Source organism: Canis aureus, chromosome 17 (assembly GCF_053574225.1).
Source record: "Canis aureus isolate CA01 chromosome 17, VMU_Caureus_v.1.0, whole genome shotgun sequence".
Classification (NCBI taxonomy): domain Eukaryota; kingdom Metazoa; phylum Chordata; class Mammalia; order Carnivora; family Canidae; genus Canis; species Canis aureus.
In genome coordinates, this window is record NC_135627.1 from 21,120,421 (window position 1) to 22,273,853 (window position 1,153,433).

At 34.6% G+C, this 1,153,433-nt stretch overlaps 2 protein-coding genes, 6 long non-coding RNA genes, 1 other non-coding gene and 1 pseudogene across 36 annotated transcripts; 6 read left to right on the forward strand and 4 right to left on the reverse strand.

Annotated features, from left to right (window-relative positions):
* Window positions 1-70,087: 70,087 nt before the first annotated feature.
* Window positions 70,088-505,281, reverse strand: LOC144287842 (uncharacterized). Of its 14 annotated transcripts, XR_013355613.1 has the most exons (16): window positions 504,608-505,281; window positions 504,056-504,161; window positions 419,749-419,835; window positions 270,486-270,638; window positions 267,452-267,538; window positions 266,664-266,823; window positions 263,793-263,914; window positions 222,093-222,238; window positions 160,883-161,015; window positions 108,651-108,738; window positions 98,138-98,217; window positions 96,951-97,071; window positions 93,703-93,805; window positions 91,500-91,612; window positions 72,562-72,664; window positions 70,088-70,729 (listed from the first exon to the last, which is right to left on the reverse strand). It is a non-coding gene; the product is annotated as an uncharacterized LOC144287842 (long non-coding RNA). The 14 variants fall into 14 exon arrangements; XR_013355616.1 differs by lacking the exon at window positions 266,664-266,823; XR_013355619.1 differs by lacking the exons at window positions 263,793-263,914; window positions 266,664-266,823 and having other exon boundaries at window positions 70,089-70,729.
* Window positions 125,402-174,687, forward strand: LOC144287841 (uncharacterized). Of its 2 annotated transcripts, XR_013355610.1 has the most exons (5): window positions 125,402-125,537; window positions 168,270-168,463; window positions 172,488-172,678; window positions 173,136-173,207; window positions 174,516-174,687. It is a non-coding gene; the product is annotated as an uncharacterized LOC144287841 (long non-coding RNA). The 2 variants fall into 2 exon arrangements; XR_013355609.1 differs by lacking the exon at window positions 173,136-173,207 and having other exon boundaries at window positions 174,516-174,685.
* Window positions 179,613-179,770, reverse strand: LOC144288168 (U1 spliceosomal RNA). The gene has a single exon (XR_013356151.1). It is a non-coding gene; the product is annotated as a U1 spliceosomal RNA (small nuclear RNA).
* On the forward strand, window positions 267,463-282,832 carry LOC144287844 (uncharacterized). Its single transcript, XR_013355626.1, has 2 exons — window positions 267,463-267,558; window positions 282,514-282,832. It is a non-coding gene; the product is annotated as an uncharacterized LOC144287844 (long non-coding RNA).
* Window positions 505,282-505,347: 66 nt separating the features above from the next.
* On the forward strand, window positions 505,348-573,385 carry LOC144287843 (uncharacterized). The gene is made up of 3 exons (XR_013355625.1): window positions 505,348-505,427; window positions 567,069-567,152; window positions 573,034-573,385. It is a non-coding gene; the product is annotated as an uncharacterized LOC144287843 (long non-coding RNA).
* Window positions 573,386-815,268: 241,883 nt separating this feature from the next.
* LOC144287618 (SWI/SNF-related matrix-associated actin-dependent regulator of chromatin subfamily E member 1-like) lies at window positions 815,269-857,753 on the forward strand (annotated as a pseudogene).
* Window positions 857,754-878,510: 20,757 nt separating this feature from the next.
* Window positions 878,511-893,152, reverse strand: LOC144287847 (uncharacterized). The gene is made up of 3 exons (XR_013355628.1): window positions 890,534-893,152; window positions 882,449-882,590; window positions 878,511-879,274 (listed from the first exon to the last, which is right to left on the reverse strand). It is a non-coding gene; the product is annotated as an uncharacterized LOC144287847 (long non-coding RNA).
* Window positions 893,153-925,269: 32,117 nt separating this feature from the next.
* Window positions 925,270-933,791, reverse strand: SLITRK5 (SLIT and NTRK like family member 5). Of its 3 annotated transcripts, none has more exons than XM_077855224.1 (2): window positions 932,677-933,791; window positions 925,270-929,505 (listed from the first exon to the last, which is right to left on the reverse strand). In XM_077855224.1, exon 2 carries the CDS (start codon window positions 929,495-929,497, stop codon window positions 926,621-926,623), a length of 2,877 nt encoding a protein of 958 aa, XP_077711350.1. In that variant the 5' UTR covers window positions 929,498-929,505; window positions 932,677-933,791; the 3' UTR covers window positions 925,270-926,620. The 3 variants fall into 3 exon arrangements, with proteins under 3 accessions (XP_077711350.1, XP_077711351.1, XP_077711352.1); XM_077855225.1 differs by lacking the exon at window positions 932,677-933,791 and adding an exon at window positions 932,077-932,294; XM_077855226.1 differs by lacking the exon at window positions 932,677-933,791 and adding an exon at window positions 931,330-931,936.
* On the forward strand, window positions 932,464-1,054,489 carry LOC144287846 (uncharacterized). 12 transcript variants are annotated; one of them, XM_077855228.1, is made up of 7 exons: window positions 932,464-933,412; window positions 933,902-934,079; window positions 984,938-985,031; window positions 1,039,843-1,040,565; window positions 1,041,874-1,041,967; window positions 1,053,770-1,053,863; window positions 1,054,239-1,054,489. In XM_077855228.1, exons 1-2 carry the CDS (start codon window positions 932,934-932,936, stop codon window positions 933,924-933,926), a joined length of 504 nt encoding a protein of 167 aa, XP_077711354.1. In that variant the 5' UTR covers window positions 932,464-932,933; the 3' UTR covers window positions 933,927-934,079; window positions 984,938-985,031; window positions 1,039,843-1,040,565; window positions 1,041,874-1,041,967; window positions 1,053,770-1,053,863; window positions 1,054,239-1,054,489. The 12 variants fall into 12 exon arrangements, 11 of the variants coding, with proteins under 11 accessions (XP_077711354.1, XP_077711356.1, XP_077711358.1 ...); XR_013355627.1 differs by having other exon boundaries at window positions 933,300-933,660; XM_077855230.1 differs by lacking the exon at window positions 1,039,843-1,040,565.
* A 10,030-nt stretch (window positions 1,054,490-1,064,519) lies between these two features.
* LOC144287467 (uncharacterized) lies at window positions 1,064,520-1,066,604 on the forward strand. The gene is made up of 2 exons (XR_013355258.1): window positions 1,064,520-1,064,799; window positions 1,066,038-1,066,604. It is a non-coding gene; the product is annotated as an uncharacterized LOC144287467 (long non-coding RNA).
* Window positions 1,066,605-1,153,433: the final 86,829 nt, after the last annotated feature.

A 1,153,433-nucleotide genomic window follows, 5' to 3' on the forward strand; every position in this document is an offset into this window, starting at 1 on the left:
GTTTCCATGTTGATTTTCTGTTTAGATGATCTGTCTCGACGTAAATGGGGTGTAATAGTCCCTACTATTATTGTATTGTTATCAATGAGCTACTCTACATTTCATCTTGTTTTATATATTTGGGTTCTCCCAATTTGGGTGCATAAATATTTACAATTATTAGATCTTCTTGTTGGATAGACTCATTTATGATTATATAATGCACTTCTTCATCTCCTGTTCCATCTTTGGTTTAAAATTTAGTTTGTCCAATATAAGTATTGCTATTCCAACTTTCTTTTGATATCCATTTGCATGGTAAATATTTCTCCATCCTCTTACTCTCAATCTACAGGTGTCTTCAGTCTAAAATGTGTCCCTTGTAAGCAACATCTAGATGTGTCTTGTTTTTTTTTTTATCCATTTTTGATACCCCGTGTCTTTTGATTGGAGCATTTAGTCCATTTACATTGAGTGATTATTTATAGATATGAATTTAGTGTAATTTTATTATTTGCTTTGTAATTGTTTCTGGAGATTTTCCCTGTTCCTTTCTAATCTTTGTCACTTTTGGTTTCTTTCCCACTCAGAGTTTCCTTTAATATTTCTTGCAGGGCTAGTTTAGTGATCATGAACTCCTTTAGTTTTGTTTCTCTGGGAAACTCTTTATCTCTCCTTATGTTCTGAATGACATAAAGGATAAAGTATTCTTGGCTGCCTATTTTTCCCATTCAGCCTTGAATATGTCATGCCACTTTCTTCTTGCCTGCCAAGTTTCTGTGGATAGATCTGCTGCTAATTATATCTTCCCTTGTAAGTTAGGAACTTCTTTTGTCTTGCTGCTTTTAGGATTTTTTTCTTCATCTCTATGTTTTGCAAATTTTACTACAATATGCCTTAATGTTGGCCTGCTTTTGTTATTTAATGGGAGTTCTCTGTGCCTCCAGGCTTCACATGTCTGCTTCCTCCCCAAGATTAGGGAAGTTTTCAGCCATAATTTGCTCAAATAAACCTTCTGCCTCACTTTCCTTCTCTTCTTCTTCTGGAACTCCTATGATACTAATATAATTATGCTTTATGAAGTCACCGAGCTCCCTAAGTCTACATTCGTGATCCGATATTTTCTTTCTCCTCCCCTTTTCAGCTTCATTATTTCCATAATTTTATCTTATATATCTTATTCATTCCTCTACTTCTTCCATCCTTTTTGGTCATTATATCTAGTTAGTTTAAAATCTCAGTTATTGCATTTTTCATTTAGGCCTAACTAGTTTTTAGGTCTTTTATCTTTGTGGTAAGGGATTCCCTGTTATCTTCCATGCTTTTCTGAAGCACAGCTAGTATCCTTATGATCATTGCTTTAAATTTTAGATCAGGCATATATATATAACTTATATCTGTTTAGATTAGATCCCTGGCTATGACCTTTCTTTGTTCTTTGGGGATGAATTCCTCCCTTTTGGCATTTTGTCTTGGTCTCTGTCTTAGGGTGATAGGAAAGCCTGTTATGTATCCTGCTCCTGAAAGTAATGGCTTTATGAAGAAAAGGTCATATACTATCCAAGGCCTGACACTTCAGGAAGTGTCTCTGTTGTATGCTGCTGCTATGTTTTGGCTGCTCTTTCCCTCAGGTCAGTCCTCAGTAGAGTTTCTCCTTGCGTACAGTGTGGAGTGTTTGTACCTTGGCAAGAGTGTGGTGAGTTTTAACTAGGTGTGCTCCAGTGTGCTTGTTAAAAGAGACCTGATACTATTTCCACCACAGCTGAAACTTTGCAGCACTCTACAGTCAGCAGACTTGGTGTGTGTGGGGGGTTTGTGCTGGTCTTATGTGGGAGGGACCTGTTGCTATGGTTGTCAGGCACATCTTCCTGAGAAAAGCAGCATCTATGGTATACAAGGGTATGGGGCTTGGTGTAAGCAGTTTCAGCCACCAATGTTAGCACTGTGCTGCTTACTAAAGTTTATGCTGAAGGGTAGAGGAAGGAAATGGCATCTGCTGACTCTTTTGTCTCCAGAGAGGCAATGCCTTTCCAGATAGGTTCCAAGAAGGGGGAATCATTTCTTTCAGGCATCGCAGGAGATCCTCAGATCCTGCCATCTGCCCCCAGGCCTTCTACCTTCCTTTTCCACAAGAGCACTGCAGTGCCTTTCGGGTTCCACACCGGCCACACTATGAACTTCTAAAACTCCAGTCTTTGAACCACACTGGTTATAAAAATTCATGAAAATCAGCCCCTCTTGTTTTCCCAGTCAATGGTTTGGGAAAATGTTTTCCTTGTGCATTCATTCCCCTCTCTCTCCCTCTCTGGCTTTTCTAGGCGACCAGGGCTCTCTGCCCTCTATAGCACCTGTAATCTTTTTCTCCCCCAAACCATGTCTCCACATCTTCTACCATACAAAATGTGGCCTCTTCTCTCCCTCTACTTGTGCAGTTTGTTCTATCAGTTCTAGATTGATTTCTTGGGCATTCAGAATGATTTTATACTTAACTAGTTGTGTCAAGGGACAAGGCAAGCCTAGGATCTTCCTATTATTTTGCCATCTTAGCTTCTACTCATGTATACTTGTAAAGTTTCAACCTCATGCCTCTTCTCCAGACCAACTTCTCTCTGATTTTCCAATATTTCCCTTCCAACCACTTGATCAACCATCCAAACCGATGACTATATATGTATTACTTAAAACCACTTCTTTTGGCATCCCTGAGTGACTCAGTGGTTTGGTGCCTGCCTTTGGCTCAGGGCGTGATCCTGGAGACCCAGGATCGAGTCTCACATCGGGCTCCCTGCATGGAGCCTGCTTCTCCCTCTGCCTGTGTCTCTGCCTCCCTCTCTCTCTCTCTCTCATGAATAAATAAATAAAATATTAAAAATGAAAAAAGAACCACTTCTTTTTTTCATACACATACAAAATGTGGATAACAATATACTACCCAAATCTGCCTACTGGGAATTGTTCTTTTCTAATCTCTTTTCTGTATTTTGGGCCACACTTGAGAGGGAGTGTAGGGTAGGAAAACTCTATTTTTTAGCTTGTACTCAAAAACTGAGAATACAAAGGCTTAGTGTTTTTTGGAAATTGGGGATATAATATGTCCCAGTGCATCCACTAAGATGTTCCTAATCCTTATCTTAAGATCCACACTTCCTAAATCAGGAACATTTGCACAAAAGGCTACTTTTCATGCCTAAATATCCTTTGATATTTACTTTTATACAGGTCTGCTTGTCAAAAATTATCAGTGTTTTACTCAAGTAGGCTTATTTATCAAAGGAGACATAACTGGATCTAGACTTCTAGGTGGTAAATTACTAACCTTCAACATTTTGTAGAGAGACATTTTCCTCTGGCTTCCATTGTTTCTGTTAAAAAGTTAACTAAGTCTTATATTTTGGTTCCATTAAAGTAACGCAGGGTTTTGATACCTCCTTCAGCTGATTTTGATAGTTTCATCTTTTACCAGTTTTTACTTGATGGAACTAAATATAGTTTTATTAAAACTTATTGTGGATGTGGTCTTCAGATCCTCCATCTATCCTGAGGTCTTTGGTTAGTTTAATAAATTATCAGCCTTGGAATCCCTGGATGGCTTAGCAGTTTAGTGCCTGCCTTCAGCCCAGGGTGTGATCCGGGGCTCCCTGCATAGAGCCTGCTTCTCCTTCTGCCTGTGTTTCTGCCTGTCTCTCTCTCTCTCTCCATGTCTCTCATGATTAAATAAATAAAATCTTAAAAAAAAGAATGTTTAAAAAAAATTATCAGCCTTGGGGATCCCTGGGTGGCTCAGTGGTTTAGCGCCTGCCTTTGGCCCAGGGCATGATCCTGGAGTCGCGGGATCGAGTCCCACATCGGGCTCCCGGCATGGAGCCTGCTTCTCCCTCTGCCTGTGTCTCTGCCTCTCTCTCTCTTTCTCTCTCTATCATAAATAAATAAATAAATCTTTAAAAAATTATCAGCCTTTAACATTTTAACTATTTCTTCCACCCCTATCACCTCTTTCCTAATTTATATGGGATTTGAATTACACATATGTTAGACAGTTCACCATACCTTATGTTCTCTTGTACTAAGTTTAGAAAGGATTTAGTTTTGCTTCTGTCAGGCAGCTAGCAGATAACATAAATCTAATTAGGTATTGAGGTAATTCACTGTTGGTCCATTTATGGTTAACCTTTGTTCCTCTGATTCCTCTCTAAGGTTTTGAGTGTGTGTGTGTGTGTGTGTGTGTGTGTGTGTCTCAATTGAAAGTAATGGCCTCCAACTTTCCCCTTCATCCAATGAATCTGTCATAAGTTCTGTGTAGCCTCTCTCAACCACCATTTTATTTTTATTTTAAAGATTTTATTAATTTATTCATAGAGAGAGAGAGAGAACGGCAGAGTCACAGGCAAAGGGAGAAGCAGGCTCCATGCAGGGAGCTTAACATGGGACTCGATCCCGCGGCTCCAGGATCACACCCTGGGCTGCAGGCGGCACTAAACCGCTGCACCACCAGGGCTGCCCATCAAACACCATTTTTAAATCTGCACATACCTCAAGAATTAAAGAGCCCCCAGCTGGCTCTGTTAGAGGAGTGTGTGTAACTCTTGATCTCAAGATCTCATGTGAGTGTAGCAGACATTACTTAAATAAATAAACTCCAAAAAAAAAAAAAAAAAAGGGAAGAAGAAGAATTATAAGCCCCAATTTCTAGCTCTTTGACATCTTTTTTTTTTCCTTATTAATCTACTGTAATGTAATTCCTTACTGCCCTGGAACATTCCCAAAATATTTGAATAAAGTTTTAAAAATGTTTTGCTCAGATCTTCCAATGGAAGTGCTGGTCAAAATAACCTAATCAGAGGTGCCTAGGTGGCTCAGTCAGCCTTTGGCTGCCTTAGGCTTGGGTCATGATCTCAGGGTCTTGGGATCAAGCCCCACAATGAGTTCCTTGCTGAGTGGGGAGCCTGCTTCTCCCTCTCCTTCTGCCTGCTGCTCCCCCTACTTGTGCTCTATCAAATAAATAAATAAACTCTTTAAACATACAGACACACACAACTTAATCTGTCATTATGGTAAACAGACCATTGGCCATAGAGTGCAATGTTTAGAAAATAGGGTTTGGCAGCTAGGGATACTAAGATTGATTCCTGGTTCCCTTAGCTACAAGCAGCTATAACATTGTGTTTAAGAGAACAAGGGCTAAAACCAGACTGCCTAGGATTGAATACTGTGTATCTAAGTTGTATGACCTTGGACAAGTTTCTTAATGTATCTGCCACATAATTTCATATATAAAATGAGAATGATATATCCATATCATTGTTGTGAAGATTAATATATTTAAGCATTTATAACATTGTCAAGCATAAATTGAACAGTAAGTTAGAGTACTATTTCTCCATGTTCTCATTGGTAAATTCAGGATAATATGACTTACTAATAAGATTGCTTCAGGAAATACAGGCTTTAATATAAAAATTCATTTTCCAAATGCATAGTAGACAGTAAATACTGTTATATATTAGTATGTAAATAGTAAATGAATGAGTAGTAAATAGCAAATAAATGAAGAAATGGTTTTCCCTCTTGTATTTTTCCCCTCCCTTCTGTTTTAGCAGATTGCCTTGTCATTTTCAGAGTTAAATGACTGATTCATTTTTGTTTGTTTTTTGTTTGTTTTTAAAATAATTAGATGTCACCAAAATCAAATTAGAAACAGTAAGAAATTAAATGGGCTTTTTCTGCACGTTGGAAAGCTGTATCTGCACATTGGAATGCTCTTTTCCATAACTGCATGAATGATCATACGTGATCTAAAGAAAAAACTGTGTTTACTATTCAAGTCAAAGTTCAGAGACCCAAAGGCTATTATAACATTTTCTAAGTATTTAGAAGACCTTTCCAATTTTATGCATTTAATCCTTTTTATTATTTTACTTAATAATTGTAAATGTTCTTTTTAAGTAAAATGTAATAAAGTATTCAGTAGAAATGATTAGAAATCACTTGATAAAAGTTTGGTTACACATTTTTCTATTTGGTTTCATAATGAACACAACTATACCGTACTAATAATGAACTGGTTGGACATGGAAGAAGGTCTTATATTTGACCCTACGTTTTCCAAGAATTATATTTATCTATCAAACATGCAAGCAATTTCTCCCAGAGAAGGTGATAACAGATTTTGGATATAATCATCGTCATCGTCATCATCATCATCATCATCATCATCTGTAAGCTGAAAAAGCATCTGAAACTAAAAAAAAAAAAAGTATGTAATGATGTAATTTCAACTCAAATTTGAGGTAGGTAAAGCCCACAATAAACTATATCTTCTAATCTTTGAAAATAATAAGAATAAGACACCACCAAAACAGTTTATTATAATATATTTAACAGAGAACAAGTATTACATAAGTAAATAAAGAGTTTATGACTCTAATTTTGTCGTTTTATCTTACATGTAACCTACATGTAGAAAGCATAAATGGAAAGTTTAAAATTAAAATTTACTATAAGATATTACAGATTTATAAAGAAGAGTACAGTGTAACAACCCTTTATATGCCCTCAGCATAGTTTAAGTACTATGGAAACCTATAAAGAGTTAAATATACATATGTGGCTCTAATCAATTTTATACCCCATTTATACACCTCATCCTTACCAGAACTAATTAATCTCCTAAATTTGGTGTTTTTCATTTCCATGCATGTTTTTAAACATTTACTTTATACCATTATATCAATAAACACTGTCTACTATTTTGCATATTTTAACTTATGTTAATTAACACCTCAACATTATGCCCCAGGTATTGTTGGGTAGAAATTGCCACATAGTCTTAAACAAGTAAAAGCTGAATAGACTAAAAACAAAGCAAAACAAAACCTCTTCTAGGATACATAAGAGAGGGGAGGACACAGAGCAAGCCACTGCTCCCAAGATGGGAGAGACAGGTGAATATAGAGAATACCATCTTACCAGCACAGAAACTCTTGAGCCGAAACCTCCTAGGGAACCAGAGCCAAGGAGGAAAACCTGAGCTGTAATTGACAAATTGCTGGAGGCTCAGCCCACAAGGCTGCGTCAAGAACTCCAGGTGGGGGATATCTGGGTGGCTCAGCGGTTTAGCGCCTGCCTTTGGCCCAGGGCGCGATCCTGGAGACCCGGGGTCGAATCCCACTTTGGGCTCCCGGTTCATGGAGCCTGCTTCTCCCTCTGCCTATGTCTCTGCTTCTCTCTCTCTCTCTCTCTGTGACTATCATAAATAAATAAAAATTAAAAAAAAAAAAAACTCCAGGTGGGGGGTACCTGGGTGGCTCAGCGGTTTAGCACCTGAGCTTGGCCCAGGGTATGGTCCTAGGATCGAGTCCCACATTGGGCTCCCTGCATGGAGTCTGTTTCTCTTTCTCTTTCTCTCACAAATAAATAAAACCTTTAAAAAAAAAAATAAAAATTACCTACTTATAAAAAAAGAACTCCAGGTGGATCCAGTCATGGTTGCAGAGGTTTCCCACCCCCCCACCCCACCCTGTGCCCCTCACACAATATTATTAGATTTACCTCCAGGAATTTGACAAGTTGCCAGAGTAATGTCTGAGAAAAATCCCCCAATGCTCCAGGAGGGTGAGGGGTGAGAGAACCATTTCTAAATATACCAGAGCAGTCTTCTTAATAAGGCCTGCCTTCAGGAGAAACTAGTTAACTGGAGCCTAACCTGCTGAAGTATCATCAGAGCCTAACTAACCTGAGGAAAGGGAAATACCAACTCCAGCCCACTGCAGCCATCCTCTTCCACCTAAAGAGGGAGGAAATAAAAAAAGAGAATAAAACCCAAAACCAATCAAACAAAACCCCTGAGAAATGCTGTGAATTTCACCATCCAGAGGCACAGGCTCATTAAAAGCCTGAGACCTAATCATAAAACTATACAATGTTTCACCTCTGCCATATTTCCCCACCACATTATTAAAGGTCTATTTACAGCAGTTCCTTTTACCTTTTATCATTTGTGGCTATTAAGAAAAAAATTACATGGTACATCAAAGGGCAAAAGGCACATTTTGAAGATGCAGAGCAAATGTCAGAACCAAACATAACAGAATCATTGGAATTGCCACACTGGAAATTCAAAACAACTGTGATTAATATGCTAAGTCTCAGAGGATCCCTGGGTGGCTCAGCGGTTGAGCGCCTGCCTTAGGCCCAGGGCGAGATCCTATAGACCTGGGACCGAGTCCCACGTCGGGCTCCCTGGGTGGAGCCTGCTTCTGTCTCTGCCTGTCTCTGTCTCTCTCTCTCTCTCTGTGTCTCATGAATAAATAAAATATTTTTTAAAAAACATGCTAAGTCTTTAGTGAATAAAGTAGACAGCATGCAAGAACAGACAGGCAATATAAACAAAGAGGTGGAAAACCTAAGAAAAGGACAATAATAAATGCTAGAGATAAAAATCACTAAAACAGAATTGGAGGATGCCTTTGATGAGCTTACTAGGAAGCTGGACATAGCTGAGGAAAGACTCTCTGAGCTTCAAGATATCTCAAGAAAAACTTACCAACTAAGAAGAGAACACTGAAAAAGAAAACAGACTGTCCAAGGATTGTGGGACAACACTGAAACATGCAATATATGTGTAATGGAAATACCAGAGGGTGAAGAAAAACAGAAAGAGAAGAAATATTTGAAACAATAATGACTGAGAATTTCAACAAATTAATGTCAAACACATGATACTTATTTCAATCATTAATTTTATGTGAATACCTATGTTGATATATGTAGCCTTATATAATTTACTTTCGTTGATATATTTCATTATATATGCACCATAAATTAGTTTGTTTTCTTGTTGATGGTATTTGCTTCCAATTATTTGCTGTTATAATGCTGCAATTAATATTCCTTTTTTGTATCATCATGCATACATATGAGGATTTCTCTAGGGCAGTCCTGGCCAATGCATTTTCTGTGATAATAAAATGTTCTGTATCAGTGTTGTCCAAAACTGTAACCACTAGCCATATGTGGCCACTAAATACTTAAAATATAGCTAGTAAGGCAGATAAACTGAATTTTTACTTTAATTTATATAAATGTAAATTTAAATAGTCACATATGGCTTGTAACCATGCTCTTTGGAGGTATACTAAGACGTACTGTTACAGTAGGCAGTTAGGCTGTACTAGGATGCCCGGTGGAGAGCAAAGAGGAAGTCATGACCAGCTATCAAGAAAGTCAGAGGCCTGTCCTCTGGCAGCACAAGAAGCCAGATCCAACCAGACAGGAAAATGCCTGACCAAATCAGGACGAAAAAGCAGAAACTGTTTCCAAGAAATCCCATCTGAGTAATGAATATTCTAACCCCTTGTTAACATGGTCATTAAAAGACAGAAGCCTAAACCCCAGGCTCACTCACTCTCACATCCTAAGGGTGGCACTTTCACTTTAATAAACTTCCCAGCTCCTGCTGCTCATCTACTCCATTGTGTCTGTCCTTGAATTCTTTCTCTGGACAAGACCAGCAGCTTCAAACAACATCTTTGGGACAGGCAGGGTCATGGTCTCAGGGCCCAAGGCCTCCCCAGTTCACCCAGCACCAGTACTACTATACTATAAAGCTATTCCACTATGGAAATACTGCGCTTCAGAAAAGTGCTGCCACTATATCAGAGATATATTCATTTTCAACTTTACTATTTCATACGGTCTAAAAAATGTTCAAACAATTTAATATTTCTTCAACACATATAAGAAAATCTGTTTTATTTTCATTATCTTTACCAATTCGATCCTTCTTTGGTTATACTACAAAGATCTTCTCCATCTTTATTTTTGGCTTGTCTTTCCACTATTTAATTATATATTTACAGCCTAGAAAACTAAAAAAGTAATGTAGTTTAATTTGTCAGAATTTTTGTGTGGTTTTGCTTTCAAGGTTTGTTTAGGAAATATTTTCCTAACTCAAAGTCTGCAAAAGCTATAATTTCTTCTAAAATTCTTGTGGGGTGCCTGGAAGTCTTAATCAGTTGAGTGTCAGATTCTTGGTGTCACCTCAGGTCGTGATCTAGGGTCCTGGGATCCAGCCCATGTTGGACTCTGTGCTCAGTGGGGAGTGTGCTTGTGCTTGTGCTTCCTTGCCCTCTGCCCCTCCCTCCACTCATGCACACTCTCTCTAATATAAATAAATATTTAAAATAAAATAAAATTCTTATGAATAATAGTTTAATAAATGAGAAAGAGAAGTTGAGCTCTATTTTTATCTATGTGAAAAACATTTGTCCAATGCCATTTAATCTATTGTGTTCCTCCTAATTTTGCAAAGCCATCTTTCTCATATATCAAATTATCAAATATTCATTGTTTTGTTTCTGGTTCTCTATTTTTCTCTCCTTTCACAAATATTGCATTTTTTTAAAGATTTTTATTTATTTATTCATGAGAGACAGAGAGAGAGAGAGAGAGGCAGAAACACAGGCAGAGGGAGAAGCAGGCTCCATTGCAGGGAGCCCGACGTTGGACTAGATCCAGGTCTCTGGGATCACGCCCTGGGCTGAAGGCGGCGCTAAACTGCTGAACCACCCGGGGTGCCCCAAATATTGCATATTAATTGCACTTTTTTATAGTTCTTGATAACTGGCAGAATCTTAATAACTGGTAGTTCTTGTTCCTAACAGTGTAGACCATGTTGGGGCCCCTTTAAGGCTGTTTTATATATCCCTTCAGCTTAGATAAACTTAGGTAAACTCCCAAGTATATCTAGAATACTACTAACTCTAGATTAATCTAAAACTAGATTTGTCCATAAACAGAAAACTAGAATCAGTCCCTAACCAATAACTCACTAGTACAGAAGTGTGAGAGAACAGGCCCATTGTATTAGAATGGAATAACTCTGAGCTACTTTACTTTAGAGTTTTTCTATGGAAACAGCTTCAATCTATTCATTATGGTACTTTGTCTAAAATCACAGCCTTGCTTGGTTCTCTCTTTATCTCTTACTAGTTTTTTCTTGGCACACCTTCTTTAAAAAAATCACTTGCACAAGCATACTTATTTTATATAGGCTGCTCCTGGAGAACCTAAATTGGAGAACAGCAGCTGTTAGCCCTCTGTTCTTTCAGGTACTTACATTCTGATTGTCTAGTTTTTCACTCACATACAAATATGTACAAGCATACACACAAACATGTAAATTAGTTGGGATTTCTAATGGGAGAAATAATTGAATTTATAGATTGCTTTACCATATTCTATCTTTATACTCATGAATCTACATTTCTGCCTTTATTCAAATCTATTATGATCATTCAATAAAAATTTACTTTTACATAAAGTAATACATTCCTTTCTTAGATTTATTCTTTTTTTTTTTTTAAGATTTTATTTATTTATTCATGAGAGACACATACACACACAGGAGGCAGAGACACAGGCAGAGGGAGAAGCAGGTTCCATGCAGGAGCCTGATGTGGGACTTGATCCTGGGTCTCCAGGATCAGGCCCTGGGCCAAAGGGGGCACTAAGCCGCTGAGCCACCCGGGCTGCCCCAGACTTATTCTTAGGTTCTTTTGCTTTTGTTGCTATTTCTAATTACATTTTGTTAGTGACTTAGAGGAATCGCATTTGCGATACTAATATTCACCAACATTGCTAAACGTCTTTATAATTTTCTTTCCTTCTTTCCTTCTCTTCTCCTTTCTTCTCTTCTCTCTCTCTCTCTCCTCCTAACAAAACCCTCTGGGTTTGTTACTTTTTTATTAGCTCGCTATTCATTTAAGAGAAATTTTAAAAACATATTTTGTGAAAATTTATAGGTAATATTTTACTATAGAATTTTCAGGATTATCTACTTTTTACCATGTTGTTAGAAACAAAGAAAATCAGGATATTTTTGGGGTACTTGGTTTCTCAGAAGAACAACTAAAAAACCCAAGCAAAATGCAAAACTTTTGCCCAATTTGTTAGTATTATGTACTTGACACATCTCTGATTATTCAAATGCAAGTAGACATATTTAATTTGATAACCTGAGGGAAAGGTGAAAGCTAGGTTGATTTTTCTTAAAGTCTGAGGTATTCCAACCATGACCTCTTTTAAGCAATCTCCTGGTAATTCAAGTCTTTAATTTTCCTCTTCTGTGCATTTGTCATAAAATACAATACTCTTTTTATGAAAACTACTTCATATTTGGAGTATTTGTGATTAGATGACATTACCCAAAGACCCAAATCAGAGTTATAACAAGTACACTGCTAGTTAAAAGGCTAATTCTTAGTAAGAACAAAATTTCTTTATATTGTATTACTTTAAAAATTCCATTTATTACTGACCATCAAGATAAAACTGACAACTATAATAAAGAGCTAATATAAGAGATGTACTGAGAATGCCACTCCATATCTCTGTATGTGTAATTCAATTCTAAAAATTGAATTGCAACCTTACTATAGCCTTTTCTGAAGCAGAAAATCATACATAAAACCTGACATTGTCCCTAAATCATAACATATTTTTATAGCAGTTTGAAAGTTAACCAAGTACTTTTACTTCAATGACCTCATTTGATTTGATTCTCTGATTATCTTTGTGATGTGGACAAATGGAGACATTATTATGACTTGTACAGATGAGAAACCTGAACTTCAGAATGTGGATTAAATTCTCAGAACCTCTTATTTCTATAATGAGGATGTGAAAAGTGATCTTGGAGTCACTGTCTGACTTATATACAAAATAACAGACTGCTCATGTATGCTGTGTATTCTGGTACGTTCTGCAGGAGTTGGTATAATAAGACCACAATAGAGTAACTCTAGGAAGAATGCATGTTCTTTTGGCATAACTGTACAGCTAATCAATAAGATAAGTGTACTATTACACAATCGATTTGGACTGAGTAGGCAAATCCTGGTTCAGAAATCACATTGAAAGCCAGAATACTTTCCATTATAATCAGAGTTAAATGTAATAACTAATAGAACTGCATTTTTTTGCAGTACTGTTGCTTTTGTTAAGGTTATTAAATATTTTTTTCCACTAAGAATAAGGACACTATAGTTATTTTAGATATAAGGGGCAACACTTAATGGTTTTATTTCTTCCTCTTTTTTTTTCTTTCTTTCATCCTTGCCTCTTCTCTTAGATATTTTTACTTAAAAAAGTCAAACCACTTGGTAATAACTAAAAGGAATAAAAATATAAGGATATTCTAACGTTGGTATTAAGTTATGTGAAAAAAAATCAGAGATTTGAAAAGTTTATAAAAGGCAAGGGTGATATATTGTGTTTTTATCTTATCTAAATTCATTAAAAGTTTCCACAAAGAAAAGGAAATGCCAATGACTATATGGTAATACAAAATTTAAAAAGTTTCTGTTTTATTTTTTTAAAGATTTTATTATTTATTCATGAGAGTCAGAGAGAAGTAGAGACATAGGCAGAGGGAGAAGCAGGTGGGACTTGATCCCAGACCCTGGGATCACTCCCTGAACTGAAAGCAGATGCTAAACCACTGAGCCACTCAAGCATCCCAAAAAGTCTATATTTGAAATAGTACTAACAAACCCTGTTTCCTAGTCTTTCTCCTATTTACATATATTTCTATATTCTGCTCGCAATAAAGTAAATGTTTTCCATTTCTAAATGCATTTCCCATTGTGGTGACTTAAGCAGCTATGTTAATAAGGTGAACAAAATGGATATCATGATTCTTATGTCTCATACATCATTGTGTATTAATTCGTAGCTTATAGCCATTTAAAATTGTGAATTAAATATCTGAATCTCGATAAATCAATTGTGGAGAACAACATACTTTGTCTTGTAGTGTTTGATGAGAATATATAATGAAATGAAGTCTGCAAAGAGATCATAAAAATCTTCTTTTGTTTGACGTGCAAACATAAATAATAAACTATATACCATATTGATAAAATTTTCACATATATTAATTATAAAGACATATATGTATATATACCAAATATGTGTATTAGCACATAAATTACAAATATGTTAGATTAGTATTAGTTGGATTTCACTTTATATTTTTGTAAAACAGAAATTTTTAGTGGGAATGTAATTTAATGTAATTTAGTAAAATGCTACCTGTGAATGGGAGTGCAAATATGTACTATATTATCTAACTGTTTCATGTTTAGGTAATTATCCAAGATAAATAAAAGGATATACATATAAGAATGTGTACTTGAATATTCCTAGCAGCTTTATTTAGCCCCATACTGGAAAAACCCAAATGATTGTCAACCAACGAATAAATACACTGTAGTACATTCACACAGTAGACTAGTACTTATCAATAAAAATAATTGAACTATTAATATAGGAAATCAACAATTATTAATTTTGAGTTAAATATGCCAAGTGGAAGAAGCAGGGAGAAAGAAAAATAGGTACTGTATGAAATAAGTATGTAAGTTTTAAAAATTACAAACTAAAGTGACAGTAGATCAGTTGTTGCTGGTGTTGATGCCAGAGGTGAAGGAGAGGGGTGAGAACAGAGGGACATAAGGATGACATATGGAAGAGTCTCCAAAGGTCATAAGAAAACCACTATGTATGATGGGTATATTCATTATTTGGATGTAGGTGGATGGTTTCAATGCATATACTTCTTAGAAAATTTATTGGAGTGTGTAGTATTCTAAATATATGCAGATTGTAAGTTCACAACATTTCAATAAAGTTATTTTAAAAATATAGAACCAGGGATCCCTGGGTGGCGCAGCGGTTTGGCGCCTACCTTTGGCCCAGGGCGCAATCCTGGAGACCCGGGATCGAATCCCACATCGGGCTCCCGGTGCATGGAGCCTGCTTCTCCCTCTGCCTGTGTCTCTGCCTCTCTCTCTCTCTCTGTGACTATCATAAATAAATAAAAAAAAAAAAAAATTAAAAAAATAAAAATATAGAACCAGGCCTAAATGCCAAACCTTTCCATCTACTTCTCAGATAGAATTATTCCAAAAGTGCTATTCAAGAAAGACAGAACCCTTATATAACTGATCATTATATATGCTTGTGTAGTCTCTTAAAATGTTTCTGTAAAAATCTCTTTATCTCACAAGTGTTTAAAGAAAAATCTGGTCAGCTACAGTACAAAGACCACAATGGCTGTCCATGACTATTTTTGTTTCAGGACAGAAGGACAACTGTCTGTGCTGGGTGTCATGCATGCTGCTCTTGCATGGTGCTGCTCTTGCTCAGTACTGCGTCTCAGGTTAAGAGAACTCTCCACTCCTGTTGACGTATATGATACTGTCAGGCAGAATTCAGCTACAGGAAGGAGAAACCATTTCACCTGTTTTAAGCAGAAAACAATTTACTATCAAAGGATTAGACATTACCAAGATTATTAGAAGACGTAGCTGAGTGGATTCTATATTAAGCCCATCCAGGAAGGTAGGAATTAAGAACTATCACTGGAACTAGAACTCTTGATTTCAATTACATTATGTCTAGGCATGAGACAAAAATCACATAGATGCTGTGCCAACTCCAAGACTTTCAACATCAACAAAGCCAGTGAGTATACACTGGAAGGCTGCGGCAAAATTCCTATTATCTTCATGCCTGCAAATGAGCAGGGGGAAAATAAAAGCAGCAAAATGGCCTTTGCCTCATCCTGATTTCATGTCTTATGGAGTTGTTGATATATATATATATATACATATATATATATATATGTATATATATATATATATATTTTTTTTTAGTTGTTGATATTTGTACCTGATTCACCTGCATATCTCTAGACATTTCCCACTCTGGGAAATGTAATCCAATGTATGTAGTATAGGCAACCATATCAAAGTAAAAAGATTTGGGTGCTGACTGCCATTCACCATATCCACTGAATTATCCATCTCTACCAGATGCCAGTTAGAGTCCTGGTATTGTCTAAATGGGAGCAGTGCTATCAGACATTGCTGAATTGTAGAAATTGCACTGCATTTCTCCAAAAGATGGAAAGATATTTGTCTTTCACTTTGTTCTTAATATTTTTTTTCCAAAAGAATACCAAAGTAGTTCTACTAGTGATGGTATGTTTTAGAGATTTTTTTTCTTACTCTCCATAATTTTTAATGAGGCAGTACTGTTAAAATAGTTTTGCTTATATTTGATCCCCTTACTCCACAATATAGATATGACTCTAACAAGAGATGTATATGGAACTTAGAGAAATCTTAATGATAAACTCCATCTTATACTCTGAATTTTCCCTCAACAATGAGGATTTTATCAGTGAGTCATATTTATCTCTTTATTATATTTATCATATTTAACTCTTGGTTTTCCTAGAACGGATTCTCATCTTCTATAGATACTGATCTTAGGAGTTTGGCAGATCATGTTTCCTAAAATGACACAATAACTCCCATTCCACATGCTCTCTTGCAATGTTATCTTGATGTTCTCTAATCAAAAGATGAAGTCTACCTCATCTCCTTTTGAATCTGAGTGACTCCTGTGACTACTATGACCAACAAATTTTTATTTGATTTGATTTTATTATTTTATTTTATTTTATTTTATTTTATTTTATTATTTTTTTATGACCAACAAAATTAAGAGGAAGTGGCATTCTGGGACTTTTTAAGAAAAAGCAGTAAGAATACTTGGTATTGTCCACCTTTATGCTTTGGAGTTAGCATGTAAGAAACTGTGAGACCATCAGACTGTGTAAAAGCCCAGGCTAGTCACATACAGAGGCCATGTGGAAAAAGAGAAAGAGATGCCTGACTAGCCCTGAACTATTCTAGCCATTTCAACGGAGTAAAAAAATACATGAGTAAGGAAATCGTCTTGAAGATTTCAGCTTTCTGTGTAGCCCTGTGTCAACCCGCATGGAATAGAGAAAAATAGTCCCTAGGGATCAACACTCAATGTAGTGTAGGTATCTGACATTAAGATTTGATTGCCAGGCATCTGTTTCAAAGACATCCATCTTGAATAAAAATATTGCCAGTTGTGCTACAGCTGATAGCTGTATACAGCTACTAGCAAACTACCAGATAAGAAATTAGGCTGCCCCCAGGCATAAAGTTCCATCTTTCAGAAAGCCCTGAAAAATCTAAATAACTGCTTGAATGACCCTGTTTCTCCCTTCCCATGCCCTAATTCCCACTCTTCTGTTTTAAATTAGCAAAAAAAAAAAAAAAAAAAAAAAATTAGCTTACAAAACCCTACATACCCTATCCTTGGACCCTAATAAAGGCAGAGCCCCAAGTCCCACCACCCATTCCTCTCTCTCCCCAGACCTTTCCGTGTGGCCCTTGGGCATACCAAGTCCCCACTAGAACTTGTGAGTAATCTTTTCCTCAAAGTTCCCTGATAGTTTTTGCTGAAGTGTGTCCTGAAATCATAGTAAGAACGACAGGGTCTAGTCCAGTCACAACATTGGCGCCTGTGGAGGGCTCACTACAAGTAACACTGACCCAGGCCCAGACAGCATAACTATTAATTTGTTGGGACCAACATTAACACAAACATTTAAGAAACAGGAGCTGTGATAAATAATTATTGTTATTTCAAGCTCCCCTCTACCCTCAAAATACCCCTCAGCTACAATTTTAGTACAATTAAATAAAATATATGATTGCAACATAACAAGAAATTTATGCTGATATTTTAAAAACAGGATTACATTTCAGGCATTTTTTACCTTTAGATTAAAATGTGTTTTAAAAACTTGTTTTATGAATTGAGATATTTTTTAATGTTCTGATAGTATGACTGGAGCTCTGATATTTCTTATCTGAACACTTTACAATTTTAAATTTTTGATTATCTAAGGATACTATCAAAGTATATAATTAGGAATAAAATTTGGCTTGCAATTTCTATTAGTGTCGTTTACATAGTGTTAAGAAAATAGGCTATATTTCATTTCAGCTTTATCTTAAGATGAATGTGATTAGCAATTTATAAGTTAAGTGGTTTCCAGATGCCTGAAGAAAAGGAGGGGGTAAAATACTTGATCAAAATTAGTCTTCCTTGCAACTAGCAATCCTGAGCAAATGAAAATTTGTGGTCACATATTTAAAATACATTTTAAAATCATTTTCAACTGTGTTGCTGGAAATTCACTAGGTTCTATGGAATTCTAATGAATTCTAGGAGCAATTGTGTGTTGGTCTGCTAGACATTCTAGGTATGTTTAAATACTTTAAAGCCAGAAAGCTGGGACCCCTGGGTGGCTCAGCGGTTGAGTGTCTGCCTTTGGCCTATGGTGGGATCCTGGAGTCCCAGGATGGAGTCCCACATTGGGCTCCCTGCATAGAGCCTGCTTCTTTCTGCCTCTCTCTCTCTCTCTGTGTGTCTTTCATGAATAAATAAATAAACATTTTTTAAAAAAGGATTGTTTAAAAAAAAAAAAAAAAAGCCAGAATGCAAAAGTGGTCAGTTGTGAATAAATTTAACCACCCTCCTTCTCATTGAGGGGTCTGTTGAGTCAAAGAAGGTGGCTAGGTCAGTGTAATGACTAGCATTTTGGTGGTTGACACAAAAGTGTGAGCATTCTCTTTTTTTAGAATCATTTATTAGAAAGACTACCCTGAGCACAAACTGACTTGTGTTGGCAATGAATTTCTGAATCCTGACAGGACAGGAAAGAATATCATCCTTCCGATCTGCTGTCTTCTGGCTTGTCAGGAAAAACTATGTTAGCCCCAGGAATAAAGTTACCAAACATTACTAAATTCCCAAGAGAAAGAAGCTGTTCCTGGGGAAGTCTGTAACATTTAATTGCAGCACATTTGACAAGACTCCCTTCCTCTCATTACAGGCTAATACTGTGGCTGTGTTCAGAGAGCCCTTTGAAAAACATATTAGCGCTCCAGGCCACTCCCTGCCCCTCCCTGTAGATAAGGCTGACTAGTTTAGAATAATCTTTGAAGGACTGGGTTGACAGCTTCAGATAAAAGTGCTTCTAATTTATAGGGCAGAGCTGGGAGGGAATGAACTCTGAGGCCAGGAAAAGAAAGCAAAGGTTGAGGGAAATTAGCCAGGGATGCTGCAGAGGAATTCAACATTACACTTTTCTTATCTGGGCTTATTAAAAGTTGGCCCAACTTGTAGCAAGAAGAATCTAAAATAAATACATTATTAATATAGCATTTAGAAAGCAACAATAATGAATATATGTGAAAATGGATCTTTAGATCACAAATTCTAAGCAAATCAAGAAAGCAGCTAATGATTGTTGCCACTTAATTTATTTATTTATTTATTTTTTTATTGGTGTTCAATTTACTAACATACAGAATAACACCCAGTGCCCATCACCCATTCACTCCCACCCCCCGCCCTCCTCCCCTTCTACCACCCCTAGTTCGTTTCCCAGAGTTAGCAGTCTTTACGTTCTGTCTCCCTTTCTGATATTTCCCACACATTTCTTCTCCCTTCCCTTCTATTCCCTTTCACTATTATTTATATTCCCCAAATGAATGAGAACATATAATGTTTGTCCTTCTCTGACTGACTTACTTCACTCAGCATAATACCCTCCAGTTCCATCCACGTTGAAGCAAATGGTGGGTATTTGTCATTTCTAATAGCTGAGTAATATTCCATTGTATACATAAACCACATCTTCTTTATCCATTCATCTTTCGTTGGACACCGAGGCTCCTTCCACAGTTTGGCTATCGTGGCCATTGCTGCTAGAAACATCGGGGTGCAGGTGTCCCGGCGTTTCATTGCATTTGTATCTTTGGGGTAAATCCCCAACAGTGCAATTGCTGGGTCGTAGGGCAGGTATATTTTTAACTGTTTGAGGAACCTCCACACAGTTTTCCAGAGTGGCTGCAGCAGTTCACATTCCCACCAACAGTGTAAGAGGGTTCCCTTTTCTCCACATCCTCTCCAACATTTGTTGTTTCCTGCCTTGTTAATTTTCCCCATTCTCACTGGTGTGAGGTGGTATCTCATTGTGGTTTTGATTTGTATTTCCCTGATGGCAAGTGATGCAGAGCATTTTCTCATATGCATGTTGGCCATGTCTATGTCTTCCTCTGTGAGATTTCTCTTCATGTCTTTTGCCCATTTCATGATTGGATTGTTTGTTTCTTTGGTATTGAGTTTAAGAAGTTCTTTATAGATCTTGGAAACTAGCCCTTTGTCTGATATGTCATTTGCAAATATCTTCTCCCATTCTGTAGGTTGTCTTTGAGTTTTGTTGACTGTATCCTTTGCTGTGCAAAAGCTTCTTATCTTGATGAAGTCCCAATAGTTCATTTTTGCTTTTGTTTCTTTTGCCTTCGTGGATGTATCTTGCAAGAAGTTACTATGGCCGAGTTCAAAAAGGGTGTTGCCTGTGTTCTTCTCTAGGATTTTGATGGAATCTTGTCTCACATTTAGATCTTTCATCCATTTTGAGTTTATCTTTGTGTATGGTGAAAGAGAGTGGTCTAGTTTCATTCTTCTGCATGTGGATGTCCAATTTTCCCAGCACCATTTATTGAAGAGACTGTCTTTCTTCCAATGGATAGTCTTTCCTCCTTTATCGAATATTAGTTGCCCATAAAGTTCAGGGTCCACTTCTGGATTCTCTATTCTGTTCCACTGATCTATGTGTCTGTTTTTGTGCCAGTACCACACTGTCTTGATGACCACAGCTTTGTAGTACAACCTGAAATCTGGCATTGTGATGCCCCCAGATATGGTTTTCTTTTTTAAAATTCCCCTGGCTATTCGGGGTCTTTTCTGATTCCACACAAATCTTAAAATAATTTGTTCTAACTCTCTGAAGAAAGTCCATGGTATTTTGATAGGGATTGCATTAAACGTGTATATTGCCCTGGGTAACATTGACATTTTCACAATATTAATTCTGCCAATCCATGAGCATGGAATATTTTTCCATCTCTTTGTGTCTTCCTCAATTTCTTTCAGAAGTGTTCTATAGTTTTGAGGGTATAGATCCTTTACATCTTTGGTGAGGTTTATTCCTAGGTATCTTATGCTTTTGGGTGCAATTGTAAATGGGATTGACTCCTTAATTTCTCTTTCTTCAGTCTCATTGTTAGTGTATAGAAATGCCACTGACTTCTGGGCATTGATTTTGTATCCTGCCACGCTACCGAATTGCTGTATGAGTTCTAGCAATCTTGGGGTGGAGACTTTTGGGTTTTCTATGTAGAGTATCATGTCATCGGCGAAGAGGGAGAGTTTGACTTCTTCTTTGCCAATTTGAATGCCTTTAATGTCTTTTTGTTGTCTGATTGCTGAGGCTAGGACTTCCAGTACTATGTTGAATAGCAGTGGTGAGAGTGGACATCCCTGTCTTGTTCCTGATCTTAGGGGAAAGGCTCCCAGTGCTTCCCCATTGAGAATGATATTTGCTGTGGGCTTTTCATAGATGGCTTTTAAGATGTCGAGGAATGTTCCCTCTATCCCTACACTCTGAAGAGTTTTGATCAGGAATGGATGCTGTATTTTGTCAAATGCTTTCTCTGCATCCAATGAGAGGATCATATGGTTCTTGGTTTTTCTCTTGCTGATATGATGAATCACATTGATTGTTTTACGGGTGTTGAACCAGCCTTGTGTCCCAGGGATAAATCCTACTTGGTCATGGTGAATAATTTTCTTAATGTACTGTTGGATCCTATTGGCCAGTATCTTGTTGAGAATTTTTGCATCCATGTTCATCAGGGATATTGGTCTGTAATTCTCCTTTTTGGCGGGGTCTTTGTCTGGCTTTGGAATTAAGGTGATGCTGACTTCATAGAACGAATTTGGAAGTACTCCATCTCTTTCTATCTTTCCAAACAGCTTTAGGAGAATAGGTATGATTTCTTCTTTAAACGTTTGATAAAATTCTCCTGGGAAGCCATCTGGCCCTGGACTTTTGTGTCTTGGGAGGTTTTTGATGACTGCTTCAATTTCCTCCCTGGTTATTGGCCTGTTCAGGTTTTCTATTTCTTCCTGTTCCAGTTTTGGTAGTTTGTGGCTTTCCAGGAATGCGTCCATTTCTTCTAGATTGCCTAATTTATTGGCGTATAGCTGTTCATAATATGTTTTTAAAATCGTTTGTATTTCCTTGGTGTTGGTAGTGATCTCTCCTTTCTCATTCATGATTTTATTAATTTGAGTCTTCTCTCTCTTCTTTTTAATAAGGCTGGCTAATGGTTTATCTATCTTATTAATTCTTTCAAAGAACCAACTCCTGGTTCTGTTGATCTGTTCCACAGTTCTTCTGGTCTCGATTTCGTTGAGTTCTGCTCGAATCTTTATTAACTCCCTTCTTCTCTTGGGTGTAGGATCTATTTGCTGTTTTTTTCTCTAGCTCCTTTATGTGTAAGGTTAGCTTTTGTATTTGAGTTCTTTCCAGTTTTTGAATGGATGCTTGTATTGCGATGTATTTCCCCCTTAGGACTGCTTTTGCTGCATCCCAAAGATTTTGAACGGTTGTATCTTCATTCTCATTAGTTTCCATGAATCTTTTTAATTCTTCCTTAATTTCCTGGTTGACCCTTTTATCTTTTAGCAGGATGGTCCTTAACCTCCATGTGTTTGAGGTCCTTCCAAACTTCTTGTTGTGATTTAGTTCTAATTTCAAGGCATTATGGTCCGAGAATATGCAGGGGACAATCCCAATCTTTTGGTATCGGTTCAGACCCGATTTGTGACCCAATATGTGGTCTATTCTGGAGAAAGTTCCATGTGCGCTTGAGAAGAATGTGTATTCAGTTGAGTTTGGATGTAAAGTTCTGTAGATATCTGTGAAATCCATCTGGTCCAGTGTATCATTTAAAGCTCTCGTTTCTTTGGAGATGTTTTGCTTAGAAGACCTATCGAGTATAGAAAGAGCTAGATTGAAGTCACCAAGTATAAGTGTATTATTATCTAAGTATTTCTTCACTTTGGTTAATAATTGATTTATATATTTGGCAGCTCCCACATTCGGAGCATATATATTGAGGATTGTTAAGTCCTCTTGTTGAATAGATCCTTTAAGTATGATATAGTGTCCCTCTTCATCTCTCACTACAGTCTTTGGGGTAAATTTTAGTTTATCTGATAGAAGGATGGCTACCCCTGCTTTCTTTTGAGGACCATTCGAATGGTAAATGGTTCTCCAACCTTTTATTTTCAGGCTGTAGGTGTCCTTCTGTCTAAAATGAGTCTCTTGTAGACAGCAAATAGATGGGTCCTGCTTTTTTATCCAGTCTGAAACCCTGCGCCTTTTGATGGGGTCATTAAGCCCGTTCACATTCAGAGTTACTATTGAGAGATATGAGTTTAGTGTCATCATGATATCTATTCAGTCTTTGTTTTTGTGGACTGTTCCACTGAACTTCTTCTTAAAGGGGAATTTTAAGAGGCCCCCTTAAAATTTCTTGCAGAGCTGGTTTGGAGGTCACATATTCTTTTAGTTGCTGCCTGTCTTGGAAGCTATTTATCTCTCCTTCCATTTTGAATGAGAGCCTTGCTGGATAAAGTATTCTTGGTTGCATGTTCTTCTCATTTAGGACCCTGAATATATCCTGCCAGCCCTTTCTGGCCTGCCAGGTCTCTGTGGAGAGGTCTGCTGTTACCCTAATACTCCTCCCCATAAAAGTCAGGGATTTCTTGTCTCTTGCTGCTTTAAGGATCTTCTCCTTATCTTTGGAATTTGCAAGCTTCACAATTAAATGTCGAGGTGTTGAACGGTTTTTATTGATTTTAGGGGGGGATCTCTCTATTTCCTGGATCTGAATGCCTGTTTCCCTTCCCAGATTAGGAAAGTTTTCAGCTAGAATTTGTTCAAATACATATTCTGGCCCTCTGTCCCTTTCGGCGCCCTCGGGAACCCCAATTAAACGTAGGTTTTTCTTCCTCAGGCTGTCGTTTATTTCCCTTAATCTATCTTCATGGTCTTTTAATTGTTTGTCTCTTTTTTCCTCAGTTTCCCTCTTTGCTATCAACTTGTCTTCTAGGTCACTCACTCGTTCTTCCACCTCGTTAACCCTCGTCGTTAGGACTTCTAGTTTGGATTGCATCTCATTCAATTGATTTTTAATTTCTGCCTGATTAGCTCTAAATTCTGCAGTCATGAAGTCTCTTGAGTCCTTTATACTTTTTTCTAGAGCCACCAGTAGCTGTATAATAGTGCTTCTGAATTGGCTTTCTGACATAGAATTGTAATCCAGATTTTGTAAGTCTGTGGGAGAGAGGACTGTTTCTGATTCTTTCTTTTGAGGTGAGGTTTTCCTTCTAGTCATTTTGCTCAGTGCAGAGTGGCCAAAAGCAAGTTGTATTGGGAAAAAGAGAAAAAGAGAGGAGAGAAAGAAGGAAAGAAAAGAGAAAGAGAAAAAAAAAGGGAAGAAAAAGAAAAAAAAAAAACGAAAAAAAAAAAAAGAAGAAAAAGAGAAAGAAAAAGAAAGGAGAAAAAAAAGGGGGGTGGGGGAAGGAAACAAATCAAAAAGCAAAACAAAACAAAAACAAAAACAAAAACAAAAACAAAAACAAACAAAAAAAGAACCACCGGGGAGTATCTTCTGATTCTGTGTACTTTAAGTCCCTTGGCTTCTCCTGGAAGTTGTCAGTCTAGCTGGTGTTCTGGGGGAGGGGCCTGTTGTGCTGATTTTCAGGTGTTAGCAGTTGGGGGAGCTGCTGTGCCCCCGCCTGGTGCAGGGCTCAGTGGGGGTTGTTTACCCCGTGAGGCCGCAGGAGGAACAGCCCCAGTGGCGGGGCCAGGTCTGGAAACCTGGATTCAGCTCTGGCAGGAACTCCGTCTGCAGGGCCTGGAGGCTCCGGGGCGGGGCCGCTGATCTGCTCACCTGGGTCAGGAGCGTCCTCGCTGTCCTGGGCCCTCCCGGCCTCTGCCTGTCCCGGGGGAGGCCGGATCCTGGGCTGTGTCCCGGCGCCCTGTGCTCCGGAGCCTGCGCTGGTGGATTCGCGCTCCCGCCCCGCAGCCCCCTCCGCGGAGCCGCCCCCGAGCCCCCCGAGCTGCTCCGGGTCCCGCCGTGCGCGCTGCAGCCCTTAGGGAGCTCGGCCGCGGGGTGTGGGGCTCTCCCGGGGCGCAGGTGTCTGTTAGTGTCCCCGGGAGCCCGAGGGCATCCTCGCCCTCCTGGGTCCTGCTCCACCTCCCCGCGAGCCCCTTTCCCCCGGGAAGGTCGGTGCAGCTCCTGCTCCTCCGGGACGGGGCTCTCCTGTCCTGGGGACACTCGCCCCGGCCTCAGCCCGGCTCCTCGCGGGGCCCCTCCCCCTCGGAGGCCTTTTGTTTCTTTATTTCTTTTTCTCCGTCTTCCTACCTTGATAGAAGCTCGAACTCTTGTCACTGTAGCGTTCCAGCTGGTCTCTCTTTAAATCTCAGGCCGAATTCATAGATTTTCAGGATAATTTGAAGGTTTTCTAGGTAGTTTGGTGGAGACAGGTGATTTGGAGACCCTACTCTTCCGCCATCTTGCTCCTCCCTCACTTAATTTAATTATTGCCTTTCCATTCTCTCTAATCTTTGCTACAGTGCTGTTAGGCAAATGCCCATCCTCTGAACAGAAAGACATACCTTTTTCAGGAGGTACTTCCTAACAGCTTTATTGATGATTTAGGAAATCTAGGTTTTAATCTAAAAGGTTTGTATTAATTTTCCACCTTATCAAAATTCTGATATTTTAAAAGAGTTCATGCTATTGGGGGATTGTCCTAGTACCAAGATGAGAGCTCTGTTTATGTTTTGGATCTTTTGTTAATTGACGTTATAATACATCAATTTCAATGGAAAGCATCACCACCCTTTTCTACCTCATCCAGAGTTACCCTGACTTCCTTACCAGTCAGTGAAGACTGCTCTTCATTTCATGGTCTTTATGACTTGTGTCTATTGGTTTTTTGTTTTTTGTTTTTTTCCTAATTGGGTAGAATCTAAGTTTGTCTAAATACAAGCAAAATATTAAAACAACCTAAAAATATTCTCATATGCAGTGCTTCTTTAAATCATTTGAAATGGTTTTGTTATACACATATGAAATAGTCATGTATACATAATCACAACTAGTAGTAAAATTTTTTAAAAAGCTTATTTAGAAGGATTCAAAAGTGGACAAAATATAAAGAATGTATTAGAACATTCGCTTTAAAACAGGCAATGCTGTGACCTACTTATCACTGAAGAAACATGCTTAATATAATCAGAAAATCTTGTGTTAAGATTGAAAAATAAAATTAAAGTAGAAAACATGAGAAACCCTACTTCTCTAATTAAACATTAGATGATCATTTTAATAACAAAAATAGCAACATTTAAAGGTAAATATTTCAAGGGTTAAATTAAAAAAAAAGATAATGATGACCCTTTAAATAATATGTGATACAATTTTGAGAGAGAAAAAAAAAAATAATGTAGTTGAGTTTTATTTTAACTTGTTTCCCAAATCTGACTCCTCTCAATTTTCAAATTGCTTTTTATCCTTTTAGCACTGCAGTTTATATCATTAAAGACTTTATTCACCTATAATTCTGATACAGTATCTCATAAAAAAACATGTATGCTTCCAAAACTACACTTTCATTAAATAACATTTAGGTTAAGGAAATTAAGCAACAGAGATTTGATGACTTGTTTTCCCCAAAGAGACTTTTATGAAGGGACTAATTCACATTTATTTACATTTGTTTTCTTAAAGTATAACTTACCTTGTCATGAGGAAATTTTAAGCAGTACTTGAAAAGCATCTCATTATTGACACTTACTTTAGACCAGTTAGTAACCTTCATGCTTTCCCTTAAAATAGACATCTTTTGAAAGTAATTTTGTATTCTTACCTCATATGTAGCAACAAATAAAACAGGTATTTAAATGATTCTACAGAATGTTCATATTTTTTATTATACTAATCTGATGGTAGGCTGGAAATGCTTAATAGCCAACACTCAAAGAAAGTAAAAAAAAATAAAATAAAAGCCTGAATTTTTATCATTTGCCAATTTCTGTGGTGTAAATGTTTCCACAATGGTCACTTTCAAGATACAACCTGACATTGCCAAATGTATAGTTTGGAAGAGCATAATTGTATCTGCTGACCTAATCTGAGCTGGTATCAGCACAATACATAGAACATCTTTAATCAGAGACTTTTAAAACAATTCTGTACTTAATATCTCTACTTCTACCTTTGAGAATTTCTAGGGTTATATATCATTTTATGATGTTTGTAGTAATAAGCTTTTAAGAAACAATAAGAGATAACGATAACATATAAACCAACCAGGCTAAATAATGGAAATATCAAATAACATCATTTTTAGATTGCTGCTTTTCTTTGTACCTGTTTTTCTGCATTTTAGTACTACATTTTTTTAATCATCTTTTGATCATTTGAGAATGTATCTTGAGGCCACTGAAGGTATTCAGATATGTCAAAAGTACCAGATAGGTATCATTATTCAGTACTAAGTAAAATTTTAGCATGAGAACTTGAGTTATATCTCATTTGGTAGAAAACTATATTTTTTAATGTAATAGTGAAAAATACCTGAAAAATGAATATTCACCATTTTCACTCATCTGATCCTACAATATTACAAATACGTCACTCTAGAATGAAAAGAATAAAACTTATTAACCTAATTTCATCATAATCAAGAACTAAACAAAAATATAAATCCAAAATACAGGCTAGTGACATTCTTATTTTACAATAATACATTTAAATACATACTTTCTACCTATTTATCTATCCTTATAGATATATACACACACATACTTGAATTAAGTTCAAGCCATAAAATAACATTTCAAAATTTCACATCACATGAAATTCTTTCTCATAAACCTAACCAAAAAGGTAAAGGAACTATACTCCAAAAACTACAGAACACTTATGAAAGAAATCGAGGAAGACATAAAGAGATGGAAAAACATTCCATGCTCATGGATTGGAAGAATCAGTACTGTGGAAATGTCTATGCTACCCAGAGCAATTTACATGTTTAATGCAATCCCTGTAAAAATGCCAGGGACTTTCTTCAGAGAGTTGGAACAAATAATCTTAAGATTTGTATCAAACCAGAAAAAGCCCTGAATAGCTAGAGGAATGTTGAAAAAAGAAAACCAAAGCTGCGAGCATCACAATGCCTGACTTCAAGCTGTAATACAAAGCTGTGATAATCAGGACAGTATGGTAATGGCAGAGAAACAGACACATAGATCAATAGAACAGAATAGAGAAACCACAAATGGACCTTCAACTCTATGTTTAACTCATATTCAACAAAGTGGGAAAAAATATCCACTGGAAAAAGGATAGTCTCTTTAATAAATGGTGTTGGGAAAATTGGACAGCCACATGAAGAAGAATGAAAGTGGACCAATCTCTTACAATATACACAAAGATAAACTCAAAATGGTTGGAAGATCTAAAAATGTGAAACAAGAATCCATCAAAACACCAAAGGAGAACACAGGCAACAACCTTTTTGAACTTGGCCACAGCAATTTCTTGCAAGACACATCTATGAAGTCAAGGGAAACAAAAGCAAAAATGAACTACTGGGACTTCATCAAGATAAAAAGCTTCTGCAGAGCAAAGGAAACAATCAACACAATTAAAAGACAACCTACAGAATGGGAGAAGATATTAGCAAATGACATATCAGATAAAGGACTAGTATCCAAGATCTATAAAAAACATCAAACTCAACACCCAAGAAACAAACAATCCAGTCATGAAATGGGCAGAAGACCTACACATGGCCAACAAGCACATGAAAAAATACTCCACATCACTTGCCATCAGGGAAATACAAATCAAAGCCACAATGAGATAGCACCTCACACCAGTGAGAATGGCTAAAATTAAAACAATAAATGTTGGAGAGGATGTGGAGAAGGGGAACCCTCTTGCACCATTTGTGGGAATGCAACCTGGTACAGCCACTCTCTGGAAAACAGTGTGGAGTTCCTCAAGAAGTTAAAAATAGAGCCACCCTATGACCCAGCAATTGCACTACTGGGTATTTACCCCAAAGATACTGATATAGTGAAACACTGGGATATTTGCACTCCAATGTTCATAGAAGCAATGTCCGTTCACAATAGCCAAACTGTGGAAGAAGCCATGATATCCTTCAACAGATGAATGGATAAAGATAAGATATATATATTAATGGAATATTACTCAGCAATAAGAAAAGACAAATACCCACCATTTGCTTTGACATTGTGGAACTGGAGGGTATTATGCTGAGTGAAATAAGTCAATCAGAAAAGGACAATCATCGCATAGTTTCACTTATATGCGGAATATAAGAAATAGGAAAAGGATTATAAGGGAAATGAGGGAAACTGAGTGAGGAAAAATTAGAGAGGAAGACAAACCATGAGAGACTCCTAACTCTGGGAAACAAAGGGTTACAGAAGAGGAAAGGGGGAGAAATGGGGTGACTGGGTGATGGGCACTAAGGAGGGCACTTGGTGGGATGAGCACTGGGTGTTACACTATATGTTGGCAAATTGAATTTAAATAAAAAAACTTTTAAAAATTAAAGGAGCTCATGAATTATGATTTCCTCTCAAACACTATGATTTCCTAGTATCTCAAACATCCAAAGATCCACAGGCTAGTCCTCATCCTAGAAAATTTTGCATAACATTCCTGATCAGGCCATTTTGTAGAGGCCTTACACTGATATTAGGATTTGATCTCAGCCCAAATACCTTGATCCATGCTCTACTGCAGTTTCACTTGGAGCCAATTCTACTAATTGCAAGACTTATTCAATTCCCTTTATTGGTACCATTGTCATTGGTAAATCATGTTCAGGGCCAACAGAATTAAGAAACTCTGAGAAGTGGGCCAAATAGTAGACCTGACATTAAATCTCTGGGCACACACACTGAGGCTTTTTTTTTTTCCTCTTGGAATCAAAATATGTGAAGTTCTACTGTAAAAAAAAAAAAAAAAAAAAAAAAAAAAAAAGAATCACTGCACTGACCTTGAGAAAAATGTCAAACATGGAGGGAATTTCTTCTTTTCTACAAAAAGGGAAATAACACAAAAATGACAGGTGCCAAGTATCTTCAAATAACAAAACACATTTACACATTTTTGAAGCCTTTTCTCCTTTCAAAGTTTGCCAAGATATGTTACTTCATTTCACTGTTTGGCAGTTGGACACCCTTCAGCAATATATTGGATGGTAGAAGATATTCCCTGAACAATTATTTAGATTCAAGAAGGTCTGTCAAGAGTGAAGGTTTTCTTCGGCTAATCAATGATTTAAGGCAGCATTTCTGAGTACTGGGTTAAATTATTCCAGGGATACCCTGACAATTTTTAAAAACCAAAATGGATCAAGACCAATTCAATATGAAAAATAGACTAATGAAAAAGTAAACAATGATCACAAAAGAAATAGATTTAACAGAATTTTTTAAAGCAATATAGTTTTATTTTTTTATTATTTTTTAAAGACTATTCATGAGAGACACACAGAGAGAGGCAGAGACACAGGCAGAGGGGGAAGCAGACTCCATGATGCAGGACTCGATCCCAGGACCTCAGGATCATGCCCTGAGCCAAAGGCAGATGCCCAACCACTGTGCCACCCAGGCATCCCTAAAGCAATATAGTTTTAACCTTTTGCCTGATAACTGATATATATCTAAGAATATACTCTCATTCAATAAATTTCTTGATATATATATATATATATATAAATTGTTGGGGCCAGGCGGGAAGGGAAACTCCTCAAGATGGCGGATAGCCAAAATGGCTGAGGTTCCTGTCACCACCTCCACTTGGGACGACAGCTTGAGCAGACCCTTACACCTCTCCTTTGGACTTCCCCAACCGAACCCAATGCCCTTCAAACCCCAGAGGAGGAAGTCCCCTTTGGTCGAATTGCAATCCTTCCTTTGCATGGTGAGGGTCACTCTGACTGGTTGGATTGCAATCCTTCCTTTGCATATGAGCCAACCAATAGGAAACCGTTCTGCCTTACAACGTTGTGTAAACCCCCTACCACCTTGTCTTGGCGCGACTTCCCGGACTCACTCTCTTTCTCCCGTGAGTCGTGGAACCTCGCCCGAGGGTGCCTGCAATAAAATCTGTTCTTGGACCCTCGCTTGCCTTGGCGGTCTCATTTCCATCTAGTTACTAAAAAACTTAACATAAATAAATGAGGATATTGAATAAAAAGGAAAACACTTTGTGATTTGTACTGATAATATTGTGATTGGTACTGATAATAGCAGGGTGTTGATGTTTTTACATCAAATACAAAATCTAAAAATTGCAAAACATACATTGCTTATGGTCTACATCCTTTACGAGGGACATCAATTTTCATTAATCCCACATTTACTGTGTCTTCAGAAATTGCTCATTATAAAAGTTTAATGTATCAAATTTCAAATAGAAGTATGATTACAAACATTGTAAAAGCACAGGAAATCTGATATAGTGTAGGATACTGTCTTGATTAATTCAGGCTGCTAATCAAAATATCATAAATTGGATAGTTTACAAACAAGAGAAATTTAGTTCTCATAGAATGTTGGAAGTCTGAGATGAGGGTGCCATCCTGTTCATTCAGGTGAGAACCCTCTTCAGGTTGTATGTAGACTGCCTGCTTTTCATATCCTCAGATGGCAGGGAGGAAAGAGAGAAAACAAACTCTCTTCTGACTCCTCTAAGGGCACTAATCCTATTCATTAGAACTCTATTTTCTTGACCTCATCTAATCCTAATTATCTCACAAAGGCCCCACCTCTTGATTTAATCACAGGGGAGGGACAGGGAGGGTTTGGTCCCTAACAGATAACATATGTCACTTCTAAGTAAGTGCAGTTTATTCATGTGATTCAAGCAACTTTCCAATAATCCTTAAAAATTTAGGAATTGTTGAATTAAAAGACTAAAATTATGAGTGTGATATTCAAGTTCAGACAAGGAAATTATTATAAAATATTATAAAATTGGCATAAAAGAATAAAATAAGTCTGAAATTAACACATGATCAAAGACTTTGGCAGTGGAGAGGATTCATGAACCCTCAAGGCATATTTTTAAAGATTTAAAAAATAAACAAAAAAATTGCTGCCAAGATTTTTTCTGCAATTCCTTGTCTGTGATACCTGATCAAAACTGCAAAACAACTTCTTTTTTTTTTTTTAAGATTTTTTTATTTTTAAGTAATCTCTACACCAAATGTGGGGCTTGAATTTACAACCTCCAGTTCAAAAGTTACATACTCTACCAACTGAGCTAACCAGGCACCCCACTTCTTAGCTTCTTAAACTAAATTTTATCATCAGGTATCTTTGTCAAGATTAAAGACCTTGCAAGGGTATTCGCTTTAAATAAGGAGAAAAGTTTAGAAAAAGAATAATATCAGGAATTAAATCATGTTCTTACCGAAGACACAGATGACCTACAAAATTACCAGAAATGACACTAACTATTCTTTTTATATCTTGGAGAGTTCTTTTTTAAGATTTTATTTATTTATACATGAGAGACAGAGAGAGAGAGAGAAAGAGAGAGAGAGAGGCAGAGGGAGAAGCAGGTCCATGCAGGGAGCCTGACATGGGACTCGATCCTGGGTCTTCAGGAACAGGCCTGGGCTGGAGGCAGTGCTAAACCGCTGAGCCACCCAGGCTGCCCTATATCTTGGAGAGTTTAATTGTGGTTTAGATGCATATCTCTAAAGAATATCCATTCAAAGCATTCAGGAAAAGAAGTTTTCTCACATAGATAAGGAATTATAAATACTTATTTCCAAAGATATAAAATATCAAAGAAAGGCAAGAGGCAGGATGGTAAAAATCATTATGGAAAATTCTTTTATAATAGGTATTATAGATGGATAGATAGATCAAAAGATGATGTGGTAGATAGAAAGATAATGGATATTATATGAATAGGATAAGATTGATATTACATATTTCAAAAACAAACCTAGAAAAAGGAAGCTCAAACAGATACAATGTAAAAAGAGGGACTTTCTTGCTCACTGTCTCTCCATTTTTCACTCATAGACAATGAACTATTTATATTTGAGGAATTAAAAATGAAGACTAGAGAGCTATACCTTAAAGTTGTTTTATATAAAAGGGATTCTTAAATTATGTAGCAATTTAGACCACATAATCTTTAGTCTCTTTAAATCCAAAAACTTTATTACTTATTTATTCCTGTGTAGGTTGCTTTTAGGTTGCTACACAAGAATAAACATAGTAATAGGAGGCATTCTATGTTATTTATTCAACACTCAAAAAGCTTAGACAAAAGGCCATTCAAGAGGTTAATATTATTAAACCATAGTGAAAGGCAAACCTGGACCTCAAATAAGTTAAATAAATCTTCAAATTTTAAAGGTCAACAGTATAACACTAAGAGTAAACCAAAGTGTAAACTATGGCCTTTGGCAATAATGATGTGTCAATATAGGTTTATCAGTTGTAACTCATGGACCACTCTGATGGAAAATACTGATGGTGGAGGTGATGATGCCTATGTAGGGAACTGGGGCTTAGGGGATACCTCTGTACCTTAAAAATAGTCTTAATAAAACAGCTAGAAGAATAAACTTTTTCAGCAATATATGTAAATAAAGTCAATAAACAGTGCATTGATACAAATTAAATAAAATCATCACATTGCCTTCAAATTTTTAGCTAATATAAGCCTCAGAAATTTTATTCCAATAACAGGTGAACTGAATCTTGAGAGTGTAATCACTGATTTGTTTTTTTCCTTGAATGTCAGTAATCATTTAATATACTTCTTAGTTTGGGATTTTTGTGTTTTATGCCTTTTTAGCTAAGTGCATTTTGTGGGCAAAGGTTAGATATTTTTTTAAATATCATTCTCTGGTTGATTAATATGAAAGCAACAGATTTTGCTCATGCATTTTCTTTTTCTTCACCTCTAAAATAAATGTCCATCCTAACTGAAGGCCTATTTAAGACATTATCCATCACATTATCATGAAAGCAAGTTATAGAATAAATTTAGCTTGACTTATTTTTTTTCTTTCTTTCTTCTTTCTTTCTTTCTTTCTTTCTTTCTTTCTTTCTTTCTTTCTTTCTTTCTCTTCTTTCTTTAAGCCCCTACATTCTGTGTTTATCATTAGATAATTAGAATATTGAAACTCATGAAAAATTTATAAAGTTGGCTTCAAGACTAAATAGTTTGAATGTCTTCAATGATCCTTTATTTTTATTTTTTTAAATTATTTTTTAAAAGATTTTACGTATTTACTCATGAGAGACACAGAGTTAGAGGAAGAGACATAGGCAGAGGGAGAAGCAGGCTCCCTCTGGGGAGCCCAATGCAGGACTCAGTCCCAGGACTTTGGGATCATGAACTGAGCCAAAGGCAGATGCTCATTCACCGCACCACCTAGGCATCCCTTCAATGACCCTTTAGAGGAGGGGTCTGCATAAGCCAATTCTGACCAAGACCATCAGTTTAGGTTAGGCCTACTGCCATTTTCCATGCTACAGTGGCAGAGTTGAGTAGTAACAAAAGAAACTATGACCTATGAAGCTAAAAATATATATGAAAGTAGTCTGGTGGCCCTACTTTGGAAGGACGCTCCCAGTAAAACCTTAGCCAATGGTATCTGCCTTGGCTCTTCTAGCAACTTACTGGATGCACCAGAATTGACCTGGCCACTTTACCAATCAATTAAGAATAACCACTGAATTGAGATGCCTGGGTGGCTCAGTGGTTGAGCGTTTGCATTCAGCTCAGGGCATGATCCCGGGATCCGGGATTGAGTCCCACATTGGGCTCCTTGTGGGGAGCCTGCTTCTCCCTCTGCCTGTGTCTGCCTCTCTCTCTCTCTCTCTCTCTCTCTCTCTCTGTTTCTCATGAATAAATAAATAAAATCTTTTAAGAAAAAAGGAATAAGCACTGAATCACCATTAGGTCTGTCATATTCAGGTCTACATGCTAGTCTATTGATGAATACTGAGGCTCCTTTTATATCTTGTGAAAACTCCCAGATGGTCTGATTGGATTTTTTTTAGGATTTCACTGAATTCACTATCTGGAGATACTGGCTCTAAGAGGCACAACTTCCTCTCCCCCTTTTTCTTCTTTCCAATAGATCCTGTCAATGTATGAAATCCAATTGATGGTATCCAAATTGTAACAAACTTGCCCTTTATTTCCTTGTTCTATCAGATAGGGTTCAATCAGGGAGGCAGAACACTATCATTTTCTTGGAATAGTCAATGGAATAAGTGAATCTTTTTTTGTTTGTTTAATTGAAATTGAGCTTATGCAACTGAGGCAAACTCAATGCCGATGTAAAGTTCTAAAAAGGATCTGAGGAAAGCTTTTATCAGCATGGAGGTTACATGAGGCAGCAGCTGCTAGAATGGAAAAGTGAAGAAAGCTATTGAAGTCTATGGATCCTGTTGCTCCTCTGCTGCTCCTCCCTTTGAGTTGGCTGCAAAATGCCTGGTGGTAGGCCTGAATCATTGTTGGTCAGCAAGAGCTGCAGTTAGGAATCAGAACATGATGTGTTGAAGCAAAAAGCCAAGAATAATCTGGCCATCATGCTCTTATCTCTAACAGACTAACCAATAATAGACAGCAGAACTTCAACTGCTGCTTTATGATACAGACTTCTCTCCAGACAAACCTAACCTGGTATCATAAACAGATGAGAATACTGGGAAACAGAGCTCATATATACCTAAACTGACAGAGTCTTAAGCCACTGCAGTGTTTGAAAGAGTAATACAGTTTAAAAATATTTGTAATTATATGTGTGTGTGTGTATGTGTAATTAATCAATTATACACTTCAGGCCAATTTAGGGAACTCACCAATAGCAATAATTTTATAATATTATATCAACTGAGAAGATACATAATATAATACATACATATTAAATGCTCACTTAAATGCCTTAATTGATCACAAAATATACAAGATAGAACAATATGTAATTCCAATATTCTGTTTGCATGTTCTCAAATATTTTGGGAAAAAATAAATTTAAACATAACAATCACCATTAAAGAAGGGATAAAATCCAATCAATCCTTAGTAACAATATCTCTATGCCAGAGTAAAACTTTCTTAAATGGTCTTGGTCCTTATTAAAAATCTTATTTGTCTTCTCTTCAGTAGTTGTTTTCCTATTCAATACTTATATTGAAGATTATTGTGTTTCTTAATTTGAAAGTAAAGATAATTGAGACCAAGAGAAAAATTCTAGACTGTGGTTTGTAAGTTCAACAGAATCATAATGTTGGAAACAAGGGAAAAATTCTGGACAGAACTCATCTCATTGTAAAGCAGCTATGTATCCATTTAATTGAAGGAGTGTGGTGAGCGCAGGAGACCCACGTTCATAATACAATTCCTCATTCCTGTTGATGGGTGTACACAACTATTCATCGTTTTATCAAGCCAAATATTTCACACCCTATTGAAATCTAAATATACCCAGAAAAAGAACTACACAGTACTTATGGTCTTAAATATTTTATTCATATCTTTCATTCATTCATTCACATGTTCATCAAATATACAAATGTGAATGGGCAAGTTTGTAAAAAGGAAGCATAGCAGAAAGGAAGAGGCAGAAAAAAGAGACGTGATGATAAATCAATAATTTTTTATATATTTTTAAAGCATGCTTTACGCACAGTGGCTATCTCTGGTAAGTACATCTATACAAAAAAAAAATATCAATATGCTAAATCACTATGGCCAAGGTGCCTTTATAGAAAGCATTTAACTTTTTCTGAGAGTCTTCCTGTGAGGAGTCTGGCAATAGGAAAATGATTGTATAAAGAACTCAGAGTTCTTGTAAATAGCTTTCAAATGCTGCCTATTGCAACTGTTCAAGACCGAGGTAATGTGTAGCTATATTTTAACTGCCAGAATTATATGATAATTCTGGAATATTGATTCTATTTCTATCTACAAATACTTACAAAGTAAATTTACTCAAGGACACTCATTGAAAAGATTATTTGTGGATTTCAATTTTCTCTAACTGGATATTATCCATTGATCTTTTCACTAGCCTTTTTTTTTTAATGTTGCAATGTTGATTAAAGGGAATTGTGATTTGAGACACAGTGTTGCTATTTTCTGTTTCTATGGAAAATATCATCTATCATTGCTATTTACTTTCTAAATGGACTGAAATGTGTGGGATGACACGGAATCTCTCCAACTTGCTATTATATTCAGCAGCTGCACATAAACATTCTGTTAAAGGAATCTAACTATAATCAACGGTAATGTTATTTCCAAAACAGTTTTCATTGTAGTGCATTTCATGTAATATGCTCCCATCATTCTTGGGACAGTATAGAAAAAGATGAACCACATACAATAATATTAAAATAGCAATGTGATAAAACAATAGGTTAAATACAAGCACAACAATATATAAAATAAATAGGCAAAAATAAATGCCATGCATACTATGGACTAAATTTTCTCAAATAACTGGTTATATGAAGAACATGTGAATATATAGAATATGAATTAAAAATATATAACAAAAATATGGATTTACTAATCTTGACTGAAAATACATTCTTTTTTAAAGAATTTATTTATTTATTTATTTGTTTGTTTATTTATTTATTTATTATTTATTTGACAGAGAGAAGAGAGAGCATGAGCAGAAGGAGCAGCAGGTAGAGGCAGAGGGAGAAGAAGATTCCCTGCTGAGCAGGGAGCCCAACGTGGAGCTTGATCCCAGGACCCCATAACCATTACCTGAGCTCGTTAGATTTTTAACCAACTGAGCCACCCAGGCACATCTGAAAATATATTCTTTAGAATTAAGAGTTCCTTAAACTTCATAAGTGCTATTTAATGTAATCCTGTGGATCTTAACCAGAATTTTGTCATTATCTTTTATAGTGTATACTGGGCTACTCCATCTGATTCCCTATGAAACGCCAACATTCTTATGCACTAGCTATCTGACTCAATGTTATGAGGGGGGAAGCCAGTGGTAAATGATGAATGGGTGGAAGGATATAAAGACCCAGCACCCATGCTTCAATTTGAGACACATCAGAAGGGGCCTTCCAGGTCCAGAACTTCCTACAGCATTGACAGTTACTGGAGTTGCAACCAAACTGCCTTTCAGTTTCTTCTGCACAATCTTGCCTATTTTACTTCTTTACAGATTTATCACTCGAAGTCCTTCCACGTTAAACCTTCTGAATAGAATTCTATATCCAGATGTGATAGTTAATTTTATGTGCTAACTTGGCTAGGAAGTGGTGTCCCATATTTTGGTTAAACACCAGTTTGAATATTGTTGTGAAGGTATTTATTGTATGTGATTTATATTTAAATCAGTAGCCTTAAATAAAACATATTATTCTCCATAATATAGATGACTTTCATCTTAGGAGAAAAGAAAAGGCGCTGAAGTAGGAGGAATTTTGCTTCTGGACTAAATTTGGAGTCAAGACTGCAACATCAACTCTTACTGGAATGTCCAAACTTCTAGCTCGTTTTGAAGATTTCAGGCTTGGTTCTCTCCATAACTGCTGAGTCAATTTCTTCACCATGTGTGTCTGTCTACCTGTTTGTCTCTCTCTCTCTCTCAACACTGATTTTGGTCCCAAAAGTGGCTCTACAGAAATAGATTCTTTAGGAACCTGTTCCTAAAGTTTTTCTGAATTGGTTCTAAAGTTTCTAGAATTGGTTTTCTAATCTGATTAGATTTAAAGGAACTAATAACTCTTTTTCTAATAGTAGAGAGAGCACTGATAGTCTATAGTATGATGTGGCTTAAGGCATGCTCAAAACATCACCAGTGGATACTCCAAATTAAATAATTTTAAGAGGCAAAGTTCTGGATGATCATCTATTTGATATCTTAGAATATTTTTGTCCAATTGAAAAGTATAATGAGATTGGCATGTTGCTCCTAATTGTGCTGGACAAAGTAAGAAAAGAAAAGGATGTGCTCAGGGATTCAAATTCCCAACTTAAGTGCCTCATAAATGATCTAAAAGTGTCTATGTCTGCTATGAAAGAAATCCTTATCTCCTCTGTGGCTACAGAGTTGAGATTGCTGAAAACTGATGCAGTCTCATCCTGTGACTGGTAGAATTAAAATGCAAATTGCACTTCCAACCTTACAAAGTATCTGCTGTTCAAGTGAAGCCACTGAATGTGAAGGAATGGGATCCTGAAAATTGGAATGGGACATTTGGGAAGATTCTGATGAAGCTGAAGACATTGAACCCCTCTATTGTACTAAGTCTTGTTGCCAGTAGAAACAGCTATTTTATCCCTATTTGAGAAGTTTAACCCTAGTCTGTCTAAGGAAACTGTAATGGCCTCCCACAAGATAGTTGCCTTGAAAGACACTGCTGATTCTCCTCTGTAACCACTCCTACAACCCCCCTTTGTTTCTGTACCTATAACTAGACACAAATACCATAGGTCCTGAAAGGTGAGGTACAAAATGTAACCCATGAGAAGATGAATTAAATTCCAAAAGAACCATATGATTTTTCCAATTTACATAGAAATCTGGGACACATGTCTGGGAGTGAATATTAAGGATGGGGGGATATTGATCGAAAGTACATAAAATTGAATCAGGCCAAATATAGTAACATGTGCCCATAAAGTGGGGTTTGTTCTTTTTTTCTTTTCTTTCTTTTCTTTTCTTTTTTCTTTTCTTTTCTTTTCTTTTCTTTTCTTTTCTTTTCTTTTCTTTTCTTTTCTTTTTTCTTTTCTTTTCTTTCTTTTCTTTTCTTTTCTTTTCTCTTTTCTTTTCTTTCTTTTCTTTTTTTTTCTTTTCTTTCTTTTCTTTTTTTTTCTTTTCTTTTCTTTTCTTTCTTTCTTTCTTTCTTTCTTTCTTTCTTTCTTTCTTCTTTCTTTCTTTTTTTTTTTTGTGTGTGTGTGTGTATTTAATGTTGCAGTGCAGGGGCTTAAAAAGGACTCTAAAAATTTGGTAGGTTGTCTGAAACATGTACAGCATGGTAGCCTATACTAAATGAAGTTGAACAGAGCAATCTTAGTACACTATAGTATACTAAGTAGTATAGTCGTGTGTTACACTGTATAGAAGGGATCCAAAGGATGAGGGAAACTGGAATGTTACAGTAATAGTAGCACTGATAACTTAGTCACCTGCCCCAGGAGGATATAAAGGACATACTTTCATCATGGCTGTGAGAAATCTGTTTGTAAGAAGAGATCCAGATTTCTTGAAGATTTCTACTTCAGATCACTCCTCTTTGTAGGTTAGAAATTATAGAAGGGACTGCTGCCACTAAATTGGGAAACCTAAATGCAATGGATCCCTGAGTAGCAGAGACCAAGTGGTGATAATCTCCAAAGGAAAGATATGGTCACTATAATGAACAGTTGAGTCAAAGCAATAATCAGAATAGTATGACTTGCAGAGACCTATGTCATTGGCTTTTGATCAGGGTTCTCCTAGAAGTGAAATAGATAGGCTATATACAAAATTCTTCCTTAATCAAAATAAGTGCAAGAGTTCTTGGTCAAGTGAACAAGTTTTATTTGAATCATAAAACAGGGGATCATGTCCACTTAATCAATTCCCAGACTTGAGACAATTTATAGGACTACACAGATAGAGGGTCAGGTATCTTTGAAGAAGGACTCTGCTACACTGCCCCAAATTTAAATTGTTTATCTTTCTCCTAGCCTTCCTCAGAAGGATCTATATCCTTTTAATTAGAATTTAGAATTGGGAGTTACTGGATGTTGGCTCTGAACTGATATTGACTCCAGGAGACCTCAAATATCATTATGGTTCAGCAGTCAGAGTAGCATCTTTTGGAGGTAAGGTGACCGATAGGGTCTGGGTTTACTATCAACTATTGTATGCCAAAAAGTTAGATAATCTAGAATAAATGGACAAATTCCTAGAAAAATACAATTTACCAAAACTGAAAAACTAACAGTAGCCCTTCCTAAATTCTGCCAAAAAAAAAAAAAAAAGAGAGAAAGAAGAGGATGAAACACTGTGATTCATATTATGAGAGCAAAATTACCCTGATATCAAAGTCTCAAAAATTTTGTCCATCAAAGGACAAAACAAAACAAAACAAATAAAAAAAAAAACCCTGTAGACTCAATGCCTATTACAAATATAGATGTAAAAATTCCCAACAGGGCAGTCCCAGTGGTGCAGCGGTTTAATGCCGCCTGCAGCCCGGGGTGTGATTCTGGAGACCTGGAATCGAATCCCACATTGGGCGCCCTGCAGGGACCCTGCTTCTCCCTCTGTCTGTGTCTCTGCCTCTCTCTCTCTCTCTCCTTGTGTCTCTATGAATAAATAAATAAAATCTTAAAAAAATAAAAAATAAATAAAAATTCCCAACAAAATTCAAGCAAACTGAGTCCAGTGGGATATTAAAAGAACTACACAGCATAAGCAAGAAGAATTTATTACAGGAATGCAACATATGAAAATACATTAATATAATATAGCATACTATTAGAAGAACAATAACACATAATCCCCTCAACAGATAAAAGAAAGAAAGGCAACAAAATCCAACCCCTCCCCCTTTTTTTTCATTGAAAAAGCTAATAGCAAACTGGAAATAGAAGAAAAGTTCCTCACCATGATAAAAGCTTATGAAAACCCATAACAAATATCAGCCTCAATAGTGAATAATGAATTTTCCTTCTGAGATCAGGAATAAGACAAGTATGTCCACTTTTTCCACTATTCAACAATGTCATTGAAGTTCCAGCCAAAGTAATTAGACAAGAAAAAGGAAGGCATTCAAGTTGGAAAAGAAGTAAAATTATTTCTATTTGTAGATGTCATAATTATGATACAAATATATATCCCTCAAGAATCCACACAAAAAAAGTTAGAAGAAACAAGGTTAGCAAAATTGTAGGATATAGGATCAATACATAAAATCAGTTTATTTCTATACACAAGCACTGAAAAATCAATGGAAGCAAGAAACCATTTCATTTGCAATAGCATCAAAAATAATAAATTTCTTAGGAATAAATCAAAGTTTATGACTTATACACTGAAATTATAAACCACTGTTGAAAGATATTTAAAGATATTAAATAAAATGGAAAAGGATCCCATGTTTATGGATTGGAAGACTTAATATTATTAAGGTACAGATACTCCCCAAATTAATAAGCTGATTCAATGTAATAGCTTTTTTTTTTTTTTTTTTTTTTTTTACAAAAGTGGATAAGTTGCTCTTAAAGTTCATATGAAATTGTAAGGAATCCAAAATACATTAAATCATCTAGAAAAAGACAGAACAAAGTTTGTGGACTTGAAATTCTCAATTTCAAAATGTAATGCAAAGTTATACTAATCAAAATAGTATTATAGTAGTATAAGGATAGACAATCAAATAAAATTGGTGGTACAAAAGTAAATCCTTATTCCAACAGTCATTTGCTTTTCAATGAGGCTGCAGTTGGGTAAGAGCAGTCCTTTTACAAATGATGCTTAGACACCTGGTGTTCCACATGCAAAAAAAGTGAAGTTGACCTGTTTCTCACAATAAATGCAAAAATTCACTCAAAATTTATGAAATGAATGTAAATGCAAAAACTATACACTCCCAGGAGCAAACACAGGTTTAACCTTCATGTCCTTGGATAAGATACCAGTTTTTTAATATGACACCAAAGGTATAGGTAATGGGAAAACAAACAACTTCTGTACTTTGAAAGAAACTACCAAGAATTTGGAAGATTGTATTTTTCTTTTTTCATAAAATATCCTTAGATAATTTAAAGAAATTTAAGAAAAAATATTTACAACACATTTAAGTGGTAAGGATTTTCTATTCAGAATATAAGAATATGAGTTTCTATGACTTAACAATAAAAAGAAGAATGGCTCAGCTGAATAATGAACTTAAACAGACATTTCTCCAAAGAAGACATATAAATGACCAATGCAGACATGAAAAGATGCTCACATTTATTGAAATAAGGAAATGAAAATCAAAACCAAAATGAGATACCTCTTCACATCCACTAGCATGACTATATAATAATAATAATAATAATAATAATAATAATAATAAAAACATCTAACAGTGTTGCTCAGAATGTAGAAAAAATGGCACTATCATACATTTCTGGCAGGAATGTAAAATGGTGCAAGTGACTTTGGAAAACAGTTGGGCAGTTCCTCAAAAGTCAAACAGCTCTCATATGACCAAGAAATTCAACTCTTATATGTATATAACCTCTGATAATTAAAAACATATGTTCATAAAAACAGTATACATAAATATTCAGGCAACATTATCCATAATAGTGATAAAGTAGAAGAAACTCAAATGTCTATCAACTGATGAATGGATAAAGAAAATACTGTATATTTTTACTATGCAATGTTATCTAGTTCTAAAAAAAGAAGGAAATACTGATACGTGCCACAATATGAATGATCTTGAAAATATTATGCTATGTGAAATAAACCAGATGCAAAAAGCCACATTTTGTACAATTATTCTCTTTAGATTAAAGGTCTAGAATTGGCACATCTATTAGAGCAAAAGTTGATGGTGGTCAGCAAAGGCTGAAAGTAGGAAGCAATAGGCAATGACTGCTAACAGATGTGGTACAGGTTTTCTCAGAAATTTTCTCTGGAAAATTATCTGAATTAGTTAATGGTGATAATTCCCCAATTTTGGTATACTAAAAAATAGTGAATTGTATGCTTTAAAATAGTTGAAGTGGTGAGTTTTATAGTATGTGCATTTTAATAAAGAAACTCTCATTTCTATTAAACATTTCATTCCACTGTCATTGCCAGTTAAAAGTCCATATTCTTAACATTTCCTGCAAAGTTACTCTAATGCATCCATATTGTGTCCATATGCTCTTGATTCTTATAAAAAAAAAAATCCCATTTGCTCCGTGGCTACCTTTTTGCTTAGCAGAATGATTCCACATTTCCCTACTTGACTTTTATATCCCTCTTCTTATTATCTACTCCATAGTTATCCAATATTTTGTCCACAACTCAGAAACCAATTCAGTCAAAGCATACTGATTTTTTCACAGCCTACCTTAAGCAATTTTTATGTATGTACATACATATTTATGTATGTATGTTGAAAAATCAGAAATTCCATCAAGATGCTGGTGTGCAAGTGCATTGCTATGAAGTTCCTAGGTTATTATTCTCACCTCTGTACCAGGTATTTTCTGCCCCACCCAATAGCATAGAATAATATTAAGAAGTTACAAGAATACTTCCCATTTACACTATTTGTTTTTAAGATGTAATTTTAAAAATGTAATGGATACCATATAACTAAAGAAATGAATATAGCTAGGTTAGAGACAAGTCTCAACATTTTGGGATTAAACCTAAAAAGTTTTAATGCTTACAAATCTGCTACATAAAACTTTCTTTTCCTGGGGCACCCTGGTGACTCAGCCAGTAGCATCTGACTTTTGATTTTGGCTCACATCATAATCTCAGTGTAGTACGAACTAGCTCTGCAAAGGGCTCTGTACTCGACACAGAGTCTGCTTGAAATTCTCTTTCTCCCTCTCCTTCTGTCCGTCCCCCATTCTAAATAAATGAGTAAATAATTTTTTTAAGATCTACAAAAACAAAGCAAAACAAAACAAAAATACTTTCTTTTCCTGCTGGCTAGCAGGTCCCACACACAGCATCACAGTCCAGTTGTATAAATTTTCAGCTCTTTGGCAATTAAAACAATTACATTTAGCTAAGTCACTCTTATTCTTCTTTCTTTTTAATTTTGCCTTCCTTTCTATGGCATCAAAGAAGTAAATAGGAAATTGTTTAGTCAGAACTAAGGAACCAATGAATGAAATACTAGTTAGATTTAGATAAGGACAAGGGGCTAGGCCTTGAATGGCTCTTGCTCACTTGTTGGTAATGAATTGAATTTGAAGGGGTGGAAAAAAATGGAGGCAGTCAGCATTAGCGGATAGTTATAAATGGAGAAAATTCTTTTGGGTTGAGCCAGGGTGATCCTTCAATTCTGCTGAAAAAGTTTTTGAAAAGTGTTTAATAGTTAAAATTCTTCTGTTGTTCTGTGTCTATAGCTTTCTGACATTACTCCTTTCAAAGATTTGACCTGTAAGGCAGCAGATAGAAATGACAGCTCATCAGCATCTAGTGAGCAAAATTATTTACTCCACAAAATATCTTTCTACTTCCTAAATCCAATCACACAATTTGAAGGAAAAAGCTCCAGTGTCATGATTTAGTCATTGATATGTCTAGCTGAAGAATGAGGTGGCCTTCCCATTGGCTGAGCAGCTGAAGGGAGGTCTTCCGCATTCAAGGTGAGCCTTCCCAGGCAGACTATGACTGTAGAAATACAAAGGTGAACACTCTTTTGGTTAATGTACCAAATCAGTAGCTTGTAAATTCCCAAACATGGCAACCACCATACTATATAGTATAGTAGCCTTTAAAATTGTTTGTTTTACCAGATGTGAGCTCTCTAAGGCCAGAGATTGTCTTTCACGTCTATCCTCACAGAGCTGTAGTCCATAGTAGTGTTGAATAAGCAAAATAACTTTCAAGCACCATAACTCCAACCTACCAAAAGCCAAACTCAATTCTGTCTTTCAGTGGATAGAACAACAGCCAGCTTTCCAAGGAACCTGAACATTCTCTAAACCAACAGTTCTCAAATTTTACTGTGTACTATGAGTTACCTGGGATCTTGTTAAAATGCAAATTTTGATTCAGTAGGTCTGATGTGAGACCAAAGAGTCTGCATTTTTAACAACCTTCCATGCCATACAAATGATGCTGGTCTGTATCCTGCAGTCCGGGTAACAAGAGTCAAGACCCTGGTCTTTGCTTCAACTCTAAAATTTAAGCCATCACCAGGTTTTGTCAATTCTCGCTCTCTGTCCCAACTCTGACCTCTCATCTCTGTTTCTGTTGCCATCATTTTAGCCAAAGCCTTCATCATATTCTTTAGGGATTATTGTAAGAGCTTTCATCTAGTCTCTCTGGTTCTTTCTGCCCCACTCCATTCTCTAAACTGTAGTCAAGATTATATCCCCCAAATACAATTCTTTTCCCTCTTATTTTCTAAATTATTTTCTAATTTATTTTTTTATTTTTACCTTTTACTTCATTCACCCAGTTCTCATACCCTCTGCCTCTGCCAACCACCAATCTATTCCCTATATCTATGAGCTTATATTTTTCTTTCTTTCTTCTTCATTTTTTTAGATTCCACATTTGAGAAAGATCTCTCAGAATTCATCTTTCACTTTATGACCTATTTCATTTAGCATAACGCCCTTGATGTCCACACATGCTGTCACACAAATGACAAGATTTCATTTTTATGCTAAATAATATTCAGTGTGTGTGTGTGTGTGTGTGTACCACAATTTCTTTGCCCATTCATTCATTAATCAGTGGATGCTTAGGTTATTTCCATATCTTGCCTATTGTAAATACTCCTGCAATAAAATATAGAATATTGTCATTATTCCTAAGAATAACTTCTATTCTCTTATCTGTTTATAGAAATTGGGAATATAAACACATACATGAATCATTTAATCGCTTACATATAATTAAAAAAATAAACTCAAATTATTCTATAGTATTTATCAAATAACTCATATTTTGTCTATTAATAATTTTCTGTAGTACAATTGATAAATAACTTAAGTATATGGAAAATACCTCTGGAGAAAGAGCTACTATGAATGCCTAACTGAGACAGTTATAAAGTAAGAGAAATCCTTAAAAGTAGAAAGCATATGTATAAAGAGAATTAATTTAACCCTGATGCTGAAGCTGCCTTAACATTACCTCTCAGTGCCCAAAGGACTAAAATTGGAGTTAGTTCCATACAGAGATCAAGACAAAGGTAAGAACCTCATTATTAATACATACTGAATTTGAAATGCTCTTCAAATAGCCAGGGTGGCAAACATGACATTGTCTATGTGTAAACTGGTGGTAGCCGGAAGAAAAGGAAGGGAAGAGAGAGGGAGCAGGAAGAAGGAGAGTCAGACTGAGGAAGAGGAGGAAGGGTAGAAGGAGCAGGAGCAAGAGGAGAAAACAAAGGAGGAAGAGAAGTAGAGGCTAAGAAACTGTGTCAGCCTTGCCTTTGGGTGAAAAATAAGAACAATAAAATATTTTACCCCATTCCCTGATACACTGGTAGCACAAGCTGACTCCCTATATAAATATAAATCCAGAATTCATCATAACTCTTAGTTGCCCAATCTGTAGAGACAGTTTAACCTAGCCCAGGATTGCTACTGCTTCCAGGTACCCAGTAGAAGTAATGCAAAATCCATCAAGCGAAAGTCACTTAAAAGTTGACCCCAAACTTTTTTTTTGAGGTCATATATATTCACAATAAAAATAAATAAACACAAGAAACAGAATACAAGTCTTATTTACTGAAAGGAATAAAGAGAAGAAGCTACATATACTTCAAATATTAAAAGTATTATTAGGAAATATGCTTTATAAACTGTTTTAGATACATTAAATTATAAGGAGAGGCTAGATACAAAAATTGATTGCTCTGAAATTTAAAAAAAAATATGTCTCCATTAATAGTAATTTGATTTTTGCATGAAACAACAATGCTAATTTATATGTTCGGGAAATGAGACATTAAAAAATGAGAATTTTTATTTTATTAAGTTATGAACAGTGACTAATACTTGTGCACATCTAACAGAAGAGAGGCAATAATTCAAAGAAAAAAGTTTTATTTTCTCAAAGATAGCCTGGATTCCAGGAAATTACTGAAAAAAAACCCTCTGAAAGGTTCTGATATATAATGCACAATAATAATCCATAATAAGAACTTTTAAAAATAGCTTTACTAGATGATTACAAGAACAAAAAAGAGAAAGACTAATTGGAGATGACAATATCAGGAAAATGTATGTGTGATATTTCTAATATTATTGTACTAGTTATAAGATGACACAATTACTGTTAGATAGTGATATAGTTACTTATTATTTTTGTCCCTAGAGATCCCCCACTAGAATATGTTAGAGAATTACAGGAAGAAAGAGAAACACTAAAAAAAAAAAAAAAAAAAAAAAAAAGAAAGAGAAACACTAAAGTACAAGACAAGGAATAAAAATAGGTTAAATCCAAAAAAAAGAAAAAAAAAGGTTAAATCCAATCAAAAACTGTTCAGATTAAAAAAAAACAAAACAAAATTGCTTAGTTAAGAGAAAGAAAGAAAGGAAAGAAAGAAAAGAATCTCTGAATGAGAAAATAATGTGGAGTCAAAAAAAAAAAAGTACTACAATTCAATAATACAAACAAGGCAGATGGGGCGCCTGGGTGGCTCAGTCAGTCAGGCATCTGCCTTTTGCTCAGGTCATGATGCAGTGCCCTGGGATCGAGCCCCATGTGGGGCTCCCTGCTGGGTAGGGAGTCTGCTTCTCCCTCTCCCTCTGCCCCTCCTCCTCCTGGCTCTTGCCTGCTCTGTCTGTCTCTCTCTCTCAAATAAATAAAATCTTAAAAAAAAAAAAAAAGAAAGAAATGGAACAAAAATGTGACCAGCTTAAGAGGATATATACATTTTCAAAACTCAGTCATGCCTAACTAGTAAGGGTACAGGAAAAATGGATAAAACTGAAACATAGGAGGTGTACTCCACAGCCACAGAAAAATATGTGGCAGAAAGGAATCTTTATACGTTCCTGAATTATCAAAGGTCTCGAAAAGCTTAGGGTAATCAAAACTCCTGGAAAGGAAAAGTAGCAGAGAAGAGCATCTGGCAGAAGGGGTGATTCCCACTAGGTTCTCAGGAGCCCAGGTTCCACAGGCACTGGTGTGGACAACAGCTTCATTTCAAGAAAGTGCAAGAGTAAGTCTCCTCTGAATCAAAAGCAGCTTCTCAAGGGAGGACCCCCCCAGGCACACACTGTATACCTGACTCCGCTCCAGTATTTCAAGGGAGCAGTTACCACAGCACAAAGTCGAAAATGCATTGGGTCTCGGAGGAAGGAGAACAGCAGAGGAAAAAGCTACAGGATTTGAGATACGTAATAAAAGCACACCGTGAATGGAGAGTTGGCTGCGACAGATGCAATTTACTCTGCATAGTGAAGCGAGGAAAGAAAATGTCACCTGACGGAATTCACACTCAATTTAGCATTGAAGTGCTCGAAACAAAGGGCTCAAACAGAAATGGAAATTTCGAAGTTCCAAATATGCAAAGTGGAGCATAAGACCAGAGTTCACCCCGGAACCTGTCCTCAGTTTTAAAGAAAACAAATAGAATTGCTGTGCACAAAAGAGTATTTCTTTTAAGATCCCTTTATAGGAGCAAGTGCTCTTCTATACTTACCTTACTGACTGCAGACCACTGCCAGTTAGGTTAAATTTCCCAGGTCAGGGACTCGAGTAAACTATTGTAAACACTTAAGGCTAAACTAACATTTTCCGAATTCTCACGAGCAGTGAGAGAAGAGAACAGTAATTCTCTTTACTGTTTTTGCCAGATTTCAGTCAGTCTCTGCTATCAACTTTTAAAAAAGTAGCATCTTTCTGGATTGTTCTATGTCGTGGTTCTGAAAACATAATATGGTTTGAGACAATAGCTCTAGTCATTTTTCCTTGAGTTTTCTGGATATCACAGGTGTGGGGGGATGCTTTGATAATTTTGATGTGGAATCTAAAGTCTGGGTCTGTTGAGAATCTTGGTATTAAAAGCACTTCAACTTTGAGGTTTCAGATAAGTTCCCTCATTACCTTAGTAGACAATTTAGGTTGCAGCAACGGATGAAACAGAGCTGATTGAGGATTTAAGCCTTTTGAACGCTAATTCCCATTTACTTTATAGTACCAAGAAAGGATATAGAGTTTTGGCTTAAATTTCTCAATGGGAATTTGATAATGAGGCATATGCTTAATGTTCAAATTTGTATCAATCTGATCTCTTGTTTGCATGTAGTGAAAACTAATACTGACAGACATAAGAAAAAAAAAAAGATTTATTGGAACATTATCAGAGATGCATGGAATCGTGGGAGCAGGAGTCCAGAAAATGAGCAGGAATCAAGGTGAAGGAAAGAGAGAAATTATTCTAACAGCCATGTTTCAACCAGAAGAGTCTCGGTTGGTTATTGCTATCACCTTTGGTGGACATGACAACTGGAAATACCTAATGATACATGCTACTGTGCTTGCCACCAAACACTGTTATAGTTAATTTTAATGAATTCTAATGATTTCTATGTGTCACCTGCTCTAGATTCATTTTTTTAAAAGATTTATTTATTCACGAGAGACAGAGAGAGATAGATAGAGACATAGGCAGAAGGAGAAGCAGACTCCAAGCTCCATGCTTGCCACCAAACACTGTTATACTTACATTTAATGAATTCTAATAATTTCTATGTGTCACCTGCTCTAGATTCATTTTTCTAAAGATTTATTTATTCACGAGAGACAGAGAGAGAGACATAGAGACATAGGCAGAGGAGAAGCAGGCTCCATGCAGGGAGCCCCATATGGAACTCGATCCCGGATCCTGGGATCATGCCCTGAGCCAAAGGCAGACATTAAACCATTGAGCCACTCAGGCGTCTCTCTAGATTCAATTTTATGATATTCAGAAACACTGAATTCTCTAAGCATAGGTCCTATGCTACTGCCCTGCCTGTTAGGAGTTGGATAGTGGTGGAGAATGATGACCTTTTTCTTTTTTCTTTTTGTTATAGAAGGCTGGTCCCTTCATTACAGCAATGTTGGACATAATGGATATTTAAAAAAAATTTCCCCAAAGCAGTTATAGAGCTGGATTTTTATCAACTCTTTAAGCATATACACACGGGACACTTGGGTGGCTCAGCGGTTGAGCATCTGCCATCAGCTCAGGGCGTGATCCTCGAGTCCCTGGATTGAGTCCTACATTGGGCTCCTTGCGGGAAGCCTGCTTCTCCCTCCGCCTGTCTCTGCCTCTCTCTCTGTGTGTCTCTCATGAGTAAATTAGAAAAAAATCTTTAAAAAAAATAAATTAATTAACTAAACACACACACTCATAAATCAGTTATATTTTATATTTTACAAATTTTAATTATCTATATTATATAAATATGTATTTATGCAAAGTACATATATATTTTAGATATTTCAATACATAATTAATTCATATGTATAGATTATATACATATTAATATTAATATTATATTCATAATTCTCTGTTCCTTTTGCTATAGAATAACCATATATATCATCCTTCCAAATCACAACTTAACATGAATAAATAATTATGCCAAATGTATTGGCAGTGAAATAGATACTAAAATGGAATAAAATTATACAAGCTTTGTAGGGAGTAACAACTATGAAGAAAACTGAAAAGAGAACAGGACTGGCCAGATGAGAGCACTGGGCCATGATACCAACCAGAGAGTCCCTGCCAGTGCAGATGGCAGTGCCAGAGCAGAGATTGTCCACCAGAAGAGGATCTCATTAAACAGACAGAGCTAGGTCCTTGCTTACCGTCCCTGTTCAGTCATTGGCTGGTTGCTGTCTTGGGAAGAACACAACCTGCTTAAAAACAGAAGCAGGCTCTGAAAAATCTCACTACTAGAGCCTCAGTTAACCATCCTCTTAGCAGAGAAGCAGTATATCATTTTTTGAAAGGGGTTCTAAGTTTCACATATCTGTGTGCCCTAGTAACTAGCTCCAAAATGGCATAATATAATGATTCTTCTATAATGGATATCAAATTTTATTTAATCCCAAGGAAAAGAACCCAAATATTATTAATTTCTGCATTAGGTTCACAAGTTAAGATTTTTATGTAATTCCTATTTCTAATCAAATCCCATCTCCATTTCATATTTTTATAATTCAAGTCACAGCCTAAATTTGAAATTTAATTACCATCAACAGTCTCTATAAGTCATTGAGGAAAACAAATGAAAAAGCACAGAGCAAGTATATATAATAAAAATCATAGACAATAATTCAGATAGTATATTTGTGTGAGTGTGTACGTGTGAATGTGTGTGTGTGTGTGTCTGTGTGTATGTGTTGGGCTGGATGATTTTGTGACTATTTCTAGTTACCAATTAAAATTTTTTACTATGTCTTCAGGTAGCACAGAAAATCAAGACTCTTTAAAAATAAAAGCATATATATAAACATAAAAACTTGTTAACACATCTTGGCTAAATACAAAAGTACTGAAAAAAATGATAAGAGGAAGATTTAGGGGAAAATTACAATATGATTGATCACAGTGATTGACATCTTTACTAACAACAAAGCCCTTACCAAAGAAGAGAAAAAAAACATAATTCCCTTTTCTTAATGAGCAATTTATACAAGAACACATTCAAATGGCTATAAATCATATTAAAAATACTTATATTCAACATTGAAAATAAAACACTTACTGAAATTAAAATAAATATAATTTTAAAGTCAGCCCTTTTGTAAAAATTAAAATTACATTAAGTTTGCTTGCTTAATAGTTACTGATAATTTTATAAAATCTCTATATATGCTTGTAGGAATATCAGTAGCATAACACATTAAAAAAATTGGACAGTGATTCCATTCCAATGAAAAACACTTTAAAATACACATATTTGAACATATTCTTGCATATGTGTGGATAAGTCAGGTATGAGAAGTTTGTGAGGAACCGAAATTTGTGGAGTTACATAGCTTGACTTTTGAGGCTAGGTTAAAAAAGGTAATGCTGCTTCCACCTTGTGTCCTCTTGTTGGACACTCTTAGAAAACAATTTCCATATTTTGAGCAAGGTCAGGTCACATAATGAGGGTCTAGCTTGCAGAATGCAGCTAATTTCCCAAGGGTTAGCAGGCAACAGCTGAGAAAATGAGCCTTCAGTACATTCCAGTCCCCAGCCTTTGAGCCACCCCAGATGATGCTGCATGGAAGAGTGTACAGGTTGATCCCCTGAACCCTTCACAATTTGCCCATTGTTGTCATTGTTTACAATCATTAACTTTTGGGGATTTTCTTTTTTTCTTTTTTTTTTTTTTGAGAGATAGATAACTGGAAAACTTGTATATCCCATAAATGACATGTTGCATTAAATGATATAAACATACTTAACTTTACTAATTACTATTATTATGTGCTCCTAAGTATCTGAATAACTTTGCCTGGCGTACCAATGCTAAAAATTTGCTACTTCCTCACATTTATGTTAACACTTTAAAAAATAACTTTAAATATTGCTTATGTAATGGATATAATGTAAAACATAATCACTGTTTTGAATGTTATTTCGTTGATTGTAAATAATACTGACCATTTTGTTCTGTGTTGATAAACTATTCAGTTTTTTCATTATGTAATTTGTTTATGCAGAAAATGTTTCTATTATTATTCTGATTCTCTTTGTCTTATTGATTTACAATAATCAATGCTTTTCTAGATATGATCCTATGTTATTTTTAGCTGTGCAATGATCTCACTCAGCTAGCTAATGATTATTTTGACAAGTGTGTCTATGTGAAGTAAAAATCATAATTTTGATATTTTAAAATCTCTTTATCTTATGCTTTTGTTTTCAGTATACTTTTTTTTCCTCATTCCAAGTTCACATATTATTATTCTATACTTTTTTCTATTCCTTTTTCTTCACATTTAGGTCTAGATTTTCTCTAGATTTAATACTTATTCATGTTGTAATCTCCTACAAGTAGCTTATAGAGATACTTCTTTAACAACTATGAATTTTATAAAAATTGAAACAAATAAATCTCCTGTCTTCTGTTCTTTCAACATAGCTGGAATCACCAACTTTTTCTTTTAGTTGAATAAACATATTTTATAACCACATCTAAGAAAGAAAGAAGCTGCAGTGATATGACTTGTAAGAAAGTATTTATTTTATTTTTTCACATATTTGAAACATGACTAGTTTTAATTTATTTAAGAAAGATAGGGAATGCATTCCTATGAATTGATTTTCACATTTTTTTGTCTTGTACCTAAAGACTTCAATAAAAAATTTCTCAAATTATTCACAAATTCAAGACTTGTTTGGCTGTGTGGAGCATACTGTTTCTATGTCCTGAGCTTGATACATTTTTCACTGGAATTATAAGTAGTATTCGATTATATTATTCAACCCATGATCTTCAAAATTATTTTTGAAAGGTCATTTTCAAGGCAATACAATATTTGTGAGAAATCACTAATAAGCCAATGTTTGAGTATTTTTTATTTGTTGTTAATGTTTTTCCTCTATGAATAAAATAACTTTTTGTTATTAGTATCAGAGTAAGATTGTTATGTTCACATAATGAGAATGTATCTGATTTTCCAACTGAAGGAAAGAATCACAACTCATAACCATAATTGCTTACAATTTATAGAACATTTCCCTATACAAAATTTTATCTTGTCTTCATAAAACCCTGGGAGGAAGATGTATTTATTATCTTCATTTTACACCTGGCCAGACAAAGCTTTATAAAAGTTATATTATTTATCTACAGAATCAGAGTAAACTTCCAGGATTAAAATATCAGTCAACAGACCTTATATAATGTTAGGAAAGGTCAGGCAAAGGTAAAGGTAACATTTATAGGAGACTTACAAATGGTACAGTTAGGAACAGAGAATATTAGGTTAATGAGCACTTTCGAAGCCAACGGGAGGATGACCTAAGAATTGGTTGCATTTGTCCAGAGAAGGAATATATAGTGTTTGATATACCATGAATCAGAATACTTTGGTTTATGTCCCAACATTTTCACTGTGACCTTGACCACAACAACATTTAATTTCCCTTGGCAACAGTCTCCATTATCTATAAAATTAAGGGTTTGATCAATATAATCCTCTAAATCAGTCACCACTTTATGGTTTCATTTTAGAATGGATATATTTAGCAATAAAGCCAATTCTTCAACAATGCACTGATTATATCTATCTTCTGTCATGATAAAGAAGTCAAAGATACACAATTTGAGGACATCCCTCAAAATATCTACTACCTTTCACAGATCTATATATCAGATGTATGTATCATTTTAGACATTAAAATATCTACTAATATACAAGTATTTTTAGCCGGTGCTGCCATATTATACCATTACCACTGATAAACATCTTTGGTTAGAATAAACTAATTTTGATCATCAGGTATTGATTTACCTAGTTCAAATAAGTTCCAAAAGCTGATACTGGAAAAGCAATAAACACCAACCAATGCTATAGGATACAGAATGCAGAATGCTTAATGTCAAAAATGTCCAATTTTCATAGAGCATCACTTTAATAAAATTTCTATTTTATTTAGAATTTATTATATTTTATATGTGATAATATATCATATAAATATTTTAAAATCTTTTAAAAACCCTTCAAATATAACAACTAAAAACTTTCCTTTTCCTATTCATGATTCTAAAACATTTGATGATCATGAGTGATGAATTCATTCCTGAGCCTACAGAAGTTTGACTATGCCCAATATATTCTATGAGTACTACTCTCACTGTGGTAGCAGATGATTCTCCCACTTTGTTTATTAAAGTGAAACTTTATTTTAAATCCTACTGTTATTGTTCTTTTAATAAATAAATTTACCCCCTGCTGTTTTATTTTCTTTTTTACTACTAGCTCCCCTTAGCTTTTGTGATTTACTAGTAACATTACTGACTACTCAGTCTCAATTGTGAGTGTGAGTTCCTGTCTCTGTTCATCTCATGCATTTATATCTTTCCAGGTGTTCTTTCTTAGACCTTCTATGTTTCTGACTTTCCAACAATGATTATAAGCTAAACCAGACCCCAAATTTCTCCTAAAAATATACTTCAATACCCTTTTACTCTCCTGAAATAAAAGATGAATATTTCCATTTCAGATACATAAAGAGAGAAAGTAAATTAATGATTCCTTTAGAATGGGATTAGAAGGGAACTGGGGACCATGGGGTATCTTCTTGGACTGATAAAAATGTTCTCAAATTAGATACTTGTACTAATACTTAGATACTTGATGCACAACATTATAAAAATACCAAAACAAATCACAAAAACCCACCCAAAATGAATTACACACTTTAAAATGGTTAAGATGATTAATTTTGTTTATGTTAAGGTCACTCAAAACAAACTCCTGAAACACTTCAGCTAAAACAATACATATATGTCATCTATATGTATCTATATGTATATATGTATATCTCTGTGTGTGTGCGTGTATGGCAATGTGCTGAGGCCTGAGGACCTTGCAAATATGGTTCCTGGAGGTAGGAAGCACAACAATAAAGTGCTATTTAAAAAGCTGGGGAAAAAGTGACCCATACCGAGTAGAGGTGGAAATTTGACAATAATGTTGTCTATAGTAACATAGTAAACAAAGAGTTTGTATAATGAACTTGTCATTGTAACTAAATATTTTCAGAGATATTTAGACATATTAGCACCTTCAGCCCAGAAGGTGCTAATTGGCTTTGTCTAGCTGTCTAAGGTAATATATGAGAAGAAAGACATACAATAAGAAGAAATTTTAAAAGTTGCAGAAGAATATAGCTATATCAAGGATGCTTTCCAGTCAACAAATGTTTTTAGGAAAGAAGTGTCCTTAAGAAAAATATGAAACTCAGGGTTTAGCCAGAAAAAAAAAAAAAAAAGAATAGTTTCAGTTTGAAGATGTTGTATCATATTTGTTTAATACTTCATAAAAATTAAAAGTGCTACTTCATATACCATTATTGGAAAAAAAATAAAGAAATCAGAAAATCTTAGAACACCTCTCTCTTCAGTCTTTTTGTTAGAAATGAAGTTTTTTAGGAATCCCCCATAAACATGACTTACAGCCTTAATTATAGAAGGACCTATGCTGAAAATTTATGTGGTTAAAGCTTTTGTTTAATTGAATAAAAAATAATTTCATTCACACAAACTTCTACAGTTTTCAACCAAATTATACTTGCTAAAAAACAGGGGAAATTAAGTTCTAAAGATCTGCTGTGTGACATTGTCCTATAGCTAACAATAACGTATGTATACTTAAGAAATTGTTAAGAGGATAGATCTTATAGTAGTGTTCTTAATATAATAAAAACAATTCATTCATTAAATTAAAAAAAATAATGAAATAGTGCCTCTCATTTCCCCACTTAGCACAGGCCCTTAGCAGGCTGAGAAAGCTGGTCACCTGGTAATAGCATACTTAGGAAAAGGAGCTCCTCATCATTAGTTGAGGAAAACCACATTAACAGGTATGGGTAATGGTAAACTACAGCAGGCAGGATATCTGAATTGCTATGAAATGCCATCTCCCCCAACTGCAAACATTTAAATGCATGTGTGATGTTCCAATCATCCTGTTCTTTTCTCAACACAGTATGTTGGATACTTAGGAATTCGCAAGTCTTTGAGTCCACTTTGACGCAGCTGAGATGCTGAACTCAACAAGCCTATCTATACCTTGACTTGGTTTAAATGATAAAATCTTGAACCTGTAAATAATAACATAATTAGAAGAGAGGGAAAGAGAGAATGTATTTTCATATGGAAATGCATTATTGTAACAAGAGATTGAACAATGGTATGTAGTTTTAAAAAATAGTATCCCCCAAATTCCTTCCTTCCCTGTAAAAGCCCCTGAATCTAAGATTGTCCTATAATAATTTGATGAAGAGATGGTGACAGAAATGACATTTAGAGGTTTCTAATCCCAGGCCTTAAAACAATAAAATAGATTTGATTATTTTCTTCTAGAAAACTTGATCATGGGTTGCTCCTCTTGGAACTGTACCATACCAAAGAAGGAACATAGTGGGAAATAGGCAGCCTGGTTGACAGTGCCAGCAAAGCTCCTAAGGAGACACCAGCATCAACCTCTAGGCATCTGAGTCAATCACCTTGTACATATTGTGCCATTGATATCTGCAAGAGACTGTAGACCCAACTATTATTCAGAGGGGTAGGAGATTCAGCTGAGCTGAGTCCATGCAAGGTTGTGAGAAATAATAAAACAATTGATTTAAAGCATCAACTTTTATGGCCTTCTGCAGTAGGGAATTACTTAAATGTCCACTCAGAGGAGCTTGTATAAAAGGACTGTCACATAGTCCTTCAATAAAATAGGAGAATGCATAAATATAAAATATGGAAGAGACTCACAACTGTGATGTTGAACAAAAGAAGCCAGACACAAAGCACTGCATACTGTTTGATTCCAATAAGATCATATTCATTCTCTACCAGGCAAAGCTAATCAGGGATGTTGTAAGTCAGGGTATTAGCTGCTCTTGACAGGAGGCAGTGACTGAAGGGATGAACACAGGGTTTCTGGGGATCAGGCCATGTGGCAATATTTTGTTTTTTGATCTGGATGTTAGTTACAAATGTGAGTTATAAAAATTCATCAAATGATGCATTATGCTCTGTACAGTTTTCTGTATATTTGGTGTAATTTAAAAAAAAACTTGTATTTGACTGAAAAATTATAATGATATACAATTTCATTCCTATCTGATTAGCAAATTTTAAAAGACTGATAAAGCAAATTGTAGCAAGTATTTACAAAAATAGAAATATTCTTGCACTACTGGAACATATACAGATTATTAAAATCACTCCAGAAGGAAATTTGGCAGTAGATAACATGTGAAAATGTACTACTACAGGACCAGAATTTTGCATTTCTGTCTATTTATATACCTTAGTGAAGTTTGTGCATGTGTGCATGAGGAAATATGTACAGGAATGTTTTACTTCAGCATTCTGTAATGTAAGATTTTCAGAAAAAATAAAAACAAAAACAAATAATTACTCCTCATAAATAAAGAATGGCAAAATAACTGAGAGTATAATTGTAAAAGTAAATATGATACAACTACTAAAATGAATAATTTTAGGGGCACCTGGGTGGCTCAATTAAGCATCCTACTTTCGATTTCAGCTCAGGTCGTGATCTCATGGTCCTGTGACTGAGCCCTGCAAGAGGGCTCTACGCTCAGCTTGGAGTCTGCTTCAGATTCTTTCTCCTTCTCCTTCTCCCTCTCCCTCTGACCCTCTTGTTTGTGCTCTCTCTCAGATAAATAAATAAATAAATAAACAAACAAAAATATTTTAAAAAACTGAATAATTATAACTAAATTTATCAATATGAACATACTTCAAAAGAAAGTTTAATTAAAAAGGAAGACATTGACATATACTCTATAGGATATTTTTAAAAATACAATAGGTTTTTATAACTTTTTACAGATACAAAAAAATCTAGTGACTATATCAAAATACTTTAGTAGATTACTTTAAAAAATGTTAATGTCTTTGGGGAAGGAATGTAGAGAATAGAATTGAAAAGAACACAGGAGCTTGAAAATGGCATCTGCACTACTTAATTCCCAAAAGATAATCTGAAGCAAATATGGCAAAATATTAATATTGAATGATATATTCCTCATAGATAGGTAAAATTAAGTGTACAGTTTCTCTAATTTAGAAATGTAGTTATTTATCAGATGTTTATGAACTTAGGATTTTTGTCTATCTGCAACATTTGACGATTAGAATTCAGTTTTGTGTCAAGATCTGACTTTAGGGTAATATAAATTTTATTTTATTTTTTATTTTTTATTTTTTTAATTTAATTTGTTTTATTTTATTTATTTATGATAGGCATACAGTGAGAGAGAGAGAGAGGCAGAGACATAGGCAGAGGGAGAAGCAGGCTCCATGCACTGGGACCCTGACGTGGGATTCGATCCCGGGTCTCCAGGATCGCGCCCTAGGCCAAAGGCAGGTGCTAAACTGCTGCGCCACCCAGGGATCCCGTAATATAAATTTTAAATCTTTACAATCAACTTAATAAGGACTTTACTTAACATAATTCTCACTGATATATTTTGTTATCAAATATTTTGAGGGTATGAATTTATTTATTATGCTACCTGTGCTCAAAAGTGTTTTATCCCAATTAAACTGAAACCCTTTGGACAATCCCAAAGGAGATATTGAAAAGCTCACAATAATAATGGAAATGCCATTTTGGTTTAGTAATAAATAATACCTTTACGATTGTTATCATATCCAAAAGATTGTCTTTAAAATTCAGACAGACACTGAACCTAGACACCACCAAAACCCTAGTGTTCTAGGTTGCTATGTTTGGGCAATTTGTTGTGACATTCAGTATTATTTATACTCTGTTGGTGGTAGACATGTTCCACTGTTTACCTGAATAGAGCTTCCGTGCTCTATAACTACTTTGACTATTACTAGGATTACCATTGACCACCATTATTATTATTTTTTAATCACATTTCCAAAAATCAGAATTATATTATAACATAGCCAGTTCCTTATGACACAGTTTTGCATCCCAGTACTCAGGTCATAAACTGATAAAGGACAATTTATTTTTTATATTAGCTGTTTTATAAACCTTTGAAAGAACTCTGCCCCAGGAGCTAGAAAATAAGAATTTGAGTATTTACAATAGAAGTTTATTGAGCTCCTGTGATATGCCAAGTTGTGAAGTGCTCTCCTTAAGAAGCTTACAGTCTAGTGGTACATACATTTAGGTAGTAAGTAGGTTCTTTACTAGGCAGTTGGTGGAGCACACATCAAGGTAATCGATGCATTGCTATGCAATACAGTAGGTATGTAGACAGTGATAAGTGAAGGATTGATGAACAGTCATATACAGAGACACCCAAAGGAGGTTTTGGGGGAACTGCCTGGAATCATAGGAGGAAAAAAAGCAAATGCACTTTAAGCGGCTGTTTGAAGGACATGTCCATGTTATTAAGTTTGAATTGAGAGCTGAAAGAGGAGAGTTCTAAGATGGCAGAGTATCATCAAAGGTAATAGATGCAACACAGGAAAACAGCATGCAAATCAGCCTTAAATAAATATCTAAATAAATATTCAGTGAATGTGTGAGTGGTATTGACAGGAATAGAGGGATAAAATAAAGACCAGATTATTATAGGATCTTTATGAGGGATTGGAAAGAGATCACATTTTAGAAATAAAATCAACAGACTTTGGATGTACCAGATTCTCACCCATATGGTATGTCTTTCTTCTCATTACTACAAAAGAATTATCCAAATACACTGCAAAGGCAATTCCTTGATGTTGCACCAGGTTTCATTCTCTCATCTACAAATAAACTTTCCCTCCCTCTTCTACATAATAATTATTTTGCATTAGGTAGGATAATCTCCATTGGTACACAAACATGCTGTTTTTATAGCCATCTTAAAAACAAAATTGAAAAAAAAATCCTTCTCTTGGAAGCTACTACTCAATATCTTTGCTCCCTCTTGTCAGATTGTCTTCAAACTCTTTGCCTATTTATTCTTGTGTAACACTAACATCGGATAGTCCTTGGTCATTCCAGAAGAGTCGATGGCTCCTGATTCATGCCTTCTATAAGTCCATAGTGCAAATTTGATGTGCAGTTCTGTTATTATATCTGCTATGTCCCAGGATGCATTGGGCAATGAGGAAATCTCACATCTGCTTATAAATATAATTCTGGAAGCTTATAATGTGTACTATGTTGTTATATGACATTGATAACCAGTTTTTTATTGTTTGTTTGTTTGTTTTATACATAGCCCACATGGCTCTCATGAAATCTAAAAGCATATTGGGCATCTAAATTTGGATGTACTATAGTCCTAAATATTCCCAATACTATACCCACTTTTCTTATTCTGCTTCTCTAACTATGCTATTATTCCTGTGTTTTCTAGTCTGACAAATGATAAACGACACATCAATCTATTCCTACTCTATCCTACATATCAGTTATTTATTCCTTTGGTCTTTCAGAATATTTATTAATACTTGCTATTTCCTAGGCAATACTCTAGATGGTGGAGCTTTAGCAATGAAACAAAAACAAAAACAAAAACAAAAACAAAACAAAACAAAACAAAAAAACAGTCTCTCTCTACCTTTAATAGTTTGTATTTCAGTGATTGAGATGAACAGTACACATCTGGAAATGTCAATTTCTTTTCCTAGGGGCAGCTCTCCACTCTTTTGCAATTCACATAACAGCCCTCTATTTCTATCTATAAATTGTAGAATTTTTTCTTTGGTATGTTGGCCACCATCCCATTATGTTCTACTAACTTGGGTGAATTCAAATAGAAACTTGTAAAATGGTCTTCTTGAGTTTATCTCATTAGGCTTGGGGTTCCGGAAGAAGAGGAAGCATTCCTGTATCAGAGGGGTGAAACTCAGCCCACAAAAAACCTCTTCCTAATTTCCACCAACTCATCTGTCAACTTCAATCTCTTTCACAGCCTGGAGGAATTTGGTCTACTTTGGTCTCAAAATCAGTTTTCTCATATCTCCTCAGTGTATTATGTCCAAGTTCTTAAATACATAACTTTGGAAAGTAACTATAGTTGTCACCTTTTAAAAAAATAAGTTGTAATGGAGAAAGAATATGTTAGAGGCATGGATGTAATTCCTCTAGAAATAGTAGAAAGCTATGATTCTTAAAGGGTCCAACCACTGGTAATAAGAGTATTTTAGAAATTGTTGTTGCTATTGTATTCTATCTTATTCATTGGTACTATTTGTTTTTAGTGGTGTGGTGATATAGCACACTGTGGATGTTATTTGATTGGCAATATACATATCACTTTGGGATTTGTATAATTTGAGCATGTACAAATCACTCAAAAACAAAAACAAAAACAAACCTTAAGTGTTTTCCGTAATCCTCCAGAACATTCAAATATTCTGCTAATCATTCATGGTGGTGAAACATATGAATATATTTGTCTAAACAACACAATTCTATATAATAAAATGATTTTTTGCAAGAGTTTACTCAATCTACAAATGCAACTACCACATCAGTTGAAAGAATATAGTACTTTGCATTGTTCAAAATTATACAATTTTTTCATTGTGTCAGGAGAACATGCTATTATCTTGGTAATGTTGCTTGTGATTTGAAATTTACCATATAGCATTCCTATGACATTCACAGGTAGGCTACCTGTATGTGTAAGTAGATGATAACTTTGTTATGTCTTCCACGCTAGTCAGGATACACATACACTTAACTGTAAAATGCTTTCCTTTTATTTCAATTTTATTTTAATCTAAGAAACCAAAGAACCAAAAAGACTATTAAAATATATTTGATTGTGGTTTCAATTAGCATTTCCCTAATGACGAATAATGTTGACCATCTTCCCATGTGCTTATTGGTCATTTGTATATCATTTTGGAGAAATATCTATTCCATTTTTAAGTGGATTACTTGTCTTTTTATTGTTCTGTTATATACTGAACAGTATATTTTATATTTAATATATATTTATATGCTTAATAAATGTATTACTATTTTATATATTTAATGTAGTTTATATATTCTGAATACTATATTCTTATCAGATATATGACTTGTAAATATTTCCTTCCATTTAATGGTTTTTCTTTTCATATTCTTGTTATTGTCTTTGATGAACAAAAGTTTTCTGAGATAATATGAAATTTTTTTTAACAAATAAGATTAGGTCAATACCCTTTTCAAAACTATATAATATGGCACAAACATTACTGATTTTAGTATGTCAAAGTACATTTTCTCAGAAAATTACAGCTACATTTGACTTTATAGGTAAAGTAGATATTTGTCTATTTGCCCCTGTTAAAAGAGATATATAACAAATATTCTTATTTAACAAATTAATAATTGAGACTTAGGGAACAGTATAACTTTTAATGTTAGCTTTTCATAGATTATAAAATAAAGGCATTTTTTATTCATATTAAATTCATATAAATATACCTTTAAGATAGAAAGAAAAATATTTTCCTTAATGGAGGTTATGGTCACTAAGCAGATCATAATATCTGCAGGCCAAATTTCTAAATGTGAACATGGGAATCTATCTGTAACAGGAAATAGAGAGAGGAAGGGCAGAGTGGAAATCAAATGCTACCTTTGCCCAAGAAAAGACATGCAATTTTTAACAAGTCACTGTGAAGACAAAACATTTCTGCCTAAACTTCTCCTTTATCTAATCTTATATACCACCATTTTCCATTTCTACTTTACACCTATACTTCACTAGGCCATTCATTATGTGGAATTCTTTTATCATAACTCACAAAAAAATCTCCCTCTCTCTCTTATTCTGTCTCCTTCCAGTTTGAAGGCTCTGTGTGCTCTATTTTGAGATGACCAAAAAAAGACTTTGAAGATACATATTTACTCCCAGTTATATAACTATGCTATACAATATGGTGGCCATTGGCCATATGTGGTTATTTACATTTATATTTAAATTAAGTAAAATAAGATGAAATAGAAATTTTCTTCCTCAGTCACACTAGCCACATATCAAGTACTCAATACATGTGGTCAGTGACTACCATAATGTACGATGAAGTTATTCAAAGTTCTCTCATTGAAGAAAATTCTCTTGGGTAGCACTGTTTGAGATCATGATAGTATTCATATACACTACTTTAAGCCACTAAATTATTGCCATTCACTGTGGGAAATCGTTGAGGAATTATTAAGAAAAAAACATATAAACTATTATTACAGTATTTACTGGAAAATGAAAACATTAGGAAAATCCATTAAATTTTCAGATGGTCATATTTTCCAGCATATTCTATAGCCCAATATTTCCAAAAGTATTTAAAATGTGAGAGAGCTTTTATATTTAACAAGTTTGAATATAATTAAATATATTTACGAGTATCTTTCTAACATCAAAAATTATACACACACACATGCACAGATATATTATAAATATAATTTCTCAAAATAAGTTAACTTACTTAAATCAATGATTAATTCTAGGAAATAGAAGGAATATTATAAATCTCAGGTTAGATAGAGTTTTTTCAAAGACTCCACGATTTCTAAAATTACTGGTCTCTCCCCAGCTGTTGCTTTTCAAATGTATCAGGGTTCAAGTACAAAGAGAAAAAAAATGAAAAGAAAATAGGATATTAACATTTCTTAATTTTTATAGCACAAATATCCCAAATCACTTTAAAAATAGATCACATGTAGATATATATCTGAATCCAAATTATTGAATATATAAGTAACTAATCATGAGAGAATTTGTTGAATTTTCATCAAATTGTTCAAGTCAGTAGGGTGCATACATTTTGCATTCCAAAAGTATCCAATAATAGTGTTCAATAATGGATAACATACTGCATTGATAATTTAATCATATATAAACATGTAGACTATATTAAGCTCTAAGCATTGCACCCAGCTCAACAAACACATACACATACACACAGACACACACACACACTCTTAATATTTCCTATTACCTTTGTTCACTCGTTAGAGGGTTTCATTCGCATTCTTAGAATTATTCATCATAAAGTTTATTTTCCTTATTGTTATTTTATATCTATAATTAATTTCCAGAGATCAAGTCTAAAAGAAATATTAAATAGTCGCCTATCTACATGCAATGGATTGAGGACTGTTTGAGAATTTGTTTCCAGTTGATCTCTGGAGTTGACTCGATCTGAATAATTAGGTGAATTTTCCATTTTCCCTACGGGCTTATATCAAACATGCTCACAGGCCCATTCATAATATAATTTGAGGATCTTCTAAATATCTCCAAAGAATGTCTTATATTCTGACTTTAGATAATACATTTTTCAACTCCAATCTAAGGTGAAATAGATTAAGAACTTTCCTCTAACAAAACTAGTTTGCTGGAAGCAAGTGCATTTCAAAAAGCAGACTAGAGAGATTAGTCTATGATACCGAATAGTGCCTTAGGAGGACATGTCAGAAATTACCATAAAATAGGGAGCTGTAAGTAGTGAGAGAATAACTGGTAAGGAAACTAGAAGGAAAGAAAAGTAGAACACGATAAGATAAAAAGAAAATTTGGCATTTTCCTCCGAGTACTCACACTAACCTTAGGCTTTATCTTTTAGAATCATATCCCAATTTTTTGTTTGTTTGTTTCAAGTACAGAAATTTAATAAAATCAAATTTTTGCTTAAGATCTATGAATTTTTACATATAAATCTGTCACCCAAGGTGTTAAATAAGACTTACTGCTATAGAAAACAAACTGATGGTTACCAGAGGGGAGGTGAGTGAGGTGATGGGAGACATAGGGGGTGTATATTAAGGGGAGCACTTGTCCTGATGAGCACCAGGTGTTGTACAGAAAGGCTGAATCATTATATTGTATACCTGAAACTAGTATAACACTGTATGTTAGCTACCTGGAATTAAAATAAAAACTTAAAAGACTTAATGAAGTGTTATAATTAATATTCTTCTAGACTAATGTATATAATCTTGTATTAGTTACTTATATTCCATTCCATAATATTCTATTTTAACTATAGAATTATTTTAGCAGTGTGTTTCAATAATTATTGCTCCTCTCACCATCAGTTATAAATTATACCTTTTCTGGTTCTTTGTATAGCAGACACAAAATATTTTTTTCAAAGTGATTATGCTTTTATTATTACTCATTAAGTATTTATTGAATGTTCAGTCTGTGCTATGCACTGGATGTACAAAACTAGGTATAATCACTGACCTCTAATGTCTCCAATGAATTACATTCCATTTAGAAGGAAACATTCTAAATAATTTACTTTCGACAATGTGGTTTCCTAATAAAGAATCTCAGTGTTCATAGAGCAATGGAATCAATTTTCACATTTTCTGTTTTAAATTGCCTAACCAATTGCCACCCAGCCAGTAGGACTTCATGGCTCATACTGAACTTATCTTTATTTATATTCATTGGAATGTTTTCTGATGCACATAATATACCTGTCTCAATTGAATTTTAAAAGTAAGGAAAGTATTTTCTCTAACAGAGCAAAAAGTTCCAAATAAGTGTTCCGAGAGTTCTTATCTATTCAATGATAGCACTAAAGTCTCCATTTCTTTCCATTTACTCTGTCAGAAGCTTTGCTGCTTTCTGTCACATTCTAAAGATGGTTACTATGGTTTCAGGGGAATAAGAGGTGGAGGTTGAGGGGAAGAGAACACTCTTCCAAAGTGTTTTTGTCCTCTGAGTTAGAAAAAGCTTTTAGAATTTTGCCAGATATGTTTTTCCTATATTACAGTTAAGAATTATATCATAGTCCCACTCTGAAACCAATCCATGATGATAGTAATTGGACCATCACACATAGCTTAGACCAAAAAGATTTTATTTTGTGTACTAAATTCTATTCCCTTGGAGGATTGTGGCAACATAAAGTAGGGTAAATCCTTGAGAAACAAACAAACAAACAAACAAATAAACAATTATGGCTTTACTGAAGAGGAAGAGAAGAAAGATAAATCTGGTGGTGAAGGCAGGCAACCAGGGCCTTCTACCCTGTGATCTATCACATCTTCTCAATCTGGCAGGACTTACTAAACCATCTGCTTTATAGTTTCAAAGTGCTGAGAGGGTCTATTTATCTTGCCTAAAATTACAGACAAAAAAGAGCTACTCATTCTGTCACCAATAAGACTATTTTCCTAGACACCAGTATTCTCAATCATTGAAGTCTTTTTTTTTTTTAAATAATATTTAGCTTCAAAATATCTCCCCAAACCTCTCACAGCTGTAGAGCAAAGAAAAACATAGCCTTACTAAATACGCAGAGATTTTTACACAAATTACTGCTATTTCTTAATTCACTTTAATTTTATAAATTTAAAATTCTTATTCCTGCTTCATTGGTACAGAAGATGGGATTCAGGGAGTATAATAATTTGCCTAACAGCTTCATTCCTCTATCAAAATATTTCCCTTTTTTGGTGTTTGCAAGGCAGGGGAATATTTACAGGGAAAATATTCTTGCTAAATACATGAAAGCTGCAGTTTGTGTGACACAGCTAGTGAAAATCAGATCTGAAACTGGAACCCAAGTTTTCTCATCAACTTCTATGTTCCACTACAACAATATTATATACAGGAATCATAACTATAGGCTGATTATTTTCACCAAAATTACCTTGACTTAATTAGGAAATTTCTAAAGTTAAGGTACAAAAACAATAGGCTATGTACAATCACAAGAGGCTATTACTCCCATCCTAACTAACCCCCCCCCACAAAAACCTCATCTTTCATAAGCTACAGAAAACATTGTTTTCTTCCTCAGAGAGCTGACAATAGAAAAAAGGAGCTTAAGAGAACTAAATGCTAGAAGTGAGAAGTATCATATGAGAGGACAGATTGATGACTTATCTTGAGACTGGAAAAACAATGAGAGAATCCACCAATATGGTGTGGTGAGAAACCAGAGAACACATGGTTGAACTCTTAATGTAGGTACAACAGAATCCCAAGGTTCTCTAGCCAAAGAGTACGTTGTAATGCCGGCGATATTTTCCTAGGATCTTAACCAAGTGATTTGGGACACTAGGCCGAAAGATCAGGCTCTGGGCGAAAGATGTGAGAGAAATCTTCTCTGAGGCAGTTGGAGCTTCCAAGTGTACATGAGGTCAGGAGAGTCAGGAGAAAAAACTTGAGAAAAATCACTAAAGACCTGTACCTAAGGGAGCAATGATCATTATCCATTCATGTATATATCAATTTATGTATTTATTCTTCTCCTGCTTTAATATTAATAATCAATTATCAGTTAGATACTATATGCCAGGCACTGTGCTTCATGTATGTAAAGCCTTGTATTATAAAATTAGTATAATGACTCCAAGAACTCAAAGTAGAAACTAAGACTTATTGAATTTAAGTAATTTTCCCAGAACCATGAACTAGTAGGTAATGGAATCATAATTTGAGTCTATGACAGACCATAATATCTGTGTTCTGCCTGAATTATTCAGAGATAATGTATCCTCCACAATATTTGAGGTTCTTATTAATAAGAGCAAATTAATAACAGAAGGCTATGTATTTATATAGCTGATGCAAGGATCCCTGGGTGGCGCAGCGGTTTAGCGCCTGCCTTTGGCCCAGGGCGCGATCCTGGAGACCCGGGATCGAGTCCCACATCGGGCTCCCGGTGCATGGAGCCTGCTTCTCCCTCTGCCTGTGTCTCTGCCTCTCTCTCTCTTTCTCTCTCTCTCTCTCTGTGTGTGACTATCATAAATAAATTAAAAAAAAAAACTTTATATAGCTGATGCAGATTGATGTGCTAAAATATAAAAATAGGTTCATGTTTTAAAATCTTCTAAAATCACTTGTGTACCTTAATCAAATTTATATTACAAAGTTGTGATAAATATTCACAGAGGTTTACTTTTTTGAACATGTGATTGGTGCCTTAATATAAATTATGAAATTATACATCTTTAAATAAAATGAGATGCATCTTTATACCCTTAGAGATAGTATTTCCATTTCAATTTATTTTTATAATAAAAGTGATTAAAATATTTGAACATATGTTGGAAATATAAAGGTGCTACCATAACATTTATTTGATTCAGAAAATCTGCCCCAAGGGTATTTTTATTTTATTTTGTTTTGTTTTTCTTCCAATAGTAACAGATTGCCAATGCCATCGGTATTGAATGATTTTAGAAACTGCTGATAGTCTAATAAATTTGACTACTTAGGAATGAGAAATAGAATTAAGCAGGTAGAACTAAAAATAAAGTTGATCTAGTAAGGCCTGAAGGATACAACTATAATCTGCTTTCACCCCCACCCCCATAAGTTATCATTCCTTTCTTTTGTCTGTGCAGTGTGTTAAACACAACCTCCTAAATTAATCACCTTACAATGTAAACTGCAAGTAATATTCATGTTTGTCAAGGTTAATCTTGGCTCATTAGAGAACTGAATTTAAAATGCCTTAAGCCAAAATAATGGAATAAAAGAACAAAAGGGAAAGAAATTTATGAAAAGCATGCAAGTAAGGATGTGCTGTATTTTATGGGACGCAAGGGCAGGCAGTACATTCAGACCTCCTGAGGGCTGAGAATCGAGATGTGGAAATCTATCAAGGATCAAAGCTTCCACATCATCAGCCTTTCCCCCTCTCCTCCCCTGGAGCCACATGACCTCTCATCTCTGCCCCACTTTGTTATGTCTGCTGCATTCTTTTCTTCATAGACTAGCTTTCTCTACTCCTTAGCAGATGAACATAGCTTTGCAATTCACATTATTTTGATTATAGACACAAATGGAGTTTTACAAAATCACTGAATTCCAAGTTTAAGTTCCCAATACTATAATATAGTGGGGTTAATAAAGTTGCAACACTCTACCATGCTAGATATAGAGGATTTTAAACTTCATAACCAATTGTTGGAAAACACTCTAATCATTAGATTATTAAAGTAGACCCCAATACATCTAAACATTTTAGACATATATGGCTTGAGACACTGTTGTCAGAGCCTTAGGCACTGCTAAAAAGCATTAGAAATTATCAGTCCTTAACTTAATGTGTAGAGTTATTCTTTTATACTGAAAAATTTGAAAAAATAAACACATCACCATAAAGAGTTTTGAGTCTGAAAAGGCAAAGATCTGAAACGTATAAAGTAAATGCCTAATACAATGAAGGTAGGATATTTCTCAAATTGCATTCTTCACTTCAGAGGAAATAGAAATTCTCTTATAGGTGAGAATAGCAGAAGGAGGTAGTAGAAGCAAAATAGAAAGATAAATGAATATCCATGAAAAAATACGTTGTTGCTATCCTTCTTTCATCCCCAAGACTGAGCATCATGGAGAGTTAGACTGGGTATGTGAGAAAAATGCCAAATCAAGCTCTGGAATCTGATGTCTCTGTTTATGGAGGAAAAAGGATTCAGCAAGCCTCCCCACAATCTTCTTTATTAACAGAATGACAGAAAAGGATGCTGAGCCAAGATGTTCAAAACACTAAAAAACAAAATGGAAATCTAGTAAGTTTGCAAAGAATAAGAATGGCCATCTTCAAATGAAAGAGAATAGTAGTCACCAGAATTTACACTGCAAAATATGTGCAACACAATAAAGTGGCATAAAATACAGTTCTACACCAAGTTTAACTCTATTTTAAGTATGAGGCCTATGAACAAGTACTAAAAATAAACAAACAAAAACCAACAACATAAAAACCTATATATAATATGTTCAGACTACATAGAATATCTTAAGAAATTCCAAATAAGATCAATTAGGTCATATACAATAACCTCAATGTATTAAAGCAATATAAATAGAAAGCAGTAAAAGTGAACAACTCAAATATACCTGTGAACAACTCAAAAAGTTTTATAAGAGTATTTGATTTGTAAATGACAGTAGAAATGGAAATAGAAAAAGTAGAAATAAAAATAGGTAAAATAGACTTACACATAAAAAATAGAATATATAAAGTAGCTTGGAGTGAAACTTCTCTTCATAGTTTAGGACATCTATCTCAGAAGTAGATTAAATAAAAAAGTATATATATATGACAAAAATTTATATATATATATATATATATATATATATATATACATATATATATATATATATATGACAAATACAAAATGTACCTAGCAAGTAGTTCACAAATGAAATATTATATCTTTAAGATGTCTTAGGGAAAAAAATAACAAAACTTTAATATCAGGAATCTATGAAAAGACCAACAAAATAAAACAGACTTAAATTTCAAAATAATAAATTTGCAAGTATATGATGAAAAATTAAGAGATCTAATACCAACCATAATTGTAGAGTCATTAATTAAAATCTAAGTTGGCTTTTTGAAAAGATAAAAATACATAACTTTAGCAAGTATGAGAAAAATACATTACATAGCATAAATACATATGTTATATCTATTAATATAATACATAATTACATATATTAATTTATAAGGTATATATTTTATTCTATTTTTTCTTTTTAGGACTAGTTTCAATAAGTAGTTTTATTACTGGTTAGATTTTATAAATTCTGATATTTAGCTATATATTTTAAATTTAAGATAAAGCATACACTTGTACCCCAATATGTTTGTGATTACATGGATTATTTTGCACTGAATTATAATTTACAATAGTGATGTCAAACAAAATAGAGAGAAAAGAGGAAATAAACCTAAAAGAAAATGATAAGACAGTACGAGTTCAGTTCCTAAAGTCTCAGGGTCTGCATGACTTTTTTTTTTTTTTTTTTTTAAGATTTTATTTATTTATTCATGAGAGACACAGAGAGAGAAAGGCAGAGACACAGGCAGAGAGAGAAGCAGGCTCCATGCAGGAAGCCCGACGTGGGATTGAATCCCGGGTCTCCAGGATCAGGACCTGGACTGAAAGCGGCTAAACCGCAGAGCCACCTGGGCTGCTCTAGGGTCTACATGACTTATTTAACTCATTCATTCATTTTGTAAAGTTAGGTTAATATGGCTTAGAAATTAAACAAGAATCACACATTATAAACACCAAAAATGTCACTTAATAAAGAATCAGAAAATTTGAAAAATACTACATCTTGCATCATATCTAAGAATAATTTCAAAGTTTCGTGGGTACCTTATGAAATATTAATTCTAGTTTAAAAACTACAGGTTGTAAATATGCTGGAACTTATAGTTAAAAAATAGGTTATAGAAAGAAAAAAAGATATGCTACAAATATAAAAGTTCATAGATAGCTTCAAAGTAAATAAATTAAGGGACTTCTCTGTGTTCAGGAAATTATTAAATATATCTGAGGAGGAAAACCAAGAAAAAGACTTACCCATAAGGCTGATTCTTCCCAAAGGAGGCTGGAGTGCCAGCAGCTGTGTTCTCAGCCTGGTCAGGGCTCACATTGGAAGATATAAATCCAGGTCCATCTGACTCTACTATAAATAAATTACATGAAAAATCCAAATTTTTAAAATTAGAAATTGAGTTCATAAAATCTTTTAGAACACAGTATAAAAATTTAAGAATTTAAAAGACAAATTGAAATTCAGAAGACTAGCAGTTACATCCAGGGTTCCAACAATTAGTAACAGGGGTTTCAAAAACAAAGAAAGAGGAGGTATTTGAAATATTGATGGTCATATCAAAACTAAAAAGTGCAAATGTCCTCCCTTTGAAAAGAAGTTTTAAAATCCTTATGATTAGTGCTCTAATGGGGATTTTTAAATAATTAGAACAAATAGATTATTTTTTTTTATTTCTGAAATAAGTACACAAGATTATCTAAAAGCATTTGTCAAATAATAAGGTTTTTATCTTACCTAGTAAAAACAAACAAGATATAAAGATATAAACACTTATAAAATGTACTATTATCACAATGATGTATAAATATACCCAAGGCATAGCAGAATTTAGTAACAGTCTTATGATTATATGTTAAAAGTAAATTTAGAGAAGCAAATGTATTTTCAAAAATTAAAAATAGAGCAATAGCTATTTGTGAAAATGTAACCTACAAAAAATATTGGTTACAAAACTGACAGCTAGTTTAAAAAGGCTACAAAAAATATAGAACTATTAAAAATATAGAAAAAATTATAAATTTGGAATAGGAATTGTATTAATTTCCTTTTTTTTTGTATTAGTTTCCTATTGCTGCTGCAATAAATTATCAAAAATTTGGTGACTGAAAACAATACTAAGGTTTATTTTCTTTCTGTACTTAAAGTCAAGTCCAAATGGATTTTATTGTTCTGAAATCAAGGTGCCTGCAGGGCTGCCCTCCCTCAAGAGGAGACTCAAGAAGAATTCCTTTCCTTGTCTTTTTCACCTTCTAGAAGGTGACCTTATCTGCTGACCCCCCTCCTCCATCTTTAAAGCCAGATGTAATAGAACCTTCAAATCTCTCCCTGCTATGTTTCACAGTGAAGTCTCTCTTATAAAGATCCGGTGATTACATTGAACCCATCCAGATAATCCAGGATTTTCTTCATATCTCAAGATCCTTAACTTAATCACATTTGCAAAGTCCATTTTGACATTTAAGATAATATATTCATAGATTTCAGAGATTAGTATGTGAAGGTGTTTTGGGCATCATCACTCAGCCTACCACAGACATTTTTGCTTTCTCAAGAGAGCACGCAAAATCCATAAAGATACGTACTGCTAAATTTGATGACAATATTTAAACTCAAATAAAGCAAAAGCACTGCAAAGTTACATATCGGGGAAACAGACTAGAAGAAAAAAATTGGTATACTTATAACAAGTATTATTATCAAGCATATTAAAAAATTACCAGTAAACTAATAATTTAAAATTACCTGATAGCATTATAGTTGAATAAAGTTTAAATGAGTAATAAAATCTGAAAAGTCAACATCATGGATAGGAAGAATGCATATTATTATTAAATTATTGTTTTTTATCATCAAAGTCCAAATTGAAAATAGATTGAATTTGTAATTGCTAATATGTTGTAAGGGAAGAAAATATTTTCTTTACCTTCACAGGTTCTTTTTTCTGACCTATTAGTTAAACTAACATAAAACAGATTAACAGGAGAACACCAGATTTAATTTTGTATGTATAGGAGGCCAACAAATGTATGAGCAGCTCAAAGACAGCCAAGCAATTAAGGTTTCCAAGCCATCCTAAACTAAGGAGATGGGGCAGGGGGCTCTATCTAAATTTTCAGAAGCAGTTAATGGGGAGGTAAAAAGTTATTCCTAAATAAATGTGTGAAAATGGCATATTTTGGGAAGACTTATACTGAACACATTCACTACATTGATTAAACATTCTGAAGGGGAAGTCAGTATTTATCCCAGTGAAATAGGTCTGAATTTTATGTTTTTGGATATTTTTTTTATTGGAGTTCAATTTGCCAACATAGAGCATAACACCCAGTGTTCATCCCTCCAAGTGCCCCCTCAGTGCCCATCACCAAGTCACCCCAACCCCCGCTCACGTCCCTTTCCACCACCCCTTGTTCATTTCCCAGAGTTAGGAGTCTCTCATGTTCTGTCACCCTCTCTGATATTTCCCACTCATTTTCTCTCCTTTCCCCTTTATTCTCATCACTATTTTTTTATCTTTGCCAAATGAATAAGACCATATAATGTTTGTCCTTCTCTGATTGACTTACTCCACTCAGCATAATACCCTCCAGTTCCATCCACGTTAAAGCAAATGGTGGGTATTCGTTGTTTCTAAAGGCTGAGTAATATTCTATTGTATACATAGACCACAGCTTCTGTATCCATTCATCTTTCGATGGACACCGAGGATCCTTTCTCAGTTTGGCTATTGTGGACATTGCTGCTATAAACATTGGGGTGCAGGTGTCCTGCCCTTTCACTGCATCTGTGTATCTCTGGGGTAAATCCCAATAGTGCAATTGCTGGGTCGTAGGGCAGATCCTACCAGACAGTTTTCCAGAGTGGCTGCACCAGTTCACATTCCCACCAACAGTGTAAGAGGGTTTCCCTTTCTCCACATCCTCTCCAACATTTGTTGTTTCCTGTCTTGTTAATTTTCCCCATTCACACTGGTGTGAGGTGGTATCTCATTGTGGTTTTGATTTGTATTTCCCTGATGGCAAGTGATGCAGAGCATTTTCTCATGTGCTTATTGGCCATGTCTATGTCTTCCTCTGTGAGATTTCTCTTCATGTTTTTTGCCCATTTCATGATTGGATTGTTTGTTTATTTGCTGTTGAGTTTCCTAAGTTCTTTATAGATCTTGGATCTGATGGGTCATTTGCAAATATCTTCTCCCATTCTGTAGGTTGTCTTTTAGTTGTTGACTGTTTCTTTTGCTGTGCAGAAGCTTTTTATCTTGATTAAGTCCCAATAATTCATTTTTGCTTTTGTTTCCCTTGCCTTCATGGATGTATCTTGCAAGAAGTTTCTGTGGCCATGTTCAAACAGGGTGTTGCCTATGTTCTCCTGTAGGATTTTTGATGGATTCTTGTCTCACATTTAGATCTTTTATCCACTTTGAGTTTATCTCTGTGTATGGTGTAAGAGAATGGTCTAATTTCATTCTTCTGCATGTGGCTGTCCAATCTTCCCAGTACCATTTATTGAAGAGACTGTCCATTTCCCAGTGGATAGTCATTCCTGCTTTGTCGAATATTAGTTGACCATAGAGTTGAGGGCCCATTTCTGGATTCTCTATTCTGTTCCATTGATCTATGTGTCTGTGTGCCAGTACCATGCTGTCTTGATAACCACAGCTTTGTAGTACAACCTGAAATCTTGCATTGTGATGCCCCCAGCTATGGTTTTCTTTTTTAAAATTCCCCTGATTATTCAGGGTCTTTTCTGATTCCACACAAATCTTAAGATGATTTGTTCCAACTCTCTGAAGAGAGTCCATGGTATTTTGATAGGGATTGCATTAAATGTGTAAATTAACTTGGATAGCATTGACATTTTCACAATATTAATTCTCCCAATCCACGAGCATGGAATATTTTTCCATCACTTCTTCAATTTCTTTCAGAAGTGTTCTGTAGTTTTTAGGGTATAGATCCTTTACCTCTTTGTTTAGGTTTATTCCTAGGTATCTTATGCTCTTGGGTGCAATTGTAAATGGGATTGACTCCTTAATTTCTTATTTTCTCTTTCTTCAGTCTCATTGTTAGTGTATAGAAATGCCACTGATTTCTGGGCATTGATTTTGTATCCTGCCACACTGATTTCTGGGCATTGATTTTGTATCCTGCCAAATTGCTGTATGGGTTCTAGCAATCTTGGGGTGGAGTCTTTTGGGTTTTCTATGTACAGTATCATGTCATCTGCAGAGAGACACTTTGACTTCTTCTTTGCCAATTTGAATGCCTTTTATTTCTTTTTGTTGTCTGATTGCTGAGGCTAGGACTTCTAGTACTACGTTGAATAGCAGTGGTGGGAGTGGACATCCCTGTCTTGTTCCTGATCTTAGGGGAAAGGCTCCCAGTATTTCCCCATTGAGAATGATGTTTGCTGTGGGCTTTTCCTAGATGGCTTTTAAGATGCTGAGGAACGTTCCCTCTATCTTACACTCTGAAGAGTTTTGATCAGAAGTGGATGCTGTATTTTGTCAAATGCTTTCTCTGCATCTAATCAGAGGATCATATGGTTCTTGTTTTTTCTCTTGTTGATATGATCTATCACATTGATTACTTTATGAGTGTTGAACCAGCCTTGCATGCTGGGGATAAATCCCACTTGGTCATGGTGAATAATCTTCTTAATGTAAAGTTGGATCCTATTGTCTAGTATCTTGTTGAGAATTTTTGCATCCATGTTCGTCAGGCTTGTTGGTCTATAATTCTCCTTTTTGGTGGGGTCTTTGTCTGGTTTTGGAATTAAGCTGATGCTGGCCTCATAGAATGAGGTTGGAAGTATTCCATCTCTTCCTATCTTTCCGAACAGCTTTAGTAGAATAGGTATTGTTTATTCTTTAAACGTTTGATAGAATTCCCCTGGGAAGCCATCTGGCCCTGGACTTTTGTGTCTTGGGGGGTTTTTGATGACTGCTTCAATTTCCTCCCTGGTTATCATCCTGTTCAAGTTTTCTGTTTCTTCCAGTTCCAGTTTTGGTAGTTTGTGGTTTTCCAGAAATGTGTCCATTTCTTCTAGATTGCCTAATTTATTGGCTTATAGCTGCTTATAATATATTTTTAAAATCATTTGTATTGCCTTGGTATTGGTTGTGATTTCTCCTTTCTCATTCATGATTTTATTAGAGTCTTTTCTCTTTTGTTTTTAATAAGGCTGGCTAATGTTTTATCTATCTTATTAATTATTTCAAAGAACCAACTCCTGGTTTTGTTGATCTGTTCCACAGTTCTTCTGGTCTGTATTTCATTGAGTTCTGCTTGAATCTTTATTAACAATCTTCTTCTGCTGGGTGTAGGTTTTATTTGCTGTTCTTTCTCCAGTTCCTTTAGGTGCAAGGTTAGCTTTTGTATTTGAGTTTTTTCCAATTTTTTGAGGGATGCTTATATTGTGATGTATTTCCCTCTCAGGACTGCTTTTGCTGTATCCCAAAGATTTTTAACTGTTATATCTTCATTCTCATTAGTTTCCAGGAAGCTTTTTAATTCTTCTCTATAATCCTGGTTGACCCTTTCATCTTTTAGCAAGGTGGTCTTTAAACTCCACGTGTTTGAATTTCTTCCAAATTTCTTCTTGTGATTGAGTTCAAGTTTCAAAGCATTATGGTCTGAAAACATGCAGGGGACAATCTCATTTTTTTGGTATCAGTTAAGACCTGATTTGTGACCCAATATGTGGTCTATTCTGGAGAAAGTTCCACGTGCACTTTAGAAGAATATGTATTCAGTTGCATTTGGATGGGAAGTTCTGTGAATATCTGTGAAATCCATCTGGTACAGTGTATTATTTAAAGCTCTTGTTTCTTTAGAGATGTTGTGCTTAAGATCTGTCAATTACAGAAAGCGCTGTGTTCAAGTCCAAGTATAAGTGTATTATTATCTAAGTATGTCTTAACTTTGGTTATTAATTGATTGATATACTTGGAAGCTCCTGCATTAGGGGCGTAAATATTCATGATTGTTAGGTCCTCTTGTTGGATAGATCCTTTAAGTATGATATAGTTTCCCTCTTCATCTCTTACTACAGTCTTCAGGATAAACTTTAATTTATCTGATATAAGGATGGCTACCCCTGCTTTCTTTTGAAGACCATTTGAATCGTAAATGGTTCTCCAACCTTTCATTTTCAAGCTGGAGGTGTCCTTACTTCTAAAATGAGTATCTTGTAGACAACAAATAGTTGGGTCTTGCTTTTTTCAATCCAGTCTAAAACCCTGCATCTTTTGATGGGATCATTACACCCATTCACATTCAGAGTTACTATTGAAATATATGAATTTAGTGTCATCATAATACTTATTCAGTCCCTGTTTTTGTGGATTATTTCTTTGGGCTTCCTCTTTCTTTTACAGAGTCCCCCTAAATATTTCTTGCAGAGCTCGTGGTCACATATTCTTTCAGTTTCTGCCTATCTTGGAAGCTCTTTATCTCTCCTATTCTGAAGGAGAGCCTTGCTGACATCGAATTGTAATCTAAATTCTGTAACTCTGTGGCAGAAAGTACTGTTTCTGATTCTTTCTTTTGTGGTGAGTTCTTCTTTCCAGTCATTTTGCTCAGTGCAGAGTGGCTAAAAACAAGTTGTACTTGTTAGAAGCACAGACTCTTTGTAGCATTCCAGCTGTTCTCTCTTTAAACCTCAGGTTGAGGGCAGCCCAGGTGTCTTAGAGGTTTAGTGTCTCCTTCAGCCCAGGGTGTGATCCTGGAGATCTGGGATCAAGTCTCACATCAAGCTCCCTGTATAGAGCCTGTTTCTCCCTCTGCCTGTGTCTCTGCCTCTCTCTCTCTGTCTCTTTCTCTCTCTCTCTGTCTCTCATGAATAAATAAATAAAATCTTAAAAAAATAAATCTCAGGTCAAATTCATAGGTTTTCAGGATGATTTGAAAGCTATCTAGGTAAATTTGTGGGGACAGGTGACTTGGGGACCATACTCCTCCATCAACTTGCCCGGCAAGCTCTAGGTCTGAATTTTAACTCTAATCTTCCCTTCTAATACTTTGGAGAGATATTTATCATATACCCAAAGGAACATGAGTAAATATACATTTTTAGGTTTTTCTTACTGTGTTATAGTACAATATCTACAAAACCTAAATGGCTTTTACTGGATAAATCTTTAAATAATGATAGTATGTAAATGATATAGCATGCTATTCAATAGTGAATGATTTCAATAGATATGAAAATATCTCCATATCATTAATTTGATAGACAGGGATGCTATATTGATTTATGAAAAAAATACACACATTTATTAATTCTTTCAACAGAAATTAGACTTTCAATATTTGACAAATAAAATTACAAAATATCTAGTTAAATTTAAACTTTAGATAAATAACAAATAGAGGATATTATATTTCTGGTTGCTATTTGCTTCGATTACACTATTATAAGTTTGAAATGAAAGGCTAAGAACATTTTGAAGTTTTATTTTTTTTAAAGATTTTACATATTTATTCATGAGAGACACAGAAAGAGAGGCAGAGACACAGGCAGAGGGAGAAGTACTCTTCCTGTGGGGAGCCTCATGTGGGGCTTGATTCCAGGACCCTGGGATCATGACCTGAGCCAAAGGCAGACACTCAACCACTGAACCACCCAGGCATCCCTGAAGTTTTATTTTTGAAAGAATGAACATGGGCAGCCCGGTTGGCTCAGCAGTTTAGTGCTGCCTTCAGCTCAGGGTGTGATCCTGGAGACCCTGGTTTGCTGAAAAAAACCTTAAAGTAAAGCTTAGATCATATTCTAATTAATGTTTATATGGAAATATTTTCATTATGAAGTCTTGAAACACGTCTATACTGAGGTTTTTTTTTCTTTGAGTTCAAAAACAGCAATTTCATTAAAACACATTTTTGTGGATTAGATAATGTGGTAATCAAATTATTTAATCTTCTTGCTAGTGAGATACTTACTCTTTCATGGATATTGACTAATCTCCAACTCCAGCCCAATAATTACAGAGAATTAAAAGATGAGTGCTTGGGTACTTAGTCGGTGGAACATTGACTCTTAATCTCAGTGTCATGAGTACAAACACCAACATGGGTTTGTTGTTGCTGTTCTTGATATAAACATGGTTTATCTTGTAGAAGTTTGATGTCTCACTTTGCCAGCAATCCTAATCCAGGTAAAGTTGGATAGCTTTTATACAGACGCTATTTGTATGGCAAATTCATAAATATCTATTTTTTTTAAAGATTTTATTTATTCATGAGCGACACAGAGAGAGAGGCAGACATAGGAGGAGAAGCAGGCTCCTCATAGGGAGCTCAACGTCAGACTCAATCCCCGGAACTGGGATCACAACTTGAGCCAAAGGCAGATGCTCAACTGCTCAGCCACCCAGGCATCCCACATATCTAATTTAAAAAAAAAAAATTTCTTGGGTGGCTCAGTGGTTGAGCGTCTGCCTTTGGTTCAGGGCCTGATCCCAGGGTCCTGGGATCAAGTCCTGCATCGGGGGATCTACACAGGGAGCCTGCTTCTCCCTCTGCCTATGTCTCTGCCCCAATCTTTGTGTCTCTCATTAATAATAAACTCTTTAAAAAAAAGAAATTTTGTTAAATTCATCTACTAATAGTTCATGGTCTATTCATAGGAAATAGTACAAATAAGAAAAACATAATTGTTAGCAGCAGATGGTAAGGAAATATAGCCATTAAAAGTATTACCCTGCCCTCTGACTTCCCTCTCATCATAATTCTCCTTGTGTCTGGTGAGATAGAAAATTGAAGAGTTTGGGGGGATCTGACTGAAAAACAGTTGAGTTGGAGCTGTGCAATTTTTTTAGTGAGTTGGAAAAATGTCTTTGTGTGTCACTAAAACAAGTGAGGAACATTTAAAATACACAAACTTGGAAGTCCAGTACCTTATTTTATTAACTTTAAATTTATGTATTCAAGAAAATATGAGAAATTTAAGATAAATTCAATAAGAAAACAAAGTCTGATATATACGTGATAGAACAAATTTTTCTGATATTGAAAAGCACATTCTAACAAAATTTTTATTGAAGTATGATTAACATACTATGTTTGTTTTAACATACTATGTATATTAGTTTCAATTAAACATTTTTCAGATTTCAATAAAAGTCACAACTTATTTAAAAATATGTAATGGGGGGGGGGCACCTGGGTGGCTTAGTCAGTTAAGCATTTCCCTTTGGTTCAGGTCATAATCTCAGGGTCCTGGGATTAAACTTGGCAGCAGGCTCTCTGCTCAGAGAAGAGTCTACTTCTCCCTTTCCCCCTCTCCTCCCGAATTTGTGCCTGCACACATGTTTTCTCTCTCTCTCTCTGTCTCTCTCTCGTTCATACTCTCTCTCCAAAGTAAATTTTAAAAAATCTTTAAAAAAATCTTTTAAAAAATTATGTGACTTTTGAACTGAAATAATGACTAATAACTTTGATTATTAAATAATTCATCAAAACTAGTGATTCATGAAGTAGATTAAAATTGAAAAATTCATGCTGTTTTGGCAAAAAGTATTGACATTGGAAAAGACACTAAAATTGAAATATACCCATAAAGGATATCAAAAAACAAAATGATTAGTGGTAAATGCAGTCAACTCAAATGTGTTTTTGATTTGTTACTACTGCTCAAGAATACAAGAAATTACCAAAAATATATAACTCATTTATGAATAAATTATGTCTTCTAAAATTCATCAATTATCTTATGCATTTGCAATATGTCACTAATACAATATGTAAAACTAAAATATATTTATATAAACCATCAATAGTAAAAAAAATAAATTTTGACACCATGCTAGAAGAAATCTCTCTTTCATTTAAGGTTATATCATATACCCCGTGTTTCAAAATACTGTGCTGTACAGAATAATCATTTAAGTAAATTAATAAGAATAATTGTGATTAGAAGAGGTTATTTAGAAAGTTTGTTTCTTCTAAGTTTTAGACAAGATTTTAAAATCTGTGGACTTTAAGGAAAACAGTAGCTTAAAGTGCACATGATTCTTTGAATAAAAAACCTATTTGTAAGTTCTTTTTATAATAATTTCATTTCAAATTTCACTTACTATGCAACTCCTATGTTCCAGAGGCTGTGTTACACAACATATTGAGATTTCATAGATTTACTGGACATAGCTTGGCAAATTTTAATGCCAATACAATATGTATAGAAATAATTATAGTAAATTATGATGTTTTGATATATGCATCAGTGTGGTTCTACTTTAAAACAAGAAAATATTAATACAGAGTTTCTAGAGAAATTGTAAAAGATTTAAATCTTAGTGAATAAATAGCAAATCACTATATGGGTGATTTTAGGAAAGAAGTTTTCCCAGAACACACAGATTGGCACAGTAACACAGGGAAGATCACAGCAGGGTCAAGGGAAGTTTGAGAAATTCAGTATCAAGGGTTTTCATTCATTTTTGTTCTCATTTCACCCAAACGAATTTTGTGAAACTAAATATCCCCTTGATCATCTAGTTGACATGTAGAACTTTCATCATATATTTTAAATATAAGCATTTTAAAATTGTTATGTTATTCATTTAAATATACCCAATCAATTCTGAATATCTTGAAAGTTTGCCATCACTATCTTCCACATAAGGAAATCTATAAGTCAATTCTTGTTGCACATTTAGGTATTATTATTACAACATCCTTTTCACTTCTGATGAAACCAGTCCATCCTACTTCTTCCACAGGCTGGTATCTTCAAGTAATACACATTTATGCCATAAAGTCCTTTATCAGTGACCAGATTCAAGTGATATTCAATAAAATTTATATGTAAAGTAAATTTTAATTCCATTTTCTGTGATCATAAGAGTCTAAGTTTCAAAAAGTTCCTTGGAATTGGATTATCATTATAATTATTGGTAGTACAAGATGAAATAAAACACTAAAATTATGTTACAAGTTTTCTTAAACATTTACTATAATAATCTAAATTTTTCTTAAAATAAATCCCTGAGTGAGACTAATAGGACTTTTTTTGGGTAAGTAAATACTACTTAATACTAGAATAATACAGTACCCAGCACAATTTTATTTCTATATTTCTTTCCTTTTCTTAGGTAGATGTTGAGAAAGTATGTTTACATAAATAGATGGTCAGGGAAACAATTTCATTTTGCTGAGGATTATTTTTCAGTTCTTTGAATGCAATAGGTACATGCCAAAAATTATGTAGCTACCTATTTCTCAACTTATTTTTAATAATCTATCACCTGAGAACTCCATTAGGTTTTCCTTCCAGTGTGTTGAAAGTAAATAACAGGAAGCCTGAACAAGGGGTTTATTACTTACTCATTAGTGTCACTCACTTTTGCAATACCAACCTTAATGCTTCTAATTACATCTGAGGGTGCTTCAGTTATTCGTCCTCTGGGGCAATGCACCATAGTAAAGGTGACTATATTGTTTATTATCCAAACTAAGAATAAAAGTGGGCAATATTAGTGAGCAAGCAAGAAAATAGGCATGGTCCAGACTAACATTGACAAACCAGCACATAACTGTCACCTTACTGATAAAAAAAAAAAAAAATACTGAAAACAGAAGAGAGACATGGTTTTCTCTAAAAAGTTAGGGAAGGGAATTTGTAGGGAGATAGATGAAAAACTGCAGACTTGTTTTATTGGGCACATACATTTTTGAATAGATACATTTTACGCTTAGACAATTGCATGTGTGAAGGGTCCTAAAATGCCCAGTCATATATGCCACACTTTGAGGACAACCTATAGAGGATAATCTCTAGTGATTAAAGAACATGAGGAGTAGAACATGTGTGTCCATGATGCTAATGCATTTGGAACTTTTTCTTTCAGTAACATGAAATTATGTTCTCAGGCAATTGAGTTCGATCACTATGTCTAGTTCTATGTATCTCATGTGAGGGTACCACGTATGGCTCAAGTGTCTGCGAGGATGTGCCAGTCAAAAGACACATCCCTAATTAATGAAGTAAGTTACTACCCCAGTTCACCTTTAACTTACAGAAGAAAGGAAGGAAGGGAGGAAGAGTAAAGAAAGTAAGAAAGAAAAATTTACAACAGGGAGCTTTCCTCTCCTAATAGGCTCATTTCTCTGCAGCTCCCCCTACCCCAGCCCGATTCTGCAAACTTTGCCCTATGAATATGAATGGTATTAGTTTGTGGTGGAAGTGCATAAACTGGGAGGATCTATCACTGAAATTTAGAGCCATATAAGCCCTTTGTGCAAATTTTTTTCTGTGAGTTAAAGGTGGACTGGGTTTACTTCACTATTTCAGTCTATATGTGACCTTCTTACCAGTGTCACCAGTAAACTTTATATCCCCACACTAGCAGAGTCATTCAATTCGGTTTTCTGTGAAGCAAAGAAAATTAAGAAAAGCCAGATTCCTGAACATTTAAACCACACCAGCTTAGAATGCCAGTCTTGTTCTGCCCTTCTTTTCTTTTCCTCTTTTCAAGAACTTTATTCCATCTCTCCAGTGGATCACAATTTTTTTCTCTTTCCTGAAATAGTCTAGTATCTCCCCTGTGGAAGAAGACATAAATTCTCCTTGATTCAGGTTCCTGACCTCGAGAGAACCACAGGTAGAATTCTTCCATTTCCATTTCAACAGTCTCTCCATTTCCAGACTGCACATTACTTCCCCATCTGCTCCTTTAGGGAAGACAGCCCTGATGGACAAATTCATGCTTACTTGACCTCGGCATGTTCACACATATTTTGGCCACACTACTTGCAAAAATTTCATTGTGTGCTGGTATGTTTTCCTATTTATCTGACGTTCACTTGATTGATGGGTAATATATTTGCTTTTTGATTATTTTCTGTTTTATTTGGTTTGTTTTTGTTTGTCTGTTTAGTCATAATAATAGGAGTTTCCTGAAGTCAGAATTCTCTTTTTAATCACTGGTGCAGAGTGAAAGGTATTTTTTGTAAAATTATTTTATTGAATGTATAGAACCCAGAGATCAATAGTTGATGCGACACCACAAACTCAATCAGTAATTAGAAATAAGTTTATTTGAGTAATTGTTGAAAGGAAGTAAATTTAGGCTATATTCATTTTCTCAATTTAAGTACCTTACCTATTTCATTGATCCTAGATCTTTACTTATTATTTCTTTTTTAAAATTTGTTTTCTTTTTCTAGTTTTCTTCTATTTTCAAATATATGCATTGAAGTCTGTAGATTTTTTCTCAATGCCCTATTATAACTACAATCAACACCTCTATTATGTCATATTTTTATTATTTGGTTCAAAATATTTCCTACTTCCTAATGATGTTTCTGTATAAATGGAAGTTATTTAGAAATACATGGGTAATGTCCAAACACATGAAATTTTATAGTTGTTTTTAAACAATTGATTTGTAATTGAATTTATCCTTTGTCAAAGAACACACTAAGAGGCTGATATCCATAATCTAATTTGAAAAAGTGCTTCATTGGTACATTTGGTACCACCTTTGTATAACCTCAAGTCAGCAGCTATAACTTATTTTTTTTTTTTTTGCTATGCTTGCCTCTAGCATCACCCCCTCACTGCCTCCAAATTGCTGCTTTTAATTTTCTTTGTGCTAGGAAATCAAATAAGCAAGCACTTTTTTTTTTTTTTAATGGTGTCTAAAATAAGAGTGTGTAAGACCTGAGGGACTTTTCTACGAAGAAAGTGCTTGGCTTTTAGTTCGCAATTTATGTCACATTTATGTCTTTTGAGGCCACTAAGAGACATATGCTTGTTGATTTTCAGGTTCATGACTCTGTGATCTGATTAGTTGAGTTTATCAAATTTACAATGAGTGCCCACTAAATGGCAGGTACTGGACCTAAGCTGAATTTACAAATGTGAATAAGACAGTATTCACCATTTAAGCTCTTGAGTTCAGTAGGGTAAAAAGTCAGACACATATACAGAAAATGTCAACATCCTACAACAAATGCTGTGAAAAAGGCTCATTTTGGAACTAGGCATCTAATCCATCGTGAAATATGTGCGTTGGAGAAGAGGAGATAAGAAAAGGAACTGTGTTGGAGATGACACATAAAAGGCATTCTAAACAGAAGAGAAACATCATTAAAAGTATAGATGAAAGCAAACAAACAGCCCAGTGCAGGTGGGGAACTATAGGCCTGCACTATTGGAATGTAAAGTGCATATCTGGAAAATAACAAAGGAAGTGATTACTGCTTTGCTTGATCTCTATATGAAATGTTTTATACCTACAGAAAAGGGATAAGAAAGCTACCAGTAGATATTACTATGTGATTTAAATCATTTTGTAAAGAAAACACACAGATTCACGAAGTTGGTGGAACTCTCCAATTATCCTTATCACAATTTTCATCTTCACAGTCCTTAAGTTTAGAAAATCTTATGAAATTTGGAGTCTATAGTCTTTTGGTTAAAAGTTTGAATTGCGCATTTTGTGGTGGAGTAAACTCACACGTGCATTTTTCTCTGTAGGCAACCCACCTAAAATAACCCATTTTTCCTAGGCTGGAACTTTGTATCTCTAAGTAACCACTGTATTTTATACTGACATTTTGTTGGTAATCCAAGTACCATCACACCTATCTCTGAATAATGGGTGATCTTCACACCAGGGCTTCTCAAACTTTAATGTGCATAGTAAATAATTACTTTGTTAAAATATAGAAACCTGGACTCCATTTCCAGGGATTCTGTCCCATAGGCCTGGAAAGAAGTCAGGTAATCTATATGCTTAAAAATTTCCCAATTTGTTGATGTGTTGGTCAATGGTCCACTTTACATAATACTGCTTCATGCCATAATTTCAATAAGAAAGCTAACATGTCTTATACAATCGTATTAGTAGAAACTGTTTCATATGTCCATTTTAAGTCTCAAATAGCCTGTACCAGTGATTTTTGTAATTACTACCAAATTTCTTCCTGGCTCTATGTGATAAGTTTAGTACCTAGAAATGATATAGTAAATGTGGGGTCCTAAACCAAAGAAAACAATCCAGGGACTGCCCATTCAAAATGTTATCTTGTTCTTGACTTTTCCTCTCTTGACTTTCCTCTCTTGGTTCCTTTCCTCTTTTGACTTTTCCCTCCACCAAATCATTTTAATTGAAAGAAATACAATTCCAAAAAAAAAAAAAAGAAAGAAAGAAAGAAAGAAAGAAAAGAAAAGAAGAAAAGAAAGAAAAGAAAAGAAAAGAAAAGAAAAGAAAAGAAAAGAAAAGAAAAGAAAAAGAAAGACAATTCCAAAACCAAAAGTAATGAAATCAATTTAAATCTTTACTGAAGCCTTTCCCCAAAAGCCAAGGTGAAAGCTTATATATAGCGCAGAGAATAAAGTCTTGAAATCTGCTTTTGTCATCTTTCTTTCAATTAATATAGATGAAAACCTGCATCACCAACCAACATTTTTCCCTTTGCTGTAATATATCCAAGTTCCTCATTAAATCTGCACTCAAGGGCTCTTGACTTTTGTAACTGTGCCTTTCTTCTTGACCTTAATTTATTATGTTTCTTTCTTTCTCCCTTTGTTCTCCTTTCCTACTATGTTTTTATGAGTCACATTCTCTGGAGCTAGACTGACTGGGTTTGAAGCCTGGCACAGTTACCTAGCATACTATGAATGTGCACAAGTTTCTCAAACTCCCTGTGCTTCAGTTTCCTCATCTGTAAAATGTGCTTCTAATAATATCTTCTCACGGGGTCAGTGTAGAATTAAATCAATTTTCCTTGTAGAATACTTAGAAAAGAATCTTGTACTCAAGAAGTGTTTTGTAAGTATCTTCTATTATTATAAGGTCTATCTATCATAGTTTCTGTGTTATTCATATTTATGATTTTCAAAGAGTTAAAGACAAAAATATGTACTGGAAATAAGGTGGCTTCAGAGATGACTTTTAAAAATTACCAAGTTTTCTAAATACAGTGAGAATGAATAATTAAGATAAATTATTATAAAACCACATTACTTTTTTTCTCAATTATTTCCCAAGATAGTGCCCAAGGACCTGAACAATTACCCTCATCAGTTATGTCATAATGAGTGAAGAATGTCTGGTGACTCATGTATGCTTTCTTCACTCAGAATCTCTCCTTCCATGAACAAAAGCCAATACAAAGACTCAACTCAGATATCCTACCATAAGTACCTCCAGTCCCACCTGTACAGTTAAGTCCTTGTGCCCACTTTTCCACAGAATTGTATGGCATCCTCCCTAACTGCAGAGAGGCAGAACAAACAAACAAACAAACAAACAACAACAAAAAAAAAACACCTCATTTTTCTTTTTTCGTAAACAGAATTTATTTTCTTTGGAAGGGTGCTTTCTACACTGGCCACGATTAACCAATAATAGCCTATATTTCTAAAATTAAATCTATACTTTTTGTATGGGGGAAATTTCCAAAGTTTCTTGAAGACATTTATAAATGGAGTTTAAAGAAAAGATAAGGTTGCAGATGAGGTGTTGCTGGCATGGATGAAATGTGATCAAGAAAATCTTATTTAGGGGCACTTGGGTGGCTCAGTGGTTGCATGTCTGCCTTCGGCTCAGATCATGATCCCAGGGTCCTGGATGGAGTCCCACATTGGGTTCCTGCAGGGAACCTGCTTTTCCCTCTGCCTATGTCTTTGTCTCTCTCTCTCTGTGTGTCACTCATGAATAAATAAATAAATATTTTTAAAAATCTTATTTACGATTGGCCCCCAACAATGAGGAGAGATAGGCAGTGTACTTTAACACCAAGCAAATGCAGTATTTTCAACAATACACATAGATTTGTAGGTCCTTTCTAAAATATACACTGAAACAGAAACTTTAAAAAGTCCTGAGTACTTTTGAAGAGTGAGGTTCTGTAACCCAAGCTTCTAATCAATGATTTTAGATAGGAAGGAATAAAAAATTCTCTCTATGGCTGTAATATGTGGTGCCAAGTTTACTCCAGAGAAAATTTTTACCCCACACATATAAAAACTTTGAAAGTAAAAGCATATATTAGAAGTGTTTGTAAACACCCTGCTGTTTTATTTATAAAGAATTTTGTGCTGACTCAACTAAAATCAGTAAATTGGTTACTTGAAACTTCATTATTATAAGGTATTTTGTTTTGTTTTGTTTCATGTGGGAAAGTACTGAAGGGAATATATTTTACTATTGTGGTGAAGAGAAGAAAAATACTGAATGACTTGAATTTAACTTTCTTTTCAGATTGGCCTTAAATCACTATTTTTTAAATTAAAATGACAAACACACATCAAACAAAAGTTCTTTAAAAATCATATTGTGGCATTCACACTGATTTAATGAACTCTTTTGAGGAATACATATCTAATATGCCATGAGAAATTGGTGAGTGAACTGTTTGTTCCTATTAGTTGCCATTGTTTTTTTCCAAAATAAACTTTACCTAAACAATAAAAAAAATATTTAAAAAAATATTTTAAAAATATTTAAAAACTATTTAAAAATTTTAGTTTTATTTTAGAGAATTCACCATTAATTAGAAATTTCTTTCAATGATGTCCAAAAATTCAGCTTGGTTTCTCTATCTGAATTTCATATATTAAAGGATACCTCTGTAATCGTCAAGATTGCATTTATCACAACAAAGTAGATTTCATGGGATTTACCTTTCATTTTAACACTTGCTGCTTAATTAGAGTTGGTTTTCTTTTTTTGTAATAGTAAAGAGATCTTATGATTACTGGTTTTATGTAAATAGCCTCTACTTACAAAAAAAACAAAACAAACTTTTTGGGCTCTGAAAAATTATGCATCCATGTTACAGATGAAGAGTAAAAAAAATAGTGAAGTTCTGAAAGCTACATTGTATTCTGTAGGCTACAAAGTGCTATGCAATTTCCAGTAGCTGATGTCACAAAATATTTGTTAGGGCTGATTATGTAAACTGATAGAAAAAAAAGGATAAATATGTGAAAACTAGTATGCAATCATTTCACACATATTACCAATGGCTGAGGAAAAAATTTAAATTATATTTGAATAATTATGTTCATCTACGTGGCAAGACTTTAAAAAAATCCTACACAATAACTTTATTTATAAAAATAAATTAAAGGTATCATTTTAATTAAAAATGTGGATATTAATTTATGCAAGGAAGTTAACCACTATATAATAACAATATTTTAATACTAAAAGGATAATACTAAAAAATAAAGCCTAGAAAGTGCTAGTACTGCATTTATTCTTTTAATATTTTACATGTATTATAGTAGTATTTTTCAAATATTCAATGGCATAGAAAAAAATTTTAGTGCATAAGGCCATGAGGAACACAAATATAAGACAAAACTAGCACTAAATATATTACAATTTGTGTGTGAGCAAGGTTAGAACAGACATTTTAAACAAATTCTGAAAAGCAACACACATTGTATTTAACTTTTGGTAATGTATTTGGAGTGATTTGTTTTCTTTTTCTATGTAATTTCCCTATGAGTCAGTCATTTCTGTTTGACATAAGCCATTTGTCTATTCAGTTAAAAATAGTGTGTGCTTTAGAATAAAGGAGTATTTTTATTTAAAAAATGATTTTTATAGAATATTACCTACTAATACTTTTATTTATGTGTTCATTTCCTATTGATAAACTAGAGATCTTGAACTAGCTAAAAGGAAAACAAAGTAAAGTGGAACTGAGGAAAATAAATAGTATTTAAAATAAAAACTGGCTGTATCTACATCTTCTGAAAATCTTATAAAATTCAAATTATTCTTACACCTGTGTGAGAAGCTTGTGAGAAAAAGAAATGATAAAATCCAGTCACTGATTCTGTGCTGTTAAAAGATGAGCCAGAGAAAATGTTCTTTTTCTAGCAGATCTCATTAAAATTCAAATGTTGGGAAAATTAAGAATTAAAGGGCTCTGAAGGTCAGGTTGAAAGGAAAAAATAATTGAGGAAAAAACAAGGAAAAAGATGGTGCTATTTGTGCTGAATGAAGAAATATGTAGACTTAACACACACTTTGTTGTCATCCTATAACCACAAGAGGGACCAACCATAAAATAAAACTTAAACTGTGACTAGCATATCAGAGTATGGAAAGATTCTGGTTTCTCTATAGCTGAGCTGCTGGAAGACTCTGTCTCTAGATGCCTTTTTATGAAAGATTACACATTTCCTGTTTGTTTAAGCAGGGCTGATACTGTACCTTGTGGTCAAAGGCATTATGACTGATACATTATTTTCAGGTAACCTCAGAAGACAGCTGGATTTTACAAAGATATAGAGGTATCAGGACATGCAGTTGCACCTCCTAGGAGACTAGAACCAGAAACAAAATCCATTAAAAAAGAATTGCATTACAATGTGTCTCCTCTCTCTCACCTTATCTTTCACCCTTCCCAGGTTTTTCTTTCTCCTTCTCCAGATATTTGCCACATTATGTTACCTTTGATTTGAACACATAAAAAAAGCCTGATAAAGGCCTGGTTTTAAATTTCAAATTCCCAATAAATTACTGACATTTTCTGAATTATGTTTGCCTTGTGCAAAGGGAAGTTTTTCTTAAGATTTTCTGTGAAGGAAAGAAAATGACTACTGACAATGTTGAAGTCAGTTTCTCTCCTATACATATCCAACTGATAAATTCTCTTAAACTTTTTTTTAAGACATTTATTAGTTTTAAAGAGAAAGAGAGAGTAAGGGGGGAGGGCGAAAGGCTGAGTGAGAAGGAAAGAGAATCCTATGAGAAGTGTAGAGCCCCACAGGCTTGATCATAACCCTGATATCATGACCTGAACCAAACTAAGAGCCAGTCACTTAACAGACTGCACCACCCAGACACCTCAAATTCTTTTCAACTTTTGAGAGAGGCAAATTATGCATTTACCAAAAACTTCCATGTTTATTTGGTGCTTCTTTTTGAAATTCAATTGGCATTACTTTTAAGTGAAAGTAACATTCTAATGATCTTCTCTTGAATAAAGATGAGCTGGAGATTATGAAAATATTGTTCACCAAATTTAGAAAACGTAATTTATGACCTGAAGACTTAATTGGTACAAATAAGGACAGAAGTAGGTGGTATTACTGAAGTTGCATAAGAATCTACCCAAAGTTTTAAGCATAAAACAGTCATTTCACTGGGCTTGGGGATCTGAGGCTTAGAAATTCAAGAACAGAGCAAGGTCACTCACTCACTGATATATTTGGGCCTCCTGGAAAAAACAGTAAGTCTGACTGAACTTAACAGATAAGGGCTGGAATCATCTGAAAACATCTTAATTCATACATCTGGCAATCGATTGCAGGCAGAATTTTGACTGGACTGTCATCTTAGATGAGTCATCTCCATGTGATTTCTTCATGTATGCTCATTTGGGCTTCCTTACAAGATGGCCACAACTGAGTTCCAAAAGCAAGACACTTGCTTTCTTGAATTTCTAAGCTTCTGTGAGATGGGCACTGAGGGGGGCACTTGACAGGATGAGCACTGGGTGTTATACCATATGTTGGCAAATGAAACTCCAATAAAAAAAATACAAAAAAAATTTTTTTAAATTAAATTAAAAAGAACAAAAGCAAATGTCTCAAAAGATCAAGGAAATATATGCTACTTTGATGATCTAGCGTCAGAAATTACTTCAGATATATTCTTTCACTGAGGACAGTTGTGATACTACATGTAGTCCAAGGAAGGAGACACTTGGCAGGACTGTCAATGTTACATTGTTAGAAGAGCATGTAGGATAGGAGATATTATTGTGGTCATCTGTGAAAAAGGCAATATGCCATAGGGCTTATATTTAATAATCTTTACTGATACAGAGTAGAGTATTCTAAAAAATCAAAGGGTTCTATTTATATTTGCAAGATGGGCACAGTACCCTGCCCACCTGAAGTATCTACAACCTACAATTAGATTTCATAGATGTGCAACTGAGTCAACACAAGGTGGTCTGCTGAGTATCAGCATGGTCTGAAAAATAGTCAATATGTTTCCAGCAACAACTACATAATTTTAAAAGGTTTGTATATACTATATTTTAGTTTCAATTAGGAGGATATTTCATAAAACCATATATCACAAATATGCACCTAACAGGGCAATAACGTTTTTGAAATTGTACTGGTCTTAAGCTACCCTGTTTTTCTACCCTTTCTTCAATAGTCCCTCAAAAGCAGCTAAGCATGAACTCTGATAATGATCCGTTTACATAAAAGCTTTATATAATTGCCATGAAATTTGCCATTTGTTCTACTACTTCGGGGGGAAAAACTTTTCTTAATATTTGCACTATCTTCTATTTAATTTTATTTTAAACTTTTTCCTTGGAACCAGATGAAAAGTTTCTATTGTTTTGCACCTTGTGTCTCTATGGAGATACACTATGGACTTATAGGAAACTTACAGGTTTTTAACAGTTGGAAGGCCAACACTCAATATTTATCCTGAAGTTGCCATGGCTACTAATGCAGATAAAATTTGCTGAACAAGTTCAAGTTAGAGATAGCCTGAAAAGCACAAGAGGTCTCATTAAAGGTTTCAACGATTAACCACAGTGAAAATTAGTGAGTGAATGTGCTGTCTTGATTTCCTATTCTGTTGATCTTGCTCATGATAAAGTGAGACTATTTAGGAAGAAAATGTACATTAATATAGTTTGATAAGTGTCATTCTTTTTGTTGATGAGATGACAAAGAGAAAATTACTCTAATCTTACTCCATTATCACCTAAAATCATCAGTGTAAAACAGCATCTGCTAATGTTCTTTACCTAAAGTCAGAGGCTCATAAGCTTCTGTTATTTGTTAAATATTTATGTTATACTTTTAACTACATTAAAATATAGTAGAAACACATGCATAAAAGAGAGTATATATATGTGTGTGTGTATGGAATATTAATTTATTCAGGATTAAAGGAGATTTCTCTTCTCAGGATTGACCTATTTTGACTTTGTTTTTGTCATTAAATATATACTTGTTTATATTTTAAATGCTAAATTATGAGTGAGTCCGAACTCTTTTTAAGTCGATCTTTGCAAATATAGTCATATAAGTAAACTCACTTCCAATTTTATTCAAAGGTTTTTGTTACAGAAGTCAATAATAACTTTAATGTAGAATTATTTTATTCAGTTAGGATGTACTCAGCTGTTAGAACAATAGGTAGAGTCCTGGAGTTTGAGTAGTTTTATGTTAGTAAGAAAAAAAAAAAGCTATTAATATAGTATAGGTAGAAGTCTCTACATAGAATTCCAGGTTTGAAAGTGTAAGTAAGCCACCCAACTGTCCTAAATGGCTCAGGATTTAAGGTTGCAAGGTTTTTAATAAGCCTTAGAATTGAAAATGGGTAGTTTGGTAGAAATGGGTAGGATGGGTAGAAATGGGTAGGATGTGTGATTTTTACGGCTATATCTGGAGAGTCACAGTCAACCTGAGACAACTGCTCATACAAAAATTGAGTTATAGATTTAGGGGAAATAAAAAGTGTATCATAGTATGGTAGGGCAGCCTCTAACTCTGACCCCCAATTATTCCCATCTCCTGTTATTCAACCTTATGTAATTATGACTCTTGAGTGTGGGTTGGACCTAGTAATTTGTCACTAACAAATAGAAGATAGTAAAGCTATGAAATGTTACTTCTGAGATTAGGTTACAATAATATCTGGTTTCTTTCTTACTTGCCTTCTTTTTCTTTCACTCTGAGGGAAGCCAGCCACTGTACTGTAAGCTGCTTTACTGAGTGACCAACAAAGCAAGGGTGTAACTGAGGTCAGTCTCCAACCAAGAGCCCGCAAAGAATTGAAGACTTTGAACAACCTCAAAAGTTTGGAGTGGCTCCTTCCTCAGTTCATGCTTCAGTTGAGACCTTATCCTTGGACAATACCTTGATTGCAAACTTGTTAGAAAAGCTGAGCTACAGCTACTGAGGTAAGCCATATCTAGATTTCTGATTCATAGAAAATGTGAGATAATAAATATTATTTTTTAAGTTTCTAATTGTTGAGATTATTTGTTATATAATAATAAAACCAATACATATACTATAGTTGAAGAGGGTGGAATCAGTTGGAAAATGGGCATAAGATTTGTGTGATGAAAACGCAGTTTTAGGTAAGATTTTAAAATGACTTAATATCCATATCTGTATCTCTACCTTCCATTCAGTGATGATGCCCAGAGTTAGTATTCTCATCTTTTCTCCTGATTTCTTGCTTCTAGTTTTCCTACACTATGCAATAAATTCCATAAAAATAAAAATTTTATTTCTAAAAATTAAAAATACATGTTATGTGACTCTCCTATTCATGATTCTAAGATAAATCGCATTATTGTTCCTCTTATGTTACCCTGCTTCTTATCGTTGGAAGAATGTCAAAAGTTATAAAGATAAATCCACCTGTATACTTTCTTTTAAACTGCTTATCTCTACATGATTATTTATATTTGATTTCACAATGCATGTGGCTAATAGCCATTTACTGTCATGGAGTAGGCATTTAATAAAGTTCTGTTAAAATGACTGAGTTAATACCTCCATATTCATTCCTAGTGATTAATCCTGAGCTTCTCTAGAAAAGCTAAGTAAAAGAGTTCATGCATTATCAGGATACTCCATGAATTCTCCCATTCTCTAGAAGAGAATTAAATTATAAAATATATAGAAGGTAGAAAGTACTGATGATAAAAATGAAAATAAATTTAAAAGATAGAATATATTCTCCGAGCTTCTCCTCCATTGTGGAGAATATTTTGTCATAATCACAGTACAATTGTCATATAAGAAAAGAAGAAAACATATTAATCTGTATTTTTTTCCTTAATTAAGATTTAACTATGGTAGACTAAAATGTATTAACATATCTGAGGTACTGGGATATTTATATTATACCTGTATAAAGAAGTTCTAGCTTGGGGCATCACAGGTGGCTCAGTGGTTTAGTGCCACCTTCAGCCTGGGGCATGATCCTAGAGACCTGGTATCCTGCATGGAGCCTGCTTCTCCTTCTGCCTGTGTCTCCACCTCTCTCTCTCTCTCACTGTGTCTCTCATGAATAAATAAATAAAATCTTAAAACAAAAAGTATTATTTCTTTTTCCTGATTACATTTCTATTCTCTACTTAGCTTGCTTTAAGTCAATACCATTTAAAATATTTCCCAATGCTATACTATTCTAAATTAAAAGCATTAAATCAGGTTCGCAAAATTGATCCTCAGTAACTACCCATTTTCAATTCTAAGGCTTATTAAAAACCTTGCAACTGTGGATATTTCAACAGGTAATCTAAAACATTCCAGATGATTCTATTTGTCCCTCTTCTTCTTTCATAAACATTCTAGGTAAATTCTTTCATATTCACATTAATTTTATTGATATTTATTGCGTAAGAATAGAGTCAGGATCATTGATAAATTTTGTGTTGTCCTTTGGATCACTTATCTTTAAGGTAGAAAAATATAAACACACAGATGTCAAAGCATAGTCTCTTATATTATGGAAAGTTTCTTTTTTTTTTTCCTCAAAAACATACATCTATAATGAATTTCAGCAAAAAATTTACTTTTGAATTGAAAATTCCACCATTAAATACGTTGTATCTTTATAGGTATAAAAGCCTAAAGCAAAGATAAGAGAGGGCCCCCCAGTTACCACTTTGTCTTCTACGTTGTCTCCTTTTCTATTTCTCCTTCCTTGTGAACCCTGACTAATCAATGCAGGTCTCTCAGAAACAGGAAATACCGTTTTGATGGTTATTGAGATCACAACCACCCTGAAAGTGAGAGGAACAACACAGGCTGAACCTTCAGTCCCAAGTTTCAGTCAGAGACAAAACTGCTGCCTGAAAGCTACAAGGGCATTTACCCAACATTCTTCTATCCCATTAAAGCCCTCAAGTCAGTATTAATCAGTGAGTCATCCAATCTTTGGTGTGCCCTGACAGACATCAGCTGAAGAAAGCTTCTAATTGCAATCAAGTCTTTTAATTAAGTTTTAAAGTTTTAAATAACAACCTACCAATAATTTTATTTATTGGGTAATCTTTTTCAAGTCCAGACAACTCTAAAAGCCAATCTTGTAGTTCTGATGTAGCTCCTTTCCTTGGAGTCTGTGGACATCCACAAATAGTCTTAGACTGTAGTTGTATAGTTGGCAAGAGAATACAGGACTCTTTGAAACCATAAATGTATTCTCTGCTTGAATGTTGTACATGGATAGGACTCAAAACTTGCATAAGTGCATAGGCACTTCTTGGTTCTGAGGGTACTTGAGTTTTACTTGGTGTCAAAAATGGGGTAAGGCATTGAATTTCCCAATGAGGGGGTCCATTTAGTATCTCTTTATTATGTTATTAGAATAAATTATATTTCATCTCAATTTTAAGGTATACAATATAAAAATTATTTTTGGTACTGTTGAATGTTCAGTAAATTATTGCTAAATTTCCCAGCCTGATGTGAATGCTTCCTGGGGCAGGGATGAGGATTGATTTAAATAAGTTTGTCAACTTTGGATGAAACAAAACAAGAGCAAGAGTAGTAGATTTCAATAGCAGAAAATATGATTTGTAGAACAATAGTTTCATTGAATTGATCAATTGGCAGATAAAAAAATACAGCCACCAGCATTAGAAAATATATAAGCATTTTCTGGAAATTAAAAAAAAAAAAAAAACATTGTCATGAAAAAAAAAAAAAATGGACAAGGAAGGTCTCCCACATAAATGAGGGACCTAAACCACAAACTAAAGTGATTTGGGCATTAGATATAACCAAACAACCTCTTAATATATTGGTTATTCAAATTATGCCACTTAAGAAAAAAAATTACTGAGATACCTGGTTGGCTCAGTTGGAAGAACATGGGACTCCTGATCTCCAGGTCCTGAGTTCGAACACCATGTTGGGTGTAGAGATTACTTAAATAAATAAAACTTAACAACAGCGACAAAAAGATTACTTTGGCTTATTATCATCTACATGTTAATGTCCTACTTGTTTCTAGTAAAAGCAAATATTTGACTTAAAGATATTGTATTATTTACATTATTTCTATGGATTATAATGAATTTATAAGTAAATATCTTCTAGAAAGGAAAAAAAAAAGAAATCACAAGAAAATATTTCTTTATGAAAACATGGGCTTAAAATAGTTATAGAGGGGGATCCCTGGGTGGCGCAGCGGTTTGGCGCCTGCCTTTGGCCCAGGGCGCAATCCTGGAGACCCGGGATCGAATACCACGTCAGGCTCCCGGTGCATGGAGCCTGCTTCTCCCTCTGCCTATGTCTCTGCCTCTCTCTCTCTCTCTATGTGACTATCATAAATTAAAAAAAAAAAAAAAATAGTTATAGAGACACCAAATTTCTTCATAGCAAATCTTTTGAAAAATATATCACACATGCAAATAATATATAAAGTATGAAAGACAAATGGTCAGCAATGTGCTAAAAAACCAAATTCTTCTAATAAATTTGATGTTTTTTTCTGCCTTTCCCTCAATAGGTCTTTCCAGCTGTAGATAAAACCATGGTAATTCTGTCAGCTAGTTGTGCCCATGAAACTAAATTCTGCCTAATGGGTTGTAAAAGGAAATGTAGACTGGGGTATTTGATATAGTCGCCGAAGGGAAGAGGTAGGCCCTTCTTTGTCATATCTTCTTTCCTGCTACTTAAATGTTGGCAGGGTGGCTGGACTATGAGACACATGTGAGTACGGAAGTCAGAGCAACAAGGAATGTAGAAGGAGTTCGGTCCCAAATAGAGGTGTGATCAGCCAAGCCAGTCCTGGACTGATTACTTTTGGACTTAATGTATGTGAAGGAGAAATAAACTCCTATCTCGTTAACACATCTATTAATTTTATATTCTGTCACTCTTAGTCTTACTTAGTATATACAAATAAAAACATCTTCTCCTAGAGTATTGCTTGTCTTTTAGCTTAATTAATTGTATTTTGTCTTACAATGCAATGCTATGAACATTGTGATAAAGTTAACATTCAACTGTAAGTCGTTTTCTTTAGATAGACATTCCTAAGCCATAATATTTTAATACTGTATAGTGTTTTCTTATATTGCTGGTTTTTTTTTTTTTAATTTTATTTATTCATGAGAACATACAGAGAGAGAGAGGCAGAGACACAGGCAGGGGGAGAAGCAAGCTCCATGCAGGGAGCCCGATGTGGGACTCCATCCCGGGACTCCAGGATCACACCCTGGGCCGAAGGCAGGATGGCTAAGCCACCAAGGGATCCCCTTATATTGCTGTTTTTATGAGACTTTGTTGGCATAGTGGTTGGATTATGAGACACATGTAAAGTATATGTATATATAACTATATATTAAAGAATAACCATATATAGTATATATTATATGTAGTTGTAACTATAACAATAGTTATATATAGCCATAATTATATAATTATATATATAGCTATAATTACAAACTAAGAATATGATAAAGTATTTACTGAATAAAATGGAATATTATTGAAAGGCTTAAATACTATTTGGAAGTTTTATCAATTACTTATTGAATTATTAAAGATAAAGTTTTATAGCAAATTGTAAGATATATGTGTAATTTAAAGTGACAGGAATGCCATCCATCAGTTCCAGATTTTGAGAAGTATGTGAGAAGATAGTTAAACACTTATGAAAAAAATGCTTAGTGTACCCATACTTGGAAGGGCATAAAACTTTGGTAGATATATAAATGATTCAGCCATTTAGAAATATCACAAACCTTGTGACTCTGATTAATATATTATTTTTTGTATGTCTTTAGACTTATTCATCATTCTGAATGGAATGAGATGAGACTTTATTAGTATACTCAGTGTTTCTGTAGGCAAATGGAAACCTTCTCAATTAAGCTAGTAGTGATATGAAATCATTTTTGGAAGTTATTCAAAATATGCAGAGATAATTTATGTTATGTCCTAAGTCAGTCTTCCAAAACATTCATTTTTAAATTCATTGTATTGGCTATATTTTCTGTTTAAACTCAATAGGTCAAAAATATTTAATTGTTCAGGATACTTGAACATGACTTATAATATTCAAGATATTAAACTAATAAATGTCAAGGTAGATATGTCTTTTGGCATCTGAGTTGCACTTTAAGAACTGACCATAACTGTGAACAGTAATCAATGATTATTAACTAATAATAAAGAGAATGTAAATTTGACAGATTTTAAGCAACATAATCTCATCACTAATCAGTTACGATACTGGGATGCCATTAATTTTTAGTAATTGTTCCACATTTTCATTTTGTGGAATTTATATGAAAAAAATTGAGTACTTGAACAACTAATTCCTAAGTAAATATGTGAGTATAATCAAAATCCCCATCCACCTACATCTTCATAAAAATGACAAAGATATGATAAGAAAAACATCCTATATAATTGTCACTAATACATTTTTGAAGGCTTTATGTGAATCCATTGTTTTATTAATCTAAAACCAAGTAGAGATATAATAAATATGCTCAAAATGGAATGTATATTTAGAAGACATTTAACAATAAAGAATTCAGAGGTATTCTGTGATTCAGATAACAAAAAGGGTAAAATGATAATATGTTTAATGCCAAAAATGGGACATTATTTATGTTTTGCTTCTGTAATTTCATACATTCAGTAGTTGTATTTTAATGCATTTCAGTTTATACAACAAAATAGATATAGTTAACAATACCTGGGCCTATGTATTGAGTTAAATTGAGCACTTTATGAAATTATTATTATGTATAAAAATATACAAAAATAAATCATCTTATCAAGGGTTTAGATTTCTTTGATTACTCTTGTTTTAAATTTTGATTATGCTCCAAATAAAAATCACAGTAAATGTTTTTTGGGGAGATCATAGTTTTGTATGAAGATCATTTATCCAGACTGAAAAAGATATCTTGATACTAATAAAGAAGATTAAGTAGAGCTTTGATTTTTCCCACTTTAATAACAAATATTACAAGAAGGGAAAGTGGATACTTCGGTGGGAAAGTGAAAGAAATAATTGAATGTACAGTAAAGTGCAATTTACCCGTAGGTGTTAGAGAAATGAAGCAAAAATGTGAGATTATAACAAAAGTTTTCATTTCCCAGTTTGAAAATTCAACAATTAGAAAATTAAACTATGCCTCCAATAAACAGTTTTGGCAAAAATAGTTTTTAATCTGTACTGAATGATTGAAATAGTCACAATCTATGTTTGTGAATCTATCAATTAAATTAAAAAATATTTTCCTCTCAATATTTGTCTATTTTTGTCTGTTTTGAAAACCATCATTTTAATAACAATTTTATTGCCCACTCAAAATGTGAAAATAAATTTGTTTTTTAATTTTTTTTTTACTTGAATAACAATGTAAATTCATGATTTCCTTTTAGTTGATAGTTACCCTAATTGCTAGCACTATCTTATCACAGTATGAAAATGTGACCAGGGGCACCTGAGTGGCTCAGTTGGTTAAGCATCTGACTTTTGCTTTTGGGTCAGGTCATGGTCTTAGGGTTGTGGCATCAATACTTGCTACAGGGTCTGCACTCAGCAGGAAGTCAGCTTGTTCCTCTCCCTCTGTTCCTCCCCTGCCTCTCTCAAACAAATAAATAAATGAAATCTTAACAACAAAAACAAAAATGTGACCAGAACAACCTTTACAAATTAACAAAATCTAAAGAAATAATAAACTTAGTAAGTTAGGTATTTTTTAATCATAACCATATTTTTCATTTATATTATACAGATTATACTAAGATGTAACAGGTCACCATTGCTTATGAGAGCAGTTGGGATTATGATAGATATTAATATGTCTTGGTTCTTTTAATTGAGAAATACTGTCTCAGCATTGTAGAAATGTACCACTGAATTATTCAGGTAGTTTATATCTCAAAAATATGTAGTTTAATGAAGATTCAGTGAATTTCATTTTTTAACTAATCTTGGATGCCCTCATTTTAGAAAGTCTAGATGGTTAAAAAAGCTAGACTGTTTTTCTGGCTTTGGAACATGTATTCTTAACAGTATACTTAAAACAACAACAAAAATAACAATGATAAAAATAATAGAAAAAATAACTGAGATGACTGAATTAATGAGAATAATAGGGATAATGAAGAGTGAAAAACATTCAGAACTTATATTTAATAAATTAAAGAGCATTGTAAAGGGCAAATTGGGAGACCAAAAAGATCTTTCTTTTATATTTCTCTTTATTGATTTTCTTAGTATACAAGAATATATAATATAGAAAATACATTAAATAAAATGCAAAAATTAGAAAATATATATTTGCCAAAGAGTAAAAATGTTGAATAATATAATTACCTGATTTGCTAATACATATTTTTATATAATTCAGATCACAGAGTACAGATATCTTGGTATATGTATTTTCACCAACATTTTCTATGTAGTTAATTTTAATGTAATCATAATTCTTAGTGGCTTCATTGCTAAGCAGATATATGATGATATACATAACCTCTTTACAAGAGTGGATATTTAAGAGATTTTTACCCACATTCTTTAGAACTATAAATATTAATACAAAGGGAAATTACATATTGTTTACATGTGTATTATTTAACATATAAAGAATTCTTGCAATTTCTGAAATCTAGTATTTCTATTTTTCCTTTTAAGTTTTGGATGTTTTCCATAATACATTACTTATAATATTTTATATTAATACATTAGCTTCCACTTCATCTGTATTTTTATTATTATTATTATAGGCTATGTGATGAAATTCTAAATCATCATCTAAGGTACTATTGACCTTAATTAGAATAATGACCTTTTTATTATCTAACAATACTGTTAATACACCTTTGGCTTATTTTTCTATTTTTTTCCCTAGAAAACAATCGTATATATGATATATCACATAGCCCAAATCTTCTGTAATTGGGATTAAATCCTATTTAAATATATAATAACATTTAACAAATTTTACATCTTTTCAATATTTATTTATTTTTGCTTTTCAATATTTAATATTTAATCAAAGGACATTAATAAAAGATAATATACAGAACAATAAAAAATGCACAAATCACAATTATAATTAAGATCACAATTTCTGGGCCACTTAATTCAAGTTAATAAAGAAATAAGGTCCTACTGAAGAAATCCTACACAAAAATTAAAAACTCTTTAAAAATTATAAGGAAACTTTTTCATAGCTTTCTAGTCTTACTGGCTCCTATTTGTTACTAATACATACTCTTAGGACCAAGTAGAAATCTGGACAACTTTCCTTCTCTAAACAGGCTGCCTAAAGCTCTCACTAATGTTATTGCAAAGATCACTCATATCAAAATTACGTTTAATAAATCATGGCACTTCTGGTCAGCATTATGAAGAGGAGAATAATGAAGAGATAAGAAGATAAGAATTAGATAAAATAAATAAAGGTGTTGTTAATTAGGGACTATATAATCTATATACAAAATCTCAATATAATCAAAATACAAACTATTAGAGTAAGAGACTTTCACATATTTGCCAAATTCAAAATCAGACCCAAAATATAATATTATTTTTCAACATCAACAATAAATAACTACAAAACTTATCAAACACAAAATACCATTCACAAGATTCTATGTTATAAAGTATCACAGAATTAGTTGAACTAAAAACTTATGATATCTCCAAGGACAAAACTTTAAAACTCTAAAAATTATGCTATGTGTTCTAAACTTTCCCATTTTATAACATCCTCAAATCTGGAATGTCTTATCATCAATGAGGTATGAAAACATTATGTCATAATTTAATTAACAGTGTTTTTTTTTTCTTAATTGCCAATAAGAGCATATCTTCCAACCAATAGAAACTTAGATTCAATGATTCATGGTAAAGGATACAGATGATGGTCTGAATTACTTGATACATATTAAATTCTTTTGGATGAGATGACTTAATATCATAAAGATGTTTGTTTTACCTAAATTAAGCTACAGAGTTAATGCAATCCTAATTTGAATCCCGTGGGGTTTTTCAAAAAGTTGAAAACTCTAATTAAAATTCAAATGGAAAAATAAAAGATCACAAAAACTAGTTATCCTTATTTTAGAAAGTGAGGAACTTGTCCTACCAAATATTAGAATATTCAGGTAGCCCTCATTTTTCACAGTGCTGCAAGACCATACACACACATGCACACACACACACACACATATACATTAGCAACAGGCCATAATCATGAAAACAGTCTAAACAATCAATAGGAAGAATTACTATTTTTCTAAGACTTTTCTTTTTCTTAAAATATTAAATTCAAGTGTTGGTTAAAATATATACAGGAATAAAAATGATGAAATTAATATTCACTGCACTGTAACATAAAGCATTAGATATATTGAGTTAAAGTGTTTTGCATAGGTGTAAAAAAATATCAAGAATAGTTTGAATATTGTTTGACTTCCTCTTCTGTCATATAACTCATGGTATGGAGTGAACATCTTTTCTATGCTTTGAAGATTGTTATACTTCTTTTTAAGTTTGGATCAGCTTCCTATATTTTATCCTTTTCACTTCCAAGGCCTTGAAATACTCTGTGAGTTTCTTTCATATGAACATTCTGGCTGGTGACACCTCCTCTGGAATATCTTCATCCTATTCATCAAATGACTTTTCTCACTGATGCTAATAATTTCACATTCACTAAGTTCCTCTGGTTGTATATCTACAGTGTCTCCAACAGCAACAGTGTCCATATTCTTATGGGCAGTTATTTCTTCTATAACTCCATCTACATTTGGTTCATTTCCAGCATTATCTATTTTCATTTCTTTACTGCACTTTCATTTTTTTTGCACTTTCATTTTTATTAAACAACTGCTTCTTTAAACATTTTTTATGAAATGTCATATATCAATGAGACAGTGAGAAGCACAATTAATAAACATGCTTTGCTGTGTGTAACCTGAAAAACAGATTTACTGTGACTGATCACCAACAGACTTTGAAGAAGTGAGATGATTGGTCTCTGATCATGATGTGCACCTTTAATGTGCTTAGTGGTAAGTGAAGTGAAAAGCTAGCAGTGAAGTCTGTACTTATGCAATTATTCACAATTAATTTACCCAACCCAGGTAACTAAATTTTGAATGGTGTGGTTGGAGAACTGGTGTTATTTAATTTACAGTTCACTGAAATTCATGCAGATCAGAACCATGCAAATCAGAACCAAAGGATTGCCTGTACTTCAAAGGCAAAGTAATAAAATGGCATATTATTGTCACAACAACAGACCAATAGAGCAATGTAGAAAGAACAGAGTGCTCAAAATCAGCCGCAGGCAAATCAATTGGGCAAGAAGCATTTCTTTCATAGATGAAGTTAGGCAACTAACTAGCTCTCTTCATGGGAAAACATGCAATTGTATACCTCCTGATACAAAAAAGATGAAATAGGCTGAATTTTTAGTATTTGAAACAAAACTATAAACTTAATATAGAAAAGTATAAAAAAAAGTATAAAAATATTTCTGTGAATGTGAAGTGAAATAATTATTTTTTAAATCTATTTTTTTTGTTTTCCCTCTTCCCTTTCATTTACTGTTTGACCATGTGAAATGTTAACACAATTCTAAAATCACATCTATTCAAGAAATATCCTCAGAGAATGTTTCTCTGTGCAGCTCTTCCACTCCATTCCCATCTCTCCTATCCTGCTCACTTTTTTGTTCTGCATGGACATTAAAGGAAGTTAAAGCATATGGTAAACTGAGAAAGAACATCAAGAATGTATGTGATAGGAATTCTAAAGTATTTTTAGAGAGAAAGAAGAAAAGAGTCAGTAAGCTAATAAAAATTTGGTATTTATCTGAAGAAAAAATGTGAATACAATAACAATATAAAAAGGGGTTCATAATTCCCATGATGTTTAGATAAATCACATGTCCTATCCATCATCTTTATAGATTGTTAAACATTTTAAGCAAAATATTGATTTTTGGTGAGTATTCACTATAATGAATGAAAACACACACATACTGCTTTGCTGTTGTATAAATTTATACAATCACCCTCCCTATCATCTACTACAGTTGAAAATGTGCACTACTCATTAAACATAAAATTCATTTTTGTTAAAAATAGTAAGCACAAAATCCAGAATAATGGTTATTTCTGAAGCTGGAGAAAAGGAACATGGTAAATGACACTTTGAAGTTAAGAGAAATGATCTGTTTCATAAACTGATTCATAGACACACTGGTGTTCAACCGATCACTAACTGCAGAAGGCGGAATCCTTTGCCAAAGATACCCACCCTCTAATCCCTGGAAACTGTTCACACTTTATGTTACATGATAAAACGGGGTTTGCAGATATAACTGAAGTTAAGGGCTTCAAAAAAGGGAGTTTATCCTGGATTACATCAATGGGCCAGGGAAGGAAGATATTCAAAGTGTGAGGGGGATCCCTCCTGCTGCTGCCTAAGGGGACCCAGGGAAGCAGGAGAAGGGATGCAAGCAGCTTCTAGGGGCCTAAATCTAAATTTAAATGTAGTCCGCCAACTCAGTGACATTGGTGGCAGATTCTTCCCCAGAGTCTCCAGAAAGGAACACAGTTCTGTCAATACCATGATTCTGACCTTGTGAGAGTTCAGGCAGAGGACGTATTTGAGCTATGCTGTAATTATACTTCTGACCTACAGAAGCATGAGATAGTATTAGGAGTGTTTATTTAAGCTACAATATGCACAGTAATTTATTAAGGCAGCAAAAAAAAAAAAACAGATACACTACTATTCTTATGCTACAGATACATTTAAACAATTATTGTATGAAGACAATGTTTTTTTGTTTTGTTTTGTTTTTGTTTTTAAGAGAGGGAGTAGTGGAGGGGTGGAGGGAGAGGGAGAGAGAATCTTAGGCAGACTCCATGCCCAGGTCAGAGCCCAACATGAGGGCTCCATCTCACAACCCTGAGATCATGATCTGAGCCAAAATCTAGTCAGATGTCTTAACCAACTGAGCCACCCAGGCACCCTGTCACTGTTTTATATCACAAAAAAGTTTACCAAAAGTGAAACTTCTAAAACCTTAATTTTTCTTCTTTTTTTTTAAGATTTTGTTTATTTATTCATGAAAGACACAGAGACAGAGAGGCAGAGACATAGGCAAAGGGAGAGGCAGACTCCCTATGGGGAGCTCAATGAAGGAAGGACCCTGGGATCACATCCTGAGCCAAAGGCAGAGCCACCCAGGCACCCAAACCTTAATTTTTCTTATGTACTTTATGTCAGCTCAAAAATTAGAATTTTAATTTTATATTTTTTTAGAAATTTAAAAATAAGAATGATAAATATTATTAGGCATAAGTGAAAAGTGTACTCAAAAGAAATTTAAAACCTTATGGCTTCTAGAATTAAAGATGTTTTGCTATATAGTAAATAGAAGGTTTCAAATTCACAAAGCTGATAAAACAATTTCAGGTTCTTGTACCCTTCATACTATTTTTGTGCTATTTATCTTTTTCTATTAAGAACAAAATGAGCATAAGTATAGTGTTTATCAATCCAACTCAAATGTACTTTGACTCAAGCAAATGATAGTTATCCGTACAACTAAATTTATTAGCAATATTTTGTTTCTGTTTTGTATGTTTTTGCTGCATATACAATGAAGTAATTTAAGGAAGGGCTTGGCAGTCTATGGCCTACAAGCCAAATCTGGCCTGCCATCTTTTTATGTAAATCAAATTTTACTGAAACACAAAATCCATTTATTTATTGTCTACAGCTGCTTTAATGCACAAAGAGAGAGTTAAGTGGTTGTAACAGAAAATATATGGTCCACAAATCCTAGATTATTTATTATCTTGCTTTTTATGCAAAAGTTTACCAAATCCTGATTTAGCTCTCATTTACTAAAAAGTAAATGACTTTTAATGGTAACTTCATGGGGGAGAAATCCATCAAAAACAAGTGAATGATGACCAAATTTTTTTTAAAAATTTAAAACCTACTATCTTTCAAAATTTGAAAAATATGTAATTATAAAATATGTTCAGATATTTTTTTAAAAGCTCTTTTAATCCAAGAGAAAGCTTCTAAAGATAGCATGGGGAATAAAACTATGTGGAAATTTGTATGGAAACATATCCAAGAACCTAAATAGTATTCCATGAAGGTCAATATGCTCTTGATTTTCCTATCTCTTCATATTTTTAGTCCTGTAATACCCTCTCCCTTTCCTTTTTTTTTTTTTTTTTAATTAATGGTCCTTTATTTCATTAGTGGGTCTTTAAATTACATATAAGACTGGCTAGATTTGCTCTATAAATGCAAAAGGTAAAGTGATTAAATGGAACAAATGCATACCTTTATTTTTTAAAGTATGAAAGGAGAAATAATCTTGTAGCTTATCTTTATTCATAGAATTGCTAGAAGAAATCATGAATTGATTTCTCTAGAGTAGAAAAAAAAAGTGAAAGTTGAAATTGAACCATATTCTAAGAGAAGTATAATTAGATAAAGTTAATGTTCCAAACAGGATCTATATGTTCTATTTCTAATTTCTAATCTTCACAGAGATTCTAAATCTTTTCCGACTCCTGGCATAGATTTAATCATCACTCTCCTTGAGTGTGATTTGAAATGAATTATATAACAGTTGAACAAGGAAAGTCTCCAAAACTAAGCAAAGCCTAAAACAAATAGATCATAGTACATAAATAAACAGCAGCCACAATACATATGTATAACTAGTTTTACATGTACATTTTTTTCATGAGTCATCAGGATGTGGCAAAATGCATTTAAATTAAAATAATTAGGTATCTTAATGCCCTTTTGAGTTTTTAAATCTTTTCTCTGCCAAAAATGGATAAATACACAGAATTATTGATTTTTCTCAACTAAAAAGAAATACTAGATTGTTATGTGGTCTTCTAAACATTCACCCCTGACATGGTTCCTAAACTTATCACTATATAGTCAGATAAGGAGAGCATGAGCATATGTAAGCATGGAGCTTTCTGTTGGTGTGATCAAAATAGTGATTTGAAAAGTTTGTGATGGAGGCAGAAGTGGTTTGTTGAGAGAAGAGAAAGATCAGAACATTTTACTCTGGAAAGCTTGAAAGTTAAGTTTATTTTTTTCCCTTGTCCTTAAAGTTGTGACTTAGTGTTCTCTACTTGCATGGAGTTAAGACAAGAACACTTCCATGTTTAGAAAAAAAGTGTCCTTGCAAAGAATTATTTCAAAGGGAGTAAGCGTAAGAATGAAAGGCCCAATAAGCATTCCATTATTAATTCAATATACAGTAAACACTAAGAAGCAGGGTACTGTCATTTCTTAAGATGGGTGATCTGGAACAATCTCTAGCAGACCATTTGCAACCTATGATTTGAGTCTCCTGAAGCAGTGGGTTCTCAAAGACAGTTTAGCAATTCTCAACCACAGGAAATTAGTATTGTCCCAAATAGAAAATCTGGAATCAGTCATTGTTGAGCATGTGTATTCGTTGCTGAAAAAGTACTATTATAACTCCCTGGAAAAATATATTGGATTGGCAATTTTGCGTGTATTCCTAGGATAACTGAATCAGATAAAACAATGAAATCTCTCTGTATCTAAATGTAAAAGGGGGGAACTTTTTTTTTAAATTTCAAGTGGGGTATTATGAGGATTAAATGATAATGTTTGAGTCTCCAGCTTCTTATATGCTCCCATGCCCTTTAAGACTTTCCTAACCAGTCCTTTTCTTTAAGTTTATATATTGCTCACCTTCCTTAGTGTTACTAGAACAATCTATAAAAAATGTAAATGTGATTAGCCACAATCCATCTTAACATCTCAAGAATGGCATACAAAAAAAAAAGCCTAAAATGGCCCTTGCCCACTTCCTAAAATTATGTTTTGGTTATAAGATATCAAATTGTCTGTCTTTCTAAGTAGACACTTATTTTGCATCTGTGTCTTTCCACTTACAACAGCATCTTTGTGTTCCTCACTCTCTGGTATATGTGCATGTGAATGAGAGGTGTTTCTATCCCTAGTTATCAGTGATCCACTTATCCCAATCCTTTAAGAGACCATGGCTTTCATGCCTTTAGTAAACAACCCCTGATAAAACAACCTAACACCAATCACTCTCCACCCAAAACATGAATAGTTGGATTATGTGTTATTCTTCTGAAGTCCTAATCCAAGCCTCATGTATGATATTTTAATATGTCTGGCTCTTCATGGTTTTTGTAAATCTTTGAGGCCAGGAAGGACAATTTATTCATATTTATAAACCTAAGTAAGTGACTAGCCTAATAAATTTGTGCTAAATTAAATAGAAAACAGTGTTTTGAGCAAGACAAGGGTAGTATTCAATACACATGAGTTAAATATAAGCATTTTAAAGAAAAGAGAAAAGCAGTACAAAATAAAATGAATTTTAAACTACTATATATTCAAATTTATGTTATTCTTTAGAAAACTAATGAAAATACAGGAGGAGAGACTTAAATAACATTTCTGTGTAGAAGTTTATCATTATTATTATTCTATGTCTAATATCTTGTGGGTCTTCACAGCCCTCATCTTTTTTTTTATTCCTATAGTGTGTCTCTGCTCACCGACAATTTAGAAAAAAAAAATATAAAATTTGCATTTAAGTGCCCTCGATCTATGACAAAAGATTTAAGAGGATGTTAGAGATATATTTACTGATTTAAGTCTCTGAATACTTTTGTAAATGTTGCTTCTTATATAAATAGATCTTGGTCTTTGAAAAATGTGTTCTCAACAGAAGTGTCTTTAAAAGTGAGGAAAATTTATTATTCACATTGGGGAAAATTTATTATTCACATTAATGCTTGATGAGGTTTTTTTTAAGGCAAATGCATCTTATTCTTTTTACTGTATGCATGCACCTAATATTTTTAAGTAATTTAGTTATAACTCTAAGGTTAATTATTTATTATTTATTTAATTTATTCTTTAATTTTAGTAACACCTGATGAATGAAATAGGGTAATAGATTCAGCAATTATTTTTATTTTTATTTTTTTTAAATTGTGCGACAGCAAAATAATTTGGGACTTCATATTACTACAAAAAAGGTCTGTTATTCCTTCTGTGGGAACAATTAAATGGCACTCTGGCCTAGTTTAATCCTAAACTCATTCATATCCCCGTTCTCTTTAAATAAATTGTATAACATAAAAGGATGAAAAAATCCAATGGTTTTTATAAAAACAATAGTTGGATAAATTTAAAATGATATCACAGTACAATTTTAGAATACAGGATTTTCAGTTCTATACTCTTTAGCAACATATCTTAGATAATAAGATCCAAGTGCAGAAATTAAATTTAGAATTTAAAGTGCAATCTGTCTCAGAATAACATCCTACCTGAAAATAAATTATGCATGTCATGGCTATTTAGCTAGTGAATCATTTACTTATTCATTTGATAAATATTCACTGGGAAGCATTCTGTGTGAGGCACTCTTCTAAACAATGGGAACATAGTATGCACAAAGTAAACATGAAATGGTCCCTGCATTTGAGGGGCTGATTTCCAAAGTTGAAAGATATCTGACAATATTAAATGGACAAGGTGGTTTCAGAGAGAGACAAACACCATAACAAAAAGAGAATAAGGTGAAATGACTCTGAGGAGAAAATACTTTTGATACAATGATCAGGAAATGCCTTCATGGGAAAAAAAAATGTTATACTTGCTAAATCCTGAAGATAAAAAAGCAGTGAGGCTCATATAGTATCCATATAAACCTGAAAAAAGGTAGAGCAAGTTAATGAGGGAACGCACATGCTATGTTTATAGGAAAGTCAGACAGTCAGTGGAGTTTGAAAGGACTGACCAAGGTAAAGATGGAAAGAAATGATCTCAAAGTGAGAGGCAGGAGTTCTGCAGGACCTTTCTCTAGTTAAGAGAAAGGGATATGGCTCTTATTACAAGATGGAGTAGATATGGAACAGCATCCAATGCAAAGATTAAGTGGTGACATTATATGGCTTACATATATAATAAATGCAGCATGGAAAATGAATAGTCTGTGGAAAAAGTAGATACAAGGGAGCAGTAAGTTCAGTTATAAAGCTACTGCAGTATTCTGGCTCACTGTTTTTAATGCTGCGAGAAAATCTACACACCTACATGTGTATTCTTTCATTAATTAATTACGCAAATATTTGTTAATATACTTGATCAAAGAATGTGCTAGAATTGAAATTATAAAAATGAACTGGACACAAGCTTTGCAGGTGATGAAGGGCATCTAACATCACAAGATAAGTCCAATATATATAAGTATGTATCCAGGTCTAAAGTACACAAGAAAGAAAGGAGAACTGAGCTGGCTGCGACTGGGTGAATTCATGAAGAATTTTCACTAGGGTAAACACAGTGCTCAGTCTATTAGACTCGTGTTACTAATTCTGAAAGCCATCAGTCATTGCCTACACATGAGGATAGTAGTATCTACTAAAAGTGAATAAAGAAGGTCAGGATTTCCCAAATATTATTACTTGTTTAGCTACATAAAAAATATTTTTGGCATTGTACTTGAGAAGAACAACATTTTTTAAATAAGAACATACATTCGGAGGTGAATCTACCACGAAGTAAATGAAGTTAAAGTTTCACAGGTCCTCATTGAATAGATCCCTCAAAGGGCTTCAGCCATAGGGTTACTTTGCTTTTTATAATGTTTTTGTAGAATTTTAGAATTAAGATGGTATTTCTTCTTCCTCTGCCTCTCCAACTCCATCAGACTTAGTCTGTGATCCATTAGCATAAGTGTGGATGCAGGTATTGTAAGAATAATAATATGGTCAAGAGGAGAGGAGGTTCTTGTGACTTCATTTTCATGAGATATGTTTAAACAGTTACAGTCCTGTCTACTTACAGTTAATTTATTGCTAGAACTCACCGTTTAGAAATTGCTTCCAGGAATGAGAATGGAATAGTTCCAGATATATTTATTCATGAACTTTTTAATTTATTCAACTATCATTTATTGAGTACCTTTTATGGGTCGAGAACTGTGCTACAAACCAGGAATATAATGATAAACATAAGAGACATAACCCCACACTGATGTTTCCGACTTAATTTTTTTCTTACAATATCTTTTGTTCACTATGTTCTACATCTATGAACCTTCCTTTCTGTTCTTATTCTAGGGGCACTGTGACAACTTTCCTGGCATTCTAAGTCTAAGCACAGATACTGTGCTCACTTTCTGAGTGTTGTTTAAAGTAGGTAGTGATAGAAGTTTGTAGTAAAGGAGAAAAGATCTTTCAAAAGACTGAATTTTCTTTATGTTATCTCTATAGAAAATATTTCAAGTTATTTTCATAGGAAGAGGTGATCAAGAAGTATTCACCCAAATAATGCATAGGGAATAATATTATAGAGGTGTCAGGTAGTAAATTATAGAACATAACGGTACTTTTTTTTAGATTTTGTGATATTTGTGGAAAATTCCAATATATTTGCTTTAAAATTTACTGTGATTTCTCCTCATCCTAAGCAAATATTAATGTGTATGTCCAATATTATTTATAATGTGTATTCTTATTTCATATTATATAAGATTCAAGGCCCACAGAAAAGTCTACCCATAGATGAGAGAACTATTTATATAGCATCTTTCAAACAGTTTCTCAACTAGTGCTCTTTCAAATGTGGATTTTGCATACACATTTTGCATCTGAGTAAGAAATCAAGGTTCAGATATTTAAAGACATTTATCCTCTAGGATCATTGAAGTGAATTGAGGCTCTTCCTATTCCAAGTCCTGTACTCTCCCACATATAAAATGTTTCCCTATTTATACTATGAAAACAGACAGATGAATTTGCTGAGTTTTGCAGACCTGGGTTATTTATTTTTTCAAACATATTCTTACATAATGATAAAAATATTTTTATACATTATTGTCTTGATTTTCCAACATATTTCTGACAGCGCCTAACAGATACTCTTATTATAGCATGTTTGTTAATTTATCTAAGGTCACAGATAGGCTTAATTTCAACTAGAATCTTGGTGTATTTATAAAAAATCTCATACAGATTTCTTCCACAAGATAATCATATGCACCTTGAGAAGCAAAAGAACAATATACACCCAAAGAATTTCAAGTGTTTGCCAGTATGCAATTAGAATTTACCTACAATGCAGTGAATCATTTTACTAATAATTTATGACACTGTATCTTTGTATTACTAAAGTAAGATTTTGATGTTTTTAACCACAGGGAGGGAGTAAGGATTAAGCCAGTGAACTGGAAAATCAGAAAGCTCATTGTATATCCAACAGTATTTCCTAGAAAAGATTTTTATGAGCAACTTGTTCTAGTAAAATTCAAAGTAAAATGACAGCATATCTGTGGAAAATATTAAACAATATTGCAATAATTCAGTAATTCAATACGGTTTGAAGATAGTGGTAGTTTTTAGAATAGTACATGATAATATGAGATATATTTAAAATTATATATATTAAGTATAGGGACTATTTATTTAAAATATGAAAATTATAGCATAAAGTGCCTTGTTCATTATAAAAACACCAAAAAATGCTATTTGATGTAAAGTGCAAATGCTAGAAGAAAATATATTACAAGTGAATAATCTATTAATTGTAAAACAAAGTAAATTAGCTCAAAGCATATTTTAATATAAGAACTTACTGATCATTTTTTTAAATTTTTTTTTACTGATCATTTTTAACATATGTTGAAGTTCATTCTTCTAAATACACTATGCTAAAACTACACAGCAATTATAATCTATGCCTTCTGGTGTTACATGTAATTTCTATAGAACATTAGCAAAAATGAATATAACTCAAAATTCCAATTAAATTAGTTTTCCAGATTTTTCAGAATAGTCCATTATAGATGAAACAATTGTAGTGCATGCTTACTTTCCATCGTATCATGTAAGCAGGGAAAATGAAATGGATTATTAACCTACGGAAAATGTAAGATATTATTTGTGGTGTTCAGGTATTTCTTTGACAGGAAAAAATAAAGGTTGTCATAATGAATATTTATCAGCTCCCTTTTACATCTCTAATTTTAGATTTCCTGACTCCCAGCCTATCCTTACAGTGGAGTGAGATTCTTGCATGCTGTAATGCAGAAGATTTTCCTTCCCTAGAAAGTCTGAGCCCTTCATGGCCATGCCTTTGCTGGGCTAACATTACTGCATGCTCTATTCACAGTTACCACCAGGCACAGAACATTAAGAGACACTCTGGAGAATCTCTTGAGTTCATGACATATTTCTAGCTTTCCAAGGATACTAGAATCAGTAACTCCAGCCAGTATGATAAATTTTCTATTTACCTTTAATCTATTGGCAGAAAAAGCCCACATGAGCCAGTTGGTGTTCCTCTAAAGGGAGCCAGGGACTCAGACTTGGCAGAGCCTATATTACTAGTGACAAGGAACACATACTTCACAAGTGGGTGGCTTGTGAAAAGGACACAAGAGGAGCCAATACTACCTTCACTCCATAGTCTAGAGGACTAATTCTAAGTCCTCTAGATTTGGGGGAAAGAAGAGCATAGGATCTCATATTGGCTATTGTTATAGGACATATATTTAAACCCAAATAAAAGCTCCCTAACTTTGCAGGGTGTTTCCCAAAGCTGGAGATTTAATTTAATCTTTAACAGACTACATCACCATCCCATATTTAAATTGCTTTAAATGTGGCTTCTGAATGTGATGTGATATGTAACAGGGTCTCTTGCTGATGAATCAGGCATGTTGTAAATACTCACATTGTAGTGTTGGTGGAGGCAATGGTAGCAGGGAAAACTCATTTTGGTCTGGAGTATATGTAAATTCCTATAAAGGCAAATTGTTGGATCTCTAAATAAAAGACATCTGCATCTTGAACTTGGCACCAAGGTCCTAGCAGGTGAGAAATAAGCAAGTTCTTATTCCCCATGTATATCCTCTCTTTTTGCTACTACTTCCATTCCATCTTGCAATCTTTTGTTAAACACTGAGCTCTTAGGAGAGAAGTCAGCTGAAAATGACCCTTTCTGTCCACTCTTTATTAAATGTCTTCTTTGCAATTTATTGATGCTCTTTTGTGGGCAATAATATGACAAACCAAAATTCATATGCTTCGTGCTCACTCCTGTAAGCAAATTCACTTGCTCCTTTTCCAGATTGATTTGTTTTCAATATTTAATTCTCAATTATGTCTAGCCCCTGTCCAATCAGTTAAATCTTTAGCTATTGTCTAGAAGTGTGTATGTTCATTTGAAGTCAATTGCCCTTGTGTGAAGTTAATAACTAGGTTAACTCCTCTCACATTTCCCAGAAAAGGATTATTCTTTTATCATCATTTCCCAAGGCACCTGTGACCAGGTCTGTACAGTATCAATAGTTCATGTAAGCTTCCATAAACATATTATATTTTGCTACATTTATGAACCAAGGAAGATTATCTCTTCCTCTATAAGCAAATCATAAGGAGTATCTACAAGAGAGTAGGTATGTGTTGAAGGAAAGGTGTTATAAGAAACACATGTAACATGAAGTCTAAATACCTGTACTTATAAATTGTGCCTTCTGGACATTGTTCGGCCTTACCCTGAATGTTCCATTTCTATCATATGATGTTTGCTGAATTGATATTAAATGTATCATTTAAACTTTGTGTCCTTTCAACATTTATTATTTAGTAGATCTGAAACACTCAATTCATAATGAGCAGATGCCACTGCGTAATCATTTGATGTTTCATGGTCAGATGCTCATTGTCTATTAGCTTCCAATAGCATTCTAGAAGCTGCTTTTCAGACAATGAGTAGTTCCCTCCCATAGAATGCACAGTTGCTTGAGAATCCTAAAAGTCTAATCTTAAAATCACCTCTTGAATCTTCCCAGAGACTTCACACAGCATCCATTCTCACCATGGATGTTTCCACCACCAGCAGATATGCTGGGCCATGTATTTTCAGAGGCAGAAAAGGTTCACTGAAGCTTGGGACCACTACAGAGTCCTCTATAGCTCTGTAAACTAACAAACTACTGCATAATCTAATAAATAAAACTGGTTCTTCAGGTCCTATACTCAGTAGCATACACAAGGTTTTAGAATTTTTCTTTCTTTAATGCATAGTTCATTGGTAAATGCTTACATGCAATTTAAGAAAATATTGAATAAAAAAAGAAAATATTGGAGATATACTTATTTCATATAATTGAGGTGATACTGTAGAGAGATTCTTTAAAAGATAAAATTTCCTCTTTAGTCTGTGAACTGTCTTAGACCTAGAAATTAAGCAAAGGACCAGAATTTTCCATTGCAGCATCTGACATCTTTTGCTTCTTCTTACTTGTTAGTATTTTCAGGAAAATAAATATAATTATGGTAAAACACAACCATAAAGTTCCATTAAATTAAACTAGACTTGTTCACTCATATGTTCTAATTCTCTATTTCTGTTTAACAAATAAGTCCAAAACATATTGGCTTAAAACAAATGTTTTACGTTTGCTCACAATATTGTGGATCGGAAAGTCCGAAAGTCTCAGCGTGTTGATCTGTCTCTGATTCACGTATCACCTCAGCCTAATAAATTTATAGCCATGATGTTTTTTAACTCACATTTCTAGTAATTATGGATCACTGGCTTCTCTATCTGTCTTTGTGTCTGTCTCTCTCCACGTAGCCATCTCATTCTTAACCTCCTACGTGATTTGAACTTCTCATATCAGAGTTTTCTCCAAACCCACATTTCTACAGTAATCTTTCAAGAGATAGGAGAATATAGAAGTTCTTAGTCTCTTAATGCCTGGACCTGGAAACTGTCACAGGGAGACATCTACCATATTCTATTGGTCAAAGAAGTCACAAAGGCCCCTCAGATAGAAGGGAAGAAGGTTTGGATTCTACCTCTCTGTGGGAGGGGTGTCAAAGAATCTGGATCTATTTTTAATCTACCATACTATTTTGCCCATGGAAATTCTAAGGATTAAGGTACTCTGTTTGCCACTCCAGATCTGTTATCCGATATTATAAGTATAATCCTGAAGTGCCATAATATGGCCTCTGCCAACTTAAAAAAATATATCATGTCCATTAATACCAAGGAATCTAGATCCATGGTGGCATTTTTTAAAGTCAATTCCACCCTACATATTATATCAAACATTGACATGATCTAAAATCAAGGCACTCTCACCAGTGCATCTCTTATTGCCTTAGTGGAGGTAGGATGCATTCTTCACTTTAATATAACAGATATTCAAACATCCCCATAATTTATTTAGCCTTCTGAATCTTTCTTCAATGTTTACTGTGTCAATTTTAGCATATCATCTCATTTACAGCAGGCCATGATTACGTACACAATTGAGGAACCATCCCAACAAAGTCGTATCACTAGTTCCAATTGCTCTGAGTAAGCAGTTAAACACAAGACATGAATATGTGCTCTCATGTCAGTAAGTTCCTCCTTGCCAGTTTTAAATTCTACCCACCCTTCCAATTTCAACAAGATCCATTCCTTCACATTCCTTTGTTTTCCTTCTGGTTTGTCTTAACTTCAGACCTCCAATCCTTCCCCATGTAAGACCCTTCCTTAGAGCAAAAGTTCTATTGCCCTGTTGGTGTGTGCTGAGACCTAACTAACTATTGGTCTGGGAGGAAATAAACAGAAGCAGACATGGACCTCAACAAAGACAAGTATCATCTTGTACTTCTCCAACAAAAATAAGAGAAGTCCTCTACTCTCTCTAGGGGATTAATGAGATCTGGAGGTTCAAAATTCTCACAATCATCTCCTGAAATACGCCAATCACATACTTACTTTTTTTTCAGAGTCTGAGTAGCTGGCATAAGATGTCCGCAAAAATTATGCATTCAATATTTTTTGCCTCTCAATCACTCTTAAAATTAAAATCAGGGCCTGTTTTTATCCATGAAATCCTTGTAGTTGCAAGAATTATGGGTCTCTTTATCTCAGCCATGGAAGCTTCTTACTTGCCCAACATGCCTCAAGTTTTTAGTCTTAATGGAATTAATTCCTGGGTGACCCATCACTTCAACTTCCACATATACTTTATCAGAATCCTCCACTCATGATATTCTAGAAAAGTGTGATCACTTTGTATGCCTGGTCTAATCACCACCTCACTTACCCCCACAATGTGGTCCTTTCTGTATAAAGTAGGTATATGGCCCATTTACAGAATGGAATGTAAGGCACAGTGCATCTGCTCTTTGTACCAACAGTCAGACTGGGTTCCCTTCCTAAAGCTCAGTTAGGGTTAATGTCTAGATTACAGGCTATTTGTTTAGAATGTGATTTCATAGAGGAGTGAGAATAAAATGAGAGAAGGTAGGAAGAAGGGTCCATACAAGGATGCATTTTTGAGTTAAGAATCCCTGTTGGGGATAGGTGTTCTTATCCTCTATAAACCTCTGAGGAATCCTATTAATGTATCTCAACAGACTACTGAGGGAAGGCATGGAGAAGTCATAATCATTCTGTTTCTACTCTGATAGGCTGAAGGTTTCACCTAGGCCACTGGCTCTGCTGCACTTGGGGATGCACATGTATAAGTGTCAAGAGGGCTCCTGAAGACACCCCAAGTCACATCATCAGATATGTCCCTGATAAGCCAGAGAAATGTGTCAGCTGCTAAAGTGAGACCCTTTCAGTATGAAGTATGTCAAAGCTGGTGCAGAACTGTTTTCTCTAACTGTGACTTGAATCAGAAGTGAAGCCAATAGATATTGGCTTAAGAGCCTATCTGATAGAAGGTCTAAGGAAGAAATAGAAAAGAAAATTTGACAAATTTTAAACATGAAGTAATAACAACAAAATTTGCCAATGGAGTTAGATAAAAGAGTATTCAAAATTTTGGCTTTTGGAACTATGTGTATGAGAAAAGCTGAACAAAAATAGGCTTTGGATTAAAAACAATTACAATTAGGTTTGACAAAAAGTACATGCCCCAAATGTTAAATTTCATGAGAATTCCTACTTAATGAATCACAGGAAGGTAAAATAGAGGCCTAATTTTCAACCTTTTTGAAAATGGGGAGAGAGAGAGGCAGGTAAATGTCAGAGATTTTAAGGAATTTTGCCAGAAAAAAATAATGCTGGAACAAATTTGAAAAACACAAAAAATTCCAGGCACATCATCAGAGAATCATTTACCAGATTAAGAAGCACTGATTTAGCTAATCCATAATGAGAACAAAGAGCAGAGCCACCATGCAAAGTTCTCTCTTCTATGCCAGAGCAAACTGGGAAGAAGCTCTAATAATCAAAAAGTTAAAACTTCATGCCAAAAAAATCTTTCAGATCTGGCTTTCTCCCATTTCTCCATAGGAGATTTTTTGAAATGGTGAATTTAAGCCTGTGTCAGTTCTTAAAACATTTAGATAGAGAAGCCTACATGGTTTTCTAAATCAAAGTTCCACTTTCAATTGTAGATTAAAAAAATATGTATCCCCATAAGGATAAACAAAGGTAAAAGTAACAAGCACTGAGCATAAAATGTAATAGTACAAAACAGTTTAACAACTTCAGAGTCTTATAAATCTCTTTTTAAAGTAGAATCACTATAAGAAAACTCATGATAATTTTTAAAGGAAGGAAACCAAATTTAAAAAAATAAAAAAAATAAAAAAAATAAATTTAAAGGAAGGTATGTATTTTTGTGTGTGAAAAACTCCAAAGATTATATAACTATGAAGCTAGTTGACAAATAAGAGGAAATTTGAGAATTAGGATAAATAACTTGAAGTTAAAAACTATGTTTAATCAAGTATTATGGTTAATACAGAACAGACTGGATTCAGAAGCCAATTCAAAAATCAAAGCAGAGGCTCCTGAAGTTGTATAAAACATATAAGAAAGGGATGGAGAAGAAACAAGAGTATAGAAGAGAAGCAAAAGTTCATATAAATAAGAATGAAAGATATAAAATAATTGGAATGGGGAATTTTTTTAAAACTATGAAAAGAAACTTTAATGAATTAGAGAAATGAGTCTGCAAATTAATGAAGAGATCAATCTATCTCAGAGAATGTTTAAAATTATAAAATAAGCAAGAGAAAGCATAAATAATTTCTGTAAGTATCATTACAATGGAAACAAGTTAGCTGCAAATACAAAATTAGTTTATGCTCATTTAAATTTCAACTATAAAACTGATCAAACAAAAACTTAAGCATTGAGTTCCAGAAAACTCAGTGAAATCCAAAGGATTTTAATTGATTTAAAAATTTAATTTATCTAGGAAAGTAGCAGAAATACATTTTCATATGAGTAGAAACACAGGAAATAAACTGCTTATGGTTTTTCACACACATACACACACACGCCCTAAACATCACATCCACTAGTCAGAGGGCAATCTAAAGACAGATTGAAAATCTTTTGACAACACCTCTGTTTATATGGTAATTATATAAATGAATGCATGGAAGTGCGCCAAATCAGAGATTTGAAATCATTGCTTGTCTATTCTTACAGTAAAATAATTATAGCCATTAATAAATGTTATAAAAAGGGGTAATGTAAATGTCAAAAGAAAAATGGATGCTTTTTTTTTTTCTCTCTTCTAAGTGCCTACAAGGCTGAATGAAGTAGAGTCATTGCCTTTTGGTTGTGCAGGGAAAAGTTTATAGATATCTTTAAGAAAACAGGGACGCCAGTGTAATTATTATCAGTCTTGCAAATTATAACCAAGCAAATCAATGTAAATTCTCTAACAGTATATAATAATTTTACTTTTCCAGAAAGAGCCTTGTTAGAAATAAATTTTACTACATCATTTTTTTATTTTTATTTTTATTTTATTTTATTTTATTTTATTTAAGATTTTATTTATTCATTCATGAGAGACACACAGAGAAAGAGAGAGAGAGAGAGGCAGAGACACAGGCAGAGGGAGAAGCAGGCTCCATGCACCGGGAGCCCGACGTGGGATTCGATCCCGGGTCTCCAGGATCGCACCCTGGGCCAAAGGCAGGCACCAAACCGCTGTGCCACCCAGGGATCCCCATCATTTTTTTTTTTAATTCAGAATAATACTTGCTTTTTTTGGTGCTATGAGGAAAAAGCATTTTCCTCCTAATCTTGTCTTAATCTTGCTGAAATATCTTTACTAGTGATTAGAATAGAATTTCAAGGTTGGAAATTCCTTCAATAATGGTATTCCTTCACTTAGGTCCCAAAGTACAAATAAAAAGTCTAAGGTCTTCTAAACTCAAAATGGAGGAGAAAATGAGGGAAAAATTTTAACAAATGGATTATGAGACCTGTAACATTTGTCTCTACTTTTGTTCTCTCTTGTTTATTAAGGAATATTTTCCTTAAATGTCTATCTTTTAAAGACCCTTCATCTCTTGCTTTTCTGATAACTTAAAGTATATTTTTAGTGTACCTTATTAGTTTAATATTCAGATGAGTTATATCGTGAGGTATTTTTAAGGCTTCAATTTATAGCACATTTCAGAAGAATTACTGCTTTATATGGATCATTTCTTCTAGCACACCCTTGTACATTATATAATTTTATCCCTAAGTTCCTATGAAGGTGACATGTTAATGTGAACATATCCTGGATATCCATCTTATAAAATGTGGAATCTTCTTTTTTGGATGTGGTTTGAAAATTCATGAACATATTTGTAGTCATTTGAAAATAGAGGCAACAGGAGTGCAAACTGGTACAGCCACTCTAGAAAAGAGTATATAGGCTCCTCAAAAAATTAAAAATAGAACCACCATACAACCCCACAATTGCACTACCAGGATACAAACACAGTGATTTAAAGGGCACATGCAACCCAATGTTTATAGCAGCAATGTCCCCAATAGCCAAATTTGGAAAGAGCCCAAATCCCAGATGTCCATCAACATATGAATGGATAAAGATGTGGAGATATGTGTGTGTGTGTGTGTGTGTGTGTGTGTGTGTGTGTGAATTTAAATTTTAAAAAAAGGAACTTAAAAAAAGAAGGAAAGTAGAAGCAGTATTCCTGGTTAATAAGAGAACTAACCCTTTCCCTTGCTCTGAAAGGTGAACAAACAAAGATATGTAATTCTGTAAGTCCATAGTTCTAATGGAAATCATCACAACTGTAGGTAGTTTTAAACCATGTAGAACAGGGATCCTGTATCATTGTTCTAAAATATTTGCTAAGTATTTGATCTCTCAAATAGACTCTGAAATGCCATAAAAGGAGAGTTTTTCTTTCCCAAATTTGATGTTTTATGGAAGTCATAGGTGTTGTTAGACTTTTCCTTAGAGAAAGTTGGAGGTTGACACAAGATAGGAACAAAATAGCATACATATCAAAAGTCAATTCAAACATAGATAAGTCCACAAATGACATATGTGCCATTGTAAATCACCGTACATTCTTTCTTCAATCAGTAAGTCACGTGCAGGAACAAAGTGGCATGGTCCTTTGTAAAGACTGGATTTTCAGTACAGGCAATAAGATAACTAGATACACTGAATCCTTTCAAAAGGATACTATCTTTCACAGAGTACAATAATACAGGGACGCCATTAAATGCTAAATAAAGGCAGGTTTACAATTTGCATTTGGCAGAGATCCAAAGAAAGATAGAGGAGTGGTAAAACTGTACAGTGAAAATGGGAAAGATTCAGATATGCCTCATTTAAAGGCTGTTAGCATGGGAAAGCTATAAGTGAGTTGACTCAGTTATAGGAAAGCAGGGCACCTCATGTGATTGGTTAGGGGTGAATATTTAGCTTTCTTTATTTGGCCCTAAATTGGAAGAGGGGGGGAAGCTATTGGTTATTAACAAGTCCTGGTCATTTGGGAACAATTGCTACAGGGGTTATTGCCTGGCTTCTTGAAATAATAGGAAGTAATAATAATAGGTTGGCTTTTTGAACTGGCTACTTCAGATAGTAAATCGGCTTCCTGGATTGGTTGCTATAGATTGTGGGTCAGAGTTTCATCTTTATATATTTTATGCCTATAATCCATTTCTATATTCAGTTTTATATGTTCAGTTTATCATGGTGAAATCCTACAATACAGCTGCCACTAATGTCCTTATTATAAATATGAGGAAATTAAAACCTACATGAATTAAGAAATGGTTTAAGATCACTCAGCTAAGAAATGGTGATGATGTGCTTTGAGTGCTCTAATATCATTCCTAATTTGTAGAGTGATGCTAACTGTAGAACTTTCTGTGATGAACAAATATTAATAAACTATGCTGTACAATAACATAACTCATGACCACATGTGGCTATTGAGCACTTGAAATGTGGCTACTGTGACTGAAGAACTGAATTTTTAAGTTTAATTAGTTTAAGTATGTATTCAAATAGCTAAATGTGGTTCATGGCTTCTGTATGAAAGAATACAGCTCTAATACAGGGTCTCTGAAAACAGGAGTTTTGAGGGAAATGTCTTAGTTCAGGCTGCATTAACTAAAAATCATAACTATGTGGCATAAAAAAAGAAAAAAATATTCTTCATTGTTCTGGAGTCTGAGAAGTCCAAGATCAAGTTGCCAGCATAGTCAGGTTCTGGTAAGAGCCCTCTTACTGGTCTCAGCGGTTTTCTTTCTATGTTTTTACATGGAAGAGAAAAATCATTTCTCTCATGTCTCTTCCTGTAAGGGCACTAATCCCATTTGTGAGGGATCCACCCTCATGACCTAATTATTTCCCAAAGGCCCCACAGTCAAATACCATCACTGGAAATCAGGCCTCAATATATCAATTTTGGAAACATAAATATTCATTCCAGGAAATAAAACATCGTTTGTAAACCTAAGTCATTTAGAAAGGGGAAAAAAAACAAACAAACAAAACACTTAGAAAACAAATGGAAGAGAGTAGAAGAGACTAGAATGAAGCATACTTGTGTTACATCATATATATATATGTGTATATATATATGCGATATATATATGCGTTTATATTATATATTCTCTCTATGTGTGCATGTTCTATATTTCATATACATGTTAGTGTTTTGCATATAAAATAGATTTACAATAGTTATAAGTAGAATAGAATAGAATTGAATGGAATAGAAGAATAGAATAGAATAGAATAGAATAGAATAGAATAGAATAGAATAGAATAGGAGAATACTAGAAGTGTTAGTAACAACGGTAAGAGAGAAGAAAGCTGATTCACTATAATACTGAAAATTTAAGAATTCCAGTTGTTGAGAAGGATCAAAGAGATACGTGAGTTGCTGAAGATCTTTCTACATCCCAACTGTGCAGCAGTCTCCATAGGAAGAGTTGTCATTGGGTTTATATGACAATTCTGATAATCTTATTTCTATACCCCATTAGTTGATATTACTTGGTGCTATCAGTTCTTGAAAATCAAATGAGCCAAAGACATTACACTTAATGTGTGTAATTTTTCATTGAAATCAAACACTAATTTCCTCTTTAATCCCATATGCATTTTATGATACACCATATTTTAGGTGGTGAGATTTAGATTGTCTTTCTTCCTATATAGCATTCAGCATACAAAAAATGGTAATCAGATACATAAAATGAAAATGTAAATGTATCATTTCTGAAATAAGGATCTTAAAGTTGTTATATCTCAATACACATTCTATGAAGCTAATATTTTATACTTCTGTTCAACCCTAACAAATTCTTAATGGAATATATATTCTCCTATTATTGACAAATGCTAAGCATCAACTTCTCTACCCTTATATTTTGCATAATGATAGATATTTCCAGTTAAAATCAAGTCAAAGCTATATTGTAATAGTAAATTTTACTTTTGAATCCACTGTTAAAGGAAGAATCAACTTTGTTTATCTACATGCTGCTGCTTCTGACATTATCTTATTTTTTAAACAAGGAATATTTTAAATTCTTCCATCTATATTAACCAGTTGTGAGTTTTACTTCTCAGAATTTCTATCAATCTTGCATATGTTAGAGACAGAAAATCTTAATGCTTTTTATTCTCTTCCATACTTCAATTTGACCACCATTGCTGAGTGACTACTGTTCTCACAGATTGAAGATAATCACAGATAACTACAGTCTTAGTCTTCACATTGGATTTTGGACAAATAGTAAACTTTTGAAAAGGTGAACATTTGTAATATAATAGGATTATTATATTGAAGGCCAATGGTAGCTTTACATAGAAAATGCTACGGAAACACAGACATGGAAAATTCTAGCACACTTTGAAGTTCAAGGGAAGCTTCCTAAGAGAAGCACTATCATATAATAAAGCTAATAATAAGTCAACTATAATATTAATGCCAAGTGAAATAAAACATCTCACTCTTTTCAGTTCATTTTCAGTTGTTTTGTATGCAGAAATTGTAAGAAAATTATTCAAAGAATATTGTTTCATAGTTTTGCACCATCAGTGAGAATTTGAAGCATTGACATGCATTTGTTACCTTAATATGGTTTTGATAATGGGTAATCAATCCAGATTTACATTTTTGACAGTTTAGAAACAAAGTGAAACAAAGTAAATCAAATACAAATCAAGACATAATAAATTACTCGTGAAAAATCCCATTTCAGCATTTCCAAATGTTTCTTTCTTAATTCATAAATAATAATAAAGTGAATGCTTATTAAATATTTTCCTGCATAGAAGACTCTGGATCCTCAAATTAAGTTAGAATTACACTTTAAAAATATTAATTAACCTAATGATATAAGAATGTGTTAAGTAGGAAATAGGTTAACAAGTTTATGACTCACTCACTCATTAAAGAATTCCTTTTTTTTTTTTTTAGATTTTATTTGTTTATACAGGAAAGACACACAGAGAGAGAGGCAGAGACACAGGCAGAGGGAGAAGCAGGCCCCATGCAAAAAGTCCGGATCATGCCCTGGGCCAAAGGCAGGCACTCAACGGCTGAGCCACCCAGGCATCCCTCATTAAATCATCCCTACAACAAATATTTTCTGAACACTTTCCACATATGTAACACTGTCCTAGGTGCTAAGTATCTGGCAATGGAAAACAAAACAAATTAAAATAGGAAAAATATCTGCCTTCCTCCAGTCTACTTTCTGGATGGGGGAGAAATAAGTAAAGAGATGCATAAATATACTCTATAGTAGTTTGTATGTGAGTACATAAACATGAATAAATTTTAGTAAGTGGTCATATGCATCAAACATCCTTTGATTTGGAAAACCTGCATTTTCTTTTAAAAATTTCAGTGTTTATGGAGACAGTCCTTTGTTTAAAACTTCTTTGGAAAAAATTCCATTTTAATGTTTTTTGACTTTAGGTGAGACTTTGCAGGCCATTTTAACTTTAATGAAGGCCAAGCTGATATTCACATTTAGAGGTCTAGAAATTGCAATTTATTCATTAATACTGAGGATGATAACCTGACTGTTCAATTTGTAAAATGTGTCTGAAGAAGAAGAACAACCTGCAGATTGGTTGTTTGATAAATTTAAAATAGGATCCTGCCTATTCTTTGGAGCTATTTTCATAGCAGGTTTATAAGTAGTTCTATATCATTGTGCAAACATTTCTTTAAGGGTCAAAAATTTAAGCACACTTAACAGTGATAAAGAGATACAGAAAACTTCTTAATCTTTTATTTTTCCTTATTCGGATATCACACAGACTTTGGTATAATAATCCTGCTATGTTAAAGCATGCAAATGTGAGTCTTTTTTGAGATCTGAACTTTGAAGATCCTCTTTTAGTCTTTGACAGAAACATTTAGACTTTTGTAAATGTAGGAAACACCCATACTCTTCACTCAGACATCTGCAAATTATCTTTTGACTTCATTCAAACTCCTTATGCATTTAATTTTAATACCACTTTATTGTTTTCAGCTTTAAAGAGCACATTTTCTCATTTAGTCCTTCAATTTTCTCATAGAGAAAAGAACCTTGACCAGCAGTTTTAGATTCTTATAGACAGGGATGGTTAGGAGCTCTGACTCTGAGACAACTTTAACTTGTGTCTCGCTAAAACCTGGAATAAGGAATTCACTGATCAGTCTTGCTGCCAGTATCCTGGGTATCACACCTCAATGACAGCATAAAGCTCTTCCACTGCCCAAATCAGGAAATTCCAAGAAAAATGATGGGTGTGTTTCCTATAACTGATGGGACAAAATTAATTCTGCTCAATTTCCTCCTTAGAATGGGGACTAATGGTGAATCAGTCGATTTCTCTCTGACTCAGTTATTCTGCAATTCAAGATCTAGGGAAATCAAGCAACCCAATTTCTCTGTAGGAACTAATTTCATTTTCCTACCTAGACTACCAGAAATTCTTTACAGGCTTTAATTACTTTTTCATTCATTCATTTCTTTATTTCAGTATGGATCCAGAAATATTCATTTCTTACTTTTGGCTATAAATCCATTCTGATTTCATTTCATTTCACTTTATTTTATTTTATTCACACTCCAGTTTTGGTTATTTGAGAGCTTCACAATTGGTTCCTGTATCCTTCTGATATGCCCTCATCATTATATTGCTTTTCCTGGTTTTTTGAACACTTTCTTATTTTCTGGCACTGCAAGATGCTTTAGATGCTTCTTGTATATCTCCTGCCCAGTCCTAAAATTAGTCATTTCTCAGTGGAGTCCTGTCAAACACATAGCAACTATCTCTGATCTGTTTAACATCTTTGTAATTCTGCTTTTTCTATAATGTCATATAAATGGAATCATACTCTGAGTAGCTTTTTCACACTGGTTCTTTCACTTAGAAATACACTTTTAAGATTCATCTATATCTTTCCAAGTCTTGATTGCTCATATTTTTATGATTCAATAAAATTCCATTAAGGAATATATGAGTTCATCTGTCCATTCACCTATTAAAGTGTATCAATTGTTTCCAAGTTTGAAAGAATCTGAGTAAAGCTGTTATTAACATACACACGCCGGTTTTGAACACAATTTTCAAATTATTTGGGTAAGTACTTAGGAATGCAAATGCCAGCCTTTTGCCTTACAAAAAACTGCTAAGCTTTCTTCCATACTGGGTCTACCATTTTCACTATCACTAGCAATAAATGAGAGTGTCTAGTATTCCAAAATCTTTCTAACAATTTGTAGTATCTATTTTCTGGGTTTTACAGATTCTGTTAAGTATTAGCATTGTTGTTTTAATTCAAAATTCCCAGATGACAGGGTTTGAGCATATTTTCACAACTTATTTGCCTTCTGTATATCTTCTTTTGCAAGATGTCTGTTTAGATCTTTGGCTCATTTGTTAACTTGGTTGTTAATTTTCTTACTGAATTTTTTTGTGAATTTTAAATACAAGTGCTTTTACAGATATGTGCTTTGCAAATAATTTCTCTTCATTTGTGGTATTTTCTTTTGATTCTCTCAACAATGTCTATCACAGAGTTAAAAGTTTTTAATGTTAATAAGATTAAACTTATTATGTATTGCTTACATTGATCATAGTTTATAGTTGTACTTAAAAACTCATCATAAAATACATGTTCATCTAGATTTTTCTCCTATAGTTTAATAAATTTAAGAGTTTAGCATTTTATATTTATATAAATAAATTTTGCATTAATTTTTGTAATAGGTGTAATTTTTAAAAAAAATATTGTATTTATTTATTCATGAGAGACACACAGAGAGAGGCAGAGACACAGGCAGAGGGAGAAGCAGGCTCCAATGAAGGAAGCCTGATGTGGGACTTGATTCTGGGTCTCCAGGATCATGCCCCGGGCTGAAGGCAGTGCTAAACCACTGGGCCACCGGGGCTGCCCTAGGTGTAATTTTGTAATCGGTAGAAGATCTGTGCTCAAGTTAAAGTTGTCTCAGAGTCAGAGCTCCTAACCAGCACTGTCTATACACATTATCTTACATATAATGTATATAATTGTTTCAACACCATTTGTTTAAAAAGACCTTCGCCATAATATTATCTTTTTTTGTTCTTTTGTCAAAGATCAGTTAAGTACACTTTTGGTATCTATTCCCAGGCTACTTATGCTATCCCATGTATCTACCTGTCTGTTTCCTTGCCATATTACTCTGTTTTGAACACTGTGACTTTACAGCAAGACTTGATATCAGGTAGTATAAGCCCAACTTTGTTCTTCATCATTGTTGTCTTACATGTACTAGTTGTATCACCTTTCCAGTTAATCATCTGAAACTGTTGATATCTATAAAACAGATATAGATAGATAAATAAAGATAGATAGATCTATAGATAGATAGATAAAATAGATACATCTATAAAATAGCTTGCTGCGGTTTTCATTGGGATTATGTTGAATCTATATATCAAGTTGGAAATAACTGACATCTTAACAACAATGTATCGTCTGATCCATTAACATGGAAATAGATCTGCAGTGTAAGGATTTATGTTAATCTAGCAAGTAATTGGACTTTATTTCATATTTGCTGTTGTTATAGACATCAGAACCTTCAAAATTCTAGTATTTGTTCCTTCTCTCCTCTTGACTTTGGTGCATCCTAAATGATGAGAGAGCAAAAGGCAAACTGAGTGCAAAAGGTGAGCTGACTGCCCGCCAGTCCTTTCAAGGTGGATACATTTGACATTCCTCAGATACTTGAGACTGTCTGAGAACAAACACAAGGGAGAAACAAATGGTGAACTGATAAAGATCACAGTCATGCAGGACATGAAACTACATCATAGTTTGTAATTGTTTTAGCAATTTACTACAAAAACACAATCTTAACAATAGCGCAATCTCCAGGAACCTATAGACTCAATTTCCTGGAACCCTAATGTCACCTTCACCCCTATAGGATAGAAAACCCTATATAATCAGTCACTCTTCACAAACACAAGTGCAGCTCTTTCTGCCCATGGTCCCTGTCCCTGTGCAATAATAAAAGTACCTTTCTTTGTGAGGTAAAATGTCTCAGAATTCTTTCTTGACCCTGACACTCAACGACCCCACATCATATCTGAATAAACAACTTAGATTCTTTATACTAAAACTCTTCCAAAAAAAAAAAATAAATAAATAAAACTCTTCCAGCTTCAATCCACTATTATTCTGGAGTTTTCTGAATATGGTGGTAGAGTGTCAAGGTGGGGATCCATTCTATATTCTTCCAATTAATCATCAGCCTGTTAGTGGTCCTGTAATTCTGGACAGTGACTTTCAGGGATGTTTCTTCTTCTACAGCACCCCCACCATTAGTTGAGAAAGGAAGTCTAAATGGGACTGGAGTTAAAAAAAAAATCCCTTTCACTGTGTTTGGCACAAGATTCAGGTAATGACTTTTACTCTGAAGATTATAACTTTATTACAGAAAAGGCTTTTGTTATATTTCACCAGGATTATACTACCTTTCCCACAGTCAGAGCCAGAAAGGGATCTTTTTAGGATCTTCATTGTAAGAAACTGGTGGGATCCTGGAAGATAAGCAGCCAAATGTATGAGGCTCCTTTGGGAGATTCTCACTATTACTGTAGTTAGCTTCCAGTAATTTGTCAGATGTACAATGTAAGTGTCCCTGCCCCTTCCCTTACACATTGGAGTTTAGGTCTCTAATGACTTGTGTACCAGTTGAGCAGAATTCCAACTGTGACTTTCTAAATTCATATGTCTCTTCAGATTTGTGGGGGTGACTGTTTTCAAATATTTTCTCTGAAGAGTCCAAGAAAAGCTATGGACTTTCACTGTATCCAGCTTTATCTAACTAGTTGGTCTTGATAATAATTTTATTGACAGGCTTGAAAATCTTAGCCACAATTTTTAAAGTCCATATAATATTCTATAGTCTGATGTACAAATGTAAACAACTTTAAATGGTTTAGCAACTTCAAACCATTTAATTAATTTAATAGGCAAACACTATTTTTTGAAAACAGTTCCATTACTTGATTTTTATAGGCAAAATAATTTTAAGGATCACATAATTATTTTAATTTCAAGAGATTAAAATGATGACTCTGAGGAATCTGTTTGAATCTAAAAAATTTGCAAGTCTTAATAAATTATTCAATATATTTTACCCTGGAATTGTAAGACTGTTATTCTAATAGATAAATTTTTCATATATGTTTTAATATATAAAAACCTAACATCCAGATATTCTTTACTATTAGGAAAGTTTAGTACCATGCTTTCTATTTTCTTAAGCTTTTTGTACTTAATGTAAAATCTACCTGGTGATAAAAGATGCACTGCTGCTAAAGAAGAGAAAATTACTTCCTTGATTAATTGATTTACTGGGAGATTTTATTTGATTGTTAGTAATGAAGCTACAAAAATTCAAAGATGCTTCTCATTTCCATGACCATTGTGAGCCTGTATACAATATTCACTATGTCATGGCCTTTTGAACTTAAAAAATGTGTTTGGACTCAGTTTATGTAGCCTATGGTCTTTGACTCATGTCATTAATTAATTATCCCTTCTATATATTTTAAGCCTCACACTGACACCAACTGAAATAATAGAAAAAGCAATGTCCGTTTTTTCAAATAGAATCTTACTCTATGAAGTTCACTCTTCTTTGCATTAATAATGGCTATTTCCTCACTATTTTCATGACAATTGTAATAGATTCACTAGATAAAATTTGAAGAAAAACAACATAAGATCTGGAAAATAACTGAAATCTGAGATGTTCAGTTTTCTAATAAATAGTGAATAGGGCCAAATAGAAAACTGAGTGACTGACATGCCTGATCTCATGAACAAAATATAACAGAGAACTAATTAAGAACACTTAGAGAGTAAGTGATGATTCTCCAGTCATCTTCAAGATCTAACCAAAAATATATTAAATCCTAACTTTAGCAAACTCTGTCTCCTGTCATAAGATAAAACATTTGATCTACTGTAAAACAGACCACAACACTCTAACAGGATCTTAGAGGGAATAAAATGATTCAAGGAATGAGTAGGCTCCCTTCTCTTATGTAAAACTGTGGGGAGGAGGATAATTAGGAATAGCCGTGCTAATCTGAAAAAGAACATGTTAGCAGATGGGAGAGGGAGGTAATGACACACTCAAATGCCTGACTCTGGTTTAAAATGAAATGTGGTGCTGGACAACATGTTTGCTGACATTAGATTTTGCAAACAACTCAGCAGAAAGGAAAAAAAAAAAAAAAGAAAGAAATAATAAACAGCAGAAAACACAATGGCCCAGCTCCAAATTGTACTCAAATTATAGGAATAGGATGAGCATTTACTTTATTTACCATCCTTAATCTGAAGAAGAGTTTCTGGACTACAAAAGCATCCTGAGTAGAATCAACAGTATAAAAAAGGCTATGTAACTTGAGTATTTTGTTGGTTGCAGCAAATAAATACTGCCTTTTCCTTTTGCACTCAAATAAATATTTCACCTTCCTGTCTTCCTCTCTTCTTCTCCTCCCCCTTTGTCCTTTCCTCTCTTTTCTGTTCCTTATCTCATTTCCTTTGATTTTCTTTCCTTTAAATCAAACAAAAGGAGTGTTTAATTTGCTGAAAAATGTGTTGTGCCATCAATGATTTATACAAACCATTCCATAATCCATTTTGCAACAAAATCCATGCAAATTAATTGTTTTCACCCACTGCTGACAAGTTAAAGCTTTACACAGTCATTTCACATAGATTGTATAAAATTTGAATTTAACTGGAAAATAGATGAACATTCTCTCCTGTAATCTCAATAGACTATTTTGCCAGTGGAACAGGAGAACTCAGATTCCCACAAAGGGAATACAGATATGCTGAGCTCAGTTTAAAACAAAACAAAACAACAAAAACAAAAAACCAAAAATGAAATTCAAAGATTGTTCCAACTTATCAGTGTTTGCATAAACCATTGCTTTACAAGCATTGAAATAAAACAAAGATAAAGAATTAGTTTGTAGGTTAAGGCTAAACTAGAACATACAAAAGAAAGAAAAAAGAACAGAGATTCAGAAAAACACAGTAACAACACCAGTTATTCTTTCTAATCAGTGGATGGAAATACAATAACTTCTCTAGAGATATAAAACTATATACTGGTTTAATGACGCACTGCATATTCAATATAATGTCTTTAGAAAAACAGTTAATATATACTTGGAATTATTATTATTATTATTATTATTTTAAGAGGGACATAATTTCTGGTAATAAACTCAACTTGTATTGGTAAATATATTAAGAATATTGATATATTAAAAAAAAAAAAAAAAAAAAAAAAAAAAAGAATATTGATATATTAGCTCTTTGAACCAAATTTTCATCCCAAAGTAGGTAAAACCAAGTAAGCAGAGAAATTATTTTTTTTCTTTTTTTTTAAAGATCTTATTTATTTATTCATGAGAGACAGAGAGAGAGAGAGAGAGAGAGAGAGAAGCAGAGACACAGGAAGAGGGAGAAGCAGGCCCCATGCAGGAAGCCTTGACGTGGGACTTAATCCTGGGTCTCTAGGATCATGCCCTGGGCTGAAGGCAGCACTAAACCGCTGAGCCACCCACCTGCCCAAAACCAAGTAAGCAAATTCCTTTTAGATATGATCTGTATGTGGGATTCCTGGGTGGCTCTGTGATTGAGTGTCTGCCTCTGGCTCAGGGCGTTATCCCATGGTTCCGGGATCGAGTCCCACATCAGGCTCCCTGCATGGTGCCTGCTTCTCCCTCTGACTATGTCTCTCCCCCTCTCTCTCTGTGTCTCTCATGAATAAATAAATAAAATCTTAAAAAAAAAATTTGATCTGTATGAATATTCTCTCAATCTTTGTCTGTAATAGATTTTTTTTCAAATTCTCTAAATACAATTATTTTTCTTTGGTCTGGCAATATTTTCAATTCTTTTGTTTCATGAAATCTACTTACTTCAAGATAGACTAGGCTTGTGGATACTGAGCAGGTGCCAGTATGCTTTTTTGTTTTTTTAACTTCAGTGTGAATTTTGCTAAAGAAACAAGATTCCTTCCAGTCAGGCATGAACTGCTTACTACTCAACAAAATGTTTTTTTAGTGATAAAAATTCCAGAAGAATCGGAGGGGCTTATTTCTACTTTTGTTTTGGCTCTCGACACACAGATTTATATTAGACCCGTTAACATTCTCATTAATGCATTTACTAGATATTGTTTGCCTTTTATTTCCACTGGCTGTGGAAGACTATGAGGCATCCAATTACCTCAGACTCACCCACAGTCTCATCTACACCCAGTGTAGACTGTAAATGGAAAACCAAAACTGGAAATGACTAGTGAGTAAGAAGCCCTATCCCCAATCTGCCATTTTACATGCCTGCTAACCAACTCTTCCGTAATTCACAATTATCTGTAATTTGATTCCCCAATTCTACAAATACCCCATTATAGATGTGAGAGTCCTAATATTTGGCAGTAAGAACATTGGCTTATTTGTAAAACCGTAGGCACTGCTAAAAATAAGTGGCTGATTTTGGCAACATGGATGTTTTAATCCCAACCTGGATTTTGCAAATCTTAAAAAAATTAAGTAACAAAATTCAGGGCATTCACATCTGAGGAATGTAGTCACTATGCTTGCTTTGTTTCTTTTCAGGGAGGATAGTTAGAAATGACATCTGTACATTTGTTCAGCTTTCTTGAAATCTAATGACCATTCTCTCATGTATGCACATTTGGTTAGAAATCATCCAAAGCCATGCCTTAGTGAGCCTGTGGACTAATTATGAAAGTATTACAAGCAGTAGTCACATCAGTTGTGATAATTTGTAATGTTATGGTACGCTGTCTTAGGCCACAGTGCAAGAATCCTAATTAGTAGCCACCATGCCAAGACTCCGCAGTCAGTAACAGGCTGTTGCTAGTAAATACGTTCAAGAGCATTAATATATATCCTAGGAGGACTGCTTTTAAAAGAGAAATTCATTCCAAATCAGATCAAAAGGTGATTGTTTTTATAAATGTCTGTAGGTATGTATGTAAATATATATAATGTATGTATGTAAACATAATAAAATATCAATACAGTGACAATGTATTATTTTTAGCATTAACCAAGGACTAGCTGCTGAGCTGATAATGTAACAAGGATTATCTCTCTCAGTTCTCACAAAAAACATATTTCTGTGCTCATTGTACAGTTGTGATAACTGAGACTCAGCCATTTTAGTCATTTGTTTATGTTATAACAGCCAAAAATGAGTTGGCAGAGGTTTCTATGTGCTTATGATCACCATGGAAAAGAAGCATGCCATAGAATCTGATTTACTGTAAATATACCTTATCTCCATTGGAAGGAATAAGTTATCAGGCAGCTCATTTTTCATAGTATCTCATGTTCACATTTGTTGTCCAGCTGTTGCTCCCTTACTCCCCCATTTTTTCTCCCTCTTCTCCAATCTCTCATTTCTGCTTCTCTTGGCATTTTTCCCCTAACTTCTTGTCTGCAGACAAGCTTCCTCTGGTAAAAATTCCATAATCTGACTGGTTTCTAACTTAACTGGAGTATATATCTCATTTAAAAATTATCAAAAGACAACCAATTGTCTGAATTAGGTTCAGAGTACAGATACTCATATAGATTTTAATCATTAGACGCTGGTGAAGTGGTCAATTAAAAATTTGATTATTCAGCTCTGAGGGTTGATATGTTTTTTCATAGGATATGTTTGACCTATGATTTAATGGAAAGCCTGAAATAGCTAAGTCAAATACTTATTTAGAACACTTATTTCAAGAATTCTAAAATTTTAGAAATCTCACATAAACTTTTCAATCCCTTACTCATACCTAAACATCTATGGGTATAAAATAGTAAATTGTATATCTATTTTGAATCCCACTTCAATAGCCACCTCATGCTCATATTTTTTTTCACCTACCCTAGAAACACTATTCTGTTCCTTCAAAGTACATCAGTGCCTATACTTTTTTCACCTGCCTCATTCAGCATTTAGAATGTAATAGAGATAAGGTTGACACCCTTGTCTGTTCCGCTATATTCAATTTCGCAGTAGTTACCAATTCCATAAAAGAGCCTGTCATTACTCTGAATCTATTTCGTGTAAAAACTCAGGAAATTTATCTCAGGCTGTTTATTTCAAAGACAGATACCTTGAATTGGGACTCATATATACATGTTCACTTTTATTCAATATTCCTCTGGCATATGCTATGACAACTAAATTTCCATTTGGAAGTTGATGTTAAGCAGCCTCTAAGCAAGTAGCAGTAGTATTAGCAGCATAAGGCAAATGCAATAATCCCGTTATCAATCCCTTTGCTTCTAGTTTATTCCCTACCAAAATCAATCATTTTAACTGCTGCTATATAATCTTCCAAAATATCACTTTCATCATGTCATAATATTGGCCAAAATGCTATAGTTGTCAAAATCCATTGTCTCAAAGAATAGGAATAATTTCCTTTCTACATTTTTTCAGTTTCCAAACTGCCTTTCTAACTTTATATATTAATATTATAATATCAATGTTTTCCATGCTAATTGAAGTGTTTGACTAAAAGTTTTCATACTGTATCTTCCTGATTTTCTAACACTTCCTGAAATAACATTGAAGACGTACTTCTTCATAAGTCACAATCTTCTCTATATTTGCATGGGAATTTCAGAATAGATATTTACCTTTTTCTGATTCCACCTACCCACAAAAGTCTGAGGTTGTTCTGGTCATAAATATTCTAACATCTATTAACTTACTAATTAAAGGATGTATACAATTGCGTACTGTGTCTTAAACTGTTGCAGTTTTGTTTTTTTTTTTTAATTTACCATGTAGGACTGAAAATAATGCATTGTCCTCAGCCAGGTTGCTTTTATCTCTATTCTGAATATGATGGAACATCAATGAAGCATGATTTTTCAAACAGTGTGCTGGAAGTTCTATCAATATCATATTAGGTCACATCTATAAGCTTACTTCATTCATTAAAATTACTTTGACTTCCCAATACAATGTCATAATATTTTGATTTTAAAACTTTATGTTCTCAATCTATTACTTTCTTCAGCATAATGTAATATATGTATTATGTGTTCATGTCTTATTTCAACAAAACAGATTATGTTTTGAAGGCTGGCATCCTGTCTTGAGTTAGTATACCACTAGAAGAGTTCCAAATCTCTTTTACTGGCTGTAGCATTTTAAGAGATAGCCTACATCTTTATACTTTTATCCTATATACAAAAAGTGATTTAACAATTGTTCAATTATTCACTTGTTAATTTAATAAATATTTACTAGATGCACTAATATATCAAGCACAGTGAATAAAAGAATGGGTAAGGTAGAGTTCTCACCTTCAAGGTCTTTAAGTGCTAATTAAAGCCAATGGCTAAACAATAAAAATCTCAATTTATGATGTTTATTTATAGGCAACAAGAAAAGGATATATGAAAATGTGGACTTTGGCAACTATTCAGTCTTATCACATGGGGGAGGGTGTAAATATAATGAAGCTAGTAATAATGGAAATTATCATTTGTTGTTTATTATATAAAACACAGAGTATAGGGATGCCTGGGTGGCTCAGCGGTTGAGAGTCTGCCTTCAGCTCAGGGCATGATCCTGGAGTCCCGGGATCAAGTCCCACATCGGACTAACTGTATGGAGCCTGCTTCTCCCTCTGCCTATGTCTCTGCCTCTCTCTCTCTCTCTCTCTCTCTCTGTTTCTCATGAATAAATCAATAAAATCTTAAAAAACACAGCGCATAACATTCAGTTTAATGACACAACAAAATTTCGGGTACATTGACATTCTAAAAGGATCATGAAGGAAAATTTCAGAAAATTGCACTGGTGCCAAGTATACTTAACTAATAGTTATACTGCATCCTGTCAGAGTAAGAGTATCTTTAAACTGAGGTCTGAACGAAAAGTCTAAGAGAGAAAGAAAAAATATAGAGAGAGGAGGATAGATTTCATACAGAAATATGTTCAAAAGCCAGAGGCAAGGAAAGCAAAATGAATTTTTGGAATAAAAATTTTTCAGGATCAACTGAATAAAGAGTAGAGTGAGATATAACTCTGGTCTAGGTCTCAAGTGTCATAGCACTACATTTTAAATTTAGAGAAAATTTTAAGAAAGGAATGAGGGTGGTAAGAAGGTAGTAAAAATTTTAAGACAAAAATATGATAAGGTTTGTAGGAAGGTATGCAGAAAGATCATTCTACCTTCAATGCAAAAAACAAATTGCAGAAAGTCCAGTTCTGATAAGGATAGGCCAAATTATTTAAAGGAAATCTAAAGCGAGGAAAACTCTATCTAAATTTTAAAATACATGCCCTAAAACTTAGAATAAATAAAAAAAAAAGACAACAGTTTGAAATGTCCATGCAAATTATGGAGAAAAGCCTGAAATTATAATGGCAAAAAGAGTATTGAAGAAAAAAAAAAAAGTTCTCTTATTCGAATGGCATTTGTGAATACCACAAACTTAGACTTAGTTTGAAAATCTTCCAGTGTTAAGGAGGGAAAAGTCAAAGCCAAAAAATTACCTCCAGGTAGGAAGTTTCTAAAAGTCTCTGCTCTGCATTATGGTGATAGCACAAATCTCTATGTACCTTCAGGATAGTAGCAAAGAAGAAATTCAACCATCCTGCCCTACACACGATAAAACTGAGTTGGTGCTAAGCAGGAAAGAACAACTACAGTAACAACAACAATAAAGTTGAGAAATGGAGAAATCCCTAAAAAGCCGTGGCAGCAGATGAACAATATAAAAATTCCTAGCCTAGATACACATACACAGTCTGTGCTGATCAAAGAACCTGAAGCAAGGAATCTGTATTTTACTAGTTTAGATCTGGTTATGCCCCCAGAAAACAAACACAAAGCATTTCCAAAACGCTTCTTTCTTAGACAATGAACAGCACACAAGAAGTCAGGTGCACAAGAGGCCAAGCAAACTGTCAAGCATACATGACAACAGATCCACACACATTTTGCATATATATACATTATCAAATTATATGGTAGCCTAAAAAGATCAATATAAGACAAAGTTTGGGCAAGTTTACTATAAGAAACATTATGAGGCTTTATTTAAAGAAGATTTAGGGATGCCTCGGTAGTTCAGCATTTGAATGTCTCTTTGGCTCAGAGCATAATCCTGGGTCTGAAGATCGAGTCCCACGCATCAGGCTCGTTGTGAGGAGCCTGCTTCTCCCTCTATGTCTCTGCCTATCTCTGTGGGTCTCTCATGAATGAGTGAATAAATAAATAAATAATAAATAAATAAATATCTTAAAAAAAGATTTAAGCAAATTATATATACCATGCTCATCAATTGGAAGACTCAGTTATGTAAAGCTATAGTTTTGCACAAAAGTCTTAATAGATTCAATGCAATATTAAGTAAAAAAACTGCAACATTAAAAAAATTCAATATTTTTTTAAAATGGAAATGGATAAGCTAAGATTCATAAGAAAACCCAGGGAAGAGCCAAGACACCCTTGAAAGCTGAAGAACAATTATGAAAGGAGAAGTTACTCTACCAAATACAGAGATTTACTACAAAAAAATGAGTAATACTCTCTCATTTAGTCTCAGGCATAGATAAATAAATGCCTAAAAGGGAAAAGAGAGCCTCTAAATAATATGCCTGTGGACATATGATAATTTGATGCATAACAGATGTTCCACTACAAATCAAAGGGAAAAACACAGGCCTTTTTTTTTTTTTTTTTTTTTTTTTTTAATAAATGGAGTTTGGCAACACTATGTGACTATAAAGATTTTATAAGAGAGGATACTTTAGGTAACATATCAATAAATTCAACACTTGGTAGGAAGAGAAGTATACAAAGAAAATCCCAAAGCAAGTCTAAGGGATTAAAAACAAACAAAAAAGAATGCGATTTTTGGAGCCAAAGTCGGGGGGAGGGAAGCAATTATTCAGTCAAAAACCTTGACTGTCAAGGTTTTTGAAAATATCCTTTGGAAATCACATCAACATGATACTGATACTGTTGGTGCAATTTTTACAGATTTGAAGAACTAACATGTTGGGGAGCATTTCTGGTGTAATGAAGTCAACTGTAACTTAGTGTAATGGTCTTGGTGATGTGTATGTAAGGTCCACACAGGAAGACAGCTGTGATCGGCCTTTCTGTTCTCTGTTACATGCCTCTAAGGTAATTATTACATCACCATGAGCCAGATATATAACAGGGTTGTCACATCTAGGGTGGGGGTAAAGAACAGGGATTGACAGCTTCCTCCCTGTTACACTATAAACAAACAGGGAGAAAAGCTAATGAAACAGGTGAAGACAATTTCTCTGACATTCAGAATTTTCTGAAGAGAAAATTCTTGATCTGAATGGCCAAGCTCAACCATAATACTATAGTCTCTGCCATGGAGAATGCCTCCCCTTCTTCACACTTTAAAACTATCAGAAGGAGTAAGGCCTTGGCCTTGCTCCTTCTACCTTATACACACTACAAGCCAAGTATGTGGTACCTCCAAGGATAAACAAGTTCAAAATCCAAAATCATAGGTACTTAAGAATCAAACTATAATAAGAAAAAGACATCAGAATTAAAAACACACACACACACTAAATAAACTAGATTTGATGAAACACAAGAAAATATTACATTAAGAATGATACCTCAAAGAGATGATATTCAAAATAACATAATGAGAAAGTAAGAACTGGTTATAAAGAAGATTGAGCATAAATATTAGATAAAAATAATGAGTTGAAATAATTCACTAGAAGGAGAAATAACAGAACTAAAAATATAAAAATATTTAAAATTTTTATTTATATTTAAATAAATTTAAATTTAAATTTAAATATATAAGCTAAACTGGAAATTCAATAAAGGAACTCTTATAAAATTCACATGAAAAATAAAGGAACAGGTGACATATAACAAAAAATATTAGATGTGTAGGATTACTATTGAGGTAGTCCAGATGTATGAGAAAGAAAAAAAGAAAAAAATTATTATACAGACTTTTAAAGAATTATAAGAACATAGAACACCTCTGATTGAAAGGAATATGACAATTTCAAATAGAATATTTAAAAATCCACACATAGAATGATAAGAAGGTCATCAAAGAAAGAGTTATTTTCAAAAGTTGTTAAAGCTAATAGAATCTCAAAGGAAAAAAGAAAATCAGATTTTGACCAGTGTCATAGTAGTGACAAGGGGATGAGAAAACAGTGATCTTTTCTAAATTTTCATAGAAAAAAATTTGAACTACTGATTTTCTATCTAATTAATATATTAATAAAACATGAGCATACTATATGAATATTCTTTCAATAAATGTAAAGTTTTAAAAGTTTACCGATACTTACCAATACTGAAAACCCTTAGTAGAAATAATTTTAAAAAACAAGAGACAGAGAGAGGTATAGACATAAAAAGATTTTTTGAAGAAAGAATTAAAAATTTAAATAGGAAACAAAGACAAGTAAATATTTAATAAAGAGAAGAAATAGATGTTAGCTAAACCTTGTTCGATACCAGTCAAGTAATAATGGAACAAGAATCAAATAAACAAAACAGAATAGAAAAAAAATTAATTTAAGAAAAGGACAGGAATTCATCCAAAGCAGTGACACAGGCATGGAAGTGTGCAAGCAGCCCTGACAGCTGAGCATACCCCAAAGGGGCTCCTGCCCCAGGGAGAGGGAAAGAAAACCCCACCTACCAGTTCACTGCAGTCCCAGCAGTGGGCAGGGAGCCTAGATCCAGTCTGACTGCAGGACTGACCACCAATGAAAGCTTCTCAGGAGACAACAAAGGGAGAACACCATGCAATTCAGTGCTACTAGAGTTCTGGTAAATGCCTGGCCCAACCCCACTCAAGCAGAAGTAGCCCCAGACTAGCCCACTAACAACACAGGAACCAAAGAAAAAAAATGCCCCCAATAGGCAAAGAGAGCCATTACAGATGACTGAACTAAAGGCAAACATGGGTTAGCTACAATAAGGGGGTTCACGTATCACAGGAGACACACCTGAAGCTCCAGGTTCTGGTTAATAGAGGACACTGCATTGCAGAGCATTATAGGGTCACTTCTTAATAAGGTTGCTATTTTCAAAAGCAGAGACATAACTGACTTTCCGAACACATAGAAACAGATTCAGTGGGTTAAAAATAGCACTACCATAAGACTCTATAACACCACTACTGGATATTTACCCAAAGAATACAAAAACACCAATTTAAAAGAATATATATATATATATATATATATATATATATATATATGTTTACTGAAACATTATTTACAATAGCTAAAATATGTAAGCCACCTAATTATATGTATATATATATATATATATATACATACATAAACCTATACATATATATTTTTATATACACACAGAATACATATGCATACACACACACACACACACACATATACTGGAATATTGCTCACCCATAAAAAGAAATGAGAACTTGCCATTTGAAAAAACTTGGATGGATCTAGAGGATATAATGCTAAATGAAATAAGTCAGTCAGAGAAAGACAAATATCACATGATTTCACTCATATGTGGAATTTAAGAAACAGCAAACACAGAAAAAAAGAAAACAGAAAAAAAACAACACACTCAAGTACAGAGAACAAATTGGTGGTTATAACAAGGAAATTAGTTGGGGAGATGGGTGAAATAGGTGAAGGGAATCAAGAGTACACATTGTGATGAGCACTGAGTAATGTACAGAATTGTTGAATCACTGTAATGTACACCTGAAACTAAAAAAAAAAAAAAACATTAAATAAAAATAAGCCCTACAGGTACAAAAAATATTAAATGACTGAAAAAGAATATTAGAAGGAATGTATACCAAACTTGGATCTTGGGACACCTTGGTGGCTCAGCAGTTGAGCATCTGCCTTTGGCTCAAGGAGTGATTCTGGAGTCCAGGGTTCGAGTCCCACATTGGGTTCCCTTCTCTTTCTCTCTCCCTTCTGTGTGTGTGTGTGTGTGTGTGTGTGTGTCTCAAAAATAAACAAATAGAATCTTTAAAAAAATGCTTAACATCATTAGTCATTAGGAAAATACAAATCAAAAGGACAAGAATATTTCATTCACATCCAGTAGTATGGCAACAGTTGGAATGGAAAACAGTAAACATTGGTGAAAACATGAAATTAGAAACCTTTTATATTGCTGATGGAAATGTAAAATGGTTCAATGGTTATAGAAAATTATTTGGCAGTACCTGAAATAGTTAAACATAGAATTATCAAATGATCCAGCCATTTCACTCCTAGGTGTATATACAAATACAAAAAGAAAGGGAATAGGCAAACCAGCTTATGTACATGCATGATCAGAGCATCATTGCTCACTGTAATAAAAAGATGGAATCAACCAAAATGTTTATCAACAGATGAATGAATAATAAATTATGGAATATACATACATTGGAATATTATTCAGCCATAAAATGAAATTAAATACTAAGACAAGGGGATCCCTGGGTGGCGCAGCGGTTTGGCGCCTGCCTTTGGCCCAGGGCGCGATCCTGGAATCCCACATCGGGCTCCCGGTGCATGGAGCCTGCTTCTCCCTCTGCCTGTGTCTCTGTCTCTCTGTCTCTCTGTCTCTCTCTCTCTCTCTCTCTCTCTCTCTCTCTGCGACTATCATAAATAAAAAAAAATTTAAAAAAAAATACTAAGGCATGATATACCACATGCACGAACCTTGAAACATTGTGTTTGGTGAAAGGAGTCAGAAACAATGAACTACAGGGTGCCTGAGTAGCTCAGTTGGTTAAGCATCTGCCTTCTCTTCAGCTGGTGATCCCAGGGTCCTGGTATGAGCTCCGTGTCAGAGTCCTTGCCCTGCAGGGAGCCTGCTTCTCCCTCACCCTCTGCCACTTCCCAGTGCTCTCTCTCTCTCTCTTTCAAATAAATAAACAAAATATTAAAAAAGTAAAAGAAACAATGAGCTACATATTATATCATCCACTTACATGAAGTATCTACAATAGGTAAATCCATAGAGGCAGAAAGCAAATTGGTGGTTGCCAGGCGCTTAGAAAGAGATAATGGAGAGTAATTGCTTTAAATGAATATGGGATTTCCTTTGTGTTGACGAAATTTTTTTTCGAAGTAGAAAGCTTTAGTTGCTGTTCAACTTTGTGAATATACTGAATATAACTGAATTGGTCACTTTAAAACTTAATTTTAGTTATGGGAATTTCACCTCAAAAAAGAAATCATAAAAAATACAGGAATGGAAATTTCACAGTAGAAAAATATAAACAAAGAAAAAATGCCATGAAAACAAGTTTTTAAATACACACACACACACACACCTACACACACACTGAAAAATCATACTTTGATAAAGAGAAATGCTATAAATTCAAGTATAAAAACACTGGTAGGGATTCCTGGGTGGCGCAGTGGTTTGGCGCCTGCCTTTGGCCCAGGGCGCGATCCTGGAGACCCGGGATCGAATCCCACGTCAGGCTCCCAGTGCATGGAGCCTGCTTCTCCCTCTGCCTATGTCTCTGCCTCTCTCTCTCTCTCTCTCTCTGACTATCATAAATAAATAAAAATAAAAATAAATAAATAAAAATAAAAACACTGGTAAATTTTTTTAAAAATACAGACATATGTATCTAACAACTTGATTTCAAAGTACATAAAGCAACAGCAAGAAGAACAAGGGGTAGAGGTACATAAATCAAATTTGTAGTAAGATATTTTAACATACATGTCCAAGGGAGACAAAAAAATATCTGGACATAAGTGAGAGAGACACAGACACAGAGAATTTGAAGAACAAAGTAATGAAATGGAATTTATACACAAACATATTAATCTCAATTTTTATATTAATTTTAAATGTGTGTCTATGTGTTTTGCCTTTACATGCTACAAATAATGTAAATTTATTTAGCCTCACATCAAAAATGTATAAAGTTAACTACTTACAAGTTTATAATGATATTCTAAATACATTTCAGGAATCAACATTATATAGATTGTGTTCTTTTGACCACAAATGAATTTATAAATCATAATTGGAAGCATAGCTAATAACAATCCTTATACTTGAGACCTAAATTATATACTCTATAAAAATCTCAGGCAAAAAAGCTAATACTTAAAATGAAGCCATAATAAATCTATTTTAACAATTTATAATAATAAAATAATGTCAGTAATAAAAATAGCAATAATAAAATGTCTGGTGATACATCGTTTAGGAAATACTCAAAATATAGTGTGTTTGTTATTACCTTTATCCAAAGAGGACAATAACTGACTAAAAAAAATGTACATTTAATTTAAGAAGTTAGAAGAGGGAAATTGAACAAATTAAGTGAAAACAGAATGAGGAAATAATAATCCTAAGCACATTAAAATAACTGTCTCAAGGTGGCAGAGACATTAGATTGTAAATAAAGACAGCTAGATAAAAATAAAATACACAAGAGACTATGGACATGCCATGGGCATGGACAGATACAATGACTTCTGAAACAAGGAATGAAACTGGGTATTGAGTTAGAGCCAAAGCTCATTGTAAGTTATTAAGCTATTTTCTTTATTAGTTAAACTAGCTGTTAGAAACACAGAGCATATATAGGTCTTTTAAATGTAGGAAGTACATAGTATTCAGAATTACAAATTGAAAAACTGTAAGACATAATTTGGTAAAGAAATTTTTGAAGATGAATTGAAACATAGAATTCAAATAAAATTAAAGACCAGTTTAAAAAAAAAAAAAAGACCAGTTTTTTATGACATTTTTGGTGTCAAAATCAATAAAAACAGAGCATTTGATTTTAGAATACCAATGATTGTGGCTCTATCTATATAATTAGTATAAAGACATATTTTGCATATATACATATATTTTATATAAAAGTTTTGATATGTAGTATTTTTGTTGTATTTATTTCAATGCTATAAAACCAGTTTCTAGTTTCCCTTTTGATTTCTTTATTCATCTATGGGTTAATTAACATTTTATTAATTTATAATAGTCTCTTATCTCTTGATATGTATAGTATCATTGTTTCATGGCCAAAATATGTGTTTCATATGATCCAACTCATCAAAAATTTGTCGAACATTGATTTATAGTATAAAGATTTGTTAGTGGATAGAACTGTTTCAGATGTATTTGAGAAAATATATATTGTCATTAACTGTTAGGAGCTCAGTCCATTAAATTTTGTTAATTGTGAGATTAAATTTTTCTATAGTCTTACTGATATTTTGTCTGCTTGATTAATGAATGATTGGAAGGGGTATTTTAAAAACTCAGGGTATTATGGTAAATTTACTGATTTCTTTTTGTGTTCTCGTAATTTGAAAGAATTTTAGTAGGTGCATACAATTGAAACATTATTATATCTTATTCTGAAGTGAGTCTTAAATCATAATATAGTTAACCCCTTTATCATTTGAAATATAGTTTGTCTAAAGTGTTATCTTCTTTTCCTACAATGTAACTATAGAACTCATTTTTATTAGTATTTCTGCAGTATATCAATGTATATAGTCTATAATATGTTCTTGGCTAACTCATGTCCCTTAAATTTAATGTTAAAGTTTTAACCCTAAGTACCTCAGAATGTGACTGTGTTGTTTTTTTAATTACTTAAAGAAGTAATTAAATTAATTTAATTTAAATAAAATGAGGTCATTAGAGTGGGCCTTAACCCAATGAGACTAGTGTCTTTATTACAGAGATATGTACAGAGAAAAGCTGATATGAAGACACAGGAAGATGATGGCCATCTATTAATGTAAGGAGAGAGGCCTGGAACACATCCTTCCCTGTGGTCCTCAGAAAACAAAACAAAACAAAACAAAACAAAACAACAACAACAAAAAAAACGACCATTCCAACACCTTAATTTTGAACTTCTAGCCTCTATAAATGTGAGAATATAAAGTTTTGTTGTTTAAGACAGCTAGTCTTTGGGACTTTATTATGGAAGTCCCAGCAAGCTCATATGCTCTTCCTTTTCTTTCTACCTATTCATTGGTGTTCCTCTTTTACACTGTATTTAGTTTCTTTTTTTTTTTAAGATTTTATTTATTTACTCATGAGAGACAGAGAGAGAGAGAGATAGAGGCAGAGACACAGGCAAAGGGAGAAGCAGGCTCCATGCATGGAGCATGATGTGGGACTTGATCCTGGTCTCCAGGATCACACCCTGGGCTGAAGGCAGCACTAAACCGCTGAGCCACCCAGGCTGCTTTGTATCTCGTATTTTTAATCCAACCTAAATCTCATTGAATTCATTTAATTATCTTGTGAATATGACATATTTGAATATTTTCCTATCACCTGGTTCTCTGCTTTCTATTTATCTCCTCTTTTATTTCTTCCAACACAAGTTTCTTCCTCCTTTTAATTATTTTATAATTTTCTTCATTTCCTTTTTCTACAGCCATTAACTTATGTTTAAAGATTTATTTATTTATTTGAGAGAGAGAAAGAGAGGGAGAGAGAGAAGGAGGAGAGGCAGAGAGAGAGGGAGAGAGAGAATCTCAAGCAGACTCGCACTGACTGGGAAACCTGACATGGAGCTCAATCCCATGGCCCTGAGATAATGAACTAAGCCAAATTCAAGAGTCAGACACTTAACTTACTGAACCACCCAGGTGCCCCTACAGCCTCTAATTTAAAAGATATACAAGTTTCTGTTATTTTAGTGTTTACCCTCCACACCTTAATAAGTGTAGTTAATTTAGCATATTCTAAAACGAATCAGTGGTTGACTCTTCTAAACCAATAAATAAATAAATAAATAAATAAATAAATAAATAAATAAATAAAAGGAATCTAGCATACAAGCAGACCTATCCTAGTTCTAGTTCATACAAAATGTTTTATGTATATTCCTTACTTTACTCTTGCTTTTCTAAACTCTGTCAATTAGGATTTGTTACTCTTGCCAAAGGCAGATACTCTGCCACTGAAGCACTGAACCAAAGGCAGATACTCTACCACTGAACCACCCAGAATATGCCCCCTCTCTAACCTTTTTAATCTCAAAATCTTGCACCTTTCTTCAGTCTTTCACTGCCTCTTTAATTTCTATATCCATGATAAACTTCCTTAATTGTTCTGTATTTGGTAATTTCATTAGATGATATGTTCATTTATCTGCTTCTGGTTTTCCTTAAATTCTCCTACATTTGTTTACTTACTTCTGCATTTTGTGTAGATTTTTTTTAAATTAATTATTACTACAAATTCACATTTCCTGGAATTCTCATGGAAATGTTTGAGAGCCATGTTGAGGGAGCATTTATTTTAGAGGGATTTATGTTTGCTTATATCAATTACCTAAGAATATTATAGTCTCATTTTTATTTTAAGTTTCAAAAAGCATGTAGTTTTTGAGATTCCTTGAGAATCAACAACCAAATTATTTGAAAACTAGCTACTATTAACCAATTTTCAAGGGAGTCTTTTGTTTGTTTAAATCTACACTCAGAGCCAGGAATGAAACAGAAAATTTCTCTTGCTCTTCTGCCTCTGTGGTAGGATTTTTTTTTTTTTTAATTCACTTGTTTTTTGAGAGATAAGCTTTCATTGGAACTTGACATATATGAGGTGGTCCTGGATCCAAATTCCCACTCTACTCAGGACAAAACACTAAATTTCTAGGCAATTACCATTGGTTTATAAGCCCCTTGGTAGCTGGCAGCCTCAGCATTTGTGTCACTGCCTGGATCTGTGAACTTTGTTCCCATCCACAACGGAATAATTGTCTTTCAGGGTTTCTAATAATATAAACAAGCATGAGTATTATTACATTTAGCATTCTTGTATGCAAAATAGCAGAAGATTGCCAAGATGTCTCTTGTATTACTATATGCAAAGGTCAATGCAATTCAATAAACATTTATTAAAATATATTATGTATTATATGTTATCATGACTATCACTAATTCAATAATTTGTAAAAGGCTCAATTCTATATTTTGAATTGTTATTCATACAGCAAAGTATTTTATATATTGTAGATGAATTATGATGGCTAGTGAATCAAATTTAGAAAATAATATAGCTCTATGGCACATCATTAGAAATATGTTTTGATCTGGCCAGTTGATCAACAATAGTTCTTATAAGATATGTTTGTGCATGAGTCTCATATTCACTGTGTGATGATTATTTCTGTAAATAGTTACTTGATGTATGGCTAATATAAATCTCTTTGAAACCCACATTTATTGCTAGTATAATTACCTTAGGATTTGCATCATATTCTAAAATAGGTCAATTGTAGATATAGAAATATGCAATACAACTCTGTGATTCCACATGTCTTTAAAGCACATGTAATTCTTAAAATTTATTATTCTGCATTTCTTTACCAAAGGTAACATCTTTTTCTTTCTTAATAGAACTTCAGTAAGCAACTGTCTCAAAGTGTGAACAATGTTACGACATTGTCTATTGTCCTCCTATTATTTCTGAAGAAATTAAATTACCAGTAATTTTATATTAATATTTATTTATTTTTAAAGATTTTATTTATTTATTTGAGAGAGAGAGAGCAGAGGGAGAAGCAGACTCCTAGCTGATCAGGGAGCTTGACTCAGCACTTGATCTTAGAACTCTGAGATCATGACCTGAGCTGAAGGCAGAGGCTTAACCACCGAGCCACCCAGGCACCCCTGAAATAATCAACTTAAACTGAGAATAGGTAAGACACCATTTAGAAACTAAGAAAAAGTTGTTGGTATATCAAAAGATGCATAGGATTGAATGATTTTTGAAAAGCCAAAATAGTTCTTTTCTTCTCTAAATAATCTCATAATGATTTCAGTTAAATTTTTTATTTTTTTAAATTTTTTAAAATTTTTAAAGATTTTATTTATTTATGCATGAGAGACAGAGAGAGAGAGAGAGGCAGAGGGAGAAGCAGGCTCCATGCCAGGAGCCCGACGTGGGACTCGATCCCAGGACTCCAAGATCACGCCCTGGGCCGAAGGCAGACGCTAAACCGCTGAGCCACCCAGGGATCCCCTCAGTTAAATTTTTAAATGTATTTTGCATTTGTTTTCTTAAATAATTATTTTATACTTGGAAATTATCTGTAGTATCTAACAATTGGATAATAATGAATATTTTCATCTTGAGATTAATTTTGAGAAGCATTTTCTATTTTCAAACAGACAAATATATTCTATTCATTTCTCTATCACTTTTCCTCTGAATCGCAACTTTATTTTGTACTTTTTCTCCATTATTTCACGTAATGCCTGATGATATTATCTCCTCAAAATGTTATTGTCAATTTTTTTGCCTCCCTTTAATATTACTTAATAAGGAGATTTTGACTTTAGATTTAACAAAATATGGATAGCTTTTTTTTTTATTAAGGATTTTATTTATTTATTCATGAAAGACACAAAGAGAGAGACAGAGGCACAGGCAGAGGGAGAAGCAGGCTCCATGCAGGGAGCCCGATGTGGGACTCTATCCTGGGACTCCAGGATCACACCCTGGGCCAAAGGCAGGTGTTAAACCGCTGAGCCACCCAAGGATCCCCAAACTTTTTTTTTTTTAATGATTAGTGAAGCTTACAAAAATCCTTTAATATACTCTTGGGTATGTTCTCACTTCATGTTTGTTGCAAAAGGTATAGCAATAGTTATTACTCCAAGCTTTTCTTGGCATATTATACATATAAGGCATTATAAAATCATCACAACTCTAAGCCTGAGTCTATCCACTCAGCATACTTTTACTGACTGACCATGTACCAGGCCCTGTTAAAAGCCCTGAGATTATGATGAAGAATAATGCAGACGTGGGCTTGAGCATCATGGGGATACAGTTGCAGGGATATCAAAAATAAAAATCAAGTGGTTTAGAAGTATAGATACAAACTTAAGAAACTTTATTAATTAATAAGCATATTTTCCTTTGGTTATGGTTCCTAGTTATTTCACTCTAGCAGCCAATTTTTCTCCAATGAAAATGACATGAATTAAATAAACTGATGTAGAAACAGTTTTATTAATTTGATTAGGTTGATTGAAGTGCCAAAAACATTGTTCCTTAGTTTTGATAATTTATAAAAGCCATTTGCAATGTTTCTTACATCATTCCATAAAATAGTCCTTAACATTTTAGAGTTAATTATCAATAACTCCAGTCCTCCTTCATGGTTTCTAAAAGATGAGATAGTCATTGTGGTTCTATATGGTTGAAGAGTGAAAATGTAGGCATTATTTCCTGCCAAGCATACCAGAGGTATCAAACTCATGAAAGTTTTCCAATTTGATACCCATGGAAAAACTAGCACTAGAATGTAGAAAGGGAAGAAATTTCACTTTTAAATTATCAAGAAACTTCCTATATACAAACCAATAGGCAATATTTACAAAGATGTATAAAATATTTTGTTTTAAGGGTGCCTGGGTGGCTTAGTCCATTAAGCATCTGCCCTCAGCTCAGGTCATGATTTCAGGGTCCCAGGATTGGACCCCACATTGGGTTCCATGCTCAGTGGGGAGTCTGCTTCTTCCTCTTCCTCTGCTCCTGCTTGTGCTCTCTCTCACTCTCTCAATTTATTAATATTGATTTACTTTAATTAGGAGTCCTCTGCAGATCAGTAATAGTATTTTAAATGCCTAAATGTGAATGTTCTATTATGGTTTTATTCAGACTAGAATTAAGTAATGTTCCGTAGAGTAATGTATTTATAAACTGAAGAGTTTTTATTAAATACTTAGGATTAAAATAGAATAATAAAAAAGCAAAAAAAGTAATTAATAAACCAATATATTTATGTCTACATCTCTTTATCTAGATGAATAATCATTATAGATTTTCACTGCAGTATAGTTTTGATATAAGATTATCTAAATGATCAATATTAACAATAACATACAGTCACTTTAGTGATATTTAAATATCCAACCAATAACCACTAGAATATTCTGAAATTTCAAATCCTATCTACAACCCCGTATAGTATAAGTAACATCCAATTTGTGTAATACAAATGAAATAACCATTTTGGGGACTCTAAAATTTCATGACTCGAAAAACTGTTTCAATAAATATTTCATTTGTCAATGCATTTCTTTGATATCATGTAGGTATAGACTAAAGATGTTCCTAGTCTTGTTTCTATTTAATAGTACTTTAAATTTATTTATATTGGATTATCAGTGATTATCAAACTGTATAAAACCAATTGTATTGCAGTATTTTCCATGCAAATCTTTTGAAGCATAGTAGGTAACTATAATTTACTGGCTTTTTGTCAATTATTATTATTATTTATGATTTATTTATTTCAGAGAGAGAGCACAAGAGGGTGGGGGAGAGGGAGAGAGAATCTCAAGTAGACTCCATGCTGAGCATGAAGCCAGATGTCAGGCTCGATCCCACAACCATGAGATCATGACCTAAGCCGAAACCACGAGTCAGACACTCAACCAACTGTACCATTCAAGTGGCTCTGTTGTACATTTAAATAAAGTTTAGAACTAAAGAAAATATCAGTTCTTCTTTTCACATTCAAAAAATTGACGGGAAAAATTGATCTTTCAAATCATAATTGATGGGATGAGCACTGGGTGTTTTTCTGTAAGTTGACAAATTGAACACCAATAAAAATAAATTTATTAAAAACAAACAAAAACAAAAAATGCAAAAAAATCATAATTTAAAATAATTTGCATAAAATTATATTAATTTAGACAGAAAGTATACCTTTAAAAAGCAGATAGCATAGATAATCTCTTCTTCTGTTAAAATATCTGTAGAGGGCAGCCCTGGTGGCACAGCGATTTAGCGCTGCCTGCAGCCCAAGGCATGATCCTGGAGACCCGAGATCGAGTCCCACATCGGGCTTCCTGCATGGAGCCTGCTTCTCCCTCTGCCTGTGTCTCTGCCTCTCTCTCTCTGTGTGTGTCTCTCATGAATAAATAAATAAAATCGTTAAAAAAAAACATTAAAAAATATCTGTAGAAATCTTACAAAGGTCTAAGCCATTCTACATGTTGATTTCTAAAAGACAATAAATTCTAATTGGTTTCTGTAATAGTCTATTTACTGAGGATACTTTCTTCTTTAAGTATTGCTCTTTCTTAATGCAAAATAGTAATGCCAGCCACATTTTAAGAAGTTTTATAATGATTTATATGTGTTGTGGGTCTAACAAAATACATATTTCAATCGGAATGTTCGGCTACAGTGGTGATGAGAAAGAATCATGGAGCCTTGTTTCCCCTAAACTCAGCATCAAGAAATTCTAACCACGATATATGCAATGCAATTATGTCATATATCATATTATATATCATACCATATATATTAATTTTCCAGAGCTGCCATAAGTGTATCACAAACTGGGTTTCTGTTTAAAAAAATGGGAAGTTACTCTCTCAAAGTTCCGGATGCTAGATTCTGATATCAAGATGGCAGCAGGGTTATCTTTCTTCTGAAGTCTCCAGGGAAGAACTCTTTCTTCTCTCTTCCGAGCCTGTGGTGGTCACCAGTAAATATTGGTGTTCCAGCTTGCACCTGCATCACTCCAATTTCTGCCTGTGTCATCACATGGCTTCTTCCATCTGTGTATGTCTTTCCTCTGTCTCTCTCTAAAATTCTCTCTCTTTAAAAGGATACCAATCATTGACTTTAGGACCCACAGTAATTCAGCATGACCTAATCTTAACTTGATTACATTTGAAAAGACTATTTACAAATAGTTTCCAGTGGATATGGATTTTGGGGGGACATTATTAACCCAGCACATCATATGTATCATATCTCATATTATATCATACAGTATGAAGAGATTTTACCAATTCTGGTTTTATTGAGATAATTGGGTACAGGTTGAACCTAAACTAGGTGTAGGTTTACCTAGAATAGCAGAGTTTCTTAATCTTATTATTGCCATTTTGGATTGGATAGTTTGTGTTTGTAGGGAGCTGTCTTGTGCATTATAGAATGTTTTGAAGCATCCATGGCCTCTACACACCAGATACCCCACCTACACACCAGTACCAGTACTGGTACTACACACCAGTACCCCACCTCCATCTCTTGAGGGAATATTATAATTATTTTCATAATAAAAATATCCTCAGACATTAAGGGGGAAGGGCAGAGAGAGAAAGTGAATCTCAGGATGAAACCCCACTGAGCATGGAGTCGAATGCTGGGCTCCATCTCAGATCCCTGAGATCATGACCCTGAGGTCATGATCTGAGCTGAAATCAACAGTCATATGCTTAACCAGCTGATCCACCCAGGTACCCTTACCTTTACTCTTACTTATTAGACCATTACTCTGCAGGAAGTCTAGTTTTTTATTTCTTCCTGAGTGAGAGAGAGAGAGAGAGAGAGATCCTTATGTTATCCTATTTGTTATATATATGAAAGTAAAATAAAAGTGTTTCTTAAGAGAATGATATATGAACCACATGCCCATGTTGTTCTGATAGCAAATTATGTCATTTTAGGGTATCTCCATGAGGAGAAAATTATCAAGAATTTGATTGCTATGAATCAGATTAGGAAAATGTACTTTGCCATATGAATTTCTTATCAGATTTACCAATAGTGAAGTACCTGATACAGCCTTGAAAACTCTTCATGGAAAGGCAGAACACCTGTTTTCCTAGATGAGATTTGGTTGGGCATGTCCACGGTTTTCCTTTAATTATTTTTTAAAATTTCTATCATTTTTTCCTAATTTCATTGCTGTCTAGGCCTTATAATTGCCACATCTTTTGTTTAAGCATGCTATTGTTTTAATCTTAGTTGAAAGAATAATGTTTATCTGCAGCCAGAGGACTTGAGGGAAATATTCAACATTTCAAATTGCTTAATAGTCAGTCCTCATCCACTGTCTTGACTGCATTTTTTACACTTTTATAAGACTATCTAAATTGCTACTTACTGAAAACAAGTAACTGACAAACAATCTTGCTCTCTTTCTCTAGCAACCAACAATAACTATGTATTTCCCATAGGAAAGAAATTGTTATCTATAATTCTATATTGTAAAGAAACAATTGAAAAAAAAATTTTCAGTGTTATTAGGTCACGGATTTCCAGAACACATTTTATTCTTACATGCATTTCAGCAGCAGTTTTAACAAAGAAGGCTTTCTAGACATCTGTTCTAACAGTTTTTCACTTACCACTCTACCTAACCTATTCTTATGCTTAAACTATTATTATATTCAACCCAATAAAACATGTCATTCTTTCTCTAAGACACTTATTTTTGTTTTTCCTCTATCCTTTTTTTTTCAAATTATGCAGAGCGTCTCAGTTCCAGTCTCTGGTTCTCTACTTGGTCTAAGCTCACTCCATTAGTGGTCTCTTCTTATATTACAGTTTTACATAAAAGCCAAGAAAAGCCAAATCATATCTTTGGAACAGTTCTTTTCAGAATTCCTGCCTCCTACCTCCAACTGCCTATCTGACATATTTGCTTAGGTATCTACTACACAGCTCAAACTAAACTGAAACAGAAGCCCTGTCCTTTCCCTTCAGACCTACACTATCTTCAATCTTCTTCATTCTATTCCTCCCATGGCTCACAATATATTTGAAGGTATCCTTGATTCCTATTTTTTTCTACACTCCACATTCTGCTCATCAGCAAATTCTGCTGGACAGATCTCAAGAACACACACATTCTAATCACTTCTCACCACTTATAATGATAACACCCTGGTCTCAGTTACCATCACCATCTCCTTCATTTGTGAAATGACCTTCTATTTGGTGTTTCAATAATTGTATCTATAATCCACTCTTGAGATTTAATCCAAATGAATTTAGAGTGAATTATAGTTCAGAATGTGTTATTCTGTCCTAAACCCTAAAGTGGCTCCCTATGTGGCCCTATATGGAACTAACTAACACTCTGACTTTTTGAGACCGAGATGTATTTTAAAATTGCCTTTGCTTGGATGGACTGAAGTTGGTATCTTTAAGACATGATTTGAGTTTGTTTCTGTAAAATGTGAAGTAGCATGACCACCATGAGAACACTTAAATTCTCTCTATGAGGTTTTGGGGAGCACCATATTTGTAGCATAAATTTAAACCTTAAATTTGAATAAGTACCCTATAGTTCAATAATTCAATGGAGATTTTTACCCCCTTGTTCCATCTTTTGTCATGATAGAGACAGCTAAATCTCCTTGCTATCATTTTCTATTTGTCCCCTTTATAGTGTGTGCAATTACACATACCATTAGACTCTTAGTTGACTCTCATTTCTGATATTTTGCTTTTTAATATTAAATGATGGTAAATGCTGGGTTTGGGGAATTTAACAAGAGATACACACACATATTCTAATCTCTGTTCAGAAAACTTTGAAAAACCTTTTGTGCATTCCTATTTGTTTGATCGTCCAGAAGTTAAGGTGCATATAACATTCTGTGTTGGATTAGCATCCTGGTTATAGTGGAGCTTCATTATATAAGAACTGAAGCGGATTTAGTTTTAGGATTATATTTCAGTACAATTCAGGAGGGCTAGGCAATTTTTAGGTTTTATATTTAACCAAAAAAAAAAAAAAAGGTTCAATCAGATAATTATAAAAGTGAGTTTTATAAAATTAGGACCTGTTGTTTTCAAATAGACTGTTCACAAGATGCAAATCAGCCAGCTAATTATAAACAATATTATTCTATGCTCTTGGGCTGTTGAACATATCTAGGCAGGAAGTTTCCTGAGCAGTATTATGAAGAACAACATTCATTTGTGTCAAAGCACTGGATTTTTGGTGCCAAAGAGAACAATAACCTATGGGGTGACTACATTTACCATTTTTCATTCAGTTAATACTCAAAATAAAAAATAATGTGTTTTGTTATCTATTTATTTAGTTCCTGATTTTGTTTTAATAAGTGTTTCTAAAGATGAATAAGATTTAATGAAGAACAAGTCCTTTGTAAACATTCCACTGAGTACTGAGGAAGAGGCAGCAAGCAAATCACTAACAAGTGCATTTAGGGAACCAGGTCTCAATAAGGTTAACTATGTCAGAGAATTGTCAAGGACTGATAGACCTAGAGGCATAAAATTTAAGTTGTATTGATTCAAAATCTAGTTTGCAGTGGTCGACACCTTCATTAACTCGTTTGGAAGCAAAAAAAGCTTCAATAAGCCAGTTGTATTCCTGTGATTGGAAAGCAAAATCCTTCTGTCTCTATGTGAATTAAAAATAAATCAATGTGTTTCAGGTCAGATTTCCCTTCTAGGAGTATCCTGATTTGACATTTTTTTTTTTAATATAAGTTTGAAGAATTCCTAAGAAAAGCAATGAAAAAGCATCCAATCTTTCATTCTTGCATAAGGTTTTAAAGGATTAAAACACAATCTGAAGTTTTCTTATGGCCTCATATGGATCCAGAGGTCTAGGATAAGAATTTCTGCCCAAAGGACACCATGGTAATGAACACCCTGAAGTGTTGGGCTCTTTTCCAGTGGAAATCCTGCTAGGATATTCCTTATATACATAAAGAACACTAGAATAGAGAGTACAAATAGTATTTTTTTCTTAATTCATTTGTGGATATTAAAATTGAGTTTTAAGACCTAATTCAAATATAAAAGATCAAATTACAAAAGCAAAGTAACATTTTTCAAAGGTAAAAATCTACTTAATATTATATGTTAAGGACAGTGCTGGAACATATGTATACATATACATACACTGTATATAATACATTTTGTTGAGTACATTATCACATACTGCAATGGGATTCTGAACTTCCATCATTTTTATATCTCATCTTTCCTGGATATATCTTTTTTCTTATCATATCACCCTCTACCACCTTATCTATCCCATAAGATTTATTGATTTTTTTCAATAGGTAGTGAATAATCACTTGTAAAAGCAGGCAGGAAGCAGGTAAGACTTTTATTAGGAAGTTTTTGGAGTTAAGAATGATATAGTTTGGGAGAAGATGTCAGTGCTACCAAAAAAATGTTATGGAAAAAAATGAGCCACTGGTAACTAGAAAATCAAGGTTTATAAGGTAAATATAAATCTATGACCTACCATCCAGGATAATAAATTCATATCTGAAGGATTATTACCTACAATTACTCATTACTCTTTTTATTATTTGATTCAAAATATCTTAAATTTTCATTTAAAGTATTTTATGATGTTGTGCCAACCTACCACCCTAGATCCATTGTCCTATGGTTCTTTGTACATTTGGCTTTCTACCATGGCCAGATTAAACTAATACTTCTTACTAGTGAACTGTTGGGAAGTTATTTTAATTCTCTCTACCAATATCCTCAATTTGTTAAAAGATGACCAGATTTCACACAAGTGCACATGTGCGCGCACACACATATACACACAAAAAAATTGTAGGGAAAATTAAATGAGTCAAAACATGTAAAATTGCTTATACTTATTCTTGACAATTCTCTCTTATATTGGAACACTTTTATTTGCTATTTTTGTATTAAATAAATATCTCCTTATGTCATACGTAGGTCTTATTTAATCCACTAGTCCATTCATAATGTAAAGTATCTATGAAACATAATTTAGCACTTTATACATAGTATATGAATAAAGTGACTGATTACTGGATTTAGAAAGTACATGCCTATACTGGTAGTAGGTGTACAGTGTGACTTTGATCTTGTGATATTGATGGTTTTAATGATGATTCCAAAAGCTATGTTAATAAATTTAAATTTATTCTAGAATGCAGTTTTCAAAACTTCTCATGTGGTATATAAAATCTTTATTTACCATGTAGAAACAATGTATATATAGCCAAAGAAAAACTAATTTCTAACTCTAATGAATATAACCCTGCATTGTAGGAAATTCAAAATTTGCTTTCTACAGTCACAATATAAAAAATTACTGGTTAAGTAGAAGAAAATACATTTTTGAGATGAAAAACAAACTATTAAAATATTGAAATATATCCATGATTCTACTTAACAGTGATATAAATCAAATTAAAAACTCGTGCCATGTAAGGCTGGAAACATGACAAACAACAAAATGATACTCATGTGAAAGCTATGTTTCTGTGACCCTCTGTGTCTCTCTCTTTCTCATTATACACACACAAACATATGTATACATATATAATAAAGAACTGAACCAAAAGAAATGTGAAGATATACTAAGGGAGCAATGACAATATTGCCTATGAATAGAAATAAAATATAACAAAAATTGAATAGAGCAGTGCTATGAAAATAGGATAATACTTTTTTTCATTTAATTGATATTTTTAATTGATATTTTTAATTAAATTTTTATTCAAAATATTTTTAATTAGTTAAAATAGAAGAGAAAATAACACTAAACAAAAAAAAAATATTTAAGGTAATAAAATCCCAGTTGATCTTCTAGTTGAGCTAAGGCACTGGATGCCTGGTTAATGTTCCAAATAACTTCTGTATTTTAGTTCTTATAAATCTCATTTCATAAACTCCACTGTATTTTTTTACATTTAAATATGTTTTATTTTTCAATGGGAAATATGACACCTCTTTAACGGGAACATTTTCTAAAACCTGCTAGCATATCACTTCTAGAAACATCAACCCAAAATTACATGAGCCAGATACATTTTACGAGGGCTACTGAGAAGACCTATGATAGAAATTAAAAGAAACAGGAGTACCTGGGTGGCTCAGTTGTTGAGCATCTGCTTTTGGCTCAGGTCATGATCCCAGGATCTTGGGATTGAGTCCTGCATCAGGCTCCTCATACACAGAGGAACTTCTCCCTCTGTCTATGTCTATGCCTCTCTGTCTCTAATGAATAAAAAAAAATATTTTTTTAAAAAGAAAAAAAAAATTACAATATAACACTTTTCACCTTCTCATTTCCCCCTGTGGTTGTTTATGATTGATCGCTAATCACAATATGTTCATTACATTCTTTTGAACATAAACAAATAATAAGTGGTAATATTATGAATTAATTTGAAACCTAAAATGTTATGCATTAATAGTTTATTTTTTTCAAATTAAAGCAAAAGCAGATATAAATATATAAATGATAAAGAAATATAAAAGGAAATAGATCATTAGCTGTAAGGTTTATTCTAATATCCCGTGTTTTTATTTCCACGTGCAGAAAGCAGTTTTATAGTTAGTTTTTATATTTTAACTAACTTCAATGTTCTCTTTCTTGACCATTTCACAAACTTTCAGGTAGGGAAGAAACAATTATACTTCAATCTAAGATCTAAGTTAATGGCACATGTGGTGGATTATCTTGTACCCTGCACGTCCAAACTGTGGTTATAAAATTGTGAATAGATGGAGTGCCTCGGTGGCTTGTCAGTTAGGCAGCTGCCTTTGGCTCAATCATGATCTTAGGTTCCTGGAATGGATCCCTGCTTTGAGTTCCCTGCTCAGTGGGAAGCCTGCTTCTTCCTCTCCCTCTGCCCCCTGCCCCGCTCGTATGCTCACTCTCTCCCTCTATCTCTCTCTCAAATAAATATATAAAATCTTTAAAAGAATACAAAAAATTGTGAATGGATAGCACATTTCAGCTATAGACTAAAAGAAAGTATAATGTTTACATGAGTAAGTCTATCGGTATTTTTTAGAAGCAAAATATTCCATGCAGGAATTGTTAATCATAAATGAACTGTATCTATAACCCATTACCCTCTCTTCTACCCTTTTAATCAGCCATCATACAAATGGATTATTTTATTAGTTTTGCTTTTTAAGGGGTCTTCCAAAACTACTATTAAATAACATAATGTGGGGCAGCCCCGGTGGCTCAGCGGTTTATCGCAGCCTTCAGCCCAGGGCCTGATCCTGGACACCGGGGATCAAGTCCCGCGTCGGGCTCCCTGCATGGAGCCTGCTTCTCCCTCTGCCTATGTCTCTGCCTCTCTCTCTCTCTCTGTGTCTCTCATGAATAAATACATAAAATCTTTAAAAAAGTAAATAAATAACATAATGTTAGTAACTACTGGCCAAGCTTTTTCTGGTTTAGTCATAAACAAACACGTAAAACTTATATTGTGCAAAACTTTTCAATCAGTAGATTAAATAAAGCAGATTGCAATGCCTAAAGTGATAGCCCTCATCATAACCCAAAGGCCTGAACAGGGGTGCAGGGGAAGTTTGGCCCTCCCAATGAGTTCTAGGAATTCCTCCCTTTTGCACACTGGCTTTCACACTTTCATACTTGAACTCAAATAGTTCTACTTGAACTGCAAACATTCTAGCTTTTTAACTTAAACTCCTACACCATTGGCTCTCCTGGGTCTCTGGCTTTCTGACTGTGTATTTTGGGATTTGTCAGCTTCCATAATCACAGCCTAGTTCCCTTATAATGAACTTCTCTCTCTCCATCCCTCCCTTTCTCTTTCCTCTATATATGTATCTAGATAGATGATAGATAAATAGATAGGTGATAGATAGATAATTTTTATCTATATCTATATCTGTATCCAATTGATTTTGTTCCCCTGAAGAACCCTGACTAATACAGATCTCTGACTGCTTGCTTCCATTTGGGTTTGGCCATTGAGAGGCCCTAGAGAAAATGGAAAGGTTTGAGGAATTTTCTCTTTTAGCTCTAGGGGTTGTAAGAAATTCCCTAATAGTCCCATGCCCTATTTTTAATATTATTTTCTAATATTTGTGAGATAGAATGTTATGTTTTTGTTCCACAAAGAAAAATAATAGAATGCTATTCATTTAAAAAACATATGAATCTTTGCTTAAGGAGCTATTTGTTTTTGTCCTAAACATTGAAAATATCTTTTCAAATACAATGAAGAAAACATTTTTGAATTCTAACTCTTCTACTTCATTTCTGTCATGATTTTGTGACTGTGTTGAATCATAGTTTTCCCTTTGTACTATTTCTTCCCCAAAGGTTGGGGAAGTTTCCCCTGTTCCCCAAACAACAGGCTATTGTAATCATTAACTTTATAATAGAAATATCATTTTAAAATATTAACCCATTGCATACTATTTTTCTCTTAAATCAAGCTTTTATGTTTCCTTTCACCAACTAATCTGAGTCATGAGGGTTATCATCACAAGGTAAGTTGTTTGTAGACAGCTGATAAAGAAGGAAAATAGAGATATTTAAATTATCCTGTGCAGGCCTAAAACTAAAGGAAAGATGCATATTAGGTATTTTTTGGAATTGAAGAAAAATAGCATTGGGTCAGCTGTGTTTAGAGGCAAGAAAAAGCTTGAACAAGTATTTCTGAAGTTTCCTTGGTTCCGATATAGCACCCAAAGAACTAGAAGTTCCCAAATACTCTAAAACAAAACAGTGAATATAGGCAGGTACCTAACTCACAGGATTCCATAAGAGGTTTCTCTGGCAGAGGAAAGCAATCAGGTGCTTGAAGGTTGTGTGGCAATCAGCTCTGACAAAGAAATAATTTGTGTCCAAGATTTCAAACCAGACCAACAAGAAACAAAGCGTGACAAATTGTAATAAAGGACCATGATATCACAATCATTTGTGAAAGAGATCACATGTTCCCCTAATTTTAAAATCATTAACAGATGCTAAGAACAAAATATTTAAAAATAAGTGTAACCAAAAAGTACAAAATGTATACTTACTGTAAACTATAAAACCTCACTGAAAGTAATTAAGATCTAAATAAATGAAAGAGGATATCATGTTCATAGATTTACAAACCTGACATTGCAAAGATTTCATATTCCCAAAATTTATCTTCAAACTGAAGATATCCCTATTAGAATTCAACTTTCTTCTTTATAAAATCCATAGTTTGATTCAAAAATTCACATAGAATTACAAGGGACCTCAACTAGCCATACAAATTCAAAAAAAAAAAAATGAACAAAGGTGAAAGACTCACACTTTCTGACTTGAAAACCTACATAAAGCTATTATGGTATTGGCATAAACATAAACTGAAGATCATTGGAATAGAATTGAGAATGCTGAAATAAACATATGTCTATAGGCTACTGACTATGGCAAGAGACAGGATCATTAAAGGAATAAACAGTCTCTTAACAAATAAATTAGGGCATCTGGATAGCCATATGAAGAAGAATGAAGTTGGACCCCCACCTCACAACATATACAAAAATCAACTCAAAGGCCTAAATGTAAGAATAAAACACTTTAACATTCTTAGGAGAAAACATAGAGGTAAGTTTTCATCACTTCGGATTTGACAATGGATCATTATATATATAATACCGAAAGCATAAGCAACAAAAGTAAAAACGGAGTGAACTTCATCAAAATTAAGAACTTTTGTGCTTACAAGTATAGCATCAATAAAATGGAAAGACAGTCCAAACAATGGGAGAAAATATTTGCAGATTACATATTTGAAAAGAGATTTATATCTAGAATATATGTTTACAACTCCATATTAATATATTATATATGCTACAACTCAATAATGAAAAGACAAATGACTCAATTGAAAATGACACAGTATCTGAATAAACATTTCTCTAAACATATATAAGTGGCCACCTAGCACATGAAGAGATGATCAGCATCTCCATTTATTAGGAAAATTTAAATCAAAACCACGAGATAGCATTCACACTAAAATTACTGTAATAAAACCTTAGATAATAACAAATGTTAATGAGGATGTGGAGAAATTAGACCCTTTTATACACTCCTGTTGAAGAAGAAAAATGGTGGAGCCACTTTGGAAAAATAATCTGGAAGTTCCTAAAAATATGGCTAAATATATTAAACATTGAGTTAACACATGATTCAGCAATTACACTCATAGATGTATACACAAAGAAATAAAAATACATACCCTCACAAACATCTGTACGTGAATATGAACAGCAGCATTATTCATAATAGCCAAAGGCTTGAAAACAACTCAAATACCCATCAACTGATGAATAAACCAAATATGTATATGGACACAATGAAATATTATTTGACCACACACAAACATTAAGTAATGATACATACTATAATATAAATGATTGTTGAAAACATTATGCTAAGTGAAGGATACCAGTCACAAAAGACTATGTGTGATATGATTCAATTTATATTAAACGTCCAGAGAAGGCAAATGTATAGAAACAGAAAGTAGATGAGTAGTTACTGAGGGCTGGATAGTTTGGAGAATAGTGGAGTGAGAGCACTCCGTTTCTTCTTGAGGTGGTCAAAATGTTGTGAAATCAGGGGTGGTGATATTGTATATTCCTGTAAATAAGCCAAACCCCATTGAACTGTGTAGTTTAGACACTTGAATTGTGTGGTATTTTAATTATATCTCAGTAAAACTATATCATAAAAACATACTAGCATATGTTTGGTGTAAAAATAAGTTTGTGAAGTTAGTTGCAATGAAATTCAGCACTAAATTTTCAGACTTATACATGTTCATGTACATTTACAGAGATAATGCAAACAGTGCAGAGAACCCAAGGTTAAAATATTATGTCCATTCATACACATACATACATATATATATATATATATGTGTGTGTGTTTGTACATCAATAATATATTCAAGAATGGCAATAGAAGCAATTTTCAAGGAATAGTAATAGAATTTTCCCATGCCTAAAGGGAAAAATCAAAAAGCATTACAGGTATATATTGCAAAACAGTACAAGTGAAAACAAAATGTAATATTAAACATTTTATGTTTCCTTTTTACATTTTCTTAATTTTCTTTATACTAGACAGCCCTGATAGGTTTCATCAAAACTTCATCATATTTTCAAAGACATTAAGATTTATAGTTTAACAATTACAAATTAATATTTTCTTTGACAAATGACTGTTGTATTAGAATATTGGGAAATTAACAGTAAGTTTGAATTTATAATATAAAATGCTATTTTAATTTTAATCATAAAAATAGTGATGAAAAAGTAACAATGGACTGAGAATTAAAAAGGTAGTTGCCTGAGACTTGGGGGGCTGTGGCTACCCAGCTCTGTAACTTCTATTTGTGTCAAATGTTCCTCTAATCTAGTACTCTGTTATATTCCACTTTTGAAAAATCTTATTTATATGTTGAATATTGATAAACCACATTGTTATCTATTTCCTTATTAAGAATCAAATTGTTTTTTAAGCAAACAATTTTGCCTGAGTTGCCTCTCTACTATGTAATATACTAATTAATTATATTACAGAGATAATTAAAATAATGCATCTTTAGTTTATACACAATACATTAGGAAAAACAGAAAAGTTTGCTCTTTGGAATGATTTTCAGAAATGAAAATAATTCTGTATTTTCAGAATCTGACAAAATTGTAGAATAATGAGATAATTATACTTAGAATCTAAACTATGTAACATTTTTTCTTATCAATTTCACCTTATGTTATCATTTGCATTAGCACATACTGCATATAGATTTTATGCCTTTTCGGGATCCCTGGGTGGCTCAGGGGTTTAGCGCCTGCAGGCATGATCCTGGAGTACTGGGATCGAGTCCTGCATCAGGCTCCCTGCATGGAGCCTGCTTCTCCCTCTCTCTTTGCCTGTGTCTCTGCCCCTCTCTCTCTCTCTGTGTCTCTCATGAATAAATAAATAAAAATAAATAAAAAGATTTTATGCCTTTTCAAAATAAAAAGGAGGAAATATACGGTGAAATTTATTCTGATAAAATCGCAAATCAATTGCTATTGAACAAACTGATAACTCTTTTTTGGGTTTTTAAAATTCCTTTGTAATGACCAGTTCTTCCCCATGTTTCATAGACATCGTTCTCGTTTTATACAGATAAGCAGGAGCCTAGGTAGAGTGCTTGCATAAATGTTACTAAAAATGACAGTGTTTGATGTTTTCTCAGGTAGATCATGGTTGCTTACTTTGGAGAATGAGATTGTGAACTTTCTTCCCTAGGACTACACCTTCAGGAGAAATAGATACACATTGGTGAAGAATATGGAAAAAAAGCTCCCTTCTTTATTTTTTAGAAAACAGGTTTAAAAAAAAAAAAATCTTTTCAGTATGGATCTGATAACAGTCTTAAATTTTATAATTGCAGTTTCACTTACTTAAGTCATTTTTCCTGTCAAAAAATAAATGATTGGTCGGTATACAGCATGTGTGTAATGGGTATTGGCCACTATAACTTATTCTTTAATCTCATCTTTCTAGTTACATTAGCTAAAAGCAGTTACGAGCAGATGAGCACAGGGAGGTAAATAGCACTGGCTACTGTTAAACACAGTGAGAGGGCCAAAGGCTCTCAAGAGGAGTAGGGAGGTGAGGCCAAAAGCGAGATCACATCAAAAAACAAACGTTTCTGATCTAATTATGTTACTCTGGGTCAGTCTTCATTAGCCATTACTGGAAAACCATAAAGCCTAAGACATTTATCATTTCCCTATCTTGCCTTCCTTTTGGAACATACTAATTATTTTATTTGGTTTAAAATGCTACAGATATTCTTTGAATCAGTGAGTGCTTACAGCCTAAAATGGAGAAGAGATAAGTTTATCACAAAAGTGTAATTTATCAACAGAGGTTGAGAGAATAAAAGGAGGAATTTAACTCCTATTCATTGGAAAATGACAGATCTTCAACATGGAAAATTTTTTGAGATAAAGCTAGATGAAACATTAAATAGATGTAGTGCAGAATACAGAAAATGTCAAGCACCTTAAACATCACAATCAGGATATATGTAAAAAAAAAAAAATAAAAAAATAAAAAAATAAAGGAACAGAAAGCCACTACATAATGCTTGGAATGAGAATAGGAATAAGAATTATCTGGTAACCTGAATGTAGTTTCTGGTATTTTTAGCATATAACTAAATAGGAACTGTAGGGAACATAAGTTTCTTCTCAATGACCCACAGTAGAGAGAAGATAATAGAATAAGATTACAGAACTATATATCTTTGAATTGTATTTTAATCCTCTTAGGTGTATGAACAATGAATTCAATAGCAAGCCAATAAAAAGTGTTGGTGAATTTTCATGGACCTGGAAAGGGGAATGAGAGTGTCCTGTTAATATCATTTTCCATCTTGCTGAAGGAGAGCATATCTGCATATCTAATGACCTTATTTGTACATTCCTTAGGTCTACACAGGAGGTGAATTTGCCATATTAAGAGTTGATGCATAAAAAATTATCTTGACAACTGTCAAAGTCAGAAGCTATACAAACAAGGAGTTTTTAGTTAAGGTGTTTCTGTGTTGGATCCCAGAGAATATTATGAAGTATAAAGGCTTCTACTCCAAATATGCAAAAAAGTACTCCCTAAATAGTTGATGGTAAGTTCACTGTTACTTCACTCTATTTTTTTTTAAGGTAAAGAAAATAGTATATAATTTATTTGGCTAGCCCTGAAATAATAAACAATAGTTCAATGTTGAAAAAGTAGATTTTTCACAAATCATAAATTCAAATAGTTTGACTTTTATTTCCAGTGTCACCAAAGAGGGAAATCAGAAAATCTATATATGACACACAAATGTGTGTATATATTTAGTGTATAATGATTGTAGTGGAAGACATACACTTATGAAAAAAATTCTCTAAGAAATAAAATTATCACTTTGAACTTAAACATAGAACTGAAGAAAACATCTATATCATACTGTACTATATTCACTTACTGAACCCACAAAATTCCTCTGGTTGTATTCACTCTAAAACATTATGTACTAGCAAGTCTTATGTTTAGATGTGAATTAAAGAAATACTCAGGGGGGCACCTCAGTGGCTCAGTGGTTGAGCGTCTGCCTTTGGCTCAGGTAGTGATCCAGGGTCTTGGGGTCAAATCCCACAACAAGCTCCCTGCAGGGAGCCTGCTTCTCCCTCTGCCTATGTCTCTGCCTCTTTCTCTGTGTCTCTCATGAATAAATATTTAATATTTTATTAAATCTAAAAAAAAAAAAAGAAATACTCAGGATAACACTGTTGTAAAGATGATAGAAGAGTATCTATTACTCATGGTTAACAAGTATAGAAGTAGTGAATCCAGGCCTTCAGTCCACTTGATGTTGACATGGATAAATTACTTTCCATCATGATACTCTACCCTCTCTGATTTATGTTCCAAGGTCACCACACAGTACAGGATAATGGCTGAAGATTTATTCATTATGCCTGCATTTCAGGCAGAGGGAGGGAATAAGAGAAAAGAGATATTGGTCCCTTCTCTTCAAGAATATTTATCAGAACTATTTGTGCATGCCACCAGTAAAAATTTAATTGCATGATCAAAATTGTCAATAAGGATCTCTGGGACATACAGCATGATCTTCATGCCTATTTTTGAGAGAAGTAATTTTTTTTAATCCAAAAATTGTGATAATGGCATTTATCTCGGTATCTAATACTGTAGTTTTCTATGTTACTTATATAAAAGAGATTATATTAGAAATAATACCTTAATATACATATATATATAATATATGTCACTTTATAAAACCTTAATAACACCTTAATATATGTGTGTGTGTGTGTGTGTGTGTGTTGCTTTATAAAACTTCAATGGTACCTGATGGCCTAAAGGTTATCTGAATGCTATCTTTCCAAAAACACCTCCTCTTTTTTCAGAACATTTTTTTTGCTTCATCAGTAATAATTATGTTGATACTAGGGATGATCTCCTGTCTTTGTCCTTAGAAAGTTTACTTAAAGCTAAATGAAATAAATAATTAGAGGTAAAATATACACACACACATACACACACACACATCATAGTTCTGAAGTTCTAAATCAAGGCACATTATTCTAAAAATTTAGAAAACTGGGCATGAAAATATTTTTAAAAATATATATGTATATAAATATATAAAGAGGAATTTTGGTCACTCACAAAAGATTAGGGATCTGAATAGGTCACTTACAAGGTTTAAGAATCTGAATGGAATAAAATTTATCCAGAGTCCAAAAGATAATATGCAAATGTATTCAAATTTCTGAGAAAAATTAAATCAACCTAAAACTCTATATCCAGAAAAACCACAAATCAAATGTGGCAAAATAAAGACGTATTCAGGTGTGCATCATCTAAAAAATTATGCTCAACACATAGAAACATCTCAGAAAGTTATAAAGAGACTCATACTAACAGAGTTAGGTTGCAAATCAGTTTAACTTTGAGTTAACAATAACATATCAATATTGGTTCATTAATTATGACAAATGTACCATACTAATGTAAGATTTTGATAACATAGTGTTTCATATGTATCCAGGCAGAGCAGTGGAGTTGCTGTCTTGCTTCATCTAACTGCCCACAGTAAAATTAAAAAGGAAAGACAGGAGTTTAAAATAAAGAATTTTTCAGTATTCAAACAAAAGTCAAGAAAATAGAAAGGCAGCAGGGATTTCTGGGTTTGAAATTTAAATTATTTCTCATTCCCACCTACTCAAGATTTTCAAATAAAGAAAGAGTTTCACAGCAAAAATGAAACTCAGCATGTAAATATAAGATCATTGGTAAAGACCTGGGAAATATTTAAAGAAATGCCTCAGAAAAGTGTTCAATTAGGTGAAAAGTCTCACGAGTGATCTTGCAGATGTGCTTCATAGTTTTCATTTAACTTTAGAGTTTCTGAAAAATCTTAAGAAAGCATTCTTCAGCAGCCTTGCTGGAAGCCCAAGGCAGAAAAGTTCCTATGTTGGAAGAAAATCTTTAATTTGGCTTTTGTCTAATTGAGCAGATTACCAATTGATTCATAAGAATCCACAAAATTTTTATAAAGAGCTATTTTGACTTGAATTAAAAGGGACAGAGAGAGTGCAAAATGGAAAGGGAACTTTGGATCCTCACATCTCTGAATGACAGCACCAGGCTCCCAACACTTCTTAGCTGGCAACCTCTGCCCAGCTGTGCTTCAGAATCACTAGCAATCTGTGCACCTCTGAGATGCCTCCCATTTTCTCCCTTTCTGAATGGCTATAGTGATTATTTTATTCCTATTTCAGCATTATATTTGATTTATAAATGTCAGAGAACTTGTCTTTTTAGTTTTTGGGTCTCAAGATTGAAAACTAAACTCACCGTTTTATAAAAGAAATCACATACAAAGACCTGAGATCCTAGACCTCAAGCATGAGCATTATGCAGTACATTAGTCAGGAAACTATGGGCAGGAGGGCAATATGATCTACCTGTTTCTATAAATAAAATAGAACACAGCCTTATATGCTTATTTACATATAATCTATGCATGTTTTCAATCTATAATGGCAGAGCTGGGTAGTCTTGACAGAGACTATATGTCATACAACATTACAGTATTTACTGTTACATAGATGATTCTTGAGAGATGCATCTTAGGAAATGGTAAATGCATTTTTCATATAAAAAAAAATGTAAACATTGTGTAACCGGAGGTCGGAGAGTGATGGTTTTAAAACGACACATTTATCAATTCTTCTACAAATTTTGGATATAATTTCTCTCTCCTCAATTATAGAGTCTAGACTTAGTTTCCATTTCTAATGAATAGACTAGAGTAAAGGCAGCAGTATCCAAAGCAAGGTCCTCCAAAATACTACAGCTTTTGCCTGACTTAATCTATCTCAGAATACACACTCTTGGAACCCAACTAATGTACTCTGAGGAAGCCTAGATTAGTTTACAGGGAGAGAAACATGGAGAAGCCCAAGTGGAGAAAAACTACAAGCCTACTTCAAACAAACCAGCAACAACCACCACACACCAGCGGGAAAAAGATGTAGATGATTTCAGCTCCCTGGAAGAGAATGTATGAACGTGGATACTTTATCTTAGGACTTACTGATTTTAATATATATCTTACCATTCAAAACTTGCCAACCTAATAGAATGGTAAAATGTCCTTATAAAGACTGAGTTAATTTGCCAGCTTAGGAAAACAGCCTTTGAGTTGCTCCAGGATGCAATGCATTAGCTTATACACAGTATTGTGCCCCAAATAGCTAAAATATGTGAATCCAGGAAATAAGGAGTGGAAGTGGTATCGGCCCCCTCTCTTAATCACTCCCTGTGATTCCCTATAACTTACAGCTCTGCATGTTTGAAATATTGTTTGTTTGTTTGAATTAGGGTTGGTGAATTCACACTTTATTAAATAGAATTGTAAGGATTACAATAGACTTAAAGCTATGAATAACACGTGGTCATTTGGGGCCCTCATTAAAGAAGATTAGCGGGGGGAAAATGTTACTTTATTGTAAATTCCATACAGACCCAGATCCTTATAACCACAAAGGGCTAAGGTACTTGTACCTAACTGTAGTAGGAACGGTAGGTGTGGAAGCCAAGAAATTCATTAGGGTGTCCCAATGTTCTTCCAGATGTGTGACAATAGTGAAGGACTGGTATCAGTGATTATGGTGCATCATCAGTAATTGGACACTTTATGGAGAAAGATGCAAGTGACTCCATCAGCCAAGAACCTAGACATGCCAGATTCTTTAAAGAAATCAAAATGTTCACTTAAGGAGGCAGAGGATATATATCAATTACAGCCCTAGAAACAGTTGCAGTAAGTAAGAGGAATTGCTGTATATGCTATTAGACCTTAAAGAAATTGCTATTAAGAACCTTAAAGAAATTGCTATTAAGAATTCACTAGAAAAAAAAAAAAAGAATTCACTAGAAAAGGCTCTATGAAAAATTCAGCTTAATGGTGGGCAAGAGTTGATTTATGTTGTCCAGTGAATGGACTGTACTGATTCTTCTTATGTACAAATTTAGAATTCTCTTGGTCCCTCCCCTTCTTCTAGCTCAGCCATTATATCATGCAGCATTGCGCTGGTTTTATGTGCATGGAAAATGGCCCTGTTTTACTTTATATCATTGCTGTATACCTCATACTTTCTGTTCTGGAGATTTTCTATTATAATATAGGATGCCACCTATGCATGGTCAACTCTAGAATGTACAAGTGTTACCACCCATAGATTTTATGATATGTAAATACTGCTTTCTTAATCTTCTAGGCTAAGAACTCTGACATGAATTTCAAAATGCTATTTACGCTATTCTGGTGGGATCAAGTACCAGTCACCTGAGTGAGCAGTGGCTAAATCTGCAATGCATCCTTCTTTTGGCTTTCCTCCCCCCATGTTCTACTCCCTTGCACTTTATATCCACTTCCTCAGATCACATCCCCATGTAAACTAAATGTACACAAACTTTCGTCTCAGATTCTGCTTTGTGGAGAACCAAGTATAATCTTGGTTTTATCATTCTCCAATGTTCTGTTGACAACTCATCTGTGTGATTATCTGCTTATTCTTTTAGTTTTGTAGATTGCAATTTTTAACTGTTACTAATATCCCAATGTCGTGCTAGAAGAAAAAGTGATAGGTAGATACGTAGGTAGGCAGAGATAGACAGGCAGATATAGAAATATGTATATAGAGAAATATTATGTGTGGGAATATGTTCAACTGTCTGTATTTACCCAGATGCCTAAAATTCTGTGTTTATGTCACTCAATTTTAAATACACTGTATATGAACTCCTTGTAAGCAAGGAAAGTTTCTAATTTATCTTTGTATACTTTTTGAATTTACTCTTATTCAAAAGTGATCTCTCTCCTAACCCCATCCCCCACACACACACAAAAGGAAAATCAAGCAAAAATAAGAATAAAAGCAAATGCACAGTCTGATAATTTGTTCCTAGTTAGTTGATATTTTATTAAGACTACTTATTTCAAAAGAAAGTTATGAAGCATTCCAAAGGTACAGTATTTTTTGTTGTACTTTAGTTTTTTATTCAGATATGTGTCAACAAGAACAAGATATCATCAAAGACTGATATCTTAGATGTTTTACATTTATGGGAAAGAAACTTTGGCAGACTTATTCTTTAATTTACAAAATACTGAAATGTGTGTTAAGAGTTATACATGTTATAAATTTATAAGTGTTATAAAGAGAAAGTCCATAGATTGTGAAAAGATAAAGTTAATTGAAGGAACCAATTACACTTTAAGTCCTTCACTTACCTTTGTCATAGAAGTAATAATGTGAGCAGAAAGAAAGGCTCTAAGCCAGATCACACATACAGGAATCATATATGAAAGGGAACTATACATGAAGTTATATTCTTAAGTAGATGATAGTTTACTCAGATTCACTTACTAAGAGATCTTGTAAATTATTTCTAAAATCTGATACATTTTTATAGCAGTATATCACTTAAATATTTGTATTAGGAAACATTTGAGATAGTTAAATATGGAAACAGACAAAACATAAAGAATATTTTCAGTTTTATTTTTTATATTTTTCACTTGTGATATTATACTTTGATATTAACAAACATTTCAGCCTTTTCAATATAAGTAAGTTTTTAAAATGTTTTTTTAGGGATGCCTGGGTGGCTCAGCGGTTAAGCATCTGACTTCAGCTCAGGGCGTGATCTTTGAGACCCGTGATTGCGGCCCGCATCGGGCTCCTTGCATGGAGCCTGCTTCTCCCTCTGCCTGTGTCTCTGCCTCTTTCTCTGTGTTTTCCGTGAACAAATAAAATCCTTTAAAAAAAATGGGAAATTTTAAAAAATGTTTTTTATTCAGGAAAAAAAACTCACAAAACCCTCTATTTTAATGCCTTTAAATTATTAAGTTTAACTCTCAAGTAGGTTTAAACTATTCAGTGGACATTGTTATGTTTTTAAAAACTAAAAAATAAATTGGTGAATAAATAAACAGATATTAGTGTATAAAAATATATATGCACATATAGCAGAAAGAATCATTATGTGGCAGGTGCATATCCAAACCTTCAGTCAGATTTTTATATTTCCTTTCTACTCTATTGTATGTCACCACCATAGTCACATACTCAAATATAATAGCCCAAAACAAACAAATAAAAAAAACATTAAATACAAAAGAGGTCTTCCATCATTTTTAACTACTGAAAGAAAAAAAAAAACAATTGAAATCTATAAAATCAGCACTTAACAATATTCTCACAATTGAGGTAAAGCAGAAACATCATTTGAAATCACATGGCTATATTCTCCTTTTCCTATGATTTCACACATTCGTACAAACATCAAATCTTTGTCCTATCACACATTTTCTCTTAATTTTAGCTTTGTGCTACACACCTCTATCCTGTCTCCAAGAAGATTCTTTACAATAAACCAGGCACATCTGTCCAGAGCAAGGGTGTAAAAAGGCAGGAAAAAAAATCTCAATCGCACTCTATTTCCAAATTTCAGTCAGCAAATTCAAAGCATAGGCCAACACCTGTATCTGATTAATTGTTTCTGTTGAAGTTACACTTTCTCTCCAGGATGAGTTTGATTCACTTTGGATTTGAAATTAATCCTCTAGACAAGGTTTAAAATAATCAGTTAGTTTGGCATCACTCTTTATTTTACTGTCACCACAATTCCACTGCTCAAACTTAATCCCTATCTTCTTCGATTTACCTCATTGGCTGATAATAAAGCGCTGATTTTTCATCAAAATAATATTTGCTATATTAACTGATGATTTTCTTTTGAGTATCCTTTTCATTTCCTCTTCCTTATTCAGTTAGCTGGTGGTTTGTTTTTTTTTTTTTCTCTTTTTTTTTTCTCTCTTTAGTAGATCACTGAATGGATAGCATGATGATATACAAAAGTGTTTATTCTTGATTTTTCTTTTTTTTTTTTTTTTTTTTTACTAAGAGAATACTTTGGGAAAAAAACAAGTTTCTTTGATATAAAAATCAAAACACTGAACTAAAAGTAAATAATTTTCATCCCATACATCTCAGACTGGAGGAAAATGAAAGAAATGCCTTGGTAGGAAACTAATGTATGTTTCTGATCAAGAGAACAGAAACCTCTCTTCATTCCTCCTCTTCCACTTGCTCCAAAAGTAATGCTTATAGCTTGCAGAGACTTGTTTGGGAAAGTATGTGTCAGAATCAAACAAGAAATTTGAGGCTAAGGAAGGTATATTTAAATAGAGCAGTGCTGCCCCTCTGGGTTGATTCTGGGGAAGCAGCAGAGCTATGCATTTATAAATTATGACTGGGAATGGAATAGCTTTGAAATGGTAAAGATGTCCTCCTATGAGAGTAGGTATTTCCAGCCTATCTCTCAGAGGGGAGTGAATGCCTTTAGGAGGATATATGGTGAAAAAGATGTACAGTCATCTGCAAAAGCAATAAAGACTATCTATAGAAAGGATTTGCTACCAGTATTATTAGATGACAAACAAGGACAAAAATCTGCACCTCCCCCACCCCACCCCCCCCCAAATACACACACACACAAAAAAAAAAAAAACGAAAGAAAGAATCAAACAAAACTTACAGCTTGATTCTTCTTAAGGAACCCATAGATTTTTAAACTCTTTTAAGAATGAGATGAAAAAAAAAAGAATGAGATGAGGAAGATTTTAAATTCATTGAGATTAATTTTCTAAGATCCAGGAAGAGGAGATTCTAATTAGAATTCAGATTCATTTATAAAACAGGAAATAATATTTCTTCCATATGTATATTTATGATTTTTAGCTGCTGTATGTGTAAATTTAGGTATCTGAACACTAAATACTGTAATGAAAAAACTTAAATGTTAAAAAATATACTTTGATATAATACATTTGATTATTGTATGAGTATGGCATTAGTATGGGGCACAAAGATAAACGTATATAGATGAATTATTTCAAAAAAAATAATAGCAAGTCTTTGTTAGAGATCTCAAAATATTCTCCTATAGGTTATTGATTCTTTAAAATACACAAGTGATATCACAAAATATAAATTAAAATCAGCTCAAACTTACTGAGTTAGTCAGTCTGGGCTGCCATGACAAAATATCATAGACTAGATGTCTTAAACAACAGGAATTTATTTTCTCACAGTTCTGGAGGTAGAATTCCTAGATTAAGGACTGATCTGTCAGGTTTATTTTTGATAAAGGATCTTCCTGGCTTGCAGACATCCCTTTCTTGCTATACTCTCAAGTGAGCTTTCCTAGGTGAATGGACACAGGGTGGGGCTGGACTCTGGGGTTCTCTGGTGTCTCTTCTTCCACAGACACTAACCCTATCAGATCAGGACCCAATCCTTATGAACTCATTTAACCATAGTTATTTCCCTATTTCAAATATAGCCACACTGGAGGTTAGAGCTTCAATATATGAATTTGGGGGTATCGGGGAGGAAGGAATATAAATATTCAGTCCTTAATACTTACCACCCTAAGATTAAAATAATACATGTATGATTTTGTCATAAATTCCATAGCTTATGTATTACACATGAAGCTTTTTAAATTTACCTTAACACATATATTTACTAAGAGTATATAAGAGCAGTTTTGACATTGAACACTTAATTCCCAGTATTAGTACTGGGAATATATAAGATCATTTTTTATTGCCACCATATTAGGAGGCCCTCTTTGCACTTAATTATCAGAGATGAATGATTTTAAGTGTTCTACATAATGCTGGTTAGTCCTATTCAACAAATTTTACCATGGCCAAATAAGTAATGATTCAATTTAGGAACAGCATTTGTCCTTTTTTTTTTTTTTTTTTTTTTTAATTCACTTATCCTCTAAAATTATACCCAATGGTAGCCATGACCTTTCCCCCAGGTATTCAATAATGGCAACATAGCAACATGATACCTATACTTTCATATTTTTTCCATCACATATGTTCATAACACCCTATATTGCTTATCTGTTGCCACAATGATGCTGTATAACAAAACACACCAAAATTCAATGTAAAAAAATCAAGTAATTATTGAATGCACAAGTCCACAGTTTAAGCAAAGATTTTCTTGTGGGCTTGGTTTGGCTCTCTTATGCATCTGTAGTAATTTCAGGTTGATGAGGCAATGCTGGTGATCTTGGCTGGGTTCTCTGGCATATCTGAGGTTCAGTTGTCAGCTGGTCTATTGTGGCCTGGGAGGAGACACTGGGGTGAGACAACTCTGGTCTGTCTGTGTCTCTTCCTCCAACAGACTTGCTCAGGAATACTTTCAAGGCAAAGAAAGAATAATAGCAAGAAATAGCTGAAATGTACTAGTGTAAGCTCAGTCCTTTGCAATTACTGGCTACAATGAATCATGTGGATGTGCTGAAAAGGGTCATAACCCATCCTCTTGACTGGAGGAGCTGCAAAACTTCATTGCAAAGAAAGTGAACATGGGAAGTAGCAAATAATTTGGGCCATTAAAGCAATATATGAGTTATATATTCATACATGCATACATACTTACCTGTAGGATTGTCACTGTATTTTCTGTATTAATGGGATCCTATTACCCTATATTCTATTATGCATTTCTCACAGTAGACTGGTAGAGATTTTTGCCTGGTACTATTTAAGTTTTTCTTTTAGCTGCCTATGTAATAGTTCCATATACTTACTTACAATATTCTAGATAAATAACCAAATGTACTATCACTATTTATCAAGTACATCTTTTATTTCTCAAGATGTATATTTAAAGTCCATATATACTTGAATTTAAGTCTATATACACCTGATTGTTTTTCTAGTCTTTTCCATTAATCAGAATATAGTAGTAATGAATATTCTTATTATTGCATTAAATAGGTAATAATAATAGTGATTGATTCAAAGTGCTGTGATGATAAATGTAAAGTCCTAAAACAATTCTTTGTATAAAACTATTCTATGTTGGCTGTTAATATTATCACAAATATTTATTATTGTAAGCAATACAACTTTGAGAAAGTACTTAAGTGCTATAAGCTTCAATCACTATTTGAAAGTGACACTAATAATAATTTTGTAAGTTAATTTAAAAAATAAGTGATAAAATGTAAGTGTAGATACTACATATATATTTTTTCTATTGTATTGTTTACTTAACATGCTAACTTTAAAAAATGAACACCAAAATAATTGAAAGCTCATGGAGTTTTTCGTTTGTTTGTTTAACTTTAGAATGAAATATGTTTTTAAAGATTTTATTTATTTATTCATATATGAGAGAGAGAGAGAGAGAGAGAGAGAGAGGAAGGCAGAGACATAGGCAGAGGGAGAAGTCGGTTCCATGCAGGGAGCCTGACGTGGGACTCCATCCCAGGTCTCCAGGATCAGACCCTGGGCTGGAGGCGGCGCTAAACCACTGAGCCACGTGGGCTGCCCGAGAATGAAACATTTTAAATTCACATTTTTATTTATTTGCATTCCTGGTTTTGCTCTTCTCAAGGAAACAGATACAAGTAATTGTGACTATGTATATTATGGAGGGTGTTAAAAATAACTTGTGTCCACTGAATTCACTGAGATTCAAAGGAAAAATAAATTAAATGATGTGTTAATAAACCTAAAAAATAATATATTTGCCTTCAGTAGTTCACTGTCAGTACATGTGTGTTAGTATAATTTTCACATACACATACTTACTTGCCTTATATGTTTCTCAGCTCTAGCCCTGATATAATTTTTTTCCCTGTTTTTATAAAATTGGGGAGACTGCAAACGCAGTCTCACTACCACAAATTATTCAGTCAAGTTTCCCACGTTTAAGGAAATCTCAAGGGTCAGCACAACCAGAGTGCAATGGATGAGCCTTGCCCTAAGAAAACCAACTTCAGGATCATGGTATCTCCCTTGTCAGGTAAGTATTATAATTTATTTTAGTTAGACAAGTCATCTTAGTATATTTTAACCAAAATTATCCTTTGGAGAGTTTTAGTTGTGAACTAATTTCTAGTATGTTATCTGGTTCCAGTACATTATCTGGTACGTTGTCTTGATCTTAGAATTGTGGCAGGAAATAGCAGTGCAGCTGATTTCCCAAAATTATTAGTAAATATGTTGATACTTGTAGTCAACAAACTTCTACCTGTAAGTTATAGGTACTTCAAAAAGATGCAAAATTGGGTGTTATGACTTACGTCTGTATTCTAAGCTTGGGATAAATGCACAAACTAATTAAAATTAAAATTTTTATAGACTTATTTCCTTTATTGAATGAAATATTAACACTGATAGTATGTCAGCCTCTACACCTAAGCTTAAAACTTTGAACTAAATACATCTTTTATAGACTCATGCATAATTTGCATCCATGGATAATCTTAGACAACATTCTTAAAATACTCATTAAGGTTATTATCTAAGAATTGCTATGTCTCAACATTTCACTTAGTCCTAAAAATAATATTTGCAGTTGTTTTTGTTTGCTTTTAAAATCTTTGTATCATTTTGCCCTGCCTCCAAAATTTTGGTAGCCCTAAGGTTTTAGGAGTAAACAGTATTTCTTTTTGAAAATAGTTAAAATGATTCTGTAGTTTGTGAACGTCAGGTTCACTTTCAACAAAAATGTCCTCATGTTATTTCGGGAAGGGAGTTAAGCATAGTATTAATAGTATCATCTATGTATTCAAACTATCCAAGTATGGATCCTCTCTAATCTCCAGAGCTACTGAACATCTGAGTGCTTTAGTTGTTTCTTACCTAAGCTGGAAACACTAATATACCTAATCCATGACAGTATTCACTATTACAAGGACTGAATCAGTGCTGTTGTTTATGTTATGTTAGAATACTGCCTGGCAGATAATAAGAAATAAAAATATAATCAGCTGCTTTTGATTTTGTTGTGTTTGTGTTATTAAATGAAAGCACTGTCAAATGTAGCAAATATGGGCTCTTCTATACATTTCTCTTTGCTTTGAAATATATCTGAAAGTCATCCACAGAGTATAAATGACCTTTTATAGCAATGTGTGTATGTATATGTGCGTGCATGTGTGTGTATATACACCTCAAATACATATATTTGAGAAAGAAAATAAAATATATCATCCAAGTACTCCAGTGTGATGACTATGTATATGATATATCTGAATATCAAAAATGTAAGTAGTTCTCACAGGGTATGAATCAATTATGTTTGGAAGGTGATTTAACACCCTGTTACTTTCAAAATTTACAATTTCAGTAAACTGTGTTCCTTTATGTGTACATGGAAGTTAAATTTACTGTCATAAAGTGTCCTCTTTATTAGTGAACACAATAGATACCTAAAAAAATGTTTTTGCATTTATTCAGGTCAAACTTGTATAATATTTGTAAAATACTAAATTAGCTAATGATTGATTTGTATCATACTCTTTATTTCTCTAATGAAAGAACAGTTTTTGAGCCATTTTTTCATGTATGACATTGTTTTGAATGATAATCATTCATCATTTTAAATACATTTTCATATTTTCTCAAAATCCATCCAAAGGTTATCTTTTTAGTAGAGTTACCAGCACCTTCATTTTCTCACCTTTGTATATAGATTAATGGCACATCTTCATCATGCAGTCTGCACAACACAGAATCTTTAATTAATACAAAAATCTGTCAGTAATATTGTGCAGATTCTATCTACAATACGATGAGTAATACAATGTTTTTGGCTGCCAACAATTTAAAAGGAAAAAACTAAGGCTCATTGGTTTAAGTACATGATCTGTCAAAAATGAATCATAGGCAATTAAATTTGACACTTACAGAAATGTTTTTCCGAAGTTTCTCAAAAAGCAGAATGATTCCAAGTTGTTGTTTTTTTTTTTTTTCTTTAAAGACAGCAATTCAGATTCTAAGTACTTAACACAGGTTATAAATATGTGTGGTATAAACATGTATTTCTCTGTGGTGTATCTAAGAATGTACATAACACAACACTCAAATATAAAATCCATTTGTCATGAGTTACCAAAGAGCATACTCATATTTACTCTAAGACTGATAAAATCCTGATGCATAAGGAAACTTTCTGTATTGTATATGTGTATATGTAAATATTTTTTCTTTTAAGAGGATGATAAAAAATATTTGTTAAATAAAATGGATTTTATTTCTCAGTAATAAAAAAAAAATACTAACGGGAGATACAAAGAAAAAAAATGTCTCTGGAATCCCAACCATTTTCAAAAGGGTATATGAGTCTGCAACCCAATTATCTCTGATAAGAGTTAATTTTAATGTGCTTATTAGTACTATATTTAAATACATACATACATGTATGAATATATACCTAATTCCACATCTACTCAGAGATGGAAGAAAATTCATTTTTTAATTAATTAATTAATTAATTAATTTCAGAGAGAGAGCAGGGGGAGGAGCAGAGGGAAAAGAAGGGGAAAAGAACGTCAAGGAGACTTGCTGAGCATGGAGCCCACTGTGAGGCTCATGGCTGCTGGATCCCACGACACTGAGATTATGACCTGAGCCAAAAACAAAGTCAGACTGAGCCATCCAGGTGCCTCAAAAGATCAAAGACACTTTGAAAAGTACATCTTTTCCTTCATTTTTTTTTTAAGGTTTTATTTATTTATTCATGAGAGACACAGAGAGAGTGAGAGGCAGAGACATAGGCAGAGGGAGAAGCAGGCTTCAGGCATGGAGCCCTATGCAGCACTGGATCCAGGCATTCTGGAATCACTCCCTGAGCTAAAGGCAGATGCCCCACTGCTGAGCCAACCAGGCATCCCAAAAGTACATCTTTTCCAATCCAGGTTTCACCTCGAGCAATATGTAAGATTTTTTATTACTCATTGAGGCAACTTCTAATTGTACTTAGTCACTGCTTTTGAAAGATGACAATGATGAGAAGACATCATTTTGGTTTTTTTTCAGAGTACTTCATACCTATGTAATTTTAATTATTTAGTTATTTATTTCATCTCTAAGATATCTCTTTTCCATTATTTCAACTGCAGTTTATTGATAACAAATCCATTGTTCATCATGCATGTGCCTCTAACTACAGATAACATTTATTTTCATAGGCAGAATTATTATGTGATTTTCTAAAGATGAAAATATTGTAAATAAATTATATCTCCATGTGGAATTTCTACTCAGTGATTCCAAAGTTCAAGAACAACAGTTGGGGAAATTATACCTTTCAGTTATTTTTAAATTGTTAACATTATTCCTTAATAATAATTTACTTTGCTCTGTCAACATTTAAGTTTTTATATATTGAAGTTGTGAATAATTTCTAAGATCCCTTTCAAAAATAGTGAATACTAAGAGATGAAATGGTATCTTGTCACTTTTAATACAGATCTATGTATTTATTAAGCACCATATAGAGTTAATTCTCATCCTCAGCTATAGAAGAAAAAATGCATTAAACAACAACAATAGAAGAAACTCAGCAAAAGAAGGCATGTGTTGGGAGGTGCAACAGAGAAAGAGACTGAGAGAGACTGATTTTCTTAAATTCCATTTCTGAATGATATAATCATGTCCTCTTCAAGAATGAAATGTATGGTTGATATCTTAGTGGCTAAAAAAGGGGTATAGTTGAAATAAGATTAGCTATTAGCTGATAGTTTTTTGAAGGAAGGGAATTCAAATATGAGGTTTTATTAAATCCTTCTACTGTTGTGCCCAAGATCGCGAATCCGAGAAACCGCCAAGGAGCCCCGATGCAAACACACAAGGGTTTATTAGCAAGCTCGAGCTTGGGTCCAAGTGTACCCGACACAGCAGAGCAGGGACTTGGACCCCAGGTGGGTTTCAGCTTAGTTTTAAGGACTGGTCTAGGGGACCTCCAGAAGGGGTGGAGCAATTCCTCAAGTTCTGTTTACATTTTGATATGGGGCCTTCAAGGGCATTGAACTCTGTTCTTATTCTAATAGAGGGCTTCCTGCCCTTGGCTTGGGCTGTTTTTATTCTAATATGGGGCTTTCTAGGACGTTTAGCTGTAAGCTGTTTTCTTCCTGTAACTGAAGTAAGGTAAAGTTCAGCTCTTGTTCACAGGGGCCTGGGATGGCTGTACTTGTGCTAACGCTGAACTTAAAGTGGAATGGCCTTAATTTTCTTGGCCTCCACACCTTCTACATACTGTTAAGTGCATTTGAACTTTTCATAATAAAAAGTTAAAAAAAATAAAAATATTACACTAGAGTACTTTTTTTTTTTTTTTTTTTTTTTTTTAACCAAAGCTCTTTTGAAGCTTATAAATAGATGGCAATCTAATTCTGACATTTTTTATTTTGGGGATTTATGTTACTAATTGCCTGGATTTATACATGCCCAACAGAATTGATCTTCCATTAAGGTTGCCAATCTATTGTGATGTAACTGGGCCACAAGGCTCTTCCAGGAGAAGAGGTAAAAATCGTTTCAAAAACAAGTTTAAGGAACTATAGGAAGCAGAAATATGAATGTATGCCTAAACAGGAATCGAGTATATCTGGGCTTGAATGATGGGAGTGCAGGTTCATCCCATAAGCGATACTTTTTTAAATGTTAATTTAAATGCATTGTATTTGTCAGGTTCGGCTGCCATAATAAAGTACCATATACTGAGTGGCTTAAACAACAGAATTTTATTTCCTCATAGCTCTGGAGACTGGAAATCTGAGACAGAGCTGGGTTCTGGTGAAAGAACTCTCTAGCTCACAGATGAGAGCCTTTTCTCTGTGTCCTTACAAGGCAGAAAGAGTGATCTTTTTCTTCCTTTTCTTACAAAGCTACTAATCCCATCATGAGGGACCACCCTCATGATCTCATCTAACCTTAATTAAATCTGAAAGGCTCCATTTCTAAACATCATGCATTGGGGCTTAGAGCTTCTATATATGGCTTTGGGGGAAAACAGGTTCAGTCCATACAGCTGTTTTTGCTTTTAAAAAGAGGGGGAATTTGAAAATGTCTTCTGAAAGAAGCACAATATGATTCATATGGCAGGAGTGTTTTCAGAATCTGATTTCTTGACTAAAATCAGCGCTAGGCATTTGTTGACCTAAGCTTAAGGACTCCTTCTATAGTGCAATTTCCAAAACAAAGGAAGAATAAAATATCTTAACTAGAAAAGTAAGGACAGGTGGCGAGATATTTTCTCCACTTCTGTTTGAAACTCAGCACAGTGGTTAAAATGAGGGCTCCATCACAATTTGGACTACTAGATATAAGCCACAGTTTGTAACCTTGACAGACACGTATCTTTCCTTAATTTTAGAGGCAGAGTTTGCTTAATGGCTTCAAGGGAACTATAAGTTATGCATTGGACATCTGTACATGAGAGATCCACAGGATAAAGAAAGACTTTTTGTGAGGTCATATTAGATGGATAACCTCCCAACAACTGAATAAGACTTTTGAGCAGGGCCACAACTCCTGAATTACACAGTTGGAAACATGGTCTCAGGGATTTCAGTTACTTCCTTTCAATGTGATCACATTAGTACAATTGTCTAATCAGCTCTGGGAGAATTCTGCATGCAAAAAATAAAGTGCAAAAACATCCCAAGTCTGTTAGGCTAACACAGATTAAACCTACAAAGAATTTTTTTTTTTTTTTTTTTAAGGAATGATAGTTAAAAAGAAGAAGAAGGAGGAGGAGGAGAAGAATAACAGTTAAGGGGAAAGAAAAAAATGTATTTTAAATGTTGCACATATCATAGGTCTATTCCCACAATCACAGAGCATCTAATAAAAGTATACCTTTTTAAATGAAGCAGTCATAAAATATAACAGATTCAATATCTAGGTGATAATCCTTTTATCTGTTCAAGCCCAGAATTTCCATCTCCCAGTCTCAAAAGGCTGTTTCATCAGTCTCTCCCAGGGACAAGAGCTGAGCTTCATCCAGGTCACCATCGCACCCAGTGAGGCAGCACCTGCAGCAGTTCTAGAACCTAGGTCTAACTCAATTAGAACCATGAAGGCTTTGGCTTCCCCAGTGGCTGCCAGGGACAGCCAAAAACACAGTACAGAAATGTGGGAATATAAACCTTATGGGGCAAACTCTGAACAATGCAAGAAAGCTAACATGAAGTAGTGGCCATACAAAGAGCTTGATCCTCCTCTCCCATTCTAAAGAACAGTTCCAGATAAAGTAATTCCATGCATCCTCTCTAGAGATGTTCTGTGTGCCTGTGCCAGTTACCATCTTGTAAATATGTGGCCAGTATAATTATTTACAAACTTAATATTTCTTTCTCTCCTTCCTTAGAGTATCCCTCATACTTGTTCTCTCAGTCTTGTTGTTCTGGTAATGCAGTGATCATTCCACCAAGTAACTACACTCCCCCCAAAAAACAACAACAACACATAAGCTATACACTTGTGGTTGGGCTAAAACAAGAGGTTGCAACAGTGATCCTATAAATAAACCCTCATAATGAGATGTCAGGCTTTCATTCTCATGGATATGAAGTTAACAGAAATACTTTTGTGTGTGCATGTGGATAATTAGGTTGAGTAATAATCCCTGGCATTCTCTGGAATCATATTTACTCAGGCTTTTAGCAGTGCTTAATTCAGATGAAGCTCCAATGCAAGATAAGGAGTTAGAAAGAGACTAAATTTGATTAGTGTAGAGGCAATGATAATTATAAGAAATGTTATGTGAGGTGTCTACTTTTGCCAGGTTTGGAGACCTTGCAAGTGTATGCACAAAAATGGAAGCACAAACACATGCATGCACACATATACAGGCCTAGGAAGATTGTTCCTAAGCTCAAGAATTCTTTGGCAATATTAGAAGAAATTCTTATTTCAGCTACAAGGAAGATTGAGCCTACAATCAGGCCAATGAATGGTTATAAGGTTGTGAATGCAATAGAGACTAAATAAGCAGACTTAATATATCTTGACTACCAAAAGAAAGAATAGGACCTTGAGACTGATCAGGATATTTGTGTGAATGGGATTAAAAGTAGTGGGCAAACCTATTTTCTTGAATCCTGCTGCACGAGAGAAGCAGTGCTCTCTTTTTAAGCTAAGGATGGCTTCATTCAATGACCTGGTCTATAACAAGTTCCTTATAGGCATTTGATTCTGTGCAATATTTACCACCACTGTAGGCTTAAAAGGGCCAGTCTCAGCACAGATTGAGGGATGAAATGCAAGCTCTGATTAAAAATAAAACAAAACAAAAGGAAGAGGAGAGGAAAAAGCATACAAACCAAGAAGTTTCAGAAACTAGTTAATAAATAATGGCAGGCAAAAAAGGGACCTGAGAGTGCAGCATGGGGAATGGGATGGGAAGTAAGAGGGCTAAGGTTCCAGCTGCCATATGGCTCTGGTCATAGGGCAGTAATGATGGTAGTCTAAGAATCTGTGCAAGATCTCCATATGGCATGTCTTAAGGTTCTGAAACAAAGCCAAGAAGTACATGTTTGTTCTCTAGGGAATAGAACCTAAAACATAGTTCACAAATTTGATTTTTGGTTTCTTGTGGAGTACATTAACAATTCCTGGATTGTCTTTCACCAACCACTCAGCTTATTCAGACTTTTGCAGTCAATCCTTTTCTGCAGTAAAATTTTTGGAAGCTTTTTAACTATGGTCACAATTATTTTTATAGTAGAGGTATTACTGATACAGGGAAGCCTAAGGCAAATAAATCACTTAAGTCTACAGGTGAATGTGACAAGTCAATGAACACGTAGTTTACATCAGAATATTACTTTATGACTTTCAACCTAGAGCAAGTAAGTCTATCCTAATTGTCACACTGTATCTAAGCAAAAAGAGCAATGTCTCTTTAGAAATTCTCCTTTTATTCATTCACATTAGTGAACATCTGACCTACCATGTACCAGCACTGTCCAAGGCCTTGGTATTACAGTGGAGTATAAGAGAAACATTATTATTTCCATTTTGGAAGTCACAAGCATTGTGTGTGCCAAGACACATAATTCACATATAAATAACATGGAAATATCTTATGCAGAGATATGCAACAACTACTACATCTTGGATATTAAATCTTGTAGTGTTTCAAACAGACAATGAATAAATGACTTTAGAGGATGAAACATAATATGAAAAAGGAAATGGACTGACTAGTGAGTATATGGAAAGAGGTGTGTTTTACCTAGAGAGATCAGCAGAGAGCCAGCTCAGCTCATTTGAGAAAACCTAGCAATAGGGAGATTTAGGGAAGGACATTCTGAGCATAATTAATTGCCAGTGCAAAGGTCAGGATAAGTTTGGAGTGTTTGAGGATCAAACAAAAAAAGTAATGCTGTTGCAGATTGGGAACCAGTTGACACCACTGCTATATGAAGGCAGAGGAGGCGATAAGACCTCATATGTCACAGAAAGACATTGGCACTTTATTCTAATTGCAGTGGAAATCCACTGGTGTATTTTAAGCATGTAAGCGATATGATCTGATTGGTATATAAAATTGTTCTGAGGAGAAGAAGCTGTAGGGAGTATAAGCAGAGGAAGACTGTTCATGAAGGCTGACTCAGAGTTTTCAGTCCTCAGCAACTGACTGGTGAAACCATTAATTGAGATGGAAAAGGCAAAAGGAAGATGGAATGGGCAAGGAAATGGATTTTGTCTTAGAACACTCACCAAGTAATGTAGCCCTATTAACACTTTGATTTTATCCCAATGAGACATCAGAATTCTGATGTGAAGAACTGTAAGATAATAAATTTGTTTTTTAAGTCACTAATTTGTTTAAAGATATAATTGATTTACATTAGTTTCACGTATACAACATGATTCAATTTTAAGTCACTAAGTTTTGGTAGTTTGTTAGGGTAACAATAGAAAACTGTTACAGTCATGCTATCTAAAATTACAGCCCTTAAAACCTTGTATGTTTTTTCTGCTTTATTGTTTTTCATATCCCTTATGCTTATCTGGCACTATTTTTACTTACTCATTTATTAGCTTTACTGCTAGATTATATGTTAAATAAGGCAGGAATTCCTGTGTTGGTTTTTTGTTTGCTTAATTTTTAGCTCTATCCTAATAATCTTGAAGAGTGGTTAGTGCACAGGAGTTCCTGAACTAATATTGCTTGAAATACCTAACAAATCAGTAAATCCAATCAGGTTTTCATTGTCTAAAGTAAAACTACTCTAGCTCTGGTATCCCCATGGTGGAAATTCAATGGGTATTTTTATATCTTTATCTTTCTTGACTACCTAGAAGTAAAATTTCACACTAGGGAACCATGTTTAAGTTATCAAAACATTTTTTCATCATCTTCAATGACACCACATTTTCCTGGAGTTCTTTGCTTTCTTTACTAAAAATCTTCAAGGAAAATGTCCTTAAGGCCCCAACCTAGGCCCCCATCTCTTTGTATACATTCTAATCTTAGCTAATCTCATTGATTCACATTTTAATAATAACTTCTATATGCTAACCACCAAAAGTATATCTGCAGGAGACCTGCTTTCTGGGCCCCAGACATCTATGTCCATATGTTTACTAAAGAGTCCCTTGGTCCCACAAAGACATGTCAAAGGATCTTATCAAATCTGAAATCTGGTATCTTCCTGATTGGATGAAGTGAGTAATTTTACATATTTAGTCCAAAGTTTATAAACCACTAATGTCCTGGAATCACAGTGGGCATTTTATACCAGAGTAACATAATTTTCAACGGAAAATCAAAAGCATGTTCAGTGCTAGAGCTAAGTGGGTTTAACATCATTCTGATAAGGGGATAAAAAAGCACCCCTTCCTTCAAACACACAGTTCTCTATTGTGCAGAATAAAGGACATTTCACCACTTGACTTTTGGAATTACTCACTGTTAGTAGACATTGAGAGAGAGGAAAGGAGGTTAGGTTCAATTAATCTATTCACTAGGAGGCATATACTTTTATTGAAACTGCCAGTTAAGGCAATTTTCCCTTTTGGCTTCCAGGTCTCCTATCTTGGCTTACCTTCCTGGGTTAAATGATTATCAGTTCTTTGGAAACAACCTGTCACTGCTGTCAGGTTATGCAATGAACTAACTGAGATAGCTTGCTGGTCAAATCCCACTATTACTAGACTCATTTGGAGGGAAAAATTGTATTCTTTAATGTGAAGAATTAATAAAGTGAAAAAATACTGATATACAATTAAATATTATATAAATCATTAAATACACTAGATATCACAGCCTATCTCCTACCTATCAGTTTCAAATAAAATAAATAAAACCTAAATTGGTAAATTACTTTCTGCAGGCCACATTGTTAGACAAGTAGAATTTCAACTAAATTTTTCTGACTTTTTATAAAGTGACTTTTCTAGCAAACTGTTATTTTGTTCTTTTGGAGCTCTGGGGAAAGAACTCACCTCTATCCTAGTATGGGAAGAATGGAATTATAATAACACTGATCATAGTATTTATCAACCACTATGTGTCAGGCTTTGTCCTCCTAACTCCATGTTTAATATTATTTCTTTAATAAAACGTATTGGGGCACCTGGATGGCTCAGGCAGAGGAATATGTGACTTTTGATCTTGGGGTCATGATTTTGAGCCCCACAATGGATGTAGAGATTAAATAAGTAAAACTTAAAAAAAACCCAAAACATTAAATACTTTAATATTTTTGTTTCAGAGATGAGAAAAAAGGCACTGGGAGATGAAATAACTTTTCAACAATTATTCATTGTAGTAAATAGCTGAGACATACCCTAGCAGTAGGGAAACATTCTCAAAATGGGCATGTCATATGAGTAATGTGATCAGTGCAATTGTCCTGTCAGTCACTAGGATTTCAAGTTGAGATGCAGAGAATTCAAGGTGCCCATCTTATAAAAAGAACCATAAATACTTGAAATGCAGGCATTTAGTCTAGGGATAATTATATGTTTTATCTAGCAATCATATAAGCAATACCTATAGAGGGGAAATGAGGTGTTTAGGATTATGTGTGTATGTGTGTGTGATGGACCTAGTAAGAAGTATCTTAGCTTTTCTCTCCCATCCCTCCCGAGTTTTTTTCTTAAGATACCTATGCTTGGGATCCCTGGGTGGCTCAGTGGTTTAGTGCCGCCTTCAGCCCAGAGCCTGATCCTGGAGACCCGGGATCGAGTCCCACCTTGGGCTCCCTGCATGAAGCCTGCTTCTCCCTCTGCCTGTGTCTCTGCCCAACCCCCCTGTCTCTCATAAATAAATTTTAAAAAGTAAATATCTTAAAAAAATCTGAATATGACTGACATGGTGAACGAGACACTAGATGATACATACTGAAATAAGATAATCAAATATAATCAGAAGCTTGTGAAATTTGCTCAAGATGATAGTGAAACAGTGTTTATCATATTATGATCCACAAAATGTCACTGAGTAGTGAAGAGATAAGGAGTTCATACCAGAATGTAAATAAACATACTAGAATTTTTTGTTTGCTTTAATATATTGGTCAAAGTAGTATATTAAGACAAAAATTAGTATAGCATAGCATGTATTGGTATACTATACATTAGTATAACAGTTATGTCCACACCTTTGCACACATAGAACTCTCTAGGGGCAACTGGGTACATTGGTTTATCTCCTGCAAAGCTGCTAGTTACATTAACATTTTTAAATATATTTATGTATTTGCATGTGTATAGTGCGTGCGTGTGTGTATACACATATATGTGTGTTTGCAGTATGCCAGAACCTCTAATGAAACACAAATACATTTGAATGGTAACTATAGATTAGGAAACAAGTGACTTGAAAATATTAAAATATTATTTACATGTTTTACTTTTATTTCAGTGCTCACTTCAGCAGCACATATACTAAAATTGGAACGATATTTTTATTTCAGATCTCCTGGATTCCCTATATCTCTTACTTTTTATACATATTTTAAGTAATTTTATCATTTCTTAAAGATTATTTATTTGTGAGAGAGAGAGAGAGAGAGCAAGCCAGTGTGTGCAAGCATGAGTGGGAGGGGCAGAGGGAGAGGGAGAGAGAATCTCAAGCAGACTCCAGGTTGAGCACAGAAGCCCATGTGGGGCTTGATGTCATCACCCTGAGATCAGGATCTGAGCCTAAACTAAGAGTTGGACAGTTTGCCACTCAGGAACCCCATGATTTTAACATTTTTAAATATTTGGCATATTTTAACCAAATCTATTTCCCAACAAGTCTATTATTATATTTTATTTTTGGAAATTATGTTTTATAAGAAGACATCTCTTCTTATGTTACTACACTTTCATATAATTCTTTTCACTATGGATTCAAGATCTTTAAATTTTTCTAATATTTGGAGTTCTAAAATTAAAAAAAAGCCTTTTACTCATCACATATCTATTTTTAAGTCAACTTTCCTGCATTTTTAATATTGATATTTCATCTTCAATTTTAAGCCTTCTCAAATACTTCATAAATGTTTTGTGTTTCCATGGTTCTTACCTTAGAGAAGTACTGGCACATGGCAAGTAGTAAACAAGTCCTTTAAAATTATTATTTTCTTTGTAATAATAAGAAAATCCTGGCTACACAGGATTTTCCTTTAGAGTAAGTATAAGAGGAACTGACCCATATATTAAGGGCTATTCAAGTGTCACAATAAGAAAGGCTATTCTTAAATAAGCTACATCTTTACTAACTGTTCACTCTTCTAAGAGATTATATAATACATCAGAAAAGAATCCTACTTTTTTCCTTGTGGTAGGCAAATTCCTGGCTGCCCTGCAATCTCTAAATAAAGGCAGGGGTGGGAAGTGTGAATGCATAATATACTGTTATATAAATGACATTCAAGTCTTCAGTTAGTACTTCTGATTCCTGCCTCCACCTCTCACTCGTTCCCCCAGAAATACCTGCTGTCTCCAAGTCCAGAGTCCCTTTGGTTCCCAAAGCATCTCAGTTTCTTTGTTCTCAGCACTCTCCATATGTATATAAGCTGTGACTTTCTCTACGTTGCTTCATTAATACTTAATCTACTATCCATTTTTCAAATTGCAGAAATTGGTTAAAGGTTTTCATATGTTAAGATACTCCTTTAAATGGTATGATATTACACTAATTGATTTGATAAGATTGGAAATAAGAATATTATGAAAGCATGGGCTTAGACTTTCACTTTATTCTGAAGTCATTCTAAGGATATATATGCCTTCAAATGTCTATCATTCTAGTAGCTTCTAACTCAATTCTAACCCAGATTGTGGAGTCCTGGAAGGAGCACCTCTGCAAATCTTACAGGGGAAATACATAAATAAATAACGTTAGATGAATTAAGTTCAAAATTACAACTGCTTTGAATATATTGAAGGTAAGAAGTCACAGAACAACCAACAAGTCTGAAATTTTCTAGAGACAATGCCTACAGTGAAGAAATGTAGGGACTCATTCACCTGGGGCACATGCAAAGGTGAGTTTAGTTATAATTACAAATTGATAAAAACTGTGTGGATGCTGGAATGACCTTGTAAAACCGCTGGGAGCCAAAGATATCTGAGTCTATATCCTCTTACATAATTTCACCATGAACCCCACTGGGTGCTCACTGAAAAGAATGGAAAAAACCTAAGTAGCACCCACAAGGTGCAGATCTGGGCTAGGAAAAAGTGGTTGTGTAGGAGAAGTAAGAAACTCCACTCAGACCCTCTTCTCTACCTACCACTGAGCAAAACCCACACTCTTTGGGAATGAATGGCAACTAAAAACTGTACTGGTGAAAATTTATCATATTCAGGGCTAAAAACAAAAGAAAAAAAAGAACAAACAAAAAAAATCAGACTCTTAAAACAAGGGTACCTGGGTGACACAGTCAAGTACCCACCCAAGTCCTGGTTTCAGCTCAGGTCATGATCTCAGGATTGTGAGATTGAACCCCACATAGGTGTCTGTGCTCAGTACAGAGTCTGCTTGAGATTCTCTCTCCCTCTTCCTCCATCTTTCCCATTCATGCTCTGTCTCTCTCCAAAATAAATAAATCTTAAAAAAAAAAAAAAAACAAAACTACCAACAACTGGTGGTTCCCAGAGGTGAGCTGGGTAGGGAGATGGGTGAAATAAAGGGGACTAAGAGTACACTTATCTCGATGAGCATTTAGAAATGTATAGAATTGTTTAATCATTATATTATACACTTAAAACTAATATAATACTGTTTATTAATTACACTTCAATAAAAGCAAGCAAACACCCTTTTGAAAACAGAAAGATTATGCCATGGCCCTCCAATTATAGTCAGGGAGGGAATAGCAACACCAAAGACACTATAACTTCACACCAAGGGATATTATTCAGGGTTAACAGTGAGGCTTAATTAGAACATTAGAGAATGTACCTCTAAGACCACACCACACTAGTAAGTGAAGAAGCTTCAATTAATAAGTAACTGCAGAATATTGTTTGAAGAGGGGTAAGAGAAGAAAAAGAGCATACAGAGACTCCAAGACATGCCACAAGGGGTAGAACTCTATACTAGACATACTGCTTTAGAAAACCAGCCTCATTCTATATATAAAGCATTTCTATAGGAATTTGAAGGTTATAGTACACTGGGGATGACCACAGCAATCATTCTACAAATCCAGCCCATCTCTAAACGATCTATATATGACTCCATTTTTGCATTAAAGGTCTAGTTGAGAGGTGTACCCATTTCCAGGCATTCATATTACTCACCTCAGTTTTTCCTCCCTATACATAATGTCAGCATAGACATGAAATATGATATATATATATATATATATATAAATACAAGAATAAACTAAGAATAGGCAAATCAATAATCTGAACCAGACTTAGACATGACACAGATGTTGGAAATGTCTGACAGGGAATTTTAAATCACTATAATAAATGTTAATTAATATGGCAGGTGGGAGGGGAGAATTGGAGGCAGAAATGTTATAGAAAAACCAGAAATAAGGCATTCTTGATCCCTCCTTGTGGAGGAGTCATTCTTGACTCCTCCTGATGTGTTACAATCCAGGGAACGAAAAGAAATTTCACCCTGGATTAGTTCAATCCTTAGATTTTCCTTCCTCCAAATTCTTCTTCCAAGGCAGGACCAGTTGCCCCTTCTGAGTTCAGGGTAACCTCTTCAACCATTATCAGCCTCACCTGGCTTGTCAGGAATCCAACCCTGTCCTTTCAGATTGGGCCTGGCTACTCTATTTTACAAGTACTGTAGAATAGTGTCAAGTTCTTAGTAGTCCCTGGTAGCTCCTACTCTAGGTTCCCATCCTCTCCCTGTGAATGTCAAATCAACTCTGCATGGAGTCATACACACATTTACAGTGGCACAGGAGGATGTAATTAAGGGTTTTGAACGTGACTGGCCCAAGAAAGAAGCAGGGATGGATAGAGCTGTCTTTTCTTTTGGGCTGTCTCCATCTAACTACCCTTTCATGCCCTACCCTGCTCCCACCAAAAAGTAAAACAAAACAAAACAGACAAAAAACAACAAACATTGCTTTGTCTTTTAATAAACAATAAAAAAAAGTTTCTAAGTAAAAAGTTGAGCACCCTGTAAGATCAAAAACAGAATTTCAGCAGAGGGATAGAAACTATATGAAAGAATCAAACAGGAATGGTAGAAATAATAAAACAGCAATGGAAATGAAGAATGCCTTTGATAGGCTCGTCGAAAATTTGATGCAGCCAAGGAAAGAATCAGTTAATTTAAAGAAAGGTCAATAAAAATTATATTAGTTGAAATGCAAAGAGGAAAAAAAAACCAAAATTCAAGAGCTGTGGAATAACATTAAGTGTTTTAACTTAAGTGTGATTGACATCTCAAAAGGAGAAGAGACTAGAGAAAGAATACTTTTAAAAATAATCACAGAGAACATTCCAGAATTAACAGACAGCATAGCACATATCCAGAGATATGTGCTGGGCAGACAGAGAACATTAAGGCAGGACAAACAAATATCTTAAGCATATTATATTCAAATGGATTTGAATTTCATTTTGCATTTCACTTAGTAGAATGTTCTTAAGTTCCATCCATGTTAATACATATTGCAGAATCTCCTTCATTAAGGCTGAGGAGTATTCGATCGTGTATATAAATTGCACTTTCCTTATCCATTCATAGGTTGGTGAACATTTACGTTATTTGCACTTCTTGGTATTGTGAATAATGCTGAAATGAATATGCGTGTGCAGTATCTCTTTGAGATCCTCATTTAGATCCTAATGGTAAATATCTAAAAAATAGTCAAATCCATAGAATCAAATAGTGAGATGGTGGTTTGCCATGCTCTGGAGGGAGGAAGAAATAATGAGTAGCTAATCATCAGGCAGAAAGTTTCAGTTAAACAAGATGAATGAGCTCTGGAGATTTACAACACTGCATTTACAGTCAATAGTAATGCATCCTTAACATTTTATTAAGGAGTAGATCTCATGTTAAGTAGTCTTATCACAAAATTAAATGCAAAACAAAAGAGTCTAATATTTCATGTAAAAGATTTTCAGATTTTATTAACAAAACAGAGTCGACTAAAAGAAACTCACTTTAAATGTAATATTTAAAAGATGGGGAAAGATATACCATGCAAAGACACACATATAAAAAACTGTAATAGCAATATTAATATACAGAGAATTAGAATTTATAACAAGAAATACTGTCAGGGTTAAAGAGAGATATTAAATAATGATAAAGGGGACTACATTTCTAAGAAGACGTGTAAATCCTAAATGTGTATGCATCTGAAAATAGAGTATCACAATTTGTGAAGCAAAAGCTGTTAAAAACTAAAGGAGAAATAGATAAATCCACAATTATACTTGGAGACTTCAGCATTATCCTTTTAAGTAATCAACAGAATAGGCAAAAAATCAGAAATGATAAATAAACAAAAACATCTGAACAAGACCATCAAGTGGGCTCCCTGTGAGGAGCCTGCTTCTCCCTTTACCTATGTCTCTGCCTCTCTCTGTCTCTCATGAATAAATAAATAAAATCTTAAAAAAAAAAAAGACCATCAAGTAATAAGTACTAATTGGCTGTTACAAAATACTCCTTTTTCTAACAGCATAATACACTTTCTTTTAAAGTGAACATAAAACAATATTCATTAGAGAAAGTTCATATTCTAGGACACCAAAACAAAAACAAACAAACAAAAAGAAAACACTCAACGAATTTAAAATAAAACAAATCAAGCCAAGTATGTTTGACACATAACAGAATTCAAGCTAGAAATAAATAGCAAACACATATCTGGAAATTTATCTAAATATCTAAAGTTATCAACCTACACCTAAACAACCATTAGATCAAAGAGGGATTCTCAAGTGACATTTAAAAAAATATTTAAGCTGAAGGAAAATCAAAATGCAACATATAAAAATTTGTGAAATGCAGCTAAATCTTTGTTGGGTGTATATAAAAGTGCATATTTGTAGGGTTTAATAATAAAATATAACAAAAATTTAAAAAATGAAAACATTTGTTTTACTGTTCATTACTTTAGGAATTATTTGATCTTTTAATTTCATAATGTTAATGAATGGTTGATACTCAAAATAAAATGTGTGTATGTGCTGTGCACTGGTTAGACTAAATCATAATAAAGGACTTAAAAATTTTAAATGTCACTCTTTAGGTCTATTAAAAAAAATAATACCTTTTTAAATTTGGTTAAATTAAACTCAAAGATTCTAAGATTTCATAATTAATTTTATTTAAAAATATATTTTCATGCTTTGAAATTCTTCTAATGAATTAATAGTGAATAGGATATCTTTTCTCCAGTATGGAATAAACTCTGATCACATTTTGTCAGGCAAAGACTTTGATATGAAAACTCCAGAACAAGTATCAACTAGGAATTAATGAGGTTAGAAAAAAAAATAGTTGGACAGCCCGGGTGGCTCAGTGGTTTAGCACCGCCTTCAGCCCAGGGCCTGATCCTGGGGTCCCACGTCAGGCTCCTTGCATAGAGCCTGCTTCTCCCTCTGCCTGTGTCTCTGCCTCTCCCTTTCTCTCTCTCTCTCTCTCTGTCTCTCATGAATAAATAAGATCTTTAAAAAAAAAAGAAAAAAGTTTAATATCCCAAAAATATTATGCTAAGATATTTAATTTTTATGGTTGAATTGCAATATATATTATAAAATAAATAGCAGGTGGAAAGATTACTAGTCCAATAAAAGCTCTGGGAGAAAAAGCAGCATTTAGAAATGAGAGGTGTGAGGATTTTCCCTCTGGCTTGAAACCAGAGTACTTCTAAAATGCAAATCAACCATGTCTTTTCCTTGCTTTAAACATTTTCAAAACTTCCCATTGCCCTTAAAATAAAATTACTTTATATGGTCACATAGAAGTCTAGTTTGTTTATCTTTCCTGTCTTATTTTTCTCCATCTTTAACCTTTACCTCCTCTCTTATTCTAAGATGTAGTTTTATTGAGAATCTCTCAGTTACATAGCATAAAATGTCTTCTCTAGCTCGTGAATTCAAAAAAAAATTTTTTTTTACTCTGTCTCAAACAATTCTGGCCATTCTACTTTAGTTATCAGATTAAATATAATCTTTCCTGACCATAACTTGACTGGTATGGCTAGGTAATATTTCTAGATATAATTTGGGAAGCTTTTTTCTTTCTGCCTAACCACATTTTCGTCTTTGTCTTTCTTCAAAATTCTTGGAATAGCAGTTCTCATGCCTTTCTGCCTCAGGGGAGTTGTCTGCCAGGGGAAAATATAAGTAGAACAAGTTGGCAGAACTTCTGGGCTTTTGTCTTCAAAATCTTAAAATCACTGAGGATGGATGAGATTTTAACAACAAGGGGTATATTAGAAAGAGGAAAAAGGAAGGGAGTGGGCCCTGCCAATAATTATGTGAAAAGATGACACCAGGAAGGGATAAGCACTGGAGGATCTGTGCTGGATCGCTAGTTCTCAGCACCTGGACTTTGTTCTCGGACATTGCCAAGAAGACCAATCCTTGAGACAGTTTATGCCTTGCATGTCTCTGGGCTATAGAAGCTGCAGGAACCATAATGATGCTCATTATAGATACTTAAGTCATATTCTTTGACTAAATGACTGTACCAGAGTATAAACCCGGAGCATAATACCTCTAGAATTAATGAAACAGCATTTACTAAGAGCCTGGAGGCACTGAAGGAAACTCAATGAGAAACTTGCAGGAAAACTTATATTAATTATAGAAAATAAAGTGACATTTCTTATACATGTGCATTTGGAGATACAGCAGTATGGCTGTAGTAGCATACTGTCCCATAGCGATCTATCACTACTGTAATAGAATGTGCTGCACTTTATGTCTATTGCTTAATCTTGTGTTTGCCCCTTGAAAAGAGACTGTTCTCAAGGTTATGTTGCTTTGCCTTTCACTCTAAAATGTCTAACATTAAAAGGCAATTCAAGATCTTATGTTTAAAGAATTGGATGAGAGACTACAAATTAAAAGGTTGACCACCTGAAAAGATTTCTATTCAAATTATATTGTTACCAGAAATTTCAAAAACCATCTAACTCAGAGTTTTATGTGAGCCATCACACATAATCTCTCCATTCTCGATAGCTGATCCCACTTGCTAAAACTACAGCCACACACCCTCATGGCAATAGCCTTGTAAAACAGTGTGATGAATGCCTTGGTGGCTTAGCGGTTGAACATCTGCCTTTGGCTCAGGGCATGACCCTGGGGTCTGGGATGGAGTCTCGCATAGGGCTCCTTGGGGGAGCCTGCTTCTGCCTTGTGTCTCTGTCTCCCTCTGTGTTTCTCATGAATAAATGAATAAAATCTTAAAAAAATAAAACAGTGTGTACATTATCATTTATTCTCATCCATATTAAAGGATAATATTCTCTCTGAACAGATTTTAAACTTACTTAGAAAATAAACATGCATATAAAGATCTATTAAAGAAGATGGCATTATCTGTCCGCAAGTGGGCTTCATAAAATGTTAATTCCACTGTAGGAGTCCTTCTTTGGGGTTCCTTACCCTATAAAAGTTTCAAAGGTGGAATGAAGATGTATCTATGTTATCTGCAAGACGATAGCTGAAAAAAAGAGAAAGTAATTGAGCCAAGAATTTCTAATTCATATTTCCTCCAATTTCTCAGCCAAATATGTGAAAAACCAAGCTTATCGTAGAGTTACTGAAGGCTAGGCAGCAGGTGGAATTTGTCGTCATTGTGAATGCATAAGAAACTTTTAAGATAGATGTTGGCAGCTGGGAAGAAAATTACTGAAACAATAGTAAAGTGCTATCTTAAGAAACGTGTTGAAAATTTTTAAAAAGGAAATGTGTCATATCAACTCTCTTGATGTCCCAGAAGATCATATTTTATGAGAAATATGAACACTGATAACTCTGAGTAAAAATAAATTTTGGATATACCTTCTTTCATTTATTTAATTTATATTTTATTATCCTATGTATACATATGAATGATACATAATAAATATCTAGATCTAAATAAACTTTTTAAAAAAAGATTTATTTAGTTATTTATGAGAGAGAGAGAGGCAGAGACATAGGCAGAGGGAGAAGCAGGCTCTTCGCAGGAGCTGGACGTGGGACTCGATCCCGAATACCGGGATCACAACCTGAGCCAAAGGCAGCTGCCCAACACTGAGCCACCCAGGCATCCCATAGATGTTAATAAACTTGAATGGGTTATTTCTGTAAGTACAAAACAAAATGCAAAGTGGTCAGAAATTTCTTCTATAATTATATCTGTAGTGCTTTTTTCCCCCTTTTTTTATTAATTAGTGTCACATAAAATAATGCCATCTTGTATCACAGGAAATAAGAGAGATCATTAAAATATACTTGTAATTAACCAGTCAATATCAAGTGGAATTAAGTAAAAATAGTACTTGTTTGGTATTTCAGAAGTAACCAAACACTAGGCTCTTTTAAACTATGATTGACTATGGATATTAATTTAATTTAGATCATCTAATATGGTAATACAGAAAATTCTATTTGAACCAAAATTCATAGGAAACTTGCTGGATATGTAACTATTAATAATGTAATAGTTAATAATCCCTTTGTAAATAAGTTCTGGCTTCCAAAACTTAGTTCTCTCTTCAAGAAAAAGAAAGCGTTAGGATCCGTTTAATTTTCGTTCCCTTCTGGTATGCGAAATAAGATTTTATTAGACTGAGCAGGCTAATCTTGGCTACTGAATCCATATTCTCTTTATAGATTTCTTTCTTACCATATAATATTTACATGTTATTTTCTGATTAATCTGATTTCAGAGCCTGGCTTCATTTTCCTTAATTCTTGTTCAATGTGCACATTTTGACCTTAGGCTGCCCTCCCTAACTCCCAGCTCTCTCACATTTCAATTTTACTTATTAGGTGCATGTAATGGATTTTGCATTCTCTACCACAGATCCTCTTTTTTATTAGAACTCATTCCTAACCTTGGGTAAAAAATCTTTACTGAGGTCCCAGAGCCCACAGTTCCCTAAGAGTTCTCTGTTGTTCTGGCAGAAAGCACATTTCACTGTGAAGACCCACCAGTGCTTCTGCTTTAACAAATCTCCAATCTCCTAGTAATCTGGACAAACAAATCTCAACACATTTTTCTAGTTGTCTAGCCATCTTACTTTTTCTAGGTAGAATCTGCTTAGGAGTCTTTCTAGTTGTGCTCACAAATAGCTGTGTCTTTTATTCTTTTAGTGTTCCAGATAGTACAGTATCAATTCCTGCTGGTTCTTCAGTATATAGCTTAATATAGGGATGTGTGTGTGTATATATATATATATATATATACATGTATATATATCCATATATATACATATACATACATACACAAACACACACACATATCTCCTGAAGGTGCTTTTATATAAGTGCTTGGCTTACTGGAGTAGAAATCATTACTTTACTTTATGGATATAAGCTCTCAGCTCCAGCTACTATTCCTGTGTAACTTGTAAACACTTCTTGACCTCAATGGTTTCATAGGAATAACAGAAAGAGAAAACTATTCAAAGAGGTCATGTATATAAATACACACACACACACACACACACCCACACACACGTCCCACCTTAGGACCCTTGGCTTCTCAGTGCATTTCCCCTGCTGAAAGAAGCATACCCTGGTCCTCAGGGTGATATCCTCACCTTTCTTTCTCATTTCCACTGTGGACCTCATGCCCTCTGTTCCCCACCTGCCAGGCATTTCTCTTGCTCTAGTGAAATGAACTATAGTTACATATTTCTTCTAAAGCTGGACTTTTAAAATTGTACTATTTTTATTTTTAGTAAAAATATATTACAAAATGAACCTTCTGAACCATTTTTAAGTGTAAGATTCAATATTTTTTCATTTTCATTGTGAAACAGATCCCAGAACTTTTTCATCTTGCAGAAATGAATCTCCAAACCAATTAAGCAACAACTCTTATCTTCCCCCTTCTACCAGCCTCTTGTAACCACCATTTTCCTTTCCACATCTATGTTTTGATTTCTTTAGATGCCTCATTTAAGAAAAATCATACAGTCTTTGTCTTTTTGTGACTAGTTTATTTTACCCACCATAAAGTCCTCAAGTTTCACCTATGTTGTAGCAGGTAACAATTTCTTTTTTTTTTAAAGGCTGAATAGTATTTCATTGTGTGATATGTGTACACACACATACCACATCACGTCATATATATATATCATATTTTGTTTCTCCATTTATCTGTTGATGGAACATTAGCCACAGCCCATGAACAGGTAGGTATATAATCATGCTTCTGGCCACTTCTCCTTATATGTAAAGTAACCGACCAACTGCACTACTCAATGTTCTGCCCACTGGGAAGATATCTCTTCACCATTGTCTTCAGGGATTTTCCAGAAAGGGGCTATAGCAATAAGCACTATAGTTTTGGATGTCTGCACGTTATGCAGAACCATCTATGAACCAGGCCTGAGTCTTCTCTTTCTTAGTCAACTGATCATAGAAAATTCTCCATGAGGTCCCAGGTGCAGACTGGGGGAGAGAAGGAAGTGTATGTAATAGAAATGTTGACTATGAACATTTGGCTTTATTCCTCATGTAACTTAAAACTTCAGGGTCTGCTCAGGACATATATATATATATATATATAACACTCCCATTTGATGAGGGAGTGCTTCTGTACATAACCAAGTTTATGTCGTAATGGGTTAGATAACACCCAGAACAAGATAGGAAGCTCAGGTAACATGACAACTTTGTGGCTCATGGTTAAGCATTCAGTCTCTCCTTAGGCCCAGTGGCAGGCTTTCATATTCATAGGAATATGAAAAGAAATCACAAACAAAAGTGTGATTTTATTGCAGTTTAAAACATTTTTAATTCCAATGTAGTTACTATACAGTGTTATATTAGTTTCAGGTATAAAATATACTGAGTAGTTCAACAACTGTATACATCACTCAATGCTTATCAAGATAAGAGTACTCTTAAGCCCCTTTACCTATTTCACCCATCCCCTCACCTATGTCTCCTCTAGTAACCACAAGTTTCTTCTTTATAGTTAAGAGTACATTTTTTGGTCTCTTTTTCTTTGTTCATTTATTCTTAAATTCCATATATGAATGAAAATCATATGGTATTTCTCTTTCTCTGATTGACATTTCACTTAACATCATTGCACTCTCTAGATCCATGGCCCAATTTCATTATTTTTATGTCTGAGTAATTACTTCCATTACACACACACACACACACACACACACACACACGATAATCTTTAATCACTTATCTATTGATGGCCACCTGGAATTCTCCCATAATTTGGCTATTGTAAATATGCTACAATGACATGGGGGTGCATACATCTTTTTGAATTATATTTTCATATTCTCTGGGTAAATACCCAGTAGTTCAATTACAGCATCATATTTTAATTCTATTTTTAATTTTTTAGGAACCTCCCATACTGTCTTCCACAGTGGCTGCATTAGTTTACATCCTTACCAACAGTGCATGAGGGTTTCTTTTTCTCCACATCTTTGCTAACACTTATTGTTTCTTATGTTTTTGAATTTAGCCATTATGACAGGTATGGGTGATATCTCACTGTTTTTTTTTTTTTTTAAGATTTTATTTATTTATTCATGAGAGAGAGAGAGGCAGAGACATAGGCAGAGGGAGAAGCAGGCTTCATGCAGTGAGCCTGAGGTGAGACTTCATCCCAGGACTCCAGGAAGGCTCTTAACCACTAAGCAACCCAGGCTTTGATCTCATTGTAGTTTGATTTGCATTTTTAGTTTGATTTGCATTTTCTGATGATGAGTGATGGCAAGCATCTTTTCATGTATTTGTTGGCCATCTGTATGTCTTCTTTGGAGAAATGTCTATTCATGTTTTCTTCTCATTTTTATTGGATTATTTGTGGGTTTTTGGTGTTGAGTTGTGTAAGTTCTTTATATACCTTGAACACTAATCACATATATCATTTACAGATATTTTCTCCCATTCAGTATATAGTCTTTTAGTTTTGTTTATTGCTCCTTTGCTGTGCTCCTTCTCATTTCCTTTTGTGTATGTTATATAAATATTTTCTTTGTGATTACCATTGCAGTTGCATAAAAATAAAATTTTCTAAATTATTTAAATTCTATTTTAAACTGATAACAAATTTCAATTGCAATAAGAACTGTACTATTGTATAACTGCTCCCCCTACTTTGTTACTGCTGTCACAGATTATATCTTTGTATATTGTATACTAATTAAATAGGTTATTTTTATGATTCAGTCATTAAGTGACTAACTACAAGAATCAAAAGTGACTTTATGCACCAAATTTGCCTTAATACAGGTAATTATATTTGTCTATGAATTTACTTTTACCAGAGAACTTCGTATTCTCATTGACTTCATATCACTGTTATCCTTTGTTTTTACCTTGAAGGATTGCCTTTTACATTTCTTTCAGAGCAGGTCTAGTGGTAATGAATATCTTGGAAACTTTTCATTTGTCCATTTTGGAAGGACATTTCTCTGGATAGAATATTCTTGATTGATTTTTTTTTTCCTCTTTCAGCACTTTGAATACACCTTCCCATTCCTTTCTGCTCTAACAAATTTTTGCTGAGAAACCTGATAATCATATGGAAGCTCTCTTCTATCTGAAGCTACCTTTCTCTTGCTGCTTCCAAGGTCCTTTGCCTTTGGATAATTTGATTATAACATGTCTGAACATGAGTCTTTCATTTATCTGGTTGGAATTCTTTCAGCTTCTTGAATTTATATGCCCATTCCTTCCTCATTTGGGGGAGGTTTTCAACCACTATTTCTTCAAATAAACTCCCAGTCCCCCTTTCTCTCTCTTTTCCTTCTGCAATTCCTATTAAGCATATATTGATTTAGTTGATAACATCCCATAACTCCCTTAGGCTTTTTTACTTTTTTTTTTCTTTCTCCATTTTAATTTTGTGACTTGATGAATTCAAAAGAACTGTTTTCAAATTAACTGATTCTTTTGACTATTCAAGACTGCTATTCAACCCATCTAGTGAATTTATCCACTTATTGTATTTTTCAGCTTCAAAATTACTGTTTGTTTCCTTCTTAACATCTTCTATTTTTTGATATTACCATTTTGTCCATGAATCATTTTTTTTCTAATTTTGTTTGGCTGCTATCTCTTTTAGCTCAATAAGCATGCTTAAGATATTTTAAATCATTTTTTAAATAATAAATTTATTTTTTATTGGTGTTCAATTTGCCAACATACAAAATAACACCCAGTGCTCATTCCATCAAGTGCCCCCCTCAGTGCCCGTCACCCATTTACCCCCACCCCCTGCGCCCCTCCCCTTCCACCACCCCTAGTTCATTTCCCATAGTTAGTAGTCTTTATGTTCTGTCTCCCTTTCTGATATTTCCTACCCATTTCTTCTCCCTTCCCTTCTATTCCCTCTCACTATTATTTATATTCCCCAAATGAATGAGAACATATAATGTTTGTCCTTCTCCTATTGACACATTTCACTCAGCATAATACCTTCCAGTTCTATCCACGTTGAAGCAAATGGTGGGTATTTGTCATTTCTAATGGCTGAGTAATATTCCATCATATACATCGTATACATAAACGACATCTTCTTTATCCATTCATCTTTCGATGGACACCGAGGCTCCTTCCACAGTTTGGCTATTGTGGACATTGCTACTATAAATCCTTTTTAAGGCAGCTCATAAATTTGCACTTCTTTTTTTTTTTTTTTAAGATTCTATTCATTAATTTGAGAAAGAGAGAGAGTGAGCATGAGCAAGGGGAGAGACAGAGGCAGAAGCAGATTCCCCACTGAGCAGGGAGCCAGATGTGTGGATCAATCTCAGGACCCTGGGATCATGACCTGAGCCTAAAGCAGACCTTTAACTGACTGAGCCACCTAGGTGCCCCAGTTTGCATTTCTTTTTTTCTTAGATTTTATTTATTTATTCATGAGAGACATAGAGAGAGAGGCAGAGACATAGGCAGAGGGAGAAGTAGGCTCCCTACAGGGAGCCCAGTGCAAGACTGGATCTGAGGACCCCAGGATCATGACCTTAGCCAAAGGCAGATGTTCAACTACTGAGCCTCTCAGGTGTCCCCCAATTTGTATTTCTTTAGGATTGATTTCTGGAGTTTAATTTTGTTTCATTGGGTCAAGTTTCCCTGTTTATTAGGATGGGATAAAATATTTGCAAATTCAGATGTATGTTAAGGAATCATATCTAGAATACATCAAGAACTCTTAAAACACTGTAATAAACAACCCAATTAAAATGTGGGCCAAGTGGGACGCTTGAGTGGCTCAGTGACTGAGCATCTGCCTTTGGTTCAGGGGGGTGATCCTCGAGTCTCGGGATTGAGTCCCACATTGGGCTCCCTGCATGGAGTCTGCTTCTTCTTCCTCTGGCTATGTCTCTGCTGCTCTCTGTCTCTCTTGAATAAATAAATAATTTTAAAAAATTAAAAACAATAAAATAAAATGTGGGCCAAGGAACTGAGTAGACATTTCTCTTGGTAAGATCATACAAATGCCCAAAAAGCAAATGAAAAGATGTTCAACATTCTTAGTCACCTAAGAAATGCAAAACAAAACCACAATGAGATACTACTTCACACCACTAGCATAGCAAAATAAAAAAGCCAGATAACAAGTATTGCTGACATGTGGATAAATTGGAACTCTCATACACTGCTGATGGATCTGTAAAATGGTACATATATATTCTCACAATCCCTAAAATGATTAAACACAGAGTAACCATGTATCGGCCAATTGCTACTCCTAGGTATATATCCAAGAGTGGGAAACATGTTCACATGCAAACACACATGAATATTTACAGCAGTATTACTCATGATAGCCAAAAGATTAAAACAACTAAAAAATTTATCAATAGACAAACGTCATACAAAATATGACATATCTATATATAGAATATTATTCATCCATAAAAGAAAAGGTAGTGTTAAAGCATAGGACAATATCAATGAGCTTTGAAAACATCATGCTAAGTGAAAGAAGCCAGTCATTAAAGAACATATATTACAAAATTTCATTGAAAGTAGAGTAGTGGCTGCCCAGGGCTGTGGGGTGGTGGGGCTATGAGAATGGAGAGACAAGAGTTAAAAGGCACCATAGTCTAAGGCTGCCTGGGTGGCTTAGTCAGTTAAGTGTTTATCTTAGGCTCACTCAGGTCATGATCTCAGGGTCCTGGGACCGAGCCCCATGTCAGGCTCCCTGTTCACCCTCTCCTCTGTTCATGCACACTCTTTCAAATAAATAAAATATTAAAAAATAAGGTACAGTAGTTTAGATATGAAGTAATAAAAACGTTTTAAAATTGTGGTGGTTGTTATAAATCTATAAATATACTATAAGACATTGAACTATATACCTTAAATAGGTGAGTCAGATAATATGTTAATTATATATCAATAAAGATTCAAAAACTTTACTAAGGGGCAAAAGGACTTCAATGAACATTTTTCCAAAGGTAAAATATAAATAGTTTACAAGCACATAAAAAAGTGTTAAACATTGTTCATTCCCATGGAAATGTAAGTCAAAATACAATGAGAAACGACTTCATACCAACTAAGATAGCACAAGTCAAAAAAGTTAAAAGTTAAAGTTAGTGTTGACAAAAATATGTAGAAATTAGTACCCTTATATATTGATGGTGGAAATGTGAAATTGCTTAGTTGTTATGAAAAACATTTCAGCAGTTCTTCAATAAGGTAAATATATAACTACCATTAACCCAGCTATTCCAGTTCTAGATGCCCATAATAATTGAAGACAGATTTTGGAACAGAAACTTGCACACAAATGTTCATAACAGCATTATTCTATTAATAGTCAAATGTTAGAAATAGCTCAAATGTCTGTTACCTGATGGACAAAACACGGTATATCTATAGACTAGAATATTATTCACCCACAAGTAAATTAAGTACTAGTATATGCATAACACAGATAATCACTGAAAACATTACGCTATGTTTATGTATGTATTACAAAAAGTCTGGGTTTACTCCATTTATATGACATAGCCACAATAGGCAATTTACAGAGACAGAGAGTAGATTAGTCATTCTCAGAATTTGGGAGGAGAAAAAAAGTAGTCATACTTTATGGGTATTGGCTTTCCTTAGGGAAAAGAAAAATCCTGGAACTAAGTAATAGTGAATGTATTAATTGCTAGTGAATTGTACATTTTAAATGTTTAGTTAATTTTATCCCATGTGCATTTTCCATAATAGTAAAGTTTAAAAAATCTTTACATAGCACTATGTAAAAATTAACCACCTTTATCTTATAAGTTAATATGCATTTTTCTAAGAAAATGAAAACCTGAACAAAATGATTTAATTCATTGTCCCAACTGAATTTTCTCCCATATATAATGTGAAAAATGTTGAAGGATCTTTAGAGTTTGAGTTTTCTCCTTCATTTGTTCAAATCTGTTCATATTTTTTTAAAAGAAAACAACTCTGCCTATTTGTCTTTGGCTTAATCACTATCTGACTCATTTAACATGAATATTTTTATTTAAATTTTCACCTTTCTCCTATTTGTCAAGGAGAGATAGCACAGCATTTTATATATTTCAGTACAAATTATTAAAATAAAGGTATAGGATGATTTTCCAGTGTCAGACTGACAAATATGTTTTGTCTGGTTTTGATTTATTTTTAAGGTGAATGTAAGTTGTTGGTAGTATTTTCTAGTACGTATATCAAGTACATCTCAAAGATTAAATTAAAACAGAAGGATAATATCCCTGGTTTGTGAGGCAGAACCACTTAAACTATTCCCATTAGGATAGTGATCTGTGAAAATGGAATAGGGTCTATGTTATGTGAATGATATTAAATCATGGCAACAAAGAAATCAAGTCATGTAAAATTTAAACTTTGGAGAGTGATGTCAGCAAGAATGTGGACTAGGAAGCTTCAAGTCCTCCTTCTGTCACATACAGATCAAGTCGGCAACAATATAATGACCAGAATACATTCGTGAGATCTCTAGAGACTAGATGAGAAGCACACAAACCAAAATAAACCCAAGAAATTATTTCAGAAAAAAAGCAGTAGGACAATTTGCGACATTTTGTATACCCTTCCATACCCTTCCCTCATCTGACTTAAGTGGTGAATCTAAGAGGAAACATGTCACACTGGGGATCCTCCTCTAAGACAGAAACTAAAAAGTACATTAAAAATTTAATGTCCTGACTAGTTTGGGGCTATCCTGAGTGATTGGAATCCATCTCACCTGACTCAAAGCACTGATAGGATCTGTGGCATTTTTTGGAAGCCCTTGAAAACAGATTCTATCACTGCAACATGTTACAGGTGCAGTTCTACATCAGGTAGAATAAGAGATGGTGGGCTTCTGAAAAGAAGCACTGATAAGTTATTTGGGTAATTTGAGAGAACTAAAAGTATACACACACACTCAAAGATACATCAACAGAAGAGGTTTGAAATGTCCTATATCAGTTGTGCTGATCAGTGAAGGTCATCCCCTCTACACTAAGACAACCCATAAACACTGGGAGAGATAGTGTTTTTCAAATGCTGAAGTCTTAATACAAATCACAAGGCACAAAAAGAAACAGGAAAACATGACACAATCAGAGAAATAAAATGAAGTTCCAGAAACCAATCCTAGAGAAATGCAAATTTATGAGCTGCCTTACAAAAGATTAAAAATAAGTATCTTAAACATGCTCATTGAGCTAAAAGAGAACAAAGATAACAAATGAAATCAGAAAAAAACAGATGCATAGACAAATTTATATTATCAACACAGAGAAGCTATCTGAAAGAACCAAACAGAAATTCTGAAGGTGAAAAATACAATGAATGCAGAAATTCATTTGATGGGTTGAATAGCAGATTTGATTGGGTAGAAGACAGAATCAGCTAATTTGAACACAGTTCTTCTGAAATCATCAAGTGAAGCAAGAGTAAAAAAAAAAATAAAAGTGAAGAGAGTCTAAGGGAGTTATGAGACATTATCAAGAAGACTAATATATACTTAACGGGAATCTCAAAAGAAGAAGAAAGATTTAAAAAAGGACAGAAATTTGAAGAAATAATGACAGAAAGTTTCCCAAATCTGAGGAAATAATTGGGTATAAAAATTCAAGCAGCTCAAGAAATATGAACCAGATAAATCCAAGGAAGCTCACATCATAACACATTATAATCAAAATATTAAGAGACAAGACAAAGAAACACTCTCAAAATCAACAAGAAAACATTGCAAGATAAAGATATTTCATAAAGTCCATAATTTAAGATTAATTCTAAAATACTATGACCTATTTGTTAAATATTTTAAAAGAATTTCTTAAAGTATGCACAGTGATTATTTCAGAATAAGAAATGTCAACTAAAATGTCCCCTGATTTTATTGAACTTTATTATAAAACATAGCACATACACAAATAAAACATGGAGAAAAATACAGCCATTGTGTACATTTATCTTTGTGGATCCTTTAATGCCTCCTTTCAGGCAAAGATAATTTCAAGAACTACAGTAGGTGTTTTAATAATCATCACTACTGTGTAGGGATAATGGGAAAGAACAATAAACAAATAAGTAAATGTGATGATATCCTTGAGATACTGTGTTACCACTGTGGAGTGAGGGAGATACAAATGTGGAAATGTCTAAAGGCAAAGAAACCAGTGGCACAGAATGAAATTAGAAATACAAATATGAATGCATTTTTTTAAGATTTGAGAGAGAGAGCATGTGCATGAATGAGCAGGAGAGAGATAGAATCTCAAGCAGACTCTCTGCTGAGCATGGAGTCCACATGGGGCCTGATGCTATGACCCTGGGATCATGACCTGAGCTGAAATCGAGTCCGATGCTTAATCAACTCACCCACCCACGGGCCCCCCAAAATATGAATATTTTCTATATATATAGTTCTATGAAAAAGCCTAGAAGCAAACTCACCATGATAGCATAAAGACAGTTTGCATGCAATTGTGGGTTGTACCTTCATTCCCCATGAAAGAATCTGAACTTCATAAGAAGTGCCTAACTTAAGTGCTATTATTGACTGAGCCTTCAGTATCTACTTCAGAAAGTAAAAAAGTCCTTCTCCTACAAAATAAAATGTTAATGGGGCATATTAATAGGGGCCAGGAACCAAGCTGAAGGGTTTTCTCCAAGCTAAATCTCTGACAATTTGAACACTACACAATTAAAAACAGTAATAAATTCTGAATGAAGAATAGGAAGGAAGGAAGGAATGAACGAATGGGAGAACCAAGTATTCATAAATTCTTGATGGAAAAGGTAGGAATCTTTCTTATAGGAAAATGGTGAGTGAGCACTTTACAGAAAAATTAATTTGGAAAATCATAACTTTGTAAGCATCATAGAATGACTGCTCTAGGTGTGAATAATCAATGAATGATAAATAATGGGGAGGGTGGACAGAAGGTGTAAGGAGTAGAATGTTTCTGTTGTCTTAAAAGTCTCTATTCATTTGCAAAGAGAATATACGTTCTTCTCTCTGGAGAAGCCAGAGAATGAATACCTTGACCAGGTGATCATACTTAAAATCACAAATGAAAAACACATGGAATTTGAAAGGGACATACATTATTTTTTAAATATTCTGACCTGAAATGCAGAATCTGAATTGTTTCAGATTAAGGACCTTTATTAAAATAAGTAAATAGTAAATGAATAAAATTGATAAATATGCTTGATCTCTCAGGAAATGGAACATCACACTGATGAAGAAAGATTTTGCATCACTTTTGGAATTAAATCAATAGGTAGTATGATTCCTTTTTCAGAATACTTCCACCTATTTTGCGGTATTAAACATATTTACCTAAAATGCGTTTCCCATAACAGAATTGGTGGTATCCATAGCGGAACCAAATAAATATGACTTGCCTTACCCTAAGCTCCAAATATCCTCATGGCAAAGACAGGCAAGACTTTCAGAGGACTTAAGAAGTGGAAAAATTTTTTTAATTATTGAATATTCTTTTGGTGTTTTGTATTACTCCCTTGGAAATATCTCCCAGAAAGATTTTTTGTTGTTGTGATTTTGTGATATTTAAAATGGCTGTAAAGACCTATGAAAATTCTGTTAATTTTATTCTATGTAATCTTCTTTCCTTTCCAAATAGATTTTTTTCTTTATTTCTGTGGTTTCATATATTGCCAGAATATATTTTGACTTTATTAAATTTTCCTAAAACATGGTGATACTTATCAATCTACAGAGTCAAGCCTTCACTCTTTGCAATATTGAATATTTTCCTGTGCCTTCTTTGCTCTCTAAAGATATGTTACCCATATTTTTTATTGACTGTCTTTTTTATAACCTTTATTTTATTGCATTTATATAAATTTTTCTTGTTCCTCTGTATTCTATGAAGTTTCCTCAAGATCAACTCATTTTCAGTTTTCCTTTGACTAAATCCCATACATTGTTATTTGTTATAATCATTTATAATATTTCCACTTATAATCCTTTTAATAATACCTCTGGTTTTCCAATTTTATTTCAGATCTACAGAGGAAAGGAAAAATCAGGTTTCCCACATCAGAGTTCAGTGTTACTGTGTTTCTGTAATAGCTTTTTCATTTTATTTTTTAAAGATTTATTTATTTTAGTGAGAAAGAGAGAGACTGAGTGGAGAAAGGGGCAGAGGGATAGGAGAGGGAGAGAAGCACACTTCCCAAGGAGTGTGGAGCAAGACATGGGCTTGATCCCATGATCCTGAGATAATGACCTGAGCTAAAATCAGGAGTTAGACACTCAACCAACTGAGCCACCCAGGTGCCCCTCTTCATTTAATTTTAATCTTTCTCTTCAGATCTCCTACTTCATCCTACATTTTAATGCATCCATTAATATTGTGTGCCCTGAAACAGTAATTTGATGTATCTGTTTTTAATTTTCATAAATTATGGTATTCAAATTACCACTTATTTTCTCCTCACATTTTCTCAACACACATGCTTCTCTTTTTTTCTTTCTTTAAGACATTTAGTTATGTATCCATTTTCCTAGTAATGATCATTTAGATTGCATACAAATATCTTCCACCACAAACAACCACTATTATAAAAATCTTGTTCTAAATAAAGTAATGGAATTTCAGCCTTGAAGCATATGCATATGTGTTTACTTGAATAATATCAGATTATTTTTCCATGATATATGTACCAGGACAAATGCTTACCAGAGATGGACATCAGGATCAATCTCCCAACATCATCACATATGGGTGTATTATCCAATATACAAAGTTTCACAAATTGATAGCTTTAAGGCATTACCTTGTTTTAATTTGTATGACACAGATAATCTTCACTGTATATAGCATTTAGTAATTTTATCTTTCTCACCTCTTCCTATTTATCATTTCTTCTCATTTCCATTATATATTTAATTTATCCTCTTGTTATATGTTATCTGACGTTTCTGTTCAGGGTTCTATAGATTTGCCTTTTTCCCCATTAATTTATAAGACTACAAAAAAAATCATGGGTTTTAAAAGCATTTTATATTTGTTATTGTTTTATGTTATATATTATATAAAACAAATGACTTGCAATGGGTTTAATTATTTGATATGAATTTGAAACACACTGAACACATCGTAGTTTGTTTTATAACATATTTACTTCTCTTCTATGTAAACTTATTTTGAGGTTCAGAAAAATTATTAGACATTGTCAGCTATGACTGACTTGTGACATTGTTAATGATAACAACCACAGAAAATGAAACCATGTAAAGTCTAAGAAAATCTTCAATCTGTATCATCCACTTATGGATAATCATGAATTAACTACACATATTAGGGCGCTGATATAAAAAGTTCTCCTTTGGCCATTATTTCACCCAGAATTGTAAAGTTATCTTTCAAAGTACTATGAATTACACACTACAGGGAGTTTCCATAAAGAACAAGATTAACTTAGGAATAACAAGGTTTTAAATCTTGGTTGGAACCCTGAAATCCTGGGAGCACACTAAAAATATAGTTTCATAGTCACTGGTGGACAAATACATAAATCATGAAGGTTTATGTAAACAGAATAATATATACAGAATAGAGTGATTTTTCTATTCCAAGGTAAGTTACTTTTTGTGTTTGGACTATATCTTATTAATATCTAAAATATCACCTAAAATGTTAGTGCACAAAGCATTTTGAAATGATAAACTTTCAGTGATACATTAAATTTATAAGTGTAAAATTATTTATGATAAAAAGAAAACCTTCATTGTACACTCTTGATATTCTTCTTGCTGTCATTTTCTCCAGCTTTTTCAGAGGGTTTAGGACATCTACTACCCTTAGTTGAGTGACAGTATTATGAAATGTGATTATTCTTTAAATTTTAATATCTTGAAAATACCAAGGAAGTTAATAATGTATGTAAATATTTTATTAAGACGTGTTACATTTAAATTCTAATATTTGCTATTTTTTGTTTAACAACTCATTCCTTTGGTTCCAGAAATACTTATTGATTATTTATATATACTTCTGGAACCTAGGTGATTTAACAACTTCCTTTCTGTCATCGATATTATACTTTCAAACATTCTTACTTTGCTTCTTTTAGACCAGTCTCAAATTATTTGCAATATATCTTGATACTTTGTCTTTTTTGTAGTGCTTCACCCATGCTATATACATTTTGATACAGCTATATTAGGTTTATTTGATGCTGAGCTCATTCAGCGAATTTAGTTCCACACAGCCTGCATGTATTGAGAATCTTTTACATGATAAAAATTGAGCTAATTTTGAAGTTACAAAGTTAACTATGGCAGTCCCTACTGATTAGTATATTAACCAAATTAGATGACTAAATATTAACTATGGATAAAGTACATATGATAAATGCCAAGCTCTGGCAAAAATACTGTACTTAGTTGAGAATGAATGGCTTAGACATATTTACATATTCTCATAATAAAAAAATCTGAAAAGTCCTTCTATTTGTAGTCAGAAACATGGAAGAAATAATCTAAACTTAGCTCTATAAAAAACTGAACAACCAGTTTACTTGAGTCTAATATAATTTACAATTGCCAACATGATATCAAGTTGAAACTTGGTTTAAAAAAATTAAGTTTCTATTTCAAGACTTCTGGGAAATGCACTCCATTATATCCACTCTAAAATAACCCATTTGTGTAATTGAAAAAGTTAATATATTCATCTTTAATAATATTTTAATAACATTATAATATGAATAGTAAACTGATTTAATTTCCTAGAAAATATAAAATTGTACAAAGTGAAAGAAATTACACTGTATTGTAAAATACAGAGGTAAATCTGTTTTTCAAAAACAAAATGGCGTAAGTAATAAACTGTCATGAAAATAAAAGCAATGCCTAAGGCACAAACGATGTAATATATCAATACAATATAGCAATGTTACAGGAATCATGGTACACCATATCACTGAAGATAGGATTAGTCATGATAACTCCTTAAAATGAAACCTGTACTAATAGTTTATATTCAAAATGATTTCATTTTCAGTTGTTTATTTTGTTGTAAATAACTAGAAAAGATACAGTTGTAATAGGACATCTCTGATACCTGTAGTACAGATATGAAATGGTTCTTTGTTTTTGCTTTTAGTTGTAAAATATTTCACAAATTAAGGGAATGATCATTCAGTTACATCATTTTAATTATGTAGATATGTATATTATATACACACACATATATATGAGTATCTTTGTAAGGAACAAAATGTTAGTTTAGTTGTTACTGATGCAAGCTATTCCTTTCATTAAAATTATTGGAAAGCTGCAGCAAATTTGTGTGACTTCAGCTCTGTAGCAGAGTATTTGATGTAATACTTCTGCTCTCTCTCACACACACAAATTGAATTCACAGAGGGTACCTGTTTGCATGTGTACTAAAGTGGAGAGTAACAATGAATGTAGTTAAAAGTGAAGAATATTTCTCTCCCATTCTATTATGGCAGTTTTAAATTAAATATATATAATTCTATCACTCACAGTATCAAAGTCATATTCATTTGTATTAGAGCAAGAAAGAAGGAATTTTTTTTTTTACATTTGTTCATTTAACAAATGATACACTCCTTAGAGAATTTTAATCGGTCTATCTAATGGAGTATGGTAGAGAGGGAAAATAGTTCTATCAAAGTAGAAGGAATAACTGGAGCAAAGGAAGAGAAGCAAGAACCCAAAAGGTGATTTGACCATCATAACAGGATGATTAGAAGCTGTGTCCCCAGATGTAAACCTAAGAGCATTTACATGGCAGCAAAGCCTACGACCAGATCAATTATAAAAATACACACAACAGAGATTTCTTGCCTTCAACAAGGCATCTCAAGAGATTCTTATCTGATTGAATTACATCCTATTGTAAAAAATGCATAGATGGCAAGAGACATGATTAAGGTCTAACCCCAAAATATCTGTGAAAGCAAATACTCCATGAAAATGATCATATCGTTCCTTTTTCCTAAGATTTTATTTATTAGAGAGAGAGAGAAAGCACAAGTTGAGGGGAGGGCCAGAGGAGAGGGAGAAGCAGGCTCCCTACTCAGCAGGGAGCCCAATGTGGGGCTGGATGTGAGTGTCCACTGCCCAAGGCCAGGAGATTTCTCTTAGTGAATTTCCTTAGGAATGCACACCCCTTTCATCCCACAGTGGAAGAAACACTTTCCTCTCCTTAGGGAAGACAGATGTAACAGTGCAGTTGGCCAGGTATCATATAACGTATATACTTTAAGAAAAAGACAAAAGAGTACTCATTGAACATGAAACAAGAAAGAAAGATATCCCCCATCAAGGTGATAATCCCAGCACAGGCTGTCTGGGCTCTTTATCTCTTGGTAAGGAAGTGTTCCAGGCCCAAGGCCCGTTCTTATGTGGCTGAGTAGTGGTCAAAAGATTGCACATGAAATAGGTATTTGGATGAAAAGAAGGGTACAAATGGAGATGTGAAGTTAGACTAGAAACCCTATGAAGAACATTCTATTAATTAAGCTTTTAATAATTTGAAAGTGCACTTTCTCTGAGAAAAGTTTTCATTACTGTGATGTGACAATTTCAGAAGCAGAATAAAGTCATTTTTAATGTTTTTAGTAATAGTTGTAATATCAAACATTTCTAGCTGGAAATGTTATGTCGTCTGTCAAATTTGCATTCATTTTCTCCTTAATGTCTGATTCCAAAATAGTACTATCAGGTATCTCTTTTTGAATGCAAAATAATGTCATAGGCTGAAGGTGAATATGAGGTCAACATTTTTTAAAAACACAATTGAAGTTAATTAAAGGTAAAATAAAGCACAGTGCAAAGCAATTATACCTTCATCATCTTTCACATCAAAATAAGATTACTCTGTTTTTCAAGTTCTTTTATTCTGTTTACATTTATTTTAAAAATAAAGTTTACACAGTACAGAATGATTTTAATAGAGATGGGACTTCAAACATTTGAGAGGATAGAAAGTTATTACATCATATTTCATCAAGGAAATATTTCATTTTTTAAATTTCATATCTGCCCATTTATGACTCATTTTTCCAGTTTTATTAAGATATAATGATATACAGCAGTGTATAAGTTTAAGATGTACAACATAATGATCTGAATTGCATATATTGTCATCCGTCACCTCACACAGATACAAAACAAATTATAGGGGATCCCTGGGTGGCTCAGTGGTTTAGCGCCTGCCTTCCGCCCAGGGTGTGATCCTGGAGATCCAGGATCGAGTCCCACATTGGGCTCCCTGCATGGAGCCTGCTTCTCCCTCTGCCTGTGTCTCTGCCTCTCTCTCTCTGTCTCTCTCTGTCTCTCATGAATAAATAAATAAAATCTTTAAAAAATAAAAAAAATCTTTAAAAAATATGTTTACAAAACAAATTACCTTGTTATGTGAAGTCCTAGAATTTACTCTCTAAACTGTCATACATAAATGACATATATGTGTGTGTATGTGTATATATATAGCAAATATATTATATATACATATTTAGCATATATAAATATGTATGATACAGCATGGTTAACTATAAACATTTTGTTAGATATTATACCCTAATAATTATAACTGGAAGTTTGTACCTTTGATTACCTTCCTCCAATTCCCTCTATTCCCACCCCTGCCTCAGGAATCTGATATCTTTTTCTGAGGGTTGTTTTTGTTTGCTTGCTTTTTGAGATTCCACATATAAGATCATACATTATTTCTCTTTCCCTGTCTGACTTAGCATTATACTTTCAAGATCTACCCATATTGTCTCAAATGACAGGATTTCTTTGTTTATACCCAGATAACAGCTCATTGCACACACATACTATACCATATCTTAATCTATTCACCTGCCAGTGGGCACTTAGATCATTTCCCTGTCTTGGTTTTTCTTTCTTTCCTTTTCTTTTTCTTTTCTTTTTTTTTTTTTAAGATTTTATGTATTTATTCACGAGAGACACAGAGAGAGAGGCAGAGACATAGGCATAGGAAGAAGCAGGCTCTCTGCTGGGAGCCCGATTTGGAACTCAATCCCAGGACTCCAGGATTACACTCTGGGTGGAAGGCAGGAGCTCAACCGCTGAGCCACCCAGACACCCCCTGTCTTAGCTTTTCTAAATAATGCCACTAAGAACATAGGGACACAGATATTTATTCTTCAACATAGTTATTTTCTTTTCTTCAGGTAAATTTTCTGTAAGTGAGTTTTTGACTCATATGGTTGTTCTATTCCTAATTTCTGATGAGCTTCCATTCTGGTTTCCATGGTGGCTACTCCAATGTATAATCCCACCAACAGTACAAAAGGGTTTCTTTCTCTCTATATCCTCACCAGCATTTGTTATTTCTTGTCTTTTTGACACTAGCCATTCTAATAGGCATGAGGTGACACCTCACTGTGGTTTTGATTTGCATCTCCCTGATGGTTAATAATATTAAGTATCTTCCCATATATTTGTGGACCATCTTTATATCTTCTTTGGAAAAAATGTGTATCCAGGTCCTTTGTCCATTTTTAAGTTGCATTACTTGGTTGTGTGTGTGTGTGTGTGTGTGTGTGTGTGTGTGTATGTGTGCTGCTATTTAGATGTATGAGTTCTTTTTATATTTTGGGTATTAACCCGTTATTAGATACGTGGTTTACAAGAATTCTTTACAATTCCGTAGCTTGTCTTTTCCTTTTGGTGATCATTTCTTTGGCTGTGCAGAAATCTTTAGTTTGTTGCTGCTACCTCACAATATTGTTTATTTTACTGCTTGTGTTTTAGGTGTTTCATCTGAAAAATCATTGCCAAGACCTATGTCAGGCAGTTTTTCCTATGTTTTCTTCTAGGAGTTTTATGGTTTCTGGTGTTACATTTAAGTCTTTAATTTATTTCTAGTTCTGTTTGTTTGGTCTTTGTTTTTTTTTGTTTGTTTGTTTGTTTTTTTAGAGAGAGGGAGAGAGAACTAGAATACTGAGCAGGCTCTATACCCAGTGCACAGCCCAACATAACCCTGAAATCATAACCTAAGCTGAAATAGAGAGATGGATGCTTAAATGACCAAGCCACTCAGGTGCCCCTTTTTTCTAGCTATTTTTTATGAGTGGTGTAAGATAAGAGTATAGTTTCATTCTTCTGCCTATCAATATACACTATTCTCATCACAATTTATTGAAGAGATTGTCTTTTCTCCATTGAATATTATCAGCTCCAAGTCAAATACTAGTTGACTACATATGCATAGGTTTATTTCTGGGCTCCTCCTCTGTTCCATTGTTCTACATCTATTTTTATGTTAGTAACATACTATTTCAACTGCCATAATTTTATAATATAGCTTGAAATCAGGACGTTTGATGACCTTAAGTATTAAGATTTTTCAACATACAAATAAAATTACCATGATCTCTGAAATTTTTAAATGCTCATTTTAAATAATATTTGGAATTATGCATAATGCTCAAAAGGTGAGCAGACATAAAGTTGTATATTCATTCTGCAAAGAATACAACTAAAGGGAAGTGACATAAAAATAAGAGCATTGGAGAGATGAAAAGGGGGCTTCATATGACATATATTAAAACAGAAATCTTTGTTATCAAAATTTTATAGGCCCTTGAATACTTTATTCTTATGAAGAATCCTAATGTCTTACTCTGTAAAATATGGCTCATGTATATAGATTTATTCTACCTTTGGAAAGTTTGTATCTGACTTTATAGAGTTTAATCAGTCTCTAAAATATACATTTCCTGTTATCTCCCATAATGTAAGACTTGAAATTCCTTTCCCTTTTCTTTCTCAAATGTGGTCCAAAATGTGCTTCAGGGATGAGAAGAAATCATTATTAAAAAATAAATAAATAAATAAAAATTTAAAAAAATAAATCATTATTAACTAGAAATCAGTAAGATATTGACCCCTGCAACATGAATTTATCACATATATATTTACGATACACTGTTCCATTCCATACTTTTTCAACTGTTTCCTGATACTTACATAATCTGGATTTTGAATCCAAACTACCAAACATTATTTAAAATGTGCTACTGAGAATACATATGGATTTCCACAAATGTCACACATTTAACATATAGCATCTTAGCCTAGATGAGAAAATGACGCATGTCAACACCTAACAATTGCCATCTAATTCCTCCTTTATTCAGAGTTCACATTATCACAAATAAATAGGAAACAGCTTCTGTAGATCTTCAATTTACTAAGGAGGACGTAACTTATTAGTCACAGTAAATCCTAAGTAGTTCCATATGCTGCTCCAATCACAATTATTCAAAGTCTCAGACATATCACATCATTCACTAATTAACACTTACTTGAATTTTAACCACAAATACTTGCTTGGCTAAGCAATTTCCACATATATATCCAGAGCAGAAAATCCCATAGTGATGCAAAACATTAATCCACAAAACCCATTATAAATGATATGACATTTTTTTCTAAATTAATTTTACAAAATTCAGAAATATCAAGACACTAAATTAATTTTACAAAATTCAAAAATATCGAGATACTTGACACCAAAAGCAAAGAGTCTAATGTGGTATAAAATAATCCATGTAGTTCTTTAAATATAAGAAGTAGTGAAGTATAAGGATTACCAATACACCACAATTTAAGAAAACCATAAAACCACATTGCTAAAAAAGAAGACACAGTCTAAGGAAAGTTAGTGTTAGGCATTACTGGTAATCACCTTTTTGAATTTTATTTCCTCTACATTTTAATTTCTTCTCAGCAAAGGACTTTAGTTACAAACCTTGAAAAACTTGAAACTTCAATACAAGAGTGAAAAAAATCCCCTGGCCTTCATTTTGGCCTCAACATTTCCTCCTTCTAGAAGAGTCTTCCATTCACTTTCTACTCACCACTTGCAGTGATCCAAGATTAAACACCCTTTCCTTTCAATACCAACTGTTTTTCAGCCAAAATTATAAATCTCATTTCAGTCATTTTAAATTAAATTATTTATAGGAAACATTATTTAGGTATAGCCACATGATCCTAAGCAAAGAAATGGTTACCACATCACTGCTGCTTTCTATTTTAGAGTTTGCAATTACCATTATATCATGAAATCCTTCCAAAGGATATTTCACTTTTCTTTCTTGTTTCTAAGAAACTTGAGAAAACGATCTTCTTTGTCATATATATATATATATATATAAACTTGCTTTCTTCCCACTAAGTTTGACCCTCTATAACACCATTTTCACCTACCGTGTACTGAGACATCTTTAACTGCTAAGCTTTGTTCTTCTTCTTCAAGTTTGCTTTTGTTGTTGACATAATCACAGCCTCTGGTCATGCTTGCCACTGCTCCATCATCTTGTTCTTCTGACATCTCCTTTTGAACCTGAGTATCCCTTAGAGACAGAGAAAAAAATGAAATAGGTTTAGGCATCAACTTTTCATTGTGGTTAAATATGATAGAACAACTCATACCTTTTATAAAAATCAGTGTGAACTCAAACAATAAGGACAACACAAATATATTTCACAGATATACAATTATTTACACTGAAATAACAGGTATGTTTCTAATCAATACTATTTTGATTAAACTAGGGAACGTATATGTTTAAGAAAGTTAGACATAATGTTTTTATTTCTTGACTTTACTTTTTTTTTGACTTTACATTTTTAATTAGAAATGTACATCACATGCATTCATTGAAATTTTACTGCATAAGTCAAAATCCTGTAAAAATCCCAAAAATCCAGTCATGGAGTTCTACATTCCAATTTTGGAGCACCTAATAACACATATTTAATATCTGTATAATAAATATGACATATATATATTATTAACACAGATATTAAATATATGTCAGGGGAAATTAAGAGCTCTTCATTCTTAGATATTACTAGAAAATTTTACTATCGCAGTTAATATTAAATATTTGTAGTCAGTCTCTCTAAAATAAACTAAAGGGTTATTAATCAGAGAGTAAATACATATGTTAAAAACATTAATTATAATATATGCTATATTTCATTATAAATGAAACCAAATGACTCAGAGTCTTATGATGCTGTTGGAATCCATTTAAGTGTGAATTCCCAATGTGCAGGAGCCATTTGAGTTATTGAATGTGCCTTTTAACTCATAAATACTACACATTATGGGTTGGGTTGGGTTTCATATACTGAAAGTCCTAAACCCCAGGATCTCAGAATGTGACATTATTTGAAAATAGGATTGTTGAAGATGTCATTAGTTAGGATGAGGTCATACTGGAGCAGGATAGGCTCTTAATCCAATAAGACCCGTGTCCTTATTAAAAGGGGATATTTGAACACTGTCAGGCACACAGGAAGAACACTATACAAAGATGAAGGCAGAGATCAAGGTGATGCAGCATAAGCCAAGAGAATGCCAAAGATTGCCAGCAAACCACAAGAATCTAAGAGAGGCTGACACAGATGCTCCTTTACAGCCTTCGGAAGGAACCAATCTTACTGACACCTTGATCTCAGAATTCTAGCCACCACAACTATAAGACAATTTCTGTTTAAGCTGACTAGAAAGGCCTTAACATTCCCCTCTGCTTGACTAAACTTTAGGCAGGTCTCTTCCTGAGGTTTTGTCCCTAAACTTCCTTATCTTAATCATTTACATTAGAAAAATTGCAATTATTTTTTTTCTCTATCCCTTGGACATGTAAATCTTCTCCCCTCCTCTTGCCAGTTTTATAAACCAGGAAAATCTTTCTCAAAGACCTGGGAGACATTCCTTTGAAATGCAGACATCAAAAAAATTGGGTTCCAGTATCCTCAGACTCTGTGGTGGAGTGGGAGCCAGACTTCTTTAAGCAGTGTCTGGGAAACCTGGATGACCTAAAGACATTGACCAATCCACCTCTCCACTGTCTTGTACTTTTCCACTAGCTCACCCCAGTACTGAAAAACTCTCCTGCCTTCTGTTTGAACAAAGTTGACCTCACTCTCCCACCCTTATTGCATTAGTCTTGAATAAAGTCTCATTTGGCTGTTTAACTCTGTCCAATTCTATTTTTCACTGACAAAGCCACTCAATTTGTGGTACTTTGTTACAGCAACCATAGTAAACTACTATGATAGCTAGTATCTATTGAATGTCTGGTAAATTAATAAGGCAAAGAGCTTCAAATACTAGATTTAGAAAGAATGGACTTAGAAAGAACAGAGTCCAATCTCTAGAATTTTACAGTTAAAATTACTCTTAGCTATGGTTTATACATACCTAAGAAACAGTACTGGCAGCTAAAAACAGTATAAAAAGACCATCGACTACAATGTTATATGGAAACACAAATTAGATAAGATAAAGTATTTAGGGCAGAGTTTAGCATCTATTTATAATTTCAATAAACATTAGTCATATGTGTGTATGCATATATGTATCTACATGTTTATATATGAACATATATGTATATAAGTTTATTTATACATACACATATATATATTTCAGTCATTACTATTAAATGCACTAATTTCAAGTTTTGTGTAGAGTTAAGTATAATTTATATTAATGTAAAAGTACTGAATGATAATTTGATATATTTATTGCATTTTTTTATGGGTAGATTTTAAATTTTCCTTGAGATCTCATTGGTTTAAAACTCTTCAGCCAATTCCTACCACAGATAAAGTCAATAAAGTCAACAAACACAATGAAATTTTCCTTAGATACAACTATAGCATCAAATCTCACAGCTCCCCACTATGTTCTTACAATATGCAAGTATTTGTCATTTTGTTTCACTTACCATACTTTCCAGGTCATCTCTCTTTTACTCATGCTATCCCCTTTCCAGGAAATCCCTTGACCACTTTTATTCACCTACTATACTCTAATTTCTTCAAGAATCACCTCAGGCTCTATCTCTTCTACCAAGTCCACCCTGAGGGTGGAGGATGGAGCAAACTGCCTAACTGTTGTGCTGTAGGTGGTCATCTGTGTCTTCCTCTTTTTTGTTCTACTCTCCATCTTCTATTCAAAAGATCAGGTTATATGTCTGGGTCTTCTCAAATCACTGAAAATCTCTTGAGAGCACAGTCTAGAGCTGGTATTTAATAAGTGCTCAATAAATGAATGTGTAAACAGAGCTATGAATTCTGATTTTTCCTAGGTAACGTATAGGTAAGTGAATATTTTTTCACTTACAATAATATCAGTTGTCACTCATGTCATGTTCAAATTAATATAACCAACAGGATTTTAATGCACATCACTTAGAGACTTATAATTTAAACAGCAGTAACCAAACCAGTGTTCCTATAGGAAATGCCTATTTTTTTCCCTTACAACCTTTTCTACCTTTGTGACAGTACTCAAAACATTGTTTTCTAAAATTTCTGCTTCCCCATTCCTCCCAGGAATGTTGAAACTTTCAAACTGGTTGCAGATGCCATTCATATGTTTAAACAGTGAAGAAAAATCATTCTGAAGAGGCTGTGGTGGATGAGAAAAATATATATTATTGTACATTATGCCATTCAAATCTTAGGTATTTCATATGGTGTCATACAGCCATAGTCTGATCTATTGATATCAGCTGTCAAATTCTATCTTTAACTCTGTTTATCCTTCCAACCCCTCATTTGTGCAGGGGACCACATTTTAATTAATTAATTAGCATTATGCACTTATTAAATTACGAGAGGTGAGATTTTGTTCTGGAGTGATGTTTCTACATAAATCAATGTTCCTAAATATATTCTCTGACTTCCTAGCCAAGCTACCACTCCCTTACATGTGGATAACTGGAACTGCTTCTTAATGCTTGTCTGTGCCTTCTCATTTCCACTCCCATAATCCATTCTCCACACAGTAGTCAGCGTGAAATTTTACTACACAAATCAGATTATGTTATTTTCTTTCGTAAAAACCCTCGAGCGTTATTCTATTGCCTTGAAATAAAATCCAAACTTCTTCCTGGAGTTAGATGGCAATACAGACAGGGCCATTGCCTGCTTCTGTCATCTCACCTTTTACTTCTGACCCCTGGTCCCCACAACCAACCTTCAGCCTGTGGGCCTCCTTCTGACACTCACATATACTAAGGTTTTTATTTCCCCCTTTTTTTTGTGTGTGTGTGGTCTCTGCATCTGTTATTGTTTCCTCCTTCTAAAAAAAAAAAAATCCTAAATATCCTCATGACTATCTCCTCCTCATTACTTCTAATCAGGGTGAGTGACACCCAATATATAGGATATCTATGGTCACTTTTTATTCCTTTGACTGGGTTCACAGTCTTTCTATACCCAATGTTATGTCATTAGTTTATTGGTAGTTATTTACTTATCTCCCTACCCGCAGAATATGAGTTGCACAATGGCAGGGAATTAACCTATCAACTTTATACCTATGACACCACTAGGCACATGGTAGCTACTCAAGAAATATTTGTTGAATAAATGAGGAAAAAAAAAACCCATTTTATCAAATAAGCAGTACCTCTCTTTTAGGACTGTTGGGACATTCATGTTTGCATCCTGGCCAATGACTGGTATATAGCTAGTCTTTAGTACTTAGCTAACACTTACTAGGTTGTAACTATATCATGTGGTGTTTTAAGTGTTTTACATGAATCAAAGTACTTAAGACTCAAAATACTCTTACGAACTAGATACTCTGCTATCCTCTTTATACCAAGAAGAATGTTTAGGCACTACGGGGTTAAATAACTTCCCCAAGATTGCACATCATGTATGTGGTAACACAAAGATTCATGAACAAGTATCACTACTAGTATGATAAACACATTGGGAATCTTTTTCTTTCATAATTCACAGATCACTGTTGATTCACACATCTGAGTAGAAAATATGTAATGTGAAATTACAAACCCATATTACTGTTAACTGAACAATCTTTTTTGTTTATCACATAAGTGAAACAAAATTTGTTAATCAAGGTCTAGGATGACTGGATATGTATTCTTAATAATGAATATTTGTTCTCATTTACCTTTCCATATGATTAATTACATATCTTAAACTTCTATATGCATTCATGGTTTATGTTCAAGTACACAAATACCTTTGGATTTTAGAGAACACAACTGAAGTTACTATGAATAAAATAATAACAAGATACATATATATATATATAAATAAAACTAAGTTTTTATACATATTTTATTTAATAAGTGAATACTTACTCCTTATGTGCACACATGGACAAAACTGGGGATGAAAAGGAGGTAATAATAATTATACAAAGGAAAAACACAGATAAAACATACAGATGATTATATATTTCCAGCAAATGATGATAAATGGCAATAGTTGCCACATTTTGTGGAAAAGAACAGAATTGGCTCAATGATCCAAGTATTCAAGAATAAATATATGGTAACTGGCATGGTATTAAAGGATGGTTAGGGTTTTGACTGGCAGAAATAAACAGGAATCAGTTTTGTTTTTGACACTGTAATACCTAGGACAGGGAATTGACATGGGGAAGGGCTAGATACCCAAGAAGCTAAGGCAGCAAAGGATGATCTAATTAACCTGGGAAGCAAGTGATCCTTGAAAGTAAACTTGTAAATCTAAGTTCTGTTATCTACTTTGACATATGGCACAGCAATGGAGTCCTTAATGTGTGTTGAAATCAATCAAAGCCTTTGAAGCAAAGGAGAAAGAGCAGAGATATATCTTGAGGAAAAAATGGATTAAATTCCTCTCAATTCCTTTCTTTGGAATGGGGAAGAATTTAAGAAGAATCATGGTTTATATGCAAATACACAGGGACTTGATAACTTGCTTTTGATAAACTGTGTTGATTATGAACTCATTAGATTGCAAAGCAAGTCCCTAGGACACTGGCCATTGTGGAAAATGATACCTTTCCTGGAGAAGAGACAAATGGTTATATTTAGTAGGGGTCTCGGAACAACAAATCTATGAGAATTCAATCATGAAAAGCAATTTCAGGTTCAGCATATGGAGAAGGTGAATATATTTTGGGGACATTAAAATATTTTTGTGACAAAAGTTTGTCCTCTGTTTCAAATAATTCCAGAAATGCTATTCAAAAAGCAAATATATTTCTATGAGATTTTACAAAATGTGCTTAGGTGGAGGTATTAGAGACATAGAGGTAGGTTTTCACTACTCAGAATCAATTCTTTTTTGGAAAAATGCCCACTGTTTGTGGCTTAGCCTAGCTTAGGGTAGCCTGTACTCCTCATGATTAGGGGCTGCAGTGTCTGCAGGAGCATGTCCAGTTGTACTACCTTTTGCTCTTTATCAGTTGTGAATCCATAAAGCCACTTTCCACTTCAATCATAACTTGGAAGAGGTCACATTTATGTTTCTCAGTTTGGGTGGAAGAGAGATTCCACCCTCCTAAGTATTTCTCATTTCATTCATGGTCAGATAACCCCTCTGCTAAAAACAGCTGGCAAAAATCCACAGAGCTGAAAACCACTTCATCATGTTGAGAGAGAACGAAGAGAAGATGTTTTCTGTAGCAAACAGAATGTTCCAGTTTTCACTAACATTTCACTGTTAGAAAAATAAATCCTAGTTGCTGTACAGGAGAGGAGACTATAGAAATAATAACAGTGACTGAAGTCTATATAACTTGGTTCACATTATCCCACAGCAGATTTCCTCATAGTGCTATCAGATCTACCTCCTGGACCAGAACTATTTAGTGTCTGCTAATATGCAGATCCCTGAATCAAATGACCATCCTTTGAATTACAACATCTGTGGAGGAGAGTGTGGGCACCTGTATTATTTAATACTATTCATAATTTGGGTTTACACAAATTATTGAAAAAAATTTGTTCAAAAACTTTTCATCTAGAGGTACAAATTCCTTGGCTCAGATTGTAAAATAAATTGAAAACTAATCCCCAATTTTTTTTTACCAGTTTCCTATTCATTTTATTTAACAAAAATATAAATAACATTTATGATATACTAGCCATTACTCCAGATACTTTACAAGTGTCAACTGTCATGGAAGTCTCATTATTTCACCGTAGTTGAAATAGCTCGCTATTTTTACATATATATTTTACAAATATATATATATATTTGTGCAGGGGAGGAGACTATAGAAATAATATATATACATATATATATAATCTATACATACATATATATATATTGCTGTGCAGGAGAGGAGACTATAGAAATAATATATATAAACCACACACACACACACACACATATATATATATATATCTGTAGTATGGATATAGTTTTTCTGCACGTGGATTGGAATATATGTTTTAGTACTAAAACAAAAAACATGAGATAAGATCTTTTTTTCAATATTCTCTTCTCTGAACCACTTACAAAAAAAAGCAGAAGAGGGGATCCCTGGGTAGCTCAGCGTTTAGCGCCGCCTTCGGCCCGGGGTGTGATCCTGGAGTCCCGGGATCGAGTCCCACATCGGGCTCCCTGCATGGAGCCTGCTTCTCCCTCTGCCTGTGTCTCTGCCACCCCCCACCCCCATGTGTATGTGTGTCTCATAAATAAAATCTTTAAAAAAGAAAACAAAACAAAAAAACTATTCACTATATATATATATATATATATATATATATATATATATATATTCAGTACATAGTTTTCACTATGTAAAGTATACACACACACAAACAAGCAACTTGCCCAAAAAGGAGCCAGTATAACCAGTATATACACAAGTGAAGTAGCTTCTCAGCCCCTTCACACTTTCCCCTCCAATATGCTATTTTATTACTTGCAACTCTACATATTTGATGTACAGGTTTCTGTTCAACTTGCTAGATGTGGATTTTCAGGAGATTTTCTTTATTGTATTATTACTTTTTAGAAGAATATATGCTTTCTTTATACAGTGTTGGCAATCTGTTTTTTCATCAATATGAAATGTAAATACCTTTCCTGTGCACCATTCTTCAATCTCTATCTTCATATCCTATGATTCTGATACCTCCTACTCTGTGAAAAAGAAATATACGTCTTTCACAGAGTAATATTTTATCATATCATAGGGAAATTATTTGAAAACCACAAAGTAAAATATCAGTATTAGGTGAATTAAAGAAGGATAAAACCTAAAGTTTACTGAGATTACTATATGTAAGATACTATTTTGAGTATAATTTTTCATATATTTGCACATAGTAGCCTATTAATGTCCCTGAATTTGGTATATATATCATTATTTTTTTCATATAGCTGAGGAAACTGAGGAAGAGTGAGGTTAAGAATAATAGATCCTAAGAATCAGAATTTGAATGCAACAGTATGACATTAGAGGGCAAAAATTCTTAACAAAACATTAGCATATTGAGTTGAACAGTACATTAAAAGAATCATTCAACACAGTCAAATGGGATTTATTCCTGGGCTGCAAAGTGTTGTTCAATATTTGGAAGTCAATCTGATATACTACGTTAATAAAATAACATACGAACCATGTGATCCTCTCAATCAATGCAAAAACCATCTGACAAAGCATAGCATTCATTATTGATGAAAACCGTCAAAAAATTGGGATAGAGGGGTATATACCTCAACATCATAAAGGCCATATACAAACATCCACAGCTGAAACCACCCTCAATGGGGAACTGAGAACTTTTCCTTTACAGTCAGGAACAAGACAAGAATGACCACTCTCACCACTGTTATTTACTATAGTACTGTAAGTACTAGCCTCAACAATCAGACAACAAAAAAATAAAAAGAATACAAATAGGTACTAAAGAAATCAAACTTCCACTATTTGCAGATGACATGATACTCTATGTAGAACACCTGAAAGACTCCATCAAAAAATTGCTAAACCTGATTCATGAATTCAACAAAGCCATAGGATATAAAATCAATGTACAAAAATCTGTGGAATTTTGTACACTAATAATAAAGCATCAGAGAGAAAAAAAAAAAAAAAAAAAAACAAGGAATCAGTCCCATTTACAACTGCACCAAAAACCATAAGATACCTAGGAATAAACCTAAACAAAGAGGTAAAAGATCTATACTGTAAAAACTATAGAACACTTATCAAAGAAATTGAAGATGATATGAATAAATGGAGTACATCCCATGCTCATGGATTTGAAGAACAAATATTGTTAAAATGTTTATACTACTCAAAGTAATCTACATATTTAATGCAATCTCTGTCAAATTACCATCAGCATTTTTCACAGAGCTAGAACAAATAATCTAAAAATTTGTATATAACCACAAAAGATACTGACTACTAAAACAATCTTGGAAAAGAAAAGCAGGGACACCTGGGTGGTTCAGTGGTTCAGTGCCTGCCTTCAGCTCAGGGCTTGATCCCAGAGTCCTGGGATTGAGTCCTGCATAGTGCTGCCTGCAGGGAGCCTGCTTCTCCCTCTGCATATATCTCTGCCTTTCTCTCGGTGTCTCCCATGAATAAAAAAATAAAATCTTAAAAAAAAAGAAAAAGAAAAGAAAAGTTAGAGGCATCATAATTCTGGACTTCAAGTTATAATACAAACCTGTAGCAATCACAACAGTATGGTACTGGTACAAAAATACATGCATAGATCAATGGGACAGAATATAGAAAACCCAGAACTGGACCCACAGCTATACAGCCAACTAAGCTTCAACAAAGCAGGAAAGAATATTCAATGAAAAAAAAAAAAAAAAAAAGACCATCTCTTCAACAAATAATGCTGGGAAAGCAGAACATCAACAGGGAGAAGAATGAAATTGGACTATTCTCTTACACCATATACAAAAATAAATTCAAAATGGATGAAAGACCTAAATGTGAGACAGGAAACTATGAAAACCCTAGAGGAGAACACAGACAACAAACTCTTTGACATCTGCTGTAGCAACTTCTTACTAGACACTTCTCTGGAGGCAAGGGAAACAAAAGCAAAAATGAATGACTAGGACTTCATCAAGATAAACAGCTTCTAAACAGGAAAGGAAACAACCAATAAAACTAAAAGGCAATCTTCCAAATAGGAGAAGATATTTGCAAATGAAATATCTGATAAAAGGTTAGTATTCAAAATCTATATAGAATTTACCAAACTCAAAACCCAAAAACCAAATAATCCAGTTAAAAAATGAAAAGACATGCACAGACATTTTTCCAAAGATGACATACAGATGGCTAACTGAGACATGAAAAGATGCTCAACATTACTCATCATCCAGGAAATACAAATCAAAACTACAATGAGATATCACCTCATACCTGTCAGAATGTCTTAAATTGACAACATAGAAAACAATAAATGTTGGCAAGGTTGCAGAGAAAGGGGAACCCTCTTATCAACTTGGTGGGAATGAAAACTGGTGCAGCCACTCTGGAAAACAGTATAGAGGTTCCTCAAAAAGTTAAAAATAGAACTACACTATATACCAATAATTGCACTACTATTTACCCAAAGGATACAAAAATACTGATCCAAAGGGATACACACACCCCAATGTTTATAGCAACATTATCAACAATATCCAAATTATGGAAATAAACCAAATGTCCATCGACTGATAGATTGATAAAGAAGAAATGGTAATAGGATATTACTCAGCCATCAAAAGGAATGAAATCTTGCCATTTGCGTGATGAGAATGGAGCTAGGGTGTATTACATTAAGCAAAATAAATCAGAGAAAGACAAATACCATATGATTTCACTCATGTGGAATTTAAGAAATGAAATAGATGAACATAAGGGATAAAAGAGGGGCAAAGCATAAAACAGACTCTTCACTATGGAGAATAATCTGAGGGTTGCTGGAGAGGTGGATGGGGGGAAGTAGGTTAAATGGGTGATGGACATTAAGGAGGGCACTTGTGATGAGTACTGGGTATTGTATGTAAGTGATGAATCACTAGATTCTACTTCTGAAACTAATATTATACTCTGTGTTAATTAACTAGACTTCAAATAAAATCTTGAAACTATGAAAAAAATAGAGGGCAAAAGTTAAACTACAACACTGTATTATTCTCTATAGAGGAAAAACAGAAAGTAAAGTTTGTACGTCAGAGTTTATATTTCCTGCTTTTGTTGGGTGTGGTGGGAATTCAGTGAGCCTCACCAGGCAAATAAGAAAATAAGAGGGGTATGTGAGTGTATGTTTTCTGTTAAAAGTGAATAATATCTTGAGTTGGTAGTCTTTGTTTTATACAACTGCATTTATAAACATGAATTGGAAATACATTGCACAAACAGGCAGCATTAATGAAAGTTTTAAGACCTTTAGACAGTAGGTGATGAAAACTTCTTCCTCTGCTGATTATCATTTACATATTCTCTTACTACACCTACATCCTTAAATAAAAATCAATAGAAATAGGCATCAGGGAGGAAATATATATATACATAAAACATATATCTGTATGTATATGCATGCTGTATATGCACATATGAAATATATAGACACACAGATATAATGTATGTATATGTATGGACTCTAATTCAGCAGACCAGAGAGGTGAATGTACATTATACTTTTCAATCACAGCTACTAAAGTGGCAGATAGGTGATAGTACAACAGAGGACAGATAGCAGTTTTGCTTTGTAGCTTTTTAACAGGATATATACTACTCGTCTTTAGCTTTCTATCTATAATAAGGAGAATGGGCATTCAATGGTAGTTGTAATCAGATAATAATATAAAGAACATAGAGGAGGTGGCATACTTCAAGGGAAAATTGCCCAATACCTAGACCTGTATAAAGATGGAACATGTGGCCCTGGGATGCACTAGACCAGGAAATGCAGACTGATTTCTTACGTATGATGGAGACAAGCCAGGCACTTGGTATGTAATTTGATTAAATACCTTTACTTTACAAAGGCATTTACTTTTCAAACCTGGAAATTCTGATATTTAGTTGAAAAATAAAACTTTCTGAAGGATATATTTTCTGATATAAAATAGTCTCTATAACACATTTATCTTTACTAGTAAGAACTTTCCAACATTGTTACTAAGATATGCATTTCTTGAATAAATACATACATGATTGTGTGTGATATATCTGTTTATGTTTGTATGAATACTCAGTATATTTAAAACTATTCTATAGTTTATTTTTATCTTGATAGGATTCTATTTTAAAGCATAATGATTTGCAGGTGGCAGCCATAGTTTTTTTTGCATTGTAATTATAATATTTACTGTAGAAAATATGAAAGCTTAGTTTGGATTGAAAGAAAATATCAGGCCATAACTTGTCACTTCTATAGGTTTTATTGAAATGGAAACAAAGCAAATATTTATATATTTTTTTTGTTTAATTGGTAACTCAATATTCTGGGAAATTTAATCCACGTTTTATTTATGGGTAACCATATTCCTAAGTGGATATCTGTTTCTTGTCTATATCCAGAGGAAACTTATTTATTTATTATTTTTATTATTTATTTATTTATTTATTTATTTATTTATTTATTTATTTATTTTTTTTTAAGGATTTTATTTATTTATTCATGAGAAACACAGAGAGAGATCGAGGAGCAGAGACATGGGAAGAGAGAGAAGCAGGCTCCATGCAGGGAGCCCGATGTGGGACTCGATCCTGGGACACGGGGTCACGCCCTGGGCGGAAGGCAGGTGCCCAACCGCTGAGCCACCCAGACCTCCCTAGGAAACCATATTTAATATTGCTTGTAGAAAATTCAAAACTGTGTTCATATTTTCTGCCTAAACATGTATACTTCCATCTCTGCAAACTCTAATGGTTTAATTATCATATTAACTTAATTTAAAAATCCATAAAACAGGCAACCCGGGTGGCTCAGCGGTTTAGCACCGCCTTCAGCCCAGGGCGTGATCCTGGAGTCCGAGGATCGAGTCCCACATCGGGCTCCCTGCATGGAGCCTGCTTCTCCCTCTGCCTGTGTCTCTGCCTCTCTCTCTCTCTCATGAATAGATAAATAAATAAATCTAAAAAAAAAAATCCAGAAAACATCGAACATAAAGATAAAAGAGAAAGACAAGTACTAGAAATATGACAGGTGTTCAGTTTCAATAAGCTCTCCTTTCTCAGAAAACAATCTTGGATTTATTGTACAATGTCATATCCAGAAGAAAGGATTAAATATCTCAGCACCGTTAAAGTCTACAGTAACTGTTCTCTTGCACCTTTATTTAAAGGCTAAGTGATTGACACATTTTATTAGCTAGCTCATGCCTGTAGCTTTGTTAGAGCAATTGTTAAATTAATTTACAAATTTCAGTCAACTTGTTGTGTTTTTATAACTGTCTTCCTGAATATCCTTCACAAGCAATGCTAGAATTCCCCCCAGACGGAGCACTGCTGTTCAAACTAATTCTTCCTTTGTTAAATAGTTGTGTGCTTTTGATTGCAGCAAAGTTCTAAAGGGTAAGCTTCTTCCACATGTGTTATTTTGTCAATGACTACTTCAGGAAGTCACCTCACACAATATGTATGAGATAAAACATAATAATACCCTGTATTATGACAAAAGCCACTGTAATTTGTTATTTTCTGTAATATTTAGATTATAATATACTGGCAAATTAGACTCGAGTACAAATATATAGTGTAGGAGTAGTTACTTAAAATGAATTGGCTTAAAATATAAATCCAATGACACTGGAATTTAGATTTATCTTTAGCAAAAAGCTTCAGTTTGGGGATATTATACTTATAAGTACATACAGTATAACAGGAGGGAAAAGTCCTGATAATGAGAGGAGATAGCAATAAAAATAAGGTACTATGAGCTTAAATCATGTTGATAATGGCAGGAACAAGTATAAAGAAAGAACTGGTATTAGTTTGTGCCTCTCAAGTTCTTCTACTTATGCAGAATAATGAAAAAGGAGTAACAGCAGAGAAATTGGCCTCCTGGTATCACTGAGGATCCCACCAAGAACATAATTAGAAAATTTGAGAACTTCTTTACAAAGGAACTCATGGTAGGCAAAATACTGCCCCTCCCTCACCCTTCCCTTGAGGCCAAATGTCCATGTTCTAACCTCCAGAACCAGTGAACACGTTACCTTGCATACCAAAGGAGACTTTGTTGATGTGATTAAGTCAAGGATTAGGAGGTGGGAAATTTATTTTAGATGGTTCAGATGGGTCAAATGTAATCACACAAGTATTTCTAAGAGAAAGAGGGAGATGAAAGTCAGAGGAGTTACAATGACAGAAGCAAATGTCAGGGTAATCCAGGGCCATGCGTCAAGGAATGCAAGCAGCCTCTAGAAGCTGGAAAAGGTAAAGAATCTCTACTAGAATTTCCAACAGGACAGCAGCCTCACTGACACCCAGATTTTCAAGCTTCTGACTTCTAGAACTGCAAAATAATAAGTTTGTACTATTTAAACAAGTAAGTTTGTGGTAATTTGTTACAGCAGCAATAGGAAAATAATAAAGGATTCTACATAAGATACATATAGGAGACCTTCAAGAGTTAAGGAAGGAAGGGGGACGAGAAAAATCACCAGAGCCCACAGGCTCTGAGTTCATATTGTCAACCACCTTGTAAAACACAGTCAGGGATGAAACCAGGTAAAGGTGACCTTGTAAGTTCCTTGATCCTTGTAGGATCAAGGGTATAAATATGCCCCGAGTGTCACTTTCCCTCTGTATTTAGTGTCCTACTAGGCCTCCCCATGTAATGACTCCAAGTGAAACCAAGAGGGCAGAAGATCCTGACTGAAATGGACCACTGAGACTGAACAGCTGGTAGGGAAGGAAGAGTGGAGAGAGACCTGGTGCTCTCCCTTTGGCATTCTGGCATGCTCCGTACTCACTGCGTGTGCTGACTGAGGAGTTATTAGTAATAGATCTGCAAGTAAGGAATCCACTGCTTCTGCATGCAGCAACAAAACACATTTCCAACCTTTATCCATCTACACATTTGAAACACCATCTCTCTCCTTTTCCAGTTACAAATAAACACATATACCCAGACTGTCCAAAAATGTTTCATAGATATTTTAAATTTAAATATATTTTTAGTAAGTGAAAGAATAGTAATTTTCAAATATCATCGGTGAATGTTAAAGCAGATGCTCATGAATAGTGCCTATAATCTTAGAGCACACCCAGGAATACACATTGACCTACCATGAATCCAAATATATATATATATTATTCTTATCAAGTGACTGAGGTTTTCCTCCAATGCAGGTTTTCTGGTTATTTTAGTACTTGCATGTTGTCTCACTGAAGCTTGCTTTAACTGCACTCTTTGTGTTGAAAAAATCCTTCATGGTGCATATTCTTTTAAACTATTAAATCAATTCGGAATTCTCTTGGAAAATAATTCTGAGATCATTGGAGATGTTAATGGCTGTTTCTAAACCCCTACTCTTGTCCTGTTTTGTTTTGTTTTTTTCTTTCCATGGGAAATATAACTAAACTCATTGTGTATGAGGTTTCTAATCTATATGCAATGCAGGAAAATCAAATGGCTAAGTAGGTTCATCCTAGCTATTACTGGAGGGCATAGGAAATTTCTGGATCTAACCAAGGCCACTGTGTACTCGCTATTCCTGAACTCACAATTAATCATATTTGACAACTGACTACAAAATGCAGATTACTTGGCAGATAGCACCTTATGTTTCACATAATTCTCCTTCTTCTCCTTGAAGTACCTGTTTATTTTCTACTTCATGAACTTGGCATTTTATACATAATCTATTACACAAAGTTGCTTTAAACATTTAGCACTTATGTTTCCATTTAATTATCTGATATGTTAGTATGTCAAGTGAACTGAATTACAGTGAAGGATATATGATTTCAAGGACACTCATTATGTTTGCCAATGAACATAATGCATCTTTCTGAATGTTTATAGAGTCACATTTTGAAGTAGGAAGGATAAGGCATTTGATTAATTCGTCTGCTGTAATAAACACTGTTTTTACATCATTCCAGAAATGGAACTGATTCCTATATATTAATTGTAACCAAAATAATTTTCACTGCCAGAAACTTAAGTTTCAATATACAGTACTATTTGTACCACTTGAGATCAACCACCTATATTTTAATTTTCCAACTGTTATTTTGTGAAAAATATTGGAGTTAGATAGAAAGTTGGATATTATGAAAAAGTTGGTAGGCAATTTGCAGGATGGCATTTATTTGAAATGAATGTGGTATGATATGAGTCTGAATTGCTTAAGTAATGAAACAGTATAAAATTTTAAAAATGAAACATTCATATAGCAAGTGGGATTATGGTAATATTCAAGCAAATGAATAAATACCCTCTTCAACATAGCAGTGGTTTTCTATTAGTATTTGCTTGTTGATTGTGCAAGAGTAGTAAAAGCATGAACATGGATAAGTGTTTAAGATAAATCAATTTAAATATATTAAAGCAAAAAAAAGTTCATTCATAAATGAATTTATCCCATTCAAGTGCAGGAGCATATCATGTTATTATTGTCACATCTTGGAAGAGACAGGTTTAGGTATGCACACATGAATTTAAATATTAAAGGACTTTTGGCTATTATTTTTCTTCCATGTCCTATGAATAATCAATAGGAAACCAGCAATGTGAGTTTGGTAATTATTCTCAACTTTTATTTTGAAGTACACTGGAGTATTCCAGACACTAATGCTACTTATAGCAATGACTAATTTTAATCAGTCATTTTATGAAAGTGGTGATAAAAAAAAAGATGATTAAAAAATCTCAGAGTGAAGTATTTCTTTAAATAGAACACTGCATAAACAGTAAAGTCAGGACATATTCTGGGTCTAAGGGCAAAATCAGCAAAACTGAGCACTATAGATAGTGCAGCATTTATAACTATAACCTATATGAAATATATACAAAAGCTATGCACATGCACTTAAATGTTTAAATCTTCTGCAGAGACTCTTTTACCTCAATTCAAAAGTTAGAGATATATACCCATATGTTTTTGGAAGTTGGAAGTGTATGATAAGCACAAAGGGATATTTAAAACCTCAAAATTTCAGAGAAGTCTTTGCCTAAAATAAGAGAATGTTTCCTCTTTGTCTTAGTTCAGTCACAAAAAGAAAACATTAAAAAAATGAAAACATTTATTTTAGTATCCCATCCTGAAACCTAAGCACACTCATGGCATGGTGTGCAAAGTTGTGCCTGCTAAGCTACAGCCACTCTTATTATTTACATCTATGATCAAGACACCAGATAAATTCATTTGCTTAATGAAACCATATTGCTATAGTAGCTACAATTGGGGTCACCACCTGGTGGAGTCTATGATAATCCACCATAATTCTCCCAGAACCATCTACACAGGCCAAATAGGTTAACTGAATGGGGATGTGGTGGGAATCACCACCCCCACATTCTTCAAATCCATGATGGTGGTACAAATATTGGCAATCCTCCAAGTACTGTGATATTGCCTCTAATGTACTATTTTCCTAGGTAGAGACAGAGCTGGTGGTTTCCACTTGACCTTTCCTATGATAATAGTCCTCACTGTATTGATCAGGGAACCTATGTGGACATTCTGCCAACAACTGAGGATGTCTATTCCAAATATGCATTCCAGAAATGGGGAAAAACCAAAATGGGTCAGGGATTCAGTAGGCCCACTGTGAGATAGACCTGACCTCTACAGCCTCTACTCTGGCTGGACTATAGAGACATTTTCAGTCTCCTGGAATTACCATCAAAAGTTCTGTTTCCCTTTCTCCAATGCAGTTATCCTGGTGAAACGTCACAGGTCCCTTTGAGGAAGACTAGGAAAATGTATAAAATCCTCTCAAGTTATTAGGGTCTTTCCTCAAGGAGTCTTGGGTCTGTACACTGGCTCAAGTCTGGGAATTGATTGAGGAATCATGATTCTGTTTTTATGATCCAGGGTTAGACTTTTGTTCGCTTAACCTAGAACTTTTCTGCTTATACAGATCATATAAGAACTTAGTAGTCTTCTATTTCTCTTCCAGGGACACGGTGACCAGCTGGTTAATAGGTCTGTGTAGGTTATTCTACTCTCTGACTCTCATCCATTACAGTAATTATGCCTACCATCCATTAGAGTAACTATGTTTTTGATGGATGAATGCTGCTATTTGGCCTCTACCACCCTGAGATGCAATTATTCCCATTGCATTTCATTTTCCTGATTCAGTCACTCTACTTCCCACAGTAAGACCTGGACTACAGAGAAGAGAGATTTGATGAGTTCTTCAAAGATAATAAGGTGTCCTTCACAGATTTACTTCTCATAGTTTTGTGAAAGCTAAGTCTTTGGGATTCCAAGTATGGATGAGCATATCTTAATGATGAATCCACTCTAAAATTTTAATTTCCCTAAGTTTATGAAACTTCTCCTGTACATTAAACCAAGCCAGATATGTCATCTCCAACTCACTATTTATAGGCAATCTTTTACTAGGTGTTTCAGTCAAGCAACTAAACAGTTTGAGACCTCTCTACCTCCTTCAGCTGCAATGCTAAAACAGAATCTCTACTCAGTGAGCCCTCCATTTTGTGTTCTTTCCATCATTATCCCACATCCTTAAAAACCATTTCCACACATGTTCAGAATTCTTTCTGGATAAATTAGAAAACTTGTACAATGTTTTTGGAGTGAGCACTTCCTCATTAATCATGCTTACTACCTCACTTTTAGAAGTCAGCTAGAACATGAGTCTAGTTATAGGTCTAGAAGCAAAGAGAGGTGGTGGGGTGGGTCCTAAGAAGAATCAACATTGTCTTGCAAGGCAACTACCTTAAAGGGTGTCATTGTGGCATCCTAAGTAAATGCAGAGTTAGAAGGGGATAGAAAGCCCACTTCCACTATAGCTAGGGAAGCTGCTTCTACTGCCACTTGACCTCCATAGACTGGTCAAAACATAGCTATTGATTTCCTTCTTCAACCACAGATAAAGTGTTTTTCTCCATACTTCTAAGAAAGATCCTAATATAATGAATCATGATCTTGAGAGTTCCATCCTATTGCCTTTGTCATGCAATGTAACCTAATAAAGGTTGCAGCATTCCATCATCATTCTTGTCATATTTTATTGGTTAGAAGCAAATCACAGATCCCAATCAAGGGAGGATATTATACAAAGGTATGGTTCATTTAAGGTTACTTTAGAGTGTGTCCATAACAAGAAAAATTGTGCTTTTCTCCATTTGAAAACTTATGAATAATAAGTTCTGTTATATGCTTTGTACATTAATTTATTCATACTGTAGTTTATTGGGGATCTACTATGGGTCAGATATTTCAACATACAGGATAAAGTGATTGAAAACAAAGTTATGCAGGTAACTAAAATTGCTATATACATTTTAAAACATACAGTAACCTGAAACAAAAGCAATCCTATGACAGTGAATAAATTGAGTGCTAATTTCGATCAGAACTCTGTCAAAATGAGATTTTGAGCTGAGGTCTGCATTTTTTCCCAAAGTCAATCACAAGCCATCTACAAAGATTTTGTCAAAAAGAAACATGACCAAATTTACATATTTAAAATAATGCTATTCTTATAAAGAATGTCTATGAAGGATGGCAGCTATGTGGAGCATTATAAAAGTAGAACATTAGTTAAGATGACTCTACACAGTTTATGTCAGAGACAGATTTCAGCAGGATGGAGGTAAAAGAGGAAAGAAAATCCACAATCATTCTTTACACCAGATCTATGGACTTGATAGGCTTGCTATAGGGAAGTACATAGTTAAGGTTAATAAGAGAAAATTAGAGGTACTTCCAAATTGTGAATGTTCCCCCATACCCTCAAGCAAAAGTGTGACTTTTGGAGACTAAATCTCCAAATTAGAAAAGATGTGGAAATATTGCCTGATGTAGTTAACGTGGTTGTGAAATAACCAAATTAAACAGGAACCTACTGTATTGAGTAGAATACATGTGTGCACATATATATACAGTAAGATATCTTCACAGTGTTTCATAATTGGCATCCATAAGCACTAAGATCATGGCAAAAAATGACGTTAAATTAAGGTGTGAAGAATATTTTGAAGGCTAAAATAATCCCAAGAAAAATTATCTGCAATATTAAGTATCTTCCAAGCAAAAGTTTCAAACAAGAGAAGAAAAAGATAGGGTATCTCTATCACTACATAAACAGGAAACACATAGTATTTGGGGAGGTCTCTGGAAAAGGAGTAAATATCCAATCATTTGGATGTTGATTTATATGTTGGGTTTACATATAACCGAACTGTTAATATTCCCAAAAGAAATAACTTCAGAATGTGTCTTCATTTCAAATTTGCTTCATATGTATTCTTGCCATCTACTGTATTTTTTTAAAGATTGATTTTAGAAAGAGAGAGAGAGAGAGAGAGCAAGGGGGAGGGGCAAAGGGAGAGGCAGAGAGAAACTTAAGAAGACTCTGAGCTGAGACCGAAGCCTAATGTGGGTCTCAATATCACGCCCCCCCCCCCCCCGATCATTATCTAAGCCAAAACCAAGAGTTGGATGCTCAACTGACCACCCAGGCATCTCCATATACTATATATATATTTTAAAGACTTTATTTATCCATTTAATACACAGAGAGGGAGAGAAAGAGAGAGAGAGCACACAAGCAGGGGGAGCAGCAGGCAGAAGGAGAGGGAGAAACAGACTCTCCATTGAGCAGGAAGCCTGATGTGGAGCTCAATCCCAAGGACCCTGGGATCATGACCTGAGCCCAAAGGCAAATACTTAACGATTTGAGTCACCCAGATGCCCCACCATCTACTATATTTTTAAGAAATTTATGAAATTATTCTAATATTTTGATTCCAGAGAGAAGACACAGATGATCATAGGTCATTTTTCTTACTTGACACCTTTTAAAATTCAAACTCAAAAGGAGGTATTAAGATTCATGCACCAATTTCTGCTTTGGGCAATTGATTGAATGGAGCTTTCACCTACTAATAATATGAAAGACTGGAGTAAGATTGGGTCATATTGTTTTTTATTTTTTAGAATTATTAGTGAGAAAATAAAAGATCAAATAGAGTGCAAAATATGTTGGCTGAAAATGAAGTCCAGGTAAGTATTATAAACTTGGCAATTATTAGCCTACAATTGGTATATGAAGTAGTAACCTATGCAAGAAATAGGTTACTATGAAAGGAACACCTAGATTTTAGCTATTAAGTATCTTATATCTTAACAATTTAAAAACTATTAGAGAACAGCTTGGGAAATTAGATTACATGTGTCCAATGAAATGAGAAAACTCAGGATTTAACGCCACCAAAGGCTGGTTTCATAGGGTTGTGATCTGTGGTCACATAGGGTCTCATATTTAGGTTTAATTAATGCTTTATTGTCACCATGTTGAAAGTTTTAATAATTTATGAACAAAGCACTACACATTTTCACTTTTTGGCGAGCTCCATAAATTACATGGCTAGTATTGGTGCTATGGAAGCCAGGAGAGAATAGGGATTTCTCACATGACTTAGAATATGATATATCTCTAATATGATGTAGATTAAAACAATGTCTTTTGGTTCTGACAACATAGAAGTCTTATAAACTTGGCAAAATATCTTTGAGTAAAGATTTTTAGGGTAAAACCACATTGCAATGAATTGTAATATAGATTTTAAGAAACTGTACTATAGATTTAAAAGACAAAGAACATGTGAATACATAATGAAAGAGAAATATGGGTAAGAGAAAGATTTTTGTTTGTTTATATATAGTTTTTTGTTTTGTTTTGTTTTGTTTTAAGATTCTATGTGTTTGAGAGAGAGAGAGAACAGCAGAGTTAGAGGGACAAGCAGACTCCAAAGCTGAGTGTGGTGTCTGATGAGGGGCTCAATCCCAGGACCCTGAGATCATGACCTGAGCTGAAACAGAACTGGACACTTAACTGACTGAGCTCCCCAGGCACCCCTAAAACTGTTTCTTAGGCATGTTTGAACATGACAAGAAACAATCCAGTAGATAGGCAGAAGCTGAAGATACAGCTAAAGAGAACCTAACCAAAAGAATGGGGTCCATGAAAAAAGACAATAGGATTAGTTTTAAAATACTGGAAATGCTGGCTTTTCAGTGCAGAGAACCCTTTCCTTTAAGAGAAAAGATAGTTACCCATTCTGGTGGAATCTTAGATGGGAAGATGATATATTTCCAATATGAAAGCCTGCATTCTACCAGTGATCGGTTCAGAGTGAGAAGACTGGTAATGTGCTGAGAAAAAGAAGACATAAAATATCATTGCAGAAAGAGAGTGGTGGACATAGTTTACCACAAAAATGATGAAACTACTTCTGAGCTTTAAGTAATTCTCTGCCTTATCAAAGGGACAGATGAGCAAAACTGAGCAGTAGACTACCTTCAACTTAGCAGAAGGTAGCCCTCTGAGGGATATAGTGTGGAACTGGGTTTCAGACCCCACGTCTACCATTTCTGTGCAGTGGCAGTGAAAAGGAGGAAGAACTTCCTTCACGAAACATGGCATGCCCTTGAAACCCATGCACAAGCAGAAAGTATATGAACACTTGTATTCCCACCTTTGTATTAAATTTGAGAACCAATCCCAATTAAATTCCACCATTGTTAATAGTATCAAAAAAGGGGGATGCCTTTAATAAATAAGAAAATGGATCTTTCGATGAGATTATGTTATGGTAAAAGAGTAAAAATAGGAAAGCACAAGTATTTATAAATCTTAAGATACAAGTTTTACTTAACATCTTAATTTTTTTTCTCATAGGAAATTACCAAAATATTTTTAAATTATTTTCTTTTTAATCTCCTCATACTTGATATTGATAATAAAATATATAAATAATTTAAGTATAACACAGAGTATTCCACATAAAAACTGATAAAGTACATAAAATAGGCACTTTTAAAAATAAAATTTTTCTCAAATTTTTTTCTCAAAGGATTTGACCTTTTCTTCTGACCAGTTGACCATTAGATATTTAATATTGATTCTTGATTTTACCCGTGTGGCATTTATTTATTTGCTTATTTGTTTCATTTTTAGGTTTTCTTTGAAGTATAATCCACCTCCTAAAATACTTGTATCATATTGTATTGCTCAGAGAATTATCACAAAGTAAACATACCTCTGAAAATAAAGTCTTATAAAACCCCACAAAGCCAATTTATCCCATGACATCACCCAATTATCTTTCCCTTCGTCTCCCAAAGTAACAACTATCCTGATTATACTCTAAATATGTTTTGCCTTTTTGAACATTATGAAAATGGAGTCATGGAACATATATTCTATTTTTGGCTTCTCCCACTCAACATTTGTTTTGTGATTATACCATACTGTAATTGTAATTAATTATCCATGCTTAATAGCTGCATTTATGAATCATTTATTTATATATTCCACTCACATGAACATTTTAAACTGTTTTCCACTTGGGTGTAGTAAAAACAATTCAACTACAATCATACTTATACATATTTTTATTGCACATAGAAACACATTTTTGAGGGGTAACAATATTTCCAAGATCAGAGTATCAGCTTTTACCATTCTTATTTTCTAGGATTACACAGTCACATACTGAGCTTTAAAGATTCATACATATAAGAATAAGGTGGGTGTTTAGGGCTGTGTAGGTCTGAGCAGCAAGGTATAGGCAATGAGACGATCCATTTTACCCAAGATCACAAAAGGCATCATTTATTAATGTTTGTTTCTTTTTCTTTTTCTTTCAAACCTTCAGAATAGACTTGAATCATAAAACATGATAATAAGTTGAATCAGGTATATGGAACTAGAGAAGTCAGACATAGGAAGTGGGAAATAGAAAGTAGTTATACTGTTTGTGAATTTAATAAAACATATGTATGAGAAGCATTTGTCCTTTAATATTTTCTATAGATACACCATGAAGATATTAAAAATATTTGGATTAGGGTACATTAAGGAAAATATTCCATTTTAATTACAAAAATGAAGTTTGATTAATTTTTGAACACATCACAACCCACCCCACACCACCCCCAGCCTCCTAAACTTTCACTTCCTATTGCTTGACTCAATAAACATTGTGCATGGAAAATAACCTTAAAAATGTTAAGATATATTTTCCTTTTCCTATGAAAGAAAACAGTATTTGATATAGTTACATTGATGTGTATCTCAGAAATGAGTGTTATTTTAATTAGGTAATTATACATAATTGTAATTATACACATGTAATTGTAATTATACATAATTTGAATTATACTGTACATTATGTAATTATACATAATTTTAATTATACATTTGTCATAAAATCTAAGAAGTTACAGATGAAATATCTACTGGGTCACCACCTAGTCAGTCCTTTTCTTAGAATTCTGCCCCAGAGATTTTCTTAAGGATTATTCTTACCCTTCAAATGAGTCAAATAATGAAGCCAATTTGTGCTAGATGCTTTTTCTTTATAGTCAATCAGCTCAAATTCTTTTTATTCATCTGTTAAAGCCTTCTATAATGCCTCTCTGAGTATGTTCTAAGTTGTGATGTGTTTATTAATGAACACATAGGATAAATTCAATGTAATGATTCTCATTTACAGATATGTAAGTGAAGCTAAAAAGGAGACTCCTTTCCCTAACCTGATTGATATCTTGGTGTTGACAGGATGGAAACCATAGAAAAAGTATTGCTGAGGAACTGTGACTTACAGCACCCTTGCCTTGTGTTATAGCTGACCCTGACTAGGTTGGAAGCCTGCTTTTCTTCAACCCTGTACTGATGACACAGCTCTTAGAGTACTATAGTGCAGATAAGGAGGTCAAATTGATGCTATTCTCACAAAAAATTAAATGGTATTTATTTTCTATTCTGGGGTTGATATCTAGATCATTGGGGCAGGTACTTTTTAACTTGAAAATAAGTTTAATCCATAAATTGAAAGCTTTGCACAAGCAGTATTAACTTACACAATCAGCACTTTCTTAGAAAATCACGTCAGGGAGGCATCTGGGTGGCTAAGTCAGTTAAGCGTCCTACTCTTGGTTCCAGCTCAGGTCATGATATTGGGTCATGAGATCGAGCCCCGTGTCAGGCTCTGCACTGTGTGGAATCTGCTTCTGATTCTCTCTCCTTCCTCCTGCTCAATCTCATTCTCAAATAAATAAAAATCTTAAAAAAGAGAGAAAGAAGGAAAGAAAGAAAGAAAGAAAGAAAGAAAGAAAGAAAGAAAGAAAGAAAGAAAGAAAGAAAAGAAAGAAAAGAAAGAAAGAAGAAAAAAGAAAGAAAAGAAGAAAGAAAGAGAAAGAAAGAAAGAAAGAAAGAAAGAAAGAAAGAAAAAAGAAAGAAAGAAAGAAAGAAAGAAAGAAAGAAAAAGAAAGAAAGAGAAAGAAAGAAAGAGAAAGAAAGAAAGAAAGAAAGAAAGAAAGAAAGAAGAAGAAGAAAGAAAGAAAGAAAGAAAGAAAGAAAGAAAGAAAGAAAGAAAGAAAGAAAGAAAGAAAGAAAGAAAGAAAGAAAATTAATCACCTCAGGGCTAACTGATTTTAGCAAGATGTTTCCAGTATTCACATGATGAACTGTTCTGCACTATTGCTAAATTAAAAATAGGCACACATTTCCTTTCAGTGGAAGGCAAGGTTAAGTTTCTGCCCCCACCTCCCTTTCTATCCATCTTGATAGATATGCATGGGTATATGTGCATATACGTGCACACTTTTAAATTTGTATGTATATAATAAGTGTGTGTGTACATCTTTATTATGGATAAGAAGCTATTTTTCTTTTCTATGGATCTGTTTAAGATATTTAGCCATTCATCTAAAATCATAACCATCATCTAGTGGTGAAGGTTTAAGTAAACTGTGGACATAGGTCTTAACCTCTCAAGTAGAAAAAACAGAGGTGTCCTACTGATAGCATGGACAATGGTAATTAGTAAGACAACTCTTAATTAGGAAAGTGAACTTACATATCTTCTACTTTGTCATTGATAGACTTTAACTCTTAATGGGCACGTGATACCAAAACAATGTGTTCTATTTGGCATTATGGCAAAGTGCAGTGGAAGAAAATAAGCTTTGGATCCATGAAAACATCTCTAACATTGAATAAGTTACATAATCAATTTGAAACAGTGTCTCTTTATCCATTAATTAGAGTTGGTTATATGTTCCCTTCTAAAGCTTAGGTAAGAGTTTTCTCTATACCCCAAGAGAATGTTTAGCACAAGGTAACTCTTAAATAAATGTTGATTTTTCTTCCATTATCTATTCACCATATTCTGTTCAAACCTGACTTATATGTTCTGGACCTGACTGAGCCAGGCTTCTGGTTACCTTCTGTATACTTGTATGTATCCTTGATAACCTTTAGCATAGGTTGCAACCACTGTGCATCAGGTAACTATGTGTTTAGGATTTAAACATTAAAAAAAATCATGGCTTGGATATACTTGTATTTTAGTGGAGAACTTGGCCCTCCGCTTAAGATGAGCAATGATTATGTCCTATGCAGAAAACAAAGGTAAAATAAAAATAATACCTACACCATCATGGGTATCATCTTTTTTGGTGATAATAAGATAAAAAGATATCATCTTTTTTGATTTTACTTTCTGTAAATGAGTAATAATGATGAGACCTGTTCCATAGCATCTTTGTGAAGCTGGGATGAGCTAATATTGCATAGAGTGCACAAAGCAATATCTCACATACAGTAAACATTAAATGGTTTGAAGAAGTATATAATTTTTGCAGCTTTAACTCCTAGATTAAGAGTTTCTTAAAGAATTAAGTGATTTTTTTTCTAAAGAATTTATTTATTTATTTATTTATTCATTTATTTTTTTTTTTTTCATGAGAGACACAGAGAGAGGCAGAGACACAGGCAGAGGGAGATACAGGCTCCCTGTGGGGAGCCTATGCAAGACTCTATCCCAGGACCCTGGTATCACGACCTGAGCCAAAGGCAGATGCTCAACTACTAAGCCACCCAGGTGCCCCCAAGAATTAAGTGAAATTAATAGAATAAGGTCTTTGAATCAGGTATCAAGCCAGGTAATCTGATCTAACTTGCCTATTTACTAAGCCTCTGAAGCCCTCTCGACTCTTCCCAACCAGTAGTTTTATGCGACTAATTTACAAAATAAGCTACTATGGAGCTCTAGAGTTGCCTCCTCCTACGTGATTTTACATATTGGGTAGCAGTGTGCTTTTAATTCTACAACTCAGTATTATATGTTATGAAGTATACAGTGTCTGTGGTATATTAAGTACCTAGTGAATGAACATCTGTCAATTACCTGGATAACCCATAGGAATAAGATGAGTTATTTGGAAATTCATTCTGGTTGAAGTGTATTGTTCTACATGGAGTACAATCTGATTGCAAGTGGTGCTTTATCCTTTTATTATCCAAGTTTCTTAAGATTCTGTCCACATTCTCTTTCTTTATACACCTGGGGTCATTGTCTCAATTGCAGTCTGGCTTCAAGGATTCAAGTTCCAAAAGTTGATCTCACCTGCACTATATTTCTACGTGTCTGTACAAAAATGACTAATATATTAATAACCTTAGAATCTGCATATTTCAGACCTAGTTCCCTATTTCCTGAGTTCAACTACCAGATTCCCAATGCCTACTGGATATTACCCCTTAGATAACCCATAGGCATTTTGAACTCGTTTTGTCCAAAACATAAATCATCACTTTTTTCACTTGAACCTAATATGTTTCTTACCTTGTTTAATAACACTGTCACTCACTCAGTTGCCCAAGGCAACTTCTTGGGAATCATACTATGCATTTTTTCCTCTCTCCTTCTCTCTTTTTTTTTTTTTTTTTTTACATTTTTATTTATTTGTGATAGTCACAGAGAGAGAGAGAGAGGCAGAGACACAGGCAGAGGGAGAAGCAGGCTCCATGCACTGGGAGCCCGACGTGGGATTCGATCCCGGGTCTCCAGGATCGCGCCCTGGGCCAAAGGCAGGCGCCAAACCGCTGCGCCATCCAGGGATCCCTCCTCTCTCCTTCTCAAACAGAAGTCTCCTGTCTCCAATTTTCTCCAGTTCAACTGAGATTGTCCTATGGCCATAGTGTCTCTAGTGCAAATTATGATACTAACATACTGCTGGTCTTCAGAGTTCTAGTTTGTTCACTACTCTCTCGATCATCCACAATGCTGTCAAGCCTCTTCATTAAAAACAAATAGGAGTGCCAATGCCCTGCTTAAATTGCTTCGCTTCCCATTTCCTACAGGCTAAAAATTAATTTCTTAGGAAAGTCTGTAAGTACTCTATGATTTACTGCTAGTGTATGTTTTTGTCTCACACCAGTAACAACAAAAAAAGATCTTCAGGCATTCTAAATTGCATGAATTATACCGAATAAGACCTATCCCATCACACTTCTCTCTCTCTCTCTCTCTCTTTTTTTTTTAAGATTTTATTTCTTTATTTGAAAAAGAGAGAGAGAGAAAACAAACATAAGCAGGGGAAGTGGCAGAAGGTGAGTAAGAAGCAGGCTCTTCTGAGCAGAGAGCCCAACATGGGGCTTGATCCCAGGACCCTGGAATTATGACGTAAGCCAAAGGCAGACTCTTAACTGACTGAGTCACCCAGGCACCCCAGACCTTCCACTTTTTATTCAGGTTTTTCTTTCAGCCTGTCATGCTTTCTTCCAATTTTGGTACCTTCTGTTCCTCCTGTAAAAATCTGATGAGGGTCTCTTATCCTGGGAATCCTTCTCAAGCTGCTTCTCAAGGCAATATTTGTAGTTCCCTCATATGTTCTCTCATAACTGCTAGAACATGACTTTAAAATGGAAAATAACACATATTGTAATTTTTATGTTAATGGAGATTTCACCATATCTTTTCTGTGAATGCTTGGTAAGCAGAGCCCTTTGCCTAACATACTATTTGATGCCTCACACAGAAGTTCAATAATGTTTCAACATATTAATAGTTCTCTAACTTGAAAATCAAGACTGTAGAATAGCTTTTCAGTGTCATACTTGAGCATTATTTAACAAGCCCACCCATAGATGAATTAATTCTTTTGAGTATTTACCTATGTCTGACTTTGCTATTTACTGTTTGAATAGAGCTCTGTAATTGTGAAGTTATGTGTTAACTTGGAGATCTCTAATCAGTAAAGATTGTTAGATTGCATTGTCCTGTAGGACATTAACCAGTTTTGTACTGAATACATAAACTGAGAAATGAATCTCAGTCAATAGCAGAGTGATAAAGATCACAGGCTGAATGGATACACTGGAATGAAGTAACTATTCAGATTCAGGTGCTATTTCTTTGAATTTCTTATTGCTAATCAGTCAAATTATGTTTATTTCTTGTTTTCAAGACAAATGATGGATATATGAAGTATCAAATACATCACTTTAAAATTATAACACAGGACCATATACACAAGTATCTCAGTTCTGAAAGTTAAGTCTATTCAATGCTATCATTTGATAACATCACATATTAATGGGTTTCCTGCCCAAATGACAATAAATAAGAATGTATGCATCACAAAACTTCTATCAATTTCTATCAATACTATCAATACTTCTGTCTTCCTTCCAAGAATGTTTTAGTCCTTAAATAAAAAAATTGCTTCTATTAATTACAATTGAAATTCTTCAATATTATTTTTTTTTCTGGAAAGCAATTCATCATATAATAAAGCATTGAAAAATTCATAATGGTTAAAATTCATTACATTATTTTTTGTTTCATAATTTCGTGTATGTAATATCCAAATTCAAACTTTTTTTTCAAATTTATGTAGTAAACACAGAATTCATCGATTGCAAATTTTGGACTACAAGAAGCAATTAACAAATAACTATGCATTATATTCAGGCTTAACAACAGAGGCTTTTGTTTAGAGACACAACAGTATATTTCTAGCTACCTCTATCAACCCACCCATGCATATTATTACACCCATTCTGGCCAATATTTATTAAAAATTTAATAATTCTTTCAAGTACACATCCTAAGAATAATACTCATGTTGCTATTCCCATTTTGCAAACATACAATTGAGACATGGTATCATTTCAAAAATTCCACATCACTTATAAAGAGCAATACCCTGTATTTCAAGGCTAGTATTAATTTTCTCCAAAATATAAATAACTTCTATTAACTTTGTTTACAAAATACATAAATAAATTAAGAAGAGCTGTTTATTTAATTTTTTTAAGTTGATAGATTTCCAATGTAGTTTATAATATTCTCGAAATCACCACTTAGATTTTAATCAGACCCAAAACTTTCTCAGAAAATCCATAGACTGATTATTAGAAAGCATGGGAAGGAAACCAATTCATAGCTGTTACAGATCAACCAGGGATAGACTGTAAATGGATCAATGAGGTGTCACAGCCACCCAGCTCATATCCTGTCAAAAGGTTCTCACAAACTAGTAATGAAAGACAACCTCTGTCAGCAGTAGTCATGGAGCTGTTATACACTTTTAATAGAGCAATTCTAAGATCATGATGTGCACAGAATCCTACTTGAAATGGCTCAAATGAATCCAGCTATCTCAGGCAAGGCTATAACTGAGTTAAGAAAAGTTTTCTATGTACATTGAGTTTTAGGCTTCAGGTATCTTTAAATATTACTGTACCCTTTTTTATTCCCATGAAACTTGTCTCTACCAAAAATTATGTTTAAGAATGACAGTGGACATTTTGGAGAGAAAATAAATATATTCAGCTATTGTTATCACCCCATTCTTCTATTCCTTATACCAAGTCTCCAACTTTAAGATTTTAATTTATTTGTCCAAAATATAAATTTCCATGTAAAAATATCCATTGCTTCCTGGGTGGCTGAAAACTTTTACATTTAAAGATTATAACCTATTAGCACATTTAAAAAATAAATCTCACAACATCTCAAAGCTAAGGTATTTGATACAGAGTTTTCATTAGTAAAATAAAAATAAAGGACATCCAGGAAGAGGAACATAATTACTTTTATTTGGAAAATATATTCAACTTAATACTGGAGAAAATAAAGTAAAATATGAATTACTAATTAATAATAAAATGTAGAGAAATCAGGGCTAAATAGAATGCAGTATTTGGGAAAAGAAGCAGCTAAAAATGCTCTTAAAGATAAAGTACAAACTTGAATTTTCCAAAGCGTATGCATTCATACATTATACCTTCATGTGCTACCCAAGATACAGTTCTGTCTACAAGCACTCCTCTGAGGTATGAATAACTAATATACCCTCAAAATTCATACCATTCTTTTTTGAAAGTACTGAGAATTTAAGTTATTTATAATTATGATATTTCCTTATTTCTAGGTTTAAAGATTTTTTTTTTATTTCACTTAAAAACTTAGCAGGGATGCCTGATATTGATTCTTCATAATTGACAGAAATAAAGGTATGTATTTAAATGGAGAAAGAAGGAAGGGGAGAGAGCCTGTGGAAGACCAGGGAGGGAGGGAATAGGCAGGGACAGGGAGGAATAAAGACAGAGGAAGGAAGGGAGGTAGGGAAGGGGAAGTGGGGAGAGAGAGTGGAAGAGAAGGAGGGAGAGAGGAAGTGGGACCTAAAGGGGAAGATGGAAGGAAGGAGAAGGAGGGAGAGAGAAGGAGTGAAGGAGGGAAGGAGGGGGGAGTAAAGAAGTGAGGGAGGGAGGGGAGAGAAGGAAGGAGGGAGGAGGAGGGAAGGGGAAAGAAGGGGAGAGAGGGGAATGCTGAGAAAAGGAGAGAGAGGGTGAGGGAGAGAAAGAGGAGAGTTTGTGTATTTTTCTCTCAACTGACTTTCAAATGTTTAAGTCCTTCTTTTTCTATGGGTTCACCCTCCAGATCCTAGTTTCTGTCTATATATTTTTTATCCAAAAATATCACATATCTCTTCAATTCACACATGATTGTATATTTGAAGATGAGAAAAAGATATCTTCCCTGAGGATAGCCATACAACTTCCAATTAGCTAAAGTGATTTCCTACATCTAGATTTGCTTAAAATCTGTGATAGTCCATGTGCAGTAGCAACCTCAGCTGGAACAGTATTTATTTTACTCCTTATTACACTGACGATATCCTGCCTCCCCCACCTCATCCCACCCATTAAATATAGCTATATTTGTGATCATGTGTGTAAGCGCCTTCAAAAAGAAGTAGAGAGAAAAACTTCCTTAGCTTCCCTTATATCTACAATACCTATATAAATATTTTCCTTAGATAGCTATAAAACAAGTTAAAGCAATTATTTTTCCTCTACTATCAATATATTGTGTAAAGGCACAGGGCATTGACGGCTGGAGAAGATAATGCTATTTATAGTTATAGATAGACACAGTAATTCTGGTTTTTATATTGCAATTGTAAATGACTAGCACAATATGCACACGTATTTCCTGAGTTGACTTTCTACATCAGCAGGTACAGAGTATAATTGACATCTTTACAGGAGAAGTGAACTACTATTTAAAAAATTTCCCCTCTGGCACTGGAAAACTATTAGTCAAAATTTTCCCCACGAATGTATATTAAAACACCTAGTAAACTGCTTGGCACATGTTAACTGCTCAATAATGGCCAGGAAAACCTCCATCTGAATCAGCTAATTTTGTAGGAATTTCCAGCATGATATCACAAAAAAGGTATCCACCTGTTCCTACACCCATTTGTAAATTGAGTGATATTAAAAATATTTAGTGATATCTAGTGGCAGAAACAGACAAATGATACTACCCATTGTTATCTGCACGTTGAAAGAGACTCCTGGAAGTATTTTGTGATAGCAAATGTTAACAAGGATCTCCTGGGGGGTCTACAGGGAGGGAATAGATCAATGAGATAAGAGTAATGTGGGAGCTGAAGCTGTATATATTTTATAAATTGTCTGGGGATGAATTTAAGTAATTTAACAATTGGTATGACTGTTTTGGCTCACAGAGACTTAACAAACCCTAGTATGAGACCATCTTCATCTCTAAATCTATATATTGTCAACTTTTTTTTTTAAAGACTGAATTTTATTTATTTATTTAATTATTTATTTATTTATTTATTATCTATTTATTTATTTTAGAGAAGAAAGTGGGTATGAGCAAAGGGGTGAGGGGAAGGAGAAAGATTCCCAAGCAGACTCTACTGAGTGCAAAGCCCCATGTGGGGCTCCATCTCACAAGCCCTGAGATCATGACCTGAACTGAAACCAAGAGTTAGACACCTAAGTGACTAAACCACCAGGTGCCCCTATATTTTGTTAATTCTGAAAACACATAAATATATTAATTTTATCTTTCTTAACTAAGGAGTATATTTATACCTAGAAAGGTGTCAACTAAAATATACTTTGCAGTAGGAAACTTGAGTTCTATTAATCATTTCTTATCTTAGTAACTACCTAACCTTAGGCAAGTCATTTAATCTTATTGTACTTAAATTTTATCACTTGAATTATAAGGATAAAATAAAGATTCTATATGAGATTTAAAAGACATTATTATTGTGTAGAATATGATTAAATAATATAACTTTATATTATATTGTAAAAAAAAATGGTCCAAAATTAACTAAAATGTATTCAGTGTACCCTATATGTGAGATACTTGTCTCTTTCTATTCTTCTAAACTCTTTGGAAAAATACTTTTTAAACTGCCAATTAATAAATAAAAGGTAAACAAACTTCTCAAGCCTGAATAGCTAGAAGTGGCACAGCTAATTTCTGGCTTAATATTCTAAGTCAATTATTCTATCTCCTTTTCATGCAAATATTTAATATGTATATATATGACAACCTTTTATATAAACAAAGAACAAAGTGACAGAATTTAGCTAACCTGTTATTCTGATTAGAAACTAAATTTCTTCCATTATTTTCAATGTCAGTAACTGATACAATTAGACAGAAAATCAGAAATATATAGAAGATCTGAACAACTCTAAAAAACAATTTAAACTAATAGGCATTACAGAAAACTTTACCCAAGGAAATGAATATAAATAGGTTTTAAAAGCACAGAAAATCTTCTGATGGTTACACTGTAGTCTGAGTTATACTACAGATTGCAATTTCATTAAAAGATTTATGTCATACAAAGTATGTTCTATAATCACAACAATATTAAAATAAAATTCAGTAACAGAAAGATAAATTCATTTGAAACCAAAAATAGGAGGAAGAAAGAAAATAAAGATCAGGGTAGAAATCAAAGAACATTTCATCGGTGAAAACCAATGAAACCAAAATGTAGCTAAGAATATCAAATAAATTGTTAGATGATACATGTCAGAAAAAAAAAAAAGAAAAAAAATAGTGTGGTCAGAATTTACAGAAACTGCAAGAGTAAATAAGAAAATCTAGGGGTGCCTGGGTGGTTCAGTAGATTGTCTGCCTTTGGCTCAAGTCATGATCTTGGGATCCTGGGATTGAATAGTGAATATCTTCACTATTTAATCCTATGAAATATTTAATGATGAAATAATATGAATTGTTTGCCACCTCTGTAATGAAATTGAAATTAAATGAAGAATTCTCACCTCATTCTACAAAGGCCACTATTTCATGATACCAAAATAAGATAGTAACAAAATTTCATATGAATACCTCTCATGAAGAAAGATGCAGAATTTTTTTAAAAAAATAGTAAACCAAAGCTAATATATAAAAGTGATAAAATATCATAGTCAAACATATTTTGTCCCAGAAAAGTTAGGTTAACAGTAAAAAAAATCATCTATGTAATTCACCAAATTAATATTCACAGAAGGTCTGCATCTTAGTAGATGCATAAAAAGCATTTGACAAAGTTTAACAGTTATACCTAACAAAATTCTGAGCAAGGGGCATCTGGCTGGCTCAGTCAGTAGAGTATGTGACTCTTGATCTTGGGTTTGTAAGTTAAGCTCCACATTGTGTGTAGAGATTATTAAAAAAAAAAAAAAAACCTCAGGAAACTTGAACTAAAAGGAAACATCCTCAATACAGAGCATCTACAAAAATCCTAGTATAAAGATCATACCTAATTTTGAAAAGCTCTAATTTTTGCCTCTAATATTAAAAGCAGAGTAAGGATACCTATTGTCACCATTTTATTTATCATTGAAGTTTTCAGTGTAATAAGCAAATAAAAATTATAAAAATTATAAAGAAATAAGTCAAGCTCTTTATTGATAAATAGCATGACTATTTATGTTAATAATCTGATGAATGTCATAAATAAACTACAAGAACCATTAAGTGAGTTCAGCTTGTATGCAGAGTACAGGATCACTATTCAAAAATTCAATTTCCAAACAATTGGAAATTGCTAATTTTTAATATGTCATTTATAATAGTATCAAAATATAAATTACTTAGGGATAAATCTGATAAATGTTGTGCAGGATTTGTAATCTGAAAATATTACTTAGAGAAATTACAACAGACCTAATAAATGTATCAATATACCATGTGTGAGGAAGACTAAATATCATGCAAAAATAACTGAAATAACTTAAGTGAATTCTAAACTGCTCTTCAGTTCAGGCATGAGAGTCTGTAATTTGAATTAAAACAAGTTAATTTCCACCAATAATGATTTTTTTTAATCAATACTATTTGGAGCAATTAAGACAATTCCAAATCTCCACAATATATCATTTATTATATCAGTGACACAATAATGCAAGACTCAAAATATAAAGCCCCAGGAACCATAATCCATTCTTCAGTTTCAAGACAATCAACAGATACCAATCCTAAAATGATACAGATAAGAAAAACATTTAAAGTAGCTATTATAATCATACTCAGTGTGATAAAGTAATATGTGATTTTAGTGAATTTAAATTTAAAAATGTCAGCAAAGAAATATAAGGAAATTTTAGAATTGAAAACATGTCTGAAATAAAATAGAAGGAAGATGAAAGAAAAAAGTCACAGAAAGTAAAGAAAGATAAAGTATCCAACTTGAGTAAGAAAAATAAGATTGATGAAATATATAAATATAGCTTCATAGGCTTTGGGACAATATCACTTTGAACATAAGAGAGAAAATGAGACAAAAAATATAAATGATAAAACAATCAACAGAGACTTCCCCAAAGTTTAGAAAGACATTGCTTTATATATCCAAGAGCTCAGCAAACCTCAATAGGATAAATTTGAAGAAGATATCATCTAGATAAATCAAAGGTAACATCTAGAAACCAAAGATAAAGAAAAATCTTGACAGAAGCCAGAGAAAAATGATAAAATGATGAATATCACTTATACTTCTGTTCAGAAACAATGAAGGCCAAAAGTCTTTGGTGCAATATTTTTGAGACACTTAAAGAAGAAAAAAGAGCTCTGATTTTTTCTAGATCTGGCAAAAATATACTTCAAGATAACATCAATGACAGGTATATTCAGATAAAAGAAAAGTAAAGTAACATCTTGTACCATACTAGTAACATAAGAAATGCTAAAAGTTTTTCAACCTGAAGTTAAATGAAACTAAAAGGAAACTAAATCTTCAAGACTGAGAAAAAATTTTGGAAATGGTAAATATGTGAATAAAATGTTATATATTTCTTATTAAAATATATATGACTGTTCAAAACAAAAATTATGAAATGTTATTATGGGGTATATAATAGATGTCGATATAATACATATATCAAATACAGCATAGAGGATAGCAGGGTGAAGGACTCATATAATATCAGGGTTTCTATATTTTATGTTTAGTTTCTGGATAAACTGAACACGTAAGTAGAATATTGCACTCCCTAGAGTAATTATTAAATTATTAAATCTGTATAGTTAAATATGCTAATATATAAGCTAAATTAAAATAGTTACATAATTTAAAATATCATAATATGAAAAAATAATAGTAAACAAATACTAAATGATTAATATAAATTAAATCACATCAATAATTAAATTACATGATAATTAACTAAATCCTGCAGTTAAAAGACAGACATGTTGAATCACTATGCTGTTCACCTGAAACTAATAAAAGTTGTGTGTAAACTATACCTCAATAAAAAAAGATATTGTCAAAAGGGTTGTAAGATATTTTTATGATCAGATTTCCTTTAGTAAGTTAATAAAAATAAATAACATTTAAATAGATAAAAACATAATACCCAATTATGTATTATAGAATTCATTTTAAATATTAAGATAGAAATAAACTAAAAATGATAGAATGGAAAACATGTACATAAAATGTAAACCATAAGCATAGAAATGCTTAAATGGCTATAGTAACATCAAATGAAATAAACTTGGTGACAAAGAGTACTAAAAAGAAAGAACAATTTCATAATAAAAGAATCACTTTTCGAGGTGACTAGGTGGCTCAGTTGGTTAAACACCTGACTCTTGGTTTTAGCTCAGGTCATGATCTTGGAGTCCTGGGACTGAGCCTCACATTAGGCTCTGTGCTTGGCAGAGAGTCTGCTTCAAAATTCTCTCTCCCCCTCTGCCCACTCCCACCCTGCTCTGTCTCTAAAATAAATAATACCTTAAAAAAATCATTTCTTTCACCAAGATTTAAGTATCATAAATAGGTATATACCTAATTAGAGAACATGATCACTCAAAAAAAAATTGAAAGAACCAATGGGAGAAATAAATAAGTGCACATAGTGGACATTTTAACACTCCTCCCTTATCAGGTAAAAGCATGAATAGTCAAAACAATTAGAAAAATAAAATAGAGTATTTAAACAACACTATCAACTGTCTTGGTTTGATTGACAGATATAAAACACAATAAACAACAGAGACAGAATAGTTTTATAAGGTGCACACGGTACATTAACCAACATAAACATGCCAGACCAAAAAGAACAACAAAAAACAACAACAAAATACTTAGAAAATGTAAAAGATTTGATGTTATACAGAGGTAGTTAATTAATAATAAGGAAACTGGCAAAATTTCGAATGTTTGGAAATTATCCTTCATACTTTGGAATAATGTATGGGTCAAAACAACAACAACAACAACCATCTCCAAGGAGTAATTTACTTAGAATATTTAGAAAATATTTCAAACTGCATAAAATTAATACATTTTAGATCATTTTATAAAATCACCATTACGCTGTTACCAGAAACAAGCCATGTTAAGAAAAGCAAAACAAGACCAAATTTCAAACGAATATCCCTCAAGACTATAGATGGATAACCTTTAACAAAATTTAACTATTAGAATAAAGCAATATATGAACATTGAATAAGTGAGGTTTATCTCAGGAATGCAAGGTTGATTTAATAGGCAAATATCGCATTATGTAACAGTCTATTAACAGAAAAAGAGAAAAATCACATTATCATTTTTAAAGGCTCAGAAAAGGATTTGATAAAATTCCACACATTCATGACAAAAGACTCTCATAAAACTAATGGAATGGAATTTCCTTTATCTAATAAAGGCCATACACAAAAAATTATAACAAAATAAGTGCAATGATCTCCTATCAAGACAATGTATAAACAAGAATGTCTGTTCATTTCTACACACCATTATATCACCATTATTAGCCTTTCAGATAAGGTGGAAGGAAAAAAGGAAGAAAGGAAGGAAGGGGCTACAAAAATTGAAAAGTTAAAACTCTCAGTTGTAGCTGATATGACTTCTTTTGCATGAAATTTACAGGATTCTATAAAACAACAGAACTAATAAAGTTTACAACGTCAGGTTACAAGGTTCACATACAAAGCTCAGTTGTAATCTTATGTAAAATAAAAAAATTAGGTAAATGAAATAAAAGAACAATTTGATCCACAGTGGTGTCAAAAAATGAAATATTTGGGATCCCTGGGTGGCGCAGCGGTTTGGCGCCTGCCTTTGGCCCAGGGCACGATCCTGGAGACCCGGGATCGAATCCCACGTCGGGCTCCCGGTGCATGGAGCCTGCTTCTCCCTCTGCCTGTGTCTCTGCCTCTCTCTCTCTCTCTCTCTCTGTGACTATCATAAATAAATAAAAAATAAACTGTTAAAAAAAAAAAAAAAACACTGTAAACCTCTAAGCATCTGTAGGGAATATGCCCTTAATTTAAAAAAAAAAAAAAAAAAAAAGAAAAAAAAATGAAATATTTCTATTTTTTTAATGCACACATTGCAAACTATAGAAGGCTGAAATACAATAAAGACTTAAATAATTGAAGAGACACAATATCCATAGTTTGGAATTTTGTAAGATTTCAATTTTACAAAATGACCAATATATTCAGGCAAATTCCATACAAATCCAAGAAGCATTCTGATTTAAACTGACATGCTGATGTTACAGCTTTTATGAAAATATAACACCAAAGCAAATTTGAGAAACTAAAATTACTCTACCTAACTTCAAGATTACACAAAGCATAAAAAATTAAAAATGAAATTGATGGAAGTCTAGCAACAGAGCCACACATACATGTTCATTTTTTTTTTTACAAAGTTACCACATAATTCAACATGTGAAGAAGAAAGACTTTCAAAACAGAGTACTATGGTATAAAAGGAACTACTGACACTTAGCTTACACCATATTTTTTTCTAATTTACTCATTATCCTAATCATGAAATTTGAAACTAAAATATCCTAGAAGAAAACATCAGAAATGTCTCTCTGATACATATGTTTCTCATATAAGACACAGTAAAATCAAAATGTGAAGAAAAATACACAACTTGAGATTTTTGAAAATGAAAAAAAAAATGCTTTTAATGTTACCAGTAACAAAGAGAAAAAGTAAACCATATAAAGGGAGAAAGTATTGCAATTCAAAATGACTCAGTAATGAGATCAACAAACCACTAATGGTTAAAAAGTAAAGCCATACTTTCACTTTGGAAAAGTTTAGTAGTTTTGTATAAAGTTACCAAGAGATCCCACTGGAAGATATTTAACAAAGAAAAATGAAAATATATTCGACTCAAATACCTATACATGGATATTGAAAAAGTTTAGTAGTTTCATATAAAGTTAGCAAGAGATCCCACTAAAGATATCTAACAAAGAAAAATGAAAATATATTCAACTCAAATACCTATACATGGATATTCATAATACCTTTAATCATGATGGCTAAATTTGTAAATAATATAAATGTTCATCAAGAGGTCAACATAGGACATAGTATGCATAGGACAGGGCACTGGTCAATAGTAAAAAGGAATGAACTGTTGATAGATTAAAGCACCAGGGTGGATCTCAAAGCATCAGCTTCCGTGAAAAAGAGTCAATCTTAAAAGATTATATGCTCCAGGATTCCATTTATGTAACATTACTGAAATAACAAAATTATAGAGAAAGAGAACTAAACAGTGGTTTCCAAGAAAAATGGATGGTGGGGGATGGGGATGGGGTGAGAATATGAAGGATTTTTGTATGGTGATAGAATAATTCTACATCTCAACTTTGTTGCTGGTTACACAAATCCATACAGTGGGTGAAACTGCACAGAACTATGCACATGCACTAACATGAATGCCTGTAAAGAAATGATGAAAACTGAATAAGGTATATAGTCTACTTAAATACATTATGGTGTATTTTTATATCCTACTGTAGTTGTGCCAGGTGTGAAAAACTGACATGACTGGAGCAGCCACTACAGAGAAACTGCCTTACTTGCCTTTGTCTGAATTGGTCCAAAACCTTTGGCCTGGGCAAAACGGCAATTGTTTTATGCCACTGCTTGAGAAGTCAGCAGAAAAGACATCTCAATCATGAGACTGATGGCTGTAGACATTCTGAAGATGGAGTCAGTGGTCAATCAGTATGATTCAGAGCAGCTTAGCCTGTTCACCCTCATAAAAAAACTTTCTTTCAACTCATGTAATTATCCCCCTTCCTTTTCCTCATAAAAACACTTTGCTTTTATCCCACAAGCAGTACACTATTTGGGTTTCTGCTAGAATTCATGTTTCCTAAATTGCAATTCTTTGCTCCCAAATAAATGCCTCTTTACCTCTCATGGCCCCTCTAATTTTCAGGTTGGGAAAGGCATCCCCCTATGGGAAAAGCTGGATGATGCATTCACATGGACTCTAGATGATACGTAAGCATGACTAGTGTTACACCAAACAACACAGATGAATCTCGAAGTCATGTCAAAGAAGCCAGTCACAAAATAATTGTGTATATTATGATTCCATTTACATAAAAATGTTAATTATAGTAACAGAAAGCAGATCAATGGTTACACATGCTTGGGCCAGAGAGAGATGAGACTGAAACCAACATGAGAAAACTCTTGGGGTGATTGAAATGTTCTGTATCTTGACTTTGTTACCTATTTCACAGGTTTCTGCAACTCTCAAGACTCACCAAATCACACATTTTGAATAGATGTAGTTTATTATATGTGAAGTATTCCTCAATAAAGTTGACAAGGTAAAATATAAGAGGAAGAAAGGTACCTTAGAGGTGTTTCAATTATCCTCATATCAGTAAGGTTTAATTTCTTGAGGGTCATAGTTTGAAATTTTCCACTTACCTCTGTGTACATATTAAAGATTTATAGTAAAATTTTTAATAGAAGAAAGCTAGACATTTAGTCTTTGCATGAACATATTTCAAAGATTTGTGGAAAATATGTCAAAGAGGACTTACCTCAATTTTACATTCAACTAGCTTCATTTACAGTTTTATAAAGTGGGTATTTTCTATCTATGAATGTTATAGTCAGGTCAAAGGAAACTGTCAAGAGAAATTTTCTTTTTCCCATTCACTAATATGGTCAGGAATTTTTAGAAATCATCACAATTTATACAAGCATTGTTGGAGGGAGGCATGGGGAAAGATAAACAGGTGAATAATCATTAATGAAAGCCTATTTTGTGGGCAACCAGGAACTAGCTGGAGTAACCGAACCATACCAGGCCCGGACTTGCGTCCCTCATTCACTCAAAAGGCTTGGGAGCCTAAAGGGTGAATAGTTGGTTGACACTTGAGAAAGGGCTTGAGCAATGGTTCTCAGGGCTCGCTTGTACGTGATCGCCCACATAACACAATAGATACAACTTATTCTGGCCTGGTCATAAATGTAAATAAGGGTCTGTCTGTCCTTGCTGGTCTGTTTACCATACCTAATATTCCTTTGAAGTATGCACATCTGGAGCAACAAGCTTATCTATTTACCAAGGTCTTCTGGCACCCGTGAGTCTGTCTTGCATGCTGAGAAAGGGGAACTTTGGAGGGTTTCACAAACCTGCTAAAAATAAACACCCTCTTAGCTTTGTTTTGCTCATGCTATAAAATGTTGTAAACCCTTGAATAAAGCTGGCACTGCTTGGACATCATCCACTGTGTCCCTCCTGTCCCCATCTCTTTATTTTTCTTTTATTTTCCTCATCCCCTTATCCTCAGGACCTTGATCGTGTTGCCACAGCGCGCGCAACACTATTTATGTATTGTGGGATGCTATTAATTTATCCTTTTTATTGTCTTCAAGTTCATTTTACTCTAACTTGTGGTTGATCTCATAATAAATATGGGGGACATTATATTCAAAAGGTGACTTTAATAGATCATTCTTGGTGTTTTTCATAGACTGAATTCCCCAGAAAGAAACTGTACGATTAGAAATTTTAGGGAAATGGTTTATTAGAGAGGAAATAGAATTTCCAGGAAAGACCAGTATATGGTGGGAGAGTGGGCCTGGAAAGGGAAGAAGTGCAAGTAAGTTTGTGATATTAAGTTCTGCTCAGCTCATAACACAGTACATCACATAGTTGAGTAAAGTCCAGATCAGCACTCCTATGCTAATCAGACATTAGGCAGGAATAACCCTGAGGCAATGTAAATTCCCAGGCACTTCTGTTAAGATTGCAGGGAAAGAGATCTGAGAGAAGAAGAGAGCCCCTCCCACAAAGGCAAAGGTGCTGGTTGCTGGTAAGAATTGCAGGCTGAGAGCAGTGTGCATCAGATTGATGAAGGGGGATGGCAAGGCATAGAAAAGCAACACCAGCCTCTGCTGCAGCCTTATATACACTCATCCTTCACGCTGGATTCTCTATACTGATTCTTTCAAGTTGTTACTAATCATGATTCCAGAAAGGAACAGTACAAAAGGACAATCACTGTAATGATAGTCTATGGTGCTTTTCTGAGTAACCTGCATTGTTGACGGCCCCTACCCCAGATTACCATTCACTTGTCTGTTGGTTGTTTATTCGCACTTAAATTATACTTGGGAGCCTGAAAAGGTGTTCCATGGATTCCCTGGGATTTCAGATTCACATACACAGGGCAAGATTTCAAACGGAACCTGCTCTTATTGTTCATAAACAGTGTCACCCACAATGCCACTCTCTATCCACATTAAGTATCTAATATCCTACCTTCTCCTGTGATTAAGTATTTATTCCATTTCTTGCCTACTTGCTCACTGTAATGAGTATCTAAAAATGACCATGTGGGCTGCAATACATCTATTATGGAAGTCTTAATTTGTCCCCTGCTGTTTTCCTGGATCTCTAGATATACTGAATTTTAACTTGTAAGGACAGGAAATACATATTTTTCTATTAACTCCCATGGCTTGAAGATGAGGGGAGACACTCTTACATCCAACCCTGGACTTCTAGACAATTTTATTCCTTTTTTTTCAGAGACATAGAATCACATTATGGCAACTAAATCCTGGCATGTGTTGTACCTTGAAGGACAGTATCCTAATCTCATGGATAGTTCAGTATTGCCCTTAAAAGATCTTTCCAATGTTCTATAAAGGTTTCTATAAAGGCTTTAGTGATTCATCACAAGGTATAACCAACAGGCCCTATGATCATGCTATTACACTTCTCATTGAAAAGCATATTCCTTGGGCAGCCCAGGTGGCTCAGCGGTTTAGTACCACCTTTAGCCCAGAGCCTGATCCTGGAGACCCGGGATCCAGCCCATCAAGCTCCCTGCATGGAGCCTGCTTCTCCCTCTGCCTGTGTCTCTGCCTCTCTCTCTCTCTCTCTCTCTCTCTGTGTGTCTCTCATGAATAAATAAATAAAATCTGAAAAGAAAGAAAGAAAAAAAGAAAAGAAAAGAAAAGAAAAGAAAAAAAGAAAAAAGAAAAGAAAAAAGAAAGAAAGAAAAGAAAAGAAAAGAAAAGAAAAAAGAAAAGAAAAGAAAAGAAAAAAGGAAAAGAAAAGAAAAGAAGAAAGAAAAGAAAAGAAAAGAAAAGAAAAGAAAAGAAAAGAAAGAAAAGAAAAGAAAAAAAGAAAAGAAAAGAAAAGAAAAGAAAAGAAAAGAAAAGAAAAGAAAAGAAAAGAAAAAAGAAAAAGCATATTCCTTGCACAAGACAGGGATAATGTTATGTAGGATCCCATCTTAGTAAAGCAGATATTCTTAGCCCTTGGATAGTGGTGCTATCAGAAGGCACTGTGGTGGGAAATGCAAACCCTTACACAAATGTAAGTTGGTCATATTCACAATGAATTACTATCCCTTAAAAGTTTGAATAGCTCTAATGTAATGAACTTTACAATTTCTGGTGGATTTCTTTAAAGCTTATATTGAGATACTGGGTTGGATACTGCAGCTCACAATTTGGACTTTCAGTAATGGCAGTGGTGTTGGTAAGGAGGAGATATGTTGTTGGGCCCATCCATAGCCCTATGCCTACTCAATTTGGAGCCCATTGCTCAATGACTGGGGATAGAGGCTGACTGAACTCTCTGTGGTATTTCTGTCCCCTGGGTATTCAGTAGATGATCCAGGTTATGCATTAACTTGAAAATCAACATTGCTCACACTTTTGTCGTACTACTACTAGTACATCCACATGTCTTTTTGTCTAGGCCTCCATATGCCATTCTTCCAGTTCTTCTTTCAGATCCAAACCAACAAGTTATCAGCTACTGTCTATGAGTTCAGATAGTTTTACCTTAAGTATTTTATCTTTGCATACACACAGTGGCTAGTCATGCCTCCAAAGCTCTGCCACTGGGACGACTTCTTCTTACCCCTGTCCTCCAGGCACCTCCATACTTGGTATTGCTGTTTTTTGGTAGTAGTTATTTTCAGCTCACAAAAATATATTGAAGTAAGCTCTCCACAAACCAGGGTCTTATTTTCCTTCCACCAGTGGATCCTAAGGAACCTTCATTAGGACCTAAGTGTAAGCTGATAGAATACCATTAACTAAGTCCAACAAATGTACTTAACTTGGAGTTATGGCTACCTATTCACATGCTTTTTTTTTGGCCTTTGGATCTGTATGCAGAGGGCATAATCTCTATCCCAGATCTACATTATTTTTACATAGTAGATAGCTGCTGTGCCTATTCAACTTTGCAAATGATACATAGTTGTTGTTACAGACAGCATGACATTCCTCTTGAATTCTACATGTCTATAGTTAATCATCATTAAAGCTTTTGAAGTTCCAAATGGCATGTTTTCTACCACCAATCTTTCTCGTAGAGCCACTACATGTGTTAGGTTGCACAACTAAAAAGAAACTGACTGTACTCTCTCACAATAAACAGCCTTTGAAATTACCCTATAAGTATTCAGAGCAATATTCCCAAATAAGCCAAAATCCCATCTGACCTACCAAGCAAAGAGTGGTATTGATAAAAACTGCAGTGCACAAGAACTATTCTTTCAACTTGGAAGATACCTCTTGTCAACTTCCTTACCACTGTAATCCCAAAAGTTTCTATAATTTAGAAGGCCACTAAATCTTCACAGAGCTGATTTTCCATCCTTTAAGCTTTTTATGTCTTACAAAGGTATCTTCAGTAATTACCACTTTCTGTTCTTCAGGTCCAATTAACATAACATCATCAATACACGTCTATGGATTGTCCAGATATTAAGGTCCCTCTGAAGTATACTGTAGCAAAGGGCAGATGAGTAAGTATAACCATGGAGAAAAGACCTTCCATGTGAAGTACTGTCTATTATTTTTGTCCTAATGCATTTTGAAATGAATGCATATGCCAGATACTTGTAACGTATGACGTGCCAAAATAGAGGCTATGCTGATTTCTTCTAGTAAAGATATCTCATCAAGCACAGAAAATGGGTAAACACTTAAGTTTGTAGTGGTGTACCATCACCTACTATGAATTGCCTTCTCCTCTCTTCACCCCCAGCCCCCACCATCATCCTCAGGGAGCTAAACTATGAAATAAATGGGGACATGACAGGGACAACCAACTCTTTATTCTTTACAGCTTTGAAAGGGGCAATAATCTCTGACTTTTTACTCAGTGTATGGCACTGATTTTAATTTATAGTCTTGGATAGGAGAGAAACTTCCAGAGGCCCTATTCTAGTGCTCAGGGGATTAACTAAAGTTTCTCCAAGTGCTAAGTGTGTCTCTTTTAAACAAGCTCAGGGACTAGGAAATGGCTACCTAGGCTGCACTGTAACCAGTGGAAAACACATCTTGGCCATCCCTCCATTTACTCTCTGGCTTTCACAGATCTCCATGTACATGGAGTCCTGGTATCAATGTCAACTTTGGATACAATATTAAAAATCTCTTGCCAAATCTGGATATTTCTCTCTCTCCTCAGTATTCAATTACTCAGATGGTCATACATGCCTTTGGGTAAGCACCAGGGAGATTACATACAGAGGTAACATACTGTTACATGTATTTTGTTTCATATCATGATCCTTCAAGGAATATTAGTCTCTTCAATTGATTGTCTCTGGTCTGAGAAATTTCTCAGACATGATAATATGTGAAAGATTGTGATTTTCCATTGGAGTAGCTGCTATCAGCCTTCTAATCATCCACTTTTTAAAATCAAATCTATCAATTGATATTTTTGGCTGTCAATTCATATTTTCCCAAAGAACACTATGATCAATTGGCCAAGGTTACAACTTCCTATGGATTATATCCCCTGGTTCCATCTTATTTCAGAGTCTGTTATGGTAATTACAACTACTTTGCCTCTAGCAGTTAAGTGGGGAGCCCAGGTTCATAACATCTCTTAAAATCTCCCTTGGTATACAGGGTCCTAACCTAGGCACAGGTGATTTGCTAAAGCTTCAGAGTTAGCCTACTCTCTAGTTTGCTAGCCTTATGATAAAGATTTTTTTTTAAATGCTTTCATCAAGGTATTTTGATATGCTCATTATGCCCTGAGTCAGTAATAAGCTGACTTGATTGTTTAGTTTTCATTATTCGGGGTAACAGTCAAACTTAGCAAAAAACAATCTACTCCATCATCTTCATAATCACTATTTTTTTTTTTCATATTTACCCAATGGTAGAAATTATTCACAAGCTAGTAGATCCGCTTGAAACTGAATCACATTCACATTACCTTAGCAATGCATGTTACCTTAGCAATGCAGTATAATACTACTACTTAGCAGGGATAAAAACTTTACTGTGAACAATATGGCCCCTGGTTTAATCTGGCCAGAGAGGGATCCAAACTCAGAATCCCATCCTGAGAGTCTGGTACTAAGCAGCACTTCCAGAACCAGTTGTCTCAGTTTGGGTTCCCAAGAAACGAATGTTGAAATACAAACTTATGTGGCAGTACACAGAAAATGTTCCAGGAGAAGGCTGGGGTACTATAAAGGTGGGGAAATAAAACTTAGAAGCTAAGGAGCTCAAGCAAATGTTCAATAGCAAGCAAAATTCCCTACAAGGTTACTGTAATTCAATTCTGCATTGAATTTTGGTGACAATCCAGACCCTACATAAATTTGTACTGATCAGGAGCAAGGAAGTTAGAATATCCGTATCCCATCTATTAATTGTTGCTTAAGGCTTTGGGCTTTTTTTTCTTTTTTCTGGGAGACATGAATTCTGGGAGACATGAATTCTGGGAGACATGAATAACCAGGGAATTCATGTCTCCCAGAAAAGCCTCTTAGTACACAGGGGCAAAAATGTGATCTGAGAGACTAGGACAGGTCCCTGATAAAGAGATGCAGATGCTGGTGGTTGAGAATGAAAACACACCCAAAGATCAAGTACATGAAAAAGGTAAAGGCATCAGAATTAATCTTGAGTGGAACACTGATACTTGCTATCATGATATTTAAGGTTTTTTGGAAATTTCTGATTTTTTCCCCAAAATCTCAGCAGTTTCAACAGGATATAACAACAATTATATCACAGTGAGTGTCTCCAACTCATTCATGATTATTTTTAGCACTGTGAGGTAAAATTTATTTGTATAAGGCTGGCATAGGAAACAACTTATGTATTTGCAATGGCATATAACCTGAAATAATCTGACATTTTCAACTTGCCTTTCAAGTCATTCTTATACCAATGTGCAACTGTTCAGTTTAAGCAACTGGATAAATCATTCAAAATATCTTCCCCTCAAAATTGGTATTAATTGGTACATAAAAGTTTCCCTTTCAATAAGTCCTATGTTTGTATACATAATTAAAAATAACATAATAGTAATGTTCCAGGTGAACTAAACAAGATTTTATTGCATAGGGATAATTCTTATAATTAAAAAATAACTACTAAAAGAAATGTTTTATATTAAGTATATATGATATACTATACTATATAGTTATATAAAGTATATAGTATATATTGTAATGATTTTTTTAAAGATTTTATTTACTTTAGAGAAGGGAGAGAGGCTAGGGAGAGGGAGAAAAAGCATCTCAAGCAGACTCCACACTAAGCCCAGAGCCAGATACAGGGTTTGATCTCATGACCCTGAGATCATGACCTGAGCTGCAATTAAGAGTGGGATGCTTAACCGACTGAGCCACCCAGGTGGCCCCTACTGCAATAATTATCTTATTACTTATCAATAAAACTGGAAAAAATTATAATTTACCCTGTATTGAAAAACAGCTTCATTACAAGTACAATAATGGCTATATCGGCTTCATTGTTGAATGTTTGTCACTGGAGTAGGGGACAGGGATGACTTTCATCTGAAGGGAGCTGAAATGTAGAACTTTCTTCTTGGGAATACTTCAAGTGGCTGCTAAAAATAAAATGTGAAGTAATTAGAAATATCAATATTAAATTTCAGGTGTATACATATTTACTATAATATAGTCTACATTTTCATTAAGAAAAAGTTTTATGGTATAAAGGTTGATACTACATAATGATTTCTCCAGCCATTCAGCATCCAGGAGAGAAAGCTCATCAGTTTTCAATGAAAATATCTAATAGAACTGAACCAAAAAACGTTTTTTGGTATAAACAAATAAAATACTTGTTAACAACAAGGCAATGAAGAAAAGAAGAGGTATATACAATGAAGCCCAAGACTGGTAGGACTGTATTGGATTTATGTCATGAATAGATAATTGCACTTGAAGAGGCAATTTATAATATAATGACCCCGTTCCCTTTCCTCTGTCAAGTTCAATTCCCCTCACCCAGATGATATGACCTATTCATACATTCTGTCTATATAAGCAAAGTAAAATGGACAGTTAAACATTTATCCAGTGACTTTAATCAATGTAGATAGATTCTTTATAAATTCTTTTTTTTTAAGAAGAAACAATTTAGTTTTCATTAATTATCTGGATAACTGTTTCCATTTTTCTCTAAAGGATGACACTGCAAATGTTTTTTTAGGCACTAATTTGTTCATCGGTAATCCAAAAGTTCTTCTCTATTCAATGAAAATGAACTGGATAATTTTGTATGTTATATATTTTTTCAAAACCCAATCCTTTGCCTGTATATTTAAATGTTCTCAGTTCCCTAAATTTCACCAATGTGCTAAAATAAGAATTTCACCATCCAAAATATCTAGTTGCCTTTTCTTATCACATGATTTGGGTACTGAGGATAGTGTTAACTTCCAGAAGCAAAAGTTCCAGAGTAGCTAGCCATTCATTGTCTTGGCATATGTTTGTGTCTCCGTGGCTTAATAAATGGCTTTGAGATTCCTATTTTAGTATAATTTCATAGTATGCCTGTTCACAATACAATTTGACTTTGGCATTTAATATGCCATTTAATGAAATCTTTAACAATTGTCATCTGCCAATAGAAAAGAGAAACATCTATGGAACACTGATATGCTTCTAAAATTCCAAACAAGAGACGCCTGAGTGGCTCAGCAGTTGAGCATCTGCCTTCGGCCCAGAGCATAATCCTGGAGTCCAGGGATAGAGTCCCACATCAGACTCCCTGCATGGAGCCTGCTTCTTTCTCTGCCTATGTCTCTGCCTTTCTCTCTCTCTCTCTCTCTCTCTGTGTCTTTCAAGAATAAATAAAAAAATAAAATAAAATTTCCAAACAAAATTTCAAAGATGAAAATACAAGCTCTCATACCAATTTAAAAAAAAAAAAAAGTTTTTCCAAATGCATGTCACAAAGCCTGACAGGCCACTGATATTATAATTTATGCTAACAATGTTATCATCCATTGAAGGATTAGTAGTGCCACATATAAGATCTCGCTTACATAGGGTATAAGCCTAAAGCAGGAAATAGGAAGTTGGTCAAAGAAAAGGAAGGAGTAAGGGATATGTAGAAATCTTGATCAAAAGTCAACTTAATACTTGCTCATCCTAGCTACAGCTGGAGTCAGATCATTGATAAAAGCCCCACTATGACCTTAACATATTCAAAATTCAGTTTTTCTGACAACTTGTTAAAAAATATAACAGTGTTTGGAATAATCCATATGAATAGTTCACAAACAAAGAAGATTCAGAAAAGTAATTGGACATTTTCAACTTTACTAAAATTTCTAATTATGCTCCACAATGAACCAAATTACTTTAATTTTAAAAGTGCATAGGGATCCCTGGGTGGCGCAGCGGTTTAGCGCCTGCTTTTGGCCCAGGGCGTGATCCTGGAGACCCGGGATCGAATCCCACGTTGGGCTCCCGGTGCATGGAGCCTGCTTCTCCCTCTGTCTATGTCTGCCTCTCTCTCTCTCTCTCTCTCTCTGTGACTATCATAAATAATAAAAAAATAAAAATTAAAAAAAAATAAAAGTGCATAATTGTTTACATTCTCCAAATTCCTATCAGCTCAGTAGCTGATAACAAACCATCATATTTCTTCCCATTAAATGGTATGATATATTATTTTATTATGAAATAAATCAAATACAGAATACATGTAATATTTATGTGCAGTTTATAAGATGAAAATATGCCTACTCTTAAATTAGATTGAGAAATAGAACCATACCAAACTCTTGTAATCCCTGTGTATATATCTTTAGTTTCAAATTCTCCATTTCCCCTAAGTACCTTTCATCCTGAATTTTTGCTTATCGGTATACCTTTTCCTTTCTAATCAGAGATACAAATATTTCTTTATATTAATGGAATCATATTATGTGAATTTTTGGGCAACATGCCTTTATATTCAACATTATATTTAGGATTTTAGGTTTATGATATTTACCAATTCACATTTCAGCTGTGGCTTAATCCTTTTCATGATTGAACAATAGTCTGAGTTAAAATTGAATAATGAATGCATCTACGCATTCTCCTGCAGGCAAAATTTACTATTAAGATTTTGTTATTTATAAATAGTATTTTTTCATGGATTCAGAGACAAATTAAGTGAAAATTAATAATTAGGAACCAAATATTTGAGAAACAAATCATTTTACTGGTCATATAGAGATGAATCAAAATATACTCAAAGAAAAGATAAAAAAAGGTAAGCTTGCAACATGGAGCCATGGGAAATACTATAGATTTTCCTCACCAAACAAAGGAGAGTTGTCTACCATTACAAAACTATACCATTAAGAATTAAGGAATGTTGTACAAGTAATATTTTATGCACAGGAAAAAAGAAAAAAAAAACTTGAGAGGAATGTTCAGGGAATGGATAAGTCTTATAGGAACTTTCTGTATAATCCTGATCCATCAATCACATGTCATGATTTCTCTTCAAAATCTGTGCTTATAGGACAAGGAAAACAAATATAAGAAATTTCAGGCTTCTGAATGGTAATCCAAATATATAAAAAAAGTAGACTGCTCTTGTCATCAATGGCTAGAGTTTGCTCAAAATATTCTTTGACTTGATATCATTGCTACATACTAGAAAAAGAAATAGGAGGAAGAAACCAGATATGAGTTCATATAAATGACAGTGGACCATTATGAATCAGCCAGAGATGATTTTTTAGTTTCAGGAAGCATTATTCACATAGTGAGAGAAGTTTACCTCTGTATATTGTAATAAACATAAAACCACATGAAAATATATAACAATAATCTCTGTAGGTAAAATGTGCCCAAGAGTGAGGGATTTGTAATTTATATTGAATTTACATTGAGTAATTTGCAAATGTTCATTTATCTGGTCAAAACACTAGGGGTAATCTGAAAATTTTATGTTAATTACAAACGCTACATTCTGAGAAGGTAAATAAATAACACTTAAGGAGAGGTCAAGTTTTCCCATAATGAAACTACTCACTCTGATTTTGTACTTCAAATTTATGCATGTTTATCAGTAAAAGTTGATCAGAGAAATAAAAGAGACCGAGTTGAAATATTTTTCCATATTTCTTCATTTAAAGCATTACTATATAATACTATATCACATACATTATACTATTTACTATATGTGTATGAAAGGACTTGACTTTATATTATTAACTTGAGATTATTACACAGTCTATGTTCTACATGTAAGGCAATTATTATCTTTGCACCTGGGGAATTAGAGCCTAAGGTCTACAGACAGGGAGGCAGAAAGGGAAAGATGAATGTAAATTTGGGAAAGCAAATACAAACTAGCTTCAAGACCAAGCTATAACCCATACCAGTATTTCATCACCCTTAAACCTCCAACTCCAATGATGTTGGTGTCCTGAACAGGAAGCTTGTACCTCTCACCACAGATGAAGAATGTACATGGTCCAGCAACCAAAGCTAAATGCAGCTCTGGAGAAACTTGTATGAGCCACAGCTCTGCTGTTACTGCTCACCAAAAGACCCAGCCAACAGATTAAGAGAATCCATGTATGAACTTAAAACAATGTATGCTGCATCTATCATGATCGTCTGACTGTAAAAATAATGTGGCTGCTGCTGGTTTACTTCTGCCTTCTAAATCTTAGTTTCCTTTGATCCAGGGTGACTGGGAACTCCATAGGAAAGGAATTATAGAGACCATAACTCTAGCTTAGCTAGACTGACACAATAAAAATCCCCCAGAATGTTAAAGAAAGGGAATAGTGGGTAGTATCTTAAGACACTGTATGAAAAAGACATGTTGACATGAAGAGTGGTCCAATTTAATTTATTTGGATTCCAGTGAGTTTAACCATAATTACATGGCCAGGAATGTCTTCCATTTGCAATTAAATTAACTCTTAAAAGGAAAAAGAGTCCCACCTAAATTATTATCAGAGAAAATATAGAAAACTCCGTTAGATTTCTACTTTCAGATTGGCAATGTGAAGAGCTATGCAGATTGGTCCTCAAAAAACCCACAAAAACTAGTGAGTATTAAGAACAATAAAATCCACTTAAAACCTCAAGAATTGTCCTAAGGGCATACAGCATATGAAGAAACTTTATTCAACAAAATTTATCAAATCCCTGTACGAAAATATGAGAGTCTCTGATAGTTGAGCCATTTCCAATTCCTTCTCCTCCCCACCCCAGCCCCATCCCAACCCAAGTACAATGACATAAAATCCAACCTGGGTAAGTGGCCACATTAACAGGGCTCCTTCTCCCCTCTGCTCCTGGTCAAGGAATTGGTACCTCCCCAAAGGAGCAGGATGCCAGCATTTCTCAAATCCACAGCTCCAAATTGCAGAGAGTAAATTCCTGGCAACTGCTATTGAGAAATTAGAGGCTTCCTTCCCCCACCTAACCCATACTGAAAGTGTGGAAGCCTGATCCCAAGCATGGCAGACTAAAAATACCAGGACTCAAAAGTTTGTGAAGTAGAGGTTCCATGTTGAGAAAGGCTAGCTGAGAAAACTATTTTCTCCAATTTAGTGCCCCGCTCATAGAAAACTTTTCCCACTCCTGGCTCCAAAGCAAAGGCTCTGAGATTATGCCCAGAAAGAGAGACACTGCATTAAAACAAAGAACTCTAAAGTTCTTCCCCAAGCAACTGACTATTTGAAACATTGTTGGAATGTTCAAACTTTGGAGCACTATCAAAATGGTGGTATTTTGGTGATAAATAATTAAGAGTAACACCTAAACTATAGTCTAGTTTACCAGAGGAGACCCAGGAAAAGAGAGATATGATGATTTTGGGGTCAGGAAAAAGCTTCAAACACTGGCCTAAAAAAAACTACCCCTGCAAAGAAGCTCAAGCTAAATTGGATCAGATGGTGAACTAATTTGTGACACAAGGAGTCTTTGAGAATAGAGTAATCAGCTGACAAAGAGTGGAGCCTAAAATCTGAGTGTGGTACCAACAGAGGCAAGGAAAGAGATAGACAGACTTGCTAAAACCTGTCATCCGAGGATGATTGGGAATAAGCACAAGGCTGCATCCTCTGTGAATGACATCAGAAATTTAACATTAAAGGGAAAATAGACTTCATGAAAATGGTCCAGCCAAGGCACTTAACATATAAACAACAGCCATACAAGAACTGGAGTGGAGGGCAGGAATCAATATTTTAAGTGGCTACATACATTTTCATACACAAAAAACAAGAGAGGATTATGAAACTATATGTGAGCAGGACCAGATATTGAATTTTAGAGCAACGACATCAAACCAAAGGAAAGTAGTTTTAAAAGGAAAGCATTATGACAGTGTCTCATCAAATAAAGAAAAACAATAAAGAGATAGAAATTATAAAAAAGAACCAAATGGAAATTTTGGAGTTAAAAAGTATAACTGAAATAGAAGGAATTCACTAGAAAGACTCAGCAAATTCAATCTAGCAGGAAAATGGGATATATATGTAAGCGATTACATAAATTGAACATTCCTAAAATTTCCACGTAAATAAATTAATCTTCCAATACTGTCAATGTACCAAAATATATAAGTTCTTACAGAAACTAACCTAAAGGGATTAAGAATTTAATTCCAGAATTTAGACAAATCTTTGGCAAACAAGACTAAAGTCTTGATCAGAGAAAAACAGCTAAGTTTTCTGAGTTACCAGTATTAAGTGTAATATAAGCATATGTTTTTTATTCTACCTATCTATATTCTTCCTAAATTTCTGTAGGTTTGCTGGTTGAAATGCTACATTATTTATATTAAATGTAAAGGATTATAAAAGATGTAAACTTGTGTTTAAATTTTTAAAAAGTGTGTTTAAATTGAATCATTTTTGTGACAAACTTTACTCCAATAGTAATTATATTTTGTAGTATGTCAGCTCGTTTCAAAGATATTTAGATAACTTAAAATCTTAGACTTTTACTAAATGCATATTAAATATATACTTTCTAAAACAGAATGCCAAATATTAATGAGCATAATATTAAATTTATGCACTTGAGCTTATTTTTATGGAGTACAAAGAAGCCATGTACATGTTTGGGTATGTTAATGTGTAAATTTTTACTACATTTGATCAATTATACTCTAAGGAAGCATATGGTTATAAAAAATTGTGACACATTCATAAGTTTTGCAAGTCTGTGCAAAACACTGATTTGTCATCGACAATTGAAATGATCCACATGCTAGTTTTCTTTATGAAAATGAAGTTGCTGTGGTTAGTCACAATTAATATATTTGAATAAAACTCTGCCAGGACCAATACTGGCCAAAAAACACAACTGTTTATGTAAGTATGCAGGTTGCATTTTATTAAGAAAAAAAAAAAGTAGTTTTGTCCTAAAGTAAAATGTTGTTTTCAGAATGAGAAACATAAAGGACAAAGCCCGAATGGATATAAAAAGTTGTAGAAAGCTTACAAAAAGATAATTTTTTCATGTTCAAAGCTAGCCAGAATTTGAAAGTTTTAATACCTGTAGTTTTACGCGCCAAAATTATGCAAAACTAAAGTTTGATTTTCTGTTCAACAACAACAACAACAGCAACAGGGAGATGACTGAATGGAAAGATCCTCAGCTCACTTCATCTCATGGATACAACTAGATAACATCTGTTTCTGTGTAAATAACCCAGAAAACAACCAAAAGATTGTCAGAGTAAACTCTCCAAAACTAAATGTAGAAAAAAGGATACAGTGAAGAGGGCAAAAAGGGTGGTGACAGAGTCAGAAGTTAAAGAGACTCAGAAAGGAGGGAGAGATACTATGGGCTCAAAGGGGACAGAAACAGACCTTCACACCAGGCATCCCAGGTACAGGAAAGCCCTCAAGGAAAGATGAATTCCTGTTACATTTGGCTTTGAAAACCTCAGGTATCTAATTTTACTAGGTCTTACAATATTTATTAATTTTTTTATGTTTTTTTTTTAATTCAATTTAGTTAACAATATATGTATTAGTTTCAGAGGTAGAATTTAGTGATTCGTCAATTGCATGTAAAACCCAAAACTCATTACGTCAAGTGCTCTTCTTAACACCCATCACCCAATTATCCCAGCCACCTATTGACTTCAGTTTGTTCCCTATGCTTAATAGTCTTTTATGGTTTTCCTCCATTTTTAATTTTACTTTCCTAACCTTTCCCAATGTTCCATCTGTTTTGTTTCTTAAATTCCACTTATGATGATATCATGTATTTGTCTTTCTCTTGTTTCACTTAGCATAATACTCTCTAGTTCATCCACATCATTGCAAATAGCAAAATCGCATTCCTTTTGATGGCTGAGTAATATTCCATTGTATATGTATAGTACATCTTTTTTAACTATTCATCAATGGTCATCTGCATTCTTTCCATATTTCGGCTACTGTGGACGTGGCTGCTATAAACATTGGAGTGCATGTGCTCCTTTTGATCATTATGTTTGTATCCTTTTGTGTCCTTTGTATAAATACCTGGTAGTATAATTGCTGGGCACAGGGTAGTTCTATTTTTAACCTTCTTTTTAAAAATATATTATTTATTTATTCATGAGACAGACAGAGAGATAGGCAGAGACATGGCAGAGGGAGAAGCAGGATTCCTGTGGGGAGCCTGAAAAAATTGATCCCAGGACCCCGGGATCACAACCTGAGCCAAAGGCAGATGCTCAACCACTGAGCCACCCAGGCATCCCTGTTTGTATGGCTTCTTTGGAGAAATGTCTGTTCGTGCCTTCTCTCCATTTCTTGACTGGATTTTTTGGCTTATAATACCAGGAAGAATCAAGATTCTTGTGCAAGAATCAATGGCACAGTACTGGAAGAGAAACAACAAGTAGTTTCTAGAAGTCTGAAATTTTGGAACCCTGAAGGAACTATCCTAACCTCTGATGGGGGCTACTATAAAGGACAATTTTGTTCAGAGTAGCAGTGTTTCTCTTATAGGGAAATTTGACTCAGATGCAGCCAGGGATACGAGACCATTGGACCTAACAGGCTTCACGTTTTATCATTTCAGCTTAAGTACTTTTGCTGCTGATCGATGGAACAGAGAGAACTTACTATTCACCTCAAATCTCTATTAGGCTGGATCTGTACTCTACTCTCCCGTCTTGCCCTTGACCCTGTAACATGAATTCCCCTCCTTTTAGCAGAAAGGGCGAGAGGAATCATGAGCTTCTCCAGGGTGGCAGCAGACTGCTTGGCAACCAATCAATGTTGGGTTGGGTACAAAAGGTGCCTCACATGGGGTACCTCATTGTAGAATAACAGGTTCGTTGAAGAAGGTGAGCAAAACATAAGATTAATGAATAAGAATCCTGCTTTGGATGGTGACTTGGATAAAGAGTTTTAAATTAAACAACAACAATAACAACAATAAAAAACAAAAACAGGAACTTTAAAAATCAGCAGACAGGGCTCTGGGAGAGCCAAGAGTATGGTATAGGAAAATGAGTCCCCACCCTTAAAGAGAAAACACAATAAACACCCTTGCTGAAATACAACACAGAAGCAGCTGTTTGAAAAACACCTGGGATATACAAAAAAGAGATTGATTTAATCTCAAAGTGTGTGCTGGAGGAACAGGGATCTTTAGGAGACTTCTCCAGGAAAAAAGTTGCTGGTGAGCACTATTTCTCCTCCAAACCCTAGCCTAGACACAGACACCTGTGGGAACTTGCACAGCACTAAAACATTCCACCTAACCTGCTCACAACACACCCCATCCCCGCCTTCTCCTACAGACACACCACTTCAAACTTAATATAGATTGCTATATGCAGAAGATTTTATTTATAAAATTAATGGTAAAGAGAAAGGAATCCAAGTATATGGCTAAAGAAAGCCAGCAAACTGTGAGAATAGAGAAAAAAAGAGGAATAGTAGAATTACAAAACAACAATAAAATGAGTAACAAAATGGCAATATTTACATATATCAATAATTATTTTGAATCTAAATGGAATAAATGCTCCAATCAAAATACAGTAACAGATGGATTAAAAAAAAAAAAAAAGACCCATCTATTTGCTGTCTATAAGAAACTCCTCTTCCAGACCTAAAGACTCATGACAGGATCCCTCAGTGGCACAGTGGTTTGGCGCCTGCCTTTGGCCCAGGGCGCGATCCTGGAGACCCGGGATTGAATCCCACGTCGGGCTCCCGGTGCATGGAGCCTGCTTCTCCCTCTGCCTATGTCTTTGCCTCTCTCTCTCTCTCTCTCTCTCTGTGTGTGACATCATAAAAAAAAAAAAAAAAAAGACTCATGACAATTGAAAGTAAAGGGAGAGAAAAGCATTTATCATGCAAATAGGCTCCTGGGAATATCACAAAGGATATATTCTTTTTTTTTTTTTTTTTAAGAATATATTCTTTCACCTTATATATAGAGAGATAGTAGAAATAATTAGATATATTTGATAGGAGTGACAGGGAAAGTATGGTCAAATCAGAAGAGCAGATAACCCTTTCGTGGGTTAGGTATGAGTAAAATGTTCTTAATATAAATATTGCAGAAATCCTATGAGATTTCTATAGATTTGCCACTGCACTGGCTATATTTCTATTTGATTATCAGTCTCCTGGTGTTAATTTGCCTGATATTAAACCACAAGAGTTTAGTGTTATTCATCATAATTCCAGTTGCTGTTAAAATCCTGATTTAATAACAATTTTACTTATTGAATCCAGTATATCCTAGTGATTTTCCTTTGGAGATTCACACTTATGAAATTAACATACAGGTATTTGGTAACTTTCTCAAGCTTACTAAATCTTTTTAACTTGATGATCTTGATATATTCTTGGTATACTATGATACATTAGGCCTCTGAGTTATTACACATCAGATTTTTTTCTCTCTAATGAGATTATGTTCAACTATTTTCATAAATTAGGTGTAAATACCGTTCTTTGGAAACAGACATTCATTATGTTTAGATATTATCAAAATTTTTTTGATTGACTTAGTTTGCTCTACATGTCACAAAAACGAGGAAATTGTCTTTGTCAGTTACGTCATTCCTACAATAAAATCTCATCAGATCTGTCAATTTTGAAATTTATTGTAAGTCAACCACAGTGATTTCAGATTTTTTTCATCTACAGATAGTTGTTTTACTGTCATGCTTCTCTGAAAGTACTTGCAAATCAGCTACTGTGAAATTCTTTAACAAAAAGTGACTCAGAGACCCTTAGAAAATGACTGTGCCAGTCAAGTACTCTTTGGCATAAATTCTTGAAGATATTTCATAAATAAATTAAAGACCACATAGAATAAATCAGGATTTCCATAACTCTAGTGGAGCAGCAGATGTGGTCATGAGATTGCTAAACCAAGATCAAATAGGATAAGAATTAAATACATAGAACTGAATGACTAAGTTTTATTTGGAATATTGCTAATGTCTTTTTTAAATTTTATTTATTTATTTATTTATTTATTTATTTATTTATTTATTTATTATTTATTTATTTAGATTTATGTATTTATTTATTCCTGAGAGACACACAGAGAGAAAGGCAGAGACATAGGCAGAGGGAGAAACAGGCTTCTCGCAGGGAGCCAAATGCGGGACTTGATCCCAGGACCCTGGGATCATGATCTGAGCCAAAGGCAGATGCTCAACCCCTGAGTTACCCAGGTGCCTCTTGCTGATATCTTAATATCCTATTTTCTGGATATATGGAACCACTTTCTCTTTTAAGCTATATTATATAACTCAAAATAATTTAGCAGACTATGGTTTTTAAAAGAGAAATAAAACATTTATCTTTGCTGTGCCCTCTAGAATTCAGAAACTTTTATTGAATATCCTTATCTTCATGGCAATATTTGTATAGACTCATTAAGTGTTTGTCTGACATGTTAACAGGGTATAACTCAAAACTTTTGTTATGAACATTTCTCGTTTTCTTCAATATTAGCTCCAACCCTCCAAACTTATATTTCCAATTTAGTCCCAAGAACTAAAACCTGAACACCCATATCCTGATCAAGACTTTAGATTGATGCATATCTAGGCTTCCCCCAAGAATCTGAAGAAATACCATAAGCAAAAGCCTAACAAATTTAGATTTTCACCAAAGGACTCCTCAGTGCATCAGATTATAAGGACATACTGGATTTCTCCATGAACAGGCAAGCCAATGGCTGAACCATAAAGTATGTCTAAAGAAATGCTTGGGTCATGCATGTCTCTATACTTGGTATAGGTAGTCAATACTTTGGACGATATCACCAAGAGCACTGATACCTTATTTTCATCAAGGTGTCCTTTAAAAAAATAAATTAAAAAAAGATGTCATATATAATGAGGAATGAAGCATAATAGATAGGCTTTCATCCACCAATCTCTTGGAATATGCTGGACTGAAGAGTCTCAGTATTCATCTCTTGGCTCTTTAACACAATTAATATGAATTATTTCTTTCATTTCAGGTGTCCCACTTTTAAGAGGCCTGATCTCCAGAGCTGTAAGTCAACTGATGTTGTCCTTCATGCCTCAACAGGGTTCATGGAATTTGGAGTTTTGAAGAGATCATTTCTTAGGCCCAGATTAACCCTACTCAGCAAGTTTATGACTGCTTCTGAGTTTTTTAGTGATGAATGATGATCATCATGAACAAAAGAAATGGCTATTTTGAACCTTGAGATGACATACCAAAACTTATGATACAATTAAAGAAGTGCTTATAGGAGAGAGTATAACTGTAAATAAATATTTATATTTAAAAATAAATATTAAAAAGAATTTAAATCAATAAGCTAATCTTTCCCTTTAGCTGAAAAATAAGAGTAAACTGAAGACAAAGCAGGTAGAAGGAAGGAAATAATAAAGATTAGTGTGGTGACAAAATTTGTGTCTTACTGATAGAAGGTCCTGGAAAACTGCAAATTTCTCCATCTGTGTTCTAGGAAATGGATGACAACAAAAAGCAACCTGCCCCATGTGGTTTCAGTAAGACTAGCTGTCCATTCCTCCTCATGACCTCTATAAGATGCAAGAATGACTCATTTGTGACATGGCCACACAAATACATTTCATTTTTACCTGAACATACTGACAAGCCCAACACAGAGAATCAACTCCATTTTTTAGCTCATGATGTGAAATATTAGGTGAACTATTTATCCCTTTGAAACTAGCTAGGTGCACAGATAAATGCTTTCTATCTAGCTGATTGACTGAGACAAAAAAAAAAAAATCACAAAGAAGTCCAAAATATAAGTTATCCGGTTATAATCTAATCCTCTCTATGAAAGTATAAAGCAAAACTACCCTGCTCAGACTCTTAGTTATTTGGATCTTATATTTTTCTCTTGTTGCAAAAGCCTAAATAAAACAAATTTCCTTATTTGATCAGTGTTGGGTTTGGCAGAAGAAAGTAGTGAAAATCAACAAAACTGCATTGTTATTGTGGTGATGGTATCACAGGTGTTTGCATATGTCCAAACTCATCAAATTATACATTTTAAATACATACAGTTATTTATATGTAAGTGATAGCTCAATAAAACTGTTAACATTTATATAAAAATTATTTTCAAGAGGAAATAGAATGCACTAGTATATTCGGTAAATTGCTTAATTGCAGATTAAGATGATTTAAATACAATCCACTCTTCATATTTATTTTGTTGGGAACATATATATGTAAAATTGGGTAAAAGTTTAATGAAATAGAAGGCGAAATTGAAAACATCTGTGGATTTAGACATGATAATTATTACTGGTAATGTCTAACAGTTGCCTCAAATAGACTTTAAAAACCAAGATTACATTTCAGATAATTCCACAATTGTGGAATGTTACTCGACAAATGACAATTCATTCAATTACTTCATGCTACATTTTGGATGCTATTACTGGTATACAATTATTTGCATCTCAGAACAATAAATAGATAAAAAACAAATAGCTGTTTATTTTTAATATTTGAGATTAGATACCAGTTACACCAGCTTGTCAGCATGTCTCCAGACACATTAAAGTGGCACACTAAAAACTCTTTACTTATTTAGGGGAAAAATTGTTATACATGCTCTTTGCCCTCATCATGGAGAACTAGAACTCATCTCATAGATTGAGGTTGACATAAATACAACAAATCTACATGTGGTAATTAGCCATCTTGGTCAGAAAGCTGCCCCAATTTATAAAGCCAAGATTTATGCGTAGAATTCTAGTCAGATTTAAAAAGAGCTCTGGCTAAGCCACCTAAAATGTTTTGTTTATTATATAATTAAACTCATCTGATGGAATATTAACGATACCAATGATTAATGATATACTGAGCAATTACATATACTAAACAATATGTAAATTTAGTTACCTTCTGACACTTAGTCATTTACAGTTAGACAATTGAAACAAGGAACAATTAATGTCACTTTGGTTAACTGCATTTATATGAGAACCTTTAAACTGCATTTATGTGAAAATCTTTAACTGCACTTATGTGAAAACTTTAGTGGGACTGATGGAATTCAATAGACCTATCTTTTCAGAAGTCATGAATCCTGTGAATTTGGAAATATTCTTGGAAAAGAAATCCCACTTACAGACTTAACCATTAAACTAATTTCTATGGCAAGTATAATTAAAATAGTCATCATTGAAGCAAACCCAATTAAGTTTTGACTCAAGTATATTTCCTATCAGCTGTAGTGTGATTCCTATGCTCATTTCCCAATTTTTCAGAATCTAGTTTTTATGATCCTTAAAAAAACACACATTTCATTACTATTTCCTCTTATGCTTAAAGTAAAGTCTCCGCATGACACCACTAGAGTTCCTTTCTACTAAAATACATTTTAAAATGACATTCCTGGGGTAAATGCAGATGTCCACCATGTAGACATGTAGATGTGATTGTTCTGCATACCATTGAGGGCCACTTATAATCCAGCTGCCTTAAGTGACCATGAAGAATTTGTTTAAAAGTAGATTTGGACAGAGGAGGAGGACAATGTGGTGGAATACATCTTTGGATTGCAAGTAATTTGTTCCTGCTGTTTTCTTTTTCTTAAGTTTTTATGTCCTGTCATATTCTGTGTAACATTGTTTGAACAAGTGTTTAATATATGGTGCTTTTCTAACAAAATCATAATATATTGATCTAGAAACCAACAAGTTGTACTGGAGTTGAAATATATTCAACTCCTACTGCCTCTGTTGATAATCAGTATTCACACCATACATACGATAAATGCTTTTAACTTCTGTAACTAATGAGAATTTTTTTATTCATGTGTAAAAATTTTCAGACTAATAAGCTGGGACATTTTAGCCAGCACACAATAATATTTGCACTTAATTAGAAGCTGATACTGCACCTAACATAAATGAGGCAAACAGGCAAAATTTGAGATGGTGACTGACTTAATTGACCTTAGGCAACTCTGAGGAATGAAGATTTGGCTCACTCAATGTAGCAAAGTTTCCAATCCAGCTGAAGGTGCACTTGAAGGCAGGAATAAAGATAATAAGGAATGCAACACGGGAGTGACAAATATCAGTTTCAGAAAGAGGCCACTTCCTGTTTTCCCTTGATTGCTGGACACACATGCATGATACACACACAACAAACATTTATTATATGATTTATATTTTACTTTTCTATCCATTTTCCCCACTCTTGTGATGAAATCAGAGGAGGAGAGGGGTCAATTGGAGACCATATCATTAGAGGTCAGTGAACCCATAAAAGTATTGCTGGTTGTGACTTTGTGCTCTGCCACAATAATACAACATTACATGGTCTCTGTGAGCATTTTTAATTTATTTTTTGAAAGATTTGAGAGAGAGTGCACATGCTTGCACACATATGCATGTGTAAGAGTTGGGGAGAGGGGTAAGGGGAGAGGAGTAGAGAGCCAGATTCTTTCTAGCAGAATCCATGCCATGCACAGAGCCCAATTTGGGGCTTGAGATCATGACCTGAGCCTAAACCAATAAATAAGCTGATGCTTAACCAAGTCACCCAGGCGCCCTTGTGAGCATTTTTAAAGAATCATTTAATAGTATGTATGTGCAGGTATGTACATGTATATTGATTGGACAGCCAAGGGGTAGAACATAGAGAAAACTTTTTAAAATTATGGTTTTATCCCTTCAGGCATTTATCCATATAAGGAATCACTCCTATCTGCAAAAGAGTAAATACATGAAATAATACAAAAAAAGGCTCAACCCTTCCAGCAACTTGAATATTGAGCAGAACATCCGAAGGAAACTTAAGTTGAATTATCCAGATAAATACTTCAAAGCACTTTCCACAAGCTCCAACTACACTAACAGCCCAAAGTTCTATTATTTTGTAGTTTTCATGTTGTCTGGTCTTCAAAATTCTCAATTATGTGAACTGTTTATTTCCAATAAATTTTTGCTTATGTTAGATTTGGTTTCTAATTAATAAAGTCAGCAGAGGGAAAAGATTTCTAAGTTTTCATGCATTGTATTTTCATACTTCTGAGTTTGAGTAGCTCTATCTGCCACAAATCCTTTATAAGATATTCCACATCTGTTCCCTTCTTCTATTCCTCAAATGCTAGGAGATTCTGTGTTTGGCTGTTTTCTAATTTAAAGAGACTCTTTTCTTTGGCATAATGCTGATGGCAGCATATTTCACAGAGAACAAATAATTGTTAATGAAAGAGTTATTGGCAGACCAGGAACACAGAAAAGATGGTTGAAACAGATGTGTGATTGTTTCAGAATCTGGCCCCAAAAGTCATGGTTCAATTAGACTTATATAAAATGAATAACGTTCTGTGCATCCTCATACTCAGGTCAACAAACTCACATTCCCAACCTTCGTCTTCCCTCCACCATCATCTGCCAATCTACATTCGACAGTGCAGACAAAACTTTCTAGATTATATTTCTATTGCTTCCTGACTAATATACTTTTAAAAGGATCCATCTACCCTATTATAATGTCCAAACCTCTTTTACTGCTTATATATGCCTTCTTGTCATATATCATGAATAATATTCATGAAAATTAAGTCTGCAACATTTGGAAAAAAGGAATTGATCAAATCTGCAATGAAGACTAGAAAAAAGAGTCATTGAAGAGATTTGAAAACTAAGAATCAGTAACCAAGAAATCTTCAGAAGGTAAAGAGCATCTAGGTCAATGTATAAAAAGAAAAACAAAAACAAAACAGCCCAAAACAACAACAACAACAAACAATAGGAAGAACCAGTAAATAAATATGGATCTATTTAGAGGAATTAATCTTACTCATACAACTTTGCATATAGATTCCATGATAAACAACTGCCTTGTTTGGAAGATTTGTATTCGGAGAAATGTTCTGAAACTTTTAAGAAGAGTTCATTGTTATTGAACTCATGTTACTGAAAATATAGGGAACCAAGAAAATATAAATTAATTTATGTTAAGAAATTAATATAATATTTTCTAGTGAAAATTTATAATTCAGTACATATACTAAACAGATCAAGGTGTAATAAACTAAGTTATGGCAAAAACTTGAGGCTGCAATGTATGGTAGAAAGAATCTTGATTATAAATGTAAGTATCTGATCTTTGTACTGGCTCAAACATTGTCTAGTAGTATGGTAATATATAGGGCAAAGCAACTCTTTTAAATAAATCATTCTCATCTAAAGGAAACAATGTTATGAAAGCAAGTGCATTTATAGCCCGATAGGATCTTTTAAAAAAATAATCTATTATTCAGGGCACCTGGATGGCTCAAGTGGTTGAGCATCCAACTTGGTTGCAGCTCAGTTCATGATATTGGGGTCCTGAGATTGATCCCCACATTGTGCTCTATGCTCAGCACAGAGTCTGCTTGAGATTCTCTCTCTCCCTCTCCCTTTGCTCCTCCTCCTCACAAGAGCACTTTCTCTTTAATAATTATTTTCTTTAAAGAAAATAAACATCTATCATTCACTGGATATGGCCTTATTTTTTAAGATTTATTTATTCATGAGAGACAGAGAGAGAGAGAGAGAGAGGCAGAGACATAAGCAGAGGGAGAAGCAGGGAGCCCAATGCGTAATTTGATCCCAGGACCCTGGGATTACGACCTGAGCCAAAGGCAGATACTAAACGGGTGAGCCACCCAGGCATCCTGGATATGACTTTAGTAAAAGATTTGACTTCTTTGTTATATTTTTTAGCCTATGAAAGTAACTATAATTTAAGTTCATTGAATATTAGTCCCTTCTATCTTATAAAATAGAAACATTTAGATTTTACTCATGTATCCCAAAATAAATGATGTGAGTTAAATATTGTTTCTGTTAATTTTAATAATATAAATGTACATGAAATTTATTCATTTTATACTATATTTGTTTTCTTAAAGATTCTGTATCATTCATAAATACACCTCTTCCTAGAATCAATGACTAACAAAATCTATGAGTAGAAATGAATTCTGGAGATTACAATACAAGGAGACTGAGGTACAGATACACAGGGTTTTTGTTAGTCATGACAAACAATTTGGACACCTTCCAGAGGGTGTGGATCATTTAAATGTGTATCATTCAGAAATATAATGAAAATTATAATTCAGAAAGATATATCTATATGCAATGCAGAAAACTGCACTATCACAATTCTGAGGTAAGAAGTAAATTTAATGGCCATGGCAAAACCCAACAAAAAGATGATAATGCCCAAAACTAAAACTTGGAGTTGAAAGACTATATTGTATGGATAAAGGTTTTTGTTATTTGTCCTGCATAACCAACCATCTGGACCTGCATGGATGCAGGCAGGCTAAAGAATGTTGTGAGACTTGAATTGCCTGTAGTGACCTTGGGAACCTGATTAGTTGACATTAGCTGGCCTCCAGGTAAGAATTGGCCCTTCTGGTGTGAACACCAAGAGCTATAAATTCTACCTTACATTCCCTCCAGCTCCAGGATGGGCTGGCACTCCAGAATGGAATGCAAGAGAGGAGGCAAGCACCTATTTGCATACTTCTTGAATATGTAGAGATGATAACATAGGAATGCAGCTCACTCCAAACTGCATATAGACAAACAAATGTTTAACTTCAAACTCCCATTTATTTGTTCTATAAATACAGCCCTTCTGGGGATGATCAGCTGGAAGTCTCACCTCAGGGGAGGATGGTCTTCCCAAGCCTCTCAGTCTGGACTCCAGCCTGGCTGTTTCCAAAGGGTTTCCGCAGCTAATGAGGTTGGAGGTTGTAAGTACTCGATTTGATGTAACTCTATTTTAACCGCCTTTACTGCTTACTATTGCTCTCATCTATGTTCAGATTTCCCTTTTTCTTCTTTCTGCTTCTATTAGATTTTTATAGCATCAATAAAGTGAGTTTTCCCCTTTGCACCTAAGATTATGGCTACCATGAATCTTTTCTTCAGAACAAAGACATGGATCCACAGTTCTAGTGACTGACCTTCAATCAATATCCATTCCCTACTCAAAGTAACTACTATCCTGATTTCTAACACTATATTTCAGAATTGCCTGTTTTTCCATTTAACCACAATCATATAGATTGTGGATAACATTAAGTGTCCAACATTAAGTTTGTAAAACTAATCCATGCTGTTGCACAGAGATGTAGTGCTTACTTTAATTGAACTAGAATATACTCCAGTGTGAATATAGTCTAATTTTTGATCCATTCTTTTTTTTTTTTTTTAAGAGAAGCAGGGTGGGTCAGGGGCTGAGGAAGAGGGGGAGATAATTTTTTTTTAAAAGATTTTATTTATTTAAGCATGAAAGACACAGAGAGAGAAAGAGAGAGAGAAGGGCACAGGCACAGGGAGAAGCAGAGGGAGAAGCAGGCTCCACACAGGGAGTCTGACGTGGGACTCGATCCTGGGTCTTCAGGATCACACTCTGGGCGGAAGGTGGCGCTAAACCGCTGAGCCACTGGGGCTGCCCAGGGAGAGAGAATCTTAAGCAGGCTCCACATGCCCACCACAGAGCCCCACCAGGAGTCCCTCAAAGGGCTCAATCTTACAACCCTGTGATCATGACCTGAGCCAGAAATCAAGAGCTGGAAGCTTAACTGACTGAGCCACCCAAGTGTCCCTGCTTTGAACATTCTTGCAGATATCCCTTGGTGCACATGGAATTATGGAATAACAGATTATACTCACATTCAGCTTTAATAGGCAGTGTCCTCAGTGTTTAACAGGTTCACTTACTCCGTCAACTTGGTCTTGACAGTTATTTTTTAGCTCTTTTGGTTTGGCATGTATCCAATTTAGACGTTCCCATTACCAAAAATATCTTTTGGGTTTACAATGTTATATCAGGTATGTTAGAAGGATCCCAGGCTCACTAGTAAATGTAAAGCATATCTAGTCATCAGTCACAACAGAGCTTATATCACTAATATTTGGGCATTCTGAACTAGAAAAGATCCTCTAATTGGTCTAACATAACCCTTCTGTAGACATAAAAGTGGTAATTGGGGCCCCTGGGTGGCTCAGTGGTTGAACATCTATCTGCCCTTGACTACAGGGTGCCTGTTGCAGGACTCAATCCCAGGACCCCAGATCATAGGCTGGGTGGGGGGGTCTGGGATTGAGTCCTACAACAGGCACCCTGTAGGGAAGCCTGCTTCACTCTCTTCCTATGTCTCTGCCTCTTTCAGTGTTTTTTTCATGAATAGATAAATAAAATCTTAAAAAAAAAATAGTAACCTTTAAAGTCAGATTGGAGTTAGACCTGAAGCCTATAGGCAAATTATGTAACGTCTCTGAGTCTTTGTGTGTGCCTATATGTGTGTGTGTTTCATGTAACATCTTTGAATTTAATGTCTTTCTTATTTAAAAAAAGACTAAGAGGACCCACCCTCATAATTTTGACTGAGAATATCTATGAAATAATGGAATGGAATTTCCTTGGACATTATCTGTGGTCAGTATATCTCAGATTCTTTACCCCTTAATTTTGCAAATATAGAAACAGGATCAGAGATTTAAATCAACTAAATCTACATTACCAAAAGTCCTTGAATGGATGCCCTGGGGATAAAAACAGGAATCTCCTAATTCATTTCCCCAAGTATTCTTCTAATGAACTTTGTGATTTCAACTGCATACAAAACAAAGAAGAAAAACTCCCTCCGAGAGAGTAAAGCATTGATACACTACCTAAGTCTATGTTACTTGCCATTAAACTTTCATTATTAAATAGAAGATGCTCTGAAATAGAATGATAAAGTCACTAGAAATGAAAAGATATATTCTTAGATTTTTATGTAAAACTATGTTCTATTTATTTAGATTTTTATGTAAAACTATGTTCTATTTTTTAAAAATGTTCCTTAAATTTTTATTTCACCCATTACTTATAAGTCAAACTTTGACAGTTTTACATTTCAGGCCTAAGACTTCACTTACCGTCTTTGGGATACCTTTTTTGCTTCCTATTACTTATAGAAGACACTTCCATTTACATGTCTGGAATTTTTTTTTTCTTACTCTAAGATCATCCCATTCTTCCTCCTATGTTATGTATTTGAGTATGTCTTATTGTAACAAAACAACAGGGCTTATAAAAAAAGGAACAACTCAGTGTCTAACAAGAATTTTGAAAAAGCATTTTTCTTCCTATTACTGTCTATGGCATTTCCAAACCTCTGAACAATTAACCAGGGCATTGTAGGTTAGCCAGAGGGAGGCTAAGTTAAGTCAGATGAGCTAGCTTAATCAGAACCTACAGGCATTGTCAACATAAGCAACTAACAGCTCATTTGGGCTGTGAAAATAGGAGATGGACTCCACAAGAATATTCTCCTGCCAGAACTGGGCTCCACCATCTCAACACCAATGCGAAAAAGAGAGCAATTTCTTCTACAGAGAAAGATTTAATTTAGATCTAGTGTCCATCATTCAAATAGCTTTTTTTTTTTTAAGAGCCTGTTACACATTCTAAAAAAAATCTCTTTTGCTGCAGTGCTTACAAAATATACAAAATACATCTCAGCAGTAGGTGCATCAAAGCCCAGCACTTTGACTCTATTAAACATACACAGCAAATTTTTTCATCCATGTTCTCATGATTCTTTTCTCCCAATAAAGATTAGCTACCTTTGGATGTTAATTTTTTATTGCTATTAACCATCAATTTATGTTCTTCTTGCTTCTCAATCCTACAATTCCTAATGGTTTTGTGTATCTTACTCAAATCCTTGGCTCCACAAATATTACCTTGGTATGTATTTAAACAGCCCTTGCAATTATTTTATCCTATAGAACACTTGAATAAAACATCAAACACATTTTCTTCCTGGTTTGTTCACATGATAATGTGAAAGACTAAAGCAACAATAAAAAAAAAAAAAACACAAAGTGGGTGGCTGTTAAGATGCTCAGGACATTTTTCCTCTGAAGGTTATATTAATAATACAAATTTAAGATAACCTGTATGCTTAATGAGAACAATTAACCTATCAATTTGCTATACTCTTACAACTGACCTTCTATGGATGAAGTTATCATCTAACTAACACTTTTATTAGCTTTTGATTTTTTTTATAATGCACATTTTAAAGTGACAATAAGTCACACACCATGGCCTAATGATGCTATTAAAATTCAACCACTGCTCATAAAACAGTTTAAGTCTCTTTGCCCTTTATAAGCCACATTTCTGTAGATCTATTCTTTGGAGGTGGAGAAGTATAAAGGTGTCTCCAGGCTTTTCTCAGCAGGTAAGCATGTTTCTTGAACACTCATTGACACCAATTCCTTCTGCGCCATTGATTCACCTGGAGGTACATGAATATAGAGGCAGATGAGTTCAGTCCTCATTGACTACTCTGACTGCATCTCTGTTACTTTCATCAAGGTCTAATACCTTCTTTTGAGCTTCATCTTCTGCAGTCTTCCCAGTAAATGTATTTGTATCAAATACGTGCTTAAAAGAAACCATTACTAAAGTTCCTGTGTCAAGTGACTTGGGATATAAAAATACCCCCAAAACTTCTTAGAGATAGTGACTGCACAAGTGTCTGTAAGTCTTTGTGAAAAGAACTAAGGGATATGTTTAATGTATAATACCAATGACATTTCAAATGTTTTCATGAAACAGAGCTTGTAACATACATTGACAATCCTCTTTAATGTACATGTCACTAAAAAAAATAGCTTTCAGAAAGTGTATTCTATTGTAAGTGGTATTTTAGTCTCAATTCAAACCGAGTACTTCTAATCTAGTAGACCCTACACATTAGCTTTCAGTTTCACTCAAAATTTAAATTGTCACCCATAATTCAAAATAATGTTTTTCTTTTCAAGGTCAAAGATCAAAGATAATCCTCTTAAAAGCCCCATACCATTTTTCTCCAAAGTCATATTGTTCCAAACATCTCACGTGTTTAAGAAGGAATCAGATTATGCTAAAAGTCATATCTGTACTTTTGAAGTATATTTTCTTGGCTTATTTCTAAAATCCCACTACAATTACATATAAAAGTTGTGTGTATGTTTATAATGTTATTGTATATGTAAATTTTCTCAGTGAATAAACACATGTTCACCTTCAAACATTATTTTTCCTCTAACCTCTCATTTCACATTTCTTCTTAGATTTAATCAAAAGAACACTATGAAACCTATTAATAGGAAACAATACCAACATAACTGAAAGACAGCTACCTGTGAGGAAGCAGATTCAGTACCATCAGCATAAATCCCAACATGAATTACATGACTCCTCTATACCACCTGACTTGTCTAGCATAATTTTGGCAAATGCCAGCTGTTCAACGATCTCTTTAGAAGCTGTGCAGTTTTCTATTTTGTTAATTGTGTAATATTTCTTTTATTTTTATAATAATATAAGTTAGGCAAAGAAGATATTCTTCCTCAAGTTAACAGGTATAGAAACTGAACCTTTGCAATATTCAAACACATTTTTAAGAGTCATCTATCAGGCCATCCAGCTGCATATTACAGAAAAAATCCTGATAGCTGGAATTTAGATTAAAAAAAATTGTTTCTAGAATACAAATAACTTAGATATTATCAGTGTAGGTTTGGTATGGCAACTCCATGGTATTTTTCAGTTCCCAGATTCTTACTTGTTACCCATTCTTAAGACATTGTTCTTATCTTTACAGTTCAATATAGCCACTGAATTTCCCATGGAGGAAGTAATACGTATGTGATCATACTTATACCATTGTACAAAACTTAGTATCATGGCCTTATTTAGCTGCAAATAAAATTAAAAAATACTGTATTTTTACTGAATGAATATAATCACTGCAGACTGAGATAAAGGGTGATCACATTTTTGAGTAGGCAATTAAAATATTTTTCAAATATGAATGAATTACAACACATATGTCTCTAGGTTTAGAATCTTCTCTTTCTGTTGTTAATCTTCTCTACATATTTCATAATTATTTGCTTTTCTTTCTAAATCCAAACTCTATACATGCTTTTGCACGTCCTCGTAGTTCAGATAAATATCCAAATAAGGAAATCTAATAATAGCAAGCAGCTAAAAAAAAGTATGTATTATTCCTATTACATATTATATAGTAATATCCTAAACCACATACTTATTTAATCACATACAGTATTTTTACATGTAAGAGAAATATGCAACATAGGTAAATAAATTGAAAGCAGTATTTCTTATAATAGAAATAAAAACAATTATAATGAAACATTTTTGAATTAAATTTCAATTTTCTTATTTACAAGTAAATCTGAATATGTCACTTTAAAAAACAGAAGCCTCAGAGAAGCAATAAAAATACATTATAAGAACACAAAAGTATAAAATCAATATTTAATAGAATATAGTGCATGTATTTTAACGTCTGTGTATTATCCTTATGTCTGGATTACTTATAAAAGACTTAACAAAATATTTCATGGTCAGCTCAGTACCTGATGTGGTTAGGATCTGCTATACATCAGACTTTAGTTCAGTAACCAGCAATGACAATAACATTAATAGCCCACTTTAAGTACTAGTGATGAAGATGGTTTTCAAATGCTACATAGGGTTCTCTATTTTACATTTACATTCCACTTTCAGTAAAATTATTTTCCCTTGTAAGGAAAAATCTTAATGCATCTGACTTTCTCTTAAGTAGGTATCTTTAGACTCCAATTTATGTTAAGAACCATTGATTACCTTGTGTTTGGGCAAAATTTATTCTTTAGAGTTTGGTGCTCCCTCGGGATTTATTTTCAACTTACTACCTTCCTATAATCCAGTTGTAAAAATTATATACTATTTTCCTTAGAGGTTTTATCCAAAATATATTCTTAGTTTTACCATAGAGAAAAAAAAATCTATCATACATTTTTTCTCAATAAAAATTACATAGGACACAATTTAAATTATAAGGTTATGAAAATCTCACCTAACTGGATACATATTCCTCTTAAAGAGGTCCTATCAGCAACTAGAACAGAAACCGTGGTCTTAAGTTGTCAATTCAGAAAATTTAGAATGTTACTATAATTTAGTACACATTTAACAATGAGGTTAGCAAATGTGATCAAGCTTATTATTTCCAGTTTCCCTTAGGAGAAAATAATCCGAAAATTTTAGAAGATCCTAAAGTAAATCTAACTTAATCTACATGACTCAAAAGGTTAATCTTACTGCATATTTATCTCGCACAATGAAAACTAGAATAGGCAATTTTAGACAAATTGAGGCACCTAACAGATCAAAAATGTAGCAAGAATATTCCTAAACTAATACAGACAGACTTCTACTTCTGGCTATAATAAACACTCTTATACTAGACTAATTCTCCCTGCAATAACAACAAGAGAAGCAGAATCAAAATTCTAAAAATCAGTTTGATTTCATTAAGTAATTGCAAATTAGAACACTGAGCTACCTCTATGCCAATCACAGTAACTAAAATCTAAGATACAACACCAAATGCTGGCAAAGATATACAGTACCAGCCACTCTCATTCATTGCTGGTAGAAATGCAAAAATGGTACAACCATTTTGGAAGAGAGTTTGGCTCATAAAAAACTCATCATACTCTTACTTTAACACAGTAAACAGAGAAGTTGAAAACATCCACAGAAGATGTTGCCAAAGGAGTTGAAACCTTGTTTACATCCATATAAAAACTTGTATACAAATATTTATACAAGATTTATAACTGTCAAAGCTTGCAAGCAATCAAGATGCCTCTTTTTTTTTTTTTTTAAGATGCCTCTTAATACATAAATGGATAAACATTCTGTGGTATATCCATATGATGGAGTATTACTCAGCGATCAAAAGAAGTGAGTTATCAAGGTAGAATAAGACACAAGAAGCCTTAAATGCATATTGTTAGGTGAAGGAAGTCAGTCCAAAAGGCTATATACACATTCTACTTGTAATGAAATTCTGGAAAAGATGAAACTAAGTAGACAATAAAAAGGTCAATGGATTGTAGATTTGGGGAGAAGGGAAATTGATATGAATAGGTATAGCACAGATTTTTAGGGCAGTTATTTAGTATGATACTATGTTAGTGGACGTCTGTCATTATACATTTGTCAAAACCCAGAGAATGTATAATATACAATACACCCTAATACAAACTATCAATTTTAATTAAAAATAATGTATACATGTTGGCTGATTAATTGAAAAAATTTTGTATCACACTAATGCAAAATGTTCATTATAGGAGAGTTTAGGGGTAAGGGGCAGTACAAGGGAATATATGATAATTCTCTGTGCTTTCTACTAAATTTTCCTAGATACCTAAAACTACTTTAAAAATGTCTAATCCCTTTAAAAACACAGAAAAGTATCCTCAAAACAGTCAATATTATATTCCTTTATGAAGCTCCTAGACAGAATTGCTTCTTTGACTATTAAATTAGAACTGAAAACACAAAATATGGCTTGTAAACCAATGACTGATAAACACTTCAAACATGTTTATCTGTCATGCTTTAAAATTATTAATTTGTGCTCTTTTAAGTAGTAAATGTATTTTAATTACAGTTTCCTAAGCATCATGTATTAAAATTCTCTAGAGAAGCAAAACCAATAGGATATAGATAGGATATAAAGAGTATGGTATTGTTGGCATAAAAACAGACACATAGATCGATGAAACAGAATTGAGACCCCAGAAGTAAACACACACATATATGCTCAATTAACGTAGGAAAATATACAATGGGGAAAGAACATTCCCATCGAGAAATGTCGTTAGGAAAACTTGATATCCCATAAGAATAAAATTAGATTATTATCTTATACTATGCACAGAAAATTAACACAAAATGGATTAAGCGCTTGAATATAAGACCTGAGTCTATGGAAGTCCTAGAAGAAAACATAGGTGATGAGCTCCTTGACAATAGTCTTGGTGATGATTTTTTGGATCATATTTCAAAAGCAAAGGCAACAACAACAAAAAAATAAGCAAGTGAGACTACATAAAATTTAAAAACTTCTGCAAAGCAATCCATTAACAAAATAAAAAGACAACCAACTGAATGAGAGAATATTTTTTCAAAGACCTATAGATGGCCAACACGCACATGAAAAAATGATCAATATTACTAATCATCTGGGAAATGCAAATCAAAACTACAATGAAATATCTCTTCATGTCTGCTAGAATAACTAGTATCAAAAAGACAAAAAATGTTAGCAAGGATGTGGAGAAAATGAACCCCTTGTATATTGTTGATGGGTATGCAAACTAGTGTAGTCACTATGTAAAATGTTATAGAAGTTCCTTAAAAAACTAAAAATAGAAACATGCTAGGACCCATAAATTCCACTTCTGGGTATTTATCCCAAGAAGACAAAAACACTAAATCAAAAAGATATATTCACCCCAATGTCCACTGTAACATTATTTACAAAAGCCAAGATATGGAACAATCTGAGTGTCCATTAATGGATGAATGCATAAAGAAGACTGATGTGTTGTATATACACACACACACATATATGAATACAATGGAATACTACATATGAAATCTTGCCATGTGCCATAACAACATGAATCAATCTTGAGGATATTATGCTAAATAAGTCAAAGACAAATACCACATGATATTATTTATATGCAGAACCTAAAAAGACAAATGACAAAACAAAACTCATAGATACAGAGAACAGATTGGTAGTTGCCAGAAGAGAAACTGGTTGGAGGGTGGGTGACATGGTGAGTGTGGTCAAGAGTTATAAATAAGTCATGGGAATGCAATGTAATATGTTGCATGGTGACTATAGTTGATACTGTACTGCATATTTGAAAATTGCTAAAAGAGTACACCATAAAAGTTTTCATTGCAAGAAAAATTTTTTGTAACTTTGGTGACTGATGTTAATTAGACTTACACTGTGATCATTTTTCAGCATATACAAATGTCAAATCATTATACTGTATGCCTGTTTTACACTGGTCTCAGCCTATCAATAAGCAATGCGATGGTTGGACCAGCCTTTACAGTTCTCATTACTGCAAGATTGTTCTTCAGCCATAACAATCAGGAAACTCTGAAAAATAAATGTTTATTACTTAAAGGATCTAGAAATAATACAATATACCCAGGGCTACAAAGTGAGGTCACAGGTAGAAAGAGAGACCATGCACAAATACCTAATAGTTCTGTTTTCATTTGGGTTGAAAGTGAGGGCTCAGGGTTTCATGAGCCCACTCTTTATTGGTGAATTTAAAACATAAGAGCAGGAATGGAATTTAAAGCATGGGAAGAGGAAAACGAAAGGGCAAAGTGGTCAGCTATAGAAATCAACCAAAGTCTCTAAAACAAAGATGCCTCAGTCAGGGGAGGGAGCCTGGCGTTTTATCTAGTCCTAGGGCTGGTGATGTGTTTATTAGCTAGAACCCTCTTTGAAGTGGATGACTCAGCAATCGAAACTTATTGTCTACGAAAAGCCCACAGCAAATATCATTCTAAATGGGGAAGCACTGGGATCCTTTCCTCTAAGATCAGGAACAAGACAGGGATGTCCACTCTCACCACCGCTATTCAACATAGTACTGGAAGTCCTAGCCTCAGCAATCAGACCACAAAAAGACATTAAAGGCATTCAAATTGGCAAAGAAGTCAAACTCTCCCTCTTCACTGATGACATGATACTCTACATAGAAAACCCAAAAGCCTCCACCCCAAGATTGCTAGAACTCATACAGCTATTTGGTAGCGTGGCAGGATACAAAATCAATGCCCAGAAATCAGTGGCATTTCTATACACTAACAATGAGACTGAAGAAAGAGAAATTCAGGAGTCAATCCCATTTACATTTGCACCCAAAAGCGTAAGATACCTAGGAATAAACCTAACCAAAGAGGTAAAGGTTCTATACCCTAAAAACTATAGAACACTTCTGAAAGAAATTGAAGAAGACACAAAGAGATGGAAAAATATTCCATGCTCATGGATTGGAAGAATTAATATTGTGAAAATGTCAATGTTACCCAGGGCAATTTACACGTTTAATGCAATCCCTATCAAAATACCATGGACTTTCTTCAGAGAGTTAGAACAAATTATTTTAAGATTTGTGTGGAATGAGAAAAGACCCCTAATAGCCAGGGGAATTTTAAAAAAGAAATCCATATCTGGGGGCATCACAATGCCAGATTTCAGGTTGTACTACAAAGCTGTGGTCATCAAGACAGTGTGGTACTGGCACAAAAACAGACACATAGATCAATGGAACAGAATAGAGAACCCAGAAGTGGACCCTGAACTTTATGGTCAACTGATATTCGATAAAGGAGGAAAGACTATCCACTGGAAGAAAGACAGTCTCTTCAATAAATGGTGCTGGGAAAATTGGACATCCACATGCAGAAGAATGAAACTAGACCACTCTCTTGCACCATACACAAAGATAAACTCAAAATGGATGAAAGATCTAAATGTGAGACAAGATTCCATCAAAATCCTAGAGGAGAACACAGGCAACACCCTTTTTGAACTCGGCCACAGTAACTTCTTGCAAGATACATCCACGAAGGCAAAAGAAACAAAAGCAAAAATGAACTATTGGGACTTCATCAAGATAAGAAGCTTTGGCACAGCAAAGGATACAGTCAACAAAACTCAAAAGACAACCTACAGAATGGGAGAAGATATTTGCAAATGACCTATCAGATAAAGGGCTAGTTTCCAAGATCTATAAAGAACTTATTAAACTCAACACCAAACAAACAAACAATCCAATCATGAAATGGGCAAAAGACATGAAGAGAAATCTCACAGAGGAAGACATAGACGTGGCCAACATGCACATGAGAAAATGCTCTGCATCCCCTGCCCAGGGAAATACAAATCAAAACCACAATGAGATACCACCTCACACCAGTGAGAATGGGGAAAATTAACAAGGCAGGAAACCACAAATGTTGGAGAGGATGTGGAGAAAAGGGAACCCTCTTACACTGTTGGTGGGAATGTGAACTGGTGCAGCCACTCTGGAAAACTGTGTGGAGGTTCCTCAAAGAGTTAAAAATACACCTGCCCTACGACCCAGCAATTGCACTGTTGGGGATTTACCCCAAAGATTCAGATGCAATGAAACGCCGGGACACCTGCACCGTGATGTTTCTAGCAGCAATAGCCACAATAGCCAAACTGTGGAAGGAGCCTCGGTGTCCATCAAAAGATGAATGGATAAAGAAGATGGGGTTTATGTATACAATGGAATATTCCTCAGCTATTAGAAACGACAAATACCCACCATTTGCTTCAACGTGGATGGAACTGGAGGGTATTATGCTGAGTGAAGTAAGTCATTCGAAGAAGGACAAACAGTGTATATTCTCATTCATTTGGGGAATATAAACAATATTGAAAGGGAATATAAGGGAAGGGAGAAGAAATGTGTTAGAAATATCAGAAAGGGAGACAGAACATAAGAGACCCCTAACTCTGGGAAACAAACTAGGGGTGGTGGAAGGGGAGGAGGGCAGGGGGTGGGGGTGAATAGGTGACGGGCACTGATGGGGGCACTTGAAGGGATGAGCACTGGGTGTTATTCTGTATGTTGGTAAATTGAACACCAATAAAAAATAAATTTATTAAAAAAAATTAAAAATAAAAATAAATAAATAAAGATTAAAAAAAGAAACTTATGTCAAGCACTTCTTTGCATTACAAAAAAGAAAAAAAAAGGTTTACACTAATATGTCTGAAACTAATGTTATAAACATTATAACATTAAAACAAAAAACTAATAAAGCTTCAGTATTTGCACACTTGAAAGACAAAGGCAGGCACATATCCCATTACAAAACAAGACTCTTTTTTTTCTGTAAGACGCCACATGCAAAAGAATTGACAATGCATTTGTCAAAGTGAAATGAGTACCTTTTATCCATACAACTAGGTGTCCAGAATATTCATAGTACCTAGTCCAGCCTTATGTGCTCCTGAGCTTATCTCAACCAACCACATATGTCTCATCCAGATAGAAACTCTACCCTTTTTTGTGTGTGTTAGACATCATCATTGCTTTTCATTAGAGTTTTACTACATGTACAGTCATGTCACACTCACATCTATTTATATGTTTCTGTTTTTACGTTTTAATTTTTTTTAATTTTTTTAAATTTATTTATGATAGTCACACAGAGAGAGAGGCAGAGACACAGGCAGAGGGAGAAGCAGGCTCCATGCACCGGGAGCCCGACGTGGGATTTGATCCCAGGTCTCCAGGATCACGCCCTGGGCCAAAGGCAGGTGCCAAACCGCTGCACCACCCAGGGATCCCTGTTTTTACATGTTTTAAAGTAAATCTTAGAATTCATGTTCTGTTATCTCTTGATCTTTATGTTCAACACGTTTTAAAATTCCTTCATGCGGTAAATGAACTCTAGTTGATTTTTTGACATATAATATTCTATAAATATTTTGCCAACATTTTATGAACATGCTTGGATTTATACTGCTATCAGTGGGTATTTGGTTTCCAGTTTTACTTATTATCTAATTTTGAACATTTGTAAGCATTCTGCAATTGTTTGCTATTACACATTTTTAAAAGTCTTTCATGCATACACACACACACACACACACACACACACACCTTCCCCATAGGGGCAACTTCATCTCATAAGTCTTATGAAACTTCACAATTTTACCTGTAGTAGAGGATTACCATTTCTTACCTATCTAACACTTATTACTGTCCAGCTTTTCCAAGGTTTACCAAAATGGTTAGTTTATAGGATATTTATTGTACTGTCCAGCTTTTCCAAGGTTTACCAAAATGGTTAGTTTATAGGATATTTATTGTACCTTTAAGTATCACTGTTTCCATCACCTTTTGTCCACCCTTTGGATGGGGGAGAGATTCCACCCTGGGGTGATGGGAATAGTCTAATTCATGACATTGGACATTAGAAAGAGGAGACCAAGATTAGTGTTTTTAGTTTACCAGTTTATCATATGAACTCAGAGCCTAGATGTGGAGGACACAGTATGTCATATAAGGTCACATGGGTAGGCATTGCATTTGGGAACATAGTGAAAAGCCAGGGGCTCTGGGAGACAGAGTTCATAGCATCAAGACGGTGAACATACCCTGTGGTTCCTACCGGAAGATGTAATGGGTTGGTTCCAAAGTTCTGAGGGCTGGTGAGAAACAAACCTGTTACTCAGAGATAAGCAGGATATGAACTTGTTCCATTGGTATTAAGGACTTTTTAGCAAAGGAACCATGAGGAAAGAGAAGAGGAAATTGTGGTCAGTCCATGGCCCTCCAGATCTTACCAACTGTTATGGCAGCACATTTTATTAGTATTTGCTCTTACCACAGTCACTTACTCCTCTCATATGTTTCTTGGTCACTTACTGATCTGTGAAATGCCTATTCTTGACTTTCTTCTGCTGATAGTCACTTTTTATATTTTGCTTTCTGATTCATGTATACTATATATTCTGGCTACTATTATCTTATTTTCATAGCTTTTTTTTTGGTGGAGTATTTGGTTTGTCTTCTCTTTCATTTAATATATCTTTTATGTATAAATTCTTAAATATTCACATATAGCAAAATTATCCCATATTGGCAAGCTTTGTGTCATAATACACCCTTCTAAAACATATAATTTTCACTACAACTGCATGGAAATAAGTTTTGTGAATGATGTACAGTAAAAATCAAACCTGATTTTCTCAGTCATTTATAAGGCCAGCTCTGCAATAAATAATGTAAATGTAAATATAAATATATGTATTTTAAGGTCATCTTGCCTTTTCACTGTTTTTTTTTTTTTTTCCTATATCGATGCCAATGGAACACAATATTAATTACTATGGTCATAAGTCTCCATACGTTTTAAGGGAAATAACTAGCTGTGTTTCTATCCTTCTTAGCCACCACTGACACTTTACTCTTCTTTACAGTATAGGTATAAGCTTGTCAAGTTACAGAAAGCACTTCTAGAAGTTTGCAGCATACTGAAAATAGGTTTTGGTTTTTGTTCTTTTCTTTGAAACACTCTCTGCTCTCTGATGACAGGTTTTATTTTCTTAATCCATGAGTAGAAGGTAACAGAGACTCCCTTTACACACATCCAAAACAAACAACAACAAAAAAACCCAAAGAGTTACCATAGAGTTTCATAATCCTCATTTCATTGGAATGTACCAGAGTTTCTCCACCTCCTTAACTCTCAAATCCTTCTCTTTCCTCCTGACATTTGTATTTTGTTTTGCTTTTCTATTCATATTCTCCCTTGATAAAAAAAAAAAGGGGGGGGGTCTGCTTTATTTGCTGAAACATTTTTAGTGATTAATTCATCATTAGCATACATTTATAGTCAATGTTTAAAAAAATTCAGTTCTATATATGCAGAGTTCTGTTAACCTATAATAACATAATGAACTATGAAAATTAAATCCCATATCCTTAATGAGTTTATTCATCACATTGGACTCAATATTTAATTTTAACATTTCAAAGATGATCCCTATAATTATATTTATTCATGATACTTAGGTATCTTAGAGTACTTTTATCTTGGTGATAAAATCCTTTAAAGTTATATTCTATGTTTCCAAAATCCATATTCCATATGCCAACTTTAGTATGTTGGGTATGAAGAGATATAAGAAAGTAAGTTAAGTGCATTAACAAGTTATTCTAACCACTCCACCCCGTATCTAAAATACATTCATACGTATCTTAAGACAGGTGTAAATTCAGTGCTTATGTATAATGGTAGCAATATATTTACTATATGAAACTGATGAAAATTTAGGGAATTAACAGACGTCCTAAACTGTTTTTCAGAAAATAACCGTGTTTTATGTAAATATTTAAAATCATTCAAAAGTTGATTACAGTTGGCTTTTTATATTTGCACATAGTTTCAATTTTTAAAGCTAAAAGGCCAACTCTATGATTTACTAAACTATGAATGGGATGTTAATTAGGATTTGAAAATTTATATAAATAGCAATAGAATTCTTTATAATCCTGAATTTATAGAAGAACTGGGAGTACAATGAATACTTTGAATCTCCGGATACTTAAAATTCAGGTTTATCTCTTCAAATGAAACAACTGGAGTTTTCACTGTGGTTAAAAATAACTGTCAATGGAAGTATTTTTATTTTCCACTTTTTAGCACTTTTTTTTTTCCTTCAAAGTAAGCTCTAATTTGTTTCTGTTTTATTCTTTTTGCCTAATAATTATTCCCCTCTTTCAAATTTCTTGGCAAGGAATGAGTATCGTTTTTGTCATAATGAAATCTGATGAACCACAATCAGAACAATGACACATTTAACAAATGCATACTTCTGGGTTCTTTTCAACATAACAATGGGTGTTATTTTTGTGATTTATTATAATTATAATTTAACACATATATATTCAACTATTATATTTTTCCATTTTTTAAGATTTTTAAAAGAGCATTTATGGCCTTATTAGCATCATACATTCTGATTTTATTAATTTGGCTAAAAAGTGACTTACATAGAAATATATAGGTACTATGGAATCATTGCTGGAAATTCTATTGACTCTTCTATTGGCATGAATATGAGATATATAACATCTATTAAAGATTAGTGGGTTTTATTAACATTAATGGAAATTATGCATGAATGAAATGGAGAGACACTAGACTCCCTTAATTTAAACATTATGACAGTGAGAGTATTTAAATTAAAAACAATTATTGCCAAGAAATGTTTAAAACTGAGGCATGGAATATCAGGGTTTTAGGTAATTTCCCCTTAATATATGTCATAGCTTCGTACATCTTTCTTATCCTGAATTCCCGACCTCTACCATATAAATCATTTTTTTCTGCTGGTAATAAAAAGTACCAAGCGCTTCCTATTTAGCACACCAATGCTATACAACACAAATTGGCTTAATGCCTACTCATTTTTCAAGGTCTAGTGCAAATGCTATTGCTTTTCTGAAGCTTTTCCAAAAGTCACCATATCAGACAAATTCAGTTATTAGTAAAACCTGAGGTGTTAACATATAATGTGATATTCACATCTGCATTTGAATATAGAATAAATATAATATCTATAAAATTATTTTATGGAGAAATTTCCGTATGTATATAATATTTATCATGAGACATCTTGATTTGTAAAAGGCCCCTTGTAAATTGAAATAAAATTCCTCAACATAAGCATGTTTTAGACATCTTTGTGTTCAACAGATCATCTTTCAGTATATAAAGTATGAATAAAAACAATACTATCAGAAAAATACTAGATATTAGAGATTTAAGAATTAGATAAAGGTACAGAATATTATGACTAAAAATGTACACAGTTTCAAAACACAATCCATTATTACTAAGTGAGAAAAACATCACTTAGTCATGTGTTTCCCTTTGGGAAAGGAAAAGCTGTCAAATTAATGGAAAGTTTTTTTTCTGCCAAAGGGAAAAAGTATCTTGCCAACTTTTTCTTTCTTTTTTTTTTTTTGTTGTTTTTTTAAGACTTACCCTTTTTTAAAAGAGAAAATTACAAATATTCAAATGTATCATTTCAATCACATTCTTATCTAGAGTTGCCTACTTGTTGCAAGATTCTAAGATTTCTAATCATATTATACTATTTTTTTCAATTTTTATTTTTTTATTTATTTTTTAATTTTTTTAAGATTTTATTTATTTATTCATGATAGTCACACACAGAGAGAGAGAGGCAGAGACACAGGCAGAGGGAGAAGCAGGCTCCACGCAGGGAGCCCGATGTGGGACTCAATCCCGGGTCTCCAGGACCGCGCCCTGGGCCAAAGGCAGGCGCCAAACCGCTGCGCCACCCAGGGATCCCCTTTTTTTCAATTTTTAAATGAGTATTCTTAAATACGTTATATAATCTATGTAAGAGAGTTTTGGTCCAAAATCCCCCATTTCCTTCAGAAATCATATGATGTTCAAGATTTTTATAATTTTCAACATATTAATTTAAACTGGCTTCCTTATATTGCCTTTTCTCTTCCAAAATTTCCAGTTGCCCTTCCAAAGCAATGTCTTTTTGGCAGCCTAAATCTCAGAAAAGGTTTGATTAACTTATGAATGGGCATCATGCCATGTAAACAGATGTGGAAAATGTAAACAGAATATATCTGTCAAAATAGCCACTGTCTGGTATAAACCATGATTCCATTCTAAGTAATATACTAAAATACAGGTTAAATTGCATTCACCTAGTACATAAGCTCTTTAACTGTGAACAGAGACTTTTGGAAGCTACCGCAATGTTTTTAGGCCAGTAGGATAATATTTCATGCATTAAAGCAGCTTAATAAATTAGACAAGTACAAAAATCTGCACTCTACCAAACCATTTGGAAAGTGGTGATGACAGCCTAAAAGGCAGTCTAAATCTCCATGCATTGTTTTATTTCTTCTTCAATCAAGTATACATGCCTTTTATAATGTTTTAGGCAATGTGACATATTCTTTTAAATGTGTTGTTTACTAGGCACAAAATTCAATCTACAGATATTATTCTTATCATTCTTATTACTCTTATCATCTTTCAAAGATAAGGAAAACAGGCAGAGATTATTCCCTCTCCTTTCTTTGTCATTACAACTATTATGAAAGATTTTCTTTTAGGTCTAGGTAAAACTGACAACCAACTGCTAATAAAGAGCTTGGATTTCTTCACTTAAGAGTCCGAATAACTCAGTAAGTATAGAGAAACCATCTGTGGATGCTGATAATACAGAGTAAGATTCTCTACAATTGACATTTTGGTTTTATCACAAATTGAGCAAGATGGCCTGGGTATAAGTAAGTACCTACTATAGGAATCTCTTTACCACTGAGATTGATGACCTGCTATAAGCACTCAATTTGGTTCAGGAGTGGTTTTGACAACTACTCTCACTCGGGGTAGAAATTCTTGGACAATCTCTTCTAGACACCCAGATTGTGCAAGGTAAAACCAGAGAAAACACTACCTTTACCCTCTCTCCCAGTTAGTGAAAGTGAACACAAGTCTGGGAAATGGATTTTTATGGTCAAACCCTTTCCCTCAAAGTTCTGTAGCCAGCTGACTCCATAACCATACTTGAATTCCTTAAAGTAAAAAAAAAAAAAAAAAAATGATATTCAATCAATACCAGTTTCCCTCTTTTCTTAAATCCAACACATAATGGCTTCAAAAATAGACAAAACATCAGTAAAATACAAAAATACAATTTAAATCTACATCCTCCTACATAATGAATAATTAGTGAGGTGGGAAGTAAAAACTCACAATGGGATGACATGAGTAGCAATGAGGTATGAGTGACATATGAGACATATGAGTGCACCTAAACATCAAACATGAGTCTATTTTCAGAATAAAATGCAAGCAGATCAACAGCCAGTGTTTAACGAGAGGCATAAACCCAAATACAACAAAACAAAACAAAACAAAAAACAAAAAACAAAACACAAAACTATTTACATGAAAAAGCCATTTAGCAATGTGTAGGTGGGACAAAGAGTCTGGTACCCACATTGCATCCTAGACATTGTGTGAAGGCAAAAAGAAATTTGTTGCCAGGTGGCAGTTTAAGTACTGCTTTTCTCCTCTCCTTCCTCCCCTCTCTTTAACAGCAAACTAATTCTACCTTAATTTTCACTCCACCCAGGACTTCAAGTAACTATAAAATAGTTACCCCAAAGGGTGGGGTACCCCAAAGTGTGGTTCTGTATACCCCAAAGGGTGAAGATTCTCAAATCTTAATTTCTCTAAGATGAAAAGGTGCTACTCTGTTACCCACAGTAAATGAAAAATAGTGACTTAAATTTTACTTATCCCTTATTTAGAAAGTCAAAAGATCCTTAATATTTAGTTACACTTAAACTATATGTAAATGACATTTTGAACAAGATGTATCAGGTGGCAATAACCTGAATCCTCTAGGGAAAAAATAACTGACAAAAGTCTTATAACAAAAAGTTTTAATAGAAAATGTAAGGATACAATCTGTTTCTGTACTTGATATTATCATCTCTGGCCAGTATTTGCTGAGAGCCAGTAGAATACAGCTGTGAGAACCCCCACTATAAATGTTACCATTCTACCTGAAGTCATGTTTCAATCTAAACATTTAGTTTATACCTTGAGTACTAAACATTTTTATTACATCACAAATCTCAGCAAATATTGCAACTAGGCTGCTTAGTAGTTAAGAAAATAATGCTGTGATTATTCTACTCTCGTCTAGGAAAATATTTTAAGTAATTTGGCTAATCATAGTTTTGACAGGTCAGCAAGTATAACCTCAGTTAATGAACTTGGCTAAAAGGAGTTTATGCATAATAAATGAGCTACTTATTAAGGAATTACTTTATGGAGAAGAGGGAAATGCCTTATCTTATTCATGGTAATATGAATTGATGTCACATTTTTCAATGACCTAATACAGTGCAATGTCAGCAAATGCATTGTTATAAGTGTCCTAAATCTATCATAAATCACCTATCAGAAAACCTAAGTACAATATTCTACACTTATGTTTTGCTATAATCATTTAAAACACAAATTTTCTGTTTTCTTACAAAGCTGTTTTTGTAGTTTAGAGTGATAATTAGATAGATTCTCTTCTATGCTCCTCACATTATTTCAGACTACTTCAGAGAAGTCAACTGTATTGCAGAGATGGCTTTTCTTCATGCCAAAGCCATTTAATTATAAATCAATTCTACTTTATTTTATAATATGCTCATGGATATTATATTTGGTTTGGGAAACTCTGGCATTATGCAAATCTGAAATGAGTGATCCGTTTAGCATCTAGGTAGCAAAGATTGTATGGCCAATCACCTGTACCTACATCTATACTTATATTTATTTGTAGCTCTTATTGCAGTTTATACATATGTATGTATGTGATATATAATGTATGTGTGAATCTCTTTGTTGATGTCCTATCAATAAGGAATACTTATACCTGTGTATAAATATACATATAAAATATATATAAATCTATAACTATGGCATTCAAAATCATTATCATTACATAAACATTGAACCTTAATCGATCTTTGGCTTTTTGCATTGATGTATTGGAGTAATAAGATACTATAGCTACCACATATATGTACAACTTACTTGAATTAAGTTTCCTAAGTCACACTCCCATGTGACTAATTCAAAATTACTTCCAGCTTTCCTGTTAAATCATTCCCTCTAGCACCATTCTTCAGTTTTATTGTGATGTGCCATTTTTGACCCCACTAATTATATTTATCATGTCATTATCTCTTGTTCTTCATTTCTTTAACTTATTTCTATGCTCTGTTACTACAAAAGTAAACTCTAAAATACATTAAATCTTGGCATGTCTATCAATTTTCATAATGCACATATATTAGTGTGGCAGGCTAGTGTGAGGTTACAAATGTTTAATACTAATGACAGCACATTCTAGTTGATTTAGCCCATGCTTTAGTAAGTAAAGTTTTGTAGAATAGAAATGTCTCTTTATGTATTGTCTATGTGTGCCTTTGCATTACAGGTTCACAGTTGAATAGTTGTTACAGAGACCTTATTAGCTCACCCATAAAAAAACTGTTTACTATTTGGTTTTATGAAAAAAATATTACTGCCATGACACAATTGAAACAATTTCCTGCTCACAAAAAAGTCTTAGTTTGTCATAAGTTTCATTGGGTACCTCTCTTTCATGCGGTCATTTAGGGAACTTGTTTGGTGGTTGCTCTGTCATCTACAGCATGTGGCTTTCAAGATTGCCTTGCTATTTTTACCCCAGATGAATGAAAGACCAAAGACTAGATGGAAATATTTGATGTGCCAGACCTGAATATGCCTAAGATAAATTTCACTTGCATTCCTCTGGCTGGAAATCAACCACCAGTCAGTCCAGATGCAAGGGAGGATGGTGTCAGTGACCCAATTTTGTAACTATGGAATGAATAATGCTGAGCAAGTAGTATTTATCACAAGTTCTAACAATTTCAATCCTGGAAGAACTCAATAGTTTGATTTCTCCAGGTCTCCACTGAACACCCTAACAATGCTATAGAAATTTAAAAAGGGTGATTACTGCTACAATAAATAAAAAGCCACAAGTCTCAAGTGGGCTCTCAATTTGTCCTACAAAACATGTTCTATTTCTCTAGTGAATGCTTATACTTTCAAAGTAACAATTTCAAATTTTCCTTGTTTTGTCCAACCATTTACTTCTCTTCCATATACTCTATCCCCTGTGTCTTAAAATTCCATCTGGTTTGTAGAAAAATAGAAACCATGAAACAACTGTATCTTAACCTTTGTGTCACATCAACTTACCTGCAGCCACAGGCACCCCTTCTTTTCTTTCTCCTTTTATAATAAGGAGAGCTGTCCAATATCTAACAAAAGGACAAAATTTATACTAGAGCCATGCATTTGACTTAAGAATGTTACATAATTTATTATCCTCAGGCTTATTTTGTTCAAATTATCCTTCTCAAATAATAATGCCTCTTTGGAAAGTCTATCTTAACTCAGATAATAATAAACTATTTAGCCATTACCTTATATATTTTTTCCCATCTTTACATAGCTTCTAATTTATGATGTTCTTTAAAACTGAAATTCTACTCTCTTCTCTCAGGTCAGAGAGAAGATGATTCATTAACAAGGACTACCTACCTATAAGCCGTGTCCATGATCAGTAATCTCCTCTCTGAACTATGTACTCCAGATTCATGTGTTCTACTGTACAAAAACACACTAATGACCATCCTGTTAATCAAATTTTTTCCCATTGTCACAAAGGCCAATGAATACCATGACCGCTCACTGAAGTTGCACAACCAAGAAAATGAATATATCTAAACATAATAAACCTAAATATATCTGTCATTTTCATATCTTCTTACCTCTGCCCATTGCCTCCATCATATGTCCATTTTAAACACACATTAACTTTAAAATGTACAATGTCAAAACATCTCAGACTGTTTAAGTCTCTTCTTTCTAGCCCAAGCTATCATTTACTTCAAATAACAGAATCATCTTATCTCATTATATCCATTAGTAAACCATTATTCAATTTCTAGCCTCCACAATGTATACAGAGCAATAGTATTATCAAGCAAATATAATAATTTCTCCTTGCATTAGTTTCTTTACCAAATACAATTGTTCCCCTTTAAACAACATGCTCAAGACCAAATTTGGGGAATGAGGAAAAATGTTTAAACCCTGAATAGACAAGCTACTTCTTATCTTCAAACTAACTCCTTGCAGGCCCTCTACATCCCAGCCTTAAACATCTTTTCTTCATGGCACCTTGACCATTCTGTTTCTTCTTTCCATTGCCACTCATTCTACTCCAGGATGTCTCCTCTTTGAAGAGAATGTTTGTTCAGACTTCAGCTCTAATAATATTTCAAGGAAAATTAGGATTATATCAGTCCACATCACCACAATAGTATACCTTTTACTTTACTTTTATAGCACTTACTAGACTTGTCAGTTGGTTTTAATGTGACCATTATTCACATGCTGATTCAATTAATGTTTGTCTAATTCATTAGCCTGTGAACTCAAGAAAAGCAAGACCTTAATTTTGCTCTCCAGTTTAATTCTAGCACCCAGCGTAGTGTTTGGGTAAGAAATGAAAAAGTATTTAATAAAGTATCTCACAACCTGATAAACAAAATCAAAACAGTTCAAATTTTCACTTGAATTCATGGTATTATCTTGTCCAAAATAAATAAGTTTTTGACTCTTAACTCTACTCACCAACCAGATATCCAGACATTGTCTCCTTGTGTACTACTGATAAATAAGTAAAAAAATTTAAAAGACGGTGCATCCTTGGATAAGCTGCTCTAATTAAGTGGAACAAACTTTGCTATAATAATCTTTCTAAACTGCAACTACATCATGCCTAAAGTGGAGTCTGCTGTGTTGACCTGTTTTTCTATGTGATTATATGGTATCTTCTGTATGTATTTCTCTTTTCTAGAATAAGTAAAATAAAAAGTTTTTTATTTCCTATTCAAGATGATTTAGTCTGTTTGGGTTGCTATAGCAAAATACCATAGATTTGATGACTTATAAACAAATTTCTCACAGTTCAGGAGGTTGGGAACTCCATGAACAAAGCACTATCAGATTCTGTCTCTGATGAGAACATGCTTCCTGGCTCATATACAGACAACTGCTCACTGTGTCCTCAACAGGGCAGAAGAGTGAAGGAACCCTCTGATTTCTCTCTTATAGGGGTACTTCACCCCATTGATAAGGACTCTGACCTCATGTTCTTATCATCTATTATAGATCCAATCTCCTAATATTAGCACAATGGACATTAGGTTAACATATAAATTTGGGGGGTAAACATTTAATCTGGAGCACAAGTCCTGTTTTCCTAATAGTTATGGAGGGTTGAGTTTTTTAAGGTAAAATGTAAATATTGAATGGAAATTTTAATTAAGAGAATTATAGTCACATGCACATATAACAAAAAAATATGGAGATCTCATGTACATTTGCCACTTTCCCCTAGTGGCAACAAATCATGTGACATTAAGGATATTAACAATGATTTTAAAAAACTAATCTTATTCTGATATCTTGTTTTACTTTCTTTCATTTGTATACATGTATATATTTTTATAAAATTTTACCCAATGTACAGGTTCATTTATCCATTACCACAGCCAAGATAAAGAAGAGTTCAATATAACTATCCCTCGTATTCTCTGATAGCCATATCCATTCCTTCCAAGCTCCCTGATCTTCACCATTAACCCCTAGGAATCACTAATCTATTCTTTTTTAAAATTTCATCATTTCAAAAATGTTATATAAATGAGGGGCACCTAGATTGTTCAGTCCATTTAAGCATCTGATTTTGGCTGAACTTGTGATCTCAGAGTCTTGGGATTGAGCTGTGTCAGGCTCCACCCTCAGCAGGGAGGCTGCTTCTCTCTCTCCCTGTCCTTCTGCCCCTCCTGCAGCTCATGCTCTCTTCATCAAATAAATCTTTTAAAAAATGTCATATAAATGAAATCATACAGTAACCTTTTAAAACTGCTTTTTACATGCATAAATCCCTGATGTTGTAAAAATCAATAGTTCTTTCTTTTTATTGATGAGTATTCCATGGAGTGGATGGATGGGTGTGGGTGTATTTGTGTATCAGAGTTTAACCATTCATTCCTTGAAGTGATATCTGAGCTATCCCCAATTTAAGGCTATTATGAATAATGCTGTTATTATGAACATTTATATACGCTGACCCTTGAAAAACATACGTTTGAACTGCATGGGTGACTTACATGCTAATTTTTAAGAGTTGACAGCAAAAGCCAGAAGGCATTTATTTACAACTGCCCACCCTAGTCTTCACAAGACCAAATTAAAGACAACTGGGCAGGAGCTGTTGCTTGCACCTTGTGCCTGTGGGGTGGCTGGTGGAGCACCCAGGGCTGCTGGGTTAAAATGGAGGAATGTGCCTTCCTCTCTCAAGCCCTCAGCACACTGGGCTCTTATGTGGCTGCAGCTACTGATGGTCTTGACCTGGTGGTACACGTATAGGCACAAAAGGAGCTTTACTGCCTGTGGGTCTACCCTGAAGCTATTACTGCTGAGCTGAGTTCACGAGGCTATGGAACATCACCATCCCTGGGCCAGGCCTACTGCTGCCGCAGCCCATGTCGCAGGTGGCCTGGCCCAAATGGCCCACATCTACAAAGAATTTCAATAAATGTTAAGTTCAGTTCTGTTAATTTATTTTCTCTTTATGATTTTCTTAACCTTATTTTCTCATGTATTTTATTGCCAGAATATAGTAAATAATAGAGTAGGCTATTAGCAAAGTTTTGGGGGAATTAAAAGTTATACACCGGTTTTGATTTTCAACTATGCACAAGGTCAATGCCCAAATCTTATCTTGTTCAAGGATTAACTATATGCTTTTGTGTGAACATGTCAATAGGGATAAATGGCAAGAAATGCAGTTGCTGGGTTATATGGCAATTGCAAATAATTATTATTATTTTTAAAGCTTTTATTTATTTATTCATGAGAGACACAGAGAGAGAGGCAGAGACACAGGCAGAGGGAGAAGCAGACTCCATGCAGGAAGCCTGATGTGGGACTCGATCCCGGGTCTCCAGGATCATGTCCTAGGCCAAAGGTGGCGCTAAACCGCTGAGCCACCCGGGCTGCCCCAAAGAATTATTTTTATAAAATTTCTCCCTACACTTCCACAAGTTGCCATAAGTGTAATCTAAATAGCAAAATTACTTGAACACAAGATTATTAGTGTCTTTGAGTAATATGTATTTACAAACCAAAAAAAAATTGACTTGATATATTGAGATAAAATAAAAGTCAACTCACAGAAAGGGTATTTTTACCCTAAGCAAAGTTTTACTAATAGTTCAAAGGATGCAGACAATCACACATCACAGGTTAACAAACTTCGCAACATCTGAGACCAGCACTGAAGCTTTCCAGATCCCACGTTAGAGCAAGCTCTTATTCAAATTTAATATGCAAGTTCCCAAGAGATGCATCAGGGCATCACCTACATAAATGGAGTCATTTTAGTCATACAATATCTTCATTTATACTGTGATAATTACAAGCTGTCACTGACATTTTCTAGCAGTCTATGCCCTATACAACCACAATTTTGAGGTTTTAAGCCATTTAGACATACAAGGCATATCCTGTTAAAAGTATTTGATAAAAACTCTATGTTGTTTCCACTAGTAAATAACATCAGGAGGTAAGATTAGCTTGTTTAGGTCTGACCACAGTATTGCTTTTTTATTTCTTCATAACAATTTATGAGGGCAAGGAAAATGGATTGCAGGCCAGTTACTAATCCCTCCTTTCTGGTGCACATCTCTTAGTTTGCAGTCCCCCAAAATATTTTTATAACAAATCTGAATGTGGTGGAATACACAAACACACACACACACGAAGAACTTCCGGACTGGTCCTCTATACTAGGAAGAATAAAAATGACCTCCTATTCCTAACATCTTTGTGTACTGACTTTTATTTTTTTCCTAGCCGAATTTACTCAGGCTTTTTCATAGAGAAAATACTAATAATTCTCACCATAAATGTATTTTCGACCTTTCCTCCCATCTCTAGAACTCACTTGCAATCTTGACCTTACCATATAAAGGCCATCCTTCTGTGTATTGATTTTTTCTTTTCTTTCTTTCTTTCTTTCTTTCTTTCTTTCTTTCTTTCTTTCTTTCTTTTTATTTATTTTTTTATTTTTTATTTTTTTTTTGGTCTGTGGTTATGTTTTGCAATGCCTATGGGCAGGAATTTTTAACAGTTTTCTTAAGAACCTTATTTTACAGGATACTTTCAGTTAGTATTTGATATGAACTTTATAAAATATTTCAGTGAAGTGGCAAAGGCCACAAATAAGTGAAAATATTTAAACAGATGGGTGTATATGTGAAAAAACAACTGCAATCAATGGCTCTAATGCCAAATATAAGAAAACCCAAACAAAATTTTTAAAAAACCACCACAGAGCAGTTGAGATGGTTGAGATGGTCACTGTCCTTTATGTAGACAGATCCACATGACAAGCTGAATCTAATATTGGTTTGAATACATTGTTTCATGTGAAGTAATATGGCATGCATGTTATTATGATGGGCTCATTCAAATCAACTATCATATAAATATTTTTCTATTTCATCATTATCTGTAATCTAAAACTGTTTAAGTAATGAAAAATAAAGCTCCATCTCATTAAAATCATATGTAAGAGCTAAATCTAACAGTGCAAGAAAAAAAAAAAAGAGGAAATAGCATCCAGAAACATAAAATTCACTATAAGAAAAATTAAAAATATAATGTTCTCATAAGCCTAGAGATGATTTTTACCTTTCTGGTAAGTTATTTACCATTTATTTACTGTATGAATGAACATTTCACTTTTGAGTGTATTTTGTACATTGTATACTAGAATATACTATCTTGTTTTAAAAAGTAGAAATGGATCCACGTTCCAACTTATTATGTTTTTCATAAACAAGGTCATTGTCTCTAGCTGTACAAGGACAAACCACATTTAAAACCTTGAACTTGGTTTCTTTGAGCATAGAACAAATAAAAACTCTCTTACTCTGAATCTTCAAAACCTCCTACAGAGACAATTTTCCCACAACTACCTATTGTGAAAGGTCAGGGGGTGCTATACAAACTGGAGACTCCAAAGTATAAAGGGTATAGGAGTATATTATCTTTAATATACCTACCATACCTCATTTTATGTTCCTATGATTGTCTAGAGTAATACTGTAGTTATAGTTAGTACTGAAATATGCAAATATCCAATATTTCCTTAAGGAACTATGCTTCTGAAATCTTGTTAAACTACCCCATCCCTCCACCATCTCCTATCAAGCTGATCAACTTACTATTCTTGTAATTCCTTTTCATTCTCCCTTCTCAACCTCATTTAGTACTTTAAAGCTTACCAAGTATTGCTTTCAAATGGCTTATCAATGTTTGAGACACAATTCAAATCCATTCCCTCACATTTGCTTTTCTTAGCTTCAATCAATCTTTTTCATCCCTTAAAAATAAGACTTTGCATATTTTGTCCAGCTACCATATTTATAGGACTTCAAAGTCTCCAAACATGCTTTGAGATTCTGGATAGCAAGGATATTTGACCCATCTCGGTATCCTCATAGTGCCTACCAAGCACAGCACTTTTCCCATAGCACATGCTCCCCCTATGCTCAATTAATGACACTGCAAAATACCTGGTGGAAAGACCGTCCAAATACATCTCAGGTGCCAAAAATTCATTTGTGCAATCTCAGGTTTCTTCACTTAACAAAAGTATCCTTTTGAAAACAGTGAAAGTGTCCTAAAATGTTATTGTAAAGTGTTACTCTTTTTTGCTGAACCCTACAACCAACTTAATAAAGAAAATAAAATTGTTAAAGGCAGTTTAGAATGTAATTTTTTGTTTTGTTGTTATTGTGATGACTTAAATTCTCTTTCCAAAACACTAAACTTTGCTTTCTTGGGTTAAACCTTCTATTTTAGATATTCATATTTGTAGCATGCCTTTTTTTTTTTTTAATTGAGCAAGCAGAAGAAATATATCCTGATTACTTTGGCAGGCCCACATCTAATTCATAGAGTACTTTTCTGTTTTTTAAGGTAGTATTTGGGTATGAGAAATTAATTTCAAATGTCTGAAGGCTTTTTAAATCTAGTTGTAGACTAAAAACTTTGCCAAATTAGATGTATATTATAATAACACCTTAATGTTACAAGATTAAAATGTCTGCACATGGCCTCATTATACTCACATACAGCAGTCTTGTTGACCTGAATTGTTTGAATGCGCAAACCAGGAAGCTGATGATTCTACAGGCTCTAGGTCATTTGATAATTCCAGCTGTGCTAACTGTGTAGCTTGCCAATAAATCCTGCCATCACCTAGGGATTTTCCTAAAATCTGTGCTGTCATAGATTCAGAGGCCCACTGATAAATGATAAGAACACTTGATAAAAATAGCATCAGTTAGCTTAGTCCTGATTTTTTGTCATTATTCTTACAGATATTCTGACAGAGATAATAACCAGTTTTCTTGTGAATGGATACCATTTTACTTTAAGAAAGCTCTAAGCTTGCTGTATTACACAATTATATAATATATTTTTGTGCTCCTGAGGATATATTAGACAGTAAGAAAAACATAACTGCAAAATCTCCTCCCTTGCTAATGAAGTAGAGGACAGTCTAGTTCTCTGTGATGAGGAGAGAGCATGGAACTCACTAAAATGCAAGATAGCCAAGAGATTCCATGAAATAGAAACATTAAAGGTATATTTTTAGAAGATACCACGATGCCCAAATAATCTATGGAAACAGCCTATAATTTTCTAGGTTCACAACAACAAAAAAACTAATATTTATATCATAGGATAGTTTGCACAACAATTTTGGATGCATTCATCTTTACGTTTTAGGCAAAGAAAAGAGAATGAACAAAGAATGAAAGGAACTTGAAATCCCTATATTTCCCTACAAACATTTATGAAAGAAAAGACTTCAGTTCTGAGGAATTATTTACATATAAGCCATGTTTTACTAGTGTGCCAATATGCAAACATGTGTGGCATCTCTAACACGTAACAAGCCTGACTCATTTGTCATATAACACAGTGACTGGCACACAACAGGGAGTCAATAAACATTTGTTGCTTTAATAAGGTGTGATAGCACAAAAAGATTTTTTATAACAAAGGAGTATTAAAAATAATACTAGGAAATGGTTTCTATGTTATTCCTTTTATTAATAAAAATATATAAAAGTATTTGGTCAAATTTGGCGACGTGTATTTATTTCTTCAGTAAATATTGAGCAAATTATATGCATCACAAATTGATGAATGCTGAAGATGTGCCAGTGAGTGGAAATAAGGACAGAAAAATTCTTCTCATGGTGCTTGCATTGAGATGATTATTTTGTTTTCAAAAAGAAAATAAATATTTCTTGAAAAAATAATTTATTCACATATTATTTATGATGATAATAATTCACACATTGTTATGGAACACTACAATATTCCTCTTAGATTAAGATTTTTTTTAAAGATTTTCTTTTATTATTTACTCATGAGAGACACAGAGACAGAGGCAGAGAAACAGGCAGAGGGAGAAGCAGGCTCCATGCAGGGAGCCCAATGAAGGACTTGATCCCGGGACTCCAGGATCACACCCTGGGCCAAAGGCAGGTGCTATACAGCTGAGCCACCAAGTGATCTCTTAGATGAAGATTTTTAAGTGACTTATGGTGTCTGTTCAGTAATAGATAATACATCTTAAGTTGTATTTATTTATGCTGTCCTAGTTCTAAAATGATTCATGTATCAAAATTAAAAAAAACAAAAACAAAAACTCATCACATTTCCTAAAGTCTTTTTGGACCTTTATGGAAATTAAATCAGATTAACTCAAAGATTATAATTTTTTGAAGTGTGCAGCAATATATGTGACAAATGAAAAAATTGGGTAGCAAAAAACCACTCAGAAGTGACATTTTCAAAAGGTGATTAAATTTGGGGGACATCTGGGGAGCTCAGTCAGTTAAACAGCTGCCTTCGGCTCGGGTCATGATCTCAGTGTCCTCAAATAGAGCCCCTTGTCAGGATGCCGGCTCAATGGGGAGTTTGAGTCTTCCTCTGCCCCTTCCTCTGCACTCGTTCTCTCCTTTTCTCTCAAATAAATAAAATCTTTAAAAAATAGGTAAAGAAATTCTTGACAAATTCCCCTCATAATCATACATTTTGGTACATGTGAAAATTTGGTATTTTCTTTCAAAATAGAACTTTTGTAGAAGGTTAAGGTATACCCAAAAGTTTAAGATTCAACTCTTTATAGAAAAATAGAAAAGGAATATGCCAAATATACTTATAATGGCAAAACTTTAACATATTAGAGACATTGTGAAAATACCACAGGATTCTCAGATCAATACCTGTGTCAAACTTAATAAATAACTATGCTAATGCATAATACATAATAGCAGCATACCACAGCTACAAAGGTGAGGAAATGTTCATTTTGCACTAGAAAATCTCCAAGTAGCAAATTTACCTATAAAGATACACAGGCAAATCACATTATAGCTAATACATGTAAAATTAATTATGGCATTTGGTACAATAATCTTAGTTACTACTTCCTAGCAAAAATAAAACATCTATAAAACCCCCAAATGAAGCAAATCCAAAAAGCACATATGGCTATATACTATTACAGCATTATGTCATACACATTATACATATACACCTGTATACAACCATATACATTATAATACTTAAAAAATAGCTCTACAAAAAAAAAAAAATAGTTCTACATTTCCAAAATCCATCATGGTTGGTCTTTGTAACTGTGGGAGAATACAAATAAAGTATACAAAAGTAGCTGCAAACACATCACTGGTATTAAACCATTTCTAGTCTATATTCTAACCTCAAATATATAAGCTTTAAAAGACCTTTTCAGGAATATGCTACTGATAGCACCAATGTTCCAAAGTGGTTAATGATGGACTCAAGCCTATGTATTATCAGCAGAGTCTCAGCTTTCAGTAATGTATTTTTGGGCAAATCCTTAATAATAGTTAAATTTAGAAGAAAAATCAAAACAATTGCATAAAGTGGTTTGCATACTTCATTTTTCCATAAAGAGTTTTACATATTTGTTATGTAAAAATAAACACAGGCAGTCAATGCCTTCAAAGGATCAGATTAGATCTCCCAAGCCCCTAAAGGCATCTAACCAGATGCGGGATATCTTTGCAATGACATGCATGTGGACTACCCATCTTCATCCATGCAGACAAAAAAAAATCAGCATATTAAATATTACCTTTACAGTTTCTCTCCAGTCTCTTTCAATAATCCTCTTTCCTCCTTCCTCTGAGGACATAATATATATTGCTGCCCTCCAGAAGTAACAGAAGTCCCCCTCTATGCCCTCCAGCCAAAACGTTCTTTAGTTAGCAAATGCACTTCAAAATAGGAACATTATTTGAAATTTAAAATATAGCAAGCTAAATTGATTAACATAAAAAATGTAAATGACTCATCTTATTCTTGAGGTAATAGCTTCTGAGAGTTATTTACATTGTTAATCCAAAAGCACAAGAATTGCCTGGATCACACAGAGTGGAGAGATCAAGTTGCATACAAAGATCATATATAGGTTTGTAATTTCTCTGCTTATGGGAAAATTGTTCTCTGCCCGTAGAGTTAGAAAGCACTATAAAGTTATAATTTTGTTCTATTTCCTTTTAGTCGAATATATTCTGCATCCAGAAGGCTTGTAATATTTTCTCCTATCTTTATTACCACAGATTGAGGAGCATGGTTACCCCTGAGGAAATGCCCAAGAGCAAATAATCATTGTTATACAAACAATTTCACTATATTAGAAAAGTTTCATTTGTTACATTGAGATGATACATTTATTATTCGTAAATGCATTTTAATTTATAGACTTTAATTATAGAATTAATTATAGAGTATATTTATAAAAATTGAGAAAGCCAGCCCTATCCCAGACATCATGAATTCTACTACCTAGGTATTTATGCATCTTTAATAAGATCCTCAATGCTTCTCACATAACCAAAATTTTAGATTCACCAATTTAAATATAGCCTTTCTTGGTCTTTGTTTAATTTCATTAGGGAAATGCAGTTATTTTTCTAAGATACATTAGCTAATACATCTGTCCCCCCCTTATCTGCAGTTGTGCTTTGCAAGGTTTCAGTTACTGTCAGCCATGGTCCTTAAGCAGATGATCCTCAGAAAACTCATCAGGAGATCAATAGTAGCCTAACACTACGCCACAATGCCTATGTCACTCATCTTGCTTCATCTCGACACATAGACCTTTTATTCCCTCATGTGATTACAAGAAGAGGAAGTACCATACAGTAAGATTTGAGACCATATTCACATAAGTTTTATTACAGTATATTGTTATAATTGTCTATTTTATTATTGTTAAGCTCTTACTGTGCCTGGTTTATAAGTTAAACTAGTTCATTAGGTATGTATGCAGAGGTAAAATTGCAATATGTATGGTACGTTACTACTCAGGGTTCAAGCATCCACTAAGGGTCTTTGGAATGCATTCCTAAAGATAAGAGACTACCATGCAATACAATTTTTGACCACAGTATGGTATTTGCTGCTTTACTAATTTTAGAAAGTATATATCCTATGTGTATATCATATATATTTTTTTTAATTTTGTATTTTATACTAGGTTATGTATCAACTGCCACTGAGTTGATGTTTCTACTCACTTCTTGATGATGTCTAAATTTTTCTTAAAATATTTCAAATCAGATATATTAATGGAGGAAGATATGATGACTTGCTATAGTTATATATATGCATATGTATGTAGTAATATATATGTTATAAACTCTTAACATTGAGCTTTTAAGTTACAATTACTATAAATATTGAAAGAAGTATTATTATTATTATTTTTAAGATTTTATTTATTTATTCATGAGAGACACACAGAGAGAGAGAGAGAAAGAGAGAGAGAGAGAGAGAGGCAGAGACAGAGGCTGAGGGAGAAGCAGGCTCCGTGCAGGGAGCCAGACGTGGGACTCGATCCTCGGCCTCCAGGATCATGCCCTGGGCTGAAGGCAGCACTAAACCGCTGAGCCACCCGGGCCGCCCTATTCAAAGAATTGTAACAGGGACGCCTGGGTGGCTCAATAGTAAAGCGTCTGTCTGCCTTTGGTTCTGAGTCCCAGAATCAAGTCTCACATTAGGCTCCCTGCATGGAGCCTGCTTCTCCCTATGCCTATGCCTCTGCCTCTCTCTTTCTGTGTCTCTCATGAATAAATGAATAAAATCATAAAAAAAAAAGAATTATATCATTTTAAGTGATGAATGTAGGGACACTATTTTCCAAGGGAGAGGGCTATCTAAATAAATGATAACAGTCTTGATAGCATTATATAAATTGCCTGAGATTTGAAAAAACAGTTATTTGTTCATGCATCACATAGGTTACGTTTCAGGGAAGCTTAATTCTACAACAGAGAGCTTAAAAATATTAACTACAGAAATAAGTGAATGTTCTTGAAGCCACTTCATATTTACATATCTGTCAACCACCAACACAGCCCCACTTGATAAAATAATGCAACTAATTAAAATGAGGTGGAAAAGAAAACAAAACATTCTCTATAAAACCAAAGTCAAAGTCATAAATTTAGGTGAACTATACAGTATACCTCTAAATCATTTTCTATATCTTCCTATCTTCTTGTGGTGATTGTTTTCATTTAAGAATGACAAATTTAGTCTATTATATTTGTACTATCCAGGCCGATACACTTTTAATGAATAGCAAGCACATAACTGTAACTAGAAAATATATTTATTTATTATTTATGATTTATGTTCTTGACAGTGATAAAGGAAGGGTTGCAGGTGCATAATCAAAGCAGTTAAAATACTTCCAATACAAAGGAAAAAAAAAGGCAAAATTAATGTAGTCCAAAGTGACATTAGCTATTATGTTTACCTAAATGTATAATTAAAAACAATATATGGCTTCATTAAGTGTCCCAGATTTCTATGTGGTATATTCCTCCTAATTATATGTTAGGAGAATGTGGCAAAAAATGAATCTGGAGTTACTGAAGCAACTGTGTCTTCTTAACATATCTCTTAACTAATGGGATAATTTATATATTGTAATTATTCCTTTCCCATTCTCACAATAGGGTGATATTTCTTCCAAATAACAGAGCTTCTTCAACAAAAATTGTGTACCATCACTAAAATAGTCAATCTGACAAATGTATTATGATGCACTTTTCCTTATCCTTTAATGAAACTGGATGATTATTATCAATGTTTCCATTTTTTCTCAAATTGATAGTTACTTGAAATGTCTATTCTGGAAAAAATTCAATCATCTTGCCTTTTTCTTTTATATTATAAAATGTAAACAATTTCTCAAGATCTTATCCTATTAGGTATTATGATTTGAAATAATAGTAAATGATGGAAGAATGGGATAAAACAAAATTTCAAACTAAAATCCTAAAAACACATATATTTATATATATATATTTACACATGAAATGTATTTTGACACATATTCCCAGAAACTTATCAGTGTTACATCTAATCTTTAGGTGCAGAGTATCTATTTCTTCTGATTACCTTTCATTTTTTTGGCACTTACCCACTTCAAGACCCTAGAAATGTTTCTTTGGAGATTTTCATTTATATTAACGTAAACACTGAGACCACAACTGAATCCTATCCCCAAAAGAAAGTGTCCAGTTTTTTTTTTTTTAATCATTGGTTTCTTTACCCTAATCAATTATTTCAATATATAATATTTATACTTGTTTTAAACTATTATGTGAATTTCATATAAACTCTTTATAAATGCAATAAATAATAAAATTCTTATTTAAATCTAAAATTTTAACCTCTGTAATTTAAAAATTGGAATTACTTCAAGGATGCAAGAATGGCTCAACATATACAAATCAATAGCTGTGACACATGTTAACAGAATGAAGGATAAAAATCACATGATGTCATATACAGAACAAGCATCTGGAAAAATTCAGCACTCTTTCATGATAAAAACAATCAAAAAAGTAAATATTGAAGGAACGTATCTCAACATAATAAAGGCCATATAAGAAAAGCCTAAAACTAACATCATAGTGAACTGTGAAAAATTGAAAGTGTTTCCTTTAAGAGTGGGAACAACATAAAAATGCCTCTTCTTGCCACTTCTTTCAACATAGTATTGGAAGCCCTTACTAGGTCAATTAGACAAGAAAAGAAATAAAAGGAATCCAAATTGGAAAAGAAGAAGCAAAAATATCTGTTTGCAGATGGCATGATCATATATGTAGAAAGCCCTAAAGATTCTACCAAAAAAATTGTTAGAATAAATTCAATAAAGTTGGATAGAAAATCAACATAAAAATCGGTTGATTTCTAAAAAAAAAAAAATCAGTTGATTTCTGTACACTAACAACAATCCATTCGAAAAGAAAATTGAGAAAATAATCCCATTTACAGTAACATCTAATAGAATAAAATACTTAAGAATAAACTTAACCAAGGAGATGAGAGACTTGTACATTAAAAACTACAAAATAATAAATAAAAAGAAGAAGAGAGAGGGAGAGAGAATCCCAAGCAGACTCACCACTGAGCACAAAGCCCAATGCAGGGCTTGATCCCATGAATCTGAGACCATGACCCAGCTGAAACCAAAAGTTGGTTGTTCAACCCATTGAGCCACCCAAGTACTCCTTAATAAAGCTGTCTTAAAAAAAAACAAACTTAAACATGACATGGACTTTAAAGAATAGGCCATCACCTCAGCTGAAGTTTTTTCTTCATAATCTAGAAAAAATAATCTTGGACTCAATCTGACCCAATCGGCTGCAATCTGGACACCTGTCATCACACAACTGAACTTTAAGTTCAGTTACTACATTCATGTTAGTTTACTTATTTTCCTGTAGTTTCTTATTTGTGTACACTTTTCCTTTTATGCATTTTGAACTTATTCATTACCTCAATACATATTGAGCACATTGCATATTTTGGGCCCTGATTATAGAAAACTCAGGGCAGATTATAAATTCCTATTTTTGAAATGATCATACACAGAAACACAGAGTACGTATGTATTAGGAATATTTAACAGACATATTTCGGTCCTATTCCTTAGGCTAAATGTCAAATGTCTCTACATTTACTCATGAAACTGTTAGTTTTTATGTAGAAGGAGCTCTGATCCAAACAGGTGCTGGTACTGGAGGAAAGTTGTTCTAGAAGTAGTGAAATTTTAGCGAATGTCTGAAGCAAATATAGATCCTAGTAGATAAGGAAGGACAAAAAGGGAGTTTAAGCTTCCTTAAACTTGTTACTATTACCATACTTTTTACTGTGAAGGAAAATAAAATAAAACAAGGTGAAGAAAGAATAACAAAGCAGTTACTAAAATAAAGATATTTTTACCTCATTATTTCACCATTTGCTCAATGGAAAAGGCCAACAAAGAAGAGTTAGATGACAACAATGTCAAAAGAGGGGCTAAGAGATGGAGATAATTTTAGAATAAGAAACATGAAATTCTGACTTGTTTTTTAGATTAATCTCAACATAACCTCTCTAATGCAGCTTTTCTGGATTCCCAGTTACCTAGCCTGATATCTCCACCATCATACTAAAAAGTAATTGTATCCATTTCTGAACTTCCAAGGCTTTTAATACTCCTCTAACACAGTACTCAGCATTATTCATTTATATTACCTTATTTGTCCCACTAAAATATATGATAATTTGCAATACTTTATACATTAAGGTATACTACTGAACTGCACAATTATCACATAACTAGTAATATTCTCATACAATTAGCCAATCAAATTGGTAAACTCATAGCCTGCATTGTTACTGACATAAATCATTGGTATCCTGCTAGACACTACAGTTGACCCTTGAACAGCAAGGGGTTTGGGTTTGAACAGCACAGGTCCACTTATACGTAGATTTTTTTTCAATAAAGACACTGGAGAATTTCTTAGACATTTGCTTCAATTTGAAAACATCAGTATACCCTGTACCCTAAAAATATTGGAAAAGCTAGGTATGCCACAAGTACATAAAATATATGTAGATACTGTCCTATCATTTACTACCATAAAATATATATGAACATATTATAAATATTACAAATATACACAAAGTCAGGAGCACCTAGATGGCTCAGTCTGTTAAGTATCTGCCTTCAGCTCAGATCATGATCCCAGGGTCCTCGGATGGAACCCCACATCAGGCTCTCTGCTCAGGATGGGAGTCTCCTTCTCCCTCTCTGCCTGCTTACTGTGTGTGGGCTTGTGGTCTCTCTCTTTCTCAAGTAAATAAAATCTTTTTTTTCCCAAATAAATAAAATCCTAATATATATATATATATATATATATATGCAAAAAAAAACCCTAATATATATATATGCAAAATCAGTATTTTAAATACATAATTACCAGTAGTATATACACAGAATTTATTATCAAAATTTACATAAATGCTTACAGATATACATGATGCTGAGATAGGCATAGATGGGGTAGGCAGGGAAAGGCCCAGAGTTAGGCCTTAAATTCCAAGGAAACTGAAAGGCCCAGAGTCAGGCTCCTACCTATCCCAAGTAAACAGAGATAAGGTAGCAAAGACAGAAAAAATAAAATAAAAAATAAATCTGGTTTCCTAGCTTAAAAATGTTAGGGAGTATCTCTCTTTGATGGCTACCAAGTAATCACAGAAACTCACCAGGCCAAGAAATAAGTCATTAAGGGTATTATTAATAGCCCTTGCTCAAACCAAGACTGCACAAAAAATCTCAAGGCCACAAGCTTCCCAGCTAGTTCTCAATAAAACCCTCTGTGGCAACCCTCTTGGGGCCCCTCTCACTTCTAAGAGCTTTCTCTGTATCTTTGCTTAATAAACTTCTAATCACCTTACTCATGCTCTCCATTGTCCATGAGATTCATTCTTTGACTCCATGAGACAAGAACCTAGCTCTCCCATATCAATGGCAATCACAGTTGAGAGAAACATAAATGCATGTAATAACACCATATTGTCATAACTCCATAAAATTACAATATATACTGTACTACCATCATAAATTTGTAGCCACCTCCTACTTCAATTGCAGTATGCTCAAGGGTTGGAAGTATTCCAGTAAAATGACATGTGGCACTAATTGTCTCCACGTGAGCAGTTCATCTAACTAGTAAATTGCATATTGCAGTTAAAAGTGATCTCTCATGATTCTCCTGAATTTTTCATCATATTTAGTCAAATGCCATAAAGCTCCAATAACATCATGAGACCCAAAGGAAGTATCACTTTCCTTTCAGGAATCAGAGAAAAATCATGACATTACAAGTTCAATTGCTTAATATGCATAAAATATTGAGGTTTATAGCTGTGCCTGCCTACGATTTCAAGATAAATGAATCCAGCATAAGGACAACAGTTTTAAAAAAATCTGTAAAACTTTCATTACAGCTACACCAGGAGGCATAAAAACCTGGCACTTTTTACAAAATATCATTTTATCTTATGTTGAAAATGCAGCTTTAGTGTGGGTGCAGGATTGAGTATCTATGGACTAATATAATTTGACAAAAGGCAAAGTTGAAGTCATTAGATGATAGATTAAAACAAAAGGAAGCTGAAAGATCTAAAGCTGGAGAATATAATGCCAGCAAAAGATGGTTTGATCCTTTTAGAAAAAGGTTTAGCTTTAAAAATATCTAGGTAACAGAAGCAGCTTCTGCTGACCAAGGGGCAGTAGATTAAGTTCCCAGATACCATTAAGAAAATCAACGAGGAGAAAGAATACCTCCCTGGAAAGGTTTTTAATGTAGATGAAAGTACCCTATTCTGGAGGAAACACACATACACACACACACACACACACATGACTTGATTAGTAGGGAACAGAATCAAGTACCAGGATTTAAGGCTAGAAGGGATAAGCTTAATTCTATTTTGTATAAATGCAATCAGGTTTGCCATCAGGAGTGCCCTCAACTATAAATCTGCTAACCCCAGAGTCTTGATGGGAAAAGGAAAATCCATCTGCCAGTCTTTTGGTTGTACAATACAGACTGGATATGCACCCTTTTCTTGAGATTGATTCCACTGATACTTTGTCCCTGAAGTCTGAAAATACCTTGCCAGGAAGAAGCTGCCTTTTTAAGTTCTTTTTATCTTGGACCATGCCCCTGACCACCTAGAACCCCATGAGTTTAATACCAAAAGCACTCGAGTAGTCTCGATGTTCAAATTACAATGTGCCTAATTCAAACTTTAACATCAGAGGGTCATAAGGTCCTTTCAGGTTTATTACACAGGGCACTCTATGAAAAGGATTTTCAGTGCTATGAAAGAGGACCCTAATATAGAGGATGTCTGGAAAAATTATACCATTTAAGATGCCATCATGGCTATAGAAAAAGCTATCAAGCCTGAAACAAGTTCCTGCTAGTGAAAACTGTGTCTAGACGCCGTGTATAACTTCACAATATTTACACAAAAGGCAATCAAGAAAAATATGAAAGACTGTGGATACAGGAAAAAAAAAAAAAAAGGACAAGGGGTTGTGTGAGGGATTTCTAGATATGGATCTTAGAGAAATTCAAGAGCTAATAGCACACCAGTAGAATTTACAGATGACCTCAGGGAGAGGAGCACTTATGAACTAGTGCCTGGCAATGAGGAAGATGTTGAAGCAGTGCCAGAAAACAAACTGATATTAGACAATCTGGCAGAAGGACTCCAATTATTCAAGGCTGCTTTTGACTTCCTTTATAACATGGACCCTTCTATGATATGACACTGAAACTAAAGTAAACAGTAGAAGGATTGGCACCATATAGAAATATTTTTAGAGAAATGAAAAAGCAAAAAAGTCAGCAGAATTTATATTCCCATTAAGTTGAATCAAGTGTGCCTACCTGTCTTGAGGTCTCTTCCACCTTTGAGACATCAAGTACAATTTCTCCTTTTTCTTCTCCTCAGTCCACTCAATGTGAAGACAAAGAGGATGCATACGTGTATAATGTTCCACTTTCACTTACTAAAGAGTATATAATCATTATGCTGTTCACTTAATTTACATTGTGAAATTCTAATAATTGTGAAAATCTAATAATTGTGAAAATCTAATAATTGTATGGCAAGAACTTTAAGATGACTTCGTCATTATCATTGCCTAAGTAATCATTGTAGAGAACATCAAAACTTGTATATAAGCAGAGAACCTATCCTTACACAGGCATAAAGTGATATTCAATATAAAATTATTGTGTTAGTTTTTTTTACAATTTTATAATTTTGCTTTCAAAGAATTATATCACCATATAATATGCCTCTTTCACTCATGGAGAAACTGCCTAACAGCCTATCATCACAGGTGTTTTTTTTAAATGTAAAAATATTTCCAATACTGATTATGAATATGACTATAAAACTGTATGCCATAAAAAATTTTATGATTCATTCATTAGTGTAGCATATAGGCTAACTGACTAACAGTATTAATCATATTATATTAGGCTACAAGAGAGCAATCCTACTGCTGCCTATTAGCAATGCATAAATCATTATACATATAAATTTTCCTTTTTAGCATCTTTTAATTTTTGATGTCTACTGTTAATAATACCTATAACATCTACAATATCTTGTATCCTATAATAAGGCAACATTGAAGTAGGTGTTGACAGATAATTCATCTTATAAATGGAGGACATGAACTTGCTGTACCAAACATAGTACAGTACTAAAAATGTATTTTCTTTGCTGTGGCTTACTTTATTGTAGGAATACATAATGCATATAATATATAAAATATGTACTAATAAGCAGCTTATGTTTTTGGTATGGCTTCTAGTCAACAATAGGCTATTTGTTAAACTTTAAGGAAATCAAAAGCACATGGATTTTCGACTATATGGGAGGGGGTGGGTCTCAGAACCCCTAAACATCACATTGCTCAAGGGTTAAGTGTAGTATGTTTTTTCTAATAAAAATGTATACTTTACAAATATTTTTAACTGGCAAACATTCCAGAATATGGGCTACTGATAGTTGTGATGAAATTGGAACTTTGAATTTAGAAATTCAAATATATAATAGTTATTATGGCAATTTGTATTTATCATATCTATATAAGAGATGCAGAAGCAAAACTATGTGAAAGCTAATGAGGCTAAATGAATAGAAGCAAATACATTTCTCTTTTCTTGACTCTGTATCTTTGCACACAAGTAATATATTTCCTGGTAATTCTCATACAGACATGTGTTTTTGTTTTGTCTCATTATCTCTAAACCACGAAATATTTAATTTACTAATCTTAACTTTGATCTGTTTTATTCTCCTTTATTTGTAAGAGCCCAACATTTCACTCTTAAGAAATTTCCCTTCCCTTTCTATTTATTCAAAATATATTATCAGCAGTTTTAATTTAGTAATTTTAGTATTGTGAATATATATTTTAAAAAGAAATAGTTCTGTTCTCATAGAATATTCATTTCTAACCCATTGCCTAAAAATATTCTAACCAAATACCAGTATTGTTACACTTAACGGTTTCTTTTACGTATTTGCTGGGTTTGCAGAATGAATAAATCATTCATGCCATATCAATAAGAGGAAATAAAAAAACTAATGTGACTTATAATATAACGAGTTGGGCAGCCCCGGTGGCGCTCGGTTTAACGCCGCCTGCAGCCCAGGGCGTGATCCTGGAGACCCGGGATCGAGTCCCAGGTCGGGCTCTCTGGGTGGAGCCTGCTTCTCCCTCTGCCTGTGTCTCGGCCTCTCATTCTCTCTCTATGTCTCTATGAGTAAATAAATAAAATCTTTTAAAAAAATAAAAAAAGAGCATATAACGAGTTGTGGCTAAGTATCAGTGGAGAAATAAGGTATGTACAGGTTTCAGCATACATTATAATACATCCTATGCAAAAACTGAGTTGGCTGTAACATAAAACAATTTGATAATTCAGGATTATAAAACAGGTGTCTATATTCTGCTTCCAAAATAGCGCATAAACTTCCAATAAAGTAACTATCTCACAGTGAACCATAAACTCTGTAAAATACAAAATAAAAATCAATTTTTCAATGACTTGGAGCATGGGCAAAAGTAGTTGGTTTTGAGAGGAGTAAAACTTTCTAGAGAGATTTAGGACCATGAAGTGAGTGCCATATTTGGTGGCTTTGACCTGACAAAAGGCTGCAGTTGTGTGGCTAAAATTCCAATTGGTAGTCTGCTACCTTTTCAAATGAAAAACCAGGAGATGCAATATGGGCAACTATGATTGTTAGAGAGTTGGTCAGAGAGAGCAGAAATAGGATAACAGATTTAATTGACAATCAAACTGACACTGACATTTTCCAGTTTGAATTTAGACAAGCTTTTAAAATAAATCAACATCTTTCTGAATCTTCAGAAAAAAGTAACAGAACCCAGAATTCAAAACCCAATATTCACAATGTTCAGTAAACATTCTAAAATGCATGAAATATAAAGATTCAGGTAAACGTGAACCATTTTCAAGAAATATAACTAGAAGGTGGCTCTAGTTTTGGAAAAGAGTTTCAAAGCAGTTATCTTGCTTACACCTTAGTGAAGTAAAGGAAAAAACACACATAAATGAACATTTAGGAAATCTTAACAAAGAAGAAAACATATGGAAGAATGAAAGGAGCTGTTAAAATATCTGAAACAAAGAATTTTGGGGTTTATTAGCAATATAAAGAGAAAACAGTCAACAAAACAATGAAATTATATATCTGAAAACAAAGAAAAAACCATTTGGGAGAACAACAGAATTTTAGGCACTGAAATACATAAAGAAACCTAATAATATAAAAAAGTCTAACCTATCAGCAATTATAGTTCCAGAATGAGAGAAGAGAATGTGATAGAAAAAAATGGTCAAAAGCTTGCCAAATTTGATGAAAAGGCATGAACTTAATATTTCAGGATGCTCAATGAATTCTATCATGGATACATACAAAGAAAACCACACACATATATGTAATTGTTTAAATACTGAGATGCAGAGGGAAAGAGAAAAAATCTTGAAAGTTACCAGAGTAAAATAACTTTAAATACCAGAGCAAAGAGCAAAATGATTGACAACTTTCTCATCAGAAACTATGGCATCCATAGGAAAATGAAATAATGTTTTTAAATTTCCAAAGGAGGGCAGCCTGGGTGGCTTAGCAGTTTAGCGCAGCCTTCAGCCCAGCGCAGGATCCTGGAGACCCAGAATCGAGTCCCCCGTTGAGCTCCCAGCATGGAGCCTGCTTCTCCCTCTACCTGTGTCTCTGCCTCTCTCTCTCTGTCTCCCATGAATAAATAAATAAAATCTTTAAAAAATAAATAAATTTCCAAGGGAATCAAAACAGCTGTCAATACAGAATTCTTGATTTATTGGAAATATCCTTCAAGAAGTAAGGCAAAATAAAGATATCTCATATAAAAGAAAATAGATTCACAGCCTTAAATCTTTCATAACAATAAATGCTCATTAAAATTTCTTCAAGTTGAGTGAAATATTAAAATGAAATTTGGACATAAAGAAATCTAGGACATCATAAATGTTAAGTATCTGTATAAATATCTTTTTGTCCTTTGACTTCATAGTTCATATTATAGCTTAAAGCATAAGTCAAAATATTGTCCTGTGTAGTTTATACTATCACTACAACTAAAAGCCAAAACAGTATAAATAATAAGATGAAGATAAGAATCTTATGGGTTTTTGTTTTTTTTTTTAGAATCTTCTGTTTTAAGGTTTCTACATTTCATAAAGGATGTATCAATTCTAACCAGATTATAAAAAGTTACAACCATACAATACTAACACTGGGAAATACTTAACACTTTGTTTAAAAAAAAAGTTACACATATATCTATCGTATATCCCAGACCTTCAACTCCTAATTATTTACAAAAACAATTAAAATATATAAAGTTTTACACCAAATGTTCATAGTAGCTTTATCCAAAAAAAAAAATATATATATTCATAGATTAATAAAATGTGGCATATCAACATTGATACACTCAACATGGATCAACCTCAAAATATTTATGCTGAATAAAAAAAAAAATGTCAGAGCAAGAAGAGCACATGTATGATACCATTCAAACACACATTTCATTTTATATGAAAAGTAATCTATCTTGACAGAAAATAGATCAGTGATTGTCGAGTTCTTTGTGGAGAGAAGGAAGCATACAAAAAAGGACACTGGGAAACATTTGTGGGTGATGAAAATATTTGAATCCTCATTATGTTGGTGATTTAATGGCCATGTGTACATGTCAAAACTCATCAAATTAAATATCTTATATGTGTACAGATTATATAATTATTCATCAGTAGAGTTGTTAAAATATAGGTGTTACCTAATGATTAGTAAAAGATATTCACTTATACATACACATATGCTTGTGCATATATTAATTTTACATTACTACTTAACGAATTACCACAAACTTATTGCCTTAAAACAATACAAATTTTTAACTTGAAGTTTGTAGTTCAGAAGTTCAACAGAGCATAACTTGCTTCTGTGATGAGGGTATCATAAGGCTAAAAATATGGAACTTGAAAAATTGATTTCCTCATCTAAAGATTCTAGAAAAAATTAACCTCACTGTTGGCAGGACTCAGTACTTTGGGATTGTAAGATCCCTGTTTCTTGCTGGCTGACAGCTAGGACCACTCTCAGCTCTTGGAGGCCCTAAACATTTTCTTGCCACATACTCCTATTTTCAAACTAAAATCATCGTGAAACTTTTCTTACACTTGAATTTCTCTGACTTCATCTTTTCTTACCAGAGAAAATGTTTTCTAGAAGATGTCATTTGAATAGGTCACCCAGATAATTTTGCTAAAGTCAACTGTTTCATATAACCATCACTAGAATAGCTCATTAGCTTCATGGCCTCCAAAACTATGCAGAGTACATATAAAAGGGGTAGAAAATCTTGAGAATATCTTAGACTGTAATATATGTGTTTATTCACAGACACATACATACATACATACTTTGAGGATGTAGAAGGCAGGGTGGATAATGGCATTAGGTTAATAAACTGTATAACGCTGCAGAAAAAGCAACTCTAGTATACCACTGAGTTAACAATTTTTCCCCTCATTTATGCAACATGATCATTATAAGTTAGCTGTGTATTTATTCTGCTTCTATGTCATGTCTTCTAGGATCCAGAGCTAGATGGTATAATGTAATGTACTAACAATGCACACACTACAGGGGAAGAGAAATCTGTTGTTGAAGAATAACACTACCAAATAATTTAATTTTGTGTATTTTCCTTTTTTGTTCTTCAAACAAGATATATTTCAATATTACCTCTTGTTCCTGTTAGTTTATCTATATCAAGTTTAAAAAAAATATTTTTCTATTTATTTTTTCTTTCCTTTTTTACAATTGAGTTAAAGTTGAAGAAAATTTAATGAAGAGGGTATTTTGTATGGCAATGCTTTTCAAAGTAAAAGTTTAGATGGGAAATGAAATCTGGTGGACTATTAGAAAGAATTGCAACATCTTACCTAGGAACTTTCCTTTTGGTCCTAAACTCTTGAAGAAATTGTCCTGTGCTTCAATATATTTATTTACTTACTTATCTTCCTTCAAACTAAAAATTTTAAGTTTCCTAAACTTAGTGTTTCACATAATAAAACTAATCTGAAGTAAATGAATATGGAATAGAAAGAAGAGGAGTATGAAGGTAAAAAAATTAAAAAATAAATTAAGGTGTCCTTTGTTCTTCTAGGTAAGATTGTATAGCATCTTGACATTGATAAAGTATAATTCTATAGCCTAGAACTTCCAATGAGGCATATTTTCCAATGTGTGAAAATATATGTCATAATTTTCTTACTAACTTTGACCTCTTCTAATAATATGTACATTTTGATTAAGTGTTATGATGGAAACAGAATGTTATTGAAAATCCTTAAAAGGCACGTGTGCAAATTGTAAAACAAAAACAAAACAAAACAAAAATTATCTCACCATGCAAAGAGATTGAGCCTCAACCACTCTGGGCAAGGACCTCAAGCGCCTTCCCCATGCAGCAGATTCAACCCTACACAGCCCACACAAGGAATGCCTATCAGAGTAAAAGCTATGGTGGCCAGTGGAGACTGCATTTTTGGGCCAGACAGGACAGCTCCTAACTCAAAACCATTCCTTCAAAACTGAGAAAGGCAGCCATTTTGACTAAGAAATACAGGCATACAGAGATAAGCAAATGAGAAGACAGTATATGCTCCAAACCAAAGAACAAGGTAAATCTCCCAAAAAACAAAAACAAACAAAAACCCTGAATGAAACAGAGATAAGCAAACTATCAGATCAAGAGTTCAAAGTAACAGTCATGAATACACCCACTGATCTCAGGAAAAGAATAAAAACATAACAAAAACTTTAACAAAGAGATAGCAAAATATAAAAGTACCAAACAGAAGTTATAACTGAACTGATAAATATATCAAAGGGATTAAAACAGAAGAATGAATAAAAAAGAAGTACCAATAAGTGAGCTGGAAGACAAAGCAATATAAAATGCCCAGACAGAGCAGCAAAGTGAAAAATGAAAAAAAGAAAAAAGAAATGAGGATACCTCAAGGGAGCTCTGAGACAAGATTGAGTGAAACAATGTTTAGGAAAGGAGAAAGTTACCAAAAATTTATTTGAAAGAATAAGTGCTGAATATTTCCCTTATCTGGGAAAGGAAACAGACATCCATGTCCAGGAAACCCAGAGAATTACAAATAAGATGAATCTAAGGAGAAACACACTGAGACGCATTTAATTAAAATGTTTGTAGGATGCCTGGGTGGCTCAGTGGTTGAGTGTCTGCCTTTGGCTCAGGGCGTGGTCCTGGGGTCCCGGGATCAAGTCCTACATTGGGCTCCTTGTGGGGAGCCTGCTTCTCCCTCTGCCTGTGTCTCTGCCTCTCTCTTACTGTGTCTCTCAGGAATAAATAAAATCTTAAAAAAAAAAAAAGTTTGTAAAAGTTAAGGATAAAGAGAGAATCTTATAAGCAGTAAGAGAAAAGCAACATATTATGTACAAGGAAAACTCTGTAAGTTAGCACATTCTTATTAGACAATTTACAGGCCAGAATGGAGTGACATGACATATTTAAAGTACTGAAAGGAAAACAACAACAACAACAACAACAACAACAACAACTGACAACAAAGAATTCTTTACCAAGCTAGGTTATTTAGAATTAAAGGAAAGAGGAGTTTTCCAGATAAGCAAAAACTAAAAAGGTTCCTCACCACTAAACTGACCCTACAAGAAATGTTAGGGGACTTCCCTAAGCTAAATAAAGTAGGCACTAATTAATAATTAGAAAACATGAAAGGAAAAAAAAAACAAAAAACAAAAAACCTCACCAGAAAAGGTAAACAAACAATAAAGGTAACAGATTAAACACTTACAAGTATGAAGGATAAAGGACAAAAGTAGTGAAATTAAAATCACAGTAATTAGCTAAGGAATCATAAGATGAATAGATGTAAAATGTATCATCAAAAATATAAAATGTGCGGGGAGGGAAGTTAGAAATAGAAGGCTTTGGAATACGTTCAAAATTGAGTTACTCTCAAATTTAAAAAGAGTATTACATGTTATATATGAGCTTCACAATAACCAGAAAGAAAAAAACTTATAGTAAATTCACAAAATATAAACAAACAAATCGAAACATAACACTAAAGAAAACCACAAAAGAGAAAGAGAAGGAAAAAACAGCAAGAAAATAATTAACAAAATGGCAATAAATACTTACATATCAATTACTTGAAATGTAAATGAACTAAATTCTTCAGTCAAAAGACACAGAGTGGCTGAATGGATTAAACCCAGGACCCTTTTAAATGCTGCCTACAACAGATTAACTTTAAAATTAAAGGCATCATAGACTGAAAGTGAAGGGATGTAGAGATATAGCACGTCAAAAGTACCAAATGGAAAGCTGAAATAACAATATTTGTATCAGACAAAATACAAATTCCAAAGACTATAATAAAAGACCATTACATAATGAAAGGGTTTAATTCAACAAAATAATGTAATATTTGTAATATCTATGAACTCAAAATAGAATTAACATAGAAGCAAATGTTACCAGAAATATGCAGAAATAGACAGCAATACATTAATAGTAGGGAACTTTAATACCCTACTTAGATCAATGGATAGATTGACCTGACAGAAAATCAGTAAGAAAATATTGGCCTATAAGACACATTAGACTAAATGGACTTAATAGATATATACAGAGCATTCCATTCAAAAAAGCAGAATTTCTAGACATTCTTTTCAAATTTACTTGGAACACTCTTCAGGACAGATCATGTTGGGCCACAAGACAAGTCTCAGTAAAAAGAAGACAACTGATAATCATATCAAGCATCTTTTCCAATCACAACAGTATGAAACTAAAAATCAATTATAAAAACTAAAGAAAACTGTTAAAAATATAAACATATGAACACTAAACAACATTCTATTAAACACCCAGCAGGTGATCTAAAATCCCAAAGAGAAAATAAAAAATACCTTGAGACAAATGAAAATGGAAACAATGTCCAAAGCCTGTGGCACATAGCAAAAACATTTCTAAAAGGAAGGTTCATAGTGATACAGGACCTACCCCAAGAAACAAAAATCTCAAACCATTCTATATTTAATTAGAAGAAACTAGAAAGAGAACAAAATTAGTAGAAAGAAGGAAATAATAAAGACCAAAATGGAAATAAAGACCAAATAAATAAATAAATAAATAAGCTCAATAAAACTAAGAGCTGGTTCTTTGAAAAGAAAATTGGAAATGTTTAGTTACTCATCAAAAAAACAAACAACTAAATTAAATAAAATTAAAAATGGAAGAACCAAAATTACACCTGATATCACAGATATACAAAGAATCATAAGAGAATCTGTGAACAATTACTAACAAAGCAGACAATCTAAAAGAAATTCCTAAATTCATACAATCTTCCATGACTAAATCATAAGAAATAGAAAATCTAAATAGACCAATCACTAGTAATGTAATTAATCAGTAACCTAAAAAATCTCCCAACAGACAGAAGTTCAGGTCCAGAGAGTTGCACAAGTGAATCCTACTAACCATTCAATAAGAATTAAAACCGATCCTTAAATTATTCCAAAAAATTAGAGGAAGGAACACTTCCGACTCTTTTTTATGAGGCCAGCATTACCCTGATACAAAAACCAGACAGTTACTACAAAAAAATAAAATTATAAATAAAATTATAATAGCTCTAATGAACATAAATACAAAAATTTTCAACAAAATATAGACAATCTGAATCCAAAATACATTAAAAGGATTGCAGTGGGGTTCTCCCCAGAGATACCAGGATGGTTTAACATTTACAAATTAATTAACTTGATATATCACAGTAACAAAATTAAGGATAAAAATCACATGATTACCTCAATAAATTCAGAAAAAAATATTTGACAAAATTCAACATTCATTTATGATAAAACAACAATGCAGGAATAGAGGAAAGTTACCTTCACATAATTAAGGCTGTATATGACAATCCTAGAGCTGAATCATACTCAATGATAAAAAGCTAACACTTTTTCTTTTCTGTAAGATTAGAAAAAAGACAAAAATGCCTACAACCCCCAACCTTATTCAACATAGCATTGGAAGTCTAGGAACAGCATTTAGGCAAGAAAAAGAAAAAAGGCATCCAAAATGAAAAGAAGTAAAACTATCATTATTTGCAAATGACACATACTATATATAAAAACACTAACAATTCCAGCAAATAAATAAGAATTCAGTAAAATTTCAGGATACAATATACAGAAATCTATATAATTTCTATAAACTAATAGGTATCAGAAAGAAAAATCAGGAAAATAATCCCATTTATACTTGCATCAATTAAGAATAATCACACCCTGGGTAAACCTCATTGACCGCAATACTGCCACTGCACAAAGCTAGGTGCACCAGAAAGAATAAAATACCTAGTAATAAATTATACAAGGAAGCCAAAGAATTGTACTCTGATGAAAGATGCTGAAGATGACACAAATAAGTAAAAGATATGCCATTGCTCATGCACTGGAAAAATACTGTTAAAATGTCCATTCTTCCAAAGCAATCTACAGATTCAATGCAATCTCTATGAAAATACCAGTGGCATTTTTTTCACACAAGTAGAGCAAATGATACCAAAATTTGTATGGAACTACAAGACTCCAAATAACCAAATAAATCTTAAAAAAAAAAAAAAAAAGGCACTAAGTTGGGGGCAGTGCCCTCACTGATTTCAAACCACAGTACAAAACTATAATAATCAAAACCATATGGTACTGGCAAAAAGTGGATACATCTATCAATGGAACAAAGACAGTCCCAAAAGAAATCTGTGCTTGTATGAACAACTGATCTGAAAAAGGAGGTAGAAACATAAAATGGGGAAAAAACAACTCTTGATTAAATGTTGATAAAATAAAACTGGAGTTACAGGCAAAATATTTAAACTGGACCACTTTCTTACCTCATATATAAAAATAAACTCAAAATGGATTAAAGACTTAAATTTAAGACCTGAAACCTAAAATTCCTAGAAGAAAACATAGGCAGTAATCACTTTGACATTGTTCTCAGCTGTATATATATATATATATATATATATATATATATTTTTTTTTTTTTTTTTTTTTTTTTGCTATGTCTCCTTGGGCAAGAACAATAAAAGCAAAAATAAACAAATGGGGCTCTATTAAATTAAAAGGTTTTGCATAGCAAAGGAAATCAATAAAATGAAAAGGCAACCTACTGAGTAGAAGAAGATACATGCAAACAATATATACGTTGGTATCCAAAACATATCAAAGAATTCAAAAAACAACAAAAATAATTCCATTAAAATACACACACACAATGGAATATTACTCAGCCATAAAGAAGAATGAAATCTTGCGATTTACAATGACTTAGAGCTAGAGAGTATTACACTAAGCGAAATAAGTCAGAGAAACACAAATACCATATGATTTCATTCATATATGGAATTTAAGAAACAAATGAGCAAGGGAAAAGAGAGGCGAACCAAGAAACAGAGTCTTAACTATAGAGAACAAAGTGATGGTTACCAGGAGAGGTGTGTGTGCGAGAGGAGGATGGGTTTTAAATAGGTGATGAGGATTAAAATGGACACTTATTGTGATGAGCACTGAGTGTTGTACAAGTGTTAAATCATTAAATTGTAAACCTAAAACTAATATTACACAGTGTGTCAACCATACGGAATTAAAAAAAAAAAAAAAGGAAAAAAAATCTTAAAAATATGGGCAGAGGACCTGAATAAATATTTTTTCAAAGAAGACCTATGGAAGGCCAACAGGCACATGAAAAGATGCTCAATCATTAGGGAAACACAAGTCAAAGCTACTATGGAATCCCACCTAACATCAGCTAGAATGGTTATTATCAAAAAGACAAGAAATAAATTGGCAAGAATGTGAAAAAAAGGGAACTTCCACGTACTGTTGGGGAGAATGTAAATTACTGCAGTCACAATGTAAACCAGCATGTAGGCTCCTCAAAAAAATTAAAACCAGAACTATACAGCCAGCAATTCCATTTCTGAGTATCTGAAAAAAAACAAAAAAAACAAAAACGTATCTGAAAAGATAATGTATACCCACTTTCAGTGCAGAATTATTTCTAATAGCCAAAATATGGAAACAACCTAAGGGTTCCTTGACAGATGCATGGATAAAAAAGATGTGGTGTATACACACACACACACACACACACACACACACACACAGGAATATTACACAGCCATAAAAGAGAATAAACTCTTGATATTCGTTACAATATGAATGGACCTAGAGGGCATTATGCTAAGTGAAATAAATCAAGGACAAATAATATATGATTTAGTTTATATGTGGAATCTAAGAAAGTAAAGAAAAACAAGTCAGAAATAAACTCAGATATTGAGAACTGGTGCTACCAGATGAGTGGAAGTTGGTCAGATTGGAAAAATAGGTGGAGGGAATTAATATGCACAAACTTCCAATTAAAAGACACAGGGTTGTAATGTACAGCACAGGAAATAGCCAGTATTTTAATAACTTTATATAATGACAGATGAGAACTAGACCTATCCTGGTGACCACTGAGTAATGTACAAAAATACCTCATCACTATGTTGCATACCTGAAACTAATATAATATTGTAGGTCATTTATCATTCAATGCAAAAACCATCATTCATTTTTATCTAAATGAACTTGAATACCTTTCTTATTGCTGATTCCCATCTCCCCTTTCTACTGTTGCTAAAGTTTGAAGCCTTTCTTCAAAGGTAGGACTCTAAATCACCTAGCTAAGATTGTGACTTAACTGTTTCATGTCTGTTCCATCAGTTTTATTATTCTAACTTGTAAATGATCTTGTTATTTTTACAACAATATATCCTACAAGAATAAAAAAAAGGGCTTTCTTTATCTTCTAAATCACAGATTTGGAGTTTGTTAATGGCATAAATTCATTTGGCACACCACTATACTAAAAAAAAAAAAAAAAATAGACAACATAAAACAAACCAGACTGTGAGAATCTACATCAATTGTTTTAAGTTGGCAAGAAACAATACAGTTATTGTCTTCTGAAACATGTAGGTCAGCATATTCCCTTTTGCCATTATAAAGTGAAATTTCATTTTTTGCCTAACCCAAGCCAGTAGCTTGGGAAAGAAATACTTCCTTTTTTACCCCATCAAGGTTTTCATTCCCCTTGTATTTTCTCCAGGCTATACAAGCTCCTCATGCATGGCCTTTGGCAATCCACTGGCACTATCAGTTTCACCTTTCAAATCATATCAATTTCCAGGGCTTTCATTCCACACCACTGTCAGATCATCACAATCTTCCTGAACAGTCACTTCGCTCCTAAAGCTTTCAAGAAAAGATACAGAATTCATTCACACCATGATATAGCCAGGGCTCTCCAAACAGGAGAGTACTCCAAATGCCAAAATAGTCTCCCTTACAGAAAATTTCCTATTGTTCCTCATAGAAATTTTTTTTTGAAATTAGATTTGGGGAAGGGGTTTCATATGACAGTTAGAAACTACATGGGAGCACTTGGTGTGTTTCTGGTTCTAGGCTCCCTAGGTCTATACCCCTAAGTGGGATTTTGTGTACTCACTCAGTGACTCTGAAAATTTTATTGAAATACATAAATAATTTTACCAGCTCTTTATATTTTAAGTGTGCAGACAGAAAAAAAACAGAGTAACTATGTTTTAAAATCTGCAAAAGCTAAAATAGTTTCCCTAAGATTGCACATCTCATTTCAAAGGTAAGTTTCTCTGATGCCTTTAGTCTTTGCTGTGGAATTCAGTAAATAAAGATGTTGATCATTATCCATCTGACTATGTTTAGCTTTGTTTATTTTAACATGCTAATGTATTTCATTAAAGCTGCACCTGTTACCATCACTGAATTTAAAGGTCTCATGTTTCTAGTACACTCTATTTTTAGAACTATATCTGGTACATCAGCTATGTCAAACATTTTCAGTTCCATAATGATTCAAACTAGATTTCAGTAAATAGCCAGAATATTCTTTGAAGCAACTCTGTTGTCATTACTATTGTTGATCTCCTTGCTTTTTCGAAGCTTCCAATGAACTACTGAGATGGCTATTAGGTTTCTTTATGAGAAAATGCATGATGTAGAAACTAAAATATTTATAAAGCAACACCATGCTGTTTATAATATTTTTAACAGGAATATTATCTTTTCCACATGCTTTATTTTTCTTAGTCTATTAAAAGATATCCTCCACCATATGTAGCAAATTATTCTGCAGAGGATTAACTGAGAGTTAGTAACTGTTGAATTAAAGGGAAGCAAACGAAAATCAAATAATTTTAAATTTACTTAATTATGCACAATGACTTCTACTCTGCTTAGTTCCTAGGGTTACATCATATGAAACTTCTTCAGATAGTCTGACAACCTTGCACATATTTTTCCTTCAATTTTCTGTTCTCAACTACATACTGTCTTTTGAAACAGTTTAAAACATCTGAAAAAAATTACAAATATACTTTATCATTGAATGGCTTATAATTTAATACTAAAGTGAAACAATAAAATTCAATATTACAGATTGTTGAAATCATAATGCCCTTGCTTCATAATGTATGGATGCTGATTATATTCGTGAAACCTAAAGAAAGGCTCAATTTGGTATGTACATTCATTTCCTTAATAAATACTATTGAGTGGTTACTCTGAGTCAGGCCTGGTAGTAACCACTGGTGCTTCAACCAGGCAAAAAAGAGACCCATCATCAGGAAATAATTCTAATACTTCTAGGAAGAAGATAGTCACCAAAGTCCCCATAATTTCCTTCTTCTCCCTGGAACTTCCTTGCAAGAAAAGAACTATATATTTGAGTTATTCAGAGTTGGATACACATAATCTGAATGTAAGTTCTACACAAAACTGAATACAAGATCTCTCATCACATTTTTGAATACTTATGCCTTTATTCATTTAGTTCTCATGAATCTTTCACCATTTCTGTAGAAATAGTCTAGAGCTAGAAAAGAGCACTGAACAAAAGCACTAATGCCCCCATCCTCAATGAAAACCTGTTATCTTTAAATTTTATTTATTTATTCATGAGAGACACAGAGAGAGAGGCAGAGACACAGGCAGAGGGAGGAGCTGGCTCCATGCAGGGAGCCCAACATGGGACTCCATCCCAGAACTCCAGGATCATGTCCCGGGCTGAAGGTGACACTAAACCACTGAGCCACCTGGGCTGCCCAGTGAAAACATGTTAATAGTAATCAGGTCACAGGCACTTAAAACATATGATATCAAAAATTTAAATATAATAATCATATAGTTTTCAACTCCTAGAGATTATAAAGACCACACAATTTCACTCTTTAAAAAAAAAAAAAAAGATTTATTTATTTATTCATGAGAAAGACAGAGAGGCAGAAGAGAAGCAGGCTCCCCCCATGGAGCCAGATGTGGAACTCAATCCTGGACCCTGGGATCATGCCCTGGGAGAAAGTGGACACTCAACCACTTAGCCACCCAGCCATCCCCATAATTTCCTTCTTTAATAAATATACAGTATGGCCAAAATATTTGATAGCAATAATGGAAAAAAATGTAATACTTAAGAAAACATATGCATTTACTGTATGTTTCACCAAGAGTTGGGGGAAGAATACAGATTTATGATAGGACTCATTCTCCATTTCAGCCGACGTATTAAATGTAATCTGCTTTGGACAAATTCTGGAGTATATTTTTGCCTTGTAGCACGTATGCTTCCTTCTTTTTATATAAGCATATTTACTGCAAACCCATAAATTATGTTTCAAATTTTACTTCTGACACTGAAATTATCATTAAACACTCAAACAAAAATGGAGTTAGGAAGCTACATAGGCTCTTACCAACTTTTTCTTTTTATTTTATGAGTAAATCTAAATTCCAATCATGTGCTTTTGGGTGTAATCAGACTTAAGTCATATAATATCCCATTACATATTATTTCCCGGAGATTAATTTGAATATAGTAATAAAGAAATATGGATACTCTCTGGGTTGAAAGAGTCCCAGGTTGCTCTTAATACTAATTACAGAGACAGAATATAAACAAAACCATTCAAGCAACACCATATAAGCAGGATTTAGGGAATGGCTGGGCATGAATTAGAATTTTTAAACAATTCTAGCATACAATTGACAAAACAATTTTAAAACACCAAAAATATATACAACTGAGTTGTAAATACTTCATGATCTTGAACAAAATTAATGCCTCCATTTACTGTGTAATTACTGACCATTTATTATATGACAGAAACTAGGCATAACATATAAGAGTGGCTACAATCTTGCTCTGCCATCTTGGAATCACAGTCTATTAAGAAGAAAAGCAGAAATGGGTCACTTTCATAAATATGTTATTTGATCAGTAATCTCCACTCTTCTGTGGGAAAATTTTGAGAATGCCCCTAAAATAGTTTTTCTCCCCCTCTTGGTTATAAAAATGTTTCAGTTTCTAGCAATTAGCATGAGTAAAAATTTTTTTAAAACTGATAGTCATTAGCTGGAAAATGAAGAGTTCAGAATCCAGATAATGTACTTGTGACAAGGGCTCAGAAAGATACATTTGGGGAGGTTAAAATGTGCATGTGTTTGTTAGGAAATAACCAAGTACTTTCACAGAAGAAATTCAGAAATTTGGTATTAAAAAGACAAAATAGAAAATATACATAACCTTAATACTCATTAAACATTGTTTTAATTAGTAAAAAGCTATCTCAGAAAAAATACGATATAAATTTGAAAATTCATAGAATATTAAATATTTTCCAAGTTCAGTATATCTAAACCCTTTCACATCTAATGTCATATAAAAAGAGATTCATATCATTATTTAGCATTTAGAATTTTATATGTGAACTAAATATAACCAAAATCAGAGATGCTAGTTCTTTTCCTGAAGAATGCAACATTTCCCAAATTTCCTTTTCCATTCCCACCTCCACCTTAAACTAAAAAAATAAAAATGAGTAAAACATTAATTTTAAAAAAAAGCAAAACACTAATGCCAGGAAAGGTCACTAGGAAAGAGTAAGTAACTCTAGTCCCTGGTCTTCATTTACTCAGATTCACAACAGTGGGACTGTAGATATGATGAACAAGATTTCTACTTATCTGGAAGTGCAGGGAGAACTAGCAAAATAAACAAAAATATTCCATGGCCTTAGGTAATCTTTGAAAGGCCTGGGTTAAAAGACAATTTAAAAATAAAGAGCACTGTGGTGCCTTAAGTATCTGAGTATAAGACTCAGGGATCTGTAATAAAATGCAAGCTAGTAAGATTGTAATAGCTTGTGGTGTGACTTCAGGGGAGCATAAAGCAGCACTATAGGAGTCTCTCTTTTAAAGAAAAAAAAAAATAGAAAGCATTCTAGTTGGTAATTGGAATCCTTTGTAACCTGTGAACAAGGGATGAATAAGAGCCCAATAATCTGAACAAACCAAAAGGACACCAATTCATTCTAACAGTTGCTGACCCCAGAAACATTGAGTTCCTTCTAGAAATTTAAAGCAAAGGCTGAAGAATAACTTTCCAGAACCATTGCAAGTAGAATTTCACTTCTGCTCTGGAAGAGTAGTTGGATGAGAAGAATTGCAGATCAATGGTATCATGCCTCAAGGAAAAATCTTTCCCTTCATTTAGGGTTATTCTTTGTTTTTCCTATAATTGCCAGCAATCCCCTTCTACCTGACACACATACTAGGCAATGATTGCACTCAGTAAAGGTGCTTAAGTAAACTTTTTCTTTTTTTTTTTTTTTTTTTTTTGGCCTAGGCTTCACTGTACTTTGTTTTCTGATCCACAGTTATTAGTGGCTCATTTTAGCAAACATGGCCTTCAGACTAGGATCCCATGTCTTCACCATGTAGAGAGAGCAGGAAGGGTCTTGCAATTCTTGTCATCTCCCTTTCCTTCCCACTACATGTACACATATGCACTTTACCTAAACACTGATGGGTGATTGACTCTGAAAAGTCCCTGCTCTTTAATCCCAGTCCAGGATGTGGATTACATCCCTTCATCCCACTCTGGATTACAATTGAAACCCTAGAGTTCCTCTGCAGATGAAGCTGAAAGCATTTAGTCTGTGATTTTACTCAGGATCAAAATCTCCTTTTCTGTCCTTCCTCTCCCTCTTCCCCGAGCCTCATGGGAACACTTTAATAAATCATTCGCACACACACAAAAAATGTCATCTAATGTTTGTTTCAAGGATACCTAATATAAAACATGTATACTTAGAACTCAACCTTTTCTTCAAGATTCCTTGTCCTTCTAATTTTTTTCCTTGGCATAATTCACCAACCACTCTTTCTCCCTTTCTCTCTTTTTCTCTAAATTTTAATACAGACTGAGTGTGCTTTTGAATGTTTTAGAAATGGTATGGACAAAAATATATCTTTCTTTCCTGTGTCTTGGTGTATTTTGTCAGGTCAGTAATACAAATTTTTCAAGACAGGAAACCTATCTTCCACATTTCCTTTTTCCTTTAATGTATGTGTGTGATGATATATTGTTAAGCACAATAAGTGAGGTTAATAATACTTGGTAAATTAAGAAATTAAGTCCCTGTGGAAGAAAGGCATGAAAAGGTGTTTATTTTGTCCAGGCATTATGCAGAGTGAGAAAGGTTGATTCTCTGATTAAAATGCACATAACTTATATGATCGTATAAACCATGAGTGCAATTTGGTACAGCTATTGAGTGAGTGAACTGGGATTCAAACACAAGCTTTTGTGACTCAAAGGCCAATGAATTCAGTCAACTACTTTAACAGAAAATTTAATACAGTTACTCCAGTAGACCTTCCAGTAGATGGAAATGCATAAGCATACCTCCAATAAGGATTACATTAAAAAGACAACACATTAGCTTACATATCCAATCATTTAATGAACACTTGTAGAATAATGACTTGACACTGAACGAGTCATTTGGGTTAAAAAATACATACATATACGACAGACTCTGCCTTCAAGGAGATCACAGTCCAGTGAAGAACACAGATGATAAAATATTAATTATAAGAAAATGTGATGAGTATGTGAATTGGAAATGTGTGCCATATGTCCTAGAACATACAAAACTAATATTTCTAATTCTACCTGGAGGTGAGGCTATACTTTAGGAAGCTTTTTAAAGCTATAATCATGAGACACCTGGGTGGCACAGTGGTTGAGTGTCTGCTTTCGGCCCAGCACATGATCCTGGTCCTGGAGTCCTGGGATCGGGTCCCACACTGGGCTTCCTATGTGGAGCCTGCTTCTCCCTCTGCCTATGTCTCTGCCTCTCTCTCTCATGAATAAATAAATAAAATCTTAAAAAGAAAAAGCTATAATAATAATCACTAAGACTACATTTTTTTAGTTTTAATTCAAATCAAGTGAACTACAAAAAAAGCAAACAAACAAATCAAGTGGACTGACTGAACATTCCGTATCTGGTTTTATTACAACTGACTTAGCTTTATTATTATTCAATATCAGTGTAATATTGATTGAAGGAAATAGTTTAAATTTCATACTTTTGGAGGGCCCCCAGGTGGCTCAGTCAGTTAAGTGTCTGCCTTTGGCTCAGGTTATGATCTAGGGGTCCTGGGATTGAGCCCTGCATTGGGTTCCCTGCTCAAACAAGAGTCTGCTTCTCCCTCTTTCTCTGGTTGTGCTCCCTCGCTCTTGGTCTCAAATAAATAAAATCTTTAAAAAATAAATTTTGTAATTTTTTTTTCAAAGATTTTATCATTTATTTTTGAGAGACACAGAGAGAGAGAGAGGGGCAGAGATTTAGGCAGAGGGAGAAAGAAGCAGGCTCCCCTCAGGGAGCCTGATACGGGACTTGATCCCAGAACTCCAGAATCACGACCTGAGCCAAAGGCAGATGCTCAACCATCAGCCACCCAGGTGCCCCAAATTTTGTAATTTTTTGTTACTAAATGAATTAGCTAAATCACTTAGTATATTGATAACTTTCTGGTTATTTAGAATTCAGAACAATTCTGAATTACTGAAAGAGTTAACATAATATAAAAATATTTGAAAGTATTTTCAATATATATAATCACCATTTTTAAAAAATGACACAGAAACTTACAAATGTAAAAGAAGAAAATTATTATTTTCTTAAAGGTATTTGCTATCATCTGATTCATATGTGCAGGTGTGTTATTTTAGTGCATTATACTTTTTCAGTGATGTTTAAAATGCAAAGTTTAAAAGCAATGTAGAAGTAATAGACAATGCAGCCCACAATTTTTATCATCCTCCAAGATATGTGAAAAGATGCATTTCACACGCTAATCAGTAATCAAAGATGGAGAAAACCCAAAAAAAAAAAAAAAGGGGGGGGGAACTGCACTGCTGATGAAAATTTTTCCATGTTAAAGTTGGTTCATAAACTTGTTCATCAAACAGAATTTGTAGTTGAAGCTGTAATGAAAAACAGTTATTGATCCATCAGTTAAGCATTTTTTAATCAAGTATATCACTGAAAGATTTCAGTAAATCAACATAAAAATGAAATCTCCTGAAGGTAGTATATATATGAACAATTCAAGATATTTTAACAGCACTACAGCTTTTTTTAACATGTTAGTACAAGGAATACTAAATAAAATATGTGGAGGAACAGAATAATAGTATATAATCTTCCACTGGCATCTTATATTTTCTTCCACATGAAATACACATTAAACTCATGCAATCACAAACGATCATTTGCTAATGATAAAGAAGTTTCCATTTTCCCATATTCACTCTTCTCTCCCCATATTATTCTGTTTCCAAATTGATATGTCAACTATTTTCAGCTCATCAAATATATGTACTCACTGTGTAGCTGGTCTAGTGCTAAGTGGTACACATGGCTGATCTCATTTTTCCTTTCAATTTTGAAATTATTATATACTTTAAGGAAGGTACAACAATAGTACAGAGTTCCATGAGCCTTTTACACACTTTTTCCCAATGTGGCATCTTAATTAACTAATAGCACACTATCAAAACTAGTGAACTGACTTCAAGGCAACATTGTTAACTTAATTACATGCACTCGCTTGTGTGTCTGCCTCCATGTGTATGTATGTGTAGTTTTAGGCAATTTTATTATATACATACATTTGTGTAACTATCTCATCTCAATTAAAATGAAACAGAATTCTTCCATTTCTGCAGAGAAACTGCCTCATGCTACTTTTATATTTACAACCCATCCTGTCAACTAATAACAACTATCAATCATTTCTCCCCCCCCCCATAGTTTTGTTATTTTGAAAATGTTGTGTAAATAAAATCATAGTATGTAATATTTTGGGGCGGAGTTTATTCTCTAAGCCTAATACCCTGAAGACTATTCATGTTGTAGCATATATTCATAGTTTATTCACCTTTATTGCTCAGTACTATGTCATTATATGAATGTACCAGAGTTAACTATCCACCTAATGAAGGCATTTGGTCATTTTTAGCTTTAGGTTTTTACTAATAAAGCTGTAAGAAGTTTGTATACAGGTTTTTATTGTTGATCTTATTTTAAGCTCTCAAAAGCCCTGTGAAAATGAGTAATTATATTATTGTAACTATTATTATAGCAATTAATATGTTCTAATCCAGGCCTGGATTACACTTCAAAACCAAATTTCACAACCACACAGTGATACTTTCTGATATTTCTCATCATTGGATTTCATGTTTTAGGACTCCCAGTAACAATGAATAGGATCTTAACTGAGAAGGTGGCTTAAGTACTCAGTATTTCTTATTTATGAAATGTTTCTTTCCTTCCAATGAGCACCACAAAATACTGATGTGCTTTGTGGTGAATAAAACAACAGCTGCTCTAACTCTAGTGATCCTAGCCGCATGTCTGTATGTTCTATTCCTGTTCAGATAAATGAGCACCATGCTTAATTAGTGGAAAAACACTTAACTTTTTTATTTTGATTGACTTGGTTATTTCCTCATTGCGGAATGAACAGAGCATCTCTTTTCTGTTTATTCAGTACTGCTGAGTTTTTGTAGAATATCATTAAAATATTCCTAGACCTTCTAACAACTCTGGGAAATTTATATTTGATAACTTGACATCAATATTGTCAAGTTAATGGAGGTTAAAAAATTTTGTGCATGATAAAGAATGTGGTGGGCAGAATAATGGCCTCCCAGAACATCCATGTCCTAAATACCTAAAATCTATGGCTATGCAACCAAGAATTAATGTTGCCAGTGGAACTAAGTTTGTAAGTGAAACTTTAAAAGATGATCCTAGGTTATTCTGGTGGGCCAAAAATAATCACAAGGGGCTTTACAAGTTGAATAAAAAGGAAAAAGAGTCAAAATCAGAGAAGATGTGACAATGGGACCAGAGATGTGGGAAAGACTGCCTGATGTTGTTGGCTTTAGAGGTAACCATTGGGTGCCCAAGACCTAAAGAATGAAGTTGGTCTTTAGAAGCTAGAAAAGACAAGGAAACTGACTCCCCCTAGAGAGTGTGAAAGAAATCTTTTTTCTTATTGAAGTCAATAATTTGAATTTTGCCCAGTGACACCCATTACCGATTTCTGACCTCCAAAACCGTGAAACAAATCTGCCTTGTTTTAAGCTATTAAGTTTGTGGTTGTTACCAGCAATAGGAAACTAATATGCATAAGTACTATAACAGATGATTGATAGAGATGACTATTATGTGTTGACTTGGCTAAGCTGTGATTTCCAGATTATTGGTCAAGCACCAGACAATATGTTGCTGTGAAGGTATTTTGTGGATGTGATTAAAATTTAAATCAGTAGAATTTGTGTAAAGCAGATTATCCTCCAAAATGTGAGTGGGCCTCATCTAATCACGTGAAGGCCATAAGAGAATAAGACTGAGGTCACTGAAAAAGGAATTCTGCCTGCAGGCTGTCTATGAACTCATGACTGCAATATCAACCCATCCCCAAGTCTCCTAACTTTCTAGTCTGTCCAGTCAATTTCAAACTTCCAGCTCCACATTCCTGTGAACTGTTTCCTTAAAAATCTATGTGTTTACACAAGTATACATACAAGGGTAGTATATGTATATCCTATTGCATTGGTTCTATGTCCCTGGGGAACTGAGAGGAGGGGGTAGGAGGGAGGTGGGAAAAAAGGCAAAAAGAATAAAAAGACATAGAAGAAGAAAAATTGTGGTTGTTTATATTCGAATTAAGAGCCTAGAGTTTTCTTCATTAAGAAAGCCCTAAACAACATTCTTTTAGTCCTTCGTACAGATAGTTGACCTTCTTTCCTTTCATGGAACTATATTTGAGGTATTAACAGAAAAGTAATTTATACTGGCATGTAACTATAAGAACATTCCATTGAGGGAAAAACTATAGCTTGTTCCTATCAAATTCTATCTTTGAAGTATGTTAAAATTTGGATCAACTACTGAAAGTATGTATATACAAACCTACATATGTACAGTCCCAGGATCTCCTTTGGAAACCAACAAAATCAAACCACAGTTTCAAATATATTGGATTCTAACATAGTAGAGAACAAGACTGGTTCAAGATCTTAGTGAGAAATTTTAATGCAAGTATCACTTACATAGATCCAGATAGAGTTATGACCAAACAAGAACACAGCAAATATCAACCACCTCAGGAAACCATTATCCTCACCTACAAAACTGAGGTAAAAGGGAAGAAAACTGCTACTAAGGGCCAATGAGAGTAGTAAGGACTGATGAAGACACAGTCAAGGGAAGCTACACTCATGACAGTTTATGTGGAGGCACCACAACCAGATACATGGCCCTGAAACAGAGTCCTCTTATTCACCCTTATCTCCTGTCTGCACAACTCAAAGGTCTAGTCCAGCTGGAAGAAAATAAATCAGTCTTCTGGGAGCACAACAATGGCAAGGAATGCCAGATAATGGGTATCTATGCAAGAAATATTTTTTTTTTTTTGTATGGAAGAAATTTAAAATAACCATCAAGTTCTGCTCTTCATCTACACACAACCACACAGAAGCCTCGAGTGGAACTTTTTCCTTGAGTCTTATATTCTCATATCTTTCTGTATCTCTGATCACACCATATACATATCATCTTATACATTTTACTATTATTTTATGGCTTAGTCACATCTTTATTTCAATGCCTCTTATTTCCTAGACACAAATATGCTGATAGTTGACCAAGCACATCAATATCCTCGGACACAAGGGAAAACTATGTTTTCTAGGCTTCCTTCTGAGTTCACGTGTTTGACTTATGAATAATGGAATGTGAGCAAAATATGGCCTGTATCATGTTTAAATTGTCAGCATCATAAAATGAAGAGTATGAATTCCTGAGCCATTTAGGAATATTATGGATGAGGAATAATCTTCTTAATGTTGAACACTGAGATAAATGAATTTTTAGATAAGCTAACATTAAATGCCATAACTTTCACTAGTTATCTTTTTTGAATGGCTAATTTCCTCATTTCTTTCTTGAGCTGTCCCACATGGAGCCTAATCCAATATATATTTGATATCCTCAAGTAAATGCAATGCTCACAAATCCAAGAGGATATTCTGGGCACAATAAAATGCTAAATTACTTATTTGGTGGAAGGACCCTTCTTATAAATCCTCCAAAACAGTGCATCAAATTGTATAGAAGAAAGCTACTCCCACTTCCCTCCCTTCCCAGCTATGATTAACTTTAAGTTGAGAAGGCATACCGACCCAAGAACAGAAAACTGTCTACTGCTAAATTGCCAAGATGATAGAGGGAACTAAAGTATAAAAAAACTGCATGAACTCAGAGAAAAGTTTTCAGATAAATTCTAGAGTCATAATACCATTCTTGTCTATGGCCATACCACCCTGAACATGCCCGATCTAGTCATAATACCATTCTTTCTTTGATTCTTGAAGAATTTTCTTTAAAGTAGCTTGGGAAGATATAATTTAGAAGGAGAAATGGAAATACCATATATTACAGACAGTATCAAATATATTTAATTTTCAATACCTTTGGTCAGAAGCTTGATTGCAATCAAATTGCTCTCACTATAAATGACAGAGTTTCCATGATTTTCATCATGGACATGATTGAACTATCTCAATGACTTGGCTGCAGATTGAACTTTGCGGTTTGGTCTGAATAAAGCACCAGAATGCCTCCCCCTTAAATCACATAGTTTTTACACAGGTAGAATTTTTTACTTACAAAAACTAGCAGTTTATTTTCACTCACTGAAATCATTAGCAATAACTGCAAAATAAAGTGAATACTACAGTTGGTCTATCTTAAGCAATTAAAGCAGTATAAAATAACTCATATCAATGATAATATCGATCACCATTTTATATGTATATGAATCAAAACAATTTAATTAAACATTTTATTAAAAATTACTTAACTGTAGGATGTCTGCAAAATACATTTTTTCATATTTGTAGGTTGTGTCCAATTATAATTTTATTACTTATCCTTATACCACTTTTAAATGCAAATTTATGGCAAGTTAAATATATATCTCACAGTATATAATGCTTTTAATGTTCACTATTCAGTCAATATGAGTAAAATTAAGCGCCTAATGAATTATTCAATCAGCTTCTCTTTAATTGGTAAGAAGCCAATCTTAGATGGACAGATTCAAAATCTTTAACATCTGCCACCTACTATATTTTAGTAACCTTAGTCTAGTGTCTAAATGTGGTAGGTAAAATGGACACCCAGACAAGTCCACTTCCTAACTCCTGGAGCCTTTGAATGTGTTATGTTTCACAGCAAAAGGAATTGTAAAGATTATATTAATTTTAAGGATTTAAATTAGGGAGACTATGGATTATCTAAGATGGGTCCAATCTAATGACATTTTAAAAACAACTTTCTCTGGCAGGAGTCAGTTCTTCATTGCAAGAATCAAAGAGATGCATAAGAGGAAGACAGAATGATTCCAAGAGGGAGAAATGTTTGACATACCACTGCAAGTTCTAAAACAGTTCCATGCATTTGGCACACTTATAAGAGAGGTCTCTCGGAGATAAGGATGTTTCCTGGCTGACATCCAGATGGAAAACAAATATCTCAGTCTTACAACCACAAGTAACCAAATACTGCTAATGATATAAATAATTTTGGAAGTGCATTATTCCCCAGAGCCTAAAGGAAGGAACCTAGCTTTGCTCACAACTTGATTTTGATCCCATGAACCTAGAACAGAGAAAGGACGCTGGGTCCAGACTTCTGACCTACAAAAATTATGATAATAAAGGTTTTTGTTGTCCTTTCATAAAGATGGCACCAAAGATGAAGAAGGAAGCCTCTGCCCCTCCCAAATCAAAGACTGTGAAAGTCAAGAAAGTGGTGCTGAAAGGCATCCATAGTGACACACACACACAAAAAGACGTGCACATCACTTACATTCCAATGACCCAAGATCCTGTGTCTCTGAAGGCAGCCCAAATATCCTCAAACAAGCACCCCCAGGATAAACAAGTTTGATCATGCTATCATCCAGTTCCCCTTGACTACTAAGTCAGCCATGAAGAAAATGGAGGACAACACCACTCTTGTGTTCATTGTGCATTTCCAGGCCAACAAACACCAAATAAACAGGCTGTGAAGATGCTCTACGACACTGATGTGACCAACGTCAACATCTTGATCAGTCCTGACGGAGCAAAGAAAGCATATGTTTGATTGGCTCCTGACTATGATGCTTTGAATGTTGCCAACAAAATTGGGATCATCTAAACTGAGTCCAGCTGGCTATAAATCTAAATATAAAATTTTTCATTAAAAATTTTTTTTAAAAAAGTTTTTTTGTAGTTTTTACACTGCTATGTTTGTGGTTGATACACTGAATATTCTCACTCCTCTGGGGCAGCCATCTTATTTTATCCACTACTTTTATGTTTAAGAACCAGTTTTAAGGGGATCCCTGGGTGGCTCAGTGGTTTAGCGTCTGCCTTTGGCCCAGGGTGCAACCCTGGAGTCCCAAGATTGAGTCCCACATCGGGCTCCTGGCATGGAGCCTGCTTCTCCCTCCTCCTGTGTCTCCACCTCTCTCTCTCTATGTCTATCACGAATAACAAATAAATAAATATTTTTTAAAAAAGAACCAGTTTTAAAATACATCTTTAGGTCACAAATACCAAAAAGAAAAGTGCACATAGTGAATCAAATAAACTTGTCTATATTTCAGAGATAATTGCCACCTGTTACAAAATATCTTATTTCATTGTGTGAATGAATGGTGCTACCGTCAAGAATAACTCTTAACTCTATCTAGTTTACTCTCCATAAAGATTAGTCAGAAAATATTGAAACCTGAAACTGAGTAAATATTTAAGGTATAAAAGTGTCATACATAGGAAATACTAAAAAAGTTATGAATTATGTAATTAAATGTGACATAGCCAAGAGGTGACATAATTCTTATTATGTAATATTCATTATATTACAATCATATTTAAGTTCACAAAGATCAATTTTAGAAAGTGGATTCAGTTAAGTAAAACTATATACTGTCTAACCAAAGACAATGTAAGTACTTTACATTTTTTATGTAACAATCCTAATAATATAGCTTTGATTTCTAAAATTATAAACTATTATTAATATTAAAAATATATAATTTCACATAGTTTCATTTCAGGCTCTTAGTGTAACAGCATAATATCAGAAGTTGACTTCCCTATTCATAATCCAACATATGTTTTTCTCAACAAATCCTTTATTTGGTAACAATCATAGTTTATTGGTCAAAATAAAATGTTGTTTTGGCAAACATTTTCCAACAGAAATACCAGTTATTTCAGTGAAGTAAACATCTGCTTCAGGACAATTAGAATGACAACATGTTTTTGGTCATGTCCTCTCTGTGAGCTTTTGCTAGAAATTATCCTAGGAGGATTGCCAATTAAAAATTCACAGTGGTTTAAAAGAAGGTTGGTAGAATTTTAATACCCTCAGAAAATAAAAGAAAAAAAAAAGCAAAATATGCTAGAAGACTAGAACTTTTATTACAATACATAAATTACAATATGACCTAATTTTCTTAAAGTTACTTAACAAGGGATGCCTGGGTGGCTCAGCGGTTGAGCATCTGCCTTTGGCTCAGGGCGTGATCCAGGATTCCCGGGATCGAGTCCCACATCAGGCTCCCTGCATGGAGCCTGCTTCTCCCTCTGCCTATGTCTCTGCCTCTAACTCTCTGTATGTCTCTCATGAATGAATAAATAAAACCTTTTAAAAAATGAAAAAAATAAAGTTACTTAACTAGGTACATTTTCCATCATAGAAATGCAGTAATAAAAGGTGCGTTTATCAAAAATCCTGCATTTGTTTAAATTACCAAAATAATTATGCAAAAGGAATACTTTTGTTTTGCCTGGTTTGTTCATTGGTAACTTTCAGCCAAAATTGTAACTAGTACGTAATATTATATCTCATAGAGAGAAACAATTTTCTATGCTTTATAGAGCTCTAACACTGATGGCTTCATGTATCTGAAGATTTCTAACAAAAGTTCAAAGTGTCCTTTAATGAGTTTCACTAGTTCTTCTTGCAGCATGTTTGAAGTTGCTGTCTCAGAAGACTCTCAAGTCAGCTTTAAGGACTCTAACAATTCAAACCTTAGCTTGAACCCTTTTCTATGCTTTAGTGATATGTATAGATCCCTAATGGGAATAAGAGAGAGGAAAAAAAAAAATGACCCTACAGATCCAAGATAAAATAAATCAGAATTTCAAGTATTATTAGATTATAACATTTTATCATGAGATGACAATTTTAGCCTGGAAATAAACAGTAATATCTACTGCTTCAGCAGAAGGCTGCCAGAGGATGCAGGTAAAGCCACTCTGCCAACCATTCCCTAAACCTACCCCAAACTCCAAGAGCAAGCTCTGATCTTGGACTTAGGACAATTGAGGCAACTAATATCATTTGCCTGCAATCAGTGATAGGAAAGTAAAGCAAATCTATATATTATTTAGGCAATGTATGGTTTAGAAGGGACACATATAGCAAAACCTTTGCAACTGTTACCATGATCTGGTGTCCTGAAATTTTCATTATTAAATGAGAAAGAATGAATAAGAAAGAAATGAATGAATCACTCAAGCCTATGAAACACAGAATCATAAAATAATTACTGGAATCTTCCTATATATTGGAATAGTAAAAGAATCACTCATATCATCTTCAGGGTTTTTTTCAATAAAATGCACTTTGAGAACGGAATAGAGGAACATGCTCCCAAATACTTCATTTATTCATTTTAAAGGCAAACATATTATTTCCAAAACTATTTAAAATTTCTTATCACTGGGGAAAAATACATATTTTAGGGGAAAAAGTGCCTTAAATTTCCTTAATCAGTTCATTCTGTGAACTTGAGTTTTTAATACTGAATAGATCCTGAAATTAGGAAAATTAAAATCATTCCTCAGAAGCATTATTTTGTATTTATTAATATTACTACATATAATACACAAACATTATCACTTGAGTGCCCTTGCAATATAAAATATACCAATGTTATCAACACTTTGGTCAATCATTTGGGTGAATAGACTGACTTGTGGTAAATCAATTTGATTGACTGTATTGGATGTATGGTGTCATTTCAAAATAGCTCAGGTGATTGATGCTTAGAAAATGCATTAGACAAGAGGCAAATCCTATTTACTTTCACTCAAGTGACAAATCTTTATTTTGTAAAGGTATCGAAGAGTACTCTCTTAATGTTGCTTTTTCTCCAACTAGTGCTTTAACTTCAACTCACACATTGGATATAATGTATTTTGAATTTAAAATATGTTCTTTCCTTTTCAACACAATTATTTAAAATGTATAATTCTGTGTCTAAATATTTGCATGTTTTTGATATACATTTTATTATATTCCTTGTTTATTTCCATTATGGTCAAAAATGTATTTTGTATAATTTCAATTCTTTTAAATTTGTTAAAGTTTGTTTTATAACCGAAGATATAGTCTATTTTGTGATGTTCCATATGAACCTCAAAAGAATACGTATTTGACTCTTTTAGGGTTGTGCATTCCATAAAGCACCAATTGGGTAATGTTCATTGATACAGTTAAACATGGTTTCTCATTCACTGTTATTTTCCTCTACTTGTTCTATTAACGAGAAGGAAATGCTGAAATGTCTAATGTGAATGTATTCAATTCTGCTAGTTTTTGTTTTATGTAGTTTGAAGGTCTTTTCTTAGTTGCATACACATTTGGGACTGCTATGTCTTCTTGGTGAATTAACCCTGTTTAAACAGTTTAACATACTTCTTTCTATCTCAGGTATTTTCCTTATTTTGAAGTTCAATTTACTCAATAAAAAAGACATTCAAGATTTCTTTAGCTTACACATATCATTTTCCATTCCTTTAGTCATATGCAAAGTGGGGTCTTGGGAACAATGTATAATCAATCCCAACAGAACAGCGTCCATGTGTTGTGCTTAGGTAATTTACATTTAATTATTGGTGTGGTAGGATTTCAGTCTTATTTTGTTTTCTAAGTCTCCACTGTGTTCCTTCATCTGTTTCATTCTTCCTGCATTTTTCATGTTTTATTTTAAATCTCATTGAATATATCTATTTTTTTACTATCTTTCTTTGAATTGTGTTTTTAGCAGTGATATAGGGATTAAAATACATATGCCCAACTATTTTGCCTACTTAGACCTAGTATTTTCCAATGTCAAGTGATGTGTAGAAACTTTATGCACTATAATCCTTTAAGTGCCCTACCTTAAATTGCAGTTGTCATATGTTCATCCTTATACATCAACATCTTTCAGATAAGGTTTATGGTTTTGCTTTCAACAACCATATTTTTAAAACAAAAATATAGGCTATTATAAGACATGATCATTGTTGCTTTTCTTTAATTCTGAAGTTTCCAGTTTTCCTAAAATATTATTTCCCCTTTGCCTAAAGAACTTCATTCAGCATTTCTACTGGAATAGTTTTGCTACTGATTAGTTCACCTGTTTTTCAGTGATTGTTTGCTTTGTGTTTAAATTTTGGAATGTCTTTTCTATTACCTTTCTTCCAAAAGGGTATTTTTGCTGGATTGGATGCTGAGGTTTACCATCATTTACTTTCAATATTTTGAGAGTATTGTCACACTCTATCTTGATTTTTATTTATTTTTTTGGTGAGAAATATGTAAATCACCTATATTAGTACTTATAATCTATATCAATGTTTACTTATAATGTATTTAAATCTTTTTCGCCTTTAAGTATTATCTTTACCTTAAATTTTTACCTGTTTTGTTATAATACACCTAGCTATGGCATTCTTTGGATTTAATTGAAATTCTCCCGAAATTCTTCAATGTGTAAATTATTTCCCTAAACTTGCAAAGTTTTATGCCATAATCACTTCAAATATTTGCTATCATTTACCCTCTACTTCAGAGACTCCAAAATATGAATGTAAGATCTTTTGATATTGTCTTAAAATTTCTTTGAAGATTTATTTTTTTGCTCCCTTTTTCAGGTAAGTATATATATATTACAAAATGCTCAGGTTTACTGATTTTGTCATTTTCAATCCATTCTTAAGAATGTACAGTTGAATTATTTCAATTATTGAATTTTTCAGTTCTCTACGAAGCCTTCTGCCTTTCTATTAATTTGAAGTATATTTGCCTATGTTTTAATAGAGCATGGTTATAATAATTTATTTAAAGTCTGCTAATTTCAAAAACTTTCCAATGTTTATTAATTAACGTTCCCCTTGATGGTTGTTTTCCAGGTGTTTTTCCAAGGAATTTTGGATTATATCCTGGGCATTTTCTCTATTTTGTTATGCAACTTTGAGTCCTGTTATACCTTTTAAAGAAAGTTGATTTTCTAAAAATATATTAAGGCAGATCACCCTGGTTATATTTATACCACAAACCTTTCTGTGTTTCTGAGACCAGTTTTCAAAGATTTCCAATGCTACTTGTGTGTGCCACACATGTGCACTACCCAGATCCCAGTGTGGTGGAGACCGAGAAGTGTTCTGTACTATAGTTTAGTTGGTTTTTTTTTTTGGTTTTTTTTTTTTTTTTTTTTTTTAATATATAGTTTAGTTCTTAAAGGCAGTGCTTTATCAGTGTGTTGGGTCAGTTTCAGAGATATGCCACTCAGGCTTGACTTCCAGACTTTGTACAGTGATTTAAGGGCTTTGTTTCTCTAACTTTATACTCTTCATGCTTTTCCCTTTTTCTCACTCTGTTGCTGATAGGGAGCTCTCTTCTTAATACGCTGAAGTTTTGTTTTTTGCTTTTGTTTTTCCCTTAAGATGTTGAAGTTTGAATTTACACATGCCATCACACACTTCCTGCTAATATCACAATGTGATTGAGAGTCCTCATACTTTTTTTTTAAGATTTTATTTATTCATGAGAGACAGAGAGAGGGGCAGAGACACAGGCAGAGGGAGAAGCAGGCTATCTATAGGAGTCTGACGTGGGACTTAATTGCCCTGAGTCAAAGGCAGACACTCAACCTTTGAGCCACCCAGGTGTCCAAAGAATTCTCATACTTTAGATAATTATCACTCCTTGTGACACTCTTCTCAAAACCTCCATTTTCATATTATTTGATGAAAGTGACATGTACAACTGTTTACTCCTCTCCTTTCCCACAGTCTTCCCAGGCCTATGTAATCTATAGCCTTTCTTCTTATACTCTGATAAACATGTCCTCAAGAACCACTAACTCCTTATCTCTAAAACAACAACAACAAAAAAAACATTCCTGACTACTTCGCAATATTAAGGAACTCCAAACTTCTCTAAACTTCAATTACTTTGCATATTGACCTAGGTTTTATTTATTAATTTTTTTTTGGGGGGGGTGTCATTTCTATTCCCACTCCAGGCTTTTTGATCTTTTTTTCCAATTGTACATGCTGAATTTTCTCTAACTCTGCCATTGACCCTGTCTTAATCTTCACATTCTAATGAATTCAATTAACTTTTGAATTTTTCAAATTTAAAACTTCAATTCAAATCTCTCAAATTAAGTTGGCAACTGACCGCTGATTTCTACTTGCAAATTTATAGGACTTTACCTCAGTGTGTCCAGAACTGAATTTATCTTCTCAAATCTATTTCATTAGATTTAATAGGTGTCTACCTTAATATGCACAACATTCATCCATTTGCCAATGATAGGATCTACAGCACCACCTTTAAGTTTTTCTTGTCCAATCCTATTTTTAGTCAAAATTCTGAAAGTAATATTCATATAAATCTAGTTCTCTCCATCTCCACTGTCCTATTCTGGGTAGAGAGAACTCTTGTCTCTCTGGCTCAGCCTTTCTACAATAATGTCATAACCACTTTCCCAACCTTTAATCATTTTCCTCCGTTAGCATAGGAAAAGTGAGAGTTTTCTCTAAACTCATATTTGAAAATGTCATTTACCTAATTAAAAATCTTTGGTAGTTAGTCATCTCACATCACATAATGCCCAAACAACAAAATTTCCACAAGTGATTACGTATCTTGATTTCAGCTCTTCTAATCTCTATTCCTCTCTTTACCTGTCTATAATAGAGGCATACCAAACTTCCTTCACACTTATTAACATTCCTTGTTTTCTCTAAACTCGATGTCTTTGTACATGTTCTTTTTCTTGGTATATTCTCATCCATGACACTGAATACTATGTATTAATTTACTGCTCTTCCATATCCCAGGTCCAAAGTTAAGACTTTGTATTTCAGTACACTCTGTATATGTAGTTCTTTACATATTCTCTATGATATACAATATTTTGAATAAAGAGCAAGAATCCTTAAGCCAGATATATCTGTCAATTTCAAAAACTTGAAGATTTTCATAGGCATTAATTATACATTTTTAATTCATTTCACTCTGGTCCCTTTTTACAAAGTTAAAGTCTGATTCTAGGAAAAAGACTTAAGGAAAAACCTTTAAATTCCATCTTAAAAGTTTTATAGTTCTCATACTGACACCTATTTTAACTGAAACCTACTCCTTCCCATGTAAAATAAGTATCTTTTTTAACATACTTCTATTACACAAGTATATAACTTTATTATTTTTTTTAATTTTTATTCATTTATGATAGTCACAGAGAGAGAGAGAGAGGCAGAGACACAGGCAGAGGGATAAGCAGGCTCCATGCACTGGAAGCCAGACGTGGGATTCGATCCTGGATCCCCAGGATCGTGCCCTGGGCCAAGGGCAGGCGCTGAACTGCTGCGCCACCCAGGGATCCCTAACTTCATTATTTTTTATAATGAAGTACCACATCTCAGTACTTAATTTTTTTCTTGCAATAGTTTGAGCACAAAATGATTTTGCATATTTTTCTTTCCTCTCCCTTTTCCTGTTTGACTTTCACTGTGTTTGTGTATTAACCATTTTGGACTCACTCTGTGACTTGAAATTAGTAATAAAATTCTTTTTACCTTTATAGTGTTAACTATGAAGTCAAGAAACTTCAGACTGAAAATTTTGCCCATACACCAATCAAAAAAAGATCTGTTAAAATTCCATTACTGTCCCATATCTACCCAAAACTGAAGAATCAAGTTCCAAAGTAATACACTTCCCCATTTATTTAACAAATATCTGTTTATTATCACAGTAGAAACTGGAGATACATAAATGCAAAAACCATCACGTCATTTATGTAACTTAGTGAAAGAGGCCATAAATAAAGTATATTTAAGTATAATACAGGTAAATGGCAGACTGTAAGACACACATAGAAGGCTCTTATTTAACATCTTAGATAATATTATAGTATTACAGAAGCCTGGAGAAGGAACACAGTTTTCCAAACAAATGTTTCTAGTTCATCCTAAACAAAAACATATAAAAAAATGAATATGCTGTTTTCGGGAGACTGTCTCCTGACCTTGCTGCTACAGAAATTACCAAAGGAGAAGCTATGTAGAGAATGGACAGAAAGACAATATGCAAATGATGAAAGACCTTTTGCTAAGCTAAGAAGTTTGCTTTAGATTACAAAAAGCTCTTAGGTGAACTGATCAGAATTTCAGAAAGCAGCCAAAAGTTCATATGCTTGAATAAAGAGAATACAGAAGAAAATACTAATTTTTTTCAGAAATGTCTTACTTGCTAAAAGTCAACTAGTTTCTTTAAAAAGTATACCATTTCAATAAGGTCTTACTAATATTCCATTTTAAAGATGAAATTATAAGCCACAAATATTGAGTAATTTGCTTAAGCACATAGAGTTGATAATATATTAACACAGGATATAAATTTAGGTACCACAAGGTAGTACATGTAGCTACTGCATTGTATAAAGAAAAACATTTAACAGAAAAGAAAATCCATCAATTAAGGAAAACAAAAACAAAGGCACCACTCAAGATGAAGAACCAGTACATGTGTTTCTTAAATGCTTATTTGCCTTTGGGTCAAATCTGCAAAGAGGAGTATCTAGGTCTTTTAAAAAATGAAGATCACATGAAATAAAACATTTTAGCTGAACTATGTTTGAGGATACTGGATTGTGTCTCTTGTGAGCATTCCATTGTTAGAAATTTTTTTGTGTAATTATAAGATGAAAAACAGATTGCTAATATTATCCTCTGTGATGGGACTCCTTGCTGTTGCAAATGGAAAGAGATTTTTTTGAGTTAATTGAAAACACAGCTTGATGTCCCATCTAGTTTAAATACAGAAATTCAATGCATAGAAAAATAATAAATAAATAAACTGTGTTAATATTTAAATTGAGATAAACTGGTAGAAGAGAACTTTGAATTATAGTTGTTTTATCATCTTCAAATACCTCTAAATATACAGTCTGTACAATATATTACTGATAATATGAAGATTTATTCTTAAGTGAAGATTCATCATTTGGTGCAAACATTCAAATATGCACGGGCACACAATGTCTAAAGTGATTGGAAATGAATATTCCACTAGAATCTGTACGAAAGTAATAAGTAGTAATCATGCTTTCTTTTATAGTATATCACTTGATACAAACTATCTTTCTGAGAAGTTATATTTATTACTCTCATTTGCAGGTGATAAAACTCAAATGTGACTTTAATAATGCCAAAAAAACCCCATAATGACTATTTGGTGACAAAGTCAGTAGCCATGCTGTGACAATGCAACTTTTTTTTTTTAAGATTTTATATATTTATTCACGAGAAACACACAGAGAGGCAAAGACAGAGGCAAAGGGAGAAGCAGGCCCCTCACAGGGGCCCCGATGTGGAATTCTGTCCTGGACTCCGGGATCATACCCTGAGCCAAAGGTAGACATTCAATCGCTGAGCCACTCAGGCATCCTGACAATGCAACTTCTTAATGACCTCCCTTCTAAGGTCATCCAACAAAATTTTTGAAACAGGCACTCTCCTATGTGCTGGGAACAAAGTCACAGGCTATCGCTGTATAACTCATATTTGGAGATGAATACAGGAAATAAGCACAATTAAAGAAATAATTATATGATTTATATGCATAAACTAAGATATATGCAAGTTGAGAAAAAAAGTTTTTGGGCGAGGTTATTTCCCACAGAGTGGTCAAGAAAAAACTATTCAGGGAAGTCAAAGTGAAATGAGTAAACCACAGATATATCATTAGTTTTTCTATCCCATAAATTTCCTGACTTACATATTCCACAGCATATTGTTTTACATATATTTTACATATGCACATGTAAATATGCATATAAACACATGAAAACATACACATGTATATACATGCACAATACAAATATGTACATATGTATAGTTTTTGTAATTTGAAATTCAATATCGCAAATAAATTTAAAATTCCCTCAGGCAATGAAACTAGTTATTCAAGGGTCAAAATAAATTTATAATTATTCCAACCCTCATTCTCTATATGACTAAGGTAAGAAGACATAGTGGAATTGTTTTTTCGACTAAAAAATATAGTTTTAGGTAAGTATAAATAAGAATATTAAATATACTAAGTATGTGTGTGATACATAGTAACCCCATATATGCACAAACATGTGTGTCTGTGACATATTTATCCATGTGTATACAAATCCTACATACATATACATGTGTGTAGTATACAAACAGTATGGGTATATATCAATTCTATTTCTATTCCAGAATGTCAATCTAAACCTCCAGGTATCTTTGTCAGAGAAATTACAAATCTGTTATTCCTCCATTCCTGACTATCCAGCCAAACCATTAACTTTCTGATTATGAGTGGAAAGGTATACATTTGACTTCTTCACATTCAGACAATGAACAAACACATGTACTGCTGACTATGCTAGTGTCTTATAGCGAGGCTTCTGATACTCTTGCAGCCTGTCGCCAGTTGAAATAAAAATATTGGGTAGGGGGTGCCTGGGTGGTTCAGTAGGTTGAACATCAGGCTCTTAATTTTGTCTCAGGTCATGAACTCAGGGTCCTGGAATTGAGCCCCAAATCAGGCTCTGTGGAGTCTGCTTGGGATTCTCTTTCTTTCTCTCTCCTCTCTCCCTCTGCTCTCTAAATAAGATCTCTCTGATCTCTAAATAAAATCTTTAAAAAAAAATACTGGGTAAAACCTAGACTTAAAAAAAAAAAAAAAAGCTGACAAATATTTTAAAAATTCCTTTGAGAAGACAGATGTTGATTGACAGGAAAAGGCCATCAGCTAGGAGAGCTAGGAGTAGATACTACAAAAGTATTTGAAACATCATATTTGTGCCTGAAGAACTACTCTTGCTCAGTCAGAAACATACATACCATTTTCAATGGAACAATGTATTGCTACTACACCAAAGCCTATAATGTGATAGATTACTTATAATTTATAATGGCACTTCAGGCTATATGGTCACCTTATGTCCCAAAGGCAGGTATTAGGTTCTAAAGCCCAACAACCAGCTATGAAGAACATCCCAGGCATCTGAAGAAGAACCCAAATCCCTAGGAATCCCCTTTGTGAATCATCTGCTGAGGCTTTTCAGAGGTTTAATATGACATATCTATTTATTAAAGTACAACTGCATCTGCTGGGTTAGAAAGACCAGTGAAGGAAAGAATTTTTCAGAACCTTTTCTTGCTCAGGGTCCCACTCAAACTCTTCAGCTTTATGAATTACTTGAATGCAATGTATACTACCCTTAATATTTAAGGGGCCCAACTAAGTTTTTTAGGTCTTTGGTGATAGGCTATATATGTAATAGCAGCTTGTGTCCCAATCTGAAGATCACACCATTACTATTTTTTTAGACTATTAGAACCCCATAAATTTCATTGAAGTAGAAGGACCGTAAATTTTCACAAGATTCCTTACCCTTCCAGCAGGTATGTGTCCTAACTGATTTGCTCCCTCCTCCTCAAGACTCATTAGGGTGCTGTTATCAATAGGTAATCTGTGTTGTACTCTACATTATGTGAAGGAACTACTCTGCAGAGAGGATGAAAAGTAATACAGATGAGGTAAGACCACAAAAATGTATTGTTTTCCTCTCTAGGTAAAAGAAACTGCTTCCAATAGTCCTTAATTAGTATAATACAAGGAACAATTGCCAGATCAGGGGCTTAAGTCACACAGTAAGTATCCTTATCCAGTAAGGATATCACACTTGAAACTGCAATTGAAATAAGGACCAAGTAAAATCTCATTATGATTTATAACCATTCTTGGAGATTAATAAACACTCCAAATAGACTCAATGTGTGAGGTAAGAATGTGACAAACCACTGATCTTTTTCAAAGTTGTTTTAATGGCATTTATTGAATCTACCTAGGTATACAATATGTTTTATCAGACTGGTTACATACATACATACATACATACTACCAAAGGGCTTCTACTTAGTACTACCCACTATAACAGCCATCAACCCATTGGTTGGAAAGCCATATAGGATTACCATAAATTTATTCCATTTATACATTCAAAAACTAAACAATGACAGATTAGTTCCATGGACCAAATGGCCTACCCACATGCAAAACTTTTACTTAAAGTTAATTACCTGAGGTTATAAAACTCCATTCTGATTGGTGGACCACAGTCACATATTGAGTACCCAAGGACTAGTAACTCAAAACCTATGTCTATTAAAACATGGATAGTTTTTTTTTTTTTTTAATTTTCGGATAATTTTATTTTATGCTGGTAAAGTTTTTAGCAGTAGCTGTAGTTTCTAATAAACATAGCCTACAGGATTTACAATATATCAATTTCTAATGTTCTTGAGTCATTCTACTGTGGAAATTTAAGTCAGATTTGTGTCTTGAGATTTAGAAACCATGCATTTAATCAAATACTTTGGTACATTGCTTATATATTTCATGCCTTTGTAAACTTGGGAGTCATTTCATCACCACCAAAATCTCCGCAGTTTAAGTAGTTCTTCACCCCCTTATCCCTGCTTCCAAATATAATTATTGTATTCCCTTTATTGCTAGAGACTAAGGACAGCAATAAAGTCCCCCTCACTCCAAAATTACCGCTGAAATTAGGGATATTATCTTCATAGCAGCATCTCCTAGCATTCTTCCCTCCTAAATGGTCCAGCAATCACAGAGCTTTATATGGAAGCAGGTCCCACCACCCCCTCACTAACGCAATTCTCACGTTTTAATAAAAGGATTTTCTTCTGAGTCTTGAGTATGTGGCCATATGTATATGTGTAGGTTTTTCATAAAAAAATGCACTCCTTTTCCACTTCATTTCCATTTCATTCAACCCTTTACATTATATAAGAGAATCTGACACCCTAACCTCTGTGAGGAACAGCCACTATTGAGTTCAGCTTTCAATCAATCCACCACAAATTCTTTGAGCCTCTTCCAACTACTTGAATAAATAAAATCCAGATCTGATAAGTTAACTATAAAGATAAATTTCGGGATCCCTGGGTGGTGCAGTGGTTTAGCGCCTGCCCTTGGCCCAGGGTGTGATCCTGGAGACCCGGGATCGAATCCCATGTCGGGCTCCCGGTGCATGGAGTCTGCTTCTCCCTCTGCCTCTCTCTCTCTCTCTCTCTCTCTCTGTGACTATCATAAATAAATAAAAAAAAAAACATTCATTAAAAAAAAGATAAATTTCTCCCATCATTATATTTTATTCTCCTTCTCTAGCATCTCTAGAATAATTTTACATATTTTCTCCTTAAGCTTCCATAAATACGAATTAGCAAAAATACTATCTTTTCCTGTGTCACATGCCACACTTGAATTCCTGCAGCCTATTATAATTCTAGTTACAGATGAAATAGGGATTTTGAAGTAGGGGATCTTCAGAAGAACAAACATATTTTACATTTTTTTTTTAACATTTGAGAGAGAACATGCACATGTGAGTGGGGGAGGGGCAGAGGGAAAGGAGAGAGAGAATCTCAAGTCAACACCCCACTGGATGCAGACTCCCCATGTGAGGCTCCATCTCATGACCTTAAAATCACGACCTGAGCTGAAACCAAGAGTGAGATGCCTAACCGACTGAGCCACCCTGGTGCCCCTCTTTTGCAATCTTTTTAAGACAAAAAAATAGGTTGCTTCCAGTGACAGTAAAGACTTGGATGACTTGTAGAATCATTTGAATCCATTTAAGTCATGAAGTCTTTTTTTTTTTTTAAAGTCCTGTGTTTACATTAAATACTTAATAAACCTCTGGCTTCAGCATGCATTGTAATTCTGCAAAATTTTAATTACATTTCGATATAATTTTCAGCTGCATGTACTTTACAACTACAAGAGGTCTGCCACAGTAAAATTCTATCACAGTGACTTGAAAGTTGAAAGTTTTATTTCCTCAGCTTGTCCTTTTCCATTCTGTAAACTCTACAGTTCAGATATGCACCATTCTGATCCATTCACTGCCATCACTAACACTCACATACAAGGAACAGCCATATGTCTCATGAAAGAGTGATCTTCCTCAGGTGCTTCATACTAAGTGAGCAGGTATGGTAATTTAATCAAAATGCCAGGGCATGCTATATTCCCAGTAGATCTTTTTTTCCATTTTAAAGTAACTCAGGATGGAGCTAAGGAAAAACTCAGAATCCCATTTGTGAGGGTCTATTTCCTGAAAATTTACTGTATCTCCTATGGTTTCATCATGGTACAGTCAAAATACACAAAGCACACTGTGTGCTGAAATGGACCCATAATGGTGAGTCAACTGTGTACTTATCTTCCTAATTCCACATTCAGGGACATCATATTACCAGTTTGAAATTTGTCACAATGGAAAGCATTTACACCTTAGAAATGAGCAAATTACTTGTCAGAGAAACTGGGAAGTATCATTTGCAGAGTCAAAGCTTAGGAAACCAAATTTCAGTATAACTAGTAAGGATCCAGAATGTGTAACTTATGCATGTTATAAAAAAAAAGGTTTAAAATTTTATGCTGAGGGCAACTGAAGAGACATGAAATGCTTGATGGTCAGGGAATAAGCTTATCATATACTTCAGAAAAATCACTTGGCATCACTGTACAGGGTGAATAGGAAACAGGATGAAATTAATGGAGAAGGAAACATTTAAAATACTATTGTAATAATTTAGTTGAGAAAATTTAAGGGCCTCAATTTCAGAATTGCCAGAGAGCTGAAGAGACAGGGTAGTTTGAACAATAATTCAAAGCATTGAATTTCATTTGTCTTCGTCCTATTTAGAAACACTAAAAAAGAAATACTAGCTTTAACTTTCAAACTACTGTTTATCTACAATGAAATGTTTAAAGTACTTAATACACCCAAAGAATTACTAATACAAAGTTCTTTTCATTGCTTCTAGTTTTTTTTTTTCAGACCATAGAAATCGTCCTTTTTTTTTTAACTTTATTTTGAGAGAGCGAGAGCGAGAGCGAGCACACAAGCATGGAGAGGGGTGCAGAGAGAGAGTGAGAGAAGCAGGCTCCCCACCGAGCAAGGAGCTGAACATGGGGCATGATCCCAGGTCTCCAAGATCATGACCGGAGCTGAAGGCAGAGGCTTCACTGAGTCACCCAGGTGCCCCTAATTTTCAATAGCAAACATTTATACAGAAACTTTAAAGGTATGTTTTAACTGTCAATTAGATTTGGAAATTAAAAACCACAGAGTTAGAGATGTCATTATTTCATCTCTTTATAGTTAAGCTATATATGAAATGATCAGTTATACAGTAATAAAGCAGGCTTAATAATTACTTTCATAGCTTTGTAGTAATTTATGTCCTAATAAATATATTCAGATATAAGGCAAAGTTTTTCACTTAGTTTGGAAAAAATATTTACTGATGAGTTCACATATAAATCATTCATGAGCCTATATCCCACTGGGGCTTCGGAAATCCAGGATTAGGCAGAGAATAACAGGATATTGGAATTGCCAAAATTGCAAAGGTTGGTCCCACTATAAATAGCAAAGTGGTAAAATGAATACTGTCTAAGAAATTAGTACTTTGGATACCATTCAGGTAATTGTTGGCCTCCAGAGTTTCAACTAATAAGTAGAAGATAGAAACAAGGCATCCTAGGCAGCAGTTCAATTTTGAAAATTAAAAGAACATGCCAAGGCAGAAGTCCAATGCTGTAAATGGATTCAGTACTGGGAGGAGCAGATCATGAAGTGTTACTACTGGACATGACATGAGTTTTTGTTCATCCATCTGATTAATCAAATTATGGTTCTCATTAAGGGCAAAGGATATGAAAGATACTGGCTTCTGGTTTCCTGATCTAATATGAGTCACTCTAGTACTTCTGGAAGAGTTCTCACTGGAACTCACTGGAGTTAGTTGACATAAGTACAATTCCTGGTAGGATTGCCTTAGAAACGGACACAATTGGACCAATAGATGGCAGTTCACAAAAGATAATGCCACCAGGATAAGGGAAAGGAAGACAGATCAAAAAGGTAAGGCTGCCTATCATTCAGTGACCAAAATTATCAAGAAATACTGAAGGTGTCACAATTATAGAAGTAGATTAAACCTATGATTGACAATAAATTTATTCAGAGAAAAAGGAGCACTATTTACGTCACAAAGTAATTATCAATTTGGAGTAGATTTGACAATAATGGGAGGAATAAAAGGAAGATGTATGGGTAAAAAGACTTGGTATTACTGTATGTATACTTGACCAAAACTGTGAAGAAAGTGTTAGGTTGCAAAAAATAAAAATAAATAAAAAACAGAAAATAAAAAATCTGAAGACATAAATACTGAAAGCAAAATTAGTGAGTCAAATAATTATCATGAATTCACCATGGACCAGACACACTTTTTAAACAAAAGGAAAGAGACACTCTTTAATAATGAGCTACTTTAATTTTGAAAACAAAATAGCTGACATATATGCTTTAAAAACATAAAAAGTCTCAATTTACTAATGTAACTCCATAAAAGTGGGTCTCTTTACGACTCTTTTAGCATGTTGTTGAATTCAGATGCACATCTAAAAGTAAAGACAAAGCAATTTAATTCTTCACAACCCTCTTGAAAAATGCCAAAAGTGCTGCCATAAAACCTGGGAAAAGTTATTAAAGTATGTGTCACCCAATTATTTTTCAAAAGCCTTAAGCACTGATACAGCATGTATCCCCCATCTCTCTCCCTCCATTATTTCCCAGACTTCCTCAAATTCAACCCAAATCTGCACTTTCAAAGGAGGTCCTCCACTCTTTTTGGGCCTCATCTTCTCTCCCATCAGAAAATACTAAATACTCCAATATGAAAGAGACAAATTGGTTTGAGTTCAATTCCCTCAATCTAGAATATAAACAAGGAGGCCTAGAAACCACAGATTCATTTATATATTTTTGTCTTCATAAGTAGATGTGTCCATTAAAAATTAATTATTCCTTATTTTCCACCTCACAGTTTATACACACAATCACACCAATACCCAAACAAGCCCTACATAAACACCTACAATTTAAGTAGAAATTATATAATCAAAAGAATTTACTTGCATGGAGTGTTTTTATCCCCTCACCCCCACATATATGTTATATTTAAAAGAAACTATGTGCTTATCTGATCTTTATAATTCTTCATTTCTGCCAATTCCACTTTTTGACCTATATTTCTATCAAGTCTATTTGTCAAAGCAATTGAGCATGTATGTAAGTATGCATGTACATGTGGTTTTCAACCAAGTTTAAAAACAACAAATGAAATAATAAAAATTCAATAGCTACTGATTTCTTGCAGTTTTAAAGATAATTTGCTACAGATTTTACAGAAGTTCTAAGAGATAATATTCTAACACTTGCCAGCTGTGAGGATTGTATTTCAGATAAACATTGGTCCCATTTTAGTCTAACACCATATTACAGCTGCTGAGTAAAGAATACATATAGATTTCTTCCTCCACCACTCCACCAGGGAAAAAGTACTAAACAATGAATTACTAATGTAAGCATTAAATTATTTTTTTTTGCATTTAGTTCATATTTCAAATATAGAAACAAATTAGTTACAAGTTTTATTCTCTGTATACTCAATTATCACACTGTCTTACCTACTATGAAGAGTGAAGTAAAAGTACATTCTAAATTCTAAGGTATTATTCTTTATCCAGCAAGCAGTAATCTTAAGGTGATGAAATCAGTAAAAATATTTGTAACCACTTGTATTAAAGAAAAAGTAGACTTGAAAATAGAACTGAACTATCAGAATGCATCCTGAGAATAAGTATACTATCTGACATTTGCTTTGGATAGGTTAACATATTTATACACAATGCATTTTTTAGCTGAGTTTACTTTTTTCCTAATGTAAAATTACATACAGAAAAAAGATAATTATTGTGCATTTGAACTTTGATGAATCTATACACACATGAATTTGACACATTAAAATATGAAACACTGTCATACCCTGAAATCTTCCCTCATGACTCTTTCGTCTGTCCCTATCACTGATGCAAGTAGTACTCCAATTTCAGTAGTTTAGTTTTACAGGTTCTACTTCACAAAACTAGAATGTCACATGATGTTGTGTTTTTTTTTTCTTCTGTCTATGTTGGATTTGCTTTGCTCCCCCTACACTGCCACCCTGGATTCTATAGTTGACCACTTAGGACATTATACTTATGTGTTGCTTTTTTCTAATATAAACATTTATAATGTATTATAGCTTTATCATAGCACTACTTTAGCTGTATAACAGCTATAATGTGTTTTTATGACTGTTCAATTAAAAATATTTTCTGATTTCTCTATTTCTTCATTGATCAGTGAGTTTGGAAAGTACACTGAAGATGGGGGTTGGGCAAAATGGGCAAAGGGGAGTGAGAGACACAGGCTTCCAGTTATGGAATGAGTAATTAATTCACAAGGAAGAAAGGTACAGCATAAGGATTATAATCAAGGGTATTATAATAGTATTGCATGGTAACAAATCATAGCTATACTTGTTGTGAGCACAGCATAACAGACTTTTGGAACCATTACACTGTATACCTGAAACTAATGTAACACTGCATCAACTATATATTTCAGTATTAAACAAAATGTACATTGAATTGGGATTATCTACATGTTTTTATTAATTTTTAGTTAATTATCATCATAAAGCACATTAAGAAAGGTTTCAACTCTTGAAATGGACTATGACTTGGGTATAGACTAGGTCATTGTCTACACTGGTATATGCCTTAGTCTGGTAGGGCTCTTATTACAAAATACCATAGACTAGGTGACTTAACAAATATATTTGTCATAGTTCTGGTGACTAGAAGCCTGTGGTCATGGTGCCAGCATTGGTGGGGTTCTGGTGAAAACCCTCTTCTTAGCTTGTCTTTCCTCTCTTTGTTATCATATTAACCCCATCATAGAGGCTCCACCTTCATGACCGCATCTGAATTGAATGGCTTTCCAAAGGACCTACACCCAAATACCAAACCATTGGGAGTTAGGGCTTCAACATATAAATTTTAGGGATGCACAAACATGCCCTCCATTACAGGGAAGATTCACTAACTTAAAAATAACATGTGCATTTCATTAGTTAGCTATAGTGTTCTATATCTTTCTGTTAGCTCAAATTGGCTAATAGCATTGCTTAAATAATATATATATTTTTTCTTTGTCCATTACCTGCAATTATTGAGAGGAATACTAAGCCTCAATTTCACAATTATGAATACTTCCTTTTGATCTGTTATGTTTCTACTGCACATTTAGAAATGCATCTATCTGGGTGGCTCAGCTGGTAGGGGGCAATCAACTCTTGGTTTCAGCTCAGGTCATGATAATGCTTGTGGGAGATTCTCTCTCTTTCTCTCTCTCAAATAGATAAAATCTTAAAGAATTATGTTGTAATATGTACATGAAGCTCTATTAGGACATGCATGTAATATGATTGTTACAGTATTTATGTATCTATTTCCAGTAACATTCTTTGTTTTGAAGTCAAGTCTATCTTACCGGTAATATATAGGATGTCAGGTTTCTTAGAATTACAATTTACATAGTATATTTCTTTCTAGCATTCTAATTGTCACATATTTGTGTTTTTATATTTAGAGTTTATCTTTTTTTTAAAGATTTTATATATTTATTCATGAGACACATAGAAAGAGAGAGGCAGACACATAGGCAGAGGGAAAAGCAGGATCCATGCAGGGAGCCCAATGTGGGACCCAGTCCTGGAACTCCAGGATCATGCCCAGAGCAGAAAGCATAAGCTGAACTGCTGAGCCACCCAGGCATCCCTAGAGTTTATCTCTTATAAACAGCATATCGTGGTGTCTTCACTTATTTTGATAATCTCTGATTAGAGCTATTAGATCATCTATATTTAATGTAGTCTTGGCATGGGTTGAGGTTAAGTCGATCACCTTGTTTTCCATTTGTTTTCTTTTTGTTTTACTTTGGTATTCTTTCTTGACACATTTGGGATATTTTTTACTTTATGCTTATCTGAAGTACATTCTATAATTATGTTATTCTTTTTTTTAAATTAGGTTATTCTTTATATTCTACTCTAGATTGTAATTTTAATTTCTAAATTACAGTTTATCCTAAATTAGTAAACTGTATTTTTATGAAGGCAGGAATTGGTTTTATCAGAAAAAGACAAAGATGCCCACTCTCACCACTTCTATTTAATGAAATAAAGTCTGAGCCAGAGAAATTAAGTGATAAAAAGAAAACATATCTGGAATAAAAAAAAAGTAAAACTGTCGCTTTACAAAAGACATTATATACAGGAAACCCTAAAGATGACACAAAAACATTGTTAGTATGAGTGAAAAATATTCAGTTAAGTTGTGGGATACAACAACATACAAAAATTATCTGCTTTCCTATTCAATGGACTAGCAATGAACTATTCAAAAAAGAAGATAACAGTCTTATTTACAATAGCCTCAAGAAGAATAAAATAAGAATAAATTTAACCAAAGTGATGAAATATCACTGAATATACACTGAAAAAAAAATAAGACACTGATGAAAAAATTGACAAGGGAAATGGAAAGAAATCCCATGTTCCTTGATTAAAAGAATTAGTATTGTCAAAATATCCATACTAAAGAAAGCAATATAGATCCAATGCAATCCCTATCAAAATTCTAGTGACATTTTTCATAGAAGTAGAAATTATTTTGACATTAGTTTGCAGAAGAGGTGATAAGAAATGCTCTCTTTGCATCTATCATGGAATCAGAGCCAATAGATTTCAGGACAGATTGGAGTCATAGAAAAGAATAAATTATCAAGGTTTTTGGTATTATGGGGAAGAAGAGTTCAGTTATGATTCTGTTAATATTTAGACACTATCAGACATTTCAATAGAGAGGATGAGTAACAAGTTGAATTTGTAAATCTAGAGTTCAACCAGAAGGTCTAGGCCAGATATACTATTTTAGAGGTCAAGAATATATCTATGGTATTTGAACACAGAATGGATGAAATCAAAGAACTTTTGTGCAGATAGAAAAGGTGATCAAAACTGAAACTTGAGCTACTTTAATGCTTAGAGATCAAGAAGAGAAGATGTAAACTAGCAAAGAGAATAAAAGGGAGGGGCTAGTAAATTAAGAGGAAAACTGTTAGCATAGTGTCTGGAAATTCAAGGACTCTGAATTTTCCATTGATATAAGGAATATCACTCTTAACATGGAAAATAATCAGAGATATAAAGCTTTATGAAATAAGAGAAAGGATAAAAAGGGGAAACAGGTGAAGCTGTTGAGTTTTATTGTATAGAAGATAAATGAAGTAAAAACCTAAGGGAGGGAATATTAGGTTAGGGAATGATTTTTTTTTTCCTCAAAACAAGAAGTAGGACACATGGTTTTATGCTGAAGAGTAAGGCCAAATTGACCAGGAAAAGAATGATGCACAAAAGTGGGGAATAATAGATTAGTTATAAATTTCAGTAAGAGAATAAAAACCAGTGTAGAAGCACTGAAGTTAAGCTGTGATAGGAAAATATACATTTCCTCCACCACAGCAAGAGAGAAGTAGGTAGGTAGGTTCAAACAGTGATGGCAGGTCATAGATTCTTCTGATTGCTTCACTTTTCTCAGAGAAATAGAATAGCACATCTGCTATAGTGAGGAAAACAGAGGAGTTGCTAGGGATATTAGGAAAAGTGAAAATACAAACTATTTATTTATAGGATGCTGGACTAGTGAAATGTTTTCTGATTGCTTGGAAGTTCTAAGAATCCATCCACCTGAGGTTAATGTTCATGATTTTAAATTCAGCCAGTCAGATAAGTTGCATGTTTTCTCCAGCTGCATTCAGCTTAGTGAGTATGGTTACGAAGCAGGAAGTATGCTGTATTTCATTAGTCTCATGCAGCATAACTGAAATAGTACAGATATCTAGAGAAAGGTCTATGAGAGGAGTGTGCGTGTGCATGGCTTTTAAGAGTAATGAATTAAATTTGGATAAAAATAAAATTGTAAGATTGTAGGAAAGTACAATAAACACATGCTAGAATTTTGTAGGATTGGACTATTGGAAACATGGGAGAGGGGATCCCTGGGTGGCGCAGCGGTTTGGCGCCTGCCTTTGGCCCAGGGCGTGATCCTGGAGACCCGGGATCGAGTCCCACATCAGGCTCCCGGGGGTGCATGGAGCCTGTTTCTCCCTCTGCCTGTGTCTCTGCCTCTCTCTCTCTCTGTGACTATCATAAATAAATAAATTAATTAATTAAAAAAAAAAAAAGGAAACATGGGAGAATATGTTGAAGAGCAGGACAGAACATAAAGACTCTTAACTCTGGGAAACGAACTAGGGGTGATGGAAAGGGAGGAGGGCGGGAGGTGGGGGTGAATGGGTGACGAGCACTGAGGGGGGCACTTGATGGGATGAGCACTGGGTGTTATTCTGTATGTTGGAAAATTGAACACCAATAAAAAATAAATTTATTATTAAAAAAAAAAGAGTAGGATGCTTGTTGGCAGTTAGTGGTAATAGCCAGAGCTTAATTTGCATTTTCAGATGTGGTGGCTACAGTAGTGGTAGGACAGCAGCTGACTGCCAAAGTAGAATTGAAAACTGGGAGGTTATGTTAAAGAAAGGTCATCTATGTGTACACTGAAATCCCCCAGAATTGCTGTAAGAGTAGTACTGAAGAGATTAAGCAGTCTAATTTTTAAAATATTTTTAGTATTTCTGGATTGCAAAAAAGGGTAATAGCAGGTGATAGAGTATATCATATAAAAATCAAATGGGAAGTTTAGAGACAAGAGAGGGTGAATGATCTGAAAGCAGCAATGAGGCCAACTGGGATCTCATACCCAGACTCTGTGGATCGAGGAATTATTCTTTTTCTGCTGATCTATTCAGTTTCTGACTTTATACTCTGTGTAAATTTACATTTAAAAATGAAATAGAGGAAGAAAAACATTTATGGAGCAATCAAGATGAACTGAGAGATTCTGTGCCATATTATATGCCTCTGTTAACTTGTAAATTGTGGCTAATAATTTAAGTCAACTCAAGACATTATTCTCATATTATTGTATAAAGTAATGAGGAAACAAATATGAAAAAAATGCTGCCCCTGAAATTTGAAAAAGCTCATACTCTAGGGCAAGAAACAAATATATAATTACAATTCAATGTTTGACTGAGACAGTAGAAATAGAAGATAAAAACAACAAGCACTTAAAAAGGCTGCAAAAAGTAAAAACTGAACTCTCACAATGCAAGTGGAAATCTGTTTACAGAAGATTGAATCTTGAGTAAACTACTAAAAGGGAAAGCACATAGAGTGGAATAGATTTGACAAAGTATTCAGTAGATTTGCTAAGTATTTAATGGTCGATGGGCCATAAATGTTCAGATACAAAAAGAAACTCCTGTAATAGAAATAGAACACAGAAATTAGTATGAGATCAGGTAGGAGAAAAGCTTCACAATTCTAAGGTGCTTCTATGGTGAGCTTTGTCCTCCAAGTATTTTTTGCAAGTAACAGAATATTTTGGGATCACATTTGTGAAACATCACATACTCTACACATTTTGTGGGTCAGATATTTAAAAATACCTTGAACTTTCTGTCAATTTAGAATTTACCAAAATTGTTTGACTACAGTAATGGTAAACATTTTGTTGTCATAAGTTAAAACATGCACCAGATAGTCTAAAAAAGTGAACATTTGGGAGTACCTGGATGGCTCAGTTGGTTATCCAGCTCTTGATTTTAATTCAGGTCACAATCTCAGGGTCATGGTTTCAAGCCCTATTTTACATATATTAAAATTCTCTCTGTGAAAGTAAAATTAAACACATGACAACTACAAGTATTTGGATACTTTGTATTAATCTTTCTTTGATTCATGGCAATTTTCTTCAACTACTTACGGAAGAGCTTAGTTTGTTCTTTTTCCATTAATTATTCCTTAATTCTTTTTACAATAATATACTACTCTGTAAATTTCCCTATACATTTTTTTTTTTTTAAGAAAGAGAAGGGGAGAGAGATAGAGACAAAGGGAGAGGTGGTGGGGAGATGGAAAAATAATTTTTTAAAATCAATTAGCCCACATAAAGTACATGGTTTTAGAGGTAGTGTTCAATGATTTATCAGTTGCACAGAATATCCAGTGCTTATCCCATCACATGCCCTCCTTAATGCCCATCACTGAAAGGGTCAGAGAGAACTTCAAGCAGTTCCCACACCCAGTATGGGGCTTGATCTCACAACCTGATAACATGACCAAAGCTGAAATCAAGAGTTGGACCCTTAACCAACTGATGTACCCCAAAAGATACCTATTTAAGTTTATTTAAGTAATCTCTACACCCAACATGGGGTTGAGACTCGAGACCAAGAATCATGCTCTTCCAACTGAGATAGCCTGGCAACCCAAACTCCCCTATGCAATCTTGACCACATTTCCATGAAAGATTATTATTTTAGTTTCAGTAAAAAAAAAAAAAAAAAAAAAAAGTTTGCATTGGGAAAATGAGAGTTCAGCAGATCTCTCTGCTCATGGAGCTTCTATGTCAGTATGGAGGGAAAATGTATAAATAAATACCAAACGGTGGTTGATATAAAGAAATATAGTTGAGAACACTATTTGGTTAGGTAGTTAAAAAGAAGGTATCTCTGATTAGGTCATTCTAAAAAGAAACCTGAATGAAACAAGATAATGAGCTATGAAAACAAATGAGGGAAGTGAGCTCCTAAGCAGATAAACCCTATGTTCAAAGGTGCTGAGGTAGAGATATATGCTAAGTGTGTTTGAGAAACACCAAGGAGGCCTTTTTTTTTTTTTAACTGCTAATTTTTTTTTTTTTTTTTAATGAGTACTATTTCCCAAAAACAAAAGAATTCATGAGAACAGAATCGGTGTTCGAGGTTTACAAATCTTTAATATCTGGATTTCCAGAAGACAGCTAGATTCTCAAATATGCTTCTGAATTCAATGTGTGGTATTATGCTGTTTGGGTGAAATATGTGGAGAAAATCTGGCCTCATATATATAATAAGGGAATAGTATTTTAATAACTTACTTGATTGTGGATATGTGATTCAACACTAAAATTCAGTAAGTGATATTATCTTAAAGGTTACAACTATAAGGACGCCTGGGTGACTCAGTGGTTGAGTGTCTGCCTTCAGCTCAGGGCATGCTCCCGGAGTCCCTGCATTGAGTTCCACATCGGGCTCCCCACAAGGCGCCTGCTTTTCCCTCTGCCTATGTCTCTGCCTCTCTATATCTCTCATGAATAATAAAATCTTTAAACTAAAACAAAACAAAAATGGTTAGAACTGTAATGTGCAATCTGAAGCCCTATCAGTGAACTTTATGTCCTCTGTTATGCTGAAATTAATTGATCTGAAATCCACCAGTATACCTTGCACTTTGAATGACTCTTGTCCATACAAGATTTTTAAAATATCATACACTAGTCACTTGAAAAATACCAGTTCACTGAACTATATAGACATTCTAAATGTTTATGTACTTCTTTAAACCACATAAAAAAATCACAATTGTTAATATCCCACCAATTTCATCAGATGAAAGACTGTTAAGCTCAAGGTGGCAGATACATGTCTTTTTTTTTTAAATTCTAATTTTCCTTGAAAGCCCAAAGTTTATCATTGGCAACACATATTTGCAATTGTTTTCCTTGAAATGACATTCATTTCTAGACTGTATCTGTTAAACCCTCAAGTCTGAAAAACCAGTTTGTCTGAAGTTGTTCTTTCAAGGAAAAACAGTATTCCAAGAAGAAAGTAGCTGGTTCACTTTTTAACACTAGTGTTACACAGGAGCTTTTTCCTGACAAAGTCATGCTTCAGGATGCAGCAGAAATGTTTCATGCATTTTTTCCACTTCATCCCAGAATACCGAAGAGACCAATTTTACATAAAACTTACAAGAGACAGGGCAGCCCGGGTGGCTCAGTGGTTTAGCGGGGTTTAGCGCTGCCTTCAGCCCAGGGTCTGATCCTGGAGACCCAAGGTCGAGTCCCATGTCAGGCTCCCTGCATGGAGCCTGCTTCTCCCTCTGCCTCTCTCTCTGTCTCTCATGAATAAATAAATAAATAAATAAATAAATAAATAATCCAAAGGTTTAAAAAAAAATTTACAAGAGACAAAAATAATGACAGTAAACAGCCTGCTGGGTTGCCTACGTTACACTTTTAAATTCTACCCCTTATTAATTAACTCTTTTATGTTAACTTAGTCATAATAATGATCCTAGAACAGATCAGATCTCCATCTCAGACAGCAAGACGGTAACATATTAAATAACTTTTCCAAAGTTTTTAAGCTGACATATAGGGATCTAGATATCAAACCTGAGGTAATCTGATGCCACACACTTTCACTTACAAATTTCTCCTGGATATTAGATAGACTGTGGTTCCCTAGCCAGCTAGAAATTTCCATTCTACTTTCAAATCCATTTCAAGCATTTATAGGTTATGATGATGTAAAGTCTTCCTACTGATTTAGAAATTCTTAGATATGATACATTGATGAAGAATTATAGAATTTGTACATCACAATTCCTCTTTCAGTTAGAGGTTCATGACTGATATGCTCCCATATAATTTTCTTAGTTTACTGACATTCTCTAACTGAAATGAGTACAAATCGTTAGTAAAATTTAGTCTTGTGATAATTACCATACCATTGCATAAAGCAAAGACAAGTTAGGCACTTGGCCTCCCAGATAGCAGATTAAACCTGATCCAAATTTATGGAAGTGTAAAATTCCAGGAAAGAACATGAAATTTCCATAAATTCTTGTTCCTTTTTGTCTTTATGACAACTTGGTTATGAAATCAAGCCTGTTGAGTGGTTTCTGTGAAAAATAATTTATTCACGCTAAGTGATAAGGTTAATAACTTTATAAAAGTTTTGATGATTCTCCTAGTTTATGATTATACACTATTCTTTTTCCTTCATCTCATACAGACACCTGGGAATGTTTCCACTGTTTTGTGCAGAACAGTATTTTCAACACTCGGGCCTACAATGTCTCAACTAATGCCGCTTTTGAGAGAGAGAGAGAGAGAGAGAGAGAGAGACAGAGAGAATGATGCAAGAGGAGTGGGAAGGACAGAAGGAAAGAAAATATCTTAAGGAGGGTCCACACCTAGGGCAGAGCCCAATGTGGGGTTCAATCTCACAACTCTGAGATGAAGACCTGAGCCAAAATCAAGAGACACTTAACAACTGAGCCACCCAAGTGCCCCTCACCTAATGCTTTAAGAAGGAATCAGTTTAGTCTCTCCTTGTCTGAGCGTGTGTGGGTACACAAAATCATTTGCTATATAAAACATAACAAACTCCCTTCTAAAGTAAAAAATTAAACATTCTGTTTCATAGCAATATTATAAATGTTGCACCAAAATGGTGTCATTTAATTTATACCCAGGAAATAACACGTACTTTTAAATATATTTTTAAACTAATGATGTTCCTGGCTTATATAATACTACCATAACAGTACATTTTTAATTTATGACAATATTGGAATACTGTACTTTGCCTTTCAGTGTGGCTAGAAAATGCATCTAGATGGACTATAGTCAACCATGGACTGCTTTTCTAAGTTTATCTAATTATCTCAAAAGATTGTTTTAGACAAAATAGAAAAATAAAAGGTAGAATTGACTTGGCAGTGAGTATGAAGTTATAGCATAATCAAGACTAAATTGAACCCCATTAGATTACCTGAGATAAATAGGGCAGGAGGAATAAGGAGAAATAAATTTGTCTATTTATAGTCTCAGCCTCTGAGAGATTCTAGGTCCAGGAGCTATGTACGCTAGACTGGGAAGGAGTTCAAAATGAATAAAACTTTTCCATCTCAGTCTAAATTATAGGGAAATTCTGAAAATACAGAGAATTTGAAATTGGCTTGGAGTTTGCTATGATGTTAAGAAACATCAGAGTGTTCAATTTCAGGGCAGGTTGGAGACAGTATATATTAGGGATGAGAAGTGTGAAATGTGATGTTTCTGTTGATTATTTCTGGGATTAGCCCATAACTATTTTAACTAAAGCAAGTGGAAACTGGCTACATTTATTCAGGATTACATTAGTAAGAGGCACAACAGTATTACAGAAATTTTTCTGGGCTAGGAGTCAGATTTGGGATTCTATTTAGATTCCATAGCAAAATGGCTGTATCACTGGATCACTATGGCCTTTTTTTCTTTTTTTTTAATTTTTACTTATTTGACAGAGAGTGAGCAAGCAAGTAGGGGTAGAGGTAGGCAGAGGGAGAGAGAAGCAGGCTCCCCCTGAGCAGGGAGCCCGAGGCAGGGCTCAATCCCAGGACCCAAGGATCATGACCTGAGCCAAAGGCAGACGCTCAACCAACTGAGCCACCCAGGCGCCCCACTATGGCCCTTTCTTATCTTCATTTTCCTTTATTTACATAATTGAGATAATAAACCTTCCCGAATTGAATAGTGCCATTATAACTTGAAGACTTTAACAGATGTAAGTTCTTTAAAATACCTAAATGTTAAAAGTATTTGTTTTTATATTGTATGTCTATGCCTACGGTTCTGTTATTCCATTATCTTCTCGACTTTGACACCACACATTGATCTGCAATTTAGTCAACTGGGAATGACCATTTCAGAGACTAGTTCAAGACTCCTGTCTCATTCTGGAAAATATTTCCATGTTGGCGGAAACAAATCTTCATGTAGATATTCAGGAGATGTCAACTATAATGGCATAAAGGAGGTTGAAAATGACAGGACAAGGTTTGTCACTGAAAGTGGTTCTAAAAGAGTGAAGTTAATAATATATAGGGCAGACATTCAATCAGGCAGCTGTCTCAGATCAGCTAGGAAATGGCCTTGACAGACAAATCCATAAAATAGTTGCCAAATGTTTGACACCTAAATATTTAAGTGGGTCACCAATGACTTTGACTCAGATGGATCTCACAGAGGATGATAGCAGACTTTTAGAACTGGAATTATAGAAACTTAGAGTAACTTGAGAATGGACAGTGATTACTTTAACTTAATACCCCATTCCCCCCTCCCCCATAATATGCTTGGATGATTCAGTGCTGATAAAGTAGATGTAGTCCTATGAATCTCACTATCTTACCAAGCATACTACTACATTTGGGAATGATTTAATAGTATCAATGATATTCTGAGAGATTTCAAAAAGTTGCTTTGGCAGATTGACTCTGGAGCAATTTTTTTTTTCCCACAATGACAATAGATAAAAGAAAACCAATGAAGAATACATCCATAGCAAAACAAAACAAAACAAAGAAAATTAATGTGTAGCCTGGTGACCTTAAAAAAAAAAAAAAAAAAGGTGGGGGGGGATTAAAAAAAAAAAAAAGATTCTTACCACAGAGAAGACCAAAGGCTCACAACCTCAATTTCTATGAAAATGTAGCCCCTAAGACAACCCCAAATGGTATTGCCTCCTGGTATGTGGGCTCCTTACATGTGGGCTGGACTTATTGATTCATTTCTAATAAAAAAGTGTGGTAGAAGCTATGTTATCTTTATACTAGGTTATAAAAAATGCTTTGGCTTCCATCTTGGGTTTTCCCCTTCTCTGTGTCTCTGTCTCTTCATCTCTTTGATTGCACACATTACAGTAAACAAGATGGCATGTTGTAAACAGCCCTATGTTGGAGAGGACCACATGGTACATTAAGGAACTGTGGTTGTCAATCCAATAGAACATAAATAACTGAAGACTACTCACAATCATGTTAAGCTTGGATGTGAATCCCTCAACCTCAGCAAAGCCTTTAAATAACTAACATTCCAGTTGATAGCTTTAGTTTAACCTAATGAGAAACACTGATGAAACTGCTGCGAAACTGCTTCTGGATTCCTGACCCACAAAAAATTGAGATAATGTTTTACTTAGTTTTTAACTGATAAGAGTTTGGGATAATTTGTTACACAGAAACTAGGATCTAGTACACCTGCAGATGCAGGACATCATACCGACTGGAGAATAGGTGAATAGTTCCTATAGGTACGAAATACTCAGAGAAGAAAGGGGCATGTAAGGGAAGAACCCATGTGCATGATGTTCTATGGCAGGGGAAGAGACTTCAGGGTCACATACAGAATTAGAGTCTCTAATTTATTCCCTATGAGAAGTACATATATTAACCTAAAGTGAAAAAAGAAAGTTCTAGGACTAACAAACCAAATATTTTAATAGATTGCATGCTTCCAAGGTTATTTACCTGTCCCTTCATCAAACATTCTAGTCTCAGTTTAAAAAAGAAAAAAATTGAGAAAAAAAATACCCATTAAAATGCAGCCAAGAGTAGAAAATACCTTGTTAGTCATAAAAGGTAAATTTCTATTCATTTATATCAGACTTGTTAGCATAAGCAAAATTACAAGAATGAGTATTCCACCCACCCATACTCTACCCCAAACTCCCTACCACCTGACATAAAAGGACTTTCACAAAAAGCTAAAGGAACACAGACAAAGTCTACACAAACAACTTTCCATAGAGCACAGAAATTTATAAAATAATTTTTAAAAAGGCACCAGGCATGGAAAGTTTCTCATTGAATTTCCACCAAATGTTCAATGTCCAGATAGTTCCATGGTTTTATAAATTGTTCTAGAACATTGAATACAAAAGAAACCCCCTACTTAAATGAAACAAGCATAGTATCAATATCTACACCTGAAAATCAGAAAATTCAAAACAGTGTCAGTTATTAATACGTGTTTTGTGTGCCAAAATACTAAATATAGTTTTAGCAAAAACATACCATATTAATAATGCACTATTAATAGATTTAAGAATATACAATTATTTCAATTTTAGAAAGTCTATTAAAATCTCACAGCACATTATTAGATGGAAAGGTTAAAAAACTATGCTTATCTCCATAAATCCTGGAAAAACGTAAAATATTTAACAAGCATTTCTTAAAAAAAAAAAAAAAAAAAAACACACACACAAATTAAAGTCAGTGGTCAGTGGCATCTCCACCTGGCAACCTCATTCCTGTGTCAAAAAGGAAAAAAAAAAAAAAAGAAAAGAAAAGAAAAGAAAGAAAGAAAAAAAATGGAAAGTCCAGGAAACCCAAGATCCTTTAAAGATAAGACTCTCATATGTTCCCTAATCCTAACCCTTATCACACTCTGTACAAGTAAATCTGTAAACCCTCCCCAGCCTAAACCCCAGGCTATATGGGAATCAGAAATGGAATTACTGGGGGAAGTACTTACAAATGTTACTCAGTCCCCTTGGAAAGAAACTAATCTGAAAAAACAGAACTCTGCTTCTTGTTTGGAAATTACATAAAAATAGGTATAGGGCAGAGATGAGGGGCACCTTGGGGATGCAAAACTAACAAGGCTAAACAAGAGCTTCCAAGGTAGAAATCTACATTTGCCAAGGCTCAAAAAAAAGTTAACTTTCAATGTTTAAACTTGGGAGAATACTTCTGCCCATATTGGGGATGTAAGACCCTATCAACTATATCGATGGGTCGCCACCCTGATGTCGGCCGCTCTGGGACCCCTCATCCTCTTGCTATTAGCCATAACAATAGGACCCTGTATCATCAATTGGATCATAAATTTTATCAAAAGACAGATTAACTCAGTAAAACTACTACTAATAAAGCCGGCATATGACCCGTTACCAAGCATTAATGAATCAACGATTTGAATCATAATCTCAAAACGAGTGAGGAATGAGATAGCAAGGCCTCAGCATAAGGGACACGGTCTTGTACACAGCCACTATTTTGTGACCTTATGTCTGTTAAAATCGCCAATGTCCCAACACCCAGGGTTTCAGGAAGTATACGCTAGACATTCGCTTAACCCAGCTTTCTGGCTTCTGTACTATGCTTAGCAAGGGTCTAGGGCTCAACAGTTTCTGTCTGGTTATCAACACATTGATAGAGCACATCAACAGGATGTGGTTTATGCCTTTACTAAGCTACCCCTGAGCTTACTGGGGCTGCGGGAGTTTGAAGCACACCAGGCCTCGCGGCTGCCGGCTACCAACTCCCTAATTTATACAGTGAGATTGAGCCCTAACTGTCCTTCATGAGGGATGTACATTTTACTGTTTTCACTTTCCCCACTTCCTCCAGTGTGCTGCCGGGGCTATCTCCAAAAGACATTGCCTAAGTCCCAGTTCTTTTATGGGAAACACAACAAAGATTCATTCCATCATTAATTTGCAACTACATAATTTTTTAATGGTTGGAAATAATGTTCCAGCATGGTGTAAAAGCTGAAATTTTAGTATAAAAGTATTACATCATTCTTACAAATGTATCTGATGGAATATAAATAAAACAGCAATCATAATTTAAAGCACTAAAAGTTAACATTTTCAAGAGGTAGACTTTTGTCACGTATACAGATTCACATAAGCACCATTAAAGTCAGTTTACAAAACATTTCTATCCCTCCTTACCCCAAAAAATCTTTCCAGCTTGAGTTTCTAGTCCAAATTTCATTTACATATAATCCCTGGCAACTACTAATCTATTATTCATCTATAGCATTTTGTCTTATCCAAAATGTCCTATGAACGAATATAAAATGTAACATTTTGAGATTTTACATAATTCTATTTAGACTCATGCATGTTGCACTTCGATCATGTTTTTGTTGATAGTATTTTATTCTACTGAAAATATATATCAGGCTCTCAACATAATCAGTTTAGTATTAAATAATTGCTTATTTTTGGCAATTATGTACAAAGTTACTATAAACATTAATGGGAAGTTTTTGTGCATGTGAAATAAGCTTTTCTTTCCTTATATAAAAGGTCTACAAGTTGGATAGCTGAATCACACAAGTAGATATTTAACAGTATAAGAAACTTCCAAAATATTTGCCACAGTGGATAGCTGACCTTCCATTATAACCAGTAACCATTCTAATAGATGTGTAGTGGAATCACTTCCTCGTTTTAATTTGCATTTTTTTGATAATGATGTTGAGCATCTATTCCAGTGCTTAATTTCCACCCATTTATTTTCTTTGATGAAAGACCTGCTGAAATATTTTCACAGTTTATTGTACTTGCTTTCTCATATCTTAGTTACTTTTATGGCCTAATGTAAGTCTTTTGTTGAATGTGTAATTTGCAAATATATTATTGCAATCTGTACTTATGTTTTCATTCTATTAAAAGTATCTTACAGTAAAAAGCTCAGTCTTCATAAAGTCAATTTATCAATGTTTTATGGATCATACTTTTGATTCCTTATTTTATTTTATTTTTTATAATAAATTTATTTTTTATTGGTGTTCAATTTGCCAGCATACAGAATAACACCCAGTGCTCATCCCGTCAAGTGCCCCCCTCAGTGCCTGTCACCCATTCACCCCACCACCCACCCTCCTCCCCTTCCACCACCCCGAGTTCGTTTCCCAGAGTTAGGAGTCTTTATGTTCTGTCTCCCTTTCTGATATTTCTCACACAATTCTTCTCCCTTCCCTTCTATTCCCTTTCACTATTATTTATATTCCCCAAATGAATGAGAACATATAATGTTTGTCCTTCTCCAACTGACTTACTTCACTCAGCATAATACCCTCCAGTTCCATCCACGTTGAAGCAAATGGTGGGTATTTGTCGTTTCTAATGGCTGAGGAACATTCCATTGTATACATAGACCACATCTTCTTTATCCATTCATCTTTCGATGGACACCGAGGCTCCTTCCACTGTTTGGCTATTGTGGCCATTGCTGCTAGAAACATCGCGGTGCAGGTGTCCCGGCGTTTCATTGCATCTGAATCTTTGGGGTAAATCCCCAACAGTGCAATTGCTGGGTCCTAGGGCAGGTCTATTTTTAACTCTTTGAGGAACCTCCACACGGTTTTCCAGAGTGGCTGCACCAGTTCACATTCCGACCAACAGTGCAGGAGGGTTCCCTTTCCTCCCAATTCTCTCCAACACTTGTGGTTTCCTGCCTTGTTAATTTTCCCCATTCTCACTGGTGTGAGGTGGGATCTCATTGTGGTTTTGATTTGTATTTCCCTGATGGCAAGTGATGCAGAGCATTTTCTCATGTGCATGTTGGCCATGTCTATGTCTTCCTCTGTGAGATTTCTCTTCATGTCTTTTGCCCATTTCTTTTTTTTTTTTTTCTTTTGCCATTTCATGATTGGATTGTTTGTTTCTTTGGTGTTGAGTTTAATAAGTTCTTTATAGATCTTGGAAACTAGCCCTTTATCTGATACATCATTTGCAAATATCTTCTCCCATTCTGTAGGTTGTCTTTTAGTTTTGTTGACTGTATCCTTTTTGCTTTTGTTTCTTTTGCCTTCGTGGATGTATCTTGCAAGAAGTTACTGTGGCTGAGTTCAAAAAGGGTGTTGCCTGTGTTCTCCTCTAGGATTTTGATGGAATCTTGTCTCACATTTAGATCTTTCATCCATTTTGAGTTTATCTTTGTGTATGGTGCAAGAGAGTGGTCTAGTTTCATTCTTCTGCATGTGGATGTCCAATTTTCCCAGCACCACTTATTGAAGAGACTGTCTTTCTTCCAATGGATAGTCTTTCCTCCTTTATCAAATATTAGCTAAACATAAAGTTCAGGGTCCACTTCTGGGTTCTCTATTCTGTTCCATTGATCTATGTGTCTGTTTTTGTGCCAGTACCACACTGTCTTGATGACCACAGCTTTGTAGTACAACCTGAAATCTGGCATTGTGATGCCCCCAGATATGGTTTTCTTTTTTAAAATTCCCCTGGCTATTCGGGGTCTTTTCTGATTCCACACAAATCTTAAAATAATTTGTTCTAACTCTCTGAAGAAAGTCCATGGTATTTTGATAGGGATTGCATTAAATGTGTAAATTGCCCTGGGTAACATTGACATTTTCACAAAATTAATTCTGCCAATCCATGAGCATGGAATATTTTTCCATCTCTTTGTGTCTTCCTCAATTTCTTTCAGAAGTGTTCTATAGTTTTAGGGTATAGATCCTTTACCTCTTTGGTTAGGTTTATTCCTAGGTATCTTATGCTTTTGGGTGCAATTGTAAATGGGATTGACTCCTTAATTTCTCTTTCTTCAGTCTCATTCTTAGTGTGTAGAAATGCCACTGATTTCTGGGCATTGATTTTGTATCCTGCCACGCTACCCAATAGCTGTATGAGTTCTAGCAATCTTGGGGTGGAGGCTTTTGGGTTTTCTATGTAGAGTATCATGTCATCGGCAAAGAGGGAGAGTTTGACTTCTTCTTTGCCAATTTGAATGCCTTTAATGTCTTTTTGTTGTCTGATTGCTGAGGCTAGGACTTCCAGTACTATGTTGAACAGCAGTGGTGAGAGTGGACATCGCTGTCTTGTTCCTGATCTTAGGGGAAAGGCTCCCAGTGCTTCCCCATTGAGAATGATATTTGCTGTGGGCTTTTCATAGATGGCTTTTAAGATGTTGAGGAATGTTCCCTCTATCCCTACACTCTGAAGAGTTTTGATCAGGAATGGATGCTGTATTTTGTCAAATGCTTTCTCTGCATCTAATGAGAGGATCATATGGTTCTTGGTTTTTCTCCCGCTGATATGATGAATCACATTGATTGTTTTACGAGTGTTGAACCAGCCTTATGTCCCGGGGATAAATCCTACTTGGTCATGGTGAATAATTTTCTTAATGTATTGTTGGATCCTATTGGCTAGTATCTTGTTGAGAATTTTTGCATCCATGTTTATCAGGGATCTGTAATTCTCCTTTTGGATGGTGTCTTTGTCTGGTTTTGGAATTAAGGTGATGCTGGCCTCATAGAATGAATTTGGAAGTCCTCCATCTCTTTCTATCTTTCCAAACAGCTTTAGTAGAATAGGTTTGGTTTCTTCTTAAAACGTTTGATAGAATTCCCCTGGGAAGCCATCTGGCCCTGGACTCTTGTGTCTTGGGAGGTTTTTGATGACTGCTTCAATTTCCTCCCTGGTTATTGGCCTGTTCAGGTTTTCTATTTCTTCCTGTTCCAGTTTTGGTAGTTTGTGGCTTTCCAGGAATGCGTCCATTTCTTCTAGATTGCCTAATTTATTGGCGTATAGCTGTTCATAATATGTTTTTAAAATTGTTTGTATTTCCTTGGTGTTGGTAGTGATCTCTCCTTTCTCATTCATGATTTTATTAATTTGAGTCTTCTCTCTCTTCTTTTTAGTATGGCTGGCTAATGGTTTATCTATCTTATTAATTCTTTCAAAGAACCAACTCCTGGTTCTGTTGATCTGTTCCACAGTTCTTCTGGTCTCAATTTCATTGAGTTCTGCTCGAATCTTTATTAACTCTCTTCTTCTGCTGGGTGTAGGATCTATTTGCTGTTTTTTTCTCTAGCTCCTTTATGTGTAAGGTTAGCTTTTGTATTTGAGTTCTTTCCAGTTTTTGAATGGATGCTTGTATTGCGATGTATTTCCCTCTTAGGACTGCTTTTGCTGTATCCCAAAGATTTTGAACGGTCGTATCGTATCTTCATTCTCATTAGTTTCCATGAATCTTTTTAATTCTTCCTTAATTTCCTGGTTGACCCTTTCATCTTTTAGCAGGATGGTCCTTAACCCCGCAAGTGTTTGAAGTCCTTCCAAACTTCTTGTTGTGATTTAGTTCTAATTTCAAGACATTATGGTCTGAGAATATGCAGGGGACGATCCCAATCTTTTGGTATTGGTTCAGACCCGATTTGTGACCCAATATGTGTTCTATTCTGGAGAAAGTTCCATGTGCACTTGAGAAGAATGTGTATTCAGTTGAGTTTGGATGTAAAGTTCTGTAGATATCTGTGAAGTCCATCTGGTCCAGTGTATCATTTAAAGCTCTCGTTTCTTTGGAGATGTTGTGCATAGAAGACCTATCGAGTATAGAAAGAGCTAGATTGAAGTCACCAAGTATAAGTGTATTATTATCTAAGTATTTCCTCACTTTGGTTATTAACTGATTGATATATTTGGCAGCTCCCACATTCGGGGCATATATATTGAGGATTGTAAAGTCCTCTTGTTGGATAGATCCTTTAAGTATGATATAGTGTCCCTCTTCATCTCTCACTACAGTCTTCGGGGTAAATTTTAGTTTATCTGATATAAGGATGGCTACCCCTGCTTTCTTTTGAGGACCATTTGAATGGTAAATGGTTCTCCAACCTTTTATTTTCAGGCTGTAGGTGTTCTTCTGTCTAAAATGAGTCTCTTGTAGACAGCAAATAGATGGGTCCTGCTTTTTTATCCAGTCTGACACCCTGTGCCTTTTGATGGGGTCATTAAGCCGGTTCACGTTCAGAGTTACTATTGAGAGATATGAGTTTAGTGTCATCATGATATCTATTCAGTCCCTGTTTTTGTGGATTGTTCCACTGAACTTCTTCTTAAAGGGGAATTTTAAGAGTCCCCCTTAAAATGTCTTGCAGAGCTGGTTTGGAGGTCACAGATTCTTTCAGTTCCTGCCTGTCTTGGAAGCTGTTTATCTCTCCTTCCATTTTGAATGAGAGCCTTGCTGGATAAAGTATTCTTGGTTGCATGTTCTTCTCATTGAGGACCCTGAATATATCCTGCCAGCCCTTTCTGGCCTGCCAGGTATCTGCAGAAAGGTCTGCTGTTACCCTAATACTCTTCCCCATAAAAGTCAGCGATTTCTTGTCTCTTGCTGCCTTAAGGATCTTCTCTTTATCTTTGGAATTTGCAAGCTTAACTATTAAATGTCCAGGTGTTGAATGGTTTTTATTGATTTTGGGGGGGGGGGGGGAGTCTCTCTATTTCCTGGATCTGAATGCCTGTTTCCCTTCCCAGATTAGGAAAGTTTTCAGCTATGATTTGTTCAAATAAATATACTGGCCCTCTCTCGCTTTCGGTGCCCTCGGGAACCCCAATTAAACGTAGGCTTTTCTTCCTCAGGCTGTGGTTTATTTCCGTTAATCTATCCTCATGGTCTTTTAAATGTTTGTCTCTTTTTTCCTCAGTTTCCCTCTTTGTCATCAACTTGTCTTCTATGTCACTCACTCATTCTTCCACCTCGTTAACCCTCGTCGTTAGGACTTCTAGTTTGGATTGCATCTCATTCAATTGATTTTTAATTTCTGCCTGATTAGCTCTAAATTCTGCAGTCATGAAGTCTCTTGAGTCCTTTATGCTTTTTTTCTAGAGCCACCAGTAGCTGTATAATAGTGCTTCTGAATTGGCTTTCTGACATTGAATTGTAATCCAAATTTTGTAACTCTGGGAGAGAGGACTGTTTCTGATTCTTTCTTTTGAGGTGAGGTTTTCCTTCTAGTCAGTCATTTTGCTCAGTGCAGAGTGGCCAAAAACAAGTTGTATTGGGAAAAGGAGAAAAAGAGTGGAGAGAAAGGAAAGAAAAGAGAAAAAGAAGAAAAAAAAGGAAGAAAGAAGAAAAAAAAGAGAAGAAAAAGAGAAAAAGAAAGGGAAAAAAAGAGTGGGGGAAGCAAACAGAAATCAAAAAGCAAACGAACAAACAAAAAAACACGGGGGAGTATCTTCTGATTCTGTGTACTTTAAGTCCCTTGACTTCCCCTGGAACTTGTCTGTCAGCTGGTCTTCCGGGGGAGGGGCCTGTTGTGCTGATTTCCAGGTGTGAGCACTTGTGGAAGCTGCTCTGCCCCCTGCCTGGTGCAGGGCTCCGTGGGGGTTGTTTACCCCGTGAGGCCCCAGGAGGAGCAACCGCAGTGGCGGGGCCAGCCCTGGAGCCCTGGAGTCAGCTCCCGCAGTAACCCCGGAGCTCTCCGTCTGCAGGGCCTGGAGGCTCCGGGGCGGGGCCGCTGATCTGCTCAGCTGGGGCAGGAGCGTCCTCGCTGTCCTGGGCCCTCCCGGCCTCTGCCTGTCCCGGGGGAGGCGGGATCCTGGGCTGTGTCCCGGCGCCCTGTGCTCCGGAGCCTGCGCTGGTGGATTCGCGCTCCCGCCCCGCAGCCCCCTCCACGGAGCCGCCCCCGAGCCCCCCGAGCTGCTCCCGCCCCGCAGCCCCCTCCGCGGAGCCGCCCCCGAGCCCCCCGAGCTGCTCCCGCCCCGCAGCTCCCCCGAGGTGCTCCGGGTCCCGCCGTGCGCGCTGCAGCCCTTAGGGAGCTCGGCCGCGGGGTGTGGGGCTCTCCCGGGGCGCAGGTGTCTGTCAGTGTCCCCGGGAGCCCGAGGGCATCCCCGCCCTGCTGGGTCCTGCTCCACCTCCCTGCGAGCCCCTTTCCGCCCGGGAAGGTCGGTGCAGCTCCTGCTCCTCCGGGACGGGGCTCTCCTGTCCTGGGGACACTCGCCCCGGCCTCAGCCCGGCTCCTCGCGGGGCCCCTTCCCCTTGGAGGCCTTTTGTTTCTTTTTTTCCCATCTTCCTACCTTGATAGAAGTGCGAACTTTTCTCACTGTAGCATTCTGGCTGTTCTCTCTTTAAATCTCAGGCCGAATTTGTAGATTTTCAGGATGATTTGAAGGTTATCTAGGTAATTTGGTGGGGACAGGTGACCTGGGGACCCTACTCTTCCACCATCTTGCCCCTCCTCCTGATTTCTTATTTTAGAACTTTTTGCATAACCCAAGGTCATGAAGATTAGGACCTAGATTTTCCTCTAAAAATTATAGTTCCATATTTTATATTTAGATACATTTTTAATAATTTTAAAAAATATTTTAGTTGAGAGACAGCATGAGCAGGGGCGAAGGGCAGAGGGAGAGGGAGAAGCAGACTCCCTGGTGAGCCGGGATCTGGACACAGAGCTCAGTCCCAGGGTTCTGGGATCATGACCTGAGCCAAAGGCAGACACTTAAGTGACTGAGCCACTCTGGTGCCCCACATTTCAGTGCCTAGTACAGAAGAAAACTCAGTTTGAGATCCCCAATGGATACATCACAATTTGTTAGGACTGCTTTCTCCATGGAATTGACTTTGCATCTTTGTTAGAAATCAATTAACAGGATTTGAGTGGGTCTTTATGGAATCTTGGGCACCATTAATCTGTATGGATATTCTTTCACATATTTTGGCTAATGTAGCTTCATGGTGAAACTTCAAAGCAGGTTGTATGAATCTTTAATTTTGTTGATTTTTTTTAGTATTGTATTTTCTCATTCTTTTGCCTTACCATATAAATTCGCAGTCTGATTGTCTAGGTTGTCTAGATTTTCCAGGGGGATACTGACTGAAGTTTTGTTATAATTATAGATTATTTGGGCAAAAAACAGACCTGGACTATGATGAGTACTCAAATCCAGGAACATAGCCTATTTCTCCATTTACTGAGGTCTTTTATTCCCTTCATCATGATTTTGCAATGTTCACAAAACAGATTTTGCATATTACATTTACAACAATATTTCCTTTTGGAGTGGAAGGCTGTAATAAATGGTCCTGGCATATTGATAGTTATCACTATTCTTTTTAGTCATTTTCAACTACTTGTCAGCATACAAATACAAATGATTTTCATCAAATGACTGTGTCCTATGATTATCCTAAACTCATTTATTACTCTAGGACATTCGGTGTCATTGTGTGTGGGTATCAGTTTTTAAATATTAATGTAATTTCTTTAAAAGGGAAGTTTCATATTTTCGCTTCCAAAGTTTATGCCATGTATTTTTCTTTATTCCTCTTGTTAGGACTTCCAGGATAATGATGAATAAGAAGTGTGCAAGTGGGGGAATCCCTGGGTGGCTCTGCAGTTTAGCACCTGCCTTCCACCTAGGGCATTGATCCTGGATCAAGTTCCCCATCAGGCTCCATGCATGGAGCCTGCTTCTCCCTCTGCCTGTTTCTCTGCCTCTTCCTCTTTCTCTCTCTCTCTCATGAATTAGAAGAAAGAAGAAAGAAAGAAGAAAGAAGAAAGAAGAAAGAAGAAAGAAGAAAGAAGAAGAGTGCAAGTGAACGTCCTTGCCTAGTCCTGATTTTGGGGGGGAAGGCATGAAGCATCAAGTTTTTTCAGCACTAGACAAGGTACAGGTTTTTAGATGACCTCATCAAAGAAATAAACTATCAAAATTTATTAGAGTTTTAAATCATGAACAGATTTTTCAAATTATTTTTCTGTATCCATTCATAGGACTGTTTTGCAGTTTTATTAATAGAGCTGCATACACTGATTTTGAAATAAAAAAAAAAAACCAAACTAGTTTTAGCCTCAAAGCAATGTTATCTCATAAAATAACATAGAAAGTGTTTTGTCTCTCCAAGATTTTGTATAATCGGTGATATTTGTTAACTCTTGTGTAGCATTTGCTAGTGAAACCAACCAGACCTGGAGTTTATTATGATCATTTTAATGCACCCATTTAATCTCTTGATGTAGAACTATTAAGTCACCACATTTCTTAAACTTGATAATTTTGTAGTATAATAGAACCTCAAACTTATGAATCCAGGTGCTTAAATAAAAACTGCAATTAAGCTACTATCCTCCCGAGAAAAATAAATTTTATCTAATATAATCAAGCTCTTTAAAAGATAGTTCTAGATTTTTCCCCCTTTGAAATGTAAACATACATAAAACTGAAAATCTGTTCACCATCATTTTAACTTTTGAGGGTTTTCTTTTAATCTGAGTTTTCTTATGATCAAAAAACTTAAACATGCCAAGACAGAATATTTTCCATGTTTTTGCATATTTCAGGGTTGTTTTTTTTTTTTTTCTATCCTATCCATTTTCTGGTTCTAGAACTCTAATGACAGGAATGTTTAGAACATCTGTGATTGTGCTACAGGATCCTCAGTCTCCTAATTTTTTCCCTGTATTTTTGCCTTTCCATTATTTAAACTGAGTAATTTCTATTATCCTCAAATTTACTAATCTCCGCAATACTCTCCATTCTGCCTTTGAGCCTATTAACTTTCTAGTTATTGCATTTTTCAAGTCTAAAATTTCCATTTGGTACTATATTTTATAATATAAAATATAAAATAAAATATAAATATATATAAAATAAAATATATATAAATATATAATATAAAATAAAATATAGTATATATATAAAATATATATTATATATTTTACCAAATATTATATATCAATAGTATATATATATTAGTACCAAATATATTATATATATATATAATGTAGTACCATATATATTCTATTCTATATATTCTATTCTGTATATATTCTATTAGAATATTCTATTCTCTGTATATTCTATTATATATATATTATATAGTACCAAATATATATATATTCTATTCTATATATATTCTATTGTATATCTAGAATTATATATCTATATATTCTACATATATCTAGAATATTCTATTCTATACATATTCTATTCTATTATATATCTATATCTATCTATCTATCTATCTATCTATATATATATTTTTTTTTTCCTCCAGGGAATTTCTATCTCTGCATTTTCTAGAAGTGTGTTGCTTTACCCTGGCTTACATGTTTATAATACCACTTTTAGATTTTGATAATTCTCACATTTTGTTCATCTTGGATATAGCATCTGTTGATTATCCTTCCCTAAAGAATTTGTCAGATCTTGTTTATTGAGTCATGTTGGATTGTATCTGGCATTTTGATTATCATCAGAATAAGGGTTTTATTTAAATTCTGTGGAAGATAGGTTTTGTTCTAGTTTTAGCAGGAAATCAATCTATGGTTTATATCACAAGTTCTATCCCATATTCTGTGTACTTTGGTTCTACTTTCAGTTCTATTTCATGACTTTTCAGTGCTATTTAGATCTGTCCTGCACATATTCCACCCAAATTAGCCATAGTCTAATTACTAGGTTCAATCCTCAAATACTTTGATATTTTATTAAAATAAGATGCTATAATGTGCAAATTAGGAATAAGCTCAAGTATCCATACAGAATTTTATGCCACTTTACTCTCAATCCCTCTATTCTATGCTCAATGTTCCCTACTCCAAATGGCAACTAGTCCCCTTACTAAAAAGCTAATGGCTCTCATATTGCACAGTCCCCATGACTGTTTCTGCTTTGGGGGCTAAATAAGAATATAATAAAACAGCAATAGGAATTCCCCTTACCCTTTGTAGAACTCTGTTCCTTTGGTAAGAAATATTCTCAGAGTTTAGATGCCAAAATAGTCACCATTTCACTGTCTCTGCTACTAGGTTTCAAGGTTCAGAAATGGAGCTTGAAGACATCAGATTTTAAAAAGTGTTTTTTCCTACTTTCTCTGTTCCACAGTGGTCCCTTTTGTGCACTTGAGCCAGAAAAAAGGGTTTTCTTTTGAAAACCTTTATGTCTGTGCTCAGTGCACAGTATTCCATTGTGTCTAGGCCAGAAGAAAAGAGCTCCGTGAAACTCACCATAGGTCATGCATGTTTTGAGTTCTGGGTCCCCCCCCCTCCCCATATCTGCCTACTGCAAGTTTAGATCTCAACCCAGGATGCTCCATGCATTCTTTCACAATTTTTAATTGCATCCAGTGGGAAAGCAGAGTGAAGTGTGCTTTAGAACCAGAAGCTGAAATCTGCATTAAAAAAAAAAATTTCAGCAAATTGATATTGCTGGAATATGAAAATGTTTTTCCTCATGTGTATTCATTCAATTATGAGATTAAGAAAAAAGATCAGATATAATCTAGTTTTGTTTCTGTGTGATGCTCAAGAATATTAAAAGTGCAAGAAAAAGAAACATCAGTTTTGTATTTCCAACTTTCCTCCAAAAAAACTAGAGCAAATATGTTAGTAAAACAAACTCAAAGGCAATATCTCCAGCAAAACTAGATGAAATGTATTCTTACTACCCTCCCTCATATTCAGGGCAGGTTTGGCCAAATCATAAATGGCAAAAAGACTCATACAATGTCACCACTCTGAAAAAGGAAGAGGCAGAAAGACAAAAGGACTTCTGGTGTTCCTTCGAGGTAGAAAACTAAAAATTACCTCTCGGTGTTCACTAGGAAGTTTTATAATTCAATCTCACAATAGGAGCTAAATCTCAACTTTTGGCTTTCAGTTGATGCAATGAATAAATTACTAATTATTTGGAACCAAAGTTGTCACAAAAGAAAAGTGAGAGAAATATGAATTTAAGTAAGATTTTCTTCAATCCTAAAATTGGAATGTAGAAATTGCTTTCTAGCTCTGACCTTTGGTTATTTGAAATAATGACCAACCCACCCAGTAAAAACAAGCACTGCCAGTATTTAGATTTGGGTGTCTAACTGCCATTTTGTCTTCAATGCAATCAACACTATGTGGAGATATATTTACTCTTTTGGGACAGCACATGTATGACATGAGCATAGCAGACCTTCTAATACTGGGAAAAGAACCTAGTTATTTGCCTTTTGTCAAGAGGACTCAGGCAACATTGATTCCTAATGATCAATAGCAGGACAATGTAAGTTTCAGCAACAGTCATAAGAGACTGAAACATATCACATATTAAAGTCAATAAATCGAATAACAATACTAAAAAATAAAAATACAGTGGTCAACTTTGGAGAAATCTAGGATATCAACTCATTCTGAAAACTAACCGTTAGAAGAAAAAAAAGTATTTTACTTGCCTTTCTTCACAAGGTAATCAAATCATACATAAAAGGGTTTGTTTTATATATATATATATATATATATATATACACACCAACTATCAAATAGACAAGCAATAACAAAATTAAAATATCACCAATTTCACACCATCACTTGATCTTCAATGGAAATTAAGGCTATCAAAATTAAAAATGGTGACAAATGATAAATTCCTTATAATGAGTATACAATTCTACCTGCAAAGTATTCTTACAAAAATATTTAGAAGATTCACTTTACAGAAAAGAAGGAATATAAAAATATGTTAATGGGTAGAATCAGCAAAATTGAGACTGAGAAGCTACAAGGAAAAGGACTTATGTTCTTCAACAAATTGCAGGAATAGTGAAGAAAGATGAAAACTGAATCACCATGTTTTAAAAGGGAACTGAATTTATAAACAGATTATATTCTTTTCCCTTATTCTAGATTTATAATCCAATCAATCAAAATATATTCTGACACATAAATATATTAAGTCATATGATACTTGGGATTAGTTTCAAATATATTAGATATGGTAGTGGTAGAGGATGAGGTAAGGATATAGATGAAATAAAAGTGAACATGAGTTAAAGGCTGTTGAAATTGGTGATGGGTAAATTAGAACTGATAATACAATCGATCTTTAACTTCTACCTTCACAGTTTAAAAAAAATGTGATGTGATTTTCTGGTATAAGTGATTAGAACTAAATACAAGTGTGAATATAGTTTCAGACATGTCTGTGGTTGAAACTTTGTTATTCACAAGTATAATATATTAACTCATTATTAACATTCTACAAAGTAATGGAAGTGTGGGGGCCAAGAAAATTAAGGCCATTCCACTTTAAGTTCAGCGTTAGCACAAGTACAGCCATCCCAGGCCCCTGTGAATAAGAGCTGAACTTCACCTTACTTCAGTTACAGGAAGAAAACAGCTTACAGCTTAATGCCCTAGAAGGCCCCATATTAGAATGAGAGCAGAGCTCAATGCCCTGGAAGGCCCCATATCAGAATGTAAACAGAACTTGAGAAATTCCTCCACCCCTTCTGGAGGTCCCCTAGATCAGCCCATAAAACTCAGCTGAAACCCATCTCGGGGTCCAAGTCCCTGCTCTCTGTGTGGAGTATACTTGGACCCAAGCTCGATCTTGTAAATAAACCCTCATGTGTTTGCATTGGTGTCGGCTCCTTGGTGGTTTCTTGGATTCGCAATCTTAGGCACAACAGGAAGATTTCTTATTCTCGATTTTAGGTGTAAATCTTTAAGTAATGATCCAGGATTTTCTAAAGAAAAACTAATTGCGTATTTGTATGCTAAATAACTCCTAGGAAATAGGAGAATGCTCAAATTTCTACACATTCAGTGGACTGAATCATTTACACTGTGTGAATTCAACCTTTTTCCTTTAGATACAGAATTATTTTAAAATATTTTAAGTTCATAATTCCGATTACAATCATTTCAAATCTGTGCTCTTAAGTTCTGAGCAAATAAGATTACAACTGAAAAATAAATACACTTGTGTTTCCAAAAGCTCCCTTTTTTATTATTTTCTCTTTCTAGTTTGATTTATCTCACTTTAAAAAGCACTGGTCCCCAAAAAAGAAGCATATTTAAACTCTCCCTATGTTAATCACAGAAAAACTCACTTTCACCACAATTTAAATGCCTGAATTTTGTTGGCAGAAACTGCACTAGTGTTGAACAGAGCTTTGAAGGCACAAAGCAAGCACACTTCACACAGCAGTTTAAAAGTTTTCCATTTGACTATATTTACATAGAAATAAATTTTAACAATGTGTTTAAGTATCTTATTTCAATGACCAATGTGTAACATTAAAAGATATTGGAAAGCTCAAACCCCTAATTTTCTGACTATATGAAACAGTTTCACAGAAGGCCTTTTGTGGAACGGCCTGTGTCCTACATCAAATGCTTTATTATTTGCATCTATTTATATGAATCTTGCATTTGTCTGTAATTGTAAAAACACAATGGCTCACTAAGTACAGAAGCACTTGGATTGTCTCTATTTGAGCACCTAAGGGTACTCATTAAGGGTTGAAAGGGTTAACCCATTCAACTTTAAAATCCTGAAACTCCTGTTCTCTCAGTATTTTGTAATTGGCCAAACTTAGTTGTGACTAGCAAGTAAACTGTTCTTGTTTTGCTTATTACATAATTTAAGGCAGGTTTCAAACACTTGTCTTAAATTAACCCAAGCTGATATTAATTGATTGCCACTGAATTTATTTAGGTCTTTTCAGACATCATTTCGTTAATACTTCACTTTGTTTCTTTATACCTAAGCACTACCCTAATTTCATACTGTGATTTTGTTACTTTTTCAAATTAGGTATTCTAGAGCACTCTCAAAGTGTTACATAATCTACATGCAATGTTAGAGTTTCTATGATACAGTAAAGCATTCTTTTTAATTGATAGGAGAATCCTAAGGTGATATTAAATGAATTTTTAGAGTTATTTTCAACTCTGGAAGGAGATCTCTCTATTCAATAAAGTATTTTTGCCACAATGTTACATAGTCTTTTAGATTCTATAGAGTGGAAAGGCAAAAAGATGCAAGGTGACCACCATGTCTGTCTGTTGGGACTAACAATCATGTTTTGATCTGATTAGGATCACTATTTTCCAGGCACCTGGGTGGCTCAGTGGTTGAGGCTCTGCCTTGGGCTCAGGTCATGATCCCAGGGTCCTAAATCAAGTCCCACATGGGGTTCCCCACAGGGAGCTTGCCTCTCTCTGTCTCTCAGGAATAAATAAATGAAAACTTAAAAAAAGAAAATCACCTTTTTCTTCTCAATCACTGTCCACTTGCTCTTTAGTAATTTTAGCTAAGCTAATTTTGCAATCTCTTGTTATGAGGTCACTTTATCTCCCTTTTAATTTGTAAATTTCCCTGTTTTAAAATGAACCTATTCATATGGTAAATGTGTTAACACCCTATCTATGTGCATACACTTAAAAGTAAATTTAACTTAACGTTTTAAACTGAATATTAATTTAAGGTTTGCCTTTCTCAGTGAACTCTTCCATTTTCTCTAATAAGTTGAAAAATTTAGGGTTAAAAAGTATCACAAGGTTTATAACAGTTTACAATACATTCACATAACCTCTAATTTCTAATAGTGCTTTATAATTACTGAAAGTCAAACTTTACATTCAGAAACATTATATTCTAAATATTCTTCTAAAGTGGTTCAGATTTTTTTATTCATTGCATCAATGATATATATAGTTTTAATATAGAGGATTTAGAGTGAACATTATAGAGTATTCAAAAATTTCAATTTTTCAAGTTGACTAACAGATCTCTAGCAAATGAAATGCAGTTTTTGGTTTCCTCTGAAATTTTATTAACCAAAATCAAGAGACATTCCTTTAAGTTTTGATGGCTTTGGTTCTCCCATCATTACCTTTAGGCTCATACATTATGTTTTTTTTTTTTTTTTTTTTTTTATTTAAAAGGAAAAAAAAAACATTAATATTGTACTAATTCCTAAAAAGCCCATATGTTCAGGCAACTTGGTAATGTGTAACAACTTTTTGAGATTCACTCTGCTGATGTACCACACAGTTTCTTTCAATACTTCCTGAACAGATCCCATGCATCAGCCACTAAAACGTATGCTGAGAATGAAAGGATGACTAAAATACAAATTCTGATTTTAGGAACCTCTATGTCCAGTGCAGCACAAATACAGATAATTGTACGAAACTGCCAGTTGCAATGAAAGTCCTTTGTCCTTTAGTAAAAATCTCATTATAGGAAAATACTTATAAAATTTGAGAAAATTACACTATAGAAATGTTAAATATAGTTTCAATAAGGAAAAATGGCAATGAAAATTTATCAAAATATCCACAAAGATATATATAACTTCACTAAGCAAAATATTCTAAACGTATTCTTGTGTGAAATGTTTCTCTTAATGAGTGACTTTATAATATTTTAAATGTATTATTTGTATTTAAACAAAATTGGAACTCATGGAAATTTGATAGGGGTCATCACAATGTTTATGATGGAGGAGGATGTCACGCAGGCTAAAGTTGCTGCAGCATGACTCAAAAAAAAGAAGTCACTCCAACAACACTCTAAGATAGCAGTCATACCATTAGTAAAACTCAGATATAATCAATAAATATAATGATAGACCATTAGGGAATTGGTTTTATTTGGTTACAGGCACATAAAAAGGACATAAATATTGTTCCATGACTTACAGTTTAACTTTTAAAAGATACATTCAAGGTAAAAACCAATAAAGGAGTCCTGAATTGTTAGGAAAAGTTTAACATGTTATAGTTGAGATGTCTGTTGGATATCCAAATGATGATCTTCCAGAGACAGAGGAGTGTAAAGCACTAGAGTCAGAGGAGATACACAGTCTGGAAGCAAACGTTAGAGAGGGAAATTGTATATGTATAGTATTTGAATCAAATGATATGTTCCTAGGAAGAATCCGCAGAGGCTAAAAGAAGAAACTCAAAGAAAGTTGAAGGATGCTACACTGCAAGGAAAGAAGCCAGAAAATATGAAAGAAAAATGGGGAGGAATATCAAGAAATGCTAGAAGATGACAAAATGATATCGTAAGTGTTAAAGGCCAAAAATGGTCAAAGTTTCTAACTGAAAAAGTGCATTTATGACTCTAATGAATTAAGGGAGGTATTTATTGATATTAGGATGATTAATGCAAAGTTATAAAAATGAAAAGACTCACATCAACTAATAAAAAGTCAGTGCAGTTCTAAAAGGACCGGCTTCAGGGAGACCAGCATGTGCTTACTTACAACTTTCCCCACTAACATACTGCATAGCCCAGGGGGAACACTGAAACAATCCCAAATATACATCCAAATTTGATGTGCAAGAAAAAACTAGAGAATTCTTGATGGTATGTCTTTCACAGCTGTGACTCAATAATTTTCATAGTTAAATTATAAGGCTTGTAGTTTTTCATATCAGCACCCTCAAGCAAAAACCATGCCATTGGACAACTGCCTCTTGATGAGGCATGGCTTCTTCCAAACAAAGTATGATGTTTTAAAAGGACAGAGGCAGAAGAGAGTAATTGGGGTAGTAATTGGTCCAAACTAAAATTGGTTCACAGAAAACATGGCCTCTGGCACAGCATCTTCACCAAATAGAGAATAAATTATATGAATATGAAATTTATCTAAATGACTTCCTAGGGCTCTGGCTGTCTGCCAACTTGTTCTGGTGGATAATTGAACTGGCTCTCAAAATTTATATCAACCATACTTCCTCCTTAGCATTTTAGGGGATGATGCTAATGGAAACCAATTGGACAGTTACTGTTTTAGAAAAACACATACTTTTCCAGCAAAAGCCAGGCTTGAATTGATTGCCCTTCATTCAAGTGTGAATAAAAGAGAAAGTTATCCTGCCTATAAAATGTGTATAATATAAAACTTTTAAAAATTGTATGATAGAACACCTAGATATTGCCTTGCCTGAATTTTCATATTTCAAAACGCACCAAATCCAAGAAAAAGGTCCTGAATGATTAATTTATATCAGTACAAAATAAAGATGGAACTTGTTAAGAGAGTGAAATCATTCATAGACCTTATAACTGAAACAAGATAAAATCTGCTAGAGAAAGTATAGGCAAAATCAAGACTAAAGGAAATGTAATCAACAATGTTAAAGATCTCTTTAATATATTCCTCTACAACACAAGTAAAAATGGAGATTAGAATAGATACAGCAGAACATATAAATCTTAAATGAGGATAATTAATGATTTTAGTAAAGGGACTCCAGGAATTAAATTCATAAGGACTCCATTTTAAACATTAAAATACTAAAGTTAGGGACAATGCTACAGATATAAAAGCAACATATCAGATAAAATTAAGGAAAAGTAATCAACCCCAAAGCATATAGCCTTTTTAATATGTCAAGTATAAAAGAAAAATTCAATATGAGTCAATAATTTAATTATAAAATAAAAGTTTTGGAGTAAAATCATTACATTTAAAAATATAAAATATTTGAATAGAAGTGTAAGTGAAAGAAAGTCTCTTCAATAAATGGTGCTGGGAAAATTGGACATCCACATGCAAAAGAATGAAACTAGATCACTCTCTTTCACCATACACAAAGATAAACTCAAAATGGATGAAAGATCTAAATGTGAGACAAGATTCCATCAAAATCCTAGAGGAGAACACAGGCAACACCCTTTTTGAACTCGGCCATAGTAACTTCTTGCAAGATACATCCACGAAGGCAAAAGAAACAAAAGCAAAAATGAACTATTGGGACTTCATCAAGATAAGAAGCTTTGGCACAGCAAAGGATACAGTCAACAAAACTAAAAGACAACCTACAGAATGGGAGAAGATATTTGCAAATGACCTATCAGATAAAGGACTAGTTTCCAAGATCTATAAAGAACTTATTAAACTCAACACCAAAGAAACAAACAATCCAATCATGAAATGGGCAAAAGACATGAACAGAAATCTCACAGAGGAAGACATAGACATGGCCAACACGCACATGAGAAAATGCTCTGCATCACTTGCCATCAGGGAAATACAAATCAAAACCACAATGAGATACCACCTCACACCAGCGAGAATGGGGAAAATTAACAAGGCAGGAACCCACAAATGTTGGAGAGGATGTGGAGAAAGGGGAACCCTCCTGCACTGTTGGTGGGAATGTGAACTGGTGCAGCCACTCTGGAAAACTGTGTGGAGGTTCCTCAAAGAGTTAAAAATAGACCTGCCCTACGACCCAGCAATTGCACTGTTGGGGATTTACCCCAAAGATTCAGATGCAATGAAACGCCGGGACACCTGCACCCCGATGTTTCTAGCAGCAATGTCCACAATAGCCAAACTGTGGAAGGAGCCTCGGTGTCCATCGAAAGATGAATGGATAAAGAAGATGTGATTTATGTATACAATGGAATATTACTCAGCTATTAGAAATGACAAATACCCACCATTTGCTTCAACGTGGATGGAACTGGAGGGTATTATGCTGAGTGAAGTAAGTCAATCGGAGAAGGACAAACATTATATGTTCTCATTTATTTGGGAAATATAAATAATAGTGAAAGGAAATAGAAGGGAAGGGAGAAGAAGTGTGTGGGATATATCAGAAAGGGAGACAGAACGTAAAGACTCCTAACTCTGGGAAATGAACTAGGGGTGGTGGAAGGGGAGGAGGGTGGGGGGTGGGGTGAATGGGTGACGGGCACTGAGGGGGGCACTTGATGGGATGAGCACTGGGTGTTATTCTGTATGTTGGCAAATTGAACACCAATAAGAAATAAATTTATTATAAAAATAAATAAATAAACAAACAAACAAACTTATGGAAAAAAATAAAACCTAAAAAAAAGTGTAAGTGAATAAATTTTTTCAAAGAAATTAGCCATTACTAGAAATGTAAATCCTTTCTAAAAACACAAGTCTGTATTGTGTATGCACACACAAATATACCACAGTTGTAGAACTCAAATCAACTGCAGAACAGACTATAACTTATAAGCATATTAGACTAAAGTCAATCTACTCCGCTCTAGTTTCTGACTCTATGTAATTTGGACAAATTTACTCAGCCTTTCTATATAAGTAACAATACCATTATAGCAGACCATAAGAGTTTATGTAAAGTCCTAAGTACAGCAATATGTTTGGCATATAGTAATCAAAAATAAGTGTTCAAATAAAGATATGTAAAATGAATAGATGCGAACAAAGAAAACATGGAGGCTAAGTACAGAAATTCATTTTTAAAAGCTTGGCGGTTAATTATAGAAATGTATATTCCTGCATGTCTTCAGTAAATAACTAGTAAAGTAAAATCCAAGTTATGAATAATTCTTTAGAGAGAAAAAAATAATAATTCATCAATAGGCATTTGTAGGAGGAAAGGACTTTAGTAAAGAAAAGTTTGGTGCAGCTCCAGTGGCTCAGCGGTTTAGCACCACCTGCAGCCCGGGGTGTGATCCTGGAGACCTGGAATCAAATCCCACGTCAGGCTCTCTGCATGGAGCCTGCTTCTCTCTCTGCCTGTGTCTCTGCCTCTCTCTCTCTCTCTCTCTCTGAGTAAATAAATAAAATCTTAAACAAATAAATAAATAAATAAAAGCTTTAAAAAAAAAGAAAAGTTTATTCTCACTCCATGTTATATAAAAAGAAACCAAAAGTTATTTGATGTTTCATAGAGTATTTTTTAAATGACAGGCAGCAAACTATTTCACCTTCCTGTGTAAGAGGAGGGTACATAGCACAGATGAAGGAACATTGAAGGAAAACCACTTCATAAATCTGTCCTGGGCCCTGCCAAGGAGAGATGGTCTACCCTGGGTGAGAGGCAGGATTACTGAAACCTTGCCTGAGACGATAGGCAAGCAATCATCAACTAGGAAGATATAGCAGTCAACCAGTTGGAGCGAGGTAAAAGAATGAAGGAGACCTTTGAGAGACAGCGAGAAGGTGTAAATGTGAGATAGAACACAGGTAACATGATGATCCAAATCCAGCTCAATTCCTGACAGGACTGAACCAACCATCTACACTACCATTGTAGCAGATAAAGAAACATGTATCATTCATTTCATGGCATGAATTTCATACATTTCAGCCTGTAAATGTTCTAGATACTATGTTAAGTAGTCAATTAAAAGTTCAAACACAAAATGAAGTGAGGATAAACTATCTGCCAAGAGTCAAAACAATTAACAAAGCTTTATTCAGAGACTATTCCATATGGTATAGTTGAGAAACTATAAAATGACTATGCTTAATGCACTAAAGCCTCCAACAGAAAAAGTAATCAGCATGTATGAACAGATAGCTTTAACAAAAATGGAGGCTATATAAAAGAACTAGATGACAATACAAAGATGATGAATGCCTTTAAAGGACTCATCAATAGACTTGTCAGAGCCAAGAAAAATATTAGTGAACATCAAGATAAGTCCATTGAAATTATACAAAGTGAAACAGAAGAGAAAAAGTAAACTGAGCATCCAAGAACTGCACAATATTGGATGGTATTTGACGTCCCATAAGGGGCATCTGCTTCCTGAGCCCTCACATGATAGTCTCTTCTATAAAGGCAATATTCCTATTCATGAGAGTTCCAACCTCATGACCCAGTCACTTCTCAACAGATACAATCACACTGGGAATTAAGTCTCAACATAGACTTTTAGGAAACTCAATGTATATCACTAGATAAATAATGTCTAAAGATCTGCTGTACAATATACTGTCTACAGTTAACGATACAATATTGTGCACTTTAAAATTTGCTGAGGGTAAGTCTTGTGATACATGTTCTTATTACACAAATAAAAGGGACTGAAAACTTTGAGACATGTTGATTTGTTCTATCACATTTATTGTAATGATAGTATGAGTATTTACATATGTCTGAATTCAAACTGTATGCACTAAGCATTTGCAGTTCTTTATCAATTTTACTTCAATAAGGCCATTTAAAGAAATATCATTGACAGATGGAACTGTTCTGGGTCTTGACTGTGGTTGGGTGAATATATGTGCCTTCCTAACCTCAGGAATTTATTCTAAAATTGATTCAACTACCAGGTATAAGAAACTGAAACCCAACTTTCAGAAGGGCGTAGTAGATTTGGTGTTATTCGGTTGTAATCCACTCAAGACTAACACATTCATTTACTCAGCTGCTGGGAATCTTGGCTGCTACTGACTTGCAGCTGATGCCCTCCCTGCACCGCTGCAGAAGGGAGTTACCTTGACTAAAAGTGTATCTCACTCCCAGGGAATAATCCACACTCAATGGTCAAACCAAAACTTCAATTTGAGAAGTGTGAAGGGCCATGCCAAATTTAGATTTCTCCCGTGGGATCAACCTTCTGTGTTGCAAATGAATTACACTTCAATGTCTCCCTCATCTTAATCTAGTTATTCTCCTTACTGTATACGTATTTTTCTCCAGAGAACTCTTCATGAACTTCTTTCAACTAAGTCTCTAGCTCAGATTACGTTTCCCAGGGAATCCAATCCAATACTGTACTAATTGGTGGAAATAAAAAGACTGTAAACTTCACATATTGCTACAACACAGACCTTATAGAGCACTTTCCACTGATGCTAGTTCTAAGTAGTGTTAATATTTACCCCCATAGAAATAAATTTTACATTGAAAATGTGATGGCAATCCAGGCTTAAGTAAAAATACAGATTAATTTACTGCAGAAAAATATGAAAAAAATTTACATATAAAAGTTACTAATATAATGCAGAAGGAGTCAACATACAACAGTGACATTAAACCAGATTAAAAGGATTTACTCTGGACCTACCACAGACTAGAAGTGTGAAACTTTAGCCAAGGTACTTGTCACTCCACCTGTGAGTCAATCCCATTAGAACAATTATAACAGAACTTACCATATCCCATTCTGGAAATGAGATAAAATGCTTGACAGTGAGCAGTAGGAGAGTTACTATTCTTCTCTAAATATTTTTAATTGTGGTAAACACATTAAACATGAGATCTACTCTCTTAACCTAAATACTTTTGACTATGACCTCTCTTCACGAACCATCCCATTAGAATTTCACAGAATGTTTTGTGGAAAAGGATACAAAATGAAATATCTGTCATTTTGTCCTTTAATCTCTGTGCTAACGTTAAGGAAACATGTAGCACCTATATAAATAATACATTTTATGGTGTTTACTTTTTATATATAATATTTTGTGTCCCTCTTCTTATGTCATAGTAGGCTTACAACTTTAATTTTCCTGAGATGAGACCTCTATTGACTGAATATATTTTTAAAAATAGGGATTATTTCTTTTAACTGAGTTCTGAATACTTGCATAGAAATAAAAACCTCTGTACAACATCCACATAGGACAGTACATACTGCTCTAGCAGGCATTAATTTAGTTCAACTCTTTTGGATAGAAGGGAAGTCATTATTTACCACTGTGGCCTACTGAATTTGTCTAATAGATGAGATGCATTAACACATACACACACCCACACATTCTAAGGTGATTTTGTGACACCTTTCAGAATAAGACATTATAAACAGTGACTGCTCCAAGCAGCAAAATATCCCGTTAACACCTATTTTCACTCATACATATAATCATATACAATTATACACACATTCACAACCTCATACCCATACCATCAAACGTACCTTCACATACACATTCTTTCTCACATAAACACATTCACGCATACACTCATGCTATAACTATTTTATGTGATTTCTAAATTGGATAGGTTGAGATGCATCCAGCAGTTTAAGAGCATTATGTGAATATGATATTCAAGTTGACCTGAAAAGTATATATTGGGTAAGTTACAGTGAAATTTGAGGAAAACAGACATTAAATACCTCATCAGTCTTTGACTGGCCAATTAACCCTCAACATGACCAAGTCAGATATTCCTCAGAGTTGTTCCATTGGCTTTAAAGCTGATGTGGTGACTTCCACCATTACAGCATTAGATATAACAAATGAAAAGGAAATAAAATTTAAGTATATTTTGTTTCTTGGTTGCTCTTCTGTATCTGAGTGTTTCTGATGATTGAATGGAACACCAGAATTTATATCAATTTCATAGATATAGATATGGCATTAAGAAAAATAGGTACTAATTATAAATATTTGACTTTCATTGTGCGTTATCTCTAGCAAAATGAGCTCCTTGATGACCTTATTATGAGGTTATTCTTTTTGTAAGGCTGACTTCAGACAATCACCTAAAATCGAAGTCAAATTATGCTTCCAACATGCTCTCAAAGCAGCTTCACTGCCCCATTGTCTGTCCTCTAATGTGTCTTTCAAAGCTAATAAAGTTTTCTGGGCTGTGATTTCTATGGGAGACTTCTTTAATGCTAGCCTATATGAATTTTTTATGATTATTAAAAATGTCATTAAAAAGTCATTCTTTGAAGCTGGCAGATGTGATTCTTTTCTCCTATTTTCAAAACAGAAAACAGAATATCCACATATTTGAATTCAACACAAATATAAAAGTTTAAACTTTCCTATACTTTGCCACATACACCAAAGTTTACCCTTGGAAAGAATATTTTCATATATATTTTCAGTTTTCTATTCTGATATGTCTACCACTCAATCTGAGACTAGAAATCACTACTCAAAAGTGCTCCATCTTGAAACTAGATCTATAATTCAAGAATAGATTCTTCATCTTAATCAACAAAGATACTTTTGCAAAAAGGACATATGATCCATATAGCATCACTCCTAGATATACTAACTCAATAAGTCTGGATTCAGGCATGGGGATTTATATTTTCAACAAGTTTCTAATAATAATGATATTCTTGGAATGGGGGTGGGGGAGTGGCCAGAATAGTTAACTTTCTCCTATATACTCAACAGATTAGTTATATCATTTAACATATTTGAACTTAATACTTCCTATTTTCACAACTTGAATCCATAGCATTCTTGCTAAAACAGAATTATTTTAATTCAGATCATTAAGAGTATACATTCAAATATTCCATTTGGAAAGCTAATCCACAATATCTTCATATGAATTATATCTGCAGTAGCAGGAAGTTTGTGGAGAGCGAACACTTTGCTCTGAAAAGAGGGATTTAAAATGGATAAGAAATTGAAAAATAATTAAAACTTTTAAAATATGTCTCTCATACAAATATAAGATGCCAAATATTTTATTACACTCAATAAAGGAGCCAAAAATAATAAAGCATTCAAAGAGCATTTGAGAAACTGGTGGCTTTTAGGCAATGTTAGGATAAACCCATTAGCTAGTTACAAAGCCAAGCAATGTCCAACAGTACCATAAATCATAACTCTGGGTTATCTTTTCCAAATTTTTTGCATCGCTAAAATTTTTTTTCACAAAAATTCTAATTTAACATGTAAACCTCCCTAATCCTTGAACCTCTAATAAATAGTAAGTATTTGAATTAGAGTACCACTAATTTTTTACCCTAACATAATATTACAAAGACAGTTGCCCATCTTTTTGTTTTATTTTCAAATTTCAGATACTATAACTTTAGGAAAAATTTATAGGCCAAAATTTGGGGAGTGATAGGATTTTATCTGGAATGCAGGCTCAGAAAAGGATCATTGCAATAAATCCTTAATTTAATAAAGAACTGCATGACTTTGTAACTGAAACAATTAATGAAAGTACTCTATGAACATATATAGGAGGGTTCGGCTTTTTATAGAAGTTGCTTAAATCTATTTCTCATTGCAGCATCTCACAAACCCTACAGTTTTCCAAAATGAAGTCACCAGAACACAACAAGCAAATAGATCAAAGGAGTATAACCATCCCATCTATAAGATCATGATCTCTCTCTTCTTGCTAGGATATCCCTATGTTTCAGCATGCCACACCAATGGACAATTTAGCCCCTTACAGCAATAATTAACCCATATAACAATCACCAATTCTAGCTCTAAAACTCCTCATTCTTCTAAAAAGTCCACTAGTAGTCTGGATGCCTTTTTGATGTTCCATTTCAGCATAGTATTTTACTGCTTGATAAATTGATTTATCTGAAATCTTAACACTGAATTTTTATTTCCCTACTTATTCGAAACCTGACTTACAATTACACAGCAGCTTTATAGTATAACCCAATGTGTGAAAATGATGGACACTTAAGGAATAGGTAGAAACAGGAGTGATTTCTTAGTTAGGAAAGTCTTTTCCCTAAAATTACACCACAGTGGGTGCCTGGGTGGCTCAGTTGCTTAAGAATCTGCGCCTTCAGCTCAAGTCATGATCCCTTGGGGTCCTGGGACTGAATCCTCCATCAAGATCTCTGCTCAGCAGTGAGTCTGTTTTCCCCCTCTGCCCCCCCCCCCACGCACTCATGCTTGCTTTCTCACTCCCTATCAAAATGAATATCTTAAAAAATTTTAAAAAAAAATTAAAAAAACCAAAATTACACCACAAGTGTCTGCTCTTCCCAAATAACTTAGATATGCAACTAGTCAAGAGTCCATGTTTTCAAACTCATGTATATTTCAGTAATTCAGCAAATTTTAAACATTTCCATATACATGTTATAAAAGCCATTATTCATGTTTTTCCTTTCTATATACCTTACTTCAAGATTCTAAATTTATAAACCCTTAATTTTGTTTTTTATATTTGGCTCTCTAAACTCTAGGTTATTAAATGTGAAATATATCCAAAACTAGAGTTGTCAGTTTTGTGTTCTTTTTTCTTTTATTGTGCTACAGCTTATCACCAGCATTGGCAATATATTATTCCCCTTTCAGTTTTCAATGAAACTTAACACTGTGTTCAAAACGTGTATATTATCTTATATCAATGATGCTATCTATATTCCATTAACACTTTAAACTGCATCACAGGGCAGCCCCGGTGGCTCAGCAGTTTAGCGCTACTTTCAGCCCGGGGTGTGATCCTGGAGACCCTGGATCGAGTCCCACATCGGGCTCCCTGCATGGAGCCTACTTCTCCCTCTGCCTGTGTCTCTGCCTCTCTGTGTCTCCCATGAATAAATAAAATCTTTAAAAAAATAAATAAACTATACCACAGATTATCTTTTATACTCCTCATTTATCACATTTTTTGTTGGAAAAGTCCCACCCCCTATAAAAAGCATTTAACTTCATGTTCTGTGTCAAGAGATCAATGCTTAAGAAAAAAGTGAAAAATCCTTTGACAATTCATATTATCATTTGGCCTGATTCCAGCTATAGTACAAAAGATTGAAAATATTTCTTTAAGATTTCTATAGGAGTCCTATCTTTTTAAAGAAGGATGCTTTTAGGTATAGCGTGTTTGTTTGTTTTCTTCACATGAAAATGCAAAAATTAAATCTTGGAATATATTTTAAATTTCATATGATTCTACAACTTATAAAATCACATTTTTATTGATTTCAGTAGAAGACATCATTCAATTCTCCCTCAGTGAGAAATATCGACATTTTGTACATTTTTAAAATTTTTCCCTAGAAGGAAGATGGTGTCAGAGTAGCAGGACCATAGGCTTATCTCATCCCAACAACATGATAACTATCAAATCACCCTAGATACCCCAGAAATCAACCTGAAGACTGTCAGAACAAACTCCACAACTAAAGAGAGACAAGAGGCCATATGGAAGAAGGTATTGGATGGAATTGCGGAGACATGGTTTATGTGAGAAGGAGATTCTCATGCTGTGGAGGGGAGAGCGCCATGGTCATAGAAAAAGATGAGCAAGAGGAGCACACAGGGAGATAGATGCCCAAGGGAAACATTTCCCCGAGGACATTGGCTTATTAAATAAGAAGGGCTGAATTTCATGTATTCTTACAACCAGTGGGGTGTAAAGTCTGGAGTTTTAAAGGTCAGCTGGCTTGGCTGGATCAAGCCCAGCAGTCACTGCCTTGCTCCTAGAGAGAAGGCAGGCAAACAAGCCAGGGGCAGAAGATATAGAAACAGTGATCTGAAGACAGATAGGCACACAGTGGAGAGATTATTCGCTCTTCTCAGAGCATATCCTTGAGAGGCAGTGTTCACAGAGCTGGATCTCTGGAAACAAAGGAGCTAGATGATGCCATTTCCCTCGTCTACCTGTTACTATGAACACAGAGCCACCCGAGAATAGCAGCACACAACCCAACCTGCCTAACTTACTGACACCAAGCCTCACCCCACTGCATTCTAGTGGGACTGTCCTTCTCAGCCAAGCCTGCCTAAGTCCCAGTGCAGCAAGTCTCTCCTCCAGACATCCAGCACAAGCCCCTACCTACACATCTCCCAATCAGAGATCTGCAGAGCCTCAGTTCTGGTGGAGTTGGTGTCAGGTCTCATTTCACAACTAGACAAGAAGAAGCACACCTAATAAAATTTACCACATTCAGGCTAGGGACCAAAACTGTCCACAACAGGCAACTGGTCTAAAGGACAAAGCAGCCACAACCTAACAGCAGAGCCCAAGCAGCACACACTGGAGACACTCCCTGAAGTACCATTCCCTCAGGACTTTATGACGACTTCTTCATAAGGCCAATACTTTCAGGAGCAGGAGATGTAACTGGCTTTTATAACTCAGAAAAGGTAGAAGAGACTTAGACAAAATGCCAAAATGGAAGAATTTATCCTAAATGGCCTAAGAGGCCTAAGGTCTAAGATAAGGCCTTAAACCTTTACAATTGGTATGGAAAGGGGATCCCTGGATGGTTCACTTGTTTAGCGCCTGCCTTTGGCCCAGGGCGTGATCCTGGAGACCCCGGATTGAGTCCCACATCAGGGTCCCTGCATGGGGCCTGCTTCTCCTCTGCCTGTGTCTCTGCCTCTCTCTCTCTTTCTCTATGTCTATCATGAATAAATAAATAAAATCTTTAAAAAAAAATGACCAACAGTAAAGTTTGCCACTCTGATTCTTCCTTTCATAAAGAAATTCTCTGTGGGGTGTGGTGCTGATTAATAGAAGTTTTACTATGGTAAAGTGGTTTCAAAATGAGTCAACCTAAAAAAGTTAGAGTCAATCTTCTCAAACCCTACTACTGCTTTATCATGCCAACTAAATTTCTGTAATATTCTAAATTCTTTGTTGTCACTTCAATAATATTCCTAGCATCTTCACAAGAAGTGGATTCCATCAAGAAACCATTTTCTTTGTTCATCCATAAGAAGCAACTCCTTTTCCATTTGAAGTTTTATCATGAGATTGCAGCAATTGAGTTCTATCTTCAGTCCACTTCAAATTCTAGTTCTCTTGCTATTTCCACCACATTTGTTGTGATTTCCTCCACTGAAATATTGAACTCCTTTTAAGTCTCCCATGAGGGCTGGAGTCAACTTCTGCCAAACTCCTGTTGATGTTTTGACCTCTTCCCATGAATCATGGATGTTCTAAATGGCAGCCAGAACGGCTAATACTTTATAGAAGGTTTTCCATTTGTTTTTTCCCAGATTCATGAGAAGAATTGTCTATGAAACTCAACCTTATAAAGTTTAAAAGGTTGAAATTCAAGACTACTCCTTGATCCATAGGCTGAAAAATAGGTATTGTGTTGACAGGCATAAAAACATTAATCTCATTGTACATCTTCATCATAGCTCTTGGGTGACCAGGTGCATTATCAATGAGTAGTAATATGCTTCAAGGAATCTTTTTAACTGCAAAAGTCTCAATAGTGTGCTTAAAATTAAACTATGTTATAAATAGATGTGCTGTCACCCAGGCTTTGTTGTTCAATTTATAGAGGCAGAGTGATTTAGCCTAATTCTTAAGAGCCCTGGGATTTTGAGAATTGTCAGTGAATGCTGGCTCCAACTTAAAGTCACCAGCTCCATTAGTCCCTAACAAGAGTCAGTCTGCCCTTTTAAGCCAAGCATGGACTTCTCCCTTCTAGTTATAAAAGTCCTAAATGGCATCTTATTCCAATACACTTATTCCAATACACTTATTCCTCTACACTATGTTTAGTATAGCTACTTTCGTGAATGATCTTAGCTAGATCTCTGAATAACTTGTTGCTTCACCTTGCATAGTTATTGGCTTCCTTTCTTAAGCCTTGTGAACGAACCTCTGCTTGCTTCCAACTTTTATTCTGCAGCTTCCTGACCTGTCCAGCCTTCATAAAATTGGAGTTAGGGCCTTGCTCTGAAGTAATCTTTGGCTTAAGAGATTGTTGTGGATGATTTGATCTTTTATTGAGACCATTAAAACTCTCCATATTAACAATATGGCTGTTTTGCTTTTATCATTCATGTATTCAATAGAGTAGCACTTTTAATTTCCTTCAAAAACTTTTCCTTTTGTATAATACAACTCTGCTAACTGGCTCAAAAGGTCTAGCTTTCAACCTATGTTGGCTTTAGAAATGCATTCCTCACTAAGGTTAATCATTTCTAGCTTTCAATTTATTTATTTATTTTTTAAAGATTTATTTATTTATTTATGATAGACACAGAGAGAGAGAGAGACAGAAAGAGAGAGAGAGAGGGAGGGGCAGAGACACAGGTAGAGGGAGAAGCAGGCTCCATGCAGGGAGCCCGACGTGGGACTTGATCCCAGGACTTCAGGATCATGCCCTGGGATGAAGACAGGCACTAAACTGCTGAGCCACCCAGGGGTCCCCTAGCTTTTGATTTAAAGTACGATGTGATTCTTCCTTTCACTTGAACACTTAGCAGCCACAGTAGGGTTATTAATTGTCATAATTTCAATATTTTTGGACCTCCCTATTCTCAGAAACACAAGGAGGAGAGATGAAAAAATGGCTATTCAATGGAGCAATTAACACACTACACATTTATCAATTGAGTTACATCTTATATGGGTACAGTTTTTGGTACCTTAAAAAAGTTACAGTAATAACATCAAAGGTCACTGATCACAGATCACCATAATGAAATGTCTGAAATATTGCAAGAATTACCAAGATGTTGGGCCCTGAGGTCATTTTGCCTTGGTTTATATATTCACTCTTTCCCCTGGGAGCAAGGTAGTCCAAGAAACTTACTATTCCTTTTCCATTCTTTTTCTACATTTTGTAAAGTCAAGAGAACATTGTATACCTAACAGTAGTGTGAAAACTGTGTTAATGTAGAAAAAAAATGCAAGATGATCTACAAAGAACTCTAAAAAAGTTAGCTGCAACTGATATTTTTTCAAGTTTTTTTTTTTTTTTACTTAAATTCCAGTTAGTTAACGTACAGTGTAATATTAGTTTTGGGTGTACAGTTTAGTGATTCAGCACTTCCATACATAATTCAGTGCTCATCAGAGCTAGTGCACTCCTTAACTCCCACCACCTATTTTTCTCCCATCTCCCCACCCACCTCTACTCCAGTAACCATCAATTGGTTTTCCATATTTATGAGTCTCCTTCTTGGTTTGCCTACTTCTCTTTTCCCTTTGTTCATTTGTTTTGTTTCTTAAATTTCACATGAAATCATTTGATATTTGTCTTTCTCTGACTGACTTACTTCACTTAGCATAATACTCTCTAGGTCCACTGACATTGTTGCAATGGCAAGATTTCATCCTCTTTGATGGCTCAACAAGAAGTGTTTCTGGAAAATAGGACCAATAGACTTGCTCAGTGCAGGTTTACCACAAACCTTCAATTTGTTAAAAGAAAAAAAAAGCACTATCTGCAAAGCACAATAAAATTAAGCACAATAAGGATGTAGGACTGTACACTGAAGAGTAAACATAGGATATTTTCTTCAGCTATAAATATTGTCGTATCAGAATTTCTGGTTAAAATACTCTTAGGAAACAGACATGAGCCAAAATGTCAAACTAAGGACCTCCAAAGGCTTTCCCTTCCAAAAAGCAATGAAAAAAATAGAGAAATATTGTGAGAATCCATTTTTCATAATTAGAAACTAACCACGGGTTTACAGAAACCATTTTGTCAATAAAAATGCCTAGTCTTATTAACAGTGGGTTTTGAGGCAATTTTACCTACTGTGATCCTGTTTCCCATTCCCCAGCTCCGTGGCATCTTTGAAAAGTAACAAACTGCTTTCCTAGTATTAGAGAGAGCTGAATGTGAATCAAACTTTCAAATAATTCAAGTTCCAACTGACTTTATCTGACCTGTCAACCTGGTTAATATTTCCTGAGAGAATCCACTCAAAAGGCTTATTTTATTTATTTATTTTTTTAGAACTCAAGAGAAACTGTTCAGTACTCAAAGACATTTATCAAATGTTTTAACATCACAGTTTCTTGAGGTGAGGGTAACAATTGGGGCAAACAAAAAGCTTAAAAGCAGCTGAGTAATGTAATGCCCAAAGAGGTTTGTAAAAAGATGAAACATACTCCCGAGTGACTACACATATGCCTTGGACTGTACACATGTTCTTAAAAAGACCTAGGAAGGCGCTAAACTCACACATCTGTCTGACTTTGAAGTTCTCTGGAAGCAGAAAGTAAAGACTAAGACAGGTCTTTAAAGTGTCAGGGTGCTTGTTGAAGACATGGCTCCAAATTCAGGGTCCCATAAGCAGTAACAGAAATTCACTATTCCATTTGCCAAGAAATCTCTAGCTGGTCATTTACTGACCATGAAACTAAGCCAGTATAGATTTCACAAAAGTTACTAAAGTACCACAACCAGCAGCAGCAACACTGAACCATAAAGGAAGAAGGGATCTGATTTCCAAAGTGACACATGATTTGAAATAGTCTAGTTTGCAAGAAAAATATGAGCCATGTTAAAAAAAAAAAAGGAACAACAACATTGACTCATAAAAGAGGAAAATGCACTCAATACAAATTGTACAGGAAGAAACTCAAAAAAAGATAGACTTACTAGTCACAGACTTTAAATCAGCTATTTTAAATATGTCCACAGTGCTAAAAGATCAGCTATTTTAAATGTGCTCAAAGAGCTAAAGGATATCATATCTAAATAAAGTATGAGATATTTCACTAAATATAGAATACCAATATAAAGGTAGAAATTATTCTAAATTTTAAAAAGAATCAAATTGAAAACTTCCTAGAAAGACTCAATACAGATTTGCCAGGCAGAGAAAGCTTTGATAACATGAAGAGAAGACTAGGGACACATCCAGTTTGAATAAAAAGGAGAAAGTGAAGAATTAACAGAGCTAAGGAGAGAAGACTCACCCCATTTTAGATTTCAAAAGTTATTACAAAGCTCTCATAATCAAGACAAGATGGCATTGGCGTGGCTCTGTTCCAATATTAGAACAGAATTTTAGCTCAAAAAATCTTATTATTTAGAAATCAAGGCATTAGTGACAGAATATAAAAATAATCTCAGGAAAAGATTCATTCAATTAAGGCACTGAGTACCCACCTTGCCATCCAACAGAATAGACCTCATCTTAAAGTGTCAATATCAATAGAGATACGAAGGTTAGAATCCATGTTTCAGGAAAATATATCAAATTATAGAATTCTAGTCTTAGGCAACTTTTCCTAAACATACAACAGTTATTTCAAAGAAAACTTCAAAATATCTGAGTTTTAATTCACAATGATAAATTGTTCTATTAAACTACATACAGTTCTCTGAACTTCAGAAATTGAAATATTTTATCTTTCCAACATCACAGTTATCCTCCAACATAATGTCACTAATATTCCCAGAGATTAGAAATAAGCTGAATATAAGGATCCTAGGATGTCATCAGTATACAAGTAGCTGCTACTAATACAATTAATTTGATAGTGACAGCATTGCAGGTGATGTGAATACATATGAATTTCATGCAGATCAGACAATTTATAAATTTGGGGAATTCTTATTACATGCTTACATTTCTGCAGAGCAAGTGTTTCAACATTTTGAAAGATAATTGAAATTGTCATATTATTCAAAATGCAGTGAAGCAATACATGTAAACATCTGTTCTAAAAATTGAAAGCTTTAGTTATTGAGACATTTAATGAATTTTCAACCTTCAAGTACAAAAAAAAAAACTAGTATTGAAGCCTATAGTAAAATTTGTTACAAAAGTATGTCCTGGAAGTCCTCTAGCAGGTTATAAAAGAATTCCCAGAACATAGCTTTTAAAGAGGTTTTGTTTATTAATATATTGCCCTTATCTTAACATATGGGCATGTACAGGGTCTTATCCATCTTTGTGTTCCATAATTTTATCTATTTTTAATTCTCTCCACTGATTCCTATTTTTGGTACTATAATTTTTTTTAATACTAAACACACCAGAAAAAAAATACCTCGCGTGCTCAAGTGAAACATAATTTTGAAATACAACAGTTTTCTATGCCATACCAGTTTCTAAAAGAAAAATATAGCTAAATGCTCTTTAATCTTGGTCCTGTTTTGTACTCAAAAGTGAAAAACAAGTAAGAGAAATACAAATTTTGAAAATGTCCAAGACCCTGAAAAATAACAGCTTGAAACTTGTCAGGCTTTGCTGCTTGCAGTAAACAAAAGATTTCTGATCTGGTACCCACAATTATTGTATGCTTTATAAACAGTTAACATATCCTCTGCATCTGAATTTATAGTGGCAACAAGTCTATCATGGCAAAAAAATATTAAAAAGCCTAATTTCAGTGTTGTACGCATGATAGAAACTATTAAAACTATGGGAATATTTATAGGCATATCAACTTTGCTCTGAGACTATCTGATGAAGAGATAGTATCATTTCTCTGCTTCTGAGATTGAGTTAGAAATAGAATAGGGACTAGGAATTTATTCTCATAATGGTAAAAAAGAATCCACAGATAAATTAATGATACATTATTTCTCACTTTGATAATTTTTAAATTTTCTGAAGAGAGCTTTGATAATTTCAATAACTTTATGAGAACATAATTGTAGTACATGATCCTTGCCACTTGTCAAAGATCAGTCTTCTAGATCTCCTCAGAAATCACCTACAAATATTAGAAATACAGTTTTGTTGAGATAAAACTGATGTTAGGAACAAAATAAACCATATTTAAGAACATTTGAATCATATCCTTCCCATTTTCCAATCCATATCCTTTTTTCAGACTCTAAAAAGTTAAGTTTCAACAACAAAGGCACAAAACACAGGCTTGAATACTTTCTGCTGAAATGGGTCTTTCTTCTCCTGCAAAGTTCAAGTCTCCCACTATCTAAGCACTGAGCAACAAAAGACACTTCCCAAGTTCCCAGGTGGTCAGATATGAGCAGATGCTCATGGTAAAAAATAAAAAAATAAAAATAAAAAGCCTTACAGCAATTTACAACTCTGCCTGGTAAGAGAAATTTCAGAAGAAAAATATCCTGCCTCTATTTAGGCCCATGTTTTTACCGTATGACAGTAGCAAGCAGTTTCAAGCCTGAGATCTCTGCCTAAAATATTCAGGGTGTGTTCTAAGCATTTGTCAAAATGCTCCCCACAGCAGGGAAGGAAGGACACCCCGTCTTTTAATTTTCTTTTTTTTCTTTTTTTTTTTTTAAGATTTTATTTATTCATAAGAGACACACAGAGAGAGAGACACAGGCAGAGGGAGAAGCAGGCTCCATGCAGGGAGCCCGATGTGGGACTCGATTCCAGGACCCCAGGATCAGGCCCTGGGCTGAAGGCGGTGCTAAACCACTGAGTCACCAGGGCTGCTTCCGTCTTTTAATTTTCACTCATTAGAACTTATTTCTCCAATGATTCTATCATAATATAGGGTTAATGTCAGAATAATTAGACAAACTTTCTGTAAAGGGTCAGATAGTATTTTAGACTTTGTAAGCCAAAAGGCAAAAACTGGATATTATGCATATATTTATGTAATAGAGAAAACAGTTTTTTATATTTAGATTATATTTTATGAAATGTAATTGCAATAGTACAGGCATATTGAGAAAAATATTTTGGTATTTTGGAGAAAAAATATTTTGATTATAAGAAGTACTAAATTTCAAACAATTAAAACTAATTGCAAAGTTTCATAAGTAAATGCTGATATTTTATGTATTTTATCTTTGAAAATACCTTTACACAGAGAGATACTGTTACTGATATTAATCCACAAGCATATAATTTTACTGAGCTTTATTGCATAGAAGGCATTTATAGAAGTCTATTCTTTTGATATTTGCCTCTTGGCATGTCTTCACTTTGCAGAGTAGTCACTCACAACTGAAGGCTACACACACTCCCCCATTACAGTTAAATAGACTCTAAAATATGGAGATTTCTTACAGAAATTTCAGAAAAAATCCACTGAAAATCTGTTGGAATGGAAATAATACTTTTTGTTTCAACTTTTGGCACCATGGGAAGTGAATAAAAAAGCTTGATTATTACTTGAAATTCAAGTAAGTTAATGGTCATTCAAAATGATTTTACTGCAGCATAAGTTTCACAAGTAACTACTATTTTATTTTTTACTTTTTGGTTGAATTCTTTGAGAAATAGCATAAAAACTAATTTCCAAAGCCATTTAATATTTTCTAATAGTGACTGAGAATTGTTACTAATTCAGAAAAATGTCGGTGTTGTCCTGAGCTCAAAAAATTCCAATAAAACATTACCACAGCTAACCTGTCAGCCCTGCAGTGTGACAGGGCAAATCTGGTTAACTCTACTTGTATTTGACTAAGTATCACATAACTTAAAATTGTTAAATCCACAAGAGAAATTCAATGAACTGTTTATATTTTACATGATACAAAGTATGTGATAATGAGTAACACAGTTACTGGAGGCTATAGACACCTTGTGTTTTCATTAGCTTTGTAAAATTTCCCAGCTAATCCTTTTTCTGCTCAAAACATTTTTCCCCACTATTGGGTCTAATAAATCTTAGAGGATTCTACTTCAGTTTATGCTGAACACTTGCTTTGATTCTTACAGTTATTCCACACAGATCTTTTAGAGCATTTAATTCTTCACTTTCTACTTATCCAGCTCACCTAACAAAACATTAGCAGTATTGGTAATATAGAACTCTGCAAGAATCAAAGAAAACCAATAAAAATATCTGCCTTCAAATGACCCAGCAATTGGACTGCTAGGCATTTACCAAAAAAAATCCAAAAATACTAATTCAAAGGAATACATGCATCCCAATGTTTACAGCAGCATTATCTACAATGGCCAAACTACGGAAACAGCCCAAGTGATCATCAACTGATGAATGGTGTGTATAAAATGAAATATTACTCAGCCATAAAAAGGAAGAATCATCATCTACCATCTGCAATAATGTCCATGGAACTAGAGAGTATTATGTTAAGCAAAATAAGTGAGAAAAATATACCATAGGATTTCACTCATGTGGAATTTAAGGAAAAAAATGAGCATAGGGAAAATAGAGGCAAAGGAAGAAACAGATTCTTAACTATAAAGAACAAACTATTGGTAACCAGGCAGGTGGCAGAATGGGTTAGATAGGTGATGGGGATAATGGAGTGCACTTGTGGTGAGCACTGGGCGTTAGAAGTGTTAAATCACTATATTGGATACCTGAAACTAATAATGTACTCTATGTTAACTGGAATTGAAACAAAAACTTAAAATTAAAAAAATGATAAAAGTTTAAAATTTATCTAAATTTTTAAAATTTGTTTTAATTGACTATGAATATTGTTTCCAATGGCCTCTTCAACTGTTTTAAAAAGCTGCCAGTGTTTCTGTTTTGTTTTCTGACAAATGTCAACGGCTACAATCACACATATTTTAATTAATTCACTGGTAATAAGTGGTTTTCACTACTTGGCTAACTCAGAAAATTTGGTTACAGCTTGTTTTGTGTATGAAGTTCTTCCATGATGAAATACTACTTTTTGATGTGTAACTGATATATCAGTTTCAGGTATGTAGCAGTGTGATTCAGCATTTGTATGCACTGTAAAATAATCCCAATAAGTTGTTACCATCTGCTACGGTACAAAATTATTGACTATATTCCCCATACTGTGTTTTACATTCCCATGTATACAACTGGAAGTTTATACTTCTTGATCCCCTTTATCCATTTCACTACTACCCTCAAACTCCCATCTGGCAATCACCAATTTGTTCTGTAAATCTAGAGGTTCTTTTGCTTTTAGATTCTACATCTTCCATTTTCATTTTTTTTTTTTTTTTTTTTAGTTTTTCTGATCACTGTGTTCAAGTTGGGAATATTGCCGAGTGTATTCTGGCAACAAAAATGTATATTGCATTCTTTTAGTACTATTAGAATGGCATTGCATAACAAAGTGAATTAAGCAATTTACCTCAATGGAGACTAAGGTAGTAATTTCAGAATCTTATGTCCCAACACATTCTGTAATAATATCTTAAAATATACACATTTTCCAGTTTTACTAAAATTGACTTAACATTGTTTTTTTAAAGATTTCATTTATTTATTCATGAAAGACACACACAGAGAGAGGCAGAGACATAGGCAGAGAAAGTAGCAGGCTCCATGCTGGGAGCCCAATATGGGACTGGATCCCAGGACTCCAGGATCATGCCCTGGGCCGAAGGCAGGTGCTTAATCGCTGAGCTACCCAGGTGCCCCTGACTTAACATTGTTTAAGGTGATAATATGATACATATGTTGTGAAATGATTACCCCATATAAGGTTAACCTAACCATCACATGACATTATGATTTGTGTGCGTGTGCTAAGAACATTTAAAATGTAGTCTCTGCAACTTTCAACATATATTTTTTTTATAATAAGCAATGCTATATAATAGATCTCAAAATTATTCATTTTACAACTGGAAATTTGTACACTTTGACTGACATCTCCCTATCCCCTCAAGCCTTCCTGGTAACTACCATTCTACTGTTTCTAGGATTTTGGCTATTTTTTTTTTTTTTTTTTTTTTGGTGAGGGCGGGTGCTTAAGATTTAATATTTAAGTGGGATCATAATGTCTCTTTTCACTTTGCATACTGCCCTCAAAGTCCATCCATGTTGAAAATGGCAAGATTTACTTCTTTATGAATGAATAATATTCCACTGTATATATACAGATCACATTTTCTTTATCCATTCATCCATCAGTGAACATATACATTGTGTTTTCATATCTTGACTATGCAAGTAATGCTACAGTACACATGGGGATACAGGTATCTCTTCAAAATGGTGATTTCATTGCTTTCAGATATATACACAAAAGAAAAATTGCTGAATCATACAGTAGTTCCATTTTAAATTTCTTGACAAACCTCCATACTGCTTTCCATAGCGGATGTGCCAATTTACATACCCACCAACAGTGTAGTATGATTCTCTTTTCTCCATATCCTGGCTTTTTGTTAACTGCCATTCTAAGAAGTGTAAGGTGATTTTCATTTGCCTTTCCCCGATGATTACTGAAGTTGAGCATCTTTCACGTACCCGTCTCTTTGTACCTCATCTTTGGAAAAATGTCTATTCAGGTTTTCTGCACACTTTTAACTGGATTTTTTTCCTGAGTTGTAGGAATTCCTTACACATTTTAGAAAAATTAACCTGATATATGGTTTGCAGATATTTTCTCTTATTCCATAGGCTACCCTTTGTTTCTTTTACCATGTAAGTTTTCATTTTGATGTGCAATAGCATAAAAGAACAATAAATTTAAGCTATGAGGTAAAAGCTGTGTATATTGAAAACAATGATATTGAAAAACTAAAGACAAATGGAAAGACATTATATGTCCACAGATTGGAATAATATTGTTAAAATATATGGACTATCCAAAGACATCTATGGATTTAACACAAACTATCAAAATTTTAGGGGTATTTTTATTTTCACAGAAATAGAAAAAAACAATCTTAGAATTTGTATGGAACCCATAAGACCCTGAATAGCCACAGTAATCTGAGGGGTGGGTATCATCTTGATCTCAAAGTGAAATACAAAACTATAAACACCCAAACAGTATAGCACCCACATAAAAACAAAAACATACATCAATAGAACAGAATTAAGAGCTCAAAAATAAACAACACACATCGGACCAACTACCATTTGACAAGGGAGCCAAAAATATTCAATGGAGGAAAGAGTAGGTTTTTCGATAAATGGTACTGGGGAAACTGGATACTTATGTACAAAAGAATGAAATTGAACCTCAATTTTATACCACTCACAAAAATTTTGAACTATTAAACTCCTCGGGGGGAAAAAGATGGGGAAAAGCACCTTGATATGATCACGGTAACAATTTTTTTGGACATGACACTAAAAGCACAAGCAACAAAAGCAAGCTAGTGAAACTACAAGCTAAGCTTCTGATAATTTTTTATAGTGATTTCAAATATGTTACAACATTTGATCTCTAAATGATAAATAGAAGACCAAATACATATACTACTTTCCTAATTTTGCAAGCTTAGATCACTGAAGCTCATAACTGAATTCCTCCATGAACATAGGACTGATACCAGAGATACTCAGACACCTGTAGTAATTCTTTTACATACTATCATTTACTTTGGTAAAATGTTTTCAGTACCAGGGGTTAACTACATAGAAAAACAGACAAATCCTGCTTGGTAAAAGTTTCTGTAATAGCAGAAACCATAGGAAAGGCATCATGGATAGCCAGATTATCTTTTTCCATCATGGAGGTTTTGTAAATATTGAAAGAGGGCATGTGGCTCTTTCCTTCATTAACTGAAATCAAATTAGTTTTTCTCTGACCTACCATTCCTTCTATTCCCTAAGTAAGAATACTTTGTTGTGAAGGAAGGAAGCAGGAACTCTTATAATTACTCTTCCTCTGGCATATAATTTCCCTGACCTATGAAAGCTTTGATATGTGCACTAATAAAACCCTAATCTGATATCTGATATCCTCTCAGAATGGCTCTCTAACCAGTCATCTCCTCAGCAAAATTGGGAAGGGTATTTTGAGAATCTCAAATGATGGGCAAAAGAAGTGCTAGGTATCCACCATGCATTTCAAAGATTTCCTAACCCATCCTTGGATATATTTTTAAAAATTGATATTATATCTTCGTATGAATTTACATTAATATATTAAGCAATCAACTCTACCAGAAATGCTAAATTGCAAATGGTAAGATCATGAAAAACACTTTCTGAAAACATCTGTAAAGAATTATCAATACAAACTACCTAAATGTTAATATTTGTGCATATACTATGAATATTTGGCTTCTTGTCCTGGATTCTAAGTATATGAGAAGATTACTCTTAAACAGGCAACCAGGTAAAAAGCATGGATTTCTGAGATATTAATCATTTCATAGAGGCTGATATTTCTTCTGCCTATGACCCAACTCATGAGCAGCTGTCATACAAAACAAAAAGGAGGGGTAAGTTGATAAGGTCTGGCACATAGTCATGTAGATAATTGTTTAGATCAAAGGATTAATGGTCTTTTTAAAAACCAGCTGCTACTTACTTGCCAGTCTATTTTCTGATATGTATTCTCTATTTCCACACCAATTTTTTTTTAAGATTTTATTTATTTATTCATGAGACACAAGGAGAGGGAGAGAGAGGCAGAGACACAGGCAGAGGGAGAAGCAGGCCCCATGCAGGGACCCTGATGTGGGACTCAATCCCGGGACTCCAGGATCATGCCCTGGGCCAAAGGCAGGTGCTAAACCACTGAACCATCCAGGGATCCCCTTTCCATACCAATTTTAAAGGTTTAAGCCAAAATATATTTTCTTTCTCATGGTACTATTTCCAAAATTTAGAAGAGTATTTTAAGGATATTCAGACTGAGCATAACAGTAAGATATATTACTACTCAACCTGGTTTCTCATTCAAGTTACCTCTTTTCTTTTTGTGATGCTCAACTGAACGCCACTGAGTTTTCCCATGAGAAATGTGTGTTTTGTAGAGAGATTGAAGTCATTTTATATTTTCAAAATAAACACATACTGTCTGAAAACAGAAAACAGCACCATAAAATACTGACAATGAAGTCAAACTGCTGTCTACTAAAATGGGGGGGGGAAAGGAGGGGGAACCTGAATCATTCCTGAATTCACCTGCAATTACACCTTATTCCCTCAGAACAAAGCCCCAAAACTATTTCATCCAAAATATTTCAGCACACTTTTTGGTATTAAAAAATAATTAGGTCCTTATTTTAGATTTGGAAGAATAAAGTATTTTTTTTTGTAGGCTTTGAAAAATTTCATGTAAAGACAAAATCCAGTACATTCATAGTAGTGTATGAACCAAGAAGTATGCTAGACAAATAGTAAATTTGCATTTCTTTACCTTTTTGACAAATCTGCCCAATATTCAATGTCTTCCAATAGAAAATGGACATAGGTTAGGCTCAATGTACTGCATTACTATTTTAGTGCTGACTGCCATTTTAAACTATATTTAGCATGTATTTGGCTACGTCTAGGGGCACCTGGTTGTCTCAGTCTGTTAAATATCCAACTCTTGATTTCGGCTCATGTCATGATCTCAGGGTCATAAGATGGAGCCCTCCATTGGCTCCAAGCTCAGTGAAGAGTCTGCTTGTCCCTCTCCCTTCCCCTCTGCCCATACCCCAAGGCACACCCTAAAAGTAACTACACAATCTTAAAAAAAAAAAAAAAAAAAAGGAAAGTCTAAACATCCCTATCTGAGCACCTAACAGGTTCACTTTAACACAGGATGTAAGATGACAGAATATCCATGATTACTACCCCTGGCCTAATAGAGCTTCTAAAACCCTTGTGATTTTCCCAGTGACAAGAGCATCTTTTGCTTTAATGAATCAAACAAACTTAAATTGTTCTCTGAGTATACACTTTTAACTCCCCCCACCAAAAGACCCTGAGATAAAATACATGAAGCATAATGTGGAAAAGGAGACAAAAACAAACATACAGGAGGTTTGATTTGGTGCCAATTACGTATAAGATAATTTTCATTGTCAGAAACTAGTTAATCAAAAGCCCCACAATTAGATCAAGTATGAGGTACTAAAAGAGAAACTATTTTATGTAAATTTAGTGCCAGAGCATTTACATGATAATAATTATTATACCACAAATACTCTGGATACATAACAGAATTACATATACTTCAATATAATATTCATGCCCTAAAGTAGACACAGCTGTCTGCCTCTAACTCAATGGAAAAGAATACGGAAAAAGTAGAAACAAAATAGAAAATTCAACTGCAAACCACTCATTGGTTCTCAGATTTCTTTCCCCTTGATAGAAAATGAAGTCTTAAAATTTTGAAATAGGGACGCCTGGGTGGCTCAGCGGTTGAGTGCCTGCCTTTGGCTCTGGAGTCCCAGGATCAAGTCCTACATCAGGCTCCCTGCATAGAGCCTGCTTCTCCTTCTGCCTAGGTTTCTGCCCCTCTCTGTCTCCCATGAATAAGTAAATAAAATCTTACATAAAAATTTCTTTGAAATAAAGGGAAAGAGGCTATTAGAGTGCACCAGAGGACTTTTGTATAGTTAATGCTGTAAATGCTAGAAATAGAGATTACCCTTTTGAATTAGACTGGGATTGTTTTTTTTTTAGCCAATTATTGAGACTGGATTTAATATGTAAGGATTTGATGCAGAGCTTCCTCATTCTCAGATTCAGTAACGACTTAATATCCCACTTTTGAGTACTATAATTGATACCAAAACCATTTGAATCACAAATTTTCATTTATTTCCCTCAAAGTTCCCACCCTATAAATGAAGCTCTAAGATTTCTCATTGGTCGGGGATCCCTGGATGGCTCAATGGTTTGGCACCTGCCTTCGGCCAGGGGCGTGGTCCTGAGGACCCGGGATAGAGTCCCACGTCGGGCTCCCTGCATGGGGCCTGCTTCTGTCTCTGCCTCCCTCTCTCTCTCTGCTGAATAAATAAATAAAATATTAAAAAAAAAAAAGATTTCTCATTGGTCTGTAGTCCTCTAAAAGCTCAAGTAGGGACAAAAAAAAAAAAAAAAAAAAAGACTTCCATCAAATGCCTGGCACCTCAATGCTAGATGTAGACAAGGCAATGCTTTTTCCACATGGTCTCTCAGGCAAGGATACTGGATCACTCTTCAGTAGTCCAAGAGAATAAGTGTATCCTATCATGTCTCAAGTTGTAAGCACTGTATTTGAGATGGTTTCAACTCTACCACATCCTATTCATCTCAATGCAGGGTCTTCTGCATACAAGGATGGGGAACAGATCCCATTATGTGGAAAGAGTGACGCTCATCTTTAAAAATGATTTACCACACCAATAAAAAGGTGCTTATTTTCGAACTATTTGACTACAAAACATGCCACATTTTTTTTTTTCAAATAAACTAGTACATATGTAATTACATCTTATTTTTTCTTGGAAAAAAATCATAATTGTCAAAGTTGTCTATTGGATTTAAATAAGATCTCCTATTTGCACAAGTGACTGAATGATTAACATAGGGAAAACTGCAAATTGGAGGTACAGCTTAAAAATGTCAACCATCTTAAGATCCAACAGTTCACTTTAAGAGATCATGATCCTTGGGATGCCTAGGTGGCTCAGAGGTTGAGTCTCTGTCTTTGGCTCAGGGTGTGATCCTGGTCCCGGGATCGAGTCCCACATCGGGCTCCTATAGAGAGCTGGCTTCTCCCTCTGCCTATGTCTCTGCCTCTCTCTGTGTCTCTCATGAATAAATAAATAAAATTTTAAAAAAAGAAATATCATGAGCCTTTTAACATTTGTTAAAAGTACTAAAGTTTTCATGGTAATGTGCATTGGTTTATGTAATTGCCCCTTATATTAAAAAATAGGATTGCCTGCATTATGTAATGGAATAGATGAGACTTCCAAGAAAGATCATGATGATTTTAAAATCCTCATGATCCACTTCTTGTATGTAAATAACTAGTTTGGAAAAAAAAAGTTTTTATTGCTTGTCTATTGCAAAAGCAACTTTCTTATTTTATAATGCTGAAATCCCCAGTTAAATATGTAACATTATTCACTTTTATAAAAGTCCCTTCTTAACAAAAATTAACCTCCAATACTTTTGAAAATATTTAAATGGGACACTTAATAAAGACAAAAACATTAAGCAACATAATGAAAATGTGCAGATTTACACTGAAAAGGGAAAGTCTCAGCTCTAGGAATTCCAACATCAAGAGAGCACAGAACTGTGAGAGCAAAGACAATAAAACTTGCAGCTAGTGACTTTGGAGATATAAACCAAGCACATGTATGCAAGGTTCTAAAAGCCAAAAAAAAGTGTTTCAGGGAGGAAGGAATGAACATTTTGTCAAATACTAAGTGATCAAGTATAATCAGAACCAAAAACTGGCCACTAGATTTATCAACTCAGTGGGTAGTGTTGACCAGAACAAGCAATCTGTTAGAATACATAGACAAAAATATGGCTCCATTAGGTTCAACAGAAAAAAAAAAAACTTGTATCTTGGAGTTACACTAATATCCAATTTTTTTTGAATGAATGAATATAGAGGAGTATAAAGAAATTAGGAAAAAATAATTTAGGATATTTCTTAACATGTTCAAGGCAAGAGTACAAAACACTAAATTAGAGTAGCATCATAAAAAGAATTTCTAAGATTTGAAATAGTAGAACTAAAGCCTATAAAATATGTAATTGATGGAATAAAAGAAACACATTATAGATAACTAAGATTTTGTGTCTGGAGGACAATGAGGATAGAGATAAGAGAAGAAGGATAAAATAGCACCTCAGTGTTAAACTTACTGAATAAAATAACAAGCAGGAGATACAGGACAACTGGAAGTATATATAAATATTATCTTTAAAATGGTATCTACTAGACATCAAATAGACACATGAGCCTCATCTGGGCTAGTGTCTGTTTCTGTAGATAAAGTTGTATTGGGACTCAGCCACACTCATTCATTCATGCATTGTCTGTGACTGCTCCTATGGAGCAGCAGAGTTAACCAGTGCAACAGAGATTTACAAACTTAAAATATTTACTATTTGGATCTTTGCAGAAAAATATAGCCAACCCTCATGTAAACTAATTGTGATTAATATAGCAAAATGTAACTAATAACTAAAATGCAATCACTAGAAACTAGTATGCTAATTTTTCATTTTCAAGTGGTCAAATGGCTCAGTTCAAATATATAGTAATCATTGAACCCTTCCAATTCTAGCTAGAAATTCCAAAACTGTGAAAACAGACCTTCAATATTTCAAAATAAAAGGATTTGATACTGAAGGATGGAGTAATTAAACAATGAGCTTAGTTCTGAAACATTCAGGAATTGAACATTTTAAGACTTTAACTCCAAAAGACTCAACATCATTCTGATTTTGGATGGGTACAAGTGCTATTTCAAATTTTCTTTAGCAAGGAGAATAATTGCTTTAATCAGAACACCAAAAAGCTGTAAGTCCTTATGATAGCAATGATCATGATGTACAGAGGATCTTTAATCTAGACATTTGCTGAAATATTTTTATCATCTCCATATGACTTTGAAAACCTCTACAAATATTTAAGACAGATTTTTGGCATCTCATTGTTAATGACTTGGGTCAAAAATGTTAATCCTATTAGTAAACATGCAAATATATCATATTACTATTTTCTAACACTAAGTTGTCAAGGGCTATTTATGCAAGCAATTACCCAAATATTTAGGACAATAATTTCCCTGTTCAATTAGTTTTTTCAACATATGTGCATTTCTTGTGCTTACTGAAATAAGAGTAGGTATTTCATTTAGGCAAGTGCCATAATTAGAATAATGTTCCTCTAACTGGAAAATAAAAAATACAATTTAAACAGGAGAATGGAACCAAGACAAAAGATTAATTTTGAAGCAGGAATTCATCACAGTTAAACCAATGAGATAAGACACATTTAATTAGAACCCTCACAACAGAGGAAAAGTGAATAAAAGCTTCCAAGGCCTTTGCTAAATTAACTAAATTGTGCTGCATCTTACAAAATCTTGGCCTGCAAAATATTTGGCAAAAGTGGTAATGTCTGCTAACTTTGAAGAGTCAACTTTTGGTGATTAAATGTGTGGATTATGTAGACAAAGCATTTCAAAGCCATACTTCTGGAATGATGTTCCCTTTAAATTTCATGAAAGTCCTTCAAAGAAAGATGAAAGGCTTCACTCTAGTTAAATTGCATTGATGCACAGTACTTACAAAATGACACACAAAAAGCACTAGACCATTCAGACACATCCTATTATAGCTAGAGAAATTCCTGATGCTCTGGAAATTTAGCCCTGAGTTGTGAGAAATTCCTCATTACATCACAACAATGTATTCCAGGTTCTATGCCATTGAAGGATTTTTAATTCCCGTACATGGACCCTCTTTAAATCAACACCATAAAATAATTTGATAATTCAATGAAGTCAGACATTTTATATAGTGATTTTCACATCTGAGTGGTCAACTGGGCCACATATTTTGGATTTCTACTTTGTACTGAATTAGCTTTAAACAGTTCATTAAAATGAGGGTTTTTTTTTTTGATTCAGTTTGAAAGTTCTATGGTATTTTGATTTATAGTGTATATTTCTTATAAATACCTAAGACATACCACTGTGAAAACCTGAGGCTTCCTAAGGAAAAGATTTCTGAGTTTTCAGCAAACCTGTTCTGCTCCTAAATAGGTGTCTTGCATTGGATGCTTAGAATCATTTTTTTTAATCCAACCTTAGAAAATATTGATAGAAAACATTTCTAGCTCTACATTGCATTTGTTAATACCAACTCCTTTTGGTTTTGTAAATTTGAGTCCTCAAGATTAACTTTTCTCTCCAAGTGTTCTCTAATAGAATTCTACCAGTGAGCTTTCAAAAAGACATTTTCCATCTGCTGACAGAGGAAGTACTCTCCTAATAAAAGAGACAAAAGTGCTCCCTCTTAACTTACATCTTATACAATGCACTGGGTATTCTAAGCAGCAAGTCCCTTGTAAATGGGGTTTCTTAAAAAAGGGTAAGACATGGAGACTACATCCATCATTACAATGCATTAGTTTGTTTCTGTTCTGTCAGCCCTGATCTATAAGGAAGCCCTGCTTTTGGTAACCAAGGAAGAGTCAGCCCCCTATCCACCTCTGGGGCCATCCCTTCTTCCCTTTTTACAAGGAATAACACAATCAGATGCATAGCATTCATGGGACCATTTTATGGCTCTAGAATCCCAAAACCCCAACAGTTTTTCTTAATTTCATCCTATTACTGATCTCTTCATTCCAAAGTGGCAGCATTTTTGCTGAGATGTTTGACTGGATCCACATATCAAATGTCTAATCTCTTTAGCAAACAGTCGTCCAGTTACACCCTTAAGTGTTCTCTCCAGAGCATGCTTTCACATGTTTTCACAATATGAATAGGCTAAGAATTTTCCAAGTTTTTAAGTTCTGGTTCTTTTTTGCTTTATAATTCCTTTAATCTATTTCTTGTCTATCACATTTTACTGTAAGCAGTAAGAAGAAACCGGTTTATCACTTATAAGTTCAATTTTCCTTATAACAGTAGAACACAATTCATGTAAGTTCTCTGCCACTTTATAACAAAGATCAGCTTTCTCCCAGTTTTCAATAATGTGTTTATTATTTGAGGACTCACTAAATGTACACCTCTGACATTTATATTTCTAGCAACAGTCTTCAATACAATTTAAGCTTTCTGTCATGAGCCTCAAAACTCTTTCAGGCTCTGCCAATTAACCAATTCCAAAGCTACTTCTACATTTTCAGCTATTTGTTAGAGTATCACTCCCAGTGTATAATACAAAAATCTGTATTAGTTTGCTAAGCCTCAGGTAACAAAATCCCAAAGACAGTGGCTTAAACAGAAGCTTATTATCGCAGTTCTGGAGATTTGAAGTTCAAAATCAAGATGTGAGTAGGGCCATCCTCCTTCATGAAGGCACTTAAGAAGGATTGGTTATGGTCTCCTCACCTAGCTTCTGGTAATTCTTTGGCTTATGACATTGTAACTCCAATCTTCACCTGGTAGTCTCCCTATATTTATTACAAATGTCCTCTTCAAAACAAAACAAAACAAAACAAAACAAAACAAACAAACAAAAAACACCAGTCATACTGGATTTGGGCCTCATTCAACTCTGGTATGACCTCACTTTAATGTGATTCACCAAATACTTTATTTTTAAATAAAGGTCTCATTATGATGTATTAGGAATTAAGACTTCAACATATAAAAACATGGGGGAGAGGGAAGAGAATTCAAATCATAACATGCTAGATACCTTAATTAAGTAACTTATAAAATGTTTATTATGTACATAATTACTAAATACCTAAAATTTCTGTCATGATATTTTTCTCCTGTAGATTTTTTCTGTGGCATAGAAATGGGAAAATGAGCTGAAGAACAAAATACTTTAAGACTTTATTAATTCTCCTAAACTAAAATTACAAATAAGTGAAAGTAGCTAATTTGCCATTATCGATTTCTTGGAACCAGAGGTTAGTTTCACAAAGACTATCAAGCCTAAAATGCTCCTATTTAATTCACAATTCTCTTCAGGTTATTGACAGTATTTCTTCAGAGTTTAATTTCAGTGTGTATTTTTATGCATTAAAACTAATTACAAAATAAAGAAAAATGGCAAAATCTAGTACTTCATAAGGTTTCTATCACATTAATAGAAAATAAATTTACATTGTGGACACTAATTTTTAAATTAATTGATTTTTTGTGACAAAGTCTTTTGTAATTCTCTTCTGAATTTTGTTATTTATTTTTGAGTAAACATAACTTTCTAAGAAAAATAAGTTGCCTTTTTTTAATGCTTTTTGATCTACTGCAAACAATCAGATAAGAACCCATTTGAGAGAAATCACACTGGTTTGAACTCAGTACTTTTCGGGATAGAAAGACAAGCTTTTTAACAATCTCCATTTTATACATTATTTTGAAAAACAATTAACAACCTCATATGACTTTGCATGTTTATGTTAAGTACATTCTTTCAACCTAATCTTGTTCCTGAGAACTGTGTATTTCATAAGACTATAGAAATTGATATCTATTCACCTGAGAAATTTTAGTAAGATATTTTTCGGGGCACCTGGGTAGCTCACTCAGTTAAGCATCTGACTCTTGATTTCAGCTCAGGTCATGATCTTGGGGTCCTGGGATCAAGTACTACCACTGGACTCCATGCTCAGCAGAGTCTACTTAAGGATTCTCTCCCTCATCCTTGTCCCTCTTCCAACACACACACTCTAAAAAATAAAAAAATCTTTAAAATATGTTATATAGTTCAGGTATAAGAGAAAGCTTAAGATTTTATCTTCATTAGAGAAATATAGATATAGGGTTATTCGTGAATTTTTAACTTGTGAAATTTGGGAAAAATACAAGAAAATGTACCTTCTTAACCACTGGAAAATATTTAGAAATAGAAAAAAAGAAATGACATTCATATGTTAAAGATGGTTTTCTGGGGGTACAATTTGCTCTTTTATTTCTCTAATTCCGATATTTACTCTGATGACTGCTATTATTTTATTTCACTTATTTATTTTTATTAAAATATTTTATGTATTTATTCGTGAGAGATCCGGGGGGGGGGGGAGGGCAGAGACACAGGCAGAGGGAGAAGCAGGCTCCATGCAAGGAGCCTGATGTGGGACTTGATCCCGGGTCCCCAGGATCATGCCCTGGGCTGAAGGCGGCGCTAAACCGCTGAGCCACCGGGGCTGCCCGACTGCTGTTATTTTAGAACATGAAAGAAATCATAAGGATTTTTAAATTGTTAAATAAAATAACCCAATGAGTGACAAAAACAATCTATGAACACTGATGTAGAAAGGTTTTCATTTAAGAGAAATATAATAATAATGTATCCTGGGAATATTTTCTTAGGAAAAAAATGTAGGAGAAAGTAAAAGGGGGAAATTTTAATATTCTTTTCTAATCTAAAAGTAGATCTGAACAAAAGGAAAACTCTAGGATGTTGGTTCCGATTAATTTACTATGTTCTTCTGTCAATTCTCAATGAATATGTAAATTAATCCACATTACATCTAGAATCTTACTTTACTGCATTGATTTTAGAAATTATTTCAAAACCAAAGAAAAGTTGAATGAATTTTCAAAAAGGCAGCAAGGACAGAAGATTTGAACCTATCAAATATTGTGACATTCTAAACCCACAGCATGAAAACAGTAAATAGTCTTGGTTTAAATAAAGGCAAGTTCCCATAACTAAATAGAAAGCTTAAGGAATATATAAATGGGAACCTATAAAAACTAATAAGAAATGTAAATTAGATAGATTTGGGGGAAAAAGGCTCACTACATCTCCAAAACTAAAGATCCTATTTTCTGCCACATATAAATGTGAGCCTGAAATGAATTAAAGACAATATAAATTTTTAAAAAAATTTTTTATTTATTTATTCATGAGAGAGAGAGAGAGAGAGAGAGAGGGGCAGAGACACAGGCAGACAGAGAAGCAGACCTCATGCATGAATCGATCACACCCCAGGGCTGAAGGCGGTGCTAAACCGCTAAGCCATTAGGGCTGCCCAATTAAAGACAATATAGAAGAACATATTATAATCTAACCTGCAAAATTGAAAGGTACCTTTGCAGAGTGAACTTCTCCTAAAATGTATAAAAGATGTGGAGTGTTTTTGTTAGATTCGATCTCAAAATTCGGGATTTATATTAAACAAAAGATGATACAGATCATATCATAAATCAATCTACTTGCCACACTTTAAAGACAAACTATGACATTTAAAATATAAAAAAACAAATCTAGAAAGAAAAAAGGAAAACCAAAATGAAAAAGTTTTCAGGAAAAAAAAATCGTATTTGCTACCATAAATGTTCAGGGCAGAGCTCCCCAAAATGTGCTACAATGGCTTGTTGTTTTGTATTAAAGTTACTTAAACACCCAGTCCAAGAACACTCTGACCTTCCTGTGTCACCTGGAAGCAGGCAATCTCTTCTGTGAAAGGTACCCCTCCCTGCACCAGGAAGTAGAGAAACATTCTTATAGTCAGAGACCAGCAATTCCAGGCAGGGTATAACAAACATTTGTTACTTTTACTAATTTACAACCTCAGTCCAAATCGGGTTTAGAATTACTTACTAAAGCACCCAAAGTGCTTTAGTCCTTTGCCCTATCAATTCCTAAGATTGTCTAAGAGGTATAAAAGATGCATACCTTGTCATTTCTTTAGGTCTCAAACTATTAGACTTCTATGTATACATAATTAAACTTTTTTCTCCTGTTCATCTTTATGATGTCATTTTAACTTAAACCAGCTAGAAGAATCTTTAAAAGTGAAGAAATTTTTTTTCCTCCTCAGCAATAATGGGTATATAAAAAGATGCTTAAAGTCACTAGCAATCCTAAGAGCACAAATCCTATGTAATGATCAAATGATATGGTACCATGGATTAGAAAGAATTTCATAAATCCTATCCACAAATCCTCCTATGTTCTTGTGACAAGACAAAAATTTAATTGATGGAATGAGCACTGCATGTTATACTATATGTTGACAAATTGAATTTAAATTTAAAAAAAATGTAAAAAAAAAAAAAGGAAACATTTTTCAGATATTTTGCAAATTAATCAGTCTCATTTAGCAAACAACTAAAATAGAGTTGCCCAATTAAACAGTGATTCTGTTCTTGGTCTTTTGTACCAGAAAATTTTTCACTAACATGGACACAAAGTTACTTACGAGTATATTTGCTTTGAGATGTATTTAGTACAGAGCTGGAGGAAGGCAATTTCCATGCCCAATCTGGCAAAAGAGCTAAATGAAATGCAGTCAATTTGTAAGAATTCTATGCACCATTTATAAGCTACAGATTAGATGGATGTACAGAAAAGCTAATAGGATTTAAAAAGTGTTGGAAAAAAAAAGAATTAGAAGAAGATCACAATCCATCCTCAGATCCTTAGTCTGCATAGCTTACCTAGAGACAGCTAATGATATAGTTTATAAGGTCTCCTTCAGGTCTACTTTTGCTCCAAGCAAGGATTGTGGGAACTATGGAAAGGTTACCCTATTATTGCTTTCTCAATTTTACCATAGCTCACACATTCATCCTTAAGTTAAAATAAAGAAACTCCAGACTTAGTAAGGAGAAACTTTATCCAAAAAGGACTTGCAGGGACACCTGGGTGGCTCCACAGTTGAGCATCTGCCTTTAGCTCAGGGTGTGATCCTGGAGTCCTGGGATTGAGTCCCGCATTGTGGTCTCTGCATGGAGTCTGCTTCTCCTCCTTCTTCCTATGTCTCTGCCTCTCTCTGTGTATGTCTCTCATGAATAAATAAATAATCTTAAAAAAAAAAAAAAGGATTTGCAAGGGGGAAAAAAGGGCTGCTGCAAGAGGGAGAATGCTGGGACCTTAAGATCTGCCAGTGTCTCAAATATCAGGCAAAGAGGATTATCTTTAATTGAGAAGATTCAATTCCAGCAGAAAGAACTGAATGGGGAGAAGTGGAATGAAAGTATGGTCCAGTGACCAGAGAATGTTTTGTGCTGTGGCCAGCCTATTCTCAGAAGGGGTTTGCTTGCTCAGATAATGAGGGAAGAAGGTAATCTTAGCCAAAGTTTGGTTGACAAGCATTTTGTTGTTGTTGTCACCACCATTGGTCTGGGAGTACATGCAGTTGAGCTGTTTCTGAGGCAAAGAATGGGAATTTGGAAAGGGAAACAACCATGAATCTTATTTAAGTCACATGTGGAAGGTAGTTCTGTACGGTAAATCATTTCTTAGAAATCAAGGATAGGTTTTCTTAACCCTGCACATTTTACAGGGCTCATGTAAAACTCAACATTGTCACTAAACCTATTCATTTTCCCAGTGTCCAAAAGGCCTTGGGCTCCACTTGCTACAATTTCGCTCATCCAATTTAGAGACCCCATCATCCTCTAGCAATTTTTTTTTTACATTTGGAAGATGACTAGATCATGAAGGCCCCACTGTCAAGATGAGATTGTTGCCTTTCTAAAAGGCCCAAGAGAGCTCCCTTGTCCTGCCACCATATATAAGGATACATAGAAAAATATCTACCATCCTGAAGATGACCCTCATCTATGATGCTACCCTAATCCGGAAATTCCAAGTTTGTTTATAAACTATTCCATTTGTGGTATTTAGTTACAGCAGCCTAAATGAACTAAGACAAGCTGCTTCTACTTTTTACCTTGAAAAAGTCTCTGAATTAAGGAACTAAAAAAAGTCTAGCTACATTTTAGTAATCGGAAAAATATTCACAGATGTTGGAAAAAAGAACAAGCCCAAAATGGAGCCATTTGCCTCATGACAGCAAACCAAGACTTAATTGTAGTTTCAACCTCTGCCATAAATAGGACATTTTTTAAAAGATCTTATTTATTCATGAGAGACAGAGAAAGGCAAAGACATAGGCAGAGGGAGAAGTAGGCTCCTAGTGGGGAGCCCGTGTGGGACTTGATCCCAGAACCCCAGGATCATGACCTGAGTCGAAAGCAGACACTTAACTACTGAGACACCCAGGTGCAGCTGAAATAGGACCTTTATTTTTATTTTTTATTTTATTTTATTTTTATGATAGTCAGAGAGAGAGAGAGAGAGAGAGGCAGAGACACAGGCAGAGGGAGAAGCAGGCTCCATGCACTGGGAGCCCAATGTGGGATTCGATCCCGGGTCTCCAGGATCGCGCCCTGGGCCAAAGGCAGGCGCCAAACCACTGCGCCACCAGGGATCCCGAAATAGGACCTTTAAAAGTCAATCTGAAATTTCCTGATCAGTACCAGAATCAGGTAATCTGAAAAAAAAATGAGGTAATCTGCAAAATATGACCATTGCCATTCCCTTCCCTTAAAAAGACAACCTGGACTGAAAAACAATCATTTATTTTGTTAATAATTTTCTTGCCCCATACTTCTGTCCTGTCTATAATAACTTCCCATTTTGTACAAACCCTTGGAGTGCAAATTTACCAGAAGCAATTGCTGCCTGATTCATGAAAAGCTGAATAAAGCCAATTAGATCTCCAAATTTGCTCAGTTGAAATCTTGTTCCTTAACACTTTTCTTGCCTCAATCATACTATACTGATCAAAACTTTTTAACTCATCAAGCAGCTTACTCAAGTTTTCCGATTAATCATGAGGTCGTATTGTGCCAAAATTTTATTTTTAGAATTCTGTTGCTATATAACAGTCTCCTGCAGCTACACCTCATTGCAGGTCAACCTGTCATTTACAAGTCCTCCTTAGACTTATTAAGACAACTCTCCGCTCCTTTCATCAAGGTCAAAGTCCAAGCCTGAATAAAAACTTTGGATGTAGATATGAAAATCATGGTCAAACAGCTGAAGAATGGTGGAGACACTCACATACTTTCATTTTACATGTGTGATCATAACCATCTACTCAAAATTGATAGATTCATTTTCCTATCCTCACAAGAGGTATTTAAAATCATCTTTGTACTCCTTAAAACTCCTCTCAAATGTACTTTTAAGATGATTTAGGCTCATTTATCATTAAGAGAATAGAATTCAGAATAGGACATTTACCTTCCGCCCATTAATCTCCCAATAAACCTATTATTGGACATATTTCACTATCATCTGACAATGAATGCTGTCCCTTCTCAAAACAAATGCCTATACTTTTTACAAAGATTTGAATATCTGACTCATCCTATTTTCTACAACTCCATAAGCCTATAACCATGGCCTAACTTTCGTTTAAGCAACTCTATTTTTCAGAACTTCACATTATACTATTTTTTTCCAAAGAAGTCTAAATTCATGTCTCTAACCTCAGTTACTTTTAACCTACAGAAATTAGTCTTAAGTACCCACCATTCCAGTGAAATTTTTTCTTTTTAAAACCAAAATCAAAATCATCCAAACCCCATGTTTTGAATTTAATATGGTTCTCTCTCCACACTTCTCAATTTCTCAACATGATGTAACAATTGAAGAAATCCTCTTTCCTGAATTTTTTTTCCTATCACATTGGTTGTTTCATTTCAGTCTTTCTTCCTGATTCCTTAATGCTGATGTCTGATTTTATCAGAGCTTAATAATGAACCACTTTCTATTGTTTACCCTTTCTCCTTCTTAAATTTCATAGCATTAAATACAATTGACTCACAACTTTCATGTTATCTTTCCAACTATCTCTCAGCCTGTATTAAACATGAGAAGTGTAGCAGTTTCATTTTGCCTATTTTTTGATAGTTATTTTGGCACTTTTTTCCTGCAAATCTTTTGGATTTCCTCTTTCTTATTCTGTGAAAGGTCACCACAACCGTCTAGATTTAGTTTTATTTTTCTTTATTCTCAAATTGTTTTTGGAATCATCATGTGAAGATTTAGGATTTTTTTATGTTTTTAATTATTTGACACAGAGAGAGAGAGAGAGAGAGAGAGAGAGTGCATGTGAGAGGGAGCAAGCAAGCACAAGCAGGGGGAGCAGCAGCAGAGGGAAAGGTAGAAGCAAGTTCCTCACTGAGCAGGGAGTCTGACATGGGGCTTGATCCCAAGACCTAGGATCATTACCTGAGCCAAAGGCAGATGCTTAATTGTCTGAGCGACCCAGGAGCCTCAAGATTTAAGATTTTCTTAAACTGTGGCTTCTCCCCACCTTTATTATTTAACTATCTCCTTTACTTCATTCCTTCTTTCTCCTTCTGAATTTCTCTAAAAGGACAGAACTTCCAAAAAAAATATCCTTTCTATTCACATTTGTCCAATTTAGTACATCTTTTTATATGCCTCTTTTGCTGTGGGACCTGGAATAATCCTCTAGCTCATTAATTTGCTCTTCAGCTAAAATCATTAAGCTAGTCAACATTTTTTTTTTTTTATCAGTACATTTTACATTGCAAGTATCTCTAATTATCCCTTTTACGTTATGATCTTTCTTTGGCTTCCTATCCCCATGAATTTTCTAGTAATATTTGATATGACAATTTTATGTGGGCCACCTCAATCCCGATTCCTGGGATAATTCGTTTTGTTGAATTTAGTGCCCCTTTTGACTTGAAAAGATATGTAGTAATTGTGGGCTGTCTGCTTGTCTTCGTATTTTTATGCCTTCAGTAAATGCTAGTTCTCTATTACAGTAGGTTTTCTGATGAGTTAGTTAAACATATGGCTATAGTGGAATGAGGAGGCCTATAGTTTTTTCTTTTTGCCTTTGTCATTTCTTTCTTTCCTAGAAGTCCAACTCATTTATCTTTCCTTTTGTAATACCAACAGAAAAATGCTAAGATGAAGTCAAATATTGCTTCTTACTCATTTTTGATATTAATGTTGAGGGAAAAATCTGCCAAACACCAAATGGTATGAAATGCAGATTATCCATTATACTCTTTATTAATTATTTAACCCCATCCCAGCCTTATTCCCACCCATGTTTTTACTCTCAACTTGGAGATCTTGAAGTCTAGCTGCTTTGATAAAAATCCTTACCTGCATGTTTTGTGTTAGTAGTTTCTAATATCATTTCTTTAACCTGGAACCATCTGGCTCCTGATTTTAAGAAACGTTACAGATCCATTATTTGTACTTTCTAATATTATAGTGCTCTATCGGATAGCTGTGGGTTTGGGAGTTTTTGGGAGAAAGAAGGTTGGTTCAATAAATATGTGCCAGTATGTCTTTTATATTGCAGAGTTGCCAATGAGCAGGAGTAAGAGGAGGATGCAGATGTGTTCAGTCTATCATCTTGACACAGATTATGACATTTTTCTTGGCACCATTCAGAAATACAACACGACAATAATAGATCAATATGAGTTATGATGTAGCATAAGTTTCAATAACTATGTGCTGGAATAGCTTGTTCATTGCACACAGTGAAAACTGGATTCTTCCCTCTCCTCCCCCAGTCTGTTCAAGTCCAAGATTATTCTAGTGACCAAGACAGACAATGTTTCTGTCAGCTGGACTAAACTTTATGCCTATGTACCACTTACTTACCTCTCACTCCGGCACTGACAATCCAGATGGGCTAATCACAGAGGTCCTTCCCCTTCTTAGAGCATGCACTTTAGGAAATTTGCAAGTTCTCTCTCTGCCTGCTTTGAGATGCACTTTTTAAAAATCATTTCATCACTTTTACAAACTAGGACTGTCTTTTTCACGGACCTGGGATATATCTCTTTGAAATACAATGATCAATATAGCACCTTTATAAACCCCAGTCTCTATAGGAGCCTAATGTAGATTGGCAACTTGTCCATGATGTCAGGAAAATAAGTCTTTTTTCTTTTAAGGCCAATTAGCAAACATAGATGGCCTAAGATTCCTATAACCTTAACTCTAGCTCTTTTTTTTTTTTTAAAGATTTATTTATTTATTTATTCATTTATTTATTTATGATAGACATAGAGAGAGGCAGAGACACAGGAGGAGGGAGAAGCAGGCTCCATGCCGGGAGCCTGACGTGGGACTAAATCCCAGGACTCCAGGATCACGCCCTGGGCCAAAGGCAGGCGCTAAACTGCTGAGCCACCCAGGGATCCCTAACTCTAGCTCTTAATTCCCTGTGCATTTCAATGGAGTTGAGTTCATAGTGCTTCTTCCTTACCTCTTTAGTTTTGCCTGTACAATTATTTTTGATATCAGTTCAAGTGCAATCATTCATTCATCAACATCTGGATAGAAAAATGCTTAAAGTTAAAGGGACATTCACTTGTAATAAGAACTCAAAAGTAGGTACAGAGAAGTATACTTCCACATAATAGTTATATGAAAAAAGCCCACAGCTAAAATTATGCTTAATGGTAAAAAGTGAAAGCTTGGGCAGCCTCAGTGGCTCAGCAGTTTAGCGCCACCTTCAGCCCAGGGCATGATCCTGGAGACCCGGGATCGAGTCCCACGTGGGGTTCCCTGCATGGAGCCCTCCCTCTGCCTGTGTCTCTGCCTCTCTCTCTCTCTCTCTCTGTGTTTCTCATGAATAAATAAAATCTTAGAAAAAAAAGTGAAAGCTTTCTTCTCAGATCAATAACAAGATAAGGATACCCACTTTCATTACTTTTATTCAACATAGTATTGGAAGCTTCAGCTAGAACAATTGGGCAAGAATATAAGGAATTCAAAATGGAAAGAACTTACTATTTACAGATGATATACTATATATAAAAACCTTAAAGCAAAAAACCTAGTAGCATAATCCACTAAGGTTGCTAGATACACAATATGCATAAATTTGTTGTCTCTATACACTAGTAAAATTACAAGAAAAAATCCCATTTACAACTGCATCAAAAAAATACTTAGGAATGAATCTAAGCATGGAAGTAAAAGACAGACTGAAAACTAAGACAATGAAGGAAACTGAAGATGACACAAATAAATATGTATTTCATGCTCTTGGATTAGAAGAATAGTGTTGCCATATTCATACTTCCCAAAGCAATCCTGATTCAATGCAATCTCTATCAGATGTCCAATGACATTTTACACAGAAATAGAACCACCTGTCCTAAAATGTGTATGGAACCACAGAGGATCCTGAATAGCCAAAGAAATGTTAAAGCTCAAGGCATCACACTCTGATTTCAAACAATGCAAAGCTATAATAATATAGATTTTATTATTAAAAGCTTTTTAATAAAGCTTTGACAGATCAATGGAACAGAATAGAAAGCCTAGAAATAAACCCATGCATATATGGTTAATTTATGAAAAAAAGAGCCAGGAGTATACAATGAGAAAAAAAGTCTCTTCAATAAATAGTGTCAGGAAAACTGGATAGGCACATGGACAAGAACAAAACTTGACCATTATCTTATACCATAAAGAAAAAATAAATCAAAATATATCAAAGTAAAAAAAAAATGGATCAAAGTCAAATATAAGACTCGAAACCCTAAAACTCCTAGAAAAAATAGATAGTAAATAGCTTGATATCAGTTTTGGTGATTATTTTTTGGATAGGATTCCAAAAGCAAAGACAACAAAAGCAAAAACTAAGCATAATTACATTTAACTTAAAAGTTTCTGTGCAGCAAAGAAAATCACCAAAATTAAAAGGCAACCAACTGAATGAAATACTTGCAAATTATGTATTTGATAAGAACTTAATATCCAAAATATGTAAAGAACTACAGTTCAATAGCAAAAATAATGCAATTAAAACATGGACAGGAGATCTAAATAGGAATTTTTCCAAAAAAATGCAGTTGGTCAAAGACACAATAAAAAATGCTCTGCATGACTAATCAAGGAAATGCAAATCAGACTGAGATATCCTGTCACACCTATTAGAATTGCTATCACCAAAAAGACAAGTGTTGGGACACCTGGGTGACTCAGTGGTTGAGCATCTGCCTTTGGCTCAGGTCCTGATCCCAGAGTCCTGGGAAAGAGTCTTGCATCATGTTCCATGCAGAAAGCCTGCTTCTTCCTCTGCCTGTGTCTCTGCCTCTCTCTGTGTCTCTCATCAAAAACTAAAGTCTTGGGGGGTGGGGGGGAAGACAAGCGTTGGCAAGGATGTAGAGAAATGAACACTTGTGTATTGTATGTGGGACTATAAATTGGTAAAGCCAATACAGAAAATAGTATAGAGGTTGCTCAAAAAGCTACTAGAACTGCCATATGATCTAGCAATTCCATTTGTGGGTATTTATTCAAAGGAAATTAAAACAGTGGCTTGAAAAGATATATGCACCACCATGTTCATTGCAGCATCACTTAAAATAGCCAAGATATGGAAACAACCTAAGTGTCCACCAATGGATGAATGGATAAAGAAAATTTAGCATATATAGAGTATTATTCAGCCATAAAAAATGAAATATTGGCATCTGTGACAACATGAATGGAACTAATGGACGTACACTAAGTGAAATAAAACCAAGGACAAATACCATCTGATCTCACTTATATGTGGAATGGAAAAACAAAGCAAAACATAAATCCTCATGGGGAAGAGATTGGTGGTTGCCAGACACAGGAGGCAGACAGTGAGGGAAATAGGTGAAGGGTACAGACTTCCCATTATAAGTTATAGAGATCTCATATATAGCCTGGTGACTATAGTCAAAACTGTAATGCATATTTAAAATTTGCTAAATGAGTAAATCTTAAAAGTTTTGATGACATGTTTAGCTTTTTATAGTGATGTTAACTAGACTTATTGTGGTGAGCATTCTGCAATTTTTTACAAAAAACGCTGCCTACCTGAAATTGTTATGTCAAAGAATATTATTGTAATACAATGAATCAGCTGGAATAATTTTAAAATTGATTCTAGACTATAAACTAAATCAGCTAAAAAGTATTATTTATGTAAGCATGATCCAAACTCACACAAGTTATTTCTTCTTTTGAATATATTAAAAGCTCTCCTTCTCCAAAATTGCACATCTGTGTTATTTATAATTTCTTATACTTCTTTTTTTTTTAAATTTCTTATACTTCTAAAAATACTTGAAAATGATCTTGTAATTATAAATTAGAGGGTACAGTTTTACTGGAAAAATATATATTGTACATATATAACCTGACAACATTAGCAGGTCTAACATAATAGTTTATCAAATTATATAATAGTTGCTTAAAATCTTTTGGAATAGCTAGAGTTTAAAAAAATAAAACTATCTTTCAAGCATGATAAGCTCCTTGCATGCAAATATACCTTACTAATTTTCACAGCAATCCTAGATTATAATCCTATTTTTTTGATTTTGTAGATTAAGAAATTGGAGTTAGTGATATTAAGTTACTTATCCAAGATCTTTCAGCTAATAGGTGAAACGAGCCACAGTTCTCCAGAGTTTACACTCAGACTGTGGTGTTAGGCTAGAGATTAGGTTCCGGGCATTAAGAAGCTTATAGATGGAAAGTTAAAGAGTGAATCGAAATAATTTAGGATAGGTAATTTTTAATAATCCATTCTGGACGGTGACAAAAGCAAGCTTTAATCAAAGAGAGACCGTGTGGCCAACTGAAGTATATTTTTAAGATCAATTTGTGTCTTTACAGCATATAAAGATCATTCTTTCATTCATGAAAATGCAGAGAATTGGGAGTTTAGAGGACTAGTACAATTCCCACAAAATTAATACTCAAATGCTGCATGTTAGCAAGGTCTTTTTTTTTTTTTTTTAAGGATTTGAAAAAAGAGACCAGGGAAGAGCAGAGAGGGAGGGAGAGGAACAAGCAGACTCTGCATTCAGTGCAGACTCAGAGTCTGCAGAGTCCAATGGGGCTCTAGCTCAGGACCCCTGGATCAAGACCTGAACTGAAGCCATGAGTCAGAAGCTTAACAGACTAGCAAAGGACCTAGCAAGGTCCCATTTGTGGAAGAAATATTCATCACCTCTTGACTGTCCTAATGTTACTGAGAAACCCCTTTAAGGATGCCAATACATCTCTCCACTTTACTAAAACTTGCAGCCTTCCCAATACCCACCCTAAAAGAATAATTAAAATGGTGGCTAAAACCTATTTCTTCTTTCACATAAGACAGTTTCCAGGACTATAGGGCTTTTACATATCATATAAAATTTCCATTTTCTATAATAAAGATTTTGGTTATTCTATCCAAATCTTTAGAACTCTTGATTATTATCCTTGCCTACTTTTGAATATACTTTAGTTCATCTTTGCACTTCCTATGTTATACAAAATTTACATATCTATGTACTGGGTAGTCATACATATTTAAAGATTTCTTACTTCTGATTCCCTTGCATCAGAAAAGTTGTGCCGGTTACTCATTCAACCACTGGGTTTTAGCACCCAATCATCCCTCTAAAAACAAACGGCAAATGGGGTGATTCATATATAGCATTACCAGTTAAAGTACATTGTTTGGAATGATTATGCCTTTGGCTGTTTTTAAAAGTGATTTGACCATTTAATGACTGAAGATTTTAAAGTCCTTAGACTTTTTAACATGTCTATCTCTGTCAATGATTTTAAACCCAAAAACGTATATGTCTTTGATTAAAGTAGTTAAATATATGTCTACCATTTGGGTTAGGAACCACCTAAGTTCTAACTCTGTCTTTCATAGTAATGTTTTAAATTTCCTATATAAGGACAGGAATCAGATGAAATCACGCTACTCAAAGGCATTACCTGGGACAAGAACCCCAAAAGTTTCCCATCAGCAGGCACAAAAATATGTGAAATAGAAATTGCTAGGAATGTGGTTCACTGGAATTCATATTACCCATAAAAAAGAATTCACATGAAAAATGAAAAAAGAAAAGTCACTGTGCTAGTAAAAGCAAAGCCAGGAAAGGAAGGGAGAGAAAGTAGGTCTAATACAAAATCAGAGGCGCATTGCATCCATAAAACTCCCGTCTACATGGGAGTTAATGGTTGTACTGCTTGTCTGAGGCAACCCAAAATGGCTCTTTTCATAGTGTAAAGGAAGAAAACATCCATGATACAACCTTACTCTAAATTCAATACATTAAAGTAATAAAATATTGTAAAAGTGAAACCCAATTTTCCAATATTTTACTACAGCAAAGACCATTTGCCTTATAAAACAGAGCATGCATTTCAGTTGCTTATGGCATCAATCTACTATGGCCAGATGGTACACCTAAGTTGACTAGGTTAAGGCCTCACCTCCAAGATTCCACATATGCTATTCCTTCTTCCTGGAGTTCTAGTTCCTCTCAGACCCTTAAAGGATGCAGAGGGTGCCTTTTCTATGCTCCACACCATCTTATTTTCACTATTCTAGCATTTAAAACTGAAAGATGGGCAGCCCTGGTGCCTCAGAGGTTTAGCGCCACCTGTAGCCCAGGGTGTGATCCTGGAGACCCTGGATCGAGTCCCAAGTCAAGCTCCCTGCATGGAGCCTGCTTCTCCCTCTGCCTGTCTCTGCCTCTCTCCTCCCTGTGCATTCTCATGAATAAATAAAATCATAAAATAAAATAAAATAAAATAAAATAAAATAAAATAAAATAAAATAAAATAAAATAAAATAAAATAAAATAAAATAAAATAAATAAAATAAAATAAAATAAAATAAAATAAAATAAAATAAAATAAAATAAAATAAAACTGAAAGATAATTGTCAACCTTCGTGTAAGGCTAAGAAGCTTTGAGAACATGGACTGTCTGGTCCATATATCCCCAGGGCGTGGGGCAATCCTTCTAGCAGTCACAATCTATTGAACAAATGAATGAGCACAGAAAAAAGTTGTTATTGTTTTCTGTCAAAGCACACATTCTTAAATGTCTGTTTATGAAGAAACATCATGTTATTACTTTGTATTGATTGTAAACTAAAACTTAATTTCTCCATCATGTCTCCCATGTCAATTATCACGTTAACTACAACTTTTCCCTCAAAGCCTAGAACATCCTTTATCTCTTACAACTTACCTTCTACATTTGCAAGATCATAGTATGTTTCTTTCTCCACACTTCTATTTATTTAATTGACATTTACTAATTTTTCTATTATTTGTTAGCCATTGTGCTTGGTGTTAGAAACAGAGGCACTTCTTATTTCATACTCTTTTCAGTGACTTTCAGCTTTGTGGAGAAAAAAATATATTTTTTTTATTTTATTATTATCTATTATTATTATTATTATTATTATTATTATTTTTAATGGAGTTCAATTTGCCAACATATAGAATATCACCCAATGCTCATCCCATCAAGTGCCCCCCTCGGTGCCCATCACCCAGTAGGAGAAATAAAATAAAAGTACACCAAAAATGTGATACTTTGTAAAGATGTGTTATGTTACATTTTTACACAGGATGAAACAAAAAGCAGAGTTGTATGATTATATTTATCTGGGTTCTTATAAAAGTATCTTGAATGTGGGATCTGGGGCACCAATACCCCTTGCAGTTAAAAATGTGTGTATAATTTCTGATTCCCCAAAACCATAACCACAAATAGCCCAATGTTGACCAGCAGCTTTACCGATAAGTCAACTAATACATTTTGTATATTATATATGGTATTCTTATGATAAAGGTAGAGAAAATACTTAAAAAATAGTAAAACTCATAAACTGTACTGTACTTATCAAAAAAAAAATCCACACATAATTGGACCCATACAGTTCACATCCATGTTGTTCAAAGGTCAACCATATTGAGAAACAATAGAGTCCACTAGATGAAAATGGGTTAGTGATCTGAGAAAAGACACCTGGGTAGAGTGATGGAACATAACATGATCACAGAACTGCAAGTAATTATGCATGGGTAGGTCCATGAAGGCCTGTTTGAGAATAATCTAAGGTTACAAAAAGTCTATTAAAATAAATTAAAGAGGTCAAACAATATTCTAAAGATTATGAGCTACTGAACTTCAAATAAAGAGAAGCTTAAACATATTTATCCCTGTTGGATCAACTATCCCACAAAAGCTTTAAACTCACCTCACACATACTTAGTCATCCTGATCACCAATAAAAATACTGAGTACTTAAAAGTCAAGGATAAAGCCCTATGACACTTCACTAAAAATATTTATTAATCAACATTTTTTTAATTAGGAGTCTCTGACAGCTATGAATATACTTCATTTCTGGCCAAAAGTACTCCATATTTCTGAAAATGTTGTAAGAGATTTTAGCAAATGCTTAGTTGAGTCATATACCATTACTGTTTTAGTATTTTTTCCTAATCTATGAGTTGCCTCAACATATGGAAGGGATAACATAAAATCTTATTTCTTTTTTCTCCCCCTGAACAACTAGGTTTCCTCCCCTCTATGTCTTAGAATCTACATCATCTTTTTGGGCAGCTGCTCTGTTCTCGATCCAAACATATGGCTCTAGAGGGGACTGACAATTATTTTAACTTTACCCTCATGGGCACAGTGATGGTTTCCAGGAATCATATGCAAACTAATTCACGTTAATCAGAATTATTTACAAGAATTTCTCATTGATTTTGAACCATGAACTTCCTTCCAATATTTAAAATATTAAAGGAGGACAGAAAAGGCAGCAAACCAATTAGTACAGATTCATGTTACTCTTATAATTATAACTTTGAGTACAGATAGCACTTTCTTTTTAAGACAGGTGAAAACTAATCAAAATGCCTAGGCAATTATTTAACATGTAGAAGTTGGAATGAGTTTCTAACCTTAATTTTCTATAATCAATCAAAATTGGTTCTATTCTCCATGATGTTTTTCCTGAAAGCACTACTTGAAATGGCCCAGAACTCATAGGTAATACTGTATCACCATTTAGTCAGGAGGCTACGTGTTTGGAAATATATTAAAAATACCATTACTTACTATATAGTAGCCACTGAGGACATAGCAGTGAATGAGATTAATATATGCAATCTGGACTTTCTAAGTCCTACATTTTAGTGGATAAAACAAAACAAAACAAAAGCAAAACAAAACAAAAGTAAATGAAGTAACTATAGATTCATAGATCCGTTGCAAAAATCAATAGGATATAGTGATACAAAGTACAACTTGGAAGAACATTAAATATTAGAGAATTTCTCTGAATAAAAGGCATTAAATTTGGAATTTGAAGAATGCAGATAGCCTTGAACCAAAGGTAAAGGTTTCTTGAAAGAGGGAACAGAAAGTAAAAAAGACCAAGAGATAGGAAAGAGAGTGGTTTTACAAATAAACAGAGAAGAGAGATTCAAAGCAAGTTTGTGGAACTAAACAAGAGACCAAAAAGGATACTGAGAACAAGGCAAGCTGGTTTAGTTTTATTCTAAATAAGATGGAAAGTCATAGGACAACCATGACATGAATTTTGTTTTTCAAGATGACCCACGGCTATTTTATGAAGACTAGCATATGTCAGAGCAAGAGGGAAAACAGGAAGATCATTTTGTTGGCTATTCCAGCACCTATTATATTGGGGACTTAAACCGGAGACCTGCCTAAAGGTTTCAAGACAGATATACAAAGTATATATTCAAAAAACTAGAGCTTACTCATATTTTAGATAAAGATTTGTTAAAAGGAAAGCGAGCTATCAATCACAACTATCAAGTTTCTAGTGTAACTGGCCAAATCATGTTACAAACTGAGATGGGGACATGCAATGAAAGTGAACACTGAGGGTGAGGGCAAGATGGATAAAAGTTCCACTAGGTAAATGGCTGTCTTGAGTTGCTAATGAGTGATCCAGCTATATAGTAAATAATCAATTATAAGAACAAAAATTGTAATGGCCTAGATTGAAATTTCTGCTTTGAAAAAGAAAATTAGTTTGACTATAGAAGTTTTCAAATAGGAATACAAAATACAGACATTTGAGAAAGACGCAAAGAATACATAAGAAAATTCCACCCTGATCAACCAAAATATTCTAAAATGTATTCAAGAAATGAAAGGTGGGAAAAAGATTAAATGGAACTAGTAGGTAGTGAAATATAAGTTGTTGATATATAAAATATTAAACAAAACTCAAATTATCATAAGTTTAAAGTGAACAGCACAGGGGGATGGGTGAAATAGAAAACCTACTGAGAAAAAAAAAAAAAAAGAAAAAAGAAAAAAAAAAGAAAACCTGCTGAGATTATGGTAGTGTTTTCAGAAAGTACAGGACTTTCACTTTTTGATTGCAGTAAAAATATTTTCAGGATTACTGGCTATGGTTCCTATTACAAACATTATGTAAACATACACAATTCACTACATTTAGGGCATCTGCTAGTTTTAGCATACTCTAAGCTTTTTTTTTTTTTTTTTGCAAGTTTGATATATTTTTTTTAAGTTTAATATATTTTTAAGAGATCTTCAAAAATACTTTGATATCTGTATCTCGGAAACATTTGAAAAACAAATTGCTTATTTTTACAACACAGGTTCTTTATAAGGTATAGAATCATTTCACTCTTCTAAAAGTTTTATAGCAAATGGGCTACAAACTTTGTATTTCAGTAACTTTTTATTTTCTCAGAAAAATCTTGACATTTTCCTAGATTTATGGATGTTATCACTGTTAAAATTCTATAAATTCTGTGAGCTTACTTAGTATCTCCTAGCCCCATCAACTTCTGAAAGGGGTTAGGAAAGTCTCAGAAATTGTGAGATTGTGTTAGTGAAACCTGAAGATCATTTCAAAGTACCCAAAGCAAAACTGATAGACGACATATCATATACTTTACATACATTTAATTATTTAATGGAGCAAGCTTTAGAAACTTCAGTTAATAGGTAGTATTAATCAAAAGAATTATGTATAAATATTCCATTACTTAGATAAAAGATAGCAAATTACCCAAATCATTTTACGAGGCTACCACAACCTGAATACTAATATTAGAATAGGACAGGGATTCTTTTTTTTTTAAGAAAGCAGAATGAATCACTTCACATAAAACAAATACATAATTTAGAGACCATTGTTAAATAAACCTAAGTCTCAGGTTCACAAGATACTTGCTGTATCATCTTAGGCAAACTCTTTACACTCTGGAAACTCTAATTTTTCTTATAAATACATTCTGTAAAAATTATATTGAAATTCCCTTCAAGTATCTACAAACCCTTACTAACTTCTTATGGGCCTTGCCAGCCCCAAAAGGCTCATCTTTATATTCTATGGCCTTATTTAAGAAACCTAACTAAGTTAGCCAGCAGAATAAACATGAATGTCCCCAACTGGGAATGGCTCTTAGGGGTTTTGGGCAATCATAGTACTGTGTTTAACATGGGAGTTAGGTGTTCTTAACCTGGGTGAACATCTACATTCAGAGCTAGCTGTCAATGCACAATAAAAGCTGTTCTGACAACAGAGAGTAAGACAAATTCTTATACTCCATAAAGTTGAAAGAACATCATCTTTCTTCCCAATCGGTCATTTCCTTATTCCTACAGGTTTTCATGCTATATTTCCTATTTTTTCTGTTCCATGAAATACATCCAAGTCTTTTCAATAAAATAATTTTTGGCCTTAAGCTTTTTTGAAAGTTTCACTTTCCCTTGTAATAAAGTTATAAGGTAGTAACACCCAACATATAGGATTGTTGCAGTAATAGTATGTGCTTTATATTAAACATTCAAAAATTACTCAAATATCAATACTTAGGTTTATATGCTTATTTTATATACTATAATGTATAGAAATGATGATTGTACACTATCAGGTGATAGTAATAGAGGTGGAGAGAATTGGACTCTGCATAGATTTTGAAGACAACACCATAAATCCTGACACGGACTATATTGGCTGTCAAAATGTGAAGAGCCAAGGAAAAGAAGGTGGAAGGATGTTGATGCTATCAAGTTAGATAGCAAGGAGTGAGGGTGGTTTTGGGTGGAAGAAATGTTCAGCATCACATGTTATTTAAGTATTTATTTAAGATTTAGATGGAGATGTTTAAGTATTTAGATATGTGAATTTAGAGTTCAGATAAAAGGTCCAGCTGGAGATAATTATATAGTTGTTGGTGTATAGAGGATACATGAAACTGGGTAGCAAAAGAGCAAGCACAGACTAGAAGACCAAACACTAAGCCCCAGAACACTTCACAATGACAGCTCTGAGGGAACAAAAAGGAACAGCGAAAAAAAAGAGTAGAAGCAACTTAGAAGAGATGGTGGTTTGAAATGGGGATACCATTGGTAACCTCTGAAAGAGGTCACTCATTTTAAGTGTGCATCATATGAATGTGTTTTGTGAGTGTTAGGGAAAGCTGTATGTTTCTAGCAACACAATTGTATAGGTAGACAAGATTGGGGGGGGGGCAGAAACACTTAATATATACTTTATTTCTCAGTGGAGAATTCCATTTTAATAAAATTCCATTTTAATACAACTTGTTTTTTAATAAATTTAAATACAGTTCCAAAAACATGTAAGTCATCTGTTTAATTTTTTTTTTAATTTTAATAAAGTTTCAAAAACATAAAAGTCACCTGTTAAAAAACTCCAGAAACATTCTAGATTATGTATTTTAAAGTTCATATAACATCTCCAAGAAAAGCTTAACTGACTCAGGAATTGAACACTCAGAAAATTGGACAAAATATACAAAAGGCTGTTTTCAAATATTGGACTACAGGCCTTGCAGGGCTGTGATACCTAAGAGAAGGAAAAATGAGGTAAATCTTACAATTGTCCTAGATTACTGCAGAAGTCTGTTTCCAAACCCCAGCCAGAGTTGTGTGAAATAAGAGTCTAACAATGTCATCAAATTGAAGAGATAGATGTTGGAGTTCAGAAAAGCTAAAGTGGCTATCATTTGTATAGAATATTGGAGTTATGGTAGCTGCACAGAGAAAAATCCAGAATACCCTCCCTTCGGGTCTTTGGCAGAGTATTTATCTATACATGCATTGGGTAAAACTCCAAAATGAAAGAATTAACCAGTACCATGCAGTCCATCAAATAATTCCTGGAGTTCACATAGGGCTGGGAAGTGTTTGCATTCCCACCAATCAGAATCCAGAGACTGTATAATATACAGCACATCAGAAGAATCTATACAATGATTGTCTATTAGGAGGGCCATATTAGCATTAGATTATGGGCTGCTCTCTGTGTGTCTTTACAAAAGCTTGGAAGCAAATCAATCCCAAGTAACAAATATAAGTTATGTTAGTATATAGAGTTAACATGATGAAATAAATTACCTGGAATTTTACACTAGGATTAATTAGGAGATTAATTGTGGACTACATACAGAAAAATCAATGAATTTAAGACATGATGGAAATTATCCACAATGAAGCACAAAGACTTAAAAAGAACAAAACAAAACCAGCATAGCCTCAGTAACTTGAGACACAAAATCTAATAGTCTAATAGGTATATCATTAGAGTCCTGGAAAAAATGAATGGATAGGGAGAATATTGTATTTAAAGAGTGACAGAGAATGGTCTAAACTTGATCAAAAGTATGAATCCACAGATCCAAGAAGTTTAATGACCTCTTAGCATAATAAAGGAAACCATTTCAAGGCACATCATAAAATTGCTGAATAAATAAAGGGAAAATTACAATAACAGAAAAGTCAATATATATGAAGGAACAATAAGGGTAACAGCCAGCTTAGTGCAACTATTCAAAACTAATCACAGATCATGAAAATACTAGAAGAAAAATACTGAATCCTATATACTCTGAAAATAGATTTTTAAAATACAGGCAAAATAAAAGCTTTCTCAGAATGGGAGAATTAATGGCCAACACTTCAGGGTAAAGTAAAACGGCAGTATAAGAGAATTAGAATGTAAATGTGAGATCTTTTTCTCATTTTTGTCTCTTTAAAACATGAAACAATTATTGCCAATGTTTTGTGAGGGTTATATTATATGCAGAAGAAAAATACAGAGTAGCACACATGATGGAAATGAATGAGTACACGGACTCAAGAGTCTTATAGTACAACAAAACTACTATAATTTTTAAAAATATTTTATTTATTTATTTGACAGAGAGAAAGAGCATGAGCACAATCAGGGTCAGTGGCAGAGGGAGAGGGAGAAGCAGACTCCCCTCTGAGCAGGGAGCCCATGTAGGACTCGATCCCAGGACCCTGGGATCATGGCCCAAGCTGACGACAGACACTTAACTGAATGAGCCACCCAGGCACCCCTAAAATTATTATAACATATGATAGATAAGAGGTTATGTATACAATTTGGGGTTTCTTAATATTGCCACTGATGACATTCTGTGTTAGATAAATCTTTGTTGTGTGTCACTATAGTACATTTTATGATGTTGAATAGCATCACTAGGCTCTATTCATTAAGTGCCAAGTAGAGGACACATACACACACACACACACACACGCCGGTTGTGCGCCCCAAATGTAATAACCAAAAATATCTCTGGACATTGATAAACATATCAGACAAAAACAAAAGAGAAAGAAAAAAAAACAAAACAAAAAACACCTCTAGTTGAAAGTCGGTACCTTGGAGTACAAAAACATAAAAGTGTCACAGCTAATAAGTGAATAAAGATAAAAATATTAGACTGACATTATTCCAAAAGAAAAGGAAGAAGAGTTTGGGAACACATGGGACAAAATGAAAAACAAATAGCAAGGTGATGGATTTACACCTAATCATATATCAAAAAAGCACATTAAATGTAAAGGATTTAACACTAATCTAAAAGTGTAAGGCTGGATGAATAAGATTTAAGTATATCTTTTGTTAATTACTCACTTTCAAATATAAATACACCAGACTAGAGATCGATCAGTATACTATGTAAACACTATTCAAAAACAGTACAGTAAGGCAGATTTCTGGACAAGGAACATTGTCAGGAATAGAGATTTTTTTTTAAAATAAGAACATCGCAATACTGGCTTTTTTTATGCCTAATGACAGAATATCAAAATATATAAGCAAAAAAAGTGAAAAACTTAAAAGCAGAAATCAAAATGGAAAATAGATAAAAATCAAGGAAACAAAAATTATCTTTTTTAAAATAGAAAAAGTGCTATAAAATCCTAGCCAGACTAATCAGTAAGAGAAAGTGACAAAAACCAGTATCAAGAACAAGAGTCGATATTCCTACAGATACAACAGACATTGATTGAAAGGATCACAAAGGAGTAGCACCAAGTACTCAGTTATACTATTCTATTATTTGTACAACTTAGATGAAATGGGAAGATTCTTCAGAAGAACTACTGAAGTTCACTCAAAAATAGATAATCTTCATCTAAAACAGGAAACCTCACCATAAGAACCTAGGCCCAATTGATTTCACAATTGAAATCTAACAAAGATTTAAGAGAAATACTGCTAATTCTTTCAAAACTCAGAAAATAATAGAAGACACATTCCACATAAGTCCTGTCCTGATTTAAAAATAAATAAATAAATAAATAAATAAATAAATAAATAAATAAATAATAAATAAATAAAGCACTACAGATCCATTAAAGCTTGGTGCAACAATCCTTAATATTTTAGATAAAACCCACCAATACACAAAAAGATTAAACCATGTCAAGTTTTCTCAGGTACAGAAGTCTGCATTATCATGTGAAAAGCAATGAATGTAATTGAAAATATTAATTGGTTAGATATTTAAAAATCAGGATCTCATTAGCTGGAGATAAATACTGACAATTTCAAGACCCATTCAAAATTTAAGTGAATGTAAAATGTGTAAATTGAGCATAACAGAGGAATTTAATCTGAAAAGGGCATCTATACAAAATTCATGCCTACTATTTTACTTATTGTTGAAAATTAAATGCTTCCATCTGCTTTCACCCTAAGATCAAGAACAAGGCAAATATGTCCATGCTCATCCCCTATTTGATGTTGTTTTGTGCTAGGGCAGTAGAAGAGTAAGAAATACTATAAAAAAAGTTGAAAATGAGTTTTCTGTAAACACAAGTCACTGAAAAAGCCACTAGAATTACTGAGTTTAGAAAGACCATGTGACACAAGGTGTGTGTGTGTGTGTGTATCTCACAAGTCTATATATTCAGGTAATTGAACAGGAAAGTCAAAGTAACGTTAAAAAACTGTAAAGCAATAAATAAATGTAAGACTGGTGTATTTAAAAGTATAACACACTGATGAGACAAAATAAAAGATAAAGGGAGAGACAGTACCATTTCTGTACTCAAAGAATGAATGAACGAATATGAAATCTTTTTTCTTAAATATGTAAATTTATCTGATTCAGTGCATTTCTGATCAAAATCCTAGCAGTTTAGTAGAAATGCATAGGGTAGTTCTAAAATGTGTTTTGAAAGGTAAATGACCTAGTATAATTTTTGAGAAGATATCAAAGTTTATGACTTTTACCATGTGATTTCAAAACTTTCTCTAAATTTATAGTTATCAAGACAAGCGTGGTACTGGCATAAACAAAGATAGCCATATAGATCAATAAGCTCAGAATGAGTTCAATAAATGGACTCATGACCAATAGACATTACAAAACACAAAAGTAATTCAATGGTGAAAGGTAGTCTTTTTAAGAAAATTAAGTTAAATATCCATTTTGACAGGGAGACTTCAACATTAGGCTCATATTTCATGTACAAGTTAATATGAATTTGGTCATAAATCTGCCATTTTTCCTCTTATTTGCAACTGTATTGTGGATACCTGTTCACCGAATTTTATTTTTTTTGCTATCTAGATATTGACTTATGTTTTCACATCTGAAAACATTAAACTTTTGCATATTAAATCTGCTTAGATTCCTTTTTAGAACAGTCTTGTTTTAGTTTCTTAAAAAGTCAGTTCCAGGGGATCCATGGGTGGCTCAGCGGTTTAGTGCCTGCCTTCCGCCCAGGGAGTGATCCTGGGGTCCCGGGATGGAGTCCTACATCGGGCTCCCTGCATGGAGCCTACTTCTCCCTCTGCCTGTGTCTCTGCCTCTCTCTTTCTCTGTGTCTCTCATTAATAAATAAATATTTTTTAAAAAGTTCCAATATTATGTATTCTATTCTTTCTAAATTTTTCTTTTAAATTTAACTTCCTAAACTCTCTGAATTGTATGTTTTTAAATTCCTTTTGTTTTTAAATTCCTTTCTAAATTGACATTCAGTAGTTCTAGTAGGCATAAACTATTACACCCTGTCCTACTGAACATTATTTGCATAAATTATTTTCCCTTATTTAGTGGGATCACTTTCTTTGGTTAACACATAGTTCTCATTTGCTATTGCCAAGTCTCCTTGGCAAGTTTTTCATTTGTTTACTCAGTGGAGCTCAGGCCTAGGTTTAGAGGGGTTTGAATAGGGCATTGATAAAAAGTGCAACAGTCTTTGTCATTACGTAGACAGAGCATCAGTGACTAATTTGACAGTCCCTTCTCTAAAAAGTATCTTCTACTACAAAAGCATGACAGAGTTGAATGCCACTAAGCTATACAGAGAGAGAGACTACCCTGCAGCTTCTTAGGACTCAGTGAAGCTAGCTGGTCTTGCCATAAATAAATTAATAAAAAATAAAAACCGACATATTTTATTACATGCAACCATGGTACCCCTGCTCCCACAAGACCCAGGGAATATGCATTTTTGCAGACCTGGCTCCCACTTCAGACACTATGTCTGGGACCTCTATATCCATACCACTGAACCTCTGCCAGTTCCCAGGATTCTTTTAAGCCAGACTGAAGTCACTCTTATCCCATTTCTCCTTTTTTTTTTTTTTTTAAGATTTTATTTATTTATGAGAGAGAGAGAGAGAGAGGCAGAGACACAGGCAGAGGGAGAAGCAGGCTCCATGCAGGGAGCCTGATGCAGGACTCCATCCTGGGACTCCAGGATCACGCCCTGGGCCAAAGGAGGTGGTAAACCGCTGAGCCACCCAGGGATTCCCCCCAATTTCTCCTTCAAAAAACTTGGGAGTATATGTAGCCATCAGAGCATATGACCAACAGCTAAGAATGTGTGACACCCTCAATGTCCTGAAAGCATGGCTCCAGCAGTGGTCTGGAATGTACAGTAACATTGGCAAGGATAGCAAGACTCATTTAAGCTTCATCTTTTCAGAATCTTATGTTATTCTTAAAGTAACTCAAAATTATGGGAATAATATCTCTTCCTTAAAATATTAAAAATATCCAAAAATAACATAAGCATCATATAAATACACTTTGCCATTTTATTATCACTGGCAATTATGTTTTCAATCTGAGTATCCTATCTAAAAATGTGATTCCTTGAACTCAGTATATATTCTGAACTTCTTTATTGGGGGGGTGGGCAGTGGGATTGTTGAGCAACTTGAATTAGAATGGTCAAAGTAAGCAAGTGTCTAAATTAGGTATTAATATACAGCATTTAACCAAATCACCATTTATGTAACAGGCTAATTTGTATGCATTCTTTCTAGGCCATAGAACCACTTGCAAAATGATTTTAAAATGTACTCAATGAAAGCATTTCTCTATGAAGTATAAATATGGGATAAAATTAAAATGTAAGGTAGTACACTTAACATTCCAATACAAAAAAAAAAGTAAATGGATTGGTAATATGGTTTGAAGGATAAGTTACTCAAAAGCCAGTGTAAGAAATAAAAATATATTGAAGTTTAAGAACATCATTTCCCTACTCATTTTGGTAGTACAGAGTTTATGGCCAGCTATATACCTGGCCAAAATTTGAGCCAAAGAATGGTTCATAAACTAGATAATATGGTCTTGAAGACAGGCAATTGATATTAGTCTTATTCTTTCACATTAAGAAACGTTAGTTTTCATTGCCTTTGATCTCGGCACAGTAGTCTATTCTTCCTGAATGATATACTGCCCAAGAATAAAATATAAAAGTCTGATAATTTTAAAATCTTTTGAGAAATTACAGTTCAGTTAAAAAAATGAAATACAGTCAATGTGGAAAAATCTGCCAATTGAGAATGAGAGTCAGAAATATTAGAAACCATAAACAATAGATCATACTAGAGATAATTTTCTTTTCCAGCTTAGTTGATCACAAAAATGCTTTAAGTGCAACAATGATTATTTATTTATTTATTTATTTATGATTATTTTTTAGCAATAATCTCTCTCAGTATTTCAAGTTCTATCTTATGGGTTTTTTGTGGGTTTTTGTTTTGTTTGTTTTGTTTTTGGCATTTCTGTAATCCTAGCCTACCAAGCACCATATCAGATGGGCAAACCTTATAAAAACCTTGTTTTTATAAACAAGCATATTAAAATAAAAGATACATTTTTTGAGATCTAATATTTAATGTGATTTTACAAATAAGAATTTCTAATAAAAATAATTACAAACATCACAAGGCATAGTAAAGCTATTCCGCAAGTGTCAGATGCTTAACCAACTAAGCTACCCAGTTGGCCCAAGGCTATGACACTTTAAGGTTTCCTTGTTTTTGATGATCTTGATAGTTTTGAGGAACAGTGGTCAAATATTCTACAGAATGTACTTCAGTTTTGTAACTCTTTCTCATGGTAAAGTGACAGATGTGGGCTTTTGGCAGAATGAACTGCAGAAGTAAAGAGCCATTAATGAGCCTCACCACATAATAAGGAGATAAGCTATTAACACAACTTACCGATGATGATGCTAGCTTTGATGACCCGGCTGAATGCTTGACAGGTTTATGCACCATGAAATAACCACCATCCTTTTCTTACTGCTTCTACTGCTACTAATATTCAACAAAGCAGGAAAGACTATCCACTGGAAAAAAGACAGTCTCTTCAATAAATGGTGCTGGGAAAATTGGACATCCACATGCAGAAGAATGAAACTAGACCACTCTCTTGCACCATACACAAAGATAAACTCAAAATGGATGAAAGATCTAAATGTGAGACAAGATTCCATCAAAATCTTAGAGGAGAACACAGGCAACACCCTTTTTGAACTCATCCACAGTAACTCCTTGCAAGATACATCCATGAAGGCAAAAGAAACAAAAGCAAAAATGAACTATTGGGACTTCATCAAGATAAGAAGCTCTTGCACAGCAAAGGATACAGTCAGGATACAGGATACAGAAGGATAAGGATGGCTACCCCTGCTTTCTTTTGAGGACCATTCGAATGGTAAATGGTTCTCCAACCTTTTATTTTCAGGCTGTAGGTGTCCTTCTGTCTAAAATGAGTCTCTTGTAGACAGCAAATAGATGGGTCCTGCTTTTTTATCCAGTCTGACACCCTGCGCCTTTTGATGGGGTCATTAAGCCCATTCACATTCAGAGTTACTATTGACAGATATGAGTTTAGTGTCACCATGTTATCTATTCAGTCCTTGTTTTTGTGGATTGTACCACTGAACTTCTTCTTTAGGGGAATTTTAAGAATCCCCCTTAAAATGTCTTGCAGAGCTGGTTTGGAGGTCACATATTCTTTCAGTTCCTGCCTGTCTTGGAAGCTCTTTATCTCTCCTTACATTTTGAATGAGAGCCTTGCTGGATAAAGTATTCTTGGTTGCATGTTCTTCTCATGGAGGACCCTGAATATATCCTGCCAGCCCTTTTCGGCCTGCCAGGTCTCTGTGGAGAGGTCTTACCCTAATACTCCTCCCCATAAAAGTCAGGGATTTCTTGTCTCTTGCTGCTTTAAGGATCTTCTCTTTATCTTTGGAATTTGCAAGCTTCACTATTAAATGTCGAGGTGTTGAACAGTTTTTATTGATTTTGGGGGGGGATCTCTCTATTTCCTGGATCTGAATGCCTGTTTCCTTTACCAGATTAGGAAAGTTTTCAGCTAGGATTTGTTCAAATACATATTCTGGCCTTCGGTCCCTTTCGGCGCCCTCGGGAACCCCAATTACACGTAGGTTTTTCTTCCTCAGGTTGTCGTTTATTTCCCTTAATCTATCTTTTTGGTCTTTTAATTGTTTGGCTCTTTTTTCCTCAGTTTCCCTCTTTGCCATCAACTTGTCTTCTATGTCATTCAGTCCTTCTTCCACGTCGTTAATCCTCGTCGTTAGAACTTCTAGTTTGGATTGCATCTCATTCAACTGATTTTTAACTTCTGCCTTATTAGCTCTAAATTCTGCAGTCATGAAGTCTGAGTCCTTTGTGCTTTTTTCTAGAGCCACCAGTAGCTGTATAATAGTGCTTCTGAATTGGCTTTCTGACATTGAATTGTAATCCAGATTTTGTAACTCTGTGGGAGAGAGGACTGTTTCTGATTCTTTCTTTTGAGGTGAGGTTTTCCTTCTAGTCATTTTGCTCAGTGCAGAGTGGCCAAAAACAAGTTGTATTGGGAAAAGGAGAAAAAAGCGAGGAGAGAAAGAAGGAAAGAAAAGAGAAAAAGAAAAAAGGAAGAAAGAAAGAAAGAAAAAAAAAGAGAAAGAAAAAGAAAGGAAAAAAGGGTGGGGGAAGGAAACAAATCAAAAAGTAAAAAACAACAAAAAAACAAAAAAAAACAAAAAAGAAAAACAAAACAACAACAACAACAAAAGAAAAACACGGGGGAGTATCTTCTGCTTCTGTATACTTTAAGTCCCTTGACTCCCCTGGAACTTGTCCGTCCAGCTGGTCTTCTGGGGGAGGGGCCTGTTGTGCTGATTTTCAGGTGTTAGCACTTGGGGGAGCTGCTGTGCCCCCTGCCTGGTGCAGGGCTCCGTGGGGGTTGTTTACCCCGTGAGGCCCCTGGAGGAGCAACCGCAGTGGCGGGGCCAGCTCTGGAGCCCTGGAGTCAGCTCCGGCAGGAACCACGGAGCTCTCCGTCTGCAGGGCCTGGAGGCTCCGGGGCGGGGCCGCTGATCTGCTCAGCTGGGGCAGGAGCGTCCTTGCAGTCCTGGGCCCTCCCGGCCTCTGCCTGTCCCGGGGGAGGCCGGATCCTGGGCTGTTGGATTTGCGCTCCCGCCCCGCAGCCCCTCCGCGGAGCCGCCCCCGAGCCCCCCGAGCTGCTCCCGCCCCGCAGCCCCCTCCGCGGAGCCGCCCCCGAGCCCTCCCGAGCTGCTCCCGCCCCGCAGCCCCCTCCGCGGAGCCGCCCCCGAGCCCCTCCGAGCTGCTCCGGGTCCCGCCGTGCGCGCAGCAGCCCTTAGGGGGCTCGGCCGCGGGGTGTGGGGCTCTCCCGGGGCGCAGGTGTCTGTTAGTGTCCCCGGGAGCCCGAGGGCATCCCCGCCCTCCTGGGTCCTGCTCCAGCTCCCCGCGAGCCCCTTTCCGCCCGGGAAGGTCGGTGCAGCTCCTGCTCCTCCGGGACGGGGCTCTCCTGTCCTGGGGACACTCGCCCCGGCCTCAGCCCGGCTCCTCGCGGGGCCCCTCCCCCTTGGAGGCCTTTTAGTTTCTTTATTCCCCCCCCCCCCCATCTTCCTACCTTGATAGAAGCGCGAACTCTTCTCACTGTAGCATTCCAGCTGTTCTCTCTTTAAATCTCAGGCCGAATTTGTAGATTTTCAGGATGATTTGAAGGTTATCTAGGTAATTTGGTGGGGACAGGTGACCTGGGGACCCTACTCTTCCACCATCTTGCCCCTCCTCCTCACCCACTGTTCTTATGTGTATAATAAACTCTTACTTACTACTGTATTTAGTGATTTTAATTTTTCTATTTCTGGATTTGATAATATGTATACTAGCCCATGTATACAAACATTTATGATTATTTATTACTATGCCAAACATGAGTTCACACTGAAGTGTCTCTAATCCAGCAATATGGTTTGTTCTAGGCTTCTCCCCTTATCTGTAGCTTCTACCTCCATAATGAGAAACTGGTTCTCACCACCTGCTTTCCTTTTGTAATTATTTAATACTAGTACAAAATTATAAAATACTAGTATAGAATTAACCTGTAGGAGTGAACTTTAAAGTTTCTAGATAAGTACCATGTTTTTAGGAAGTGACTATTCTCATCAGAATTTGTCAACTCTGTAATGTTTTTGTTTCTATGTTCTGCTCAAGGATTTCACTGTAGCTTGAGGTTTGTTTTATACAGATTTGATGGGCAATCTATAACAGCTTCATATACTCCACAAATATTTTAAAGTACATTCTACTATGAAGGATTAATAAGCCCAACACTATTCTTTATCTCAAATCATAATAACATTATCAGCTCAATGACATAGTAGGAAAACATGAAAAATTCAACATTTTTTTTTAAAGATTTATTTTTATTTGAGTGGACAGGGGCAGAAGTTGGAGAGAGAGAGAATCTCAAGCAGACTGCACACTAAGCACAGAGCCCGACATGGGGGTTTAAGCCCAGGACCTTGAGATCATGACCTAAACTAAAATCAAGAGTCAGATGCTTAACTCACTGAGCCACCCAGGCACCCCCCACGAAATTCAACTTTATGAACACATGATAGTACATTGTGCTAATATCACCTAAACCTTTAAATTGCCTTAAATAAAAGCACATTTGAAATCCTTAATCATACTATCATTAATATTATTTTAAAAAGCTATTGCTATAATTAAATTTGTATTTATATTTAACAAAAGAAGCAATCTGGGAAATAGTCTTGATTATAGAAATAGGCCTCATGACTTACACATAATTAGTAATTGTTTAATGGCTAGCGCATGATTTCCAAGTGCTTTAACTGCTAACCACAGGATGGAATTTGTTTTAAACAATGGGAACTTTTCTCTAGGACTCAGACTAAAGTTGTAAATCCATAGGCTATGGATTTAGCCCTAAGTAATTTAACTATAAGTAAATACATTTGAAACTCTCCATAAAGTTATTCAAGTAAGTCATGACATACACTTCCAAAAATTGGCTTTTGATCTAAGCTGCTACAGTTTTATACTCCTAGCAATATAAATTTTGAGAGCACTATGCTAGTGTATTTGCCTGTTAGAATAAAAGATAGGAAGTGAAGGGGACATACTGTCTTTAGCTTGAGATATTTAGTAAGTAAATGGGACATATTGTCTTTAGCTTGAGATATTTAGTAATTCTAATTTGTAAGACCAAGGTAATAACTCCATTCATTTTATTTAAGTGGAAATATTCAAGGAGAGTCCAGGGAATAATTAATAATAGTTTGGGTAATAATTTGCTTTTTACTCTTTTTCATTATGCAACTCGACCTATGCATCTAAAATGTTTCAAAATAGTAAAAAAAAAAAAGAGAAGTTCAAAGGTTGTATCAACTTCTTTTTTAAGAAGTTATAGGGAGGAGGGGGAAGAAGTCAGATGTTTAGTAACTTGTTAAACTAGATTTCTAGCAGCCAAACTTCCTCACAATCTTTATAGTTAGGTAGGGCAATATGACTGGTTTGGGCCAATGGATCATGGACTATCCATGATATCCAATGGATCTATCAACATCTGGAATGGAACATTTAACAGTCAGTGAAATCCCAAATCTCCTTGACCACATTTGTCAAAGATATGCTTCACTTTTGTATACTAGAAGATGGTGCCAAAACACTCTGGGTTAGTGGTTATTCTGCTGCATAGCGCTATCCTCACATTTACAGAAGTATGATCAAAGGAGGATTATTGCTATAAATCTTTAGGTGTTGAGGGAAGTGGTTATTAGAAACTGCATACTATTTCTACTTCCAAGTATTTTGTCAAAACCACCTGTGGCACTCAAGATGTAGATAGTATACCTAATCAAAGGTAATGTTTGATTGTAAAAACATTAGTATATACATGAGTATATGTGCTGCTGAAGCGAGCACTGATTGTAAAAACATCAGTAATATAGGGTGGCTGGTATATTTTTGAGTTATTTTAAAAAAGCAGATGACCTCCAGAAAATAAAATGGGCTGCCCTGTAAACAGAAAAGAGTTCAGAAATTTGGGACCATCAGAAGAAACAGGATTCTTAAAAGTTTTACTATTAGTAAGTCTGTTAAAAATGTTTGCTGAGACAAAGACCAAATAGGAGGCCTTTCTCCTCATTGTTAAAATCTCAAAAAGATTAAACTGCGACTAGCTAAAAATCAAATTAAGAGTATGGTGCCTACTCTTTAATTAGATCTCATGGCTCAGGGAAAGACTTTAATCCTGTGACTCTCCCACCTAAGACTGATAGGTTTAAGGTACTTTCAATTAGTTTCTAGTTCAGTCTGGGAACCCCTAAGGATACCAAGACTCTTTAAAGAGTTCTATGAGTTCAGAACTATATTCTCAGCAACACTAAGATGTTATTTGCCTTTTCTACTTTATATTTTCACTAGTGGTGGAAACCAATGGTGAAAGCATGGTCACAAAGCTGAGCTGATGCTCTATCCTTCATAGCCAAGTACTATCAGAAAACATTACATTTAACAACATCCTTGATAAAACAGTAAGTCTTTAATCTTGTGCTCTTATTTTTAATGACCTTCATGACACAAAACAGGAAATATACATAAAACGTGTCTGCTTATGCTGGGGAAATATAATTGGAAATATAATTGGAAATAAAACCTCCTAGCCCACAGAACTTCACAAAAGGTAGTAAAGAAAAACAGTTTTATTATCTAATAAGCACTGAACCAATACAATAGGTTTATCACAAGCATTCCATTAAAAGACTGCAAAGAAAGCAAGCAGTCATTTATATACAGATATAACCCATTACATAAATTTTTAAAAGATACTAACCAGTCTTCAAGAGGACTTGACAGCACCATTTTTTACACAATTCATCCTAAATCCACCCGGTAATTGGGGTCACCATCTGTGTTAGTTTTCTACCATGGCAAAATAAACTTCTATTTTCATGACAGAAAGTAGTTTTACAACTAGGAGCTGGGCATCCATGAGGTTAAGCTCAGACCCAGTACCCGAAACTGACAAATGGGGGTGTAGCTGTCCTTGGTTATTTAAATTCCAGAAAGATTTCCAGGTCCTTGAGAAAAACCTTCCCAGAATGTTGAACTGGCAAGAAGTTCAGCTTTTAAAGATTTAAACATAATTCAGAGTGATAAAAGAATTTAAGATTATAAAGTTTCTAAAATAAATGCACTAAGAGAAGGGAAAGGGAGGTGAGAAGTCTCCCTTATTTTCAACAGCAAGAATTAAGCCTCATTTTTAATTTGTATTTGCCCTTACTTATACTGAAAAACAACTGTTTCAAGAAAAAATTCTGGTACAACTGAGACCCAAGTTTAATTATATGCTGTTTTCCATGGATTCATTTGCATTCCAAAAATCCACTAAAAAAATCTGATTAAGTTGACTTAGACATTTGGCAAATATTCTCTAAAATAAATTAAGCCAATTACCTGAAGGGGAGCAATTCAAGACTACTTGCTGCCAATGATCCAATTCAAGCTTAGCCGAAACTTAAGTCTGCTATCATATGCCTGACATGATATTTAAAGGCTTACAGAGGACCAGTGTTAGTACATGTAATTTTGAGATTGTGTAATAAAGTGTCGATGAAAAGAACTGCTTAATTCAGTGAACCTCTATTTTCCAAATGAATAGTCTGATTTACAGAATTGTATAGGGGTAGAAAAGATCCATTTATAGTGTGAGATATTCCAAAGGATTTTGAGGTAACAATTGGTTTCTATACAGCTTTAAGTTCCACATTATAAGTAAACTGTATACTGTGCTAGTACTGAACAAGTGGTAAATAATACCCACTGTCATCTGAAAATACAGCCACCAAAAATACTCTTCCCCTTTTTTCCAACTATGTATTTTGTGAGGCAATTTTCCTCATACTTCAACCAAGACAGTATCACAAGAGATTGGAGCAGAAGCAAATATGAAAATCTAGCTATGTTCTCTTAAACTTAGCATTAGAACTGCAAATAGAAGGAACTGTTTTTTTATGGTTATGGAGATAGTTATATTCTTTAAAAATTAGGTATTTCTATTAACATGTAATGGATAATATTTTTAAATGGATTAAAAATAGATATTTAAGATGTTTTATAGGATACAGAGGTAACCCAAATAAACAAAGCTCTGAGGTTTTTCAAATATTTTTAGGAAGAAAAAGGATTCTTAACAGTCAAAAAGTGAGAGAATCAAAGACTGAGAAATGAGAATAGTAGATGAAAAATTAAATATGTAGCTCTTCTGGGAACTACACCTGTAATATACATATGGGAGTGGCTACTGGGATCTAGACTACAAAATAAGCATGGCAGATTTCAGATTTGCTGTCAGAAACAAAGCTGGCTTAAGAGTTACTGTGATGTTTAATGCCTTTTACAGCTCTAAGGAAGGGAAGGTCCTTTGCCTCCCTGTAGTGTGGTCAGGGAGAGACTAGACAGGGGACAGTTTCCAGAAGAGTAGATTCTAAGCATAAGATAGTGAACCAACATTTATTGCATACCTACTGGGGGCATCGTTTAGTCCTCAAAACAAGATGTTTCAGAACATTTCATCCCTTTCATACAAAGAACCTAAGACATAGGAAGTTGAAGGCAACTTACTTCAGGTCACTGAGAAATAGTTACAACACTGGCATAAATGCTGGCTGTGCATCAGGTAAGTCTCAGTACAATTTGGTTACTTGTTCATCACCTCCATAGACTTTAAATAGCTACTGTATAAATGGCGCTGTATATAAAATTATAAAAAGGTCATGATAATCTGACTTAGGTTTTGCCATCAAGGTGTTTAAGGGCTCATTGGGAAATAAAACATTCAACTGAGATTTTTGTAATATGGGGAAAATACAAATTGATGGACTTGTACAAAATTATAATCTTCAACAAAGAATTTATCAGAAATTTATGAAAAGGTCATCTTGCAAAATGTTTTGTTCTTGTTAATATACACCTCCATGCCAGTTTTTTCTCCATCGTGCCATTAACATCTCCATGTGTTAACCATGACCATGTTAAAAAAAAAATTTGCACATAGACATGGTAGGACAAGCCAAAGAAAAGCAATACTTTCTAGCTAATGTTATTCAAAGAATGTGAATATCAGTGTATATAGGAACAAGTTAGTTCATTTTCATTCTGACCTGAAAAGTGAGAATTATAAATTTAAAGCAAAGATAGGATTCTAAGGATACCTGGCATATGATACAAAAGAGGCCATGAGAAGAATTAAGTTATTCAGTTTAGAAACACAGTTTTTATGTTCAGAGATTTACATTCTGTAGAAAACACATAAGTATTCAGCATAATATGCAATGAGGAAAAAAAAGCAGTCAGGGAACTAAGTATTGGAAGAGCTTCTCTGAGGTGACATTTGAGCAGAAACCTGAACAAGGAGTACTATGTAATAATCCTAGGGAAAAACCTCTCCAGGCAGAGGGAGCTGCCAGCCCAAGTCCCTGAGAAAAGTGATCTTGCAGATAGTTATCATTTCTTTTTTTTTTTTTTAAACACAACATTTTACTTATTTGTTAATGAGACAGAGAGAGAGAGGGAGGGAGAGGCAGAGACACAGGCAGAGGGAGAAGCAGGCTCCATGCAGGGAGCCAGATGTGGGGACCCGATCCCGGGTCTCCAGGATCACACCCTGGGCCAAAGGCAGGAGCTAAACCGCTGAGCCACCCAGGCTGCCCGATAGTTATCATTTCTAAGGTGGGGCAGTTCCTTCAGGATCTCTTTTACCTTAAAGCTGTCCTGATGTTTTGTTCTCTACCGGATTACTCCTGGCTTCTATAATAAGCTCTTGAAAAGTTCTGTTTGAGGACCTATTACATATCTGGGATTTTCATCAGTGCTATTGTTAAGACATCATGGTATAATCACCATTTTGCCAATGAGAAATCTGCTTTAAAGAAATTAAATGATTTGTACAAGGTAATAAATCTGTGCAACTTGAATTCATTGATCTACCACAAAACCTGGATCCCTCTCTCAAAGGCTCAGATAAAGTTGTAATTTTTAAGTATCTAGGCCTCTAAAAGCATCCTGAAAACTAGACTGAGACCAGTCTTTTAGGAATTATGAGACTGAGTGCTGAACCCTGTCACTTTTCCTGAATTAAGAGCTCTTTAGGGAAAATGGATAAGGAGTACACCCTGGTCCTCACTCAAATAGTCTCAAGAAGGAAGCGTCAAAATTCTTGGCCTTAAAGCATGCACATCTCGAAGTATATGAAGTTCATTTTAGTTGCAGAATATAAATCAAGGTTGGTGGGAAGAGGAATTCCAGACTTCATTATTTTTTTCTTTTCTGTAAATAAGTTAACAGTTACCTTTCTATACTGTATGTGAATGGTCTTCCCAAATATATTCCAAACATGAAAATATTCCATCTATGGAGAAATTGTTTAACAGCCAGTCGATGGAAGCAGTCTACTGCATTCAGAAATCTTGTGCCCATAACACCAAGGAACACAGTTCTTTAAGCATAGTGAAACCTGAAACTGCTTATCTTTGAAAGTAGCTATGTGGTCTAACTCAAGGCATGAAAAACATGAAAGAATCATCTATCTTTAAGATCCAGGTCTGGACCATTCACTCACTCATTCATATTTCCCAGTTTCTCAGCTATTAGAGCAGGCTGGACTTGTAGAGTTTCCTCAGACTTGCAACATATTTATCCAGTTCGGTAGACAGGTACATGTCTTCCTTGTCCTTTACAAGAGCAGAAATCAGTTTTGCTGTCACAACACAGACCACTAGTCTTCTAAAGCTATTAGTATATATTTGTATTTAATTTCAACTGCTTTCAATGCTTCAGATGTATTTGGATTGTTCAAGCAGAATACAGAAACAAGGACAAGCTGGTAGATGAAAGCTAGAAATCTGGGAAATGGAGTTCATCTTATAGAAGTAGGGGGGCACCTGGGCGGCTCAGTGGGTTAAGCATCTACCTTCAGCTCAGGTCATATTCCCAGGGTCTGGGATCAAGTCCCACACCAGGCTCTCTGCTCAGCGGGTAGCCTGCTTCTCCCTCTCCCTCTGCCTGCTACTCCCCCTGCTTGTGCAGTCAAATAAATAACATCCTCAACACACACACACACACACACACACACACACACAGCAAAACAAAAATAACAACATGTAGGATAAAGATAGCCAAATAAAAAGGAACACCAAGAGAAAATGGTAGTATGGAAACACAGGTTTTCAGTACTATCATCAGGAAAAGTATATAGACACCCAGAAAGAAATCTATTTACTTAAAGATTACTTTAGAGAGAACAGGCACATATGGGGCTGAGGGTAGCAGAGAGAAGGAGAAGTAATCTCAAGTAAATGCTCTACTGAGCATGGAGCCTGGTGAGGGGCTTGATCCCACTTCCCTGAGATCACAACATGAGCCAAGTCCACCGCCTGACTGAGCCACCCAGGTGCCCCAGAAGTATTTTTTTAAGGCTACATAAAACTGTAGTATTAGTATATGCTTAGCTAGATAACATATTGGTATGCCACTTGCCTCGGGCATTGTACAGATTTGGAGTGACTACACAAAATTAGAATCCCATTCAGATGCTCACAAAATTTCAAGAAGTTAAACATGGTTCTGACTCTTCTAAATTTAATCTTTGTGTAAATTTGTAGGAGTTACTGCTTTCTTATTGAACATCTTTATCATGTCACTGTTTCATTTCATATCAAGACTTGAGTTGGCATAATACAATTGCAATGTATTTCACTAGAAGTAATTCAATGTTTCAACTTTGAATGACAAAATAGTTCATGCTTCTCACATTATAAGCCCAGTTCTTTACTGGGAAGAATATGCTTTAGTGTTATATTACTTGGATGTGTATTAACTTGTATTAATCATGCCTGACTGCTGCTAAGTTTTGTGCTTGTGACTATTTAGTTAATGATACTCAGTGGGGAGTTAAAAAATATTAACAGGTGTTTGAGAAAGGGAATCTCAGAGGTAAGTCCTAGGCTTTTAAGAATTTAAATGTAAAAAAGTAAACCTCAAGGAAAATAGAGGGTGCATGAATTTTGTTTGTGCTAGTATATCATAACTCCAAAACAGAAACCTACAGAGATTGCTAGATTTAATTATTCTGAAAAAGTTTATAAATTTAACAAGTAGAATATTTGCTCTGACAAAAATTAAATGTTTTACCTAAATAGTTAATTTCAATAAAAACTGAACGTAGGCTTAAGAAATAATCTCCAAGAAATAAAACTGTATTTGCAGATAATATGTTATATATAGAAATCCCTAAATACTCAATCAAAATATTTGTATGACAAATTCAGTAATGTTGCAGGATAGAAATACAAAAATCAGCATATAAAAATGAAACTGTCAAAAATTAACAATCTCATTTACAATTTAATCCAAATACTTAAAAAATTTAACAAGAAGTGAAAGACCTATATACTTAAGAGAATAAGAAACTAAAGCTGAAGAAGTCACAAGTAAAAATATTATATGCTTATAGATCAGAATGCTGTTAAAATGCTCATTACTACCCTAGGCAGTCTACCAATTCAGTGCAATCCCTATCAAAATTCCAATGGCATTTTCCACCAAAATAGAAAAATCCTAAGATTTGAATGGAACCATAAAAGTTCCCAAATAGCTAAAGCAATCTTGGGGTTGGGGGGCAACTAGAGGTTAACACTCTCCCTGATTTCAAACTACTTTACAAAGCTATAGTAATCAAAACGGTATGGTACTGGCATCAAAAAACAGAGGTCAATGGAAGAGAACAGAGAGCCCAGAAATAAACTCAGCCATATATGGCCAACTTATGACAAAAGAGGCAAGGGTATACAATACGGAATGGACAGTCTGATAGTCAGGAAAACCAGAGTGCCACATGCAAAAGAATGAAAGTGGACCACTGTCTCACATCATACAAAAAAGTAAACTCAAAATGGATTACAGGCTTGAACATAAGACTCAAAACCAAGGGGAGAAAACAAACACAGGTGGTAAGCTGCCTGACATTGGTCTTGGTAATAATTTTTGGGATCTGACTCCAAAAGCAAAGGCAACAAAAGCAGAGAAACAAGCAGAACTAGGTCAAACTAAAAAGCCTCTGCACAGCTAAGGAAACCAACAAAATGAAAAAGGAACCTACCCATGGGAGAAAATACTTGTAAATCATGAGATTTAAAATTTGAAGTACATATTTTAAGAACTCAAATAGCAAAAAACTGCAATAAGACAGGACGATCTGAATAGATACTTTTCCAAAGATAATCCACAAATGATCAACAGATACAAAGAAAGATGCTCAACATCACTAATCAGGAAAATGCAAACCGAAATCAAATTGAGCTATCACCTAATCTCTTACATTGGCTATTATTTCAGGTGTTTCTTAATTTGCATTTATATATTTTTTCTACTTTTTATAATGGATATTCAAAGGAAGATTTTCAGAGAAATGAAGTGTTTAAGAATGAATTAATTAACTAGTAATATTGATATGTGCCCCTGTCCTTGAATAGGAAATAACTTCACCATCTCGCTAAACACTCTGGTAACTTGTGCTTAGGATTCTAATTTCTCCTTGATGTAGCCATTTAAAGATTATGTCACCTGACTGAATTGAAAGTTAGCAGAGTCCTGCTGCCAGGATATGGTTGTACCTGCTTGAGTTGAAGCTTTCATACAGTGTGCTTTCAAAGTGTCTAAAAGGGCAGAAAGTTGGCACTTCTCTGGACTTACCTGAGATTGAGTTTTTGCTATTGTTTCTTTTTTAAATGTATAGACAAAAGTATAGTTGATATACAGTTAACATTAGTTTCAGGTGCACAACAGTGATTTCACAATTCTATATGCTATGCAATACCCACCATATAAAGTATAGTTACCATCTGTCACTTGATTGATTGATTGATTGATTATATCCCTATTATATAATAAGTCTCATCCATGAGACTTTTATAACCGGAATTTTGTACTTCTTAATCCCCTTTGCCTACTTTATTTTTCTTAAAATTATCTCTGGCAGAGAAATATTTTCAAATTCATGTAAGATTATGCTTCTAAGGTTAAATGTTCACAGGTTATAGGAGAACTAGCCTTAAAGTGATTAGGGTTGAAATAATCACATTTTCTTCATGGTAAACTTCACATTCAGAGTATGTGACACACCAAACTCCTGTCTTCTCAGATTCTTAGGATTTATAGTTAATTTCAGCAATTTTGTGTTTTGTTTATACCTTCTGCTAGCAGATTTCCATTCTGATCCTCCCCCAGAGAAAAATACTTTATGCATAAGAATGTTTACTGTTAATTACTTTAACCAAATTACCAGAAACTCTAGGAGTTTTGTGAATATAGGATGCCTATATATAAACAATGTTATTTGATGAGTTTGGGAAAACAGCATCTCATTTTGTCAGAAATAGACTAATGTCTCTACTGAGGCATAGAATTTTGAAAGATTTGCAGTTATTCCATTGAAGTTTAACTGGACATGGACAATTAAGGAAGAATTTGTTCAGATGTATTGTTTCTTCAGATTTTTTCCTCATAGCTTTTCAAATCAGTCAGAAAATGGTCTCCCTGATTCTGGCAGTAAGTACCGCATGTTACCCAGTAAGAAAATTGCTAAGTGAAGTTTTTAGTTCTACACACACGCACACACAAACAAACACACACACACCAGAAAGCTCAGAATCAAAGTGTGCTGTAAGATGCTGACAGTTCAAGGGTATAAAAACCTGTGCTACAAACAGAAAAGGGCAGCCTATTAGGGAATATGTTAGAAGGCCCTGAAATGAAGTTTGATTGCAGCAAAGCCTCCTAAGAATTAACAATAACCTGACATTGCTTTTTAATGCATGTTGTTCATGGCTTTAAATGCACTGAGAATGAGTTTTGCAGAGAATAATTTTCTCAGAAAGTAAATTTAAGGGAACTACTCAAGAAAAAAGAGGGAAGCATTACTACAGAATTTACTGATTCATTAATGTGAAACTAATTCGTAAAACACTAAAAATGTAAAGCAGTTTCACCTTTGTCTCCCCTTAATTGGAAGGTTAAAATGGAGACAAAAAGAATGCATTATTACTTGAATGAAAATTCTTTACCCACAATGGCTAAATGATTGGTTGCAAAAATATCCCTTCCATATATCCATGTCTTATTCCTACAATGTGACTTTGCAATGCCTTCCATGGAGATGGGACTTCTTTCCCTACTTCTTGAATTCATCTGCCTTTTAGGACTTAATATGGTCAAAGAACATGATGGCATGGAAATATGGGAGGACTCCCTAAATGACAAGCTAAAACTATTTATTCAAAACTTTCTGTAGCAAAGGAGTCCGCCATCATTACTTGTGTTTTGGCAAAGACTCCAAGGTAGGCTGATGAGGAAGAAAGCATTATAGCATGTATAGGGGGAATGGTGACTGGGAAAGGTTTCAGGTACCTACTTGATTAGGGGCTGCTGGCATGGAGAAACCATAAGCAGGCTAACCGGAAGTTGCAACATTCTATGTTATTGGCTAAGGGTATATATTTGGCTTTTTCCAGCTGGAATTTGGAACAAAAATTAGGGAAGCAGCCAGTTCTTATTCAAATCTTAGCCACTTAGGGCTGATTGTTAACAGGGGTTAGGAGTACTGTTTAGCTTCCTGAATGGGTTACTACAGATTGTGGATCAGAATACTGTTTCTGTACAGAGTCTGCCAATTTTCCCTTTGCCATATTCAGTCCCTCATTGGAAAAACAGTTGGGCAGCTTTAAGCCTAGGCCTCAAGAGTCCAAGTACTACTCTTGGAATCTGCTATTACCACATAAACAAACATGAAGTAGCCCACTAATAGTTAAAAAGTTAAAATAGTTAAATAGTTGGTAGAAAGCCCAACTGCCCTCAGCCAAAGCTAGCGTAGATCAGTCTACTGTCCAGCTGACTCTCACACAGAGCACCCCAGCAAAGTGGAGGATCTGTCTGTCCAATAAACACAGGAGTGAGCTTAGCTGAGACCATAACTGAGTACTAGAATCATGAATAGTAATAGCTGCTTACTTTTTTTAACCCACTGAGCTATAGGGTCCTTGTATCTGAAAATGTACAGTTTTTTTTTTTGAAAATGTACAGTTTTAATTGGAAAAACTCTAAACCCAATTAAGTCCCAAGTCTTTCAAATAACCATTGAGAAAAACTTCAGGCTTAAAGATGCAAAGGCAGAATTGAGACTATAGATTTTTGAAATTAAAAGATGTTCCATTTATTTACATCCTAATACCTTCATCTGCAAAATGTAGAACCACATACCCTTTATATTCCACTTCTTTATCAACACTCCTTGTGCATGCCACAGTGACGGTTTGGATATTCCTTGGATAAATCACATCCTACTGATAGAACTTGGAGGAGGAAAGTAATGAACTCCATTGGATCTTTAGCAATTTGAAATATTCTCAGGCAAGCAAAAACAAGTTGTATGACCATTAAAATGTTAAAGTGTGGTGTGTGAGCCCATACTAATGACATTAAGTCTTATTTCACTATCTTCTAAGTGATCAGTAATTGGTTTCCCCAAGTTTCCTATCACATCCTCACGGTCAAATCCAAGTTTCCTGAGGATGGAGGGCCCAGCAGCACTAAGGAAATGGTGACCTCACCTGAGGGTTCTGCTGACATTACTTTGGTTCTTCCTGCCTTGGCTTCTCTTTGCCAAGCTTTATTCTTGGAGCCTTCCTATTGAATCTGTGGGTAATCAATATATTGCCAAAATAACTTTCTGCCTAGCCAGAGTTGGTTTGGCCTTTTTGGAAAAAGGAAACCCTTGACAATTTAATGAAACAGCTGGATGTCCACACTAAGGATCTAGTGGGGTGTGGGAGCAGGAGGAGGAATCAAGTTGCTAGGAAAATATTCTTTGTTAATTCAGGTCAATATTACCTATCTCCTAAACCCAGATTATATTAATCTTCTGATTGGGATAGTCTTCCTCTATCCTGAACTATGCTGTAATATAAAGATGTTAAGCCTTATTTGTATCACTGAAAGGTCTTAATCTTTTCTTACATATATAAATAGCACTTCAATTGCTGCACCCATGGTACTTATAGATGAGGCTTCCTCTCACCATCACTTATACTCCATAAAATCTGTACGGACACTTCCACTTAATACACCTAGAAATGCTTCAGAGCAGAGTCAGGTTTTTCCTCGTTTATATATTTGGTTTTGGTTAGACAACTTCCCATGTGGAATTTGAGCTCATAGGACTCACTTCTTACGTGTCATTGTTAAACATTTTGTTCTAATTCACCAACATCTATAGGCTATAATGGACTCCTCTAAGGATAGGTAGATTTCATTTAAAAAAAAAAAAAAAAAGTGTAAACGTGCCTGAGCATTCAATGTGCCTTAGATCTTGCAACTTTTATATTTATTGTTACAGATTCTCAGAGAGGTAATGAAATAGCCCAAAGGTCTGGTTCAAGTCTTAGCAAGAATTTGGGAAAGTAATTTAATTTCTCCCAGAGTCATTTACTCCATCTACGATTTTAGAGATTAGAATAGAGGATATCTAAGAGCACTTGCAACACTATTTTTAAACAAACTAAAATTATGAACTACTGAATATAACGAGAATTTTATGTATTCTAGTTATTTAATGAAGCTAGTGAATAGTGTTATGCTTCATTGTTAATGATCCACCATATTAATATGTAACATGAAATTAACTATTCATTGCTCAAAAATAAAAACAATTTTTTTTAAAGATTCTGTTTGAGAGAGAGAGAATGTGCACTTGTGAGTGGGGCAGAGAGAGAATCTCAAGCAGACCCCACATGGAGCATGGAGCCCAGCACAGGGCTCAATCTCATGCCCTTGTGATTAAGACCTGAGCTGAAATCAAGTGTCAGACACTTAACCGACTGAGCCACCCAGGTGCCCCAAGAAAATTATTTTATAGAATTTTTTTTTATAAATTTGTATTTATTTATGATAGTCCCACAGAGAGAGAGAGAGGCAGAGACACAGGCAGAGGGAGAAGCAGGCTCCATGCACTGGGAGCCCGACGTGGGATTCGATTCCGGGTCTCCAGGATTGCGCCCTGGGTCAAAGGCAGGCGCTAAACCGCTGCACCACCCAGGGATCCCCTATAGAATGTTTTTGTGATGTTCTTATGAGATTTTATGACTCTTGGTTTTAAAGAAGGCACAAACACTCTTTTAAGAATAGTCTTTATATTTACAGATTAAGATAGTGGAAGTATTTTTAAAGAGCCATGAGAACCTGCAATTAAGAAAACCATTTTCCAAGCCTGATTGATACATACTCAAGGGATTTCTAGATACGCTGAAAATGCTTATCAAGTGCCTACTTAGCCCAGAGGAAAATTTGCAATGCACTCCTGTAGTGTTCCAATTTACAGAAGAATGCTTAACATTCTCACTGGCTAAACATTCAGGTGAGTGGTGTTTAATCTTCTATATGTAAAGAGTTAGATATCCTTATGACAACAAAATGATCTGAAGTCTACACTAATTTACTCTAAGAAATTTTTCTTTAAACATTCTTCCTGGACAGAAATTTGAAAAAATAAGGTTCCAATACTGTGTATTCACTATATTCAAACATTTGATTATATGCTGTTCTATAAGCTTCTCTACAAGTGTAGTGTGTTAATCTCTCTCTTGATTTAATTATACCATTTAAGGTGCATTAGCTAATGTAACTGGTAATATCCTCAGTAGTACTTATTTTGGTTCAGAGTATTTTGAAATCTTTAACCCCTTTTACTTGATTGGCTGACACCAAGTGTTCTCTTCTTCACTTGATAATCTAAGTATTAATGATTATAGCAATGAAAAGAAGGTATCAAAGTATTTTAGGTTAATTTGTCTATATTTTTGTATGTTACTTAATTCACAAAGATTAGAATTTAATAAAGTCCTTTTAAATTAAATCCACTTTAAGTCACCAAACTTTTAGAGAAACTCAAAGATAAAAACAAATGAAAAACAAAATTCTAATACAAATCCTATAATGCCCAGGTATGTATAGCAGTTTTCAGTTTATTGCCATTTCAATCCAAATTGCTGCCTTTGCAATGAGGTACTTCCATTGGAAAATGATTACTCTTAGTTTCATATTTAAATGTTTGAAGTAATGCCTGGGTATTTATATCTTCAAGAGTTATAATTATGCATGTTGCAAACAAATAATACAGTTTCCATTACACTCATTAATAAGATTACATATTAGAGGTTTTTCTGGTAACATAGCAAGTAGGAAGATTTTGTAGTCTCCACATATCTTTTCAATCACTTGACCTCATGGCCAGAGAAGTTTAACTAGTTTTCTGAAAGTGTTAAGAATCATACTTCTTCCAGTTTAACTTTTTTCCCCTACATTTCACTCTCTCCAAAAGTACAAAGAACAAATCCTTTCATGGGATTAGCATTTGAAAGTGCTAATAGGAAACAGGAAGATGTAATGCCTCATACTAAAGTCATTTAAAAAAGAGGCAACACAACCAATGGAATTAAGTTTTAAAATGAAATTCACCTGTGCCCTAAAGTATTGGAACCAATGTATTAAGATAGCTAAAAATTGAACCACTAGAATTTAGAAATACTACTGCAACATTAATTAAGAGACTTCTGTAGAGAACAGTTACTAATGAATGTAGAGAAGTATAGACAGTTACAGAATACACGAATCACTATGTAACATATATAGGAGTTTTGGAATCAAAGAGAACCGCAGAGTAGAACACTGGGTTGGTCTGGTCCCAGGAATACAGCTAGAAATCAAGTCATTCTAAATACTCCAGAAATTAACCTGAAGACGGACAGAACCACCTCCACAACTAAAAGAAAAAGAGGCCACATCAAAGGTAGGAAGGCCAGAGACTTAGTTTATGGGAGAAGCAAATCCCCAGCGCTGCAGAGAGGAGGGAGCTATGGTCACAGAGAAAGGCAGGAGAACCAAGCACACAGTGTAACACACAAGAAGGACATTTTCCCAAATCCAATGGCTTGGAAAACAAGAGGGGCTGAATTTCAAGAATTCTTGTAATGAGCGAGTCTCACATCCTGGAATTTTTTTTTGTTGTTGTTTTAATTTTTTTAATGATTGTATTTATTTATTCATGGAAGACATCCTGGAGTTTTAAAGTCAGCAAGCTTGGCTGGGATAGAGTCCTGAAAGTACTGCCCTGCTCCTGGAAAGAAAGCAAACCACCTGGGGGCAGATACCTTGGCGAATGGAAACAACAATCTGAGGAAGGGGGGTTGGGGGCGGTGAGAGGTGGGGGCAGGCAGGGAATTACAGTGGGGAGATTATGCACTCTTCTGGGAGAGTATCCCTGGGATGGAAGCTGGCTGGTGCTACTTCCCCTTCTAGATGTCAGTATAAACACAGAGCCACTTAAGGGAAGCAACGCAGCACCCTGGCTGCCTCACTTATTGATGCCAAGCCCCTCCCCCCACACTCCCCTGGAACTTCCCTTCTCAATCAAGCTTACTTCATTCCCAGTGCAGCAGGGCCCTCCCCTATTTGACCGTCACAAGCCCCTGCCTATGCCACATCACCCAACCAGAGTTCTGCAGAGCCTCAGTTCTGGGAGAGTTGGTGTCAGGTCTCCTTTCACAAATGGACCAGAGCACAGTTAAAACTCACCACATTCTGGCCAGGGACCAAACACTGTCCATAATACACAACAAGACCCTCTACAGACAACTGGCCTGAAGGACAAAGCAGCCACAAAACAACAGTAGAGCTCATGCAGCACACACTGGAGACACTCCTTAAAGCACCAGGCCCTGAGAATTTCATGACCTTGTCTTATAAGGCCATTACTTTCAGAAGCAGGAGACATAACTGGCTTTTCTAACTCAAAAATGCCAAGATGGAGGAAATTACCATAAATAAAAGAACTGGGTAAGGTTATGGCCAGAGATTTCACCAAACTTATATCTATAAGTAACATGCCTGATGGTGAATTTAAAGCGACAATCATAAAGATACTCACTGGGCTGAGAAAAGAGGACATCAGGAAGACCCTTACCACCGAGATAAGAAATTAAAGAATCAGATGAAGAATGCAATAAAAAAGATTGGAAACAGGCTTGATGTAATGAACAGTGTACTGGAAGAAGCAGAGGAACAAGTTAGTAACCTAGAAGACAAAATAGAAGATAACGAAGGTAACAAAAGAAAGAAAAATTATGGAATATGAGAATATTCTTAGGAAACTCAGTGACTCCATCAAACATAGTAAAATTCATATTATAAATGTTCCAAAAGGGGGATCCCTGGGTGGCGCAGAGGTTTGGCGCCTGCCTTTGGCCCAGGGCGTGATCCTGGAGACCCGGGATCGAATCCCACGTCGGGCTCCCGGTGCATGGAGCCTGCTTCTCCCTCTGCCTCTCTCTCTCTCTCTCTCTCTGTGACTATCATAAAAAAAAATAAAATAAAATAAAAATAAATAAATAAATAAATAAATAAATAAATAAATGTTCCAAAAGAAGAGAGAAAAGGCAACAAAATTTATGTCAGGAAATTATAGCACCAGACTTCCCTCATCTGGGGGAAGAGGCAGACATCCAGATCCAGGAGTCAATGAGAACTTCCATCAAAATCAATAAAAGCATGCCAACACCAAGACATACTGTAATTATACTTGCAAAATACAGTAATAATGAAAAAAAAGTCTTAAAATCAGCAAAACAATAGAAATCCTTAACTTACAAAGGAAAATCCATAAGGCTAGCTGGAGATTTTTAAACAGAAAATAGGCAAGCCAGAAGGGGAAGGATATATTCAAAGTGCTTAAAGGGGAAAAAAAAAAAATCTATAGGCTAGAATACTCTATCCAACAAGACTGTATAATTCAGAATAAAAGAGAGAAGTTTCCCAAATGAAAACTAAAAGGAGTTTAAGATCACTAACCCAGCCCTGCAAAAAATATGTAAAGAGGACTTTGAGTGCAAAGGAGAACAAAAGTGACAGAGGATCAAAAAAAAAAAAAAAAAATCCAGCAACAAGAATAAAATTGCAATACATATCAACAATCACTTTAAATGGACTAAACGCTCCAATCAAAAGCTATAGGGTGTCAAAATGGGTTAAAAAAAAAATCTAAATGCTGCCTATAAGAGACTCATTTTAGACCTAAAGACAACTGCAGATTGAGCCCGAGAGGATAGAAAAATATTTGTCACTCAAATGAATGTCAGAAGAATAGCAATACTTACAGAGTAGCAATACTTAGATTGAACAAACTGGACCTTTAACATGTTCTTCAATTGTTTTTAATCTGCTTTGGTAGCAAGGTAGTACTAGTAGCCTCATGGAATTATTCTGAATATGTTCTCTCTATTCCATTATTTGTAAGATTTTGATAAATCTTGTCTTTAATATTTGGTAGAATTCACTAATGAAACCATATGGTCTTAGGCTTTTCTACTGTAAGATACTGGATTCCAAATTCAACTTTTTATTATTGGTCTAAGAAGATTTCCTATTTCTCAGATTCAAGATTCAATTGTGGTCTAGGGGGCAAGATGGCAGGGAAGTAGGGTCCCCAAGTCACCTGGCCCCACCGACTTACCTAGATAACTTTCAAACCATCCAAACCATCCTGAACACCTATGAATTGGACCTGAGATTTAAAGAGAGAAGAGCCGGAATGCTACATTGAGAAGAGTTTTTTGCTTCTAACAAGGTAGGAAGGTGGAAAAAAATAAAATAAAAAAGAATCTAGTGTGGGCGGGCCCCACGAGGAGCCAGGCTAAGGGGGGCGGTGAGAGCCTCCAGGACAGGAAGGCCCAGCCCTGGGGAAGCAGGAACTTTAAAAATCCACACCGGATTCTTCCTGGACAGAAAGGTGCTCAGCAGAGAACTTGGGCAGATTTGCAGGAGGGGCAGTGGAGCCTCCAGTCTCCCAGGGTCACTAACAGAGGAAGGTGTGCCTGGGGGAGAGCAGGCCACACACCGCGGGACCACCTCGGTAAAGGGCTGGAGCGCCCGGCGGGGCCTCTGGAGAAGCCAGTCGGTCAGGCGGGGGCTCCGGGCGGAGGGGGCTGCACCTGCTGCCTTCAGGGGCTGTGGCCCCGGGAGCATGATGCCAGTAGCACAGGCCCAGGATCCCAGGGCACCAGGGGACACAGCCCAGGATCCTGTGCTCCCCTTGGGACAGGTGGCGGTAGGGAGGGCACAGGACAGCGAGGACTCTCCTCCTGCTGGTCTCACCCAAGCTGTGCAGATCAGTGTCCCCCGGCCCTGGAGCATCTAGGTCAGAGTGAACTGGAGTAGTTACTGGGGGGGGCTGACTCCAGAGCTGGAGACCCAGCCACTGCCAGTGTTGTTGTTCCTCCTGGGGTCACCCTGTTCCTGGGACAGAGCAGGCAGCCAAGGAACCGGGGCCTCACGCGGTAAACAGCTCCCACTGAGCCCGACACCCGCTGGGGGGCGGGGCATCTCTCCAGGTGCACACACCTGAAAGTCAGCACAGCAGCCCCTCCCCCAGAAGACCAGCTGGAAGAGCAGGGGAAGAGCAAGTTCTTGACCAAACACCCTGGAAAGTTCCAGGGGGAGGTGAAGGATTTATACTGTAAAGAACTAGAGGGTCCCCCCTTTTTCCCTAGTATAACTCGTTTTTGTATCAGACTAAAATTTTCCAATTTTCTCTTTTCCCACCTTAACTACAATATTTTACCAGCTCTTCAGTTTTAAGTTTCTTCCTTTTTGATGCTCATATTTCTACAATTACATGTCTTAGATATATTTTCCACTTATAGATTCCCTTCAACATATTCAATTTAATTTTGGGAGATATACAAGAGAAGTTTTTTTGTTTTGTGTTTTTCTTTTTCTCTGCCTCATTTTGTTCTACAATGGCAAAAGTTAATACTTTCTAAAACATGACCAGCATACACCCTGAATCCAGTGGTATACCATGCTGGTTCATTCTGTGAGGTTATATTCTCTCTTCATTCCCATTCTGCCCCCTCTTTTATCTCATTAATGTTTTGGTGGTCAATGTTGGGGCTTTCTACAAGTATTGCTGGTTTATATAAATTTGGAACTGAGCTGCTTCTAACATACAGAACTTATTGCACTCAGAACCAACAGCATCACCCTCTAGCACCCCTCAGGTAGACTATATTCTCCCTCCACTACAACTTCTTTAACATCACCATCTACCATTCTCCCTCCACTTTTTTTTCTTTTTCTTTTATCGTTTTTCCTCTTTACTTTTGCTTTTTTTTCTTTTTTCTTCTTTGAGATTCTTGGCCTTTTATTTTTTACTACTTTTTTTAAAATTTTTCACTTTATTGTTCTTTTTATTTTCTTCTGACCTTTGACCTTTGGTTTCAATTTCTAGTCTCTGACCTCATCAGAATCATCTAGGGTGAAATTTACTTAGGTCATGGTTGATATTCTTTACTCAGCGCACTCATACAGCCACTCTGCACTGAGCAAAATGACTAGAAGGAAGAATTCACCACAAAAGAAAGAAACAGAAACAGTAATCTCTGCCACAGAGTTACAGAATATGGATTAAAATTTGATGTCACAAATCCAATTCAGAAACACAATTATAAAGCTAATGGTGGCTCTAGAAAAAAGCATAAAGGATTCTAGAGACTTCATGACTGCAGAATTTAGATTTAATCAGGCCAAAATTAAAAATTAATTAAATGAGATGCAATCCAAACTGGATTTCCTAACAAGGGCTAATGAGGTGGAAGAAAGAGGAGCAACATAGAAGACAAGTTGACAGCAAGGAAGGAAACTGAGGGAAAAAGAGAAAAACAATTAAGAGACCATGAGTAAAGGTTAAGATAAATAAATGAGGGGGATCCCTGGGTGGTACAGCAGTTTGGTGCCTGCCTTTGACCCAGGGTGCCATCCTGGAGACCCGGGATCAAGTCCCGCAGCGGGCTCCCTGCATGGAGCCTGCTTCTCCCTCTGCCTGTGTTTCTGCCTCTGTCTCTCTCTCTCTATTGTGAATAAATAAATAAAATCTTTAAAAAAAAGATAAATAAATGATAGCCTCAGAAGGAAAAATCTATGTATAACTGGGGTTCCAGAAAACACCGAGAGGGACAGAGGGCCAGAAAGCATATTTGAACAAATCATAGCTGAGATCTTCCCTAATTTGGGGATGAAACAGGCATTCAGATCCAGGACATAGGAGTTCCCCCCACCAAAATCAATAGAAACTGTTCAATACCTCGAATTTAATAGTGAAACTTGCAAATTCCAAAGATAAAGAGAAAATCCTTAAAGCAGCAAGAGACAAGAGATTCTTAACTTATATGGGGAGAAATATCAGACTAACAGCAGACCTCTCCACAGAAACCTGGCAGGCCAGAAAGGGCTGGCAGGATATATTCAGGGAACTAAATGAGAAGAACCTGCAGCCAAGAATACTTTATCCAGCAAGGCTCTCATTCAGAATAGAAGGAGAGATAAAGAGCTTCTAAGAGGCACAAACTGAAAGAATCTGTGACCACCAAACCAGCTCTCCAAGAAATATTAAGGGGGACCCTGTAAAAGAATGAGGAAGCCCAAAGAAATAATCCACAAAAACAGGGACTGAATAGGTATTACAATGACACTAAATTCATATATTTCAATAGTTACTCTGAACATGAATGAGCCAAATGACCCCATCAAAATATGCAGGGTTTCAGACCGGATAAAAAAGCACGACTCATCTATTTGCTATCTACCAGAGACTCATTTTAGACATAAGGACACCTCTAGCCTGAAAATGAAAGGTTGGAGAAACATGTACCATTCAAATGGTCCTCAGAAGAAAGCTGGGATAGCAAGCAATCCTCATATCAGATAAATTAAAGTTTATCCCAAAAACTGTAGTAAGAGATGAAGAGGGACACTATATTATATGTAAAAGGTCTAGGCAACAAGACGACCTAACAATCATGAATATTTATGCTGCTAATGTGGGAGCTGTCAAGTATATCAATTAATAACCAAAGTAAAGACATACTTAGATAATAATACACTAATAGTAGGAGACTTCAACACGGCACTTTTATAAATGACAGATCTTCTAAGCACAACATCATCAAAGAAACAAAAAGAAACAAGGGCTTTAAATGATACACTGGGCCAGATGGATTTCACAGATATATACAGAACTTTGCATCCAAACGCAACTGAATACACATTCTTCTCAAGTACATGTGGAGGTTTTTCTCCAGAATAGACCACATACTGGGTCACAAATCAGGTCTTAACCAATATCAAAGATTAGGATGGTCCCCTGCAAGTTTTCAGACCATAATGCTTTGAAACTAGAACTCAATCACAAGAAGTTTGGAAGAAACTAAAACATGTGGAGGTTAAAAAGCATCCCGCTAAAAGAGGAATAAGTCAACCAGGAACTTAGAGAAGTATTAAAAAGATTCATGGAAACTAATGAAAATGAAGATACAACCGTTCAAAATCTTTGAGATACAGCAAAAGCAGTCCTGAGAGGGAAATACATCGCAATACAAGCATCCCTCAAAGAATTGGAAAAAACTCAAATACACAAGCAAAACTTCCTAAAGGAACTGGAGAAAGAACAGCAAATAAAACCTACATTAAGAAGAAGAAGAGAGTTAATACAGATTCGAGCAGAACTCAATGAAATAGAGACCAGAAGAACTGTGGAATAAATCAACAAAACCAGGAGTTGGTTCTTTGAAAGAATAAGATAGATAAACCATTAGACAGCCTTATTAAACAGGAAAAAGACAAATTAATAAAATCATGACTGAAAGAGGAGAGATCACAACCGATACCAAGGAAATATAAACTATTTTAAAAACGTATTATGAGCAGCTATACACCAATAAATTAGACAATCTAGAAGAAAAAACACATTTCTGGAAAACCACAAATTAACAAAACTGGAACAGAAAGAAATAGAAAACCTGAACAGGCCAATAACCAAGGAGGAAATTGAAGTAGTCATCAAAAACCTCCCAAGACACAAAAGTCCAGGGCCAGATGGCTTCCCTGGGGAATTCTATCAAACTGTTTAAAGAAGAAACAAAACCTATTCTACTAGGGCTGTTCCGAAGGATAGAAAGGGACAGAATACTTCCAAACTTTTTGTGAGGCAAGTATCACCTTAATTCCAAAACCAGACAAAGACCCCACCAAAAAGGAGAATTATAGACCAATATCCCTGATGAACATGGATGCAAAAATTCTCAACAAGATACTAGCCAATAGGATCCAACAATACATTAAGAAGATTATTCACCATGACCAAGTGGGATTTATCTCCCAGGTTGCAAGGTTGGTTCAACACTCATAAAGCAATCAAGGTGATAGATCATATCAACAAGAGAAAAAACAAGAACCATATGATCCTCTCAATATATGCAGAGAAAGCATTTGACAAAATACAGCATCCATTCCTGATCAAAACTCTTCAGAGTGTAGGGATAGAGGGAACATTCCTCAGCATCTTAAAAGCCATCTGTGAAAAGCCCACAGCAAATATCATTCTCAATGGGGAGACACTGAGAGCCTTTCTCCTAAGATCAGGAACACAACAGGGATGTCCACTCTCACCACTGCTATTCAACATAGTACTAGAGATCCTAGCCTCAGCAATCAGGCAACAAAAAGAAAGAAAAGGCATTCAAATTGGCAAAAAAGAAGTCAAACTCTCCCTCTTTACCAATGACATGATACTGTACCTAGAAAACCCAAAAGACTTCACCCCAAGATTGCTAGAACTCATACAGTAATTTGGCAATGTGGCAGGATACAAAATCAATGCCCAGAAATCAATGGCATTTCCATACATCAACAATGAGACTGAAGAAAGAGAAATTAAGGAGTCAATCCCATTTACAATTGCACCCAAAAGCATAAGATACCTAGGAATAAACCTAACCAGAGAGGTAAAGGATCTATACCCTAAAAAACTCTAGAACACTTCTGAAAGAAAGGAGAAAGACATAAAGAGATGGAAAAGATGGAAAAATATTCCAAACTTATGGAAGAATTAATATTGTGAAAATGTCTATACTACCCAGTGCAATTTGCACGTTCAATGCAACCTCTATCAAAATACTATGGATTTTCTTCAGAGAGTTGGAACAAATCATCTTAAGATTTGTGTGGAATCAGAAAAGAACCCGAATAGCCAGGGGAATATTGGAAAAGAAAAACAGAGCTGGGGGCATCACAATGCCAGATTTCAGGTTGTACTACAAAGCTGTGATCATCAATACAGTGTGTTACTGGCACAAAAACAGACACATAGATCAATGGAACAGAACAGAGAACCCAAAAATGGACCCTCAATTCTATGGTCAACTAATATTCGATAAAGCAGGAAAGACTCTCCACTGGAAAAAGGACAGTCTCTTCAATAAATGGTGCTGAGAAAATTGGACAGCTACATGCAGAAGAATGAAACTAGACCATTCTCTCACACCATACACAAAGATAAAATGGATGAAAGATCTAAATGTGAGACAAGAATCCATCAAAATCCTAGAGGAGAACACAGGCAACACCCTTTTTGAACTTGGCCACAGCAACTTCTTGCAAGATACATCCACGAAGGCAAAAGAAACAAAAGCAAAAATGAAGTATTGGGACTTCATCAAGATAAAAAGCTTCTGCAGAGCAAAAGAAACAGTCAACAAAACTAAAAGACAACCTACAGAATGGGAGAAGATATTTGCAAATGACATATCAGATAAAGGGCTAGTATCCAAGATCTATAAGGAACTTATTAAACTCAACAGCAAAGAAACAAGCTAATTATGAAATGGATAAAAGACATGAAGAGAAATCTCACAGAGGAAGACATAGACATGGCCAACACACACATGAGAAAATGCTTTGCATCACTTGCCATCAGGGAAATACAAATCAACACCACAATGAGATACCACCTCACACCAGTGAGAATGGTGAAAATTAACAAGACAGGAAACAACAAATGTTGGAGAGGATGTGGAGAAAGGGGAACCCTCCTGCACTGTTGGTGGGAATGTGTACTGGTACAGCCACTCCAGAAAACTTTGTGGAGGTTCCTCAAAGAGTTAAAAATAGAGCTACCCTATGACCCAGCAATTAGACTGCTGGGGATTTACCCCAAAGATACAGATGCAGAGAAAAGCCGAAATACTTGCACCCCAATGTTTATAGCAGCAATGTCCACAATAGCCAAACTGTGGAAGGAGCCTCAGTGTCTATCGAAAGATAAATGGATAAAGGAGATGTGGTCTATATATACATTGGAATATTACTCAGCCATAAGAAATGACGAATACCCACCATTTGCTTTGACATGGATGGACCTGGAGGGTGTTATGCTGAGTGAAGTCAATCAGAGAAGGACAATCATTATATGGTCTCACTTGTACAGGGAATATAACAAATAGTGAAAAGGATTATAGGGGAAAGGAGAGAAAATGAGTGGGAAAAATCAGAGAGGTTGACAAAAGGAGAGACTCCCAACTCTGGGAAACAAACAAGGGGTAGTGGAAGAGGAGGTGGGTGGAGGGATGGGGTGACTGGGTGATGGGCACTGAAGGGGGGGCACTTGGGATGATCACTGGGTGTTATACTATATGTCTGCAAATTGAACTCCAATTAAAAAGTATACATATAAAAAAAGATTCAACTGTGGTAAGAGCTCTGGGTTTAAGACCAGGTAAGGATTTTTAAAAGCTAAGCAAGTGATTCTGATGCAACCAAGCCAAAGGGACTTCTGAGATTTAATCCCTACTACCTACCTCCCAAGTGAGAGTTCCCTATCTTCCTTAAAGGATTGATAGTGCTAATTTTTTGGAGAGTACAATTTTGATGTGGATTGGCTTATCTGCAATTTGTTGATATAATTTGTTTCAAGTATTAAAGTATACTAATAAATGTTGTAGTTTGGTCTATGGCCACAAGGAGTGCAAACTCCAATTACTTCAAGATTTAAGAAAACAAAGACCCACATAAACCTCTACCCTACTACACAGGGCTTGGAATGTAAAGCTAATAGCTGGTTCTAGGGATCAGCTACTAGGTGACCTTGTCAGACTACAGAGGCTCTCTAATCACATCTATGCTTCTTGGTAAAGTCCATTCTAATCCTCTCTCTAAACTGGTTTCTCTAAGTTTCTCAGTTGATTGTCCCTCATGTAACTTGCCCATATATACAATTTGATTGGTCAAGCTGATTCTTGTATTAGGTCAGTTTCATTAGATCATATGCACAGCTCCAGTGTAGTCTACTGGTGGCAAGGCCCACAGCCACCTGGATGTCATGCACATGAGTAGGGAAGATTTCCCCAGAAGCCACCACAGGTGACTCTGTGAGGACACCAAGTTCTCGTAAACATAAGACGGTTGTCCAAGGCTTTCAGAATAGCACTGGATATCCAATTATTTGGATCTTGCTTCATCCCTCCTCCCCCCCCCCATCATTCTATTGGGTTTCTTGTTCCAGTGTTTTATTAACAATTGGAAACAAACCCAGGAAAACGGAGGTGAGGCCATTCTAGACGCCTGAGTGGTTAAGGAAATAGGTTTATCATTTTGTCCCTTTTTAAAATTCATCTTAGCAAAATATTTTTCTTAAAAATATTCAAACTGCCAAATCTCAGCAGGGAAGAGGGAACCCAGGGAAGCAGTAGGCCTCTGTACCAGCTTTTGCAGGAATAGCTCAAAGGAGCTACCATTGCCCCTTCATATATAGGCAACCAGCAGCCAGAACCCTCCTTCCTGGCCTCAAGACTTCCTTTTGGGTGCCATAAGCTCCCCATACTCCAATTAGGACTTATGAATATGTCAGAACTTCTCGTTTAGGCTTAAAATCTATAGTCTGGGAGCTCTTTATGAATGTTTACCTGATCACTTTTATTGCATGGCATTAATCACCTGTATATAATTGGAATAAACTTCTCAAAGTACATATAACACTGATAAGTGGTCAGTAAAACACCAAGTCCAGCAATAGTTTACTCTTATGCTAGTTTGTGACATGAAGATAAAACTAATTGACCTTTGAAAAAAATGGAGTCATGGGTGCCAATCCCCACATGAAGTCAGAAATCCACATATGACTTCTAACACTCTCCTCCTTCCCCTTGGAAGGAAGAAAAAAAAAAAAAAAACAAACTTATAGGCTACTGTTGACTAGAAACCTTACTGATATTCTAACAGCTGTTATATGTATTACCGCATTCTTACAATAAGCTAGAGAAAAATAAAATACAGTAAAAATGTGCATGACTTTATTTGCATCTATGAAAAAACCTATACATTTATGTATAAAGCATACATTTTTTTTTACCTAAAATTTTAAAATTTGTGGTTATTTAGTCCTTTTTGTAGTACAGTGGTAAAAATATTCTATCCACTAGTAAGTCCTAATTCTTAAACTTTTGTTCTTTGGGTGGGGGGAGAGATGCAGGTGGAGTGAGGTGAGGAATAGGGAGGCAGAGTGGGAGAGAGAATCTTAAGCAGACTCCGTATCCATTGTGGAGCCCCTTTCAAGCCCCAGTCTCAAAGTACATATTGTAATCTGAGCCAAAGTCAAGAATTGGATGCTTCAGCAATGTTTGCAATTAACATGACTATTAGTAAAACTGGTTTTACTGGAATATTTTCCATGAGATTACGAGACTGTTGTTTCTTTTGGGAGCATGAATGTAACTGAGTAGTCTGGTCTTCTCCTGAAAGGTGGGAATTTTGTTAATTCAGGTTATTCAATTATGTGCAAAACAAAGGCTGTAAACTGACAGTCGGCAAATCAACTCTGCACATCATCTCCCAAATTTCTGCTTATTTCTGAGAAAAACTCATTCTTAAATCATGAACAATCTTTCTCCTGAGATCTGCACTACCATATCTATTGCATGCACAACCCATAAAATTTCTTACAACTTTATTGTAAATTATTGCCTGCTTCATTATTTTGTACATGTGAATCTTCAACTTTTTCATCTAAAGACCTGCCAGTAGCAGTTATAAGATCCTGAAGTTTAGGAGGACATACTGTCATATTGATGTATCATTTAAGTTTTCCCACTTCACATTAAAGTCTAATATGAAAATAGACTAAATGCAGTTTTTATTTTTTTAAATGCAATCTTTTTAACCATTTAGTTTGAAATTTTTCATTAAGAGATTATATACTGTAATGCTATAATTTTGCCAAGTTGTAGAATTGTCTATTTACCAAATGTCTTTGCAGCGCGATAGTTCCAAGATAATCATTAACTCAATTAAAAAATCATTAAAGTGCTTTAAGTTTAATTACTGATTTACAAGAAATACAGGACACTGAAGAACACATGATAAAGGAGTTTGAATAATCATCAAAATCCAGACAATGGGAAATGGAAAGATAAAGGATTTATTCTTTAACCACACACACACACACACACACACAATAAAAGGAGAGAAAAAGATCTATAAGATACTTTTTAAAAAAAAAAGGTTTTATTTATTCATGAGACAGAGAGAGAGGCAGGCAGAGACACAGGCAGAGGGAGAAGCAGGCTCCCCATGGGGAGCCTGATGTGGGACTTGATCCTAGGACCCCAGGATCACGACCTGAACTGAAGGCAGATGCTCAACCACTGAGCCACTCTGGCATCCCCATAAAAGACTTAATAAGCAAGTTTACCAATTTTAATTGATAGACTGCATTTGTACCCTTATTTGAAACAAATTCAAAGTTGTTTAAGATGTGAAAATTCAAAAATTGCATATTTTTTAAACTGCATATTTGAGGATTAATCCAAGTCTATACCTACCTCAAAAATTTTCATCAACATTGATCAAAATTAACATCTTCTTATTTTCCCAAAGGATAAGTTTTAGTATTCAATAAGATCTTACCTAAGAGCTCTGAAATTCCATTACAAAATCAGGTAAGTGATCTAACAGAGGTTTCCTACTACTGTAATATTTGCTAAATGCATCAAACAAGTTACTTCACTAAGTTTGTTTTATCTGCTACTTGGGAAAATTTCTACTCATGTCCAACACCATCTGGTCTGGAAGGTGTTCCAAGCAGTAAACTGCTGCAGGGAGCTACTCATCTTTCCTATGGAGGATATTTTAAAAGACAAGGAAAAAGACAGACATAGTACATAATTTACTAGCTATTTCATGTTTGCAGCCAGCCAGAGTTTCTATACACCTAGATACATATATACATGTATCTAGGTGTATAGAAACAATTATATATATATATAATTCTTTACCATATAGTTAGGTTATATAGCTCCAATAAAAGGTTCAGCTGAATGTTCTAATGTTTTTAAGCCATAACAAAAGCTATATAGAAATCTGAAAAGAACATCAAAATTCAAACTCTACTCTTTAAAATTCAGAATGGGGATCCAAATTCTAATTTACTTGCCTAGGGTCACAGCCAGGACTAGATTCCAAATTTTAATCCTAGAGCATAATTTTCCAACATGGTGTTGCTTATTTTAAGGCTCTAAATGTGATCTATCATCTGATTTTGGCTAGGAAAGAACAGAGGAAAACAAATTCCAGAACAGCTATGTATTAAATACTATTTCTAGTAAAATGGCACCTGGGTAGCTTTAGAAAGTGCTAGGTTTCAAGGGGGGGGGGGAAGCTAACTTTATATATAACCCATTAACTACCTTGTAAAATCACACAGTTCACTGTCATAAAAATCAGAATAATTAATTGCCACAACTCAGTGGTGTTATCTTAACCAGGTCACTACACTTAACCAGGTCACTACACTTCTCTGGGAATCAACTTCATCAAGTTTATAAGATGTACCTTAATCATCTATATGATTCTAGGTCAAACTCTGATTCTGTACTCTATCGTTTTTTTTTTTGTTTTGTTTTGTTTTTGTTTTTAGGTTATTTTTCATTCTAAGAATTTTTAAATAAAATTCTTCTGTAAACTGCAATACTGCAATACTGCAAGACATAACTGGATTTCTACAACAGCCTTCTCATAAAGCTGCAAGTATGACCTTTTTTTTTTTTTTTTGAAATACAATCACACATTTAAAATCTTTCTGTCGTCACCCTAACACCTGTTGAATCAAATCAAAATCCTTTAAGGTCATATGAAATATGGTATCTTAGCTTTCCACCTGCTTGCCTTTACTTTTTGTTCATATGCCACATCATACAAACTGTAATAGCTTACTATCAGTTTACACTGTAAGTAGCCTAAAACAGGTAAAGTTCTTTAGTAGTCTCTGTTAAATATAAGATATAAACAGAGATTATAGGACATAACCTGGAAGTTCACCGTACTTGTGCAATTTAGACTCAAATTTTAGCCTATTTTACTGTTTAAAAAGTAACAAAGCCAATTAGTATTTCCTAAGTACACAAAATCCTCCCAGTATCCATAAGATCCATTATAGACTAACCTGGAAGGTGAATATAGCTTCTTCCCTTTGTCTAATTGTCATGGTATGGCATTCTTGTGAATTATATATCTTTATATATGGGTTTGTCTTTTCCAAAGATTTAACAGAAATACAAGTTCATTAAAAAAAACCCAACCAAACAAACAAACAAAAAAAAAAACTATAGGGATCCCTGGGTGGCTCAGTGGTTTGGCACCTGCCTTTGGCTCAGTGCGTGATCCCGGAGATCCGGGATTGAGTCCCATGTCGGGCTCCCTGCATGAAGCCGGTTTCTTCCTCTGGCTGCGTCTCTGCCTCTCTCTCTGGGTCTCTCATGAATAGATAGATAAAATCTTAAAAAAAAAAAAAATCTATGCTAAATGATGTTCTATGTGTCAAGACAAAGCAGTGAACAAATGTCCCTACCCCATGTGCCCATACTTTGTGGGAGGATATGGACAGTCCATCAATAAATGTATCAGATCAAAGCAAAAAAAAACAAAACAAAACAGCATTAGGAAGATCGTTATTTCAGAAGTCAGCAAAGGCTTCTGATAAGTTGGTATCTCCTTTTAATGCAGAATGCGGAAGGAGAATGTGGAAGCCGTTTATGTAGATATCTGGAGAAAGATCAGAGAAAAGAGAGCAAAGGCTCTGGGTTTAGGTAAGGTGCTCATTAGGAGAGCAAGAAAGGGGGCTAAGCATGGCCTCAGTGGTGTTGGACAAGCAGAAAGGGCAGGTGAGAGATCAGAGGGAGTGTGGAGATGGGTTTTGGGATAAAAGTAGAGCATATCCTACAGGACTCCACAGCAGTGAGTTTTAAGCAAAGCACCCTATTAAGCGTCTTACATAACTTCTCTTCATAGCAATTCTAGGAAGCAGATATCCTCTATTAGAAAACAAAACAAAACAGGTTAAACAGAAGTTTCAAACCTAGTAAGAGGTGGTACTGAAATTTGGCCTTATGGTCTACAGGACTTCAAGTTATTAAACTGCTCTATAGGTGTCATGTATGTGTACATATTTTCAAAAATCAACCTTAAGCTAATATGCAGGACTAAGACTGATGTACATTTTTAAACCTTGCAAACAACTTGGTTTCTGCTGAATAAGAACTTAGACCTACTACAAAGATAGTGTAGGCCCAGAAATGAAGATTTTAACCAGATAAGGGATAAACTTTCAAAGTTTTTCTATCATGCTATTCTCTACTGTAAAACTGATATTTGGCAAAACTAAAAGTTGAACTTAGGTTTTAGTAAATCAATTAAATGGAGTCTAGTTCATCATGAATTTGCTGGGTGCATTTTTGAAGCACACCACCCTTTTGTTATACTTTTTAGTGAGCTTCTAAAAATGCAGTGGTGCTGTATTTTTAGGCTCCCATTTAAGTATACTCCTTTGTTTTTAGGAGACTTTGGGCAAAGAAGTTACTATTGCCCTTAAGATGGTCTTAAAAGGAAAATATGAACCAGCACAATCTTAAGGAATTATAATTAAACTGCTACTTATAACCTTCCTACCGTTCTAGATAAAATAGAATGTATAAAATGAAAGCATAAGTTCCTGAAGGATATTAAAACTCCGTTTAATGCACCAGTCATAAATTTTAAGTGGATCACTTGGAATTCATCTTTTGTGTTGCAAATATAAGGAGTGCAGTGCACCACAACACTGTTCACTTATAGTGCAATTGTTACATAACCAGCAAACTTAATGTCTTTGCTATGAAAGTACTAATATATACAAAATCATTTACTCTTTATATATATTCCCAATACCAAAAAATATGGGTGATTTACCACTTACCCATTACTATTTTAGTTTCAAATAATCAAAATTGTTTATAATTTTCAAAATATTTAACTGGAGATCTTTTACAAACAAGTACAAAACAAAAGCAATTGTTGCCAGTCATCCAGATATTTTCAATCCAGAAATATTCAATATTTCTTATATATTGCCATCTACTGAAACACATCTTAGAAACATTACTCCATAGTCAATTTTATCCCCATGAAATAAATTTTTGCTTATTATTGGCTGGTGAAGAGTGAGGTAGGTGGGAGTACTACTAACATCTAGTAGGAGATAAGATAGGGATGCTATTAAACATCCTATAAACAGCCCACCCAAAACAAAGAAAGTACCCGATAATGCTGAGGTTTAGAAACTTCAGGTTAACTTGGGAATTGTGCTAGTGCAGCAGGCATAGAGCTAATTACTACAAATACAAAGAACATGGATTTAGGAGTTCCAGGGACCTGGCTTCTTTCCTGGGCTCCATTATTTACTAATAATGCAATCTTAGGCAAATTGCTTAACTGTTCTGTTGCAAAACCACTAATTCCACTTCAGTTATTGTGAGGAACATAGGAGGTATTAACTACATGCAAAGTTGCTAGGACAGTGACCAGGAATCAACAGATGTAGAACCAAAAGGTTACTGTCACAGTATAGTAGGGCCAAAGGAGACAGGACAACTTAACATAGTATCTTGGATGGTATCCTGGTACAGAAGGATATTAGGTAAAAGCTGAGAAAATGTAAAGTTATGGGCTTTGGCTAATAGTCATGTAGCAGTATTGGTTAATTTTGATGTACCATACTAATGTACAATGTTAATAAAACTGGTGTGAGGGTCCTGGGTGGCTCAGGTTATGATTCCAGGGTCCTGGGATAGAGTCCAGAGTTGGGCTTCCTGCTCAGTGGGGAGTCGGCTTCTCCCTCTCTCCCTGCCACAACTCCTGCTTATGCTCTGTCAAAATCTTTAAACAAGACCAACAAGGAAGAAGTGGTGTGAGATATATGGAACAGAGTATGTACTAACTTCATGCTTCCTAAATCTCAATCTATTCTGAAATTTAAATATGAAAAGTATGATATTTCCTTCTGATCTACATAGTCTTCACCCTCAAGAAATTTTCCCTTTACCAACTCCTACTACTTAGGTAGGGTCAAACTCTGAACAGTATTTAACCAACTAAAGACTATCAGAAGGAGACAAGATGTGACACATTTCAGAGCTTTTAACTCTATCAAAAGCTAAATCCTTGAACATTTAGGATAGAGCAACTTTACGGAAGAATAGTTCTCAAAAGAGGTTCTAAAACATTACAGAATTGTCAAGATAAATGAAAAGGGCCACACTACTGGAGAGTAACCAAAACCTCATGAAAATATATAAGATGTATTGTGGTTGTTGAAACGGAATGCCATGAGTGGGGTGGGGTGGGGGGCTTCCTGTACTACTATCCTAAGACTGTAACACATTTACTGGATATTGTTTTTGCTAGTTCAAACTTCACTTTTCTTTAACACATTAGAGAGTTCAGGCTGGAAAGAGACTGCCTCTGAAGGCTACAGACAAGTATATATATATATAATAAATCTTTCTCAAAACATTACAAAAATTATGTTAGTAAAGGACTGGTCCCTACTTTAATTCATATTAAGGAGATAAAATGTGTGATGTACTATGAATTGACCTAGCTTCACTTTTCCAGGGAGCTCAAGGAATTGGGTGACAATATAAAGGGATAACGTAAGATTTTTCTTATTGTATTTGTCTACATTAAAAAGCCAGTGTCCAAAGTACTGGTTGAAAGTTGGCATATAGACTTTTTTTTTTTTTTTTTAACATTCATTAAATCAGGTCCCTAATCTTTGTAGCCCCTTTAAAGGCAGTTTACAAAATAGAGAAATAAATACAAAGCCACTTGCCAGAATGCACAGAAAAGTAGTGATAGGGGCTTTGAATTGAATTGTGTCAGTGACAAAATAGGTAGCATCCTAACCCCAGGTGCTTGGTATTTGAAATTAGGGTCTTTGAAGATGTGCAAAGTGAGGTCATTATGATGAGCCCTAATCCAATAGGGCTGGTATCCTTACAACAGACACATAGGGAAGAAAGCCACATGACAACTGAGGCAGAAACTAGAAAGACAAATGTACAATTGAAGGAATACCAAGGATTGCCAACAACCACCAGAAGCTAGGAGGAAACAGCTAAGGCTTCCCTTGAGCCTTCAGAGGTAGTGGAGGCCTGCTGACTCTGACTATGGACTGCTGGCTGCCAGCACTGAGACAGCAAGTCTGTTGTTTTAAGCCACTTAGTTTGTGGCACTTTGGCAACTTCTAGGAACGTAACACAGTAAGAAATCCAGAAACATTGGCTGCCATTACTGTGTCACTAGAACCATAAAGGCAGCCAAATATGGAGAAGGGATTAACAAATGCCAACAGGTAAGGAATCCAACTGTAGTAACCAAAAGAAGAGAGAAAGCACAGTGAGCCCCCACTGTACCTAGTGTCCAGAGGAGACTGATCTTTAACTTGGGTTCAAATCTACATGCCAGCACTGCCACAGCTCGGAGATTCATTAACTTAATTTCAAAATACACATTCCCTTACAGCCTCTAGGAACCTGTTCACAAATATCCGCAGCAGCCTAAAATTGATATTTTGGCTTTTAAAGAAGACAGGTGCCATGATTTTCCATCAGGTAAAATCTAGCAATTTCCTTCACTCAGAAAGTGAACCTGAAGACATCAAGACTGTTTCCAATTATCATATGAAAGGTTTTGAATTCTTAAGTATTGAAGTATTTCCCTTCACTCCCCTAAAACATAAGAGGCAAAATTCTGAATTTTGCCATCATGTGCTTATCTGAATTGTTTAAATGGGAAAAGAGTAAGGTCATTATTAGATTCTTCAGTATAAATAAAAAGTGTCCTCTCTCAAAATTTATTAGCATTTTGAATATTAAAAAGAGCATACATTAGTAACAAATACAAGACTGGGGCCACCAAGATGTGTCCACTTGACCTAAGCCATTTACTCATCGCTCTACCTAGAGGAGGGAATCACAGTATAACTGGTGGGCATTTTGCAAATGAAAGGCTGTTATTAAATGGAGAACCTAATTCCTAGATCACCCCAAGCTGTAGCTCCAGAAAGGGAGAAGAGTTGCAATTTATTTAAAAGAGAGAGCCAGCTGTTGTCTGGATATCTTAAGTCCTCTCAAGTAAGGGATGGGCAGAGCTAGCTAGGGAGAGATAGGGGGCTATATGATTAGGCATGCAAGGGCTAGGTCTTCAGTCTCACAGAAATCCCAGATGTGGAAAAGAGCTGAGGCACACAAAACCAGAGATAAGGGGATATAATGGGACTAACAAGACTACCTCCTTTGTCTTAAATGTCAGAGATAAGATCTCTAACAGCTACAGCTGGATCACTGAAAATTACCAAACTTCAAAAAGAAAGTAAACATAGTGCTATCAGTGATAGAGATGTCAAGAAGATTTAAGTCTCCCAGTCAATTGTCAATTAAAGACAACCAGTGAAAGCCCATTCCGGAACCCCACCCCCACCCCCCACCCCACCCCCGCCCTCTCGAGAGCCTTTTTCTTTCCTTTCTGGTCTCACCTTCGCTTAATGACCTTTCACTTCACTTCACCTTTTTGTGTCTGGGGAGATTCATTCTTCCACTCGTGAGACAAGAATCCTGCAATCCTGTAACACTATGAATCACCTGTTTATAGAGATGCCAGAAGCAAAACTTTTTAGAACGAATCCTCCAATCCACTCACTAGTTTGCATATCTGAAGAAAGGAAGCGCTCAGGTAAAATGCCCTAATGTGTAACTTTTAGAGGGTTAGCAGAGTCTACGAACTTCTCTCCTAATGGCCTGTTAGTATTAAGATGTCAAAAACTTCTATTTGTTGAAATATTGCTTATCCACACTAAGTGCAGCTAATGTTCTATGCCAAGTTCCTACCCCCTGGAACTTAGGTAACAAATTTCTCATCTTCCCCAGGAAGAGGAGTCTGGGAGAGGAGCTTGGCCCCTGAATCCTAGCAGTGTGGAGAACAAGGTGCGCAAGGGCCGTGCTGGGCCCCTGGCTGCATTGGGGAGCCAAGGCTTATTGTTGAGACGGAAGCAAGTTGCTGTACAAATTCCAGATATTCTTACACTTACCACAAGTAACCCTGAAGACTTCAGCGAGAGTCTGGCACCCAGTGTGAGCAGAGCCAAACGCACGAAGCTGGAGCAGCTTTAGCAAAAGCTGGGCCATGAGAGCAATTGAGCACTGGAAAAGGAACCCTGCCACTGTGTGGCTTCCTGATGTCGCGGCAGTCTAGGCCCCCGGTGGGTACAAACCATGTCTACGCTCCGCCACTCACCCCAGACCCCTGTTCCCTGGCCTGCCCGGGCGGGGTCCTTGGAAGAGGTCAGGAGCACCTGCGCTGGGTCGTGGGAAGGTGGGTTTCAGGGTGGCCACCGTCCCCCAACCAGGGTCAGAGCTGTGGTCGTGCAGCCCATGAGCTAAAACACAGCATCTCTCTCCACTTCGCCCCCTCAGGCCGTCAGTTAATAGACCCCGGGGAGGGGCTTCCGCCACGGTCGGGCCCACGGGCTGCACGTGGAGGCCGCACTCGCCTTGGTCACAGATGCACCACGTGCCAGGCACATGAGGCACATGAGGTCTTTGTCTCAGCGCATCCAAGTGAAGCGAGGCCCGCCGAGGCGGAGAGCAGATGCAGGGTGCCTGGGGCGGACAACGTTAGGGCAGGTAGCCAGGTACTTCATGGGGCCTGCACACACCTGGTGTGCATCCCGGTGATGACCATCACCACCCAAGCTCACAGTAAGTGCTTGGCCAGCTCAGACTTCGTGGGTTTAAACGTCATAATCAACTCTGGGACCAGCCAAACTACTTAAGCATAATTAACTGGGACACTGGTTGAACTCCTTGGCCATTCTGTGCCTCGATATCCTCTCTCCTGGTGATGTGGAGGTAATGGTAGTTCCCACTTCATAGAATCTTTTCTGGGAATTATACAAACTAACCAGCATTTAGTCACTGAGTCTGGAACATGAGTGCTTAAATGATGTTGTGGTAATAAATGGTGCTATTTTTTCACACATTCCTCCCCATAAAGAGCACATAAATCCTTATCAGACCCACAAGAGCACTATCTAGAGATCACAGTCCATAGGGCTCTAAACCACCACAGGGCTGGCTGCTAAGGAAATCGGTGTGATGTCCCAAAGGAGATGAGACTGGGGGACAGATGAGAGTAAGGGAAGCATCCTAACTGCAGGGAAAATTGAAGGTGAGATACATTGCAGGAGGAGAACCAGAAGTTGGGGTTCTGTCTATAAGGCTCTGAGAGACCAATATGTTGGTCTAAGACACCAATAATCTACTTGCAAGTGGCTTGCTAGCCCATTTTTTCATGGATGAGAACTTTGCAGTCATTTTTAAACAAATATAGTATAATACCTTTTAAAAAAAGGATGATGCTTATGTGATTTGCTTATAAATTAGAAAGAGGTGTAAGTGGAAGCTCATTATTTATCTTGTTGCAAAAAAGCTTCTATATGTGGTTGTTTCAGAGAATACATATTAAAAAGCTGTGACCCCAGAGACATGGTAGTGGAGGAAACAGAAATAGTTGTTCCTAACACTGAAAAGTTTGTCACTTAGTAGGTCCTTTAAAAAAAAAAAAAGATCATTTCTTCTGGTGGTAGTAAAACGTGACCTCACTTCTGTTCAAGACATTTTCTTCATATTTATGCAGTTGACTACTGCTTACAGAGATAAGATACAACTCAGCGATACATGAGAGCTTGTCTCACAGAGTTGAAAAATGAATCGGACAACATAGACTGAGCAAAGCAGTAGAGGCCTATTAAGAGATACAGAGAAAGTGCTCAGAAATCAGAGGCATCCCTACAGGGTTGCCCATTGAGGGCTTTTATGGTCTCTCTTTTATAGGAAATTGACCAGGGAACTTGGTAAGTTTCTTGTCAATATTAAGGTGGATATTTAGAACAAAGGTGGACTTGTAACTACCATAATAACAAACAAGATATTTTTGTAGAAATCATAAACCCAAACAAGGTGTTCCCTTCTCTCTGATTGGTATCTTTTCCATAATATTTCTCTACATCTGGGATTTCTGTGACTCTAGTAAGGTAGCCCATGGCCTTGAGATTCTTGTGCCTTCTTGGTTTGAGCAGGGACTATTGATAACATCTTAATGATTTATTTCTGTGATTACTTAGTGGTCATTAAAAGGGAGACATTCCCTAACATTTTGGAGCTAGGGAACCAGGTTTATTTTTTCTGTTTTTACTGTCTTAGCTCTGTTTAGTGGGTATGGGTAGGAGCCTGACTTTGGGGCCTTTCCCTTATCTTTTGCTGCCTAGCCCTGTCTCCCCGTAACTCATTCCTACATCATCGGGACCAGTTTCAGTCACCCAACAGACTATTTAATTTTTGTTCCATGCTGCACACTGAATGAATACATGGCGCATCCTCACTATGTGGAAGGAAAAAAAAGCTCCTTTTTTTCTGAAAACAAAGAGTGATATTGGGTTTTTTTGAAAAAACAGATGTCATGTCAGTTCAGGCTGCTCTAACAAAGTGGCACAGAGTGAGTGGCTTATAAACTACTGAAATGTATTTCTCATAGTCCAGGAGGCTGGAAGTCCAACATCACAGCACTGTCCTGGTCAGGCAAGGACTCTTTTCTAGGCTGCAGACTTCCAGTTTAAAGCTCACATGGCAAAACAAACAAACAAACAAACAAAAAAAGTGTGGCAGTTCTGTTGTATCCTGCACTAATCCAATTCATCAGGTCAGAGCTCAAAGCCCCACTTCATAATGCCATAACATCAGATATTAGGATTTCACCATATGAATTGTGAGGGACACAAATATTCAGACCATGAAAGCAAGTAAGCTTAATGGCCATTTTGATAGTTTATATAACATTTCAAAGAATTTTTCACCAGGCTGTCTTCTCCATCTGTACCTCTGTAGTTCTCTATGTCTCCACACTCTAAGTAACTTGGAGGCCTAAGCAAATCCTGTTTCTTACCTTTATCACTAGATAGATTGTTTTTAAAATATTTTATTTATTTATTCATGAGAGACACACAGAGAGAGAGAGGCAGAGACACAGGCAGAGGGAAAAGCAGGCTCCATGCAGGGAGCCTGACCTGGAACTTGATCCCTGGTCTCCAGGATCACATCCTGGGCTGAACCACTGAGCCACTTGGGCTGCCCAAGCCCATAGTTTGTATTAAGGATTCACACTTAGTCTTGTATAGATCTATGAATCTTGGCAAATGGATAATATCGTATATCCAACATTACAGTATTATACAGAAAAATTTCACTGTCCTAAAAGTTCCTTATGTTCCATGTATTCATTCCATCCAAGCCCTGGTAACCACTGATTTTTAAAAAATATTCTTTATTATTTTGACTTTCCTGTAAGTTAGAATCATAGTATGAGCCTTTAAGATGGACTTCTTTTGCTTAATAGTATGTATTTAAAGTTCCTCCATGTCTTTTCATAGCTTGATAGCTCGTTTCTTTTTAGCACTGAATAATATTCCATTGCATAGATGTACCATAGTTTCCTTAACTATTCACCTTCTAAAGGACAGCTTGGTTAGTTCTAAGTTTTGGTAACTATGAATATATGAGTAGATTTTATATGGCCATAAGCTTTCAACTCCTGTGAGTAAAAACACAATTGCTGGGCCATGTAGTAAGATTATGTTTAGCTTTGTAAGAAACTAAAGAAGTCCAAAATGACTACTCCATTGTGCCTCTCTACCAGCAGTGAATGAAAATTCCTATGGCTCCACATTGTCACCAGTGTTTTGTGTTGTCAGTGTTTTGTATTCTAGCCATTCTAATAGACGTATAATGGTATTGAGTTGTTTTAAGCTGTCATCTCTTAATGACATAAATGTTGAATGTCTTCTCATTTGCTTTTTTTTTTTTTCTATCCATGTGTCTTCTTTGACAGGATGTTTGATCTTTTGTCCTTCTTACTGAGTTTTTAGAGTTTTCTGTATACTTTGGATACAAGTCCTTTTATCAGTTTTTCAAATTTTTTTTCTCAGTGTATGGCTTGTCTTTTCATTTTCTTAACAGTGTCCTTCACAGAGCAGAAGCTTTTCATTTTAACAAAGTCCAACTTTTTTTTCCCATGGAGAGTGCATTTGATATTGTATGTAAACTCAAAAGCATCTAGGCTTTCTCCAGTGCTATCTCCTGGAAGTTTTTAAAGTTTGCATTTTAAATATATGTCTATAATACAATTTGATTTTTTAAGAAGGGTGTGTTATCCATGTCTACATTCTTTGTTCTCCTTGTAGATGTAGAGTCTTTATAGCACCACTGAAAAACCATATTTTCTCCATTTAATTGCTTTTGCTTCTTGATCAAGGACCAGTTGATAATATTTGTGTAGGTCTAATTATGAGCTCCCTATTCTATTTCATTGGTCTATTTGTTCTTTTGCCAATACCACACTATCTCGATAAATGTAGTTTTATGGTAAGTCTTGAATTCCTGTGAAGTGGCCAGGGACCAAATAAAGCAGTGCTTTGTTAACCATAATGAAGAGTTGGAATTTTACTTTAAACATGAAGGAAAGCCATTTAAGAGAGTTAAGTGGAAATTGCCATGATCTAATTTATTTGTTAATATGCTTATTTATCATTTAAAAAAATACTCTGGATAACGTTTGGAGATTGGATAGTGGAGCCAAGAATTTAGAGTCAGACTGGTTAGGAGGCTTTGAAGCAAGTGAGAACTCCTAGAAGAGTCAGATGTCAGATTAGCTAGACATAAATATCTCCTTTCAAATTTCCTCCTGATTCAATAAGCATGGAGTCTGAACTGAAAATAGGAGCTGTGCAGAAAAGATCTGTTCATAAATTCAAGAATCCAAAGGTAAAATCTGACAGGTTCTGATAGTGTAATATTAAGAGGGAGATGTCAGGCTTAGATCATCTCTAATAGCCTGTAGTTTAACCATGTGCTCTCTTCTTTGGTGCATTTACAAGATGCTTGAGCTTAAAGAAATGATCTGAAGTTAGTTGAGGAAGATGAGCATAATTAAATGGCCCTTTTATTCTGGTTTATCCTAAAAGATATTACTGCTCTTTGAATCAAATGTCTAATTAGTTTCTTCCTTGTGTATTTGATAGGCCCGGTAGCAATATCTGCCTATCTAGAAGGTTGAGTCTTTCAATTTTTAGCTAAATTGAAAGCTAAATTAACCTCCTCATGTTTTAGGACAGGTTCTTTATCTACCCTTTCCATGCTGCCTACCCCATTCTTCCCCTACAGTATTTTTAACAACTTAGTTTTACCACAGTTAAAATCATAAAACAAATTGAATAAAACAGGAGACTGAGGAGAAATATGAAAAGTTAAGTTTTGCAAAAAGAACAATAAACGGTAGATTGGTGTTTAAGGATGCAGGGTTGGAAATGGTAGTTTTGTGTTTGAATATCAGCCCCACCAATTGACTGTTGACCTGAACACTTTTATTTTCAGTTATCTTCTTATACATCAATTTCTTTACTGTGTAAAATGATAATAAAACTAACAACTTCATCCTAATGTTGCTTTGGGAATTGAATCCTTCCTACAAATCTCAGTATTCTTTATGCCAAGGAAGGACAAGAAACTGATTATGGGTAATCTCTAGAAGTCTATTCCACAGCAAATGATGTAGAGGTACCTTTAGTTAGATAGGACAGATTTAACAACCATACTAAAGACAATAGGGACTAAGGCCCTCCAAGAGTCTTCCTTAAGAGGAGATGGATGCAAGCAACATTTGGTATGCATGATGCAATCTACATCCTACTAAGTAATGACTTACATGCAGATGTTCTGGAGTTCTTGGAATCATCAAGGCTCTATTGATTTTAAATCTAACCCATCTGGCTACTGTTTACCCTATCCCCACACAACTGCTACCCAGAATCTCCAGACCCCTTTAACTGAATTTAACAGAAGACAGGCAAAGAGACAAGTTCTAAAAGGAGACCTATGCCATGTGGATTTTAAAAGGCTTTTATTTTTTAGGCTTAATATCAATAGGAGTTGACACATCATTCACTAAAGGCTGAGGATGGGAAGTAATTATTCAAGCAAAATCCATAAGGCATTTTTTCCTCCATAAGTTGGAGAAACATTTCATAGACTATAAAGGATTCCTGGTATTTCTGGAGGAATTCTACAAATATTTCCCCCATGCTGATATGATTGTTTTGAGAATGATAACAGTAACACAACAAAAACTATTGGACAATGACAATACATCCAATTTGTGAAGTCCTTTCCCATCCATGTTTAGTACTTGTATTAATTTGCTAGGACTGTTGTAACAAAATGCCATAGACAGGGTGGCTTAAATTTATTTTTTATAGTTCTGAAAGATAGAAGTCTAAGGTGTTGGCAGGTTTGGTTTTTCCCAAGATTTCTCTCCCTGGCTTGCATACAGCCACCTTCTTGCTGGGTCATCAAATGGACTTTACTCTGTATGTGCATGCCCCTTGGTGTTTTTTCTTTTATAATAAGGACATCAATCATAATGGATCAGGGCCCCACCATTAGCTACATTCTGTAGTACCAGGGATTAAGTCTTCAACATATGAATTTTGGGAAGACACAGTCCAGCCCATAAGAGTGCCTAAACATGCCAGCTTGATATGGTGTTGATATGGTATTTTTGCATTGGCCAAGGAACATAATGCCATCAACCAGCCATGTAACAGTGAGTAACAATGAGACCTATCCCTTGAAAATAGCATTTGTTGCCCTGGTAGGAAAGCTGAAGACTAAATCTGCAGTGACTTCAACCTTTAAGGGTAATGGCAGCCCAGAGTTTAGAATACTTGAAAATTAAGGTAAGTGTTCCTCAGAAGCCTCACCTAGGTTGATAATTTAGAGAAGACTCCTTAGTTTCTCTTGGCTCTTGTCTTTCCATCTGAGTTTCATTGTTAGTATTTCTGATTTTATTCCAGAAATCTTAAAGCATGTTTCTGGCCAACTTGAAAAAAGATTCGTAGGAACTGTCTGCAAACTATATCTATTTGAAATGAAATAGCAAAACTAAATGACAGTAAGAATAATTCCCACATTTGCTGCTTGTTCCAAGTATTCTAAGAAAAATACATATTTACCAAGTCATAACAATAATAGATAGCATTTGTTAAGTAACTACTTTGTGTAAGGTTTTCTTTTTCAAGATCCTTACAAGTATTATCTTGTCTTTACAACAGCACTGTGCTTTAGATTGTGTTATTATCTTCATTTTATGATGAGAAAATTGTGTAGGAGAGAGATTTTAAAACTTGCCCAAAAGTAAAGAGTTAGCAAGAGTTAGTGTTGTAATTACCATTCAATCAGATTGGTTAAGAGTCATCATGCGTGGTTCATGCCTCCTTCCTGATTATGAAAGAAGTCATATTTATATTTAAGTTATTCTCATTTAGTTAAATACTAATTGCATGACATAGATTAACAAAAAGAAGCAATGAAAGCAACTTGCCCAAAACACCTCAGAATGTTTAGTATTGAATCTTCAAGAGACTGAGAATTTTGGAGTACAAATACATACTCATGAAAGAAGCTTAACATTTCCCATTTTGAATGCCTGGGATGAAATATGCTTTGAAAACTGGGGGAAAAAGTCAAAGATCTTAAACCAAAGAAATACTGAGGAAATATCTCTATAAAATAAAAAGAACACTGGTATGTTTGTATTTCCCCCTAGACTCCTCTTGTGCTATGGTTATTACTTTAATCTAAATCACCTTCTTCCCCAGCACACTTGTAATGTCAATCGATATGGCTTCCCTTGCTACCAAAAGTCCAGCAGAACTGATTTCCCAATTCCAGTTTTTTAATCTTTCTAGTGATTGGCATAGCAATAGTAGCACAGACTGATTTATATTAAATGAATGTTTGGAGATCATTTTAAATAAGTCTTCCATTTCTGAAAAAAAATAAAAACAAATGAGGAGATGTACAAGTTAATATGGTGAAAACATGTACCCATGTACATGCTTCAAAAGCAAACTCCTCTTAGTTATTTTCTTTTCTGAACTTAGATTAAATTCATGACACTAATGACTGCATCATATTGAAAAGGACACAATTCAGTGGAAGGCACTTGAATTCTATAAAAATCATCAGAAACTGGAATTTTTCCTACATTCACAATATTCCTATAGTAACGAAAATCTTTTTTTATATATACTTTAAAACTAGAAACATTAAAAGGCTCATCCTCTTAAGTGATATGTAGTAGTTATTTTTATGTTTATTCTCAGCAAATTCATATAGGAGAAAAACTGAACCACACATACTAAAGTAGAAAAAATAAGTCAAGCACCAGGCTAAGAAGGCAAAAAGAAATCCTTAGGAGACCTGAGCACATGCAGCAACTACAGAATCATCTTAGAACTAGGAAAGACTTTGAGGTCCTCTATGTGTATGTCCTTCAGTGCTGTGTCCTGTTGTTTTGATTTTTATTATGAACTCCTACTCAGTTGATACAGGTGAAAAACAAACCTGAGTAACCTGATTTGTCATGAGCAAATCGAACTGGCATGACAACACTGGAACTATTTCTCTTAAATGTTTTTAGAAATCCTAAGTAAAATTATTTTGTGTTGCCAATTAATATGTTGCTGATATGCTTATATTCTTTTGTTGTGTTACAATTCCTTCATGTATATAATAGACAGCTGACTCGTGATTTGCTAAGGCCTTTTTCATTAATACTCATCCTCCCATCTCCTTAGAATTTAAGTGTGTCATTCTTCATGAGCCTGCTTTTTGTAAATAATATGATTAGCAGAGCCAGGGTAAGTACAATCCACTTGATACAAACAACATAGCATTAACTGCTGTAAGTTATTATTTATATAGTTTTTCTTTTTATGTATGGTTTTTTATTAATCTTTCATTTTTATTTTTTCCATGACTGTCCCCTCTTCCTTTCCTGAGCCCTCTTCTTTACTAAAAAGGTACCACTCTTTCCTTTGGGTAAATTGTATGTGATACTATATGATATAGTGTGGCTATACTATATTTAGTCTTTTACTTGTTTATTGGCTTTCATCTTTACTTATTTTTCTTTACTATGAATACTTGTTCATTAAATACCTTTGAAAAAAATCTGTATCTATGTGTACTTAATTTCAGGACTTGAGACTTTACCCTCCTTCCAAGCTATCACAAACCTAAAATATTTATTATCTGGCCCTTTATGGAAAAAATTGCTAATTCTTGTTTAGGATCTCATAGTTCGGTTTAAAAAAAAAAGTTCTTTTGTTCTTAAAGTGAAATTTGAGATGAAATTAGGTTTTTAAGGTCCAGAATGGCTTTTTTTGGAGGGTTTTTAATGGGGTTCTTGTTATTTTTAGTTATTGCTGGTGTGTGTGTGTGTGTGTGTGAGAGAGAGAGAGAGAGAGAGAGAGAGAATGCTTTTTTGGTTTGAATTTTAGATCTTAATACTGCTCATTGGTCTCCTTATGTACTCTTTATAGTTTTTTATTTTGTTTTGTTTTTACTCAGTTCTCATTAAACAGTTTAGTTTCACTAAGTGGATATGCTGATTATTCGACTTGATTATCCTTTCTTTAGCTGTTGGGCCTCCGTGGGTAGGCTGTTATTTTTCTTCTAGGCTCCTAGAAACTCAAGTTTGTTTGTGAGAGTGTCTTCTTGCCGTGGAACCCCTGAAAGGACCAAGACAAGAGAGTCTGATTATGTAGGCTTGCATCATGGGGCAGCTGTTAGTGCTCTGCTGAGCCCCCTGAACGAAACCTTGCTGTTCTCCAAAATCCCCATATTCTTATAGTGGCAAAGCAGGAAAGTCTGAGCTCACAAGCTCAACAACTACTTAAGGTTTGTTTTGTTTTTTAATGAGATGTTAAGGCGAAGGAATAGTCACACATATTCCTTTACTTCAGCCTGGGGAACCAAAGGTCAGACTCATTGTTGGATACTCTCTTCCTGCCCATTTCCAACACCTTGAAGCTCTTCTCCACTAGTTTAACCCATGCCTCAGCTGCATGCACCTGTCCAAAGATCATAGTATTTGTTGTAGGATAAAAGTACCATAGAATTGGGATCAGAGGAAAATGGAACCAAGTTCTAGAATCCCTATATATATGTCAAAAGATTTATGTATGTTGTTTCAATTTAATACCTACAGCATTATTTTAGAAAGAAATGTCAGAAAAAAAAAAAAAGAAATGTCAAGATTTATATAACAAAAACAGAGAAGTTGAGGTTAGAAAATCTAGGACTTTCCCTAGGTATTAATGACAATATAAATAACCCAAGCCCCTTAACAATTTTTTTTAAAGATTTTATTTATTTATTCATGAGAGACACACAGAGAGGCAGAGACACAGGCCGAGGGAGAAGCAGGCTCCCTGCAGGAAGCTCGATGTGGGACTCAATCCTGGGACTCCAGGATCACACCCTTAGTCAAAGGCAGATGCTCAACCACTGAGCCACCCAGGCGTCCCACCCCCTAACAATTTATTTTCTACTATGTTACTTCTCACCAAGAGAGATCATTTAGTTTCATACAATCCTTTGCTTCTATAAAAATTCCAGAATCCATTTTCAGAGATTTATTTGTCATTTTTCTTTGTATAGCAGAAGAGCTTGTTTAAATATTGCATCAATTAATATATCAGTTTTGTCATGTATATGAAAAAAGTGAGGAATTACATTTGACATAAAGAATGCAATATGCCAAAAATGGAAATAATGGATTATGTTGATCTAAATTCTTACTTAAGAGAATTAGATTAGTAAGCTTTACTGTTAAGATTAGAATAGAATTTATTTCCAACTAATTCTATCTTCAAGCAACTTTTTTACCAAGGAAGGTAAAGTATGAGTAGAGGGTCTTATACTCTAAAGAGAGAACTCAGTGGAAGAAAATATCAGTTCTCTTTAAGACAGCACCTCCCCTCTGCTATCATGCACAGTATACATTTCATTTTGTGGTTGCACACTTTTAAGCCCAAATAACTTATGTATCAAAATGTAAGCCTGAAATGTTATAAGAATGCCTTTATATGAATTAGATCCATTTTAAGACCAAATACCCAAAGATGGAGAGAGTGAGAAAAAGATCCCATGTAATAGATTTGTCATTTTTATGCTCTAGTTCAAAGCTATATGATTTTCTCTATCGCCATCAATTATCTTTCAAAGGCTGTCAAATATGTTCTCTTTTCCTTCCTGCGCAGCTAGAAAATAGAAATAAGAAATGTGATTTTTAAAGGTAGATAAGTTATCAAAGCAGAAATACCTTTGAATTAGATCATTCTTCCATAGCATAATGAATTTGAAATCTCCAGTGGAGTTTTATAAGAAGCATTTAGCAATACTCAGGGAACGTTAAACATTGGGTATCAGTGGGACTTTTGCTATAGTCCACATTTTATACAGCAGCCCTAATGTTAACTTTGAGGTGAGCAGTTCAGTGTCTGATTACACAGTGAGGAAGGATTTCTGTCTTGATAGTAGGTGAGCACCTCTAGTGGCTGTTCTTTCACGTTCATCAAAGGCAACATCATTTTGTCAGGCATAGTTTCAGGCAGGACAGGATACGGCTTTCAGAATCACAGAGGTAATAGCCAGATACTTTAGATACTTTTCTGTTCAGTTTGGATATGTCCAAAGCATCAACTCGTTGGTTAAGTGATTCTACATAGAGAGATTTTACAAAATGTACGAAAGGGATAGAGCGGACTCTTCAACCTTTAATGCATAGAAAACACATTTCCCAATGCAGAGGGAATCAAGCCATGGAAATGATTTTTCTCTATTACATGTCACATATTGTTCCCCAAATGATTTAAGATATCTTACAAGGATGAATAAAATGAAAAGATGAGTGCCATTTCACACACAGAAAAGTGATGTAGGAACAAAGCAGAATAAAAAAATGTCAAAATAACCCACAAGTCTACTGTAGATAAACCACAAAAACAGATCTGACTTATAAATTTAAAAGCTTGTAAGTTACAAAATTTACAACAGCCATGAGATTCAAACAGCAATTGCGAAGGAGAAGTGCACTATACTTCATACTTAAATCAGGTAACAGTTTCTCCTGGGGGTCCTCATGAAAAGGACACTGAGATGCAGATGAATCAGATGTACCCAGAATGTCACATTTTGCTTTGTTACAGAACCTTAAACTTTTTGAGATAAAGCACTATTATGTAATTCATCCCATTTCCTATATAAAAAATTCCCACAGATTATCTTTATGGGAAAATATCTTTATTTGTAGTTAAATATGTAGCTGTATAGTTAAAAGAGATATTGCTAAATCCAATTTTAAAATTAATGTCATATTTAAAAAGCAGGAGGCACATATTACAATAAGATTGGATGTTATTAAATTCCATAATCAGATTTCTTTCTCTTAGGAATTCACCTTTAAATTCAGCCTCTTTTTTGGCCAACACACCCTTTCAGTACCAGTCATGTTTTTTTTTTTTTTTTTTAATATCTCCCATATTATTTCTTATTCCACATAGCCATCAGTACTGCTGCCGTTCACGGTCTCATCATCTATCATGTGGGCCATTCCTCATTCTTACATTCCAGTTTTCATATGTCTTGTTTATATGCCTTAAGCCAGCTTCCTTTCCACTTCCAGGTTGATTTTTCTAAATTGCTAATATGTTTATGGCCATTCTTTGTTCAATATTTCAGTTCCTATAATGATTTATTTGACACTGTATAATACATTCTTTTGTCTCCTTTTTAGAGCGTTTAGAATATTAATTCCAAACACTCAGAAACTTTACTTTTTTTTCCAGCAGTCATCCCAAGCTACACGTGCTTCACAAAATTTGGCATTTTTCTTCTCACATTTTCTATGTCTTTGCACATCCTGTTGTCACTGTTTAAAGTGTCTTTCTTCACCTTAATTTCAGTATGATCACCACTTTTCCTGGAATCACTTCCCTGGTGCCAACAATGTGGGTTGGCTTATGTCTAGAGATGTTCTTTTAGTCCTCTGTGTTTTTCATCTCGATAATAACCCTTATCATTATTTAAGCACCTTACTTCTCTATTTCCCATGAGATGGTAAGCTTTCTAAAGGATAATAAGCATAATTTTTCATCCTCTAATTCAATTTCTGATAGATTTACTTATAGTTACTACTAATAAAAACAACTTTGTTGTTCATAGTTCTTCTAGTGGGGTAGCCTGTGTTATAAAGCTTAGCACATATTTAATTATTTCAGGAAATATATAAGATAGATAGTAATGTTATCTCCAGATGATAGGTAACAAAAGGAAAGATTGAGAGTTAGTCAATTTCTCAAAGGTCACCTACCTACTGCATCTAGTACAGAACTAGAACAACAACAAAGAAGGGTAAGAAAACTTAACTAATTAATTTTTTAAAAAATTCCATATGAAATAAAATACATAATCAAGCTCAAAAACAAACCAAAATCTGAAAGTGGAGTATATTTTAACTATTTAAACAGGGGAGGATTAAATATTTAATTGCCACAAATATTTGCAAATCTGTACAAGCAAGATGAAATCAAACGATAGGAAAAGAAAACCCTCAAAAATGACCAAGGCAGTTAATAATGATATGAAAAATAAGATTGTATCAATAATTTCTTGTTAAAGTTTATTTAATATAGACAGTTCTCACTTTGCATGGTAAGTACCACATGGTGAAAATGGCCATGTAAGCTAAAACAGTCCAAAGTAATCGTACCCAACGGGAAAGTTTACAGTTCTGTGATCCTTAAATTATGTTGTCAGAACATTAAAAACTTACTGTAAGTTATAAATGTACAGAAAAATCAAATTAGTAAAATTATCATTTACTTAGTACATTGCAATTTAAAACATTGAAACATCGAAATTCATTGTTTTATTTCTTTTAAAAAAATCTACAAGGAGAAATTTGGACCTCATTCTTATCTTCTGCTTCACCTTTTTAAATTTATGATATAGAGTGAGCATCTTTCCGATGCCTTGGCAAATTGTCATTGTACTTTCTAATTTGGGATCAGTTTCCAGTGTTTCATTCTTTTCTCTTTCCGTGTTGTGAAATGCCTCTGAGAACTCCTTTAGCATGAAATTTTTTGAGAGTGTTACTTCCTCTGGGAAATCTTCATCTTTGTTGTCCCAACCATTTTGTTCATATATATTAATATTTCTTTTCACTTCATTTACCTTATCATTCTAATTTCACTTAGTGTTCTTTCCATTTGTTTCTACACCTTCATCTTTGTTATCCAGTTTTCTTTTGAATGATCCATTTTTATAAAAGATCACATAGGTTTATTTCTGTGAGACAAGGAGATGACCTAACTAAATGCTTTGCTTGCTGTTTGTGACCTGGATAACAGATATGTGGGGATCAATTACTGACAGACTTTGGAAGAAGTAATATAATGGCTGCTAATCATGATACACCTCTGTTGTTTCTGTAATGATTTGTGAACTGAAGAATGAGTACTGCAGATGACATCTAATGCAAGTACTCCTGGTTAATATAGCAGGGCAGCTGAAATTTGATCTATGTTCTTAGAGGAAGCTGACGTTATTTAGCTAAACTGTGGTAAATGAAACTATTGCATATCAGAACCATGCAAAATAAGAACTCATCTATTTACTATACTACATCTCATGCATATACAATAAATATTAGCATGATAATCGTAAACAGGCACTGTTACAATCCTAATTCTACACATGATGAAACTGTAGCACAGAGCTATAGAGTAAATTCATACAAGGTCACATGATTATCCATAATCAGGATTCAAATTCAGGACCTTGTTTTTGGATGCTGAGCTCTTAGTCTTAATACCTTATTACTCCTGGTATTCTAAATTAATGAATGAAGTAATAGATATACTTAAAATAGAAAGTTTCCTGTCCTTTGCGATTTTTCACAATATTAATTAATTCTCTTTAAAGAGATGAATTGCTTTTAGAGCATCATTACCTGATAATGCTAGACATGAATAAATGCATACATGCACTTTTTTTCAGAATAGATAAAATATATTAAACAAAACACTCTATAAGAGTGTTATTAATGCAAGTTGAACTTTTAGCATCACTCATTCCAACTGGATATTAAGTTCTTCTACGTGTATATAAACCATGTTGGGGTTTTTTTGTCTTATTTTTTATTTATCTTATTTTGCGGGTTGTTGGAAGTTGTGATGATAGCAAAGAGAAGAATCCCTTTGAAATTCTGATGAATCCATGAATGCTCTTCTCAGAGAGATAGACACACATTTAGTATTTTGTGTATAATTTACATGTGTGCATTGACCCCCTGAAATCTGTCCACAGACTTCCAAGGAGATAAGCTTACCTAGATCTTAGTTTTTTAACAGGCCAAAGGTTTATTTTCTTTCTTCTGCTGTGTCACTTAGGGAATCTAGGCTGTCAGGGTCTCCAATATACTTGGATGCCATCGTCTCAACATGAGCCTTCACCATTGACCCTGGTGGAACAAAGTGCATGAGCTATCATGTACCATCTCAGACGTGTATTTGGTGCTGTGTTTAGACTCTATAATAAGGGCCTGCACTGATTATCATCCATGAATGCAACTCATGTTTATTGGGTGCAAAAATATATGAGTAATGTGTTCTCACTGCTAAGAATACACCAATAAACAGTTCATAGAAAGGCTCTGTTCTGACGTGTTTCTCAGACTGATGGGGGGAGAGAGACAAAAACAATAAAAATTAGATTCTTAATTCAATGTGATAGCATGTTCACAGAAATGAATTGAAAGGTGATATAGAGTAGCTTTCAAGAGGAAGAGCCTATTTAGCACCTTTTTTTTGGTAGGGGGAGGGAATCTCTAAGGTCATAATATTTGAGTTGAGACCATACCTTTAGGCATGTGGGATAAAAATATACTAAGTAGAGAAAACAACAATATACTAAGTGAAAAAGGCCCAAAGATTAAGGAAGCTCATTTGCGCATTAGGGAATATCTGCATAAATTGGAAAGAATTAAAAATAATAGTAAAAGGACATTTTAAACCTACAGTCAGATCCTCAGAGATTCTAGAACAGGAATTGACAAAAGATGGTGAAGTAAGCTTACTAAAGTTAGTAAGTAGTTTATGAGATGAAATTAGATAATTATACAGGACATTTGAAACAATTGAAAAGAAGTGATTGATCTAGTAATACCCATATAATAAATCTTACAAACATCACTCTGATGACTTCTGGAAATGTTTAAAGTGACATTGAGGAAGCAGTAGTAATATCACTAGAAGGCTATTTTTTTGCAGTTCAGGGAGCCTACAGTAAGGTAATGGCAATAATGATGAAGGGGTGTGGATGCTCAGAGATTGATTTTGGACAGTCCTATCTGATTTACATTAGAGGAAAGAAAAAGCTGAACTCAAGTTATTGACAAGGTGTATTGATTTAAAATGTATGTGGACCACATTGCTGAAATAATCTCTACATTTTTATACTTTATTTTTTCAGATAAACTATGTATGAAAACATAAAGAAATTTCAGTATATATTGTGTTCCTCCAAACTTTGCTAAAATTATCCTTTCTAGGGTTTTAAAAGCTTTTTATGGTATGCTTTTTTTTTTTTTTTCGTTTAATCAATATTGCTGTTGTCTTAAACATTATATAGTGTTCTGTTTGGAAATAACTTTCTTTACCTGTAATTTTACAGAACATTTCTTACTTTTGAAAGCAAGATACTTTTCTTTTTTTTCCTTTTTTTATTTTTTAAGACACTTTTCTAAATGTCAAATAACTCAGACAGTATTATATTCTTGTAGTTTCTTTAAATTATTGTTTTACCCAATATCTCATTTCTTAGCTTTTGTTTTTTTTTTTCCTTACCCAAAAGTCTCACATATTTTATTTGTGCATATTCAGATATGGTTATTTTAAAGTTTTTTTTAATTATTATTCATGAAAGACACACAGAGAGAGAGAGAGAGAGAGAGAGGCAGAGACACAGGCAGTGGAGAAGCAGGGTCCCCTCAGGGAGCCTGAGGCAGGACTCTGTCCCTGGACCCTGGGATCATGCCCTGAGCCAAAGACAGATGCTCAACCATTGAGCCACCCAGGTGTCCCAGATATGGTGATTTTAGAGAAATTTTAAATATCTCAGAATTTTTCCTATTTTTTATTCATTTTGACAAATTATAAACATGCCATTAATAAATTTCCCCCAAAATACGTCAGTGAAAAGATGTAAACTGCTTTTCATCTTCTATAAACTAAACCAGCAGTTCAGGCCAGAAATATTTGCCTAACAATTCAGTTCAGAATCTGTGTGACAGGCCCTATGCCAGGTGCTGTGAGAGGCTCCCTGTGCAGTCACTGTCATCTTTAAAATTCAATTTACATCATTAATGTAGGAATGACCTGTATTTTATTTTTTAAAAGCATGTTGATAGTCTATGGGTAAATTGACCTCATAGGATTTCTTTTTCCCAATATCATTTGTCATGGTCTCACCAGTGCCTATGAGTTTCAGTGATTTTTCTTGACTCATCCCAGTTGCTAAGTAACATGGAAAAGTACAGCTGCAGCTTCACTTCCTTCAAACTGCTGCTCCTAAATATGAATAAAACCATAGACATTCTATTTTTGTGTTCAGAACCCACCGCTTTCAAAGCTTCTGTGTCAGATTCTCTGAAGCATAATGGAGAAGGCAGTAAAATTACAGACCGAATAAGACTTCTGAGAAATATTTGCTTCTTTTTTTTTTCCAGATGGAATTAGATTATTTTTTCTTCTACCTCTGAGCTTCCATTAAAGTCCCATAATGGACCAATTGAACTAAGAACAAGAGGACTCTGCTTGACCTTGAACAAGTTACAAATTTCTCAAGTTTCTGTTTCTTAATCTGTAATGTATGAAGAGGTTAAATTCAGTGTTCATTTTTCCTCTTCCAACTGGATGATTCTATGAAACAATTCTGTGTTATATAATTAAACTGAATAGCTTTTTAAAAAAATTTTATTTATTTATGATAGAGAGAGAGAGAGAGAGAGAGAGAGGCAGAGACATAGGCAGAGGGAGAAGCAGGCTCCATGCACCAGGAGCCCGACGTGGGATTCGATCCCGGGTCTCCAGGATCGCGCCCTGGGCCAAAGGCAGGCGCTAAACCGCTGTGCCACCCAGGGATCCCGAATAGCATTATTTTTAAGTAAATTTTACAAATTGTGTTATTATTTTTGTGGTTCATCTTTAGCTTACACAGGATTAGTACTAAAGGTATTTTAAAGAGAATTCTACTTCTAGACATTTGACAGTTCTTTGCATTCTCTATGGATAAGTGAAAATATTCACATAAAGATAACATGACATAATGACCCTTTGACAAAGTTCTAGGTCATTTCCCTTGTCAAAAATTCGCATTGTATGTGCCTGAGTTCAGCTTGCAGCTTGGGGAATGAAACAAGAATGTATGTTCCTTGCCTTCTATCTCTCTCAATTCCAAGTTCCTAATTGCTTTAGTAAGACCTCCAGGGGTGGGAAGAGTTTCTTTAGGGTATTTTGAGTTTTTCAGATATAATATATATCTTGTTCCATTGTAACTCTGAATGCTTGTCTGTCTCCCTCCCTATGCCTTGACCTGCTGCAGAGAGAATGTTTTGTGTTTTTCATCTTTATGGTTCCAGGACCTAGCACAATTCCTGTTGTATTGCAGTTATTAAATACTCTCTTTTAAGCAGCAGAAGTAAAAAGTGCTTTAGGAAACCTCATGTATCCTTTGGCTAGTGAGGATATCGTTAGCAAATTACTTCTTTTCAGAACAAAATTTCATAGAAACTATATATCTAGATTCTGTATCCTCAGAAATAATATAAGAAATATGATTTTATGTGTTTCTATAGAGCTTATCTTCTTCACTCCAACTATAACAGGAAGTGTAAATTTAAAAAAGTAATCACTATCATTTCAGATGCATTGTTTCTGTTTCTGCCATTCATATACTGGGTGCATGGCACTGGGGGTAATTGGGAAGGGAGTTGACTTTTCTCTCCAAAGGATTTTTTATATTAATAGTGGCATTTTTAAAAATGTATTTCAGGATAAAAATTACATATTAGAATAATACCTTAAGTTAATTTATAATTAAGTGGACTATTTAATAGTACCCTCTTCCCAAGTATATATGTATATATGTCTAAAAAGAATGAAGGACAAATCAAGAAGCTAGCTCTTAACTATAGAGAACAAACTGGTGGTTCCTAGGAGGGGAAGATGGGTGAAATAGGTGATGAGGATTAAAGAATACACTTAGCATGATGAGCAGTGAGTAATGTATTGAATTATTGAATTACTATATTGCATACCTAAAACTAATATAACACTGTATGTTAACTATACTGCAATTAAAATATAGAACTTAATTTTAAAAATCCTCTGTACGACCAAAGAAAATAACTAGCATCATATAAAATTTAAACAATTTGCATTTTTTAATGATATCAGCAAAATCCCAGCCTTATTTTTGTCTTAAATTTATTAAATGTAATTTTTGAATGGAGTAGTATAAAAATATATTTTACTAGACAAAATAGGTAAAGGCAAGTACTACTTTATCATTGTACCAGTTAGGCTCAGTATTCAAAAATGTAAATTAAAATGTGAAGACCTAAATAATTTTTCATATTCTCGTTTGCTTATGCAAATCCATTATTATATTGAACAGTAGAATATAGATTTTTACCTGCTTTCATCATAATTGTTCTCTGTATTCCGTGACAACTTAATTAAATAGAGATGCCCCTAAGATTTATTTATTTTCAGTGTTAACTAGTGTCTCCTATAAGTGATTGGTTATTTTAAAATGCAATAATTTATGTAAAGTATTTTTTATATGTAGAAGCTTTTTTTTTTTCTTTTTCGCAATTTAAGTATACTTACTAATTATTTTTCTAAGTATAAGTTTAATAGTGTGGAAGGATTTGTGTGAAATATATTACAAAATAGAGTTGATTCCAACCATGAGTCTATGGTCTGAGTTTGGAGGAATTTTTTATATTACTGAGGCCGAAGTATATTAATTGGAAGGAAAGAAAAAAAAAAGGAGTGGAAAGAAGGAAGGAAGGAAAGAATGAAAGAAAAAAAACATAAAGAAAAAGGAAAAAGAGAAACAAGGGATTTATTTTGAGGGGGAGCTGGGGGAAGAGAGAGAATCTTAAGCAGGCTCCGTGCCCAGTGCATAGCCCCACTTGGAGCTTCTTCTCACAGCCCTGAGATCATGACCTGAGCCAAAATCAAGAGTTGGATGCTTAACTGATTCTAGGTGCCCCTATTTATTGTTTTTAGTGTCCAAAATGTGTATGAAGCAAAGCAGTGTGTTATCTTGGACACACATTTAACCTACATAGTATCACTTAACCTAAGGTTCTTGATTGGCTTCAGAAGAAGACATATTTATGAATATGCTGCCAGGAATGTGTCTCAAATTTTACGTTAATGTGCTTCCTACACATATTCTAGCTGCTTTGTCAGTGGGACCACTAAGAGCGGTTTTTTACACCAGCCACAGCTTAATTTGGACGTTTTCCTGTGTCTCGGTTAGCTGGCACATGGGCTGAGAAGTAATAGCTTAGGAGGGTAAATATGGTGTTCTACATCCAATTCCAATGGAGGAGTTCCCCAATACCACCAAACAACTCAGTTCTAACACCAGCTGAAGACAACATCAAATGTCTATGCCAGCTCATAGGTTATGACTGAGTTCTACCACACTGTCCTGCCATCACTCCCCATTTCATCTAGGGAGGGAGGTTATACCACTGAAAGTCCAGGGTATCATCTGTGCTTCTGACTAACTGGGAGGTTCCAACAACCCCTGCCTTGGGTTCAATCCATTTGTTAGAGCAGCTAACAGAAGTCAGAGAAACATTTTACTTACTAGATTGCTGGTTTATTATAAAAGAATATAGCTCAGGAGTAGCCAGAAGAAAGAGATACAGAGAACAAAGTACAAAGAAGGAACACAGGCTTCCATGCTTGCTCCAGGCATGCTATTTTCCCTGAATCTCACATGTTCACCAACTTGGAAGCTCTCCAAACACTATTCTTTTGAGTTTTTAATGGAGGCTTCATGTTATAGGTAAAATTGATTTAATCATTGGCCAACGGCAATTGATTCAGCCTCCCTCCCCAGATGTCAGGGGGTGGACTAAAAGTTCCAACCCTCTAATCATATAGTTGACTATTTTGGAAATCAACCCTAATACTTAGGTGAAGTCAACTGTAACATAGCAGAAGACACATTTATGTCTTTCATTGCTTAGGAGATTCAAGGTTTTTATGAATACCTTGTAAGATGTGAGGAGAAGACCAAATACATATTTCTTCCTATAAAATTGCAATATAGTCTTGACTAAGACAACTCAGTTCTGCTTCACATGGTCCTTTATGAAAACTAGTCTAGACATATTCTCATGGGAAGTGCAGAGGAGCAAGAGAACAGGGAGAAGTAATTGCTTTGTTTCAATGCAGATTATGCTCAGAGACCTTGTCTTTGCCAGCAATTTAACACTGTGTCACTGTGGGAAATTCACAGACCAAGAGTACACAAGATAACATCTCTTAATAAGCCAATAAAGAGCTAATATACTCCAAACCAATGATATATTAATCACACTGTTGTCCCAAGTAAGGGGAAGTGAAAGGAGTACAGTCCAAATTTAGTTGAGGTGTACCTTTATGCTAGTTGGTACTCAGGAGAGATGGCTTTACCAACCAAGAGCAGAAATCTAATGGCCAGTGCAAAAGTACAAGTCCCATGTTGCTAGAGCATGCTGTTAGGGAACAAGAGTACAGTTATTGGTAGGAAAGATAATCTTCATGGGGCCTCTGCATGGTTTTTACCACTGCTGAAAATGAGTTGCCTTGTCATGGCAGGAGCTAATGCCCCAAGGTTTTTGAAGGGCTATTTAGACTAGCAAAGTGTAGCCTCGACCAGACTGAACATTAGGATAGTCCTCACAACCTCTGATTACATATAGTCTAAATTTTCCCTTGCCATAGTTGTTTCTTCATAGGTTCTTATCCATAGAAATCAACAATTTTCCTCAGAAATTGAGCTCATGAGTATTTACCAGTAACTACAGATGTTAAAAGACAACATCCTGACACAATAACTTTATTATTATACCAAAACAACTTTAATTATAAATACAAATTTGGTCTTAAAAACAATCTGGACGCCTGAGTGACTCAGTGGTTGAGCATCTGCCTTCAGCTCAGAGTGTGATCCTGGAGTCTCAGGATCGAGTCCCACATGGGGTTCCCCACGGAGAGCCTGTTTCTCTCTCTGCCTGTGTCTCTGTGTCTCTCTATCTCTCATGAATAAAATCTTTTAAAAAATGTTTTATTTTATATAAATTCAAGTTATTTAACATATAGTGTAGTATTGGTTTCATGAGTAGAATTTAGTAATTCATTACTTATGTACAATACCCAATGCTCATCCCAACAAAGTGCCCTTTTTAAAATACCCATCACCTGAGTGCCTGGTGGCTCAGTGGTTGTGATTCTGGGGTCTTGGGATCTAGTTCTGTATCAGACTCCCTGCAGGGAGCCTGCTTCTCCCTCTGCCTATGTCACTGCCTCTCTCTGTCTCTCTCATCAATCAATAAATAAAATCTTGAAACAATTAAAATAAATAAAAATAATAAATAAAATACCCATCACCCATTTAACCCATCCCCCAGCCACTTCCCCTCCAGCAACCCTCTGTTCTCTTGACTACAGAATCTCTTAGGGTTTGTATCAACTTAATTTTTGCCATAAACAAGTACATTTGAATTGTGTCAAACCACTACATAATAATAAGCCAGAACATATCTATCCTCCTGATTGCATCAAGTTTGCTAATATTCTGTTTCCCAAACCAAGTCACGTGGTCAATACCAAAGTCATACTAGAAGTGGATTATAAATTTATAAGAAAAAAATGCATGGCCACAGAAAGATCATTAACTGGCACCATCAATATACTATACTACACCTTACAATGTGGAAGGAGGGCTGCTTTCATTGGAAACAGTAATCTTAGTAACACTTGGATGTTCAACATATTCATAATTATTGGAAAACACCCACATGTCTCCTTTTCAGTTGTTTGGCTTCTTTTCTTTCCTAAGCAATGCTTAGGATTGAATTCTTAAAATTTCCAGGACTCTTATGTCAAATATAATTTTTCTTTCATTTTATAACAGCTACCCACAAAATTAAAAACTTTTTTTTTCCAGACAACTTGTCTTGCACTATAGGATAAGAGGAATTCATTAAAGGTAGAACTAGCAGTGTATTTTTTGTTCTCAATACTTATCTTAACCCCATAATTTGAAGTTCAGAAAATTGAAATCAACTAAGAATTTCAAATCTCTCAATACCAGTGACTCCATCCAAACATCTGCACTAAGATATTTGGCCAAACTCTTGTCATGGCTTCTGGGGCAGCCTACAGTCATGTCCTTGGAATAGTCCAGACCCTCTTACATTTCTACCTGGGAAAGCTCAAGTCTGCCAAAATCATTTGCCGTTTGTTCCAGTCAAAGTCTGATAACAGGCCTCTGATATCCCTTTTCTGACAGTATATACTTTGGTTTGTATAAACTTGCAATTAAAAGCCTTTTCTTAGTCCTTTTGGGTTCTGTATGTATCTTCTCAACTCAGGAATATCTTATTCAGTGGCTTGTTAGCCATTGCTTTGAAATATAAATGTCAAGAAGGATAAGGCCCCTTTCTCCTAGTCTTTGTGTAAGAGTAGGAACCTAATTTCTATAAGCACTGGTTAGTAGACATACTAACCTGATCTGAATAAATATGAAAGTCCATGATCAAGGCATTGGTAGATTTACTGCCTTGGGCAGACCCTCTTCTTGGTTTCAAGGTAACGGTCTTATTATATACTCATATGGTGGAGGGACAGCAAGATAACTCTTTATGATCCCTCTTATGAGGGCACTAATTCTATTCATGCCACCCTCATGACCTAATTACCTCCCAGAGATCCCACCTCTAATACCATCACAGTGGATATTAGGATCTCAACATACTAATTTTGGGGAACATAAACATTCAGTCCATTATAACATTCCTGAATGTCTTTCAGTTCTTTCCCCTGAGCATTTTCTAGTGTTTCAGAGCCCTCTTATCTTTACTTCTGGTGAATTGAGTTTGGAGTACACTAAGTTCTCTACTGCTTCAGTAGTGAATAAAAACTGTCCTACCAACTTAAACTAGTACTGGGCTTTGTTTCACTTTGACACAATCCAAGGCAAAGATAAAATTAAGGGTATGACCTTTCCACTTGAGTGTACAGTCAAGATTTGAAATTTTTAACTTAGTTCCTTTTGAAATGTGTGCTGATGATTCAAAAAGTGTCTGGATTCTTTCTCATTTGTTTGATTTCTACTTTATTTCTTTAAAATTATTATGCATAGCTATTTATATTCTATTTCTAATAATTCAAGTATCTGTGATCATTGCAGGTATGATTTTGTTGCTAATTTTCCTGTTGATTCTCATTTATAAATACTTTTTTAGTACATTTGCTTGTTGTATGTCTCTATTTCTTTTGTATGTCTCTATTTCTGATTTAATGTTTTTTGGAAAGTTGTCTGTAAATAATATCTAACTGATGATGCTTTTCTCTAAGAATGATTTTAGTGTCTTTTTTGTCAAGCACTTGAGTGGATTGCATACCCAAGTTTATGTTAAATTAGAATATTTGACTTTTGATTGCTTTTTTTCTTTTATTAAGTTTTTAAAATGACTTTCTGTTTTTTTTTTAAACTGCAAATACTATATACTCAAACCTGAAATCCATGTGTTAGCTACCCCTTTGCCATGAATTCTTATAGATTTCTTTTAACTTCCTGCCAGAACTGAGGTTGAGACAATGTTCTCTATTGAATATCACTGCCAGATGTGGGGTTTTTTTTTGTTTGTTTCATTTTATTTATTTTTTAATAATAAATTTATTATTTATTGGTGTTCAATTTGCCAACATACAGAATAACACCCAGTGCTCATCCCGTCAAGTGCCCCCCTCAGTGCCGCCACCCAGTCACCCCCACCCCCCACCCTCCTCCCCTTCTAAGACCCCTAGTTTGTTTCCCAGAGTTAGGAGTCTCTCATGTTCTGTCTCCCTTTCTGATATTTCCTACCCAATTCTTCTCCCTTCCCCTCTATTCCCTTTCACTATTATTTATATTCCCCAAATGAATGAGACCATATAATGTTGAACAGCTATACACCAATAAATTAGGCAATCTAGAAGAAATGGACACATTCCTGGAAAGCCACAAACTACCAAAACTGGAACAGGAAGAAATAGAAAACCTGAATAGGCCAATAACCAGGGAGGAAATTGAAGCAGTCGTCAAAAACCTCCCAAGACACAAAAGTCCAGGGCCAGATGGCTTCCCTGGGGAATTCTATAAAATGTTTAAAGAAGAAACCATACCTATTTTACTAAAGCTGTTTGGAAAGATAGAAAGAGATGGAGTACTTCCAAACTTGTTCTATGAAGCCAGCATCAGCTTAATTCCAAAACCAGACAAAGACCCCACCAAAAAGGAGAATTATAGACCAATAAGCCTGATGAACATGGATGCAAAAATTCTCAACAAGATACTAGCCAATAGGATCCAACAGTACAGTAAGAAGATTATTCACCATGACCAAGTAGGATTTATTCCCGGGACACAAGGCTGGTTCAACACTCGTAAAACAATCAATGTGATTCATCATAGCAAGAGAAAAACCAAGAACCATATGATCCTCTCAATAGATGCAGAGAAAGCATTTGACAAAATACAGCATCCATTCCTGACCAAAACTCTTCAGAGTGTAGGGATAGAGGGAACATTCCTGAACATCATAAAAGCCATCTATGAAAAGCCCACATCAAATATCATTCTCAATGGGGAAGCACTGGGACCCTTTCTCCTAAGATCAGGAACACAACAGGGATGTCCACTCTCACCACTGCTATTCAACATAGTACTAGAGATCCTAGCCTCAGCAATCAGGCAACAAAAAGAAAGAAAAGGCATTCAAATTGGCAAAAAAGAACTCAAACTCTCCCTCTTTACCAATGACATGATACTGTACCTAGAAAACCCAAAAGACTCCACCCCAAGATTGCTAGAACTCATACAGTAATTGGCAATGTGGCAGGATACAAAATCAATGCCCAGAACTCAATGGCATTTCCATACATCAACAATGAGACTGAAGAAAGAGAAATTAAGGAGTCAATCCCATTTACAATTGCACCCAAAAGCATAAGATACCTAGGAATAAACCTAACCAGAGAGGTAAAGGATCTATACCCTAAAAACTATAGAACACTTCTGAAAGAAATCGAGGAAGACACAAAGAGATGGAAAAATATTCCATGCTCATGGATTGGCAGAATTAATATTGTGAAAATGTCAATGTTACCCAGGGCAATTTACACATTTAATGCAATCCCTATCAAAATACCATGGACTTTCTTCAGAGAGAACAAATTATTTTAAGATTTGTGTGGAATCAGAAAAGACCCCGAATAGCCAGGGGAATTAAAAAAAAAAAATGTTTGTTTGTTTTAATTCACCCATTTTGTATTAACTTTTTCTAAGTCCTGTCCCTATGCAGTATGATCTATAGTAAGGCTTCCTATCCTGTGTGCGTTCAAGGATTTTCTTCCATTATCCATCCGTAAACCAAAACTCTAAGTTGAGATAATATATAGATAACAAGAGAATACCTAGTTTTTTTTAATATTTTATTTATTTATTCATGAGAGACACAGTCAGAGGGAGAAGCAAGCTTCATGCAGGGAGCCCGACGTGGGTCTCAATTCTGGGTCTCCAGAATCACACCCTGGGCTGAAGGTAGATGCTCAACCACTGAGCCACCCAGGGATCCCCAAGAATACCTAGTTTTCATGGTTCACTTACTTGCCAGTATTCATGATCATACATTTTGCTGACTTCAGAAATGTTCCTAATTTTCTTTCAATCCATTTTAATGATTTTAATATTTTGCTTTCTCTAACATTATTAGTACTTTGAGCAAGAATCTTCCAATATTTCTAGTTCATAGAAAAACCATAAATGGAGGTTTATTTTGTGTTTAGGAGGAGGGTGTTGGTTAATTTTTGCATAGTGTTTGTGCTGGTTACTTTATTTGCCTTTTCTATTTAGAAATGGAGATCCTTAAATTCTTTAAAAATATCTTCTTTTATTTCCTAGATAACTTACGTTTTTTTCTTTTTATTCTGTTCCCTTCCTTACACTTCTATTATTGAGATACTGGGCCTCTGGATTAATTCTCTTAAACCATGTCATCTAATTTTCATTTGCTTATTTCATCAACTTTATATGCTTTATTATTTGGAAGCAGCTCTATATTCTAATAATTGTATTGATTTTCAAAATTTATATAATAAATAAAAAGGGGGCACCTGGGTTGCTCAGTGGTTAAACATCTGCCTTTGGCTCAGGTCGCAGTCCTGAGGTCCTGGGATTGAGTCCCACATCGGGCTCCAGCAGGAAGCCTGCTTCTCCTTCTGCCTATGTCTCTGCCTCTCTCTCTCTCTCTCTCTGTGTGTCTCTCATTAGTAAATACATAAAATCTTTAAAAACAAAACAAAAAATTCTGTAATAGTTTTTAAGTGCTCCATCTTATTAATTACATGTTCCTTTTTGTAATATTCAGTTGAATGATACATAAATCCTCTTATTTTTCTTTTACTTCTGAAGATACTAATTAAGCTTTAAAGTTTTTAAATTTTTAAAAATTTTTAAAGACTAGTTCAAATTTCTGCTAAATTTCTTTATATCAATTTGGTTTTGATTCTGTGTTTCTATTAAAGACTTTTCTGTAACCCTTTGTTATTTTTGCTTGTTTGGTTCTATGTAAGAGTAGGACACTAAGGAGCTAGTTAGTATATCTGAATCATACCAGGATGTTTCCAGGTTTGTCTGTACATATTTATGTGACCTTACATTTGTTTGAACTCTCATACATGTACATTATTTGAGATCTCAGCTGATGGTTTTCCTATGGGAAAGATTAGAAATTCCTTCTGGAAGTGTCATGCTCATCTAATAAGGTTCATAGTCTGATTGTACTGATGTGCTAAAATACCTCTAACTTGCAAATCTTTAAGTCTTTTTTCCTCGACTAATTACATTTCCTCATATAAAGTGATATAATCCTGGAAGGCATAAACCATACTGTCAAAATTTGGGGAGTGAAAATGTAAAGGATTCTCAATCAGATCAATTTAATTTATGCTACAGTAAAAATGGTCCCAACATCTAAGTGATTTATACAGATATTTATTTGGATCTCATACTATTTATTCTTTCTTTTCAGATTTTATTTTTATTTATTTGAGAAAGAGAGAGAGGGAGTGAGCATGAGAGGGGGAAAAGGGCAAAGAGAGAAGGAGAGGGAGAAGCAGGCTCCCAACTCAGCAACTCAGCATTGCCACTAACTAGCTACATGACATTCAACAATTTGCTTAACTTCACTAAGATTGAATCCTATCTGAAAACAAGGCTGAGTATATTTAACATCTTAGGACAGATGTGAAGATCAAATATTATTTATATATCTTTTGTATTTTTCATTATTGGTTCTTGGCACATAATTAGAACCTAATAAATGAAAGTTTTCCTAATATCTGGATACATTAAATCAACATATTTTAAATATAGTACTAAAATGAAAACTATAACAAAAATGTTCATTTATTCAATTAAAAAGTATGTTTGTATATAATACAGAAGTGGAAAGACTGAGATAGCAAAACTCATATGACCACATACCTCAGTCTCCTTTTCTTACCATGTCCGCTGGAAAGTTTTAAATAAAAACATATAGACTTGATTTAGATTTGCTAAAATTTCTCAGAAACAGAGGCAGACCTGGAGAAACCACAACATGATAGTATTACCATTTATTTTAGGCACCTCAAGATGCCATAACAAAATATAGTAGAATGGATAGCTTAAACAACAGGTATTTGTTTACTCTCAGTTCTGGAGGCTGGAAGTTCAAGATCAGGATGCCAGCTGGTCAGTTTCTGGCAAGAGCTGTCTTCCTGGATAGCACATGGCTGTGCCTTCTCATTGTGTGCACACCTGGCACAGAGAGAAAGAGAGTGAGAGCTAGAGAGAGAGGGAGGGAGAGAGAGCACAAGTAAGAAGCTCTCTGGTGTCCATACTTATAAAGGGCATTAATCTCATCAGACCAGGTCCCCATGCTTATGATCTGATTACTTCTTAAAGGCTCCATATTCAAATACTTGGGTGTTGGGGCTTCAACATATGAATTTGGTAGAGGGCACAAACATTCAGCCCATAAGAGCATCCAAGTATCTGGTGATGATGCCAATTTTTATAACCAAAGTCTCAAGATGAAGAGAGTTTAGTTTCCATGGGCTCATATAGAGTATTTTTTTAAGTCAGATTTTGACATACTAATGTATCATTCTTTTAAGAACTGTTAATAGCATTTTTGTGACTACTGTTTTCTCAAGAGCTTTGCAAAAAAGAAATAGAAGCCTATAATTAAACTATTATTTAATGTGAATTTTCAATTTCATGTTTCATTTTACCCTTAAAAATGCAGGTCTTTGTCGATACAAACTTTGGATTTTTTTTTTCCAGTAATACTCTTATTATAGGGATGCCTGTGTGGCTCAGTGGTTGAACATCTGCCTTTGGCTCAATTCGTGATCCTGGAGTCCTGGGATCGAGTCTGGCGTTGGGCTCCCCTAAGGGAGCCTGCTTCTCCCTCTGCCTATGTCTCTGCCTCTCTCTCTGTGTCTCTCATGAATAATAAATAAAATCTTAAAAAAATACTCTCATTATATCCTTGTATTTCAAAGGCTAACTTGAAAATAAAAATAAGGAAATTAATGGAAATAAGGAAATCCAAAATATCCAAAAATTGCTTTTTCTCATTTAACAGCAGCATTTTTTTGAAGGTAGAAGGAGAAAATTTGTCTTGTTTATTTAGAATCCAAAATTTTTTAGATCCTCATATACACACAAATTTGATACTGTATGAAACCACTGTATCATCAGTAGTTCATTAGAAAACATTATCTATAATTAATCTGAAAAATAAGTAATATGAATTCTAAATTAGTTTAAAATGAAAAACCTTTTTCATCTCAATTTATTTTGGTAATGGTATCTGAATATGCCATCAACTTTAATATTTTCGCCAATCCAGAGTTTTTATAATGATAATTTAACATTAGCTTTTTTTATTAAGACAATATGCTGAAAATTATTTTACTATATTTATTCAGACCTGTTTGACCTCTTATTAGCTTAATTTGATTTAATTGTTTTTAAAAACTTTTAGATTTAATTATCTTTTATGTAGGATTATATGGTCAGTATATACTTTGGGAGTTAAAAGTCCTTTTTCAGATTAAATACGTACACTAAAATGACTGATTTCTTTGATAGCAAGTTATATTCTGAATTAAACATTCTTTAAAAATGCTTATACTAATTCTTTTAAAGATTTTATTTATTTATTCATGAGAGACAGAGAGAGAGAGAGAGAGAGAGGCAGAAACACAGGCAGAGGGAGAAGCAGGCTCCATGCAGGAAGCCCGACATGGGACTCCATCCTGGGTCTCCAGAATCACGCCCTGGGCCAAAGGCAGGCACTAAACTGCTGAGCCACCCGGGCTACCCAACTTATACTAATTTTTAAAGTTAGTAATGAACAAGTGCACACGGCAATTCTTTTCAATGTCATTTATGCTGTAGTTCTATGTTTCTGTTCTGAAATTAATGTTTTTCTTTTTTTAGAGAAATTTATGATGTTTTTTTTTTTAATTTTTATTTATTTATGATAGTCACAGAGAGAGAAAGAGAGAGGCAGAGACATAGGCAGAGGGAGAAGCAGGCTCCATGCACCGGAAGCCCCATGTGGGATTCGATCCCGGGTCTCCAGGATCGCGCCCTGGGCCAAAGGCAGGCGCCAAACCGCTGCGCCACCCAAGGATCCCTAGAGAGAAATTTAAAATGGCACTTGCACATTCCAAAAGCACTACTTAGAATTTAACTAGATGTCTGTATTTATTTCTTGCACACTCTGATATATGGACAAATTAGAAGACAGATTTTTCAAATGAAAAATATCATTTCAAATATATAATTTTTATACAATTTTTAAATCTTTATCTTGTCCTTGTCTTTTCCTTCTCATTCTCCTTCTTCTCTTACTTCTCTCTTTCTCTGTCTATAACCACACACTCACACACAGACAAGCATCCCTAGATTTTCCAGATGGATTGTATCATAACCTAACAGTGAAAATTGTCTTTTTGCATTGGATATGTACTACAGTCTATATAAACCAGTTAATTCTGTGACCTAGGAAAAATCTGTATCTCACGCATAAAGTATATTTTATAAATGTAAAGTCATAAACATGATTTTTATGACATTTAAATTACATGAGATAGTATTTACTGAGCTACCTAGCAATCAGAACATTTTAGCAATAAAACTTGAAATAATTGTTGAACCTGGGAAATTAATATAGTTAATTATACTGTTAGTTATACTGTTGTGCTGACTTGGGCATTTTAGAACATGTCCTAAATAAAAGTAAAAGCAAAAACTTCTAATCCAACAGTTGTATATATCACCAATTATGTTCTCACTTTCTCACTTCTTATATTTGATATGTCTCAAAAAAAAAAAAAGTAAGTAGGCATTATCTGTAGTGGGACATGCAATAGGCATGAGAGATAAGGTTTATTCCTAAGTAGATATATGACCCTGAAGAATGACTTACCATTTAGAAATCTTTGTACTCTTATTGAGAATAAGAAAATGAGTAAAATAACTTCCCATAATTCTTCAGGTTAGGAAAATTATATTTATAAATTTTATAAAATTATCTACATTAAAAATATAATAATCCTAATTTAAGTGATATATCTTACAGACATTTCAAATAAAAATTAGTATGGCAAAAGTCCAAGTATAGCTTTTCACTCTAAATCTGTTGTGTGTGCTACATTCCATAATTCAATGAATGGCTCTAGAATGCATCTTTTTTTTTTGAGATTTTATTTATTTATTCACGAGAGACAGAGAGAAAGAGAGGCAGAGACATAGGCAGAGGGAGAAGCAGGCTCCATGCAGGGAGCCTGACGTGGGACTTGATTCCAGGTCTCCAGGATCACGCCCTCCCAGGTCTTCAGGATCACGCCCTGGGCTGAAGGCGGCACTAAACCGCAGAGCCACCCAGGCTGCACCTAGAATGCATCTTTTTATTCAGACCAAAACTCACATGGTCTTCATTAAATTCTGCCTTTCTTTCATGCCCCACATTTCAGTTTTTTGACAGATACATTTGGCTCAAACCATGAAATAATTACCTAAACCCACCCAATCTCGCCATAATTACTATTTTCACCTTCACCAGTTTTTTGGTAGGATGTGACGATAGGTTTGATTAGTTTCTCCACCCAATTTCAATCTAATTTTCTCAAGATAAACAATATCATACTTTGAAATATTATATATAATGTAAAGCCTAGGCTCAGAATCCTTCAATGACTTCTCACCATACTTGGAATAAAATAATGTTTTAAATAAAATCTAAGTAATCTGGTCTACAAAGAATTCTTCAGTTTCATCTCTTACTCTTCACTAACAGTACTGCACTGCAGTGCCATGTCGAATACACCCCTGTTTTAAAATCTTTGCACTTCCTCTTCGCCCTGCCAAGCATGTTTTCATAAGGCTTGTTCTCTGGCTTCATTTACAGCTCTTCTGTGGGCCATTTTTTTTCTTTGAGGATTTCCAACTTCCAGAATTAACTGAACGGCCTCACAGGAGATGAAAAGGAAACATTCATGTGGGACAAGTTTTTTTAAAATTATTTATTTATTCATGAGAGATATATAGAGAGAGACAAAGACATAGGCAGAGGGAGAGGCAGGCTCCCTGCAAGGAGCCACATGTTTGGACTTGATCCCTAGACTCTGGGTTTACCACCTGAGCCGAGAGCAGACGCTTAACTGCTGAGCCACCCAGGCATCCCCATGTTGTACAACTTTTTGTCTCTTGTTGGGATAAGTTATTGTAATTTCTTAGGCTATACATAGGCAGTATAGATTATGTGATATTTTGTCTTAAATGCCTAGTCTCTAAACTAGACCACCTGAATGCCTCTATTTTTAATTGCAGACCAAAAAACCTTTTATAAATCTCTTCTGTATTGCTATACAGGTGTCTTTTGGTTGATATGATTTTATATTTCCACACCAGGATTTAAAGGAATTTTGGAAGTGTGGGAATGCCTGGGTGGCTCAGTAGTTTAAGGTCTAACTCTTGATTTCAGCTTAGATCATGATCTTAGGGTCGTGAGATCAAGCCCCACTTTCGGCTCCTCACTCTCTCCCTCTCCCTCTGCCTCTCCCTCCTCATGCGTTCTCTCAAATAAATAAATAAATCTTAAAAAAATTGTATGAAGTGCAAAGCAATGCTACTCTTCTCATTAAAGTATATTATTATTGCTAATAAAAATTCTATATTACCTACATAATGAATTTGTTGCTATTTCAATATGTAAAATTATATAACAAATCAAAATGATTAATATGCATAATTAATTAATATTCAATGATTTATTTTAAATAATTACATATTTCTTCCTAAATATAAAATAAATATTCACAGATGTGAGACATGTAGTAAAATTTTTTGAGAGTTCTTAGCAATTTTGCATTGGTTAAAGGTTATATGAGACCAACATTTTTGAGAGTTAACTGCTCTAATATTCTTTCCTTTGGTGTCAAATGAATGACTGTTTAAAATTCACCTCACACAATAAATTTGGGTGTCTACAATAGCCAAACTGTGGAAGGAGCCTTGATGTCCATCGAAAGATGAATGGATAAAGAAGATGTGGTTTATGTATATAATGTAATATTACTCAGCCATTAGAAACAACAAATACCCACCATTTGCTTTGACATGGATAGAACTGGAGGGTATTATGCCGAGTGAAATAAGTCAATCAGAGAAAGACAAACATTATATGGTCTCATTCATTTGGGGGATATAAAAAATAGTGATAGGGAATAAAGGGGGAAGGAGAAAAAAAGAGTGGGAAATATCAGAATGGGAGACAGAACATGAGAGAGTCTCCTAACTCTGGGAAACGAACTAGGGGTGGTGGAAGGGGAGATGGGCAGGGGGGCTGGGGTGACTGGGTGATGGGCACTGAGGGGGGCACTTGATGGGATGAGCACTGGGTGTTATTCTATATGTTGGCAAATTGAACACCAACAAAAAATAAATTTATAAAAAAAATTTGGGTGTCTAGAAGTGATAAATGTCTCCTCTCACTTTTAAAAGTCCAGAGTATATTTTCTCTTATGTACCTGTTGCCACATACTTAGTATTTGATAACTCTAAACTAGTCCCTGTCAAGGTAGAATGCTCAGTTTAATCAAGGATCATTCTTTATGGTCTGAAAGGGGTTAATCTAACATCATTGTAGAATTTAGTGATTGTGTAGAACTTAGTGATTCAACACTTACAAATGCAACACCCAGCATTCATCACAAGTGCCCTCCTCATCTCCAGCATCCATTTAACCCATCCCACCCCCCACCTCCTCTCCCGCAACCCTCAGTTTGTCCTCTATAGTTGAGAGTCTTAGAATGATGTCTTAAAAGTGCCTGTTGACAGTTAAGTGTCTCTCATGGTAGATTTATATACTAAGTGTAAATATATGTTATAATTAAAACAAAATCAAGGCACATTCAGAAAAAAACAAAAACAAAATTGAGATCGTTTTATATTAGATGGCACACTTCTGAAAATAATATTTTAGCCCAAAAGAACTAATCAGGTTACAATTTAAATGTAAAATAAGTGAAAGAAGAGGAAACATTGAAAAATAAAAACCAGACTCTATTCCTCAGTTATTTGTATGTATCTTTACAGCAGTGCTGCACAGATTTAACAACTATAGGTTCATTTCCAGGTAATGATATTTGGTATTCATCCATCTTTGCTGCTTCTTTTCATATTGATTTTACTATTTGCATTTTTATGAAAATTTAGGATTACCTTGTCTGTTTCCATACAGTCACACACACACACACACACACACACACACACACACACACCAGTATTTCAATTTCCTTGAGTCTATAGATTAATTCCAGTTCTTACATTAATTCCTAAAAAAGGGCAAAACTCATGTAAAAAAATTAACATTTTTAAAGTAATCTTTTAAATACCTATTGCCATTTTATATTGCTGACATTGAACCTCTATTATAATAGACAATAACGTTAACAGTGTTTGTTCCTGTTGACAGTCAATACAGGAACACTACATTTTCAATAATTATATCATCATTTCTATACCATCAACTGTTAAAACTTGCCTTTTGAAAATTGATTCTTGATATGTCTGGTCTTCATGAAATATTTAGATGTTTTAATCTTCTAAACCTGGACTTTTATCATGCATTTTCCTGTCTTTAGGCTTTATTCTAATTCTCATCTTTGTTGAACTGAAAGGTTGTTTAATTCCTTTTAGAAAACAAACTCATGGTTAATTTGTACCATGAAAAAACAAACTCATGTATATTCTGACTTCTACATGCAGTAGGTTATTGTATGCTTTATATTCTGAAGAAAAATGAATAGAATAATTCCTTATAAATTTTTATAATGTTCATATAATAACAATTGCTCTTATTTTTTTTTGTTTCCATTTTTATAGTTTTCTAAACTTGGAATATTGTTCTTTTTTTCAGAAATCAAATAAAAGTAAATTCTAATTTCATTGGTTTACCTAAAATTTGGCCTTTTTAAAGTATTCTTTCAATTTAATGTAACTATTGACATTGCATTAATTCATTATCAGAAGCTTAGATGCATTGTAGAAAACATGAAGGAAAGTTTTATTTTCCCAAATATTTTGGATCAATGTAAACATTTTATTAATGACCTCTATTGTAAGGACTTTTTCATCATAAATTAATGTCATCTCAGAAACAATTGTAATTTAATGAGCTTGATCTCACTGTTCGTTCACTGCTTACTAAGACAATATAAACTGGCATCTTAAAGTAATATATATCAGAAAGGGAGACAGAACATAAAGACTCCTAACTCTGGGAAACGAACTAGGGGTGGTGGAAGGGGAGGAGGGCGGGGCGTGGGGGTGAATGGGTGATGGGCACTGAGGGGGGCACTTGACGGGATGAGCACTGGGTGTTATTCTGTATGTTGGCAAATTGAATACCAATATTATATACCTGTCCTGAAGGAACAGTTTTACCACATGCTGGCAAGAAATGTATGCCCTTACCAATGAAGGAATAGTACCCTAAATCTACCAAATTGATATGGTATGGAATTCAATTAATTATTGTCAAAATTTTATTGGGAGGCACATTTAATGTGATAATATATGATGTGTCATTTAAAAATTTTATTTTATCATATATTTTTTTATAGTTAGTGCACAAAGGGAAACGGACAGAAGGAGAGGGAGAGAATCTTAAGCAGATTGTAAGCTGAGTGCTGGGGCTGGCTCTCAGTACCTTGATATCATAACTTGAGCCAAGATCAAGAGTTGGCTGCTTAACCAACTGAGCCACCCAGGCATCCCTATAATTTTAAATTATAGAATAAACATTACATAATTTTAATATATTATAAAATAAATGCACTTCCAGGAAAATACCTTAAAAGCTGCTTTTTATTGAAATTAGAATATGAAAAAACCCTATGGGGGAAAAAAAAGAAAAAACCCTATGATTAGTACTTGAGTTATTTGAAAACAATTCTCAGATAACAGTAAGTCTATTTTTCATATGTTCATAACAATAAGGATGGGCTAAATTATATCAGCAGGAACCAAATCAGGAAGATATATAGTCAATTTAAAAAATTTTAATGAACAATCCCATTTTAAGTTTGTAGACAGCAACTCACTTGGTCCTAATCTTAGAACAATACACAAAGCTATATATTGAAAAGTTTTATCTCACCCCTTTCCTCTTTTAATTATTTTCTCTCCATTTTAGTCTCCCCATGTAACTAATTTTATTTCCTGTCAGTAATTCATTACAAAATATGACTATGTGTTCATATTCACCCTTTATATAAATAAAGCATACCATAAGATTTTCATTGCAGGTTGTATTTTTCACCTGACAATACCAATACACTAGGCAATTTATTCATTAGTATTTTTTTCTCTTTTTGCTTTTTATAGAGGGATAATGGTCATTTGTCTTGGCATATTGTATTGTTGTGAACCAGTTCTGTGTAAATAGGCATTTGTTTTCAGTTTTTGCTGTTACTACAATATGATGAAGAACTCTGTATATATGTAATTTTCTATATCTGCATAAATGCCTAAAGGAAAATTCCCTAAGTGTTTTGGGAGAACCAAGGATAGATCTTTTAGTCGTGATGATAGATATAGCTAGATCATCCTCCATAAGAGTTTTAGCCAATTTTCAGTATCACCTGTAATGTGCTAGAAAGCAGATTTTCCTGTAGCTGCACCAAATGAATATTATGACAAACTCCAGGATTTTTGGCAATCTCAGGGCTGAAAAACAAATACTTTAAAACTGCATTTTTCTTATTAATATGATTAGAAATAATTTGATGCAATAACTTTTTCTTTGTAAATTTATGTCTCACACAATTTTTGTGTTGCTTATAGGTATTTTTTCTTCTCAAATTATAGTGGTTCTGTACATAATAGAGAGAGTAATTCATTGCTTGTGCTATAATATTTCCCAGTGTGTCATTTGTATTTTGACTTCATTTGTGTATTATTTAAGCATACAGATTTTTAAAATACATAAATCATTATAATTTCAATATTGATTTGGAATTTTTCTTGATAAATAGAAAATCCTTGATTTAATTTAATTTATTTATTTTTAAAGATTTTATTTTTTTTATTCATGAGAGACAGAGAGAGAGAGAAGCAGAGACACAAGCACAGGGAGAAGCAAGGTCCATGCAGGGAGCCCGATGTGGGACTCAATACCAGGACTCTGGGATTATGCCTTGAGTCAAATCCGGACGTTCAGCTGCTGAGCCACCCAGGTATCCCAAAAATCCTTAATTTTAATATTAAAAGTCAAGACTCAGTTCAAAATTGAAGATGGAAATTCTTTCACTTAAAGATCGAAAGTCAAGGGATGCCTCGGTGGCTTAATTGGTTGAGTGATTTTTGGTTTTGGCTCAGGTACCGGTCTGCCTAGGACTCTGGGCTCAGCTGAGAGTCTGTTTGGGTTTTTTTCCTCTTGTCTCTATCCCTGCCACACAAACTCTGTCTCTCTCAAATAAATAAATCTTTGAAAAAAAAGAAAGATTAGAAGTCAAACTTACTTTAAGAGTAAAGATAATTTACTTTTTTTCATTCCTTTTACAGTTTAGTTTTGTTACATTTAAAACCCTGAGTCACTCATAATTTGTTCTGATATATTATGTGAGAGATGGATGCACATCATTTTTCCCAAATAGCTAATTAGTTATCAAACACTGTTGATTAAAAAATTCATTTTCCCATTATTAACTTGAAATGCCACTTTTATTATATATTAATTCTGTGTGATTTGCATACATTTTTGGATACTCCCTATGAACCATTGGTCTTTTTAACTACTCACAAAGTAGTACCACATTATTCTATTGAGGTTTTGTAATATTTCAAGTAACTCATAGAGCTAGTCTTGATTTATTGCTTTTCCTTTTCAGAGTTTTGTTGGCTAGTTTTGATAATTTATTTTCCTATCTGAACTTTAGCATAAGCATCGTTAGTATCAAAAAATAAAGTGCATATTATATTATTGAATAATCTGGGAAAATTGACAACTTTATGCCAATGGATGCTCTTATTCAGTACCATGAAATTAATTTTTATTTTACATTTTTTTTCCTTCGTGTATGTTTAACATTTTTCCCAAAGCAGGTTTTGTACTTTCTTTTTTGTTAACTTTATTTCTATTTCTCTTAAGTTGCTGTATGTGTGTATTTGTGTTTCTGGCTAATGATATCCAGATAACAATTGCATATGCCAGTTGTAATTTTCTTTGTAGTACTTTTCAATTAACTGATCTGAGTTAATTGAGTACATATTCTTAGTCTCTGTACAAGGATTAGTTTTTATTTTTCCTTTAAAATATTCATCATTTATATTTTTACTTTTGTCTTAATTGTACTGACTGATATGTACAGATAATGCTAAATAGTGATGGAGATAATGGGCATCACTTTTTGTTTCTGATTTCAGTAAGATTATCTAACTACATATGGCTTGTTAAGATAGCATCACTTGATTAAAAAAATTTAAAAAAAAGATAGTATCACTCGATTCCAATTTTCCTGAATTATTTTAAAATGAAATATAGGGGCACTTGGGTTGTTCAGTCAGTTAAGCATCTTCCTTTGGTTCAGCTCATGATCCGAGAGTCCTTGAATCCAACCCTGCATCAGACTCGCTGCTCAGTGAAGATTCTACTTCTCCCTCTCCCTCTGCCCTCCCCATGCTTGTGTGTGTGCACGTGCTGTCTCTCTCTCAAATGAGTAAAAATCTTAAAAATATAATAAAAAATAAAAAATGAAGTATAGGTATTGAATTTTTAAAAATTCTTATTTAACATCTATGAAAATTATCATGTTATTTTTCTGCTTAGTAACTATGAAATACGTGTGTTGTATTAATAGATTATGTGGTATATTAGAGTATCTATTGTATTTCTAGAATATACTAATGTTATTCATGACACAATATTCTTTAATGAGCTGATAGATTCTGTTTACTAATTAATTCTATTTTTAGAATTATACTATCATATTAAGATACCTCTGGCATCCTTCTGCCCGATGTTTATGAAGTTTTAGTATCTGTCTCATACTGACCTAATAAAATATATTTAGACCTTTACTTTTCTTTCTCTACTTTATGAACAATTTAAACAACTTTGGAATCATCTGAGTTTTGAAGTTTTGGTAGATTTTCCCTGTAAATTTTCTTTGTATCTTTGAAAAGTATGGTATTTTTTAATCAGACTACTGTCTATATTAATTCCACATTTGTGTATTTACAAATACTGAGCTGTGACACCTTAAGATTATTCTAAGTTTTAAATGTTCATGAGTATTTGGAAAGAAAGTGTTTTTTCTTTTTTAAAAGATTTTATTTATTTATTCATGAGAGACACAGAGAGAAGGGCAGAAACCATTGGCAGACAGAGAAGCAGGCTCCCCATGGGGAGCCTGATGCAAGATTCTATCCCAGGACCCCAGGACCATGACCTGAGTCAAAGTCAGACACTCAACCACTGAGTCACCCAGGAACCCATGAAAATGTCTTTTCTATTATGAAGGTACAGTGTCCAATATATATCCTTAAAGTATGCCTCGTTGATTACTTCATTTTATTTTTCCTCTGTCATCTAATGAATTTATTTTGTTTTTGTATCAGAAAAAAATGACAAAACTATGACTTGTGTCAACATCTAGGTAATTTTTTTTTACTTTTTTCCATAATAAGAAACATCCCATAAATACATGGTTGTTAATATTTAAAAAAAAAATTTACCAGTAGTACTTGGAAAATTGGTAATTTTACTCAATTGTAAGAGGTTTATAAAACCTGTATATGGGCACCTGGGTGCCTCAGTCAGTTATGGATCTGTCTTTGGCTCAGATCATGGTCTCAGGGTTCTGGGATCCAGTGCAGCCTTGGACTCTCTGCTCAGTGGGGAATCTACTTATCCCTCTGCCTCTGCCCGTCCCCCTGCTTTTGCTCCATCTCTGTCTCTCTCTCTCTCTCAAATAAATGAATAAAAATCAAATAGATAATGCTTTTGGTTGTTTATTCATTTGTTTTTTAGATTCCATAGATCAGTGAAATCATAAGGTATTTGTGTTTCTCAGTCTGACTTATTTCACTTAACATAATTCTTTCTGTGTCCACCCATGTTGTCACAAATGGCAAGATCTCATTTTTTATAGCTGTGTAATATTCCATTTTTATATATGACATCTTTCTTATCTATTTATGTACTGATGGGCACTTAGGTTGAGTTGTGTAAGTACTTTATAAATTTAGGGGAATAACCCCTTAGTAGATAAGTCATTTGCAAGTATCTTTTCCCATGTAGTAGGTTGCCTTTCTGTTTTATTGATGTTTTCCTTTGCTGTGCAAAAGCTTTTTATTTTGATGTAGTTCCAATAGTTTATTTTTGCTTTTATTTCCCTTGCCTTAGGAGACATATATAGAAGAATGTTGTTATGGCTTATGTCAAAGAAATTACTATGTTCTCTTTTAGAGGTTTTATGGCTTCAGGTTTCACTTTTTGAGTTAATTTTTGTTTATGGTGTTAAAGAGTACTCCAGTTTCATTCTTTTGCATGTAGCTATCCAATTTTCCCATTCCCATTTATTGAAGAGACTGTCTTTTCTTCATTGTATATTCTTGCTTCCTGGGTCATAGACTAATTGGCCATTTAAGAATGGATTTATTTCTGGCTATCTATTTTATTGATATATGTGTCTATTTATGCGCCAATAACATAGTGTTTTACTTACCATAACTTTGTAGTATATCTTGAAATCCGGGGGCTCCTGGGTGTCTCAGTTGTTTAAGCATCTACCTTTGGCTTGGGTCCTGGATCAAGCTTTGCATCAGGCTCCCTGCTCAGCGGGAAGCCTGCTTCTCCCTCTACCTAATTGTACATTCTCTCTCTCTCTCTCTCTCTTTTTTTTTTTCAGAAATTGACCTTTATTTGTTGTACTAAAGTCTGTTTAACTTTTGATACAAAGTAAGGTTTTAGTACAGAAAATCCCAGTCTGTCAGAACAGTACCTGTGCACCCTGTACCATCGCAGTCCCCCCCGGGCGGCGGCTCAGAGACGCAGCCCCGGGGGCGCTGAGCAGGCCCCCAGCCAGCCCACCGTCTGTTGGTGATCTGAGCTAGAGGAAGGCGTGTACCTGTGAAATGAAGGGCAGAGCTGAGGACTGACACACATCTCTGTGAACACCTGTGCAAGAAAATAGATCCCTTAAAAAAAAAAAAAAAAAGTCAGCTACGCTACAATCTAGTGTCTAGAATTACAAAGAATAAAATGAAATCAAAGATTTCTTGCTAGTAAGATGAAATGTTAGGAACAGTATTAAAATATAGGTCCTACCCCAGTGACACACGGAGCCCAGTACAGTACCTATTTATTAACAGGACACACAGTTTAAGGAGGAACCACATCAAATCTTCAGCCAGAAATACCCAGCATAAGTGAAAAAAAAAAAAAAAAAGAAAGAAAAAGAAAGAAAAAGAAAAAGAAAAAGAAAGAAAAAGAAAAAGAAAAAGAAAAAAAAAAAAGAAAAAGAAAAAAAATCCCCGAAACAAAACCCCGAAGACGTCCTTGTGGGGTACTGTTTATGCCAGGAGTGCTGTCACCGAGACTAAGTAGATCCCCAGCTTCTGAGAGCGGGGACACTCATCATGACACTTCCCCTAAGAGCTCGCAGTTCCCAGTCTGAAACATGAGCATCTTCCCATCAGAGAGAGCTGGTGTGCCTGCCCCCGTCTATGGAGTTTAAGAACTACCCTGCAAAAATTGCACTGAAAAAGGGGTCACTATTTACAGAAGCTAAGGAGGACCCAGTGGCACGTGCCAGCCCTTGGTTAACACCCTGCCTGGGACTAAGGCATGACAGTGACCCCAGGGAGCCCGGGCGGCCCAGGTAGCAGGCGGACGTAACAATCGCAGACTGGACTGCAATTTTTTTTTTTTTTTGTAGTTTAATGAACATTTATTGTACATTTCAATCAAGTGAAAGGCCCCATCCTAGGCTGAGGGAAATACAAGTGAAAATAAGATTCAGCACCCCCCCCCCCCATCTTTCCAGAGTAGTGGATACAGGTACAAGCTACTTTGTAAGGCAGGCTTTTTTTTTTTTTTATAAGTACCATATTTAATGCACAATTAAAATATTGTGGGAATGGACAGGAGATTCACTCAGAATGAAATTTTTGCCTCAAAGACTATTGCACCTGATTTTCTGATTTATAACTGTCACAGAGCCACAGAAGGATGGTACTCTCCTCAACCTTAGCAGGAACAGAACCGCCTGTCCAAGTGGCTGCCACGTCTCACACCCAAGCACCATGCAGAAAAAGCACAGGTCAAACTAACCAAACTAACCGGTTGGAGAAAATAGTTTTTTTTTTTTTTTAAATTTATTTATTAATGAGAGATACAGAGGGGACTGGGCAGGGACACAGGCAGAGGGAGAAGCAGGCTCCATGCAGGGAGCCCTACGTGGGACTCATCGGGCCACCACGGCTGCCTGAGAAAATAGTTTTAAATAAATAAAATCTTTAGAGAGAGAGAGAGAGAGAGAGAGAGAGAGAGAGAGAATATGAGTGGGGGAAGGGACAGAGCGGGAAGGAGAGGGAAGCAACTCCCTACTGAGCATGGAGCCCGACCCATGACTATCCCAGGACCCTGAGATCATGACTTGAGTCAAAGCCAAGAGTGGGATGCTTAACCACCTTAGCCACCCAGGGGCTCCTCCTGGAGGAAAATTTTTTTTTTTTTCAGATGTGCATCAGTGATTTGATTTTAATAAAGAAAAACGTGGTTCTGAGAGGAAATAGCTCGCTCGTGTGTAGTCGTTTAAACAAAGCAATGTGAGCTTTAGCTGAGGGTAAGGATTGCAACGGTCGAGAGCACCTTGTCTTCGGTACAGTTCAGGGTCTCTCCATTCTTAGGCACAGATAAGCCTTGTTCTTGCTTCTTTTTAGGAGGAATATAGCCACTGAGACAGAGGCCAAACTCCGTGTTTTGTTTTTAATTTTTATTTATTTATGATAGTCACACACACACACAGAGAGAGAGAGAGAGAGAGAGAGAGTGAGCAGAGACATAGGCAGAGGGAGAAGCAGGCTCCATGCACCGGGAGCCCGACGTGGGATTCGATCCCGGGTCTGCAGGATCGCGCCCTGGGCCAAAGGCAGGCGCCAAACCGCTGCGCCACCCAGGGATCCCTACATTTGTCTTTTTGACGCATATAGCCCTGGTGGACCTTCCCGTGTCGCCTCGGCCCGCTGGGTGAGGTGAGCTGTTTCCCACGCCTTCATGGGCACACCTGAGCAGCGGCTGGCCGGTGTGCTGGCACTGAGGGATTCTCAGCTGCTGGTGTTTCTTGAAGGCCTCCTTGCAACCTTCAAAAGTGCATACAGGGACCCCTGGGTGGCGCAGCGGTTTGGCGCCTGCCTTTGGCCCAGGGCGTGATCCTGGAGACCCGGGATCGAGTCCCACATCGGGCTCCCGGTGCATGGAGCCTGCTTCTCCCTCTGCCTGTGTATCTGCCTCTCTCTCTCTCTGTGTGACTATCATAAATAAATAAAAATTAAAAAAAAAAAAAAAAAGTGCATACATATTGTTTTTGTTGATTTTCGTGTTTGCGTTCAAAATGTTTGTTCAAGTTTGATTTTGTGTTGAATGTCTGATCGCAGCCACTAGCTGTACAAACAGATGGCTTTTCCCCAGTGTCCATCAGAATGTGGCGGCTCAGGGATCCCTGGGTGGCGCAGCGGTTTGGCGCCTGCCTTTGGCCCAGGGCGCGATCCTGGAGACCCGGGATCGAATCCCACGTCGGGCTCCCGGTGCATGGAGCCTGCTTCTCCCTCTGCCTGTGTCTCTGCCTCCCTCTCTCTCTCTCTGTGTGTGTGACTATCATAAATAAATAAAAATTAAAAAAAAAAAAAAAAAAAAAAAGAATGTGGCGGCTCAGATGGCAGTCTCTGACAAAGGCTTTGCCACAGCCTTCATGGTCACAAACAAATGGTCTGTTACTGGTTTGTCTTCTTTAGGGCTCTATTTGGCCGTGTGCTTTCTCCGTGCTTCCTAAACGTAGCTGCACCTCGGAATCACGTGGGGATCTTTTACAGACTCCAAGCCCAGAGCAGATCCCCGACCAATGAAACCGCAGTTTCTGGAGGTACGAAATAGGAGTCAGAAGTTTGGGGAACGCTCCAGGGATTGCGAGGTGCAGGAAAGCTTGGAAACCATAAATAAATATTTAAAAACCTGTAATATTTTCAGCTTTGTTCTTCTTTCTCAAGATTGTTTTGGTATCTAGGGCCTTTTGTGCTTCTTTACAAAATTTAGTATTATTTGTTCTAGTTTTATGAAAAGTGTTATTTTGATAGAGATTGCATTGAATCATAAATTGCTTTGACTATTATCAACATTTTAACAATGTTCTTCCAGTTCATGTGCATGCACTATTTGTGTTATTTTCAATTTCTTTCATCAATCATCAGTACTTTATAGTTTTCAGAGTGTAATAAGCCTTTACCTCTTTTGTTACACTTATCCCTAGGTTGTTTTCTGTTTGTTTTTCATGCAACAGTAATTTGAGCTGTTCTCTTCATTTATTTTTCTGCTACTTCACTATTATTGTATAGAAACATTATTTCTGGGTATTAATTTTCTATCCTGCAGATTTCCTGAATTCATTTATTGTTTCTGGCTGTTGTTTTGGGGAGTCTGTAAGGTTTTCTATGTATGTTATCTGCACATAATGACTGTTTAACTTCTTTATCAATATGGATGATTCATTTCTTTTTCTTATGTGATTTCTGTGGCTGGGATTTCTAGTATTATGTTGAATAAAAGTGACAAGAGTGGACATTTTTGCCTTGTTCCTGATCTTGGAGGAAAAGCTTTCAGTTTTTCACCATTGAGTATAATGTTAACTGTGGGTTGTGGTTTTGTTTTTGTTTTATTTTACATATGGCCTTTATTTTGATGAGGCATTTCCTTGTAAACCCACTTTGTCGAGAATTTTTATCAAAAATGGACGTCAGATTTTCACAAATACTTTTTCAGCATCTGTTGCCAGGATCATATGATTTACACCCTTCTTTTTGTTGATGTGGTTCATCACATTGGTTGATTTGCAAATATTGAGACATTCTTGCATCTCTGGAATAATTCCCACCTGATTGTGGTGCATAATCCTTGTAATGTTTTGTTAAATATTGTTTTCACTATTTTATTAAGGATTCTTGCATCTGTATTTATCAGGATATTGGCCTGTAGTTTTCTTTTGTGGTGTCTCTCTGGTTTTGGTATTAAAGTAATGGTGGCTTTATAGACTCTATTTGGAAGCTTTCCTTCCACTTATATTTTTTGGAGTAGTTTGTGCTGAATATGCATTAACTCTTCTTTAAATGTTTGATAGAATTCACCTGTAAATCCATTTCGTCCTTGACTTTTACTTTTTTGGTAGTTTTTTGGTTACTGATTTAATTTTGTTACTAGTAATTGTTCTGTTTGGACTTTTTATTTCTTCCTGATTCAGTTTTGGAAGACTGTATATTTCTAGTAATTTATCCATTTATTCTAGGTAATCTAGTTGTTGGCAAATAATTTTTGTAGTATTATCTTATAATCCTTTGTTTTTCTGTGGTGTCAGTTGTTAATTCTCTTATTTGTTTCTGATTTTATTTATTTGAACTTTTTCTCTCTCTCTCTTTTTTTTTGTGTTCTTGTTGAGTCAGGGTGCAAGTTTATTAATTTTATTAATATTGAATGTATTTTAATTGCAAAATTAAATGAGACCAATATTAAACCTATGTCTCAGTTTATTTTCCAAGTTACAGAACTCTGAAACCTGAGTATTATCTTCTACACTAATGATGCTTCAAATTTATGCACTCAACATAAACCTCAGGGGTTATTACCAAGTCTTTTCTATATACTTATCACAAAAACATCATGTAAAGATTTGACTTACCCTGACTAGATAAGATGTGTAATTTCATGCATAATATTTATCCAGTAAGTCAAGTTCATATCAAAACCTGAAACAATTTGAACTGATGTCTTATTAATCCTCAGTAATCTTAAATTTTAAGTAAAAAGACCAATGATAATTAAAATAGTTACTGCCGATAAATGCCATTATTAATTTAACTCCTTATTTTTTGCTTCAGGGCATTTTTACCCAAATATTCTCTGCTTATTTATAGATGCTACTTCATTCATCTACTTTACAGAGACAGACACTCTTAAAATTTTAGCTGTTTTCAGTAAAATCAATTCATTTTTTTTTTTCTTTTTTTTTTCTCACCTATTCAGAAAACGTTCTCAACCAAGTATATAAAGACATGTATTTCTGTTTTGGATTTTTTTTTTAATTTTAGGACATTTTTCAAAACTTGAATTTTGAGGATCAACTTCCAGAAGTGCTCCTTCTATTAGAAATATGCTTATATTAAATCAGTAAATATTGAGTTTCAGTTGTGTGATTAAGAAAATATTAGCCAATGGGTATAGCCAATATCAAACTTCTTCCTGGTACAATGACAATGGCCTGTTTTGTTTGTTTGTTCTTTGTTTGTATTTCAGCAACTTAACACTTTAGAATGATCAAGCCCATTACCTAGTAACACTCACTTACCTATGGGAACAAAATCCTGAAAATTCAGTGTTTTTTTTTGTTGTTGTTGTTTGTTTGTTTTTTTAATGTCTTCAGTCTAGTTAAATGCTGTGGTCAGGGGCACCTGGGTGGCTCAGTGGTTGAGCATCTGCCTTTGGCTCAGCTCGTGATCCCGAGGTACTGGGATTGAGTCTTTCATCAAGCTCCCTGCGGAGAGCCTGCTTCTTCTCCCTTTGCCTATGTCTCCTCCTCTCTCTGTGTGTCTATCATGAATAAATAAATAAAATTTTTTAAAAAAATAGAAAATATGCTCTAGTCAAAGTTGAGACGTTTCTTGAAAAGTACAGTTCTGCTTTACACTGAATTACTTTTTTACACTTTTTCTTTGTAGAAGAAATTAAACATATATTTTTAATTTAAAAATTAATTGCAGTATAATTTATATACAGTTCTGTTTCCCATGGGAAACACAGTTCTGTGTGCAATGTAGTGATTCAACAATTCTATATATTACTCAGTGCTCATCATGATTAGTATACTTTTAATTTCCTTCATCTATTTCAATCATCCCTTACCCACCTCCTCTCTACTAACCATCAGTTTATTCTCTATATTTAAGAGTCTGCATTTTTGTCTTTTTCTTTTACAGATTCCTAAACTCTACATATGAATGAAATCATATGGTATTTCTCATTATCTGACTAAATTCACTTGGCATTATACCCTCTAGATCTAGCCATGTTGTTGCAGATGGCAAGGTTTCATTTTTTATGACTAAGTAATATTCCATTTTATATATGCATGTGCTACCTGTTCTTTATCCATTCATTTATCATGGACACTTGGGTTGCTTCTATACTTTAGCTATAATAAATAATGCTGCAGTAAACATAGAGGTACATATATCTTTTCAAATTAGAGTTTTCATATTCCTTGTGTAAATACCCAGTAGTAGAATTACTGGACCATGTGGTAATTATATTTTTATGTTTTTGAGGAATCTTCATACTTTTTTCCACAGTAACTGCACCGGTTTGCATTCCTACCAACAGTATATAAGGGTTCCTTTTTCTTCACATCCTTGCCAACACTTTTTCTTGTGCATTTTACTTTAGCTATTCTTACAGGTCTGAAGTCATATCACATTGTGGTTTTGATTTGCATTTCCCTGCTGATGAGTGATGTTGAGCATTTTTTTCCTGTGTCTGTTGGCCATTCATATGTCTTCCTTAGAAAAATATGTTTGTATTTTCTGCTCTTTTTTTTTAAATTGGATTTTATTTTGGTGTTAACTTGTGTTGGTTCTTTATATATTTTGGATACTAACCCTTTATTGGATTGTCATTTTCAAATACTTTCTCCCATCCAGTAGGTTGTCTTTAGTTTTGTTGATTATTTCCTTTGCTGTGCAGAAGCTTTTTATTTTGATGTAGTACCAATAGTTTTATTTCTTCCTTTTGCCTCTCTTGCCTTAGAAGACATGTCTAGAAATATGTTGCTATGGCCAATATAAGAGAAATTACTGCCTGTGCTCTCTTCTAGGATTTTTATGGTTTCAGGTCTCACATTTAGGTCTTAAATCCATTCTGAGTTTCTTTTTGTGTGTGTAGTGTTAGAAAGTGGTGCAGTTTCATTCTTTTGCATATAGCTCAAACATATACTTTTAATTTTAACAATACAAAATCAACCAAGACATAAGAATTGGTGAGTGCTAAGCAAGTTAGAATTTATATAATTTTCAATGTAAGAGGTAGAAATTTCATACCAAATAAAACTGAATGGGAAAGAACAAGCAGATAAATGGTTGTTTTCCCTGAAACTTTTATGAATGTTTCAAAACAAAATTTCAATATAAACTAGTTCTCACTGCTCTAGTAAAGGCATTATAAATAAGAATCTCAATCCATAAGTGCAATTGCTATCTCTGCATTTTTATAGGGCAGGATGTATGGATAGGTGGATTGAATATGACCTATTCAAAAGTGCATCAAACACTTTCCCTATCTGCATTCTCTTTGGAAGATAGTAAATAAACCACTAACTTTTTACATTATTATTCTAAATGAAATTACTTAGTTATTACTCTAAGTGAAGTTAATTGGCCTGAAAAAGAGTAGCTCATGAGGAGCTGCAAACTCTTTAAGAGGTCAGCATAGTAGGTTTGCTCCATAGCAATAGTAGTGACTATTCAACAAGATATACCTCTCAGTATGTTTCAATGTGATACAATACAGATATGAGCAATAAGCAGTGAGTCACACTCTTGCCTCTTAATACCAGCAAAACAACAAGAGGTTAATTCTAGTTTTCTGTCCACTCTAGTTAATGTTGGCTGGTGAAAATTTGCTAACTAGTTTCAATTTAAATCTGTGGCTAAACTCAGTTGGGCTTTAGTGCTGCTTGACGTTTCTATCACATATATAAAACATTTGGTCCACTTATTCTTCTGTTCTCCTAAAAATTTATTTCATATCTCTATTCTTTCCAAATCCCCATTTCTTCAAATTCCCTACTCACTCTCAGCTGAAGAGTTTATTTATTTCACTGGTAAAACAAAAGCCATAAGAAAAGAACTGATGTAGTGTTCTTTTTTTAGTTTTTGTTTTACTAGTGAAATAAGAAGTCTTCAAACTGTGACTGGAGCAATGAGTTTCCCCCCCGACTTTTATATTTTTTAACCTATATAAAAGTCTATGAGGACAAAGTGCTGAGATGCCATGGAAGCTCCTTAGTAATTACAGAATTGTATTCCTCTTTTCTGCTTTCCTGTTCTTAATAAATGGCTTATACTCTCAAGTTTGACTCTGGGCATTAAATGATTACAAGATTTCCAATGATGATTTCTGAATTCCAAGCAGAAATAGAAAGGACAAAAAGAAAAGTACATATCCCCTACTAAATCAGCTCCCTTTAAAAGAATTTGCAAGAAGCCTACACTCATTCTCTTTACTTATAGTTTATCATCTCTCCATTTCATGGAAGACTGGGCACAGGGTAATGCTCATAACAGAGGAAGTCTATGTCTGTGAAAGATGGGACAATGGATATTGGATTAGCAGCTAGTAATGTCTATGACAGTTACCTGTGTGTCAAAATCTTCACACTTGACCTTAGGCCAAAGTCTGAGAAATAATAAAATCTTGATTTAAAATATGAGGTCACGGGGCAGCCCCAGTGGCTCAGTGGTTTAGTGCCGCCATCAGCCCAGGGCATGATCCTGGAGGCCCCAGGCTTGAGTCCCACGTCAGGTTCCCTGCATGGAGCCTACTTCTCTCTCTGCCTGTGTCTCTGCCTTTCTCTCTCTGTGTCTCTCATGAATAAATAAATAAAATATTTAAAAACAAACAAAAAACCCAAAAAAAAACAAAAAACAAAATATGAGGTCACTGAATAATCCTTTCCATCTCATCTGGATGTTGTTTTATATGAGGAGAAGGAAGGTATAAAGTAGAACACAATGTATCTCGTCCCATCACACCCAATATACAATAGTAGAGAATGTACAGGAAAATCAATATCTCTCTCTCTCTCTCTCACACACACACACACACACACACACACCTTTCCCAATCAGAAAAGAGGAGAACAGAAAACATGCCAGGCACTGACTCAGAACAGTGCTCAAAACCCATTTATGAGGACTAGCTAACATCTCTTACCTTGGTAATAGAATAAGGACTTTGTTTTCCTCTGTACATGTGTCTCTGCATCATAAATAAAATGTTTCTTCACTATTAATTGCCTTTGTAATTCATTCTGAGATACTTATTGAGGAAGAAGGGGTTTTACAGGACATTTCACACTTCAAAGAATAGTATAGTTTTGCGAGTTTATGATTGTTCCGAGGGCTGTATCACATGCAAAGGTAGGTGTGTGTGTGTGTGTGTGTGTGTGTGTAAGGGGGTGGTAGACAAGGACAGCCAAGTTTTAAATATTTTTGTAGTTAATATTCTCAAAATCCTATAAGGTTGCCTTTACTTCCTGGGCAATTCCTTGTGTGACTAATTACAACCAAGAAGTTGTCTAGATACAGCTTTTGAAGCACAAAGATTCTCATGTTTTACTTACTGACAATTATGTTCCATTTATCTTCTCAAGCCTCATATTGGCAGTTATCCTGAAACTATATAAAACTATAATTAAGAAGAAAATATTTTAATATGGTCATCATGGGTAAACTCAATCTCAATATATGGCAGGGATTATCAGTGGAAGATGCCTTAAAAAGTCTATTGCATATGGTTTCTCTCCTGGTAAGATTAATTTTCTGCAATAACTGCTTTAAGAGCTCCAGTTTGGGCTACAGAACAGTAACAGTTGGCTTTTTTCCCTGTGCTTGGCTCCAAATTATAGGACTCTCGATGAACTCTGATTGCAGGGCATGGGCAGAGTACATCCCCACTATCAAAACAGTATTTCCAAAAAAAAAAAAAAAAACAAAAACAAAAAAAAACAGTATTTCCTTTCATTTTTGCTTGCAATCTTGATAACTTTATCTGAATTCATGTTTTTCTTGAAGAACTTTACTGAATAAAGCCTAAAGGAGGTATCATATAGAATGCTCTAAACATTTCTTATCATTTTCTTTAGTTTCAAATTCTCAGTAAGCATGCAGTCTGCTTTTAAATATACACCAAGTAAAGGTTTGACCAAATATTACTTAGTAGTAGTAGTAGTAGTAGTAGTAGTAGTAGTAGTAGTAGTATTACTAATACATCGACTCTTTCTTGGTTTATACTTATGTGATGCCTCCTCACTACCTTTGTTCAGCCACATTTTACTTTGTGTCACTACAAACCTCTCACAAATTGTGTCTACTAAAGGAATTGTGTTTCGTAAACACCAGAAACATGCATAAATAAGTTAGAAGTTTATTTCTCTTTCTTTCTTTTTTCTTAAAGATTTTTATTTATTTATTCATGAGAGACAGAGAGACAGAGACATAGGCAGAGGGAGAAGCAGACTCCATGCAGGGAGCCCGACATAGGACTCGATTCCGTGTCTCCAGGCTGGGCTGGAAAGCGGCGCTGGGCTGCTGAGCCACGCGAGCTGCCCCTTATTTTTCTTTCAAGTAAAACATACCCGGAAGAAGGTAGTCCATGTTTGCTTCTGGTGTCTTCATACTAGAAATGAATGAGTGTCTTCTATTCTCTGTATATCAGAGAGACAAGATTCCTGATGAAGATTCAGTCTACTCTTCCTGGTTCTAAGGAAGGAGACAGAAGGATGGGTAAAGGAGAGAAGGCTCTGTTTAACTGATCACAGACCATGAATCATGCTTACTCTCAGTAGCAAAAGCTATTGCAAGAGTAGCTGTGACATTTAACTTTAAAAATATTGTCCAACTCCAGTAATACAAGGATTATTCAATAATTAAGGAGTGATTGCTTATTCAAAAGAGTACATAACCCCATCATCACATCTGCATGGATACTCACTCTGCTTTATCTAAATGAATATTTAGGCTCCTCGTGTAATTTTTTGCAATATATTAGCAATATATTTATTTATTTCTGTATGCTGGCTATTTTAAATAATGCTAAAATGAACATGGGAATACATATCCTTTGAATTAGTGTTTTCATTTTCTTCTGATACTCAGAAGCGGAATTGCTGGATTATATGGTAAATTATAGTTCTATTTTTTTAATGTTTTCAGAAACCTCCATACTGCTTTCCATAGTGGCTGAACCATTTTGCATTCCCATTAAAAGTGCACAAGGGTTCCCTTTTTTTCCACACCCTCACCAACACTTGTTATTTTTTGTTTTTGGTTTGTGCTTGTTTTGTTTAATATATAAGGGCCATTCTGACAGATGTGGTGATAACTCATGCAGTTTTGATTTGCATTTCCTTGATGAGTGTCTTTTCATGTACTTGTTGGCTATCTTTATGTCTCTTTTGGAAAAATGTCTATTTAGATTGATTATTGTTGTTTTCTATTTAGTATGAGTTCTTTATATATTTTGGATATTAACTCCTTCTCAGATATAAGATTTGCAGATATTTTCTTCCATTCAGTAGATTGCCTCTTCATTTCATTAATGGTTTCCTTTACTGTGCAGATCTTTTTAGTTTCATGTAGTCCTACTTGCTTATTTTTGCTTTTATTGTCTTTCTTATGGTATCAGTTTCAAAAAAATTATAATCTCCAGGATGACTGCCTAGGTTTTGTTCTAAGAGTTCTGTAGTTTCTGGTCTTATATTCAAATCTTTAATTCATTTTGAATTAATACTTGTGCATAAGTAAGATAGTGCAGTCTCATTCTTTTGCATGTGGCTGACAAATTTTCACAACACCATTTATTGAAGAACCTATCCTTTTCCCATTGTATATTCTGGGCTCCTTGGTCATAAATTAATTAATCATATATGTATGGGTTTATTATTGGTTCTGCATTCTGTTCCATTGATCTATGAATCTGTTTTTATTTCAACACCATACTGTTTTGATTATTATAGCTTTGTAATATTGTTTGAAATTAGGGATTATGGTGCCTCCAGTATGATTTCTACCTTAAAACATTTTTGTTATATACCATTTTCTATTAACTTTGCCTCATTTTTCTTTATGCTGAATTGTTCAATGAGGGTGGCATTAGCTGCAAGTGGCTATTTAAATTTTAATTCAATATAATTAAAATTTAGTTTTTCACTTACACTGTACAAGTATTCAATAAACAGGTACTGCTGATGACTATCACGTTGGATAATACTGATGGTACAACTCCATTATAGAAAATCTATTAGGGAGCTCTATATAATGAAAATAAATAAGCTTTTAGCACTGGAAGATAATAGAATAGTACATCTCAAATCTTGACAGATGCAGCAAATATTCTATGTAAAGGAAATTGTATAGCTTTAAGTGCATAATTAGAATGGAAGAAAGTTGAATGTTAATGAGTTTATAAAAACAAAAATAAATAAATAAATAAAAACAACAAAATATAACCCCAATGTATGTAAAGTATATACTAAGAAAATAAAAAAATGGAAAATAGGCATATAAAGAGGATCAAAAAAGCCAAAAGTTGATTCTTTGAAATTAGTAATGAAATTCATCAACCACTATTCAGGCTTATCTAGGAAAAACAAATGTTACCTAGAAAATAAGTGGAAAAAATTAATACAGGATTAATGATAGATATAACAATGGTTAGGAAGAAAATGTGATTTACTATTCATAATATTGCTCAAATAAATTTAAGCATGTACAAATACAGCAATATCTATCTAGAAAAATGTGATTTACTAGTGCTAAGTCAAGAACAAATAGGCATCCTGAATAATGACATAATTATTAAAATAATTGAAATAGTAGTAAAATACAACATTAGATCAGATTTTATAGACTAGTTCTACCAGATTTTCAGTGTGTAGATCATTCCAATATTATAGTAAACTAGAAAATAGAAAAGAGTAATATTCTGAAACTCATTATGTTCATTCATTAAGATTAATGCCAGAGCAGAAAAGAGTACAAAAAGGAAAATACAGACCAATGAACAAATATGAAAGATTTTAAAATATATTAGTAATTGATATTAAATTCAGTAGCATATAAGAGTGATATAACATGAGTAAATAGAATTTATCCTTAAAAAATCTGGGTTGATTTAACAATAGAAATACATGAATACTTTTGCCATATGTACTAATTAAAGGTTATAGAATCATTTTTATTGATGCTAAAAAGCTTAAAAATATATAAGAATATATATTTAGTAACCATTTATTATAACTATTCTTAGCAAACTAGAAATTTCAGGTACATCACGTAAACTCAACAAAACACTCTATAACACACCCTATTATTAATTTTTTTTAAAAGTTGAAATATAATTGACACATAACGTTACATTAGTTTTAGGTGTATAGCATAATAATTCAACAAGTCTGTAGGTTATGGTAAAACGCAAGTGTAGCTACCATCTACCACTGTATGATGCTATTACGGTACCATTGACTATATTCCCTATGCTTTGCCTTTCATCCTTGTGACTTATTCATCCATAACTAGAAGTCTGTATCTCCTACTCCTTTTCACCCATTTTGCCCATCTCCCAGTCCTCTCCCCTCTAGCAACATCAGTTTTTTTCCATGTATTTATGGATCTGTTTCTGCTTCTTGTTTTTTCTTTTGTTTTTAAGACTCCATGTATAAGTTAGATCCTGTGGTATTTGTCTTTCTCAGTCAAACTTCTTTCATTTGGCATAATACTCTTCAGATTCATTCAAGTTGTCACAAATGTCAAGATCTCATTCATGTATGTATGTGTGTGTGTATGTATGTGTGTGTATATGTGTGTATATATATAAACATACATATGTATGTTACATATACACACACACACACATATATATGTTTATACAAACATCTCATCTTCTTTATCTATTCATCTATTGATGGACACTTAGGTTGCTTCCATCCTTGCCTGTTGTAAATAATGCTACTATAAACATAAGGGTGCATGTAGCTTTTCAATGTTTTGTTTTCTTTGGATAAATACCCAGGAGTAAAATTACTGGTTCATATAGTATTTTTTATTTTTAATTTTTGAGGAGCCTCCATACTTTTTCCCATAGTAGCTGCACAAATTTACATTCCCACCAAGAGTGCATGTTGGGCTTGAACTCATAACCCTGAGATCAAGACCTGAGCTGAGATCAACAGTTGGATGCTCAACAGACTGAGCCACCCAGGTGCCCCCAAAGTGCATGTTAATGGAGAAGTTTTTAAATCATTCTGTTTAAAATAAGGAACAAAATATGACTGTCTGTTATTGCCATTTCTGTTCAATATTGAAATGGTTGTACATTGAGAGTAAAAAAATAAATACAAAGGACTTGGTAAGAAAAAGAAGAAACAAAACATTCATTATCTATGAAGCCTATTATACCGTCCCTTTGCATGTTTGTTCTCATCTCTTCCCTGTTCCTGTTCAGCTCTGTTCTGTGTGTCAGCTTTCTCCAATTTCCAGGCTTCTATGAAAATTGGCTTCCTGGTAGGTACAGCCAGTGGAAGCTGTCAGCAGAATCTTGGAGGTTGGGAGGACCATGAAGCTTGCTCTCTCTAAGGTGGTATGTCCAGCAGCAACTCATTTGTTTGTTTGTTTGTTTGTTTGTTTGTTTGTTTGTTTGTTTTAAACTACAAAAGACAGTTCCTTTGTGATCACAGTTTCTATAGGGAATCTCCCTATTTCCCACTCTCATTATGGTTCTAGCAGTTTCTGGAAAACCTCAGTTTCTGAGCACGGGTAAAAATTATTTCCTTCTAGGGACATCTGGGTGGCTCAGTGGTTGCACATCTATCTTTGACTCGGTCCTGGGATCAAGTCCCCATCAGGCTCCCTGCGTGGAGCCTGCTTCTCCCTCTGCCTGTGTCTCTGCTTCTCTCTCTCTCTCTCTCCCTCTCTCTCTCTCTGTACTCTCATGAATAAATAAATAAAATCTTAAAAAAATGATTTCCTTCCATCGTTTCATCAAAAGTAAGTGGCAGAGGTTTTGGTTTTGGCTAAATGCTGCTTTTCTCACTTCTCTGGTTGCTCTTCCAGCTTATGTATCCAATCCCTGATGTTAGTATTATTCTCACAGAAATAATTTCTGTGATTTCTCTTAACCTGACCTGAGTCTGAGTAATACAGGTATAGTCCAATAAAGAAGAAAAGGAAGTTCCCAGGACAATGGTAAAGAACTGGAACAGAAAGGAGCTGTAAGCCAAGACAACCAATTGATAAAAATTGAAACCTGAGGATGCAATAAATAGTGAGAAAGGATGTTTTGAGGTATCTTTGGTTTGTTGTTCTTAATTCCACACTAACTCATATATGAAGCTTACTTACCCCTCAGTATTGTTAATTTAAAAGATCCTAAGAGTGGCCATACCCACTTTCATTACATGGCCTAGAATAAACCTTCCTGTTTTTTTTTTTCTTTTAAAGAATTTAAAAAATATATTTATTTGAGAGAGAGAGAGAGAGAGAGAGAGAGAGAGAGAGTAAAGCAGGGGGAGGGACAGAAGGAGAGAGAATCCAAAGCAGACTCCCCACTGAGCATGGAGCCCCCAGCCAAGGCTGGACCACAATCGGAGACCATGACCTGAGCCAAGCCAAGAGCCAGGCGTGCAACAGCCTGAGCAACCCAGGTGCCCCTAACATAAACCTTTCTAAATTGATCAATATTCCACATAAATCATACCAGGGATGCAATATCCTTGGCAGGCAATCAGGTAAAGGGCATATGATTCAAGAAGAGATTCATAATACTTTATTTGCAATGGAAAATAAAGTTCCAGCAAGTAAAGGGGAGAGATTTCAAGAGAGAACAAAGAAAATGGAATTGAGAACGTATCTCAAGTAACATGTTTATTTTTCAGGGTTGTCCACAGGAAAAGAACCAATAGGTTATATATAAAGGAATATTAAGGAGATTTATTATAGGAATTGGCTCACCTTGTGACAGAGGCTGAGGAGTCCCACAGTCTGCTATTTGAAAGCTAGAGAACCAGGAAAGCTGATGATACAATTCAGTTTGAATCCAAAGGCCTGAGAAGCAGAGGAACCATTGGTATAATTCTCAGTCTGAGATCGAAGGCCTGAAAACCAGAAGGCTACAGGTGTGAGTCTTAGAGTCTGAAGACCAGAGAATCAGGAGCTCCTATGTCCTGGGCAGAAGATGGATATCCCAGATCAGGAAGAGAGAGGAATTTACCTTTTACCTTTCTTCTACTTTTTTGTTCCCTTCTAGTCCCCAAAAGGTAGGATGATGCTCACCCATGTTGGTGAGAGTGGCTCCCTTTACTCAGTCTACTGAATCAAAAGCTAATCTCTTCCAGGAACATCATCACAGACACACTCAGAAATAAAATTTTACCAGTTCTCTGGGCATCTCTTAGCACAGTTGAGCTGACAAATAAAATTAACCATTACAAATAGGAACAGAATTTGAGGAAGGAAGTAGGGGGCTAATACTTGCTGTATGACGCAGGATTACTGCACAGTGGGGATGGAGTTGTTATTGACTTTAAGATTTTGATAAAAGCATCCTTGGACATGATGGACATCAGAACTTGATTGGTTATGTTCCATGGCCAGAATCAATGTGCTTTAGTCTTTGTTTAGGTATCTTGACTAAATATTGGTAACTATTAGTGATGCAAATATTGGAGTCTCACACGCTTACATGCTATGGATTTTAACCCTAACAACAGTCTAAGATGAACTCTTACAGGGTAGTAATAATGTATTCTGCTTGTCATAGAAAAAAAAGATTTTTAAGATTTAATTGTATATGGGAATTAATCTGCTTGTAAATTGATACACATTTGTTAACTTTTTATTTATTCTACAAATACTTTCTGAGCTCATTATGTGTTAGGCACTATCCTAGGTGCTGAGGATATGGCAGTGAATGAACATGTCAGAAAATCCCTGTCCAGAGTTTGTCATATACTATGAGATTTGATTATACATCTAATGAAGTGCCAGTGTGCTTTGGAAAAAAAATTCAATAATACGAACATGTGGGCACCTGAATAGCTCAGTTAGTGGAGCATCCAACTTTTGATTTCAGCTTAAGTCATTATCTCAGGATCCTGATATCCAGCCTTGTGTTGGGTTCTGTCTCAGTGGGAGTCTACTTGAGAATTATCTCCTCTCCCTCTATCCCTCCTCCTACACACTCTTTCTCATGTAAATAAATAAATCTTTAAAAAATAATATAAACATGAAAATTCTGGTACTGTGGTAAGTCCAACTTATAAACAGAGTAGAATAAATCTCCTGGATATCATACATTAATATGTTCAAGTTTTGTATTAGATTATGTAAATGTGGTAGATAATGAATATCAGTTATGGTACCTCTATTATTCTCAATTCAGGGGAAAATATGAGTTGATAACTTATACACAAGTAAACTTCTAGTTCACTTCCACTGAAGTGATAAATATCTCATTCCCAAAACATCACATTTCTTATGATGGCCTTGGTAAATTCACCATTGACTTACTCATAATAATTTTCAGTGCAGTAAAAGAAGCATAAGAAAAATCAAAGAATACTATAATCATATAACTACTAATGAATCCATATCTTTAAAAATAGAGAAGCTTTTATACCTACATGGAAAAAAATCTATCTTTTCGTGTTTTAAATTCCTTTAACAATGTAATGCAAGCTTCTTCTATTTATACTGCATAGTTTACCTTAAGCATTTGAAGGTTCATGCTTTTGTACATCTGCTTAACCTTAGCACCTGGCTTAAAAATGAATTCTTAGAGTTCATTTTGCAAGGAGAGATTTATAATATTAAAAGTATACCTCAGGCTCTCAATATTTTATGCATTAAATTTGGGAAATTTATTATGAAAAACATGACATTGACTCCAATATTATTTTTAAATGTAGTTTTCATTAGTTTTCCAGCATATACTAAAGAAAGGAAAATTATTAGTTTAAATGAATAAGATTTTTAATATTACCCAGTACAGAGCACAGTGAGTAAAATACTCTCTATTAGAAGAAATTGCTTCTCATTGGAGATATTATTAAACTCATTGGAAGGGAGCAAAGATGAATTAGCAGCCTTTGTAACAAATCAGCAGCCACAGAAATCTTGGGAAGAGAATTGCTACTTAAACACACCTTGTATAAGTAATTTCCAGACAGGGAAATTCTATGATGGAAGAGAGAACATAACTTTAAATTTACTAGTTTGCAAGTTCAGGGGAGTAGAGAGTCATTAGAACAATATCCTAAATAAGAAACTGAATTTTACAGGCCATTTTCATGATATAATAAATCACAAGTGTAGCATAATTGTAAATGGAGGGGGGGGAAAACCCCACCAATACAATGATGTTAATAACTAGTTAAAAGAAGAAGGCATTATTATTAAAGGATATCCTCGAAGAATATATTTGTTGGCTTTATCCTTCTATCAAAGCGTCTGTATCACCAAGCAGGTAACTTACAAAGATCCATGCTTGGTAATACAGATAACTTGATATAAGTATGTAACTTAAGAATGAACCATCACTTTTGTTATATTGTATCATTCATATGAACATTGTATGTCATATTACATTATTATTATATTGATTTCTTCCCTTTATCTATATCTACATTGTAAAGAATTTATGTGAGAGCTCTTCCAGTTTTTCCCTCTTCCTACAAATGACTTTGCATCACTGTATTTTCAGTAGATGAGTGTTATTCTAAAATGTTTTAAAATTCTTCAGAGATTCTACAACTTCTTATACCAGTGATAGTATTTAGTATTATCTGATATTGTTTGAAACTGTCAGCTTGACAAATCACTATTACTTTTTTACAATGATTTCACATATAAAAATATTTTCTTATTATATCAATATCACTTTTATTTCTATTTCCTCTACTTAGTTTTTATCAGGAGTATTAAACATCATAATTCATGTCTATTTTCTTTTACCTTTCTCGTCACCTTTCTTCTGATATTTTTACCACTTATATTTTATTTGTTTACTTTCAAACCTTATATAAAGAGTTGGTTGCTTCATTTCCCCCCAGTAATTTGTTTGTAATGTAATCATCTTACTCAGTGCTGAAAGACAAACGCAATTTCTTTAATATGGTCATCAAACAGACTGCCTCTTATAAAGAACTCTACAGCTGCTTTTATGTGGAGGTCTGAAACATAATTCAATTTGGAAAAACAGTATAAAAGAATAGGTTTTTAAATATGCATGGACAAAAGAAAAAGTAACAATAATTTTGATTAATTTTGAGTCTAAAAGTAAAATGCTGGTCAGTAATGAATTTTTAAATTTTAGAGCTAATAATATCTAAAAAGGTGCTTTACTGTGATATATATTATTTATAATGTAATAGTCCTCATTATTATAAAAAGCACAATGGCTTAAGAGTTCAGAAATTGGGGGCATGTTTCAGATATTTGACTTTGGAAAGTCACCGAATTCCCAAGTCTTCGGCTTTTACAATGGCATGAGCAGCAAGACAGGCTGGATAATGTCTTGGCATCTTTCCAAGGCAATGAGATACTGAGCCTGTCAATGCAAGTGCAATTTGTATTTGCCTATGGAATCCTTGGTTACTTGGATTTAAATTTGGGTAACTCCGTTGTTCTGGAAACTAATAAAATAATGAACTACCATTCTGAAGATCCAGAAAGCTAATCAATCTCCTTCCTGACAAGTATAAAACTTCTCTGTGTAATCTATTTCATGCTTCACATTCATTGTTTGCTTTTCAGACAGTTATAAAGCTTTCTACTAGGAAATGTTCACTTCCAGATTCCCTTTAAACGTAAATTCTGTAAGAATTTTTAAATACCAAGGACTTCTCTGATAGAAGGGCAACAGTTTGATATATTGTAGGATTCATTAAATAAGTAAATCACTCATTTAAAAAATACTTTTACTGGTACTGTTGCAGACGTAAGGGTCGGTTATACAAAGAAACATATGACTTAGCCTCCTACATTATAATCACTTACATTCTAATGGAGAGAACCTCCAAATATTTAAGCAAGCTTAAAAATCATGAGAGGTTCTGTATAAAAGACAATGTGTGAGTTATCTGAAGGGCAATTACTATATTGTGTTATTAAGATAGAATGATCATTTCAAGAAGAAGATACAGCATGAGCATTGCATATAGAAGTCAAACAAGCACAACACCAGAAAATATATAAATAGCTTTGTATGTCAGGGGCATGAAGATAAGTAAGAACTATCAGAGGAGATGGAGAAGTGGAATTGTTAATGACATTTTGTATCTTGCTAAAGTTATTGGATTTTATCCTGGGGATTTGAGGTGGGGAAGTGACCCTATCAGAAGTATGTTTGAAAAAGATTATTGTATCAGCAGCGTGAAGGATAAATCTGACTGGGATCTGAAGCAAGAAGAACATTTAATAGATAGGAGAGATGCAAAGAGCAGCATAGACAGTGCACATTAGTGAGCCTTCAAAAATGTTTATTGAGTTGAAATGAATTGAAGAAGTTTGTTGAAACTTTCCTTTTTCACGTCTTATTTTTAGAAAATGTCAATAGCAGTTATTCACTGGGTTGCTTCAAAGTTCCTCCGCTGAACCTCAAGAGAGGGTGAGATAGTTGAAGTCTGGGTGAGTGACCCATCATCACAGATGCTTCAAAAATGTCATCAAACACTTCTCTACAGATGGTTCTATTGTTCAAAATGGTCTTTATAGGTCCTGAGTCTTATGCTGCTGTTTAATGCACAAAATAGTATCCTCCTTTTTGCAATGGAATCCAATAGGTACCTTAATTATTCCCTTTGCACCTGGGCAAACAACATGTTAGTGTGCACATCCTCTTTGATTGTTATAACCACTCTCCTTGGCTCTTAACTACTCTTATGGTTATTATGTACTCCATTTTCTTTTCTAGGTCATTTTTAGAAAGTTTTGCCAATGAAATAAATCATTTAGCAGTTCCTTGTCAATAATATTGAAAGCTAAGATATACCAAAGAGCAAGCTGCCTACTGATGATTGAAAGCTGACTGCAGCATTTTTATTTTTGGAACATATCCAGAATTTTCTAAATGTATCATCATAACACTGTCATATACATGAAAAGAAATATAGCTTTCCTCATTTTACAAATGGATGAGTTAAGATACAAAAGACTGACTTATAAGAAGTTAATAAGAGTGCTTAGTTCAAAAGGAGAAAGCTATCCCACCAGCACATGACAATATTTCAACACTTTTATTATCTATAAGGCAATAATATTTTGTTCATTCACCTTAGACAATGGAAAATATTTTTCCATATTCCATAATATTTCATTCATTCACTTTAGACAATGGAAAATATTTTTCATAAACACATGCATGCACATTTTCTTTTTCGGTGACATATATATTTTCAAGCTATATATATATATATATATATATATATATATATATATATAGCAAAGATTATATATATATATAATCTTTGCTAAAAAAGCCTAGAAACAATGACCAACGCAGTAACAGTGAGCACCTTGGGAAACAGATTTGTGGTCTCCTAGATTGTACTTATACATTAAGATAAATTGTGGTCCTCAAATAAATAGCCAAATCTAGATATAGTGCAAAAATGCACAAAATTGGTCTGAAACATTCCAAAAAATCAAGGAATCTATCAAAAGCTAACAGGAACATGTAAAAGGGATTCGGAGTTCAATTCGAAGAGGCTTCTGTTGTTAGAAGAGGCAATTTGAACAGCCAAACAAGTGGGATTAACTGAACAAATTATTGAATTTAATAATTAATAAGATAATAAATTCATGAATTGATAATGTTATGTAACAAAAAACTTATTAGTCACATTTGGTGGATACTGGAAAGCCAAAGTATTCTGAAAACTGAGAAATAAAGGAAAAGACTCAAAGTTTCATCCTAACATTCTTGTACAAACTGCAACTAAATAATTGATGAAGTAATTTTTTTAAATTAAGGATCCCAGCTAATAAAGGAAAAGCAGTATGATAGAATTGGAATATCAACATAATGTAACCACTCATTAAATTATTGAAATAGAAAATTATTGTCTATGACTGCTTAAATTATTAGGAGAGAGGCTGAAAAGGATTGTGCTAACAATATTTGAACTCATTAATCAATATTAACATTTTTTTTAAAAGGAAGGCATCACACAATATTTCTGTAACAGAAAATATAAAATACTACCTCTGACTCTTTGAGGCCAAAATATAAAATCTGAATTGGATAAAACCAACCAATCTATGAATTTATTTGAAATATAGAAAATAGAAGGAGAAAATAAATGACATCAAGGATGCAAAATCCATTGTGTGAGCATTGGAAGAGGTCATCCAGAAGCTGTAACTGCCAGTTGACCTGTGAGCTGACCCAAGCAATCATAGGATTCCCACTCTCTTTCCTGTCTTTGGAATGTACACTATGTCCACCATTCCCACAGTGAGAGCTGCTATAAGGACAGTCTTGAGAAGTACAGTGTCTTTGAGACCATCTGGACAGTGTATATGACTGAATCCAGCTAAGGCCTCTGTGTAAACTTTTGAAATTTGGCGGGCTGGTGTGGAGATCTCCTTGTCTTGCCGCCACTTAAGACAGGCCTCCTGTGTCAGGTTCCTTGCTTATTAAGCCTGCCACCTACCTATCCAGAGTGGTTTGCCTCTTCCTACCCTCCATGTAAAGGGACCAGTTTCAGATTTCATCCAGCAAGCTCCTAAAGGTGCAAACTAAACTAATAGTGAGACACATAGGAACAAATGATTTAGTTTCATCAACAACAAAAAATTTTTAGTTACAAAAAATAAAAGAAGGCAGTGATCCTGTATATTAAAATAGTATTCAGGGATGCCTGGGTGGCTCAGAGGTTGGGTGTCTGCCTTTAGCTCAGGGCGTGATCCCAGGGTCTGGATCAAGTCCCGCATCGGGCTCCTTGTGGGAGCCTGCTTCTCCCTCTGCCTGTGTCTCTGCCTCTCTCTCTCTGTCTCTCACTCTGTCTCTCTCTCTGTGTGTTGCTCATGAATAAATAAATAAAAACTTTAAAAATAAATAAATAAAAATAAAATAGTATTCAGAAACATGTCAATTCAGTACAGTGTGTATACTTGTTTGGATATGCATGCATACAGAGCAACCTTAAGAAGTAGTAAAGAAAGAATAGGGTAAATGTGAATACTGACTTGATAATTACGGTACTGAGGCATTATTGTTATGTTTTGATGTGATAATGGTATAAAGAATCCTAATCATTTAGAAATGTGTGCTGAACTGTTTATAGATGAATTACATGATTTGGGGCATTTGACTCCAAGTAATCCAACAAGGTAAAGATAAAACTAGATTGCTGATGACGTAAGTAACTGTTGAAGTTGACTGGTAGGTCAGGGTTTCTTTATACTATTCATTCACTTCTGCATATGTTTTAAAGGTTCTATCAAAAAAAGTTACACAAATAATCTCCCTTAAGTTATATCTGATCCATAATGGAGCAACTTGTCACTAAAAATTGTTGTAGAATAATTTAGTTTCTTTCTTTATTGGTAAGACAAACAAAGAGTAGCAAGAGAGAGTTTATCATCCTGAGGAAGGAGGGTGTTAAAGGATTTGGTAGGAGCAGCTGCTTTGGATAGCGACAGTTGTGCTGAGGCTAGTGAATGAAAGTCATACAGACTGTGATTAAATATATTATTTATTTTGAGTTCCAATTAATAGGAACTTTGCTCTGGGTTGTGATGGAAGAGCGTTGAAGTTCACCAGAATTTGGGTAGCACAGTTACTGGGGGAACAGATCAGCTTACTACAGAAAAGTCACAGCATCAAAAAAAAAAAAAAAAAAACCAAAAAAACAATTTGTCTCAATGGGGGAGAAAGATAAGATTAGGTAATTGTCCTATAACTGAATGTGTTAAGAGCTAATTATTTATAAATACGTATACATACAATCTGCAAGCTCTAGTGAATACCATATTATAGGTACTTACTAAATATTCTCAATAGAGAGTAATTGGCTTGGGAACAAAATAATAGAGTTAATTATCTGCTTGTGATGAAGAAAGCAAGAGCCATGGAAATAAAGGAATTTATACAGAATCCAAGTCTTGAGAAATAAGATACCTTGAAGGGAAGGAGTGCTATGTTGCAGGTAGAAAATTGGGGCTCAGTAATTTCCCTCTGGTTATGGCAATAAAGAAATAATGTTGGAGCCCTGGGACTCATATTGGATAACACAAATCTTGGGTCTGGGCATTTGGACAAGGTGCAAAGTCACAGGACAGTTAGTTCTTTGGATATAATTATGATTTCCCATAGTCAGAATGTACTCAGAAGCATGAATGTAATTAAGCCTGAAGCTGAAAAGATTCTTTGGACCAAGATAGCTGGAGCTGCCGAGAGAAAACTGAGGAATTGGAAATATATCACAGACAGATGTTGCAATTCCTCTGTTGCCTCCAGCCAGTCCTGTTACTACATTTGTAAACATTTATTGTGTAAAGGGTGCTAGTTTCTTTTTCTGTCTTAAAAGAATGGTATCTTCTGTTCTCTGCTGAATCAAAGACTTGTTTATTTTAGTGCTCCACCTGAAGTTTATAATAATTCATTTTTTCCTGTGCTTTTAAGCTTTTATTTTAATTTCAGTTGGTTTAACATACAGTGTAAAATAATTAACTTTAACAACAGTTTTTGGAAGCATAGTATGGTGGAATATTAGAAACATAAATATCCATAACATTATATAATTAAGGAATATCAGAGAATAAATAAAGAATATTTATTTGACTTAGCTGTGGTTAAAAACTTTGTGTAGGAATATTTCACTAGAATCTGATTTCCTTTAGTATACCTTGTATTACATAATTACTTTCAATACTTAGGAGGAGTACCTCCTGTGAGAAATATATGTGGTTTCTGAAATATCTTTCATTTAGAAAACAAAACAAAAACTAAACCACTTGGCTAGATTGGCTAAAGGAAGTCATCTGTGCAATTTCTAAAATTAGCAGAAACATGAAATTTATATCAACTTAGCAAAGGAAAATGAATTTTAAAAAATTAAATTAAGTCAGTCACCAAAATTCCATCTTCCCTACATTGCTCCAATATGAATGATTCATCTCTACTGCAATTGCATTGAAGAAAAAGAACTGGTAGAGATTCTCCTTTTTAGAATTCACTGAAGATAGAAATTCAGACAAATAATGATCAGATATTATTTGACCAAAATTATTGTTAATATAGCACAAGATAAAATATGTAAAAGTTTCAATTTTATAAGATTGAAATTTTTTAATTTAAATGTTCATAATTTAGAATGTGTACTCTATTTTCTCCTTAAGAGGAAAGTCTTGTTCGGATATAGGTAACTGTTGTTGCATAGAACATAAGTCTGTGCCTTTAGCAGCAGAAGAGGGTGGGAAACAAAGTTCCTTGCTTATACGTTGGAGAAAAAGAACTTATACTGTAGTTAACTCCCCAGTAAAGGGAAGCATGTTTAAGATATTAGCAAGTCATGAAGCATGGGTGTGTTACTAGCACTAATCCAAGGAAACTGACCAATCTCTAAAATTGTGATAGATACTTGAGAGCAATCTGAGGATACAGGTAATACGCAATTGCAATTTTATTGAAAACTTTGTCTTTCTGCTCTATCTATAGCAGTTTCTGGAAGCCATTGCTCAGTGCAGTGGTGCTGATCATGTCTCTGACCAGGGCAACATTAGTAGGGTCACAGCTTTGATGCCTTAGGTAGATTCCCTGAGAAGCAGATTTTGATAGGGAGATATACCAGCCAAAATTTACTGGGAGTGGGGTGCTTTGAGCAACCATAGTTTTAAAAGAGTGAAAGATGCAGAATTGGAGAGAAGGAGAAGTTGAATTGCCATAAAATTCAATCAGAACTCTGGGCTTATCCCACGGGGCACTCTAGAGTTGAAGTACCAATTCAGATATTTTCCAAATTGAAATAAGGGGGCTAGGCTTTGTATACCATTTATGTCTTTGGATATGGGTTACTTCTAAAGTGAGGTACAAATTTAGGTGAGACAGCTACCTTTGTCTAAGGTATTTCCTTGAGATGGACTCATCTTTCAGCCTTCAGCATCCAAGGATAGTAATATCCTGTTCTTTAGAGGGGAAGATCTAAGCAATGTATGGAGCAGTGTTTGGATGTCCTTCCTGGCTGTGCAACCTTCAAATGCATCTTTCTGGTCCTCCTAGAGATGGTGAGAGTTAAGGCACTTAATCATGTTACTTTTGCTTTGTAATTTAAATAGATTATGTTGTATACTAGTAATAGTCCTGACTGATATATAATTCTGTATATACTTAGATTATTCTAAATTCGTATATGAGATATTTAATGCCCATGTTAACTGAAACTTAGAATGTATCATCTTTTCCTGCAAAATCCGTTCAAGATTTTCTAAGAGTTTTTGATGGGAAATTGAGGAGTAACAGGAATCAGTCTTTACATGTATATTTCCATCTCTCTTTACATTACAGCTTATAAATGAAGACAAGATGCTACAGAGGCATTGAGAGCTTGTTGTAGACATGACATGCTGGTCAACTCCACTTATGCTACAACAGGCTCCATCTTAACCAGCACTAACAGAAGTTAAGAAAACCACAGTGGGATGCATTAGTTAAGTCTTCACAAAAAAGAAAAGAAAAATAAGATATCCAAATGAAGCAGCTGGGATGAAATTGGGATACTTGTTTTTGTTTTGCCATTTTTTCATAGGAGACAAATATAAATTGGGTATAACTAAGCCAGTATCTGCTGATACCATGATTTCAGATATAAATATTCAATGCAGTCTTTTCCCTTCACTATTTCCTGTTTTTTTCACTTATGTTGTTTCCTTATAGCTTTATCATCTCTTCTATTCTGAAAAATAAGGCAATAAGAAGAGTGTTTATAAGGTGTCTGCATCTATTTAACATTCAGTTGGAATTTTAATCATTTTTAACCTTCTGTGCTATTTTATTCCAATATTAAATTTCTCTGTTGGGTAAAACTTGGAAAAGTTAAAAAACAAAAACAATAAAAAAAAAAAAACCCAAACATTTATGGGCTCCCAATAAGACACAGAAACATTTTAATTGGTCTGCAAAATTAAAAAAAAAAAAAAAGTAAAGTGAATCAGGTGAATATTTTAAGCTAGATTTATTCCATTTTGCTCATTATTTTCTTTAATCTAGTAGCCTTCAATTCTAATGTGTGACTGTTGTTAAGATAGCAAGAATCAACTCTTGGCCAGATGAACACAGTGTGTGGGAGCCAGGGAAGAAAAATAAAAAGAAAATGGTATTAAAAAAAAATCCTGACATGTAGAAGAGTATTCTGGAGAACCTTGAGAGGAATTTGAGTAGTCATTGTAGAGGAAGCACTGGCAGGAAGCTTGAGGCTCAGGAAGGCTTGTGAAGTGTAGAAAGCCCTCCTGATTTTCAAGTGATGCGGGTTGCTGATAGGACTATTAAGCCTATGAAGAAAAACTAAGCAGCCCCTGCTGTTAATCCATCTGCAGAAAGTTTCATATGCCAGTTTTCTTAATTAGAGTGGACAGAGAGGGGCATCCTGTTGAGATTAAGTCCATAGCACAATAAAGGAAGAAACTGTTTTTACTTATTGGGCTGCTACCAAGAAATGTGCTAATTACCAAGATAGGAGAACATTTTGTATATGTGATAAGTGAAATTCTTAACAAATAAAAAGATTGGAGGTGAGCTTTGAAAATTTTATTCAACAAGGAAGAATGCAGCCTACTGAGAATGCTGATTGAACTAACTGTTCTAAGTATGTTTACTTCATCTCTAACCCCAATTTACATAGAATTCCACTGTGCTAAAGTGTGTGATGGACCTTTTCCATCCTAGAAGGGGACTTCATATTATTTTCAACAAGGCAAAGATATGTTTTATAATTTCATTTTTCAAGAATTGTGAATGTCATTTATGCTTATGCTAGAAACTGAAGAACATTTTGCAATATAGGAAGATCTACATGAAACACAAGAAATGTTTGATAGCATGGTATCAGATATAAATCTCCAACATTTCCTTTCATTATTTCCCATTTTCTTCACCCATGTTGGTTCCCGGTAGTTTTATAATCTCTTCCATTCTGAAAAATAAGCCAATATGAATAATGTTTGTAAGGTGTGTTCATCTCTCTGACATTCAATTGGCACTTAAATTACTTTAAATCATTTGTATTATTTTTTTCCAATACTAAATATCTCCATTGGCTTTTGTAATTACATTGTCTGCCTTTGTGATTTAAGTAAATATGCAGAGATTTTCTTTTTTGGGGTATTATATATATATATATATATATAATTGTTTATATATATATAATTTTGTTTATTTACCTCAGTCTTAGTCCTTTTGCAGCAATACCACCACTTTTGAGTAAGTAATATTACTAACTCAATCATATTTACTTGATTTAAGTAAATATGCAGAGATTCTCTTTTTTGGGGTATTATATATATATAATTATATATATATAATTGTTTATATATATATATATATACTTTTGTATATTTACCTCAGTCTTAGTCCTTTTGCGGCAATACCACCACTTTTGAGAATTCATGATCTACTCCAGTAAGATTTTAAGCAAGTGGGATTTTTGAAAAGGACTGGATTCTAAGGAGATTGGAGAAATAAGAAATACCCAGATATCATGGAAGCCTATGAGTTATTCTAAGGGTTTTAAAACTCCATGTGTAAAGGCTAAATAGTAGAAAGTGATAGCATACTTAGGAAACAGGAAATAACTTAGTTGAAAAATGTAGGTAACAGAAAAACAGAAGAAGAAAATAGGAAGGGAAGTTTGAAAAATAATTTTTACCATATTACGGGGGAGCAGAATATTAGAGAAAGATTCAGTTAATTTTCAGTCAAACTCCTAACTCTGGGAAATGAACTAGGGGTGGTGGAAGGGGAGGTGGGAGGGGGTGGGGGTGACTGGGTGACGGGACTGAGGGGGGCACTTGATGGGATGAGCACTGGGTATGTTGGGAAATTGAACACCAATAAAAAATAAATTTATAAAAAATAAAAATAATAATAATTTTCAGTCGAAGAAGCACACTTCTTTGATTCATCTTGACTTTATATTCTAGACCTATGGAAATGTTTAATTCACATAGGATATATGTGTGTGTGTGTCTCTGTGTGTGTGTGTGTATTTACTTGTGTGTGTGTATATATATATATATATTACTTGTATATATATAATGATTATAATGATTTATTCATTTTCAGGGCATTCAACAATTATATGGAATAGGATATTAACATGAGCTGCCACATAGTGAATTCCTCCTAAATTACTCTTCCTTGCCTTTCTAAAATAAGCCACTGGCTGTTCAAGGATCTCAGTCAAATACGGGGTAACAAAACACACTTCTTTCAGTGTGTGTGTTTATGAATAATTCCTAGCCTATTCTATTGTCTTTATTCATGTCATAATAATATACTTTATGTAGATTTTACCCCAATGATGAAAATTACTTGCATGTCAATCATTTTGTAATTATAAAATATTTCAGATAAAGAATCAGCAAATGGCAATAAACAAAATTTATTTTTCTCAACACAGTAGCAATTATTTTCTCATCCTCATTCTTATAATGGCATTATGATAGATTTTGATTTCTAGGCACATGTCCAGACTTTACCAATCCCTGATAGTAATGAACAAGTCTTTCAACATGCTTCAGTAGCATTTTCTGAAATAACAATGTATAAAAGGTAATGACCTAGATTGCATGTTTCATTTTCACTGGATAATTTCAGATTTCAGAATTTCTCAAAATACAGTAGGTGTGCTTAGACCCACCTGAGACAAGTTCATATCTGGGGCTAGTTGGTCCCCAGTTGCTAGAGGCTTAGGCTATACAAATAAGCAGTACCGGCAGCTAGACCGACCTGGGATACTTTACTCTGTAATTATGATGAAAATGCATATTGTTGCAGTCAAGAGACAGAGGCTCTCTCTAATAATTTTGTTTGTTCTTAGTTTAAAATACACAGTATAAGGGATGGCTGGGTGGCTCAGAGGTTGAGCGTCTGCCCTTGGCTCAGGGTGTGATCCTGGTCCGGGGATCGAGGCCCACGTCGGGCTCCCTGTGAGGCTCCTGCTTCTCCCTCTGCCTATGTCTCTGCCTCTCTCTGTTTGTCTCTCATGAATAAATAAATAAAATCTTTAAAAAAAATACACAGTATGGATTTTCCAAGAGACATGGAGAAGCTGGGAATAAGCCCATGAATGTGTTTCTTTTTCTTATCAGGTCCCATGACATTTTAATAGTGGAGAGAAATTAGTCACAGAGAAAAGTAAATAAGGATGGTACTGACAGTATCAACAATTAAAATTACTCAGAACAGGTGTGGTGGGGGGAGAGAAAGGATGTGCCTGTAGGTACAAATTGCTTTATTACATAAGCACAGATATTTTAAGACTAATTATAATCTCCTGATGGAAAAATAAAATCTAGTATCTATATTTTGTTTAAGCTATATGTTTCCTTTTTTTATAATGGAAGATTTATTTCTTACATAATTTTACAAGAATATTTAGTGTTCATAACAAATTCTTAGTGAAACCTGTCAGTTTGATTTAAATTGGAGTTAATGGAGTTCTGTGTTTGTTACATAAGATAGCAATTGTTTCTGCAGCAGGTTTCTGTCAAGTTTTTCCCTTTTTAAATTGTGATCTACTGTTCTACATAATGGTCATTTATTTAATCAGTGCCACCGATTTAATGTGTTGAAAAGAAATTTCAAAATTACATATCTTAATAATTTCAAATTGATTGCTACTAAGCCTATAAGTATAAAAACGCGTATCACTTATTGCAATGAATTAATTACAGCAGATTTAGGAACATTTTGTTGTATTCCTGTTCCCTTTGGTCCTTTCCAATCTAATTTGCCCATCATGTTTTCTTTCTTTGTTAATGTCTCTGCCTTCCTTTCCCACTGGAATTTATTTTCCCTTCCTTTACAGGATCCTCTTATCTCTTCAGGATTCACTACTTCTTTCCTTTTTCCTTCTCATCACTATGTAGTTATTTCTTCCCTATTGTGCATTTTCTATTCCTCATGTTTTCTTCTACTTCTCTATCACATTCATTGAATACTCTCCTCTTCTTCCTCCATTCTTCATTCTTTTCTCTAGTAAAAGTGAAAGACCTTAGGTCAAGAGCATTGATTTTTAAATTTGCATTTTCTACGCTTAGCAAAAATTTTTGGCACACACACACTGATAAATACTGACTAACATTTGTTCTTTCTTTTGACTGTACTTTTTTAAAATTTTAGAAAGGAGGTTTATTTAATATCTTTTTTAGGTCAGCTCTTGTGCAAGATACTAAAGACAATACAGTGAATTAGATCTATTCCTTCCCCATAAGGAGTTACTAGCATAAAATTATAACATGGTTTTGCTAACACAAGTATCTCCACTCTGTATATTTCACCATTGTTTGAATACATTCCAGCTGCAAAGCTTAGTCATGAGAATTTTATGTCTCCCTAGTTCAATTGCCTGGATCTTCTCTGAAATTTAATTCAGAAAAACTGGTTAGAAACTTGATTTTCAATTGGTTCCTCTGTCAAAACATCAACTTTGATACTACTAACTGCTACCCTGTATGTGTCTCCTGAATGTATACTTGCTTAGTGTGAACACCAATTATCCAATAATCCAGGAGCTCTGTTCTGTGCATAGAAGTCTTATTAAGATTATCATGGTTAAGGACTTATGTGCCTAATAGGAACCTTCCCCTACAAGGATACTTGAAGAAGAGCTTACAGAGAGAAAGAATAAAATTTTTAGGCCGAGGAAAAAACTCAAGTAAAGGTATGATAAGAAAATATTCTTTAATCTTATGGTCAAAGCCAGTTGACCTCATATTACAAAATGCAGGCCTTTAGCTCACATGTTTGATTTTACATGAAAGAAAATAGGCATTGCCAGATCTGTGTAGCAGTACTCAACAGCATTTCCTTAGTCAATTAAAAAGAACAACATAATACAGGAACAACTGGATATGAACAGTCAAATGTGTGACAAAGGTATATTTTTTAGCATCTCTTTGGTGTCTATTGTCTACCACCTCCCTTTCCTATATGTTTCTTAGCATACAGTATAAAGAAGCACAATGGACAAAAACAGTTGTTGCCAGGTTGGTTTTTTAAATAGGTATTAGTCATGACATCAAGAGAATGAATTAATTAATAGGTAAAATGCCACAGAAAGGATTTTTCATAAACTGTATTCCAACAGCTGGAGCTGTGTTCTAAAATGACAAGCTATGACTAGGCCTGTTTTAATTAAGGGGGATTGGAACAGAGAGAAATGTGTTGGACTATGAACTTACCCAGCCATTGACATATGACATGCAATGTGAAATAGACCTAGTTTCAGGACTTAAGAACAATTTGTGTTTATCCATAACCTCATGGTATTTACCACATTGTATCAAATATGTTATATTTCAAGCAAGTTACAGTTCAATCAAACCATCAATGATTCAATACCAAGTAAAGGAAATTGCCAGCATTATGCAGAAAAAAATATGTAGATGAAAGAGGTTGGTAGCTCTGGAAATAGCAGAAAAAAATACAGAATTATGTCAGTTTACTTTTAAATAACAGTAAAGGATCATCTAATCTTTCAGTGCCAAGATGTATTTAAGGTCCTAATGGCAGAGTAAAGTAGTGCAGAGGACATATTATCCAAATAGGGATGTAGAAAAAGAGTAAAACAGAAACATGTTTTAACAGCAAGAACGAATCCAAGCATGAATCTAAAATGAAGTAATATGCACAATTAAAACTGTGATAATAATATTACTAATGCTTAAGATACTGGATTCAAAATAACTAAACCACACCATGTGCTATGGGCTGAATTTTATTCCAGCAAATTCATATGTTGTAGTCCTAACCCCAGGTACCTCAGAATGTAACTATGATTGGATATTAGTGTCTCTGAAGAGGCATTTAAGTTAAAATGAGGTCATTTAATGTAGTCTGTAATTCAATATGGCTGCTGTGCTTATAAAAAGAGACTGGATCACAAACATGTAAAGATGGAAGACCATATGAAGATATAGGGAAAAGACAGCCTTCTACAAACCAAGGATATAGAATCCCAGAAGAAATCAACCTTGGCAACACCTTGGTTTCAGACTTCTAAACCTTCAAAATTGCGAGAAAATAAATATCTGTTGTTTATGCCATCTAGTCTGTAGTATTTTTTATGGCAGCCCTGGTAAAAAGTTATCATAAGCCAAAGAAATGAAAGCAAGATTACCTTATATGTAGTAGTTAAAATGTTCCAATTTGCAGAGAAGCTAAACTGTAGAAAAATAATTCTCTCTTGGGCAAAATAATTATCTTTCATTTCCAGAGAACTACTTTTTTTTAAAGATTTTATTTATTTATTCATGAGACAGAGAGAGAGAGAGAGAGAGAGAGAGAGAGGCAGAGACACAGGCAGAGGGAGAAGCAGGCTCCATGCAGGGAGCCCGACGTGGGACTGGATCCCAGGTCTCCAGGATCAGGCCCTGGGCTGAAGGCGGCGCTAAACCGCTGAGCCACCCGGTCTGCCCAGAGAGGACTACTTTTTAACATCTCTGGATTTTATTGTCTAGCAGTTCCCCTATCTATGTCCTTTAGTGTGCAAGAGTATGTATGAAATGGTTCCCCAGGTAATTCTAATATATGCTCATCATCACCCCCACTGATCACCACACCTGCTTTAGAACTACTGTTCCAAATTAAAATGGTAAGGGTTGGAATGAGAACTGGAGTCATAATTGTCTGGCCCCTGGACAATCTACTTAAAATTCCCCATTTTTCCTGCTCCCGTTCCTCTAGTCATCATGATCCATCCAAATTCTACTATGCCATGTTTTACCTCCTTGACTGCTTTGTACATCAACATCCAGCTATTATCTGTCTTCATATTTTCTGGGTGTCATATCTCAAATGCCAGATTAGCTATTCAAACATTGCTTATTAGCTTATTATTGGTTCCACTTCCAATGGACCTTATTATGGACTTCATTTTGACCTCAATAAAATAAGTCATTCATAAAAATCAAATGTATTTCCAATTTAACTGAGGGATTAATTTTTTAGGAAAAATACATTTGCTTTTGCTTGGTTTTTATTTTGGAGCATCAAATTACATATATGTAACAACTTGGGATATTTATACTTATAAATATCTATATACAATATATTATTTCCATATTTACATGAACAAAATAATTAAAATATAAATACACTACAAACATGTTGTATTTTTACTGACTTTAAAGATTCTATTTCTAATCTTTTTAAAAATATTTTATTTATTTATTCATGAGACACACACACAAACACACACACACAGAGGCAGAGACACAGGCAGAGGGCGAAGCAGGCTTCCTGTGGGGAGCCCGATGTGGGACTCAATCCCAAACCCCAGGATCATGCCCTGAGCCAAAGGCAGATGCTCAACCACTGAGCCACCCAGGCATCCCTCTATTTCTAATTTTTACAGTTTGTATGACAGAAGTAAATTTGAAGACTAAGTTAAAAACTAAACCACAAGGGCACCCCGGGTGGCTCAGTGGTTTAGCGCTGCCTTCAGCTCAGGGTCTGATCCTGGAGACCCGGGATCGAGTCCCATGTCGGGCTCCCTGCATGGAGCCTGCTTCTCCCTCTGCCTCTCTCTCTCTCTCTCTGTCTCATGAATAAATAAATAAAATCTTAAAAAAAAAAAAAGAAACTAAACCACATATGGCAAAGCAAAATCTTCATTCTGCTTCAACAACTCTTTTCCTGTTTCTGCTTGACTTAGTGAAGAGTGAAGAAACATACTCCAGGAGAATGATTCATTCAAGTGTTGCTGTCAGTGTGGTCAACATTCCAAAGGAAATGGTTTGTTTATTTTTTTTTAAAGCTGTACTTTATAGAGTATGGAAGTTGAAATAACACAATGGGACGGTAAAAAATACTGTTGCCAGTCGTCCAAGGTGATACCAAGATGATGATGCCCTCCAATGAAGCAGAATAATTACTGCCCATGAAGCCAGAGGAGTGACCAAGATGTCAAAGACCTCAGGGTATAGCAGTAAGGTATCTGGGGGAAGGCAGAGGAGATAAAAGACTAAAGGAGAGAAAATAGGGTAAGGCGATGGAAGAACAGACTCTGATAGAGACATCAAGGCTGGGCAAATAGCATATAATTGGGAAAAAAGTATTTTTCACATTTTTTTTCTGGAGTCTGTACACATTAGAGACCTTTTAATATACAACTTTTCTTTTGAATAATGGAGTGTATATACTCTCCCATATTATGCTGTTTTAGCTGCAGAATTGGTGATTCATACAAAACTGAAAACAAAATTCAAATTAAATTTTGTGTAATAACTGTGCATGATGGATGTATTAATGGTCCAAGGATCTTGTATGTGTATTCTCAGCCTGAATAAATCCTTTAGCCTTACTTTCTTATATTAATTGAGAAAATGGCACTGCCTTCCATCTCTGTAGAGGTTACAACCATACATTAAAGTATAAAAAGCTTTGTAATGAATGCCAGTCATTTGTGAGTTCCTGTTATTAACATAAATACAAAGAAATAAAGACTGCATGGCATGCCTTAAAGATAAAGAAGGTAATTTCTAAAATCACCATCCCAGTGTCACTATTACAATTTGCAATACAAATATGCATCATTTTACAGAATGATGTATTCCTGAAAAGTCATGTATATTTTTGCATCCAAAGAAATTGGACTATGTATTAAATTTATTTAGGAAAGCTGTTACTTCAATTCCAAAGTGAAATATTTTGCAAGGTAAATAATTTTATGTTAAAGTAAATATTAACGTGAAAAATTAACATTTTTAAAGCTTAATTTCTATGTACTAAATCTGCTTTAAAAAGAAAAAAAAGGGGCTCCTGGGTGGCTCAGTGGATTAAGCATCTAACTTGGGCTCAGATCATGATCTCAGTGTCCTGGGATCAAGCCCTGAGTCTGGCTCCCTGCTCAACAGAGTCTGCTTCTCATTCTTCTTCTGCCACAACCCTCCTCCATGCACATGAGCACGCATGCACACGTGGGTACTTTCTCTCTCTCAAATAAATAAAATATTTAAAACATAAAAAGTAAAAATTAAAAAAAAAAAGTCAAGTCCTAGACAAGACAAATTGATATACTTCTCAGTAGTCTTCATGCTCGATACAGCTATATGACACCAACCTACAACTCTAAAAAGTGGAGAGAAGAAGGCAGACCAGCTAGGGTCTTTGTAATTGAAAAGCAACATGGCAGTGAGTTCACTGGCTTTTCTTTCTGCCTCATTTATTCTAGACTGGGTGCTGGATAGGCCTACAACCTACACCAAAGAATCATACTAAAAAACAAACAACCCCCCCCCACCACCACCAACACACACACACACACACACACACACACACGCAAAAGAAAGGAAAAAGAAAAGTTCTTTCTCTCTACCCAAAGGACTGGGAAAGGGACAGCCTAGCACAACAGAAAACTTAGATATTTCTTTAATCTATCCAAACACATGGGAAAAATTTGACCCCACGCTACATACATCAACAGAGGCTATGTGGGAAGCCAACTTCTACCACTGCCTGGCTGTAAGAAATACCCTCTCCCTCCCTAGTGGGGTGGCATGAGAAGAGGCCTAAAAGCAAGCCAGAGCTTTCACTACCACCCGGCAGTAAAGACACCCCCCTCACACCTCCATTTCCACCCTTCAGCTTCCAGCCCTTCCTCCCAGCAAAGCCATAAGGGCAGTATGGACCTCTACACCAACCTCGTGGTAATGCAGTTCCCTTTCTGTTTCTCTCTGATGCGGTGTCCTAGGAGGCTAAAAGGGAAGACAGGACTGGTAGCCCTTTCTGTAGATTAAGGGTACATGAGACCCCTGTGTTCTAATTTGGCAACTCCTCATGAATATGTAATTACTTAAATGTTTTAAAAAGGAGAAATGTTGGGATGCCTGGGTGGCTCTGTGATTTAGCACCTGCCTTTGGCCCAGGGCATAATCCTGGAGTCTCAGGATCAAGTCCCACATCGGGTACCCTGCATAGAGCCTGCTTCTCCTTCTGCCTGTGTCTCTGCCTCTCTCTCTCTCTCTCTCTTTCTGTCTCTCATGAATAAATAAATACATTTAAAAAAAAGGAGAAATGCATTCATCAAAAAATTGTAATGGTTGCTTCAACTTGATTTTCAATAAACTCCTTCACTTTTTAAATGAAATGAAGACCGAAGTGCAGAAAATATCTTCAAAATTGCAAGGTCCCTAATTCTATTAGCTGCCTCACCACACATTAATCTCTCCTTTTTTAAGAGACCACAGTTATATCTCAAAGGAACAATGAAGATCTAAACCAACCACATTTACATAAATAGGACAATCAGTAGAGGGGAGATAACAATACATTTCTGGAAGATAAAAAGCGGCTGGAAAAGACATAACTGATAATTCAGGAAAGAGAGAATGTCAGCCTGACTCTTCTGGTCCTTGTACCATATGAGGAGGAATCCATTCTGTGTGTCAGACACCCAAAAAGCCCAGGGTTTAAAAATTCTGAGACAGATATTTGGAAAAAGGATAGTTCAGAAAATTTGGAACTATCCTTGAAAACATAGAAACATTTTGGAATAATAAAGACATACAATGTGAAGAAAATGAAAAGGTTGTAAGGATTTAAGGATAGAACAAAAATGAAATGGCAAATTTGGAGCAAAACTTTGCTTAGAAATACCACTTTATCTCTTCACAAATATGTATTGAGAACAAAAAAGACAAAATGTCTGAACTCAAGAGTGCTTTTCTTAAGATGGGAGGAAAGAGATCACAAAAATTGATTCACAATTTTTATTTACATTACTTAAAAAAATAAGACCTATTTTTCCTTTCAGTTTTATGAGTATTTGCTTCATACTTGTTGATACTCGATTATTAAGTAATACACATTTAGGACTGGTACGCTTTGTTGATGAATTTACTGCTTTCATATTGGGAAATATCCCTCTCTATCTCTAGAAATATTTCTTGGCCTACTATTTCAGTTTGCTTTTTCTTTGTCTTGCCATGATATATCATTTTTCCCTAACACTTTGCTTACCATGTCCAGAACAGCTTTGCTTTATTTGATACTTGCTACTAAGATATGATGCTTCTGAGAATCCTTTCCATTGTATGATAAGGTTTCTCCACACTAGCTTATGGAAATGCAAAACTATTCTCAGCCCTGTGGAAGTTCCAGGAACTGTTGGTCTCCTGGGTGCCTCATGGTTTGACTTGTCCTTGTCTTGGGGAATTTCCACTCACACAAGTGTAGATCATTTCTCAGCAAGACAGAAGGGTATTCCTTAGTACACTCCTGGAGCACTTTTTCTCTATGCAGCTTCCTCTTCTTGGGTACTCTGCCCAACAAATTCCAGCCACCTTTGTCTTCCTGAACTTACTGTCATTATCTTCTCAGTTCAGCATGACTATAGGGTTCTTTCTAGAGTCTCTCTACCTGTACTGCAACCTGGCAACCCCCTACAAACAGTAAACTAGAATGTCTTCTAATGTTTAAGACACATCTGAGAATAATTGAAAAGCAGAAAAAGAAGAGCAATGCTAGAGGGATGCATTCATAAGCCATGTTTTGTGATGGGTAGTCTGATAATGAGATTAATATAGGAAGCATTGAAACTAGTTTCAATATAGTCCCTATTTTGTATGTTAAATGAGTCAGCTTTTTGAGAATTACAAATAATAAAACTATTAAAAATGTTATACCAATTCCCCATTCTGTTTTTTGGACAACGGACTCTTTTAGTCAATTACTAGGTTATTATTTGTTCTCCTACTCTTACAGCTGTAAAAGCAGTCTACCAAGCCCAAAATGGGAGCTAAAGAACCACCAGGAGTATGGCCCTTTAGCTGATTCACACTAGAAGAGAAACTAAAGTTTTTCAGGGGGAAAAATGTTGTATTGCAGGTACTTTTACCTACTCTCACATGCATTTTTTTTCACTTTGATAAGAGACCAGGTCTCTAGAATTACAAACCATTTTCCCTAGCATTTAGGGGAAAAAATTACATTTGGTTAAGTATATTATTCCCTTAATAATGATGAATAATTTAAAATACTTGCATAGCATTTCTCATTTACCAGGCACAGTTTTAAGTGCACTGCAAACAATAGTTTCTTTAATCCATACCGTTCTTCCTATTTGGTAAGAATCATATTATTCTTGCTTGTAAAATGAGGAAACAGACTGAGAGACTTCACTGATGTGATCATGATCAAGAATCATACTATTATTGCTTATATAATAAGGAAACAGACTTCACTGACATGATCATGATTACAGGCGTGATATCAGAATTCAAGTCCAGGCAGCCTGGCTCCAGAATTTATAGCTGAAACACTTCACAGGCTAGCACTAGAGCTAGGTTTGCTTTTGATACTGTGTATTCTTTTCTAATTTTATTGGATCTTTTTTGAACTATTTTCTTCATTTCTCTGACTCTTTGAACATCCCTACAACTGATACAGGTGATTTTCATTATTGTTGATAGTTATGTTTTAAATGTTTACTTTGAAGACAACAAATACCGACCACTGCTCTTAGAGGGGAATACAGGGTAGGTTCCTGTGAGCCTCTGGTCACATTTTCATAAAGCAACCAATACATAACCTTGTTTTATGTGAGTTTTCATTTAAAAACACCTTATTTAATATAAAATATACTAATTCATTAACATTCAACTCACTGCCATCATCACTGTAATTCGTGACTGAATGAAGCTTATCTAACCCATTTATTTTTTTCTAAGTTATAGCATAGCCTTTCTGCATTTAGGAAAACAAAACAGTATGTAAACACTATTCCTGGACCATCTTAAACAGTGTAATCACCAGCAAAAAATACAAAATTGTAAACAAAAAGAAAAAAAAAGACACTAAATAGACCATGGAAGGGACTCTGATTTATAGTAGAACTGAAACAAGAAGGCAGAGTTTTGCCTTGCTTGACTTCAGTTGGGAAGGTGTGCAATAGTGACTCTGTTTGCACCACTCGACACTCTCCCATGAATAATCATGAAGGTGCCACTAGTATTGATTTTGAGGTTACAAATAAATTTTAGCAAGTAGACAAATCTACAAATATGGAATACATGAAAAATGGAGATCAACTATTAAGAAAAATTAAGTAAAATGAAATTGGGTCTCAAATCTGCATAGTACGGATATAAAACCAAAAAAAAAAAATGAGGTGGTTTCCATTTTGAAACTGAGAATGCATAGTAAAAATATTGAGAAGGAAATATTTGATTTATGATTTTGATCAAGCTAAATAAAATGCTTTTTCTTCTGTTTGTAGGCACTGCTCATAAGCCAGGGGTAGCATCATCTAAAAGAAAGAGTTTTCTCTAATAAACCATCCTCCTTTCTTTTTACAATAAGACATTTATCTCTCCACTCAAAACTAAAAAATTACATAATTTTAAAATGATTCACAAAGGTGTAATATATTTCCCTGAAATGACAAGACCCCATAACTGAATGAAAAATGAGATTAGTTGATGAGGAGAGTATTAATCAAGATAAACTAATAACTATTTGTCCAGTATCTAGAAATTAAAGTTAATAGGCAAACAGAGTGAATGGTACATAAGACTTTACTGACAAAATTGGTACCTGTGTTATTTTACATTCAAAAGTACTTAACAATTCTATGAAACAGTTGCTGCTCAATTAGAACCCAATTATATGTTAAATGAACTAAATGCCATTTCATTTGCACAGAGGAATCTTTAATAATGATTAATGGAAATTTAATCAAATATGAGTTGAGACTGCAATGTGTTCAGCAATAGAATAAGAATGAGTCATATTGGTACTAACCAGATCCATTATCTAGATCATGATGCTATTGAGGTCAAGTTTGAGGGTTTGATCCTTATACAGCACATCAAGCAAAAAGAATATTACATAGAGTTAACAGATGGCATTTCATAATTGGCTCTTCACTTTACAAATGTATCCCTTTGGCTACAATAGACAAAGTGATTATGAATAAGGAAAATCACTCAAAGTAGCTCAAAAATATGTCAGCCAGTAGTTTTGTTAGAAAATGCAAACAGCAACTATTGAAAGGATTAGTAAATAAGTTCTTGAATATTAGCATATAAGGCCCACGTATCCAAAGAATTACATTTAGTAATTCTCCTAAAAGGGAGAGTGAGATCTTTGTTCCTCTTTCTTCATTGTCCATATCTAGCATCCACCCATTATCCCAACGCTTGGATAATGATATAATATTCTGATAATAGGGAATAATAAATGGTTTATTAGATGCATATTTCAGTCCAAATGGAAATAAATTTTAATTTAATTATTTAAAATATGAAGTGTTTTTTGGCTTTTTTTTTATGTGTGAACCCTGAGTTCAACTTAAAAAGCAAATATATGCTACATATTTTATGTAGCACATTATTGTATTCTTTGGCATATTTTATTCAGAGTCTATTAGTTTTGGTTTGGAGATTATACTATTACAAATAATTATGCACCGTGTTATTTTCTAACACTTGTGAAAAACTGAAATGTTTACAAATGTGTTCTTATCATCTTTCTTCTAAATTAGTTTTGTTGTGCTAAAAGAGTCACAGTCCTGTTCCCCCTATCTTTTAATTCTAATACTGACCCTCCAATTTATCTGTGTAATTATACTGAATTCCTAGCATCCTAGCATTATTAGGGGAGCAGGAAGTATAATTCATTTACCTCATTACCTGATGTTTTATGAATACCTTTAGCTTCATTAAAAATATTCTGGCTGTATGAGCATTTGCCTTTTAGTCTTATAAGTTGTACAGAGTTCACTAAAAAATAAATTGTTTTTGATTATTAGATTGCTATGAAAATGAATGGAAGCTACCACCTATTTTTTATTTATAAGCATATTGAATATGCTGTACTAGTGAGTGAGACAGGTATTCAAAATAATGCTTACACAGTATCACAATGCCCCTTTGGCAATTCTACCGCTATGGGGGGATAATCACTGTTAAATTTAGTTTGGTACCACACAGATCTCAGCATAGTGACATGCTTCATGTAATGTATAAATTCAGATTTTACCTTTATGGACAAGATACAGGTACAGAGTTATTAAGGTCTCATTGAAGACACCCACTGAGAAAACTGCCTGCTATTCAATTTAACTATCTCAAAGAAATAACAAGAGAGACTTAGTTGTTGAAACGTATGCCTATGAATCAAAGAATGTGAGTGATGCATAGTGGGTTTCAAGCTGAAGAGAAATGGTATTATTAATTCATGTGAACTATTCTTTCATTAGCAGTTCCAGTTTGCAAAACACTCTCCTTGCGCTAGGTACTCTTTTCAGCTTCATGTTTTACAACTGAGACTACTAGGTTTTTAGACTTTGAAGCACTGTTTTAAAAGATGTCCTGTCAAATAGTCCTAATCTAGCTATGTGATAATACCTGTTACATTTTTAACATTTAGCTTCAAATGTGTATTCAGAGGATCTAAAAGATCATGTAAATAGAGTTTATAGTGTTACATGCACTATAAATTCTCTTGAAAATGTATAATTAGTAAAAGTATGTTACTGGAATGAACATTTATGACTATCCGGTTGGATTATTTTTAAAAGATAGATATAGTTCAATAATTTTCTTTAAAACCTACTAAGTTAGTCTGGGTGGCTCAGTGGTTGAGCGTCTGCTTTCGGCTCAGGGCGTGATCCCAGAGTCCCGGAATTGAGTTCCACATCAGGCTCCCTGCATGGATTCTGCTTCTCCCTCTGCTTATGTCCCTGCCTGCCTCTCTGTGTCTCCCATGAATAAATAAATAAACTGTTTAAATAAAAATAAAACTTACTAAGTTAAATGTCTATGACAAATTAACTCAACTTATGTAAAATAATAAAGTATCTAAAAGAAGTATACAATATATAAGACATTCGCTTTCTTCATTTATAAACTATTTGATTTAAATTCCATAAATCAGGCAGCTCAGTTTTTTTTTTTGTTTTGTTTTGTTTTTGTTTTTTTTTTTTTTACCATTTCATTTATTGGTGTTCGATTTGCCAACATACAGAATAACACCCAGTGCTCATCCCGTCAAGTGCCCCCCTCAGTGCCCGTCACCCATTCACCCCCACCCCCCCGCCCTCCTCCCCTTCCACCACCCCTAGTTCGTTTCCCAGAGTTAGGCGTCTTTATGTTCTGTCTCCCTTTCTGATATTTCCCACACATTTCTTCTCCCTTCCCTTCTATTCCCTTTCACTATTATTTATATTCCCCAAATGAATGAGACCATATAATGTTTGTCCTTCTCCGATTGACTTATTTCACTCAGCATAATACCTTCCAGTTCCATCCACTTTGAAGCAAATGGTGGGTATTTGTCATTTCTAATGGCTGAATTTAAGCACTGCCTTCAGCCCAGGGTGTGATCCTGGAGACCGGGGATCGAGTCCCATGTCGGGGTCCCTGTGTGGAGCCTGCTTCTCCCTCTGCCTGTATCTCTGCCTCTCTCTGTGTGTGTCTCTCATGAATAAATAAATAAAACCTTTATAAATAAATAAATAAATTCCGTATATCTTTGTTGCTCTTTCTCAGCCACCCGTATTTTCAATAAACACAAATATTTAGATAAACACAAGAATGTCACATATATACTGTTTCTCCCTCCCCCCTCCATATGTCATGACTTCCATTACAGAGATGAAATTCTCTTTTTTCTAACCCCCTATATTCACCCCACCACCCTGGCATCAGCCACTGTACTAGAATCACAGAGAAAAGGAAGAACTGTCTGTCCTCTGCCAAATGACTGTGTGTATGCCATCCTCTACCTCAGCCTGACACATTTCTGTTAATACCACTTTACAATCTTTCATATATTTAAGAGTTAGCTGCAATTGTTTCTAGTATTCAGCTCACCTTATATATTTAAACTTATCTCAGAATAAGCTTCTCTCATTCCTTCCCTTTGTCCTCCTTCTTTTGTTCATTCCACTGAAGAGCCAAAGAAAAGCAGACAAAAACAAATGAAGAAATTCCAAAAAAAACCCCAAACGTTTAAATAATGGCTGAAAAGTCAAGGTAAATATGAGCATTTAGTAAATAAAAAATGGATGAAATCCCATTTTTTTAGGGTAAATTAGACATAGTATACAGTTATTCTTTTCAGTGGCTTAAAATACTCATTCTATCTATTTTCCCAATTTGGTATTTACTTCCAGTTATTTCCAAGATTTAAATGGTTCTCTAAATTCACAAGGGTGAAGAAGCGTGGGGAAAGACTGTGTCAGGGAAAGCTCTGATAAGCGAAGCCATGATGGATGCCATAGGTTTTCTACACGATGGCATACCAAATCAAACACACCTGCCTATGGAGTAGTCAAGTGATTAGCAGAGTTATGTTTCTCCCAGAAGTTACTGGTGGAGTTGTACTAATATTGCTTTATTTTAATTCTCATGACGTTGCAGAAATACTTCAGGAAGTGATGTTTTTCTTTTTAATTTCAGGTTATCTTATACTGTCTGTACAATAGTGGCAAGAACTTCCATAAAGTCTCTATTTGAAGATAGACTCCAGGGTCTCTAACATGCATCCAACCTTTCCCATGTGTTCACATGCTTTTGCACAAATCATGTATTTTGATAAGTAACAGTATAAGGCGTATCAAGTGAGGAAAATGACAGATGCATGAGCTCATATCACTATATTTCTAAGGAAACACTAATCATATGTCTTAATGGCTTTTATGTTTAAAAGGACCTTTTAATTTTTTATTTTGGAACATGGATTATAGGATCATTTTGTCAGATATTTGGTTTTTGGATGTACCAGCTTGAAAAGTTTGACCTTGGGCAAATGAGTTAAAACCATGTTTCCTTGTATATGAAAACAATTCCTACAAAAACTAATATATATTAAACATTTTTTATTGAAATCTAGGATTCATTGAGTATCCAATATTAGTATAGGATCAAATATGTTTTCATTAATTTTAATTTATGCCTTATCCATTAATCCCGGTTATCTCTCCATAATCACAGAGAATAAATATAACACTTTTACATATGGGAATCCTTGAAATATTTAGAATGTGCCACCATGGTCCAAAAATCTTTATTTGTTTATGCTAAATCTTGTGATTTTAGAAATTATTATGACAGGGACGCCTGGGTGGCTTAGCAGTTGAGCCTCTGCCTTTGGCTCGGGTCATGATCCTGAGGTCTGGGATGGAGTCCCACATCAGGGTCCCTGCGTTCCTCACAATTGACCCTCTAGGTCACCATTTTCTGGATATTTATTAATAAACATTCCTTTTCCAAGTGAAACCCTGAACCAAATTATTATATGTTAGATATATCTTTATTAAAGATCCAAAGATTGATTATTTTTCAACTTTTTAGCCATCATTATACATATAATTGATGGCCTTTAAGATTGTTTTGGCCTCTATCTCTTCTTGTTATTTTTCTCTTTCAAAGCCACTTTATTTCTCCTTCCTTTCTTTCCATCAGCTATTTTTATCTTAGAACAAAGTATGCATCTAAATTGGAGATGGGGGAGGCAGTATTCCAGAGGAGACATCAGGAAAGTGGGAGAGAATGGAGAAGGATGCTGTGGGAGCATATTTAGTGTGAGATATTCCAGCTCAGTCACTGTGAGAAGGGTATCTGAGCAGTATGTTAGGCCAGAGCAGGGTAAGGAGTGTTTTTACAAGCGGTGGATTAGGAAGGTGTTCACACACCTAGGCAGTTTTGTAGACAGCAGAGATGGGAGAAGGCACTACCCAGTGCAGACTGTCAGAGACAATGGTGGGTAGGAAAGTTTTGGAGTGGAGAAGGAATTGGCAGCCAACATGGGAATTCAGAGTTTGAGTGCAGCCTACACATGGAAGATGTACAATCTGGTATAGTATAGAAGAAATAAAGCAGGAAAAAAAAAAGAAATCAAGCAGGATAAGATGGACATTCTATGAGGGACCATTTGGAGTGAAGTGTTCAAGTCCAACCAGGTTAGGAAGGGAATCCTTGAAGGGAGTGGCCAACACATTGTATCGAAATCGGAGCACAGTATGCAGGATGCCCATGCAGGGGAAGAGACATAAGTGCAGAGGGGATGGAATATATGAATACTGAATGTGTTCTTTGTTTTTATGAGGTCACTGCTCCCAGGATTTGTCTGCATACATACTAGAGAATACAAATGTAGCCAGATGCATGAGTATGTACCCATAAACACACTCATGCATATACACAGTTGTAGATATATATGAATACATATGTATTTAGTTATTTCTTTAACCTGACATTTCTACTTCTGATCCAAAACACATTTTCTCCCCTTTATATTATTGCAGATTGCTTCTTTAATAGGAGGAAAGCCTAGGTCCTATGTTTGCCTATTTCAACTCTCTGTGTGTCTGTATGGTGTATGTGACTTATAACATTATTTAAACCAAGTGTTAACGTTTGTCAAGTGAAACTATATATTATTATTGATCAGCCTTAACATCCAATATAATACTCAGGTCATGATCCTGAGGTCTGGAATGGAGTACCACATCAGGCTCCCTGCGTTCCTCACAATTGACCCTCTAGGTCACCATTTTCTGCATATTTATTAATAAACATTCCTTTTCCAAGTGAAACTCTCAACCAAGTGAAACAATATTTTATTGTATACTTGAAATTTGCTAAGAGAGTAGATCGTAAGTATTCTCACTATATGAAGGAAGGAAGGAAAGAAGGAAGGAAAGAAGGAAGGAAGGAAACCCCAGAATATGTTGGTTTTGTTATTTATCTGTTAGTATAGTAGCTATATTTATTGTACCCGTTATTGTAAGGCAACTGTGTGTCTGAACTGTTGGAGATTGGCAAACATGTCTTCATTTAAAACTACACCTATTTTTATTTTAAAATCACATTTTTTTAAATTTTAAAATCACATTCACATACTCAGGGAATATGGAAAATATTGCAAATTACCAGTAGTTGTAATAACATTAAGTTTCAATTATACAAGATGAAAAAGTTCTGAAGATCTGATGTGCAGCATGGTGACTAGTAAACAATATTTTATTGTATACTTGAAATTTGCTAAGAGAGTATATCTTAAGTATTCTCACTATATGAAGGAAGGAAGGAAGGAAGGAAGGAAGGAAGGAAGGAAAGAAAGAAAGAAAGCAGGCAGGAAGGAAGGAAGGAAGGAAGAAGGAAGGAAGAAAAAAAAGAAAAAGAAGAAGAAAGAGAAAGAAAGAAGAAAGAAAGAAAGAAAGAAAGAAAGAAAGAAAGAAAGAAAGAAAGAAAAAAAGAGAAAGAAAGGAAGAAAGAAAAAGAAAAGAAAGAAAGAAGAAGGAAGGAAGGAAGAAAGGCAACTATGTGAGGTAATGGATGTTAATTACATTGATTGTGGTGATCATTTCACAATGCATACACACATCAAAACATCAAGTTGTGTATTATATGTATTTTTTTTTATTATACCTCAGTAAAGCTGAAAAATCATTTTACACCAAGACTACCTAGTAGTTTAGAAATGTTTTCAATGTTATTTGGGAAAAATAAAAGATTACAAAGAGTACAATATCACTCCAAAATTGTAAAAGAAAAAAATGGATATCTGCACATAAAAATAAGCTGGGAGGATATATAACCCCCCAAATAAATATAATAAACATAATAAAAGTAATACAAGCATATGGTAAGAAATCCATATAGTAATAAACAGTATAAAAGAAAAAGGAAAAGTCATTCCTCCCTCCACATTGAACTCCTGTTCTTTCAGAAGTAAACTGTTATAACATTTAAGATACTAGATTTTTATCATAGCTATTATCCCATTTTGAAGTACATACTACATTTAAATTTTTATTTCTTCAAATAGGAACATAAAATAATCTGTGTTGAGTCCCCAAACCGACTGTGAAATTTGAAGAGTATAGCTTGATTCCCCTCTCACAAGATTTTGGTCTTAAAACCCCAGAACATGTTGGTTTTGTTATTTATCTGTTAGTATAGTAGCTACATTTATTGTACCCATTATTGTAAGGCAACTGTGTGTCTGAACTGTTGGAAATTGGCAAACATGTCTTCATTTGAAATTACACCTATTTTTATTTTAAAATCACATTTTTTGTGTGTGTTTTCATTAGTTAATTGAAGAGAAATAATGCCTTTGAATTTTAGGTAGAAGAGTTGTTTTAAGTAGATACCCCTTTAAGACACAATTTCAGACCTGGAAGACTAATTTATAAGGATCAGGATGTGCCTTTTCTTGGGGAAATATAGTATTTGGTTGAGTTAGTAGAGATAGGCTCAGTTATCAAGAGCAGATTATTAGACATCAGAAAGATTCCTGTTACTACAGTGTCTGCTTTCTCTGTCAGAAGGCTTAATGCAATCAGGAGGGTTTTGAACATTATCTGGGTATTATATTTGATAGAGAAAAAAGGCCATGAAACAGTTGTGACTTAGTTCTGTCTTTAGAATTTAATTTATTTTTAACTTATTTTAGTGAAATATAGTACTGCTTAGGCCAAAAACAGAAACAAGAAATAATTAATATGCATTCATTTTAATAAATTAGTTTCTTAATCACACGATTTATTTTAGAGAATTATCTACCATGTTTTGCTGTGTATTTTAACTTCCATATTTTTTTCTAAACTAGCAATACTTATACTATTAATATACTATATACTTGAAATATATATGATATAGCAATGTGTTGATATATAATGCATAACAATATATAGTTTATAAAATGAATTAATATATAATAATGTATATAATTTTTTGTGGTAGGTGAAGAAGAATATATGGAAACAATCTGCTCAAAAAATTTCAGAACCTTTCGTTTTGCTTTCACTCCCAGCTGATAGTTTTATGGGAAATAAAAATTCCAGATTAAAGGTATTTTCAATCCTCTTAACAATTCAAACATATTTTCCATTTTTTTTCCTAATATCATGTGTTAGTAATAAGCAGCCTGATGCCAATCTAATTTTATTTTATGTAGGTTTTTTTTTTTTTTTTTTTTTTTTTTTTTTTTTTTTTACCTCCTTGGGACATTTTAAATTTCCTATTTGCTTTCATTGGGGTAAAATTTTACTTGTCATGTAAAAGTAGGATACCAACTGTAAAAGCTATAACCATTCCTTGAAATAATCAACTTGGCTCCTGTTTCACTTGCTACCATATCTGAAACTGCCTTATCTCTAAGACTAAATTTGGAAATTCTTGACCAAAGAATGAAGGGTTACCATTTGTAATACTGCCTTTTTAATGGTCTTTCTAACTGTGGTTTACATGGTATATATTCCTATCTACTTAGCCTTCCCCATAATGTCTCTTCTCTGCATGATTCTTTTATGTGTGTGTGTGTGCGTGTGTGTGTGTGTTAGCTTGTATATGTGTATATTTGTGTAAACATTTCTTTAGCATTGTTTCATTGGGTCATTCATGTGCTCATCATAAATATCCTAAACGGTACAAGAGAATATTTTTTAACTTCCTAAAATGGAATGACTTTAGAACTAAGATTTCTCATTAAAGGAAAATCTAGCCCTTTGAAACTGATCAAATTTTCTTTAAATATTAAATTAATGTAAAACGTTATTTCTTTAAATTAACTTTAATTTGAAGTTAATAAGTTGACTTATTTTAAGTCTTCCACTTAAACAGCCAATAGTAAGATTCATTATCTATAAAAGCATTTGTTATTAACTCATCCATAGAAGGAAATTTAGGCTTTATATTCCTTATAATTTTATACTAAACCGCCATCTAGTGATGTGTGGAGTTCTTTAAAAAGTGGCACTATATGGGGACGCCTGGGTGGCTCATCGGTTGAGCATCTGCCTTTGGCTCAGAGCATGATTCCAGGGTCCTGGGATTGAGTCCCACATCAGGCTTCCTGCATGGAGCCTGCTTCTCTCTCTGCCTATGTCTCTGTCTCTCTCTCTCTCTGTCTCTCATGAATAAATAAAATCTTAAAAAATAAAATAAAAAATAAAAGGTGACAATATATAATACATTTATATATAGCATGTATTGAATTTCTTTTGTGTGCTAAATGCTATTGTATTTACTAAATATACAGAAACAAACACCTTAGTGTCATGGAGCTTCTGTGCTATGTATGACCAGCTTCTGCGCTATGTAAGCTCTTATATCAGTAGTGAAATCAATGCACTTATCTGACATCTACTTGAGAGATAAGAAGCACTTAGTGAGACTAGTCGTGATGTGGGCAGCTATGGGGAAATGTAGGTAATAGGAAGAAATTACCTAAAATGTCTCTCTAAGTGACTTAGGAACTCTGAAATATTGCCTTTCTACCCTTACCTCACTGAAGATCTCTGAACAGTATGAAACCCAAACATAACTCAGAAAACATCACGACACCATGGGAAAAAAGTTGTCTGGAATTTAGTTTAGCTAAATTTTGAAGCTTATTCCTGCCATTCACAAGCTCTATATTCTCTGCCCATACCAAAAACAAAACAAAACAAAACAAAACAAACAAAAACCTACAGTTTTGACTGTTCAATATAAGAATTAGTTATATAGATCCTGTCAATGAAAAAAAAATAGTTTTAGTGGCTCAAACAGAGGTAACAGCTTTTATTCAGTTGTTGAACAGCAGGGAAAATCTGAAAATCAGGTAATTCCCTAAGGCATAGCAGAATTAGAAATTTTATATAAGTTAAGGAGAAAGAAGGATACAGGCCCAGGTCACTGTTTTCTTCATTTGTAACCGCCATTAAATCTGTGGTCAGAATGACTGGAGATTCTTCCATTTTTCCATGTCTCTTATTCATTCTCAGTCTCATTCTGGAAACTGTCAGAATATTTCTTTCCAGAGCTGCTTTTATCAAACTGTTGAGAGACCAGGTACTATTTGCACTCGGAATTATACAGAGTTTGTACAAATTTATACAGGTTTGGGAGTGAAGGGGTTTATGATAGATAGATGATAGATAGATAGATAGATAGATAGATAGATAGATAGATAGATGATATATATTATATGCACCTATGAAAGTAGGTGCATACATAGGGGATATTTCTTGATTGTATTCAATAAGCAGGAAGCTATTTTAAATGAAGGACTAGCACATACTTGTAAGATATCTTTGAACTACATGAAGGTTTAGCAACAGGTGTGTTTCAGTAATCACTCATTTTCTTTAATATGCTGATCTTTAGAAGGCTTTTCTATAAATAGAGTCTAAGTATTGAATTTTTAATCCCCTTTCAGTAGAACAATGGGAAAACTTAGGTAGTGTCAATGTACTTTGCATTTGAACACTTTTGAAAAGTATTCAGACTTGCCAGAGTTAATTTTTAATTTTGTCCTCTTGATCACTGTATTTGGCTATAATAAAGTTACTAAGAGATACTGCAGTGTTTATTGTTTATTTATTTATATAAAGAACATGTTAGCTACTTTTTCTTAAAATTATCAAGCAATTAAACATGTTTGTGGTGTGGAAATATGTTTGGTATGTACAGACAAAACATTAAGAATATGAATGTGCTATTACCATTAGAAAAAATCTATCATAGAGTTTGCTAACATATGTCAGTAGAAAGCATAAAACTGTCAGAATTTTATTACTTCTTTGGGATGAGGCAAAGACGGTTAATTCACTAATTTTTATTTTCTCTGTGTTCAATCCTAAAACCAATAGATCAAAGATATGTCCAAGAATTAAATATGTACTTAGAGCTAACACAAAATCAGCATTTTAGTAACTTGACTCTGTTGAAATTATTACTGGCTTAAATATTTACCCTTGGAGGTCTTGGATGTGCTTTTTGACTTCATATTTTTTATAAGCTACACCATGTGCAGATTTAAAATCATGTGTATTTCATTTGCCAAGTAGGCCAATCTATCTCCCAAAGTCTTATTAACCAGAGATTCTCACTGCTTACATCATGCCTTTTAGACCTTTTCTGTTCTCCATTCTGAGGTGCTATGAAGACATCATGAGAAAGTTACAGGACATGTTTTAGATCAATACTGTTGCCAAAATCGTTAATACAATCGGAAAAATCTAAATACCAAATAACTACCTTCTTCTTTTAAATTGAATGCAGTACTTTACTTAGCAAACAGCTTCTCACCTAAGTTTTCTTTCCCAGTGATTGGCAGCACCATAAATTTATTTGCCAGTGTCTGAGATCAGACTATACCCATTTATATCTCTTGTCTTTCTTTATCCATCACTAAATCTGATTGACTCCATCTTTTATATTCTCAGCTTGTCTGTTTCTTCCTGCCATCTGCGTTCTCACATATATGGTACAGACAACTAATAATTCTAATTTGGGTAAGGGACAGTCTTCATTCATTTCCCTGAAAGCAATCCAGGTGAATTTTCCAAAACAAATTGTCACCACCCTCAACTGAATTCATATTAATTTAAGTTGAAATCCAAGTGCTTCAATGATGCCTATAGATTCTTTATTATGTAAATGTAGTCTAGCCAGACTTGCTATCTTTCTGTTTCTGACCCAGTCATATAAAATTGATCTGTGATTGGGCTGCCTGGGTGGCTCAGTGGTTTAGCGCCTGCCTTCAGCCCAGGGTGTGATCCTGGAGATCCAGGATCGAGTCCCACGTCGGGCTCCCTGCATGGACCCTGCTTCTCCCTCTGTCTGTGTCTCTGCCTCTCTCTCTCTCTCTCTCCTCTCTCTCTCTCTCTCTCTCTCTCTCTGTGTTTTTCATGAATAAATAAATGAAATCTTAAAAAAAAATTGATCTGTGATTGATTGTTTCCCCCTCACTTATAGACTCTCAAACATCTTTCTGGTTAAAATGCTGGTCTCTTTCCTATTGCCCTATTATCTATTCACCAAATCCTCATAATCTGGGATTCAGCTTTTTCAGTCTTTCCTGATGCCTGAGTTTATTGTTTCTTCTGTGGGCTACTGTTGCTTATTCACATACTCACATTCTCTGCCCCAATTAATGGTCAGCACACTTTGTGCACTCTCATGGGCACAACCATATCTATCTAGTTCAGTGCCAGATGCATGATGAACATTTGATATAAATATTTTGAATGAATCAATGAATGACAATTAAGAGAAATAGAAATATAGAATTATTTGTGTAGCTGTACTATAAAATAAATGCACTTACATTACTGGGTTTTGTGTTGGATTAATTAATTAATTGATTGATTGATTTAAGAGGGAGCGTATCAGTGTACCGACATCTGTAATGTGTTACTCAGCCTCCTTTAATTCTATGTCCTTTTGAGAAAATGACCAAGTGGAAGGTTTTGAGGAAGTCAGAGGTGAAAGCTCTAGATAGTAGATAGGGGAGGTCATAGGTGCATATCTCTTCACTAGTAAATGAAAGAGAAAATGATGAAATTTAAATGTAGAAGGGAATTTCGATTTTTCAGAATGGTTGATTTTATACAACAATGAAGAAGGACAGCAGCAGAGGAAAAAGAGAAGCTTCCTCTTTGAAGTTGCTATTTTAGTAGATGCTCACCAGGATCATCCTTAAAAACAAAAGAGAGAATTTTAATCTAATAATGTTGAGCTTAGAATTTAATAGGGACATTTTATAATTTATACACATTGATTGTGACAGAATCTAGAACCATTGCTAACGAGTAAGACTGAATTTATATTTGTTACCACTGACTGTATTTCTTGGCATAATTTTAAAATCAGGATTCTTATAAGAATTATTAGGGAAAACAAGGACAGTGAAAACTTCAAATACACTGTGTTCATTGTTTTATGAAATCCACTGCAGGAGAAACAAAAGCCTTCGTATTATTCTGATAGTCACAGAGATTATTGAGGAAAACTAAAATTTATTCCTTTAGTGTAAAAAGAGCTTAATGAATGAATCATAAAGGTAAGTAATATGGTCAAACAAGGAAATACTTTCTTTTTCCTTTTGCATTTCAGAGGAAATTTCTCCAGTTGCACATGGAGATACAGTCACTTTATTTTTTTCTAGAACTATCCCATTAATATTACTACTGTATGGTATTTTGTTTTATTTTATCTTATTTTATTTATTTTTGGAAATGGGGAATTCTAAGCAGACTCCATGTTCAGTGCAGAGCCTGATGTAGGGCTCAGTCTCACACCTTGAGATCAAGACCAGAGCTGAAATCAAGAGTTGAATGCTTAACTGATTGAGCCATTCAGGTGCCCCTACTCTGCGGTATTTTGATGTCATATGAATTCATTAATTAAAATTAAATTATTAAAAGCATATTGTATACAAACTTAAACTTTAAAAAAGAATTTTTTGCCTTATCTACTATGGTATAGTTTGACATATTTTTAAATTTTTCCCTTTTTTCCCTTTGTCCTATAAGCTCTTTCCCAAAGTCCAACTCATTCATCTCATTAGGCTGACTTTCTTCCTCAGTTAGAAGATGGCACAGCACTTCCACTATCTATTACTTTTTGCTTTGGTTTGGTTTTCTGGGTTTTTTGTTTGTTTTTACATTTTTTTCTAGCTGTATTGAGATATAATTGACCTACAACATGGTATAAGTCTAAGGTGTACAATGTGTTGATTTGCTACATGTATTTGTTATAAAACGATTAAGATTGTAGCATTAACAAACACCTCCAACATATCACATAATTACTGTTTCTAGTTTTACAGTGAGAAAATTCAAGATTTACTCCCTTATCAACTTCCATGTATATAAGTAGGATTAATTATAACCACCATGCTGTAATTAGGTCCCCAGAACTTATTTATCTTATAAGTAGAAGCTTGTACCTCTTGGCCATCATCTTCCCATTTTTCCCATTTCCTCACCCCAGCCCCTGATAACTCTTGTTCTATTCTAAGTAAGTTTATTTAAGTTCAGCTAATTTATTTATTTATTTATTTATTTATTTAGGAACAATGTTATATTTTTTGTCAAGAATTAAACCAAATTATGTGTAAAAGAGCTATCTTCTCTTTCGTTGGTAACATAGAGGGAGCTATCTCTTCCCCAATTCCCACATCCATCTGGCTCCAAACTTTCTTTTTTTTTAATTTTTTTTTTTATTGGAGTTCCATTTGCCAACATAGCATAACACCCAGTGATCATCCCACCAATTGCCCCCATCAGTGCCCATCACCCAGTCACCCCAACCTCCTGCCCACCTCCCTTTCCACTACCCCTTGTTTGTTTCCCAGAGTTAGGCGTCTCTCATGTTTTGTCACCTTCACTGATATTGTCACTCATTTTCTCTCCTTTCCCCTTTATTCACTTTCACTAATTTTTATATTCCCCAAATGAATGAGACCATATAATGTTTGTCCTTCTCCGATTGACATATTTCACTCAGCCTAATACCCTCCAGTTCCATCCACATGGATGCAAATGGTGGGTATTTGTCATTTTTAATGGCTGAGTAATATTTCATTGTAAACATATACCACATCTTCTTTATCCATTCACCTTTCAATGGACACCGAGGCTCTTTCCACAGTTTGGCTATAGTGGACATTGCTGCTATAAACATTGGGGTGCAGGTGTCTCCTGCGTTTCACTGCATCTGTATTTTTGGGCTAAATACCCAGCAGTGCAATTGCTGGGTCATGGGGCAGATCTATGTTTAACTCTTTGAGGAACCTCCACAGTTTTCCAGAGTGGCTGTAACAGTTCACATTCCCACCAACAGTGCAAGAGAGTTCCCCTTTCTCCACATCCTCTCCAACATTTGTTGTTTCCTGTCTTGTTAATTTTCACCATTCTCACTGATGTGAGGTGGTATCTCATTGTGGTTTTGATTTGTATTTCCCTGATGGTCAGTGATGCGGAGCATTTTCTCATGTGCTTGTTGGCCATGTCTATGTCTTCCTCTGTGATATTTCTGTTCATGTCTTTTGCCCATTTCATGATTGGATTGTTTGTTTCTTTGCTGTGGAGTTTCATAAGTTCTTTTTTTTTAATTTTTATTTATTTATGATAGTCACAGAGAGAGAGAGAGAGAGAGAGAGAGAGAGAGGCAGAGACACAGGCAGAGGGAGAAGCAGGCTCCATGCTCCGGGAGCCCGACGTGAGATTCGATCCTGGGTCTCCAGGATCAGGCCCTGGGCCAAAGGCAGGCGCCAAACCGCTGCGCCACCCAAGGATCCCTCATAAGTTCTTTATATATCTTGGATACTAGTCCTTTATCTGATAGGTCATTTGCAAATATCTTCTCCCATTCTGTAGGATGTAGTTTAGTTTTGTATTTTGTTTTTTATAGAAGTTCAGCTATTTAGATTCCACATATAAGTGATATGATACTGTATTTGTCTTCCCTTTTCTGACTTACATCACTTAGCATAATGTCCGTGTTGTTTCAAATGGCAAGATTTCCTTCTTCCTCTTCAGTCTTATCCCTTATTATATATCACATATATATGTATTATTACTATATGTTATAACAGTATAATATAATTATATGATATATATCATATGGTTTAACTCATATGCAGAATATAAGAAATAGTATAGAATACCATAAGGGAAGGAGGAGAAACTGAATTGGAAAAAAATATCAGAGAGGGAGATAAACCATGAGAGACTCTTAACTCTGGGTAACAAACTGAGGGTTTCTGAATGGGAGGTTGGCAGTGGGATGGGGTAACCAGATAATGAGCATTAAGGAGAACATGTGATGTGATGAGCACTGGGTGTTATATGCAACTGATAAATTATTGAATACTACATCTGAAACTAATGATATACTATATGTTGGCTAATTAAATTTAAATTAAAAAAATATATATATACAAATATATCTGCACACATGTACACATACACATACCCAAAACACATCTTATCCATTCAGTAATCCAGTCAGGCAATCTAACTCCTGGATGTATATCCAAAGAAATCAGGACCCCAAAGAGATATCTGCACTCCTGTGTTTATTGCAGCTTTATTCACAATAGTGGAAATATGAAAACAACCTAAGTATTTCCACTGTTTTAATTGTGGTGCTTCTCTGAAGCACTAGCACATAGAGCAGAATTAGGTGACGTAGAAAAGTAGACAATTTCCTATCATCTATGTTTTAATCTCTCATTCGTTTCCTCTTTCATTTTAAGTTGCCCTTAGGTTTCCAGGACAACCTACTGAATCTCTAATGTTTTATGAAAATCTGTCCAACATTTATTCTTATCTGCTGAGCATACCTTAATCTGAGATCTGTGCTCTTTTCAATGTGACAAATAACTAATCTTAAAACTTAATTGCTAATTGTGTGTAAAAGGAGTATTCATTATTTATATGCTCATAAGAGGTTAAGGCTATGCTTTTACAAGTAACTTTTTGCATAAAAAATGTTAGTAGTATAAAATAGAATAAAAACTAAATTATCTTCATCTAAAATGACTATTTTAAACCTGTTTTTATTTTTTTAGATTTTTATTTATTTATTCATGAGAATACACAAAGAGGAGAGAGAGAGAGAGGCAGAGACACAGGCAGAGGGAGAAGCAGTTCCCATGCAGGGACCCCGACGTGAGACTCCATCCTAGGTCTCCAATATCAGCCCCGGATATTTGCATTGAGTTCAAATGAATGAGAGTAAGGAAGACATATGGAGGTATTTTTTTTCTGGAAGATGCAGAAGCTGGGAACATTCTCAGCTTTTTCTGATAGAGTTTTGATAATAATAAGAGAAATGGTGATTATTAAATCATGGTTGGAGTCACTGGAGGAGAACAGCAGCTATCTTGTTGAGTTAAATTTAGGGAGCTTGAAACTGTTGGTGAAAACCACACCACAACATTTCTCTTTGTGAGGAAGGCTCACAAAAGGGACATTATGAAGACATGTTGTAATAGAATAAATATCGTATCTATACCTTTGGATCATATATATCTAAAGCTATAAAGTTTCTTTCTCTCCCTTATTCCTCCCATAGATTGGGGTGATTGTTCTCCTTCCAAAACCACAAAATCACTGCTTCCCATTCTAGTAGCAGAGCTTCACCCTGAGAGTAGGACAAAAGTTTGATTTAATTAATTTCCTGGCAGCAGTCTTGGGCAATTGCCTCATATGATTTTGCCTCTCTTACTGCATACGAATGGGTCAGCTTCTGGTAAGAGTCATTATTTGGCATAGAGTTGTGTACTCCACATCAGAACAATAGCGTCCTTTATTTATGTCCAGTGAATGTATTTCCACATCTGATTGGATGATAGATCCAGCCAGCAACAGTGAGAGTTGTGAGGTGCAGACTTGATCAGTGGCTGGATTGCCATTGATCACATCAGAGAACAGCCCTTACCACAAATACTACTCATTTGTCATCTGTTATTTCATAAAGGAATTTGTCTTTCTTAGAGAAATCTCCCCAGTAGGGCTAAAGAGCAGCTTTATAACAGTCAGGACCAACAGCAAAAAATCTCTGAGATAATCCCTGTCTTCAAATGGACTAAGGTTGGCTTGACATGCATTAAAGGGAAGGTGGACTGTAAAGTTGTTCAGGTGATATAATTATCCCTTAATAAGCATTATGTACTCATTTTCTTCACCCAAGTGAACTATCCAAAGTTTCTTCAGTGATTCATCTGGTTTTGCATATAGCAGTTGCAAATTTATTATCATGCTTAGTATAGGTGCACATCTCTGTTAGTTTTACCTGAAAGGGATCAGAAATTTCTGCCCACCCAGGAGGACCGAAGTCTGACTGCCATAGTGATAACAAAGTCCACATGCCCAGAGAATGGTTAGCAATAACTATGGTACCGCTGGAGCAGCTGCCTTTTAATCTGCTTTCTCATTCCCTCAAATTCTGTTAATCAAGCCCACCAGGACTAATCTTTCCTCTTCCTGAAAGCCATGTCTCTGTCAGCAGCCCATCCTCATTGCCAAGCTTCAGGAACTGTGAAGGGTCTGGGGGCAGCCCGGGTGGCTCAGTAGTTTGGTGCTGCCTTCTGCCCAGGGCCTGATCCTGGAGATCTGGGATCGAGTCCCAGGTTGGGCACTTCTCCCTCTGCCTGTGTCTCTGCCTCTGTGTGTGTGTGTGTGTGTCTCTCATGAATAAATAAATAAAATCTTAAAAAAAAAAAAAAAGAACTGTGAAGGGTGTGAGATGTTAGCTACCCTATATGAAAGCTTAAACATTAGCCTCTTACTTTGTCATAGATGCTGGCAGAAGATATGACCCTCCTAGAACAGAGACAAAGGAATTAGTCATTTCAGTAGCAATAGTCACAGTGTCATGTTCTTATGGCACCTGTACTATAAGCTCATATTTCTAAAAGGTGATGCAAAAAGAGGCAAGTGACTTTTGCATACACAATGGGTTGATTTACAGAAGAGAAATTTTTTTTCTTAAGAAATTTGATTTTTTTATAGTGGACAGTAAACATACCTGTTATTTGCTTTGGAGGAAAATATCTTCGAAGGCTGTTTGTCTATACACACAACCTTGAAAATATAGTCTAGAAATAAGGCAATCTGTACCTCTACTGAATGGTTGTGTAGAAGGGAAGCAACCCATGGAGAATTGTCTCCAAATATGCAAAAGTGGAGTAAGGGGAATTAAGGGAACAGAGAATAAGTTTCTGTTGTATATCTATATCTATCTATCTATCATCTATCTATCTATAAAACCTGAAATGATTTTATCTGACCTTGTCTTATGCATGGATGAAATTGTCCTCAAGACCCACTTTACAGGACCTCCCCCCCCATTACAAAAAGGTCTGTAATAAAACTAGATTACAGCATAATCCAGTTAGAGAAATGCAAGGCCTGCTTTTGGAGGCGTAGCCTAGACACTGAAACTGTTAAGTTGGCAAAATTGTATTGGAGAGAAATCTGCCATTAGATTTTCTTGAATAACTGAGACATAACTTACCCAACCATCACTTTTTGAACAATAGAACACAGGCAGGACCTAGAAGCCCTTCCCCAACTGCAAAGTTGGGAAACAATTTTAAGCAGAGCACAGCCTCACTGAATTAAGGAGACAGAAATAAAAGTTCAAAGTTACAAGGGGCTTGTAACATAAACTTCTTTGCATTGTATTTCTATAGTTTCACTTAATTGCCATTTCCCCATATTCCTAGGGTTTCGTTTAGCATACTATGCATTATTTTTACATTTGCTCTAGTTCTCTTTCAATATGTAGTAAAAAGAAGACCATGCTAAAGTTATAAATTTATGATTGCTGGAGAGTTGAGTCTTGCCAGGGACCTAAGATACGAGGGCTTAGTCCAAGAAGATTGTTTCAAATGAAAGCATTCAATATTATCCTGAGTGTGTCTGTCTGCCTGTCTGTCTGTCTCTTTTCTTTCCCAATGTAATAAAGTTTCACTTTATATATTATCAGGTTTTATGTCCGTCTTTTATGAATGAAAACCGATATATAGTTTAACAGTATTTCTTCAAAATTTATAAAGGAATTTAGCAGTTTTTCCAATATTTTAACTAAGGGATCATGTCTACACAAATCTATTCTTTGAAATAGTTGACTAATTTATGTTTTTTAAAATAGAGACTGATCTTTTTAATAATTGGTCTTTTGGTATGATCACTAGTGATAGTCAATATATGAACTCACTTCTATCCTTGTTTTTGCTGCATTTCTTCAGTATTTGAGACTATTTTTGCCTGAACATTTTAGTATTTGTACTTTCCAGTTTTAAAAATTCTATACATTTAAATATATAACATATATATGTTTATATGTTTCATGACAAAGTATGTATTTATTAGGATACAATGTCCTTCTATATGAAAATAATTTAAAATGATAACTATACTATTTTATCAACCTCTTAATCTTGTGTAAGTGAATACATTATTCTGTACCTCGTATAATGTTCTCTTTTGAACTCATAGATTTTTATAAACTCAAATGACCCAAATTACCATTTTAATTTAAAAACATATTTTATTTATTTATTCATGAGAGACACAGAGATAGAGACATGGGCATAAGGAGAAGCAGGCTCCCTGCAGGGAACCCAATGCAGGACATAATCCCAGGACCCCAGGATCACAACCTGAGTCAAAGGCAGACCCTCAACCAGGTGCCCATCATAATAATTTTTAATATTTAATTGTCTATTTAATTATTACAACTTGGCCAGTGAGAGACCCTTTAAGATAACTATAACACATCCTGAATGTATTGTATTGTACTTTATTTATTTATTTATTTATTTATTTATTTATTTATTTATTTTTCTGAATGTATTTTTAATGTTAGATAGTGCCAAGAGAGTTCATACCAAGCCTATTTGTTTTTTTCCTACTCAAAGCCCTGAAATCAAGGATCCTCCAAGGAGCCCTAGTAACTTTTAGTAGAGATTAATAACAAGTGAAAATAACATCTGAATTATTTTGTAAGGATGTTCATGAAAATTTTTCATGGACTAAATTGTTGAAGTTATTCTATTAAAATACTTTTAGAAAAAAATACTTTTAGAGATTATAGAGCTGGAAGGTATTTCTTTTTGTAACTGATTTCCAACTAATTTTTCCATTATAACACACCTTTCTTACACTGTGAGGCTTTGTAGATGCCAAGGACATTTTCATGCCTTGATATATGTCCTCTCTTCCTTTTCAACTTCAAGGGTGTTATACTTTTAGTGCACTGAATTTCTGTGTCAATTAGCAATTTAAATTTCTGTCAATTTCGAATTATAGATAAATGACACGATATTAATGAGGAACAGCAATGGTATGGATTTTATAAGAAATGAGCAACATCTTATAAAGATATAATTGTTTTCAATCTCTTCATTCTAACTGAAATTTCAGTGTAGAGCAGCCAAACTCAATGTATCACAGAGTAAATCAGGCTTTCCAGGCTTACTTACTACAATTCCTCAGGCATACATTTTAAAGGAACATGAGTTGACATTTTCATCTCCCAGCCTGAGCTTCCAATGCTACAATTCTTGAAATCATTCTTTCTCCCCCATTACCTTTATCCCTCACATCCAATTTATTGTCAAGTTCTGTTACTTATACTTCCTGGATCTTGTAGAATCCATCCTCTCTTCAAGGTCATCACTGTCACTGTCTATGATAAAGCTAATAGCATTTCTCCTTTCATTTATTGAATTAGCCTCTAACTTGTCTCTGTTCCTCCAGTTTTGACCCTTTCCTGCAATTCCTTTTTTAGGCTGCTGTCATTAATTTTTATAAAATGAACATTTGATATTGTTTTATTTCTTAAAAAGCTTCCATGGTTTTCTGCCACATTTAGAACAAAACTCAAACACCCAGGCATAGGAAACATTTCATTCCTTTGATAATCTCTTCAGGCTTTCATGACACCTAAACTTGCTAAACTGAAGACATTTTTTCAGAACTGCCATTCCTTTTTTTCTGACTCATAAAACCTCTCCCTGAAATGTTCTTGCTAAACTAATTTTTCTCCCTCTGGGGAAATCTTACTTATTCTTTAAAGTTTGTCTTAGATATATGCTTTGGTTAAGCAGCTTACCTGCTGTATCCCTGGTGGATGGAATAATGCTCCCTTACCTTGGAGATGTCCAAACCCTGATCTCCAGGCATATGTTATTTAAAATGGCAGAAGAACTTACAGATGTGATTAAGGCTGAGAACATTAAGGTAGGGAGATTTTCTTGCAGTACCTGGGTGGGCCCAATCAAATCATGAGTTCCTAAAAGTGGAGAAGAAAGGTAGAAGAATGAATCAGAAGATACAATGTGAGAAGGACTCAACCTGCAACTGTTAGTTTTGAGGAGAAAAGGAGAATAAGAGCCAAGAAATGTGACAGCCTCTCGAAGTTGGGAATGGTCCTTAGTTTTGTTTGTTTGTTTGTTTTGGTTTGGGTTTTTTTGTTGTTGTTTAGTTTTTTTCGTTTCTTTGTTTTTTTTTTTCTTGGTTTTACAGCCAGCGAGAGAACAGAGGCCTTAGTCCAAGTCCAACAGATGCAAGGAGCTGAATTCTGATGATAATAGAATTGAGCAAGGAGGTGGATTTTGTTCTAGTAGCCCCTGGAAGGAACACACCCCTATAGATTTTGTTCTAGGAGCCCCCAGAAAGGAACAGAGCCCTGTGGACTTTTTGATGACCCATACAGGACTTCTTTGACCTACAGAACTATAAGGATGTCCTTTTTATATACTTTAATAGCAGCTGGGATTCTCTTTATTAAAACATTCATAACACGGTAATACAATATCCATTGACTTATCAATGTTCCCAGTGGACTGTGTGTTCCTCGTTGGATTCCTGGATTCCTGTCAACCTTCAGAATGCCTTGAACATAGCAAATATTCAATAAATCATGGATGGATTAAAGTATAAATATGGCACTATTCATACATTTATATTTTGTGCTTTGTTATAAATAAAATATCCTATATTTCATTTTTGATTTTTAAAGTGTCTCCCTCCCCTTCATTTTTTCTCTTTTATCTTCTTTTAATTATCTCCATTCTTCTTCTTTTTTTCATTCTTCCTTTCTCTTATTTCATCTGCCTGTTTCCATAAAAAATTCAGTATCTCCCAAATATCAATAGATTTGGCTATTGAATGAAACGTTTTTTCATGAATACAAAAAACCCAACAGAATTCAATGCAAGTATATTAAATTTGACAATTTGGTACAACTTACAACCAAATTATATCTTATTTATTATAAGCTATTAAGAAATAGATTATATTGGGCAAAATAATTATTGGGCTAAGCAGGGTGCTATCACATTTCTATTTAAAATTAGATAATGATAAATGGAGGAGTATCAATAGATTATGTGGAAAGTGACAACTGCACAGTATTTCATTGCAACTACTTATAAAGGTTTAAAATTTATTTTTTTCAAGATTTTTATTTATTTATTCATGAGAAACAGAGAGAGAGAGAGAGAGAGAGAGGCAGAGGGAGAAGCAGGCTCCATACAAGGAGCCCGACGTGGGACTCGATCCCTGATCTCCACTATCAGGCGTTGGGTGGAAGGTGGCGCTAAACTGCTGAGCCACCTGGGCTGCCCAAGTTTTAAAATTTCTTAAGAACTTTAAGAGTTTGCAAATAAACCCTAGTAGCATTGGTTAATAACTTAGCAGCATTATATTGATTATAGTTCATATATATGAACATTATGTTTATTATATGAATAATATAAACATTATTTTTAGTAAACAGGAGTTCATTGCATATTCATTTAATATTAGTTTAATTGATTAATTTAAGAGCCTTAGAAACTGGCATGGCTTTGATCTTTACTCATAACACGAATACTTTTAAATGCAAATTGATCTAGGAAAAGAGATGGTGAGAAAAGCATGGTATAAATAATAAAATTTGTCTATCTTGACAACATGGAGAGGAATCATTATAATACATCCATCCCAAATTGTGCATTTGTCCTCTGATTTCCCATTTCTTAAAATCCTATAAAATCAGGGTAGAAGAGAGGTGTTTTTGTTTTGTTTTTGTTTTGTTTTGTTTTGTTTTACATCTAACAAAATGGTGTTCACTTTGGCAGGGAATTCTAACAGAATGGATTATAATATTTGTTTTTATTCTCCCTTTGAATAACACATTACCATTTCTTTCCAAACAGTTTGACAATGGTGGAAGATTTGATAAACTGGTATTTAGAGGAGTAAGTTTTAGTTGCGAGTAGGCCACAAATAACTGTGGAAAGAGAATGGAAATAAATTATCTGGACTGTATTCCTTGCAAAATGAAGATGGGTAAGTGAAGAATTTTTCAGTTCTGATCCTTAGATTTGCAGTAGAGATTTTGGAAAGCCTCACAAGCCAACTTGGGACAGCCAAAATCAGGATCTAGCTTTCAGGAAATTGGACTATCTTCACCTCAGAGTTGATTCACCTTTTTTTTTTTTTTTTTTTTTTTCATATCAGGTACTAAGATTCTGTGAAATATTTATGTGAAACTTTAATAATACTTCTATGTTTAAACTGCTGAATTATAGTATTTCAGTTATGTAGTCTAAATCTAGAATTCTACATCTTGAAGAAATTTAAGAAAGATTTATGAGAGGGAGAGTCAGAATCTGTTTTGAGTCAGGGTGGTTTCACTTTTCATGTTCATTTTTCTACACATGAGTTAGCTTATTATTTATCTCAGCTAGGAATTATAATTCCAAACAATCTTTCATTTTTCTCTTAGAATTCCTTAAGACATAGCAGTGTATTTTCCAGAATTAAAGAGTAGGACAAAAATCTTTGTACATTGTAATTTTAATTACTGTTCTAAACTGCTGTTGCCTGATACCTGCAGGACAGCTTGATTTGTCATAACTAATATATTTTTTACCAAAAAAAGGGAAAAACAATCACTTAAGATATTAATTCTTTGAGAGTAGAGGCCTGCCTTTCAGGCTGACAGATGTATTCTCAAAGCTGAATGCAATGACTAGGGTTAGCAGGTCCTCCATAAATGTGTACTTAGTAGGTGAATCTGCTTTTGTTAGATTGGTTTCTTTTTTGTACATATTCGGTACACATTTACCTAGATTTTGTAATTGATAAAAATTAACTATAATGTAGTAATAGTACATAGAATAGGCAACAATAATCTAGTCCACTAGAAAATGAACATTTTAGTGGTATAAGTCGCACCTCAGTTAACAGAACATGTTTACTTCTTTTCTGTATGTTTGATCACACAGTAAAACTACTGAAATTGAGTTCCCACTATAATTCTTTTTTTTTTTAAGATTTTATTTATTTATTTGAGAGGGGGGGCGATTTGAGAAATGGGAGAGGTAAAAGGAGAGGGAGAAGCAGACTCCCCATTGAACAGGGAACCTGATGCGGGGCTCCATCCCAGGACTCCAGGATCATGGCCTGAGCCAAAGGGAGACACTCAAATGACTGAGCCACCCAGGTGCACTCCCCCACCTTTAGGTCTGTTTAACTTCCAATCTCTTGTCAAGGAGGAGGTTTATATCCTATGCAATTTCAAAGTTAATGTTTATCCCACAGTTTGATAGGTTTTTTCCCTTTCTGTCCTATTATTCATATTTTACTGTATTGCATTTTGTGCCATTTAGATTTTCCCTGTGATTAGAGGATTTCTTTGTCTATAAGTAAATTCTTATTGAACTAATATTTACTCAAATACCATGATCTCTGTAAATAATACACGTTTCAAAGTTTGTTTTCCTTTTTTCCTAAAATGAACCTTACTTTAAGTTGTTCCAATAAGATATTTCTTTAAAAACAAACAAACAATAGGATACTTCTTTTTTAAGGACTCACTAACAAAAAATGTTTACAGTTTTCCAATGATTCACACTTGAAGTCATATATATATATATATATATATATATATAATTTACTCAAATACCATTATCTCTGTAAATTACATATGTTTGAAAGGTTATTTTCTTTCTTTTTTTCCCTAAAATGAATCTTATTTTAAGCTGTCCCAATAAGATACTTCCTTTTTAAGGACTCACTAACATAAAATGTTTACAGTTTTCCAATGATTCACACTAGAAGTACTACGTATATATTTATCAAATATTTTTACATTAGCTAAAAAAGATAAAGCTGTTTTGAATTTATCTCATAAATAGTAATTATTTGGGTTAATCATTTTTTCTTTATGTCTAAATAGAAGTAATCAATTATATTGGACCCTTTACTAATCAATTACTACTATTTTTTTTTTTTTTTTTTTTTAATAAGGGCACCTGGCTGGCTCAGCTGGAAGAACATATGGCTTTTGATCTCAGGGTCATGCATGAGTTCAAGCCCCACATAAAGCATACATAAAAAATAATATTTCTAAGAGTAGTCTTTTATCTAAACAAATAACAAAATAGCATATGTTAATTCTAAAATAGATGTGTAAATGTACATGTTATAAGTTCCTTTATATTAACTTTCTCACCATTATAAAATTAGTTTCCTACCATTTCTCCAAGCCTGTATTTTTTAGATATATTTTTAATCATTTGGCATACAATTAGAAAATTTTTTTTTGATAAAATTAAAGTAAATTTGCCCTCAATTTATATTTTGTATTTTTAAATTCCAATTCTGAATTTCTAATAAATAATTTCCAATTCTAAATTTCTAAATACAATTTAAATTTTGTATTTCTAAACTCGAATTCTAAATTTCTAAATAAAGGACAAATGTTCCCTCAATTTATATTTTGTATTTCTAAATTCCAAGTCATCAGCTTTGTACAAAACTGGTACTTTTTTAATCATTGCATTTACAAGGAATATTCAACTTATGGTAGATCGTACTTCTTTTAGCAAGCCAGTTTCTTTTTTTTAAATATTTTATTTTATTTATTAGTGAGACAGAACCAGAAAAAGAGAGAGCCCAAGCAGGAGGAGCAGCAGAGGGAGAGAGAGAAGCAGCTCCCCTCTGAGCAGGAATTTGGGGCTGGATTCCAGGACCCTGGGATCATGACCTGAGCTGAAGGAAGATGCTTAACTGACTGAGCCACCCAGGTTCCCCAGCAAGCCAGTATAAATATTTTCACATTTGAACATGATAAAGTTTTGATGATAGCTTTCTAGCTTGATGTTAAAATACATTTAATAATAATGTAGTTTTTCAAATGTTTATTTTTGATAAAAAATACTGAAGTAGCCGAAGGTAGTAGGCTATGTTTTGACAACTGTTCTTCAAGCCTAATCAAATGCATTTTAAAAGTACTATTTAAAAAATAGGGGATCCCTGGGTGGGGCAGAGGTTTAGCGCCTGCCTTTGGCCCAGGGCGTGATCCTGGAGACCCGGGATTGAATCTCAGGTCAGGTTCCTGGTGCATGGAGCCTGCTTCTCCCTCTGCCTGTGTCTCTGCCTCTCTCTTCTCTCTCTCTCTCTCTGTGTGACTATCATAAATAAATAAAATTAAAAAAAATAAAATAAATAAAAAATAGTACTTTCCCAAAATATTGCAGTATTAGTAATTCAATCAAAATGAAAATAATGTTAAATAAGATAGTTTCTATTATCTTTAAATGTGATAAAGCAATTTAAAGAAGATAAAGGATAGATTTTCTGAGACTTAAACAGGCTTCTGACATTTTCAAAGGTTTAGACTGATAGTACTGGCTCTTTTTTTAAGCCTCACTTAATTTCAAATGGCATGGGCATTCCATTCCTATCACTGAAATGGAAGAATTGGTGACTGACAGTAATGTTTACAGTGGTTTTCTGATTTACAATATAAGGAAAATATTTTCTCCTTAACGTCTGAGAAAATTTATCTGAAAACAACTTTATTTACCCTCGCATATTGCCATTACCATAGCTTCATGAAGCTCACAGTTTTCTTGTTTGTTTTTATTTTATTTTTTGTCTGATTACTTAACAAGAGATCTACTCTCCTAACAATTTTTAAGTGTCTAATAAGATATTGTTAACTACAGGCACTGTATGGTATAGCACATCTCTAGAACTTATTCATCTTCCATCCAAACTTTATATCCGTTGAACAACTCCTCATTTCCCTCTTCCTTGTTTCATTTGTGTTCTGCATTACTAGCTAGACTATAAGCAATTGAAATTATTCAAACTCCTGGCTTTCTAAAGCCAACCTGTTCATATACTACTGAAAACTAAAATGATTGAAATTCCTCATAATGTTGTTGCTAAATTAACAAAGTCCAAACTTGTTATTGAGTATTTCCTTCATGTTGTTGGGTTTAGACTCAGCTGCAGACTTTCTGAGTTTTTATAGGAATATGAAAGGCTTTACCATTATTTAATTACCCTAGTGATTGTCAAATATTTCCTCGATCCTATAAATGGCAATCAAGAATAGAATATTAGTGGACACTGGTGTTAAAGACCATGTGACCTACAGAATGATGTGGGAAGTTTCAGCTCCTTCCCTAGAGCACTAAAGTGAAGTGTAATTTGATTATTTGAATGTCAATTACCAACCAGACTACAGGACTACGGATTACCTGAGTAAATAGTTGTGAATGAAATCAGAAAGGAAATGAAAATAATATATTAAAGATGATGTGTTAACTCATCAGCAAGAGACTTGTTCTTATCCGAGAGACTGTTTCTGATATTTATAAATGGCCAATTGTATATTTGTATTTCTATTAAGCCATTTTATTAGTACAAGCTATCACTTCTGGTACCAGAAGACAAAATATTTGTATATTTATAGAAATATAAATATATTACTATAAATATTTGTATACATATAAATATACAAATATAAGTATATATTTGTTTCCTTACTTATCCTGCAGCTGAAGAATTATAATTATACATGTTGAGCATAAGCAGCCTGTTTTGGATATATTTGATGTATGTATAACTTTTGGTTACTAAAAAAGTAAGTAATGGAAAACTCTCTAAAAATCTGCTGTAAAAATGATTTTTTCATTCTTGAATGTATTTAGTAAGGATATCACAAAAGGGAAATTTATTAAAAATAAAAATGAGCTTGAATTTGGAGCAATGTTATTTTTTCATAAAAATCAGGATTAAATGTTTATTTTGCAGGGTTTGAGCACAAATTAAATAGTGCCGTCTATTACATATAATTCTGTCTCTTATCTTATACATCCATTTGATAAGCAGGTACTAAAAAAAAATAAAAACAAAAAAAAAATGATAAGCAGGTACTAGAGTAGGAATCAATACATTTAAAGGGAAACTAATATTTAAGATTACTTATTTATTAAGAATTATAAGGATCATTTTTTTCTATACTTCTTTCATTTTTAAATTAAATTAATATATAATGTATTATTAGTTTCAGAGGTAGAATTCAGGGATTCATCAGTCTTCTATAATACCCAGTGCCATTACATCATATGCCCTCCTTAATGCCAATCACCCAGTTACTACATCCCCCTACACCCCTCCTCCAGCAACCCTGTTTGTTTCCTGTGATTAGGAGTCTCTTATGATTTATCTCCCTCTCTGATTTTGTCTTGTTTGATTTTTCCTTCCATTCCCCTATGATCCTGTTTTATTTCTTAAGTTCCACATATGAGTGAGATCATACGATAATTGTCTTTCTCTGATTGATTTATTTTGTTTAGTATAATACCCTCTAGTTCCATCCACATTATTGCAAATGGTTAGATTTCACCTTTTTGATGGCTGAGTAGTATTACATTGTGTGTATATACCACATCTTCTTTATCCACTCATCTGTCTATGGACATCTGGGCCCCTTCCATAGTTTGGCTATTGTGGACATTGCTACTAGAAACAATGGGGTGCAGGTGCCCCTTTGGATCACTACACTTAAATCTTTGGAGCAAATGCCTAGAGTGCAATTGCTGGGTCATAGGGTAGTTCTATTTTCAGCTTTTTGAGGAACCTCCATACTGCTTTCCAGAGTGGCTGCACCAGCTTGCATTCCTACCAACAATGTAAGAGGGTTCCCCTTTCTCTGCATCCTCGCCAACATCTGTCATTTCCTGACTTGTTTGTTTTAGCCATTCTGACTGGTGTGAGGTGATATCTCACTGTGGTTTTGATTTGCATTTCCCTAACTCTGAGTGATATTGCACAATATTTCATGTGTCTATTGGCCATTTGTATGTTTTCTTTGGAGAAATGTCTGTCATGTCTTCTGGCCATTTCTTGACTGGATTATTTGGGTGTTGAGTTTGATCAGTTCCTTTTTTAAAAAAGATTTTATTTATTTATTCATAAGAGGCACAGAGAGAAGGCAGAGACACAGGCAGAGGGAGAAGCAGGCTCCATGCAGGGAGCCTGATGAGGGACTCGATCCCAGGACTCCGGGATCACACCCTGAGCCAAAGGCAGATGCTCACCACTGAACCACCCAGGTGTCCCTGATAGTTCTTTATAGATTTTAGGTACTAGCTCTTTATCTGATAAGACAGTTGTAAATATCTTCTCCCATTTTATCAGTTATCTTTCAGTTTTACTGACTCCTTAGCTGTGCAAAAGCTTTTTATCTTGATGGAGTCCAATAGTTCATTTTTGTTTTTGTTTCTCTTGGAGATGTGTCTGGCAAAAAGTTGCATGGCAGAGGTCAAAAAGGCTGCTGCCTGTTTCTCCTCTAGGATTTTGATGAATTCCTGTCTCACATTTAGATCTTTCTTCCATTTTGAGTCTATTCTTCGGTGTGATGTAAGAAAATGGTCCAGTTTCATTCTTATGCATGTGGCTGTCCAGTTTTCCTAACGCCATTTATTGAAGAGACTGTCTTTTTTCCATAGGATATTCTTTCCTGTTTTATTGAAGATGTGTTGCCCATAGAGTTGAGGTTTCATTTCTGGGTTCTCGATTCTGTTCCATTGATCTGCGTGTCTGTTTTTGTGCCAGGACCATGCTGTCTTGATAGCTTCGTAATATAACATAAAGTCCAGAATTGTGATGCTCCCAGCTTTGGATTTCTTTTTCAACATTATTTTGGCTATTTGGGGTCTTTTTTGGTTCCATACAAATTTTAGGATTATTTGTTCCAGCTCTGTGAAAAGAGTTGATGGTAGTTTTTTAAAGATTTTATTTATTCATGAGAGACACAGAGAGAAAGAGAGGCAGGGACACAGGCAGAGGGAGAAGCAGGCTCCATGTAGGGAGCCCAATGAGGGACTCAATCCCAGGACTCCAGGATCACGCCCTGGTCCGAAGGCAGGTGCTAAACCGCTGAGCCACCCAGGGATCCCTGAGTTGATGGTATTTTGATAGAGATTGCATTGTATGTATAGATGGCTTTGAGTAGTATAGACATTTTAACAATATTTGTTCTTCAATCCATGAGTATGGAAAACTTTTCCATTTTTTTTGTATCTTCCTCAATATCTTTCATGAGTGTACTCTAGTTTTCTGAGTGCAGATCCTTTGCCTCTTTTGTTAGGTTTATTCCTAGGTATCTTATGGGTTTTGGTGCAATTGCAAATGGGATCAACTCCTTAATGTTTCTTTCTTCTGTCTCATTGTTAGTGTATAGAAATGCAATGTGTCTTTTGTGCATTAATTTTATATCCTGCCTTTTTGCTGCTTTCCTGAATAAGTTCTAGAAATTTTGGGTCGGAGTCTTTAGGATTTTCTGCAGAGTATCATGTCATCTGTGAAGAGTGAGAGTTTGACTTCTTGCTGCCAATTCAAATGCCTTTTATTTCTTTTTGTTGTCTGTTCTGAGGCTAAGACTTCTAAGACGAGTGATAGTGATATCATTTGTAGTGATGGTACAAATCCTTGTCGTGTTCCTGACCTTAGGGGAAAAGCTATCAGTTTTTCCCCATTGAGAATGATATTTGCTGTGGGATTTTCATATATGGCTTTTATGATATTGAGGTATGTTCCCTCTATCCCTACACTGTGAAGAGTTTTAATCAAGAAAGGACTTTGTCAAATGCTTAGGAAAATTAATTTAATGACATAAAGCTGGTCAAAATTACTCAAGAATATATACACCACAGAGAACAAGAAAAGACATAGGTTCCTGAAATGTAGATTTTTAAAAAAATGATAAATATAATACTAAAATACAGAGTAAATCAAGAAACCTAAAAAATACCTAAGTATTTTTCAGACAATTCATTTCTCTCTAAGAATTGACAAAATAGACAATATATAATGACATTGATGACATGATGAGCAAAGAAAGGAGTTAAAAATGGAGAAGACAATTAAGTGGCTATCACATTAGGAGATGAAGCAGCTATGGGAGAACACAAATAGAAAGAGACATAAGAGGAACAAAGAAAGCACGTAAAAAAGCAACTGGTGAACTCACAAGGAATAATATTTAAACTCTAAATTAAGTAATGGAACTCTCATTCATAACACTTAATTGTTCTCAGATTTAAAATCCAGAATACTCAATATGACCCAAAAGTCCCTACAAAGTCTGTATCTTTTATCCCTTTTTACTTTATATGCTTTGTACTCACCTTCAAACTCTCCATCTTCATCTCCCTTCCCCTTGACTCCTACTCCTATTCTACACACACACTGCTATGTCTGTTTTTCAATCATACCCATAATTAATGTCTCAGAGATTTCAGTCATTACAAGGATCTAAACACTGAGACAGAATGAGATTTTATCAACTCCCACTCACACCACATCTAAATTCTTCACATACAAGAACACAGGAAATTCCAACTGTGTTAAGAACATTCTCATCTCTCCATGATGACCAACTGAAAAGGTTATCCTCAGGGATTGATATTTTACCCAATAGAAGAGCTCATTGAATGCTAGCGTATATTAAATGAGACCTACATAGATAGTGACGTTGTCCATTCATACATAGCCATGTCAAATTGAATGCATGGTTATACAGCATGGTCATTTATAATATTTAAAGGGCAGTATCATATCTGATATTATTGTCAGAGGCTCTGTTGCCTTTACAGATGAATCTTATATCCTAGAATTCTACTGTCTTGACCATGTTTGAATCCCTTCTTGCATAACCAGCCTGTCTACAACATCATCATCCCCCAATAGCTTCATTGCGTCTCAGATGTTAACATGTGGCCATATATATAATTCTCCTTAATTAAATACTCACAGATTTTTGTAAATCTCTGAATTCTGTAAATCATTAAATGTTTAGTGTGAAAATGATTTATCAAATGCTGAACTGAAGACAGTCCTTTCCTGCTTGTTGGTAGGTATTTGAAAAGGTATTACCTTTGGATTATCTATATATCTATCCATCTGTCTGTCTATCCATTTATCCCCATAGACCTGCATTATTACATATTAATGATTAAAAGTATGAACCCCAGGGCACCTGAGCTCAAGGGCTGGCTTTATCGTATATAATTTTTATGACATTTGGATTATTTGGATTATTATGTAAGTTTCTCAGACCCCAGGCTTCCTTATCTATAAGAAGAATGTTAATGTAATGTTCAGACTTATAGTGAATATGAACTGATATAAGGTATACAAAGCACTTAACCCTTTCCTGTCCATATGTGTTCTACAAAAATGCTATTTCTTTTGTTATTTTTACTACTGCTGCCATTGCTGTTGCTGTTACTTCTGTTACTTAAATACTAACACATTACTAAAGTATGTTCTTGACTAAATATTTGCTGCTAATTTACCTGTTTTCTATCACTCAGGATACTATTTGGTGATACTGCATCACACTAATGTAATTAAAGGCAATAGAAAAATGAATCAAGAAATGATCAACAGCCTTACAGAAGTAAATTACTTTAAGAATCATTTGCTCATTTTACATCATTTATCCACCCATTCATTCAAGTGAGAGACATTACATGAGTCTAAGTATACAAAAATTAATAAGGACTGATTGCTAATTTAAGAAGCTTATGTCAGATTTCTTTGATTCACTAATTATTGTTGCAGCCTTTGGAATATAAATAAGTCATATTTTGGAATTATTAGTGGGAAAGGCTGATTCTTACTGGGTCCTTATATTTTTCTAATGATAAAATTGCACAGCTTAATTTGGGCTAAAAAATGAAATTTACATTTTGTTTATGGACTAATTTATGTAGTAATTTTAAGCATTCAATTTATTGTCAAGGGTTATAGTGATAATATACTCAGATCTATAGAAATGTGGTTTATTCTCCATTAAAAATTCTGAAAAATGTCTTTTACAAAACTGTAAATTCATGTTCACAATATTATTTTTTCACTCTATCCCTGGCCCAACATAAATAATACATGATGACATAGTTCCTGTAGAGTAAAAAAATAAAGGAGAAATTTAGGGAACAATTTAGGGAACAATTTTCCAATGTTTTTGACAAAGGTAGTGCAAGTATCACTTGTTCTTAGTTACAATGATACCGTTTCTAATAATGGCCCCTGGCAAAATTATTTTTTGTTACAATTATTGCTGATTGAAAGAAAACTCACATGACATCAGTCACATGTGTTTATAAAAAGAAATGTTTTCTTGACCATGTTTGAAATGTTTAATCATTTATCACATAGGCAAGATATGTGTGCAGACGTATGTGTGTGTAAGTAAATAGAAAACTTGGAATTTTTCATATTTATACATATATCTTCATGAATATAATGTTTACATAAGCAGAGTAATTTTGAAAAATAAACAAGATCTATGATAAATATTATAATCTCGCCTTGGTTTTTTTATGAACTATCCTTCTAAATTTATAGCCAAAAAAGTCATTTCATAAGTGCTTAATTGTTATTAAAAATATTGCATGAGTGCTTAATTGTTATTAAAAAATATTGCTCACTTGAAGCATAATTTACAAGGGTACATTTGATCACTCTAAATTATTGACAGCATTTAAGAGATGAATGTGACATGAGAGTGACCATTTGTTTAGATTATAACCAACACTGGATCCCTCATCATCAGTAAAGATAAAGAGTCTGTATACATATGAATGTTTTATTTATCAAAGTATATCATACTTATTGACTGAGAATGTGAAAGTCTTTTATCTGTAATGTAAAATCTAAATATATAATTTTCACCAAGATAAAGACTCCTATAAACTGAAATGTCAGATATTATACTTTATGCACTCATATTGGTTAAATCATCAAAAGGAAGAAAAGACAGTTTTGTAAAAGGATTATTGCACCTTCCTACATTCTGAAAATTGACAGATAAAATAAAGAGATGACAAAATTAATATGTTGGGAAAGTTAGAATAGAATATAAAATAGCTGTCATGTTGGATATTAGTAGCAGTGGTAGAGATCTGGCAGTTGAGAACATGCATACCTAAAATAAGAAAAAAGAAATTAGAAAGCCCAGATGCCTAATGAGACCAAGAATCTTTGAAACCACAAGGACATCAGTAAATTTAAGAGAGGTAAAAGTCTTTGAAATCTCAAGAATGCAAACTACTGTGCCAACCCTAACTCTGTATCTACAGAGGGAGACAAGACAAAAAACTACAAATACTTGAACATTCATCAAATAAAGCATCAGAATCTGAAATTATAAATTATTCAAAAATCATAATAATGTAGATGTTTAATTTCACATATAATATAACACCATTTTATTATTACAATATAATAAAACTGTATTCAGGAAGACATCCTCATTTAACAATCTCAACTAACTTTAGAAAATATATCAAAGCATGCCTATGGATAATGCAATAATTACTATACCAATTTATTTGTAAAAATATTTTCCTCTATCTACAATTTTGGTGATGGTTTTATCATTTTAAATCATTCTTCATTAGATAATTAAACATTGCTGGAAAACACTCAAAATCAGTTAAGTTAAAAAAAAAAATAGAATCAGTTAAGTTGTGGAAAAGTGTAGGTTTAAAGTTGTAATTTTGAATCATTGATTAAGAAATTTCTATTATGTCTGTTTCTATTACATTACTGAATAATTTTACATTAATAATAAAAAGTGGTCTGTTTTTATAGGCTTTTCAAAACTAAAAAAAAAAAAAAAATAGGTAAAATGCCTCAGGTGAATTAGAGTATGAAGAAAGTTTGAAGACCTCTGTCTATGACCATGATGGAGTAGTAGGTATCCGACTTGCTCTTCTTCCAATTAAATCTTGATACATTAGTTAAAACTATTGTACCAGACGATCAAAACAGTGTGAATAGCTTGAAAAGAAGATCATAAATTGTGACCCATATCCATATAGCTGTTTCCTTGAGGACAGTGTCCATACTGCAGCAGAGTAAAATAGAACTGTGCAAAAAACGAAGGTGAAATAAAGATGTTTTTAACCTCCCCACAAAAATTTAAAGTAATTCAAAGCTATAACCTTTCCTATGAAAAAAATAATCTGATGAAGTCAAGCAACTTCAAGAAATAAGTAAAAGTACAGCAGGCAGTAAATAGATGTGTAAATAGAAATCAGTGTGATGTTAATAGTACATATTGTGGAATCGGTAACATGTAAAATAAAATATGCTATTATAATAGCAAAAGTGGAATAAATAATGTTGACCTACTGGAAGTTTCTTGCCTTTAGGGCAAGTGACAAGTACTAATTTAAAGTAGATTGCAATATATCATTGATGCATGTTGAAATTGGTATTATAACTGCTAAAAGAATAAAAGAACATAGCATCTATAAATCTAATAGAGAATAATCAAATAACATAAGGTACAACTAAATAATAATATATGATTCAAGGCAAAAGAAAAGCTTAATATGGGACAAAACCTGAATTATCCAAGAGAAAGCAAAGGAGTAAAATATAAATACAAAAGCAGATAAAACTGTTAGAAAATAAATTGCGAGATGATAGACTAAAGCTTATTATGCGGTGTGCTTACTAAATAGAAGTATTCTGTCCAGCAAAACCCAAAGCCAGTGTTCTCTTTAGGATTTTTATGGTTTCAGGTCTCACAGTTAGGTTTTAATCGGTTTTGAGTTGATTTTTATGTGTGACATTAAAAAGTGCTCCAGTTTCATTCTTTTACGTGTAGCTGTCCAGTTTTCTTAGTATCATTTATTGAAGAGACTTTCTCCTAATTGTATACTTTTGCCTCCTGTGTCATAGATTAATTGACCATATAAGCATGGGTTTTTTTTTCTGGAATCTTTATTTTGTTCTATTCTTTATTTCTTTTTTTGTGTGTGCCAGTACCATACTGTTTTGATCACTACAGCTTTATAATATCTCTTGAAATCTGAAATTGTGAGGCCTCAGCTTTTTCTTTCTCAATATTGCTTTGGCTCTTCATGGTCTTTTGTGATTCCATAGAAAATTTGGTATTATTTATTCTAGTTTTGTGAGAAATGGTGTTGGTATTTTGATAGGAATTTCATTGAATCTGTAGACTGTTTTAACAGTCTTAATTCTTTCAATCCATGAGCATGGAATATATTTCCATTTGTTTGAAATTTTTTCATCAATGTTTTAGTTTTCAGAGTACAGATCTTTTATTCCTTGAGTAATTTTTTCTTTTGGTGTGATAGCAAATGGTGCAGGGAGGGACAAAGGAAGAGAGAGAATCCCAGGCAGATTCCTCACTTAGCAAAGAGCCTGACGCAGATCTCATGATCCTGAGTTTCTCAACTAACTGAGCCAGTCAGGCACCCCAACCTAAAACTTTTCTAATAAGTAAATTCATTTAATAAAAACAGAATCGGGCATCCCAGGTGGTTCAGCATTTTAGCGCCGCCTTCAGCCCAGGGCCTGATCCTGTAGACCCCGGATCGAGTCCCACATCAGGCTCCCTGAGTGGAGACTGCTTCTCCCTCTGCCTGTGTGTCTGCCCCCCCACTCCCTTTCTCTCTCTCTCTCTCTCTCTCTCTCTCACTGTGTGTCTCTCAAAAATAAATAAATTAAAAAAAAAACAGAATCAATGATGTAAACTCCACTCTAAGAACCATATATAATAAATATATAAATACATAAATAAATATATAAACAGTAGAGCAAAACTAATTAATGAAAATAAAAAAATGAAGGCAAAAACCAGTAACATAGCAGTCAGACATGTAATAGAAAATCTCGAAATATTTTTTTTGGAAAATAAAGTAAAAAAATCTTTAACAAAACTGGTAAAGTAATACAGAAAACTAAGATTACAAATATTATGAATAAAAAAGGAAACACTACTTCAGATTCTACAGAAATATAGAGAATAATTATAGCATTTACAATAACTTATGCAACTATTTTTTTTTTGAAAAATCATTTTGTATACGGAGATTCCTTGAGGAAAGGCATTATAATAAATGCTACAGGATAAATAGTGATAAATTCTTCCACAAAGATTTCTTCAAGTCAAGATGGCTTTTTAATAAATCTTTTCCAAACATTGAAGGAAGAAATGGTAGCAATCTTATATAAACTCTTGCAGTGGGGATCCCTGCGTGGCTCAATGGTTAAGCGCCTGCCTTCGGACCAGGGCGTGATCCTGGAGTCCTGGGATCGAGTCCCACATTGGGCTCCCTGCATGGAGCCTGCTTCTCCCTCTGCCTGTGTCTCTGCCTCTCTCTCTCTCTCTCTCTCTCTCTCATGAATAAGTAATTAAAATCTTAAAATAAATAAATAAAATAAAATCTTAAAAAATAAATAAACTCTTAACGGAGTATATAATAAAAATTACATTCCAACATGTATTTATGATTTTGTTTATTTGTGTGAAAGAGAGAGAATGTGCATGAGTGGTGGGAGGGGGAGAAGGAGGAAGGGAAGAAGAACAGACTCCCTGCTGAGCATAGAGCCCAGAGCTGGGCTCCATCCCAGGACCCTGAGATTATGATGTAAATTTAAATTAGCCACTTAACCTGCTGAACCACTCCAGTGCACCTCATTTAGCTTTTCTTAAAAATAGAGTTGCATATTAACTGATGAATTACTGAACTTTACATCTGACACTAATGCCATTCTGTATGTTGGCTAATTGAATTTAAATTAAAAAATCATATAGTTGCAAATTTTAAACAAAATTACCAGAAATAATCCAGAAATATGCAAAAAGAATATTATGTTGTTTAAAAAGTAAGATTTATTCTAGGAATACAGGGTTGTTTATAACACTTGAAGTTTAATCAATAGTTTCCACATTAAAAGAAAAAAATAAAATAAAAATAATATAATTATCTTAGATGAATAAATTCAAGACATATCTATCATTTTACCAGATCCTTAATCTGTTGTGATGTACATAGAAAAAATAAATGCCATTGTTTAATATTTTTCCTCTGAGACTGAGAAAATATTTACCGATTATTGCCAGTTCGAGTCTATATCCAATGTAATATGGTGAGATATAAACATATTAGCTGTTAAAATTGGGCAAAAGTTGATTTTCTACATGTGTTGTGATAACATTATAGAAAATCATCCCCCCTCAAAAGAATAAATACAATAAAAAGGAATTAATAACTGAATTCAACTGAATACAAAGTAAACATATTTTTATCAATTATATTTATATTAACAATGATAATGACATTTAAATAGGCATAAACCTTAAATGCCTAGAAATTTCTAAATGTACAGTTACTCCAAGTTTATAGATTGTTAGACTGTATTAATAATATGTCTTTTCTTACCAAATTTCACTAAAGATTCTGTGCCAACCCAGATAGATGCCAGCAGGATTTTTTATTTTTTAGAAATTGAAAGGATGATTCTAACATGTGGATGGAAATGCAAATGATATAGAATATCCAAGGGAATTTTGAAGCTGAATAAAGCTGGAGGACATATATTACTACTTACCAAGACTTATTATAAATATAGTCATTCAAATAATGTAATATTGGCTCAAGGACAGAGAGTTGGTCCAGTGGTACAGAATACAAACTCCAACTAGAGACAAACATACTAATTATAATGCATTAAGGCTCCACTGCAAATTTACTAGGGGAAAAAAAACTGGCCTTTTCAATCAATTTGATATACAAAAAAGAAAAAGTAATCTTAACTCATTTCTCCTTCCAAACAAGTATAAATTAATTTTAGGTGGTGCCTAAACTTTATAAACTTAAATGTTAAACCTAAAGTGATCAAAGTTCTAGAAGAAAACACGTCTATATTAACTTGATCTGTGCATATATTTTTGAAATAGCACATAATAAGGAGTAAGTATAACAAAATGTTGAAAAATTATATTTCATTAAAATTAAAAAATTCTGATTTTCAAAAGATCTGATCATTAATAGGAATGATAAGGAAATATAATAGCCCTACACAGAGACATTTTTATATTTATGCGAGAAAAAGGCTACAAAGAGTTAAACATGTGCTTCACAAGAAATATAAAATAGCTTTCAAAAGCTTATGAAAATGTTTCAAAATCACTATTCATCATAAAATGCAAATTAATGTCAGAAGAAACAATCACTGCATATCCATCAGGATAAATAAATAAAACAAAATACCAAGAGTTGTCAATGTAGAGTAGTGGAGAGGATACTGTATTGCTAGTGAGAATAAAAATTTGTAAAACCATTATGAAGGAAATGTTTTGCTAAGTACCTGTTTGAAAGAAATTTTGCAGAACTCATTCATACAATTGGAATCAGCAGTTTTTAGTATATATCCAATAGGAATGTACCAAAACAGGCAAGTGGAAGTTTTACTCAGAATCCTCAACTGGGAATAACTCCATGTCCAGTAACAGTAGAATGGGTAAATCATGGTACCTTGCTATCTTGGAATTCTATACAAAAACGAAAAAGATCAAATAGCTGTTACAGATACTGTGGATGAATTTCACAGATATAATATTGGTTAATGAAGTGAGATAAACAGTTCATGTTGTATGATTCTACTTGTGTTAAGTCACAAATAGGCAAATCTAATCTATGTTTTTAAACCAGACTAGCATTTCAGGTGGGTATGATCCTGTCTGAGACATGGCATAAAGTAAACTTTTTGGGTATTACTTACAAAATCTTGAACTGGGTATTGTTTTTTTTGGCGGGGGGTATTGGTTAAATAAGTTGCACTTTTAAGATATGTATATGTTATGTGTGTGATAACTCCAGAAAATGGAAATAAGAATATTTGTGTACACTAATTCTACGATGTATATTATAAAAAATACTTTGACATTTGAAAAATATTCTCATTCTGGAACTCATGAAGTAAAATGTATAAAACACAGATTAATGCACCACTGTAAATTACATTATTCTTGGTTAGTTTTCCTGTTCCAGCAGTGTAATATGATATTAAAGCTATAAAGTATTTTAGGCAAGCATACATTTACTTAAGAAAGGAAATTAGCATCATCATCCATTGTCATCCTATCCATTAGTATCCTACTTAGAGTAAGGTATTATTAAAAAGACTCTCATAAAGTATACATTTTCAGATTTATAAGAACTCTAACATGGTGTGAGACACTAGTATGCATCAGATCAATAAATAGTACCTATATCATAACCTGAATATCTTAAATAAAAATATAATTATCTTCCATAGCATAGCATTACACTGCATTTCTAATATATGGAAATATTAATGTATGGAAATAAAATTCACTGACTTATAAAAGTGGAAGGAGTTTGATCCTAGTTTTTGGAGATTGTTGAAAAATGAAAATTATATATATATAGTGCCAGTTGTTTGTCAGGCACTATTCTATGTCCCATAAAGGTAATGTATCACTTAATATAACAATAATTACAGTATGTATTTTATCCTTTATTGATCAATAAACTGAATTCAGAAAACTAATACCCACTTTAAAAACATCCATACACCTTCTATATGTAATGAGACATGAAAGAGTTAATATTTCCTGGAGCCATTATACAAGTTCCAAACCTGTTACAACCTTAGCAGTGTGATTATTAATACTGCTTCTGACAGGAATTCTTCCCAAAATGGCATATTTGGGAGAAATTAGATAAAATAATTCTTGGCTCATTTTATTAGAAGTGATATTTTCTTCTTCTGGTAAGCCTACAGAGCCAAAATGTCCTTGGATAAGTCTTAATTTAAATCCTTCTTAATTATACCTCATCAGAAAAATTGTGGATTTAAATTGGAATATATATAAAAATTTTGCTCATTTGTGGTCAAGACTAAAGAACATTCTTAGCTACTCTAATACTTGGTAGAATATAGCAGAAACTCTTTTACATAAGGGTTTCCAATTAAGAGGCAAAGAACCCAATGGAAAACAGCCAGGGTTGTCTTTGTTTTTGGCAGTCATCCCTGGTTGTCTCCTTACAGTAATCTCCGAGATATCTTCCATGGTATTAGAACTCCAAAATTGTTCACAAGCCTCCAATTTGCTGTATTTTTCAAGGGTTCTCTGCCTCTCTTAAGAAACAATTTTTGCCAAAAATAGTGGTCTCATTTCTCTCAGTGAATGATTGTTTTAGGTAAGGGCAACTGACAAAATTGTGGCAATTCAGAAGTACAGAAAAGTTCCCAGAAAGCAATCTATGAAGGTTTTTCTTGTTCCTAAAGGAGTTAAAATATGAGAATATTCTTGAACCTGTCCTCTACACATGACAACTTGAAATGGCAGTACCATCTTGGAACTATTTGTACGAAATCAACATGCTAAGGAGGGAAGAACTGAAGACTCCATTCTTATTTAGACCTGGAATTAACCATACCTGGAATTGCCATACTACCATACCCGTTGTTGGGTTTTTGATACTTGCAGCTGCAAACATAATAATGATTATTTTTTTACATTAAAACATCTACAAAACTGATCCTGTGTCAGTTATAGAGCAGATTCTATATAAATACAATTGAAATGTTCAGATTTTTTGTTTGACTGAAAGGAGAGCTAAAGAGATCATTTCAGAAAACAACTCTGTGTGGGTATTCTGCAAGGGGTAAGAGTATGCTCCTGGTGCTCCATAAGATTAAAGTTCAATAATCTCAAAACAGCATTGGAAGTATTAAGATCGATGTGTGAGCATCCAGTATTTTGTGAGCATAAAAAAGCATTCTTATACTCTCAAATATTTAAAAAATGAGTAACTTAAATTAGTTATTAATAGATATGAAAATGTGAAATTTTAAATTTCACTCCTTATAAAAGTGTAGTTGACTGTGGTATATTTGAGGATGCAACTTAAGAGTGCTAAAGAAAAGAAGTACTCTAGTCTGAACAAGACTCCTTGACTAAAGAAAGTTAACAATGAACTACTCGTCTTGTTATATCATGACTTTGAAGGTAATGTGAAAGCCCATGGCACACAAAGAGAAAATTGCAAGAGAAGCCAAGTGGCATTGGCACAAGTTTTGCAAAGAGTATCTGAAAAGGACATATACTCTTTATGATACCATGTTGCATGTAAATGAGCAGAATATTTTTACCAGGCCTAGATGGGGCTACAGAAATATACACATACATGGATATGGATATGTACTCATTCTGTGAAACCTAGATCTATAAATTTCATAAAAATTTAATACTTTTCATTTCTTTTGAAAAATCTAAAAATGTGCTCGCACTGAATTTGGATTCCCACATGGCAGCAGTCAGCTGTGATTGCTTGAATTCTGTCTCCTTTAGTTGGGAAATGCTCTTTCTCTCCTGTGGGTACTCTTGATTGCTTCTAGAACATTAAAATTAGTGACCAGCTGCTATTTACTTTCAAACCCTAGCCAGCTTTCCTCCATGAGGTTACCATCTTACTACATATACATATTTGTGTTTGCAGCCTTCATCATGGTTCATCAGACTGAAATCTACAGTGAACTCACCACAGAGTTTTAATTTTATTTTAGCTCCTTGACACTTTTGAATTTTTAATTTTGAGTCTCACTTACCTCACCCTGGCTCTACTTAGGAACAGATTTTTTTTTCCAGTTTCAGCTCCTTTCTGCATTGTATATAGTATGTAGGGCATGGATTTGTACCACATTGACTAGACAGGTTCTTTTGTAGTTGTTTTGTGTTTTGGGGGGTTTGTTTGTTTGCTTTACTTTACTTTTTTTGAATACTATTCTCCATACAGACTGAACACTGTAAGGATCTGTATGTTTGGAATAGGATGTTAAGATGTTAAGACAGTGAAAAAGAAGAGAGTCAGAGGGTGTAATTTGCGAATGGGAATATTGACTTCTAATTCCTAATTATGTAGCTTTCTTCAGCATCCCCATAATCAGTTATTTTCCTTTTTATTGTTTTCTTCATTTATGATTTCATTCCCTTCTGCACACACTTGGGTTCCTTTAGAATTGATGTGTTTGACAAGAGACTGTGAAAAAGACTTGCTACACATTTAAAATATTTTTTATCAGGGATGCCTGGGTGGCTCAGCAGTTGAGCTTGAGAGTCTGCCTTTGGCTCAGGGCATGAACCCGGATTCCCGGGATCGAGTCCCACATCAGTCTCCTTGCATGGAGCTTACTTCTTCCTCTGCCCATGTCTCTGCCTCTCTTACTGTATGTCTCATGCATAAATAAATAAAATCTTAAAAAAATATTTTAATCAGTAGTTCTCATATACTTCCAATTACGTGGTTTTTTTTTTTTTGCTACAAGTCAGAGTGTGAAAACATTCTGTAATTAAATGTATACTATTCATATTGTTGTATTTCTTTTCCTTTTTTTTTGTTGTTGTTGGGCATCATTTTGGTCGTCTCTAGTTGAGCAAATATAAATCATGAAGATTTTTGTACAATATAAGAATTTTTTGTGAATATAAGAATTCCATTTCTCTTGGCTGGACATCTATAATTACAATTACTTAGTCATAGGTAGGATTATGTTTAATTTTATAAGAAATTGCCCAACCTTTTATCAAATTGGTTTTACCATTTATGTTTTCACCAGCAATGTATGAAAAGTCCAGTTGCTTCATATTCTTATCAACATTTGGTGTTGTCAGCCTATTTTTAACTTTAGCCATTCAAATACCTATATAATGATATCTAATTGTGGGTTTTTGTTTTTGTTTTTGTTTTTTTGTATTGTAAGAATGTATTTGTTTTGTAAGTAACCATCAAACTGTCTTCTGAAGTGGTTGTATTATTTTTCATTCCCAAAAGCAGTGGATGGGAGTTTCTTTTTGTCTTAGGTTCCCATTTAAATTCCAATTAATTAACATACAGTAATATTAGTTTCAGGTATACAATATACTGATCCAGCACTTCCATACAATATCCAGTGCTCATCACAAATGTACTCCTTAATCCCTATCGCCCATTTTACCCATCCCCCTGCCTATCTGCCTCTGGTAACTGTCGGTTTGTTTTCTATACTTAAAAGTCTGTTTCTTCATTTGCTTTTCTCTATCTCTCTTTATTTTCCCCTTTGCTTGCTCCCTTTATTTTTTCCTTTGCTTAAATTCCACATATAAATGAAATCATATGGTATTTGTCTTTCTCTGACTTATTAATTCAATGATTTATCTAACATACATTTACTGAGCTGCTTCTTAGTGAACTTCTCAAATTATTGAAGAGAAATTGGATACAGCAGCAGTAATAACTAATATATATATATAATATAATATACTTTTAAGGTGGTTTCTAATTGTTAATTTTGTATGAAACTTCTTTTCATTATCATTATTAATGGCTAGATAAAGCAATTGCAAAATTATATTCAAGCTTATAGTATTTAAAATAAAAATAGAGTTAAACCACATTATAGAATAACCTCAGGCAAAAAAAAAAACTGCATAAGTAACTAATATGAATAACTTCCTAGCTAGGATAATGGCACTCATAGTCTCTATTCTGGAAAAAAAAAAAAAAAAAAAAAAAGAGAGAGAGAGAAAGAAAGAAAACAGTCCAGTCACAGGTATAATTTCCTAGGATTGTTCTTTTATATTTCCCCCATAAACTTTATCATTTCTATTATTCACTGTATACTATATTTAAATGGATATATTTAATTTCTGTATCTTTGTCCATCTCCTTCCTCTTCCCCTTTTCCCCTCCCTCCCCCTTGCCCTCCTCCTCCACCTCCTCTATTTCTTCTCTTTGTCCCAGTCTTCCTCCTTCTCCTTTTCTTTTTGAATAATCACCATACATTTAGACAAGTATCACAAATACTTGTATGGTGTTCAGTGACCTAATGCTTCCAGAGAAAATGTGTCTTTAGAGAAGTTTTAGTTGAATACCAGTGAAGGACAATCAATTAACCATACACAGCAAGTAGAAGGTTATCGATTATTCAAGGAGATGGTAAGAAAGAATGATCTATTTTTTTGGACTTAATTTAAAAATATAATTACATAAAATTGGTATTAATGATATAGTATGACAATTTGACTTTAATTGGATCTGTTTTCTTGAATTATAGAAAATGATTCCATCATTATTTCTAAAATTATGCCGTTTTATAATAATTTCAACTTCACAATTTCTCATTATTGTTTTTTTTTAAAGATTTATTAATTTATTCATGAGAGCTGCAGAGAGAGAGAGGCAGAGACACAGGCAGAGGGAGAAGCAGGCTCCCTACAAGGAGCTCAATGCAGAAACTGGATCCCGGATCCAATCCCAGGATCATGCCCTGAGCTTCGGCAGATGCTCAACCACTGAGCCACCCAGGCATCCCTCATTATTGTTATTTTTTACTATTGTTCAAAAGGCAGAGAAATGTAAAAGTTATCTAAGAGAATCATTGCATGAACTATAAGGAAATATTTAGTTATTCTTACAGAGATGGTTTCAAAATAGATAATTCTGAAACAACATTCATATCATAACATAAAAAACAGTCTGAAAGGAGACCACAGAAAAAGGAAGAGGGAGCATACATGGTGTCATTTTTCTGCTTGTGGAATGTTACTGGATAGGTAGCCTTCATAATCATAAACTTTTGAGTGTTTTGGCTCTTAAGGTGTGTTTTTGGTTTGTGAATTTGTTGTGTTAGGATATAAGGGCAGAACAAATTTGGTATATTTTAGAAGCAACTTTTATAAACAAAAGGCATGTTAGTGATGAGAACTAATGAGTAAACCTGCAATTTAACAAGGGGAAAAAGATGACAGTAGGGGGCACCTGTACACCTCAGGGTACAAATAAGAGAAGGACAAATAGCAATGTAGTAGAAAAATTACATTTCAGTCATGGCAGTTTGCAGTTGACCTAATGACAAGGTCGAGTATTATGCACTGAGTGTAAAATTAATGTCAAGTCGAAATAGGCTTTTCATCTGGATGGCACTTGCTAATGCAAAGCATTTTAAAAAGAAGCCATCAGCAACACTTGGGGAAAGATAATTCTGAAAGGAGAAGTAATTCATGTCATTTATTTTAAGAGGAAAAATAAACCCTTGAGAGCAAAGCTTTCATTTCCACGTTTAATTTTGAAGAAAAAGGAGTCAGATGCAGACAAAAGTCAGATATCAATAATTATTTCTGTCCACCTGGAACCAGGATAGTAATTTAATTTGTATTAATGCAAAATTGAACATTTTTCTTTTTACTGATAAAAGACCTTTGGTATAATGTCCAATCTTAACCAAAGTAGCATTTATTATTCTAAAAAAATGGTAAACAATGTAACTTAGACTAATAATACTCGATGTGTTAGATGAGAAGCAGCTTTCCAGCTAGCACTAGACTTCCCAAGCCCCTGGAGACTAAATCCCTATGTCAAAAGAAGTAGGAACTAGGTCATGCTTCTCAAACTTTTCTCTGCTAATCTGCTGTTGAATGATAAGGATCCAAATGTACTAAGAAATGGAAAGAATCCTAGTTCCTAGATCATCACATGGAAGTCTACTGATTGTCTTGAACCATCCTTATTTGATGAAAGAGAACAAGAATAAACTCTACAGAGTTAAACCACTGAACGTTTGAAGTTTTATTTTTCATATTTAACATCCACCTACAAAAACAATACATATATTTTCCGTGAAAAACAGTGAATCTTTACACATGGGTAAAATGGATCTACTGGAATGTAACCAATGGAAGAATAATTCCTTACAAAATCAGCCCAGGATGGGTTTTTGGTTCTGTTTTGCTTTCTGATTTTAAAGTTATAAATACATCATTCCAATTTCCATTCAATATGTACATAAATGTTCTAGGGAACACTGCATATTCACTTTATTCAATAGAATTTGCGATATAAGATACACAAAATGTGATACCTGATCATTTTTATACATTCAAATAAATTATGAGAGTCTCAAGAATGAGCATTCCGTCTTGAAGATCGAGTAATCACCATATATTCCTGTGTCAAGAATGTCAGACTCCAATACCAATTCAAAAAAGCAGTCAAGCCAAATTCCATATTAACAGGTTTTGTACCCAACACTGAGAACTGTATCTTAAGGGTTGATCTAAGCAAAACAAAATATAAATGCCAGGAATGGAGTTTGTTTTCTCAAGAATCAGAAGAAAGGAGAGTAAAGCAAAATTATAAACTAAAAGTCAGGAAGTAACAGAAACACATATATGAAAAATTTAGATGCAGATAATCAATGACAGTTTATTTAAACTGAGCCCCTAGACACATTTCTTGTGGTTTCCTCTTATCCAACCCTGATTTGCTGGTTAACACACATTCTTACCTTCCTCCCTCTCTTCCTCCCTCCCTCCCTCCCTCCCTCTCTCCTTTCTTTCTTTCTTTCTTTCTTTCTTTCTTTCTTTCTTTCTTTCTTTCTTTCTTTCTTTCTTTCTTTCTTTCTCTCTCTCTTTCTTTCTTTCTTTCTTTCTTTCTTTCTTTCTTTCTTTCTTCAATGCATATTGACAAGTCATATTAAAAAATGCAATTGAAACCTCAAGTTTTATTAAAATTATACCTGTAAGGTTTCTATAATCCATTTTAATGATAAGTAGTAAGTGAATTTTATACTTTCTCTAAAGTCACCTTCTGGAATGGAGAACAAGTGGATATTTTACATGAGCATGTTTTGGGGGATTTTTGAAGTTTTATGTTTTCAGCCATATTCTGTCATAGTTTAACCAGTCTTGAAAGGCATGTGAAAAAAAAAAAAAAAGAAAGGCATGTGAATCAATCAGGCAAGATGAGATTATGGGGCAATAACAAAGAACCCCAAACACTAGCAATAAAGTTACAAACGTTGCCTTGTTTGTCTATTTTCATTTTTTGTTTCTCAATTTCTCACCAAAATCACATATGTAAAAGGGCCTTTTAGGGTTCTCATATATGTCATTGTCATCCTCACAAAGTAGCCACCCAATATTAGAAACATTGCCTCCAAATGGGGGAAAAATGACACTGAGCATCCTCTATATTTATTAAATAGTCCACTTGGAAATGAGGCAAATGACTTCTACTCATATTTCACTGGAAATAATAGCAAGAAAAAACATAATATTATGATAAGAAAGTTCAAGCCTACAGAGTGACTGAAGAGAAAAAGATCTACAATATTTGTGAAGAAATGTAATTTGTATTAGACTACCTGTTAAATAGAAGACATTGGAACATCTTGTTGTGTTAAGTGTCAAAATTCTGAAGTAAACATTAATTTTTCTGTGTGTCTTCCTGATTAGAAAAATTAATTTACTTTCTCGATTTCTCATGTCAACTAAACATCAGAGTTGATGCTCAAACTGCCATTTAGCAATTGGTTGAAAAAATTATTTTTTCATAGTTAAAAATGGAGAAAGATTCCTTGTCGAGTTAACTGAATGCAAATGGTATCATAAATTTGATTCCAGCTCTATTGAAAATAAACTCCACATTTATGTGCTTCTGTAATTAGTTCCAATCAGCATGCTATAAATATGTAAAGGTTTTACCCATCTATCACTTGTGTCTCCAGTTTAAAGCTCTTCAGTTGAAAAGACAAACACAAATTCTAAGCAGGCATTCCTTCAGAGTGGATTTGACTGTGGCTGCAATAAAAGCTATAGACAACTCCCTTTTTTATTTTCTTGAGTTTTAAAGTCTTATCTTTTCTTCTAGTGAATATAGTATTCATTGTTCTCTAAAAACAGAGAAAACTAAAAGAAGTCATGTTAAAATTGAAAAGAAATAAATTTTGGTTATCATGAAGGCTTGAGAGATGGAAATAAATCCTCTTTAATAATCATCTAAAGGTTTATGATAGCAATAGCAGCATAGGAAAAGAAAGTTGCTTAGTAAAAAATAAAAATTAAAAAAAAAGTTGCTTAGTAAATATTTAGGGGAAAATGTGGGAGTTTCCCATGATTCCTTGCGTTTCTTGTATACTGTAGGTCTATTTAAGTCAATAGTGTTCAGCATGTTTACAACCATGAAACATAAAAGAAGTCTGACACACCTCCAACCGTAGCAATGCTGCACTTTTGCAATGATCCTTTTAAAGGTTTACAAGTGGGATGGAACACATCACTTAAGGGATGCTTTGCATTTAAAATTTTCCTCAGCAGAGTAATGTCTTAAAATACGCAGTTGGAAAATTCTCCCTGGAAGGGATTCTGACATACACTTCAAATCAGTTATTTTAGCTGAAGGCAAATGAAAACTATCCCAACACTAATTTTCTTTATATGTTAAATAAGAAATCAAGACTGGAAATTTCATTGGGTTCATATTCCTAGAAGTTGTTAAAACGTCATGTTAAAATAATTTACTAGTATAGCTTCAAATCCATGCCATCAGAAGCATCTATATAATTAAACAATTCCCAACAACAACAAACAAAAACAATTAAAAACAAAAAGTAATTATTCCAGTATCCTTGGGCTAGATAAGTGTAGGTATAACAAAATAGACTTATGTGCAATTTGTTAATTTATTTTAGATAAGATAGTGAGATTTTTATCTCAAAACCAGTTTAGTGGAATTTTGTTTGGAAGCAACTCATTTTTTTATATACTACAGATATTCAAAGATAGTGTATTACTAAGAATATTAATATCTCAATATAAACTTAAGCCTTTTTTAAGGAGTCCATTACCTATTAAATCATTTATTTAGCATATATTTATTGAGCACTTCGTATGTGAGAAAAAATGATATATTCTGGGGCACCTGGGTAATTCAGTCAATTAAGCATGTGACTTCAGCTTAGGTCATGATCTCAGGGTCCTGGGATGAGCCCTGCAACCTCAGGCTCTCTGATCAGCAGGGAGTCTGCTTCTCCCTCTGCCCCTACCCTCCTCATGGGCCCTGTGCATGTTGTCTCTCTGTCTCTCAAATAAAATCTTTAAAAAACAAAAAAGATACATTCTACCCTTCAGCAGTTTACAGCCTAGTGGCAGAAGAAAAATAGTCACTCAAGTAAATTAAAAATTACCAAATACAGATAATCGTTATAAAAGAAACTGTGAATCACTACTCATAAAGCATAAAATGCACACCTCACTAAGTTGGAAGATATGGGAAGTTTCCTGCAAAAATGACTTTTAGCTGGAGTATAAATCATTGTTAGAAGTTAAAGAGACAAGATTCAATGTTTGGGAAGCAGAGCTCTGCAGAGAGAATTTCTAGGAGCAGAACAATATACATAAAAGTCCTTAACGTAGAAAAGAGCGTGAGATATTTGAGGAACCCACATCAAACCAGGGAAACCAGAGCATGGCCAGCCAGAGAAAAAAAGGTAGTATGTAAATCCAGAATGCCTTACAAGGAATAAAAAATACTTGTTCTCATAAGCAGACTTGTAGGTGTGTGTTTTGGGCCCATGACTAATGAGAACTTAACAGATTTTATAAATTTAATGATATTATTAAACTATTAAATTTGCATTTTTAAAAGACATTTTGCACTGTAAAGAACCAATCAGCTAGGGTAACTCAGTCAGTAAAATGTCTGACTCTCGGTTTGGCTCAGGTCAATAGTGGGATTGAGCCCCACATTGAGCTCTATCTATGCTCAGTGTGGAGTCAGCTTCAGATTCTTTCTTCTTTCCTCTACCCCTCCCCGCTCCCACACTGTCTCTCTCTCTCTCTCTCTCTCTCTCTCTCAAACAAAAATCTTTAAAAAGAAAAAAAAAAGAACCAATCAGGTTCTTTTTTGAGAGGAACACAGTAAGCCATGTAATTTATAAAATAAACTTTCGTTCATCAACCAATAATCACCCTGAGACTGTTATAGGAACTTTCTTCAATAAAAATTACTCTAAAAGTAATACCCTTATAGAATTTTTTGAAAGTGTTTGGTAATCACTGTGAAGGTTTTCTATCTGAATACACATATGTATTCAGTCTCTGAAAGGAAAGGCTTAGTAAATTGAAAACATTGCTATGTGATTTAAAATGATAAAAGGGAAAATTAAATTGATAAAATACATTGCACAAGAAGAGGCAGCTATAAGGTTTTTTAATTTTTATTTTATATTGGAAACAGTGTTCTGTAACATTTATACTTATGGTACTATAGCTTTTGTAAAACTCATAAGTTGTTGACAAACCCACTAATATTAATATTATATTATATTAATTATATTATATTATATTATATTAATTATAGTCTTATATCACAGTTTAGTATAAAATGTTACCATAAAGCTTTATTTCCCTATCTATACTAAAATAAACTTCTTGTATTAAAACAACCAAATCCAAATAGTTAAATAATTACAAAATTTACCAAAAAGGTACAAATCAATAGAGGCTATCTTATTACTGGTTTATTGTTAATGTGGAGATGAACATGTAAAAAAATCCAACTATTGTCTAATCTTACAATGATCCTATTAATTCAACCAACATAACCTGGCTATTTTTCAATTTTTTTTAAGTAGGCTGCACGTGCATCATGCAGCCCAGCATGGAGCTGGAACTCACAACCTTGAGATCAAGACCTGAGCTGAGACCAAAAGTCAGATAATTAATGGCCTGAGCCACCTGGGTGCCTGATAACATTGCCTTTTTAAGTTATTTTCTTAAGTGTTAATGAAAATGTAAGAAGTGATAATCATGTGCTGCTTTACTCTCATTTTAAGAAAAAGTTACCTAAGATACATAAATGAGGACATTCAAATGCCAAATTTTCACTCTTTGTCTTCTATAAAAAGAAATAATGCAGACTCAGGGATCATCCTCAAAAACCTCTGTTCACACACTCTGGAAGACCAAGAATGACTTCCAGATGAGGGCATAATTGTCCATTTTATGATTTCTTATAAAATGAGCTTTCTCACACTTGGCAGTCTCCAGTAATACATTAAGTCATGACAGGTATTAATTAATGATGGGTGCCCTTCTCTTGACATCATGAGTCTCAAAAATACTTTATCTTTCACTAGATTAGAGACTGTAAGAAATGACTAAAACCAAAAATAGGAATTAATTAAAGATTTCATTAACCTCAAAGGTAATGTCTGATTTGTTTTCAAGCTGAATTTCACAACAGTCTTGTCAGAATCAAACTCAAGTCAGGTGACTTAATGGAATATCTACTGAGTGAAGAATTAGCATTAACATCCTGAAAGAAAATAAACACAAGTACAGAAACTGTTATGCACTTGAAGTCATATAGAAATAGGCATTTAGAATTATGTTAATTAATATGATTAGAAATTCTTTTTGATTATTTCTGTTACCAGCACATTGAGGCAGTCAAAAAAGTGTACATTGTGATTTAAAAAAAATTTTTAAAAGAACTTACACCCATTTAAAATGAACATCCATGTCCTTTTTTAAATAACATTGTACATAGACTTAGTATGTAAAATGAGGGATAATAAAATGGAGAGATTAACCTGTAGTCCTGTGATGGTGATTAATGTTTATACTATATCATCATAGTTTTCTTTTCATCATCAACATCCTAATAATTGTAGGGATGGATGTATTAGTCAACATGTCATAATCAAAACATGTCTCAAAGATAAGGCCTAATCGAACTGAAGAATTTAGCCAGGAAAAAATATTGCAGAATAAAAATATTGATACTTGTTGTAACCCCTTTTGCAGTATTTTTGTCATTTTGACTATCATCTAATGTCAAGTTCTCTGACTGAAGACTCAGTGAATTAACTCTATCTTGGAATATTCCTCTAGAAGCAACAGCAAAATTTCTTTCTATTTGTAAGTGTCCTTAATAAAGCAGATATGGAAATCATTACCCTAAGGTATGTATCATTTCAGACCAAGGATAAATTTTTATAATAATGAAAATGAAAGTGTATCCCAGTTGCATAACAGCTGTTAAGAGCTAGTTTTTACAAATTCATTTGAAATATACCTGTATTCAAATAAACAGCAGAAAGTACTAATGGTCTTTGTATCTCAACTTTTGTCAAAAGGAACACATCCTTTAGAAGAAGGAGTATATCTCTATAACATAGAAGATTTATAACATATTTTACTGGCAATTTTCATCTAAGTGAAAATGAGATAGTTTATGAGTTTAAGTTTGTAGCTTCTGAGACTGAAATGAAAGCAAAAAGGAACTATTGGGACTATGTCAAAATAAAATGATTTTGGGATGCCTGGGTAGCTCAACGGTTGGGCTCCTGCCTTCAGCTCAGGTCGTGACCCCGGGCTTTGGAATTGAGTCCCGCATCAGGCTCCCTGCGAGGAGCCTGCTTCTTCCTCTGCTTGTGTCTCTGCCTCTCTTTCTCTCAGTCTGTGTCTCTCATGAATAAATAAATAAATATTTTTTTTAATTTAAAAATAAATAAAAAAGATTTTCCACAGAAAGGGAGACCATCAACAAAACAAAAAGGCAACATACTGATGGGAGAAGATATTTTCAAATGATATATCTAATAAGGGGGTAACATCTAAAATATATAAAGAACTTATGCAATTTACTACCTGCCCCAAAAAAGATAATATGAAAAAATGGGCAGAGGACTTTAATAGACAGTTTGCAAAAGAAGACCTACAGATGGCCAACAGATACATGAAAAGATGCTCAACATCATTCATCATCAGAGAAATGTAATCAAAATCACAATGAGATATCACTAAACACCTGTCAGAATGGCTAAAATCAAAAAGATAAATAAAAGATAAATAGCAAGTGTTGGCGAGGATGTGGAGGAAAAGGAACCCTCATGTATGGTTGGTGGAACCATAAATTGGTATGGTGGCTATGGAAAATAGTATGAAATTTTCTCAAAAATTAAAAATAGAAATACCATATGATCCAACAATTTCACCCTGAATATTTACCCAAAGAAAACAAAAACACTAATTTGAAAATATATATGTACCACAATTGTTTACAGTATTGTTTACAGTAGCTGAGTTATGGAAGCCACATAAGTGTCCATAAATACACAAATGGATAAGGAAAATATAATAAACATATATTTATGAGACATAAAAGGGATGAGATGGTGCCATCTACAACATCGATTGACCTAGATGGTATTATGCTAAATGAGGTGAGACAGAGGAAGACAAATAACATATAATTTCACTGATATGTGTAAACTAAAAAACAAAACCAAAAAGAATCAGACCTATAAATACAAACTGATGGCTTCTAAGAGAAGGGAAATGGATAAAATGAAAGGAGAGGGGTGAGAGATACAAGCTTCCAATTATGGAATGAATAAATCATAGGAATAAAAGTTAAAGAATAGGGAATATAGTCAATGATACTGCAAGAGCACTGTATGGTGACAGGTGGTAGCCATACTTGGCAGGGAGCATGGCATAACATACAGAGGTATTAAATCATGATGTTGTACACCTGAAACTAATGTAACATTATATGTCAACTATACTGAAACAAAAAAAAATTATAAAGTGAAACTATATTTAAGCTAATTTATTGCCTAATAAGACGCAATCATTTGATGAACTCTAATAATAGGAAAATAATTCCAAGGTTTTTGCTTGGAAACTTAAACAGACTTAGTTCTACAAATTTTCCATGAGTGACATGGGCTTTGAGACACCTTTAATAATTAAATAGTATTTGTACAAATCCTTCATCATGTGATGTAATGAGAATTCCCCTGGGAGTCAGGAATTGTGCATTTTCATCTCATTTCTGCTGCTTCTTAGTTGAGCAAGTCACAGAATTGGCCAAATCCTTAAGTTTTTCATATATATTTGTACAATTCTCATTTAGACTAGAAGGTCTTTAAGGTTTTTCCTTACCTAACATTCTGTTGTTTTTTACATCAACATTCCCAGAAGCAGAAAAACTCTGTACCTTTTATTCACCAATACATAGGTATTCTGGATGGGTTTTCTTGAATGATAATTATACCCAATAAACTATTTGACATTTGCTTATATAAGGCCATGATTATTATATATGTCAAAATAAATAATGTTTTATACAGCCTTTATTAGTAAATTAAATGAACCGCAAAACATTGTATAAGATGCAAATATAGATCTTTTTATTTCAAATTTAATTGATTCAGGAACAATGCTCTCTGATTTGATTTGAATAAATTTATGGGTATAGAGGCATCTGGGGGGCTCAGTTAGTTCAGCATCTGACTTGGTTTTGGCTCAGGTCATGATCTCAGGGTCATGAGATCAAGCCCCAAGTCAGGCTCCGCTCAGTATGGAGTCTGCTTGGGATTCTTTCCCTCTTCCTCTCCCATCCCCTCTACATATGCACTATCTCTCAAATAAATAAATAAATAAAATATTTAAAATAAATAAATAGATTTGGAAGTATAAATAGATCATCACTAAGTACTAAAAATGTAGTCCTCTGATTCATATATCAAAACTGCAGTCATCATTGGTATAGCACTTTAAATTTTCAGTGTTTTGTTTTTCATGCACTTTAAATACCTAACTATTTTCTTGGGCTTGAAAGTATAGAAGAGATTTAAACCATCTAATTGGGTACCAGTGGGAGCCACAAAAATCTAACATACAGGTTGAGGAGTTAATAAGGGAAGAAAAAGTAACATATAAATAAACAAGGAAAAAAAAAGATGAAGGAGAAGTAGGGTGAACAGGGAAAGGAGGCAGAAGGAGGAAATAAAGAGAAACATATAGGAAGTGATAAGTTAAAATTGACCAATAATTTACAGCTTATTTTATGGCATCTGCTTCCTACCCAAAGGGTAGGAAGCAGGAAAGACTCTCCTATGGAAGGATTCAGCATCAATGATTATTGCAATATGGTATATTTTGTTAGATCCTAGTATATTTTGTTAGATACAATCATTAATTCAATTTCCAGTTTGTTTCATATTATCTAAGTTCACAAGCTGACACTTGAATATAAACTCTTAAAAGTGAACTAGTTTTGAGGTGCATTTGTAACATACATTCAGTAACATTTCAAATACCAATTGTATGCTCTGCTCCGTCCTGGATGCTTAAAAATAGTGAACGTAAAAGTGTTTGTTCAACCAAGTAATTCCTAAATGTATTTTACATTAAGGATTACCAAGAATCTTGTTAAATTATCAATTCTTGAGCCATAGAAAAAATAATATGATATGAGTGGTAGAGTGGACTCCACAAATTGGCATTTTTAATTATGAATCCAGGTGGTTATAGCTCCAATATAAAACAACAACAACAACAACAACATTGCTTTCAAGTCAGAAAATGAGGATGAATGATTATTTTTAAAAAATGAAGATTTTTGTGTGTGTACAAGCAAAGTACAGGATAGTATAAGAGGAAAATAATTATAAAAAAATAATGCAGACTGTGGTGAAGATCAAGTAACACTTATTTTGAGACCTGGCAGATGCATAATACTTCGTGAGATGAAAATGTTACAGGGTGGGAGAGATTTTCAGAAAGAGGAAATAACAGGTATGAAGATCCCAGTGATTGGGAGGAGTTCAATAAAACTGTCAGAGGAAGTATTAGTATAATAGAACCCAGAGGGAGGATAGCTTTGGGAAGAGCAATAAATGTCTTTACCCTGAGCCCCTCACATTCTCCTGGTTCTCCCTAGAACCTCTCCAACCACCCAGGACCTAAAAAACAGGAGAGAGAATGCCTAGCACAGGATGAGGTCATTGGCTGGAATGTCTTCTGGCTGTTCCATGCCTGTGACGTACCAGTGTTTAAACATTTTCAATGCAATCACTGTATATGGATAGAAGATAAATCTGGAAAGTTAATTGGGGGTTGATGATGGAACACTTTTTTGGATAATGTTTTTTAACTGCATCCTGAGAATAATTAGAATCCACTGATAAAGTTTAAGCAAGTGAATTCCATGATTAGAAATATATCAGTATCAAAGCAACTGTGGGTGAGAGTGTAAAAGAACAGAGGCCGAAATACCTTTCTTTAAAAGCAGGACAAGGGAAATGTACAGAGGTCTATTACACCATGAATGTTGAATATTAATTCTCAGAACATGAGAATCAAATTTAGAGTTCTCATCTGGTCACACAATATTGAAATAGTGTCTAGACTTGCTGATTGGCATCTGAGTGCCTGTTTCTCATTAAAGTGTAATACTCTAGCTAAACACGAGAGTAGTTGAGTCTTCAAATGAGATTTTCTATTCAGAGCCAGTATAATTTGGTTCTCCTCTCACTGAAGTCTATTATCACTTTGTCAAATTATACTACTGTATAACATAAAATCTAGTTATAGAGACTTGAAATCCAGATTTGGCAGCATTTAACACATTTTTATCTTGCTCCAAAAATCTTTTTTACCACTATAAGCTCAAGCTTTTCAGCCTATCACATCTAAGCAGGCAGTGGAATACACAATTACTTCATGGTTCAGGCTATAAACTTTGCACCATTATGCAATGAGGTAATATGTATTATAATTTTTCTCTCAGTTTTGTTTCTTCTAAAATGTTTTTCTCATTTCTGATTTTAATATTAAAATGTTTTCAATCCTGCCATAAAGATGTGTAATGTGACTGTTTGCGTATATTCTCTGCCCAGTGAATAATGCAGTCTCCTAAATATTAAAATGTTCTCGTAATTAGTAGCGTCTGCTGTATCCACTTAATGTTGGGTGTGCTTCAGCTTCTTTTGATGCTTCTGGTAATTTACTCAAGCAAACTGCATACTGTAAAGGAAGTCAGGCATTATATGTTGCACACTGTAAACTAATGAATATACATTTAAAAGTCTTTTCTTTCATCTCCAGTGACTTAACGTTATATTTTATTCATTGGAAATTAGAAGAGATGTTTAAATTATTGCTGAATTGATTAATTTAACTTGATAACACGGTTCATCAATGTGACTAAGCACTAAAGCAATTTCTTTCCTGTTTTTGGTTGTGTCCTATCCTTTTTAAATGTCTTCATTGTTGACCCGACTTCCAGAAAATTAATTCTTTACACATTTTATTTGTTCTATCAGCATAACAGAAACAAAAACTTCCAGCCATAAATTGTACTTGCAGTTAGAGCTCAATGATAAATAGGTTCTTGTTCTCTGCTACTTCCAATGATGAAATGCTATTAGCACTGAACTCTTACTTTACTACTCTAGGCCCAATGAATAACATTAATTGTTTTATAACCCTACACCAACTCATTCTGCCTGATTCATAAAACAGTTATGCACCATTTAGGAGCATTTCTCAGTAGGCTTCATTTTCCCCCTAAAACAAAGAGTTTGACTTCATTAATCTCCCTTTACCCCTCAAAATGCAGCATGAACTTTGAAACATACACTACATTTTCACAATTCTCATAGTCTCTGAATTAGTTGAGGCAGAGAAGATTTAAAGTGCATTCAAATGTAGCTTTAGCACAAAATAGTTGTAAGGAAAAGATGTCAGTTATTTTTAACAAATACTTCTGTTACCTAAATTTCCTTAAGTTAAAATATTTTAGCCAATATTAAACAAAAATGGTATTTGGTGTCTAAACTTCAAAAAAAGCAAAAATGGTACTTGATGTCCACTACAAATGGACACTTACCAGCAAGTGCTATTTAGTCCAGTATTCAGAAATGTGAAGAAATAATATAAACCCTGTATTTATGATTCAGTGAGAGGTATAGGAAAGATTGGCTTTAAATCTTGGCAGAAGCCCTGAATATTCCAAATTATGTAACCCAGTAATCCAGAAAGGGGGAGAGAGCAGGCCGTGAAATTAAATTAGTAATTAAAAATCTTTTAGAAATCTATAAAGCACTGTATAGGGAATTTCGTAAAGAATGTTTTTATCTCACTATGGAAATATGGAAAGCCATGTTTAATATGTGATAGTTTTGCATACAGTCTTCTAAGTAAATAAATTAAGTATTCATTTGTATTAACCATTAAGACCAAATGATAAAAAAGTATTTTTGATTCATCTTATCTTCATTTCCCTATGCAAGATAAAAAATATAAACTAATAATATTTACATCTCTGTTTTGAACCATATGAAATGTTAAAAAAAAAAACCTATTAGAAAAGAAGCCACTGGAATAAATGGATCTGTATGAAACAGTAGATGTTTAAAATGAACAAGAATGGGAAAAACTCTCAAAGAAGACCATGTATATAGGGCAAGACCACAAAGGTTGGCATCTTTTTTATTGTTTAGAAGACATAATTAGAAAAAAGATATTCAGCCTGCTTTTTGTTTCTGCATAAAAGAAACACTGAAAATTGAGGCCAATTAAAAATTGGTGATCTGCAATGAATCATTATGTAACAACCATCACCAAAATTAAGCTAGATACAGGAGAAACAAGTCTGCCCATGACTACTATAAATGGAGCACATTGCTTTCTTTAGTTACTACTATTAAGAATACTCAAAGCAATTGGGCCACAATAAAGGATTAGAATTAATCCACTTCTTAGAATTACCTGATTTTACTAAAGGGGTAAAGTATTTCTAGACGTGCTTTAAAGTTTTTGTCTCCATAATCATTCAATAAGATATTTTTGTTTATTTAAATTACGCACATGTAATGAATGACAGAATTGAAATGATTAAGACAGCATCAGTCTTTATCTTCCATCAGGAATCTACATAAAACTACCATAGTCAAGGATCTCAAGGGCAGGTTTATAATGCAATATATATAGCAATATTAATAAATAGTAATAAAGACAAAGAAATATGCTTGAGTATTTTGATTTTGTAAAATATATTGATAATCATATCTATTGATGTCCATAACTTGACATATATATTTAAGATGACTGCAAAGTAACTCATCTCTATTCAATTCTAAGTACATTTGTTATATATAATTGTTATATACATATAATTGTTAATTTTGCTAAATATTAACATTAGTGAGATGTAGAAAATTCTCCCCGAAAACATAAGAGAAGAATGTCTACAGAATGTATATTTGTTTTTGTCTGGTAGAGAAATGACATAGAGGGAATGAACACTGTCATAAACTGAATGCTACTGTCTTCTCTAAATTCAAACATTGAAGTCCTAAACCCCAATGTGATTGTATTTGGAGCGGGGGGCCTTTGGGAGGTTGTTAGGTTTAGATGAGTTCTTAAGGGTAAGGTCCTCCTGATGGAATTAGCGCCCATGTTAGAAGAGAACAGAGAGTGTTGTTCTCTTGTTTCTCTCTCTCTCTCTCTCTCAGTCTCTCTATCCATCAGGCAAGTACATAGCAAGAAGGTGGCCATCTGCAAACCAGGAGGCAGGCTCTCACCAGACGCCAAATTTGCTGGCACCTTGATCTTGGACCTTCAAGATTCCAAAATTGTGAGAAAAAAATGTCAGTTGGGTAAGCTACTGAGTTTATGGTATTTTGTTGCACCTCAAGATAAGTAAACAAGAACAATCGTCAACCATTCTAATAAGTTTGATTTCATGCATGTGTTTCTGTGTCTTTGTGTATGTGTGCATATAACAAATTCCATAGTAGCATATGTAACAAATTCCAATTTATGGTGTACATTTGTATGTGTGTGTTCTTCATGAATAACTGTATAAAGGTACTGTTTGAATAAGAAAGAGCCTTACTTTTTTTTTAAGATTTTATTTATTTATTCATGAGAGACACAGAAAAAGAGAGGCAGAGACATAGGCAGAGGGATAAGCAGGCTCCATGCAGGGAGCCTCATGCAGCACTTGATCCCAGGACCCCGGGATCATGACCTCAGCCTAAGGCAGACACTCAACTGCTGAGCCACCCAGACATCCCAGAAAGAGCTTCTCTAAAACTTTTTGTGGAGATGGCTTTGAGTTTGGATTTTATTTCTACTTGGGCAGCAGTTAATTTCTATTGATTAATTTTATAAACTAACTCAGAATTGTATACATTGTGGTAGGAGAAAGCAAATAAGTAGAATTGGCTAAACGTGGCTTAATATGAGTATAATAAAATTATAGAAATAAAAAATAAAAAGAAACTAAAAGATTTTAATAATGAGTCTCAAATATTTTATAATAGACTGATATCTTCATTCTTAGAAGGCATTTTTTTCAACTTTCCCTATAAATACATGGGCATGAAATGCAATGAAGAATTCAACCTTTGAAAAAAATGACTTCTAAATAGTATAACATTTTATACAACTATCAGGCTTACATATGGCTAGTCCTATATTCCATTTCCTTACTCTATGTTTAAAATATTTTTGAGTAACTGGTAGGTACAGCACACAAACTGAATAAAAGTCTTCAGGATGGTCAGGGGAAATATATTTAAAATAATAATTTATTGATAACATATGTCATGCTTAATTTTATATATCAACTTGGCTAAGTTATGGTGTCTGGATATTTGATTGAACACTAGTCTAGACAGAGGTAGAGATGATCAAAAATTAGAAATGAAAGATCAGTTCACTTTAGGTAAAGTAGATCACCCTGGAGAATGTGGTTGAGCCCTATTCATTTGGTTGAGGACCTTAAGAGTAAAATCAGGGCAACCCCAGGTGGCTCAGTGGTTTAGTGCCTGCCTTTGGCCAGGGGCATGATCCTGGAGACCCGGGATTGAGTACCATGTCAGGCTCCCAGGATGGAGCCTGCTTCTCCCTCTGCCTGCGCCTCTGACTCTCTTTCTCTCTCTTTCTCTCAAGAATAAATAAATAAAAATCTTTAAGAAAAAAAAAAAGAGTAAAATCAGAGGTTTCTCAGGGAGGAAGAATTTTTTTCTCAAGTCTTCAACATAATAACCTTGTCTGATTTTTCAGCTTGCCTGATGGATTTCATACTTACTAGCCCCAGGAATTATGTGAAGCAATTCTTTTATCTATAAACACACATAAATATAAGACTACTATGTATAATAATTTGAATAGATTAGTGTAAAATGATTTATTATTGCAATAAATATATATGATTTCATGTAGATCCCATGAAAATCTAACAACTTGTGTTTATGACTTTTTTTAAACTTCTGAACTCATTTTTTTTTTTAAGATTTTATTTATTTATTCATGAGAGACACAGAGAGAGAGAGAAAGAGAGACAGAGACAGAGGAAGAAGCGGGCTCCATGCAGGGAGCCTGATGCGGGACTTGATCCTGCAACTGCGGGATCACACCCTGAGCCAAAGGCAGACACCCAACCACTGGGCTGCCTAGGCGTCTCTGTTTATGACTTTTAAATATTAAATCATATTTTATTAAAATTTTTAAAATTTTTATATATTAGATTTTTGCCTCAGTTTATGCTAGAAAATGCGGATTTTTATGAGTTTATTTATTTTTCATGGATTTCCTAAGTTCAGTGACTAAGCAATGACTTTTTCCAGTGATATCAAAACATGTTTCTAACCTTTGTTATTTTTTGAAGTTCAGAACAAATGTCAAACCAAGAGATATTATAGCACTTTACAATAGAGTTTCCAAAACAAGGGTGCATATATCAAATCAAATTTTAGGGGCAGCCTGGGTGGCTCAGCGGTTTAGTGCCGCCTTTGGCCCAGGGTGTGATCTTGGAGACCCGGGTTCGAGTCCCACATCGAATTCCTTGCACGGAGCCTGCTTCTCCCTCTGCCTGTGTCTCTGCCTCTCTCTCTGTGTCTCTCATGAATAAATAAATTAAATGTTTAAAAAATATTATCTTTAATGTTCTATATCACAGACCATTTTTAACAAAGCAAATGATTTGCTATATCTAATTTTTCAAAATATAGTTTCTCAAATAAAACACAAATCTTTCTTATTTAATTATTAAAGATAATAACTGTTTTGAAATAAAATGGACCTACATTATATTATGAATTTAAGGAAACTTCATTTCATCCTCATGTGAGTCTGTTTGTCTGTTACAACATTTCAGACCAATGTTAATTGGCGTTTATTATTTATGACTATACTTTTTGTAATTTTTGGTAAAAGTGTGTGTCACAGACCAGTAATTTTACTGGATTATATTCTGATCTTGTGCTTAAAAAACCAAACACTGAATTACTGTATTTAGAATCATAAACTCATCTTCATAAAGGCAGAGTCATCTTGGGTGATTCTTTGATATGATCCAAAACCTAATGGAGATAATTGCACATATAGACACATACACAGTTTGGAGGAGAAAATGAAGTAAATACTTACCATAGGAATTTGGCTAACAAAGTATTTAGGATGTGAATTGCATTGAAATAGATCTTACTATTTTATTTCTTGTAGCAACAGAAATGTTTGGAGTATTCAATAATGATCATTTTCTTTTTAGAATTATCGATGAAGTAATCTAAACATTTTTTTCTTTTTTATTTAAATTTTTAATATAAATTCAATTTAATCAACATATACTATATGGTTAGTTTCAGAGTAGTTTAGTGGTTCATCAGTTGCATACAATACGCAGTGCTCATTACCTCAAGTGCCCTCTTCAGTGCCCATCAGCCATTTACCCTGTCCTACCACCCATCTCTTCTCTAGAGATCTTCAGTTTCTTAAGAGTCAAGAGTCTCTTATGGCTTGCTTCCCTCTCTGTTATCATCTTATTTTATTTTTCTTTTCCTTCTCCCATTTTCATCTGTTTTGTTTTTTAAATTCCACATGAGTGAAATCATAATGTATTTAGTTGTCTTTCTCTGACTTATTTCACTTATCATAATACTCTCTAGTTCCTGTCATGTCATTAAAAATGGCAAGATTCATTGTTTTTAATGGCTGAATAATATTTTATTGTATACATATATACTACATCTTTATCCATTCATCTGTTGATGGACATCTGGGCTCTTTTCATATTTTGGCTATTGTGGACATCGCTGCTATAAACATAAAAAGATCTAAACTGTAGACAAAGTGTATATGTAAAAATTGTTTAATTTTATTTATTTTATAATGTAACCACAGTTTCAACTCTCATTTTTACCTTTGCATTTTATAGGTATGTGTAGATTGGGATTCTTGTAGAGGCACTTCAAAGGCTTATGTTTAGTAGAATTGAGTTTGTAGAATTAGTTCTAGGACATGAAGAATCTAAACCTTTGTGAATAGTGTTTTCTGAAAGAAGTCCTGGCTAGTTAATATGCTGCCTGGGGGCATTTCAGGATCAAAAATTTGAAATAAATAGCACTCTTTTATCCTTCATTCATTCATTGTCTGCCTGCTTTCATCCCAAAATCTAAGCATACAGAGCTAAAACAAGATAACAAGGTCCTTCCCCATTATTTTTTTAATTTTAGAGCAAACAAACTACAAGCAAGTAAAATATAACTAAAGAATATAAACTCAAAGAGTGATAAGTAGAATGATAAAAAATAAACTCAGGTAATATAAAAAATAATTGTATAATAAAAGACATACAATCAAATCTAATCATGTTTCCTTCTTTTATCAATGTGCTTATTACCCCAAAATGTTTCAGCAAAGAGTGGAAGAGACAACATTCTGAGGTAGCTAAACTTATTTTCCTAGCATATAGGCCACAATACATTTTTGCTTGGGGTTCAAGTAAAGCAAAATAAAAAGGACAATCACAGAGGAAATATGTAAGTGCAACAGTTATCTGTTCCAATTCTACATGGATAGTTAGATAAAAGTCCAGTCGGTGCTCCAAACTCTCCCTTTTCCTCGTGCCCCTCCCTCAAAAATAATTCTTAACAAAACAGAATTAGCAGCAAGTAGCCAGGTGCAGAATGGCTTCCAGACTGGTTTATCCAAGTTTTTTTTTTTTTCAACCTACACAATGAAAAAATAGTACATCAGAATTAGAAAAATACTTATTGTCTTTGTGACCATAAATGGACCTGGGATCAACTACCCATCCCACTACAATCCTACCTTCCCTAGCTTCCACAGCATATTATATGGTCTATATTCCCAAATTCCTCTTCCTGTTCCCAGAGGATATATTCACAATGTCTAGGCCTCCATTCTTGAAAATGGATATGGTTGGTGACAGATAAGATGTTGGTGGGCTATCCTGGTCCATGACATGACTTCACTGCTCTTAGATTTTCCTTAGGCTTATTCTAAGAAAATTAAAAGTGTCTGTTCAGGACTCAGAATATCAATGAGACAGATAGCTTGCCTTGCCTGCCCAAGGCTCCCACTGTTACAGAGATTCCTCCCTATTAACTTCTACCCACAAGAAATCTGTCTATTCCTGACTCACCCTTCTTTTCAAAGACAATTATGTCAGAAATAGTTGCCAGATAGTTTCCTCAAAAGTCACAATGAGTAAGTCCTGATGTTTAATTATTATTCAAAAAATACTATGTGTAAAATAGTCACTAAGTAGTGAAAAATATTCTGATTTAACATATATTCCTAAGCAAAATGCTCAAAATATAGTCCCATATAATACTAGCATATTGAAAAAAAACCCTTATTCAGTCTGACACTATTTTTTGCTTATATGAAATAATTATGAAAATAATTATAGGAATACATACAAACATATATGAGCTACCATAATTAGCTACCATAGCACAATAATTAGCTACTTCCTGATTATATACCACTATTCTTGGCTTCCACACTAACATGAGAAAGAGTCAAGATCATTTCAGGTTTGTGAGATGAGTATCTCTTTCTCTCTATCCTCAGACTCATAGCCTCACTCAACAAAATGGCTGACATCATTTGCACTAAGCTTGTCCAGATCTAAATCTTTGTCTTATGTCACTCACCATAAGGCACCCCAAGCCCAGTTGCATTAACCCCACTTCAGTCTCTAAATCCCATATTTCACCTCATAGTCCACTCCTCATACACTCTACAAAAACTTTCAGCTACAGCCTCTTGAATTCACACTCCATATGCTGCATAATCTCTAAACTTTGTTTCTCCTAATATGTTCATATCATCTTGTTGTAAAACTTTTTTTTATTATTATTTCACAAAGATACAAGTGACTCATTCTAATACAACATTCTTATTTCATGGTAATTCCAATTTTCACATGGCTAAAAATTTCAGTACTTTGATTTCTCCTAGCTTGGAAATTTCATTATCTTAGAATGGCAATCTAACTATATTGTAATTATATATTAATATATGTTGTTATCAGATGCTATTATAATATATATATCATTGTATAAGTGTATTTTAATATAATTATATAATAATATAATTATTTTTATAATAATTCCTCTAATTATTTTGCCCTCCAGCATTCCTTAGCCACATATTTCCATGGTCATACAATAAACCTCAGCTTTAACTACAACCAGCATGGTCATCATCCTTCTTATCACCACTTTCTTTCTTTCCTAATCACTTTGTATAGTATTCTGATTCCAGCAATTCTTCAACTATCCCAGAATCTAAAATCTATTGTTCTTACTGTTTGAACTATCTGTCTCCTGTTTTCCCTACTTTCTTTCACCAGAATGCATATTGTATTATTATTATTATTATTATTTTTATTATTATTATTGATTTCTTATTCATTTCTTCAATTTCTTTGTCCTTTCTCCCTCCACCATACTCCCTAGAATCATCACCAATTGGTTCAATCCAATTTACTCTTCATGCTGTGAGAAATAATACTCTGTTTTCCCCTACAGATTTGATATTCTCTTGTTCCCCTTTGATCTGTCCCAGATTTACTTCTGTGGGCTGCTTTACCTGAACTTCCTGCTTTCTGTTTCCTACTGAGATCAACTCCTGGAATGAAATAGAAGGAGATTGGAGGGTGGAGGAGACATATTTAAGGAACTTACTCTTCTGGCTTGCTTCCTGTCAGGCCATGCTTGTGCAGGGAATGCTAGTTCTTTAGCTAAGCCTCTAGTCTCTACTGGGGGTCTTTCACACCATCAGCTTTAGTCCTTTCCATGATTTTAGTTTATCTCTGAACCATGATTCAATCATTGGACATCTTCTCCTCTCTTTCTATCTTTTCTTTTCTGATGATCTCATCCATTTTCAGTACTTTAAATTCCAAATCTACCTATGATAATGAATGTCAACTTTTGACATTCCTTTGACTTCTCCTTTAAATTCCAGAATTCATGTACACTAACCTCCACAACCCCTGGGAGGGTTGATAATATCAGACACTGGGATGTCTGATAATTTCTCATTGCCCTTCACTGTTCTCCTCACTCATCACTTATAGTCTCAATCTTCTCCTTGTTCATTCCGCTTCCTGCAGTTCATAAGTATGACAAACTTGTTTCTACCACAGGGGCTTTGAACTTGTTACACCATCTACCTGGATAACTGTTTCCTTGATATGTGCTGGCTCAACCCTGCTTTTCATAAATATCATAAATATGCATAAATATCACTTATTCAGGAGGCCTGCTTTACAACCCTCTAGAAAACAAAAACATCCCCTCACCCCAAGTCCTCCATGTGTCTCTGATTTTACTCAGTTGTTTTCCATAATTCATATAATTACTTAACACACATATTTATTTATGTTTTGCCTACTGATTCTCACTGTTATATTTCCAGAGCCTAGAATAGAGCCTAGCATATGATGTGTGCTCAATAAATATTTGCTGAAAGAATTAATGAGTGATGAAAAGCACAATATAGTCATCTAGATAGATGGATAGAGAGATGTGTATTCTCTATATAATCATAAAGTAATTTTAAGGGTATACTATGGTTCTTTTTAATATTATCATAAGACATAGCACCTACAGTGTAAATGATATATTAATACTCATCAGATACCTTCCAGAACTGTGATGTTGAGGAATATATCTGTATTACAAATAGAAGCAATTTGGTGTTCCAGCAACTTTGTACTTTATATGAATTAGAAATGATTTCTTTTCCACACTAAATCTCTCATGTCTTAGTATGTAATTGAATAAACAGAGCCCTTTTTATTAGAGACTAGAAAATTACATTCAATATGAATGCCTAAAATGATGATTTAAAACAAACACACACATAATGATTGCAAATGTATTAGACTCCAGTACACTTCTAGGCTGTTTTGTATCACCATTTTCACTTAAATTATTTGTTTAATTTATACTAATATAGTTCATAGATTTTTAAAGTATATAGATATTTGTTTGTATCATAATGCCTTCCTTGATCATATCAATAAAAACACATGAGAGAAGTATATTGTTAGTATGCTGTTTCTAAAAGCCTACATAATTTAAAAAACAACCATGTATTTTTAAGACACATTATAGCCCAAGCAAAATATTAGGCAATCTTTCTAGGAAAAACCAGTAGTATGTTATCAATGCCATTAATGTACTTACTAAAGTTAGAATCTTAACTCACTGTTTTATGCATAATGTATTGCAGAATCCAAAATGCTTTTCTGCAATTGCTTAATAATGTGCATAGGTTGAATTAGTTAATTGGAAGTGCCTGGGTGGCTCAGTCAATTAAACATCTGACTCTTGATTTCGGCTCAGGTCCCAATCCCAGAATCATGAATTGAACCCCACCTTGAGCTCCATGTTGGGTGTGGAGCCTGCTTGAGATTCTCTCTCTCTCTCCTCCTCTACCCCTCCCCCACTTAAAAAATTAGTCAGTTCTCAATTGTATATCTGGACATATTTTTGCTTTATAGGTCATTGCAAACAAAAGAGATGCGAGTGGAAAGTCCTTGTATGCACATTTTAAAGTATCAGAGTAGAATAGCCAAACACATTTTTCTTGATCAAATATGTAAGTACTACTATGATGAGCAATATAACATATAAAGATTTTACATAAAATCATTAGTAATTTTTTAAATCTAAGAGTCAAGTATTAGATATAAAGCTAACTTTCCTGGGCAGCCCCGGTGGCTTAGCAGTTTAGCGCCCCCTTCAGCCCAAGATGTGATCCTGGAGTTCCCGGATCGAGTCCCACGTTGGGCTCCCTGCGGGGAGCCTGCTTCTCCCTCTGCCTGTGTCTCTGCCTCTCTCTCTCTCTCTGTGTCTCTCATGAATAAATAAATAAAATCTTTAAAAAATAAATAAAATAAAGCTAACTTTCCCTTAGGCAGTCAAACATTCCTCCAGATCTGTGCTATGCATTTGTTTCCTGTAGCCCCCCTTAGTTCCTGGGAAACAATGGGGCAATCACAACATCTACTGTCAACCAACTATCCTAGTCTTAGAAATGCTTGTTAGCGATATTCACCTCAGTGACTTGAAATGAGCAGTCTTAGATAAACAAATTGTGGTATATCCCATAAAGCTGAATGTTGCATTGCAATAAAAATGCAAGAAGACATACAAAAAAGAGCAGATGTTCTCACAGTCCATTTATACAAATCTCTAGGACAAGCAACATTAAGAGATGCTGGTGAAATCAGAACCATAGGTTTCCCATGTGGTCAAAGAAGAGTACTGACTGGAGAGTGATAAAAGGACTTTTTAAAAATTTTATTTAAATTCAATTCGCCAACATATTCTATAACACCCAGTGCTCATCTCATCATGTGCCCTGCTTAATGCCCATTTATAATTTGATCTTGTCGGTGGTCGCTTAATGAGCTGTTTACATTTGTTATAGATGAATTATACCTTAATATGACAAGAAAACAAGTGAGAATTTTCCTGCTTGACCCCTGATGATCTCAAGATTGAAGAGTTACTCTTCCTCTTTACATTGTGGGCAATATACAGGAAGGCATCTAATATTTGAAGGAGTAACCCCTTTTCTATGAGATCTTGTTACAGGACATTTAAAACATCATTTCTAGGAGATGATATATTAAATTTGAATGTTTTCAAATGCTTGACCCTCAAAATAGATTGTAAGAAAAAAAGTTAAAAGAGTGATCTCATGAAAACCGGAACTTACTTTATTATAAAACAATTTTTATGAGATGTGTGTGAAATGTTCTTCCCATGAAAACCCACATATTAGTCTGACAAAGAAACTCTCTGTAGTCAGTTTTCCTTTTTAAAGTGTTTTGTCTAATATTAAGTGTACCTTAGAGTTTTGCATTTCTTTTTCCCTTTATGGGAGCAGCAGGAAGAAATAAAGGCAAACTGTGTAAGTATAGTAACTGCTCTGTCATTAAAAGAGTTTTATTCAATATAGATCCACATAATCTCTGCCACCTTGATAATAAAACATATTTTACTGTAACTATCATGCATAAAACTTACAAAAGTTAAAATAAGCGCAGCTAAGGATCAGTTGTATTGAATTTTCCCCCACATACCTGTTTTTTAAATTAGGGATGGCAAATGCCCTTACTATAGTTTTCCTCTTATATCGTGATGATGACAATAAACACAGCTAGAATATTAAGGGATGCTGTAAAATGGGTAATGTGCAAGGTCTAAGGTAATTTGAAAATTTACAACGTCCTCTGGCAATATTTACCTATTAAGGTAAAGGAAAATGCGGAAGTATAGAGATTAACAAGTATTTGATTTGTTACATATATGGATTCTAAAATCAGGCCAGGACACCCTTTAAAGGTTTATTGAAAGAAACATATATTTGCTTAAGAGTAAGAAACCTTGAGAGAGCTAGGCAATTAATTTTGTACCAATTATTTATTCAGTTTAACTAACTATATCCATTACATGACTGAAAAGTGGGAGAAAGGGCTTCAAATTGTTTTTATAGAAAAAAATACAAATATGTTTTTTAATTTACTTGCTTATTAAATTAAATGTATGTTTTACTCTTTCATATTATACTGAAATTTAGAATATGACTACATTGAAGTCTTTGTAATCGACTATTCTAGGGCTACATGAATTTGTCTTATTACAAATATCTTTCGGTTTATTCTAAAATAGCAAAGTCTTACAAAAAATAAATAGATAAAAGAGCAAAGTCTTAAAAAGAATGCATTTCTTTTTTTTTTTTTTTAAAGAATGCATTTCTATGAAGGATAGCTATGTCTATAATCCTTTAAAATGTCAAATGTAAGTGAAATATATTATTTTATCCCTATAAATAAATGACTTACAGTAGTTACTGAGATTTAACATTATCAGACTTTACTTTCCATTTATATTTATGTATAGGAAAATTATAGTATTCATTAATCATTATAACATCCCAGGATAACAGAAGAATTTTGTATAGAAAGAGAATAGACTTCATTTTATACAGATTTTATGTTCATACTCAAATCAGGTTATACTTGTCTGTTTTGCCACCACATTGGATAGAAACTGCCTCCACTAATAAGCAACTGCCTAGATTTAACTTTATATTTAGAAATATCAACAGCTAATTTTGAAAAATACTGCATTAGATTTTTAAAGTATTTTCTTTTATTTATATATTTATTTTTTATAATAATAATTTTTTTTAATTGGTGTTCAATTTGCCAACATACAGAATAACACTCAGTGCTCATCCCGTCAAGTGCCCCCCTCAGTGCCTGTCACCCAGTCACTCCCACCCCCCGCCCTCCTCCCCTTCCACTACCCCTAGTTTGTTTCCCAAGTTAGGAGTCTTCCATGTTCTGTCTCCCTTTCTGATATTTCCTACCCATTTCTTCTCCCTTCCCCTCTATTACCTTTCACTATTATTTATATTCCCCAAATGAATGAGACCATATAATGTTTGTCCTTCTCCGATTGATTCATTTCACTCAGCATAATATCCTCCAGTTCCATCCACGTCGAAGCAAATGGTGGGTATTTGTCGTTTCTAATGGCTGAGTAATATTCATTGTATACATAAATCACATCTTTTTTATCCATTCATCTTAAGATGGACACCGAGGCTCCTTCCACAGTTCGGCTATTGTGGACATTGCTGCTAGAAACATCGGGGTGCAGGTGTCCGGGCGTTTCATTGCATCTGTATCTTTGGGGTAAATCCCCAACAGTGCAATTGCTGGGTCGTAGGGCAGGTCTATTTTTAACTCTTGAGGAACCTCCACACAGCTTTCCAGAGTGGCTGCACCAGTTCACATTCCCACCAACAGTGCAGAGGGTTCCCTTTTCTCCGCATCCTCTCCAACATTTGTGGTTTCCTGCCTTGTTAATGTTCCCCATTCTCACTGGTGTGAGGTGGTATCTCATTGTGGTTTTGATTTGTATTTCCCTGAGGGCAAGTGATGCGGAGCATTTTCTCATGTGCTTGTTGGCCATGTCTATGTCTTCCTCTGTGAGATTTCTGTTCATGTCTTTTGCCCATTTTGTGATTAGATTGTTTGTTCTTTGGTGTTGAGTTTAATAAGTTCTTTATAGATCTTGAAAACTAGCCCTTTATCTGATACGTCATTTGCAACTATCTTCTCCCATTCTGTAGGTTGTCTTTGAGTTTTGTTGACTGTATCCTTTGCTGTGCAAAAGCTTCTTGTCTTGATGAAGTCCCAATAGTTCATTTTTGCTTTTGTTTCTTTGGACTTCGTGGATGTATCTTGCAAGAAGTTACTGTGGCCGAGTTCAAAAAGGGTGTTGCCTGTGTTCTTCTTTAGGATTTTGATGGAATCTAGTCTCACATTTAGATCTTTCATCCATTTTGAGTTTATCTTTGTGTATGGTGCAAAAGAGTGCTCTAGTTTCATTCTTCTGCATGTGGATGTCCAATTTTCCCAGCACCATTTATTGAAGAGACTTTCTTCCAGTGTATAGTCTTTCCTCCTTTATCGAATATTAGTTGACCATAAAGTTGAGGGTCCACTTCTGGGTTCTCTATTCTGTTCCATTGATCTATGTGTCTGTTTTTGTGCCAGTACCACACTGTCTTGATGACCACAGCTTTGTAGTACAACCTGAAATCTGGCATTGTGATGCCCCCGCTATGGTTTTCTTTTTTAATATTCCCCTTGCTATTCAGGGTCTTTTCTGATTCCACGCAAATCTTAAAATAATTTGTTCTAACTCTCTGAAGAAAGTCCATGGTATTTTGATAGGGATTGCATTAAACGTGTACATTGCCCTCGGTAACATTGACATTATCACAATATTAATTCTGCCAATCCATGAGCATGGAATATTTTTCCATCTCTTTGTGTCTTCCTCAATATCTTTCAGAAGTGTTCTATAGTTTTTAGGGTATAGATCCTTTACCTCTTTGGTTCGGTTTATTCCTAGGTATCATATGCTTTTGGGTGCAATTGTAAATGGGATTGACACTTTAATTTCTCTTTCTTCAGTTCCATTGTTAGTGTATAGAAATGCCACTGACTTCTGGGCATTGATTTTGTATCCTGCCACACTGTCAAATTGCTGTATGAGTTCCAGTAATCTTGGGGTGGAGTCTTTTAGGTTTTCTATGTAGAGCATCATGTCATCAGCGAGGAGGGAGAGTTTGACTTCTTCTTTGCCAATTTGAATGCCTTTTATTTCTTTTTGTTGTCTGATTGCTGAGGCTAGGACTTCCAGTACTATGTTGAAGAGCAGTAGTGAGAGTGGACATCCCTGTCTTGTTCCTGATCTTAGGGGAAAGGCTCCTAGTGCTTCCCCATTGAGAATGATATTTGCTGTGTGCTTTTCGTAGATGGCTTTTAAGATGTTGAGGAATGTTCCCTCTATCCCTACACTCTGAAGAGTTTTGATCAGGAATGGATGCTGTATTTTGTCAAATGCTTTCTCTGCATCTATTGAGAGGATCATATGGTTTTTGGTTTTTCTCTTGCTGATATGATCAATCACATTGATTGTTTTACAAGTGTTGAACCAGCCTTGTGTCCCAGGGATAAATCCTACTTGGTCATGGTGAATAATTTTCTTAATATACTGTTGGATCCTATTGGCTAGTATCTTGTTGAGAATTTTTGCATCCATGTTCATCAGGGATATTGGTCTGTAATTCTCCTTTTTGGTGGGGTCTTTGTCTGGTTTTGGAATTAAGGTGATGCTGGCCTCATAGAATGAATTTGGAAGTACTCCATCTCTTTCTATATTTCCAAACAGCTTTAGTAGAATAGGTTTGGTTTCTTCTTTAAACGTTTGATAGAATTCCCCTGGGAAGCCACCTGGCCCTGGAATTTTGTGTCTTGGGAGGTTTTTGATGACTGCTTCAATTTCCTCCCTGGTTACTGGCCTGTTCAGGTTTCCTATTTCTTCCTGTTCCAGTTTTAGTATTTGTGACTTTCCAGGAATGGGTCCATTTATTCTAGATTGCCTAATTTTTGGCGTATAGCTGTTCTTAATATGTTTTTAAAATTGTTTGTATTTCCTTGGTGTTGGTAGTGATCTCTCCTTTCTCTTACATGATTTTATTAATTTGAGTCTTCTCTCTTTTCTTTTTAATCATGCTGGCTAATGGTTTATCTATCTTATTAATTCTTTCATAGAACCAACTCCTGGTTTTGTTGATCTGTTCCACAGTTCTTCTGATCTCGATTTCGTTGAGTTCTGTTCGAATATTTATTAATTCTCTTCTTCTGCTGGGTGTAGGATCTATTTGCTGTTTTTTTCTCTAGCTCCTTTATATGTAAGGTTAGCTTTTGTATTTGAGTTATTTCCAGTTTTTGGATGGATGCTTGTATTGCGATGTATTTCCCCCTCAGGACTGCTTTTGCTGTATGTATCCCAAAGATTTTGAATGGTCGTATCTTCATTCTCATTAGTTTCCATGAATCTTTTTAATTCTTCCTTAATTTCCTGGTTGACCCTTCATCTTTTAGCAGGATGGTCCTTAACCTCCACGTGTTTGAGGTCCTTCCAAACTTCTTGTTGTGATTTACTTCTAATTTCAAGGCACTATGGTTGAGAATACGCAGGGGACAATCCCAATCTTTTGGTATCGGTTCAGACCCGATTTGTGACCCAGTATGTGGTCTATTCTGGAGAAAGTTCCATGTGCACTAGAGAAGAATGTGTATTCAGTTGAGTTTGGATGTAAAGTTCTGTAGATATCTGAGAAATCCATCTGGCCCAGTGTATCATTTAAAGCTCTCATTTCTTTGGAGTTGTTGTGCTTAGAAGACCTATCGAGTGTAGAAAGCGCTAGATTGAAGTCACCAAGTATAAGTGTATTATTATCTAAGTATGTCTTAATTTTGGTTATTAATTGATGATATATTGGCAGCTCCCACATTTGGGACATATATATTGAGGATTGTTAAGTCCTCTTGTTGGATAGATCCTTTAAGTATGATATAGTGTCCCTCTTCATCTCTCACTACAGTCTTCAGGTAAATTTTAGTTTATCTGATATAAGGATGGCTACCCCTGCTTTCTTTTGAGGACCATTTGAATGGTTTATGGTTCTCCAACCTTTTATTTTCAGGCCGTAGGTGTCCTTCTGTCTAAAATGAGTCTCTTGTAGACAGCAAATAGATGGGTCCTGCTTTTTTTATCCAGTCTGACACCCTGCGCCTTTTGATGGGGTCATTAAGCCCTTTCACGTTCAGAGTTACTATTGAAAGATATGAGTTTAGTGTCATCATGATATCTATTCAATCCCTGTTCTTGTGGATTGTTCCATTGGACTTCTTAAAGGGGAATTTTAAGAGTCTCCCTTAAAATTTCTTGCAGAGCTGGTTTGGAGGTCACATATTCTTTCAGTTCCTGCCTGTCTTGGAAGCTCTTTATCTCTCCTTCCATTCTGAATGACAGCCTTGCTGGATAAAGTATTCTTGGTTGCATGTTCTTCTCATTTAGGACCCTGAATATATCCTGCCAGCCCTTTCTGGCCTGCCAGGTCTCTATGGAGAGGTGTGCTGTTACCCTAATACTCCTCCCCATATACGTTAGGGATTTCTCGTCTCTTGCTGCTTTAAGGATCTTCTCTTTATCTTTGGAATTTGCAAGCTTCACTCTTAAATATCTAGGTGTTGAACGGTTTTTATTGATTTTAGGGGGGGATCTCTCTATTTCCTGGATCTGAATGCCTGTTTCCCTTCCCAGATTAGGAAAGTTTTCAGCTAGGATTTGTTCAAATACATATTCTGGACCTCTGTCCCTTTCGGCGCCCCCGGGAACCCCAATTAAACGTAGGTTCTAAAAAAAAAATAAAAAAAAATAAACGTAGGTTTTTGTTCCTCAGGCTGTCACTTATTTCCATTAATCTATCCTCATGGTCTTTTAATTGTGTGTCTCTTTTTTCTTCAGTTTCCCTCTTTGCCATCAACTTGTCTTCTATGTCACTCACTCGTTCTTCCACCTCGTTAAGCCTCATCGTTAGGACTTCTAGTTTGGATTGCATCTCATTCAATTGATTTTTAATTTCTGCCTGATTAGATCTAAATCCTGCAGTCATGAAGTCTCTTGAGTCCTTTATGCTTTTTTATAGAGTCACCAGTAGCTTTATAATAGTGCTTCTGAATTGGCTTTCTGACATTGAATTGTAATCCTAATTTTGTAACTCTGGGAGAGAGGACTGTTTCTGATTCTTTCTTTTGAGGTGAGGTTTTCCTTCTAATCATTTTGCTCTGTGCAGAGTGGCCAAAAACAAGTTGCATTGGGAAAGCGGGAAAAAAGAGAGAAGAGAAAGAAGAAAAGAAAAAGAAAAAAAGAAAAAAGGAAGAAAAAAGAGATAAAAGAGAAGAAAAAGAAAACGAAAACAAGGGGGGTCAGTAAACAGAAATCTAAAAAAAAAAAAACAAAAAAACAAAACAATACAAAAAAACAAAAAACACAAAACACGGGGGAGCATCTTCTGCTTCTGTAAACTGTAAGTCCCTTGACTTCCCCTGGAACTTGTCCGTCTAGCTGGTCTTCTGGGGGAGGGGCCTGTTGTGCTGATTTTCAGGTGTCAGCACTTGGGGGAGCTGCTGTGCCCCCTGCCTGGTGCAGGGCTCAGTTGGGGTTGTTCACCCCGTGAGGCCCCTGGAGGAACAACCGCAGTGGCGGGGCCAGCTCTGGAGCCCTGGAGTCAGCTCCCGCAGTAACCCCGGAGCTCTCCGTCTGCAGGGCCTGGAGGCTCCGGGGCGGGGCCGCTGATCTGCTCAGCTGGGGCAGGAGCGTCCTCGCTGTCCTGGGCCCTCCCGGCCTCTGCCTGTCCCGGGGGAGGCCGGATCCTGGGCTGTGTCCCGGCGCCCTGTGCTCCGGGGCCTGCGCTGTTGGATTCGCGCTCCCGCCCCGCAGCCCCCTCCGCGGAGCCGCCCCCGAGCCCCCCGAGCTGCTCCCGCCCCGCAGCCCCCTCCGCGGAGCCGCCCCCGACCCCCCCAGCTGCTCCCGCCCCGCAGCCCCCTCCGCGGAGCCGCCCCCGAGCCCCCCGAGCTGCTCCCGCCCCGCAGCCCCCTCCGCGGAGCCGCCCCCGAGCCCCCCGAGCTGCTCCCGCCCCGCAGCCCCCTCCGCGGAGCCGCCCCCGAGCCCTCCCCGAGCTGCTCCCGCCCCGCAGCCCCCTCCGCGGAGCCACCCCCGAGCCCCCCGAGCTGCTCCGGGTCCCGCCGTGCGCGCTGCAGCCCTTAGGGAGCTCGGCCGCGGGGTGTGGGGCTCTCCCCGGGCGCAGGTGTCTGTTAGTGTCCCCGGGAGCCCGAGGGCATCCCCGCCCTCCTGGGTCCTGCTCCAGCTCCCCGCGAGCCCCTTTCCGCCGGGAAGGTCGGTGCAGCTCCTGCTCCTCCGGGACGGGGCTCTCCTGTCCTGGGGACACTCGCCCCGGCCTCAGCCCGGCTCCTCGCGGGGCCCCTCCCCCTTGGAGGCCTTTTGTTTCTTTATTTCTTTTTCCCCGTCTTCCTACCTTGATAGAAGCTCGAATCTTGTCACTGTAGCGTTCCGGCTGTTCTCTCTTTAAATCTCAGGCCGAATTCGTAGATTTTCAGGATGATTTGAAGGTTATCTAGGTAATTTGGTGGGGACAGGTGACCTGGGGACCCTACTCTTCCTCCATCTTGACCCGCCTCCAAAGTATTCTCTTCTAGCTACTATTTCATTTATCTTCTAAATCTTATGTTTCTCATTAAGATCAGAATATTTATAGAGTGGGACGCCAGGGTGGCTCAACGGTTGGGCGCCTGCCTTCAGCTCAGGTCGTGATCCTGCATCAGTCTCCCTGCGAGGAGCCTACTTATCCCTCTGCCTATGTCTCTGCTTCTCTCTCTCAGTCTGTGTCTCTCATGAATAAATAAGTAAATCTTTGAAAAAAAGAATATTGGTGAAACTTATCATTAGATGTAGTAGAAGACTAGGTTGACTTCTTTTGTATGATAATATTTAAAATATAAGAAATTTCAAAAAATTTCTCTTATGACAGTACATCACTGCTTTTGAGGAATTAAGCACAAAAAAAAGAATTTACAAACAAATTAGTACTTTTATACACACCTATGTCTTTTTCTGTTTTCATTATATCTGACAAACAGAAAAGTAGGAATTATTCCCTCAAATTAAAAACTTGAAGACATTTTAAGTATGAACCTTATAGTAATAGAAATAATGTGTTTTGTCAAGTATGCTTTTAGCCTTGTATTTCATTTATTCTTAAATTATTTTACATATACATTCTCTTAAGAAATATGGACAGTAAATATGCAATTTGACAGACTAGTATTGTTTTTCACTGAGATGCAAGAAAATTGTCACTGTTGGTAGTAATTAGAAAAGAGTTTGCGGGATCCCTGGGTGGCACAGCGGTTTGGCGCCTGCCTTTGGCCCAGGGCGCGATCCTGGAGACCCGGGATCGAATCCCACGTCGGGCTCCCGGTGCATGGAGCCTGCTTCTCCCTCTGCCTGTGTCTCTGCCTCTCTCTCTCACTGTGTGCCTATCATAAATAAATAATAAAAAAAAACAAATTAAAAAAAAAAAAAAAAGAAAAGAGTTTGCAACTAAACCAAATAATGTATTTATTTATTTATTTATTTTTAATATTTTTTTTATTTATGATAGGCAACAGTGAGAGAGAGAGAGGCATAGACACAGGCAGAGGGAGAAGCAGGCTCCATGCACCGGGAGCCTGACGTGGGATTCGATCCCGGGTCTCCAGGATCGCGCCCTGGGCCAAAGGCAGGCGCCAAACCGCTGCGCCACCCAGGGATCCCCAAATAATGTATTTAAATGCTCAGCACATTGCATAGCCCTCATAATGCACTAGATATTTAAAAATATCTAATATTGAAAATATTATAATTTATAAATATATACAAAATAAATATTAAAATTTATAATTTTAAAATATTTAAAATATTTCAATATATATAATTCATCAAGAGGTATCCTAATTGTTATTTTTTAAAATTTATTTTAAAAATATATCTTATTTATTTATTCGCAAGAGACACAGAGAGAGGCAAAGATATAGGCAGAGAAAGAAGCACACTCCCTGTGGGGAGCCTGATGCAGGATTCAACCCCAAGACCCTGGGATCAGGACCTGAGTCAAAAGCAGATGCTCAACCACTGGGCCACCCAGGTGCCTGTATTTTTTTTTTAATTTCTTATTTAAATGTAGATAAATTTCAAAAATGTTCATTTAAATATGTCTTTGGGGGGGTTGTATATTGTAACTTTATACCTGATATAATGTGTAGAAAATCTGCCTCTAGAACCTGCCACTATTCCTGTTTAAGTCATCTGGATATCTTCTTAATACATCTGAATTTTACAACATTTGACTCTACCAACACAATTTAGATTATGATTAACTGCAGTTGGCTCACAAGGCACATCTACTTTTGGCAGCAGAAGTCAGGTGTGAAAATGCGATTCCAGAAAGAGTTAATTTGCCTTTCTGTGCCTGGTTACTTCTTACTGGGGATGTGACTGGGGGTCTTCACTGAAAACCAATACAAAATAAATATTAAATCAATCAATCTATTAATAAATCAAAACCAACAAGGAATGTTGGCTTCAATTTATCTTCTTAGAAAATTTATTTCAGAGCCCAAGCACAGTATGTCATAACAGCCCTAGCAACCAATATTCTGAGAAAACACTGCTATACTCACTAAACACAAATGTATTATCACTCAATCAGTGCAGGGAAAATCACATTATTAATTTCCCTAGTGCTACAAATTCTTGCATAGTAAAGTCAGCAAATGCTTTCAATGTCAGACAAAAGAAATTTGAGTATCACAGATTTAGTTTTCTATCAATTATTCTGCTTTCTAACAGCATAGTTTGTTTACAACTGCAAAATGTATAACAAATATTATTATTAGAGGTAAATAATATCATCAGAGTTAAAGGAATGTTACTTCTTTGATTAGTGTTTCAGGTTACTACCCAAATGTTGCATTTGCAGATCTTTGAAAGAACACCTATAAAGTTTGGCTCAAATGATACCTAATTTATAACTCATCACATTTTACCTACTTTTAACTGTGAGAGAGCTGAGTTTTCCCTACAGAACTTGAATTCAATTTCATCCAACAGAAGAAAAAGGGGTTCTGGAAACTTCAATGTCATGCTAATTAACTAATGAACTAGATTCATTAATTGGTTTTCGCCTTTGGAGAACATGAGGGATCCATTGAAAAGCTAGTCACTTTAAACTTGCAGTGGCATAAAATATATTTTTAAAAGTATTGACCAAAGAGTAGAGCAACAGGGAATGCTAAAGAGACATTAAAGTAGTAATACCTTAATAGATCAAGTAATGTAGAAGAGACTTCTATATATAATCAGGCTTATTTAAAGGAGGAAAAAATAAAGTGGTGTGTGTGTAAGTGTGTACTCATGTACATACAAACTAAGGGAAACAGACACATGTTTTTTGCAGTTGTGTGACAAAAATTCCACAGTGCACAGTGTCTGGCTTAAGCAGAGACTAGACACCTCTTCATTCATCATAGGCATACCTGGATCATTTCTTCTTTCTTTTCCCAAATCATTTTTTGTAAAGCATAGATTAAACCTCCCAATTTCATTTTTCAGATAAAAGACACAGATGTATATTTTGAGTATTAAAATATTTGAAAGTAATTAGTTTACTAATATCTGATTTTTGGAATGTCTCATTTTACTTTTTATGTATAATATATCTAATTTAACCTCTTCTTTGATAAGTGAAATTCAATTTTATCATAAATAGCTATCATGTATTTATAAATCTCAGTTTTTAGAAGTTAAATTTTTTCCAATACTCAGATCAAATTTTAAACACATTGTAGGTGTTCTTTTTAAAACACATTGTAGGTGTTCTTAAAGATACGTATCCAAAATTATAATAACCACACTGTGCAAAAATGAAAAATATCTGATATAAATTAAATATAGATAACAAGTCTATGTTTTCTTGCACTGTGTAATAAAATCAGCATTCATCATATTCAGCTATTCAGCATAGCAAAAAAGATATTAATGTCTAAATTAAAAATCCATGAGTTCATAAACCAGTATTATGTTATAAAACAATAAATGGAAAGCAGACATAATAAATGGACATTTCTTAAATCCTTGATTTTATTGATACTTTTAATAGTTCCAAAGGAAAAATAAAAGATATTTAAGAGATATAAAAATAGTTCCAAAGGAAAAATAAAACATTTTTGAGAGATATAAAAATCAGAAGAAATAAAGACATTCTAAAATTTTATATTTTCACCTCAAATAATAAAATAAAAAATAGTATTTGAAACTCTCAGAAAAGATTTTAACTACATAAATATTTTTAAAAAAATGTTTGGGAACACTTAAATATGTAAGTGGAACAAATGTAAGTAGTGTTAGGAAATACCTTTCAATCATTCCAGATAAAATAAATTAAGATGATGTACATCAGTGATAACTGATTAAGACTTCAGTAATTGATACTCTGGCACTTCTAACTCAGTTACATGTAGAGGAGCACTTCCTGAAAAATAGTTAAACTACAACTAAGCCTTCCAATCGGAATTGACAGGAAAAACACAATGTCCATCTTGCCCAACAGTCATTTTGCAGATGAAAACACGAAGACTGAAACTGTACCTTTCAAAAAAAAAGTGATGAAGTAATTGCAGGAGAAAATTGAATTTGACCCTGTCTTTTGATTCTGAGGTCAATGCACTAATTATTAATGGATAGAATGAATGGTTATTAAGCATCAGTTAATTGTTGGTCACCGTGTTGAGTTTTGGAGAACTAGTTGTGAAGTGGATGTCCATGTGCTCCTATATCACTATGCTTCATCTAGTTTACCTCATGGAGATAAGCAGGAACTCAAAATATGCTACAGTAAGTTACAGTATTAATGGGAGAGAAGAACAGCATGTTTTCAGATCAACTAAAAGCAATATGAATCCTGGTCTCAAAGAAAAATGTGGGGTGTTTTAGGGAAGATTGATTGGACAAGGTGATATAAATTGAAGCCTGTAGTTGGGCCAGGAAAAGCAAAGAGGACATAAGTTCCTGGCATATCTACCATCCTGGGTGTAAGAGATAACACAAAGTTTGAAGGATTTAAGAATTCAGCTTAATAGCTGTCCTTCTTTGCCTCTTTCCCTTTTTCTTAGACAGCCTTTGCAAACTTATGACTGAGATGAAATATAGAGGAGAGATAAGAGGAAAGATAACTAGCAGAAAAACCTTCATGTGCAGACCTCTCCCACAGATGGCACGTTCCTGGTGCACATTCCTGGTTGGCTGTTTGTAATTACTTTTCAATAGTTTACTTCTTCTGGATCTCCATTTTTGATTTGCCAATCTCCAGCATTTTTCAAAAGAAGGAGAGATACATAATCCTGAGTATATTAGGTTTAATAAAATATAGACCAAGTTTTCCAGAAGTTTCTCCAAAATACCTTTCCAGTTGGAAAAATTGAGCGGAGGCACTTCCTTACCTACTGTATCCAGAAGGGTAAAACAAACCAAACCAATTTCCAATACTGACATCTTTGCCCAGTGCAAGAGATTCTATTTATGAAACTCATTTATATATTCAAATTGAATGATAAGAAATGGTTTTCTAAACTACTTTTTAGTAGTTTGACTATTCCTCAATATGTTAAACATGAAGTTATTACATAGCCCAGAAATTCTATGCCAGTTATGTACCCAATAGGTAAAAAGCATATGTCCATCCATACAGAAACATATGAGTGAATGTTCATGGAAAAAATCATAGTAGTTAAAAGGCAGGAACAACCTAGATGTCACTCAGTGATGAATGGATAAGCAAACTATAGTATATCCATGCAATGGGATATTATTTGGCAATAAAAAGGAATGAAGTGCAGGTACATGTCATAAGTGAAAAAGTCAGACACAGAATACCATAGATTGTAGGGTTCTTGAATTTATGTGAAATGTCAAAAATAGATGAATCTATAAAGACAAAAAATAGATTAACATTTGCATAGAACTGGAAGTGGGTAGATGAGGACTGGCTGCCAATAGGCATGGTATTTCTTTTGGGGTGATGAAAATGGTCTAAAATTAGATTGTATTAACCATTGCACAACTCTGTAAATACACTAAAAACCAACTAATTGTATACTTTATTGGCAAACTTTGTGATGTGTAAATTTTATTTTAATAATTTTTTAAAAGATTTTATTTATTTATTCATGAGATACAGAGAGAAGGCTGAGACATAGGCAAAGAGAGAAGCAGGCTCCCCACAGTTGATCCCTAAACTCTGGGATCATGCCTGAGCCAAAGGCAGATGCTCAACTGCTGAGCCACTCAGGCATCCCAATTTTAATAATTGTTTTTGAATTAGTGTTTACCCACACGCCTTGTAAGTCCTTCATAGAACATCTTGTATCTTATTTGACATTAGCATATGGGGTTACTTTACACCAATTGTTCTCAGCTTTGAGAACAACTCCTAAGATAAAATATTTATATTACCATAGATATACAATTTTATTCTGTCTTTAGTCGCAATAACTAAAGATGGCTTATAAGAATACATATAATACAAACAAAAAAGTAAATTTTTGGTGGAAAATGGGTCAAATATAAAACTGGAAAGTAATAGATCAGGAAAAAGAGTAATTTTCAGGAATGCAAACCATAAAGTTTTTAGAAAATTTCAAAATTATAAATATATATTAGTTATAAAAAGTGTCCTAAACACCTTAGCCACCAAATAAGTAGAAAAAATATCACTTAAACGATTAAGTTTCTAAAGATTAAAACAAACCTTGGGACACCTGGGTGGCTCTGCGGTTGAGTGTCTGCCTTTGACTCAGGGCGTGATCCCAGAGTCCCGGGATCCAGTCCTGCATTGGGATCCCTGCAAGGAGCCTACTTCTCCCTCTACCTATGTTTCTGCCTCTCTTTCTGTGTCTCTCATGAATAAATAACTAAAATCTTTAAAAATAAATAAATAAACAAACAAATAAATAAATAAATCCTAATTTTCAAGATATGCAGGCCTTTTTTCCAATACCAACAATTGAGAAATTTTTCTTCTAAGGGACATAAGAGGATTCTACAAGATGCAGACTAATGTAGCCTTGACTTCATTAAAACAATACGTACAATGTAAAAAAAAAAAAGTCATATTGTTCTTTGTTTGTAAAAGCCCTTAATGTTAGGTAAAGGTATACTCAGGAGTCCATTACAGGAAACAAGCCCAATAAAGAAACTAAAATGATGTGTTTCCAGTATTTTGTTCTCTGATTATCTGGCTTGGTCCATGGTTTTGAGTTTAAACTGTCTGCATAAAAAAATAGAAGCATTATTTCCAAATTAGTTAAACTCATATAAATTTTTTTTTTTTTTATGATAGTCACAGAGAGAGAGAGAGAGAGAGAGGCAGAGACACAGGCAGAGGGAGAAGCAGGCTCCATGCACCGGGAGCCCGATGTGGGATTCGATCCTGGGTCTCCAGGATCGCGCCCTGGGCCAAAGGCAGGCGCCAAACCGCTGCGCCACCCAGGGATCCCATAGTTAAACTCATATGCCATATTTTTAAGTGGGCTTTTCATTGAATAGATGAAAGTTTCAAAATCATGTCTTCTGAAAAGAATCTAGTTTGTGTTGCCTCTCATGGAAGGGCCTTTTTTTTTTTTTTAAGGGCCTTTTGGATTGCTAGTTAATAAAATACAGTAGTATAAATATAAAAAAAAAACATAAATACATCAACCAGGGTCCCAATAGAAGACCAATTCACACTCATTTTGGGAAATTTGTAGAAACTTTAATAAGGAACCACTGATAAAATCCTGGGAGTAGAGGAAAACCATAAGAAACAGTTTAATATTTCAGGAGCTAGAAGTAGTAGGGTTCTTACCACCCATAGTTCCTGAGGGGACAAAGACAGGAAGCAATTATTACAACCCAAAGAGAGAAAGGGAGGGGAGGGAAGGTTGGTTTGAAGGAGTTGTGACCTCAGGTCAAGAGAAACTGCCATTTGAGACAATTCCACAATGAGAGTTGGAGGAATAAGACCTCTTATTCCTAAGAGAAGACTTTATGCTTCTCCAAATGCCCCTATTGTTATACCCAAGCAGATGCCAGAACACAGGAAAGGCCATTGTTATTTTATTTATTTTTAAAAAAAATTTAAAAGATTTTATTTATTTATTCATGAGAGACAGAGAGAGAGAGAGAGAGAGAGAGACAGGGAGAGGGAGAAGCAGGCCCATGTGGGGAGCCCGATGCAGGACTCGATCCCGAGACCCCAAGATCACGCCCTTTGCCGAAAACAAGCGCCAAACCGCTGAGCCACCCAGGGGTCCTCCCCATTGTTATTTTAGAACCCCTGCAGATCAACTTGCTGGGTACCAACCAGAGTAGGAAATGATTACAAATGCATCAGGAGGGGCGACACTACCCAAAATATATATCCAAATGGAGAAATACCTAAATCATATTAGGGAGATCACCCCGTTACCAAACTTAAATTGTGGGCTTTGTGTGTGTGTGTGGGGGGGGGGCTTATTTTTTTTTAATTTTTATTTATTTATGATAGTCACAGAGAGAGAGAGAGAGAGGCAGAGACACAGGCAGAGGGAGAAGCAGGCTCCATGCACCGGGAGCCCGATGTGGGATTCGATCCCGTGTCTCCAGGATCGCGCCCTGGGCCAAAGGCAGGCGCCAAACCGCTATGCCACCCAGGGATCCCGGGGCTTATTTTCATATACAGTTCCCATTGTATTTCCTTGAGAAATGTGGTACAAAAGTACCACCCAAGACTATCCTCTGGGTAATCAATTTTACTATAGATATTTTTTAAAAGATTGAAAGGATCAATATTTAAGGTGATCACTGCCAACAATTGAGCAGCATTGTTGCCAGAAAACTGAATTAGTAGACTCTAGATGAGAAAATATTGGAATGAAGTATTTAGTTTTTAAATGGCAGCAGGACTTATAAAGTCATTCCAGCACTTGTGTTATTCAGAGGCAAAGGGAGAAAGAATTGTGGCCAAGAGCCTTATCGTTTTTTTCCGTGGGAAAGAATACTTAGGATTAGCTAGTTATAATTTCTGGGGCGCAGAGGCTGTCTCAGATTATCTGATATTTACTCCGGCGGAGATTAGGAGGGCTGTATGAGTGTGAAGACCTTTTAAGAGAGGCAATGGGACTGTGAATTGATTCAGCTGTCTAAGAAAGGGAAACTGGCCACTAGCCAGGGTCTCAAAATTGGTCGATGAGATTTTTAAAATTATATTACATCTACCACCTCTTACTTTTAAGTATTGAATTAAAAATAAACATTTTATCACCAGAATTAACAATGATAAAATTAGTTGATTGATTACTATGGGTCATGCACTAAGCTAAATGTTTTATTTATATTGCTTATGATCTCACAGGAACTTTTTGAGGTAGAAATGATATTCTCCATTTTATAGATCAGAAATCTATGTCATAAAATACTGTGTTGCACAAAATCATTCAATTACAAATAGCAGTGAGATTTGAATTTATACCTTTTACCTTGGATACTCATGCACATAACCCCTATGTTAGTATTAAGGAATTTTTTATCTTGATTTACAATCCCAAAAATATAGATATATTTTCCTGGTTTTGCACTTAATATAAAAAACAGTAAGGAAGTAATTATGACTAATTTATGTGAGTATTTTATGGATATATTGAGCCAAAGAAGTGTTGTTTATTTCCTTCAGAAAACTGTCTGCTTCTCAGTTGGTTTATAAAGTCTTGGGCAGAGCAGATAACCACTGTTAAAAGCTCTTAAGAATTATAACATATTATTTAAATAATATGTCATTTATATCGTTATATCTTGTGTGACTTTTAAGAAAATAATGGCAATCAAAATATCCAAGAGAAAAAAAACATATGCATATCTATGGTCTCCTACCCAAAGTGATGACAATTTAGTGAATTTAGAAAAACACATAAGCAAGAGATTTGTATAAAAGTGATGCACTATTATTCTTCACTAGTTATAGATATTTCATTTAAATATTCTCATTCATTTTGTAAATATTTTATAATATGAATTTTTAAGGTATTTTATATTTGTATTTTGCTTGGAAAGATCAAAGTCATTATTTTAATTTTTTTTTTTTTCATGATACAACACACTAAATCTTGCCTGTGGTATGGAGATTTTTTTTAAAAAGTATCTCTGGGTACATAATTTACAAATGGGGGTTATTTAAATGCTCATAAATATGGGACTGTAAGTTCGACATGGACTGGGTTTTATTTATTTATTTGTTTAAAAAGATTTTATTTACTCATGAGAGACATGGAGAGAAAGAGAGGCAGAGACACAGGCAGAGGGCAAAGCAGGCTCCATGCAGGGAGCCCAACGTGGGACTCGATCCCTGGTCTCCAGGATCTCGCCCCGGACTGAAGGCGGCGCTAAACCGCCGAGCCACTGGGGCTGCCCTGGACTGGGTGTTAAAGTACAAGGCTGCACCTGGAAGGATACAGTAGATGCCAAGGTAAATTTGAAGAAGTAAATCATGACAAGTCATGTATTTCCTACCATCTCTCGTTTCTGTGGTGCCTCTATCTAATGTGATATAAAGATCCATTCAACTTCTGTTCTACTTCTAACTGTTCTCTGTTCTGATTAATGGCATATTTGCAAAAACTACTGAGTCGGGAAGGTAGGGGAAGTGCCACTCTGTATAAAGTATGCAATCATTTTTGTACAAGTAAGAACATTTCACTGTCCTCACTATGGGTTTTAAGGGTATGAATACTGAAGACATTTCTGTAATATATGTGTTTCTTAACAGCATCTTTCTTTAACCATAGTGAACAATTTTCCTTCACTTGACTGAGGAAAATTAGTTTATGAAGGATATGAATGACTTATTACACAAACCAAGAAGGACAAAGAGGAGGTAACTAGCAGTTAATAAGATAAAATGAAGCAGCTAGGAGGGAAAAAATGAGTGATGCATATATAAGAATGACCACTTTCCTCATCTTTTGACAAATACTTAAAAGGCTCTCTATGTTTTGGATTAGTGGCCATTTCATAGGGGATTTAAAATACTTCATGATTCATAACTATTTGCCTTAGTTTATAAGGTACTTCTGCATAAATTAGCACAATTAGTCCTCATAATTATTCTAGGTACCCCCTATGTTTTCTAAGCAAAGATATTTAAGTTGTTAGGTAAATATCCATAAGGTATGTCCAATATTTCATATGCTGGGTTAAGGATTCCCTTCCCTGCCCTATTCTCATTTTAAAACACTCAATGGAATAAACTATAAGTGGATATGAATCACAGTACCAATCCCTGAATATCATAACCTTTCAAAAATATCTTTTCCATTTGTGACAAGTGAGAATTAATGAGCATGAAAATAAAATGCCTGAGGCTGAAGGCTCATAGGAGGATACATGGACCTTCACTGCCTGATTTTGTAAAGATTCCTTGTATTCTTTGGTCCAACACTAGCAGAGCTGTTCTTTAATGGGTCAGTAGCATTTGTGTATGTGTGGAAGGGGTTAGTGAGGTCACATATTACACACTCCGTTCATGATCTCAGATAGTCCTTGTTTTAACATTTGATATGGCATGCTCTTGCAGAGACACTGGCTTATTTCCAATGGATAAAGGCATAGTTGCTGAAATATATTGTTGATGATAAATAATGCTTTCTTTGAATGCATATACATGGGTGAATAAAAATAATTTGAGGTTATTGGATTTGTAAGAAGTTTGTGAAACTGATTTTTCCAGTTTTCTAATTGTTGCTTCTTTCTGTTGTTCTTATATAGAAGTTTATCCATTTTAATTTGTATTTTTACTTATCTAATGCTTTTACAAGTAATTTTCAGTTTTTCTTCTGAAGTCCAGAAGAACTTTTTATATTTATGTTGTAATGCCTGAATATTCTTATGCTCCTCATTTCTTTATCTGTAATTAAAACAAGCAGGCCATGTAGTATGCAGCACTACTTTGTGAATGGGTAAGCATCTTTATCTGTATATTTCTTTCAAGTATATTTAATTCCTTTATCTGTCACCAATGAATTGTGTCAACCTTCTGGTAGATAATGACATCTTCAAATGACCAAGTAATTAAACGCATACACCCACACACACGCTCAGACACACAGAGATACACAGATTGATAGATAGGTAAATTGATCTAGACTTCTGAGATCATTATCTAATACAATATATATTCTCCTTTATATTAACCATTCCCTCATGATTAACTTTTTATTTTGCTTATTCATTAGTATATTCATGTTCATGGATACATGGTGATATATTTGTTTTTTATAAATACTGAAATTATCACCTAAAGTAATGTCCAATTTTATTTATACCTTTTAGCCCCAAACCAGAAATATTTCTGAGTCAAGTGCTTAAAAAATGTGATATATTTGATCCATCAGTTTTCCAAATCACATTGGTATATTTTCTGGCAAATATATCATTACTCTCCAGGCACATTGCACATACTTCAAATTTAATTTAACCCTATAATAGTACTGAATAATAATATCTTAATGTTTTTCCAATTTGATAATTAACAAATATATTTAAATTATTTTTATTTAATAATTTGCTGATGAAGTTTATATATTTTCATATATTTTGAAGTAGTCATGCATTAAGTCTTAGGAAAAATAAAATGTTTTGTAAGTATATACTATTTAACTTACAGCATTTTTGAGGTAACTCAAAAGTTCAATTTTTCAGAGAGAAATTCATCAAGAGGAGTATTCAAGTTAGTGTTTATGCTTGTTTTGTAAGACTTCATATCAAACATAGAATATACTCCTTCAGCTCCCAACATTTTCTTATCATGTATGTAGAAAATCAAGCAAGAAAATGATTGAAATATGCAGTTACCTAGCATCTTAAAATAATTTACAGGCCCTTCTCATACTTTTGTAATGGAAAATATCAGAAGTAGAGAATCTCAGTTTTTAAAAGATGATAAATTTTAAGTGAAAATGACTGCCAATAGTACAATTTTGCATCTTACATTTTATTAATATTTTCAATGCCAGTCTTTGCTCTCTCCTTCTCAGTTTCTGAATTATAACAGATTTAGAAAACTTATTTCTAGACACTTTTGTGATCCACTTGCTATATGAATGGAAGCTTGAAAGAATTGCTGCCGTGACCACTCAAGCTTCTTTCAGCTTTCTTAGGACCAGCCATTTTGCATTATTTCCAGTGTTTGATAGGAGGAATATTCAGATTGCTCTATTCCTACAAGACAGCATTGATCACTTTCAGAAAAACTGGTAAGTATAACTGAGAACAAAAGTATTGTTTTACTATTTATGTGTATGATTACAAAAAATATTTCTCTGTAAATAAATGGTAGCTGTAGTCTTTAATATTTATGCACTTTAAACATGGATTTTTAACTATTTCCTTATGTAACATCTTTACTTGATGTTTTAAAAGTTCTGGAAAGAAGAGAGGCAAAATAACTAATAATCTTATTTTAGAAATAAGTGGAGGGAATCCCTGGGTGGCTCAGCGGTTTAGACTCAGCCTGCCTTTGGCCCAGGGTGTGATCCTGGAGTCCTGGGATCAAGTCCCACGTCAGGCTCCCTGCATGGAGCCTCCTTCTCCCTCTACCTGTGCCTCTGCCTCTCTCTCTCTCTCTCTCTCTCTCTCTCTCTGTGTGTCTCTCATGAATAAATAAATAAAATCTTTTTTAAAAAAAAAGAAATTACAGTGGAATTTGATGGCATATCAGATATAATCATTTTAATCCTCCTATAAGAGATATATTAAGTACTGTCATATGACAATGCCATTAATGGATGTAATGTAAAATCCATATTTTTGTAATATTGTTCAGAGAACATCTATACCTATTATATTATGCTTGTTAAAATAAATTGTGAGCTTATGCTATGCATGTGTACATTTTTAGAGACTTGTCTTTAGAGAAAGTGGAACTCCAATCACACAGTGTAAGATCTTTGCAAACAGCTGCTTTAAAAGCAATCTAGAGGGCAGCCCGGGTGGCTCAGTGGTTTAGCGCCGCCTTCAGCCCAGGGCGGAATCCTGGAGACCTAGGATTGAGTCCCACATCAGGCTCCCTGCATGGAGCCTGCTTCTCCCTCTGCCTATGTCTCTGCCTCTCTCTCTATTTGTCATGAAAAAATAAATAAAAAAATAAAATAAAATAAATAAAAATAAAAAGCAATCAAGAAACTTGTAGGTATCATGTTGTTAATCATAATCAACTTTTGACATAGAGCACTAATTATTTGTTTTATAAAAGAAATTTGTGGGAACATACACATCAATAATTTTAATAGTTAAAAAATAATTAGCTGTTACAGTTCTTGTTGATGGAACAGTAATCACAATGTATGAATCTTCAAATTCTGATTTTCTCAACAAAAAGAATTCATATCATTTTCTCTATCACAAAAATGGATATGTTTAGTCTTGGATCAGTAAAGATGAATCTTATTTACCCACTGCAATAGCAGTGTTTTATGTTCATAAAACATCACAATGGTATCTTTCTTTCACTATTCTTTTGAAATGTGACTTATATCTCTCTTCTCAAGAGGCAGAGTAATATATGTCATTTGCTTCATCTGAAATAATAAAATATTGCAGAAGTAATGATGTGGGACCAGTAGAGAGTACAGTCTTTAAATGGACTAGTAGTTCACATTTTCCAGAAATCCTATAGGAAGTGCAGTTACCCTTACACAGACATTCCATTAGGATAAAAGGAAGGAAGAAAGGAAGGAAGGAAAAAAGGAAAGAGCCAAAACCTTAGAAATGAGATGAAATCAGACGGGGAGAACAAGAAACTTGACATGTGTAAGAAATGGATCCACCACTTCCAGACACTCCATTTTCTGCCACCTGGACATGAATCACGAACTAGGCCCTTCCACAAAATCATCAGCAAATTAAATGTTTTATTTTAAATCTCTAAACTATGGCTGTTTTGTTAGGAAGATATCTAAAACATCCATGCATGCATGGGAGAAATAAAAACATAATGAAAGTACAGGTGATTGAATTCTATTAATCAACAGTAGATCAACAATTAAAATTAGACTATGTAATGTACCTTGGTCACTTCTTAACTGCTTAATATGCTTTTCCTTTCAAGAAGTGTCCTTTCCTAACTGATGGTGTCAACATTGTCATTGTCCTACAGTCCTTTTTCTAGGTAAATGACCCAGGATAGTCAATATCCCACTCCACCCCTGATGTAGTGATTATGTTAAAGGTTATAAAAAGCTAGATAATAAGAATCCTTTTTATGAGATCATTATTGATTGTAGGAAGGAGGGAATTTCTCTTTAAAAATGGATATGATGGAGAACCAGGTGTCGTTGGGCTGCCAGTGGATATTAAGACCAACATGTGGAAAAAGGCTTGCCTAAGAATTAACTTAAAAATACATAAATCAAAGTGAATCAAGTGAACAGAAAAATATGGACAACTGATGACATCTTTTGAACTCCAGGGCCCATTTATGTCTTAAGCAAGAGCTTTCCCTTTCATTTCACAGAATGTGAGCAGCAATATGTTTCCTCCCGAACTAGTTAGAATTGGTTTTCTACCACTGAAACCCCACATTCTGACTAACCAAACCATATGGAATGTTATGTGATCTGTGGAGATGGAATCATGACAGAAATGCTGCCCATCAAGAATTTAATATGAGGTTAAATTAGGTTGGAAATCATCCCAACATTCATTTAAAAACAGTTGTTGAACATTTATTATATACAGAATGTGTACTAGATACATAGAGGTACACATACATGCCCTTTTATTATACATGTTCTCAAGGAATTAACAATAAGCTAAGACTTTTTATGTTATTAGGTAATTTCAAAAAATTATGGGTTCCAAGAAATGAGAATTTGGGAATAAAACAGAGCCATTTATTACCAAGAGTTCCCATGGGATCATATAGTTGTTAAACACTGGGAAATAAATTAGAACCCTTTTCCTCATCCTTTCTTTATGTCTAGTCCATTTTTCCCCTTTTGTCAGCTGACCTCATAGGGCACAAGTCTGAAGAGATTAATGTGTCCACAAAGCACTGGAGTTGTTTGAGTGCAAACAGCAGTATTATAGGAAAAAAAAAATCCAAACTATATTCTTTAGCTTGGACTGGAGGACTTACATAGATGACAGTATGAAATCTGTATGAGGGTGTGATTTCACTTCTACTATCACATCCAGAAGAATAATACTCCAGTGTAAGACACCTCCATCATGGAGTGAGCTATGTTATTATCGCTCCCACTGTTCAGTTTTCTATAAACTTAGCAATACATAATTTCCCCAGCTGAGTCAATCTCCTCTCCATACCTTAGATATTTTATTAATTTTTTTCCTGAAGAAATATTATTCTGCACCCTGAGCCTTTTGACTTGTTCCAATCTGACCAGTGTCCCTTTTAGGCTTACTGCAAATCTGGCATGTTAGGAATGCATTTAATAAAAACTACATTAATAATAACACATGCATATAGTAATTAGTATTTCTAAGCATTTCACTAGGTGCTTTACCTGTAATAATTCAAACATTTTTATTTTAAGAAATTTTTACACATGAAATTTTGAAGTAAATATAGAAAAACTGATTTGCTCAAGGTCATACAACTTACAGGTGGCAAGGGTGGTATTGTAACAAAGCAAGGACTCTCCAGAGTTCTTGGAAGGTTTAAAAATGTCTGTCAAGGATAATTTCTGAAGGCATAAAATTTTATTGAAATTGTTTTATCATTTCCCTTCTTCCTAGCTCTTTGAAAAATCTGATTGACGAATCTGTAGCCAATATTATGTTGGCAGGTGGAATTCCTTCTAGTCAATGTAATCTCTGCTATAATCTGTCTCATTGACTAGCTGAACTCTGTAAATATATCTTTCCTAAAATACTTCCATCAGGTCAATTTCCTCACTCCTGTTGGGAATGCTGTCCAGCAAATCTGTGGGTATCAGCTTGTGCATCCAGTCTTGCTGTTTTATACACGATTGATTGGTTTTCACCATCAGGATGAGCCTCTTTTACTGTATAACAATATTTGACAGTCTTTGTCTGAGATTTGCTACTGGGTATGTCCCCCTAGGGATTCTTCAAGTAATATTCATTAATTTTATTCCATTTTTCTACCTTACTCATAAACAGCAATTCACAATTACAGATATCAGGACTCCTGGGTGGCTCAGTGGTTGAGCATCTGCCTTCGGCTCAAGGAGTGATCTCGGAATTCCCAGGAATAGAGTCCAGTATCGGGCTCCCACAGAGAGCATGCTTCTCCCTCTGATTATGTCTCTGCCTCTCTCCCTGTGTCTCTTATGAATAATAAAATCTTTTTTAAAAACCCCACAAAATTACAGATATCTGATATCTTCTCTCAATACCTTTTGTTCTGATATTTCTCTACAACCAGAGTGATTGCATACTCTTCTTCTTTTTTTACCTTTATATGTTACTATCCATCCATTCACATATTCACTAAAATAACATCTCTGTATCTTATTCTTAAATTTGAGTCTACAATGACCACTTATTTCTTGAAATCCAGATTCATATTTCCAAACTATATCCATGTCAAGAAAGCAAACAGTGATGCCTGGGTAGCTCAGAGACTGAGCATGATTCCTATGGCTCAGGGTGTGTGATCCTGGAGTTTCAGGATCGAGTCCCACATCAGACTCCCTGCATGGAGCCTGCTTTTCCCTCTGCCTATGTCTCTCTCTTTCTCTCTGTGTGTCTCTCATAAATAAATAAATAAAACCTTACAAAAAAGAAAGTAAATAACCAAACATACCAAAAACCAACTTATCCTCATAATTCTTATCCTTAAGTATGTGCTATCAGCAGGTATTCATGTATTCAATAGTTATTCTGGATTCAAACTCCAGTCATTGATTTTCTTCTTTCTCATTTTTACTTACATTTAATTAGTTACAAATTGTATTGATTCTATTTCAGTAGTCATTTAAATTTCTTTATTTCAAATGCAGTTTTTTTTTAACTTTATAGCAGATTATCTCCCTCCTACTATGCATGTCCTATCCCTATATAATGTGCAGGTTATTCTGCAAAGAAATATCTTTTGAACTTTCTCAAAGATATTCTAATTATTCTATTTCAGATAATGAGTTGCCATTTTATTTAGACAACTGTGATTTATAAACAAATACATTTTTGAATTATATTTTACATACATAAATATATAATTATAGTGAGATATATACTTTTAGACATGTCTTTAATTTTCCTCCAGCAAGATCTTCCGATAATTTTGTAAATTAATTTAGATTCCTGGGAAAAGAGAAAATCCTAAATATTGTTAAATAAAAATTTAAGTACTTCATAAGTCAACTATCAGTATTAATTAACAGTCATCAACAGGAAACAATCTTTTTTCCCTTCCCCAGATATATCCATGCTTTATTCGTATACACTATTTTATTTCAAAATAGAAATACAAGAGTAAAATTATTATCTTTAGATAAGTTAATTAGCAAGTTTGTTCTTTAATTTTGTTTTTAATGATTATCAATTTTTATGAAAGTGATAAATTGTTCATTGTTTTCTATTAAAGACTACAAGAAAAAACTATAGGAGTAAATATATGTCCAGGTGCCTCCCAACTGGCTGTAGTTAAGCAACTCGAAAAGTTTAAAATCCACGTTGAAATTTACCAAAATCATCATGAATTCCATATTCCTCAATATTTGATATTTTCAAGGATAAAAGTAAAGTAAAAATGTTCATTAAGTAAGATTTCTTTATTTCTTAATTTCTCTTTCTACTGCTTCATTATTGGTGTATAGAAATGCAATAGATTTCTGTACATTGATTTTGTGTCCTGCAACTTTATTAAATTTGTGTATCAGTTCTGGCAGGTTTTGGTGGAGTCTTTTGGATTTTCTATGTGGAGTATCATATCATCTGCAAATAGTACAAGTTTTTACTTCTTCCTTGATGAAATGGATGCCTTGTATTTCTTTTTGTTGTCTGCTGGAGCTGGGACTTCCAGTAAAGTACTACGTTAAATAATAGTGACAATTACACAATTTCTTCTTTTAAACTTATGCTTAAAATTAAACAAAAATTATATTGTTAGAACCTACAGTTTAAAGTTATGAATCTTAGTAAAATTTGGCTAATTATTTATTAAAGTTTAACAAAATGCAAAAGAGCTATGAAATTATAATACTGTTTTTTTACTATGTTGATGACAGATATTACTTTACATGTACCTAGTATCCATACGTAAGTAAAAATTTAATATTACGTTTTGTTAACATATAAAGTTAAATAGTATATTTTACATATTTTGTAAATAAAATAAATAATATAAATAATATTTTGTTAATTTGTGTTATAAACCTAATTATTTAGTAAATCTTTTATAAATGTGGCCGGCCAGCATTTACTGTGCAGAATAAAGAGTGAACTTCTCCCTATGTTAAATGAGGGAGAACTTTGTCTCCAACTGAGGTACACTTTGATAAGGACTTAGTTCCAGTTTAAGTTAAGTAATGAGATCGGAGGATACAGATTGTATATATGAGCAACAGCTCTTCAGGCCATATATAAGAAGAAATTGTAACTCTTCTGCTATTCAAAATATTTTCTCTGATTTACATTGTTTTAAAAAGACCTCAAGTGAGCAAGTTCTATATCCTTAAACTTTTTAAAGATATCTTTGATTATATTTAACGTCAATGTATGTTTACTTTCAACCGTGTTGGCTCTTTGATGTGGAGCAATGTCCAATTATTTTTATATATTCATACTTTATAAACCTCAAAATATTTAGTACATAGGTAAATCTAGTGCATGTTGCTAGAATTTCAAAATTCATGACTTCTTAAGCAGAAGAAACTAAAATAGAAAAGTTTCTTCCTTTTTTTAATCTTTAGCTTAAAGTATTATCTATTGCTGCCATAATTACTAAAATTCTTTGAACTGAATCTCTGTTTTTTTCTTCCTCTTCTCTTATCTCTATCCCCAAAGCCATTTTATTAAAATTTCAAGTCTCTTAACAGCACTCCTTCTTTCTGAATAATGCCCACATCTTATAGGCATTCCTATGGGGTTTCATTCAATTAAAAATATCATAAGAGATATAGCACATTAAAAAATACTCAGAACATTTATTCCTAATTATCAGAAAATGTTCTAAATAGGCACATTTGTACTTGGAACAAACCTATACCTCATATGTTAAAGTTCTACGAGACATGGTAGGCATTCATAAAGGATCACATAATATTTATTTTTATATATTTATTTATTTACCTGTGAGAGACAGTGAGAGAGGCAAAGGGAAAAGCAGTTTCCCTGCAAGGAGCCCAATGCAGGACTTGATCTCCTAAGTTAAAGGCAGACGCTCAACCACTGAGCCACCCAGGTGCCCCAGGATCACATAATATTTAAAATTGGTATTTCAGGTTTACTTTAAAACTATTTAGCTTTTAGGAGGCTTAACTAGTTATTGCTACATAAGTAGAGTAACAATGCATAAGGAATAGAAGCTGATTGTGGAAAATGATTATTAATAGAATGTCTCAGTGTCTTATTAAAATGATGACCTTGAAATCAAATAGAAACTTGAGAAATTAAAATGTACTTTGTGTGAGGAAGTATATCAAAACTGAAATGATTAACTGAGATTTGAGTCAATGAGCATAGGGTTTTTTCTTTAAGTTTGGGGTGGAAAATATAGGACTGTAAAGAATTTATGTAGTCTGTTCAAACCTGACCCCAAAGACTCTCCTGAAACAATTAATTGTGGTCTTTTTCTCTAACTGAGATTTAGTTTGACTTTATTCTGATAAATTAGCCTCTGTTGTGCATCATATTAGATGCTCCAATGAATACACACCATTTCTAATTTCAAATAAATCCAACTGATGCATTGCCATGAATGTACCTTGATGCTTTCAGTATTTTACAGAGGTTCAACTTAGCTCCTCGTTAAAGAAAGTCTTACGATGATCAGAAAATTTACTTCACATTGTTGTGTATTAGTGTATCTTTTACAATATTAACTCCATATTTCCAGCTAAGAATATAAAGAAAATGTAAAGACATAAGGGTAATTAGAAGAACAGACTGCTTTAACTGATGTATAAAAAAAAACTTTAGAAATCGTAATCGTTTTAGATTGATACTACAGGTGATCTGGAAAGGAAAAAAAAAAAAAACCTTCTAGTCCTTTAACAAACTATAGGCAGAAAAATGGTGTAGGTACTAGTAATTTGACATGAATTTAAAATAATTGAAAATTCTGCCATGATTTTGGATTGTTATAAACAAAATACATAGATTTTGAAGCAGTATCTTCAAAAATTACTTCAAATATCTTATTATCATTAATACCCAGCTACTTTTGATGATCAATGTATTTGTAAAATTGTTTCATTTGCCTATAGATGAATATTTGGAAAATAGAACCGACTCATTACACTTCCATAGATTTTTCACACACAAAGATATTTAAAAGGGAAAATGCTGAAATATTAACCTTTCATTTAAACATTTAGAGTTGTCTAGATTGCTCCCACATTAATGTCAAAAATAATGTATCATATAAAATCTTTTATGACCTGAATCCTGTTCTTTTTTATTACAGTGACAGCCACAAATGTAATTTCAATACTATTTCTCACTCCAGGACTGATATACATTCATTTCTACCTGAAATTCTTTTTCCTACCTCCACCATTTCCCATCATCTGGTAAATACTATATGTCCATTATGATTCAGCTTCAAATTTTTCTTTTGTCCTCTCAAGATACATACACATTCCCAGGTTAGTTGGTATATCACATTGTCTATGTAGTAACATTCTCAACTGCCAACATAAAATGCAGAATAAATTAGGAATGCTGTATTCAACTGCAGCTCATTAGGAACCCAAAGAAATAATTGCACACAACCAATCATACCCTTTGAGACAGTTTGAACTGGTACTTTCAGTGAGGCTTTTTAGAGTGGAATATAGATGGTGAAAGTGATGAATGAGCAAATGTTAGCTATTTGGATAGAGAGAACAGAAACAATATTACAGAGGGACTGGATTGAGGAAAACTAAAATCTTAAATGGTTACAGTCTACTTGGAGGTCATAAATGAAATAGATGTGGTAACTCTATAGATTGAGACATGTACAGATTTGATCTTTTCAGAGATTCCAACTGGGGCATTTTAGATCTACCACTAGATCCTCAGGGCCAACAATCATGTTGAAAAAAACAGTTATACATCAAGAAAGCTGGAAAAATAAAATAATGACAGATAAAGAAAGAAAAGAAAAGAATAAAGGAAAATCACTGTCCAAACTGTTGGAAGGCACATAAGATATCTCAGAATGATGAAATCCCACCAGTCTGATGATGGTGTCCAGGATAGACTCTACTAACAGTGCTCAACCTATTCCATCTTAGGCCTCATTTATACCATTCACAGTCTTAAAACTTATTGAAGGCCCAAGAATTATTTTGTTTATATGATTTATATCTCCCTAGATTAAGAAATTAGAAATTAGAATGAAGAAATACTTAAAATATTTACTCTTCTAAAAATAATGAAAATAATAGCATGTTAATATACATAACCTATTTTTTTAAAATAAAACGCAACTACATTTATGAAAACAAAAGAAAATTTAGTAGATGAATGACATTGTTTTGCATTTTTGGAATTTCTTCAATAAATATCTTTTTAAAAAATTTTTATTTATTCATGAGAAAGAGAGAGGCAGAGACATAGGCAGAGGGAGAAGCAGGCTCCTCGCAGGGAGCCTGATGCAGGATTCCATCCCCAGATCTGGGATCACATCCTGAGCCAAAGGGAGATGCTCAACCACTGAGCCACCTAGGTGTCCCTGCATAGCTTGCTGGAAGACAACTAGTCTCTCCTGTTTCCTTCTGCATCAAATCTGTTTTGCCAAATGTTTTGGGTGAAGTCTGTAAAGAGAATTCTCTTCCACACAGATGTATAGTTAGAAAAGAGATTTCAAGGACCTCAGGGATCCTCAGATCACATGTTGATGACCATTGGATTAAAGGGAATATGGAAACTAATTATATGACTATTATAGCACTGGAACTATTAGATAAAATTGTAAATGGTTTCATCCAATTGCTTGACATACAAATCAATATTTTGTAACTTCCCAAGACCAATTCCTAAATGGAGACATTTTTAACTCCACAATGTACCCTGGAATATAACTGAATATTCATTAAACAGCTTTAATGCTACTACAGGTTTTGAAACAATATAATTAAAACAAATTCTAGAAAAATATGCTTACAAATGTGTTTTATTTGGTTAGTCTCCTTCTTTTGTAACAAGGCAGAGGCAACATGACAGAGATCAGAGGAACTTTCATTTTATCCTCATGAGTACTCACATATGTTCTGGGAGTGCATACTCAGATGCAGCCTAGCATTGTCACAGTGACAATATAAATCCATGTGTTACGTAATAATAGAGAACAATTTTCTTCTATTATTCCACACCTTCCCTACCTCCAGTAGGACTCATCTTTTTCAAAAATCTGCTTTCCTATGTCCATCAAATTCTCACTAGTGATGTTTATTATTTATTTAATTATGTCTCATTAACACTTAATTATATGTGCAGTGTCATCAAGACTATTTCTTACACAAGATGTATCATATCTGTTGACTTAGCATTTCTCTTGTGACATTTGGTCAAGCCATCATTGTGCAATACTGAATTTCTCCTTGATTAACTTGTATGGAATAAATCCTGTAGGTTTTCAGAATTAGCTATTTTAACTATAGATGTCTATAAATCAACCTTTTCTACTTATATTTGTCTACTACTATTATCTACTATAGATAGATAGATAGATAGATAGATAGATAGATAGATACAGATATAGCATGTAAAACAGCACAGTCTGCACTTCAAACAAGACACAAGACGTTCATACATGTCCTAAGTAGCTAAAGGGAAATAACCAAATAAACCACAATAAAAAAGGTAATGGATAAGTAATGTGATTGAGTTTATATGAAAGGAAAAATATCATTTTTTTCTCAATCACATAATCATATGTTTTTCTATTTGACTTGTCTTGAACAATCTATATTATTCCTGCAAATATGTCCTATTAGCCACATATTTTATCAACACTCAGTAAGTTCTTCCAGAACTCTATGTTCTATTGGATGATATTGCTCTTCCCTTGCTTTAACCTTTGCTTTTGTGCAGAGGCTTCCTGAATTTGTATTTATAATTCCATATCCCAAATCTGATCGGGAACATGACCAGAGATATTCACTTTGGAATCTTTCTAGCATCCAGTCTTTGCTTTGTATTCCTGTCGCTGGCATTTAGATCATGGTTTCCGTATATCTCCCCTTAACTATTTTGACAGTGTCCAGATTGTTATTACCATATTGACCAGCTCTCAGTGCTTCCAAACACTCACCATTTTATCTTCCCTGAAATAGAGGTACATTTTACTATTATAGAGTTTGAATCCTTTAGTATGGCTGATAGACTAACATCCAGATCCATGAATGTTAAAATTTAATCTATTTATCCCTTTCCCTCCATTGCTCTTCTTTTATAATTATTATTCAAGAGGAAATAAAACTTGACAAAAATAAAATAGATGAAAATTTGTTAAAGCAATTAAGAGGCAAGCCAGAGCAAGGAGAGGGATGGTGATAGTAAGCAACTATGCCAATAATTTAGGAGTTTAAAGGAAAGTTGCTCCTGACAACTGGTGGTGGTTAAGAAAAGGAGAGAAATACGGTTTCCTTCTATTCATATTCCATTAATATGTTTTATTTAGGGAAGCTGTCTCAGCCACTGTCAAAAGTAGAACAAACAGCAGGCCTGGAAATTTTCAGAGGTTTCAACAGGCAATCCAAATGAAGTGACCACATGAGTAACAATCCATAAATAAAAGTGGATTCAAACTAACACATTTGAACCTGGAGACTTCCAATATTTGACTCATCTAGCTTTGTAGGAAGGTGAGCCATCTGTTTAATCCTGTATTTGGCCATCACCTAACACTATGGCAGGGGAATGAAGGGCAGGTGGATTGTCATCCAAATGGAAAGAATAAGTGGTCTTCAAAAAGTGACTACATGTTTGGATTGTTTGTTTCTTTGCTGTTGAGTTTAATAAGTTCTTTATAGATCTTGGAAACTAGCCTTTTATCTGATATGTCACTTGCAAATATCTTCTCCCATTCTGTAGGTTGTCTTTGAGTTTTGTTGACGGTATCTTTTGCTGTGCAAAAGCTTGTCCACAATAGCCAAACTGTGGAAGGAGCCTCGGTATCCATCGAAAGATGAATGGATAAAGATGTGGTTTATGTATACAATGGAATATTACTCAGCCATTAAAAATGACAAATACCCACCATTTGCTTCGACATGGATGGAACTGGAAGGTATTATGCTGAGTGAAATAAGTCAACTGGAGAAGGACAAACATTATATGGTCTCATTCATTTGGGGAATATAAAAAATAGTGAAAGGGAATAAAGGGGAAAGGAGAAAAAATGAGTGGGAAATATCAGAAAGGGAGACAGAACATGAAAGATTCCTAACTCTGGGAAACGAACTAGGGGTGGTGGAAGGGGAGGTGGGCGGGGGGTAGGGGTGACTGGGTGACGGGCACTGAGGGGGGCACTTGATGGGATGAGCACTGGGTGTTATTCTGTATGTTGGCAAATTGAACACCAATAAAAAATAAATGTATAAAAAAAGTGACTACATGTGTGTAGTTTCTAACTAAAGATTATAAAATCAAAAACTCTTCAATTGGTGATAGTGACATCTTTCTAGATATTTCTCCTGACACAAGGGGAAAAAAAGAAAAATAAACTGTAGGGACTACATCAAAATTAGGGACTACCTCAAAATAAAAAGCTTTGGCACAGTAATGAAAACAGCCAATAAAACTAAAAGACAACCTACTGAATAGGAAAATATTGAAATATTTTCAAATGACATACCCATTAGAGGGTTAGCATCCAAAATACATAAATAGCTGTTACAACTCAACACCCAAAAAACAAATATAATTTTTAAAACATATATATAAGTAAAAAATGGGTGAAAGACATGAACAGACATTTCTCCAAAGAAGATGTGCGCACGGACAACAAACACATGAAATGATGCTCAACATCACTCATCATCAGGGAAATGCAAAGCCAAGCCACAATGAAATATTGCCTCACACTGTTCAGAATGGCTAAAATTAAAAAATTAAGAAATGAAAAGTGTTGGCTAGGATGTGGAGAAAAAGGAATCCTCTTACACTGTTGGGAACACAAAATGATGCAGCCACTATGCAAGACAATATGGAGGTTCCTCAAAAAAATTAAATTATAGAACTACCCTACAATCCAGGAATTTCACTACTGAGTATTTATCCAAAGAATATGAAACCATTAATTTGAAGGGATATATGCACACCTATATGTATTTAAGTATTATTTACAATAGCCAAACTATGGATGTAGTCCAAATGTCCATTGATAGATGAATAGATAAAGATGATGGGATATACATAAAGAAATATTATTCATATTCATTATTCAAGAAATTTGCAACAACATGAATGGTTCAAGAGAGTATAATGCTAAGTGAAATAAGCCATTCAGAGAAAAACATGCCATATGATTTCCCTCATATGTGGAATTTAAGAAACAAATTAAATGAACGAAGAGAAAGGAGAGGGGGAGAGAAACAAACCAAAAAATAGACTCTTAACTGTAGAGAACAAATAGATGATTATCAGAAGGAGGTGGGTGGAGGGAATGGGTGAAACATAATGATTAAGAGTACACTTGAGATACCTGGGTGGCTCATTGGTTGAGCATCTGCCTTTGGCTCAGGTCATGATCCCAGGTCCTGGGATTGAGTCCTGCATCAGGCTCTCTCTGTGTCTCTCATGAATAAATAAAATCTTTTTTTTTTTTAAGAGTGTACTTATGTTGATAAGCACTGACTAATATATGGAATTGTTGAATTCCAGCTACATTGTACACCTGAACTTATGCAACACTGTATGTTAACTACGCTGAAATTAAAATTTAAAAAATAAGCTGAACTCATAGAAACAAAGAGTAGAATGGTGGTCGCCAAGGGCTTGAGAGTATAGGAAATGAGAAGACATCAATCAGAGAGTACAGACTTCCAGTTATAGAAAAATAAGCTCTGGAGATATAATGTATAGTATGGTGACTATAGTTAACAATACGGTATTATATTTGAAAGTTGTTGAGAATATTGATTTTAAACGTTCTCACCAAAACAACAAAAATGGTAATTATGTGAAGTAAAGAACGTGTTAACTAATCTTATTTTGGTAATCATTTCTCAATATATACATGCATCAAATCATGACATTGTGCCTCTAAACTTACACATTGTCATATGTGAATTATACCTCAGTAAAGCTGATGGGGGGACAAACAAGGTCTTTCTTTGGCAGAAAAATGTGAACCTACATTAAATCTTTTGACAGAACTGACATAAATTTACTTATGATCATTGTTTACTCAATCTCGTATAGATATTTTTGTATCATGACAAAAAAAGAATCAGTTTGATCACAGGATTTTAAAACTAGGGATAATATAAAGCATATAGTACATATGTTATGTTACCTTCCTAATATCTGAAAAATAAAAAATCAGAAATATATGTGACCATAAAAGATTAGGATAAGCCATGGTGGGATGGTGGGCCTGAATAGCTGTGATGGTTATAGAAGGAAAGGACCCTATGTACTCCAGAATAAATGGTTATCTCTCTATTAACCACTTCACCCATAGGAATGAGTTCTTTATTTGAACAAGCATAATCCCAAGGTAATGTTAAATAGGAAGAATTATTTTCTTTATGAAATTACATGTTTCCATATAAGAATCCAAATGGGGAGAAAACAATTGATCAATATATATTTTTTAGTTTGTGAGGCATGTATGACTATAAATGATTACACTAACAAGTAGAAAGTATATCCATTCTCCTTATTATCAAGGAAAGATCCAGTTATATTTTAGCTTTTACATTCAGGTAAGACATACTTTTACTGTTGCTGATATTTGTTTTTTCTTTAAAATTTCCCAGGGCAAAATACATAATACATATAATGAGTTAGAAATGATCGTTATTCATTTATAGCCTCTCCAGTTAGAGTGAAATACTGTCGTTTTTAGGTCATTGTATAATGGTGTTTCTGGCATACGTGGATTGAATAAAGTAACTTTCAGTGCCAAGGTTAATGTATCAACTTCAGGTAGTTGCTTTGTTGAATTTTGTTAAATATTCTTGAGCTTCTCTAACCCTCTGAGACAGATCGAAATGAAAAGGAATTTAATTAGAGTGTGCTGGGAATGTAATGTGATACATTAAGTTTTTATTAAGAAAACTGGTACTAAACCACAATGTTATTGGTTCTGAAATTATCCTTCTAGATAAACAAAATACATATATGTGTAGATAACCAGAGTGAATGTAAAGGAAGCTTATCAAAAAGGACTAATTCAATGAAAGTTTACATCATAAAATGATTTTGAGAGAAAAGATTTTTCTCATACCATGTAAAATTCAGAAATAAAGCTCCTGTTTAATTTTGGAGCCACAAGAGCAGTATGCTGTACCATTTTAGTCATTGGGATTCAGTACTTCTGTGATTAATTTCAAAGGCACATTCATCCAGGATTATTATTAGGTTGGTCTGTAATGCAAAGTCCGTCAAGAAGGCCTTGAAGTGGAGATCACACAGATGCATACAAAGTTCTAGTTTAAAATACCTTTAATTCAAGGACTTGGCTATTTTAGTTTCATTTGTTGAAGGAAACCCAAAATTAAGACAATTAATCCAATTGACCCATGTTTTTTAGCAGTGTGTAGTGTATTTTTGCTAATAAAAACACTGATATTTTCAAAAAAGCTCAGTTTAATAGAAGTCTATTTATCCTAAGGAGCTAAAATGAATTAAATAATTATTAATATTATATTAATAACAAATTAATAAAAATGTGTATAATAACATACAAAATGAGAGAGATAAATCTCATAAATAACATAAGTGCTTCCCAGAATTGTAAAGTCTGACTAAAACAGATAAGGCTTATTTTTTTTCCCTCTGCCTCATCAGGCTCACAGAGGTTATTTACATTATTTTGATATCGAATAATCATGTGTGACCATCTCATACATTGCAGTTGAAATTTAAGTAAATCTCCAATTGAACTAATCCATCATCACAATATTTAATCGGATTTATTTACTTTAATATAATTCATTGTTTAAATTATCTGAATAATTATTTAATCTTACTTTTAGTAAGCAAATACAATGTCACAAAATAACCATTATAATTTATTACCGCTTTGACTATCTCAATCACCCACTATTAGAACTTAGTCATTCAGAATATTTTATATAGATTTTCTAACTTCCATTATGGCTAGTTTAAAAGATGAAATTTCATCTTTTTTTTACCAAAACTCCATAAAAGGCATTAGTATTTCATGTGTTTTTCCTGTAACTAATAAGTTTCATTTTTAAAGATTTTATTTAATCATTCATGTGACACATAGAAAGAGAAGCAGAGACACAGGCAGAGGGAGAAGCAGGCTCCATGCAAGGAGCCCAATGCGAGACTCTATCCCAGGACTCCAGGATCATGCCCTAAACCAAAGGTCGCCACTCAATACCTGAGCCACCCAGGCATCCCAAGTTTCATTTTTTAAAAAGATATTATTTATTTGAGAGAGAGACAGAGAAAGCATGAGCAAGGGAAAGGGAAGAGGGAGAAGCAGACTCCCCGATGAGCAGGGACGCTGGAATGCAAAGTTGATCCCAGGACCCTGGGAGCATGACCTGAACTGAAAGCAGCCGCTTAACCAACTGAGCCACCCCCCCAGTAAGTTTATTTTCTAAATACTACAAACAAGTCTGACTTATGATGGTTCAACTTAAAAATTTTCAACTTTCTGATGTTCCAAAAGAAATATGTATTCAGTAGAAATTGTACTTTAAATTTTGAATTTTGCCCTTTTCCCGGGCTTGAGACAAACAGTAGACATTCTCTCCTGATTCGGGACCATGGCAGTGAGCCACAGCTCCCTCCCAGTCAGCCATGCCACCATGAGGGTCAAACAACTGATACACTGAACAATCATTCTGTACCTATACAGTGCTTGGTTTTTCACTTTCAGTATAGTATTCAAGAAATTACATGAGATATTCAATACTTTATTATAACATAGACTTTGTGTTTGAGGACTTTGCCCAACTGTAAGTTAATATAAGTGTTGTGAGTATGTGTAGGTAGGCTAGGCTAAACTGCGATGTTCTACAAGTGCATTTTCAACTTACTGAGGGTTTCATCTTACAATGAGTTTATCATTACATACTCTATCATAAGTCGAGGAAGATCTGTAACTTCTTCTCAAAGTTCCTTTTATTTATTATTTTTTAAAGATTTTGTTTATTTATTCATGAGAGATAGAGAGGCAGAGATAGGCAGAGGGAGAAACAGGCTCCATGCAGGGAGCCTGATGTGGGACTCAATCCTGGGGTCCCAGGATCATGACCGAGCCAAAGGCACATGCTTAACCACTGAGCTACCCAGGCACCCCTCAAATTTTCTTTTAAAATGACAAATATATTTTGTTAAAACTATATGGATTCTAGAACATATTTAGTGTAAACTTCTGCAGATTTTAAAACTATCACCCTTGAGAATTGTAGGCCTTTTGATGAACAAGCATCACTTTCTGAGCTTATTTTGTTTAAGGAAACTTACTCTGCCAGCCAGGAAGAGAGTCTTGCCAGGAACTGAAGCTATGGGTACCTTGTATTTGGACTTCCAGCCTCCAGAACTGTGAGAAATACATGTCTGTTGTTTAAGCTACTCAGTCTAAGGTATCTTATTATGGCAGCCTGGCCGACTCCTACATCTGCCAATATCATATTACCTCAGAATGAATTACTACTCAAAATAATATGTAATGTATATGGACCCAAAGCAAGTCATCTCTTTTCTGTTTAGAACAGTAGAAATATAGATGATGTAGCCAGTTCTTCATGACATTAACTTTATGTTTTTCATTAGTCATAACATTAGCAGCTGTGTTTCTCCTTACTAAAAGATCCTAGAAATAAATGCAGGTGTTCCTGGAGAGAAATGCAAATGATATCAGCTTCTCCATTTTTTAATCTACTGAGTGTTTAATTATGGTTGCTGTCTTTAGATTTTATTTATGTTAATAGTAATACCTTACAAAATAGATGAAGAGCAAGAGTTAAAATTTCAGAAGAGTTCATGAATTATTCTTATCATTAATCACGTCACTGTTGACAAATGCTCCATATGTTCACAATGCCTCTTGCTTTGCTTGATTTTTAATGTGCTTTGAATATCAATACTTGAATAAAACCATGTCTAAATTTTAAAAGGAAGACAAAAAGCTACTCTGTAACTTTAAATGTTAATTTACCTTTCTTATCTGTTACAAAATCTTGATTTATACCCTTTGCTATATTTACTTATATATGTATCTTACTCAACTAAAATGGGAACACTGTAAAGCAAGAATCCATGTTTTATACTGTTTTCTGATTTTAACAACAATTAAAGGGCAACATTTCAAGAAGTGTCATGAGGTAGTTTATAAAATTTTATAAATTAGAGTTGTTCATAAAATATTCTGTAATTCTCCCTAATTCTCCTTCTGACTTTTCACCAAGTGGCTGTGACTTGAAAGTCTTCGATACTTTTCATGCACTGACAGAAAATGACTTCAGGCAAGTTACTTAGATTCACTGTGTTCATTATGTCATTGAAAAGGGGGATGTTAAAGGGCACCTATCTTATTTTTCTTGGGGGATTACAGATTTTGTAAAGGGCAAAACATAGTGCTCAATATAGAAGTGTTATATAAGTATTGGCTACTCTTTTCTTAACTATTTTTTTAAAGGTTTTATTTATTTATTCATGAGAGACACAGAGAGAGAGAGAGGCAGAGACACAGGCAGAGGGATAAGCAGGCTCCACGCAGGGAGCCCGACACGGGATTCGATCCCGGGTCTCCAGGATCACACCTTGGGCTGAAGGCAGGTGCCAAACCGCTGAGCCACCCGGACTTCCCCCTTTCTTAACTATTATTAATAATATTAATTAATATTAATTTATGTTATCATTTATGGGAATCTCAGTATATGCTAAAGGGCTTCTGCAAACATCCCCTGAACACAGAGGGATATATAACAAACCCAGCCAAATGAGTCCAGTCAGCAATGCCCAGTGGCTCCAAGCTCTGACTACTGTGATTCAGTACTCCTGATCCACCTCTTTTGGGGACTGATAGAAACACCCCAACCTCTTTTACTACCACAACTCCTGTACCTTTCTATAAATTCAGAAGTGAATTTGTAATCTGCATTGGTGAGAGCTAACATGCTGTATGGAAAGCCATGTATTGAGCCTTTTTTTTTTTTTTGAAGTTACTATTTATTTAGAACAATGTTGCCACATGGAATAGTGGTTTTTTTATCATAATTATTTATAATTCTCACAAAACTTTTGCAAGTAGTACACAAGGAAGCATGCTTGAAAAGCAAATGGCTTGCTTAGTCTTATGCAGCTAAGGAGTGACAAATATTTGTTTCACCTCTGACTTATAGGACTCAAAATCATATGCTATTTTCTCTCTTTTTTTAAGATTTTATTTATTTATTCATGAGGGGGAGAGAGAGAGAGTGAGTGAGAGAGAGAAGAGACAGAGGCAGAGGGAGAAGCAGGCTCCATGCAGAGAACCCAATGTGGGACTGGATCCCGGGATCATAGGATCATGACCCCAGCCAAAGGCAGATGCTCAAATGCTGAGCCACCCAGGCATCCCAAAAATCATATGGATTTTCAAAGGTTGATAAGATCTGAATGTATAAGAGGACTAAAAATGTACACTCATAGTTTAAAAAGTCTTCATTGTAAAGTTTATATTAGGAAAATTAAAATACTGGTACAAGAAATCATAGCCTACAGTCATCTGTAAATGGAAGTCAAGGAGTTTGTGAATTTAACTGTAAAGTTTTGTTTTTATTAACCTCAAACAGAAATAGATTATTTCTTTCAATCATAAATATGGGAAATAAATAAAATTACCATATTTGTCAGCAATAGAACTCTAAGATTTTTAACATAATATTGCAGTTTTTGTGATATCCCAAATAATTATTTCTTATTACTACTTCAAAATTATCATTGTTATTAAATATGTTGCGATATCTTATCTTATTTGTAAGGAAACACATAAATTCTATTTTTGTGGTTTTATTTTGATACATAAACTTTACACAGTTTGTTTCCTTTGCACACCTACAGCTTTTATTTTATGTATTTAAAAATTAATCTGAACAGTGGTTCATTATCTTTACTGGACTGTCCAAAGGACTCATATACATTAAGAATTTCTTTACTGCAGGACACCTGGGTGGCCCAGGGGTTGAGTGTCTGCCTTTGGCTTAGGGTGTGATCCCAGTTTAAGAATTGAGTCCCACATCAGGATCCCTGTAAGAAGCCTGTTTCTCCCTCTGACTATGTCTCTGCCTTTCGTGCTCTGTGTCTTTCATCAATAAATAAATAAAACCTTTATAAAATAATAATTTCTTTACTGTGATATATGGGTACCTGAAAACACGAAATTTTGACAAATACATCCAAAACATGGAATGATTCTGTTAAGCAAAAAAAGGCTTATGACTTCCTTGCATTTCACAGGGTATGGAAGGTAATGCAAAAAAACATAATTATACTATTTACATATCTAGAATTTCTCACATCTAACTAATGGCCTTAAAAGAATGGGATAGGTCTAATATTATAACACGGTGGGTTAACAGCTCCCAAGATACCAAATGAAGCAGATTTCTGATATCTTTTGAGAACACTTACTACCATGGTGTTTTGGTCAAAGGAGAAATGACCTATGGAAAATACCTGGTCATTTGCAGTTATCATGATTTTTGTTCCCTGGATGGGTAAAAAAAAAAAAAAAAAAAAAAAAAAAAAAAAAAGACATAAAATAAAAACAACAAATTTGAATATGTAAAATGGGAAAAAACACAAATACAATGGAATGGGGATAGAGATGAGAACAATGTTACTTTATAAAACAGAAGAGAAATTTTATTACACATATGAAATGCTTCTTGACTAATTCGAATGGTAATTTTGCTGAATAGCAGGGCCCCAAGGTAGAAGACACTACTTGCTAAAGGAAAATTTGGGTGGTGACCAGAAATTTGGTTTCCATCCTATTCAGTCTTAAGAATCTCACTGTCTATGAAGCTGCTTGTCATGAACCGAGGGCATTTCAAAATTAGATAATAGAGAAGTTCAGTGAACTGTAATGTGCATTAAGAAATAGAAAATTTTTGTGTTACCTTTGGGGAAAATGTCCTTTGGTTCCACTTGAGATATGCTGTCACTGATCTGCATTAAACATAAAATGTAATATTGATTTTTAAATGCATTTTAAAATGTATTCTACACATACTACTTAGATGAGAAGTCTTCTTTTATGCTTACAATAAAAACCTTGATATTTCTACGTGATGACTCCACCAACTGATTTTATTTTATATTAATTCTTCACCAAGCCACAATGATTTAATAATTTAACTACATGAAATTAATTAGATCTAACAGCTTATAATTGTTAAGATGTACATTCTTTATGTCAACTCTTGCTATCTGGCCTAATGTAACTTAAACAATAGCACTAAATTTATAACTATATCTCTACTTAGATATATGTATATATTTATGTAAAATCTCATTTGAGGAGAGATGTGCCATGTGTGTATTGGCACAAGGCATCTGTCCAAAATAAATGAGAACCTTTGAACACTAGCTTTTTGTAAAGATTTTTGTTCGGATATGTAAGATTTACTTAAAGCTTATTTTAAAAGAAAAAATATTACCTTGTTTTACAGTCTTCTTTAGTTACTGTTTTTGCACCTGATTGCTTAATTATTTGAGTTTTTCATAAACATCTGCTAGGTGCCAAGGTGATATTCTGCTGGAGTGGTCAGAATTTCTGCCAACTAGTTACTCCGCTCTAGTCTAGAAAAGGATAATAAATTAACCATAAAAGATACTGTTATGTATCACAACACAAAGATATATGTATTTCAATACAAAATCTGGTTTGTACTGGTTCTGCCTTCACGGAATTCCAGAAGAAGGTGTACTATGAGCAGAGGTGCAATGGAGACATAAACAAAGGCTGTGGGAAAATGGAAAATGCAGTGATCCTTTCTGACAGGTAGCAACATCAAAGTAACAATTTTAACTCAGTCTTCTCCTCTCTGTAGATATTACAGACCATCGAAAACTGGCTGGTGAATATCCCCCAAAATAGTGTAAAGGCTATTAAAATGGCTAGATTTTTTTTTAACCTGTCAGGCAACCAAATAAAGGATACATAGAAGGAAGGAGAGAAGGGTAAGAGAGAAGACTGTATACATTACTCATTGAAAGAGTGTAAACCAGGGGCATCTAGGTGGCTCATATGGTTGAGCATCTTCCACTCAAGTCATGATCTCTAGGTCCTGGGATAGAGCCCCACATTGGGCTTCCTGCTCAATGAGGAGTCTGCTTCTCCCTCTCCCTCTGTCTCTCTCTCTCAGATGTATAAATATTTTTTTTTTGAAAAAGGGTGCAAACCCATAGTTAAACTATAAATTTTGTAATTCTGAAATTATAACAAAACAAGTTTTGAGTAGAATAGCAGCTCTTTATATCAACTACCTATATATATTATTTGAACTCACGACACTGTACCAATTTTTAATGACTTTAATATGACAAGTGAGCTTGTTTCTTTTCAAAGTTACCTGGTAGATACTGGATTAATGATGGCCCTGTAGTAAGGGAAAATTGTGCAAATTGTTTCAATGCTTTTTAAAAATAACTTCATTAAAGAATAAAATAAATACCAAAAATGTCACACATATTTGAAGTTTACAATTTGATATATTTTGACATATGTATACAGCCATGAAATATCATCATAATCAGGATAATCAACATATCCAACACCCCATAAATTTTTCTCAGGCTTCATTGTGATCATTCCCTGCCACACTCTCTCTATTGGACTCCAAGAAACAACTGATCTACTTTCTGCCACAATAGATTAGCTTGCAGTTTTTAAAATTGTATGTAAATGGAACTATATGTTATGTGTATGTTTTTTGTCTGGATACTTTTACATAGGGTAATTATTTTGGGATTCATTTATGTTGTTGCATATATTACTTGTTCATTTTTTTAAGTTTTTTTAAAAGATTTTATTTATTTATTTATTTGACACAGAGAAGGACAAGCGAGGGAGCTGCAGGCAGAGGGAGAGGGAGAAACAGACTCTCCATTGAGCAGGGAGCTAGATATGGAACTCCATGACAGGACCCTGGAATAGTGACCTAAGCTGAAGGCAGATGCTTAACCCACTGAATCACCCAGGAACCCTTCTTTTAAGTTTGTATTTAAATTTCAGTTAGATAACACATAGTGTAATATTAGTTTCAGGTATAGAATTTAGTGACTTAACACTTAAATACAACACCCAGTGCTCATCACAACTGTTCATTCATTTTTATTGCTTGGTAGTATTGGATTTAACAGGCATACCAAAATTTTTTATCCATTTACCTGGGTTGTTTCCAGATTATGGTAGAAAAGAAAAGAAAAGAAAGAAAAGAAAAAAAAGAAAAGAAAAGAAAAGAGAAAAGAAAAGAAAGAAAAGAGAAAACAAAAAAGAAAGTACAAAACTCTTTACCAAAATGGCAATACTACTTTATATGCCCACCAGCAATGTATTAGCATCCCATTTCCTCTACAGGTGGGAACTGGCCTTACCACAAGCTCTGTGTCACCTCCAGAGACTATTACCTGACAGAAAAGATGGTTCTTTCCCCAAAACTCTAGTAGTTTCTTCACTGACATGTTATGCACTACTCAGTTGAACAATGAGGGGAACTCTCCCCACACATCCCTCTTATTTCTGCTCCTCTGTCCTGCAAAATAAGTGCCTTGGCTTCTGTAGAGATTCAACTCCATTTCTTTCACCTTAGGAACTTGTAGGGTTCAACCTAATCTCCAAATACCAGACAGCAGTTAGGAAATTTCTCAATGTAGTTAACTAAGACAATCTTAGAACTCATCTCATTTGTTTCTCATCTCACAGGGATCACTGCCATTTAACTTCTCAGGTCTATCATCTTAAAAACCATTGTTAATTATTTTTTTCTGTTTCAGGAAAGAGACTTAATCTAGTCCAGGGGACATCATCTCGGCTAGAATTTAATGTTCTCTATGATTTTTCATGCATAGAACTATAGAAACTGTCCAGGTACAATCTTCCAAAGGAAATATGATGGAGATTGAAAAAGAAATTAGCTAAAAATTCAGAAACTTAAATAAAAATTATATATAAAATTATATAAAAATTATATATATAAATATATATATAGACCAAGATATATATCTTGTATATATATATATACATATATATACATATATATACAAGATAAGCTGGTCTATTGTTTTAAAATTTATTTGCAACCCTTAATCATGGGCCGGTTTTAACATTGTCCTATAAATCTAAGATAAAAATATATTATCACTTAAATGGATTGTGGATTCATGAATTTCCTGTGTAAAAATGTTTGTTTGATACAAAGTAAAGTGTAAAAATGTTTTTAAATGGCATTTTATAATATTTTTAGCAGATGTCATGTATCTAGATCATTACCTACTTCATTATTAAAACATTGTTAAATTATGGAACATGTCATAGCTTGCTATAGAAACTCTATCTTTCCTTATTTTCCATTGAAAAACCATAATGCCTTCTTTTCCTTGGATGGAAATACAAAAATAAATGTAAAATAAATAATAAGCAATTAAAATTAATAGTATCAGAAAAATAAGTAGTCCTGCTATTTAATTTGCATCTTTTAAAATTGGAAACAAATTATTTTTTATCTTGCAGACACGCTATGTGTTTATTCCATAGTTCAAACATTCTTGACAGGATTTCTCCATGATAACCTTTCTACTTTAGTATGTATTATCAGTTGTTATAATCAACTTTTATAGTATCATGTAAAACAACAATCTTTAATGATAATACATTTTATATAATTTATAATATACTAACCTCTTTATCATTTGTGATTTTACTATGCCACTAAACATGCTATTTATTTCAGCTGACTTTTTTTCATTGAAATATTTCTTCAGTGAAGGAAGCATTCTGTTGATTTATATTCTGGCCTATGTTTCTTAATATAGATAACTATTCTAGTATGTTTTCCTGTAACTGTAGCTCTGTCATCAGATTATATTTTACAACACTTCTTAAACTTCAGGTTATATATATTAACAATGTAAACCTTCATAGTTAAGTTCAATAATACTATTTGTGAGCAATTAAGCTGAACACATGTCCTCTCTTCATATCATTATTATATTCAAATTGCACATATGCTGGAAGAATGTCTATGTAAGAAATATATATGCATTCATCAAATTATAATGAAAGTTGCAGTGTTAAGTGTATTTGCTATATGACTTAGCCAAACTATGAGCTATGCTGTCATTGGAAATTGATACTTCAGTTAACTTCTTGGCCAAAACTTAATTTTATTCAATCACATATATTTGATGCAGGTTATGATTAATATCCTGTCAACTGTATATAAGTATTTGTTTTAGTTTTAGTCTTAATTTATTAAGAAGGACAAAGCATTAAGGTTGATATGTGAAATACTGCATGCTGTCTTCTATTGGCTCTAAATATGGTTTCCTTTCTGTCAAAGAGGTTGTGAAAAATTATTGGTTATACTTTGCATACAAATGCCCCTTATGTAAAATTGCAATGAAAGTTTTCTCTCAAATGACATGCTTATATCATGGATTTGTAGACCAGTACTAATTCATGAAGTAGCACAGGTATAGTGTGATTTTCTAACAGCTTTGATTTTTTGGTGATGTAATGAATAGTGTCTTTATAACCAGTGAAAGGAAAATAGAAGGAGAATGTCTATCCCAACCAGGCAGGTTGAGATCACTTGTCTTCAACATTCTGTCATCAATATTCCTCGTGCTGCATACTTTCATTGTGAAAATGCTGATCTAAGAATTGAGTGGATTGATATTGGTAAGATGACTGTGCTTGAAATGTTTGCTTTTTTTCTGGTCTGCACTGAACTATTAATACAAGAGAATTTAGATGGAGGATGGGAATATAGGGATCAGTACGGGTTTATAGTTTTGGTAAAGGGAAAGAGTAGAGTTTAGGGGAATCGTGAATATAGGACATTTGGAGAAAGATTTATTTGTGGATTTTCCTTCTCATTATCTGTAAGACTTTTTGAATTTCATAACCTTTATCCATTAAACCAGAATTGACACTATTCTTTATATTCCAGTTGTTACGGAGTTGTCTATTTCATAAGAGAGAATATGCCTTCACATCAGTCTAGCTAGAGAGTAAAACAACAGCCAAAGTCCTCCAAAATACTTAACATGCCTAGTAGTTATGGCTTGCTTTTCATCTCTCTGATTCAAATATTTAAACTCTTCGATAGTTTTACTGCCCAGGATTGATGGGCTCGAGCAGAAGCAGCTTATCACTGTAAGTCACACTTGGTTGCCAGGCTTAACTCAAAGAAAATGTAAAATAACTTCAGGCATTCTGATATTCAGAGCAGTTTCTGTAATACGTACAGAAGAATGGAAAATGCACAACGTCATACTGAACTGTTCGCTTAAGTCCATTGCATTTGATAAGTCATGAATGTTTCTAGTATAATGTGAGGATAGAAATAATGAAAAATACTCTGGCTTGAGGAACAATAAAACAGATTTTGAGATAGTTGGGGGGGACATATTATTTATAACCAGTAATATTTTACAGTTTCCGCTTTTTTATTTTCTTTTTACAAATATTTCCTATCCTGAGCTACGAATTTTTATATCATATAAACTGGCTGCATTGATATTCCAGATAAAGGTGCAAGGTGGAAGCCCACTGAAAGCCTCTATGAATGTAATGATCATAAGCTAAAGCTCCATTCAGAGATGTACTTCTTTTTGTCGACCAGAGATGTGTTGCAATCATGTTAGACTACTGATCTACAACTTCTATCTCTTTAAGTACACACAAACCCAAGAAGATTGTTATTGGAAACTGGGAACATAGGGAAGACACATATGCAGTAAATTTAATTCATCTGTTAACGAAAAGGAAACTGTATTTTTTTCTTATATGTTTGTTATAATGGATGCAGAGAAGGTGCAAAAAAGCATTTAGAGGACTTTGAACAGATGCTGCTTAAAATGGAAGATGCAAAAATAATTCCAATGCTAAAAGCAGCACTATGATCAATAATTATTAATAACATGATTATCTATATAATCTTTAAATAATTTCATATTCTGTATATAATAATTACAGGGATAGTATTCCTAATTGGATAAAAGCATTTTAAAGCATCAGTCATGATTTCACCTAATGCTTTAGGGCAAGTGAACAAAGTGAAATTAAAACATGTGCCACCTAGTGGCCAAGAAACATATGGCTCTTTAATTTTATTATTTGGAAAAATGGAGGAGAAAATCCTAATTGCCATTCCTCCTGTTTCCAAGTGAACTGGAGGAATATATCTGGCAAAGAAAATTCGCACCCAGAAGGAGTTAAAAATGGCAAGGAACGCTTTAGCAGGACTATTGCAATAGGGATTAAGACTGTTGGCATAGGGAGAAAGCAAAACTTCAACTACTGAAACAAAAACCAGGAGAGTTTTTAATCACTGAGTGTGACAGTGGAAAAGCACTGAAGGACTTTGGGGCTAAGTTGCTCAATGTGATTAGGCTATATTCATTTGCTAATGGCTCTTAGAGAAGTCAGGATCCTACCCTTCTTGATGATTTTAAGGCACTACCTTCCTTGATGTTTGAATTTCAAAGGGATGGATTCCAGGTCCTTGAGAATAGCATTCCCAAATTCCTGGCAAGAGGTGGGGAGAAGATTTACATCTTAAAGGGTGGAGGAAACTTGACAATCTTACATCTTCTAGAGTGAAAGTTCTAAAAAATGGTAGGTCAGAGGACTGCATTCAGGATGAAACACTCAGTTGAATGAACAGAACTTTAATGCTATCTTGGTCAAAGCCCGCGCGCACCTTCACACAAACACAGTTTTTTCCTCTTTCTGCACTGTTTCTTGCTAACATGGTAAATGGTTTGGGCAATGATTTTAGTTTTCATAAACTTATTTATATGCCATGAGATATCCAATGTAGTTCAGTTTTGTTACTTTATTTTTTTTTTTATTATTAATTGATCACCAGTCACTTGAGAAAATACCACAAAATAGTTTAAAAGGAAAAGTTTCATGGATCCCTGGGTGGCTCAGTGGTTCAGCGCCTGCCTTTGGCCCAGGGCATGATCTGGAGACCCTGAATAGAGTCCTGTGTCAGGCCCCCTGCATGGAGCCTGCTTCTCCCTCTGCCTGTGTCTCTGCCTCTCTCTCTCTCTCTCTCTCATGAATAAATAAATAAATGAAGCTTTAAAAAAATAAAATAAAAGGAAAAGTTTCTAGGAATCGAGATGTGTATTTGGGAACCAAGATGTGCACTCAGGAATAATTAAAGCGTAGTGAAATTTTTCCTTCCTTCCTTCCTTCCTTCCTTCCTTCCTTCCTTCCTTCCTTCCTTCCATCTATTATCTCAGTTTCTACTTACAATTTGTGATAATCATACCACATACTGGTATCTGTTCCCATATGTATTCTCTCAATATGCTGTGGGTTATCAAAGAGTTAGTAAACCAAATGATAATCTTTGAATTCTGAATCTGAAATTAAATTTACCTTTTGGATTGTGCTTTAATTTATAATTGCACTTTTATATTTTCCCAGGTTTATGTTGTCATATTGTGATATATAAAATTGAAAAAGAAACACGAACTAAAAGCAAAATGTATGTGCTCCCTCTTACTTTTCATAGAAGAAAAAGGTATGATTTTTTGGAGAGGAATTAAGGGAGAGACCTTCATACATATGATGCCACTCTTGATCACTTATCAGAATTTTGCATTATATTTATTTTTTGCAGATATTTTCAGAGTGAATCTATAGGTTTGAGTTAATTTGTCTCTTTAAATAACTTTTTTTAAAGTGTATAATTTACCAAAATTTAAAAGAATATTCCAGAACCACACTAAATTGGGGGGAGAGGGACTCAGTTGACTTACTCTCAATTATCTCCAATATAACATTTTTGTAGGCAATTAGAATTTCATTTAATAATGCTTGGAAATTATATTGAGCCCTGGAAAAAACAGCTTGTCACTGAAGAAGCTTGGGTGAACCTGATGAAATATTGTGTATAAAACAAATACATGTCCATGTGTCCTTTTTTTAAAGATTTATTTGAGAGAGGGAAAGCCTGTGCACTTGTACAGGAACACATGTGTGAGTTGGGGGAGAGGCAGACTCCCCACTGAGCTTGAAGGCATGGGGCTCATCACATGACCTAAGATCATGACCTGAGCCAAAATCATGCGTTCACTGCTTAATCAATTGAGCCACCCAAGTGTCCTTCTATGTTTCCTTCTTATGTCTTTTAACTATTCTGAAATCTTCAAATTTGTTAAAATTTAACAAATATGGTTTATTCTTTAGTTTTGAGAAAACTGGCAATAAGGAAAGCATAAGACTCACTAAAACTCATTTTATATAATGTTCTCTACACCTTCCAGCTGACAATGAAACAAAACCTTTAAATAGGAAGATGAGTATTTAATGTGCTTCTAATTCTTTTATTGAAGAAGCTTGTAAAGTTTAGAAGACTTTGAAAAATTCATTCAAATATAATCATATTCCAGTATCTACACAAATTCCAAATGCACCCATCTACCATTCGTGGGACTGAAAGTAAATAAAAATGAAAATATTTCATGTTACAAATGATGTGGATGAAACAATCACATTGTATAGTAATATATTCTGATTTGGAGGATGTGTAGCATATTATTAATACTGACCCTTCTTTTAATCAAGAAGCAGCCATAACTCCATTTTACACAAATATGGCATGCCCTATCTTGCATTTTTCTCAGACACTCCTGGAATACCTCTTTTCCTAATAAAAGCCATTTAATGTCACCCACATTTCTGGACTTCAAACCCTTCATTAAAAGGATCATTCCCTACTTTGTGTCCCTGCAATGACCAATTCCGCCTTTCCTATGATATCTATACTTTTATAAATTCTCCTTTAACGTCAGAGAAGTCCCTTTGAGTGAATAACTGTTCAATTTATCCTCTCATCATGAAGATCAGACAAAGAGCACTGGTAAAATTAACTATGGAATTATAACAGACACCAGCGAAGTCATATTTTTCTCCTTCTCTTTACTGTTTTAAAAAGCAATCGCACAAAAGAAATATATCACATTGTTATATATACACAAAATTATATATGTATATATATATATATATGAACATTATTCTGCAATAAAGAAGAATGATGTCTTAATCCATGTTACAACATGGAAGAAGCTTGGCAACATGCTAAGTGAAAGAAGCCCATCACAAAAGACCATATATTATATGCTATATAATTTCATTCGTATGCAATGTCCAGAACAGGGAAATCTATAGATGCAGAAAGTAGATTACTATTTAGATTAGATTTGATTGGAGCTGTTGAGAGAGGAGAGATACTAGGGAAATGATAGCTAAAATATACAGAACTTCTTTTTGAAGTGAAAAAAAAGTTCTAGTGACTGTGGTAATGGTTGTACATGTCTTTGAATATACTGAAAAATATTGAATGTAAACTTTAAGTAAGTACATTGTATGGTATATGAATTAGATCTTAATAAGGCTGTTAAAAAATTCATGGGTTAACATGATAAGTGAGAACCAAGAAATACTGAGCTTGCATTTTTGTTTCATATATCTTAAAAGTTAACAAATATGTTTAACAAGTTTTTCCTTGATAATATGATATTTTCTGTGATCACAAGATGGCAAACTTAGACTCAGGGTCTTTTTACTTTTTTTTTTTTTTACTATAAAGCCTTAATGTGACTGATATTTGCAGCATGATTTTTTAATATTATTTAAGGTTTCTATGAGCAAAGTATGTGGTTGTGCAATTTACTCCTTTTCAATATCTTCCCCACAGTAACATTTTATGTTTCCTGTGACCAAGCATTTCAATGTATAAGTGAGGAAATCTCTAGCTTTACTTGAACTTATAAAGGAAAAGCGTTCAAAAAATTTAATCAAGTGACGTAAAAATAAAAAAATATAAAAATATAAAAAAATATAATTTTATATTTATATTTATATAATATAATTTTATTTAAAAAAGTGACGTAAAAAAGAATCTCATTTATTCTTAGATTTAATATTTATAAATTAGCTATACAAGAAACTAAATATTTTATTTAGTAACTATCAAATATTAATGTAATATCACTGAGGAAAAAAATCCAAATTTGCATCTGAATTTTTAGATTTACATTTCCATTTATAGATTGTAGACTTTTTTCTTTTCTTTTCTTTAGATTTTCTGGAGAAGTTTAGCATATAAGTTTTTCAGTGATGATCTCTGGAACAAAGTTTATGAAGGAGTCAAGGGAAGTAAGGATGGGTATAGGAAGAAGTTATATTGGTATATGGTGGCCACAACCTATAAGCAAGTCTGGAACTGAGATGAACCTTCAGAGATGTTTTTATGGAACATCATTCACTCTGTAGAGCTGACTCTCCTCCTGAGAGTGGGTCATTTCCTTGAAGAAAACATCTCCCTTAAGCCAGGGGAACTCTGGGAAGGCACTGTAGTACAAGCTCCCAGCAACCACATAAGTGGGGCCCCTGCCCTGAAGGGTGTATTTGGGTTGTACCTACACTACAGTTTGCAAAATAAAATGAATAAATTGAAAAAAAATCTAATATGTATAGAGGGTTACATTAAGATACAGTAGAAGACTGTAAAGTCTAAAAACAAAACCAAACTTAAATACAAAAATTCCATTATGTTGAATAATGTAATATATCATTTCTTTCCATTTATTTTGTATTTATATAACAATTGAAAAATTTAGGCAAACTCAGCCTTAGCATACATGTTGTATAGCAGGTAAATCACATGTGATACAACTAGATACTATCTCTAATGATAATCTAGAAATAAGAATTCAGACTCTCTTATTTTTCTTCCAAATTAGATGATCAGTGATTTCTTTTACTTTTGACTAAAATCTGAAGAAAAAAAAAATCCTTTTTCACTACTGAAGGGATAACATTCTTTCTTTGCTTCTGAATACATTTGATGAATTTGTACAGCTTCTATTACTTCTGTAAATCCTCTGCTATGTTTTTTTTTTTTTTTTCCCCTTTAATTGTATATTGTGCTAACCATGTCATCTCAACTTCACTGTCAGGCTTCATTTTTTTTTTTGTTTTTTTTTAATTTTTATTTATTTATGATAGAGAGAGAGAGAGAGAGAGAGAGAGAGGCGCAGAGACACAGGCAGAGGGAGAAGCAGGCTCCATCTACCGGGAGCCCGACATGGGATTCGATCCCAGGTCTCCAGGATTGCGCCCTGGGCCAAAGGCAGGCGCCAAACCGCTGCGCCACCCAGGGATCCCCACTGTCAGGCTTCATGACGGTGAGGTCAGAACTTCCATATCTTTATAATTTAGAACAAGAACTGTACTCTGATTTATAGATATTAAATACATGGTGAATACTCAATTATTCTAGTAATACTTTCTGGAACTTCTTTTTTTTTCAGAAATTTTAGCAATACAGAGAAGCAGAAGTATATAAAAAATAAGAAAATAAACCACTTCTACTTCCATACCCAGAATTGACAGCCATTATTATTTTGCAATTTGCTAAGAAAATAATGACGTCTTCCTACCACCAACTAGCCTAAACCAAAGTACTGGAAAATAGGCATTCAGAATCTTCCAATAAAATAATCTGGAGTACATTTTATTAATTTGTCTTCCTTATTAAAGCATTTTCTCATAGATTTCGGAATTTGGGTTTGCGCATACATTTTGAGTAAGACATACATTTATATATTTCCTGTCCCTATGTCCCTTGTGTGTTGCCTCTAATATTTGACTTGGCAATTGTTTCCAATAAATCCTCTGTAAGGCCCATAGAGAAACAGATCTTAGCATGTCAGTGTTACCCCATGGTGATGAGGAAGAAAACATTCAGTCTTGACAGCTGACATCTGGTATCTGGTCTAGTTCCCATCAGCTAGGTTGTCTTGTTCCCTTGCTGAAAATAAACACTTTCACAGACTATCAACATCAGATGTGGACTATCTGTGATCATGAGGGAACAAGACAAAAACAAGACCATTCTGTAATCAAGAACTGTGAAAACAAACACGCAGCACAACCACATCAATGACCAAGCATCCCTTTCCACCAGCTCACTTGAGTGGCTATTGCATCTTGTTCTCCAAAGACAACTCGACTCAGCTTCATTCCTCTAACCTACTATATAAAAAACATTATGACACCCAGTCACTTGATTCTTTCTGCTTTCTGACAACACCCACTCTGAAATAGACTCCCATGTCTTTGAACTGTCCTCTCACTCCCTGAATGCTGCACAAATCTTAAAACAAGTGCCGTCAATCACCTTTCTGAGACACACCATTGTTCTGATGGTTTGCAGGCCCCTGCATCACATGGAGTACTAAACACAGCTTTGCCTGACTGCAGGTGCGTACCTGCTGATCTTTAACTCTTTTTTTGCATCAACTGAGTAATTGAATATCTTGGCTCAATTCATGGTGTGCAGATTCTCTGTATTGTCCTTCTCTAAGCCCATATGCCTAGCTCCCAGATAAACACAGTCTCAGAATTTTTCCACCATCTTTTCGTAAATTGAAGAATGGTATCTGTCCTCTCTGAATTTCCACATTAAACCTGAATCATTCTCTCATCTTAAGGGAAACATTTTAAACTCCTTTATTATACTGCTTTGAATCAAAAGCCCAGCAGGTCTGCTCTTCAGCCCCCTCACCATTTTTGTTTTTCCCTTTGGGTCCTGCAGAGATGTTTATCTTATCTGAAATACTCATTAAGCCATTTTGTTTTTCTCTTTATCTGTTAGCGCTACATGTTTTGGGTAGAGGGACAGTTAAGGATAACTGAACCATCTTGACCAATGAAACAGCATTCATATGTTGGTTTCATTTCCCTTAAGTTTTAAAACAAAATAAATAGAACGTTATTTATAGCATCAAAGTCCCTTTTGACAACCAGCACAAACCTATGCCTTTATTCTATCCCCAAGGCAACCATTCTCATGAGTTCGTGATACATCTTTTCTGTCTATATTTTTCCACTTTTCCACGCAACATGTGCAACCATGTACAATATGTTATTCTTGGTCTGTGTTTTAAAATTTACATAAATGGCATCATTGTCTTTATATCATTCTATAATTCTATTTTTTCACCAGACAGTCTGATTTCAGATCTGTCTGTGCTGGTCTCCGTGCTTCTCCGTATTTCCTTTAACTGCTGCCTCCTGGCCAATATATTTAAATACCAGCTTTTCACTAAAGGATTTTGTCATAGAAAATAAATATAGTATTATCAGTTCTCATACATATAGGAGAGGAAACAATGTTCTAAGGCTATTTAGAGATGCTCAAATCAACCTTTAAGGTATGGTTATTTTTTTCCAGAATTATGATAGATACTGTTTGTGCATGACTTTTCCACATTTATAAGATCTCTGATATGCTCTTAGTGGTCTGTTATCTATTTTTCATACTCTATTAAGGCAATTTGAAGTTTTTGCAAAGCTTAACTAAATCTTCTACTCCCTATCTTGCTGATTTTAATTACTTTTCTCCATCAAAGGGTTAATAATTAAGTGAGTAAGTTGATGTATGATTATCTGACAAAGTCCTAAATTCCACAGAATATTTCTGCCTGTCTTCCTAAGGTTTAAGAAAATCCAAAAAAAAAAAAAAAAAGAAAAAGAAAAAAAGAAAAAAAGAAAATCCTTACTTAACAATGCTTAACTTGACTCTGGATCTGGAACTTAAATTCAGCTTCTGTAGTTCTGCCTTCTACCTTGTGGTCTAGCAATTTTACAGTGTGATTGTTCCTTTCCTGAGAATACCTAAACAAATTGTAACTAATTTAGAAGGTCAAAGGAAAGAGCAGAAGAAATAAAAAGACTGTAAATGTGTTGTGCAGACATGTCTGATTGGAAAGAGAGAAAGATGCAGGGAGGGCAAATTTCAGAAGGATAGAGCCTTTCAGGGACCGGATCCTGGATTTGGAATTTTATTTCTCTATATACTAATTAAAGAAGCTATTTATTTTTTTTAATTTTTATTTATTTATGATAGTCCTACAGAGAGAGAGAGAGAGGCAGAGACATAGGCAGAGGGAGAAGCAGGCTCCATGCACTGGGAGCCCTGGGCCAAAGGCAGGCGCCAAACCACTGCGCCACCCAGGGATCCCTAAAGAAGCTATTTAATATTTCAAGTGATGTCTCCTTTTCCCCCCTCAAGTTCCTCTAAAATATACTAATTTTTAGCTCTCGACGTGTAAAAACTTTCCCATAATAGCCATTGTTATCTGAAGTCAAGATTTTCCTTTTTATAAAAATAGATTCAACTTTACATAGGAAAAAGAAGCAGTTCTGGAAGGAGACTGCAGATCTGACATTTCTTAACAAAAAGAAGCCCTGATAGTTGGTGAGCCATGATTTACAGTGTTTTGGGTTTCCCTGCCAGAGACCAGAAAGAGGCTGTGTGAATAACAACCTGAAAATCATTGACCCCAAAATATGGAATAAATGTAGTGCCAGAAAGTGGTCTTTTGAAGGTTTTATAGGAGACCCAAGGTAAAGTTAGACAATTCCTCTCTTCATCACGAAAGTCACTAGTCAAACAGAATTCTGAGCAATAGTTTTCAGAAACAGCTTTTATTTCTCACCTTTCTATATTATTATATACTAAAATAGTGACTAATTATGAAAAGCATGTACCTGCATTTAAAAGACTCAATCCAAGAATCTGTGGTTTGAAATTGTGGAGTTTAGTTTCTTCATATTAATTTTGATTACTAATAAATTTAGACTCATTCTAGTTTTGTTTCTATTTAGTATGTATTTTCTTTGTTTAATATTTTTTTTATTTTTCATAGATTTATCTAGTTTTTACATTTCTATTATTTCTCCACCTGTTAGGTATGTACCCATTTAATATTTACTCTGCTAATGATTATCATTTTGCTATTAACATATGTATTCATTTTAGATCTTCTAAGAAGGAGCTTTAACATCCTGCTGATTCTCCCTTGCCCAATTTCCACGTTTTGAACTTTAGAATATTATTTTATCATATTTTTAAGACAATAATTCTTTCATAACTGTGACTTGGAGTTATATGACAATTAGACTAATTTCTGTGCTCACACTGGATCATTGTACCTTTCTTTTGTTTCCTATCTTGGTGAACATACCATTTTTGTTAGGGTATGTGTTGTAGTAAGAGCAGGTCTGTCAGTGGTGAAACTTTCTAGTGATGTATGTCTTACAAGCTTTATTTCACTCACATGCATGAAGAAAAATATAGCTTATTATAGAATTCTAGGTTCAACTTTTTAGTTCAGTATTTTAAAGGTGTTACTGATGTCTACTTTGCTCTGGTAAGACATCAGCCAGTCCATCATAGCTAACCTTACCTTTCACTCTAATTGCTTTTATGGTTTTGTCCTTACCCTCTTTCTTCTAGGGCTCATTCTTAAAACAAAAAAAAACAAAAACAAAACAAAGAACCAAAAGCAACATAATAGTGTATACATGCTTAAAAACATATCCTTCTTGGATACACCCAGTTTTCAACTATAGAGATTAATATCTTTCTTGAATTTCCCAATCTTCTGTAATTTAAACTTTATCCGTTCTCTATTCACAGCTTTGAAAATTCCAGTGATGCATGTATTATTAGTAAGCTCCTTCTCTTTTAAATTTCATATCTAGTTTATACTTTCTATTCCTCTAACTCTGTCGATACATCTGGAAACATTTCTTCCAGATGCCTGGGTGGCTCAGTGGTTGAGTTTTTGCCTTTGGCTCAGGGTGTAATCCCGGGATTTCTAGTCCCAGATCGTCCCACATCACACTCCCTGCAGGAAGCCTGTTTCTCCATCTGCCTATGTCACTGCCTCACTCTCTTTCTCTCATGACTAAATAAATAAAATCTTTTAACAACAAAAAAGAACAAAACATTTCTTCGATTCTACCATCTAGTTTGCCAATTCTGATATTGGCTGTTGCACACTCAATTTGGGGGACATTTTCATTATTTTTCCAATGACTATATTTTTATTAAAACAGTTTCCATTTTTTCAAGTACATCTGTTCTTATTTTGTGAGCATTATCTCCCTGCCCCACTTAAACTGTAGCTATTTTAAAAAATATTTTTCGATTTTTAAAAGCATTTTAATATATTATTAAACTAATTTAATGAAGTATGAATTTGCCCATTTGTTGGACCTGTTGCCAACCACATCAATATTGTATCAATTAGGGCAGCCTAGGTGGCTCAGCGGTTTAGCGCCTGCCTTCGGCCCAGGGCATGATCCTGGAGTCCCAGGATCGAGTCCCTGCATGGAGCCTGCTTCTCCCTCTGCCTGTGTCTCTGCCTCTTCCTCTCTCTTTCTGTCTCTCAAGAATAAATAAATAAAATCTTTAAAAAAATATTGTACCAATCATGGTCCTGGGCTTCCCTATGGAATTAAAATATTAAAAATATTTTTGTGAATTCATCTTGAATAACTTTCTTTACTCCTTAGACAAACCAGCCATGCAGATTGTCTCTTATCCAAGATTGAACTACTTTGGTCTCTCCAACTGCACAAAAAAAGTGCAATTCTGCTTCTAAAGTTGGCAATTCAATTCTTTGTCAAGCAGATACCTTATATTTGTTTCCCTGAATTCCTTTCATAAATGAATACAATCTTTCCAGGGGCAAGTTTAGGACAGTGGAAATAGCTGTTTGGCCTAACCATAATCATGGAGACCAACACCTACCTAGACATTAGTGTATAGATCCTGTTTTATTTCCATGGTTTGTTTAGCTCCCATTCTAAAGCAGGCATTAAAGCATCAGTTTTTATTTCATATACTCAATATCCAGCCCTCCATAGACCCCAACTTAAGGTTATAGATTTTCTCTTTATGAAGTTCCTAGTGATTTTCTTTGAGTTCATTATTATTATATCCTTAAATTCTTTACAAATACCCTTTATCTATGTTTATCTATGTTTATCTATGTTTAGATCAGAGAAAGGATTTTTCTCCCTGTTCCAACTAACTCAGTGGTAATTTTTTTTAATTACCTTTTTAGTGTTTCATCTGTAAAACTCAGTGCTTTTGTACAGAATCAAGTCACTATTCCATAGTTTTCTTTATCTTCCCCTCTCGAATGTGATTCAGAATACTGGAAGAACTGCTCCAGATCATGCCTGAGTGTGTTTCATTTAAATTGTGTTACTAAGGGAATTCTGATTAATATATTATGGAGGAGGAGTAGAGGCATGAACTGGAGGAGTAGAAAAGGAAGATGAGGAAGAAGAAGAAATAATAAAAGATTATCTCTTAAAATGCCAAAGGGTTTTTATTTCCCCCTAGAATACCAAACTCAACCAACCTAACTTGCTCTAAAGTGAAAATCAAAGTCAGTTTTTATTCATATGTCTCCAGTATGAAGCCAAGGGCCTGACATATAGCCAATCCTCAATAAGTATGCATTGCATTACTTTATCATTATTATTGCTGGGAAAAATTGTGGAACTGCAGCTAATTCTGCAAAAATTGTTTAAGGTTTATAGTCATTACAAATAAAACATATAGCATGAGGATCTCCTGTCAGATTTCTTCAAATTATATATAGCTGGGAAACATGAGAAAACTTGGTATTCTCTTTTCTAGGGATGATGAAAAAAATTATTTCAGTGTTGACACTTGTCAATTGTTGTCAAGATTAATATTCAGAAAGAGCTGGGCTTTGCTCCCAGGCTCTGTGGTTACAGTGACTTCCAAAGGAACCTGCAGTTCCCAGACCTGCTGTAGAACACTGGCAAATCTAAATGCATGTGTGTTGCCCTGGTGCCATTGCCTTAGCTTGTAAAAGGAAACTCTTACTCTAAAGAATTCTTTGATAGCTGAGACTAGTCATCTTTGCATACTAGTCACCTTATAGTGAGTGCAGTAAATATTTGTTCCTGCCTTCTCAGTAGCATTTATCTCAATCCACCTCTCTCTTCAACCCATTAAGAATGTAGAACAACATAGAACTGCAGCAGAAAGAAACCATCAGATTCAGTCGCCATCATCAGGATAGTAAAATGGCCAGGACTTTGTCAGTTTAATTTAGTTCTTTTGTTTCAAATCCCATGGCAAAAGATCTTTTCATCCTCTTTTTTCTTTTTTCTTTTTTTCTTCTTATCCAGTTCTGAGTAATCTTCATGAAGTCTGCTGGGGCCACATTTGAGGAACTATTGTTTTAAAAATTAGGTTAGTGTTCTTTTGTCTGTAAGAATTTTTTTCTCTCTTTTCTATAGAGTTTGATTAATATGATCAAATTATAATACATAAAAATCCATGTTGCCATAGAAATAATAATAAAAGTTGCTTCTGACACTTTTTCTGTAAAAAAAATTATTCCATTTGAGATAATTCTTTCTTGTGCAGCCTCAAGTTTATTTTTTGACAAAGCAAAATGAACTTAATTATAAAGTTATCTCACAGTTCATTGCCTCTTATGCAAGCATGAGAGAAAAACTTGAGCTTATACTGATTCAAAGTATTATTTATTAACTGAATTTTTTTGGTGAATATATTGTGTACACAAGCAAAAAGAGGAAAAAGATCAGGTTACTGTACCCTGTTCTGCAAATTATTGTTCATCAAGAGGACAGATTATGGGTGGATGCATGTGAAACTATGAAAACTGAACAATAAATCATTGTTGGTTAATTAATAGTAGTAAGTGCAATATATCTTTGTATACATAGTTTTAAAGTTCAAAATTTTTAGTGGCAAGTCTCACTCCCTTATATAAACATATAAAGCAATTAATAAATCTTTCACCATTACCAACCGTTTTAAAGTTCAAAATTTTTAGTGGCAAGTCTCACTCCCTTATATAAACATATAAAGCAATTAATAAATCTTTCACCATTACCAACCAGGGTTTTTTTGTTTCTTCTGCATGGGTTAATTTTTCCATTCAGTGTAGGAATTAGTTGACTCAGCTAGGAATCTAAAAATTGTGTTGCTAGCAAAGAAAGAAGGCAATTGGCAGACATTCATAATCCAGTTATTGTTTGACTTAAACACTCTAGCTGCCAACTACAAGAGAAAGTGGAAGAGAAAGAGTAGGAATAGGCTTAAAATTCATTTGTTGATTTGGTGGAAAAGCACAATACAGTTTCACTACATTAGTTGCGTGTCATGTTTTCCTTCATTAGACAATTTTTTTTAGTCTTGAGGATTTGGAAATGATGTCTTGGTACACAGTTACAATTTAAATCATGTAGCCATTTGTTGTTTTCATTTGAGAGAAACAAATTCCCAATTGAAATAGAAGGGAAACAGAAGTTCCTGCAGCATGTCTTTATTTATCAATGAAAAGAAACAAATGTTTGGCTCTTTTGGAAAACTCAGAGATAGTTGCCAGTTAGGAAGGGTGATGGTGATCAAAGAATTGGGGAGCCAAATGTCTTCTAACAAATATTTTCAAGAAAACTTTGCAAAGGAGGCAACAGGTGCATACTTTCTCACAAATCTAAGAATTTTAGTGCTACATTTTAAGTTTTAGAATAGTACACAGAATACAAAGAGCCTAAACCTCACTTTCTGTCTTAGTCAATACTGTTCTCTTTATTCTTAAAGTGCAACAATTCAACCTCCCACTGATTCTATGTGGTAACTGCAAGCAAGGTGCTTAAAAAGTGCTTTTCCCTTATTTTTTCTGGAGGTTAAAACCTTATAGGATCTATTCAACTGAGAGTAAACAAGCTCTTTTTTGCAAAGGATCCAAATGTTCCCAGTGTGTTAAAACAAAACAAAACAAAACAAAAAAACAAAACAAAAACCTTTAAAAGCTATCTTAATGTCTCATTCTAATGAGATCTTCTTAACTTTCTAATGCAAACACAGTTTAGTCCTCTCTATTTTAGAAATTGGAGTTGTTCTGTGGCTGGTGGGATGGATTAAGAAAAAGTGTTGCAATTTTACAAAATATTTTCGAAAAGGCATATATGTCTCTGTATGGCCTTTACTGTAATCCTAGTACTATAGTCAGAAACTATTCTTAAACAATTATCAGTATATTTCTTAATGTGTTATTTTATGGCTTAGTTTAGAATCAGTGTTTGTTAAAAATACAGATATGATCCCCTACCACCTGATTCTATATTTTGAGGTAAAGACCTAGGAATCTAGCTATCAAATTTCCCCCAAGTAAATCTAAAATTTGAAAACTATTTTTCAAATGTATATCACACATATGCTTGCTTTACCTGTGTAATCATCAGATATCTATACAAGACTGGCCAAATAGGTCAAGCCATTTCCTAATAATAAACATGAAATAAAAAATGTTAAGGAACTTTATTTAAGACGTTTTTATGAGGAGTGACATGGACTCCGTCTCTGTTTTCAAATCTACTCTAAGACTTTGGTAAGTAACTTCATTCCTTCACATGCCAGTTTAAGGCTATTATAGACATAGATAAAACATGCAGAGCACTTGGCACCAATCAAAGTGAATTTAGATAATAAAAAGATTAAATGCCATTATTGAGTATTTAATACATGCCAGGCTCTCTCATAACTGCTTTTTATGTACTAACTCATTCAAATCTCACAGCAAACCAGTGAGATAGATGATTTTGTATCTGCATTTTATAGATAAGCAAACTGAGGCAAATGTGAAAAAATTTATTGATTCTAAACTTTAGAGCTGGTAAGTAGAAGACCCTAACCTGGGGCTTTAGTCCAAGTCATGGAATTGAGGAGCACAGGAATACTGGTAGGGGTTGCAGAAGTAATACAAGGAAGCAAAGACAGTATAAAGCGTTCACCATTAGCCAGCTAATACTGTGGGCAACTCAACTTCACACAATGGGGAAAATCAGGAGATGCTGTAAATGCCACATGGAGGGAATATCACATGCAGCAGACAAGGGAGCTGGAGTAATTTTAGAGCAAGTATTGAGTCATTAGTTGATGGATACTCCTGTTTATTTTAATTCCTGGACCAATCACATGTAGACAGTCTTGCTTTCCATTGATGAAAAAGGAAAACAGAGATTTCAGGTACATGGATGCAGATTCTGGTGATAGGCTGCAAACAGAAATAGAAAGTTACCAGGAGTATGGGTTGGGCACAAAAAGCGTTTGCTGCAGTGGTCCAACTGGAACTTTCTCATCTCAGGATTATGAGATAATTTCTATTACAGTCTGTTGCTTCTCTATATGTTAACAAAATCCCAGCACAAACCTAGCTCTAACAATTTTAATGTAGTTCATATGTCTTAATGGATTATTTTGGACTACTGTCAGTGATTTTGCCTATGATACAACAAATTTGTTTTATTTATTCATTGCAAGATGGCTGAGTTGATTCAACATGCATAATAAATAGGCTCTACACTCAAGGAGTATAATATATTCTAAAGGAAATTTTAGACAAGTTAACAGATAGAGCATGCACATCTAATTCAGGTTAGGTAAAGTGTTGTGTATAAAGTTAGCAAACTTAATGATCATTAGTTGTAATTTTAAGTCAGAACTCAACACAATGAGTCTGCATGCCTTCTAAGCCATATCTGTTGTAAGTAGAGTAAAATTAAAAACTGATGATAAGGCTTATACTGCAGAGATAGAGAAAGAAAGAAGCTCACACACACATATACACATACACAAAGATAATTTAATGGAGGGTAGAGTGATGTGAAAAATATGAAGACAGATTAAATTGAAAATCATTGTGTACCAATGGCTACTTTAGTTTTGATGGTTAAGAAAAACAAAGCAATTCAATGGAAAGGAGAATGATGAGAAGTAAGCAGCTTTGCAAAGCTCTAAAGAAATCTAGACCTCAGGGAAATGATTAAAATAGAAATATGCAGTAATAGAAACCTAAATTTAAGTAGGGAGAGAAGAGTCTAATAAGAAAAATTAGTAAAACTTCCATGTATTGAAAACTACCGTGTGTCACAACACACACACACACACACACACGCGCGCGCGCGCACGTGTCATGTTACCCATTGATAAAATTGAACTAAGAACACAAATAATAGGGACAAAATCTGAACCCAGATCTGTCTAACTTCAAATTCCTTTACTTGTTCAGTGGTTCTTAAGGCTAGGTGAACAGAGGAATCTTTTGGGAATTCATTGCTCTGGGTCAGTTGTAGGCATCAGCATTAACTCCCAGGCATTCTAACATAAAAGAGAGTGGTAGTTCATTGTCCTGCATCTTGCTTGAAACCAAATAAAAGTGATTAAGAGTTGGCACTCTGATAGACATGTTGTGTATGCCATCTCATTTAATTCTCAAATAATTCTGCAAAGTATTATTAAATACACTTTTAAAAGTGTATTTATTAAAAATAAAATAAAAATAAAAATAAATTTATTAAAAATAAATACACTTTTAAAAGTGTATGTAGTTTTAAAAAAGGACAAACATGGTTAGGCTTAGAAAATTTGAGCATGGTGCTAGGAAGTGGCAGAGGCTGGTTTCTGACAGTCTACATAAATAAAAGTCATATTCACAAGTCTATTGATATTCACCTTTATTGATGAACATTTGTGAATATTCTAATTTATAGACAGACATGTAGAAGGACTCCATGGATTTCACAAAACACAGATGTTGCCTCACTTGGTCAAATTAGTATGACCACCACATCCTACTTATTCTGAAAGGATTAAAGAATGTGTAATGCAGTATCACTCCACAATTTACAAATAGATTTTAATTTATCAAGAGAAGGGGTTTACTATCTTTTATATTACCCAACAGATGCTAGCATCATGCTTTACATATTCCAAACCACATTAAATGGCTGCCTACTAAAGCTGTCCCTGTTTCTCCTCTTGGAACCTAAAGAGATTTCTACTTCAGACAATGTGGAACTAAGTTTTTAGTGACTCTTACACTGAGAAAGACTGGATAAATAGCTTGGGTGTGGATGGTGGGAACCTGTTTCAAAATTTTAGAGTGCTAGTAAAACACTCTAAAGGATGCCAAGAGAGACCACAAAGCACTAGGTTCTCTGCTTTTCCGTTAGGGTCAATTGCCAATTTGAGGATCAGCAAACTTTTTCTGTAAAAGATTAAATAGTAAATAGTTAGGCTTTGTGGCCCTTAAGATCTCTGTTGTACTTTAAAACTCTGCTGCTATTGTAGTAGAAAAGTAATCATAGACAATAGATAAATGAATGAGCAAGACTATATTCCAATCAAACTTTACAAAAAAAGCAGCATATTTTACTTCTGCTTTAGGTGGAAAATCTAGTTTGCCAACTTTTGTTCTAGGTGGATGAGAGTTTGAGAAGCTACTAACATCTAGGAAGTCAACATTAGCAGCTAAACACTTAGTGTTTATTTATTTTTTTAAAGATTTTATTTATTTTCATGAGAGACACAGAGAGAGAGAGGCAGAGACAGAGGGAGAGAGAAGCAGGCTCCATGCAGGGAGACCGGCCTGGGACTCGATCCCAGGTCTCCAGGATCAGGCTCTGGGCTGAGGGCAACGCTAAACCACTGAGCCACCTGGGCTGTCCAACACTTAGTGTTTAATATGAAGTGTAAATATCTGACTCTCAGAAGATTTGAAAAACAGCTTAGTATTTTTATGGTTCTGAATAATATTGTAAATTGCCAATGATGTTGCTGAAATACTACACCCTAACCTTCTGCACGAAGTGAATATAAATCTTCTCTGTAGGAAGATGTAAATAATCAAAGTTTTAAATTATGTATGCATTTTTCATATATGATGTATAAGAATCAATGGAAAAAGACCAGGCACACTGGAGACACGTTTTCATGATCAAAAACAGGACAGTGCATCTGTAAAAAGAGTTTCTAGAAGCAGACTATGAAATAACTAAACTTAACATATTCAAGAAAGAAAAGGCAAATCTGAGGATTTTTAGTAGGTAGCCAGAAAATTTACAGAAGGACAAAAAAAGAGATTTTATCATTGGAAAACAAAATTGCACAATTCTGTTTCATAGTAGATTATATCTTTCTGTATATCGATGAAATAGAACAGAATATAGATCAGAAGAAAATAGAATATTGCCCAAATATCAAAAAGATTAAGAATACAGAAAAAAAATTTAGGGGCATATGGACTAATGTGGGAACATCTGTCATTTGTGTCATAGGAGTCTCAGAACAGGAAAAGCAAGAAAATTGAGATATATAAAAATATAGTTGAAAAAATAAGGGTTAAGGTTTTCCACAAAGTTGATGAAAGACAGAAAGCTAGAGATTTAAGAAGCTTAGCAAATTTTAAGCAATAAAAATATGAGGAAATGCACACAGAGGTACATCATAGTCAAACTGCCAAAACCAAATACAAAGGGACATCTTAAAAGTAGCCAGAGCTAGTACTGGTGGGGTGGGGATGGTATATAATTTTCAAAGGGCAGCACATAAAACAGGAAAAAAAAAAAAGAAAGAAATACTGAATGTCAAAAGACAAAAGAATTGTACTTTCAAAGTGCAGAAAGCACTAGCTGCCAGCTTAAAATCCTATACACAGGGACATAATGATTGAAAAAGTGAGATAAAGATATTTTAAGGAAACACAACTCATCTATAGTTTGTTACCCTAGATCTGAACCAAAAAAACAAGTATACTAAAGGGTAATAATCCTCATGAAAAAGACAAAGAATCCCATTGTGAAAATTCACTAATGCAGGATAAATTAGAGAATGTTTACTTATAATTTCTGAATATATCTTTTCCCCCCAAATAATCATGGGACATTTATAACAATTGGCCAACTGCTGAACCTTAAAGTAAGTGTTAAATTTTGCAAAAAATCAAAACCATGCAAAATTTTGGAAAAAATCAAAATCAAAATTGTTTTTCTCTGATATGAAATTAAGTAAAGTTAAATAAAAAAAAGGTAATTAGAAAGTCTCTGAATGTTTGGAAATTAAGAAATGCACTTCTAAATAACCTCTGAATAGAAGAAATCATAAGCAAAATTAGAAATATTGAAATGATTAATAATGAAAATAATGCATATGGAAATTGGCAATATGTAGCTAACCTGTGCTTAGAAAGAAAGCATAACTTTCAACACAATTAATAGGAATAATAAAAGCAAAGAAAATTAATCATCTAAATGTTCATTATAGAAACTTAAAAAGGGAGGCCCCTGGGTGGCTCAGTTGGTGAAGCGTCTGCCTTCAGCTCAGGTAATGATCCCGGACTCCTGGAATTGAGTCCCACATTTGGCTCCCTGCTCAGCAAGGAGTGTGCTTCTCTCTCTGCCCCTTACCTCACTTGTGTTCTCCCTGTTTCTCTCTCTGTTTCTCTCTCAGTCTCTCTCTCTCTTTCCCTCTTTCGAATAAGTAAGTAAAATCTTTAAAATAAATGAAAAAAAAAAGAAACTTAAAAAAGGAAGGGGTATTCGATAAAATATAGAATATGAATAAAAACAGAAGAAATGTATGAAACAGAAACAAATAACAAGAATGAACTAGCCCCAAAGTAGGTTCTCTTAGAAGTTTAATACAATTGATAAGCCTGAGACTGATAACATAAAAAGCACTACAGAACTCATGGACATTAAAAAAATGATCTTAAAACTCATGCCAATAAATTAGAAAGTTTAGATGCTTTAGGTATATAATTACGAAATTTGAATCAAGAAGGAAAAGAAAGTTGAAAAGTTTCAAAAATGTTATGGAAATAAAGCATACTTAACATTCTCTATAAAGAAAATTTCAAGCTCAGGCCCAAACTTATCAATGAGTTCTATCAAATGTTAAAGGAAGCAATAACACCTATCTTACGGAAAATCTTTTAGAAGTTTCAGAGAGAATGGTAAAAGAAGAAACATTTTGCAATATATTTTGCAAGGCCAGCATCGATTTGCAACTGAAATCTGGCAAGGACATTATAGGAAAGAAAAAAACAAAGATTAATGCTTCTCATGGACATAGGTACAGAAATATAAACCAACACAACTAATTCAGCCAACCTGAATTCACTGAACTGAACCTTCACATAAAACAGCAACCTGCTTCATAAAGAATTTTCATTAATCTGTTATGTTATTTTAACATTTGTAAAACATCACCTTAACATACTATATTAAAAAAATAAAGAAAAATCATTCACCTTATTCAGTAGATGCAGATATAGCATTTGATGAAATTAAATGTTTATTAAAAAACAGATATTTATCCAAAAAATTATCTGTAATTTTTTAAAATTATTTATTTATTTATGATAGTCATACAGAGAGAGAGAGGCAGAGACACAGGCAGAGGGAGAAGCAGGCTCCATGCACCGGGATGCCCGATGTGGGATTCGATCCCGGGTCTCCAGGATCGCGCCCTGGGCCAAAGGCAGGCGCCAAACCGCTGCGCCACCCAGGGATCCCAATTATCTGTAATCTTAGCAGAATAGTGCTTATAGTGAACTTCCTGAATCTGAAAAAAAATATTTAAAAAAACTGCATGGACATGATACTTAATCATGACGTATAGTAGGTGCTAAATCACTTCTTCCTTCTTTCTCCTTAACACTTATTATAAATGCATCTCTGTATGTGTTACATGCATTATTTAATTTAATCATGCCAGCATCCTCAGTAGCCAGAGTTTCTGAAGTTTTAGCAGTAACTGCATATAAGTATGCCATTAAACTAATAAAAAATTTAAAATGTTTACATTCTCATTTATCTTCCCTTAGAGTATTTTTAACACCTAGCCAACTAAGAAAATAGGAATTAAAATTGGTCAAAGTGTAAAGAGCAAGAAAAACAAACTAAAGACAACAATGAGCTTTACCTTTTATTCATTTGCAAGCAATTTGGACCTGCTCATAATCCACGCTTTGCCAATGGAGTGATCATTACCAGAATAATTTTTAGCTTACTCTTTGGTCAAATTTTCTGAAAATGCTCATTTTTCTAATGAATAGTAAATATCCAAGAAAATTGCAGAGCCATTTTCAGCTAAAACCATTCAGCTCTGGAGGTTTGGCTGGACAAAGCTTCCAGAAGAGTTTGCTATAGCTCTTATCTTTATTTGCTTTGAGTCTAAATTAATCTCTGTCATTGTATAGTTTGCTTGATTTACAGTCATTATGAAGGGTTGAAATAAGGCAAATGTTTGCTTGAGGGACGTTATTGCTTCAATTTAAAGGAATTGACTCCTAACAACTCTGCTTCATTGCATAAAAACATTCTCATCAAATAAATTCAAGTACAAGAGCTTTAAAATAAGGTCATTCCCTCTTTTTTGCCTTTAGTAAAAAAAAAAAATTAGTAATGTTTTTGTCCTATTTGTTTTGTATTCTTTTTGTTTTAAGGTGCTTTGGGCAGCTTTAGCAGATGATTGCTTATTTCAAAATATGCTTCCTTGATTTTATTTTATTATTGTTATTTTGTAAAAGATTTTATTTATTTATTTGACAGAGAGAGAGAGAGAGAAAGAGAGAGAGAGAAAACACACAAGCAGGGGGAGCGGCAGGCAGGCGGAGGCAGAAAGGGAAGCAGGCTCCCCACTGAGCGAGGAGCCCAATTGTGGGGCTTAATCCCAGGGCCCTGAGATCAGGACCTGAGCCAAAGGCAGAAACCTAACTGACTGAGTCACCCAGGTGCCCCATATGCTATTTTTCTGAAACAAATCTAGCCTTCTATTTTATTTGATCATCATATCAATATTTCTTATGTTGCAATATAAAAGTTACCAAAGAATATGTGATCATATTTAAAAGATGTTAAAATTACATACCTAAATTCCTAGTACAGAATGTTTTGTCATGCCTAAGAAACAAGCAAATTCATCAATCAATTAATTCATTTTGAGACCAGTTCTCTTCAGTATAGCAAAAATCATCTCTTGCTCCACAAATCCCTTATTTTGCTTTTGATAGCAATTGATAAAAATGGAAGTACAGACAACTCCTAAGTAACCACTTTTCTGTATTTTAAAATCATTCATCCTCTTTTATTATTTTTCTACATCTTTCTTTACCCATCTCCACTACAATGTTCTTTGCCATTCCTTCCATTCAGCAGATAGTGGAAGCAGAAAGAAACGAAGCTTGGATCTAGTAATTTGAGACTTTACTACATCTTCCATTAGCCACAATTCACTGAACAAATTGGACACTCTGGTAGACTATGTAAATAAATAAATAAAAGTTTCTTTGGCTTACTTGTAAGATCTCTATTTTTCAGCATTTATGATAGTTTACATTAACTAATTTTCCTAACTGCATATGTTTTAATTTATAAAGAATATTCTAGGATCTCCAGATACCCAGTACCAGTTAAGAATGGAGTTCTTGCCAATAATTTAACAGAGAAAAGTGAAATTTATGATTTATGAGGGAGAATAACTACATGAATATTTTGTGTGGGTAGTAGTAAAATGTAGACCCCAGTGGAATGAAGTTGCACTGGTTAAACTAGCTTCAGGGACATTGTGGTCTGCCCCAACTTCATTTTTGTGTGATTTCCTTTCTGCTGTTATAGCAGCCAGCCTCAAAGAGAGTTTTCTTGCTCAGGACACCAACTAGAACTGTCCTCTGGATCTTTATTAACTTCAAGGTAATATAATTTGCAAATCCATCACACCAATTCCTCTTGGAGGGATGTAGTAGAAGCTTTCAGTGCTCTATATTGGTGTATTCAATAGTTTATATTTTTGGATGTTTATTCTTAGGTACCAATGTCCTTTGATTCCAACAACTACAGTTGCCAAACACTTCAGAGGATTAATTGTGGGCCATTAGACTCACTTTCCCTGGACAGGAGTGACTGGGAGTTTATGCCCATACCCTCTCTCCTCTCCTGCCTAATTCTAGTCTCCAAGTGTTCATTCCTCCACAGGTATCACTCAGGAAGGAGAACATTCCCTCCAAAAGCTCCTGAATATACTGATGGTTTTAAAGTTATTATTTTTGGCATTGGAGAGAATATTACCTGCATGATCTTACATCAGAAAAAATATTTGTATCGGCTTTTAGATTTTATTGAAAGCCTCTTTATCAAATATTCTTTTAAATTTTTATGTGTGGTTGAAACTTGCATGTTCTTCCTTTATTGAATGTGGAGTTCTATATATAGTAGTGTAAATTTATTAATGGTATTATTTGGTATATGTACATACATATACATGTATATATAGATATAGTTTATACATGTATATGTTTAATAAATTACTATAGGTAGTATATATATGCATTAATTATAATAATTAATGCTATTTTATCTTTAACAATACTACTTACTTTGTTCCAACTTGACCTATTTGTTTTTGAGAGAGATTTGTTAAAGTCCCTTGTGGACTTTTCTATTATCTCCATAGCTTTTTCAACTAAGACTTTATGTATTTATTCAAATGTATTGTTAGGGGCATATATTTTATGATAATTAAATGTTTTTGCTCTATTACTTCTTTTACCCTTGCATGTATTTTCCATTGTTTCTTATGATATTGGTTGCCTTAAATTATATCTTCTCAAAAGATATAATTGACTTTTATTATTTAATTTTTTAAAAAATTTTATTTATTTGAGACAGAGAGAGAGTGAAAGAGTATGAGTGGAGGATGGGGGTAGGAGGTAGCGGGTAGGGGCAGAAGGAGAGGGAGATGCAGACTGGGAGCCAGACTTGGGACTCCATCCCAGGGACCTGGAATCATGACATGAGCCAAAGGCAGATGCTTAACAGCCAGCCAAGTGCTTCCACAGTTGACTTATAAGAGATATTTGTCTGATACATTTTTTCCCTATCAAGTATGTTTGAAATGTCTGCATTTCTTTGTTAAGTCTTTCTCCTGAAAATAAGATTTGGCTGAATCCTATGGGCTTTTTTTTAACATTTAATTTTAAAACATCTGAATTTGATAGTTTAGCTTAAGTAATTTCTATATATTTAATTAGTGCTAACAAATAGGATTGATTTCACTCATTGCTCTTCTTATTTTCCACTTGCAGTATTTTTTGTCTTTTCTATTTTCCAGTAGTAAGATTTTATAACCTATTTTCTTTCTTTATAGCAGTTATCTTAAGATGTATAGTCATGTTTATCTTTCTCAATGTAAAAAAATAATAACTATCTTTCTATAACAAAACCTCATACTGTTATGCTTATGTATCCTTTTATCTCCTTATTGCTTTTGTCATCTGTCCTTCATCATGCTGATGTTTAGAATTTTAGTTCTAGCATGTTCTTCTTTTCCTTCTTTTCTTCTTCTGCCTTCTCCTTCTTCTTGACTAAGATTTCATTAGACAATAATCATATCTTTTAAAAATATTTTTATTTATTTATTTGAGAGGGCATGAGGAGGAGGGGTGGAGGGAGAAGCAGACTCACCACTGAGCAGCTAGCCTCACTGGAGGATAGCTGGAACCCGGGATAATGACTGGAGCCAAAGACAGACACTAGCTCATTGAGGCACCCAGGTGCCCCAACAATAATCATATCTACTACAACACTTTCCTGGGCTTATTTCTCTTCTCACTGAGTACCTTTCTCAAGAGTGTTAGACTGTGGAGCTTTATGTGGTAAAGCCTCTGGTACCATGGATATCTGAGAATATTTTTATTACATCTATACCTTTGATTGACAATTTGGATATAAAATTCTAGGTTCAAAGTTTCACTAATATGTACTTAGGCATGGATTTTTTCCTTCTTTTCTCTTTGTCATAGAATTCACATTTTTAATTTTAGATTTTAGGTCTTTCAGCTTTCTTTAATATGGGGAAATATTTTCATTATTTCTTTTATATTTTTTACTTTTTATTTGTATTTTTTACCTTCTCCAATGTCAATTATTTTGTTTTTGGTCCTTCTCTGTTTACCCTTAATATCTCTTAGTATTTAAAAAATTTTTAATTCTAAAATAAAAAAGTATTTTTTCCTTTTCCTATTGCATTTCCTCAATCTTAATTTTCAGCTCAGCAACTGTACCGTAGCTGCCATCATTTTTCTGTTTATTTTATCTATCGAGAATTTTATTTCAAATACTATACTGTTCAATAACTATAACTTATTTTTAAATGCATTGTTTTATTTTTATAGTAATAAATTACTTCTTAATCTAATTATATACATGTTAAATGCTTATATGTAAAGTCTTTGTCCATTTGTTTTAAGAATTCAGCTTCAGGTTGCATAAGATAATAAATTGTCATGTTTCTTTACAATGATTTCCATTTCTCAGATGGATGGCTGTTTATAAACATGCTTCCCTGAAAGCATTTACTCCTCAATCTGGTCATCTTTCCTGGAAATGGGCTAAAAGCCAGCCCTATGGTCAGAACATTAGGGAAGGGAGCCAAAGAACCACACAGGTCCCATGCACCGCTTAAATTCATGTTTCCCAGTGTGTCAAATGTGAAGTTTTTGCTCACTTAACTCTTAGCAATGGCATTGCAAAAATACTGTTTCCTCAACTTGTCAGCCTTTGAGTTGGAAAAATTGAGGATCAAATGCTCAAGAGCAATTCATAAGCATCAGTTTTCATAGATTCCTCAACTCAGTGGGCATTTACACTGTATGGGGTTCTCTCCTTACCTTTATAAGAACTTGAACTGTTGCACAAAAATTCTGTGTGAAGCACCAACACAGGAGAAAGAAAAAAGGTGAACTTAAATTACTTATTTAAACATATTATCTTAAGGAGCCTGGGTGGCTCAGTCAGTTAATTGTCTGCCTTTGATTCAGGTCATGATCTCCTGGTCCTGGGATCCAGCCCTGAATCCAGCTTCCTGAATATCAGGGAGTTTGCTTCTCTCTTTTTCTCTCTCTCTGCCCCTCCCCACTGCTCGTTCTGTCTCTGTCTCTGTCTCTGTCTCCCTCTCTCTCTTTCTCTCAAATAAAGACTTAAAAAAAAAAACAACGCTTATTTCTTAGTGACACTGCTATCTTCATTCCGATCCATATCTCTAGCTCAAGATACTATTAATCTACCTAAGTGCTCCTAAAAATATTTTTTATTGTTGTTCATTTCTGGCTTATTCTTGAAATATATGATGCCTTCTTCTAAATTTTCTCTGGGGTTGTTTTTAGAGGAATCTAGAACGATGCTAGTTTACTGCCAGGATAGGAGTCAGAAGCATTTTATTCTTTATTATATCTCTTAATTTCTATCCATCATTTACCATTTTAACATCTTTTCATTCTTAGTACAACTTCAATTGTCTTTGCTGTGAACTCTTATAAATAACAATGTCTTTGCAGTTCTAATTTTTAAAATATCTCAAACAGGGCAGCCCAGGTGGCTCATCGGTTTAGCACTGCCTTCAGCCCAGGGCCTGATCCTGGAGACCTGGGATTGAGTCCCTTGTCAGGCTTCCTGCATGGAGCCTGCTTCTCTCCCTCTGCCAGTGTCTCTGCCTCTCTTTATTTCCGTGTTTCTGATGAGTAAATAAATAAAATCTTAAAAAATAAATAAATAAAATATCTCAAACATGTTTTTGAAATAGAGGTCAGATTTAAATATTCTGAATAATGGAGAGGTTCCATGACAATAAGCATCATTTTTATTTAGTTACTCAATATTATTTTGTGCCCCTTAATGTGCTCAGCATTGTGAGTAATTGATGTAAATTATAAAATAGAAAATGATTGTCCTTGAGAAAAGTATGATATAATTAAGAAGTAAAAATATTACATAAATAGAGTACACTATTACATATAATGGTATTACCAGCAATATTTTTCCTATAAAATATTGCAGTTCATGTATACACACAACTGTTATTTCCTGCAGAATTAGAGCTTCTATATGCAAGCATTATGTAGTTCATTTTTATAATATCAGTTCCTGAGTATTAAATAAGTGTTAAGTGAATTAATGAGATTTCAGGATTTTAGATAAAGAAAATATTAATGGAGAGGGGAGTAGTGAAAGGAGATCATGCACATGTCAACTTCTGGGATTGGTCCTGCAGAACCATGAAGGTTTACTCAGGCAAGAGAGTGACAAAAGTTAATATATAATAATATTTATATGATGAATACATGAGTATTAATAGAGAGAGGACAATGGCAAGAGAAATCCAGTGCAATTTTGACGGTGTCATGGGAACTGATGACTAATAATAAAGATCAAGTCATGCAATAGAGACTTGAGGAAGTTTCTATTATCCTGTCACATTTCTCAGACACTGTACTAGATGATTCCCAAAAGCATTCTTCACAGTTCAGTCTTCTAGTTTAGGCCCATAACTTCATGTTTCAGATGAAAGAACTGGAACTCAGAGGAAAAAAAGGACAAATTCAAAATTACACAGAGCAAACATGAACTTCTATATCAGGTGGAGAAATTCTGGATCAGAGAGAACCAGGATCTTAAGACCACACCAGAAAAGTGTGTGGCATGGGGAGAATTATGGCACCAAGCATTTGTTCTACACCTCTGTTGGTTAGAAAGTTGGAAGAACTTTGGACCACGTATAAGAGCATATAAGGGTTAGTTCCTTGTTACTTAAAACAATGGGAGTATGATAAAAATAACGACGAAAGAATTAGTAAAATAATGATATTGAAGAGAGTAAATGTACTTACTACTACATAAGCTATGACTAAACATGTGTACATTAACAATGTGTTGAGTGAGGCCTTATTATCTCAGTCTTACAGATAAAGTCAGGAGTTGTGGAGATTGTGTACATGGTCAAAGCTACATCTGTAGTGGGTGGTGGAAAGTGCAGGCCTATCTTAACCTGAATATTTGGCCACTGAAAACTTGAAAAGGAAACTTACTGTAACACTCATAAAAGTACTATGGAGTGTGAGTTTCTCTGTAGGTTCTGAAGGACTTTGAGTCTCAATTTAGGAAATTAATGAGACAGATGAGTCACTTGGAACTAAAACTATTCTAATCCTAATCTAGTCTTTCTTTGATGATTCAGAAAGCATTTTGGGAACTTCATGATCAACACAAATTATCATTATACTAGTGATTCAAAAATGTGGGATGATAAGAATATTCAACAACATCATATAACACAAGGGTGATCCAATTCATGAACAGTTAATTTTATTAGATTATGTGGTACAGCAATCTCAAAATGTACTTATAGAAAGAATAAAAATTCTCATCCTATTTTAAAAGAGGATGAAAATTGATTAAGAGTCTTATCCAAGGAGTCATGAAAAGTTACAGAACCAAAAGTAAAATCCATCAAAATCAGTAAAGAAACTGATGTCAGTTTTATTGATTAATAATCAAAATACAGTGACCAAAAAAAAAAAAAAAATACAGTGACCAGAGTAAATTTTCCTCAAAGGTGGTTATCTAATTCAAACTCAAAGATTTTCTTTTTTGGGGAAGGGGGAGCATATCTCTTCTGGGTGGATCAGTTTCAAATTTGCATCTGATCAAAACATATTTGAGTACAATGTTCAGATTGCACTAAAATCTAATTCAGAATCCCACGGAGAATTTTGATGACCACTTGGTATCACATACATGGATCATATAAGTAATTCAAATTTCCACTCATTTTGAGACAGGTATCTTGAAATCAGTGCATTATTGATATTGTCTTGCCATTATTTTAGTTTAAGTTGTTAAGATTCTTGAAAACGACTGTTAATTTTTCTCTATCATTATCTTCTCAAATTCTCTGAGATTTTGTTTAATACCCAGTGAATAAGAGTGTTTATCTGCATCAATAAAACTCAGGCTTTATGGTTTTTCCATATCCCTGCTGCGTAAGTATGAATTATTTATATCTCAGTTACTAAAATAGAAATATTAATAATTTTGGGGAAAATCCCAAAACATTCCCCTTCACGGTATTAGAAATGTTTATAAATTTGAAATGCTATTTAAATTATTCACAAAAGTAGTAAAATTACTGGGTTATTTTTAGTGACTAGAACATATTAATATTAAAAATCTCATATTAAAAGTTTTCCTGTTCTAGGAACATGTTATATAATAAATATGAGAGCCATGGAGCAACAAGTACCCAAAAATGTTGAATAAAGTGCATCAAATAAACTTAGATATATAGCTGAGTTTCCAATAGGTTACAAAGATTCCCCTCAGGATGCAAATGAAGAGAAAAACTAAAACCAGACTAGTGCTTGGCCCAGTTGGTTTGGTTGTTGGGAGTGAGTCAGAGAGGGACTCACTGTGGTTGGGAGTGGGTTTTCAGTGTCACTCTGGCACAGGAGAAAAGACTTTCAGCCCAAACAATGCAAGACTGCAGAACTGCAAAATTAGTGGCTCAAGAACGTGTTACAATTATAGTGAAAGAGTACACCAGAAAAAAAATACAGACATCAACAAAAGAAATTAAAATAAATAATCTCTATCTTCGTCTGGATTCTGCATGAATTTTTTTAAACTACACTTTATGATCTGTTATCATGGAACTGCTCTAAGAGTTAGAATTGAAGCTTTCTTCCTGGATTCCCCAAACTCATAAAATAACATAAAAAGATCACCGGGGAATGCCTTGAAGAAGAATGGGATTCAAGGGATTTACATTTTAAAAGTATTTGCAAGATTACTATGCAATAATTAAGATATAAGGTAGTACTAAATAAAGTGAATTTAACATGTTTATGGATAGAAGCATCTACATTGTTAGGATGTCAATTGTCTTCAAATTAAGCTATAAACATTAAGCAATAAATTGTAATCTGAATAGTTTTCATTGTGGATTTTGATTTTCAAGTGTAAGTGAAAGAACAAAGTATTATAGATTAGAAACAAAATTTGAAGACAGGAACAAGGTGAGAGGATGTACTCTGTGACATATTAGTTCTAATAATCAAATCAGAGGAATTAAACCAATGCATTGGCTGTGGAACCAATTGAGATAAATGTGTTAATAAAATAGAGGAGAAAGAAATGTGATATATTACAGAGATGTCTGTAAATTTGTGAAGAAAGTAATGATTCCTCAATACACTACAATGAGAAGTTGCCTGGTTATGAATAGAGGGGACAAAATAGATTTCTAAAATATACCAAACACAAATATAATTTCTCATACATTACAGAACCAAATGTAGAGCAAAATATATGCAATTATGTATGTGGCATTGATATAAGAAATGATTTCTCATATAAGACAAGTAAAAAAATAAGGAAATACTGCAGTAATTTACATTCATATTATTTTTTGTGTGTATCCAAATATATCACACAAATTGAAATGTAAACCATGGATTAGAAGGAGATATTTGCAGCACAAAAAGCTCAGAAAGATTAGTGACCAGAATATATATAATGAGGTTTAAAAATAATGACTTTAAAAATCCAGTTTTGAAAAATGGTGAAAGATGCAATTTAGATAGATGGAAATCTGCATGGTCAATAAAGATAGAAAAAAAAATACTCAAGCTGAATAGAAATGGAAAAATTAAGGCCAAAATGGAGTTCATTCTCAAGCACAACAGACTGGCAAATTTTTAAAAGTCAGATAATACTGAGTATTGGTGATGATGTAGGCCAAAGAGAATTCTCATAATTTTTTCATTAAAAGTGGAAACTGGTACAACTACTTGTAAGAGCTGTTCTGCAATCTGATATATTAGCAAATGTACATTTTTACCCTCATGAGAAGCAAATGTGGAGGGTCCTAGAGACTGTTTATTTCTCCTTTTTGTTAGTAAATAGGAGAACCAGTTCAAATGGAATTGGTCAACTTGCATAGAGACAAGAAAGCCTCCTCTGGGTAATTAATACCAGCATTCCTGGAAGGGGAAGCTCTTCCTCTGGATGATGACCTTGGTCCTCTGCAGGTTTAGTATGCAGTGTAGTTCTGTATCTGGGAATTCCTTAAAATATCATAGTTACTCAGTTAAAATAACTTTCAGCTAACCTCATTAGGCTAATCTAATGACCTCACTGATGAAACAGAACCTGGACCACTTGTTTCTCACCAAGGCTTCTAGAGAACTTGCCATTTCCTGATTACCAGGAATAATTATAACATGATACTATCAATATATTAAACCAACATAAAGTTTTATAGAATGTCTCGGCAATTAAGGCCTTTTTGTACTAGTCTGTGGTTGAGAACAGAAGTCTTAACATAGCCTTTAGGCAAGGAAATTAGTAGGTCCTGCTGCCTTGATAAGGAATAAAAAGAATGCAATCACCATATAGAACCAGGTGCTAGGTGCTAAAGTCTATATTAATCTCTTTTAGAAAATATACTGCATTCTTTATAGCAGATATGATTGAGGCTACCACTATGAGGCTACCACTAGTTTAAATTTACAATAATCTATAATCATCTGCCATTATCCATCTAGTCTTTGTAGGGCTCACCATCAGCAACCCTATAACTTTTAGGTCTTTGAATCTGCCTTAACTCCTTACCATTCCACTTTGGGCATCAGTATTGGTTCTAATTGACTTGACCAGGGAAAGTCATTTCAGAAATGACTTCCATTAGGCCTTTCCTATCATAAGCATTTTCACTCCATAAAATTAAAACCAATATTATTTTTGTGAGTTGGTATGCTTCTTGGGTATATAGTTAAGTTATGGAGAAATGACTACAAAATGAGTCATTCATCTCACTATGAAATGAGTATATGCTAGAATACCATGTTTCATTTTGCCTCCACAGGATGCCATTCTAAAAGTGGACTATCTTGACATTTGGGATCCCTAGTACCAGTGCCAGGTAAGCCCCTAACCAACATTTCTTAAATATCAATGACTTACTCCTTTCCTGATGCATAATTACTTTGGCAAAATAACATAGGTCCTATTAAGAAGGCTTGGGAAAGCAGGTATTGTAAAAACTTATATTGGTATTCCAGAATCTTCCTGAAGAGGGTCTAGTTTTCATTTAACTGCTGGTCCCATATCTGGGAATTATCCTAGAAACTGGGAAAGGAATCATGAATTCCTTTTATGGCTACCAACATCATTCTCCACCTAATTGGCATCAATATTGCAAGAAATATCTTCATTGGCTGCCTATCTTGCCCCTAAGAAACTAATAATACATTAGTCTCTCTGATAGATTTCTATAGGCCAGGCTTTGGTAGCCATTTCAGGCTTGTTGCACACACTAGAATTACATCCAACTTATCGCTGATAAGGCTAAATACTACCACCTGACCTTTTTCTTACTAGAATCTTATTTGCATTCATGCTAACAAGCACAGTTTCATAGCTTTATCTCTTATTATCCAACCTGGGCTCTAGTGGACAGCTACCACTGACCTTTTCAGCAATTCTAGTGCCCCTCTCATTAGTACATTCTTTATTGCTTTAATAAAGAAAGTGTCTTCTATGCCTTCTGAGGAAACATAATCAGTAAAGGAGGTTTCTGGTCTTATATAATAAATCCATTCAATCATGTCCATACTTCTTAGTCTTCTGATCACTTCCTCAATACTCTGCCAAGGATGTGCCAGCAAAACCACTCCATTTACTATAAGCTATTATCATCTCCAGGATTCAAAGTTTCATTCCTGGCATTCTTGCCTGAGAATTCAATCCTGACTCATAAAAGAGTCCTTCCATATAAATTCACTATCTTCTACACTGCTTTTATTTTTACCTCCTGGTCATAGCTGCCTTAGTTCCCTCCCCACCATGCAAAACTTAGGAAAATGAGTTTTTTAATGGGGAAATGATCTCAGGAAGTACTGTGAAAGGAAAGGATGTAAACTTCAGACAAGGAAAGGAGCCAACCTGATATAAAGCTTATCTGTGATTGAATAACCAATGTGGGTGACTGGTTCCAATTCCTTTAGGGACCCTCTGAAAAACTGTGAAGAACATGCCCCAGAATTGCTGATGCTCATGAGTTGATGGTCCTGTATCTTCCTCACCCTCTGCCTAACTCTGGCTTTTGGAGAGATAACAGAGGGGGTTGCTGCATTCAGAGAATGGTCTCACACTGAGGGAGCGATCAACAAATGAGCTCCCAGGAAGGATGGGGGCTATGGGCAGGACACCAATGGTATCTTCACTTTTTATTAACAATAATGTTTTCAGGAGAGATGGGAGGAGGTCCCTATCTCTGAGTCATTAAAATGGAAAACTATGTATTATGTGCAGAAGCAACTTACTAAATTTTACATTGAATTAGCATTTCAAGGTAGTTATCAGGCTATAGTGGTTCATACAGTAAACACAAATTAGATAACCAGGCACCCTGAAGTTGCAGACAAATTATGGGTTTTCAAGTCATCAGTTTCCTAACAGTTTATCCCTTAAGAGCTTTGCAATATCTCTAAATCCAGTTGATTCTAATAATAATAATTATGAAAGTCTATCCTGGTAGATACCAGATTTTCAGGCTCCATATATTTAAGCAGATGACTATGCATGCAGCTAAAGCTTGATAGTCCCACAAACATATTGTTCTTATTCTGATTTAAGCTTTGAAATAATATTTATTCTGATGAATTACACCATATATTTAGATTCTGGATATACAACAGTATATAAAAGAATTATGTTTTAGTCAAATAATTAAGGAGGAAATACTTAACACTTATGTAAAAACTTTTGTGTTAAATGCTAAAAATATCAACTCTTCTGACAAGTAATGTATATTCTATATTTGTGAATGATCTGAGCAACCTAAGTCCATAAGAAAATAACAAAGAATATAAATCAAAACTTAAAAAAATCATATGAACAATTTTGATGACAATTTCCCTTGCCTATATTAACAACATAAAGTAGAGTATACCATTTATGAATCACAATTAATTACTCAGATACATTTATCATAGAAAGGTTAGGATGCCTGGGTGGCTCAGCAGTTGAGCGCTGAGCCCAGGGCATGCCTTTGGCCCAGGGCATGATCCTGGAGTCTGGGGATTGAGCACTGCATCAAGCTCCCTGCATGGAGCCTGCTTCTCTGTGTGTGTGTGTGTCTCTCATGAATAAATAGATAAAATCCTGAAAAAAAAAAAAGGACATTTTGAAGAATTTTCTCATATATCATCTAATTTGAACACTCTAAAATTTAATTCAAAGTTTGAAATCATGTATACAAATTAATAATGTGTTTCATGAATGTTTCCATATGCTCACAATAACTCTGTTGTAGTTTATTGACAATAGTTTGCAATATCAATTTTTCATTCTTGTTTTAAACATTATGACTCATGTTGTTTATTTTTATTTTTAAATATTTTTATTTATTTATTTGAATGAGAGATAGAGCACATGCATGAGTGGGGAGAGGGCAAAGAGAGATGGAGAGAATCCTTTTAGACATCCTGGTGAGTAGGAAGCCCTGAAATGGAGCTCCATCTCACAACCCAGAGACAATGATCTGAGCCAAAATCAAGAGTTGCATGCTCAACCAACTGAGACACCAACGCATCCTGATATTGTATACTTTAAATTTTATGTATATTACATGTAATTTTTTCTTAAAAGATATGTTATTGACTCCATGATAAGTCTAGATTAGAATCTAGGATTCAGTTGAAACTTTCACTTCCTTCAACTATTAAATATATGCATTTTAAATTTTACATGTTGATGGTGCCTGAGATTAAACATATATAATCTCACATGTGCATTTGTGTGTGTGTGTGTGTGTGTGTGTGTGTGTGTGTATTTAGAGAAGATCTGGGCCCAATATAATTTTTTCTACAAGCTTAAATATTTTGGTTAATATCTTAACACCTATTTTTATAAGTAGTACAAATATGATTCATAATAGTGACTGAGTTCTCAGGGAAATACATTTATTATGTTCTTATACCTTGCTAATGTAGGAAATATATCATTTATTTGTGAAATATTCCCAAAAAGTAGTAGAAAGGAAAAGTTTTAGCATATGGAGAAATGTTTATCTTCCAGATTAATCCTTTTTGAATTTTGGCTAGCTGAGGAGTTTATAAAATACAGTGCTTAATACAACAAACAAATACTGTAGACACATTTAAAAAAATAATGTTTGTGAACTACTGTTATATGCCACCAGTAAGCATATAAAAATATTTTTAGATTAATTTAAATACATGTGCATAGTAAAACAATTCTTTAAATTACCATTACTAAAATCAATGATGAAAAAACAGAACTTTATTTCTTCATAATGAATTATGAAAGAAAAGTCATATGCATTATAGGCTAGTTTGCCACATTTTCTGTACAGTAAATATTCTTCAAGTATGAAGATTAGTGTATTAGAGCCCTCATCACACCATTAGTCTTATTTCTGCCTTGCAAAGATCTCATTCTGTGGGGATTTGACTAATGAAGTTTCAGTGCCGAGACAATAATGCCTTCCTCAGAGCAGAGACTGCCAATTCAACCATATTGTGCTGAACTGTAGAGAACTGTGCCAAATTGTGTGTGTCTACTTCAGAAACAAGCTGTTCATTAAAAAGAAAAAGAAAAAAAAAAGGTAAGCAGCAAAACACATTCTAAATAGTAACTATGAGGTCCTGGCACACTTTAAAGATTTCATTTCTTTTCCCACAGTATCAAAACAGTTAACATAACAGTTTTTTTTTCCCCAAGGATGAACAAGATTAATAAGCAAACTTTAGTATTAACTTTATTATCCACTTACATGTAGGAAAAATAACATTTTCAAACACATATTGCAGTTTGAAGTAGTGCCTTAATGTTCACACTCCTTCATTTATTCCATAAAGAAATACTTATTATAGTATGACTTTATAGCAGGCACGGTGTTGAGCTCTGTACTTTTCTCTATATCTCTTTTTTGTTTAACAATATGTTACAACAATGTTGTAACATTTTACATGGATTTTTTTTCCAAATTAAAACTCATAAATTATAAGTGAGAGTCCTGTAATGTCTTATGTTAGAATATTGGGCTCCCTTAGGCCCATTTATCTTTTGCTCTCCTATAGTTTTCTCCTATTTTGTTACTATTTTACATCTAATACATTCATTATATAAATTTTAGTTCTTTGATAACAAGTTTTTATTAATAACTAATGATGAGTTTTAGGGACATTTCTTATTCATCTCAGTCTCCCCTCCTTCTAATATATTGCCAATGGGTAGTATGACAGTATCAATTTAGGATAATTTAAATTTACATCTATACATAGCTGGTTTTAATGCTCACAATTATTTTATACTTAACCTTCTGATTCTTCCCTATGTAACTTTTTCTTGTTCAGGAGAAATATTCTGCTAGTGTAGTTATAATTTTAAATATGTCAAGAAATGTATCTGTAGCTTTTAAATATTGAGGGACAATTTTGCCAGATAATTATAGAGGGCAGCTGTTTACTCTCTAAATTATTTTATCATCAGGCATGTAATGATACAGAGAATCTGAGTCCATCCCAATTATTTTCTTTTCTTTTGGGTTACCAGTATTTTTTTTTATTTAAAATATAGGTATATGCAACATTGGTATCTTTAAATAATTTTGCATAGTTTTTGCCATCCCCTCATATTACTTCCATCCTTAAGAATGGACTGATTTTCTATTTCAGTTGTTCTAGTATCTTTCTTAAATGCCTGTTGCTGGGGATCCCTGGGTGGCTCAGCAGTTTAGCACCTGCCTTCCACCCAGGGCATGATCCTGGACTCTCAGGATCGAGTCCCACATCAGGCTCCCTGCAGGGAGCCTGCTTCTCCCTCTGCCTGTGTCCCTACCTCTCTCTCTGTGCCTCTCATGAATAAATAAATTAAGTCCTTACAAAAAAAAAATTCCAGTTACCAACAAGCAAAAGTATATTGTATTTCCTTAGAAATTTTGTTTTCTGTTTTTCTTTAAAAACTTTAAGTTCCTCTCATTGAAGGAAAATTCTCATATCTGTCCTACAAACCATTGGCTTGATTTTCTGCCATGACAATTCTGCTCTTTGATGATTATAATACACAGCAATAATTAGATATTATGCCCATCAGGTTTATAACATTTTTCTGTCTTTCTTATAACTTTTTTTACATTTGGGCCTCATTAAATTTCCTATTATTTTGGGGGTGCCTGGGTGGCTCAGTCAATTAAGTGTCTGACTTTTGATTTTGGCTCAGGTCATGATCTCAGGGTTGTGAGATCAAGCCCTGTGTTGGGTTCTGTGCTGAGTGTGGAGCCCGCTTAAAGATTTTCTCTCTCCTGGGACACCTGGGTGGCTCATCGGTTGAGCATCTGCCTTTGGCTCAGGGCGTGATCCCAGGTCCAGTGATGGAGTCTCGCACTGGGCTTCCTGTGAGGAGCCTGCTTTTCCCTTTGTCAGTGCTCTGCCTCTCTCTGTGTCTCTCATGAATAAATAAATATAATCTTTAAAAAAAAGATTCCCTCTCTCCCTCTACTCCCTCCCTCCTTTCTCTATCTCTCTCTCTCTTTGAATGAATAAATGAATGAATGAATGAATGAATGAACAAATTTCCAATTGTTTTTAATTTGTTATCCTTTGGTTTTATGTTATTTCATAGTCATTTTTCCCCATTAAATTCAATTTAAAGCCAAAATAAAATGCTTTCTAAATTTTACTTGTATCTCCCATTTTCGATATTTATTCTCTTTTTCTAAAGCTGTAGAATTTTCAGTTGATTCCATTTAGAATTTCATGTTTGTTTGCATTCTTGGTTGGTTGGTTTTGAGGGATGTTTGTATTGTATTTGTTTTAATCCTTCTCCCTTTCTATTGATTTTATACAAAGAATGGACTCTCCAAAGCATTGACTACATACTAATCTCTGGTTTCTTTCTTTCTTTCTTTCTTTCTTTCTTTCTTTCTTTCTTTCTTTCTTTCTTTCTTTCTTTTTTATCTCTGGTTTCACTGTTATCCACTTGTGTGGATAACATAGAGAGAATTTTGCATCATTGATAGAACAATTTTAATAATTCTATGAGTAGGGATAGGAAGCTAAACTCTTAAGTCTCATTAGAGGAACATTATTTGCCATGCTGCAACTTTTTAATTTCTTCTTTTGATTGAACAAGTGACCAAGACAGCCTAGCATAGTGAGGAGCTCAAACTGCCTTGATGTGAAGCCAGGCTCACCACCTAGTAGTATAGAACTTCAAGAAAGTTTTCTCACCTCTCTCTGAAGCTTATATTTTTTTTCTATAAAATGAGAATAAAGACAAGAATTATATCATAGCATTGAGGTGAGAATTGATTTAATATAAATGCAAAGTGCTTAGAATAGTCTGTAAAGAAAAAGTGCTCCTGTCATTAGTTATTATTATTATTATTATTATTATTATCATTATTGCTGTTATTATCAGTACTATTAGAATGAAGTAAATATTTCCCTGTATCTGACGCTGTGTTTCTTTTCTCTTTACTGGCAAGGTAGATCACATTCCTATCTGGCTCATTATGAGAGTTAAGCTCTTATCACATAACAAGGATTTTGCTGAGAATACCTACTATATGACCCCAGAGATTGTCCAGTTCTTTTGTCTAATACTTCTGATTTCAGAAACTCTATTAGTTAATTCAAATAGAGTCCTTCCCCTAGTCTACAGTACCTACCTCTACTTTTGACCTTAGCCCTCTACATTAATTTATGTCAGTGTCATTCTTCAGGGTTCTTTAACACTTAACTTGCTAGCAATGCTGTATTTTTTCCTTGAGAAGCAACAAAGGAGGGCTTTCACTGGTGCAGAATGTAGGAGGAATTTCTCAGTTGTTGACATAGAGACAAATGACACTTTTATTTACTGTAGCATAACTCTAGGCTTTTGTTATTTTTCTATTCATATTAAGCATAATGTCAATAAATATAGGAAAGGTGGCAATTAACAGAGAAATCAGATACTATATTCTTCACATGGCCTTTATGCCCAGAAGTTTGAACAAACAAAATTACGTATAATTTTATATATTCTAAAACAGAGAATCAAGAATATCTTGTCATGTTATTTTCCAGTAGTATATTGTGTTCTCAGACTCATAATTTTAGTAATCCATCCATTTTACAAACATTTACCCTATATCTACTTGATGCCAGCAATTAAAATAGGTAAATAGATATGTTCTCTCCCTTTGAGGAAATTAACGTAATCAGAGAGAGAGAAGGAACTAACATAAGGCAATATTCATAGGCAAGATTATCGTAGATTAAAATAAAGACTATGGAAGAAATAAATAAAAAAAAGATGCTCTAGCAGAGAGTAAAGAGAGCTTTCACCAGAATACTTGAGAAGTCTTCCACAGATTTCAAGTATGAGAAGATGGCATTGTGTAAAACTTGGGGTGGAGGCAGTCTGGGAGAGGCAGACAGAGCATGGAGTTTGAATAATGCAATATTTTGGTAACTATATGGAAGAATTTTAAGCAGCCATATTAAAGGTCTGGTTGGATTTTTGAACAGATTAAACTTTAAACTTGCTAGCAGCTACTGTGTCAAGAAATATTGAAATACTGAGGTAAGGGTGTCAGAGAGGGAATAGAAGTTATTAGACTAGTTGTTTACTAATGGGGAGAATCCAAGAAGAGTGACAGGTATAAAAACCATTTTTATTATGGTTATTTATGCATTTTCCTCGAGAACATGTAAAACTTAGCTTCCTATCAGTGCATCAAGAGAATGCCCCACAAAAAAAGCAATTTAAGTACCTGTCTTTGTCAGAAATTGATATTATTTATATTTTTATCTTCTTTTCCCTGTTTTCTTGTTCTTTCCTCATTTTTTCCTCTTCATTTTCTTATAATATGTGAGCATAATTTTGGAAAGACAAGCAAGCAGAACTTCACTTTCCTTTTGAACAAAATGCATCAATTTTACTTATGATCATACTAGAAATCAATAGATTCAAAGGAAGAAGAGTCATTGGTGCACATCAAGTGTTCTTTCAACTACTATTAGGCTCTTTCAGTTTTAAGTAAAAATATCTTTAAATAGTTCTTTATAAAAGAACACAAATTAATTACCTGGATAAAATCAATGCAACTTGATGTGGCACCTGAGTTTCCAGAATCTGCCAATTTCTAATATTTTGGAAAGCATGAATTGTTAAAATTAAGACAATTACTGTTGCTATGTTTCTCATATTCACACCACAAAAAGTGCTCTTCCTTTTCTTCTCTTTTTTCTCTTTTTCACTGAAAATATAATAGATAGAGGGTTTTATTTTTGATTTTTTGAAAGAGAAGACTAAAATTCTGGAATATGTAATAAATAGTAACTGTTAAAATAAATCTCTGCTTAGATCTTCTGAAAATAAAGTATGCATCATAGAGCATTTTTGGTGACTTTGCCTGATTTTTTTTTTTTCTTTTTTGGGAATTGCATCTACATTTCCAAATTCTACCCTTCCACCCTTGCATTCTCGAGTGATATTTTTTCTGAAAGCATGAATCTGATGACATTCCTCCCTTGTTTTCATCCTGCAATAATTAATCATTGCAATGAAAATAAATTTCAAATCCCATAATAAGAGTCATTCCTATCTCCCTGACTTTATCACAACCCTTCTCAATTAACCATGGTCCAGAAGTATTAGTTTGCTTCCTGCCTATTTCTTGGACACTTTCAACTATGATCCATGTTCTTTGTTGAGTGAGTTCTTTTACGTACTACAAGTTCAAAAGTTTTACATTGACACTGATGGCAGCCTGACTCCTCCAGAGAAAGCAGACCAAGCTTTAAGATGTACCTAAGTGCCAGCCTCTGGTATTAAACTATTATTCATCTAATGTCAACAACTCTGTGTTTGGCAATTTTCTTAACTTGATGATATGTTCATTCATATCTCTGAAATGCATCTTTCAAAATAAAGCAGGCTCTACTTTCAGTGTTCAAATTATCCTAAAGCCTTGCTTAATTTATTACATGGCGCTTATTAATTTTTAAATTTATTCTTTTCTATTTATTTGTAAATGTGTTTATTTTCTGTCCTATAAACAAGGCAAACAAGTATAGAGCCTTGGTCTGCGTGACACACCATAGCATTAGAGATCGTGCCCCGCAAATACTGTATGCTTAATAAATATTTGTAGATAGGCGAGTGAAGGAAGGAAAGAATAATTAGATTCATAATCAAAATATAAAATTAGAATTGAGCAATTTTTTTAAAGTGCCATCTAGATCAGAGTGTGTAAACTATAACCAGTGGGCAAATCAAGCCTGTAGCCTGATTTGATTTTGTATGGCCTTGAAAGTCAAAAAGGTTTTGTACAGTTTAAAGGGCTGGAAAATAAACAAGGAAGAATATATGACAGACCTTATGTGGCTCGCAAAGCACAGACTATTTACTATCTGGCCCTTTCTAGAATAAGTTAACCGTTACCATTCTAGATTAAGTCCTCAATAATGCTGGTGTTATCTGAATGGATTTGGATTACTTTAAAAAAAAGATTTTATTTATTTATTCATGAAAGATACAGAGAGAGACAGAGAGAGAGCCAGAGACACAGGCAGAGGGAGAAGCAGGCTCCATGCAGGGAGCCTGATGTGGGACTCCATCCCAGGCCCTGGGATCACGCCCTGAGCCACAGGCAGAGGTCAACCACTGAGCCACCCAGGTGTCCCTGGATTACTTTTCATGAAAAGTTAGGGAATTGGATTAACAGATCTCTTCATTTTCTTTCACTTTTTCACTTTTTTTCAGATTTTTGATAATCCTTCTGAAAGGCGAATGTGGAAAGCATAGTTAACCACAACCCACGTTTCTTAGTCTCCTGGTTGATAGGGGATGGAAAAGAGAAAGTGAGTAAGAGTGAGTAGATGTGACAATTTATAAGATCATTGCATGAAGTAAGGCATCTCTCCAGGGAATCTGAAGAATTGTAGTCACTGTTTTGAACTTCAAAGGATATATTGCACCAAAAGCTTACTCTGGTTAAAATACAAATCTCTCTTCCTGAGTCTTTGACATAAGCATTCCAATTGTTAACATATAAATAAGGGCAGTCCGGGTGGCTCAGCGGTTTAGCGCTGCCTTCAGCCCAGGGCATGATCCTAGTGATCCTAGAGACTAGGGATCAAGTCCCAGGTCAGGCACTCTGCATGGATCCTGCTTCTCCCTCTGCCTGTGTCTCTTTCTGCCTCTGTGTGTGTGTGTGTGTCTCTCATGAATAATAAATAAAATCTTTTAAAAAATAACATATAAATAAGATAAATATGAGAAAAGTCAATGATCAGTTAGAAAAACATTTTCATGTAGATTGAAAGCAAGGATCTGTCCCCAGTCTGTCTGGATTCAAATCCTGGCTCCATGGATTACTAGATGTGTCTCAGAGCACATTTAACCTCTCTGTCCATTTTGAAAACCTGTAAATTAGTAATAAAGCTTCTACCAAAAAAAAAAAAAAAAAGACTTCTACCATAGAGAGTTGCTGGAAGGTTAAATGTGTCAATATTTTTAACATGCTAAGACTATAATGCCTTGCATATAGTATGTACTACATGTCTTGGCTAAATAAAATAAAACCCATTGCAGACTTACTTTATTATTTATCATCTCCTTTAAGCAATAACATTGTACAACAAATAATATAGGGCTGCCATCAGATTCTCTTATACTTCTGTAACAGATACCTAATGGAGGTTGCATAAGAATTAACCTTTTATTGAATTCCACAGTTAGTTCACTGTGTAAGATGATTTGTTTTAAATAATTTTTATCATTGTTAGAAAGTTTTACCCTTTCATTCCCATAAATTTCAAAATGAAACTGTGATTTCACTTTCAAAATGATTTTAATTTAACACGTCAACATAAAAGATCACACAATTGTTTCCTGGCCAATATGTAACAATGACTCTTAACCATTTAAGTCACAGGAAAGCACAATAAAGAGCATATCTAGAATAAGTTTTCAATAACTTTTAGAACATTTCTAAAATGACAAATAATTATGTGGAGAACAAAGGCAAAGGAAAAAATTAAATTTCCTTACAGCTCATTGGCAAGTCCTTGGAATAGAGAGGGTAATCTTCTAGGCACTCAGCTGCCTTGATGATGGTACTTGGTTAATGGCAAAAGGCAATCTTAGCTTTACATTATTCCAACCTCCACGGTCCTGTAAGTCTCCTTTAACATATAAATTATTGCTTAGTTGATATAGTTCATACCACTTTATTAGTATATAAGGACAATGAAGGCAGTGTGTTTGGTTGGTGTTTTTAGTGTTGTTGTTATGTTGTTACTGTTATTGTTTTTCACACCTTCTTTGCTTATTTTGCCTGTCATAAATTAGATACTTAATATATGTATGACAAATAAATGAATAACTGATTAAAAGACAACTTATACATTTATTCAACACAGATTTGCTAATTTCCTCCTATGTTCCAGACCCTAGGTGTGCAGAATTTAGAAAATAGGTCTTGCTTTCATGAATCTCAGTATGTAGCAGTGACACAGAATAGTAGAAAATTCTAACACAGATTAACTGTTAAATAGATTTTAGTAGCCGATGCTATAGTATTCATGCTAGAGCACACAGCACATAGAAATGAACCTAAATATTTCATATTTTATGCACATACATGCATACATGCATATGTGGATCTTTCAGAAAGGAGTATATACTTATACGACTGCAAATGGTCTTAGGTTGTACAGGTTCTTAAAACTCTCTTTCTGTTTCCTTTTATCTTTTTACTTTCATTCATTGACACTTTTTTCTAAATGGTCCTCCGGAACCAGTTAAGTAAATATCTATTTCCATTGTGTAGAGCCTCAGGATGAGAGAATTAAAAAACTTTGTTATTTGGAGGCTATAGCTGGTGAAAGAAAAGTCTGTTTCATTTTTATGTGTTGTTCTAGGTGAACAGATAAATTTATGAGTGATCAGAGATTGCTGTAAGAAGACCAAAGTACATTGTTAGAAACTAACTGTAACCTGGGGCTTCAGGTGCAAAAATTCAAAATGCTCAAAGATTATAGACTTTAAACTCTTTGGGGTGATATAAGCAGCATCTGTTCCCTTACCACGGAATGAGATTTCAACCTTGCTGGACAACTGTAGTGCATGCCATTCTCAGGAGATGTCTGAGCTATTCTTTAACGAATGTGAAACCATCAGAATAAAAAGAATAATCCTGATAAATTAAAATAGAAAATAAGGTAGTAACTAAAATCTAATTAAAACTGTTGAAGATAAAAATATAACATCTGAAAATTCACATCCAAAACCAGAAAGATTTTATATAGTTGTATTATATCCAACTCCTCAGAGACACAACAGTAGGCCATCAACTGTGACAGGAAAAAGTACAAAGGTCAGAGACAAGATTATAAAACACATTCCTTAATTATGTATTGATTAAACTTTAAGGTCTCTGTGTAGTGACCTAAGTAGCAACTTTCAATGCAGAGAATTTAGATTGCTGCAGTTACCAGATACATGATTTAAAAATGTGGAGATTTTTAAATTCTTGATCAACAAATTATATATATATATATATATGGCTTTAGAACACCATTTGTCTAAGCAAACTGACTATAAAAATCTTAAGCCTGAGGGGCACCTGGGTGACTCAGTTGGCTGAGTGCCTGACACTTGGTTTGGCTCAGGTGGTAATCTCATGGGTCATGATCTCAGGCACCGTGAGATGGAGCTTCATTTTGGGCTCCATGCTCAGCAGGGAGACTGCTGGAGATTCTCTTTGCCCCTCCCTCCACTTAAGCACACATTCTTTCTCTCTCTCTCTAAAATATATAAATTGTTTATTTACTTAAGAGAGAGGTAGAGAGAGACAAGCTAGGGGGAGGGGCAGACCGAGAGGGAGAAGCAGACTCCCCGCTGAGCAGGGAGCCCTAATTGGGGCTTAATCCCAAAACCCAGAGATCACGACTGAGCCTAAGCCTCAATGCTTAACTGACTGAGCCACCAAGGCACTCCCTAAATAAATCTTAAAAAAAAAAACACCTTAAACCTGAAAATACTTTCACCATCATTAAATGTAATGCCTCATTTTCTTTGCTCTCACATATATAAGATATATTGTATATTTTATATATTTACCCATTATATGTTGTATACATTGTTATATGTTTAGTTTATGTAAAATATATACTTGTATATGCATACATATCTATATATAATGATAAACAGAAGCTCCCACCCTATCCATGGTTTCACTTTCTAAGGTTTCAGTTACCTGTCTTTAACTGTGGCTCATGTTGCTCCTTCTGATACAGTGTCAGAGGTTAATAGTGGCCTCATGCTATGTTTCAGCCCCTGCGTCCTTCCCCTCACTTCATCTCATCACATAGCATCTTACCTCACATCATCACAGGGAGAAAGGTGAGTATAATAAGATATTCTGAGAGAGAAACCACATTCCTAAAACTTTTATTTCAGGATATTGTTGTAATTGTGCTATTTTATTATTAGTTATAGTTATTAAATTCCTACTGTGCCTAATTTATAAATTAAAGTTATCATAGGTATGTATGTGTGTATAGGGAAAAGCATATTATATACAGGATTCAATACTATTCATACTTTTAGGCATCTGCTGGGAGTCTTGGAACATATTCCACATGGATAAGAGGGTACTACTGTATCTATGATATGATAGTGATAAATAGTATATATATTCATGATCACATCTGATTTTTTTCTTGGATAAAAGTCCTCATGGTCCTATTATAAAAATAATTCTCCTATTAATAAATAAATACTCATGGGGAGAGAAAAGCACAGTAAAATTCCAACTTCTAGTTCCACCTCTAGCTAGGCACTGGAACTGCTATTAACTGAGCACCTACCACATATTAAGCCTGCAGCTACTATACCTCATTCTATCAATCACAGCCCAGTCAAGAAAACCTTTGAAACACCTGTTATTTTAAAAGACAGATTATTATGAGAAAATGATTAAACTAGTACTAGAAAACAAATAAAAAAAAATGAGTACACTGAGTTAACACAGTAGCTTTAAGAAGCAAATATCCCCCTAGAGACTGGGAGAAGAAAGAGAAGAGAGTGGGTATGTCAGAACTGAGAAGCCTGGAAGAAGGTGTCCTGTGCATCTGTGGCTCATACCTGTGAAGGAATAGCATTATCCAGCTGGGGCTGAAATGCCAAGAAAGCTAGAAATTAGAATTAATGAAAAGATGAGTACATACTGCAAGGGAATGTTGATGGGTATAGCAAACAGGAGGGGTGAATCTCATTCCTCTTCCAACCTCTCAATCTATTTTCCCCTTTTGGTAGAACACCACAAGGAGCGATCAATGGGAACTGTGGTTTCTGTAGTCCAGTGGCAGCTACAGGACATAGAGAACAGAAGCTGGATTTGAAGAGAGAGAGGGGCAAGAGCTTACTAACTGCTGCATCGATAAAGTATGCAATTATAACTTGTAGATGTTTGAAGACTCAGTTATGTTATTTCTCCAATAATGGCTACCGGTAACGTTCCATCAATAATCCCACCTTTATTACTGGGGGAATTGAACTTCCTTAATGGCATATCAGTTTAATTCTAGACGTTTTAGATACTTACAGTCATTGAAATATATTTTTAGATCTCACAACTTCACCCTTTTTGTTTCATATTTTCAATTTCACATCTTGTTCAAAGTTTTCCTCTCTCAGATCCAGTCTCCCACCAGTGCAAGCTAAATTGATGGCTGGAGCAGCCTGGAGTTTAATAGGAGCCAAAAATCTGTTCTTTCATCTGCCCCCTTATCTTCCTGTGCTTGCCATTCAGGTTCTGAAGGTGGATCTATTAGGGGAAAACAAATGTTATCGACTTTTATGGCTCTCTGTAGCAAATTTGATTCCTTCTTGGTTACTCATAATTACTTTCTAGTTCATTTTCTATTTGTTCAGTTAGGACTAATGATGGTATAAGTAGGCCCTGCTGGTAAAAGCTGAAGTTTTACTAGTCTGACCAGATAATAATGTTTGTCCATTGACAGTTCAAATAAATTTCCAGCTGTCCCCACTGGAAGTGCCATGTCAAACTAAGCAAGTACCCTTTTGCCCTATGCTGGTTTTGTGCCTCGCAAACTTCTATTTGCTGTTATTTATGGCCTGCATACCTGAACCCTGTGGACGAGAGATGAATCAATTCTTTGTGCCTCTTTGGAATTAAGTTTTGGTGGGTGCCTTGTCTTGTCTTCTCCCCTTTATCCCACCTGCCAACTCTCACCCATAGTTTTGTCCATTTCTAGTGGCCCTGAGAAGACCAGCACATTCAATGAATAAGCAGACATTCAACCAGAAAATAAACGTTAAACTAGACAAGCAGTCACAGATCTCATGAGACATTCTCTTGATGTTTCTTCTCCCTTCTGGAAGGAAAGATGAAGGGACAGTTTTATTCTTTCTTTTTTTTAGGTTATATATTTTTATTTGAATATTATTTGAGAGCTTACAAATGCCAATTACTGAAATCAGTAAATTCAGTTAAAATACTTCTTTGTGTTAGCCACTGTCCATTAATATCCATTCAGATAGCCCATTCTTAACGGTGAATAGGGTCTATCCAGGAGGTCAACTAAGGAAAGGAAGTTTAAGACTGGGGTGGCCAGGGATGCCGGGGTGGCTCAGCAGTTGAGCACCTGCCTTTGCCCAGAGCGTGATCCTGGAGTCCTGGGATGGAGTCCCACAAGAGCTCCATGTGGGAAGCCTGCTTCTCTCTCAGCCTATATCTCTACCTCTCTCTCTCTTTCTCTATGTCTCTCAGGAATAAATAAATAAAATATTTTTTAAATAAAAAATAAATAATAAAAAAGACTGGGGTCATCAGAATCCTTAGAAATTTTTCTTACATTTATCCAGAGAAGGTGTCCCAGAAAAAGACATTGGTGGCAGGAGATTCCCAGACTCTAGTTACTTTTCATGTACTGTGCTCAACCCAAAGGCCATCATTCGCCCCCTTCCATTTTTACACTTATGTTCAATCATCCAAGTGGTCACAGAGGTGGTTGTAGAGCTGTTTCTGTTGAACTTGTACCTCTAGGATTGCCTTTGGGATTTTAGCTAGTTCTAATAGATGATAGTTCCCCAGGTTTACAACACTAGACTCTTTATACTACTTGTTCTTAGTGGCAGGACTTGTATTCATTTCCAGGAACTCTACTCAGTACAACTCTGTATACATGAATGCATTTAATTGCCACAATGATGTATGAAATACTATCATTGTTCCATTCAAAAAATAACAAAACTGATGGTCAGTTCTGTAGTAAGTTATAGATCTAGATTTAAGACAAATTCGAGTCTAATCAAACCTAGGCTTTTTTCACTTTTGTGTATCTGGGAACTCTGAACCAAAACACGTAAGGGACATATATTTGAATAGTCTGGAGAGAGATATGAATGAAATTATTGTTACAGTGTAGAGTTCTCTAGAAATTAACAGAAATGATCAGGGGAAGGAGGTCTGTCAAGAGTCACTGAATAAAATAAGGAAATTCTAACATAAATTTCAATTTTCAATTTTTTTAAGGATGTATATATTTGGACTGGGTAGTGAATCTTTTTGTGACCAAGTTCTTCACTGATAAATTGGAAAATAATGGTTTCTCCTTCACAAGATTATTGTTAGGAATTAATCAGTTATATGTAGTCTTTAGAATGCTGCTGGGCACAGAATAAGCACTCAATAGTGTTATTATTATGATCGTCACCCCATTTATGTACAGAAAACATACCCTATCCAGGCATGCAGATGGAGGCAGAGAATTCTTGACTCACTTCAAATACATTGGCATTATCTCCAAAAATATCTCACATTTTGTGAGCTGGGAAAAGTCTCGTCTCTTTATTTAGACATGATGGCAGAACTATAGGAGCTTATTCACTTCAATCATTTTGGGATCTGTATATATTTCCTTTTGTTCTGTTGGAAACTTTGGGTCAGTTTTAGGGATACTACTTTCATCCATTTTTGTCACCTTGTTTGGTATAAATGTGGGTTGCCGTGCTCCTCTTTCACAGCTACTATCTCCACAATTTTAGTCCTTGCTTTCAAAGAAATTTTTGCAAGACTGCCAATTGGAATAAGTAATTAACACTTCAGCTCAGCTCTGAAAGAGGAAAACAACTGTGGCATACAATCTCCTGCCAAAGTCAGTTCTCTCACCCAGAAAATGCCTGAAATGCTCATCAGGGTACTTTCAATTTCACTAAAGGAGAAAAGAGAAAAAGGCAACATGATCAAAATGGAAATTCACCAGCCTATCTCTATCAACTGTTAGGCAAAAAAAAAAAAAAAAAAAAAAAAAACCACAAAAAAAAACCAACCAAACAAACAAAAAAACACAACAACAACAACAAAAACCCCACACAGATGAGGAAATGAGTGAACTGAAGTAGCCCGTATCAACATGGAGAGATCTCATCAATACAGTAGAGGGTGAAAAAGAGCAATTGCAAAAGCATAGAAGCAATATAATAAAATTCATTTCATGAGTTAAAAACACTAAACAAGACTGTGTGTTGTTTTCTTATAAATCTGTAACAAAATTTGGAAATATTTATGGAACTCATGTACACCAAATTCCCAATGATAACTGCATTTTGTACAGTGGGAGTGAGGAGGAGGGACAAGGTGAATTGGGAGAAATCCACAGGGAATGTGGATTTAAACTTAACCTGAGTCATGAGTTTATAATTCTTATACTATTTCTATGATATGAAGATATATGATCTATTTCAAACTAAATAAAAGTCAGGGCCACTCTTGTTCAATGCATTTCATAAAAAGTAACTCAGGAGGAAAGGATGTTAACAGTGAGTCAGCCTATGTAGGAGCAAACTTGAGTGATATTGGAAAAAACACTAGGCATTTTTCTGTTAATGTGGATCCTTGCTGTGTGAATAACCAGTGAAGTTTCTGCCACACTTCTCTTTTCACTGCCATCACTGGCTTTTCTGGGACCTGAGTGGAGTTGTGATATGGAGCCAGCTCTTACTTATGTGTCTGCTTTGTGATCTAATTGCATTTGAATGATTATATCAAACAATGATACTACACATATATGCATGTAATGACTGTTAGGTACTTAGCATAACCTGAGCTGCCATGTCATAATCTTCTATACGAAAAAATGCATTGCTTTGCAATAATAGTACTCATCTCTTTCTAGAGAAAAATAAACCACCCATAAGATGCAGAAAGGCTTTTAGTGGTTTTAGTAAGGTCGGTTTTAGAGGGCATATAGGATATGTCTCTCCTATACCTAAATAAACTGTGAAATGGGGCGCCTGGGTTGCCTCAGGTGGTGGTTGAGCATCTGCCTTTGACTCAGATCATGATCCCATGGTCTTGGGATTGATATCTGTACCAGGCTCCCTGAAAGGAACCTGCTTCTCCTTTCTGCCTATGTCTCTGGCTCTCTCTCCGTGTCTCTCATAAATAAATAAATAAATAAATAAATAAATAAATAAATAAATAAATAATTTAGGAACTGTGAAGTGTCCAGTTAACTTCATTTTGAATCATACTTGCCATGTAGTGTAATGTACAGTCAGATATTTAATGCAGTGTTAGATCAGCTTTGGCAAATCTGTACAATTTTGTAACCCACATGTATATCAAAATACAGATAATTTTATTTTGCCACTTCAGACTTTTGCAAATTATTTCACACTGTTAGTAATTTTATTAAGCAGTTCTAGGAGTTCTTTATATGTTGAAGATGTAAATTCTTGGTCAGATGTGTTAAAATATTTTTTCCAGTCTCCAACTAGCCAATTTATTTTCTTATAGGAGTTCGATGAACAGAAATTTAAAACTTTTATGATGGAAAAATGAAATATTTGCATATTTAAGTCACAAAGATATTCTATGTTTTCTTCTAGAACTCTTACAGTTTGAGCTTTTAACTTCAATGTCTACCTACGTGTTGAGTGTCAGGTCTTGAATTCAAGATGATCCATTTTGAATTAATTTTTATGTTTTCTGTGGCTTAAATATCAAGGTTTGTTTTATTTTTTATATGAATATTCAGCAATTTTAACACGATTTGTTGAAAGTTTTCTTTCTCCACTGGATTGTCTTAACACCCTGAAAAATTATTTGATAATCATATAGGTATGTGGGGGCCTATTTGGAGCATCTGCTCTGTTACATTGACTAATGTTTGTCTGTCTGCTAAACTACACTGTCTTGTTCACTATAGCTTAATAGTCAATCTTGAAGTCAGAAAGAAAGAATCTTCCTATTTTGTTTTTCTTTGATAAGATTGTTTTGGTTATTCTATAACTTCATTTCCATAGAAGTTTTAGAATCCCTTTGCCATTATTAGCTTAAAAAGTGTGCTGTGATTTTAAGATTTCATTGAATCTGTACTTCATTTTGGGAACATTTACCATATTAATAATTTTGAGTCTTTTAATCCATGAATGTGGTATATTTCTTGTTTATTTAGGACTTAAAAATTTACTCCACTCATATTTTATAGCTTTTAATGTAAAGATCTTGAACAAGTTTCATAAAATACAATCCCAAGTATCTTATGTCTTTGGATACTGTTTTAAATGGTATTCTTTAAATTTCATTTTCCAAATTTTTATTGCTACCATACAGTTATATAATTAATTTTGACTTCTGAAACATTATTAAACCGACTTAGATCTAGTAGGTCTTCTCTTCTTTCTAGCAATTTTAGGATTTCCTGCCTATATAGTTGTGTCATCTGAGAATAATGAAAAATTTATGTTTCTTTCTTTTAAATCATTGTCTTTTATTTCCTTTGGAGTGTGTGTCTAGTAAATTTGAAATTATGGATGACTCAGTAATGACCCCTGTCTCTACAGTGGCTCTCCCTGGGCAATCTTATCTATTTTTATCGTTTCAACTTCAATTTATATTTCTAATTCAAATCACTATTTTGAGTTTTGTACACATATTTCTGACTTCTTATCACTAATCACCATCTGTACATTTCCTAGTCATCTCTATTTCATCATCCCAACTGAATTTACTTTTATCTCCCCAAGAACTAAATGTATTTCTTCCCCTAGGTATTTAGGTCAATGTCATGACCAATAACTTCAAAATGGATTTTTGAAATCAATTTTAATTTCATAGTTTACTATCACCATCACTCCTCCCACAGATCTACTTTCACTCCGAGGCAAACACAAATTGTTTAGCAAGCACTTTTTGACTTACCTCTTAATCTTCTGTTCTTTCCTTGCCGTCTTCCATGTTACTCATGTAATTCATATGCTTATTTTCATTTGCTTGGACTACTGAGGATCAGTGGATTTGTCTCATCTATACTCCACATTAGATAGATTACAAATGATGAATTTAAAATACAAATCTAAACATGTCATTTTGTTTCCAGAAAATCTTCAATGAATCCCATTTATGTGTAGACTAAAATTTATATTAACTCTCCAAATATATTTATGCAGAAGTAATACAGAAATTTAGAAGGCCGATTTAAAAGTTCCTGTTGATTTTAATGTCACATAGGATAGTGCACTAGATATCTTCTTTTGCCCCTCCAGATCACTCTCCACCATGTTCCACCCCACTCTATGCACTAGCAGCAAACTATTACCATCTATAGACTACTTGGTTCTTCAGTTTCCTTTTTGGTTTGGCAGATGAGTAGCATTGTTAGGAGATAAATGGAAGGGTGGAGGGAGAGTTTGGGTTATACATTCCCCAGATTTATCCCTTGGCCTGACTGTAGTCCTTGTCATGCTTACCCCTATATTGCACTGGCTTTGGTGTATGATATTATCTCTATCACTGCCCTTAGACTTTGTCTTCAACTTTAAATTGTCTCTTTAGTGAGTGCTTTTCAAAGTATTCACTTTCAAATTATGATATTGACACATATGAAAGGTAAAGAAATGACCTGAGGATGATTTTTTGACATAAATAAAACACTAGTTGATCCTTATGTAAAGACATGGGAAACTAATGCAGAGTCAGGTCTTGTCAGGGTAGGAGGTGCTTCACTACCTAACATCGCCTATATTCCCAAATTCATCTCATCTCACTTTTTCATGTCTACATCAGCCTCCAGCCATTTCAGGTGAAATGTAGCCATATTTTGTGCAGGCACAATATTTAATGTTTCCTCTCACCTATTCTTTTTCCTGGTAACCTACATAAAGTCTGCTTTAAGGACATGCTGGCCTACTGACACTAGCCATATTTATGTTTCCTTTTTGATCCGTGGTGAATTAAACAGAACTCTTCTACTATTTTCCTGTAATTCAGACTTCCAAGTCATTTTTTTTTTCAAACTAGATGATATCTTCCATTTGGGAAAAGACAACAAAAATTATTTTGACTTTTGTATAATCAATGCTAAATATAACTCAATCTATCTATACCAGACATTAAATAAAGGTTTTTTGATTATTCTCAGAGATAAGCAAAAATATGCATAGATTCATGTAATGCAGTTTAGCAATATTTTATGGGTCCTGACTTTTGAAATTAGCTATTGATAGAGAATAACTTGACAAGTAAATTCAGATGTTTCTACCTGCTTAGTTGAGTATAGGTCACCTTAATCAAATAGACACATAAAACTGAAAAAGTGCTAAACTTCTGAATTTGATAATAAAATAATAAAGAGCTTGAAGGAATATTTGAAGGTAATACATTATAGTGTTAATGAATTATAAGATAGTGCATTTCCCTAAAAGTTAGAAATGCATCAATATCTAAGAATAATACAAAGATTCAAAATGATACAAGTGGCAAGGATGAGAAGTAGGATCAGATTCTTGATTGAATCTGATCTTGTGTTCTCGTGTTCTTGTGTTCATTGAAGCTCTTGTGTCACTCCAGTATTTGGGACATGTGTCAGCCTAGTTCATTTTATTCAGTATCCTTAAATTACTTCTAAAGTTTAGTCAAACACTTTCGTGCTTGAATTGCTAGCTAACACTTTAAGAAATTTCTTACATGTCTCATGAGCCACATCAGTGCTTATTTTTCCAATGAGGTTAGCAGAATAATATAATTAAAGAAAAATAATTACATATATGAGATTATACTGAAATCATAATATTTGGGGAGAGAAGCTTTGCATTTATGGAACAAAATCCTACTATTTAAATCCAACGTGTGTGTGTATATATATATATATATTTTGTTGTTGTTGTTGTTGTTGTTGTTGTTGTTGTTCTGGTTTTAATGTTGCTGCTGTTGAATCCTTGCATCTTTCAGGTGAAGTAACTTCAGTTAATAAAAATACCTTTGAGCACTGTTTTTTTTATCACTGACCTACATAAATTTATGATCACAAGAAATAAATGTTAACCAAGATTGCAAAATAGTACACAAACTCCTTGAAAGATAGAGATAAAATCCTTCACAAAGTATTTTGAATTACAAAGTAATCAATCACATTATAGTCAGAGATACATAAATGCATGACTTTCAGCATTGAAAATGATTACAGATGGCATCTACTTCATGATACAAATTATCCTTCACTAATGTCTAAGAAAAGCAGGCACTTGAGTTTAATTTAAACAGTTCTAGTGACAGAGAAATTATTACTCCATTTTAATCCAGCCAATTGTTAGAAGTTCTTATTATTATAGCAACATTTATCATCCTATAAATTATACTCATTTTTTCAATTGATTATACAACAAATCTAATTTTCCAGTCTCATAACAAACCTTCAAATTTAAAAACAGACACTTCCTCCTAAATTGTCCAGAGTAAGAGTCTGAGTTCACATGAACGTTTATCATAGTTTGAGGTGTTTCATCATCCTGACACTATCCTAGCAACTTATTTAGGTTGTCAATAATCTTATAAAAATATGAGATGCAGAATTGATTGTATCATGTTCAGTGTTTCATGATCTACCTAGTGTAAGAGATATCAAATGAAATTAATAATTAGATATTAACCAGAACAGGACTTTTAGTCTGGGTATTATAGTCAATGTAATTATTCATTTGTGTACCCATTAGTATCCAAGGGAGAGAGAGAAACCACAGTTGTTTTTTTTTTTTTAGATTTTATTTATTTATTCATGAGAGATACAGAGAAAGAGAGAGGCAGAGACACAGGCAGAGGGAGAAGCAGGCTCCATGCAGGGAGCCCGACGTGGGACTTGACCCTGGGACCCCAGGATCACACCCTGGGTGAAAGGCAGACACTAAACTGCTGAGCAACCCAGGGATCCCAGAAACCACAGTTTTTTGAACAAGGGAGGTTTAATATAAAGAATGATTAACTATAACAAGAAGTTGAAGAGAAATTGGCTAATGAGAGGTAGAGAGAAATAAAGAGAAAAAGAATATGGGGATGCAAATATAAGATATAAGATGCAGCCACTACTCTAGGACTGGGCTATAGCAATCAAGGGAAAGTCTCCCCACTCATCCCCCAGAACTTAGATCTATACTGGCAGAACTTGCTGGAAATTTGCCCTCTGGGCACCAGAGAAAGCCATGCACAGGAAAGTGTCTCAAAACTTTGGCGTTACTACAAAACCACCCAACGGAGAGTGCCAAGAGAACGTGTTGGCCTCTGAGCTTTGTCAACCACCCTGTCCTCTAAGACCTGTATGCTGGAGCAGCCATGGCACTGCAGGAAGTCATATATATGGAAAGAAGCAGGCTCTAGAGAAACTGCTTATTCTGCAGTTAGCCCTGCATTTTGAGGCATCCACTCCTAAGGAACTTAGTGCTGGAGAAACTATGTAGAGTTTAGTTTTCCTTGTATGGTGTCTCCATCTTTGAGGATGACTATTCTAAGGAGCAACGTCTTAGTCTGTTTGGGCTGCTGTACCAAATACCATAGACAAGGGGGCGGTTCTTGTAAACAACAGAGATTCTTTTCTCACAGCTGGGGCTGAGAAGTCCAATATCAAGGCATTGGCAGATTCTTTGTCTGGTGAGCGCCCACTTCCTGGTTCCCAGTCCCCTTCTTATTGTGCCTTCAGAGAGTAGAGGTGAAGAATTCTGTCTCTTTAGGCTCTTATAAGGACACCAACTCTTTGTGAGGGCTCTACCCTCATGACCTAATCACCTTCTCAAGGACCACCTCCAAAAGCCTTCACTTCAGGGATTGGTTTTCAACATAGCAGTTTGGGGGGTGGAAGGACACAAACATTCCACCATTAACAGTGACTGTAATTGAGTTACTGGCTATAATTTAGTGTTGTGTTACATACACACACACATGCAGGAATGTATATTTAATCCATTAAAACATATATACATATATAATATATATATAACATATATATAGTAATATACATAAATATATATTTATACATATGCTGTATATATAGTATTTTAATTATAATCAACACAACATTGATGAAATTTTACCTTGTACTGTCTACTTTAACCTAATTAAAAATAAGAACCCCATGTTATTTTACACTATCAAATATAAAGAATGCCTGGTTACTAGAAATTACAGTCAATATGTCTTTTTATTTTAAAGATTTATTTCTTTGAGAGAGAGAAAGGGGGTCTGGGGGCTGGTGGGCAGAGAGAAAGAGTCTTAAGCAGACTCTGCACTGAGTGCAGACCCCTATGCAGGGTTTAATCTCAGGACTTTGAGATCATGACCTGAGTAGAAACCAAGAGTTGGATGCTTAACTGACTGTGACACCCAGGCATCCTGTCAATATGTCTTTCTGATAAAAAACTTAAATTTCTACATATGTTATTTAGTATAGTACACATTATCTAGATATAGTAATACAACAATTATTAGCTGCATTATCCAGAACAATACAATATTATCTGGAATAATACAGTGTTATCCAAAATGATACAATAAAAAATATAAAATAAAATAAAATAAAATAATAAAATAAAATAATGATACAATAATACCTAAGATATGTGTGTGTATACATACATACATGTGTGTATATCATTACATCACACTCTCTTTGCCTCTTGGTCAGCACCCTGAAGGTGATTAGAATAGAACAATTTATATTACTGCACAAGACATTGAAAAATGTCATTCCAGGAATGAATCCAAACTAATAAACCTTGTTTCCCATGTAATCATATTTCTAATATCTCAGAATGTGTCAGCTTTTATCTCACTTTGAGTTCCAATTTTAGGTTTAATGATCCTACCTCAAATTGATTTTAACATTCACTTTATTCTATCCATATAAAAACATGACCAAATTATAATTATTCTGGTGGCACATTGGGCCCTTTTTTCAACCTGTGTTGCCTAAACTGTTTTCCTTTTGAATGACACCAGAATAAATCAAATATTTTTAATAGAAACAGAATAAATCAAAAGTTTGCATTGAGATGTTGTAGGAAGTCCAAGATCTGCCCAAATTTAATAGTGTCAGTGTCCTGAATTTGATTATTTGCCTGACTTAAAAAGCAGTGCATGAACATATAGGTGATTAAATATTCAACATTGTAATTTGCTCAAGATTTGAGGTTATTGGATGGTGAAAAATATGAAATTGCAATGAGGTAATAACCAGAAGAACATCTTGTGTTTCCTTTGACAGGACCAACCCTAAAGAATATTGATTAGAACACAGCTTTCTTAGATACTTGTCCTGAAGTTGGTGGACTTTGATTATTATTTCCAGTTACTTGCTTCTTGGAATTATTCTTATGAGTACAATATCTAGCTCCTTGTCATGTGAACATGTAAAAGTGTTCTAGAAATCACCACGTGTTTAACTATTTCTAACAGTAATACATGTCATTATAGAAATTTGGAAAACATGAAGAAAACTGAACTTATTCATGATCCTACTCTACAGAAATAGACATGAAAGCTCATTAATGTATTCATGTATTAGAAATATTAATTTTCAAAATGTCACTGTAAAATATTTTCCCTATTATTACATACCCATACCATTGAATATTATTTGAAATATGTTTGCCTAGTCACTTATATGTCATTTATTCAAACATTTCTCTCCTTTTCAACATTAATATTAGTTCTTTTTTTTAATGTTAGTTCTTCTTCTTTGTTATTATAAATAATTTTGGGAAGTACATCATCATTCTCTAAAACTTGAATATAATCCCAGTTATTCTCTTACAGTAAATTTTGAGAATTTAAATGATCTAGAGAAAAAGGATGAATATTTTGTCCGTTTTTTACTTTTTTTACTTTTTATTTTTCAAAATTTATTTTTTATTAAGTGCTTAATTTTAATTCCAGTACAGTTAACACATAATGTTATATTAGTTTCAAGTATATTTGTCAATTTTTTTACAATAAAATGCCAGTTGGTTTTCCAGAAAGATAGTACCAACATGCACTTCCATGTACAGTATTTTAGAAAATCTCGTCCATTCTCAAAACATTCTTTAATGTCTTGGATCATTACTTTACTTTGATTTCTTCTGGAAACAAAGATTTCCACTCTCCCTGGAATATCATTTTATTTTGTTTTGATATTTTTTACAAAAATTTTTGAGTCTAGTTGACACACAATGTTATATGAGCTTCAAGTATACATTGTAGTGACTCAACATCTCTACACATTATGCTATGCGTACCACAAGTATAGCTACCGTCTGTCACCATACAGTGCTCTTATACTATTGATTATATTCTCTATCCTGTGCCTCTTATTCCTGTGACATATTCATTCCTTAACTATAATCCTGCATCTCCCACACACCTTTCCCCATTTTGCCCACCCCACTTTCCTCTGGTAACCTTCAGTATATTCTCTGTATTTATACATCTTATTCTGCTCTATGTTTGTCTGCTTATTTATTTGTTTTGTTTTTAGGTTCCATATATGAGTGAAGTCATATAGTATTTGTCTTTCTCAGCTTGATTTATTTCATGTACCGTGTTACCCTCTAGATCTATCCATGTTGTCACAAATTGCAATATCTCATCATTTTATGGTTCTGTAATATTCCATTGTTGTATATAAACCACATCTTCTTTATCCATTCAACTGTTGATGGACACTTAGTTTGCTTCCATTTGTTGGCTTATTGTAAATAATGCTGCAATAAACATAGGGACTCAAATATCTTTTAGAATTAGTGTTTTTCCTTACTTTGGGTAAATAACCCAATATTAAAATTATTGGGTCATATGGCATTTCTACTTTTAATTTTCTGAGGAACTTTAATATGATATTCCACAGTGGCTATACCAATTTATATTCCCAACAGCATGTGGGAGTTCCTTTTTCTCCACATCCTCACCAACACTTATTTCTTGTTTTCTTTTGGCTTTTTTTTTTTTTTTTTGGTTGTTATTGTTTTATTTTATGGTTATTTTATCTTAGCCATTCTGACAGGTGTGAGGTGATATCTCATTGTGGTTTGGATTTGCACTTTCATGATGAAGAGTGATGTTGAGCTTCTTTTCATGTATCTGTTGGCCATCTGCATGTCTTCTTTGGAAAAATGTCTATTCAAGTCCACTACCTATTTTTGGTCAGATTGGTTTTTTGATGTTGAATTATGTAAGTTCTTTATATATTTTGAATACTAATCTCTTATTGAATATATCACTTGCAAATATCTTCTCCCATTCAGTAGGTTGTCTCTTTGTTTTATTGATGGTTTCTATTCCACCCAAAGCCACTTACAGATGTAATGCAATCCCTATCAAAATACCAACAACATTTTTCTTTTTTTTAAAGATTTTATTTATTAATTCATGAAAGACATAGAGAGAGAGAGGCAGAGACATAGGCAGAGGGAGAAGCAGGCTCCGTGCAGGGAGCCCGATGTGGCATTTGATACCTGGACTCCAGGATCACGTCCTGGGCCAAAGGCAGGTGCTCAACCCCTGAGCCACCCAAGTGTCTCCCAATAACATTTTTCACAGAACTAGAACAAATAATCCTAAAATTTGTATGGAACCACAAAAGGCCCTGAATAGCCAAAGCAATCTTGAGAAAGAAGAACAAAGTTGGAGAATTCACAATTAGAGATTTCAGGATAGACTACAAAGCTGTAGTAATCAAAACAGTATGGTAGTGGCACAAAAATAGACAAATAGATCATTTGAATTCTATCATAGAATAGAATAAAGAGCCCAGAAATTAATTTGTGATCATATGTTTAATTAATCTATGAAAAGGAAGCAAAAATACACAATGGGGAAAAGGCATTTTCTTCAACAAATGGTGCTGTGAAACCAAATAGCTACATGCAAAAGAATGAAACTGAACCACTTTCTAATCCCCTATAGGAAAATAAACTGAAAATGAATTAAAGACCTAAAAAGGAGACCTGAAATCATAAAAAATCCTAGAAGAGAACATAAGCAGTAATTTATTTGACATCAGCCATAGCAACATAGTTTTCTAAGTATGTCTCTAAGGCAGGGAAACAAAAGCAAAAATTAAACTATTGGAACTACATCAAATAAAAAGCTTTTGCACATTCATTTTGTTTTTGAATGCACCACTTAAAACAGAATATTACTTTACACATGAGGATTTTTATAATGCCTTGGTTTGACAACTGCAAACTAGTATTTGCAGCTCACTTTGTATATTCTGGCAATGTAGTGGAAAGAATTAAGAATTGTTAATACTAAAGGATGACAGTGGTAACTAATACTTCAGCATACAAAATGTCTCATAATATTTTTTTAAAACATCCACTGATATCCTATGTTCATTTTGTGGATTTTTTATATGGGCAACTCTTAAAGTGTATCTATTACTGAACTGGCATCTCTCTCTCTCTCTCTCTCTCTCTCTTTTGTATTGATGAGGCAAAGTCATAATGACTTCCAGCAAATGCAAGAAGCTCTGGCTTCTGTTCATGTTAAGCTTGTCTCTAACTTCTTACTTACAGACTGTTGAACCCTCTCTCTATTGCATATCGCAATCCTCCTGCTGAATGAACATAACATCTGCCAGATAGCCCTGTAGGACAATGTATACATAACTCTAGAAAAATTAAATTTTTTACATCCTGATACCTATTTGGTGGCATGGCTACAATGAATTTGCTCTACTCTTGTGCAAAGAAACACTACAATACACAATGTATGAGGAAAGGCAACTGGTTCAGATAAAAGAGCTTTGCAAGGAAGCTTCCCAGGGAGAGTGATCTACCCTACTGACCTTGTTAAATTGCATTTAAGGCCTCACGTGTCTCAACAGTCTTTGAAAATGACATTTGAAAAGAAGTTGTTATGCAAAAAGAGTGCATATGACTGTATTTTCATATGTAAACAGGATGGCTACTGGAGAGACGAAATACTGACTAAAATACTTCCTTCTGAGAAGCAAGCAGCTGGGTGATACTTTCAAACATTTTTGGCAAACTCATAAATATAATGAAATTGTCTAACTTTTCCTCCTGTCACTAGAGAAAATGGGGAAAGAACGGGATGAACACAAGGATTGAAATTCCCAGCTCAAGTCTCACATAAGTGATCTGAAAGCTGTGTGTGTACCCTGAAGAGGAAGACCCTATATCCTATAATCTCAGGCATGAGTTTGGGAAAAATCAAAACCAAATTCTAACTTGCAAGTGGATGAGTTATATAATGTATACTGAACTTCCAGTCTCACAGGATGCCTCTGTTAAAGTGAGAGTACAGATTGAGAAGAAATGGGATGCTGAAAATTGGAAAGAAGATGATGGGGAATACAGTGATGGGGTAACCTGAGCCCTTAAATTCTGATGAGTCTTCTTTGCCTGCAGAAGAGCATTCCGCACCCTCATCTGAGATGATTACTCAGCATTGCCTGAGGATTGTAATACCCTTCCTGAGGCAGTTGTCAGGCAAGAAAGGCCATACTAGTTATTCCTCAGGACACAGCTTCACATCGGTCTTGCTACTAGATAACTAGATTCACATCCCAGCAGGTCTGTAATTGTGAAGTATAAAGTATGGACCATGAGGATATGTACTACACTGCAAAAGAACTACTTGTGTTTTATAATTTATAGAGACAGAATTCTAAGGAAGATGGATGGCAATGGATATTAAGTGAGTAGAATAACAGTGGTAGGAACATAAAGTTAAATCAGGTTGAATTTATTGATATGAGGTCAGTAAGCAAAGATTCTGCCTTTTATGTTGGAGCTCAGTGAGTTTGGTTGTTGGTCTAAAACATAGACCAAAAGATGGCCCTAGTAAGTGAATAGGAAATGCTGCACTAGCTTTGGTTTAATGTAGGGGAAGGCACTCAAAAGCTTAGGGAAAAAGCTTACGTTGTTTCCCTATCTTGTCTCTTGTGAATAAATTTGTTGAATCCAAGTTCAATAAATATTTTGAATAAAATTTTCAGAGACATAAAAAATGCAATACTGATCAGGAGATAACACCTGTAAACATAAGAGACTTAAGTATTAACAAAATAACAGGACTCCACCTCTAGAATGTGTAATATCTGCTTTTTCTGGAGAAAGAAATTTGCCTTCTGTTATACTATGCTAACATATGTCCAGTAGAACTTGAACTTCTTGCTTCTCTGCACATTTACCTTTTCACCGTCTCTGGGCCCCTTTATCATGGTCAGATATGTTTTACCGGGAAAACCCTCTGGCAAGAAGAGAGACAATAACAGATAACTCCAGATCTATCTCTTTTGCCACCTTCCCATAAGCTGAAAATGGAGCATTATTCTTGTTCATTAAGCTAAAGAAAACTAGTACCTGATATCTGTAATTTTAAGGTATTGGCAAAATGTAATTTTATAGGATAGTTTGTGAGTGTGGTAAATACATGGTTTATTTATCACAACTAGGTTAAATTAATTTACTAGTGTTATAATATACTTAATATTCTTAATTAGATTCTCTTAATGAGAAAGTTACTTCTTTAAAATTATGAAATACTTCCTACTTCCATTCAAATGGGCAATAAAATGTTTATGATTTAGATTGATAAAGTTACACTGATATATGATGAGACAGAAATTAGTGGGTTCTGAAACTTTCCTCCTTGTTATGGATTTATTCAAGAATAAAGTATCCAAGTTTTTAAAAAAAGAATAAAATATCCAAGTTTTAATTAATGACACAGCATGCATTTTAAGAGCATCAGTCCATGCCAATGAACATTAGGTCATTTCGGGAAAATCTGTATTATTCATCAATTTTCACTCTGCCCCAAATCTTTGGCATTGTTTCAATGTAGCTAGTTTTAGGCTTCATAGATGCAAGTTTCAAGTTTAAAGGTCATTACTAGAATTCTCTGGTTCCTTCAGTTCATTGGACCTTTGATTTTGTTGCTACTTTACCCATTAAAGCTAACTTCATGGATCTGAACCAATGAAGCTAATTCTGTTTATTTGTGTGTGTTCTTGTTTGTTTTTCTTTAAGAAATTTTATTTTTAAAAGGCCATATATTATGATGTAGAAAGCCAAATTTACACTTTTTAAATATTTTTCCTAATTTCTTTTTTATAGTGGTAAAATACATATGCTATAAAATGCACTATCTTAACCATTTCTGAGTGTATAATTCAGTGGCATTAAGTACATTCATATTGTACAATCATCAACACTACCCATCTATGGAGACTTTTATCCTGCAAAACTGAAATTCTATATCCATTAGCTATGATGTTCCCTTCCCTTCTCCTAAGCAATTTTCTACTTTCTATCCTGATGATTTTTTCAATTTATTTTTTTCATTTTTATCGTGGCAAGAGCTCTTAACATGATATTTATCCCCTTAACAATTTTTAAGTGTATAATATTATGTAGTCAACTATAGTCACAGTGTTGTAAGCAGGTCTCAAAGAAATTTTTCATTTTGCTTAACTAAAACTTTGTGGCCTTTGACCAATAACTTTTCATTCCCCCCACCCCCTCAACCACTGGAAACCATCATTCTATTCTCTCCTTCTGAGTCTGACTCATTTGTTTGTTTCAATTTCACATATAAGCAATACCTTGTAGCACTTGTCTTTTCTCTGTCTGACTTATTTCATTTAACATAATGCCCTTCATGTTCATCTGTGTTGTTGTAAATAAAGCAGGTATTTCTTTTTTATGACTGAATAATATCTCATTGTATATATGTACCACATTTTCTTTATCTATTGATGGATATTTAGGTTGTTTTTACCTTGGCTAATGTGAATAATACTTCAAAAAACAAGGGAGTGCTAATATCTCTTCAGGATCCTGCTTTCAAATCTTTTGGATAAAAACCCAAAAGTTCTAGAATTGCTAGACTATATGGTACTTCCATTTTTAATTTTTTGAGGAACCCCCATATTGTTTTCCACACTGGCTGCAGCATTTTGCATTTCTACCAACAAGAGTTCCGATCTCTCCATTTCCTTCCCCTTTTGTATGTCTTTTCTGGAGAAATGTCTATTCAAATCCTTTTTTATACAGCCATACTCATTCGTGACTAATGCATGACTGAAGCATGAATGGTTGGTAATCTTCTCTGAAGGAATATAGCAACTGCCAACCCATTCTCTCATTAGTATGCTGTTCCAGTAAGAGATACACATCTCTATTAAATCTCCAAGTGAAATATATACTTTATGAAGATTGTGTAGAAGAAGATTTAAACTTCATATTCTTAGTTCTTTATTGAGATCCCTATAATAAAAGATGAACAAGAGAAAAAGCAAACAAGTTTATTAACATATATACTTTACATACATATCCTGAGGAAAATGAGTAATACTCAAGTGGTTGGGAACTCTGGCTTAAATACCATCTTCAGGGATCCCTGGGTGGCGCAGCGGTTTGGCGCCTGCCTTTGGCCCAGGGCGCGATTCTGGAGACCCAGGATCAAATCCCACATCGGGCTCCCGGTGCATGGAGCCTGCTTCTCCCTCTGCCTGTGTCTCTGCCTCTCTCTCTCTCTGTGTGACTATCATAAATAAATAAATAATTAAAAAAAATAATCATTAAAAAAAAAAATAAAAAATAAATAAATACCATCTTCAGCTAAATAAAATAGAAAGAAAGGGATGGGAGAGGCCAGTTATGGTATGATTCCCAGGAAAACCATGGCAAAGAACACTAGGGTTTATTTACTATGCAGATTTTAATGGGTGCCTTCTTCACTGATAAAGGTTTAAAGTTGTCTCCAGGTATTAACACTTGTTCTTTCAGTAGAGTGAGGAGGATGGACATCCTTATAGATTTATGTGCCACTTTTAGACAAATAGGGGAAAGCAGAGAGATTTTCTTATATCTTCTTCTTCTTCTCAATTACCTTCAGATCAACATAATCCTTATGCCAAAGTGTAATATTTTAGGATGGCATTCTACCACCCTTCAATTGAAATCATTAGTTTTGTTTGTTGAAAACATCTAGCACAAATCATGTGTCTTAATAGGTACTCAATAACTGTTTTTAAATCAGATTTCCTCAGTATCATTTTTATGTTATCATTTTTATGTGGTTTAGCAATAATAAATAATGATACTCTTCAGATAGGTTTGCTTTATTGCACTCCCATCTGAGTGGGCCAAGACTCAAAATAAAACCAATTAGAACTTGGTTTTGACTTTGTGACATCCAACATGCAAAGGCAACGAATTTTAAAATTTAGAGGAAGAAATAGGATATGTGATGATTCAAAATATAGCTAGAGCTTGGAAAAGCATAGGCAATGTATAAAGAGAATTAAGAAAGGTCATTCATGGCAGGCCTAGGAGATTTTTCATGCTTTTATGAAATGGCTAATCTTTTAAGCAGTCCACTTAGCATCCAAATCCACCTTCCCATAAAAAGGCAAATGTTAGGGCAGCCTGGGTAGGCTCAGCAGTTTAGTGCCGCCTTCAAACCCAGGGCCTGATCCTGGAGACCAAGAATCGAGTCCCACATCGGGCTCCCTACATGGAGCCTGCTTTTCCCTCTGCCTGTGTCTCTGCCTCTCTCTCCCTCTTTCTCTCTCTTTCTCTCTCTCTCTCTCTCTCTCTCTCTATCTCTGTGTCTCTCATGAATAAATAAATAAAATCTTTTCTTAAAAAAGGCAAATGTTGAGATTTTAATTGCTGGTCTTTTGAGAAAGGTTATAAAATGGTACCATTATGTATTTCTTGAATCACAAATAGAGGCAGTAGGTATGTGGGGAACCAAGTTTCTAAAACCCTATAGAACCTAATTTAAATCTTAGTCGAATGTCTTAAATTCTCTGAATCTCAAAATTTGAGTAAGGGACAGGCAGGCTAGGCAGGGAGAGATAGGGAGCTATGGGATCAGGCTCATGGAAATCCTAAAAATACTGAGATGTATGGAAACCAGAGATAAGGGAACAAACCAGACCATCATGCCCTAAGTGTGGGTGGGGAGGATGGTGTGTGTGTGCATGCATGTGCTTTAATGACAATGGCTGTGACCAACAAAGAACAATCAGACTCATAAGGAAGCCATTAAAGATGTTATCACCAGTCATTACTCAAACCAGGACATCAAGAAAATGATAAGGCCACAAGCTCCCTGGTCAGTTCTTTTTTTTTTTTTTTTTTTAAGATTTTATTTATTTATTCATGAGAGACACACAGAGAGAGAGGCAGAGAGAGAGGCAGAGGGAGAAGCAGGCTCCTCATAGGGAGCCCGATGCAGGACTAGATTCCAAAACGGGATCACACCCTGAGCCAAAGGCAGATGCTCAACTGCTGACCCACCCAGGTGTCCCTCCCTTGTCAGTTCTAAATAAAAGATTGTCAGTAGAGGCCCATATTGTCAATACTGTTGGGACGCCTCTCACTCTTGAGAGCTTTTTCTGTACCTAATAAACTTATATCACTTTACTCCTTAGTGAGAATGATTCTTCAACACCATGAGACAAGAACCTAGCTCTTCTGCTTCAAATTTATCCATAAAATGGCAATTATATTTCTGAACCATGGTTATTGTAGGAATTATGCCATTTGGCATAATTGTGAAATTTTTTCATAGGCTGTAAAAACCTTATAACCTAATGGGGCTCCTGGGTGGTTCATTCTGTTAAGTGTCCAGCTCTCAATCCCAGGGTTGTGAGTTCAAGGCCCATGTTGGGTTCCATGCAAAACAAAAACAAAAACAAAGCCAAATTTATAACCTTATAGATTATAAATGTATACAATTAATACATGTAAGACAAGATGGTGATGATAATGACAGAGGTAAGACTAAGATATATAACTACATATGTCATAAATCAGTGATCAAAAATTATGTCAGAAGAGACTTAGGTTGGATGTGGCTTAATTTTGCATACTTTCTATCAATCTTGCATTGTTAGAAAAGTGAATTTACTGCAGTTTATGGTGCAGCCTGAATAGGTATAAAGATATTTGTTAATTACTATTCTCTAGTAGCAGTTTTATTTAAAACAATATTGAAATAAAGATTTGGAAGGGGAAAAGGAGTAATTCTGGTACATAGGCATTGGGAAAAGAAGGTAGGCTCTGAATCCAGCTAATCTGGTCTTGAGACTCCACTCTCCCACTTCATAGTTGGTTTTCCTAGGGCTGGATACTTGGAACTTTTTCTTCCTAAAATTCAGTTTCCTCATCTATTGCAAAATAATTTCTTAGGGGTAATTTTATTATCTCATGGTATGAGCATGTTATAGTAAAAAAATCTCACATTTATCCCTTCATCAAGAAATATTGAGTCTATACCATGTCCCAGACACTAGTCTTCCAACAATATTTTTTATCTAAAATTATTGATAGTAAATCCAGGATATTGATTTCATAACTCTCTGGTGCTATTATTTATACATTCATAGCAAACCTATAAGCCAGAATACTCTTTATTTAACACAAGAAACATAGCATAAATTTCATTATTACATGAACAATGCTACAGATTTTAGAATATTTTCCCAAACAGAAGCTATATACAGCAATTGGATTTACAGCCAATTTGAGTGTCATTAGTTTCCTTGTTTGGCCAAGAAAAAATGTATGTCTCTAGCTTTTCCAAAACGAGTATGTTTTGAACTTGCTTTGAACTTGTGTATATAGCCCTTAGAAACCCCAAGGTGAATAGTAAGAGGGCAGATTTTGATGTCTATCTTCAAGAAAATTATCGTTTTTCTCTTCATAGACAAATTATACAGTCAATTACAATTTCCACTTTTGGAGACGCTCTCAGAATTACAGGTATAATTTCAGCATTTTGATTGAAGGAAATTATGAAGACCTGACTAAAAGTAACTACCTGGATAAAGCAGAAGAAACCAAAGATAATTATTTTAAAGCAACTATCTGGCCATTCAAGACTGTTCTGCCATATGGTAAATGCCAGTGTTTATGTGCTTGAGGTGATGCAGGAGAGAGATTTCAAATGTTTTTCTGAATTTTCAAGCAGAGGTTTACTTTTATTCTAGTTGCATATTCAGCTTCTGGAATATAAATATTTCTTCACTAACTGAAATGGTTGTGGTAGTATTGCCATCATTATTGCATCTTTTATGAAAATCTGTATGAGAATCCAACTACATTGGTGAGAATAAAATAAAGCAAATAAAAAAAAGAAGAAGAATGGAAAAATTTGCCCATGCTGATAATAATAGCCCTTAGAATCAAATGGGTTTAATTCATGAGCTTGTTCTCAAAAGTTCTATCCACTCTGTCCAGATTTGACTCTTTGGGTTTACCTTTTCTAAGCACCTAGTTGCAAAAAGTATGGACTGCCTTTCTCCACACAGATTTTATGTAGTCGATTAAGTTTCTACTTAAATTACTGCTCCATTCCAATACTGCATCCTGAGATGATTACAGGCCACTTTGATGGGGGACTTAGGAATTCCAAAACTTTTCAGTAATACATTTAGAGACAGTTTGAGTTACTCCCAACAGATGGCTAATTACATCTATTGTGTTGTGATTTAGCTCTCAGAGGCAATCTTATTACCCAGTTCTTGTTTGGAGAGAGGACAGCTCACTGTTTCCATGATGTTACACTAAATTTGGAAGGAGCATTAGAGATAATCTCCAACTCCCTCATTATGAAGATGAAAGAACTTACTTTGATAGAGTAAGTGGGTAAATCACTTATGAAAAGAATTTAACAAACTCTAATTGTGGGACTAAATATGCAAAACAGCATGCATGTTTGCACTGGATGGAAGGGGCAGCTTTAAGTAGCTTATAATGAGGTTAAAGAAAGAATATACCTTTGTTAAGGTAAAATAGATATATAATACATATCGCAATAACCAAATAAAAAAGACCATTGGAATTTGGGTATTTATTACCACAGTGGGGAAATCTGGGACTGTTTGGAAAAAGAAGTAACATTTGATCTGTATCTTGAAGAACAAGTAAGATTTTTGACAAGCAAAGATTAGGAGTACGTGGTGGTGATATTTTAGGAGGCAATCATGTTAGCCAAGGCATACAGGGCTTTTATAATGGAAGCAAAAAGCATGTAGAGTTAAGTATAGTGAAAGAAATGGCACTAAAAGCTAGTTGAGCTGGAGGAAATCAAGCTCCACACTGAAGAATTTGGTTTTATTCTATGGAAAATTGAAAGTGATAGAAAATGTTATCAAAGTAAGGAAGTAACTTGATCATAACTTTCCTTTAGGAAGATAGCTGCAAAAACTGTATTATACACATTATAAAAGGGGGGTTTAATGTGTGAATTGTGCAGTTTCAGACTACTACAAATGAGATAGCTTTGAAAATTTGTGTTTACCATAAAATGTCTCCTGATATTTTGCAATATACATCAAATATACCTGTGAGGTTTAATATTTAAGTGATCTTTCAATGTTTTACCTACCAAATTGCTTCAAATCACCTTCCTCTCATATCTCATGTAGAAGCACATATTTATCTTGTGATTTTATCTAATTCTTGGTTCAAACACTTCAGACTTCCTAGTTAAGTTTTAGAATAAGAAAACAAAGTCATATTAAAAATTTGAATAATAAGCACCTGGTGCCTCAGCTGTTTAAGTGTTAGCCTTGGACATGATCTCAGGGTCCTGGGATGGAGTCCCTGCTCAGTGGGGAGGCTGCTTCTCCCTCTGCTCCCACTGGCCCTGCCCAGCTCCTGCTCTCTTTCACTCTCTCTCAAATAAATAAATAAAATCTTAACTTAAAAATGTGAATACTAATGGCATTAATATAATAACAGTAATATAATAACAGTAATAACAATAGCAAACAGCAGAGATAGCAGTGATTATCAGGGAGTGTATTCATAAGCCAGTATAGATATGTACTTTACATGCAGGATCTAAATAATCCCTCAAAACAATTATGTGATACAAATATTATTGTCCTTAATTACAGATAAATATCCTAGTGATCCTGGAGAGCTTGGTTGTTTACTCACGGAGTCGAAGAATGAATCCCGCGAATATAGCAGAGTGAGTAAAAGGATAGACGTTTATTAAGTAAAGATACAGAAAAAGCTCTCAGGAGCGAGAGGGGTCCTGACAGGGTTGCCACTGAGGGCTTGTAGTGTCAGTCTTTTAGTGAGAACTAAATGGGAAGCTTGTGGCCTGGAGATTCTTGTGTGTCTTGATTTGAGTTAAGACTGGTGATAACATCTTTAATGGCTTACTTCTTTGGGGTCTGTTTTTTCTTTGTTGGTCACGAATAACTGTTATAACAAGACACCCTCCTCACCCACACCTTAGGGCAGGGCTATCTGGCTTGTCCCCTTATCTCTGGTTTCCTTACACCTCAGCATTTTGGGGATTTTTGTGAGCCTACTTCCATGGCCTCCTACCTAGCCCTGCCTCGCTCTGTTTGTCCCTAACTCACTAGGGCTTGGAGACTAGTGAAATAGCCCATGGTCACAGAAATAATACAAATGTAGCTAGGAATTTAACACAACTTATTTTTATTCTAATTATAATGGAAACACTAATTTAGGGATTTTTTTAAATAAAGAAAAATTAATGACAACAACAATGAACTGAAATCCCTTAACCAAATAATAATCATTTATATTATTGAGGCATATTTTATTTATAGATGCACTCACAGGCATGGAGAAATTTGAAATTGCATTTTATATACAAATGCACCCCCCCTTTTTTTTGTAATTTAAAATATTTACCCTCTCCTCCAACAAAATTAAAGTTTGTTTACTTTTGGGGGAAAAACATGTGAAAATAATTCTATGAAAAAGATTGTTTTTCCCCCTATACCCAGTGAGGCAATGAAGAGCTTAGCATGTTTTAGTCCTATATTATAGGGCTTCACTTCAGATCATGATTGTAACCTGGTAGGAAAGGAAAAGGTAGGTGATTTGCAAAGCTACCTGCCTTCCAAAAGAGTCATCTCTTAGTCACTTTCTAGGGCCACAGCAAGCAATTTGGGAGGATGTTGTATAAGCAACCTGCTCCACCCAATCTTAATGCCCATACTCTGTATATTCCACATGATGCTTCTATGCAAAAGGAAAATCCTAGTGTCTTTCCCAGCATTTCCACCTCACTAATCATCAATATTTAATCAATCACCAAATTAGGTTATTTTTATACTCTAAATATTTCTTACATCTGTTTACTTCCTTCCATATCTGTGATAAATTATCCTACAGCTATGTGATAAAGTGGTAGCTTCCTAAATAAAATACACACATGCAATTTACCACTTTCCCAATTTGACTTTCATAGCTAAAGTGATTTTTTTTTGTAATATAAATATGATCTTATCAATTATTTTATTTAAACTCTACCACTGTTTTGTTTCTATTTTAACACATAGAAATTATTTTTATCAACACTAGATTAATAGAAAGGCAGAGAAGGAAAAAGAGAGGAGTGGGGAGGCAGAGGGGCACAAAGAAGAGAAAAGAGTAGAAAGGATGGAGTGAAAAGAGAAAGATCAGTTGTAGTGTAAGATTATCTTCCTGGCGCACCTAGGTGGCTCAGTTGGTTAAGTGTTTGCCCTCAGGTCATGATCTCAGGGTCCCTGGATCTAGCCCTGGGTCTCCCCTCAGCAAGGAGGCTTCTCTCTCTCCCTCTGCCCCTTTTCCCACTCGTTTGTTCTCTCTCTCTCTCAAATAAACAGGTAAAATATTTCTTAAAAAAATATTATCTTCCTGTTTTTAAAGAGATCTGAAGGATATATAGAAAAAGTATTAATTCTCTTTAAATTCAGTGGTTTATAAGAAATATTATTTTCTAATTTTTCCGTACACTTTACTTTTTTAAAAATTAAAAGAGTGTTGATGCTTTTCTAAAAAAATGAGTAACTTGTAAACACAGATTACCAGGCTCAACATGAGCCACTGTGTCTCTCCAGACTCAGGCTATAAGGCTATCTACACTGGTCACACATGAGTCCCTCCCATTGTTGGGAGAAAGGTCTGGAGAACAGTTCAGGATAACTAAATTTGAGATGTCTATTTACCATCCAAGTAATGTGTCAAAAAGACAGTTTAAATATATGAGTCAGAAGTTCAGGAGAGAGGTCAGAATCTAGAGAAAGAATTTGGCAGCCACTGGCATATAGATGATATTTAAGGTCATGAAAACAGATGAGATCACCAGGAGAAAAAATGTAAATAAAGAGGAGAAGGGGACCAAAAATTAAGCTGTATGGTTTTCTAAAGTAGAGATGTAGCCCAGCAGAGGAGGAGCTGGCAGAGGAAACTGAACAGGTGGGCTGGAGAGTCAGTGGTTAAAGCAAGAGAGGTGGTGCTTTGTTTGCTTCCCAGAAGTAACTATAATCAAGAAGGAGGAAAGAGCTATTGTGGCAAAACTGATGGTGCTAAAAAGTCATAGGAAAGATAAGAACTGGAATAGATGACAGGATTTAACAATGGGGAAGCAGGATTCATTGGTGATCTTGACAAGAAGTAGAAATCTGCCACAAAAACTTGCCTGGAATGTTTTTTTTTTAAGAAGTAATGTAATTGGAAATAATGTGATAATGAGTAGAGATCACAATTTAAATATTACACTATTGTTGAACATTTGGTTTCTGTCAATTTCCTTACTGCTATAAATACCAGAAAATAATAGAGCAATAAACGCTTTTTAAAAATATTTGTTTGATTATTTCCTAGAAGTGAAGTTTCTGGGTGAAAGATTCAAAGTATTTTTAAAAATAATTCTTGTCGCACATTTTTATTCTGCTAAAAGTTTTGTTACCTTGCTCTTTTTATTTGTTAGGCTTATTTTTAGTATTTTCTGTATTATATGTACCGAATTTACAAAACTATTTTTATTAATAATGGTGAAATAAATCTTTTTTTTTTTTTTAGAAATCATCCTTTTATATATGAGAGAATGTATCTCCTGCTTTACTGTTAAAGGTGACACTGACTTCTAGATTGTCCATATTTTTTATTATGATATTGATAATATATGTTCATCATACCAAATACGACAGTTCTAAAAAAGTACAGCCAAAGTAGGAGTCACCATTTACTGAAATATTTTTGTATTTTTTAATACATTTGCAATTTTCATCATAAGGATTCATGAAGACCTTTTGAGAAATATTCTTTTTTTATGTGTGTTATTCTATTGTCTTGTGTTTTGATGTTGCTTTTGTCCATGGCCCGGCAAATGGTGGAGTAATTATGTGATTTACATTTTTGAATTGATACTTCTGCATGCTTTGCCTCCAGGAGAAAGGAGGGTCAACCTCAGGACTAGACTGAGGAATTCAGGAAATTCTTTATAAATGTCTGTTGAATAATTGACTAAGCAGTAAGTAACTCTGTCTTTTATCATTTGTCAAAGATTTCTTCAACCCAGTTCTATCAGTAAACCTCCCTTAATGCTCTGTGGAGCACAGTAAGTTTATGTGTTTTCTGAATATCTTTATCCCTACATCTTCTCTGAACTCTAGTCATTTAGAGTAAAGCCTGGCAAACTATAGTCTGTGGGCCAATTTCAACCTATCACCTGTTTCTGTAAAGAAGTTTTTATTAGAACTCAGCCATATTCATCAGATTATGTATTATGATACATACATCATGATTATGTATTATCTATGACTGTTTCTGCACAACTGCAGAACAGAGTTGTTCAGAACAGAATAATTGGAACAGAGATTTTTATGGCCTGAAAAGCCTACAATATATACTATCTGCCCCTTTGCAGGAAAAAAAAAAATTGCCAACCCTGACCTAGAAGGATAGTTCTCAAACTTTCCTCCTTACAATCTCTTACAAATCATTGGGGATACCAAAGCACTTTTGTTTATATGTGTTATGCCTACTTATCTATTTACATATTAGAAACCATATTTGAAAAAAAAAGTTAATTCATCTAAAATGACAATAATAAACACATGTTAAGATAAATGACATTCTCTGTGAAAAACAACTATTTTCCAAGACAAAATAGTGTAGTGAGATGACTGTGTTTTCCATTTTTGGAGATCTTCTTAATGTCTGGCTAATTAGATGATTATTTTCATAATTACTTCTGCATTCAATTTGTTGTAATTTGAAGTTTTGTCTGAAGGAGATGAAGAGTTCAGTCTCACACAGACATGTATTTGGATAAGGGAGGGATATTTACAATGGGATTTCAGATGACTGAGGATACTCAACAAGTTATAGTTTCTTTAGGGTTAGTGGCATTGAAAAATCTGAAACCATGTCAATCAACTTTCTTGTATGCTGTTACCTTCAAATCCATTGCTCTGTCTTGCACATTGAAAGGATTATATACTCATATATAGTTTTGTAACATCTTTTCAATATACAGAGTCAAAAATCCATAGCTGATAGGGCTACCAAACTCTCAGAAAGCATGCAAGGATTGGAAAGCTGGTTAACTTACAGTAGAGAATATGATTTCTAGCGTTCTGGTTTCTTTTTGAAAGTTCAAATTTTATTATTGCCAGCAAATACTATCACATTTTTTTTTTCTTTTGTGAAAGACTTCACTCATTTTGGAGAAAGTATCTGCCAATTATTTAACTCATAATAACCACAGTTTATACAAGTTATTCTTTCAACTAAAAAGGACAAACATTATGTGTTCTCATTCATTTGGGGAATATAAATAATAGTGAAAGGGAATAGAAGGGAAGGGAGAAGAAATGGGTAGGAAATATCAGAAAGGGAGACAGAACATAAAGACTCCTAACTCTGGGAAACGAACTAGGGGTGGTGGAAGGGGAGGAGGGCGGGGGGTGGGGGTGAATGGGTGATGGGCGTTGAGGGGGGCACTTGACAGGATGAGCACTGGGTGTTATTCTGTATGTTGGCAAATTGAACACCAATAAAAATAAATTTATTATTAGTAAAAAAATTAAGCTATGAAAATATAAAAAATAAAAATAAAAATGTCACTCCATTTAAAGAACAGCTAGTTCAGCTGACAACAAAAACTGTAGTGCAAATGTTTTCCTTCAAGTCATCCATTATATTTTAATATGTAGCAGAAGTCCTTTATGTGTGTACCTAGCATTTTGTCATACAGAATATTAAAAAGACACTCAGGGATCTGTGAGCCACACTTTGACAGGTGGTGGTCTAGTGTTTCTTATTTTTCTAAAGTGTGTCATTTTTATCACTGGCCAATCCTAATGATAGACGACTTTGGTTTCTTCCTGAATTCACATAGAAAATAGAGTCATGAAAGACTCCTAACTCTGGGAAACGAACTAGGGGTGGTGGGTGGGGGGTGGGGGTGACTGGGTGACAGGCATTGAGGTGGGCACTTGACGGGATGAGCACTGGGTGTTATTCTATATGTTGACAAATTGAACACCAATAAAAAATAAATTTATAGGAAAAGAAAATAGAGTCATCACACATACTCAATTTCACTGGAGTATTTCTCTCAATCTTAGTATGCTACACCTACCCCCTCCATCCCAAACCTGGAAATACCATCATAAATTCTATAATGCCTCACAGGCCTTTTAGAAGAGTTCTATGGTCAACTGTTTAGAGGTCAGGAGAGAGGGAAACTGGTAGATAACTTTGGAGGAGGTGATAAAGTGTTTGAAGCTTTGTTGTCTCCTCGGTAAACTAGAGGTGTAATTCTGGTGCATTTTCAAAGAATATGAAAATGACAGTGTAGATCACATTTAGTATCAAAAGTGTACCAGTGCTCTATTATACATATAGCTAATAGCGATAATCACACCCTAAATTTTATATTTTTTTCTGAAAACTGAGATGCAGAGAAGCTCAGTGATTTTCTAAAGTCACATAATTCATACATTCAGAAACCAAGGTTTAAATCCAGACCTGTCATCTCCAGAGCTTATAGAGTTTCAATTTTGGAGCTACTACTTTACAATGAAAACATTCTAAAAAATGTTTCTGTAAAATGTAATGTGTAAATGACCACAGGATATTTTATTGTTAAAATTAGGATCATTTATTTTGTAATATTACTAATTCATTTATCTTTTATTGTACCTCTCAAAGGGTTATATGATTTAACTTCTATGAGAGATTCTGACCATTGTCTCATTTTTGCTCTCACATTAATTTATAAATCCCAAAATATACTTCTCTTATTCTATCCTTCCTCAGTCCGCAGCACACAGTACCCTAACTCAGTAAAAACAAATGGCTTTTACTATATTTTTCTAACATTTTAGGATGACCCTAATTCAGTAGAAACAGATGGCTTTTACTATATGTTTCTAACATTTTAGGATGATCATTCCAAATAAATCATCACTTGTTTTTTTTTTTTTTTTTTTTTTTTTTTTGAGTTATCTCAGGTTTATCTCCACAACCCAGTCTTGAAGTCTGTGACTTGGGTTTTACATGAGTTGAAATACTACTTGTCAATATAACCTATTTTCTTCAAAAGTAATTTTATAGCTTAAAAATTATAAATTAAACTGAGAACCTTTTAAAATAATTTAGGTGAATTCTTTTTTCCAAAAAGAAATGTCACTTTTCTCCCCAAAAGAAACCTGTACATTTCCATGCATCATACTATCATGTTGATAATAAGAAACAGACGAAACTACTGATTAGCTTTCTCTAGTGCATCTTATTGAGGACTCATGGGAAATAATACCTCAATAATCACAGTCTATTGCTTTTTGCTAAAAAAGATCATGATGTTACTGTGTAAAGAGCTCAGGGTAGTAGTTATTCCTTGGGAGAATGTTAGACATTGTAGAAACTGTGTTAAGTACTTGAGATCAACAGGGAATAATTTGAAGCAACTTTTTCTCCCTAAAAATAACCTACTTTTATTTACTTTTATTTCCTATTAGAAATTTGGGTTTTGAAAATGTGATGATAGAGATAAAAATAATCCAGGAGACTTCCAGGTATATAAATAAATCTTTGAGTTTAGAAACATTCCATAATCTATATTTGCTATATCAGTTTACAAATATGAGAACTTATTTTTGGCAGAAAATGTGTTACAATAAGATTTAAAAATCATTGATATAATTTAATCTCTTTGAAGCATTTTGTAACTATATTGCATATAAATATGTATTTATTTTATGTTTAAAGTATAAAACTAAGTAAAATATTAAATATAATTTTTTAATTTTTTTTTTATTTATTTATGATAGGCACACAGTGAGAGAGAGAGAGGCAGAGACACAGGCAGAGGGAGAAGCAGGCTCCATGCACCGGGAGCCCGATGTGGGATTCGATCCCGGGTCCCCAGGATCGCGCCCTGGGCCAAAGGCTGGCGCCAAACCACTGCGCCACCCAGGGATCCCCCTAAATATAATTTGTAATATAAATATGGCTATATTATAACTATTCTTTGTTATAATTATAGATGAAGAAACAGAAACTCTAAAATTTAAATAATTTGCTCCCTTAACTAATATTCATATTGTTCATAATAAAATACATCTTAACATTATAGATAATGACTTTGAGAAGCTATGTCTAAGAAACTCAGTACTGAAGTTATTTTCACGTATCAAATGATTTGTTACTATATAAGAATATACGTATATCTTAATAAGAAACTGTTAGAAAAAAACAAGGAATTACAGCTCTTCATCTAGACATAATTTATGTATGGCATCACATTTTTTTAATCCCAAGCCTCAATTAAACTTGTGAATTAGAGATACATTATCCGTCAGGATATTGATATCTATGTCTATGAAGTAATCTATTTTAACTGAGCATGTTCTATTAAATTAGATATAACCAATAGAATTTCTTAACTTTTACCTCTTGATTTTCAGTTTAGAGAATATTAAAGAAAATAATTCAAGAACACAAATTTATGTCAATAATATATTTAAAATGTCACATCCAAAGTGGAAAAGCTGAGTATCGGTAATAACATTTAGAAATGTCAATGTCTAAGAAACATCTGAACTCTCTCCTCATATTTTAAAAGAAGTATCAGTCAGAACATCTTCGGCAAACATGAGAGAAAATTTTCAGTAATATTTGGAGTAGACATAATAGGAGGAGACAGGTGGGAGAAAAGGTGGCACATACTCATGCATAGGCTCTTGCCTATCCTCCCACCTGGTTAAACTCTGCTTTGCTCCTTACCTACTTAACTCCCACTTTGGTCTCAAAACCAAGCTCAGTTATTACGTTTTTAAGAAACCCTTCTCTTTTGACTCTTTGTTCAAATACCTTTACACTAGCATTGGAATATTCACTTACCCTTCAAAACCTTTCCTCAGTTCTAATTTTACATGCATTTTTGTGAATATTTAATTAATGTTCATCTTCCCTACCAGATAGTAAATTTCAGGAGAATAAAGACCTGATATTTTTATTGGTGTTGTTCTTTTGATATCATTCTAGCCCCAGGACAGTGCTTGGCACAGAGAACTATGCAATAAATGCATAGAAAATGAATGACAAGATCTACTTTCTTATATAGGCATGTATTTGTGAAAGATTACTCTTTCCTATGCCAAAACAACACAAAATTTTCTGTCAACTGAGCCAAGATCTGGGATGGATTGGAGTGAGGAGTGGAGAGGGAGTAAAAACAATTGAAACCAAAGATCTGTTTATCACACATTAGGATGCTATGCTTTGAATTTCTCCTTTCCTTTTTTTTTTTTTTTTTTTTCTGTCTTTTTAAAACGTATGGGCAGCCATGGAATGAATAGTCTTTTCATGTCTGAATTCTCCAAAAATTATAAACATAAAAGAGCCCTGAACATTTTCAAAAGCCCCAGTAACATTTGGAAAAAGTCAGTTGGCATAAGAATTAGCCATTGAACATATGTTGCTGTGGTAAGTAGTAGTAGAATTAGGCTTTTGATTGAATGTACGTTTTTCAAACTCTCTGTAAACTGTTAAAGCCTTTTTGGTTTGTGTGTTTTAAATTATAAACCTGCCGGAAAGTTTTACTTTCTTAGCTTGCTGTGCTTAGAAAATGCTTTAAATAATCCATCATTTTGGAAAATAATATGTATTTTCAACACATTGAGAAATCACATACACACACAAATATGATTTATATATTATGATTAAACAGTCCTGAATTGTTAATCATTTCTTGGTAAGATAAAAGAATGATGTGTATAGAATACACTAAATTAGAGAAAGTGTGAATATAAATTATAAATTATTTGCCAAGTCAGCAATTAATTTATGCTTATATATATATGTATTATATATAAATGATGCTAAAATTTCCACATCTGGGTCACTTTTGTTGAAAATGTATAAAAGAGGAAATGAAGCATACAGAATACATGCTAGAAGAAAATGCTTTTCCAATAGGAAAGACGGTCTGCTTGTTAAAAGACAATTTTTAAAAAATCAGCAGTTGCCACCTTACACAAGTCAGATATGATATTTATAGCTGGATATTCAGCCTGTAGATTTCCATAAAAGTTTTAAATATGCATTGAAAATATGAGAGTTCATCTTCAACATGATCTCTATCCATCAGTAATTTACAATCCATTTTATTCTTATTCATATTTAAATATGGCCGTGGAAATTTTAGGTATATTCAGTGTTTATCATTATACTTAGAAGTTTTAGGATTTTTTTTTCACTATCTATTTGTATATGTGGATGGCTGTAAAAGTCTTTCCTGAGAGATTGTAGGTGAGTTTCTAGGACCATCATTTATCAACATGGATTACTATCCATGCAATAAGTGAAGTGTATTCAGATAACACGACAGCTCTGAAGTTGTTTCTTATAAGATTTTTTTTTAACCTAATGATGTAAAATTTCTCTCCAAAATTTGCTTTGAAGAAATGCTACTATGAAGTAAAATTCTCTTTTGGAATATCAAATTTCATCAAAATTAATACAAATAAATTTTCACATTATAAAGCATGTTATGGCTTCCAAATAATTCTTTTCTATATTCCACCTCAGTCAAATTATGAAACAGAGGACACTACACCATGGAATACGCAAGGATCAAAGGATGGGTTGCTTTGGCTCAGTAACTACTAATGCTGTCACATTTGATTAGTTCAATTTACCCTCTGTTTTGTGGTTACTTCACTTGAAAAATGAGGATGAGGGTTTACATTATTATAAGGTCTCCACTAACTCTGAAATTATTTAAGTCTCTGAGGAACAAAAACAAAGCTCAGAAGATAAACCGTTTATCACATAAACTTGTAAATTTTAGAACCTGAAACATACCCAAATTATCTGATTGAGTTTCTAGTAAATTTTAGAACCTGAAACATACCCACATTGTCTGATTGAGTTTCTATTTTATTTATTTATTTATTTATTTATTTATTTATTTATTTATTTAGAAAACATTTTGGCAGTAAAAATAACCAGAACGTCTGTAATGACAATAGAAAGATGAGAATACTTTTAGTTTTTTATTTCTTTGTGTTGAATATAAATAATGACATCATCTGCCCAAATTAAATCATACTGAATCTAATATTTACTTCCCACAAGTCAGAGAAATTAAGAAAATAACAATAACTAACTTTTGTGCGATTATAATTTATAAGATACCTGTCAGATACATGCTCATGAGCACAAGATTTCAATAACTGTATGCAATGAAAGAAAATATTCTTTTCTCAGAAATGTTGAGACTAACCTAGTGCAGTAGGATGCTCTCTATGACTTAGCTCTTAGAGCTTTAAAATGTGCAACTTATGTAATTGTGTGAACCTTTTCACTTATTATAACATTTCATTATTTACAGTTTTGATCAGTTGTGATCTATGGCAAAGGGAAATAGGAAATAGCACAGATAAATAACAATGTATATTATAACTCACAAATGTAATTTCAGACAAGAGATTCTCAATCACAAAATCCACTGAAAAGAGAATTCAACAAATAAAAATTTTGAACTCTTGCAATTCTAGATACATTAATAAAAATCTCCTGAACTGACTCTTAAATGTTACTACTTTTGTATATCTTCCCAAATATTATTATATGAAAGTTTTTTTCTCTACCTGTAAAAGCATCTAGAATTAGTGAAGAAATTAATAGACGAACACACACCGCATGCTCTAATAGAAAACAGGGTCTGGCACAGTAGGATTCAAGAAATGATCCCAATGAAAAATAAGCAAATGCTTATTATGAAAATAACATTCAATATGACAGAAAAAGGTCATCAAGAGAGCAAGACTTCGATGAAAATATAATAAAAATAAAGTTTTAAATCCACATTGGAAAATGAAGATAACAGAATTTATATTTTGTTTCATTAGGTAATCATATTGTAATTTTTAAAAATTTAAAAAATTTTTAGGGGCAGCTCTGGTGGCTCAGCAGTTTAGTGCCACCTTCAACTCAGGGCGTGATCCTGGAGACCCAGGATCGAGTCCCAAGTCGGGCTCTCTGCATGGAGCCTGCTTCTCCCTCTGCCTGTGTCTCTGCCTCTTTCTCTCTCTGTCTATCTATCTCTTATGAATAAATAAATAAAATCCAGAGAGAGAGGCAGAAACATAGGCAGAGGATGAAGCAGGCTCCTCTGTGATCCTGGAGTCCTGGGATCAAGTCCCACATCAAGCTCCCTGCATGGAGCCTGCTTCATCTCTCATGAATAAATAAATAAAATCTTAAAAAAAAAAGAATTTAGAAGGTCTATATTCTATTGTCTATTTTAAGATTTATTTATTTATTTTAGAGAGAGAGAGAGAGAGAACATGCAAGCACACGAGCTGGGTGAGGGGCAGAGGAAGAAGGAGAGGGAGAAGCCTTAAGTGGACTCCCTGCTGAGCATGGAGCCCTACAAGAGGCTCTGTCTCAGGACCATGAGATCATGATCTGAGCCAAAATCAAGAGTCAGATACTCTACTGACTGAGTCACCCAGGCGTCACACATTGTCTTCTAATATACAGTTTGCTAATAAGAATTCTGAGACAGGTTTGTTTTCTTTAGATTATTGATACTCTTTTTCTCTTCTATGAATTCTCTTCTAATTTTCTGTATTATTCACATGTTCAATTTTACAGCAATATATAAAGGTATGAATATTGTGCATATGTGTGCAATTGGTAAAAAATACTTTTAAGATTCCATGTTTCTCTTTAGCTTTAGTAATGGAAGACAGGCAACCATGAAAGATAAGAACAGCCTTTATACCCTAAGCTCTGCAAAATTATTCAAAATAGCCAGTCCAACGGGGGCATCCAAAACCGAGCTACCCCTCCCCAACTTACCATATCTATAAATTGCTTCCTTCCATTCTAGCTTGCTGTTGTTACCTTAGCCCACTGGATGAACCCTTGTGTGGCCTGGCCTGGTAGCCTTCTCTCACCTAGAGATATGGACAACAAGAAATTCAGTTCTTCATCTACCCAAGTGTCACTGTGTTGTATCCCTCCACCAAGAAAATGTTTAAATCTTATAAAATACATGTGAAGGCCCAACTCTCTTAGAACGCAAATTAAAAACAACAACAACAACAATTAACAGCTAGGAGAAAGCACACATTGAGTTTGTGTCAGAGAGATGAATATTCAATATAGAAATATTGGTGCTTCTTTTTTTTGAAGACACACAGAAAGAGAGGCAGAGGGAGATGCAGACTCCCCATGGGGAGCCTGATGTGGAACTTGATCCCAGGAGCACAGTATTATCCTGAGCCAAAAGTGATGCTCAACGACCGAGCCACCCAGGCATCCCAATATTGATGTTTCTTAAGAGGAAGTCAAAGAACAATTGAAAATGAAATTATCAGCTATTATAGAAAGAATGCTTCCTAAAGAAAAAATGTAGACTGAGAGAGAGTCCTAATTTCAGGAAACATGATCACAAACTGGACCCATACCTACACAGCAGCAAATTTTTAGACTTGCAAAATTAAAGAAATAATTAATCCCACAAAGGAAAAACAGGAAATAAAAACAAGTTTACCGAGAAGAGTAAAATCAAATGACATGTGCACACTAAGTAATATTTCTATGGAGTTAAATATATAATATTTTCATATCCATTCAAAGATTCCTTGCTTTTGTGTTAAAATTTTAAATTCTCAACTAAGTAAATTGGCAGCAATAATACAACGTGTTTAAGCATTTTAAGATTTTAACATGTGTGTTTTGGGGATAGTACTCATTGTAGCTTTCCATGTGTCTCTTTTCTGCTCTTCTTAGAACAAAGAAAATTTCTGTACCTAAACCCATCAAATGTCCCCAAGATATATGGAATAGAGAAGTCATATTTAAATCATAAGAAAGTAAGTTTTAAGCCTAGAAATAAAATTAATTAAAACCAAAGAACTGCCTATAAAGAACTGCCTTAAAAGTACACAGAATGAAGAATGAAGGCAAGGAGATTTTTTTCTTGAAAGAGAAACTAAAAAATTATTGTATAATTATCTAATGATATCAGCCTGAAGTCACTCATTTTATTTTATTAACATTATTATTATTAAAGACTTTATTTATGTATTCTTGAGAAACACACACACACACACAGAGAGAGAGAGAGAGAGAGAGAGAGAGAGAGAGAGAGAGAAGCAGAGACACAAGCAGAGGGAAAAGCAGGCTTCCTGCTAGGAATCTGATGTGGGACTTGACCCTGCATCCCAGGATCAGGCCCTGAGCTGAAGGCAGATGCTCAACCACTGAGCTACCCAGGTGTCCTTATTGTTACCATTCTTAAGTAAGCTCCATGTGGGGCGTGAACTCACAACTCTGAAGTCAAGACCTGAGCTGGTATCAAGAGTCAGATGCTGGGACACCTGGGTGGCTCAGTAGTTGTGCATCTGCCTCTGGCTCAAGACATGATCCTGTGATCTGGGATCGAGTCCCACATCTGCTTCTCCCTCTGTGTAGGTCTCTGCCATTCTCTCTCTCTCTCTCTTTCACAAATAAATAAAATCTTTGAAAAAAAGAATCAGATGCTTAACCAGCTGAGCACCAAGATATCCCACTAATTTTATTTTTAAAAAAATAATCAAATAACAGACAGAAGTAAAGATGTAGTGGTAATTTCTAAATTAAGTGGTCATCAAAAATACCACTTATTTTGTGATTTTTAAATTTGAGATAATATTCTAAAATATGAAGACCCAACTGTGTCTAGAATAAAATCAATACAACACATAAACTGAAGTTTCATTTGAGATTTAGCAAAAATCGGGATCCCTGGGTGGCGCAGCTGTTTGGCGCCTGCCTTTGGCCCAGGGCGCGATCCTGTAGACCCGGAATCGAGTCCCACGTCGGGCTCCCGGTGCATGGAGCCTGCTTCTCCCTCTGCCTGTGTCTCTGCCTCTTTCTCCCTCTGTGTGTGTGTGTGTGACTATCATAAATAAATAAAAATTAAAAAAAATCATATCAAATCTAATGAAGCTGAAGCAAAAGTAAGAAAAAAGAACATACAATAGCAGATATTAATAAAAACTATAAAACAGAGGTGCCTGGGTGGCTCAGTCAGTTGAACATCTGCCTTTGGCTCAGGTCAGATTTCAGGGTCCTGGAATCAAGCCTTACATTGGGCTTCCTGCTTTGTGAGGAATCTACTTCTTCCTCTCTCGCTGCTTGTGTTCTCTATCAAATGGATAAATAAAATCATTAAAAAAAAGAAAAAAAGACAATCCAGAACACATTAAAAAAAAAAAAAACACCCTGTAAAACGGGAAATGATTTAAAAGTCAAAGATAATTCTTTAAATTAAAAAAAGAAAAAACTAAAACAATTTCAGACAGTAAAAAGCTAGAAGAAAATACACAAAACCAAAAGAGGGATAATTACACAGGTAGAAGAATATTAAACATTTTTGGGATAATGTGTTCCAATTTATGAAAAAAAAACCTGAAAATTTAGATTGAAAACATTCTAACAGTATCCAGTGGCTAGTTCCTAGAAATTGCTATTTCCTTTGTGTATTTTTATAAATCCATATGATATTTTGAACTCTAGTCCTCTGGTTCTGAACCAAATCTTTATTGTGAGGTTTAATATTCATAGAGGATTTTAAACAGATAGACAGCCTTTCCATCTGCTATCAATTCTTAATTTTATTTTTGTTTTGAGCTAGAGCAACAGAGAGCAGAGCAGCTTAGTTAGGACTTTTGCAGGTGTGTGCTTACCAAACTCTGTTTGGCCTTATGCCATTAGTCTATTTTGAGAGATTTTATAAGGCAAGGAACTCTGAAACTTGCCAAAGTCTTGATTTTAAGGGTGCTGCAGACTATATTCTCCTCTGTACTATGAAGTGCCAATGTATATGAGAAACCCTTTAGAAAAAAAATCCTGTTGTTGAGAAATTCAAATGTGAGATTAAATAGACGCTGAAATTTTTATTGTGAATGGCAATTCTCATTGTATTTTGCCTTCTAGAAATCGGATAACCGGATGTTATACTCACCTCAAAAAATGGTGCTTGTTTTCACAGCTTTTTTGTGCTTTGGCACTATAATTATCTTTGTATATTTTCCTGTCCTAACTTTTCTATTCCCTCAATTACTCATTAAAAACATTTTTCTTTTTTAAAAATCTCATATGGCATGCTTCACTGTAAAGGCATGGCTAATTTTTCAGCATGTCAGAATAACAATGAACTAGACTTAAAACAATCAATTAGCATTATGGTCTGACCAGCAACCAGCTACTGAAAAGAAGCTGTAACTCTCCAGACAATTCAATGACACTTTCTTTTGTAGTTTCATTCCTTATTACACAAAATAAAGAACCTGATCTACTCTAGTTAATCTCTAAAATGTTTTGAGATTGAATGTTTTGAATGTTTTCATTCCTTATTGTGAAATGCCCTGACCTAAAATTAAAATTGCTCCCTTCCTCCACTTTTTTTTTGTAATATGTATGGGAGTGTCTACCAAATTAGGAGCACTTGGAAGAGATCTATATACACTCCAATACTTATAGCTATTATTATTATTTACATTGGAAATCCATATACACTTCAAGACTTTTTACATCGATGTTCATGGCCTTCATGGTGCTTACCTTCTAGATGGAGAGATAGGAAGTGAGTATGAGGTAGAGGTCAGTGGGGAAACTCCTAGGCAGGAAGTAATGAGGTAGGGGGACAAGAGGAATGATGGCCTTAAAGGATAAAGTGGAAGGGTCCAGAGACAAGAGAAAACAATGGCAATAATTTATTGTTTTCCCCTGTGGTTTCATATTTTAGAAGTAAGATAGAAAAGGCAGAGAGGGAAAATGTGGCTCGATGAGAAATTTGTAAGCCATGATTAGGAGGAGTAGGAACCACATCTTTAGAGTATTGAGGATGTATCTGGATTTTATTGACAGTGATGTGAATTGCAGTTCACTTTAGAAAGATCCCTGTGGTGGAGCGCCTGAGGGGCTCAGTTGGCTCCAACTCTTGATTTGGCTCAGGTTGTGATCTCAGGGCTGTAAGATGGAGCCCTGTGTGGGGAAATCCATGCTTAGCGGGGCGTCTGCTCTAGATTCTCTCTGTCCCTCCCCCTCTGCCCCCTCCCCCTCTCTAAAATCAATCATCAATCAATCAATAAATCAATCTTTAGAATGATTCCTTTGGCTGCCCAGAAGGTCTCCCTTACAGGACAGAGAGAGGGAAAGAGAAAACTCTTGAGTGGGCTGCAACCATTATTGAAAGGACAATAACAACTTGTTAATAAAATATCCTTGTCAAACTTACTTAGCATTGCCTACTTATACTACATGTGGGAATGATTTAGAAATATCAAGTTTTGGACCAAAGTTGGCTAAATTTGTCTTTATTTTTAACACAGCTCTTTTGTGTTTTTTTTTAAGATTTTCTTTCTTTCTTTCTTTCTTTCTTTCTTTCTTTCTTTCTTTCTTTCTTTCTTCTTTCTCTATCTATCTATCTATCTATCTATCTATCTATCTATCTATCTATCATCTATTTATTTATTTATGACCCAGAGAGAGAAAAGACTCACCCTAAGGAGCCCGGGAGCCAGATGCGGGATTTGATGCTAGGAGCAGGGATCACGCCCTGAGCTAATGGCAGACACTCAACCGCTGAGCCACCCAGGCCTCCCCAACACAACTCTTTGAATTGCCTGTGATTTCCTTTAGTTATTATGTCAATGGTTGGAGGTAACAGCTTAAAACATATGTGAATAGAATCACATAGGTAAGCAAAGCAAGTCTTGTTTTCCACCTCAATTAGAAATCCAAAATGTTTTAAAAATTGATAATAATACAGGAACAACAACATGTAGATGGCTTCTTTCTAAATTTACCAAAACCCTGTTAGTGTTCCGTTAGAGACACTCTATCATCCATGGTGTATGTTCAGAAGGTTGTGAGGTGTGGGAGATGAGAGCAGTGCTTGGTGTCTTGAAAAGCAAATGTTTGAATAATTTCAAAGTTTAGAACAAATATTACCTATGGAGCCAAAATGACATCTGCTAAATAAATCTACAAAATGCTACTAAATCTATGCCAGACACAGTTCTTTACATGAAAATTAAATACTGACTAGAATCCTAAGTAGTGTTTTGTTTAACAAAATTGCAGCATCAGAAGTTATTATTCAGGAACTCTGTCTTCTGTGTTTTCTACTTGGAATTTTACAGGGGTTATTTTAATTACTTCAATATTTTTTTTTGTATTAAAACATTAAGATGAAAAGTAGAGGTTTCATAGTAAATACTATTGTATGATTTTGTTTTTAGAATGGAATACATGGAATTTATTTATATTAAGAGTGAAGTCTGTGGCATTTGGCTGGCTCAGTTGGTAGAGCACAGGACTGTTGATCTCAGGGTTGTGAGTTCAAGCCCCACGCTGGATGTAGAGCTTGCTTAAAAACAATAAAGTATGTATAATTATTCATAAAAATGAGTAAGAACCTGGAAAAATTAAGTGCAAAGGGCTTACTTTTCTTCTTTTTACCTCTTTTTTGTTTGCAAAATGTCTTTCAATGTAGAGCTATTCCTGATGAAAACAGACATGTAGATTTAAAATTGGGGTTAAAGATGCTGAAATTAGATCACAAACTTTCTAAAATACTATCTCACTTTCAGAAAGAAATCCTTAGATTAGTGTACCTTTAATTCTGAGGAGGCAAATATTAGTAGAGTATTTTAGCATAATCTATCTGGTCTACACAAGAGCAGTATAATTTTCATTGACACCAACAGATTATTTAACACATATGAATCTATTGTCTCTAGAATCTGGTTAAGTTTCAGTTTTTTTGTTTGTTTTTTTAAGTTCTTTAAAGGATCTTTAGGATGTTATGTGAGTACAGAATTTTTAAAATATGGTGATAAATTATCCTTGTAGTACAGATTGTTTCTCACCAGGAAGATCCACCATAGTTAGACTGAGTAATCTCTGTTCTGCCTGTGAAATCTCATCATGTATTTTTATGTGAAAATGAAAATAGAAGAATAGAACACTAATTTTATTTGCCTTGTGCCATATTATATGTCTTTGGAATCTGGTCAGCAAGATAAGAATGCTATAATTATAAGCAATTGAACAGAACAAGCTGATATACATTTGTAAGACTGATGCTTCCATTCAATGATATTTTTAAAGTAATTATTGAGGAAATACTGCTGGTCATGTGATATAATCACAACTCTGAGCAATTAGTTATGTTAGAAAATCTGAGACAACAGTACCATAATTCTTGTGTTATATATTATAAATGCCAGTATAATTCAGACATAGAGTTTTACGAGTACATTCTATGCATATGTATGTATAATTTCAAATATTTGTGTTTTTAACATTAGCACCATGCCTATAATTTTATATGGTTTTTCTGCCAGACAGTGGGCTTCTCAAAGAGAGAGACTGTGTCTTATTTATCTTAAGCTCACCAGTTTTTCATACTGTAGGTACATAATGGATGACTTAAAAAAATAAAAGAAAATTCACAAAACAGGAATTATTTATTTTTAAAATGTTTTGGAACACAGATTTTCTGACATCTCATAGAAGTTAGGTAATAGTTGAATCATTCAAATAAATTATTTTCTTTGAATGTGTGACTCATTCGAATAAAATTAGAGAAGCATCCTATGATTCCCCCCCCCCCCCACACTTTGCCACATTAATCTTTCTTTTGCTGACAAATGCTTACTGAATCATCCACTTTATACTTGTCACGGAGGTACTTTTAGCAAATTGGGAAAGAGTTTTCAACACACTGCACAGCTTCTGTTCATGTTTAGTACAGTAATTGTTGTCCTGTTGTATCATGTGTATATGTTTTATTGCCAAAAATAGGGGATTCTTTGCAGTGCTTTTGCTACCCAAAGTACTCTAGGATTGGATACATATTAACTTTTCCTCAAGAATCAACACATATGCAAATGAAACCTTGAAAACAATGACAAGACATTTAAAACTTATAAAGCTAGTGTGCATTTGTGAGTTCCTTGCTTCCGTTAATAATATGGGTTTTCTTGAGAAAATATTGAGCAGATGTGTTGTGATCAAGACTCTTGGTATGTAGTTATGGAGTGAGAGAAGCCAAGGAAATGTCTTCCTTGTGATAGTAACTTTTAAGCAGCAAACTTTTGTGTCCAGTCAAATGCACATAACAACACAGGACTTTCAGGGATGGGAAAAATCTGCATGGGCATCTCGCATATCTTCACAAAGATTGTCAGGGGCCTCAATTTAATTCATAATGCTGAATTAAAAAAAATTAAACAGTATGGCAACAGGATTTTAGGTATTATTTAAAATATATATATTATTGATATTAAATAAAAAATAAACCTTAATCATCTTAATTAAGAAACATCATGATTTAGAGTTTGTTTTCATCATGTTGTCAAAATTTAAAACCCAATTTTCTGTAATAATTCATAATTACTTCATCTTTTCACTCCATCTGGAGGGTAATCAATATATAAGCACATGAACCAGCTGCTGCCCCAGTCATGGGGCAGCTGCCAAGAGTGACCTGGGCTCTTGTCCAACAGCAGAATCCCCAGAAAACCCTCTAGCTACAAGGAAATTGGTTCAAGTGCAAATACAGCTTCCTTTTTACCCAGGGTTTTAATTTATTGGGGTCTAGGGATCTTTGGGCCTCTTGCCTCACTTTTCACCCCATGATATTATAAACAAACAACTATTTATTAAATTCCCAATTTATATGTCAATAATGCCTATAATTACTTAGAGGATATAGATATAATGACTTTATGGATTAATTTTTTTTGGCTTTCAGAGCCATACTTAAGAATATCAAAAGTCTAATATGAATACGAGATAGGAAAACAAAACTGCATCTACCAAGGAAAACCTGGTTATAAAAGGACACGTGAAATCATAGGAGCATAGGGACTTCCAAATAAAATCTTGGGAGATAATAAGTAAAATAAAGCATAATATAACCCAAATTAATTAAATAAAGGATTATGACCTACTGTTGTCATGCTCATCTTGAATTAAATAAGGATTTCTACCTACTTTCATAATTAAGCATACACAAAATAGGTTATAGATTAGATTCTGTAACTTTACTGTACTTGTGATAAAAATGACAAGCAGAGATTCGATATTTTTCAGTTAAAAGGTAAACTAGAACAGTTGTTGAACTTTGACACCTCATATACATCATTTCCACTATGCTTTATAACAATAGTGTAAGCAGGACTTCAGTATTTCCATGATCTAAAGCAGGAGATTAATTTGCACCAAATTAGGTAACTCGTTAGTCTGCAGCCTGTTAATCTCATGGTTTTCCACTAAATACCACTGAATTCCTTTTTAGGCTTAAAAAAATAATACTGGCATCATTACTCTTTTTAATCCCTTAATGCCGTATTTTCACTGCCAATGTTCCAAAGAGAATTGCTAGGAATAAAAACCCACACACAGTTCTTTAATATCTTCAAGGAGTACTTTGGCAAAGACAGGGTGTAAAAACGATTCACTTCCAGAGGTGGGCATCTGAGCAACTGACATTCTTTTTCTCGCCTGGCCTTCTCTTTAATTAGTTGCTTGTTTTTTTAAGTATTTCCAGGATTTAGACTTATTATTTATATTCCAGCTTCAAATCTGGCACTCTTATTTCCCTTGAGTAATCTGCTTCCTGGTGATAGAACAGCAAGGAAGAATATGTTGGAACAATCCAGAAAAGGGCTACCTCCTTCCAAACTTTTGCTTTTCCTTAAAAGCATAATGAAATGTATTTCATTTTTATCTGTTATTTTCAATTCCAGTTCCAATGCATACTTTGCTAAAACTAGGCGTTTCAAGGGAATATTTACTTTAATTTTCAAAATTTGCCATATGTTCTATGAGCTAGAATGCTATAATCAGAATAAATTAACTTGGCTTCCTTTACTCTTGGTCCTTCAATATCTTTACTTGAAAAGCAAATAAATGTTATTTACAAAGATTTTAGTTGAAACTCTCCTTGTTGAAATTATTTAAGTGTTGTAATTCCTTTAAGGAATTATGAATTCCTTAAAATTCATAAATGGAATATTCCTTAATTTGGCAATAATGATAATTGCAATTCAAACAAATATACATTTTAAAAAATAAGTATTTAAAATTATACTAGGTTTAACTGTTGCCATGCTCATCTTGAACAATCTCTAAGATTTATTCTATTCAGATACTATATTTGGTCTCTTACCTGACTAAGTAAAACCCCTTCTTCCCAATTTAATTATAATGTATACTTTTCTATCTTTTCCTACCTTTCCCACACTTCTCTGATTTCTCCTAGATTTGTGTACCTACCCTTTTGTATTAGTCTTTAGACTTGTTGTCCACTCCATGTAGAAAACCTTTGCCTCGGCAAATGTCAAATTTCTCTCTCTAGCAGTGCTAATCTGACACTTCTAAATATTTTCTGTGTTTTTAAACTGAATATTATTCTGAAAGCTTAGATTTGGAATGCTTTGATACAAATTCATCTTTTCCTCATGCCTTCTCTGAATATATATATATATATTTTTAATTTTTGCTATCAACACTTTGTTTTGGTTAATGCCACTATGGTTATGGATTAAACTATGTCCTCCTCACCCCAAGATATGTTGAAATCCTAACCCCCAGTAAAACAGAACTTAATTTTATTTGTAAATAGGGTCATTGCAGATATGATTAATTAGGATGAGGCTCTACCGCAGTAGGGGGGGCCCTTAATCCAATATGACTGGTATCCTGAAAAGAAGGGACAAATTTGGGCAAAAACACATTAGGGGAACCCTGTGTGAAGACAGTGAGTACACAGGAGGACACACCTCTGTGACAACAGGGGTGGAGATTTGAGCAATGCATCTACAAGTCAAGGAACACCAGAAACTAGATGAGGAAAGGAAGGGTTGGGATCCCTGGGTGGTGCAGTGGTTTAGCGCCTGCCTTTGGCCAGGGCGCGATCCTGTAAACCCAGGATCGAGTCCCACATCGGGCTCCCGGTGCATGGAGCCTGCTTCTCCCTCTGCCTGTGTCTCTGCCCCTCTCTCTCTGTGTGACTATCATAAATAAATAAAAATGAAATAAAATATTTAAAAAAAAAAGGAAAGGAAAGGAAGGGTTTCTCCTGTGGGTTTCATAGGGAGTGTGGTTTTGCTAACTCCTTAATTCTGGAATTCTAGGAACAGGGAGAGAACAAATTGCTCTTTCTTAAGCCACCTGAGTTGTAGTACTTTGCTAGAGAAGCTGTTGGGAATAAATACAGCTATCCCCATAAATTTAATGTTAAAAACATCTTTTAACAGTCATCCTGACCCTTCACAACCAAAAAATGTACAAATTTACAAATTCTTTCAATTGTTTTGACAATAATGGTTACAGCATTCTCCTATACATATACTTTACTATTATTCACAGGCTTTTATCATATCTTACCTAATTAAAACCTTAGAAGACTATGGCAAGATGATTACATTAGCAGCTCCAATTGTTTACTAGTCCCTGGTTCCATACTGTTAATGTAATTTTGTTGTTCTCTTCCATCCTGACTTTGGGTTCCATCATGACATGTGTTTAAGGCTGATTGAATGCTGGGGACCATACCTTAAGTAGTCTTAAATGGCTTGAATTGTGAGGCTTTTCTTATATGCCTCTGACTTCATCGCTTCCAGGAGAATATATGCCCAATTAGCTGACAGGAAGATAAAAGACGTATGGTTTAGTCATTGCAAAACCCTGTTAGACAATCAACTGTCCACATGTGAATGAGTTTAGGAGAGATCAGAAAATCTAGGCAGGTAAATCAGCCCAAATGCTGATTTGCATGCTCCAGGGCTGAAAAAATGTAAATGGCTTTAAGCCCCTGAGTTCTATGCTTTCCTCACATGCACCCATAATTCTGTGCACACACAAGTTTTTATTACTATCTCAATAGATAACCAGTAGCAGGATCTACACATCCGGCTTTAGAGAACCATAATCTAGCCTTTTCCTTTATTTCAAAGCTTATTATTCATTGCATCAGTTCATTCACCATATCTTCTAGCAACCTCAATTATTACCCGGAGTCTGGCTTATAAGGATGTGCATGATTAATAACGCAGATTCATTGTTACAGTAAAATGAGGCAAAATGAGATTTTCTGACTAGGTGCATCGAGAACCCCTAATCTTATGAAATCCCAGAGAAAACCCCAAACATTTGAGGGACTTCTTGTTTATGAATTATGAGTTAGAAAAACATAATCTGTATTGTTTTAATCTGTATTGTTTTAGAGGTCTCTTCTTAAATACAGTGATGCACTTAGGACAATGATTTATCAACAAAATTATTATCTCACAAATAAGCCAAGAATATTATGAAAATGTATCCTTTTCTGGAAATCAAATCAGAAAATCAAACATCAAGTGATAGTGCCAGGAAATACATTTGTATTCCATATTGTGCAAATGACTCTGTATCTATAAGACTAGAAAAACTAAATTATTTATGAAAGTGTCAAATTTGTATACAGAAATACCAATTTGGATTACAAATTCATGAGTATATGATATCTTATTGCAGAGTAAGCAGACACTCTAGAGATGAAGTATTCCCAAAGTAACTATCTTTTTTATTTATATATTTTAATAGATACTCGCCATTAAAGAATTATAAGCCATCACTTACTAGCATTGTCTTCTCAATTTGATAAATTACACATTAAGACAATCAAAATTCAGGGAGAAACTTCCATTGTTTATCACTTTATGTATGAATTTAATAAAAGCTATTTGTATATTTAATTAAAATTTAAGATATTTAAATATTTAAATTTAGTTAAAGATTTTAATTTGATATATATGTAATTCTCAAGTAAACTTGCATTGGCATAGAAGACCTTTTTATATTTAGTTAAACTTTTGTGCTTAGAAATTTATCTTTTCTATTTGAACCATGTAATCATTAGGTTGATTTTCTAGTCACTTTAATAAGTTAGCCTTGTAGATGGTCTTAAAATTTTCCATATTTTGATATAGCAAAAAAGAATAAAACATACACATTTTCCTTTTTCTAGTATAGCTAGCATTATCAGTTATTCTGGTTTTTTACAATCTTACACTGATGCACTCATTATTTAAACAATCATTTATTAAATGTATTGTATACTATAAACATTTTATACATGTTGCATACATATTTATTTATATATACAAATATGCATATTATTTATAATATATATACTTATACACATATAGTTACAATACAAATATTGATTCACTAAATTTTAAATAACTTATTTTAGGGATGCCTGGGTGGCTCAGCGGTTCAGCATCTGCCTTCATCTCGGGATGTGTTCCCGGGGTCCTGGGATCGAGTCCTGTATTAGGCTCTCCGCAGGGAACCTGCTTCTCCCTATGCCTGTGTCTCTGCTTCTCTCTCAGTGTCTCTCATGAGTAAATAAAATAAAATCGTCAAAATATATGTATATATAGCTTTTTTAAAGTACATCACTAGAGTCATTTGCAATTGAATTTTACTGTATTTAGTCAAAAATGTCAATTCAAATACATAAAGCTGTGCTCAAACATACCCCAATAATATAAGAATTGTTCCTAAACCGTTAAGTTTGTTTTGTTGACTTTTCAGAAGTTAATAAATAATGTGAGCATTCTCCTCTGAGAAAGCTGCCATAAAAGTTGAAAGAGAAAAAAAAAATGGAGAATACTCCATTATACTAAGAGTTCCTTTGATTTTATATTCAATTACTTTATTTTAAGCTAATCCTTAATTGGCCCAACACATTTAATCTCTCTCTAGTTATCAAAACAACTAGCAGCCCTGATATGCATAAAATATGTTGTTTAATCTATTGGAAATTTACATATCTATGTATGCACTATCCAAAACTAATAGAATAATTTATGAATGTTTTTGTGTGAAAAAGCCGAATATGTGTTACTTTATTCTGTTTTATTTATATTCAGCACAAGACAGAATCTGTTAAAAAAACATGCGATATTTTGGCAATTTCAACAAATACCAATTACTGTATTAAATAATTTAAAATATAATTAATTTAAAATATTATTCCTTTGCTCTGTAATTTACTTTTGGTGGCACGGTTTAATACTATTGCAGTAAAGAGTGCACAGATATCAATTTGGTATTGATTTATTTGATATTCATTTTCTATCTAATGAAAATTTAACATCTTTTTTTTCTCTTCATATAAAATTATTTCATTCTAAATCTTTTCAGGACTTAATTCCATTGCAGTGTAGGCATTTTGCTTATATACCTCTGTTAGGCAATGCAACACAAATATTTAAACAAGCGGGTGACGTATTTGAGTCTATGGTAACTCCACTCTTATCAAATGAGGCAAGCCAGCAAAATGCAAAGATACCAAAGGTTTTAGATCAGAAAACGTAGAATTTGAATTTTACTTGTGATGCAGCACATCCAGTAAAGATAAGCTTCTATGTCCTCATATTGAAAAAAAAATGGGACCAAAAAGACCCACTCCCATGGATTTATGATGAAGTTTAAGTGAGATAAAACACATGAAAAATAGCAGCTTAATGTTTGCTTTGTAATCCAAACCTTAGTTGTCTCCCATACCTCACAGGAAAAAGTTTGTTCTAGTGGAAAGAAACAAAGGTATCACAGGTTCTCTCAAAGGAATGGTATAAGCTCCCTGGATTCCTGTAACTATAGTACATGTTAGCTCTCAGGACATTCAGGACATGGCATCCATGATATAGAGGGATCACCTTACTCTTTATTCATTGGACATATTTCTTAAATTCTTTTAATTTAAGCGTTTCTTTATCCATCTTTTCATCCTAGGGATCTCTTTTATTTGTACTTACTTTACAAAGTTTTAGGTACTAAATTGATTAAATAAAATCTCAACAAGTCTCTCCTCAATATAAATTTTAAAATTTGGATATGGATTTTATCTACAAACAATACTGAACCTCATACTTAGGAGAATTTTTGTGTTATCTTAGCAAAGTTCCTGAAATATGGATTTTTTTTAATTATTAGGATGAGTGAATGATAATGTTAATGTAATCATTCAAATGTGATAACAGGGACCCTGGGTGGCGCAACGGTTTAGCGCCTGCCTTTGGCTCAGGGCGCGATCCTGGAGACCCGGGATCGAATCCCACATCGGGCTCCCAGTGCATGGAGCCTGCTTCTCCCTCTGCCTATGTCTCTGTCTCTCTCTCTCTGTGTGACTATCGTAAATAAATAAAAATTAAAAAAAAAAACAAACAAACGTGATAACAAACCATACCTTGTTTTTATTCCCGGTCACTTATTTGCCTGGACAATTCTCACATTAGTCCTAGAATAAATAGCATTAGTCATCTTGTTTTCTATCTTTTTCTGGCATTGGAGCCTTAGTAAAGTACACAAGTATTTAATTACATTTTGGATCTTCTAAATATGAAAGATTTGAGTTAAGTAAGTCACAGAAAATTCAAATTCAGCAAATTGTATTAAAATGGGACTAGGAGTAAATCCTATAATTTTCATCACATAAAATTATTCTACCTTTGTCTGAATATTAATAATTATAATATTTAGTATCTTGAGAAATGTTATTTATAATAGCCATCAAATAGTATTTATGTTCTCAGTGTATGCTTGAAATGTAAATCAATGTTTTTGTGCTGAAATTGGTCAAAGAAGCAATGTGTCTCTCCTCATTAAGTTATACATATTGAGGAAAATTGACAAATATGTTATATCTGACACATAATAGGCCATTTTATGAACACATTCAATGCATATTCCTCATATAACATATATTCAGATATTATATAGGTATATGTATATACAGGATATCCTAGCTATTTTATTGTTGTGTCCATGAAGAATACTACCTAAAGAGTCACATTCTGAAGATTACAGAGCAAAATGATGAGAAATGGGTGTTTTGTTTTGTTTTGTTTTTTTGCAACATGTATACAACAGTTCAGCCTCAGTGATAACAATATTAGCAGAGTCTGCACTAAATTGTTTTTCCAGAATCGGGAATGCATCTTTGCTGATCCATCCATATTTTAGCAGCCTGTCTAATTAAAGGATACATTAGTAGTAGCTTCTGGAATGGAGTAAAACTCATGGTCTGTGCAAGGTTAAAAATCACAATTGCGGTTGCATTAACATCTGAATTTTATCATTCAAACTGACAAAATTGAGGGCAATGCTATCAGGTGAAAAGAATAACAGAGAAAAGGAAAGTAAATATCCACTGATGTGATTTATTTGATGATAATATAGAATTTAGAAGTGGGATAAGTCTTTTTTTTTTTTTTTTGAAGTGGGATAAGTCTTAAAGATGATCTATTTAATCAATGTATTGGAACAGCTTAGGAAATAGGTGTCCCCCCCATCCAAGAAAATACATAACTTGTTTAAATGGCTACATCCCCTAGAGATTAAAGGCAAAAAGGCAGGGGGGACCAGAACTCAGTTGTCCTAATTAGTATTGTATTTCCTGTTCTTACACAGATTGCTTCCAGAGGAGGTGATTTATTTTGTAATAGATTTACCTAAGCCACTCAGATTTCCTTGTTTTAGGCTCATTTCTTAGTGTTGAAAGAAAAAAAGGAAGGGAGGCAGTGCCTTAGGGGATAAGGAATTCTTGCTTAGGAACCTGAAATATGCAGTGATGAAGGAATAGCAAAAGGACATGACGGTTTTTGTGCCAGGCATGCTTATACGCATCATCTTACATAATCCTTGCTGCATCATGTCAGGTAGGTGCAACTCAACCAACTTTCAGAGTTGAGAAAATGGCAGCTTTCTTAAGGTCACACAATAAAGTAGCGATGGATTTGGGATTACACTAAATCGCTAGTTGCCATGTTTGAAGTGTCTGAGATGGCATATTTGCATAGATTATATCTAAATTTCATGTCAACTCCAAAGGAGAAGTTCAACAGCTTGCCTAGGTATTAGAGAAAATAAGCAACAATCCTGAATTTCAACTTGGAGGAGCCTAACATCTGTTGAAGATCTTGTTTCTAGATCACACCTGAGCTTGACAGTTCTTTGACACTTCACTGCTCCCAGCATAAATTTCTTTGTTTGAAATGTGGCAGAGTTCCTCCTGCTTTGAGTATTCTTGTATGGATAATTCAGAAAACATGTAAAAATGGGTTTTGAAAAAAATAATATTAATGCATCTTCCCTGTGAGTACATGAAATTGAAATAAAAGAATTTCTGGTATGTGTTGTAGCCCCAATTTTCCATTGCACCCAGAATAAAATTAGTCTTTTAAAAATGATGTTCTTGGCAGTTTTAAGATATTTTAAAAGTTAAACTATTTTTAAAAATCTTAATTGCACATACTGCTTTGTAGCTCTCTGGTGTTAGGAAAAATAATGCAGCCCAGTTTTCCAGGACTCCCCTATGGAATGCATTTTTAAAACTTTTGTCTTTTTTCCCCAATGTACTCACAATAACTTGGCAAACACTGAATTCTGTCTTTAAAAATTAGTTTTCATCTTATAAATAAATCCATGATTCACTTCAAAATTAATTTTAATCTCTACTGCTCTATGAATTAAATGTTTTTCACTGAATAAATTTTCTATATATTTTAATCCAATTTATGTAGTTAATTATACTGCTGTTTCATTGCATTTCACACTTTTTATTTAAATCTCACATTACTAATCAAGACATCAGTTTGCTTACAAGTTTTTAGTAAGTAGACAGTTTCTTTAATAATTGAGATTAGTTACTTTCTGTATAGTGTCTTCCAAGATCCTCATTTTTATTAAACCTGCATTATAACTGATGTGCTGATATGTACAAATATTTATATAAAATTGATCTCTTGTTTAAAAGAAGACAGTAATGTGGTAAAACAAAAGACAAAATATGATTATATGTATGTCTCGTGAATAATGAAAACACACAAAGGCTAATCCTTTTGCCACAGAAAATTAAAAAAAAAAAAACACCTCACTAAGTGAAATGTGACTCATCAAAATGGGTCTTGTTTGTAATCTATATTTGTGACAGTGAATTATGATACAACTCCATTTCCAGGTACAAACCATATTACTAATGTTATTTGTTTTTATGTTCATAGTTTTTCGATTATTTTGAACATGATATTAAGACTGTCCCTGTGATTTATGATTTTTTTCTTCTTACTATAACTCTAGAATTACATACTCTAAAGCTATCTTTCAGGTAAATGAAAGTTGCTCAAACTAATTTATCTTGACTGTGTCTAATAATCACACCTATGGCAACTAACATTTTTTAGATGCCTACTCTGTGAGGTAAAATACTTCAAAAGTCATTATTAAAGAAGACGTATGTCATAATTTTCCTACCAGTTATCTTTCCGTTTGCTTTGAAGATTTTATTGTCATAAATCATGATATTTCTGGTCTTCCTGTAATAGGATCTTGTAAGAGGATCCTCATGAGGGAGAGTGAAAGCTTATGATCTTAAACAGGAATAAAAAGGTAGCTCTAAATGTCCTGATTTTCAGGAAACTGATAAGAAGAACAGAGAGCTTGCTGAGAATGATCTGTGGGTAGTGACAATCAACTCTCTGATGAGTTGAAATGTTAGAGTTGGGTAGATTAACTTCAGAACACTTCATCCATCATATTTTGCTCTCTATCAATGCTTTAATCCTGGGGTCTCCAGCAGGGCTCTCTTGTCCTTGATTTATTTAAGCACGCACACACACACACACACACACACACACACTCCTCCAGCATTGTCACTTTCTTTTGGTTGTGACAATAGACTATAGAGCCTCATTTATATTTATACTGCTGACAATTCAACAAGAACTTAATTCAGGGTCCCAAATCCCTGTTAATTTCACAGCCATTCTTACACACGGACACTTGTCTATACCCTATGGGGTACATGTGAAATATTGTAAAGGGTTTGGTACCCAGAATGATTAGAGACCAGCCAGGAGCTTATATCATGCCCTGAACAATACTGCAAGAATTACTTCAGGGTCCTCTGGGTGTGCAGTGGGGTTTGAGGGGACATCTTGACCTTTCTAGCCCGAGTAAGCCTGATGGCCCAGCTCCAATCAACCTCTGCTGTCTTTGGAGTGGACTCAGAATCACCTCTGTCTAATCTAGCTTCTAATCTCAAACTTTCCCAGGTTTCATGCTTAAATATCAACTCTAACCTCAAATTAGACCTAATTTTAAAATTGACCTAAAATGAGACTTACAAATGCAGAGAATTTATAATTTGTTCACAATAGATATTCCATTGATATCAAGTACATAACTGAATCAAAAAATAAATTATTTGAGTTGCCATCCCACTGTACCTAACAAATGGAAGAATTATGCATGTAAATTCATGTATTGCAGATAACTCTCTCAATTATGCTTTTGTTTATTTAAGCAGAACCTTATGAAATAAATTATCAAGCAGTGATATCCCTTTGTCATACTATCAAAACATTCTACTAGAAAACAAAATAAAAGTGTATTGATTAAAACATACATTATTCTGAATGTGTCATATGCTAGATTATTTAGCATACCATGAATTATTTTCTTTCCTATATAATTTTTAGTAGTTTTATTGATGCTTTTACAATATGTTTTTAAAAATGAGGTCACAGGCTAGATTTCTGGTGTATTTTCCTCTACACAAAGCAATTGCTTTTTTGATTACTTGTTTCTTTAGCATAATAACTAGAGCTAAGGGGCAGCATGTATTGTCATTGGCATCTGAGGCAACATGCATTGTCATTGGCATCTGAGTATTTGAAATTTAATATTAAACAAAATTAGATAAGTCTTGGAACTATAAACTTTGACTAACACCAAGTTGTGACTTACACTCCATAACACTTTGCCAAATGATGGTAAAAATTGTGTGTAACTTTAGCAAAAAGGCAAACTCAGAAAGGGGTCCATTAACAAGCATTTTCATCACAATATAATTATTTCACAGTATTCCATCCTAACACCTAGCTTTTCAAGAATTTTTGACAGAGGTTTAAATTTTTCTGATGAAATTCTGTGAAAACTGTAGGTTATTATAACTGGTTTCAAACTTCTTAAAACAGAGTACTTGTACATAATGAAGATATTTCTATACATTATGCAATAATTTTGCACTCTGCATTGTCTATCTTGTTTTTGAAAAATAAGTACAGATCTTAATTGACTTATGATGAAGTTACATCCTTATAAACCCATCATAAGTTGAAAATAAGTCAAAATAGGTTTAATATACATAACCTACCAAACATTATAGCTTAGGCCAGCCTACCTTAAACTGAATCAGAACAGTTATATTAGCTTGCAACTGGGCAAAATCCTCTAACACAAAATCTATTTTATAATAAAGTGTTGAAAATCTTATGTAATTTGTTGAATACTGTACTGAAAGTAAAAAAAAGCAGAATGGTTGTATGGGTACAGAATGATTGTCAGTGGTACAGGTGTTGACTCTCATGATGGTATGGCTGACTGGGAGCTATGGCTCACTGCCCTGCCTAGTGTCATGAGAGAGGATTGTACCACATATCGGGAGTCTAGGAGAAGATCCGAATTCAAAATTCTAACTATGTTTTCTCCTGAATGTGTATGGCATTTGCATCATCGTAAAGTCAAGAAAACAAGTTGAAGTCAAACTATTATTGTAAGTCAGGGACCATCTGTATAACATTTGTTAGTTTACCATTATTTCCATTGTAAACTATCATTGACAGATATGATGAGAGGCAAGCAGCCTTATCAGCTTCCTTAATTGTGTGGAAAATGTGATTTGCATGTTCTTCTATCTTAGAAATTTCTCAAATTGACAAAGATGAGTACTTATTTAAGTAACTTTTACATTTTACTTAGAAATATGAAGTAGTATGCATTTTTAGGAATAGTTTAAATCAACTCTATTGTTTACAGTAACATCCAAAAAGAAAGTGGCTCTTTGAGCTGGAGTTTTGTTTTGTTTTGTTTTTTAATAAACCAAGGACAAGAGAGTTCTGCTTGAGACCCCAGGATTAAAACATTGATAGCAAAGTATGATGGACAAAGCATTCTGAAATTAATTTAAAAATCTGTATTTAAAACAACTCTATATTTTTAGTTTAGTAATGCATGTATTTTCAAGGATATGCTCCTAACAGATACCACAAAAATTTCTGAAGTAACCTCTATGTTTTTTGGGTACAAACATGAGTGCCAGAAGCAGCGTTGAGGATATCTGTTCATTACTAAGTACAACACCACTTGACCACAAGCTCAAAATAACTACAGAAGTCACTGCCTCACAGTTTTCTGGAGTAATATTTGGTCAAGAAAATCTGGGCCTTAGGCAGTGACAAAGATCATCGTGTCTTGTAATCCTGTGTCTGGAAGAAATTTGCAGAATTCTCTTTATATTCTACCCTCAAATTGCCACTTCATCTGTCATCTCATGTCTCCAGGAGGATGAACCAAAACTAGGGTTGCCATATAACAGTCTCTCTAACTGGCAGTCCAGTAAATTACTTTTGGAAGTCTTACATCTCAGGTTTCCACAGGGGAACTAGGAAATACTAAGATTTCATCCTCTGATTATCCTTTTAAAGCAGTTTGCTTGTCCTTATCATGACTGAATAGTAGACTGAATAGTACTCTTTTCTCTTTTGCCTTGTTCTCAAAACTAGTTACCACTGTCTCCTCAAAGAGACACACACAAATACACACTCTGTCACAGAACCATTTGCCCCTGAATCCACAGATGCTCAGGTGAATGTTGGCAGGATTATAAGCTTTTTATAACCACGTCCATAGACACCAAAATTTGTGAGACATATTTTAACTGTTGTCAGGTGCCTAGAAAGGGAAATAGAGAAAGCTATCTGTTCATTGGAGGGCAGGTCAGTGATTAATGGCAATAGTACTTTGTGCAGGCAAAAAAAGAGAGAGAGAACTAAGTTAATTGTCAATAATCAACTGTTTTTTTTTCTTTTTTTCTTTTTTTTCTTTTTTTTTTAAATTTATTTATTTATTTTTATTTATTTTTTATTGGTGTTCAATTTACTAACATACAGAATAACCCCCAGTGCCCGTCACCCATTCACTTCCACCCCCTGCCCTCCTCCCCTTCTACCACCCCTAGTTCGTTTCCCAGAGTTAGCAGTCTTTACGTTCTGTCTCCCTTTCTGATATTTCCCACACATTTCTTCTCCCTTCCCTTATATTATATATAGGAAAATATTAACACACACAGGATATCAGAAGGTAACTTTGTGTCTTTAAATGCTTCTGGTAATTATTAATAATCAGAGCACCAACATTACTTGAGTGATATATGAAGCACTGTGTTATGCAATTTATATATGTCAATATTTATAAATATATACATTTAATATATTATATATTTATATATAGAATTTATATATAAGCATATATATGCAATTTATATATATTTCTTATATATATTATATATTTCTTCATTTAATCATAACAATGATCTTATGAAGTTCTTGTGTTCATTTTAAATAACTGAAACAAAAAGAATAAAAAATGCCACATCTTTACTAGGAAAATTTCCCTCCTAGTCTCCCTCAGATAAACACAAATTTGCTCAGTGATCCAGTTGCCCTGTCACTCACCTCTTCACTCAATGAGCAGCAACTAAAACAGCAATCAATGAGAATGGATTAGAACTGCCAAAATAAGAAAAACTAATATTTTCATGCTTTGGAGAGGACACTATTTACTCCTTTCAATTATTTCCCAAAATAACTGGCTAAAAAGTAGATAAAAATAATAATCAACTGAATGCAAAAACCATTGCCTCCATCTGCCTTTGCATAATACGGTGGGGGTGTTTATTTCCACTTTTTCTTACTCTCATAGAAAGGAATGACTTAATGCATTACTCCCCAGGAGACAAATGTGTGGGAAAAATACATCTGACTAATAATTTTTTTTGACTAATAAATTTAAGAAAAGAAATCAGTGTGGTTGACTCAGTGTCTCCTAGGTCTCCTTTTGTATCCAGCTGCTTTGCAAGACATATGCATCCTCTTCTGCTTCATGGAATAAGCTTTGAGTCTGGCTCTTGCCCTGCAGGGGAGGTGTGCAGATGTCCAAAGCACTAGGGACTGCGTGACTAAGTCTGTGGAATTCTAGGGTGAAGGATAAGCAAGTACATTTTGCCAAATTAACTGATGTTCTGTTCTCTATTCCATGTTATCAATAATTAACCTAGCATTTCACGTGTCGTTTTCAGTTCTATGCCTAATTTCAAATCTGAAAAAAGTAGAAAGGTATTTTTTATTGGCTTCAGAAAAAAACTGTATCCTACAGTTATTGGGAAGCCTAGAAAATATGTAAGTACTGGTATTTGAGGACCAGATATAATGGAAATTTGCTGTAGTACTAATAAAATCTTTAGGGTATAAAGGTCATGTGGCATTTTGAATTCAGCCTTTCATAGTGGCTTATTCATAGGGCATTTGCTGTTTTTAAAGGTTCAATGTTGTTTTTAACGGGCCTTTGGCATATTAAATATAGGCTTTACAGAACTTGATATGCAGGAAGAGAATTCTCGACCACTGACACCGATCTAACCTAAGGCATGAGATAGTCCTTTATGACTGAACACAATTCTACCTAAGCTGATACAGATTTTATGTAGCAAATAAATTATACTGAATAAAAGGAGACTTTGAGACATACTTGGTGCTTATTAAAACAAGCAAAAATCCATTAAACTAGCATTTAAGTCATTTGAAGTGTGGATTATTTTCCCTGCTTTTCATGTGCTTCTCAGCCATTACCTCAGATTGGGATTTATAATTGCAAAGTTAGCTAAATTTCCAGTAAGAAGTTCACAGAGTGACCAATGTGTGAGCTAGATTGTGGCAGGGAAGACATTCCACATTCTGTTGGTTTTTACATAGCTTTTAACTACATTAAAGGTTAAAAGAAAAATATCTAAGGGTACACTTTTTTAGTAACATATATTTTCTTTTCAGTCAGAACTCTTGAGAACAGAACAGAACCTGAATTCGTGGCTTCCAAAACTCTGATCAAAATGTTAGATTTCAGAGATCCTGATTATGACTCCATCTGCATAAGCTCAGTAGAGTTTATTATGCAAAGAATGGTAGAGAGGCCATTAATTTATAAGGAATATGCCATCAACTTCAACTGAGGACAAAAAACATGTTGTAAAGATATACAATGGCAACTTAAAAAACCTGAGCTAGAACATTCTGTGTCTAGGAATGCCATTTCTCAGGAAATCCAAAACTAATTGGCTTGATTTAAAAATGTCCTTTGTTCTTGATGATCGGGAGTAGTAAAAAGTGAAAACACCATAAATTTAGGCTAATTAAGCTTGAGGAGGAGAGAATTTCCACACAAATGTTGTGATTTTAAAGGAGAGGATATATACCTTTGAAAGGGGATAAATGAGATCTTGGCGATCACACCATATAGATAAGAAAGCGGAGGAGACGCACTTTGGTGTAATTAATTTTCAGGAAGTTATTAAAGAAGGGACACCTGTCTTGGTTTCTACTATCAGAATGAGTGGCTGGGTTCCCCTAAAAATAAATAAATAAATAAATAAATAAATAAATAAACAAACAAACAAATACATACATACATACATACATAAATACATAAATAAATACATAAATAAATAGGAAAATGCAAGGTCTTCCTGATTGGGAACCTCATTGAGAAAGAATCCAAAAAAATATTGCGAGGTATCCTCTTGATGATTAAATTAAATAAAGAATCCATAAAACTGGATGAATCACAATTTGAAGATAAGAGAAGGTATGAACAGTTTTGAGAGGGAATGACTAGCAACATGAGTGTATGTAGCCACATAATTACTGAATGAGATTTGGGGAAACACAGTTAACTTAGGTGGGGAAGTTCTGCTTGTGTTCTGCAGAAACAGGCACAAAAGGAAGGAGGCACCAGGCACCTGGCACTGAGCCAGTCTGGGTAATAACAAATCATATTCATCCTCGGTTTGGTGACACAATGTCCCCTTGGTGGAAATATTCAGAGAAGGGATGTAAAGATAGACAATTTTTCTTTGAATATTCATTGATTTTTTCAGACCATACTGTTCACTTGCTCTATGAAACCAAGGAGCCTCACAAAACAAAAATCAAGAATTATATAGGGAATGCAAATGTCTAGTGCCACCAGAGAAAGGGTAAAATAAACCTTTATATTTAGGGAAATCGCTCCAAATGTGGTAGAGTGAAAAAAAGAGGTGAACATAGGCTCAACTGCTAAAAAGGCTCAGCAAAACCTTCCTCAAAGCACCGGGGTCAAAGAAAGCAAAAGTAAAAAAAGCCATAGCTTCCTACTGCAGAGAAAGAGAGTAGAAAGAAATGCTAATCAGAGCTGGAAATATTCAAAAGGTGAAAGAAGAGAGAGAACAGGGCTTCGCAGTGTTGCATAGAGATATCAGAGATCTCAGTCACAAGAAGGCTTTCTTCTTTTCTTTTCTTTCTTTTTTTTTTCTTTTTTTTTTTGTAAGATGCCCAATAACACAGGAAAAAAAAAAAAAAAAAAAGATCTCCAGATCTGGGAACTGGGCCATCACCAGTGCAAATTTCCACACATTGCTAAAAGGCACATATGCCTCAAATACCACTTTCTGAGTGAGAAGACAGTCTAAGTAAGTGGATGACAGTCCTGGCCTCAGCTGCTGAAGAGCGAGCACCTTCCCTGTGGGGCCTCTGCCCAAGCATCCCAGAAAGCCACCTCAGCAGCCAGTGTCAGCCAGTCTCATTTTTAGAATTTAATTTCTTTACTTCAACAAGAGCTATGAACTTTGATATATTTTCAGGTTTTATATTCATTATTTGGGTTAAGGGATTCCACTTGGGATTGTAAGCTTTTCTTAAGTGGATAATGGGAGGAGCTTGTCTTGAATGGGGGAACATGCCTCTGGACTACCATCAGGCTCTTCCATTAGCTATTATTTAATCTTATCTATTATTTCTGCCACTACCATTAAATTTCATCTCGTGATCTTAGGTGAGGTAAGAAAGCAGTCATGGGTAATTTGTGCAGGGAAACTAGGGGGAAATACATAGTTTAGGGTTTAGCAAAGCCTTTGAGATACTTTAATTAATTACCTGTTCTAAACCAGTGCTTCCCCAACTGTAATGTACATAAAGAAGTACCTGGGGATCCTGTATAACTATAGAGTAAGTACATCTCGGCTGGGTCTGAAATTCCACATTTCTAACAAATTCTGCATTTCTAACAAGCCCCAAGTGATGCTGATTTCTCTGGTCTGAAATGATAAGGTTCTTTTTTTAAATTTTTTCTTAAGATTTTATTTATTTATTTGAGAGAGAGGGTGTGCTTAAGAAAGAGAGAGAGAGAGAGAGAGCGCACAAGTTGGGGGGGGGCAGAGAGAGAAGCAGACTCCCCACCAAAATGGGAACCAGATGTGGGGACTTGATCTAGGGACTCCAGGTTCATGACCTGAGCAGAAGGCAAATGCTTAACCAACTGAGCCACTCGGGGACCCCTGAAATGTTACGGTTCTAAACCACTTCAAAACCCTCTAGGGAGGAAACTAACTCCCTGCTGGTGAATCCAGGAGGACCCACACAGAAGCTAGGTTGGCGTGGAGTGGCATCACGAAGATGGAAACAGAGCTAGCCTGATCCGTCACCTCTCTCCTCCGTGACAGTAAGCTGCTATGATCAGGGCTGATCATAGAATTAATCGTTTAGTCTAACAAGAAATAAGATCTGAGGAGAATCAGGGGAGATTATGTATTTCCCATTCCTCATATTTCTGTGAAAAGGGAACAAATTCCTACCTCAGAACCCAAGGAATAAAGGTCTGGGGAGAACACATCCAGCTCCATTCTGCTCCTCCACTGTCCTCTAAGGGCAGAAAAACAACGCATTTACTTCCTTGGCTCAGGGGCACTCCAGGTTCTTTTGTGGGGCCACCTTGCTTGCAGGTTCTTACTTCCCCCTCTCCTGCAGAGGACTAGCTTTCCTTGGTCAGGAAGGCCCTCTTCATTCAGCACTGCCAGTATTGTGTGGGTCAGTCTGTTTAACTCTGGGGTGAAGCATTTCAAGTCCAAGTGGCCATATTCTTAAAGCCACATTCACCAAACATCTTTACCAGTAATAAAGATGTCATATTCTCCATTTATCTGATTCCTCTGTATTTATTTTTCAATAAGTTCCAAACTCAGAAGGGGAAGATTGAAGCATTCCTCAGGGGCCAACTAAAAGGCCAATGGTAAATACAATCTTCTTGAAAGGCCTCCTGATTTGTGTTTTTCTAGCACAGAATGGGTTTCTCTGCTGATTCTACCTGCCACCAGGCTGTATCATGAGACCAGGCTAAAAAAGGAAGAAGTAGATGAATGGGCTGCTCCTTTCTGACCTTGAGGATTGTTAGAGGAAGAAGGAAGATAGTAGTTTTGTTATGGGGTCTCCCCATCTAATTGTCACTTTATCTGTTAGGTCCTAACCTTAGCAAAGTACAAGGTTTAAAGACACCCAGGTATATGCACTGTGGAACCTGAACACAAAAAGCAAATGTCCTGTGGCTATTGAAAGAACATGGAGGTAGCCACAGGTCCATAGAAGAACCTTGCTCCTCATCAGCACCCTACCCACCAAGGTGTCAAAGAGATTACACAGAGAATGAGAATGGTGGGTGAAGTAATTAGTTAAGATGCAGCAATAATTCTTTACTTCCATCCACAACCCATGTGGAGGGAGCAGGCAATTGGGGTATAAATGCTTAATTCACAAAATGAAAAGAAAGTGCTGAACATATGAATAAAGATTTAGAGACTAGGGGTAGAAACAAGTCTATCTATGAGTGGGAGGACTTTCAAATGAAACCAAATGAACGAACACCATGGATGCTAGTTGTAGGTGTAGGCATGTCCCACAATACACCAAACAAAGCCAATCCAAAGGTAGGGATCACCTGTCCAGAAGTTATACCAGAACAGGCCCCTTCACAGCAGGAAACCACACAGAAGTTCAGGAATCTAAGATCCTCTTAATAACCACAAGGACGCATAATTAATACACAGTTGCCATTTTGGAGAAGAGAAAGGAGATCACAATTTAAAGAGATTCAGGTTTTTAAAAAGAACTATTTAAACCAGCACTGCTGGGAAGTTGAACTATGAATTAACGATTTTAACAGGAAAAAACTGTTATCTGAGATATCTGTTTCCTTGCCACTGGCATGTGGTTCATAGGAAATATCAGAGAAGCTATGGAATAAATAAATAGAAGCTACATTTCTGTACCAACCAAATTAAAAAATTGGGAACTGAGGTAGAATAAGACTTAGAAGATAAACCCAGGTGACTGAATCTCAATCTAATGGCATTTTAGAAATGGACAACAAGGAAAATGGAAGACAAGCAACCATGAAAGGTAAGAATTACTAAAAGCTAAAGAGAAACATGGAATCTTAAAAGTATTTTTTACCAATTGCACACATATGCACAACATTCATACCTTTATATATTGCTGTAAAATTGAACATGTGGGGATCCCTGGGTGGCGCAGCGGTTTAGCGCCTGCCTTTGGCCCAGGGCGCGATCCTGGAGACCCGGGATCGAATCCCACGTCGGGCTCCCGGTGCATGGAGCCTGCTTCTCCCTCTGCCTGTGTCTCTGCCTCTCTCTCTCTGTGTGACTATCATAAATAAATTTTAAAAAAATGGCTGCACTAATGCTTTAAAAAAAATTGAACATGTGAATAATACAGAAAAAATTAGAAGAGAATTCATAGAAGAGAAAAAGAGTATCAATAATCTAAAGAAAACAAACCTGTCTCAGAATTCTTATTAGCAAACTGTATATTAGAAGACAATGTGTGACGCCTGGGTGACTCAGTCAGTAGAGCATCTGACTCTTGATTTTGGCTCAGATCATGATCTCATGGTCCTGAGACAGAGCCTCTTGTAGGGCTCCATGGTCAGCAGGGAGTCCACTTAAGGCTTCTCCCTCTCTTTCTTTCTCTGCCCCTCGCCCAGCTCGTGTGCTTGCATGTTCTCTCTCTCCCTCTCTCTCTCTCTCTCTCTAAAATAAATAAATAAATAAATCTTTTAAAAAGACAATAGAATATAGACCTTCTAAGTTCTTTTTTTTTTTTAAAGATTTTATGTATTTATTCATGAGAGATAGAGAGAGAGGGAGAGAGGGAGAGAGGCAGAGACACAGGCAGAGGGAGAAGCAGGCTCCATGCAGGGAGCTTGATGTGGGACTTGATCCCAGGACTCCAGGATCCCTTGGCCGAAGGCAGGTGCTAAACTGCTGAGCTACCCAGGAATCCCCCAGACCTTCTAAATTCTAAGGGAAAAGTTTTTCCATGTAGAATTGAAAACCCTGACAGGTTATCAGTAATATCTGAGTTAGAACAAAGCTGTTATAAAATTCCCAAGCTTGGAAATTTATTTCTGGCCCACCTTTTCTTAGGAAATCAGTTGAGTATGTGCTTCAAAAAACAATGAGAAAAAAAAATTTAAATGAGTAATAAGTCAAGGAAAGATCCTGAGATCCAGTCAATAGTGATTTCAGACCCGGAGATCAGTGAAAGAAAATTCTAGGTTAAAAGTCAAAGCAAGAAGTCAGAATTCTCTGAAAAGTAGGTCATGGGTATGAAGAAATGGTATGTATCAAACTTGACAATATAATTGAAAATTTGAAAAAAAAAGAGGTTATGATGTTATATAATAAAACATAGATTAAAAGAGAAATGGTAAATTTATCATTATAATATTATATTAATATCCTAATTAATAATTAATGAGCAATACATAATATAATGAATGATATCATTAACAATTAATATAATGATATTACCACAAAAATGTAAGGGGCAGCCCGGGTGGCTCAGCGGCTTAGCACCGCCTTCGGCCCAGGGTGTAATCCTGGAGACCCGGGATGGAGTCGGGCTCCCTGCATGGAGCCTGCTTCTCCCTCTGCATGTGTCTCTGCCTCTCTCTCTCTCTCTCTCTCTCTTTCTCTCTCGGATAAATAAATAAAGTCTTTTTTTAAAAAATGTAAGAACTGAGGGTTAAAATAACTGAGGTTAAAGCAAATTAAAATATTGCATCATTTTGAGGAAATATTGGCATCTATGTTAGGGGATGAGAGAAGAAGATGACATTGTAGGCTTCAGCCTGCACAAATTTTATTAGGGTAAGTGATTGGATGAGAATGTGGGCAGGAAGCTGAGCAGCTAATAGGGCTTTCAGAAGGCTATGTAGGCAAGTCTGAGTTTGAGTGAGGAAGGCGGGAAAGGAAGGTATGATAGGAGAGTCCTAGAGTTTCTAAGGGGGGTACAGTAGGATCAATGAAGTGCCAACACTGATTTCAGAGCACAGCAACCTCTATCATTACTCTGCTCCTTGTTGTTGGTTTACAAGGCTCATTCTCAAGGCTACTGTGGCATATAAGAAAATTCATTTGATCCAATATCTCTTTTGACTGCCCAGTGATCATGACTATGTAGTCAAAGAAGAATCACAACACCTGGCTTTGAAGTGACAAAATGACATAACTATAACCAAGAGTAATACTTGCCATTTTTTTCCAATATGAGAATCAATTTCTCCACAATATGGTTACAGAATAGTAGCTGTCTTACAGATGCAAAATAATATTATAAATGTCAGAAATAGAATGGTAGATGGGAGCAAAAGAAGTAGATGACGGAATAGGGCAGTTATAGCCTCTTCCAACTAAGTGAGAAGTCAAGAGATAATTTCTAGTTAAGATAATAAGAAATATGGCTTAAATATTTTTATTAACTTCAATATTTGAACCAAATATTGAAAAATTAAACTGCACAATATGACTGTATTGGTAGGAAGAAGAATGTGTGTGTGGGCAGTGATATAAATGAGGTAAAACATCATCATTCAGAGAGATAAATAATGAGTAAGAATAGTATCCATTCTTTTGGATATATCCCCTGGATCTTAAAACAAAACCTATTTTTAACTTACCATCTCTTGTAATTAAGACAAGAGGTCAAGGGACGTCTGGCTGGATAGGTGGTTGAGCATCTGTCTTTGGCTCAGGTTGTGATCCTGGGGTCCTGGGATCGAGTGCCGCATCAGGCGCCCCTCAGGGAACCTGCTTCTCCCTCTGCCTATGTCTCTGTCTCTTTCTCTGTGTCTCTCATGAATAAATAAATAAAATCTTAAAAAAAAAAAAAAGCCTAGAGGTCAAGAAGGTTCAGTTTAAGAAATGTTTTGCACATTATTTATAATCTTTACTGCATTAGATTCATTTCCCTTTAGGAATTTGATTAAAGGGTTAAGAAAAATACTAAGTCATAATCCTATTACCCAGACATAACCTTTTTTTTTTAAATTTTTGTTTCTGAGTTTTTATGTTACAATTATATAATTGCCTTATTTGATACACGTTATGTTGGAAACTTTTAAATTTAATAGTAATTATAGTTCTATCCCCCATATCCTTACACATTCTTTAAAACAATGTTTTTGATTACTTTTATAAATCATGTCATAAAAATTTTCCATTAAATATTCAACATATATAAACTCTAACACTTAGGTTGTCACCATTTCCATTTTTAACATTTACCAAAAAATACTATAACAACATTATCTTATATATACATATTTTTATGTATTTGTAATGGTCTTTTTGACAAATTCCAATACATAATATTACTGGATCAAAATCACAGACACTTAAGTTTAAGATAGATAGGTAGGTAGACAGATAAGAGTTTCTCCTTCAAGTGTATTTACCACGCATTCCATTTTCAATCACAATGTATAAAAATGCCTGTTTCCTATTAGTTGTTAGCATTTTTTCCCCTTCCTTTGGTCTTTTTCAATGAGGACTCATTGTTACTCTAATTGCATTCCTTTTTGTTTGTTTACAAGTGAGGTTCAATATATTTCATAGGTTTATTGGCTGTCTTTTATTTCTTGAATATTGTCAGCTTATATTTCTTCCTCTATTTTTGGATTGAAATGACCCTTTTCATGTGTTTTAACGTGTAGACATTTTAAATTTATATGTGGCCAAATCTATCAAGTTTTCTGCTTGTATTTCTTGTATTTCTTTTGTTCTAGTGCATCTGCAAGGCTGAGTCGTATTCATCTTACAGGCTTGTTTCTCATCAAAGGCACAGCCTCATCCCATATGCTGCACAGACGGAGACAGCAGAGACACGATGCTGCTGTGTGTCACACACACACACACAATAGTGTGTGTGCCCATCTGGCAGAACTACCCTCCCCAACCCTCCCCCCCCAATCCCGGAAAATGCCAAAGCCAGCTTCTGTGGGCATTCATAGTGATGCTTCATAGGAAATGGGCTCAGGAATGTCAATCGCAAGGTATTAAGTTCTAAAGATACTTCTCAAGGTTTCATAAGTAGTTTCTATAAATGTTAGGTGTATATCTTCTTTCTACTTCCTCTTATGCATATCTCCTACCTTCAATAAGCATTCATTCCATACTGTGGATATTATGCCTTCTGGTAACACATCCCTTTAGCTCTTTTGCATTCAGGTAAATTGGGAACCTCTTTGCCAAACGTGGGTTTTGAACTTTCAAAAAAATGAAGTAGGCTGCAAAAATAACATGATTAAAACCAAACTTTAAAGAGAAGAAATTCAGTGAGAAAAGTCACAGAGTTATAAATACAAATAGCAGTTAGCAAATGATTTGTATAAAAACTATAGATGTAGAAAAATAGCTGCCCTGAACCTTGTCTTACAAGGATTTTTTTTTTAATTTTTTTTTGGTCTTTTATTTTATTTTATTTTTTTAATTTATTTTTTTATTGGTGTTCAATTTACTATCTTACAAGGATTTAGAAACAATTATATTTAATCGTTCTGGTGCAAATCACAAGTTGGTTGCTCAAATCTTGCAAATTCAGTTTATTCATGCATAATGGGCTTAATGTTCCCCCTCTTTTTCTCCCTGGGAGGGAAAAAATTGTAATAAGATTCAAAACAAATATAAACTCTCCCTCCACTGGCTTCTCTTTATTTTGGAAAAGGGAGATCCCCCTTCTAAGCAGTCCTGCATACATGTAGTGCAAGAAACTTGACTGTGTCTTTTCTTTAAATTATCAGCAAATCCATCTCAAACACCAGTTATTTATACACCAGGGAGCCAAATTTTTCAGAAGAAACACGGAATAGCATCATACCATCTCTGATGTGAAGGAACAATAAATGTTACACATATTCTTGCCTATGGCTTTGGTGACGCTGATAGAAATAGAAATTTTGTTTCTTCTAAAGGAATGGCTATCTAGCAAATGAGAATGTCTACAGTGGTCACTGTCAACATGGCCAATTGTACAAGAATGAATTTTTAAGACAAGGGACTTCAGACACACCTGGGTTGAATGATTACTTCCTTTAGTACAAGTACAGCAGAGGCTCTGGATAGCGATGTAAAAATTAGTGCAGCAATGTGGTTTGGGGGGTAGAAGAAGTGTTATTCTTAGAGAAATTTCTCTGGCCTGGCTTAAGAAAAAATGTTGATGTCGACTAAGGGAAGCGTCACATCTGATTATCTCTTGGCACCGACTTGTCAGAGACCTGGGGCAAGTTATATAACTTCTTTGAATATTATTTTCATTATGTTTAAAAGAGAAATAATACTACCTGATAATCATAATAATACCTATCTTGTAGTTTGCTATTAGAATCAGAAGCAATGCATGTAGTCATTTGCACTTCACAAAAGCGCAATATATAATAGCATTTGTTTCTAATGTGATCATTATCACTATTATTCACTTTGCATTTGTAGACAATCTTGGATATTCCATAAATGCTGTCATAAACTATTTTCACTTTCCACATGGCAAATATAAAAAGAGCCCTCATTTCAAAAAGTCATTTTTAGTTGTATTTTCTTCTCTTTCTTTTTCTCCGTGTTAAGAAGAAAGCAATGTTACACTGATTCATTATAATTCTCTGTGAAACATTATCTGAAATTGCTTTTTCAAAGACCTAGCCTGTACATTTTTTTTGTTATTACATTTAAACAAGGGATACACCTATTCTAAAATAATCACATTTCTAGAAGTTCAATCCTAAGTAAATCTTCTAGAAAAACGGATACTAAGTAAAAACACACTACTTTAAAAATCAAGAGATGTGTCAATACCTGGAGTGGCCAGAATATCAAATAAAGTTCATCCCCTCTGGCCAGTTTTCTCTTTCAAGTATACCATGCTTTCTGTAAATCCCCATCAGACAAAAAAAAAAAAAAAAAAAAAAAAAAAAAAATCCTTGAGAAAGTTCGGTTTCTTTCATGTTTTGTTTTTAATGCCATCAGCCATCTTTCTGGGGGTTTGTTCTACTTCTTTGATGAAGGGGGCTGTTAAACAATACTGATCCTGGGGACTGCTGCTATGCCTTCAGCTGCCCTGGCTGAACTTGACTGAGCTATAGCAGACCTCAGGGATGGCAAGTGCATTTCTCTGGAGCCTATGATCAAAAACTTCATGCAACCAGTGGCCTGACATCTGTGTCTAACATCAAAAACCAATACTAAGAGTAGGGCACCTGGATGGTTCAGTCGATTAAGCGTTGGTCATTTGATTTTGCTGGGCTCACGATCTCGGGGTCATCGTCTCAGGGTCGTGAGATCTAGCCTCACAGGGCTTGCACTGAACATGGAACATACTTGGGCCTCTCTTTCTCTCTCAGCTCCTCTCTCCCCCCTTTTCTTTCTCACATACACTCTCTCTCTCAAAAAAAAAAAAAATTACTAAGAGTAAGTGTTGAGTGTTTACTATGTGTTCTAAACTCTTCTAAAATTTTACATATATAATTCATGTAATCCTTACTATAGCCTTATAATAGAAGTATTATTGTTATCCCCATTTTACAGATGAGGAAATTAAATAAGAGAAAAATTAATTTATTCAATATCAGATAACAATTGAAGGGGTCCTACCACAATAGGTCCGAAAAAAGAATGGATTGGTTATACATTTATGAGATAGGCTTATGTCTGTGATGACTGATGGATAATTTCTGTGTACTTTAATTCCCAAGTGGCTGCTAAAAAACCTCAGTAAATCAAAGTACGTGTTCATAGTTAGTGATAAAGAACAATATACTGAATAAATAAAATATTATTTATCTTTTTCTCAGTACTCTGCACCTAAAATTCTGATGAACGTACTGATTGTTTGGAATCTTTTTAGAAAGAGATCCCACTTCAGTCTATGGTGGCTCCAAGACTGTGTTTCTGACAAGCGTGCAGATGATGCCGATGCTTCTAGTCTTCAGACTGCACTTTGAGTAGCAAGCTGTAGTATGTCTTTGAATTCAACTTCATCAAATTCTTGATCCTATATTCAATGAAATTTCTATGTTGTAATATGAAAAGAATGTCGATTTAGTTAGTGCCTAAGTGGCTTTGCTTGGTTAGGTCTACTCCTTTTAAAAAACTGCATAAGGGTAATCCCATCTGGCCACCTCACAAATTCACATATGTACTCCAAATTCAACTATTGAGAATAATGGCACCTAGAAAACAGATTATTTCCACTGAGAGTGCTAGTGAGATACCCAAGGAAAATCTGAAAATATGTACAACGAAAAAAAAATCACTGTGAATTTTGTGAGTGCAAATATGTGCATGCAAAAAAATTCCATCCATACACCACAAAATCGAATGCATCCATTTAATAAGTAAACACTAAAACTACCTAAGTCTTTTTTTTTTTTTTGGTGTGTCTTTTTTTAAATTTTTTTTTTATTTATTTATAATAGTCACACACAGAGATAGATAGATAGAGAGAGAGAGAGAGAGAGAGAGAGGCAGAGGGAGAAGCAGGCTCCATGCACCGGGAGCCCGACGTGGGATTCGATCCTAAGTCTCCAGGATCGTGCCCTGGGCCAAAGGCAGGCGCTAAACCACTGCGCCACCCAGGAATCCCTAAGTCTTAAGTGGTAATCTGACTGCCAGTATCTGATGTCAGCAAATATTTTTTTTCATGTGAACTTCTCAAATCCTATTTTAGTTCCACTACATAAGTCCTATTAAAGTTGTACTAGAACAACAGTTGTTTTCCCATTTTCACATTTGCCTATAATTGCCCACCTTCAAATTAGCCTTTATAGCAGCTTCATGGGTATTTTAGTTCAAATGTTGTGTTTCTTCTGAGCTTTCCAGATTGCCCATGTCAAATGTCAATCAGCAGTACCAGGGGGTGGTGGTGGGGGTTACATGGTCACAAGACAGAGAACAATGTAACAGTAGGAAGAAAACAGTATCAATCATGCCATAGTATTCATAATTAGCCACTTTGTGGAAAGAATCACAGCCTCAGGAAGCCACCTGAAATTAGCTTTGCACAGTGACCCCTTCCTGCACTGGTTTTGTCAGCATCTTGGGCTCAGCTGGAGAGTGGAGGGGGCGCTGCACTTGGAGTGCTGTCAGAAACCAGTCACACCTGCAGCCTCACAACTAATGGGCATTGAAATAGAAATTACTGGTGTCACAATTAACCTTGACGAGCAATGATTATTGAATCTCAGTTTAAGAGTATGTACAAATATATAGTAAACTCCATTGGAGCTTCAAACTGAGGTCCATAAATTTGAGAACAGAGATTAAATCTGATATCACTTAAAATTTTACTTGGGCTAGAAGAGGAAATGTCAAATTTATAGTTGGTATAGTTGATTTTTTTGCTCTCTTTTTTAGCTTAAGACTGCCTGCACTAATGAAGGTTTGTTGAATGGTTTACCGTATCTTACACTAAAGTTTATAGCAGTAATTCACAACCTATATATCATGCAGTAGAATCTCCTGGAGCGGTGGGGAAGGATCTTTCAAATATGTTGGCAAACCTTTCTCCCATTGGATTCAGTTGGTCTGCAAGGAGCCTGATAATTTGCACTTCTAAAAGTTTCCTTTGTCACACTGATAATTCCAGACCCTAGACCATACCTGGAGAATTATTGCCTTTATGCGCACTGTCAAGTACACTCTCCTGATTGGTTAATTCAATTCATTTTTAGTTTACAAAGTGAACTTTTTTTTTTTTTGCAGTTTTGAAAATATTTATTTTTTCTATTGCTTCAGTTACAAATATTTCATGTAAAGATTTGTGCCATGTTATTCCAGATAATTTTTGTGCCACATTATCCTTCCAAAATAAATATTTCACTTATCCACATGGTTAAAAATTTAGAAGTTAAAACGCAGCCCCTTTTCCTTTATACCCAACATATATATTTTAGAAGTTTATAATTTTCTGATTATATAAGTCATTGTTCAAATAAATGGTACACTATGAGGCAGATTACAAACTTAAGAAAATAAGATAGAGGTTTCCCGAGATTTCCATTGTGAAGGGTGATATAGATGACTTTAACCCATAGCACCTTAGCTGAAAACAGGACCTGGATAACCAATCAGAACTCTGTGGAGCCAACCAGTTTGGTCATGAGTACTGACATCCTAAGGCCTCACTCAAGACCAGACCATCAAGGCAGGTATATTCTCTATCTAGTTTATGTTTTCCTCTCAAAAGATCCTGTGAAAAGTGCAATCCTATTGCAGTCAGAATTCAGTGCACACACACACACACACACACACAAAGAATTGGAAAGATTGAAGTAAGATGAATGAAACAGCCGTTTTAGGTGTATCTGAGTACTGGTCATATCATGTGTTAAGGTTTAGCTTGGAAATGACTTTTCTTTAAATCCTCAGGTGGTAAACTCATCCCAAGAGAACATAACATTGCAGGACTCAAATGTTTAATGACAATAAATCAGGACTTGAGGATGGAGTTTCTGGTCCACAGAATTTTGAAACATCTCAAAATCCAGTAAATAGTTGAAAGCCTAAAGAACAAAAATGGTATCTGGCTCAATCTCAAGAAAGAGGCATGTTTACATATTCTAAAATTGAAAAAAGAAGGCATAGTAGTTGTAAATTGTATGAATTGTATCACAAAACCCTAGGATTTGGACTCATAATTTAGCCTCTGCCAGATTTTGAGCAGGTTCTATTTTATTTACAGCTAAATTTTGGCAGAGTTGAAGAATAAACATAGCCATTGCAATGTGCATACTCAAACAGATTTAGAATACATAATAAACTATTTTCTTTTGGTTCTGTCTCCCTTCTTAATGTTCAATTGTCTCCCAATTTTGTGGAATACTTAATATCATAAAATTGATATACAGAACGAGACAGAGGTGTAAATCAAATTTATAACATTTAATTCACTTTGGTTATACTTATATTTTGAGGAAGAGCACTATACAAAATAGATACCTTAAAAATGACAAAAGAGAAGCCTTGAGGCTAATTTTGGCTGCACCAACTTAAATGTATGAATAAAATATGTGGAAGAAGTCTGGAAGGAAATTTATCTTTTGATTCAACACAGTAGCTTGAAGCTCTTCCTTTAAAAAAGACTATGGTTGCTGCTTAATGGGTATAGAATTTCAGATTTGCAGGATAAAGAAAATCTGGGGATCTCTTTCATGACAATGCAGAAAATATTTAACACTATAGAACTGTACACTTACTGTACAAAGGGGTAAGATAAAAACATTAATGCTACATCCTTTAAACCACAATAAAGAAAAACACGGGAATCTGAGGACTAACAATCTAACTTCTTGAAATTTTTGATGCTCCTCTTTGTTTTTTAATTAATTTTATTTTCCAAATAGTAGTAAAGCAGACCTTACAAAGCTAAATCACAAAATAAAGTATAAAATAAAAGTACAATTCTATCTCTACCCAAAATCTACAATATTCCCCCCTGAAAACACTAAAAATATTACTATACATTTTTTCACTCCATGGAATACCTTGGAAGCCATCGTTTCATTCAGGCTACAAACAATTATTGTGTTTTGAGCACCTGTTGTATAAAAGGCATATTTCGCTTGTATAGACGTTCCAACATTAATCAAAGTGCCTACCTACTCTAGCTTAAGAACAAATGGAGTTCTTTTCCAAGAAGGTAATTTTGATGTATGTCTTCTTTTTGAATGCTGCCCAATATTTCATTGGATAGATTTATTCGATTTTATTGAACATGCCTCCTATTAAATACTTCAGAGAATTCCATTTTTTATTACAGGAATGCTGCAATGAACATTTTACATATAAATGTATTTAAGCACATGTAATAATCTATTTCTATAATGAACCTATAGACACACAATTGGATTCAAAAGGGTTTTTTTTTTTTGCATTTTTGCATTGAACATTTTAGAAGTCTTTGCCATAATGTCTCCAAAAGCCTTTTATAAACTTAGACTTCTACTATCCTAAATGGAATTCCCAATCTCAGCCTCACCACACATCATCATACATAAACACATATTAGAATCTCGTCACTCCATAATTACCTGTATTTTGTTTATGACTGATTCAGTTGAGCAAGTAATCAAAAGTCACTCTCCGTAGCCTTGTTAGTAACAGTGTGATTGCTGGACAGGCAGAGTCAGCATCACCTGGGATCTTATTAGAAATACAGCCTCCTGAGCCCCCCTCCCAGATGTACTGAATCATAATTTGTATTTTAACAAGATCCTGGTTCATCTAAATGTACATTAAATTCCAAGAAGTGCTGATTTAAGATATCCAGACCTAGGTTTCGATATTGTCACATTGCATAAATACTTAGTGGCTATGTGAATGTGGACATTTAAATATAGCTAACATAGGTTTTCTACCTCTGTGTTACGTGGACAATACAATCATGTACTTCATTTAGTTGTTAGGCAATTTCAACAAACTAATATTTATGAAGTAGGGAGTGCAGCACTTATAATGTGGTGATTGTCCAGTAAATATTGGCTCCTATCAATTATTTTGAATGCATATATATCATATTATTATTATCTGATTACTTCTTGTTGGGGACATTAGCTGTTAGGAATAATTAAAATTCAAACTTAGTGAAGTTTACTATACTTTTTCACTATGACGTTATAGTTTTTGTGCACTGGCATAAAAAGTACTTTCCTTTCCAACCCTATATATAAACAAATTCACATTTTCTTCACATCTTTTATAGTTTTAACTCTTTAATCTTGCAATTTATTTTCTAAATATACTTATTATGAAACTTTTTTTTATGATCATGGCTCTTCAAAAATATTGGAGCTAAGTAAACATTTAGCCAGTTTGCCAATCAGTACAAATGGGTCCTTCTAGCACATATTTTAATGTGATGTGTATGTGTGTGTGTTTCCTCAGGCCCCTTTTAAATGATTCACATCAAGCCTTTAATACCCTCCTAGGGAGACTATTGCATACTTTAATAAATCTGTATACTATGTTTCCCTCTTTATGTGGAGCTTAAATTCTTTTTTGGCTCAATTTAATTTCATTACTTTGAGCTCAACTAATTTTTTGTTTTATCAGTCTGTGGAGAGAGTAAAAAATTGAATATGCATTTATTTATTTTTTTTCATTTACTAAACACTTCCAGTACCTCTGGGCACATGTGCACAAGAATGCTAACATCTTATACTTATTATGAGTATTCTGTTCCTTCACCATGTGAAATATTTCATCTGTGGTCAGCAGTAGGGCCTAGAGGGTACTCTATTCATAAATGATAGGCATCTTCACTTTTTAGCTTTAGGAAAGTTTTCTTTGAATTTCCATAAGCATTTCAGTGTTGCTTTCTTCTGGAAATTAATATAGTTGTATAAGTTATTTGAAATTCCTTATGGAGAAAAAAATACTATAAATATTATTCCATGGTGAAGATAGATTAGAAAGAGAAAAGAAAAATGTATTAGAAAGCCCTTCTTGATTAAAATCTTCTTTAATTTGCATATATTTTGGACTTACTTATAATTTAAGATATAGACAGTTTTATGATTCTCATTGCTCCTCTTCTACTTGAGAAAAATATATGGTTTCCAATTTGATTCGCAACTTTTTCCCTCAGTTTCCTATTATGTGGAATCTTGATGCCTTAGGTCCCAGAGTTGGTCTATCAGGACAATTCAGAAGATTTCACTGTATTTCTGAAATAGATAATTTAATGTTATAAATGATATAAACATCTATATTGGTTCTTCAGTTGCTCCACTGTTCTTCTCAGATAGTGAACAATACATCTGAGGTTAAAAAAGTATCTTGAGTTTTCATGAAATAACCACTGACAGAAATGCAACTTCATGACTTCTTTCAGTATGTTCAATTCCTCCAGCCATTTAAGAAAAGTACTTGTTACAGTTCTGTCTGCATAAAATTCCACTTCCACTTAAGATGTTAAAAGCCGGGATCCCTGGGTGGCGCAGCGGTTTAGATCCTGCCTTTGGCCCAGGGCGCGATCCTGGAGACTTGGGATCGAATCCCACGTCGGGCTCCCGGTGCATGGAGCCTGCTTCTCCCTCTGCCTGTGTCTCTGCCTCTCTCTCTCTCTCTCTCTCTCTGTGACTATCATAAATAAATTTAAAAAATTAAAAAAAATTAAAAAAAATATGTTAAAAGCCACAAGACAATATCAAGCCTACTGTAACAAGTCAGGTGTTCTATAAAATCAGAATTCAAAGTCTGACAAGTCCCTTCTAGGAGAGATAGGACACACAGACATATTTTCTCTTTGGAAGAGTGTGGGTGGCAGCCATAAAAGTGGGAAGAAGGAAATTAAACCAAAAAAAAAAAAAAAAACCCAAAAGATTAAAGGTCAAATATGAGCTAGTGTAAAGTTTCAGAAGGCCCCTGAGCTACAGTCTCAATAATGTCTTTGACCACTTGTCATCTTTTTCTCACTGGCTTCTGCCAGATGCACTTGAGAACATTTGAGTTCAGGCAGGAGACCTGAAATAGCTTTCTTCAGCAATGCAAGTGTATAAATAGTGAATGACTTTTGCAACATAGTTACAAATTTCTGGAGTCTTGTCCATAAATAAAAACTATCCACCACCAGCTGAAAGGCAAAATATTTGTTTTTGTTTGTTTGTTTGTTGTACCATCACATCCCTCACCTTCAGTCCCTAGAAAACCTTGGTGACCATTTGGAGGGCTCATTTAAAAATAAATGATTGAATGAATACATACATATGGTCGTAGAGACAAATTTCCTGTGCTTAAGAACTCTATATAATTTTCAAGGGTTGCTGTAACAAAGCACCATGAACCAAGTGGCTTAAAACAACATAGATTTATTCTCTTACAGTTCTGGAGGTTAGAGTTCCCAAATCAAGTTATTGGCAGTAGCATGGGCTCTCTCAAGAGACCAACGGGAGGAGTTGTCCTTATCTCTTCCTCCTTTCTGGTAGATGCCAGCAATCCTTGGGGTTCCTTACTTGTGAATACATCCTTCCAACCTCTGCCTTCATTATCAATTGTCCTTCTTCCCTCTGTGTATTCCTGTCTCTGTGTCTCTTCTTTTCTTATTAAGACATCAGTAATATTGGATTAAAGGCAGACTCTAATATGACCTCATCTTAACTGATTATATTTGCCATTGCCATATTTATGGTAAGGCCACATTCAGATGTTCTGAGAAAGACATGAATTTGGAGGGTAGACCATTAAACCCAGAACAAGTTCCAAATAATTTATATAAGTACCATGTAAATCCCTCAGGGAGGTGAAGGATGACTTTCCACTCCTTATATGGGCTGCACATAGTGACTTCCTCCCAAACAGGATAGTATGGTGTGGGGGTGGGATGGAGATTAACCCTACAATTGAGGAACTTGACAAACACCAGCTCAGCTAGGAGATCAAGTTCGGTGATAAGTGAGGTTGACAGCATGCACCCTTGCAAGTGATGAAGTGTCAGTTAACCTCTGTGAGCTTCCTTTCTTAACCTCATAACCCAATTCTAATTGTGAGGAAAATCATCAGACAAATCTTAATTGAGGAAAACATGCAAAATACCTAAGCACTACTCTTCAAAACTGTCAAGATCCTCAAAAGCAAGGCAAGTCTAAGAAACTATCACAGCCAAGAGCTAAAGAGACATGATGACTAAATATGATGTGATATCCTAGGAGGGTCCTGAGCCAGAAAAAGGAGTCTTTACCTAAAAACTCAGGAAATCCAAATGATGTATGAATTTTAGTTAACAATAATGTATCACTATTTGTTCATTTATTGTGATAAATGTACCTTATGTAATAAAACAGGGGAAGCTGAATCTTTTAATATTTCTTCAAATGTAAAAGGATTATAAAGTAAAACATTTATTTTTAAAAACCAATGAAATATAAATAAGAAAACGATAGAAGGAAATAATTGGATCAAAATTTATTATAATGAGGAAGAATAAATTGATAAGGCTAGAGCCAGATTCACGAGGAATAAAATTGAGGACACAAATTACCATTACCAGGAATGAAAGAGGGGGCATCACTAAAGAGTCCACACACTTAAAAAAGGTAACAGATGGGGATCCCTGGGTGGCGCAGCGGTTTGGCGCCTGCCTTTGGCCCAGGGCGCGATCCTGGAGACCCGGGATCGAATCCCACGTCAGGCTCCCGGTGCATGGAGCCTGCTTCTCCCTCTGCCTGTGTCTCTGCCTCTCTCTCTCTCTCCGTGTGACTATCATGAATAAATAAATTAAAAAAATAATAATAAAAAAAAAAAGGTAACAGATGACCATTAAAATATCTTTATTTTATTTTATTTTTTTAAAGATTTTATTTATTTATTTGACAGAGAGAGAGAGAGAGAAGCAAGAGAGAGCATCCGGAGGGAGAGGGAGAGGGAGAGGGAGAGGGAGAGGGAGAGGGAGAGGGAGAGGGAGAGGGAGAGGGAGAGGGAGAGGGAGAGGGAGCATACCCCAACTGAGCAGGGAAGCCAATGCAGAACTTGATCCCAGGACCCACAGATCATGACCTGAGCTGAAGGTAGATGCTTAACTGACTAAGCCACCCAGGTCCTGTAAGTACCTTTATATTGATATATTCAACAACTTAGATAAAAATATAAATTGATAAGCAATCAAGAAGAACTAGAAAACCAGGTAAGCTCTATATCTGTTAAATAAGTTGAATTTTTGGCTAAAATTCCACAGAGAAAACACACTCCGATGAATATTGCATTGTACCAGATTTTCAAGAAAGAAATAATAATAATCATGTACAAACTTCACCAAAAAATAGAAAAGGGAACATGTCACAGTCCATTCTATGAGGCCAGCATTACCCTGATTTCAAAACTAAAGACATTAGAAGAAGAAGGTAACTGCACAATAAAATCCCTCACAAACAGAGATTCAATAATCTTTAACAGGGGTGCCCAGGTGACTCAACTGGTTAAGCATCTGACTCTTGGGTTCCCCTCAGGTCATGATCTCCGGGTCCTGGGATCTAGCCCTGTCAGGCTCTGTGCTCAGTGCAGAGTCTGCTTGTCCCTCTGCCTCTGCTCCTGTCCTTGCTTTCTATTTCTAAAATAATAAATAAAATAAATAAATAAAAGAAATAAAAGAAAGGATAATTGATTATAAACAAGTTGATCCCAAACATTCAAGCTTGGTTTAATATTTTTAGAGATAATCAATGTAACTAACTATATAAACTGACTAAAAGCAAAGTAAATAAATAAATATATTCTTAATAGATACAGAAAAATCATTTAACAAAAAGATATTCTTGCCTATTCACTGGAGTAGCAAAATCAAAATGGCTAACAATACCATTTTCTGATAACTGTGTAGTGCAAATAGATTTATTGTACATTGCTGATGGGAATGCCAAATGGTAGTCCGTTTGGGCAGCAGTTTGGCACTTTTTTGCAACATTAAACATACCACATGACCACTATAGGACCCAGCAGTGTCAAAAGAAGTGAAAACACAAGTCTATGCAAAGGCCTACTTGCTAATATTCATAGTAGCTCCAGCTATAATTGTGAAAGAAAAAAAAAAAAAAACCTCAAATGTGTGCATGCTTGTGAATGAATTAAACTGTGGTCTTGGGGTGCCTGGGTGGCTCAGGCAGTTGAACATGTGACTCTTCGTCTCCACTCAGGTCATGATCTCAGGGTTGTGAGACCAACCCCCCCAGGGGCTCTGAGCTCAGTGGGGAATCTGCTTGGGATTCTTTACCCTCTTCCTCTCCTTCTGCCCCTCCCCCAGCTCATGCCCATGTGCTCTCTCTCTCAAAATAAATAAAATATTTTTTTAAAAAAGAAATTGTGGTCTAGCCATAAAATGAAATATGACTCTGTAACTAAAAGGAATAAATAAATTACTGATACATGCAACAACATGGATGACTTTTAATAGTATACTATTAGTGAACAAACACTTAAATGCATCTCCTAGGACTCTATTTATACGCCCTTCTGGTAAAGACAAAGCTGTAAAGATCGAAAACAAATGAGTGCTTGTCAGGTGTGTGGGCCAGCAAGAGGAATTGAGAGCAAAGGAGCAAGAAGAAACATCTTGGGGCTAGGGAACTATATATTGTTAACATTGATGAGGGATCCCTGGGTGGCTCAGCGGTTTAGCGCCTGCCTTCAGCCCAGGGTGTGATCCTGGAGTTCCAGGATCGAGTCCAGCATCAGGCTCCCTGCATGGAGCCTGCCTGTGTCTCTGCCTCTCTCTTTCACTCTCTGTCTCTCATGAATAAATAAATAAAATCTTAAAACAAAACAAAAAAGGTGATTACAAATTCTTCATTTTGTGCTCTTAAAGATGGTGATATCTATCTATATCTATCTATCTATCTATCTATCTATCTATCTATCTATCTATCTATCATCTCTCCCTGTCCAAAACATCTGGAGATCTAGGGTTGTCAGTAATTCAGATTTCTGGGCCCCAAACAAGCCTACTGAGTAGGAATCTGAGTGTGGTTCCTGAGAACCCACACCTTTTAAAATTACCCCTTCAAGCCCTTGCTCTGACACAAGTATTGGTTCCATTGGTCAAGGCTTAGTGTTGCCAGCTGAGCTTGTTAAAATAAAATCAAGTTATACTGTCTCCCTGGGACCAGACTACAGTTACCCTCTTACTAATAAGTACAGAATATTATTATGTAATATGTTCTTGCATCTGCTTTTGGGGGATGGATCCGTGATTTTGAGTAGTAAGCAATAACTCCAGATTTTTTTCATGTCTCATTGGCATAAATGGTAGACTGGATTTGGACTCAGCTACTTTTAGTGATGTGGAAAACTTCAGTCTACAGCTTCATAAAGATCCACTTAGAGGCTTCATGAAGAAGTAAATATAGCAGTTTATTCTGTTTAAGGGTCTCAGATGAATTGAGCACATAACACCTGTGCTCAGCGGTCTGCTGGTGACTTATCTGTTTGCAGGTGCAAAGCAAAGTGATAGCTGTGATGTTAAGTTTATTTATGCTACATGCAGACTATGTCTAAGCTTTATTCTCGATCTACATGATTCCCTTTCCACAGTCTTTATATATATTTTATATTAACACTTCAGAATTGTGTTTCAGATTATAGCGGATAAGGAGTCAAGTTATTTTTGTGAATTTTAGTGTCTGCATTATAGTTAATGAGGCTGACGCAATACAAATTAAAATGTCTTGTCTAAAGACATTGACTAGTGTGGTGCAAGGGAAACAAAGATGAAAGTTTCATACTAGTTTACATTCTAGTAGTAGAATGGAAAACACAGTCTACAGGCAACTACCAATCCATTGTGTAGCCTCAAAACCTTTTGTATGAATAGAAAATACCAGATGCCAAAGTTATAATGGGACCTTCTTTTCTCAGTGACCATGATTTCATTAGAAAAAATGGAAATGGTAGTCGTCCTTCAGTATAGATTAACATCACAACTTCCATAAGAACAACAACATTAAATGCTTAGGATTTTAAATCATAGCATGACCTTATTTATATGTGGAATCTAAACAAGTTTAATTCATCAAAGGAGGGGGAGAATGGTGGTTGCTAGAAGCTGAGGCTTGAGGGAAGCAAAGGGATGGTTGGCTAAAAGCTACAAAGTTTCAGTTGTGCAGAAAATTAGTTTTGGGGATCTAGTATACAGCATGAAGACAATCGCTAGTCAACACTGTAGCGTAGAGTTGAAATTTGCTAAGAATGGAAGCCTTAACTGTTCTCACTAAGAATAACAAAAATGATAATAATGTAAAACGATGATAATGATCAACATGTTAATCAGGTAGTTCCCAGTGATCATTTCAGGATGCACACATATATCAAAATATTGCATGGTGCACACAAAATATATACTTGTTTTATTTGTCAGTCATATCTCAAAAGCTGGAAAAAATAAAATTGTAGTTATAAATGTTTGCATGCCATTGGATATTGTCTAATATAAATCGTAAATATCATTTGAAGGAGTATCCAGCCAAACATTACAAAATTTTAGTAGTCATAATAATATCTGAACAGATCTGAGGCATCTTTATACACATTTTATTATAACTTTAGCCTGATTTATTTTTACATCCATAATTTATTTTGTGAGTCTTATATAAGGTAAATAGACAAAGAGCTGCAAGGCAACACATATGTCAAGTTAATCTCAGGTAATTTACCAGGGTACAGCTATTGTGTTTTGGCCAAAACAGATGGGCATCCTGTTACATTCTAGCAATGTCAGCCTTACTTGACAAGGGCGACATTCACTTGATAAGAAGCCCACATTTCTTCTTGTTCCTAGTTTTCACTGTCTTTTACTTTCGTGCCTTGGGCTTCCCAGAAGGGGTAGAATTTAAACCCATGTGCCTCTGCTCTCTGCTCCACAACTCATGCTTGCTGACAGTTGTGTGAACACCTGACTTAAAATAGCATCTTCTTAATCACTTGCAGATAGATAAATAGCGGAGGCACAGACATGAATCTTCCAATACAATGTCATGCTTGAAGAAGTAGCATTTAGAGTTGCCCTTAGCAACGGAGCTAGTTTATTTTCCTCCTTTCAGGTACAAGCTATTTATCTGCTAAAGGAGAAGTTTCCTATTTTTCAGGTGGCCTCCCTCATTTAGTTCACATACTTTTTCTTACGTACCCTGTGATCGCTCACTCTTCCCTGAAGGTTTACCTAGCATCGAGCTCCGTCAAAAGAAAGACTATAATACGTTATGATAAGCTTAATGATATTTCTCACTTTTTATTATTTTTGCCACTATCATATTCTTACCAGAAATACTCTACGGTATTTATTGAGTGAATGTATAACCAGTGCTTACAAGGTTGGAGGACTAACAAATCTAATAATTAACAAGGAGAAGCAAATCCTGGGACTTGCAAGTAAACATAAAAATAAAGTGTTTGGGGCATCTGGGTAGCTCAGGGGTTGAGCCTCTGCCTTAGACTCAGGTCATGATCCTGGGGTCCTGAGATAGAGTTACCAATCAGGTTTCCTGCAGGGAGCCTGCTTCTCCTCTGCCTATGTCTCTGCCTCTCTCTCCTGTCTTCCCCGAATAAATAAATAAACTCTTACAAAAAAGTATTTTGTTTCAAAAGTAATAAACTGTTAATTCCAGGTTAAGCACTTATTTGCCTTATTACACCGATTATTACATTAACTTTTGCCTTGCTAATTATCTTTTAAAATTTGTAATAATAATAATACATTATGCAAATAGATATGTACAAAGTAGCTTTAATATTGAAATTTTGATAATCTATCATCAAACTGCTTTTTTGTTAAGGCACAAGATTTCTAGGAGGTGTTATGAGAGATAAACGGTGCCAGAAACAGTGTTGTTAAGTAGTTATTTGTTTCCGCTTCTAATATCAGACAGACCTTTTAGGTCATCTTCCTTGTATTTACATTTACAATGTCCCAACTTCTTTATTGAAAGATTCTACATCTATTTTCCTCTTGGGGATCAGATACCTAAAATAATAATTTGTTGTTGAAGTTCTAAAAGTGTTAGCAATAAAAATTTCAATTATTTGTACTCTAATGTAGTCACACTAAATATTCTGTGAATTTGGAGACTTTTATGTTGCTTGAGCTTTCAGTTTATGGTCCTTCATTTTTCTTACCTTTCCAAAATGTAACATCCAAAATAATCTCCCTGAATTTATAAACTTATATCAGGATAATTTTACTTCTTTTTTTTTTTTTATTAGTTTCAGAAATGTCTGCTGGCAGCAAGGTAGAGAACAGACATAAAACAGTGAATAGTAACCAGGATCCACATTGTCTCTGAATGTGTTATTTATTAACCAAACATTTAGATATCCAATCCCCTATCAGGGATGTATTTAAAATCATGCCAACAAGGACACCACTCTAAAATGTCTTTTTCAAGGTCTATAATGTGAAGATTGCCTTATAAGTGAAATTATCCTGAAAGAGATTTCATTGCTTCTATTATCTCATGTAAACTATACCCACTATCAAAGATTGAAATCATGTTGGAGGGCAAAATTATCTCCTGGGTCAAATTTTTCCTAATAGTTTATGCATATGCTGCTTGCTGCAAAGATTGTAGCAATGTTATGAGTTTATAGGAATGTGTGAAATATCCCAGGTCTTAAATACTGCACTCAATAGGTACAGTACCGCATCAGCCTACACAATAACTTACACACAATGATTTAGTCGGCGGTGAGAGTACACATCATCTACCAATAAAGTCTCACGTTTTCACTAAAAAAACAAAGCCCTATGCATTCACAATTGTTTTAGATTCACTTGGGAACTAAGTGCATATGACAATCCTGTAAGATTTCTTTTGAGGAGGAGGAGAAGGGGAGGGTTAGTAATCCTGTGGAATCAGGATTAAAAATATGATATACAGTTAATGAAAATGAAAATATGGCATACAATTACAATGTTTATATGTAACATACCATATATATAGTACTTCCAAAGCTATGTTTTTATTGCAAAAACACAATAAACTCTTTTTCTGAGGTTCTCAATTTACACATAACAATTCCATGTCTCTGATAGATTAAATAACTTTTTCCTGATTTACAAAACTGAAAGTGGAATGACCAAGTTACGCCCCAGTAGTTCTAATTTCAAAACCAAAGGATTATTTTTTATTTTATTTTTCTATTTAAAGCGATTTTGGTAATATGATTCTCTGAGTGGAAAAACTCTAGGCAACTTTATTGAAACAAAATTTACATATAAACTTCCCCAACCAGAGTTGTTCTGCATTCGTTTATTTGCACACTGAAGTTTCATGTACAGTTTCCTCTCAACAGAGGATTTAGTAGCTTAAAAAATTGAAAAGCACATTATTTGTATATACAATGTAAAAATCTTTGAAAAATATACATTTCTTTTTTTTTTTTTTTTTTTTTTTTTACTTCAGAAATTGTAAGCAGGGGCACCTGAGTGGTTCAATAGGTTAAGTGTCTGCCTTCAGCTCAGGTCATGACCCCAGGGTCCTGGGATCAAGTGCTGCTGGGTCAGGCTCCCTTGCCTGCAAGGAGTCCGCTTCTCCTTCTCCCTCTGCCTACCACTCCCCCTGCTTATATTTTGTTTCTCTCTACCAAATAAATCTTTTTTTAAAGAAATTTTAAACAAATACTGGCAAAGTTTATCCTTAAAAATTTACTTTTTAATATTCCTTTAATAATATGAGCAAAGTTAGGCTTGACCTAAGGAATATCCAGAATTAGCATAGTAATATAGTACTGCTCATTGATTACATTTCACCGAGCAAATAGAATTGTGCAGTAGTCAGCAGACAACACTTGATTGTCATTGTTGCTTTTACGTATTGTCTTTCTTATGACTTTCTCAAGAATGACAACATTATGCCAGCTAAAATAACTTACCTTGTGGTTGATTCTAAAAACATGAAAAAAGGCTTCTATTTTAAATGGGAATACCAGCGATCACTTGTGATTTTCTCTTAAGACATTTTTTTCTATATCTGTCTAGAAAATACAGCAGCAGCAACAAACGGTACATGAACCCTCCTCATCCCCTATTCCCAAATTATGATTTCTAAATCTCATTTCCAGAAAAGAAACTGGATCTCTTTCTATACCTGGTTAAATCCAGTTGGTTAAATCTGGGGCAGGGGATCCCTGGGTGGCTCAGTGGTTCAGCGCCTGCCTTTGGCCCAGGGCGTGATCCTGGAGTCCCAGGATCGAATTCCGCATCAGGCTCCCGGCATGGAGCCTGCTTCTCCCTCGGCCTGTGTCTCTGCCTCTCTCTATGTCTATCATGAATAAATAAATAAAATCTGGGGAAGAGAATATATGAGATGATCCTTGGATACTTTTTTGTGCCACCAGACAAGAAAGCAATAAGACCTCAAGATTTGTATCCATAGGATATAAAAACCAATTGGAAGAAGCTCCCACTTTCCTAAAATGATATAATTCAAACAAAAAAGAAGAACAATCATTATTAAACACTTCAAATATATAAAGATGCAAGAATACATAAACATGGTTTAAAGCAACTAACCCAAACATCAATATTTGAGATTGCTTGTAGCACAAACTAGTTACTCTAAAATCTTTTTTTTTTTTTTTTTAAGATTGTATTTATTCATGAGAGACACACACACACACACAGAGGCAGAGACACAGGCAGAGGGAGAAGCAGACTCCATGCAGGGAACCCAATGCAGAACTTGATCCTGGGACTCCAGGATCACAACATGAACTGAAGGCAGGTGCTTAACCGCTGAGCCCCCCCAGGCATCCCTAAAATCTTTTAAATACCAAAAAAGAGGGGGCCTTTGGCTCAGAAGAGGCAAAGGTGCCACTGCCTTTGGTGGTCCATAATCTGGGTTAATTGACACCAATCGCCTCCAGCAAGCTGCCTAAATTTGACCCCAACCAGATCAAAGTCATAACCTGGGGTATACCAGTGGGGAATAGGTGCCACTTCTGCCCTGGCTGGGAAGGTTGGCTTCCTGGGATTGTCTCTAAAAAAGACTGGTGATGAAATTGCCAAGGCCATTGGTTATTGGAAGCCGTCTGAGGATTACAGTGAAATTGACCATTCAGAAGAGACAAGCCCATCAATCTGGCTAATTTAATCAGTGGTGCCTTCAGTCTCTTCTAGGAAACACCAAGAGACAGACAGAAAGAAGCAGAAAAATATTAAGCACAGTGGAAATATCACTTTTGATGAGATTGGCAACATTGTCCAAAAGATCCAGCACTGATCTTTAGCCAGAGAACTCTCTGAAGCCGTTAAAGAGATCCAGGGGCCTGCCCAATCTGTGGGCTGCAATGTTGTTGGCCACCACCCTCATGACATCGTGGATAGCATAAATGGTGGTGCCACGGAATGCCCAGATCAAGAATACAACAAAAAATAATTTCAATAATGGATCATTTGACAATCCCCTGCAAATAAATAAATTAGTTAATTAATGCCAAAAAAAGTTTATGACTAAAAGATCAGATGTTTATTGTGACATTCTTAAATTAGTTTTATTTGAAATAACCACATAGGTGATGATAAACCATGGAGAAATTGACAATTATAAATTAACCATTTTGCAATTCCTATATGAAATCACTGGTTCATGTAAAAATAATCTATATCCTAAAATCATTAGTCAAGTTTGATGTAAGTTTTTTAATGGAATGTTCAAAGTAACACCAGGACCCAAAAAACTCTACTAGAATTCTCAATGTCATTTGAAAAGAAACTTTAAGAACTAATGGTTTGTACTAAAATTCCATTTTAAAATAGATTCTCCAAAGTTTACACATACACATTGCAAGATTTGGGGGGAATGGTGAATTCTACAAACTGAAAGCCATTGGATCACAGACCTACCTCATCTAATGACTGTTTAGTAAATATATATTTCTCCATCACACTCTTGAAAAGTTGTATCACTTTTGAAAAACCACTTTTTATTATGGTATAATGACTTCTTTTTACCCCCAAGTAGGCCAAATACACTCTATAAGCAGTACCATATCAACATTATGCTTTCAAGTAGTTAAATACCTCAATTTACTCAACAAACAATATGACAAGAAAAAAGACTAAGCATCATAAATATTACAGTGAAAAAGACAAAACCATCTCTTTTTGCACAGCATATCTTTTTAAAATTACTCAGAAAATAATTGTAATATATGTAAATTAAAAACAGAAATATCTAGAAATTACAAAGGTAGCTTAAAAATAATGAAAAAGACAAGTAGTCTTAAATAATAGTGAGTATAATATATAAACAAACACTTCTCCAAAGAAGAAATATAATTTGATAGTAAATAGTCTTAAGATATTTAACTTAATTCATAATCTAGGGCATAGAATTGAAAATAGTATGGAGTTAATGGAGATATGAGTGTTCATCCAATAGATTTTAAAAAGTAAAAATGTGCTTATATCTTATTTAATATTGTTGAGGGAGTTTAAAATGAGCACTTCCATGTACTTGAATAGAATATTAATTAAGGAAATATATTTGAAAAGGCATTTTTAACTATCTATTAAAATTTTTAAATGATCAGATTTTTTGTCTTTGCAGTTCCAACTATTGAAGAATTATGTGTATTTTTGCTTATGTTCATCATGGTAGAAAAATAATATAGTGTTCTTTGGTAGCAAAAAAAATGAGGAAACACCTTCATTGTTTAAAAGTGTCCATGTAGCAGGGGATTATCTAATCTAAATTAGATTTGAGAATAAGATTGTTCAGGATAAAAAAAAAAGGCTTCTTTCTCAAATAAATATTAACTCTACTTTTGTTTTTCAATGTTAAAGATAGATAAAAGGTAAATAGAAATGTAATGCCAATCTCCTTCCATTGAATATTTAATATACAATAACTGATTATAGCCACTTTCACATTCTGAGACATATCTCTACAAAGAGGAGTGTTTTTAATGGGAGTGTATCATAAACCTCTGACTTTGGGTAGACTATATGCTAAAAATAACTATTACTGTTAGATTATATTTAATACTTGTAAAAGGTTGATATTGTGTTTTTAAAAATCTCTTAAGCCACAACTTTAATTTGAATTTTTCAATTATAACAGCTATTAAGTTTAGAAAGTTTACAACTCAAGTCCATTGTTTCTGCTGCATTGTTTGTATAGTTTCCTTTCTCATTCTCCTTTAACAATTAAATTGATTTGTCTGGGTATGCTTTTTCTTTTTCCAAAGACTATCTTAAGGAAATGCCGAGTTATTCCCTATTCATCAATTTAATTGACTTGTTAAATAAAATTCTGAGAAATAGATGTTACAACCAATCACATCTTTATAGCTACTTCCTTTATTATTTTGGATAGAACTTATTTTCACTCCTTTTAAGCCTTTAATATGCTCAGTGGTATAGAAAATGTTTGTTCAAGCTTCTCATAGAAGTCTGCCACTTGTCTGTTACAGACTGATGCTCTGTATGTGGAGGAAAGATACTTTCACATTTTTGTACTCTTGTAGAGACTACATTTTCTTCCACGAACATGGTGAAATGTTTTCCTAGGTTGCTAAGGCATTGCTCATGTTCCGGTCTTTGTTTCTCAAAGGCTAACTTGAGGAGGGCATGTGAGAGCACCATTTTCCCTTCATTTTATTCTTTTGTGGAGAAAATGTGAGAGTTGAAAGGGCAAAGTGAAACTCTTAGATTTGAGAGTCAGAAGATAAATTAAAATCCAAGATGTGTTTATTATAAATATGTGATCCTGGTCAATTTAGCCACTTGTCTGAGCTTCAGTATCCCCATTTATGAATAGGTATAAATTTCCCAATTTACATAGCTGGGCTATTGCCAGTCTAAAACAAACTATTGAAGCTGTTAAGATTTAAACATTCTACTTAAGACTTGAAGATCACATATCCAAATGTACCAATTTGTACTTCCTAGTGAAAATAATGAATAAGGAGCTTAAGACTTTTTTCATATCAGTTTCTTAATCTTTAAGATGTTATAATAGTACCTACTGTACAGGCTACTGAAGGATCAATCAACTAATAAATGCAAATTAATAGTAATAGTATTTCCCCATAATGTATGCTCAATAAACGTTAGCACTTTTGCTTATCAAACAAATATTTATAAGATACCTTATAAATGTAATGCAGTGAACTAGGTTCTGTTTGGAGGGGAGTGAGTGACGTAAGATTTCCCTTTATATATTTGTAAAAGAGGTAAAATTATAAATGACTTCAGTCACACTGCATAAAATTTAAATACATGGTCTCAATAATTAAACTGTGTAGGTTGGCATTGTTTAAAAACTCTGGGTTTTTAAAGATTGGTTTTCCAATCTTTAAAATTATATTAACAATAACCTATGTGATAGGGTTGTTTTGAGAATTAAGTTACTATTTGTAAAGCACTTAAAATACTGTTTGGCACACTTTAAGTGTAAAATAGTTGATAAATTAAAAAATAAAATGCATGGTAGGAAATAATATAGGCGATTTGTTTACAAAGATGCAGCTGGATGACTTAGGGAAGTCATGTAAAATTTCATAGAGGAGGTTACTTTGACGTAGGCTTTAAGTGTTAGGGAAGAAGAGCTGAGCGAATGGAGTATTAAAAGAGGGAGTGCCATGTGCAAAAGAAAGTGAAAAGGTACAGATCTGGAAATCTGAGAGTTTCCAAAAGGAACAATACATCTTTTCTTTGGCTGGAGTGACCCATTTTAAAAGGAAAGAGTGGAAAAGAAAAGATTGAAAAGGTAGGTTAGAAAAGAGATCCTAGAAGTTGTTGAATGCCTTTATTTTTCTGGCTCTGGGGAGCAGAAGATAAGTAATTTGGCATCACAGTACAAGATAAAGGCATAAAGGTTTTAGGAGGAAGACCAATTTTGTGGCATTGCGGCAAACTAGGGGAAAGAAGGATGAAAAGGACAACACAGAAGGTAGAAGGGGAGGAGGGCGGGGGGTGGGAGTGAATGGGTGACGGGCACTGGGGGTTATTCTGTATGTTGGTAAATTGAACACCAATAAAAAATAAATTTAAAAAAATACCAGAGGAAGTGGGGGGGGGGACGGGGAATCGGAGGATGGGGATGACGGAGGGCACCTGTGACGAGTACCAGGCATTGTAGCCAACAGTTGAATCACTATGTGGTACACCTGAAACTATATTATACTGTGTTAACAAACAGGAATTCAATTAAAACTATAAAATAACAAAAAAAAGTAAATGTAAAATACTGCAAATATGAAACCATAAGAATGTTTTAGGTGATAAAGGAAAGAGAGAATTCAAAGATAATTCTAGTATTTTTAGACTATAGATGGGATAGAGTTCTATTACCATAGGAGCAGTAGGTTAATGGCTAATATTTCAGATTTGACTCCATGGTATTATTTTTCTATTTTTTAAAAATTAGTTCTCTATAAATCTTAATAAAAGAATATTCGCAATTGCAACACACCTACTCATTGGGAGAAAATGCACACACCTACAGACACACCACCACAGACACTATCATTATAATCATTGGTTTCTAAAAGAACACGAAAATGCTTTTTAAAAAGGATTTAACTTTCTAAATCAGTAAAAAATAGCATTCTAAATAATAAAGAAAAGATATTTTTTCTTTTCCTCTTTTTTCCTCCATCTTTCCCTTTACCATACTAAGCAATTCAATCTTAAATCTATGAAATGGCACACAGTGTTGAAGGCCCATGGACTAGTGGGTCTGAGTTGGAGAGGCAGAGAAGGCTAGAGTGGGTTTCCAGAGCTGGATGTTAGAACTTGACCAAGAGAAGAGATCATAGACTCTTTCTGAAAATGTTAAAGAGGCTCTTCTTCTGGCCAAATAAATATTAATTAATTTTAACTCATTGAATAAAATAATAATCATAAGCCCGTATTAAAACAAATAAAGAGAATAAATCAAAAGTTCGATGAGGAGCTTAGCTATTTATATTGTTTCAATGTACCTGTCTACAAAATATTTGTCAATTGTAAAACTTAAAAAAAAAGAGTAACTCTACAATGGCGAGCCCTGTTGAATATATTTTCACTAACCAGTCAAACTGATCATCATCAGTCTTAGGAAAAAAATAAAGATCACATGACACTTAATAAGGCACGAAGAAAATGCAGCACATCTTCTGTGATATTCCTGGAAAAAATAATCATGAGGAAGCATCAAACAAACTCAGATGGAGAAACAGTCTACAAAATAATTGCTTTATACTTCAGCAGATTTAAGATCAGGAAACTCAAGGAAACATCGAGAACTATTCTAGTTTGAAGGAAACTGAAGAGTCATGACAAGTGAATGCCATGAATGATTCTGAATCTGATCAATTTGCTGCAAAAAATAATATAAGGGTAACTGACAAAATTTGAGTGGGATTTAAGGATGAAATGGATATGGTATATCAATATTAATTTTCCGATTGTGACTTTGTACTGTAGTTTTGTCACAGCCATGTACATAATTACAGGAGATATATTAAAGAATTTGGAGTTGATAAGGCATCAACCTAGCAATATATTCTCAACATTTTAAGAAAAAATCTTTGTAGTGGCTGCGTATGGTTGGAGAGAAATGCAAGAATGAGCCCTGTGCTAAAAATAAATAAATAAATAAATAAATAAATAAATAAATAAATAAATAAACAAACAAACAAACAAATAAATAAAATCTTTGTGTTGGGATCCCTGGGTGGCGCAGCGGTTTGGCGCCTGCCTTTGGCCCAGGGCGAGATCCTGGAGACCCAGGATCGAATCCCACGGGGGTCCCGGTGCATGGAGCCTGCTTCTCCCTCTGCCTATGTCTCTGCCTCTCTCTCTCTCTCTCTCTCTCTCTCTGTGACTATCATAAATAAATAAAAAAATTAAAAAAAAATAAAATCTTTGTGTTTTTCTATAATTTTGAAATTGTTCAAAAATCAACCACTAAAAATGAATAATATTTCCACATATTACCTTAATAGAAGGTGTTGTATAATTACTTTACCTTTTTAAAATTCTTTATTACCGATTTAGAATATCTTTTCATTCATTGTCAAATATGTGCATATATATTTCCATTTTACTGATGACTATATATATTTTATGGTAATTGATTTTTTAAAGATTTTGTTTATTCATGAGAGACACAGAGAGAGAGAGAGAGAGAGAGAGGCAGAGACACAGGCAGAGGGAGAAGCAGGCTCCATGCAGGGAGCCTGAGGTGGGACTCGATTCCAGGTCTCCAGGATCATGCCCTGAGGCAAAGGCAGGTGCTAAACCGCTGAGCCACCCAGGCGTCCCAGTAATTGACTCTTATACATAGTTCAGTGTAAAGATATTTAATGTTTCTATGAATATAGCCAAGTAGATATTTTCAAAAATACTTCCAAATTAAGGGTGTTATTAAGTCCTAAATTTTCTATGATTCATTGGAGAGGGGTAATATAATTCCTTAAGGAGGGGAATATATACTCAAAGAGGAAAATGATAATAGCTTATATATGCAACCAAATTATACCTTTATTTTGTATATCTGTGGAATCATGGGATCACCAATTTAAGAGGACCTCAAGGAGTCTTTAATACTGTGGCTATTAAGCTTAAATAACCGTGCACTACTTTACTCAGGATAAATCTTTATGGAACCCCCATACCTAAAAGAGTCAGTATCAATCTGTCCTGCTTAAAACATAAATGTAGGCCCCAAAACATTGTCTTCTTGGCCCTTCCTTTATTCCCTCAGAGGACCCTTAGTAACCAGAAAAAAATCTCTAGCAATTCATGAACTACAATTTGAAAACCATTTTCTATACCATTTCATATTTAATGTATGAATCATGTTTAAGCATATCCAGGACATAATTATATATTTCCCAGCTTTATTTTTTATAGTTCCAGTAAAAAGAACTCACTAATTCCTAAGACAGTCTATTCCCATTTAAACAGTACAAATATCTGTCACTTAAAAGACAAAAATAACTAGAGAAGCCACTTTCATGATAAAAATATCCATGTTATTTTCTATTATCTACAATAAGAGGAGTAACAAGAGCCAAAAAAGAGACACAGCACAAAATGAGCCAAGTCTAAGGTCAATTATAAATCCTATTTTTAATTCCAAATGCATTTTAAAGATTTTATTTATTTATTTGAAAGAGAGAGAGACAGAGACAGAGCACTAGCAGGGGGAAGGACAGAGGAAGAGGGAGAAGCAGACTCCTCACTGAGCAGGGAACCTGACCACATGGGACTCCATCCCAAGACCCCTGAAATTATGACCTGAGCAGAGGAAGACACTTAATTGACTGAGCTACCCAGGGACCCTAAATGCATTTTCTATGAATTGTAATTTATGGCTAAAATTTTAAAATATGTACATATTATAAAATACGATATATATTCTTAAATAACTACAGTTCATTAAAGTTCTAAATAATGCTAGCAAATAGTTTTATTAACAGTCAACTTGTTCATATTGTATATTCTATAAACTTTTGTTTAATTTTTTAACAATGGGAATGTTAATTATCTGCCTTTATTGCATATTGACTTAGTTCCTAATCTACGTGATTAGGATACACAACAGAGGATACAGCAGAGTCCCTGACAGCATGTAGATTAAATCCAGGAAGTGAGGAACTACTTAAAGCAGATATATTACTAAACACATAGTATGGGAACACCTGGGTGGCTTGGTGGTTGAGTGTCTGCCTTTGGCTAAGGGCCTGATCCCGGATTCCTGGAATCAAGTCCAACATCGGTTTCCCTGCAGAGAGCCTGCTTCTCCCTCTACCTGTGTCTCTGCTCCTTTCTCTGTGTCTCTCATGAATTAAAAAATAATAATAATATGAATTATAATTTAATAATGTTAATGATAGATATATACAGATTTAGTTATTTTCAATCTTTTTATTTCTTCATTATAATGATATCTCAATATGGGTTTTAATAATAGATATATTATATCTTTAATACTAAACTTTGTTACATATGGTATCTCTAGGAAGATACCACTATAAATAAACATCTATATTTGCTTTGTCATGGTTACCATTAATATTTATTCTTAATAATTTTAGCAGAAGATTAATACCCTCCTTCAGCATGTTGATTAAATATGTTATGGTAAATTCCAAAACAATTCATCCCATTTTTGGACCTACATATCCTAATAACCCATGCAGACCATTGAAACACAAGAGAAAATAAGTAGCATATAATATATATTCCAAATCATATTTTATTTTGGAGTTCATTAACTTGAAAGATATTATGTCTAGAAACATGTGAGCTCTTTGTTACAGATAATTTATTCATATAATTTAGCTGATTCAAAGTGCAATATGGTAAGTTTCCCTTGATACTAAAAATTTTAATGATCAAATATGAGAATGGGAGAAGAAAGGTATTTTATTCTTAAAATAACTATTATATTAAAGTCTCCCAAAAGACCTTTTAAAAGAAAAAGCAATTAACAAATGAATTGACCTAATTTTATAAGCCATCTAGACTACATCTCTTTTCCTTTGTTAATATCTACTAAGTCGTACTCTTATCTTCATACTCTTAGCGTAAGCTGGTTCTCCATTTTTTGTTCTGAAGTGTCTTTAATTCTCAAAGTTTTATACTATACATAGTTATATTTAATATTTATAAAACATATATCATATATAATTCATATATAATTCTGATACATATATGTCAGAAACTCTGATATATGTCAAAAACATATGTTACCCAGGGCAATTTACAGGTTTAATGCAATCCCTATCAAAATACCATGGACTTTCTTCAGAGAGTTAGAACAAATTATCTTAAGATTTCTGTGGAATCAGTAAAGACCCCGAATAGCCAGGGGAATTTTAAAAAAGAAAACCATAGCTGGGGGCATCACAATGCCAGATTTCAGGTTGTACTACAAAGCTGTGGTCATCAAGACAGTGTGGTACTGGCACAAAAACAGACACATAGATCAATGGAACAGAATAGAGAATTCAGAAGTGGACCCTCAACTTTATAGTCAACTAATATTTGATAAAGGAGGAAAGACTATCCATTGGAAGAAAGACAGTCTCTTCAATAAATGGTTCTGGGAAAATTGGACATCCACATGCAGAAGAATGAAACCAGACCACTCTCTTGCACCATACACAAAGATAAACTCAAAATGGATGAAAGATCTAAATGTGAGACAAGATTCCATCAAAATCCTAGAGGAGAACACAGGCAACGCCCTTTTTGAACTCGGCCACAGTAACTTCTTGCAAGATACATCCACGAAGGCAAAAGAAACAAAAGCAAAAATGAACTATTGGGACTTCATCAAGATAAGAAGCTTTTGTACAGCAAAGGATACAGTCAACAAAACTAAAAGACAACCTACAGAATGGGAGAAGATATTTGCAAATGACGTATCAGATAAAGGGCTAGTTTCCAAGATCTATAAAGAACTTATTAAACCCAACAGCAAAGAAACAAACAATCCAATCATGAAATGGGCAAAAGACATGAACAGAAATCTCACAGATGGAGACATAGACATGGCCAACACGCATATGAGAAAATGCTCTGCACCACTTGCCATCAGGGAAATACAAATCAAAACCACAATGAGATACCACCTCGCACCAGTGAGAATGGGGCAAATTAACAAGGCAGGAAACAACAAATGTTGGAGAGGATGCGGAGAAAAGGGAACCCTCTTGCACTGTTGGTGGGAATGTGAACTGGTGCAGCCACTCTGGAAAACCGTGTGGAGGTTCCTCAAAGAGTTAAAAATAGACCTGCCCTACGACCCAGCTATTACACTGCTGGGGATTTACCCCAAAGATACAGATGCAATGAAACCCCGGGACACCTGCACCCCGATGTTTCTAGCAGCAATGTCCACAATAGCCAAACTGTGGAAGGAGCCTCGGTGTCCATCGAAAGATGAATGGATAAAGAAGATGTGGTTTATGTATACAATGGAATATTACTCAGCCATTAGAAATGACAAATACCCACTATTTGCTTTGACGTGGATGGAAATGGAGGGTATTATGCTGAGTGAAATAAGTCAATCAGAGAAGGACAAACATTATATGTTCTCATTCATTTGGGGAATATAAATAATAGTGAAAGGGAATAGAGGGGAAGGGAGAAGAAATGGGTAGGAAATATCAGAAAGGGAGACAGAACATGGAAGACTCCTAACTCTGGGAAAGAACTAGGGGTGGTGAAAGGGGAGGAGGGCGGGGGGTGGGGGTGACTGGGTGGCAGGCACTGAGGGGGGCACTTGACGGGATGAACACTGGGTGTTATTCTGTATGTTGGCAAATTGAACACCAATAAAAAATAAATTTATTATTTAAAAAACATATTTATATACATGTATATATATCTGATATATATGTGTCAGAAATAAATTCAGTTTTTAACCCTTCTTTTTGAAACCTGGAAAAAAAAACCTGGGAAAGTTCATTCTTGCTCAATAAAAAACATTATACAAGTTAATAAAATAACTGTAAATACATAATCATTTTTCACAAATGTTTACTAGATATTTCTGCATTTAACTCCTTCGTCAATTATAGCTTATCTTCAAGGATCACTGAGTATGTCTATACCTAGAAATGTTACTTTAGAACTGTTGATAGATTTTACAAACAAAACTTAAAATATATATGAAGAAGAAAGACATATTTAATACCACTTCTACTCAGTAAGAAAATTTGATTTTCTAGTTTTTTTTTTATTTTCTAGTTTTTAGGAGAGAAGTTATGTTATTCAAAATCCCAGCCTATAATAAAAATGACTTATTGTACTATTGAGTATTAAAAACATAACAGCATCTGTATTTAAAATGATAATAAGCCTCATATTTATATATATTAGTCTATTATACGTCAGTGATTCAAGGTTCGAAGCCTGATGTCTAAACTCGGACAAAGCTCAAATGTGTGTTCCATTTGTTTGGTAACCATTTATATATTAAAAATATATATATATATGTGAGAGATGAAATGTCATTTTGGAGGAATTAGCCTTGAAATGTTCATAATTATATAGATAAGCACACATGGTTTGAATTGTAATGCTAACTTTAGTCTAATCTACTAGATTAATACCCAATGAAATTGCATTGATTGGTGGAGAGCTTGCATTTAGTAATTTACACTTGCTAAGTAGGCACATACATATTTCTCAGTATTTCTGGGTAGGTCTGGCTGCATCTATAACTCAAACTCTATTTTGATAACGTTGTTATTTTGACACTACTAGTGCAAAAGTGGCCATCAATGCATAATGTGTATCATGCTTTGTAATTTGCTTTCAAAATCAGTCATAATAGTCCTGTTAGACATGATTATTACCCCCATTTTATAGATGTGTAAACTGAGGCTTAGAGAGAAAAATACGCACCCATATTGAAAAATACAAGGTTTTTAGGAAAGCAAGTGAAGATCAGGCCTTTGGAATTAAAATGAAGATTCACAGGATAATTTATATGCCTGGAGGTGGTAATAAAATGACTTACTATAGAGAATGTTCCTAGATGGTTGGTATTGAGAAGATGGAGAGAACAACTTTTGAGACTTTTGTATACACAATAATGGTGGTCATCTTATTAAGTGCTTACAGAAAACCAGCAACATTCCAGGTACTTTACATTTATCATCTCTCTTAACTCCTGCACAAACTTATGAAATAGTCATTATTATCTTTATATTGTAGGTAAGAGACTAAAATCTAGAGAACTTAAGCAATTTTCCCATGCTTCAAACAGTGAATGTGTAAGGTTTCAATCTCATCCCTGACAGGCTCTGTAACATGAGAACATGAATTCAAATCAACTCATGCTCTGAAACTACAGAAGATCCAGCCATTAAAGCTCAGGCTTAATTTTAGATACATTCAATTAGGGTCAGAATGAAGACTACATACCACACTGAAGAGCCTGGGAAAATGTTTTAATTTTGTCCTTTGTCTTAATTTTAGTTTACTTAAGTTGTAATAAGTACTGTTTTCTGAAATATTTTATATATATATAAATGAACAAAGTTATAGGAAAAGGGATCATAGAGACATTGAATTGAGAATAAATAAGAGGATTTAAAAATAATATTGAATGCAATTATAAATAAAATGTTAAGAGGAGGCATAAACTGGGAGAAAGAGTTGAGTACAACATCAGACTGAACAAAACTGCCTTCCTCAGCAAGTCAGGCTGAAGGGAGAAAGAGCCCCAGGCCTAGTTCACCCTCCAGGTCTCTTGCAGCCTCTGATTTCTTCCAGTTGGCCTTTTTATATCTTCAACTTCCATCCTGAGAGATACATTGCCAAAGATGAAGGTTTCTACAACTTGGATGATAAAGCCAATGTGGTAGAAACACCAAAAATAACTAGAACTGCCTAAAGAGAGCTTCAATTAACACATAAAATTATTATTTGTTTTATACTTATGTATATACTTACTGCAATTTCTAAGTTTGAAATTTAGGTGGGGTAAGAAAAGGCAAAATGTTCCCTACAGAACATTTTGAAGGTAATGATCTGGAAATAATCTTGGAAATAATCTGCCAGAGTCAAAACTAATTGAAAAGTATTTTGTTGGGGCACCTGTGTGGCTCAGTTGTTTGAGCATCCAACTCTTGATCTCAGCTTAGGTCTGGATCTCAAGTTCCTGAGTTTAAATCCCAATTTGGGCTCCATGATGGATGTGGAGCTTACTTAAAAAATAAATAAATAAATAAATAAATAAATAAATAAATAAATAAATGTAATTTGTTCAGTCGGCCAACACATGATAACCCCCACTACCCTATCTCCCTTGCCAGGCACAAAACATAACAATCAAGGCCCTCTTGATATTATAATGCATATTGAATCATTAGAACTAAACTACCAATGTCCATGTGGGTACGAGGGAGACTGTAGAAAAAAAATGCCTTATGATCTTTTACAGATGGTCAAAAGTATACTTTGTAAAAATGCTCATTTGTTGTCCCTATGTTAATGAGAATCCAAAGAATCAAAGATCAGGACAGTATTTTTAATTTATTCCCATATTTTTTTAAAGAAGGATTGAATTACAAAATTTGATGGTATTATGGGTTACTTAGAGCCCCCTCCACCAAAAACAAAATATATGTTGAAGTTTTAACTCTCAATACCTTAGAAAATGTCCTTATTTGGAAATAGAATGTTGTGGGTGCAATTAGTTAAGGAGGGATCTATAGGGTGAGCCCTAATTATGATTGTTATCCTTATAAGAGATGGAAACCTGTGCAAAAACACACATACAGAACACCTTTTGTATATGAAGAGAGCCATCTACAAGCCAAGGAGAAAGGCCTAGAACATAAACACCTTTTGCATATCAAGAGAACCATCTACAAGCCAAGGAGAAAGGACTAGAACATATCCTTCCTTTATGCCCCTCAGAAGGAACCAATCCTTTCAACACCTTAGAATTGTGACACAATAAATTTCTAGTGTTTAAGCCACCCAATTTGTGGTACTTTGTCAAGACAAACTAATACATATGGCATTATGGGGATCCCTGGGTGGCGCAGTGGTTTGGCGCCTGCCTTTGGCCCAGGGCGCGATCCTGGAGACCCGGGATCGAATCCCACGTCGGGCTTCCGGTGCATGGAGCCTGCTTCTCCCTCTGCCTGTGTCTCTGCCTCTCTCTCTCCGTGAGACTATCATAAATAAATAAAAATTAAAAAAATACATATGGCATTATGTCAAAACTAATTTGAAAATAAAAAAACTCTGGTATTGGCCTAGTTTAATTGGGAAGCACACAGAATTAATCATTAGGAGACTGATCTAGTTAGAATTAGTCTTCACTAATTTGCTATAAGCATGCTTTCAAAATGTTTCACAATAACTAATTTTTATTGAAAATATTAAACTAATTAGTTCACTTTAAAATGTTTCAGAAAGGATGTCATCATAGATATATAGTGTTGTATAAATGTTGGTAATGGAATTTATTAAACATCATCAAAATTTCTCCGTTAGAATAATCATTGGAATAGAAAAATATGGCACAGTTATTTTTTTTAAGATTTTATTTATTTAGTCATAGACACAGAGAGAGAGAGAGTCCACACAGGGAGCCTGATGTGGGACTCAATCCCGGGTCTCCAGGATCACACCCCAGGCTGCAGGCAGCGCCAAACCACTCTGCCACCGGGGCTGCCCTGGCACAGTTATTTTTAGAAAAAAGATATTTTTAAAACTTCTTCCTTGGATTTGCCTGACCAAAACATCTCCTTCCAATTTGGAAGGTGATGAAATTTAGCTCTTAGATTCTAGAATCCAAAATATAACAATTTAAATGGTAGTTTTGAATTAAAATCACCACCTTTTATTTCTTTTTATTAGTGCTCAATTGTCAAACAGCACCGATTTAGGATAACACCTCCTTGTCTGAAATACTAGGAGCTACAATTGAAAATCTACTGTGCAATATTTTCTTCATGTAAAACAATTTACCCACTTTTGCAATGTATTTGATTATATATTTTCCTTCTTAACTCAACCTGAACTCTTCAAAAGCTAAGTACCTATGACAGTGTCTACAGTATACTCATGATTCAGTGTTTAATAAAGGAAAAATGGGAAAGCCTGAAAGATTGGACAGAGATGAAAAGGAAGAAATCAGTAAAAGAAAAACTATGTAATTTCTAAGGGATGATTGATTCATGTCTAATTAACTTTTCCTCTATCTTAGTCTGAATTATAATTTTCAGTTATCAGTAATCTTCCTGGTGAACACACTCTAATCCAAAACACTGTGTGATATGTTTCTTCCTGAAAATGAGGGAAGATAGAACAGCAGCTGGTTGACTTTTGCAAGGGCACATCCACTGTATGGAACCCATACCCTATATATGAGAGGGAGAGAAAAGGAGAAGGAAAGATGGGGTAAAGGGGATAAGGAGGGGGCATGTGTAATACATCTTTAGACCTTATACAAAAATTATTTTATTATATTTGCTCAATTCAGGGTAGACTTCTATGCTACCATCCGATTCTTATTTGTATAATTCCTCCATTTTTGTGTATATGGCTTAGGAAAGAGAGGCCTTGGAAAGAGTTAAATAATGTCGTACTCCTTCAAGTAAATCTCAATAAATGTTGTTTATTCACTACTCACTAAGATTAATTTTCAAATTACACAGTTTATAACCATAGTGTCTCTTCCAAAATAACTGATGCAAAATCAAAAATAGGTTATTGAAGTTACTAAGTATATTTCCAAAAATCACAGTTCTGAAGCAATGTTGAAATTCTAATATTAATTTCCTGACTCATCTTTATTCCATGTTTATAATTTACCTATGGGAAAATACAAGTCTTTTATGCTTAAAAGATTGTTAATGAAGGAGATTTTACTTTACACAGAATTCACTTAAAATGGTTTCAGCCTAGTTCTTTTGACAAGGCACAAAATTATATTTAGGATTAAGAGTAGAGTTTCTGTAACTGAACTACTTGTATTTTAAGTTTCATTCAATACTGATTTTATAAATATCTAATTATGTGATTCTAGCCATGTGGTTTAAGGCCTAAGTCTCAGATTTTAACAAGTAGCAGTACGTATCATATAGAGTTATATAAATATCAAATAAGGTAATATCTTTAACATTCCTAGCTTAATGCTAAAGTACCATAAAATAGTTACTGTAATTATTTAGAGATATATTCACATGAGCCTACTACCAAAAGTAAAAATGCATGTGCTATGCTTCTTACAGTTTTTTGTATTAAATACACAGTTAAGTTCCACTTTGAGCAAACATTTGCGATACAGGAGTGGCAAAAACGAATTAGCAAAGTCCTCAACATACTGGAGTAGGAGTTAGCAAAAGAGAATCCATTTGCCCAGTTTAACTATTAGGTAATAAACTATAGCAATGATCCTTATTTTCCCGATTAACCCCGTATTCAGCTCTTAAGATGTCCTGCCACAGGCTAGCCCAAAAAAACTTGAGTCTGTAGAAAGGGAGTGAGGGTGTGGTTTTCAGTGCTAGGGTTTTGTCACTGTTTCTTACTGCCAAAGAGTACATGTTTTCTAGACCTGGTCCTGCCCAGTAAAGAAGATGGACCATGTTCGCTGCAGCTCACTCTAAGTCAGGACTAGCTTGGTTATTTTTCACCACCTTCCCCCATGTTCAGCTATTACCTGGCAAATATTAGTGAGCCTCAGAAGAGTTCCAGCCTTAGAACAGGCTAAGATCCCCACAAGAATCAGCAAGCCCTCTTCACCAGCTCCGAGTACACTACCCACCCTGTGAACCTCCTCTGGTGTACTGGGGGGGGGAGTCTTCTTTCCCAAAGAACATGAGACATGGCACCCTTTCTCCACACAAAGTGTTACTATAATGCTGGATCAATTCAAGGCAATCCTTCTTGATTTTGTCCAAGTCCTAGAACTTCATACACGCTCTATGCAATGCCTTCATAAAGCTGAGACACCAAAATAAGTAATGTTTGATAATCTACATGATCTGCTCCAGGTTATTTTCAACAAGACTACTCTGTAGCAGCTGGTGGCCTTTCTCATTAAAAAAAAAAAAAAGTGTTAACAGTTATCTTGTTTCATAATTAACCAGATGATTATAATGCAAAGATGTGTGCTGTGAATGAAATAGGTATGGGGTGCTAGGGAGCACTCATGAGGACAACAAATTTGAATTAGCATAGTGGGCTCTAGAGAGGAAAGGGGAGTGCGAAGAAGAGCTTTCTTTTAAAGCAGGCTTGAGAGATCAATGTTGGAGTAACTGTGATCAGCAGATCAGCAGGAGAGTAGCTTTCAACCATGAGAACTTGAAAATCATTCATGTTGGTGAGGGAAAAGGTCAATGGCTTTAAATTTAGACCAATTTGGGTTCAAATTGGTCTTTACCATGTACTATAAAATAAAACTGAGGCATTTCTCATCTCCCTTAAACTTTTGTTTATCTAAAATATTGGAATAAGCATAGGTATTTCATTACAAAGATTAAATTTGTCTTTATTGAAAACCAGGGGAAGCATGAGACAGGTTTCCCTCAGAGTTCTTACAGATTAGCTGGAAAATGATAAGACCAGATAGAGAGATAATATAGGGTAGTGGCTAGTCAATTGACGCTGGAGTCTGTCTTTTGAATTTTTGTTTTTAAGATTTTATTTATTTATTCATGAGAGACACAGAAAGAGAAGCAGAGACATAAGCTGAGGGAGAAGCAGTCTCCCCACAGGGAGTCGGATACCAGACTCGATCCCAGAACCCTGGGACCGACACGACCCAAGCCAAAGGCAGATGCTCAACAACTAAGCCACCCAGATGCCCCCATCTTTCATGGTTTGATTCCTGGTTCCATTACCTGCAAAATTGGCTTTTGACAACTTATTTAACTCATCTGTAAAATGGGGTTATCCATGCTTCTACCTCCTATGGCTATGGATTTAGTGAATTAATCTGTATGAACATTTAGAAAGGACGTCCGAATGTTTTAAACATTCACTTTTAGGAATTCTTTGTACTTCTCAGGAACAAAGAAATTCTGCATTCAGCTGCTCCTGCCTCTTCCTTGGCCAGATCAATCACTTTCCTCTCTATTACATTCTATTATTTATCTTTTCCATTGGTGCTGAAACAGGCTGGAATCTTTTTAACCTAAAAGGCAAAATAAATACATTAATAATAATTTAAAAAATCCTTTTTTTCCTAGGTCAGTTTACTACCCTACTACTACCATGCATTCTTACCTTTCAGGCCCAATTTAAGAAATAACTTCATCATCATAAAAGGGAAACGAGGATGGAGCTGTGGACGCTTTTTCTACCCTCTGTGTCTCAGATTCAGGCTTACAGAACTGTGAACTTAATCTTCTGAAGTGTCAGAAAGACCATCTTATGTTCCACCTCGCACCCTCACTCCTGCAACACCAGTTTTCCCACCACACCAGGGTCTGTGGGATACCATCCATGCAGTTATCTCACCTACAACTACAGTCTGGGAGAGAACCCATGCACCTACAGCCAGGCAATGTATCCTCTGGTATTAAGATCAAAACACCCAAAGCCACCAGATAATACACTGATGCCCTACATGAGGTACAGCAGAAAATTCTGGGACCAAGTAAAAGCTTCCAACTTTGACCTAAACTTGTAGGAGATTGGCCAGATTATTGGTGGCATGTGGCAAGATCTCACTGGTAAAGAAAAACAAGAATATTTAAATGAATACAAAGCAGAAAGGGTAGAGTACAATGAATCTATGAAGACCTCTCATAATTCCCCTGCATACTTTGCTTACAGAAATGCAGAAAGTCATACAGAAGCTGCTTTGGAGGAAGAAGGTTGACAGAGACAGTCTCACACGGAGAAAGGAGAACCGTGCATGAGCATTCAGCTAGCTTAAGATGCAGATGATTATGATACTGGCTTTTTAGTGAAGCATTCAGTGAAGCATCCATTTTCAGAGAGATCATCGCCTCATCAGTGAAATGCCCAGTGAAAGTATGGGACCAGATGTTTGGTCAGTTGTCACAGCACCTAGAATGTGACTGGACCACCAGTCCTTAGTAGCAAAAACTAGAAGCTGAACTTCTTCAAATAGAGGAGCAGCACCCAGAAAAGAAGAGGAAATTCCTGGAAAGGACAGATTCATTTAACAATGAACTCAAAAATATTGTTCAGTCTGAAAATCAAGGTAGATATGGAAGAAAATTGCCCCTGGAATTGCACAGGCAGAGGGACAGGCCTGCAAAAGGCAAGAGGAAAAGGAGGAAGCAGCAGAGCAAGCCGAAGGCAGTCAGAGCAGTGTGGTTCCTGAGGAGGAGCCAGATGCTAGTAAGACTGAGGCCCAGAGACACCAGGAAAGCATCCTGATGAAGTGACGAAAGCCATGAGAGTGATGAGGAAGGCACATCTACTCCTGAAGACAAGGCCAGCGGGCAGGAGGGGGCCGACAGAGTGGTTGAGGAAGAGCCCAGTGATAGTAACACTGTCTCCGAGAGCAATAGCACCACAGTGAGGAGCCACCAGCTGACCCTCACCAGAAGACAAGAAGAAAGAATAAACGTTGCATTATGTATTATTATGTATTATTTTTCAAATGAAAAAAAACAAAAAAACAAAAAGAAAGAAAGGAAATCTCTTCATCATGCTCTCAATCGTCACTCCATTCCATCCTGTCAACTCTCCCCTCTATTTAGAGAGCTCTTCTTTTCCAGATCACTGTTCTTCATAGCACTAGGTCCAGGGAAAATTTTCCAACTTTCACCTTGCCTGATATTTCAGAAGCACTTTGTACTAAGTGAGCATTAAACCACTGCCTCTGAATAAAATAATATTCAAAATAACAACAGTAATAAAAATGACAGCATGGGCAGCCCTGGTGGCTCAGCGGTTTAGCGCCGCCTTCAGCTCAGGGCGGGATCCTGGGGACCAGGGATCAAGTCCCACGTCCGGCTCCCAGCGTGGAGCCTGCTTCTCCCTTTGCCTGTGTCTCTGCCTCTCTCTCTCTCTCCGTGTCTCTCATAAATAAATAAATAAAATCTTTAAAAAAAAATGACAGCATATTGCTTTGGTTTATTCGATACCACCCTCTTCTGGCATTCGTCTTACGCTTTAATTCTCCCTTCTCAACCACATGGATGGTCATTCTTTTCCTATGCAATCCTTAACTGTTGAATTTCTTTGCGGTTTGTCACAGGTCACATGATCCTCAGTCAATGTCCTTCAGTTAATTCACACCCTACCCATCGCTTCAGTTGTTAGGAATATACTCTGACATTAAACACATAAATATGTGCCTGCACCTCAGCCCTTTTGAATTCTAGCCCCATTAAACAGGATAACTGCCTACTTGCATGTTTCCATGCTCACTAGTGATCTTGCAGTGTCTTCCTCTAATGATTCCTATCAGAATGAACGATAACAGTATCCATCCAATTGTACAAGTTAGAAACCTGAGAATCCTCTCCGCTCATCCCGCATTATCAGTGAGGTCTGATACTCTATTGATTTTGCCTCCCAAATAGCTCTTAGGCTCTGCCTCTCTCAGCATCTTTTCTGCCAGGATCCTAATCCAAGTGATCATCTACTGCTCCCTCAATTAATGCAACACCCTCCTAAGTGGCCCCACTTTCTTTCTGTTCTGCAAATCTTTACAGTACAGGGAAATTGATCATTTAATAATGCAAATCTGACAGTATCTTTCTTGTTTATAATTTTTCAGTGACTCCCCTACTTTTAACATGTGCAAGGCCTACCATTTTAGGGTCTGCACTTCACTTTTCGGCTTCATGTCTAACATTTTTCTATTCTTCTTTCACTCTAACCTTCATTTCCTCTAGTGGGCAATACTGCTCCCTGCCTTAGGCCATCACACACACTGTTGCCTCTGCTCCAACCATCCTGACTTTGCTCCTTTTTTTGTCAGCAAACACTCATCTTTTAGATCTCAATGAAAAGATCAAAGTTTTTATTTTCAAGCAAATGCTAAGGACATTTATCTAGACTAAGTTAGAGCTTTCATTTACAGTACATTGCATTTGTCCTTCGTAACACTTATCATCTTATTTTTGATAACTGGTTCTCTCCCTAACTGCACTTTCTGATGACAGCAAAATGGTGTCTGTTTTACTCACAATTAAGTTCTTGAATTTTTAAATGGCTATAATTCCCAAATTCCAGCAACATTTATTAAAGTCATTTTTTTTGCTTCCAGGTTCTCTTAGAAAAATTTGTCTTTGTCATCTGGATTTGAGACAAACATATAACTTCCCTAAAACATGTATTCTAATTTATATTTGTTCACCCAGGAAAGTTAGATCACTTTTTATACCATGTCATACGTGCTCATACATTCTTACGATGAGCAGTTTGAATTACTCTATCACTTTAGGGGATGTTCAATGAAAGAGGTACCTGCAGTAAAAAAATATAGTAGTATATTCAAGAAATGTCTTGGATGTATCAACAGATGAAAGGGAAGATCTAGTTCTTTTCATATTTTAATAAACTTTCCTAGTGTTAAAGTCATTTAGTGAATGTTCCTCTCAAGCTCTGCCCTAGTGAAATCCCATTTGACTTTAATTTGCTTTTTTTTTTCTCTTTTTTTTCTTTTTTTTGAAAACAAAGGTACAGATATCACCTTAAATAGTTCAGGGACACATACATATCAAAACAGCCAGGGAGAATCCAGAAACTTCCAGAGTCTCAGAGATCAAGTCTCAGGTCACTAGCACCATCCTATCTCTTGGTATAGGCAATGAAATGAGATAGTGAATGATGGCAAATTGCTGCAGACAGGTAAAAACAGATTTTGAGATCCACTTGCTAAGAGAAAGACCCTGGAGCTACCTTTCATTCTTTACCAATTTGTAACAAATCAACACAAAGTAAACCCCAATGAGCAGAAAAGAGGAGGACAGAAAAACATAGACTGGTGTAGAAAATCTGAGATAAATTAAATAAGAAGGAAAAAAGGAAATAAGGAGGTTTTGTAGACCATAAAAATGATAGCACCATCTCTATAGCCCACAAAACCATCAGTTTGTATTATATTTGTATTATTTTTCCAGAACACTGCGTCTAATTTATATTTGGCCTGTTTTTAGCTATCACTTTTGAATATATATTAATTCTTTGATTCAGTGAATATTTATTTTATTTCTTTTATTCATATCTTGAGTATAATGGTATATATGTTAAGTGTATATATATATTATAATAGTATATATAATGTATAAGAACATATATATATATATATATACACACACACACACTGAGTAAATAATCATCAACTCAGTGGATTCAACAGCTCTTCAAAGGATGCTTAAGTTACTGAAGGGGATTAAGGGACATCAGGACTACAAAGATGGACTTCTTCTGTGGCTCGAACTGAGTTGGTGTGGATACTCTTCTTGGATAGCTTTTGTAGCCACCTTAGGAACTTTCCTTGATAAGATTCTCTGTGACTTATGAATATGTAAAGAACAATGGCAGAGACATTTCCAAAGAGCTCCTAAAGTGAACAGCATGATTTTTTCCAGGTTTCATAAAAAAAAAAAATGGTATAACTAAAACAGTTGACCCTTGAATAATGTGGATGTTAAGAGCCTGATCCCTTACACAGCTGAAAATTTCTGTATAGATTTTTAACTCTCCCCAAAAAATCCACATATAAGCAAACCTGCACAGTTTAAACCCCTGTTGTTCAAGGGTCAACTCTTCCCTTTTCAGGTGATTTTACTTTCCAATTTTGCAACTACTTTCAGCTCACTGGAATATATAATATTATATATAGATTTAGATATAGATAGATATAGATATAGATATATATGTATGATCATCCCCTTAAGTTTTCTACTCTAAAGGTGGACCCATTGTTTAAGTAAATAATTGTAGAGAAACTTTTTCTACATGAAACTCCTAAGGCTAGAATCTCTACAGTGACCTTAATAGATTAATCGTTGGTGAGGAAAGCCTGTATGCATTCTGGAGAAACTACTGCTGTTATAAAAATAAAATGCTCGTCCAATTTATCAGTAGGAAGATAGTTTAAATGTGTTATCAGGGTCTTGACATCTCCAGCTCTCAGCTCCTTTTATTTTTCCTGAAAATCAGTGACTTGTAGAGGATAGATAGCATCTCATTTTATACTGTCCGCTCCCCCAACCCACCTCACAGCTTGTTAATACACATATTTGATGATTTCATTCCCTACATTTATCCCTAAATATGAAAATATCTGGGATCCAAAAATGTGTCTGTAGACCACGTGCCTTTTCCCTTGTGAGGAATTGGAAGTTAATTATTGATTGCTACTGGCCTGAATGACGGCATGTTTGTGTGTGTGTGTGTGTGTGCGTTTTTTTTTTTTTCAAAGCAAGGCCAAAGTTAATTCCCATTAGTGATAGAGGATTGTCCTAAAAGAATCTCCTTCCAATGCAATGGAAAAGCTGCTATGTCAATATCCCCTTATCCATACACTTGTCTTAGCATGCCTCATACATTTTATACCTTTTATTTTGTTGTGATTTTGAAGCTATATCCTATATCTTACTCCCTATACTCAACCCATCTTGGGTTACAAACTGATTACTGATTCACCAAATAAGATAGAATTTTGCCCCTAGATTCACAGAAACTTTTATAGTCATCAGGGCAATTTCCCTTTACTACTATGTTATAGGACACCTAACTTAGCCTCCTGACACAAGCCTACTGAATTCCTGGGATCCGTGATTTCCTTCCTGGGTAATTAATGACATTAACTTCTGGAATTCTTGTGTCCTCATCAAAATTTAAATTCACATCAGCATATTTTACTATCTATCATCTATCAAAACTGGCTAGGTTTTCCGACTTGTAGTTGAAATACATTGCACTTATGATGGCATGCGGATATTCTCATGTGATCACAGTGCCCTGGTCAGGGCACAGCCTATCCAATAGTTTCATATAGAAATTTCCACTAGGCCAAAGTTATTACAGTTCAGTCCTTCTAAAAGTTTACCCAAATTAAGTCATTAACGGAGTTAGTAAGATTAGTTCTGAAGTTTGCTGCCACTACCATCACTACCATCCAACAAGTTCTAGGTTTATGGTATTCCCCTGCAACAAGCAGTGAGTCTTTGAACATTTTCCCTTCATTTTCCCGTAGCAAAGCCCTCAGCATACACATAGGTCAGGTGCCTTCTCTCTCATGCGCTTAATTGCAGCGATCATAATATTGGTGGTTATTATTGCATGAAGGTTACAAGTTACATCAGATGTTAAAGAGGCCAAGCAAAAATACACTATAGTCTTTTACTAATTTCCATATTAGCAGATGCTTTTCTCTCCATAACTAATTGTAACTAAAAAGTCACTGAATTTGCTACTTGTGTCTGAAGTCCAGCTTATTTTCCCATTGAGAAGGATGTGCTCCTACAAGTTAGACTAGCAATTGTTTTTCCTAAATGCCTCCAACATATGGAGTGTTATTTTCTAATTTTCATGTGGTTTCTGGTTGGCCTGTATTAACAAGAGATATTAAAGCTCTCAATTCACAGAAGATAATTCTGTTCTTGAAAGTGTTTATATAATTAAATAAGGTTTCTGATGGAACTCTTCATGTCCTCTGCCTACCTTCAATGTGAGAGAACTTTGCCCTGACAACCTCTCTTAAATGGTATGAAGTAGGACCAATTTTTAACTTTTAGTATGAGATACTGAACATTGACTAGGAATCCACATTTGTGGGCATTTCCAGGTTATGACAGTAAGGGCTAATGGACTTTTTAAGCTCACTATACTTATTCATAAGTCTTAATACATTAGAAGATTTTTATCTGGCAACATCACATCAATACTGAACTTTAAAAAAAAAATATTACTCCTTTTCCTTTGTTTTTTTTTTTTATAATTTTTTATTTATTTATGATAGTCACACACACAGAGAGAGAGAGACAGAGACACAGGCAGAGGGAGAAGCAGGCTCCATGCACCGGGAGCCCGACGTGGGATTCGATCCTGGGTCTCCAGGATCGCGCCCTGGGCCAAAGGCAGGCGCCAAACCGCTGCGCCACCCAGGGATCCCACTCCTTTTCCTTTGAATTGCATTTAGCTTACTCATATCTACCACTCACTGAAGTTTACTTGTATTGTTAGTTTTGTTCTGTTGGGGAAAAAAAAAGAAGAAAAAAAAGATCTTCACTGGCTTACATTGCACCTTACATTGAGCGTTACAAGTACACATCATTATTTCTAACTCACATTACAGTTTCTAGCACCTGTAACTTGGCTCTGTGCTGAAGGAGCAACTTCCTTTTAGAACAGGTCACTCTCATGGCAAAGGAAAATGGCTCTGAACTTTTATTTGTGAGTGACATCATTCATTTATGTTCATAATCCATTGGCCAAATCCAGTCAAATTCCTCCTACAGGGAATAGGGACATGGCAAGTCAGATGGTAATGGGAGGGAATATAAAATTTTGTTACAGGGAAATGAGAGGTGAACAATTGGGATAATAATAGACCTCCAGCAATTATCTATATTGTTTTCACCTGTCCTGGGGCTTTCAGATGTTCTGTGTGTTGGATGGCTGACTACCCAAATAAATATTTCAGTTGTCACCCATACCTTTCCTGATATCATAAATACAGGTATAAGTCATTGGTAGTACAAGAGTGCACATTTGGAAAATAAAATCTATAGTTACCCTATTTATTGTAGATACAGTATCTAGGGCAAAGCTGGACTACACCTTGCCTTTCCTCTTGTGTGTTTCTTCTTAGTAGTTCCCTTACAATATAAATCCATATATTTGTAGTCATGCTTTGTCATTAAATGTGCCATTCTTCTTTCTTCCACCTTCACACACTAATTGTGTCACCCTGCAACACACTGAGTAGAAACTGACAAGTGCTGTTTATTGTTTGCTTAAATTTCCCTCATTTGTGTAAATATATTATGTAGTGACTTCACACATTTGTTGTTTTCTTTTTATTTATTTTTTTAAGATTTTATTTATTTATTCATGAGAGACACAGAGAGAGGCAGAGACATAGACAGAAGGAGAATCAGACTCCCTACAGTGAGCCTGATGTAGGACTTGATCCCATGACCTCCAGATCATGACCTGAGCCAGAGGCAGATGCTCAACCACTGAGCCACCCAAGTGCTCCTTGGCTTCCCCCATTTGGAAGAGATTCCCCAGTTGATTCCATTATTGATTTATTTTTTTTTTAAGATTTTATTTATTTATTCGTGGGAGACACACAGAAAGAGAGGCAGAGGCACAGGCAGAGGGAGAAGCAGGCTTCATGCAGGGAGCCTGATGTGGGACTCCATCCCTGGTCTCCAGGATCACATCCTGGGCTGAAGGCCACGCTAAACTGCTGAGCCACCCCAGGCTGCCCTATTTTTCAACTTTCATAGGTTGCTATAACCATCTGGCTGAGTCAGTTTACTCTCTGGAATCTTCCCTGAATATGCTGTCAATACCAAGCTCACAATTTATGAGTAAGTATCTGTCTCTTTCCAAACTTATATTTAAAGGACTAGACCATCTTCCATTGTTGCTATTTTTCCCTGAGGATAGCTCTCATTTTCCTTTCATATATGTATTTCCTATTCTCTAAAACCTTGAATCTTTTCACAAATAAGTCCCATTTTTACTTTAACTAGTGATTCCTTCTACCATTTTCAAGGCTGAAGTATCTACACACATTCTTTTATAGGATAGTTTTCTCTACCTTTAAAATTTTATATTCATTTTCCCCCTGAGGGAAAAAAATAGATGAAGTAAAAACACCCTTCTGAACAATTTTGCAATATATACATATATTGAATCATTCTGTTGTACACCATAAAGTTACACAAGATCCTGTGTCAATTAGATTTCAATAAAGCTGGAAAAGGAAAAGAAAATGTCTTCTTCATTCAATTTGCTAAATACTGTGTAAGAAGGGTTGATGCAAATTCTGACCTCTTTCTAAAGCCCACCACCTCCATGCAGGAGAGCCTGTCATATCTACCCATTCTAATGCAAATAAGAAAATGAGTTAAAACAATACTCAGACATGAAAGAAGGAATAACAGATGGACCTGGAGTGGAGAGAAGAGAGGAAGAGGAAGAGGGAGTCATAGCGGGTTGGGCTGGGATACCAGAGTAGAGTATTTATGGTAGAGAAAGTTTGGAAAATGAGAAACTTTAAAAAAATTATTTATCTGAGAAAGAAAGGAAGGGGAAGAGGGAGGGGAAGAGAGAGAGACAGAGAGACAGAGAGAGAATCTCCAGCAGACTCTCTGCTGAGCGCAGAGCCCCATGCAGGGCTAAATCCCACAACCATGAAATCATGACCTGAGCTGAAACTAAGAGTCAGATGCTTAACTGACTGAGCCACCCAGGTGCCCTAGAAAATGAGAAAATATATCAGAGTGTGGGAGAAGAGGATACCAGATATAAACTGTTCCAGGGTATTATTTATTAAATCCCTTTGCTCTCCTGTAAGAGACTGGAGTAAAAAGTATATATATATATATATATATATATATATATATATATATATATATATTTTAACAAGTGTTTATTTATTAGTTAGCTCCCTGATTACAGGGTATTCTTTTTTTATTTTTTATTTATTTTATTTTATTTTATTTTTTGGTATTCTTTTTTTAAAGATTTTATTTATTTATTCATGAGAGACACACAGAGAGAGGCAGAGAAAAAGGCAGAGGGAGAAGCAGGCTCCCTGTGGGGTGCCCAATACAGAACTCAAACCCAAGACCCTGGGATCACACCCTGAGCCAAAGAAAGATGCTCAACCATTGTGTCCCTGTACAGTATTCTTTAAATGGGCCTCAGTTCCTGGTTTGACTCATATAGATGACTACATTGTTTTTTTGTTACAAGCACATTAATAGTTATTCTGATTTCCTAAAAACAAATAATTCCAAGTGCAAGCTTCTTAGCAAATTTCCAGGCTTTATTTGAAGAATATGAAAAGTCCCTATGTAATTATGATGACAATAAAAATCTTTTAATTAATGATGTCCACAGCACACCCGTAGTCTGGGTCTGTAATATCTACTGTTACAATTGGCACTGATTTAATGAGCCCCAGCCAAAGAGGGCTGAGAGAGCAAAGGAGAAAGGATGCCTCAGACAGATTTCTGGAAATCCAGATGAATTCCTAGAGGCTATTTATTCTAACCACAGTTTTCTTTTTGAGATAAGATTGCATTCAATAATGAGGAGAAGAGTAACAAAATTTAAACAGTCAATATAAAGCCACCTTCCTGGACCCAAAACCTGAACCCAGAAATCTAGTATTCTCTAGAGCTCTGTGCAAGAGCCTAAATAAACTTCCCAGACTTTACAGGTATATTTACAGCTCCAGGAGATTGTACTGCCATCACACACCAAATCTGATATCAAATTGAATCTTTGAGCTTGCCAATTCAGGTATAGACTGAAAATGAGAGGCAGGAAAAAAATTTCTGTCTTTGGTGCGGACAGCAAAAGTCTACCAAGGGCTATATGAAGCAGCAAACAGAGATTATTACCCAAAGACAAACCAAGGACTACTTCTTAAGAGATGTTGGACAAATGAGCAAATCCTAATCCATTTTTTAGTCCAGTATTTGTCTTTGCTGTATATGTTAAAAATATTTGAGGCAGTTGATTTATTGAGAATGATTCAGTTGCTTTTATAAATGTGTCAGTTGATATGGGATCAAACATTTTTTTTTTTTTATTAAATCCACTTCTAAGTGTATTTATATTGAAGAAATGAGGCAAAAGAAGCTCTCTCTGCCTTTGGCGGGGGGAAAAAAAAAGATGAAAACAATTACTGCAACTCCAGTTCCACTTGAATGACCCACCATTTCCCCTGCCCTCCACCACTACCAGCCACGTCGTTAGTCCTGTTCTATGCTCTATGACCTTATTAATATTATTGAAGGTCAAATTGTCCAGTGAATTGGTTAACTTGCACACATATGCTAAACTTAATAGTTAACTACCCTTGACATATTATTCAAAAAGAAACCATTACCATGTGTATGCTCATAGCCTTGACACATGCCAGATGTTCTCCAGTGTAACATGCTACCAAACTAATGAGCTATTCATGTTTGAATTCATGGAATCTGCAGCAATTTTGCCTTAATTTTAGATATTTTAATCCATTTTATTTTTTATTATTTTTTTTTTAAATTTTTATTTATTTATTTATGATAGTCACAGAGAGAGAGAGAGAGGCAGAGACACAGGCACAGGCAGAAGAAGCAGGCCCCATGCACCGGGAGCCCGACGTGGGATTCGACCCCGGGTCTCCAGGATCGCGCCCTGGGCCAAAGGCAGGCGCTAAACTGCTGCGCCACCCAGGGATCCCTTTAATCCATTTTATATCAATATTAAAAGTTCAATGATAATATCATTATAGAAACATGAGAGCCTGATACAATTTTATGTATCAGTTCAATTTATTTAAGGAAAATATTATAAAAAAGCACAGACAGTTAGAATCAAATAATTAGGCCATAACTGAAGCAACGTGGACTCCAAACTGTAGGTTTTTCATAAAGTAAAACAAGGGAAAGTGAAGACGCTATTCTATTTTACCTTAATGAAGAGGATTAAAAAAAAAAAACATTGTCAATTTTAAGGTAGTTGGATTGTCTTTTTAGGAATGTCCTTCATTCTTTGCTAATTCCTATTTTTCTTTCAGTCCTCATTTGGAAAGTTACCTATTCAGAGAATCCCTCTTCACATTAGGTTATGCCACATGGGACCTGATCTTTATTCCCCAAGTTAGTTGTGTCTTTTTTGGAATAATTCACCTCTTTCTTCCTGGTAGTGCTTCATACATTTTTAGGTTCCAGGCTGATTGAAATCAAACTCAATCTACTTAAGAAACTTTTCCAGAGGAATATAGTACCTATTCCTTTTACTTACTGTCTTAATGAAAAAGAATTAATTTAGCAGATTTACTTTTACTATATTTTTAATGGAGATTATTAAACAATGCATACTTACTCTTTATTTGATGGAACTTCAGCAAACAGATTTTGGCTGTAAGGAATTAATGGAGGCATAAATTAATCCAGTGGAAAAGCACCCATCAAACTTGCAAATTAAGGATTTGAGTAACTTCATTTTGATGCCTGTTTGCAACATCTTTTTTTTTTTTTTTTTAAGATTTTATTTATTTGAAAGAGAGTGAGAGACCACAAAGGGAGGAGGTGCAGAGGGGGAAGCAAATAAACAGGATCCCCACAGCAGGACCTGGGGGCTTGATTCCAGGACTCCTCTTAACCAACTGAACTACAAGTGCCCCTGAAGTCATCATCTCTAATCTTTCTGTTCTTACTGAATAAAATTCCTCCAAATTCCCTCCAAATTTTTAAGTTGAAGTCCCATCCCCCAATGCCTTATAGTGTGAATGCATTTGGAAATAGGAACTTTAGCTTTTAGGTTAAATGAGGATATAAAAAGGGGGCCCTAATCTAAAATGATCAATGAGCTTATAAGAAAAGGAAGACACTAGACATGTGCATGTACAGGTAGGAGAAAGGCCATGTGAGAACAATGAGAAGATGGTCATCAGTGAACCAAAGAGATAGGTCTCAGGAGAAACCAGACCTGCCAGCCCATCGATCTTGGACTTGTAGACCTCAGAACCATGAGTAAATAAATTTCTGTTGTTCAAGCCACCCATGTGTGTGATATTTTGTTATGGTAACCCTAGCAAACTAATACAATAGATAAATACTGATGGCTACCTAGTATAGGAAAACACATTGACATTTTATAAGATTTCAGTAAACCCTTATATGCTACTAGCTGTCTCTAAATAAATCAGTAGATCAAGTTTCATCTAGTACCTAATCTGAACCATTAGCTACTTGCCTCAAAGCATACATTCTACTTACAACTGTATTAATCACCATAGTCCAGTATGTCAAGATGTAAAGAATTATTTAAAAAAAGATTTGATACTTAGCAAATGTATATATTATGTTTATTCCTCCGTTCAAATGTTGCTCTGGGATTTCTATACTTTGGGAGGCTTAGTACACTTTGACTCAAACTCCCAATTTCACCAGCAGAGAAAATTCAGGGCTCTCTCTCAAATTTCATAGCTCCTGTTTCATATTTTTGTTTTGTTTTGTTTTTAATTCTGACAGAGCTACCTCACTGTTCTGCATCTACCTAGGGAATCTGATTACTTCCCCTATCCCACCAACACATACACACTGCAGTTCAGAACCTAATCTTACTGTCGCTAAACTCAGTCGCACTAGATATATCATTATATGTGTAGTTTACTGAAGTTTTGTTTTTTTTTTTTCATGGAGAAGTGAATGTTCAAGAAACCTCATACCAAAATGGTGGCTTCAAACTGTGATAATGTCATCATACTGCAGACCCTAAGAACACCAGTCATTCTTCCAGAAACACAACCTCTCAACATCTTTCTGATGTTCAAGCTCCAGGAAGATGATTCTCTTTGATTTGCATAACCCCTATCCTCCTCCTCAATTCTCTATTGTCTGAAGCTATTTATCTGTTTCAGAGGATTTTCCCAATAAGCCAATTGGTCCTCCTCACTCTTACCTCTTAATTTATCACTAATTTTTATGTGCTTATGTATGCAATATTTTAAAAACAGAATTTTAATCCCATGTTTTATTAATTTTAGCTTCTCTTTGCTTACTAGAATTATGTGATAAGCATGTCATAGGATCATTAATTACATTCTAAAATATTTGCAATGCCTAAAATATTACATTAGTTGAATGCTCTATGGCTTATTAACTACTTTCCTGCAGATCCCATTTTTTGCAATTGAAAATTACACTGGTAGGAGAATGTTTGAACAAAGATCTTCCAGTGACTTTTGGCTATTTTCTTATAACTGATATCTAACAAGGGAATTCTAGATCAAAATGATAAAATATGTTATTGCATTTTTAATAATTATAAAAGTAATCAGTCATTCCTACTATAAACACTATAATGTGTTATTTTAATGATTTGTAAAATGAATATTATGCAATTCATAATGATTTACAGCTTATTTGGATAAACTCTAACTTGGAAAAATTGCCTATATAGATAAGTAAGTATCTTCAAGTGTTTCTCTCTATATATTTATATATAATGGATACCTGTGTATATATACTTATATATGTTCCAATATATATGAATAATATTGACCTGAATTTTAAAGCAGCTGCATGCACTTCAATTTATGAAGATAAAAATTAATCAACTTTGTATTGGTGACTTAATGTGTTTCATTATTTTTTTTTACAAATCTTACTACAATTAATACATTTTATGTATAACACTCTGCATATAGATCTTTTTAGCAATTCTTAGACTGAATTGATAGTTTAAAGCATATTCACATTTTAAAATTTGATGAATTTGAACAAATAACTCTCCAAAATTGTTCAATTACTTTCCATTCGGCAGTGCAGATGATATTTTACTTTTTTCTAACAGTCATATTGAATATTTTATTAATATTATAACAACAGATGAATTTATGGATAAGAGTTTGGTAGAATATATTTTTATTACACTAAAGCAAATAATATTTCTAAAATGTAGACACCGTTAAATTTCTTCTTATATAAAACATACACTAAATATACATATATGCCTGTATACATATAATATTAGTGTGATACAGTTCTAGCAATATTTTACAATTATTTGTGATCACTCCAACCATTTTCATGCTATAGATTAATCTATGTAGCCTCTATATAAGTTGCCTGTCTCTTCAAAATTATAAGAACTTACCTTAAAAAATAATCTAGCCTCAGAGCCTTTGGGGAAATTTTTAATTATTTCTTTTCCATTTTTCCCTAGATTATTCTTATTTGCTTGTTTGTTTGAGAAACTCTGTATCTTAAAACTTCTACATTATTTTGCTACTTTATATAGACAAAGCTCATGCATTTGTATTTTCATATAGATTTTGTTATTATCCGTTAATCTGGGTAGCTTTTTATTGCTTAAACATGATAGAAGTTAGCATCTTTTTCATTAATATGGCTAAGAAGTTTTTATTTTATGAAAAATATTTAATATCTTCTAACTCCATGAAAATGTTTAATTAGATTCTGTTACAGGTGGATTTAAGATAACAACACCTGAATGTATGAGAAATACCTCATGCCATTCTTCATTGCTCACGTTGTTAGATTAAAATTTGGATAGTCAGCGCAAGCTACTCTCTTAATTTATGGATTGAGTTCAGATAGAAAAATGCTGAACCACATGTTCTTCATATCGGGAGGAAATTCACCCACTGCCAAAAAAGTGTGTGCATGGAAATTATTACCATTTTCTGTACCAATTACCCTTTCTTTGAGTATGTGAATGGGGATTGTGTGGGCAGAGATAATCTGGATACTTTACCAATGAAGTTGTTTCTAAGTAGTTTAAAATATTATGAAGAGAAAAGTGTTTTAAAAAAACTACAGTTAAGTTGTACTTACAATTACTGTCACATTGCCTGTGGATTATCAAGCAAAATATAATGGAGAAAAATACTGGTTAACTTACCTAAGAAATGTATTTTATATATATATATATTTCTGTATAAATATATATAACTATATAAACTGTATAATATAACTGTATAAATATATATTTCCTCACTGAAGAACCACTAACACACCTATATTATTTTAACATAGTTCAGTATAAGTCAATGTTAATGTTCTATCATCATTTAATATTTTGAGATGTACAGTTAATATTTTGGTGACTGTCTTCCATTGAAAATTCATTTGTTTTATATTTTAAGTTTCAATATTTCTGTGCCCAGGGATTATTATTTTTTTTAATTGAAATATATAATGAGAGTCAAAAGGAAGGTATAATTCATTAAATAAAACTATATGTCACAAGGAGCACCTGGGTGGCTCAGTGGTTGAGTGACTGCCTTTGGCTCATGTCGTGATCCCAGGATTTTGAGATTGAGTCCCACATCAGGTTCCCCACAGGGAGCCTGATTCTCTCTCTGCCTATGTCTCTGCCTCTCTTTCTCTCTCTCTGTGTCTTTCATGAATAAGTAAATAAAATCTTAAAAAAAAAATTATGTGTCACAATGAATGTCTCCTGGAAGAAACATTTCCTTAACATATCCAATATACACTATAAAAATATATGTATATTTATGACACATAATTTTTGTGTCACATAATTTGACATACATATATATATATGAGTGTGTGTATTATATATGCATATATTAAAATAAGAACTCAATTTAATTTTTTTAATATTTTATTTTATTTTTATTTATTTATGATAGTCACAGAGAGAGAGAGAGAGAGGCAGAGAGACAGGCAGAGGGAGAAGCAGAGCCCGATGTGGGACTCGATCCTGGGTTTACAGGATCGCACCCTGGGCCAAAGGCAGGCGCTAAACCACTGCACCACCCAGGGATCCCTCAATTTAATTTTTAAGAATCAAAATTTCCACTTTTCACAAACCCATCATTAATTGAATAAAAGAAAAAATGTAATTAAAAGTAAATCTTTAAATGAGTTTCTATTAATACTTGTTTCACTGCAAAAGAAAAAAAGCAAACAATTGCAATACAATGAGACAGTGCTAACATGGCGTCAGGCTTATAAGGATAAAAGAAAATGAGTCTCTGATGGAATATCTAGGAAATCTTCCCTGAATTGAGGCAATTTGACATGTGGCAAAGGTAGACATTTATTAGATAAATAAAAGGAATATGCATCTCATGGATAAAAAAGAGTATATCTAATTATACTGAGATTTTAAAAAGCATGATCAGATCTTAGGTTGAGTTTTCTAGAAGTGAAGCCTGAATTGAGGATATTAATTCAAGTGTTTTATCTAGGATATGTTCTCAATAGTAAAGGGAGAAGGAAAGTGGGACAGGGAAAGGGGGAAAAAAAAAACAAACAAAAACAAGCGTGTAGTCTTTACAAAGAAACTCTCTAGAGTGTATTATACAGAGAGGCTTTGAGGACCAAAGTGCAAGACTCAGACCCACCTTCAGACCATTATTCACTGCCTCCTGCCTGAGGTCTTACCTCAGAAGGGGGATGGAGATTCTCAGATATGTTGGCTCCTGTGTAGTGGGGACAAGTCTTTAGGGAAGGGGGCCAATGTGAGTTGTTCTTAGCCAGTAATCCCAACAGCTGGAGGGGGGGACCAGCAGCCATATAAAGGATCCGGGTGGGGATGGGACATCAAACAGCCTGCAGTGATACACTCGTTTCACTGCTCCATTTGTTTCTTACCTTGAATTTGTCCATTCGGACAATGCCTTTAAAAAAGAATTAGATCTATCACAATGTCTAGGAAAACTTACAAGGAGGAGAAAAGTGAGATCAACAGCCTTTGTTGTTGCAATTGTTCTTCAGGTCTTTCCTGCTGCTCTTTATTGCCATCCTCCACCACCAATCTTGGATTCCCCTTCGAATTTAGGTTGCCCTTTTGGGATTATAATCCATCTGTTTGGTTAGATGGTGTGTGTGGTGAGCTGACTCTGATCTTAATGAAGGGTCAGTCACTGGAAACCATGCCCTCATCAAGCTGTGATTATGGTACTTACCTATTCACAGTTAGAGCTAGAGATGAGAGCATTAAGAGATGCTCTGGGGGGTTACCTAAAGGCAAAGCAATTTTTCCTTCTTCTTATGAGGTGTCAGGTTTCTTTCCTCATGGCTCTCATGGTCAATTACCTGTACTAGAACATTAACTTTTTTTTTTTTTCTTTTCTTTTCTATTAGCACAGAAGCTCAATTTGGCTAGATGATACCTTTAGCATAAGGTTCAGTGGGACTTCCATTGTGCTTTACCCTGTGGAAGCGCACCCTGTCTGCAGACCAGGAAGAGAACTGCAGATTTCTCAAGCAGTTCACTGGAAATGGTGCCATGAGGTCACTCTTACTCATACATATTGTTTCCCAAACCCATGATTGTATTTGTGTGTGAGGGGGGATAACACTATTTAATAGCCATATATTCTATCTTAAACAATAGAACCTATTTTCTCAGAATGTCATTTCCTCTCTGGATCTCAACTGTGTTTTTAAAAGGCCATTATTACATTACTGTAGTAGAGAGCAACTTGATTTATTATCATATGCCCACTATCACAATTCTTTTGCTGTAAAGTGGATTCCTTGTGTGAAGAGATGTTATGTGGGATCCCATGTTGGTAGATAGATTCTCTGGAAGCCCTGGGGTAATAATGGTACAGGCACTACAGGCAAAACAAGGGCTAAATTCATCCAAGAATATGAGTCAGTCTCAATCAATAAGGAGAATTGCCCGCTCAAGTAGAAGGGACCTGAGCCAATCAGCTTCCTAATAAGTGGCTGATTGTTTTCTTTCAAGAGGGTTTCATACTAGGGGCTCAGGTTTGGTCTGCATTGCTTGCAGTGCATTATTTATTCCGCCACACCAGTGAGTAGTACTTGGTTTGAAGAAACCCATGCTATTGGTCCCATATACATCAAATACCTCTGGCCCTATGGTATTAACATTCAGGATTCCATTGCATAATGGAACAAGTAACTGGATTGGCATAGAACAGAAATGACTGAAATTTACTTGCTAAAAATCTGTTGTCAAATTGCTTATTTAGTGATGCTTCTAGCGGGCACTTATTTAGGATACAAAGATCTCTGAGTTTTGCATGAGTCTGCATACTCTTCCTTAGGTCTTTTATCTCTCCACAACCGTAACACATGCCCATTGGGAGAATTTTCTTCACTGTTCTCTTCCAGGGCCACTTTTGAGAAGAGCTTATTAAAAATGAAGATAATATTTGGCTTACACTTTTATACCACACTAGCCATGAACCAAATTCAGGTGTTGTTATCCTTCATCACTTACTCACTGGGTAGCCATTAGGCTCTAGTTAACAACTAAGACACAAAGGCACTAGGTGCAATGTTGGGAGGTGACATTAGGTGCTGGGCAGCTTACTTATGCTCTTTGAATATGCTTAAGCAGACTTCTGTTTTATGATGGATTGCTCTTAAGCCCACCCACACTTATGAGTTTGTGAATCTGACAGTATCTACTTCATAATGGAAAGTTTGGGGCACATGATCGCTTGCTTTCTCATTGTCAGACACTTTGTACTAGGGCCCAGGAGCATGCCAGGAGCTGATTTTAAAATGTAGTATAGTTTTCTGCTGTGGAAGACATTGCCTTCCTTCAGAGCTTCAGTGTCTGTCTGTACTGTGTTTTATTAAGACTTGTCAGAATTAGTAAATCCACATGACATATTTTTCCACCACAGATACCTCATATACCATTGGATGTGTAAGATTATAATGTCCTAAATGGTGGAACTTCTTATTTCATAGCCTAGTACTGCTATAAACCCATTTCTTATTGTCCTCTCATTCAAATCTATCAGGCTTATGCACCAATAAATGGGTTATGGCAGTATTCCACAGTGTGGAACATGCTTATGCCAAAACTTAAAGGTGCCTTTCAATCTTTGCATTTTTTCTTAGTTGAAGGAGGCTCAAGGCACAATAACTTGCCTTTTACTTTGGAATGGGATGTCTTAGCATGCTCCAGACAATTGGATCCTAAGAACTTCATCCATGTGGCAAGACCTTAAGTCTTTATAAGTTTTTACCTTGCAGAATGGGAAGATTTGGATAATTTCAGAGGCCTCTACATTGCCTTACCTACTATAATAGCTCCTATGATACAGATCAAGGAGACAATGTGAGGGTTCTGTCAGCTGCTAAGTATATCCATTCCAATTTTACATTTTAGAAATAGAGAAATTATCACTGGATAATTTTTTGAAACCTAGACTTGGTCCAGGACACGATTTATTTATTTATTTTTTAATTTCAGTATAGTTGACATGCAATGTTACATTAGTTTCAGGTGTATAAAATAGTGATTCGACAAGTTCACACATTATGCTATGTACCCCACAAGTGTAGCCACTATCCATCCCATTACATCACTATTACAATATCATTGACTATATTCTTTGTGCTCTGCCTCTTATTCCTGTGACTTATTTACAATTTATTATTTAACTTCCGTGTATCCCTTATTCTAATGGATTTGATGGTGCTTTATATTCTTAGGTATCAATGTCAATTTTCACTATATTCATAAGCTCTTGAAAGGTCTGGAAAAGTCTGAGTATTCTGATTTCCCTAGAGTATGGTTATACAGGTTAATGGCAATGGGTATCTATCTACTATCTATCTATCTATCTATCTATCTATCTATCCCTACATATGCATATGTATCTATTCAGTCTAGTTATTTGATGGCTATCTTGCCCTGAACAATCTCTATATTTCTTTAGCAATGGTACCCTGGGTACCCTTCTGAGCTTGCTGTCCAGTTAATTACATTCACATTTCTTATGGAAGTAAAGGGTTACCATCTTTGTTAACAGGAGCCTGGTTGTCTAAATTCTCCTACCACCTGTACAGGTCTACAGAGGATATTCATTACTGATCTTTCAACAGTGGTTTCCCTATTGCCTTGGTAAATGGAATAGTCTCTTTGCCCTTGGTAAATGTGGTCACTGTGTGTTTCTTGTCTTCTATAGGGAACTCATTCTAGCACACTCAGTTCTGTCAGCTTTCTGATCCCTTTCTTCAGGATGTGTGACTGAAGGTCTTGCATCTCTGCTTCATTTAATTGGAACGGTTGCTTTTGCAAGCTTCCCAAAGCAATCCCCTCTCTTTGTTGTCACTGTTGTCGTTATTGCTATTATTTGGAGGGTATTAAAGCCATTTTGTATATAATTCCTTTCCTCCATTAGTAGGCCTAGAACCTACTAAGTCTGATAATATTGCAATGTGACCTTAATTATGACAGAGAAAATGGGGACATATCATGAAGAGAAAACATATTGTCTTTTAAAGTAGCTGTCTCATTTGAAGCCTCTCCATAGTCTTCAAGTGAAGAAAGGTGCAATGGGCCATTTCTGAAGAACCAGAGATTAAGAGCAACTATGGAGTCAAAGTTTTTGAGTACATATACACAGATCTCCATTCTAAATCTCAAAGCCCTTCTCTTTCCCTACCAGGACCCTATTCCAGCATCACAAATTTCCCTAGGATGAAATTGTCCCTTCTCTGGTTTTCTCCTTTTACAGTTAAGTTTGATTCATTTTCTTCAACTCTGCCTGAGTTTTGGTAATAGGAGTTGCTTCTCCTTGAAATTTCCAAGGAAATTCTCTGATGCTTACACTTTGCTTTAAGTTATTAACAGACCTGAAACTATATTGTATGTTTTCCACAGATCAATGGTGCTTCCTAACTGCCATCTGATTTCACAAGTGCTTATATTTTAGACCCGTCCTCATATGCTGGTAGGGTAGGTAGTTATGCAACAGTGTTCTATATATTAGTAGGGAAAATACAACTATATAACTACATTTTAAGTATAATGACAGTAATGTATGCACATTCCCTGATGAGGTAGTGATTGGTTTTTAAGGATGACTCAGGAATCATTTAATTGAATGGTACTATTTGAGCTAAGTATGAAGCATTAATGGAAATTGTCTAGTATATATAAGGAGAAAAATTAATATAATTTTCCACTGAAGATCTTTAATCTGAGTAAAGAGATAATTAAGTTTGTTTTCTAGATATATTATCTTGAGAATAGTTAGCTGATTATTGAAATAGCCTAGCCAAGAATTGATGAGCTTCTTAACTAAAGAAGGCCTAGAGACAATGAGGATTTGATTTATTAAGAGTGACTCATGAGGTTCTTGTTTAATGACTAGACAGTAGAGGAGTTGATTTCTGAAATGGGGAATGTAGGAAGAAAAGGTTTGAACTTGTATTTCATCTCGTACACTTTGAGTTTCAGATGACAGTGAGAATCAGAGGTGGGGAGATCAAGCCATTTGTTTCAGATGTGTGACAAGTAATCAGATTCTTTTAGAATATTTCTCAGCATTGTTAAGTACAGGTACAGAAGAGGGGGACGAGGTCATAGAAAATGCACAAGTTTGAGAAAAAAGTAGAAAGGCATTTAGTTGTATCCATACTTACATTTGAAACATCTAAAAATGCAAAAAGCTTTGTAATTTTTAATCTCATTTTCTTTTAAATTAAACAGAGTCCTGCCTTGTACTATTAAACACAAATCAAAGAACTGAGCTCTTGAATTAGGTTGCATTTTGATAAATTTCACGAAGGAAAGCATATAAGGAAAGCATATACAAGTTGTCTAGAAGACTCATTTATTAGCTAAATTTACCAAGACAACTATCACAAAAAAAAAAAAAAAAAATCTGTCATGTGCTAAAGAGTATTCAGAACAATGGCTTTAACCTTTGCAGAATGGGTCATTTTATTTTATTTTATTTTATTTTTGAGAAACAGAAAGAAGTATAACTATTAGATAAAAAGGAAAGTAATTTTTCTAAGTGAGATGTAATTTTCAAAACATCTTTTGAGAAGATAGGAATAGCAACCTTTAATTATGATTGGGATTTGTACAGAAATACTGGTACACCAATTTAATCAAAAGCAGATGTTCTACTTTCAATGCTTTTCCAAAAGGAGGAAGATGACAATAGCAACTTAGTAACAAAAATAATAGGAAATGTAATATCTTACTAATATTCATTTTACTCAGATGCAGATCTTGCCATGGGAAAATTTTCTTTTGCTAAACTATGCCTGATTGCTGTAAAACTGTGCTAATTTTGCTTTCCTTGAAGTCATTCCAGAAGTTTAAATTCTTGCAAAATGATGCTATCGTTTTCCATCTCTTGTTACTTCCGCACTCACAGTCAGGCTTTTGCACTTTTTTCTAAATATCCTAGATTAATCTCTGACAAATATATTAGGTATGCATCCCACGTATCGGATTATCATCAATTCCAGATTTTCCCAGGCATCGGTTTTCTAGTTTCAAGATTTGAAGGTTATATCTTGCTTCTCTTTAATTCTTTCCAGTTTGAATTAGCTGTCTACAGCTAGTTAGAGGTCATAAGAACTCATCCAAGTTGCTTTTCTACATTGCTCTATCATTTACTTCTAGAAGGAATTTGATATTTATAGCAAAGTCCCCCTGAAAATGTAAAAAAAGATTCTTTTGTTATAATCAGAACCTGTCTTCTTTCTTGTCTTTGCTACCAATCTTTTAATCACCTCACTGCTCATTTGCAACAAATGATGAAAGGATAAATTAAGGAAAACAAGTTTAGTAAATACATTTTTATATAACAACTCAATTGAAAGAATCAGATCTCTTAACTCAATTCCTGTACATAAGTGTCTTTACATTTAAATAGATAGCAAGCTTAGTACATTTTCAAACATCACACAAAAGAAAATACAACACAAAATATTTAGTGTATTTGCTCAGTAATATAAAAAGTTATGATAAAACAAGTTTTGTTTTAAATGTTTAAAGATTAGAAATATTTGCATAAATATTTTTTTAGTTTTAATTACATATCACATTATGCCAATAACTTTACATAGCTTGATAATACAGTTAAGGAAATTTTGATATTTAATTTTTGAGGAGTAGTTACCAATTTATGAGAAATTTTTATTAACACCAAACTTTAAGAAGTTTAGTTTATAATAAGAAGTCAATGTTTTTATGATGATGGTAAGAGCTGTGTTATCTATGTGATTTATTATCAACCAGGAAGTTTAAAAAATCTAACAGGTTTTAAAAAGAAAATATTATAAAACATTTATGTCTAAAATGGTTTCATTTTCTATTGATTACTAATAATACATTTAATAAATAAAACTATTACCAAAAATGTATTTTTCTTTCCACATGTCCACACTTTGACCAGTGAGCGACCCAACAGGACATATGTCAAAGACAAGTATTGGCCACATGTTAAAAATGGGTCATGTAGGGAGAGAATTGATGCCTCAAGTAATTTTACGGATGTAACTAAGTTTTAAAGTAGGACTACTGGAAAAGACCATGGAAGAAACTAGTTTTACAAGGTGGAATTCTATCAAACCAGCATGGCTTATTTCAATGCACCATTGATACTGATACAATTAAAAAAAAGAAAATATGTGACTGATAAATTATAAGGTCCAGAATATTTCAACAGGTGTAAAATGGGAATTCTCCTGGCCAGCTTAGATTTGTGTGCACTCAGCAATCAGATAGAGAATGATGCATTTGCATCAGGGTATATAGCCAGAGAAGAAATTTTTATATTTTCTAAAGCACAAAGATTTGTTATAAGTGAGTAAATGAATGAGTAAATATTTTATTTGAAATATTTCTAATCATGACAAGTAGACCAGAAGTACTGTACATAAAGACATAATTTAAGGTTTTAGTATGCAAGGTGGTGTTTTTCTTAAATGAATATTTAAGTTATTCTACTTTTTTGATTCTTTTAAAAGACAGTTGCACACAATTTCCTAATCAAAATTCAAGAAATAGTAAGTGACCTAAAAACTGATGTTGTTACAATGTCTCAATGTTTATCTTGCACTAATGGAGAATAGTTGAATTTCAATAAAATGTATTGAAATCACACTATTCCATTTTATGTATTTCAGTAAACTCAATAATCTATCTTCTTTAATTATATGTGATTATAATTTTCTTAACAGGCATTTTATTTTTCCCTCTCGCTTGTATCCTCAAAGCCTGTGTCACTTTGATAACTAGCTTTCAAGAACAGCCAATATCCATAATTATTTATGTGAGGAAAATTGTCCTAGCTACAAGATCAATGCTTATGGTAGACTCATCTTCAACATTTTCCAATTTAAGAGTAATAGCATGTGTGTTCTTTGTAATAGTTGCATACATATGCTGATTGTAATTAGTGCATTGAGTTTTTATGTGTTATCCATTTCCCATCATATTTAATGATTATCAAATGACTACAGTAAAAAGTAAAATATAAGTGTAATGTTTCTTCTGTCACATACTTTGAACAATTAGCTCTCTGATACTATTTGATTTTAAAACAGCAGTTCAATTACTTTTTATTTAACACATTTGAAAATATTTATAAAAATACACTAATTACTTTTGATGTTGTTTGAAATTAAATACATTTTGTTTTAAAAGGAAAACATGTAGACAAACTAAAACAAATTGAAAAATCAAAATAGTATAAATTTACTATGCATAAAAATACTAATAACATTTGGTGTGAATCATATTTATTGATTAAAATGTGTCATAATGTCTTGTAATGTTTATCACTCAAAATACATGTAAAATAACTTAATGTACCCCATGTAAAGAGAATTAACCTGCTACATCACTTTTAAAGTCTCATTATTCTGAAATACCATCATTTAACAAATTACTTCAAATTTGTTCAAGATACTTGTATTTCTTTGCTATAGTAATTAACTTAAAGATTAGAAGCTCTTTAAAATTAAGCTTTTCTCAACACTTTATATTTTCACATATGTTCTTAAAGTTGTACGTATATGACTGCAGACTACTTTGTTCATATTGGTATTCATGTTTCAATGCCTGTACATGAACATAGTCCTTTACTGAACTGCACCCAGCATTTAATATCTGGTACTGTAATAGAAAGAAGAAATAATGTCTATATTGTTTATTTTACTTTTTTTAAAGAATTAAGTTTAAAATTGTTTCAGCTATTTTTTAGGAATAGCTTATTCATATAATTTATGTGTTTTATTACTGGTAGGCTCACTTTTCACTGATTTGAAGAAATTCTTTGCATCAAGGAAACACATATTTTATCTTTAATATATGTTGTAATCAAGCGGGGTTTTGACTTTATTTATGAGAGAGAGAGAGCACACACAGAGGCAGGGAAAAGGGCAGATGGAGGGAGTCTCAAGCAGGGCTTGATCCCATGACCATGAGATCATGACTGAGCCAAAACCAAGTCAGATGCTCAACCAGTTGAGACACTTGGGTGCCCCTTCAATCAAATGTTTTATGAGCCGCTTTTTTTTTTTTTTTATTCATAGAGACAGAGAGAGAGAGAGAGAGAGAGAGGCAGAGACACAGGCAGAGGGAGAAAGCAGGCTCCATACAAGGAGCCTGACGTGGGACTCGATCCTGGGTCTCCAGGATCACACCCTGGGCCGAAGGCGGCTCTACACCGCTGAGCCACCCAGGCTGCCCCTTATGAGCCAGTTTTAAATTTAGTTTACCACTTCTCAGATACATAGAAATATATTTTATTTGTGTATAGCTTATCTTCATGCTATTTGCTTTACGAGTTATGCTTAGAAAAATTAAAGCAATACTTACTTCTCTCTGTTATTTTAGTGATTTTACGTTTAAAACTTAGGTCATTCACCAATTTGAAATTTATTCTGGTATAGCTGCTGCATCTGTTTTACTCAGATTTAGAACTACTCCTGGATTTTTTGAGTCCACAAACTGCTAATTTCTGTAATATAATTGCAGATAATTTTCCATATTTTATTATCTTACACTTTAGAAAGCTCTCTATATATTGTACAAGTAATTTTTTCAAAAACATTCAAGCCACTGACTAGTATATATAACCTGTTTCACATTTTTACATCACAGCTGATGTACTCGAGCTTTGCTTCATATAGAATACAAAAAGAAAGCAACACAGAAGGAGAAAATACAAAACTATATTACACGCTCTGTTTTGAACTAAACCTAGGGAATGTCTGCATGCAAGCAGATACTCATTTCCATGGAGATGGTGAACAGGATTGAGACTCTTGGAAAGAGTACTTAAGGGTGTCTAAGTATATAAGTTTATGAAATCTCAGCATTCATCTCTTGAAGTTATTCATAATGCTGATCTGACAAAAAGTAAAAATGATGGAATAGTCGCCTTTCAGACCATTACATAGAGATACACTTTCATGGCATGAAACACCTGTCAAACTAAATATGATATACAGTAATCTTTTAAAACCATTTAAATGATCTCATAAAAGATTATTTTAAATATTTTTAAGTATTTATGTTAGAGTCAAGATGAGGCTAAATGTATTGTTCTGATTAATATAAACATGATATAAATTAATTCATATTTTACCCTGTATTCTGTGGAAACATTTGAAAACAATCCCTCAGGCTCATTTCATTTCTAATTGTGTTTTCTTCTGTAACTTAATAACACCTGTTGGTAGAGATTCCCTGGGGGATGGCAAGCCACTTTCCAATCTTGAGTCATTCAGTTAGGCAACAGTGGGATGCAGGTGGGCAATGTCCTCCAAAGCAGGATTCAATTCCACTCACTGTTATACATGATTTCCATAAACCCCCACCCCCCTCAAAATAGAATTTATCATTTTATCCAAATTTGCATTGGATGAACTCAAAGGATGTCCTGGAAGCCTTGTTGGCTCCTTTTTCCTAGAATCCACATCCCTCCAGCAGCCACCAGAAGCTCCCCTGTTTCTTTTTTTTTTAAGTCATCCCATGAGTGGGGCTACAGGAACCAGGATACATATTTATAATCATATATATAATAAGCATTTACAATTGTTCTCATTCTGTGGGATTCTTATGTCTGGATGAATGATCCTCCAACTACCACTCAACTATATGATGACCAAGAGCCTGAGCAGGAGAGATAAACAATTGAACTTGTTATTTAATGAATTTCCTATGGTCACAAAGTTACTAAAAAGGGAGAAGAAAAACAATTCTATACTCCTTTCCATGCATTCGGGGACACTTGCTTGAAATTTATTTTTATTAGTATAGTAGACTCTTCACACTATTATCAATCCTTAAATTATGACCTAACATAGCAGTGTATCCTGGCTTTTTGTTTTTGTCCTCTCTTAATATATAGTAATTTATTACACAATCTTAATATTACCTTCCTATTTTAATATTACCTTCTGTTTTCACTCCCCTTGATGTGTTTCCCTTCCCTCCTCCTTCTCTCATCTTTTTTTTTCAAGAATGATAGGCAATATGTAGTAATTCCTGATGGTCCTAGATTTTCAAGTATATTTAAAGACAGGCCCATGCATCCAGGAACATAAAAATATGCCAGTTGGTTGATACCTTTATCTTTCTATTCAGTTGCCCTCTTTTATCTGTAAGGATTGAATCCTGACCCATACTTCTTTAAAAAAATATTTTATTTTATTTATTCATGACAGAGAGAGAGAGAGAGAGAGAGAGAGGCAGAGGGAGAAGCAGGCTCTCTGTGCGGAGCAGGAGGTGGGATTTGATCCCAGGATATGGGATCACTACCTGAGCCAAAGGCAGATGCTAAACGACTGAGCCACCCAAGTGCCCCCTGCCCATTCTTCTTAAGTGTTATTTGTAGAAGCCTCTGGAGCAGGTTGGCAACCACAGCCTTCTATAGCACTAACAATCACTCCGCACATGATTTTCATAACCACTGAAGTGGGTATCATAATGCAAACTGAGGAGTCAGGCTACTGGATAAAACCTGTGTTGTGGGGATTCCTGGGTGGCTCAGCGGTTTAGCGCCTGCCTTCCGCCCCAGGGCGTAGTTCTGGAGTCCCGGGATCAAGTCCCATGTCGAGCTCCCTGCATGGAGCCTGCTTCTCCCTCTGCCTGTGTCTCTGCCTCTGTCTCTGCCTCTGTCTCTGTCTCTGTCTCTCTCTCTGCGTCTTTCATGAGTAATAATAATTAAAAAACAAACAAACAAAAAAAAACTGTGTTGATTCCTCAGGTCCTCAGGCCCAGCTACCAGTACTTATAAGGAAGAAAGCTACCCTGCCCACACCAGACTAGAGTAGGATGCCCTGCAGTTGCTGAGGGGTCCTGTAACCAAGGACTTGGGCTCAGGGTGGCTTTGCCTTCCCAGCCCCTGGGCCTTCATTTCTAGGTTTCTTTATCTAAGGCCTTGGGGAGAGGTCCTCTTCAGGAACCTCTGTTGTTGCCTCCTTGTGGAAGAAAGGGGAAATTCTTGAAGACATTCTCCTTCACTCTGCCTCAGTACTCTACTCCTAGCTCTTCCCTTGACCACACCACTTCCCCCACTCCAAAATCCATAAAACTGCTGAAGCCTTCTGTTCAGGACTACCTCAACAGTGGGATGATCCCTCCGTTCATGCTGATCCACGTGACCGTCAACCTAGATGCCATTCTGTGTTGAAAAACGGAACATGGGGAGTTGGGGCTACCTCTGGGTTTAGGTTGCTGTTTATACCCCTGTAGAATTAAAGTCTTAACTGTTCTACATTGTTGCATTAATTGGCCACTCCAGCACCTGATAGTTCTGGTCTCTCCCACATCAGTTGGGCTTCTGACATAAACATCCATAACTCTGAGGATGAAATAGCAACATATTAAACTAAGGAATTCATAGAAGCAATTGACCCCAATGCCAAACATCGTTAGCTTAAGCATACTCAGCATCATGTATTGCTGATTCCCATAGATTTCTAATATGCACTTTAGCCATCTGTTACTATACCGATGGCCGTATCAATCATAAGTGTTCTCATACTACTGAAACTTATCAGCATTCCATCTTCTTTCCCTTCTTATTTGTATTCTATTTCTTCTTTCTTTGGAAGGAAAAAATATAATCATTGCCAAATCCCTTGGCAATTGACCTTATGCCAAAAAACATTTAGTTCATGCATAATCTGGTGATGTATGTCATGGAAGCTCAGGGAAGAGAGTCAGGGCTATGAAAGAATTAATATAAAAGTATTTCTCCAGTTGATTGCAAGCCTTCAAGGTGAAAGTCATGTTTGTTTAACTGCAAAGCATGACTAATAATGATAGTTTAGTTAACTGCTCTAGGAAAGCTCTTGGTACACATATGAATATGATATAAATTTTAATGTTTTTTTTTTGAGAGAGAGTGCTTGTGCAAGCTGAGATTGGGGGAGGTGGAGAGGGCACAGGGAGAGGGAGACAGAATCCTTAGGTCATGACCTGAGCCAAAATCCAGAGTTAAAGGTTTAGCCTAATTGAGCCCTCCAGGTGCCCTGAATATGACATAAATTTTAAAGCACATGTATTTCTAAATCTGGTCAAATACTGATTTCTCTCATACAGGAATTCAATAAAGTTTGTCAAATATTAATTATGGTATAATTATCTCTATAATGGAATGATTATCTCTATAATCTATTTCTATGGAGAATATTCATAAGATTATAAATTTTAGTTACATAAATTATTTTTCATAATCTCATATTACATATAAAATTAATAAAATATTTAAATACAGATTTATAGTTTTGATCACTTAATTCAATAAAATGATAAAATCATTAAAAAGATTTCTAGTTTTCGGGATCCCTGGCGGCTCAGCGGTTTGGCGCCTGCCTTTGGCCCAGTGCGCGATCCTGGAGACCCGGGATCGAGTCCCACATTGGGCTCTCGGTGCATGGAGCCTGCTTCTTCCTCTGCCTGTGTCTCTGCCTCTCTCTCTCTGTGACTATCATAAATAAATAAAAATTAAAAAAAAAAAGATTTCTAGTTTTGAAATAATTTTGTTGTATAACAAATATATGTATTTCTAAGTACATATATGTATATGTACTTATCTCAATGTATACATATTACATATTGCTAAGTACATATTAAAATTTTATATATTTGTATTTGATCTAGAAATCTATTTGAAGAATATTACTTGTTAAACTTTTTTTACTGTGATTTACAAGTTATTACTTGTAATGATAGCAGCAAAGTTAGATATGAAATTGTGCCAGAGATTTATGATAAATTCTAAATTCTGGTTGGTCTGCTCTTGTGACTCTGTTTGAAATGTTATTTAACTACATTGTTAAGGTTTGGAAAAGTAGTTTTTAAATGAAACTCAGTTTATGGTAAAATAAAATATACCAGGAAGACAGAAACTATCACATTGTAAAATGAAAAACAATCATTAGAAGAGATGAGTGGGAAGATATATCTGAAAAACAAAAGAGTATGAGTAGATATAAATTTGCTTCTAATTAGAGCAGATAGTGTATTGCTTATGTTTTTTTTTTATTGCTTATGTTTTGATGTTTTAACTTGCATTATTTTTAAGAAGCTGTATATTATATATATATATATATGTAACAAGGATCCGTAATACATGGATATAGATATAAATGAGGTCTTTGTTCCTTTGTTCTTGTTTCAAACCCTAGAAAAAATTTCTCTGCCCTGCATTCTCTCTTTCTCTTTCCTTTTCTCATGTGAATTAAAGATAGGATATTGTTTTCCAAGAGAGTCTTACTTTTTTCTGTTTCAACATTTCAATTTTAGAAGAAAAGAATAAGGGTTTTAAATTATTAAGACCAGAGACACTTGCAGAGAGTTAGTAATGTCTTCATAGAAAGAATAGACACTATACAGAGAACCAGAAAATGAAAATGGGTGGTAAAAGATAAAACTCCCGGAGAGCAGCTAAGTGCAGAACAGTACACGGTTCAGCCTGATGCAAGCCCACTCGGTTATTCTAGGAGAGTTTGACGGTGTTCTAGAAGGTAATGAAGAAGACAAAGTCATCTGTTCACCTAATCAGACAAGTGACAGGTGTGGGAAGAGACAGACGAGTAATGACAGAATATATAAATACTTCATGTAAATTCCCGTAGCTTAAAAACTGGCTAAGAGGAAAGCCACACGAAGTAGACAATGATATTTAAAACAAAGAAAATCTCTTGAAGTTTAAAAAAAAAAAAAAAGAAAACCACAATTACCTAACAGCAGGTAGTAAATTATGAAACTTCTTTCTTTCAGAATGTGGTTCAAATCAAACATTCAAGATAAAATGTAAACGTTTGGAAACCTTCGGTATTATGGTTCTCTAACAGATTCAGGGAAACTTCATTTTTTTTTTTTTTGACAATTCATTGCCTGTTTAGAGACACAAATACTTTCTAGCAAGATTGGGAATTATTTGGGTATATAAGACCAAGATGTATTCATGTTCTTGTTTTTATGACTGTCTTATGTGATGCAGAAATGTACTAAGCAATGTACAGATTACTAAAATCCCTATGGAGTAAAAAGCAATTAAGCTGAACATTTAATTTTAAATCATGAATATTTAAATCACTAAAAATATCTGACTTTTTTATGTTTTCAGCCAACCTTATAGTCTTGAATAAAATATGCTTATTTGAAGAAGTTCAGATTTTAAGAGCTTTGAACTGTATGAAACTTTCCACCATAAAGCTATCTGAATAGAAAACATGCAACTTCTCAGTAGTTTTCTTTCTGGCATTTCAAAAATATTATCAAGGAATATAGTGGTACCATATAGAAGATGAGGACACATGAATGATGGTGCTCTGTGTATACCTCATGCACCTTGTCCTTGTTATAATAAGTAATCAGATAACTTTTTGAGTATCTTAAAATGCATGCATTTTATGATTAATTCAAGTACAATCAGATTAGACTATCTTGGAAAGAACTTTTTATCTCTTCATTTATAGTGAATATCTGTACTAAAAAATGTCCCTATAGACTAACGCATAATGTTAAATAATTAAAATCTTGGGTTTCATCTCCATTGTAGTTAAATTTCCATTGTTTGATGGCCATACATAGAAGTACAACTTCAATATAGCATGAGACAGACTACTTCTACTTTATACCCTTGATCACAAAGAAAACACTGATGACACAGGGAAGAGAAGTATAAATTTATACACTCTTGGGGGAGAAAATATTTTTTGGCATAATCTTCATTGGCAATTCATCAATTCTATTGCTTTCATCTATATAAAATGGAATTTTATGTTTCAGAAAGGTAGCAATTTAAAGTAAACAGTCATTTAGGCAAGATGATAAAAATGTAAAACAAAATTTGACATCAATATAATGAAGTATTTAAAAACAGAACATTTGGGACAGGCAGATGTGGGTTTCAGCATTGGCTTTGCCAATTAATTTCTTTGTGAATTTGAATGATTTACTGTCTCCAAGTTGTTTAATGGTAAATGAGGATAATAATAGCTCTTTTTATTACTGGGTTGTATTCTTATTTAGTAGTTACATCTGTATAGTGAATTTAAATGCTTAGAATGGTGTTTGGCACTTGGCAAACACTCAATAATTATTAACTAAATTAGTACTTATGTTCAAAAGTAGTTTAAATGTTTTCAAATTTATTTGCTTGCACTTTCATAAAAACACAGTACTATTTAATAAAGACAAGAAATATAGATATTGAAACAATAATTATTATTATTATAAGTTGTGTTGATGTATTGATAGACTCTTAAGATCCTCACTAGAGATTTTGAGATTAGAATCTCTGTTTAGTTGCTATTCTCTAAACCACGCAGAGTAATTAAAAATATACCTTTTCATTATATGTTACAAATATACTTTAAAAATTAAAGAAGGCACTACTGCTAGGATTTTATGGTGCACTAAGGATGATGTTAAATTCCTAAATTGCGCCTTCATACCCCAGAATAATTTGCACCAATTTCTGACAATTGTTTGAAGGTATTAAATAGATGACAACCTTATTAACAAAACTTTTACCTAATACAAATCACCCTTCTTGATTTTTGGAGATCTTATTTTTAATATGATTCCACAGAGAAATTGAAGATGATTGAGAGGCTTGTCAAGAAGCTCCTCTGGCACAAACTTTTCTAATTTTCTTCCTTCTTTTTTTAACCCTTTCAAGTTTGAGTTAATGCCTAATTTTTAAAGAGGATTGCTGAGGTATTTTGTCATGTAATCTTTTCAAGAAGCAACTCTCACTATATAATGATATGAATTTGACATGTAAAGGACATATATATCTCAAAATCACTTACCAATAAGGCAGAAATGTAACGACAAACCACAGTAAATTAAATAAGAAGGTAATGGGGTATAGATTGTAAATTGAAATACATCTATTCTTCCTAATAAACACAGACCCTTTTTTTTCTGACTTATTTTGTGTACGTATGCATGATGATAAGGCACTATCTTCAGATTTGACTGGTTTGATTCTGTTGATTCTGTTTGTTTTGGACATTTAACTTCTCTAATTGTTTTAAAAATTTCTTTCCACTTATAAATGGGTTTTATATATCTGAGACACTGTTTTCCTTATATGTTTCTCAAATCAGTTTAATTAATAATTCAGTTACAGTAAAAAGAGTTTACTTAAATTTAAGTTGCTCCTGGGGATCCCTGGGTGGCGCAGCAGTTTAGCGCCTGCCTTTGGCCCAGGGCGTGATCCTGGAAACCCGGGATCGAGTCCCACGTCGGGCTCCCGGTGCATGGAGCCTGTGTCTCTGCCTCTCTCTCTCTCTCTCTCTCTCTCTCACTGTGTGCCTATCATGAATAAATAAAATAAAAAAAAAATTTTAAATTTATGTTGTTCCTGACACTTCAGGTATTGCCTGGTAGAATTTTACTCTGCTTTTTATTTTTTTCTTCATTTTGACTTACTGATTTGGTGTTTCACCACAGAGTATTTGTCTTCCAATGTGAAGATCCTTTGTATACCTCTTATTATAGATGCTCTAGTAGTCTTTCAAATAGTGTTCTCACCAACTCCACAAAAAGTAGACTACTCCATATCTTCCAAAAACCTCTATTTGATTCCTTACTGTGAGATTTCTATTTTGGAAAGAAAATACATTAAAGGAAATGCCATTTTCTCACTTATAGAGTCACTCTCTACTAGTGAGCTAGGTTTTAGAAACATTGCAAAAACAGGATTTTGAATTGAAATTATATTATCACCCCGGAATTCAAATGTATACATGTTAACCTTTTAAAGTGACTCTATTTTATTAAAACAAATTTATTTTTATGAAGTTATGTTGAACTTCTACCAAATATTATGTTTCTATTAAATTATTTTATATATTCTTGAAGTTATCCCAGCCAAAATTTACATGTATGGTCTGTAGTTTCTAGGATCCTTTTTGGATCTCTTCTAGTAAGTACAAGTTTTATTTTAAGATCTCAACTAATTCTGGATGCCTGGGTGGCTCAGCAGTTGAGCACCTGCCCTTGTCTCAGGGCATGACCCTGGGGTCCCCAGATAGAGTCCCGCATTGGGCTTCCTACATGGAACCTGCTTCTCCTTCTGCCCATGTCTCTGCCTCTTTCTCTCTGTATCTCTCATGAATAAATAAATAAAATCTTAAAAAAATAAAATCTCGACTAATTCTTCAATGCACTGGGTAACTGTTCTAACAAATAGTTCCATTAAGTTACCTCCAAATTTTGGTACTTGCAGCAGCATATTGGTGTTGGACAATAGTACCAGTTAAATATAAATGCTCCTCCTTATTTTTTACAGCTTGCTTTAGTTCTCAAACCCATCTCCTTTAAATGATAATAAAATAATTGGACCTTGAATTAACTTAAGGCTATCTAATATAGGGCAGCCCGGGCGCAGTGGTTTAGCGCCGCCTGCAGCCCAGGGCGTGATCCTGGGGATACTGGATCGAGTCCCACGTCGGGCTCCCTGCATGGAGCCTGTGTCTCTGCGCCTCTCTCTCTCTCTGTCTCTATGAATAAATAAATAAAATCTTTTAAAAAAAGATTAATATATAATATCAGAAAATAGAAGTTAAATAATATTTCTATATGTATTTATTTCCTATAGCTGCTGTAACAAACCAACACAAATTTAGGAACTTAATCTCTTACAGTTCTAGGTATCAGAAGTCCAAAAGGAGTCTTGGGGCGCCGGGGTGGCTCAGTCAATTAAGAGTCCAACTCTTGATTTCTGCTCAGGTCAGGATCTCAGGGTCCTGAGATTGAGTCCCAAGACAGGCTCCTTGCTTGGTGTAGAATCTCTGCTTGAGATCTTTTTCTCCCTCTCCCTCTGCCCCTTCTCCCACTTGTGCATGTGTGTTTTCTTTCTCTCTCTCAAATAAACAAATAAAATCTTAAAAAAAAAAAAAAGTCCAGAAGGCGTCTTTATGAGTTAAAATCAAGTTGTTGATAGGTCCAGTTCCTACTTCAGTTTTTAGGGTAAAATTCTTACCTATTTCAGGTTCTGGAGACTGCCAGCGTTGCGTGGATGTACCACTCCAACCCATCTCTCTTTCCATTCTCTTATCCCTCCTTTTCTTTTTCTCTTTTTAAGATTGTATTTATTTGTTCATGAGAGACACACAGAGAGAGAGGCAGAGACACAGGCAGAGGGAGAAGCGGGTTTCCTACGGGGAGCCTGATGTGGGACTGGATTCCAGGACCCCGAGATCAAGACCTGAGCCAAAGAGAGAAGCTCAAACACTTAACGCTCAACCACTTAGCCACCCAGGTGTCCCATCTCCTTTTACTTTTCTTACCTCCTGCTTATAAGAACCTTTTACATTTAGGGTCCATCTTGATAACCAAGGATAATCTGTCCACCTCAAACATTTTAACTTGATGACCCTTCAACCAGGTAAAATAGTTCATTCGCAGTTTCCAAATTCCAGGAATTAGGAAGTAGATATTTTTGGTGGGACTGGAGGGAGCCTTAATTACTTCATCACAGTCAATATTAAAGTATAAAGCATGAGAAATATCACTACCATAAAAAATAAACTAGCATTCAGTGAAAATATCTACCAGTTAGAATTAGGATTCTGCATCAATATTTATTGAGTGTGCATTGTGTTGCTAGATACTGCAAGATACAATACAGTTTTGCAGACCAAAGTGAAAGATCCCATGATATTTACTACAGTTTCAGGATTATTGCCTATTTACTTAAATCTAAAAATTTAAATCTAAATATTCCTCATTTATGCATAGTTTGTTTAGTCGTTCCACATTAATTAGAAAAGTGAATTTTAAGTGGGTGATATATGATATGGTAGGATCATTATGAGATTAACAGCCAAATAGTTTTAGTTTGCTCCCTGGCCTTGTTTTTCTGGCTAGCTTCGCAAACTCTCAATTCTTTTTTACAAAACAGAGATAGTAGATAAATGTCCAGACGTTTTTGTAAGAATAAAGTAAAATAATTTTTCAAAGCACCTAGCTTGTTTTATGGTGTATGAGAAATGTCCAATACTTGTTAGACCACTTACCTGTATGATAAGAACAGTTTATAATAAATTTGCCTAATTTTTTTTAAAGATTTTATTTATTTATTCATGAAAGACAGAGAGAGAGGAGAGGCAGGCAGAGACACAGGCAGAGGGAGAAGCAGGCTCCATGCAGGGAGCCTGACATGGGACTCGATCCAGGGTCTTCAGGATTAGGCCCGGGCTGAAGGCGGCGCTAAACCACTGAGCCACCTGGGCTGCCCCAAATTTGCCTAATTTTTAAAGAAAATTGCATTCTTAAAATTGCTGAGATACTCTTCTACCACTCTGTCATCTGCAAGTGAAACTAAATTCAAGTATCTTGACATGTAATGTATGTTAGTTTCGCATAACATCATTCAATGTTCTGTGTTATACATGGATGATATGCTATCAACATATAATATAAAAATAACTTTGGGGCAGCCTGGGTGGCTGAGTGGTTTAGAGCCGCCTTCCTCTCAGGGCATGATCCTGGAGACCAGGGATCGAGTCCCACATCTGGCTCCCTGCATGGAGCCTGCTTCCCCCTCTGCCTGTGTCTCTACCTCCCTCTCTCTCTCTCTGTCTCTCATGAATAAATAAATAAAATCTTAAAAAAATAAAAAAATAAACAACTTTGAATTTTTACATTTTTAAATTTCAGAATATCATATGGGAAAATTCAAAATGGAATTTATGTTGAAAAACTGAGTATGGAAATTAGTAAGTGAGCACAGATATATGGGTGTGACAATTACAGTTAGCTTAGACCTTCCAGGACCATGTAGAGGTCAGGCAGCTCATAACAAACTCTATTTTTTCACTGTACTTTGTGATTGTGACATCTATTTCTGCAACAATATTTTAAAATTCGCATTTTTTAACAATATAGTACAAGAAGAAACTAAAAAAGACACTTAAGGAAATTTTTAAAAAGAAATTAATTCATTAGGTGGAGTACTCAGTAATAAGACACTAAAATGTGGGAGGCCTGGGTGGCTCGGTGGTGGAGCATCTGCCTTGGGTCAGGGTGTGATCCCAGGATCCGGGATCTAGTCCCACATCTGGCTCCTTGCACGGAGCCTGCCTCTCCCTTTGCCTCTGTCTCTGCCTCTTTCTGTGTCTCTCATGAATAAATAAATAAAATCTTCAAAAAAAAAGAGACACTAAAATGATTATATATATATATATATATATATATATATATATATATATATATATATCTTTTTGGCCTGGAAATAAAGGAGCTAATAGAATATCACTGATGTTTCTAAAATTAAAAAAAAAAAAGGAAGAGAGAGAGAAAAATAGAAACAGGGACAGAGAGACTGAAAGAAAGCTAGAATATAGTCATAAATAGTAGTAAGTTATTATAAAAGTCCAAAACTATTAATATATTTGCTATTTATTCAAGATGCATGTAAATCAGAAGACAACTATTCCGCAAAATTCCTTTTGTCTTCTTCTCTCTCCTTCCTTTTCCCTTTATATCTAGTAGATAGGTTCCCATGTTATTAACCAAAAAAAAAAAAGGTTTTAGCTTACATCCATCCTAGTATTACTATGCAAGCTTCTAAGGTCTGAAATTGCTATTGATTTCTTTTTCCTAATTTCTATATACTATCTGACACATTGCATGAACCAAATAATGTTCATAATGCATGAGCAATCCTTCAGAAAACAAAAAGAAATAAAGTCATCCAAATTGTCAAGGAAGAAATAAAAATTTCACTATTTCTAGAGTATATAGAAAACTTGAAACACTTGAACAAAAAATTGCTAAAAATGATACATGAATTCAGTCAAGTCATAGGATACAAAATCCACACACACAGAAATTTGTTGCATTTATGTACACCGATATTGAAACAGCAGAAAGAGAAATCAAGGAAACCATCCCATTTACAATTGTACCAAAAATTATAAGATTCTTAGGACTAAACCTAATCAAAGAGGTAAAAGATCTGTACTCTGAAAACTAGAGAACACTTATGAAGAAATTCAAGATCACATACACACACACAAAACAAACAAACAAACAAACAAAAAAACAGAAAGACATCCCATGCTCATGGATTGGAAGAAAAAATACTGTTAACATATCAATACTATCCACAGCAATCTATACATTTAATGCAATCTTTATCAAAATACCACCAGCATTTTTCATAGAGCCAGAACAAACAATTATAAAATTTGTATGGAATCACAAAAGACCCTAAATAACCAAAGCAAACTTGGGAGGAAAAAAAAAAAAAAACTGGAGGCATCATAATTCCTGACTTCAAGTTATATTATAAAGCTGTAGTGATCAAGCCAGTGTGGTACTGGCACAAAAACAAACACATGAATCAGTAGAATAGAATAGAAAACTCAGAAATGGGGGTGCCTGGGTGGCTCAGTTGATTAAGCATACAGCTCTTGATCTCAGCTTAGGTCTTGATCTCAGGTTCATGAGATCAAGACCCACATTGGGCTTCACAATGGGTATGGAACCTACTTACAAAATAAAGAAAACCCAGAAATGGATCCACACTATATGATTAACTTCTCTTCGACAAAGCAGGAAAGAATATCCAGTGGAAAAAAGAGTCTATTCAACAAATGGTATTGGAAAATTAGCAACATGCAGAAAATGAAACTGGACAATCCTTTTATACCATACACAAAAATAATTTCAAAATGGATGAAAGACCTAAATGTGAGACAGGAAGCCATTATAATCCTAGAGGATAACATAGGCAATAACCTCTTTCATATTGGCCATAACAACTTCTTACTAGATGTGTCTCCTGAGGCAAGGGGATTAAAAGGACTTGAATTCAAGATAAAAAGCTTCTGCATAGTGAAGGACAAAATCTACAAAACTAAAAGGCAACCTTTAAAATGTGAGAAGGTATTTGCAAATGACATATCTAGTAAAGGGTAGGTATCCAAAACAGGTAAAGAACTCATGAAACTCAACACTCAAAAAGTGAATATTCTAGTTAAAAAATAGAAGACATGAATAGTCACTTTTTCAAAGACATAGAATTGACAAATAGGTACATGAAAATATGCTCAGCATCACTCATCATAAATGAAATACAAATCTAAACAACAACGAGATATCACCTCATATCTGTCAGAATGGCTAAAATTAACAACACAAGAACAACAAGTGTTGATGAGGATGCAGAGAAAGAAGAACCCTTATATTGTTGATGGGAATGCAAACTGGTGCAGACACTCTGGAAAACACTATGGAGCTTCCTCAGTAGGTTAAAAATAGAACTGCCCTATGACTCAGCAATTGCACTACCAGGTATTTACTGAAATGATACAAAAATTCTAATTCAAAGGGATACATGCACCTCAATGTTTGTAGCACCATTATTAAGAATAGCTAAATTATGTAAAGAGCCTAAATGTCCATTAATGGCTAAAGAAGTGACACACACACACACACACACACACACACACTGAAATATTACATAGCCATTAAAAAGAATGAAATCCTGGTACTTGCAATGATGTGGATGGAGCTAGAGAGTATTATGCTAAGCGAAATAAGTCAGTCAGAGAAAGACAAATATTTTATGATTTCCCTCATATGTGGAATGTAGGAAACTAAACAGATAACATGGCAGGGGTGGGGTGGGGGTTGTGGAGATAGGCAAACCATAAAAACAGACTCTTAAATATAGAGAAAAAAAATGAGGGTTACTGGAGGCGAGGTGGGCAGGGGGACTAGTTAAATTGATGATGGGTATTCAGGAGGGCACTTGTGATGAGCAATGGGTATTGTATGTAAGTGATGAATCACTAATCTCTACACCTGAAACTCGTATTTACACTGTATGTTAACTAACTGGAATTTAAATAAAAAATTGAAGGAAAAAAAAAGCTGCTATATCAGAAGTAGTCAAAAGCAGCGATAGGGATGGCACAGACAACCAACCAGATAATATCCTGGAATAGCCCTTGGCTACAATAGACTAATTAGTCTGACTAATGGGTTACACCATTCTCTTTAGTTTGTTTGTTTGTTTATTTATTTATTTATTTATTTATTTATTTATTTATTTATTTATTTTTGAGAGTCCATTATACGCCAGGGGAGACAGAAAGAGAATCTTAAGCAGGCTTATGACCCTGAGATCATGACCTGAGTTGAAACCAAGAGTTGGATGCTTAATTGACTAAGTCACCCATGCGCTCTGATTACACTCTTCTAAATAGTTTGTTTTGGATCTTATATTTTGGAGTGTTAAAACATTTGAAATAAAATTTTTTTTTAAATGACATTGTATTTTATAACTAAAATAAATACCTCAGATTGAAATTAGGATTATATGTAGTTTAATAAACAATTATAAGTTCAATATAGTCCTTGATCCAACTATAAGGGAAAAAAAGTATACTTTTACCAGCTACGAAGGATATGGGAGGACATGATATTCCTGGATATAAGCATATAATTTCAAAGTCATAACTAAAAGAACAAATCAAAACAAAGCTGGCTATCTTGCATTATAAAACATCTGAAATGAAAGTTATTTCAAGTATCAGTATAAGCAAAGCAACAGAGAATAACTGCCATTTAAAAAAATCAGAAACAAAAATCTGAACGGTGGTATTATGTTTAGTTTATCAGAAGAATGCTCTGTTCAGAGTTTCCAAAATTAGAAGATTTTATACGGAATAAATGCAGCCTGAGATTAGTATTGGATTAAAGCATCTGAAAACTAAGAATCTCCGTCATAGTATTTCTTCTCCTCTGTTGTTTTAATCCTAATGTGTATGTTGTTATAATAAGAAATGAGTCCCAACTCAAATGGGCGCTAAGTAGCCTAATGCTAGTGTGTCCTTTCTTCTAGGTACTTTCAAGGCTGAGTCAGGACTTATTTTTTCTCTATGGTCATAATTTCATTGTCTTACAGGTGATACATCCACGGCTGCTGCTTCTGACCAACTGCTGCTGACATCAATTTTTGTTTCCTAATAAGGATGTAGCTATGCCTATTTTTGAATGTTTTTTTTTTTTTTTTTTTTTTCTGCATGGCACTTAGCCCAGAGAGAAATACTTTATTTTCCTAGGTGTTCTTGACCTCCCAAATCAAATGACCCTCCTCAAAATTCCTCTGATCCTACATATACATCTGTTCTCTTGTCTTTCTCCAGTTTCATCACTCACAGGCTCTGAACTACTTTCAAATGCATCCTGCACTGTTAAACTTCGTCCATCCTAAGAGATTCTTGCCCTGCATTACTTCCTCCACTCCCCCTTTCCTAACCTCTTCCACTTCAACTTATCTCAAAACTACATGCTCTTCCAGTTTCCATTTAATCGCCCACTAATAGGATTCAGCCTGACATTATACTAAGGCATAGAGGATAGAAAGGTGAATAAAACCTCATCCTCTCCTGGGAAAGGTCATGTTCCAGAATGAGAAAATGACAGAAATCCATTATTATTATATAGGACTGATGAGATCATTATAAGAGATAGACATCAGATTTAATGGTGCACAAGAAATGGACCTTATTTGAATATGATGCTTAGAAAGTGGTGAATCATAAGGAAGGCCTTCCTGCTTAAGGTTTGAACAGGAAGAGAAAGAAGACATTCTGGGAAAGGAGCACTATCACCCAAAGACAGGGAGGCAAGACGTTTATGCTGTTGGGAGAGTGTGTGGAGAAGTGAGGCAAGAGCTTGAATGATAATAATCTTATTTACCATCTTAAAAGCTTTGGCCTTTTCCCCTGAAGGATATGTCAGAGAGTTTTTAATCATGGGAATGACACAATCAGATTTGCAATTTGTACAAGTTACTCTGATAAAAGTGTGGAAGAGTGAATGCAGGTAGACAATTTTATAGTAAAATGTCAAACAAAATAATAATTGATGAAGTTGAACCCTTGTCTTCTGCCATATACCAAAAACAGAAACAAGCAAAAAAACCTCAAAATCGCTTACAGACCAAAAGGTAAGAGCTAAAACTATAAAACACGCAGAAGAAAACATAGAGGGAAATCTTCATAGGTATTGGATATGGCAATGATTTCTTAGGTATGCTACCAAAAGCATAGACAACAAAAGAAAATATAAATAAAGGGGACCGCATCTAAATTAAACATTTTAGGACATCTTAGGACACTCTCAACAAGATAAAATGATAACACAAAAATGGGAGAAAATACTTACAAAACATCTATCTAGTGAGAGATTATTATCTAGAATGTATTAAGAACTTCTGCAATTTGGGACACCTGGGTGGCTAAGCAGTTGAACATCTGCCTTCTGCTCAGGGAGTGATGCCAGAGTCCCAGGATGGAGTCCCACATCAGGCTCTCTGCATGGAGCCTCTTCTCTCTCTGCCTGTGTCTCTGCCTCTCTCTCTCTCTCTGTGTCTCATAAATAAATGAATAAAAGTCTTTTAAAAAAATAAAAAAAAGAACTTCTGCAATTCAACAATTTAAAAAACCTAGTTAAGGGCAGCCCTGGTGGCTCAGCAGTTCAGCGTTGTCTTCAGCCCAGGGCATGATCCTGGAGACCCGGGATCGAGTCCCACATCGGGCTCCCTGCATGGAGCCTGCTTCTCTCTCTGCCTATGTCTCTGCCTCTCTCTCTCTGTGTCTCTCGTGAATAGATAAATGAAATCTTAAAAAAAAAAAAAAAAACTAGTTAAAATGGATAAAGCACTTGAATAGACGTTTCTGTAAAGAAAATATAAATATGACCGATAAACATGTGAAAATATGTCCAACATCAGTAGCATTAGGGAAATGCAAATCAAAATCATAATCATATACTCCTATATACCTATTAAGATGGTCACCATTCAAAACAGAAGCAAAAATAAAAGATAACAAATGTCAGTGAAGATGTAGATAAATTGGAAGCTTTGTGCACTTCTGGTTGGGTTGGAAAATGATGTAGCTGGTATAGAAAATAGAACAGCATTTCTTCAAGAAATTGAAAGTAGAACTACATATGATCCAGCATATATAGAACTACATATGATCCCACTTCTGGGCATGTGCATGAAATAATAGAAAGCAGGGCCTCAAACAAATATTTGTACATCTATGTTCATACCAGCATTATTCACCATACCAAGAAGTAGAAATAAACCAAGTATCTACCAAGAAGTGAATGGATAAACAAAATGTCACACACACAGACACACACAGACACACAGACACACACACACACACACAGGAATATTATTTAGCCCTAAAAAGGAAGGGAATTCTGACAGACACTACAGCATAAATAGACCATGAAGAGCTTAGTCTAATGAGATGAACTGGTCACAAAAGGACAAATACTACATGATTCTACTTAAACGAAGTACCCAGAGTAGTCAGATTCATAAAGATAGAAAGTAGAATGGTGGTTATAGGGAGCTAAGGGAGAAAAGGAATTACAGCAGAGGGTTACTGTTTTAATGGATCTAGAGTTTAAGTTTAGGAAGATTAAAAGTGTTCTGGAGATGCATGGTGGTGTGGTTGTACAGCAGTGTGACTATACTTAATGCCAGTGAATTGTATACGTAAAAGTGGTTAAATGGTAAGCTTTATTATATGGACATTTTGTCACAATTTAAAAAGAGCAAATATGGGGCACCTGAGTGGCTTAGTCGGTTAAGCATCCATCTTCAGCTCAGGTCATGATCCTAGGGTCCTGGGATGGAGCCCCACATTGAGCTCCCTGCTTAGTGAAGAGTCTGCTCCTCCTTCCTGCTTGTGTGTACTCTCTCTCTCTCTGTATCTCTCTCTCAAATACATAAAATCTTGAAAAGGAAGGAAGGAAGGAAGGAAGGAAGGAAGGAAGGAAGGAAGAATGCAAGCTAGCAAGCTAATATATGCTATAAATTTGAACATTATTATCAAAGATAAAATAGTGATATATAAAAAATAAAATGGCAGCATATGAAGAAAGATAAGGGTAAACAAAAAGCACCTAGTATGGGTTGATTCTACTTTCCTGGCCTCCTTCTACATTTTCAGCAGTGACAGACTACATATCCCAGAGGAAGTACATAGGGTTCTCTTTCACATGTCAAGAACCGCTGACCAGATGGATCAGAATGATGGCGGTGGAATGAGGGTTCTCCAAAGTGTCTCAAGTTTTAATAAGGTCCCTAAATGACTCAAAACCTTCAGAACAATAAAACTGGAGAGAAAAGTAAGATTAGAAGAATGAATTTAGACATCTGGAGTATACCAACAGTAAGGGGAAGAGGGACAAGTGATATTCAACATGGAGATAGAAAAAGTGACCAAGCAGATGTACGATGAATCATAAGAGGTAGCTGGAAACTCACCAAACATATTTGTGAAACAAGGGAGCAATTAACTGTGTCAAATGCAGCAGGGAATTCCACAAGATAAAAATTATGTATAATGGGTTTTAAAAAAATAGGCTATTACTAGTCACATTAGCAAGTGCATTGTCAAAATAGCTATAGAATCATAAATCCAAATGACCTGGTTTGAGGGAAAGACCAAATCAACTGACAAGAATTAAGTAGTAAAAGGCAGATCATGGTTTAACAATAAGGTTTAGTCTGAAGAAGAAAAAAGACAATATCTAGAGGAATACTTAGATAAAATAAAGCTTTAAAAATTCATATAAATAGGATGTGAGCATGTTTAGAGACTGAAAGTAGAAATTCAATAGAAAGAGTGAAAAGATACATAGAAGAGAAAGGAGAAGAGGAAACATTAGTGTTACGGCCAAGGAACACAGCACCCTTAAACTTGACCTGGAGGTTAAACAAATGCCTCTCCTGGATTTCCAATTCCTGGACAGTGTGAGCACCAGATCATGAATTTCTTCAGGCTGAAATGAAACCATTTCAGCTCATAATCATTTCCTTTCCCAAGAAACTATAACAACACATAAGGTGTGCTTCAAATTTTAGGTAGGTGTTCCAGAAATTCAAAATCTAAACGTCGCTAATCGTTCCAGAGTTTGCTGTCTTTGCTGCCTCAGTTTGAAGCTCAAATACAAACCTGGGAAAATTTATATTCCATTTTTAATTTTGCTTCCTCTCTCAGGATGTGTGCCTAGGGGCACATCTATACACGCACTAAGAAAGGAAATGTTGCATATGTGGCTGTGTTCCAATTGGGGAGTTAAAATGGGGCAGCTAGCCGGAGCACAGTGATCTGTATTTCCACAAGAAATCACAAGGTCTTTGTAGGGATAGCTTCATTTTCAGGTGCTGAATCCTGGGTTCTCCTGTCATTTTGTTTGTGACACTAACACTAACACATTGAACAAGAGATTAAGCAATGCTTCAGGGGTAATAGAAATGTGAAAGGGCAAATGCCTTGCAAGGAGAAGCTCATCTCTAGCTCTCGAGACAAATTCTGCCACTGGGTCTGTCCATCCTCTTCAGGAATATAAGCAGTTAAACTAAAGACCGATCCAACTAGGATTCTAAACTATGTTCTAGGAAATTCGTTTTTGAAAATTTGATACAGATAGTCTCATATAGCTAGAAACACACGGATTATGTTACATGAACTGTTCTGTGGAGTGAAAACATTAAATCTGTTTAGTCCCAAAAGAACACTGAAGGGATCCTGCTGTCTCAAGGTTGTATGTTGACTTTTTTGATAACCTTAGAGAAATTTAGAAATAATTTCTCCCATATGAAACATGGGAATCCTGTTCAGGCTAATATAACTGGAGTACTGGTCGATCGGTTCAGGTAATTAAGATAATTACTCTGAGGAGAAAAATAGAATATACATTTTCTTTAAGGACACCCATGCACACACCCCCCAAAGCAACAGAGTGGTTTATCAAAGTGGCAATAGAGGGGCTATTGAACATGTTTAGTATATTTTCTACTCATTGGAAAATGCTTATCTTTTAAACTGTTTTTCTCCGTTATAAGGAAAATACATGCAAAAATTAGCTATTGTTTCCCAGCCGCTAAGACGGCATCAGATATCCGATGGGTATTTTTACAATCCACTGTCCTGATCTGCAACTCACAATGATGGATTTTTTTTTTTTAGTTAATAGTTAACTACTTAAAAACTACGAAAATAACACATAAAATATTCACCATTCTTTATTCTCTATTTTTGGTAGAATTATACAAGCCCCACAAGATTCAAAGGCAGTTTTAAAAACTGATCAGCAAATAGGAGTGTTCAGAAGAGTATTACTAAGGTCAAAATTTGGAATCCTAAATATATAGTGCAAAAACATCTTACCCCTTTGTGTCAAAAATTGCCATCCAAAGTCATTTATATTTTACTAGTCTCTTTCCTACGCCCACTACATTTATTAACTTAAAAGTATTTCCTGGGGCACCTGGGAGGTTCAATGGGTTAAGTGTCTGCCTTCAGCTCAGGTCATGATCTCAGGGTCCTGAGATTGAGCCCCACACATTGGTCTCTGCTTGTCCCTCTTCTCCTTCTGCCTCTCCCTTTGCTCATGCTCTGTCCATCTCTCTCTCAAATAAATAAAATCATAAAACAAAACAAAGCACACACACACACACACACACACACACACACACACACACAAATTCCTGATTACCTTGTTCTTTGTGCCAGGTTTTTATCTGAGGGCTGGGGATATAGGAGAGACCAACAACTGCTTTCTGTTTGTGGAGTTTAAGTTCTGGTAAGTGTGCTCATTGTCCAATCTTTTCCATATACTATCTTTGTGAATTGCCTTCCCATTTCCTCTCTCTCTCTCTCTCTCTCTCTCACTCTCTCTTTGTTTCACACTTGGGTTACTGAAATGCCTACCCAAGCAGTGTTCTTTTCTCCAATGCTTCTCCGTTCTCAGCCAGATTGCCCTTTTCTACAAAATTCATTTTCCTAAATAAAAATCTGAATTATGTCAGAACCGTGATCAAAATCTTTTAAATGTTCCTCATTGTCTGGAAATTCCCCAACATTGCTTCAAGGCTCTTCATTTAAAAAAAAAATAATTTGGAATCCTGGATTTTCTGCAAGTCATACCACTACACTAATACTAATACTAATAGTAACGTTGAAAAGCCTCGTCTCAGGTCTGCCCCTGGGATTTTCCGTGCTTCGGCTGTTACTGTACATCAGAATCTCCCACTCTCTCCTGTCAGAATCTTAACTTATTTTTTGAAGTATTTGAGGATACCCCCTCTTCTAGAATATCTCTTCCAATCCCCATGTAGATTACCTTCCCCCCTGGTATTCTCACAAACTACTTTTTCATTTCTGTAGGAGATCTTACAGTTATCTTTTTACCTACTTACTTTTCTACATATTTCAGATTTTAGCATTCATGGAATTTAAAAAAATGAAAGAATTAAGAGGCAGAAGGGATCAACTCTTAATCCTGACTTCATCACTTGCTAGGTGACCTTGAAAAATATAACTTCTCTATCACTCATTCTGCCACCACTAAATGAGAATAGATTACTCGTAAAATGAAAAGAGATCATGTTTGTGGAAATCTACAAGGCATTAGGGTTCACATGGAGAGTACACTTTGAGAAATAAGGGTGGAAAACACTAGATGATAGCGACAAATCCAGGATTTTTCTTGACTGTATTCACCATGCCTGACTCATGTTAAGAATGTAATACATACATCTTTATAAAATATATTGAAATATACCAAAGTTTACTTCCAGGATACATCATGACGACTAAATGCTCAGTATTAAAATAAAACCTGAAGATTCCAAGCACAAAACTATATACAATTTGGAATCCAGATGTTTATGAACAGATTTTTGTTTTGATTATTTTTTTCTCTATTTCTTCCTCTGGTTTCTCTTTCCTAGGAAGGGAGGTATTATATTAATCCATAAAAAATAAGTAAGCTATATTATATTGCATCATATATTGACTAAAACTATACAGTATATTTTATTTTTGCTGTACCATAATCATTTTCCTTATTGCTGACTTTCTAAAAATTAGTTGCAAAGAAAGCCTTAAGGCTTTATTACTATAGGTAAATTTCCTATTAAAAGAATCTTATTTTTCAGGGACCAACAATCCTGCACTTTAGATGTGGAAATTAACTTTATGACACATTTTCTTTTATCTCATAAAAATAAATTGTCCAAATCCAAAGGAAATAAGACTTTGAGGATAGATGAATGTTAATAAATATAAAAATGCAACTTAGTGCAATACCACATTATGTTACTTTACTGATTTTCACTGCCAGCAAGTGCATTAATATATAGTATCTTCAGGGGGAATTAAGAAAATGAACATTTTTTTTTTTTGGCAAAACATAGTAAAGTGTTCTAATTATATCTGCAAATATATGGTAGTCTACACTTGTTATAAACACATGTGACTGGATACAAACTATTAAAAAATAGTTAAATTCCTGGTAACTCATGATTCTTTAAAAAAAAAGGGTTTATTTTAACTTAAAAGAGTTTAGTCAAAAAATGTAATATTGAATATTTTATACATGAAGTTCATCTCTCTAGAATATCAAAGACATTTAAAGGACAATTCTAAGATTCTGACAATTGTGTTGATATATTTTCAACAGTTCATCTTCTATTATTAAATAAAATTTTCAATATTTCTGGATTTTAATCATCATGAATTTTGATATAGATTCAGGCCAAATCCATATGAATTAATAGAACTGAAATTTGAAGTTTTTCTCAAGTTTGGAGGGAATTAACAATTTCTTAATATCTGAATGTTCATTGAATTGAATAGTATAATCATAAATATTTGCCCAACCAAACACTTCTGGTAAATTTTATTTAAAAAAAAAATGTATCTGCTATACTCATGCAGCTCAAGCCAGAGAGAGATCTGAAATTACAAATGAAACATTCCAAAGAATCTAGAATATCTTTAGTCTGAATAGTTTAGCTATAAAAAACAAAAACAAAAACAAAAACAAAATCCCACCTAATCATTTTTAAGCCTGGTACACCAATTGATGAAGTCTTAACTGATTGCAAACTGTTCTTTTAATAATCAATTAACTATTTGCAGTGACTCAGGTGAAGAAGAAGGAAGGGAAGAAAAAGAATAAACCCTTTCTTGTCTCTGTCAGAACACCTTTATCCTGTCTCTGCCTAGATGATTATTTGCCTCCCAGATATTAGTTACTTAACATGAGGTCCAGGCCACAATTTCTGCGATCATTGTCATGTCTGGTAATCACTTTTCTGTGACCACCACAGTCCAAATATACTTAATTATGAATAAATGAAAGAAAATTAAAATGTGCATAGAAACTGTGATTCTTAAGATAGATAAATTAGTTAAATAAATAAAAACAGGGTTTTCTATAAATTTGAGTAAAGATGAATTTTTACTAAATTTTTAGTAAAGATGAATTCAGAGAATGAGCAGAAAACTGGTAAATAAATATAGCATGGTTTCAGTGATTAGGTACTAATAAACTAAATCCTTAAAATAAGAATTATCCAAAATGATCAATATTTAAATCAATATTTGGTTACTGTTTTAGAGGTAAATCTTCTGACTAGATTTCCAACTTGAAGTGATTAAAAGAAATTATAAATTTATATCCTGGTATATTGAAATTATCTATTTTTTTTTGATAGATTTGTCTGTCCAGTTAGCTAGTGTGTTGAAAGTAATGACTGGTTCTATGTTATTGTGATTTTAATATGCATGGCTGTAGGGTGCTTCTTTGATGTTCAGTGAATGAGTATTAACCTAGTAAGTCAGGACCTGTTCATTCATGTGCTTATTCAATAGAAAAGAATATGAAATCTGCTCACTGTGTTAAAAATCTGCTCACTATTGGCCAATTTCTAAGGACTACTGTCACTTGTCAAGAAGTGACAAATGTCATGTTCCTGGTTACTTTACCCCACAGAGACCTCACTTCCCAATTATGAAGGCCTGCATATTTTGAACAGTCAGAGTTATGGGCAAATATTGAATATCACATACCTTCTAGTTGCCTTATTTTGTTGCTTTTTTTGAAAGTGGTCAGAATGACAGTCATCTGACTTGTCACGTATATGTTTTACTGCCTTACATGGATGGCTGATGTTTGGTGACTGTCTTCTCAATTTCAGAAAGCATTTCACTATCTGCAATTTTTCTTCTTTGCCCTGTGGTCTTAATACAGTGATTTTTAACAAATGCAACTATTCTTTCTTGTCAGCAAAATCTGTCTGCTTCTGTCATTTCATAGGCATAAATATTCTGCTTCAAATCAGCTGAAAAATGTTCACATAAACTTTATCTGCCTTATTCACATTATAGAAACAACATAACCTCACAGTATTATTAGGTAATTAGTAAGAAACACATTCACAATCCAGTTAAGTCATTCGATAGTAAGGATGTCCAAATGAAGTTACTGTCTCCTAGCTAGAAATGTCCAAGGCCATGATAGTTTCTCAAGGATTAATGAGGTATATGCTTGTTTTAATGAATGCTTAATAACATCACCTTCATTTTTAGAATCAAATTAATATTTTAAAAGCCATTCTCAGAGATTCAGTATTCTTTAGATTTTTATGTGTTAGTCTGAACAGAAATTCACACAGGTTGTTCTTAGTGTGTTTTAAAAAGACAAACCCAATGCAAGTGTCCAAATCCCTCTATTGGAATCTACATATAGCTGCATAAAATGTAGCCATGTCTTTTTACAATGATAGAGTGTCCTCAAGGTTGTTCATTTTTAAACGTATTATTGGCTTTACCAGGCCACCAATGATTACAAAAACAAAACAAAACACAACAGAACAAAATCCTCAGCATTTCAATAAGAAATTAAAAGCATTATCAATTTAAATTCTACATACATATATTCTTATTACTTTTGTGGCTCATACACTGGATTGAATGCAAAGTTGTGAATTGATCAAGAAATACACAAAAATGAATTTACAAATGGGATATTTTAAACATTATGGCCTTTGGTCTGTTTTTGAAGTTGATATTTTTTCTGCTATAAATCAAACTATAAAATGCGCCTTTATACTATTAACAGGTAATCAATCTAATCTATAACGCCCCTTACATACTTATTACACCGTGTGAATTTTACAATGAACTGTATGTGACAATGTTCAAAATCATTGAAAGATCTAAGTTACCAGGAACATTTTTCTAGTCAGATTGCAGCTTGTTAAGTTCTGCCTTCTAAAGGTAAAGGCACTGGAGGCTTCTCCAATCCAAACAAAGTAGTTATGCCTTTCAAGGTCTGCAGAAGGAATTCATGGTAGGTAGGAGTGGGTGAAATTGGAGGAGTAGACATGAAAATCCTGGAGATGGATATTCAGCTCAATGACTAGGATCAGATCAGCAGCCCAAGGGAGTAGAGAATAAAATGAAACTCAAAAAGACAACATATCCTAGGTTAGCTAATATTTGTTCAATTTCTTTCCATTTACTAATGCCACTGTTCTGTATTTCTGCTGAGAGTTTTTTTCTGCCATAGCTCACCAAATAGAAACCATCCTGATGTATGATGGTGTGACTTATATTTTTTTGACTCTATGATAGTGCCAACATCATAATGCATTTGGTGGAAACCATACTTAGAATTTCACCTTTTGCTCTATTTCTAGGCTACCTCTATTTTGGTGGATATTCTCTGGCGATGCTAGACAGCAGCAGCTACATGATCACGAAGGTAAACAACCAATACACTGACAACCATTTCTGTACCACTACAGTCATTCTGTTTTTCACTTTCAGTACTGTACTCAATACATGACACGAGATATTCAACACTTTATTGTAATATAAGCTTTGTGTTGGATGACTTTTCACAATTGTAGGCTAATGTAAGTGTTCTGAGCACATTTAAATAGGTGAAGCTAATCAAAAATGATCACTAGGTTAGGTGTATTAAATGCATTTTCATCTTATATTTTCAATTTATAATGAGCTTATTGAGACATAGCCCCCTTGCAAGTCCAGGAAGATCTGTAATAGAATATAGCTACAACTACACAGTGTCTCGCCTCCCTAAAACAAATCCACAGTAAATCAATTTATCTACCTACCTATATACCATCACTGGTAGTGTTTGGAAAATAGAGAGCTAAATTTCAGCTTTCTTCTTCATTTGCCAGTCTCTCTTTGTATAGAGAGAGTAGTGAAAACAAACATATCCATTCACACAAAGTTCCTAATGAATGAACTAAAAACAAACAGAAAGACAAAAACCATCTACATATCAGAAGGAAATATCAAGAAAGTATCACAGAAACTAGGCCCAGAGCTTTGCATTCACCACGCTCAGGGCACTTTGGCACTTCTAAGTGAAGAAATGGAGCAAGCATTGGGTAGCAGACTAGCTCAGGCTCCTGGCTGCCGAAACTAGTGGTGAAAAGAGTTCCCATTCTCAATTCCTTTCCTTCCCTTTCTCCTTCCCTCCCTCCCTCCTTCCCTCCTTCCTTCCTTCCTCCCTTCCTTCCTTCCTTCCTTCCTTCCTTCCTTCCTTCCTTCCTTCCTTCTCGCTCTTGCTCTCTCGTTCCTGTTAACTACATTTTGCTACTATGCTACCAGCGGCTCCACCTTGCACCAGGCTAAGGAATCTGTGAGTGCTTGCTTAGAAGGTGAAGGAAAAATCCTGGGCAGCATTCTTGAGGATGGAGTGAGAGGAGCAGGCAATTTCAAGTGCAGCAGCAGAAAATGCTTGGGTTCAAGAAACACCTAACTATGGTGACACTTCTTAGGTAACTATTCCAGAGCAAGATCTTTGACTCAAATTATTCAAATTGTCAGGGTATACAATCTTAGGTAGTTCATAGTTTAGTGTAGTTTTAAAAATCAGTCTTCCAAATGAATAATCATAAATAATTCAAATTTAACTAATTTTAGGAGGTGAGTGGAATAAAATAACAGAAAAACACCGGGGGAGGGGGATACACAAATGAAGTTTCCTTGCATAATATATAATGCACTTTTACTGGCACATGACATCTTTTATATTATTTCCCTAAGTATTATTTCAGGCTTCAAGAAGAGTCAAATAAATAAAATTAGATGAAGAATAAAATTTCCCAATTTTTAAAATTTCAGTTTTACACAAACACACACACACACACACACACACATATACAATCAAGGAACAAATAAAGTAAGATGTTAAAAAAATACATGGTTCCAAAGTAATATTTTTGTACTTCTTTAGCTTACTAAGGAATTTCAGATCTTCATGTAAATCTTATAATAAAAATGAACCCTACATTAAGCAAAATATCAAGGAAAAGGAAAACTAAAATAGTACATAGCAAGTAGGGCACCAAAATGCAAAACAGGAAGAAAGAAAGGAGACCTATATTTTATACACTGAATCATTACCCACTTTTGCATAGTTTGTATAGAGTAAAATGAATAATGATAATGATCTGGAATTATATAATAAGGAGTATTTTTCTATACCTCAATAATTTATACATTAAAGTTTTTTTAGATAGACAAAATGTGAAATAAATAACTATTTAAGAAAGAGTGCCCAAAATAATCCTCAGGTGACACACTAGAAATGTATTGTATCAAAAAAGGCAAGAAAACAGATTAGGGAGACTAATTCACAGTAAGAAATCAATAGGTCAATGGCCTTGACCTTTTATCTTATCTCCATTATATTTTACATTATTTGCAAAAAAGCATAGAAATGGAGAGATTAAAAAGAAAAAAAAAAAACAATCTCTAAGGCAGATGTGACTATGTTTACTCACTCAAAATCTTACTAAGATTTTTTCTGGACCAAAACTGTCATTTGAAATAGTGATCTATTTGACAGTGAAAGTTCAAGATGAGTTGATATTGCTATCATCCTGCTTATCAACCCCCAAATCAGATGATAACAAACATATATGCAGTCAATATGGCATAACCTACCACCACAACATTTGCAAGCCCCACTCCGTCTTGAGGACTTGACCAATGAAGATTATAGCTCGCAGGTCTTCTTGGCATTATTTTCTGCTGGTGATTAATGGGATAAAAGGATTGCTAAAAGATAATGCTACTCCTTCCTTCAAATCGTCAGCATGCTCTTGTGTGTATAGCTTATGATGAAAACAATCACAATGGCTTAGAAAATATAAAAGAAAAAAAAAAAAGCTGATGAAACCAGCGACCCTTCCTGTAGAACCTACATAACACAAACACACATACACATATCATAATCTAAAGAAACATGCTGAAGGGATACATTGCTTGCTGCTTTAGTTCTCTTATTTTTATAAACACAAAAGATGTTATTGCACCAGTTTAAAATTGCTGACCATGGAAATTCTTCTTTAGCAGTTTTTCACTGGAGTATTTTAACATAGGATAAAAATACTAAAGGTCTTGAACTGTTAAAATAAAAAAAATATGAGCAGTACTTAATTATTTTATCATACTTGTTAAATTATTTTATAGGAAAAATATTTAATACCCTGAGCGTAGGTTTTCTTTTGAAAAATCCCAACTGAAGACTAAAAGCACTTCCGTGGTTTAGATCATACTTAAAACGGATATGCACAAAATCTCTTTTATTCAGGAAAGAATCACAGGATTGTATTACTATTGAGCTATGTTTTTACTGAAGAAACTATTTAAATTAGAATTAAAAGGGAAATTTTAAAGGAAAAAAGCCCTTGCTCATTGAAACATTGCATTATATGTGTGGAGATATAAATAATATATTTAATCATACCAGTAAATAATAACTAAATAGGATAATACTCAAATATATTTCAACTGTTTGTAATTTATTAAGTAAATATACATAATTGTTATATCAGCCAATTAATGAAAAAAACAACTATGCATATTTCCTCTGACAATTTTTGAAACTGCAGGTTGTCAGAATAAATTTGGTTGCATATATGGAAAAAATTGTATTGTTTTTTTTTTATTTTTTTTGGAAAAAATTGTTAATAACTGTTTTAGATGCATTCTATTTTCCCATTACTATCCCAATGTGACCAAAAAACAGCTTAAAACAAAGGGTTTTTTTTTTAAAGACATTGTTATATAATAGATTTGTTGATTAAAATGTCTTTTCTTTGGGTAGCCTGGATGGCTCAGCGCTCTCTCTGTGTGTCTTTCATGAATAAATAAAATCTTAAAAAAAAAAAAAAAGTATTTTCTTGGTTTAAGTCCTATCTATACCCTCCTCCAATTTTTTCAAACCTAAGATGGAAAATATAAACCACAAAAAGTGTGGTGAGTTATACACTTAAATGGCTACATTTTCTATATAATTGGCAGGCTTGCCACCCCTGTAAGCTGAGTGGGCTAATCTGCATAGTTTCTGTTTTTGGTGCCAAGTTTGATTTTCTGTCCCACCATACTCTCTTATTACTATCAACAAACTTGGGTTTCTAGGTAAAAGTATGAGTAACAGCCTTGTAAGTCCTTTCGATCTCTGAGTTACCCTCATCATAATATCACTCTCATGAAGCACAGGTCAGAAACGAATTAACATTTCAGAAAAAAAAATAAGTTGAAAGTGAAATGATTGTAACGTGCTTTGTGAACTGCAGGTTAAAAGGCAAGCCAAAATAGAGTACAAGGCTGAAAGAGAGATGTCATTTATCTACTTCACAGTTTTCTTAGGTTTAATCCAACCAAATTGAGTAAATTCTTGAAGTTAAGAACAACTAGAATAATGTAAATTTAAATATTTTTCAAACAAACAAAAAAAATAAATATTTTTCAAAACTCAAAGTCATTTAAGTTAACCATTTAAGGAGTGATCACAGTGTGCAGTGTTTTCACTGAATTGAATATTTTTAACATGTAAAAAGATCAGTAATCACTTTATAATAGTTTTGATTTCTGTATAGACAAATGCCATACTCTTACATTATTTGATTAGGTTAGCAACGCTATCTGGCTCATTACATTACAAAAAAATTATCCGACAATGCTATTTTATATACAGTCCATAAAAGGAATATGGTAATCTTGACAACGAGGTAAATTTTTAAAAGATCCATGAATTACATTCAATTAAACAGCATAACCATAATAATGTATCATGAAATGAAGTCTAACAATAATGTACAAGCATGAATCTGGTTCATGTGAATAATTCATTATATAGAAAATTTTACATCAAAATTCTATATCAATTGGAGAAATAAAAAATTAAAGGGGAAAAAGGTAAGACCCCCCAAATCCCAAATCCTAGTTAATACATGGTATCATTCCCGCTATAAAACAATGGTATTATCCAAATATGAGAAGATATATATGCTTTATATATATATATATATATATATATTTACAGAATATATACATAACAAAATACATTGATATTCAGAGTTAATGACTGAATAAATATTTGGTATAGACATTTATATTTATTTTATGGAGATTTTCTTCACAGCACCTGTAGATTCAGTGCAATAGTTCCAGATGATAAGACCCACATAGGGTTTCAATTGTAAAATGATTCTGAAGAGAAAGCAGCAGTAATAACAACACAATTCATTAGAATAAAATCACATCAAATGGAATTTTGTCTAATATGAATCTAATAGCAAAGTTGCAACAATTATGATGTAGTGGGATTAAGAGATAGTTTAAAATTATTTATCAAAAATTCTTATGTGATTATTGAATTTATGTACTTATTTATTTGTTACCTGATAGACCATTAATTCAGAACTTCTTAAAACTAATTTAAGCTTAATTATTTTGGAAATCATCTTAGTTTTATCATAACCAAATTCTTATTTTCCTTTCTTTCATTGTCACCCCACTTTATCTGTGTAGGAAATTTCCTGTTTTGTAGAAAGATTTTCAAATGAAGAGAATATCTAGAGCAGTAAATATAATAATAAATTGGGAGCCTATCCTTAAAACATTTAAAATAAACCCTTTATGTGCAAAAAATAAATAAATAAATAAATAAATTGGGAGCAAGACTAAACCAAGCATCACTCTTTCCATTGCAGTATTTACAAATTTGTCATAGCTGTGGTACAGATTTGACATAAATAATTGCCTTATTTATTTTTTTGCTATTTTGAAATAACATTTTAAAGGATTATCTTTGGCATGTATATCAATATTTGCATTATTTTAAATAAATGAATACAAAGAGTATGTGAAAATACACACTGAACCACCATGCAAGACACCTAGAAATCAGATGTCAGTTAAAATTTGCCACATACTGTATTTTTTCTAATTATTTTAAAATAACAATTACTTGTTTTCTTTATACCATCTTCATTCTCTGGCAATGCAAGTAATGCCTTTAGTATCATTTGTACCACATATAATAGACTTTTAATGTAGTTTTATTTTATAAATATTCACAAATAGAAATTTCACCATAAAAATTGAATAAAATATTTACACATGGTTTAACTTTAATATAAATATTCAATTTTGACCAATACGTATGTGATTGTATTTTTCAAGTTACCTTACAAAAATGTGCATAATATGAGATGATATAATATTTTCCCAGTATTATGATCTTAAATTTTGTGTTAGTTGTTTAGATGTTATGCTATTTTTTCCAATTCAATGAACAAAAATGTAATTTAAGCTATTAAGATAGTATTTAAATCATGCATATGAATAACTACATTCCTATTTAAAGAAGACCAGTACACAGAAATCTGCATATCAGTATTGTTTAAAGAAGTACGTTCAAATGTTAATATTCAAATTATTAAAAAATGATTTTTTTCTTTTTAAAAGTATTTACTATTCAAGCATATGATAAAACAACTTTAATATATAACATATATAATAGATTTTACATTTCTAATTAATGAAATTCATTCAAAAATAACTGACCTTAATTTTAAATGCTATTTGAATGCACAAAGAAATAGTTACATCAAACTTATTTATTTGAATAAATTTACCTACTATTTTTATCTTGAACAACAAATAGTGATTTTATTTTTATATAGCAAATAGCACTTTTATAAATTAAGCAATTTTTAATGAACATTAGTAACAGGAAACTGATTTGGTATCATGAAATGAGAGATACTCTCAGAGAAAAAGAAAGTTCTTAAATACCAAGATTCAACTTTTTATTCCTCATTTTCCCATGAGGCTAATACTCTTAAAATGAAATTAATCTTCATATTTAACATTGGATTTCCATTGAATATTTGGATAATATTGTTATGTCTTATAGAGTAGAGTAATTTGCTGTAGTTGGTGGTTATGAAAGTGTTTACAAACAAAAGCAAGATATCAACATATCTTAATGTTTTAATATTATATGCTTTTATATCTTATTGATTCTTATTTGGAAAGAAAATTGTAAGAATTTGTAAAAAAAAAAAAATAGCTAAGTGTTTAAAATCCAAAACATTATGTAGTTCTATTCCAATAGTCTTTAATGGACAAAAATAGGAACTGAAAATAATTTTGAAATGTATGAATTCTCAATATCATGTTGAGTAATTAAAACATGTGGCTACAGAGTCAAATAGCTTCACATTCTTAAGTCATAAATTCTCCAAGACTGAAGTAACCACAAGAAGTATATAGTTTATCATACAAGAGTTCATCATAGTTAAAATAAAGTAAGTATGGATGGTGAGAAAGAATTTATACTTTGGCATCAAAACAGCTTGAAGACTTCTAAAATTGTGCTGTTTGGGGTTTGTAAGTGAAATTCTAAAACCATTTCATTTAAGCCTCTTGCTCTCTGTGTTTAAGTTTAACAAAATATGTGAAGTACATATTAATAATTATCTACTTTATTGTACCTCAAATACGAAGACAGCTAACATTTTAGCAATGAATAAAATACCCGAAATTATAATTGATGTCTAAAACAGCTCAGGAAACTATGTAAAAAATACTTTATCCTATAGTTGTGGTGCCTTATGACTAAATGCAATGATATTTTAAAATATTAAAACTTTCCAACTAAAATATATATGCAGGCAGCCCCAGAGAAAAAAGTAGCCCTGTGTAGGCAACTGCCCTGAGGAATGTATTATTCCTTCTGGATTACTTATTCCCTGGAGGTAACATTCTCATTAAAAGGATGAACTGATTTTCTCACACCCAGGGAAAACACATAGTGCCCAGAAAAGCTTTCTAAATAGATAAACTCTTCACCAGCTTAAAACACCAGGAGCATATCTGTGAAATCCCTGTAAATTTCACCAGTTCCTCCATTAAAGCACACTCTGAACAGTAATTTTCACGTAGAACAGCAATAATTTCTTCTCCTAATTATTTGAAAAACTTAGCTAATTATACCAACAAAACAAAATTAAAAATTAAAATTGGGATAAGTTTTATGTCTAAGTGCTCAAGATATATTTCCATTTTTCCTTAACTATGATATCTTTACTAGAAAAGGAGAGTAAAAGTGGAGCTATTGGAAAATATTTCCAATGCTTATTATTATAAATATATTTAAATTCACTAGCATTCTCCAGTGGTTTACTAATAAATATTTGCATACCAAGGGACTAAGCAGTCCCCTAATAAATTTTTAAAAATATTTTAGCCATCTGTGAAGTTTATACCAAGGTAAATGGTGTTATGATAAACAATTTAGGAAGTTTATAGTGTTTACTGAATTCACATTAGTCTGTAGACATCTATAAATACATATTCATTTATTCATTAATGGAATGCCCACTGAGTGCAACCTATAGTTCTATGATCTGGTGATAGATACAGATGTTATGACAAGTATCCATTTTTCTACTATATCTTTGTTTAGTTGAATTTTGCAAGCAAATTAGAGAGACAAGTTGTGATCAAAATAATTCTGGATTAATTCTCTGTTGCATTGAAGAGAAGCATAATATTTGTAAAGAACAATATAAAAAAAAAAGAACAATATAAATGTCATAAGATGATATTAATATGGCCTTTTTATTGGGTATCCACGTCAGCTTGCCACATTTCCAATATCTTTCAAGACATTATTTTAATGTACTTGAACTTCTGTTCTCTTAATATAGAAGATAATGATTATGTTTTTAGTGGATTTGTTTATACTAGATATGTCATTACTACCATCTTAATTCTAAACATTAGAGCTCTCAGTTTATAATAGTGAATAAAAACTTGAAGTATTTGAGGAAGAACTCAGAATGCTACTGAGACTAGTAAATATCCACTGTAATAGTATATTAAAATATTGAGAGTGAGAATGGAAACAATTTCATAATTGGGTTAAAAGCCAAATTTATACCTCAATAAATCAAAGAAAATTAGTACTATCTATATTATTAATCATTATGTAGAAGAGCAGTTGTTAAATTTAGAATATTAAAATGATGAATGCCGTATCACATATTTATTCCACCTTTTATAATTAACTGCAAAAAAAGCCAAAGATCCTTAAATGTTACACATGGCTCATATTATTGATTTATCTTTCTATGATATTTATTATAGAATGTTACCTAATAAAAAATAAGTATGCCCAAGGTTGTTTGAATTGAAATAAAAATAACATAAATTATCTCACATATAATTTCAAAATGTGTTAAATTCAAACAAGCCTATGTAAGAAAATATTACCACCTAATTTAGAAACAGGACTCAATTTTTTGAGAAATAAATAAATAATATCTTTTTGAAATATACTGTAAGTTCAATGTTACAATTTCAAAGTGTAAGAATATTGTCATGAAGTCAATAAAACTACCAAGTTCTTTCCTTTTCAAAGAAGTCATACCTTTAAATTTACTGTAAAGTATCCACAAATGACCACTAACGTTATTTAAACAAAACTATAAACACAGCTAATGGAGAAATAAAAATATATATATATATTTCAAACAAAAGATATTAGAAAGAGAAAAAAGATGATTTTATCTGAAAGTTCTAATCATACTATCCATAGATATATAGCATAAATAGCAGTGATACTTAATTACCATGTTGTTAGTTTTTAGAAAGAATCACAGTTGACATATATCTAGTAAAGACAATGGAAATCTGAATTTTTAAGCTCTTCATAAACCACGCACATTATATTAATTTTCACAAGTTGAAAATAAGTCAGAGACACGAAGAAAGTTGCCAAAGGACAAACCATCTGTAATGGAAAAAGAAACATATTTCGGAATTTAGAATCATCTTTCTGCCTTGTCGCCATTGGCTACCATTTGGTATAAAAGAACAACAAGCAATTATTATTTTGTTATTTCAGGCACAGCTTATCAAATTTTCAATAAAGGAAAAAGTTAAGATTACATGATTATTAAACCAACAGTAAAAATAAAAATCCAACTGACGATATGTTAATATATAAAAGCTAATTCATGTTGTGTTAGAAAAACAACAGAGAAGATGAAATCTGAAATTTCTTTACTAAGTATGTCAGTCTTTAGTCTTAAAAAATAAAAAGTCTTAACGAAAAACAGATTTGGAAGGTTTGGGAATCTCGTTATATTATCTCTTATGGCCTGCAAGTATACATCAATTTGCTTCCATTAGATAAACATCAAATTACAAACAAGTTATCACTAGCATACTCATCAATACTGAAGAGTACCTTTCTTCTAATCATTATTTCATTCTTACAATAAAAAAATAGCATTGGCAATTCTGTCTCCCTCTTTTAAAAAAATTTTGCTCCTAAATCTATTGGATCAGATTTTCCAAGTTGTGTCTTCCATCCTTGAAGCGATTCTCCTAATATTTGATGTTTGACATATTTTCATTGAATCGACCTTTTGCACTGTTTTCAAGTACATCAGCAGTTAGACATTTGGGGAAAAACTTTTGTTGTGAACTGTGATTATAATTTTCCCTCTGTAATAACATACTTCTTAAGTTACTATTGAAGCTACCTTTAGGATGTCCCAAGGTCTTGTCAGAGTCAGGGCAGTTTGCAAAATTGGCTCTGGAGACTCCAAGTCACTGTAAATCACATTTACATTTCTAATAGAACATTCATATATAGTAAACCTGTTTCCTCTGATTGTAAAAATTTCATTCTGTTAAGTATATTAAGTATAATTTTAATTACTTTATAGTATAAACCTACACAACATTTGCTACTTCACATATGTTTGTGTGTGTGTATATATATATATACATATATATATATATAGTTTGTGTGTGTGTGTATATATATATATACACACACACACACACACACACACACACACACAGAGCGAGCTCCTAGGGAACATTGCCTGAAAATCCATGATCGCGATACATAAATTGTAATTTTGTGGGAACAAATTTAACATTTTAAACATTGCTAAAAACTCAAATGCCCTCATGGTCCAGAAGATATATGATATTATATGAAACTGCTGGGTTAAGACATTATGGAGGGTGCTTATCCAGCATAAAGACATTTAAATTCAAATTTACTTCTTAAATGGAAATAAAAGTGTCTAATCAAATAAAGGGCAGATATTTCAGGATTTAGCCTGTGGATTACCACTTGGAAAACATTGCTTTAGTATTTATAAGCACACAAAAATAGCATTTTGTAAACTCTATGTGCTACCCAGTTAATGTGTGTAACTTTAAGTGCGTTAGCATTCAAAGAAAAATTTGACCTCATATTTAGATGTTTTGTATCAAAGATGATTATTGATGACTGACAAGTCCATAGTGATAATTTATTTTCACATCTTCCCACTCACATTAAGTCATGTTTACAGAGCTCTTGATTGTTATACTAGGAAAAATGTGAGGTAATCATATTCTTAATTTAGCATTTTGAGGAGATGTCATTAATATGAAGATACCTTTAAAATTTATGTAAGCAAATTGAAGAAATATAACAACTTTTTCCTTTCAAAAAATGTTGAGAGGTAAATGATTTGAGTTGCAACAATTAAACATAATAATAGAGACCATTTTCAATATGTTTCAAACCAAACTTTAAAAAGAAAGAATAGATCAAAACCATAATGTGACAACAAGATGACTCAAGTGTATCCTATGAAAAAGATATCTTCTCTCAGATAAAAATTCTTAAATGAAGACAGAGTCCATTGTTAATTTAAAAGTCAAAAGATCATGTAAACCATATGGGGTTAGCAATTGTATACAAAGATCTTTTCTTTTTTTTTCTTTTTTTTTTTTTTTTACAAAGATCCTTTCTAAATGGTTTTCTGTATATACAATTTTGTTAGCTTTGCAGAAGATGTTTTAAGATTGGAATCCAAATACTCAATATGTATCTTTTACCTTTTTTTCTTGTTAAAATTTCTTAAGAGATACTTAATTTTCATCTAAGACTTGGGGGGATCTTTAATCATAACAAGGTAACAAAAATATCCTTGTACTGATTGAGTTAATTTAGATGGCAGTATAGGAAAAGATTTCAGATATTCTCTGACATATATGAGTAGTTTCTGGATCTGAATGTTCACATTTGTAAGTATCTATGTAAATATACTATTCACTAGTTAAAAATTTGAAGATAATTATAAAATTGAAGGATACTATTTGAGTGAAATGAAATTTAATTTACAATTTAATGGTGCTAATTCATAACAGCTTAATATCTGTTACCTAAAAGTGAAACAAAAATAAAAGCACAAAGGCAAAATACTATGGGAGTTTGTCTAGTTTAAGGAAACTTTATTAAGAGTGGACTTCAGTAATATAATGAAAAACACGTAATATGAACTTTATACATGGGAGTGGAGGTTTAAAGTTGGTGTTAAAACTCAGAGTTTAAATAAATTTGATATGTATATGTTCCCCATTATTAATGGTATTTTCAGAAGTCAAATATCCTTTTGACTTTGGACTTAAATATAGTAAAAATATTCTATTGTTGTAATGTTAAAAAACATCACTTTGTACAGATAATTTAGATAAATCATTACAAGTAAAATGTTTTATTGATCAGCTATTCATTTTACATATTAATTTTATATTTAATATTTAATTTTTTTGTTTATATGAGCCGGATGCACCTCTCCATGGATAAAACTTGCTGGTCAAAAAACTTATTGAGGTATCTGACAAAGAATTTTGCTAATCGCTTAACATGGGTTTACTGCTATTCTTTATATTTTATTTAAATAGGCACATATCTAATTACAAATTGAAAATCCATAGCAAATTTGGTTTCAATATTAAGTCTTGTTTTTAAGGAAGCATAGAATAAAATCCTTCAAACAGGTATTCACTGGCACCACTAGAAATTATTATTGGTGGTAGAAATAAATTTGTAACAAAATCTAAAATGCATATTCCAGAAGACTGAAAAGTCACCGAATTTTCCTACTTGCATATATAAGATTTGATATTGAACAATCAAAGTTAAATTGAATTTCTATCATGATATATTGAAAGTATTTCTTAAAACCTAATGATCTGTAATGAGTTTGTTAAAATGGATCATGATATTAATGAGCCTTCGATTCAATAAAGCCACAGTTCCATTTCTGCATAGGTGAAATCTAAAAAAGAAAACAATGTGTCCTTGACACAATGTTTCACAATTTCCACTTTTAGAAATACATGTAATATTTAAACATGTATGTGTTCATTTTGTAGTAGAAATATACAATATTCTTTCATGTTCTGAAGAAGGTACTTAATTAAGGAAAAGGACTCTCTGGAAGACTTCCATTCAACATATCACTATGAACAATACTCTTCTATAAAAGGAATTTTCTAATCTCTAGTAAAAATGCATCCGATATACTTAGCATTACACAATGCACCATTACATTTTCATTTCGACAGTAAATAGAAAGTGAGAAAGTAAACTTATTTCATACTTGCATTACATCAATTCTTTATGAAATATTTGTTTTGATCTTCAGATTTTTTTTTATAAGAAGTAATCTAAGTCACTCTTAAACTTAAGTAAGGGTAAATGTTGTCCTTTTAAAAAATGAGTATAAAAGTTATTCATTTATAATATTGGTACAATTACCATGAGAAATATTTGACCTGTGTCTTGTAAGCCAAGAAATCTGCTATAAACAGAGGAAGAAAAGAGTATTATAATACTGTCACACGCAAACATAATACTGCATGACATTATTTTCTTTCCCTCAGTCTAATATGCCTACAGCATAGACCATGAAGAAAGTAGAATTTATAATTTTAACAATTTGAAATATAAAGGACTCCAGATGAAAATTTAGTATTCAGTGCTCTCTTTGATAATATGTATTTTTGCATACCATATACATGCTACACAAACTCATGGAAATATATATGGATAATTATAGAAAGGCACTAAATTGAATTAAAATAAAATTAATGATAAAATGTACAGCTGTTAAATGCAGTATAAAATGACATAAGCTGTTGGATATAGATGTTAGATAATTATTCTATGTACATGACTAACGTCCACCCATTTTCTTTAATTTTGTACCTGCAAAAATACATATATTTGTAGTAGCAAAAAGGTAGAAAACATTGGAGGACTTTCAGAAACATTATTCATAAGTAAAATAGTTAATTTGGTAACAGTATAATTTTACCTTTTAACATTTTATTCCCTTTGAAAATCAATGAATTCAATGCTTCCATCTTTTAGCATTTAAATCGGTTCTTTCATTGTTTTTAGGTTCTTCTTTCTCAGTGTAAAATTTGGTCTTAAAACTGCTTAACTAAGTATTTTGCCATCTCTGCAAATACCTTAATTCGGAGCTACCTGAAAAGTTCAACAAGAGCATATTCCTGAATGAATCAGAAGCATATTTGTGGTCTGTTCTATTTTCATTAGTTGAGTTGTGTGGCTGGGAACAATCATTGAGTAGCTAGTTTTGATCTTAAATAGCTAGTTTTTTGGCATTTCAAACAGGGATTGGACTATTCTCCCTCTCTCTCTTGCCCAACTGAAAAATAATGAAGAGAAAGAATAAGACAAGGGGAGAGGCAAGAGGGAGATAGAAGAAAAAAGGAAGAAAGGAAAAATAGAATAGGGAAAGAAATGATACATATTTAATTTGAATAATTTGCTAACACCATAACTTAGTAATAAGAATGGATTTAATGCTATAGGGCAAGAAACTGGTATCTTGATTTAGGTTCTTAAGTCCTAACCTTTTCCGCATGATGTGTGGATGTTTTCATTGTACATAGTTTGACTTTCTTCTTGCAGGTGAGATAACAGTGGTGGGGGACAGACATGGGTATAAAGAACATTTACCCAAAGTTTATTTCACACGTGGAAAGGTGATAATTTTGCCTAAATGAAAGATATGTGTTCCGAGTATATTTATGCTAAAGTTGATTAAAATGTAACTTTAATCAATTGTTTTGGTGTAGGTAATTTTGAATAGTAGCATACCAATAATCACATTTACATAGAATATATTTACTTTCTCTGAGATAATTTAAATATTTACACTCTATTCATATATAGAGAAAAATAAGATTTTATAATGTCTACCTGGAAATATATTTGTATGAGATTATGCAACATAGCAAATGGAACAAGCACAAAGAGTAAGCTTAGTCTGCATCCAAATTTTAATTGATGCCTGAAACATTACATATTGTTCTCCAAAATTCTACGGAGAGAATTTGCAGGGTTCCTTAATCCAATCATATACCACTGATATAACCGATTTAATTGTTTCCTCAGTGAACAACCTGAAAACCCAAAAATCAAATATTCAAAACCACATAATTCATGTTCTATTGTATATGTTAATGGATTGGCTGGAAACCATGTATAAGGAGAAAGAGAATTCATTTTTTTTTAAATTCTACACAGTTTTATAACTCTACATGTTAAAAATTTTCAAGTTTATTAGAGCAGGAACAAGTTTACTTTTATCCTCTTAATACAATTGGGAAAAATATAATTTAAAAATTATAAGTCATCTCTTCATAAATCAGACAATTGTTATTTTTGAGATTTAAAAAAGAGAGTTGGACACCTTAGGAAGAGGAGAAGTACAAATGAGCTTACCCGAAGAAAGCGTATGTGACAAAATTATGTGCAATAGTGCTGGTTTGAAATAATAACATTATTTTGTTAATCTTTGAAAAAACCATCAACAGACTTTCTTTGGAAGCTATGTATTTTGTTCAGAACTACATCTTTAGTTTCATGTAATTCTTATCTCTTACTTTTTATGCATCGATTAAGAACTGAAACCTAGTTACATGGAAGATTCCACTTTGTATTAATATTTTTATAATTTATACAATACTGTCGTATCTACATATAATATTGAGGAAGTGATTTTGACATTGAAAAAATGACTCCCATTGTGAAGAAAAATTAATAACAACCCCAATTGTGAAGTCAAATGCTATTACTTATTTTTCTTTTCTAATCCTGGATCTAATATGGAGGAGGTAGATGAAGAGTAAGAGATACTTTTTTTTTTCTTTTCATGATAATATCATGGCATTATTAAGCTTGTTACTTTGCACTTTGAAAGAAAATTTTTGAAGGGAAAATGTTGCACAGAATGGGGTTAGTCTATTTCACTTGACCGATGTATGATTACTAATTTTTTTTTTTTTAATTCCTCAGGGAAACTGTTACCACCTGTTCAATCTGAATTCAAGCAGTTACTGTCAATTTACTCATGGGTGAATGCTGCCTCTTTGTGGCAGAATGCCATGGAAAGTGTTCTTTAAACATAAAGCTCATGAACAGCCCTTGATATTGTACACATTTCAGGTGAGATTTTGGGAAGATCCACCAATAGCAATGAAGCACATGGCTCTTTAAGTTTCAGATTAATTCAAACATTTCCTACCCTTAAAAACTAACCTAATTTCACTGGCAAACCTTACTCAGAGGTGAACAGCTTATACCCACTAACTTTTGAACATTTAGGATATAGATCAACTTCAGGTAAAGTATCCATCATAATTATTGAAGGTAGTCTTACACAAAATAAAATCAGGAAAACCATGGGAATATGGGAAGATTAGGAAACCATGGGAATTGTAGACTGAATAAATAATACTGACATAACAAAATACATAACATTGGGAGAAAAATGAACAGGCAATCTATTACTTACCACGGTCCATATATTAGAGGGATACTTGAGTAAGGAAAGAAAGTATACAATTGAAATTTCATTAATAAACATTAAATGCCACATTTAGAAAAACATAATTCCCTGAATTTGCAAAGGCAAATTTTACATATATATATATACATATATATTCAAATTTGATAATTAGGGGAATTTTTTTTTATAACAAGAGTAAGAGTTAGCTACTATGTCCTAATTGTTAATAATGAGGATTCAGTCAATCACACATAGCTATTTTTTTCTGTACCTTAAGCAATCATTACTTCAGTCCCTCATATTTGACATAGTTATCAAGTGTTTATTCAGAAACTATTTAAAAAATTACATGTGCTGGGATACATATGAGACTGTAACAACAGTAGCCCCATCTTACAGAGATCCTGTTTGTGGTTATCATCATTGCTTGCTGCCCAGAGGGATAAAGACATTGTATAGAGATTTGTACAGTCCATCATTTGGTCTTCTGAGGTGCCAGTACATGTGGATCTGTACAAATGCAACTGGGTTTGGTTAAACAATCAAAAATCGGCTACAATAGTAGTCAAATCAATACATCATTTTGGTTGACTAATAAAAATACTTTTAAATCTTCTCTAATAAACCAGAAACTTGCACACGATTCTTACTCAAATGACCCAATTAATTGCCCTAATTTTTGTCTTTTATACATTGGGATACAATCAGGTTTTTAAAAATTAATTACAGATCCAATTGGGTGGGTTGCATTGGCTTTATGATTTTCCCATTAAGTTCTCCATATTTTTAACGATTTAAAATGCTTTCCTGATACCACTTCGGTTTTGGAAATGCAGCTCCTAATACAGTGAGACACCTCTGTGAAAATCATAGGCTAAATAGTGAAGGAAAGAGAAATGCTAAATGTGTATATAAAAATAGGTGCTACAATAAAATATTTGTATATTTCATCAATAAGTTATTTTGACTAATCAATTATGGATCATATAGCTCTGTTATTTTAATGACTTGTCCACATCTATGGTGATCCTTTTCCAGATCACAATATTTTTGTGTTTAATTCAAATGTCCAGAATGCATACAAACACATCCTTTAAAAAGAAAGGAAAAGTAATGAGAGGAAGAAGGGAGGCAGAGAAAGAGAGAAGGCTGGGCGGGGAGGGAAAGAGAGAGAACAAACTTTCTAGTAAAGTTGGGGTGTGCTAATCTCTCCACCAAAGCCATCTAGACCCACCCATGGCTTAAGGGGGGGGGGAGGAGGGGAGGGAAAGGGAACAAAAGAAGAAGAGTAGAATCTATGCGCTGCCATCTTCCACCATTCAGAGCACTTCCGACCACTACAAAAATAACTGCGACCTTTTTTTAACAAGTCACCTGCGCAGCAAACTGCCCTCCGTAAACCCTTCTCCTCTCCTCCCCCACACGCAGGAAGAGAAAGCGATGTGCCCAGTTTACACAAATGTTTGCCCCGTGTGTAAAAATCTAAAGGAAACTGCACACCCTTTCAGTATCTTCTGCCGAAGCTGAGAATCTCGTGCCAAGGCACTTCACCCTAAACGTTGCAACAACACAATTAATCGAATGTGTTCACCGTGTGTGTCTGCTTGCTTGTCTGTTTGAAACGCAAAAGCTCCAAGGGAGTTTCTCTGCTTTTAGAACTGGCTAAATGTGGTCTGTTTTTCCAGCACTTCGAGGTAGTCCGGCTCAACGTTTAGTTTTGCTTTTAACTCCAGATACTCGTTCCGGTTGGGTTCTACAAAGACAGCACTGGGGGGGCTGTAGAGCACCGGTTCCCGCAGCCTGCTGTCCCCTGCCCCCGGGTGCAAATACTGATGGGGGCGTCTCAGGTCATAGTTGGGGGAGAAAGTGTAAGCAGCTGGGCTGCACGGGAATTTGGGATATTCCGGGAGGCTGTTGCCGGCGGGGGTGGTGGAGCAGTGTTTGTCTGGTTCTAAAATGCCCCTGTAAAAGCGGTCGGCGTCCTGCACCGGCGACAGTAGGTCCTCCCGGGGCTCGATGGTGCTGACGCTGTAGGCGGGACTCCGCAAGTGGTGGCTTTCCCGCCTCTCCTCCTCCCCCGGCTGCAGCTGCAACTGCGGCGGGGGCGGCGGCTGTGGCTGCGGCGGCGGCGGCGGCGGCGGCGGCTGCTGCTGCAGGTGGTGGTTGCTGCTGTAGGTGACCTTGAGCTCGTGCAGGTCTTTGTAATCCTCCACGGAGTTGCCCTCTCGGGAGCGGTAGATGGGGTTTTTGCACATGTGGCCCAGGGGATGGGGGATGTACTCGTACACGTGGCCCGCGGGCGTCTTCACCTTGGGCAGCGCGGGCCCGCGGTGGTGCACGTGCGCGTGCGGGTGCCCTCCCGCGCCGCCGCCGCCGCTGTACACGCTGTACTGCATGTTGAAGGAGCTCACGTCGGAATTGTTGGTGCTGGTGTGGTCGCTCTGGTTCTTCTTCCTGCGCTTCATCACCAGCACGAAGAGCCCGGCGGCCACGAAGACGGACATGATGAAAACCAGCAGCAGGCTGAGGATTAACACCGACAAGGGCACCGACGACGCACCTCCGCCCGCGCCCAAGCCCGCGGGGGCCCCGGTGCTGTTCATCCGGACGGCCGGGGTCACCGCGCTGGTCCTCGCCGGGACCTGGATGGAGGAGGGCGTGGGCGTGGAAACCACCACGTCGGAGTAGTCTGGACACAGCAGCTCCGACTTAATGGAGCGCATGTCCGTCTCCGCAAACTTCTTGGGCGCCTTGCAGATGACCTCGTCCACCAAGACACCCACTTTGAGCTGCTCGACCCACAGCTTCATGCCCACCACGTCGCAGGTACAATCCCAGGGGTTGTCATGCAGGTCGATTTGGATGAGGGATTTCAGCTGGTCCAGAACTCCACTCACGGGCAAGGAGGTGAAGTGGTTACTCCTTAGGTTCAGCCTGAGAAGGGTCAGGCCCGAGAAGACGCCTGAGGGCATGGTCTGCAGGAGGTTGTTATTCAGGAATAGCAGCTGGAGGTTGGGGACCGGATCGAAAGTCCCAGACTGAATCTCACGTATGAGATTGTACTGGAGGAAGAGATACTGCAGGCTTTGCAGGCCGTAGAACAACTCCGGGCTCAGCCTCTCAATCCTGTTGCCATTCAGGTAGAGGCGCCTCAGGTTGGTGAGATCCCCGAAGGCGCGGTCCTGGATCATTGAGATGCGGTTGTTGCCCAGGTGTAGGAGGTCCAGCCCCGTGGCCTCCAGGAAGTCGCTTCTGCGCACAACAGCAATGTAATTCTCCGTCAGATACATTTTCTTGGGGTTGTAGGGCTTGGGCTGCAGCTCTGCGATGCTCTCGATTTTGCGCTCCTGGCAGTTGACGTTGAGGCCCAGATCGGAGATTTGTAGATTGCAAGTGCACGCGGTGGGACACTCCAAAGGCACCGGAGATTTGGTCTGGTAGGCGATGCTGGGGCCGTAGTTGCTGTAGCCCAAATCCTTGGAGGGCTGCCGAGAGGTGGGGCGCACTCGGGGCTTGTTGGGTTGGCGGGTCCCCTTAGGGGGCTTTAAGGGGGGTTTGTAAACAGCAGAGGAAGAAGTGGCCACGGAATTCACCGAGGCCGGGGTAGTGTGTAAATACCCCGTGGTGCTCAAAGGCGTCTGTGGCCTCATCTCATAATCTGAAATAAGTTTCCTTGGGCAAAGTTCCTGCTTGGACACCTCGTCCAAATCTCGGCCGTGTAAGCGGAAGGGGGTCTCACAAACCACATCCCCCACCAGGGCCGAGTAGGAGATGCTGTCCAGCCAATCCTTGAGAGAGATCAGCTCACAGGAGCAATTCCAGGGGTTTTCTTCCAGCTGTAACTCCACAACTTTATCCATGTGCTGCAACAGCCCTACATAGGGCAGAAGCTTCAGCCGGTTCCCCCGCAGGTCCAAGTGCGTTAAGGGCACAAAACGGAAAAGGTTGTTGGGTAAACTAGACAAGAGATTGTCATTGAGGATAAGCACCTGCAATAAATGCAGTTTCCCAAAAGCATTGGGTTCAATGACACTGATGTAATTGTAATCGACCTGTAGGTACTCCAGGCTCTCCAGGCCAAGGAAGGTATCATCGCGCAGAAGTTCCAGCTTATTATTGTTCAGATGCAATCTCCTTAAACCCCGCAGCCCGTGGAAAGCCCCAGTCTCAATGTCCTGGATAACGTTGCTACCCAGATGCAAAATCGAAGCCCCAGTGTAATTGACAAATTCATTGGGATAAAGGCGGTTCAAAAGGTTTCCAGACAACAAGAGGTGGTAGATTGGGAACCGGGGAGGGCTAATTTCAGAGAGGCTGATGATCCCCCGGTTTTCACAGCTCACAGTTAAAATGCCATCCTTTTCCTCACAAGGACATGCATTGTCACAGATTTCCCCATAATAATCGATGGTTTCTGCACACGAAAGGACGAGAGATGTTAGAGCAAACGCTAGAGTCTGCAGCATCCAGCTATGCATTTTTCTGTGAAGGTCCTGTTCCAAAGTTACTGGGGGGCAGCAAGTGTGCATTTTACCTCCTGCAAGGGAGAGAGGGAAAAAAAAAAAAGGAAACAACAGAGTATGACAAAAATTTAAGGGATCGGTAAGAAAGTCTCTCTGTTCCCTAATACTATTTCTCTGAAATCCAGAAGGAGGGAATATGAATGACAGCCCCCCACTCCAGTGGAATACCGACATTCTTCAGACTTTATTAATGTCTCATATTCATTTTGATTTAAAGGTTGATTTCATTTCCTAATGAATACAACAGGAACATGCTGCCCTTTACAAGATAAGGGCAGGTTAGATAAAAATCCCATTTTAGTGTTTTTCCTTGCTTACCCCCCCCCTTTCAAAACCAATCCATAAATATACATAAAATGGCTGTCAGTTCAGTTTCATGGTTCTAACTTAAGAGAAAAGAAGCACCATTTTACAAGGTTCCCCACCTCACCTATACCAAACTCCTCTGCCTTCCTTTTAGAACCTCCTCAGTTAACAGTTCACCGTGAAGGTCTCCCGTTTTCACAGAAAAGCAAGGAGTCACAATACTTGGGCTATTTTAAACCAATGCTGGAAATGCCAGGGTGGGAACCTAAAGAACACTTTCCAGAGGCAGAAAAGATGTAAGATAATGCATCAAAAGGACCCAGAAGAAGCTTTTAAATCACCAATTGTCTTCAGGAGCTTTGAGTGTGGAGAACAAGGAGAGCGCGTTCGCTTTGATGGTGGACTTCGCTACCGCGCTTTAAAGCACATCAGCGTCCTAATTGCATGCACGGAGCCACTTAGCAGCGCTTCTCTGAGCGCGCCCTGCGTCCACTTCTCCTCATTGATCATGTCAGCGACGCGACCCAACCGCATCTTTAAGCCACAGAAATAGTTCTGCACGGTGGATTACAAAGAACTCGGCGAAGGCATCCGCAATCCCGGAACACCTCCCGATACCTGGAGTTTAAAGAGGACGTTCCTACCGCTCACCCGGAATCAGCTAAAAGTAAACCAAGGACCAGCGCCAACGCTTCCCTTACCTCCCGCTCGGCGTCTGTGTGCCACGGTATGCAAAACTAACCCTACTGAATTAGCAAGATTTGGACTGAACTACCACCTCGCCAGCATCCCCATCATCTCTGGAGTTGTTTATTACATTTAATAGTCAATGTTTCACTCCCCCTTCCTCCTCCTTTTATGAGAGGGGGCACCCGGACTGATTAGTAGGCAAAATAGAAAGGGTGAAGGGAGGGAGACAAGTGACAGTGGTCTGTGCTTTAATATCCTAATTTCATCTCCTCGAGGAATCAACCGGACCCCCTCCCCCTTTTCTTTCTCGATTTCTTTTTTTGTCCTCTTAAAGGCTTCCTTCCACTTCCCACTTCGGGTCGACAGCGGTACTCAAAAGGGAAAGGACATAAATGGAGAGCGTGTGAGTGTGTGAGTGCGTGTTGGGTTGGTTGCGGCGGGGCTGGTGGGGGGGGGGGTGGATTTGATAGAGACGCCGGGCTCTGGGAACCCATGCCTTTTCTCCAGTCAGCCTTGCCTTTGCCTCACCACCACCGAAGTCTGATGTCGAATTGCAACCAAAACTAAAGCCAAGACATTTCTGAGTCACGGGTTCAAGCCTGGAGACCTCGATCTTGCTCCCCTAGCTGAATCCGGCCCGCGTTATTAAGAGCCCCTGCATCCGCACGCACATGTGCAAGTGTGCCTGCGAAACCTTCACGTGTGGCCACCCAGACGTGTCGAGGCGAATCGGAATCACAGTGTATAAACCTCACAAGTACCGCCGACCTCCCGACGCAACCGCAAACGCCTCCCGGCTTAAAAGCGGCAAAAACACCCCCTATGGAAAGCAAAACGTTTACCTTGAAATTTCAGTTCTCCACTGGATCAAATCTGCACATCCATTCGGCGGGGGCTGGGTCCCCTCCCCCTCCTTCCCTCTGCTTCCCCGCCCCCATTCACCTCCCACCCTTTCTGACAGCCCATTGCAAATTGTGTCCAGCCGGTATTAAACTGGAGGGTTTACAACTTTAATTCAGTTCTGGTTAGCCGGGGTCGAAGAGCTTCCTCTCAACCCCATTCTCTTTCTCCTCCCCCTTGCCATCAAAGGAGCCCGAAAATTTGAGAAAATAAAGTTGAATGAGCCGGGGAAGGCTGACGTTCTGACTGGGAAACGCACCTCCGATGTAAATTCATGGGTGCGTTGCACATTGTCAGATTATCACATCTCAGATTATGATTATTATTATTTTTTGGAGGGCGGGGGCGGAGGAACTGTATTTGTTTGCCCCAAAGAATTTGGACCCTAGACCATCGCCCTGCCCATCCCGCATTAGGCAGAGTGGGGCTGCGCGGGCTGGAGCCCAGCACCCAGGCCGGACCCGCTGCTCCGGGCGCAGCTGCTCCCACAGCGGCCCAGGCTGAAGCACCCGGAGTTCCAGGACGCGAGGCTCCCCTCCCCCACTCCGCCCCAAAGCCAAGGAAGAGAAAGGGAAGGAAGGAGGGGAGGGAGGAGAGGGAAAGAAAGCCACCCTGCTGCCGCACACACACACACACACACACACACACACACACGCGAGCCTCTTTTGCAAAGTAAACGGTCGACTTACCCCGTCTCACATCTCCAGGGCCCACTCATCCTAGCCGCCCCTATAAAAAATACCTCTTTGGGGTGTGCACTGGGTTTCCCGAGCCCAGGCAGGGCAGGAAGGCGGCGAGCGGTGCGGTCCGAGCGGCCGGAGGACAGAGGCGCCCGGACGCCGCCAGCCCGGGGCCGCCGCCGCGGTGGCCACCGCGGGTCCTGGGGCTCCCCAAACGGCTCTCCCCGGCGCTCTCGGCGGTAGTCGGAGCGGGCAGCGGGGTGGGGGCGGGGTGGGAGGGGGCGATCGCGAGCGGCCGGTAGGGAAGGGAGGAGGAGGGGGCGGCGGAGGACCCGCGGTCGAGGCGCCTCGCGGCAGGGGCCGGGAGCCGGAGCCGGAGCCGGAGCCGGGCGGGGCGGGGAGGGAGCCGAGGAGGGGGGAGGCGCGGAGCCGAGGAGGGGACGTGAAGGCTGCCTGGCACCGCCGGCCCCTCCAACGTGACGGTCAGCCCCGCCGAGCGATCGCACCCGCTCACACTCACGCTCGCTCGCACACTCGTTCCCACCCGCGCCAGCGCGCGATCGCAGGGTCCCGGGCACCCTCCGCCGCACTCCCCAGGCGGGTACTTACAGTTGCCATCTGCATAAGGGGCAACTTTCTCTCCAAGCCAGCAGCAGCCGCCGCCCCCTCCAGCAGCCTCCAGCTCCACGCACCCTTCGGCCTGGGTTCGCGCTGGCCGCCCCTCCCCTCCCCCCTCGGCTTTCCTCCTCGCGGTCTTCACCACATTCCCCCCTGGTCAGTGGCGCACGCCCGGGGACTAGCCAGAGGGAGCGGGGCGCGGGGGTGTGCATGCATCGCCCGCCTTCTTCTTGCAGCGCACGCTGTACATGGTAGTGAGGGGGCGAGCGAAGGCGGCACCGGCCCCTCGGCCACCCCCGCGGCGGCTGCGGCTCCTGCGCCGTCCTCCACCCCCCGCGCAGCGGCGACCACCGCGCTGGGATCCCGCCGCCGCTGTCCCCGCGCCGAGTCCGCCGCCGCCGCCGCCGCCGCCGCCGCCGCCGCCGCCGCCGCCGCGGCCCCTAATTAGTATTTGTACGGTTCCCGCATCCTCTTGGCGGTTTCATCGCTCCCAGTGTTTGCAGGGGTTTTTCTCATCCCTTCCCCAGATGCGGCGCACGATCGTCATTATTTGGAACTCTCTATCTCCGACATCCTTTAGGGGGCCTGGGGCGGGGGGGAGGCGGGAGGGGGGGGGGCAGGAGCAGCGTTGTTCTACGCCCGTGGCGTGTCCCGGCAGCCTGGCGGCTCCAAAACACTCAGAGAGAATCGCGTCTTCCCTCCCGGGCGCTGAAGATGTGGCAACACGGTAAGCATCACCGGGGGCTCTGAGACATCTGCTCCAGCTCGGGCACAGGGCCCCGTCCAGTGCACTTGTTTATTGTCGCGCCGCGGGTGCGAGCCAAGCTGCAGCAGACATGATGGGCCCGGGGCGAAGCGGCCGCTCGGTGGCCGATAGATGGCAGCCGAGGGCGAAGGCGTCCCTGGATTCGGGCGGCGCGATCGGAGCCCTCCTTGGATGTCACATTCGTGGGAGGCAGAGGAGTCTTGGACCATGTGCGTAACACAAGCGTGGGACTGTGCAATCCTTGGATGGAAAAAGGGAGGAGTGGAAATAACCCCGACAGTGCCAGGCTTCTTGGTGGTCGGGGACAGACGATAACAGCCCTGGGCTGGTCGCCTGCCTTCCTCCAGCCCCTGCTTCTGTCTCCTGTACTCACTCTAAAGGACCCTGGAAGAGGGAGTGGTTCATCCTAGCTGCAAACAGGGGCGCTAATTTTTCTTTTTTTTTTTTAAGAATTGCGTTTTATAGGTATGTCTGAGCGATGCAAGGGCATGCGAACGACTTTTCAGAGAGAATGTGAATACATTTGGTATGTACTAAAAAGCTGGAAGCCCCTAAGTAAACGCAGTATCCATAGGAAGCGAGTTTCTTGAAGAGTCACCTGCTAAACTCCACTAGCGTCATCTTTGCAGTAAGTATTCCTGTCTCTTTCCATGAAACCAGGCACCTCCCTCCCCAGAGGGGGGGTCTTTACATTCATTCATTTCCAGTGTTTGTGGTATTAGCCCTGCAGTCCTTCCCAGGTATAGGAAAAAAGTTAGTCATAGTAAGTGGCCCAAAGGAGGCTGAGTGCACCTGTGCCTGTTCTATGATAACTGGGTAGTTTTGCCACTTAAGTATATTTATCTACTTTATTTTATGATTTAATTATGATTTATGTTTTGGAATCATTCTAAACATAATTGATATTGTCTCCTTGGTAATACCTAGGATACTATTATGGTTATAATGTTTTGATTAATTATAGGTTTATAAAGATTCTGATATATATATATATTTATATATATACACAAACTATACAAACATATCTTCCCACATCCTCTCTCTGTATTGAAATTAAAAGTTCTCTAGAGGTGGTAAATATTCCAGTCTTTTGAAGTTTGCAACGTTTCTTGAAATTTCTTCTCAGTCTGTTTGGCAAATATTTTTTTCAGATAATCCATACATGTGCTTGCTTCGGCAGCACATATACTAAAATCAGGTAACCTATACATACTTTGTTTGAAAACAGTTTTATTTTGTTTCGATTCAGGGCATGTACAAGAGAGGGAGAAAAGAAGTAATCTGTAATATTGAATAATGACAGTAAGATCCTATAAAAAAAAGAACTTCCTGTAAATTTAGAAACATTTGGCTGGGGAATGACAGCCACTTGCTGCAGGTACCTTATATAATAAACAGGCAACTTAAACTTCAAGTCTTGTCAGTGTCTGTTTTATTTAGTCCATAGTCTTCTACCATGATACAAATATTTTAGAAAATTTATTTTTAAAATATAATATTGCTTTTATATTTTAAATGAATGTGTTAAGATGTGATAACTTAAAATTACATATTATTTACAGTTGGAAACTTTTGGCATTCTATCACAGAAATAATTTTCGATGTGGACAAATTCCATAGAAGTTCTGAAAAGGTATAAAGTGGTTTAATCAATTATTGGACTTTTCAAAATAGCTATATAATAGCTATTTTTAGTTCATTACTTCATTACTTTCTTAAATCATCACAATTGTACTTAATTATCAGCATTTGGTTTAATTTTTGATTTTGTATTATTTTCATTTTAAAGATTTATTATCCTAATTAAAAATAAATTTTGTCATGCTAAAAGTATTAAATATATTTGCAATTATTTTAGGTGCCAGTCTTGTGAGAAACACAGACACAAAAATAGTCTAATTTATTTCTTGTGGCTCAAATGAATACCTGATGACAACTTTCTATCATTGACTCAATCTTAAGGATTGCCTGAGAAGGCACCATTATGGCTTACCGCTAGGTGTCTCTATAAGCTGCTCGGCAGGAAAGTGAATTTTGAGAAAACCCTGTGACATGCAAAGACCAAACAGAAGAACTCAGGAGGAAAAACATCATAGAAATAAGGAAAATCCTTGTTTGTCGGTCTTTGGCCTCCTATTTGCTTTAAATATTGACTATATCCTAGAAAAGAATAAATGAATCATGTAACAGTGGTCAAATCTAAGCCAAGACTTTTAGCTACAAGAACAAGCATATCTATGTTTCAATCCATGCTAAAAAATACAGTCATATGATATGTATACTTGCTTTTATACAATACTCAAAAGAATGCACAGGATTACATAAACACTCTGGGAACTAGAAAATGAAACGACTGGTCAAATAGATCTCCAGAATTAAGGGCATTATACTTAATTAAACATTATTTGATTGAGTTGGTTGGATGTGAAAAGTTGGGAATCTTTGTTTAAATGTTTGTGAATATATTTGTACATATCATAATTAGCCCATGATCTACTATCATCATAAGTACGGTTCATATGTGGTAATATATGTGACAATAATTTATGCAAATTATTGACATAATCTGATACTTCCCTATTAAAATTTAAATTCAATCCACAGTGAGCATAACTTATCACCTGAAATTGACCATATATTTTTGTGAATTCATATTGGAATTGTCATTTTAGTGTTTTATGGACTATTTGGAAGATTTCTTATACTAAATGCATCTCTTAAAATATCTCATCATATTACATTTGTGTATTGTTTCCTTAGAATATTAAAATGCCTACTCAAGAATTATAGTCCCTTATGAAATAACCTAAAAGAGATTATTCTTGGTAATCATAATGAGATTTTGTAATTACTAATCAACATTATTGAAATCTAAAGTAAGTAAAGCTTGCATTTCTTTTTGTTAGCTTAACTGGTAAGATTATAAAACATAATGCTAAATATAAATATAATTCCAGGCTCCTCCAAAATTAGCTATAAATATAAATATAATTCCACACTCCTCCAAAATTAGCTCTAACAGATTACTTTTGTGTTAGTAGTAGCTAAAAAGTCTATACAACCCTATTTGGTAAACACATTTTTCAGATATAGATTATATTTTTATGTCTTTCAAATTTAAATTATATATAACACATATCCCTAAAATCAGAAAAGTTTCTCCTGGTGGGAAAAACACGAGTCACCATTTATGATCATTTCTCTATGTAATTGATAAGTTAAATAACAATAGTAAAACTTTTTTATGGGTTTGGTACATTAAAAATTACAACAATCAAAATTATCATACAGTGATGTCTATCGAACCCAAAAGGGCTAGGTCAACTGATTAATTTCACCAACATTATTTATTCACCTAGTTTGTTACTTACAATCTTAGAGATTTGCTGTCAGTGATGTAAGAGAAAGATGTGCATAAAGTAGACAATTTTCTTCCTTGCCTCATTCAGTTCCTTGTAAATACACTCTGATAATCTTTTGACCGATTATGTATTAAAACACTCTTTTTGAAGGACCAATTGGAATTCTCTTCCTAAATTTAAGATGCATTTTTTTGACAATTATCTTTTCAGAAAGTAGCCTATAGTACCAAAATAAAATGTACAAAACAATATGTAAGAAGATGTTCATTGTAACACATGCTTACATTTGTAAAGCTAAGAACAGCCCACATGTGTAAATGAAAAGTGGTACATCTCTATCTATACCTTGGAATACTCTTCTGCATTTAATAACAGTGTATATAAGCATATGGTTCTGTCATTATTAATAGTGTGTATAGCATCATCTATATACACTGTTGTGGGGGAGGAGATAATTTTTCTGGAAGGATACACAAATTCAGTAATGACATTTGCCTTTTGGGAGAAGACTGGGGAGTCTTGAGTAGAATGAAGATTTTTCACCTTACATTCCATTTTTTATTATTTGAAAATTTCAATTTATATGCACATTTCCATGAAAAATTTAAAAAATAGGTACTTGAAAGATAAGGGTATTACAGATGGTCCCCAATTTATAATGGTTTGCCTTAGAATTTTCAACCATACCATGGTATTAAAGCAATACACATTTCGTAGAAACTACTTGGAATTTTGAATTTTGATCCTTTCCTGGGACAGTAAAATGTAGTATGATACTTTTTTTGCGATGCTAGTCGGTGAGGAGCAAGCCTCAGCTTCCAGTCAGCCATGAGATCATAAGCATCAACAACCCATACACTTATAATCATTCTGAACACATATAACCATTTTTCACTTTTAGTATAGTCTTCAATAAATTACATATATTATTCAACATTTTTTTTTATAAAATAGGCTTTGTGTTAGATGATTTTGCCCAGCTGTAGGCTATTTATGTGTTTGTGAGCACATTTAAGGTAGGCTGGGCTAAGCAATGACGTTTGCTAGGTTAGGTGTATTAAACGCATTTTCAACTTACAATGGGTTTATCGGGACATAACTTTGTTGTAAGTCAGGGGAAATTTGTATTTGGAAGAATGATATGGGAAGTGATGAAAAATGGAATATTACTTTACCAGGTTAATCTCTGTCCCATAGTTCTCAGAACCATTTTTTTCTATGACATGTTGCTATCCATGAAGACACTATGTTTCTAAATATATGACTAAAGTAATTAGTTAAAGTGACTTCTCTTCATAGCTTTAACATGTGACATTCAATTCCAGCAGCCAATATTAACTATTAAAATAGTAATTAATAAGATCTAGCAAAAAAAAAAAAAAGATCTAGCTTCCATTTCCTTCACTGTGCAGAACCATGCTGTGTACTGGCAACATTACTTTTATTTAATACCGTGGTGAGTTGAAGGGAAAGATCAAAATGATTTTCTAGAGAAGATAAGTGATTATACTTGAAGTTGTCAGCAGCAGATCTTTACTGCTATCGGCAGAAAGATGAGTGAGTGTGTAATTGTGGCATATTTTAAGTATACAAACTATCATCAGGCCCTGTTAGAACAAAGGCTGCTGCCATCTGGCTTATACTCACTTTAAAATATGCATATTCCACTGGAAAAGAAGCACTTTTACTATATAGCTAGATTAGCTTTTCTATGTATCTTTCTATTAGAGCTGGGATTTGTCTCTTAAGATTTATTGGTTCTTGTTTCTCACATATCTCTAGTCATTTTTAAACAAATCCAAACAGGCTTTATGTGTCTATATTTTCTGTATCCTTTCTGGGCTCACAAGTGAAAATAATTAACCATCCTAAAACATAGTTTTATCACAGAATTTTCAGAAGAACCATTGCTTATAGGAGAATGTCTAAAGTAACAATATTTTTTCAACTTTTATCAGCTGGGATCTTTCATGCACGAGGAAACTTCCAAAGTCTCTCTATCCCCTCAAAATGAATCAGCTTCTTCCAACTCCAAAACTTTGGTTTGTACTGCCCACTCATCTAATTGGCTTTTCCCTTTTCTTCCAGCTATTGTTTTAGAGAATTCACTGTAAATCCTTTCTTCACCAAAAAAACATCTCCTTTGCTTAACCAACTTGGAAGACTTGCTTATCTGAACATTCTCTTCCATTATCTAGCACATGCCTAGGACAGTTTCTATTTCCTGATTAAAGTTGCTGTTTTCTTCTGGACTAGACTATCATTCCTTGTTGAGCAAAGAATTGGAGTTTGCTTCCCCTCAAAGAGTGGAAAAATGAGCTCCAAAAAAACCCACTATACATAAGAAATTCATGTCCATTTTCAATTTCTTTTACTCAACAAATATTTATTTGGTAAATATATTGTCTTAAACCATATTATGTCTGAGACAAAATAATTCGTTGGCTCATAACAGGGTAGTTGGAGGATTTCAGGAACATTTTTACTTTCTGACCAGTCACCTTCATTCTCCAGTCAAAATAAATGGAATATAATATGTAGAAATACTATTGCTTACCTTGTGTACTTGAATAGTATTTCTTGTAGCATATATTTGCCATGCCTCTGTAGGAATGCTTTCCAATAGAACTCCTTGTGATGATGAAATAACCCCTATCTGCATTGTCTAATATAATAGCCATTGGCCACGTATGGCTACTGAGCAATGGAAATGTGGCTGGCGTAACACAGGATATACAATTTTAATTTTAAAATTTTAACTTATTTACACTTTCTGTAGCTAGTGGTTACCATATTGGGTAGTGCAGATCTAGAGTGTAAATCCCTAGAAGGCTGAAACTGTGTGTCTTTTGCAATTTCTGGGATACTTTGAAAGTCAGTCAGTATGAACAGCTGCACTCATAAGTAATGATGGTGATTATTACATCCTCAATAAATAAGGACAATTATGATTCACATTTGGCTAGGGGCCTGATTTACATTCTGTTGAGGGTCTCTGTTCAATTCTTTTAAATTGCATTCAGTTCAAGACCTCTGCCATTCTTTTAAAGATTTCAAGGCATTTTACAGGCATTTCAAAATTTCTTATTACATCCTTATTACAGCACTATAAAGAAGGCAAGGTAGATGATTTTATATCGATAGAATTTTATTAGAAGATAAGTGCCATTTTATGTATGATGAAGTACTCTCTAAGGTGCTTTTCTTCAGATCATACAGCAGAATGTTAGTAGAACTGGAAAAGAAAGTCCTAAATGGGTATTTTGCTTCAAGGAACTATCTAGAATAGGCTTTTTGTGCAGAGAAGTCTGTCAGTAACAAAATTGCACTTAAACTCTTACATTACACCATTTGAATACAACAGCTCTATTTTGAGGTTCAGTGGTGTCTTGTACAAGTAGAGTGGGCAGCTTTTGGAACAAGAAACTGTAATTAATGAATGTATAGAATACACATATGGCCTCTAATTTCCATGTAGATTTGATTAAGTCTCCGTTTAAATAAAGTCATATTTATACATTTGAAACAGAGATGTGATAGCTTGGTAACCAGTCCCAGTTACAAATCTGCAATTTTTGAGATTAAATTTTGTTTGTTTTCAATCAATTTATCTAAAATATTAATAATAAAATTGACCTATATTTCCGTCATTATACTTCTGTGGCCAAAATCAATATAGTTTCAAAAGAGGCATGAATTGCTTAAGAGCTTAAGTCCAAAATTCAGAGGAAGCCACCTGATCCAGAGCACTGCAGTGGCTCTCAAGAGATCTCAACTCCATTCTTGACTCTTGCTTTGCGGCAACTTTACACTTGCATTTACGAAGACAACTTTCTGGGTAGATCATATATATATCTGATATATATATATATATATATATATATATATATATATATATATATATTTTTTTTATATATACATAAAAGTTACTGTACTTCTCTACAAAGGACCTTATGATAACCACCCTATTTAATCCAATGGTAAGTATAAAAATGTCCTTGGAAGAAAAATATAATTTTATCCAAGTTGTAGACTTTAAGTTATTCACTTTATCCTAAAATGTAAAGTTATTTTCATTTAAATAAATATTAATAATAGCATGCTAACTTGTGAATGGTGTACCTTTTGTGTTAAATAGATATATGGTGGCTATTTTTGTTTAATATTCCATGATGTATTTTTGTCCTGTGATTCCAAAACATTCTGTCAATCTAATGATGCTCTTATAGTGACACTAGACTCGTAGTTATTGTCATATGACATATTACAATGTATGCTGTAATTTTAATTGTTACATATCCCAATGAACAAATAACCAATTTGGATTTGAATCACCAGTGTAAGAGGTGCATTTCATTGTACAATCAATCTGTGTCCTTAATTGCAATATTATATGGGTAGTGACTACTATGAAGACAGACTTTGATCAATGACTATACAGTCTCTTGCTCATATGTAAATACTGAAATTTATTTGTAGGTATTTTTATATTTAAAAGTTTTTCATTATAGTATTCTTATAGTAGCATTTAGAAATAATCCATTCATTAGAGAAAGGGAAGCTTAAGTTGACTTGTCCCAAAGAGTAGGAATCTATTTGACAAGGTTTTTCAATTTGTAATTTTATTTATCAGCAATAGTTAACACAAACATCAACAAGCAATCCATACGTCATTTATAATTCAGAATCAATCAACTAAAATGTATGACATGCCTACAACATACATGTAGTCATTTGCTATTTGCTAGCTGTTTTATGAGAAGGTCCTATTCTTTCATATAATTATTACAACTTTATATTGTTTCAAGTTAATTGGTGATATTCCATTATTTCATACAAACAATACATAGCAGAAATATACTATGATATGAAGTATAGGGTCTCTCAGTATCCTTTTTTTTAAAACTTAACTTTGCTAATTTAGATGTACACTTTTGGGATTTACTTTAGTTTAAAGGAAAGTGAAAATAATGTGTATCAATACTTAGTAATTAGGTTTGATGAAGATGCTTCTAAGTGATTCATCATTTCTGTAATGTCAAATCTTTTCTGAGAAAGTCAACAGTAGAAATAGTTTGAATTGCTAATATATAATGCTACTCATATAAATATTATGATAAAATATATCTTAAACTGATCACTAAATATATTTATAAATAAACTGTCTCCATATTGATGTACCTTAAGAATATAAAAAGACATTATTGACTATCACAATAAGTTGAATATATAAGGTTCATAAAACAATAATTTTGAATATATATAATATACTTTTTTTCTGAAATTGAAAATGTCCTAATAGTAGGTTTTTCTATTTTCGCGTTTTTAAATGATTATTATTTTATATTTAGTAAACCAGGAGTCAAAGCAAGCTTTATATACCTCCTTAAAAAAATCAATAATAGGGGTACCTGGCTGGATCAATCGATTAAATGTCTCACTCTTGATTTAGGCTCAGGTCATGATCTCAGAGACCTGAGATCTAGCCCTTTGTCAGGCTCTGTGCTCAGCAGGGAGTCTGCTTGAGATTGCCTCCCTCTGCCCCACCCCTGCTCTCTCTCTTTTCTCTCTTCCTCTCTAAAACAAAACAAAACAAAAAATATATATATATCTTTAAAAGAAAATCAATAGTGAAATACTAAAATAGTTCCCTTGAGGAGGAATCATTTCAATCCTTTCATGCAGAAGTTTAAGGATACAATCCCATAGCCCTTTGCCATATGAATTTGTTATATAGATAATCCATCAAAAGATGAATGGATAAAGAAGATTTGGTTTATGTATACAATGGAATATTACTCAGCCATTAGAAACGACAAATACCCACCATTTGCTTCGACGTGGATGGAACTGGAGGGTATTATGCTGAGTGAAGTAAGTCAATCGGAGAAGGACAAACATTATATGGTCTCATTCGTTTGGGGAATATAAATAATAGTAAAAGGGAATAGAGGGGAAGAGAGAAGAAATGGGTAGGAAATATCAGAAAGGGAGACAGAACATAAAGACTCCTAACTCTGGGAAATGAACTAGGGGTGGTGGAAGGGGAGGAGGGTGGAGGGTGGGGGTGACTGGGTGACAGGCACTGAGGGGGGCACTTGACGGGATGAGCACTGGGTGTTATTCTGTATGTTGGCAAATTGAACACCAACAAAAAATAAATTTATTATTAAAAAAACCCAAACTGCATAACACACTTTTCTAAATTTTTTCCAAAGAATACATAGAATGAGATAATACCACTACTAAAATTAAGAAATTAAATGTCTTAATAATTGATAAATTTATAAAAGATTCATCATTGACTATTACTTCATCTATTTATAACTATGCTGAAATAAATGTACTTAGAAAAATACAAGTATCTGTCCACGTTTGGCGATTCATGACGTTTCTGACCACCTTCTCCTAATATGCACCCGGAGAGTCTGCAGCAGCACTTGAGAATGCATCTTGGAGTTCTTCCAGAAACTCTGAGTCAAAGAGCAATGTCTGCATTCACAAAGAAGCATTCACAGCTGTCAGAAGTTAAATGTCCATGAGACTCATAGTCCAGCTGCAGTCCTTCCAATACACTGACAATATCTGTGGAAACTAGAATTTGATAACTAGTTTTTCCATGGGAAAAATATCACAGAAGAATGATTAATCTTTGCCTGACTGATAATGAATAATTATGCATTCACAGTACATGAAGCATCATTGTCCTACATTACTTAGCCTGCAGTGCTTTTGCAGCTATTTTTCACTACCAGAGAAAGTACTCTCGCTGCAATAAACTGTCAATGAACTTCTTGTAGGCAAACACCTGCAGGCACCTGCTAGCAGTGGGTAAGATTCAGGATCACAGAAATTGTAGCACAAACCAAAGTCTGCAAGGGAGCACTGACTGTGAGTGTGTGGGAGCATGCATGACTAAATAAATGCATGCATGACAGGTATATTGTGTTTCCATATATGTTTAAGAAAATAAACACATTTTTCCCAGAAATATGTAATACAGTTAAACAGAGTACTAGAAAAGCAAGCTACATATGCAAATACGCTTTTCAATTTGGGATTTATTTTCAGGTGTTTTAGGACAAATGATTACTATGCTGAAAATGTTTAGCCATAACTCTCTATGCCCATATGGTGATAACAAATCATTCAGATTTTGAATTGCTTTTACAAAAACTTAATATGATACTTTTTGAAAATACCTGAAAAATTATTGAAAAGGTTATAAATCTGTTTTGTAAGGGTTTAGGTGAAGTCCAAATGGAGGTAAGTGGACTAGCTCATCTTTGGCTAACTATTCAACTTTACAACTGAATAGAGAAACTCATTTGGAAGTGTATCAGTTTTTAAATTCTTGAGTCACTTAGAAGATCAATAGTCCCTAAATATAAATATCTGGTTTCTAAAATCTAGTGAATTATTGCAGATTTACTTCAAGGAACATTTTAAAAATCACATCTAAAAGCAAAAACAGAGGCACCTGGGTGGCTCAGTTGGTTAAGTGTCTGCCTTTGGCTCAGGTCATGATCTCGGTTGGAGTCCTGGGTTAGAGCCCTGCAAACTGGGCTCCCTGCTCAGCTAGGAGTCCTCTTCGCCCTGTCCTTCTGCTACTCTCCACCCAACCCCGCTTGTGCTCTCTTTATCTCTCCCCCTCAAATAAATAAATAAAATCTCAAAAAAATTAAAAGCAAAAACAATTAGAATCTTTTTTTAGGTCAGTTTTTGAGTATGTTTTTAGAATTGTGGGAATGAGAAATAATGAAGAGAAATGGAAAGCTAATCACATTAAGTTTTTTAAAAGTGACAGGAAAACATGGGCTACTACCTCTTTATTTGAAGGACCTAGGCAGTGTAAATGTTTTAACCAGAGTGCACCTCTGGTTATTGGAGAATTAGGTCTCTCAATTTTCTGACTTCTGAGTGTACATCAGAAGGAAGAAAAGTGTCAGTTAATTTGATCATTAACTTATTCTGAAAAGCACAAAATAAACATAAAACACTTGTTAGCGTTCCACAAGTTCCATGCTACTTGGGCAGTATTTCATGTCATTTGTGTAAGACCTTCATTTACTGAATGAATATTAGTAAAAAAAAAAAAATACTTGAAGAACTTCATTACACAATGTGAACGATAGATAAGCATTACATTTTATTCTTACTAAGTGTGTTCACTGGCAGAAAAAAAAATGAAGTCAAAAGATTGGTTAATTTTATAGGGATAAAGTTGGCCTGTGATGAAGGTGTCCTACAATTATAGTTCAAGCACATTAATTTATGTATTTTAGATAATGCTCTAGGGTACTTTTATTCCTATCAGGAAGCTCATACCATACATTTCTGATACCAACTCATGTACTATCAGGACATTATGTCTTGGAAATTTTTGTTGATTTGATAACATTTTAATGGAGGACATAATTAAAATGCAGAATATTTTCCCAAAGTCATCCAGAGAGGTACTTTATATAAGGAAACTGAGCAAAAACCTGAAGTATATTTTCTTTCATTCCTTTTAAATCATTGTTTAGGAAAAAATAGGTTAAATCCTTTTAAAAATATATCCATTTAATACTTTAAAATACAGAGGTGTGTGTCCTTTTTGATTGTAATGATGCTTTTTACTGTGTGATGGACTTTTTCACACATGGTGCAGTGATTAAAAATAGAGGTTTGGATAAACATTCCTTAGGATGCCTAGTTCCATCTCTGCCTTTTAGTGACTGCTTAAAATATTGGTTAATTTCTTTGCATCAGCTGATACCTATATTTGTTATGAGGATTAAATGAGTTTATTTGCACAAAATGTTTAGCATACTTAGCACATTGTAAGCACTGAATAAGTGTTACCTATTGTTTTGTGTCATATAATTAGTTGTTACAGATGATTGGAGTCTACTCTATAAAGCAAAGAGCTGGAGAAGGCCACATGGGATTGCAGTAAAGTTTTTTTTTTTTTTTTTTTTTCCCAGAATAGACGTTGTTCAAGACAAGTTGAATTCATTATCAGCTGATCCTGATTAGTTATGGATTTATAGCACCATGAGCCTGCCGTAGATTAAAGTGGTTGCTGGCTTGCAGATTTTACCAACTCTTTTTGGCTACTGGAATAAGAAAATGGGAATGCTTGCCAGACAGCACTTCCTAGTGATGAATTTTGGAAAACTCATGCGTGTACATTGTTCCAACAGATCTGGAGGACAGAATAGAGGAGAAACTATGGTGTTTTTAATTTTGAATTTACAACATAAATAATGAAAAATTCTCATAAAATTGTAAGGAAAATTAAATCAGGTTTGAATATGAAACATATTTACTACTCTAAAGAAATTATAAAGCAATTTTTATAACTGTCTTCATTATGAATAAATAATTTGGGGATATTTAAAATAAGTCTGTAGCACTATAACAGACATGAAAGTTGCTTTTATAAACAAATATGGGACTGTCAATTTAAGTTACTAGGAATATTAATCTCTGGTGTTAATTAGTTTATCATGCATGTAGATCATTTCATATGCATACAATTAATTAATATTATTGCTCTGCTGTATTATCTATTAAATTTTGCCAGTATGTATGCAAATATATTATCAGGAATATTATGGTTCAATTGCCACTTTAAATACGTATATACATATACATACTTTTTGCTTGTATATTTTGAATGATTTCTATCATCTTCAATCATCCATGAAATTATATTTTAAGCAAACCTTATTAACTTTGAATTCTGTTATTGAATATGTTTGTTTTTTCTAAATGCCCCTATTAAAGAAATACTTTTGTTAAGGTGCAATTTTGCAGCCCAAGATTATGAACTTGAAAGTCACATATAAGAAAATAACTTGTTCCTTTTTGAAGAAAATATTTTTACTATGGGTATTTTGTTTGATTCCACAAAGATTGATTTTGGTTCATTTCACTGATATGTATTAATTTTGATATGACAGCAATCTGTATAATAACCGCTCTCATAGCTGTGGAGCTGCATCGCTTAGTTTATATACACACACACATACATACACATTCATACTAGCACAGAGAGTGAGTGAAAATGATAATGTATATACTATATGTCATGTATTCACTTTTCAAATATCAGAGCATAATAAAATGCACTCACCATGAATGTCATCCTAAAACCACTAAGTTAAAAAAAATTGCTGCCAATTTTAAAAGACACATGTCACATGTATGCAAATATACTGTCCATGTGTTCTCAATAATTGGTAATTTCCTTGATGGGAATTTAATATTATTAATAATAATTAATTTAATAATAATTTAAATTATTATTGTGCAGCAACTTTATTATGCTAATATTAATATCTCCCAGTAGATAGGCTGTTTGTTGACTTTCACATGAAGATTGTGATCTGCTTGCTACATCTGCCCAACATTTCAAATAACAATTATTAATATATCCAAATGTTAGTTAATAGATGCTTTTTGCTGGAAGAAAACCCAATGACTCAGATTTTACTGAATTTGGGGAGTTTAGATGTTTATAAATATTTATGTTGCTTTAATTATGTATAACAAGGTCATATGTTAGGGCAATATTCAGAAGGCACGTTTAGACACAGTTCCAAAGCCTATTTTATTTATCTCTTGCAATTTTCTCAAACCTGAGTGGAAGGATATGTGTGTTTGTTTTATTTTAATGTTTAAAATTATATTCCCTACACACCCACACATAATCTTACAGAATGTAGAATAACCGAGGGCTCAGAGCTTAAGCACACTTGAAAGGAGGCACTGGGAGCCACAGTAGCTGTAACTCTTGGGATCTCAGGACTCCTCCAATCATTAAGGGGACTGAGGCCAGAAGAAACCCCTTAGAAATATACAGCTACGTAAATACGGTTGGTTGACCAAGCACTGTTACTGACCACTAAAGCCATTCTATGCTAGCTTTAAAAGACTACAGAATCCTTTAGGCCACTGCTAGACTAGTTATTTCTAGAAACCCCTTCTTGTCTGCCAAGGTGATTCTACAGTCCTCTGTGCTCTGAAGTGTCTGAATTTGCAGTGTCAAGTGTTGGGAGAGTCTGATGAATGTTCTCACAAAATAATACTCTAAAATGGAGTTTTATTTGTTTGTTTGTTTTAAAACCCTTCTGATAGTGAGATACAAAATAAGAGCTGGGCATCTGCCAACACATGCAGACTTTATAAAGAAATTTGCACTTTAAGAGGAAGCATAGTCAGTAGGCAAATATATTATTTTAAAGAAATTGCACTCATATTAGCAAAAAATAATGAAATTGAAGAGCAAAGTGATTATTAAATAAGTAAATGAGTAAATTCGCTAGTAAAATTTAAGAAATGCTAAAAAAATTAGTTGCTTTTAGGAAGATGAATATTTAATCTTTCTAACTTAATATTCCTGAAGTGCTGGATGGATACTAGCTAACTTAGAACAGGATGTCTGTGGAAATTTTACTTTTTGCCTCATCTGATTTTATTTATTTATTTATTTATTTTTGTTTTTTTTTTTTGTTTTTTTTTTTTTCTCATCTGATTTTAATAGGAAACTCTTAGGCTCATCTTCAAACCCCGACAGTTCACTCTTAATCTGACTTCATTTCTTACATTTGCTTTTGAGTATAAATTATATGGGAACCTCTCTTAGCATGCAATGCCACTTGTAGATCCACACTCCCCAAATATATGTACTTCATTATTACACACATAATTATTTCATTTCCTCAATATAAATCTTAATTGATCAGGGTCTTTCCTTATTATTTATTATTCTTCCTTATTGTTAAAATCATGTGTTATGTTAATAATACAAGCAGGTTTTTTTTTTTTTTTTAATTTTATTTATTTTTGATAGTCACAGAGAGAGAGAGAGAGAGGCAGAGACACAGGCAGAGGGAGAAGCAGGCTCCATGCACCGGGAGCCCGACGCGGGATTCGATCCCGGGTCTCCAGGATCGCGCCCTGGGCCAAAGGCAGGTGCCAAACCGCTGCGCCACCCAGGGATCCCTACAAGCAGGTTTTATTTGTGATTGTTCATGAGAAAAATGTCAAATCTACATAATCAACGACCCATGTGCTATTTTATGTATTTTGTCTAATTGCATTCTAATTTTGTAATTAATTAAGATTGTGAAAGTTTTAGGGGCACCTGGGTGGCTCAGTCAGTTAAGTGACCGTCTCTTGAGTTCACCTCAGATCATCTTAGGATCATGAAATTGAGCCCCTTGTGGGGCTCTGTGCTGGGCAGCAAGCCTGCTTAAGATTCCGCCCCCCCCTCCATGCCTCCCTTCTGCTCACTCCCTAAATAAATAAATAGAGAGATAAATAGATAAATAAATAAAATTGTGAAAGTTTTAAATTTAATATCTGTGTCTTTGATTACTACCTATATATCAGAGTCAGGTATCTTTAGATATGTTTCATCTTAGGTGATTTGATTAGATGTATCCTGCTAATATTTGTTTATGGGTTTTATTTGTGCAATGAATGACAAAAAAATTTTATTCTCAACCTGAATTTATGAGTCTCTCAACTTTTAATATACTCTTTATCAAGTAACACTGCTTATGTGTGTTTACATTTTCAAAAATTAAATTTTCTAATATACTTTTTTAAAGATTTTATTTATTTACTTATGAGAGACACAGGGAGAGAGGTAGAGATACAGGCAGAGGGAGAAGCAGACTTCCTGTGGGGAGCCCCAAGCAGAACTTGGTTCTGGTACCCTGGAATCATGCCCTGAGCCAAAGGCAGAGGCTCAACCACAGAGCCACCCAGGCATCCCAATTTTCTAATATACATAACATTTACCAGTAATTTACTAATCCCATAACATGTGTAAGATTCTTTGTTAATTTTCAGAATCAAATAGCATCAAGAAAGATAGTTTTTCACTTTCAGGTAAAATATGAAAAAGAAATATTGAAATGTAGTGAGTATGTACTTCTAGTTCAATTAATGTGAAAAAAGAATAATTTTGAGAAGACTGAGTTAAAAGTGAATGTGGATTCAACCACTAATCACTAAAAACGTGTTTCAATAATTTATGACCCAGTGGAAGAACCAGAATATCCTGTATTCTGCCTCATGCTGCTATAAATGTAATGTAGAATAAATGCTGGGATTGGTATTTTAGGAAAGCAGAGCCCTCGCTCTTGACAGGATTAGAACCACCTAGGGTTTGATGCATAATGAGCATCAGGAAATGTATCAATTGTTGATTATACATATACTTATAAATCAGCATTCTAGAAGGGACAGAATTTTCGCTGGCATTTTAAATTAATTTGTGATTTATTTTGCAGATTAATTTCTACTTTGTTGAAGGTACACCGAAATTATTCTCTATAATTAATTTAAGCTGAAAGTCATACTCAAGTCCATCAGGAAGTGTTAGAAGCTATTTGTGGATGGTAGCTGAAAAGTAAAGCAGTGAAAATAAGGAGGAAGAAAAGAAATATAGGAGAGAATTCAAAGAAATTCATAGCAGATACGTTTTATCTCTTCTTCAGTCTCTCCTGACTCTCTCACCCTCTTTCTGTCCCTCCCACTCTTCTGTCCATCCCCTCCATTTCCATCTCCATCATCTCTATCTGTGTCTCAGCAAATCTGAGATGAATGGATCGTGGCTCTTGCTTGACCTTAATAGAAGGCATCAGTGGAAGTTTTTATACAACTTTCTAACGATAGTCATCTGACTGCTAGTGACTGTAAGACATCACTGAATGTAAAATGCACCTTCACTTCCATGGTGTAAAAATGTGAAAAAATATATATCTTAGAATTGAAAAAATTATAACTGTCTAAATTGAATCTGGGCTATGAATCAGGCTCTGATGGAAGGCTTTCATGTCTTTTCACATGCTTTCTTCTTTGCGCTTTCTCTCTACATGTTTATCTAGCAACTCCTCTCTTCAGATGTCCTTCAAAAGTATCATCTCCCTTGGGGAGACTTTTTCTGACCATTCCACAACATTTACATCTGCCTTTCCTTTGTTTTAAAGAAATTGAATACTTTTGTGATTGTATTTACCACAGCAGGACATAATGATTTGTTTGTCTTAGTGGTTTATTCTAACGGAAATTCCTTGAACTTTAAAATTTAATGAAGTTGGTGTCTCCAAAATCAAGTATCACATATAAGCAGCTTACAGTAAAGGCCTAATAAATGCTACCTGGCTGAGAGTCCAATAAACGAGTGGGCAAGAAATGAATGTTAGGTATTTTTGTTGTTATATCATAAAAAAAAAAAAAAAGGAATACTCAGGGAGGTTGAGTGACTTGTCAAATAATGGTCAGGCCTCAAAAAAATTAAATAAAACATTTAAAAAATGGTCAGACCTCAAACCTACTTCCTCTGTATTCTAGCCCCAAAGCTCTCTCCATTGTTCAAATTTCATTATGGTGCCCTTTCTTTGCTAAATGACATCAAGTGAGCACACAGCAATTATTGGCTTAGGAACAAATCATGGCAAAGAAGAAGCCATATTGTGAATTACTGTTTTTGCAAATTAAGTCAAGCATGAATGTTGGACAGTTATGGCCACAATAGCTGTGGTAATAAACTGGATACTGTATGAACAATTTTAAATGGATAGATCTTTAGAAGTGACTCTTAGTGGATTCCATCATGGAAGGCTTATTTCAGAATAACTTTTGGGCCTAAAAATCTGACAGCAAGATTTGGAACTTCTTTTAAATGGTAAACAATAATTTTAAAACAATCATAAAAGTTTGATATTACTTGATATATTCCCCATAATTTAACTTAGGTCTAATTTAAGATTTCCTTGGATTAAAAATTTATGTAAAGTTGCACAAATTTATAAGCATCTGTGTTCTCATTTTCTCTCTATGTTTTTAGTTAAAATTCTTAGCTCATAGCGTGTGTCAATACCATAAAAATCTTATGATTAATATTGTATTCGTGAGCAAGCAGTAATATCTCTTTGAAAACTCTTGAGGTTTCAAACTGCATAAAAAAAACACATGTAAATTACTAGACAAAAAGTGAATAATTTTTCCTTCATGATAGGTTACATATAAATTATAAACATCTTCCATCATAATTATTCTTTAAGATGAACAGGTGCAATCCATGGAACTGTTTAACAATAGCCTGGCTTGTCTTAGGAATTAATATATATGGATCCATAATACATTTTCCAACATGAATATCATCATCTTACCATTGACATAAGCAACAATATTAATATAACATTAAAGAATGACATGACAAAACGTCTAAAAAATATAGAATGATTAGAACTCACCATTTTGGAGGTTTGGTATCTGGTATATAATTTTTAAAATTTGAATAGAGTGACTTGTCTCCAAAATTTGAAAACACTGCCACATAAAATGTGTAATCACCAGAAGAGGTAGTTGATATTAAAGGCATAGTTTTGTTTATGAATATTATATGTTGACTTCCATTTAAAAAAAAATGTTGCATCTAAGAAGTCATATCAAGATAATGTATAAATAAAGCTGTCAATAAGTTAAATTAGAAAAAGAATTAGATGAGGTAGATTTCACTTTCCCCTGAAAAATATTTCTGAAAATTATACCAGAATTTAAGTAATAAAAATGAAATCCAGTTTGCGTGCCTATATTAGCAAATTACAGGCCTCTTAGGAATCCATGAATTTTTATTGACTGAATGTGAATGAAAGAATGTAGCCTTTCTTGTTCTGGTTAAGTTCAAATCTGTGATTACAATTTACATATTGAAGCTGTGGTAGTAAAGTTTCTCTGGTTATCACCTTAAGGGCAGTAAAGGATACCTTGGGATTTTCATAGGAAGTGTAAACTGAGATTGAACAGGTTAATAAAGAGAACAATAAATAAGATATGTAAAAAGTAGTGATCAATATATGGTCAATGACTTCTGAAACACCCAAAATGATGACTACTTATATAAATGGTTTATTTGTGCCAAAAGACAAGCTGTCAGTTTAGCACACATGAATCAGATTTATCATTTACTAAACTATATTGAAATTATCTTTAGGGTAAAATTCCATGTACTATTTTTATCAACCATGTTTACTTTTAATGATGTAAGTACATTTTAACACTTATTATTGAAAATTTGAACATATATCCATAACTCATGGCCTTTCATAATTTTCTTAACTTCTATAATAAATTTTTCATCTATACCCTTATCCATTGAATCCCAGATTTATATTGTGGTAAATACCATGCAACATTTCATTTCAGCCACAATATTTCAGAATGCACCTGTCAGATAAAGACTCTTTTTTTTTTTTTTTTTATGATAGTCAGAGAGAGAGAGAGGCAGAGACACAGGCAGACGGAGAAGCAGGCTCCATGCACCGGGAGCCCGATGTGGGACTCGATCCCAGGTCTCCAGTATCGGGCCCCGGGCCAAAGGCAGGCGCTAAACCGCTGCGCCACCCAGGGATCCCAAGACTCATTTTTTAAGTATAACAATGAAATCAGGGATCCCTGGGTGGCGCAGCGGTTTAGTGCCTGCCTTTGGCCCAAGGCGCGATCCTGGAGACCCAGGATGGAATCCCACGTCAGGCTCCCGGTGCATGGAGCCTGCTTCTCCCTCTGCCTGTGTCTCTCTCTCTCTCTCTCTCTCTCTTTCTCTCTCTGTGACTATCATAAAAAAAAAAAACAATAAAATCATTTCATGCTTTAAAATCAACAATAATTCCTTAATGCTATCAAGTAAGCCAAATTCAAATTTTCCTGACTTTTTTCATAACTTTTATTGTTGTTTTTCAAATTAAGATCCAATTAATGTTCACATATAACAATTTGTTAATATGCTTTTTAAGCGTCTTTTAATCTATATGTTCCTACCCCAGCACGTTCATACATGCTGCCTCTGCTTCACCTGCCCCCCACCCCAATCTCTCTTTCTCTTTTTTCTCTTTCTCTTTCTCCTGGCTTTATTCTTGCAAAATATGTTGTGAAGAATTTGGATGGTTCTCCAAATCTAGATTGTACAGACTGCTTCTATGGTGTCATTTAACATGCTCCCTTTTCTGGGGCTCCTGGGTGGCTCAGTTAGTTAACCATCTGACTCTTGACTTTGGCTCACTTCATGATCTCAAGGTCATGAGATGGAGCTCAGAGTAGAACTCAGTGCTGGGCATGGAGCCTGCTTAAGATTTTCTCTCTCTCTCTCCCCCTGCCCCCTGCTTCCCCCTCACTCTCTCTCTAAAACAAATTTTAAAAAATGCTCCCTGTTTCTCTATATTTTTGTAGATCAGTAGTTATATTGAGAGGGTAATGTTTGTATTTTGAAAATCCACCAATACAGTGAAGTAAAGGAAAGAAAAGTAAGACTGTAGATTTAAATATTTTTCAGATGCAAATGAGATATATAGTTTAATTAATATATTTTATAGATGACGATACTGAGATTGAAAGATATTTTAAAAGTCATAAAGCTTGTAGATAGCATAGTTTCTGATAGGATCCAAGTGTCCTAAATAGAGAAAACAGAAATGGAAATTTCAGGACATAGAAAATGTCCTGCACTTGATGAAGAACAATAGGATATATTAGCAATCAAGTAGTGGTTTCAATTAGATTTTTGTCTTCCTTACTATATATATATATATATATATATATATATATATATATATATATATATTACGTAAAGTTAGGCAAGTTGTTGGTTTCCTGAACCATAGCAGACATCAGAATAGTTACAACTTTTTTTTCATAGCAAAAATATGGAGATACAAATATTTAGCCAAACAAGGTTTAATGGGGTATTAAAGGATGCAGCAAATTCATCTGGACTATAGGAGCCTAGATGGAATGTAGCCCCTGTCCTTTAGACATGCATGTATGTCCTGTAGACATACCTTTAGGTATGTCCTTTAGACATACCCTTGGGGGTATCTAAACTGGCAGAAGCCTGAAGACCTTCTTCAGTGGGTTTGCCTTAGAGGCCAGAAACACAGGATTGTTAGATTGTGAGCTGTATGAGGGGGAAGGCTGCTACCTATAGCTCCAGGTACAGGTTTTGTTTCTGTCATTCTGCCCCTGGTAATGTATTTATAAAAGGAAATCATGTGTGCTAAGTATTGTCACCTAATGATTGACTTGTCACTTAACACTGATAGAATTTCTCCTTGTAGGTTTCCTACTGAAATAAAGAAATATCTTAGCTGAATAATCATTCAGAAAGTTGGCCATCCTCAATTATCCCCATGGGTATGAAAATACCCCCATGGAACCATGTTTTTCTCCTTTATCAATGCAGAGGCATACAAACTGAAAACATCTGCAGCCTCTAGTTCTGATGACACCTGTGCTTTCTCACCAAGTGAAAAATACATGCCAGTGTCATGGGACACAAAATAAAAAAGTCAAGGACCATTGCTGTAAAGGTGAACACTGGAATTTGAAAGGTCAAAAAGTCCATGGTTCCAGATATTTTCCCCGAACAACTTAGAATGTAAGACTAAAAATGTCAATGATTTATGTTAGTGTTGCTTCCAAAAACAAACAAACCCTGTCAAAAGTATAAATATTCACTTAAAGCTCCTTGTCATTGTTTGTATCACAATAACATTATAGGGAATTTCTTTTTTTTTTTTTTTTTTTTTTTTTTTTAATTTTTATTTATTTATGATAGTCACACAGAGAGAGAGAGAGAGGCAGAGATATAGGCAGAGGGAGAAGCAGGCTCCATGCACCGGGAGCCCGACGTGGGATTCGATCCCGGGTCTCCAGGATCGCGCCCTGGGCCAAAGGCAGGCACCAAACCGCTGCGCCACCCAGGGATCCCGGGAATTTCATATTGATAAGATATTATAGTTTTGACCCCTGGGGACCCAGAAAGTAAAAAAAAAAAAGATTGAAAAATGAGATAGTCTTATAGCCTGAGTTCTCCCTGTTGACATGAGAGATGTTCAGGTAATTGGATGGTATGGGGTGTTGTATAAGCTGGCTTAGATACAGCTGGTAAATGGCTGGCAAAAGTTTATTATAAAGACAAGGTAAAAAAAAAAAAAAAAAAAAGACAAGGTAAATGGGTAATTTTCATCACATTTGCTTCCTTCATATATCACTGTTATCTAAATCCAGGCTTTACCTTTCTAGGATCCCTTTAGTTAATCAGAGCTGACTTCATCGACAGCTTGCTCTGGTTAATTACTGAAGTGTTTTAACTGAATACCCCAAGGAATTGATGTACTCAACCACCACTTCAAGGCTCAGAACATGAGAAATCTTGGCAGAATGCTGGAGACAGTTTATCAATATCTGAAGTATTTATTATTTTAAAAACCTACACAGAGTCTATAGATACATGGGTAATGATACTACAGTGTTTAAACAATATGATTTAACTGAAGAATTCTTAAAAAAACTGAATATCATTCTCTTGCTAATACTAAGGCCATGTACTTTGCCTTGTACTTTAACTATTAACATATGCCTTTTACAAGATAAAACTCAAGTGATATTTCATACAGCAATTCTTAGAATTTTATATTAGTTTTAAAATTTTCTTTATTCTGGGCAGCCAGGTAGCTCAGCGGTTTAGCACTGCCTTCAGCCCAGGGCGTGATCCTGAAGACCCGGGATGGAGTCCCACATCAGGCTCCCTGCATGGAGCCTGCTTCTCCCTCTGCCTGTGTCTCTGCTTCTCTCTCTCTCTCTGTCTCTGTCTCTGTCTCTGTCTCTCATGAATAAATAAATAAAATCTTAAAAATATATATATTTTATTTTTTTCTTTATTCTTTTTAAAGATTTATTTATTTGAGAGAGAGAGACAGAGAGAGAGGGAGCAGGAGTGGGGGGGAGGGGTAGAGAGAGAATGCCAAGCAGACTCCTCGAGATGACTGAAATGTGGCTGGATCTCACAACCTATGAGATTGTGACCTGAGGTGAAAGCAAGAGTGGAACACTTAACTAAGCCACCGAAGCACCCCAATAATTCTTAGAACTTTAATATTATACATAAACTTTATTTTTATTTATTATTATTATTATTATTATTATTTTATTTATTTATTTATTTATTTATTTATTTATTTATTTATTTATTTATTTATTTATTTATTTTAGCTAGTTAATGTTTTATTGAAGAAAACTTGAACTTACTATTAGCCTTCAGGAGAAAATGGGTTACACTTGGCTTAGTCATCTTTGTAATGTACTTCTTCTTTTCCTTTTTTTTTTTTTTTTGTAATGTACTTCTTTTGTAAAAACTGTTAAACATGATTTTTATCCCTGAAACCGAAGTGTTCTTTAAAATTAACAGAAATAATTGGAGAACAATATGAGGTAATGTTACATGTAAAATATAAATTTCTTTTACTATATTTAATACCTTTGATTTGTGATGTCTTTGGGAATCGTTATACTACTCAAAATGGGGATCCACTGGTTTGTACTTAACATTTTCAGCTCTTAAGACCATCATTGTAGGTGTTGTAGAGTTACTACCTATATTATGTCTGGTGGGGACAATCATGCTGGCATTCAAGTTACATTTTCCAAGTCTTTTCCTGTATCCATCATTTAATAAGCCACACTGTGACATTTGACTTCTTTTCAGAGAGGGAGGCCATCAGAGTTGCAAAGGGAGTGGAGGAGGGATCCTCTATACTCTGCCTCTTTCCCCTGCCATCTAAAGGGAGAAGAGCTGGGCTGCAAAGGTGGCACTGCCTCTTGAGTAGTGTCACTCAGAAGTAGATTGGGTAATAAAGGCCTGATTTTTTTTTAACTTCAAACTAAGGGAAAATAGAGGCAAAACATAACCATGCCACAATATTCAAACCAAAACATGTCAAAATGGAGTACTATCAATGTGTTACAGCATGGTGGATAAATTATTTTTGCTTTGCTACTTAAAATTTATCTGTCTTGGGGCACCTAGGTGGGTCAGTGGTTGAGTTTGCCTCAGGTCATGATCCCAGGGTCATGGGATCCAGTCCCATATCAGTACTCCCACAGGAAGCCTACTTCTCCCTCTGCCTATGTCTCTGCCTCTCTCTGTGTTTCTCATGAATAAACAAATAAAATCTTAAAAAAAAAAAAAAAACTTGTATATCTTGTCCAAATTTTCCTCAAAGTGCTTTCTTTTTAATAGAAAAACATCCTTGGCTTGCAGATTGTTAGAAAAGCAAAAGAACAGAGTAAGTGCATGGGCAGGGCAGATCTGGGAGGCCAAGGACAAAATGGGAGCCAAGGCTCTTTTTGCATGACAAAGAGGGGAACCTAGGTTAAATTTTAAGATCCAATGTCTCTCTGGATGGCTGGGTGTGAAGCATGCTTCACATGTGCTGTTGCTTCTTTAGTGCACACATTGCTTAGGCCAGGGAAGGATAAACGTGCCCCATTGTTCCTTACAACATCACAATCCTCCTAATACTAGGAATATTTCATTGGGAATATTAACAGTTACTTGGAATATTTACTCGGGAATCATGATTCTCAGAGGATCAGAGGATACAAAATACATCCTTGGTCTAGGCTTTAGGATATATCAACTTGTACTTTCTTTCTTTCTTTCTTTTTTTTAAGATTTTATTTATTTAGTCATAGAGACACAGAGAGAGAGAGGCCGAGATATAGGCAGAGGGAGAGGCAGATCCCATGCAGAGAGCCCGATATTGGACTCGATCCCGGGACTCCAGGATCATGCCCTGGGCTGAAGGCAGGTGCTCAACCACTGAGCCACCCAGGCATCCCATCAACTTGTACTTTCAACCACTGTGATGTGTGTGGCTTTGGGGAGACACCTGGATCACTGTGACAGGGAGAAGTTTTTATCCCCTGAAGACAGTTTGCTTCCCTGCTTGTCTATCCCAGTTCATCTCTTCGCTTGCCACCTGCCATCTGCGAAACTCTGAGCCATGGGACTCCAGTATTTTTTTTTTTTTAAGATTTTATTTATTTATTCATGAGAGACACAGAAAGGAGAGAGAGAGAGAGAGAGAGGCAGAGACACAGGCAGAGGGAGAAGCAGACTCCATGCAGGGAGCCCGATGTGAGACTCGACCCTGGGTCTCCAGGATCACACCCTGGGCTGAAGGAGGAGCTAAACCGCTGAGCCATCCGGGATGCCCCCAAAATATGTATCTTTTTTGTTTTTAAGTTTTATTTATTTATTCATGTTAGAGAGAGAAAGAGGAAGAGACACAGGCAGGGGGGAAGCAGGCTCTCTGCAGGAGAGCAGATATGGGAGTCGATCCTGGACCCCAGGATCACGCCCTGGGTCAAAGGCAAATGTTCAACCGCTGAGCCACCCAGGTGTCCCCTTGTATATGCATGTTATTATTAGGATAATGGATACACAGAATTAGGAGATATCAATATATATCTATATCTCAATAATAATAGGAGATAGATAGATATCTCCTAATTCTTTAGAAGACATTGAAATGAAAATCAATTTACAATTTACGCAAGCACATTATAATATTTTGCAGACCTTTTATGTAATATTTTGTGAAAGAATTTGAATTGACAGCAACCATAAAGAAATCTCCATATAATAGGCATTCACAATATTTAAGCACTGAATCCAAGAGAATTTGAAAAAATGCATTGTCATTTCTTAACTTGATCCTTTCTCTGCCCACCTTTCACTTCAGAGACAGCAGTCTGAATGGCAATTAATTTGCTACTCCTCTATTTTACAATATAGGCTTCATTGAATAAATGAAAAATGCTATCCAGTTTTAAACTGACAAAAGAAGGATTCCCAGTATGACATTTCATATAAGCAAAGTAATAGCCTAATAATAATAATAATTCTAGGATTTATATTAAATTTATCAATGCAAATTTTTATAATTATGATATGAAAACATTTAATTATGTTTCATTATTATATTTAGTTTACATTGAGTCTTATAAAATATTTACAAATATTTAAAATGATTGCTGGGGTAACAAGAACAGATTACATGTTTTATTTACCAATAAATTTAAAATAGTTATACTATTTTAACATCTCCACATTTGCACTAAATAAAAGTTAAATTATACAGGAATTAGGTCAGTTTTACTATTTATGCTGAATAACATAAAAAATAAATATATATAGATATATATTTTTAAAGATTTTATTTATATATCCATTAGAGACAGAGAGAAGCAGAGACACAGGCAGAGAGAGAAGCAGGCTCCAGGCAGGGAGCCCAATGTGGGACTCGATCTTGGGACTCCAGGATCACGCCCTGGGCCTAAGGCAGATACTCAACAACTGAGCCACCAAGGAGCCCCAATAGATGACCGTTTTAGAGCAAGCCAGCAGGATTTGAGGAAGTGTGCCACTTCCTTTTTCATTTATGTGTCTACAAATTATGGTTAATGTGTGCTTAGATTTAAAGGCATACTTGTTCATTGTCTGCATTTCAGTTACATGTTTAACTTAAATTTATCGTTCATGAAAATCATGTAACAGGACATATGGAGCATGTTACACTTTCCTCCTTCAAAAATTTCTCGCACATTCCTTTAACTGTTCTGTCTACCGCTGCTCCTTCTAACTTTCTCTGTCTACATTTATTGTGTTCTTCCTAACCTTTCTTATATATGGATGTATTAAATATGGGTTTAAAAAACAAAGTTCTCCATGGAACTCCATACTTATGAGAGTGTTTCTGGATTATACATTATGACAGTTGCACACAGATAGCTGTCTTCCCTCTTTCTACCATTCTATAAATGTCCCCGCATATGTCCTTACTAAGGAAAATGATCCTCTTTCTTCTTTTAGGCAGCTATACTTTTTCTTCATCCTTGATTTATCACTACTACCTGTTCAAAAACCTTCCCCAGACTCTATTCATCTCTTCACTTGGATCTTATTGTGCGCCTGAAAAAAAAAAAAAAATCTGACAGGCACCATGTACAGAAGATAGTCTTTATAACTTGGGAAGTTAAGATTTCATTTCAATATTCATGATCTCTTAAATCTTGAACCGTTGCCTCTACTGTGTAAACACATTTTTCCTTATCTTTAGAATGGATTTAGGAATTCATTACAATTAAGTGAATGAATGTATTTAAAACATCTACCACATTACTGGCACATAGTTTTCATTTAGTAAGTGATAGTTTACTTGAAAATTTAAAAAAAAAATCTATTTTCTCCACTTATTGCCATGATCTACAATTCCTCACTAACCTCCATAACTTCCAGACACCAAAGTAAGTACTACAGTCAGAAAGCAAGGCACATCACATCCTTGACATTGACATTGAGGACACATGTTTCACTACATAAGCTTGTCAAAAACCTAAAATCGGATTTCTGTCTGACTTCTTTTTAAAGTCACTATGGGGTCTCCTTTATTCAACATATTTATTAATATCTGTTGAATATAGGTATGGCAAGTGCCCTCACCATTTTCCTTGATTTTGCAGCATTTGACGTTGATCCACATCTCCACGTTTTTAAATTCTCTTCTTGGGAGCCTATGGTATTTTACATCAAAATTCTTTTATTTGTGCTTCTCTGACTGATTTTTATGCTCTGCTTTGCTGTACTTTATTCCTTGCATCACCTCTTACATACTTTTGTGCCCTGAGTTCAGTTCATTCCTTTAACCCTTTCATTAATTGTTTTGTTCTCTAATATCTTGTTGAGCTTCAGTCCTGCATGCCTAGCTGTCTGCTGGATAATTCTATATCCCATCATCTCAAACCCCATACATCTTTAAAAGAATTCCACATTTCCCCTGACATTGATTCTTTTTTATTATGACTGCCTTATTAGTGTTAGCACTAATCTCAGATAATCAGCCTCAGTCTCTGTGTGATGCTTCAGAATTTATGTGTATGAGGGCATGACAGAGAGTGGCTTGGTGACATTGGAGAAAAGAGGAACATAGGTAAAATTTTTCTTAGTTTTCCAGAGCAACCATTTTATAATTATTATTAAAAAAATAAAAGTTAATACAAATTTAACAAAATTTCTTTCATATTTTATATAAGATTATGAAAACATAAATCAATGTTATATTATTATTAGGAGTATTATTAATATTAGTACTCCAGATAACTTGTGAAAGTGATGGATATTATGAGAAGCTGAAGTGTCCTGCCGTCCCTCACCTGAACACACCTCAGAGGACCACCATGGATACATGTGACTTCTTTCACCTTCTATTTTCAATTGTTCACAAAGCTCACTCAATTTATTTTACACAATCCCTTGAATCTGTCCCTTTCTTTCTGTTTGCCACAAATCTGTCCCAAGGGTCCCATGACATTTCATCAAAAGAATTACACTAAATTTTATCTGATTTATTTGCCTTCAAACGTTTCTCAGTCAATGTGTCCCATGTACTACTTTCAGAGGAATTCTCTCAAAGCAGGATTTTGATCATGTGACTTTTAAGATAAAAAATCCTGTAATATCTAGTTTGACCAATTGATAAATTCCAAGTATTTTCTGAAATTGAGAACCCTACATATTCTGGCATTAATACCTGTAATTGCTTTCAATTGCACATATGAATGCATCAAACTAGTGTACTGAACACTGTAAATGCATTTTTTGCCTTCCTGCTTTTTTACTTCTATCCATTAATATTTATCATTCTTTGTCTCTTATTAACCTTCATTCACTCTTTAAAACTTAGGGAATATTTTTTTCCTGACCAGTCTAGCTGGAACTTTGTGGTCTCAGAGGATAGCAACAGAGATACTTTGCCCTTTGGGATATTTTACATTTGGCATCATTTTTAAACCACTGTAAAAGATAAACACTAAGTTTAATAATTTGAAAGTCCCTTAATTTTTCATTTAGAGACAAAGTAAAGAACTATGTGCTTCTTCAAAATGAGTATGTGTGTACATATATAAATCATTATATAAATTACATACATACACATGGTAGTATATATTAGAAATTACGACATGATTAGATCATCCAATTAGTGATGCAGAGATTTAAGACTGTGTTGATATTATTTATGGAGGCTACATTTTGTATAATACTTTTAAGTATATCACAGACAGACACTAATCTACACAGTATTTTTAAATAATCTCTCCTTTCTGCTGCTTCTTTTTTTTTAATTTTTATTTATTTATGATAGTCACACAGAGAGAGAGAGAGAGAGAGGCGGAGACATAGGCAGAGGGAGAAGCAGATTCCATGCAGGGAGCCTGACATGGGACCCGATCCGGGGTCTCCAGGATCACGCCCTGGGCCAAAGGCAGGCGCTAAACCGCTGCGCCACCCAGGGATCCCTTTTCTGCTGCTTCTTAATATTCACAAAGAAGTATGTGGATTTGAAAGGAGAACGAAGGTAGAATAAAATTAAGTTCATCATTACCTTGGCAACAATTGTGTAAAGTTAAGTATACAGGAAAATATTACTAATAGCCTTCTCAAATATGAAAAACTGTTGCTCTGTATATGCTGATTTTAATTGAGATTAAACATTGAATAAATATTTCAAAACAGACTCCTTTGGTGATATTTTAAAATATGTATACTAGGCAAAGGGATATATTCTCAGACAACCTATTTTTTTTTCAGACAACCTATTTTAATTACAGTGTACTTAATAAATACTAAGCTAATAGATTTTCTTTTTGCATATCATTTTATATACTTCTATTCAGAGAGTTATCCACGTCACCTAATATTCAGCGTTTTATATAAAATAATGTCATTACTTTATTAACTTATTCATTTTAATAGATACAAGCAATTAAATTTAATTTGTGAAACATTTGTTAGTCTCAATAATGTCACTAAAATTGACATTATATCATTTTCTTGCCTCTCGTGAATTTGTACAACTAAATTTACTTTTCTATTATACTAAGATCATGTACCATAGAATTAAAAGTTTCTAAATGTATGAAACATTTCAATGTTTATTGGGTTGGTTTTCAATAATTTTAATGTTTGTGGTAATGATCACTAGGTAAATTATTTTTTTCTTTTCATGATCAAATAATTATTTTTTTTTTTAAGATTTTATTTATTTATTCATGAGAGACACACAGAGAGAGAGGCAGAGAGACACAGGCAGAGGGAGAAGCAGGCTCCATGCCAGGAGCCAGACTCGGGACTCGATCCCAGGACTCTAGGATCGTGCCCTGGGCCAAAGGCAGGCGCTCAACCGCTGAGCCATTCAGGCATCCCCAAATAATTATTTCTAACATAAAAGTTTCCATTAATATGATAAAATACTTGGATAAAATATTATTTCTTTTTTTGATAAAATATTATTTCATTTAAGTACAGAGGGAGAAAGAAGCAAATAAAGTCAAGAAATTAAAAAAACAAGCAAACGAAACAAGCTGAAGCAAAACATTGTCTTTTTTCAGATCTATGTTAATAACAAGCAAGTAGGCAATGTAAATGTTTATTTTACAATTGGGATAACAAACTTCTTCCAATTCTTCAAAATAAGTGAATCTAGTTGAGTTTTTCTTGAATTAACAAAATATTCAGTTTATTTTGAAGAACTCTTAATGCCTTTAACAACTGATTTTCATACCTATTATACTTATATTATTTTCTCATTTTTTATAAGCAGATCTCTCTTCCTCAACTTATTTTGATAATGATGATTATCATAATAATGGTTAATAAACATTATTACTGATTTTAAAATTTAAATAATAGTAAGATTTTCAATTTGGGGATAACTTCAGCCACTGATATGCTCTCAGCCAGTTTACAAATATATTTAGTTAAGGAAATCAATCTTTAATCCCCCATCATTTTAAGATAATCACTTCACATTTATATGAGCCCTTCATTTTGAATTTTATTTTAATCTGATATTACCAAAAAGAATTCAAATGTAGTGAAAATCTAAGCAAGAATTTTTTTGCTTTCAACTTCTACACTATTTACACAAAACAAGTTATATTCATTTCTCTTTTCATTTAACAAATTGTTTTAGTAAATATTTTTTTTTTTTTAATTTTGTTAGTATCGGACCCTGGGCTAGGAGTTCAAAGATCTAGTTTGCATTCAAATAGTTCACATTCTAATAGAGAGGCAAAGTGAGTAAAAATGAATTACCAATTCAATACAATATGGAGAATCCTGAAACGTTTTATCTAGCTTCATGGCATAATCGGAAGGAAAGGAGATTTCATTATTTTTTAAAAAGACATTATTTATTTATTCATGAGAGACAGAGAGAGAGAAGCAAGCTCCTACAAGGTGCCCGATGTGGGACTCAATTCGGGGTCTCCAGGATCACACTCTGGGCTGAAGGCGGTGCTAAACCGCTGAGCCACTCGGGCTGCTCTCAGATTTCATTATTAGGTAGACTACTGTTGTAGCATTGTCTGAATAGATCGGACACCAGGGGAAATAAAGAAAACAAGTTCAGAGTATATTATAGCGATTTCTACAAATAAGGATATGGGCTTGAATTAAGATAGATTTGTAAGGAATTGACTAGGGAGCTACTAAGAAAAAATCAATAGAATTTGGTAGAAGAGTTGAATATGAAGGTCAGAAAAAAAGAACATCTAGATTTGTAGCTATGGCAATGGGTATTCACCTCATATGAGATACAAGAAAGGAACAGATTTATTCATTTTGAAGGATAGGCAATGAAGTCAAGTTTGCACATTATTATTATTATTTTTTTGACTGTGGGCCATGAAAGTGGAGATATCTTGAAGAAAATTAAATGAAGCAATGTCAGAGTAATACATAATTTAGATCTATAAAAACAAAATTTAGAAATTCTGATTCAGTCACTTCTAAATTTGTTTTTTGTTTGAGATATATGTTCTGAACAAAAGATTCACAGTATCCGTACACTTGCTTTTGAAGGGGGAAAAACACTTTATCGATATTATAACACCTTATTGATATTATAAAAATCTAATAAAAACAGAAAGAAGAAAAGGGAAATCTGCACATAGATGAGAGCAATAGTCAGCAGTAAAGGAGAATAGACAGAGTTACATCAAATTGAGTACTTAACCTCCAACCTTATTAGCTGGAGAAGCCCAGTGGAGACAGCCAGGCTGAAGTCGAGACTGAGAAGCCTGGGCAGAGCATCCTCCCCTGAGGTGAGACTTTCAGCTGACCATCCCCAGAAGAGCTGTATTTATAGGGCACTAGATGGGGTCTGAAGTTAATGCTAGCCGCATTCCTATATTATCATGTCTTTATATGTTCTAGGAGCCTGGGCCCTTGGGCTTGCCTAGACTCCCTCCTGGATTCCGTTGTAGAGGTCAGCCCATCCTGGAGCTGGAGGGGGATGGATATAAGGCAAAAGTTACAGCCCTGGCATCGAGACCAGAAAGGCCAATTCTGACCTGAAATCCAGCTAATGTCCACTAATCAGAATCCCAAGGTCACTTAGGCAGCCCAAGTCTCACAATCGACATTCTTTAGCCTGTCTATGTCCCTGCAGGTCGGGGTGGTAGTTTATGAAGACAAGTCACAGAAATCTACATCCATACAATACAATACAGTACTTAGCCTCACCATGCTGCAGTTTGTTCATATATATTCCAGGAGCCTCATGGAGAAAGAATATTAATTTTATTAATACAGTTAAGATGTTTCAAATAGGGATGCCTGGGTGGCTCAGCAGTTGAGCGTCTGCCTTTGGCTCAGGGTGAGATCCCGAATTCCCGGGATTGAGTCCCACATTGGACTCCCTGCATGGAGACTGCTTCTCTTCCCTCTCTCTGCCTCTGTCTCTGCCTCTCTTTCTGTGTCTCTAATAAATAAATAAATGAAATCTTAAAAAAAAATAAAGAGGTGTTTCAAATAGTTCTTGCAATGTATGTGCGCCATGAATGTGAGCTAAAACAACAATAAAGAGGGATGTCTCTATTTACATATGGTCTGGGGTGAAATTTTGTTCTAATTAAGTTGTTCCGGAACCAGATGGTTTTAAAGGAATATGCAGCAGCTTGTGAGGAGGAAACAGAAAAATTATCATAAATTTAGGTGTGTTGGAGAAGGCCAAGTCCCGGACTCGACTGGTGGGAGACAGGAATGCAGTAAGGATATATGACTGCAATTTGTTCAGAATAATTTAGCAAATAAAGGGAAAGCCAAATATAGTTATTTGATTTAAAACTATATTCAGAAAAAAATTAGTTATACATTAATCTAACTAAAAGACATAAACAGGTTTATGCAACCTAAATATTTTTGGTCTCTACTGTTCCATCAATCTCTATTTTATGCCTATCCCAGTGTCCTGATTATTGCAGGGTTAGAGGTACCTAGTTTTAATTTTCTTAAAAATACAGACAAAAAACCCAAAATATATTTTGTTTGTATTCTACCCAATTTAAGTTGTATCTAGATATTATATACATGGCAGAACCCAACTCATTGTTCCCTTGATTAATATAATTCTGGGGCCTTTGTAAATATATGCAACCGTGTTGCCATAATGGAAAGTTCTAGAATATCCCTATTTTACTATTAACTCTGATTAAGATATTAATGTCATCAGGTGACAGGAAAAGGTGACAAATAAGTGAGAAATGACATAGGTATTATGTTTTCTGCTCATCAATATCCATTTCACATATAGTTTTCAGAGTTAAGGTGTGTCACTTATAGCTTTGGAGAAGCAGTAGGGAACAGGAAGACAATGTCTCTAACTCATGGAGGTCAGAATCTAGTAGTAGAGACAGAAAATAAACGCATAAACTAATTTCATTCGTTTCAACAGTAAAAAATGCTATAAAGGAATAAAATTGGGCACTATATAAAGGAGGAGTTGCAAGGGGGACAAATTTAACTATGATGATTGAATAAGTCTCTTCGAAGAGGTGGCATTCAAGCCAAAAGATGAGAAGGAACCACATAACTCAGGGAAAGTGTATACCAGAAAAAAGAAATAAATAGAACAAAGGCCCTGAGCTGGAAGGGTATTCAATTGACTGAAGACCATAGAGAAATCTCTTGGATCTGAAAAATAGTGAAAGGTGGTAAAAGCAGAAATAAATGAGATTGGAAGGTCAAGAAGGGCTTATTAGGCTTTGGTAAGTAATCTGAGGTTGTGGCTTGTTTTTCCAATTCAACTGGAAATTTTTTTGAGGGTTGTAAGCAAGGACATTATATATAATTAGTTGTTCTATAACATACCTCCTCAAGCTTATTGGTATAAAACAGCAACAGTAAGTTCTTTGGTTTACCCATTTGCAATCTGGTGAAAGAAGAGCTGGGTCAGCTCAACTGGGAGCTGGAAGATGCACTGTAAAAATGATCCCGTATATGGCTGCCTGCTAATCCTGGCAGTTGGCTAGAAACTCAGCTAGAGATGAGAGCCAGGGGCTTCTGTCCTTCACCATGTGAATATTTGTGGATGGGCCTCCTAACTGGGCTGCTTGGGCTTCTTCATAGCGTGGTAACTGGTTATTAGGTGAAGGTCTCGGGGATATCTGGAAATTGGGATAACTTCCCTTCTATCATATTCTGTTGGTAGTTGTATATAAAGCCCAGATTTGAGGGAGAGACATATACTATTTCTTTTTTTTTTTTTTTTTTTTTTTTTTTACTATTTCTTGATGACAAGAGTAACAAGGAATTTGGGGACCACTTTTTCCCTTTTAGTCACTGATTATTTACATTCTTCCCACATGCAGTATATTTTCATCCTGTTTAAAAAGTCCCAGAGATTTCATTTCATTACAGAATCAGGAACAAGATCAAAGAATAAGATTTCTTCATCTAAATCATGCATAGCTGTGGATGAGGCTCTTTAGTGCTATTCCTTGGTTTCTTCTCCTCAAACCCAGCAATCCTTAACATGAGACTATAGGAAATAAAGGGACACATTATTTGCCTCCTACACGCCCAACATTCAGCGGTTGGTGAATATGGGAAAACAGCAATAGTTACTGAGGGAGGTGAGGTGGATAGGAGGCACAGCATAATTGTCCATTATAAGCTTTACATCTAGTGGGAAAATGTTGCTAATTTACTGATTGAGTCACTTGCTATTTCCTGGGAGGTCACATATCATTGTTTCTGTCACAGACATAAAACCTCTAGGATTCAGGAGAAAGGAGCACAGATCCCACCTCTTCCTAGGAGGGTTGTCGAAGTCACAGTGTGAGAAGAATATGCAGAGGACACAATATTGCAGTCATTTTTGGAAAAATACAACTTGGCACAGTTAGAATGCAGATGAAACTTCTCTAACAAAGAAATCAAACTTGTCATGGTTTTAACAAGTTACAAGAGGGTTTTGTTGTTGTTGCTGTTAGATGCCTATCCTACATAGAATGTAACTTTTGCACTTTATACAAAATTGGAACTCTTCAAAAATTTGATTTGTAATCATCAGACGTATTTCTTGGAGTTCTTTCTCTGTGAACTTCTCTCTTAGAACATACTGCTGGCTATATGATACAAGGAAAGGATGCTGTCTAAGAAGGAATTCTGAAAGCTTGACACAGACTAACCCAATTCACTGAGCATTGGACCACTTATATGTCAGTAATATAATCTGGGCGTTGCCTAATGTCTATCTATATGTATAGATACAGATATCAAATGGCTATCTCCTTTTAAAAAATTGTATGGCTCTAGAAAATAAATGATTGAGGATTCAAAAATTTTACATAGAAGCCAAATATGGTTTAAGTAGTAAAATAATATGTAGATGTAAATGTCTCAGTAAACCTAAAGAATGAGGATTGTAATTCACTATATATAGATATCTAATAGTCTAATAGAAATTTAGTGATATATATAATCTCAGACTAATAAGCAGAACCTGTTGGAATACAAAAACTTGTGGTCTCCATATTATAGTAATTTGTATTCATGACAACACATGATAGCATCATAAAAGAGAGCTTTCTTTTTTTACTCCATATTTTTCATAGTTTTACTTGATTTGAGAGAAAGTAGCATGTCCTGAGGAATCAAAGCTGGGGAGATATAGATTTGTGACAGATGGGAGTTAGGTATGAATGGGAGAGAAAGACAGTTTTTCAAGGTGGTGGAGGTGTAAAAGGCCAGTGAAGGCTTATAGCACCAAGTGAGTAATGTGTTCCTTACTTGCCACTCCTACTGAGTAATAGGGTGGGTTGAGGCTCTGTCATAAGTACAATAACCCACACGCACTGTATTACTCTAAGTGCCATTCTTCTTTCTTTCATGTTTTACTAATGCTGCAAAATGTATGAATTTTAATAATTAATAAACAACATGAACTCAACTTGTTTCATTGACTGGCTTGACATAAGAATGGCAGGATTTTTGTAGCCCTATTTTTTCCTCTGGGGCATAACTGCTTACAGTAAATTTTGTTTACACATTTTATTTTAGGATACTCCTAAATCCATTTCTCACAAATTAAAGAAGATACACATACAGACTATAGTAAAATAAGGCTGGATTCTGGTAGTCCTAATTATTTTTAGCTATTTTTTTTTTTCATTTCAGACTTCATCAAGATTTATGGGCTTTTCTCTCCTGAAGTGAACTCTCTGTCTCTTTTCACAATACAAGGGTATGAAGCATGGGATTCACTGCAACTTACCTAAAGTGTAATAAAATTGACCAAAAGAAAGTCCAAAGTTCACTCTGCAAAATATGAATAATGTTACAGAAGAGAATAACACTCAACCAGGCTATCCTTCTTACATATGTCCCTTAAAGAATTTATTGCTCATGTGAATGACTAGTCTAGTGGGATGCAGTATTCTAGGCTGGTGTGTAAAATATACTCAGAACATTTATAACTGCTTGACTGCACTTGAACCTCTTTCAAAGGAGAGGTCGGCAAATCAGAGTTATCATGTTGAAAAAAAAGTTTCTATGAAATTTGGAGGATAATATAAAATAAGATTAACCTATTTGAATTATCATTTATATTTTATCTGATCTACTTCATATCCTCTGAGAATTTATGAGTAGTCTAGCTAAATATACAGCATCAATGGCATTAAACTGAGAATGACATTCATTTGGTTATGCCGTTTGAGTTCTTTCTTAGAAATGCTATTTAATGACTACTATTTCCAGAAAGCTCTTTGACAATACTACAAATCTTTTCAGATAGGGTTCCATAATAAATATGGCTTAGATGACTATTCATTCGCTGTTGATATCTCTCAAAGAAAAGAGGAAATATGCATGATTCAAACCTTTAAAACTTTTACCCTAAAAGTAGGAGCATTTCCTAACTTAGGTCAATCATTACTCTACTTTTTATTTCATTTTGTCTATATATTTGTATATTTTTCATGGCATGTGTGAAAATGTAGGTACAAAGTTAGCATTTGATATATTGTGAAAGCCAGTGAGGGGATATTTATTAAAATATAGATGTGTTTAAATAAATTACATAGGTATTTCATGTTGCACCCATACAACTAATTTTTTTAAAAAATTAGAGTTGTGCTCAATTACAAATGGTTGAAATGTTAAAAAATATGTATCCATTTTGTACATTATAATTTACTGGTTGGTTGAGTGCACTTTCATTTTTAAAATATACATTTGTAATACTTCAAAGCCAAAGATTAGATAGTAAACTAAATTCATCCTCTTAACTAAAATATGCAAAACCAAATGCTAAATTTGACCTGCACGCCATGAATAGCCAGCTGCATTTTAAAAACTCACTTAAAGAAAAATAGGCTGTTTTGTAATCAAGTTTTCCAGAATAGTTGCATTGTCAGAATATATTAGCAATTTGCTTATCTGTACCTTTCCATTTTTGTTACAAAGAGATAAAACTACGAAACAAATATAGAGTGATTAGGACATTAAGAAAATTTGAACATATTTTGTGAAGTTGCTTTAAAATAAGTATTCAAATTTAGACAAATATATGCAATGGACAGTTATAAAGTTATTATTTGGACTGAAACCCAGTAATTTAACTTGAATTTTATTTTTATCTATAAAGTGAGTCTCTTTCTACATTTTCTTTTCACATAAATTTTTCAGTTTTTAAAATGTTTTTCTATTTAAATGTAGATTTCGGTGAACAGTTCTATTTCTTTAAAAGATACGATTTCTCTTCAATTCACAGTAGGGATAAGTAATTTTAACCATAATCCAAATAGAGGTTAATACTGTTATTCTATACATAGCATTATAAATTAATAGAATTGAGAGATGTTCAAGTAGAGAATGTATTTAAGAAGAGGAAAGACAATTGCAAAAGAAGAAATGCAAATGGTTAATAAAATGGTGAATCTTTTAAACAATGAGATATCATTTTTTACTTATCATATTAATCTAAAACATACATAAGATCCATTGTTGGAAGGTGCACATGAACATCATAAATAATATAGGTAAGGATATACATGTTTTGGTAGAAGGAAATAACACAAATGAATTTATATAATTTCCTTTCTTTATATACTTATAAATAACCTAAACCACTTAAGTCTATTAAATTGGGGGTAATAATAATTATTTAATGGAACTATTGCATGAAGTAAAAAAAAAGACATAATATTCTTTGTGTAATGCTTACATGGAAGTAGGAAGTTATATAAATGGTAACAATGATAATGGTGATAGTTTTTGATCGCGCCTGTGTTTTCTAGAAAGGACTTCGGTAATTTTAATTCACAACCTTCAAAATGTTGAGATCTTTGGCTTAATAATTCTATTTGTAGGTATTTACCCAAAAAGAAGAATCAAAGTTTCTCCCTCTCTCTCTTAAACACCTATACATCAATTTTATTATATATTCAGTTTATAGATTATCTATCAATAGAATAGTAAATATCTCTGAGTTTTTATTGAAGCTAATTTTTGTATATGTTAATACATAAACTATTTTGGTATAAATTTCAGGGAAAAGTGGGATGCTAGTCCATGGGAACATGCTGATCTTGGTCCTTGACTAGCACCACCTACTTTCCATTTGGTTGAGGAATTATCTGCAGAGCTTCCCTTCTCACATTTTGGCCTAGATATGGCATTTCTTTCTCCTTTATTCTCAGATATTTCATATTTATTAAGAAAACTTTAAAATGATTTTTCTTTCTGAAATGGCTTATTTTTCTCATCTTTATCTAAAATTTTCTCTTTCATCTCTTCTTCACATTTACTTAAGCACGAATATTTTTATGTCTAGAAAATACAGTGAGCAAACAATTATCCAAAATCTGAGTTCAAAAACTGTTGCTATTTCCTATGTTTACTTCACTATATTACATTATAAAATAAATTACAAATACCTTAACACTTCATTCCTAAATACCTCAAGCGTGCATCTCCCCTGCAAAAAAATTATTTTTACCATAACATATCAGTGCTAAAGAAATTGAGATATAGTACCTAATATTATTTAATGGTAATTCTATGATAATATTTAGATATTCTAAAAGTCTCATTTATAGCTGATAAGCTCATGCTTGACCAATTAAAGACCATACAATTTAGTATTTGGTTGTTTTGGCTTTTAAATCTATTTTAACCTAGAACAGACAAAGCTTTAATCTTTCTCTCTCTTACTTTTCTTTTTATGAAATAGAAAGTGTAACACTAGGAGTAGAAAATGTTCAAAATTTTTACAGAATTACTGCCCTTTTTTTGAAACATATTACATTACCATTTTATATACCAGCTTCCTTAATTTATTTAATAAATATATTTTGAAAGCTGAATATACCTCAGCCTTTGGACTCACATAGCTATGGCAGTGAAAAAGAAAAATCTTTTATTCTTTTTCCTTTAACTATGTTTCTTCTTCCATCTAAAATGCCACTTAATCAAACAGCTGTTTATAAGACTTTTAAGGAGAATAATTTACTAAATTATATTGGTAGGCTCCCTCCCATCTTAAGAATAGTACATCAATAAAGGTCGAAGAAATATACTAGATACATTTTAAAAAATCTGAATTCCATTCCAAATACTTCCAGCTCTGTTTCCAAAACAACAGTTTTGAATGAGGTTAAGACATAGTAGTTTAAAGCCAACAACTAAGGATGGATGTCTGCTGACCAGCTAATTATTTATGGGGCAAAAAGTAAGAATTCATAGGAAATGGGAGTGGGTGGCATCTATGAATATTATCGAACTCGCATGAGGAAGACTGGTTATTTGAAATGAGCCATTTCCTGAAACACAAAATTTGGGGGGAATTTTAAATCTTCACTGTTTTATAGGAGTACAGGATCCAAGTAAAATTCAATATTGTCAGAAAAAGCCGTGGTGAATAAATTGAATATATGACCACCCTTAATGCAAGTGGTGGCTGTCTGTGTCCAGAATAAGCAAGCAGTGACTTCTCCATAAAATTATAATTTTGCCTTGAAAACATCATACATGCCAGAAAAAGCAATAACAGTCCAGCAGTTGTAGTACTGCTCAGGAGCTGCTGTGTAGATAAAGAATATAAGAGTTGGAATGGTAGCTTCTTGAGCATATTTGTGAACACAAAGAAAATATCTCCTGAGGGGAAAAAACAAAAAAAAAAACAAAAAAAAACCAAAAACACACACAGGCAGGAGATTTGCAAAGATGTAGACTTCCTATAGAGCTCCTGGGAGTAAAACCCAGTAAAACGTGGATTATTACTATAAATGTAACTTATATATCGGAGTTTGGAAAGTGACCTATGGAATTCCATGACCTGTGGAAGTATAGGTGATAATCACATAGAAAAAAAAACTTACTCCTTACCTGAAACACATTGAAATTGTCATCAAGAAAAAAACCTCCAAATTTTTAGTTATTTTATCTTGGAATGACTTGAGGTATAATGGTACGATTGAGAGAATACAATTCATAAATGATAAAATTTCATCAATTTAAAGCTTTACTTAGATTATCTGTCATTTTTCCAGGAAAAGTGTTTTGCTTTTGATAATAGGAAATAAAATACCCATTATGTAAACAGAAACATCTGAGATGTCCAAAGAGTACATTTTCCCTAGTGATTTGAGGAAATGACAAAGTGAAAAATGGCACACACCGTTTTTCTTCTTTTGTTAAAATAAGAACTCAATAATAGATACTAAGCTTCAGGCTAGAGCTAAGGAGATATTACCCTTAAGGAAAAATGAATTTCTAAGTAAATGGAACTAATCAAGAACTAGTAAGGTGAGTATTTTAAGGCTCCAACTGTAACCAGTACCTTTTAGCATTTCCCCATAAGCTCTGAACTTCCTACTTCAATAATCAAATCTACTTTTCCTCCAGCACCTGCATTCAACATTAATTTTAAAAATGTCCAATCAAATATTACTCTTGAGCTTTTGTTGAATTATTATTATTGCAATACTTACAGAAACTACTGTAAAGCAATTTACATAATTTATATTCATATACTGAAAATAAGATAGTGACTTTGCTGAAGTAATTTTTATAATCTTTGTGAAAATGCAGAGTTTTTAGCTCCATTATTAAATAAGTCAAATTGTGTTGTAAGGGTTTGGGTCCAAAATAATTATTTTACCTTTCTCTTCTGGAAAAAAAAAAGTGCAGATTTCTAATTAATCAACTTACAAATGTTCTTTGGTAATACTAAAATGGCTCCTAATACTATTTGCGTGACAAATGGTGTTTTTTCTACTATAGAGTGTTTCTCAAACCTGTTACTATAGGCACATAGAGATCTATGTACATATTTTTAGATCCCACAAGTTCTTTACTAAACTTTTTATTTTAATTATATCTTTTAATTTTAATAATAATTTAATGATAACTTTATAATAAGCATAATCAGTAGATTTATGTGACCAAGCACAGATCTATTATTTCATGTCACTATTGGCTTTAGCTTTATGATTTCAGTGGCTTTAAGTAACATTTTAATAATGACAAGTTAATTTTAAAAAATGAGATAGAGAAGTCACATATACAATGAGTTTATCCCATATAAAGGTCAAATTACACCCATAGGACGTTACAGCAGCAAAGACTTGGCTATATGTTCAAGTGAGAAAAAAGAGAAGTTGAATCATTGCATTGGCTCAGGGTTGACTCCACTTCTGAAACTCACAAATTTTACCATAGAAGTTATATCACATTCAAATCAAGGTTGGAAATTTACTGGTAGCAACACAACATAATCCATTACCTTAAATTTATGTTGTTAATTTTAATTTTATGGGTTTTATAATTGTGCTAGTACTTACTTTGCAAATTCCCTTTGGTTTTATAGTTATAAATCCCAAGAATAACTTGAAATTTATCCCAAGGTTTATTTTTTCAAGTATTTAATTAATAGCATAATGTATTTAATACAGCTATCACCTAGGATTTTTTTTAATGTAAAATGGGGCATATACATTCCTTAAGTTTGAGAAACTGTCAGTTGAATTACATATCATCTTTTACTTTCATATTTGCAAAATAAAAGAGGAAAAGAGGAGAAAATTCACTAAATGAGGAGACTTGTTTTTAAGTATACAGCTGAAATTACGTGTTAATACCATGTCCCTCAATCAACACATTTTTTTTTAAGATTTTATTTATTTATTCATGAGAGACACAGAGAGAGAGAGAGAGAGAGGCAGAGACACAGGCAGAAAGAGAAGCAGGCTCCATGCAGGGAGCCTGACATGGGAGTTGATCCCAAGTCTCCAGGATCAGACCCTGGGCTGAAGGCAGTGCTAAACCATTGAGCTACCAGGGCTGCTCAATCAATCAACACATTTTTATGTACATTTGCCACTCAAGAAATGTACGAAAACTTGACAAAAAACAAAACAAATCAAAAACAAAATAACCTTTTTAGTGCCTCATAATATTATCATTTGCTGTCATAGAGGAATTATGTATCACTCCTGGAGAATGTTTTAATGAAGACATAACCAAGGAAAAATGAATTTACCACTTTGAATTCCTTTAATTTGTTGCCATCACAGCAAGGTAGACTATTTTTCTTTCTTCCTTATCAGTCTTTTAACATATGATGACATGCATTCAACACGCAGCAGTTATTGGAGCAAGCATTTTGCTCCGTGCTGGAGATAGAAAATGTAATAGACCATCGTTTATCCCATTGGATTTTGCAGTTTGGGTGCTGAGGAGAATTCTGCAGTAAGAATTAGGACTTAAATTGGTTATTTCAAATGCTCTGATAGTTGGTTAAATTGTTAAATCGAAACTCATTATTTTCAGTTAACCTTGTGGTATTTCACAAGACAGGTGTATATGTGTGTGTGTATGTGTGTGTGTGTGTGTGTGTGTGTGTTCATTTTATGGTGCAATTAAGAGGGGAAAAAATTAAGCAATAAGGAGCTAAGTTTTCTAAAGTGAGGGGATAGCATAGAAATCAAAGGCATTTGACCAAAAATGATGCTTCTGAGACTATAATGAAAAGGTAGGTTATAAAATATGAGTTTCCAACCACCCCCCATTCTTCACTAGCTCCAGGAGAAATTATTTAAAAATGAAGGAAAACGTATTGCCTTCAATGACCCCTTTGTGCTCCTATCTATTTATTTATAAGATGCACATGATTTCTGAATCCCACAGCCTTCTCCCTTGTTAAACTTTCCTGTTTCTAAGAGTATCCTATTTGATCTTATTCTTTCTGAACAGAAACCAGTTCCTTGAAATGCTATTATTTACAGCCAAAGTTACTTGCAGTTTCTCCTGTTCCCATAATTTCTTTTTTTGAAAAAAAAAAAAAACTTTGTTTATTTATTTATTCGAGAGAGAGAGAGAGAGAGGCAGAGACACAGGCAGAGGGAGAAGTTTCCCTTCAAGTTTCCCTTCAATCCTGGATCCGGGGATCATCCCCTGACCTGAAGGCAGACGCTCAACAGCGGAGCTACCCAGGCATCCCATGTTTCCATAATATCTTACATGCCTAGTTGGAAGCCATTTTTAAGAAAATTATTCTGTGATTTTCTTTCCTTAGGTATAAGTGGCCAAATCATCTTAAAGTTGTAATTTTAGGTTGGGCAATGGGTGGATATTCTTGAATAAGTTATCATCTTTCTATTATCTCCTTATAAGAATTGTCTTGTATGTTTTATTACCTTTTTTTTTTTTTTTGCTAAGAATATATAATATAGTGGACTCTTGAACAATGCAGGGATTAGAGACACCAACCCCACACAGTTGGAAATCCACATATAACTTTCGAGTCCCCAAAAATATAACTACTAATAGCCTACTGTTGACTGGAAGCCTTATTGATAACATAAACCGTCATTTAATGCATATTTTGGGTATATATTATGTACTGTATTTTCGTGATAAAGTAAGCTAGAGAAAAGAAAATGTTAAGAAAATCTTAAAGAAGAGAAAATAAATTTACAGTATCAAAATATTAAAAAAATCCACATGTAAGTGGACACATACAGTTCAAACTCATGCTGTTTAAGGGTCAGCTGTTTAGTGACAGTATTAATCTACAGTTTTAATATCCTATTACCAGCATGAGAATTGCTGGAGTTATCAATAAAATTTCAAATCAAATATATTGTGATATATTTACAACTACTTATGTTTCACTTTTTGATTCACTTAGGATCTCAAAATTTAATTCTAAATGCAAATCTATTAATTCTTCACTCTCTTATGCAGTCATTTAAAACAATATTAACTCTTTCCTGCCTGGAGATTAGGTTGAGGTTAGGTTATTTTCCATTTCCTCTGACTTGTCTTAATTTACATATGTATATTTATTATATGTATATAAGCTGAAGTTTATTCAATAATATAGTATAGGGGATCAATGAGTGGCGCAGCGGCTTAGCGCCTGCCTTTGGCCCAGGGCGCGATCCTGGAGACCCGGGATCGAGTCCCACGTCAGGCTCCCGGTGCATGGAGCCTGCTTCTCCCTCTGCCTGTGTCTCTGCCAATCTCTCTCTCTCTCTCTCTCTCTCTGTGTGAGTATCATAAATAAAAAAATAGTATAATATAAGGTTTTTTTAATATAAGATTTAATAAATAAATAAAATATATGTCACTCCCTTGCTCAGGCTTTATCTCTCTCCCTCTAAAAGGAATAGATAAGTCTTTTTAAAAAAAAATATTGACCAACTTGACAGAGTATGTTATTCTTATCAATATAAATATCAACTATATATTTTTAATAAATGCCATGTCTACTTTGAGTTGTAATCACTCTGAAGAGGCAAATATGTAAAGAAAATATATAAATGATATAAAAAGTTGTCTCTCATGCTGCCTAGTTCCAAAATAGATTTAAACATCTTTCCAAATTACAAAAATACAATATTGAAAATGTTAAGGCTACAAAGTTACTTTTGGGGTAAAGTATTAAAAGTAAGTCAAAAGAGTTAAGTTAAAATATTGACTGAAATCAATAGGATTAGGATTTTAAGATGGTGAGCTGTGATGAATTCGATTATCCTTTCCATTTATTTAAGCCCTATGTGTCTTTCTCAGAGGTGTTATATAGTGAAATGTGCAATTTATTGTGTTATATGCAATTATTAAATAACAAAATAAAAGCCATCATTTATTGAGCATTTCTCATGTGCTAAACCATATATGAAGGATATATCTTATATCATCTCTTATACTATCAGAAACAAGGGGTATAAATTCTGTAAGTTCCATTACATTTCTCCCACTGCTTATAAGTAAACTGAGCTTAAATGATGCTAACTAAAGTGGCCAAAGTCATATGACTAGTGGTTGACATGGATTCAAACCCAGGCTTGGAAATTCCAATCCCTTCCCACCACCAGAAATTCTTTAGAAAACAAACAGGCAAACAAAAAACAACAGGGCAGAGAGTTTATACTTTTCAATGGCCATGGTCTGGTCTCATAGACCTCATATTCTTCATTTTGAAACTGAGAATAATATTTGTCTGACTCACAAGAATAATGTGGATGGCTTCCTAAAAAACTTTTAGGTACATTACTTTTTCTGTTCTCTAAAAGTATTTTTCACCCATTATTTATAATTTGTGTTGAAATTAAGCCTGTACCTCAGCAGTTTTCAATATGTGGTCTGAGGCACCTCAGACGACCCCCAAGATTCTTTCGGTGATTCTAGGAGGCCCTCCCTTTTTTCAAATATGTATTTGTAGAAGGCTGGACCTTCTGCATATACTTCAATCAAAACAATGTAACCCAAGAGTTTGAGTGCAGAAACGATGGAAAATTCAACTGGCCTCTATGAAGTCATACATTAAAAGAGACTTACAAAAATATAAAGCAGCATTATTCTTCTCACTAAAAATTTTCTTTGAAAAATAAGTCTTTGTCATCAAAATATGCTATTTTGTTTCATTTGTATGTGCACTATTATTTAAAATCATTAGTAAAATATTTATTTTTTTCAGTTTTAATTTCTAAAACAGCAATATCAATAAATATAATTCACTTAAAAAAAAAGGTCTTTGGGGTCCTCAAAAAAATTAAGAGTGTGAGTTCCTAAGGTAGAGAAGTTTAAGGACTACTGCTGTATGTATTTGTGATGGTCTTTACTTTCTCATATTACTATTGATATTTATATAGTTATTATTTTTTAAAAGTGTCAACTTCTTGAAAATGAACATAATGTTGTTTCCCTTGTTTGCCAATGTATGTAATACTATTATTTGCACATAATTGGCACATAAAATATTTGGAGATTGTTGATTGATAGAGGTTTATTAATTTATCCCCATCTTTGTATAGGTACTTAAGACCAGAGCTGAAATTCAAACCCAGAATTATAGTATTATTGGAATCACAGGTAGAAAATAAATATATCTCTAAAACTGGAAGATTTCATCTTTTAACATTGGGAAAATTTTCTCTGTTAGAATATTTCAATTTTCTCCTGGTTAGCGTTCCATTTGTTTTGCAACCCAAAGCCAGGACATAAAATTATCTCTTACTGAATAAAAAGAACAGGTTTTCTTCATTTTAAAGTTTAAATTTATTTTCAAAATATGCATTTTTAAATATATACATTTAGGTATAATCTGAAAGAAACAAATTAAGTTTATTCTAAGTATAGAGGTAAATAAAATGGGATTTTCTAAAGGCTGGAAAACCCCCTGTGTTCCTCTTACTGTCTTGGATTCTTATCTTTCTCTGTGTACATATATTCTCATCTTCTATACATGGCTGCCTGATATTAGCATGCGGCAAATCAAAGCATCCCCAAAGTGGGAATTTCATAGACAGATAGGTTGCATATAGCTTATTAGGCCAATCTTGCATAGCTAAGGGACTCAGCATTCTTCTGTTTCTAGTATAAACTCCTTAGAAAAGGAACCCAGTGTTTTATCCTCTACACAGTTGGCTAGGCCTTTGGAATGGGAAGGAGAAGGTTGTTTCAAATGGAATGTAAGGCCTCTCTCTCTCTCTCCTCTCGTAAAATCTGTTAAAGAATAAAAAAAGAAAAGAAAAAGAAAATTTTCTCTTTCTCTTTCTCTCTCTCTCCTCTCTCGCAAAATCTGTTTTAAAAAATAAATGGAATGTAAGGCTAACTTTGTGTCCTTTCTGAAAGAATGGAAAGGAATAAATGTATAGGAAAGGTCTTTAGCTTTAGGACTTGAAATAACTTAAATCCTTCAAAAGATGTTAGATCTTTAGATAAAGTAATAGAAAATCCCTACTGATTTATTAAAAATCCATTCCAAAATTATATAAACTTCTGCTTCAATGGTTTTAATATTAGTTGTCATGAGGCGTCTGGGAGTTTTGATCAAAAATGAAAATATTATTATAGCTACAGTAGCAAGTCATATATAATGCCCAAATGGCAGTTTTAGTTGGTTGCCCTCAAAAATAAAATTGTATACCACTTAGATAAGTTTATTGGTTTCAGAATGAGATAAACGGGCCTATCTTTGAGACATTTTTTAAATATAACTGCATACCTAACATATTGAAACTTTTCAGGATATATTTTTCTTTATGAATTTGCTCTATCTGAAATGTAAAGAAATATTAAAACATTTTTTATATAATGCATAGCATGGGGATAAATTATAAAATTTAAAAGACACTCTTAGGATGCCTGGGTGGCTCAGTGGTTGAGCATCTGCCTTCAGCTCAGGGCGTGATCCTGGAGTCCCGGGATTGAGTACCATATCGGGCTCCCTGCATGGAGCCTGCTTCTCTCTCTGCCTGTGTCTCTGCCTCTCTCTCTGTGTGTCTCTCATGAATAAATAAATAAATAAAAATCTTAAAAAAATAAAAGAAACTCAGTGACATTATAATATGCTTGTGTAGAAAAGAAGTCATCCAAAAAACACAAGGACTTGCAGTCAGCCCTAGGTCAACAGCCACAAAGCCTGGTTTGTTTTCCCTGAACACTTGTGTCCGGAAGTTACATAATAGTTAAAAAAGAAGCTTAGAAGAAGACTGCAAAACAAGTGATTCTAGGGACACAGATTGTCCCTACAATATTCCGGAGGAGTTCAAAGGTCTGTTGTCCTGCAATATAGATAGTGCTAACAAGTTTTGTTAAGTAAACAAATCTTGCAAAAAAGAGAAATCAACATGTTATTATATATTTTAATAATATTCTCAAAAATGCTCATGAGATAAATATCTAAGTCAAGTTATTAAATATGAAACTGACTACAAAATGCATTAAACATTGATCCTGTTCACTATTTAAAAATCCAGATTAATATGGAAAAGGAATATAAGAACTATATATAGAATGAAGTATTTGTAGTAGTTCTTATGGGTGGTTCTCACTTTGTATGCTCTCATTGTAAGTAGTAATGGTTACCTTATGACATGTCTTTTTTAAGACTTTATTTATTTGTTTATGAGAGACACAGAAAGAGAGGCAGAGACACAGGCAAAGGGCCAAAGGCACGCCCTGAGCCAAAGGCAGACTTTCAATCACTGAGCCACCCAGATGCCTCCAATATAGTTTTATATTAAGGACTGGTAATGGGAAGACTAAGGCATGCCTACTTTTCCCTCATGGGAGAGGTTAGGAGGCTGAGTAAAAGATCAAAAGTGCTACAAAACAGATTTAAGTGAGTCTGGAAAAACAAGATAATCTTTTTTGTTTATCAATAATACCCTTCAAAATTGGATACAAGTTGAGTTTGGCACTGGTTTGAAGAATTTTAATAAATTACAATTTCAAATTATTTTTTTAACCATACAACCATTGTTAAAGAAGATAGTTTTAGTGTTTCTGAAAAGAGGAAGATCAATCTTTTTTTTTTTTTTAACCAATTACTATATATGAGAGGAAAACCTGTGTGTGAGGGAGACTGAGAATCAAGCTGGAGTATAAAGGGAGGGAGGTCAACTAATGACCCTGATTAAACTTTACTTAGATGAAGAGAAGGTGGGACAGAGTTTTCCAACTATGTGATGCTTAATCTAACATCTGAAAATAAAAGTTTTAGCATGCTGAAGTAGGTTGAGTAAGATGAAGCTTGCTTTATAAAACCATTTGCTCTGAGCCTGGGTGAGTAAAAGACTTTCTTCCCATTTTATTTGCATCTCCCATGCATGGTCCTATATTCCATGCATTTTCCAATTTTGGATATCACCTCCTATATAAGTTAAAGTGTACCTTCCTCTCTGTAGCAGAAAGACCTAAACATTTATATTGACTTAAGTACATTATGTCTAATGTAATAGTCCTTCCATTCCAAGCTATCAGGCAGGTTTGCTCCATAAAGATATTCGAGAGTCAGATTATTTTTGTCCTGAGATCTATTGTCCAATAGTTTTGTATCATTGATCACACGGTCAAAATGGTTGCTTCCATATCTCATTCCAGCACATGGGAAGCTGGATATGGCTAAAGATGTTAAGCTGGAGCTGTAGATGTGCTCTAGCATATAATGTAACCACTCACACCATTGGTCTAAACTTAAGACACATATGCACATTTAGCCAGAAAGTAAACCGAGGAAATGCAGGTTTTAGTTGGTTGGCCAAAAGCCTAGATAAAAGTTTATTTCTGTGAAAGAAAGGGAGAATAAATTTAGGACAGACAACTGGGTTTCTTCCATTACCTTCTACTCAAGTTGGCTAATGAGCCTTCTCTCAGTGGCATTTTTTCTAAGTAGGCTCTACATCCAGTCTGGTCCCCAACATGAGGCTTAAACTCAAAACCCTGAGACTGAGATCTGACCTGAGATCAAGAAGCTGATGTTTAACCAACTAAGACAGCCAGGCACTTCATTGTGGTGTTCTTCATTTTCATGTTTCTGACCCTACTCTCACATCTGACTTTACTTTCATTATTTTGTCACTGTGTTTCATACTCATCTTTGCTTCTTCCATTATTTTCTGATCCTCACTCCCCAGTTTTGCTCTCAGCTCTTTAAGCTCAAAATCATTTTTATAACCTGTGAGGAATGTTGGTAAATGTGAAAGTCCCATTAAAAGTCCAAATAAATGATTGTAGGAATTCAGAAAGGAGGATTGTTTACAGTTAAATACATTGGGCAGCTTATTGTGTACACAGTGTGTTTGAGTGTTAACTAACGTTTAGTGTTAAATACTGTTTAGTTGAAAAGAAAGGATAGCTTTAGTTGCAAAGGACTGTTAAAAGATGCCATTGTTTAAAGTTCAGGTTTTCCACAGTGAAGTTAAAGTAATGTAATTTGGTTGAACTCTTGCTCATTCAGTAAATTTTTATTTGTGTTGAGTATATTCTTGCTCTGGTTGCCTTAATTCATTTTTGATCAAAACACTTCAAACTCATTGTCTGCGTGAATCTAATATACTACTGGAGGGAGAGAAATATTTAATTTAAAATTGTATAAATTAGGTAAATTATATAGTAGCTTAGGAGGCATGGCAGATTCTATCTATCTATCTATCATCTATCTATCATCTATCTATCTATCATCTATCATCTATCATCTACCTATATATATGGCTGTGTATATTTGTGACACATTAGATTATTCATTTAGGAAATGGAAATGGTCATCCATAAAAGTGATGTTATTTCACTCTGTTAGGATTTCTAGTGGAACAAAGAATGTATGCACTACACTATTTTTAGCTATAGCCATACTGCACATTACATCCCAATGATTTAATTATTTTATAACTAGCAGTTTGCACTTTTAAACTCTTTACCTATTTCTCCCACTCCCAGTCTCTACCCCTAGCAAACACCAATATGTTCTCTTTATCTATGAGCTTGGTTTGATTTTTGTAGCTGTCTTTAAATTCTACATATAAGTTAGATCATATGGTATTTGTCTTTGTCTGACTAATTTCACTTAGCATAATGCCCTCAAGGCCTATAGGTATTAAACAAATAACTGAATTGAAAATTTCTTCTTTTTTGTGTAAATCACAGATTGCTATGAGAGTGACTACCCAACAATGTTGGTGTAATGGAAGACATTACAGTCTCAAGGAATAATTCGTTGAAAGTCATGAAAGTAAGGATGGTAAGTGATTTTTAAGAACTAAAAGAAATCCAGAGTGTATGAAGTAGGGAGAAGAAAAGGAGAGGCACACTCCAATTGCAAAGGCAGCAAAGTCAAGAAATCTACAATTCTTTGAACTCTTGCTAAACAGTAGAACCAATAAAAATCATTGACAAAGTGGATGGAAAATAGAAAAGAGATAAACCAAGGATGTTTATGAAAATTTCCCCCTTTGAAATTGAAAGACATTGGCATGGAGAAGACTTCATGTGGCAAAGTTTTGGAGGAAAGACTCAGAGCTTGTTTTTTGTCACATTCTATGAAGGGTTTATCAATCAGCCAAGTGGGAGGTCTCAATTATGTATTTAGGTATAGAAATCTACAGTTAAGGGTAGAGGACTGTTTGCAAATATACATTTGGAAATTTCAACGCTTAATATTTAAACTAATGAGATGGAATGAGATTACCAAAGAAATGAGTTAATGTGCAAGGGCTAAATATAAATATGTTGAGAAAAATGTGACAGTGAACTTGTCCAATCTCATTTCCCAACAGAGAGCTAAGCATTCCAGACCATTTTTGAAGCTTTTATACTGGCTATTTGATTTGGGATTTGGAGACTTGTGTTTATGTAAAAGGAATTGTACTCTATATATTGAACTGCAGTTTGTTTTGGTCTGTAATGACATGATGAGGAACACTTTCTTTTTTAGTATATAGAATTCTATAGGATTACTTTTAACTGCTTTATCATTTCTAGTGATATTGTTGTACCATAGTTTGCTTAATTATAATTTTATTTAGGGAATTTTTAATTTTTAATATTTAATTACACTTGAGGTGGAGGCTGCTTGAACACAAAAGAAATTAAATCAATAATGAGGGAGGAGATAATTTAAATATTACACGTAATGCTGACTATCATCTAATTAATTTGCAAACGCTTGGGTGTGAATATGAATTTTCATGTGGATTTCATGTTTATTTATTTCTATTTTTAAAAGATTTTATTTATTTTTTCATGAGAGACACAGAGAGAGAGGCAGAGACATAGGCAGAGGGAGAAGCAGGCTCTCTGCAGGGTACCCGATGCAGGACTCAATCCCAGGACCGTGGGATCACAACCTGAGCCAAAGGCAGACGCTCAACCACTGAGCCACCCAGGTGTCCTGGATTTCATATTTATTATCTCATTGGGTCCCCATGCTACTTCTTGTCCTACTAATAGCCTACTAATGGTAAGTAAATAGTAAGATAATCTTACCATGATGATGACTGGGATACTAATGTTTATAGAGAAGAGTTTTTAGTGTCACTGGGTTTCTGAATTCCAGAGCACTACTTCATTTGATCAATTGGCTGAAACCTATTTGCTAAAAGCTAAAGTAAAGTTTTTGCAGGACTGACTGAGATGCTATGTAAACCTTTCAATGAAAACTGCCTTTTTACAAGTAATGCTCTTATTATTTAATATTCACCTCATGTGCTTCCCTTAAAACCCAAGCCCTGAATAAGATGCCACACCACTCTGCAAGTAATGACGAGGCAAACTTCCCCAGTGCATACTATATATCTTAGTGCACAAAGGTATAATTTTGTAGGATATATTTCTAAAAGTGGCAATGCTGTGTGTAAGGGTTTACAAAGTTATAATTTTCCTCATACTCCCAAACGATCCTCTGGAGGCTACAAGAGCTTACACTCTTTCCAACATCGCATGGGAGCTCCAGTTACCCCATCTTTGATAACATGGATACTATCAATCTTTTAAATTTTTGCAAATATAGTTGTTATTGTTTTAATTGTCATTACCCTGGTCACTTTGAGATTGAATACCTTTTCACATCATTGCTTCTGTTTATGTATTTTTACATTCCTACACATATATTTGTCTCATTTCAATTGTGGTTTAATTTTCTTTGAAAATATTTGTAGTTGTCCTTTGTATTGAATCCACATGAATTCTTTATTTCATGTACTAAAATATTTCCATCAAATCTTAATTTATTCATATGTTAATTTGTTTACAGTATTGCTTATCATAAAGAACTCTTTTTTGGGGGCACCCAGGTGGCTCAGTTAGCTAAGTATCCATATCGGGCCTGCTTCTTTTCCCTCTGCCCTTCCCCTCCATTCATACTCTCTCTCTCATGCTCTCTCTCTTAAGTAAATAAATAAAATCTTAAAAAATACATGTAACAGAATAATGCTTTTGAAGTAGTAAATAATTTCTTTCTCCCTCAAGTATAGATATGACACAGGAGTTATTAAACTTGTCTACAAGTCTTGGCCTTTAAATTTCCGAAAGCCAAAACTATCGGTGTTCAGAAGTCAAGGCTGATATAAAAGCAATGTTTGTGCAGCAAGCAACAATGAGTTGTACTATTTCACTCCTTCCCTTAACCCCATGCGTTTGGAACTATGTAAATCGCCTGAACATAGCAACTGCTCTAGGGAATGAAAAAAAGAAATCCTGAGTTTACTGAAATAATTTAGTCTGGAAAAATAAGAGATTAAAATAGAAATCCAGTCTGGGGAAAAAATGAGGTAGTAGAGGAAAAAAGAACTTCTCCCTAGCTTACTTCCATCCCACTTGTAAAAACCGAGTCACATTTTGGAGAGTTGGGGATCACTTATCATTGCTTTACCTAAGACTACGATAAACATAGGATTGAAAGAAGCCAGACACAAAAGAATACATACCATATGATTCCATTATTTAAAATTTAAAAACAGGCAAAACCACACAACAGGTTTAGAAGACAAAATAAATCTGCAAGGTAGAGGCAGGAAGTGAGTAGCAATTAGGAAGGCATGAAGAAGTTTCTGGGTTGTTGGTATTCTATTTTCTGATATGTTGTAGTTACACAGGTGGTTTCTTTGTTATAGTGTTTTGAACTGTATGTGTATACTTGGCTTTTTAAGTTCATATGGGTTATCCTTCAATTAAAAAGAAAAAATATGAAAATGCAGTTAAATTATAGAAAATAATATTTATACATTTCTGCAAATATGTTTGAAGGTAAGATTATATGTGTAGCACATATTATATGGCTGAAATGATTTATCCTCACACTCCTATTTTTTGCTCTTCTATTAAAATTTTATGCTTTCCTCTTAAATAACTGTAAATTAGATGATACTTGTTGAGCACTTACTCTAAGGGAAAGTACTATTCTAAGAACATTACAAATATCTGCTCATTTAAAGCTCACAACAAGCTAATGAGGTTGGAAGTATTATCCTCTTAATAGATTAGGGAATCGAGATTCAGTGACATTATGTAACTTCAGGGCAGAAAATCTAATTAGAGTTACAGTCACAACTCATACCCTGGCAGTTTGCCTCAAGGTTAAATCTGGTTAACCACCATATTGTCCCCTTAAGTACATCTCCTAATCATCTCTCCAGAAGCAGAAAAAAAGAAAGAAAAGTGAACATCTTTTGTTACTGTTAATTCCCATAGTTAATTTCTAATTCAGAGGGAAGCTGAGTAGTTGAGGTGAGAAGCAAAACCAAAAATATTGTGAAATGTCTCTCTGGACTAGGATACCCTTGCCAACCAGAGTGTAGATAGCAGGAACTGAATGTTTCTCTCTAGCTGTGAGGTAAACAAAAAGGAAAGGACCCTGAGAATGAGTAAATTGTCTAGAACAACATGTAACTCAAAGAAAGGCCTGATAGAGTATTCTGGCTGAAGCTCAATAAGAACTACTGTGAAAAGAACACCTTAATTCACCCTTCCCACATGGTGTTAGTGGCATTGCTATCAAAATTTCAAGAATAGATAATTCTTATATTTTTAAAAGCAGGACAACATGCAGAAAATGTTGTAAAACTCCCAAACTCATTTCACAGACCTAACAGACCACTAAGCAAGATATAGAATCAAAAATAAATAAACAAGGATGTCTGGGTGACTCAGTTCATTAAGCATCTGGCTAGTGATTTTGGCTCAGATTATGATCTCGAGGTTGTGAGATCAAGCCCCACAATGGGCTCCACACTCAGCAGGGAGTCTCCTTAAAACATTCTCTCCCTCTGTTCCTCCCTCTCTCAAGTAAATAAATAGATAAAGAAAGAAAGAAAGAAAGAAAGAAAGAAAGAAAGAAAGAAAGAAAGAAAGAGAAAGAAAAAAATTGATGGCAGTAAACATACACATTCACACACACACACACACACACACACACACACACTTCACATAGCACCCATAGTCACTCATAAAATAAGAGTTCTTTTAAGATTTGTTTATTGTTTTGTTCTGTTTAGACTTATTTATTTATTTTAAAAATAGAAGGAGAGAAAGAGCACATGAGTGGGAGAAGGGCCAGCAGGAGAAGGAGAAAGAATCTCAAGCAGATTCCCTGCTAAGAGCAGAGCTTGATTCTGGACTCCATCCCAGGATCATGACCTGAGTTGAAGGCAGATAGCTTAACCTACTGAGCCACCCAGGTGCTCTGCTGTTACACGTATTTTAGTAACTAGTGAGCACCTCTTTTTCAAAAATAATTTTTTAAAGATTTTATTTATTTATTCATAAGAGAAAAAGAGAGAGGCAGAGACATATGCAATGGGAGAAGCAGGCTCCTCATAGAAAGCCTGATGTGGGACTTGATCCCAGGGTTCTGGGATCACACTCTGAGCTGAAGGCAGATGCTCAGCCACTGAGCCACTCAGGTGTCCCTCAAAAACAATTTTGGCTATTTCTACCAGTCTTCCAGATTATCACAAAATTAATATTGTAAAGATCAATTGTGACTACTATTTTTAGAAAGATAAGTCTTGTTAGCTACAAGGTCATCTCCTCCTCCTTCTCCTCCTCTTCCTCCTCCTCCTTCTTATTGTTTTGCTAAGCCACACAATAAGATGATGTGAATTTGGTTACAGGTAAATTTTAGGATATAGAAAAGTGTTTTGTATATTTTTACCATTTTTATTCTTATTAGATTTTTGGAAGTTTCTTCTAATCCTGCAGAATTGTATTGGCTTTTTCTGCATGCTTAGGAACTGTCTGTAAAGGTCTGCTTTCACTATCCATGGAAGCCAGTGCAGGAGACTAACTGTTGGGGAGGTAGATGAGGGGCTGCTTGTGGCCATTTGAGGGAGATCTGCAGGCAAGGTGTTCTAAGCTGTTCTGGGCAGGCTTCCTGGTGGAGTTCATACAGTGATTAGTAGGATCCGTGGTCCTTTGATGGATTCTGAGTCCTAGTAATTGTGCTTCCAGACTTTTCCAAATACTCAGCCCATGCCTAACACATAAGTATTCTGTGTAGGGCACAAAAAACTGAGTCTATAGGGCAGTGTCCCATAGGTCTGGGGAAGTCAGGCACTCCTTGTGCTCTCACCTTTCCCTATGGGAGAAGTTCTGGCCTGAGTGGGTCTCTTTTGGACTTGAGCTGTGCTGCCATCATTAGTGAAGGTAGGTAAAGTGAAACTGTACTTTTTATACTTTTTGGTGCATCTATGCTCAGACGTTATGCTTTAGTAATGTGCCAGAGCTTCTTCACTAAATTCCCAGATTCCCACAAATGTGTTCTTGTCATGATGGTTGTCAAAATAAATACTCCATAAGGGCATGATGGTTAAAAGAAAAAAAAAAGGCTATTGGCTATCTTGCTAATGTCACTGTATGAATCAGATTTTGATGTTTCAAAACACCTCAATTGCAACTGCATATAAAATTAGTAGTTCAGATTAGGTTATGACATATACAATTGTTCTTCACTATGGATTGTAACATTTATCCTCCCAAATATCCTAGCACATGTTAGTTTTTCTCCTCCATTTTATCTTAGTGAAGGTATCCCTTCTAACTAAGCTACTAAATCAAACAACCTAGGAGTCATGTATATTCTTTCTCTTTCTTCGGGATCCATGCCAATTTTATCATCTAAATAGTTCTTAAATTGAATCTCTATTTTTCTTTCCTGCACTTGCTGTCCAGGGTAAGCCCTCAGCATGACTTTCCTGGATTATAGATTCAATTCTTTATTCTACCTCGTTTCGTATGTTCTGACAACTTCAAACTTGTCTTCTTGCCTGTGGCCAGCCTCTTCAACCTATCGTGCTGCTTAATAGCTAAGATATGCTTTTAAAAGCCTACTGATGAAGAGATCCCTCTTCCACAAATGTGGTGAGATATTGATGCCATCCCGACTCAGGGACAGAGCAAGGGGACATGAATTCTGCAATGCCTCATTCCAGGAGAAGCTGTATGCTTACCTTAGTTAATCATGTGAACCTGTTCATTTTCTGTTATTATTAGACATGAGTAAATGTGGAAAGCACTAAACCAAAATAGTAAAAGTCCTTTTGGTCAATGACATATATAAGAACTTCTGTGCTCAGATACCCAATATAAGGCGCTTGTGGAAAGTTTTAAAAGCATACCTCCTAGCCCCATAGATAATTTTAATGTTACCCCAAGTGGACAGCAGGCTTACCTAATAGTATCTTTGTGCTTAAAAAAGGAAATCGCTCCTTTGCAATAGATGTAGCCTTGTATCAGATTGCAATACTGGGGCCAGTTCACTGTGTATCCCTGAACAGTGGCCCCATCTCTCTTTCTTCACCTGTCAACGTATATCCTGTCTTCTTTTGAAGTATCTGTCATGTTTTTTCACAAATAATAGCTTTATTCTTCCTATAATTACTGATTTGGAAAACCCTCTCTACCCTCTCTTGTTTAACAAATTTTATTCATCCATATGCATTCAATTCAAATGCTACTTTCTGGAACTTGTAGCTTTGCTCCCATTGAATTTATTGCACACCATGATCACAGACATGATCACACCATTGTGTTTCTAGTGTTTGCCTTTTCTAATGGACTAAAACTCCAGAAAGTTAGGTTACTGCTCTTTAGAATTCTGCTTCTAGAGATCTACCTAAGAGTAATGAAAACATACATCCGCACAGTCTTACATACAAATGTTCCTACTGGCATTACTCATAATAGTGGGAGAGTGAAAATAATCTAATTGCCCATCATTGTTGAATGGGTAAGCAAAATGTGCTGTGACCATACAATAGAATATATATTCAACTATAAACATAAATGACAAACTATGGATACCTGCTATGATATGGATGAACATCAAAAACATGCACAGTGAGAAAAGCTATATACAAGAAAGCACATATTATATTATTCCATTTATTTCAAACTTCTAGAATAGTCAAATATTTAGAGACAAAAAGTAGATTGGTGATTGGCTGGAACAGGAGGAAGAAAAATCAACAGTAAATATGCATAAGGGATTTTTAGAGCAATGAAAATATTCTAAACTTGATTTATGGTGATGGCTGCATAACTTGGTGAATTTACCATAATATCATTGAATTATACACCTGGAAGAGATGAATTATATGATATGTGAAATATTCCTCAATAAAGTTATTTTTAAAAACTTAGGTTACATCTTTATTCATTTTTGTAGTTTTAACTACAAACCCAAGATGTGGCCCACACAATTTTTTGATGCCTTCCGTTCTACCAAGTTTTCAGCTTCCCCCTTGTTTTTCTAATTACATTTTAATTTATAATTAGAATATAGAAATGATATACAAATGGTATACATTTATCTTCAAATGGTAACATTTTAGTTGATAACATTATCATCCATGACTCTAATAGAGTTCCATACAATATTTTGTTTACTGTTCATTATGCATTTTGCATTTTCTGCTGAAAATTAATTGAGATAATTCCTGAAACAAAAGTTCTATAATGAAATAGAAATCTGTGAAATTGCATGGTATTGGCCTTTCTTGAAAAACTCTTTTTTAATTTTTTATTGGTGTTCAATTTACTAACATACAGAATAACCCCCAGTGCCCGTCACCCATTCACTCCCACCCCCCGCCCTCCTCCCCTTCTACCACCCCTAGTTCGTTTCCCAGAGTTAGCAGTCTTTACGTTCTGTCTCCCTTTCTGATATTTCCCACACATTTCTTCTCCCTTCCCTTATATTCCCTTTCACTATTATTTATATAAGAAAGGTGTTATTATATAGTTTTAGGAATCTTGAGTAAAGAGCTCTGCTTAAGTTTGTGTTGGTCTGCTAAAGCTAAGATGTTACATTTTTTAAAAAGTCAAATTGGTAGTGGTTTATAACAATAAACACATACTTCTCACTCACAGCTCTTAGGGTCAGCTGGATATGAGTCTAGTCACTTCAAGTATCACTCTACCTGGGACCTGTGTGAAGGTGCTGAATGTACCTAAGGCAGAGTCTTTTCAAAATGAATGACAGGAGACAAGAGGCCATGTTAAACCACACAGACACACAAAAAACCTCTTCTTGGATGTGGTTTATGTTGTCCCTATGAATCAAAGGCCCAAACCAATGGTCAGAGGGAATATACTTTATCCACAGGGAAGTCATAGAAAGAGAGGGAATGGAAGGAAGACCTGTGACCTGGTAAGCAAAGTTTTCTTAACTTATACATTGAGCTCACTCCCCTGTATTTTCACGACAAACTCAGAATCACAGATTAATGGGCCATGTATTGAAGACAATGACAATTTGAAATTGTAATTCTTAGCTCTGGTTAATATAAAAGCCTGGATTTTTTTTTTTTTTTTTTTAAATTCTGATGCTCAGTCTCAATGTAGACCAGTTGAAGCAGAAACTTTGGGAATGGCATCAGGCATCAGTATTTAAAAATTGCCTTCATAAAAAAAAAAAATGCCTTCATTTGATCCATGCATGTATAAGGAAAGGTTGAGAACTATTGATGTAGAGAAATGGATTTTGGCAGAATATTTTTCATATCCTTCATCTGAACATCTCTAATCAGATTTCAATACCATTTTTAGATCCATTTTACTTCAGGCATGTATGAATGTTAGTCTTCTAGTTACAGAAGGAGTAGTTATTCTTAAAGTTTAGGGGGCTTTATTCTAGTCTTGTGGCCTTATCAGAATTTTAAATTATATTTGCCAGAGGATGAATCTGTAGAGAACAGCAAATTATGAATCTCTTTGTGTGATTTTTAGTCTTCTTTCTTTGTATTTTCTTATATGAGAGGGAGAATATATTTTGTCACAGATACATTATGATTAACTATTATGTCTTCCAGGAGGGATAGAAAGCACAATATGGTCTCAATTTTCTATATTTGCATAGTTTTTAAAATGCATAGCTAAGCAATTGCAACATTGTTTTAGAAATGCCACAGGGTATTAAATCATTTTGGCCTCAAACATTTCAGTTACCCTATAGGAGACTCTTATTTTTACTGTAAACTTAGGATCTGTTATTTGGCTTGAGTTATATTTATTGCTTTTTAAATTAGTTTTCAAATACTTTGAATATAAAATCCTATATTAAAACCTGTAATGAATGAGAAACATTCCATTTATATTATCATTTTATTCATATTTACGATTTGAAATTCTTGAGTATATGTAACATAGCAATTCAGAGTGTGGAATAAGAAAGGAACAAAGAGGTCTAAATCATATCAAAGCATATTAGCAATAAAAAAGCAAGAATCAATACAAAAGAAAAGCGTAGTATGTAAACCAGGGTAAAGTAATCAATAGCTGTGGATTATACTATACAATTGCAGATCATCAGAGGAAAATCCATTTGAATTATATAGTTATACTAAAGAGGTACAACAAATATCCACTGCAAATTTGCTTCAAATAATGGACAACGGAAACCCTAAGCAATAATGGCAAAGTTTAAAAGAAGACTTTGGACAAAAGAGAAGAATATCAAAATTATAGAAATTTCTGAAGCAATTTAGAAAGTAATTTTTAGAAATGGTTTTGCTCTAGGCCACCAAAAAAAAAAAAAAAGTATCTGGTTTCTAAAACATATCACAGGGCTAAATTAGATATTACTCATTAGGATTACTTTTGTAAGGAATTAATATGGGTTGTTCCAGTTATTTATTTCTGCATTTAAAAAAAATCACAGAATTAGTGGATTAAAACAATAGTTTTCTTTTGTGGCTCTAGAGTCTAATTGGTCTCATTGGGTGGTTCTTAGAGTCTTGCTTGTGGTGCAGTCAGATGCTGATTAGGTCTAGGATGATATCAAAGGCTTCTTCTCTCATGTGCTTCCATTTGACATGGGCTTCCTTACATCATGGTGGCTGAGCTTCAAGAATAAGTATCCCAGGAGGACCAAGCAGAAAATGTAACCTCTGTAATGACCTAGATTTGAAAGTCATTTCCTGTCACTTCAACTACAGTGCAGCGATTCACAAAGCAGATGTGTAGGGCCCATATCTCAAATAGGAAAAGTGTCAAGGTCACATTGTATAAGCAGGTAGGATGGAAGATTCGGTTGCCATCATTTTGTAAATACAGTCTTCCATAGGGATCTTAAATTTCCTTTAAATTTCACTTTGCTGTGGGCAGTAGGATTTTACCCAGCCTTATATAATGCAAACATCACAATTTACCCTAAACAAGAATTTAATAGGAAGGCTGGAGTTTTGAATTATTTATAGGATATGAATTGTGATACTATCCCAAGACTTTATCTTACTGTTGAAGGTATAGGATAGGTAGTCACCTGTGTCTCAGGCCTGAATAGTTATTATTCTCCTTCTCATCATTGTAATTAAGCCCTGGTCTTTTAATTCCTCTGAAACTCCAAGCTGGTCATCACCTTATGGTCTATTTGGATCTTTAGCTTTTTATAGATAGGTTCTCATATTTTAGCACTCTGCTCGTATATCAGGCCTTTCAAGGCCGGCATCTGGCCACCTCTTCCCCAGGTACTCTTCACTCTTTATCATATTATCATATTTCCTTAATTTTATCTACATCCCATCCTCACTTGTGCACTAGATGAAGATCTCAATGAAGGTAGCTTATCATGTCTATGCTAGTGTTTCCCACAGAGAAAGCTTCAGAAAAAGGTCCACAAATCAATAAATGGCTAAATTGATTTTGTGTGAATGCTTTAGGCAGCTTATTTTTTGGGGGGTTCATCTCTCCCTTTCTTAAATGATCATAAATCAGACAACCTGCAGCTTTTGGGTATGTGTTCCTATCCTGCTATTCTAGAGCCATAGAGAAAATAATTAATTCTTCCACATGTTAGACTATACTTCAAAAGTTTGAATACAGCATCCTGTCTCATTTATATCTTCACTTTAAAGGTTGTGTATGCTTTTAAATACTTCTAATGTGACAAGTTTCTAATCCTCTTGTCATCTTTGACACATTTCTCAGGAGATTTTCAGTTTTCAAATGGCCCTTTGAAAGTGTATGCTCCCAGTAGTACATAATACTTTAGGTAATATCTCCCTAGCTGAGGATATAATAGGACAGCACTTTCTTTGTTAGGGGTTCTATATTTTTATTGTTGCAGAATAAAATGTTTTGCTTGTTCTAAGGAAACATGTTTCACAAAATCTCAAATGTGTATTTCCATTTTTAATTGTATAACTTTTGCCAAAGTGAAAATCAGAGTCCCTTATTTTGTCTAGTGTCAAGTATCAAAAATTTTAGGGCCTTTTAAAGCTGACATTTAGGAACCAAGAAAACAAAAGTTATTCTAAATAGGTTACGCTTCTAAAATAAATCCAGAGGATTGACATAAAATGAGATCATGCTGTTTGCACATCCGAGATCAAAAGAAGCTTCCAAATAATTCATAAGACTTCTGCTTTAATGCCATATGGCTGGCATCTCTGAAGTAACCAGCCTGAACTTCCTATTTAAAAACGGTAAAGACCTTCAAAAACAGAACACACCAAAATCTAAAATCGATTACCAACTAATTGTTAGTATTACTTAAATTTGTAATTATTTGGCTTATATGGTTGGAGTGAGGCTCTGTTTTCTCATAACCCTATTCATAGTTTGACTCTAAATTCTGTAATCTGCAGAACTTTGGTAGGAGCTTCAGCACAATTGTCAGACTTACTAGATTAAAATCAAAGGTTCATCACTTATTGTCTTATTGATTTTGAGCAAGTTACTTAGCATCTTCATGTCTCAGTTTCCTTATCTGTAAAAGAAATGTCGTACTAGAATCAAATGAAAATACATGGAAAGTACTTAAAATGCACAACGCATAGGACTCACTAAACATAAAGCAAGTGCTCAACAAAAGTGGGCTACGACTGATCATGTTCTTTTAAAAGTTTGCTTAAAACTATTCAGCATGTAATCATTCTTTCAATTTTTTTTCTCCATTGACTAAGAAATCCACATTTTTTAGCACCAGAATATTGAAGTTCTCTTGCTTCAGGACTAAGAATTTACCTTTGGAGGCATCTGGGGTTAGCATCTCCACCAGCGTCACCCCCACTATTGTGCCTCAAACCCCTGATCTTTCTAGTAGACCCTTATTACTTAGATTCATGCCTGCAGACTGGCAGCTTGAGTATCACCTGGAGTTGGTTGAATTCAGAATTTCAGCTCTATCTTGGATCTATTGATTCAAAATTTGCCTTTTAATGAGGTGCCAAGTTTATTCATAAGCTTATCAAAATATATGAACTGTTACACATTTATTTGAAGACTAACTCCCAGCAAAAGACTGGTCAAAAGAACAGATGAGAGTATGAAATAGAATCTTTAGAATCTACTAGTAAATCCAGGTGTGCTAGTTTGGAGTCAAAAGCAAGTGATACACTTTTGAATTTAAAGTTTTTTATCTATTTTATCTGTACACAGTTGGATATACACAAGGGAATGCAAAAGGGATTAATGGTCCAGTGTTTGGGGCTGGAAACAGAATATATCAATTGACCTCCAGCTCCAGATATAGGAAGAGGATTTGAACTGAAACCAATTAAATGGGAAATAGAAAGAAAGGACATTGAAAAGTACTGTTTGTATTTTTTTTAAATGCTTGGATACATTTCTCACAGCAAATGAAACATTTTTAAAGAAATAACTGGAAGAGTCCGAAACACAGGAGATAACAAATAAATATATGTTGAAGTCAACTAAAAAGTGAACATAGAGAGAAAATGACAAAGAACAAGACGATCTTCCAGGCTTTAGGAAGCTCTATTTGGTGGAAACAACAGACAATTACAACAGGAAGCCAAGAGTGCCGTGTGCACAGGTCATATGAGAACTCTTACGGGCATCACATCCAACTTATGTGCATATGTGACATAGAGGTTTATAAAAGACAGCAGTTTGCCTAAATTTAAAAGGCACAATTGCTGTTTCTAGGGATGGAAAGCAAAGTAATGACATTCCAGAAAAATCAATGTAGCCTTTCCCACAAGTCAGGTGTGATCAGGAAGCAGCAGGAGGTGCCTTTGGAGAAATAGAATCCACAGCATGGAGGTTCCTGCATGATGTCCTGAAGAGCTTGTGTATAATGGGGTGGGAGTAGAGGTGGTTTTGAATGAGGCTTTGAAAGGGCAAAATGCTAATGAGTTTTTACTTTTCTATAATGATGATAATAAGAATACCTGTGTACTGGCAGTGTATTAGGTGTGAGATATGTGTGTTTGTGTGAATTTTTGTACTGCCTTGTTTTATCCTAGTAAAGCAAAACCCTTTGTATTAAGAGCTATAATTATCCTCATTTCAGAGATGAGAAAGTGTAAGCTTAAGAAAGTTAATTTCCCCAAATTACACAATGAAGCCTTACACACACACACACACATACACACACGATTTTTTAAATTTCAACTTTATTTGGCCAATATGTTCAATTCTAATACCATGGTAGAAATGGTTGAAGAATGGTCTGCATGTGGTTTAGTTCAAGCACCCTCGGCCCTTTCCCAGCCTGGAAATGGAGGGTTCAGGTTCTGCCCGGTGGAGGCCTCTGGAAGTCACAGAGCACTGGGGAGCCTGGCTCTGGAGAGGATGGGGGGCTGCCTGGGTCTGTCCTGGGCTCAGCCGGCGCCCATATATATATGATTGTGTGAAATATATGTATCTCTCATTCTCTCTCTCTCTATATATATATGTATATGTATATGTGTATATATATATGTCAGAAGTCTTCACTCTTTTCTCTAGATGCTTATATATATATAAGATATATATATGATATATATATATAGATATATATAAGATATATATATAAGATGCTTATATATATATATATCTATATATATATATATATATATATATTAGGTCAGAACACTGAGCAGGACTATAATTGGATCATTTTTTCATCCTTTTCATGAATGAAAACACATGTTCAATGAAAAAAATTTTTTTTTCTACTAACTTCACCATGGCCTGCCTCATTCTCAGGAAAAGGAAAAAGCAGGCACCTCTGTGTGATAAAATTAGTGATCTCAAGAGTAGGCAGTTGTGAGAAGAGAGAACCTGGAACTTTATTAATTCATTGTCACCACAAGCAAAGTGCAAAAGACAATCATGGCCCAACAGAACTGAATAGTTGATCCTCAGGATATGATATTATAGCACTGAAGATCCTTGACAATCTTCAAACCAACTCTTTCTGAGTCACACTTGTCTGGTCTGAATGGGTTATCCTCTAAAGTCTTCCATATCTGAGGCAAAATGCTTGCTTGGGTTCTCAACTGACCATCCTCCAGGGAATTTTACCCACTTTTCCGTTATTCTTGATCTGTTTTCTTTATGCTATTTCTTTTTTTTTTTTTCCAGTACTCTCTTAATTGAAGAGCACATCTCCCAAAAATTATTGATAACTGTTCCCTGGGGGAAAAATTTACCGAGATCTTGAATGTCTGAAAATATTCTTATTCTACTCTCATACATAATTTTCTATTACTAGTATAATCTATTATTATTTTCTAGGTATAAAAATTTTTGTTTGGAAATCATTTTCCATCAGAGTATTTTAGGTAATGCTCCATTGACTTCTTGCTTCCAGAGTCACTATTGAGAAATCTCGTCATTTTGAGCTTTCTTTGTGACCTTTATTGTTTTTCTCTAGAAGCTTCTTAAATCTTCTCATGGTGCCTAGCGCTCTGATATTCCACAGTCCTATGTTTTTACTTTCATCAATTTTGGTTATCACTTAGTAATAGTTTTCAATCTGATAATGTGCATCCTTTGGTTTTGAGAAATTTGTTTATGAATTTCTCTATTTTCAACATCCTGTCTTTTTGGAAATCCTAAATCCTGAATGCAGGATTTTCTGGTTGAATCCTCTAATATAATTTTTGTTCTCATTATCCTTCATCTTTTTTTTTGCTCAAATTTCTCTAATATTTCAACTTATTATTAACACTTCTGTTTTTTTCCATTTCCAGTACCATGTTTTAAATCCCAAAAGGTTTTTTTTTTTTTTAGGATCAAGAGTTAGACTGAGTCACTCAGGACCCTCTTCTTTTAATTCTTGAAATATTCCTTATATAATGATACCTGGATTGTACTACCCTTTCTTACTTTTCTGAAGATATTTACAACATATTTTAAATTCCTACATAATTTCCACCAATTGGCTTCTTTTCTGTTCATTTTTGCTTTTTTTCTGTCAGATTAGAGCCTTTCCTCACATAGCTAATAATTCTTGATTTTATCTTATATTTAAGAATAAAAATATTTTAAAAAGCCTGACATCGAATTCTGAACACAGAATGAAGCATGATAACCTTTGAATTTACTGTAGGCTGATCTGAGTGGACTGTTTGATGGTAATTTCTCATTTCAGTACATTTGAGTCTTTCTTCTTGGCTGATCAATTTTTTCATTGAAGAGTGTTCCAAACTCTTGCTTAGAGAGTGAAGTATCTCTTGAGCATTCTGAAAGAACAGAGAGGTAGAAGAAATATAAAATTTCAGCATTCAGCATTCAGATTTTTTCATTTTATGGAAAATGGTACCTAACTATTCAATTATTCCAGGAATCTTTCAGTCTCAGAATAATCTGTTTTACCTGAGTGGGGTTAGTGAAGGTTGGCTTCTAAATTCTTCTCACACTTTTTCCCCACCCATTTCTTATTATAATGACATCCCTTTGCCATCAGGTGAGGCTGAGATGTGTTGGTGTCCCTTACTAGAACCACGCCTCTCAACATCAAATCTATTACTGCAAAAGATAATAGGTTCTCTTAGGGTTGACATTTAATAGAAAATTATGTTTGTTTAACAGAAATACATTTGTAACTGTGCATAAGTATTTAATATGTAACAATTTCACATTTATACTACCTAATTTTCTAATTTCACTTTAGGGCAATCTTATAAATGTGAACATATTTTATAGAAAATGAATACACAAAAGGCAGTGTATTTGTAAAGCTATGGAAACAAGTACTAGCAATTTAAAGGCATGCTGATTTTCTATGAATTAATGTAATTAGAACTATCAAAGACACTAAGAATTACACGAATAATATTGGCTAAAGTGTGAAATGATTTGTTGGTTAATATCAAAGTCTTCTCTGACATTACTATGGAGAATTGTGAAAGTGTATTGTATAAATTTTCATTTAAAGTGCAAATATACTAAGAAATAGTCAATATTATAACTGTGCAAACTACATAATACTTGCATATTATAGTCTTTAATTTATAAAACTGTATATAATTTAATTTATAAAGCTATAAATAAAATTGTATATAAGGCGTTATTTAAAGAAACATAGAAAATACTGCTTTATACTAAATTTTAAGTGACATAGATTGCTGATTCAACAGAAGACCCTGAACATTATCATTAGAAGTGGCAGACAATGTTCTCCTCTAAGCAATCGTTGTAACATTGTGCAAAGGGGCAGATGAATAGGGAGTGAAATTAAATGAGATTGCACATCTCTCTGTATGTTTCAGAGAGATAGGCATTTTAAACTGGATCATGAAATGGATTGGGAGCTAAAAGGAAATCTGAGATAAATGGGAAAGCAAGCATGAGATTGTGTGTAATACGGATCCGTACAAAAAGCTCCTGCACAATTTAGAAAATGGGAAGTTGAGATCTGTCTGTGTTGCCTCAGAGCAAACAAAATGTGAATTTAAAAGGAGTCCAAGTCGAGGAAAGAGCACATTTTTCAGAGTACTGGGGAAAAAATGGCCACAGGCATGTTTGAAGATGTGAAATGAGTGAGGTAAGCTGAATTTTCTAAATGAAAATGATCAGTAAGAGCTGATGGTGATCAAAGGGATGTAAATGAGACTAGAAACCCAAACTTGGAAATATTCCAGATCAAGAAGAAATTGCGATTTTGAAGTATACGAATTGCTATTTTTATTATTTAGTATCTAAATTATTTTAATGAGCTTTTGGATCATCCTAAAATTTACAGGGAATATGGAATCAATCAGATATGATTTCTTATAATTAATTTGCACCTTTCAGAAAAATAGACACTTCACAACTGACAACTAGAGCCATGATGCAAAGCAATACCATCAAAGCCATAAACCTTCCCTATTCCCTACGGAAGGAATCAGTGATTATATATATATATATATATATATATGTATATATAATTGCCAGAAACCCAATTCAATTGTAGTGAGCAGAAAGTGGGGATTTATTAGTTCATATGAGTGGTTTTGAATAGAGGTCAAATTAGACTAGAGCAAAGCTGCCCCCAGACATTAGGAACATATTAGGAATCTGTCCTCCCTCCCTTGTGCCCTCAGCTTGCTCCTGTCTTAGTGCTGCTTTCATTTTCTGGGGGGTTCTCTGCATATATAGGAACATAGGCCTACTTTCAGAATCAAGCCTTAAATTCATGGTCCATGCATGAGAAGAAATGCTGAAAATAAAAACAATAAAGTGACAAATACCACTATCTGAATGATTAATTAAGGAGAAATCCCCTGTTCTATTTTCTTTAACTAACCCAGTCCTATTATTTTCACCCCTGGAGAGTGATGGGAGCAGGTGGGTTAAGCCACTCTCCACAAAAGGGATAGGCTGCTCTCCACTAGCGGGTCAAAAGCACTGGGTGTTATAATATATTTTGGCAAATAGAATTTAAATTAAAAAAATGTTTAAAAAAAGACCACCTACAGCCAGTATTTAGCGAACACCAGCAAAAAGCCAGATACCCTGTGATAAATACAGCAGTGCACAAAGAAACAAAGATTTCTGTTCTCTTGGAGCAAAGGAAATTAGCATATAACTAATACACATAAAAATGAGTACATTATGTAATACTTCTGTAGGTGATACTTTGCAAAAATGAGAAGAGGTAGAGTAGAAGCAAAGGGCTTGGTGGTGCTGGGACCTGGGATATAGCAGAGTTATTACTTTAAATATGATGCTTGGTTGTTTCTTTGGTGTTGAGTTTAATAAGTTATTTATAGATCTTGGAAACTAGCCCTTTATCTGATATGTCATTTGCAAATATCTTCTCCCATTCTGTAGGTTGTCTTTTAGTTTTGTTGACTGTATCCTTTGCTGTGCAAAAGCTTCTTATCTTGATGAAGTCCCAATAGTTCATTTTTGCTTTTGTTTCTTTTGCCTTCGTGGATGTATCTTGCAAGAAGTTACTATGGCCGAGTTCAAAAAGGGTGTTGCCTGTGTTCTTCTCTAGGATTTTGATGGAATCTTGTCTCACATTTAGATCTTTCATCCATTTTGAGTTTATCTTTGTGTATGGTGAAAGAGAGTGGTCTAGTTTCATTCTTCTGCATGTGGATGTCCAATTTTCCCAGCACCATTTATTGAAGAGACAGTCTTTCTTCCAATGGATAGTCTTTCCTCCTTTATCGAATATTAGTTGACCATAAAGTTCAGGGTCCACTTCTGGATTCTCTATTCTGTTCCACTGATCTATGTGTCTGTTTTTGTGCCAGTACCACACTGTCTTGATGACCACAGCTTTGTAGTACAACCTGAAATCTGGCATTGTGATGCCCCCAGCTATGGTTTTCTTTTTTAAAATTCCCCTGGCTATTCGGGGTCTTTTCTGATTCCACACAAATCTTAAAATAATTTGTTCTAACTCTCTGAAGAAAGTCCATGGTATTTTGATAGGGATTGCATTAAACGTGTATATTGCCCTGGGTAACATTGACATTTTCACAATATTAATTCTTCCAATCCATGAGCATGGAATATTTTTCCATCTCTTTGTGTCTTCCTCAATTTCTTTCAGAAGTGTTCTATAGTTTTGAGGGTATAGATCCTTTACATCTTTTGTTAGGTTTATCCCTAGGTATCTTATGCTTTTGGGTGCAATTGTAAATGGGATTGACTCCTTAATTTCTCTTTCTTCAGTCTCATTGTTAGTGTATAGAAATGCCACTGATTTCTGGGCATTGATTTTGTATCCTGCCACGCTACCGAATTGCTGTATGAGTTCTAGCAATCTTGGGGTGGAGACTTTTGGGTTTTCTATGTAGAGTATCATGTCATCCGCTAAGAGGGAGAGTTTGACTTCTTTGCCAATTTGAATGCCTTTAATGTCTTTTTGTTGTCTGATTGCTGAGGCTAGGACTTCCAGTACTATGTTGAATAGCAGTGGTGAGAGTGGACATCCCTGTCTTGTTCCTGATTTTAGGGGAAAGGCTCCCAGTGCTTCCCCATTTAGAATGATATTTGCTGTGGGCTTTTCATAGATGGCTTTTAAGCTGTCGAGGAATGTTTCCTCTATCCCTACACTCTGAAGAGTTTTGATCAGGAATGGATGCTGTATTTTGTCAAATGCTTTCTCTGCATCTAATGAGAGGATCATATGGTTCTTGGTTTTTCTCTTGCTGATATGATGAATCACATTGATTGTTTTACGGGTGTTGAACCAGCCTTGTGTCCCAGGGATAAATCCTACTTGGTCATGGTGAATAATTTTCTTAATGTACTGTTGGATCCTATTGGCTAGTATCTTGTTGAGAATTTTTGCATCCATGTTCATCAGGGATATTGGTCTGTAATTCTCCTTTTTGGGGAATCCAATCATGAAATGGGCAAAAGACATGAAGAGAAATCTCACAGAGAAAGACATAGACATGGCCAACATGCATATGAGAAAATGCTCTGCATCACTTGCCATCAGGGAAATACAAATCAAAACCACCGTGAGATACCACCTCACACCGGTGAGAATGGGGCAAATTAACAAGGCAGGAAACAACAAATGTTGGAGTGGATGCGGAGAAAAGGGAACCCTCTTACACTGTTGGTGGGAATGTGAACTGGTGCAGCCACTCTGGAAAACTGTGTGGAGGTTCCTCAAAGAGTTAAAAATAGACCTGCCCTATGACCCAGCAATTGCACTATTGGGGATTTACCCCAAAGATACAGATGCAGTGAAACGCCGGGACACCTGCACCCCGATGTTTATAGCAGCAATGGCCACGATAGCCAAACTGTGGAAGGAGCCTCGGTGTCCAACGAAAGATGAATGGATAAAGAAGATGTGGTTTATGTATACAATGGAATATTACTCAGCTATTAGTAATGACAAATACCCACCATTTGCTTCAACATTGATGGAACTGGAGGGTATTATGCTGAGTGAAGTAAGTCAGTCGGAGAAGGACAAACATTATATGTTCTCATTCATTTGGGGAATATAAATAATAGTGAAAGGGAATATAAGGGAAGGGAGAAGAAATGTGTGGGAAATATCAGAAAGGGAGACAGAACGTAAAGACTGCTAACTCTGGGAAACGAACTAGGGGTGGTAGAAGGGGAGGAGGGCGGGGGGTGGGAGTGAATGGGTGACGGGCACTGGGGGTTATTCTGTATGTTAGTAAATTGAACACCAATAAAAAATTAAAAAAAAATAAATATGATGCTTGGAAAAAAATATGATGTTTGGGGTAGGACTCACTGAAACTGATGCTACAGCAGGGCTGGCATGGATGTGGGAGTCAGGTATGAAGATATCTAGCAGACGAGGTCTCCTTCCAGGCCTCCGACAGGAACTTCTTTGACATATTAGAGAAATAGCATGCAGGCTAGTGGGGTTAGAATTGGAAAGTGAGAACATGAGGTCAGAAATTATACATCATTTTTGACCTTGCCTTTTATTCTGAGTGAAATGTGGAAACTTTGGAAGATTTTGAGCTAAGCGACATAATCTAAATTATATTTTAAAAAGATTGCTCTGACTACTCTTTGGAGACCAGATTGCAGATGGGCAGAGTAGCACAGAGTTGAGCTAGTAGGACATCGAGTAATCCAGGAGACAACTGATGATGTCTTGGACCAAGATGCCTCATGAACCTCCGGTCCCTGAAGAGACACTGAGCAGACAGAGAACACATGTCTACTGAAAAAATTTGGATTACAATATGCGTTTGACTTGGCTAAAGCTTAATGGAGAGAACAAATGCAACATTACATGACTTTATTATAATATATGTAGTTTCCAGTACTGTAGATAATGATATCTTTACTTATAGCATTCTTTACAATTACACGGGTCTCTCCTCTGTCATTTATTTACTTGATTATATTCTTCCATTATTCTGTGAAATAAAGGACCCAGGTATTATCAATGTCTTTTTATAAGTAGATAAATTAATGGTAGAGAAATAATGGTCTTGCTCAACCCAAGAGATCTTAGAAATTCCCAAGTGTCAAACAACATTGAAAATGCACCTGTTTTATCCTGCTATTTTCTCCAGTGTTTTCCTGTTCAACATGTTATTTTTTTAGATTATTTGTTTATTTATTCATGAGAGAGAGAGAGAGAGAGAGAGAGGCAGAGACACAGGCAGAGGGAGAAGCAGGCTCCATGCAGGGAGCCCGACCTGGGACTCGAATCCGGGTCTCCAGGATCACACCCCGGGCTGAAGGCGGCGCTAAACCTTTGAGCCACCGGGGCTTCCCTTAACATGTTATCTTTAATGAAGTTGTGTAGTTGTTTCTGCTTGTTCCTTTTGACACCTACGGATTCTACTCTCACTGTTTTGATTGCTCTTTGAAGAACCACCCCCGTTGGTCAGTGTTCCTCCATCCCTTCATTCGTCCTTTTAGGTGTACTACAGAGTAGTTTAGAATATGTGTTGAGGAAATTTGTTTTTTTGTGTGTCCTCAAACTCTCTTGCCCCTTGCCCTTTGTCTTGGTTCTAACCCTCTAACCTTGGATATCATAGGATTCTGAGTTCTATATTTTCCATAGAAAAAAGTGGATGTGGGCTACATTATCTCAGGAACAGTGAAAACATTAAAAAACCAAGAGAACTGGGCAGCCCGGGTGCCTCAGCAGTTTAGCGCCACCTTCAGCCCAGGGTGTGATCCTGGTGTCCTTGGATCCAGTCCCACGTCAGGCTCCCTGCATGGAGCCTGCTTCTCCCTTTGCCTGTGTCTCTGCCTCTGTGTGTGTGTGTGTGTGTGTGTGTGTCTCATGAATAAATAAATAAAATCTTTAAAAAACAAACAAACAAACAAACAAAAAAACAAGAGAACTGAAGCCAAGAGCCTGGACCCAGATATGACTGTTAAAAAGACAAGTCACTTCTCCTGGATACTTACTAGAACTGGAAAACATGGGATTCCTACCATTAAGTAGCTTGCGATTTGAGTCTATCTCATTTGGACATGAGAGAACAGGCTGCTCATCCAGATCATAGAACTGATTCTCTGTGGGTGTAGCCATTGCCTGCCACTGGGCCATTCTATGCCGGACTGGCAATGGGAGCAACTACTAGTCATTGTGCCATGTATACGTGCACAATCTATCATGTATCAATGAGGAAACAGCACCCATTTTATATTTTTATTACCATGAGGCAAGAGGAGCATCAGTCCTGAAAGCCTGCACTCCAAGAGAATTTCAGAGTTTGGTTATTAAAAGCAACCACAGAGATTTAAAAATAAAAGCAAGCAGGCAAACAAACACAGACTAGATAAATCAGCAATTCTGAGGAAGGAGACAAGCTTACCTAAATTTTAAAGGGTTTCTAGGTGATATTGGTATAGTTAAAGTAGAGAACCAGTGGGTTTTTGTTTGTTTGTTTTTTGTTTTTTTGAGAACCAGTGTTTTGGATGGCATAATGGATTTTGATAGATTTCAATAACACTTGTGCATATTGTTTTCATAACAGCTAATAATGTGAATGAAATCCACATTATTTACTTCCCTTTTTGAATAGATTGAAGGCACCTTAAGAGCAGAGACTTTTTTTTTTAAATATATGTTATATCCTTAATACCTAGCACATTGCCTGGCATATACTATGTTCTTAGAAATACTTATTTTACGAATATTCGTGCTTGAACATGTGATTGTACAATTCTATAACTTCTTTTTGTCCCACTTGTATTAGCTCCGACACCGATTGGCAGGCTATGTTTTCTCTTTTTTTTGTCCATGACTGGTTCCTTTATCTGTTATACACAGGCTAGGTAAGTTGCTATAGTAACACGAATAAAACAACTCTCTAGAGTGTCTCTTGTAAGGCTACCCTTCAAAGCAATCCACACCAGGTGTATTAGTTTCCTAGGGCTGCTATAACAATGTATAACAAATTGGATGACTTGAAACAACAGAAATTTGTGCTATTACAAGTCTGGAGGCAAGAAGTCTGAAATCAAGGTGTCAACCATACTCCTTCTAAAGTTTCCATTGAAGAATCCTTCTTGCCTATTTAAGGTTCTAGTGGCCCCAGGCATCCCTTGGCCTGTGATAGCATGACCTCAAGCTCTGCCTCCATCTTCACATAGCCTTCTCTCCCCTGTGTACCTCTGTGCCTTCTTCTTCTTTTAAGGATACTGTCGTGGGATCTGGGGCTCACTCCAAATGTAAGATGATTTAATATTGAGACTCGTAATAATTACATATGCAAACCCCTTATTTCCAAAAAAGATCACATTCTGAGGTTCCGTGTGGGTATGACTTTTGAGGGGATAGTGTTCAACTTGCTACACTAGGATAGTTAAAGAATTAATTATAAATTGTCCCTGCTGAAGTATTAAGATTGGGATTAGTTCTGTGACAAATATCCAATAGGACAGCTTTGCAAAAATAATCAGGGAAGAATTTCTACTTTGAGTCATAAACTAAATGTGCTGCATTTCTAGAGCCAATAAAAAGTGGAAAAGCATACCAAATAGTTTTGTCTTATTTCATAAATTCTATTTGCTTCAGGGGAAAATTAGAATTTTTGTTAAAAATCATCATTGTGTATTACATATGCAGATGTAAATGTTGTTTCTGTGTATAAGAAACTTCATTAGACAGATTCTAGATTCATCCTAATGACTCATAATACAACTTTAGCTGTAAAAAAATCATTTTTACTATGGCATGGAAAGCTTATTCTATGTAAGGAAAATGTTTTTAAAAAAGATTTTGGAACTCAACAAAATTTTCAGGTTTGTAGACCGTTATACTAGTAGAGATGTATGCTTTACCATTAAGGATTCTAGTAAGATCTCTTCCTAGAAGTGGAATGTAAAATTATAAGTAGTATTATACAAAAACTGTCTTTTATCTTGAAAAAAATATATCTGTGAATGAAGAATAACTGGAAATTCAAGAACAGATGCTCTGTTATTGATAGCACATAATTTGTGTTACAATATGAAATTTGAGACTTCTTAGGTCAAGAAATTTCCTTCTTTTATTTAATTTATTTTATAATATCTATAAACAAAAAAATGAGGGTATTGTCTCTGAATTGGGATATACATTTTCTTTTATGGTTTATATGGTTTATATTATGGTTTTATGGTTTATATTATGAAAATATTAGTAAGATCAAATCATTCTTCTTATGTGTAAATGTAGGTGTTTTGGCTATAAAATATTATGTGAATAGCTTTTAGATATTTCTATTGTCATCAACAGCAATTGTGCATAAAAATAACAATAATAACCATAAAGAATATTAGAATGGATTATAGAAAATAATATTATACTAAAATCATGCATTTTAAGCATATTTTAAATAGTTATGTTTCTGATTATGTTCCTGATGTGTAACTCAGAAGATACCATTTACATTCAAATTTAAATTTAAGTATACTGGGGAGCCCTGGTGGCTCAGCGGTTTAGCGCCACCTTCAGCCCAGGGTGTGATCCTGGAGACCGGGGATCGAGTCCCACTTTGGGCTCTCTGCAGGGAGCCTGCTTCTCCCTCTGCTTGTGTCTCTTCCTCTCTCTCTCTCTGTTCTCTCATGAATAAATAAATAAAATCTTAAAAAAATAAGTATACTGTGCTTATAGTTATATATTGACAAATTTAATATGCAGATGAATTAAGTAAATCAAACTGTAACTGCTGAACAGACCTTCACTCAGATACATGACTTTCGGTTAAGTTTACTCCCTGATGTCTACTCTAACAAGTGAAAAGAAATAACTGATGGATTGTAAAGCAAAGGCAATAAGCTTTAACATTTGCTTAAGAGCGTTTTTGATTAGGAAGAACAAGGAAGCCTGTTTCTAACTCTTACAGCCTAAAGCTTGCTGTAAATACGTAGGCAGTATTCATTTAGAGAAAGTAACACAATTAAATGGTGACTTTGTAGGAAATCAAATACATTGGGAGAATTGTGCAGATTGCAGTTTTTAAGATAACATAGGACATACTTCACTTGCCCTGCAGCCAGAAGTAATTCCTAGACAGTCTTCAATAATATCTTTATTAATGATCTGACCAAAAAGATAAGTAGCACGTGAGACCTAAGAATGCTGCCATTTTTGGAAAACAAAACAAAACTAGGAAAGGCAGCTGATTTCATCAGAAAAAATTAAGGTGTAAGAAAGTTTAAGGATAAAATTGAACTTTTTTTGAGATTTTATTTACTTATTCATGAGAGATACATAGAGGCAGAGACATAAGCAGAGGGAGAAGCAGGCTCCCTCCTCAACCTACTGAGCCACCCAGGTGCCCCTCTATTACATGTATTTAATAACTAGTTAGAGTAAGTAGTCATTCCTCATAGCATCTCTTTTTCAAAAATAGTTTTTAAGATTTTATTTATTCATTAATGAAAGACTTAGAGAGAGAAGGGCAGAGACACAGGCAGAGGGAGAAGCAGGCTCCCTGTGGAGAGTCCAATGAGGTACTTTGAGCCCAATGAGGTACTTTGAACCAAAGGCAGATGCTCAATCACTGAGCCACCCAGGTATCTCAATATATATATATGTTTTTAAGAATGCATTGTGATTAAGAGTTTCTGCTTCTCTATGGGATGAAGCAGTGTGCATCAGGTTGGCATGAATAAAATAAGGAAATCATCTCTTTGAAGGTATCAGAGATTTGCAGTGGCAGTGAAATCAGGCAGGGGCAAGGAGGGCGGCTCAAACCCCGGGGCTGATTAGAGGTGAAGTGACAGCTGTAACCATTTTTATTCTGGAAGAATTCGCTATTTCAAAGTACGAATAAATGTCCGAGAACAGAATCTTTGTATTGGCAGAAAGCTATTGGCTGTGAAGAAAGTGTTTGGTGGGAACTTGGGCGCACGTATGTGCGGCATGTGCCAATCTAGGTTTTTACAGGGAAGGAACCTAAAAATCTGAGTTGACTTTGATAGGCAGCGTTGTCTTGGTTTTGTGAGAGAATTCTAGAATCAGGTATTGATCAAGGGAGGGGCCCTCATGAACACTAGACTCTGAGTTTAAAATCCCAGGTGATTAAATACACATCAAATGTAGACAACTGTCCTGGGCTCCCATGTGGATTGAACACAAGTCATCCTTGGGTAATGGTTGTCAGCTTCCATTCCATCTACCTATCTGAGGAAAGGCTTAATCATCTGTCAAGGAAGCTCATCATCTGGAGACTATTAAAAATACAATATTTACCACTAAAATAAAATTGCTAAGCACACCTAACCACAAGACTCAAATGAAACACACACACACACACACACACACACACACAGTAAACTCTAATCTGCAGTGATCTATGTGTTGTAATTAGCTGACAAAAACTTTAAAATACCTTTGATGAATATGTTAAAGAAAATAAAGGAAAAAAGTAGAGAATTTTACCAGCATAGTGACATCTATGAAAAAGAACCAATTAGAAAGAAGCATATAAGCTAAGGTGAAAATTGATAAAAACCTTGAACAGGCACTTCATAAAAGAGGCTTTTGAAGTGACCAATAAATATATGAAAACCTTCAACTTCATTCTCATCAAGAAAATGCAAATTGTGCAATGCTACCACTACACATGAACCACGATGAATATGAAGAAAAAGGCAGAAAATAGCAAGTGTTCCTATAAATTGGTGCAACCACTTTAGAAACTATTAGGCAGTATCTTATGAAGCAGAATACATAGATTCGCTTGGATCTGGAAATTCCACCCCTTGGTGTCTGTCTAACATATATTCAACCAAAGATACATGCAAGTCTTTCAACACAGCTCTATTCACAATACTTAAAACATCACAAAATACCTGTTTTCTATAGAATTGGTATAATGGATAATAGTAGTAGTATACAACAAACAATGAGAATAAAGACTATACAAATCAACATAGAAGAATTTCTCAAAGATAATTTGAACAAAGTAAGCCAGGTAGTAAAGAGTACATACTTCCTATTACATTTACGGCAAGTTAAAATGAACGTAAATTTGATCTATAAGTGCTCGAGTTCAAGATGGGCATTTTATGATTGAAATGGTGCCCAAGAAATAATTTTGGGATATTAGTAATGTTCTATTTCTAAATTTGGATGTTAATTATACAATTTTATTAACTTTGGCATCACATTGCACTGTACACTTCAAATTTATACTCATTTCTTTTGTTACATTTTAATAAAGAGTTAATATTAAAAATAAAAATAAATTTTATTTCAAAGTCATGCAAATTTTAATTTTAACAAATTTTAACAAATTAAAGAGAATTTAATAAACCAAGGTAATGTTGACCTCTAAAGTACTCATACTTGGACTTTACACTGCACTTATCTCTAGTGATGAGGCTAAAACTACATAATTAATTGCCTATACTTTTGCAATTCTGTTCTAATTCCTTTGTATAAATTATTTTTGAAAATTCAAACTATTACTGTATTTTAACCTTTATTGGCTATATTCAATTATTAGAAAATAAAAAAGTAGTAAATGCTGAAAAATGTTATTTTAAATTACTGTAACAGTGATAAGAGAAAACAGTATTCTAGCAAAGTTGAAACTTAGAATAATTGTTTAAAACACTGTGGTATAAACATCGGGGTGCAGGTGTCCCGGTGTTTCATTGCATTTGTATCTTTGGGGTAAATCCCCCACAGTGCAATTGCTGGGCCACGATAGCCAAACTGTGGAAGGAGCCTCGGTGTCCATCGAAAGATGAATGGATAAAGAAGATGTGGTTTATGTATACAATGGAATATTACTCAGCTATTAGAAATGACAAATACCCACCATTTGCTTCAACGTGGATGGAACTGGAGGGTATTATGCTGAGTGAAGTAAGTCAGTCGGAGAAGGACAAACATTATATGTTCTCATTCATGTGGGGAATATAAATAATAGTGAAAGGGAATATAAGGGAAGGGAGATGAAATGTGTGGGAAATATCAGAAAGGGAGACAGAATGTAAAGATTGCTAACTCTGGGAAACGAACTAGGGGTGGTAGAAGGGGAGGAGGGCGGGGGGTGGGAGTGAATGGGTGATGGGCACTGGGGGTTATTCTGTATGTTAGTAAATTGAACACCAATAAAAAAAAAATAAAACTAAAAAAAAAAAAAAAAAAAAAAAAAAAAAACCACTGTGGTATTGACAATGACTGGTGTGTTTTCCAGATAGCATTGGGATACTTGTAAATCTGAAACAAAAGCAATGTGGATCATTATGATGACATTCCCAAGGAAAAGTAAGAATGAAATAAGTGATTTACTCATGTAGCTTGTCCAAGGGGCTTACTATGACAGTCCTGTTGATAAAAATGTAACCTAGTGCACAAGACACTTTACTTACACTAGTTAGTTTACTCAGATACTACCACACAGGCATCATAAGTATGAATTTTTTTTTAAAGATTTTATTTATTTATTCATGAGAGACAGAGAAAGAGAGAGGCAGAGAAAGAGGCAGAGGGAAAAGCAGGCTCCATGCAGGGAGCCTGATGTGGGACTCGATCCCGGGGCTCCAGGGCCAAAGGCAGGTGCTAAACCACTGAGCCACCCAGGTGTCCCGTAAGTATGAAATTTTAAGAAGCTTTTTATAAGTTAAGCCAACATGCCCATTTTTAACAAATATAAGTACAAAATACACAGTGACTAGGCTCACTATTTAAAGCTCTTATCTATTGAAAATGATGTTGAAAGGAGAGCACACAGAAAATGATTGATTGTGAAGGCTAATGTTTCCTCTAGCATTCTGAAGGGTAGATTTCTGATACCTTTGTTAAGGTTATGCATTCAAAATTAAGGAACAAATATAAAGCTCTAAAATACCTGAATTATTTGACTGGCACTGTTCTTGGAATCTCCACCACATGTATCATTTATTGTTTTAAGTGTTTATTTATTTATTCAACTTGGACAAGCAAGAGACCTGGATTTTCCATATAAGGCAGTTTCAACTTGCATTTCATCATAATCCGTCAGGTTGCTTTAGAATTATCCTTTAGATATGAAGCTGAATTACCATTTGATGTGTATTTCTTCAACAGTCTGGTCATCAGGAGTCTAATGTTTCCCAGAAGGAAAACTCTGTTTATACGCAGAGCTTTTCCCTTAACCCCCCTTTGCTTTTTGCGAAGCTGCTATCCTGGGGCCAATACCCTGTAGGCCGTCCTTGGAAGAACTACCTTCTTGTAAGAACCACCCGTTTGGCAAAGTTTGGCCTACATTTAGGTGTTGCTGACCAAAGAATGAGAAAGTCAGTTGTGCAACTGGGATTGTGCTATTTTTGATCCACAGCAACAAAAGGGATTTTGTATTGTGCGTTCGCACGAGGCTCCCTACTTCCAACGGTATTAGGGGCGGCCAGCCAGGGGCCCTAGGACAGTTTGCCTGCTGGGTTTCTCCTCTGAAGCAGCTGTGGTTTTCTCATCATGAAGAGTGTTTGGTAGTCTTTGTGTGCTTTCTTTCAGTCTGGTGGGCTTGGTGTGTAGCAATGTTATTTGCTGTGCTGGCACCTTTTCGTGCTTGACCAACTAAAGAAAAGCTCCGTTTGTTATTTTTAGTGGATTTAGGGTCAGGGTAAATTGTTCAAGTGCCTTGAGAGAAGTAAATTTAAAAAGCCCAGTACTCATACTATATAATCAATAATTAAATGAGATAAAAGAACTGACTTTGAAACAAGCAGAGGGTCTAGGTTCAAGTTCAGGCTTTGTCACTTCCTAACTGTGAACTTGGACAAGGTATATCAGGCTCTGAACTTTATATTCTTCATCTTTAAAATAGAATAATAATAGTATCCATTTCTTAGGTTTGTTGTGGAGATGTAGCTGATTAAGGCATAGTAATAAAAAGAATGCTTGGCAGGTATTAAGGTCAGTTGTTATTATTAAAATATTCTTAAACTACTTCTAATATCATACTTGTGACTTCAGAATTTAAAAGGTTAATACCTAGTTTTACTGATAATCTCTATGATTCAATACTGGGTAACATAGCTTGTTTTGTTTGTAATAAAAATATAATGCAGGCAAAGGAAATAACTACATTAGATTTCATTAGCTAATCATTCATTTCAAAAACTGTCAACTGTTCTATATTTACCGCATACTGGAAGACTTACAAAATGTCAGATATGGAGTGGTTCAGTGGTTGAGCATGTGCCTTTGGTTCAGATTGTGATCCCGGGGTTCTGAGATTGAGTCCCACATCAGACTCCCCTCAGGGAGCCTGCTTCTCCCTCTGCCTATGTCTCTGCCTTTCTCTGTGTGTCTTATGAATAAATAAATAAAATCTTTAAAAAATGTCAGATATAATGATCCTGGTCTTCAAAGACCTTAAAATCCAGTAGTGTTCACATTCTAATAAGGAGAGGAAAAGAGAGAGAAAAAAAGGGAAACAGAAAGAGGCAGGGGGAGAAAGAAGATAGGGCGGGCAGGGAGAGGGAGAGTGTTACATGTGGTTGGTTAAGACCTGTAGCTTTGGTACATAACTCCATTGAATTTAACCCTTTTATATATTGATTTGCTTAGTGTTTTGATCATTCATTCACTCAGTATTTTATGCATTGAAATGGTATTAATTTCCCCATTGTAATTATAATAAATAGATAATAGATACTATTTTTCATAAAAGTAAAATATAAATACACTTTATGCCGTTTTGTCCTAAGCCAAAAGAAGAAAAAACTAAATTAGAAGAAAAGAGAGAGAGACTCTAGGAGTCCTGGGATATGGGAAAAAAAGCATATTTTCTCAACAAATGGGTTTCCTGAAAATAATATCTATAGAGACTATAAGCTATTTACATTGTCAAAGAAAATTTGCAACAAACAGGGTCAAACAGTCGAGGGAGACTTTATTCAAGACTATTGTAATAGAGATCTAGACTAATAAAAAGTGAGAAAGAAAATAACTAAACTCCACTAAAATAGATGGAAGGAGAATTTTTAAGCACCCAGGTGAGTTGAGGGAAGAGTGCTGGGGGAGATTGGTCAATGTGATTAGGCTATCTGATGTTCTCTGAAAGAATTTATGGAAGTTGGGCTCCTAGCCTTCCACAGAGACAGGAGACATGGGTGCTATTTTTCTTGATTATATTCAAAGACATAGCTCTCAGATCCATAAGAAAGGTGTTCTTGGGTTATAAAACTAGCAAGAAACTAGAAGATTTATTTCTCAAAGAGACAGAAAATAAATTTATACTTGGAAATTTTCTAAATTAACTATTCTCTAGAATACTAAAAAAAAAAAAATAGGGCCTATGGTCAGGAAAAGTCTGGCTAAAGTATAATCAAATTGAGGGTCACTGTAAGACTGTTTTGGTCAACATCCTACTTCAAAATATGTATTTGCAGTTATTTTTTAGGCTGGAAAACAAAACAGAAAGGAGAGAAAAGCAATGGACAACAATCAAAATGAAAAATTTCACAATAAATACATATTCAGACATGTAAGAAGAAAGTTCCAGTCTGTGTCCATGTTGCTAATTCAGTGCTGTTATTTAATGTCTAACAAGACTCACAAATAGTGATACTGAGACATCACAAAAGGCCAGATAAGCGTTTAACATAGACCAGGATCTTATAGTATAAAGAAAGCTGCATGTACACTAGTTTTTTGGATCTTGATCTTGAACTTAAACCTTGTGCTGTGTTAATGCACAACATTATGATTCAAAGGCTGCCCCTATTTGCCAGATTATATTTCATTCAATATGAACAGATGGTCTCTCATTTAGACAAATTGTACCTCAAAACAAAAGATCCAATTCCCTGTGTATAGAAGATCCATATCCTGCCAACTATTTTTTCTAAGTAAGCATGATATTAGATAAATAAGAAAAACAGTTGTAATTAGGATGAAATCACCTATCAGTGTTAGTGATTTCTTGTGGACCACATTTTCATCTCTAGTCTTGTAAGCAGAATATATTTTAAATTCTATCTCATGGATGAAACACATTTTTAATGCCAGTGACACTGACATTTCAAATTTTAAATGATTATTGCAGAATTACAGAGACTTGTAATTAAATTATAAAATGAGACCAGAGAACTATATAAAAGCTGTACTCATTAACTTCCTAAATAGCTCTAAAATATTTAAAAATATGATTCTTGTTAATTTTTGAATAGTTGCTGGTAATTATTTAGTGGAAGTGGAGGATAAGAAGGACAAGGTTCTCTCAAGAGGTAGAAAATGAGGATTTGATGCAGATTACATGTTGTTTTTTTGACTTAAACGAGAAAAACTGCCATCTCAATATGTGAACAATTACATAATCATAGTAATCACATTACCATCACCATCACCATCATTATAATCATCATCACTATCATATCACCATGATCGCATATTAACCTGGGAGGGGAAAAATAAACCCTAAAAACACTTCCCTCAGTTCCAGTTACTCCTCCAACTACTAAATTGTTTGTTTCTCATGATGAACTTCTGAGCTTTCTATCTCTGCTTTTTCTCTGTCCATCAACCTTTGCTGCAATCCTCCACAGAAAGCACTCTTGTTAACAACATCCAATACATATACGTGTGTTTCCAGAAGAGATATTTGCTACTTCCTCAACTACCTACTATCATCACCTTTAATATCATCAGTTGTTCCAAACTCTTTAAGTGATACCACAATCAGAGCCAAAACATTTAGATTATGCTTGGTTCTGTTTTCTCCATTTCCCTACCTTCAATCCCTAGAGATTTGTGGTTGTATCTATCCACTTTTCCAGATGTCCACAGCCATTAAACTTGTATAAGTCAGTACTGTTTTGATTACTGCCATTTCCCCTAACTTGTCATCTTTTTTCTCATGTGCCCTCCAATCCATTCTCTACACGATATGCAGGATTACCTTAAGAAGAAGAGGAATGCATCACTCCACTGGATGACTTCCAGTGTATGTTGATTGAAACTAAAACTTATTTAAATGGCCTTTTAAAAAATATTTTATTTACTTATTCATGAGAGACAGAGAGAGAGAGAGAGAGGCAGAGACACAGGCAGAGGGAGAAGTAGACTTCTCACAGGGAGCCCGATGTGGGATTCGATCCTGGGACCCTGGGACCACACCCTGAGCCAAAGGCAGATGCTCAACCATTGAGCTACCCTGGAGTCCATAAATGACTCTTTCTGTTAAAGCCTACAACTTTATCATTCTTGTCCATTTTAGTTCTGGTTGGACTGGTTACTTTCCATTTTCTCAAACATAGCCACTACCTACCTATCTGAAGTCCTTCACACATGAGATTGTTCCTTCATAGCTGTTTTCTACCCTTTTTTTTTGCACACGTCCAAAGTCATGACATTGAATATATTCAATATACTGACTTTTTTGCTTGTTGGTTAATATGTTCATAAAGCCGTTAACATAAATGAATCAGTTTTAAAGTTACCTTTCCAGAAATGCTTCATCTCGTCTCTCAGTCTTACATTTTCTCCATCTTTTTACCCTATTCATTTCACTTATATCCGTTTAATAACGGATCCGTTATTAATCCGTTAATTAACGTTTTAATTTACAATAGAATATTTGATTGCTTGTTTTTTTTGTTGTAATCATGGTGAAATTACCTATTAGCTCTGGCAATTTCCTATGGGGCACATTTTTATTTAAATGTGTAGGCCAGAGGACACCTGAGTGGCTCAGCATTTGAGTGTCTGCCTTCGGCTCCTGGCGTGATCAGGGGTTCTGGGATAGAGTCCCATATTGGGCTCTCTGCAAGGAGCCTGCTTCTCCTTCTGCCTATGTCTCCGCCTCTCTCTGTGTCTCTCATGACTAAATAAATAAATCTTTAAAAAATGTGTAGGTCAGAAAATATTTTTTAAAATTCTATTTATTAATTAGACTTAAGTTATGCTGCCATGCTGACTAGAATATGTGCTCTGGATGAGAGGAATCATGTATATACTGTTTATTGCTTTTATATTCACTGGCCCATAAGGCTCTAAGTTGTGTATAAACACATAACTTTTAAGTCAATTAATGAAGTAACACAAAGGGTTATTCTTTCTCCACAGAGAAACTTTTGTAAATTCCTACCTTAACCATAGAAAACCAGTCTGGATTTTCTCTTATGCTTTTCTTACCACAAAACAGGAAAATATTTAAAACCAGAGCCTGGATTTCATTATGCCATGTATAATAGAAACCCCTGTGTAGAAATCCATATCAACTTCTATTATATCAAACACTAGTTTTTGATGCTTTTTTTTTTTTTTGACAAACATGTTATTTGATGGAATAGGTAGTTGGCCTCATCTACCAAGGAAAAAATTTAAATTGCAAAAATAAAATGAGAAGTTCTCGTGCATTTTATCTGAGGTTGTTGCCTTGATTCCATAGATACTAAAGTGTCCTACAGGTTTGGAAGGAACATGATATAACAAGCATATTGATGGAAATTCCTGCATATCATCAGTTAGGTGTTTATCGGGAGAAAAATACTTTATATCAACTGCCCATGTCCACTTTTCCTTTGAGGAAAGGAATAATAAATAAATAAAGAACTTTGAAAAGAGGTTTGTACTGGGAGTCCTCATCTGCAGGGGGAGGAACGTCTACCCACTTCAGCACAGCTGGGGGCCTTAATAAGAACATTGAGTTCTCCTTCAAGCAAGGTTAATTTAGAGCTTTTCTGCCTTCAGAATCATCCATAAATTAATTTCGACAACCTATAACATTTTTATTAGCTCTTTCAGGAGAAAATTTGAATGTAATGTGCATAAAAATCCTATAATCTCACATTTCCTGCTTATGAATGAGATGAAATACTAAATAGAAGCATCTAGTGCTGTACCTTATGCTTATCAATAAGCAGTGTTATCAAAACACATGAGTTTTAGGAATGTACAAAAAACTAAATTGTATGCTGGTTAGAATTTCTTTTCTGCTCTGATAATTTTTTTAATGTGTCTTCCAGTGCTTATTTTTAATATAAGGTTGTTTTCTTGCCTACCAACTTTGCTATAATCCGTTGTGAATTACTACCAGTCAAAAAATCGATTTTTTTCACTTCTTGTTTTCTAGTGCCTGATTATATGAACTTTATCACTTATTTAACCACTTTCCCTAAATTAACCAGGTTTCCTAAGCAACAAAATGGGTTTTGGACTAAAAATAATTGCTGACAGATCATCTATCCTTAACAAATTAGGATTGGCCTACTTTATTATTAAATAACTTATGGCTAGCCTTTTCTAACCTTATCAAATTATACAGTGGTATTTAGTCAAAAAGGCATTCTTTTTATAGAACATGGTTTATAATACACTGCAAGTTCCTTAAGTTGCTTGAATAGTGACAGTGTGAAATCCAGCAATTTGTAAATTGTGATAGCATGTGAAATTACTATATGCTATAGTGCCTATAAGTTGATAATACTGTATTGCATACTTAATATTTGCTAAGAGGCAGATTTTTTAAATTAATTAATTAATTACTTATTTTTTAGAGAGAGAAAGAGAGGGAGGAGGGGCAAGAGGAGAGGGAGAGCGAGAGAATCTTAAGCAGTTCCATACCCTGTGTGGAGACTGAAGTGGGTGTGCTCGATCTCACAACCCTGAGATCACGATCTGAGCCAAAATCAAGAATAGATGCTTAACTGACTGAGAAGAAGGCAGATCTTCAATCAAGTGTTCTTACCATACACACACAAATGATAATTAAGGAGGTGATGGGACACTTTGCAAGGTGATGGATATTTTTATGGCCTTGATGGTAGTGATGATTTAATGGCCATGTACCTATGCCCAAACTCATTAAGCTGTATACATGAAGTATGTATAGCTTCTTACATGTCAATAACACTTCAATAAAATGGTTTAAAAAATAACTTCTAAAAAGTTTCAAATAGCAAGCTGTATTAATATGTACTATAAGGAAATCAGATAGGAACTTAAAAAATTGTGCTTTAAATATTTCTTTTACTGTATATTTAAATATAACCTCCATATAATTTGGTGTTATATGTACACTATTTTTACCATCATTTTTAAATATATATATATATATATATATATATATATATATATATACACATATGTAAATGTTAATAAAAATACTGAACTAAGCCTCTAATTAAGAAATAAAATATTGGGGCAGCCTGGGTGGCTTAGTGGTTTAGGGCTGCCTTCAGCCCAGGGCCTGATCCTGGAAACCCGGGATCAAGTCCCACGTCAGGTTCCCTGCATGGAGCCTGCTTCTCCCTCTGCCTGTGTCTCTGCCTCTCTCTCTCTCTCTCTGTCTCTCATGAATAAATAAATAAAATATTTTTAAAAAAGAAATAAAATATTAAAAGTAATTATTAGACTTTCTTTCCAACAGTACCAACGTTTCCCTCTCTCCTTTCCAGAATCAAACTTTCTCTTGAATTTTATATTAAATATTTTGTCGCTTTTTTCCTTCTTGTGTATATACCCCTAAACAATAAATATGTTGTCTTGTTCTCAGTATTATGATGTAAAAAGAATTAATTTTTCATGTTGAAACCCATGCCTGTATTATTCTTGTTTTTTTTTCTTGTTGTTGTTACTGAAGAGTTATCTATTGCATGGTTATGACACATGTATTTATCCTTTGTGCTATAGATATAGCCAGTAGATATATCCAATGCTGAAGTTTCATGGATATAATGCCAGATATATTATTGTGGATGTCTCCTGGATACACGTGGAAGTATCTTTAGGTGTGTTACCTTGGACAGGTTTTTCTGGGTCATAGAGCTTGTCCATCTTCAAATTTGCTATATAAGACTTAACTGTTTTAAAAATGGTTTACCAATATTGGGGTGCCTGGATGGTTCAGTTGGTTAAGTGTCCACCTTTTGGTTTTTGCTCAGGTCATGATATTGGGGTCGTGAGATCGAGCCCCAAATCAGGCTTGTGCTCAGTGCGTGCAGAGCCTGCTTGCCCCTCTTCCTCTACTCATCCTGCTTGCATTCTCTCTCTTTCCCGAATAAATAAAATCTTAAAAAAAGAAAAATAACGGTTTATGAATCAATGTACATTTGTGTGGGAAATGACAACAGGTTTATTTATCTACAACATAGTTGAAACTTGATATTGCATAACATTTAAATTTTGTTCTGACCTATTTGGGAAGGAATAGTATTATTTTTATGTACATTTTCAAATTTGGCATTTTTTCTCGATATTCACAGCACACTTGTGTTTTCTCTTCAGTAAAATGTTTGGCAGTGTTTCTTATGTTTCTACTTGGATGTTTCTCCTTTCTCTTAAATTATTATAGGACTTCTTTATATATTTCAGGGCTTAATTCTTCAGCAAATAATCTTGTTGAAATACTATTTCCTGATGTGTGCCCTTTCTCTCCCCTCACACATTTTTTTAATGTGTGCTTTTAGGAGCACAGTTCCTTTTTTTTTTTTTTTTAAGACTTTATTTATTCATGAGAGACACACAGAGAGAGAGAGAGAGAGGCAGGCAGAGACACAGGCAGAGGGAGAAGCAGGCTCCATGCAGGGAGCCTGATGTGCGACTGGATCCTGGGACTCCAGGATCACGCCCTGGGACTAAGGCAGGCACTAACTGCTGAGTCACCGAGGGATCCCAGGAGCACACTTCCTAAATTTAATATCGTTCTATTTGCCAATTCTTTATTTTTAGGGTAAATAGTTTTAGTTCTATTACATAATCTTCCCCCCTCCCCAGGAAGAGGAGCATCTCTAGGGTAATTTGTATTATTCACTAATTTATATTCTAAAGGATGCTTCAGATTCTATATGATACATATTATTTATCCAATTATATTTACTAATTCATATTAACCTATATTATTTCACTAGAAAGTTAAATCAGTTTGAGTGTGATGTGTGATAAGACTTTTATATCATTGCATTTCCATAGAAAAAGTCATTTTTTCCATAGCCACTTAATAAAGAGTCCATCCTTTTTCCACCTACCTTCAGTGCCCACTCTGCCTTATACTGCATTTCAGTACACGTGAGCTGAATCCCCGCTTTCTATTTTCTCCCCTCACATGGTCACATAGAGCCTTCCTGCCCACACCTCGACTCTGACATCCCCGCCAGAGTACACATCTCACACGCAGAGGTCCTTGTCGCCCTACCCGCTCTGACAGGCCACCCCACACTGTCTGCTCTCTACCTGGATGCCCTCCTCCTTCTGCTTTGGATTTGACAGTGCTGACCTCTACGCCTGACCTTCTCACTATGCTGGGGCTCCCACACTTCACATCAGGCTGCCCTCACCCTGTTTGGACTCTGTCACTGTGACAAGGATTTCCCCTAACTCACAACCTTCCTCATCCCACCAGGCCCTGACATCCATACCATGTTAACGCCACATGAGGCTGCCCTCCTCACTCTGCTTATGCTTGGACCCCTGGAGCAAGGACATTTGTCTCCATGATCTTGCTCAGAAATTTCTTCAGAATCAGAAGAACAGTAAAACTTGTCGCTGAATTTAAAGGTGGGGCTCAGAGAACAGAGTAAAACCAGTAGGACCCCTAAAGTGTCCTCTGTACTGCAACGAAGAGTTACTACATTAAGGAATATCTTTCCCAACTTATAAGCAGGGGAAAAACAAACAAACAATATACATAAATGCCAGACTCTAGAAGATAAAATAACGCTAAGTAAGCTGAGTGTATAACTGAATGAATAATTTTTAGTGAATGATTAAATGAATAAATAAAAGATTAAATATAAAATGAAAAGTATTAAATCATTATAAATTATAGCTATGGAGCGGGGTGAAATTTGGTGGATTTCCATGTAATTTGACTTGTGTTGAATCTAATAATTTCACTTAGGCTTTCTTGAAGATGGATACATTCCTCACATACATATTTACTTTTTGGCTCTTCTATTCTTCTGTTAGGGAATAAGTAATCCTAAAACAGCCAGACTTCATAGACAAGATGAGCCTAAGGAGGGTAGGAAAGAGACTCAGCTAAGTCCCAAAGAACATTTAAATAGAGCTTATAATATTGGGGAGGAAAGTAGGAAAATTTTGTTAAAGATAGGCCTCCATAAGGAAAATGGTCTCTGTGAAGAGAATATTAGTTGGTAAGTAATAAAAGCATAGAATGAAAAGGGCTACAGGATTTGGAAAGTAGGAAAGCCTGGGAAGTAATGCATATTTAATTTGCTGTGAAGTAGGGAATATTAACTTGAGCAAGACAATGGTACAATAAAAAGTGGCATGCAGGGTACATGAAGCTGGAATAAATATCATATAAATAAACTTTGGGAAAAAATTAGATTACTATGCACAATGTGTTCAAAAAATCTTATATAGCAGCAGAAGAACAGGATGAGGATTGACAAATAACCATATATAAGTTTATGATTCTAATTATTTTACAAAGTTTTCAGATATTCAAGAATATTACCAAATTGGAATGTGGTAAAATTAGGTGTTATTTTTTTTCTTCTTCCTCTTCTTCTTTTGGATCTTCTACTCATCCAAATTTTACCCACTGGGGGAAATAATGTATGCTAAGATGTCTGTTTAATGTGAATTTGAAGTTCAAAATGAGATTTTAGAAGCTCAAAAATAAAATTAGCAAGTAAAATAAGTGCATTTCTAATGGAACTCTGGAGACCTAATACTCATAATGGAATATGATGATAATTGGTTTTTTGAATAATTTTATGCTTTTATGTCTATTTTGAGTGTTCTATTGGAATCATACAATTTTATTTTCATGTTATCAGGATATTTCAGCTCAATAGTATAGCAATATGAATAAATTCCATTATTTTATTAGTTCGGTCAAAAAGTAGAATTAGACCACTTTCTAGAATGTGCTGAACTGTTTTCATTACTTTATCTCTATATGTCTTCTATAATTCATTTGTTTAAAATAATATAAATTCTCAATCATTAGTTCATGCTTAAACAAGTTAGTAAAACATACTTATGCAAATGTGTAGATTTTATCTATCATATTTCATCTAATTTTAAGTGCTGTTGAGATAAAAATAACACTGATAATGTTAAAAATATAACCCATTGCTTATATATGATTTCAAAAGCCATATCTAAAAATTTCTCTCATCCATTGCATATTTATGATGACAATGGTATTTTAAATGATTTTGCACCTGGGAACCCCGGGTGGCTCAGCGGTTTAGCGCCACCTTCAGCCCAGGGCGTGATCCTGGGGACCTGGAATCGAGTCCCATGTCAGGCTCCCTGCATGGAGCCTGCTTCTCCGTCTGCCTGTGTCTCTGCCTCTCTCTCTCTCTCTCTCTCTCTCTGTGTGTCTCTTATGAATAAATAAATAAAATATTTAAAAAAAAATAAATAAATAAATAAATAAATAAATAAATAAATAAATAAATAATTTTGCACCTGACAACAGCAACATTTAATCTTCACAGTTGTATTAAGAATGAACAACTCAGGGATCCCTGGGTAGCTCAGCGGTTTAGTACCTGCCTTCAGCCCAGGGTGTGATCCTGGAGTCCCAGGATCGAGTCCCACATTGGGCTTCCTGCATGGAGCCTGCTTCTTCCTCTGCCTGTGTCTCTGCCTCTCTCTCTCTCTCTCTGTCTATGTCTCTCATGAATAAATAAATATAATATTAAAAAAAAAAAGAATGAACAACTCAGTGTATGTGTGAATCTTAAAGACTTGAGAACGTAAATGTGATGAAATGCAGAAGCCTAGTGATAAATCACTGTTTTTGATCATAGAACAGACATCTTCTATTTTTTTGTATTTACAGAATAGCAGAACTTCTAGGTATGTGTTGACTTACCTTGTTACAATATAATAACTAGGTAGAACTATTAAATTTTCAGTTATGTATTAGAAATATTAATAATATACGCTATGGTAGAGTATATTTTATAATCTAGATAATGGCGAACAAATAAATGTGTATGCATGTGTGTAAAATAATTGTCAAGATTTTCTTTAATATTGATCAGGTTATGTTTGTCAGTTTGGAGTAGCTATTTATACTTTACCACAACACTGTAAGGTAAATATATTAATGTATAATTTGATTCAGGTTACATCTTATCTTAGATGTTCTAGAGCTACCCATTGGAAGAGGTGGTGTTCAAATGCAAATCTCTTATAAATTTTTATGTGAAAATCATCATAAATAAATTTATAAATACATTATTATATATTTATCATATGATATACATTATATAGAATAATACTAATATATTATATAGTATTATATAAATACTATTTTTATTGTATAGATAATTTGTCTAAAACATTTTAATAGTGATTTATTCATTTTTAGCTATCTTATCTCCAATTAGAAATCTTAAGGTATTTTTCTGAGGCTACCTTAATAAGCAAACAATACTGAAAATATCCTCCCCTTGGCATTTTTTCTTTCCTACGCTACTTGTTTTTCCTCCTTAGCATTTGTTATTATCTGAAATAGGATGGTCGTGTGATTGGTAACACTAAATGAGAACTACTTGTATTACAGCTGCCATTTATACAGGGCTTATCAGGTGCCAGGCATTATTCTTAGGGTTTTAGATATAATTACTCATTTAATCCTCAAGACCATCCAGTGAGGTAAACAGTAAAATCATTCCCATTTTACAGAGGGGAGAACTGGAATGTAGAAAGGTTAAGGAAGATCTTGCCAAGATTCACACAATAGTGAAAAAGCAAAACCTGAATTTAGCCCTTAACTATTCTATAGTCATAGAATTCAATTCTATACTGCATTCTCAAGATGTTGTTAAACAACAGTAACGTGCATAGATAGATATAATTAAAACATTACAGATTTTAAAAATCACTTGTCAGTTATTTTCTGAACACTCACAATTTAACATAAATGAAATTTCTGATGTCATTTCTCTCTCTGAAACATTTAATATGCTGTGGAATGTAAAAGAACAGACAGCACATTTCCCCCCTTTCTCTTAAAAGTAATATTCTAAATAATGTATCCTTAACAAATGACTTGGGAACTTTTTAATAAGTCTTTTTATTTCTCACTCAATAGAAATTTATTTCTTGGTAGAAAGTTTGAAGATTGCAGTTGGATTATCTATTATAGTCATTTTATTGCTGAATGTAATTTGTAAAGTATTTCTTAAGGAGACTTTTTTAAAGTAATTTTAATGTGCTGCATTCAGGTGGTAATATCAAATATTAGAAGATATTTAAAGTAATATGTATTATAAGGATAAATTTATAAAGAAATAGCCTTAGTTTATTATTTCATTTTATACAATTTGATTTTGAGCTAAGAAGCATCTTGTTGGTTTAATATTTTTGAAATATAGCATGTTGATCCTAAAAATAGAAATTTTACTAAAAGATGTTCAATAGTCCACTGTATGTCTCAGAGATGTAAACACGTGAATCTAATGCTTTTTGTAAGTAGTTACACCAGGAGACACAACTCCTTGTCCCATATAAGCCATGTTTTAAACATTGCTAAGATTCTCAGAAAACACAAACGATTGGTTTCATTCATTAATTCATTTATCCATTCATTCAACTAGCATCTATTGAGAGGTTACTGTGTGCCAGGCACTGCTTCAGAAGCTGTCAAAATTGAGGGAACCAAGCAAAGAAGATTTCCGTCCTGTGTTTATCTTTTCATTGGAGGAGACAAAGAAGTCTAATTCATGTATACATAGATTAAATATTCCAGAAAATGAAAATAGATATGATGACAGTTAAAACAATAATGTGATAACAATGAGAATGGGAAGTAGCTTCTTTTATGAAGTGATATTTATTTGGGCTGAGTCCTGAGTGTTGAGAAAGAGCTGGGCCTATACCTTACTTATCCGGAAGGAAGAGCATTCTAGATAAAACAGATAAGGAAACTCAGGACAAAGTAAGGGAAGGAAAGCCTTAAATGTAATCTTGTATAAATCACAAGTGTTTATACAAGGAGGCAGAATGAGATTGGATTAGAGACGACAAGAAGGCAACATGACAATACAGATTGGAGGGACATACTTCAAAGAAAGAATGGGGGCACAAGCCAAGGAATACAGGCAGCCAAGAGAAGCTGAAAAATATAAAGACATGGATTATTCTCTCCCAGCCTCTGGAAGAAAACAACATTGCCAACAATTTTATTTTGTCCTAGTGAAACTGATTTCAGATTTTTGACCTTCAGAACTCTAAGACAATAAAGTTGTGTTGTTTTAGCTGGAAATATGAAAGGAAGAAGGAAAAGGAAAAGAAAAGAAGATCCACTGTGGCTAGCTATAATAGGGTGCTAGAGAGTGCAAGTTAATATAGAAGGATTGGTTTCCTGCATGCCATGAGTACAAGTTTAGATTATGTCCTAACTGCAATGATAACCTGGAGAATTTTTAAGTAGGGAAGGGATGTAATGATATTTATATTAAAAGGGGGGGGGAGAGAGAGAGAGAGAGAGAGAGAGAGAGAGAGAGAGCACGAGAAACACATCAACCAAAACACAGTGAGATATATCATTCAAGTGCAATCTGTAGAGTTTATTTCACTCAAAGTAACCAACTAAGTAAGCAAACTAAATAGTATGAGACAATTGGAATTTTTTTAATTGACTGGGTATTTGATGACACTAGAAGAAGAAAAATTTTTTAAATATGCTAGAGGTTTTGCAGTTTCATTTTCAGTGAGTCCTTATTTTTACAGATGTATATTGAAATAAAAAGATGAAAAAAAAAAGATGTAGTGACTGTTATTTTCAAATTGTGGGAGGAGGCTAAGTGAAAAATAAATTTTTTAAAAGAATTTCTTAATTTATATTTTTTGAAATCAGTTTATGAGTCCATGATGATTCAGCTCGCCTAGGAAGTGTTCCTCTCTCTCTTGTTAGTTATTCTAATATTCCTTGCTACCACAGTTCTCCCATGTCCTCAAAAGTATGATGTACACAATTTACCTGTTTTTATTTTGGCACAATGGGTTTGATGGCATGGTTTTACCTGTTCTATTCTACTTGGATAAGGATATATCCTACTCAAAACTTTTAATCCCAATTTTTTCTAATATATAATTTCTTGGGATATCAGAAGAGTCTGGATAGCCTCACATACACAGTGATATACTTTTTTTTTAAGATTTTATTTATTCACGAGAGAGAGAGAGAGAGAGAGGCAGAGACACAGAGCGAGAAGCAAGCTCCACGCAGGCAGCCCAACCTAGCACTGGATCCCGGGACTCCAGGATCAGGCACTGGGCTGAAGGCAGAGCCAAACCTCTGAGCCACCAGGGCTGCCCACAGTGATATACTTTTAAGAGGCTTGTAATTTTAGGAGGCTTAGGAGTACTGTGCTATCTATTTGCTACCGGAACATTGAGTGATAACAGTATTTTTAGTGGGAAGATAGTATGTAGCTAGCCCTCAGAAGAGGAATCCAAGACTGAGTTTTTTCATAGATTTCAGGAACACAGATTTATAGATTCAGGATTTCATTAATCCACAAACACCCCCACTTGCCTGAAGGTAGTTAGAAATGATCACTACTGGTTACCCCAGCAATTAAATACTGTACACATTTGTTCTCCCAATGCCTTTCCTTCCCTCTTTGCTACTTCCTATGCTGAAATAGTGATAATCTGACCAATTATGATACCACCAAATGCCATGGATTGCCCATTTCCCATTTTTCTCTGTCAAGGAAGTTATCTTAGGGATCCTTACTATACAAGCAGTCCAATGTCAGATTCTTACTTTGTGGGTCTGTTTTCATAAACTTTTCAAGCATCAGTTACTACACCAATCAATGATTAATTAGGGAATAGACAGTTTTCTTAAATTAAGGTTTTCCAGTAGAATTTGAAGGAACAGAGACCTTCGTAGAGGGCAGTGCCACAAGAAGGAAATCATAGGAATACATATCTTAAATTTATAGTTATCCCTTTTATCCATTTTCTGTTGGGGTTCCTTTTTGGAAACAAAAGGGTGAGAACATTCATTGTTTTAGGACATACTTGTCAGCCTCTCAAGGTAGAGAACAAGGTGGAGATTCTTATTAGTAGTAGATTCATAAATGAGTCACTAGTGATTATATTATAATGTATTCATTTTAAAGAGGCCTCGTCAGCTTGAAGTACCCAAATCAACTGTAGGTTTAGATAATGAGAGGTAGAAAACAAGATCTTTGATTGTAATTATATCACTAAGAATATTTCTCTATCTAACCATCCATCCATCCATGTATCCACTTCTCTATTTCCCCTTGAATATATCCCTTATCTTTTAACTCCAACTATTACAGGTTTCATTTCATTTATCTTCCCTCAAGCTCTGTAACAGTAATCAGATAACATAGGATAATATGAAACAGTGAACAGATTTTTTTTTCATCTGCTCCCGATATCGAATATAGAAAGAAGATTCATCTGGTAAAAATCAAACAGAATCAAACCCAACTAGAGCAACAACCAAAACCTCAATGTATGAAACAAAAAGCTATGCAGTTTATCATCTATTATTTAATGCATGTCTTCAGCTAGTAATGAAATAAGCCTTCACATGGCTATAAATGGGGGAAATTATTATACCTCTTAGCACTCCCTTTCTTCCACACATAAATGTGCGTCCTTGAAATGGATTTAGTTCAAGTATGAAAGTTAGTCAAATTGAAACATAACATTAATGTATCAGATTCTATTTAAACATGATTTTAAGGATTTATTTAAACTAGCCATTTAATTTGAAGCAGATGTATAGTTTGGTGTGAAATCAGAGTTGTAAAATTTGTTTTCCTCTATATGAATTTAAAATGGAATGTAAAAAAATAATAAAAAATAAAATGGAATGTAAGGCAATCGGTGTACGAATACTTCATCTCATTACGAATTGTAATAAATTCCAATAGGGCTTAAGTTCTTATTTACAGGATATTTGAATGAATTGAATGCTTTTGGATGCATGAAAACATTAATAAATGCTTTTAAAGACCACATAATTTCTGACAGTATAATTTATTTGTCTTATAGATATTTGAGAAATACACAAATTAAGTAAATGTGCAGCATCATTCTTTTGCATCTACATCCCAAACTCTCGTCTTGTCTGGGTAAATTAAGCTACCTGAGAATCTCAGTTTCATTCAAAACTTTTTCCTCCCCTCTACTCCTGACAACAAGTTCTGTGGAATCAATCGAATAGCATAATTTGTACTACTCCTCCTTTGCACCATCAACTACATTAAGCTTTCTCAATTCCTCCTAGAGAGTGATCAATTCCTACCTTGTTTCTTTGCACCCAGTTTTTAGTCACAAATGTATCACTTACTTTGTCACAACAAACATTTCCCCAGTGCACAGTTCTGATTATTTTCTTACCTTGCAAAAGACTTAAAACTTTCCCCCATACCAATACAATGATATTATTTATCATAGATTCTTAGATGCTCCAAAATCCCATGTGCAATTAAATTCCAACCATACTAGAATGTAATGTCAGTCACTAGCTCTATTTCCTCTGTTTTGGAGTCTCCAAACTTTTTCTGATTCGAAGCTATAGAATTTCTCTATCAGAGACTTAGGGTCTAAGATCTGGAAGTAAAAGGAGCAAAAGTGTAGTTTTTAGCATAGGCAGACTGTGCTTCAAATTAGCAAAGATAATGTTTTAGAACATACATTTATCCACAGTGTATATATGAAGGAGAATATATCAACATTGCGTATTAAAAAAATATGATAGGTATGAGATGGGGGATACTAAGGCCTTCCAATTTACCAGCTGTGTTATATTCTTACATCCAATGCACAGATGATTCAACTCCTTGAAAGATTTTTTTTGTTTTGTTTTGTTTTGTTTTTTTGTTTAGACTCCTCCGTCAATCCTAATTCTAACAGGAAGTCCCAACTCAGTGCTACTACCTGATGAGCCTTATTTCAATTTAGGCTTTAAGAAGAAAACTTTTATCTGAGATATCATTTTAATATGAGATATCATTTTAATATATTTTAGGCATGTGATCTAAATGCAGGCAGTGTAAATGCATTTAGTGTAAATTTAGATAGGATATAAATGAAAATATTGTGTTGAAGGACCCTTTCACATGAAGTAAATTAAGACTTATTTCCATAAGAAATAAAACAATTTCTACTTAAATAAAAAAAATTACAGATGGAAGTTATAACAGTATCTAATATTTCCAAAAATAAACATTGCAAACCAATTCTAAAAATAATTGTACCACAGTCTCCATCTGTTATAATGCTCTGTTAAATTGTAGGATCCATACTTTGTATCATAAATAAGCTATCATAAATAAGCTACCGTAAGTATGTATTCCTATGTAATTTTACAGTGGTCCATAAACTTAAGCTAAAGAGTTGTTAAGCATTACCTTATGTTCACAATTAAATATATCACACTTCATGGAGAGAAAAAAAAATCTTTCTAAGGTTAAATAATAATGTGTTTCTATCGAAAATATTTTTTTTTTCTCCCTTGTTCACTGTGCACAGCAGTTCCCTTGGAGAAGCACTGCTCCAGACTGTGATCTAGCTGGGCTTGGACAGGGTTCTCATGGCTTGGATCCAGTTACCTGGCTTTGGCATATGAGTCAATTCTTTTTCAAGTGTGTTTAGGCATCAGGGGTCAAAGCTACATGGAACATACCATTTTTATGGCAGACCAGCAGGGTATAAGGTATCAGTCCAAACTGCAAGCTTCATTTACAATTTCTGCTCATATCACTTCCAGGCATACTTCAATGCACAAATCAAATTACCTGGATAAATGGGAAATAATACTCCCAGGGAAAACAGATTCTTTCTCAAGAGGGAGCAAGTGGATAACTGCTTTAGAGTAAGTCACTCTGTTACAAACTAACCTTTCATTTGCAAAATCCACTTTCCTTGTGTTTGCAAAATCCATAAACACCTGCTTAGGACACACTAAAAGGCTTATCTATTTACAGTGGTAGGCTGGACATCCGGGATCTGTGATCATAGTAGGGGTAAATTTGGCTTTTCTTTGTCCAGACATCTGTGAACTAAAAAGACACTAAACATAATGATGACAAAAACAGGGGTGAAATAAATGGAAGGATTAATAGAGGGAAATATAAAGTGTTTGGGCCTCAAAGAACTCAGTGGTCTACAGCAACTATGAAACATCTCTGGGCAAATGTTTCCAGTTCCCTCTACTCTGTGTTTACTTAAACTTCTTTTTTCATGTTGAGAAGCAGTTCCCTAGCTCAATAATATTCAATCTTTGGCCCCACTCTATAGAAGGCACTTTCTTTTCTAAGATCCTCTTTTGCCACAAAGGAGGAGGAAATTGGAGAACTGATTAACTAATGAAGTGTAAATAATGAATTGATGTGATTGTCAATGTACTGGCTTTCTTTTCATCCAAGTGATTCCAGTTCAATGACTGAGTGTTAACAGTGTTGTCCTTTTTTATGATCTTCCCTCTGCCTCCAAGGGAGATATACTCTCTTAATACGTATTCTTTGATACCTGGTTCAGTGATCTGATGATTTGCTAACTAGATATTAGCTGAAATAATGCATGTTATTTAATTTAAATGGTTGGTTGACAACAAAAGTATTTGAATGTATTTTCTGTAAAATTGTTTACTGAATTATCATAATGGAATATTGAATACATCTGAAACATTTTGTGGTTTCCTTATTGCAAAATAATTTTTAAGTACACTTTTTTATTAGCAATACAACTTTGTAACATTATTGTTATGATTTGTAAATTTCGATATACAGTCATATAAACTGTAGGCAGACATATATGCATGTGATGTTGCATAGTAAATTACATCGTCCAAGATTATTTTCTTAATATCTCATTAAATTGGAGGGATCATTATACTTTGCTAATGTCTCCTCTCTTATTTGCTTCAAGAAAATGTTGAACATTTGCCAAATATAAATTTGCATTTATTATCAAGAACTCCTTTAACACTGGTCAAATGTCCGCAATAGAAGCTTAAAATTAATTCACCAAAATTTGTCCATATGGTTAATAAGTTATATTGTTAATATGCGAATTGAATAACTTAGAATTAGAAATATTACAAAAACTGGAATAAGGCTCTTGTCTTTATAATATGATTTTTTATTTATTGCTCTTACTTATAATATGGATTTTTGAATTTAGTTTATATTCTGCTATCTCATAAGTGCATTATTTTTTCATACAGTGTATTCATCTTTTGGAATGCAGACAATTTACCTCTATTAATCAGTTCTAAGTCACTAGAGGTCTGTTAATCAAATGTGGGAGTTAAAATTATGTTTAGTTATGACTTATCAATTATTAGGAATTTATGTAAATTTGTAAAGAAGCATGATTTATCAATATTTACAGAAGAGTTTAGCAACTACACAAGGTTTTTTGTGTTGGCATGTATCAGATTATAACTACACACACACCCTTACAATACTAATTTGTTAAACAGCTCAAAGTATTATCATTTCTAATTAAGAGCCAAGTGATGCTTTGATGTGAAATAACCTATAAAATCTATAGCCTACAAAATGGATAAAGAGGCAAAAATGATTTGTTACCAGAAGATTTGTTACCCAATAACAACATTAATCAACAAGATAAATGAAATATACACAATTTATTTTTTAATGATTATAATGATAGATAAGCAATAGCTAATACATATTTTATTGCACTAATCCAGTAAATATTTTTAAATATTTTTATGTATCAAAATAGATATCTATATCAGTATCTTTCAGTTGAGATTGCATTTTTCTTCATACAACAGAGAAATCTGAACTCCCCCCCCAAAAAAAAAATGGCTTAAATAAGTCTATAAGTCAGAGGTTTGCTTATTTCATGTACCAAGATGTTTTGGGTCTACAGCTTAGGGTTGGTGCAAAGATCATGAAGTTCATCCAGGACCTAGACTTCTCTCTCTTTTTTAGTTTATGGCTTTTATCCTCATTGTAGCAGTAAGAACAATGGTAGATGATGTAACAAGACTCTAATAACAATGGTTTTAATACAATAAATTTTCATTTCCTACTTTTTCAAAGTCTTATGCACTTCCATAAAATTTAACAAAACATAGTTAAATTCTTAATACATTTTATTTTCTTAGGGGAAAGTATTGTGCTTTATTTACCTTTAGAGATCACCATTTATCATGGTGTTTAAAAAATTTTATATGTACAAGAATGAATGTTGGACTAAATCAACTATAGGGTTCTAGTTACTATGTCATGTGCTTCTTATGCTTTTTCTTTTCTTTTTTTTTAATAAGATTTTATTTATTTTTTCATAAGACACACAGAGAAAGACAGCGACATAGGCAGAGGGAGAAGCAGGTGCCATGCAGGGAGCCCGATGTGGGACTCCACCCCGGGACCCAGGATCATGCCCTGAGCTGAAAGCAGAGGCTCAACGGCTGAGCCACCCAGGCATCCCTTTATGCTTTTTCTTTTTCACCAATTACATATACATTGCATAAAGCATGACGACTGTGGTACTGAATACAATCATTTTGTAACCTAGTAATATTTCTGAATTCTTTGAAAATCTATTCCCTGAAACTTGTAATGAAAAATGGGCTTTAAAAAAAGAAAAATGGGCTTAAAGTTTATAATACGATTTCAAGTTTTTTGTTAAAGTGATGAGAAAGAGAGAGAAGAAGAGAAGGATTATTTTTCTTGGTCTTGACAAATTTCAGGTAAACCTGTTAGGCACAATTTAATTTTCACAAAATTTAAATTGGACGAGAAAAAAGCAAAAGTAACAATTTGAAATAAGTAATTGTTATAACAAAGAAAATTAATACTAATTTAATATTCTTTCACAGATTAATGATATACATATATTTCCTATGTGCACTCACATATGTGTGTAATTATATAGGTTCCCCATGTGATTGGTCCTGAACAATAGCTGGAGCTACTAGTGAAGACACTTGGTTTTATATCTGTATTTAAAGCAGAAACTCAGAGTTTCCTGTGTGGCTCAGTTGATTAAGCTTCTGACTTGTGATTTTGGCTCAGGTAGTGAGATGGAGTCCTGCTTTGGGCTTTGTGCTCAGCAGGGAATCTGCTTGAGAGTCTCTTTCTCTCTCCCCTTGTTCTCCCACTTGTACTCTTTCTCTCTATAATCAATCAATCAATCAATCAATCAATCTTATAAAAAAAAAGTAGAAAGTCCACGGAATTGTAGAAATTAGTTGCTTTTCTGCTAAATTATTAGGTATTAAAGGTGATGGACATAACTTCCAGTTCATAAATATTTCATTCTTCTTGTTCTAGGACACTAAAACTATATAGCTATTTTTTTTTCCTTTCAGACATGTTTAATCCCTTTCCAGTGTTCTCCATTAGCTCCATCTTTACTTCATGAAATGATTAAGCAGTGTTAATAAATACCTTTCTTCTCAAAATTAAAATTCCAGAGGATTTTCTCGCCATTACTGTGAATAACAGTAATAGAGTTCTCTGTACATCATTTGTGTGTACAAATCATAACAACATAACATCAAGTTATGATGTATGTATAGTATACCAATGTATAGTATACATATTTTAATATGAATGGGAAAAAGAATACATTTAATATATTTTCAGTTCTGCTTTTTTACTACTAAAGCTACATGTTGCATTATTTAGTTAATATTTGAAAGAAATTGTTTGTGTTTACTCTTTTTAGTAATTTAAATAGAACTCTAAGGCATACCATCTCGAAATGTTTATTTTCAGAGGAATTCTTTGATAGGACTAATTTACCCTTAACCCATGTAAAAATAATAGCAAACTTTGAATATTTGCACATTTTTTATAAAATTGCATTTTAATTATGTATATTACTCCATATAGTTCTCCTGAGCAGATAATATAACTCATTATTATTTTTCTTCTGTTTATAACACCAAACATTAAATAAAATAACAAGATTTCAAGGCTTTCAAAATCAAATATATTTATTATTTGGATTGAAAACAAAATTATATATATATCAAAGTAAACAAGAGCCATATCATAAAATCTATTGCAAAAAATCATTCTTAGAATAGATAAATACAGTTTAAAAAAAGTGACACATTCAAAACTTGTAAATTGAAAATTAATGAAATACAAAAATTGTAATCATTATTATGCTATTGGCTCTATTTTATGTTTTATTTTTCTTAAATATTTTATTTATCTATGAGATAGTATGAGTGAGTGCATGAGCCAGTGGTAGAGGAAAAAGTAGGAGCAGACTTCCTGACAAGCAGGAAACCTGACCCAGGGCTCTATCCCAGAACCCCGGGATCATGACCTGTGACGAAGATAGATGCATAATCCACTGAGGGACCCAGGAGCCTCTCCATTGGCTCTACTTTATAATAAATTAGTTATTCACAATATCTTCAATCCAGCGTGCAGAATTCATGTGAAGTAAACAATTATTAAATAAGTATGAATTATATTTACATATGAATATGTATCATATATGTATAAATTTAAGTTATGCATGTATAATCAATATATTATCACTAATAAATATAGTAATGAGTAACTCATAGAGTTCAGATGCAATCAAATTGAAAATATTGAATAATATTTGTCCTCTAAATCATTTTTATCTAAACTGCAGAAAATCTGTATACTAGCTCAGAAATCAGAAGAATATTTCTTTTAAGGATCAGAACAGATATTTTCATTTTATGTTCACCATTTTGTTAAATATATCCATTCTTTGTTTTAAAGATTTTATTTATTTATTCACGAGAGACACAGAGAGAGGCAGAGACACAGGCAGAAGGAGAAGCAGGCTCCCCACAAGGAACCCGATGTGGGACCCGATCCCGGACCCTGGGATCAGGCCCTGAGCCGAAAGCAGAAGCTCAACTGCTGAATCACCCAGGCACCGGGCATCCCTATATCCATTTTCTCAAGTCAGCATTTAGATAATTCACAATTTGTTCCAAACTTATTCTAGAAACACATATTGCTTTGCAATAAATTGGTACATGGGTCTCAGTTTTTAGAAGCTGAATGTTGATCATGAGGCTATGGGTTATTAGAAAGATTATGTTATTCATAATATGCATTTATTTGTGTATATGGAGTGATATATGAACACACTGAAAATACAAATATTACATATATTCATTTCTGTTATAAAGTCATTCTAACTTTTTAGGAAGCAGCGAGAAGTTTTTTTTTTAAGATTTTATTCATTTATTCATGAGAGACACAGAGAAAGGCAGACACATAGGCAGAGGGAAAAGCAGGCTCCCTGCGGGTGGCCTGATACAGGACTTGTTCCCAGGACCCTGGGATCACAACCTGAGCCAAAGGCATACATACTCAACCACTGAGCCACCCAGGTGCCCAGGGAGGACATTTTTTGGTAGCCATCCTTTATTGATACCCATGGATTGTTAAGTTCCAAATGAACTCCTATGAAAATGTATAAAATAGAAATTAACTATTCAAGGTCAGGATTGTCTAAATGGGACAATAATTATAATGAAGAGCTTGCTTTTTAAAGTCCATAGACCTGGAATCTGAATATGAAAGGTATAACCTGTTATACACTTTTGGAGAAAGGAATTTACCTTTCTTAATCTTAGAGTCTGCTTTTTTGAATGGGTGGGGACCGTAATAATAGCTAATATTATTTGTATGTCAAATTATCTCTGCATTAGCTACTTCATTCTTACAATAACTTAAGGGCTTTGCACAATTTTCCCCCATTTATAGAGAATTCTGAAGATGAAAGATAAAATATAAATAGTGCATTTAGTTATAAAAATAAATATCCCAGTTGTAAAAAACAGAACAGTAAAACAATCATAAACAATCTGAGTCTAGAGTCCAAACATGTAACCAATACATTGTTTTTTTCAAGGAGTCTAATGAAGATTAAATTAGAACATGCATATACAATGAGAGTGAAATTTCTAATACATAGTAGAATCTCAAGAGTTATCCATTGTTTGTGCTATTAACTTATTATTAATTTGCTTTTATACACTATTAGTAATTTTAGCATAAATCCACTTAGTATATTTGAGTAGAAAAAAATAAATGTCAGTTAAAACAGGGAAGTATAAATCATTCCTTAAATATAAATTTTTAAAGTAAAACATGCTATCACAAATTTACTAGAAATATCTTTATGTAGTCATAAACTTTTCATTAATCTGTTTTGCTATCTTAATCATATTGTTTTTTTAGCATTGCTTTTTTTATGTAATAAAGTCATGAAATCCTAGTCATAAAAAGACATACTAGTCTTTTTCACTTTTTCCCCTTCTGGCTATTATTTTGCACCTCTGGCTATTACTCTCTTGTTTGAAGCAACATTTATGTTTAAATTCAAATAAAAATATGAACTATCATATCCACATGAGGAATTATGCAGGTAAATTCAGATTATAGTAAAAAAATCTTCAATTTACCCATCCCTACTGATGTTTTTGAAATGGTGCCCCTTGAAATAATGAAGATCGATGATTTCTTAGTATCTTATCATTTTTTTAAAGATTTTATTTATTTATTTGGCACAGAGAGAGAGAAAGAGTGAGAGAGCACAAGCAGGGGAGAAGCAGACTCTTCACTGAACAGAGAGCCAGATGTGGGGCTCCATCCCAGGACCTGAGCTGAATCAGATGCTTAACTGACTGAACCACCCAGGCGCCCCTATTTCATCAATTTTTTAAAATATTTCTACTTATCTATAAACTATATGTTCATGAGATTCTTTGAAATGCTATGCTATTTTGACTGCACAACTAATTAAATAAATCCTTTCAAAGCGATACCAAGCAGTGACATTTTCTTCTTTTCTAGATACAAAGGAGAGGAGGATGGACTACATGTTAATTGCTGCAACAAGCTAATTATGCCAAGTGCTTGTACACAAGCAAAAGTTATCTGCTATCCTCTATCCCTCTTGTGTTCATCTGTCTTTCCTTATCTGTGTTCTTTTTTTTTTCCCCTCTCGCCATTTGGTGGCATATTCATTTTTCAATCACTTTACCTTGGCATCACTAACAAACCTTACTCTTTTTATTTTCTCCCACATCCAGGCTGTTCATGCAACACATTTCAAAATTTTGTTATTTCTTCCTGTTCCTGTCTTTAAAAGCTGTCACTTCCTTTCTGTTCCCAAAGACAAAAATCCTCATCCTAACATCTTTATCTACAACAACGTGTCCTCTTCTCCTTAAAATGTATTCAGTGGTTAAACCACATAAATTAGCAAGTAAAGTTCCTGTTTTTCATTCAAGGTGATTACACATTTTACACTAAGTTGCTTACAAATTACTTCTGACGCTACCAAAGTTGAATTCATTTGGACTTACCCTGGGACTTCTCTTTCATATTTTTCAAATCGAATCTCCTGCCCACTTTGCTTCTCCACATTGTTTTTAATGCCAGACACGATTCGTTTATAAATGTTCTTATACTTGTGGGGTAAAAAAAAGTCTCAAGCTTTATGGCTTTGTATAAATCAGCATAGAGCAGGACATGCTGTGGTAAGAAACAATCTCTGAGTCTCAGTGGCTCACAACAAGACATCTAGATAATTTTCTCTGAATACCAAACTGAGGTTGACTTCTGTCTGAATTACAGTTGTATGGTGTCTTTACTTTCAGTACAAGGCTGACGGAATAGCCTCTTTTTAGAAACATTGCAAATTTGTGGCAGCAGGACGTAGGAACCATGTACTGGCTTTTAAAATGTCTGCTTTAGCTGACAAAGACTACTTCCATTCATACATTGCTGAAAATAAGTCCTGTGACAGTGTTCAAGTTCAGGGGCATAGAAATATAGGTTTCCTGCAGGTTCACTGAGGCAAGGGCACCGACCTATTTGACCAGTAGCAGTATTATTTACCACAACCTCACAATCACTACCACTACGATCAAACTTATATAGGCATTCTGATGAAGAAAATTCAGTTGATTTGGAAATATGAAAAGCACAATCTATCATCATTCCTCTGAAATTAGGTTGTCAGTTTGAAACAAGTCTCTGTCAGATTGTAAGTCTGAGTGGCAGAGGCAGGGCAAAATATATCTCAGCGATATGAGCTCCAGAAGGACATGAGAATGATAAGAGGCTACAGCAGCGCCTTCTGTATAGTTGCACACAAGCGTTTTTGTCAATTATTTTTATTCAAAGGTAAGGGCCAGTGATGCAGGCTGTGAATGTCACCAGTTAAAAAAAATCAGTAGATGAAAAGAACCAATTAGCAAATGCATCAGGCAGGGCACCATTGTGGGAGAAAATGTTGACTGGGTTCAGGACCCTTGTCTGAGACATGGGAAAGGACTCAAAATATTTGTGATTCACTAGTGAATCAGAACACCATCAAGGTGACAGTTCTTATTTTAACTAAACGTGTGATTACAGTTGGATTTACTAATTGATTTTTTGTAGTGAAGTCTTCTTCCTTCATATAATTATTTTAAATAAGCTCTAAAAAAGTTTTTTAGTATATGCACTAAAAATATTCAGTTCCTAGAATATGTCAATTAATTGTTTAAAAAGTTTGGTGAATTATAATAATTCCTTTTCTTGTTTGGAATTAGATGACGGCATCAACGAATCATAAGCCCGCATGCTATGGATGTTCTTATAATTCAGATTCACAACTAATCTGGAAAATGTATTTGGAGTGAACTGGTAAATATTCTTTCTCTGTGTAGGTCTCTGCTTGGGAGCTTGATAGACATCTCTTGTTAGCTTATTAAATTGTAAACCCTCCCACTTTTTAGGAAACCTTCATGTTTACTTGAAGTTTATCTTTTTTTTAAACTTCTAGTGTTTTATCACAGTTCTAACCACTAGAAGAGACTAAAACAAGTCCATTTTTGTCTTTTTGTTATATAACTTCAAACATTAGCAAACTACTATGGGTTCTCTCGTACCTTTCCCTTAACTTTTCCCAGAATACATAACTCAGTATCTCTGATGTTTTCCAATATGGCAAAATTTATAAATCCCTTAGCAATCTGATCAAATTCTTCAGGGCTCTTTTATTCATTGAAGAAATATTTATCGTCTATGAACTCTCCACCATTAGGAATTGTCCTGATAAAATACTGATCATGCTAAAACAGTTTTTCTCTTATGAAACTTACTGTTTAGTTGGTAGATAAGAAATAATCACATAAGTTCATATATAGTAGTTATGAGCATGATACATCATCTAAGGGAAATTGTATGCTTTCTTAATACCTTCCATGTAACAAACTGCTCTTACTAGATGTTACACTATATCATATCTGATCAGCAGGGTTTGCATATTGTAGTTCCATTTTCATATCTCAGTTACATTAACTCTATTTGCAGTAGCATTAAAATAGTGACAAGTTACTGGTCAATAATATATGATTGTAGTTTTTTAATAAGCTGTATATAGAGAATTTTTTATGTTTTTTTTAAATTCTACCTTCCATTTCATATTTTGCCATATTATTACCTATTAAAAATCATAAGGAAATATACCCTTCAAATGAAACATTTTTTTCTGGGTTTGTATTTGGTTGGATTATTTAGATCATATTTAAGTTAAATTTTAAGCCTACAAATGATGCAACATGAAAAGGGAATAAGGTGATGTTTTAGTTGACCTTAGAAATCTATGGAAGGTGTCAGGTTGGATCACAAGAGACAATTGCTGTTTGTACCTCCTTGCTAAGGGTTGACAGTAAGCCAGAGTGCAATGACTTATTGTTTTCATCCAGCCAAGAAGTAAAAGTGCCTTTTTATTCTTTTTACAACTTAGTAATCATAGAATGCTCAAGAAAAGCCTAAGGTAGAAAATGTATTGAACTAGATAGAACTTAGCAATTTAAAGAAAACTGCTGTTCTTGTCCTGTAAAAATGAAAGAGATGATTGAAATTTAAGACATTAGGAGGTAAAAGAAATTGAATTCTCAAGATTAATTTTTTAAAGGACCCAAGGAGTTAGTTCTGTTTTTCCTTTTTTAAAGAAAAGTTGCAGTTGTAACTTGCTAAAAGAAAATGAAATCTTCAAATTCCATTACATAAGGAAAAAACCCCTCCAGTATTTGATCTAAATAAGTTATGTACAGACAAGGTCCATTAGAGAGAGTTTCCTAAAATTTGTCACTGAAGAGGACAGCAAAGGAAATACAAATGTTTCCTAGATTAATACAATTTCAGATTAAGGATATTATGAGTCTAATTCAAAGTACATATTTTTGAATGAAATGCTATGACATTAATTAATGTTTACAAGTAGAAGAGTGGTTTTATTTGATCAATTTTCTAAAATCGGAAATCAATACTTCATTTAGATAAAATACTAAAATGAAATATAAAAACCATCAAATAAAAAATTGGTGCATTTTCTTATCTACAGTAAACATTGGGATGATACAAATATGACATTGACAAAAAAGATGGTCAGGAAAACAGTGACTAGCTGTATAAAATTACCTTTTATCATTCATATCTAAGCTTCATGATAAAGCCACTGAACTGAAGTAAAATACTTTTCCCTGAGTGTCTCTGTGTTTCTCAGGTAAACAGAGGCATCAGTTTGTCATCAGCTTCTATATGCATACCCCTAAAGTGGACCACAGTTGACTTACAAATCAATTTTTAAAATACCTGCAGCTTCGCCTTCTTTAACAGTCTTTTTGCTCATTTTTGCTCAGAATGTTCTATGCTGTATGAACCCATCTTGCAATTGATCCTGGATTTGAAGCTGACAGCTGTGAACTAGCAGGAAAATGATGTGGCAAGAGTTGCTATTCCTGAAGAGAATTCAAAGAATGTTCTATTTGGGCAAATTGTAATTCATGACTCACTCAGCACAAATTTTTATCTTCTTAGTCCCTTTGAGCCACATGGATTTCAAAGTACAATACATATTACATATAAAATAAATATACACATATACATGTATACATAGATGTATATAAAATATGTATATATAATAATGGATTTATAAATATATAATATAAAATAAATATAATTTTCTTACATTTAATTAATATTATTAAAATTTATTTATGGTTTTTACTTAAATTATTTATTTTCATATATAATGCAAAAAAGATATTGCAGTACACATACCAAATATTATGTAGCATTCTCAATTGGTTCTGATGCAGTACCCCATAATCAAATCCGTTAATATTTCTGTACCTAAAGATATAGCAGTCACACTGAGAGATAAATAACAATTATAAAGCATGTTATGGCCATTCATGTCATGTTTAGAAGTGAGTTAACTATTTTGAAAACACTGGGTTTTTAAGGCTTTTCACATTGTTATTTGTTCAATAAACCTGTATTCAGAAAATATTTATTCCGAACCATATGTTCCAGGTAACCTACTAGGCATGGAAAAGGATTATCAGGGAGTAAGAAAGATAAATCTAACTTTTTGGTTTCACATGAGTCTCAAGAAATCTGAGGTTCCAATTTATTTATGCAAGAAAGGATTGTCTTTAGGTGTCTCTCTCTCTCTCTTTTTTTTTTTTTTTCTCTTTTTTTTTTAGAGGATGTTTTTCTATTTATTTATTTATTTATTTATTTATTTATTTATGATAGTCACAGAGAGAGAGAGAGACAGAGGCAGAGAGACAGGCAGAGGGAGAAGCAGGCTCCATGCACCGGGAGCCCGATGTGGGATTCAATCCCGGGTCTCCAGGATCGCGCCCTGGGCCAAAGGCAGGCGCTAAACCGCTACGCCACCCAGGGATCTCTCTTTAGGTGTCTCTTATGAGAGGAGCTGCTGATGCCTTCAGGGACATGCATCTGCTCCACTGCTTCCCACAGCACATTAGAAAAACTGATTGGTACTTGCCTCACAACACTGTAAATATTTTTATTCATCCTCTCTTTTTTACTAGACCATAGAATCCCCAAAGCAGAGTCATATTTTACTCATGGTTATATTCTGTGCACCCAGCCCATTACCTGGAGTATAAGAAGCACTAAGTATGTATTTCATAAATAAAATTGATGAAATGATTTTCACCCAAATTTGGGGGAAATAACCCAAATACTTCCTGATTCTTAATTTTATGTGCCAGGCTATATTAAAACTTCTCTTCAGTCTATCAGAGAATGATTATTAAGAACATATGAATACATTACATGTGGATGTGGAAAGCAAATTTGAGTCCAGATCCTGGTTTCCAGTATTTGATAGGTCTTTCTGCCGGGAATATAATGTGAATGCAAAGTGAAAGCAAATGCACAAAAATTAAAGTAAAAGACAACTATCCTTGTTACACAGACACTCATCAACAAAATACTGTGGATTTAATTTGAGTGAGTGAATATTTACTGAAGAACTGGCATTATTATTCTTGGTTGGTACTTTCCTTATCATTTAAGTAAAAACCAAACAGTGACAATCTTTATACTAACAGTACAATGATTTGAAAAGCTAAACTGTCATGCCAACATTATTTAATACAGGTGCTCAGAAATGGAAATAAATACATATTGAAAAAAATAAAGAAAAAACGTACGTTGGTGTATGTTGAGAGATGGAAAAGAGCATTTACAGGAAAAGGAACGGCCTTTTTAAAGATGCAAATTAATGTTGGCTAAAGAGATACAGTGATAATTAAATATACATAGATGGGCTTGGGAAGGTGAAACCATGAAAGCACTGTTCTAATGCCTACACATGAGTATTAAGGCAGCAGTACAGTTAAAACTTAAATCTACTTGTCGTGTTCCATTCTGATTTTATTGATAGAATTTTATAAGAGGCTGTCTTTAACCCAGTAAAACATGTTTTCAGAACTAATATCCATAATTATATTGAAAATACACCCATTTACCATTTCAGTTATAGTGAAAATGTCACTGGACAATGACTATGCTGAGATGGATAAACATGGATTTACAGATTTTGAATCATAACATAAAACTTCTTTGCAAGAGTTTCAGCAAAATTAACTTTCAGGAGAGGAAGAGTTCAGAAGCAGGCTTGTCTGGAAACATTAAGAATTCAGAAGCTGCCTCTGCAGAATTGGGGGCATTCAAAAACTTGGGTATTTCTGCTTAGGAGAATGGTGATACTCAGATAGGCCTGTGTCACCATCTTGGTTTCAGAATACCTGCCTAATCACAACAGCTCTCCAGACAGAGTAGTACCATGCACTATAGGCTCTAAGAAAAGGGGGCAAGAAAAGGCAAGATCAAGTGCTAAGATGTTTGGGGACCTGAAGAATCAAAAGACCATTGCAGGGCAACCACTAGCACAGGACTTTTATAGTTAGAAGGAAGTAAACAAACATAAGCATGGCTAAGAAGAAAAAAATAATTTTCTTTTGGTTCCTGTGTTAAAGCCAGATGGATCCCCCTTCATGTAACCCTTAGGTGGCATACCATTTTGTATTTTCATGTATGGGATTATTTTCTATGAATTTGAATTGATACTTCACGAGATCCTCTTTGACCTACAACTAAGAGTTTCCAAGTGAAATTTTTCAGTCTTACTCTAGGTATCATTTTCTTCCCAATGTAGAGGTTATTTCTGTTCTAGTAACTGTATTTCTTTTCTTTAAACTAGGGCTTTAAAAAAATCTCACTTTCCCTTCGCTTCTAAGAGAGAAAAAAATGATTTTTAAATATGCAAACAATTTTGGCCATCTAAAGCATATGTGATGTTACACATTGCCTAATTTTTTTTTCTAATAGATATAAAAATATAAATTGTAGACAACCAACAGAAAAAAAATAAAGAAGTCAGGAAGAAACATACCTGGGAAATCTTCAAGACTAGAAACATTTACAGCCCCATTTCCATGTAAGCAAATTATTTGTCTCAATCGTTTTCATGTAAAGAAAGAACCTGGGACAAAAATAAGTATTAAGAATAGCTGGGAATCAGTATTGAGAAAATAAATCTGATCTTAGAATGCCATGAAAGGTGGCTTAATTGGGCAACATCTTTTTACACTTGATATAAAATATCCACATTATTTCTCTAAATATAATTTTTTTCTAGGATCGTTTTTGCCCACTCCCACCTCCATTACTGGATATACCATCATCACAGAGCTTTTCAAATATAACATCAGTTTATGAATCTTTTTCAAATCTGTTTCATTATTTGTGTTTTGAACAAGAAAGGAAGCAGAATGCTGGAAGAACAGGATGAAGTCTAGCTCTGATAGAAATGAAATGAAATTTGTTTCTCTTGTCATCCCATCTGTCCCTTTATTCCTTTCTCTTATTTATTATTAACCTTTTTACCCTCATTAATTTATAGCCTGAACTTAAGGTGCCTTTTGACTGATTGTAATCTCTTTATTGTGTTTCAAGTAGGGTTATTTGACCTGAAAGGACCTGCATCATAAAATTTTCTTTCTGATGATATCTGTGTTGCTAACTTTGATAATTTTGTGAAAGGATATTAAGAAAAATTAGAGTAGATTAGATAAATTTCTTTATTTTCTTGGTGCTTATTTTGTGCTAGATGTCCATGTAGCGATAACCACATTTTAATATGGCCTAAATATTACTGAATACTGGATTGTTTCATGCTTGCAATGCCATCTATTATATTCAATATATATAACTTACTTGAGTTCTAGCAAATGTTTGCCTATCAATCTCGTAGGTGTTTGCACTAGAAAAAAGAAAGATAGGCAGAAAAAGTGGAATGAATATTCTTTTTAGTAGCTGTTATTGGGACTTTTGGTTTTGATAAAGATTCATGAGTACTCTAAATAAATTCAATAACTATTCAATACTTCATTTGTAGAAGACAGTGCATAGGAAAGAATTTTAAATTGGAATTATGCCTTTCCTCAAAGGTGTTTCACCCTAGCAGGGGTGCAAGAGCTCCTGGCTGGGGATCCCAAACAGATCATGATCAGGCCACCCACCATGGACAAAATTCAAAAGTAGAGAAAGGACTGACAGTGAAACAAGAAAGGAATTTATTTCACTGAGGCCAGCACCAGGAAGAAGGCAGACTAGTGTCTCAAAGACTATCTCCAAAGTGCCCCAAATACTTCCAGGTTGAAATTAGCAAAATGTGGGGCTAAGGTGTGTGAGAACGTCCAGGTGGGCAAAGGATCCCTGTTTTGAAGTCCAGAGGGGCAGGATCTTGCTGGCTCAGGGCAGTCCTTACTGCTTGAGGGGGTAGTTTCAGTTTCCATCAGGGGATGCTCTGCCCTCTGAGTCTTCCGCCTGGCCCAGAGACAGGCTGGAAAGAAGAATCCATCTTCTGAGGTCAAAAGGAGGCAAAATCCTCTTTCAATTCTAGGAGAAGTAAATACAAATGCACAATGACAATAATATATGGCTTAAAAGTATAAAGAGATTAAATGCCTCCATTACTATTAAACTTTGCCCAATAAATCATCGATGTTGGCCTAACTTAAAATAAAAAACAAATAAACAAACAAAACCTTCTCTGAGGCTCTTGGATGAAATGAGAGTACTAGTTTTTCTCAAAAGATTGAAATAATATTATTTTTAAAAGTAGGTAGCAGAGTTATTAACTATACAAGATAGCACAGGCATTGGAAAAGATTAAGAGGGGCTATGTATAGTGTTGATAAGTCCATATGAAACTGTGTAGGAGAAGAATTTTTTAAGAAATAGATTTCACGTAGTTTTCTAAAACAATCCAGACAACTAGGTTTCAGCTTGGAGAACAGGGAGCTGGAAAGATCCCCATTGACGCTGACAATTCACGAAAAGCCAAACAAATGGAAAATTAGATATTTCTCCTAAAAAAATATTAGAAAACTGAAATCACAGTGTATGGAGTAATTACTGAAACCTGGGGAGAGAGAAGGCCAAGATTTTGCTGACCTGGGGCTGATTTTTCCAGACCCTATAAAGCCATTAAGAAGATTAAGCTTTCAAACGTTAAATTGATAAAAGTTGGGAAGGAGAAGTCACTAAGGGCCAGATGAAAGGGAAAGGCGCTTTCTTTCCAGGAGCTCACAGAGATCAGAGAGTCTAGGGAAACTTTTCTTATGGGGCTGATTACAACAAGGGAAGAGAAGCCACGGGTGAAACCCCATTCTCCCATCTCTCTTACCTCCCCCAGGGAGCCAAACCCTTAGTTTACAAAAGTAAGAACCAGGAACATCTCCCTTCAAAGCACTAGTGGAAAACCATTTCAGTTGGTGGAAATGAACTACCCCTGAGAGGACCAGGTATGCTTTTATGTAATTGTTTGGGGACACTTGGTGGCCATGTCTGAATACAGAGATTTCTGGATTGTAGGTCACAATGAAAATGGAAATCAGAGGAATATAGAATGTGAAATATGATAATGAGTAGGAGTAATCAGATGAAATTTGGGCAGGCAGGGACTTGAGTATTTGTATTAGAGGTAAATAGAGCAGAATGATCAAAAACTTGGAAACAGGCAATCAGGCTTATGATTTATTTATTATTTTTTAGAATTTTAGTAAGTCACTTGGTGAGAAACAGTTAAGGATCTTTAGAGCAGCAACAGTGAGAATGCTGTCATACCAGAGTAAATTGGATCAGATTCTCTTTGAATACCGGCCAATGAACTTTCTGGGGAATGCAATGACTGAACAATATGGAGCTGACACTTAGCTCCCCCATAATGAGATTAAAACAAGTGGTGAGATTGAGCCTTTATTAATTCTAAACCTGTTGAGAAATGTGATGGATCTCAACATGAAAATGGGTATATTCTAGATGCACTTTTCAGTGCCAGAGACAGAGGTACAGTGAAGAGAAGTACTCAGCCTACTAAGGTAGACTTTGTGAGCCATGGTATAGTTTCTAAAACATTTATCAGATTGCAGAGGGGGTCTGGGCATTATGAAAATGTAAAAGAATATCAGAAGACAGATTTGTGACATACGTAGAAAGCTCATCTTTTTCTTCCTTGTTAGACCATTTGGGATACAAATGCTTCAGGTGAAGCAGAGACAGATGAACAAGATTCAGTGACAAGGCTACTGTATTCCTTTCCTAGGGATGCCATAATGAAGTTCTGCAACTGGATGGCTTAATAAAACAGAAATTTAGTCTTTCACAGTTCTGGAGTCTAGAAATCTGAAATCTGGTTGTTTGGTGTCATGCTTCCCTCCAAAACCTCTTGAGGAGGGTATTTCTTTTCTTCTTCCAGCTTTTAGTGGCACTCGGCATTTCATGGCTACAGCAGTATAACTCCAATCTGCATGTGGCTGTTTTCTCTTTCTGTCTGTGTGTCTCTGTGTCTTCTTATGGCATTCTTTCCAGGGAGTCTAAATTTCCCCCTTCTCCTGAGGATATCAGGCATATTGGAATAAGACCCCCCATTATGACATTATTTTAAACTGACTAGATCTACAAACCCCATTTCCAATAAGGCCACATTCACAGGTATGGAGAGTCAGAACTTATACATATCTTTTTGGAAGGGGTCACAATTCAACCCATACCAAGTACAAGCTCCAAAGTGTATTTAAGTTTTTTCTATTACTAAGAAAGGCAATAATAATAACTGACAAAAGGCAAAATGATACTAGCTAATCTTTCTTTAGGTCTTTTAAGTGTTATAACTACTGTCCTAAGCAATCTAGGCAAGTATTAATTTAATTACTTCTTAAAAAAATCTTTTGAAGTAGGTACTATTTTTTTTTTTTTTTTTTTGCTCAAGACCATGTTAGCTGACAGGTGATAAGACTATATTATACCCTAGGCTGTCTTACTATGTTGTTAGCGGCAGTGAGTTATTTAGTCATATGAATATAGGAAAGAAAATCCATAAGTAGGCCTTTGGCATGGGCATGATCATAAATAATTAGAAACTAAGATCAAACAGGTAATATAACTGTAACTTCTTCTGCTTGTAGTGAAGGATTCAGGACAAGTTATTTTTTTTTTTAATATTTGGAAAACCAACTCAGGCATTTATAGTGAGACACTTAATAAAACTAAAGAAAGAGAAAAAAACTCATTCTTCCTAAGATCTTGAATGAGAATTTATAAACTTGAGAACTTAATGTTTCAGAGATCTCAAACTTATAAGATTAGCCTAAAGACTATCTGGGAGACTTTTTAAACTGTTATCCATATCTTTATATCAGCTTTATTTGGCCAAGAAAATTATCACTACAAATCATTATTTTATTTATTTAAAAAGAAATGTAAGAAAAGTTGAAAAAAAAAGAGCTTGAAAACACAGAGAAATAGAATTCTGAAGAGCAGACTGTTCTTACAAAATTAAAAAGATCCTAACGTACCATTAAGCCTACTTTATATTTACTCAAAGTAGTTGAAAATCGATGTTCAGATGATAACCCGCACACGGATATTTGTAGCAGCTTTTATTCATAGTTACCAAAACTCTGAAGCAAGCAAAATGTCCTTCAGAGGGAAATGGATCAATGAACTGTGGCAATTTGGACAACGGAATATTATTTAGTGCTAAAAAGCAATGTTCTATCAAGCCATGCAAACACTTGGAGGAAGCTTAAATGCATATTGCTAAATGAAAGAAGCCAATTTGGAAAGGGCATATACATTATGATTCCAGTAACATGAAGTTCTGGGAAAGGCAAAACTATGGAGACAGTAAAAAGAAGAGTGGTTGCTAGGGGTTAGGGAAGGAAAGTATGTATAGACAGAACAGAGGATTTTTAGGGCAGTGAAAATGCTGTATATTTTATTCTAATGGCAGATACATGTCATTATACATTTATCCAAACCCATAGAATGTACAATACCAAGAGTGAATGCATTTTGTTTTCCTGGAAAACCTGATGAATGATCTGAGTGGAAATTACTGGGTTTGAAACACAAAATATACATTAAAAACAAACTAATAAGCATAGGAAACAAATAGTTTGATTAAATTGAACTATAGGCTATGTTTTTTTTTTTTTAGATTTTTTCTAGATTTATTTATTTATTTATTTATGATAGACATAGAGAGAAAGAGAGAGAGAGAGAGACAGAGAGAGAGAGATAGAGAGAGACACAGGAGGAGGGAGAAGCAGGCTCCATGCCGGGAGCCTGACGTGGGACTCGATTCCGGGACTCCAGGATTGCGCCCTGGGCCAAAGGCAGGCGCCAAACCACTTAGCCACCCAGGGATCCTCTAGGCTATGTTTAAAACATCAAGAATTTGAAAACTGCTTCTTTGCTTAATTAATTTAGTTGTCAAAAAAATTCCTCTTGTGACACAAAATAAATTTATTTATGTCATAGATAAATTTATTTATGTTTTGTACTGTTAAATTACAGCAAATCACTGAAGACCAAGAGGCAACTCAATCCAATCCTTTGTAGCCATGCCTAATTCACTTGCAATAGAACTAAAGAGAAATGCTCCATGACTACGTCTCTCTTGTGCTGTCCATGGTTCTAGGAGACAGCCTATTAATTTTGAGAGTTATTAAAAAATATATACACATGTTTGGTTACTCAGAGAACCCACTTTTGGCTGGAACTCTACAAAGTACTAAAACCTAATATGGCTGAGAGTCCTTTTAATTAGTAATTCATAAAATATCATACTTTCAAATAGACCCTCTTTTGTTGTCGTTCTTAGAACACTTACTTTTCAGAGCATTTTTTCAGAATGTTCTCTTATTTTCTAATTGCTGCTGAAATAACATTTTCAAGCATCAACAGTTGTGTTGTTCCTTACACATTACACTATATTCTTCCAGGAATTAGATTTCATTCCTGAACATAAAAAAAAAAAGGGATAAAGCAATTTTATCTTTTGCCTCTCCCACATGTATCTTTACTCAAGAAATGAATTTCAATATATTTCTGTGGAAGCATGGGTCTTAACTATTTTCTCAGGGACTGACAATTCCAATTTCCCAGATGATAAGTTAGATGTGTAATGCTCGATTATATATCACATTTCATTATATGCAACTGGATAATACCCATGTGAGAGTTATTCCCTGGAAATAGACCGCTAAAGTACCATTTAGTACATTGTTGATTTAGGACACAGAATGGTACTTCAGTATCCAGAAATAGTTAACAAAACATTGAAAATTGTGTGATTTACTTTTTTGAAAAATTTTAATAATGCCAAATTCATTGTAGTTTGCAAAGCAATTGTAAAAGTGTTATCTTTTTGTACTCAGAGTAAACCCAAGAGATAACTATTGCTGTCTCCATTTTCCAAATGAAGATATTACAGCTCTAAAAGATTTTCTGTTTGTGAAGTATCTATGGTGGTTAAGTGGCAGGGCTGGAAATCTTACAGAGACCTTCTGACAGTAAGTCCTGGCTGGTTCCTGTCACACACCTCCCTCTGATTTTGGATATATGAGGATATTTAAATCCTTTTTTGAGAGAAGGAAATATTCTCAATATGAAATATTAAGCTACCAGCTTTTAGTGCATCATTGGGGAAATACAAAGCATAATACCTTGAAGTGCCCCCAAATTCATGTTTTTAAATAAGGTAGTGATTGAATGAAAATAAAATACATGTGCTCAAATAGGGTATAAATTATATTATTCTTTGTCTAGGGCTTCTGAAAAAAATGATTGTTGGTTAGCAGAACAAGTATTTTGCTAGCAGTGCAGCAGACGTTTTCTTCTTGGTGACATGTGAGAGTGGGTGGTGAGTATTTCAGATCAGAACATTGAGTTCTTGTGAACAAAGAATGTATAATGCCTGGATTTACTTTTTTTTTTCTCTTTTTTCCCTTAGATTGGCCATCATACAGCCTTTCAGAATTAAATGTCAACCCCTCTTCAAAAAAAAAAAAAAAAAAAAAAAGCAAAGCAATACTACATACCTTGACTACAGATAACTTTATAACAGATTATTTCATTATGCTTTATTTTCTTTGGAGAATAATTCCAAAATATTTAATCAGACAATTATTAAATTATAATTTCTCATTTCTGAAGATAATATAAAATGAGATTATAGTTGGTTATCATTAAATGCATTTATCACAGCCTCAGGAAATATTTCTTCTCTTATATTTAGAGGAAAGCATATGTAAGAGTATGGAAAAGGACATCTCTAAAGTCAGGAAGAGTTGCACATCCTCAAAGAAGACCAGATTCAATATATAAATTAAAAATTTGTTTTGGGATCCCTGGGTGGCTCAGCATTTTGGCGCCTGCCTTCAGCCCAGGGCGTGATCCTGGAGTCCTTGGGTCAAGTCCCGCATCAGACCCCCTGAATGGAGCCTGCTTCTCCCTCTGCCTGTGTCTCTGCCTCTCTCTGTGTGTCTCTCATGAATAAATAAATAAATAAAATCTTTAAAAAAAAAGTTTCAATTTTTTTCATTTGTGTGAATAACTTATATATTAAAACAAGAACTCACTTTGAGACCACATGATTTTTAAGGAAACAACAACTATATATATATATCTTTATACATATCTTTAATATAGGTCTTCATATTTCAGAGATATGATGTTAATATTTCAATCCAAGATTTTAGAATCCTAAGTTATTATCTTCTTGGCAGAAAAGCTGAAGAGTCTGTTTTGATCCTTGTTTACTACATGATATGTATATAAATAAATATGCATAAGTAATTCACATTTCCTGTGTCAATTTCTCCTTCTGAAAAGTAGGAAAAATAAAACGAAATTATATAGTTAATTTGAGGATTAAGTGACAGTACTACATATCTTTTCTGCTATTTGTGATAATTTTATTGGTTCTCCAAACTGAGAAGGTAAATGCTAAAGGATGAAAATTGTTGTTGTTGTTGTTTTTAAGAAAAGCACAAAGATGTAGACAAAATACATATTTAGTGTTTGCTAAAAGGTGTTCTAAAACCAGGCCTGCCATCTTTACATCCTCACACACCTCTAAGTATATGTGGACAAGACTAAAGACCCAGCAGATTGAGAGAGGAGAATGTCTTGGACTTGAAAACGATTTTCAGCCTTTGGCTTTTTACCTATGTTTCCTTTCTGTGCAGGTGGAGAGTTTTCCTTATTTCAATACTAAATCAGGGAGTTTCAAGAGATTTGATGGGGTCAGAAGGGGTGGCAGTCTCCAAGGATGCAACTCTGCCATTTCTGCTCTAGCCAGATGCTTTCTTAGTCAAAAATTTTTGGCTTGTCTAGGTTGCTATAGAAGAGAAGTGCTGAGAGGGGTTTTGTGAGCATATGGTCTGTCCCTCTGGAGAATTCAATCAAGGCAAAGACACATTCATATCTTCTTTTGTCTGGAAAAGTTTCAAAGTATTAGACTGGTTTGGCTAGATTTACCTGTGGGGCAGAGCAGAGGGACCTGTTGCAGGTGGGAGGCTATGCTACATTTCTGTGCTCTATAGAAGAAACAAAATCTGTGTCTTCAGTGGTTGACTTGAAAGGATAACATCTTTGCAAGGAAATGGTAGTGTGAGAGGTCTCCAGGTCAGAGGAAGGTTGCTTCAGATAAGTCACAATGTACTCCATGAAAGAATAAAAATAGAAATTTGAGTATATTTGCCATGCAGAAGACACCAATGGTGGATTACAAAAATACCAGTCCAACTTCCCCACTCCGCTGTCTCCTCTCCTTCCCCATTCTCCATCAGGGAAGCTGGCAGCACAATCAGGTGAGGAAAAGCAGTGACAGGAAGTGACAATGCTCTATTTCACTGATGCCCTGATAATTAACTCTCAGGCCAGACCCAAACCAAAGAAGGGGGCATGCTTATATTGGATAATAGATCATAATTTTGACACTAATCTTAGCTAGGCTTTTTCAATGTTTGAAAATGGGTTTTCTCTTTCTTTCTTTCTTTCTTTCTTTCTTTCTTTCTTTCTTTCTTTCTTTCTTTCTTTCTTCTCTTTCTTTCTTTCTTCTCTTTCTTTCTTTCTTTCTTTCTTTCTTTCTTTCTTTCTTTCTTCTCTTTCTTTTCTTTTCTTTTTTTTTTGAAAGTGGCTTTTATAATACATAAAAGTAACCAAGAATGATTTTGCATCTAAATCTACTATCCAGGGGCAAGAAAGCAATATCTTTTTTAAAGATTTTATTTATTTTTTCAGAGAGAGAGAGAGAGAGAGAGGCAGAGGTACAGGCAAAGGGAGAAGCAGGCTCCATGCAGGGTGCCCGACACGGGACTCCATCCTGGGTCTCCAGGATCACACCCAGGGCTGAAGGCGGCGTTAACCCTTGAGCCACCCGGGCTGCCCAAGAAAGCAATATCTGAAGGAATATTGAAAGTGAAGGATGATACAAAATTTTAATATACTGCATACCGCCACGTTCTTCTTTGTAATAATATGAGTACTCTCTTATCAATGATATTTTCAAAATATTACTCAAATCAGCCCATCTAGCCTATTCCCTGATGATATCATATTAGTTCAAACCACTGTTTGTCTCATCTAAATAGTGGCACCAGTCTCCTCTTTGTACTCCTACTCCTATGGTTTCTCCTTCCTTGCTTAAACATTTCAATGGCTGTACTGCTTTATTACAAAATCTAAACTCCCTCCCTTGTCCAATGGAGTCTGGCTTCTGCCCATTTCTCCTTTTTTTTTTTTTTTAATATTTTTTAGCCACTTTCCCCTACTTTAACTCTGTTGCAGACTTGAATCTCTTGTGATGGTCTTCTGGCTCATGTGGCTCTTCTGTGCCCAGTGCCTGCAGGACCTGTCCCTTCCCTCCATCCTTTCCAGCAACCATACCAACCTACCATATCTTTCCAGAGAACTTCTTGACCTTCTTAACTAAACAAAGTGTCTCATGCATTCTCTTCATCTCCACAAATTATTTTTTCTGTTACAGCATTGATTTATAACTACTACAGCACTAACTAAAATAGCACTCATATGTTCAATATTTTAGTGTTCATTTCTCCTCTCAAAAACATTGTGTCCCCATATCTCAAACAAGTTCTGCATTTGGTGGGTGTTCAAATATTCATGAAATGTACTATGTTATTATTGTTGGTACTATTGTGTTATTATCAACTCAAAAAAATTGGAAAAATGTATAGAGTCAAAGATAAGTAGGAGAAAGAAAATAAGAAGCAGATATTAATGAAATAGAAATGTTATATTCTGTGGGGTGGGGTACCAAACTGTTGATTCTTTAGAAGAGTGAAAATACTATCTATTTTCTATTAATGCAAGTTAGGAAAAAAAAATTTAAAAAGCACAAAGAAGGAAAATTAGCTTTAGAAAATAGAATAATTAGATTAGTAGGAGCTGCTTAAAATGTTTATGACAATGAAAACACTAATGACAATGTATTTGAAATGGACCTATGTGAATATTTTAGAAAATATATTCTCAATTTATATAAATGAAATATGTAACGATTAATGTAAAATATGAATCAGTGGCCAAAAAGGAAATCCTTCCTACAAAAGTTTTAGGGAAAAAAAAGTGATGGCCAATAATTTTGGAGATGTTTTAACAAAGCTTTAAAGAAGCAAACAATCCTCATCTTACAAAAGCTGTTTAGAGAATAGAAAAAAAGGAAAGACTCGCCAGCACACTTTATTAGACCTGTATAACCTCAATTATAAAACTGGACAAAAATAGTACAAGAAAATAAACTTGCAGAGTAGACTCATTTATGAACATTGATGCTGAAAACATGAATATACTCTTACCAAATTGAAACCTGCAATGTATGTACATAAAATATATATTTAAATTTGCTTTGTTCCAACAACAGAAAATAGCTTAGTATCAGAAAGTGGAACGGTGTGTTTATATGTTTTACCAAATAATAGAGTAATCTCAGCTGTTGCATTTAAATATTTGACAAAAATTCAGCACCCTTTCATGAATAAAAATAAAAAGAGAAACCAAGCACTTAGCAAATCATAAGTCGAAGGTTCCTTCACTTGATGAAAGGGTATTCATTAAAACCTGTCTTGAACATTATTTTTTATTGATGTAACTTTAAAAGTGTTGTAAAGGCCTGTAGTAATCCTCAACTCAAATTCCAAGTGATCTATGCTAGCACATTGTGATGTCTCTGGTGATAAAGTAGAAGTGGTCAGAGTACACAAAGATCATTCACAAGGCAGGCTGGTCGGCTGCATAGCATTTATTGAACGTGCAATGTTCCTGGAAGAGCTTAAATGTTTCTAGGATAGCCTCTCCATAAATGTAGTGTAGTGCATATTGTGAGAGAAGGAATATGTACACAGTTTGAAGATTAATTGGAATGGGAATGCGTAGGGAAATAGCTAAACATCTTTTGTTGCATTCAGTTGAGCCCAAGAAAAAATGAGTCTAATTCCCAAAGGCTATTACTTCCTCAACATGTATGCTTCTTTTCTTTCATCTATACAGTCACACCTCATTTTATAGCACTTCACAGATACTGCATGTTTTACAAGTTGAAGGTTTGTGGCAACTCCTATCAAGCAAGTTTATCAGTGCCAGGTTTCCAACAGCATTTGCTTACCTCAGTCATTGTGTCACATTTTGGTAATTCTCATAATGTTTCAAATGTTTTCATTATTAGTATATTTGTTATGATGATCTGTGATCAATGATTAGGACTGGATGGAAGTTTGGATAATGGTTAGCATTTTTTAGCAATAAATTATTTTTTAATTAAGATATGTACATTCTTTTTAGACATAATGCTTTTGCACATTTCATACTAATGTATAGTGTAAATAAACATAGCTTTTTAAGCACTGAGAAACCAAAAAAAAATTCATTTGCCTTGCTTTATTGCAATATTTGCTTTATTTGGAATGATCTGGAAATGAACCCACAATATCTCTGAGGTATGCCTTTATGTCAGATACTAATTGTTTGTGTTCAATAAGTTATATTTGATGTTACTTTTCAATTTCAATATAGCTGAAGGATTTGCTTCACTCCATTACAGGAAATTTCACTAATTTCTATTTCAATATTCTTTTAAATTATTGTTTTAAAAAGTGTACGTGCTTGTTAATGCACTTATGTAAAACTTCATGGAATTTCCATAAATGTTAAACTTTGTGATTTATAAATATTCAAACAGCTGCTAGATATTTTTGATATAAAGTGTCATGTGGGAGGAACATGGTAAAATGATGGACTAAGCACATTATCAGGGCATAAGAGGTTTGTGAACAAATCAAAACTCCTTTTATATGAAAGACCATGTTGTAGTTATGTTAAAGTACACTTAATCACTTAGCAAAATAATGACTTTAATATAAAAAATATTAACAGAGGGACAATGGCTTATTTAAGAATGCGGATTAAAAATTTAGAAGAAATAATAGAAAAATCACTATTTAATAATCATCATTGTAATAAATGACTCAGGCAAAAACCATAAGCTAATGAGAAATCACTAGATTACAAATGTTGAGATATTCAAAGAGTTGGAAATTATTACATTATAGACTAGTAATGACAAAAGGAACAAAAGCTTAAATTTTATGATGGAAATATTTGGCATATACTATCTTAATCAATTGAACTCCATATTACCAATATGAGACCTCAGAGAATTACTAATGTTAAGTATTTATGCTTTTCCCTCCTTTTTGAAATATAACTGACATATAATATCGTATTAGTCCAAGTATATGAACATAATGATCTGGCATATGCATATAGTGATTACCACTAACAAGTGTAATTAACATCTATCACTTTACATAGTTATTTTTCTTCTTATGAGAAGTTTTAAAATCGAATCTTTTGCAACTTCTAAATATAAATGCAATATTATTGTAGTCACCATACTGTACACTATTTAACCAGCACTTCTTTTATAACTGCGTTTTTGTGTTTTTTTTTAATATTTTATTTATTTATTCATGACAGACAGAGAGAGAGAGGCAGATACACAGGCAGAGAGAGAAGCAGGCTCCATGCAGGGAGCCCAACAACGTGGGACTCAATCCTGGGTCTCCAGGATCACACCACGGGTGGAAGGCCGCCAAATTGCTGGGCCACCGGTGCTGCCCCAATAACTGCAATTTTTTACCTTTTGAACACCTTCACCCATTTCCTCCAACCACTACCCACTGAATCTGTCTGCCATTTGTATGTCTTCTTTGGAAAAATGTCTATACAGTTTCTCTGCCTATTAGCTATCTATTCTACTTAAGTATTATATTCTTGTTGCAGAAAAAAATGATGATTTTTCTCTCTATATGATTGATTTTCACGGATTTATACCAAAACTAATGCAAGGCATAAAAAATTTCAAGAGTGTGGGGTTTTTTGTTGTTGTTGTTTTGTTTTTTTAGCCAACAGAATACTTTTTCTTCAACACTACCCATAGGTTCTTAAAAAGAACATCCAACAAGAACGTCCAACAAATAAACACTTTTTTTTTCTTTTTATGTAATTATTTATTTTATCCCTTGGCAAAGAAAGATTGAAAAATATAAAATCATGCACTACTGATTTTTAAGACTTTGGTGAGGAAAGGTAATTATTCTTAGATCAACTATGTAACTTATAGATGAACAGACATTAATATGTCTAGTTTCCTAATGAAAGTCTCTGAACTTTTCATACCAAGTGACACTTTGTGGGCTTGAATTCTCAATCCCGTGGCATTCATGTGGCTCTAAAATAACATCACTATAATTAAAATTTAATTAACAGATTTTTAAATGTTTTAACTAACATCCACAAGACATAATGTCAGAAAACCTGCTTTTATATTTAAAAATCTACAATATAGTAGCTTGGCTAAGACAAAGTACCCAAATTTACATGCCAGATCAGAGTTAACAAAAATGTTGATTTCTCTCCTGCAACCCACTGACCCATAATATCTGCTTTTATTAGAATACCTAAATATTTTCATAAAAAAATAGTGCTGATCTCAAATTTTGGTTTCACCCCGAGTGACAGAAGCAGTTAATTTGAAAATCCCAACTTATTGTAAGCTATTGATGGGTTAAAAAATAACAAAACTGAAATTTAGGACAACTTTGCCAAGTGAGATGCATGAAAACATCAATAAACAAAAAGGAGAACTTTGACATTTTTCCAATGAAAAATTTACATCATATCCCCATAGTAGGAACTTTGGAGAGATAGGAAAATATTTCTCTCATTGTGATTTTATATGTCAGTGCATCTGAGACTATTTGTGCTCTAATGTTTGTGTATATAGTTGTTGGATCTAATTGTTATCTAATCTCGAAAAATGTCAGGAAGCACTTGAGCTACCATGCGGGCAGAGAAATCTTTAAAGAGATGGGACCTAGATTGCACTCCTAAAATGTTCTGTGCATCTTGAAGTGCCAAGTCCAACCTAGGACTATTAGATCTCATAATGCATTATTCTCCAGTGTGTATTTCAGATCTGATGAAATGTACTAATGAAGACAAAGGCTTAGAGCCTGGGTTGAAATAAAGCTATGTGGGTAAGGGTTACATTTCTTCTTAAAAAATCAAGATTAATAGCTGTATGTTTGAAAAAACAATGCACTCAGTTGGGAAGGAGGGGATTCTTGTCGACATGGTGGACTGGAGTAAAGGGAAGAGTTGCATTAAAAAATATAAAAAGTTTAGTTAATGTTCTAAGAATATGTAATTAATCAAAAGAAGAAGGAAATTAATTCCAAGTTACAAATAGAAAAAGGATGAAAAGGAACTCTGAGTGGAAATTAAGGCTAAACATTTCAGTGGGTATCAAAAGGTTATCTGCACGTAAGTTCCAGTAAGAAAACTGGCCATGCCATAGACCGTCACATTCAGCACATCTCACAGGGGGATCACACTGAGCATCTTGCATTAGATGAGCATTGAGGAAAGGCTGGTTTATCTCTGAAAGGAGAATAAATTTTACGACAGTGTCTCAGATACGAAGTAATCTGAATGCTTATAAATCAGAAATGAATTGTACAAACTCTAGATCAAAAATTAATTTTGAAATGTGGTCAGAATTTAGACAGACCATATGGATTACAAAGTATAAATAAAATCTTTTGTAAGAAGATTCTTCATTCCAGGGCTCTCAGATACAACAGAAAACAATGATACACAATAAATAATTCACAAAGAGCTAGACATAATAGGGAATCCGAAAAGGATTTTAAATTAAGCATGATTAAAGTGAAAAAATGGGCTAGAAACTGAGAAGAAAGATCACACAAAAAGAGAAGAAATACTAAAATTCTGTAATGTGAAAAAAATCTGTAAACAAAATTGTAGTCACTGAATTAAGCAAAAAAGCTAATGAATAGACAAAATTGAATTGATGATGACTCATCACCTAAGAGAGAATAAAAAATTGGATATAGAAATGGGATGTAAGGGAAAGAAAGCAAGTCTTGAAAGTGGGGCTTGACAACATAAGCAATCATATTTAATGCTGTAGTCTGTGTGCATTTTTATGACCTATCAAAGCAACTTAGAACAATTCTAATTTTTTCTCTTTCAATTTAATTTTCCTGAATTATGCAACCACTGCAAAATTTGTACAGATGACAAATTTGTACATTACTATTGTGCACACTAGGATTGCAGGGACATAAAGGAAAGTGAACTGACCACCTCAAAGTCTCCACTGATGTCTTCTCAGTGATGCTTGTATCACTTTGAGAGGGCTCGGAAAGCATTGGCTCTGAACAGACTTGCTCATCATACTCATCATAGAGACAGAAACAGGAAGAGGAGCATGATTTGCAAAATAGCAGGTGCATGGAATAATGCCAGACAAATCCTAGTATTCCACAGTACACTTTATGGGAGGATGTTCTTTGAAGAGTAGAGTAGGGACAATAAATTTGGTCAATGTCTGAATCCCAAAAGAACATGTAGAGTTGTATGGAAGCTTAAAGAATGGAATCTTCACATGACACTGAGTTTCTATGGACATTTTATTTTGAACATTTGACATAAACATGGCATAATGTGTCAATGTTGACAAAAATAAATAGCAAAACAAAAATTTTAGGCAAAATGAAGAAGGAGATACCATGAGGAATGGCACACAGTCTGGACTAGGAAGAGTAGACAGTGTTCTTTAATTGACTTTGGAGGAAAACTGAGAAATTAAACTAGGGAAGTGGAAATCTTATGTAGAGATATCTTTCATTCAATCTAAAATAGGGATGGAGATTTATTATTTTTTAAATCTAATTTCTATTTGCCAACAGATAATATAACACCAGGTGCTCATCACATCACGAAGTGGAGATTTAAAGAGAAATCTGGGAAGTAGTGATAATATTAGAGATTGACCAGGCAACATAGAATAAGAAAAATATACAACCAAAGAGATCTAGAGCTTGCAAAAGCTAGGGCAAAAACTGTGAAAAAGACAGGAAGGGTTACAGAGTTGAATCTCTGATGAATTAAAAGAGAACAGATGCTCAAGATATGAGAGTTATTGTCCAATGCAGAGAGTTGTAAGAAAGGGAAATGAAAGAGTAGGAAATGAATTCAGGGAAAGAGGTTTTGGGCAAAAGGATATTATTGATTTTAATCATTAGGTGACCATTATTGACCTTTGTAGAGTCCGTTTTTGCAGTGATAATGGCATTTCAGTTTTTAAAGTGCTATGCCAGTTATTATCATCAAATACACTCCCCCAGTCTTCCTGGGCATATGGTTGCACCGAGTCACTGGCGAGACTTGAAATTGCAGTTCTTTTATTTATGTTATTATATTTGGAGACTTCTTGCTATTGCTTGGACTTTAGTCAAAATAAAACAGACATTAAAAGCCCAAGTGGGGTGTTACTATAACAGAATCCTAAAATATGTGGCACTGGATCAATGGTTAGGCAATAAAGACCCATGAAGATTGGAACAGCTGTGACCCTCGTTATGCTATCATCATTGGTAACCTGTTGTCTCTGATAACTTGTAAAGCAGAACACATGGCTATTGAGCCTCTGTTGCCCAGCCTCTGGGGAAATGGTTGTAGCAAGTCATCGTGTGAATGTATATTGTTTGATTCTTGCTGCTTTATGCAAATAATTACAATCAAGAAAACACCTCAGGCAATACTTGACTTACTTTCAAAACAAGAGAGCAAAAGTCCAGAAATGTGAGGCTTTACAAAGTTGGAAAATCTAACTCATTTTGTATTCCTCAAAAACAGGAAAATAAAAATGTTATTTGGAACATTTTGTCAAGGCCACTTTTATGATTCCTCAGCCAAGAAAAGTTACCTAAACTTGGAGTGATTATAAGAAAATGAGTGTTGCCTTTATTCCAGCTTATTGTATAAAGAGATCTTCAAGGTACCTCTTTCAAACAAATTGGCTCCCTAAACTTATCCCACAAAATAAAATCTTAAGTCAGCATTGGAACAATATTCATAAGCAAACATTGTGATTTGTTCCTCAAATACTGTACTGAGAGGCAGGAAATAGATCAAAAGCACAATAAATTTTGAAATAATAAAATTTTGAAAGAATAATTATAAGAAATTACAAGTCTGGTCTACAAAAATCTGATTGTTTATCTCTAAAACAGTTTTCAACCTCCTAGAATTGCAGCTGCAGAAGTAGCTTGTGAAACAGCATCTGCAAGGAGAATAGAAATTTTCTTCAGATCTGACCATAGGAGATTATTGACCCAATAAAGAACCTTCCGGAAATCAGAATCAAGTGTCAAGGAAGACTGAAAACAAGGTGATTTTTCTCACAGGTCAGCATGCATCTAACTGGCAGACTTACACAATATTCAACAAAACCAGCCTTTATTGTTTCTGCCCAGGATTTCAGCATTGTTGTGGACTGATAGACTTGCTATTAATTCTATCTTCTCAGTGGGCTCTTTTTTTTTTTTTTTTTTTTTTTTTTTTTTAATGTAGCATTTGCTTGTTCCTGTTCCACCAGAATATATTGTTTTCACTATTAATTTTGGAGACACAGGCACAAGGGAGTGCTGCCTTGGGCTCCACACATTGTCAGGCCTGACTCTGTTCTTCAGCCTTGCTCCTGTCATCAAGGTGAAAATTCTATAGGTCAAATGCCAGTGATGACCAGCTGGAGCCCACGCTCCACTTCTAGGCCTGGAACCCAGAATGCAGTGTCCAAACAGTCCCACATTGGCCTCCAGGTTTTCCACTTTTTACCCACATAATCTTCCTAAGAGTTGCCCACTCCATGGTTGGTCTTGGCATAAGTCCAAGAATTGGCTAATGGGCAGCTTTGAATGTGCTTGGGACTTGCAGGCTGAGTGTCACACAATTGACCATAAAAGAGGAATGTGAAAAAAAAAGGAAGAGCAAAAAGAGTTAGGAGGTGGGAGCATTTATCTCTGTGTTACCACTTCAGAGATGGAAAAATGAGACTGAGAAATCTGAATTTCTCAAATAGGTGGCTCAAAGATATTTTATTTAATAATCCATTTGCTTAATTTATAATTTTTAAAGATTTAGATACATGTTACTTAAGCCTCCATCTGCATTCATGTTTCTGTTCCCAGAAATGGTGGGGTGTATACGGATGTGGGTGTGAAAGTGAGGATGGGTATAGAGGGCAGATCCTTTGTTTGTTTGCAAGTGTCAGGTAGTAGAATCCACAACTGGATATAATGGGTAACAATGTCCATTAGCCACGTATTAGAGGCTTGGAGCTGAATGTAGCCATTGGATAAGACTTTGAGTTTTGTCCTTCAGCTAGAGAGTGAGTTAAATTTATTGGAAGAAGTGTGTACTCGGATATTTGGTGGCCATATGAAGGACTTTGGCAGTCTGCAATGTGTCCCCCCAATCCATTCCCTCTTTTCTGGACACAAGGCTGCACAGCTGTGAGCTACTTTCTTCATCCTCATACAGCTATCTTTGCCTCTGTATTTAAGATCTCATGAATAAAATATGAACAGAAATGAGAGGTATTGAAAAGACCTTACCCTCTTCCTCCTCTCTTTTTCCTGCCTAGGGACTGAAATGTTGTTGTGACAGAAGTACATCATCAACCCTTCTGAGGAAGGCAACATTTGTAAGAATGGTAGAGTATTACGTGGAAAGAAAGGAATCCATAGGAGAAAAATCACAAAGCAAAGCCTCACTTGCCTAGGCTCCTTTGTTCAACTGTTCTATGCATATGAGCTAAACTTCAATTAACCTAAGGCATTTTTTTTGTTTGTCCTTATTTTCTAGCATTAAAGATTTTATTTATGTATTCATTCATGAGAGACACAGAGAGAGAGAGGCAGATACACAGGCAGAGGAAGAAGCAGACTTCCTGCAAGAAGCTCAATGTGAGACTCGATCCCAGGACCCCAGGATCACGCCCTGGGCGAAAGGCAGGCGCTAAACCGCTGAGCCACCCAGGCATCCCTATTTTCTAGCATTTAATCTTTATCCTAATAAAACTGCTTGGGAAAATTTGGGTTGATTGCTCCTTTTTTATTGCTAATCATTTGAAGTGAGTGGGTAACTAAAATTGTAATGATAAAAATGTCTGCTCTCTCTCTCTCTCTTTTTTTAATTAGACTAGATAAGTGATGGATTGTGTGGCAATAACTAACTTATAACATTGTCTTTTTGTCACATGGTTTCTGACAGAATTAAGAAGTATGGTATTAGTACTTAGTGGCTCTAAGAGGCAGGTTTATATTGTCCTATGAAGTCTCATCATGCATAGCTCCTCTATTTTTATATTATTTTATAATATAAAAATATTATACGCAATAGTGTTAGAGCTTAGAGTATTGATAATATAAATAGTATAGATTATAGAATAAATCGCTTATGTAGTAAAGAGTATATAAAGTACACAGCATATAGAATGGACTGAATACTATATAGGATTCTCCGTGTGTTCATAAATAAATATATACAAATATTACTTTCCACACATTCACAGAAAGTATTTGTTTTCTGAAACTATTAGAAGATTGCATCTTCACAAGTCACAAAATAACTTTCAAGGTGTTCTAAAATTAGGTAGAAAATTATTACTTATAAGAAAACATCCAGAAATGCATCATTAACTCTCTGAATGTGTAAATAAATCTGACATTTGCTAGAAGCTAATGAGATACATGCTTCCTGTCTAACTTGTCAAGCATTCTTTTTTGGAAATCTTAAAAAGAGAAGGCTTCTAAATTTGAATAATAAGGGTGAGACCAAGTCAAAACATAGCAAAAAAAAAAAAAACAAAAAACAAACAAACAAAAAACATAGCAAAAAAAAATCAGGTTCCTGTCCTCTAAGAGTATTTCATGGGGAAAAGTGAGGTCTCCACTCACTGTTGGCTAGATTTGATTTCGAAGCCTCATCCTGTGAACTACTGGTTCCCATCTTAAGCAGTTTACTCCATCTCTTGGAGCCATATCTATGCACGGCAAAATCTCAGGAGTCAGAACCAACCACGGTTTGGTGTTAGCTATTGGCAATGCTGTAAATTTTCTTGTCTTTTCTTTTTTCCCTGCTTGTCCCTCATTTCATTAACTGCTATATTCTTTCAGAATGCAAAATCCAGTGTCCCAATAGCCACTATCATATTTAGACCACTTATGTCCTAATGTCTGATAAACTAGTTTGGTTTATACCTGATGCAACCAAAGTGGATGGTTTCTAGATTCAATTCCATCTCAGATCTGTTCCTTTAAGGGGATATACTTGAACTTTTGTATGTGTGCAGAAAATCCTGCTGTACTATTTTGACCCAGAAGGCTTGGTAGGAGGGAAGGATATATGAAGTGATGGACTAAATCACTGTGATTTATATAAAGCATGATAATGGAAGAACATGAAATGTTCTTGTCACTTATGTGTCCAAAGGAATATTAGCAGAAAGAGTATTTGACACTGACATCATGAAATTGCTATTAACAGACACTGGTTGCTCTTTTTATCTCAAAGAGCAGTCTTTGGCTTTGTTGATCATCTCCACTATGTATTTGTTTTATATTTCAGCCATCTTCAGTAACTTACTTACAGTTTCCTTCTTTGTGTATAGTATTTTTCTTACTACTTAAATAAGATTGCTATTTCATTAATATTTTAGCCTATTTGTTTTTCAATTGTAATAAATTGTCCAGATGCAATAAATTGCTCTTTTTTACAAAAGCTTTTAAAAATATAAATATTCTTCTAAATACCACTTGGGTTGCATCCCATAATCTATTTTTATTTGTATTTGCATTATTATTCAGTATTAAGTAATCTTACATTTTCATTGATATGGGAATATTACATATTAGGATTTATTTCTCCCATGTTATTTTTCATCTCCCTGCTATTCTTTTCTTTTCTGTGTTATGCAGATTACATGCTCATTACATGTTTTTCGTAGCATCTTGGAAATTATATCCTCTATTTCTACCTTTTAAGTGGCTATTATTGAAATTATCATGTCTGTTTCACTAAAAGTTCAAGTGAACAAATTTCTCCACCTCCTTTTCAAATAATTTGATGTCCTTACAATACTGTATTTAAGAAATTCCCTCTCTTGTCTCTTACTAACAGTATTGTCTGCTTTTCTGAGTTTATCTTCTAGTTATCACTAATGGGGACATTCCGATTTTATAGCATCAACATATGTTTAGATTTACCCATGCACTTATGGATTGTTTTTGGTCACACACCACACATTTTCAATCCTTTCTGTGGGATAATTTTCTTTCTTTCTGAATTACATATTAAGATATATTAGAAAGAATTAATGGATGGCATAGTCACCATGTTTTTGCAGAATATATATATATTTGGAAAATTCTCTTATTTTAGTTTCATTCTGGAGTAAGAATAAAGATAATTAACTCCTCTTGTGTCGAATCTAGATTGAATTCTGTGCCTACAATACTTTGCATTTGCATAAAGCTAATTGGGCATCATAAATTTATATAGCTCCTTACATCTAATTTTAATATAATTTGCAACCTAAAACTACTTTTAACCACAGTTTTAAAAAAGAGCTGTGCATTTTTACAGAAGCTTATTTCGTGGCTCCTGTGCTGTAGAGAATTGTTTGATGAACTGACAAAGTGTGCAAGACAGTGAATACATGGTTTGCAGTAATTGTTGTAGAATTTTTATTTAAGCACTTGTCAATGGCAATGGAGGGTATTTAGCATTAAGGATGCAAATGAAAGACATAGATGTGAGGGAGGTGTAAAGGCAACTATGCAGCTTCTTACATTATAAACTTAGACTTACTATCAGTTTCTGTTTTGCCGCTTAACTCAGTTTTAGAAGTTGCAAGGGTAATTGTCCTGCTATAGAAGTTGTTGTGAATAATTAGCTACATTGATTTTAAAGTATTAGTAAATTAAGAATAAAAATACATGTTTTCAAAAATGTGTCTAAGGAAATATAAGAAGGGTTCCATCTGACTATGCCCATTATGAAGTAGCAGTCTATTCACACTCAGCATTCATGATCTATTTCTTTGATTGTTTGAGGTCAATTGACATTACCTAATAGGGGCAAATGTTTATTGCTTTGTGTATAGATGAGATGGTGCTTTGACTTTTTTTTAAAATAATCCTCCAGAAAATGGTCTTATGTAATTATTTTTGCTAATGAAACCTTTACAATTTAACCCGCATTTTTTTGCAAGGTTGAACTGTTGTTCCAGCGATCATAATAATTTTCCCTAAAGTTACTTAATTGTTCAATAGGTATTGATATTAGTGAATTTGTTCTCCAATTATCTGCAGCAGATATATACCAAGATGCCCAATATTGTATATACTATGCTTTTTTCCTACATATACATACTTATGAAAAAGTTAATTTATAAATTAAGCACAGTAAAATATTATGAGCAATAAGCAATAACAAAATAAGACAATTGTAATATATACTTTAATAAAAATCATGTGAATATCATGTGTTTATTTTACTCCATTCATACTTCTTCTTGTAAAGATGTGAGGTGACGAAAGGCCTAGATAATGAGATGAAGTGAGGAGAATGATGTAAGCATTGTGACCTAGAATTAGGTTACTGTTGACCTGATGATTCATCAGAAGGAGGATTATCTGCTCCTGGATCATGGTTGCCTGCAGGTAATGAAAACTGGAAAACAAAACCATAGATAAGAAGAGATTACTGTATGTTACATTTGTTCACATTCCCTTGCCTTTGTATTCCTGAATTGACATTTCTTACTTTACTTGTAGGCCTTAATTCTTGGGATTTCAGCAAACCTCTAAGATGTCTTGTGGCAGATGGATTTCTGCCTAGGACAATATTTGTGAGAAGAGGCATGCCTGGCAGGCTCAGTTTTGACTTTTGACCTTGGGGTTGGAATTTGAGGCCCACAATGGGGGTAGAGTTTATTTAAAAACAAATATTAGCCACTCGTTAAAAGCTCAAAAGAGTTTTGATGATTTAATGGAACTACAAATTTTGACTCTCTTTGAAGTGAAAGATCACTGATCTCAAGGAGCACACAACACAATGAAGAAGGAGGTGAATGCTCCACACTTTATATAATCCAGAGTGATAAAATATGGTAAAAGCCCAGGCAGGCCTAATCACTAGACTCGAAGAAAACTGTGGGTGCTTCCAGGAAGGTTCTTCAGAATGAGTAAATTATAGGAAATTATTATATTAAATGGTATATTTTCTTCTGCGCCTAGAAACTGATAAGGGAGATTCAGCAGTTTTGTTGAACAGCTTCTATTCCTTATTTGTTCCAAGAAGTGAGCATACAATTTGGTGTTGTAGCAAGCATATTTTCTACATGATCCCTTATTGCACGATAGCTTCTTATGCCACAAATACACAAACCTACAAATGAAACAGACAAACACACACACACATAAAATCCCAACCTTGCTATTCTTTGGTCAAGAAACTGAATATGAATGAATGGGGAGAAACTTGAATCTTCCACTTTCCCTTCTTCTTGCCTAGGCTTGGACAAAGTAATTAGAACAATTTTACTCTGAGGCTCCATCTTAGAGTAAGGCTTAAAATTATTGAGGGAAACACAATCTTGTTAGAGAATGGGGAAAAAAATCATACTTCAAATCTAAAGTGTGTATCAATGACAGCCAAGGAGCAGAAAATGTGAACCACTGACTAGGGAGAGGACATGAAAAGAAGAGACTGGAGCCCTAGATGGCAGTTTTATGGAATATGAAATTGTACTGGCCCTTAATTCAGAGCCTAGGGAAAAATAACCAAACCTCCTAAAATGTGCTTTAAGGCTCATATATTCCAGGAAGAGCATATAAAAAGAGGCTGCAAGATAAAACTCCACAATTCTAGTTTTGCAACATATATGTGAAAGCTGGACATGGTGTGCTGTTATCTTCTCTGTCATGTTCATCTTTCCTTCCCTCCTTATATTTTTTCTTCTACTCTTCCTTCTTTCTTTTCTTCTTCAGTGACTCACAACACTAGTCTCTGGACGGACCCTGTGCTAAACACACTGTACCATATGTACTTAGTGACTTGGTGGCTACACTTAGAGTATCTAATCTAAAACAAGAGAATCCCAAGAAAAGAGAAATTAGGTTGATCAACTTTCTCAAATAAATAGTAGTTAACAATCATATCAAACTATGAGAACCAAATTCTATGCCTGGCAGGCCTATAAAATATTAAGCTCATAAAGAGGAGGGTTTTAATTTGGTGTGAGAGATGCATCCAAATGTTTTATTTTTACATTTGAAAATACTGTACTGCTTTAGGTAATTCAATAAAATCCAAACAAAAATTCTTTCAAGAAAAGTAAATACAACTTCTTCTACCAGGTGCCAGTTTTCTGTTAACAATAAGCAAAATGGAAGGCATCTGTTTTAAAGCTGTTGGCATAGGAAAATAATCTCTTTAAAAAAAAAATCAGGCTTTATTCATTTACAAGTAGATCAGAAAGGGAGATGGAACATGAGAGACTCCTAACTCTCCTAACTGGGGGTGGTGGAAGGGGAGGTGGGCAGGGGGTGGGGGCCACTGGGTGACGGGCACTGAGGGGGGCACTTGATGGGATGAGCACTGGTGTTATGGTGTTGGCAAATTGAACACCGATAAAAAATAAATTTATTAAAAAATAAAATAAACAAATAAAAAGGTAAAGATGGAAAAAAACAAGTAGGAGACAATTTTTAGCCTATTATAATAAAATAGATTTTCAGGAATAAGTTAGGTTGTTGATTTGTCCAGCAAAAGAAAAATTCTCCATTTAAAGCTTATGCTATTCAAGTAGAATGCACACTGCTTTTCAATAGATTATACACTGACACAATGTGACATTTCAGATTATCAAATCACATACAATAATCTGAGATCATACACAATATCACACTTTAATTATAACTTCAAAGACAGAAGTAGTCATGAGATACCAGGTGAAGCAATAGTATGTCTAGACTATAGACCTAGTTTTGCATTTTCATACTTACCCCATTAGGAAATATTGAGTTCTAGATATAATATATGGGTTTTCTAGGTGATATCTGTCATTATCGATTACATAAACAGTAGCTTTTTTCATAATGAGGCATATTCAGTTTATGTATGTCAATGGTTTCTGTGACATATTCCAGGGAGCTATGCACCACCCCCATCTATGGATTACAGGTTTGCATGTCATTCATTAGCAATTGTAGTGAAACTGGACACATTATGTTAATGAACACCATGGAAACACTTGTTAAATTTATCTGTCATTAGCATATTTTCAATGAAAATTGACCAGTATGAATTGCAGATCTCTGGGTAATTCTTTTCTTCTCAATACACATTCTGACTTCTGTCAATATACCCTTGATGCATATGTCTCAGTTGTCTTTTTATAATTTGTCTTAAGACAGTTTTTGTAATAGTTCACTCAAAAGAATAAGCCTCTTAACATCTAGATTTAAAACATATAATGGACATCAGGAATTATTGCTTCTAGGAATGGTGATAACAGTTATATTCTTTCTGAGGACTTTATTAGTTTTTTTTAAAAGCTCAATTTCTTTGTTTTAGGTTTTTGTCGAGATTGTACTAGGTTATGTAACCTTTCTATAGTCACTTTTAATTTTTTCGTAGGTAATAATTCTCTATAGGTATTATATTCAATAGAGGCTTCAAATGAGCTTCTTTCATCCTATGAGCCATTGTCTATATAAGTCTGATTCTCATTTAATTCTAGAAATGAATTTATAACCCTTTTGTTACAATATATACATACTGCAGAATAATGAAAAGTATTATTTCATACATTAAACTTCAATTAAAATTATAGTATCATTCTTATTTCTTCCTGGCAGAAATGACATTTGACCATTAACTACATATTTTCAGTGACTGGGTAGAAACTAAATGCCACTGATTAGCATTTCTATACTGTAACAGTTTGTGAACATATCCATATTCCAGATGTCTAGAACATGCTTTTATAAACAGTGACTTCACTTGATATAATACTCATCAACTTCTTTAATAATAACATGTAGTTATTCCTTTCTCTGCCCAGTTCCCACTAGCTGCTCCATAGAGAAGTCAAATTCTCTTTTCAATCTTTGTTACCAATGTCATTGGAGAATAATGATAAACACCACACTCCCCAGAGATGTCCTCTGCTAAGACTGTACTGTTCCCATAAATGACCACTTCTTCTGCCACTTAGCAATTCTAACCTTTAAAAACATTTTGTTCCACACTATTTAGAATAGCAATAGTCCTTCCTGGGTGAAGGTTAAGCACACTTCTGGCACTATTGATGGGTATGATGTTCCATTAGTTTATTAGTCAGAATCTACAGATGAGAAACTATTGGTAGCTGTAGAAAGTAAGACATTGGTAGTTAAGATCGTGGAGGGTGGTGATGGGTGGGAGTAGTAGGGCTGCTGTTTTTGCTGAATCATCCAGTGGAATTTTTAGCTGTAAATATCTCTGGAGAGTTAGACATTTTACTCTACTTGCAACAAACACATTTGCCATAATTTAATGGATTCTGGTAATAGATAAGAGACTTCTTGGTCAGAGATAAAGAAAAGGTTACTGTTCACAGCAAAGGCAATAGCCTGAGTTTTGAATTTATTCTCTGAGCTCCAGCTCCTACAGAGTAATAGTAGGACATCCAGATGACACATGTCCCTGCAGAGGGGTTTGTTTGAGAGAAAAGGAATTCTGATTTCAGGGAATCAGAATATTTTGTTATAAATGTAATTATCTATAACCTTTGACTGTAAAGGGTAACATTATCTCTATCTCCAAGGCTATAAGCAAATGTCTCTCTGGTTACTGAGGGAGATGCTATCTTCCAAGACAGTTCACTATACAAATGTTCTTGAATAGGTTTTGCAGAACGAAAGGCACTTTATAACTTACTTGCAAAATATGAAGACATGAGTAAGTTCTATGGATAATTTTCCACCCCAAACTTCAATTTTGTTGGTATTCTGTCTTGGCTTCTGGGGAATTTTTTGTTCTGCTGGCTGCTCTAATTTATATAGCAGAGATGGAACAAAATCCATTTAGTTTGTCCATAAAACATTTAATTAAATCTACTACCAGAGGGTCTCCAAAAAGGATAAGGTCCACTTGGATTTTTGGCTTCAATCATGCATTCCAGGGTCTCAGGTCAAACTAGCTGAACAAATCCCCTTTTAGATCATATGGGTTTACCTTATTTTTTAAATTTTTTTTTCGGGGGGGTTACCTTAGAAAGCCAGATGCCTCTCTCCCTGTTTCTATGTTGACCTTTGCATGGGCCTAACAGCATTAATCCACGTATAGCAAGATGTATTAAAAACTGTGTCCATTCTGCCTTGTCTGGTAGGGAGGAACCCTATACCATTATTTCATCCATAACAACCTTATAAACTAAGCGGAGTATGAGCTAAGTGTCTCCCAGGGCTGAAGTGGTGTCATTTATCATTTCATTTAAAGTCAGAAGTAAAAGTCTCCTTGGGTGACTTCTGTTGTAAAGATAGGGTGTATATTAGTAAATCAATCTCTATAGGGAACTCTGCCAATTAACCTAGTGTAGCCCTTGCGAAGATCTTTGTAATCATCTGTAGGCTACACAATCTATTAATGGTATTTCTTTTAATAATTGAATCTCTCCTATGATCATCCTTAAAGAATAAGTCATCACACTTCAGGGAAGGAGGGAAGTTAATACTTGGCTTCGATGTGAGAGATACAGTCCACGGTCACACATAGTGCCCCTGGAGAGAAACTGTCATTTGCAATTGCTGGAGCTCCCCAGGAAGAACTTATATAAGTTCAAGTCACAGTTCATGACTGTCTTCAACTTAGTTTTCTAGCTAGCTGGTAAGCCTTAGAATCCCGATTAGGTTAGAACAGATTCTAATCCTTGTTTATTGTGAGTCTACCTGAATGCTGGCAGTCCAATTTATTCTGTTTATTCACTCCACCAGTAGGTCCCATTCCTTCTGATTTCTAAAAAATCAATGATTTTTAATACAGACACTCTCATTAGTTAAATGAGCAGCTTGTTGCCTTAGCTGACAATGAAACATAATGTTCAAACCCTATAGTAATGGGGAGAGGGAGGTTTGTGGTTGGCCCTATATTTGGTCCTGTGAACAATAAAACAATTTGTCTATGTTTGTGGTGATCCTTTTCATTAACTTTGCCTAATTAGAGGTTTTTTACTATACTACTTCTACTTTACAAGGAAACTTTTTTGGTATTCTTTCCCCTGATTCAATACACGTAAAACATGTTTAGTATTCCTGGCCTTAGAATTACCTGATATCTTTGCCCAATGATAGCAATTTTGACCACATCTAGTAACAAACTACCCATGGTCTTTCAGATGGACTATAATTAGCTATATCAGCCAGCTTGTAGTAAAAAAAACAAACAACAAAAAACAAAACAAAACAAAACAAAAACCTATCAAGTTAACATACTGGTTAGACTTAAAATGTAGTTCATGGGAATAAGCATAGTTACTACACCATCCCCTTAATCAGAGCAGTCAGTGATCCTGGAATCAAGTCAAATAATCCAACTATTCAAAAATTTGAACACTGCTCCCACCCCAGCTACTCCCATTGGTTTGGCAAGATTGAATTTTGCTATACTATTCTCTAGTTGTATATGAATCTTTTAATCTGTTGGTGGTGATCCTGAAACTCTTCCACTCTGCCTTTGCATCTCGATTACCTATGAGGAAAAGGCAAAGCAGGATAAGTTTGGCACTGATTCCTGTGAATCAGATTTGACATTTTGACTATGAGTTATCTTTGGTTATCATTGTATCCCAGATTTCCTTTCAGAAACATACGATATAATAGCTAAAGCATTTTTTGAAGCAAGAAAAAGAAAAGAATGGGAAAACATGATGATAATGTGATGGCAAGATGGCTTCCTTCTCATCTATAGTAGAAAATGACATAAGCTATACAGCAAATTATGAATGACAAATCTTATCAATGGAAATTGGAGGAAATAGATCCAAGAAAACTGCTAAGTAATTGTATATGCAGCACATAACAAAAGGGAGATTTGTGAAAAATTATGTTTTTCTGGTTGCTCTTAGTAAATTGGTAAAAACTATATCCTTAAAAGAAGAGACATGAGTAGTAGAATAAAACCATATGTTACAACCACTTGAATAGATGTTATATTTATTCAAAAAGGAACTCAATTATGACCATTGATTATTTTTTTAAAGTATTCAGGTAATTGAGGATGTAGGACATGTGCCATGGAATCTTGAGTGTATTCTCTTAAATAGTTAAGACATTTCAGAGGGATACTGGCAGATGCCTCTTCAACAATTATTAACACAGATCTTAGGATTAATGACCAGGGAAACCATCAATAATTCTAGATACTGTTAAATGAATTAGATTATTTCGGTTGAGATCCTGACCTCCAAGTAGCTACCATTTTTTGTGAACAGATAATTCCTGGTGGAATTATAACTAGTGGGCTATAACAAGGAAACACAAGGATTTGGCAAACTTATTTTCAAAGGGGTAGCAAGTACACACTCTTATCTCACAAATGAAGTTTACCTTCCAAAGTACAAGACTGGCTTTGTGATGGACACATGGACGCATGTCATTCAATGTAATTGATGGAGACTATTATAAATACTGTGTTAAGGACTCTCCAGGCTGAGGATATTTATGTATCTTTGTTATATGAATGGCATTTCCAGGAAGCAGTAGCTGATCTAACTGACCCTAATACTACCATGGAGATGACAGATAGAAATAAGTTTCTATGAAACTTGAAAAAAGGTTGAAATAAAGGGAAAATAGCAGGAATTCTACTGAGGACTTGAAAGCCCACTACCAAAATTAGTAGGATGCAGTGGACACACTAGGACCATGCCCACATTGTAAAATATCACAACAACTTTTTAGAGTGCCTGAGGGGCTCAGTCAGCTAACTGGCTGATTCTTAATCTCAGCTCAGGTCTTGATCTCAAGGTCATGAGTTCAAGTCCTGCACTGGGCTCCATGCTGGGCCTGGAGCCTATTTAAAAAAAAGAAAGAAAGGGAAAAAAGAAAGATCAAACCAACTTTCTAAAAATCTGTCATAATCTAGAGAAACACAAATTAAATTAAGAGAATCATGATTTAGAAGAGATATGTTAACAGTGGCCTAATTTATCTTCCTACCTAAAACCATTATATCTGAAATAAATTGGCTAATCAAAATTTGTTCTTCCAACCCCAATGGGACATCATAGGCTAAATTCAAAGATTTAAGTCAAATAACCTTACAAAACTTGGAGCAAGTGTTATGCATAACTATTTAGGTTTGCTAAATATTGGCGCTCAATAAATAGTAAGATCTATTTTTAAATGACAGAGATGGTCTGAGTTTGAAACTGGAAGTTTATGCAGTTATAGAGTTAAAGATATTTAAGAGTATGTAAAGTTTTTAGTTAAAAAGTGTGACTAGAGATACTGGTCTTTAGCCCCATTACCTTTATCTGATTTGTAACTGCAGTGGATATTATGTAAGATTGGAGCATGATGTCCTAGTCATTTCCATGGAAGACAATTGCCCAAATCTGCTCACCACCTAGTTCTAATTGTCCATGCTATGAGGAATTTTTCCAATTGTTCAAGTCATCTACAGTGGCAACAACTAAACAACACAGAATTCCAGGGAAGAAAAGAATATTCATTATTAGATGCATTTTTGTGTTCTAAGAACTCTAGTAAGTACCATCTATATATATAATATATATTTTTTAATTTGGGTGTTTTCTTCAGGAAGAATTTTTTATTTTTTTATTTTTTTTCAGGAAGAATTTTTTAATTATAGAATTTCTGCATTTTTATAAATGGGTTGTTTATATGGGAGTAAAGGGCAGTTGATGTTACACCTATGTATGTGATATGGTCTAATCATGGAAAAGACTCCAATATAATAACACAAATTTGGTAAATATTAACTAAAGAAGGGGAAGACACTGGCAGTCTTAGCAGCTTATTTATCAATAGGGTAATACATATAAATACAACTATGCTAAGAACTGTTGTCATTACTCTTAAAATTCAAGGGAAGAAATTGATATCATGAAGTAAATTGACCTTATAAAGTAAATCTTAAATAAATTTATAAAACAGAAGGTTGGAATCAAAATTTCCTGACGCATGATCTTCTTATGGTGTGATGCTAAGAAATAAAGATTAAGAAATGAGTCAAACAGTTTAGAAGAATGAACATATCAAAGCCATTAAAAATTTAAATTTTATGTATTGGAAACAATGCATCCTTTAAACTTCAAGCTGTTGTAATCTGGAAGTGTTCAAATGTTAAAATAAACAAATATTCCATATTTTTTCACAATGACGCAGAAAATGAAATTACATAGTATATATATATGATTTGAAGAGTTTAAGTGATAAGAATAGTAATTACCATAACTATTCTTTCTGAGGTGACCCTGCAAGGATTGCACTAAAAACAAGAAATTTTGTATCGTCAGTGAGATATATGTCCTCAACTTTCTGACATACTTAGCTCATTTTGAAACCCGTCACCCAAACTATTATGGATGTGAAAAATATCCAATCAATATTTAATTCCCCTGGCCATGTAAAACTTTTAAAATGAAGGAGTGGTAACCATTGTGTTTCCATGCTGCATTCAGAAATCTCTTATTTTCAAAAGAAGATGCCAAATTATTCTGCAAGATCCATTTTCATTTATTCATGATTACAGGACCTCCTTCTGCTCTGAATATTCTTAGTTCTGGGATAGCATAAGCATAAGTGGAAAAAGAATATACATCTCTTATGGATAGAAATAATCATTTATGGATCTTTTGTTGGTATACAGATCCAACATCCTCCAGGGAGAGTCACAAATCCTGATAATGTCTCTCTGCTTACAATTTTGCATTTGATGTTCAGATTTAACTGACAGATGTGTAAAATCACAAATAATTGAATGACTCCCTACTGACTTCACAGCTGTATTATAGAAGCTGGAGAGTGTGAATTACTGCAGGGACGGTCAGCAAGAAGCCACACAACATTGCCCATATACATGAGTAAGACACTCATTTGCAAATATGAGCTTGGATTTATGCATTTAAACAACTTTTTTTATGAAATGTAATTTTAAGATATAATCTTTAGTTTAGAAAACTGGTCATAAAATTTTTAGTGGTTATGCTATGACTATTATGGAATTGAACTAACAGCATCAAATTAACATAAATATGCTTTTTTCATTACTTTCAGATTTTATTTTCTTAATTGCTTATGCTTCTTTTTTATAATACTCCACATAATCATTTTGAAATTAAATGGTGTATGACTTTTGTTTGAATTATACCAATAATTTATTTTGTGTATGTTTTCAAATTCCTATTTATTTAAAACTGCAAATCACCAATAACTGAAATTAATCCAGAATTCAATTTGGCTGACAAGTTTCAGAATTTCCCTGATAACTTAAGTGAACTTTGGAAATTTTGCATGCCAGGTTTTCCTAGTCTCTAAATATTGTATCTGAAGGTTGCAAATGGGTTCCTTTCCTACTGTGTTTATCACTTGGATAGAAAAAGTAGGGAATAGCTTGCTCATGAAGCAAGCTAAGTAGCGTTAGTTTTTTGCTTTAACAACAATATTTTGTATACATTAATAAAAGCATGTTCCAAAGAATATCATGTTTATCAGTTTGATTAGCTATTACATAAAAGGGATGCAAAGGAATTATAAGGAAAGATAAAGCAGATTTTTCCTGCTCCCAGAAATGTCCCTGGGAGGCAGAAGGTCTTAGCTTTCTAGCTAAAGGAAAGAATATTTAGAGAGCCAATGAGAGATTACTGCTAACTTCCCTCAACCTATTGCTCTGTGAAACCATGCTGGCTATAAACTGTGGTGGGAACTGCTAGTTGTCCACCCTGTTATTTTCTCTCTTTTTTCTTTAATAAAAACAACTCCTTTTTATTTTTATTTATTTATTTATTTTTGAAAAGAATATTTATTTATTTATTTTAGAGAGATAGAGAGAGTGTGTGAATGTGAGCAGGGAGAGGGGCAGAGAGAGAATCCTTAAACAGACTTCCTGATGAGCGAGGAGCCCAACCCAGAGCTTGATCTCAGGGCCCTGAGATCATGCCCTGAGCTGAAACCAAGAGTTGCTCACTTAACCAATTGAGCCACCCAGCTTGTGATTGGAGGTCACTTCTACATCTCTTTTTTTAAAGAGTAAATGACTCCTTGTTGCTTAGACAAGCTTTTCCAAACTTCCTCTCTTAAAGGTGTGACCATATAGTCAAGCTCTAGTCAATGAGATGGATGGAAGTGTTATGTACTCATTAAAAACATTTGGTATCACACACGGTCCACTGCTCCTTTTTCTTTTTCCACCTATTTCCTGGTATGCAGATGAAATAATAGAATCCCCAGCAGCCATCCTATATCATCATAAGCAAGCTCAGAGATGTTAGGATGATGAACTGCAAGGAGTTTGTGTTCTTGACTGTTGAGGAACTACAATATCAGCCTCATTCTGCCAATTTCTGCTATTCAATTATATGAGAGAAAAATAGCTTCTATTTTGTTAAAATTTATTTTGGATTTCACTATTTTTTGTTTCCAAGTTTAACCCTAATGAAGTCAACATCGAAGCCTGCAGCCACCTCTTGGGAAAGCAACATATTAAAGGAGCCCTGCTCTCACCTTCATAAAATTGTTCCCTGTGGCCAAAAAAATGCTCTGGGGACTGATTGTAAAAACTTCATTTTGCCCTCAAAGTGGTCTCTAAATGGTCATAATTGGATCTACTTAAATCCAAGAACGCACAACTATGTAAGAAGGGGCTGTAAAAGGACCAGCATGAACCATATAAAATATTCTGAAATCATATAAGCAACATAAAAATATGCCAAATTTCAATAAAGAATACTCTGTTTTAAATTACACCAAAAAAATTAAAGTACAAAAGTCGGCCCTTGTTAAATTTTTAATCCTGATTTGACTGAGATTGAATCCGAGTTTCTTCTGCAATAGTTGCATTTACATTTAGTTCTTATGAAAAAGAAATAACCCTATTAAACATCCAAAATGTGAACAAATTCATTCCCCTTTTATTTGTTGCAACATTTTTTAATGCAATTGAAAACATACCAATTATCACTGCATTAATGATATAAGACAAATTAGAAAATCCCAAGCATGTTTTTAATATGCATGATAATTGATTTAAAAAAACACATTCCTATACCATGCAAATAATAGAATTCATACTCCACTCTTATTACCAGCCAGCTAGACCCTTAGAATAGCCTTAATGTTCTCCTCAAGGAAAGAGAGTAGAAAACAAAAGAAGAAAAGCAACACCTCAAGTTCAATTTTGCCAGTATGCAAAATAGTCTATCTAGATAATCAGAAATGAAAAGTGATGCTATTAATAATAATTAAATAATTACACCTGGGACAACTGGGATTTATAATCACTCTAAATGGTACCTTCTCTCTGAAGCAAATCTGTGACATTAAAATCACTCACTCATTCATTTATTGAATAATGATTTTAATGTTAATTGTTCACTTTGAATAACTCTGGATCTAGGGATAAATTGATGATCAAGTCAGACACGGTAAATATACTTAAGAATTTTTCATAATGGTGGGGAGGAAAGAAATTATATGAAACAATTAAAAATACTTTTATATACTGGTCATATGCACCAACAAAGTAGTACATATTTACATTGATATAGAGAATGAACATGGAAAGATAGACAGGAAAAGTGCCATCTAAGGTAAATCTTCATTATGAGAAGGGGCCATTGAAATGGAAATGCTAGAAAAGATTAAACTAGTCATACAGCACAGAAAATGCAAATTTATTGAAACAGGGATGAGCTTTCTCTGTTCGAAGAATAAACAAAACTGAGAAAAAATTAACAAATTCAGAGAAATCTACTAAAGTGAGTTTACTATTGGCTTTCTGTTTATAGTTGCAAATTAAATATATTGACTACTCTCCCACTCAAAGTAAATTGCAATCCATTAAACATATGGAAAAAAGAACAAGTTCATAAAAGCCCTGGACACAAAGAGTATCATATCTTGACCAAAAAATGTTGATTAATGTATAAATGATAGAAATTAGATGTTTTCATTCCGATGGCTTACAGCAGAAATTGACATTGTTTCCAGGATAGCTCATGTAGTTTTGAAATTGAAGTTCCTAGGTAGGAAAGGTAGAAGAATTTTAGTAGAGAGCAAATATCAGGCACATCTCCCAGAGTCAATAACTGAAAGACAACAACAATATAGACAAAGGATTCAAATTCTTTAAAGGACTAGAGTTGGCTCCCTGTTTAGCGGGGAACATGTTTCTCCCTCTCCCTCTGCTCTCCTCTTGTGCTCTCTATCTCAAATAAATAATTTTTATTTTAAAAAGGACTTGATTATTATATACAGTGAAAACCCTTGTCAAAGAGCAAGTCACCTGGCTTCAGTGGCTCCTTTGTGAAATTATGCCACCTAATCAAGGTAGTGGTCTCTGATAGTCTTTCAAAAAAAAAAAAAATCTATTTACCACTTTCACTTAACACACACACACACACACACACACACACACATCTGTTCTCTAACTCTCCAGTTGACTCCTTCTGGCTATGTGCCTGACCAGCAGATGTGCTAATGACACCAGTCAATAATTTAGGGATGATGCAGAGGAGCTTAGTATCCTGGGTATGTCATTTACCTGAAGGTTCATGCTTTAAGCTTAATTGTCAACAGTATATGTTGCAGACATTCATAAGAGTGATGATTTTTAGAAACCATACAAAATAGCTGTGATGTATTTTATACATCTGTACTACCAGCCAGTCAAAGAGAATTCCAACCGTTATTCACCCCAAGGCTAAGTTCTCTACAAAAAAGAACCTTGTATCTGGTACTGATTAAGGTCTTTTTCACTTTTGGTAGCCCTTTGTAGTCCGAGGAAACTTGGTTTGCCACTATCTCTGTATCTAAAGGAAGATCTTGATTTTTATTTGTCTTTTTCATTATTGAGATGTGAAAGCAGGGAAGATATTTATCCTTCCCTTGGCCTCACTGAATTTTGTCCCAGTTGAGATTCCAGAAAGCAAGATCTCTGGGTGCCTGAGTGGTTCAGTAAATTAAGCGTCAGACTCTTGATTTCCTCTCAGGTCATGATCTCAGGGTTGTGGGACCCAGACTGACTTCGGACTCAGCTCTCAGCAAGGAGTCTGCCTGAGAGATTCTTTCTCTCTCTTTCTCTGTCCCTCCCCCACCTCATTCTCTCTGTCTCTCAAATAAGTAAAAACACAAATAAAAAAAAAATAAATCTTAAAAAAAAAGACCAGTTGCTGTATAACCAACATACATACTCTACAACTGGAGAATGATTATATACAGAACATAGCTTGGTATGAGTAAACTGGAATTCCTGTTTTCCTAACCAATCTCCCAATCCTAGAAACAAGCCACCTAAGGAAAATTTTGAATTTGAATACCAGAGACACATTTCCTAAATGATTCCCTTTGGTTGGAGAGGAAAAGAAAAAGCCAACTCATCCCCAGCTCTTACAATCTTGCAGTACAAAACAATCCATTAGAGAAATGTGCACATTACCATCATCCACTAATCAAAATTTAGCTACTTGCATAGACATTTAACCCCCAACCAAATAAGTTCATTTTAAAACATTCCAGATTACAATAACCCTCTAATGCTTAGCATTAACAAGTGTAAATATTTTTTGGATTAACACAATCTTGACCCAGACCTCATAGAATTCTCACAGAACAAGATTAGGGGTAGAGGGATGCCTGGGTGGCTCAGCGGTTGAGCATCTGCCTTAGGCTCAGGACTTGGTGATCCTGGGGTCCTGAGATTGAGTCCCACATTGGGCTCCCTGTGGGAAGCCTGCTTCTCCCTTTGCCTATGTCTCTACCTCTCTCTCTATGTTTCTCATGAATAAATAAATAAATCTTAAAAAAAAATGATTAGGGGTAAAAACAACAGAATTAGACACCAAGATCTTTAGATATTAGAACTGTAATACAAGTAAGATTTTTTTTTAAAAAAACATATACTTAAAAGACTTCATGGAATATGGAGATTGACATTGTGAGCAAGTGGTAGAAATCAAGATGATTAGGCAAACCTGAGAAAGAAAAACTTGGTCTTTTAGAAGTAAAAAACTGATTGCTGGAAATGTGATTCGATGAACAGAACAGCAGATTAATTAAAGTCATAAATCAGTTATGTGGATATAGATATCAAGAAATCATCTGGAATGCAGCACATGGAGTGAGATAATAAAAAAAAAATAAAAAAAGAACCTAAGAGACATAACAGAGAGACAATGATGGACATCTAATCTGATATTGAGGGCCTCCTCTGGAAATCAGTCTTTTGTTGAGCATCCACAGGGCCATTCTATCTTTGCATATTACAACCTCCCGTTCTTTTTATTCTTTCTTCTGGGCTACTGCTCAAACTAAGAGATGGAGTGCATGTTTGGTCAAAGTCAATACTCATTTGAAATTTAAAAAAGAAATAGCAACTAGTAGTAGCAAGAAACATTCTTACGGTGCTGAATGGTATCTATAATAGTACTGTAATAAATCACAATTCCTCTAGAATTAGGAATCGCATAAAGATGCCATGCCTACTGTAACTGCCTCTGCATAAAATTATACTGAGGCTCTAGCCAGAAGAATAAGACAAGGATAAGGAAAGAATAGAGAGAAATTGCAAAGACATGTTAACCTTCATTAATTTTGCAGATTGTATTATTTTCTGCTGGTTAAGCCAAAAAAATCTAATGAAGAATAACAATAAGGAAATTAAGCACATTTTGGTATATAAGATCAACATAGGAAACATTCATACAAGAACTATAAACAGAAAATACAAAAAGCTATCGTTTAGAATAAATATATATCTGTTATAGAAATAAATTTACCTTTTGGATATAAATACATAAAAGATCTAAATAAACTGAGCTACATACCATGTTCATGGGTAGTAAGACCTGGTATAATAAACATGTATGTTCTTTAGGAAGAAACCTATAAATTCAGCTTATTTCAAAATATATGTGCATTATAATAGACAAACTATAAAGAAGACATTATTGAAGAGGAAGAACAAGGTTGTATGCTGTATCCTATTAAATATCAACATACATCCCAATTACAAATACACAATGTTCAGTTAAGACAGTGTAAAATAGTTCCAGGGATGCAAGCTAGCAATGTAGACAAATAACACCTGTATTACATTAAATGAGCTACTTAATAGTGATACTGGGTCAATTATTTATCTTTATAGAAGAATAAAGAAGATCTTTACCTTATCTCATCCAAGACTATCATTTTTACTTGAATTAATCATCTATGGCTCAAAGTTATTTTAAGTGTATTATTTACAAATGGTTAGAGAATCAGAACCAGAGTGAGAGATATAGAAGAAAAGAGGTTTATTTTAAAGATATGATCTTACCTATTTTGCTAAAGCAAAGGAAGTAAGCCTAAAAAAGAGCTATTAGAAGAGAAGAGAAATGCTATGAATCAGGGACAGCACAAAAGTGCTGGTAAAGAAGCCTATGGAATGTTGTTGCCTTATTATCTCTGGTGGGTTGATGTGGAGTTCCTCCATGATGCCTGTTGGTCAAGCAGAAAAAAATTCCACAGCAGCAGGATCAGAATCCCAGGAGAGCTTGCAATAAAACAGACTGCTGGGCCCCAACTCCCAGCTTTGAGATGCAGTAAGTCTGTAACAAGAGACTGCATTTCTAACAATTTCTGGATGATGCTGATCCTGTTGACATGGGGACCACTTTTTGAGAGAAATTGCATTAGACCAAAGTGAGCAAACCCAGCAGTGTGGACAGCACTAGGAGCTTATAGAAATACAGGGTTTCAGGCTTAGCCTTGCAGAAAAATTGTGAGGATTTTACAGAGTTCCTATATATCTCATACCTTGTTGCCCCTTTTCTTAACATTCAACATTAGTATGATATGTTTGTCACAGTTAATGTACCAATATCGATACTTACCAATATTGATATTTTGTTATTAACTGAAGTTCTTACTTTATTCAGATTTCCTTGCATTGTTCCTGATGTTCTTTATCTGTCCCAGAGTCTCATCCAGGATATTACATTATATTGAGTTGCCATGACTCTTAAGCTCCTCTTGGCTGTGATAGTTTGTCAGACTCTTGTTTTGATGACTTGATAGTTTAGAGCATTCCTGGTCAGGTATTTTGCAGTATGTCCCTGACTTGGGATTTACTTGATGTTTATCTCATGAGTAAAGTGGGACTATGAGTTTGGAGGAGGAAGGCACAGAGATGAATTGACATTTTCTTCACATCATATCAGGAATACATACTACCAATGAGATTTATCACTACTAATGTTAACCTTGATCACTGGGTTGAGACAGTGTGTGTCAGGTTTCTTGACTTTGAAGTTATTCTTTTACCCTGCTTTTCAAATCTTCCTCTTTGGAATAAAGTCACTCTGTCCAGCTCACACTTAATGAGTGAGGACTTATGCTTTATCCTCTTGGGAGCAGAATGCCTGCATAAACTTTTTGTTACTCTTTTCCTTCCCGAGTTTGGAACTATAACATTTATTTCTGGTAGGCCTAGACAAAAGATAGATGATTTTATTTCTGCCTAGCAATTCTCATAAATCTGATTTCCCATGGCTCCAAAGATTGTGCACAACTGTTGCATGTGAGTGCACACTTTAAAGCATGTGGATTCTAGCTGTATTGGGGGGAAAAAAAAGATCTTTAGATTGAACATCTACCTGTTTAGAAATGAATCTTAATTGGAAGTTAATGATGCCTCGAAGTAATTTACTATTTTAGTTGAATCTACAATATCAACAGCAGCCTAGATAATAAAAGCTAAAATTCATACAGTACAAAATCATCTGCCAAGGCCCACCTGGACTGCACCTGCACAGCCAGCTGTGGTTTGTTTGCTTTCACAATTTGTGTCAAGATGTATTAGCCCTATAGCATGGGATGACGCTATATGCTATGACGCTTCAAAAGATTAAGTGGGTGGATTTTTGTTTAGGTAGAATTAATTTCAATATGTGTTTTTGTTTTTACAGTGACCCTACTTAAGATTTGTGGCTAGCAAATATTAATGTATTTCTACCCTCCACTCACTACATGAAATTTATTAATTCCTAGAGGGTGTATGAAATTGTGTGGCTGATTGTTGCTGCAACAAAGATACGAGATGCCCTTCTTGATTAAGTGGGACTCATGCATACCTAATTTTCCATGGGTGATAAAGGACAATATGATATACAATATATGAAGAAAATCTAAATGGAGATGCTGTTTGTGGTTATAACATTGATGTAAGTTGTTGTGAAATAGGTGTTCAGAACATCATTCTTCACCATTTATTAAATCTGAAAAACTTCTTGAATATTATAAATAAAATAAAATATTTTGCCAACTGATCTTTAAGGAAAAAAGAGGTGGTAGTCCAGTAAAATACTGATGCATCTTCATAACAGTGATAGAAGTAGAGAATGCTAGTGGATGTAGTTGAAATGAAGAAATCATCACAGATATGAGAATGAGGATATCTAACTCTTTCCTAAAATGGTATACGATTGTACATCCACATTTTTAAAGAATTACTTCAGGCTTGAAAATCACAGTAATCACTATACCCAGATCATTGTATCAACACAGAAGTGCTTTTTGAATGCTTATAGTCTGTATTTTGTACAATGATAATATAGTGGATTTGAAACTCATAACTTCATCTATCTGTGAACTTGATGTATTTTAATTAATAAAACAGAATGCATATTGAATATTCCCATATAGCATCATTTATAGAGTCACTGTCTCTCTCCTTCATCTGTCTGTTTTTTAACTGATAAGAAATCATTAAATGATATTTAAAGTATTGGGACTTTCAGAGTTTGTGGGGAAAAGGAAGGGACTTTCTATCACACATATCAACTTAAAGAACCTGGTAACACTCACCCACCCTTCTTAAGGAGGAAAGCAAAATAATTGTTTGTAGTTCCTGCTTTGGAAGTCAGGGTGACATTCCTAGCATTCTTACTGCATGGAAGAAAGTGGTTGAAGGGAGCTTGTTATCCATGCATCAGGTAAATTAAGTAAAGCTGACTTCCTGCTTTTGACACAATGTAATACCACAAATGCTAGTAAAAATATGTCATCTTTTTGGATCAAGACATAAGGAGTGGGGCAAGAGACAGAGGTTTCCTACCTACCTCATCCCAATGAAAATTGGGTTGAGGGAGAAGAAAAAACTATTTTTATATGGTTTGAAGATAATATAAAACTAGAATAACCAAAAGTTCAAAAGAGAGAGTTAAAAAAAAAAGAGTGAGAGTGATAATCCATACTGTAAAATATTGCTGTTATCATCATAGTGCTTGAAGATATTTAATAATGTATTAATAATTAGAGCTAAAAACAAGAAATTTGTCATAAAATTTGAAAGTAATACAATTTTAATGTTAAATTTAAATTGTTCATTGATACTATGATATACAGTGGTTCTAACTGATCTAGATTTAAATGTCAGATATATGTCATTTATCTTCTAAGAAAGAAATAAGATACATGTGTTTGAAAATAATGAAGACTATAGAGAAAACACAATGCATATTATTAAAATGTGTGAATTAATTATATTCAAAGTAACATTTAAAACCTTCAATAATTCAAAAAATCCACTTGACATTGAAACATTCCAGTTCTGCCTCTGTCTCTGAAAAAATGTTCAACAATCAAGAAGATAAAGATTGTGTGGTAGGAAAGTATGAGTGTGAAGGAAGTGTGCACCCACCAAACACAGACATAAAGGCAACTAATCCCAAAATAATTAGGAATCCACAGAGAGGGACTATCCTTAGGTAAACTGTATAAGAATGAAATTAGAATAAGTGCTTACATATAATTACACTCACATGCATACATAATAGTAAATGTACATATGTATTACGTACATATGAATATGTATATGCCTATATCAAATGCTCATAAATAGAAGAATGGAATATCGTTTCAGAAAGAAAAAATTGGAAATTGTCCAGTACTATGGTGTTTGGCTATTTGGGTCAATCACCTAACTGAATTTAGGATGCAATACTGGGAAAATAGGTTTTTAATCTTCTTATAAATGTGCAAGTTCTGTGAAATAATAAGGAATTATCTGACCAATATTCTAAGTCTTTGAGACTCCAGAAAGGAAGGTGAGCCACCAAGCTGTTTATTCCCGGAAGCTATTTACTGACTAGCATAACAAGAGTTAGGTTTGAAGGAATAAAAATGAAAATTCCAGGAATGCTCTAGCTGGAGATTCTAATGGGAGATTTCTATTCAAGTTTAGGCACTAAACGGCAATAATCTCAATGTCAGCTAGAAGAAAAAAACATCCTACTCCCTTACCTGGAAGAATATGAAAGGAAATATGTGTTGATCCTGAACAAAGGAAGAGAAATAAGTTATTGGGACATATAAGTAGAAATTGAGTCCTGGCAGCCCCAAATCCATTTCCCATGGTTGTCTAAACACTGCAAGGCATTCATTTTGTTACTTTTCCCAAAATGGCAATACCTGTAGGTGCCTGGATTTTTAACGTGAATTCCCATAAACCTCAGTGAAGGAAGATACCTTAATTCCACAGTCAACAAATTTCCATTAATAGAGTTTTCCCATTTAATATCAATAATTAGTCAAGAAAATCCAATTTTTTACTTAAAATTTTAACCAGGAACTTACTTCTCCTATTAAATCATCAAAAAAAGAATATCGTGGTCTTTGAAATTTTACACCAGATTATAAAACAGCTTTGACACTATATTTGGAGAAAAACTTAAACTTCTGTGATATCTTAGGAGAGTCAGAAAATATGTAAGATATAAAGCAAATTGTAAAAAATTCTACAAATAAGAAATATTGCAACAAAAATTAAATTATACTTCTATACCTTGCAATTTGTTGACAATTATTATATGACATTAATTCATAAGGTTGTACAATAATCATTCCTATCTATTTCCAAAAATTTAATCCCAAACAGAATATCTGTACCCATGAAGCAATAATTCCACATTCTTTCTTGCCCCTAGCCTTGGTAATGAATAACTAATTTTTTTCTCTATAACTTTGGATTAGCTCACGACAGGCACATTTCTTTAACACTTGGCTAATCTATTTGTGAACTGGTAGAAAAATATTGTGATTAAAGAGTTGGATTATACAAATAACATAGAAGATATAGAAAAAGAAACAGTATACGAAAGATAACAAAAAGCTAGTAAGTTTGACTTAAAAATATCAGTAAATTTATTAAAATGAAGACTCTGAAGTGTCCAGTTAAGAGACAAAAGTCAGTCAACTAAAAAAGAGAATACAATTATTTTACAATCACATAAGACATATGTCATATATACACATGCACTATGTAAGAATAAAATACTGTAGTTATATTATCAATAGACAAACAAGATTTGGGGTGCTTGGATGGCTCGGTCTCTTAACCGTCGGCCATTGGCTCAGGTCATAGTCTCAGGGTGCTGGGATCAATTCAGTAGGAACTGCTCAGTAGGAAGTCTGCTTCTCCCTCTCTCTCTCTGCCCTTCTCCCAAATCCTGCACGCACTCTCTCTGTTTCTATTTGTCTCATATAAGTAAATAAATAAAATCTTTCTCAAATAAGTAAAATCTTTTAAAAAAATGAACAAATGAGATTTTATACTCAACAGTAAATACTAGACATAAAAAGGGTTCTTTTTAGAAATAAAATGTTTTGATTCTAAATTAGTGGGAATCTATTAAAACTGCCTCAATATAGATACATAAAAAGAAACAGAATGATAAAGATATATAGACAGATTCACAATCATATTGGGAGGTTTTAATAATCCTTCTAACCTGGAAAACAGGGAAATAAAAATGTATAAAGATATAAAGGATATGAACCCAATTAAGAACACTTAATATTTAAATATATTTGATTTTATGTTATATATGTGGGTTGTGCTTTCAACTTCTTTGTATGTACATGTATACATACAACCTCACCATACATACATTTGTATGTGTGTGTATACAACTTATAATTCGAAATAATAAGGACAAGAAAAAAAAGAAAAATGAGCAAATCTTCAATAGATGCTTCATAAAAGGCCTAGTCAATGGCCAACAAATATTTTTAATGGGATTCAAGGCTGAGACATATTTTTTTAAACCTGGATATAAAAATTCTGTGAGTTATACCATGTAGAGCAGTGAAACTCTCCCAGTTTTCTGTAGAGAGAGTGTAAAATGGCATAGTAGCTTTGGAAAACAAGTTGGCAATGTTGACAATCCACATATAGTATATGACTCAGCACTTCAATTAAAGATAGGTACCCTTGAATTAACTCTAGTTCTCCCACACTGAGGTGTCAGAAATGCTTATAAAGGCATTATTCATTAATACCCCAAACTGAAAATGACTCAAATTTCCATCAACAGAAGCGTGGAAAACAATTTGGAATATAGGTAACAAGGTAATACTTTCTAGCAGTGGAACTGTACACAACAACCAGAGCTATCTACACAACCTGAATTTATTTCCTAAACATATATATGAGAGAAAAAAAAAGCAAGTGCAGAAGAATACATAATGGACAAGTTCATCTATGTAAAGCAAATAAGCCATGTGTAAATGCTATTTTACTATGTGTATGTGTGATGTGTATATAGTAAAATGATAATGAATAAGCTAGTAAGCATTTGAGACACTGGCCAAAACCTCCAGAACTGTCAAATAGAAATGTCATTACTGAGATTCTGTTTCTTTCTTGGTCACAAAGAAAAGTTTCATTTCACAATTAATATGATATTTGTTGTTGGCTTTTGGAAATAACTTTTCAAGTTATAAAGTTCACTTTTATTTCTAATTTGCCGGGAGTATTTTTAATCATGAATATATATTCCAGTTAATCAAAAGTCATTTTTGCATTTTATGCGACAGATGTGATATTTTCCTTCACACTCTATGGGAGATGTACTGCAATAATTGATTTTTTTATGTAACAATCAATCTGGTATTACTGGGATTAAACCAACTAGGCTATGATGCAATATTTTTTTAACAGTTCGCTAAAATTGGGTTAAGATTTCTATTTATGTTCTTGAATTAGTGATTTCTGTGATTTGTTTTCCTGTCATGCAGTTATTGGTGTAAAGGTTATGTAAACCTAATAACATGATTTGTGATATATTCCCTATATTTTTATACATTGAAAAATGTATAAGCTCAGTATTTCACTTTTACTTTAATAGTTTTAGGGTTATCATGAGGATATCATATGACCTTGGAATTTTCTTTGTGGCAAAGATTTTAATGTTGTTATTTATTAATATAATTGTTTTATAATGAATTATTTATTATCCATTGCTTTATAATTGAGAAGATATAATTCGATTTCCCTGTATGTATTTTCTTTTTTTTATAATAGATTTATTTTTTATTGGTGTTCAATTTGCCAACATACAGAATAACACCCAGTGCTCATCCCGTCAAGTGCCCCCCTCAGTGCCCGTCACCCATTCACCCCCAACCCCCGCCCTCCTCCCCTTCCACCACCCCTAGTTCGTTTCCCAGAGTTAGGAATCTTTCATGTTCTGTCTCCCTTTCTGATATTTCCCACTCATTTTTTCTCCTTTCCCCTTTATTCCCTTTCACTATTATTTATATTCTCCAAATGAATGAGAACATATAATGTTTGTCCTTCTCCGATTGACTCATTTCACTCAGCATAATACCCTCCATTTCCATCCACGTCGAAGCAAATGGTGGGTATTTGTCGTTTCTAATGGCTGAGTAATATTCCATGGTATACATAAACCACATCTTCTTTATCCATTCATCTTTCGATGGACACCGAGGCTCCGTCCACAGTTTGGCTATTGTGGACATTGCTGCTAGAAACATCGGGGTGTAGTGTCCCGGCGTTTCATTGCATCTGTATCTTTGGGGTAAATCCCCAGCAGTGCAATTGCAGGGTTTAGAAATAAAATGGGCAGGTCTATTTTTAACTCTTTGAGAAACCTCCACAAGGATTTCCAGAGTGGCTGCACCAGTTCACATTCCCACCAACAGTGCAGGAGGGTTCCCCTTTCTCCACATCCTCTCCAACATTTGTGGTTTCCTGCCTTGTTAATGTTCCCCATTCTCACTGGTGTGAGGTGGTATCTCATTGTGGTTTTGATTTGTATTTCCCTGATGGCAAGTGATGCAGAGCATTTTCTCATGTGCATGTTGGCCATGTCTATGTCTTCCTCTGTGAGATTTCTCTTCATGTCTTTTGCCCATTTCATTATTGGATTGTTTGTTTCTTTGGTGTTGAGTTAAATAAGTTCTTTATAGATCACGGAAACTAGCCCTTTATCTGATACGTCATTTGCAAATATCTTCTCCCATTCTGTAGGTTGTCTTTGAGTTTTGTTGACTGTATCCTTTGCTGTGCCAAAGCTTCTTGATGAAGTCCAAATAGTTCATTTTTGCTTTTGTTTCTTTTGCCTTCGTGGATGTATCTTGCAAGAAGTTACTGTGGCTGAGTTCAAAAAGGGTGTTGCCTGTGTTCTCCTCTAGGATTTTGATGGAATCTTGTCTCACATTTAGATCTTTCATCCATTTTGAGTTTATCTTTGTGTATGGTGCAAGAGAGTGGTCTAGTTTCATTCTCCTGCATGTGGATGTCCAATTTTCCCAGCACCACTTATTGAAGAGACTGTCTTTCTTCCAATGGATAGTCTTTCCTCCTTTATCGAATATTAGCTGACCATAAAGTTCAGGGTCCACTTTTGGGTTCTCTATTCTGTTCCATTGATCTATGTGTCTGTTTTTGTGCCAGTACCACACTGTCTTGATGACCACAGCTTTGTAGTACACCCTGAAATCTGGCATTGTGATGCCCCCAGATATGGTTTTCTTTTTTAAAATTCCCCTGGCTATTCGGGGTCTTTTCTGATTCCACACAAATCTTAAAATAATTTGTTCTAACTCTCTGAAGAAAGTCCATGATATTTTGATAGGGATTGCATTAAACGTGTAAATTGCCCTGGGTAACATTGACATTTTCACAATATTAATTCTGCCAATCCATGAGTATGGAATATTTTTCCATCTCTTTGTGTCTTCCTCAATTTCTTTCAGAAGCGTTCTATAGTTTTTAGGGTATAGATCCTTTACCTCTTTGGTTAGGTTTATTCCTAGGTATCTTATGCTTTTGGGTGCAATTGTAAATGGGATTAACTCCTTAATTTCTCTTTTTTCAGTCTCATTGTTAGTGTATAGAAATGCCACTGATTTCTGGCCATTGATTTTGTATCCTGCCACGCTACCGGATTGCTGTATGAGTTCTAGTAATCTTGGGGTGGAGGCTTTTGGATTTTCTATGTAGAGTCATGTCATCAGCGAAGAGGGAGAGTTTGACTTCTTCTTTACCAATTTGAATGCCTTTAATGTCTTTTTGTTGTCTGATTGCTGAGGCTAGGACTTCCAGTACTATGTTGAATAGCAGTGGTGAGAGTGGACATCCCTGTCTTGTTCCTGATCTTAGGGGAAAGGCTCCCAGTGCTTCCCCATTGAGAATGATATTTGCTGTGGGCTTTTCATAGATGGCTTTTAAGATGTTGAGGAATGTTCCCTCTATCCCTACACTCTGAAGAGTTTTGATCAAGAACGGATGCTGTATTTTGTCAAACGCTTTCTCTGCATCTAATGAGAGGATCATATGGTTCTTGGTTTTTCTCTTGCTGATATGATCAATCACATTGATTGTTTTACGAGTGTTGAACCAGCCTTGTGTCCCAGGGATAAATCCTACTTGGTCATGGTGAATAATTTTCTTAATATACTGTTGGATCCTATTGGATAGTATCTTGTTGAGAATTTTTGCGTCCAGGTTCATCAGGGATATTGGTCTGTAATTCTCCTTTTTGGTGGGGTCTTTGTCTGGTTTTGGAATTAAGGTGATGCTGGCCTCATAGAACGAATTTGGAAGTACTCCATCTCTTTCTATCTTTCCAAACCGCTTTAGGAGAATAGGTATGGTTTCTTCTTTAAACATTTGATAGAATTCCCCTGGGAAGCCATCTGGCCCTGGACTTTTGTGTCTGTTTCATCTTTTCTTTTGCCCATTTGAAGTTAAATTTTATTTTATTTATAAAAATTGTTCGTAATATAGTTGTGATTCACTTTTGGAAGCATCTTGTAGCTGATGTTCTACTATCATCTAATTCTGATAAACATTCCTACAAATTTTTCAAATTTTTGTCATTTGAAAATAGTAATATATTATAAAATGTTTACATATGTACGGGTTCAGTTTCATTATTTTTTGTTATACTATATATATAAATATAAGTTTCAAATACCTTCTATTTGGTGGGTTGAGTTTTCAACCTCTGAATAGTTCTTTTTGATGAACAAAATCTTGTCATATACTTATATTTATAAATATTTTCCTCTATCATTTATGCTTTATATTCTGTTTAAAAAATCCTCCCCAACTCCGAAGAAGTTAATGAAAATATTAGCTATATTAACTGTTTAGAGTTTTATGTATTTTTCTATTCACATTCATGTATTTAATAAACCAGGACTTAATTTTTGGAAATGACACAATGTACGACACCAATTGCTTTTAAATTCGGTATGAAAATGTATCTCCATTTATTAAAAAATCTGTTTTCTTCATTTATCTACCATGACATATCTCTCATATATCAAGTGTCCATTTAAGTATTAATCTATTTTAGAGCTTTCTTTTTGGTTCCAGTGTCTGTTTTCCAAAGCTGGCACCAATTATATATTGTCCTAATCATATTAATTGTATGAGTTATGATAACTTGTAGATTATCACCTTCAATTTTTTTCTTCAAAAACACCTTATCTATCCTTTTTTTCTATATGCATGTAAATTATATAAGTATATTGATTATACTACATGAATAAAGTTGTCAAGTTCAATAAGAAATCATTTATGGTATGATTGAGATTACATTGAATCTACCTATAAATTCATGGAAAATTATATCCTTATGGGATGGAATTGGCAAGAACCATGAAGGGTTTGAAATTTTATCTTCATGTAAGCTATCAACTTAACTTGCCATAATTTCACAGATGTTAGTCTAGGAAACATATACTTTTTACTGTACAATAAGCCTGACTAGCCTTTGCCCAAGAGGGAGACATTATCTTATTTCACTGGACAGTAAACAAATGTCCCCTTTGCTCAGGAAGAGGACACTCTATCTCTATCTACCAAAGCTTTTTGTGATACAAACATACTTGAAAATATATTTCAGGAAAAAATAATAGAATTGTGATGGCATGAAAAACATGTGGAAACATAACAGACCAATGAAGAATTGTTTCCCAACTGGAATCTCTCTATCCATGGGATCATAGCATATCTTGCTTTTCATTTATTTCTACTTTAACGTATCTATATTTCAAAAAATATTATCTTTATGGGAAGACAAGAGAATTCCTATGTGGAGGATCTTCTAGGGGACTTTTGGGTAAAAGCAATTTTCTATATCCTGATCTTCATGGCATTTATATGGACATTCTCTTTATAATTAGTCCTTAAACTATACAACATATTTTACAAAATGTGTTTGTACCTTTTATCTTGTGATAAAATAAAATGGTTAAAAATACCCTTAAAGGATAATATAACTAATACAACCCAATAGGAGACAAACCAATATGGATTTTAGCTTATTCATGATTCTACTGCATTTTTGTTAATCTTGGTTTATCTCCAGTTTTTCTCCACTCATAGTGAGTGATTTCCTCAGGATCTAAACTGAGATTCCAGGATTTGGGGAATTAATCACAAGTATTTAGTAAGTACATTCCACTGTATGCCTGATGGAAGAGAAAAAAGAAATGCAACCATGATTCTTTTTTTTTTTTAAAGATTTTATTTATTTATTCATGAGAGACACAGAGAGAGAGAAGCAGAGACATAGGCAGAGAGAGAAGCAGTCTCCATGCCAGGAGCCTGATGTGGGACTCCATCCCAGGTCTCCAGGACCACGCCCTGGGCCGAAGGCAGGCACTAAACCCCTGAGCCATCTAGGGATTCCCTCAATCATGGTTCTTAAACTTTAGATAGACATCTGACATAAGTGCATTTGTAGTCTATGAAGACATTAAGACACTGTTCTTTTAAAAAAGAAAGTTTATAAAAATGTATGTATGTATATTTTCATGTATAATTTTAAAAGTGCATAGATCTTCAGACGAACATCCATAGATAGCTAAGATTAAGAGTCAGTGCTCTGAAATTTCTGATTAAGAGCCAGTGCTTGTGAATGCCTTAAACTTTCACACTAGTTAAAGATGCAGAACATGCTTTTTAAGTGATTAACAATACTTAACAACAATAACATGTACTGCATGGGAAAACACACTTGAATGGTATAACCAGTAAAGACTATAGTGATTCAGAGAAGTAAAAGTTCAGAAAAATCTCAGACATCAAGGAATGTTTATAGAGGAGATGAGATTGAATGGCAGTTAAGATCGAGGAAAGTATAGAGAATGGAAATATCTCAATAGAAACAGCATATAGAGATAAGGCAGGCAAGTAACAAACAAGGAAAACAAAAACAAAAATGAAAAACCTCAAGTAATGGTACTATTTAAGTATTAGCTATGGGGAAGGACCAATCACATAAAGGTAAGAGCAGTGCAAAAAATACTCAGTGTACTAAAGGAAATGTACTTAAGAGGAGGGCAAGAACACCTTTACTGGAAAAGGTGATGTCTTAAGGTAAAACTCTGGGAGACAAAGCTAAGGGGATCAAGCATTATAGGTTGAGTGTGCAACAAGGAAACAAAAATTCTCTATTTATAAGGGCTTTAAAAGCAGTTTGATGATGTTCAAGTACAAAGCATAGACTAATCTGGTAGTAGTAACAAAGAGGACTTTGGTGTCATACAGGTGCTTTCATGTCAATTACTACATTTAGATTTTATTTTATGAAAAAATGTAGACATAGGTAGATAGAGAAATAACAAACACAGGGCAGACCTCAAGAAAGAGAGAAAAAAATCTTTTTTTTTTTTTAAGATTTTATTTATTTATTCATGAGGGATACAGAGAGAGAGAGAGAGGCAGAGACACAGGCAGAGGGAAAAGCAGGCTCCATGCAGGGACCCTGATGTGAGACTCGATCCCGGGTCTCCAGTATCAGGCACTGGGCTGAAGGCGACGCGAAACCGCTGAGCCACCCGGGGAGCCCAAGAAAGAGAGAAAAAATCTTGAGCAAGATGCACTGAATGCTTACATGTTTGTTTGCTTTATAATACCTCATTCAGAAACACTTGTAACAACTTATAAAAATACATAGTGCTGCATTTGCTATAACTTTTTAAAAAATGGATATAAACAAGTGGTTGAGAGGAAGGGATATAAAGTTAAAATATAAAACTACTTAAAGATAAGGACAAAGTTCAAATTCACATCATAAATTTCTACATGTCAACAAAGTTTAATAAGATCAATTAGCTCTGATTTTTCTGGAGATGAAAGAAATAAAAATTAGTAAATTACGTCTATTAAGTATGTATATGTTCATTTATTTATGTATCAATAAAATATACACACATTTAAAGAATAATCACACCAACATTTGGAATTCAGATCTAATAGAGCTTCTCTGTGTTAATTTAAATAATATATTTGGCATGAGGGTGTCTAGGTAGCATAGTCCGTTAAGTGTTGGACTCTGGCTTTGGGCTTTGATCATGATCTCCGGGTCATGGGATCAAGCTGTGTTGGCTCCACACTCAGCATTGAGTCTCCCTAGGATTCTCTCTCCCTTCCTTCTGCTCCTTCAGCCCCTGAGCTCTCTTTCAAATAAATAAATAAATCATATATATATGCTTGACATGTAGTGATTATGAAGCACATTAACAGATTTTTTGGCATAGTTTTATATCAATTTTTAATAAATAAAGTCTTTTATTTAAAAAAATATTTATTTATGATAGTCACAGAGAGAGAGAGAGAGAGAGAGAGAGGGAGGGAGAAGCAGGCTCCATGCACTGGGAGCCGACATGGGATTCGATCCCAGGTCTCCAGGATCGCGCCCTGGGCCAAAGGCAGGCGCTAAACTGCTGCGCCACCCAGGGATCCCTATATCAATTTTTTAATGACAAAGCTTAATTTGATAAATAGCCTATGAAGTTAGAAACCTGTAATGTCATCCATTAGAGGTAGCATTAAAGGAAGGTACAAATTTGTGAATTTATTTTAATAATTTAAAATATAAGTGGCTATTTTTATACACATGGTGTTATTTTAACTATGTCCTTTTAAATTTACTGCAGTCTCAAACAAATGCTTGAAAATCTAATCTTATTGCATAGTGAATAAATGCAGTCTTAGGTAAAATTACTCCATGGGGTCTAATGGTACTATTTTGATTATTTGAAATTCTAATTTCCTGATTTATATATTCCTTTTTGATTGTGGACACACTATTTTGACTATTATTCATTTAAATAACAGTAATGAGAACTGTCAAATGTACTTCACACATATTATTTTTAAAGTAACAATGGAATCATTTGGAAAGAAGAGTCAGGATAGCAACCAGGCAGCAGAAGGGGAAGACCATCCAAAGATCTTGTTACATTTTCTGTAGAAGGATGCCTGCTTTGGGGACCATTGGATACACACATGGCTGCTACTTTCCTTTTATTATAGTCATAAAGAGCTACTGAAGCTCATAAAAGTAGTTGGCAGATTTGTAAAGATATAACAGCTTGTCACAGAGGTTTCCACAGTCATCTAAGGAAAATATTCCTTCCGAAGCATAGCTAGGAGCTATTTATGTTAGAACTGCCTACTTTGTCACAGTAAACTGACTATTCCTCCTATCATCTGGGCTGTCAGATGGGGACCTGTTCTCTTTGACTTTTCTCTTAGTACCAGTCAACAGTATATATATGAAGTTTGAGAATTCAGCTCTTGTAATGAATGGTATCTGTTTCTGAAGTGAGAGTCAAATGATATATATTTTTGCAAGATATTTAACATCATGTGGTTATAAATGTGCACCTGTTTTATAGTAGTTCCAAACTTACACCTGGGAGAAGAGGCAGTTACCTCCATGTTGAAATGTAACTCTTTTTGCTACTGATAACCCACTTTGCCTGAAAATTTCTCACTATTAATTTGAACTTTTAGTGAACTGAAGGGCAGTTTAAATGTTATCTAGGAGTTAATATGCATTGGGCTAATACCAGCTGATAATAAATTCATCAAAATTAGATTTTTAGGGGCAGTCTAAAAAGCTAAGGGTGGCTCAGCTGTTTAGCGCCGCCTTCAGCCCAGGGCATGATCCTGGAGACCCAGGATCAAGTCCCACATCAGGTTCCCTGCATGGAGCCTGCTGCTCACTCTGTGTCTCTGCCTCTCTCTCTCTCTTTATTTGTGTGTGTCTCTCATGAATAAATAAATAAAATATTTTTTAAAAATAGCTTTTTAAATTAGTTTCCAGACAGAATTAACCCTTTAAGGGGATATGAATTGGAAAAAAAATTGTTGGGAGGTATTTCTAAAATTTCCAGATCATTTACTCAACCACAGAATCTTAGACAAAGAAGTTCAGAAAAGGCAAAAGGAATAAGGATAACCTTAAATTTGCATCTGGAGTAAAGAACTTTGCAATATGAGAGAGAGAGAGAGAGAGAGAGACAGAGACAGAGAATGAGAGAGAGAGAGAGAGAATGAGAGAGAGAGAGAGAGAGAGAGAGACTGATTGGGGGGTTTACTAAGGAAGCTTAGCTAGGAGAAAATTTAGTAACTACTGTAGCTCTCCCAAAATATTAAAAAGTAACTGAGGACTTGTGGTATATCTTTTGTAAAATGTCACAAGGTCTTTAGTCAATTTCTATGATTCACCAAAGATCTAGATTTCTTTCAGATCTCAGTGCCATCATCAATATGGCAGAGCTCTCAGTGGCCTTGATCATGATAAATCTGAATCTATGATAAATGACTATATATACTATATATACTATAACACCTCCAAATTGTACTTTGACCTTCAGACCACATGAGGACTCTAGGGGGTAAGGCGACTGGAAATCAGCAGTAAGGAGGAAAAAGGAAGGAAAAGAACACATCTTCTTCCTTTAAGACCTCTTCCCCAAAGTTACACCATCCCAGTTCTTCATTTAACCCATTTACAAGGGCCATTTATATGATTATGTCTAAGAGCAGGGGAAGCTGAAAAACTAGCCTTTTATGTTCTATAACTATAACCCAGCATAACTTCAGGAGTTTTAATAATAAAGAAAAAAATAAAATATTTTGGAATACTTCTTATAGTTTATATTGCATCACTTCAAAACATACTATTTACTGTGCTTCACCTCAGTCTTTCATTTTAACATCCTCTCACTCTACTACTTCACATATATTTAGATGTAGTTTTTCTTTAAGGGACATTGTTTCCTATGTTATTTAAGTAGTTCAGATATCTGCTAAGTCAGTGTTTTCCTGGTATAGACATTTTGATTTTAATAAACTTGTGTTAAGCAAAGGGATGCTTTGGGAATGAAGAAACTCCATTAAATACCTTCTTAGCTTTACATTGTGAGCAAAACAAGTATGGTCTCATAGTCTTGTTTTGGTTTCTACAAGTCATGATTGATACAGGTGTAAAATATAAAACCTATCTCTAAGATAAAATTCTGGATTTCACCAAATGGGTAATAAATTAGATATCAATGTCAAGACCTGATTTCTGGACGCAAAATTTCTGTCTTCCACATAAGCAATCCAAATTGATAAGTGTATCAAAGCCAAATAACTGAATGCCAGTAGCTCAAAGACAAACAACTGTCTACATATACAACACCTCCAAAATGCACTGGGGCTTTGTGGCCACGTGAAGACATGTAGAGAGCAAGCACCATCACTAACAGATGGCACGCTGAGAAAGGTTTTGTTTCCTTATGCTATATTTTTTTCTCTTTTATAATGGAAAATTCAATACAGCCCTGAGTCTGATGGATTTACACACTTGAGGGAAAGCATTAAAACCAAAACTTTGGTGCTCTTTTTGGAAGAAACATTGAGTCTCAATGTATCCTGAACTACGATAAAATGATTAGGTTCACACATAACTTTTGAAAGACCAGTGTTTAACAGACTGATGTGAAAGTCCAACTGAATGCCAGTAAATAAGAAAGTACTATGCTGCCCTCAAGAGACAGGGCCTGCTTTGGCAGCTCTTTTTTTGTTTTGTTTTGTTTTAATAGTAGTAGTAGTACTATTGTTTGTTTAGTGTTCTATACAGTCAAAATCAGTATTAAAAAATTATCGTCACTATTTATTTATCTAATTGTTTGAACCTTTAATTCTTAAATAAATATGTCAAAAGATTTGACAATCATCTCATTCTATAGTGCAGTACATGATACACACACAAATAAACGTACACATGAAAATGCAATTTTTATTTCACTTGTGCCAAATTAAAAATGCATAATTTACCAGAGGATATGTCTGGCATGTTTCCTAACAACCTTCAAAATTGACTTAGTAGCCCCTTTGGTGAAAATATTTTGCTGCTCCACCTGAATTCTCTTTAAGCAAATAGGATTTGTGAATCTTTTAGACATTCTCAGTAGATTTTTTTATGTCTTATTTGTTACCCTAACATTATAATGCATACATGTTTATACATACTTATTATATGTTTAGTTACATTTACAAATGTGGGTCATATTTGCATCAGAAAAGCTTTATCTTATTCATTCCTCTGTCTACTAACTTCATGTTATTTTACAGTATGTGAACTGATTTCCAGAATCCCCTTAGAATGTTCCATGATTTTTGTTCTTATATAAATCTATGGTAAGAATAGCCATTATGTGCAAATAAGAATAAAAAAAATAGAAATGACAGAGTATTAACAATGACATTTACCTTTTAACTATCTTAAGGGAATAAAAGTTCAACAAATGTTTTGCCCAGTTTTTTAAGAATAAATGGGAAAAGGTTTATGTACTTTTTTAAATTAAATTTTATTTTTTCTAAATTATTTATTTATTCATGAGAGAGAGAGAGAGAGAGAGAGAGGCAGAGACACAGGCAGAAGGAGAAGCAGGCTCCATGCAGGGAGCACCCATATGGGACTCGATCGTGGGACTCCAGGATCAAGCCCTGGGCTGAAGGCAGTCGCTAAACCACTGAGCCATCCAGGGATCCCCGTTTATGTACTTTATTATTTTTTTAAGGTTTTATTTATTTTTAGAGAGAGAGCTTGAAAGCGGGGGGCGGGGCAGAGAAGAGACAGAGAATCTCAAGCAAGCTCTATGCTGAGCACAGAGCCTGACATGGGCCTCGATCTCATGATCCTGAGATCATGAACTGAGCTGAAATCAAGAGTTGGATGCTCACCCTAATAAGCCACACAGGAACCCCAGTTTATGTAATTTAAAATTTATCGTAAGACTTAAAAGAATTAAGTAAATATTTTATTATGATGATGATAAATGTCTGTGATTGGACCCGGTGTAGAGGAAGTAGACCACGTCCTCAATGAAATATAGAACTAAAAAATAAGAAAGAAAAACTAATAGAGAAGCCTAATGTCACTTACATTACTGATTAAACTTAAGTTTAAAATTATCTAGTGTGAAAGAAAAAAAAATATAATCACTACACTTCTAGCCTAAATCTATGAAAAATTAGAGGGAAAATTAAATTTGTGGAACAGATCTTTTTACCGACATTATCACTTCCCACATATAACTAGAAAAAAAAAAAAAAGAGAGAGAGATAAAAAGTCCAAATACACCCTCCATGTAGAACTAGTGGTAAACTAGTCCTAACTAATTAAGACATGTAAATACTGTTGTACACTTACCAGAGAACTCAGATCATTTCTGTCTGGAAGAGGGAATGTCGGAGCTCAGGCTTGTGGGTGCTTAACAGAAACCTCTTTTTGTGAAAGTAAGAAAGAGATATTTCCTCTACCAGCTATGCTTACCACTTCTAGTGTAATCATATTTCTTTCCAAGGTATTAAGGTGCTATGAACTATTGTTATTATTATTTTATTTTGGTCAGAAATTATGAAATTGGTATAAATAAGAAAAGGAATACAGGACAAACATTTGGTAAAAAGAATCTAATTCATGTGAGCTTAAAATCTATTAGCTAAACCTTTTCTTGCTTTTTTTTCCCCCTACTAGCTACATCGTTCAGATCATTTGTTACCTTAAAGTGAAAGGCTCCAGAGACAGCTTCTTATGAATACTTCTTGAAAGATCTTTGAGGTCAAAAAAGTGATTTAACCTTAGAGATCAGACTCAAATTCTGTAGAGTGCAGAAAAAGAAAAATATAATTTAATTTCTAGGACATTCAGCAGCTAGGGATTTCAACAGCTATAGGCCAACACATGATTTGTGTTGTAATAACCAGTCATGACAGCCAAATATTTTTTGAACTACGTTTAAAAGTGCTTCATATGAAATCTTTTAAATATGCTTGGTAGTTTCTTTTGTAGCAATTATGGCACGCACACAAACTCACATATATGTACTACATACATAATGACTCAAAAAAATTTTTTAAATAAGATGTGGATACATGGATGTCCACAGCCAATAGAGTATGTATTTGACAATAATTGGAAATGTAGATAGCAAGAAATCACAGTTATATTTACATAAATCTTTCTAATTCTTGCTACTGATGCAGGTGTTAACATTATCCTTTATTTACAAGATTACCATTATTTTGGTGCAAATGGACATTTTACATTGTACACATAAAGGACCACCTCTTAATTGCTATTGCCTAATTCCTGAATTTTGCCCTGCATATAAGGTATATTTTAATGATACACCAAGAAATTTTTAATTTGATTCCAAACAGAAAAAGTGAAAAATGTGTTTGCTTCGATGAATATATATTCTGTCTTTTGGCAATAATTATGCACATAAATGCTTTGGTTATAAATGCATAAAAGCATAATTGAAATAAAATGATAATTTCTTCAAAAAATTAAATATATCTGCTTGCCGGGAACTAAACAATATGTCAATATTCAATATACACAAGAATACTAATAATTGTTTTTAATTATTTTTGTGACAAAAAATTTCTGTTATTATGTGGCTGTATGTGAGACAGCTACCAATGATTTATGAAGCTCTGGAGTCTTCAAGTTTCTCGTAAAATAAGAAAAATAGAAGACAGCAAATGCTTTTAAGCTAAAGACACACAAAAATCCTTTCCTCAAGGGCTACCTTTATTGGAACTGACATCTAAAATACCCAAGCTGGGGCACCTGGGTGGCTCAGTGGCTGAGCCTCTGCCTTGGCTGAGGTTGTGATCCCCGGGTCCTAGGATCGAGTCCTGCATCAGGCTGTTGGCAGGGAGCCTGCTTCTCCCCCTGTCTTTGGTCTCTGCCTCTCTGTCTCTCATGAATAAATAAATAAAATCTTTAAAATAAAATAAAACACCCATGCTTTAGGGCAGCCTGAAATAGAGTATGGGAAATAGCAGATTAGATGATTTCAAAGATTACTTCCAAGTTCAAGTTCTAGTTTGCCTCTTTTTAAAAAAACAAAACAAAACAAAACAAAAAAACCTAACAGACATGGTCTTCCCGCCTCCTGCCCACCAGCAACGACGGCCGTGCAGAGCCGCTCCCGCTTGCACCAAGCTCGCAACCCCTTCCCCTGCAGCGGCCAGATTCCCCGCCGGGCTGTGGGCGCCGACTGGACGTCCCACGGGAAGCTGCCGCCGTGGTCAGGGAGCAGAGATCCCACGGCAAAAACCCGCCAATTCCTACACGAGCACCACCATCCACCGGAATGGCCCGGCCACCCTCTGCAGCATCGGCCCGCAAGCCAGGTGAACAAGCCCTGATCCAGCGCCAGCCTGCACCCCCAGAAGCCTGAGATGGCGAAGAGGAGGCAGGCCGCCCCGCCAAGGGTACCTGCGCACCAGACGCCCCCCACCTTAAAGCAATGAAGATGTCAACCACCTTACAGAAAAATAAATAAATAAATAAATAAAAATAAATAAAAATAAAAAATAAATAAGTAAATAAATAAAAATAAAAAGAAATAAAAAAGATACATATCTAACGAATTAATGTTAATTATAATCAAAGGTGTTTAGCTAGTATTTATTTGTAACCAAAAAAACAAACAAACAAGCAAAAAACAAACAAACAAACAAAAAACAGGGATCCCTGGGTGGAGCAGTGGTTTAGCGCCTGCCTTTGGCCCAGGGCGCGATCCTGGAGACCCGGGATCGAATCTCACGTCAGGCTCCTGGTGCATGGAGCCTGCTTCTCCCTCTTTGTCTCTGCCTCTCTCTCTCTCTCTCTCTGTGACTATCATAAATAAATAAAAATTAAAAAAAAATTATAAATATGCTAATTACAGCATTAGTTGTAAGTATGTGTGGCAAATGCAGATAGTTCCTATTCAATAAGGGAGAAAAGAAACCGGTGAGAGGCAATGTAAAACTCCCCTAATATTAAGTATAAAGAACACCAATAGAAAAATGAAAACAGAATTAAACAAAACAAAAAATCAGGATGCCAGGGAAGATGGGAAAAATAAAAGGCAGATGGTCCAGTGCACCAAGTTCCAAGCTACACTATACTATGTTTTAATGCCTGCCAATGACTATATTTTTGTTTGTTATATGGAAATTTAATGACTCTCTAGCTAGGGAACATATGAACAAGAAATGAAAGTTTTTATTTAAAGGGTCTTCATGAGATACATTTTATTATGAGCACCATATTGGAGAAAAAGACAAAGTAGTCTCCCCTGTAATTGGGGCACACCACGTTTATTCCATGGCCCTGGAACTAAGATTCCAGGCACTTGTTAAGATGAGATTTAATCTAGTGTAAAATTTATTTGTGCCTCTTTATTTTTTGTAAGAGTTTATTTATTTATTTGACAGAGAGAGAGAGCACAAGCAGGAAGAACAGCAGAGGGAGAGGGAGAAGCAGACTCCTTGTTGAGCAGGAAGCCCAATGAGGGACTCCGTCTCAGGACCCTGGGATCCTGATCTGAACCCAAGGCTGACCCTTAACTGACTAAGCAACGGAGGTGCCCTATTTATGTTCCTCTTTAATATAAAAAATATAACCATATAAGGTACTTAAAATTGGGTTCACAGGCAATTTTATTTTTAGCTTTTGTTTTGGTATAGGTAGAAACTTCTGTATAAGACATTTGCATTGCTTCACCAAACTCTTGCCTATGGAAATTGTAAGCACCCTGAAGCAGCTTCACAAAATTGTGGTACAACCAAAGTGATTCTTCAGCTCCCCTTTGTCTGTACCATGTTAATAAGAAAATGTTGAAACTTTTGAGAGGGACGACATATAGATAATTTTGAAGGGGCGGTAACAAGTCTTCACAGTAAAGATAGACAATTTTTATTGCATATACTAAAATACTGTTAGGGTATATTTAGTAGAGATTCCCATCCAAATATATCATTCTCTTGAGGCTCTTCTGCAGTAATCTCATTATTACCTTTGACATGCTCCAAGACATTCAAAATTAAATGTTTAAAAATGCTTTATTCAAAAACTTTAAATGTAAACAAACCTTCTTTTATTGACATTATGGATATGCATGTGTACATCCACATAGGCATGATGTATGCACACACATATATATAAACATATATACATATACTTGTTTATTCAGTTGAGTGACTACTCAAAAGTTTGAAAAGAAAATGATATATATGAAAATCCACAGCCAGGAGGCAAGTTCATTGGTGACAGCAGTTTATATACAGTTCACATTAATTCCATCCCTAAGTATCTCCTGGAGACTCTTTTATTAGCTTATGAAATAACTTCTTTCAAACTGTTCCATTCTTGAGGATTTATAGTCTAAATTCCCCCAAACACTTGAAAAAATTAGAGGAAAAACTCTGAAGGACACCGATAATCTGGTTTCAGAGAAATAAAAATACTAGAAGACAATTTAAAAGTTTTTAAGTATTACAAATAGAGTGATGTTTCCAAAAGGACATCATACAGGTATCACAATTTTTTCTGAAATGAAAGTCTGTACAAAAAGGCTATTAAAAATAATGAAAATAATTGAAGTGTGATTTAGATAGATAGGCAGACAGACATAGGATAGATACAAATAATATACATATATTTTCTATAAAATTCATGGTTCAATGGAACCATGTTAGATAGAAGGCAATAGTTGTGTCTACACAGCAGAAATTTAAAGAGAGTTTCCATCTGGAATCATAATGTTCTGTTTCATATCAATGTTCTCCCTTTTAGGTAACTGAAAGTACATTTTATTTTTTTATAATCTGGCTAACATTTTGGCTCATTTACACATTTTGGGGATAATAAAAAGGAATGAAGACAGTAACATGTTGCCTCTAATATGTGAAAGAAAACACCAAATTGTAACCATATTCTTTATGTCAGAACATAGAAATAAAAATAAAAGTATTTTTCATCTCTGATCTCTTGCAGATATACCAGTAACCAGTACTATCTTTTCATCATCATCTTAACATGAAAAGTTTCTTTTTCTGTGAAAAGGATAACAAAATCTCTATAGAGATGATGTATTTTCATCTTAGAAGATTCAGATAGATACATGATTTTCTTCCTAGTGGCTTAAATTGTTTCATTTTTTAAAACCATAAAATTTCATAGGGCTTGTAGGAAATGACAATTCGATTCAGGATTAATCTTTGAGCTCTTAGAAAAATTTATTTTTCTTTGTGAATACTTACTGGATAAAAATTGATAGCTATGGACAGATCTCTTTGCTTTCTGTTAAAAAAGCAATGTGACATGTCTTGACAGGCAAGAGAGAGTTAAGATGATAGGTAATACCTGTTTCGGAAAATGAATGTAATTTAAAACTGCATGTGCTGTTCTCCTGACTTGAAAAGATTAAAAACGCATTAGCAAGATTTTAAAAAGTATTTCTGACCTTCCAAAAGTTATTTCTATTGTCCACTTCTTGAAATATCTTTTAAAATAAGTTTTTATAAAGTCCTATGGCATTCGCTTAATATCTTTAATATCTTCAGTTATTCAAGAGATTCTATTTAGAAGTATAATTTCTTCTGAAAAAGCATATCCTATTCCAATAAATTAGTACAGATAATATGCAAATAGTAGTCTTGTGTTTGTAATCTAGTCTCATATTGCCTATTACATTAATGATTTGTACATCTATGTATAAACTCCTGCTTTCAATTTTTACAGTTTTAAAATCACGATTTTTTTTATCCATCTTTGTTTTTTTTTTTTTAATTTTATTTATTTATGATAGTCACAGAGAGAGAGGGAGGCAGAGACATAGGCAGAGGGAGAAGCAGGCTCCATGCACTGGGAGCCCGACGTGGGATTCGATCCCGGGTCTCCAGGATTGCGCCCTGGGCCAAAGGCAGGCGCTAAACCACTGCGCCACCCAGGGATCCCTATCTTTGTTTTATGTAACAATTTTTGGGAACTGATAGGGCAGGCATTACTATTCTTATTTTATTTTATTTTATTTATTTTTTAGATTTTTTTATTAATTTATTTATTCATCAGGGACACACACAGAGCGAGAGAGAGAGGCAGAGACACAGGCGAGGGAGAAACAGGGTCCATGCAGGGAGCCTGATGTGGGACTCGATCCCGGGACTCCAGGATCACACCCTGGGCCAAAGGCAGGCGCTAAACCTCTGGGCCACCCAAGGATCCCCTACTATTCCTATTTTAAAGATGGAAGTGCTTATCTACTCATATATGCAAAGCATTGTACTATAGGGGTTAAAAACAAAATTCAGCTAATTAATATTCATGCAACCTTAAGGAAGAGACAGAAATTAAATTTAAGTAATCAAAATGTTAACCAGAAAATCCTCTCCATAAGACTTTGACTAGTATAATGGAGAGGTAGAGAGAAGTATTAGGGAGGTTAAAGAGGCAAGGGTATGGCTGTGCTTCAATTGAGACTAGAGATTCATGATCATGATGATAAAAAGGTAAATGATCTGACTCAAAAACTCCTTCATAAAGATGAGATCAACGAGGTATTTTCAAATGTTTCAGGTACTTTCACAAAAGCTGGGCTAGATACTAACTCTCTCTCTCTCTCTCTCTCTCTCTCACACACACACACACACACACACACACGCACACACCTCCGGGCCACATTTCATTTCATACATCTGTCACCTTGTTGTCTGCTAAAAAAAATTAGATGTCTGTGATACTCTGAATATCAGTGGCCAGTATCAGTTGAGTACTGACTTCACTGTTGCTGAGCAGCACTTCTTGCTGTATGTAAATCATACCTCAGTACCGAGACAGGTCTCCTGGTCAATACTGACACCTCCACCAATTACTATTTGTGTAACAGACCATGTAATTATAATTTTTGAAAAATCAACTTCATGTATAATACAAATGAAATGTATCTGAAGAGTACAATTTAATGTTTTGACATAGGTATACACCACGCAACCATTACCATCATCAAGATAATGAAAACTTGCATCCCCCAAAAGTATATTTATATATGAGAGAACTGTTCCAAGCTTTTGAAAAGTAGGTACATTTTTGAAACCCATTCACCTTGACAGGCAGACTTCAAAGGCCTGAGGAATTTGCTTTCTTAACATGCATAATATTCAGCGAAAGAGAATGGAAAGACAAGAAGGAGTCAGGAAACAGCTGGCTTTCAATTAGAACATATATAAGACACTGATGACATTTTGAACAAGAAATAATAAATGAGTGATAATAATAAAATATATAAGAAGATCCAAGTGAATTACAAAACCTTCTAGAAATAATAAATTAAAAATAATAATTGTGCTAATTAGGACATAAATTGAGGCTTTCTGATGACTATAAAGATCAAATGAGAAATGTATTTTGAAGCATAGTGTAAAATTATTGAGTTGAAGATCATGATGAAAAGATAAGAGAATTAGTGGATAAACCCTGTAGACCCATACTGTGAGTGATACTCCTAAAGGGGAAAAAAGAAATACAATGAAGAGGTAATGACATCATAAGTAACAAAAAATAATCTTCCTTGATGAAAGCCTGATCTCTACTGAAAAAATTATTTAGTTTCATGCAAGATTGATCAGAAAAGATATATACTGATGAAAAGCTTGAATTCTAAGGTTAAAGAGAAAATCTTACAAACCACGATAAAGAAAAATGTTACCTGCAAAGGGGAAAAAAAACAGACTGGCATTGGGCTTGTCAGTGGCATGACAGAAAGTGAAAGTCAGAGAGAGGGAATCTGGAGAGAAAAGAATAAAAAAAATCAGTCATTTTATAGCTACCCATAATCCAATTGACAAGAAAAATGAGGAGGTATTTTCATACTCCAAAAAAATCCAGTGACATTTGACCCTACCTTACCTGAGGAAAGTCTTTGAGTTATGCTTGAAACCATGTAAACATTCCAGGATGGAAACTTAAGCAGGAGATATACAAACGGTGACTGTAAAAGAACCTCATGATAAATCTGAATGGAAGATGCAAGACGGGGAATGTGCGATTTAAATTCTAAATAAGTAGACTGGAGAAGGAAGAGCTATAGTATATGAAAAATCCCGTTACTAATCTGGACCAGGAATCAGCAAACTAATCCTGTGCACTGCCTGTTTTTTTTTTTTCTTTTTTTTAAGATTTTATTTATTTATTCATGAGAGAACAGAGAGAGAGAGAGAGAGAGAGAGAGAGAGAGGCAGAGACACAGGCAGAGGGAGAAGCAGGCTCCACGCAGGGAGCCCGACATGGGACTCGATCCTGGATCTCCAGGGTCACCCCCTGGGCTGAAGGCAGGCACTATAACTGCTGAGCCACTCAGGCGTCCCCACTGTCTGTTTTTATAAGTAACCTTTATTGAAACGAAGACACGTCCCTTTATTCATGTAATATCTGTGGCTGCTTTCACACCTGCTCTCACAGATGTGCAGAGTGCTGACAGGAACAGTATGCTCCCCCGAACCAGAAATACTTTATATTTGCCCTTCAAAGGAAAAAAAAATGCCAAGTACGGTCTAGACCTAAAAATAATAAATCTTCTCAGCAAAACCTAAAGTTTTGAGGAAGAGGATGGTATGTAAAGTCCTTTCAATGTTTCATGGATGGAAAGGGGAAGGAGAGAAAAACAAGTATCCCAAATACAAAGGCCACATTTTAAATGGACCTCATTCCAAAGAAGAAAAAGAACAGTGCAGAGCCCTCTGCCTGGGTCTCTGCCTCTCTCTCTCTCTCTTTCTCTTACTCTCTCACACACAAATAAATAAAATCTTAAAAAAAAAAAAAAAGAACAGTGCAGAGGAGGAAATGGTGCATCTTTAGAGTAATAGTATTTTGTTTTCAGATAATAGTAGAAAATTATGTGTTGATACTGAAAGGAGGTAAAATTATTTTCCTTTTACCCTTGTAAGTCTTGGCTGAGACCCTCCGTAATAAAGAACAGATTAATAAGAGAAAAACATTCAAGATACTTAAGATGTATTCCATGTGTATATCTGGGAGATACACAGGGAAAATGAGTAACTCCCTGAGATGCCTTAGAATTCAGGCTTAAATACCATTTTAAGAGGAAAAAGGGAGAGGAGAGGTAGACCTTTTGGGGGAGAGTAAGTAATTTTTAGGAAAAATAGATGGGCTTTTAGTAGAATAGGAAGAAGACATGATAGTTTGTGGCAAAGGTTGTCTGGCTATGGTATAAACTTCTACCTTGTTTTCCTGTGAGGAGTCAATCTTCTCTGGTTGATGAAACTCCTAGGGAGGGTATTTATGACAATTGAGTTTCCTTTGTGGGTTCTGTCTTCAGTCAGATAAGGGGAATTCAGAGAAAGGCTCCCATTGAATTTTCTGTTTTTCAAGTGCATACAGCTCAAAATAATCAATACATCAATGTGACATATTTTGGGGTGGCATGTTCTGAATGCCTATAGTTGTATTTTGTGTTGGGACATTCTGTTACCTTTCAATATAGAGAAAGATAACAATAGTGCTATGGAAAATAGGTAGATATTACATATTTTAAAAACCCCTAATGAATAAGAAATTGAAGAAACCAGGGCAGCCCCGGTGGCACAGCGGTTTAGCGCCGCCTGAAGCCCGGGGTGTGATCCTGGAGTCCCGAGATCGAGTCCCACGTTGGGCTTCCTGCATGGAGCCTGCTTCTCCCTCTGCTTGTGTCTCTGCCTCTCTCTCGCTGTCTCTGAAAAAAAAAATAAATAAAAATAAATAAATAAATAAATAAATAAATAAATCTATCTTTAAAAAAGAAAAAAAAAGAAATTGAAGAAACCAAAAATAAATGCAAAGGTAAATAAGAATACATAGCAAACACAGGGTACATCAAATGGTAAATAAGTTTAAATTCTTAACCGTAACAATTCTTATGAAAACTTGAAGTAAACAAGATCACCCTCTTTTTAGAGGTGAGGTTACTTTTTAGTATGAGGTTACTCTCATACTACATTAAAAAGTCTATCATTATGCCATTGATAAGAAAATTTAACCAAATTAACAAGTTAAGGCGAAAAATTGAAATGACAAATACATAGCAGGTGAAGGAAAACAAAAGGATAGGCAAAGTTTTAGAAAAAAATTTGTCCCCAAATAGTAGAAGATCATCTCATACATCATATTTCTTGATGTGAGATCATTGCTCCTTGTTGTTCTTCGATTCCAGCCAAAAGAAAAGGAAAGAGGTTGGTGGAGTGTTTCTAGACACTTTTAGGGACTCTGCCAGGAACTAAGACACATTTCAGTGGAGGTCATGTGGTCACACCCACCGCACAAAAGAAGAGACAGTGGAGAGAATTTTGTAACCCAACAACACCTCTTCCACTTTATGAAGAATGTGACATTCTCATGTGTATACAGACCTTTATGGGCTGGTCCTTTGGAGATCAGAACCCAGTACTGCTGCCAAGAGGTGTAGAGAGCCGATGAGTTGTCATAAACCTCGGTTAGTGAGCATTCCAAAAACTAAGGTAATGAATCTGGGATCATGGTAAAACTCCTGGTTCTACTTTAAGTGAGATAAATAGCCAGTGCATGGTTTTGGCAGATGCATATATATTACCAAGCGATGTTTTAAAACAGTTACCCTGGCTGCTTTGTGGAAGAGGTGGCCATAGAGAGAAGTGCAAAAGGAGGAAGATGAGTGAGAAGGCTTTGGAAGTAGTGTAGACCAGGGATATTGATGGCTTGAACCATGGTACTAGCAATGAGAGTAATGAGAACTGGCAGTATCTGGATATGTTTGGAGTTATAGCCAACCATAATTGGCATATTGGTGTAAGAGAGAGAGATGCCAGTCAGGGCAGATAACAGGTAACAAAAAACTAATAGAAGAAAGAAATTACAAGTGTTACTCCAATGTTTACATTGGGAAGATTGTTAGACATATTAAAGCAACAGGGGAAGTGATGAAGGAAAATGATAAATTATTTAGTAGCATCTCTTAAAAATAGAATTAAGGTTTTTAAAAAATAGGTGTCTGTAATATTTATTATACAGCATCTATAAATTGTATCGAATGCTAATTAAATGTCATCTAATCTTTAACTATTTTATTGATTTGCTGTTTAATAAAAAGACATTTGCCTCCTAGATAGTGTTCACAAAGGATAAAAATCTTGATGTATAACTGCAATCTTTGGATTTATAGGAGAAATCATGGAAATAAATGTGTTTCTTCAAATGACTTCTATATTGGGAATGATAATGTAATGGCAGATTTATTTGAGGATTTTATATGTAAATTTTCAAAATGCCTTATCAAATGTGGATTTGAATCTCAACACCTAAGCAGATTACATTCTCACATCTTTCCAAGAGAACATTTAGATTCAATTCAGAAAACTGTTTTTGCTGGAGCGCTTATTCCCCAAAACAGCATAGCCTAAGGTTTTCTTAGGCAGAATAATTGTAGATACCTAACATTCATTTATCTATGATGTATAAACCTTTTTGATTTAAGCATTGTGCTTATTTATTGGACACAAAAGCCTTAAAGCATAGCTCTGGCCCTTAGGAAGCTCGGAATCTACCTGTCAGATACATGAACAATTATGTTTCAAAGAGAAATAAAAATAGTCCCTATGATATTTTTAAAATTTGTGATGCTTGTTCAAAACTCCATCCTAGTCTGTAACACCTATATTTTTTTTTCAGGGAAAAAAATCTTTAGATTAATGCTATCTTTTTCCTGTTATAATTTTTAAATTACAATCTAAAATACCCGTATTCTGTACATACACTCAAATTTTATTATATTTGTATCCAATATACACAAATTTGGAGAAGAGAGTAATTGAGAAATGTTGGCTTTTAGAAGGGCCCAATAAATAACATCTATTATCTTTGTGCTTTAAATTGTTAAAAGTATATTTTCATCATGTTAACTACTTGTACTTTGTTTAGACTAAGATATTTTCTATATCTTGATACAAAGTCATGCAAGGTCCACATGTGCATAAATTTGAGGTGCTACAAAATCACTGAAAAAATATCCTTTATATCCTGTGCCTAAGACATTTTTAGCATCTTTGATTCTGCTAGCATAATGTGAATAAAAAATGACTGTTGAGATTCAAAATATACCAATTATTACCAAACACAATGCACAGCCTTTTACAATTTCTTGATAAGATCAGTAATTTTGTGTCCTATTTCATACATATCATAGAGATATGGAGACACTACTTTTAATTCTCCTAATACAAATAAATTTCAGGGTTTGAACACAATGACACACAAGATCAAAAGTGACATGAACTCCATGGAAATACCTTGGATAACAAATGTGGTGGAAAGCACAGGATTTTTCAATTAAGTTTGCATTGTACATTAGACATCATAGCAAACATAAAATTGCTCAAATATCCACCCATTGCAAGAGAAACTCACAGTTGAATTTTTTTTCTCTTTCAGCAGATGAATGAATATGCAGTGAACATCAAATACTGATGGGATGAATGGCATCATTTAGTATTCCTTTATTTCTATTTAATTAAAGCAGTAAAATATCTTGGTTTTCACTTCCGTTCTTAGCATAATTTTTTTTAATTTTTTTTTTAAATTTATGATAGTCACACACAGAGAGAGAGAGAGAGAGAGAGAGAGGCAGAGACATAGGCAGAGGGAGAAGCAGGCTCCATGCACCAGGAGCCCGACGTGGGATTCGATCCCGGGTCTCCAGGATCGCGCTCTGGGCCAAAGGCAGGCACTAAACCGCTGTGCCACCCAGGGATCTCTATTCTTAGCATAATTTTAATAATCCTCAAACTTTTATTCTAAAACATGGCCTGGAATAAAGAAGAAAATACAATCTCACCTACACGTAATATATTATTTGGCAACAACAACAACAACAAAAAAAAACATAAGGTACATTGTTCTTGCTTTTGTTCAGTTTCTCTGAATCCTGTGAAGATTCTTTAGTACATCAATGACCAATATTCCATTTAATAAATCAACTCCAAATAATTAGTGGCAGATACCTGGGGAAAAAGTGCAAGAAAAGTTTCCTCTTCCTTTTAAACACACCCATGAAGGTGGTATGAATTAAATATTCTTAAATCTAAGCTATTAAAATAGAAATACTTCAGTTCCTGGTTAATAATAATAATAGTTTTGGGCACCTGCGTGGTGGAGTTGGTTAAGTGTGGGACTCCTGGTTTTGGTTCAGTTTGTGATCTCAGGTCATGATATCGAGCCCTGCATCAAGCTTCCTGGTCAGCAAGGAGTCTGCTTGAGATTCTCTCTCTCTCTCTCTCTGCTCCTCCTGCTCATACTCTCTATCCCTCTCTCTGTAAAATAAATATATAAACCCTTAAAAAATAACAATATTTTGCTATGATTAAGGCAAATGGTGTTTAGAACTCTAAATCAGCTCCTTGACTCAGCTTGGTGGATGGATGCCATGCCCGATCATACCCAAGCAGAAGTTTTATTCTCTGGAGAGATCTCTGAACTGCAGGATACCGGGCTCATACCATAATGCTAACCTGAACCCTAATACTACTCCTAACTCTTAACCCTAACCAAAACTCTATGGAGAAAGTCTATGAACTGTAGTATATGAGGCACATTCCCTCACACAGGCCCTAATCATCACTCTCACACTTTCCTTTAACCCTTTCCTTAATCCTAACACTAACCCTAGATGTGAAGGGAAAAAGATAAAAGGTAGATGTGGCAACCTACCACATGGTAGGTTACTATGTAGAATAGTATTACTATTCTACTCAGCTATAAAAAAAGTATGAAGTCTTGGCATTGGCAACAACCTAAAAGGAGCTAGAGAGTAAGATGCTAAGTGAAATAAACGACTCAGAGAAATACAAATACCAGATGCTTTCACTCACATGTGGAATTTAAGAAGCAATACCAATAAACAAAGAGATAAAGAAGAGAGGGCGGCAAACAGTAGAACAGACTCTTAACTATAGAGAACAGATAGCTGGATACCAGAGAGGAGGTGGGTGGGGGGTATTAATTAGGCAGTGGAGATTGAGGAGTGCACTTATGTGTTGAGCACCAGGTGTTGTATGGAAGTGTTGAGTCACTATGTTATACAAATGAAACAAATATTATACTGCATGATAACTGGAATAAAAGTAAAACCTTAAGAAAAAGAACATCTAATTATAACTAAGGGTGTATTATTATTTTTTTAAGATTTTATTTATTTATTTATGAGAGATGCAGAGGGAGAGAGAGAGGCAGAGACATAGGCAGAGGGAGAAATAGGATCCATGCAGGAAGCCCGATGTGGGACTCCTTCCTGGGACTCCGGGATCACGCCCTGAGCCAAAGGCAGACGCTCAACCGCTGAGCCACCCTGGCATCCCCGGGTGTACTATTATTGAAGAGTGTGATGAGATAATATTTAACCTCACTAAAGACTTCAACACTCTTGTGGTCATGACACTCTGGCTTTTTTTGGAAATGCTGCCCTTTCCCCCTTGGAGGTCTCAGAGTTAATAAGCAAACTATCACTGTATCTTCTTTTTTCAACTTCTAAAATAAGATCATCAAAAAGATTTTAGAAATTCATTTATAGCTTTAAAGTGTACTTGGCCCCCAAAAGTGCATTTCTACAAAAGAGTTACAGATAAGCATGAGGATTCAGCTAATAAATATAACAACTTATCTCAGGATGTATTGCTAAATAGATATTATTGCCACAATAGGTATTAATTTAAAAAATTGCATATCAAGCTGCTTAGCAATAAAAATATGCATGTTATTTGTATATGCATATTTAAATATATATAATATAAATATATATTTATAAGTGCTTATGCATGAGTATGCATACTCATATGTATGTACCTGTGCCTAAACATATGTATCTATATACATATATATTCATCAAAATATTAAGGATGGCTATATCTTATTCATGCTATTTGTTTCTGTTGTCTAAATATGTTTTTAAAGTATGGGTTATCTATAATTGAAAAAATAGCTATTTCCTTTTGGAAACTTTAAACTGGATAGAATCTGAGTTTAGGATTTTTAGTACAGAGATGATATAGCTATTAGTAATGTCCATGGTAATTTCTAGGTTGTAAATTTTTCTTGCTGTGCATTTCTGATGTAGTCCTTACCGTGACATCTGTGGGAGGCTTTATTAATAGTACGGAGGGACCCATTGTTCACCTCCATGTTTTCCATACCCACAGAGCGGCAGCAGCTAGACTCCTTCTCTGGGTCCTACATATCTGGTGCCACATTCTGTAGCTTTTCTGTAAATCACACTCCAGAAAGCAGTTAAAGAAATGTGAATGTACTTTGTTTAGCATTGAACAAGTATGATAGATGACAACGTTACCTGAACTATTGAGAATGTCTGGCACAGAGAATGCCTGTAGGATCATTGACTTAAAATGATGATAGTGTGCGAGGCTAGGGAGTATTTAAAGTGCAGCATTTCTCATTACTGAATGAAGAGAGATTTAAATGTCCTGCCCTTCATGTAAAGGAGGTAACAAGCAAATGTGGATTCTGGATTTTTTTTTTTTTAATTTTGAAGAGCAAACGTTTAATAAGAAGGCACAATTCCCAAGACCAATGAAAATTATTAAGATTAAGAAGAGTCGTGTAGGAATAGACAGGGAAGAGGTTAATAGCATGAAGACTTGGAAAGGAAGAAAAAATATACATATATAAAGGTTGGAGTTTCAAAGTTTATTTAGATTCAAGCTATTAATAATGGCTTTCATAACGGCATTGGTGAAGAGTGTAGAAGTTGCTAATCAAACATAAAATGCCAAAGACAAAGTTGAAAGTGGTTCTGAAGGACATGATCCTCAAAGATGTTCACACCTTAAATCCTAGAACCTGAGAATGGGTTCCATTATATCTCAAAAGGGACTTCGTCAAGGTGTTTAAGGTTATAAATCTAAAAATAGGGAGCGTGTTCTGTGTTATCCAAGTGGGCCCAATCTAGTCAGAAACCCTGTGAACTTTCTTCAGCTGGGGGCAGAAGAAATACAGTAAAAGGGGAATTAAGAAAGATTCCAAGTGTAGAGGATCACATTCAAGGACCAGAAAGGCATCCAGAAGCAGAGGGTAGCCCCCTGCTGATAAATAGCAAGATAATGGAGATCTTGGTAATACTCCATCAAGGAAATGGATTTTGCCAACAATCTGAGTCAATGCAATCAGATTCTTTCCAGAGTCTCCTAATTAGAGCCCAGTGGGCAGCCATTGACACTTTGTTTTCGTTTTCATCTTTTACAATTTTAAGGGGGAGAAGCCAACAGAACTAATGAGCCAAACAGGACTTCTGAATTATAGAACTGGGAGGTAATAAATATAGGTGGTTTCAACCTCTAACTATGTGTCAATTTGTCACAGCACCAATAGCTAACTGTATAGTATAATTTGATAGAAGAGAGTTAGGTCCTTATCACAAGGGAAGGACATGTTAAAACTGGAGAAGAGTGCTATGGGTGGGCACAATTTTCCTGTGTATGCTCATGTGTGCATGCATATGTACAAAAAGGAAATTATTAAATGATTACTACAGATGAGATTAATCAGGATATTTCAACAGGAATAATCAAAGGAGTAAAATGAATGATGTACAAAAGTTTGGGTAATGACAATACTATGGAGATTATTAAACACCCCTTTGATGAGTAGTAATCCTGAAAGATAGGATACTGTTAGTTGATGCACATCAATAAAAACAGAAGGCTTTAGATGAAGAAATGTCTTTCATAACTTTTTAAAAAAATCTCAGATACTAAAAAAAAAAACAAAAATCAAAAAACAAAAAACAAACAAAATCTCAGATACTGTAAGACCATGGTGGATTACCATGAGTAAATTGGAACTGCTATTCTTCAGATAGAAATGACAAGTGTGTGCTTGCATAATGCCAAAATGTGAACATGACATCTTGAAAGGGAAAAAATTGAAAAATAAGTAAGCCATCTTTGTAGTTTTAATTTCAGAAAATATTACTCTGAAATGATAGTATTTTTTGCCTCTTGACTACATTTATAATTCAATAAATAGTTGTCTTCTCTATATATATCAATTGCATTTTTAGCTACAATTATAGATGGGCCTGTATTAGCTAAATTGTTAGTTTTGTATTAATAATTTCATAAGTTTTTCTGATTTCAAAATGATTCTTCCAACACCCTCTCTTCCAGTTTTTGGACTTGCCACATCCCTTCCCCTCATATCTTAACACTTCTCTTATCTTTCTGTTTTTTCTGAGTATCACTTATTACCATCAAATATACCATTTATTTGTTATTATGTATTTATTAGATGACTGTTTCTTCTAACTATATTGCTAGCTTCGTGGTAGCAGAAATTTAGCCTATTAATTCACTTCCACATATACACAAACACTCAAAAGAAACACAAAAGAGATAGTATGTACCTAGTAAAAGTAGAGTGAATCAACTCTAAGCTGTATGTTTACTAATAAAGAATTAAAGCTATATATCAGTAATAAGTGGGGAAACATGCAGACAATGTGACCTATATGCTAGTCTTGGGGTTACATAATATTTATGAGTAGAATATATAGTAAATTCTGGAATAGTCTGGACACAGGCAGGAAGCATGGTAATAGGGAGAGACACAGGGACTCTGGTGAGTTCTATGAGAGACCTTTTCTACTGCATTCTCAATGTATATTCCATTTGTTTGTATAAGGAATATATGCATGTATTGCATATATGTACATAAGGGATATACATTATATATCCCCAAATAAATATGTTACTCAGAATAATAAAACTCTATTATTAAGGTATTTAATGTTCCCAAAACAGGTAAATCTGTGAATTTGTCAACCAACATATATTTATTATCTACTATCTTTAAAAGCTAAGGTAGCTGATTCAAGGAATTATTAAGATGTAAGTTATGTCCCTGATTCAATAGTACATACAATCAAGTTGGAGAGACAAGATTTAATTTTTTGAAAATTTAAGCAAGTGACTCATATAAACTTAGAATTTCATCCAGAAATAACTCTTATAAATAGTTAATTCATGGACATTTCTAGATTATACAGAATATAAGAATCTATTTTAGTATTCAAAGTATTCATAATCTAAATGGAAAATGAGAACATACTGCCATGTCCTTCCTCACAATCATGGGGATTTTTTAAAATTGTTCTCATGTTGATCCAAATTATGGCAAAGTGTTAAAAGATTTATCAATGACAATGGAGAAGCAGAGTTGAAGCAGAGCACATAGTGTCCTTTGAGCTTCATACTTACTCCACTGAGAGGTGTTCTTGGGCCAGCAGATTTGTTGAAAAGAGATTTCTAGTTCAGGATATCCTGGGCATATCTTCTATCTGCAGACTATCCCAAAATAGAATAGGGAAACTTTTATCTTTTTTTTTTTAAGAGATATGACAAGTGAACTCAGGCCTAGAAAACAAATCAATAGCTCAGCAGAAGAGATTCATATCAACCTTGCTGATACCAGCCAGAATTCAGGTTGTTAATCTAAAAACTAGTTCAGTACAGGTAAACAGCTCTGTGCCAAGCCCATGTGGGATGGGAAGGGGAATTTGCAGAGCCATTCATTCCAAGGACATTCTCTTATATTCCACTCTGTGGCCTGCTCTTAAATTCATATTAAAAGTAAGCTAAGTACAATCTGATAATTAACCATGAGTACGTATGCTGATTCAGCTCTGGCACTTTCCTTTATTTTGTTTTTTAATTTTTACTTATTTATTCATGAGAGACATGGAGAGAGAGAGAGAGAGGCAGAGACATAGGCAGAGAGAGAAACAGGCTCCTCACAGGGAGCCCAACGTGGGACTCGATCCCCAGATTGGGATCATGGCCTAAGCCAAAGGCAGATATTCAACCCCTGAGCCACCCAGGTGTCCTGGCACTTTCCTTTAAATGTGAACCAGTCACCTGGGCTTTAACAGGAGCTTCAACATCCACTGGCAGGGCCAAAGGAGATAATGCAGAATCTGACAGATCGCAAACATATTATAAAATCTATCACACCTAAGACTGAGATTGGAATTATTTGAGCCATCTGGAGTCATCTGAGTTGTTTCTCCAGAGATTGCAACAAGAGGTCAATTTAGACTAAGATATTGACTCAAAAGTAGTATAAATATTTGGACACTTCAGATACTCTTTCCTGGAGAGTCATAAAGAGTCCAGAGCTAATACAATCTGGAAAAAAAAAAAAAAAAACTAATGCTTGACTATTTAGCAATAAAGAACTAAAATGTCTGATCCGCAAGCTTCCCATATATTGTCCCTTGAATATCAGATCACACACTGGACTTTATAACTACTACTAAGGGAAGAATTGCATTATAAAAGCCTGTGTGCCTGACAGCTCCAGGATTGCCACAGTGCCAGCAGCAGAGAATAAAAGGAAATCTCACTATTGACTGCCTGGTTTTCTGGTCAGTATTAAATATTTTACGATTTTTCCAGAGGAATAAACTCATTCAGATCCAAAGGAGAGGTAGGTAAGGGCCTACCATCTATATAATAAAACAAGTCCTGGGGGCATAGAGAGTTGCCCACAATTTAACTCAAGACAACATCTATATCTATCTAGGACTGATAATTCCTTTAATGGACATATAGGTTGGGTGCTATTTGAGAGTATAGTCAAGTACGCATGCAACAGGTAGCTTTTTAATGGAGAAGAATGCCACCAGGGCATTGTGAAGAAGTCCTGGTTTATTCCCATATCTTAGGAGAAGTACTGATTCTGTCAGGAGCTAAGTTATAAAAGTTAGACTATTAAGAATTAAAGTTAGGCATGAAAATGGAATAAAAGAGAAGGTTCATTGTTTCTTCTAAATACCTTCTAATGTGCTCACTTCGGCAGCACATATACTAAATACCTTCTAATGCCACACCCCTGACACCTGGGAACTCAGACAAGTCAGAGTGGGAGTGATTATATGTAACTTACAAATAGCTGAAAACAGTTCCTATAGAATTTATCTTCAAGGATGCTGGCATAGATAACAAATAGGATAAACTTTATAGTACTTTGTGATAATTCCAACACTGTAATGATTTTTTTAAAACTCATTTATTGAGAGAGAGAGAGAGAGAGAGAGAGAGAGAACAAGCAAGTGGAGTGGCAGGCAGAGGGAGAGGGAGAAGCAGGCTCCCCACTGAGCCCACTGAGCCGGGAGCCCAATGCAGGGCTTGATCCCAGGACCCTGGGATCATGACCTGAGCCGAAGGAAGATGTTTAGCCGACTGAGCCACACAGGCACACCTAATATAATGATTTTGAGCACAAATTCACCAACCTATAGTAGAAATGCTGAGTACATATGCTGGTTCACTCCAGACACTTTCTCTTAAATGGGGTTGCTCTCTGTGTGAGAGTTACAAATCAGTTGGTTAACTGGTATGTAAGTTGATAGAGAGACAGATAAATTATAGATAGATAGATGGATAGATAGATAATAGATACATAGGTAGATACATAGATAAAGAGATGGAATGAGAATGAGAGTGTGTGTGAGAGACAGTCTCAGTCATATGTGGATTATATCACTATGTATTAAGTCATCACTATTTTGGTGTCCCAAAGGTCTCATCAGAGAGTTAAATCCATTACTGTATGATCCACACGTCTGTCTCAATATGTATTTCTATAATTCTTTAGATGGCATGTTTCACATCCAAGAGATGGATCTAAATTTTCACCCATCATGAAGAGTATCCAGTGTTATGTACAATAAGATATGTATTACTGTTATGGTAAATTGCCGTAGCATTACCTTAGATAGATGACAAGTTTCCTAGGCAAGGTCCTTTTGTACCAATAATATAGGTGATGCAGTAAGCGGCACTGGTTCTGTGACTCATGAGTATGTCACCAATTCTTCTTGAAATTGACCAAGGCCTTAGGAATCTGGGTTGGCCTCCAGTAGGATGTGCCGATTCCACTTCAGAGTAGAGGACATTGGGACATCAGAGCTCTGAATTTCCTCTTCATTCAAGGCCTGACCATTTTTATTCACTGAAGTTCAAGTGTGAACAATTTCCTCAGTGGGAGTCACCATTGCAATTATCTTCAATGCCAAGGAAGAATTCAACACCTACCAGTGGCTCATATTGTGTTAAAACATGCCTGACCCACTGTGAAATAGTGCAGAATAACCCACAAAGCTTTGTGAAGGGAGTGTACAGATATGCTGCAGACCTGGCTACGAGGAAGCCAATTGATCCTGATCTTTTTTTGGAAGAATGCACACACAGAAAAGGGCTGGCAAAGCCCAAGGCTTCATACCAGGGACCATAATGGCAACAGTCTGTTCAGTCACAGTTATGACATCAGCCCTTGCCTGGGCGGCAGTGGAGATTTCATGGTTTCCTCTTTGATATGCCACAGAGATCCAAGCATCAGTGATGTCCACTTGAATGAAATAGTTTCACACAGGACAGCTCCCTTTATTAAATCTTTAGTGAGAGACTAAGTACATTCTCTTCTCTTATTTCAACTATTTAATTTTGACAAGCTTTTTTAAGTATAGCGGGTACCTGGCAACACACTACAAATATAGTTATGAAACCTGTCGGCAGGAGTTCCTGGAAGGTGTCCAACCAGCAGGTTTGTGTGCCTGCACTGAGCTTATATACCCAGTGTTCATATCAAATATCAAATGTTCATATCAAATATAGTATTTATTAAATGACCATCAATCACAATCCAATAAAAAAAATCCAGGATCTGCAAAATAATTGTAGCCAGCATCACTGGGACAAAAGTAATGCCTTTTCATAATGTTCACAGGGAGATTTGTTTATCAAGGTACTACAAGAATAATAGAATCTGAGTTTCCTTTATGAGTAGGCCCACCTAGAATCATCTGGCAAATGCATAACCCTGTTTTTTTTTTTTTTTTTGTTCCTGGTGTACATAAGTTGAAGAATGTAGTCAACACTCCAATTCAAGGTAACAGGGAAATAGGTTTTATCTGTAATCTTCATTTTACTACAGTGGATTCCCTACTGGGTAGGATAATGCCCCCTGAGAGACAGAGTGGGGCTGGCAATTCAGCTTTTCATCCTGAAGAGATATCCCAGGTTGCAACTCAAGGATGTCCACTATAGCTAACAGTTATACTAGAGGTTTCTCTTTTCTTCTCAGAATTTAGAATTTTTCCAAAATGATAAGAAGCCAGCTTTGAGCACATGTACCACTTTTGATTGCCCTCTGTATTAGGTTTCTATTGCTGCCCTAACAAATGACACTATTAGTGGCTTAGAACAACTTTCATTCAGCATCTCACAATTTTTGTGTCAGAAGTCGGGGCACAAAGCAGTGCACCCACTTCCTCTGCTCTGGGTCTTACAAGACTGAAATTAAAGTGTCAAGAGGGCTACAGTTTCTTTATTGTGGGGTTTAAGGATGAATTCACTGCCCAGCTAATTCAGATTTAGTTTCCTCCACCCCATGCTTTTTTTTTTTTTTTTTCCTGGATGTCAGTTCTTATCTGACTTTTGCTTCTAGTGGTGCTAACACTGTCACACTGTCATGATAAATCCATTCCCTGCTTTAGGGTTGCTTTGGTTGGCATACAACTGCTCATTTAACTGGATCTGGATATTCCAATTTAGCCAAATGATTTGCCACAGCCAAGGTGGTGAGTAGTATTCGGAGCCCAATTTAAACTCTTTCCCACTTCCAAAAATGTGTGTGTGTGTATGTGTGTGTATGTGTGTCACTGAGATAATAGCATGGAACTCCCTCTAGTGATCTTTCTCATTCAAGATACAAATACAGATAATTGATTTTTCTTTTCTTCAAACCCACCCTTTTAAATGTTCCCCTCTTATACTAGGCTGGGACCCGAAGACTGATTTCTCTTGTGCCTGGTGGCTCTTTGTCGGGGGCGGGGGTGTTGAAGTAGGAGCAATAGATGGTAACTAGAAGAGAGGAAGAGGACACCAGGGAGGCCCCCTCCTTTCTGCTTTGGGTCTTTGTCAGTATTGCCACAGCAATAATCTTTTACCTTGAAAGTGGCCTCTGGTTCCAGGCTCAGTGTCTTGGTGCTCGGCCAGGTCTATCCTCATCACATTCCTTCAAAGGTAGCAGCACCCACCAGCATCCTCCTCCCATCAGAGGACTGGGTCTCAATCATATGGTCCAAGGGCCCTTCTGTCCCAGTTCTAGATCTAGCCAGGCAGATCCTGGTTTCCTACAGCCCCAGGGCTTCCTGAAGCTACTTCGGTGGCTTTTTCCTTTCAGTTCTCTGCTAACTTTAACCAATTATCAATATTAAGTTATCTTTTCTTGATAATCAGTGTGGGTTTTTTTTTGTTTGTTTTCTGACTTTACCCTCCTTCACTTATGATGGGAGAGTAGGGAGAGTGGGGCAGTGCTGCTATTACCTGATGCCCTGCTTTCTACGCACAGGAGGGGTGCAGGGAAGTGGTGGCAGAAAGGGCCTGGCCATCTACCCAAGCTTTGCCCTTCCTACCTCAGGACTGCTTGACCACTTGGCTAAAGAAAATAAGTTTGTGTTTTAATGAGTATCGTGATGCCTTTAAAAACAGCTTTTTAACATATTCCAGAAAAATTTTTAAAAAATGTGTTTCATAAATAACCATTGTCTTCTTCATTACCATATCTTTTCCATGATGGATAGATAAATTGCCAAATGAAAATTTATACTTCAATAAAATGTGATCGTCATATACATTATTTACTTATTTTAAGTGCTTCAGATGTGCAGCTGCTTGCTAATATTTTCATGTTTTAAAAATGTTGATATATAAAAACAAAGGGGTCAAATATTTAAAAAGAAAAAACATAGCAAGTTTTTTTTTTTCAGTAATATACAAATTTACATGCAACAGCTGCATTTATTGATAGGGAGTTACTTTCCCAAATCTTTTATATTCTACTAAGTAAATGGTTTGCTATTATAGAAAGTAATTTATCTGTTAAAATGCCACTTACTGACATTGACTATTTCTAGAATAATCATACAAGTAGTTTTGGATAAAAGCACTTCCAAGAGCAATTATTAACACTGAACATTTGTTCATTTGGCAAGGCATTTTATTTTAAAGCACTGTGTGGAAGGCAAGCTTGGCCTTTCAGCTATGATTAACCATGGTGTAAATTACAAGCAATAAAGTTTAATTATGTCATATTTATGCAAAATAAGGTAATTGAACATACATACAAGATATTCACATTATGAGAAAGTCAAAGTCATTTAGTGCAATCTGAGTTATTATTTTTTTATTTCATGAGGTGTTAGAAATAAGAATGGAAATTTAAATGGTTTCTTTAGCATGCAAGGCAGATATATAAATAGTTACAATGAGCTTGGATTAAATGCAACTTTGAATTATTTGACTTATAAGAAAATAACTACTACATGCATATGCACATACACAAAAATAACATTTACTTTTTCTTCAAATTATATCTCCTGTCACATTTTTAATTGCAAACCTCAAGAAATCCCAGTCCCATGGAACTATTATGAATAAGGACAACTATAGCTTAACTTCTTTTGGTAGAAAAAAGAAACACACACACACACACACACACACACACAAGCACACACCTGGGAATTTGTGTCTGCTCATACATCTGGGAACATCAGCTAGAGTGCAGCACAAACTCTCCCTGCTGTTAGACAACAAATCCTATTTATTTTTTTAACCCGCTTGTTCACTCTGTTTTTGTTGATCTGTCCAGACTTTGGCTAGATTCTGGAGTTCTCTTGCCAATAAGGATAGACAGCCAATTGAGGTATTATGATTTGAACATATTCCTTTAGAATTTATAATACCATCTGTATAAACCTGGAATACAAGTCTGTTTTGACATAAAAACTGGTAATAATTCCTCCCAACAATAAAAAAATATGTGCTGATTTATACATTAATTTTGTGGAAGTCCTTTAAGTTCATTAACTAAAAGGGACTTAATTCTTAAGTCTTTTAGAGCAAATTAGAAATGGCAAGAAAAATACTAATTACATGTTCAGAATGTCCACATAATTGGTTGCTTTCTCTTTACTAGCATAAAGTCTGGAGAAGGAAAACTATAAACTTTTGGATCTCTTTTCACTGAATGAATTTATCTTCCTTTTTTCCTTTTTTTTTTCTTCTTATATTTTTTCTATTTGAAAAAATAAAATGAAATGATAGATTCAAATATTTGCTTATTTAATGACCTGTTGGGTATGCCGTGAGTTCTGTGGAACTCTATCTTGGAATTATGATGAATTCTCTCCCTCCCTGGCATAGTATGAAAAGTGAACGTGCAGAAAGACCTTTATTCCTGGAAATAAATAAATAAATAAATAAGAAATTTTTTTATGTTATTTGGCACAAGATCCCAGCAAAGCCTCCCCACATTTTGAGCAATATTTTATTTTAAATTTTATTTATTTGAGAGAGTGTGTGCATTCACAAGCACGGGGAGGGGCAGAGAGAGAGGGAGAAGCAGACTCCACACTGACCCAGGAGCCTAATGAGGGGCTAGATCTTAGGACTCTGGAATTATGACCTGAGCCGAAATCGAGAGTCAGGCATTTAACTGACTGAGCCACCCAGGTGCTCCCATTCTGAGCAATATTGACACTCTTCCTCATAGCTGAAGTCATTGTCCCCCTCTACAGCACCTTAGGAAAATCCATGTTCAATCTTCAAATCACAGTTTGGAATTCATCATCTGTCTCTGATTCATTTCTCATTTCCTGAACCTGGCATCTGCACCTTTCAATTCACATTCTTACAATACCTTTCCTCAACATGATGATTTTTTTTTATTTGAATGTCTATCAGCTCCCATTTTATCAGTCCCAATCAAACACCACGACATTCTTCAGTCTCAGCTCTGGCTCCGGATCTCTGATCTAAGAACTGTTGGGGAGATATAATTAAAAACAAAGTATTTTCCCAACCCAGAAAGACTCTCCACCAAGTTAGAAGAGTAACAAAGCAGTTTGGTTGTTGGAGAGTATTCAACCAGAATGTGATGTAGATCACAAGCAACTCATTAAGAAATTTCAAAGACTGAAAGAAATCACACCCTAATATAGCCCAGCAGACACAACTCTTTACATATGCCATGTACTCAATATAAATAACAGCCAGTCTTGAAGTAAGTTGATTTGACAGCACCATTGGTCACATCTAGTGCATCTGCACTCTACCAGGGAAAAAAGAGTGAATCTCTGTTAGATAAGTGGCTTTAACCAGAGTAGGAATATGCTTCTCTTACCCTTATGACAGAGATAGTTTTACAGTTGGAGGCAACTGTAGGTGCCACTAACGTTAGGCACTTACCTTCCCATGGCAAGTGGGATATGGGGATGCTACCTGCTTTGATTTCAAAGAGATGGTCCCAGGTCCTCCAGAAAGCATTTCTGGGTCTTAAAACTGAGAGGCTGATTTTGCTTTTAAAAAGATTTACATACATTTCACAAAGTGAAAAACCTTACCTTTACAAATGTCTAAGGTAATTAAGAAAACAAAAGTGAGGAAAGTGTCAAGGTGGGAGGGGGAGAGTCCTTTTCCTTTATGTCCAACTGGAAGATATTTTTTTCTATTTGTATTTATTCTTACAGTATCAGTATCATGGCCATGAGTGTCTAGTGGATGTCTTATAAGAACTAAGGCTGAATAATAGGAACTTCAAAGATTTTTTGGTTTGTAAGTATTCAGAATGAGGACTCTATTTTCCTCTATTTTCAATAAGTAACTAATAATTCTAATGGGAAAGTGGTCAGAGGGAGGGAAATGCTCTTCTGCATCTTACAGAATATTGTTTGAAGTTCCATTGTGACCATCTTATTTAGAGGATGAAATTAAGGGCAGCATATCTTAGAAAATCTCCCTAAAGAACATTTAATAATGCTCCCCCTCTTGCAAAAGGTGAAAACTAGATTACCTTCCTGTAGGGCTCATATGGGTAGGGCTTTTATTTTAAAGTGAATTGTTTATATATAATTTTATATTGATTGGAATGATCTGTCCAGAGAAACATCGATTTATATATTACTAAATTTTAAACCCTGAAGAGAGATTTCTTGCTCCAAGAGTAGCTTTCCACTTCCCATTTCTCTGCCTAGCCCTTAGGGCTCATTGGACCCATGAAGAAAGAAGCCCATAATGTAGGGTTATTAAGGAACAGGCTTGATGTTAAGGGGAAACAAAAAGGCAGGGGTTGATAAAGAAAGTGGAAGAATAGTGTATAATGTTCTTAGTGATTACCTCATTTGTAAAAAGTAAATGGAAGTTTAACAACCGCCAAGATAACTTTGTCGTTCCTATCTGTTGCTCTCCCTAAGGTTCCCTTCTTTTGTGCAATGGGGCATTTTTCCTATGCCTAATTTATTCCAAATTCATTTCCACTTTAGGGCCTATACACATTATGTTCCTAGTAAGTAATGCTCCCACTCATGTCATTTAGGTCTTTCCTTAAATTGTTTCCTTACCAAGCCATCCCTGCTAACTATCTAAAGTGGCCTTTCTGAGGCAACTGGATGGCTCAGTCAATTCAGTACCTGACACTTGATTTAAGGTTGGATCATAATCTTTTTTTTTTAATTTATTTTTTATTGGTGTTCAATTTACTAACATACAGAATAACCCCCAGTGCCCGTCACCCATTCACTCCCACCCCCCGCCCTCCTCCCCTTCTACCACCCCTAGTTCGTTTCCCAGAGTTAGCAGTCTTTACGTTCTGTCTCCCTTTCTGATATTTCCCACACATTTCTTCTCCCTTCTCTTATATTCCCTTTCACTATTATTTATATTCCCCAAATGAATGAGAACATATAATGTTTGTCCTTCTCCGACTGACTTACTTCACTCAGCATAATACCCTCCAGTTCCATCCACGTTGAAGCAAATGGTGGGTATTTGAGCCTCGGTGTCCAACGAAAGATGAATGGATAAAGAAGATGTGGTTTATGTATACAATGGAATATTACTCAGCTATTAGGATCATAATCTCACAGTGGTGAAATCAAGCTCCGAATTGGGCTCCCCACTCAGGAGTGAGTCTGCTTGAGATTCTTTCCTTCTGCCTCTCCCTCCACTTCTCTAAAATAAATAAATAAACCTTTGAAAAGAAATTAAGCAGCCTTTCCACCATCCCATAACATAGTGATTGCCTCCCAGCATTTTTCTCTACAGCACTCATTATAGCCTCCATTGTTTTAATTTTAGATTTATTTTGTCTTCACAGTTAAAATACAAATTGCCTGAAAGCAGAAACTTTGTATATCTTGTTCATACCATGTCTGGGAAATATGCCCAGAACGGAGGCTGGGCAATAAAAACTACTGAAAAACAAGATAGGAGAGTATACAATATGTATCCTGAGAATTAAGGGGTAGAACTTACTTGGAGGATTGGCCAAAATTGGTGAGTTCAGTATTTTAATTGTATCTACATATAAAACTGAGCTTTAAAAGCATCTTTTAATATCTGTTGTATTACAGTGTTTAATATGATTGAATAATGTATGTGAGATAAGAGAATGGAAATGAGCCTTCAGAAGCTACTTTTCGGTATTCACGTTGCTCTTCATTGCATTCCAAGGTAGGATTAGAAAGTTTGTGACACCATTGGCTCTGCTTTCTCTAGCTAATTTATGATATTAATACTCCAGCATACATGATCATGTAATGGGAGTCATCAGTTGGTAGACCTGAATTATCTGTGTTAATTTTTAATTTGAAAGTTACCTGTTAAAGGCTTGATGTTCCTCTGTTTTTGCTGTAAATATTTAGATATGTAATCTTTCCCTCAGTATTTATCATTATGTCAGACAGGTAATAAATATTCACTAGATATTTGTCACCAGATTGAATGAATAAATTAATGAATAAACAAAAACATTTTTTTTTGCCCTGAAAAATTAAGCTTAGAGTTTGCAAAAGGCCAAAACAAAGACTGACATGATGCACAAGGGCATTAGATGATGGATTGTGGAAATCTGAATGGACTAATGATTGGATTAATGAACCTGTGAATGGTTTGTCTACATTTCTAGTTTTTATTTACATGAAAACGTACTGTATTAGATCAATCAGTGAGTAGTTAACAAGCATTCAATAAGCAACTTCTAAGAGCCAAATTCTCCTCTATGTACTGGGTATATAATTGTAATCAAGGGACAGTATGATATAGATCCCCTAATGAGCCCTCCATTTTTGTCTAAGCTCCACTGATGGTGGCCTTTCTAGATATTTATTCTTTGATAGCATGCACATGCATGCACACGTTACAACTGTGCTTTAATGCAACACATTTTTATTCTATTTTTAACTTATTCAGAAATTTTAGTAAAAGCAGAAGACCAAAGCAGTCCTTACATTCTCTGAATTACACATATCAATCAAATCTATAATCCACATATTTCCAAATTTTGATTAACAAGAAGTTATAAAGAAAGAATTAAGCAAAAAAAAAAAAAGATTAAAGAAGATGACAACAGGTCTAAACAATTGCAATATAATAATTTTTTCTGTGATTAGATGTTTCAATTTCTAATGATGTTTCTTAGTAAAGATTTCAGGAGAAAGAGAATGTATTCCAGTAATCAATATAAAGCATTCTTGATATAATTCAAGATTGGGAACTTTATTTCTTGAAAACTCATTTTTAGATTATAACAACAATCAAAAACCACCTCAGCAGCCATATGATGGTCTTTGCCAATCCTCTAGCAGGTGAATCACTGCATAGTGAGCACAGTCTTGTGGGATAATTGATTTAAAAATCAAATTAATTAAGAGCGCTGCAGGAGTTAGGTCTTTATTATTTTTCCTGCTTTCTGTCACTCCTTAAATATCTTCTATAAACTAAGAGGGTGAGGGCAGCCTGGGTGGTTCAGCAGTTTAGCGCTGCCTTCCACCCAGGGCGTGATTCCTGGAGTCCCGGGATTGAATCCAACATCGGGCTCCCTGCATGGAGCCTGCTTCTCCCTCTGCCTGTGTCTCTGCCATTCTCTCTGTGTGTCTCTCATGAATAATAAAATAAATAAAATAAAATAAAATAAAATAAAATAAAATAAAATAAAATAAAATAAACTGAGAGGGCTATTTGAGATTAAAACATGCAATTTTCCTTTCGGGACTAATAACATGATGGCATTAATGTATTAGATTGACCTCAACTAAGATAAATTCTAGCCTCAGCAATGAGTTTATATATATATATATATATATATATATATATATATATATATATATACACACACATACATGTATGATACCAGTAGCTACAGGAAAAACAACAACATCTATGATATATTCTGTCATGAACCACAAAGTCAAATATCTAATAAAACACAGATACAAAAAATACCAAATTCATTCTTTACCCTTCTTTTGTTGATTCCTTAAAAATACTTAAAGCACTACATTTCAGCATAAGACTGTGACATTTAAAATTTTCTTGCAGTCATTATGATTTTCAGTGAAATAATCAGTAATATGAACTAAATAATACCTGGTATACATTCATTACTTACTTTTTACTACTCTTTGTGCATTACATAGATTTATCTCAATTATATGCATTATCTCAATCAGTCCTGGAAATAGGACTCTAGCAACATTTATCACTTTTGTTTTTCACATTTTCTCAGTTTCAAGAAACTGAGAATTAAAGGAATTTTTAGGACACCTGTCTGGTCAATGGTTTACTTACTCAGAGAGACTCAGCTCTAAAGCATTCTATGTCAATTGGTCTATGGATTCTAAATTTCAGCTTTGTCTTTGTTGTTTTGTCAGAAACTTCGAACAATTAAAAATTAACATATGTGCAATCTATAATAACACATGATTACATCACGGTGTTGGGCATTAGGGAAATAGAGATTAATCAGACTTAATTACTGTCTTTAATTAATTCTCAGACTAGGGAAGACACACTTGTAAGCCAGTCATTATGTTATACTACGATAAGTGATCATAGAGGCATAGTCAAAGTGCTGTGTAAGCAACAAATGAGCAATGCCCAACTTTCTCTGGCACAGCAGGCTTTGGGGACTGCTTGGGTGGGAGAAACAGTGTGCCTACAACTAGATTAACCTGAGTGGACATGGAGAACTGGACCCTGATGATGCCTTGCTGGATCATCTGTGATGATATCCATTCCTAATTGTTACAAGTGTTGGCTAGTAGCAACTCACAGCTGCCTTTTCTCCAGGGAGTTGGCGCTTGTTGCCAAATATTCCTTCTCCACCCCAGAGGCTACATGCATCCCTGCTGCTGGAGGCAGAGCTCCTCAAGGAGTAACTGAATGACACATAGAGTATGCATTTCTTACCCCCTGACTTCAAGGAGGAGTAAGCCTCTGGTACAAATTGTGCTGCAAAACTTCCAAGTGATTCAAGCTAACTAATCCTCAGCTAAGAACTCATTCTTGCTTGATTCCCCCCACCCCCACCCCACCCTGATCTATTCTTTCATTCACTCCTATCTTCAGAAAGTATCCCTTTAAATCATTTGAAAGAGTTTCTATCTCAGACTCGACTTCTAGGGAATGCAGTCAAAGATGGAGGATTCCACATCCAGACAGTGCATAAAAATTGGATTTTAGGTTGTATTCAGGGTAGTAATAGGAGAGGAAGTGGTGAGATAGTCAAATGAAGGAAGTAGACAAGTAACAATGTCAAACCTAATGTTTTCATGTAATGTTTTCATGTAACGTGTGTGTGTGTATGTGTGAGTGTGATCATAAATTTCTTGAAGCAAATCTTATTTTCTTCAATTGTCTATCTTTTCCTATTATATCCTTTCAGTCTTAAACTAGTCCCACATGGATCACATGTCTCATACCTGGAGCGATATACTTCAGAAAGTAGAGATTATAAGCCTTTTAAAATAAATGAACAAAGATGGGGGATTCTTTTTTTTTTTTTTTTAAGATGGGGGATTCTAAATGTAACAATGATCTTGTCCAATTTTATTTATCTACTACAGTGTTTGACAAAATATTTTACCTAACAAACATTTTACATAAATATTTTTCTTATCAATTTTCTCTGATATGTTCGAACACATTCAAGGACACTTGTCATAACAAACAATTGTGTTATTTGGACATGCCATTACTTGATTGGAGAATGGCAAATATAATAGTGCAATTGTCACAAAATCCAACTCAAATGACTTACGCAAAGAAGGCAATTACCATATTATTTAAATAAAGAAAGCAAAGAATTGTCATCAGTTCTGTCTTAATCTGAGTGTCAGATACTGTCATCAGAAAGAGTACTTTTTCTTCTTTTCCTTCTGTTCACACTGGCTTTTCTCCAGCATCAAGTGACAACAGAATTCTGCCCTCAGATCCAATCCTAAATCCTCCTAGGTATCAAACTAGCAAAATAAAAGAGCTTCTATTTTAGTATATTATCATATAGTCCTCGTGTTTCCTTTTCTTACAAAGTAGGTAATATGTCTATTTCTGAAATAACCACTGTGGCCAGGAGCTAGTTCTATACAAATTTACTAATACTATGTTATCTGGTGTCCACTAACAAAACACGGTGGATAAGAGGATTTGGTTCTTGGCTTGGTTAAATGTGGATCACACGTCCTAAGCCTGGTGCCACAGAGAAACCCTTTTTGTTCACATAGCTTTCAAGAGTGGGCATATGGGAAACATTTCCAAAAAAGGAATTAAGGATGATAGGTAGGCCCAAAACAAGATATTCTGTCATAGAAATGGTATATATGGTGAATAATTTAACACTCGGTCAATGCATAAAAGTGAACCTAGAAATTACACTAAATTACAGAAAAGAGTTAAATAGTTAAGAATAAAAAGTATGCTTTAAAATTTTATAAATGTGAATGAAGATTTTAAAAATGTTTAATGGAACATTCCCAAATGAAACTCAAATGATTAGATTGGCATAAAATATCTCTATCTTTGAAGTTACGTAAAGTTATGTATCTCCTTTGGATAAGTCAACTTTGAATAAATTGATGAGATAATTGATATAATCACTAACATGGTGATATATTCTTTAATATTAAACTTTTTATTATTAAAACATAGCTTCAAGAAAAATACACAAAATAAAATATACTTTAATTAATTTTAATGAAGTGAACACAGTATTAGTAGCTATTAATGTTCATTGCTAGATCCATTAATTTGTTAGAAGTTCACAACTTGTAATAGTCTATTCCTATCAAATATTTTTTATGTATAGAATAATTTTATAAATAATCATGTATCCTTATCTATTCTTTGGTTATGCAGTGGTGTCAGAGAAAAGACAGTATAAATATTTTGCTTATATGTTTTAGTCTCTATATTTAGAGATACTGTAAAGTTGTCTATAATCTTATAGAGATTTTAAAATATTTTTAATATCATTATAAACTGATAAATTTAAACACATTTGATAGATTTTAATGCATTGCAAATTTTATCCTTAATGGGCTCAAATTGTGTTCTTTGACAACAGAAACCTTTTCAAGCTGGCTCCATCCTTTGACAGTATCTCAGTAAACATTAATAGCTTTTTTGGTATCTGATTTAACAAGAAACTCAGGTTTATCTTATATATTTATTTTTTGTCCCAGATCTGGAATTAGTCATTTCTCTAAAAAGCACTACTTTTTTAAAGTATGAGGTGTCATGTTATGACCAAAATTAGATCATGAGGAACACTCATTTGCTACTAGGTTGGTCAACGTTTCTAGGCATTTTCAGTGGTTACATATAGGTAAATATATAATATACACCCACACCCACCATCCCCTCCATATGGACATTTGTGTGTTCATACTGCTTCAATTGAGATACTGAACTACAGGATTTTTACTGAAACACTTTCTATATTAAATCTGTGCCTCTTTTTTTTTTTTTTCCCACACTGTGAATGCTGGTTTTCAAGGATACTGGGGTTGCAGAATTAGAATATCCCATAGAATGCATACATCACAGCAAACTGAAGAATAACAATCTTAGTACTCTAATTCTATATCAGAAAGGATTCTCCAGGGAAACAGAACAAATAAGACAATAGGATAGATAGATGATAGATAGATAGATAGATAGATAGATAGATAGATAGATAGATACTAAGATTTATATTAGGATGGAAATTATATACACACACACACACACAGAAAAAGAGAAAGAGTCATTTTAAGGAATTGGTTCAAGCAATTTAGGGTGTTGGGCAGTCTGAATATACAGAGAGCTCCTGTATAAGCCACACCTAATTTCCTTTATATTGATAGATAATATTATTATGACATACATGTTACAATTAATGAACAAATATTGATAAATTATTGTTGGAAAAATGTCTTGTGCATAAAGTTTTTCACTCTTAATTTGGCAGCATAAAAACATGCCTTGGGCTGGAACATTTCCTGACCAAGAGATAAAAAGTCTATACAGTGCAGTGCTGGGCTTACCAATTTATATGGGAATATATCTTCTGTTTCAGGTACAAGGTATTTTCCTTTGTTCTCTAAAACAAAAATATCAGTGGCCCTCAAACAAGCCCCCAGCTTGCAGGATTTTAGAAGTCACAGACAGGGATCAAGATACTTCCATGGCAGCAATAAAGGAGTGAACATAGACCCATTGCCCTGCATCAGGCATAAGATAGACCCACTGGTCCTGGGGAACCTATGTCCCCTAGTGAACCTGATCATGCTCTGTCTCCTCTCATAAATAAAGCACTGTTCTATCCAATGCTCAATTATATTGTATTTTCCTTTATGACTCTGATACCAAAATGCAATGGATAGGAGTGTTTAGACTTTTACTTCTGGTGCTTGGCTTAGTGATGATTTTTGATATTTTTCCATGTAGTTAGAGTCCTCCCTTGGAATCAATAACTGGTGCATGGCACCTTGATTGACAATTATTAGCTGAAGTCCACACCTTTTCAGTTTCTTCATTATTTTATGATCCTGTGCCTGGATTCCAAAAAGTGCCAAATTACATTTAAGCATCATGTGTCTCTAGACCCCCTCTTAGATGTGATAGTCTCTAAGACTTCCTTTGTTTTCAATGACTAGCAGCAATTCATGAGTACTAGATAGATATTTTGTAGATTGTAGCTGAAACGGAGTCAGTCCTTTGCTTTTTCTCACCATTAAACTGAGTTTGTGGGTTACTGGGAAGAAGACCACAGAAGTAAAATGTCTTTCTTATTACATCATATCAAAAGTATACACAATCAATGTGATTTATTGCTGTGGAGTTAATCTCAATCTCAGCTGACTGAATTAATTAGGTTTTTCCCTTTCTAAGGTTATTATTTTTTTCTCCCTTTCCATGCACTATGGAAAGAAGTCACCATATGCACCCAACCATATGCACTCTTAAGGAGAGGGAAGTTAAGAGCCATCTGCCATAAATTATTTGAAATCATTCTGCACAAGAGATTTGTGCATTCACTTACATTACTTATTTATCAATTATTTACTTATATCAATATATCAGTATAGATTCATAGATATTGACTTTGTACTTTGGTTATAATCCAATACCACTCTAATTTGTTGCTCAATTGTCCAGCTTTGGTCATTTGCAATTCTTTCTTGGCTTCTTTGTTCCATATATATATATATATTTGATTTATATATATTTGTTTGATATATATTACACACACACACATATATGTTTTTGTTGTAAACATTTCCTTAATTTCTGTCACTAAATGATACTCTGAGCTTATATGGTATTCCTTACCCCAGTCCTAGAATAAGCCATTTTCTAAAAGCTCTGTTTCTTTCACCAGAGGATGATATGAGAAACAAAATTCTAATGGACCAGGTGTGCTTGTTGTTGATGGGGTGTCATTGCTTCTAGGCCTCCTACACAAAGAAGTATATGTATGTATGCTAACCTGTGAAAATACACATACCCAAAAATGTCTTGTATGTATCAACCTGTATGCATATTAACCTGAGTTTATACTGATGCCTTCAGGGCTAATCTATTACCACTTGGTCATAGAAGCTTATCTGTAATCTCTCACTTCGACATTGAGAGACCTGGCTATAACTACTACTATTTGTTTATTTTTCATATGTTTTGGTTATAAGAATATGCGTTATTCACATACTTCTTTTATTGCGGATGTGTGGAGATGCCACTTGTCCTTTACAGATTGACCATTTTCATTGCCAAAGTTTGATTTACTTTTGTAACCTCCGTGATACCTTTATTTTTTATTCTTGGACAGTGGATGCCTAATTAATATTTATTAGATTGTCATTACTAAGTCAGACAGCAGCTCATTTTAATAAAATGTATGGTCAAAATAAATTTTCAAATATGATTAAAATAAAGTTGAACTATCAGGTAATATGTGTAAATTCTCCACAAATGGGCTAAATTTATATAGTGCTAATAGTATAATGTTATATGCTTCAAAAAGATAAGTAGTGATTTTTAATAGTCATAACTTGCTGAAGGTTAAGAAGTAAGATTTAAACAGAATTGTGTATCTCATTAACTATGCAAGTATCTTTAATATTGCCAACTTTCAATATTACTTCAATTTTTCTTATGTATTAAGAAAATTTCAAATTACTTGATGTAATAAAATTGAACAACAAAAATTATACTTTCTTATAACACTTCCAAACTTCACTGCTGATTATTTGCTTCTATTACAGTTGACATAAATGTTGTATCATTGCCTTTCAGGTGAATTGAGTCTGTAGGTAGCCTGAATCTGTCAAAATGATTTTGATAAAAAGTAGGTTTCAGAAAGTTATTTTTTCCTTTCTAATTCTTTTCTCCAGATGCTTCTAAAATAATAAATATACTCCCTGGAGATAATTAACCACAGCGGGATTTTAAGACATAATTATTTGAAGATCTATAGCATTTTAAGATTGATCCTTTAAAATAATATTATTTGTATTGTTTCAAAATACATCTTGTCTCAAGACTTATACTGCCTGACTTATAAATATATACAATATATGGCTATTTATGTGAGGAATATTAAGTCTTCTGTGGTTTTTATTGTGATTATATATATATATAATATAAATATAAATCTATAGGATCTATGATACAAAGAACATGCTCTAAATTTAGTTTAGAATAATGAATTTGAGGAAATGGCTATCAATAGTAAATTGGTATTTTATTTAGTATGAAATGTCCAAATAAATTTTTACCATCAAATATATTTAAATATGTTTGCAGTTGTTTACTTGGTTTTTTATCTTACGATTTTTAAAGGAGTGTTCTTATTAGACAGTCTTTTTTTTTTAATAATATTATCCACTAATGAATGCAGGAGCAAAATAAAATTAGCAAAATCACCATTTTGCAAAAACTAATAAAATAAGTGATTTAGGAAAATAACTAGAATAAATGTTAAAAAATGTAGGTCGAATATTAGTGAGGAGATCACTCTTCACAGCATGCTAACGCTAATTCACAGATTGTTTGCTGGTCATAGGGAAAAAACAACTTTGCCATCCAGGAATCGGGTTTTAGCAACTGAACCCACCAACAAAATGAACTTCCTGAACCATGGGACAACCACATGTTTTATACCTCCTGGTTGGTATAACATCAAGTATACCATATATGATTTTTTTTGGCAAATAAACAAATGGAAAAAATATGTACGTTTTAACTTACACTTAACAATGAATATTATTTCTCCTTTTCACATTTCCATAGAGGAGGCTTCAGATGTGACCACTCTTCTCATTGAGTATTATTAAGGAAAGCATATCTGTTTTCCCTATGCATCCTCCACTTTCACTTCCCCAAGGTAAAAGTGATGTAAACTTAATTGATAAGTATCTACCATCTTTAGAGTGATATTTCCTATGAAGTATTTTTCCTTTAAGCCTTTATGCAGTATATACTTTGGCCCTGCTGCTTCATCCACCAAGGAGAGCTTTCTGGAAATACTTGGGGGAGATCCACCATTTATCTTCCTTACTCATCTACAATTAAGCATGTGGTTTGATTTTGAAGTGCAAGTAATAGTCCCAGTTTCGTTTTCTAATTCTGTTCTTGTTAGATGGCCATTGATAAAGCTTATATATTGATTGCTTTGGCTTTGTACATGTCCTTTGTCACCTGGGCCCTAGAGGAGGGAAAAACCGTGGTTGGCAGCTTTATGTTTATGGATTTGCATCTTCCAAAATAAATTGTAGTTACATTTGCCTCCCTTAGCCTTATGCTTAATATTAAATGAGCATTAAATAAATATGCACTGTTGGTACAAATGGATTCTAGTCTTTCATCATAAAGAATCTCATAACTCTGTATCTATATAATCATTTCATCTGTCAGTTACATTATATATAGGGATGACATATAGTTATTACAGGATTCAGGGATAGGTTTCTCTGGCTAATTTCTGGTCTTATATAATATTAGATATAAATTTACTTTGTTTATTTACCTTGCAGAGATTTGTTCTAAGGAGTAAATAATACAAATAAAACTCCTAGTATTATATCATCTGCAGAATAATTACATCAGGTATAGTTTAAGAAATTTCTATGTGCCAATCCTCTACTCAGTAATTCACTTAGGTTATTTCTCTAAATTCCCTCTCAAATGTTTGATGGAGGTTCTATTATTATTGCAACTTTACAGATGATAAATTTAACAAAAATAAATATTCAGTAATTTTTAAAAACCTTACATCTAGTAAGTCTCTTCCAGAGCCCCTTGATCATTATCCTATATAATGCTTACTAAATATTTCTTCTTTTGCTTTTTGCTTAGGTTTAGTTCTATGATATATGCTGATGATACAAAGATCAGTAAGAAAAAAAAATGCTGATATTCTAGGAGAGAAAAAGAAGATACAGAAAGGACCCAAATTTTACATCATTTTTGCATCCATTCTTGGTACTTAAATTGGGTATTGGCAGAAAACATACTATTCCCTGAAGGCACATTATATCCTAAATTTGTTCATATGCAATTCTAGATAATTATATATTCCAATTTCAAGTAAAATTACTAGCATGAAGTATTGTGTTTATTTTCCATCAAAATAGATGCATATCCTTATCAGAAGGAAGCAAGATTTTACTTAGTTTGAAATATGTCCACATAGACAGAGTAAAATGGGTCACAACTTGAGAAGATAAGAAAAGGGAATAGCTGTTGAGAGAATTTTCAGATGCAGGCTCACATAGCTTCATAACACTGTAAAATTGCCTAAACTCCTTAACTTGCATGCTATTTCTTACTTTTAGAAAACTTTTTAGAGGAGTATTGAAGTGTGGAAGAATTAATGAGTTAGCATTTATAATTCCCTGAATTTACTTACTGAAATTAGGTGCGAGGGTTGGTAATAGATGGAGGGTAAAGGAAATTCTTCTAAAGGTTCAAGTTATATTGACCGGTTAGTATAAGATCAGTTATGTTAATAAGGACATACATTGATTTTTCAAACACAAGATTAAAGATAAATGCTATTAATAATTATATCTTAAGAGCAAATCCAGAGGCTAATAAAGGTAAAACCATAGTGTTGACTCATCTATAATCTGGCATATCGGTATGTAGAAATTTTACAAATTTGTACCATTCGCAATAAAGAAAATTAGTCAGATATATTTATTTATAAGCTGGTAAATCAAATGTTTGGTTATGCCAAAAATAGGGGAATTAGAAATAATTCTAAGCGCATGGCACCTTCAAAATATTAAATGCAGTATGTTAAAGCAAGTGCAAAGTAAGCAGGTATGTTATAGGTACAACAAAAGTACCTATTTTTTACTGTTGAAAGAAGCATTTTAAATATCTTAATTAAATATACTTCTCTCTTGAAATGCTACAAAGTAGAAGTAAACAATGTGATGAATAAGTTGTAAAGAAATACTTAACCATGCAGTATGCCTATTAGGATTTTCACAAAAAACAAAATACTGAGTAAGCTATTGAACATAGTTTACCTGTGATGAGAATATAAAAATATATGGACAAATTTTTAAATGAAGTAAGCAAGAAACTATTCATCTTATTTTAATTGTGTGTGTGTGTGTGTGTGTGTGTGTTTCTGTGCGCATGTGCATCCATTTTGGAAGTTGTTAATGGGTTTAAAGTGCAAAAAGGTAAGCCATAGTATAATTTGGTAGAGGCAAGATTTTTTTTAAGATTTTATTTATTCATTCTTTTTAAGACTTAATTTATTCATTCATGAGAGACACACAGAGAGAGAAGCAGAGACACAGGCAGAGGGAGAAGCAGGCTCCATGCAGGGAGCCTGGCATGGGACTTGATCCCAGGTCTCTAGGATCAGGCCCTGGGCTGAAGGTGGCGTTAAACCACTCAGCCATCCAGGCAAGATCTGAATCATTAGATACCAAAATGTCACCATGACATTTTACCAAACATGGCCCACGCCTTTCTTTTAGACAATGTTATGTCCATTCTAATGTTTCTATATAACAAGGCAAATGTATGCTAGGCTTAAGAAACATATTACCTATATATCAGCAGAGGAAAACATTTAAAATATAAATTCAGCAATAGATTTCAACACTAATGAACTTGATTCCCCCACCCAATAGAAGAAGTGGACTTGTCAAAGCTGTTGAGGGGCACCTAGGTGGCTTAGTCTGGTAAGCATCTGCCCTCAGCCCAGGTCATGATCTCAGGGTCCTGGGATGGAGCCCCTCATTGGGCTACCTGTTTAGCAGGGAGTTTGTTTCTCACTTTCCTTCTGCCTCTCGCCCTGCTCATGCTCTCTTTCTCTCTCAAATAAATAAATAAAATCTTTTTATAAAAGTCTATTGAGGTTTTTACAGTGTCTCTTAATTTACAAACCTTTAAGTAGATTCATGTTTCAACTATGAAAGAGGAAAAGATAAAAAATATCAGAAACAAGTGGTCATACAACTGACAATTATGCAAATCCCTTTTGTAATTAATATTTATTGATTTTTCCCAGATTAAAAGTATTCTGTATATCACTGAGGAAATAACAATGAACAAACCAGATATGGTTCCTGTGCTCAAAGCTTATAGAAACTCTCCTTTAAAAATGTGTCACATTCAGTCTGAAGTAATCTATGAATGTCTGCATTAAGTTATTTCATTAAGAAGATACCATATTGGTGTAAGTTGAGAGAAAGGAAAACTCTTGACAATAGCACTGATTTCAGGAAAAATCTTAGAATGCCTCATTGGCTAGAAAGCTTCTGAATTCTGGACTTCCAGGAAAGAACATTTCTCAACCAGGAAAAGTAAACTGAATATAGACCATAGTAAAAGCCAATCAGAGTATTAATAACTCTGTAAAGTAGTGTAAATAGAGATAACAGAAAAATAAGGAATACTGATGACTATAATACAATAGATTTAGTAAAGCACATTTATAACAAAAGTTTTAAGGCAAAAGATAAAATATTTTTTTTTCTTCTGAGCAACATTTCATCTTTGGCTAAAATATTGGAATATAAAACATAGGATTTTCAAATGTATATATACTAACCTTAAGTATTTCAGAAGAGATGAAGATTGATCAATGTCTAAGTTATTGCTAAAGTTCGAGGGAATGACATTTTTAAAAATCACAGTTTTGTTAAAATGATTTATTGACCAATGAAATATCAGGTACACATGTAGTTCTTATTCTGGGGCACGGTTAGTTCACTTGGAAGGCAAGCCTTTTTGTAGTCTAATTTGTTTCCATGAGCTTTTAGTGAGATCCCTAAACACAGGATGGTCAAGCCTCCTGTGTCTTCTAGAGCAAGGGGAACTGCTACTTTTGGCTCAGCACCTCCCCGCCCCTCTGCAGCTGTTTCCTTCCAAGCATCTCAGTATTTCACTCCATATATACACAGTCATGTGTTTGACCAAACACTTATGGAGATGTCAATGCATATCTTTAATATTCTTTCCCTGTTTGCTCTCTTTTCTTCAGAACCCTAACATCCAAATTTTAATGCTCCTCACATTCCCAAACTCTGATCTATGTTTGTTCTGTCATTGAGACTGCTAATCTCTCTAGGGTTCCACTTCCCTGTCCTGTTGTATGAAATAGTATCCGAGGAAGAAAGCCAGGGTGTATGTCCCTTAGCTTTTATGGTGTCCATATCAAATGCTTCACGGTCTGCAATGTTCATTGTCCCAGGTTTGAAAACAGTAGTTTCATATAATGTGTTTAGTGTTATCTTTGTTTATGTCATAGAGGAAGTCCTGGTACCCACTTTTCTATCATAGCTGGAATCATAACCATGCAAGTTATTAAACTGTTAAAAATAGTCACTTAGCATATCTTTTCTGGCTTTCAGGCTTCATGCTTTTGTTCTTTCAATGCTTTAATTCACTCCTCTTTGTCCATACCAAATTATCACCTGTCTCTAGCAAAATCCTCATATCCCTTGTCTTCTTTAATGCTTTCTATGATTACTCTATCTTATTTAATACGTGAATTCTTATATCTATTCTTTGCTATACAACCTATTTTGAAGTAATCTCATACTGCTTATTGATATGACTTGTACTATTTTCTAAACTAAAATAGATTTTTGGATTCCTCAGTTATGCTTAGGTGGTTACAACATCTTGTTAAAGGAGAGGATTATGTTCTATATTTATCTTTTTTTCAATAACTACAGAGGCATTATTAATATATTAACCCACTAAAATATTTAGTGATCAATTTGAATTTTTATAAATTCTTAAACAACTGTATTTTCTTATCCATTTTTATGAAAATTGATAAAACTACATATTTAAAATCCTTGACCATTAGTTTTATAAATATCTAGTGTTTTTATTTCTCAAGCATCAGTAAATATCCATTAGATAGAGAATTTTTTAAATTATAAAATTAGCAATGAACGTTCCTTATGTCCTTATTTTTTAAGATATAGAAATTGAGACTAAAAGAGGTTTAATCTGGTCAAAGACCACACAGCTACTTATAATCAGAGCTGTGGTTAGAACACTGGTTTTCTAACTTCTAATTGAAAGCTCTTTGTACGAAACATCTGCGTGGGAACTTCATAAGTGATTTATGAAGAAATAGAATATTTTTAAACCTAGTTCACAGATAGTACATAAGTGATATCACTTCAAATATTTTAGATTTAGAACAGAAAATCATTTACTGAATTTCTTTTGAAATAATTATATAACAATTTATTAAACAGTCTGAACATTGGGCTACATACAAAGACAAAAATGAAAGTATTTTCATTTTTTCCCCTCACTCTCACTCTGCTATAAGTACTTTTGCTTCCTTATAGAGAATATTATCAATATTTTAGGAAAATATCATGATTTTTCAGATGTTTTGGTTATTGTAGAAAAACTCCATTGATTTGGCTTACAAACTCTAATCTAATATGCAATTTTAAATATGATCCCTCTCCCCAGCACAAGGAATTGGTATGAGTAGGGAATTTAGTCTCTTATTTTATTCTTTCTCTCCTTTTCTTAGCTAGGAGGGAAGGGTGCATTGTCTGTATTTGGTGCATGCATACATATCTTTCTTTTTCATCTTTGGGGTCATTTGGGTTATACAAAGAAGGGAAGAAAAAAGGGTAGGTGCTTCTTGGTTACCCAAAACTTTTTATGTTTTTTGTTAATTGTAATAAAGTTTAGGCTCTATTCCCTTTGTGCAGAAGATAAGAAATACTAATTCTTTTGAGAGGAGTAGGTGAATGATTTTGGAATTTCCTGGTGAAATGTTCAACTTCACATTTCCTTGATATGCTCATTCTGACTGATTTCAGTTCTCCCTCAACCTCAACTTCCACTTCACCTTCCACTAAATCTCTTACTATCCTCTTGAATGGTTCACAATAGCAAAATGGAAAATGGGTACAACCTTAAGAAAATTCTGAGGATTTAGTAATGCAATTGAGCAAGAGCATCCAGCCTACAAAGGACAGTTGCTATAAATTTATTTACTTCAAAATTAAAAATGAGCATTTTAAGTACTAGTCAAAACTAAACAAAATGTTGCAGTGATCTAAAGGTGCAATTTCTTGAAAATGAAAAAAAAAAAAAAAAGTCCATGAGGTGTGTATTCCTTTAGCCTTTTCAACTAAAATCTAATTCAAAATAAAATGATCCCTTTAAAACTCCTATTTGGGATGTCTGGGTGGCTCAACAGTAGAGCCTTTAGCTCAGAGTATGATCCTGGGTCTTGGGATTGAGTCCCACATCGGGCTTCCTGAGAGGAGCCTGCTTCTCCCTCTACCAATGTCTCTGCCGCTCTCTGTGTCTCTCATGAATAAATAAATAAATCTTAAAAAAAAAAAAGATTAGGGGTAAAAACAACAGAATTAGACATCAAGGTCTTTAAATATTAGAACTGTAATACAAGCAAGATTTTTTAAAAAAAGGTATACTTAAAAGACTTTAAGGAATATGGGGATTGACATTGTGAACAAGTGGTAGAAATCAAGGTGATTAGGCAAACCTGAGAAAGAAAAACTTGGTCTTTTAGAAGTAATAAACTGATTGTTGAAAGTGTAATTCGATAATTACATTTGATTTATTTATTCATGAGAGACACAGAGAGGCAGAGACTAAGGCAGAGGGAGACACCGGCTCCATGCAGGGAGCCTGATGTGGGACTCCGTCCTGGGACTGCAGGATCGCACCCTGAGTCACAGGCAGATGCTTGATCACTGAGCCACCCAGGCATCCCAAATAAAATCTTTAAAAAATAAATAAATAAAACTCATGTTTGCTCATTAAAAATTATCATGATCATCATAATTTATGTGTCCTTATTTTTTTTTATTTATTTATTTATGATAGGCACACAGTGAGAGAGAGAGAGAGGCAGAGACACAGGCAGAGGGAGAAGCAGGCTCCATGCACCGGAAGCCCGACGTGGGACTCGATCCCGGGTCTCCAGGATCGCGCCCTGGGCCAAAGGCAGGCGCCAAACCGCTGCGCCACCCAGGGATCCCCTATGTCCTTATTTTTATTTTTTAATGTATTTTTTTAATGAGAGAGACAGAAAGAGAGACGTAGAGACATAGGCAGAGGAAGAAGCAGGCTCCATGGAGGGAGCCTAATGTGGGATTCACCCAGGAAACTCCAGGATCACGCCCTGAGCTGAAGGCAGACGCTCACCCACTGAGCCACCTAGGTGTCCCATTTATGTGTCCTTAGTGATCAATTATCCCTCATATTTGTTGAAAGATTTCATGCAAAAAAAAAAAATGAAGCTGAACCTTTGTGTAAAATATAGTCTTTGTGCAGCTCTTTTGTCTTCACTTACCTTAAGGGTGGAGAAAGTGAGAGTCTTCCTGACTACATGGAATATATTTCTTTTTCTTTATTGTTTTGGTTTTGTAACTGCATTATTACTTCTAAGTATTAGAAACTGAATCATGTATTTGTTTGCATAATATGTGCCATAGTACGAGGCCATTGTGGGTTTCTATTAGTTGTTTATTTGATAATGATTATCTAGCAATAGAAATCCTCTGTGATTTTACACTATTTTGTAATCATTGGGAGAACTTATATACTTACAGAAAACTGATATTGGAGATAACTGAAATGAGGTAATTTGTTTCTTAGGAACATAATTATTTACATCAGGAGGTCTATGTAAAGATATCTTGAGTTGCTGACAACATGTTTATTTTATAATTCAAATATCTTATAAAAATCTTGTGGGCTTTAGTTATCTCTATACCATAGCAATTTATGTCTGCCTACCTACCTATCTATTATATATCTGTCTACCTTTCATCTACATAGCCCACGCAGATCTTTTCCTAGTGGTATTATTCTTTAATTCCAGGAAAACAAACAAACAAACAACAACAACAACAACAACAAACTTTCAGTACAGTTTTTCTTGTTTGTCACAATCAGGATTCCTACCAGAGAATGCCAAACTGTGATTTTTGCATTTGGCTGAACAGGAACTAAGCTGAGATCTTGGGAATAAAGAAGACATTCTGAGCAACTGTAAAGAGTATTACATGTATTTCAACAAGGAAATACTATGGGTCTATTCCTTGGCTTTTTCTGCCAGAGTCACAGACTTTGGAAATTTACATAGCTTCTGTACTAAAAAAAGAATAGTGAACTTGAAATGAGAAGATGATATACTTCCTTCCATATGAACCATGGACTATCCTCAATGATGAGAATAAGAGAGCTGGCGTTCACTGATTTTTTTTTTTTCAATTTGAACATTAGAAGTCATTTCTCTCTTGAAGGATAATCTCTAGAGCAATATTTTAAACTGTATTTACTAGAAAAAATATCTTATTTTTGTTATTAAAGAAAAAAGAGTACCCTTACTTTAATGTCTGAGAAATTCACATTATCCAAATAGTTTTAATATGCAAAGATATTCAAAAAGCCTGCTAGCAGTACAGATTACCATAAATTAGTAGATTTGAAAGAAGAAATACATTGATTTGATGCTTGCAAAAATGCAATAGATTTATAGGAACTGGGCAATTTGATATTTATGCTTATATATTCTCTGTGCCTTGTAATTCTAAACATATTCAGCTAGTATCATATTGCAAGAATACACAATTATCTCTTCTTTGTGATGGTTTTTGGCATTTCAATAGTGTTAAATGCTATAAATATATTTTCCTGATTTTATGTTAATAACAAAACAGCTACCAATACAAATATGATAGAATATTTTGCATACACTACATGATGAATCACAAGCCAACATTGTTGTTGCTGTTTTTCTTTTCCTATTACTGAAAACTATAAGTCATGAGTGCCTAAAATAAGTGATGGATTGAAAGAGTCTAGCAGGAAAATATGGAAAGTAGAATTATGATTTTTTTTTTTTTTTAGGTTACAATAGGAATAGGAAGTCAAAAAACCCTGGACAAAGGATAAAGAGACCATGTTCTGTTAATAACCAGTTCTGTGATCTTTATAAAGTAAATCATATTTCCTAAAGTTCAGTTTATTCAACTGTAAAATGATAGCTTAAGGTTAAAAGAAATGAACAGGCATGCCATTTTTAGAGATAAAATGTAATATGTAATAATTTTATGAAGTATAGATAATTCAACCACAATCACCTTTAACCTTCATTCTACTTCATTTCCTCATTTTCCCATCATATATGCCTGTTGTCTCTTCTATGATTATCTACTATGTATTAATGAAAACTTTTTCATAACCTCCAGATAAGAGCAGTATGATCTCATTTTTTTCATCTTAAAAATATCAATTGAGTAGAATTTTGGTGAGTTTTTTCCTATGATAGTTTAAGTTGTAAAAACTCACTGAAAATTTGCATATCAATATAAGTAGAGATATTATGGTGAAACAAGTTAAAAGGATTTCTAGTTTTTAAAGCTGCATTTATTCATCTCAGAAATTATTTTTGTATACATTCCATGCTTCCACTATTATTTAAAAATTAAACAGTGAATTTTTTATAACAAAACCTTTGCATATGAGAGTGACATCTTGAAGTAGGGAATGCTGCATAATAGGAGTGCATATTTGACAATTATGGAGGATTATGAGAGATGAGTGAGAACAACATTTATTTGCCACAGAAGCCAGTAAGAAATTCAGAGAAATCAGAATAATTTTTTAGCATATAATACTTAGATAAAGGAAATGTAAAGAACTATGATTATTATCTTTCTATGAGGTTCTTTGTTTACCAGGAACCAAATCTCACTCAAATGAGCTTAAGACAAGTAGAAAGTGTGTTGGACTGTTACAGAAATGTCACAAGGAACTCCAGATCAGCCTGGCGTTATGATGTAAAGAAACTGGTAATACTTCAGGAACCAAAATTATTGTTCTCTTATTTCTGCCTCTCTGAATTCACTTGTCTGTTACCATAGCTTCTTTCCTTGATTTGCTTCATTACCAGCTCTATAGTAGTCACATCCCTGCATTGTCTCTGAAGGTGTATATTATTAGTGGTAGCTTTTGTATTCTCATTCCTAACCCCTGGGAACAAGTTGTCTTGGTTTTGAGTTAGCTATTCATCCATATGTTAAACAACTTGTGTTAGGCAGTTCTGTCATGTAGCCCATGGCTTACTCTGCAACATTATGACAAAAGAGTCTTGAGAAGTATTGCATGTGGAGGGGGAGGAGGGAGATAATGGACTTTGCCAAGAAAAAAAGAAAAGAAAGAAGAAAGAGAAAGAAGAAAGAAAGAAAGAAAGAAAGAAAGAAAGAAAGAAAGAAAGAAAGAAAGGAAAGAAAAAGAGGAAAGGAAGGAAGGAAGGAAGGAAGGAAGGAAGGAAGGAAGGAAGGAAGGAAGGAAGGAAGGAGAAAAGAAAAGAAATTTCCAGAAAGGAAAAGTAGGAATGAAAAAGTAAACAATATGAATCTGATTATACAATACTATTTTGTATCCAATTAGGATATATGAATATAAGGGTATATCTGCTGTGAAAATTGGTATTAAATCACTATCTGAGTTGTGTTATAATTGTAGAACAGCAAATATTTACTGATTATAATTTATGTTAACCTGAATTGAATTCAACTGAATTACATTGAACTAGAAAGTTTTGTTTTGCTTTGTTTGTTCTATTTTCTGTTTTAATCACTGAGATTTCAATTTTAAAATGTCACCTGGCTTTTAGGCTCTGATGCAAGTTCCTCCCAAATGGTAACTGAAATACATATGGAGATGAAAACTGGTGAACTTGTACAGCAACACTGAAAATTCAGTCTGGTAATCAACTTATTAGCAAGCCTAGAAGAGGTTTTTATTTGCCAGAATGAATAACCTGGATTGGTAGATACTGTTGGGTTGCAGTCCTACAAGAAATGGCATGGTTAAGAAATACAAGTATGAATTTTTAATCCTCATTACATCAATACTTAAGAGATGTAAAGGCAGTACTGAACTGACAGCTGTTATGCTGTTCATTCTCTGCACAATTTCTACATTTTGTCATATCAAAAATGTTTCCTTCATCTCTTTATTTTCTACATATTCCAAATTGCCATGTGGCAGAAGCACAGATTTCTAGTTTAAAATATATAGGTGCTACATAAAGCATTTATAGAGGCAGAAAGAATTCTATTTCCAGGGAAGATTTTATGTTATAGCTTTTAATTTACATGATATATTTAGAGTTTACACAGTTTAGGTAGTCGGAGAATGCGCAAATCCCATCTTGGGCCAACATGTTATATTTTGTTAGACATTAAGAACCAATACAGGAGCAAAATGCATCAACCAACTTGACATCTGACTTTATATCCTGTAGAGAAAGTGTCCAGCATCCAAGGAGATAAAGAATGGAGTAATGGGCACTGGACTGTTACCAATTAATAAACCAATGCATAAAATGATATGGGTAATTTTCTTATTTAGCACAAATGCA

Bases quoted from the DNA above. Each gene is read 5' to 3' on its own strand.
- SLITRK5 (XM_077855224.1), bottom strand. From the start codon at position 929,497: ATGCACACTTGCTGCCCCCCAGTAACTTTGGAACAGGACCTTCACAGA.
- LOC144287846 (XM_077855228.1), top strand. From the start codon at position 932,934: ATGGTAGTGAGGGGGCGAGCGAAGGCGGCACCGGCCCCTCGGCCACCC. The intron at 933,413-933,901 runs GTAAGCATCACC...TTTTTTTTTAAG, and splicing joins GCTGAAGATGTGGCAACACG to AATTGCGTTTTATAGGTATG.